At 46.8% G+C, this 974,840-nt stretch overlaps 3 protein-coding genes, 5 long non-coding RNA genes and 1 pseudogene across 26 annotated transcripts; 2 read left to right on the forward strand and 7 right to left on the reverse strand.

Moving 5' to 3' along the window:
- Nucleotides 1-41,886: 41,886 nt before the first annotated feature.
- On the reverse strand, nucleotides 41,887-79,371 carry LOC131412495 (ral guanine nucleotide dissociation stimulator-like). Of its 16 annotated transcripts, none has more exons than XR_009221781.1 (6): nucleotides 53,598-54,275; nucleotides 53,324-53,473; nucleotides 51,764-51,835; nucleotides 51,282-51,356; nucleotides 50,172-50,685; nucleotides 41,887-41,978 (listed from the first exon to the last, which is right to left on the reverse strand). XR_009221781.1 is itself a non-coding variant. In XM_058552076.1 (4 exons), the coding sequence occupies exons 2-4, from the start codon at nucleotides 53,390-53,392 to the stop codon at nucleotides 51,261-51,263; spliced, it is 237 nt and encodes a 78-aa protein (XP_058408059.1). In that variant the 5' UTR covers nucleotides 53,393-53,473; nucleotides 53,598-54,274; the 3' UTR covers nucleotides 51,098-51,260. The 16 variants fall into 16 exon arrangements, 1 of the variants encoding a protein (XP_058408059.1); XR_009221780.1 differs by lacking the exon at nucleotides 41,887-41,978 and adding an exon at nucleotides 49,926-49,962; XR_009221784.1 differs by lacking the exons at nucleotides 41,887-41,978; nucleotides 50,172-50,685; nucleotides 51,282-51,356; nucleotides 51,764-51,835 and adding exons at nucleotides 52,018-52,056; nucleotides 62,879-63,000; nucleotides 79,186-79,371 and having other exon boundaries at nucleotides 53,110-53,473; nucleotides 53,598-54,856.
- Nucleotides 79,372-126,775: 47,404 nt separating this feature from the next.
- LOC131412498 (uncharacterized) lies at nucleotides 126,776-131,488 on the forward strand. The gene is made up of 3 exons (XR_009221796.1): nucleotides 126,776-126,828; nucleotides 126,917-127,028; nucleotides 131,445-131,488. It is a non-coding gene; the product is annotated as an uncharacterized LOC131412498 (long non-coding RNA).
- A 16,637-nt stretch (nucleotides 131,489-148,125) lies between these two features.
- Nucleotides 148,126-162,739, reverse strand: LOC131412497 (uncharacterized). The gene is made up of 4 exons (XR_009221795.1): nucleotides 162,546-162,739; nucleotides 162,246-162,336; nucleotides 154,477-154,598; nucleotides 148,126-148,185 (listed from the first exon to the last, which is right to left on the reverse strand). It is a non-coding gene; the product is annotated as an uncharacterized LOC131412497 (long non-coding RNA).
- A 27,486-nt stretch (nucleotides 162,740-190,225) lies between these two features.
- Nucleotides 190,226-192,219, reverse strand: LOC131412499 (uncharacterized). 2 transcript variants are annotated; one of them, XR_009221798.1, is made up of 3 exons: nucleotides 192,134-192,219; nucleotides 190,431-190,552; nucleotides 190,226-190,254 (listed from the first exon to the last, which is right to left on the reverse strand). It is a non-coding gene; the product is annotated as an uncharacterized LOC131412499 (long non-coding RNA). The 2 variants fall into 2 exon arrangements; XR_009221797.1 differs by lacking the exon at nucleotides 192,134-192,219 and adding an exon at nucleotides 192,059-192,094.
- A 160,022-nt stretch (nucleotides 192,220-352,241) lies between these two features.
- On the reverse strand, nucleotides 352,242-357,810 carry EDN2 (endothelin 2). Of its 2 annotated transcripts, XM_058551956.1 has the most exons (5): nucleotides 357,712-357,810; nucleotides 357,221-357,377; nucleotides 355,570-355,692; nucleotides 354,499-354,597; nucleotides 352,242-352,969 (listed from the first exon to the last, which is right to left on the reverse strand). In XM_058551956.1, exons 1-5 carry the CDS (start codon nucleotides 357,764-357,766, stop codon nucleotides 352,876-352,878), a joined length of 528 nt encoding a protein of 175 aa, XP_058407939.1. In that variant the 5' UTR covers nucleotides 357,767-357,810; the 3' UTR covers nucleotides 352,242-352,875. The 2 variants fall into 2 exon arrangements, with proteins under 2 accessions (XP_058407939.1, XP_058407940.1); XM_058551957.1 differs by lacking the exon at nucleotides 354,499-354,597.
- Nucleotides 357,811-379,520: 21,710 nt separating this feature from the next.
- HIVEP3 (HIVEP zinc finger 3) lies at nucleotides 379,521-882,970 on the reverse strand. 2 transcript variants are annotated; one of them, XM_058552079.1, is made up of 10 exons: nucleotides 882,253-882,652; nucleotides 784,013-784,123; nucleotides 554,450-554,539; nucleotides 488,097-488,294; nucleotides 443,628-449,210; nucleotides 439,509-439,654; nucleotides 397,331-397,506; nucleotides 390,907-390,993; nucleotides 385,614-386,527; nucleotides 379,521-384,380 (listed from the first exon to the last, which is right to left on the reverse strand). In XM_058552079.1, the coding sequence occupies exons 5-10, from the start codon at nucleotides 448,677-448,679 to the stop codon at nucleotides 383,589-383,591; spliced, it is 7,167 nt and encodes a 2,388-aa protein (XP_058408062.1). In that variant the 5' UTR covers nucleotides 448,680-449,210; nucleotides 488,097-488,294; nucleotides 554,450-554,539; nucleotides 784,013-784,123; nucleotides 882,253-882,652; the 3' UTR covers nucleotides 379,521-383,588. The 2 variants fall into 2 exon arrangements, 1 of the variants encoding a protein (XP_058408062.1); XR_009221799.1 differs by lacking the exons at nucleotides 379,521-384,380; nucleotides 385,614-386,527; nucleotides 390,907-390,993; ... (4 more) ...; nucleotides 554,450-554,539; nucleotides 882,253-882,652 and adding exons at nucleotides 711,651-714,474; nucleotides 714,913-715,147; nucleotides 882,913-882,970.
- Nucleotides 882,971-914,628: 31,658 nt separating this feature from the next.
- Nucleotides 914,629-925,029, reverse strand: LOC131412376 (uncharacterized). Its single transcript, XR_009221765.1, has 3 exons — nucleotides 924,940-925,029; nucleotides 918,601-918,674; nucleotides 914,629-916,247 (listed from the first exon to the last, which is right to left on the reverse strand). It is a non-coding gene; the product is annotated as an uncharacterized LOC131412376 (long non-coding RNA).
- Nucleotides 925,030-931,456: 6,427 nt separating this feature from the next.
- LOC131412377 (uncharacterized) lies at nucleotides 931,457-936,733 on the reverse strand. Its single transcript, XR_009221766.1, has 4 exons — nucleotides 936,685-936,733; nucleotides 934,670-934,747; nucleotides 932,438-932,521; nucleotides 931,457-931,499 (listed from the first exon to the last, which is right to left on the reverse strand). It is a non-coding gene; the product is annotated as an uncharacterized LOC131412377 (long non-coding RNA).
- A 27,996-nt stretch (nucleotides 936,734-964,729) lies between these two features.
- Nucleotides 964,730-965,340, forward strand: LOC131413231 (large ribosomal subunit protein eL21-like; annotated as a pseudogene).
- Nucleotides 965,341-974,840: the final 9,500 nt, after the last annotated feature.

Raw genomic sequence — 974,840 nt, forward strand, 5'->3', positions numbered from 1 at the left:
GTCAAAAGTGGGGGGATTGACAGGACAAGTGTGCACACTTCTCGTGCTGAAGAGACTTTCAGTACATTTGAGGGAAGATGAGATACACTCAGGAAAGTGTTAAGCCACCACCCTTCCAGACAGCACAACATTATTGTCAAAACGAAGGGTGCAGGTGTGCCGTGTCTGTGTGCTGATTCCGGAGGGGTCCAGGTGAGCTGGGGCTTCAACCTGACTTTACTGATTGATGAGACTCTGTGAGGGGAGGACCAGGGAGGGCCTTCTAGTGGAGTGGAGCTTGACTCAGGAAACAGAGAGAGACGAATTTGGGGGGTGGACGGGAGGCATGTAGAAAAATATAAGTGATAGTCTGGTTGAAGAGATGGCATCTCTAGACACTAAAAAGCCATGAAAGAAATTGTGTTTTCCTTATTTTCTGCTACTGGAGCCATGCGGTGAAGGAGATGTTTTGAGATTACATCACATCACTGTAATGTGTGAGAGTCCTGGGGTGTGGCTGAAAGCCTGGAGGACCAACTGAACTTTCCATATATATATAGTTTATATGGGGTTGTATAGAGTGCTTATAGCATACATTGTATTGGGGTGAACGTGGAATCCTAAGTGAAACCATTTATCACTTTGCCTGTTGGTGCCGCTTGTTTTATATGGAGCCAGCGATGTCCAAGACTGAATGGAATCATTGTATTAGGATGATGAAGTGCTCTAGGAAAGAGTCCCTTCATCAGGGGATGTGCAGCTTGCTACCCGGATAGATGCCCAGCTACACCTTCCATGAAATGTTCACATGATACAGATATGAAGGAGGCAGGATCCTGTGCCTAATGGCTGGCAACAGGCAGGGAGACATTTTCCTAAACCAGCAGCTGGTGCAGCACTGTCAGGACATCACGCCTGACATCCTCCCTTGCCCGAGTCTTACCTTCTTCCTCTAAGTATGAGGATATTCTCTGATGTTTTTGCCAATCCACATATACAGAATCCCTTCAGTTTCACCAATGAGATCTCATTTCTAAATTCATGCTAATTAAACGAACCACTCATTTCACCAATGAAAAGCTATTTCTGATATTCAGTAAGCTAAGTAGCAAAGCCTCTGGTGCTTATCAAGCTATGACTAGCTTAAAGAGACGTGAATAGCTGAAACGCACAGCCAGGTCTGAAATGTGACACTTTCTGATACAAGGCTAGCTGACCCCTGGAATCTGAATTCTCTATTAGGGTCAATGACTGTCCCTGAAGGTAAAGCTTGAACTAACTCATCTATGCGTTGTATATTACCGTTAATGCTGAAGAATATTTTATGAATTTCTTAATTTGTTAAAAAAAATTACAGAAAGAGCATCTCCTGTCCATCAGTTAATTCAGTTTACTTTATAGTCTCAACATGATGACTACAGTATGTTTTTTGCTTTTAATTTGCGCTTTACCTCTGCCACACTCTTACTCTCTTCGCTTTGCTTTATAATCCACAAAGGTTTAGCGGAATATACACATAGGTAAGGCGAATGTCATGAGGAGAACCCGGGACGTGCGGATATTGAACACACACACCCTAAACATGTTGTTCTGAAACCCTAATGAGTAGCTTTGCAAGGTGTTTATAGGCCTCAAAGTGGCCTCCTTTGTGAGATTTCCACTTTACTCCCTGGTGCCAGGTGTAGTTGTGAGCCGTCTCATTCTGTCCAGATTCTATTGGCCTGCAGCTGGGAAAAGTTTTCTTTGCCAGCAGATCGCTGTCCAATTCTTTTATTCTTGTCTGGTTTATTTACTTTTTCACTATATTTCTCCAAAACAGTTCCCAACTTGGACCCAAGATAACTCAGTTTCCTGGACCTTTTGTTGTTGAAGGCAGGGAAGATATTATCATCCTGTGGTGCCTAGTATACGCTGTCCTTTGACTTTGCCACACGTATTCAAACAGATGTTAAAGGGACAGCATATTTGAATGTATTAAAGATGCTAAAAAATTGCTTAAAAAATACTAAAGTTCAGGGAGTTCTCCGATTGAGTGTCTGGATTTTCTGATCTTATAATCTCGGCCCACAAGCCATCTCTACCTCTAAAGAAAGAGACTTATTGTCTCAAAGAATCAGCTCTTAGTTTCATTGAACGTTTCTATTCCTTTTCTAGCCTCTCTTTCATCTATTTCTGCTCTGATTTTTATTTCTGTCCTTTTACTGTCTTTAGGCTTTGTTTATTCTTCTTTTTCTAGTTCTTTTAGATACTGTGTTAGATTGTTTATTTGGACTTTTTCTCATTCCTTGAGGTAGGCTTGTATTGCTGTAAATTTCACTCTTAGTACTATGTTTGCTGCATCCCATAAGTTTTCATGTATTGTTTTTCATTTTCATTTGTCTCTAGGTATATTTTGATTTCTCCTTTGACTTATTCATTGATCCAATAGTTGTTCAGTAGCATATTGTTTACTGTCCAAATATTTGTGAATTTTCCAATTTTTTCTTGTAGTTGATTTCTAGTTTGATACATTTGTGGTCAGAAAAATGCGTGATATGATTTCAATCTTCTTAGAATTATTGAGGCTTGCTTTGTTTCCCAACGTATGTCTATCTTTGAGAATGTTCCATGTGAACTTGAGAAGAATGTGTATTCTGCTGTTTTAGGATGAAATGTTCTATATATATCTATTAAGACCATCTGGTCTGATGTTTCATATAAGGCCACTGTTTCCTTGTTGACTTTCTGTGTGGATGATCAATCCATTGATGTGGGTGGGGTGTTGAAGTCCCCTACAATTATTGTGTTGCTGTCAATTTCTCCCTTTAAATCTGATAATAGTTGCTTTATATAGTTTGTTGCTCCTGTGTTAGGTGCATGTATATTAATGTATTATGTCTTCTTGGCAGAATGTCCCTTTTATCCTTATATAATGTCTGTCTTTGTCTCTTGTCAGGCAAGGGAAACAAAAGAAAAAATAAGGAAGTGGGACTACATCAGACTAAAAAGTTTCTGCACAGCAAAGGAAAGTGTCAACAAAATGAAAAGACAACCTACCAACTGGGAGAAAATATTTGCAAATCATATATCTGACAAGCGGTTAATTTCCAAAATATATAAAGAACACATACAACTCCACAACAAAAAAATGAACGACCTGATCAAAACATGAGCAGAGGATATGAAAAGACATTTTTCCAAAGAAGTTATACAGATGGCCAACAGGCACATGAAAGATGTTCAACATCACTAATTATTAGGGCAATGCAAATCAAAACTACAATGAGATATCACCTCACACCCATCAGAATGGCTATTATTAAAAAGGCAAAAAATAATAAGTGTTGGAAAGGATGTGGAGAAAAGGGAACCCTCATACATTGCTGGTGGGAATGCAAACTGCTGCAGCCACAATGGAAAAAAGGATGGAGATTACTCAAAAAATTAAAAATAAAAATACCATAAGATCCAGCTATTCTACCTCTGGATATTTATCCGAAGAATATGAAGTCAGTAATTCAAAAAAATGTATGCGCCCCTATGTTCTTCACAGCATTATTCACAATAGCCAACACTGGGAAGCAACTCAAGGACTTATCAATGGATGAATGAATAAAGATGTGATATATATACATATATACCATGAAATACTACTCAGCCATAAAGAAGACAACATCATGCCATTTGTGACAGTATGGATGGACATTGACGGTATTATACTAAGTGAAACAAGTCAGCTAGAGAAAGAAAAATACTGATCGATTTCACTCATATTTGGAAAATAAACAAACACATAGATAAGGAGTACAGGTTGTAGTTACCAGAGGGAAAGAGGGAAAGGTGTAAAGGGGCACATATGTATGGTGACAGATGAAAACAAGACTATTGGCTGTGAACATGATCCAGTCTATACAGAACTGAAATATAGTAATGTACACCTGAAATTTACACATTTATAAGCCACATGACCTCAATAAAATTAAAAAGAAATTTATTTTTAAATGTAGCAAGACCCACTTTACACCTGGGCTGCAGGCAGCCCACGCACTCACTGAATTACACAGAAGGGCAGTTTCCCAGGTGAGTCCTGTCTGTTTTGCCACCCTCGGAACCTCCTGATGAAGAACACAGGCCCTAGGATGCTGAAGCAGGTGGGACCCCTGGGGCAGGGAATGTTCTGAGAATGTGTGACACAAAGTATCTGTGCAGTGCATACTGGGTAGTGAGTTTGTGCTTCTCTTCAAGGTATGCCTTTGGTCATAATCTGCCAATAACTCAAGGAAAATCACTCTTAGGCTTGTTAAATGGAAAATTCTCGTGTCCCAACTTCAAAGTTGCTGAGTTAGAATTCCGGGGAAGGGGACACTGGACTTGTCCAGTTATTATCGTGTAGACTGAAGTCTGAGAAGCACTGCTGCTGGCGTCCAGCTGTAGCCACTGCCCGAGGTCAAAGCTCCACATCTTGTGAGGCCTGAGACGGCTCCCAGGGGAGATTTCTGTCTGTTGTCTGCAGAGGGGCGGCCACCTCACCTCTTCCCGCTGACTTGCTTCCCCAACTGGCTTCCTTGTGCCTTTCTTAGTCCTTTTCTTTACCTTCAGAGATAACTGGGAGAGGCAAGATAGAGATACAAATTTTACTAAATCTAACATTTAAGTAATATTTTAAAAAACTCTACAGCGTTCAGATGTAATATTTATTTTTCTGTTGGGTTGTTTTTTGTCTTTCTCCCTTTTGTTGTCTTAAAGTATTTTGTGTTATTGGCTGGGAAGATAGCGTGATATTAACATCAGCTTTATATTGAGCCCCAAACCAGGAAAGCACTTTATATTTGTCATATGGAATTAAGAATCACATTTGTGTAATGATGTTTAAAGGAATTTCGTTGTTTTATTCCTTATTTCTTCTTCTTTTTGGCATAATAAAGTCCCAGTTTCTTCTTGTTGGACTGATCAGGAATATTGATGTCTGATCTATAAGTGAAGAGTAAATAGAAGGGCATTGTTACTATTCATGAATCTCTTCCTCACTAACTTTTCCTAAAGGATAGCATGGGTGTTAGAGTTAAGAATTTTGATGTTTCCCCCATTGGATTATAGAGAGAAAGATAGTCGTTAGAGACTTCACTTGGAGTTGTAGTCCAAGAGCATCACAGAAGAGCACTGAGCTTGGTCTCGGCCATGTATCCGCTTTGTAACCTGGCTGAGTTTTCTAGCCGCTGTACCCAGTCTCTTCATCTATGAAATGATGAGAAGCACAACATCTACTACGTCGGGATATTTTGAGGGTTATGGGAGTTAATGTATGTTCAAGCACAGAATTAACATTCAGATTGCAGTGCCTGGTTCAGTAGAAGTGTTTGCTGCTGTTATTATAATTATCATTATTTCATCTCCTTATCTTCCTCATGAGTTCCCTGTAAAACCAACAATGATCCACAGTGTAAACAGTTTTATTCCAGGTCCCTGCTTCAAGGCCTTCAGAGGGAGCCTCGTGCTCATAACCTCCTGTTTTTATCCCAGTCTCTGGAGGGATGCATTTACCTCTTCCTTCTTTGCACTAAGGCACTGAATGGGGGCCCACACCCAACCCTGCATGTCCTCCTTTTAGTATCCGATGCTTTTCAGACACTGCTTAGTGTTCACTTGGTGGACTATACTCCCTGACATGAACAACTCATGGGAGATAAGACGTAGGAAACATTGTTTCATGTAGGTCTCTGACTTTATCATAACTCTGAGTACAGTTGATCAAGGGCCAAGGTAGAGTTCCATAATGCAAAGATATTCAGAGATGAGGGTGTTCTAATGTGACACCACCTGAAAATAAAGCAAGCACATAAAAGCATATGAAGTTTTAAAAGGAAAAGCACACAACTAAAAGAATTGATCCCATTAAATACACTATTCTATTTGTTTATGCATCAAATGACTGATAGGAAATAACCAGGTGTAGAGATAGTAGAATTGATCAATTTCATAGAGAATTCTTTTTAACAGTTGTTCATATCTTGTGTTTTACATCATTGATTGGGGTAATATTTTCATCATTTCCTTTCCTAGTGTCTTTATCTTTCTCAACTTTTGCAAGAGATATATTTATATTATCCTCTAAAATTTTAGGGCAATTTAAAAAAAGTTATCAAACATTTTAAGTTACTGATTTAGTATACTGGAGGAGCTCTAGATTGAAAGTTAATTAGTGATAATTAGAGTTTTAGTTTGGTAAAAGATGGTAGTTGTAATTGATAACAGGATGTTTGTAACCTAGTTTTTTCTTCATTATATGATGTAGTTTTCAAAATGAGAGAGCCAGTAATTTTTATGTAATATATTGTCTCATTTTAAAATATGTGTTCTTGGAGAGGGTGATGGAGGTAAGTAGAAAATAATTTAATGTAGTGACTTGTTTTTCTCAACTTGATCTGTTATAAACCCAACAGCTATATAGAGTCATTTTTTCCAAATGACCTGATGGCACTTTCTTGACTTTTCTTTCTGTGACTCTAGCAATCTGAGGTCACACCATCTTTTCCCTCCTAGTCATGTTTTCATTTGTAAGAGTGACACTATCAATAATATAGTGACAACTTTGCACACAGTCTACTATTTACTAAAATATATATATCAATTGCAAACTTTGATAACATAATTATTAAGTAATGAACTATTTGCAGTGCACTTAACAACTGATTGCTGCACGTTATTGTGTAGTGACATCATGGTTAAAACCAGTATTTGCAACATGTGACCCCTTTCAATTTTATTTTAGAAGAAAGGGTTCAATGACTTTTTTCTTTTTGAAGAAGAAAGACTTGCATTTCCATCTTAGAAAATTGAGAACTTGCTTTTTGCCTTTTTTTTGTCTTCAGCTCTTCTTCCTACTGCTTACTAATTCACATGTCCAGTTTCTTCAGATTCATGGTGCTACCTCTTCTGCCTTTTTCATGGTTCTCACTTTAATTTTTCTATAATCCCGTCTGAGAAAGATGTTTATCTCCACCTTCATATATTGAGGAAGGAACGGACCCTCCTTTATGTGAACTTGGAGACAGAGGCCAAGGTGAACCCTTGGTGCCCCTTCCCACCAGTGAGCTGCAGAAGGCCTGCAGAGTCCTGTGAATCTTTTGCTCCCCTCCTGACTCCCTACGTAGTTGGCATTGACTCCACGGAGAAGCCCAGTTTGGTACAATCGAATTTTTGAAGTCTATAGAAGCCTGCTGAAGGATAAGATTGGCTAGAAAGGACATCAGCAAGTAGTGTGCTCCAAAAGTTGGTGGCAGAAACATTAATAAGAAGAAAATCTTTCCGTTTATCTTGTTTTCTTTTTATGTTCTCTAACTTCATTTTCCTTTGCTTAGATGGTACAAACCCTGTCCACCCCCCATGGTGGTTCTTTTCCTGGAGTCCCACGGCAGTTTATTCATATCTCTTTCATTCAAATTATTTCTGTAGTGTAATTTATCTGTTCATATATATCTGTTCTCCTTGCAGACTGCCAACATTTCAAGACCTTTGGGCACATAGTGTATACTTAAGTATTTGAGTGAATAAATGAAGCTCTTTTGTGGAATAAGATCTAAATAAATAAAATACCTACTAAGCACATGAATGCAAGCATTTGAGAGAGAGTTTTGTGTCTCCTCAAGTAGTCTGTGGACCAGTTTAGGGGCTCAGTGCCAAGGTTACTTAATAGATATAGACAAAGTGAAAGAGAAAATTAACTTTAGTTTTAAAATTCTTGGAGAACAGGAACAGCATATCTAGGTGTGGATCAGGACTTGATCATTCTTGTTGCATCTTTGGAAAATCCAGTCCTTTATCTTTCTATGGAAATGTGACTGGCCAAGAGAATGAACAGAGGACTGGCTTTTAGAAAGGCAATTTTGTCACAGGAAATTCTGGAGGAAAAAATATAGAAGGAGAGCTGGTAGAAACATGGCAGAAACTTTTTGTGTAGAAACCCTAAAAATTGGGTTTACATGCTGTCTGAAAGAACTGTAACCCAACTTTTCTCCAATATAGATTTGAGCAGCTTTTAAATATCTAGGTATACAAAAGGATTACAAAGGAAAATAGATCAAACTGAAAGGAATTTAGGATGGAACAATGAAATGAAGCTGAAGTAAGCCAGTGCACTGAAATGTGTTTCAGAAGGACCTGCAGTTTTTAAAGGTAGTTGGAAATGTATCCCTCAGGTTTAAAGTAGAAAGGGAAATGGGAACAATTCTCTATCATCTCTTGTCCATGAGATTAAAAGCAACAGTCTCTCAGAGAAGCAAAACTTTTCTGGCCTCTAATGTCCCAAAAAGTGTTTTGAATGGTGCCTAATGAAAGAGATTCTGTGTGATGTAATACAAATACAGTATCATCAACTCATTTCAGAGTTTAGTTCAAACACTTTAGGACACGTTCAATTGAGGTAATGCAGAATTCTATGAAGGGCCAAGGAAGAGGCCGACAGCATTCTCTCTCAGTTTCTCACTTGACCAAGGGAGAAAATGTTCTTGAACAGATTGACCACATCTCCTAAAGACAATGCTCCATTTTCAATTTTTCTTTTTGTAAACTCAGTCTGCATTTCCCATTACATATGCAAGTAAAGCCTGTGTGTAGACATCCTTCGTTGGCAATGAGGAGCAGATCCATACTATTAAGTAATCAAATAAGCAGAACATCCGGTTGGCCCCTTTTAGGAAAATTATAGGTTTAAGCCCACATTCATTGGTGGAAGGACATGGTATACCTGAATTAAAATATCTACCACTTATTATGCAGCTAATCATAAGTCATGCTATTTAAATGAAACTTAATGAATTCTTCTTCTATTAAGTGGACTAGATTTTAGACACACTGATGTATAATTTCGAATAGGTGGATTTTTACTTAAAATGTAAAACTCTTTAGAGACCGTTTCATTCAGTTTTAGAGGCATATTTTGTATATTTTTATGATTTTATTTATTTTCCTTCATAGTAGAAGGGCACATCCTACTCTTTTTCTTGCTGCCTTCTCTCTACAAGATAAAACTCATCCAAGTTTATTTTGTTTTATAAGGCATAGGCTTACGTTGTCATGATAAAGAGATCATTTCTGAAACATGTTTGGAACTGTAGGGAGCCCAGAAATTTAGATTATGCTCAGAATTTTGTGAGGTAACTTCAAAGAGATGGAACATTTAAAATTTTGCCAGAAAAGTTTTCTCCTACTTTTCTTCACAGTAATTAAAAAAAAAAAAAAAGTTTAGTTTCTTAATTCTTCAGATGACTGAGTGAAGGAGTTGGCAGGATTAAATGTACCCTTGAGAGAGCTCTTTCTGGGTTACTCTTTCAAAACAATAGTCGTGGGCCAACCCCGTGGCTTAACAGTTAGGTGCACGCACTCCGCTATTGGTGGCCCTGGTTCGGATCCCAGGCGTGAACCGATGCCCCGCTTCTCCGGCCATGCTGAGGCCGTGTCCCACATACAGCAACTAGAAGTATGTGCAGCTATGACATACAACTATCTACTGGGGCTTTGAGGGAAAAAATAAATAAATAAAATTTTTAAAAAAAGTAATTCAAAAAAAACCCACCCTCCTAGTTGATGAGTATTTAATGGGGACTCTGTCAGTCCCAGAGCTGCTGACAGAGGCAGTTCCCAAAGCTCCAGCAGGTCCCGGGAGAGGAGAGCGCTGGTAATCAGTGTCATCAGAGTTTGCATGAGGCGTGATCATTCTCTGGATGTTAGAACTGAGTGGAGTTCTCAAATGAAGCCCAGTGACTCTAGACCTGAGCCCTGATCAGAAGCCAGTTGACTTGTCATTCTCTCTGAACATGGTGTCTTCCCTCTGCTAGTGCCCCTTTTTGCCATTTCTCATGCTTCTCCTGACTCTTTCTCTTTCCTACACCTTCTTTCTTCTTTTTTCTCTCTTTCTTACTTTTACTCTCTATTATATTCCTTCTCCTTATCAATTTTTTCTTCCTTCTCTTATTGTTCTCATTCATTTTCTTTTTATTTTGTAGTACAGTTACTCTGTACATCACATTCATCTTAAAATCTTGACCCTCTACCACTCTTATACTTCAGCTAGCTATTTTGAAGAAAGTGTTTTGATAAATTTCTCTTAGATGTTATAACATGCTGATTCAAGGAGATAAAAACTATCACAAAAGGGATGGGGATGGAGAATGAATTCAGTTCAGGCAGCCATGGAATTAGACAGAGGGAAACTGAGAGCTTAGGTGTGGGTGTTCAAAATATTTCCTGATACATCTTTGTAGTTCATTGTTGTGGTAAACTGCACATGGTCTTATTTACTGTTGGAGCCCAGAAGTTTTCTCCTCTGGGCAGGTCAGCAGGTCTCAGTCTAGAGAAAAGAAGCTAGGAAACACTGCCTGGGTTTCTAATGTAAAGAACTGTTCGTGTTCCACCAGGAGATCTTTTGGGCTCTTCCCTGCACTATCTGAATAGAAAAAGAGGAAGAGAAGCTTTTCTCCATCTTCACAAAGCCGGGACCTTATCTTGAGTTTGAGAGGATTTGCATGTGACTGAAAACAAAAGTGTTCCCAAGTTTGGATTTGCTTTAACAAGATCTATTGGCTGGCTTTGATGTTAAAGGTCTTTATTCAAAATTGGCTACCTCTAGTATTAAGTTCAGAGTTGAGATTTGTGAGTATAAGAAAGAAGAATCTCTTTTTGATTAACTCAGTGAAATACAATATTTGGGAAAATGGTTATATTTGAAGGCTACTTGTTAATATTCTGTTGCCACAGTGACATCTGTTGGTAAGTGACTACTTCATGCTATTCTCCATGATTTGTTTGAAAGACACGCCCTGAGCTTGATAAATAAGTGGCAAGCAATAAGATATATTGGAGCATATGAGGAAGCCATTTGGGGTAAATCTAATTCGGCCTGAGTTTGTTTTTTCAAAAGGTCTTGTCGCCTGCATTGTGTATCTGCTTTTCCATGTCTCAAAGAGAAGAGTATATGCCCTTAAGATAAGAATGCAGCTTCCCCCTCATTGGCATTGCCTTAAGGATAAGCATTTCTCCCTAGGCTGGGATTTTACTGCTGCAGTCATCCTGTGACCCCCCAGCTCCAGACAACAGACCTGACACCAGCCACACCCATGGAGACAGCAGACCTGCTCCCTGCTGTGTCCATCAATAGCTATCTTGGCATGGCAACCTGGCAGGGTGACCTTGTGGCTATTGTAAAAGGGACATTACAATCCTATGTGATACATGCTCTTTGATGGTATATAACCACTCTGTACATCCCACTTCTTCAGTGCCCTTCCTTCCTTATGGAAGGAAGGCCCAGGGCCATGGTCCTCAAAAGTTGGCTCATAATAAATTCACCCCAAGTTTGATTTATACATTGGTTACGGATTATTTACGTAGACATTTGTTGGTGTAGTCATGGCAGGATTTCAGAGAAACCCACCAGAGACCACCTGAAATCTACACTGAACTGGCATTGGGTACCAATAGGGGCCCATTGTGCCCCCCAGATCACTGCATTCTTCAGGTGATACCAGTGAGTTCTCCTGAAACCTAGACCTCTTTATTTTAAGAATAATTTATTTGAGCTGTTTTCAAGGCTTAAGGCTAGGTGTCTTAAGGGGGTACTGGTACATTCCCTAGGTCAGAGGAACCTAAAGAGGAATTCCTAGGAAAGAGAAATGTAAAGGGAATTTCATAGGCCTGGGGAGACTAGGGGGCAATTTTGGAGTGAATGGGGCAGGGTGACTTATTAATATGGCTTAAAATTGGGAAGAATTATGTTTATAAAGTATGAACAAAACTGCTTGATAGAGAAATGAGAGACTGAATCTGTTCAGCTCCGTAGAAAAGGGACATTGCTCCTCCCGGCCTTTCGGGCATTCTCAGGCAACTGAGAATCTCATCAGGGGTGTCAGAGGGGAACCCCATGACGTGTAACGGTCCTTCCTATAGGGAGCTCCACTACCATTCATGTTAATTAATCACAGGTTCGTCCGGGGACCCGCACAGGAGGGTTGGTCACCCGAGCTCCAAACCTCCACGGCAGTACCTAGACTGCAGGCGGGAGAAACAGAGGCACGTAAGAGAGTGATTACGACCTTTCTTTAGCGAGTAACACTCACAAGCAGTACACTCCTGACCCGCTACACAGTCCCTAGAAATGGTTCAGACTTTGTAGCAAAATAAAAGAAAAGAGAAGTGGGAAATTGAGTTTGCTGGACCATTCCCGGCTGGGCCGCCTGGCCTCTAAACCCAGGAGACTTTCGCAAGTGCTAAGACAGCAGGGGGCCTAAGACTGAAAGAAAAAAAATGGTTAAGAAGATTTCTGCAGATAGAAACTGCTAAATTTTCTAAAACAGCGGCTATAAAATCTTTTTTGCATCTGTCTGTTCTTTATGTGTGTGTCTTTTCATGTATGTTATATGTGCGTGATATTTTAGCTCCGGAGGGTTTGGTCAAAATCAAGAGGTCTATTCAATTAACTTGAAGTAAGCACTTACAAAAGTTGTTTCTAAATCCAAATGTTTTTCCAGTTAACGTGATATGAAATAATCTTTGGTAAATAAAAGCTTATTTAAGCTTGTTAGTTTTCAGCATTGGATATAATGCAGATATGCAGCCTTTATTCGTCAGATAAACTGATGTTATTTCTATTACAAAACTGGTCTCAAAAATAGTAAATGATGCCTAATATTATCTAATGTCTCATAAAGTCTTGTAGGCAATCTAAATAATTATTGAGGGGCGGGCCGCGTGGCTTGGTGGTTAAGTGCGCATGCTCCGCTGCTGGTGACTCGGGTTCGGATCCTGGGTGCACAGCAATGCACCACTTGTCAGGCCATGCTGTGGCGGTGTCCCATATAAAGTGGAGGAAGATGGGCACAAATGTTAGCCCAGGGCCAGTCTTCCTCAGCAAAAAGAGGAGGATTAGCGTGGATGTTAGCTCAGGGCTGATCTTCCTCAGGAAAAAAAAAATATTCATTGAGTATCTAGATCATTTCCAAATAAGATAAAATATTAGACATTGATTGCTAAATATAGGTTTATCTACGTTTGGCTTATTACAGAAAAACTAAAAAGTGTTTTGGGTGTATTGGTAAACATGACTTGTGTTTTATTTAAAAGATTGTACTATAAAGTAACGTTTCCCAAAATTATAAAAAGTGTCCATATAAATTTGTCAAGACATGAAATGTTATGGTAAAAGAAATTTTATAATTGCTTACTTAGTTTTTACTTAAAAATTAAGGTTTCTAAGGGTTAAAAATTTCTAAGATGTGATTAAGCTACTAAAAAATTAAGAAAAATATGTTTGTATTCAAGGAGAGTAAGAAGTGTGTTTTCATTAAGAAGATATGAAAAATGGAAATATTTTTGTTTGGTTACGAAAGATAAATTTGCCCTGAAAAGTACTAGAAGGAAAAAAAGGAGCGCATGGCACAAATTCTGAATGTAAACAAAAAGTTATAGAAGGTTTGTTGAAGAGAAACCCTGAGGAGTTTTATATATGGTCAAGTTGGCTAAGATTAAACTAAATCCAATTAAGTAAATGATTTTTAATATCAAAAGTAAGCTGGTACAAATTCAAATTTGGTCTTCTTCCTTTTAAAAGGATAATTTTATTCTACTCTTTTTTTTCTTCCCCCAAAGCCCCAGTAGATACTTGTACATCATAGTTGCACATCCTTCTAGTTGCTGTATGTGGGACGTGGCCTCAGCATGGCTGGAGAAGCGGTGCGTTGATGCACGCCTGGGATCCGAACCAGGGCCACCAGCAGTGGAGCGTGCTCACTCAACCAGTAAACCACGAGGCTGGCCCTATTCTACTCTTAATCTACTCTTGATAGAAGTTATTACATAAAAAGATTTTTCTTCACCTTTGAGTTAAGTTTATCTAAATAACAGAGATCTCTTTTGTTAAGGTAATTTCCTAAGTTCAAAAGACTGAGGTCTCTCTATTAAGGTCTTTTTGACTGTTTAACTGCTGTTTGTTAACTAAGCATGGTTTCACTGCGAGAAGAGCAGCAACTCCTTGATCTTGTCGGACCAAGTGTTTGAAACCCTTCTATATTTTTGACAATCTCCCCAAAACTCATATCCTAAATAAAGTCTGTCTAATAACCTTTTTCTTTGCGAATTTTCAAAGGGCCCTGGCAATTCTCAAGAAAATTTTATTTCTTCCTATAAAGAAGGAGATACTAAACTAACTAGCCTTGTTAAGTATGCTAAATTGCACGGGCAGCATTGTCAAGTAAATGAGAAAACTTCTTAGGTTATACTGCGTAGGTAAATATTACTCACTATTTTAACCCTGTTATCTTGCTTCCAACATTACAAGAGGAAAGGCCACGACTGCATTCTATTTAATTTGGTTTACAGATGGGTCTTACTTAAGTGATAAACAAGATATTACCAAGCTGGATATGCTGTCCAGCCTCGAGAATGCCTATGTGGGGGAAGAGGGAGAATCACCCTCTGCCCTTTCCCTTAAGGTTCTTATGGCTGGCCAAATAAATAACAAGAGAGGTTAGCAGGAGAAAATAATACCAACTATAATAACATGTATACATGGGAGAAACCAGGGACACTGTGTTTCTCAACACAACAGCAGAAATTCTCATCTTAAATACCGTCTTTATGTAAAGACAGAGGAGGATGTTGGGGGTGGGGGGTGTCAGTTACAGGAGATGGCCACTAAAGCTCTGTAAACAAGAGTGAGGTTATTATGCAGATTTAAGGCCTCACCTTCCACATTGATAAGTTTCTAGAAATGATGACATCCCCCCCCTTCCCAATACAGAGAGAGAGAGAGCTTTACAAATGGAGATTTCCCTTATAAATGTAAATGTTTGTCTGGCAACTCCTCACAGGGCCATCCAGATAATGTGGCCAGAGAGAGACAGAACTTCTGATAAGATGGGCTTGTTGGTGTCTTTCCTATTGTAACATCTATTTTACATTATATTACAACCATCAGATAGAAGATCTGTTACGGGAAAGAGTTACTATGTCAAATTCTTTAGGCAGTTAGTGGGGGAGGTCAAATGTCCGTCAGAGAAAACAATCGAGGTAAAGAGATACATTTCAGGGTGGCCAAATCTTGACCTCCCACACCTGCTTATTCCTATTAACTCTGCTAACCCAATAAAAGACTTCTTTCCACAGGCTTGAAAGAAATCACCACCGAAGAAGAGAAACACATATAGGAGTCAAAAGGGGGAGTTTTTGACACCCCCTCACAGATGTGGTTTGCATCCAGTAAAAAACCCATAGTACCTATTGGAGCACAATTGCCACTGCTCCAGCATATACACCAATTAACCCATTGGGCACCTGAAAAGATAATTTTGTGGGAAGAGCAATGCTTTTAAAAACCTTCTCCCACAGCGGCTCATAAAGCTATACTGATTGTGTTATATGCCCAAAATATCATCTAGGGAAACTACTACATGAATCACAAGGCCACTTTGCCTTTACTAAGAGACCCTTTGAGGTATAGCAATCGGACTGTGTCCAAATGCCACCATCTCAAGGATAAATATATCTTGTAATGACTGCGTGTTCTCACATTGGGTTGAGGCCTTTCCTTGCAGAAGAGCAATGGCTCTAATAGTAGGTAAATTACTATTAGAATAATTCCTGTTTGGGGAATTCCTGCTGAGTTACATAGTGACCAGGGAACTCATTTCACTGGACAAATAATTAGTCTATTTTAATATTGGGCCAATGATACAGCATTTCCACTGCGCTTAACATTCCCAATCCTCACGATTGGTGGAAAGAACTAACGGCACAATCAAAACTCAATTGGCAAAGTTTTCAGGAACATTTCATCTCATGGCTGAAAGCTCTTCCACTACTGCTCCTCAATCTTACATCTACGCCCTTTACTAAACACTGGCTGTCTCCTTTTGAGATAATAACTGGACAGCCTATGCAATTAGATAAAGAAATGTATGAATCAACTTCACGTAAAGAAAATATCTTAATTACTGCCAAGGTCTCCTTGAGACACTTAAAAAAAAAATATATATATATATACACATAACATATATATGAGAAGTCGGTAGCCGATTCTTTTTACAGAGCCCTCCCAGACCTTAAGGATGATAACCTAGAAAATTTATTTATCAGAAGAGTCATCAAATAAAAGACTCTACAGCCCCATTGGAAAGGAGCATACCAGGTACTTTTAACCAGTTCGTGAGCTGCAGAATCAAAAGACATAGACTCATGGATTCACATTTCTTGTTTTAAAAAGAGGCTTTTGTATCTGAGTGCGTTACAGTTCCTATTTCTGAAAGCTGACTTCAACTGGCCAATACGAATATCTCCAAACCAGGATGAGAAGAAGACAACATCACTTGTAGACAGCTGTCCCAAGACTCCGGACCAGGCCTGTATTCCCAACCTTAAATCCACTCATTTAAACCTTTGTTATGCTTAAACTGTATACTTATTTTATAATTGTTACAGTTAAGATTTTCAGAATACTATCATACTTAAGGAAGGTGCTTGATTTTCAACAGACTGGTCTTAATGTCCAGGCATTTATCGGGTGGCTCCTAATATAACTTAATGGTTGTATAGAACAAATCTCTGGCCTTGACTACTGGCCTGATGGCTAAAACACTGCACCCGATCTTCCCTTAAATGCAGGGAAGGATTCACAGTGACAACTGCTGCCAACCTTTCTCTGCTTAAGGCCAGACGGGCTCATTCAGTGTTCTCCTGGTATGACCACCGAGCAGCTAGCTATATTTCTTCCTTTTTTAGGACTAAAGGATGTCACATCACATACAGAAGCCCTTAGTGACAGTCAAGCAGGAATTGCCTTATTAAATACTAAAATGTCTTTAATAAAAAGACTGTCTTTCAAAATAGAATGGCCTTAGATATTTTAACTACATCCCAAGGTGGTACATGTACAATCATTCAAACTGAATGCTGTGTTTTCATACCTGACGAGTCTTCCAATGTGTCATCTCTGCTAAAGCACATGAAAAAGCAGGTGAATGCCTTAAGCGATCCTGCGCTCAGTCTTGAGTTGTTTGGTTGGCTCCCTTCTGGTATTGGTTCCCTTTTTTGATCTGGATTGCAATTCCTATTTCTATTACTTCTTGAAATTCTTGTACTAGCCATAACATTTAAACTAATTGCTGTTTTCTTTACTCAGTGCTGTAAGAATGTCATGTAAGCTGGAGTAATGAAAGCTGAGGTGGTCGATTGATCTTATAACCTAGGACAAACTTCCCTTTTTGATAAGGACTACGCCTAAGAACTCATTTTAAAATAATCTTTTCAAAGATGTTAAATTATTATCATTGTTATTGTACTTGTTTTATAATTGTGCGTAGCGTAAATACAAGGAGTGATAAAAAGCACATACACAATGTTTGTGCAACAACCTAAAATAAATCCAAAACCCATGAAATGCTTCCTCTATTAATATATGTATACCTTTTTCTTGTCCACTGTATTCAATTAAATCCCCCCAACGGGGACAAGTGGGCAAATAAATGAGATAAAATCCTGGCACCGAGGGACGTGATGGACCCCGGGCAGGCGGCAACCACCCTGGGGCTGACGGACAATATTTTGATCATCAATGCTTTCTATCAAAATATTATAGATCAAAAAGGGGAAAATGATAAATAAATGGCAAGCAATGGGATATATTGGGGCATATGAGGAAGCCGTTTGGGGTAAAACTAATTCAGCCTGGGTTTGTTTTTCCAGAAGGGCCTGTCGCCTGCATTGTGTATCTGCTTTGCCATGTCCCAAAGAGAAGAGTAAATGGCCTTAAGATAAGGATGCAATTTCCCCCTCCTTGGCATTTCCTTAAGGATAAGCATTTCTCCCTAGGCTGGGATTTGACTGCTGCAGTCATCCTGTGACCGCCCAGCTCTAGACAACAGACCTGACACCAGCCACGCCCTCCCCACTGTGTCCATCAATAGCTATTCTGGCAGGGCAACCTGGCAGGGCGATCTTGTGGTTATTGTAAAAGGGACATTGCAATCTCAGGTGATACATACTCTTTCACAGTATATAACCACTCTGTACACACCACTTCTTCGGTGCCCCTCCTTCCTTAGGGAAGGAAGGCCCAGGGCCATGGTCCTCAAAAGTTAGTTCATAATAAACTCGCCCCAATTTTGATTTATAGATTGATTATGGATTATTTACATCGACATGTTTTACAAGTAATAAAATATCTTGAAAGGAAACAATAAAGCAGCAGCCCTGCATTACACATGAAAGTTGTGCTCCCCCTGGAGGGAAAATGAGGATACGACATTGGTCGAGTACTTGATTTTATAATCCACTGGTGCCTTTCAAAAATATAGCTATTATTGTAAGAGTAAAGATATCCTTAAGAATATTGCCACAAAACAGGTTTTCCCAGCTTCTTTTGTCAGAGCTGAAACCAACATCAGACTGGGGCACTTGAAGAGGCATGGTGGACTCAGCTGAGGGTTACTTAATTACCTTGAGATGATTAGCCAATAACGAATAGGATGCAGAATGATTAAAAACAAGTAAATGGACATAAAGTTGGAAATAATTAAGAAAAATAATGCCTTCAAAATATTCTTTCATTATTTTTATATTTTTTTTTTTTTTGAGGCATGACTAGGATAGTATGTTAGATTTTTCTAAATCCTTATCTCCAGGGCATATGTTACTGAGTTCTTCATTATATATGATAATGCCAAAGAAAACCTGGACAAAAATATTCTGTACTATCAACAAGGACAAAACATGCACAACATTGCTCTATACATTAAGATTCCAGCTGTAATAGTCAAGATATATATTCATGTGTGCAAAATTATAATGATTTTCTATTTTTCTCGGGCTGTGAACCATGGTAAAATATATAATAATAAGCAGAAAACCTGATGAACTAGGTGATTTAAAACACCTGATGTTACAGCTTGGCCATTCAAGGGTGAAATACATCAATTTAAATTTCTCACCTTCTTTCCTTCTAGCCAGTGAAGTGTCTGGAAGACATAAAATTAATTGAGAGTTAACAGTATTTGGAAGCACTTGAGGTTAAGCCCTCAACAATGGTGGCCCTTACTTCTGGAGCCATTGACTCTTTGTCATATATTTATTGTATAGACGAGTTCTCTTCTTAGATGATTTGTGCATGTTTCATAGAAGAGATACAGAGCAGGAGAATTAACTATCACTCTACACCGGTTCCTTTACTGTATTACCTCATGCAATTCTTACAGTAATCCTTTAAAGTAACTATTATAATTCATATTTAACTGATAAATAAAACCATGTTTAGGGGCCTGCTCGGTGGCGCAAGCGGTTAAGTGTGCGCGGTCCGCTGCGCCGGCCAGAGGTTCACTGGTTCGGATCCTGGGCGCGTGCCGATGCACTGCTTGGCAAGGCATGCTGTGGTGGCATCCCGTATAAAGTAGAGGAAGATGGGCATGGATGTTACCCCAGGGCCAGTCTTCCTCAGCAAAAAAAGATGAGGATTGGCAGATGTTAGCACCGGGCTGATCTTCCTCACAAACAAAATAAGACCATGTTTACAAAATTGATCAAGGGTAAGAGGGAAGATCTGAACATCAGTCTCTTGGATTTATGCCTCTATTCTCTCCACGGTGATAAAAATGGTGCTTCAACATTGGTATTCACCATCTGGCTATTTAATACCAGTTCCTGCCAGCATCATTGAATGAGATGAGATGAGAAGTTTATTTCCAAAGTTATTCTATTATATTTAAACTATTTATGAGTCAGATGTCAAGACATGTTTTAGAGGCAGAGAGAACAACTGATTACTTCACCTACACATTTTTCAGTTTTACTATAACTTTCATGTGTCACATTGTGTCAACTTTACCAACTTTAGTGCTGCACTGTTCTTTTTTAAAAAACTTACAATTTCATTTTCCATGTAAAGCACCTTGCTGTTTTCTTCTTAGTCACTAGATGGCAGTTCTGTATCTCTGTAAATTACCACTGCAGCAGGAAACGAGAGGTCTTAAGCCAGTTTGCTCTGTACAAATGATGGACAAAGGAGGATTTCTGGTCCATCAAGGCTGCCTGTGTTATTCTGTGGCCGTAACGGCGATGTCCAGGATTACTTAGTCAAAGGCACGAAGCAGAGTCAGAAAGCATCCTCTAAGTTCTTTTTCAGATGTGAGTTCAGGCACCTATCCTCTCACCTGAGCACACTGGAGTTTATTGAATGTGTTCTGACTCTTACTTTCTCCCTGTAGTTAATAAGTCTGGGAGCTCCATACCCCTAGAAAAAAACACACGACTCATAAAGCCTTTTCTCAACTAAACGGAGTTGAGGGCTATGGTGTTGCCTGAGAGTCTGATGCTTAAAGCAAACGCAGCTGGTGCTCATGTGGAGGGAAAGAGCGTCAGCCACCCCTGGAGGGCTTTTATTGATGCTCCTATGGAATGAGCAAGTTTAAAATAAAACCGCATTGCTTAAACATCACTAATTGATTATTTTATTTTCAAGTAATATGCTGTGAAAATCTGCTATGTCTAAAAAACTATTTTACAAAACTGAATCAATTCTGTTTTTTATTCTCTGGTATTTGAAATACTATTAAAACTGTAAATCCTTTAACATTCTACAATATACAAATAGGCAAATTTCAATTATATTCTCTAAAAATGTTTGCTCCCATGTTAAAGGTTAATATATTGTAGCAAAACTGGTTACCACCCAGTTTTTAACTCATTTTTTGCTTTTGAAATTACATACAAAATTTGTGTTTTGAAGTATTTTCCTAAAACTCAGCATCTTTCTGATAAATGGACTAGTTGACAGGTAACTAGAATGAAATTTGATCTTTAAAACTCTAGCTTTGTGTAAGAATTGATAATATCAGGCAGTTGAAAGTTGGGTCTCTCCACATTATGATATTTATTAATTGTGAATAGCCACATCTGTTACAAAGTGCTGAATAATAACAAGAAATTAAACAATATCAGCACTCTCTTACCCCACATGTACAATTTATATGCAAATAAACTCTCAAAGGTCAGAAAAATGTTTATGATTTCAGATAACTGGTAAAATATTATCTCATTCCAGTTTTAACCTCATTTGAAATTGACTTAAAACTCTTCTCTTAGGATCACTGCTCTTATCAGTGCCCCCTGGTCCCCTCAATGCCTCATTTGGTTGCAAACCTATCTGAGGAATTGAATATTCTTTTCCATTTGTTCTCTTGAAGGTATCTGTGGTAGTGCTTTTTATACAATGACCACTTGGTACAATTTTTTATTAGTTTCAGAAACACCTTGGGCTGGCCTCGTGGCTTAGCGGTTAAGTGCACGCACTCCGCTACTGGTAGCCTAGGTTTGGATCCCGGGTGCGCACTGAGACACCGCTTCTCTGGCCATTCTGAGGCCGTGTCCCACATACAGCACCTAGAAGGATGTGCAACTATGACATACAACTATCTAATGGTGCTTTGGGGGTAAAAAAATGGAGGTGAATTGGCAATAGATGTTAGCTCAGAGCCGGTCTTCCTCAGCAAAAAGAGGAGGATTAGCATAGATGTTAGCTCAGGGCTGATCTTCCTCACAAAACAAAACAAAAAAAGTAACATCTTTATTTAGGAACAAATCAAGGAAACAGATGTCAGGAATGTGCGGTCGCCTAGCTGATGGTGCTTGAGGGATTCCTCAGGTGAATCTTGGCATAGAAAAGTTTAAAGTGTAAAGCAGCATCGGTCAGATCACAAGTGTGGGGTGAACATAATTCTGAAGGAATAATGATGGAGACGTAAAAGCAAGAAGCCACCTGAATTGCATTGGAAGGTATTAGACACATCAAAGGGCTGGGAAAAAAACCTTGTTTAATGTAAGTTCTTTCTAAACTCTAAGGCAAAAAGTAATATGGATTTACATGGTAATTATAAACCACAAAACAAAAATTCACAAGACAAGTAAACAACTAAAGTAGAAACCAGAGTAAAAAAAATTAGAGGTTAAAGGAGAGATGGAGAGAGATGGTTGGGGTCAGAAACCATGGCTTAGTCATCCTTGAAGTCTCCCTCAGACTCTGCTCATTCTTAGTGCTCAGTAAACACTTTGAGCCCATGAGCCTGGGGAGGGGCAAAGTGAGAGGTGGTTGGGAGGGGAGACAATGCGAAGATACCCTTGTGGAGGCACTGACATTGAAAATCAGTGACATTCTGCCAAGGTGTTTACCATAATATATTAAGGATTATCCTGGAAAGATAAGGATTTTTCTGGAATGTGCGTTTTCATTTTGTGGAAACTCCAACTAGCCCAGAGAACAATTTAAACATTTCAGCTTTAGAAATAAAGAGAGAGGCCAGCCCTGTGGCACAGCAGTTAAATGCACATGCCCCGCTGCAGCGGCCCCGGGTTCACAGGTTCGGATCCTGGCGCGCACCGATGCACCGCTTGTCAAACCATGCTGTGGTAGCATCCCATACAAAGTAGGGGAAGATAGGCGCAGATGTTAATCCAGGGCCAATCTTCCTCAGCAAAAAGAGGAAGATTGACATCGGAAGTTAGCTCAGGGCTGATCTTCCTCACAAAAAAAGAAAGAAAAGGAAATAATGAGAAACTTTTCTGTCAGTTTTAAGAATGAAAACCAGTTAGCATCTGGAAAACAGTTGCAATTTAGGATGAGAATGTGGAGAAAGAATTAGATGTCACACGTTGTTTTTGCTTTTCTGTAGGGCAGTAAGGCTTGCAGGGGGAATGAAGTTCCATCTTTGCTCTATTGAGTTTGAGAAGGTGTAAAATTCATTTGTTCTGGGCAACACTGTTGACCTGTGGAGAAACACAAATGGTTCAAGCAGCTGATCTAAAGGAATAACTGAGCTCATAAAAGTTCTTAGCTAATAAAAGGTGCTTCTTCTTTATTGAACTTTACTGGACATCCGTTGACCTATATGTGCAAGGTATTTGTGGTAGTTATTGAAGGAAATACAAAGAATTATAAGGTTCCAAGCTTGTCCACATACATGAAATGGTTTGCAAGATGTATTTAGATTCTGCCAAGGTATTTAGTGTATGTTGTATTATAGAAATTAAAAAAATGAGAATGTTATTGAGAAATTGTAATTAAGGACAGCCTCTTAGGAGAGGTGGACTAGATCAAGCCCTCAAAGGGACCACTTTTGGGCAGGTAGAGGGAAGAAAGAGTGAGGATTTCAGATGGGGGAAGAGGGGAAAGGTACAGACGTAGAAAGGAACATGGCATTTGGGCATGGAGGTGGGGAGGCCATGACAGGCACAGTCTTCCCCTGACTGAGAGGCAGCTCAGTTTCCTCCTCCAGGAGCCCAGCACTGCTTCCCACCTCCTGGCCTCCTCCACCTGCAGACCCCCCGCCTGAGCCAAGGCCTATCTTATCTGGATCGCTGCCCAGTCTCCCAACAGGTCCCTTTACTTCCAGTCTTAATTTTTTCTAATCTTTCCTCCACAATGCCTCCAGAGTTACCTTCTAGAATCCAAATTTGCTTAAATCTGACATCTGCTTAGACTCTTTCAATGACTGCTCAGAGCATCCGTGAGATCATTCAGACTCCTGAGCTGGACACGCAGGCTTTGCCTTGCTGTCCTCATCTTTAGCCTCATCACCCACTGTGTCTTACATGTTCGCTTTGTTCCAGCCTTAAAAATACCCCCATTTTCTGAAAGCTTTAGCATCCTTTATATCTGTCTTTTTATATGTGTTTCTTCTGTCCTCCTACTCCCTTTTTTGATCAACTTAATTCCTATTTCTTAATCTAAACTCATGTCAAATGTTCCTTCCTCTTGGACACTTTTCCTGAGAGGTCTCCATCTAGAGACCCCTTTTGATGTACCCACTCTGGGACCCTGTACTTATCTACTTTTCCATAACTGTAGTTTTATTCATGTCTCATAGACAGTGAGCTCCTTAAAGCTGAGACTATCCTTCTTCTTGATGAATAAATGGCAAGCAATAGGATATATTGGGGCACATGAGGAAGCTATTTGGTGTAAAACTAATTGGGCCTGAACCTTTTTTTTTTTTTCCTAAAAGGGGCCTGTAGCCTCTGTTCATCCTTTGTATATCCGCTTTAAGCAATTAACATGTCCCAAAGACAAAAGCAATGTCCTTAAGTTGTAAATGCAACTTCCCCCACATTGGCATTTCCTTAAGGATAAGCATTTCTCCCTAGGCTAGGATTTGATTGCTGTGCTCATCCTGTGACCACCCAACTCGAGACAACAGCCCCGCCCATGGAGACAGCAGACCTGATGCCCACTGTGTCCATCAATCGACGTGCTGACAGGTCAACATCATGACTACTGTAAAAGGGACATTGCAATCACATGTGATACATGGTCTTTGATGGTATATAACCACTCTGTACACCTCACTTCTTTGGGCCTCCATTTCTTTGTGAAAGGACTCTCCTGGGCTTTATGACCCTCAAAGTTTGGCTCATCATAAACTCAACCCAATTTTGATTTATATATTGGTTGGATTATTTGCGTCGACATTCTATTAGTCCTTCCAGTATCTAAACACAGTACCTGACACTTTTGGGGCACTCAGAAAATGTTTGATGAGTGAATAAGTATGTGGGAGACCACACTGACTGGAGCAGAAGGGGCTTTTCAGGGAGTGGTAGAAAATCCACTCACATTCCTACCATAGTGGTTGAGGCTGTGGGCTTTGGACCAGTTTGTCTGGGCACAAATCCCAGTTATTCCACTTTTAACTGGGGAACAGGTGCAAAGTATTTACTCTCTGAGCCTTAGTTTCCTCATCTATAAAATGCGGCTACTGATAACTCTTGTCTCATAGGGTTTTAGTGAGATTTAAATGCATTAACTTATGTAAAGTACTTAGAAGAGCTCCTGGGACATAGTAGGCACTAAAATGTTAGCTACCTTAAGTTATCATTATTGCTCTTATATCTGAGCAATACTCTGGTTTTGAAAAGATGTTTTCATAATATAGGTGATCCTCATTATTTGTGGATTCCGTATTGCACACTTGCCCACTAGCTAAAATGTACTGGCAGCCTCCTAATAAACACCCACAGGGCTTTCATGTCCATTTGCAGATATGCACAAAGTGGGGAAACATTTGATTCACTGGACGTGCACATTCCCAGCTGAGGGGGAACCAGGTGACGCTCTGCCCTCGTTTCATCCCACACTGTAAACAAGTGTCCCTCTTGCAATCTATTTAGTGCCTCATTTCTTATCTTTTTGTGCCTTGTGTTGATGATTTTGCTGTTTAATATGTCCCCCATGTGTAGTGCTGCAATATTGCCTGGTGTTCCTCAGGGCAGGAGGCTGTGACGTACCTTTACAGAGAAAGTATGTGTGTTGGACAATCTTCTTTCAGACGAGTTACAGTGCTGTTGGTGTGAGTTCAAAGTTAATATATCAACAATATATATTAAATAAGGTGACTTTAAAGAGAAACACACAGAGAACAAGGTTATGTATTGATCAGTTGAATAAATTGTGACTAAGGCTTGCAGCAACCTAACCCTGCATTTCCCATAGGAGCAGTGGGTCATATTCACCGATTCAGTGCTCACAGCGACTTTATAGAATGTCACACTGTGCATAACGAGAACTGACTGTATCTTATGTAATCCTCACGTACTTCTTTATAGTAGGTAGTGTAGGGAACAGGGTGTCCACATTCTACAGGCTATTACAAACCGTATGAGCCAAGTAGAGAATTTAAAATGTCTTGTGCTCAGCATAAGAGCCATGAGATTTTCAGCAAGGAAGATCTATGATGAACTGACGTTTAAGGAACAATTACCTGACAAGAGATTGTAGTATTGAGAGGAAAAAGGAGAACTGAGCTGGAAAGGAGGACCAGCTGTTAAATTCTCCAAGTATTCCCATTGATAGGTGAGGAGATTCGGAGCTAAGGTGCTGATGTGATAAAGGAAAAGTAGCAGCCAAAGGATGAAATAATGGATTTGGTAACCATATATAGGGTGTAAGTTAGGCTGTGGTTCTCAAAGTGGGGTCCCTGGACCTGCAGCATCAGCATCACCTGGGAACTGGGTAGAAATGCAAATTCTCAGGTGCTGATGCAGACCTGCTGAACTGGAAACTCTGCGGTGGGGCCCGACAATCTGGGTTTCAACACGGCCTCCAGGTGCTTCTAGTGCCCATGAAGTTTAAGAACCAATGAATTAGAAAAATGATTCCAACACGTCACCATGCCCAGGTAAGCTCCCTGGCAGCGTGGTGGTATTTGTTTAGAGGATAAGATGCATTTTAAATTTTAGGAAAAAGTAGTTCAGCGTCTGTTTCATCATAAGGATTCCAGAGATGCCATTTTAGCTCTCTGCGTTTAGGCTCTTTTTTCCACAATATGTTCTCTTTTAGAGACCCTTTGGTAACTTAGTTACCACTTACCACATGTTCTGAGAGTCCCTTCTTTCTTGAAATCCCCTTTCAGAAGTGAAAATATACTTTATTTTTTGTTCACAATCTCTTTTATTTAAAATCTGGATTTCTCTTCCTATAGGATCATGTATGGCACATGCAGCCTTACTGTAAATGTGGAATGCCATTGGTTTGTTCCAAAACCTTAGAATGTTTTAGAATTTAGAACATGATGAAGAGAGAATTTATATGCTTCTGTGTAGGACTCATATTTTTCAGATGTCTAGAGGTATCCCAACTTGCCAGTAATGTGGCCTTAGATTTAGCAGAACTTCAAAATCTGAATATAGTAGAAAATGAATATTAACATATTAACATATTAACATTTACAAAATAAATGATCACAATGTTAACTTACCAATAAGCACTTTCTATATTCTCGGCTCTGAAAGTATCTTGCTTACACAATAAACATGACAAAGTTTCAAAGATGAGCCAATTAACTTTTCAGCAAAAGCTTGACTTGAGTGTATCTTGGCTTCCTTTTTGACAGTTTTAGCCTTAATGTTACAGTATTGTTTTCTTTTTCTAGGAATCAGATAATCTTGTATTTGGTGAACATTTTAATTTTTAATGGCCACTTGTATTTTGTGATATGCATGTGTTCAAACAATCTATAAGAACCAACCAATACCACCCACATATATGATTATACAGGAATGGAAGAGTTTTGGCTGACTTATTGTATATAATTGTTCAGCCAAAGCAGATGGCAGACTCTACCACTTACAATGATTTAGAGGTTTGAAACCGTATTTTTAAATACAAATAATCTCAAAATTGGTAATATATAAAATATAATACTTTGTTAACTAACCAAAAGAGTTAAATTTGTTATCTTTCCTCCATTTATAAGGATACACCCATTATATAGATTCTGTACAAAATTGCAGAGATCACTTTTTTCCTTTTCAAAGTTTATTTTAATTTTTAAAGTGAGAACCTTAGTGTTGGGTAAACTGCTGCACAATTACTGGAAATGCTGAAAGTCTTTTTGAAAAGCGTAGAAGTCTAAAGACAATGAAAAGTACATTTCTCCAATGTCAAGTCCTTTGAGCCTCTGTCTAGTTGTACACTGAAGAGATGCAAGATTAAGTACCAGCACAGGACACAAGGGAACAGGCTGCCAACTTGAGGCCTTCCCACTGACCACAGTGTGCCTGGCAGATGCTTGGAGATTAAATCTGGGCTTTGTCCATGGGTGGGCCCTGAGAGGAGGATTTTGCTTAAATGACCAGAGAATAGACAACATTTTTTCTTGATAATAAGTAATACCATATAAATTTCTTTATAAATTTATGAATAAAATTTAAAAAATATAACCCGTACAGATTCAACTCTTACTGACAAGCCCCGCAGCCTTCTCTAGAAAGCTCAACAGAAAATGTCTCAGCTGACTGTGAATTGGTCTTCTCTGAAAGCCAGCCAGCCCTTCACTGATAGCCTTGGATGAGGAAGGCCAGATACAATTCTTTGAAGATGTTTAGCTGAATTCAGAACCAAAAATCCTACCTCCAGTTGGCTCCTCTGTGAGAATGGATGGCCAGCCTTATTTCACAGGCAGGGCAGATGAGGTTTCAGATGAGCGTAAATGCTCTGTTCCCCAGTGATGGAAAAGCTGGATTGTGACTTTGATTCAGAGCTGAGATTTTACAGATAAAGATAGGGTCATAGAGGGAAACAAAGATTTCAGCAAATTGGTTTTTTGTTCTCTACAGTGGGAGTAATTTAACAAGCAGATAGTCTCTCACTCCAACCTCTCTTCCCTGTTCTCTATTTGTAATATCGCTGTAAAAATTCTCTCTATAAAAATTTCGATCTTTTTTCTTTGCAGTCTGTTTATTATCATCTTTACGAATTCTTTGACTTCACCACCTTCTTGGCACCACAACGCTATCCATTGAGATATTATTATAGATTCAGTTTTGCAATTTCATCCTCTTATCTCTATTTCCTCTGCCATTTCTTAGTTTTAGTTCTTATTGTATCTTATGCTTGAAAACATTTGAAGCTTACAAAGTATATCAGTTCCTTATTTTCTCAACTTTTTATTATCTAAGTGCCCTCAACTATCACTTTTTTAAAAAAAGAATTGAAATACATAAGAGAAAAATACACTGTAATAAATTGACCACTTATAAAATTAAGTTCAACCTGAAATCCTTCCCCACTTAACGGAGACGATCTTTTATAATTCACCATGCTTTAGTTTGGGCAGGGTCAGTTTATCAATGATTTTTGGATGTTTTAAAACACATGAGAGAAATACAGTGTAAGGTAAAATTCTTAATCTTGAGAAGTTGTAGAATTTCCTGATGGTTAGGGAAATTAATAGTGGAGAACCTGAATCATATGAAAAGTAGTTGATTAATTAGCACCTGACAGAGTTTGTTAATTTGGTAAGGATGATGATAAGACATATATGTTGAAAAGATAACTTTGCATATCAGAGGCCACTGGGAAAATTCATAATGTTCTCAAATACTACAAAAAATGACCATTTTTTCATAAAAGATGTCATACATGATGGCACCATATACTTCTCTCAGAAAATTTGCAATGAAGAAAATGAACACTTGAGTCATTTTAATTCTAACAATTTGTTCATGCCTATTATTAGGTTAAAAATTTTAAGAAATAAAGTGGTAAGTGATTTACTTGCTTAATTTTTAACTTATTTTAGGAAAACAACTTTTTCACATTTTTAAAAAATATTTATTTGTATTTATTTTATGCTGAATTTATTCCTGGGCACAAAGCATTTTTTTAAATTAAATAACACCAATTCTTTTAAAACTCTTTCAAAAAGTTGAAGAGGAGAGACTACTTCTAAAGTCATCCTGTGGGGTTAGCATTATCCTGATAGCAGAGCCAAAGATGCTAAGAGAAAATAAAATGACAGGTCTTTGAAACTACAGAAATGGAAAACTACAATAGAATACAATAGAAGAGAAAAGTACAATTTCTATTGTAGAAAACTACAATATCTTTGATGAATATTGATACAAAAATCCTCAATAAAATAGTAACAAATCAAATTCAGCAGCATATTAAAAGGATTATACATCATTTTTAGGTGAGATTTATTCGTAGAATGCAAGGATGTTTCAATATATGAAAATGAATCAATGTAGTAAACCACATTAACAAAATGAAGGAAAAAATAAAAAGATCATCTCGATGGGTGCAGAAAAAGCGTTTGACAAAACTAAACATGCTTTCATGTTAAAACACTAAAAATCCTTCAGGGTTAAAGGAAGCTACTTCAACATAATAAAAGCCATATATAGAAATTCACACAGAACATCATATTCAAGGGTGAAAGACTGAAAGCTTTTCCTCTAAGATCAGGAACATGGCAAGAAAGCCCACATTCACCACTTCTATTCAACATGGTATTAGAAGTTCCAGACAAAGCAATTAGGCAAGAAAAAGAAAGAAATAGCATCCAAATTGGAAAGGAAGAATTAATATTATATTTGTTTACAAATATTATCTTATATGTTGAAACCCCTAAAAATTCCACAAAAAAATTGTTAGAACTAATAAATTCTGCAGAGTACTGGGATACAAAATCAACATGCAAAAATTAGTTGTCCGTCTATACATTAATAATAAGCAATCTGAAAAAGAAATCTACAAACTTTACATTTTTATTTACAATATCATCAAAAAGAGTAGAATACTTAAGAATCAACTTATTCAAAAAGATAAAAGTTTCAATGATGATTTTGCAAAAATAGAAAAATCTGTCCTAAGATGTCTATGGACTCTCAAGGCACTCTGAATAGCCAAAACAATCTAGAAAAAGAAGAAGAAAGTTAGAGAACTCATACTTCCTGATTTCAAAACTTACTACAAAGTAATCAAAACAGTGGGGTACTGGCATAAATACACACAATATACTAATGAAATAGTATAGAGAGCCCAGAAATAAACCTTTGCATATACGGTCAAATGATTTTTGAAAAGGATGCAAAGACCATTCATTGGAGAAAGGATAAGTTTTTCAACAAATGGTGCTGGGAAAACTGGATACCCACATGCAAAAGAATGAGGTTGGATGCTTACCTTACACCATATACAAAAATTAAGTCAAAATAGATCAAAGATTTGAATGTTAGAGTTGAAGCTATAAAATCCTTAGAAGAAAACACAGGGTAAAATCTTTGTGTCATTGTATCCAAATGCCATTGCCAACAGTGATTTCTCTAATATGACACCAAAGACATAAGCAACAAAAAAAATAACAAATTGGACTTCATCAAAATGCAAAAGTTTTCTGTATCATAAGATACTATCAACAGAGTAAAAGGCCACCCACAGAATGGTTGAGAATATTTGCAAATCACATATCTGATAAGGGATTAATATCTAGAATATATAAAGAACTCCCACAACTCAACAATAAAAAAAAACCCAATTTAAAAATGCACAAAGGACTTGAATAAACATTCCTCCAAAGAAGAAAAAAAAATGGCCAGTACACACATGAAAAGATGCTTAACGTCACCAAGTATCAGGAAAATGCAAAATAAAACCACAATGAGATACATCTTCACACCCATTAGGATAGTTACTATCAGAAAATAACATGTTGGCAAGAATGTTGAGAAATTGGAAGCCTTGTGCTCTGATGGTGAGAATATAAAACTGTGGAAAACAGTATGGTAGTTCCTTCAAAAATTAAAAATAGAATTACCATATGATCTAGCAATTCCACTTATGGGTTCTGAAATAATAGAAAATATATTTATTGGTCTCTTCCTCCAGTTCCTGGCACAGAACTCCTAAAACCCTTGTAATTTCCTATATGAAAAGAACACTAGTAGCATCTCTTGTTCTAATGTTTGTCTTTGACTCCATCCCTGACACAGATCGCCTAAAACCCTTGTAATTTCCTAAGTGATAACAACACTAGGAGAATCTTTTGTTCTATTGAGGCAACTCTGGGTGGGCTCCTGGATGGCTCCTGGATGGGGGCTGGTCACCAGACAGACCAAGCCCTGATTAGAAGCTTGGAATATTTAGCCCTACTCCTTATCCTCCAGAGAGGGGAGAGGGGCTGGACACTGAGTTAATAATTGATCATGCCTACATGTGGGATCCTCCATAAGAATCCCAATAGAAGGAGGTTCACAGAGCTTCCAGATTGCCAATGACAAGGAGTGCCTGGAGAGTGGTGCACCTGGAGATGGCATAAAAGCTCTGTGCCCTTTCTCACATACCTTTCCCTATGAGCCACTTCCATCAGGCTGTTCTTGAATTATATCCTTTTATAATAAACTAGTGATCTAGTAAATGTTTCTCTGAGTATTGTGAGCCACTCTAGAAAATTAATCAAACCCAAGGAGGAGGTTGTGGGAACCTCTGGTTTATAGCCAGTCAGTCAGAAGTACAGGTAACAGCCTGGGCTTCTAACTGGCATCTGAAGTTGAGGTGAGGTAGGGTGGGTGTGCAGTCCTATAGGATTGAGCCCTCAACCTGTGGAATCTGATGTATCTCTGGGTTGACAGAATCAAATTGAGTTGAATTATCTGACGACCAGCTGACATCCTAAGAATTGCTTGTTGGAGGTCTGGGGAACCCTCCCACATGGGAGGAAATGAATCTCAGAACACTATTTATAGGTATACACTCAAAAGAACTCAATGCAGAGGTATAAACACATATAGGTACACCCGTGTTGTTAACAGTGTTATTCAAAATAGCCAGAAGCTGGAAGCAAGCCAGGTGTCCATCAACGCATGAATTGACAAAAAAAATGTGGTGGATACACACAGTGGAATACCATTCACCCTTAAAAAGGAAGGAACTCTGACACATGCTATGACATGGATGAACCTTAAGGACTTTATGCTAAGTGAAATAAAGCCAGCCACAAAAGGAAAAATACTGTATGATTCCACTCATATAAGGTACTTAGAGTAGTCAAATTCATAGGAATAGAAAGGAGAATGGTGGTTCCCAGGGGCAAGAGGGAGAGACAACAGAGAGTTGTTGCTTAATGGGCACAAAGTTTCAGTGCAAGGTGAAAGTAGGTCTGTGGATGGTTGGAGGTTATAAGTACACAATAATGTGAATGTACTGAGTGTCACTGAGCTGTACACTTAAAAATGGTTAAAATGGTGGATTTTATGTTATGCATATTTTATGACCATTTAAAAAAATTAATTATTTTTAACAAATAAACAAACACTAGCTACATGCAATAGCATGGATAAATATCAAAACCATAATGTGGCATAAAAGAAATTATATTCAAAAGGCTATATATTTCATAATTCCATTTATATAAAATGCAAAAAAGAAACAAAACCGAGGTCTGGCTTCCAGTAATGGTGGAGTAGCATGTTGAACTAACACTCTCACAGATAACAATGATAAAATCTGCATAAATTATTATATATATTTATAGAGAATCATGTATCTATATGTAATACACATATAATAAATGTGTATATGTGTGTATGTATAAATCTCTTCCAAAAGCAAGCAGAACTGAGAGGGAGTCTTCCCTTAAATGATGGGAATTGCACCAGGAGATATTTGCAAGCTTGAGTCTTTTGCCTCAAAGCATTCCAAAATCTGTACATGGTCCAGACAGGGGAAAAACTACAGTCTTACTTGTAATGTTACAGGATGTATTTTGGGGCTGTCAGAGTAGCTGGAAAGTTAGGGGAGAAATTCTGGAAGAGAGGGACCCACAAAGAGGAAAATCTCAAAATATATATGAATGTCTCACCCCCACACACACCAAATTGGCAGATCTTTGAACAACACACATGCAGGGTAGGCTCCAGAGGGCCTAGAGTAAAAACAACAGTTGGAAGATGAAAGAACTGAATGAGGATTTCAGCTATGCTCACTGTAAAGGAGATAGGATTGGAGTTTCAGTCCAGCCAAGTTAACTCTCTGCTAGAAAAACAACAAAACTCTTCAAAGGAATACAATAGAATCCAGAGGCTCTTTAACTATCATTCATGGTTTCCAGTACACAATTTTGAAAAATCATGAGACTTGAAGAAATAGGAAAATGTAATCCATATATGAGCAAAAACAGGCAGTAGAAGCTATCCCCCAGTTGTTGCAATTAGCAAACAAGGATAAGAAAATAGCTATTATAAAGATGATCAAGGTGGTAAAGGAAAATATTCTCATAATGAATGAACAGATGTTGAAACTCAGCAGAGAAATGGAAATTACAAAAAAGTACCAAATCAGAAGATGAAATAAAAAAATACTTTCGAGTTTACCGGTAGATGAGAAACAGTAGAAGAAACATGAAGATAGAGCAATAGAAATTATCTAGCCTGAAGAAAAGAATGTAAAAATTTTGAAGAAAAATGAAGAGAGCCTTACAACTTGTGAGATGATTGAGTCCCCAGCAGAGAGGGGAAGGACAGAAAAATTAAATGAGGCAGAAAGGCAAATCAACCAGTAATAACATAACTTTCAAAATTTGGTGGAAAATCTAAAATTTTAGATCCAAGAGGGTCAGGAAACCTAAAAAATAAAATACAAATTAAAAACATACCTAGGCATGTGATAGTCAAGCTGCTAAAATCCAAAGATAAAAGGAAAATCTTGAAAGCAGTCAAGGAAATACATATATACATGGGAAGACGTTACATACAGGGAGAAATAATGTGAATGATGGATGATACATTATCAAAAACAAAAGAGACAAATCAATAACAAAATGACATCTTTCAAGTGCAGAATGAAAACCCAAAAGTCAACACAGGATTCTATATTTAGCAGAGCTCACTTTCATAAAGGAAGCAGAAGTCACAATAAGAGACCGCACACCTATTAGATGGCCAAAATAAAAAATAAAATTGCAAATACCAAGTGCTGGTGAGGACTAGGAGCAACTAGAACTGGGAATGCAACATGATAGTTGCATTCGGAAAACAGTTTAGCAGGTTCTTATAAAGTTAAACATACATTTATTACATGACTCAGATATCCCCCTCCTAGAGATTTACTGAAACAAATTGAAAACTAATATGTAAACAAAAACCTTTGTGTGAATCTTTATAGCCATTTTATTCATAATTGCCAAAAGTTGGAAATAAACTAAATGTCTTTCATCAGGTGAGTGGAGAAAGAAGCTGTGGTGCATCGGGACATTAGAATAGTACTTGGCAATAAAAAGGATAAACTCTTGATTCGCACAACAACATGGATGAATCTTGGAGGCATTTCTCTAAGTGAAGGAAGCCAGATTCAAAAGGCTATCTGGTATATGATTTCATTTATATGACTCTCTAGAAAAGGCAGAATTACAAGGATGGAAAGTGATCAGTGGTTGCCAAGGGATGGAGTGAGGGAAGCAGTTGACTACAAAGAGACAGTATGAGAGAATTTTGGGAGTGAATAAAACAGCTCTGTATGGTACTGTGGAGATGGATACACGACCATAAAGTTGTCAAAACCCATAGAACTGTACACCGCAAAGAGTGAATTTTACTCTGCAAATTTTAAAAATCAATCAGGATGCTGGGGAACTCAGATGGAATGCAGTGACAAATGAATCTCACTGTATTACAAGCACGTGACATAATCACACAGAAGGGGTGGAGATGAAAGGTCCTGACCTAAGTAACTTTGGAAGACAGTGTTTTGATGGGATACTGTAAAACTAAAGTACTGGACACAAACACTGTACACTAGATGATAAATGTGTTTTTCATAAGGGTATGGATTAACAATTCTGAAAATAGTTGACACATTTGTAAATATATTGTAGATAACTGGAGTTAAGTTTCTCACTGTTGGTAAAAGAAGTTACATATAAACAAAAGGAGAATGCTAGAATAAAATCTGTGGTGCTGGATTGGAGTCGGAAGTATCAGTATGAATCCATGTCTCTTTTAATATATCTATCCAGATAGATAGTTAGATTGATAGATAGATTGATAGATCAATAGATAGATGTGTATACCTGAGTTTATATTCATATATGCATTTCCAAGCTCTGCTGAGTGGGTCTAGAAGCAGTTACACTCTAGTATCAATGAGCACACCTAGCTCCCAGATCTGCGTTTATATCATTCTCCAATAAAAATAACCAGGTTTTCTTGGAGAAGTGGCTAATTCTAGGGCTGGAGATGGAAAATACAAGATGAACCTGGAACATCTTGTAGTGCCAGAATGTAGGAAAGTGCTTTAAAAAAAACACAGAAAATGATGAGATGTGTCAAAAGGAATCAATCTGAAAGACTTCCCAATGGCTCAAGCTGGAAAATTGTGAGCAACAAAATAAATAATGGTAGCATTGGATTACTACCCAGAGAACAAAATAAATATGCATGAGTCTATACTGATATAAAATAGATTAAATAAGAAAGGAAGAAAGAAAGAGAAAAAAAAAAAAGAATGAGAGAAGGAGAGAAAGAAGGAAGGGAGAGGGAGGGGGGGAAATCTTCCTCACAGAATTCCAAATAATAAACGTGGCTGGATAGCATGAAATAGAAAATTGCCACTAGAACACCACAGTAATAATTACTGTGAGCAAGACTGACTGAAGAATGCAAAAACTGTGGGTGAACCTTAAAGAAGAGACAGTACATTTGCAGAGCCTCAAAGGATCTCCCTCCAAATACTTAACTTTTTTCTCTTAATTTCTTTAAAAGACCTATGACTATTTAAAGCAAAAATCATAACACTGTATTGTGGGATTTATAACATGGGTAGATGTAAAATTTATGACAACAATAACATAATGGACAGACATAGGTAAATGGAACTGTTCTGTAGCAAGGCTTCTATATTTTACATTGATTAAACTGGTGCACTATTAAGTCTAGGTAGGCTGTGATATGTTAAAGATGCATATTGTAATCTGGACCAACCACTAAAAAGGCAAAGGTGTGTCACTTAAATGCTAATAAAGGAATTAAGCAGCAAAAAAAAAGGGTTTGTACAAGAATGTTCACAGGAGATGACCTGCAAGACGAGCGCACTGCGGGGCAACAACAGAGCGGAATGCCCTCAGCCATGCCAAGGAGCAAATGCTGACACACACATGCTGGGTGAGTCTCATCAACCTCGTGCTGAGGGAGGCAAGTTGGACAGAAAACAAAACACTTGGGATGATTTCAGCCAAGATGAACCTATGATGAAAAAACCAGAACATTGGTTGCCTCGGGGGAAAGATAAAATTGCCTGGGAAGGAACAGGAAGGCGTTTTCTGGGGGTGATGGAACTATTTTATTCTTAAAGGGGTGAAGGTTATATGGACATGTTTATTTGCCAAAACTGTACAGTTGAGAGTTGTGCCTTTCAGTGTGCGTACATCTTACCCCCCCACACACACACACAAAGGACTAAAAGAATAATAAAGTGAGGTGGGACTGGGATGGAATGTGGATGAAACAAAATTGGCAGACAATTAGTAGTTGTTGAAGCTGGGTGAGGGGCCTACTATGCTATTTTGTTTATTTTGTATATTGTTTAAATTGTTCTGTAATAAAACACTTATATAAGAAGACAAACTCGATATACAGTGTTTGCTGGTAAGATATCAGTTACCTTTTGGGAGGAAGGAGGGAGAAACGGATTGTTGGCGCCTGAGTGAAGCTGGTGCTAGTTCTTGGTCACACAAGTGTGTTCACTTTGTAATAATTCTTTGAGGTTTACATGGATGACTTCTGCATATATTTCTGTACTCATGTTATACATCAATAAACATTTTAAATCCTGCATATTTGCGCAAAGATCCTAACTCAATATCTCAGAACAACAGCAGTGTTTTGTTTTAAAGTGGAACACGTTCACTCATGACATCATCAGATGGATTTTAATACTTTCAAGTATCTATTAATGCCCTCATCCTTGTGTGTCCCCCTGGGTCTTTCCATTTTTGCCTCAATTTGGCAAGTGTCATGGCTTTGAGTTTTTATGATGGGTATGGGCCCTTAGGGTGTGCGAGGTCAAAGGGAAGGATCTCTGCAGCGACCTTGACCACGGGAACCAGAGGGAGGACCATGGCAACCTGGAGGGATGGAGGGGATGGTAGGACAGGTGGCCTTAAAAAGGCAAATTCCAGAATCCCAGGCACTCAGTATTTCCATTTTAGATATAGAATTTACGCTTCAAATACTGGCCAGGAAATTTCCACGAGGGCTGCAAGCATCTTCAGCAATAGCCAGGCTGGTGAGCCCCACCCCTACCTGAGTGCCGGCCTCAAGGGATGCAGCCCAACCACACTGCGCATACTCTGGGGGGTGGGCAGGGCATGGAGAGTGGTCATGGTATAGAGAAGAGGAGGGGTAGAGAGTGGGGTGGAGAAGCAGAGGGATGGAGACCAGGGGCGAGGGGACAAGGTGGGAGTTGGGGCCCCTAGCTGTGTATGCTGGGAGCTTTTGTCTCTTAACCGCTACCGGCTGGGAGCTTGCAGGACGGCCAGACTACAAATCCCAGAAGGCTGTGGGCATGGGGCGGTGCCTAACCCTGGGGGGAGGAGCAGGGTGGTGTGCGCTTGGCCGAGGGCCAAACTGCCCTTGACTCAGGACTCTGGTCCTGCACCCGCTGCATGTGGACTGAATCCCGGAGGGATGCCACGGGATGAGCGGGACCAGGGAGTTAGGAGGATGTGGCGGCTGCATGGGCAGCCGAGGTTCTGCAGCGTGCAACTGGTTTTGTCCAAAATAGAAGTTGGACTCGTGCCTCTTCCACACCGCCTCCCTCCGTTGCTTGATTCCTCCTCCCACCTGCATGTCTGTGGGTCTTTCCACAGCCTCCTACCAAGTCCAGGGCCAGGTGCTTCTCTAAAATGCTTATGGGAACTGGTTTGACATCCCAGAAACTTTCCACTTTGCCTGCTGCCCTCTGCCTTCTCTAGCCAAAGTGCCATCCTTTCATCAGCTTTTGAGAGAGATTCCCCCTTGTGGCCCCTCTTGCAAGTACAACTTAAGAGCTTGGCTGGGTGGTAACATTGGCTGTTGCTTGTCTTTTTCGCAGGTGTGGAAGTTAAGGTATCTGTGAGGTTAATCACTGGTTTCCCCAGGATCCGCTAAGAGCAGAGGAGAACAACCCAATTCCCAGGTAAGTATCTATTAGGCTATTTTCACCAACACATTCCAGTGCAGTGGCCTCTAAAACAGCAACCTTAAGATGAGAAAAGCTTAAGCATTTTGCCCTTTAGATTGATCACCTAATCTCAGCTCAGGCCTGAGTGGCCAGTCTCTCAGGGACAGGGGTGGTGACTCTGATCCCTCAGGAAGAGACCGGTGGTCCAGCTTTGGGAGAGGGATGTTCATGGTAGACAGCACCTGGGCAGCATTTGAAACCCGTCAGCTTTAACATCTCTGCTTTGGATTCAGGCAAGGTTCCCAGATAAACACGCCTAGGGATAGTCAGATGTACCGTATTCTTTAAAAATTGATTACAGCAGTGAAAGGAACAGAGCATAAAATATCCTGCTTATTTGCAAAAGATAAAATGCAAGCAAGACCTGCCTGTTAATTTTTTTCTGCTCATTCTCTTGCCTGTACTGTACGTTTGAATGCAGAAAAATAACCTTGAATTGCCAAATTCTCTTTTCCTGAGATTGGTAAATTAACTTAAAAGTCTTATTGAAACCTGTGGAGGAATGGTTAGCAGCTTTCATGATTTATGTCGTCCCTAAAAATCTGGGCGTTGATCTACACGAAAAAAAGTCCCAGTTATATTACACATCCCAATAGGTTACATTTCCGATGCCTGAATGTGGGATATTATCAAAACAACTGAAAAACCTGGTCATGGAAACTGGACCCTGTCACTTTGTCAAGAATTTGCCTCTGTATGAATTAATGACACATGAATTCTTTAACATTTTTGTAAAGAAAGAATGAGAAAGTGTGTAGTGTCTCTGAATGTGGCAAGATAGAGAAGTCTCGTTAGACCACATCCTCGGGTGCTTCCCTCGTGTTCAATAGGCCCAGGTGATAGTCCGTGTAGTCAGGTGCAGTGCCGCTCCCCCAGGCCCCAGTGTTCCATCCTACTCTGGCCTGTGCCCTCTTCAGGGGGTTCTGATGACACTGGTCCACAAGTGTTGGAAGGAGACATTGTAACATGAGGATATTCATCATCTTAAAACAAAGATTAATGGAGAGGAAAGTCTCAGGGTGTGTGTGCTCTGATGCACTGCTGTTGGGGTGTGGCCGCAGTGACAACTGTGCTCCCAGCAGTCCCCACAATGGCTGTCTCAGACGTTTGATCTCCTGGCACAACCACAGCAGCTGTTGACAGAGCTGGGCTTTCGTCGTGGTTCAATGTCTTCCATCAGATTTTGTCACTCTGACCCTCCTCTGCTTGCCCCATTCCCACTCTTATCTGCTGCATTGATTGCTTTGTAGTTGTTCCCTAGGAGCCACTGTGTGTAACTCTGTTTCACAGTGTCTTTAGGGATCCACCCTCACTACACGAGTCACTGTACAACAGCCCCTTATCCTGGTGTAGCCCGTGTTCATCGTCTCCAGTGGAGCTGTGAAGAGCCCTGCTTAGTCGGAGCTCCTCTCATTCTCATGCTGCTGGGGCTGCTTACGAAGCTGGGCATCTCGTCTTTGGTCATTAACATTATTCTTTTCATCGATTTTCTGAAGTCGGAGATGACTTTGTTAATAATGTGACACTGACTGTCACAGACACTTTTATGTATCTTCCCCAACAGCTCTGTGAAGTAGGCTTGTGATCCCCATTTTACAGGGGGGGACACTGAGGCTCAGAGAGGTTGAGTAGCTTCCTTCACTTCACACAATTTCTTGGTACATTTTGAGTCTCCACCTGGAACTCGGCCTCTCAGGTGTGTGCACTTAGCTGGTGTTCCACTTTGCGCCTCTCTGCCAGCCTCTCCAAAGGCACACGCCCCATCCTGAGTCCATTGTCTGCTTGATGGCAGTCACCCTGCACAAATCGGCCCCATGCGGGGAGTGGACTAGTCGGGCATGGTCCTCCAGCTTACCCTGGGCAGGTTCTAGGTTTATTGTGAGAGCTGGAGCAGTGGAAGATACTGACCATCACTCACCTGAAAGGTTTGTTATGGAGAAATACTCCACTGACTTTTTGCAGGTGTCATGTCTTCTTTGTCTTCATTGCTCCTCTGGGCTTTCTCCTACAGTCCGTGCTGTGCAGTAACATACAGTACAGAGACTGGTGAACATAATAGTATTGCCCTGCACCAAACGGTCACATTACTCATTTTTCTAATTATGAAAGAAATACATACTGTAAAAAAAAGTCAAATTACCCAGATGTATGTAGAGTAAAGTGAAACCTACCCCATCCATCCCTTTCCCTGCTAACTCACTCCCCTACTCAGAAGGAACTATTGTTAAGAGGTTGCAGCTTATTCTTCTGGACATTTCCTATGAATTTATAAATACACATAAAGTTTTTTTTTAACATAAATGACATAACTACATCATTTTGCAATTTGCTGTTTCCCAAATCGTATATCATAGACGTCTCTCCTTATCAGTGCTCGCCACTCTAACTTAGCGTTTTAGAAGTTTTAGAGGTACTCCAAAGAACAGGAATACCATGATCTGTTTATTTCTTCTTTGATAGAGATGGGATTTACGTCCAGTTTCACTAATGAAATGATGCAGTAAGATCCTTGTATGGAGTTTATTACACTGCTATTCAACTTCTCAATTTGCCTTGTTTCCACTTGGTCAGAGACTATGATATATTTTTAACAATTTTATGGGAATTATTATTGTTATTATTATTATTTTTGTGTGTGTGTGAGGAAGATCAGCCCTGAGGTAACATCCATGCCAATCCTCCTCTTTTTGCCTAGGCAGACAGGCTCTGAGTTAACATCTGTTGCCAATCCTGCTCCTTTTTTCCCCCCAAGCCCCAGTAAATAGTTGTACGTCATAATTGCACATCCTTCTAGTTGCTGTATGTGGGATGTGGCCTCACCATGGCCGGAGAAGCGGGGTGTTAGTGCCAGATATGAACCCGGGCCACCAGTAGTGGAGCACTTAACCACTAAGCCACGGAGAATTATTTTATAGGGAATTTAATTTTATCACTGAATATAGACATTTATGGGGAAACTGGACTTTAAGGACATCCATCTCAGTATTCTGGAGAAAAATCATGAAACTTCGAAGGTATGAGGCTTGCTCCATCACAATCTAACAAGTCATGTTAACAATTTAAAGTTGAATGTTTGAATAGCCTCTACTCTCTTTGTTCAGAAGAAGAATGACTTTTGCTTGTCTAGAAAACTTCTTACTCCAGGGGCTCTCAGTTGTGCTTCAGAGAGGGTAAGATTTTGGTGTTGTATCTGTTTCTCTTCAGCTGTAGGCTGCATCTTCTAAAGATCATAGACTTGAACATGGTCCAATAAATGTATATGATTTGGGTCAAAAATTCAAAGTAATGAACCCAAGATAGGAATCCATAACTTTGGTTCTTAATAAAGAATTTCCTTTGATATTCTCAAGTCTCTGTGATTACTAGTAAAAACTCACCTATGGGTGAAGAGATGTGGTTCTCCTGGCAATGTCTGGCTTGAACATCCATAGTTAAGGCTGCCACATCCGTAGATAGATTAGACTTGACCTCTTGACGACCTCTTCCCTTGGTCTTTGACCTTGGAAAAATAAGAATTTAAAAAAGCTGCTGTGGGCCGGCCCTGTGGCCTAGCGGTTAAGTGCGCGCGCTCCGCTGCTGGCGGCCCGGGTTCGCATCCCGGGCGCGCACCGACGCACCGCTTCTCCGGCCATGCTGAGGCTGCGTGCCACATACAGCAACTGGAAGGATGTGCAGCTATGACATACAACTACCTACTGGGGCTTTAAGGAGAAAAAAATAAATAAATAAAATCTAAAAATAAAATAAAATAAAAAAGCTGCTGTTATTAACACTCAATGCTAGAAATGCCCATTAAAGAGTGAGTTTGATTTGGTAAACCAAAGGGAGTATAAGCAGAACAAAGTCTGTAATATCTGTAAAATTTCAAAAGATTCTAATTTTTTTAAATATAACTCTATTTTTGCCACAGTGCAAACTGTGTATATATGAATGAAATATCCCTCTGTCCATTTCTTAAGTTGTTCCATTGACTTGATGGATTTATCCTCTAATCCGGATTCTAAGTGTGAAAGAACATCTTGGTCCTTCAAAGAAAAGAAGCCATTGAAATTTCATTTTCTTTTAGCTCGCCATCCTACAGGTTTGAGGAATAAATTATCATTTAATGGTACAATGATTCCGAAATCTAATTGTTAATTAGAGGGGTGTAAGGGATGATTGAATGGTGGTTCATCCCCATGGTCAAGGGTATTGTACACGTGGACGTGTAAACACGATTCAGGAAGCTGCTTCAGCCCTGTGACATCCCTGAGAACCACAGTGCTGGAGGATCTAGGCACACAGCCATCTGCCTCGATCTCCTGGGTTACATGTAGATCCAGGGGTCTTGAGAGTGGTGTCAGAGCAGCTAGCTTTTATCTATTTCTCCCTTTCCTTCTCTCCAGCTTATCTCAAACAGTCCTATCATATTTTAAAGGCCAATTGTAGTTATTTACATGAGCTGCTTGTTCATTATTGCAGAGTAATAATCAGGCATACCATTAAATATCATTTAATCTACCTAATTAAATTTGTTGTACCTTTTGATTGATTAGAACACTAAAGTTAGTTCAGAGTTTGATATTCACCAAATGTGTTAATCTTCTTACAACTGCCATGTGCCCCAGTCCTCTGAGAAGTGTATCTTTGGCCCATCACAAGATTTTAATGATTCAAATCATCATAAATTAAGATAATGTATTGTCTTTTGGATGATCGGGAGGCATATGGGTCCATTTTGGAAATATGCCCATCTGTCTTTGCTCCCCATGGGAAGTTTCTGGTCACTAGGTCTCCAGGTGGCTTGCACAAGCCCTAGGTCTATAAAGCTTGGTGCCTCTCCTTCTAATTGAGGTAGAAATAAAAGAGGTCAGAGACACTTATTAAAGTTTTGGTTGCATGAAGTCTTCTATGAGGACCATCCATGCATATTGTTCTGGATAGCTCTCTGTTCCTAAGACTACTAGTTACTTTAAGGGCTTGTCAGGAACTGTGAATGGTCTGATATTTTACCTTACCTGCAAACGAATAAGTTAGCTACCATGGTCTTACAGATGCTGGCAAAAGACACGAGACCCATGGGTCAGAGACACAAGACTTAATGACACAGCAATGGCAGTGGCCAGAGTATCAACATTTGCACTGGTTCACTAAATCCCACTTCCTACAGGATGATACACAGTGGGCCAGGAAACATGCAGAGGGTTGCAAGAACTCAGAGCTTAAGGAACTCAAATCTTCAATAACAGGCAGGAAGTCTGCTGACCTTTGGCCTGGGGAGGGGTGTTATTTTTATTATACTGGGGAGTAAGCAAGCCTGCCCTTTGCTCCAGAGGAGGCCACTATTTCTATCTTCCAAGGTTGTCAGCTCTACACACATTCTTGAAAAGATAACCTGGTTTTACTGGCTTTCAAAGATAAGCTTGAATGAGACTTCATCATCATTCTGTTCTTCTGTTACCTTTATTGAGATTGTGCAAATATGCTCTTTTCTCTGTAAAGTTCACTAACTTTATTCATACATAAGGGATGCTTTTGGTTTTATTTATTAAGTTAAAATTTTCTTATTAGAGCAAATGAGGAAACTATTATGGGTTGGATCTGAAGGTATGCTTTTCCAGGAAAAATGTGAAAGATCGGTTCTCACAGAACTTTGCCACAAGGAGTTGATATCAACTTAAATGATTTTAATTTGAATACTGTTTTGTACAACTTTCTTCCATCTTACTTCATCCTCTCTGCTTCCTGTAACTCCCCTATGGGAATGGGGCAGTTTCAGGGATTCACTGAACTCATTTACAATATTAAAATGGTTTTTTCTGTTGTGTGTGTGTGTGTTTTTTTTTTAATTGAGGTAAAGTTAACATACAACATTAAATTAGTTTCAGCGGTATAACATAATGATTCAATGTTTGTATAAATGTTGAAATGATCACCACAATAAGTCCAGTTAACATCTATCCCCATACATAGTTACAAATTTTTTTCTCTTGTGATGAGGACACGGCCTATTTCAAGGTGCAGAAGAATCAACGATGGTGTCATACTTTTCCATATACAGCTTGATGAATTTGGACATAAGTATACACCCTTGAGACTGTCACCATCATCAAGGTCACAAACATATCCATCACCTCCCAAAGTTTTCTCTCACCTCCTTTATTACTATTATTGTGTGGTAAGAACTCTTAATATCTACACTATTAGCAAATGTGATGTATGCAACACAGTCTTGTTAGCTGTAAGCACTATGCCATATCCTAGATCTCCAGAACTTATTTATCTTGATTACTGAAACTCTGTATCCTTTGACCATCAGCTCCCCATTTCTCCATCCCCTCAACCCCTGGCAACCACCATTCTAACCTCTGCTTGTATGAGTGTGACTATTTAAGATTCCACATATAAGTGAGTATTTGCCTTTCTCTGTCTGCCTTATTTCGCTTAGCATAATGTCTTCTAGGTCCATCAATGTTGTCAAAAGTGGTAGGATCTCCTTCTTTTTTCAAGGTTGACTAATATTCCATTTCTTTATCCATTCATCCATCAGTGACACTTAGATTACTTCCATATCTTAGCTATTGTGAATTAGCTACAATGAACATTAGAGTGCAGGTATTTCTTTGAGACCTTGAGTTCAATCCTGTGGGCATATACCAGAAGTGGGATTGCTGGATCATATGTTAGTTTTCATTTTTGGAGGAACCTCCATACTGTTTTCCATAATGGCTGTACTGGTTTACATTCCCACAAGGGTTCCTTTTCTCCACATCCTCACCAACATTTGCCATCTTTAGTTTTTTTGATAGTGGCCATCTTAACAGGTGTGAAGTGATAGCTCATTGTGGTTTTGATTTGCATTCCCTGATAATTAGTGATGCTGAACACCTTTTCATACACCTGTTGGCCACTTGTATGTCTTCATTAGAAAAAGTCTACTCGGGTCCCTTGCCCGTTTTTTAAATTGATTTGTCTTCTTGTTATTGAGCCAACACAAAAAAAGAGAACAAAATTTCCAGGCATTATGGATGTTTCCCAGTTGATGCAGATGGTTTTATATTTACAGTGGTACCAAAAGATCATGTTTCATGCTTTTTATTCAGCTTGTTATAACACCAGCAGTAGCTGCGGCATGGCAGATAATTGGGATCTTCTGGGTTTGGAGGTTTACAACATAAATGAGTGGTAATGAATTTTTTATTATTCCAAGGAAATTATTGAGATCATAGTCCATGGAATCCAAGATTGATAGGTGTAGGAGGAAATTAAGGTGAGGATCGGTGATCTAGCATTACTTCTGATCATGAGGCACAGGTATCTACTGTATGAGTGTTTGAATAAAAATATTAGAGATCAGGAATTTGTGGTGGGTGAATATGTTTTCTGAATTATTTACTTTTGAACGTAACCATTTGGATTATGTGAACATCTGGGATATGGGAGTAAGTCGCTAACAGGGGGTGGTTGATAATGTCACTATTGATTTAACTTCTATGAACACCAAGTTGTCAATGGATTAAGCAAATGAGTAGTCAGAAAACACAGAAATGGTAGGATTTGGGAACTAGTAAAGGACTGGGGACCGATTGTCCTGAGAGGGAGTGCCAGGACTTATGAGGTTGAGAGTGACAAGGACAAGAAGAGAATAGAAACATACTCAAACAAGGAGGGGGTTTTAACAGGATGGAGGGGGAGAAATGATCTGGAGTAGCCTTGAGTTTTGACCTTGAGCTTTCTGTTCTTGATGCAAATCTGCCTGATGACATCCCAGGACACAGGTCAGATCTATCCCCAGGGGATCGAGGGAGGGTGGAAGTACAAAACAGCCAGGATAATTGTCCTAAAAAGGCAGGCTTCCTTTATCATTTGACCCAATTTCATGATTTATTTTTGTAGGGTAAGAGGAAAAGAAAGATGATAGCCAAGTCTTCACAGAGGAAGCAGCATAACTGTGGGAACCAGTCCAAACCAAAGCCTGGTTTAAACATCTCCATCCCTTTGACGATGTCTAGTGACATATTCAAGAGGCCAGTTACTAGAATTCCATCCCATCCTGGCAATGAAGGGTCTCTGGGAGGACACCTTGGATGAGCCCCACCAGGTCTGCTGGCCCAAGAGACCACAAGGACTCAAGGCCTGCAGAAGTGCAGGACAACTAGTAAATCCTTTCAATCTTGCCAAAGCGTTGGAAACACTTGCACCTAGTCATACAGGTGAATCCCTGCCAGGTGTGCTCGCAGGTGGTCTACACTCTAGGTTCCATGCCCACTCCTGCCGGTCTTCAGATTTGGCAGAGATGATTCCAGGAGCTGATCTGGGCATTCCACAGTTCCACTGCCAACAATTTCTGGCGACTGAGGAAGGTATCAGGAAGGAGGAAAGGGCAGTGAAGAGAACAGGAGAGAGACTGGTGATAGCACTGATGGCGGACAGACTTGCTAGCGAGGGAGAGAAAGTGAGGGGCCAAGAAGGCCGTCTTGACAGCAGACAAAATGGAGCAGGCACCTCAGTGAGGTCTCTTGGCAGCGTCCCTAATGTTTCCTTGCTTTGAGCTCCTGAAACTTTGAAATATACCAATATGTTTCTTTTATTAAACTCTGCTGCGTGACAGAAAATATACACAGTGATTTCTTTCTGAGGTGAGAGGTTGAGTTTCAAGTGAGGAGAGAAAGATCTTCCTTTTTCATGCTGTTCTCTCATTTTCCTTTACTATGTATGTTATTTATTTGTACTTTCAAGTCAGCAGCGAGTTATCAACGTCACGGGATGATTCAGTTTTGCCCCATACAGTCACAGTAAAACCTACTTAAAGTGGATTATTCTTTTTGTGTAATATTCCAATAGATTCCAAAATATTATTTCAAAAGCACTTCGATGTCTATGTTCTCAAATTAGATATTTACTTTTGGTCTCCATTTTTGTGTTCCTTCTTGCATGCTACTTCAGAGTTGCATCTAAGGAAATACCAGATGTCCCTCAGTTTTTTAGATCCATATGTGTTGGAAATTTGATTCATGAAGATGGACATGGCAGCTGGGGGATCATGCTATTATCAAAAGAGACCATTTCGACATCAGTAATCTGACAAGAACTCACTGCTTGTTGAGATTTAATTGACTAGTTGAGGGATCAAGCTTTCGCTATTGGCACTTCTCTTTCTCTTTGGAGGCGAAGTATTGCCTTCCCAGTCTTTCCATTACCAAACCACTTTCCTGGGTGGCTGTGCCATGTCAGGAAGGGCCTGGGATGCCGGGAACCAGGAGTCATCCTCAGTTTCTAGCTGTCCTAAGAAGGCTTCCCTGGCAGAGTCCAGCCTGTGTGTCTGGGTGACACTTGCAGCCATCAGACAGGAGGCGATAACTCACAAGTGCCAAGTGATTCATCTGGCCCTTGTCTTACATGGTGTTTCCAAGGGATGAGGTTCAAAATGCCACTTGGTAACCCTTTGAAAGCCCTTGTCGTGGGGTGGGTTCTCAGTGTGAGCTCAGAGCAGTATCTATTCACCACCAGATGGGAAGCATTTCAGTATTTTAATTGGTAAGGCTGTGTTCATACATGACCATGGATCATCAGTTCTGTGGCATTTCCTGCTGGACCACCCCACACCCTTGTCATGCCTCATCTTTCAAAGCTCCAAACAGGTTCACACCCCATCGGGTGGTTGTAATGTAACCACAGCACAAGACTGGGGAAAAAAACACAACCACCCAGGAGTGACACACTTTAATGGCTCGGGCCCAATTGCCCCATTTGGACAAGTTGGCAACATCAACACTGAGTGTGTAAACTGGAGGACTGTCCAAGACCGTGGACCTCAGAATGACACGGCCTCAAATCTCACCTTGGACAGCAAGGGACAGTGTGGGGTCACTCACTGGTCAGGATTATGGTCCCTTATCCTGGCATAGTAGAGCTCACCCGGGATCCATCAGGCCAAGCCAGGGAGGAGCCTTCTAGGGAATTTCTGCCCTAAAGTGAATGGCATACGGAAGGCAGGTGTGCTGGAAATCCTGGTTCACAGAAAGCGGTCGTGTTTATGGAATGAGGCCCAGTGGTAGCCTTAAAGCTGCATCACAAATCTTTCCCATTGGATACAAAACAAGCAGGAAACAGAATTCAGAGTCCTGGACAAGGATCCCAGCAGGATTCAATTCTAGGTCAGTAGTGAACACGGAGGCACTAGAGGGGTCTCAGGAGGGAAAGTCCTGTCTGCCTTTAGTCCATTTGCAAATCACCTTTTCGGGCCTTGTCCTCTCCAAGTGCATGTTTTGATCTTTTTACATTGTTTTCCCAGCTTAGAGCTGATGCAATTCCAGAGATTGAACTAGAAAACTACAAGTTCCTAAAATTTGGTCAAAAGAAACCTCAACAAGAGAAGCAGAAAACATTCCCTCTTCCTCCAGAATGTAGAAAGGCACCCCCTGCCTATGGCACGACCTGGTCCTGGGTAGTGCTGTTTTCAAGACACCCACATTTCAGTGGTTGTTGCTTTGCCTTTGAAAGTACCATCAACCTTTAAATCCCAAGAGAACGGGCAGGGGGCCGTGTCTGCCCCTGGAGCAGCTGAATGATACTGAAATGAACTTGTCCTGGGAGTTAGGGGGAATTGGGAGTGATGTCACTAGCCAAAAAAGGGGCTGGCCCTTCTCCCTTCTCCCACATAAAATAAGCTGATGACCCAGAAGAGTTCTTGATTCAAGGAGAAATGTGAGATTCTGTGTCTCACTCACATGCCTACAGAAAGCGACAGAACCACACCACAACTCCCAAGCTATAAAGGGAACAGGACTTTAATATAATATTCAAATATGTCATTTATTATTTACAACAAATAACCACTGGCCCTCCCCAATGGGTGAGTAGGTGCTGAGGTAGAGATGTCAGGGAGCTGGGATGGGGTCGTCCCTTCTCTCTTGGGCTTCAGGGGACCCCAGGAATCAGCTTACAATGCTCCCCTTCCCATCAAGTGGGAGGAGCTGGCCTGGTGCATCGCAAGCATCCCAACTGTGTCCCTGCTGCTGAGGATGGGGCTGTGATCAGCCACTGGTACGGGGTTCGGCGTTGGGGCCTGGGGGCTGAGTAGAAGAGTCGGGTTATCTTCTGCGGCCTCCCTCTGAATCATGGCCCCCCACCCTGTCCCCACTGCACTGGGTGCTTCAGACCCTGTGCTCAGTGCTGTCAGCCACCAGTACCCCATTCGTCCCTGCCACGTGAGCGATCATTTAGTATCACCTATTTCACAGAGGGGGAAACGGAGTCTCAGGAAGCTGAAGAGAGTCACCCCAGTCGCAGGACTGGTCAATAGTGGAGCTGGGATCCCAGTGCCAGCTATCCAACTCCCCAAGGCCACGCTTAGCCCGAAGCCTTACTGAACCCCCAGGAGTCAGTCACCCCGGCCCAGACACTCACTCACCCCAGACCTTGATGATGGCCGGTTCTTCTTGGCCTTGCGTATTTTGCAGGCCAACTAGGTCTAGGGTTCTGGCTGGCAGGACAGGTTGTAGCTACAGGACAGAGAGGCATCTGTGAGCCTACCAGGAACCACACCTCAGGTGTCGCCCCACTGCCTGCCCAGCAGCTGGAGTCTGGGTGTCCCAGATGTCGCCATGTAATAAGGCCGGGGGATGAGTGGGGGACCATGGAGACAGGCTCTCTGGACTGGCCAACAGGGAGAGTCCACCCCTGCCCTCACCCAACTCCTGCCCAGCCTCACCTCTCATTCTCGTTGAGCAACTCCATGTCTTGGAACCAGGCCGCAAATCGCTCCCTCGGGTTCTAGGTTGTAATTCTTGGCAGCCTCCTGGAGCAGCAGGATCTTCCTCATGACTCGGTATTCCTGGGACCAGAGGGAAGGAGAGGATGCACACAGGGCCTGGGTGGGGGAAGCTGCAGGGGCCTTGTTGGAGGTGAGGAGTGGGGCAGGGGACCAGTCCTGGAAACCATCCTTCCCTCCAGTTCCATCCAGGATCTACCAGTTCTCAGAATGGGAATAATCAGCCCCTCCTCCAGGAAGATATCCTTGATGCCATCCTCCCCTCAACCCACCCGCCAATTGGATGGGTCTCCCACTGCTCTGTTATCAAACTCTTCCACACAATGTAAGATACAGGAGGTGAAGCCAGGCACTGTTCTGCCCAGAAGGTCTCTGATTTCCACCTCCTTCTCCTCCCCTGCAGGGAGTGCCACAGCTGCTCCTCAGTCCTCTTCTCAAGGTTGATCTCATTCCCCTGGAAGGTAGACAGCCAGAGTCCATCAGACAAAGCCCCCTAGCCTGACTACCCCCTATGCCCACCCCTTCTCGTGTTGCACTATTGCCAGGTCCCCAGAGGGGGCCAGGCATGCAGAGAAAACAGGACTTGTACCTAGGCCGGGCTCTGGGCTCCAGATTAGGAGGACATGGGAGTGAGACTGAGGTACCTGGCAGCACAACTCTGATGACAGACTTGGAGGCTGAGGCCTCAGGCAGAGGGGACTGCTCAGCAACTTATGTGCTGCCTGAGTTGGGGGCGCCCGACTTCTCTGTCCCTCCATGGGCAGCATAGGAGTTAGAGGCTGAGTCCAGCTCAGATAAAACCTCACGCAGCTGTGCCATCAGGCAGCTCTGAGCTTCCCCAGCCTGGGGAACTGGAACGGGTGTCTCTGGCAGAGCCTCTTTACACTCATCCCTAAGATGGGCCTGATGCCCCAGCTCCCAGGAGCAGCTGCGAGGCTCTCATGAGAGTAGATGTGCCAAGTGCTGAGAACTCAGAGCTCAGTTTGGGGGCTCCCACATCCCAAGGCTCAGAATCCTGGTCCTTCCTGCCTAGTCCTCAGGTTCACCCACCTCGAGATAGTCACCCATCGCCAGGTGCAGCATCAGCAGGTCACTGAGCAGATTGCCAAGATAGGGGAAGACACCCTGTGACATCGGGGTGCAGGTGGGATGAGCCCTTGCTCTCAAGTAGACCCCATGTAGACCCTCTCCTGAAAAGTCCCCACCCTCAGCCTCCTGGCCCACCACAGGGTTCCCATGAGGAGCAGCCTAGGACCCTCAGCAGCCTCCCGTCAATTCCTACTCCCTTCACACCCCAAGAACACCACAGTCCTCCTCCTCACCTCCCAGGGCCGGCTTCTGGCAAATCACAGGGTGTGCCTTCCCTGGCCCTCCCCAAAACAACCCATCCTGCACCAGCTCTTCCAGGCCCTCCTCTTGGTCACTTCTACTAGGGGATTTGGGCACTGTGGCACCAAGAGAAAGGACCCTCCTCTCTTGATTTGAGGCCTCCAGCTGGGAGCGCAGAGCCCCTCCCCCACAGGCACACTCACCTGCTGCTGCTGCTGCTTCTCCTGCACTCTCTGGGGGTTGCTCTCTGGGGGGGCAAACGTGAAGGGCCCCTCCTGTCAGGGTCGAGGACAGTGTCAGCGAGGCGATACTCCCCTCACCCCATTTCTCTCCAGCACCACTGGCCTCCGACACTGGACATCTGACTTGAGTCAACTGGTACCAATGTCATTCCATCCTCCAAGGTCTTGTGATTCCAGAACAAGCCCAGCTCCAACTTTCATTCTGGGTGTGAGCTTGGGCTCGTGGCCTGGCCTCCTTGAGCCTGTTTCCTCATCTGGAAAGTGTGAGAACTCCAGCTACCACACAGGTTCTCATGAGGACTCAGTGTCACAAGACTGTCATCCTTGTTCTGGCCCTCACCCCTCCAGGTGGAGCAGGCAGAAAGCTCCCACATTTCTTTCCTCCCTCTTATCTCAACACCACCCTGTGAGGCCTGCACCACACAATCACCATCCCTCCATTTCCCTCAATAGGAGACAAAGGCCCAAACATGGGCAGAGAGTTGCTCAGGGGCCCACAGAGGAGAGGCCGCTTGCCCCTCTCAGCCAGAGGCCCTGTTCCAACATCCTCGCCTAACCCCCAGCCCCACCACTGAAAACAGTCCTGTCCCCTGACCTCTCAAAGCTTGGTCCTGGGCCGAGTCATGGATGGAGAGGATGTGGTGTCTTGGGAGTCTGGTAGAGTGGCTCCTGCCTGCCCCAGTCCCGTGGAGTGTCTGGCACCCAGGCTGGGCCAGAGGCCAAGCCAAAGCCTTCTCCTCCCCAAGGAACGCCTCAGGACATTCCCCTGCACTGAATCCTTTTTTTTTTTTTTGTGAGGAGATCAGCCTTGTGCTAACATCTGCCAATCCTCCTCTTTTTTTGCTGAGGAAGACTGGCCCTGGGCTAAAATCCATGCCCATCTTCCTCCACTTTATATGGGACGCTGCCACATCATAGGTCGACAAACGGTGCGTCGGTGCGCGCATGGGACCCGAACCGGTGAACCCTCAGCCGCTGCAGCGGAGTGCGCGCAATTAACCACTTGCGCCACTGGGCAGGCCCCTGAACTCTTTCTTTATCCACTCAGGAACTGGACCCCCAAGGTGCCACCTCTGATCAACAGGGAAGGGGATGACAGGACATTTTGATTCCCTGTTTACATGAGACTCCTAACTTCCTTTCAGCAGGATCCACTAAGAATCCATCAGTTGCCTAGACGCTTCTCATAAGCCACCGGGGGCATATGTCATTGCCAACCAGGCACTCAGGTTAGACTCCTGTGGTTCACTCAAGTGACTGCTCTAGGGGTCCAGGGGGGAGTCCCAGAATGCACACACATCTGCCACCTAAGGATGAGCAGCCTGTTTGTCCACCTGGGCCATGGGAATCCTCTGCCATGCGCATCCCTGGGGCAGGCAGGCTGCAGCCCCTTGGAGATGTGGTGAAGATAGAAGGAGCAGCGGGGTCCTGGCTTCCTGAGGATAGTTTTAGGCTGAGGGCTAAACCCACACCAATCACCCAACAGCATGGAAGAAGCTACATCCTGCAGGATGGACATACATGGAAGCCAGAGACCTGTTGATGGCGCCAGCTCGGCAACTCCTCCTGGAACAGCCCAGCCAACACCATTGTGTCTCATGACCAGGGCCTCCTGCCCACAAACGGCACCCCACCTGCTCATGGGCAGAACAGATCCCTCTGCTTGTTAACCTGGATGAAATAAACGGGAATGTTTCAGAGAAAGTTCAAGTGAGAAACTATCAAAACCACAGCCTGCCTATTGCCCCTCCTCCGCACCCCTCCTCTCTTTCCAGACCCCCAGCCTCCACTCTACCTTGATCATCAGTTCTCTGCTCAAGGACTTGTCTTGACTATTGAGTTCCTGAAGATTTTCAGGGCTCTCTCTCAGGGGAGGGGAAAGAACGAGGGATAAATTTAGGAATAATGTGAGGGGTCTGAATGCAAATCCCTTTTCTTTGCAAACCCGAGATTCAAATGGCCTGGAGAAGTGTTCTCACTGGGCTCCTCTGAGCGCTAAGGTCTCATGGTACTGGGAGGGGGCTCTCCTGTTGGTCACTGGGGTCTCCACTCTCCAGATCTACTGAGCAGCTCTGTTTTGACTGCTTTGAGTTTCAAATGGGCATAGAGTTTTGTTGCTATAAACACCTGAAAATCCCCAATTTGGCTCAACTTAGTACCTGACACTTAGGGAAACCGAGTCCTGAAGCAGAACTGGTGCACTAAGGACCCCGGGAGGTTTAGAGACCCCCTGCCGAGGCCCAGGCCCGGTCCCCAGCATTTGCTACCTCCCAGGAGTTCCCAGCTGACTGAGGGGCCAATGGCAGACATACAGGAGATCCCCCATCCACCCTGGTCCTCCTATGGAGAGAGGCCTACCCACCGGGAAACTTCCCCCGTGTGTTCTTCAGGTGGCTTGTGGAGGTTTTCTGCAGAGCAGAGATGACAGTGCAGGGCGAGGAGAAGTTCTTCAGGTTCTCGCACTCCTGGGGAAGGGAAGAGAATGAGCTGTGAGGTGGGGCACTGTAGCCCCACTTGCTCTAGCTTCAGTCCCCTTCTATTTAAATCTCCCCTCCTGGATGAGACAGATGCTCAGGGAGTCCCAGAAGGGCACATTTAGGACCCAAAGAGTAACACTCACAGGGAACAGGATTTTAGCTCAACCCAGGGAAGGAGCCAGGTAGGAAGTGAGCATCCTCTCACTGGGACCTGGAGTCAAAGTCAGCGGGCCCCTAGCAGGAAGGGCCTAGGGACTGTGCAAGGGCTTAGACCACACACTGCAATCCTGGGAGCTGATAAAGGTGGAGAGGCAGTTCCCAAGGCTTCAGAGAGGGACTCCACTGGGCCTCCCACAGCACACCTGGGCCACCTGGATCCAGCGCTCCACCACCCTCACCCTGTCCTGGGCTGTCATGCTCGGGTCCCTGAGGCAGGGGGTGATGACGAAGCTGGCCACCCTTCTGACGTGGTCGATGGTGGCCTGGACGGTAGGTGTCTGGTGTTCATTTCGGGCTTGCTCCTCTTGCCCCAGGTGGAGCCCAGGCACGGAGAGGGCACCACCTTCCGGAAGAGGTCCTGGAGAACAGGGGGAGTGTCACCCAGCCCTGCCACACCCCAGGTCTGTGTCCACAGCCCCCAAAGTCCCACACAGGAGTCACAGTTTACAGCTGGAGCTCAGAAAGCTCAGGATGTGGCCTGAGCCTTGTGACAGTCCCTGGCTTTTCTTCTCTGTCCCCCGAGGACACCCAGCACAGGATGACCCAGGACCCAATACTGGCAGGGAAGGGAGAGGGGCTTTTGACCCAGCCCGTCCTGGCTAACTCCAAGCTCCAGACGGTGGCTCAACTCGGCTCATCCCAAGGGGGCATCTTCCAATACCCTGATCCCCTCTCTGGTCCCACTCCACATTCTGATGCACATCCCCCTGTGGCAGCTACAACCACAGGCCTTGTCTGTCTCCCTTGTAGTGAAATACACATCAGATGTCTAATAAGTCCTGAGGCTGTTGAGCCTCCTGAGCAGCCGGTTGGGCCACCAGGGACCGGGCTGTACACAGTGAGCCTCTCCCTGCACAGATGAGCCAGGGCCCACCCAGCTTTTCATCTCTTCTACCTCATGGAGTTGGCACAGTCACTCTGTGCAGCAGGTCCTCTTAATGTCCACCTCCACGGTCTGCAGGTGGACAGCAAAGGCTTGGGTGTTCAGAAAGTTGCCCAGGTCTTATGGTTGGTAAAGGGTGGAGCCTGGATTTGGGCCCAGATCATAGCAGTCTGGATCAGGTCTGGGGCAACGATGGCAGAGGGAAGGCCTGCCCCATCCCGCCCTGAAAGCCCAGCTGCTCACCGGATCCATCACGGTCAACAGCTCCATCACCAGCTTAAGAGGGAAGGCCGTGAGATTAAGCTTCTCACCCTCCTTAAGAGCCACAGGTGGAGATGGACTTCTCACTAGAAATGATGGTCCAGGTGACTCCAGCTCAGCAGCTCCCACTCCTGCTGGAGCCCATGTTGGCCCTTGCTCCAGCTCCACCACTGCTGATGGAGGGGACGCTGACTCCAGCGCTAGAGGAGGAGGTGTCAACGGAGCTGGAGCCAGCTCTACCTCCACCACTGCCCACTGCTCTGCTTCTGCCGCTGGCTGGAGCTCTGCAGCTGACGCTGGAGCGGGATAAAGAGAAAGGTTCACCCACATAGCTGACTTTCCATGTGTCCTTCTAAACACAGGAAAGATCCCCCTCCCTTCCAGGAATACCCAGCCTGCAGTCCCCCTTACCCTCTGGCTCTGCCTCAGTGGCCTCCAGAAGCTCACACTGGACAAGGGTAAGAGGGTCACGGCAGCTCCTCTCCTAACCAGGCAAGGTGACATTCATGTACATCCGCTTTAGCTTGAAAAAGGGACAGCCCCAGTCTGGTTCCGCCCTAGTTCTAGTCCAACCCCGTCATCTCAAGCTTCTGAGTGTGGAGACCCTCTGCTCCTGCTCTCATCTCAGAGCAACACTGGAAAGTGTGGGTGGCCTCATGTACCTGCCCCTTGTCTAGTGAGTAGGTGGAGTTGAAACCACTGGGCAACTACTCGACAACCTCTTGAGTGGAGTTCTGCAAAGACTGCCTGGGAGCTGGGCCAGAAGGAATCAGGGGCTGCATGCACACTGCCACTGGGGCCGACCCCCAAGAGAAAGTCTGCTGCTCAGTTCACGCACAGAGGGGCATCCCTGCAAAGAACTGTGGTCAGGGAGGGAAGGAGATGAATCCTCTAATGCTCGGTATCATGATTAGAGGAGCTCACCTTCTCATGCTGCCAGGCATGGCCTGGGGTATGAACATGACAGACTCACCAGGTTTCCGACACCTAACAACCAGCTCCTGCTCAGGAATGACCCGACCCTTATGTCCTGACTTCTCCCCTCCTCACAGACACATGCAGACACACACACACACACAAAGAGGGGCAAGGGGTGTGGGGCTGATCAGGTGGGATCACAGCTGTGTCCTGGCCTGCACTAGCCTTTCCTGGGCTGTCGCGTGTTACCTTTCACTGCCTCCTGCCAGACACCCAGAGGCGTCAAGAATGAGGGCTGAGCCAACATTGCCAACTACCAAAAAGATTCTCTTTCTGGGATTTTTTGAGCCCAGATCCTCCAAAAGTTGGGAAACAACAACAAAACATCTTTGCCTGCTGACTGTCTCCAATCAAGTGAGCTGGATGGGGTGCTGTGGGTGCGTGGTTACCTGAGTTCTAAGATCTGTTGAGGTCTATGACCCCACGTCATCTCCTGAACTGTACACAATGAGCCTACACAGCCCTACCCACAGCTCCCTGGAAACCTAACTAGGGACCTAGCTTTAAGGAGACAGAGATGAATGCAGACCTCCTTTTCCTTACTAGTTCTTCATCCTGGGATAGTCCCTGTGCCTCTCAGGTCCTCCCCAGTCTCTAAACCTGCACCATGGGGATCAGCCTAGAATCTACTTCCTAGGGACATCACCCGGTGTATATGAGATAATATCTATTACCCCTGTGGGCTGGTGTCACATGTACCTAAGGCACAAACTTAGAGATGGAAGAATAACAAGGAGGGGTGGGATGTAGTACAGAACACCACTCAAAACAGGCCTGGGCTCCAAGAATGTGATATTGGGACAGTCATTTCCAACTTGGCCTCATTTTCAGGTCAGCACCATGAGGGGGTTGCAACTAATGGAAATTCAGATATTGCCATCGTGTGACATAAAACCATTCGATTGTTTCCTGTTTTATGGAGAATGAGACCCAAGTGTCTCATCTTGGTCTATGAGGTGGGCAGCCTCCACAGTGGTACTCAGTAAGCCCCACCCATATTATACACATCCCCGTGGAACCACAAAGTGGTTAGTAACTGGCTTCTGAATATAATAAGAGCCAAAGTGATGGGATGTCTTGTCTAAATTTTAACTAAAAATGTCTCTCACTTCCTCTTGCTCCCTCTCTCATGTGCCATCTCTCTCTCTCTCATTCTGTCAAATCCCTGGAAGTGAGGAATCAAATACCGGTGTATTGGGGCTGCCCAATGTGTGAGGCACATTGAGGAGAGAAGCAAGGGAGTGCCTGGGCCAACAGACAGAAAGGAACTCAGGCTCTCAATCCAAAATGAATCCTGAAGGCTGAGAGTGACCTTGTGGGCCAGTCCTCCCCCAGTCGAGCCTCAGTTGAGGCCACAGCCCCAATCTGTTCAACTCACTGAGACAGAGGCACCCAGCTAAAACATGCCTGATTGCTGATCCACAAAAATTGTGAGATTGTCAACATTTGATGTTTTGAAATGCAAGGTTAGGGGCAATGAAGTCAGAGAGGGAAAAGTAACGAACACAGCCTACCAGGCCCTGGCCCTACCTTCCACCCCAGCTCCTGTTCTCTCCTCCCAGCCTCCCTCCAGCTGCACTGGCCACCTTTCTAACCTCCTCTGGCCAAACTCACTTCTGCCTGTGAGCTCAGGTGCCATTTCCCTGACACACTGCTCCCAGACTTGTGCAGGGCAGGCTCCTTCTTTTCATTCTGGTACCAGAAATAGTCACCCTAGTGAGGTCTTTCAGACCCTCCTACCCAGTGATGCCCAGCCCTCCCTCACAGCCCCCTGATGTGTTTCTCTACAGCATTTGCTCTTTTCTTTCTCATGTCTTTGCTTTTGTCCATTTCCCATCTAGACTGTGAGCTCCCAGCAGGCAGGGACCACTTGGTCATTTTCATCCTTCACTTCAGCCCACCAGGGCACCTGGCACAGGATGAGCGCTCAGGGCACAGCTGCTGAATGAGTACATGGGTAGATCTTGCACCTCGCCCCCTGCTTTTGACCAACTTTCATTTTGGAGATGAACACTATTAATAGGAGGTACAAGTTGTTTCTGAGGCAGGGGGACAGCCAGAAAGACCTCTGGTTGACTCTTCGCTGCTCCAGGAGCTCAAGAAAAGTTCAGTGGACACCGAGTAAATTCCAGGTTTACAGCAGAATGACTTGATATATATATATTATGTAATGGTTACCAAAATAAGTTTAGTTAACATCAATCACCAAACAGAAATAAAAGATTGTTTCCTGATGATGAGAAGTTTTAGGATCTATCTCTTAGCAAGTTTCAAATATACCACACAGCAATGTTAACTTAGTGTTGTATATCAAGTATATCTCAATACAACTGAAAAAAAATAAAAACAAAAACTCACTGGCCACCACTGACACAAGAGGCTGCCCGCCCCCTCGTGGCCAGCACTAGCACTGTTGCCCAGGCAGGAACTCCAAACAGAAAGCAACCTTTCTTCAGGTGTCCTCAAGGCAGAGGCTCTCCAGGATCCCAGGGGTAAAGCAGCAGGACCTGTCAGCTTCGAGGGAGTGGGAGGAGTCTTGGGAGCCTACCGTGCCCCCCCTTGCTGTTCCCCACCAGGTGTCCTCTTCACTCCTAACGCATCCTAACTGCTGCCATGACAATGGTTCCCCTTACCTCCAGATGAGGACCGCAAGGGTCCAACAAGGATTAGTCTTCTCCCTGGACTCTAGACTTGGTGTCCAGTGCTCTGGCATCTTCTTCCTTATCCTCAGTTCTCATCCACCCAAGCCCCCTAGCATCCTCAGTTCTAAAGGATCTCCAGGGGCTGGAAATCATTTTCTCAGGGTTTCAGAGCACAGTAGGTCATCAACAGAGAACCTAGTCCAACAGACATGTTGTGAGTGCATGGAACACTTGGAGTCACTCGCTGGATGCACTCCACTTTATACAGGAGGACCCTCACTGAAGTATTCTCTCCTGTTCCCAATGCCTACACAAGGGGAGGATGGGCTCATGACAGTTCTGAGTGCCCACAGAGGTGGACTGCAGGACCCCAGTCCTGTGATCCCCAGGCTGGGCCAGGGATGGATCTGGAATAGGTAGACACCTAGGAACCTTAGGGATTCCTCTTCCCATCTCTGGGCCCCTGCGCACGAATCGAGGAGAATGGATGCTACTGCCCCGTGGGAGAGCTGCCTCCAACCTCTCTCCCTCATGCCTCTTGTCACTTGCCCAGTGTTGGCTCTTTTTTGACTGCACCTCCGAGTTCTCCATATGAGAATTCAAGTGTGAGTGAGTGTGCCTGTGCACATGTGATGATGAGGAGAGGAAAATGACCCCATATGGAAAGGGGTGGGCAGCAATCCTCTAGGATCTTAACGCCTCTCATTACCAAAGGAAACCTGAGGGAAGGGGTGGAGCCTCGGCCAAGTAAGCTGGAGCTCTCTCTAGTCTTCAGGACTCTGACGACCTCCTGTGGTCTGGGACGGTATCTGCTTCTTTCTAGGCCAGTTTCCCAAATGTACAGTGAGGGGTAAGATGTGCAACAGCACAAGCATGTGCTCAGCCAGGACAAGTCATCAGGCCCCATAGATACATTAAGTATGTTTTAAGTGTATTGAAGACATTAATATTGCTGTGCAATCATCACCACGATCCATCTTCACACTTCTCATCTTGCAAAACTGAAACTCTATACCCATTCATGAATTACTCCCCATTCCCCCTCCTCCCAGCCACTGGCAAACACCATTCTACTTTCTGTCTCTCTGAATCTGGTGATTTCAGGAACCTCATAGAAGGGAAATCACACAGGGTTGTATTTTTGTGACTAGCTTATTTCATTTAGAGTAATATCTTGAAGGTTCATCCATGGTGTGCCGTATCTTAGACTTTCCTTCATTTTTCAAGGATGAATAATATGCCATTGTATGTATATAGCACATTTTGCTCATCCATACATCCCTGGACAGATACCATAGCAAGGCCCACAACCAAGCCCAAAATAAAATGGGGCTCCAGCCAGATTTTTCTCAACAGTACCTTGCAGACTACTTTCTTAAGCCATATCCCATATGATATTTACTAAGGATCTAATCTTGGGCCATGAGTTGCTTTTCAGAAACTCCATTTCTCTTCCTTAAGCAAGTTTCAACTACTTTGAGCCAATGAGACAACAAGATGGCTTGCAAGACTCAAACTGCAACTGCATAAGTGACTGGAGGATGAACTGGGGGACCAAGAACTCCCCAGCCAATCATGTTAAGGACACTGCCTTTTGAACGTGGGATGTGTGACAGAACATGAAAATCTGTGCTTACACAAAATACCTAGGACTGCTCCCAAACTTACTGCACCCACTCCTTTGCCCTTGAAAAGCCCTTTTCAACAGCCCATTGGGGAGAAAGATTTAACCTTTGTCTCCTTGCTGGCCAACCTCATAATAAAGCTTTTTTCCCTTCTACAAGAGTGGGTATCCCGTTTGGCTAAGGGGTGCATTGGGCTGTGAGCCCTTCCTCGATTACAATACTTGGGTGGCTTCCATGTTTTAGCTATTATGAATAATGATGCCATGAACATGGGTGTTGCAATGTGTCTTTGAGAACATGCTTTCAACTCCTTGGTGGGGTATACACCCAGAAGAGGAATTGCTGGGTCCTATATAATTATATTTTTTTTTTTTTTTAGGAATTGTTATACTGGTTTCTACAGCAACTATATATTCCCACCACAGTACACAAGGGTTCCAACTTCTCCACATCTTGGCCAACAGTGATTCTATTCTTTTTCTTCTTCTTTTTTTTTTTTTTTTTGATAGATGCCATCCTAATGAATGTGAGGTGGTCTCTCACTGTGTTTCTGATTTGCATTTCCCTAATGATTACTGATGATGAGCATCTTTTCATATGCTTATTGGTTATTTGCAGATCTTCTTTGAGCAAATGTCTACTCATATACTTTGTTCAATTTTGATTTGAGTTGTTTGTTTTTTGTTGTCGAATTTAGGAGTTCTCTATCTATTCTGGATATTAAGCCTTTGTCAGATACATGGTTTGCAAATATGGTCGCCCATCCTGTGGGCTGTGCTTTTACTCTGTTGATAATGACTTTTGAGGCACAAAACTTTTTAATATCCATGAAGTCCAGCATATGTATTTTCCTATTTTATTGGCTGCTCTTGGGTGTCAGAACCATGAAATCATTACCAAATCCTATCTTGTCAAGTTTTGCCTTATGTTTTCTTCTAAGGGTATTATAGCATTAGCTCTTACACTTAGGTATTTGATTCACTGGGAATCAAGTTTTGCGTACAGTGTTAGGTAAATGTCCAAGTTGATTCTTTTGCATGTAGATATCCACTTTTTCCAGCACAACTTGTTGAAAAGACTTTTCCCCATTGAATAATCTTGGCACCCTTGTCAAACATCATTTGATCACATGGGTGAGGGTTAATTTCTGGGCTCTCAATTCTGTTTCCATTGGTCAATATGTCTGTCTTTATGCCATGACAATGCTGTTTTGATACTGTAGATTTATAGTAAGTTTTCAATCAGGAAGAATCAGTCCTCCAACTTAGTATCTCCTTTCAAGATTATTTTTGGTATCTGGGCTTATTTGAGACTCCATAAGAATCTTAGGTTAGGTTTTTTTCTATTTCAGCACAAAAAGCCCTTGGAATTTTGATAAGGACTACACTGCATTTGTTGATCTCTTTGGATAATGTTGACACCGGCACAATAAGGAGTCTTCCTATCCACGGTGATGGGATGTCTTTCATTTCTACTAGTGCCAGGTGGCTGTTCAGGTTGAGGGGGCGGCACTCCTCGAGGTAGTCTTGCAGAAACCCACAGTTCCTCCTCACTGTGCCTTCACCATTTCCTTAGAACGCATCTACAGTCAACAGAGGGTAAAATGCATGTAAAATGCACGTGGGAAGTTTTCAAAGACTGGGTGTGCATGGAGCACACATTTCTTCCACTCCTCTCCATTAGCAAGAACCACAGACTGAAGCAGCAGACCCTAACACATGGAGACTGCAGACTCAACCAGCAGACCCCAACAAATGGGGACTGTGGACTAATTAAGGGCCAGGGACTCGGGTTCCTGGCAGAACCATCTGGCAGCTCAAGCTGAACCGCTAAGCCTTTGCCTGGCACTGCTGACTAACCAAATGCTAAGACTGATGCTCTCTTAGAGCATCCTGTCAGTCTAGACTGACCCACTCACCCTGGACTGGAAAGCCAGTTAGATCAGGAGCTCACGGCAAACAGAGTGGATCTCATATCCAAGAGGAACTTACCCACAGCCCTCAGAAACAGTGAAAAAGATGGAGAACTCAAAGGTTTTGAGGGTACCAATGACTGTGTTTCTCATCCTCGAAGCCATCAGGTGTCTCCTTTGGATCCCACTGCTGCCACCAAACTGGTACAAAACAAAATAAAATTGAGCAAATTTTAAACATCTTATTGGCTTTATTCAACAGTTCATGAATCAGGCAGCATCCAGTCTAGCAGAGAGAAAGGCACTCCAAGGAGTTCTACAAAATGAAGGATTTTATAGGCAGAAGGGAGCAAGAACAAGGAAGTTACACTAGATAAAAAAGCGGGTTGGTTACTGCAAGGTTACCTTCCTTAGAGGATGGCAGGGCTCTATCAGGAAGATGAGCTACCTGCTGCGCATCAGGTGATTCCTGATTGACTGCTTTAAGATTCTATTCCTGGGAGGGCCAAAAGTCTAATTAAGTCTCGACTTGTTTATGTGAGGCATAGCCTAAGCGGCTCCATTTGGGCCTGGTGTCTTGTTTTAAACACATGACTTCTGCTGGTCCCTGCTTTCCCCAGTTACACCCCGGCTGTCCCTTCACTGACCATTGTTGGTCACACACCCACTGCACCTGCTTCCAGTCCTTTCCCTTCAACACCGTAATCTCACATACAGCTCCTCCCGACACTATCATGACGTCTCCCACCACATGTCCCCTATACTTTCCACACTGCCATCAAGATGCTTCACAACACCACCACCATTTATGTCCAATGGGCTGAGAGGCCTGCCCGTGCACTGGGAATCAGGAGTCACAGGGTCTGTCATTTGGCCTCCAATCATCTATTGTACCCCAGCTGAAGGGCTTACCCTGCGGAGACACTCAGTTGTACCCAACTCAATCGCACAACATCTTTGCCCCAGGCTTCCTTCAAAATGCTCCCCCCACTTTCTGCCCCAACTGCTCCTGGAGGGGTCATTTTGGGGTAGCCTTCGAGGCCACCTTGGTGATTTTGTGCCCAGGCCCAAACAGCTCTTGGCCAACAAACACTTTAACCATACCCCCTGAAATCATATAGCATAGGTAACTAGTGAATGGGTGCAAATTACTGGTTTTACTTCCAAGGGCCCTAATGAATATTTCACACCAGGAGCATCCACTTTTGGGTTTTACTGTAGGCTGATATCACAAGGCTCTCACCCAGTGAGGCTCTCTCTTCCCCAGCCCTCTGAGCAGATTTCTCCAGGCTATATTCTGCAATGCATCATTGTGTCTATCTCAGCCTGCTTCCCTCAGGTTGCGGGTCCCCCGAGGTTCCTGCCCTGACTGGCTACCACCAACCCATAGAGACACTGTCAGTCCTATAGGACTGGGTGTTGATTTCTACTAGGACTGACTGACTGGACTGGGCACAGGTGCGGTGGCCCTACCCACACAAAATCAGGTAACTGAGGCAACCAAGAAGTATCGAAAACCTTAACCCAACATCGACAACAACTCCATAAGACCCTATCCTAGCCCTTGTGGAACAGTCTCATGAGTCTCTTGCCTAAATGGTTTTAGAGAATGGCCTGTCCCTAGACTGTCTATACCAACCAACGAAGGAGGGGTTTTTGCCTTTCTTAGAACCACTTGCTGAATGTACATCAACTCACAAGTTCAAACCTACCTCCACCAGATGGCCCAAGAGGTTAAAATATTGTGTAATGTTACCTAAATCTTTTAAAAGATACCCAAGGCCCACGAGATCACTGACATATTTTCATGGCTGGTCTCTCCAAGTTGGGGACAATGGAAACAGACTGGATTTTAGACTGTTGCTTGTACAATTATAGGATCTGTTACTATAGCCATCATCGGATATTTACTCTCTTGGCTACAATGTGCCCTACCCCTAATAACTCTATTAATTACCCTTATTAACTATCCCAACCAACTTTAAATTAACTAAATTAAAATTAATCATTACCCTGATTAATTTAAAAAATTCAAAAATTTTATGGAGAATCTGCTTAACACAGAATACACTGTTGTAAGCATTTAAAGTATACAGTTCAGTGCCATTTAGTACAATGATTATGTCGTGTGGTTATCACCACTATCTAATTCCAGAACATTTTCAACACCCCCAAACAAACCCATACTCATTCACACTATTTTCTCCTAACCCAAGCCCATGAAAACAACTCATCTGTTTTCTCTCCCTATTGGTTTGCCTATTCTGGACAGTTCATTCAAATGGCATCATGCTATCTGTGGCCTTTGTGGGCGACTTCAGTGAGCACACATGTTTCAAGGTTCATCCATGGCCGAGCATGTAGCAGTAGCTTATTCCTTTTTATGGCTCTATAATGTCCTATATTATGAATAGAGCACATTTGGTTTATGCAGTCATAACTGGATAGAAATTTGGGTTTGTTCCACTTTTGGACCATTGTGAATAATGTTGCTTTGAATATCCATGGAAAAGTTTTTCTTTGAACATATGTTTCCAATGGTCTTTTGGACATACCTACCTTGTGACTCTCCTGGTCCATGGGAATTCTAGGTTTAAGATTTTTAAAAATGGCAAACTGTTTTCTGCAGTGGCTGCATCATTTTACTTTCCCACCAGTAATGTATGTGGGTTTCCCATTCTCCATATCTTTACTAACACTTGTTACTTTCCATTATGTTGAGTATAGCCTTCATTTTGAGTGTGAAATAGTATTACACTATGCTTTGAATTTACATTTTCCTAATAATTTATGATACTGAACATCTATCTAGTGCTTATTGGCCATCTATGTTTCTCCTGGAGACATGTCCATTGCAGCTAGTTACCCATTTTCATTGGGTAACCAATGAAAATGGTTTCATTTCAAACTTCTTTGAATGAAGTTTCATTTCAAACTTCTTTGTTTTTTATAATTGAGTTCTAAGAGATCTTTATATAGTCTCAATATTAGAGCATTCTCAGTTATATAACTTGCAAATAGTAGGGGACTTCTGTACCCCACTTTTAACAATGGATAGAATATCCAGATAGAAAATTAGGAAACAGCAGACATGAAAACATTAATGGACTTATCAGACATACACAGAACATTTTACTGAACAGCAACAAAATGCAGTCTTTTCTCAAGGGCACACATTATTTTCCAGAACAGATCACGTGTTAGGTCACAAAACAAGTCTTAAGTAAATTAAGAAGACTGAAATCATACCAAGTATCTTTTCCAAAGACAATGGCATGAAACCAAAAGTCAATAACAGATGGAAAACTGAGATATTCATAATACATGGAAGTTCAACAACAAACTCTTAAACAGCCACTAGATCAAAGAAGAAATCAAAAGGGAAATTAGAAAATAGCTCAAGACATACAAAAAGAAAAAATAAAAACACCAAATCTTATAGGATGCAGCAAAAGTAGTACTAAGAGGAAACTTTGTAGTGATAAACTTGTACATTATAAGAGAAGAAGGATGTCAAAGAAACAACCTGATTTACAACACACAGCATTAGAAAAAGAAAAAATGAAACCCAAAGTTAGCAGAAGGATGGAAGTCACCAAGAGGAGAGTGGGAAAAAATGAAAGACAGTATGAAATATCAATAAAAGTAAGAGTTGATTTTTTGAAAAAATAAAATTGACAAACCCTTAGATACAATATCTAGGGAAAAAAAGAGAGATGACTCAAATAAAGTAAATCAGAAATGAAAGAGGAGGCATTACAACTGATGCTTCAGAAAGAAAAAGACCAGAAGAGACTATTCTGAACTACTGTACATTCACAAATTGGGTAACCTAGACAAAATAGATAAATTCCTAGAAACAACCTATGAAGGCTGAATCATGAAGAAACAGAAATCTTGAACAGACCAGTAACAAACAAGCAGACTGAATCAGTAATCAAAAACCTCCCAACGAAAGGAGAGTAAAGTGAATGCTCGACTTCACCACAAATCCCTGAGCCAGCCTGCCCCAGCCCCAGGCTGACTCCTGTGGACCTAGCTGGCTCCCTGCAGGCTTCTGCAAATCCGGGCCCCTGGCTCACCCTGGAGCATGCCAGCTCTGGCGGCCCCAAGCAGCATCCTTGACACCAGGTTCCCATCAGGCTCCTGGAAACCCAGGCCCCCATATCAGCCTAGGGGCTGCGATCTTCAGCAGCCCAAGGTGGCTCCTGTGACCACAAGTGGTGTCATTGGCACCAGGCTCCTGGTGGACTCTGATGAATTCAGACCCTGGCTTCCCCAAGTTTCTGCCTACTCCAGGCAGCCACAGGCAGCACCCACAGCCACAGGCTGCTTCCATAACAGGGCACCCATTGGGCTCTCACAAACCCAGGACCCCAGGTCACTCTAGCATTTACTGGCTCCAACAACCCCAGGTAGATTCCATGGCTCCATGCTCCCCGGGGGCTACTAGGAACACAGGCCCATGGCTCACCACACCACCTGCCAGTTCCAGCAGCCGTAGACAGCTCTCATGGAACCAGGCTTCCGACAGGCTTCTACAGAACCAAACCCCCAGCCCACCCAGGTGCTTGCTGACTCAGGCGGCCCCAGGCAGCTCCCATGGCACCAGGCACCGGCAGGTTCCCATGAACCCAGGCTTCCATCTTGACCCAGCGCCTGCTGGCTCCTGCAATCTCAGGTAGCTCCTGTGGCCCCAGGTTCCCAGGAATCTAGACTTCTGGCCTACACCAGCACAAACTGTCTTTCATGGCACAGGCTCCTGGCAGGCTCCCGTGAGCCAAGACTCTCAGATCATCCCAGCACTGGCCAACTCTCATGGCCCTGGATGACTACTGTGGTCACAGGATCTCAATGAGGACCTGCCAAAACAGGCTTCAGTGGGGCTACTCATGATCTCAGGGTCCCAGTTTTGCCCAGGGCCAGACACAATACTGTGGACGCAAGCTTTCCACTCACCCCAGTACCAGGTTGCTCAAGGGCTCCAGCAGCAAGCCTGCCCCTGGACACCACCAGATGGCCCACCCAGGACCCCTAGATGGGCTGAATGTGAAGGCTTTGGTTTACTAAAGCCAGTCTGTAATGAGTGGAAGAGGTGTCTACTTCCTCAAATTTGCAGACACCAACGGAAGGCCACAAGGATCATGAATAATCAAAGATCCATGACACCACCAAAGAAAAAGAATAAAACTCCAATGACCGACCAAGAAATGGAGATATAGGAACTATGTGACAAAGACTTCAGAACAATGATCTTTGAGAAATTCATAAAACTCTAAGGAAACACAGACAGACTACTAAATGAAATAAGGAAATAGTGCATGAACAAGTGAGAAGTTCAACATAGAAACAGAAAGCATTAAGGAAAAACAAACAGAAATCCTAGAGTTGAAGAACACAATGACTGAACTGAAGAATTCAATAGAGACCTTCTAAATCAGATTCAACCATGTACAAGAAATAATTAGTGCACTAGAAGATGTGTCATTTGAAATCATCCAGTCAAAGGAGCAAAAAGAAAAAAAGGAACGGATAGGATTGGGGAAAGGTAGTATGAATTATGGGATACCTTGAAAAGAAATAGATAAGCATTATTAAAGTACCAGAGGAGAAGACAGGGAGAAAGGAAAAGAAAGTTGACTTAAAAAAGTAGCAGCTGACACCTTCCCAAATCTGGGGAGAGATGTAGACATCCAAGGTCCTGATGCCGATTGGTCACCCTAAAATTTCAAACTAAAACTTTCTTCTCCAAGACACATTAGAACAAAACTATCTAAACTCAAAAAAAAGGATCAAACAACATGATCAAGTTCAACATGATGCAAATCAATGAATGTGATACACCGCATTGATAGAATGAAAGATAAAAATCCTAAAATAATCTTTCAATGCAGAAAAAGCAGTTTGACAAAATTCAACGCCACCTCATGATAAAAACTCTCAAGAAAGGGTTACAGAAGGAACATACCTGAACATAATAAAAGGTTTACATAACAAACCCACAGCTAACATCATATTGAACAGTGAAAGGTTGAAAGCTTTCTTGCTAAGGCAAAGAACAAGACAAGGGTGCCCAGTCTCAACACCACTCTTCAACACACTGCTGTAAGTCTCACCCAGAGACATTTGGCCAGAGAAAGAAATATAAAGCATCTAAATTGGAAATGAAGGAACAAAGTGGTCTCTGTTTGCAGATATGATTTTATGTAGAGAAATACCTAAAGACTCCTCCCCAAACTGTTAGGACTAATAAACAAATTCACTCAAGCTGCAGGAGACAAAATCAACATATAGACATCGGTTGCCTTTCTCTACACTAACAATGAACTATCTAAAAATGATATAAAGAAAAAAATCCTAGTTACAATACCATCAAAAACAGTAAAATACTCATGAATAAATTTAACCAAGAAGGTGAAAGATCTAGAAACTGACAACTATAAGACACAGATGAAAGAACTTAAAGACACAAAGAAATGAAAAGATATCTTATGATCATGGATCAGAAGAATTAATATTTTGAAAATGTTCATGCTACTCAATGCCATCTCAAGATTCAATGCAATTCCTATTAAAATTCCCATGGCATTTTTCAGAGAAATAGGACAAATAATCCTAATATTCATGTGGATCCACAAAAGACCTCCAATAACCAAAGGAACCCCGAGAAAGAAAAAGCTGAAGGCATCACAATTTCTGATTTCAAACTTTATTACAAATCTATAGTAATAAAAACAGTATGATACAGGTATAAAATGAGACACCTAGACCAATGGAACAGAATCAAGGATCCAGAAATAAAACCACACACATACAGTTTGCTAACAGTTGACAAGTCAGCTAAGAAGACTCCATGGGGAATGGATAGTTTCTACAACAAATGGTGCTGGGAAAACTGGATAACCACATGCAGAAAACTGAAATTGGACTCCTATTTTACACCACTCTATAAATGATCTCAAATTGAATTAAAGACTTAAATGTAAGACACCAAATATAAAACAACTAGAAGAAAATATAGAGAAAAAAGCCCCATGAAACTGGTCTTGACAAAGATTTTTTTGGATATAATATCAAAAGTGCAAGCAACAAATGCAAAACTTAACAAGTGTGATGACTTCAATCTAAAAAGCTTCTGCATAGCAAATGAAACAATTGGCAAACTAAAGGGGCTAATATCCACAGTATATAAGAAACTGTTACAACTCAACAGCAAAGAAACCAACAAAACAATATGAAAATGGTCAAAGGACCTGAATAGATACTTTTTCAAAGAAGACATAAAAATGGTCAACAGGTACCTGAGAAGATGCTCGTAATCACTCACCATCAGGGAAATGAAATCAAAACTACAATGAGATATCACCTCACACCTGCTAGAATGGTTATTCTCAAAGAGACAACAGACAACAAGTGTTGGCGAGGCTGTGTAGAAAAGAGAACCCTGTGCACCGATGGTATGAATGTAAATTGCTACAGTCACTATGGAAAAAATATGGAATTTTCTCAAAAAAATAAAAATAGAAATATATATAAATGAGCAATTCCACTTCTGGCTGTATACCCAAAGGAATTGAAGTCACTATTCTGAAGAGATATCTGCACCCCCATGTTCATTTCAACATTATTCACAGAGAACATGGACACAATCCAGGTGTCCATCAATGGATAAATAGATAAAGAAAATGTGAGATATATGTATACATGTAATATATAATGGAATATTATTCAGCCATGCAGGAGAATGAAATCCTGCATTTTGCGACAACATGGATGGACCTTGAGGCATTGCGCTAAATGATATAAGTCAGACGGAGAAAGACAAATACTATATATTCTCACTCATATGTGAAATCTAAAAAAGCCCAACTCAAAGGAATAGAGACAAAAATGGGTTTCCCAGGGTCGCGGGGTTGGGGGAAATGGGGAGATGTGAGTCAAATTGCACAAATTTCTAGCTGTAAAATGAACAAGTTTTGGGGATCTAATGTACAGCATGGTGACCATAATTAACAATACTATATTCTTATAGACTTGAAAGTTGTTAAGAGAGTAGATCTTGAAAGTGATCACTAGAAAAACCAAGTTAATTATGTGAGGGAATGGAGGTGTTAACTCACCGTATTGTGGTAATCCTTTCACAAATCATCATCTTGAACACCTAAAACTTACCTATGTTATATGTCACCAATATTTAAAGAAATCTAAAAAAAAAAATCTCTCAACAAAGTAAAACCCAGGACCAGATGACTGCACTGGTGAATTCTACCAAACATATAAATAAGTATTAAAAACAAGACTTCTTACACTCTGTCAAATATTGAAAAAGAGGGAACACTTCCAAGCTCACTTTACGAGGCCAGCATTACCCTGATACCAACACTAGACAAGGACACTAAAAGAAAATAAAATTACAGACCATTATCCCTGATGAACATGGATGCAAAAATCCTCAACAAAATACTAGCAAACTGAATTCAACAGCATGTTAAAAGAATTATACTCTACCACCAAGTGAAATTTATTCCTGGTATACAAGGGGAGTTCGATATACAAAAATTGATCAATGTAATAAGCCACATCAAGAAAATGAAGGGGAAAAAATGACCAACTCAATTGATGCAGAAAACCATTTGACAAAATTCAATGCCCTTTCATGATAAAAAACTCAACAAACTAGGAATAGAAGGAGAGTGCCTCAACATAAAAAAATCCATATATGAAAAACACACAGCAAACATAATACTCAATGATGGAAGACTGAAAGCTTTTCCTCTAAGACCAGGAACAAGGCAAGGATGCCCACTTTCACCACTTCTATTCAACACAGTATTGAAAGTTCAAGCCAGACCCATGAGGCAATAAAAATAAATAAATAAAAGGCATCTAAATTGGAAAGAAATAAGTAAAATGGTCTCTGTTTGAAGATGATATCATGTCGTATGTAGAGAATCCAAAAGACTCCACAAAAAAGCCGTTTGATCTAACAAATGAATTCAGAAAAGTAGCAGGATACAAAATCAACACACAAAAATCAGCAGCATTTCTAGACACGAACCATGAGTTCTCTGGAAAGGAAATTACAAAAACAATTCATTTATAATAGTATCAGAAAGAATAACAGGCTTAGGAATTAACTTAACCAAGGAGATGAAAGGCTTACACCATAAAAACTACAAAACATTTCAGAAAGAAATTAAAGAAGACATTCATAAATGGACACACATCCCATGTTCATGGATTGGAAGGCTTACTATTGTTAAAGAGTCAGTATTACCCAAAACAATCTATAGATTCAATGTATTCCCTAGTCAAATCCTAAGGATGTTTTTTGCAGAAATAGAAAAACCCGTCCTAAAATTCACATGGAATCTCAAGGGACTCAGAATAGCCAAAAGAATCTTGCAAAAGAAGAACAAAACTGGAGGACTCACACTTTCTGATTTCAAAACTTACTACAAAGCCACAGTAATCAATAGTATGGTATTGTCATAAAGACAGACATAGAGACCAATGGCATAGAATAGCGAGCCCAGAAACAAACCCTCACATATATGGTCAAGTAATTTTTGACAAGGGTGCCAAGACCATGGAATGGAGAAAGGTTTCTTTTCAACAAATGGTGCTGGGAAAACTGGATATCCCCATGCAAAAGCTTGAAGCTGGACCCCATCCAACGCTATATACAAAAATTAACTCAAAATGGATCAAGGACATAAATGTAAGACCTCAAACAAGAAAACTCTTAGAAGAAAACATAAGATCAAATATTCATGACACCAGACTTGGCAATGATTTCTTGGATATGACACCAAAGGCGCAGGTAACAAAAGAAAAACAATGGAAAAATTGGACTCCACGAAAATTTTATAAGTTGATACATCAAGAGGCACCCACAGAATGGGACAAAATATTCGCAAATCGTATTTCTGACAAGAGACTGGTATCCAGAATATACAGAGAAGTCCTAAATTAAGCAACTAAAAACAAGCCAATTCAAAAATGGGCAGGGACTTGAAGACTCCTTTGCGAAAGAGGACTTAGAAATGGCACATAAGCACATGAAAAGATGCTCAACACCACTAATCATTAGGGAAATGCACATCAAAACCACAATGAGACACCACCTCACACCCAGTAAGATGAGTGTTATTGAAAAGACAGAAAACAGCAAGTGTTGGCCAAGATGCAGCGAAATGGGAACCCTTGTACACTGTTGATAGGAATGTAAAATGATGCAGCTGCTATGGAAAACAGTATTGATGTTCCTCCAAAAAATTGAACATAGAATTATCATGTGATCCAGCAATTCCTCTTCTGCATATACACCCAAAAGATCTGAAAACAGAGCCTTGAAGAGATATTTGTACATCCATGTTCATAGCGGTATTATTTACAACAGCTAAAACGTGGAAGCAACCCAAGTGTCCATTGACACATGAGTGGATACACAAAATGTAGTATATCCATACAATGGAATATTATTCAGCCTTAAAAATTAAGCATATTCTCCAATACGCTATACATGGATTAACCTTGGAGACATTATGCTAACTGAAATAAGCCAGTCACAAAAAGACGAATACTGTATGAACTGAGAGTAGTCAAATCATAGAGACAGTAAGTAGAATGGTGGCTGCCAAGGGCTGGGGGGAGGGGAGAAGGGAGGGTTATTGTTTGATAGGTATAGAGTTTCAGATTTATAAGAGTTATGGGGATGAATGGTGGTGATGACTGTACAACTGTGGAAATGTATTGAACGCCATTGAAGTGTACACTTAAAAATGGTTAAGATGAAACATTTTTTGCTATGTATATTATGACTCAATATACAAAAAGAAAAAAAAAAGAAATGAGCTATCAAGTCACAAAAAGACATAGTGGACACTTAAACACATATTGCTAAGTGAAGGAAGCCAACTGGAAAAGGCTATATACACTGTTCCATAGTTTTCATATATTCCAATTACACGACATTCCAGAAAAGGCAAAACTATAGAAACAGTATAAAGATCAGTGTTGCCAGGAGTTGGGGGGCAAGGGACGAAGAGGTAAAGCACAGGGATTTTAGGGCAATCCAACTCTTCCGTAGGATACTGTCGTGGTGGATACATGAGATTATGCATTTGTCAAAATCCAAGTACATGACAGCAAGACAATGAACCTTAATGTAAACTACGGACTTGCTTACGAACACTATAGCAGCATCAGCTCCTCACTTGTAAGGAATGAAGCGCACTAACACGGGTGGTCACGCAAGATGTTAACCATAGGGGAAACTGTGGGGGAAGAGGGAGAAATGCTCTGCTCTCTCTGCTGAATTTCTCTGTTCATCTAAAACTTTCCTAAAAAAAATCTATTAATTAAAAAATAATCAATGGAAAGTAGGGAGTGGGTAGAAATATGGACGAAACAGGAATATCAGAATATTAATAAATGTTGAAGCTGGGTAATAGAGACATGGGGGGCTATCGCACTTCTCTGTTTAATTTGTGTATGTTCAAGGTTTTCCACAATAAAACATTTTTAAAGCTCCAGATTAAATCTAGATTATATGTACAAGGAATCAAAGAATGCAAAGAAAACAGATATTTTTGAAGCAAGTACTCAAGGGGCACACTGAGGGAACGTGCAATCACACTGGATAAAGAGTGAACGTCCTGGTTCCACCAGGAAGGTTCAGAGCTCAGTGAGCAAGGCAGGCAACAAAACAGTCAGGGAAGTGACAGATAATGATCACAGAAAAATGTTTGCCCTCACTGATCACAGAAATGCCAACGATGGGCCCTGACAGAACTGCCCCAGGATTTACAATGTCATGACACCCAGAATTAGAGCGGGCTCTGGGACAGAGCACCACGTCCTGTGAGAATGCCAATCAGCACCGGCTTTCTGGAGGGCAAATCTCCCAAACCCTGGAACCTGCAGGCCACTGGCCCGGCTGCTCTGTTGTATGGAACCTGTCCAAAAACAAAGAGATTGGGTAAAGATGATGGACTGAATAAACACATGTAGAGCCCCTTTGACATAGAATCCCTTAAACATGACCCAAAGTTTCCTTCATTGATGAACAAATTCATAATAGCCTTGGGAACCATCAAGAGAGCCGACATTTTGATGAAAACATCAAAGAGAGTCAAGAGCTGGTGATCGGAGATCCCAGTGGGGAACTCCGTGTGAGCCATGAAGACCAAGCCAGGGTGTCCTCTCTCCCTCTCCCTCCTCCCCCTGTCGTTCACCTAACACCTTCTGCATCGTCCCTCCACTCCCAGCCACTGCCAACCTCACGCTCCAGGAATACAGGAGCAGAGGCACAGGGCGCCCTTTCCACGAGCACAGCTCGTCCTCTTTCTCTCTGCACGGCGCCAGGCAGCAGAGCTGTCGTGACATGAGTACAGCCATGTTTGGCTGCTCCATTGACCTACAGCCACCAGCACAAAAAGAAATATAAAAGCTGCTTTCTGCGTGGTGGGAACCGGCCCTTCTCCCATGGAGATAGTTGCAATGTGTAAAAAATTCAAGGCCCTTCGGGCACTGCAGCCTGGGGCAGACTAGCCATCTGAGCTGGGCTGGGAGGATAAGCAGGGTAAACAATGCACGTACACAACTACTGGGCTGAGACGATAGCCAGAGTGTGGGGCTCAGTGCATGTACGCCACTGATAACCATTTGTGCATGGGAACACTGAATGCTTTCTCTGTAAACTCTGTAACTGCTTATATAAATTGCTGGAGACTGAGACCCGGTGAGAGTTCCACCTGTGGAAGGGACGCCTTGCCCAGGACGTGTGATTTCCGCCCAGCCGAAACAATTGACAGGACTCTCCCGGCAGTGGGACGTGGATGTTGTGAGTAATTGATTTATTGTGAAGTAATTGATCTGATGTGTTCTCTTTTCAGTTAACCTGGCGTTTCTCTTTCTGGTTGATTTGTGTCATTTCCCTTCAGTCGATCTGGTGTTTCCCTATCCGATAGAACTGATGTTTTTCCCTCTTATTATATGACCTATTCAAATGTGCCGCTATCTCAGCTGATGTGGATGTTTTCCCTTTCCAGTCGAGCTGGTGTTTTTTCCCTCTTATTATTTGACCTATTCAGATCTGTTTGCGGACTATCACCTTTACCATCCTCTCTATAATAAAATATACCTTCAACCCATTTGTTTGGAGTGGAAAGTTTCTTTTACATCTACAATTGAATCCCCAAACCTCTCATAACAGGAGCCCAGCCCGGCACCTCCTCAGGGCCCAGCACACTCTTCCTCTCCATCTGGTCCTACCTGCAGCACAGACACCTGCTAGCTCATCTCCACCTTACAAACAAAACTCTCCCTTGGACCCAGGCTCTCTTTTGGCTACTGTCCACTTTCCCAACTCCCCTTCATGGCTAAACCTCTTAAATAAAGTGCCTTATACATACTGCCCTCCCATGGACCCCCTACACTCACTCTAGACCCAGCTTCATTCCCACCCTCTCAAGGAGACTGAGGTCACCAGTGATGCCACATGGCCGAGTCCAGCCATCTTTTCTCCATTCTGATCAGAGCTGTATCCCACCCAGCTGAGCAACCCTCCTTTCTGCAATACCCTTTCCCCTCATGGGTCCTGCAACTTCATGCTCCACGATTTCAGTCCCCTTTCCTGGACCCTCTTCAGCTGCACCTCTGCAAACACTGCCTGCTCCTAGGCTGGGCCCTGGTCCCTTCTACAGCTACAGTGTCTCCAGGAAACCTCATTCAATTCCACGGTTTTAAACATCTCTGACCTCATCCCGACTCTGCTGACACACCAATGCAACTTTAAGAGTTTAGGTGCTAGGTCTCCAGCATCAGCACCTAAGGAGTATCTCAGACTCGATTCATCTCAAAATTTCACTGTCATATGAGTTCCAAAATAACATCAAATCTTTCCAAAAGGAGGAAAAATTTGGATACAATAAACAGTTGTGAACAAAGTAACCAATAAAACGTATACTTACATCCAATCCTGGTTGCTTGATGGGGAAAATAAGAACACAGAACTAAGATCAGATATTCTCAAGCCGGGGACCGGAAGGTGATGAGTTGGGAGTGTAAAACACAGGAACTGATCAACTCTAAGCATTTACAGAAAGAGAGGCAGAAATGGTTGTTCCTAAAAGCTGAAAGACACCCACTAAAGGAATAGAAAAATCATGAGAAAACCTAACAAATTAAAAATTAAATTAAATGGTAGACTCAAATTCCAATTTATCAATAATCACAATTGTAAATAGATCAAATTGCTCTACAAAAACATGAAGGTTCTCAAGTTGAGTTAAAATATTGTTATAAAATAAAGGGATATAATATGGTTGAAAATAAGGAGATAAAGAAATAAGACTTTAAATGGGACAAAAAGGGGTTCTCTGTGTTGATAACTGTCAGGGACACTTATGCACCTAACAATATGGTCTTGAAACATAAAGCAAAACTGGACAAACAAGAAGACACAGGCACCCCAAGGGAGGTGCCTTCCCTTTCCACAGGGAAACCTACCTTACCTCTCTTAAAAAGCCACAGGTCAAGTGATACAGTAAGTTAGGAAACAGATCTGCTGACAAACACAAAAAAGCTAGATCTAGCCTCAGCCCCAGGGACAACGTAAGCATCTAGTGGAGAGCGAACATTCTCCTCAAACCACGATGAAACAGTCACCACAATGGACTGTGTGCTAAGCCACAATGAAATCTCTAAAGAGTCCAAAAAGCAGAAATCTATAAGTGACTATATTACTGGAACTTAAAGCAATAAAAGTAAAAAATAATCACAAAATATTGGCTCCCCTCCCCCAACATAGCCACTTGAAAATCTGTCCACACCCTTCTAAATCTCTCAGGTTAAAGAGGGAATCCAGACAGACAGGAGCAACTCTTTAGAAATGAACAGCAATGAGAGCAGCATGAGGCAAATCCATGACGTGGGGACAAGGGGACAGAAGAAGGGACACAGCCTCCACTGCAGGTATCAGGGAATATCACCTGTACAGCAAGCTGAGCACTTCCCTCCAAGAGCCAGAACAACACCACAATAAAACCAATGACAGCAGAATGAAGGGAGAATTCACCAGACAGGAACAACAACATAGACCTGAGCAATGGAGTCAAGGGCTGGCTGTCTGGAAAGACCTGTAACAGTGAGAAACCTTGGGCAGTCTGACCAAGAAGAACAGACAAAGGCACCAAGAGGAACAGACAAAGGCACCAAATTGTACCATCAGGTACGAGAAACTACAGAAACAGCTTTAACGTGATAGGAGAACATAGTGGATAACTCTGACCAGGACATCAGTGGTCCTCAACTGGAGCCGTCCTTCCCATAGGATGCATCTGGAAACATGCGGGATGGGTTTTGTTTCTTGTTTTGGGTTGTCCTACTGGTTGTTGCCCTGGGGGTCCCGGAGATCCTGAATAGCCTGTCACATAGACCCGTTTCCCTCTTGAAGTGTTACTGACATCTGGGAAGACAAGCACTGATCCAGATTAAATGAGCAATGTGGTAGGAAAATGTTTTCCATGGATGTATAACAGGGAAAAGATGGTACCCTCAATATGTAAGGAATATCGAGAAACCAATGTTTACAACTACTAAACTGTAAGAGAGCAGGAAAATCAGAAACATAGCAAAGAAACACACCAAAAATATATCCAACCTATTTGTACAGGTGGAGAAATATGTAGGTAAAGCACAGGATACAGTGGAGGAGATTACACACCAAATTTTACTACCGACAAGGAATAAAAGTTGGGAGGTAGGTGAGAAATAGGAGTTTTTACCACTTCTTAGCTTATGTATTTCTCTAGTGTTTTAATTTTTACAAAAGAGAATGTATTCTACTCAAAAAGATGTTTCAAATTTTAAAGAAATTATTAAAATGTTCAAAATGACTTCAGTTCAAGGATATTCATTAAAACATGTATGGAAAGCACCTCCCCATAATGTTAAGAGTCTCCTATAACTTTTCCAATAGTTTACTATGTCGATTTTATTTCACATTTAGATCCTAACTCATTGGAATTTACATTTGTGTGAGGGATGCAACAGAAGCTGATTTTCTCCTGTTCAAGTGGAAAACCAACTATCCAGGCACCATTCATTGAGTAGGTCTGGCTTTCCCAGCTGACCTGCAATGCCTCCTTCCCCACCTGCTAAACCCTGACAACTACCGGTGCCTCTTGAGCACCCTAGAGCGAGCGGGGTGAGCTCTGCAGCCTGGGCTCCCTGTGTGCAAGGGGCGGCTACCAGCAGAGCCTTCTCCCAAGACAGCAGCAGGCATGCTGCACACAGAGGTGCTCAGGGGCCGTCTGCTGTGGAGCAGGAAACTCCTCATGAGGAGCAGGCAGTGGGGGAGCCCTGAGCCCCAGGACTGACCTCGGCTGGGGGCAGCAGGCTGCTCAGTTAGGGAGCCCCTCCCTTCAGCTCGTCCAGCTCCTCCTGCAGCGTGTGCACCTGGCTGTCGGCAGCTGCCCCTCTTCAGCTCGCTGTCCTTCTCCACCTGCTCCTGCAGGCGGCACCCGTGCTCCTGTTCCCCCGGGACCAGAAGCAGTAGGAGTGCAGCGAGTCCAGGAGTTCTTAGGCCCCAGCGCTGACAGGATGACCCCGCTGAGGGACCTGGGGCCGGTGTTGCTGTGTTCATCCTGCACATCTTCCACGGCTGGCTCCGGGGTGACATCTGTTGGAGGGTGAAGGGGCTCTGGGAGAGTTTCTGAGGCATCATTGTGAATGATGAACGTGGGGGCTCTGGGCCAAGCTCTCATCAGGCCCAAGGCTGGCCCCACTGTAGGTGGGCTCCACATCTCTCTTCAGCCTCTTTCGGTCAACAGCCTCTCGAGGGACAGATGGCCTCTCTTGAGTGTGTGCTGAGGAGAAACTGTAAGAAGGATGCCAGCCAATAAATCTGCATGCCTCAGATCCTGAGGGATAAAGTCACCCACGGAAATGCCACTCTTATCCAGCAGGCCCTGGCTGGGAAGAGGCGGTCTCATCGCCAGCATCTACAGCAGACCTGTTTGCATCTCCCTGGCTGCCTCACGCTGTGGAGACCACACTGTCTCCTGGAGTTCCTTCCAGAGACTCTTTGCCCGCTCCTGACTGGTGGCTTCCTGGGTGGCATTGGGTTCGGGTTTGCCCTGCAGAAGGGCTCGCTTCAATTTGCGGGACCCTTCCTGGGCCCTCAGGTTTTCCCTCGAGGATGAGGATGAACCTGAAGCTCCTTTCCCATCTGCTTCACTGGCATGTTCCTCTTGTCCCTGGCGGCTATCTTGGTCTCATTTCTTCTGGGGCGGCAGTGGCCTTCAGCTCCTCCTTCTCAGTCAGGTGGAAGATGGAGGGCAAGGCCGTGGGCTTTAACATGTAGTACTGACCCTCCAGCCTGTTCAAGAGTTTTTTTTGGTGAAATGTTCACTACAGATGAAAGAATACTTAATAGGGTCCAGTCATCCCTGTGAACAACTTTTAGCAACTGGACAAGACGTTTTGAGTCCTTTATGTGGAGCCTGCAAGGATACATGAAAAAGTAATTAAAAAGAAAGAATTAAATGTCTCCCCCTAAAATAATCAATTATAAAAGCAAAACAAGTGTTTTTGGGAACACCCACACTTAGGAATTTTGCCCATTTAAAACTTTAGTAAAGTTTTAAGGAACACCTCTGCTTGCAAGTTATTACTGTAATAGAAAGATGAAAGACCCACTGTCTACCTTAAGGAGCTGACCATCTGTAGGGCAGAGAAGGAAGGAAGGTGAAGACCTTCTCCCAGGTTGTGGTAAGTGCCCTGTAGGAACAAAGATGCTCGGGCAGAGAGCACAGGATGGCACCAAGACAACACGAAAGGCTTCAGGAAGCCTCAGAAATAGTTCCTAGAAGCTCATGGCTGTCCAACCCTCCTGCTGTCCCTGGGATGCAGGACTTTGGGTGCTAAAATGGGGAGGATTGGTCCCCCTATTTCAAAGCCAGGCCAGGTGTCGGCCAGCAGAGCCTCCCAGGCACTCAGCAGGGCGCCTGGCCCCAGCTCTACTCAAGCAGCCGAGGATGCAGGACTGCCGCCAAGAGGAGGTCAGCCCCAAGAGCTGTGGTTCTGTGTTCCTCCTGTCCTTCCACTACCAGGAGGAAAACTGCTTCCTGTACCAAGCAACCAGCCCCTGAAATGTACTGACCAAGACACTTCATAATCTTTTCTCCTCATTAAGCTAAAATCTCTATTTAGAGAAAACTATGCACATGGGGAGGAAGGGGGTCTCTCTCGAGGCTTTCTTCTCCTCCTGAGTTCATCTAACCCTCATGAGGCCGAGTGGATACTAGGTCCTCAGGGAGTTCCAAGCAACCTGACCTTCTAACATTTCTCAATGCTTTGTGACAAGTTACAAAAGGACCCCCACTTCCTTTGCCCCCATACCACGTTAAACAATGACACATGCCAAGAGCAACCTTCTCTGTAGTGTTTTGCATCATTCTCAAAAACAGTAACAAAACTTTTGGGACACAGACTCTGAAGGAAACTGTCAAGAAAGCATGTTCTCTGACTTCTGAAACAAGCTCACATTACTAGTTCTTTGGATGGATTGTAACAACTTCCGACTTAAAACAAACCACTGTTAACTTTGAATAAGACTAAAGACAACAAGTGGCATTCAGGTCTTTAAATATTCAATAACAACCTGCAACATGAAACAAAAGGATCTGCCAGGAGGTTTTCAAAGTAGAATGTCTTCAGTGCACTGTTCTGGGACCTCCATTGCAGAGTCTGCAGGAAAGGACTCACTCAACTGGCTGAATTCCAGAAGCCCTCATGAAGGGAGCCAGGCCAAAGGGAAGGCAAACCCCTCATCTTGCTGTGGGATCCCAAGGAAGAAGTGAAGAGAGGAGCCCCTTCCCTGAGTCCCCAGGGTAAGCCTCCCAGTGAGGAGTGGGTTGCAACCTCCTCCACCCAGGATGCTGTCACATGCAGAATCTGCAGTCAGACGCCTCTCCAGGACTCACCTCCAGTGCAGAGCCACCTTTCCCTGCACTGCCAGGACCCTTCTAGCAACAGAGCATCTGAGAGGTGTGTCAATTTGGAGGTAGAAGCTGCATTTGCTCAGCCACATTCCTGATCTCAGAGATCAAGGCAGGCTCCCTGCCATCAAAAGAGCAGAAAAGTCATGGCAAATGCAAGAAGATAGTGACCTAAGAAAGAGTGTTTCCAGAATACCCTGTTTCTTGACATTGTTGGCCCCAGCCTGAATCAGTGGAGAGCAGAGTGGCCAGGGGGTGGGGGTGACAGTGTGGTGGAGGCCATAAGGTGGGTGCCAGTGGCCATGGGATGGCCGCAGTGGCCCGAGGTGCCCAGAGCAGAGACAGTGGCACAGACCAAGGCCACATAGCGCCCGGCGCTCACTCACCTTCTGGACCGGCCCCGAGGCCCCAAGCACAGAGTGCTGCCTGCCTTGGGCTGGAACACCAGGGGTCTGACTGGGCGGCAGCAGCTGGTTACCTGTGGAATGAGATGGCTGTTTCTCCTCGTTGCCCAGTGGTGGGAGCAGTTCGTGGCAGTGCAGTGATCACCATCCCGGGCCTCAGGCTGTCATGCTGCCAGGCTCCGGCCCCCTCTTCTCCGCCCCACAGTGGGACTGCCACAAGAGTAGGGCTCAAAGCGACACTGTGCAGCAAGTGGGAGCTGGTCCCCACGCCCCGCAGGATGGCAAGATGGCGGCGCGTGCCCATCTGTCCTCCGTAAAGCAAGATGGCCACATCTGTGGGCCTAGGCAAACTGCTGCCTGATGCACCCACCCTGGGGTAGCGCTGCCAAAACGCGTCTGTTCCGCTGCCCTGATGGGTCGCTGCTGCGGTGTTCATAGCAAATGACCCAGACCGAGGGGGGAGGGAGAATGTGGCCGGCCCTCCGAGAGGGGCCCCGCCGGACGCCAAGATGGCGACCGATGCACTTCCGCCCACACTTCTGGCCCTGCCCACGTTGCTCACCTGGATTGGCCCCAGTGGTTGAGCATCACATTCTGCTCATTCTCCTGGGCAGCGGGGAGAGGGACGCGGGTAGGGGCACCTGCACCGGTCAGCATGGAAGACTGTGCTCGCCTGGACTCTTAGCCGCTGGGACTGGCTGGCATGGTTTGGGGCGGGGCCGTCGGGGGCAGCAGCTCCTCAGGTGGAGCGGGTGGGGGCAGCTCCCATAGTGAGACCGGTGCGTCTGACAACCAGGTCCCTGCGGGTCTGGACGCTCTTTCCATCCGCCCTCGGTGCTCTGGCGCTGGCCTGACAAGCCCATGGCTGTTGGGGCAGGAGGGGCAGCAGGGAGTCAGGGAGGGGAGGGGCGTGCTGGGCGGGGCTGGGGCAATGGTTCTTGGGAGGCTTTTTCCTTCCCCACCAGGATTAAGAAGTCCCTTCTCTGGAACTGGCTTCGGATCCAACCACACAATCCCTGTCTGTGTGCAGAACTCTTGCCCTGGTCTCACGCCTGGCAAAGATTTCTTGCTTTGACCAAACTTTAGTCAGGCTCCTGAACCTTCTTGTAGGCCTGTCTGTACACTTCCTTGTAAAATCCAGTTTTAGCAAGAACCTTGCTAATTCAGTTTAACCAGAACACCCACCCGTATGTCTGATCACCATCGAGATCTGCTCAGGCTCCTCCTCCTCCTCCACCATCCCTCAGGTGGTGTCTGATCACTCTGGCCTCTCTTTGGTAAGAATCCTGTTAGGTCAGGTTAGCCAGAAACCCCAACACTTGTTTTTTCTCTTAGTAATTTTCCATCCTGTGACCCCCACCATGCTGCCTGGCCATGAATTCCCACTTGCCCATGCTGCATTCAGAGTAGAGTCCAATCTCATTTCTCCCCCGCTGTGAATCCCATCACGGTGGTCCCTACGTATCACAGTGGTTCTGAATAAAATATGCCTTACCATCTTTGACAGGTGTCATTAAATAATTTTTCTTTAAAACCTCCAACCACAACAAAAACCCAGACCAGGCTCCTTTCCTTGCTCCCTCAAGCCATTTCAGAGCTACTTCAGATTCTGGCCCTGCTCTCCTCAGAGACCTCTATTATGCGAGTCATAAGACTTTTCCTAACTTTGGTGCGTGTGTGGAGGGGGGCACACACCAACATCAGTCTCTCCATGGGAACCCCAGCACTTGCCAGTGAGCAGTCATATTTTGAAAGGAATCTCTTTCTCTGAGTGGTAGGTCTCAACAGTGGACTCAAAATATTCAGTGAACCATGTTGTAAACAGATGTGCTGTCACATCCTTGTTGTTCAATTTGAGCATTGACTTTAACTTCAAGTCAGCAGATGCATTATGTCTAACAAGAGAGTGAGCCTGTACAAAGGCCCTAGGATGTGGATCGGAGGGAGAGGGGAGAGAACAGGATCAGTTAGAGGACCAGAGGTCAGAATGTGAGACAGGATTTGGAGAAGGAGCCAGAGCAGTCAGTAACAGCACAGCAGCCAGGTCAATGCCCCGCACACCATATCTGGGAGTCAGGACCATCTCCTAATTGCAGTCAGTGGCAGAGCCCCATTTCTGGTTGGATCTCTTGGGGGACAAGAAGGCAGTGTCTTACCACATCTGTCTGTCCACGTCTACCAGACCCTGGCCAGGGAGTGTGAAGAGCTGATGCAGAAGTACCTGCACCTGCTGCAGATCATGGAGACGAGAAGACAGTAGCCAAGCAGCTACGGCAGCAGATCGAGGATGGGGAGATCAATATCGAGTGGCTGAAGGCAGAGGTGACTGCTGGCTAGGGGTGCAGAGGAGGCTGGCCAGGGGGCCCAGGGCACAGGCCAAACACCTCACACTCTGGGCTCCTGCAAGATCGGGGGGGCACAGGATGGGCAGGGGGACCAGCTTCCAGCCACAGCTATGCCAGCCTAGAAACTTAAATTTAGTGATGCTGGCAGAGTGAGAAGGGCCTTAGCCAGATCTGAGTTCAGATCCTACCTCTGCCACTTGACGGTTGCAACCTAGAGTACATCCCCCCATCATCTGTGCCTCAATTCCTTCATCTATAAAGCAGCCTTTTTATACTTGCCTGACAAAGTTGTGAGGATTGAGTGAGGTTATTTATGGGCGAGTTTTTAATTACTCTGCTGATGACCACATTGACTAAGCATTCCCACATTATCAGCTGAAGTGTCCGGGGACACAGAGTTACTGGTGAGTCATCACAGTGTGGGCTGCTGGCTAAGTTCTAAGCAGTCGTTCCCTCTGCCTGTCATAAGAGCTCCTACAGGGGCTTGCCGGGCATCAGTCTGGAGGCCACGCTGTTCCTAGGTTAAGGCTTCTAGAACTTCACTACTCAAAATGTGGTCCATGAAGCAAGAGCATGTTAGAAATGCAGAATCTCAGGCCCTGCACAGACCTCCAGAATCAGAATCTGCACTTTCACAACATCCCAGTCGATTGCCATTTACATTAAAGCTTGGGAGGCGCTGGCTCTCTGTCCCTTAGATGCCCCTCACCAGCTGTCTACCCCAGCGCCGAATGATGTGATTGCCTCTCCCCCCCTCATCTCACCAGTGCGCATCAGATGCTCAGAGCAATTTGGCCACATCACATAAGGACCGTGGACTCTGAGCTGAGGATGGGAAAATGGAAACAGATTCTAACCAGGGTTGGCTGCATGATTTGTAGGGCCTGATGCAAGGGAAAAATGCAAGGCCTTGGGTGGAGTCGGAGAAGTCGACCTCCCCTTCTCACAGCCCACCAACCCACCCATGGCAGACAGGCAACCCCCCAATATCAACCTTCAACCTCCTCTAAACTCTGTGCCATGATACACTTGGTACCTAGATGAGGGGTGGGCAAGATGCCCCTGCTGAGTCACCCACCTAGTGCCCAGGCATTGTCTCCTTGCCTTGCCCTGAGACAGGATCGGTTGTTCACTGCACCCGCCATTTCTGCACCTACCCCAAGGCCCCTGCAGAAGGTGGAGGGTGACTCACTGTGGAATGTGAGTCTTCCTGGCTGACTCCACCCATTTGCTCCCAGACAGAGGATAGAGGAGGTCATGGGTTCTGGGGGTGCCGGCATGTGAGGAGCAAGCAGCTGAGACACCATCCCAGGGAGGCAACAGTAGGCAGGAACACATGAGGGCTGAGGCTCCAAGCCCCTGGGGTGTGCTCCATTGTTCCATCAGATGTTTCTCATGAAAACAAATTCAAAGAGAAATAATAACTTCAAGGTTGCAACTGCAGAACTTGAAGCCCCAAGCATGGGGCCTTCTGAGCACAGGACTCCATCACACGCCCTTGAAGCCAGCTCTGCCTAGAATGTTCAACGCTCTGAAGTTGCTAATTCCACCTTATGGTGCCGCTGTCAAGCTCTGAACTAATGATCACATCAGCTTGAAACTTGAGCTTGAACAAAAGTTTCAGATTCCACACACCTCCTCTACACTGCAGCAGGCACTGTCAGAGATGCTTTCTTAGTCAGTCCCCATAACCATCCTCATAGGTTGGAACGAGGAAGCAGGCTCAGAGAACTCAAGGCACCTGACCAAGCTCACACAGCTGGGAGGTGGCAGAGCCAGGACTAGAACCCAGGTCTGTGTGTCTGCTTGCCAGTCTTGCCACTCTACTTGTGGGTCCTGGGATCGGGGCTTGTCCCATGTCTAAACCATCTAGTTCATTCTGAGATCTATCCTAGCCCTACACATAGCCCTGAAACCAAGCTGAGTCCTTGCTAAGGACGAAGGAATAGGTCTAAGGACCAGTACCAGGTTACTGGCTTCATGATCAAGGGGGTCATTCACTCACTCACTCATTCTCTAACTGCCTAAAATCTGCTGACCACTGCCTCATCCTCTTCCCCAGGCTCCTCTTACCCCATCACTCGGGGCTCCAGCCAGTGTCCCCGGTCATGAGCTGTGCACACCTTGGCCTTTGCATATGCTGGGGCTTCTGTATGGAGTGCCCCTTCCACCCCCACGCTTCCCTGCCTGGTGGGATCCTACCAAGCTCAAATGCCTCCTCCTGGGGACTCTCATCCCAGAATGTGCTCCATGACCCCTGCTGCCACAGCTTTCCCACCCTCAGCATGCCATGGCAGAGCCGGCTCCTCAGGTGTCTGTCCCTCACCTGGTCTGGTGGGACTTCCTTGAAGGCAGGGGTGTCCTTTATCACTCTGTCCCTTCTGCCTCGCACATAGTAGGTACTCTGTAAGGACTTGATGAATGAATGGACATCAGGTTCTGTGGGAGGCAGCAAAGAGATGGAAGCTTCTAGCCTTAAGGTCTGATTGTGGTAGAGTGTGATGGGCACCATAATATAGTTTGCAGTGTGAACCCAGGTAGAAAACGAGTCATTTTATGGCCAAAGAAGGTATGGGTTCATATCGCATATGGCCTTGAAAGTTTTCGGGGGTTGGTAGGCCAGAGAAGGGGTGGGTGCAAAGGGCAGGGCCCTCTCTGGTGCTGGAGAGCACAAAACTGGTCAGTTTTGGTGAAAGTGTGTGTGTGTGTGTTTGTGTCAGCGTGGCAGCAGAGGCCTTTGTGGTGAGAATTAGGAGCAACGTTTCCAACTGAGTATATTACTCTCCAGGGAAAACGATATTTTAAAGTAAGGCTTTTTTTGTGTGTGTGTGAGGAAGATAAGCCCTGAGCTAACATTCATGCCAATCTTCCTCTTTTTGCTGAGGAAGACCGGCTGTGAGCTAACATATATTGCCAGTCCTCCTTTTTCTCCCTAAAGCCCCAGTACATAAGTGTATATCACAGTTGCACATCCATCTAGTTGTCGTATGTGGGACGCCGCCTCATCATGGCTGGACGAACGGTGCGTCAGTGCGCACCCGGGATCCGAACCCGGGCCACCAGTAGCGCAGCGGGTGCACTTAACCACTAAGCCATGTAGCCGGCCCCTAAGTAAGACTTTGCAAGATCAGCTTGGTAAACCTTTCTGGCTGTAGTCTTTCTCTCTCTCTCTCTCTCACTCCCTCACTCACTCACTCTCACTCTCTCTCTCTCTCTCTCTCACACACAAACACACACACACACACACACACGCACACCCTGCAGAGCAGAGGGCACTTGTATGTTCTGGAGGGGCTCCAGGAAGTTGAAACAGAGCCCATTTCCCAAGAAGTAGGCCATCAGGTAGGCAGGAGGTGCTGAGGAGCCAAGTAAGTGATGAATGATGCCCGTGACAAAGACAGAGGGTCATAGAATGTCAGAGCTGGGAGGGATCTGAGAACTGAGAGGTCCACAGAAGAGGAAAGGACTTATCCAAGGTCACTCCAAGGTCACTTCCAGCGCTGGAATCCAGGCTTAACTTTGGGTCTCCTGGCTGTAGATCCGTGGCCTGTGCCTGCCACACACGTTATTCCTTCCTTGCTGGGGAGACGGGCCATATAAAAGGTGCATATTCAGGAACGACTGTGTCACCTGGCTGGCCTCAAGCTCTCAGGGTCCACCTGATAGCCAGAAAACTTCCTCAAGCCCCATCCCACGTATTCCTGAGGATTCTCAGGGTCTTCCATTTTCCTGGCCATATCTGGCTTCCAATTCTGCTCTCCTGGCTTCTTGTATCACTTCTCACAGTGCCAGTCTCCACTCAGTCTTGACTGCTCCTTACCCCCTTGTGGTCGCTCCATGTGTCCGTCAGGTGGAGCTAGATTCTGCTGCAATTACAAACAGCCCCCAAGTCTCAGAGGCTTAAAACAACAAAGAATGCTTTCTCTCTCACACTGTGTGTCCATTGTGTGTTCTGCTCCACAAAATTCTCACTCAGAGTCAGGGACACAGGCTGACGGGGCTCCCACCATCAGGAAATTCACCAATCCCAGGGCAGGGGAAGGAATGTGGCAAATGATGCCTGACAACTCTGCTCAAGTTTTATTGGACACAGCGAGTCACATGACCGCACCCGACTTCAGGGCCCTGGGCAGTACAGTCCTGCCCTGACCCAGGAGGAGAACCAGAGTATCCAGGAAAGCCCTAATGACACCCAGCTGGCTCCTCCTTCACTCCCCAAGCCCTCAACATGGGCCAAGTATGGACCAGACTTTCTGAAAGGCTTAGATGCACTCGAGGGGGTTTCCAGTACTGAAACAGAAAACAGCTGAAAGCTGAATAGAAGACATCCTTGCCCTCCTGTCACTCAGCCTTTCCTGCTACAGGGATTTCTTGCTGACCTCCTCTCCTCACGCTGGCCTCTCTCCACACTCTCCCAACTGTCATTTTGGTGGTGGTGGGGGTGTTCATAATCCCTTTATCTGCCAAGACCCTCGCCTTACATCCAGTGATGTGCTGGAGCTGGCTCACACCAACTTGCAAGTCGGTTGTGAAATTTTCAAGAATCTTGCAAGCTTGTTATTCACTCTTTGGTAGCTTAAAATGGGCCAAGGTAGGAATGTTTACAGCATGGAAATTGGCCAGTGCTACCAATCAGAGTTTTTCTTTCAGAGAGCTGGTCATTAATCCTTTACCAATATACCCTTGTCTACACCTTTTTTCAGGATCAGCTAAATACTTTGCTGGGCCCAGTGCAAATTGAAAATACAGGGCTCTTAAGAATTTCAAGGCAACAACAGCAGAGCCTTAAACCAGGCATTAGACCCTTCTTAGCAGGCTGTGCACAGGTCAGACATCGAGGACACTGGCCCTGTCTCTACTCCCTCTATACCCTCTACACTCAGAGCCCCCACCAGCAGCCAACTCTCCCTAGAGGTAACGGGAGATCACACCCAAACAAAAGCAAAGTTATTAAGCAAAACTGTCCAGCTCTGCTCAGTCTCTTCTCTCCCATCTAAAGAGTCCTCTTGGGCTTCATCTTTTGTAACCAAAAAGCTACAAGGACCATCTAAAACAAAGGGAACATCCTCTTCTGAGAAGAATCCTTCCCTCCTCTAGAATCCTCAGTTTGGCACCATTTCATTGTTTTAATAGTTATTTTTCTCCCATTTATGATTGGAAGTAAGTTGGGACGGCTCAGGCAGCCCAAAGGGAAGGGTAGGAATTTAGAGGTGGTCATGGTATTTTCCTGGCTTGGGAGCACTCAGAATCCTGGAAGGCTGACTCTGCAAGAAACTGCACAGATCTTCAGTTCAGGGTTTGTAGTAAAACTGTAGCCTTGGGATCATGTTTACAAACCAACTTTGACATGGAGAGGGCCACCTTGACCCTCCCCAGGCAGCCTCTCTGCAGGGCCCACTCCATGCCTTGAGTCCTGTTTCCCATGTTCCTCCTGCCATCCCCACCCCTGCTGCCCTGAACTCAACACCCTGTTGTATTCTGCATCTTTGTTCACATCATCCCTTCTGCTCCAATTCCTTCTATACTCTAGCACACATGTTGAGTTTCTTTTTTTTTTTTTTGTGAGGAAGGTCAGCCCTGAGCTAACATCCATGCCAATCTTCCACTTTTTGCTGAGAAAGACTGGCCATGGGATAATATCTGTGCCCATTTTCCTCCACTTTTATATGGGACACAACCACAGCATGGCATGACAAGCGGTGCATCAGTTTGGATCCCGGGCCACCAGCAGCGGAGCTCATGCACTTAACTACCACAGCACGGGGCCAGCCCAATTGGGCTCCTGTTTTGTCCTTCAAAACCTCTGAGTAGCACTTGTGGATTCCATGGTGAGACCCTCCCACTGCATTAGGGGCCCACCTCTGTTCTGGCCTCACCTTGTTGGAGTATAAGTTACCTCTGTGGGTTTCTGACCCTTTTCTTAGGCTGGAAACTCCTCCAGTGAAGGGATCTGACTTATCCCCCTCTGGCTGTCTCACCCATGCCCAGCATGGTGCCACCACACGAACTCCATCAGGACATGCTGACAGGATTGGCACAAAGGGAGACAGAGATGGGCATCTCTTAGGCTTGGAAGAGGCCAGAGGGAATGGAGAAGGAAGGAGAGAGAACTGAGTTGTGTGGCAGCTGTTTGAAAAACAGGAAGTACAGAGATCTTTAGCAAAACCTTGACTGCTAACAAAAGAGAGAAAACCATGGACTAATTCCTCCATCAATGACTGCACCGACTAAATGCATTCTGGATTAAAGACACTGTCTCCAGAGAGGGGACTGTGGTGGGGCAGGAGCGAACGAGCAGTGCCGCCGAGGGATGCGGCAAATGAGGGTTTGCCTCTGATGGGCCAAGAAGGCCAGACTGTGGGATGGCAAGTGGGCAGGGCTCAGCTGAGACGCCCGACATTGAGCCAGGTTGGGTAGCCAGAGCTGGACTCTAGCCAGCGAGTTGGGATAATAAGCCGAATTCCCAACTCTCCGTGGTCATCATTGACAAAGGTCAACTGAGCAGGCCTTGGACGTCAGCCAAGCCAACCTGGATCCAAAGCAAATGCATCCTCAGAAGGAACCTTCAGGATAAGAGAAAGGCTGTCTCTGTGATCTCAGAGGGGCTGGGGTTCCTGCGGCCATCCTGACATTGGCTCCTAGCAGGGGTGGGCCGTGGCCCAAGGCTTCTGCAAGGTCTCCAAGCTCACAGCTCTCCAGAGCATTGCCCACCCAGCACAATCCTTAAATCAGACTCCCAGACTGCCAGTGTTGCCTGTGCAGGCAGCAGAGCATCTGACCTGACTGCATCTGGTTTTTGCTCTGGTCCCAGGGGAGTAGATGTCCTGTAGATGCCTCTGAGAAGAGCGCCATCAGTTTTACGTACAGACTACATTTACCCACACACCCACACCCACACGCATACCCCACAATCCTAAAGAGAAAAGGCTACCACGTGCAAATCCCAGAACTGGCAAAGAGAGCAGACTGGCATGGGGGTGATGAAATCAGGGCAGTGAGGGTGCTGGTTGGGCATCCACGTGTCTCTGAGCTCTCCATGAGCCTGTGTGTGAGTCCCTTAGTTCTTTAGAGTTCAGATCCAAGAACAGCCATTATTTCATGTGCCTAGGTTCTCAGAGAATGGAAAAAATAGAAAAGCTTGCATTGACACTGAATATTTCTCCATTAGATATTTTCAGCCGCTCTTCAAGCACAGGCTGGTGTAGTTTTAGCAACCCGGAAGTGGAGAGTGGCTAACTGTCCCATTTTGCTTTCAAAGTGCTCCATTCCGTCAATTGTCAGAGCCCATTCATCCTGTGCTTCAGCAAGTGGCCTTGAGGGGACAAAGCCACATGCCCTGGAAAGGGAGGGGAGCTGGCTCTGTGGCATGTTTGTGATTTCCTGAGCTACTATCTTTGGACGTGTGCCACACAGCTCAAGTGTGTCTCTGTGCCCACTAAGCACGTTCCACCCCTGCTCTTGTTGTACTGAGAGAGTGAGACCCCAAGGTGGGGGTTTGCCCTCAGGGCACAAACTGCTGGGAGAGGAGACAGCCCCGTGGCAGCTCACAGAAGAGGAAAGCACCAGGGGACTCCAACACCCAAAGTGCTGGGTCATCATAGAGGGAGGGAGCAGAGAGCACACGTGGAGAATGGGACTAGGGAGGGGCATCTGATGTGGCAGAGAAAGACAGAGACCACTGCAGGGATATGAGGACAGGCTCCTACGCTGGGGCTGCCCTGACTCCCGGGGGCTTCACGCTTTCTCTCTGGGTCTGTTTTCCTGTCTACAAATGGGGTGCACGACAGAGTCCCTTTGGCTTCCCCTCTGTCATTCAGCTCAAACACCAGACACATTGGGGTGGTTCCCAGGTCTCCAGGGTGGTAGGAGCTGAGGGTGATGAATAAGAACAGAGGAGGAACAGTTGGGAGGGGAGGGGGCTGCAGGAAGTCTCTCTGGTATCCTTACAGCTCATCCTGAGGGAGGAGACTCGGGCTGTGTTCTGGAGCTGGCTGGCTGGGGAGCATGGGCGGGGAAGAGGGTGCTGGGAGGGGAGCCACGGCAAATGTGGCTGCCAGGGGTGCTCAGAGGCCCATTACCCAACCTGGTGCTAAGCTGCCAGTGAGAAGGCATGATACCCAGGGATCTTTAGGTGGTGACAGGGCATGTGCTTGGGAGAATCTGGGTGTTTTTGCTTTTCTAAGTTGTCCCCACAAAAGGGGGTGGTCGAGAGGTAGTCTTTACTGAGAAACTTCTCTGTACCAGGCCCTCAAATTGTCCCATTACTTACAGGAGTGACATCATTTCACCTTCATATTTTACAGGAAAGACCTGAGGTTCAGAGATATTAGGCATCTTGCTGGAGGTCACACAGCTGAGAAGCAGGATAAGGTGGATTTGAGCCTGATCTGTGTGGGTCTCAAGCCCTAGCTCTTTTCACATCATCAGTGGCATTTCCTCTGAATTCTCCAGAGCCCTGAGTTCCTCTAAGATCCCTTGGGGTCACCGCAGCAGGTGGACACTGAGGGTGCCAGGAAGGCTGGCAGCGAGAGCAGCTCCCGTCCTCTGCCAGCTTCTGGGGCGTGTGATCCATGTTTAGAAAAGTCTATGTTTGGTTTAGTGCTCTGCTGTCACCATCTTGAAATTTTGTCATTTTTTAAGGAGTCTTGCATATTTTCTCTGCAGTGGGCCACAAGTTACATAGTCCATCCCGCTGATGGTGTTTTCACATAAGGTGTCACTTGAGAAAGGCTGCTCGAGTCCCACCGGTGGTGGCAGCCCCTGCCCTCTCCCTAGTCCCCTCAGCTCTGCTGGACTTGTGGGCGAGGTCTTGGAGGGGCAGGAACTCCGTGGCCGGAGCTTACCCTGTGGTTCCTCTGTCAGTGAGGCCATCGTGTGTTTGCACCAGATCTTGACCAAGGCCTGAAGACCTGCATCTCCAGCTGGCCCTCTGGGATCTGGGTGAGGAGGCAGCCCTGGTAGAGGTCCCCAGCCCCACCTGCACCAAAATCCACCTGAGAAGTCCCTCTCCAGGGCCCACTCCTCCAGGCTGGCAGCTCTTCCATCCTCCCGGGGTGTAAAACACACCTTAAAACACACAGAATCCCTCAGAGGGAGCAGAAGAGGAAAGACAAGTTGGCAAAAGCTGTTTTTCTAGGAGGAAGTGATATATTTTTAGTTCCTTATCTACTTTTCCCTTTTAAAAATTATATATATGGACCCATTTGAGAAAATTTGACAATCTAGAGAATCAGAAAATGTTCAAAGCTATACCAACCATAGTTCTCCTTCCCAAAGATAACCACTGTAAACACTTTGTTGTGTTTTCTTCAAATTTTTTTCTATGCACAGACCTTGGGATGTTCCCCCCGCTTTATTTACATAATATCACATATATGAATGTTGAATTTGAATCTTGATGTGTTTGTTTTTTTACTTAACATTATAGCACAAGTGTTTTCTCATGCTGAAAGTATGCTTTTTGATGGCTGTATGATCCTCCAGTACCTGTGAGCATGCCATCATCCATGCAGCCATCTCCCATCATTGGTTCTTAAAGTTGTTGCAAATTTTTGTTACTAGAAACACTCATCTCTGCAACTGAAATGTTCCTATGAGAGAGCGTCTCCTTGGGACAGGTTTCCAAAAGTAGAATGACTGAAACAAAAGGTAGAAGCACGGTCAAGGCTCCCACTCCTTCCACCCTGCGTCACTGCTCTCTGAGCTGACTGCAACGCCCTGACGGCCCCGAGGGCTGCACAGTAGGACCACCTGCATCGCGCCTCTCCCACACTGAGTGTGACATTTTCTTGTTCACTTCCCTAAGTCAGAGAGCCCCGCTTTTCCCCCAAGGTCACAATGGGAAGAGGCCCTAGAAAGACGAGGTCTGCACTTCCTGTAGTTGTGTGGGTGATGGTGCCGTCCCATGGGTAGTGGAATGCCCTGTGTAAGCTCCCACTTAGAGTTTATTGCAAAGGAGGCATGTTTTTCTTTAATGGAGTTTATAAGCAGAGGTTTCAGTGGACCCATCCCTGCCAATCAAGTACTGAAGGGCAGGTTTGGGGAGATTGGCTGGGCTTTCGGGAGCTGGAAGGCAGGGTATTGTGTTTCCAAGAGGTTGGGACAGAGCAGGCCAGCAGCAGACCCAAGTTGCTGAGCCTGGGGAGGTGTGGAAGGACAGGGACAAATGGATAAAGGGACAGACAGCTGAAGGGACGTGACTCGGGAGGGCATGTCTTGTGGAGGGAAGCCCTGGAATGGAGGACTCAGGAGACCTGGTTCCAGGCCAGCTACTGACTCACCTTATGACCTCGGATGAGTCACTTCTGTCACTGGTGGGGCACACTGGGAGGGAGGCCTCTTGGGGGAGCCAGGGCTGAGGGGGATGTGGAGCTGCAATTCAGTGACCACAGAGGCCTCAGCTGAACCCCCAAAACTCCGGAGCTGGGTAGCCCTTCAGACCCTTCAGGCGGCGAGGCACACCACAGCACCCACAACAGCCCTCTCCGACCTTCCAATACACAGGTGTCAGACAAGATGGGGCCCCATCTCTATAAAGATCTGTGACTCTGATGGTGTCCTGATGCCTGGGGCCAACTATCTGGCCCTGGATAGGGCAGTGGTGCCAGAATCATCCTCAAAGTCAAGGGTGTCTCTGGGTGGGAGCTCTGAACTATGTCTCAACCTCTGTGGGTGGGGTTGGGTGACCAAGGGCTTGTGGAGCCACTCCTCGTGCAGACCCATTAGACATCCTGCTGCCCATGGTCAATTTCTATCAGGAGTTGGTCTCCAGCTACCAGTACAGCCTGCAGATCCTGGCCCACTGCAAGCAGAACAGTGACTTTGACAAGCTGCTGAAGCACTATGAGGCCAAACTGACTGCAAGGAGAGAGTTCTGGAGATCTTCCTCACTGACCCCATGTTCCAGCTGACACCTAGCCCTGTCCTTGAGGGCACATGCCTTGGGAGCCTTCTGGGGGTCCATGGCAGTGAGGGCCCCAGCTGGGAACAAGCCACAGCTGGGGGCACCATGGAGCCATGGCCGGGAGAGCCCAGACCCTAACAGGCCCCAGCTCTGAGCTGCCTGGAGAATGGGGTTAGGGCCAGCCCTTGACCCAGCAGACCGCAGGGTTGTCCAGCTCCACAGAGCATGCAGTGTGGGAAGGTGAGCGGGAGCTCCTGGTACTGAGCCCACCTCCAGGCCCTTTCTCCTGCTGGCTTAGAGCATCAAGATCTGGGCTCTTGCCCCAAACAAGACCCTGGAAGATCCTCCACATTAGAGTTGAGATCAGAAGTGCTGTGGGTGTCCGTCCTCATCCCTGCTCATGAGAGTGCTGGTTGCTGAGAGAACCATTCTCCGTCCACTTGGTCACTCTCTCTCCCTCTCTACATTGCTGTTTTCTCTCTGACTTACTTCATCACTGTCTCTCTCCTTGCCTCTGTCCCTGTCCCCCTGCCTCTCCCTGCCGCAGATTCCCAGGCACATTCTGACACTGCATGAGCTCCTGGCCCACTTTTCACGAGCACATAGAGCCAACAGACTGGACGATGCCAGGGCTAAACTGGGGGAGCTGTCTGGGTGAGCCCGGCTCCGGGGTGCCCCCATCAGTGGAAAGGCCAGGGCTAAGGATGCTCCCCAGCAGGAGTTTCCTGAGCCCCAGATGCTAAAATATCATGTTCAGGTTAGGATCCCAAGCGGTGGTGGTTGGGGCACCCCCAGCTTGCCCCACCTGGAAGCAGGGTCTCCGGAGCAATCTGAGGAGTTCACAGCTCAAGCTCAGGGGGCAGTTGGTGGGATGGTGTGGGTGGTGTGCTGTCCCTGGCACAGATGGGGTTTGAGGAAGGGCCCTGGGCACTCACGTGGGCCCATCTGCCAGAACAGGGATCCGCCCAGGGACTCGCAGACACTCTGCCAACTTCCCCTGTTCTCCAGTGTCAGTGTCTCACAACCTGTGGTATAGGAGCCCCAGAGGGAGTCCTGGCTGATGGGCCTTCATGTGCCCAAGGGTGCAGTCACAGCAGGCAGTGTCATGGATGGACAAACGCCTGACTTTTCCAGTGTCAGAGGCCCCAGCCCTCTGGTCAAGGCCCCTCCGCTGCCCCTCATTCAGTCTCCAAAGCCCAGGGGGATCCTTCCTCTGCCGGGGCAGAAGCAGAGAGACCAGGGAGGAGGCGCCTACAACAGCCCAGGCAGCAGTTGACGGTGGCCTGCACCAGGTGGTGGCAGTGGAGGTGAGGAGGAGGTTCAGATTCGGGGTGTGTTTTGAAGATGGAACCAACAGGAGTTTCTGATGCATTAGATGTGGGGAGAGAGAAGATGGGAGGCAAGAGTGATTCGACAGTTTTTGGCTGAGCAAGCAGAAGGTTGGAGTTGCTGCTAACCAAGATGGAAAAACTGGCAGGATGGGCAGGTGTGGAGGGGAAATCTTTCTTGCTTCACTGGATCTTGACTGGGGGCATGTTGAGCTTGAGATGGACAACAGTGGTGGAGGGGACAAGATGGAGGAGGGCGTTTGAGTCTGAAGTGTAAGGGAGTGAGCCATTCAGGAGCCATCAGCTCGAGATGGTATTTAAAGTCACAAGACTGGTGAGATCACCAAGGGAGTAGGTTTAGGCAGGAACGAGGTGCGTACCAAGAGCTGAGCCCTGGGGTCTGCACCTTATGGAGGCTAAGAGATGATGAGCAGCCTTGTACTCAACGATGGGCTGCCAGAATCTGCAAAGGAGGGTCGGTCTGCAGCATGTAGGATCCAGTACCCAGCCCTGCCAACCACTCAGTGCCCTAAATGGCTTCCCGAGCCCAGCAAAAGGCAGCCAGTAGGGCCACGTCTCCCAGCTGGGCAGAGGGAGGACCAGGCTGGACTAGGGCAGGGCACAGGCCGCGGAGTGGGGGTTCATTCAGGGAGCAGATGTAATCAGAGTGTGTTTGTAGACTAACAAAAACCATTGTGGGGTGGAGACCCCAGTCCTCTCATGACCCAAGGAGCCAAATCCTGCACACTTCCCCAAGGAGAAGACTTGGGACTCCAACGAGGCTCCTCATCCCTGTGGCATGCCCTGTACCGGTGCGGGCCATAGCAAGGAAGGCACATGAGTGCCAAGGCATTTATCCTAAGATCCCGATCCCCTTTCCCGAAGCCTACTCATCTGATCACCTGATCCCCTGCATCTGGCCTGAACACACCCCTAGTGGCACAGAGGAGGGTTTTCCTATAGCCCTGACAGCAGCCCTTTCATCCTCCTCTCTCTCTCCCTTGGGGGACTGAGGAAAGCTCCCAGCCCTGCAGGAAGCCATCAGATAACAAACCCTCCCTGGCTGTGCTCAGAAACACTCCTGCCCTGGGGCTGACTCTCTCCTACCTCTGGCCTTTGTCCCGCTTTTTCTCCTGAACCTCATCTCTTGGGCTCACTGTAACCCAGGTTGTCAATTCCAGCTGCCCCGGTAGACTGCGGCCCTGGGAACTCCTCCCCAGCTGCGTGGACGGTGTGGCTTTCAGCACAAAACCCAGCCGGGGCTGGCAGGGGTCCTGAGCAGCTGCAGCTGGCACTTGTCTAACAGTGAAACTAGTGTTGCTACTGTGGGATCGCCCCCTTGTTTGTAGCAAATACAGCCCTCCTCAGCAAAATCTCCACCATCGTCAAAAGAAATGGTTCTGTTTACCTTTGCTAACTTCCAAAAATGAATCCCTATCCAGAGAACTAGCATATCCTTGAATGGTGCCTCCCTGTGCCCCGACCCTTCCAGAAGAGGGCTAGGGACTGGGCTGCTGAGAAGAGCATTGCTGGGAGGGAGGGACTGAGGATTCTAAGGAAGAGACTCCATCTCCATGCCACAGTCTGATAGCCAGAAAACAACGGGTAATAATAGTTGGATAATAACACCTTTGCAACCAGTGATACTAGCAACAGTGATCACGGCCCTTTACTCAAGCACCTGCCGTGTGTGCTGGGCCTGAGGTCAGCACGTGAAATGCATTCTTTTCCATCCTCACTCCGACATTCTACAGGTGAGCACACTGAGGGTCAGAGGGGCCCAGTAATTGGCTCATCGCTGAGTTCGTTAATCACCGATCCAGCTCGACCAGTGTCATCTCTCTTTGCTGGGAGGGTTAAATTGGACAGTGTCTACTAGAGAACTTTGGAAGCCATGCATATTAAGCAGCCCTCTTGGTGATCTGGTCGTGGTTGTAGAATTTGAGGCATCAGCAGACAAATAAGACATTTGTGCTTTTCTTGGAGTAAGTGGGGTACTTTCTCCAGATGCTCATCCCCACAAAATTACTATCTTCCTAAGACTCCTGAAAACCCACCAAGGCTCTTAACAAAGTTGGCAACTCACAGGCCTCTTTTCCAACGAATGCTATTTGTTTGTGTGTGAGGAAGATCAGCCCTGAGCTAACATCCACGCTAATCCTTTTGTTTTTTTTTTTTGGCTGAGGAAGACCGGCTCTGAGCTAACATCTATTGCCAATCCTCCTCCTTTTTTTCCCCAAAGCCCCAGTAGATAGTTGTGTGTCATAGTTGCACATCCTTCTAGTTGCTGTATGTGGGACGTGGCCTCAGCATGGCCGGAGAAGCAGCGTGTCGGTGCGCGCCCGGGATCCGAACCCGGGCCGCCAGTAACGGAGCGTGCACACTTAACCGCTAAGCCACGGGGCCGGCCCCACCACCAATGCTATTTTTAAAAAGCAGTTAAATGGCGCCACCTCCTGGAGGAGGGGTGTTGCGGCAGTCAGAACAGGACAAATAGGAGAGTTGTCCTTATTCTCACATTAAGGGACAAGGTGTGTCTTGCTCCCACCAAACATGCTGGAGCCTACGGGAGTCAGACTTTCATTGAGCCAGCTGGATTGCCAGGTGCTCCAAAACTAAGCCATTCCAGGACCTGAACATTAAGGAAGCAGCTATATAACATGCATTGAGGGAGGGGTGGAGACAGTAAATGCAAAGGCCCTGAGGAAGGATGGGTGGGTGGAGTTCTATGGATGGAGATAAGGCCAGTAGTGGTGTGGGGGGCAGAGTAATGAAGAAAGGTTGTTTCCTATACTCCTGTCCTCCCAGTTTTGCCGTCTCAGTTCCACGTGGTTCAAACTTTTAAATCAGACCTGCTTTCTAGCTGTTAATCTCCATTTCCATTTCCAACACCTGTCTCCTTGGGCTATGAGAAGGATGATGTGATACCATGCCCATAGAGTGCCCGGCAGAGCGGGCATTCAATATGCATGCTCTCTCCCCCTTTGTGACCACAGGCTCCACCTGAGAATCCTGGGTGCCGGGCCTTCTTCCTAGGTCTGGCCAGACGCCCGGCATTCCCTTCTCCCTGAGAGACGGGGGCAGCCTGTCTCTGACATTTTCTGTCCCCACAGGATAATGTACAATGAAGTAAACAAGACAAAGAGCATCCAGGAAAACATAGCCATGGAGGGCATGATTGTCGAAGGCTGTGAGACCCTCCTGGACACCAGCCAGACTTTTGTGAGATGGGGCATGGCACCCTGCCTCCCCCAAATCTCAAGGTAGACCCCAGCAGTGGTGGCACTTGGGGACACCACCAGTTCGTTTGGCTACTATGTGCCAAAACCTGCCAGCATGATTGTGGAGTATTCCAGGGCTGCTGGAAGAATGTGACAGCTGTATGTAGATGTCGGTATCTGCACACATGGATGCAGATATTACTGGTTTTCACAGTTCCCTTCTCTCCAGATGTACACATGATTCTTCCCAGATGCCCTTGATGTGTCTTTGGATGTCATAGTAAACACTGACATGTCCTTTTGGGGAGAGAGGAGTGGAGGAGAAGGACAGATACTGATTGGCCTGGTGAATCACAAGCATGTTCAGCATCCGAGGGGAAGTCATGTGGGTCAGTCCCTCTGTCCCTTGCTCATCATCCTTAGCCCCTTGTGGGAGGCCGTGATCACAGCGGTTCTCACGGGTAGGAGGTTGCCTTCACCCTCAGCCTCCACTCTCCTTGGGAGCGGTGTTTGTGAGGCACAACCCTGTGAGGGGGCAGCTAGAGGCTGTGACTGAGGGGACTGACTTCCAACTCAGAGACGTTAGTGCCGCAAGGAGTTTGAGGGTCACCTCTTCAGATTCCACTTGCTGTGGGACCCTCAGCTTCTGCTTGCATGCCCCCGAGGTGACCTGCACCTCAGATGGGCCTCCTGAGTTCCTTCTATCCAGCCCTGGGACTCTCGGAGCAGATGAAAAGCTCGCCAGCACTTCCTGTGGCCTGTGCAGCTGCCTTTGGCCCCTGCTGCCCTTAGCAAGGGTATCATCGACTTGGAGTTTTGTCCCGAGCCCCTCTGTGTGGCCCCCTGTAACTTTTCCCTAAGCCGACGCTGTGATCTGCTGGGCCCAGAGCCAGCCTCCCTGTGTCCTGGCTCCAGCTGAGCTGCAATGGGCCAAAGCTGGAAAAGGCCCAAAGAATGACCTCTCCTGGGGTGGGCAGTGTCACCACAGTCCAGGAATCTGCTCCATTGCCCTGAGCCTAAGAATTTCCTTCCCACCTGAGGGGCTGGGGTACACGTGAAGACCAGAGAATGGGGCCCAGCAAGGTTCCAGGCAGTGACAGATGTGGGCAGGAGGCAGAGTGGTGGCCCAGAGCAGGCCTAGGGAGATGGAGCGTCAGGGAGGGCTTCCTGAGGAGGCATCACTGGAGTCGAGTCTTGAAGGGTAAGTAGGCATGCACAGGGTGGATGACGTGAAGGAAGGCCCTTCCAGGCCAAGGAGCATCACTCAGGAGCCACAGGTAACTTGCCCTGGAACTAGAGTGGGAGCAGAGAGGGGAGGCGATGGTAAGGAAGGAGAAGTGCTGGAGCAGCCTGCTGGCGGGCCTTGAAGGCCTGAGTCCCGAGGACAGTGAGGAGCTGGCGGAGTAAGTGGGGAAAGGAGGCCTGGAGCACGTCTTAGGGGAGCTGGGATGGCAAATGGGTTCATCACTGCCCCCTGCTCTGCCCGGGAGTGGCTTCCGTGTGCAACTTGTTGAGGACTGGTGGGCTCTCTGGGCTCTGCAGCCCAGCATGTCGTGACTGATTGGTGATGTCTGCTGTGGCTGTGTGTGGCAGCAGGTGTCCTGTGTCTCTTGCTCATCCCTCTGGGCCAGAGCCAGCTCCACACTTGTCCAGCCTCCTGCCTTCCCCAGACTCAGCTCTAAAGAGGTACAGCCTTTTAGATACAGGATACAACCTTCCTTAGAGAGGGAGTACAAACAATACACTAGTTGGCCTAAATTCAGCCACCAATTAAGAAAGCCTTCAGGTGCAACAATATACTTATCTTAATTTCAATCTCAGAAACTAACTCCTAATCTAATACTGCATTAATCTATTAATTCATAGAAGTAGTACTGTTACTATGAGGAACAAGAATTATTTCTCCTTGCATAATCTTAGAACAGATAGATAATCACCGAAAGTTAACAATAAAATAAATTCAACCCAATAATTATTTATTACATTAACTGTTAACTCAACACAGGTAGGCATTCAAGCAAAGATTTAAAAAAGTAAAAGAAACTCGGCAAACACAACCCCCACCTGTTTACCAAAAGCATCTCCTCTGGCATTTCTGGTGTTACAGGCACTGCTTGCCCAGTGACACGGTGTAAAGGCCACAGTGACTGGACCCTGCAAAGGCAGCATCATCATTTGTTGTCTAAATGAGGACTTGTATGAACGGCCACTCAAGGGTTTTACTCTCTCTTACTTTTAATCAGTGAAATTGACCTTTCCCTGAAGAGGCGGGAATGACAAAGACGAGAAGACCCTATGGAGCTCCAATTAATTAAAAAAAATCAAAGGTAAGCCAAATCAAGGGCTAACAAAACTTAAAGGGACTAACAATTTTGGTTGGGGTGACCTCAGAGAATAAAATAACCTCTGAGTGATTAAAATCTAGACCAGCTAGTCAAAATATTTTATCACTTATTGATCCAAAATATTGATCAACAGAACAAGTTACCCTCGGGAAAACAGCACAGTCCTATTTTACTGTCCATATCCACTATAGGGTGTATGACCGCGATGTTGGATCAGGAGATCCCAGTGGTGTAGCCGCCATTAATCGCTCATTTGTTAAACGATTCAAGCCCTACATGATCTGAGTTCAGACCAGAGTAATCCAGTCAGTTTCTAGCTATTCCATATTTCTCCCAGTACGAAAGGGCAAGAGAAACAAGGCATACTTTACAAAAGCACATTCAAACTAATAGGTGACATAATCTTAATCTAATATATATATGTATATAGACCTGCCTATAAACAGGGTTTGTTAGGGCGGCTGATTAATTGCATAAAAAGTAAACCTTTATACCCAGAGGTTCAATTTTTCTCCCTAACAGCATGTTCATAATCAATCATCTTTTGTTAATTGTCACCAATCTACCTACCATAGAATTCCTTACACTAATAGGATGAAAAGTATTAGGTTATATATGACTATCTAAAGGACCACACATCATTGGCCCCATGATCTGTGGAGACACCAGTATTTATATCAGTGTCACAAGGCCATCAGCTGGAGTTCACATTGGAAAACGTACCCGGGAAGACACCCTACGGAGGACCCATTAGCACACAACTGAACAAGTAATGTGGACTTTTGTCGATGATCATTTGAAAACGTAACTGGGAAGACACCCTACAAAGGATCCACTAGCACACAACTGAACAAGTCATGTGGACTTTTGTCAATTACCTAGTATTTAAAACGGGAGGATAGGGCTGGCCCCATGGCTGAGTGGTAAGTGCGAGAGCTACGCTGCTGGTGGCCCGGATTCGGATCCTAGGCGCACACCGACACACCGCTTCTCCGGCCATGCTGAGGCCAAGTCCCACATACAGCAACTAGAAGGATGTGCAGCTATGACACACAACTATCTACTGGGGCTTTGGGGGAAAAAATAAATAAATAAAAATTATAACAAAAAAAATAAAATGGTAGGATAAAGATGCAGGATTCTAATGGGTTCATGGAAATTCTGAATGCACAATTCGGAAACAAGGAATAATCGACAAGGTAAACCAACTCCAATAGATTTATAATTGCTTACTTGTACACAGAGTTTTTGCTGAACAATTAAGTATTCATGTATTTGTCTTGATGAAAACATGAAACTTTATGTTGAATAAAAATGGACCATTTTCCTGTATTAGTACATTACTACTCATCATTTAGTCATTTCTATAGTTAATGGAGTTATAAACATAATTACAAATGCATGCTTCCATCAGAAAACAACTATGAGTGAATCTGGAAATTGTAGGGCCAAAAATAATGTTTTCAATATTATGTATTAGAACATGTATATACATAACAAGGATGAGAGAAAACTCTGATTAAAGGAGATTAAAATGTAATCTAATCTTAAAAGAATAAAAAGAGTGTCAGTCCTGGGAGACTGGGGATAGGCAGTAAAATTTCACAGAATTCTGAGACTGGAAATGGGCCATTCCCTACCTTCATTTTTTTATTGTCGTTGCCAAGGGAATTTTTCCACCAAGAACAGAGAGATGGAGGGGAAAGAGGACATGGAAGGATATGGCAGACATGGGAAGGGTTCCATTTTCAGGACACATTAGAGCAGTCAGGTGTCCATATTCTAGGTCATGTAACCACAAAGAATTTCCCCTGGGAGATGCCTTCTGTAGCTCTTCCCTCCAAATTTCCACTCATTCCTCCTGGTGAGATCATCCTAAATGAGAACAGGCTGGGAGAAACACAGAGCTGCCTGGAAAAAAGCCTATCTTGTAAATTGACCCTGCCCTGGAGCTGACTGGGCAGAGGGCAGGAGCTGCACGATGGATACCGACTCCTCTTCAGTCCAGGGACTTTCCTTTATTGCCCTTTGGGGAATACACTGACTGTAACACTGAGGTTCACTGAAGGCCAATAAGATCTAGTGTGAGACTAAGTTGTCAATAAAGCACTTGACGCAACATGTTTTCATGTGTATCAATATGTGCATAACTAGGGAGAAGGGTCTTAACATCTTTATGATCCTTAAGGGAAATTTGACTCACATCAATTTAGGAATGATTGACAATAACGTGTCATGTAGAAGAAGGATCGTCAATCTAAATGAACTTATTCACACAGTCAGTGTCCTAGTCAGTATGGGATGCTGTAACAAAAATATCATAGACTGGGCACTTTATTTATTTATATTTTTCTGAGGAAGATTCACCATGAGCTAACATCCTTGCCAGTCTTCCTCTATTTTGTATATGGGTCATGCCCACAGCATGGCTGCTGGTGAGTGGTATAGGTCTGTGTCCAGGAACCGAACTCAGGCCACCGAAGAGGAGCTCATTGAACTTAAACATTAGGCCATGGGGCAGACCCCTAGACTGGGCATCTTTGGCTTTTGTGTGTGTGTGTGTGTGTGTGTGTGTGTGTGTGTGTTTGTGTATGTGTGTGTGTGAGGAAGATCAGCCCTGAGCTAACATCTGATGCCAATCCTCCTCTTTTTTGCTGAGGAAGATTGGCCCTGAGCTAACGTATTTGCCCATCTTCCTCTACTTTTTATATGGGACGCTGCCACATCATGGTTTGAGAAGAAGTGCATCAGTGCATGCCCGGGATCTGAACCTATGAACCCTGGGGCCACGAAGCAGAGCACCCGCACTTAGCCACTGCACCACCGGGCCATCCCTAGACTGGGCACTCTTAACAAGAGAAGTGCATTCCTCACAGTTCTGAAGACTGGGATGTTCAAGATCTAGGTTCAAGCTGAGTGGCTTTTGGTGATAGCTCTCTTCCTGTTTTGCAGAAGGACAGCTTCTTGCTCTACCCTCATCTGGCAGAGAGAGCTCTGGCCCTCCATCTCCTTGTAAGGGCACTAATCTCATCATGGGGGCATCACACTCATGACCTCATCTAAGCTAATTAACTCACAAAGGCCCCACTTCCAAATACCATCACGTCGGGGATTAGGATTTTAACTTATGAAATTGGATTACATAGACATTCAGTCCATAGCATTCATGAAACCAACAATTAACAAATATTTATAGAAGTCATACAGCCCAAACTGAAGAATGTTCTGGAGATCATGTGGCAAATGATACAATGTCTTTCCCTACATAGAGTCTCCTAGTGGAGGCAGTAAAAATTAACAGTCAAAGAAAACTTGTGCTATTTAAAAGCTAACATAGATCAATTCTGACAGACTGTACTTACAATTGTCTTTTGGTAAGACAGGTCTGATTATCAGAGTCCAGATTAAGCAAATTCCCCCGGGTGAGGGCATGTCTGGCAATCTCACCTAAAAAGGCTCTTTCCTTTTTGAAATTTTATTTCATCTAGTCCTGTTTGCTTCCACATCCCTTTGGTGTTTTCAAACATATAGTATTTATTAAATCAATGTTTAACTGTTGCTCTGCCTTTACCACATCTGACTGGAAGCAGAAGTTACTGGACTTGGCTGGAACCAAATTTCAGTTCATTTTTCCTCCTCTTTCTGCTCAGACTCTCTTCTCTCACCATTGAAATAGCAAATGCCTTAGGGGAGAAGCCGCATGGAGCTGGTGCTCACAATCTTGTGTTTCCTTTGTCTCAGAGATTGTAGACCCCCAAGTCCTGTTTGCACAGGATGTTCTACAACCCTCCAAACAGCTGTTGTGTGCTTTGTCCAGCTCTTATAGCTGCCCAAGAAAAGCTACTCAATAAAAGTGGAACCTGGGGCCGGCCCCGTGGCTTAGTAGTTAAGTGCATGTGCTCCGCTGCTGGCAGCCCGGGTTCGGATCCCGGGCGCGCATCACTTCTCCGGCTATGCTGGGGCCGCGTCCCACATACAGCAACTGGAAGGATGTGCAGCTATGACATACAACTATCTACTGGGGCTTTGGGGGGAAAAAATAAATAAATAAAATCTTTAAAAAAAAAAAGTGGAACCTGCAGTAATTTTATCCTGAAATGTTTTAAATATTTTAAACCAATGAATATTTGTCATTTTTCAAGGAATATTTCTATAATTTTATAAGAAACATTTAAATAGGAATTTTAACAGCAATAATGGCTGTTCTTTGGCCAGAATTCCATGTCATTCATTGTTTGGAATTATATCTAAGCTTTGATGCACTCTCTTCAGTGCCTTTTAAAATATCACTGTTCCTTACATTTAAATATCTTGTGATGGGTTTGTATCAGTCACCTTTTTTGTACCATTTCAGATCCTTTTGGGTCCTCATACCCTTGAGTCATATGTCATTTAGCAACCAGCTTTGTAGGTATCATATGTGCTTTATGCAAGTGCCTCCTGACAGCTCCCCACATTTTTTCCCTGTGCCCTCTGCCCCTCTCTCTCGCCCTGGGGTGTCCATGTTGATGCTGAGGTGTGAAAAACCTCTTGATCAAGCCCACTCGTGCACAACCACGTTCCTTGTTGTGTGGATGTGTGTGTGTTCAGCAATTCTGTATGGTCACAGGGTGCATGGCTATTATGGCATCTATGTGAAAGTGTGTTTTGTTGATGTGTGTGTGTTTAGAGAGTTCAAGTCACTGTGGTCTCTGAGACAGTGAGTGGTCTGTATGTGTCTGTGTGTGTCTTCTGAGTATCAGTGTTCATTATCGTGTAGTTTACAGTGTGAATGCTGCTGGTCATTTGCAAATAGTGTGTATGTGGGTGTGGGTGTGTGTTGTCAGCATTTCCACATGTTCAGAGGATGTCTGTCATTGTGGGAATGTGTGGAATAAGTAAGTTGTTAGAGATCAGTGTGGGCACCAACATTGTTTGCCTGTTACTAGTTCAACACTCAACACCCCTGAAGAAACATTGAGTCCAGACATTCACAGGCTCCATCAGGCCCACAGAGATCCTACTCAGCTGTTTTCTTCCCATCACAAACATATGAACAGGTAGCCAAGGACCACTTGATATTTGAGGAATTTCTCTAGCATGAAAGATGGAGCAAAAAACACATACACTGAAGTGAGGGACTAAAGGAGCAGCAAGAAAATCCAGAGATCATAGTGAAACTTCAACTACATATCTAGTAACATCTTCAAAACAATTAGAGATGGGCCAGTTCCATGGCCTAGTGGTTAAGTTCAGAGAACTTCACTTCAGTGGTCCAGGTGCAGTTCCTGGGCGTGGACCTACACCACCCATCAGTGGCCAGGCTGTGGTGGCAACCCACATACAAAATAGAGGAAGGCTGGCACAGATGTGAGCTCAGGGTGAATCTTCCTCAGCAAAAAGAAGAAGATTGGCAACAGATGTTAGCTCAGGGTGAATCCTCCTCAGCAAAGAAAGTAAAAAAGAGAAAACAACCAGTAAGTGTATATATATGTATTGATGTTACTGCACAATATTGGGGTTCTTTTGCCCAATGCACATTAAAAAAGCCAATTATTCTGGCATCAGCTTTTGGGAAATGAAGTGTAGCTTTATTTTGTGAGATTGATCTGCAAGGAGACAGGGGGCATGTGTCTGTCTCAGATCTCAAGCCCTGATCCAGGGCTTGGGGCACAATTTATGGGATGAAGGGCAGGGTGGTCTGACATGTGGAGGTACATGATTGGAAGTAAGGAGAAGTGAGGGAATTGATGATCTGCACAAGCAAAGTCAAGCTTCATGGCTCTTCATCGGATGTGTGTTCACAAATTGGCAGTGTTACCATGATCGGAGAATGGAGTTTTTAGCTCCTTGATGTCAAAAACGTCACATATAAAGCATTTGTGAACTCCCAGTTGATGAGTTGGTGGTCCCAACTGGTCTGAACTGGACGAGGGGTCTCAGTTCCTGAAAGAAAACTCTTAAATACTCTGTTGATAAGATGGGGTCAGTTTAACTGGTCCTGGAGGGCCCAAGGTTGTGTTTCTATATGCGTGTGTATGCATATGCATGGGATTATCTGTATGTGTGTTAAATGTACAGTATACACAAAGCCAGGCTCTAGTTAAAGTGGTCAGGACAGATTTTAATCAGGCATATACCACTGCAATAGGGAAGAAGGAACAGGATGAACTGAATTCAATTTGATTTGTACAGAGGTGACTGGGCATTTGAAAGGGAGAATGAGGAAGCAGGCAGAGGGGTGAGCAGGGGCTCAGTAGAGTCAGGGAGGGGAAAGTTACAGAGTGTTGGTCAGTGCAATGTGATCTGGCCAGTTGTGTCTGCTAGTTGGAAATGATCAAAGTTTCACTTCTCTGCTCTCACAGAGTCTGGGAGACAGACACCCTGTCCTCCAATGGCTCTCAGGACCTTGAGAAATGCACTCCTGAGTTATAGGAGACACACATACAACTCAAAAGGACAGAGGAAAGATTCACAGTTGTAAGCACTTTTGGGTAAATGCTCTAAGAAAGGAATGTCAGGGTCCAATGATCGAGTGTTGGCCAGAACAGTCAATCCTTATTGCTGCCTTGAGCTTTCTCAGGCAGGCACTTTAAGGGGGCAGTGGTCATCCTAAGGATGTGGATTTGAGCTGTTAGAAACTATGTCAGTTTTTAAGTCTTATAAACTGTGTGTGGGGAGGTGAAATCATTTGTGCTGAGAGGCTGTAGATATTATAGGCCAAGATCGAGGCCTAGACAAGAATAGGGCTCAAAGGAGCCTGGCTTGAGTTTGGTCAAGTACAGGAAACTACATATATAAATAATATATGTATATTTTTTGAATAATATAAATCAGTATATTGAATAATATAATATATTGAATTAAATATATATTTAATGATTATATAATGAATGTGTATGTTTATATATTTTTGAATTAAATAATATATATGATTTAAAGGAATATTGACACATAATAACAGCAATTTACAGAATTCCTAAAAGACTTCTACTCTAGGTTCAGGAAGCTGAATACATCTCAAGAACAATTAAAAAAAAAAAAAATCTACAGCCAGATCCATCCAGGGAAAGCAAAGAACACTAAATAAAAAAGAAGATACTCAAAGCCCCACAGAGGAACAGAACACTTACGGAGACTTACATTTAGACATATGATACATTTCTTAACAGTGGAAGACAAGAGAGAGTTGGATTAAATATTCAAGGTACAGAGAGAAAATAACTTTCAGTGTATATCCAATCAAACCATATCTCAAGGACTAGGGTGACTTAAAGATATTTTTATGGGAACACTTACTAAGAGTATTACCACCAACAAATGCTCATTAAGGATCTTCTAAAGAATGTACTTTAAGGGGGTCAGCCACCTGGTGTAGTGGTTTAAGTTCAGCACACTCCGCTTCCAAGGTCTGAGTTTGGGGGTTTGGATCCCAGGTGTGGACCTACACCACTCATCAGCCATGCCATAGTGGCGACCCAGATACAAAATAAAGGAAGATTGGCAAAGATGTTAGCCCAGGGCTAATCTTCCTCAAGGAGAAAACTTAAAAATTATAAAAGAATGTACTTTAAGGAGAAAGAAATTGACAGAAGAAGAAATGCCAAGAGGTAAAAACGGATGGTGAGGATAAAAACGGTTACACATCTGAATAAATCATTGAAAGCATGACTTAATGAAACAATAATAATATTGACAATGTATAACTGATGGAGTTAAAAACTAATGACAAGAGAACTTCTGTTTTAGAGGAGACTAGGACAGGAAAGCATTCTTGCTGCAAAACTGGACAAAGCCAGATAAATCATAAATATATTTTCAGAGCATCAGAGAACTTCAGAATCAACCAACTAAAATTCCAAAAAGAAGAAAAAGTCTTTTATGTGGGCAAGGATTTATATCTTTCTTTCCCCTGCAGGCGTTTTCTGATTCTGGGTGCCTGCTGAGGATCTGGTTTGCTCAGTCAGAGCCTCGGATAGGGAAAAGAGAAACTAGCCAAACTTGCAGTGATTCTGCAGGACTGGTGTGGCAGAGGAAACCCGAGGGCTTTCAGACACACAACTGCTCTTATCACAGCACATGTACTAAGTTTTGGTGCCACACAGGAATCTGGGGATCTAGGCCAAAAGCTTCCACAAAACAAAGTGAAACCTCCAGAAGTGGTGGAAGTGGCCTAAGTCAAACATACTGCTAGTCTGACCTTCAGGGAATTTGCCATATTGTGAAGCGATGTAAGGTAGGAGGCTGCAGAGCTGCGCTGAGATGTCTGAAGGATGTAGCTGAATTTTCTGTGGGCTCCCAAACCTGAAGAGAGAGAGATCTACCAGACTTAGAACCAGACCCCTATGCGGGGGAGGGGAGCACAGCAAACAGGAACCGGGGAAAGCGGAAGGGCTGGGTTTACTAAAAGTGAGACCCAGCCCCAACTCTGACCAACGTCTGATTGGACTCAGGTGCTCCAACCTCACTCTGTTTCTCAACGAAGGACAATAAGGTCATGTGGAGCCTCTCGAGTTACGTTACACAGACCTTCCAAAGACACTGGCGAGAGGATGGAGAAGGCAAGCCACAGACTGGGAGAAGACCTTTGCAAATCACATATCTGACAGGACTATAAAGAACTCTCAAAACTCGGCAATAAGAAAATCCAAGTTTAAAATGGGCACAGATTTGGACACTTCACCAAAGAAGATACACAGATGGCAAATAAGCACATGAAAAGATGCTCAACGTCATTAATCGTGAGAAAAATGCACATAAAAACCACATTGAGATACTGCTACGTACCTATTGGAATGACTAGAATTAAAGAGGATAAACATACCAAGTGTTAATTTAGGGTGGAAAGTAACTGGAACGCTCCTACATTGCTGGTGGGAAGACAAAGTGGTTGAGCCTCTTTGGAAAACAGTTTTAATTATTTTTTGTGAGGAAGATCAACCCTGAGCTAACATCCATGCCAATCCTCCTCTTTTTTTCCCCAAAGCCCCAGTAGATAGTTGTATGTCATAGTTGCACATCTTTATATTTGCTGTATGTGGGATGCGGCCTCAGCATGGGCGGAGAAGCGGTGCATCAGTGCATGCCCGGGATCCGAACCTGGGCCTCCAGTATTGGAGCGGACGCACTTAACCACTAACCAACGGGGCCGGCCCCTGGAAAACAGTTTTAAAGTGGAGTTTGTTATGCTGCTGTAACAAATCAACACAAATTTCATGGCTTAAAACAACTCAGATTTATTGTTTTACAGTTCTGTAGGGTAGCAGTCTGACACGGGTCTCCTTGGACTAAAATCAAGGTGTTGGCAGAGCTAGGTTCTTTTGGGGAGACTGTAAATGTTAATCAATTTCCTAGCCTTTTCAAGCTTCTAGAGACCACCACGTTCCTTAGCCTATGGCCCCCCTCCTCCACCCTCAAGACCAAGAACTCTGCACCTCTCTTGCCCTGCCTCCCTTGTTGCATCTTTTTTCTACTCGCCTGCTTCTCTTTCCCTTTTAAGGGCCTTTGTGATGCACTGGGCCCACCTGAATAATCCAGGATAATCTCCCTATTTTGAAGTCAGTTGATTAGCAACCTTAATTCCATCTGCAAACTTAATTCACCTTTGCCAAGTAAACTAATGTATTCCCAGGTTCCAGGGATTAAGACATCTTTCTGGGCCATGACTTTGCTACCACAAACAGTTTTTAAAATAAAGTTAAACATACACATACCATGTGACCCAGCAATTCCACTTCTATGTGCTTACCCAAGAGGAGAAGACTAATGCTCACACAAAAACTTGTTTGCAAAGATTTATAGCAGCTTTATTCATAGTCAAAAAAGACAAAACTGAAAATAACTCAAATGTCCTACAACTGGTGGATGGATAAACTGTGGTACATTCACACAATACTACATTCAGCAATAAAACAGAAGGAACTGCTGATACAGACAACAACATGGATGAACACTAAAATGAATGTATTGTGCTACATGAAAGAATCCAGACTCAAAAGGCCAAATACTGTAGGATTCCATTTATATGATATTCTAGAAAAGACAAACCATAGGGAAAGACAACAGATCATTAGTTGCCAGGGGTTAAGGGTGGGGGAAGAGTTGACTACAAAAGAGCAGCTCAAGGGAGTTCTGGGTGCTGGAACTGTTCTGTGTCTTGATTTTGGTAGTGGCACAGCTCTATGCTTTTGTCAAAACAGTTGTACAAAGAGGAAAACAAATACATCATTTCTCACTCATCAGATTGGCAAAACTTTAAAAATCTGACAATCCCGATCTGACAATTCCCAGGGCAAGGATGACTCAGACACTGTTGGCGGGAATGGAAATTGTTAAAACTTCAGAGGATGATTTGGCTGCAGCTCGTCAAGTTGCAGATTCACATCAGCCCCTTGTCCAGCAATCCACTCACAGGCAGGTTTCCATTCTAGGGAATCCACGTGTGCTCGAGGAGACACACACAAGTATAGTCATTAAACATGGTATGGGAATGAGTTAATTGTGGTTAGTAGTTATTTAAAAAAGAAAGGAAATATGCATATGGGAAAGAATCAACCCTGCTGGCTACGTATGTGATCTGGGAAGGTAACTCATTGGTTTGTCTACTTAATAGTAAGTAGCACAGACAGCACTGTACTAGGAATCTGGAGACAAGCATCTGAGCATATAGTTCCAACTCTGCCACTAAGTAGCAGTCAGACTATGGACAACTTAACTTGAGAAACCTCACTTTCCATTTCCTGGAAAATGAAGAGGTTAGGCTCGACAACCACTAAAATTATTTCCAACTCCACAATTCTATGATTCAATAAGTCGACAATCAAAAATTATATTCCAAAGTACCTATGTTCAGAAACTGTTTTTCCCAGATACCCTGAAACTGGAAACTATCAGGGAAATAGGATATCTTAAAATATTGATACATAAAATGGCCCAAATTTCTTGGTACGTCTATGACAAGCTGTTTAATCAAGATCGTAACTCAGAGCATATAAACAGCGAAACCTACCATATTGACTTGGGTCACCCTCAGGAAAAACATATGTCTTCTCCCATTTTAACATTCCAAAACAAATTCACCATACTAATGAGTCCATCTTGTCAAGTTCAGGTCTGTCTAGCCAAAAGTCATTCATGTATATGGTAAGATTTACTTGATTTTTTAACAAAGATAAAAAGATAAATGGCTTTTTGTATTTTTGCCTGTTTCATCTATAAAGATCTTACATTACAATTTAATAGCTTCAGCCTGCTACAATAATTTAAAGAGCCTTTTGAAACTTGTAATATGCCATGTCCAACAGGATCTAGTAAAAAAATCAGTAGTTCACAATCCAAAAATGCTTATTTAGATTCATTACCAACAATACTTACACTTCAAAGACACCTATAACCAACATATCATTTGTTCCTACTGCAGAATTTAATAGGTTGTTAAATTCTGGTATCATCCAAAACTATAATTAGGCTGCTATCAATAAAATGTATTTTATTAATCAGAGATATTAAAACTAATGATTAAACTATTAAACTAAATGATAAACTAAATATTAAAACTAATGGCAACTAACGATCTGTTGTCTTTCCCTATGGTTTATCTTTTCTAGAATATCATATAAATGAAATCCTACCGTATTTGGCCTTTTAACCTTTCACCCTCTCAGCCAAATCAAAATTTGAAAATTCTTGTTCTATGAGCTTTCCAAATCTAAATTCTTACAATTGTAAATGAGTATGGAGACAAAACACACACTACATACTACTTCTAAAAACCTCCTCCTTATCCGATTTTAAATTTAGCACCAACTGCCAAGAAAAACCTTTCCACTGAAAACAAAATTCCGTACACATTATGTCAATCATCAATTGATCAGTCATCAGTCTATGTTAACATATGGTGAATTATTATTAGGAAGCTACATAATTTTCACCAAAGACTGTTTAAAGCTCCTTTCATTAAATGCAGTTTACAACAATTCACAGGCTTCAAAGTTCACCTTGCAAATATAGAGTCAATTATCAGAAACCATTAATGGGATTAGGCTTTTCTATAAAAGTGGTCCCAAGGAAGTAAGAACGTTTATTTGTTTAAAGAACTCAATGAGGAACCCAATAGCCTGAGCTGAGTCAGGCAGAGGATCGCAGACCACAGTCCATCTTCTGAAGGAAAGTGTTCACCCAAGGATGTAGAGACCTGGCCTAGACGGGGCCCCCGGGGGCACGAACTCAAGGGCGCGAGCAGAGGGCTGGCGACTCCCTGCCGCCCCCTGCACCTCCGCTGGGTGGGCAGGAGGCCCCGCCAGGGTGGGGCCCCGCCAAGGCAGAGGGGCCTGCCGGCCAGGCGGCACTCCTCTGCTCCTCCAAGGGACAGAGTTGGGCTCCCCCGCCTGGGGCAGCCCGCCAGCAGCCACAGCCCCCGGCCCCATCCGCCGACCCCCCCCCCACCGCGCTCCCGCCATCTGCGGCGGAGATCTCCACACCGAGCCCACCGCCCAACGCCTACCTCAGCGCAGCTTCCTGCCCAGCGCTCCTCCACACTGCAGAAAGGAGAGCTCCCCAGCGCTGAAAATCCTGGAGGAAGGATCCAGAAACCGCCCATCCCTCCACACAAACCTCCGAGGAGGCCACCTCCGCAACAGGGACCCCGCCTCCAGTGCACGTTCCCCGGGGCTCTCCAGCTCGCCATCCCCTCTGCCGCTCTGAGAGCCAGTCCTGCGCATGCGCGGCCTTCAAGGATACAATGGGAACCTCTGGGGGGCACCGGGAGGGGGGTGGAGCTGTGGGGTCCAAGGTGTACCTGAGAGGGAGAGCGGAAGCGGGCTGGCTCTCTGCAGTCCTTGACTCTGCTCTCCCTGGATGACCATCAGCTCCTGGAGAAAATCTGCCTTCCCTTGAGGCGGCTCCTCCTGTCCTGAGAAGTACGTTACATGATCTAACATTTGTTTAAAAAAGAAGAATGACATCCTTAACACCTGATGTGTCGTGTCCCCAGAAGAATTCTCTGCTTCCCCAGAAGACTAGACAGCGAGCAACTGGGACTGAGTTCTGACCTAGGAAGGAAGGACACTGAGGGCACAGCTGTCTCCCCTCTGCTGGCTCCTTCCCCTGATCTGTGCCCGTGATGGGGACACAGCTTTGGGGACTCGTGCAGGTGACAACGCTCACATGTTTGCCCACCATATTACATTTCTTATGGTTGAGTAGTTAAAATGGGAGGCTAGCTGTCTGTTTTTCCGACGATTTCACTTGCAGAAATGTCTTTGGAGAAAGAAGTTTGTTTTCTTAATTTCTGATTTTTATAATCAATAACAATAGTTAAAATACTTATTTTCTTAATCTCATTGGCATGCTAAAACAAACAAGTCACTTGGTTTTCACCAAATTGACCACATTTTCATTAAAACTTTGGAAGTATTGCTGTTTGAGGTAAAGAAAGCATTTGGGAAGAACAATTACCCTTGGATAATATCTTCCCAGATAAATGTACAAACACAGAGTTATGAGCCGTTCTGAGGGGCCTGGGAAATCCAGTTTGAGTTCTACAATGGATCATCTGAAGTAAGGTTAAATCAGTAATTTCTGAGGAGTTTGCAAGTAAATATTCACGTCGCCTTCATCAAATAGGTCTGGTGATTTAAATGAAGGTTGAGCTTAATGATAAAAGTTTTAAAGAGGCTGAGAAATGTTAAGTAAATGCACTTAAAACAAAAAGGTGCAAATCAAAGTAAAGCCTGGCATTATCCTCTTTAAAACAGAGTCACAGTAGCACTATTGTCAAGGTATGAGAAGGAATAGAAATGCTTTATAAAGTCAATTCTTCACTTCTAAAGGACCTAACGTGACATTCTAGAAGTCTCCATAGTCTTTCACTCATCTAGATAAAATTGCTCAATTTATATTCTAAAGACTAATGAATCTGAGGGCAAAATATTCAAGGTCAGTGTTCAATTGTTTTTCATTGTTGCAAAGTACATGGGTATAAAGTGTGGCTGAAATCCATGGTCTTGGAGAAGAAAAATATATAGAACTTATTTATCACTCTCGCAGCATGTCCTGACTTAATCCTACAAATATCCCAAGAATAAAGCCTCAGTGAATTCCATTCTGTTCTTAAATATGACATCTTTCATTTCTAATGAATATTCTCAAATTAGGCTCTAGCTAGTAATTATGTTCCTGATGCAAATAGGAAGTAAAAAAGAATCCATGCTTGATTAACTTGGGCTCAAGAGGACTACTTAGAACCAAAATTTGTTTTTTGCTTTGTTTTTCTTTATCGATTTCTTTCTTTCTGCTCAGCGGAGTCAGCAGATAAATGACACAGAAAGCTGAGAGACTGGAGGGCAGGGTCTTGAAGAATGTAGGATTTCCTAAACTGCCAGATCTTTTTTATCTTTAAAATTCTGTGATTTTTACTATTTATATAGGGGTTCATTTTTTTCATTATTTCTAATAGTGATCATAATAGTGAGACTAACAAAACTTAGCACCTGTGGAACATTTTTCGTCGTAAAAATTTACGTCATTCTGACAACTGTTAATATTTTAAAAAGCCACTAAGAGCTAATCTGATGCTCAGAGGATTTTTAGGGTGGTGAGATTGTTCTGTACATAATGGTGGCTACGTGTCACTATATGTGTGTCAAAACCCATGGAACTGTACAACATAAAGAGTGACGCTTAATTTAGGGACTGTAGTTCATAATGTGAGAGATCAAGATTTGGCCACCCTGAAATCTATCTCTTTACCTTGGTTGTTTTCTCTGAGGACATTTGACCTCCCCCACTAACTGCCTAAAGAATTTGACGTAGTTACTCCTTCCTGGAACAGATCTTCTATCTGATGGCTGTAATATATTGTAAAATAGATGTTACAATAGAAAAGGCACCAATAAGCCCATCTTATCAGAAGTTCTGTCTCCACCCACACTCTTTGGATGGCCCTGCAAGGAGTTGCCAGACAGACATTTACATTTATAAGGGAAATCTCCATTTGTAAAGGTATCTCCCTCTCTGTATTTAGGAAGAGGGGGGATGAACTCATTCCTAGAAACTTATCAATGTGAAAAGTGAGGCCTTAAATCTGTATAACAGCCTTACTCTTGTTTACTGTGCTTTATTGGTAATCTCCTGTAACTGACTCCCCCCACCCCGAACATCCTCCTTTGTCATTAGCTCAACATGGTATGTAAAACAAGAATTTCTGCTATTGTGTTGAGAAACGCAGTGTCCCTGCTTTCTCCCATGTATACATGTTATTAAACTTGGTATTATTTTCTCCTGCTAACCTGTCTTGTTGATTATTTGGGCAGCCATAAAATCCTTAAGGAAAAGGGCATAGGGGGATTCTCCCTCTCTCCCCACACCTACAATACCTACACATTTGGGTGAATTCCTCTCTTCCGAGATTCCCCCAAAATATTTCGAGGTTCCTTGTACCTGCTACATAAGTGACATTCTTTACTTATCCAGTAAATGCTGCTTGGAATATTGAACATAAGGTACCAGGCCAATATTTCCACATAGCTTTATTCCATAAAGTCCAATCTTCATTCCTCTAAACTGTATGGCTACATCGCAAATATGATGTTCCAGTCACAGCCTTGGTAATATAACCAGTGTTTCCAATTGTGTCCTGTTATAAGGAGAACAGATTCTTATTGAACTTATGCGAATAACTATATTGCCATGAAAACAACAATACTTACTTACTAAGAGTTTTTAAATTCTGGAGGGATCAGGTAGAGAGAAAAAGAGAAATATTTTAATATTGCTTACAAAAGTATCATTTAGCAAATTGCTATAAGTCATAGCTAGCTCAGGAGAAAAGAGAAAAAGTTTTCCTTAAATTTGAAAAAACAAAACATTAAAAATTCCACAATACTTCAAATAAAAAATCATAAAAATTATAATCATCGTTATCAGTTCATTCAGTCCTGTGTAATCCATTTTTGATCCCAATCTTTTTGTTAGCGGCCTCATGAAGTCATCAGTTTCTCCATCAGATTTCTGTAATTTCTTACCCAGTTCAGTTTTATGATCAGCAAGTTTATCAGAAGCCTGTACTCCAGTGTAACTGTCACAGTCCTTTCCATGAATTTTTCTGAAGTTGAAACATTTTGCAAAAGCATTAGAGCAAAGAAATAAGTCTGCAAACAAGACCTCAAAATGGTAATTGACAAAGAAATTTGGTTAATTTTGTGACATACGACACTTTAAAATAATAATAACCAGAATTATGACTGATAACCAGGACAGATCAGAATTTCAGTAATTTTATACAATTTTAAAACGCCTATATCAATAACATTTACCCACAAACTACCACCTAAGCATGTTTATCATCACTTGTCTGACAATGCTTCCCATGTAGTTTAACATACTGAGTAAGCCTAATAAGTTTAGTATCTTCCTCCTTATAGGAAGAGAGCAAATATCTCCAAAATAGGATGAGAAGAAGACAACACCAGTTGTAGACAGCTATCCCAAGACTCCAGACCAGGACTATATTCCCAACTTCACATCCACTCATTTAAACCTTTGTTATGCTTAAACTGTATACCTATTTTATAATTGTTACATTTAAGATTTTCAGAATACTATCATACTTAAGGAAAGTGATTGATTTGGAACAGACTGGTCTTAAAGTCCAGGCATTTATCGGGTGGCTCCTAATAGAACTTAATGGTTGTATAGAACAAATCTCTGGCCTTGACTACTGGCCTGATAGCTAAAACTCTGCACCCGATCTTCCCTTAAATGCAGCGAAGGATTCACAGTAACAATTGCTGCCAACCTGCCTCTGCTTAAGGCCAGACGGGCTCATTCAGTGTTCCCCTGGTATGACCACCGAGCAGCTAGCTATATTTGTTCCTTTTTTAGGGCTAAATGGTGTCACATCACATACAGAAGCCCTTAATGACAGTCAAGCAGGAATTGCCTTATTAAATACTAAAATGTCTTTAATAAAAACACTGTCCTTCAAAATAGAATGGCCTTAGATATTTTAACTACATCCCAAGGTGGTACATGTATAATCATTCAAACTGAATGCTGTGTTTTTATACCTGATGAGTCTTATAATGTGTCGTCTCTGCTAAAGCCCATGAAAAAGCAGGTGAATGCCTGAAGCGAGCCTGCACCCGGTCTTGAGTTGTTTGGTTGTCTCCCTTCTGGTATTGGTTCCCTTTTTCCATCTGGATTGCAATTCCTATTTCTATTACTTCTTGGAATTCTTGTACTAGCCATAATGTTTAAACTAATTGCTGTTTTCTTTACTCAGTGCTGTGAGACTGTCATGTAAGCTGGAGTAATGAAAGCTGAGGTGGTCGATTGATCTTATAACCTTGGACCAACTTCCTTTTTTCATAGGGACTATGCCTAAGAACTCATTTTACACTAATCTTTTCAAAGATGTTAAATTATTATCATTGTTACTGTACTTGTTCTATAATTGTGAATAGCGTAAATACAAGGATTCATAAAAAGCACATACACAATGTTTGTGCAACAACCTAAAATTAATCCAAAACCCTTGAAATGCTTCCTCTATTAATATATATATACCTCTTTGCTTGTCCACTATATCCAATTAATTCCCCCCAAGGTGGACAATTGGGCAAATAAATGAGATAAAAGCCTGGCACCGAGGGACATGAGGGACCCAGGGCAGGCAGCAACCACTCTGGGGCAGAGGGACAATATTTTGATCATAAATGCTTTCTATAAAAAGATTATAGATCAAAAGGGAGAAAATGATAAATAAATGGCAAGCAATAGGATATATTGGAACATAGGAGGAAGCCGTTTGGGGTAAAACAAATTTGGCCTGGGTTTGTTTTTCCAGAAGGGCCTGTCACCTGCGTTGTGTATCTGCTTTGCCATGTCCCAAAGAGAAGAATAAATGCCCTTAAGATAAGGATTCAACTTCCCCCTCCTTGGCATTTCCTTTAGGATAAGCATTTCTCCCTAGGCTGGGATTTGACTGCTGCACTGATCCTGTGACCACCCAGCTCCAGACAACAGACCTGACACCAGCCACGCCCTCCCCACTGTGTCCATCAATAGCTATTCTGGCAGGGCAATCTGGCAGGGCGATCTTGTGGTTATTGTGAAAGGGACATTGCAATCTGATGTGATACATGCTCTTTGATGGTATATAACAGCTCTGTACACTCCACTTCTTTGGTACCCTTCCTTCTTTAGGGAAGGAAGGCCCTGGGCCATGGTCCTCAAAAGTTGGTTCATAATAAACTCACCCCAATTTGATTTATAGATTGATTATAGATTATTTACGTCGACATGTTTTACAAGTAATATCTTGAAAGGAAAAAACAATAAAGCAGCAGCCCTGCATTACACATGAAAGTTGTGCTCCCCCTGGAGGGAAAATGAGGATACAACATTGGTCAAGTACTTGATTTTATAATCCACTGGTGCCTTTCAAAAATATAGCTTTATTATTGTAAGAGTAAAGATATCCTTAAGAATAGTGCCACAAAACAGGTTTTCCCAGCTTCTTTTTGTCAACTATGAGAGTGACATCAGCCTGGGGCACTTGAAGAGGCATGGTGGACTCAGCTGAGGGCTATTTAATTACTGTGAGATGATTAGCCAATAGCAAATAAGATGCAGAATGATTAAAAAGAGTTAAAGGGACATAACGTTGGAAATAATTAGGAAAAATAGTGCCTTCAAAATATCCTCTCATTATTTTTATAGCATTTTTTTTGAGGCATAACTAGGATAGTATGTTAGATTTTTCTAAATCCTTATCTCCAGGACATATATTACTGAGTTCTTCATTAAATAAGATAATGCCAAAGAAAACCTGGACAAAAGTATTCTGTACTATCAACAAGGACAAAACATGTACAACATTGCTCTATATATTAAGATTCCAGCTGTAATAGTTAAGATATATATTCATGTGAGTAAAATTATAATGAATTTCTATTTTTCTCAGGCCGTGAACCATGGTAAAATACATAGTAATAAGCAGAAAACCTGATGAACTAGGTGATTTAAAACACCTGATGTTACAGCTTGGCCAATCAAGGTTGAAATAGATCAATTTAAATTTCACACCTTCTGCTTTCCTTGTAGCCAGTGAAGTGTCTGGAAGACCGAAAGCACATAAAATTAATTGAGAGTTAAGAGTATTTGGAAGCAGTTGAGGTTAAGCCCTCAACAATGGTGGCCCTTACTTCTGGAGCCATTGACTCTTTGTCATAAGTTTATTGTATAGACGAGTTCTCTCCTTAGATGATTTGTGTATGTTTCATAGAAGAGAGACAGGGCAGGAGAATTAACTATCACTCCACACCGGTTGTGGAGTGATATATATTACCTCATGCAATTCTTACAGTAATCCTTTAAAGTAACTATTATAATTCATATTTAACTGATAAACAAAACCATGTTTAGGGGCCTGCCCTGTGGCGCAAGCAGTTAAGCACACGCACTCTGCTGCGTCAGACTGGGGTTCACCAGTTCTGATCCTGGGCGCGCGCCAATGCACTGCTTGGCCAGATATGCTGTGGCGGCGTCCCGTATAAAGTGGAGGAAGATGGGCACGGATGCTAGCCCAGGGTCGGTCTTTCTCAGCAAAAAAAGATGAGGATTGGCAGAAGTTAGCACAGGGCTGATCTTCCTCACAAAAAAAAATAAAAAAGACCATGTTTACAAAATTGATCAAGGGTAGAGGGAAGATCTGAACATCAGTCTGTTGGGTTTTATGCCTCTATTTTCTTCACTGTGATAAAAATGGTACTTCAACATGGGTACTCACCATTTGGCTATTTAATACCAGCTCCTGCCAACATCATTGGATGAGATGAGATGAGAAGTTTACTTCCAAAGTTATCCTATTATATTTAAACTATACTATTTATGAGTCAAATGTCAAGTCATATTTTAGAGGCATAGAGAACAACTGATTACTTCTCCTACACATTTTTCAGTTTTATTATAACTTTGTTGTGCCACATTGTGTCAACTTTACCAACTTTAGTGCTTCACTGTTCTTTTTTAAGACACTTACAATTTCATTTTCCATGTAAAGCACCTTGCTGTTTTCTTCTTAGTCACTAGATGGCAGTTCTGTATGTCTGTAAATTACCACTGCAGTAGGAAACAAGAGGTCTTAAGCCAGTTTGCTCTGTACAAATGATGGACATAGGAGGATTTCTGGTCCATCAAGGCTGCCTGTGTTATTCTGTGGCCGTAACAGGGATGTCCAGGACTGCTTAGTCAGAGGCATGAAGCAGAGTCAGAAAGCATCCTCTAAGTTCTTCTTCAGATGTGAGTTCAGGCACTTACCCTCTCACCTGAGCACACTGGAGTTTATTGAATGCGTTCTGACTCTTACTCTCACCCTCTAGTTAATAAGTCTGGGAGATCCATACACCTAGAAAAAACACACGACTCATAAAGCCTTTTCTCAACTAAATGGAGTTGAGGCCTATGGTGCTGCCCGAGAGTCTGATGCTTAAAGCAAACGCAGCTGGTGCTCATATGGAGGGAAAGAGAGTCAGCTACACCTGAAGCGCTTTTATTGATGCTCCTATGGAATGAGCAAGTTTAAAATAAAACCACATTGCTTAAACCTCACAAACTGATTATTTTATTTTCAAGTAATATGCTGTGAAAATCTGCTATGTCTAAGAAACTATTTCATAAAACTGAAACAATTCTGTTTTTTATTCTCTGGTATTTGAAATACTATTAAAACTGTAACTCCTTTAACATTCTACAATATACAAACAGGCAAATGTCAATTATATTCTCTAAAAATGTTTGCTCCCATGTTAAAGATTAATATATGGTAGCAAAACGGATTATCACCCAGTTTTTAACTAATTTTTTGCTTTTGAAATTACATATAAAATTTGTGTTTTGAAGTATTTTCCTAAAACTCAGCAACTTTCCGATATAAATAGATTAGTTGACAGGTAACTAGAATGAAATTTGATCTTTAAAACTCTAGCTTTGTGTAAGAATTGATAATATCAAGCAGTTGAAAGTTGGGTCTCTCCACATTATGATATTTATTAATTGTGAATAGACACATCTATTACAAAGTGCTGAATAATAAAAAGAAATTAAACAATATCAGCCTTCTCTTACCCCACATGTACAGTTTATATGCAAATAAACTCTCAAAGGTCAGGAAAATGTTTATGATTTCAGCTAACTGGTAAAATACTATCTCATTCCAGTTTGAACCTCTTTTGAAATTGACTTAAAACTCTTCTCTTAGGATCCTGCTCTGATCAGTGCCCCCTGGTCCCCTCAATGTCTCATTTGATTGTAAAACTATCTGAGGAATTGAATATTCTTTTCCATTTGTTCTCTATAAGGTATCTGTGATAGTGCTTTTTATACAATGACCACTTGGTACAATTTATTATTAGTTTCAGAAATACCTTTGGCCGGCCTTGTGGCTTAGCGGTTAAGTGTGCACGTTGCACTACTGGCAGCCTGAGTTCTGATCTCGGGCGCGCACTGACGTACCGCTTCTCTGGCCATGCTGAGGCTGCATCCCACATACAGCACCTAGAAGGACGTGCAACTATGACATACAACTATCTAGTGGGGCTTTGGGGGAAAAAAAAGGAGGAGGATTGGCAATAGATGTTAGCTCAGATCTGGTCTTCCTCAGCAAAAAAAAAGAGGAGGATTAGCATGGATGTTAGCTCAGGGCTGATCTTCCTCACAAAAAAAGAGAAACATCTTTATTTAAGAACAAATCAAGGAAACAAATGTGAGGAATGTGGGGTAGCCTAGTTGATGGTGCTTGAGGGATTCTTCACGTGTCTCAGCATAGAATAATTTAAAGAGTAAAGCAACATTGGTCAGATCAAAAGTGTGGGGTGAACATAATTCTGAAGGGATAATTATGGAGACGTAAAAACAAGAAGCCACTTGAATTGCATTGGAAGGTATTAGACACATCAAAGGGCTGGGAGAAAACCTTGTTTAATGTAAGTTCTTTCTAAACTCTAAGGCAAAAAGTAATATGAATTTACATGGTAATTATAAACCACAAAACAACAATTCACAAGACAAGTAAACAACTAAAGTAGAAACCAAAATAAGAAAAATAGAGGTTAAAGAAGAGATGGAGAGAGATGGTTGGGGTCAGAAAACATGGCTGAGTCATCCTTGAAGTCTCCCTCAGACTCTGACAATTCTTAGTGCTCAGTAAACACTTTGAGCCCATGAGCCTGGGGAGGGGCACAGTGAGAGGTGGTTGGGAGGGGAGACAATGCAAGTATACCCTTGTGGAGGCACTGACATTGAAAATCAGTGACATTTTGCCAAGGTGTTTACCATAATATATTATGGATTATTCTGGAAAGTTAAGCATTTTTCTGGAATGTACATTTTCATTTTATGGAAACTCCAACTAGCCCAGAGAACGATTGAGACATTTCAGCTTTAGAAATAAAGAGAGGGGCCAGCCCTGTGGCACAGCGGTTAAGTGCCCGTGCTCCACTGTGACAGCCCCGGTTCACAGGTTCGGATCCTGGTGCGCATCGACATACCGCTTGTCAAACCATGCTGTGGTAACATCCCATATAAGTTAGAGGGAGATGGGCACAGATGTTAATCCAGGGCCATTCTCCCTCAGCAAAAAGAGGAATGTTGGCATCAGAAGTTAGCTCAGGGCTGATCTTCCTCACAAAAAAAGAAAGAAAAGGAAATAATGAGAAAATTTTCTGTCAGTTTTAAGAATGAAAACCAGTTAGCATCTGGAAAACAGTTGCAATTTGAGATCAGAATGTGGAGAAAGAATTAGATGTCACAAGTTGTTTTTGCTTTTCTCTAGGGCAGTAAGGCTTGCGGGGGGAATGAAGTTCCATCTTGGCTCTATTGAGTTTGAGAAGGTGTAAAATTCATTTGTTCTGGTCAACACTGTTGACCTGCGGAGAAAGACAAATGGTTCAAGCAGCTAATCTAAAGGCATGACCTATATGTGCAAGGTATTTGTGGTAGGTATTGAAGGAAATACAAAGAATTATAAGGTTCCAAGCTCCTCCACATACATGACATGGCTTGCAAGATGTCACTTGATTCTGCCAAGGTATTTAGTGTATGTTGTATTAGAGAACTTAAAAAAAATGGGAATGTTATCGAGAAATTGTAATTAAGGACAGCTTCTTAGGAGAGGTGGACTACATCAAGTCCTCAAAGGGACCACTTTTGGGCAGGTGGAGGGAAGAAAGTGTGAGGATATCAGATGGGGGAAGAGGGGAAAGGTACAGACGTAGAAAGGAACATGGCATTTGGGCATGGGGGTGGGGAGGCCATGACAGGCACAGTCTTCCCGTGACTGAGAGGGAGCTCAGTTTCCTCCTTCAGGAGCCCAGCACTGCTTCCCACCTCCTGGCCTCCTCCACCTGCAGACCCCACGCCTAAGCCAAGGCCTATCTTATCTGGATCACTGCCTAATCTCCCAACAGGACCCTTTACTTCTAGTCTTAATTTCTGCTAATCTTTCCTCCACAATGCCTCCAGAGTTACCTTCTAGAATCTAAATTTGTTTAAATGTGACATCTGCTTATACTATTTCAATGACTGCTCAGAGCATTGGAGAGAACATTCAGACTCCTGAGCTGGACACACAGGCTTTCCCTTGCTGTCCTCATCTTTAGCCTCATCACCCACTGTTTCCTACATGTTCGCTTTGTTCCAGCCTTAAAAATATCCCCATATTCTGAAAGCTTTAGCATCCTTTATATCTGCCTTTTTTATGTGTGTCTACTGCACTCCTACCCCTTGTTTAATCAACTTAATTCCTATTTCTTAATCTAAACTCATATCAAATGTTCCTTCCTCTTGGACACTTTTCCTGAGAGGTCTCCATCTAGAGACTCCTTTTGATGTCCCCACTCTGGGACCCTGTACTTATCTGCTTTTCCATAACTGTTGTTTTATTCATGTCTCATAGACAGTGAGCTCCTTCAAGCTGAGACTATCCTTCTTCTTGATAAATAAATGGCATACAGTGGGATACATTGGAGCATATGAGGAAGCCATTTGGTGTAAACCTAATTTGGCCTGACCTATTTTTTTATAACTTTTTTCCAAAAGGGGCCTGTAGCCTCTGTTCATCCATTGTACATCCACTTTAAGCAATTAACATGTCCCAAAGACAAGAACAATGCCCTTAAGATGTAAATGCAACTTCCCCCACATTGGCATTTCCTTAAGGATAAGCATTTCTCCCTAGGTTAGGATTTGATTGCTGTGTTCATCCTGTGACCACCCAACTTGAGACAACAGCCACGGCCATGGAGACAGCAGACCTGATACCCACTGTGTCCATCAATTGAGGTGCTGACAGGTCAATGTCGCGGCTATTGTAAAAGGGACATTGCAATCACATGTGATACATGCTCTTTGATAGTATATAACCACTGTGTACACCTCACTTCTTCAGAGTGCTCCATTTCTTCATGAAAGGACTCTCCCGGGCTATATGGTCTTCAAAGGTTGGCTCGTAAGAAACTCATCCCGATTTTGATTTATAGATTGGTTATGGGTTATTTGCATCGACATTTCTTGGTGTAATTGCGGCAGGATCTCAGAGAAACCCACCGGATACCACCTGGAATCTACACTGAACCGACAGTTGGTACCGCAGGGGCACTTTGAGCCCCACCCAGATCACTGCATTCTTCAGGTGACCCTGGTGAGTTCTCCTGAATCCTGGACCTCTTTATTTTAAGTTGATAGTCCAAGAGTTTATTTGAGCTGTTTTAAGATATTAAGACTAGAGGCTTTGAAGGGTACCAGTACATTTCCTAGGTGGAGAAAAACCTAGGGGGAATTTCCCAGGCCAAGGAACTTTAGGGGAAGCTTGGAGTAAACTGGGTTGGTTGTCCTTTTAATTTGGCTTTAAAATTGGAAAGAATTATGTTTATAAGGTCTGAACAAAACTGCTTGATAGAGAAATGAGAGTCTGATCTTGTTCAGCTATGAAGAAAAGAGACATGGCTCCTCCCGGCTGAAAAGGCGTTTTACAGGTGACTGAAAAACCTCAGTAGGCGTGTCAGAGGTGAACCTCACGATGTGTAGCCGTCCTATAAGGCATTCCGTTATCATTCACGTTAATTAATTATAGCTTCGTCCGGGGATGCGCACATGAGTGTTGGTCACCCAAGCTCCGAACCGCCACAGTGGTCCTAGACTGCCAGCGGGAGAAACCTAGACAAATAAGACAGAGATTACGACATTCCTTTAGGGAATAACACTCAAAGCAGCACACTTGTGACCCACTACACAGTTCAAGAAGTTGTTCAGACTTTAGAAAAAACAAACGAACAAACAGAACTAAAAATGGGAAACCGTGCTTCAAAAGCCTACCGGCTTCCAGATGGACAACCCCCGACGGGGACTCCCGCTGGTTTCACGTATACTGCAGACGGAAACAATGCTTGCAAGTATTTAACTAAATGGGAAAGGTTAACTAAGGATGACTTAGGTCGTAAATGGCCAAAATGGGGAACGTTTGACCTCTGAAAACTACTGTATTTGCACGCCCATGTTGAAAAAGCCGGCGATAAAACCAAAACAAAAGAAGAGGAAGATTATTATGATTGGCATTTAGAGGCTTCAAAGTGTAATAATGATAAAATGACCTCTTTACAGGAGACTAACCATAAACTGACTGAGAATATTTCTGAATTAAAGAGAGATAAGAAGTCAGAAGCTGTCCACCCCCTTCACCTCCTCTACCTCCTCCACCACCGCTGCTTTCAGCACCTCAGAGCTCATCTCCTTCTCCCTCAGCACCCGTGTATCCTTTCCTTTCTGAGCTTCCGTACCCTGACCTATCCACTTCACCTCCTCCTCCCTCTCCTCCTCCTCCTCCCTCACCTCCTCCTCCTCCCTCACCTCCTCCTCCCTCACCTCCTCCTCCTCTCTCTCCTCCCACACCTCCTCCTCCTTCCTCTCCTCCTCCTCCCTCACCTACTCCTCCTCCGTCACCTTCTCCTCCTCCTTCACCTCCTCCTCCTCCTTCACCTTCCCCTCCTCCTCCACCCCTAGAGAAAACAAGAAGTAACTCTCAGGGAGCAGATACTGAAAGTCCTAAAGTTATAGTGGCTGTCTTTAAGGAGAAAACTGTTACTGGGTGAGGTGAGCCTGCTCTTGTGTATACTCCTTGGACTAGAACTGAATTTAAGAATTTGACGAAGGACTTCCCAGGCCCTTTGCAAGATCCTTTAGAGTTTGCTCAAGAATTTGATTTTATTGTTAGAACATATGCACAGGATATTCAGATTTATATCAGCTTGTGCATTTGCTGGTGTCTGAGAACAAAGCAAATGAATGGATAAAAGAGGCAGATTGGAGAGACCCCCTGGAGGATTTCCATAAGCATGGGCCTCACCGCCTTAAGGAGTGTAGGGATATTGCTCGAAACTTACACAAAGCCAGTCCAGTAGTTTTTCCCAGGAGGATAGAGTGGGCTAAAGTCCATCAATGTAAGCAGAGACCCGAGGACTCTATCTTTGATTATTTCGAAAGGCTTGAGAGAGCCTTCAAACAGCACTCTGGGCGGCTCCTCAATGTTTTGAGGATCATTAAAATGATTCAATTTTCAATTCAATTTCCTTGGAAGGATTAGATGAGGAATTAGCAAAATTAGTTAAGAGACATGAACTGGATTGGACTTTAATGCACACTAGTGCTCTTGTCACTATGACAGATAAACTATCTAAAACCCTCCAGAGGGCCGGCCCCGTGGCTTAGCGGTTAAGGGCACGCGCTCCGCTGCTGGCAGCCCGGGTTCGGATCCCGGGCACACACCGCTTCTCCGGAACATGCTGGGGCCGCATCCCACATACAGCAACTGGAAGGATGTGCAGCTATGGCATAAACTATCTACTGGGGCTTTGGAGGGAAAAAATAAATAAATAAAATCTTTAAAACCCTCCAGCAAAAAAAAAAGGCCACTGAGGTTATGAGTATACAGCTACAACAGCTTAGTGGCCCAACAAACGCCATCCTTTTAAAATCTGACCAGAAACGAAATCACCGTGCCTGTTACTATTGCAAAAATCCCGGTCATTTCAAACGAGACTGCCATAAACTCAAATGGGATTTAGGGGGTGACAACAATAAAAAGGAATAGGGCTGCTCCGAGGATTACGAGAGGGCATTTCCCCTCCTCCTCACAAATGCCGTAGGGGAACTTGAGATAACTATTGGAGGAGAAACTTTAAAGGTCCTTGTAGATACCGGGGCTACCTTATCTGTCCTCAACCCTACCCTTATTCATTGCCCTTTCCCTCGGAGTAAATGGACAGTTCAAACGGTAGGGGTTTCGAATATTCCAATGCAGGTTTTTAAATCAGAACCAATAATTTTTCAATTAAGAACCATCACAGGAAAAAAATGTGTTTCTCCTGGTTAAATGTGCTCCAATTCATTTGATTGGACGAGATCTTCTAGAAGCATACAACGTCCATATTGCCTTTTCACAAAAGGGCGAAATGCTTCTAGATTCAGAAAATCGGGATGCTGACCAGACTGTAATTGCTGAAAGGTTGATGATTGTGAAATCAATGACTCAAATAGAAGAGAAAACTGATGACCTGTTATTACAAGTGCCTAGAGAATTATGGCCATCATCCTCTTCAGATATTGGGAAAATTAAATCAGCCACTCCTATTAAGGTGACTGTTGACAACTCTAAGCCTCTATCTAATATTCGGCAATATCCACTTAGACCAGAGGCATTAAATGGGATAAGCCCTATCATTCAGGAGTTTCTTGAAAAGAGACTTATAATTCCTTGTACTAGTCCCTGTAATACACCTACCTTGCCTGTAAAAAAAGCTGAATGGGAAAGGCTGGAGATTTGTTCAAGATCCGAGAGCTATAAATAACATCGTGATTCCCCGACATCCTGTGGTTCCTAACCCACACACTTTGTTCTCAGCCATTCCAACTAACAGCCGTTATTTCTTAGTCACTGATTTATGCAGTGCTTTCTTCAGCATTCCCGTGGAAAAGAATAGTCAATATCTTTTTGCCTTCACGTGGGAAGATCGCCAGTATACCTGGACAGTGATGCCACAGGGCTATACTGAGATGTCCACTTATTTTTCCCAGATAATCAAGGCTGACTTAGTGAATATAGAATTCCCTAATGACTCCACTTTAATTCAATATGTGGATGATTTCTCTTGTGTTCAAACACTAAGTTGGATTCTCAGAAGGACACAATTTGTCTGTTGCAACAGCTAGCATCTATGGGGCATAAAGTGTCCAAGGACAAATTACATTTTTGCCTGCCTGTTGTAAAATTATCTAGGACACTTGATATCTAAGGATGGACTGTTGATTGATTCTGAAAGGATTAAAGGAATCCTGGCTTTTTCTCTCCCTAAGACAAAGAAACAGTTAAGAAGACTCCTAGGACTAACTGGATATTGCAGGAACTGGGTACCTAACTTTTCACTTATTGCCCAGCCCTTATATACATTACTAAAGTCTGACCAGCCTGATGTAATTGAATGGACACCAGAAGGAGAGAAGGCAGTAACTACCTTTAAGTCTGTTTTGGCCCAAGCACCAGCCTTAGGACATCCTAATTACAGCTTGCCATTTTTCCTCTTCATACATGAAGATAAAGGAAATGTCTTAGGTATCTTAACTCAAAAACACGGAGGTCGACATTGACCTATAGGGTATTATAGTCAGCAGTTAGACTCAGCGGCAAAAGGGCTTCCGCCTTGTATGAGAGCCATTTCAGCAGCAGCGCTCTTATGCAAGACCACTGAAGAAATAGTGATGGGGTCTCCTTTGACTATCTATGTTCCTCACTCAGTCTAATCTCTCCTAAAATCTCATCACACAGCATTACTCTGTCAGCCGACTAGCCTCCTATGAAGTTCTGTTGCTCTCTGCTCCTAATATTACCTTAGCCCGGTGTAATAATCTTAACCCTGCAACTTTACTTCCAGCATCACAAGAAGAAGATGCCCACGACTACATTTATTAACTAATTACCTACTTACTCCTAGGAAGTAGGTAATTAGTTAATAAATGGATTTGCAAGAAACTCCCATTGACAATGCTGATCTAATTTGGTTTACAGATGGATCTTACTCAAAGGATGAACAAGGATGTTATCGGGCTGGACATGCAGTAACGTCCTCAGTAGACGTAATCGAGAGTTCTTATTTACCAGAGATAAAGTCAGCACAGCAAGCCGAGTTCATTGCTTTAACTCGAGCTTGTCAGTTGGCCAGAGACCAGGTAGCAAATATCGACACTGACAGCCGTTATGCTTTCGGAGTAGCACATGACTTTGGAATGCTGTGGAAACAACGAGGGTTTTTAACCTCTTCAGATCAGCCTATAAAGAAGGAGAAACAGGTTGCAGAATTATTACATTCTATACAGCTGCCGAGACAACTAGTGATTATTAAAATACTAGGGCATTCCAAATCTGATACTTTGGAAGCTAAAGGAAACCGGCTTGCTGATGCAGCTGCTACACAAGCAGCCTTGAAGGCTTGCCCTACCCAGCCTCGAGAATGCCTGCTGCTTCCTAGTAACTCTGCTAACCCAGGAAAAGACTTCCTTCTACAGGCCCAAGAAGTGGCCACGGAAGAAGAAAAACAGATATGGCAGTCAAAAGGGGGAATTTTTGACACCCCCTCACAGATGTGGTTTGGGCCCAATAGGAAACCCATAGTACCTGTTGGAGCACAATTGCCCCTGCTCCAGCATATACACCAACTAACCCACTGGGCACCTGAAAAGATGATTTTATGGGGAAAACAGTACTTTGGGAAACTTTCTCCCACAGTGGCCCATAAAACTTATACTCGTTGTGTTATATGCCCAAAGTAGAATCCAGGGAAACCACTTCATGGGTCACAAGGCCACTTTTCCCTTCCTAAGGGACCCTTTGAGGTATGGCAATTGGACTTTGTCTAAATGCCACCATCTCAAGGATATAAATACATCTTGGTAATGATCTGTATGTTCTCACATTGGGTTGAGGCCCTTCCTTGCAGAAGAGCAACGGCTCTAACAGTAGGTAAATTACTATTAGAGAGAATAATTCCTGCTTGGGGAATTCCTACCCAGTTACATAGTGACCAGGGAACTCATTTCACTGGACAAATCATTAAATCTATTTGTAATATTTGGCCAATAATGCAGAATTTCCACTGCGCTTACCATACCCAATCCTCAGGATTGGTGGAAGGAACTAATAGCACGATCAAAATTCAATTGGCAAAGCTTTTCGAAGGATTTAATCTCTCATGGCCAAAAGCTCTTCCGCTAGTTCTCCTCAGTCTTAGATCTACATCCGTTGGTAAACATCGACTGTCTCCTTTCGAAATAATAACTGGACGACCTATGCAATTTGATGAAGAAATGTATGAACCAACTTTACTTAAAGGAGATATTTTACATTATTGTCAAGGTCTCATTGAGGGTCTCAAAAGAAATGAGAAATTGGGAGCTAATTCTTTTCACAGTAAGCTCCCGGGAGACGAAGACCTTAAGGATCATGGATTACAACCTGGAGATTTTGTTTATTGGAAAAGACACCTGATAAGGGACTCTTTGTAGCCCCGTTGGAAAGGACCATATCAGGTGATTTTAACCAATCCATGTGCTGCAAAATTCAAAGGCGTAGACTCATGGATTCACATTTCTCATTTAAAAAAGGCTTCTCCACCTGAATGGACTTCAACTCCAGTCTCTGACACCCAACTTCGACTGACCAAGATGAATATCTCCAAACCAGGATGAGAAGAAGAGGACATCTGTTGTAGACAGCTGTCCTGAGACTCTGGACCAGGCCTGTATTCCTAACCTTATATCTCCTCATTTAAACCCTTGTAGTGTTTAAGCTTTATGTAATTGCTAAAATAATCAATTTCTAGATTGCCTTACCATTTTCCTACACCAGTGCTTTAACCTTCAACTTTATAAGATAAATTAGAACCTAATTACAAAACCTTTTGTTGATTACAAAAAAAAAAGAAAATGCCATTTAATGTTTCCCTAATGCTATGTTTGTTTTTCCAATCTACATCTGACTGGACCTCTGATAGCAATGTTTTTCTGCAATGGGCACATTTCTTTGCTACACACAAAAATCAGTCCAATTGTTGGCTATGTGGCCAACTTCCACTTTCTAACACCTCTGGCTTGCCTTGGTGGGTCTTTCCCTTTCGAGACACAGATTGTAAAGCTCTAAAGTAATTTATTGTGGTAGAAAGATCTAATTCTAATGTTCACAGTTCGTCTGATCTTACTAATTATGATCCTGAAACATGGTCAATAGCCCATACTATTAATAATACAGGACATGGTTATTCTTTTTCTATTACTCAAACCATCCAATTATCCCAACAAATTGCAGATAAACAAAAGAAACCAGACATTACAGTAAAAACTATGGAGGGTTTCACACAAATTTGGGATGGATATGTTGGGCTTACTCCTAGCCATGGATCTTTAAACATACCAGCACCTTTATGTTGGGAACAGAGAAATCATTCCAAACAAAATCTACCAAATTACACTCTAAAGATGGGCTGGATACCCCCCGAGTCACGTCAGAATACTATTATACGTAAAAAAAAAAGTGATTGGTTTGGAACAGACTGGTCTCGAAGACCAGGCGTCTATTGGATGGCTCCTAATGGAACTCAGTGGTTATGTGGAACAAACCTCTGGCCTTGGCTGCCACCAGGATGGCTAGGGTGCTGCACTCTGGGCTTCTCTTGGATACAAGGAAAGATTCGTTCCAGAGATAACATCTGTGGCCAATCTGCCTCTCCTTAAGGCCAGATGGGCTCATTCAGTGTTCCACTGGTATGATCACCTAACAGCTATATTCGCTCCTTCCTTGGGGCTGGAAGATGTCATATCACATACAGAGGCTCTGACAAAATTTACTCAACAAGCCCTTAATGATAGTCAGGCAGAATAGCTTTCTTAAATACTGAAATGTCTTTAATGAGAAAAGCTGTCCTTCAAAATAGAATGGCCTTAGATATTCTTACAGCAACCCAAGGTGGTACATGTGCGATCATTCAAACTGAATGCTGTGTGTTTATACCTGACGAGCACATGAGAAAACAGGTGAATGTTTTCCTACACCCAGCCTTGATTTGTTTGGTTGGCTCCCTTCTGGTATTGGTTCCCTTTTTCGATCTGGATTGCAATTCCTATTTCTATTACTTCTTGGATTTCTTGTACTAATCATAATATTCAAACTGATTGTTGTTTTCTTTACTCAGTGTTGTAAGACTGGCATGCAAACTAGAGTAATGGTGGCTCGGCGACTTGAGATGGCCGATCAATCTTATAACCCTGGATAAATTTCCTTTTCTGATAAGGACTATGCCTAAAAACTCATTTTAAACTAATCTTTTAAAAAAATGTTTAATTATTATCATTGTTACCGTACATGTTCTATAATTGTGCACCATGTAACATAAGGGGCTATGTGTATTAAAAAAAAAAGCGCATATACAATGTTTGTGCAACAACCTAAAATTAATACAAAACCTGTGAAATGCTTCCTCTGTTTATATATATATACCTCTTTGCTTGTCCACAATATCTGACTAATTCCACCCAACGTGAACAACTGGGCAAATAGATGAGATAAAAACCTGGCACCGAGGGACATGATAGACCCAGGGCAAGCAGCAACCACCCTGGCACCGAGGGACAATATTTTGATCATCAATGTTTTCTATCAAAAGATTATAGATCAAAAGTGGGAAAGTGATAAATAAATGGCCAGGGATAGGATATATTGGAGCATATGAGGAAGCCATGTGGTGTAAAACTAGTTGGACCTGACCTTGTTTTTTTTTTCCCAAAACGGCCCTGTAGCCTCTGTTCATCCATTGTATATCCGATTTAAGCAAGTAACATGTCCCAAAGACAAGAACAATGTCCTTAAGATGTAAATGCAACTTCCCCCACATTGGCTTTCCCTTAAAGATAAGCATTTCTCCCTAGGCTAGGATTAATTGCTGCGCCCATCCTGTGACGACCCAACTAGAGACAACAGCCGCGCCCATGGAGACAGCAGACCTGATACCCACAGTGTCCATCAATTGACGTGCCGAGAGGTCAATGTCGTGGCTATTGTAAAATGGACATTGCAATCACATGTGGTACACACTCTTTGATGGTATATAACCACTCTGTACACCCCACTTCTTTGGAGTGCTCCATTTCTTCATGAAAGGACTCTCCTGGGCTATATGGTCCTCAAAGCTTGGCTCATAATAAACTCACCCCAATTTTGATTGATAGATTAGTTATGGATTATTTGCGTTGGCATTCTATTTGTCCCTCCAGTATCTAAACACAGTACCTGACACCTTTGGGGCACTCAGAAAATGTTTGATGAGTGAATAAGTATGTGGGAGACCACACTGGCTGGAGCAGAAGGGGCTTTTTGGGGAGTGGTAGAAAATTCCCTCACATTCCTACCATAGTAGTTGAGGCTGTGGGCTTTGGACCAGTTTTTCTGGGCACCAATCCCAGTTATTCCACTTTTAACTGGGGAACCTGTGCAAAGTATTTACTCTCTGAGCCTTAGTTTCCTCATCTATAAAATGGGGCTAATGATTACTCCTGTCTCATAGGGTTTCAGTGAGACTGAAATGCAATAACTAATGTAAAGTGCTTAGAAGAGCTGCTGGCACATAGTAGGCACTAAAATGTTAGCTGTTATGTTATCATTATTGCTCTTATTTCTGAGCAATACTCTGGTTTTGAAAAGATGCTTTCATAATATAGTTGATCCTCATTATTTGTGGATTCCGTGTTTGCACACTTGCCTACTAGCTAAAATGTACCAGCAGCCCCCAAATCAGCACTCTCAGGGCTTTCATGTCCATTTGCAGATATGCACAAAGTGGTGAAAAATTTGATTCACTCGATGTGCATGTTCCCAGCTGAGAGGAACAAGGTGACGCTCTGCCCTCTTGTTTCAGGCCATACTGTAAACAAGTGTCCTTCTTGCAGTCTATTTAGTGCCCCATTTCTTATCTTTTTGTGCGTTGTGTTGGTGACTTTGCTGTTTAATATGTCCCCCATGTGTAGTGCTGCAATGCTGCCTGGTGTTCCTCAGGGCAAGAGGCTGTGACGCGACTTTACAGAGAAAGTATGTGTGTTAGACCAGCTTCTTTCAGACACGAGTTACAGCGCTGTTAGTGTGAGTTCAATGTTAATATATATATACAACAATATATCTTAAATAAGGTGACTTTAAAGAGAAACACAGAAAACAAGGTTATGTATTGATCAGTTGAAGAAAATGTGACTAAGGCTTACAGGAACCTAACCCTGCATTTCCCGTAGGAGCAGTGGGTCATATTCACTGATTCAGTGTTCACAGTGAATTTATAGAATGTCACACAGTGCATGATGAGAACTGACTGTATCTTATGTAATCCTCACATACTCCCTTATAGTAGGTAGGGTAGGGTACAGTGTGTCCACATTTTACTATTAAAGTAAGGCTATTAAAGACCTTATGAGCCAAGTACAGAATTTAAAATGTCTTGTGCTCAGTATAAGAGCCATGAATTTTTTTTTTTTTTTTTTTTTTGGTGAGGAAGATCAGCCCTGAGCTAACATCTATGGCCAATTCTCCTCTTTTTGCTGAGGAAGACTGGCCCTGGGCTAACATCTGTGCCTATCTTCCTCCATTTTATATGGGACACCACCACAGCATGGCCTGACAAGCGGTGCATTGGTGCGCGCCTGGGATCCAAACCTGGGCTGCCAGCAGCAGAGCATGAGCACTTAACTGCTACGCCACAGGGCTGGCCCCTAGCCATGAGTTTTTGAACAAGGAAGAACTATGATGAACTGATGTTTAAGGAACAATTACCTGGCAAGAGAATGTAGCATTGAGAGGAAGAGGGAGAACTGAGTCGGAAATGAGGACCAGCTGTGAAACTCTCCAAGTATTCGCATTGCTAGGTGAGGAGATTCGGAGCTAAGGTGCTGATGTGATAAAGGAAAAGTAGTAGCCAAAGGATGAAATAATGGGTTTTGTAATTATATATAGAGTATCAATTAGGCTGTGGTTCTCAAAGTGGGGTCCCTGGTCCAGCAGCATCAGCATCACCTGGGAACTGGGTAGAGATGCAAATTCTCAGGTGCTGCTGCAGATCTGCTGAACTGGAAACTCTGTGGTGGGGCCTGGCAATCTGGGTTTCAACAAGGCCCCCAGGTGCTTCTGGTGCTTCTGGTGCCCATCAAGTTTAAGAGCCAATGAATTAGAAAAATGATTCAAACACATCACCATGCCCAGGTAAGCTGCAAGGCAGGGAGGTGGTATTTGTTTGGAGGATAAGATGCATTTTAAATTCTAGGAAAAAGTAGTTCAGCGTCTGTTTCACCGTAAGGATTCCAGAGATGCCATTTTAGCTCTCTGCCTGTGAAGCTCTTTTGTCCACAGTATGTTCTCCTTTAGAGAGCCCTTGGTAAGTTATTTACCACGTACCACATGTTCTGAAAGTCCCTCCTTTCTTGAAATCCCCTTTCAGACTTGAATACATACTTTATTTTTGTGCACAAGCTCCTCTATTTAAAATCTGGATTTCTCTTCCTATAGGATCATGTATGGCACATGTAGCCTTACTGTCAATTTGGAATGCCATTGGTTTGTTCCAAAACCTTAGAATGTTTTAGAATTTAGAACCTGATGAATAGAGAATGTATAAGCTTCTGTGTAGGACTCATATTTTTCAGATGTCTAGAGGTATCCCAACTTGCCAGTAATGTGGCCTTAGATTTAGCAGAACTTGAAAATCTGAATATAGTAGAAAATGAATTACATCTCTCATATTAACATTTACAAAATAAATGATCACAATGTTAACTTACCAATAAGAACTTTCTATATTGTAGGCTCTGAAAGCATCTTGCTTACATAATAAACATGATAAAGTTTCAAAGAGGAGCCAATTAACTTTTCAGCAAAAGCTTGACTTGCGTGTATCTTGGCTTCCTTTTTGACAGTTTTAGCCTTAATGTTATATTAACGTTTTCTTTTAATGGGAATCAGATAATCTTCTATTTGGTGAACATTTTAATTTTTAATGGCCACTTGTATTTTGTGATATGCACGTGTTCAAACAATCTATAAGAACTAACCATTACCACTCACATATAAGATTATACAGGAAAGGAAGAATTTTGGTTGACTTATTGTATATAATTGTTCAGCCAAAGCAGATGGCAGACTCTACCACATACAATGATTTAGGGGTTTGAAGCAGTATTTTTAAATACAAATAATCTCAAAATTGGTAATATATAAAATATATTACTTACTGTGTTAACTAATCAAAATAGTTAAATTTGGTATCTTTCCTCCATTTATAAGGATGCAGCCACTATATAGATTCTGTACAAAATTGCAAAGATCACTTTTTTCCTTTTCAAAATTTATTTATTTTAATTTTTAATAGTGAGAACCTTAGTGTTGGGTAAATTGCTGCACAATTACTGGAAATGCTGAGAGCCTTTTGGAAAAGTGTAGAAGTCTAAATATAATGAAAAGTACATTTCTCCAATGTCAAGTCCTTTGAGCTTCTGTCTAGTTGTACTCTGAAGAGATGGAAGATTAAGTACCAGCACAGGACACAAGGGAATAGGACACCAACTTGAGGGCTTCCCACAGACCACAGAGTGCCTGGCAGATGCTTGGAGATTAAATCTGGGCTTTGTCCATGAGTGGGCCCAGAGAGGAGGATTTTGCTTAAATGACCAGAGAATAGACAACCTTTTTTCTTGATAATAAGTAATATTTACCATGTAAATTTCTTTATAAATCTCTGAATAAAATAAAAAAATGTAACCCATATAGAAATCAACTCTTACCGACAAGCCCCACAGCCTTCTCTAGAGAGCTCAACAGAAAATGTCTCAGCTGACTGTGAATTGTTCTTCTCTGAAAGCCAGCCAGCCCTTCACTGATAGCCCTGGATAAGGAAGGCCAGATACAATTCTTTGAAGATGTTTAGCTGAATTCAGAAGCAAAAATCCTACCTCCAGTTGGCTCCTCTGTGAGAATGGATGGCCAGCCTTATTTCACAGGCAGGGCAGTTGAGGTTTCAGATATTAATTGCTTGTTCCCCGGGGATGGAAAAGAAGGTTTAGGGCTGAGATTTTGCAGGTAAACATAGGGTCATAGAGGGGAATAAAGATTTCAGCAAATTGGTTTTTTGTTCTCTACAGTGGAAGTAATTTAAGAAGCAGATAGTCTCTCACTCCAACTTCTCTTCCCTGTTCTCTATCTGTAATATCGCTGTAAAAATTCTCTCTATAAAAATTTCAGTCTTTTTTCTTTGCAATCTGTTTGTTATCATCTTTATGAATTCTTTGACTTCACCACCTTCTTGGCACCACAACGCTAGCCATTGAGATATTATTATAGATTCAGTTTTGCAATTTCATCCTCTTATCTCTATTTCCTCTGCCATTTCTTAGTTTTAGTTCTTATTGTATCTTATGCTTGAAAACATTTCAAGCTTACAGAGTATATCAGTTCCTTATTTTCTCAACTTTTTATTATCTAAGTGCCCTCAACTATCACTTTTTTAAAAAAGAAGTGAAATACATAACAGAACCATACACTGTAATAAATTGACCACTTATAAAATTAAGTTCAACCTGAAATCCCTCCCCACTTAACAGAGACCATCTTTTATAATTCACCATGCTTTAGTTTGGGCAGGGTCAGTTTATCAATGATTTTTGGATGTGTTAAACCACATGAGACAAATACAGTGTAAGGTAAAATTGTTAATCCTGCAGAAGTTGTAGAATTCCCTGATGGTTAAGGAAGTTGGTGGCGGAGAACCTGAATCATATGAAAAGTAGTTGATTAATTAGCACCTGACAGAGTTTGTTAATTTGGTAAAGACATATATGTTGAAAAGATAACTTTGCATATCAGAGTATTGTCAGATGCCACTGGGAAAATTCATAATGTTCTCAAATACTACAAAAAATGACCATTTTTTCATAAAAGATGTCATACCTGATGGCATCATATACTTCTGTCAGAAAATTTGCAATGAAGAAAATTAACACTTGAGTCATTTTAATTCTAACAATTTGTTTATGCTTACTATTAGGTTGAAAAAACTTTTTAGAAATAAAGTGATAAGTGATGTACTTGCTTAATTTTTAATTTTTTTTAGGAAAAAACTTTTTCACATTTTAGAAAAATATTTATTTGTATTTATTTTATGCTGAATTTATTCCTGGGCCCAAAGACTTTTTTTTTTAATTAACCAACACCAATTCTTTTCAAACTTTTTCAAAAAGTTGAAGAGGAGAGAATACTTCTAAAGTCATCCTATGGTGTTAGCATTACCCTGATATGAAAGCCAAAAACACTAAAAGAAAAGAAAACTACAGGTCAATATCTTTGATGAACAGTGATACAAAAATCCTCAATAAAATAGTAACAAACCAAATTCAGCAGCATATTGAAAGGATTATACATCATTTTTTAAAAAATAATTTTATTTATTTACTTATTTTTTCCCCAAAGCCCCAGTAGATAGTTGTATGTCATAGCTGCACATCCTTCGAGTTGCTGTATGTGGGACGCGGCCTCAGCATGGCTGGAGGAGCGGTGTGTCGGTGCGCGCCCGGGATCCAAACCCGGGCCGCCAGCAGCGGAGTGTGCGCACTTAACCACTAAGCCATGGGGCCGGCCTATTTTTTAAGTGGGATTTATTCCTGGAATGCAAGGATGTTTCAATATATGAAAATGAATCAATGTAATAAACCACATTAACAGAATGAAGGAAAAAAACACATGATCATCTCAATGGATGCAGAAAAAGCATTTGAAAAAAGTAAACAAGCTTTCATGTTAAAAACACTAAAAAACCCTCATAGTGAAAGGAAACTACTTCAACATAATAAAAGCCATATGTAGAAATCCACAGAGAACATTGTATTCAAGTGTGAAAGAGTGAAAGCATTTCCTCTAAGATCAGGAACAAGGCAAGAAGGTCCACTTTCACCACTTCTATTCAACAGAGTATTAGAAGTTCTAGACGAAGCAATTAGGCAAGGCAAAGAAATAAATAGCATCCAAATTGGAAAGGAAGAAATAATATTGTATTTGTTCACACATAATATCTTATATGTTGAAACACTTAAAAACTCCACAAAAAATTTTTTAAAACTAATAAATTCGGCAGACTAGTAGGACACAAAATCAACATGCAAAAATTAGTTGTTCTTCTATACATTAATAATAAGTAATCTGAAAAAGAAATTTAAAAACTTTACATTTTTATTTACAATAGCATCAAAAAGAGTAAAATACTTAAGAACCAACTTAAGGAGGTAAAACTTCCAATGATGATTTTTGCAAAAATAGAAAAATCTATCCTAAAATTCATATGATCTCTCAAGGGACCCTGAATAGCCAAAATAATCTAGAAAAAGAACAAAGTTGGAGAACTCACACTTTCTGATTTCAAAACTTACTACAAAGTAAACAAAACAGTGCGGTACTGGCATAAATACACACAATATACTAACGAAATAGTATAGAGAGACCTGAAATAAACCTTTGCATATATGGTCAAATGATTTTTGACAAGGGTGCAAAGACCATTCATTGGAGAAAGGATAAGTTTTTCAAAAAATGGTGCTGGTAAAGCTGGATACCCACATGCAAAAGAATGAGGTTGGACTCTTACCCTATACCATATACAAAAATTAACTCAAAGTGGATCAAAGATCTAAATGTTAGAGTTGAAGCTATAAAATCCTTAGAAGAAAACACAGTGTAAAAGCTGCATGTCATTGGGTCCAAATGCCATTGCCAACAATGATTTCTTTCATCTGACACCAAAGACATAAGCAACAACAACAAAATAACAAATTGAACTTCATCAAAATGCAAAGGTTTTCTGTATCACAAGATACTATCAACAGAGTAAAAAGGCCACCCACAGAACAGTTGAACATATTTGCAAATCACATATCTGATAAAGGATTAATAGCTAGAATATACAAAGAACTCCTACAACCCAACAATAAAAAAACAACACAATTTAAAAATGCAAAAAGGACTTGAATAGACATTTCTCCAAAGAAGATATAAAATGGCCAGTAAACACCTGAAAAGATGCTCAACATCACTAAGTATCAGGAAAATGCAAAATAAAACCACAATGAGATATCTCTTCACACCCATTAGGATAGTTACTATCACAAAATGGGAAAATAATAAGGATTGGCAAGGATGTTGAGAAAGTGGAACCCTTGTGCTCTGATGGTGAAAATATAAAACTGTGGAAAACAGTATGACAGTTCCTTCAAAAATTAAAAATAGAATTACCATATGATCTAGCAATTCCACTTATGGGTTCTGAAATAATAGAAAATATATTTATTGGTCTCTGCCTCCAATTCCTGGCACAGAGCTACTAAAACCCTTGTACTTTCCTAAACGATAATAACACTAGGAACATCTCTTGTTCTAATATTTGTCTTTGACCCCATCCCTGACACAGAGCTCCTAAAACCGTTGTAATTTCCTAAGTGATAAGAATGCTAGGAGAATCATTTGTTCTATTGAGGCAACTCTGGGTGGGCTCCTGGATGGCTCCTGGATGGGAGCTGGTCACCAGCAGACCAAGCCCTGATTAAAAGGTTGAAATTTTTAGTCTTACCCCTTATCCACCAGAGAGGGGAGAGGGGCTGGAAACTGAGTTAATAATTGATCATGTCTATGTGAGGCAGCCTTCATAAAAATCCCAATAGAAGGAAGTTCAGAGAGCTTCCAGGTTGGCCGTGACAAGGAGTGCTTGGAGAGTGGTGCACCTGGAGATGGCATGAAAGCTCTCTGCCCCTTCTCACATACCTTTCCCTATGCACCATTTCCATCAGGCTGTTCTTGAGTTATATCCTTTTATAATAAACTGGTGATCTAGTAAATGTTTCTCTGAGTTTTGTGAGCCACTCTAGCAGACTAATCAAACCCAAGGAGGAGGTTGTGGGAACCTCTGGTTTATAGCCAGTCAGTCAGAAGTACAGGTAACAGCCTGGGCTTGTAACTGGCACCTGAAGTTGAGGTGAGGTTGGGTGGGTGTGCAGTCTTACAGGACTGAGCCCTCAACCTGTGAAATCGGATGTATCTCTGGGTTGACAGCATCAAATTGAGTTGAATTATATGACGACCAGCTGGCATTCCAAGAATTGCTTGTTGGAGGTGTGCAGAACCCTCCCACACGTGAAAAAATGAATCTCAGAACACCATTTATGGGTATACACCCAAAAGAATTTAATAGAGAGGTAGAAAGACATACATGTACACCTGTGTTCTTAACAGCGTTATTCAAAACAACCAAAAGCTGGAAGCAAGCCAGGTGTCCATCAATGGATGAATTGACAAAAAAATGTGGTGTAAAACACAGTGGAATACCATTCACCCTTAAAAAGGAAGGAATTCTGACACATGCTATGACATGGATGATCCTTGAGGACTTTATGCTAAGTGAAATAAATCCAGCCACAAAAGGAAAAATATTGTGATTCCACTCATATAAGGTACTTAGAGTAGTCAAATTTATAGGAATAGAAAGGAGACTGGTGGTTCCCAGGAGCAAGAGGGAGGGACAACACGGAATTGTTGCTTAATGGGCACGGAGTTTCAGTGCAAGGTGAAAATAGTTGTGTGGATGGTTGGAGGTTATGGCTACACAATAATGTGAATGTACTGAATGCCACTGAACTGTACATTTAAAAATGGTTAAAATGGTCAATTTTATGTTATGTATATTTTATGACCATTAAAAATATTAATTATTTCCAGAAATGAACAAACACTAGCTACATGCAATAGCATGGATGAATATCACAACCATAATGCTGCATAAAAGAAATTATATTCAAAAGGCTATATATTTTATAATTCCATTTATATAAAATCCAAAAAAGAAACAAAATTGAGGTCTAGCTTCCAGTAATGGTGGAGTAGCTTGTTGAACTAACACTCTCACAGATAACAATGATAAAATCTGCATAAATATTATATACATTTATACAGAATCATGTATCTGTATGTAATACAGACACAATAAATGTGTATATGTGTGTATGTATAATTCTCTTCAAAAAGCAAGCAGAACTGAGACGGAGTCTTCCCTTGAATGATGAGAATTGCACCAGGAGATATTTGCAAGGTTGAGTCTTTTTCCTCAAAGCATTCCAAAATCTGCACGTGGCCCAGACAGGGGAAAAACTACAGTATTACTTGTAATGTTAGAGGATGTATTTTGGGGCTTGCAGAGTAGCTGGAAAGTTAGGGGAGAAATTCTGGAAGGGAGCGAGCCACAAAGAGGAAAATCTCAAAATATGTGTGTAAGTCTCCCACACACACACACCAAATTGGCAGATCTTTGAACAACACACATGCAGGGTAGGCCCCAGACGGCCTAGTGTAAAAACAGTAGTTGGAAGATGAAAGAACTGAACGAGGATTTCAGCTATGCCCATTGTAAAGGAGATAGGATTGGAGTTTCAGTCCAGCCAAGTTAACTCCCTGCTAGAAAAACAACAACACTCTTCAAAGGGATACAATAGAATCCAGAGTCTCTATAACTATCATTCATGGTTTCCAGTACACAATTTAAAAAATCATGAGATTTGAATAGGAAAATGTAATCCATATATGACCAAAAACAGGCAGTAGAAACTATCCCAAAGGTGTTGCAATTAGCAGACAAGGATAAGAAAGCAGCTATTATAAAGATGATCATAGTGGTAAAGAAAAATATTCTCATAATGAATGAACAGATGTTGAAACTCAGCAGAGAAATGGAAATTACAAAAAAGAACCAAATAGGAAGATGAAATAAAAAAATACTTTTGAGTTTACTGGTAGATTAGAAATAGTAGAAGAAACATGAAGATAGAGCAATAGAAATTATCTAGCCTGAAGAAAACAATGTAAAAATTTTGAAGAAAAATGAAGAAAGCCTTATGATCTGTGAGATGATTGCCTCCCCAGCAGAGAGGGGAGAGAAGAAAAATTAAATGAGGCAGAAAGACAAATCAACAAGTAATAGCATAAAACTTAAACAATTTGGTGGAAAATCTAAAATTTTAAATTGAAGAAAAGTCAGCAAACTCACAAAATAAAATACAAAATAAAACCATACATAGGCACATGATAGTCAAGCTGCTAAAATCCAAAGATAAAAAGAAAAACTTGAAAGCAGTCAGGGAGATACAGGGGAAGACATTACATACAGGGAGAAATAATGTGAATGATGAATGATATATTATCAAAAACAAAAGAGACAAATCAACAACAAAATGTCATCTTTCAAGTGCAGAAAGAAAACCCAAAAGTCAACACAGGATTCTATATTTAGCAGAACTCACTTTCAAAAAGGAAGCAGAAGCCACAATAATATACTGCACAACTATTAGGTGGCTAAAATAAAAAATAAAATTGTAAATACCAATAAAATTGCAAATAGCAAGTGCTGGTGAGGACTATGAGCAATTAGAACTGGGCATGCAACATGATAGTTGCATTCGGAAAACAGTTTAGCAGGTTTTTATAATTAAACATACACTTATTATGTGACTCAGATATCTCACTCCTAGGGATTTACTGAAGCAAATTGAAAACTAACGTTTAAACAAAAATCTTTGTGTGAATCATCATAGCCATTTTATTCATAATTGCCAAAAGCTGGAAATAAACTAAATGTCCTTCATCAGGTGAATGGAGAAAGAAACTGTGGTGCATCCGGACATTAGAATACAAATTGGCAATAAAAAGGATAGACTCTTGATTCACACAACAAGATGCATGAATCTTGGATGCATTTCTCTAAGTGAAGGAAGCCAGATTCAAAAGGCTATATGCTATTATTCCATTTATATGACTCTCTAGAAAAGGCAGAATTACAGGGATGGAAAATGATCAGTGGTTGCCAAGGGATGGAGTGGGGGAAGGGGTTGACTATGAAGAGACAGTATGAGAGAATTTTGGGGGTGAATAAAACAGCTCTGTATGGTATTGTGGAGGTGGATACACGACCATAAAGTTGTCAAAACCCGTAGAACTGTACACCGCAAAGAGTGAATTTTACTCTGCAAATTTTACAAATCGATCAGGATGCTGGGGAACTCAGATGGAATGCAGTGACAAATGAATCTCACTGTATTACAAGCATGTGACATAACCACACAGAAGGGGTGGGGATGAAAGGTCCTGACCTAAGTAACTTTGGAAGACAGTGTTTTGATGGGATACTGTAAAACTAAAGTACTGGACACAAACACTGTACTCTAGGTGGTAAATTTGTTTTTCATATGGGTATGGATTAGCAATTCTGAAACTAGTTGACACATTAGTAAATATGTTGTAGATAACTGGAGTTAAGTTACTCACTGTTGGTGAAAGAAGTGACAAATAAACAAAAGGACAATGCTAGAATAAATTCTGTGGTGCTGGATTGGAGTTGGAAGTATCAGTATGAATCCACATCTCTTTTAATATATCTATCCAAATAGATAGATAGATTGATAGATAGATTGAAAGATCTATAGATAGATGTGTATATCTGAGTTTATATTCATACATACATTTCCAAGCTCTGCTGAGAGGGTCTAGAAGCAGTGACACTCTAGTATCAATGAGCACACCTATCTCCCTGATCTTGGTTTCTAAATATCATTCTCCAATAAAAAGAACCAGGTATTCTTGGAGGAATGGCTGATTCTAGGGCTGGAGATGGAAAATACAAGGTGAGCCTGCAGCATCTTGTAGTGCCAGAAAGTAGGAAAGTGCTTTAAAAAAAACACAGAAAATGATGAGATGTGTCAAAACGAATCAATCTGAAAGACATCCCAGTGGCTCAAGCTGGAAAACTGTGAGCAACAAAAGAAATAATGATAGCGTTGGATTATTATCCAGAGAATAAAATAAATATCCATGAGTCTATACTGATATAAAAAAGATTAAATGAGAAAGGAAGGAAAGGAAGAAAGAAAGAAAAAAGGGGGAAAAAAAGAATGAGAGAAAGAGAGAAAGAAAGGAAGAAGGAAGGGAGAGGGAGGGGGGGAATCTTCCTCACAGAATTCCAAATAATAAATGCGGCTGGATAGCAGGAAATAGAAAATCGCCACTAGAACACCACAGTAATAATTACTGTGGGCAAGACTGACTGATGAATGCAAAAACTGTGGGTGAAACTTAAGAAGAAACAGTACATTTGCAGAACCTCAAAGCATCTACCTCCAAATACTTAACTTTTTTTCTCTTAATTTCTTTAAAAGACTTATGACTATTTAAAGCGAAAATTATAACACTGTACTGTGGGATTTATAACATGGGTAGATGTAAAATTTATGACACCAATAGCACAAAGGACAGACAGAGGTAAATGGAACTGTTCTGTAGCAAGGCTTCCATGTTTTACATTGATTAAACTGGTGCACTATTGAGTCTAGGTAGGCTGTGATATGTTAAAGATGCATATTGTAATCTGGATCAACCACTAAAAACTGCAAAGGTGTGTCACTTAAATGCTAATAAAGGAATCAAACAGCACACAAAAGCGTTTATATAAGAGTGTTCACAGGAGATGACCCGCACATCCCCAGGAGGAAGATGAGAGCCCCGGGGGGCATCCACAGAGCAGAACGCCCTCAGTCGAGCCAAGGAGCAAACGCTGACACACACATGCTGGGTGAGTCTCATCTACCTCGTGCTGAGGGAGGCAAGCTGGACAGAAAACAACACACGTGGGAGGATTTCAGCCAAGATGAACCTATGGTGAAAAAACCAGAACAGTGGTTGCCTCGGGGGAAGGAAAAAATTGCCTGGGAAGGAACAGGAAGTTTTCTGGGGGTGATGGAAATATTCTATTGTTAAAGGCATGAAGGTTACATGAGCATGTTAATTTGCCAAAACTGTACGGTTGATATTTCTGCCTTTCAGTGTGCATACATCTTACCCCACACACACACAAAGGGCTAAAAGAATAACAAAGTGAGGTGGGAATGGGATGGAGCATGGAGAAACAAAAATGGCAGATGATTAGTAGTTGTTGAAGCTGGGTGACGGGCCTACTATGCTATTTTGTTTATTTTGTATATTGTTTAAATTGTTCTGTAATAAAACATTTGTGTAAGAAGACAAACTTGATATACAGTGTTCACTGGTAAGATACTGGTTATCTTTGGGGAGGAAGGAGAGAGAAAGGGATTGTCGGGGTGTGATGAAGCTGGTGCTAGTTCTTAGTCACACAAGTGTGTTCACTTTGTAATAATTCTTTGAGGTTTACATGGATGACTTCTGCATATATTTCTGTACGCACGTTATACATCAATAAACATTTTAAATCCTGCATATTTGCACAAAGATACTAACTCATTATCTCAGACTAACAGCAGTGTTTTGTTTTAAAGTGGAACACGTTCACTCATGACACCATCAGATGGATTTTCCTACTCCCAAGTATCTATTAATGTCCTCACCCTTGTGTGGCCCCATGGGTCTTTCCATTTTTGCCTCAGTTTGGCAAATGGCACGGCTTTGAGTTTCTATGATGCAATCTTTTTCCAGCAAAGCCCACTCCCATGATGATACTCACCAAGGCCTCGACACCTAGCACGGTGCCGTGTTCACAGCATGCACTCAAGACCTGTGGGACTGGGTTGAATGAGGAACAAAACGAGGAGCACATGATGTTCATAACTTATGTCTAGGTGCCATATCATGACTTAGGAAATTGGTAGGGTTTTTCTATAGATTTGCTATGACTTCTAATTTTTCCTATTTAAAACAATGGGAAATAGGGTCTCAGAGTTCGTTCTCAGAGAAAGTCTGACATTTCAGGCACAGATTACTGACAACTATTAATGGCATATGACTTTCCCATCTCATCTTAGTTTTAAGTTTTTAATTCCTTACTTTGGAAATGACCTAACTTTGCTTCTTCTAAATCTTGTAGTAATACTGATGCTCCAGAAAGTCGGGCCACGGATATCCTGCTGTTGTGCATCCTCCCTGCAAAGAAGTGGAGCTGTGCATCCACCAGTCAGAGAGGCGTGTGGTGCTGTAGTATTTGGAGTCAATCAGAGAAGCTAAATGGAAAAATGACTTCAGAGAGTTATCACCATAACCTCCCACAGCAACAAATTATTTTTCTTCATTATTTTGTGATTCTCAGGATATATTTAAAAAGCGATATTAAAACTGGTTCCCAGGAGCCAGCCCTATAGTAGAGCAGAAATTGCATATTACACTCCTAGACAAACTTGCCTAACATTGTGGGAAGGACGAACAGGAAGTTTCAGTGCTGTTGCCTGTGTTAACGAGGCCAAGAGGTCCACACTGGGATAAGGAAGTCCAGTGAACAAGCCTGTGTGCAGCGTTGGAGAAGGGGAGAGCGTGTGGTCCCCTGAAGTGGCTTAGGGGTCACTTACCAGTGCACCTGAGTTTCCCATCTGTATATGCAGGAATTGGGGCTGTCCACTGTGATGTTTTCTCCTTTTTATGACATGGCTCACGGCAGTCCTTCTAAGATGCCTGACCAAGGTATGGGCCCTTCAGGCAGGCGGGGTCCAAAGGGATGATCTCTGCAGTAACCCTGACAACGGGGTCCAGAGGGAGGATCATGGCAGCCTGGAGGGATGGAGGGGATGGTAGGACAGGTGGCCTTGAAAAGGCAAATTCCAGGATCCCAGGCACCCGGTATTTCCATTTTAGATATCGAATTTACATTTAAAATAGTGACCAGGGAGCTTCCACTAGGGCTGCAAGCATCCTCAGCAAGAGCCAGGCTGGTGAGCCCCACCCCTACCTGAGTACTGGACTCAAGGGATGCAGTCCAACCTCACTGCGCATACTCTGGGGAGTGCGCAAGGCATGGCGGGTGGGTGTGGTATAGAGAATAGGCGGGGTAGTGGGTGGGGTCAAGAAGAAGAGGATTGGGGCCCAGGGGCGGAGGGACAAGGCAGGAGTTGGGGCCCCTAGCTGTGCATGCTGGGAGCTTTTGTCTCTTAACTGCTGCCAGCCGTCAGCCTGCAGGGCTGCAGGACTACAACTCCCAGGATGCTCTGGGCACGGGGCGGTGCCAAGCCCTGGGGGGGAGGAACAGGGTGGTGTGCGCTTGGCCAAGGGCCAAACCGCCATTGGCTGCGAATACTTGTCCTGCACCCGTTGCACGTGGACTGAGCCCCGGAGGGATGTGACAGGACGAGCGGGACCAGGGAGTTAGGAGGGTGTGGCGGCTGCATGGGCAGCCGAGGGCCTGCAGCGTGCAACTGCTTTTGTCCAAAATTGAAGCCAGACTCACCCCTCTTCCACACCGCCTCCCTCCGTGGCTTGATTCCTCCTCCTACCTGCATCCCTGTGGGTCTTTCCACAGCCTCCTACCTAGTCCAGGGCCAGGTTCTTCTCTAAAAATGCTTATGGGCACTGGTTTGACATCCCAGAAACTTTCCACTTTGCCTGCTGCCCTCTGCCTTCTCCAGCCAAAGTGCCATCATTTCAGCAGCTTTTGGGAGAAATTCGCCCTTGTGGCCGCTCTTGCAAGCACAACTTAAGAGCTTTGCAGGGTGGTAACAGTGGCTGTTGCTTGCCTTTTTTGCCGATGTGGAAGTTGAGGCATCCTTGAGGTTAATCATTGGTTTCCCCAGGATCTGCTAAGAGTGGAGGAGAGCAACCCAATTCCCAGGCAAGTATCTAGTAGGCCGTTTTCACCAACACATTCCAGTGCAGAGGCCTCTGAAACAGCATCCTTAAGATGAGAATAGCTTAAGCATTTTGCCCTTTAGATTGATCACCTAATCTCAGCCCAGGCATGAGTGGCCAGTCTCTCAGGGACACAGGTGATGACTCTGATTCCTCAGGAAGAGACCAGTGGTCCACCTTTGGGAGAGGGATGTGTAAGGTAGACAGCACTTGGGCAGCATTTGAAACCCGTCAGCTTTAACATCTCTGCTTTGGATTCCGGCAAAGTTCCCGGATAAACACACCCAGGGATAATCAGATGTACCGTATTCTTTAAAAATTGATTAGAATAGTGAAAGGAACAGAGCATAAAATATCCTTCTTATTTGCAAAAGATGAAATGCAAGCAAGATCTTCTTGTTAATTTTTTTCTGCTCACTCTCTTGGCTGTACTGTACGCTTGAATGCAGAAACAAAAAATTTGAATTGCCAAATTCTCTTTTCCTGAGATTAGTAAATTGACTTAAAAGTTTTATTGAAACCTGTGGAGGAAGGGTTAGCAACTTTCATGACTTATGTCCTCCCTAAAAATCTGGGCATTGATCTACATGAAAAAAAGTCCTTGTTTATATTACACATCCCAATAGGTTACATTTCCGATTCCTGAATGTGGGATATTATCAAAACAACTGAAAAACCTAGCCATGGAAATGGACCCTGTCATTATGTGAAGAATTTGCCTCTTTATGAATTAATGACACATGAATTCTTTAACATTTTTGTAAAGAATGGACAAGAAACTCTGTGGTGACTCTGAATGTGGCAAGGCAGGGAATTCTCATTAGACCACATCCTCGGGTTCTTCTCTCGTGTTCAATAGGCCCTGGTGATAGTCCTTGTGGTCAGGTGCAGCCCCGCTCCCCATCCCCCGGTGTTCCATCCTAACCTGGCCTGTGCCCTCTTCAGGGGGTTCTGATGACACTCGTCCATAAGGGTTGGAAGGAGACATTGTAACATGAGGATAGTCATCATCTTAAAACAAGAATTAGTGGAGAGGAAAGTTTCAGGGTCTGTGTGCTCTGATGCACTGCTGTTGGGGTGTGGCTGCAGTGACCACTGTGCTCCCAGCAGTCCCCACAATGGCTTTCTCAGATGTTTGATCTCCTGGCGCAATCACAGCAGCTGTTGACAGAGCTGGGCTCTCGTCGTGGTTCAATGTCTTCCATCAGATTTTGTGGCTCTGACCCTCCTCTGCTCGCCCCTTTCCCATTCCTATCTGCTGTGTTGATTGCTTTGTAGTTGTTTCCTAGGAGCCACTGTGTGTAACTGTATTTCACAGTGTCTTTAGGGACCCACCCTCACTACACGAGTCACTGTACAACAGCCCCTTATCCTGGTGTAGCCCGTGTCCATCATCTCCAGTGGAGCTGTGAAGAACCCTGCTTACTTGGAGCTCCTCTCATTCTCATGCTGCTGGGGCTGTTACGAAGCTGGGCATCTCGTCTTTGGTCTCATCAAGGTTATTCTTTTCATCGATTATTTTGAAGTCAGATACGACTTTGTTAATAATGTGGACACTGGCTGTCACAGGCACTTTTATGTATCTTCCCCAACAGCTCTGTGAAGTAGGCCTGTGATCCCCATTTTACAGGGGGGGGACACTGAGGCTCAGATAGGTCGAGTAGCTTCCTTCACTTCACAAAATTTCTTGGTACATTTTGAGTCTCCACCTGGAACTCCGCCTCTCAGATGTGTGCACTTAGTTGGTGTTTCACTTTGTGCCTCTCTGCCAGCCTCCCCAAAGGCACACGCCCCATCCTGAGTCCATTATCTGCTTGATGGCAGTCACCCTGCACAAACAGACCTCCGGCAGGGAGTGGACTAGTGGGGCTTGGTCCTCCGGCTTACCCTGGGATGGTTCTAGGTTTATTGCGAGTGCTGGAGCAGTGGAAGATACTGACCGTCACTAGCCTGGAAGGTTTGTTACGTAGAAATACTCCACTGACTTTTTGCAGGTGTCATGTCTTCTTTGTCTTCATTGCTCCTCTGGGCTTTCTCTTACAGTCCATGCTGTGCAGTAACATACAGTACAGAGACTGGTGAACATAATACTGTTGCCCTGCACCAAACGGTCACATCACTCATTTTTCTAATTATGAAAGAAATACATACTGTTAAAAATGTGAACTTACACAGATCTGTATAAAGTGAAACCCTCCCCTTTCAGCCCCTTCCCTGAAAACTCACTCCCCTACTCAGAGGGGACTGTTGTTAACAGGGTGGGGTTTATTCTTCTGGACATTTCCTATGAATTTATAAATACACATAAAGTTTTTTAATATAAATTACATAACTACATCATTTTGCAATTTGCTGTTTCCCAAACCATATATCATAGACGTCTCCCCTTATCAGTGCACATTATTCTAACTTACCATTTTAGATGTTTTAGAGGTATTCCAAAGAACAGGAATACCATAATCTGTTTACTTCTTCTTTGATAGAAATGGGATTACATCCTGTTTCACTGTTATACATAACGCTGCAGTAAGATCCTTGTATGAAATTTATTACACTGCTCTTCAACTGCTCACTTTGCTTTGTTTCCTTTTAGTGAGAGACTATGATATATTTTTATGGGAATTATTTTATAGGGAAATTAATTTTATCACTGAATAAAGACATTTATGGGGAAACTGGACTTCAAGGTCATCCATCTCAGTATTCTAGAGAAAAATCTTGAAACTTAGACGGTATTATGCTTGCTCCATCACATTCTAACAAGTCATGTTAACAATTTAAGTTGAATGTTTGAATACCCTCTACTCTCTCTGTTCAGAAGGATGACTTTTTCTTGTCTTTAAAACTTCTGACTCCAGGGGCTCTCAGTTGGACTTCAGAGAGGCTAAGATATTGGTGTCGTATCTGTTTCTCTTCAGATGTAGGCTGAATGGTCCAAAGATTATAGAATTGAACATGGTCCAATCAATATATATGATTTGGGTCAAAAATTCAAAGTAATGAACCCAAGATAGGAATCTATAACTTTGGTTCTTAATAAAGAATTTCCTCTGAGTGCCTGCCTGGTGGCGCAAGTGGTTTAGTGCGTGCATTCCGCTGCGGCGGCACAGCGTTTGCCGGTTCGGATCCCAGGCGCACACCGACGCACTGCTTGTTAAGCCATGCTGTGGCAGCGTCCCATATAAAGTAGAGGAGGATGGGCACGGATGCTAGCCCAGGGCCGGTCTTCCTCAGTTAAAAAGGGGGGGATTGACATTGGATGTTAGCTCAGGGCTCATCCTCCTCACAAAAAAAAAAAAAAAAACAAAACAGAACTTCCTTTGATATCCTCAAGTCTCTGTGATTACTAGTAAAAACTCACCTATGGGTGAAGAGATTTGGTTCTGCTGGCAATGTCTGGCTTGAACATCCATAGTTAAGCCTGCCACATCCGTAGGTAGATTAGACTTGACCTCTTGAGGACCTCTGCCCTTGGTCTTTGACCTGGGAAAAATAAAAATTTTAAAAAGCTGCTGTTATTAGCACTCAATGCTAGAAATGCCCATTAAAGAGTGAGTTTGATTTGGTAAACCAAAGGGAATATAAGCAAAACAAAGTCTTTAATATCTATAAAATTTCAAACAATTTTAATTTTTTAAAATGTAACTCTGTGTTTGCCACAGTGCAAACTGTGTATATAGGAATGAAATATCTCTCTGTCCATTTCTTAAGTTGTTTCCATTGAGTTGATGGATTTATCCTCTAATCCGGATTCCAAGTGTGAAAGAACATCTTGGTCCTTCAAAGAAAAGCAGCCATTTAAATTTGATTTTCTTTTAGCTCGGCATCCTACAAGTTTGAGGAATAAATGATCATGTAATGATACAATGATTTTGAAATCTAATTGTTAATTAGAGGGGTGTAAGGGATGACTGAATGGTGGTTCATCCGCATGGTCAGGGGTATTATACACATAGACGTGTAAACACGATTCAGGAAGCTGCTTCAGCCCCGTGACATCCCTGAGAACCACAGTTCAAGGAGGATCTAGGCACACAGCTGTCTGCCTCCATCTCCTGGGTAACATGTAGATCCAGCTGTCTTGAAAGTGGCTTTAGAGCAGCTATCTGTTTTTCCCCTTCCTTCTCTCCAGCTTATCTCAAACAGTCTTGACTATCATATTTTAAAGTAAGACCAATTATAGTTATTTACATGGGTTTCTTGTTCATTATTGCAGAGTAATAATCAGGCATACCATTAAATATCATTTAATTGACCTAATTAAATTTGTTGTACCTTATAATTGATTAGAACACTAAGTTTAGTTTAGAGTTTGATATTCACCAAATGTGTTAATCTGCTTACAACTGCCATGTGCTTCACTCCTCTTAGAAGTGTATATTTGGCCCATCACAAGATTTTAATGAATCAAATCATCATAAATTAAGATAATGTACTGTCTTTTGGATGATCGGGAGGCATATGAGTCCATTTTGGAAATATGCCCATCTGTCTTTTCTCTCCACGGGAAGTTTCTGGTCACTAGGTCTCCAGGTGACTTGCACAAGCCCTAGGTCTGTAATAGCTTGGTGCCTCTCCTTATACTTGGGGTAGAAATAAAAGAGGTCAGAGAGACTTATTAAAGATTTGGTTGCATGAAGTTTTCTATGAAGACCATCCATGCATATTCTTCTGGGTAGCTCTCTGTTCCTAAGACTACTAGTTACTTAAAGGGCTTGTCATGAACTGTGAAAGGTCTGATATTTTACCTTACCTGCAAGCTAATAAGTCAGCCTACCATGGTCTTATAGATGTTGGCAAAAGACATGAGACCCGTGGGTCAGAGACAAAGGACTTAATGACACAGCAATGGCGGTGGCCAGAATATCAGCATTTGCACCAGTTCACTAAATCCCACTTCCTACAGGGTGATACACAGTGGGCCAGGTGACATGCAGAGGGTTGCAAGAACTCAGAGCTTAAGGAACTCAAATCTTTGATAATGGGCAGGAAGTCTGCTGACCTTTGCCCCAGGAAGGAGTGTTATTTTTATTATACTGGGCAGTAAGCAAGCCTGCCCTTTGCACCAGAGGAGGTCACTATTTCTGTCTTCCAGGGCTGATGGCTCTACACACATCCTTGAAAAGATAACCTGGTTTTACTGGCTTTCAAAGATAAGCTTGAATGAGAATCGATCATCATACAGTTCTTCTGTTTCCTCTATTGAGATTGTGCAAATATGCTCTTTTCTCTGTGAAGTTCACTAACTTTATTCACACATAAGGGATGCTTTTGGTTTTATTTATTAAGTTGAGATTGTCTTATTAGAGCAAATGATGAAACTATTATGGGTTGGATCTGAAAGTATGCTTTTCCAGGAAAAATGTGAAAGATCAGTGCTCACAGAACTTTGCCACAAGGAGCTGATAGCAACTTAAATGATTTTAATTTGAATACTGTTTTGTACAACTTTCTTCCATCTTACTTCATCCTCTCTGCTTCCAGTAACTCTCATATGGGAATGGGGCAGTTTCAGGGATTCACTGAACTCATTTACAATATTCAAATGGTTTTCTCTGTTATATTTTTTTATTGAGGTAAAGTTGACATACAACATTATATTAGTCTCAGCGGTACACCGTAATGATTCAATGTTTGTATATATGTTGAAATTATCACCACAATAAGTCCAGTTAACATCCGTCCCCATACTTGGTTACAAATTTTTCTATCTTGTGATGAGGACACGGTGTATTTCAAGATGCAGAAGAATCAACGATTATATCATACTTTTCCATATACAGCTTGATGAATTTGGACATAAGTATACACCCTGGAGACTGTCACCACCATCAAGGCCAAAAACATATCCGTCACCTCCCAAAGTTTTCTCTCACCTCCTTTATTACTATTATTCTGTGGTAAGAACTCTTAATGTCTACTCTATTAGCAAATGTGACGTATGCAAGCTGTAGCTTGTTAGCTGTAGGCACTATGCTTGTCCTAAATCTCCAGAACTTATTTATCTTGATAACTGAAATTTTGTATCCTTTAACCATCAGCTCTTCATTTCTCCATCCCCCCAGCCCCTGGTAACCACCATTCTAACCTCTGCTTGTATGAGTTTGACTATTTTACATTCCACATATAAGTGAGTATTTGTCTTTCTCTGTCGGCTTTATTTCACTTAGCATCATGTCTTCTAGGTCCATCCATGTTGTCAAAAATGGCAGGAATTCCTTCTTTTTTCAAGGTTGACTAATATTCCATTTCTTTATGCTTCATCCATCAGTGACATTTAGGTTAGTTCCGTATCTTGGTTATTGTGAATTAGCTGCAATGAACATTAGAGTGCAGGTATGTCTTTGAGACCCTGATTTCAATTCCTGTTGGTATATACCAGAAATGGCATTGCTGGATCACATGCAAGTTTTAATTTTTGGAGGAACCTCCATACTGTTTTCCATGATGGCTGTACTAGTTTACATTCCCACAAGGGTTCCTTTTCTCCACATCCCCACCAACATTTGCCATCTTTAGTTTTTTTGATAATCGCCATCTCAACAGGTGTGAAGTGATAGCTCATTGTGGTTTTGATTTGCATTCCCTGATTAGTGATGCCGAACATCTTTTCATACACCTCTTGGCCACTTGTACGTCTTCATTGGAAAAAATCTATTCTGGTCCCTTGCCCATTTTTTAAATTGATTTGTCTTTTCGTTATTGAGCCGACACAAAAAAAGAGAACAAAATTTCCAGGCATTATGGGTGCTTCCCAGTTGATGCAGATGGTTTTGTATTTACAATGGTACCAAAAGATCATGTTTTGTGCTTTTTCTTCAGCTTGTTATAAGACCAGCAGTAGCTACGGCGTGGCAGATAATTAGGATCTTCTTGGTTTGGAGGTTTACAACATAAATGAGTGGTAGGGAATTTTTTATTATTCCAAGGAAATTATTGAGATCATAGTCCATGGAATCCAGGATTGATAGGTGTAGGAGGAAATTAAGGTGAGGATCAGTGATCTGGCATTACTTCTGAACTTGAAAGACAGGTATCTACTGTATGAGTGTTTGAATAAAAATATTAGAGATCAGGAATTTGTGTGGGTGAATGTTTCCTGAATTATTTACTTTTGAATATCACCATTTGGATTATGTGAACATCTGAGATATGGGAGTAAGTCGCTACCAGGGGCTGGTTGATAATGTCACTATTGATTTAACTTCTAAAGGAGCTATGAACACCAAGTGGTCAATGGATTAAGCAAATGAGTAGAGAGAAAACACAGAAATGGTAAGATTTGGGATTTAGTAAAGGACTGGGGACTGACTGTCCTGAGTGGGAGTGTCAGGACTTGTGCGGTTGAGAGTGACAAGGACAAGAAGAGAAGAGAAACACACTCAAACAAGGAGGGGGTGTTAACAGGATGGAGGGGGAAATGATCTGGAGGGGCCTTGAGTTTTGACCTTGAGCTTTCTGTTCTTGATGCAAATCTGCCTGATGACATCCCAGGACACAGGTCAGATCCCCAGAGGATAGAGGGAGGGTGGAAGTACAAAACAGCCAGGATAATTGTCCTAAAAAGGCAGGCTTCCTTTATCATTTGACTCAATTTCATGATTTATTTTTATAGGGTAAGAGGAAAAGAAGGATGATAGTCATGTCTTCACAGAGGAAGCAGCGTGACTGTGGGAACCAGTCCAAACCAAAGCCTGGTTTAAGCATCTTCATCCCTTTGAGGATGTCCAGTGACATATTCAAGAGGCAGGTTACTAGAATCCCATCCCATCTTGGCAATGACGGGTCTCTGGGAGGACACCTTGGACCAGCCCCACCAGGTCTGCTGGCCCGAGAGACCACAAGGACTCCAGGCCTGCAGCAGTGCAGGACAACTAGTAAGTCCTTTCAATCTTTCCAAAGCGTTGCAAAAACTTGCACCTAGTCACACAGGTGAATCCCTGCCAGGAGTGCTCGCAGGTGGTCTGCACTCCAGGTCCCATGCCCACTCCTGCCAGTCTTCAGATTTGGCAGAGATGATTCCAGGAGCTGATCTGGGCATTCCACAGCTCCACTGCCAACAATTTCTGGTGACTGAGGAAGGTATCAGGAAGGAGGAAAGGGCAGTGAGGAGCACAGGAGAGAGACTGGTGATAGCACGGATGGCGGACAGACTTGCTAGCGAGGCAGAGAAAGTGAGGGGCCAAGAAGGCCGTCCTGACAGCAGATGAAACGGAGCAGGCACCTCAGTGAGGTCTCATGGCTGCGTCGCTAATGTTTCCTTGCTTTGAGCTCTTGAAACTTTAAAATATACCGAGACTTTTCTTTTATTAAATTCTGCTGCGTGACATGGAAAATATAGACAGCAGTTTCTTTCTGAGGTGAGAGGTTGAGTTTCAGGTGAGGAGAGAAAGATCTTCCTTTTTCATGCTGTTCTCTCATTTTCTTTTACTACGTACATTATTTATTTGTACTTTCAAGTCAGCAGCGAGTTATCAACGTCACGGGATGATTCAGTTTTTCCCCTCACAGTCACAGGAAAACCTACTTAAAGTGGATTATTCTTTTTGTGTCATATTCCAATAGATTCCAAAATATTATTTCAAAAGCACTTTGATGCCTATATTCTCAAATTAGATATTTACTTCTAAGTCTCCATTTTTATGTTCTTTGTTGCATGCTACTTCAGAGTTGCATCTAAGGAAATACCAGATTTCCCTCAGTTTTTTAGATCCATATGTGTTGGAAATTTGATTCATGAAGATGGACATGGCAGCTGGGGGATCGTGCTATTATCAAAAGAGACCATTTCGGCATCAGTAATCTGACAAGAACCCACTGCTTGTTGGGATTTAATTGAATATTTGAGGGATCAAGCTTTTGCTGTTGGCACTTCTCTTTCTCTTTGGAGGGAAAGTACGGCCTTCCCATTCTTTCCATTACCAAATCATTTTCCCGGGTGGCTCTACCATGTCAGGAAGGGCCTGGGATGCCAGGAACCAGGATTCATCCTCAGCTTCTGCCTGTCCTGAGAAGGCTTCCCTGGCAGAGTCCAGCCTGTGTGTCTGGGTGACACTTGCAGCCATCAGAAAGGAGGGGATAACTCACAAGCACCAAGCAATTCCTCTGGCCCTTGTCTTACAGGGTGTTCTCGAGGGATGAGGTTCAAAATGCGACTTGGTAACCCTTTGAAAGCTCCTAGTCATGGGGTGGGTTCTTGGTGTGAGCTCAGAGCAGTGTCTGTTCACAACCAGATGGGAAGGATTTCAGCATTTTAATTGGTAAGGCTGTGTTCACGCACGTCCATGGATCATCAGTTCCGTGGCATTCCCTGCTGGACACCCCCACACCCCTGTCATGCCTCATCTTTCAAAGCTCCAAACAGGGTTCACACCCCAGCAGGTGGTTGTAATGTAACCACAGCACAAGACTGGGGAAAAAAACACAACCACTCAGGGGCGACACACTTTAAAGGTTTGGGCCAAATTGCCCAATTTGGACGAGTTGGTAATACCAACACTGAGCGTGTAAACTGGAGGATGGTCCAAGTCCATGGACCTCAGAATGACAAGGGCTCAGAAGTCACCCTGGACAGTAAGGGACAGTGTAGAGTCACTCACTGGTCGGGATTATGGTCTCTTATCCTGGGAAAGCAGAGCTCACCCGGGGTCCATCAGGCCAAGCCAGGGAGGAGGCTGGGGGCCTTCTAGGGAATTTCTGCCCTAAAGGGAATGGCTTAAGGAAGGCAGGGGTGCTGGAAATCCTGGTTCACAGGGAGCAGTCATGTTTATGTAACAAGGCCCAGCTGTAGCCTTAAAGCTGCGTCACAAAACTTTCCCCTTGGATACAAAACAAGCAGGAAAAGGAATTTGAGTCCTGGACAAGGATCCCAGCAGGATTCAAATCTAGGTCAGGGATGAACATGGAGCCCCTAGAGGGGCCTCAGGAGGGAAAATCTTGCCTGCCTTTAGTCCATTTGACCTTCCTCCGGCCTTGTCCTCTCCACGTGCACGTTTTGATCTTTTTACGTTGTTTTCCTCACTTACAGCTGATGCAATTCCAGAGATTGAACTAGAAAACTACAAGTTCCTAAAATTTGGTCAGAAGAAACCTCAACAAGAGAAGTAGGATACACTCCCTGTTCCTCCAGAACGTAGAATGGCAGCCCCTGCCTGTGGCACGACACTGTCCTGGGTAGTGCTGTTTTAAACACACCCACATTTCAGTGGTTGTTGCTCTGCCTGTGAAAGTACCTTCAACCTTTAAATCCCAAGAGAATGGGCGGGGGGCTGTGTCTGCTCCTGCAGAAGCTGAATGATACTGAAATGAACTTGTCCTCTGAGTTAGGGGGACTTGGGAGTGTCCCGACTAGTCAGGGAAGGGGCCGGCTCTTCTCCCTTCTCCTACATACAATAAGCTGATGACACAGAAGAGTTCTTGATTCAAGGAGAAATGTGAGATTCTGTGTCTCTCTTACATGCCCACAGAAAGCAACAGAACCACACCACAACTCCCAGGCTGTAAAGGGAACAGGACTTGAATATAATATTCAAATATGGCATTTATTATTTACAACAAATAACTACTGTCCCTCCCCAATGGGTGAATAGGTGCTGGGGTAGAGATGTCAGGGAGCTGGGGTGGGGTCGTCCCCTCTCTCTTGGGCTCCAGGGGGCCCCAGGAATCAGCTTACAATGCTCCCCGTCCTGTCGTGTGTGAGGAGCTGGCCCTGTGCATCGCAAGCCTCCCAGCTGTGTCCCCCCTGCTGAGGATAGGGCTGTGATCAGCCACTGGTATGGGGCTCGGTGTTGGGGCCTGGGGGCTGAGTAGAAGAGTCCGGTTATCTTGGGGGGCCTCCCTCAGAATCATGGCCCCCCACCTTGTCCCCACTGCACTGGGTGCTCCAGACCCTGTGCTCAGTGCTGTCAGCCACCAGTACCCCATTTGTCCCTGCCACAAGAGTGATCATTTAGTGTCACAGAGGGGGAAACGGAGTCTCAGGAAGCTGAAGAGAGTCACGCCAGTCACAGGACTGCTCAGTAGTGGAGCTGGGATCCCAGTGCCAGCTGTCCGATTCCCCAAGGCCACGCTTAGCCCGAAGAGTTACTGAATCTCTAGGAGTCAGTCACCCCGGCCCAGACATTCACTAACCCCTGACCTTGATGACGGCCGGTTCTTCTTGGCCTTGAGTATTCTGCTGGCCAACTAGGCCTGGGGCTCCAGCTGGCAGGACAGGCTGTAGCTACAGGACAGAGAGGCACCTGTGAGCCTACCAGGAACCACACCTCAGGTGTCCCCCCACTGACAGCCCAGCAGCTGGAGTCTGGGTGTCCCAGAGGTCGCCATGCAATAAGGCCTAGGGCTCACTGGGGGGCCACTGAGACAGGATCTCTGGACTGGCCAACAGGGAGAATCCACCCCTGCCCTCACCCAACTCCTGCCTGGCCTCACCTATCATTCTCGTTGAGCAGCTCCATGTCCTGGAACCAGGCCCCAAATTGCTCCTCGGGCTTTGGTTGTAATTCTTTACAGCCACCTGGCTGTAAAGCAGGATCTCCCTCATGACTCGGTATTCCTGGGACCAGAGGGAAGCAGAGGATGCAGACAGGGCCTGGGTGGGGGATGCTGCAGGGGCCTTGTTGGGGGTGAGGAGTGGGGCAGGGGACGAGTGCTGAACCCTCCTTCCCTCCAGTTCCATCCAGGCTCTACCTGTTCTCAGAATGGGAATAATCAGCGCCTCCTCCAGGAAGTTTTCCTTGATGCCATCCTCCCCTCAACCCACCCGCCAATTGGATGGGTCTCCCACTTGTCTGTTATCAAACTCTTCCAGTCAATGTAAGATACAGGGGGTAGAGCCAGGGACTGTTCTGTCCATAGGGTCTCTGATTTCCACCTCCTTCCCCTCCCCTGCAGGGAGTGCCACAGCTGCTCCTCAGTCCTCTTCTCAAGGTTGATCTCATTCCCCTGGAAGGCGGACAGCCAGAGTCCATCAGACAGAGCCCCCTAGCCTGACTAGCCCCCTATGCCCACCCCTTCTCATGTTGCACGACTGCCAGGTCCCCAGAGGGGGCCGGGCACGCAGAGAAAAGAGGACTTGGGCCTAGGCCGGGCTCTGGGCTCCAGAGAAGGAGGACAGGGGGGTGAGGCTGAGGGACCTGGCAGCACAACCCTCTCTGATGACAGACTTGGAGGCTGAGGCCTCAGGCAGAGGGGACTGCTCAGCCACTTATGTGCTGCCTGACTTGGGGGTACCCGACTTCTCTCTCTCTTCATGAGCAACATGGGAGTTAGAGGCTGAGTCCAGCTCAGATAAAACCTCACGCAGCTCTGCCATCAGGCAGCTCTGAGCTTCCCCAGCCTGAGCAACCAGAATGGGTGTCTCAAGCGGAACCTCTGTTCACTCATTCCTAAGATGGGCTTGATGCACCAGCTCCCAGGGGTGGCTGGGAGGCTCTCATGACAGGAGATGTGCCAAGTGCTGAGATCTCAGAGCTCAGTGCGGGGGCTCCCGCATCCCAAGACTCAGGACCCTAGTCCCCTGCCTGGTCCTCAGGTTCACCCACCTCGAGATAATCACCCATCGCTAGACACAACATCAGCAGGTCACCGAGGAAAGTGCCAAGATAGGGGATGACACCCTGTGACACCGGGGTGCACGTGGGATGAGCCTTTGCTCTCAAGTCAGCTCCCTGCAGACCCTCCCCTGAAAAGTCCTCACCCTCAGCCTCCTGGCCCACCCCAGGGTTCCCACGAGGAGCAGCCTAGGACCCTTAGCAGCCTTCCCTCAATTCCTCCTCCCTTCACACCCCAAGAACACCACACTCCTTCTCATCACCTCCCGGGCCGGCTTCCGGCAAATCACAGGGTGTGCGGTCCCTGGCCCTCCCCACAACAAACCCATCCTGCACCAGCTCTTCCAGGCCCTCTCCTGGTCACTTCTACTGGGGGAATCAGACACTGTGGCACCAAGAGTAAGGGCCGTCCTCTCTTGATTTGAGGCCTGCAGCTGGGAGGGCAGAGCCCCTCCCCCACAGGCACACTCACCTGCTGCTGCTGCTGATTCTCCTGCACTCTCTGGGGGTTGCTCTCCGGGGGGCAAACGTGGAGGGCCCCTCCTGCCAGGGTCATAGTCCCCTTGCCCCATTTCTCTCCAGCACCACTGGCCTCCGACACTGGACATCTGACTCGAGTCAACTGGTACCAATGCCACTCCGTCTTCCAAGGTGTTATGATTCTAGAACAAGCCCAGCTCCAACTCTCACTCTGGGTGTGAGCTTGGGCTTTTGGTCTGGCCTTCTCGAGCCTGTTTCCTCATCTGGAAGGTGTGAGAACTCCAGCTACCTCACAGGTTCTCCTGAGGACTCAATGTCACATGACTGTCACCATTGTTCTTGCCCTCACCACTCCAGGTGGAGCAGGCAGAAAGCTCCCACATTCCTTTCCTCCCTCTTACCTCAACATCACCCTGTGAGGCCAGCACCACACAATCACCATCCCTCCACTTCTGTGATGAGGAGGCAGAGGCCCAAACAGGGGCAGTGAGTTGCTCAGGGGCCCACAGAGGAGAGGCCGCTTGCCCCTCCCAGCCAGAGGCCCTGTTCCAATATCCTCACCTAACCCCCAACCTCACCACTGACAAGAGTCCTGTCCCCTGAGCTCTCAAATCTTGGTCCTGGGCCGAGCTGTGGATGGAGAGGATGGGTTGTTTTTGGAGTCCGGTTGAGTGGCTCTTGCCTGCCCCAGTCCCATGGAGTGTCTGGCCCCCAGGCTGGGACAGAGGCCGTGCCAAAGCCTACTCCTCCCCAAGGAACCCCTCAGGACATTCCCCTGCAATGAACTCTTTCTTTATCCACTCAGGAACTGGACCCCCAAGGTGCCACCTCTGATCAACAGGGAAGGGCGTGACAGGATGCTTTGCTCCCTCGTTTACATGAAGCTCTTAACGTCCTTTCAGCAGGATCCACTAAGAATCCATCAGTTGCCTAGACGCTTCTCATAAGCCACCTGGGGCATATGTCATTGCCAACCAGGCACTCAGGTGAGACTCCTGTGGTTGACTCGATTGACTGCTCTAGGGGTCCAGTGGGGAGTCCCAGAATGCACACACATCTGTCTCTGGTGCAGCCTTTCAGACCCAAAGATGAGCAGCCTGTTTGTCCACCTGGGCCATTGGAATCCCCTGCTGTGCCCGTCCCTAGGGCAGGCAGGGTGCCCCCGCTTGGAGACGTGGTGAAGATAGAAGGAGCAGTGCCCTGGGTTCCTGAGGACAGGCTTAGGCTGAGGGCTAAACGCCCCCTCAACCACCCAACAGCCTGGAAGAAGCTACATCCAGCAAGATGGACGTGCATGGAAGCCAGAGACCTGCTGATGGCACTAGCTCAGCAACTCCTCCTGGAACAGCCCAGCCAACACCATTGTGTCCTATGACCAGGGCCTCCTGCCCAAAAACAGCACCCCACCGGCCCATAGGCCAAACAGATCCCTCTGCTTGTTAACCTGGACAAGATAGAGGGGAACGTTTCAGAGAAAGTTCAAGTCAGAAACTATCAAAACCACAGCCTGCCCAGTCCCACTCCCCCTACTCCTCCTCTCCTTCCAGTCCCCTAGCCTCCACTTTACCTTGGTCATCAGTTCTCTGCTCAAGGACTCGTCTTGGCTATAGTGCTCCTTAAGTTTTTCAGAGGTCTCCCTGAGGGGAGGGGAAAGAGGGAAAGATAAATTTAGGGATAATGTGAGGGGTCTGAGTGCAAATCCTTTTTCTTTGACAACCCGAGAGATTCAACCTCCCTGTAGGAGTGTTCTCACTGGGCTCCACTGAGTGCTAAGGTCTCGTGGGACTGGGCAGGGGCTCTCCTGTTGGTCACTGGGGTCTCCACTCCCCAGCTCTACAGAGCAGCTCTCTTTTGACCACTTTGAGTTTCAAGTGGGCGTAGATTTCTGTTGCTATAAACACTTGAAAATCTCCAATGTGGCTCAACCCAGTACCTGACATTTAGGAAAACCGAGTCCTGAAGCAGAACTGGTGCACTAAGGACAACAGGAGGCTTAGAGACCGCCCACCGAGGCCCAGGCCTTGTCCCCAGCATTTGCTGCCTCCCAGGAGTTCCCAGCTGACTGAGGGGCCAATGGCAGACATACAGGAGATCCCCCATCCACCCTGGTCCTCCTATGGAGAGAGGCCTACCCACCAGGAAACTTCCCCCGTGTGTTCTTCAGGTGGTTTGTGGAGGTTTTCTGCAGAGCAGAGATGACAGTGCAGGGCGAGGAGAAGTTCTTCAGGATCTCGCACTCCTGGGGAAGGGAAGAGAATGAGCTGTGAGGTGGGGCGCTGGAGCCCTGCTTGCTCTAGCTTCAGTCCCCTTCTATTTAAATCTCCCCTCCTGGATGAGACAGATGCTCAGGGAGCCCCAGAAGGGCACATTTAGGACCCAAAGAGTAACCCTCACAGGGAGGAGGAGTTTAGCTCAACCCAGGGAAGGAGCCAGGTAGGAAGTGAACATCCTCCCACTGGGACCTGGAGTCAAGATCAGCGGGCCACTGGCAGGAAGGGCCGAGAGACTGTGCAGGGGCTTAGACCACACACTTTAATCCTGGGAGCTGATAAAGGTGGAGAGGCCGTTCCCAAGGCTCCAGAGAGGGGCTCCACTGGGCCTCCCACAGCACACCTGGGCCACCTGGATCCAGTGCTCCACCACCCTCGCCCTGTCCTGGGCTGTCATGCTCAGGTCCCCGAGGCAGGGGGTGATGACCAGGCTGGCCACCCTTCTGAAGTGGTCGACTGTGGCCTGTAGAGTACGTGCCAGGTGCTCATTGCCGGGCTTGTTCCTCTTGCCCCAGGTGGAGCCCAGGCACTGAGAGGGCAACACCTTCCGGAAGAGCTCCTGGGGAACAGGGGGAGTGTCACCCAGCCCTGCCACACCCCAGGTCTGTGTCCACAGCCCCCAAAGTCCCACACAGGGGTCACAGTTTAGAGCTGGAGCTCAGGAAGCTCAGGATGTGGCCTGAGCCTTGTGAGAGTCCCTGGGTTTTCTTCCCTGTGCACCGAGGACACCCAGCACAGGATGACCCAGGACCCAGTACTGGCAGGGAAGGGAGAAGGGTATTTGCACCCACTCTGTCCTGGCTAACTCCAAGCTCCAGACGGTGGCTCAACTCGGCTCATACCAAGGGGGCATCTTCCACCACCCTGATACCCCCTCTGGTCCCACTCCCCATTCTGATGCACATTCCCCCATGGCAGCTACAACCACGGTCTTTGTCTGTCTCCCTTGTAGTGAAGTACACATCAGGTATCTAATAAGTCCTGAGGCTCTTGAGCCTCCTGAGCAGACGGTTGGGCCACCAGGGATCTGGCTGCACATAGTGAGTTCCCCTCCTTACTGACAGACCAGGCCCTGCCCAGCTTTCCATCTCTTCTACCTCATGGAGTTGGGCACAGCCACTCCTGCAACAGGTCCTCTTAATGTCCACCTCTACGGTCTGCAGGTGGACAGGAATATCTTAGGGGTTCAGAAAGTCGCCAAGGTCGTACGCTTGGTAAGCAGTGGAGCCGGGATTTGGGCCCAGATCATAGGAGTCTAGATCAGGTCTGGGGCAATGATGGCAGAGGGAAGGCCTGCTCCACCCCACCCTGAGAGCCCAGCTGCTCACCACATCCATCATGGTCAACTGTTCCACCACCAGCTTAGGAGGGAAGGCTGTGAGGTTAGGCTTCCTCTCACACTCCTTAACAAGCACAGGTGGAGATGGACTTCCCACTAGAAATGATGGTCCAGGTGACTCCAGCTCAGAAGCTCCCACTCCTGCTGGAGCCGATGTTGGCCCTTGCTCCAGCTCCAACACTGCTGATGGAGGGGACGCCGACTCCAGCACTAGAGGGGGTGATGTCAACAGAGCTGGAGCCAGCTCTACCTCCACCACTGCCCACTGCTCTGCTTCTGCCGCTGGCTGGAGCTCTGCAGCTGGCGCTGGAGCGGGATAAAGAGAAAGATTCACCCATCTAGCTAACTTTCCATATGTCCTTCTAAACACAGAAATGATCCCACTTCCCTTCCAGGGGTACCGAGGCTGTGGTCCCCTTTACACTCTGGCTCTGCCTCAGTGGCCTCCAGAAGCTCACACTGGGCAAGGGTAAGAGGGTCATGGCAGCTCAGCTCCGAATCAGGCAAGGTGACCTGCATGTACATCCCCTTTAGCTTGAAAAAGGGACAGCCCCAGTCTGGTTCCACCCAAGTTCTGGTCCAACCCCATCATCTCAAGGTCCTGAGTGTGGAGACCCTCAGCTCCTGCTCTCACCTCAGAGCAGCACTGGATGGTGTTTGTGGCCTCATGCACCTGCCCCTTGTCTAGTGAGTTGGTGGAGCTGAAACCATTGGGCATCTCCTCGACAACCTCCTGAGTGGAGTTCTGCAAAGACTGCCCGGGAGCTGGCCCAGAAGGAATCAGGGGCTGGCTGCACACTGCCACTGGGGTCAACCCCCAAGAGAAAGTCTGCTCCTCTGTTCAGGCACAGAGGGACATCCCTGCAAAGAACTGTGGTCAGGAAGGGAAGGAGATGAAACCTCTATGGCTCGGTAACATATGAGTAGAGGAGCTCACATTCTCATGCTGCCAGCCATGACCTGGGGTATGGAAATGACAGACCCACCAGGCTTCCGACACCTAACCACAAGCTCCTGCCCAGGAATGACCTGCTCCTCATGCCCTGCCTTACCCCCTCCTCACAGACACACACAGACACACACACATGATGAGGGGCAAGGGATGCGGGGCTGCTCAGGTGGGATCACAGTTGTGTCCTGGCCGGCATTGCCTCCTGCCAGACGCCCAGAGGCGTTGGGGATGAGGGCTGAGCCAACGTCGGCAACGCCAAAAAGATTCTCTTTCTGGGCTTTTTTGAGTCCAGATTCTCCAAAAGTTGGGATACAACAACGAAACATTTTTGCCTGTTGACTGTCTCCAATCAAGTAAGCTGGATGGGGGCCTGTGGGTGCCTTGTTACCAGAGTTCTAAGATCTGTCGAGATCTATGACCAAGGAAGTAGATTATTTTTCAATATTCCTTTACCTGGGCCCCTTCCCTCAATCAGACTTGTCCAGAGCTGCCCCCTGGGCCCAGGCCGCTCAGCCTCCTCCCCCATATCATCTCCTGAACTGTACACAAGGAGCATACACAGCCATAGCCACAACTCCCTGGAAACGTAAGTCGGGTCCTAGCTTTGAGGAGACAGAGATGAATGCAGACCTTCTTTTTCTTACCAGTTCTGCATCCTGGGAAAGTCCTTGTGCCACTCAGGTCCTCCCCAGTCTCCAAGCCTGCACCATGAGGATCAAGCCAGAATCTACTTCCTGGGGATGTAACCCGGTGTATATGACATAATATCTATTAACCCTGTGGGCTAGTGTCACATGTACCTAAACTTAGAGATGGAAGAATAATAAGAAGGGGTGATATGTAGCACAGAACACCACTCAAAACAGGCCTGGGTGCTAGCAATATGATATTGGAACAGTCACTTCCAACTTGGCCTCATTTTCAGGTCAGCATCATGAGGGGGTTGAAACTAATGGAAATTTAGATATTGCCATCCTGTGGCATAAAACCATTCAATTGTTTACTGTTTGATGGAGAATGAGACCCAAGTGTCTCAACTTGGCCTATGAGGTGGGCAGCCTCCACAGTGGTACCCAGTGAGCCCCACCCATGGTATAGCCATCCCCGTGGAACCACTAAGTAGTTAGTAACTGGCTTCTGAACATAATAACAGCCAAAGTGATGGGATGTCTAGTCTAAATTTTAACTAAAAAAGTGTCTCACTTCCTCTTACTCCCTCTTTCATGTTCCATCTCTCTCTCTCTCACTCTGTCGAATCCCTGTAACTGAGGAATCAAATACCAGTGTGTGCGGCTGCCCAGTGTGGAGGCCCATCAAGGAGAGAAGCACGGGGGTGCCCAGGCCAACAGACAGACAGAAACTCAGGCTCTCAGTCCAAACTGAACCCTGAAGGCTGAGAGTGACTTGGGGGCCAGTCCTCCCCTAGTCAAGCCTCAGTTGAGGCCACAGTCCCAATCTGTTAAACTCACTGAGGCAGAGGCACCCAGCTAAAACATGCCGGATTGCTGACCCACACAAATTGTGAGATAGTCAACATTTGCAGTTTTGAAATGCAAGGTTAGGGGCAATGAAGTCAGAGAGGGAAAGGTAACTGACACAGCCCACCAGGTCCTGGCCCTACCTTCCACCCCAGCTCCTGTTCTCTCCTCCCAGCCTCCCTCCAGCTGCACTGGCCACCTTTCTAACCTCCTCTGGCCAAACTCACTTCTGCCTGTGAGATTCAGGACCAGTGGTGCCATCTCCCTGACACACTGCTCCCAGACCCTTGAAGGGCTGGCTCCCTTTTGTCATTCTGGTCCCAGCAAACGTCACCCTAGTGAGGCCTTTCAGACCCTCCTACCCAGTGACGCCCAGCCCTCCCTCACAGCCCACTGCTGTTTTTCTCTACAGCACTTTTTCTTTTCTTGCTCATGTCTTTGCTTTTGTCCATTTCCCCTCTAGACTGTGAGCTCCTGACCACTTGGTCATTTTCATCCTGCACTTCTGCCCACCAGGGCACCTGGCACAGGGTGAGTGCTCAGTGCACAGCTGCTGAGTGAGTACATGGGAAGATCTTGCACCCTTCCCCCTGCTTTTGACCAACTTTCATTGTAGAGACGAACACTAGTAATAGGAGGTACAAGTTGTTTCTGAGTCAGGGGGACAGCCAGAAAGACCTCTAGTTGACTCTTCGCTGCTCCAGGAATCAAGTAAAGTTCAGTGGACACCATGTAAATTCCAGGTTTACAGCAGTAGGACTCGATGTATATATATATTATGTAATATGTATGTAATATGTAATATATATTATGTAATAACCATGTGATGGTTACCAAAATAAGTTTACTTAACATCAATCACTAAACAAAAATAAAAGGTTTTTTCATGGTGATGAGAAGTTTTAGGATCCACTCTCTTAGCAACTTTCAAATATACCACACAGCAATGTTAACTTGCAGAGTGCTGTATGTCAAGTATATCTCAATACAACGGAAAAAAATAAAAACAAAAACTCACTGGCCACCACTGACACAAGTGGCTGCTCGTCCCCTGGTGGCAAGTAATAGCACTGCAGCCCTCGCCAAAAGGCCACCAAACAGAAAAGAACCTTTCTTCAGGTGTCCTCAAGACAGAGGCTCCCCAGACTCCTAGGGGTAAAAGAGCAGGACCTGTCACCTTCGAGGGAGTGGGAGGAATCTCAGGAGCCTACCTTTTCCCCCATCTTGCTTTCCCCCACTAGGTGTCCTCTTCATTCCTGAGGCATCCAACCTCAACCAGGACAATGACCCTGCCTCCAGATGAGGACCTCTGGACCTCCAGATGAGAACAAGGACTGGTCTTCTCTCTCGTCTCTAGGCTTGGTGTCTAGTGCTCTGGCATCTTCTTCCTTATCCCAACTTCTCATCCATCCAAGCCCCCAAGCCTCCTTAGTTCTAAATGATCTCAAGTGGGTGGAAAGCATTTTCTCAGTGTTTCGGAGTACAGTAGGTCATCAACAGAGAACCTAGTCCAACAGACACGTTGCGAGTGCATGGAACCCTTGGAATCTTCTCTTCTGTTCCCAATGCCTACACAAGAGGAGGATGCACTCATCACAGTTCTGGGTGCCCAGAGAGTTGGACTGCAGGACTCCAGTCCTGTGCTCCCCAGGCTGGGCCAGGGATGGGTCTGGAACAGGTAGAAACTTAGGAACCATAGGGATTCCTCTGCCCATCTCTGGGCCCCCGGGCACGTATCTAGGAGAAGGGATGTTACGGCCCCATAGGAGAGCTGCCTCCAACCTCTCTCCCTCCTGCCTCTTGTCACTTCCCGGGTGTCGGCTTTTTCTTGACTGCACCTCCACGGCCCCTACATGAGAAATCAGTGTGACTGGGTGTGCCTGTGCACATGCGATGATGAGGAGAGGAATATGTCCCCATATGGACAGGGGTGGGCAGCAACCCTCTAGCATTTTAATGCCTCTCATTACCAAAGGAAACCTGAGGGGAGGGGTGGAGCCTTGGCCAAGGAAGCTGGAGCTTTGTCTAGTCTTCGGGACCCTGACTACCTCCTGTGGTCTGGGCCAGTACTTGTCTTTTTCTGGGTCAGTTCCCAACTGTACAGTGAGGGGTAAGATGTGCAACAGCACAAGCATGTGCTCGGCCAGGACAAGTCATCAGGCCTCATCGATACATTAAGTACGCTTTAAGTGTATTGAAGACATTAATATTGCTGTGCAATCATCACCACGATCCATCTTCAGAACTCTTCTCATCCTGCAAAACTGAAACTCTATACCCATTCATGAATAACCCTCCATTCCTCCTCCTCCCAGATCCTGGCAAACACCGTTCTACTTTCTGTCTCTCTGAATCTGGCGATTTCAGGAACCTCATAGAAGGGAAATCACACAAGGTTGTATTTTTGTGACTGGCTTATTTCATTTAGAGTAATATCCTGAAGGTTCATCCATGGTGTGCCATATCTTAGAATTTCCTTCCTTTGTTAAGGATGAATGATATGATATTGTATGTATATTTCACATTTTGCATATGCATACATCCCTGGACAGATACCATAGCCAGGGCCAAAACCAAGCCCAAAATCAAATGGGGCCCCAACCAGATTTTTATCAACGGTCCCTTGGAGACTACTTTCTTAAGCCACGTTCCATATGATATTTACTAAGGATCTAGTCTTGGGCCATGAGTTGTTTTTCAGAAACTCCATTTTTTCTCCTTGAGCAAGTTTCAACTGGTTTGAGCCAGTGAGACCACAAGACGGCTGGCAAGACTCAAACTGTGGCTGCACAAGTGACTGGAGGATGACCTGGGTGACCAAGAACTCCCCTGCCGATCATGTTAAGGACACTGCCTTTTGAATGTAGGATGTATTACAGACCATGAAAATCTTCTTGTGCAAAATGCCTAGGACTGCCCCCAACCTTCCCGCACCCACTCTTTTGCCCTTAAAAGGCTTTTTCAACAGCCCATCAGGGAGAAGGATTTAACCTTTGTCTCCTGTCTCCCTGCTGTTTTCTTCTAAGAGTATTATAGTTTTAGCTCTTACATTTAGGTCTTTGATCCACTGGGAATTAAGCTTTGTATGTGGTGTTAGGTAAAGGTCCAAGTTGATTCTTTTGCATGTAGATATCCACTTTTTCCAACACAACTTGTCAAGAAGACTTTTCCTCATTGAATAATCTTGGCACCGTTGTCAAACATCATTTGATCACACGGGTAAGGGTTAATTTCTGGGCTCTCAATTCTGTTTCCATTGGTCAATATGGCTGTCTTTATGCCATTTCAATGTTGTTTTGATACTGTAGATTTGTAGTAAGTTTTCAATCAGGAAGAATCAGTCCTCCAACTTAGTATCTCCTTTCAAGATTATTTTTGGTATCTGGGCTTACTTGAGATACCATAAGAATTTTAGGATGGGTTTTTTTCTATTTCAGCACAAAACATCCTTGGGATTGTGATAAGGACTGCACTGGATTTGTTGATCTCTTTGGATAATGCTGACTTCGTCACAATAAGGAGTCTTCCAATCCATGGTGATGGGATGTCTTTCATTTCTAGTAGTGCTGAGTGGCTGTTCAGGTTGAGGGGGTGGCACTCCTTGAGGTAGTCATGCAGATAGCCACAATTCACCCTCACTATGCCTTCACCGTTTCGTTAGAACCCATAGACAGTCAATAGAGGGCAAAATGCATGTAAAATGCATGTGGGAGGTTTTCAAGGATTGGGTGTGCATGGAGCACACATTTCTTCCACTCCTCTCCATTAGCAAAAACTACGGACTGAACCAGCAGACCCTAACACATGGAGCTTGCAGACTCAACCAGCAGACCCCAACAAATAGGGACTGTTGACTAAGCAAGGGCCAGGGACTCAGGATCCGGGTAGAATCATCTGCCAGCTCAAGCTGACCCGCTAAGCCTTTGCCTGGCACTGCGGACTAGCCAAGGGCTAAGACTGATGCTCTGATAGAGCATCCTGTCAATCTAGACGGACCCATTGACCCCGGACTGGAAAGCCAGTTAGATCGGGAGCTCAACGCAAAGACAGTGGATCTCAGATCCAAGAGGAACTTACCCACGGCCCTCAGAAACACCAAAAAGAATGGAGAACTCACAGGTTTTGCGGGTACCAATGCCTGTGTTTCTCAACCCCTAAGCCATCAGATGTCTCCTTTGGATCCCACTGCTGCCACCAAACTGGTACAAAACAAAATAAAAGTGAGTAAATTTTAAACATCTTGTTGGCTTTATTCAACAGTTCATGAATCAGGCAGCATCCAGTCTAGCAGAGAGAAAGGAGCTCCAAGAAGCTGTACAAAATGAAAGACTTTTATAGGCAGAAGGGAGCAAGAAGAAGGAAGTTACACTAGACAAAAAAGATGGTTAGTTACTGCAAGGTTACCTTCTTTTAGGGGATGGCAGGGCTCTATCAGGAAGATGACCTACCTGCTGCTCATCAGGCAATTCCCCATTGACTGGTTTAAGATTCCATTCCTGGGAGGGCCAAAAGTCTAATTAAGTCTCAGCTTGTTGACGTGGGGCTTAGCCTAAGCGGCTCCATTTGGGCCTGGTGTCTTGTTTTAAACACAAGACTACTGCTGGTCTCTGATTTCCCCAGTTACCCCTCGGCTGTCCCTTCACTGACCATTGTTGGTCACACACCCACTGCAAATGCCTCCAGTCCTTCCCTTTCAACACCGTAATCTCACACATAGCTCCTCCCTAAACTATCATGACATCTCCCATCACACGTCCCATATACCTTCCACACTGCCAGCAAGATGCTTCAGAAACACCACCACCATTTATGTCTAATGGGCTGAGAGGGCTGCGCATACACTGGGAACCAGGAGTTGCAGGGTCTGTCACTTGGCCTCCAATCACCTATTGTACCCCAGCTGAAGGGCTCACCCTGCAGAGAGACTCAGTTGTAGCCAACTCCATCGAACAACACCATCTTTGCCTCAGGCTTCCTTCAAAATGCTCTCCCCACTTTCTGCCCCAACTGCTCCTTGAGGGGTCATTTTGGGGTAGCCTTCGAGGCCACCTTGGTGATTTTGTGCCCAGGCACAAACATCCCTCGGCCCACAAACACTGTAACCATACCCCCTGAAATCATATAGCACAGGTAACCAGTCAATGGATGCAAATTACTGGTTTTACCTCCAAGACCGCTAATGAATATTTGACACCAGGAGCATCCACTTTTGGGTTTCACTGTGGGCTGATATCACAAGGCTCTCACCCAGTGAGCTTCTCTCTCCCCAGCCCTCTGAGCAGCTTGCTCCAGGCTGTATTCTGCAATGCATCATTGTCTGTCTCTCAGACTGCTTCCCTCAGGTCGCAGGTCCTCTGAGTTTCCTGCCCTGACTGGCTACCACCAACCCATAGCAACAATGTCAGTCCTATAGCACTGAGTGTTCAGTTCTACTAGGATTGACTAAGTGGACTGGGCACAGGGGCGTTGGCCCTACCCACACAAAATCAGGTAAGTGAGGCAACCAAGAAGTATCGACAACCTTAACACAACATGGACAACAACTCCGTAGGAACCTATCCTAGCCCTTGTACAACAGTCTCATGAGTCTCTTGCCTAAATGGTTTTAGAAAATGGCCTCGCCCTAGACTGTCTATACTGGCCAAGGAAGGAGGGCTTTGTGCCTTTCCTAGAACCACTTGCTTAATGTACATCAACACACAAGTTCAAACCTACCTCCACCAGATGGCCCAAGAGGTTAAAATAGTGCATAATATTACCCAAATCTTTGAACAGATACCCAAGGCCCCCGAGATCACTGACCTATTTTCAGGGCTGGTCTCTCCAAGTTGGGAACAATGGCAACGGACTGGATTTTAGACTGTTGCTTGTATAGTCATAGGATTTGTTACTGTAGCCCTCATCAGATGTTTATTTTCTTGGCTACAACCTGCCCTATCCCTAATAACTCCATTAATTACCCTTATTAAATATCCCAACCAACTTAAAATTAACCAATACTTTGATTAATTTAAAAAATTCAAAATTTTAATGAGAGAAAATCTGCTTAACGTAGACTACTCCGTTGTAAGCATTTTAAAGTATACAGTTCAGTGGCTTTTAGTACAATGATTAAGTTGTGTGGCTATCACCACTATCTAATTCCAGAACATTTTCAACACCCCCAAACAAACCCATACTCATTCACACTCTATTTTCTCCTAACCCAAGCCCATGGAAACAACTCATCTGTTTTCTCCCTCTATGGATTTGCCTATTCTGGACAGTTCATTCAAATGGCATTATGCTATCTGTGGCCTTTGTGGATGGTTTCAATGAGCAGACATGTTTCAAGGTTCATCCATGGCCTAGCATGTAGCAGTACCTTATTCCTTTTCATGGCTCTATAATATCCTATATTATGAATAGGCCACATTTTGTTTATGAAGTCATAACTGGATAGAAATTTGGGTTTGTTCCACTTTTCAACCATTGTGAACAATGCCGCTTTGAATGTCCATGGGCAAGTTTGCTCTTTTGGACATATACCATGGGCCCGTCCAGGTCAATGGTTATTCTAGCTTTAAGATTTTTAAAATGCCAAGCTGTTTTCTCCAGTGGCTGCATCGTTTTACTTTCCTACCAGTAATGTATGTAGGTTTCCCTTTCTCCACATCTTTACAAATGCTTGTCATTTTCCATTACGTTGAATATAGCCTTCATTTTGAGCATGAAATAGTATAACACTGTGCTTTGAATTTGCATTTTCCTAATTATTAATGATACTGAGCATCTATCTTGCACTTATTGGCCATCTATGTATTTTTTGGACACATGTCTATCCCAGTTGGTTTTCATTGACTTGTCTTTTATAATTGAATTCTAAGAGACCTTTATAATATTCTCAATATTAGAGTCTTCTCAGTTATCTAAGTTGCAAATAGTAGGAGACTTCAATACCTCACTTTTAACAATGGATGGAATATCCAGACAGAAAATCAGGAAATAGCAGACATGAAAACATTAAATACTAAATGGACCTATCAGACATACACAGAATATTTTACTGGACAGCAACAAAATGCACACCCTTCTCAAGGGCACACGGACTATTTTAAAGAACAGATCACGTGTTAGGTCACAAAACAAGTCTTAACAAGAAAGATTAAGAAAACTGAAATAATACCAAGTATCTTTTCCAAACACAATGGCATGAAACCAGAAGTCAATAACACAAGGAAAACTGGAACATTCATATTACATGGAAGTTCAACAAGAAACTCTTAAACTTAAAAGTATATCAAAGAAGAAATCAAAAAGGAAATTAGAAAATAGCTCAAGACATACAAAAAGAAACAATAAACACACCAAAACTTATAGGATGCAGCAAAAGTAGTACTAAGAGGAAAGTTTATAGTGATAAACTTGTACATTATAAAAGAAAAAGATGTCCAAGAAACAACCTGACTTACAACACACAGCATTAGAAAAAGAAAAAATGAAATCCAAAGTGAGCAGAAGGATGGAAGTCACCAAGAGGAGAGTGGAAAAAAATGAAAGTATGAAAGATCAATAAAAGAAAAAGTTGATTTTTTGAAACAATAAAATTGATAAAACCTTAGATAAAATATTTAGAATAAAAGAGAGGTGACTCAAATAAACTAAATCAGAAATGAAAGAAGAGGCATTACAACTGACACTTCAGGAAAAAAAAATCAGAAGAGACTATTCTGAACTAGGGTACACTCATAAATTGGGTAACCTAGACAAAATAGATAAACTCCTAGAAACAACTTATGAAAGCTAAATCATGAAGAAACAGAAATCTTGAACAGACCATAACAAATAATCACACTGAATCAGTAATGAAATACCTCCCAACAAGAAGGGACTTCTCCACTCTGCCTGACTTCACCATCGACCCCTGAGCCAGCCTGCCCCAGCCCCAGGCTGACTCCCGTGGACCTAGCTGGCTCCCTGCAGGCTTCTGCAAATCCAGGCCCCTGGCTCACCCTGGAGCATGCCAGCTCTGGCGGCCCCAAGCAGCATCCTTGACACCAGGCTCCCACCAGCTCCTTGGAACCCAGGCCCCCATCTCAGCCTAGGAGCTGCCATCTTCAGCAGCCCAAGGCGGCTCTGGTGACCCCAAGTGGCGTCCTTGCCACCAGGCTCCTGGTGGGCTCTGGTGAATCCAGACCCTGGCTCACCCAAGTTCCTGCCTACTCCAGGCAGCCACAGGCAGCACCCACAGCCACAGGCAGCTTCTGTACCAGGGCACCCAGCGGGCTCCCACAAACCCAGGACCCAAGGTCACTGCAGCACTTACTGGCTCCAGCAACCCCAGGTAGATTCCATGGCACCAGGCTCCCTCGGGGCTGCTGGGAACTCAGGCCCCTGGCTCACCACACCACCTGCCAGTTCCAGCAGCCATAGACAGCTCTCATGGAACCATGCTCCAGGCAAGATCCCACAAAACCAGGCCCTCAGCTCACCCAGGTGCTTGCTGACTCAGGTGGCCACAGACAGCTCCCATTGCACCAGGCATCGGCAGGTTCCCATGAACCCAGGCTTCCATCTTGACCCAATGCCTGCTGGCTCCTGCAGCCTCAGGCAGCTCTTGTGACCCCAGGCTCCCAGCAGGATCCCAGGAATCCAGACTTCTGGCCTACCCCAGCACAAGCTGTCTCTCATGGCATCAGGCTCCTGGCAGGCTCCCGTGAACCAAGGCTCTCAGCTCATCCCAGCACTGGCCAACTCCCATGGCCCTGGATGACTCCTGTGGCTGCAGGCTATCAATGAGGACCTGCCAAACCAGGCTCCAGTGGGGCTACTCATGACCTCAGGGTCCCAGCTGTGCCCAGGGCCAGACACAATACTGTGTACCCAATCTTTCCACTCACCCCAGTACCAGGCTTCCCAAGGACTCCAGCAGCAAGCCTGCCCCTGGACACCACCAGATGGCCTACCCAGGACCCCTAGATGGGCTACTGTGAAGGCTTTGGTTTGCTAAAGCCAGTCTGTAAAGAGTGGAAGAGGTGCCTACTTCCTCAAATTTGCAGACACCAATGGAAGTCCACAAGGACCATGAATAATCAAAGACCCATGACACCACCAAAGAAAAAGAATAAAACTCCAATGACTGACCAAGCAATGGAGATATAGGAACTATGTGACAAAGATTTCAGAACAATCCTCTTTGAGAAATTCATAAAACTCTAAGGAAACACAGATAGACTACTAAATGAAATAAGGAAAGAGTGCATGAACAAGTAAGAAGTTCATCATAGAAACAGAAATCATTAAGGAAAAACAAACAGAAATCCTAGAGTTGAAGAACACAACGATTGAACTGAAGAATTCAATAGAGAGCATCTAAATCAGATTCAACCAAGTACAAGAAATAATTAGTGAACTAGAAGATGCGTCATTTGAAATCATCCAAAGGAGGAAAAAGAAAAAAAGGAATGGATTGGAACAGGGAAAGGCAGTGTGAATTATGGGATACCATGAAAAGAAATAGATAAGCATTTAAAGTACCAGAGGAGAAAACAGGGAGAAAGTTGACTTAAAAAAAGTTGCAGCTGACACCTTCCCAAATCTGGGGAGAGATTTAGACACCCAAGGTCCTGAAGCCGATCTATCAACCTAAAACTTCAAACTAAAACTTTCTTCTCCAGGACACATTATAGCAAAGCTACCTAAGCTCAAAAAAAGGATCAAACAACATGATCAAGTTCAACATGATGCAAATCAATGAATGTGATATACCGCATTGATAGAATGAAAGATAAAAATCATATATAATCTCAATTGATGCAGAAAAAGCAGTTTGACAAAATTCAACACCCCTTCATGATAAAAACCCTCAATAAAGGGTTACAAAATGAACATACCTGAATATAATAAAAGGTTTACATGACAAAACGCACAGCTAACATCATATTGAGCAGTGAAAGGTTGAAAGCTTTCTTGCTAAGACAAAGAACAAGACAAGGGTGCCCAGTCTCAACACCACTCTTCAACATACTGCTGCAAGTATCAACCAGAGACATTTGGCCAGAGAAAGAAATATAAAGCATCTAAATTGGAAATGAAGAAACAAAGTAGTCTCTGTTTGCAGATATGATTTTATGTAGAGAAATACTTAAAGACTCCTCCCCAAACTGTTAGGACTAATAAACAAATTCCCTCAAGCTGCAGGAGACAAAATCAACATACAGAAATCTGTTGCCTTTCTGTACACTCAAAATGAACTATCTAAAAAAGATATAAAGAAAAAAATCCCATTTACAATAGCATCAAAAACAGTAAAATACTCATAAATAAATTTAACCAAGAAGGTGAAAGATCTAGACACTGACAACTATAAGACATTGATGAAAGAAATCAAAGACACAAAGAAATGAAAAGACATCTTATGTTCATGGATCAGAAGAATTAATATTGTTAAAATGTCCATGCTACCCAATGCCATCTCAAGATTCAATGCAATTCCTATCAAAATTCCCATGACATTTTTCACAGAAACGGACAAGCAATTCTAATATTCACATGGATCCACAAAAGACCTCCAATAACCAAAGCAACCCTGAGAAAGAAAAAGCTGAAGGCATCACAATTGCTGATTTCAAACTTTATTACAAATCTATAGTAATAAAAACGGTTTGATACACATATAAAAAGAGACACATAGACCAATAGAACAGAATCGAGGGCCCAGAAATAAAACCACACACATACACTTTGCTAACAGTTGATGAGTCAGCCAAGAAAACTCCACGGGGAACGGACAGTTTCTGCAATAAATGGTGTTGGGAAAACTGGATAACCACATGCAAAAAACTGAAATTGGACCCCTATTTTACACCACTCTAAAAATGATCCCAAATTGAATTAAAGACTTAAATGTAAGACACCATATATAAAACAACTATAAGAAAATATAGAGAAAAAAGCCCCATGAAACTGGTTCTGACAACGATTTTTTTGGATATAACATCAAAAGTGCAAGCAACAAATGTAAAACTTAACAAGTGAGATGACATCAATCTAAAAAGCTTCTGCACAGCAGATGAACAATCGACAAAGTAAAGGGGTTCACATCCACAATATATAAGAAACACTTACAACTCAACAGCAAAGAAACCAACAAAACAATATGAAAATGGTCAAAGGACCTGAATAGATACTTTTCCAAAGAAGACATAAAAATGGTCAACACGTACATGAGAAGATGCCTGTAATCACTCATCAACAGGGAAATGAAATCAAAACTACAATGAGATATCACCTCACACCTGCTAGAATGGTTATTTTCAAAGAGACAACACACAACAATTGTTGGCGAGGCTGGGTAGAAAAGAGAATCCTGTGCACTGTTGGTATGAATGTAAATTACTATAGTCACTATGGAAAAAATATGGAATTTTCTCAAAAACATAAAAATAGAAATACTATATAAATGAGCAATTCCACTTCTGGTTGTATATCCAAAGGAATTGAAGTCACTATTCTGAAGAGATATCTGCACCTCCATGTTCATTTCAGCATTATTCACAAACTGAGGACATGGACACAATCCATGTGTCCATCAATGGATAAATAAAGAAAATGTCAGACATATGTCTATATACATGAAATATATAATGGAATATTATTTAGCCATGCAAGAGAATGAAATCCTGCATTTTGTAACAGCACAGATGGACCTTGAGGCATTACGCTAAGTGGTATAAGTCAGACAGACAAAGACAAATACTATATATTCTCTCTCATATGTGAAATCTAAAAAAGCCCAACTCAAAGGAATAGAGACTAGAATGGTGTTTGCCAGGACCTTGGGGGTGGGGGAAAGGAGAGATGTGAGTCAAAGTGCACAAATTTCTAGCTATAAAATGAATAAGTTTTGGGGATCTAATGCACAGCCTGGTAACCATAATTAACAATACTATATTATAGACTTGAAAGTTGTTAAGACAGTAGATCTTAAAAGTGATCGCTAGAAAAAACAAGTTAATTATGTGAGGGAATGGAGGTGTTAACTCACCGTATTGTGGTAATCCTTTCACAAATCATCATCTTGAACACCTAAAACTTACATACGTTATATGTCACTAATATTTTAAGAAATCTAAAAAAAAATCTCTCAACAAAGTAAAACCCAGGACCATATGACTGCAGTGGTGAATTCTATCAACCATATAAAGAAGTTTTAAAAACAAGCCTTCTTACACTCTGTCAAATATTGAAAAAGAGGGAACACTTCCAAACACATTTTACAACGCCAGCATTACCCTGATACCAACACTAGACAAGGACACTAAAAGAAAATAAAATTACAGACCATCACCCCTGATGAACATAGATGCAAAACTCCTCAACAAAACACTAGCAAACTGAATTCAACAGCGTATTAAAAGAATTATACACTATCACCAAGTGAAATTTATTCCTGATATACAAGGGTAGTTCAACATACAAAAATCGATCAATGTAATATGCAACAGGCACTGCCGATGGGAATGTAAACTGGTGCAGCCACTATGGAAAACAACATGGAGATTCCTCAAAAAATTAAAAATAGAACCACCATATTATCCAGCTATTCCACTACTGGGTATTTATCCAAAGAACATGAAAACATGAATGTGAAAAAATATTTGCACCCCTGTGTTCATTGCAGCATTATTCACAATAGCCAAGACTTGGAAACAACCAAAGTACTAATCAATGGATGAATGGATAAAGAAGATGTGGTATATATTACAATGGAATACTTCTCAGCCATAAAGAAAGATGAAGTCATGCCATTTGCAACAACATGGATGGACCTTGAGGGTATTACGCTAAATGAAATAAGTCAGATGGAAAAAGTCCATATGATTTAACTCATAAGTGGAAGAAAACAACAACAACAAACAAACACATAGATACAGAAATTAGATGGGTGGTTACCAGAGGGGAAGGGGGGAGGGAGGATGGTAAAAGGGGTAATAGGGCACATGTGTACAGTGATGGATGGCAACTAGAATTTTGGTGGAGAACATGACATAGTCTATACAGAAGTAGAAATATAATAACGTACACCTGAAATTTATATAATGTTATAAACCATGTGACCTCAATCAAAAAAAGGAACAACCCTTTCCTATCCACCTATGCAGGATGCCCCTAAGAAGAGGCTCTCATCACATTCACGTTCACACATTTATCCCCCACATATCCATCCACCCCACCATCTGCCTCTCCACCCTCCCTTCAATCTATCCTTCCATCCACTTGATATTTACTGAGAGCTTACAATGTTCCAGGTTCCATTTACATTTGGGGAATATATCACTGGCCAAAGCAGTCTCTGCCCCATTGGAGCTTACATTAGGACAGGTTGTGCGTGTAGCCTGTCTGTCCCTGTGCCAGGGACAAGGTACCACTTATAGTAGATGCTTGATAAATGCTGAATGAGTAAACAAAATGAAAATATAAGTTGTGCAGTTTACACTGGGAAAATCCTAAACTGGCCCCTGCAGTGGTAGAGGTGATGGGAACAGAGGCGGACTCAGAATATCAAGACCCAGACTGACCACAAACCTCTGTGGATGTGGGCATGTCCCTTCCATTCTCTGTACCTCCATCTCCCTCTCTGCTAGGATGGGTCACAAGGACCAGGATGTCTCCCTGCCACCTGATGGGTCAATGGAGATAAGACAGCGTGAGTGGACAAACACCACCCCCAGGTTGGGGACACACAGGAGGGAAGCTGAGTTATTCCAATCAACCTCCCCATGGCCATGCTCTGCCTCTCAGAGCCATAAACACTGTCCCTTCCCGGATTCTAGGCTGATACCCAGTGTGTCCAAAGCTTGGACCTCTTTAGATGTTCAGAGTGTCCGCCTTCCTTCCTGGTATAGGGGCCCACTCAGTGGAGAAGCCCATCCCTGGTCAAGGGTGAGAAGAAAGCAGGGAGCGGGGAGAGATTGGGGTTTTCTTCCCCAGGTTCCCCACAGAAAGACTCTCCTATGAGTGAAGTGTGTCGGGTAGAGCACCGCGTGGGATGCTGACAACTGGGGCTCAGGCCCTGGCTCCACCACTCCCCAGCTACACCCACTGGGCAAATTACTTAACCTTCCCGAGCCCCAGTGTCTTCATGTGTAAAGTGAGTTTAATCAAGGACCAGCCTTGCAGGGTGGCTGTGTGGGGTCAGGGTGGAGTCGAGATTCACACCTGAGTTTGTCCCAAGCTTTCCCCTAGAGAACTGATTGGTAAATGGAGACCCTTCTGGGTTTAGGGGGTGGCCCCAGTGAGGTGGGCTGAGAACCACTCACTATTGAGGTAGAGGCTGTCCTTGTCCAGAGAATGGGGGCCCAGCTGGTGACACCACAGGTCTGCCAGCTCAGCTCAGGGAACACCTGCTTGGCAGGCAGGCCTGGGCCACTGGGGGGCTGCTGGTAGGTGCAGAGGAGGTCCACCCGTCTTGGCGCTATTCTTCACAGACCTGGGGAGGGAGAGGATGACCTTTGGGGGAATGCAGCCCACTCAGCACCTCTCCACCTGGTCACTGCACACCTCATATCATGTGTTCCAGCCTTGTTGAACTACTCACAGACTTTCCCCCGGCCATGCTCTCTCACGCCAGGACCTTTGCACATGCATGATATCTGTATGGAAGTCTCTCCCTTCTCTCCTTATCTGGGTAATTTCCCACTCATCCTTCAGGTCTCAGCTTAGATACCTCCTCCTCCTCCAAGAACTCTCCCAGCCCGGGTCGGGGACCTCTTCTGGTTCCCACAATACCCCATGCTTCCTCCATCACAGCCCTGTCACCTCTGTGTGAGCACGTATTGTTTGACCCTGTTCCCTCCAGACAGTGACCTCCAGGAGGTCAGAGCATGGGACAGTCTAGTTCACTATTGTCGCATCAAACCACCAGCCCTCAGCATATTGCCTGCTCCATGTAAAAACCAAAATCCTGATGAATGGATAACCAAAATGTGGTATATACATACAATGGAATATTATTCAGCCTTCATAAGGAAAGAAACTCGGACACATGCTGCAACATGGGTGAACCTTGAGGACATTATGCTAAGTGAAATAAGCCAAAAAGACAAGACAAAAAGACAAATATCATATCATTTCACTTAAATGAGGTCCCCAGAGGAATCAGATTCATAGAGACAGAAAGTAGAATGGTGGTTGCCAAGATCTGGGGGTAGAGGGAACAGGGGTGTTGTTGTTTAATGAGTACAGAGTTTCGATTCTGCAAGTTCTGGAGACTGTTAGCACAACAATGTGAATATACCTACCACCACCAAACTGGGCACTTAAAAATGGTTCAGATGGCAAATTTCACCTTTTGTGTATTTTACCACAATGAAAAAAAATCAGTTTCCTCCAAGATGCTACATGGTATAGAACCTGCTGATATCTTGGCTCTCCTCTCCTCCTTCTCTCTCCCTTGCTCTCTCTCTGCTCCAGCCACACTGCCAAGCTTGTTCCTTTGCACATGCCTCAGGACCTTTGCACAGGCTTTCCTCCCCTGCCTGGAACAATTATCATGGCTGAATCCTTCTTGCCAATTGTGACACAGCTCAGAAGTCACCTTCACAGGGAGGGTACCCTGTCCCCTGGGTACAGCTGCTTTCTCATCACTCTCTATTTATTTATGCTCCTCACCACCATACCCAATTAAAATCACTTTACTTAGATATTTATTGTCCTGCTTAGTATCTGTTTTCTGCATTAGATGAGGGCAGGAGCAGTGCCCGTCTTGTCACCATAGGACCCACCATTTTCCTCAGAGGAGCTGTACCACTGGCATCAGTTGAATGAAAATACGAATGGTGAAGCACTTCGGAAATACCAACAGAACACAAACTGACCAAGAGACAGGAGAGTAATTTCCCAGTGAGTACAGAGTGTCTGCCTGAGGTGATGGAAAAGCTTTGGAACTAGACAGCAGTGATGGGTGCACAACATTGTGCCTGTCATTGATGCCACTGAATTGTACACTTAAAATGGTTAAAATGGCTAATTTTATGTCTTTTATAATAATTTTAAAAGTTAATAACATAATATAAAAAATGGGTGCAGAAAAGGACCTCCTGAGAATAGCCCTCTACAACGGGGAGTGGCTCCACAGTCAGGAGTCCGTGTCCTTCAGTGGTGGGCCATGGGGGGTGGCAGTGTTCCCACCTTAGCAAGATGTCCTTGCAGTCTACATATTGGGGCCCCAGGCTGCTCCTCCAGAACAACAGGCTGAGCTGGAGAGCAAGGAGAGTGCCAGCGGTGGTCAGAGGTGGGCAACAGCCCCTAGGATGGGTCCCAGAGGGGAGGGAGGGGACGCAGGCCTCTCACCAGGTGCTGCAGGATGGTGTCCATGATGTTGAACTTGAGGGCGCTGGGGCAGTCCACGTGTCGAGTAGAGCAGGCTGTGGATGGCGAAGTTCACTGTGAATGGCTCCTCACTGACCTCCCCAGTTCAGTGCAGAGAGAGCTGAGGCTCGCAGGGAGGTCAGGGGGACCACTGTCCACCCCAGGGTGGGGCTTCACAGGACCTGTGCCCTCCTCCTGATAAGCCTGAGTGTCACTTGTTAATGGAGACACTCCAGCAGCAAGTAAGGGCAGGCTTAATGATTCGGGGGTGGAGATGGGCATATCCACCCAGGTCCAGAAGGGCTCTGTGAAAACACTGCTGGCTTTGTCCTTTCCCAGAAGGAAAGGCTGCAACTCGCCATGCTGATGCAGAACTGGTGACCCCAGATATTTTCACCCACACACTCTGCTCCCATCTCTATCTCTTTGTTTCTGTGCCTCTGTCTCTCTCCCTTTCCGATAGATAGATAGATAGATAGATAGATAGATAGATAGATAGATAGATAGAGATCGATCTCGATTTCTATCCAAGTCTATGTCTATATCTACATCTGCTAGGGTTGTCTTTTTAATCCACTGCATAGAAAATTGGTATACCTGCTGGTAAGGGCAGGAGATTGATCGATCGATCGATCTATCTATCTATCTATCTATCTATCTATCTATCTATCTATTATCATCGTCATCATCATCACCGTCATCATCATCACCATCATCATCATCATCATCATCATCATCATCTATCTTCCCTGCCCTTATAACCAGCCATGCCAATCTTCTATGCACTGGATTAAAAAAGCCTAAACATTTAGCCAATGCATTGCTTATCTATTCTAGAACCAGGACATGGGGCCCCTGGGTCTCACCTGCATCACATGTTCATTTATTCTCCTGGGGTCTACACAGGTCAGCCCAACTACAAAGGTCACCCCAACAATCCTAGCAGCTATAACCAACCTCTCTGCACCTCGATTTCCTCATCTGTAAGTTAATAATGATTCCTACTTCAAAGATTGTTATGAGGTTTAAACAAGGTAATTTTTGTAAAGTGCTAAGCACAGTGCTGGACACAGAGTAAATACTACATAAGGATTTATTACATAAAATAAGTAAGCAAATGTTTTCTGATCACTTACTATGTGCAGAGCTTTTTACATGGATGCTGGGTACTGGAATTACCCCCATGAAACAAAAGAGGAAACCAAAGTACAGAAATGGTCAGCTGCCCAGGGTCACATAGCTGGAGGGAGGGTCAGTCTGGTTGGACCCAGGTTCTCTGACCACTGAGTCCTTGCTTGTGACCTTCTCTGCTATGCTCTTGTTCAGACTCATGCTTCTGGTGTAGCGCTTAATAGTTGGGGTGACCTGTGTAGACCCCAACTATTCTGTGTAGAGAATATTGTAGTTCTCTATGTATAGAACTGTTCTATTCTATGTAGAGAAATAGAATAAATGGTGCAGGTGAGGCCAGAGGCCCTGTGGCCTGACTCTAGAATAGACAAGTGATGCAGGAGCTAAATACTTAAGACAAAACTCAGGAAGAAAAGCTTACCTCCTGTCTTCCCTTCCTCTCTCTGTTCAGCACTCCTTCTAAGCTTCCTTCTGTCCATCATTCCTTCCATCTTTCTTTTCTTTCTCCTTCCTTCTTTCTTTCCATCCATCCATCTTTTCTTCTTCCTCCCTCCATGCCTTCCTTCTTTGATTCCACCATCTATCTATCCATTCATCCATCTATCCATCCATCCATCCACCCACCCATCATTCCTTCCTACCCCACTCCTTACCTTCTTTCCTTCTTCCCATTCATACTTCCTTCTATGCACCCTTCTGACCATCCTTCCTTCCATCCCCTTCTTCCACCTATCCATCTCTCCTTGCATCCTCCCTCCATCCTTTCTTCTCTTCCATCCCTCCATCCATCTTTCCTTCTTCCCATCCTTCTTTTCTTCCTTCCATATATTTATATATCTTTCCTCCCTCTCACCTCTTTTTTTCTTCCACTCATCTTTCCTTCTTTCCATCTGCTCATCCATCTTCTCTCCCTCCTCCCATTCATCACTTCTTTCTTCCATCCATCCATCCATCCATCTTCCCTTCCCTCCATAGACACTGAATTTGTCCTATTATGCTCCAGGAACTATTCCAAAGACTGGATAGTGATAAGTAAGACACAGTCAATGGAGCTGACTTTAACTTATTTTTCCTCCTTTGGCCCATGAACTTGAATATAATAGGTGTACACAAAAAATCAGTATGTCTTTTGGAATAAATTAACTAATGATGAACAGCATTGAGAGCGGGACCATGAGTTTTGGAGTGATAGGAACTCTGGGTTCTATTATTTATTTGCTGTGTCACACGGTAGCCTCTCGAGTCTGAATTTCCTCATCTGTAAAATGGAGCTAAGTCAAACAGTTGTAGTGAGAATTAAAGGATAGAGTGTACGTGTTTTGGGATGGATTGTGTCCCCCCCAAAAGTCATATGCTGAGGTCCTCATCCCCAGTACCTCATAATGTGAATTTCTCTGGAGATAGGGCCTTTAAAGAGATAAGTAAGTTACAATGAGCCCATGGGGTGGGCACTAATCCAATCTGACTGATGTCCTTCTGAGAAGAGGAGACTAGGACACACAGACACCAGGAATGCGTGTGCAGATGGACAACCATCTGAAGAGGCAGCAAGAGGGCGGTCATCTGCAAGCCAAGGAGAGAGGCCTCAGAGTAAATCAACCGTGCCTGCACCTTGATCCTGGACTTCCAGCCTCCAGACTACGAGAAAATAAATTTCTGTTGTTTGAGCCACCCAGTCTATGGTATTTTGTTATGACAGCCCTAACAAACTAATACAGTATGTAACTTAGCATGGCACCTGGAAGGTAGTCAGTTTCAATAAATGTTCACTGAAAATCCAACAACTGGTGCAACGCTGATGTTGAGAGAGGGCTTGAATCCCGGCTCCACCACTAGGCAGCTATTGACTCTGGGAAAGCCCCTTCATGTCTCTGCGCCTTGATGTTTCATGGTAAAATGAGGATATTAATGGTGATGACGAAAGAGTTTAGGGAGGTAAGGTATGGGAATCATTTATCTGTCTCCTTGGATTTGCACTCCCAGGGCACATTTGGCAATGTCTGGAGATAGTTTTGGTTGTCACAGCTTTGGGGGGTTGGGGTACTGCAGGCACCTAGTGGGTACAGGCCAAGATGCTGATCAATAGAGGGCAGAGGACCACCACTCACAGCTAGATTTATCCAGCCCAGAATGTCAACAGTGACCATGTGTCGAGCACCCCAGTGTCTGACAAAGACTAGGTGCTGGCTGTATGTGAGCCTTCAGAAATGTTGACATGCAGTGTGGAGTTGGAGGCATGGGAGGCTGTGGGTGTATCCTTTGTGAAGGAATGGGGTGCATCCTTTATGAAGGAAATTAGTGCATACTTTCGAGTTGCTATGTTTTGTCATTTTGTTGCTAGTAAATATTGTGTGGGAGATTTGAGGCTCAGGATGATGGGAAGGTCCAGATCAGGGCCTGTGGGGACAACAGTGGTTGTTCCAGGTGGGGAGCTGGAAATGGCTGAGCTGAAAGGGAGGACCTAGCCATAGAGGACTGTGGGTAAGAAAGTCCATTATGCCTTACTGGGCCATCTTCTCTGGAGGTCTCACCTGAGCGAGGTCAGTCTGAGACAGGCCAACACTGGTGTTCCTGAACAAGGGTCTGAGCTGTTGAAGAAGGAGAGGGAGGTAAGTAGAAGGACTGAGCAGGACAGGGGGAGGGCTGGGATGAAGTGGGCAGGGTGGGCATCAGTTGGGAGGCAGGGAGAGATGAGGTGGGCAGGGGAGAGCTGGGCAGGGCTGGCATCATGGTGGTGCAGGAATGAGGTGGGTGGGGCTCTCACAAGGCACTGCAAGACCTTCTCTATTTTGTTGAACTTCTCTGAGCCCAGAGGCTGCATGTCCTCCATGTAGCGCAAGTTGTGATGGTGAAGTTAAGAGTGAAGGGACAGGGCAGGGCCAGAGACTGCAGTGAGGCTGGGAGAGAAGTCACACCCTGAGTCACTGCCTGAGCTAGATTTAGAGATTGTGGGGGAGAGTCTGGACCCACAACCCTGTTGCTCAGTGTATTCACATCACGTGCAAGAGCTCAGAATTTCTCCTCCCAGAATGGGAAACTTGATTGTGTTATTTTATTAATAGTAATGTTAATAATCACGACAATAAAAATGGCAGCAATAATAACAGCTGATGTTGGGTAGGAGCTTACTCCATGCTGCACTCTGTGCTAAGCACTTCCCATCCAGGATCTCATGTAGTCCCCACACAACTCCTGGAGGGGAGTTCTGTTACTTACCCCCAACTGACAGAGGATGAAAATGAGTCTCAGAGAGGTTAAGTCTCTTCTCCAAGGCCACACAGCTATTTTAGGGCAGAAGCTCAGATTCTAGAGTTTGAATGACTTAGAGTTGAGTCCTGTGCTTCTACAGGCTGTGTGACCTCAGAAAATCACTGAGGCCCCCAAGAACCAGTCTATGTCTTTCTTAAAAGGAGAAATAGCAGTGTCTACCTGCAGGGGCTGAAGGTCACACGTGCAAAGCAGTGTCCCCATTATGCGGCAATCAATGAAGGCTGCTGTCATTGCTTCATCATCACTGTTGTTATTATTGTGTCTGATTTCTCTGCTGACCCCTTTATTCTCTGCCCCTTGGGAATTAGTCCTGGATTTGCCCTTGACTATTTCCATTCCACTCTAGCAGAAGGTGAAGCTTTGGGAATTATTCCATAATGAACCACTGGATCTGGTCTCCCTTACTGGCCCCTCTCGGTCCCCGAAGGCCAACATGATCACAATTGGTCTCTGGAAGGTCACCTGGGATAGATTGTAAAAATGGTCGCAACTTCTTCACCTCCCTGCATCTACACCCTTACAATGTGTTGTTGCAGGTCCTTTCACCAAGAGCGGGGAGTCTATTTCTCCACCTCTTGACTCTGGCTTGGCCATTACTTGCTTTGGCCAAAGGGAAAAGAGAAACATGATGCAAGAAGAGGCCATAAAAGAGCTTTGCACTGGGGTTTGCCCTTTTTGGGTGCTACGAGCTCTGTGACCACCACATGAACAAGCTGAGGCTAGCTGTTGGATGATGAGAGGTCATGTGAAGGAGAACTGAGGCACCCACCCATCAGTCAGGCATCCTCCAGAAGCAGAGTCACCTAGCAACCCACAAGTGACTGCAGAAGCATAAGGAAGCCGAGACAGAGGAACTGCCCGGCTCATCTCTGTACTAGTGAGCAGTAATCAGTGATTGTTGTTTTAATCCAGTAAATTTGGGGGTTGTTTGCTATGCAGTAAAACTAACTGATACAAAACTTTAACAACAGGCAAAGGATGTATTAAAAGGAACCACTCCTTCTTGGAGTCAGAGAGCTCTCCAAATCCAGGGATGGAGCTGTACTGGTCTGTGATGAGGGCATGGTGCCAAAAATTCATCCTCCCCACACTGTCCCCTTGCCTTGATCTGTCTGTGTGTACTCTCTTGTCCTTTTCATTGCTAAGCATGGAGGCATGTAGGTGGGAAGAAAGGAGACATGGAGAAAAGGCTCTTACCTGCAGAGGAGGAGAAGGAGATTGGAGCCACTGAGGTTCTCAGAGAGGGTGTAGAAGTCACAGAGACTGATGAGGAAGCATCAGAAATGAGAACGGTGCAGCCTTATCACCTTGGAGATGCCAGAGATGGGGGTCTTGATGCCCAGCCTGAGTCACAGAAGGTAGAGGTGGCGATAGGTGGGTAACAAGGGCCCTAAGGTTTCCTTCCTCCATGAGGCCCTGGACTTCAGGAGGAGGAACCAGCTGCCTCCTCAAGACTTTGTAGGGTCATGGGGCCATCTAGGGTTTGAACACTTACCACTGGGGATGGAGGTCAAGGCCGGTCTGGTGTAATCTGTAGAGAGTGGGTAAGAGTGAGGTGGGATGTTTGAAAGGGTTAAGGAAGGGATGAAGGGGCTGGGCCATTGGTGGAAGAATAGATCGCATCAGGAGGTTGTGCCCCTTCCAGACAGTGGGTGGTGCCTCCTATAACCTTTCTCTAACTTTCTATCTCTCTCTCTTTGTGTATGATGCAGCCCTTGATGGTGAAGAGGAACCTCACAGGAAGAGAAGAGTGAGGAGAGAAAACTCTAGAAGCAGACATGGATGCATACTCTGGACAGAGCTCAGAGCATCAAGAGAAGAATCCACCTGGGGTACAGGAGGAGACCCTTGTCACCACCAGATGCTCACCATAGACAGTCCCTGTCCAGGATATAGAAACAGCCAGGTGACATCATGGGTCTAGTGGCTCAGCTCCCAGTAGAGCCCCTCTGTGTCCAGCATGAGGCCCTCAGGGTCAGGACGGTGGGTGCAGATGGTGTCAACTCCAGTGGCTGCTCCCCCTTTTCAGGCGTGGGGCAAGAAGGACACGTGTATAGGGACAGGACAGAGGGGCATCTCTGGTAGGACATCCTTATATCAGCCCACTTGTATGTGGATGAGCTACTCAGACGAGAATGGACATCTTCAAGCCACAAAGGACCAGAGTGGATGTTGAGAGTCAGGCAACCATTGGTTTACACCTTAGCATTGTCACTTGTTGAATAATTCACATAAGCTCCTATGACTCAGTTCTACCATCTTTGCAGCATGAATGTGTAACCACTTTGCTGGAATGTGATGGGATTCAGAAATGGTTGATATAAAATACCCAGCCTGGTGCCAGGTACATTCTAAGAGTTCATTAATTATTTAATTGCCTAATTAAACAAATGTTTACAGAGCACCCAGAGTCCTTAGTAAGACTGAACAGCAGCTCTGAACAGAGACTTATCAGCTTTCAGAAAGCTGATCCAACCCCATTTGGACTAGAGCATCTGAGAATGAGACACTGTATAGCTGAGACCCCCACCCACTGCCTCCTGCCTCTTGCATAACCAGCTCTCTGGGGCAGCCGGAGAAACTAGGCCTGAAGGGATAACCTGGGGATTCAGCAGGTTGCACTGCCAGAGAGCATTATTGGGGAGAAACAGGGTGTCCCTTGTACCTCAGCAGGATGGAAGCGACCTTGAGCTAAGCTGCTTCTAGCTCTGGTCTCCTAGAGACTTGATAAAGATGCAACATCAGTTGTGTTGCCTGGTCATGCTGCTTACGGTGAAAATGACCGCTGGTTGATGACCTGCATCTTTTCTAGGAGGACCATAAGTGGACATCAATACCCGGCAGGAAGCTATAGCTTTGGGCTCCCTTAGGTGTTTGGTGACCCTGTTAGCTGGGCAAGACTGCTACAAGAGATTGGTTTCCCTTTGGGACATGGGACATCTAATCCAGGGTAGTTCCCATTTGGGACATGGGACATCTACACAGGGTGGCTTTGGCACCTATCCATTGAGGTGTCATTTCCTGGCACATGGACAGTCACATGAAAGGCCAAAAGAATAGCCCTTGGACTGTTGAGAGGGTTCTTGCAAAAATGAAAGGCACAGTGCCGCTCTGCTGGCACGCCATTTCCTGCCCACATCCTTCTAGGTGAACTGAAGTCACATCTGGCCTATTCAGATCTTATAAGTCTGATTGTCTGATTGGATTTAGGATAACCTAGAGAGGGCAGTGCACAGGACTGGCACCAGGGCTGGGGATAGCACGAGGCAAACAAGGACCAAGAAACAACATTTAATGAGTACTCCCTCTCAGCGTTGTTCAAGTAGAGGGTTAGCACCTGGGGATGAGCACCTCCTTCAATAAATTTTGTGCACTCAGCACTTCGAGTGCCCACCCTGGTCTGGGCCAGGCCAGCCCAACCAGCTCACACCTTACTACACCTCCTAGGGCCAGACAAAGAGGAGGTCTCACCTAGTGCGGTCGGTCTGTAGCCAGTGCAGAGGGAGTCAGGGCTGCTGGAGTGAACAAGGGCTGGAGCTGAGGAGGGGGGAGCAGGCGAACAAAAAAGAAACATACAAGTCATCCTCATAAGTATGAACTTATTTGAACTTTCCACACCTTTTGGCAAGGGCCATATCAAAAATGTTTTGCTCTGGGTGGAAAGCAGCCCTGCTGTGGGACATGGCATTTCCTGTGCTCATAAGAAAGGAAGGGATAAGGATTTTCTGCAAGAACTGGGGTAGGTTGTGGGTGGGGGTGGGAGGCAGGCAGGTAATACAGCTATTATTGGAGTGAATGTGGACACAGACAATAGATTGAGATGATGCTTTGACATTATTCATTCTATCTCCCTGATCCTAGCAGTCATTGCTCATAGAGGAGTAAAAAGCTCCAAGCTCACAGAGAAAATATTTCTCAGCCCTTAATATGTTAACATGATCATTTGTTGACGTCTAAAGTACTTATTGAACATTAGGTTATCGTGTCCTTTTAAAATATGTCCACACATACTTGGCACTCCTACCTTCAAGAGATGGAAACTTCTCCCCTTCCCTTGGGTGTGGGCTGGACTCCATGGCTGGCTTCAAGTGAATAAAGTGCAGTGGTGCTTGTGGCTTTAGAGGCTAGGTCATAAAAAGACCCTGCAATTTCTGTGTTGGTGGCTTCCTTCTTGGATCACTTGTTCTGGGAGAAGTCAGCTGTCACATCCTGAGGAGAGTCCCACATGACAAGGGACTGAGGCCTCTAGCTAGTAGCCATGTGAGGGAACCTCCTTGGAAGCAGTTCCTCCAGTCCCAGTCACGTCTTCAGATGACTGCAGGCCCAGCTGACATCTCAACTTTAACCTCAGGAGAGACCCTGAGCCAGAGCCTCCCAGCTCAACTAAGCTCCCCATTTCCTAACTGACAGAAACTGAGTTTACATTTGCAAGTAATTTTGCATCACAAAATCGCATTTATCCCTAATTATACTATTAGAAGAGCTTGTCCTTCTGGGTATATTTTATATAAAATGAACAAAGAGAGTAGAGGCAATACAAACATTTAAATTTAAATTGCTATGGGGAGATTACTGACTTGTTAGAAAGTGATGGAGCAAGCATAATGCCTACTAAGTTTCACGGTTTTTCTGCCAGAATGCTGAGATGGATGACCATGAAGTCCAGTTTTCACGAGAGTGACTCCTTCCAGTGATAAAATTAATTTCCCTATAAAACAAATAATAATTCTCATTCAAGAAATCTTAAAAATATGACCTGCTCTCTGGCTAAAAGAAAGCAAGGCAAACTGAGCAAATATCAGTGGAATAAATTCTGTACACAGACCTTATGGCAGCATTGTTTATAATAGTGGAACTAGAAATAGTCTCAGAGTCTATCCAAGAAGGAATAGTTAAACCATGGTATGCCCATTCTTTGGAATACTTTTAAGACATTAAAAACAGCAAGTTAGAATTATGTGCACTGATATGGCAAGACATCCATGGTCTATAATATGGGAAATAGCCAATTGCAAAACAATTGTATGATGAAATTTATGTTAAAAAAAGACTTTATGTGTATATATTAATTCATAGAAAATGTCCAGAATAATAAACCCCAACCTGTTAACAATAGTTTCTTCTAAGAAGGGGAGTGAGCCCGGAGGGAAGGACATAAAAGGGGAGACTTTCACTTTACTCTATATAGATCTGTATAACTTGACTTGTTTTTACAGTAGGTATTTCTTTTACAGTTAGAGAAAGAAGAAATAATGAGCGTTGTTGCCATCTGGCAGCAGGGCACAGCATTACCTTCATCGTTATCTGTACTGTATGTTACTGCACAGCACGGATCTGTAGCAGAAAGTCCGGGAGAAATGAAGACAAAGAAGAGATGATACCTGCAAAAAGTTAGTGGAATATTTTTACCTAACAAACTTTCCAGGTGAGTAGTGGTCAGTATTAGCCACTGCTCCAGCTTACTCAATAAACCTAAAACCCACCCAGAGTAAGCCAGGGGACACGGAAGGCCACGCCCCACTAGTCCACTCCCCGCCCAGGGCCTATTTGTGCAGGGTGATTACCATCAAGCAGACAATGGACTCAGGACAGGGTGTGTGCCTTTGGGGATGCTGGCAGAGAGGCACAACATGGAACACTAGGTAAGTGTACACACCCGAGAGGCAGAGCTCCAGGTGGAGATTCAAAATGTACCAAGAAATCATGTGAAGCGAAGGAAGCTACTCAACCTCTCTGAGCCTCGGTTTCCTCCCCTACAAAATGGGGATCATAGTTCTACTTCACAGAGCTGTTGGATAAGATACATAAAAGTGCCTGCAACAGCCAGTGTCCATGTTATTAAGAAGGTAGTATCATACTTCCAAATCAATGAAAACAATAATGTTGATGAGACCACAGATGAGATGCCCAGCTTCGTAAGCAGCCCCAGCAGCATGAGAATGAGAGGAGCTCCAAGTACCCAGCGTTCTTCACAGCTCCACTGCAGAGGATGAACCTGGGGCTACAAGATCAGGAAGTGCCTGTTGTACAGTGACTTGTGTAGTGGGGGTGGAAGCCCTAAAGACACAGTTACACACAAATGGCTCCTAGGAAATCACGTTGATTGGAACAAAGCAATCGACTTAGCAGATAGGAACGGGAATGGGGTGAGCAGGGGAGGGTTGGGGCCACAAAATCTAACAAAAAACACAGAACCACAACAAGCACCCGGCACTGTGAACAGCTGCTGTGGTTGCACCAGGAGACAAACCTTTTGAGATAGCCACTGTGGGGACTGCTGGGAGCACAGTGGTCACTGCCGCCACACCCCAACAGCAGTGTATGTGAACACACAGATCCTAACATCTCCCTCTCTATCAATCTTTGTTTCAGGATGACTGATACCCTCATGTTACAACAGCCCCATCCAACACTTGTGGACTAGCATAATCCGAAACCCCCTAAAGAGGGCACAGGACAGAGGAGGATGAGAACACTGAGGGATGGGGGAGTGGAGCTGCACTTGACCACACAGACTATCACCCAGACACTATTTAACACAAGAGAATAACCCTAGGACTGTGATGTGGTCTGACTACCTCATCTTGCCACATTCATAGATACCACACATTTTTTCCTTCCTTTATTTACAAAGGTGTGATGAATTTGTGCATAATTAGTTCATGAAGAGGGAAATTCTTCACGAAGTAATAGGGTCCAGGTTCCAAGACCAGGTTTCTCAGTCCCTTTGATAGTACACTACACTCAGGAATCAGAAATGCAACCTCTTAGAATGTGTAATATAAACAAGATTTATTTTCATGTATATCAACACTTAGGTTTTTAAAGATAAGATAAATCACGACAGCTGCTAACTATTCCTCTACAGGTTTCAACAAGTCACTTAAAACTCTTTAGTTAACTTACCAATTTCAGGAAAAAGAAAAATTTGACAATTCAGGTTTTTTTGCTTTTGCATTCAAACGCACAGTACAGGGAAGAGAATGAGCAAAAAAATTTCACTGGGAAGGTCTTGCTTGCCTTTTATCTTTTGCAAATGAGCAGTATATCTTATGTCCTGTTCCTGTCACTATTCTAATTAATTTTTAAGGATATATGGTACAATTGACTATCCATAGATGTGTTTATCTTGGTACCACCCTGCAATCAAAGGAACTGTTCTTTGAATGAAGGAACTGTCCTTCATCCATTTCATGAATCAAAGACTGTCCTAATGAATTTAGGGACATCAATTATTAAGAAGATAAGTGGAAGCAGAAGTGCTCCTGGATATTTACATTTCCAAACAGAAAACTTCAACAGATCAGACCAGGCAAGTTAAGGTCTACACCACTGACTGCTGTCTGTGATGAGCTTTCCATTCAAAGCAGAGATGTTCAACATGACAGGTTTCAAATGCTGCCCAGGTGCTCCACACCTCGAACAAGGCTCTCCCAAAGCTCTAACACTGTTCCTGAGGCATCAGAGTCACAACTTGTGTCTCTAAGAAACTGGCCAGTCAGGCCTGAGCTGAGATCAAGCTCATCAATGTAAAGTGTAAATCATCCTAAGGTTAAGTTGTTCTCGGAGGTCTCTACACTTGAGTAAGTTGGTGAAAATGGCCCACTAGGTACTTGGCTGGGAATTGGGGTTGTTCTCCTCTGCTCTCAGCAGATCCTGGGGAAACCAATGGTTAGCCTCACCAATGCCTCAACTCCCACATCCATGAAAAAGGCGCCCCTGAATGTGACATTTTCAGGAAGCAACAGCCAATGTTACCACCCCTGTAAACTCCGTTCAGGGCCACAAGGGCGAATTTCTCCCCAAAGCTGCTGAAATAGCCCACTTTGGCTGGCAACAGCAGAGGACAGCAGGCAAAGTGGAAAGTTCTTGGGATGTCAAACCACTTCCCATAAGCAGTTTAGAGAAGCAAGTAGCTTCCCGGGCCTGGACTAGGCATGATGCTGCAGAAAGAGCCACAGGCACGCTGGTGGGAGGAGCAATCAAACCACGGAGGTTAGTGGTCGGGTGATGGGGGAGGAGGTCGGACTTCCCACTTGATTCAGGGCAAAAGAGAATTGCACGCAGCAGGCCACCCGCTGCACATCGCAGCCGTCACACCCCACTAACTCCCTAGTCCGGGTCCTCCCCTCACATCCCTCTCCGTAACTCAGTCCACGTGGGACAGGCGCAACACCAAGGTCAGCAGCCAGAGGGCTTTGGACCTCAGCCAGGCCCCCACTGCCCTGCCCCTCCCTCCGAGGGCTGAGCCGCCACGAGCCCAGCGCACCCTGGGAGTTGTAGTCCTGCACCCCCGCAGACGGCCACAGGCAGTGGTTAAGAGACTACAGCTCCCAGCATGCGCTGTGAGGAGCCCCGCCTCCCGCCCTGTCCCTCCACTCCACACGCCGAGGGTGGTCCTAGCATGGCCAGTGGAGCATGGACCTCCCCAAACCCCCCACTCCCCCAAGAAATTGGACTTCCCGCAGACTTGCGAGTGTTGTGGCGCCTCTCGCAGCTTCCGTGAGGCGCCATGGATACAACCGGTCCTCCACGAGCTCGGCACCCCTGCTTCGCACCCCGCCCCAACGTGCCCCCACCCCTCCTCGCCTGCCCCTCCGCCACGCCCACTCTCCACCACGTGCCCCGGCAGGCATGCGCAATGCTGCCAGCCTAGCACGTTGAGGCCAGCACCCAGTTGGGCCTGCGGCTAACCTCCCAGGCCGTTGCAAAGGCTGCTCGGAGCCCAACAGAAGCGCTCTGGCCAGTATTTGAAACCATAAGTTCACTGGCTAAAATGGAAATACTAGGTACGTGGGAACCTGGAACTTGCCTTCATAAAGCCACCTTTCTTGGCAACCCCTCCACGCCTCTAGGCTGCCGTGATTCTCCCTCTGGACCCCTCGGTCAGGCTCACTACAGAGTGCCCCTTGGACCCTGCCCAGCTAAAGGGCCCATACCTTGGTCACGCCTGTTAGAAGGACTGCCGTAAGCCTTGTTTATAAAAAGAAGAAAACATCCCCGTGAACAGCCCCCATTCCTGCATTGTACAGACAGGGAACTCAGACGAACAGGTAAGTGACCCCCCAAGCCCCTTCTCTGACGCCCCACACGGCTGGTTCACTGGGCTTCGTTATCCCAGTGTGGGCCTCTTGGCCTAAGTAACACAGGCACCAGGACCAGAAGTCCCCAGTGGTCCCTTTCAAAATGTTGGGGAAGTTTGTGTAGGAAGGTAATATGCAGTTTCAGCATTTCTGCCTTACAGTACAGCTCCTTTGGAACCACTTTTAATATCCTTTTTAAATATCCCTTTGGAACCACTTTTAATAATTTGTTGCTGTTGAGGGTTACACTGATAGTTCTCTTAAGTAATCTTCCTGTTTAGTTTCTCTGAAAATTCCAAGTTCTACATTACTACCTGCTTCTCAAATGAGTATTGACAGTCCCAATTCTGTACAGGGAGGATGCAAAACAGCAGAGTATCTGTGGCGCAACTTTCTGTAGCGTCTGTTTTACAACAAGATTTGGAAGAAATGACGTTAAGTAATTTCCAAGGTAAGTAAATAAATTTTTAAAACTAAAACAAGACTGGGAAGTCATCTGCCATTAATAACTGCCTGTAATTTGTGCCTGAAATGTCATACTTTCTCTGAGATAAAACTACAGAGAACCTATTTCCCATTATTTTAAATAGCAAAAATTATAAGACATAGCAAGTCCTGGAAAAACCCTAATCATTTCCTCAGTCACAATACGACACCTAGATATAAGTTTCAGATAACAGGTTAGGATGTAAAATGCTTAAAACATGGCTTCTTGGTCACCTCCCATTTAATGTGGTTGCTAACACAGTTGCTTTGTGCAGTAGCAGTTGCTTCTCTTAGACCAGCAACATCAGATATTGTCCATCTTGTCCACACTGCAAAGCTTTGCAAAGTGACTAGCATGATTGATGGTCTACCAATTGTGTTTGGAAGCAACATGAAGCTTTTCTAGCAAACCATTTAGTTTAAAATGTATTTTTTGAAAACTGAGTGTAAATTTTATATAAATATCCCCCTAAAAAATGTATTGAGTGATGAATAGCTACTATGCAGTTTGGGTATTAAAAACAAATGGGTTCTTCCAGGCAAATGTTAATTGGGGTTATGTTCTGTGAAGTATACCTGTTTTAGGATATAGATGGCAAAAATCCCATTAATTTTAAAGATTAAAGTTGTCACTGAGTAAACTTGGGCTGAGAAGTCCTTTCAGGCTCGTACCCAAGTTCTGGAGTCCTGGGTCTGAAGTGATTCCTGGCCAGCACCCGCTTACAAACCTGCCCTAATGCTGTGTGTTAAACAAACAGACCCCTGTGACCCCAGATTCCTCTCCATTCTGCTGCTCTGCTCCATTCAAGCTGCCTCTCCTCACGTTTTCTCCTGAACTGATTCCATTCCAGTTTTCTCTTTACCACATCGCTGGAATGGCTTTTATCCAGGTCACCAGTGATTTCCATTTTGCTAAATTCAAGGTTAACTTTTTGTTCTTATCTCACTCAACCTTTCAATGCACTCAACCTTGCATTTGACACAGATGATAAAATTGAGCACTTCCACCATCTTGAAACACTTTCTTCTGGATTTCCAACCCCCGCTTTCTGGATTCCCTTCCCCTTCACTCTATTTCCTCCTCCTGTTCCTTCTCCTCCACCAGATCTCTGGTAATCCTCACCTTCTTCTCTTTGCTGTGTGCCCTCTCTTCTCAGAGATGCCACCCAGTTTCCCAGCTTTGAATACCATCTGCTGATCACCCCCAGGTGTGGGTCCTCTTCCCTGAGGGGAGCACCCAGGAGTCATCCTTGACTCTTCCCTTCTGACCCCACATGCAATCTCACAGCACGTCCTGGTGGCTCTCTCTGCAGCAGGCATCCTGATGGAAGCTTCTTCTCACTGTTTCCATTTCTACAACCAGGTTCAGCTGCCTTCCTCTCTTACTGGTCTACTGCCAAAGAAAGCCTCCTAACCACCTCCCTGCTTCCTGTCTTGCCCTCTTACAGTCCATTCTTCACTCAGCATCCAGAGTGATCTCTTGAAAATGTGAAGAACATGATATATGCCACCCACCTCCCCCATTTAAATTCTGCCATTGCTTCTCATTGCAATAGAAGAAGAGCTTGGATAACCTGGACCCTGCGTCCCCCTTCAGCCTCCTGTCCTGCCTTGCGTGTTCAGACTATTGTGTGTCAGATTTTCTGGTATCTAGAACTGAAAGTAATCTTAACTCACAAACAGATATTAAATCATAGAATCTAGAGCCTAGGGCATGGAAGGAAAAGTCTAAGAGAGAATGAAGGGCCAAAAATGTTTTTTTAAAGCATGAAAATATAAAAGAACTGTGTGAATGTTCCAAAAAGAATGTAGTAACTAATTTTTAAAAAAGTGAGCCAACAGACTTGCAAAGAAATAGAAATACTTTTGACCATAATCTGAAAACAAAAAGATATACTTAGTAAATATAAAAGGACAAAAATTTCACTCTTTACATTTCTGGGCCATAATGGAATAAAATTAGAAATAACAGAAATAAAGAATTTAAAGGTGTTCAAGCCCTTGAAAATGTTAAAACATTGTTTTAAATAAATTCATGCCTGGGTCAGGGTTCATATACAATATGCAGTTACGATACCTATAAACACACATGCTTGCTAATATATCACATCGAGATGTGTGTAGTGGTGGTGAAAGGAGAGAGCTCTCTGACCCAGAAACTCCTGGAGTGACCCAGAAACTCCTGGAGTGACAGGGTTATGTTCTCAGAACCCTGGCACCACCCTGGAGTCATTTCACATCTCATGACAGGTGGGAGCAGCAGTGGAGGCTGTGCTGGGATCTGTAACTGCTGCAGACACTGGTAATAAACCCGAGGCACCCCTCCTGCTGAGCCTGAGCTGGACCTGAGTGTCCTTTCCAGCCCAGGGCTCTAGGCAGCCACCACGAGTGGATCTGTGCTGCCGCACAGGGTCACAACTGCCCTCTGATGGCAGCAGGGTGGAAACTGGCACCAGCAGCTGACATGGAAAGAATTGATGGCCTCAGGAGACTATATAGTCCATCCTTGGGAGGGCTCAGGACCCCAGCACTTCTGGTCAGGACTCAGAGCCAGGCCGCTTCACCTCCTCTCCCCTCAGCTGCTCTCCCTCTGGCTGCCGTGGAAATCGGGGAAGCACATATCGTGAAAAATGGCAGCTGTGTAGCTGTGTCAGCACATGGAAGTGTACAAATGAAGGAAGATTTAAAAAGCAGGACACAAAACAGTTTGTGCGGTCTGATTAAAGTGCGGTCACATACGTTCATAAACAAGTTTAGGAGAGAATTTGGAAGTGGCTGAAATTTTTATAAAGTTCATTCTTTCAGTTTAAATTTAAAAACATATGTTTAGAAATAAACTTGGCATATAAAAAATTTAAATCTTAGCCATCCAGAAACTTAAGATATCTAGAATGAGGCACTTCCCAAAGGTCTGTGTAATTCAGATTTTACTGTAGCTTGAAAACTGTTAATGAATAACGCAGCTGATGAAATAATATACATTCACAGAGAAAGAAACAATTGCTATAATATATGTATATATATTATATATAGTAATACAATATATAATAATACATAGCAATTGCAATAATATATAACAATAATATATATATAAAATATTGAACACGTATAATGAGTCAGGCACTGCCATAAGCACTTTATATTCATTACCTCACAAGAATTCTCTGTGAGGTAGCTTTTACTATCTTCAATTTAGAAGCTAATTAGTAAACAATACATAGAGTTGAATAAGAAACTACTTGGAACATGCGAGGCTGTCAGAAATACAATATTGAATGAAAAATGCAAGTTACAGAGTATATATAGCACATTTATAGAAAGTTTAAAACTTAAAAAGTTGAACAATGTTTACAGACACATATCTAGTAAAACTATAATGAAAGTCAAAGGAACAATGTATTTGTTTTTAATAATCAGATGAATGATTTTCCTGGGTGAGGAGGCAGAGGGTAATATTTCATAAGGGCCATGCAGACAGCGTCAAAGGTAGAGAGAAAGTTTTATTTATTAAGCAGGTGATAGGTACAGGGTGTTTATGTTTCTTCATGTCACATATATATATATATATATATATAATTTTGTATATATAAATTGTTCAGAATAATTTTCTTATTTTAAATAACTTTATTGAGATAAAATTCACTTACGTTACCATTTGTTCATTTAAAGTGTACAATTCAGTAGATGTTCGTTTACTCGTGTGTATGTGCAGCCACACCACAGTGAGTCTTGGAACATTATTATCACCTCGGAAAGGAACCTCGTCCCCTTTAGCTATCACCTTCCCATCACCCCCCCTCCCCCCGCCCTAAGCAACCACTAATCTACTTTCTGTCTCTATAGATTCTCCTGTACTGGACATTTTATATAAATGGAATCATATAATACATGGGCTTTTGTGATTGGCTTCTTTCACTCAGCATAGTGTCTTCAAGGTCCATCCAAGTTGTAGCATGTCAGTACTTCATTCCTTTTTAGGACCATCAACAATTTAAAAAAAAATTTATCATGAATGCTGATGCTTGAGGAGAAATAGTTTAATTAGAAGGAAATGAGAAAGAAAGATTTCTCTGGAGATCCTCAAGAATCTTCAACTACTTCCAAGTTCTCTGCAGGTGGGTGGTAGGTTTCCCATTCCAGAATGTGACTGAATTTTTCCAAAGCTGGGAATACTAGACTGTGGGGTGAATTTTTGGTTCCCAAGTTAATGTGTATGAAGCAGAGAGTGGAAGAAGAGTTATTTTACTGAGGAAAAGGGACAAAAACTGGTGAAAGAAAGAGCTACAGCAGGAGAGAGGGAGGAGGTCTGCATGGAGCAGGGTTAACAGAGCTGGGAGCAGTGAAGGCAGAATAAGAAGGGCAAGCACAGCTTGGGGACAGACTCAGGGGAAGAAAGAAAGGGAAGAGGTAAGAACATCAGGTCATAAATCTCCGAATTCTCCAACCACCAGAGTAACTGGCCCCGGGGGCCTGGTTATCACCTCCCTGAAGGGAGCTGGGGCTGGGGGGGTGCAAAGGAAGGAAGTCCATGTACAGGCAGCATCTCTGTATTTGTGGAAGTCCACAGTGTGAGGTGTGGAAATTTAGGGAGAACCTATATTTGGTATTCATACCAATTTAAGCACCAATCATGTGTATACATGTCTCTGTGCATTTCTCTGTAACTCAAGAGATGAAACTTTAGACAAGGGGAAGAGGAAATCAGTACCCGTGGGTTGCCCACTGTTTGCTGGGTAACTTGTAATTAGCGTGTCATTGAATCCTGGCATCCCAACAGCTGTTAGTTAGCTGTTGCTGGATAACAAGCCATCCCAAAACTTTTTTAGCTCATGATTGAGCTGGTCAGCAGTTCCGGCCAGGCTCAGCTGGGCTCCCTCATGTGTGTGGTCAGCTGCTGGCTGCAGGGGGGTGCTCTGCTGCTGGGATAAGCTGACTGTTCACTGGGCACCTTGGTTCTCCTCCCCAGGGTTTCTGATTCTTCAGCAGGCTCACATGGGCTTGTTCTCATGGAGATGGCAGGGTATTGAAAGAAAAAGCAGAAGCATTCAAGACCTTATGAGCCTAGGCCTGAAACTGGCACACTGTCATACCCACTGCATTCTATTGGCCAGGGCAAATAAGGCTGGCCCCGAAGCAAGGTTTGGGGAGCAGATTCTGTCTCTCAATGGGAGCAGCTGTAAAACCACATTGCAAAGAGCATGGATACAGGGAGGGATGGAGAATCACTGCCATTTTTGCAGTCAGCGTCATATGCCTTTTCTTGCAGATGAGGTTTATATAATTGTTCCAAGTCAAGGAACTTGTCCAAAGCCCCACAGCTACTAAGTGGCCGGACTGGGCCACAGTGTCAACTTCACCTGACTCCAGAGCCACCCACAGCCACCAGACCAGGCTCCTCCTGCAGCTTCTCTAGTCACCCAAGGTTCTGGAGAGGAACAGTTCTGCAACAGAAGCAGGGTTCGTTTGAGATTCACATCCATCTAGTACTCTTCGCCGTTAGGAATTTTCCCCTTGAAAGAATGCTGAAGCATTTTGGAAAGATTTGGGATAATTTAGGGAAATGGCTGAGGGCTGAGTTTAGGATATCAAAGTCCAACATTATGTATATTTTATTTATAATCATTGGAGAAATTTGACATCACATTTGTTACACTCCATGTGTTTACAAATTCTTTTCATGCTTTTTTAGTATTTGTAGGCTATTCATGATTTTCAACACAGACTAAATCAAACTACCGTGCCTGAAATAAGCTCTTACTCTGAGAGCAAGAGCCCTAAAGATAGATCTGCTGAGGAGACGCTTGCTCCTGCTGCAGTTTAGCCAGACAGCTGAGTTAAGTTCTGAAGCAGTCTTTTGATTTCGACAAGGCGAAGCTGGTTTCTAAGACCGCAAACTGAGGCACTGCGATGGGGCAAGTCCCATAGCCCTCACAGAAATACTTACAGCTGATGCCCCCCCAACCCTAAGCCAGTGGTCCTCGCCCCTGACTGCACATTAGAATCACCTGGAGGGCTTTTAAAGTTTCCCCAAACCCATGGTTTGGATCAATTAAGTCAGAATCCCTGGAGTGGGGCCCCCGTATCACTGTTTTCAAAGCTCTCCAGGTGATACAGTGTGCCGCCGAGGCTGGAGAGCACTGCCTTAAGCCTACAAGGTTTTGGTTTGGTGAACTTGTTACAAATGGTTCCTCAAATAAATGTAAGAACACTTGTCGCTGAGCTGTAGCCTTTAAGTCTCACCTGCATTACCTACTTACTACTCTTTGCACGAACCAACCCTTGCATTTCAACCCAGTCTCTCAGGTCTTGAGTGCATGCTGTGCACACAGCACTGTGCTAAGTGTCAAGGCCTTGGTGAGCATCGTCCTCGGGATGGACTTTGCTGGAAAAAGATTGCATCATAAAAACTCAAAACCATGCCACTTACCAAATTGAGGCAAAAATGGAAAGACATAGGGAGTCACCCAGGGGTAAGGACATTAATAGATACTTTGGAATATTAAAAATCCATCTGATGATGCCGTGAGTGAATGTGTTCCACTTTAAAACAAAACACTGTTAATCTGAAATGTTGAGCTTAGGATCTTTGTGCAAATATGTAGGATTTAAAGTTTTTATTGATATATATTTTGCATACAGAAATATATGCAGAAATTGTTTATGTAAAGCTAGATGAATTATTGGAGTGAACACTTGTGTAACCTAGAACTAGAACCAGCTTTGCTCATGCCCCCCACAATCACTTTCTCTCTGCCTCCTTCCCAAAGGTAACCAATATCTTACCAGCTAACTGTAGATCAGTTTTCTTTTTATTATAAGTGTTTTATTACAGCAGATTTTGAACATATACATAATAAACGAAATAGCACAGTAGACCTGTCACTCACCTTCAACAACTGAGTTCCATTCCCCATCACTCACGTTACTGTGCATTTAGGGTTTTTTTGTGGGATAAGATGTACATACATTGAAAGGCACAAATTTCAACCATACAGTTTTGACAAACGTTTAAATATACCATATAACCTTCACTCCTTTTAAGAATAAAATATTTCCATTACCCCAGAAAATTCCCTCATGTTTCTTCCCAGGCAATTTTTCCCTCCCCCAGAGGCAACCACTGCTCTGACTTTTTTCACCATATGTTCATTTAGGCTGAAGTCATACAGTGTGTATTATTTTCTGTCCAGCTTGCCTCCCTCGGCATCACGTTTATGAGACTCGCCCACTGTGTGTGTGTCAGCATTCACTCCTCGGCACGGCTGAGGGCCCTTCTGCTGTGTGAAGGCCCCACAACTCTCCTGTGGATGGACACGTGGGTTATTCCCTTTATGAACAGTCTCGTACAAATACTTTTTTGTATTCTATTTAATTCCTTTGTTAGCATTTAAGTGACACTCCTTTGCATGTTTTCACTGGTTGTTCCAGGAATTACAATATGCATTTTTAACATAGCACAATCTACTTAGAGCTAATAGTGTACTAGTTTCATCAATGTTAAAATGAAAAGCCCTGCTACAGAAAAGGTGCATTTACCTCCATCCACCCTTTGTCCGATTGTTGGCATAAATTTTACATCTACCCATGTTATAGACCCCACACTACAGTGTTCAGATTTTGCTTTAAATAGTCATAGGTCTTTTAAAGAAATTAAGAGAAAAAAGTTTTTTAATAAATACTTGGAGGGAGATACTTTGAGGTCCTGCAAATATACTGTTTCTCCTTTAAATTTCATCATTTTTGCATTCTTAAACGAATCTTGCCTAAGATAGGGCACATGACTTATTTTAAAAATGAGTATACTACAGTCATTTAAAAATATTGTACCAGGTGGTCTACTCCGAATTATAAAAGAGTTACCTTTTGTCAACCTGTTTATGAGTTGGTTGGCAGCCACACTTTTTTTTTAATGGAAACGATGTTTAGCAGAGTATCTGGAAATAGATGAGGCCACAGTGTAACTGAAACAGTACTGTTCCCCCAGAACCTGCCCACCACATAGAACAGGACCATTCTGGAAAGATAGGTTCAGACCTTGCAGCCCTGATGGCAGTACTAGGGACTTCCCCTCCCTCTAACTTCTCAGCCAGGGCACTCTTTCTGAATTTCACTATGGCTGCTCTCCACAGCAAGAGTTGGCTGGGGAAGTTTTACAAAGTCCTATCTGGAGAAACAGTAGGGAAAGAAGACCTCTTGAGAACAGAATGGGGTTCATCTGCAGGAAGTAAACTTCTCCATGATTGGTTCACAGCAGAAGGTTCTAGGCCATAGTGTTGCAGTGGAAAGATGTTCACCAGGAGAATGGTTCACAAGTCGTCATTGGTACTACAAAAAGATTCCTAATTCATTATGTGCCATAATATCTTGAAAGCCAACAGGGATAAAATAGGAGGCAACAGGAGGCCATAAGTACACTGCCATCAGTTATGGTTCAAAATTAAAGTAACTCTGATGAAAAGATGTAGACTTTAGAGTATATTTCATAGGAGTGATGGACCAGAGGGACCAACTTAGGACACTGAGGCAAAGGTTGCCCATTGTCATATGGGAGCTCTCAGAACAGAGGTCACCCAGAACCTGGGTCTCTTGGCTCTCCAGCTGTTAATCTTTCATGACATGATATTGCCAATGAAGAGGCTGATTCAAGGCCCCTACTATGTTAAAAAAAAAAAAAAGAAAAAGAAAAGAAAGCCTCCTTCCTTTATATAATATTCACTTATTGTTTTATGTCCATCTTGCATCCCGCAGCATCTCGTCTGTGAAATTCAACCATAATGTGTGTGTCAGCATTTGCTCCTCAGCACAACTGAGGAGTGTTCTGCTGGGTGAATGCCCCACAACTTTCCTATAGATGGCATGTGGGTTATTTCCTTTATGAACACTGGTTCACTTTAGGCCAGAGCAATGGAATCACAGAATGCTAACATCATTGCCAAAGGTCCACTCCTGTGTGTGAGTGAGCAGGGGCGGTTCTCAAAGACAAGAGATTTGGGTTAAATAGACTTGCACTTCCTAAATACTTGTCAGTGCTTTACTCCTTATTGAGGCTCTGTTTTCTAGAGGATCTAGGCTAAGAAAATTGATACTAGAAATGGTTATATAAAACTGAACCTTGAGAGAGTATTTTGGAATTGGGTTGCTCACTTGTGTGAAAACAATTGCTTATGATAAATCGGCTGTGCCAAGAGCTGTGTATATACTGCCGCCTTAATTCATAGAGCACCCACCTCCACCTGATTCTGTTCAATCAACTTTGTCATGTAGTGTTGAGGCTTTCCAGTCTCACCAAAACACACCATGTCCATGGAGCTTACCTTGTTCACATCATTGGATAAGATGTGGTCCACAAATCGTGTCACTCAGGAATGGAAGAAGATGACTAGACAGATGCTGTATAGCCATGGATGGTTGGTAGTCTTCACTGACTGACAGCTCAGTGCTGAGGCAGCTTCTACTGTCTCTCTGGCCCTAGAAATAAAAGGTCCATCTTTCCACTCTTCACTTAATTGACATCTACTGGGGACTGCTTCTGGCCTTGTCTCTTCTATCATGATTACCTTTTTTTCTCTTTTCTGAGAAGAGTGTAAGTATGCTGCTTATTATGAGTATACATAGAACCTGAATTCCCTTTGCAACCAGTGAGACAAAATGGCATATGAATCTTGTTTGCTAAGACATGACCTGTAATGAATATTGAAATTAAAGTTGCTTTTATGGCCATTCATCACTGAATCTTAGCAACTGAATTGACACAGATTTTATATATAAGTGAATTAAGTTCATAAGTTCATTCCTCAAAAGGTATCCCAATTCATAAAATCTAAAATCTGTCTAAAATGGTCAGCATTAGGGTCAAGAATGCTGATTTGCCAGTAAAGAACTGAATCTCAATCTCAGACTGCTCTTAATTAGCAAAATCTAATGGAATCCATTTCCCAGCTTTATCCTGATGGAGATTAACTTCTCTACATTCTCAAAACTGCCATCTGTAATAATAGAGAGTTAGCAAGATCCAGGAAAGCTAAACCCGGAGCATTCAAAAGACCATTTTCCAGTACTTTAAATGCACGTCAGCATCTCCTCCTGTCCATTCCCAAGTTTCAAAAAGATCTGCAGGTCTTGAATGCAGTATCTTCTTTCTTAGATGCAACTGGGCCGCCTTTTCACAATTGTGAGGTAAGTCACTGAATCATTTAATTTTTAAATTATAATCCTCAAAGCTCCCTTAGTAGTTCACTACCCCCCAAAATGTTTGTGATTTCTGTAATTAATAGGTCAAATGCAATCAGTGATGGTGGATATTATTCAAGGTTGATGCTCAGCAAATGTTTAGATACTGTCAACCCTGTATTTCATAGAAGTGTGGAATAATCGATACTTCTCTAGAGACCTCTTAAACCTGTACACCATGAGGAAGCTAGCATCTCTAACAGCTTTGCTGTGCCTGTTTTTGTTGTTGTTGAGGAAGAGTCTCCCTGAGCTAACATCTGTTCCAGTCTTCCTCTGTTTTGTTTGGAGGATGCCTCCACAGCATGGCTGATGAGTGTTGTAGGTCCGTGTCTGGGATCTAAACCCATGAACCCGGGCTGCCAAAGCAGAGCATGCCAAACTTAACCACTATGCCACAGGGCCAGCCCCTGCTGTGCCTTTTTAGTATCCTATGAAAACATCATGTTATTTAAATAAAATAATAATACTTCAAGGAAATTCATATCTCCAAATTAAAATTAAGAAGATGAATAAATTGCATGAGGCAGTGGTGTAGGCAGCGGTGGTCAGAGTTTTGTTTGCTTGTTGTTTGTCCTCACTAGCCATTGGGCATCTGATAAAATCACTTACATACAGCATTGGCCACTGGTTCCCAAGTAAAGAGTCCAAGGCAGCTTGCATTCAGGGTGTGATGTGTTCATTCACTTTAATGCAACCTTACTGTTCCTGGTTCCTTTTCCTGAACCACCATCAATAGGGAATATATATATATATATATATGTGTATATATATATATATATATAGCATATGTATGTAGTATGCATACATGCTATAGGATATGGAGATTCTACTGCTAAATTGCAAATTTTCAGTGTGCTTCTTCAACTTCTTGGCTTCAGATAATGCAGTATTCTTAGAGTTCTTTCAAAATTTCTGAAGTTCATTCGACCCTATCCTATATTTTCCCATGGAAAGACAAGCCATTTCTTCTGGCTTGGAGTTTTTTCTGTAGATTTTTCCTTCCACTGTGAACACATTGAGGAGGATCCCAAATCAGTTTTTAGGTTTTGATGTAGGGAATATTCTAGGTACCATCCATGATGAGAGAAAATTAGAGATAATGACTAGCTTATCTGTTCTATCTCTTTTGCATTAGTACACAGAATGTGAAAAGGAAGGGCATCTAGTTATTGGATGCCTCCCTGCTGCTGAAAGTGTTAAGCCAGCACTTGAAAAATAATGTTGGAATTCATTGCAATCAGAAATGTCTATACTTCTGAACTGTTTCCAAGTCTGGGCATATAAGTGTGGCAGTATCTACCTACTAGACACTGCTCTTATTCATTAAGGAAATTCAAATTAAATGGTACCATTACCTAGATATGGATAGGTTCCAGAACCTTAGCAGAAAGAAAGAGAGAGAGAGAAGGAGAAAGAGAGAAAGAGAGGGAGAGGAGAGGAGAGAAGAGAAAGGAAGATCAAGCCAAAGTCTAAATCTGGAGATACCGCTCATGTTTTTCAAAGAACTGATCTGCTCTCTGAGGCCACAGTTTTCTCTGACACCATACTGCTTCACTGCCTGGGTCCACGATAACTGATCCAGGTGGTGCCCCGTAAGTATCTTCCCTGGGCCACCTGAAGGCACGTGACACTACTGTTGAAACTTACACCTGTTTTTATATATTCTCATTGCGGGCAGGTTTGGACCTTGGCCACCGTCATTTCCCTTCTAGGGAGTATTTTTTTACCCTCTCTCAGCTTGCCTTCAGCTTCTGCCTCCTCTCCTTCCTTGATCAGCCTTAATAACTAAAAGAAGTTGTGGGGAGACGGGGAGCAATCATAGTCTAATTACACTCGGATGAAGCAATTTACTTGGAAAAGCTTGAGTCTGAAACTGATCCAAAAAACATTTGAAGTCATTTCCAAATTACATAGATTTTCAGATTGTAAAGACATTTTTCTCCCTAGAACTGCCCTCCAACTCTCTACTCACAAAATGCCGTTTGAAATCATTTACACATCCTGCCACAGTCCCTAACTTGTTTGTTTTGGTTTGGCCTAGAGTGCTCAAGTACAGAGTTGTCTGACTCTGATCCTTCTGTATCTAACAAGAACTCTGTAAGACAGCTGGGTCACTGACCTGATGCTGGAGTAGGGTTTTCATTATGGTTTCCAGTAAAAGGGGAAATAAGTATCCTGATGCTGAGATGCACTCATCAGGCCAACTGGAAGTATTTTCCGACTCCTCCAGGTTACCTGCCATCAGACTCACTTCTTTTTTAAAGGATGCATCAGGAATAAAAACTGATCACTTTTATTGGACCCCAGACTAGTTCCCAGCAAACACTCTGTCAATAGGCTAGCACACAAAGTAGATCATCCATTGCAAAGAAACCACTCCCTTTGGTGCAGCCTTCCTAACAGGATTTTAATGAAGTTTTCCACATCCTGTAGACTCTATTCACAGCTGGTCATTATTCCTGTCACCAGAAATATGAGTATCAAGTCGATCTTTATCCCTATGCACTATTCCTCTACTAACCTGGTGCTAAAGGAGCAGGAGAGAGATATTTAATTCTAGCTTAGAGGTCCTGTTATGCCTGTGAAGTAACTCAGGTGTCACTCAGGATTTACCACATTGAAAGGTGGGCAGATATGTAAATCACTGATGGAGAAGATGGAAAAAGAGACCAAAAGAGACAGAGCTGACAGCTTTTATATGAGTAATGGCAAGGTTATATGTGTATTATGGAAAGGCCCCCAAAATTAATGGATGATGCTGACTCAGCTTCTAGAAGATTTCCCAGCCAACCCTGCAGTTAGGACAAGGCTTTCTGTTCATGTACCTTGTGCAGCTGGGTTTACTTTCTCCCACATTTTCTAAACAGCACATAAGGTAGAATTTAGTACCAAATCATCATTCCTCTGGGAGAATGGACTAGCACAAGCTCTGAGACCCCTGTGGAGTCTGCCCATGTGGATTACCCTGTACTCTGCCTCTACACTGTGGGACTCCATCCTGACAATGGGGTTCTGCAGTCCTTCTTCCCCAGTTGTTAGATGAAATTGTCTCCTACTGTACTGCCTGGTAGTTCTCGTGCTTATAGCCCGCTAGCTGAGACTGACATGCTTTTGTCAGGCCCAGCTCTGCTATCAGCAAGTCCAGGGGCGAACAGTGTCACCTGGGAAAAACCTTCTCAGATGATCATGTTAGCCCACCTGGATTACAGGCACCACGGTGATGTGCAGGTGTGACAGTTAATTTTGTGTGGCAATTTGACTGGGCTAAGGGATGCCCAGATAGCCGGTAAAACATTATTTCTAGGTGTGTCTTTGAGGTGTTTCCAGAAGAGATTGTATTTGAATCGGTCATCTGAGTAAAGAGGACCACCCTCACCAATGTGGATGGGCATCATCCAATCTGTGGAGGGCCTGAATAGAACAGAAGGGAAGAGGAAGGGCAAGTTGTTCTCTGCGTGAGCTGGGAACATCGTCTTCTCCTGTCCTTGGACATTGGCGCTCCTGGTTCTTGGGCCTTCGAATTTAGACTAGAATTATATCACAGGCTTTCCCAGGGACTTCACAGCCTGCATAACCATGGGAGCCAATTCCTCATAAGTTTCTTTATATTTATATATGATATTGGTTCTGTTTCTCTGGAGAAGCCTGACTAATACAGCCTGTACATGTTTAACAATAAGCTCTGGAAGCGGGGCTAGGAGAGGGGAATATCGTGACTTGTAGTATATACCAATTTCTGTAAATATGCCTTCTATGGCATCGTTACTGAATGCAGAGTCAGAAGAGACATACGCTATTGGCTGGCGTGAGCAGGCAGAACCAGCTGCAGCACACCTGTCTAGATTAGCCATGATTCTTTTCTTCCTACTCCATTTCTTCATCTTGGAAACCTCTTTGCCAGTTATTGTACCTGAACTATAAACGTGGATAACTTGTAATTGTGGGATCCACCCCACCCACCCCCAACAGAATGTGTGTGTAAGTAAACTTCCCTGTTCAAGCAGAACATCCACATTGCCACACCTATTCTTACTATCTGCTCAACCGAACCCCCTTACCTACAGGTTTAGTGCCAGACCCTGATCCTCATTATCCCGCCAATATATCACCAAAGAACCCTGAAAAATGACAGGACAAAAATCAAGATTGCTAGAATATGTTCAGAGTCTTTTTTTATTTTAGGCGAATTAATTTCAAATTAAGTTGATTACCTGCTACTGCTTAATTGTTTCCCATTAATAGAGTGGAAACAAATAACTTAATGCCATTAAACTATCAGAAGTACTCATATGAAAGAGGTTACAGGGTTTCAATTTTTTGGCTACCATTAGTCATTAAATAGCAGATCATTTCTGAGCTTTGCAGTGAGGAGGCTAAATGAGGCCTCAGCTGTTCTTGTGTAATTTTTCCCTGAACCTCTCTGAGTATATACTGAGTGCTGAGTTTCTTTTCTCTGATACTATCTAAATTAGAAGTAAATCAAGGAAAGAACATGTGACTGGTTAGCTAACAGGTTTAGTGGAATTTTAAATCAACCAATAAAACAGATGGAAGCCACCTGGTAAAACAAAAATTTAGTCAAGTGGTTCAGATCTAGATTTCTTGAGTTGGAGACCCATATTTTGGTCCCCACCTTTGTGAATATCAGCTGCATGATATTGAACAAGTCTCTGAACATCTGTTGGCGGAGGCTGCTAGCTGATGGTCATAACTACTTTTACTTTTCCCAGGTTCCTGGCTAGACTGTCTCTTCCAACCTTTCTTGCAGTTAATTGTGGCCGTCTGACCCGTTCTTGCCAGTGGAACATGAGTAGAAAAGCAATGGATGCTAGTTTGGGGCTAAGGATTTTAAGAAGCCAATATTCATCATCCAGTCTCCTTTTTTAATACAGACGGGATTCAGATGACAACAAAGACTCTAAGGGATGATAGGGCAACAAACTGAAAGAAGCCTGGTTCCTTGAATCACCACAAGAAGAGTCTCCTGCTGACTAAGGCCATCTCTTTGATTTTACTTGTGTGCATTGTCCTGGAAATTCAGCCAGCCTGTTACATCAGTTTAGCTACTCTAATGAATACAACGTGGCTTTAAATGAAAGTATAATTATAACACTATAGCAGCCTTAATTAACATTCTCTTGGTTGGGAGTAGCAAATCTCCACTCAAGCTAGTCTAAGCTAAATGGAGAAATTTTCCATAATGAAGTGATGGCCCAGGAATACACCTGGGCCTCAGGAAGCAATAGAGACAACAGGAAAGCCGTCTAAAACCTAAGAAGCCGCTTTTTAAATCTCTCCCTCTCTGGCCCAATAATGTCTGGCCACTATTTTTTCTCTGTACATCCTCCTTATTTTATCTATCTTTCCATATAAATGCCACTCCACAATTTCTGATTTTACATACTCCATGTTCAAGAAAGTAACATCTCTCAATTGCACTTCCAAATCAAGGGCATAGAATCTATTTGACCAGCCTTAGGCCAAGTGTTCACCATTGGTCCTCTTTAGGCCAGAGCAATGGGCTCACAAAACACTAACATCGTTGCAAAGGCCCTTGTGTCTATGAGTGAGGAGCGGTGGTTCTCAAAGACAAGAGGTTAGGTTAGACTTCTCAGAATGGGTCAAGTACACTACCTCATGAGTTATCATGAAAATTAAATGAAGTGCTCATAAAATCCTTAACAAAGTTCCTAACACACAGTAAGAATTCCATGTTACCTGTTATTCTTATGATTATTATTATTAGACATTTTATTAGTTTTCTGTTGCCATAACAAATTATCACAATCTTAGCAGCCTAAACATTTATTATGTCACAGTTTTCATGGGTCAGAAGTCTGGGCACAGTGTGGCTGAGCTGGTTCCTCTGGTCCAGGTCTCACAAGAACCAAATCAAGATGTTGGCAGGGCTGTGTTCCTTTCTAGAGGCAGATTCTTGCAGGCACTTCAGAGTTCATTTAGGTTGTTGCAGAGTTCAGTTCCTTGCACTTGTAGGAAGAAAGTCTCTGTTTCCTTGCTGACTGCCAGCTGTGGGCTGTCTGTGTCTCCTAGAGGCCTCTCTGGTCCTTGTGGTTGGCCCCCTGTGTCTCAGAACCAGCAATGGGGTGTCGAATCCCTCTCGCTCAGAATCACTCTGCTTCCCCTCTGCAGCATCTTTCCTGCCTGCTCTTCCACCACCTCTCTGACTCCAGCCAGAGAAAATCACCTGCTTTTAAGGCTCATGTGATTAATTTGGACACACCCAGATAATCCAGAATAATATCCCTATTTTAAGGTTTGTAACCTTAATTACATTGGCAAACTCCCTTCTGACATGAAACATAGCATATTAGTAGGTTCCAGTGATTAGGGCATGGACATTTTCAGGGTGTCATTCTGCCTACCTCACACAATGTTAAATATGACTACTCCAGGCTTCTCTAATTTAGAAAACATGACAAACATACATGACTTAACTATCACTTTTGAATAGTTCTGAAGGAATTTTGAAGCAAGTCATGGTATAAACATGATTATAGTGATTATACATACAATTTGTGTTTGCCTTTACATATAAATACTTTCTATACATATATTTTGAAATTTATAATTATTCTCTTTATTAATATATATCCTCTGATTTATTTATTTATTTCACAAATACTTATTATATGTCTTCGCAATTTCGGGTGCTGGAGATAGTCCTACACAGCAGAGTTGAGGGTCATACACCATAAAGGAGCCTACATACTAGTACTGGGAGACATGCAATAAGCAAATTAACACATAAAAAATCAAGGTCATTTCAGATGGTGACAAAGCAGGGTCATGTGATCGAGAGAGCCCAAATGGCTAGGTGGGCAGAAGGTCACTCTATTTTAGATTGGCTGGTCAGGGGAGGTCTCTCTAAAGAGATAAGATTTGAGCTTTCCAGGTAGAAGGTACAATAGAAGAATGTATCCATGGGGGTGGGAACCAGTTTGGAGTGCCGTGGCAACCAGCTTGTGAAAAAAGTGACCAATGAGAAGAAAGTTATTAGATGAGTTCAGAGAGGGAGGCAGAAGCCAGATCATTTGCCTAACACTTTTAAAGTCTAATTTTCAATATAGGTACTTAAAAATCACATTTTGATTTTAAAACTATAAAGCATACAAATGATCAGTTCAAACTGAACTTCACCAGATTGGTCTCTTGGGCACAACATTTTTCATCAAATATAAAATTGTAGTTAAATAAAAAAGAAACTTACAATGAGTAATTTCACCCAGATGTTCCCAAGTCCGCCAGTCCTATAAAATCACTCTTCTCCTTTGAGTGTAAATAGAACACGTATTCTTTTATTAAAAAATGTCCATGTCCCACCTGTGATGGGAAAACCTCGAATCCTTCCTTTTCCTCATGCTCTTTCCTGAGAATCATTGGTTTACGTTTCTTCAAGTCAGTTTGCCCTAATTTACTGCTTCTGCTAATTTTGATCTCACTTATATCTGTCCTCTGACTGCTTTTACTTTATTTCTTTCACAATGAGGAAAAAAAGCCCCTTTCCTTAATTTTTTCAAATGCAGTCCCACCGCTGCCCAACAGGTCTGTGTAATTGTAATAGGCTGGTTATTGGTGGGAAAGAGATAGGAGGTATATTGCATCTACTTCTAACTTATTAACGGTCATCCCTGTTCCAAACCTCGTTGGCCCTGCCCGCCTGGGGGCGAGGTGTTCATGCTGTCCTCTGAGCCTTCAGCAGCACTGCACGCTCTCTGACTCCTTCACTCCTCCTCTGCCACCTTAGCCCCTCTCTCAGGATCGTCGTAGGCGACGCCAAATCAGCCATCCCCATAGCTGCCATGGCACAAGAGTACCTCCAGGCTTTTCCTCAAATGCTATTTCTGTCCTGACAGGAATTCTGCTGTTGGATTAAATTTTTTCTCCTTGACTTATAAACTCTGAAGACTTTTAAAAGACATAGCTAATTTATTTTTCCTTTAGGCACTAACTCTGCATTATGTGTCACACACAGGCTTTCAGAGAAAATATATTCTGTAAGTGCAAAATGACAATGATTATTATTAGTCATGATTTCTTGTGCTGTACTAGAATTCATCTGTGAAATGATCTGTTGCTGAGAGAGAGAATGAGAGATATTTAAAACCTTAGGAGGAAAAAAAGATCAAGTTGAAATATGTAGAAGTCTTATTTTATTCAGCAACTCAACTTAAAAATGACCTTGTTAAAAAGGCTGTATTCAAATTTTTAGTGAATAGACATCTAAATTTAATTAATCTTTTGGCTTGAAAACTTTTGGAACCTTTTGTCATTCTAACAGAGGTCTAAAATATTGTCTATAAGCAGCCCTTGACTTTTTTGTACATTAGAATCATATGTCTCTCCTTCAGACTCTCACTTTTTAACATTATATATTCTTATGCCATAAATACCTTGAAAAAACCCCCAGAGTTCTGACTCTTGTAAGTCAGATGATAAACATCTCAAGTTGTTAAATGATGGTTCTATTTGCCAATCAACATTTGAATATAAGTGTGGTGACCATTCTTCAGAGAAATGTATGTGTATTTAAATAATTGATGGAATTTCGGCATCATTTTGACAAAAGCCAGTATAAGTTCAGGCCTGGCTCTGGCTGGGTGTCAATTCCAGCTTGTAACTTACTAGCGAGTTACCGCACTTTTCTGTGCTTCCGTCTCCTCATCTGTAACATGAGCAACGATTCATCCTGTTGTGTCAGAATTAACGGAATGAATACAGGTAAGGTTCTTAGATCAATACCTGGCATGTCATGAGTATTTAAAAAGGATTAGCTATGAAGATATAAGACTATATTATTAAGATATAAAGTTATTACAGTAAACAACAGAGATGGAGAAGTGAAAGTACTGCTACTCTTCAGAAAACATTAGAACCAGTGGGTTATCCAAAACTTTGTCCTCACTAGTCTCAACTGAATGATCAATTTTGAAGGAAAAAAATGTACAAAATGCTGAGAAAAGTACATTGTGTCTGAATTATTTTGTGCCACTGTTAGCTCTCAGGAGACAGACTCAAACCACCACTCATTCATGTAAATTTCTTAACAATACTAAATGAAAAGAATTTGTAAGTTCTTAATTCACCGACTTTTCTTTCCTTATGCTTATTTCATCATCAATGTATTCTCTAAAATAAAATGAGGAATTTTTTACATGCTCAAATCCAAGTGCATTAGTAAGATACTCATGTAATTTACAATTTTTAGGCCATTTAGAGATTTTTCTCCTCCAGAGATTCCCAAGTGTCAGCGATATCTTTTTCTTTCTTCAGGTATAAAATAAATTTCATTATTTTTACTTACGGGTGAATTGGCCTGCCTTTCACAAGTTAAAATCTGTAATACAACTCTGTTTTAAAGGTGTGCTACAATTTAGGAAATTCTGATGGTTGATTTTTTTTGCGACATTATTTTAGTTTTTAAATACACTGGCCTTTTTTCTCAGATTGTCCGTGATTGTCAGTGGAGATTTAAAGAGATTAAAATTGTAAAAGGATGAAAGCCATCCAGTGAGCTAAAGGGCTGTGGCCCTAGAGCTACAAGGTGAAGAGTGATGGGACCTATGCCAGTCATCCGTTCTCTCCCCACAGCCCCCGCCCCACAGCAGAGCCTGAGGCGAGAGTGAACCTCAGGGACTGTTAGAACAGGGGAGGACTTGCTCACCCCTGTGCTTTCTGCACAGGCGAGGGTCCCCTGCTGAAAGAGAAAGTGTGACTAGTTCAAGTGTGTAAGTGAGTCTCAGGCTTTTCCCATCTGGAGATCCCTTCACAAAACAGGAGATCCTTTACTGTTCTCCCTCACCACCATAAAGAGAAAACCTATGTGAGCATCTCCTGGGCAAAGAAGTGTTGCTGAATCATGGTTTTGTTTCTCCTTTCTTCTTTCCTTAGTGCCTGCCTTTCCTCTGTGTCTGTTCACATATGTCCCACATATATGTAACTCTAAATAGACACTTGCCATGAAAAGTCACATCACTTTTAAATGCTGTGTTACCTTTTCCTCCCTTTGTTTGGCACTGGTTTTATCACCATCTGAAATTACCTTGCTCTTTTATGTGTTAAGGTGTTTAAATTTTCTCTTCTCCCTCTTCCTGTCACACAGTCTCTCTCCAAAGAGTTTACTAGCATGAGTCATTCCATGTTTTTCTCTTGTGAGAATAAGCGTACACAGCATGAACACAAAGTACAGACATGGGTGTGTGTAAGCGCATGTGATTTCTCTGTCATTTAAAGTTCAGTAAAATTCAGCGGTGAGCCTGCCTAGTCATGCTGTTGGTTGATCTTGCATCACCTTTCCATTTCTTTCCAGGTTAATTTATTCCCTGAAGTATTCTACGTCTTCTTGGTCAACTTTGGCATTTTTTACTTTGCTGGGCAATCATCCATTTCTTCTAGTTTATAAAATAGATTTGTCTATAGTAGCCTCTTCTAATTCTTTTCATCTTCTCTGTGTTTGGGGTTTATGTTTTTCTTCTCATTCTTAAGGTTTCTCATTTCTTTCATATTTGATTAATCAAATAAACAAGCAGTTTGTTTTCGTCATGGGTCTTTTAAAATAATCAGATTTGCATTATTTACTATCTCGCTGTTTGTAAGATTTTTTTAAATTCATGTTGGCTTCTATCCAAGTTAGTTAAAAATAATCACTATTTTAGAAAAAAGCCACATATATATATAATAAGGTAGCCACTTCAGAATCCATTAAGAAAGCTTTAGCAGGATATGTAATGTATGATTGCATTTTACCAAAACATAGATATGTATTTGTGCAAATTATTAAGCAACAAATCTCTGAGAATAAACATGTTTGTGTCTTTTACAATTATTATTTTGTTTTATCATAAAATTATGCTTTGTCAATCATTTTAGATTAAGAGAAACATAAACTTAAAACAATTAAATCCAAATATTTCAGAAGAATTTTATATCCAAGATAAAGTAATTTACCATATTCAAGACTTTTTCAAGATCGGTCATGCTTTAGATGGTTTTTATTTATTAGTTTTGAATTATAAACAAGTAGGAGTCATTTTCTGTCTTTTCTACATAAGGATATGGCATAAAATGGCGTATTTAAAAAGCCGTCAGTTTTCTTTAGGATAAAATTATGGTAACTGTTGTAGTTAATAATATTGGGTTTTACATATATATCTGTTGTTTATATAAGATCTGTTGTCATTTAATCTTTATGATAATTCAAAAGAGCAAGTAAATGGCAAGACAGTTTTATATTCTCAATATATAGGAGGTCACTTGATTAAAAGATGAATAAATAAATTCAGGGAATACCAATAAACCATGAAGATAGTATAACAATTCAAAAAATAGATTAAAAATTCACTATGAAGTGAGAAATTAAACATATTCAAGACTTATCACTTACCTACAAACTCTGAGAATCACAATGAACTTTGATATGAGAGACAAAATGGAGAAAATAACCAGTAACTCTTAAAATAAGCATTGAACTTGTACAATTTTCCAAAAAATAAAACTTGGATTTTCTAAAAACCCTAAGATTACATACTTTTTATTAGGTGTAAACTTGAAATACTGTTATTCTTGACTGTATTTGGATTCACCTTTATGATGGAATGACTTCCTGAACAGCTCTTAGGTTTTGAACCGTAGGCCCTTCACAAAGAGAGTAAGATGATCCACCTAGAGTTCTGCGTCTTGGTCAATACAAGGCCGATGATGTCACCTCTCGTGAAAGGTCTCCCATGTCAGCGATTTATGAGAGCAGTTGCAGAAGAAATGTATTTAAGAAATGCTAGGAGCGAAAGAGATTAGTTTATCTTTTAGGGAAAGAAAATTAATTCGTGACCCCCCTTTTTTTTTTTAACAAGAATAAACACAAGCCAATCCTGCCAGTCTTCTAAGGCAATTAATGTGTATTTTAATACTTAATTTCTTTTTTAAAAGATCTAATCTGCCTTTGTTATTAATGTGTAATTAGAAACACTTAAGTATCTGCTCATAAGCCAGTTCTGATGTCCGCTATGGGTTTTGTTCTCCATTTAAAACAAACAGAAGGAAGGAAGGGAGGAAAGAAGGAGCAAGGAAGAGGAACAGGAAGGGACAGAGGAAGAGAATTAAAAAGGCACAAGTGACTTTGAACCTTCAATTGTGCCTTAATCATCTGTAGCAAAGGCCAAGTCATCAGGACATTAAGGTGACTCTCCTCAGAAGCAGAATTAAAGCTTCAGAAATCAGCATGGCGTGAATCATCTTGGATTGAGGAAAAGCATTCTTAAATAGAAAGATTATAAGGAATTTATAGCACTTCAATCTCAAAAGATTGAGCAAGAAAAGATCAAAGGGTGATTTTTACTGACAGCATTTGAAACTGATATGGGCTCAAGACAAGGTTGATATAAGGGAAGCCATGTTGTAGAAAAGAAACCCTATTGTCACTTTGAATGACCACTGACAAACTAACCCAGCTAGATATGCACCCTCCAGGAGATCTAACTGCTATGTTGATTTTGCAACCCCTGCCTGTGCATATCCCTCCCAGCTGGGATAAGATGATAACTTTGTTCTTTTGAGTTCCTTAGGAATGTGATGACCCCCGAACAGAGAGTCTATGCTGATAGCCATCATCAGTGAAAACTGAAAGATCTGGTGTGGCACTTCCAGTCTCTAACACCAGAAGGTCAACATTCCTAACCCCCTTCCCTCCCATATAACTGCTGTAAGATTTCGTGCCCCCTTTAAGATGGTTCTCTTGGACATTAGTCAGCCATCTTCCCTCTTGCCAGCAAGCTGTAATAAATAAGTCCTTTTTCTCCTACCACCTTGTCTCTTGACTATTGGCATGTCTTACAGCGAGCAGATGAACCTCCTTTTTGGGCGATAACAAATTGGCAACTCTGGCGGGACCTTAAGTCCTGCTCGTGGCCAGTCGACCTCGGATGGGCAGCGTGTCAGATAAGACCCTAGCAGCTGCCGAGGCTCACTCTGTCTTGGGAAACTGCCCTACCTGCTTTCCGGTACCGATGCTGGCTGCCTCCTAACGCTGATTGTGGTAGGAAGAGAAACGGCTACATCTGGTGAGTCAACGGGCTCAATCTGAAATAGGGTAAGTCTCCTCGAGGAGCTTGTGAACTCTCTTCCCCTCCATCTGGGGGCCTTCCGTTTGTGGCAGGGCCATCTGGGGTACAATAGGGCCATCTGGGCGCACACTCGGAGTGGGACCAGTTGTGGGACTTGCTACGCGAAATCTTGGAACTAATTTGCTGGTGTCTGGCTTATCTGGTGTTTGTTTCCGTGTGTGTGCACGTGTGGGACACGTCTGATTTTGTGTGACAATAATGGGAAATTTACCATCGGTTCCCCGGAAAAGCCCATTGGGGCGAATTTTAAACAAATGGTCTGATTACAGCTATGAGGCCATGACTGAAAAAAAAATGATTTTTTTACTGCAATACCGCCTGGATGCAGTATTCCCTGGGGTCAGGTGAAAGCTGGCCAGTCAATGGCTCGGTGAATTGTTACACCATCTTGCAGTTAGAATTGTTCTGTAAGCAGGCTGGTAGAGAAGATGAGATCCCGTACATACAGGCCTTTATACTGTTATGTCAAGATGAAAAAAGAGAAGGGAAAGATTTCCTTATGGTATAGAGGAAAGAAAAAGTAAAGGGACCAATTTTGCAGGAAACTAGGAAGGATGATGAAGATATGACAATTATTCAAACCTTTAACCCTCCCCTGGTAGCCCAGGTGCCAGTCCCTGCAGCTGTCCCTCCGGTACCTCAGCCCCTGGTGGTACCTTTAGCAACAGGAGCTGAGGCCCCACCATTTTATGAGGAAAATACTGGAAAGGACACAGCATCAGCTGGCTGGATTTCACCCTCCTGGACAAAACAGGGAACACAATTTGGCCGGGGGCCACCCCCAGAGCTGGGCAGTTCCCACTAAGACAATACCCTATAGGAATTAATTCTGAAGGATAACCTGCTGGTTTCATATGGATGCATAACAGCTTTCCACCTCTGATCTATTCAATTGGAAAAATAACAATCCACCCTACCGGGAGGACCCACAACAGATGACTAACTTGTTCTTTTCCATTTTCACCACTTATCATCCAACATGGGCAGACATTCATATTCTAATGAACATGCTGTTGACTGGAGACAAAAGGAGACTGGTAATAGATAAGGCTAGAGAAGAAGCTACCAGATTCCATGTGGAAGACGCCAGTAATACTTTTGAGTCTAACGTGGTTGTCCCATTAGTAGAGACAGGGTGGAACCCCAACGAGCTTGGGGGACGGGCCAGGTTAGAACATTATAGATGGTGTATTCTGGTAGGCCTCAAGAATGGAGTTCCCAAACGGAAGAGTCTAAATAAGATCCAGGGACTCCAACAAAAACCTGATGAAGATCCCTCCGAATTTTTGGAAGGAGTTTCTCAGGCCTACAGGCATTACACTGATGCTGATCCCAAGGCTCGTGAAAATCTCAGGATGGTTAATATGACCTTTATAGGGTAAAGTGCCCCAGACATTAAAAGAAAGCTACAGAAATTAGATAGGGCTTTGGGAATGAACTCTTCTCAGCTTGTAGACATAGCTTTCAAGGTTTACAATAGCCGAGAATGCCAGGCCAAACAGGAAGATGCCAAACGAAATGCTGCCTTCCTAGCTGCTGCCTTAAGTGGTAAGAACTCAGACTAGCAAAGGAAGAGACCTGGAGGACGGGGAAGCAGTAGGCAGGCCCTCAGGAGAAATCAGTGTGCCTATTGTAAGGAGGAAGGACACTGGAAAAGGGAATGTCCAAAAAAAATGGAAAACCCCCTGGATGGGGAAACCAAGAAAAGGGTCCCCTAAATGGTAGAAAGAGACAACTGTTCTGATGAAGATTGAAGGGGCCCCGGGGCTCCTTTAGACCTGAAATAACCTATTCAAATTTTCCCACAGGAGCCCCAGGTACAATTGATAGTGGGGGACAAACTGATTGACTTTTTATTAGACACTGGTGCTACCTATTCTGTCTTGAATACAAAACTAACAAAGAAAACAACCAGATCAACTCCAGTAACTGGGGTCTCTGGGGAAGTTCAAGACTGGTCATTTTTAGAGCCATTAGAATGTCAAGTGGGGGACCAGACTCTGAAACATAGTTTTCTGTATATGCCAGAATGCCCCATTCCGCTTTTGGGTCGAGACCTTCTTTGCAAACTAAATGCACAAGTAACTTTTGCTCTCGGACAGCTGGACATACGAGTTCCTCTGGAACAGTCCTCAAGATTACAGATGGCCATGCTGGGAGTCTCAGAATCAGAACCGGAACTATTACCGCCTGAAATCTACGAAAAGGTAAGGCCCGATGTGTGGGCAAGTGGGACCCCAGATAAAGCAAAGAATGCCCAGCCAATACAAATACCATTAAAGGAAAAAACTGTCAAGCCTAATTTGAAACAATACCTGCTAAAGCAGGAAGCCCAAAGAGGCATGCAACCCATTTTTAAAAAGTTCTTGGAGGCAGGACTGATTAGGCCCAGTCAGTCTCCATACAATACTCCTATTTTCCCAGTAAAGAAACCTGATTCCAATGAAAACTGTTTCGTCCAGGACCTACGTGCCATAAATGAGGTGGTTCAGGACTTACACCCTGTGGTGCCTAGCCCCTATACCATACTGACAAATATACTGGGAGAATATGGTTGGTTTTCAGTTTTAGACTTAAAAGATGCATTCTTCTGTGTACCGTTGGCTGAGGAAGCCCAACAGCTGTTTGTTTTTGAATGGCATGATCCAGATACCCAGACAACACAGCAGTCTTGTTGGACTGTCCTCCCCCATGGATTTAAAAACTCCGCTACTTTGTTTGGGGAAACCCTGACCAGAGACTTAAGCCATTCAAAACTGAAGGATGGACTGCTATTACAATATGTGGATGACCTGCTAATAGCAAGCCCCACTTATGAACAATGCTTAGCAAATACCATCAAAACTCTAAATTACTTGGCCAAATGTGGATATAAAGTCTCTCAAAGGAAAGCTCAGATCTGCAAACAAAAGATCACTTACCTGGGGTTTGTTATTTTCAAGGGACAAAGGGAGTTACTGCCTGAGAGAAAAAAGGCAGTTGCCTGCCTGGGCCCTCCCGAGACCCAGGTGGGCCCTCCCCAGACCCGCCGACAATTGCAAGCGTTCTTGGGAATGGCCGGCTTCTGCCGGATATGGATCCCTAATTATGGATTAATAGTAAAATCTCTATATGAAGCCCTGAAAGGCTTGGAGTCAGAACCTCTGGACTGGACTAAGGAATGTCAAGTGGCATTTGACAGCATCAAGACTAAACTGGTTACAGCTCCAGCCTTGGGACTGCCAAACCTGGAAAACCCTTTTGATCTTTACGTCCATGCGAGACTAGGTGTAAGTCTAGGAGTATTAACCCAACAGCTGGGAGCTCTTCCGAGACCTGTGGCCTGTTTCTCAAAACAGATCAAACAGTGAAGGGCTGGCCTCCCTCTCTCAGGGCAGTAGCAGCTTCTTGTGACATTTTACAAGAGGCTGAAAAGTTTACCCTAGGCCAACCCACTACTGTCTATGTGCCCCACCATGTCCTCACCTTACTGGAACAAGAGGGAGGATACTGGCTCACTTCAGGGAGGATGGGCGAATATCAAGCCATCCTGTTAGATAACCCAAACGTTAGATTAAAAGTTTCCTCGACTCTGAATCCGGCCACTTTGCTTCCTAACGAAACCTCACAAGCAACAGATCATGACTGTTTGCAGGTTATAGAAATGGTGTGTTCCAGCCGGCCAGACTTAAAGGATCAACTCTTTGAAAACCCTGAACCAGAACTACTCACGGGTGGTAGCAGCTTCATGGACCAAAGTAAGCGATGCGCCGGGTATGCAGTTGTGACCTTGCAAGAAACCTTAGAGGCTAGAGCCTTACCCCCGGGGACTTCAGCTCAAGAGGCAGACATCATAGCCCTTACCAGCGTCTTACATCTATCCCGGGAGAAAAGGGTGAATATCTATATAGATTCCCACTATGCATTTTCAGTAGTCCATGCCCACAGGGCAATATGGAAAGAAAGAGGGCTCCTTGCTGCTGACAAAAAGGAAATTAAACATGCAATAGAGATATTGCAGTTACTGGAAGCAATTAATGAGCCCTCTCAAGTGGCCATAATGCACTGCCCTGACCACCAAAAGGGTGGAGCCCCTGTTGCTAAAGGAAACCAGCTAGCCAGTCAAGCAGACAAGAGAGCAGCAAAGACAGAAAGCTCGGTTATGATCGGCCCCTTGCTTCCCCAAATGGACTTATCTGAGGTCCAGCCAACTTATTCAGAAAAGGACTTAAGTCGTGCAAAGGAATGGGGTTTTACCTGAGACGGACAGGCTGGAAAATTAACAACTGAGGCATAGTTCTTATGCCTGAGGCTGTCTTATATCCACTCTTAAAACAAGTGCATGAGAGCACCCATTATGGGAGAGATACTACCCTGCATTGGGCCCAGAAATATATCATGGGACCCGATTTAAAAAGGACTATACAACAAGTGACTAAAAGTTGTAAGATTTGTGCAAATAACAATCCCAAAACCTCTCTGAGGGCTCCTCAACTGGGAATCCAACACAAAGGAGAATGGCCCACAGAAGATTGGCAGATGGACCTCACCCAAATGCCTACTGCTGCTGGAAATTACCGCTATTTCCTGGTATTTGTAGATACCTTCTCTGGGTGGGTGGAAGCTTTCCCCACCCAGTCTGAAAAAGGCACCGAAGTTGTCAGGGCTCTATTAAAAGAAATCATTTCCAGATTCAGTTTGCCTAATACTCTACAGAGTGACAATGGACCTGCTTTTGTTTCTCAAGTCACGCAGCAGGTTTCCAAGGCACTAAATATTAAATGGACACTACACTCAGCTTGGAGGCCTCAAGCCACCGGAAAAACAGAAAAAATGAATCATACTCTGAAAAAGAACATTGCTAAAATTTGTCAAGAGACCCACCTCATGTGGGACAAAGCCTTGCCTGTTGCCCTGCTGTGGATTAGGGTGGCTCCCCAAAGCAGGCTCAAATTGAGCCCTTTTGAAATTTTGTATGGCCGTCCTTTTCAGGGTTCTTCTTTTTCAGGCGAGTCTTCTGAGGCCCTAAAAGAAGTCACACTTGCGGCTTATGTTAAATCTTTAAGTGCCATACTAACTTCTATACATGAGTTTGCTTCTAACAGGTCAGCGTACCCGTCTGATATGCCCTTGCATCCTTTTTGCCCTGGTGACCAAGTACTACTAAAAACCTGGAGGGAACAAGGACCTGAGAATCAACTGGCTGCTAGATGGACGGGCCCTTTTGACATACTGCTGACCACACACTCATCTGTCAAGCTCATTGGAGTGAAACCGTGGGTGGATCGCTCTCGAATAAAGGTGGCCCCAATCTCGCAGGAGAGTATACCTCTTGGCAAAAAGGACAATTGGCAAGTCGAACCCCTTGGAGAGTTAAAATATTATTCAGAAAAAACCCTTAGCCTTTTATGCTCACTTTCTTTTCTTGTGATCGCCTTAGCCTGGAAAGACAATGCTTTGGTCCGCATCACCCAGGCAATGTCATAGTCTGTTGGGTCTGCCATCCCAAGCCCTCCTCTGTTCTTGAACATGGGGACCCTTTTGTCCATCCCGTATACAACTTTTCCCAGCTTCCTCCAGGCTGGACCAGAAGATCAGTAACCGAAAGAGTTATATACCGGCTCAGAACAGCTCAATCTTCCACTGAGAGACAGGGAAGCCTTCCCTGCCTCACCCTACCCTTAAAGTAGGGACAACATAAGTATGTTGTGTCCCCTCCAGCAACTAATACATTGCCCATATGTGTAACCACCCTGACTGAATTTCCTACATAGGGGTTTGGCGATCAAGAATTCAAAGACGCCTTGCTATCCTTTTCAAACAAAAGCTCTCACCCATGGAGCCTAACATCAGACATTAAAGCGCCCCAGATAATTCAGAAAAAAAGGTACTCAATGGTATGCATGGTGACACTGTCACCTTACGTTGTGTCTTAACTTCTTCATTTCCAGTAGGTCCCGTTGTGTGGTTTAGGGAAACTGAAATTGGTCGAGGACTGTTCTTCCGCTTTAATGGGCGCCATTTCCCTCAGATCACAAGTGTTACAGATGCCACTAAGAGAAATAATTTGGACTTTTCAATCCGCATCAACAATGTTACTTCCCCGGATGCTGGATTTTATTTCTGCATGAAGTTTCAAAGGGGAAACCCCAATATCATGATTAAGTCTGGCATAGGTACTGTGGGAGATCAAGATTTGGCCACCCTGAAATATATCTCTTTACCTTGATTGTTTTCTCTGAGGGACATTTGACCTCCCCCACTAACTGCCTAAAGAATTTGACATGGTGGCTCCTTCCTGGAACAGATCTTCTATCATGATGGCTGTAAAGATAATGTAGGATAGAGGTTACAATATCAAAGGCGCCAAGCCTCTTTTATCAAAAACTCTGTCTCTCCCTGACCACATTATCTATAGATGACCCTGAAAAGAATTGTCTTCCTGCCCTCTGAAGTCCCAGGCCACTACCCGCCCCCAACACGTTCCTCGCCTTTAGCTGCAATACTTAAGCAAGCAGCTTAGACAGAGGGACGAGTTGCTCATTTCTGAGTTTCTCCCATGTATACATGTTATTAAACTTGGTATTATTTTCTCCTGTTAACCTGTCTTGTTAATTATTTGGCCAGCCATAAGAACCTTAAGGGAAAGGGCAGAGGGAGATTCTCCCTCTTCCCCCACAGTACCCAGCTCATTATAAGTGCCCGTCCATCCCCCACTGCAATGCAGATCACCCCAGGAGAGACCACAGACTCAAGTTTTTCGGGTTGCAACTGGGTGGAAAAGGCTGCACTGGCCATCAGTGTAGACAATGACCACATATATTGTCCCCCTGAAGGTTATATATTTATATGTAATCATAACAGAACACGTTGGGCACACAACTGCCTAGGGGGCCAGGCAGATTTAGGACAATGTCTATTGGGTACTTATTAATAATACGTTTTAACTTATATTCTAGTGAAGAAACGAGACTTTGGACAGGTTCCCTGAAGTTGTTCACCAGAGTTAGGGGAGACTTGCCTGGTGGGATTCCTGATAGTGATGCTTATTTTTTTGGGTATAGTCCTTTACCCTGGTCGGGAGTAGCAGCCCGCAAACATGTTCTCCGAAATTTATCTCATATCTTGAAATTATAGCTAATGAAACCGCTAACTCTCTTGCTAATTTACCAACTTCTCCTGACTCTTTAGCTGAAGTGGTTTTAGATAACAGAACAGCTCTCGATTACATCCTCGCTGAAGAAGTCAGGGTATGCATGGTGGCTAACACCACCTGCTGCACCTGTATCAACACTTCTTCTCAAGTGGAAACCAGCATTAATAAAATACGGGAACAAGCCACCTGGATACAAACAGCTATAAACCATCAAACCCCTTTCTTATCAGATTTAGGTGACTGGTTTACTAACCTTTTCTCTTGGATATCAGCTGGGATCAAATCCATCCTTGTTGGTATAATAAAGGGGGGCCTCACCTTATTATTAATAGGTCTACTGTTATACTTAGTCATTAAATTGGGAATAAAATGTATATCTGCCTTAAGCACCAAGGCTTCCAGGTTGACAGCACAACAGCTCCCCCTTAGGAACCCCCCGGCTCATTTTAAGAAGAGAGTAACTCTCTTCTATGCCATGTTCCCCTCACATCACCCAGATTCAGCATGAAGTAGCCGGATTGAACTCGATGGCCCTATTACCTACACCAGCATATGATTATGCCAGGAATATAACTGACGGAGGGAGTTTCATTTTTGCACTGCTGAGTTAACTGGTATAGGCACAGTCAAAAGTAAGCTGGTACAGAAATTAGAATCTGATTTTCTCTTTCTCTTAAAAGGATAATTTTCTTAAAGTTCACCTAAAAGACAGAGATCCATGTTTTGTTAACATAATTTCCTATGTTCTAAAGACTGAGATCTCTCTATTAAGGCTTTTTTGGACTATTTTAATGCTCTGTCTGTCCTTGACTGTTTCTGTTGGATAACTAAGCCTTGTTTCACAGTGACAAGATCAGCAACCCCTTGATCTCATCTGACCAAGTGTTTTAAAACCTTTTGATATTTTTTTTGAGAAGCTCCCCAAATTCATATCTTAAATAAAGTCATTCTTTTGACTTTTTTTTTCTTTGAGAATTTTTTTGTGTGTGTGAGGAAGATCAGCCCTGTGCTAACATCTGCCAATCCTCCTCTTTTCTTGCTGAGGAAGACTGGCCCTGGGCTAACATCTGTGCCCATCTTCCTCTACTTTATATGGGACACCGCCACAGCATGACTTGCCAAGCGGTGCTTCCGTGCGCGCCCGGGGTCCGAACCGGCAAACCTCAGGCCTCCACAGCGGACCGCACGCACTTAACTGCTTGCGCCACCAGGCTGGCCCCTCTTGGAGAATTTTCAAAGGGCCCCTGGAACTTCTCAAAGAAATTTCCTCTATTCCTATAAGGAGGAAGATACTAAACTTATTAGGCTTATTCGGTATGTTAAATTACATGGGAAGCATTGTCAAATAAGTGATGATAAACCTTCTTAGGTGATATTGTATGGGTGAATGTTATTGATATAGGTGCTTTGAAATTGTATACCACTACTGAAATTCTGGTCTGTCCTCGTTATCAGTCTGGTTCTGGTTATTATTTTAAAGTATTGTATGTCACAAAATTAACCAAATTTCTTTGTCAATTGCCATTTTGGGGTCTTGTTGTTTACAGACAGGTATTGTTTGATGCTTTTGCAAAATATGTTTCATCTTCAGAGAAATTCATGGAAAGAACTCTGACATTTACTCTGGAGTACAGGCTTCTGATAAACTTTCAGATCATAACACTGAACTGGGTAAGAAATAACAGAGCTCTAACAGAAACTACAGACTTCATGAAACTGCTAGCAGAAAATTAAGATCAAGAATTGATTGTGCTGGACTAAATGAACCGATGAGAATGATTATAATTTTTATGACTTTTGTTTGAAATATTGCTGATTTAAAAATTTTTTTTTTTTTTTAGATTTAAGGAAAGCTTTTTCTCTTTTCTCCTAAGCTAACTAGGACTTATGGCAATTTGGTAAATTATACCTTTGTAAGCAGAATTAAAATATCTATATTTTTCTCCCTACCTGATACCTCCAGGATTTGGAAACTCTTAGTAAGTGAGTATTGTTGTTTTCGTGGCAATATAGTTATTTGCGTAAGTTCAATAAGAATCTGTTCTCCTTATAACAGGACACATAATATAACATTGGTTATATTACCAAAGCTTTGACTGGAATGTGACAAGATAGCTTCTGAGAGACAAAGATTAGACTTTATGGAATAAAGCCACATGGAGGTATTGGCCTGGTACCTTATGTTCAGTGTTCCAAGCAGCATTTACTGGATAAGTAAGGAATGTCACTTATCTGGCAGATGCAAGGAACCTCGAAATATTTTGGGGAACCTCGAGAAGAGAGAAATTCACCCAAATCTGTAGGTATTGCAGGCAAAGGCTGATGAAGAAGTCTTTGGCTTGGCTTTCCTGGCCTCGACAGGCCTTTAAAGTTCAAGCTGAGATTCTTTACAAAGAGTTCCAGCAAAGCGTATTTAAAAGAGCCTATATGAACAATGACTATTCTTGCTGTACTTACGTAAATAATTAGGCCAGGTTTATTTTATTTTGCAAACCAGTTAGTTTTAATTTGGCTATCTTTGATAAAATGAGGGTGATTTTAGAGAGAAAAAAATATGTTTCCATAGAAACTATAGTACACATTCATGAATATTAGGTTCTAATTCTGATAATTGTCTGTGAGGTTTCTGTTTTATATATGTTAACTGGACTGGATCCTGAATTCTTCTAGTCTCCTGAAATATCTGGCTACAAATCTCCAAACTAACGTTTTTTATTTTTTTCCATCATTTTCATTTGGAATCACTGAGAACTGAACCTGCCCTTTGTCCTGAAGCCTTGCAAACTGAAGCTGGTGGACTTGATGTAAACTTAAGAGAGATTCACGTCTGTTGCTAATGTAAGCCACTCAGAAAGGTACCTGAATACCCGATGACGTCATCAGAGACATTTTAAGCTGCAAAAGATGCTTTGGCGCTGACATCTAGAAATCTTCTTGACTGGCTGTCCCCTGGACTCAGAAACTGGTTTATAATCTGCTCCCACCATTAACTTTGTTTTTCTTTTTGTCTTATTAATTACCTGGTTGCTTGCTTTCACAATGTAAGCCTAAGTTTGGGAGCCCACGTGCATCACTGTCTTACTAAGAGACTGGTTCAAGATGGAACAACAGGACATCCCTCAAGACTGAGGGGTTAAACAGCAAAGGGGGAAACCTGATACAGGCTCAATACAAGGTTGACATAAGGGAAGTCATGTTGTAGAAAAGAAACCCTATTGTCACTTTGAATGACCACTGACAAACTAACCCAGCTAGATATGCACCCTCCAGGAGATCTAACTGCTATGTTGATTTTATAACCCCTGCCTGTGCATATCCCTCCCAGCTGGGATAAGATGATAACTTTGTTCTTTTGAGTTCCTTAGGAACGTGATGACCCCTGAACAGAGAATGTATGCCGCTAACCATCAGTAAAAACTGAAAGATCTGCTGTGGCACTCCCAGTCTCTAACACCAGAAGGTCAACATTCCTAACCCCCTCCCCTATAACCCGCCAGCCCATATAACTGCTGTAAGATTTCGTGCCCCCTTAAGATGGTTCTCTTGGACATTAGTCGGCCATCTTCCCTCTTGCCAGCAAGCTGTAATAAAAAAGTCCTTTTTCTCCTACCACCTTGCCTCTTGACTATTGGCATGTCTTGCGGCGGGTAGATGAACCTCCTTTTTGGGCAGTAACAAAACCTCAGTTTTGGTAAATCTTTGGAGGGCAAACTGGGAACAAGAAATCTGAAGCAGCTCTTTTTAAAATTTTACTACAGCCCCTATGGAAACAATAGGACTTTTCATCAGAATGATTTCTTCTCAGAACCTAAGTCCTTATTTTTTTTATGGTAGCCACTAGCCATGTGTGACTCTGAGCACTTGAAAGGTGGCTGGTGAAACTGAGGAACTGAATTGTTAATTGTGTTTCATTTTAATTATTTCAAAGTTAAATAGTCCCATGAGTTTAGTGGCTACTGTATTGGGCCGTGCAGGTGTAGAGGGTAAGAATGCAGTCTCTGGGGTAGACCACCGGGTTCCCCTCCCACTTCCTAGCTGTAAGACCTTGGGCCAGTTACTCAACCGCTGTGGGCCTCAGCTTCCTCATCTGTGAAATAGGGATATTGTAGTACTGACTTCCTAGGGTGGCTGTGAGGATGAAATTGGTCAATCTATATAAAGTGCCCAATTTTAGAAGCGCTTAAGAAACATTAGCTATTATTACTGCTCTCTTTAGCATGACTGTCTCCTATCTTGAGGGCCTCTGTCTGCTCCTGCTCTGAATTTCTCATGGGCCCCAGCCCAGGGCGGAGAAAACCAGTGTCCATTGACCAGAGTGTGAAGGAGACTCGGACCCCCTCAAGGAGGATAGGGATGGGCGATGCCCACATTGACAGTCCAGGATGCCTCCTCCTCGCGATGGCTTGGGCCTTTCACCCTTTTCCAGAAGGGGTGGGCTGCAAGAGGCAGGCTCATTCTCTGGTCCTGGGGCATTTGGGGCATGGCAGCCTGAAAGAGGGGGTTTGGACGGGCTCAGGGCTTTCTCCATTCCAGTCTCCCAGCCAGGGATCCGTAGGAGCCATGTTGTGTCCGCTCTACCCTGTTTCCAAATGTTTCCAAACTTGGAGACGATCTGATCCACCTGCAGAACTCAGCCACGAAGCCAGAGGAGGCCAGAAGCCAGGAGGGCTCTCCCAAAAAGCGGCGGGCTCCTAAGAAATGGAAGATCTGGGTCCAACGCCAGGGCCCTGGAGCCCGGGCTTTGGAATTCCCCCTTCTTACCCGGATGAGGAACGAAATTCCTCCATTTCAGGGAGTGACTGCAAACCTGTGTCCTTTCCTCTCAGCTTCCTCCCAGGGATGCGAGGGCCATGTGGGGATTTCCAGATCCCAGGGCTTCTTGGTGCCCCCGAGGCACAGCCTCAAAGTTACCCAAAGAATTCATCAGCATCAGAATCCAAGGCTCCTCCAAGGGTCTGACCATCCATCCTTCATCCTGGCTCACTCCTCACCTGTCCTGGACTCAGTGGGAAATAGAAGGGTTCACAGGCAGGGTCCAAGTCTTCTCTGAGAGGTGGCCTGAGAGAACACCTTCTTCTCTCAGCCAGAGTCCCCTCCTCCCCCAGTGTCTGGGCCTCCTGCTTCTGCAGCCAGGAGAAACCCACCCTTCAGAGCCACAGACGAATGCCAGAGTCCCACGGTACACAGTCTCCAAAGACAGGGCATGGGGCAGGGACCATCTTTGCTCCACTTTCCCTGATTTCAGGGAAAGACATCGGGAGGCACCAAGGTTAGACTCCAGGGAGGACTTCCTGGTGTGAGAAATACGAGATAGTGGGTTGTAGGAGCCAGTTCTATTCAACCCTCTGATCAGGCTGACGATGGAGGGCTCTGATAGAGTAGAATGATGAGAAATCTGGGATTTAAAATACACAGGATACATGGCCAATATGCTCTCTCAGGTAGCTGGATTTGGAGTCAGAAGGACTTAGGTTTAAATCCCAGCCAGGCCACTGACTAGCAGTTATGACCTTGGGTTAATTGTTTAATGATGCTTCTATTCAGTTGCCTCATCTGTAAAATGGGGATAAAAAGACTCACCACCCAGGTTGTACTGGGGAGTAAGGGAAACCTGTAAGTGAATGGCCCCAGCCCAGTGCCTGGCACATCCTGGGGAATAAAGAGGTGGCCGAGTCTGAGTAGGCTGGGGGTTTAGGGTGCCGTGGGAGGGGAGACCTGCAGGAAGGTAGGCTGCGGCTGCGGAGCTCAGTCCCCAGTGGGAAAGACCGATGATCACAGCTGGAGATGGCCTTGGAGCCCTGCTGCAGACCAAGGAATGGGCCCCCCTCCCTGGTCCCCGCCCAACTCCTACACACCAGTTCAAGGCCATTGTAGGGGGACAGCGAGAGCACTGGGACCCCCTCCCTGGAGATCTCTGCTCTTCTGGCAGGCCCCCTATTCCCCCTTGATCTGAGGACCATCATTTGCTAATCCCAGGAGCCCTTCATGGGGCCACCCAGAGATAACTGGTTTGCCCCAGACAGTCTTACTCCTTGCCTGGAAGACCTGTAGGCAGCCCCGAGAAAGACCCTGGGCTGGGGGCCTGCCTGCCTGGCCTGCTTCAGACCAGTGTTGGTGAACATTGGGGCAGGGAGACCGTTGGCGATTTGGGGGGCCAGCTGGTGGGCAGGTTTGTCTGAGACCCACTTCCCACCAGACTCAAATGCAAATTGAAAACCCCTCTGGACTTCGAGGTGGGAACAGGAAGAAAGCTGGCTTTGCTCAACTGGCACTGTGGCATCAGCTGGCCCTAGGCTGAGCAGCCTTCAGGGGCCTCCCTCCCCCACACCCTGGGCAGAGGTGAGAAGGACTTTGTGGCTGCTGGCCTATAAACAGCCTCATAAAGTCAGCTCAGGCCAGACTCCATGCTGTCAAGGAGGAAAACAGAGCAAGTGAGGGCTTGGGAAGCCCAGAGCTACATGACCCAGTGTGTTACCGAACCAAGTGGGCTCACCTCCTGGTGAGTTAAACAAGACTCTACACCAGTGGAAGTTGTCTCACAAAGTAAAGTGTATTTGCAGCAAATAGGAGACCATGAGGAATCATTTCCAAAGTCATGGCATCTTCAAACAAAGGGAAGCAGGAACTTTTATTTTGATGGGAAATGAATATTCAAAGGGGAGAGGTGGGTATTTGCTTACACAGGCTCAGTTGGAGAACATGCTTCCACATAATGAGGCCGAAGCTCCTCCTGGAGAGATCTTAACATTAAAGGTAAGGCAAAGGTTCTGGGCGTAGCTCTTGTGGTGAGGCTTGGTCAGTTTCAGGATGGCTGGTGGTTACACCTCCTTAACATACAAAAGGAAAAAACAACCTGGAAAAACAGTTAATTTCTTCCAAACCCACACTTGAATTTCTCAAGGTGCCTAGTTGGTGACAAATCCCCCCTCTAGTTTTATCCTGCTCCTCATTCTTGAGGGGCACAGGTCGAAGGTCCATCTTCTATAACTGCTTCCTGCTGAGCATGGGCATCATCATAGGGACCAGTAGAGGAGCAGAATTGCCAGCTAATCTCAGGCAGGTTTGTGGGTCACCAGAGGGAGGCATAGCCCCGAGTTTTTTGTAACAACCATCTGTAATTTTATAGTGTCGGGGGAAGAGGGAGAATCTCCCTCTGCCCTTTCCCTTAAGGTTCTTCTGGCTGGCCAAATAATCAACAAGACAGGTTAGCAGGAGAAAATAATACCAAGTTTAATAACATGTATACATGGGAGAAGCTCAGAAATGAGCAACTCGTCCCTCTGTCTAAGCTGCTTGCTTAAGTATTGCAGCTAAAGGCGAGGAGCGTGTTGGGGGTGGGTAGTGGCCTGGGACTTCAGAGGGCAGGAGGACAATTCTTTTCGGGGTCATCTATAGATAATGTGGTCAGGAAGAGACAGAGTTTTTGATAAAAGGGGCTTGGTGCCCCTCCCATTGTAACATCTATTTTACATTATCTTTACAGCCATCATGATAGAAGATCTGTTCCAGGAAGGAGCCACCATGTCAAATTCTTTAGGCAGTTAGTGGGGGAGGTCAAATGTCCTTCAGAGAAAACAATCAAGGTAAAGAGATATATTTCAGGGTGGCCAAATCTTGATCTCCCACAGTCCCGCCTTTGAAACTAAAAGTTTCACAGTCCTTTTGAAACTTAAAGAAGTTTCATAGTCCAGAAGCTGAGTTGGTAGAGTGTTTCATCTCACTGAACACATTTCTTAGTCCTGATAATAGATCAGTTCAATTAAGTTCCTTTTGGAAGGTGGTGATGCAGGTGGGCTCTCAAGGTTACGCCTATGTTGTGGAAGCAAGCAATCAAGTATTTAACAGAAGCATTTCTATAAAAGAAAAACAAGGTTAATGGCTGGAGCAAGTTGTAAAGCAGTTTCTGAGTTGAGAGGACAGCCAGTTAAGAAGAATTTTAGATGTCAGCGTCAAAGCATCTTTTGCAGTTTAAAATGTCTCTGATGGTGTCGTCAGGTCATCTCTCAAGTTTACATCAAGTCCATCAGCTTTAGTTTGTAAGACTTCAGGAAAAAGGGCAGGTTCAGTTTTCAGTGATTTCAAATGAAAATGATGGAAAAAATCAAAAACGTTAGTTTGGACATCTGTAGCCAGATATTTCAGGAGACTAGAAGAAATCAGGATCCAGTCTAGTCAACAGATACAAAACAAAAACCTCAAAAGACAACTAAACTAGGATCTAATATCCGCAAATTTATACTATAGTTTTTACTGAAATATAATTTTTCTCTCTAAAATCACCCTCATTTTTATTAAGATAGCCAAATTAAAACTAACTAGTTTGCAAAATAAGTCTAGTTCCAATAGAGTTGGCCCAATTATTTACATAGGTACAGCAAGAATAGCAATTGATCACATAGGCTCTTTTAAATCTGCTTTGCTGGAACTTTTTATAAGGAATCCCACATTGAACTTCAAAGGCCTCTCGAGGCCAGGAAAGCCAAGCCAGGGATTTTGTCATCAGACTTTGCCTGCAATACCTACAGATTTGGGTGAATTCCTCTCCTCCGAGGTTCCCCCCAAATATTTCGAGGTTCCTTGTACCTGCCAGATAAGTGACATTCTTTACTTATCCTGGTAAGTGCTGCTTGGAACACAAGGTACCAGGCCAGTGTTTCCACGTGGCTTTATTCCATAAAGTCCAATCTTCATTCCTCAAAAGCTGTATGGTTATATCGCAAATATGATGTTCCAGTCACAGCCTTGGTAATATAACCAGTGTTTCCAATTTTGTCCTGTTATAAGGAGAACAGATTCTTATTGAACTTACGCAAATAACTATATTGCCATGAAAACAACAATAGTCACTAAGAGTTTCCAAATTTGAGGGATCAGATAGAGAGAAAAAGATAAATATTTCAATTTTACTTACAAAAGTATCATTTACCAAATTGCTATAAGTCATAGCTAGCTCAGGAGAAAAGAGAAAAAGTTTTCCTTAAATCTGAAAAAAAACAAAACATTAAAAATTCAGCAATACTTCAAACGAAAAATCACAAAAATTATAATCATCCTTATCAGTTGGTTCAGTCCTGTGTAATCCATTCTTGATCCCAATCTTTTTGTTAGCAGCTTCATGAAGTCATCAGTTTCTCCATCAGATTTCTGTAATTTCTTACCCAGTTCAGTTTTATGATCAGAAAGTTTATCAGAAGCCTGTACTTCATTGTAAATGTCAGAGTCCTTTCCATGAATTTTTCTGAAGTTGAAACATTTTGCAAAAGCATTAAAGCAAAGAAATAAGTCTGTAAACAAGACCTCCAAATGGCAATTGACAAAGAAATTTGGTTAATTTTGTGACATACAACACTTTAAAGTAATAACCAGAATTATGACTGATAATCAGGACAGATCAGAATTTCAGTAATGTTATACAATTTTAAAACACCTATGTCAATAACATTTGCCCACATAATAGCACCTAAGCAGACTTATCATCACTGGTCTGACAATGCTTTCCATGTAATTGAACATATTGAAAAAGCCTAATAAGTTTAGTATCTTTCCCCTTATAGGAAGAGAGCAAATTTCTTTGAGAAGTTCCAGGGCCCTTTGAAAATTCTCAAAGAAATAAAAGTTAAAAAAAAGACTTTAAGATATGAATTTGGGGGGAGCTTGTCAAAAATATAAACAATCAAAGCAAACAGAGCATTAACAGTCCAAAAGCCTTAATAGAGAGACCTCAGTCTTTTGAACGTAGGAAATTATTTTAACAGTTTTGTTTTTTTTTCCTGTCTTTTAGGTAGACTTACTCAAAGGTAAAGAAAAATCTTTTGTAACTTCTTTATCAAGTTTAAGCAAATTATCCTTTTAAGAGACAAAAGACCAAATTTTAATTTTGCACCAGCTTATTTCTGCTATTAAAACTCATTTACTTAATTAAATTCATTTCAATCTTAGCCAACTTGACCATGCATAAAACTCCTTTTCCAGAATTCCTCTTCCACAAACCTTCTATAACTTTCTTTTTACATTCAGAATTTGTCCCATGTCTTTCTTTTCCCTCCTAGTACTTGAGGACAAATTTATCTTTCTTAACCAAACAAAATATTTCCATTCTTTGTTCCTTCTTTATACATCTTATTTTCCTTGTACACAGACATATTTTTCTTAATATTTAGTAGCTTCAATCACATGTATTAATTAGAAATTTTAACCTTTAGAAACCTTAATTTGTAAGTAAAAACAATTATAAACCTTTTTTACAGTAGCATTTCATGGCTTGATTGAGGAAATTATTTTAACGGGTGTTTTGTTTTTTTTTTTTAGGTAAACTTACTCAAAGGTAAAGAAAAATCTTTTATAACGTCTTTATCAAGTTTAAGCAAATTATCCTTTTAAGAGACAGAAGACCAAATTTTAATTTTGCACCAGCTTACTTCTGCTATTAAAACTCATTTACTTAATTAAATTCATTTTAATCTTAGCCAACTTGACCATGCATAAAACTCTTTTTCCAGAATTCCTCTTCCACAAACTTTCTACAACTTCCTTTTTGCATTCAGAATTTGTCCCGTGTCTTTCTTTTCCCTCCCAGTACTTGAGGACAAATTTATCTTTCTTAATCAATCAAACAGAATATTTTCATTATTTGTATCTTTTTTTATATATCTTATTTTCCCTGTACAGATATATTTTTCTTAATTTTTAGTAGCTTCAATCACATATATTAATTAGAAAATTTAACCTTTAGAAACCTTAATTTGTAAGTAAAAGCTAAGTAAACAATTATAAACTTTCTTTTACCGTAGTATCTTGTGGCTTGGAAAATTTATAAACACTTCATAACTTCTAGAAATATGTTACTTTATAGTACAATCTTTTAATAAAACACATGTTTATCAATAGACCCAAAACACCTTTTAGTTTTCCTGTAATGAAAAGCCAAATGTAGACAAACGTACATTTAGCAATCAATGTCTAATATCTTATTTGGAAATGATGATACTCAGAGAATTTTTATCATAAAATTTAGCAAAACTCTAAAGTTTTAAGTCACCAAAAAGAGTTTGGAAGCTGTAACCACCATAACACATAATTGTTTAAAGTTCATCCAACGTTTATCTTTTTCACAACTATTTAGTTACTTATTCCCAATAATTATTTAGATTGCCTACAAGACTTCGTAAGACATTAGATAAAATTAGCCATCATTTAAATTACTATTTTTGTTAACCAGTTCTGTAATAGAAATAACATTGGTTTTTTTCTTACAAAATTCCATGTAAATTTCGTCACCTCTTATACCTTTAAACATAATTATCATTAAGATTTTTATCAATAGGTCTTGGTCTTCTAATTTTGGACAAGGGAAGCATTCCCAGTCAGACATTTTAAAACATACTCAGGCAAAGTTGATGTAACCTCTTTGTATAAAATTAGCTCAAACATTCCAACCTTTATAATCTTATCAACACTTACACTTTTACATGTTCTCAATTCAATTGTAACCTGAGTCAATGTCTTAAGACTAGTCAAACTTTTCCCTTCCTTTTTTCTGGCCTTTTCTTAGATACCAATTAAACAATTATATGAGAGCTCTCAAAACAATTTTTTTCCCCCCAATTTAGAAGTTTTTCCAATTCAAAGGATCCGTCGTCTGGCCATTGACGAGTAGGATCTTCATTTGTATATTTATTCCAATAGTGACTCGAACCAATAAGCCTTTTTAAGGAAAGACCCGGAGGTAACTTTCCACGCTTAGAGTAAATCTTTCCCATGGACGCAAGAGGCGTCCCTGGTGAGGGCGCAGATGATGTAGCCCCCATGATCCACAGAATTCACTCCCAAAGATATTCAGACTCCCCTGAGAGCTTGGCACAGCCGGACAGAGACAGTTTGGAACCCCAGTCTACTCAACTGGCCACCAAGGTGCACCCCGGTAAATGCACCTTCCCTATGGTGGAGACCAAGGAGAATATTCTCACTGGTCACAAAGCCAAGTTTTCTCAGGACACAGAACAAGACAGAAGGAAAAACCTCATCCGTTTTTTTTTTTTTTCTTATGTGCACAATGACAGCTTTAGCCACGCCTTAGGTCTCTTGGAGCCAGAATAATACCTAGCGGGGGAGGTGCAGCAGGGTTGGGGACTGTGTGCTTTACAGAGTACCTTGTCGTTGCACGGACATTTTCTTGCAGTTGGCGGGGGACCTGTGTCATCTACCCCGTTCCGTGACCCAACTTATCCTGTCACGGGAGTCTTCTGAAAGTGGCGAGCGCCCTAATGGCTCTTAACTGCTCGACCCGCGCCCACCAAATTTGCGGCCTTTTTGGCTTCCAAGATGCCCTTGGCACTGGCCTTCACTTCATGTGCATATTAACCCACAGCAAAGTTTGTAGACACCGGTCTGGTGAGACCCGCAAACTCACCAGTCTGTGGGGCCGGCCCGGACAGCAGGCTTATAGGGTCTATGCCTGCATCCTACCCTATGGTATTTCCTTCTTATGACAAAAGACACAGACAAAAGAAAAAAACAGACTATCTCTGGGAGGAAAAGGGATCAAGATCAAAACCAAGAGTACTCTACCAAATTTAAACCAAGAGTCACTAAAAGCACAAGAAACTAGTTTCCCAAATATTTTCTCCTGCCAATCTAAATTTAGAAAGAGAAAAAGTTCTCACCATTTCCTTCCGCCGGACTCCGCAGATAGAGATTCCGGGAGGCTGACGTGTTAAGAAGTCTTACCTTTTGCCGGCTTTCGTCAGGCGTTCCCGTATCTCATCATCTGCAGTAGTCCAGGGAGAAGGCAGGTCTTCCAGCCAGAGAAGGCAACTTGCCAGCCAGTGTGGCTCCTGGCGACTACGCCAAAACTGTCGGGGGAAGAGGGAGAATCTCCCTCTGCCCTTTCCCTTAAGGTTCTTCTGGCTGGCCAAATAATCAACAAGACAGGTTAGCAGGAGAAAATAATACCAAGTTTAATAACATGTATACATGGGAGAAGCTCAGAAATGAGCAACTCATCCCTCTGTCTAAGCTGCTTGCTTAAGTATTGCAGCTAAAGGCGAGGAGCGTGTTGGGGGTGGGTAGTGGCCTGGGACTTCAGAGGGCAGGAGGACAATTCTTTTCGGGGTCATCTATAGATAATGTGGTCAGGGAGAGACAGAGTTTTTGATAAAAGGGGCTTGGTGCCCCTCCCATTGTAACATCTATTTTACATTATCTTTATAGCCATCATGATAGAAGATCTGTTCCAGGAAGGAGCCACCATGTCAAATTCTTTAGGCAGTTAGTGGGGGAGGTCAAATGTCCTTCAGAGAAAACAATCAAGGTAAAGGGATAGATTTCAGGGTGGCCAAATCTTGATCTCCCACAATAGCTTCAATGTGTTTAGGATCTGAGCATACTTGTCATTCCCCTTCCAATTCCATTAGCTCTTTATAGTCTAGTGAAGGGGAGAAAGACTATCCTCTACCCACTCTGAGTCCTTTCTGGCTGGGCTACAAATTAAATTGACATTAGACTAAATAGCAGGAGAAAATCAAGCGAAGCTTTATAACATGTATACGTGAGAGACCGCGGCAAAGCTGGGATACTCAACAAATGGCGGAGGTTTTCACCTTAAATAGCATATTCAGGTGGACAAAGGAGGATGTTGGGGGTGGGGGGAGTCAGCTATGGGAGACTACCAGAAAAGCACAGTAAACAAGGGTAAAGTTATTATGCAGATTTAAGGCCTTGTCTTCCACATTGACAATTTTCTAGAGATGAGGTCATCCACCCTCTTCTCAGTACAGATAGGGATATACCTTTGCAAATGGAGACTTCCCTTAAATAGAACTTTGATAAGAAAGGGCTTAGCAAGGACCCTCCCAGTCTACCTATTTTAGGCAGTTTGGGGAAAGGTCAAATGTCCTTCTGAGAAAATAATCAAGGTAAAGAACATATTTTGAGATGGCCAATTCTGATCCCTCACACTAGATATTGGGTTGCCTATTTTTCTGATGTACCTAGTCTTGCTGCCCAGGAACATGCAACCTCCTTGGAAGCATACCATGCCTAAATGGTATGGGGTTGGTTAGGATCTAGAGCAGAGCCTGGTGTGGATAGCTGGTCATTACTTATCTGCATGGTGTCACCAAAACAAGAGTTTCAGGTCAGAGAGTAGTTTGCAGGAAAACTCGGAGTCATCAATTGTCTGTGATGATCTCTCTTGATGTTCAGGCGTGGGTGCCTTTTTTACCCATATGTGGCAGATCCAAGGGGTAACTCCTTCTAATTTTAGGGAAGAGTGTGTGGTTAGCAACACCAAGTGAGGTCCTACCCAAATAGGATTTAGCTGATCTTGGGATGAGCTGCTTTTCCAAGTTTTAAGATAGATGCAATCTCCTGGTTCATATGGGTGGAATTTGACCTCCGTAGGCAAGGGAATACAGAAGTTTCCATACTTATTGAATGCATCTACCACCTGCTTCAGATTGATTATGTGTTTGATTGCCATGGAAAACTCCGGTTGTGGGTTTGTGAGCAAATCTGAGTCTTTAGGGAACAGCATCCCATGGGTCATTTCAAACAGGCTAAGATTCAGTTTGCCTTTTGGAGCTGCCCTTATCCAAGTGAGGGCTATTGGCAGTAACTTTAGCCAATTTTTTTCTGTGTCTCTTGGCACAATTTAGCCAGGATTTTCTTTAAAGTTTGATTTGCCTGCTCAGTTTTTCCAGACGACTGTGGTCTCCATGTGGCATGTAGCCTCCATTTAATTTTTATTTTTTCTTTCTTTTTTTTTTTCTTTTGTGAGGAAGATCAGCCCTGAGCTAACACCCATGCCAATCCTCCTCTTTTTTGCTGAGGAAGACTGGTCCTGGACTAACACCTGTGCCCATCTTCCTCCACTTTATGTGGGACGCCACCACAGCATGGCCTGGCAAGCGGTGCCTTGGTGCGCGCCCGGGATCTGAACCCGCGCTGCCAGCAGCAGAGCGCGTGCACTTAACTGCTACACCACGGGGCCAGCCCCCCATTTAATTTTTAAAACTCTGGCTACTTCAGAGGTTATTTTTGGTATAAAAGCTGGCCCATTGTCACTCTGAATTGATCTAGGCAACCCAAAATGGGGAATTATTTCTTTTAACAACACTTTTGTTACTTCATTCACCGTTTCCAACCTATAAGGAAAGGCTTTAATCCATCCAGTAAATGTATCCACAAACACCAAGAGGCATTTGTACCCTCTGGGGGCCACAGGCATAACAGTAAATCAACTTGCCAGTCTTCCCCTATAAAGTTCCCCGAATTTGAGTTGCTTTGGCCACTGGAGGTACAGGAGGTCTGGTTTGTACATTATTCTTCAGGCAATAAATGCATTGTCCAGTTATTTCTTTTCAATAAGTTATTTTACACCTGGGCTGCCTATGACCTTTGTCAGTCATAGGTATAAGGTTTCTTTTCCATAATGGGTCTTCCCTTACTTCATCAGGGGAATACACTGGTGTAAATTCATAGACGGGTAGAGGGGGAATTAATGGCAGCCTCTTTTAGCAGCTGCGTCTGCCAAGTTATTCCCTTTTATAGCCTCTCATTCCTCACTCTGGTGGCCTCTGCAATGGGCCACAGCTACTTCCTTGGGGCCCTGTACTGCTTCCAGCAGTTTAAGGATCTCTGGCCCAGGTTTATTTCTTTACTGCTGCTATTAAGGAGTCCTCTTTCTTTCCAAATGGCTCCATGAACGTGTATTATGGAGAAAGCATATTTAGAGTCTGTGTATAGTGTTATTTTTTCTTTTCCCAATTCCAAAGATCTGGTTAATGCAATTATCTCTGCCTTTTGGGCCAAGGTGCCTGGTGTCAGCCCCTTGGCCTCTATGGTTGTGTCGGGGGAGAGGGAGATTCCCCCTCTGCCCTTTTCCTTAGGGTTCTTATGGCTGGCCAAATAATTAGCAAGACAGGTTAGCAAGAGAAAATAATACCAAGCTTAATAACATGTGTACATGGGAGAAACTCAGAAATGAGCAACTCGTCCCTCTGTCTAAGTTGCCCGCTTAAGTATTGTAGCTAAAGGCGAGGAAGGTGTAGGGGGTGGGTAGTGGCCTGGGACTTCAGAGGGCAGGAGAACAATTCTTTTCAGGGTCATCTATAGATAATGTGGTAAGGGAGAGAGAGAGTTTTTGATAAAAGGGGCTTAGTTCCTTTCTTATTGTAACCTCTATTCTACATTATCTTTACAGCCATCATGATAGAAGATCTGTTCCAGGAAGGAGCCACCATGTCAAATTCTTTAGGCAGTTAGTGGGGGAGGTCACATGTCCCTCAGAGAAAACAATCAAGGTAAAGAGATAGATTATAGGATAGCCAAATCTTGATCTCCCACAGTCCCGCCTTTGAAACTAGAAGTTTCACAGTCCTTTTGAAACTTGAAGAAGTTTCATAGTCCAGAAGCTGAGTTGGTAGATTGTTTCATCTCACTGAACACATTTCTTAGTCCTTATAATAGATCAGTTCAATTAAGTTCCTTTTGGAAGGTGGTGATGCAGGTGGGCTCTCAAGGTTACGCCTATATTGTGGAAGCAAGCAATCAAGTATTTAATAGAAGCATTTCTATGTAAACGAAAGAAAAACAAGGTTAATGGTTGGAGGAAGTTGTAAAGCAGTTTCTGAGTTTAGAGGACAGCCAGTTAAGAAGATTTTTAGATGTCAGTGTCAAAGCATCTGTTGCAGTTTAAAATGTCTCTGATGATGTCATCGGGTAATCTCTTAAGTTTATATCAAGTCCATCAGCTTCGGTTTGTAAGGCTTCAGGAAAAAGGGCAGGTTCAGTTTTCAGTGATTCCAAATGAAAATGATGGGAAAAAATGAAAAACATTAGTTTGGACATCTGTAGCCAGATATTTCAGGAGACTAGAAGAAATCAAGATCCAGTCCAGTCAATAGATATAAAACAAAAAACCTCAAAAGACAATTAACAAAACTAGGATCTAATATCCGCAAATTTATACTATAGTTTTTACTGAAATATAATTTTTCTCTCTAAAATCACCCTCATTTTTATTAAGATAGCCAAATTAAAACTAACTAGTTTGCAAAATAAGTCTAGTTCCAATAGAGTTGGCCCAATTATTTACATAGGTACAGCAAGAATAGCAATTGATCACATAGGCTCTTTTAAATCTGCTTTGCTGGAACTTTTTATAAGGAATCTCACATTGAACTTCAAAGGCCTCTCGAGGCCAGGAAAGCCAAGCCAAGGATTTTGTCATCAGACTTTGCCTGCAATACCTACAGATTTGGGTGAATTCCTCTCCTCCGAGGTTCCCCCCAAATATTTCGAGGTTCCTTGTACCTGCCAGATAAGTGACATTCTTTACTTATCCTGGTAAGTGCTGCCTGGAACATAAGGTACCAGGCCAATATTTCCACGCGGCTTTATTCCATAAAGTCCAATCTTCATTCTTCAAAAGCTGTATGGTTATATTGCAAATATGATGTTCCAGTCACAACCTTGGTAATATAACCAGTGTTTCCAATTGTGTCCTGTTATAAGGAGAACAGATTATTGAACTTATGCAAATAACTATATTGCCATGAAAACAACAATAGTCACTAAGAGTTTCCAAATTTGAGGGATCAGATAGAGAGAAAAAGATAAATATTTCAATTTTACTTACAAAAGTATCATTTACCAAATTGTTATAAGTCATAGCTAGCTCAGGAAAAAAGAGAAAAAGTTTTCCTTAAATCTGAAAAAACAAAACATTAAAAATTCAGCAATACTTCAAATGAAAAATCACAAAAATTATAATCATCCTTATCAGTTGGTTCAGTCCTGTGTAATCCATTCTTGATCCCAATCTTTTTGTTAGCAGCTTCATGAAGTCATCAGTTTCTCCATCAGATTTCTGTAATATTTTACCAAGTTCATTTTATGATCAGAAAGTTTGTCAAAAACTTGTACTCCAGTGTAAATGTTAGAGTCTTTTCCATGAATTTTTTGATGTTGAAACATATTACAAAGCATTAGAGCAAAGAAATAAGTCTGTAAATAACAAGACCTCAAAATGGCAATTGACAGAGAAATCTGGTTAATTTTGTGACATACAACATTTTAAAATTATAATAACCAGAATTATGACTAATAACCAGGACAGATCAGAATTTCAGTAATGTTATACAATTTTACAACACCTATGTCGATAACATTTGCCCACATAATAGCACCTAAGCAGACTTATCATCACATGTCTGACAATGCTTTCCATGTAATTTAACGTACTGAATAAGCCTAACAAGTTTAGTATCTTTCTCTTTATAGGAAGAGAGCAAATTTCTTTGAGAAGTTCCAGGGCCCTTTGAAAATTCTCAAAGAAAAAAAGTGAAAGGCTTTATTTAAGATATGAATTTGGGGGAGCTTGTCAAAAATATAAAAAGTCAAAGCAAACAGATCATTAACAGTCCAAAAAGCCTTAGTAGAGAGACCTCAGTCTTTTGAACATAGGAAATTATTTTAACGGGTGTTTTTTTTTTTTTTTTTAGGTAAACTTACTCAAAGGTAAAGAAAAATCTTTTATAACGTCTTTATCAAGTTTAAGCAAATTATCCTTTTAAGAGACTGAAGACCAAATTTTAATTTTGCACCAGCTTACTTCTGCTATTAAAACTCATTTACTTAATTAAATTCATTTTAATCTTAGCCAACTTGACCATGCATAAAACTCTTTTTCCAGAATTCCTCTTCCACAAACTTTCTATAACTTCCTTTTTACATTCAGAATTCGTCCCGTGTCTTTCTTTTCCCTCCCAGTACTTGAGGACAAATTTATCTTTCTTAATCAATCAAACAGAATATTTTCATTATTTGTATCTTTTTTTATATATCTTATTTTCCCTGTACAGATATATTTTTCTTAATTTTTAGTAGCTTCAATCACATATATTAATTAGAAAATTTAACCTTTAGAAACCTTAATTTGTAAGTAAAAACTAAGTAAATAGTTATAAACTTTCTTTTACCTTAGTATCTTGTGGCTTGGAAAATTTATAAACACTTCATAACTTCTAGAAATATGTTACTTTATAGTACAATCTTTTAATAAAACACATGTTTATCAATAGACCCAAAACACCTTTTAGTTTTCCTGTAATGAAAAGCCAAATGTAGACAAACGTACATTTAGCAATCAATGTCTAATATCTTATGTTATTTGGAAATGATCTAGATACTCAATTGAATTTTTATCATAAAATTTAGCAAAACTCTAAAGTTTTAAGTTACCAAAAAGAGTTTGGAAGCTGTAACCACCATAGCACATAATTATTGTTTAAAGTTCATCCAACATTCATCTTTTTCACAACTATTTAGTTACTTATTCCCAATAATTATTTAGATTGCCTACAAGGCTTCATAAGACTTCAGATAAAATTAGCCATCATTTAAATTACTATTTTTGTTAACCAGTTCTGTAATAGAAATAACATCAGTTTTTTCCTACAAAATTTCATGTAAATTTCATCACCTTTTATACCTTTAAACATAGTTATCATTAAGATTTTTATCAATAGGTCTTGGTCTTCTAATTTTGGACAAGGGAAGCATTCCCAGTCAGACATTTGAAAACATACTCAGGCAAAGTTGATGTAACCTCTTTATATAAAATTAGCTCAAACATTCCAACCTTTATAATCTTATCAACACTTACACTTATACATGTTCTTCATTCAACTGTAACCTGAGTCAAGGTCTTAAGGCGAGTCAAATTTTTCCCTTCCTTTTTCTGGCCTTTTCTTAGGTACCAAATAAATAATTATGTGAGCGCTCTCAAAACATTTTTTTTCCCCAATTTAGAAGTTTTTCCAATTCAAAGGATCTGTCGTCTGGCCATTGACGAGAAGGATCTTCATTTGTATATTTATTCCAATAGTGACTCAATCCAATAAGCCTTTTTAAGGAAAGACCCGGAGGTAACTTTCCATGCTTAGTATAAATCTTTACCATGGACGCAAGAGGCGTCCCTAGTGAAGGCGCAGATGATGTAGCCCCCATGATCCACAGAATTCACTCTCAAAGATATTCAGAGCAAGTAAAGACCTTCGTTGCACAGGCGGTAAGGATGGTGTAGTGAAAACGGTGTCTCCGGTCTCCCACAATAGTGTGGGACGCCTCCAGTCACAGACCCGCTAATCTGTGACACTGGGCAGGCGATACTGGAATGGGATTTTTCCAGCACTAACAAGCAACGAAGGTTAAGACGACAAAAGTCCTTATGGACTGGGCCCTTTATGACAAACTCCCCTGAGAGCTTGGCACAGCCAGACAAAGAGACAGTTCGGAACCCCAGTCTACGCGACTGGCCACCAAGGTGCACTCCGGTAAATGCATCTTCCGTATGGTGGAGACCAAGGAGAATATTCTCACTGGTCACAAAGCCAAGTTTTCTCAGGACACAGAACAAGACAGAAGGAAAAATCTCATCCGGTTTTTTTCTTATGTGCACAATGACAGCTTTAGCCACGCCTTAGGTCTCTTGGAGTCAGAATAATACCTAGCGGGGGAGGTGCTGCGGGGTTGGGGACTGTGTGCTTTACAGAGTACCTTGTCCTTGCACGGACAGTTTCTTGCAGTTGGCGGGGGACCTGTGTCATCTACCCCGTTCCGTGACCCAACTTATCCTGTCACGGGAGTCTTCTGAAAGTGGCAAGCGCCCTAATGGCTCTTAACTGCTCGACCCGTGCCCACCAAATTTGCGGCCTTTTTGGCTTCCAAGATGCCCTTGGCAATGGCCTTCACTTAATGTGCATAATAACCCACAGCAAAGTTTGTCTAAATAGATGCCGGTCTGGTGAGACCTGCAAACTCACCAGTCTGTGGGGCCAGCCCGGACAGCAGGCTTATAGGGCCTATGCCTGTGTCCTAACCTATGGTATTTCCTTCTTATGATACACGACACAAAGACAGAGACAAAAGAGAAAAACGGAGACTATCTCTGGGAGGAAAAGGGATCAAGATCAAAACCAAGAGTACTCTACCAAATTTAAACCAAGAGTCACTAAAAGCACAAGAAACTAGTTTCCCAAATATTTTCTCCTGCCAATCTAAATTTAGAAAGAGAAAAAATTCTCACCACTTCCTTCCGCTGGAACCCGCAGATAGAGATTCTGGGAGGCTGACGTGGTAAGAAGTCTTACCTTTTGCCGGCTTTCATCAGGCGTTCCCGTATCTCACCATCTGCAGTAGTCCAGGGAGAAGGCAGGTCTTCCAGCCAGAGAAGGCAACTTGCCAGCCAGTGTGGCTCCTGGCGACTACGCCAAAACTGTTGGGGAAGAGGGAGAATCCCTCTGCCCTTTCCTTAAGGTTCGTATGGCTGGCCAAATAATCAACAAGACAGGTTAGCAGGAGAAAATATTACCAAGTTTAATAACATGTATACATGGGAGAAACTCAGAAATGAGCAACTCGTCCCTCTGTCTAAGCTGCTTGCTTAAGTATTGCAGCTAAAGGCGAGGAGCGTGTTGGGGTGGGTAGTGGCCTGGGACTTCAGAGGGCAGGAAGACAGTTCTTTTCAGGGTCATCTATAGATAATGTGGTCAAGGAGAGACAGAGTTTTTGATAAAAGAGGCTTGGTGCCTTTCCTATTGTAACCTCTATCCTACATTATCTTTACAGCCATCATGATAATAACTCCTTCTTGAAACAGATCTTTTGTTTTAAATTCTTTAGGCAGTTTGGGAGGGGAAACTCAAATATTCTTCCTGAGTTCTCTGAGTCCTTATTGTCTTCAGCTCGAAGTAATCCGCATACCAGAGTGGTGCCTCCTGGAGTAGCTTGCCCTGAGCACCATCAGCATCAACAAGCCCATCTTATGTCTCTCTGGCCACATTCTCTGGATGGCCCTGCAAGGAGTTGCCAGACAAACATTTACATTTATAAGGGAAATCTCCATTTGTAAAGGTATCTCCCTCTCTGTTTTGGGAAGATGGGGGATGACCTCATTTCTAGAAACTTATCAATGTAGAAGGTGAGGCCTTAAATCTGCATAATAACCTTACTCTTGTTACTGTGCTTTAGTGGTAATCTCCTGTAACTGACTCCCCACCCCCAACATCCTCCTTTGTCATGGGCTGAACATGGTATTTAAGACGAGAATTTCTGCTATTGTGTTGAGAAACGCAGTGTCCCTGTTTTCTCCCATGTATACATGTTATTAAACTTGGTACTATTTTCTCCTACTAACCTGTCTTGTTAATTATTTGGCCAGCCATAAGAACCTTAAGGAAAAGGGCAGAGGGAGATTCTCCCTCTCTCCCAACATATCCCTTATTGTCTAAGAAGTTTAACATATTTAACTCAATTGTGACACAGTCTGCCTGGAGACAACACGAGATCCCACAGATTAAAGATTTAGTCCCACAGGATTCTCCTTTGCCTCCCATTTTAGATGCCAATTTAAGTCCAAGTTGTCACCTCTGCTTCTGATCAACCAGCCACAGACCGGAGGTTCCCACAACCCCTGCCTTGGGTTTGATTAATTTGATAGAGTGGCTCACAGAATTCAGGAAAACATTTTACTTAATAGCCAGGTGGAAGAGATGCATAGAGCAAAATACGCAGGATTGGGACGTGGAGATCTCAGACCCTCTCTGGGGGCTCCACTCTCCCCAAATCTCAACGTGTTCACCAACCTGGAAGCCCTCCGAACCCCATCCTTTTGGGCTTTAAAGGGAACTTTATTACATAGGCACAGTTGATTAGATCATTGGCTCATGGCAATTGAACTCAATCTTCAGCCTCTCTCCCCGCCCTGGAGGGATGGGGAGGGGGATAGGGTTTAAAGTTCCAACCCCCAAATCACATAATTGGTTTCCCTGACAATAAGCCCCTACCCTTAGGGGCTTTCCAAAGGTAGGACTAAAGTAATCATCATAACAAAGGATACCCCTATGGCTCTCGTGTAGGAAATTACAAGAGTTTTAGGAGCTCCCTGCCAGAAACATAATGAAGATATCTACTGTTATAACTCCAGTACTGTTTAGCATTGACAGCACTAAGTTCTTGACCAAATCTATATTCCTCTGTTCCCAGCCTTTTAATAAGTAACATGGGAGTGTTCCATGGGAATCTCCATGGCCTGATCAATCCCTGTTCTAAAAGCCCATTGATTACAGGAAAGATTCTTCTTTATGGCTTCTGGCTTCAAGGGACATTGTTTTACCTGGGCCAATGATCTATCTGCTTCAATTTTATCTTTTCTGTTGTGGCACTGGCTGCTCGCCCCATCTGCCCCTGTGTTACTGGCACCGGTCAGTCAGATCGGTGTGGTGAGGTCCCAGGTTCTTGGTCCACAGACACAGAAGAATTTGAGAGTGGACACACAGCAGAAGTTTTGACAGAGGAGGATTTATTAGCAAAGCAAAAGTACACCCCCAAGGGGAGGGGCAGGCAGGCTCAGGGTGAGCAACTGCCCTGAAGTTGTGGTCGGTGGCTTTGGAAGATGGGATCCCCCGGTGGCGGGTGAGGGTCTTGGACTGTGGACCAGTCAGGGCATTGTCTCCACCCCTCATGTCAGGAGGGGGAGATTTTTTCCTGACATAGGCATCTTGGGAACTGTCATGGTGGTGATCCCCCACAACAGAGTTCAAAACCGCAATGCAAATGAGAGTATAAGGCTTGGGGCTACTCTCTGTCAGAGTTGGGGGGAGTGCTGCAGGCCCAAAGAGCCACTGCCTGGCAATTAGGACATTGCACCTAGTGGAGTGACCTTGCTCCAAGCTCATATCTAGCTTCCTGCCTATCTCATTCCTCCCTCAAGAGGTCTCGAGACTCTGAAGTCCTTCAGGGGAAGGGCATATGGAGCCTCTTTTTTAGCTACTTCCTGCTGAAAGGGGGTGACATGTCAGGGTCTCAAGTATCCTCTTGCTTTCTGTCTGAGAGTAGGGAGGACCAAGAATTGGGTCTCCACCATAGATGGGGCTCTGTTCTGGGTATCCTCGTGAAATCTTTGAGCAGCTGCATCCAGGGGTGAATAGAGGTCACCTGGAGAGGCATGTTGTTGGAGAGAGGCATATTTCACTGTAGGGAAAGTAGCTGGCTGAACCAGCTGATAAGTAAATGGCAAGTAATAGGATATATTGGAGCATATGAGGAAGCCATTTGGGGTAAAACTAATTTGGCCAGAGTTTGTTTTTCCAAAAGGGGCTGTTGCCTTCAAACATGCATTGTGTATCTGCTTTGCTATGTCCCAAAGAGAAGAGTAAATGCTCTTAAGATAAGGATGCAACTTCCCCCACATTGGCATTTCCTCAAGGATAAGCATTTCTCCCTAGCTAGGATTTGATTGCTGCACTCATCCTGTGACCACCCAGCTCAAGACCTGACACCAGCCACGCCCATCGAGACAGCAGACCTGCTCCCCACTGTGTCCATCGATAGCTATTCTGGCAGGGTAATCTGGCAGGGAAATCTTGTGGCTATTGTAAAAGGGACATTGCAATCATATGTGATACATGATCTTTGACGGTATATGACCACTCTGTACACCCCGCTTCTTTGATATCCTTCCTTCCTTAGGAAGGCCCCGGGCTATGGTCCTCAAAAGTTGGCTCATAATAAACTTACCCTAATTTTGATTTATAGATTGATTATGGATTATTTACGTCGACAAAGCATTTGGAACTTTATGGCCTTTATGTGGGAAGAAATAAACCTAGTTAGGACATTTAAAAGACAAGGTCCAAAGATAGGCAGGTGTAGAATCTAAACTAATGGGCCTATGAGAGGGAGAAACCAGGTGAGGGAGAGAAGGGCACACTTGATTGTTGACCATATCTGATTGGGGTCTGGTCCCTGACCAGATGGAGCCAGGATGCTTCTTCACAGATTGCTTGGATGTTGGTTTCAACCTGTCCTGAGTTATTGATATAAGTGCAGCAGGTTTTGTTAATCACTGCACAGATGCCTCCCTGCTCAGCAAGGAGGTAATCTAACGCCCGTCTATTATCCATGACAACATTTATTAAGGAGTCTAGGGAAGCCTGGATGTTTTGTAGGGTTTGTCCTGTCTTTATAACCAGGTTTTCAAAGGCCTGTGTGAGAATTTTTATAGTTGACTCACCATATATAAACCCGCCCCAGGGAGCTGCCAAACCCAGGGCAGCTACAACTCCTGCCGGAAGTAGTCCAATTGCTCCTCTGGGTCGGGGTTTAGTATTGTTGTGGATAGTTATACCCAGTCCCTGAGGACTCAGCCGGCCCACGGTGCACCGTCCCCTGAATCAGACATTGTCTATGCAGGCATATGCCAGTGCTTGGCCCGGGAGCTGGAAAGTAGGGGTGGGGCTGTCAGCATGGGGCAACATGTTTTGACGGGGGCCACAGAGGGACAGATATCCGGGAGGGGCACAAGCCTGGCGCAGAGTCGAGGAATCAAACAAAGTACTCATGGAGGATGCCAAAGGAGGGGTGTCCTGACATTGGGGTGAGAGAAGTCCTCCCGTGTAACCTGGGTTTAGGGCTGTGAAGGTGAAGCTGCCCATGAGGCCTTTCCCGTCACATAGCAGACTCGCCACTGGTCTGGGAAGCTTCCCTGCCAGAGGGTACATCTGTCCTGGGGCGGCTCATGTTGCTTTTCATTTTTATATAGATGGGAGGCAGGACAACAATGGGTGGTATTTGGTCGGCAGGGCTTAGAGGTGTAGAAGGTTAGCGGAAAGATAGTGGACGGGGCCCAGAAGCCATAGAGGTCAAAAGCGAGATTGTAGCAATGGCTTGACCCCTGGCAGGTACAACAAGGCGATGAAGTGTTTCGGCAGACGAGCTGAAGGGCCACACCTTTGGATGAGTAATTGTATTGGGGGGTAAGGTCAGTACATGGGAAGCTCTGGGATGTTTCCTCGAACTGCACGGCTAGTGGGGGTGGATTGGCAAGGCCAGAGGTCAGCTTATGCATTAGATTAGACCCAAAGGAGGTAAATAGGGGTCCTGGTCCACCAACCTGTGGATGTGGGTGACAGATCCAGTAGTTGGAAAGGCCATTTCCTGAGGCAATGATTTTGGAGAAGCCTACAAGCGAATTTTTTTTCCCATAAACCCCAAACAATAGGAGCCAGAACCAGTAGAATTATTAGGGGCTTCATCCTGTCAGAAGTATGTTTAATTAGCCAGACTAAAGCATCCAGTTACAGAGGTGCCAGGGAAAGCGCAGGAAGAGGTTTGGTTTAGAGCAGCTCAGGTGCATTCCCCGGGAGGGACTTTGCTAAGGAGGTTTGGTCCCGGGTCACTGGCAGCAGAAATGTAGAAAGAGTCCTACTGAGAGCATGAGAAGAATACCCAAGAGGAAGAGGCCCCCAATTAGTAGGTCTCCCATTGAATATTCATCTGGTAGGTGGTTTTCTGGTGAAGAGCAGTTTGAGTCCATCAGTTGGTTCATAGCAGTAGGAGGTGGAGTTGTGATCTGGTGGGTGAGAGTCCAGGGCAGTTCTCATTGGTCTTCTGGAGGGAGAGGTTTGATTCTGGACAGGTGGGCCTAGCTGGGGATTCCCTGAAGTTTAACTGCGGTGGGGGTCACCAGCAATACCTGGTATGGCCCCTTCCACCTTGGCTGGAGTTGTTCCCCAGGGGAGCCTTCCCTCCAAGTTTTGAGAAGTACCCAATCCCCGGGGAGTACCTGAGGGGTGTCTGAGGTTGGGTCAGGGCCAGGGAGCACCTGGTTGACATACTGAGTGATGGCGTTTTGTACTCCTCCTAAGCTGATGATGTGTTTGAGGGCCAACTGGATTTCCTCATCAAATCAGAGGTCTGTTCGTAAGAAAGGCCTGTCATAGAGCATCTCAAAGGGGCTCAGCCAGAGCTTTGTTTTGGGAGCCATCCAGACGTGCAGGAGGGCAATAGGGAGGAGGGAGAGCCAGGATTTTGAGGTTTCTAAGCACAGTTTGCCTAGGGTCCTTTTGAGGGTCTAGTTAGCCCTCTCGACCTTACCTGAAGGCTGAGGTCTCCAAGCCGCATGGAAATGGTATTCTATGCCTAGAGCGGCTGCTGTCTGTTGGGTAATTTGGGTAGTGAAAGAGGGGCCCTTGTCACTTTGGGGCGTCCAGGGTAGGCCAAATCGGGGAATGATCTCCTTGAGGAGTACCTTGTTGACCTCTGATGTCCTCTCTGTTCGAGTGGGGAAGGCCTCAACCCAACCTGTGAAGTTATCTATCAGTACTAGAAGGTATCTGAAGCCCCGGCAGGGAGGAAGCTGGGTAAAGTCTAGTTGCCAGTCTTCCCCTGGGTAGGTTCCCCGACGTTGTATAGGCTGAGGTCAGGGTGGTGGTTTAAGATGTCCTCTTGAGTTATACGTGTGACACACTGTACACACCTGGGTTCCCCCTGACTGTCTGGGGTATCCCATTTCCCGTGAAAACACCTTGAGCCAAGGCAAGGAGCAAGTCCCTCACTAAATGGGAGGAATCATGTAAACCCTTGAGGAGTTTCCATCGTAGGCTCTCCGGGAGATAGAGTCTTCCCTCCTTTTCCCACTCTCCTACGGGACTGAGTGGAATCTCTCGTGTTGGGCCTTTTGGGCTTCCTGGGGTGTGTACTGAGGCTTGGGGAGTAGGGTGACCCTGGCAAATAAGGCTACCTGAGTAGCCGGAATCCAGGAGGCAGCTTGTTTTGTGGCCTGATCTGCACACCGGCTGCCCCGTGTAATCTGAGTCATGTCGTTGGTGCCCGTGGCAGTGGATGGTGGCTACTTTGTTGGGTAGCTGTACTGCCTCTAAGAGCTTTAGAATCTGTGGGGCATGCTTTATCCCTGAGCCCTGGGTTGTGAGAAGGCCCCGTTCCTTCCAGATGGCGACATACGCATGAACTACAAGGAATCTGTATAGATGTTGAGGTGCATCCCGGTCCCCAACTGGAGGGCACAAGTTAAAGCAATGAGCTCTGCTTTCTGGGCTGAGGTGCTGAGTGGAAGAGCCTCGGCTTCTCTCGTGCAGTCTAGAGTGACCACCATATATCTGGCCCTTCATGCCCCTTGCTCTACAAAACTGCTCCCATCTGTAAAGAACTTGGCATCCGAGTCCTTTAGGGGGGTGTCCTTAAGGTCCGGCCTGGTAGAGACCTGTGCGCAGACTTCTTCACAGGAGTGAGAAAGGTCCCCTCCATTGGGACTGGGCAGGAGGGTTGCCCAGTGTAAGTGTGGAACAGGTGTTAGGGGTCACCTCTGGGGTTTCTAGGAGCACAGCCTGGTAGTGGAGTCACCTGGCCCGGTCAACCGTTTGTTTGCTTGGGCTGCCGATAACTGACTGAGCCGGTGGGGGTGAGGACCTCGAGGGCACGGCCCAGAGTGAGATTTGTTGCTTCCCCCACCAGTACAGCCGTGGTCGGAAGAGCCCTAAGGCACTCCTGCCAGCCCTTGGCCACCGGGTCTAACAGTTTTGACAAATTTGCCATGGGCCACTGCTCAGGCCCAGGGATTGAGTGAGGACGCCCCATGTGACCCCTGTCTCTCGGCCATGGAAAGGTGGAAAGGTTTTTCTAAGTTAGGCAATCCCACGGCTGGTGCTGAGGTCAGCAAATTTTGTAGTTTGCTGCAGGCCTGTTGATGTAACCTAGTCCAGTCTAACGGCTCAGAGTCGGGGCCAGCTTGGGCATCATATAATGGTATAGCTATGGGCCCAAAGTTGGGGATCCAGATTCTGCAGAAGCCGGCCATCCCAAGGAAAGTCTTGAGCTCCTGCTTGGTCTTAGGAGGCACCAGGCTGCAGATGGCCTGTTTCTGGGCGAGAGTCAGCCTCCATTCCCCAGGCCTAATTACGAATCCCAGATATTGGACTTTCTGTTTTGAGATTTGGGCCTTGGCGGGGGATATGCGGTACTACTTTTGCCCCAGGTGTTTGAGGGTCTGGATGGCATTACAGTCGGAGTCCTCCTAGTTTGGGCTACAGATGAGGTCATCCACATGCTATATGAGAGTTTCCCTTTCTAGGCGGAGGCCCCTAAGGTCCCACTGGAGGCCTCTCCAAACAGGGAGGGACTGTCCCTGAATCCCTGTGGGAGCCGGGTCCAGGTAAGTTGGGTGGTTTCCTGGGTGTGGGCATCAGTCCATTCAAAGGCAAACAAATAGTGAGACTCTGGGTCTAAGGGAATGCAAAAGAAAGTGTCCTTGAGATCCAGAATGGTGAACCATTCAGAGTTTCTGGGGATCCAACCCAGCAAGGTGTATGGGTTTGGGACAGTTGGGGACCACTCTCTCATTTATTGCTCTGAGATCCTGTACCATCTGCCACCTTCCATCAGGTTTGGGGACTCCCATCATCAGGGTGTTACAGGGGGAGTGGCATGGGATTAGAATTTTTGCTTTTAGGACTTGGTCTATGATTGGTTAGAGTCCTTCCTGCGCTCTGGCCATTGAAGGATAAGGCTGCCTATGGGGAAAACTGATAGGGTCTTTGAGGGAGATTTAGACCAGGGTGGCATTGATGGCCGACTCTGGGGTCCCAGTCTCCCAAACGTCTGGATGTACCCTTTGGTAGATGGGGGAGGGCACATTACCCAGAGGAGATTCCCCTCTTGGGCACAAACTAGCCAAAAAGATCCCTTGGGTCCCTAACAGGCACACAGTTGCTCCAAGGCTATTTCGGAAGTCCTGGCCCAATAAGGGGCTCAGTGACTCAGCAATAACTAGGAAGCTGTGGCTAAGAAGGTGGTCACCCAAGGCACAAAGCAGGGGCTCGGTAAAGAACCAAGACATTCTTGTCAATCCTGAAGATGGCACTAGCTTGCACAGGCTCAGTTGGAGAACATGCTTCCACATAATGAGGCCTAAGCTCCACCTGGAGAGATCTTTGCATTAAAGATAAGGCAAAGGCCATGGGCATAGCTCATGTGGTGAGGCTTGGTCAGTTTCAGGATGGTTGCTGGTTACATCTCCCTTGAGTTTCTCACTTGGTCAGTTTCAGGATGGCTGGTGGTTATATCTCCTTAACACACAAAAGGAAAAGAAACAACTTGGAAAAACAGTTAATTGCTTCCAAACTCACTGTTGAGTTTCTGGAGGTTGAGTTTCTGAAGGCACCTAGTCGGTGACATCCCCACTCCTTTCCCTTTCCTGTCCTGTTTCCTTCCAGATTCTAAGTGAGCTTGACTCTGCAGCAGACTGATGGGGAAAGCTGAGGAACCCAGGAGATCATCCCCTAGTGGGTCAGAGGCACTGTTCTTACCAGGGAGCTGGGCTGCCCTGGGACCCCAGATTGCTCCAGGGAAGACCCCAGGCTGAGTGGAGGGAGGCTCATCACTGCAGCCACCAGTCTGGCCCGACGTGCACCTTTGGGGTCCTCAGGTGGGTGCTTTCTGCTGGAAGCATGTGAGTAAATGTCTGAGAATTACAGTAATGGTCAGAGGGAGAGGACACCGCCACCAGCTGCATGTCGGTGGGCCAGGTAGCCTGGGAAGGGACACTGTGGCTGGCATGCCAGGTCCTGCATGTTAATATTTGACCTGGAGCCACGTGTTTTTCCACTGGATATTTTTATCCCCTGTACCTGGCACTAGGCAGTTGGGTGCCCAACTCTGTGGGCAAAGGAGGGAGGGAGTGGGGTGCCCAGCTGGGGTTGCTCTGGGTAAGGCAAGGCTATAGAGAGGCCAGAGTTTGGTGAGAGGCAGCAGGGAGAGGGAACAGGAGGGGCCTAGAGTGAGGCAGCTCAGTACACCTCAGCCATATCCCTGGCCCTACTCTGGGGCCACTGCAGCCCCTACCTCTCATCCCTGGAAGGACTGGCAGAGCTAAAGGGAAGAAAGAGATATGGGGGATGACCAAGAGAGCCTTACAGGTGTCCACGGCTTTTCAGGAAAGTTAAAAATGTGCCCCCTATGTTAGCCTCATTGGTAATGAATCACTGTCAGATTCTAGACACAAGAAGTTAGAGATTTCTCCCTTCTGGAGACACTGTGGTTTTATTCAGATGGTGGGAGTAAGTCAAAGTTGATTGAGGCCATCCTCTACCCCTACCTCCCAGACCACTCTGATGGGGGAACACAGCCCTGCTACAGCGAACCCCCAGTCTAAGGGAGTGGGGCTGTGTCTTCACTTATGACAAGAGCTTTGTTCCTTTGCATCCAAGAAGATTAACATTGAATTAAATGTACCCACTTGTCACGGAATAGGCACCTCAAGAAACCCTAGGCTGGGTTTGGAAGCAATTAACTGTTTCTCCAAGTTGTTCTTTCCTTTTGTATGTTAAGGAGATGCAACCACCAGCCATCCTGAAACTGACAAAGCCTCACCACAAGAGCTACGCCCATGACCATTGCCTTAACACCTTCCACTGGTGTAGAGTCTTATTTAACTCACCAGGAGGTGAACCCACTTGGTTCATTAATAGAATTGGCGTCCCAGATGGGACAAACCCCTTGGTGGTGCCTGTGCCGCCGGCTTGACTTCAATCCCCATCGGGAGACCCAGCGGCGGCACTGAGCGCTTTGCTCAGAGGATCTCTCAGTGGAGGTGAGTGGCGCCAACCCCACGGCACGGCTATAAGAATTATTTTCTTAAGTTGTCTCACAAAGCCTGTCTGTTGGGGCCTGGCTTCGGTGTTTGAGTCCCCACCCGGAGGTAGCCTGACTCAGGGCAGTAAGAGTCCTCTCTATCGGGAAGGACTGCATGACCCGGCCACTCCGGGAGGGCTGATGCTCGGTTCTGGTGAAACGGGAGCCATCCCTGGTGACTAGTCAGGGGTCAGACCCCAGCTGGAGATTGAGTCTCACCTGGAGTGCACTGAGGCTGTCTAGGGGTCAGATCCCCTCTGGAGGTTGAATCTCATCTGGAGTGATGAGGTGGGGGTTGGAGGCCCCCTGAGGTCACTCAGTCTGTCTTTGTGTTGTGCCTGTAATCTGAGGAGGGGTTCCCCTTGGATGCCCTTAAACCCTACTGGAGTTGCTGAACTGGTTTTTGTTTGTTTGTTTGTTTGTGTGTGTGTTTGTCGAGGACGCTCGACATAGCATTTTTGTCAACAACGCTCAGCATTTTCCACAGCCTGGCTTTTCCGTACTCCTAGGCTTTTTTTCCTTGCCATCCTTATCAGCGGTGAAACCCAGTGTCCACCTGTTTTGTTTTTTTCTTAAGGATTTAGTTACGCGGCCTGGGTCTAGTGTCAGGCTATAAGGGTGCTAAACCTCTGGGCACAGCCTTGCGGCATCTGCATCACCACTAACCATTACAGGTTGCTCCCAGGAGGTTGGAAACAGACCATAAGAGAAGGTGCTGGAATATGGGGGAACAGGCTCCATCCTGGAGGAGAGCCCACTGGGCTGCATCCTCCAGAATTGGAAGGTCTTCGGGTATTTGCCATTGACCCGAGAACAGATGACAGCCTGGCCGCAATATTCACTGGAAGGTGGGGACAAATGGCCAGAAAAGGGGACCCTAAATGTTAAATGGGAAGAAATCCCTTATGTCCAGCGCTTCACGACACTATGTCTCTGATGAGGAGGACTTGCTTCTCCAAATGAGGAACCACCACGGGACTGAGGGAAGCCCACCACAGAGTCCACCTCACTCAGATACTCCAGCTTCGGACCAGCTGGTGAGCCCCGAGAGACTCTGGAGGCTGCAACCGGGCCAAACCCTTTACTGTTCCCACCGAGCAATCCCCCTACAGGGAATTGGCCTCTCCAACAGCCAAAGACCCTTCACCCTCCTCTTCCAGATAGTACAACTAGGTTAGAAACCAGTTACAAACCTGGGATATATCCCCTAAGACAGGTGCCGGATGTTGAGGGGAGCTATTTATTAATGTGTTATGTCCCCTTGTCCACCTCTGATCTGTATAATTAGAAAGGCACACACTAAAGGATTGAGGGCTGACCCAGAGGAACTCATAAACCTGACAAAGGGAATCCTCCACTCATAATCCAACCTGCGCCGGTATTCAAAACCTGTTAGCTACACTACTCACAGCTGAATAAAAGTCATCTGTTCTGTTAAAAGCTCTGGAACAAGCAGATAATGAATATGAGCCACGATCAGACATTCACAAGCCCAGTGAACAGGCTGTGCCAGGGACTGACCCTGCGTGGAATCCCAATGATCCTGATGATCAAGGAAAGCTAGGATATTTTGGGGGTTTGCTCTTGAAAGCCTTGAAAATAGTAAGCCAGCCACCCATTAACTGGTGTAAACTGAGAGAGGTCCAACAAGGCCCTGAGGAAAACCCCTCCGCCCATTTCTCAGAGGCTGCGGGACTGCCTCAGGCCATATACAAATTGGAACCTAGAGGCCCAGGGCAGTACAGTGGTTCTTAACACCTGTTTCACATCTCAAAGTGCTCCAGACATCCGTAGAAAACTCCAGAAGTCGGCCATAGGTCCTGATACTAACCCTGCACAACTAGCACAGGCTGCAGCTAGGGTGTTCAATCACCAGGATGAAGCCGAGGATGAGAAGGAAGACAAGGAGATGAAAGGCAAGCTGCCCCGTTAGCTGTGGCCCTCCAGTCCACTCAAGGTGACCCGAGGGAGAGATGGAAGACGCATGGGTGAGTGACCCCGGCCCCACTGTGAGACTAAAAAGCCTCCAACAGAGTTGGGGGCTAATCGGTGCATGTACTACAAACAGGAAGGGCATTGGTGGCAGGATTGTCCAAACCGTCCCCATAGAGGAAAGGGATTGGACACGACCGAGCCGTGGCAACTTCCCTTGACTACAGATGAGATGTGATGGGGCCATGGGGCTCCCCAGTGAACTCTAGGAGTGCTGAGTGACCTTGGCAGTAGGAAGAGAACATAATAAAAATTCTTGCTCAATACTGGAGCTATATTCTCAGTGTTGAATGCCCAAAATGGAAACCTTTCAGCAAGAAAGTGTGAGATAAAAGTGGTATCAGGAAAAGGAGAGATCAAAAGGTTTCTGGAGCCCCTGACTTGTCAAATAGGATAAAAATATGCTGGAGCGTTCTTTTCTGTATGTACCAGAATACCCTGTTCCCCTTCTAGGGAGGGACATGCTATCTAAAGTTAGGGCCCTCCATAAGCTGGGAACAAGACAAAATAGAGATCCAAGTTCCCAAAAGTCAGGGAGTTGAGCTTATGGCCCTATTACCTTATTACCCTATTACCTGAATGCACCAGCATCTGAGAAGGAAGCAATTCCCCTAAATGTTTTAAGCCAAACTAACTTGAAACTATGGGCACAAGGATAGGTGGGGCGAGCAGCTGGTGCCATGCCAGTAAAGGTAACATTGAAGGAGATGGATCACTGGCTCTGGGTAAAACAGTACCCTTTGAAACCAAAAGCTGTAAAGAGAAATCTTTCCCGTAATCAATGGGCTTTTAGAACAGGGGAATATAAATTTTGTTCAAGAACTTACTGATGTCAATGCTGTACAGTTCTGGGTTTATGACAGTAGATATCTTCATTTTGTTTCTAACACAGAGCTCCTAAAACCCTTGTAATTTCCCACATAAGAGCCATAGGGGCATCCTTTGTTATGATAAGTACTTTAGTCCTAATTTTGGAAATCCCCTAAAGGTGGAGGCTGAATTGTCAGGGAAACAAATTGTGTGACTTGGAGGTTGGAACTTTAAGCCCTATCCCCCTCCCCATACCCCCAAGGTGGGGAGAGGAGCTAAAGATTAAATTCAATTACCAAAGTCAATGATCTAATTAACTATGCCTGTGTAATGAAGTTCCCATTAAAGCCCAAAAGGATGAAGTTGGGAGGGCTTCTGGGTTGATGAGCACATGGAAATTCAGGGAGAGAGGTGCTCCCAGAGAGGGTCTGGGAGCTCCACATCCCTTTTCTACATGCTTTGCTCTATGCATCACTTCTGTCAGTCTATTAAGTAAAATGTTTTTCTGAATTCTGTGAGCCGCTCTATCAAATGAATCAAACCCAAGGAGGGGATTATGAAACCTGGTCTGTGGCTGGTTGGTCAGAAGCACAGGTAACAATCTGGACTTCCAATTAGCATCTAAAATGGGAGGGAAAGGGTAATCCTGTGGTACTGAATCCTTACTTGTGGGATCTGATGCTGTCTCCAGGTAGACTGTGTCACAATTGAGTTAAATATGTTAAACTTCTTAGTCAGTAAGAGATATAAAGTGTCTAAGGGAAAGGAACTGTGGGAGATCAAGATTTGGCCACCCTGAAATATCTCTCTTTACCTTGATTGTTTTCTCTGAGGGACATTTGACCTCCCCAACTAACTACCTAAAGAATTTGACATGGTGGCACCTTCCTGGAACAGATCTTCTATCATGATGGCTGTAAAGATAATGTAGGATAAATGTTACAATAGGAAAGTCACCAACAAGCCCATCTTATCCGAAGTTCTGTCTTTCTGGCCACATTCTCTGGATGGCCCTGCAAGGAGTTGCCAGACAGACATTTACATTTATAAGGGAAATCTCCATTTGTAAAGGTATCTCCCTCTCTGTTTTGGGAGGGGGGGGGATAGCCTCATTTCTAGAAGCTTATCAATGTGGAAGTTGAGGCCTTAAATCTGCATAATAACCTTACTCTTGTTTACTGTGCTTTAGTGGTAATCTCCTGTAACTGACTCCCCCCACCCCCAACATCCTCCTTTGTCGTTGGCTGAACATGGTATTTAAGATGAGAATTTCTGTTATTGTGTTGAGAAATGCAGTGTCCCTGCTTTCTCCCATGTATACATGTTATTAAACTTGGTATTATTTACTCCTGCTAACTTGTCTTGTTGATTATTTGGCCAGCCATAAGAACCTTAAGGAAAAGGGCAGAGGGAGATTCTCCCTCTTCCCCAACAGTTTTGGCGTAGTCGGCAGGATCCTCACTGGCTGGCAAGTTGCCTTCTCTGGCTGGAAGACCTGCCTTCTCCCTGGATTACTGCAGATGATGAGATATGGGAACGCCTGACGAAAGCCGGCAAAAGGCAAGACTTCTTACCACGTCAGCCTCCTGGAATCTCTATCTGCGGAGTCCGGTGGAAGGAAATGGTGAGAAATTTTTCTCTTTCTAAATTTAGATTGGCAGGAGAAAATACTTGGGAAACTAGTTTTTTGTGCTTTTAGTGACTCTTGGTTTAAATTTGGTAGAGTACTCTTGGTTTTGATCTTGATCCCTTTTCCTCCCAGAGTAGTCTCTGTCTTGTTCTGTGTCCTGAGAAAACTTGGCTTTGTGACCAGTGAGAGTATTCTCCTTGGTCTCCACCATACGGAAGATGCATTTACCGGAGTGCACCTTGGTGGCCAGTCGCGTAGACTGGGGTTCCGAACTGTCTCTTTGTCCGGCTGTGCCAAGCTCTCAGGGGAGTTTGTCGTAAAGGGCCCAGTCCATAAGGGCTTTTGTCGTCTTAACCTTTATTGCTTGTTAGTGCTGGAAAAATCCCATTCCAGTATCACCTGCCCAGTGTCACAGATTAGCGGGTCTGTGACTGGAGGCGTCCCACACTATTGTGGGAGACCAGAGACACCGTTTTCACTGCACCATCCTTACCGCCTGTGCAACGAAGGTCTTTACTTTCTCTGAATATCTTTGGGAGTGAATTCTGTGGATCATGGGGGCTACATCATCTGCTCCCTCACCAGGGATGCCTCTTGCGTCCATGGTAAAGATTTATTCTAAGCGTGGAAAGTTACCTCCGGGTCTTTCCTTAAAAAGGCTTATTGGATCGAGTCACTATTGGAATAAATATACAAATGAAGATCCTACTCGTCAGTGGCCAGACGATGGATCCTTTGAATTGGAAAAACTTCTACATTGGGGAAAAAAAAAAAATGTTTTTGAGAGCTCTCACATAATTGCTTAATTGGTACCTAAGAATTAAGGCCAGAAAACGGAAGGGAAAAATTTGACTAGCCTTAAGACCTTGACTCAGGTTACAATTGAATTGAGAACATGTAAAAGTGTAAGTGTTGATAAGGTTATAAAGGTTGAAATGTTTGAGCTAATTTTATATAAAGAGGTTACATCAACTTTGCCTGAGTATGTTTTAAAATGTCTGACTGGGAATGCTTCCCTTGTCCAAAATTAGAAGACCAAGACCTATTGATAAAAGTCTTAATGAAAACTATGTCTAAAGGTATAAGAGGTAATGAAATTTTGTAGAAAAAAACTGATGTTATTTGTATTACAGAACTGGTTAAAAAAAATAGTAACTTAAATGATGACTAATTTTATCTAATGTCTTAAGAAGTCTTATAGGCAATGTAAATAATTATTGGGAACAAGTAAATAATTGTGAAAAAGATGAAGGTTGGATGCACTTTAAACAATAATTATATGTTATGGTGGTTACAGCTTCCAAACTCTTTTTGGTGACTTAAAACTTTAGAGTTTTGCTACATTTTATGATAAAAATTCTCTGAGTATCATCATTTCCAAATAAGATAAGGTATTAGACATTGATTGCTAAATGTACGTTTGTCTACTTTTGGCTTTTCATTACAGGAAAACTAAAAGGTGTTTTGGGTCTATTGGTAAACATGTGTTTTGTTAAAGGATTGTACTATAAAGTAACATATTTCTAGAAGTTATGAAGTGTTTATAAATTTTCCAAGCCACAAGATACTAATGTAAAAGAAAGTTTATATTTATTTACTTAGTTTTTACTTACAAATTAAGGTTTCTAAAGGTTTAAATTTCTAATTAGTATATGTGATTGAAGCTACTAAATATTAAGAAAAATATGTCTGTGTACAAGGAAAGTAAGATGTATAAAGAAGGAACAAAAAACGGAAATATTTTGATTGATTAAGAAAGATAAATTTGTCCTCAAGTACTAGGAGGGAAAAAAATGACATGGGACAAATTCTGAATGTAAAAAGAAAGTTATACAAGGTTTGTGGAAGGAATTCTGGAAAAGGAGTTTTATGCATGGTCAACTTGGCTAAGATTGAAATGAATTTAATTAAGTAAATGAGTTTTTAATAGCAGAAGTAAGCTGGTGCAAAATTAAAATTTGGTCTTTTGTCTCTTAAAAGCATAATTTGCTTAAACTTGATAAAGAGGTTATAAAAGATTTTTCTTTACCTTTGGGTAAGTCTACCTAAAAGACAGAAAAAAAAAACTGTTAAAATAATTTCCTGTGTTCAAAAGACTGAGGTCTCTCTATTAAGGCTTTTTAGACTGTTAATGATCTGTTTGCTTTGACTTTTTATATTTTTGACAAGCTCCCCAAAATTCATATCTTAAAGTATTTTTTTTTTACTTTTTTTCTTTGAGAATTTTCAAAGGGCCCTGGAACTTCTCAAAGAAATTTGCTCTCTTCCTATAAGGAGAAAGATACTTAACTTATTAGGCTTATTCAGTATGTTAAATTACATGGAAAGCATTGTCAGACAAGTGATGATAAGTCCACTTAGGTGCTGTTATGTGGGCAAATGTTATCGACATAGGTGTTGTAAAATTGTATAACATCACTGAAATTCTGATCTGTCCTGGTTATCAGTCATAATTCTGGTTATTATTATTTTAAAGTGTTGTATATCACAAAATTAACCAAATTTCTCTGTCAGTTGACATTTTGAGGTCTTGTTGTTTATAGACTTATTTCTTTGCTCTAATGCTTTTGCAAAATGTTTCAACTTCAGAAAAATTCATGGAAAGGACTCTGACATTTACACTGGAGTACAGGTTTTTGACAAACTTTCTGATCGTAAAACTGAACTGGGTAAGAAATTATAGAAATCTGATGGAGAGACTGATAACTTCATGAAGCTGCTAACAAAAAGATTGGGATCAAGAATAGAATACACAGGACTGAATGAACTGATAAGGATAATTATAATTTTTATGACTTTTCATTTGAAGTATTGCTGAATTTTTAATGTTTTGCTTTTTCATATTTAAGGAAAACTTTTTCTCTTTTCTCCCGAGATAGCTATGACTTATAGCAATTTGGTAAATGATACTTTTGTAAGTAAAATTGAAATATTTATCTTTTTCTCTCTATCTGATCCCTCGAATTTGGAAACTCTTAGTGAGTGAATATTGTTGTTTTCATAGAAATATAGTTATCTGCATAAGTTCAATAAGAATCTGTTCTCCTTATAACAGGACACAATTGGAAACACTGGTTAAATTCCAAGGTTGTGACTGGAACATCATATTTGTGATATAACCATACAGCTTTTGAAGAATGAAGATTGGACTTTATGGAATAAAGCTGCATGGAAATATTGGCCTGGTACCTTATTTTCCAAGCAGCACTTACCAGGATAAGTAAAGAATGTCACTTATCTGGCAGGTACAAGGAACTTCGAAATATTTTGGGGGAACCTTGGAAGAGAGGAATTCACCCAAATCTGTAGGTATTGCAGGCAAAGTCTGATGACAAAATCCTTGGCTTGGCTTTCCTGGCCTCGAGAGGCCTTTGAAGTTCAATGTGAGATTCCTTATAAAAAGTTCCAGCAAAGCAGATTTAAAAGAGTTTATATGATCAATTGCTATTCTTGCTGTACTTATGTAAATAATTGGGCCAACTCTATTGGAACTAGACTTATTTTACAAACTAGTTAGTCTAAATTTGGCTATCTTAATAAAAATGAGGGTGATTTTAGAGAGAAAAATTATATTTCAGTAAAAACTATAGTATAAATTTGCAGATATTAGATCCTAGTTTTGTTAATTGTCTTTTGAGGTTTTTGTTTTATATCTGTTGACTGGACTGGATCTTGGTTTCTTCTAGTCTCCTGAAATATCTGGCTACAGATGTCCAAACTAACGTTTTTGATTTTTTCCATCATTGTCATTTGGAATCACTGAAAACTGAACCTGCTCTTTTTCCTGAAGCCTTACAAACTAAAGCTGATGGACTTGATATAAACTTAAGAGATTACCCGATGACATCATCAGAGACATTTTTAACTGCAAAAGATGCTTTGATGCTGACATCTAAAAATCTTCTTAACTGGCTGTCCTCTAAACTCAGAAACTGCTTTACAACTTCCTCCAACCATTAACCTTGTTTTTCTTTTGTTTACATAGAAATGCTTCTATTAAATACTTGATTGCTTGCTTCCACAACATAGGCGTAACCTTGAGAGCCCACCTGCATCACCACCTTCCAAAAGGAACTTAATTGAACTGATCTATTATCAGGACTAAGAAATGTGTTCAGTGAGATGAAACAATCTACCAACTCAGCATCTGGACTATGAAACTTCTTTAAGTTTCAAAAGGACTGTGAAACTTTTAGTTTCAAAGGCGGGACTGTGGGAGATCAAGATTTGGCCACCCTGAAACATATCTCTTTACCTTGATTGTTTTCTCTGAGGGACATGTGACCTCCCCCACTAACTGCCTAAAGAATTTGACATGGTGGCTCCTTCCTGGAACAGATCTTCTATCATGATGGCTGTAAAGATAAATGTTACAATAGGGAAGGCACCAACAAGCCCATCTTATGGGAAGTTCTGTCTCTCTGGCCACATTCTCTGGATGGCCCTGCGAGGAGTTGCCAGACAAACATTTACATTTATAAGGGAAATCTCCATTTGTAAAGTTATCTCCCTCTCTGTTTTGGGAGGGGGGGGGATGGCCTCATTTCTAGAGGCTTATCAATGTGGAAGGTGAGGCCTTAAATCTGCATAATAACCTTACTCTTATTTATTGTGCTTTATTGGTAATCTCCTGTAACTGACTCCCCCCCACCCCCAACATCCTCCTTTGTCGTTGGCTGAACATGGTATTTAAGACGAGAATTTCTGCTATTGTGTTGAGAAACGCAGTGTCCCTGCTTTCTCCCATGTATACGTGTTATTAAACTTGGTATTATTTTCTCCTGCTAACCTGTCTTGTTGGTTATTTTGCCAGCCATAAGAACCTTAAGGTAAAGGGCAGAGGGAGATTCTCCCTCTTCCCCAACAGCACAAATATCTAAAAATAGACTGTAACGTCTTTGGGGTTCATGAAAGACAGGGAATAACTAAGGAGTGCTAACTCAAATGTTGGGACCCCTAAAAAGAGTGGTAGCCCATTTCTCAAAGCAGCTAGACACCGGGGCGAAAGGATGGCCCCCATGCTTGAGAGCTGTAGCTGCCACCTGCCTCTTAATCAAGAAAGCAAAAAACTGACTATGGGCCAACCTATGACAATGTGGACCCCCCATCAAATCTCTAGCCAGCTAGAGACTAAAGGACATCTATGGCTATCCCAGAATAGAATCAAATTTCCCTAATGCCCTGTCATACCTTAAACCTAGCTACCCTGCTCCCTCATTCCAATGGGCCTATTACCCATGCTTGCCCAGAGGTGATTGATCAGGTTTTCTCTAGCTGCAGAGATCTCCAGAGTGAACCACTGCCTAATGCAGAGGAAATATGGTTTGTAGATGGGAGCAGATTCATGATTAATGGACAAAGAAGAGCAGGTCATGCAGCAGTGTCTCTGCATGCAACCATAGAGGCCAAGGGGCTGACACCTGGCACCTTGGCCCAAAAGGCAGAGATAATTGCATTAACCAGATCTTTGGAATTGGAAAAAGAAAAAATAACACTATACACAGACTCTAAATATGCTTTCTCCGTAATACACGTTCATGGAGCCATTTGGAAAGAAAGGACTCCTTAATAGCAGCAGTAAAGAAATAAACCTGGGCCAGAGATCCTTAAACTGCTGGAAGCAGTACAGGGCCCCAAGGAAGTAGCTGTGGCCCATTGCAGAGGCCACCAGAGTGGGGAATCAGAGGCTATAAAACTACAGATGGTTGTTGCGAACAACTTGGGACTATGCTTCTGGTGACCCACAAACCTGCCTGAGATTAGCTGGCAATTCTACTCCTCTACTGGTCCCTATGATGATGCCCATGCTCAGCAGGAAGCAGTTACAGAAGATGGACCTTCGACCTGTGCCCCTCAAGAATGAGGAGCAGGATAAAACCAGAGGGGGGATTTGTCACAGACTAGGTGCCTCAAGAAACTCAAAGGTGGGTTTGGAAGCAATTAACTGTTTTTCCAAGTTGTTTCTTTTCCTTTTCTGTGTTAAGGAGATGTAACCACCAGCCATCCTGAAACTGACCAAGTGAGAAACTCAAGGGAGATGTAACCAGCAGTCATTCTGAAACTGACCAAGCCTCACTACAAGAGCTATGCCCAGGACCTTTGCCTTATTTTTAATGCAAAGATCTCTCCAGGAGGAGCTTAGGCCTCATTATGTGGAAGCATGTTCTCCAACTGAGCCTGTGCAAGCTATTACCCGCCTCTCCCTTTTGAATGTTCATTCCCCAACCAAATAAAAGTTCCTGCCTTCCTTTGTTCGGGGATGCCATAACTTTGGAAATGATTCCTCATGGCCTCCTATTTGCTGCAAATACACTTTACTTTGTGAGACAACTTCCATTGGTGTAGAGTCTTGTTTAACTCACCAGAAGGTGAGCCCACTTGGTTCTGTATCACCTGAGCACAGGGCTGTGTCTCCTCTCAAGACTGGGGCTCCCCGAGGGCAGGGCTGTGTCTCCCCCTCAGACTGGGCCTCCCTGATGGCAGGGCTGTCTCCCCTCTCAGACTGAGCTTCCTGAGGGCAGGGCTGTGTCTCCTCCCCACCTCCAATACCATCCAAGCCTGGAATCTCCCTTCCTTATGTCTTCCCATGCAGCACAGCACAGAGCTCCTTCCACCTGAGACTGCCATGTGCCCAAGTTCCAGGCTCGTTTGCAAACAAAGACCAGATCTGTGTTAGCACTGGCAGATGTTCAACACAACCCCTCTCAGCCCTTTAGGAATTAATCTAAAGTATACAATTGTATTTCAGGAGGCTCAAGGGTGTTTCTGAATTCTTGGGGCCCAAGACAGTTATAACATATGTCCATTTTAGACTTTGGAAAATAGGACGCTATAATTGGAAAAGTCAGTGAAAGGCTAAGTACAGGGAGCCGGTCTCTTCACATCTCAAATACCGGGTGTTTAGGTGGCTTTCTTCGAACCTGGCATTAGGGACATGTGTGAATGGGCCAGGCTCCTTTCTGAGAAGTGAGTGGGAGCAGCCAGTGGGGGTGCCTGGGCAGGGTGGGAAGCGCCATCTCTGGGCCCCAATGCTAGTGCCTGGCACATGGACCCCAGACTCACCTCCCTTCTCCTTCCTCTTCTCTTCTAACCTGGGCAGTCTGAGGTCCCCAGGAGCACTTGGTAGACTCTGGGTGCTTGTGCCCTAGAGGATGCCAAGTCCTGGCCTTTTCTCCAGGCTGGAATATGGGGCTCCTGTTGTTTGTCAGAACGTGGTGGCTGTGCCCTTGGGTGCTGGCGCCAGACTGAGTTAAGTCCTCCCATCCCCACTCAGGCAAGTTACCTAACTTCTCTGGGCCTCAATTTCCTCATCTATAAAATGGGGTGAAAGTTATACTACTTACCTCCCAGGGTTGTTGAGATGATTAATGCAATACCTTACCTAAGGTGTTTCGCACAGTGCCTGGCACATGGTAAGAACTCAATGATGTTAACTACTATAATTATATTTTAAAAGAGTTAAAAATATTTCCAAAGGAAGCTTTCATTAGACCTGGACTCTACTGACCCTGTCCTCCCTGTAGAGCCCTCTATACCTCTCTCAGCTTGACCTCCTGTTCTGATCCAGATGAGTTACTTTTTGTTCACCATTCATTCATTCAATCATTTGTTCCTCCAACACTTACTCATGTGGGCACTGGGGAGTGCATTGTTGACACAGGTAGCCTTTGCCTGCCTAATATAGCCCCAAATTCTTATCTAAGAGACATGGCACTCCAGCAGCTTTATGAGAAAGCAAGGGTCGTCCATGGAACCTGTCCCAGTTCCCGGAGCTACAAATCCAAGCATGAAGCCACGCAGTAACCACGTGGCAGGGGCTGAGGGAAGAGCATGGTGCTCGGGAGGGAAGGGCAGCCACCCCGATGTGTTTCCAGAGCATCAGCAACTTCCTGTGTTGTGTTCTAGTTTCAAAGTGTGAGGAAGACACATTTGGCATTTTGGGGTAGAAGGAGGCACAGGGGATGTGGAGGTTTTCAGATAGTACAAAGGGCCCTGGACCATCCCCATGTGTTTCGGTTACCTAGTGCTGCATAATAAGCTATCCCAAAAGTCAATGGCTTAAGATAGCAATTATTTGTTTGATCTCTATTCTGTAGTTTCGACAGGGTGTGGCAGGGACAGCTCATCTCTGTTCCATGCCTCAGACTGCAGGATCCACTTCTAGGATGGCTTCACTCACATGCCGGTGACTTGGTGCAAAGTTGGCTGGGGCTGAGGGCAGGGCCTCAGTTCTCCATCACATGGTCTCTGCTTGTGGCTGTGTTGGGCTTCTCGAGATTGGCAGCTGGGTTTGGAGAAGGAGCATCCCAAGAGCCATTGCCCAAGAGGACAAGCCCCACGGTGCAAGTGCTTACCAAGTCTCTGCCTGCATCACACTTGCTAATGTCCCATTAGCCAAAGAAAGTCACATGGCGGAGTCTAGAGTCATTGTGAGTGGAGACCACAGAAGGGTGTGAATACTGGGAGGGATGATCTATTGGGGACCACCAAAGTAATAGTCTACCAAAACATGGGGTCCCCAGCCTCATCAGTGACCAGACACATCCATGTAGGCCCAGATGTGGTCGTTCCACTGAGAGACAACAATAATGAGTATAGGTTCAGCTATGGGGACAAATAAACCGCAAAATACAGAGGCTTAAACAGGATAGAAGTTGATCTCTCTCATTCATACACATCCAAGTGGGTAATCCACAGAGGATGTGGTGGCTTAATGGTGTCAGGTATCCAGCTTTCTTCAATTATTCAATCTTGTTGCTCTGCCTTCCTCAATGTGCAGCTTTCATTGTGTGGTCCAAAATGACTGCTCCAACTCCTGCCACTGCATTTGCATTCCAGCCAGTGGGAAAGGGAAGATGAAAGGTAATGCTCCTTCCTTGCCATCCCATTGGCCAGGACATAGTCATAAGCTGCATCTAACTGCAAGGGAAGCAAGAAAATGTAGTCCTTGGTGGAGAGCTTTGTACCCAACTAAAACTTCTATTATCATAGAAGAGGAGAACAGATATAAAGGAACAATTTGTGGTCTCAGCCACAGGGAACAAATGACCAGCCCCAGGACATTCTGTCTGCCAATCTTGTGAGTTAGGAAGGATCATATTCCTGACATCAGGAGCAGAGATTTTAAAACAACCCTGAACTGTGGCTCATGACATAAAAAGAAGGGTCACCCATGGGTGATAGTCATCCTGGTCTTTGCACGATCAGGATCTAGCTGACTTCCTAGGGAGCCAGCAGAGAGGAGCACCATTTCCTACCAGTTCTATCAACTTCACTGCCCATGGGCAGCTCCTGAGCATCTCTAAGGCGTGGCAGAGGACAGTCTGCTGAGAGACCCCCACATTCCAAAGAGTAGGCTATGAAGCATCCACTGCAGCCCAAAGCACTGGGCGTGTGCTGGCTCCCAGGGGCTGGGATGGAACTCTGAACTGCAGAGGCCAACGTCACAGGGGCGATCCCACGGGTAAACCTGAATCCCTGGCTTCAGAGAGCACCTCTTGTGTCACACCCCTCTCCAGGTATTCCACAGCTGGTAACAGAGTGGGTACCTCAGCACAAAGCCCTCTGGCTGCTGATTAAAGGCTGACCTGATGGTTGTTTTCTCTCCCTGCCCACAGGGGCTTCTCCTGCCTCAACACCACTGTGCCTTAGACATGTGTTTGTCACCGGGCCTGGGGCCCTTCACTGTCTGTGTCAGCAGCATAGTCTACTTTGTAGTATGCCACCTCCCAGGCCTTACCCCCCTTGATGGAAGGCTCTGTGCCTCACAGCTACAGCAGTGAGCACTTTGTCATCCACAGGGTCTGGGGACGGAGGGCGGGAGAGGGCCCTCAGCTTCTTAGAAGAATTATGGCACATTTCCACAAAGACAGGTGCAGATACAGGAGCTCCCTCCCTAGGGGCATGGAAGCAAAAGTGTGCACAGTCAGCCCAGAATCGGAACAAGATAAATAGCCAGATAAGAGCAGACACGGGATGCAACTGGAGGATGAGTCCCACAGTATGAGCAGCAAATTGAGGCCCCTGAAAACTCCAAGAGGAAGGGGCCAAACAGGAGAAGGCAAATGCAGAGATCCTCCTGGCTGGAGAGGTCCCCGTTAAAGTTTGTCTCGTCTAGGTAAACATGCCATGTTGGGAGGCAGAATGTGGTTTCTCAGAAACAGAGATTAAGAAGCCAATCAAAACCCCAGGCCTGCAGGACAAAGAAGAAGCCGTTTGGTGAGAAATCACCCTGGCTCCACCCGCAGCCCCTCTCAGCACATCGATGTTCAGGGTGGCATTCATATCTGTAAGATACAAAGCATGACCAAGGTAGACAGAGAAGGAAAGGAACATAGGGAAATGTGTTCAGCCTCACAAACAAGCAAAGAAGGGCAAATGCAAACGAGTTAGCATTTACACCAATTATACTACTTTAAAATTTTTTTTTTTAAATATTTTATTTATTTATTTCGCTCCCACTAAAGCCCCAGTAGATAGTTGTATGTCATAGCTGCACATCCTTCTAGTTGCTGTATGTGGGACGCTGCCTCAGCATGGCCGGAGAAGCTGTGCGCTGGTGCGCGCCCAGGATCCAAACCCGGGCCACCAGCAGCAGAGCACGCACACTTAACCGCTAAGCCACGGGGCAGGCCCCCTTAAATATTTTTTAGCAAAATCCAATGCTGGGACATAGGGATGGTCTGTGCACCTGCCGTCATGGCCCTGCCTCCTCCTGCCTCACCCCACCCCCATCACAGATGATTGGATCTGACTTATAGGGTTCTAGTCCATAGGCTGACCTGAGCCAATCGCAGTCTCTCTCTTCAGAATTTCAATTTAGAGACACAGAAATGATAGGTCATTGGTGGTGGATTGGGGGCCTCTGTCTTCTCAGGGAGACTGGTATAGTGGCCTTGAGTACATGTTTGAAGTGAAGTAGGCCAGTGAGGTGGGACTGGGTCCCACCAGTTGCTGACTGCATCTTTGAACAAGTTACTTCATCTTTCCATGCCTCAGTTTCTTCATCTGTAAAATGCAAATAATTGTAATTCCTACCCCAGAGGGTGGTTGTAAAAATGAAGATAACCAATTCAGGCAATTGGTCAGTGCCTGGGACCAAGCAAGTCCTCAGAACATGTGAGCAATTAGTTATAAGATGATATGTGCTCAGAGCTGATAGCTCTGCTGGGTCAAAAAAAAAAAAAAAAATCCAAGGGAAGAGAGAGAGATGGAGCAGGGAAAGCAGAGAGGCTGCAACAAGGCGGCCCCTGGGAGCTGGAGGCAGCTGTCAGAGCTCCTGTTGGCTCCCGGCCCCAATTACCCTGAACCCTGACTGTACTGGGCTTCCAGTGTGGGGTGTATCCTTACATTAAACTGCCTTCATTTAGTTTTGGAAAGCAGTTTGGCAAGCCACATCAAATGGCACAAAAACAGCCTTGCCCACTGACCTGGGCACTTATCTTACAGAAATAATTAATGAGAAGGAAAAAGCCACATGCGCAGAGATGTCCAAGGCAGCTTTATTTATAATAATGGGAAACCGGAAGTCATCAAATGCCCAACGACCAGGGAATAGAAAAGTCCCTGGGATGGAATATTATGCAGACATTAATAATGACAAATATGAGGACCACATAGCAACATAAAATTGTTTATGAACGCACAAGTGAAAAAGAGCAGTATATGAAATCGTAGCAGACTGATTACACTGGGTTTAAAACAGAAGGTATATATGTGTGGACAGGACTGACTGGGATTGCCGAAAATGACAAAAGCAAGCTTATTCTTGGGCTTTCTAGAGGGAAGGGCTCTCTGAAGGGAGGGTTCTCCTTCCCAGTCTCCCCCAACGCACCCCAGCCCCGGGAAGAAAGATGGATGCCCTTCAAACTCCTGGTCCCCACATCCCACTCCTTGCCAGCCCTCGCCCTGCCTTTCTGGGGAGAGGATGCTCAGGGCTTGGGCTGCTGGTATTTTTAGCCACACCTCTTGCAGTCCAGTGTTCTAGGGTAAAAATAGCTGGGGTGTAGGAGACAGCACTAATTTTGCTGCTTTCTGCCCCCCTCCCCAGGACCAGGTGCCTCCTGGTCTTGGAGCCATGGCTTTCCACTGCTTCACTCTGGCTCCTTCCCATATCTTGAGGTCTCAGTGGCCAGGAAGGAATGTTCTGGCCTGGTACATCTTGGGGCCTTGGAGCTCATGAAGGACAAATAGTTCCATTTTATAGATAAGGAGAAGGGACACACCAGGAAGTAGTTGGCCAAAGTTTCCCCATCCTCACCCACACCCTTCCTTTTCTGCCTTGACCCCATCACTGCTCTCACTTACAGGAGGGGAGAAGATCCACGCAGTAGCCGCAGTAGCTTCAGCATGGGATGGTGGAGGGCCCTGGACAGGGAATCGTGAGATATGCATTCGACTCCCGGCTCTATGGTTTGTCAGCTGTGGGATTGGGGTAGGTCACTTTCTACACTGGAATGCAATATCTACGTCTGTAGAATGAAGTAATTGGAAAAGACCAGCTCCAACGGCTTTTTGAATCCATGAGCTGCATCTTCCATCCCAGGCTGGAGGCCAGACCAGCCAGCTTTTTCCTCCTTTATCTACCATCTTCCCAGGACCCACTGGGTGCTGTGAATTCTCAGTTACCCAGGTGGATGGCATACCTCAGGGATTATCTGTGGCTGTCACTGCCTCTCAGGGGAGCTTCCCCAGCTCCAGGCACATAGTTGAGCCGCCTCCATCTGTTGTATGCCTTCTGAAGAACAGCACACTAATTGTAACACCAGCTGAAGCCAAATCTATCTGCCAGCAAAAATAACTCCTCCAAGTGCAGTTTAAGGCAAAATACACGAGACATGAAGATAGTCAACTGCTAGAAGCTCAGTATTTGCTGCCACTCCTACAGAGCATGAAGAGTTTATCCTGGCAAGAAAGTACCCAAATGTACCCACCACACCAGAGACCATCCCAATGTGTGGTGCCTTCCCGGCGGCCCCCAATTCTGCTTCCCTCCTGGACCTCGCCCCTGCCCAAAGCACATGCACTGCCTGGACCTGCGGTTTTGGTCCCCAGGTCTTATCTCCCAACAAGATCGTACGTCCCTGTGCATCACCCAGCTCGCAGCTCACATGGGAAGGGCTTCAAGTGAACAGCCCCAAGTGAGAAGCCACAAGGCCTGGGGCCAGGAGACAAGCTGAGCCAAGCAAGCAAGTCATGTCACCCCAGGCCCAGCCTGCTGGTTCTTCTGGGGCATGTGTGTTAATGTGTGTGCGTGTGCGCGTGCACGTGCATGCCTGTGTGTGTGTGTGCCATAGGAGAGTCCCATGACTACTCTAAGTGTCCCCAGCGTGGGGGCCCAAATCCTCAGGAGTCTGTGATGAGGTAAGGTTGGCCCCTGAACTCTTTCCACTATTTCACACATTTACCTGGAAATCCTACAGGTTCTCTTGTCTGGTTGCAGCCTCTAACTCAAACGTCACATCTCTGCCCTTAGCTGGCACTTTATCGGGGCAGTCACACTGGAAACCCTGATTACCTCAGGAACAGGCGTCCCTCGTTAATAAAATGGGGAAATGGATCAGGGCTTAGTAAATGCAGGGTATTCAGTAGACAAAACACGGAACCCAAGCGGGGACATGAATTCTGAAGTCCTGGGGCTGAGGAGGTAGATCCCCAGATCAAAGAGTCTGGAGAATTCTGAGTCAGAACTCGAAGGTCTTGAGAGCTGAGGTGGCTGGAGAGAGCTCTGCACGTTGCAGTGAGTCCTCAGACCACACGTGAGATAGTCTTCGTTGTCTAAAAGGTGAGTGGAGTCGGGCCCAGGGGGCCTGTGGGAAGCCCCTGTGGGACCAGCCCACTGTGCTTGTTGCCCTCAGTCTGGCATGCAAAAGAGGGAGAGAAATGGAGAGGGGTGTCTCATCCAGTCCATCTGTCTGCCTCCTGTCTCCTGTGGGCAAGGCCATGAGGGTACATCTGGGACCCCACAGCACTGAGGTCTAGCCCAGCAAGTCACTTGTCAGGCCCCCATGGCATAGCTGGGGGACTTCTGAGCCCTCTCTGAAAGCCAGGTGTCCTCCAAATATGTGTGTTCTATGTGGAGGTCAGGAGGGCGGTTCAGTCGTTATGGTTTGGAAGAAAGAGCCTGGACCTCAGGTTTTAATCTGGACCCTGCCGTTATTAAGCTCTGTTTCCAGTGTTCTTTGCCTCGGTTTCCCTCTCTGTAAAATGTGAATTGCAGACAGGCTCTGGGTTTCTTACTAGTCCCACTTGCCAACTGACCTTGAGCAAGTTACTTGACCTCTTTGAACCTCAATTTCTTTGCCTGTAAAATGGGGACTCTAATCCATGCCCTGCCTTCCTCACTAGGCTGGGTGAGGATCAATGCTAGAGAGTCTGCCAGAGTGCTTTGACAATCAGAGGCTTCTCACAAGCATGGAGGAGCACTATAATGACCAAGGACATCTGGTGCCCCCCCGGGCCAGGCCCTGGGGCCACAAGGGCAAGGGAAGACATGGCCCTGCCTTTAGCCCCCCTCAGATTTGCTGGGGAGATGGAAATGACCAGCACCCATCCTGACATGGAGGGTGAGCAAGGTCCCTAAGAGCTGAAGGGGTTCACTGGCTGCCAGGGACCGAAAGGGCTAATCTTGGAGGCTTCCCGGAGAAGCTGAGTCACCTCGAGGAAATGAAGGCTTTTAAAGTAAGCCCTGGGAGTCACAGAGAGGGCATGGCTCTGCTCCCGGCTCACACCAAACCCCTTGAAGCCCCTTTACTGGGTTTTTTAGTTACAATACATCATCTTATTTGATCCTGAAAACAGCCCAGTTAATCAGTTATTAAATATGCCCACTGACAGAGAGGTCCCACAGCCAAAAAGGCACAGAAGTGGGCTCAAATGTGGGGCTCAAGAGGCCAAGCACGGCCCCTCTCCACATCCCCCAGATGTCTGCTGCCCTACCCCTTTCTCTCCTGTCCCTCCCCCTCCACTACCTGTAGGAAACACAAATGCAGATGGCTCCTTTTATGTCTACAGGGATCAAAGGGTTGGCTTTGGAAGAGAGACGTGCTTCTTGAAAGCCAACCAGAGCCCGGTCTGCACAAAAGGCCTTTCCTGCTTCCCTGCCACAGCTCAGGCATGGAGCCCCCCTGGGCTGGCAGCGAGCGCCCACACCTGACCGGCTCCGGGCCTCCCCTACCCCGCCCAACAACTCGCACAGTGGAGCCACACGCCTAACGGTCCCTTGAAGCACGTTCTCTTCGCCTTTGTTGGGTAATTTGTATGTGGAGCGTGTTGTCCTTGCTGGGCCGGGCACTGTCATGTCTCAGAATCATGGGAGAGAGAGAACGACAGACAGGCGATGCGCGGGGTGGGGAAGCACTCAGAGGCAGGAGGAAGAGAGACAGGTGGGCAGAGCGAGAGAGGAAAGACAGACAGCAAAAATGTAACAGACACGCCGAGGAGAGGCAGATGGGACAGAATAGAGAGGCAGGAGGAGGAGAAAGACGCAGGGAGAGGGGTGGGGCAAAGCCAAGGGGGCGAGGGAGAGACTGACGGGCAGAAAAGAGACGGGTGTTTACACAGGCCAGAAGTGAAGAGGGAAGAGCCAAGCGGAAAAGAGAGAGAAACAACCGTAGAGCCACAGAAGTGGGCCAGCAGGGCGGAGGAGGGCGTCCCCAGCTGGGGGCGGGGCCCTTGGGCAGTGCCTGGAGCACCCCCACTCCATCACTGACCAGGATTCCATCAGACCTGACCCCACTCTGCGGTCCTCACCACCCCCCCCCGACGGGGTTGTCTCCTGCCCTCAGGCTCCCACGATCCAGCCCCAGTGAGACTCCCGGCAGCTTCTGGGACAAGGTGGCTGGAGGGGCAGAGACGAGGGTCTGGAAGCTGGCAGATCTGGAGTGGGGAGGGGTGGGGGGCACCTCCGTCAGGAATCCCTGCACCCCCTCTCCCCCATGGAATCAAGTCACCACCCCCATCCCAGTGCCGAGAGCCCCCAGGGTTGGAAGCCAGAGGGGAGGTGGCACAGGAAAGCACCTTCTGACCTGCCTGGAGATGTCAGGACTAGTCTCTGCTGACCCTGACCTACGCTTTGCCTGGCCCTTCATTCCCTCTGGAGTGGAACGACCTAGATTTTCTGAAGCGAGCACCTCTGGGTCCTCAATTCTCACCCTGTCACCGACTGGCTGGGTAACCTTGAACCTGTCACTTCTTCCCTCAGAGCCTCATTTATCTTATCTGTGAAATGGGAAATAATCACAGTGCCTGCCTCACAGAACGGCTGTGAGGATTAGATAAAACGAAGAAGACCATGTGCTCAGCACAGCGCCTGGCACCGAGCTGTGCATGGTTGAGGGGTCCCCATCGTGGCTGCTGCCAGTAGAAGTAGCCGTGGTGATGCTGATGGGATGGGACAGGAATTCTGACAGGAATCCCCTGCCTGACTCACGGGGACTTTATGAGACTTCTGAGAGACAAAGGATGGGAAAGGCTTCCCAGCCTGCGATGGCCAGGCTCCATGCTCTCTCCCTTGCTCAGGCCCAGCCAAGGTCCTGGCTGGCAAGGCTGGATTATCCTCTAGGCGCAGTGGGCACAGTGCAAGCCCATGAGACATTTAGCGGCCTATGACAATGTTTTGATTTGTTTTAAAATCAGAAGGAAAAAATGATCTTCTAAGTCAAAGAAAATGTTTCCATATATATGAATATATTTGTCTTTATTCCAATGCAGTCATAAAATGTAACTACTGGTGTTTGTTTATGGAGGAAGGGACCCACAAAGGCGAAGGTGCCTATGGCACACAGAGGTCCTAATGCGGTCCTGCCGGCCGGTGCCACCAGTCACTGAGGAGCAGGACAAACGCACTCTTGATGGCCCCAACGGAAACCCTAACCAGAGGGAGTACAGTGGGGCGAAAGTCCTCTTGGGAATGTGGGCCCTGGTGAATGGCGGGAAGAGGAGAGATGGGAGAAAGGAGCAGAGACCCCATATAGGAGATCCTCAGCCTCTGCCATTGGGGAGGCCGCGGGCGAAGGGGCAACAGCCCCATGAGGCCCCAAATCTGAGGGAAAAGCACATTCTCTGCCCTGAGGGAGCCCCAGTCTGAGGGGGGAGACACAGCTCTGTCTTGAAAGAGCCCACAATCTCAAAGAAAACATAAAATACAAAAATTTAAAACAGAGCAAGTAACTAGGGGGAAAAATACTCCAATGCCACCCCATAATTAGCCGTATGGCCATCAGAGAAGCCTGGAGAGAGCTCCCAGATGGCTGGAGGAGGGGCAAAGAAGCAGCGCCGTGGAGGATGGGTGGTAGAGAAGGGAGAGGCTGGCACTGCTCACAGGGGAAGATGCTGACTGGAGAGGGGAGGACTGTGGGTCTGGGTACAGAGGGGTCTCTGTCCAACCAGGTCTCTCCAAGCTGTGCCTGTACCTGGGGCCTCCACAGACCATGGCTGTCCCTGCAGCATCTGTGTCCAGAGCTGCACAGGGACACAGGAGTCACTCCTGGTGCAGTCAGGTAACCACACGCCCCAGGTCCCCCGCCCCCAGCCAGGTTCCCTGCAGAATTAAATTACCATATTGGAAATAGCAAAGTAAACACCAATAGGTAAAGTTCAAATTAAAGCTGTTCCTCTCAGGTACCTTATTTATAGACCTCAGTTCAGTGGCTGCGCCCTCCTGGGCAGGAGCCGCAGGAGCAGAGCAGGACACCTGACGGTGCCAGCCTGTTCCCAGGACACTGGGCTTCTTTTTGGCAGGGGAGGGGGCAGGGACCTGCCTGAGGCCTGGCCATCCCCAGCACCTGGGCTCCTGGGGGGGTGAGGTGGGGGCCATCCATGTGACCTGGGCTTCAACAGCACAAAGGCCTTGGGGCCAGTGAAGGCTTGGCTTGATATGAGGGAAGGTGCCAGTAAGGAGTGGGGATGGGGGGATGCAGGGCCAGAGATGAGGGGTACAGGGTCCATGGAACAGGTGTTGGGGATTGAGATAGTACGATGATAACAAGAGCTAACACTAGCACAGCAGGTACTGTTCTAAGTGCTTCCTTCAGGCCTTAGCTCACCTGATCCTCACGAGAGGCCTGTGATCATCCCCATTTTACAGATGGGGACGTGAGACACAGAATGGTTATAGAACTACACTACCACTAAGTGTCCTGTCAGGGATTTGAACCCCACAGTCTGTTCTCTTAACCACCACTCTATGCTGCCTCTCCAGAGGCCAACTCAGCAGCTGTGTGCCCACCTGCCTGGCACTTTCTCCATCTCCAGTGTTTTCCTACTGGCACATATGCCAGCCTTTGTGTAGGAGAGCACCTGGCCCCATGCCTCGCCCAGCAGCTGGCAGGTGGGTCAGTCCAGTTAGGTCCTCTCAGGGTCTGGGGGCACAGAGACGCCCACACTCTCACTGGCTCACAGCCCTCCCCAGGCGCCATGCACCAGTCCTGGCTGCATAGGCGAGGGCTGCAGGCTGAGGCATTGCGACAGAGCGCACCTGCCTGTGATGCCGCCTGGCTGGGGCAGAGCCTGACCTTGGCCTCGTTGGTGTGGTGTTCTAACCACGGAGCATGAGGCCATGGATGGTTAGCCACAGGTTTATTAGTGGAGGGAAGATGCCGGGCCAGGGCCAGGAAACCACACTTTGCCCAATTTGCTCATCCCACTAGACCTGGGAAGGCTGTCACCCTCTTGGCGGCGTGGAGCCAGCAACAGAAGCTGTGGGTTTGGCAGGAGGGCGGACGGGAAGGAGAAACAGCCACATTTTGTAAAAAGGGGGAAAGGCTCGCCAAAGCCTCATGCTGTCAGCCAATCAACTGCACATCCAAGAGCTGTTTCCATTTGGAAGCCAAGGGACACCATGAGACTGACCCTTCGCAAATATCCCCTGCTGCTGGGCAAACACCACACACTAAAAGTAGCTCCCATCCTGAGTGGGCTGGTTGGAGGCACCGGCCAAGGGGCAGGCAGGCCCAGGGGACGCCTCAGCCTGGCTCCTGCTAGATATACACCGGTCAGGGTCCCCACCTTCTCTTGCTTGGATTGGCCAGCGGAGCTCCTTTTCTATTTGGTGAGAGGTAGGGAGAGGACTCTAGCAGTTAAAGATCGAGAGGGAGCATGTGTGTTGGGAGGAGCCCCAAGAGGGCCTGGGTTCTGCCTTGCCCCCGTGCAAGCTTGGAGAGGTCACTTCCCCCCCGGGGGGGGCTCAGCTTCTCCATCTGCACAGAGGGCACAGTGATCCTGCATAGTCAGAGAATAAGAGCCAGGTGAAGAAGGCCAGGGCTGCCATCCCGCCCCAGACCCTGCAGGGATAAGAACACCGACTTCCTATGTGCCCAGCTAAGTGCTAAGCCCTTTCCCTGTATCAATTCCTTTAACCCGCGTGATGACCCTGTGAGGCAGGCACTAGCACCAGTTCCATCTTACAGGTGAGGAAACGGAGGCACAAAGGGGTTCAGGCACTAGCCCCAGGTCATACCTAACGAGGTCCCAACGTGGGACTTGAGCTCAGGCAGTCTGGCTCCAGAGCCCGTGTCTTAACCACACTAGGCACCACGTGAGGCATGTGTCATTTCAAGGGTGGAAATGGAAAGGGGTGTGTGTGTATCATGTCCAGTGCCCCCAAGAACCCATCTCTCCTCAAAGAGACCTTCTAGAAGCCAGAGGCCAGGATGAAGAGGTAGGCGACCCGTCAAGTCCCCTCCATCTCTTCTCCTCAGGGGGCCAGACAGAGCTGAGAAAGCCATTGCCAAGCCAGCAGGGTAACCAGCGTGTGAAACGTTTTCTGGTCAGAGTGCCTGGGTCGGGTGGGGGTAGTGGGCTGCCAGCCATGTGGTCCCCAGTCCACGCACTGTCCGGCCAGGTAGGATGGGGGACCCATAAATAGCAGGTCTTTCACTGGTGTTGGGAATAGAAACTCAATCTAAACAGTGTGGTGAGTCGGGGCTTTCCAGAATGGCCACAACACCCGGGGCCTGGAGGCAGCTGTGAGGGCCACCTTTTCCTCTTGAGTATCCTAAAAGATCAGGTCATTTTGGGGAGGAAGCTTAGCTGGCCCCAACCCCAGAATCCTTCATAGCTTGGGAAGGAACACCAGGAAGTGAGAGGAATACAGCAGGTGACATTTACTGAGCACCTACCGAGTGCCGGGCACTGTTCTAAGTGCTGTACATGGATTATCCCAGTGAATTTCATGACAAGCCTATGAAATAGGCCACTATTCTCCCCATTTTACAGAGGAGGCAACTGAGGCACAGAGGGGCAAAGTCAGGTGACTGAAGTCACACAGCTAGAAAGTGGTGGAGGTAAGATTTGAACTCAGGCCACTGGCTGCTGAGTGTGCCTCCTGCTCCTGGGCCTGAGGGCACAGACCAGTCACACTGGGTCCTGCCCTTGAGGTCATCTTGGTCTGAGGGGCCCCAACATTCAAGAAGAAGACAGTAATGGTTCAAGGTGTGTGCACTGAAGGCTACCTGGCAGGGCTTCTGAAGTTCTTGGGCCAGTCCGCCATGTGGAACTTGAACGCATCCTCCCACAGAGCCGAGCCTGAGGAGCAGGGAGTCCCCAGCAGGGCTGACCTGCTGAATGCCAGCTCAGCCTCGAAGGTGAGACCCCCGGTCCTAGGCCCGCTCGGTTCTGCAGGGAGAGAAGAGGAGGTGTGGGGGGATCCCCAAGGCCATTGAGAAGGGTACATGGAACCCCAAGGAGATGGGTCCTGAGGGTCCCACCCTACTGCCAGCCACTCAGGGGCCCTTCTAGGATTCTGAGGCCCAGAAAGGAAGTTCACTGTCAGCTGTTGATGTCAGGCGCAGATCCCACCTCCTGCCATATGGACCCACCAGACTTGGGACTGTTTATGTGTTTGCCTGTTCCTAGTAAGGCCCTTCCCTCAGGGTCTCTCCTCATGACACTCCTGACACTGATTTGCTGGCCTGGGGAAGGCTTCATTTCTCTTCTCCTTCTAGGATGCATTGCTAGCAACCAGTGAAGACACGGAAGAAGCTGGGCAGAAGCCTGAAGTCGATGAGTCCTTAGAATGGGGAAGCCTGTGTACATGTGGGCCAGCTGCAGGTGGCAGCTGGTGGCGTGGATTCTGAGAGCACAGGTAAAGGTCACCCACCTCTTGCCTGGGGGGACACAGGTATGTTGGGGGGAACCAGACCCCTGCTGTGGCCCCTGGGCGTTCCCAGAGGAGGGCCCCTGTGCAGGCAGGGGCATTTCCAGGGCAGAAGGTCAGCAGCTGAGGGGGTGGACAGGAGAGGGAAGGCTTTCTCAGAACTGGTTCAAGGAAGAGGACAGGACACAGGCTGGCAGGTCTCCCTCAAACCGAGCACCTGGCTTGCTCTTCCTCCTCCGAAAGGCTGGCTCTCCACTCTGCTGACCCAAGAAATTGCCTCTCTCCCCCAACGGAGTAGGGTGGAAGATGCTGCCTCTTGGGGCTCCCTCTCTTGCTCCCAAATTCTCAACAGGAGTGTGGGGTGAAGAGAGGGGAGGTCTGGGCCCTGCCTCAGCATCCCGAGGCCCTCCTGCCTCAGCTGCCCATAATATGGCCTCCTGGGCCAGGTTGGGCCAGCAGTGGCACACAGAGCTAGAAATTAGGTCCCTCTCTCCATCCTCTGTGTGCCTGGCATGTAGAAGATGCTCGGGAAGTATCATTTTGAGTGCATCAGTGTTCAGAGTATCTAGGAGGCCTTGTGCAGGAAACTCTAGACGTGGAGTTCAGAGTCTGCTGAGTTCCTCTGGACTTGAAGCTCGAGGAGAATCCAAGGCTGAGAGAGAAAGAGCAGCCTCAGAGTCAAGAGGAAGGGAGACAGGGAGAGCTGGCCAAAGAGGGAGCCACCCAGAGAAGGAGGCTGCTTGTGGTCACACTGAACTGAACCTGCACGGGAGGGGGTGCCTGGGGCCAAACTCTCCTAAAGATCACTGGCCTTCTCTGTTCCCTCCCTCTGTTTCCCCTGTGAGGAAAAGAAAGCAAGTTCAGAGCCACAGACCCCAGGGCTCAGCAGCCGTCCTCTGCCCACCCAGGATGCCTGATGGTTAGGGCTTTTGAGTTCAAGTGTTGGCACCCCTCAATCATTCACATGTGTTTATCCAGCACTGACTACGTAACACTGATCGAGGACCTGATCCAGCAGAGAACCAAAGGCAAAATTGCTGCCATCGTGGGCTTACAGTTTAGTGAAGGGAGACAGGCAATACACAGATCAATAGATAAGAGCTACTACAAAGTAATAATCATAAAGCGGAGTAAAGGGAATAGAGAACACCGGGGGTTCAGGAGGTGACACTGGAGCAGAGACCTGAAGCACCAGGCCCATGGAGGAGCTCCTCTCTGTGCCCCATCACGGTCTGCCAGCTGCTCTGCCTCTAGAAGTCCCGGTCAGCATGGGCTTTTCCCAGGCCCTGAGCCCATGCCCATAAACGTCCTCCTGGGGGTCACTCCCCCCAGTCCTGGAAGCTCTGGTTCTCCCAGCAAGGGCGCCAAGGAGATAATGACCAGTGGGGTAGGGGGCAGAATATAAGCCTCTGCATGTGGCTTGCATTCTGTGGGGTGCCAGCTGACGGGGGCACCACCCTCTTCCCCACACAGAGCTGGCAGGACAGCTGGTTCATCCTTGTTCAGCCACAGCTTGCAGAAAGCATGATCCTATCAGAGCTGTGGGCCACTGGCCACTCCACAGGGGACATCCCTCAGGGAAGGGAGGGGCGGGAGTGTCACCAACTAGGCACCTCGAGAAACCCAAGGGTGGATTTGGAAGCAATTAACTGTTTCTCCAAGGTGTTTTTCCCTTTTGTATGTTAAGGAGATGTAAACACCAACTGCCTTGAAACTGACCAAGCCTCACCACAAGAGCTATGCGCATGACCTTTGCCTTACCTTTAATGCTAAGATCTCTCCAGGTGGAGTTTAGGCCTCATTACCATACCCTGCTGTGTGTGGAAGCATGTTTTCCAACTGAGCCTGCACAAGCAAATACTCACCTCTCCCTTTTGAATATTCATTCCCCATCAAAATTAAAGTGCCTGCTTCCCTTTGTTCAGGGACGCCATGACTTTGGATATGATTCCTCATGGCCTCCTATTTGCTGCAAATACACTTTACTTTCTGAGACAACTTCCACTGGTGTGGAGTCTTATTTAACTCACCAGGAAGAGAGCCCACTTGGTTCAGTGACAGGAGGGGCAGGGCGGGCACGTTGGCTGGCGCACTGTGGCCAGCCACCCTGCTCCGCTGACTGGCGGTTTTCATGTCTGGCGCCCTGTGGCCCAGACAGCCCCAACATGTCACTGGGGTGTGAGCAAGCTCCTGCCCAAACTAGAAGTCACAGCTCGAGCTCCCAGAGGCTCCGAGCCAGGGCCCGAAGAGGAGGGACGGGGAAGAGAACAGAGGGCTCCTGTGTATGGCGCACAGTCAGGGTGGAGGGAGAAGGCACTAGACATGCTGGCGCTGAGCCAGAGTACAGTAATACCGAGAGGGGCCTACCAATCTGGAGGACTCCTGGAGGAGGCGGGCGGAAATGGGAGGAGAAGCTGAGGGAGAGAGAGGGAAAGACTACACAGCGCAAAGGCCAGGAAACCGGGTGGCTGCAAGACCACTGCCCTCTCTTCCACTTATCTGCTGACCGTCCCCATCACCATCAGGCTCCCCAGAGAGGCCCAGGCACTCCAGCCTCCACGCCTTTGCTTATGCCGTTCCCCAGCAGAAGGGCACTTCCCAACCCCTCCTCATGACTCCACCCTTCAAGGCCAGCTCCCAAGTTAGTCTTCTGTCGTCTTCCCTGGTTCTCCCCAGCTGGAAGCAATGCCTCCTGAAGTCTCAGAGCACAGCCACTGTATCAGGTGCTAAGGGGATACTGAGCAGAGTTAGACTTGGCTCCTGCTTTCAAGGAGATGGTGACAATTGAGGAGAGAGAAACATAAGTAAACAACACTTCCACAGGAGCAAAAGTGCTAGAATTGAGTTCAACAAGGATTTAAAAGAGCACCAACTTTGCCCTGGGCAGGAGGTATGCACATTTGAAACAGAGACCTGACCCTCGGGGTGAGTGAAGAGACCAGGACAATGAGGAGAGATAGCAGCCTGAGAGAGGTGAGCCTAGGGGTCCTTGTGGGCACAGAAATCACTTGAGGGGGCCGGCCCCGTGGCTTAGCGGTTAAGTGTGCGCGTTCTGCTACTGGCAGCCCGGGTTTGGATCCCGGGCGCGCACCGATGCACCACTTCTCCAGCCATGCTGAGGCCATGTCCCACGTACAGCAACTAGAAGGCTGTGCAGCTATGACATACAACTATCTACTGGAGCTTTGGGGAAAAAAATAAATCAATAAAATTAAAAAAAAAACATTTCTGAAGAAGAAAAAGATAAAATAAAAAAAAGAAATCAGTTGAGGGGGCCTTGTGGGCACAGAAATCACTTCGTACAGAGAAACTCTTCCTTCTGGCTCTTAAGAATCAGCTTCCTAAAGCACTGTTGGAACATAGCAGTACAGGGACATCAGAAAGCCTCTCACTCACATCCCTTAAAGAACACTCTTTCTGAACCCAGCCTGTAATTAGATGTTTAGGAATATCTTTGACATGACTTCCAAACTTTTCAATACACCTGAGCTAGACTATCTATAACACCCATTCCAGGTAATAACTTTGTGCACACTCTTGCAACTAGCTCTAAAGGATCATTATCCTACAGCACTTTTGGAAGATTGCAGCACAGGGCCATCAAAAGGCCTCTCACTCACATTCCTAGAAAAACCCCATATCTGAACACAACTTGTAAGCAGCTGTTTAGGAAGATCTTTGTAGATGAGTTCCCAGCATTACACTACAGGTAAGCTAGAATATCTGTAATACCCATTCCAGGAAATAACTTTGTACACAAACACTCTTGCTTCCAGCTCATAAGGATCAGTTTCCTAAAGCACTTTTGGAAGATTGCAGTATAGAACCTTCAGAAAACACATCACTCACACTCCTTAAGAATGCACTTTCTGAACCCGGTTTTCTGAAGGCCCTGTAGTGAAATGTTCAGAAGTGCTTTAGTAAGGTGATCCTTAGGAGCAAATGGCAAGAGCTTTTGGGTACGAAGTTATCTTCTAGAATGGGTGTTATAAATAGATTAGATCAGCTGTGGGGAAAACCTTGAAACATATTTCCAAAGATGTTCCAAAACAGCTACTTATAAGACAGGTTCAAAGAAAGCATTCTTTAAGGTGCGTGAGTGAGAGACTTTCCCAAGGCCCTGTACTGCAGTGTTCTAAAAGTACTTTAGGAAGATGATCCTTATGAGCTAGAGGCAAGAGTGTTTGGATATGAAGTTATCTCCTGGAAAGGGCATTTTAGATAGTTTAGCTCAGCTGTAGGGAAAAGTTTGGAATACATATCCAAGATATTCCTAAACAGTTACTTATAAACTGGGTTCAGAGAAAGCAATCTTTTTTTTTTTTTTTTTTTGTGAGGAAGATCAGCCCTGAGCTAACATCCGTGCTAATCCTCCTCTTTTTGCTGAGGAAGACCGGCCCTGAGCTAACATCTATTGCCAATCCTCCTCCTTTTTTTCCCCCAAAGCCCCAGTAGATAATTGTATAAGAAAGCATTCTTTAAGGCATGTGAGTGAGAGGATTTTCAAGGGCAGTGTACTGCAATGTTCAAGTTCTTTAGGAAGATAAACATTAAGAGCTAGAGGCAAGAGTGTTTAGGTACAAAGTTGTGACCAGGAATGGGTGTTATAGATAGGTTAGCTCAGCTGTAGTGAAAAGCTTGCTACACATATCCCAAGATGTACATAAACAGTTACTTACATGCCTGGTTCAGGAAGAGCATCCATTAAGTCATGTGAGTGAGAGGCTTTCTGAGGGACATGGACTGCAGTGTTCAAAAAGTTCTTTATGAATAGGATCTTTAAGAACTAAAAGCAAGAGTGTTTGGGTAGGAAGTTATATCCTGGAATGGGTTTTACAGATAGTTTGGTTCAGCAGTAGTCAAAAGCTTAGAACACATATTCAAAGAGGTCCTAGAATGCTAAGTACAAGCCATGTTCACAGAGAGCACTCTTTGAAGCCTGAGAGTCAGAGGCTTTCTGAAGGCACTGAAGTGCAAAGTTCCAAAGTGCTTTGAAAGAAGATCCTTAAGAACTAGAGGCAAGAGTGAGCACAAACATATCTCCTGGAATGGGTGTGACGGATAGTTTAGCTCAGCTGTAGTGAACAGCATGGAACACATATCCAAAGAGGTTCCTTGAATGCTACATACAAGCTGGTTTCAGAGAAAGCGTTCTGTGAGGCATGTGAGTGAGAGGCTTTCTGAAGGGCCTGTACTGCAGTGTTCAAAAATGCTTTAGGAAGAACATTCTTAAGAGCTAGAGACAAGAATGATTTGGTAGGAAGTTATCTCCTGCAATGGGTGTTTCAGATAGTTTAGCTCAGCTGTAGTCAACAGCTTGGAACACATATTCAAAGAGGTTCCCAGAATGCTATGTACAAGCTGGGTTCTGAGAGAGCATTTTTTGAGGCATGTGAGTGAGAGGCCTTAGAAAGGCCCTGTACTGCAATGCTCCAAAGTGCTTTAGGAAGAAGATCCTTAGAGCTAGAGGCAAAAGTTTTTTGGTACGAAGATATTTCCTGGAATGGGTATTACACATAGTCTAGCTCAGCTGTAGTGAACAGCTAGGAACACGTATTCCAAGAGGTTCCTAGAATGCCACATACAAGCCGAGTTCAGAGAAAGCGTTCTGTGATTCATGTGAGTGAGAGGATTTAGCATGGCCTGTACTGCAATGTTTAAAAGTGCTTTAGGAAGAAGATCCTTGAGATTTAGGGGCAAGAGTGTTTATTTACAAAGTTATTTCATGGAATGGGTGCTACAGATAGATTAGCGCTGCTGTAGTGAACAGATGCAACATATGTTCAAGCAGGTTCCTAGAATGCTACGTACAAGCGAGGTTCAGAGAGAGCGTTCTGTGAGGCATGTGAGTAAGAGGCTTTCTGAAGGGTCTGTACCGCAATGTTCCAAAATGCTTTAGGAAGAACATTCTTAAAGGATAGAGGCAAGAGTGTTTGGGGACAAAGTTATCTCCTGGAATGGTTGTCACAGGTAGTTTAGCTCAGCTGTAATGAACAGCTTGGAACACATATTCAAAGAGTTTCTTAGAATGCAACGCACAAGCCAGGTTCTTTGAGACATGTGAGTGAGAGTCTTTCTCAGGCCCTGTACTGCAATGTTCCCAAGTTCTTTATGCAGAAGATCCTTAGAGCTAGAGGCAAGAGTGTTTTGGGACAAAGTTATCTCCCAGAATGAGTGTCACAGATAGTTTAGCTCAGCTGTAGTGAATAGCTTGCAACACATATCCACAGAGGTTCCTAGAATGCTACATTCTCTAGTTTCAGAGAGAACCTTCTGTGAGACATGTGAGTGAGAGGCTTTACGAAGGGCTTGTAATGCAATGTTCCAAAATGCTTGAGGAAGAAGATACTTAACGGCTAGAGACAAGAGTGTTTCCAGACGAAGTTATCTCCTGGAATGGGTGTTACAGATAGTTTAGCTCAGCTGTAGTGAAGAGCTTGGAACACATATTCAAAGAGGTTCCTAGAAGGCTACGTACCAGACACGTTCAGAGAGAGTGTTCTTTGAGGCATGTGAGTGAGAGGCTCGCAGAAGGCTGTGTACTCCAATGTTCTCAAAAGGTTTAGGCAGATCATCCTTAAGAGCCACAGGCAAGAGTGTTTTGGTAAGAAGTTATCTCCTGGAAGGGTTGTTACAGATAGTTTAGCTCAGCTATAGTTAACAGATTAGAACTCATATCCAAAGAGGTTCCTAGTATGCTAAGTACAAGCCAAGTTCATAGCAAGCATTCTGTGAGGTATGAGAGTGAGTGGCTCTCTGAAGGGCCTTTAATGCAATATTCCACTGTGCTTTAGAAATCACTTCCATAAGACCTAGAGGCAAGAGTGTTTTGGTACAAAATTATCTCCTGGAATGGGTGTTCCAGATAGTTTAGCTCAGCTGTAGTGAATAGCTTGGAACACATATCCAAAGAGATTCCTTGAATGCTACGTACAAGCTGGTTTCAGAGAGAGCATTCTGTGAGGCATGTGAGGGAGAGGCTTTCTGAAGGGCCCGTACTGCAATGTTCAAAAGTGCTTTAGGAGGAACATTCTTTAGAGCTAGAGAGAAGAGTTATTGGGTAGGAAGTTATCTCCTGCAATGGGTGTTTCAGATAGTTTAGCTCAGCTGTAAACAGCTTGGAACACATATTCAAAGTGGCTCCTATAATGCTCTGTACAAGCCTGGGTTAGAGAGAGCGTTCTTTGAGGCTTGTGAATGAGAGTCTTTCTGAGGCCCCCTACTGCAATGTTCCAAAGTGCTTTAGGAAGAAGATCCTTAGAGCTAGAGGCAAGAGTGTTTCCAGGCGAAGTTCTCTCCCAAAATGGGTGTTGTAGATAGTTAAGCTCAGCTGTAATAATGATTGCCAGGCAGATACAAACATGTTCCTAGACATCCACTTACAATCCTGGATCAGAAAGCGCCTTCTCTAAGGCATGTGAGTTTGATTATGTCTCAAGGCATGAAATGTCAATGTGTTCCAAACCTGCTTTAGGAAGATGGTCCTTACAAGCTGGAAGGAAGAGAGGTTGGCCAAGACGTTATTTCCAGGAATGGGTGTTATACATAGTTTAGCTTAGCTCTAGTAGTGATTGCCACTCAGATACAAAGATGTTCCTAGACATCTACTTACAAGCCAGGATCAGAAATTGTGTTCTATAAGGAATGTCAGTGAGATTCTTTCTCAAGGCCTGAAATAGCCATGTTCCAAACCTGCTTTAGGAAGGTGATCCTTTTGAGCTGGAAGGAAGAGCGATTGGGCATGAAGTTATTTCCAGGAATGGGTGTTATACATAGTTTTGCTCAGCTGTAGTCATGATTGCAACTCATATTCTAAGATGTTCCTCAACAGCTGCTTACAAGCCAGGTTCAGAAAGAGTGTTCTCTATGGGATGTTAGTGAGAAACTTTCTGAAGGTGCTGAACTGCAATGTTTCAACACTGCTTTAGGAAGATGATCCTTAACACCTACAAGCAATAGTGATGGTGCCCAAAGTTATTTCCAGGAATGGGTGTTATAATACTTTAGCTCAGCTGCAGTAATGGTTGCAACTTATATAAAAAATGTTAGTAAACGTCTACTTACAAGCCAGATCACACAGTGCTTTCTCTAAGGAATGTGAGTGAAATTCTTTCTGACGGCCCTGAACTGCAATGTTTCAAAACTGCTTTAGGAAGATGATCCTGAAGAGCTAGAAGAAAGAGTGATTGTGCATGAAGACATTTCCAGGAACGGGTGTTGTACATAGTTTAGCTCAGCTGTATTTAATATTGGAACTCATATACAAAGTTGTTGCTAAACATCTACTTACAAGCTGGATTCAGAAAGTGCCTTCTCTAAGGTATGTGAGTAAGATTCTTTGTGAAGGCCCTAAACTGCAATGTTTCAAAACTTTGGTTCACTTAGCTGGGCTCTGTCCAGTGCTGTTTTTTGTTTTATTGATGTCTTAATAGTTTATAACATTGTGAAATTTTGGTTGTACATTATTGTTTGCCAATCACCATATACATGTCTCCCTTCACCCCTTGTGCCCACCCCCCAACCCTCTTGCCCCTGGTGACCACAATACAGTTTTCTCTGTCTGTGTGTTGGTTTATATACCACATATGAGTGAGATCATGCGGTGTTTGTTTTTATCTCTCTGGCTTATTTCACTTAACATAATAGCCTCCAGGTCCATCCATGTTGTTGCAAATGGGACGATTTTGTCTTTTTTATGGCTGAGTAGTATTCCATTGTATATATATATACTACATCTTCTTTATCTAATCATCAGTTGAGGGTCGTTTGGGTTGCTTCCACTTCTTGGCTATGGTGAATAATGCTGCAATGAACATAGGGATGCATAAGCCTCTTTGGATTGTTGATTTCAGGTTCGCTGGATAGATTTCTAGTAGTGGGATAGCTGGATCATAAGGTATTTCTATTTTTAATTTTTTGAGGCATCTCCATATTGTTTTCCATAGATGCTGCACCAATTTGCATTCCCACCAGCAGTGGATTAGGGTTCCCATTTCTCCATATCCTCTCCAAGATTTGTTGTTTTTTGTCTTGGTGATTATAGCCATTCTAACAGGTGTGAGGTGATATCTTAGTGTTGTTTTGATTTGCATTTCTCTGATGATTAGTGATGTTGAACATCTTTTCATATGCCTATGGGCCATCTGTATATCTTCTTTGGAGAAGTGTCTGTTGATTTCCTCTGCCCATTTTTTAATCAGGTTGTTTGTTTTTTGGTTGTTAAGTTATGTGAGTTCTTTATATATTATGGGGATTAATCCCTTCTCGGATATACGCTTTTGCAAATATTTTCTCCCAGCTGGTAGGTTGTCTATTAATTTTGATCCTGGTTTCATTTGTCTTGTAGAAGCTCTTTAGTCTGATGAAGTCCCACTTGCTTATTTTTTCTTTAGTTTCCCTAGTCCAAGCAGACATGGCATCTGAAAAGATTCCTTTATGATCAATGTTAAATAGTGTATTGCCTATATTTTCTTCTAGGAGTATTATAGATTCAGGTCTCACCTTCAGGTCTTTGATCCATTTTGAGTTAATTTTTGTGAATGGCGATAGCAGATGGTTTACTTTCATTCTTGCTTGTGGCTGTCCAGTTTTCCCAGCACCGTTTATTGAAGAGACTTTCCTTTCTCCACTGTATGTTCTTAGCTCCTTTGTCGAAGATTAGTTGTCCATAGAAGTGTGGTTTTATTTCTGGGCTTTCAATTCTGTTCCATCGATCTGTGTGTCTGTTTTTGCACCAGTACCATGCTGTTTTGATTACTGTAGCTTGTAGTATATTTTGAAGTCAGGGATTGTGATGTCTCCAGCTTTGTTCTTTTTTCTCAGGATTGCTTTAGCTATTTGGGGTCTTTTGTTGCCCCATATGAATTTTAGGATTCTTTGTTCTATTTCCGTGAGAAATGTCATTGGGATTCTGATTAGGATTGCATTGAATCTGTAGGTTGCTTTAGGTAGTATGGACATTTTAACTATTTTATTCTTCTGATCCATGTACATGGGATACCTTTCCGTTTCTTTATGTCATCGTTGATTTCTTTCAATAATGTCTTTTGGTTTTCATTGTACAGGTCTTTCACCTCCTTGGTAAGATTTATTCCTAGATATTTTATTCTTTTTGTTGCAGTTGTAAATGGTATTATATTTTTGAGCTCTCCTTCTGTTAGTTCATTATTAGCATACAGAAATGCAACTGATTTTTGTAGGTTGATTTTGTACCCTGTAATATTGATTATTTCTACCAGTTTTCCAATGGATTCGTTAGGGTTTCCTATATATAAAATCATTTCCTCTGCAAATAGTGAGAGTTTCACTTCTTAATTGCCTATTTTGAGTCCTTGTATTCTTTTTTCTTGCCTAATTGCTCTGGCCAAAACCTCCAGTACTATGTTAAATAAGAGTGGTGAGAGTGGGCACCCTTGTCTGTCTTGTTCCTGTTCTCAGAGGAATGGCTTTCAGACTTTCCGCCTTGAGTATGATGTTGGCTGTGTGTTTGTCATAAATGGCCTTTATTATGTTGAGGTACTTTCCTTCTATACCCATTCTGTTGAGATTTTTTTATCATAAATTGATGTTGGATGTTGTCAAATGCCTTCTCTGCATCTATTGAGATGATCGTGTGGTTTTTATTCCTCATTTTGTTAATGTGGTGTATCACATTGATTGATTTGCAGATGTTGAACCATCCCTGTGTCCCTGGTATAAATCCTACTTGGTCATGGTGTATGATCTTTTTAATATATTGCTGTATTCAGTTTGCCGATGTTTTGTTGAGGAGTTTTGCATCTATGTTCATCTGCGATACTGGCCTATAGTTTTCCTTCTTTGTATTGTCCTTGTCTGGCTTTGGTATTGGGGTAATGTTGGCCTCTGAGAATGTGTTAGGAAGTGTTCTATCTTCCTCTATTTTTTGGAATAGTTTGAGAAGGATTGGTATGAAATCTTTGAATGTTTGGTAAAATTCACCAGAGAAGCCATCTGGTCCTGGACTTTTATTTTTTGGGAGGTTTTTGATTACTATTTCAATCTCTTTAGTTGTGATTGGACTATTCAGATTCTCTATTTCTTCTTGGTTCAGTTTTGGGAGGTTGTATGAGTCTAAGAATTTATCCATGTCTTCTAGATTATCTAATTTGTTGGCATATAGTTTTTCATAATATTCTCTTATAATCCTTTGTATTTCCAGGATATCTGTTGTAATTTCTCCACTTTCATTTCTAATTTTATTTATTTGAGCCTTTTCTCTTTTTTTTCTTAGTGTGTCTGGTTAAGTGTTTGTCAATTTTGTTTATCTTCTCAAAGAACCAGCTCTTTGCTTCATTAATCCTTTCTACTATTTTTTTTTGGTCTCAATTTTATTTATTTCTGCTCTAATTTTTATTATTTCTCTCCTTCTGTTGACTTTGGGCTTTGTTTGTTCTTCTTTTTCGAGTTCTGTTAGGTGTAATTTAAGGTTGCTTATTTGGCCTTTTCCTTGTTTGTTAAGATGGGCCTGTATTGCTATGAGTTCCCCTCTCAGGACTGCTTTTGCTGCATCCCATATGAGTTGGTATGGTGTATTTTCATTTTCATTTGTCTCCAGATATTTTTTGATTTCCCCTTTAATTTCATCAATGATCCATTGGTTGTTCAGTAGCATGTTGTTTAATCTCTACATCTTTGTCACTTGCCCAGTTATTTTCTTGTAGTTGATTTCTAGTTTCATAGCATTATGGTGTGAAAAGATGCTTGTTATGATTTCAATCTTCTTAAATTTATTGAGGCTTGCCTTGTTTCCCAACATATGGTGTATCCTTGAGAATGTTCCATGCACACTTGAGAAGAATGTGTAGTCAGTTTTTTCTGGGTGGAGTGCTCTGTGTATGTCTATTAAGTCCATCTCACCTAGTTTTTCATTTAAGTCCCTTGTTTCCTTATTGACTTTCTGTCTGGATGATCTATCCATTGATGTAAGTGGGGTATTAAGATCCCCTACTATTATTGTGTTGTTGGTAATATCTCCTTTTAGGTTTGTTCATAGTTGCTTTATGTACTTTGGTGCTCCTGTGTTGGGTGCATATATGTTTATAAGTGATATGTCTTCTTGGTGGAGTGTCCTTTTTATCATTATATATTGCCTCTCTTTGTCTCTCATTACCTGTTTTATCTTGAAGTCTACTTTGTCTGATATAAGTATGGCAACACCTGCTTTCTTTTGTTTGCCATTAGCTTGGAGTGTTGTCTTCCATCCTTTCACTCTGAGCCTGTGCTTGTCTTTAGAGCTGAGATGTGTTTCCTGGAGGCAGCATATTGTTGGGTCTTGCTTTTTAATCCATCCTGACACTCTGTGTCTTTTGACTGGGGAGTTCAATCCATTTACATTTAGAGTGATTATTGATATATGAGGGCTTAATGTTACTGTTTTATCGCTTATTTTCTGGTTCTTTTGCATTTCCTTTGTTTCTCATCTCATGTGTTTCAGACTATCAATTCACTTTGGTAGTTCTCTTATGAATCTTTTAGTTTTCTCTTTATTTATCATATGTGATTCTGTTCTTATTATATGTTTAGTGGTTACCTTGGAGTTTGTATAAAAAATCTCATAGGTGAGATAGTCCATTATCTGATGTCCTCTTATTTCCTTAGACTAAGTCAATTCGATCTCTTTCTTCTTCCCCTTCTAAGTTATTATTGTCACAACTTATTCCATCTTCTGTTTAAAGTGATGAGGTTATATTTATTTTTGGTGTTTTCCTTACTTTCATCTTTGATTTTGGTATTTAAGTGGTTGCTAATCTATTCTGGTAAAGATCTACTATTTTTCTGGTTTTGTGCACCTATTTTTCTCCTTGCTCCAAGCTTTGGGTTCCCTTTCTCTTCTTTTTTTCAGGCATGAAGGCCTTTTTGAGCATTTCTTGTAGTGGGGGTCTTGTGGCCATGAACTCCCTTAGCTTTTGTTTGTCTTGGAAGTTATTATTTCTCCATCATATTTGAAGGATATTTTCGCTGGATAGAGTATTCGTGGCTGAAAGTTTTTGTCTTTCAGGATGTTGAATATATAATTCCAGTCTCTCCTAGCCTGTAAAGTTTCTGTTGAGAAATCCGCTGAAAGCCTGATGGGAGTTCCTTTGTACATTATTTTTTGTTTTTGTCTAGCTGCCCTTAATACTGTTTCTTTGTCATTGACTTTTGCCAGCTTCACTACTATATCCCTTGGAGGGGACCTTTTCCCATCGATATATTTAGGAGACCTATTGGCTTCACATACTGGTATTTCCTGTTCCTTCCCCAGATTTGGGAAGTTCTCAGCTATTATTTCCTTGAATAGGCTCTCTGTTCCTTTTTCCCCCTCTTCTCCCTCAGGAATACCTATAATTCTTATGTTACATTTCCTAATAGAGTCAAATATTTCTTGGAGACTTTCTTCATTTGTTTTTAGTCTTAGTTCTCTCTCCTCTTCCATCTGGAGCATATCTGTATTCCTATCCTCTATAATGCTAATTCGTTCCTCCATATTGTCAGCTCTGTTCTTTAAAGATTCCAGATTCTTCTTTATCTCCTCCATTGTGTTCTTCATCTCCATCAGCACTGATTGGTTTTTCTTTATGATTTCAATCTCTTTTGTGAAGAAACTTCTTATCTTGTTGAATTGTTTATCTGTGTTTTCTTGTAAATCGTTGAGCTTTAGTATGATAGCTATTTTGAATTCTCTGTCGTTTAAGTTATGAATTTCTGTGCCTTCAGTGTTGATTTCTGGGTGCTTGTCATTTTCCTTCTGGTCTGGCAATTTAATGTACTTTTGCATTGTGCTTGCTGTATTTTCTTTGTTTTTCCTCATCCTGGAAATATCTGGTTGCAGTTTCCACCTGCCACCACTGGGTGGGGGTCAAGGGCTGTGTAATCAGAGCTCCCTGCAATCCAAGACTGCTCCGCTACTGCTCTGACTGATGGCTGACCTGCAGTGCTGGGTGTGTGGTGAGTGGGGGAGGGGTCTCCCTTTTGCCTGCCCAATCCTGGGGCGTTTCTGCCTCTTCCCTCACTGTCTGCTCTCCTGGGGTGCTCAGAAGTTGACGGCACCCCTGCAGCAGTTTTGACTCCTCCATGTGGGAAATTCTCACAGGCTGAGAGAACTTGGAGAGCTACGGTTTTCCCCTGAGGGCTGCCCCTCCCCTCTCTCTGGGAGCTGCGCAGACCTGAGTCGCTGATCCAATGGGGAGGGGGAAGATTTCTCATTACCTCTCCCCACTTCCTCTGGGGCCGAGCATGTCCACTCTCAGGTGTGTGGCTGTGTGGGTCTCTCCAATGTCCTTTTGTGCTGTGTGAGTGTCCTTTGTTGGTATGTGAATGTCCTTTTTGTTGTATCTTATTGGGGGAGTTTACGAGAAAGCTCACTCCACCATGATGCTGATGTCACTCTGTCCAGTGCTGTTTTTATTTGTTTTGTTTTGTTTTTGTGTGAGGAAGATCAACACTGAGCTAACATCCATGCCAATCCATGTCTTTTTGCTGAGGAAGACTGGTCCTGAGCTAACATCCCTGCCAATCTTCCTCCACTTTATGTGGGACGCCGCCACAGCATGGCCTGACAAGCAGTGCATCAGTGCATGCCTGGGATCCAAACCTGGGCCACCAGCAGCAGACTGCACACGCTTAACCACTACGCCATGGGGCCGGCCCCAGTGCTATTTTTAAAGGGGACATCCGTGTCATTTAGCTGGCACTGCCCAGTGCGGTGTGAAATGGTGACATCAGGTGTCTTTGCTTAGCAGTATCCAGGGGAGTGTGAAAAATTGACATCCTGATGATTTAGCTGGGCGCTGACCAGTGCATTGTGAAAAGGCAACCTCCGTGTCATTACCCTGGGCACTCTCCAGTGTGGTGTAAAAAGGTGACATTGGATCATTTAGCTGTACTGTCCAGTGCATTGTGAAAGTTTATGTCCTGGTCATTTAGCTGGGAACCCACTTTTGTGGTGTAAAATGTGAAGTCTGGGTCATTTAGTTCAACACTGTTAAGTTCAGTGTGAAAATGTGACATAGAGTAATTTAACTGGGCACTATCCATTGTGGTGTGAAAAAGTGACATCTGGGTCATTTAGCTGGGCACTGTCCAGTGTGGTGTAAAAAGGTGATGTCAGGGTTATTTAGCTGGGCACTCTCCATTGTGGTGTGAATAGATGATGTCCAAGTTACTTAGCTGGGCACTGTCAGGTGTGGTGTGAACAGGTGACATCTGAGTCATTTAGCTGGGCACTGTCCAGTGTATTGTGAAAAGGTGACATCAGGTCCTTTAGCTGGATGCTATCCAGTGCAGTGTGAAAAGGTGATATCAGGGTCATTTAGCTGGACACTGCCCAGTCCTATCTGAAAAGGTGACATGGGATAACTTAGCCAGGCACTATCCCATGTGGTGTCACCTTTTCACACCACCCTGTGATGTGCCCAGCTAAATGACCCCATGTCACCTTTCACACTGCACTTGACAGTGCCCAGGTAAATGACCCAGACCTCACCTTTTCACAATGAACTGGACAGTGTCCAGCTAAATGACCCAGATGTCACCTTTTCCCACTCCCCTGGACACCACTGAGCAAAGTGACATGATGCCACCTTTTCACACTGCACTGGACAGTGCCAGCTAAATGACATGGATGTCCCCATTTCACACTACACTGGGTAGTGCCCAGTTAAATGACCCGAGGTCATCTTTTCACATTGCACTGTAGAGTGCCCAGGTAAATGATCCAGACACCACCTTTTCACGCCACACTGGACAGTGCCCAGCTAAATGATGTGGACATCACCTTTTCACACTGCTCTGGACAGTGCCTGGCTAAGTGACCCGATGTCACCTTTTTATAGGGAAGTGGACTTTTCCAAGCCAGGAACACTGGACATCTTGGTTAAACATGAGGTGCCAGCCTTGCCAGAAACTCTTTACACACCTTGCAGTCTTATCTCAGGCTCGGCCGTGGCGCGTCTTGGCTGTGCTGTCTGTGTCTGACTCTTCGTGTTCTCTCCAAAGCGCAGAATCCTTTCTAACAGAGGCCCGTTCCCCTGTAGGATCTCTGTGCAGGCTGGGGAAGGTGGGCCTCGGGTGTGACATTCAACTGGCTGATGTTTGTGCTCATGCAAAGGTAATGCATTTATCTTACGGCTTGACCAGGAAATGAATGATCATTTCGGCATCGCAGGCCTGAGGGCCTCTTCCAAGTCAGGATGCACTTCCAATGTCCCCTACGGCCAGGGGAAACCAGAAGTGCCGGAGAGCAAGGCAGGAGGCCCCAGCCCGCTGCCTCTGCCTCCCCAGACCTGCTCCTGGGTCTCCTGTGCCCCCAGATGCAGAGCTTCCTTAGCCAAGGTATTGGCTCCAAGGCCTGCAGGAAGTCCTCAGGAAAAACCCAGCGCATCTGGGGCCCCAACCCCGGGTGGCGACCGTGCTTCTAAGAAGCACGGAGCTGGAGCACCCTTCAGCATAGCTGCTTCTTGCCTTGTTTGTAGGGGCTAATCCTGGGGTTTCCCTGGAGAGGGAAGCCGGGGGGTGGGTGTCTGCAATGCAGCAGGTAGATGTGAGAAGCAAAGAAGGCAGAGGATGGCCTATGACCTACGCTTCATTAACTCCTTCCTCTACTTTAAGGAGGGGAGACTGAGGCTTAGTATAAAAGACTTGTCCAAGGTCATCCAGTCTGCAGCAGAGCCAGGATTGTTACCCAAGACATTAAGCTTCCCATGGAGGGGGTCAGGACCCCTGGAAGGGCCCCTAACCATGGACAGCTCCCTGTGAACTGTTCTTCCAGAAGACTCTTTTGGTCTCAGATGGGCCCATTATAGAGAAGAAATAATCAGTCTGCCCTGAGGTAGTATATGCTCTAGAGAAAGCAGAGGCTTTGGAGTCAGATGGACCTGATTTATACTGTGTGATATTGGGCAAGTCACTTAACCTCTCTGAGCCTTTCCTTCACTGTAGCTGGGTACCAATACCAACCTTACAGGGTTAGTTTGTAGCAGAGGAGCTTTCTTTATGAAAGAGAAATGGAAATCATATAATAAATCATTAAAAGTCTTCCTTGTATTCTCCTATGGGGTCCACTTTATTAGTGAGGAAGCTGAGGCTAAGAGAGTGGAAATGACTTACCCAATATCACCAGGTACTAAGTAGCAAAGCTTGGATGTGAACTGAGTCCTGTTAGCTCCAGGGTCTCTGAGGGCCACAACCTCTGCAAGAGAGAGAAGACAAGAACGGGAGCTGGCCCGGCTCTGCCCCTGACCTCGGGCTTCCAAGAGCCCTCACTTGCTGGGTCACAGTTTACCTTACCTGCGGCAGTAATGGGGCCTTGTGAGGTGGAGCGCTGGACTTGGCCCGGGGAGGGGTCACCCAGTGTTAATCCTGGGACAGGCAGCGCCTGGCTCCACCCGGCTGTGGGCAGCAGGAAGTGCCCCCTGCCTGAGTCTGGAGGGTAGGACAAGTGTGTCTTCTCCCCTGAAGCCTTTGTGTCTGACACAGAGCCTGCCATGAGACAAGTACTTGAAAAATGCTTGATAAGTTGAGCAAACGAAGTGAACCCAGCAAGTGGCTGAGGTCCTAGCGCATCCCTGGTGCTTTGCCTGGCTCTCTGGCCCTGCAGCCCTTCTCCTCCTGCACTGGAAGCCCCCTCCTGCTCTGAAGGCTCAGTGCTGGCCTCAGCTGGGTACCTACCCTAACCTGTGTGGGAAGATAAAGGCCCCTGGGTCAGTGGCTTAGGGGGACGTGGACATCCACCAAGCTGGCCCCGATGTCTGAACACGTCCTTTGTTCCTAAGGAAGGACTCTGTCCATTTCTCAAGCACTTCCTGTGCACCAGGTGCCGTGCCTCGCCTGCATCCTCCTTTTTATGCTTCACAACAACCCCGCGGGCGAAGTGTTCTGAGCATCTTCATTTCATAGAGGTGGAATCTGAAGGTCAGAGGGGAAAAGACTTGCCCAAGGTCACATGGAGAGCAGCAATCAGGATTCCAACTCAAGCCTGTCCTCGGGGATTCTGAAGCCTGTGCTTTACGGCTTCGTGACACCATACTGGGTCCTTCGTGCCAGGGTCGCGCCTCCACAGCCGGGTCTGATGGGCAAGGCCCTTTTCTTTTCTTCCCTGCTCCAGGGTCATGTTCCAGCCTTGGGAACCTGCAGACCCCTCTCAGAGTGGGCAGGCTCCCTGCAAGCCACCTGGCTGGATCTCTGCTGTGCCAGTGCCCGCTACTGGCCAGGACCATTTCTGCTTTGTCCCTGCCCCCTAGCCCCAGTGTGGTCCTCCAAGCCCTGCTTTCTCCCTGCCATCCTTTGGGGTCTGCCATCCTTCAGGGCAGTAGCTGCCTCTGAACAGCCGGATTTTCCCACCACACCCCCAAATCCAAGGCTTCACAGGAAGGGGTCGGCCTTCTCCCGGGCTTGGCTTCTCCAGGCTGGGGCCAGCACTCACACTTCCATGGACCACAGGGTTCCTGTCTCCTCCCTACCTGATGCAGGCCGCTTTGCCCAGGTCTCTTCTGAGGAAAAGGACTAGAGGATCCAGCACTGGCTGGACTGTCCCCAATGAGGCCTGACAGAAGAACTGAGAAGACAGCCCTGATGGGGTGGGAGGTCTCTGTTAGCCTCCTTCCTTTCACAGCCTGGGCACAGGAGGCTGCCCTGGGCTCTGGGGGGCAGGCCAGAGATGAAGAGATGCCAATGTGGATGCTCAGGAGGCCACAAAGGCTCTCAGAAGCTTCCTAGGTGACCCACCTCCCCTCCTTTCTCACCCTCCCCTGGGGCCCACTGAGGAGGCGATGGGAGATAGATAGAAGGGAAGAGGGCCCCACTGAAGAAGATGGAGGATAGAAGGAGGGGCCCACTGAGGAGGTGATGGGGGATAGAAGGAGGGGCCCACTGAGGGGGTGATGGGGGATACAAGGAGGGATTGGGTGGCCCTTGAGCCCAGGGCTTCTCCCTGGCTGCCTCCACCAGCTGCTCACTGAAGAGGGTGAGCTAGAATTGTGGAGCCAGACATTCCCGGGTCCTTTCTGTGCTCTGCCACTAACTGACCTTGTGACCGTCCTCTCTCTGGGCCTCTTTTTCCTCAACTGTAAAATGGGGCAGTAGTACCCCTGCTTGCGTGTGAAGGGCCTAGCAGAGGGCTTAGCACAAAGTTGGTGTCATACCTATCTGTGCAATGCACAGAAGGGCCATGAGGTTGGCATCCTTGACTGGGACGGGCAGGGCCCCTGCTCACCTCCAAGCTGTCTTCCATGTCCTTTTCTCCTCTGCAGGGGTAACTCTGCGGGGAACAGTTCCCATCCACTGCCCATCAGATGCTAACAAGCTTTCTGCAGCCCCACGTGCATATGAGGGGGGCCCTGCTTTCTCCTCTGGGCCAGGCTTTAGCTATGGAGGCCTCCTGGGGGCAGCTTGAAGTGGGAAAAACCCAGGGAGGGCAGATCTGGTTCCAATCTTGGTTCTGTCATTCCCTCATTGTGGAACTCTGGGCAAACTGTTTTTCTAGTCTGAGCCTCAGTTTCCTCTTCTGGAAAACGGGAGCAGTGACGCCTGCCACGTTAAGGAGACACAGAGCAGGACAGCTCACAGCAGGTGCCTCATGCCTACAGTCCCACACAGTCAGGGTTGCGCCTCACAACCGCTCGTTTCGGTCTCCAGCTCCTCCGAGCGGCAGTATCTCACAAAGGTCTCAAGCTCAGCCCCCTGGCCACCTGCTGACACAGAGTGCCCGCGTCTCAGTGGCTGCCCAGCCCCCTCCTCGCACAAACCAGAAACCTGGAGGGGCTTCCTTCACTCTTTCCTCTCCCTTGACCCCTTTCCCAGCCTGTCCCCACCGTCCTGGCCCTGTCCAGGAGACTCCACCCTCACACGTCCCTTTCTCGACACTCCTCTCTTGACTGCCCACTGGCACTACGCTGGTCCATGCCACCATCACCTGGACTGGTACAGGAGCCTCCTGGCAGTTCCCACATTCACCTGGCTCCCTTCCAACCCTTTCCTCACACTGCAGCCAGTGACATGTACCAGCCACGCATGCTGTTCCCTTGATGAAAATCTTGCAGAGGCTCCCTAGTGCTTTTAGGATACAGATCAGATGGCTCAGCTGGGCGTCCTGCAACGTCTGGGCCCTGTGACCTCCCTGCAGGATCTCAGGCCACTTTCCCCTCACTCTGAGCTCCAGCCATGCTGGGCTTCCTCTGCTGGCCTTTGCACATGCCATTCCGCACTCTAGGATGCTCTTCCCCACCCCACCTCATCACCTAGTTGCTGCCTTTCTGCTCTCCAGATCACAGCCCAGGCACAGCATCTTGAGAGAAGCCTGTCCTGGGCCCCAGGCCATGTTAAATGCCTTTGCCACAGGCTCCCGCCAGCCTGGGGCCTCTTCTTTGGGCCCTTTTCTTGGTTTGTCATTGAACGTACCTCTGGGTGATCCTGTGGAGTGTCCTCTGCCCTAATAGACTGCCAGTTCTCTGAGGGCAGGGCCGTGTCTGTGTCTGCTTGCCACAGCATCCTGGCACAGAATCCTGAATGCGGTAGATACTGGGTCAGTACTCTCGTGGATCTTTGAACCCTCAGTGGCCCTCAGACTGTGTACTGGGTTTTGCATACGATGATGAGCAGGCTGATTGTGGGTTAATGAGCTCATGATGTGATGGAAAGAACCTAGTCTGAGATTCAGGAGTCTCAAGTTCTAGTCCCGGTTCTGCTGCATGACCCTTGGCAATGTTGCCCTCTCTGAATCTGTTTCCTCACTATAACAGGGAGGGGCTGTGTCAGAGCAGTTCTTCCCACAGGACTGGTCCAGGAAGACTTCTTGGAGGAGGTAGGACTTGTGCAGGGTCTGATGGAAGGGCAGGACTGAGTGAAATGGAGTGAGTGAAAAGGCATTCCAGGAGCAAAAACAGGAACAAGCAGAGTGCGTGAATCCCATGTGGGACGTCCTAGACAGCGGGTGGAGGATGGCACCCGGGGGAGACAGGAGCATAGAGAGAAGGAAAGGTGGGGAGCAGGGACTGATTCCCCCTCCCAAAGTCGATCTGAGTAGGATCTTTGGTCCTTTTCCCAAGAACACTGTCACAGCTTGAAGGCGCCTTCATTTCAGGGCCCCTTCCCTCCCCACCGCCCAGCACCGCCTGCCTCTGGCCCGGTGGTTAATTTCTCGCTCCCCGGAGCTGTCCTGTCAACAGGCCGGCCCTCCTGCAACTGACAGCCCTCGTCAGACAGCAGCGAGGGTGAGTCCTCTGGGGAGTCAGGGGCTCCTGCCTGCTGCCCTCCGTTGCCGGGAAGACGGTATCACCACCCAGGAACGTGGAGCCCAGACCCCTCCCCATTCCTGCCAGCTCTAGCTAGTCTGGGATCTTGTGTCTGGCTCTGCCATCTCCTGCCCTGTGCCACTCCCTTCCATCCCCAGCCCCACACACTATTCCCCAGAGCTGGCTCCTCGGATGGTCTCAGTTTAAAGGGCTGTCAGGCTTGGTGACTGGAGCCCCTCTGGGCCACGGCTTGAACTCTGGCTCCTGGGTTGAGGCTGGGTGGGTGCTGGGACCTTGGCTGAGGGATGGGCTGAGAGGCTGGGGTGCATGTGCGGGACGCAGCAGGCGGAGTTTGCAGAGCTAAGACTGAGTTGGGCTGGAACTTGTTGCCAGAAACAACCAGCATCACTAAAGCAGTGGGGACCAGGGAGCAGGGAGTAAGGGTCTTACCCTGAACACTCAGCCTGCCCAGGAGGCCCAGTGTCCAAGCAGAGGGGAGAGAATGGGGTAGGTGAGACCAGCTGAGTATGGGGTGTTCTCCCCCTTCCTCCATACACTTCAGCCACATTGGCCTCCTTTTGGTTTCTCCATAATTCCAAGTTCATTCCTGCCTCAGGGCCTTTGCACTTGCTGTTCCTTCTACCTGGAACCCTCTTCACACTGTTCTTTGCATGACTGGATTCTTTGCTTCTTTCAGATCTCAGCTCACACATCATTTCCTCAGAGAGGCTTTCCCTGACCACCCACCCTCGGTCATTCTCCGCTGTCTCATCAGTTTCATTTTTTTATAGCATGTGTCTGAAGTGATCGTCCTCACTTATTTGTTTATCTCTCTCTTATCTGTCTCCCCCACTAGATTACAAATTCCCTGAGAGCAGAGAATGTGTGTGTCTCATTTGCAGTGTCTCCCTGGGTGCTAGCCCGGTGCCTGGCACCTAGTCTGCGTTCAGTAAATGTTGGGGCCCCACGTTCTGGCCTTAAAAGTCAAGACAATTTGTCTTTTTTCAGATATGTAGGGTGTTCCTGTCTCTATGCCTTTGTATATGCCATTTCTTCTGCCTGGAATGCCCTCCCCTCAGCTTTTACCTGGGAAAATGGCTTCAACACCCAGCTCAAATGGATAGGGCAGAAGGTTCCCCTAAGAGTCCTCCCATAAGTGCAGTTGTATTATAAAGACAAACCTCTTGTCCAGTCTGTGCATATTTCTGCTGTCAAGACGTGTGTTACCTATTGAGTTACCTGATCCCTTACTAGACAACTGCCATAAGAAAGCTCTTTCTTCTTTTGTGAATGGTGGCATGCTTCCTGACTGCCAGCTCTGCAGAGCCACAGCCTCTCAAGAGAGGGGAAGATGGAAGAGGTGAGGGGTGGGGATCGGAGACACAAGAGCTGAGTGGACTCCAGTTGATACAGGAAGTTGGTAACAGAGGAGGCCAGCCCATCAGGTAATGAGCTCCCTGTCAGTAGAGGTATGCTTCCTCAATGGTCTCACTTCCCCTACCTAGGCTCTGCCTTCTCTCTAGGAAGAAGGAAAAGATGTCTCCTCCCTAGGTCCCTCCCCTGCAGGCTTTAGTAAATAACACTGTAGGGATGTTTCTGTTTGGGTCTAACTTGAACGCATCTTTCTGCAGGTTTAGCTCATTTCTTCAGACTCTGTCCTCAAATAGACAAAAGACATAGATCGGCTTTATAGTTTTGAGAACAGTCATTCACCCATTCACTGCCTAAGCGCCTGCGGTGTGCTGGACCTTGGGTTGGGGCCTGAGGTTATACACAAGAAGGCGCAGCTCCAGCCTTGGAGGAGCTGGAGGTGGGGACAGGGCAGGCAACTCGCAGACAGCTGGAGTGCAGTTGGCCAGTCCTGAGACTGGTGCACTGGGGGCAGTGGGGGCCCAAAAGGGACACTGGGTGGCTTTCCCTGAGTTGAGTCCAGAAGGAGGAGAGGACATTGAACACACAAGTGGGGCAGAGAGAAAGGGAAAGAGTATCTCAGGCAGAGGCAGACAGAGAGAGGAGAATGCCATATACATTGCACTAAAGGATAGTTCAGCTAGTCTGAATATTTGTAACTCAGGGGCTCCAGTAACAAGAATGACAGTTAACAGTCGTAGTTAATATTTCCTGAGTGTACACTATACACACAGTGCTTTACGTGTCTTATTTAATCCCCAACAGTCTTAACTGTACAGGTGGGGAAACTGAGGCCCAGAGAGGGCCCGCCCTGGGTCACAAGCCCATTAGGGCCCCTGCCTGCCCCAGCTCTACACAGGCTGGGCCTTCCCGTGTGGCTGTCGGATGTGAGGCTGGGGTCCAACCCCAGGCCTTGCTATCTGTGTCTTTGCACACCAGCATCCATGAGAGCCTCCTGTTTGTAGGATGCCCACTGGTGACATCTAAGAGACCCCGAGTGTCTGTCCTGGGAGGGACCTCATGGTCACTGGCCACACCCTCCCTGCCCAGAGAAGAGAGGACAGAGCTGGGGCCGGAACCCAGCCTCCTAGCTGCCCACCATGCCGGCTCCATGCTGGCCCAGGGCTGGTCCCTCACACACTCTCCCCTCGCAGTCTCACCACAGCCTTGCAGAGACAGCAGCACCCTATGTACAGTTGCAGACCCCAAGGCCCACGCCGAGCTCACTCAGGTAGACCCTGGACTACTAAGACAGTGAGACTGAATTGAGCTCTGTCTGGCTCCAAAGCAGCAGCACTTACAAGTGCACAGCCCTTGACAGTTTACAAAGCCATTCCTAACCCCTTAGCTTATTCATTCTTTCATTCAACAAATATTTGTTGGGCCCATAGTACATTTCATGCACTTTTCTAAGTATTAGAGAAACAGCCCTGAGCAGGTAGATGAAGTCCTTGACCTCACAGAGCTTACGGTCTACTGGAGGAACAGATGTTATTGGTATAATTCACAAATAAATGTCTCACTACACATCGAGCTAAGTCCTATCCACAAAAGAAAGGGTGCTAAGGGAGCACAACACTTCAGTGAGGCTGGAAGAATGGCTATTGTCCCCATTTTGCAGATGACAAAACTGAGACCCACCCAGAGAAGTTCAGTGATTTGCTCAAGGTCACACAGCTGGGTCCCGTCACATGGTGGAGCTGGGACCTCAGCTTGGGGTAGGTCACCTCTGATTTGTGCTGGTTCCACTACCCCACAACACCCATAAGAGAGAGCAGCTCACCAGACTTCCCCTGCTTCCTACCTGCACACACACACATGCAGGTGTGACTCCGTGACACAAAGAGCGACCTGAGGTGCAGGGTCAGAGAGGACCACTGCTGCGTAACAGGGCGGCTGGTGGTGACGGCACCAGAGCAGTTCCTGGGTCTGCAGTTCCTGCGGCAGGTGCTCCTCTCTGTCTCCCCGTTTCTGTCTGGTCCTCCTGCTTCCACACAGAGTCCATGAACTCCCTGATGCCTGTCTGAGACAACTATTTTCAGCATAAATCAACCAGAGTTTCTTTCTCTTGTTTGCAAACAGGAACCCTGATTAGTACAGATACTGGTGCCATAACTGGGGTGCAGGCAGAGACCCCAAGGGAATCATGGGAATCTGGGATTGGTTACTGCCCTGGTTAGGGCTGAAGGCAGAGAAACAGCAGCGAGTGTAAGGGGTGGGCCCCAGAAGCTCATGGTACCCAGTGCAGAAACAGCTAATTAAAGTGTCCCTTGTGGTCATCTAAAATGAAGGACCCATTGAAAGCAAGACATTCGAGGCCTGAACGAGTGGTGCCATAGGGCAGGAGTAATTCAAGGACTGTGGGATGGAATGTCTGTTTAATGGCACTGGATAGCTTAAAGAAAGAAAATAATGACCCCAAATCCCTAAAGCTTTAGCTCAAGGCATGGACCAAAATTCAGGAACTTTCTATGACGGAGAACAAGAACCTCATCTTTTGTCAAGACAGGGCTAAAACAACCAAAAACCAGATGCCTGGCTTGTTGTGGTAGATTGCTAAATTATATTAGTTGAATTCTCAACCTTTGCAGGGTTCTTACATAAAATTTAAGGAATTAATCCAGAAAGGGTGAGAATTGAGAATCAAAATGGGGGTACACATTAGGATGACAGACTCAGCAATCCAGACTCCCAAACCCAATCGAGTCTGCCCTGTTGGCCAAACTGGCCCTGCTTCCCTGTTACACGAGGCTGTCCTCCCATAAAGCCTCTGGCCTGAGGGTATTATGTTGCAAAGGGAAATCAGCATTCCTCATTGTCCTTCAGGCTTATGACAGGATCAGATTCCAGCATGTTCCTGGGGACCAATTATAAAGTCAAACCTTGGAGGAGAAAGTTTACTCACTGACAGAATTACAAGACTTTGCTAATTTACCTTGGCAAAATTCTAGGGAATCCATGTGGGGACGAATTCTCAGAAGGAATATCATTTTAAATCTGGATGAATTTCCTCATGTTGATGAGCCTGCCCAAGCTCTGGAGTCAATGCTCTCATTTGAGGAGCTGAAAGAAATTTCTTGATGTAAGAAATTCAGAAGAAAGAAGTGCCCCCTCACCTCAAACTCTGAGCCCTAAGAGAGTCCAGAAGAGACTCTCCTCACCAAGACCTTGGAAAAAAAGTCACTGATGAGGGAAGTGCCAACCTCTTTGAAAAACCCCTCCAATGGCTGCTTTCTGTGGGCCAGGCATTCTGGTGGAAGGTGCCGTAGTTGAATGGGCCCCTGATTTCCATGGAAATGGGAGCAGCCTGGTGCGACAGAGGCCGTGTGGTAACACTTAAAGGTCAGAGGTTGGGAGCGTGTGGTGACCGTTATGGGGAGCAGAACCTCACAGTATCAGAACGGTCCAAATTACAGGATATTTTTTTGGGGGAGGCATGGTTAATGATCATGGATATAAGGCCAAAAGAGACGAGGAGCCCACTAAGGTCCTACATTGACTCGTAATAAAACAGACATGCGTCTCATGACTAGAAAATGACTTGAGCCATTATAATAAAAACTTTTCGGAACCTCATCCAGTCAATGTGCAGAACCAAAGTCTGTTGAATGCAGGAGCGGGCCCCCTTGAAGAAACACTGGACTATTAATAAATTAGAGAGTTAATTCCTTAAAGCTCCCCTTATCCTTCCCCAAAGGGATCCATGGCCATATTTCAGGGTCACAGAGTGCTTGCAAAGATCCTAGATCGTCTGAGAATTATTAGACACTAGCCGTGAACTAATGCTAATTCCTAAAGACCCAGATTACTCCTGAGATTTACCAATTAGAGTGGGGGGTTATAGGGATCAGATGATACGTGGAGTGTTGATCTGAGTCTGCTCTGTGGCAGATAGCAATACTATCTGCGGTTAGTTAGAACTACCCAGGTTCTAAGTGTATTATTAGACTAGACACCCTCAGGATTGGCAGATTTACTACACTGGCTCCCTGATCCATGGAGCATAGACTGGCCACGAAAGCCACCATAGGTTCCCACACCACATCAAAATAGTAAGTCAGAGCAACAACACTTCTTCAGTGGAACCATAAAGATTAAAGCTACCGTCAAAGAAAGATGCAGGGGTGGTGATTCCATTTAACTTTATGGTTTGGCTAGTGCATAAGATGGATCTTAAAAAACGAAAATGGTGATTATTATAATCAATCAGGTGGTGATTCCAATCACAGATCCACTATGTTCCAAATGTGATCTCATGACTTGAACAAATTAATATACATATCTGGCACCCAGAGAATATTTTCCCCCCTCCATCCTAATAATCAGAGAACATCAGATGTGCTTAGGTGTTGCCTGGCAGGGACAGCAGTCCACCTTCCATCCTTCCTCCGTGCTGTGTCAACTCTCCAACCGTGCATCTCCCTCTCTAGCAAGTTAGCTCACGGGGACCTTGATCATTTCATCCTTCCACAGGAGATCACCCTAGTCTCGTACATTGGTGACGTCATGCTGATAGGACCTAGAGATCAGAAAATGGCAAGTATCTTGAAATGCAATTGTATTTTGGGAGGTGGGGAGGCAGGGGGCAGAATAGCCTGAGAAAATACAGGGAACCCAGTTAAACTTCCAGGAAAACAGTAATCTGAGAAATTCATAATATCTCCTTCAAAGTGAAGAGCAGGTTGTTAAACTTTTGTCCCTGATCACTAAGAAAGGGGCATATCACTTGGTGGGCTGCTTTGGATGTTAGAGGCAACATACGCCACATTTGTGGCTACGACTTCAAAACATTTACTGGGTGATCAAAAAAGCTGCTGGCTATCAATGGGATCAGAGCTGGTTAAGATTTCAAGCCAAGTTCTTATGATACATTAGATTCAATGGTGCTAGAAGTGTCTGCTGCAGATTGCGTGATGTGTGGAGTCTTCGGCAAGACCAGATAGGAGAATCACAGAGACCCTTTGTTTTTGGAACAAGGCCATGCCTTCTCTGGCAAATAACTATTCACTCTTTGAGAAACAGTTCTTTGCTTGCCCCTTGGCAAGCTAAACACCTGACCACAGACTATGAGGTAACTATTTAGTCCAAGATACCTGCCATGTTATCTGGTCCACATAGCCATTAAATTGAGCATGCCCAACAATACTCCTTCATCTGCCGGAGATACTATAAATGGGTCTGGACTCAGGCATGCCCTGAAAGCACAAGGATGTTGCATAAGCAGGTGGCTCACTATATCTTTCTCAGCCTACACTTATGCTCTTGTAGGAATTCCCTATAGCCAACTTATTGAGGAGAAAACATTCTGAGCCTGGTTAACAAATGGCTCTGCATAGTATGCTGGCATCAGCATCTAAGTGGGATGCTGTGATATTACAGCCCCACTTAGAGGTATCCCTGAAGGACAGAATAGATACATCCTCCCAGTGAGCAGCATTTTGGTGTATCTCACTTGGTCTGGAAGAACAGAAGGCCTAGGTTTTACAATGATTCCTAGTAAGTGGCTAATGATTTGGCCAGGTGGACAGGGACTTGGAAGAGACAAGATTGCAGGATTGGTGAAAGGGGAGCTTAGGGAAGAGGCTTGTGATCAGGCTCTCAGAATGGACCCAGCGTCATACGGATACTATGTTTTATGGGAGCACTCACCAAAAGTTCCTGAAGATCCTGGGAGGGATGGCCTTAGTAAACAGATGGACTGGATGGCCTCCTTGTGGATGCCGATTACTCTCTTTCCCTGGCCAACCCCAGTGCCTGCTCCATGGGCTCAGTGACAAAGCAGCCATGGATGTCACCTGGTGGTAGATGGATGACATTCGATTCCTTCCTTCATGGAAGGGAATAGCAAATTTTCCTCATTGGTATAGCCATTTATTCTGGATTTGGATTTGCTATCCCTGCCTGCCATAATTCAGCAGGACCATCTGCAGACTCACTGAACACCATCATGGTATCCAATATGGCATTGCTGTAGACCAAATAATTCATTGTACAGAGAGAGGAGTAAGCCAATGGACTGAAGCTGATTGGATCTATTGGTCATCCCAGGTAGCCCATTGCCCAGAAGCAGATAGACCTATAGAATTATGGAGTGACCTAATGAAGAACTTAGTTCTACAGCCAAATGGAATTAAAAAACACTATGATGCCAGGGGACCATCCTATAGGATGGCATATACACTCTTAACCAGCTAGCTATACATGGTGCTATTTCTCCCAGAGCTAGAATGCATGGCTAGGGGAAGGGGCAGAAGCAGGGGTGGCACCGCTCATGATTCCATGCCGTGACCCTCTCCCCACACTTGGGGTTTAGAAGTGTTAGTATCCAAGGAAGGAATGCTTCCACCAAAGGATGTCAGAATATTTGCATTCAAGTGGAATTTGAGAATGCCAGCTGGCCATTGAAAACTCCTTACATCACTGGGCAAACAAGCAGAAAAGGGGTTACAATTTGACTGGGGCTAGAGATTCTGACTATCAGGAGGAAATCAGCTTTCTGATTCTCAGGGGAGCAGGGAGTAATAGGGATGGAAATTGTCTTAGGCTAAAACTTAACTGAAGACCACCATAGCCCTAGATAGGCAGGACCTTCAAGGTCTCAGACCCATAGGAATGACTGTTTGGGTGACCTTAGTGGGTAAAGAATCTGCCCAGGGAAGGAGGAAATTGATAAACACCAACTATTATCTCAAGGAGAGTAGCAGAAGAAGATCTGTAGCATTTACCTATATTTCCTTTTTTTCTCCACATCATGTATACGTTAATATATTTTAACCAGTGATTCTTAATCTGTAATGTGCCTATAAATCACCTGGAGAACCTTGTTAAAAGGCAGATTCTGAATTAGGTCTGGGCTGAGGCCTGAGAATGAGCATTTCTAAGAGGTCCTTCCTGTCCTCTTTATATAGAAGTAATCCTTCCCAAGTCACTCTCTTTCTCATTACTCTGCTTCTTTTCCTTTGTAGCAGTGATCACTATCCGAGATTATTTATTCACTAATTTAGTGCCTGTCTCTTACACTACATGTAAATTGCACTAGGAAAGAGACCTTGAATTTCTTATTCATCTCTGTATTCCCAGCACCTAGGACAACACGTGACATGTAGTAGGCACTCTATAAATATTCGTGGAATGAATGAATGTGTGTAACTCGTGCAGTCGCCTGCACTCCCATGTATACCTAGAAACACACACACAGATGTAAGGGCACGCGCATGTCTAGGCATATATGAGATGGCATTAGTTAGAAACATACACACACCAGCGAGTGTAGAGATTCACATGCGCAAACACACAAATGGGTGATCCACATATATATATATACACACAGATACACAAGAGCATAACAGATGCATATAAATGCACACTTCCTCCAGGAAACCCAGCTATCAGAGTCCCAGCTGCACTGGCCAGTCACGCAGCACCTCAGGCTTGGCCCTTCTGGATGCCTTCCGATCCCGTCTAGGTGGTCAGAGTTTCCCCAACCATGGAAGAGAAAGAGCTCAGAGCTTGGACCCCTCCACCTTCTTCCCGAAGCACCTGCTGATCTCTGGCTACCACCCTGACCCCTGCCCAGGTCTGAGCTAGTATGTGTCAGTCAGTGCCACTGGACACAGAGCATGTCCTCACTCCTGGCTCCGTGTCGATGGCTCCTTCTCCCCTGTGCTGGCCGGGCACAGTGTGGATGCCCAGCGGGTTCAGTCTGCAGATGAGAAGCCTGAGGCCAGAGGGAGGTGAGGCCTTGCCTGCCATCACACAGAAAGATTCCAAGGCCCGAATCTTAGCTGTCTGAATGTGACTGCCTCCCTCTATGACTCAGGGCCCTGGTGTCTGGTCTTGCATGCCCCATCCCAGGCCCCTCTTTATAGACAGGGGTTGTAGCTGCTGCCCTGACCCCGGTCTATTTTGTTTTCAATTATCTGGCCAGGAAGTTGGGAAGCTGCTATGAGCAAGTTTTGGCAGACAGACCCATGTCTCTGCCTAAAGATTCCTGCTCCTGATAATCTCCCGGGGAAACCCTGCAACCTCACCTCCTCCTTGGAGCCCCCTCAGCTGCTTTGCTTTGAGTCCTCGAGCAGCCACGACCCAGGCCTGACAGGCCTCCTCCACCCATAACTAGAGTCTTCTCTGAACATGCCCAGGTAGGGGCAGGGAGGGGTAGTCAGGGCCTGCTTGTACCCACAGTGGCAGGGAGCTCACCACCTCCAAGGAGCCCAGTTCCCCAACCACGGAGAGTCCTGCTTCTAAGTGACTCCAAGTTTGGGCCTCCCGTGCCACCTGCACCTGTGGCTCCAGGACGGCCCATTAGAATTTGGAGACAGGGCCTGTGTCTTCTCTGAATCTTCTCGTCTCCTTGTGACCATCTCTAGACTGTTCCCCCCATCCAAAGAAGACATGCTTCAAGTTCTCATTACTCATTTATTCGATCATTCATTCAACAAATATTTATTGGGTTCCCACTATGTGTTCAGCACTGCGCTGAGCCCTGGGCCTTAGTGGTGGGCCTTACACACAGTGTGGTGCTCATGGGGCCTCTGTTCTCCTCAGAGACCATAGGGAATTTTAAAAATATGAATAAAAATGATGTTACGATCATGATGATATTCTAAGAAAGAAAGAAATATTGTCCTGATGTATAGAAAATAATGGGGTGAAACCCACTCTGGGTTCTGTGGCTCAGAGGCCTCTTTGAGGAAGGGGTGTTTAAGTTGTGACCTGAAGGATAAGAAAGAGCTGCTAGGAGAAGAGCTGACCCTTGCGTGGCCTCAGGTTACTGCTCTTACCTCGTGGAGCACTGAAAAGAGATAATCCCAATCCCAGGTCCAACACTTACCAGCTGTGTGAACTTGCACACGTTTTTGACTTCTTGGATCCTCAATTTCTTCATATGTTTAACGTGCATAATTATGCCTACTGGAAGAGCTGTTAGAAGGAGCAGTGACATAGACAATTTCTATGTTGTAACGGGAATCACTCACCTCACTAGAGTGGGAGTATTGGTCACAAGTCTCTTCATTTTCCAGGTAACTGCTCAACACCCACCTGTTCAACTTCATGGGAGTCCAGTATCTCCTGATTGGAGCCACTGCCTGACCTTGTCCAAATGGACCCAGGAGGTTTCTCTGCCCAGAGGGAGAATCCTGCTTCCAACGCTAGGGAGAGAGAAACTAGTTCTCCTCAAGCCATCAGTGTTACTGCTTCTGCTGCTACCACATGGGGGCACTGTTGAAGACATGTTCTGCACAGCCTCATGGACCCTTGTCCTCCCTGGTGATGGAGCCTGTACTCCCGTGATCTCCATGGGTTGGCTCCAAGGTTATAGCTTTCTTAAGACTCGCATTCACGTGCGTGGCCATTGGCCCCAAAGCAAACCACCATGCCAGACCGAGAAGGGCTTCTAGCCATAGCCACACAGGAAACCAGAGCCAGCTCTCCTACCAGTATCTCAGGCACTGTGCTAAGCCAGGTCATCATTTCAGGCCCTCCCTTCACTCATGGAGAGTAGGGCAGTACTTGGTGTCTTTCCTGGGCGATGGGTTATCCCAACCTTTAACACATAGCACTGAGCATGAAAGATTCTTGGTCCCTTGCAGATTTGCCTACCAACATCTCAGAGACCAGCTCTGCAAGCCAAGTGGAGTGACAGAAGCCTTTGTCAGGCCACAGTGAGTCCTGTCACACCCTTCCCCAGGACCACAGGGCCTCCTGGCTTTGTGTTTGGAGAGCTGAGAAGGACATGCTTCCTCCACCCTTGCCAAGTGACGCTCACCTGAACAAGGAAGGGCTGTTGAAGGGGCACCTCTGTTTGTACTTCAGCAGAGAACTAACGGGCAGCTTCTCTCACCCCTAACCCTAATGTAAACTCCTCCTTCCCAGGCACTCCGGTACAATGCGTCTCCCCATTTCATCCTCACAAACCACCCAGTAAAGAAGGAGCTGTTGCAAACTTGACTGGAATAATGTATGATTTGGACCAAGAAGAGAGTGGCTGCTTAACGAATGACAGGTGTTACCATTGCTGTTATTCTCTGAATGCAGTTTGGGTTCCCTTTCAGCACTGAAAACACATCTTAGGCCTCTCGCTTAAAGACTGCTTGGGATCTGTTTTTTGACTCAATGCAGCCCCTCCCCAGTGTGAGAAAAGATCAGCCTTTAAGGTTTCCCTGAGCTGTGGTTGAGAGGCCCTGTACCTGCCCCCTGCCCTGTGATCCCCTGGAACATCCAGATGGACCATCCAGGTCTTTCTCAGCATCAGGGAGAGGGAAGGGCAGCAGGGAAGATGCATCTGGGGCCAGTAGAAGCAGCCATTCCATCTGGCAGGCAGGTGGGCAGGCGGAGCCCCTGGGCTAGGCTAAAGAGAGGCCAGATTGCTGAGCCCAGCTGGAGACGGGGAGCAGGCAGTGCCTTGCCTACTTGGCACCAAGGTCCTCATCCCTGCAGGATCCAGGCTGTGTCCACAGTGAACCCAGCCACAGTCCCTGCCTCCCGGGATAGACGACAAGCAGAGGCTATGATCCGCCCTGTGGCCGTGGCATCACCAGCGGGCAGTGCCACCCCCAACTGAGGAGGCCCACTCGTGAACAAATGGCCTCCTGATAACAAGTCTGATGTTGGCATGGACACCCCTGCACATTCCCCTTCAAGATCCCCAAATCTGAGCTCTTCTAATCAAGGTGGATGACCTTCTCTGAGCCCAGGGTTAAGTGAGCAAACACCTTTTGGTTCTCTGAAAGATGTCATGAGAAGGGGTAGAGAGAAAAGCATCAATTTGCAGTATGTCCTAGCCAAGTCAGGCCACCTCTGCAGGCTGCAGTGGCCTCTCCTCCCAAATGACCTTTGAGGTTCCTTCTGGATCTGATATTCAGTGGTATAAGAATAATAAAAGCAATAACAGCCAACCTTTGGAGCAGTCATCTAATTGAATCTCCTGAGCGAGTACTAACATTATCCCCACTTTACAGACAAGGAAACTGAGCTCAGAAACGATAAGTAAATTGCCCAAGGTCACCCAGTGGGTTAGGGACAAAGCCCGGATTCAAACCCAAGACTTTCTGAGTGCAGAGTCCAACATGCTTAACTCTTCTACTATGCCACCTGGGTCTGCCTTTTGGACCCTGTTGAGATGATCTAGCCAATACTAGGCCATTGCTGGTCTTTTGCTGATGAGAATTGATCCATCCTTGTTTTGGTTTTGTGCTCTGTGACTTTAAGAAAACTTTTCCTCTCTTTCTGCTGTAGTTTCTGAAGAAACTGGCCAAGCTGGCCTGCAACCACCAGCCAAAAGAACTTCAGGTGAGTAAGTCAAGCAGGCTCTTGCCTAAGAAAACCGATGTGTGTGTGGAGGCGAGGGCCCAGGGAGTAATTAGGGCTATATCTCACAGGGGGAGACTTGCCTCCTTGCAGGAAGATGGCAGCCCATCTGTCAACAAGGCCTCCTTGACTGCCTTTTCCAGGCTGGGCACCGGTGGGGGTAGAGGGATGTCAGGAGCTCAGAGATCCCTCCCAGGTCTGAGTGATCTGACGTGAAGATGCCCAGCTCTCTTCCTCCTGCAACACCTCCCCCACACCCCAGAGCTCAAATCCTGTTAGGAGTGATAAGATTTATACACACAAAAGTGAAGGAACAATAAGACGGTTTGTGCCAAGTGTGTGGTCTCTCTACTCATTAATATGCACCTATTGATTCTTCTTGGGACAAGGCACTGGACTAGGCAAGGGGAACACTGAGACAAAAGGGACCCAGCCCCCTCTCTTAAGACAGGAACAGTAAGAAGGACAGGCTCCTTAACCAATCAGGGCCACGGTAGAGGACAGAAGCTCGGAGGCCTGTGGTAGCACAAAATCATGCCAAGCAGGGGGCTGAATACTTCTTGTGGATTTCCTTATTTAATCTCTACAAAATTCAATGAGGTGGGACTGTCACTGCTCCCATTTTACATGTGAGGGAATTGAGGCGTAGCAAAGGTTCTAGCTCGCCCTACATCCTGAAGTTTGTTAGAGATAGAGGCAGGACACTGATCCAGGAAACAGAGCTTTAAAAGGCCAAGTCCTCTCGTGCCAGAGTCCAGGGTGTTTGGTGTGGCTGGTGGGGAGCTGAGGGTATAGGCCGGGGCTGGATTGTGAAGCACCCCAAGGGCCTTGCGATTTCATCCTGGAGCTCATGAGGGATGCTGGAAACAGTGGCCAGTAGGTGTCCCATCAATCCAGAGGAAGATGTGGTCCTGGAACAGAAGCACCATTCAGGACGGGGGGGCTTGAGCTGGCCATTGTTGGATGAATTGCATTAGAGAAAGAGAGAGGAAGGGGAGATGGCGGGAGCCAAGAGGAGGGTGGAGGAGGCTCCCCAGTGTGGATGGGGGAAAGCTATGTGGAGGGTTAAGTACAGGGAGCATTGGAAAGGTAAGTCCCTGAATTCCAGGCCAGAATTTGTCCTTGGGGCAGTCAGCGCAGGCTGTGTGGACAGGGCGATGGCCCAGGCAGGTGGGGCTCTGGGATGCTATGTGCCAGGCGCAGTGTGGCTGCAGGATGAGCTAGACAGACATGGCCCCTGGCCTTCATGGAATTTACAGTCCAGGAGCCGAGACAGACATGAATCAAGCAACCACAGGCACCCATGGGTAAGTGCAAACAACCTGGCAGCTGATGAAAGCCCAGGGGCCCTGGGGGAAACGCGGGCTGGTAGGAAATGTGGGAAGCAATCCTTGGCTTGATTTCTTGGGGATGGGTCGCAGGGAGAAGAAAAAGCGTTCCAGGCAGAGAACACAGCAAGAGTAAAGCCTTGGAGGCAGGAAGAAATACGATGAATTGAAAGAAAACCTGAAAGGTCAGGTGGCTGGTGCTCAGAGAGCTAGGGGGAGGGTGGCACAAGACGCCAAACATTTGGGGGTTTTACCAGAGAACAATTGGAAGATGGTGATGAGCTTTAGGCAGGGAAATGACGTAAAAAGATCTGTGTTCTAGAAAGATCTGGCTGCTGTAAGGAGAATGGAATGCAGGGTAAGTGTGGCTCTGAGAGACCAGTTAGGAGCCAGGGGAGGGTGGCGAGTCCTGGACTGAGGTCATGGTTCTGGAATCAGGAAGCTTGGATGGATTGTTCAGGCATTTGGAGGGTAGACTCAACAGGACTTGATGATCGACTGGGTGTGGGGATGAGAAAGAGGAAGGGCCAGAGGCTCCCAGGTCTTTCACTTGAATGACAAAGTGGGTGGTGGGGCTATTTACAGAGACGGGGACTCTGGAGGGGAAGTAGGTTTTGATAGATAGAATCATGAGATGGTTCTAGACATGTTCAGTTTGAGTCTCTTCGTGACACCCAGTGGAGGCAGTTGGATGCCTAGGCCCGGGGCTCAGGAGGCAGGTCTGGGCTAGAGATGTGGGTCTAGGAATCATTGGCTAGAGATGGAAATTCAACCCACGGGAATGCCAAGGGAAAGAGCATGGGAAGAGGAAAGGGCCCAAGACAGAAGGTCAATGCTTGGTTAAAGGAGGAGCTGACAAAGGAGGCTGAGAGGTTGCTGGCAGAATAGTGGGGGGAAAACAAGAGGGGTATCAGAAAGTCCCTAGGAGAGAGTAGTCCACAGGGGAACTGATGCAGAAAGATCAGGCAGGTTGAAGGCTACTCAGTGCCTGTTAGATTTAAGGAGATGGAGTCACCAGTGCCTTGAGCAGAAGCGGTTTGAGTGGGAGGTGGAGAGGGAGCAGAGGCACCCCGTGGGTGGGGGAGTAGGAGGTGAAGCCGAGGAGACGACAGGACCTGGAGACAACAGGTCACTGCCGAGAACTGGGGCTGAAGGAGAAGAAATGGGGCTGGGTTGAAGAAGAGGGTAGAATGTTTGTATTGTCTGCTTGGTGGTTGGTTTTTAGGGTGGTAGGATCTAGGAATGTTTTAGGCCTGGAGAGAGGGAGGTTCTGGTTTTCTTTCACAGAGAAGACCCTTGAGGCTAAGAACAGCAACAACAAAAGTCCAGGAGGGCCCTGGGAGAAAAGGAATCTGACGTTTCAGCTGAGTAGCAAAAAGGTAAGCCAGCAATTGCCCTTTGGCTCCCCCAGGGAAGGTCAGAGAAAGGCCACGCCAGGGATGGAGAGGGAAAGGAAGTGAGGGGGAGAGGGTGAGCTCCTGGGAGGACAAGAGAGAAGCATTCTCTACAGGCATATAGGGGTATTAAAGGGGGGAAAGTGAAAAGTGAGAACAAATAATAAAAATTCTTATGTGCAGCTAAGGTTTTCTCCCCATATACTTTGAGGATATCCTATTTAAAGTTTGGTGTTTGAACTTTACTCTTAGCCATGACAGCTTGTAGAGGAAGAGTTCTGGCTTGGAAAAGAGAAGATCTGGCTCCTGGTCTAGCTGGTGCATTAACTGGCTTTGCGGCCCTGGGCCTCAGTTTCCCATATTCAAGTTGGCTGGAGATGAGTGTTTCTAATATTTTCATGTGAAGTAGTTTGATAACCTTGCTACCTGCAGGTGGCTTGATATGTTTGCCGCATGGGACTGCACGAAGTAATGATAGCACTGATCGTGATAACAACAGGTAAAGTGGATTGAGGGCCATCTCTGCGATCTGCACTGTGCCAAGAGCTTTGAAACTAAGGTTCACTTCCCCAAAGTTAGACTTCCAGGAAGTGGCAGTGTTGGGATTCGCCTATGCTATGGCTCCTGTGACTGGGACGGACACATGGACCACCTGTTCTTCAGAGGAAGGCATGCCCACTAGCTGGGATCCCTCTTTTGACCACAAGGCTGTGCATGGCTATGGGCCAAACTAGACCTGACAGGCCAAATCCAGGGTGGGGTGAGCAGGCCAGATGGGGAGAACATCCCAAGATGGAGAGTTATTGCTGGGGCCGAGGGGCAGCAGTGGGGCTTGAGGTCAGAGACCAGATCATGGAGATGTTGAATGCCGAGTCACGGGCTCTGAACTGGACTCTGTAGACAAGGGGAGCCGCGGAAGAATCGGTAGGAAGACCCAGTAGAACTGATGGCAGGATCCACATCCAACAGGTAGGGATGAGCATGGAGTCCAGCAAGTAAGAGGCAAGCAATAAACCGAGGAGGGATTGGTTGATGAGTTTGGATGAGGAAGGGCAGAAGGACTGGTCTGAGGGAGGCACTGACCTCTCCAGGACCAAGGCTAGGCTGCCCGTTTCCTTGGAAGGGGCGGGGAATCTGAGCAGGCCAGCTCCAGCTCTGAGCCCGTCAGAGAGATAAGCTCGGCCAGGTCTGAGAGTGTTTGTGGGATTTTGTTGTCTGTTTACAAACTGATCTCCTGCCTTTGGCTGCAGCTGAGAGCTTGCAAAAGTCCTTACCTGCAGCTGGCTCGGCCTCATGTGTCTCCCAGTCTCACTCCCTCTGAGGCACCTTGGTGGGTCACCTGGCCTCCCCTCCATCTGTGGCTGAGCCTCAGCTCCAGGGCCACTCCCTGCCTCCCTGCCACCCACCCTCCAGGGCCTGGGGCTGCTCGGACCCCAGTGGAGGCTTGTCCTGAGCTCAGGACCCCCAGACTCCTCTCCCCCGAGGCCACGTCAGTGTGCTCCCTGCCACCACCCTCACCTACTCCGGAGTCAAAGCTGTGCACCACTGAGGACCCCCTCACCGCACGTCGACACTGCTTTTCTTTCCAAGCGCTTTCACACTGTTATTACCCTACTTAATCCTCCTCCAACCTGGGCATGTCAGGAGCTGGGCCATAGGCCCCGACCCAGCTCTCGTGGCTGGTTGCCAAGCCGGAACCAGAGGTTCCTCCTGCTGCTGCTCAGGGCTGGGGGGCCCTGCAGTGCTGAGCTGGAAACAAGCCTGAGACACAGGAATGCGGGTTCCAGTTCTGGCTCTGATGTCCCTCACTGTGTGACCCTGAGCAAGTCCTTCCTCCCCTCAGGAGGGATGAGGAGATGGCGGACTAGGTGCTCTTTACGTTCTTGTCAACTTTGAGAGCCCGTGGAAGACTGAGCCAAGTCCTTTATTCAGCAAAAGCCCTTGGCCCTCTGTGTGGCCGGCTGTGCTGGGGGCTCGGGCCTCTATGGCAGATGTCCTTAGGGTCAGTGTGACTTGTATAAAAGGCCTGGCCCACAGGGTCCAGTCACTGGACACAAACAGCCAGCATCTAAAAGGCCACTAGGGTTAATAAGGGGATCGCACCTGTCAGCCTGGCCTCTGAAAAATGTCACAGAGACCTCACGGCCCCTCTCATGGCCTCTGTTCCTTTCTCCTCAATTCTCACCTGTCCCAAGTCCCTCTTTCACCCCCTCTCCCCTCCCCCTGCACCCTCACCTCACCCCCTCCCTTCACCCTTGCGTGGCCTGGCGTCTTCTTTCACTCACCCCCGGCCCTTCTAGCTGCCGTTGTGCACATCGCTCAGTCACAGTCCTTGCCCTTCCAGGCTTTCTTTCTTTGCCTTCTACTGCTTTCTTTTCACTGAGGCTCAGGATCTCCTCAGAGGGCCGGTGGGGAGGGGAGAGAGCGAGGCCGAAGGCAGAGGCACACCCCGTCCACTGAGGGTATGAATGGCCCCAGACCAGACACTATCCCTGAGGTGACCCTCAGCCGGGAGCCAGGGGCTGTGTGGGGGGTGTATCAGGTAGGTGCCTTCTGCTTTCATGCTTGTGCCCTTGTGTCCTCCCTCAGTGCATGTCTCCAAGTGTCCTTAGGCCCAGACCCACCGCATCCCCCCAGACCAGCTGTGACGAGGGACCGGCAGGCAGAGCCCAAGGCTGCATCCTGCATGGGGACAACCTGAGACAACAGGGTTCCCTGCCTCAGAGACTGTCAGAGCAGGAAGCGTCCCCGAGTCTGCGCTTCTCCCATTTTATAGATGAGGAAACTGAGGCCCAGAGAGGGGAAGGTGTATCTGAGCTGAGATTTGAAGCCAGTCCTTCTAACTCCAGGCAAGGCTTCCCTTTACAGTATGGTGCTGTCTCATAGGTATCAACAAATATTACTATTATCGTTACTATTACTGGTATTGCCACTATTATTATTGCTCTCACTGCTCATGTGGTGACACGACTTTTGGCCGGATCTCATGTAATCCTCCCTACAACCACCATATGCAACAAACATTCTTATTCCTGTTTTACAGACGAGGAGCTGAGGAGGCTTGCAGAGGCTAAATGACTCCCCTGCAGGCTCCTGGTCGAGAGGTGGCAGTGTGGGGAAAGGGTCCCAGAGCCTGGAGTACCTGAGCTCAAGCTCCAGGTCTCTGCTCATCAGCTGTGTGGCATTGGGGGGGTCGCTTGCCCTCTCTGAGTCTTAGGTTTCTTCCATAGAACAGAGCTGCCCATTCCCACCTTGGGAGTGGCTGTGAACAGCTCTCGCAGCAGCACCAGTGCCCATGCTGTCCCTAGCTGTGCGCCCTCAGCAAATCCCTCACCCTCTCTGAACTTCGAGGCCTTGTCTAGGAATGAGGACAGCAACACCCACTTCACAGGGTTGGTGCGGGGATTACAGGAGACAGTGTACTGGCAGGGAGCTGGTGCCCAACAAACCACAAGTTACCTGAAGCTGCCTAATTTCTACAGTGAGCAGGGCCCCTGGTTGGCGCGCAGGCTGCTTCCAGTTACCCACCGCATTGTAACTAGCGCTGCGGGGATACCCTTTTGGCTCTCTTGGCTCACGTCCTACAGGTAGAGTCCGGGCCTGCCGGTTTCCCGGCCAAAGTGCGCAGACGCCGATGTACACTAGAAGCTCCTTGTTGGGAGCAGGCCTCTGCAGTCGGGCGGACTGTGCGTGAGTCCCCGTGGGGCCATCTCCTCCTGTGTGGCCTTGGGCAAGTGGCTTCCCCTCTGTCCGCCTCACATCTCTTGTCTGTCCACCAGGGACAGTAGTGTCACCTGTGTCCACGGGTCGCTGCTGACAGGAGGAAAGTGCTCAGAGACCTGCCTTTTATTGTGCTGCTGACATGCTCTGACGCCCTGCCTCAGTCTGTTGATAGGAAGACCCAGCTGGGCAAGGGCAGGAGCTGCCTGACCACGGTCACACGGTCTGTGTACAGTTGGTGGCCCAGATATATTTGGGGCCTGTTTCCGCCCCTCCTCTGGGAGACTCTCCTGGATGCCCGCCTAGGCGGGAGTTGAGAAGGGGTGGAAGCCATGGTGGCCTCAGACCTCACGCAGCCAGCAGGCTTGGGGATACGGGAAGAGAGGGCACCACTGGACGGAAGTTCCAGATGGCTCCCCTCGTCTTAAATGAGGCCTGCTGACCCCTTGCCATTTCCTTTCCACCTCCACACTTCTGCTCTGCGGTTTACTCCACCCAGAATGCTCTCCCCCGCCCACCTGCCTTGAGTCACGTGGCCTTCTCTCCCACTGGATGGTGATGGCGCCGAGCCTCCCTCACCTGTGTCTCCCAGGACACAGCACTCCTCCATGAATGTTGATGGAATAGAGTGAAGCTGGGCATTTCAGAGCTGGTCTGGACCAATTCGTATTTTTTAAGGGAGAAACAGAAGCCCCAAAGGGAGATGAACTTTGTCCATGGCCACACAGTCTGTCCATTAATCCATTTCTACACAATGCTTAGCACGGGCTGCATGCCTGGCCAGGAAGGGTCAAGGTGGCAGAGGGAACACAAGTTTGGGGATCAAAAGACTCGGACTCCAGCCCCCTCTCTATCACTCCTTTGCTGGGACCTTGGGCTTCTTCTGGCCCCTCCCTGGGCCTTGTTCCCCACTTGTAAAGTTGAGGTGATAAGCCCACCTACTTCTTGAGGCTGGTGTGAAGAAGGATTGCAGACACTGCACCAGTGTTACCCACGAGTGTGACGGTGGTGATGGGCCCAGCAGGAGGGGCTTCCAGGAGACGGTGGCCAGGTCAGGTCTGGAGTCAGGCAGGCCTGGGCCAAGTCCCAGCTCCTCCATGTAGCAGCTGTGTGACCTTGGACAAGTCACCTCTCCTCTCTGAGACTCAGTTCCTCCCTGTGAATTGTCATCTCCTCAAAGAGGCATTCCCTGACCACTTTAAGCAAAGTGGCCCTCCCCAGCCTCCCTCCCATCTGCCCCTTCGTTTCTTCCGTAGCACTGGTCACAAATTGCAGTTACTTTGTTCCTGTTCTGTTGTCTGTCTCCCCCTTCCAGGATGTGTGCTCCATGAGAGCAGGGATTTATCTCCAGGACCCAGCCCAGTGCTGGCACACAGTAGGCACTCAGCAAATAATTATTGAATGAATGAAGAGCTGAATAAGTGGATGCAATGGAGTTAATAATTCCAGTCCCCAAGGGTGTTTAGAGATGCAAGGAGACAAGATGTGTAACATGCCCAGCCCAGCACGTAGTAGATTCACGCAGTGCAGAGGGAGCTGCCATTGTCATCCTGAAGGCAAATGCTGCAGCCACCCCCAGGAAGCTGGGCCTGTGGCGGGCAGAGGGCAGGCCAGCTCGGCAGCTCCCACCGCGTGGCTTCCATATCCTGGCTTGAGCTTGGCCTTCTGATTGCTCCCGTCTGTTTGGCAGCCTCCGCAGCTGTCTAATGAGTTTGCACCTGACTGGCCCCCGGGCCAGGCCGCACGGCCCAGGCCTGCCAACCCATCCACAGGCAGACAAAGACCCTCTGTCCCTGGAGTCTGCTTCCTGCCTGCCCAATGCATCCCTGACAAACTGAGGTCCTGGCTGCCAAGCTCAATTCTTCAGTGGAGGAGCCCAAGACCCCCGTAGGGACCAGGCACACAGAGCAGAGTGGAAGGAGAATTTGTCCTGGAGAGTGGGGTCCCAGGTCCAAATCCCAGCCCTGCTCCCACTCCTGGGTGTTGTGGGAAGCCATGAGATGTCATGACCCAGAGCAGGGCCCCTGGAGCCAGACTGCCTGGGCTGGGGTCCTGCCTCTACCACCCACAAGCTTGTGACCGTGGGCAAATCCCACACCTCCTTAATCCTCAGTTTCCTCATCCTTAACTCAGGACTAGACTACACGAGCGAATGGGGGTGATGCTCAGCACAACTCCGGACACATGTGAAGAGCTCCTGTAATTGAGGCAGACCCCCTTTTGATCATGATGCTCAGTCCTCTATCATCTGTTCAAGTGGATTGCTTACCTTCGGCACCATTGACACTTTGCGCTGCCTAATTCTTTGTGGAGGGCCATCCTGTGCATTGTAGAATGTTCAGCAGCTTCCCTGGCCTCCACTGACCCAATTTTGAGATGTCCTGTCAAACTCCGAAATTCCCTGATTTGCTTCAGGAACCCCCGAGGCTCCGCCATGATCTGAATCATTGTAAAACAACCCTGACTTATAAAAACCCACTTATAAGTGTCCCTCCCCCGCCAAAATAACCTCCCCAGTCTGGGGGCCCCAAATACCTCAGGATGCCGGTGGTGAGGGTTAGGGCTGGAAGGATGATGGCAACTTCATGGAGAGAAACCAGAAGCTAAATTATGCAAAAGCTACAGCAGGACCAGCCCTGAGCACCATGGAAACTCCTTAGACTATTCCCTGCAGCATTTCCCTGGAGCCTACCATCTTCCTCCTGGAACACACAGGGCTGCCAGCCCATAACCCTGCTCTACATCCTGCTGTGTCCGCATCCCAGGCTTGGCCAAGCCCAGCTCCTCAGCCCAGGCCCAGCATTCACCAAGGTCATCTCCCACTGTGCCCTCTCCTGCACTTCCTGAGCGAACGAGGGCTCTGCATCCTCAAGCCTCTGTCCCTCTGCTGGCCCTGTCCCTCCTGCCGTGAGTGCCCTTTCCCGGCCCTCCCCTCCTCCCAGGCCCAGCTCTGAAGTCCCTCCTCCTGAGGCTCTCCCAGATCCCTCCATCAGGCTCTGCCCTGCCCCAGGCTCCAGAGCCAGCCCTGAGCTCACCGCTCTGCGAGAACACATGCCTGCCTAGCATGGCATCGAGTTTACTTATGAGGCTGCCCGTCTGCCCCCGGTCCCTGGAGCCCCGGGGCAGGGCCCTGTCTGATTCATGGCCAGGTGCAGGGTCTGGCCAGCATCAGGGAGCGTGTACAGAGCAGCCCTGACCTGAGCTGGCTCTGGGAGGAGGCATCGTGAGGTCTGGGTGGGACGGAGCACAGGCCCAGGGTTGGCGGGGACTTACTGATGCCAGGGGCACTGGAGGAGAGTGGGAGCCCTTCTTGGCTCTCCTTCCTTCACAGGCTTACTCACCATTCCTTCCCTTCCCCCTTCTCCCTCAGTCCCGGACTCATTCAATCGGTAACTCCTCTCTCTCCTTCCTGCACCTGCTGCTCCTTCACATACCCATTCACTGACAGGGGAGCTCATTCATTCGTTTCTTTACTCACTCCTTTATTCATCCAACAAACGTTTCCTGAGCCCTGATATTACACCCAGTCCTGCCTTCTGTAGAAGCCCTGGACATGCAGAGAGAAACTGGCCTCAGCCAAGCTCCGAAGACCTTCTATTCAGGAGTGGTGGCAGCTGGGGTGGCGGGGCGGGGGACACTGACATACAAACAAATGACTGCTATAATCAAGTAATTTGCAATGTGACTGTGGAGGAATCTGGGCTGGCTTCACAGAGGAGGTGACATTTGAACTGAGCCTTGGCAATTAAGAAATACCAAGTAAGGGCTGGAGGATGGGCCTGGAGCTTGGGGAGGGGGAGGAGGAAAGATGACAGAGCAGGGGAAGTGACACTTTCTATAGGATGGTGGTGCTGCTTGGCTAGATGGCTGGTGAGGGAGAAGGAGGGACAAGAATTGGGTTCAACTCCCATCCTTCACCCTCAATCCACAAATACATAGTCAGTGCCTGCTGTGCGCCAGACAGTGTCCCATGGGCTGGGGATGCAAGGACAACACAGACACCCTGCCCTCAAAGAGCTTACCTTCCAGTGTGTGGAGACAGATAACCAAAAACACAAATCAAACATATAAAGCTAGATGGCGATCTGTGCTGTAAAGACCCGTGGAGCGGGGTGCTCATTAGACAGCGCGTGCAGGGAGGGCCTCTCTGAGAAGGCCACGCTGCAAGCCACGCCGCACCCGGTGAGGGCGTCCATGCTGAGCCCTGCCGGGAATTCGACCTACTGGTCGAGGGCCGGGGCTGGCATGGATTCGCTGTCACAGCCCGGCCAGCACTGGGCTGAGCAGCTGTGCAGCCTCTGGCAGCCCCTGTGGATGCCCTCATCTGGGCATCCCTCCACCCACGGCACCAGGCTGCCCTGCACAGGGATGGGGCCTTCATCTCTGTACCCGGTGCCCAGCACAAGGCCTGAAACACGTGGCTCCCTGGGGACCAGGAAGCCACACAGGAGTCAGAACGGGCAGCAGACTCTGGGGCAGCTGCTGCCCATCCAGGCAGGCTCAGCAGGGAAGAGGAGGCTCAAGGGCTCCAGAGTGTCTGGGTACCCATGGCGGGTGGGGTGTCTTTCAGTGGGAGCTTAGCCCCTCATGGGAGAGGTGAGCATGTGGGATGTCCAGACTCACCCCCACTTCTAGGCAGGAGTGGCAGGGGCGTGTTGAGGTCCCAAACACAAGCCTTTCTGAGAGTGCAGATTCTAGAAGTGGGCCCATGTGGTGCCCTCGGGTGTCCACACTGAGGCTCTTTCTGATCCTGGAGCCAGAGGCTCTGGAGAGGGACAGAGTGCAGGGACCAAGCGTAGGGATGAGGTCCAGGGAGGAAAGGGCGGTGGGCAGGGGTGAGCAAGTCCTGGGGAACTTGTCTCTTCTTCAGCTCTTCATCTTTCTTCCTCCTTCCCCAAGCTCTGAGCCTGGAGCACAGCCTCTCCAGCCTTACTGGTGGGTATGGGGTCAGCCTTGGGATTTCTCCTGGCCCAAGCAAAGGCTCCTTGCATGCGCTCTGGGGCTCCTGGCTTCACCAGCCTGGAGGAGTGTCGGAGACAGGCTTGCTGGGCTTGAACACTGCGTGAGGACTAAGCTAAGAGGAGAACACTGAAGCCAGGGCTCTAGGGAGTTACAGGGGCCCTGGAGCAAAGCAGGGTGCACCAAGGGCTCTGGGGTCTGGGCGGTGGCTTCTGGTCCCCGGAGCCTGGAGACTCCTCTGGAGATGCTGAGGAGGACACGGCATCACCCCTGCAGAAGGAGTGTGAGCCGAAGCTGGAAGTCTGCAAGGAGGACACACAGACTTCAGATGGGTGTGGGCGCCTTCTGCCCTGAGGCTCCGGAGTGGGGGGTGGGGGGGCCAGGCCTTCAACGATAGAGCCACAGACCCACTCTCTACCCCCAGGAGATGCCAAAGTTCTGGAAATCACCATCTGCAAAGCTTTGGCTGAGGTCTTCCTGTGGCAGGGAACATTTGCTCAGCTAGGATCAGGCCAGTGCAAGCTGTCAAAAATCTAACTCTGAATTTTAAAGAAATGTTGTTACTACCCTCTTGAGTCATTGCTCTGTCCAGCAGACACAATTCTTGCATAATTGACAGTTGAGCCACAACAGGCATCCAAGGGAATGCTGGATGTCTTCATTACTATTTAATCCTCAGGATTTTAAATACAAATGTAATTTATGCTTACTCTAAAAGTCCAAACATCACAGTAATACCAACCTAGAAAGGGAGATCCATTTCCCCAAAATTCTCTTCCCCAGAGGCGATTACTTTGAACAGTTCAGAAGTTCTTCCCCTAGATTTTTGTGTGAATGTTAGTGTAATGTGGATGATGTCTTTGAAATATAGTAATGTGTATTTTTTCTCATACCTCCTCTGCGAGATTTTCCTCCTACTTAGCCAGAGGCATCCGTTTGCCTCAGGGAGGATTAAAATAATTAGAACAGTAATATAAAGAGGAATAAAGAACAATGCTTAGTTACCTTTTGACTCCTAAAGTAGGATCTCAAAGCCCAAAACAAGACAATAGTCTTAAAAACTGGCTTTGGTGAGTGACACATTGGTTAGGATGCTTTGGGCTGCAGGTAACAGAAAGTCCAAGACAAACTGGCTTCAACAATGAGATGTGTGGGCTCAGGTAAACAGACTCAGAGATAGGGTGGGCTTCAGGGCTGTTTTAATCCAGCAACTCCAGCCCATTGCTCTGCAGTCCCTTGGCTGTTCCCTCCTCTGTCTGATGGCTTCATCAGGGGCCGGCTTCCCTCAACAAGCTGAACGGCTGGCCGCACACTGGCCACACAATGCTCAGAGGCAGGGAGACTGTGTCTCTTCTGGAGAGTCCTTCTTAAGACCAAGGAAACACCTTTCCCAGAGGCTCCCAGCAAGTCTCCTCTCGTATCTCAGCTGGTTCCTGTGGCCAGAAGTGTGCCCTGCACTGGCACGTAAGCCAGGGTTTCTGGACTGTCACCTCTGCAAGTGGGACGGCATTCCATGACACCAGTCAGAACTGCCCCTGGAGCTGAAGTCGGGCTCATCTCCCCTGAAGCACGTGAGTGAAGGGAGAGCAAGGGAGATTCTAGAATGGAAATTTCCAGAATGAAAATTTTCAAGAAGAGGAGCAGACAAATAGAAGATGGGTAGAGAGTTGACACTGTCTACGATGAGAGAGAAAGCAGACTTCTCTGTGCCCAGAACTTTCCTGCAGGTTATCAAGAGCAAATCTTGGCAGACTGAGCATGGAGTTTTCCTCTAAGGCATGGGTAGAGAGAATTTACGGAGTGATGTAAGGGAAACTCCTGCCCAGCTTGGGAGGAAGTGGGCAGTGCTTCCATTTCTCAGCAGATCCACTGGAGAGCTGGAAAAACAGATTTGGAGGAGAGGCAAGAGTGCAGTGAAGAGGCTGCCTGAGCCACCCAGGGCCCCACCTTCCTCCCTGAACCCCAGTCTGGAGATGGGTTATAGAAAAGGTAGAAACCCCAGATGGGGGTTTATGCCCACTTCTAGAACTCTGTAGGATGCTGTCTTGAAGGATGTTTGGGCCATGCCCACAGTGGAACAGAAAGGGCAACAGGTGTTTATTAGTTTCTTGGGCTACTGTAACAAATTACCACAAACTTGGTGGTTTAAAACAACAGAAATTTATTTTTTGGCAGTTCTGGGGGCCAGAAGTCTGAAATCATGGTGTTGGCAGAGCTGTGCCCCCTCTGCAGGTTCTAAGAGACAATCTGTTCCCTGCCTCTTCCAGCTTCTGGTGGCTGTCAGCATTCATGTGGCGGCATCACTCCAGTCTCTGCCTCTGTCTTCACATGGCCTTCTCCTCTCTTTCTGAACCACCTCCTCTTCTGGATCAAATCTCCTTCTGATTGTCTCTTATGAGAAAACTTGTCATTGGCTTTAGGGCCCACCTAGATATCCAGGATGATCTCACCCTGAGACCCTTAACTTATGGCTGCAAACACCCTTTTGCCAAATCACATTCACAAGTTCTGGGGGTTAGAACATGGGCCTATCTTTTGGGAGCCAGCGTTCAACCCACTACAAGGTGTTCAGGCAGAGAGAAGACCAGGGAGAGCGCCCCTGGTCACACTTGTTTCCTGTGTGGTGTGGACGAGATGGCCCAATTTCCCAGCGCCCTGGCAATGGGAGGACACAGAAGGCCACTGAGAGCTCTGGTGGGTCACTTGCCAGTTAGGGCCCTGGGCAGGGACACAACGACTCTGAAGTCCCAGCCAGACCCCCGGGAATTCACCCTTATGGATCCTGGTCAGTCCAGCTCCTCTGGAGCTTGCACCAGTCTTTGCCCGAGTTAGAACAGACCCTGGTTCCATCTGCTGCACGGGTAGTGGCAGCTGGGACAGAAACCAGGGCTTGGAACCATTAGGAGGAGATCTTCCAACTAGAAGGTGACATGAGGCCAGGGAGGGGCCATTCGCTGATGCCGTGAGGACACCCAAGCTTCCAGCTCTTAGACCCCATCTTGAGAGGGAGACCTCCTTGTGAGGGGGAGACAGCTCTGATAGGGAACTGAAGTTTGCATCAACTGAATCCCCCAAAGGGAATGAGTTACCTTTAATTGCCAACAGTTTATTTTACTTTCTTCCCCACATCTGAGTGTATAAATGATAAGCCTCCTGCAAATGATAGGACTGCCAGGTTTAATTTTTTTTTAATGGGCATATACTCTACCTATTATTCTGTAGACTGATTTTTTTTAAATGCCACTTTATTGAGGTATGATTGTGCAAATTTCTTTTAACACTTCACACATTACAGACATATTTCTACGACAGCATATTTTAGAGCTACCTTACTGCTTTTAAAATCCACATACTATAATTTATTTCACCAGATCCCAATGGATGGACATTCAGGTGGTTTGTTGAACTTAGTTGAATGAACAAATGAATCAGTTGAGCGACGCGCAACAACGCCCATTGGTGCTGGGTTGCAAAGATGCAATGTTCTCTCTCCGTTCTCCTCAATCTATGTAGCTCTGACCCCGCTTCTCAGCAGATGAAAATGTAATTACATGGCCCCAGGACTGTTGGTCAGAATCAGGCACCACAGTCACCCTCCATTGCCACCTTCCAGACCACTCGGGGAAGTCACGTGGAGGGCAGCCTGCCAAGAAACATTCTGATTTCTTGAACATAAACTGCTGGCAGCATTGGCTCTGCTTCAAGTTAGTCAATTGTCACTTCTCAAAGAAGGGCATGGATCTTTGCCTCATTGAACATCCCAGCTGCCGTGGCTGTTTTAAAAGAAACTCCCTGCATATCTGTGTATCCCTGGGATATGAAGGTGCAGAGAGGGCTTGGCTGTGTTCTCACCTAGTGCTTTAATCAGAACCCTTTAGACTGCACGTGACAGAAACCCTGATGAAATGTAAGCAGAGCAGGAAATATATTGTCCCATGTAAATGAGAAGTTCGAGGAGCTTCAGACAAGCTGCATCCAGGTGCTTAGTTGACGCCATAAAGACTCTCTTTCCATTGCTCAGCTGGGCCTGCCTGTCTTTGATTTTTTTTTTTTCTGGGCAGATTGTCTCCATGTGATGCAAGATGTCCACCAGCTGCTACAATCTCATATTTATAGCTCACAATCTCAGAAGAGAGAGTTTCCAGAGAGCTCTAGCAAAAGTCACAGGGAAGACTCCTATTGGCCCGGCTTGGGTCATGTTTTTATCCTGGAGCTAATCATAGTGCCTGGGGGGTGGGTGCTCTGGTTGGCCAAGGATGGTTCATGAATCCCCCTGCCTGGGTGTGTGGGAGGCTGCCCCCCTGAGCCACACAGACAGAGCAGGATTAATGGGGGACATGTGGCTAGCAAAAGAAAGGCTGGACTGAGACTAAGTGTCCACAATACCTGGCCTGCATCAGGGTTATGCCTCTGTCTGCAGAGAAGATGCTTGTTATTTGGATACAGAATTAAATATGACTGGACTCCAAGCTGACAGCTATGCAGAACAGTCAGACCCTGCTCAGGCCTGTCTCAGCTTCTCACTTCCCAGTACCCCTCAGGCCAAAATGGTGCGGGGCGAGGTGCCCATCCAAACCCACACCCCTGGGCCCAGGCTTTCCTTGACTCTCATGTGGGCTCTGCACACAGTGCAAACACACACAGCTTTTCTGACCCACGAGAAAACCCCAGAGGAGCATCACAGTCTGAATTCAGGTGGCGTGAGGTTAAATACTAAGTGGACCCCTCTTGGCGTTTCAGGACACCCTCTACCTTACTTAGCTCAAGGCCCTTTGTTCAGGTCCAACCTGGAGGTCAGACATTGAGGCCTCTGATTCCCACGTAGTGGCCAGGGCCTCTGCCACCCTGAAGCCTGGCCCCATCATCCACACTCTCTAACCAGGGCCCAGGCCTGGCTTGCAGCCTCTCTGCTGGGAGTGGTATCTGTGTTTCCCAGCTAGGGGAGGCATTCTTGGATTTGGGTGTACTTGCTGTGCCAGGGGGCTGGACTGGGCACAGTCAGACGACTGGGGGCCACTGGAAAACAGCATTCTGAGATGGTCTTAGGAACATAGGCCAGCTTGGGTTTCTGAGCAGATAGGCATACAGATGGGGTACCTGCCTTTCCCAGAGCCTCCAAGGGGCAACCCTCCTATTTGACCTTTGTGGTAGGGTCTTTGCTGGCCCCCACCTCAGTCTCATATCCCTCCCCTTCCCGACAAAGCCCCAGGCAGGACAATATGGTTCCTCCCTCTAGGCCTTTGTCCATGCTGTTCCCCCTACTAGAATGCCCTCTCCTGCCCTGTCAATCAATACGTATCCTTCAAAATCCAGCTTGCTCAAGTAGCCACTTGACTCAAGTGGGAATTTGGCGGTTACCAGCATATGAAGACGTACTGTATGTGTGCCCCTTCCATGGGCCAGCGCCTACAGCTCTGAGCCTTGGGGCTTCTGTGGAGCCTGGGAAGCCTGTGCTGCGACAAGAGCCAAGGAGCTCACACCCTCCCACACCTTGAAATTGCCCAGCCAATGACTGACAGGAGCCGGTGTATAAAAATCCAGCTCCCTTGCTCCTGAGTGGGATAACTCAGAGGTGTGTGGTTTATACAGTTTCCCGGAGTCTCCCTGTGGGATTAAACTCCAGATGCCCAAGGTGGTCACTTGCTTGTCAACACACACTTCAGTAGCCTCCCCTCTCCTCTCACTGCTTCACTCCTTTATGAATTTTCCTAGGATCACCTGCTGTTAAGGACTGAATTGTGTCCCCCTAACCTCCAATGTGACTGTATTTGGAGATGGGGCCTTTAGGGAAGTGATTAAGGTTAAATGAGGTCATAAGGGCGAGGCCCTAATGTGATGGAAGTGATGTCCTTATAGGAAGAGGAAGAGACACCAGAGGTCTCTCTCTCCACGCACACACAGAGAAGAGGCCGTGTGCAGACACAGCAAGAAGGCAGCTGTCTACAAGGCAGGAGGAGAGGCCTCGCCAGAAACGAACCCTCATGGCACCTCGATCTTGGACTTCCAGCCTCCAGAACTGTCAGAAAACACATGTCTGTTGTTTTGTCCACCCAGTCTGTGGTATCGATGCCCCTTCATGAGGCATCAGGGAAATGCAAATTAAAACCACAATGTGATATCATTTCACACCCACTGGAATGACTCAAAGGAAAAAGTCTGACCACCCTGGTGCCCGTGAGGATGTGAGGCTGTCATATACAGCTAATGCGAGTGTGAATTGGTAAACTGTTTTGGAAAACTGTTTGGCAGTGTTTAATAAAGCTGAAATATCTCGATGTTGTGACCCAGCAACCCCGTCATCAGGCATACATGCAGCAGAAATACATGTACACGTTCGCCAAAAGTGAGGTGTGAAAATTGTCAAAACAGCGCTATTTGTAATAGCTTCCAAACTGGAGACAGCCCAACTTGCATTCATCAACAGTAGAATGGATAAACAAATGGTGGTCTATTCATGCCATGGAATACTATACAGCAATAAAAAAGAAGAAATTACTGTTACATGTAACAATATGGATGAATGTCAAAAACATAATGTTGCACAAAAGAGGCCAGACACAGAGTGCAAACCATAAGATTCAACTTAACATAAAGTTCAAGAGCATAATATTCATACAGAAAAGTATGCAAATCATAAATGTACAACATGACACATTTTCACAAACTGAGGACACCCATGAAGCCTGCAGCTAGATCAAGAAATGGAACATGACTGCTATCCCAGAAGCCCCCCTTCTGTTCCCTTTCAGTCACTTCCCTCCACCCAGGGACACCACCCTGCTGACTTCTAGCACCATTAAATCTGTAGATAAATGGAATCTGACAAGATGTACTCTTTTGTGCATTTTGTTTATGAGATTATCCATATTGTTTTGTGCATTGTAGTTCAATATATGTATTCATCCTACTATTGCTGGCTTTTTGGGTGGTCTCCAGCCTGGGACTGTCGTAAATAGTGCTGTATGAGCATTCTAGGACACACCTCTTGGTGACCATATCCAGGCGTTCCTTTGGGGTATATACCTAGAAGTGGAATTGTGGGTCCATTGCTTGTTTTAATTTCGTTTTTCATCTTCTACTGTCTAGATTCCTGCTTAGGATAATCAAGGAGGCCTCTGGTTTCCCCTCCTGGTTGGAGTTGGCAGACCTCAGCTTTCCCTGTGGCTGGGGCATGCTTTGCCTACCCCAGTGCTGGGAGGGTCTAAGATCTTCTTGAAAGAGTAGATCAGGTCATGGAGCCTTTGACCTCCTGGCCCAGCTCCCAGCATTCCTGAGGCCAAAGGTATCCCAGAGGAGGGCAGATACCACAGGCCCAGTCCCAGCTACGTCACCGGCCAGGTGCGGGAATCGGGTAGTGGGTGAGTCTCAGGTCAGGGCCGAGCCAGGCCAGGCAAGGGAAGGCTAGAATGGACAGGGCACAGCCCAGGCCTAGGGCGGCAGGCAGGTCCTGGACCACTCTGTGCCCACTTGAGCAGAGACTGGCCTCCTTAGCACCTGCCTGCTCTTCTCTGGGCCTCTATTACCTCTTTTGTCAACTAGGGATCAGAGTTGCTTTCTCACCGAGTCACTAGGTTGAGGATTAAAGGAGATTGAAGATGCTTACCCGGGGCCAGTGGGGCATTGTCAGCCCATCTCACAGCCCAGGCAGCTGAAGCTCAGAGAGGTTAAGGGGCTTCTCTGAGTGACACAGGACTTCATCCCAAGTTTGTCTGGTTCTAAAACCTGTGCTCTTTTGATTTTATGGGGCTGCCTGCCTGGGGGCTGACATGGTGTGATTTGAGGGGTGTAAGGGAGGCCAACCCCCAAAACCAAGCTATGTCTCTTCCAATGCTTGAGTTTCCACCATTAGAACTTTATTCCTCTGGGTCAAGAGGTCACACCCTCTTCTAAGAGCATGTCTGGACAAGGGGCAAGATACGTCACATCTAATGTTTTGTGTGCAAATGATTGCCTGGCAGAACTAGAGAACAGGAGCCCTTGAAGTGGTGCTAAGAGCGCTTCATTCACTTCTGCACCCCCACCCTGGCCCTGGACCATTTGATGAGGCCCAGAGCAGGACACTGAGTTGCTCAGACTCACTTCTAGGGCCCTACCCCAGGCAGCCTCCCTGCTCTGCGGGAAGGAACTAGAGGAGGCTGAGCAGGAGAGGGCAGCCGGGGTCTGCCTTGGGGCCTGCAGGGCACAGGTGACTGAGGCCCACTTCTGCAGAAGGGAGGGAAGCGTGGGTGCAGTCTGGAGCCCTGAGATAAGCCGCGCCTCCTGTCTACTGCCGTGCTCTCACCCTTGCCCTCCCCTCAATTCCGTGTGCAAGCAGCGCCGCCCCCCCCCGCCCCCCGCCTTGGCCTGACGCTGTGCACAGCCCTGGGGCTGCAGCGGGGCTGGCCTCCCACCTGCCCGGGCTCCTCCAGTTGTCCCGGACCTCCTCTGTGTACTTCTGACCCTACACAAGTCTCAGGGCCTCTCAGACAGGCCCCTGTGGAGCCAGGTTCTCTTGGCTGCCCAGGCACTCAGGGCCCCCACAGCTGCTGCCCCTCTGTCTTGGGTTGGGGCCTCCAGAATCAGACCTGAACTAGGATTCAAGGGCATGGAGTTTACGTGGGAGGAGATTCCAGGAAGCCATAAAGGATGTGGGAAGTGAAATAAGGAGGGAAGCCAATGCAGACAAGTTAAGGAGCGGCAGGTGGGTGATTTGGGCTCAGCGCTCTGGGATCTCCCAGTGTTGGTGGAGAACCAGCCTCACAGTAGTCCTACCCAAAATGCGAGGCAGCTGGGGCATCTGTCCACCAACCCTGTTCTTCAGGATCAACGGCTGCTCCTGAGGGCTTGAGCAGTGGGCACCTTCCACAGCCTCTGGGACAGAGGCACAGACACCTGCTAAGTGCCCAGGGACCGTGGGCGTGGCTTGTAAAGGAGAGAAGGAACCTGCAGGGAGAGAGCCTGGAGAAGGCCTTGGAGTCAGGAGGGCTTGAGTCCCATCTCTGCTGCTGACTCATCTTCTCCAAGGGTGAGTTTCTGCGTCTATAAAATGGGAATGAAGATACTGCTTACCTTGGAGGTGTGAGGTAGGGTGGAAAGCGGTAAGGCTTGTGAACGGCGGCGGTGGTGCCGGCACCATGGCGGCTGATAACTGGTGCTTTCCTGTCCTGCCTGGGCAAGGGTCAGGCTGACTTGCTGTCTGGGGTGCCGAGTGCCCTGCTGTCTGTACCAGATGGTGCTGCTCCCAGAGCCCCTCCCCACCTTCCCCGTCCCTCTTTATCTTCAGTTTCTAAAATCAAATAGTGACTGACATCTACACCATGCCAGGTCAAGGTGGGCTCTGGGGACCCAGTACTGCCCGGGCCTGTCCCTGCCCTGGGAGTTGACAGTCCAGTTGGGAAGACCAACAAACGTGTGGCCAGGTGGAGACATGGGTGTGGGCTTTGACAGGTGAGTAGAACTTTCTGGGTCTGGCCTGGGGCAAGGAGGAGGTGCAGGCAGAGGGAGGAGGTGGGGGAGCCGGAAGGGAGTGAAGAAGGGGATAGACATTCTTATGGGTGCAGGAGCGAGGAGATCGAAGACAGCGGGGCAGGTAGTGGAGCTGGTATTTTGAGGTTCCTTGCAATGGAAGTCCAAGGGATGATTATCGCCGGGTTACAGATGAGGAAATGGAGGCTGAGAGGGGATGTGCATTGCCCAGTTGCTGTCAGAGCAGGCTCTGGCCAGTGCTCTGTCTGATACCCCCCTGCCCCGCCCCCACATAAGCCAGTTCTGGGGGCCCCTGGGTCCAGGACGATAATCTCCCAGGGTGTGGGGTGGGGATGGAGCTCAGGGGTGGACAGCCTTGGAAACTGAGGCAGGGGCTCTCTTCTCTGGCTCCTCCCCCACCTTCCCTTCCTGAGCCCTGTATGCACCTATCCGACACTGACCCCTAACAGGGGATGGAGGTTGGGGGTGGGAGATCCTCCACTTTCATGCTTTTTGTTCAAAATTCATATGAATTTTGTACCGATTATATATCCATGTTTGTTCTTAAAATCAATAAGGTTTATAATGACCTAGTAACTACTAAAATAATTAATTTGCCTGTAAATGAAACAAGATGTTCAGAGTTCATAAAATGTGCCTTTGTTTGTTCCTCAGTGTGAGTAGGGGTGAGAGGTCCAGGCAAGGTGGAGGTGGGCCCCAGAGGAGAGGTCACGATTCACAGACCCGAAGTGGCACCTCTGGGGGTGCAAGTGCACACTTCAGAGTCATAGGACAATATTTCCATGCATAGCTCTGCCCGCAGGCACCCTGAAGCACCTCTAGATCCACGCGTGTGCACACCAACGCATACACTCAGTCTACACTTCTATATGCTTCCTGCACGTGTTCTTACACACACTCAGACACAAATACACACACCTGCATGTGTGCTCATGTCACTCGTGCAGCCACTCACCCATAATCCATAATCACGGATACAGGCAGACTGGCATCCTCATACATGCACACATATGGAGGCACATGTATGCACACACATCTATGCACCCACAACCAGGCAAAGACTTATACACTCAGGGGCACTCACAGTCACACATGCTTGTACATGTCAACGTGCACAGGAATGTGCACACATGTGTATTGTGCGTGAATGCCCGACACACAAAGCACTAACCTGAATGCGATTAGACATGCAGAAGTATCCCTGGTTGCACATACAAGAATATGTTTTACACGTAGGTGTACCCTTGGGTGCATGTGTGCTCACACAGTCTCATATCAATCAGGTGGGACTCCAGTGTACCAAGTTCACTATGCTGCATCAAATTCATAGGGAGGGAGCCTCAGAGGCCTGGCCTGGAGTAGGCGTGGCTATGCTCCCCTCCTCTGCCATCCCTGTCCCTTCCTTGCCCCCAGTCTGCCACCTCCCAGGAGGAGCCCTCCTTCCACCTTGGGAGTAATTAATGAGCACGGCAATTGTGCAGGCTCTGGAGAGAGCAGATTCTTCACCTGCTCTCTGGGAAGGATCTCCCCAGCCTGGCATCTGGCATCTGGGATCCTGGAGCCCAGCAGCCTGCCCGGGTCTACGGAGTGAGGCCTGGGCAGAGGGAAGACCAGGGTCCAGTTTTCTCCAAAAGGCAAGTTTGAATCACAGGCTGAGAGGAACAAGGACGCTTCAGGCTCCCTCTCTTCAAGAAAACCTGCAGGTTTAGGTACCTAAAGTCTCCCATTGCACATGCTTTTCAATGAAGATGCTGTCCCAGAAGGGCCCTACTCAAAGGCACAGTTATTAGGGGACTGTGGGGTCAGCTGAGGAGGAAGATTTGACAGCCCCTCCTCCATCCCCGAGCTCCCTGCGGGACCAAGTGAGAGGCTGGGGGCTAATGCCAGCCACAGAGGGACAGGCCTGCAGCTGACTAGGACCCTAGATCCCAGCACTGGAAGACTGGGAGGGACCCTCTGTACCAGCTGCAGAGGGGTGGGACATTGGGGCGTCTCCAGGCCCTTACCCTACTCAACCCAGGCCTCATCAGTTGTATCTCTTGTGCACATCAGATTCCTTATGAAGAAACAGTTTTTCCATCAGAGCAGCCAGTGCTGGAAGGTATGTGAAGGAAAGGGCACTCACACCCAGCAGGGGCAGGAATGCAAATTGGAACCTCATTTTTGGCAGAATATTTAAAATATTCACGTCCTTTGACCTAGAAATTTCGTGTCTAAAAATCTGTTCTTTGAGGACAAAGATGTATAAACAAGATATTTACTGCAGTGCGTTTATGAAAACAATAAATGGAGGCCGTCCAAAAGGAGTCAGCAGGCAAACGGTTAAATAAGCAACATTCTGTCCACGCCAGGGAGCACAGTGGAGCTGTTACAGTTAAGACTGGGGTGGGTCCATGGTACTGGTCTGGAAAGATGCCCAGGGAGTGAGGAAAGCAGGTTGCAGAATAGGGAGACTTATGTCTCCATTTCTTATTTTAAATACTCCTAAAAAGTTAGACATAAAACATATATCTGAATCCGTAGAAAAAGGCTACATCCCCCTCTTGGAGTGGTTACCCTGGGGTGGGAGGCAGGGAGCAGACTGACTCTTTATTCTAGATGCTCCTATATTCTTCTCAATTTTTGTTTGGGTTTCTTTAGCCACAAGCTTCTGTGTATAGATTGTCTTACCTTTGTAACTAAAAAAAAGGAAGAGTTAAGATTTCTGGTCCCATTGTTTAATAGATGGAGGCCCCAAAGAGGCAGAGACCCACCCAAGGTCACACGTGGCCTTGACTGCAGCTCTGACTTTGACCCCACCCAAGGATCCTTCCTCTGCTGCCCAGCGGCAGGGCCCTGGGGGCAGGGTCCTGGGGCTAGGAGGGGAGTCGTGGCTTCCCAGGTGGAGATGGATGGAGAAATGGGCTCTGGGTTGCAGGCCAATAATGCTCAGCAGAGGAAGCAGGCCCAGAGGATGTGGGGAGACGTCCCTGTTCCGGGAGGAATCACCGTTGTGCTGATATAGTGATTCTTTATCATTGGGTGTCCTGACTTGGGCCCTACCTGGCAGATCCTGGCTCTACCGCCTTCAGAAATGCTGCTGAGAAATGCCACCGCTTGCTAAGGGCCCATTGGGTGCCACCTCGGGTGCAGTTTGCTGTGGGTGCTGGCCTACGCTATCTTACTTTGACTGGGGAGGCAGTATGGTCCAATGGTTAAGGCCATCATCTCCACAACCAAACTCCTGGGGCAAAGCCCCCATTGCCCCTCGCTAGCTAAGTGACCTGAAGTGAGCTATTTACCTTCTCTGGACTTCAGTCTCTTTGTCTATATGGTGATATAACAGCACCTCCCCATGGGGCTGTTGAGGGCTAAAATGAAGTGCTTCAGTCAAAAAGTGGAAACAACCCAAATGTCCATCAGTGGATGAACGGATAAACAAAATGTGGCCTATCCCTACAGGGAATGTTATTCAGTCATGGGAGAGAATGGAGTACTGACACACGCTCCAGCGTGGATGAACCTCGAAAGCATTACGCTAAGTGAAAGGAGCCAGACACAAAACGCCACATACTGTATGATTCCATTTATATGAAAGGTACAGGATAGGTAAATCCACAGAGACGGAAAGTAGATTAGTAATTTCCACGGCCTGGGGGGAGCAGGATATGGCGAGGGACTGCTAGAGGGTGCAGTATTTCTTTTTGGGGTGATGAAATTGTTCTGGAATTAGATAGTGATGATGGTTGTGTAACTTTGTGAATATACTAAAAACCACTGAACTGTACACTTTAAAAGAGTGAATTTTATGATGTGTGAATTATGTTTCAATAAAAAATTATGTAGCAAAAAATAATTAGGAATGAATATAAAATTTATGCACAAACGTAGCACACAGTGTTATTTTATCAGTGGGAAACTGGACAAATTTAAATATACACCTATAGGGTAACAAATGTATTAAGATACAGCCTTATGATGATATATTATGTAGCCGTGTATAAAATCTTTGTTTTGGAAAATTTTTAAAAATTAAATAAAGTGCTTAGGATGGTGCCTGAGACGCTCAGTACCATTAGCTTGGGCTGATGTTAATGAACTGCAGGACAACCCTATGAGTTCAGCCTCTCATCCTCATGGCAGATGAGGAAACTGAGGCCCAGAGAGGGGATGTGACGTGGCTGCTCTGCCCTCCTCTGTCTGTTCTCAGGAAGGGCAGAGTCTTCTTCAGGCCAGTCTGGGTGCCCGTCCTGGTTCTGCCACTTTCTAGCTGTAAGGCCCTGGTGCAGCCCCTCCCTGCACCACCCTGAGCCTCCCTTGGCCTCCGTGTCCCCTTGTGGAGGGGGTATAGGGTCGCGGGGAGGAGTCTCTGAGAGTGTGTAGCCCCGCTGGCCGTGCTGTCACGGGACCTCTGGGACAGAGCCCAGGTGGCAGAACACAGACCAAGTGGGTGGAGACCCCAGGGAGTCAGGATCGCCTCCTCCAGCTCCACCTGCTTGGAGCAGTGAGCCACGCGTCCCTGAGGGTGACCTGCAGGCCAGGGGACGGAGAGCCCCATGGGAACCTTGGGAGGGGGATATTTAGGCAGATGCCAGGGGCGCGGCCTGTGCCGCTGTGGCCCTTACTCCGTTCAGTCTCCAGGGGACCCTTTGCAGTCGACTGTCCTTGGGAAAGGCAGCCTGCCTCCCCGCTGAGCCGGCCCAGCCCGGTGGTTATGACAACGTGGTCCCGGGGCCCAGGCTGCCTGGGTCCAAACCCCGGCTTCCCTGCCTGTGTTTTCCAATTGCACAATCCTGGGCAGGCCAGTTCCCCTCTCCAAGCCGCAGCTTCCTCATCTGCAAATGGGGACAGTGACAGTCCCCGCCTCCTTGGTCCTCACAGTAACTAGATGAGGAGTGAGTACAGCAGGCCTAGCCCAGAGTCGGGCACACTGTGCACCCTCCAGGCCTGTTAGCTGGTACTATTACCATTGCTGTTTTATTAGCTGTGAAGCGCCGGGACACGGGTGTGCCTGGAGGCAAGGGGCTGGCCCCCTAAGCCCCTGTCTCCCAGCTCCCAGTCTGCTGTCCCCCACACTGTCTGCAACACCGAGTGATCGACAGGCTGGGCTGGTGGCGTCCTGGCAGGCCTATCCTGGCAGCTGCTCCCACAAGGCGAGGCCCTCTGAGCTTCAGAGAATTAATTAGACCACATTCCTCTTCCAGGGCCCCCTGTGGGCCCACACACGGCCCCCTTCCGAGCTCTTGAGGGCTCTTGGCGCAGGTCCCCGGCAGGCCGAGGCAAGGCCCACACTCTGCTCTCCCCTGACAGGGCCTGGGAGGGCCTTTGTGAGCTGGAAGCACTGGCTGGGGAGGGGCCAACGATAAGCCAGTAGCCCAAAGCCAGCTCCCGTCCTGGCTCTCCCCTGCCTAGCCACCATCGCTGGCTCCCCATCATTCAAGTTCCAATTCCTGGTGTTGGATGCCCTTCCCGGCCTGGCCCCTGCTGATCAGGCCCACTGCCTCTCTCCAGATTCTTCCATGCTCCGGCCAGACATGCCTCACGCTGTCCCCCAGCTGTGATGCCCTTTCCCCCATCCCTGCATGTGCACACTCTACCCATTCTCCAAACTTCCCTCCCTGCCCGTCCACCAGCTGGAAGGGCAGCCCATAACATATCCCACCTCCTGTCCCCTCACTTTGCCCTCGTCTGTCTTCCCTGCCAGCCTGTGAGGGCCTCGAGGGCAGTAAGTGTGGTTTGGTCCTAAGGCATGAAGCAGGAGTGGAGGGCGTTTCCGTCATGGTAACGTTCTCCTGGGAGACACTGTCTGAGGCCCCGGTGGAAGGGTGCCCGCTGCTGTGGATCTCCCTGCTTGGAGCCCCTTCCCCCTTGCCAGGTGCTCAGGAGGGCACTGCCCGCTCCCGCCTGCCCCCTCCAGCCTTCCCCAGGCCCCCTCCTTAGTTTGCCCCCAGAAAGGGGCTGAGACTAGTTCCCTCCCCACAGAGCCTTCACCTTCGCTGTTCCCTCTACCTGGAGCACTCTTCTCCACCTTCCTGCTCCGCCTCACTGATTCCCATGAGCTTGGCCTGGATGTCATGTCCTCCAGGAAGCCACCCTGGGTTCCCCTACCTCAGAGGTGCCATCACAGCGTGGATGTCCCCTATCAGAGAGGCAGGACAGCATAGACGCTTAGAGCCTAACGATTAAATCCCAGCTCAGCCACATACTAGCTGTGTGACTTTGAGCAAGTTACTTAACCTCTCAGTTACCTCTGCTATGAAATGGGAACAAGCACGGGAACCTGCTGCGTAAGGCTGCTGTGAGGAGCCAGGGGCTTCACACATGGACAGCACCGAGGGAGTGCTAGGTAACCTTCGCTCTTGTTTTCATCCCCACAGGTCACAGTGTTTCCTTGACGCGCTCTCCTCTGGGCCTAGGAGGGCGGGGCTGTGTCTGTCCTGCTCAGAGTCTCCCGGGAGGTGAGTGTTCATATATGTTGAATGAATGGATGGCCACATTCCAACAATTTATTGTCCTGTTAGGCAAATGACTTTTCTGAACTAAAAACCCAGCAACCTGGTCTCTATTTTTAACCAGAGAGCAAAAGACTAATTCCTGGGAGTTCTTTCCTGAGTGGGGTGGCTGAGGGGAGAGGCGGCCTGGGGAGAGAAAGGGCCCGTCAGCTGCCTGGATGTGTATCGGACCACAGAGCCCTGGACACAAGACCCCACTCTCCCCACCTCAGCTTCCGCCTGTGCCCGGACCCCGAATAAATCTAGGTCACCCTGTGCCCCCTTCTGGCCTGTCTCTGCCTGGTGTTCCAGTCAACAGGAACACAAATCTGACTCAAAAACCCTTGACAAAACCTAAGTATTTATGGAAAAGGCAGAAAAAGGCAGGAAAAGGGGGGATTGTGTCCCACAAAATCCAGACAAACTTCCTAAAATGTTGACACCTTTCTTCCCAGGGTTCCCATTGACTTGGCAGCTACTCCTCAGAAGTTTTCCTCTGCTTCTTTCCAACCTCTACCCCACCTTCCCCCGTACTTCTGGGGCCCCGGTCACCTGGAATGTGGTCTGGAAGTAGGCACAGACTCTGGGGACACGTGACCCCTTGGCCCTACAAACTTCTTGTCCCGTGGAGAGCGATAACTGGAGGAGGGCAGGAGCAGGACCCCCCGAAGTGCAAGGCCCAAGCCAGAGGCCCCCATTTCCCAGGAATAAAGATCTTCTTGTGGCGTCACCTTGCTTTTCCCTGCCTCCTGGCCTCCTCTCCACCCTTTAATCATCTTTGTTACTTAATCATTTGGGTGGCTGATCTCTGAACTCTGGCCAGGGCCACTGGGGCCTGTGCCAAGGGCAGTGAATGCCTGCCTCCTCAGGGCCTCTGCCACACCCTCAACTAGCATCTCATCACCCTCCTGCCACGCCTCCATGGCACCCGCCCTCCTGGGGTTGTCCTACCTGGCTGCCCGGCCTGGCCTTTGACTGTTGCTTTTGGGTTTCCAAGGGGGTAGGGTCCTTTAGAATGGGACGCTGGGCCACCAGGGAGTGAGATTACACTGACCTCAGGCTCAGCCAAGGTTTGAGAGGTGGCTCTGGCCCCGGGCTGCGGTAGGAGGTAAGTGACTGGACTGGCCCCATGACACCACCCCTCACCTCCGGGTTGCAGGCTGGACCCCTACGGACAGGTGGTGATTGGCTTCTTTGCCTCCAGTCCCCTCCTTCACTCTCACCCCGTGCAGCCCTCCAACGGCATATCTCCCGAGGCCAATTCTGACCAGCCCCTCTGCTGCTCACAGAACTTGCGTGGCCCCGTGGCCCGGGAGAGAAAGGCTGGGCTCCTTACTTGGGCCTCGAGGCCCCTCTGGCTTGTCTCCTGCTCTTCTCCTTTATCACGCCCCAGCCGCACGGGGGCCCCTGTGGGAACCTCCTTTGTCACTCCCACCGCCATACCCTCACCCTCCCTGCTCCCTCTGTCTGGAGTTCCCTCCCAATGTTCTTTCTGTTTATTTGAGTCTTATTCATCTTCTGAGGCTACAGGAGGAGCACCTCCGTCAGGAGTCTTTCTCCGACCACCTCTCTCCACCACAGACGGCCCCAAGCTCTCCCCGTCCCCTCAGGTCCTTGCGTTGCGCCTGTCCCACTCATTACAGAACCACTACCGACAGCCTGACAAGCAGCCTCCACCTCTTGTCAGGCCCAGGGCTGAGCCCAGCACCACAACTGACCCATTCAGTGTTCACACCAGTCCTAGGAGGTAGGGGCTATTGTTTCCCATTTTAAAGATAAAAAACTGAGGCTCCAAAAGAGAAAGAGATTTGCTTAAGGTCACACTGCAGTGGTGAGCCGTGAATTCAATCAACAAATGTTTCTTAAATACATATTTTAAATAAGTACGTATGTACTATAGACTCTGGGTTCAAATCCTGATGCCACCACTTACTCACTGTGTGACCTTAGGCAAGTCAATTGCCTTCTCTGTGCATCAGTTTCTTCATCTTTAAAAAGGGGATAATAAAGTACCTACGTCATAGGGTTGTTGTGAGGATGAAACGAGTTAATTTGGGTAAAGTGCCAGTATATAGTAGGAGTTCAATGTGTCAACATGTTATTCTCCCATGAGGGGTCAGGGCTAGCTTCACAGACAAGGCAGGACGGGAGCAGTGTGTAGATAATTACTCTTCAGTAGCTAGCTCAGACCACAGCCTGCCACTCCCAGCACAGGCTGGCTGGGGGGAAAGGGAACAGGTTGCTTGTGAGGGGATTTGGCGGGAATGGAGGCTGGGGGTCCAGGCGGCTGCCGGGAGGGGTGGTCCTGGCTGCTGGCTGCCCCTGGGACTCAGCTGGGCTGCTTCTTGGGCCTTGGCAAGATTGGCCAACACAGTCTGGAGCCCCGGGCTTCTTCAGTCAGAGATGTTGAAGCCCCTCTAGCAGGGCCCTGCCCAAGGCCCCAGATGAGGGACAAGGCCAGGGCCAGGCTGTGGCTCCACCGTAGCACCCATCACCAGCCCCTGGGGCTGCACACAGCACTGGAATGCATCCGGCCCAGCCCTCACTGGACAGATCTGCTCTGCGCCTTGAGGCAGCCCCTGGCAACACAGGGCAGCTGGAGTGGAAGTGGGCCTTGGCATCCTTACCGTCTTGGCTCCTTCCAAATCTGCTCTTGGGAAAGGCCTTGGCTATCAGTGACTGGCCTGATGGGAACGTAGGTCCTGGAATCCTGGACGTCAAAGCTACAAATGGCTGTCCAGGCACATGATGGCCAGAAGCCCGGGGAGGGTGGGTGAGCAGCCGGAGATGCCTAGCAAAGGCGCGGGGAGCGGGACCCAGGGCTCCAGCAACCTGCCCAGGCCCTTTCCTCCGCCTTCCTGTGTTGCCCTAACTTCCAAGCAGCCCCTTCCTGAGAGGTGCCTCCCACCCCTGCTTCAGCCAAGACAAAATCCCAGAGTGTCATTTCCTTATTTATTACAAACACAAGTTTGCAGGTAAATAATTGAGAGTCTAAAAAAATACACAAAAATAAATAACTGGAATTCTCCAAGTTCTCAGAGCAAATAAGTTATATACAGACAGGTAAAACAGAGCAGGCCCTTTTCACCGGGAGTGTCCCAAGGGTATGAGGGGACAAGGATTCTGGGGAGGGAGAGCCGGAGGGGACAGACGGGGACCGGCCAGGACACCAGCCCTTGGGCAGCCCCGTCTGGCCTCCAGGGCTGGCTTAGGTGTGAGCATCCGCTACTGCACATCACTCCTGGTTTGCAGCCGACAGGACTCCTCTCGGGACGCGGCCCCCAGGCGAGCGCACTCCGCACATGGTCCCTTTCAGCAGGGCTGTGGGGCCTGAGCCAGCGTGGGAGGCCGCTCCGCAACCTGGGGCTGAGGGCTTTCCCAGGCAGTGCCAGGGCATGAAGCTGCCTCGAGGGCGGCCCCCTTGCCAGGACCGGGGGGCCAGGGCTTGTGCCAATCCCAGCAGATGGGTCTCCTGGCCTAGAAAACAGGCGGAGGGTCCCCCAGGCCTGGGCCGCCCCTCGCCTCCTGTCTCCACACACGCTTCCTTCGCAATGTTCCCCCAGCTCCTGGTGCTATCTCTTCCCCTGCCTGGAGTGTGCAGGCCTGGGCGCTCTCGTGGCCTCCTGCTGTCGCCTAGCAAAGCGGATCTTGGCTGCAGAAATGTCCCTGGAATGGAGAAGGGTCAATTTAGCATCTCAGGAGATGTGCGCCACGCAAGAGTTCCCTGTGGGAGGCAGCAGTCATAGGGACTGGACCCTTCATCGTGGCTGCCCTGGGGTCAGAGGGTGGCCACAGCTGACCCTGAAAACAATGTCTGCACCTCAAGGACAGGCCAGACCAGGCCCGGAAGCTTCTCTGCCCACAGGGGCTTTGACAACGCTGATGTTTAGCGTCAGATGTCACCAGAATGACCTGCTTCCCATGTCCACGTATCCGCTCACGCCATTTCTTCCGGGCCGTTTACCTTCCCCTCACTCAAACTCCACCTACGAAAATCCCCACTCTTCAAGCTCCAGCTCAAGGTGGTCCAACGCAGACAAACATGGGTTCTAGCTGCCCTTTGAACCTGGCTGAGACCCTGGCGGGGATGCTGGCATCATCTGGGTGGCCTTGTCCTGGCTCAAAGCATTCTGGCCTGGGAATTAGGAGGCCGGCTTCAGTTCCCAGCTATTGGAACTTGGGCAAGTGTCTCCACCTCTCTGAGCCCCTTTCTTGATCTGTCAAATAAAAACAGGCCTGACCTGGCGTGAGGACAAGCACAGGTCAGCACAGCAAGCTCTCTGCCCACCATGCAGTGCCATGCATGCGCAGCCTTATTTTGATTTTTTTTTTTATCCCAAGACAGGTTCTGAGTACACACTGGGTCCTGCCCATCCCACTGCCCTGTCTTCTCCTGTGTTTCTGCCTCCTCACAAAGATGGGAACCACTCAGGGGCCATGCTGGGCCCCGGCACTGGCCGGCCCCAAGGAGCCAGCAGGGACAGAGGTAGGAATGTCTGATCCCCCAAAGCTCCCGTGGGGCCAGGCCCCGCCTGAGGTGCTTCACGTCTGTCAACTCATGTAACCTCACGACAGCCCCAGGACACGGACAGCACTGTTGTCCCTGCTTCAAAAATAGGAACTTGAAGCACAGAGAAGTTAAATGACAAGCCCAAGGTCACAAAGCTTGTTTGTGGCAGGCAGTCCTGGCTCAAAAGCTACCCCTTTAGCCACTCGGCTGCACGGCCAGGTGTGGGGTTTCTGTTCTCAAGTCGGTTTGGTTAGACAGACATTCACGGGAACCTCCTGTGTGCCAAGCCCTGAGCTGAGCCATGCAGAGGCCGCCAGGCAGCAGTCTGGTCTGGGGCACAGGGGAGGGGGCAGGCTGGGGAGTCAGCCCCCCGGACCCCAGCGTGTGGCAGATGCTCGATTCAGACACAACCCGAATGAACACCTGTAGTCCTTCCATAGTCACAAGCCATCAAAGCCTCTAAAGAAGTCCACTTCCAGCCCGGTGGGAACAAAGAGTGTAGTGGTTAAGAGCAGAGGTTCTGGAGTCAGCCAAATGCCACCGACTGCTGTGTGACCTTGGGCAAGTGCCTTCACCACTCTGAGCCTCTTGGCTACCCAGTGGGGATCCAGTCCTGTCTTGCATGGAGAACAAGCGGAATGTGCCCAGCCTCCAGGAGGCCCTCGGTCAGGGCAGGCGCCCTCACCTCAGCTGCTGGAGGAGATCTCCTGCAACGGTCCGTGTCTCACCAGCCTGGAGCACCTCTGTAGGGGCCTCACTGTGTGGGACTGCCACGGCTTCAGCCCTGAATGAACAGCATTGGGGTCCAAGTGAGGCGCTGTTCAGGGACCAAGGACACCTGGCAGCAGGCCCGGCCCAGCCCCCACCCACCTGCCCTCAGGAGCAGATCCATTTCCAGCCCTGTGCACCTGGCATCTTTCCTTTCCCAGGCAAGGTGGGGACCGAGGAAAACTGAGCTACCGGGAATGTGTTCTTAGCCTCAGAAAGAGGCAGCTGGGTGGCCGGCCCTCCCAGAATCTGGCCACCTGCAGCTGAGCACAGCCCTTTGCAGGAGAAACTGAGGCAGGAGTGGAGCCACAGCCTGAGGCTCAGAGGAGGAGTTTCTCCTAGACCATCATGGGAACAGGAGGCTTGGAATTGAGAAGCCAGTTTCTGCTTTCCCTAGATGCTCCAAGTCGGGGAGAGAAGGAACAAAGTCTCCCACCCCTTTTACAGATGGGAAAACTGAGGCCAGAGAGTTAAGAGACTTGGCAAAGGCCCCCAAGCAACTCTGTGACAACCTTGGGATGGTGCCATGGCCTCCCAACTCCAGAGGCTACTTTGCCACCAAGAAATCTCCAAAGTTCTCTGAGCCTTAGGTCTGAATCCAAAGCCCAGTGGACTTGGTCAGGCAGACCACGGATGAAGGCCCAGTTCTCCCTCTGACTAGCTGTGTGGCCTGACAGGACAAGTCCTGTCCCCTCTCTGGGCCTGAGTGGCCTCAGCTGTCACCTGGGAGAATCCCTCCTGCCCAGGAGTGGGGACGTGATGCTCTCAGAAGCCCCCAGAGCTGGGTAGTGGGAGGGGCTCAGGAGTGACTGGCTCCTCACAGGAAGGGACGCTGCCCACAGACCCAGGACAGCCTCTGGGCCCCTAGGACCCTGCTCCCCGCTGTTAGCCACTCTGCTCCTCTGCTGGTCTCCCATACACCCTGTGTTCCAGGGCAGGTCCAAGCTAGCAGCCACCCCTGGCCCCTGCAGGCTGGGTGCCCACTTACCAGGGCCTTCGATGGCAGAAGGTGGCACAGGTGGGGTCCCTGGCACTGGAGCATTCACAGCGCCTTGGCAGGGAGCGGCGCCGACGTCTTGGCGGGTTTCCCAGGCCGTAAGGAGCTGTCTGTCTGTGGGCGGGCAGCCAGCAAGGTAGTGGTGTAGGGTGGAGAGAGAGAGAGAGGGAGAGGGAGAGGAAGAGAGAATTAAATAAACCACGACCACCATTGTCCATACTGCACACTGAGATGGCCACCCATGCCACCAGGGTGGCAGCGAAAGGTGACCAGCCCTTGACCTCAAGAAATCCCACCGCAGGCTCCTCCCTAGGTTCCAGGTAGCCCTGGACAAGACCCCTTCCCTCTCCCCTCTCTCCTCACCCGCACTTCCCTGGCCCTGCTCAGTAAGACCTCCAGCATGGGAAGGAGGGGGTGGAAACTGTGCTCCCTCCCTAAGTCCAGAAACGAAGAATCCTCCCAGTGCCCCTGCCCTCCCCTCCCAGACAGGAACTCGAGCTGATGGAGCCAGGCTGGTCCCCCTGTTCTCAGCTTGCCCTGGAGGAGGGGAGGAAGCGCGTCTCAGAGAAGTAAACACACAGGCTCACAGCTAAGCTGTCCCCACGTGGTCACCACTTGTCTGGAGGGGTGACAAATGTGTCTTAGAGCTCTGACTTACAAATGAAGGGTGTGCGTGTGTGTACATGCACGTGTGTGCACGCACATGTGTGTGAGATCAGAGAGGATTGACTTCGGATCCAGAGTCTGGCCACGGCAGGCCAGGGGCAGGGCAGAGGCCCTGTGGCCGGCTGGACCAGCACCTTTGGGTGCCAGAGCTAATTTTAGACTATGTGGTTGGAGCTGCACTGACTGCAGGTAGAGCGGCACGCAGGGGCTGGCAGGGTCCCGCCCTGAGCGAGGGTTTGGACGCGGATTAGCTCCACACACGCTACGTGCTGAGCTTCTCTTGCCTTTTGCAATTTGGGAAAGGGGAAAAAAAACGCACAAACACACAGAGAAACTTCAACTTGAAGTACGCAGTGGCCCGGAGGCAGTGCGGGTGCAGATAGAACAGACAGCACAGGGCCCCCACCCCCGGCTCTGCCGATGACGCAGGTCAGGGTTCTCCTCTGTCACTTGGGGACAACGGCAGTACCTGCCTCATGGGGAGGACGGGGTGCACAAGATGATAATGCACGAGCAGCGCCTGGCACAGGGCCTGGCACAGTCGCGATACGGGCACTGTCATTCGTCGTGTTATTCTTGGCAGGTCGCACGGAGACAGCATGGCAGAGCGAGTGTGAGCACTGGTGTCCAGGGACCTAGGATGGAGCCTCCATCTACCACTTACTCCTTCCTGTGCGATCTTGGGGAAGGCACCTAACCTCTCTGAGCCTCAGTAGCCCATTCTGGAAAATGGAGCCAACACTTTCTTACCGGGCTGTAGTGAGAATTCTCTTGAGACAGCCCTCTATATTGCTCAGGCAGCCCCCACGTGAGAGTTGAAACAATAACTGGTAACTATTGCCATTAGCCCAATGCTCCCATCTGGAGACCCAGAGAGAGCTGTACTGTGCCAGAGGTTCACAGCATGTCAGTAGCCCCCAACTCCCACTTCCCGCTCCGGCTCCTAGCAGCCCTCCTGGATCCCAGGGTAGCTCACCCGGGAGTGTTCACCCAGATGATGTCCAGGTGGCAGAAGTAGACGCACTCCTTGTCGAGCCAGGAGCTGCAGGAGCAACGCCGAGATCGCAGGTGGGAGCCTCGGGCACGCGGCGAAGGCGCCAGCTGCTCTGGGGTAGCAGTGGCCTGGCCCTTGCCTGCATGCACAGGAGGGAGAGAGAGGTGGAGAGGTGGGTCAGGGCGGCTGGCACAGCTGGGATAGGGGGACCTGCCGGGCTCCTCCTCTTGCATAATTGAGGAAGTTGGCACTCTCACTGCTCAGGAGCTCCGGGCCAGCCCAGGGAAGCCCCAGCAGCCCCTGTGGGAAGGGCCAGGGCTGCCCTGTGCCTGCGGCACCTCTGTCCTTGCAGAGCCCCTGCAGCTGCCGCTGCCGCCGGGCTCCCACCCCTGTAGTCCCCCAGCGGCCCTGGAGGGAGACACCCATGAGCAGACGCGGGAGCTGCTGCAGCAGGCAAGGCCAGGGCAGCTCACCTTCATGCAAGGCCATGAGCAGGGCTAGAGCAACGGAGCACCAGGCGGTGGGCATGGCGACCACAGCGGCGGCAGAGCACACGGAGCGCACAGAGCGCAGGGGCTGGACTGGAACAGGGAGCGAGCCTGTTGCCAGCGTCCTGCTGCCAGTCCGAGCCAATAGCTCATTGCCTCGGTGCCCTGGCTGCCTCTTATAATACCAGGCACCGCCCCGCCCCTGGGCGTCCAGCCCTGCCCCACACCGGCGGGCCTGGAGCCAGGGACACCGCCTCCTCCCGGGGCGCCTGGCCCGCCCCAGCCTCCGCAGTGGAGGGGATAGGGGGAGGGCAGAGGAGGGAAGGAAGGGCCCACTTCTCCCTCCCCGCCTGGATCACCTCCCTGAGTCCTGAGGCTCCCCTGCAGTCCCCAGGGACCCCTCCCAGTCCTGCTGGACTGCCTCAGGTCATCCCAGAAGTGCCCTGAGCCCCTCCTCCACTCTCCGGGACTGTTCCACAGGTTTGCCCAGAGCTCAGAGTTTGGAGGGGGAGTTCCCATGAGCAAAACCCTCCCTCTCCTTGGAGGAGACCCCACCGTCCTGCTTGCCTACTGTAACCAGGCTGAGGATGCCCCTTCTACTGTGAGAGAGGTGAAAGGCCTGTTTAAGGCTATGTGGCCTCCAGCAAGTCAGCTCCCTCTCTGGGCCTGCTTCCCTCAGTGAAGGACACAGTTCACCCCTGACCTCTGACCAGCCTGGAGCTGCCTCATCTCTACCTCACCCAGGAAGTTGCTCTCTTCCCTCCCTCCCCACTTCCCCCTCGGAGGCCTGGGGATAGGAATTCTGGTTTCTTCTAGAACCTATTCAGCTGTGCAGCCCTGGCCAAGGATAGCCCTTCTGGGCCTCAGTTTCCTTGTTTGCAAAACAAAGCCAAAATGGGAGGTTCTTAATCTGTTTGGCTCACAGGCTCCCTTGACACTAAGAAGGGAGCTTCATAGCCCTGCCCAGAAAGATGCCCCTGTGGGCACACATACAAAGCACGCCTTGGAAGGTCTCCCATGTTGGACATGACAGGATGTTTTGGCTCACCTTAGTGGCTACTTTCTGCAAACAAGGCAAGGTGTTTGGGGGTCTTCCCTGGGGGCTAGCAATCTGCTCCTGCCCCTCTACTGGCTCAGGAACCGGGCCTTCCTGGAGATAAGAATAGGGATGCACTGGTGCTGAGCCGAGCAGCTCCTGGAACTGGCAGTGGCCCTCTGTTCCTACCCAGGCCTGGCTCAGAGTCCGCCTCCTGGGTCGTCTTCTCAGAGACCCTGTCTCCAGGCAGGACAGGAAAGGCCCTCTCATTTCTCAGAACTCCCAGCCTGCCTGACTCATGACCTTGGGCTTATCTCCCCAGTAATCTTGAGGTCCAGAACTCCAGAGAAGGCAGGGCCTGGAGCCTGCCTGGCACACAGTAGGAGCCCTCTGAGTGAGTGCTCTCTGAGGGAGGGGGGAATGAATGAATATAGATGCCTGGCTTTAGACTGTGGAAATTAGGTGCTCAGGAACCCAGGCTGCCCAATTTTTGGTTCTTGTGTTCAGCAGTTCTTTTGTCATTAGACATTTATGAAGCGGGAAAGAGATGACCACAAAGAAACAGGCAATTTTGCTTCTTCCTAGGGCACGTCCAGAGCATGCATGTGTGTGTGGATGTGTGTGCGATCCTGGGAAGACAAGGCAGAACCAAAGGAGGGAGATACCTGTCACTGTTCTCTTCCTTCTCCCAGGCTGGGTCAGGCGGCAGTGGAAGCAGGAACAAACATTTCTGAGCACCTACTGTGTGCTCAGAGCACTTTCAGCTCCTCTCTATCACAGCCCCGGGAGACAGGTGGTAGCATCTGGGTATCTGCCCTACTACTGCCCAGGAGAAAGTTGAAACTCAGAGAGGAGCCCAGCCTGGCCGAGGTCACAGAGCTGGTCATGCGGAGCTGGCTTTGGAACCCAGATCTTGGTTTCTCCAGCAAAGCACAGTGACTCCCCGTGCAGTGCTCCCTGCCCCCTGCACGGCACCTCTCTAAGAATTTAAAAGAGTATTTCTGGAATGAGGTGAGCGATACTCCCAGTCATTTCTGTTAACCTCCAAGAGAATATAAATAGGGAATTAAGCAGGGCCAAGGTGGAGGTAGGGGTGGAGAGAGAATTCAAGCTACTGAAGCGTGAAGAGAAGAAAGAAGAAAAAGCAGGTCAGCGGGAGGAGGAGGGGCTCAGGGAGGGGAGGCAAACAAACAGGGAGGCAGATAGCCACAGGCAGGGAGAGACGGAGCACGAGGAAGCAGAGTGTAGTGAGAAAGAGAGAACTCGCTCTTGAGAAAGTAGAAGAGAAAGACCACGGGGAGCAAGAGCGAAGGAGCTAACGTGTCTAATCTTTACACAAATGCAAGGTGCCCGCTCGGGACAATAGGGAACCAGAGGCTCCGAGTCTGGAAACATGATAGGAGAATTAAATGGACCAGGAGACAGGATCTCTCCGTGGCGTGAAAGGAGGATGTCGACAGGGCAGGGCCACCACCCGGCCCCGCAGGGTCAGCGCAAGGAACTGTGCCCACTCTGGTTTCCCTCCTTCCCTGCCCTCGGCTCGAGCTGGGCAAACAGGGCTCCTGTGAAATGGAGAGGCCTGGCCGGGGAACCTGAGCGAGCCCAGGTCTTAGGGGGTGAAAGCATTCCGGGAACAGCGCTACCCCACTGGCAAGAGTTGGGTTCCAGGTAGAGAAAATTACGCCAAGCTAAAAATAGCCAGCCCCAGCCCCCTAGGGCTCTTAGCCTGGGCCCTGACAGTCACCTCTGCCCCTCCTGGCTGGCCTGGCTGCGTGGCCCCCCAACCCCACTGCTCTGGCCCCCACCAACTGCCCCAGCCAGCTGCCCCGCTGCACTGCCTCAGCCTGACTCGGCCCTGCTACCTGCCTGGGCTGGTAAAGGCTGCAGGTAGAGGGGCAGGAATTCATTGAAGGTCACCCTGTCGGGATTTGGAAGGAATTATTTTGCACACAAATGCTTGGCACCAAGCCCAATCCAAGAAGGAGAGATTTGTGGGGAGGGCAGGCTGGCAGAAGAGGGCAGTTGAGGTGTATTTCTGGGTGAGATGCTGTGCTAAAAACTGCCTCTAGAAATTGTCTCCAGTCTCTACTCCTCTCCGCTGGATGTGATAACTGAGGTCCAAGAGGAGAGGCAACTTGCTCAAGACAGTGACGGGGCCAGACATGTTCTCTTGGTTACTAATTCAGTTCTACCCTTTCCTGTACACCAGTGAAGCTCCCAGGGGTCCAAGCTGAGCCCAAGCCTCTGGGTCTGTTTGGCAAGGGCTGCCAGGAAGGATCCCACTGGCAGGAAGGCCAGGGCACTGGGACAAGGCTAGGTCATCTTCCTGTGCACCCCAAAGCTCCCTCTATATCTCCTGCACTAAGTAAATATGGTTCCATCGAGCAGCTGTTCAGCAGCCATGGATACTGTGTGGATGAAGGATGCACAGGAGTGAGGATGAAATGCCCTGGGGATGTTGTCTGGTAGGGCAGGCATGGGCTGCAACAGGTGCCTGGTGTTGTTGCAGGAGCAATGAGCTTTGGTCCCAGCTCTGCTATTCCTACTGTGTGGCCTTGGACAAGTCCTGTCCCTTCTAGCTTCCCTGGAAAGCTTTTCTGCCTTCCTGCTGACCGCGAAGGGTGCTCTCAGTTCCCCAAATGTAACCTCTGCAGACTCTGACTGCATCGCTCTTGCTCCCAGCTTGGGACCCTCTGCTCTGCCACCTCTGCAAAACCAGTCACTTCCCCCTTGCCACCTGGCCCCACCAGGTTTCAGGAAGTTCTGTTTGCAGCCCCAATGGAAAGGACGCAGTGTCTTGATTGCCAGCACACACTGTGCAGGCGATTTAGCAGAGCGAGCAGCTGGGAAGATGGGGCTGGCCAGGGGGAGATGTCTGGAGCCCCAGGGAATGCGGGCTGGGGAGGGTTTGGCCCTGAAGCCGCCTGGGTTGAGGATCTAGGGACTCAGGGGGTTCAGACATTCCCATCACCGTTTGTCCCCAAGTGATGTCTCCGAGGCTGCAGCTCAGGGCTGCCCCTACTCGGGACTGGGGCCACTCGGCCTCAGGGCCTCTTTCTGGTGGGTGGTCTGGGCCTCCTGCCATGGGCCACAGCTCACCCTGAGCCAGCAGGGCCTGCCACCGCCCACGCCACTGTCTACATGCTGAGTCCCCACGAGGGCAGCCTCAGCCTATGGGACCAGCTCCCCTGGTCTCCACGGCTTCCCTCAGAGGACACCCTTTGTTAGGTCTCCTCCCTCCAGCTCGGCCCATTGGGGAAGATTTATATCTCCCACATCAGCTGTACTTGTAAAGGAATAACTCATGTGCCCTGTTTGTTTTTAATCTAAGGATAATCAGAACAGGGTCAGCAAGGCCCACAGAACTGCTGGAATTTCAGCCGAAAGCAGATATTGTTCAGTCAAGGCGCCCTTGTCAAGAGGCCACGTGAGTCCTGCTGGCCAGGGACCCAGCATCCAGGATGGAAATCTCTGGACTCAAAGTTTTTGAGTTACCTCCAAAGTGCTAAGGGCCCAGTTCCCCACTTAGCCTCTTAAGGGTGTGGGGTAAACATGCATTTAGTGAGGATTTAATATATCCCAAGTGCTGTGCTAAGGGATTTACATACATTACCTCCACTAACTGTCACAACATACCTAAGGGGTGGGTACTGTAATTAGTCTCTATCTTATAAACGAGGAAACTGAGGCTCAGGACTTGCCCAATGTCAGACAGCTAGAAAGTGGCAGAGCCAGGATCGGAAAGCAGATCTGTGTAACCTCAAAGCACGAACCCTGAGCCCTGTGTACCCTCAATGTGCTTTTCCAGCTCCCCAGCCTTTGGGGAGCCCTCCTGCAGCAACTCCTTTCCAGGGGTCACCTCTCTGCTCTTACCACGCAGAGAGCCCTATGCAGGTGGGGCAAGTGGGGAGCCCAGGAGCAGAGGTAGCCTCCGGCCTTCACCCATGGGGTGGGTGAGTGGGGCTCACTCCCACAGCAAGAACACCGCATGTAGCCCACGCCTACAAGGCCAGTGGCTAGGGCTGGTCGCAGCCATTAGGTAGCCATGGGCAGTCCATTCCTAATTCACAGGATCCCACAATGGATCTGGGAGGCAGGCTGGGCTCCTGATTCTCACTTTAAAGATGAGGTCTTTCCAGATAAGATTCTCATTTTACATAAGGAAGTGACTTACTCAGGGTCACACAATGAACAAGAGGCAGGGCTGGAACTTTTCCCCTTCTATTCATCTGCTATGGGACCAACAGCCTATGTCACATTTATCCAATGATCTTCCCATCTATTCACCTACCTACCTGTCTATCCATCTGTCCATCGTCTATCCATCCATCCATCCATCCATCCATCCATCCAAACCATCCATCCAGCAATTCAACCTCCTGTGTTCACATCCATCTAGCCATCCACCCATCTATCCATCCATCCTTCCTTCTATCTATCTATCCATCCATTCATCCATTGTCTAACCTTTTATCCATCCTTCCATCCATACGTCTACATAACCAGTCTCCCATGCATCCATCCTCCTTCACGACAGATATGTTAGAGAGATTAGAAGAGTCAAAGCTTGAAGAGCTTTGAATGGCATATTACACTTGTCCTGGAAACATCTGGTTATTTCCTGGGGAGAAGTGTGTCTCGCCACTGAGAGGGATGAACACATTGAGCCATGGTCTTCTCTGAAATCCCCACCCTAGGGCCTAGCACAGGCCGGAGCACATGGTCTGTGCCCAATGCTGGAGTGAAATGGATTGCACAAGATGGCTTTGTCTCACCAGACATAGCCGGTCTTTGCATAGATAGCCCTCCTGATGAGGGAGGTTTAGGCCCCTTTTCTTGCCTGATACCATCTTTAAAATGCTCTAATCATGAAGACTTGACATAATCATTAAGAAAAAAATCACATAGGTAGCCAGAGAGGGAAGGACCCTCGGCCTCTACCTAGATGAGGAAACCAAAGTCCAGGAAGGAGGAAGAGCCCACCACAGGTCACCCTGCCTGGCCTGGATCCTAGAAACCCAGAATGCCTGGATGCTTTCCTCTCTGAGGCCCCTACACTTGGAGAGGCTGGAACCCCAGCATTCTCCTCCATCCCACCACCACCACCAGCCAAGACACGCAGCTGGTCATTTTTCAGAGTCACACCCACTGTGTTGCCCAGAACCCATGTTTTCCAAGGCGCACCCAGCTCCCCACCAGGAGGCCGTCTTTCCCCTCTGGGAAGAGGTGAGCCACCAGGAGGCCGGGCCATGCAGAAGTACAGTACTTCATTCTAGAATTAAACGTCAGCTAAAAATAAGTGCCTCGTGCCTATATCATCAGGGTAACTTGGTGCCCAGCAGGCAGGCAAAGCCGGGGTTCCCGCTGTGGTTCCAGGCCAACATTCCTGAGCAGAGACATGCCTGGGAAACCTCCTGGCCTAAAAGCCTTTGCCTTCCCGCCCAGCGCCTGGGAATCCTGAGCCGTGAATGACCCAGGAGGGGCACAGCTGGGCTCTGGCAGGCAGGAGGGTGGTCAGGAGCTGAAGCTGCTGCCCGAGGCTGGCTGGGGGTGTGGGGGTGAGTCAGGGGCCAGCCCACTCTGGAACCTCTGACGGATCTGGCCGCCAGCTTCAAAGCCCTGTGACTCAGGCTCACATCCCCTCATCCCCCATGGACAAGTGCCCAACACTGTGTCAGACCAGAGGTGGTGCAGGGCAGGGCTTGGCCAGTCTAGGGAATGGTTCTGTTGCTCAGGAGCCATGTGACCAAGGGCACACGACAATTTAACCCTTCTGAGTGTCAGAGGCCACATCCATCAAAGGCGTCTAAAAAGAAAAATCCCAACTCACAGCTGCTGGAAGGTTTTGTGGCAGAGCCAATGGAAAGCTTGGCCCATCGCCTGGCATAGGAGAGCTCTGTTGGCTAGCCTTTGTCTTCGCTTACTCACCCTGGGCTGCGGGGTGGGTATGGGCCTCTCCATGTGGACATGCTCCTGGAAAGGAGTGGTATATGTGTGTGTGTGTGTGGGGGGGGGGGTACTAGAAATTCTGCCGCCTGCATGCCACGTGCCAGGTCCCCCATGTGTGGCCCCTCCACTGCTCTGGGTACCATAGCCTTTCCAGGACACGCGGCCACCCTGGCTTGCCCCTCTCACCCACATTTGCTTTGGCACAACACTCAATGCCACACCAGACAAAAAGTATGTGGAGATTTGGGCCAAAGCTGCCTTCCTATGACAACCAGGCTTCAGCTGGAAGTCTGCAGCCAGGACCCGGCCCGGCCTCGGGGTGTAGCGTCTGGCCAAGCCCAAATACGCTCCCTGACATTGGGCCTGCTTGGGGTCTGACCCTGAGCTATCTTTCCTTCCTCAAGCCACCAGTGCTGATCTGGATGCCCAAGGCTTTGGCCCACCAGACCACACGGCTTGCCATTCCCTGGATACACTGCAGACTTTGCCTCCATGCCTCTGTGCAAGCTGGGGCCTCCCAGCCTCCTTCCATTCTTACTTGATTTATTCTGCCCATCCTTCAAGGCCCATCACAAATGGTACCTCCCCCAGGAAGCCTTCCTAACTCCATCTAAAACATGAGATCTAACCCTCCTCTGAACATCCAGATGGTTCTCATTTACAGCCACCTCTGGCTAGGCCTGATCTTGTGTCTCCGAGGGCAGGCAGGTGGCAAAGGGCTCTGATTCTGGTGGCAGGCTGAGCCAGGTTTGTATCCGAGGCCCACTTCTCATTACATGTGCCCCCTCCTCCTTCTTTGAGCCCATTTCCTCATCTATAAAATGGGCATAATCATGGTAACATGGCTGTGGTTAGGATTAAATGAGAAAGAGCACTGTCAGTGGTAGCCACTACTATTACTTATGACAGATAATTACAGACCCCCACCACATTATTGCTCTCACTTAAGCCTTACAGCATAAGCCTTCAAGGTATGTCTGTGCGTCCATTTTCAGATGAGCCTTCAGACTCTGAGAGGTTGGATGTCTTGACCTGTAATGGTCGAGGTTCAAACCCAGGTCTGTCATACCCCAGGGTCAGTGCTATTTCTACTCCAGCTGCCCTTCTTTCCCCATGTGACCTCCCCTAGCCTCTATCCCCTCGTCCAGATCATATGCTCAGCAAATACCTGTTGACTTGGAAATGGTGAAGTCAGAGTTTTTTCTTGGGTCTGCTCTTCCTCTACTGGCCCAGCCCAGCCTCACAGGGTCCCTGCAGCCCAGGGAGCTGCCTCTGGAGCATCGTGGGGTGAGATAAAGACAACATGGGCTGAGGCAGCACAGCCTGGCGGTTCCTGTGGTACGCTCCGAGGAAAACACTGGCAGCAGGTGGGACTCTGTTGCCAAATGAGTTTGGGAAACTGGGTTTCCAGTGGGGCTTCTAAGAGTCTCCAGTGAGCAGAAGAGCTTGGTGAGTCTCCCAGAGGGCCATCTCTGAGACTGGGAGGTGAGGGGGTCCTGATTCCAGGGAGGCGGCTCCCAGGCCGGGAAGAGGGGGACATGGAGTTACAGGCTTGGGTTCAGCTGCCAGCTGGGTGGCTGCAGGCAAGTGCCTTCTGCTGCCTGAGCATCAGTTTTGTCCTCCGTGAAATGAGGCGGCTCTGTGGCGCCTGGGAGACCAGGAAATGTGAGGCTGTCTGCACCCAGACAGACCTCTTCCCAGAGCCTTCTGGACCCACCTAGGGAAGTTTAGTGCCCAGCCTGCAGAAGGTACCCTGGAGCTTCAGTCCCCGGGGAGCCCTTCACTGATGCTACTCCATCATCAAAAGAAGAGCCAGACCATCTCCTCTCCATCTCCCCTTCATTTCTTGAAACCATCCTGGGCTTACTATGTGCCTGGCACTCTAAGAATTAATCATAGCCACCATTTAGCCATGTAAACATTTACCCACGTCTGGTGCCAGCTGCCAGACTCTGCACAAACACTTGACATCTGTTGTCATATATAATCACCACAGCAGGAGGGCATTCTGCTTACTATTCTCACTTTAAAATCTAGGGGCCTGAGGCTGAGAGATGTGAAGTGGCTTGTGCAAGGTCACACAGCCATTTGAATCCAGATCTGCCTGCCTCATAGCCTGTGTTCTTAAGCACGATCCTGGCATATGTGATCTCAGATAGAATCCTTACGGATGCAGCTTATGATTACCCTCCTTTTTCAGATGAGGAACCTGAGGTATTTTGTCTGAGGTCACCCATGCAGCCAGCAAGGAGCTGGGATTTGAACCCAGGTCAGGCTGAACACTTGGCCTGAGCTCTCAACCACCTCAATTCTGGACTTTCCTGTCAGGGCCAGAGTCCCCAAAAGCAGGTCATGGGTCTGAGTCTGAGGGCAGCAGGAAAGGTCCCCCATCGCTCCGCCTGGCTCCCAGACTGTGAGCCACAGAAACTCTGGGCGCTCCAGGAGAGGAGGAGGCTGTTTACGTAGTGAGCAGTGTGCGGGGTGAGGTGAGCCGTGACTCAGGGTGGGGGCAGCCCCGGCCAGGCCATCACCGGGGTCCCCGGGAGGAGGAGGTTGGGCAAAGCCCGGCTGAGTCACAGCAGCGAGATGGGACAGGGAGCTAGGAGGACCCAGTGACCTCACACTTTCCTCTGAGCCTCAGGCCCAGGTGGGCCTGGGGGGCCTACCCTGTCAGGTTAGGCACACCCCTTCTTTGGCCATCCATAGTCAGGGGGTGTCTGTGACACCAGAGGGTCTCCCTGCAGGTTCCCTGAGGCCTGGTGTTGTTAGAACCCTGACGCCCTGCCAGCTGGTATAGGGCACAGAACAGGGGCATAGGGGACAGAATCTTGCTCTACCTCTGATACTGTGTGACCTAGGCCAAGCAATTGCAGCTCTCTGACCTTTGACTTCCTCCTCTGTCCTACGGATTCATGTGAGGATCTCATTAGCTGGTGACTCTTGTCCAAGCCCTGACATAGCTGATGTCCTGGGGGCGGGGAGGGAGGGAGGCAGCCATCATCAGCCAGGAGCCCCCAAGAGAACAGAGGGCTATAGCAGACAGGCCCTAACTACCATGGTTGCGGATCCACACTCCAGTGTCCTGGCTCTTGGCTGTGTGGCCTGGGGTGAGGGCCTTCTGGTCTTTGGGACTCAGTTTCCCCATGTGTCAAATAAAAATAATAACCGCAAACTCTCAGGAGGATGATGTCATGGGGTTCCCGAGAACACCCACCACCACCTTGGGCCAGATTTTGGGAAGGAAAAGACTAGGACCCATTCCTCCAGGGCCCAGAAGCAGTGGAAGAGTCCCCCCAAATTCCTGCCCAGAAGACACGCCTGGGACCCTTGTGAGGCCACTGCCTACTCCCCACCCAGCACTCCCCAAGGCTGGTCCAGAGAGGGTGAGGGTTGCCAAGGTCATACAGCAGCCAGCCTAATGGATCCGCCACCCAAGGGGAAGGGGCCTTATCTCCCCAGATAAGGCTCCTGAATGGGCCTGGAAGGCCTTGTGGCCTCCGATTTTGGTGAATCCTGGGGGTGGCTGGGGAGGGCCAGAGCTGGGCTGGCTCAGGCTGACCATAGAGCAACCACTTCTCCCAGTGCCTCCTCAGCCTGAGTCAGCCAGGGGCTGCGGCTGCTTCTGAGTTCATCGCCTGCCTGCCCGCCTGCCACCCAGCCTTGGAACCCAGGCCTCAGGCACAAGGCGGGTCTATAATACTGACCTGGTGCTAATGACAGCTGTGTGGGGACCTCTGCCCATGTGCCAAGCATTCTCTCTGCCTTCATTCATTTGATCCTCCAAACAGGCCCGGGAAGCAGGCTGGGCAGCCCCTGGGAGTGAGTTTCAGAGAGCCTGCATAAGCTGCCCAAGGACACACAGCCAGAAGCAAGAGAGAAGGGTCTTCAGGCCCCAACGTCATGTCCTCTGCCACCATGCAGCAAACATGCTATGCCTGCTCTGTGTCAGACCTGGGGCTGGGTCTGTGGATCTGTGGGCCAGCTAGGATTTGGGGAAAGGGGCCCCAAAGGCACTGGTATTTGCCTGGGATAGGGACCTGGGAGTGTGAAGGGCCTGTGATGAAGGCTCTGGACCTAAGGACCAATGTGTGCTCTGTGTTGGCTGAGAGGGAAGGATAGACAAGTTGCTGTAGGACCCCAGAGGAGTGAGTGCCCATTTCTGCCTGGAGTGTCAGGAGGGCTTTCCAGCAGAACAGACATCTGAGGGAGGTCGTGCAGGTGGAGAAAGGCAGAGGGAACAGCTTAGGTAGAGGCTGGTAGGGCTGAAAGAGCATGCACATCCTAGGACCTGAGTGAACAGGGTGAGGGACTCACTGATGAGGGAGGAGCTTGGAGGCTAGACCACAGGCCCCATGCCCAGCTGGGCACTGACCTTTCCCTGAGGTCCAAGTGGAGTCAGCTGGCATCTGTGCTGTGGAGGCCCAGGCCAGGTGAGTGGGGGGGACTTCCTTCCAGGGCCTTCTCTGGGCTCTCAGACAAGTCCCAGGTTGGTGACACCACAGCCTGGGGAAGAGATGCCCAGTCTGTCTCGGCACCTGAGAGGAAGGCCACCTACTGGCCACTTCCTGCAAACTCAGGGCAGACCTCTGACCTCCACACCCCACGGCTCCAAAGAGCTCCACCTTTTCTGAGACCAGGTTGCAATGGGGAAAGAGGCCAGGTTGGCAGAGGGATCATGGCAGGGACCCTCCCTCTGCCTCATTTTCCCAAGGAGGGCAGGCAGCTCAAAGCTCCCCAGCTTCCTGGCTGCCCTAAGGAGGCCCATCCCAGCGTGGCCCAGCCTGGCTGGTGATCCTGGCTGAGCTCGACTGCGCTCTGTAATTTAGTGTTGGCCGAGATGACCACGTGGCGCGGAGGGGAAGGAAGGTTTGTTGAACCACATCTGCCTTTTCCTCTTCCTTCCACCAGTCATACTTGGAATCTCACTTGTAATTTCCCCGGCAACCCCCGGAGGGCGCCCTGCCACGGTCGGCCATTGCATAGGTGAAGAAAGGGAGACGGAGAGAGGTGAAGCAGGGACCGGTCTCGACCACCGAGGGGCCGCGGAGCTGGGAGGACGCCACTGTGCGCCAGACGCTGCCTTGTGCGCTTGGGCACATAGGGGACGCGTGCAGATTCTGGAACCTTACAACCGGGGTCACAGCCCAGCTCTGCAGCTTGCCAGTGTGTGACCTCAAACAGACCAGTGTCTGTTGACCAGTGTCTCAGGTTCCCTATCTGTAAAATGGTGACAATAAGAGGACCTTCCTCATAGGGCTGGTGTAAGAATTAGGTGAGATAACTCAGACCAAGTGCTTACAACTGTGCCTGGCACATCCCCACTTGGCAGATGGGGAAACTGAGGCTCAGAGACAAGCAGTGCCCACGAGCAGGGATTCACGCCCCCGCCCACCACCTGCGTCCTGCTCACCCTCCCACCCCACGCGGTGGCCCCGCGGCCTGACACTCCTGGCCCTCGCGGGGCCGGCGGGGGCCACCACTGTCTCTCCTTCTCATGCCTGTTTTGGGCAATCCTGTGGCTGGGGGCCGAGCGCGAAGCAGCCGCGGCGAGCATGCGGCGGGTGAGCGAGCGGAGGCCCGGCTGGCGGCCGTACTCGGCCCGCCCTCGCCTCCCGACCAATTTTGGGCAAAGCGGTGGCGCGCTACGTGCCGGCCGTGAGTCAGCGCGCAGGAATGCGCAGGATGCTTTGTTCCCCGCGCCGCGGACGAACGTGCTGGGACCGGGGCGCGGCTGGCCTGACATCAATGCTCCGGCAGCGCGGCCACGTGCGCCCCCGCCGCGGGCCCGGGACCCAGGTCTCAGGTGCCCCGCTGGGGACTCCAGGAGACCTCGGGAGGCCCGGCCCCCTCCCCAGGCCTCAGCGGCTCTGCCCCTAAATGGCCCTAGCAGCCCAAGACCCCTGCGCGGGTCACAGGGGAACAACTGGGAGAAAGGCTGCCCAGGAGGAGCAAGGCAGCTGCTCTGGAAGGGCCGGGAGGTGGAACCCAGAGGTCGCACAGCCATAGCAAGACCCTGGGGCTGCCGTGGGGTTGCTGTTTGGGGCCCTGGGGCCCCACCTCCACATCGAGGCTGCCGTGGGAGAAAGAGGCAGGGCCTGAGTCCTCCAAGCACTGCCACCAGCTTGCTGTGTGTGTCCCCCAAGTCACTCCCCCTCTCTGGGCTTGGGTCTGTCCAGCTGACAAGTGGGGTGACACTGGCTGTCTTGTTCTTCCCCAGAGTCCTGTGCTGGGTAACGAGGTCTCAAGCATGGCAGTGCCTTGGAAAGGAGTGCAGGGGCCTTGAGAAGTCTTTGGAAATGGCAGATGGCCAAGGCGAGGTCTTTTGTGTGCCAGGCTATGCTATGCCATCTAATGGTCAGAACAACCCTGGGGAGGGGGGTGGGCATTGCTGCTTGTGGAAACTGAGGCTCAGAGAGGTGAAGTCCTCTGCCCCAGGCCACACTCTAGTACCAGCAGAGTGGGTGGGAACCCAGGGCAGTGTGACTGGGCCCCCCTTTTTCCTGAAGGGTGTGGTTCCTCCTCCTGGGCTGGAGGGGCAGGCTAGGCACCCCCAGCTGCGGGGTGCTGCTGACGTGGCCAGCCCTGGCCAGCCCTGGCCAGCCCTGAGGCTCCACTTCAGGCTGTCCTCAGAAGGAGCAGTGGTGGCTGGAGTAGAATCCCTCCTACCGTGGGTGGCCTTGGGCAGATCACTTGCCCCCTGGGTCCTCCCATGACTGCACTGTCATGTTCCCACTCTAGCTTCCCCAGGGACTAAACGGCCAAGTCTGTGCATAGAACCTGCAGGGGGCACGCAGGGTGGCCAAAGGGTCTCAGGACACTCCTCTGGATGGGAATTTTTTCCTGTGCTCTCTCCCTCCCCTGTTCCCTCATCCACAAGTTCCCAGACACCAGGCCACAGTGCCCCTCAGTCCCACTCAGCACACAGACGGGGCTGGAGCATGGGGGTCCCAGTTGGTCTGGGACCTTTCATAGGAGACCACCAGCATCAGCCCCGGCCTCAGGAACTCTGCAGTTGGGCAGATCCTCATTGGGGTCCTTGCTAGCCCTCCCCCTGCTCAGTCTATTCTGGAACTCTTTGGCTTCTGTCCCTCTGAGACTGTAAGTTCTATCCCACGATGACCTCCCCCCACCCCAGGGCTGACCTTGCGGAGGCCATATTCCCACCTTGGTGCCTGTCCTCTCTTGGCACCCCGACATGGCCCCCACCCAGCCTCAGCTGGTCCCCAGTGATGAGTGCTGGCAGAAGAGGCCGAAACCCCCAGATGGCTCTCAGCCTGGCCCCTCCCTGTGTGGTGGTCTTACCCGGAGGTCGCGCAGCTGCAACCTGGGGAAGGTGGATGCTGCAGGGGCCCAGGAAGCCCTCTCTACCACCTGGGGCCAGAGATCCTGCATTTGGGACAGTGCCTTTCATGCTGCCAGCTGTGCTTAGGCCTCACCTGTAAACTGCTCACCAGGGTGTGAGATGTGGCCACTGGCAGAGGCCACACACACAGCGGTGAGATGCTCTGGAGTCAGCCAGCTCTGGGGCCTGGGCAGGTCACCCCACTCTGCACCGCAGATTCCATCTGTGAATGGGAGCAGGGTCCCTTTTGTGAGCATTCAGGGAGTTGGTAGACACAAGCGACTCAGCACACAGTGCCTGTTGCGTCAGCTTGAGCCCCATCTGAAGAGTTCTGGTGACTTCCACATCGTCTCCATCGTCTTCATTGACTTGAGCCAATGACGACACTCCTCCTCCTGTAGATCTCTGTGGTCATAGGTTCCCCTGGTTCCCCAATGAGGAAGACCACCTGGTATGGCCCCTCACAGCTCAGACCAGGCCACTGCAGCCCAGAGAGAGACAGGGCCCTGCCACACAGCAAGGCTGGCAGGTAGAACCTGCTGCTGCCTCGGGTGGAGGATGATGGTCTGTGAGACCCTTTGGCCTCCAAGTCTCAGAGGCTCTGAGGACACGGGGTGATGGGACAGACTGGAGTGAGCAAGTGTCTGCACATGCCCCACCCCGCCGGCACAATTCCTGGCACCCGAGGGCCCCGCCTCAGCCTGGCACGCCTGCCTGGATTCCTGCCCGTGTGGTTTCCCCTGGGCCTCTCCCTCACGTCCGCTGGCAGAGCATCCCCAGCTGTCTGCATTCCTCTGCCATGAAGACGGCCACCTTAGGGCCGGACCTGGCTAGGACATCCCTGAATGTGGGAGTGTGCGTGCTGGTGAGGATGTGCAGGGACACACCTGCGGGCACCTGTCTCTCTGTCTCCTTGCATGGGTGTGCATACAGGTGCATGGCTGTGCCCTGTGTGTCCATGTGTGCATGGATGTGTGTGTGTGCAGGTGTGCACTGGGCACGGGCACCTGTGTGCACATGCATGAGTGCATGAGAGATGCAGGGGGGCTATTGTGGAGGAGGGAACTTATGGATCCCGAGGGGTCCCACGGGCCTGTGGGCAGGGTGGGACCTCCGCTCAGGCACAGTGTGGGGGGTGGTGCATGTTTCCCATAGCCGAGAGCCCTTGCATGTGTGAGGGTCATGTACCTAGGCATGGCCCCTCTCTCGGGCCGAGCTCACAGCCACTGGAGGAAGCTGGAGGAGGGAAGAGAAGGGGGTCAGGACGAGGTCAAGTGTGGAGAGCCCAGCTGCCTGGCTGAGCTGGATGTTTCCCATGTGTTCCCGATTTCACCCTCATACCTGTCCCAGGAGGGATAACAGTGGACCTGACACTTGGAGAGGGCCGGCCACTTGCCCCAGGCCACACAGCCTGTGAGTGGTGGAGCCAGCGCTCGCATCCTCGTCTGCCTGACTCTAGGGGCTGCCAGGCAGACAGGGAGGGCAGGGGGCTGCTGCAGGGACCCAGCACAGCAGAGACCTCTGCACTGTCCAGCCGGGGCCAGGCCGTTCCCTGGGAGGATGGGAGCCTCAGAGCCGCCCACCAGGCCCCTTGTACCCGGCCCCCACCTGCCTCAGCTGGATAATCATAATAAACATGCGTAGAGCCATTGCCTGGCCCTGGTGTAACTGCTTTGCGTGGAATAACTCATCTAATGCTCCCGAACCCTCTAGGAGGCCAGTGCCATTACTAGGCTATTATTATTATACTCTATGTATATATGTTATACTATGTCTAATATTTATAACATATAATAATAATTACTATTATTATTCTCATTTTAGAAATGAGGAAACTGAGGCACAAATATGTTAACTAACTTGCCCGAAGTCCCACAGCTGAAAAACGGCCCAGCCGGAACTTAAGCCCACGCATCTGGCTCCGGAGTCCGGGTGCCCAAGCCAAACACATGTGGCTGTGGCCAGTATTTCCTCATGCTCGAGACCCCAGCCTCGCCCCCTTTCTGCTGGCTGGTCTCCAACTTCATCGGACATGCAGGCCCAAGGAAATTGAGGGCTAGGTGCACCAGGCCCCCAGCTCACAGAAGGGGAAACTGAGTCTGGACTGATGTAGTGCCTGGGCCTGAAAAGACAGTTCCTAATGCCAGGTGCAGCCCTAGCTTTGCCTGCTCCTAACTTGCTGTGGGACTTGAAGCAAGCGCCCTGCTCTCTCTGGGCAGGGCCTTGGTTTATGCCCCGCCCTCAGAGAACAGGTAAGAAGGGCTGTCCTGAAGTTTCCAGATGGGCAGTCCCGGGAGGAGGCGGAGCAGCCTGGCAGCAGGCCTGGAGTGGGCCGGCAGGTGAAGGTGAGACTGGGCCAGGGCTGAAGTCGAGGCTCGGAGCCGGTTTTCCCAGGTGTGTCTGAGTAATCCTGTGTCTATATTTATCTCCTCCTTTCTTGGGTGAGCAAACAGAGTCCAGTGCCAGCCCAGCCTGCCACCTCCCGTGCCGGCATGTTTCCTTCACCTGCCGGGTGGCCCTGGAGGGTGCCGCAGTCTTGGCCCCAAACTCAGCTGGGCCCACGTAGGACACACAAGGCTGCTCGAACCCAGTGGCTTCCATGATGAATCTAATTGTGGGTGGTGGCTAGGGAAGCTCCACGTGGGCCACTGCACATGTGGGCAGCCGTGGCCATGGCCTGAGCAATGATGGCACCTCAAGGGCCTGGGAAAGACCTCCCCCACTCAGGGACAAAGGGTCCTCTTATCTCAGACAGTGACTTTCGTTCCTCCGTTCACACTTTCGTCTAAATGGCAGCCCTCTGTCTCCCAGGGATCTGAAATTCCCAGAGGAGGAAGTTGGCATGGGACAGTGGTCTAGAGTCAGACTGCCCTGGGGTTGAATCCTGGCACCCTGGCCTTGGTCAAATAGCCTCTCTCTGACTCGGTTTCCTTGCTTGTCAAATGGGGCCAATACTTCCTGCTTTCCAGGGATCTTGTGAGCATTAAGTTAGAGGTACTATGAGCTGACAGATGGAGGGGCTCTGCTGAGGAGGGGCTGCCTGTCCCCACCTGCTTCCACCACCTGGGACTCAGATGCACAGCAGTGACAATGGGCACACACAAGGCCCACAAGGGTCACATATGTGCACGACTCTCACAACATGCACACACTAATGGGCACCCCTAATTCTGAGAGGTGCATGCAAGCCTTAGACCCAGGATGGATTAGATGAGTTGGGGCTTAGACCATGAGAAGACTCTAGAACCGATAGGGACCAAGCACTAACTTTGCTGAGACCCTTCCCAGTGGTGGGAAATGCAGGACAGGTGGCCAGTCAGGCCAAAGTGGTGATGGGAACAGCAGGGCATCTTGTTGAGAGATGGCTCAGCCAGGACCAAACTAGGCTCCAGTGCCCCAGATCCCCATTGCTGGCTAGGCCGCTGCCCTGATTCTGGCCTCTGCCCTGCGGTGCCACCTTCCTGACCTTGGGGAGCCCTGGGCCTGGTGCACGTGCACCACAGCCCTGCCTGCTCCCAGGCTGGATTAGGCAGAGTCCGAGGACGTGCCAGGCTGGCAGGCTCACGGGCAGGGCGGGTGCCGGTGCTGGGGCTGCCCTATGCCGGCTCTGGACTGGGATGCAGCAAGGCCTTGTATGGCTCTGGCAGGCTGGCTCGGCTGGCGGCACCCATTGGCTGGGCTGGCACTCCCAGCTGGGGCTGCCCAGGCCCCAAACCACGGTAACCAGAGCCGCTGCGAGCCAGTGGATTAGCATGGCCACCTGCCCGCCCGCCTGCCTGCCACTGGGGCTGCTCTTTTCCTTTCCTAAAAAGGCAGAGCTGGGCAGGGCAGATGGGAAGGGAATTCAGGTAGAGGAGAGGTGGGCAGGGTGGTGCAGGGGGCTCTGCTGAGGGTTCAGGAATCCTAGCCCTGGCCTTGGGCCAAGCTCTTCCCAGCTCTGGACATCAGTTTTCTCGTCTAGAAAAGGGGGCAGTTGGCAGCTGGGTCTCCCTGAAGTGGCTGAGGCTTTGACGGGATTGGAGATATGTATGTTGGGGTCCCCCAACTCCAACCTAGGTTGGAAGTCTGCTTGGTAGCAAAGAGGCCCAGACTCTCTTCCCCTGGGAAGTCAACCACGTCCCGAATATGGGGCCCGGTTTTAAATCCTAGCCCTGCCACCTACCACTATGGCCGTGGGAAGCAGCATCACCTGTTGAGCCCCAGTCTTCCTCCTCTGTGAAGGTGATGAGACGATACCCCCCCTCCTCATGAGCCCACGGGGAGCCCTGTGCCGTGCAGCCCCAGGATGCCCCCTCCTCAGCCCTCTGTCCTCCCCGACTCTTCCTTCTTTCTGCTTCTCTCCACTCATGCCCATCTCAGGCTGGCCTGCCTTCTGAGGCTGTCCTGCCTGCAGTGGCCTGGCCCAGGGAGTCTCTAGGACAAAGCATGGTCTCCAGGTCCTGAGCCCAGAGAGGGTCCAGGCCTAGGGGTGAGGCCAGAATTGCGAGTCCTGCAGGGCCTGCCCAATCCTGGATTGGGAGCCAGGCAAAGCTCGGCTAAGGCTTCAGTGGCCACAGACACTCCTGAGGCCCTCCTGAGGCTCTGGGTCAGGTGGCGCTGGAGTGAGTGGCCCTGCCACTTGCCAGAGTGTGATCTGGGGGTCTATCCTTCGACTGTAAAATGGGGATGTGCGTCCTATCCTGCCTTACTCCAAAAGGGAAAATGCATCATGACCTCTAGAGAGCAGCCGTGGGAGACCTGGTGGCAGTGATGTATGAATGCCTGGCGACCTTGGGCCCCGCGGCAGGTGGGAGAGGACAGGTAGTTGGACCTTCAGAGAATTCACGTGAACGTTTGAACGTTTGTGCTCTCAAGTACGGGAACGTAAGCCCCGGAGTCTGCTAGTCAGTCCCTGCGCCTGCAGGCTCAGGCACGGGGACCCCATGTGGCTGCCAGATGGCACTGCTGAGAAGCCAGGCAGTCGCTGGGGAGAAGCCCCAGCCTGGCCTTCCTTGTCCCACTGGTCCTGGGCAGAAGGAGGCAAGTAGTCTGGGACTCAGGGCTCCCCTGGGGCCAGAATGTAGGGCAAAGAGGAGAAGGGAGGAACTCAGGGTTCCCTGAGGAGCCGCAGCGGAGTCCGACTAGGGTCAGTCCTCACACTGTCTCTGACTAGCTGTGTGCCTTTGGCTGCTGGGGGCCCTTTGGGATTTCTGTTTCCTCCTCTGAAAATAGGGACAGTAACTCTCATCTTCCTGGGTTGTTGTAAGGACTACAACAACTACGCATCCTGGACTCTTCATCTCCAGTGACATTATTTTTCACATCATCTCAGCACCCATACCTGTGGTTGACACGTCTTCATCCACAACTCTCTCGCTTCTGGAATAATGAGCTAAGACAACTCACAACTGTTTCTTCTCTGTTTTCATCCAAATCCCCTGTCACTTGACCACTGGCCTTTCTCTGTGTCAGCCACCCCTGTTTGCTTCCTTCCCAGCCCGTGGAGCCACTGGTCTGTAACCTCACTTCTTCACTGCCGATACTCTCACCTCCCATGCCCCACTGTCCTTCCGCCCCGTGGCTGGGCACAACCCCCACCCTGGATGACTCTACTGCCCACCTTCTCCGTGCCCACGGCATGGCTGCTGGAGAAGCCACACAGTGGAGCAGAAGTGGCACCCAGACACCAGTCCCACCAGGAGCCCCCTCACGTCATGACAACTTCTCGAATCTCCAACCTTTCCACCTGCCACTCCCTCCTCCCCCTCAGCAGGTGGCCTCACTCCCTCCCACAGGGAAAACTCCTCTGCAGGAATGCCCTCGACCTCCTGTCACCAGGCACACACACTGACCTCCTGCACCTCTTCCCTCGGGTCACAGTGGGAGGGGCATCTGCGTCTCCTCCTAACCAAGCTGCTGGACTCTCACCATCTCCTTCTCATCAGTCCCCCAACACCCTCAAGTTTTTCTTCCCTGGACCCCATGCCCCGCTCAGCTGCTGCCCCAGCAACCCCCTGCCCTCCACCCCAGGCCTCTGGGAAGGTGTCCGGATCTGCTGTCCCCACTTCCCCACCTTCTCCCCACTCCCCAACCACCACCATCTGCCTCCACCATTTATTCAACACCCAGCAGTATCTACGAAGGGCCTACTGTGCGCCAGGCACTGTGCGAGGTCGGCTTCTTCCTAAGTCAGCAAAGATCTCCTCATTGCTGTAATGAACACACCCTCTTGGGTTCTTAGTGCTAAACTTCCAGGGAGCATTTACCATGAGGACCCCCTGGACTGTGCCTCTGCCTCTTTGGCTGCTCTGTCTCAGGGCTCCCTCTTCCTCCGTGCCCAGCCCCTGGGAGAGTGTTCCAGGAGAGGTCTCCAGGATAACTCAGACTCACTCTGGACTAAAGCTTCTGTGCTCTCCGCCACAGCAATTATGGCCACTGCCGTTGAGTAATGAATGACATCGTTATTTGCTTAGGGACGGCCTCTCCTGTTAGACGGAAGCTCTTCATTCAAGGGCGGGAGTGTCTGTTTTGCTCACGAACGCTCAGCAAATTGTTGCTGGATGCAAAGGTGAGGACCCAAGCCCGTCTTTTTCACCCTTGTAACCCCAGCACCCCATCACGGTCTGCTCAGAGGATATTTGTTGAAGGCTTCCTATGTTCAAGGCTCCATCAGCCACCCTGTGTACCCGTCTCATTTAATCCTCACAACAACCTCTACTTTACAGATTAGGAAACGGAGGCCCAGAGAGGTTGCATAACTCGTCCAAGGTCACACAGGCAGTAAGTGGCTGTATCATGATCTGATGACAGGTCTTACTCTGCAGTGCACTGAATGGTGGCCTTCCAAAATTAAGTCCATGTCCTGATCTCCAGAACCTGTGAGTGGGACCTTAATTTGGAAAAAGGATCTTGGCAGATGTAATTAAGTTAAGGATCTCGAGATGAGAGCATCCTGGATTAGGGTGGGCCCCAAGCCAAGGACACGTGTCCTTAGAAGAGAGGAGAAGAGGCACACAGAGAGGGGCCCCATGAGGGCAGAGGCGGATACACACCTAAGGCGGCCGAGGATCGCCCACAGCCACCAGACGCCAGGAGAGAGGACTGGAGCAGACTCTTCCTCAGAGCCTCCAGAAGGAACCAACCCTGCCAACACCTCTGTTTCAGACTTCCGGCCTCTAGAACTCTGAGAGAATAAATTTCTGTGGTTTCAAGCCACCTAGCTTGTGGTGATTTGTTACCGCAGCCCTAGGAAACAAATACAGACCCCAAACCACATGGCGGTGTATCCGGTGCCTCCTCACTAGGCCTGGAAGCGAGGGACCACAACAGTCCCAGGCTGTGTGACTGCGGCCTGGTCACTTGCCTTCTCTGGGCCTGACTGCTCTGTAGTAAAACAAGTCCTTGGGACACCAAGTGTCCCTGCAACTCTGACGTTCTACAACCCTCAAGCGACACCATGAGCCAGGCAAGCAGAGCTGTGTTGGGATTTCCAAATTTATTCCAACGCACTGTTTTTTTTAAAAAATACCCTCAGGCCGAACACTCAGCCAGAGCTGTAATAAAGGCAATTCTTATACTTGTAAAAACTCCTCGTTCACAGTACAGATGTAATTTACAGCAAGTCACACACATCAATACTGAGCACTTTTCCCTTTTGTACGTCAGACTCTGTGCTTTAGACCTCCATGGATTTTTTGTTGAGTTTTTTTCTTTTGCACTGATATATACCACACCGACATTGCAAGGTGCAAGTGTAGAAACTGGAATTTAAATAAAATTACAGGCAAAACTACCCCATCCAGTGTGGCGGCTGTACATATCTACAGTACGACTTTTGGAATGTATTGCCATGTCAAACATAGAACTCTCTACAGACAATTTCACGTATGGCATACATACACCTTTTAGAAAAAAGGCCAATAGTTATCTTACAGACAGCGTGTATCTTACATTTGCCTACACGTTTCTTTTTTCCGTTTCTTTTCTCTTCTTGCTTGAACACTGGGTTTAGTAAAGTGATCGTAAGTGCCGAAGTGGGTCGCCAATGGAAAGCGGACGGGGTTCACGACAGAGAAGCAGCATTTGTGGAACAGGCCTTCGGGGACCTTCTCACCTTGGTCGATGCTGCAGATCTGTCTCCAAGGATGGCTGCCCTGGCAGGACTTTGCTCTAAGAAGGATTTGTCTGGAGAAAGGACTAGAGAGCAATTCAGCTCAGCTATATTGCTTGTTCCTGTTCAGAAGGGCCAGGTGAGAATGGAGCCGGGGCTAGAAGGATCTGGAAGCGAATTCTTTGAGACCTGTTCCTGCAGAGGAGGCAGAAAGACTTCTGGGTCTGGAAGTTGGAAGTGGTGGAGGTGGAGGAGTGGGCCCTTCACTGCTGTCAGCCTCCTGAAGCGCCTCAGTGGTGGGGTCAGACTGTAAGCCCCGGGTGTCAGGTCGGGGTGGGGGGACAGGCCTGGGGAAAGGAGCCTCAGAAAGGAACAGGGTTAGTACCCAAAATGACTCTGAGCTTGCTGAGAGTGCGGGGCATCCTGGAGGGTAGGCCTGGGGGCCAAGTGGCTTGGAATCCCCAACAGAAGGCAAGGGGTGGCTCTGAAACCTCGTCAAGTTGCTTCCTCGCCACTGCCAACCCCCAAGGACCAGAGCAGACCTGGACTAAGGAATGGCCATCCCGCACATTTCAACAGAGCATGTGACAGGCGTCCCTGCCAAGTCAGCTCTACTTTCTCCACCATGTCCCTTAACGGGGACAATAACATCATAGGTGAACTGGAAATGCGGAAGTAGCTGGGAACAGGGCAGGGGGCCCCAGGGAGAGCACGGAGTAAGAGTCTTTCCAAATTATGAAGGTGTGCATGTGGGCTGGGGCTCTGTGCTTGAGGGAGTGGGTATAAAGTCTGGCAGAGGGGGTTAGGGCTGTGCCCAGTGACATATGACCCAGGCCGGTGGCATTGATTCCATCCCTCTGGGCACCTGTGTGTGGGGCGGTCTTTGGGCCAGATTCTGTTTGCGCATCATGTCCCTGTCATTGAGAAATGGGTCCCCTCTGCCTGTGCCTGTGGGCCCGAGTGGCCCCGAGGACTCTCCCTGCTGGCCACACCATCCATGACTAGCTCTCTCTGGGAGGAAACCTTGGTGGGTGGGCTGTCTGAGTACAGGGGGAAGGATGCACAGGAGAGCTGGAGGGACAGCGTGGCTGGAAGGGCGTGGCCACTTCCAGGGCAGGAGCTGGTCTGGCAGACCCTCAGGCTGCTTCCTAGGTCTGGGGCTGGAAGATCTCCCCCGGAAAGATTTCAAACCTGGGCTGAAGCAATGCCCTTCATCCAGCTCCCAGGCCTCAGTGCTTAAAGTCTCCAGTCATTGGGCAGCCCGAGGGGTTAGGGCTGAAAAGTGAGGGGGAGGAGAGCCCTGGCCTCCGACCTGGGCTGTGACGGGGGCCTGGGCTCCTTCCCACTTCCTGCCAGGCCAAATCAGTGCTTGCCGGCCTTCTCCCAGAGTGGGCGAGACCCCTAGACTCTGGGTCAGACAGCTGGCAACCGCTTGATAACCCCACCTCCAGCACTCGGGAGACCAGCGGACCCCCAGGGAGGCCTTTCCCTATTGTCCTCCTTTTGTCTTAGCTCTGAGAGAGGCCAAAGGGAAATGAACAAGGTGGTCTGGCTGGAGGCTGGACCTGTGTCTGGTTTGTCCACCTAGCAGGGGCCAAGCAGGGACAGCCCTGAACTGGTGGAAGAGGGAACTATGGTGGAGCGTGGGGCACTCGCGGAAGGGCCTCGACCCTCCCCACTTACCGTGTCCTGTCTAAGCAGCCTCAACAGCTCAGGAGCCCCTACAGGCACAGGACTTGTGCTGTCTGGCTAAGGACCAGGGACAGGCCCGGGGCCCCTGCCCCGTCAGCACCAGCCTGGGTGGGCCATAACCGTGGTCCTCGTCCTTTCTCCCCCTTGTAGAAACTGAAGGAACTATTTCTGGAGGGTGGGGAAACCCACCTCTCCCAGGGCAGCGAAAACACGCTGGAGTCAAGTGCATATTTCAACTGGGATTTTAATTTCTGGTCACATTATTGTTCTTACAAAGCAGCTTTGTGTCCCAGGAAATGCAGGGCAGCTTCTTGAAGAAGGAAATGGGGACGAGGAAGGAGACACCGGCTAGTACTGATTGCTTTGGGGAAGAATTCAAATGACTTAGGACAACTGAAAAATCTTCTAAGTCAAGAGAATCTGAGGAGGCTGGAAAAAGTATCAAACACAAGCCTGTCTTTCTAGATTTACATATATATATATATTTTTTAATTTAATTTTTTAAAAGGGATTTAAGTCAACAAACAGGCCTGGGCAGTTTCCACCAGTCACGGTTTTGGGTCCTTCCTGGGGGGAGTGGAGGCCTGACAGCGTGGGGTGGGGACGAGGGAACCGATCCTGCTGTGAAAAGGTCCAGAAACGGGTCTCTGTGAACGTCCAGTGCAGAGCACCGGAGGAGCCCAGCCCAAGAGGAAATAGGGCCCTTCGTACCCCAGGGACCACATGTGGCACGAAACCCAAGCCCTGGCCTCAGGAATGGCAAGGCTACACACCTTGGATCTTGACCCCTAAGGGCCAGGCCTTTCAGCCTTGTAGGTAGTTTCTAGAGCAAGGAAGGCAGCCTGTGGCCGGGGCCCTGAGAGCAACACCTAGGTGGGGGTGCTCAGGAGCTAGGAGATGGATGGTCAGGGCTCCTTTCCCAGCCCAGGGGCCAGCGGTGGGGACGCAGAGGAGAGATGCTGGGGGCCAGGAGGGCAAGGGGGATTTCCACGGGTCAGAGGCCAGGATGGGCCCATGACTCAGACCACCTGGGCATCTGGGAGCCCCGGGGGAACCGACCAGCTCCTACCTTCCACCTCCTCCTATTATTTTGTGTTGCAATCCTAGGAAAAGTAACATTTTCTTTTTCTTGGGGAAAAGAAAGTTGGAGTTTTCTGGGCCTGCCCGTGGAGGCTGAGTGGGGTCTCCCTGCCTGTGTCTGTGTCCCTCTGCCTTGGGCTGCTGGCCCTTCTGCTGGCAGAGAGGGGTGGCCACTAGCTGGGGTGGAATAAGCGGCAATAAATAGGAACCATAAACATCTATACGTAGGAGTGCTTGCTTTTACATTTAATTATATGTCTTTTAAAAGTTTCTTGGTTTTTCTTCTCCCTCAGTGCATCCCCTTTCCCTCAGCAAATAGCCACCTCTTGCCAGCCTTGGGGGTTGGCTGCCGACTGCAGTGGCCCAGGGTAAGGCCTCACCTACACCCTTTCTCAAAAAAGCACAAAATATTCACAGCCTCAAACTCCTCGTGAGTTTGTATTTTTTTAGGGGTGTGTTGTGTTTGTTTCTTTTCAAGCAACAAAAGATACATAAGAAGGCACAGGTAACTGCATATGTGGGAAGATATAACAGATGGGGGCTGGGCAGGAGCTGCTTAGACAGATGGACAGACGGAAAAGGGAGCTCATGACAGCAAGATGATTCGAGGAAGTTGGCCGGAAACGTCTGTTGCCGAACACTGGAAGCCAGATGCTGAAGCGGTTGGAGAGAGGCTAAGTGCTCGGGGGGGCCCTGTCCTTGGGCTGGTGTGGAGGTGCCCCAGGCCCCCCACTTCCTGAGGGCTCGGGGGAGCCCTGACTGGTCCTGGGTTCCCCAGAGAGGTTCCTCCTCCGGGCTGGGAAGCAAGTGGAGGCCTCCGCCAGGCAGCCCACAGAACTGCTGCGGTCCAGTGGCGGGGGGGTGGAGGCCGCGGGGTTGACCAACGTGCGCGAGGACTCTGCCTGGTGGCCCTGGGGCGGCTGGGGTGAGGCCTCGGGTGGGGTCTGGGGGCTGTGCGTGGGCACAGGCTCTGGGGGCACCTTAGCCACACAGGGCTCCCAGTCGGGAGGTCTGCCCAGGCCCCCGCTCGTCCTCTCCCTCTCCTTGGGGTAGCCCCTGCCCTCCAGCTCCGAGGAGAGTGTGAACTTGCAGACCTTCGCCACAGGGGACACGGAGGCTGATGAGCTCTCAGTGGGACTCCAGCGGCCTTGCTCCTGGGCCTCCCGGGCCCCTGTCAGGTCGCTGCCACCCCCCAAGAAGCCGCTGACCCAGGGTGCCGTGGGCCCTGGCAGCAGGGCAGGGTGGGGCCCCGGCCGGGCCTGCACCATCTGGATCCCACCAATGGGAATCAGGGGGCACGGGGCACGGGTCAAGTGCTGGGAGTGCAGAGGGAGGTGGCTGAAGATGTTCTCCTCTGTCCGGGCCGGGATGTGGCTGTGGAAGTCATGGGAGGCAGAGAAGGGTCGGGAGAAGAGAGGATGAGCAGGGCCAGGTGAGCAGGAGGGACTTCGGGACTCGGCCTTCTGCTGGGGTCAGAAAACAAGACAGGGTAAGGCAAGGGTTTCGTGTTGGGCGCAGGGAGACCTCGAGGCCTAGAGGAGAGGAGGGGGACCACCTGAGATCACAGAGCAAGTCCCAGCTGAGCCAGAACCGAGTTCCAACTCCCTGCCCATGGTGACACCCTGTGCTGGTGCCCTCTCTGGAATGGGCCATCCCCAGCCCTATAGTGACCATGAGCACTCTCAGGCCCCCTGGTCTCCAGGCCTCTGGCCAGCATGCGTGTCTGCGGAGGACCGGGGTGGTCTGGTGAGGTGGGGCCCTCCTAGCCCCCACGCACCTGGCTCTCTTATCTTGGTTCTGCTGCCTCTCCTGTTCCTAAAATGGTCTTGACCCAACTTCACCCTTGGACATGAGTTCCCACTCAATGCTCTTGGCCTTCTCCCGCCACCAGGAATTTTAACGTGATCCCAAAATTAAGAATCAAGGAAAGATTCTTAGATCATGCTCCTCCAGGAGCTTGAGTCTCTGGTGGTGATGCTGTTGGTGGTGAACGGTGGTGTTGGGTCATGACAATATGGTGACAGAAAAGGTGTTGGAAGGTGAAGGTAAGTTGTTGATGACGGCGATGTCAGTGCTGGGGGTCACGACGGTGGTGACAGGGAGGGTGTTGGATGTGATGGCGGTGACAGGGAGGGTGGTGACAATAGTGATGGTGACTGTGCTGATGATGTGACAACACTGATCAAGCTGACAGGGTGGCGGTAATGGTGTGCTGGAGTGTGGTGATGCAGAGATAGCATCGGCGCTGGCGACAGTGACGGTGCTGATGGTTTGGCAGGCATGGTGTTGGCTATGGTGTCTCTGAGGGCTCTGGTGACAGTAGTGTTGGAGATGTGATCATTTTGGTTAAGCTCTGCCATCTGCACAAAGAACACATGAGGATGGGGCGGGAGGAAATGGCAGAAGTATTTACATGCACATCCAAGGCCACACCACTGGTGAGTGGTAGGACCTGGACTTAGTCCTGGGTAGTGCAGCTCCAGAGTCCACGCCCTGCTGCTTTTGAGGCTAAGTTAGCTGGTTTCGGGCACCCGTCATGCTGCCTGGCATAGAGGTGTCCAGTAAACGTCTGCTAAGTTAGCAGTGGCCCCTGAGCCGGCAGGGCTGTTAGCTCCAGGAGTGATGCCTCGGGGAGGAGGGGACTTGTAGCCCCCACCCACCAGGGAGAAGTGGCCCAGCCACTTGGGGCAGGAACTCACCCACGTGGAGGCGCAGGTCTCGGGACTTCTGCCGAGAAGCATGTGAGGTAGAGGCACGGGCGGATGGAGAGCCCGTGGGGCCAGCCCCGAGCCTGGGCCATGCTTGCCCGTCGTGGGGCTGCCCGGCCCAGCCAAGGCCCACTTCCCGGGCAGCGCTGACCATGGTGGTGACTCGGCCTGGCCTGGAGACCGTCTCCTGGTGGGCGAGTGTCTGCGGGAGCCTGGGTCTGCGGCACGCTCGCGTTCAGGGGGCAGATGTGCTTGAGGGGGCAGTTCCCGTCCGAGGGGGTGGGAGGTGAGAGGAGACAGCTCGAGTCTTCGAGACCCGCAAGGGAGAGGGCCCTTTGGGGGGCTGGGCGGGCTCAGGGCTGAGGCCTGTGGCTCTCGGGCCAGCGACTGTCGCTGGGGAGACGAGTCGCTTTTGGTCAGTGAGTGAGTGTGGGCGAGTGGCGGGTGGCTTCCCGCTCCTTTGCTCGGGGACCACAGCCTTCTTGGGGACATGGCCGTGGAGCTCAGGGCTGAGCCTGTGTCCTTCTCCATCGGGCCAGAAGGGGCTAGTCCCAGCCGGGGGAGGCACAGGATGCTTTGGCTGGATGTGGAGCGACCTCCGGCTGTCAAGTGCTCGGCTTCCGAGACTGAGCTGCCCCACGTGGCCTGCTTGCCAGAGGTGGCATCTGGGGGTGGAGGGCCCTGAACGGGCGAGGAGTCTGCCGGCAGTGTGGCCGGTGGGCCGGGTGGGGGTGCCTCTGAGGACGGTCCTGATGGCTCGTCCTGGCTCTCCTCCTCGTCCTCATCCTCATCTTCATCCAGGTCCGAGTCTGAGTCTGAGTCCTCCAGGTCTGAAAACTGGTGCTCTGCCACGGCCTCTGAGCCCTCTCGTCCTTCCGAGTCCTGGAACAGGTCGTCACTGGTTCCTGAGGGGCGAACACAGGAGAGCCAGGGTCACAGCCAGCCCCATGGCACTTCCTCTCTAAGCCCCAGTGTCCTTGTCTGCAAGCTGGGCCTGAGAGCCATGGCAACGGCACAAGATTGTCAAGAGGATGAGGGACGTGACAGACATGGGGACACTTTGTAAATAACCGCAGTGAACAATAATTACCTTGTCTCTACCATCACCAGGTTCAGTTCTAAGAGCTTCATGCGCATTAATTCATTCAGTCCTCAAACAATCCTGTGAGGTCAGCACTATTGTTACGGTCGTGTTCCAGAGGAGGACACTGAGGTAAGAGAGATTCAGTGACTTGCCCAAGTAAGGTAAGTGTAGGGCTGGGATTGAACCACAGCAAATAAGACAGGCCTTGTTGGTTTTTTTCACCAGTGTTTCAGTGCTGGCCTAACTATGAGTAAGGTAAGGCACCTTGCTGTGCCTCAGTCTCCCCCTTTGTCAAATGAATGTGACCGTCTCACCTCATAAGGTTTGCAAAGAGGAGTAAATGCATGCCTGGCACAAAGCAAAGGCTCAAATAATTATGGTCACTCTTAACATATTCCTGAAGAAATCTATTATTCCAGGACCCAGGGGCCATGCTGGCTGGTCCAGCTGCACTGAGCTGTGGTCAGTCTAAACACACACCTGCCACTATGGCCAGGCTGCTGCAGGCTGGTATGGCACCTGGCAGGCCCTGGCCTCCGTGGGGTTTGGCTAAGTGGCCTTGGCCGAGCAGGCCCCATCCCAGCCACTCTTGTCCAGAGGAGCTGCTGCCCTTTGCAGAACCCATGGCGGGTGGAGCTCTGAAATACCAGCCTCCTGGTCTGGCTTCTGGTGGGGCAGCCCCAACCAGCTGGGCCACCTCTATCATGATGTGGGTCTTGCCTGGCCGTCTCTGAAATGGGCAGCAATCGGGACTCTGGGGCGAGCTCTGCTAACATCTGGCCCACCTTCCAGACTCCTGAGGGTTTGGGGCCTACTGGCCCATTGCCAGGTTCATTGCCAGCCCCACCACCTCACTTGGACACACCAGTACTCACTCCACTACTGACGAAGAGAGCTAGACACACAAGCTGACTCAGGCCACTAGCACAACCAGGCGTCCGAACCCCACCATGCCGAGCTGCCCTGGGGCCAGAAAGCACAGCATTCATGCTTCCAAATAGCTCAGCATGCGGCAGGAAGATGCACGAAATGGACAACAGTGGGCAATCAGGAGGATGCAGGTCCAAAACCATGGGGCGGAGCTGGGGCTGGCAGGTGAGGGGAGGGCCTGGTGCCAAGGGCGGGGTCTGCCGGCTGCTGGGAGTAGAGTGATGAGAGAGGAGAGGGACCAGGGCTTGGAAAGGGGCGGGATATGAATGTGGGGTGCAAAGCACACCACTCAGTTTTGCCCCAGGCATTTACTTCACTGCCTATGACTCAAGGGGGGGGCCGCTTCAGCCCCAGGAGTTCACTGCCTCACTCTTCATTTCCATATGGGGAAATCCAGGCCCAGAGGGGGCAAGTGCTGCCCCCAGATAATTCGGGGAGTAGTGGCTGAGTCAGGACTAAGGCTTACAACTCCCGCATTCTTACACTGCCAGTTTACAAATGATTTTACGCATGGAGAAGCAGGAAACGGCCTGGGCTTGAACCCCAGCTCCATCCCTTCCTTGCTCTATGATGTTGGATAACTTACTTTCTTTCTTGTGTGTTCAGTTTCCTCGGCTGTAAAACGGGGGTGAGAGTAATAAAAGCCACCACGTGAAGCTGTTGGGAGGACTATGAGGGTCTGACACAGTATTTACCCAATAAACCTTAGCTGTTATCATCTCAAGTACCCCACAACCTCAGCCGACAGAAAGCATGGGGAGCATTTCACAGTTGAAGGTCAGAAGGTAGTGATACTAGCAGGGAGAGTCAGGCCCAGCGTCTCCTAATATCCAGCAGGGAAGGCTCCTAGAGACCCTCTGGGCCCTTTGAGGCCCAGAGAAGGGCAGTGGCCCGCCCGAGGCACCCAGGGCAGGAATGATGGAAGCTGTGGGACCCCTGCCCAGCACAGGGGTTGCCAGGCCCCCACATCTGGGCTCCTGCAGGGCTCTATGAGATGCCCCTGCCCGGGTGGCCCATTCCCAACGCCCTCCTGGAGTTGCTGGCTACTGCCAGGATCACCGCCAAGGCTCCACCAAGCCCCGCCTGCCCCGGGTCTGGGACCGCGGAGGAGACGGAATGAGGGCGCCGAGGGGGTCTGGCCACACGGTGGCACTGGTGCCCAACCTCCTCACCATCAGGGGCGAGGCTGCGGTGCTGGCCTGGCCACCAGGAGGCAGTCGCCCCTACTAGGCTGCGCTCCTGATGGCCACTTCATGTCTAACAGACATGCTCCTCCCGGAATCTGTATCATTGCGGGAAGTGGCAACTCCATCCTTCCAGTTTCTTAGGCTATAAACCTCGGAGTCACCCTTGGCTCCTTTTCTCTCATGCCTCGCCCCCCGCCCCCTCATGTGTCAGCAAAACCTGTCAGCTCTCCCTCTGGAATGTCCCCAGAATCCCAGCACTACTCCACCTCCTCTCAGCCCACCCGGCCCAGGCCAAGGTGCGCTCAGCCTGGATCTCTGCCTCCAGCCGCGCCCCTACGGGCCGTCCTCTGCACACAGCCAGATCCTGGAAAGGCAGACACGTCACTCCATTCCTTGACCTCCAGGTCCCCAGGTCTCTCTGACCTCCTCTCTCTGACTCTGGCCCCCAGCGGCTCTGCTCCTCCTTCTTCGGGAGAGCCCCTCCCCAGCCCCCAGCTGATATCCTGACCCCTGGCTTCACCCCCTCTGCTCACACCACACGAACAGAGAGGTCCCTCCCCACACTTCCCAGCCCTCACACTCGCCCCTGCCCTCTTCCACATTGTTCACTGCCCCAATTCCCTCTAGAATGTGGGCTCCCTGAGGACAGTTTTATTCGCTGCGGAATCTCCAGCACCTAGAACAGCCCGGAACAGGGCTGGTGCTCAGAAATTATTTCTGGAATGAATGCATTGATTTTATCCTCAAATAAGGTGGGGACGCTCATCCTTTTTTGCCTCATTGGGAAAATGAGGCTGGGAGAGGGGCAGGGACCAGCCTCGGGTCCCTCAGAGGACCTTGGTTGCTGCCAGTCACCACCTCCTGACGCCCACCCAGGGAGGGCTCAGCCTGCCCTGTCCAGCTCCCCAGGCATTGGGGTGGCATAGAGCCTGCATTTCTGTGTGATCTTGAGCACGTGCCTTTACCTGTCTGAGCTTTACTTTCCTCGACTTAAAATGTTGTGACACAAGTTTCTATCACCAGCTATGAGGACTCAGGGAGACATCTGTAAATGGCCTGATGTACATTCTTGATAAGCATGGTAACCCCACATCCTCATTTTGGGGGGAATAGCCCCAAGTTTATTGTGTTCTGTTCAATAAAGGTGATTTATTTCGCCTAAAAGGAAATATGATCTAACTCTTTTGCAAGACTGCAAATACATCCCCAAATCAGAAAAACAAAAGCAGAACAAGATACACACACGTGCACGCGCGTACACACACACACCCTTCTTTGTCACACTCTAAGTCCTGATTCTGATTAGGGAGTCTTGTCAAAGGTGTGCCTGCTACAGGAGTTATGCCAGTCTGTCCACTTGCCAAAGCCCCTCCGGCCTCCTCCCTGCATGCTGAGGCTGGGTGGTACCCAGCTAGACCCACTGCCTTAGACTCACCTCCCCCTCTGCCTGTCTTCTCAGAAACTGGTTCTAATGTGCCTCCTGATGATGGAGGACTCCGGCCGAGGTGCAGTGCTGGGATGTGGAATGGGGCTGGCAGGTGACAAGGGGCTGTCAGGTCTTGGCTTTGGCTCTCTCGAAAGCCTCTAGCTCTAAAACGCCCAGATGTCAGGCCCATGCCCAGAGTGTGCAGGTGTGAGTGTGGGTGTGGACCCTCACAGTGTCATTGTGAGGAGTTGCCGAGATAATTCACGGCATGCGTTTAGAACATGCCTCACACACAGTGGTGCTCAGTCAGTGGTGACTGTAATTACTCATGTACTAATTTATTCAACATACATTCATTGAGCACCCATCTGCATAGTGGAGAGTGATGCACAACAGCTACGGCCGCACAGCATGTACTGTAAGTGTACGGAAAGTGGGCTGATCGTTCTGTGAATTTAACCTTTGTCTCCTAGCAGTTGGGAAAACTGGAGGAGAAGGCATGGCCAAGGGAGGGTAGGCAGGGGAGGAGGGGAGCAGGGGAGAGGAGGAGAGAAAGGAAGGGGAGGGCAAGGGGGAGGAGGAGGTGGAGGAGTGGGTGAAGGAGCAGGGGCCTGGGGAGGAGGGAGAAGGGGGAGGAGGGCGTTGGCAGCTCGGTACCTTCTTCTGCTCCCAGCTCCTCCAGCAACCCCGTCTCTTGGCACTTTTTGCTGTGGGCCTTCGACTTCATGTGCTTAGTCAGATTCCCTGGAAAGGAATGAGAACAGACTCAGGCTCGGCTGATGGCAAGGCCAGGGCCGGCCCGGGACTCACAGAGGCAGGGCCTAGCCACTTTCTCAGACCAGTTGAGGCCCTGCCAGCTGCAAGTGCTGGGCAGGGCCCAGACATCCCTCTGCCCAGGTGCTCAGGCTGGGATGTGCAGCTGCAGCTGCCGCTCAAGGCGGTACCAGGAGCTGGGTAGAGTGGGTGTGGGGCTGTGAGGGCACAGAGGGTATAATGAGGAAGTGAGATGCTGGTTAAAAAAACAAACAAAAAGGAAATTAAAAGACAACTCATGTGCAATAGATTTTTCCTGCTTTTGATTTAACTCTGGGCCCAGGAGCCGGTGACACTGATCAAACAGGATTATTGGTCATCTCAAATGCTGGGATGACAGCAGGGATCCCATTAATCAACATGGTGGGTGGGTACTGAGGATGCCCTTCTGGCTGAGGACACTTCTAGGGCAGACCACAGGGAAGAATCTTAGGGTTTGGGAAGAGAAACCAGGACAAAGTTGCTGCTAGAAATGGAGAGGACAGAAAGTGTAGGGAAGTCTGCTAGACAGGCACCTGCGAGCCACAAGCTGGGGCCCAAGCCTTGACTTCCTTAGAGAAGTCATGTCCTGGGCCTCAGTTTCCCCCAGTCACTGTGCATGCAGACACAGGTGGGGTGCGTGCAGGGAAGGCCAGGCAAAGGCCCTGCCCAGCAACATGCCTACAAAGCCCTCGGGGGGTGGCTGGCTCTGCCCCAAGTGGTCAGTCCAGCCCCACAGGCTGAGGAGCAGGGGCAGGAGCTCTGTGAAATCAGGGGAAAGGCACCAACACCTTCAGTTCTCCCCCACATGTGCACAGTACTTCACAGGCACAAAGCTCTGAGGCAGGAGTACTCTGGGAGGGAGAGGCAGAGTATTCCCAGCCTGCCCCAGAGGACACAGCACAGATGTCTCAGGATGTTCCTCTGGGTCCAGGGGCCACCTCAAACTGTGACATGCTCACTGTTGCTCTGCAGATTGCTATATTTCCATATGGTCGTTCATATAATAAATCATAAGTTCCATGAATCGGGTACTCTGTCTCACTAATCTTAATTGGCAAGTTTGAATGGATGGATAAAAGAAAGAAGAATGGATTCCTACAACAGTCACATAGAAAGATTGGTGGGTGGATGGATGGATGGATGGATGGATCAGTGGGTACGAGGAAATATGGAGTGAAGAAAGAACAGGAAGAAGATGGACAGGTGGATTGGACACTGGATGATTAGATAAGCAGATGGATAGACAGATGGGGGACAGATGATTAGATGAAAAAAAATGGAAGGAGAGATGGTCAATAAACACATGGGAGGATGCAGCACTGGATGGGAGGAGACATGGATGAATGAGAGAATGGCTGGTTGGTTGGATGAATGGATGCATGCACATATATACACCCGGAAGGGCAGACAGACAGGAAGATAAGAGAATGGGAAGGTAGATGGAGGGATGGATTGGTGGGAGGACAAATGGGAGGAACACAGAGATGAAAATAAATGGGAAGATAAATGGACAGGAAGACAAACTATTAGATGAAGGGATGTTAAAATAGATAAATGGGAGGATGGATGGATGGAGGGATGGATGGATGGGTAGGTGAATAGGGAGAGAGCCCATGGATGAACCAAAGGGTGCTTCTTACTCATTCTGAGAATTGTAAGGAAACTTTAGGGTTTTGCTGAGAGGGTAATGGGAAACTTAAGCTGGGATTTCTTGAGGTATGTAGGTCAAGGGCGGCAGGGATGGAAGAGACATTTCTTTTCCTTGCCTTAGTCCTGGTCCATGCGTGTATCCTTCGCACCTCAAATTTTTCTCCTATAACTGGACAGAAATCTGGATCTTCACCTTCTGGCCAAAGGGGGAGCAGAGTCATAACTTCTAGAGTCATCCTGGGGCCAGAAGGTCCCCAGAGGTCCCAACCCAACATCATGGGCCTCCGCCACCACTGTCGTGAGCAGGCAAAGCCTGAGTAGGATGTCAAGGGGTGGTAAAGACAGCTGGGGTCTTCCACAGGCCAGAGATGCTAACTGTCCCCTGAGGTACTGGAACCAGCCCACTGTCCCTTGACTACCTCAGACATGGAGGACATGAATACTGTCCATTCTGGCCATGACATCATTGTTGCACATGGTCTGCCTGGAAGGTCTGGGTCTCTATTCAACCAAGTCAGGTGCATAATAACCCCTGTGGGAAATGCTCTTCTCATCACAGAAGCAAAGTGTTGGAAGGAACCTCGCAGCCCATGAACCCAACTCCCACCAGGCCCAGGGTTTCCCTGCTCTGCTCTAAGTCTGGGCCCAGGTGCCACTGGACAAGAGGACTGGCTGTCCAAGGTGCTAGGATGCATGGGAGGGCTCCTGTTGACCAACATGGTGACCCAGCCGCCAAGGCCACACTGCTCCTTAGCACAGAGCCCTGTGTGGAACCAGGTCTCAGGACTCCAACGGCTTTGCTCACTCCATACTAGCAGAATGGAACCAGGACGAGCTAGGAGCTTGAGGGTCGTGGGTGTGAACTTGGGCTCTACCACTTGCTAGCTGTGTGCTCTTGGGCAAGTTTCCTAACTTTCTGAGCCCTACTTTCTGCGACTGTAAAGAAATACCTACCTCTCAGGGACACTGGGAGGAGGTGATGAGAAGACACATGTAAAATGGCAGCGGAGTGTGACGCCCACCACGTGGAATCTCCTTCCTTCCCACACCTGTGCAGCACCCCTCCCAAGACAGTCACTCGATGTTGAGCCCTGGGGAACTCTGCCACCTGCTGTGCTGTGTGTGGAGGAGAGGGGTGCTGAGATGATGCTTGTGATGCAGATGGCTTGACCATTCAGTCTTGGCTCAGGCTCCCAGGAGAAGGCACCAGGCAGCTCCCAACGCCTGCTTCGCCTCTGCCCCTGGCCCTGGAGGCTGCAGGGAGGAGCTGGGAGTCTGAGACAGCTTTGCCTGGACAGGCTGTGTGGGTCACAGGAGCTGGACGAGCAGCCCTGAGTGTTGCCCAGTGCCCTGCCGGACTTCCCCTCCCTGGGCCTGTCTCCTCTGTGAATTGAGGGAGTGTACCAAATGGCTGCAGGTGTCATTGTTGGCCTGGGCACTGTTTCCCTGTCAAGGGGCAGAGCCCCAGCTTGCCAAGCAGAGCCCATAGCTTCTCACAGTCATCCCAGGACCCCACCAAAAACCCCAAGAGTCTTGGAATGAAGGGGGAAAGGCAAGCGGATAGAAAATGACAGACGTCTGGAAGAGAGGCGGAACCTCCTCTGAGAACTTCAGCCAATGACCCTGTCTGCCTCGTTTGGCTTTGACCAACCGAACTCCCTCTGTCCCTGAGGCCTGATGGACGTGAGGCCTGCCCAAAACTGCCATCTATGTCCCCTGAGGCGATCAGCACAAGGGCCTGAATATGGCACAGCCACCTCACTGGCCTCTAGGAACCATCTGAGAAGAGAAGCCCCAGATCTCCACAGGGATATCCTGGCGGGCCTTTCCCGGCCCCACCCGCTGAGACGCCCCTCAGCTAGTGTCCAGGGGCCCAAGTTGCCACCACAACATCTAACATGGAGACGGAGACACAGACAGGCAGACAGAGACGGACAGGAAGGACTCCTCGGGCCCAGGCGCAGCCAGGGGGTGGTGACGGAGAGCCCTGAGGACCACCAGGCTCAGCCTTAGCCCTCACACAGCCTGGCTGGGCCAGAGCCCAAGGGTTGGAGGGTTGGGAGGAGATGGAGGCAGCCTGATGGGGTCCAGGAGCCACGAGAGGAGGGGCCTGTGGTATGACTGATGGCTGACAGGCCCACTACTCCAGAAAGACACGTGGCCCACGGCCTAGAAGGTGCAAGAACCTCGCTGTCCTGAGTGCAGAGAGAGCCAAGAGCCAGCTTTCTCTGCTTCAACTGCCGGCCCTCCCCCCACCCCACTGGCCCCTCTCTGTAGTCACAGAGTGTGAGATTCCAGTCTTTCAGATTCGCTCACTGCTTTGGCTCTGGAAGGTGTTGTCTTCCGGAAGCCTCTGTGAGCATCTGAGGAGAGCTCAGCACACCCCATGATGGCTGGTGGAGAGCAAGGCCTCCGGCTGGCCCAGGGCTCCATGCCCCAGGGCATGCGGAGGGTCTGCAGCCCCTCTACTCAGGTTAGGCACTCTGTCCTGGCTCAGAGGGACCCGGGAAGGGACTGCAGAGAGGCCTGGCATGGCTTCCAACGCAGGCATCTCCTGGAAAGGGGGTGTTCCTGCCAGGGACCCAGGCCTCTCTCAGACCCTGCAAAAAAAGACCAGGGCTTTTCTCTTCACAAAGGCAGAGGAACTTGAATAGAGACCTGCTGGGCTCTGACTGGGAACTCAGCCAGATGGGACGTGGCAGGGTGACGGCTCCCCGGGGCGCTGGGCAGCTCTGCACAGCCCTGGGCTGGGAGGCACTCTCAGGGCTGGGCTCCTCGTGCTGAGAGTGGCACCGTGTGGTCCCCTGGAACAGAGGCAGCAGTCAGGATCCACTCTGGGAGCCTCCTGTTTGGCCACCTGATTTTACCACTCCTTCCAGAAAAGAGGGACACTGCTCACAGAGCAAGATGACAGGGGTGATGCCATGTGGCAGGGGTCTTGGGTTCTAGTTACAGCTTTAGCTTTAACAGTCACTTCCGTTTTTGGGGACCCACTTTCTTCGCCTTCAAATGGGGCTTAGACAAGAGGTTTCTGGCGTTCAGAGTCAAAGACTCTGTTATTTAAGCTGTCAGTCAATTATTCCCGTCTCTCTCCTCCATAAAGTCACAACTGGCCACCTAAGGCCGAGGGAAGTGGGACTGTAGGGGACGTGTGGGAGACAGAGCCCACACCAGGACTGAGGCATGCTGGGCAAGCTGCCCTGGACATGGCAGGGCTCCGGGCCTATCTGCCCTCTCCAGGAGCCTCTGGGACACTGTTTATGAGACACCAAGAGAGAAGAGGGTCACAGCAAGAAAGTGGGAGGGTGGGCGCCTCCATTCAACCCAAAATCTTGGCGGGAAAGTTTGAGCTCCACTTGAGAATGATGGCGAGAGGACAGAGGAGGACAGGGGGTCAGTTAACCGGGTGAGGAAACCAGAGACAGGCACCTGTCTCTGAGGGTGGCCATGAGCCAGGGGATGTGATAAACTGCCCCCTGACCTAGCACAGACAGAACAGAAGGGGCCGGCAAGAGGAGGAGGAAATGAGGAAGGCCAAGACTCTGCGGGCCTCCTCAAAGCTGCTGCCCAACCCCTCTGGCTAGAAGCAGCTTTACCAACAGAAGGAAGGTCAACGCGTGGCAAAGCTGAAGCTGCTGTCCAGGCCCATGCACTGAAAACCACACGGCTCTAGTGGGGGCTGGCGTGGAGGCCCCCAACTTGCTCAAGGAGAAGGCAGGACCCTTATGCCCAAACCCCAACCCCCAAATCTGCAGAACAGAAGAGGCTGAAGCCACCAGGGGCGTCGGGGGCCCCAGGCCTCCCTCTGAGGCACCTCGGTCTTCTCAGCTACCAGGAAGTAACGAGCACGCGGCAATGTCTTCCTTGCCTGTCCTGCTCCAACAGAATGAGCAGAGAAGAGCTCGGTCCAGGTCTCAGAGACTCAGCCCCATGCGTCCACACAAGGGCCCAGGGGGCTGCAAGCAGGCCAGGCCACCCCATCTCCCTTCACAGCTCTCGGGATGCACGCCTCAACATCAGGCCTCCTTCCTTTCCCAGGTGACCACCAGAGCCTGAGCTGACCGTGCTGTGGAGTGTGGGTGGGGTAGGAAGGACAGGGCTGCCAGGCCGGGTCAGGGAAAGCCGGGCCCTGTGCTGAGCTGCAGAGAAGCTGGGCAGAGCGGGAACATGGTCTGAGTGGTGAGGCGGGTGGAGGCAGGGGCGAATCCTGGCACGAGAGGCAACCATGCAAGTGTGTTAAGTGGCTTGGAGTGGAATGGAATTCCAAACGCAAGAGTCGCGGTGACAAGCTTGGATGCTGGAGCTCATCAGATCCGTGGATAGAGGGCTAAGGAGACATGCAGAAGGAAGGGGGGATGCGATCAAATCAAAACTAGGGACTGTGTGCAAGAGTGCCGCCTAGTGTCAACGTGGGGCAGTGCAGGCACAGCGGCTGGGTGCGATCTGAGATGGGCCAGGGCAGCCAGGGTGCCACTACCTGGTCTGGAGCCAGCTGCTCTGCCAGTGGGGAACCCAGGAAGTGGGGATACCCCAGGCCCCAGGCAGAGAGTTCTGGGCCCCTGGGCTCTGTGCTGGGGCTCCAGAGGGGAGCTCCCTGCCGTGGGCAGGGGCCGTGCCCCAGCTGACTGTCTCTTACCTTTGGTTTTAAAAGCAAAGTGACAGTGCTTGCACACATAGGGCCGGACGTCAGTGTGGGTGCGGATGTGTTTCTTCAGCATGCTGGGCTTCTTGCAGCGAATTCCACACTCCTCACAAACATATTTCCCTCGGCCGCGGCCTCGCACATAAACATACTCTTCGTTTGATTTGTACCTATGAGCAACAGGCGTCATGGTAAAGGACAAACAAAAGGAGGAGAAGAGGCAGGTTCCCACCTCAGGAGGTGCACGTGCTCCTAGCTGCATCCGGCCCGGTACAGACACTGGGAGAGGAGGACGCGGAACCAGAGCACGCCTTGGGTGGGGGTGCCAGTCGCCCTGGGGATCCACCATGGACCCCTGCACCTGCCCTGCCCCTCCTTTCCCTCCAGAGGCAGCAGACCCTGTGCTTCCTGCCAGGGAAGTGAAGCCACAGGTTTGCAGAGGGCCTTGGTTCCCGAGCCAGCCTCGGCACCAGCTTCTGCCCACAAAGAACAGCCACTCCAGGCCACCAGAGTCATAAAGAGAGAGAATAGATGACAACCACAGCTCTAGCAGCGGCCATTTACCAAGTGCTCACCGTGCGCTGGGCATTTCACCTGCTTTAAGTCATGGTCACCAGCAAGAGCCCTTGAGAGCCGAGGCTCCCACAGCCGGACAGGGGGCAGAACAAGGATCTGAACCTGCCTGTCCGCCTCCCACAGGGGGCACCAAGTGCTAAAACAGATACCTGTGTGCGGGGAGGTATGAGGGCCGGCCATCGTTTCCCCGTCCTCAGTCTGGAAACCAGGAGCCTTGCGCTCTCTCCCCTACCCCATCTCCAGCCGAGCTGGAAGCTCTCAGGACCCAGATTCCAGCTACCTCGCCTCTCCTGCGGCCCCCAGGGATCACTTTGGGTCATAGCAGGAAGTGCCAACAGTTTTCAGGAGCCTCCTGGGGTGGCCGGCCCACCTGCTGGGCCTCAGGGCCACTGACGCTCCTGGACCTGAATCAGAATGCTCTTATTTCCATTTAGAAGGAAACCCACGAGTCCCACAAGGCTCACTGGGTACAAACCTCATCAGAATGCCTTCTTGGTCTAATGCTATAGCTGTGCAAGTCTCCTGATGGGGGCAGGGAAGGCTGCCAAGGGCAATGGGCCTAGGGAAGGGATCCTGGCATAACTCCAGAAGAGCCTTCTAATTCATGAAGCCTGGAGGTCCAATGAGAGGGGTGCCTTGGGGGAGGTATGGCTTCTTGGCCTGCTGAGCATGCCTCCAACACCCAGCAAGAGGCCTGCCTGTGCCCCACAACATGCCCCACACAACACGCCCCTGCCCAGGGGGTCCACACTCAAACTCTGGGGGGCGGTGCAGAGGGGCAGGGAGATGGTTGGGAGTAGGTGAGGAAGAGACAGTAGCTGAGACTCAATCCTGCTCCGCCGGGGACATCAGCTTACAGCTGAGAGGATGTCACAAGGATGGGCTTGAAAGAGGGGACTCTAAGGGAGGGGGCTGGCAGGCAGCAGCAGAGTGATCACCATCACACATACACACTCCACACACTCACACACACACACCACCTCCCCACTCTCATACTGAAATACACATTCTCTCACATGCACTCACACACTCACACTCACATACTGACACATTCACACACACACTCACCCAACCCCGACCCACACAGGAACACACCCACTCACATACTCTCTCTCTCACACACGCACTCACATACAGACTGCTGTCCACGAGTACAGGTGGAGCCTGGGTTGTTTTGTTCCCTCAGCTTTGGCCAACTGAGACCTCTCAGGTTGTCTAAAACCGCCCTTTCTTCCCTTTGCAGGCTCTGACCCGCCAGGTTTTGGGGCCCAGTCCTCAGGCAGAGAGGGCCAACTTCTCCCTTGATCTAGGGCAAAGCGCCATCTCGTGTTTGAGGGGAGGAACTTAAGGCCGTGGGGAGGGTGGGAGAAATGACTCATTTTGCTCTTATGAAGAACACCCTATGGACAAACACGGGGTGTCTGCCTCTCAGTGACAGCGGATCACCCCCATGCAGCAAGCTTCCTGGACCCGAACAAGCTACCCACACCTGGATTTTAATTCTTGTGCCCTCGGTTCCCCTGGGGCCCAGTCTGAGATGGGAAGCCCTTTTCCAAGCTGGAGAAGGAAGAGGTGAGAATGGCAGGGTCTCCTCTTTGCACTGGAGGCTCTGCCACCACCTGGACACCAATCTCCACTCAGCCCTGCTCAGCAGGTCCACGACACCCCCTCCTCTCCAACTTCCAACCACGATGGTGTCCTTCAGCGTGCCCCTCCCTGCACCCCCCTGCTGTGGGGGCCACTGTGTGGTCTCTCTCACATAGGCCCACAGCCACTCTGACTTCTACCATATTTGGGCTTTGCTCTATGCTCAAGCCAACTCAGAAGCAGGCACTAGAGTCCATCTACCGCAGCTGCTCTCAGATCCCTCATTTCTCCCTCCATAGCAGGCTTAAACTACATGTGGTCTTCCCAAAGGGAGACACACACACACACACACACACACACACACACACACAGAGGACTGTCTGAGCCTTCAAGCGTGGTGCCTTGACTTGGGGGCGGGAGGTTGGGGAGGCATATACGCAACTCTGTACAACACTTTGTCATACACCGGGGAAGGTGTGTACAACCTGCTGGGGAGCACAAGGGGGGTGCCTGGCTTGGGAGGGGCCAGGGAGGATGGTGAGCGGTGGAGGCAGGAGAGGAGGACAGCAGGAGCAAAGGCAGGAGTGTTCAAGGCCTGGAATGTTTGGTGGGTGAGAGCAGATGAGGCCAGACAGGCAGGAGAGGCTGGATCACCACTACCCTTGAATGCCACGCTAAGACGTCTAGACTTGATCACAGTTGTCTTAAAGACAAACATAAAGTCTCGAAGAGAAGATACTGCCCTGGTTCTGTGGGGAATAGTCTGGAAGAGGGAGGACTCAGAGTCTGAGCACAAAGCGCGTGCTCTAGGACAGGGATTCGAGAGGCCTTCTGGGCATAGAATCCACAGGCCTTGGCAGCTGTCTGGATGAGGCAGGGGTCACCGCGAGGGAAAAACAAAGATCCAAAGTTTTCAACTTGGCTAGCTCAAGCGGTACCATCCACAGTCTGGGAGGGAAGCAATGCAGGACCCTCATCCTTAACTGCTGAGTGTGAGATGCCCAAGAGAAAGACTTGAAGAAATGTCCAGCACACAGCTGGAAGTCTGTGGGCCTTAGACGAGATGCAGGTTTGTGAGGAGGAAGACGACCACTCAAGAGTCTGAGAGCAAGAAGAGGACAGCGCGAGGGCCTGGGAGGTACCTAAATGTCAGGGTGGGCAGAAAGATGGCACCAAACCCACCCTCAGGCAGAGATCTCTTAGTTGAGAACCAGGAGAGAATGTGATGAGGAGGAGGCGGCAGCCAGCAGAGTCAATGTCATGGAGATCTGGAGGACGATGGCCACTGAGGGGTCCTAGAATTTGATGAGGGCAGTCCTGGTTGAAGGGCCTAGAGCCTGTGACTTCTCTGCTCCTTGAAGGCTGGTGCTCGGGTCTCTATAGCTTTGGGCCCAGTCCAGGGACAGACATCGGCAGTGGTCAGTGTGGGCTGGACCCTCCTCCCTCCTGAGGCCAACCCCCACCAGCTCAGGACCAGCGCCTCTGCCTGTGCTGAGGCCCCACTCAATAAGGCCCCACCTCTTCCCCAGCAGCTTCAAGGCCTCCCTCTTCTGGCACACTCCACCACCTTGACGCGGCTCAGTTCTCTCTCTCATCACCAACCAACCAGCCCCAAAGCCTCCCCAGACCCCAACCCACTGCCTCTGCTGCCCTTCTCAGCCCAAGTCCCGAAAGAGCTGTTCCCGCCTCCTCACCACTCCCACTCCTGGGTCCACTGCAGCCAGCTCTGCCAAGGTCACAAGTCGCTAAATCCAAAGGACAGCTGTGTCACCCTGCCTGCCCTCTCGCCTGCCTCTGGAGGCGCCTGCTTGGTCGGCTTGGTGACCCCACTCTCTCCTGCCCGGTCTCCTCTGCAGGCTCCTTCCTCGCCCCCCTTTCCCATGCCAGCGCTCCCAGGCTCCGACCCGCACTCTTCTCCCTCACACTTCCCCCAGGGGTGATCCCCCTAACACGGCCTCACTTTCCACCTGGACATCGATGGCTCTCCCATCTCTCTCTCCAGCTCTGACCTCTCTGCTGTACATCAACTGCCCCCTCAGCATCTCCCCTGGTGGTCTTCAGGCACCTCACCCACCACGTGCCCAGAACCATGTGTCCGTGTCCCCCCTACCTATACCCCCTCCTCCTGGGTCCCCATCTCAGTAAACGGCACACACACTCCCAAGACTGGCCAGGCCAGCAACCTGGGCTCCATAACTCGGTGCCTCCATTTCCGTTCCCCTTCATATTCAATCCATCACCTCAACCTGTCAATGCTACAGCCAACGTGCACTCCAAGGAGGTCTACCTCCCTCTCCCCGCTAGCCCTGGCCGCCATCCTCCCTCCTACACCGCTGCACCCTTTCTTCACAAAACAGCCAGAGGGAGCCTTCCCAAGATACGTCCGGTCCTGCGGCTCCTCCCAGCCTAGGGCCCCATTCAGAGCTCCTCTCCCTGCTCTCAGCACAAAGCTCTGCCCCTTCACTCAGAGGGCACAGGAGGCCCAGGGCACCTCTTGGCCCAGCACCCCCTCCAGCTTGTCTCTCATCACTTCTCTCTGATCCCAGGCTCCCTGCCGCACTTCCTCACAACCGCACCAAAGGTCATCCGGTGCCTCTGAGTTCCTTTCCTCCGGCCTTCTGCCTGCCCCAGCACCCGCCCCTTTCAGCTGACCAGCTCCTCTGCTCCTTTGCCAAACGACCCCCTCCTTCGGAGGCCTCTTCCACATCCCTGGGCCTGGAGGTCCCACCCACTTCTCCTGCACTGCACTTGTCAAGCTGTGTGTACTGTACTGGCCTCTTCACAAGCCTCCCGGTTACCCCCATGAGGGAGGGACTGCGTCTACCTCATTTGCTGGTATATCCCCAGAACCTAACACAGCGCCTGCTCAGTAAATACTCATCAGACACACATAAGAAAGCCAAGCCACGGCCTTCTTTCCTCGCGTCTGCTGTAATCAGACTCTTGGTCTTGACGTTCCCACTGTGAGTCCCTGAGCACAAAAGTTCACTGGTTCAACCTGATGCTGTGGTCTCCCCAAGGATGCCGCACGTAGCCAGGCCCTCCAAACCCTGATGGACTGACTGAACACTGCCCACGTTCTTTAGAACGACTTTGCCTGTAGGGTAGAGGTATGCAGGAGACCTGCGTCTGAGTTCACCTGCTGGGTGACCTTGGGCAAGTCACTTCCCCTCCCTTGGAAAGGGTCCATCTTCATTGCCCTCAGATACACCAAAGCACCGTCACATGCCTGACCTTATTCAGTCCTCCCATCGCCCCTACCACTGTACCCATTTTACAGAAAAGGGAACCAAGGCCCAGACCGTTCGAGTCATGTGGCCAAGATCACCCAGTGAGCAATCTTTCCACTTAGCTCCCTGTCCCTGCACAGACTTGCTGCATAAATACTTTCAGACAAGGTTTCCCAAGCACCTTTCTTCTCCCGGATTCCCAGAGGCCTATAACACAGCAGCAAACAAGAACAGCATCGTTCTCCACCCAGCCCTTCCTGAAAAGCCGCCAGCCCTGGGTGGGACCCACAGGTGTTGACAGCTGCAGAAAAATGCCCTGCAAAGAGGCAGGGCAGGAAACCAGAAAACCATGGTGGGGTCCCTAGGGGCATGGTCTTGCCTCCAAGTTCTGCTGGCCCCTCTCCTCTCCGCAAAGCCTGCCCCTTACCCAGGGGCAGCAGTGACCGACCCCCTGCTTGTCCCGAGGCTGCAAGACAGTCCACCACTGACAGGCTTGGGTGCAGCTAATCCACGGCTCCCAGGACAGGGAGCTGTTTCTCTGAGCCCCACCACCTGCCTGTCTTCTGTTGCCCTGACAAGCCAGGAGTGTCGGCCAATCTGGAAAATGTTTAGTTTTGTTCTTAAAGAAAAAGAGCTATTTCTGTGGATTCCAGAATGTCTTAGTTAGAGGGACCTCAAGACCAGACAGCTTGACTGTCTGAGGCCCAGTGCTGTGACCACCTGAGGCCACACAGCAAGGGGACTCTGAAGAGCAGGGCTGGAGCTTGGGTCTTCTGACCATGGCTGCAGCACCAGGGGTCGCGGACCCCCACCTGGAAACCCCTTTCTGTTCCGCTGCCTCGGGTCAAGAGACAAGCAAGGCTGCGAAGAGGGGTGTGGAGCTGCCGGGATCTTCTGGGTGTCTTCACTCTTATGCCGCAGCTCAAAGATGCATGGACAAAGGAAAAGAAAAAGAATCTCAAACAACCCCTTGATCAGGAGGGTCTTATGATCTTCATCTAATAGAGAAGGAAATAGCAACAGAGAGGTATGTAGTGTTTCGCCCAAAGTTACAATTCAGCCAGAAAGTGGCAAAGCAGGGACTGGAACCCAAATCTGCCCCCGGTGGTCTCAGGCGTGACACAGCAGGACCTCCTCCCGTGGGCAGCCTCTCCTCCAGTCTCACACCTGCCTGACTCCTGCCTGAACATCCAGCACAGACACCGGGTGTCGTGGCTCCACACTCCTTGGAGGCATTTCTGAAACCTGCAGCTTCCACCAAGCACATGGGAGCCCAGTGCACAGCTCCCAAAGGAGAGACACGTCCCTCTCCTCCAGGATCAGAAGACGGGGTGCGGCAGAAAGTAAATGGCATGTCAAGCAAGGTCATGGGTGAGCTGATGTTCTTGGACTCTGCGTATGACAGAGACTCAGCAATGAAGCTGCTCTGTGAGAAGTGAGCTCCCTGTCACTAGTGCTGTTCACCCAGAGGCCAGATGAACAGGCTGGGAGAGCCTGGAGCAGGAGGGCATTTATGGTTCCTGCATGCCCAGGACACATCCAGCACAGTGACGGAAGGGGCTTTAGGTGGGTTAGCTTGTTTACTCCCATAACAATGCTGTAAAATGGATATATTTATCCATTAAATATTCCATATTTATCCCAATAAATATAAACAGATTATTCATTCCTGTCCAAATAGAGATTCAGGGCACTAGATGGTGGTGGGCTGGCAACATGACTGAGCAAAGCAGAGTAGGCATAAAGAGGGGACATGGTGGGGACCAAAGTGAGCTGGAAGGCAGGGCACAGCCCCTCTCTAAAGGGACAGTGGCTATGCCTTTCCAGCCAAGTGTTGCATGAGGTTGTCAGATCTTCCAGGTTTTCAACAAAACCACAAATCCAGATTTTTTTAAAACTAATAATGTTAGCATACCCTTATAGAGCTCTTACTGGGTGCCAAGCACTATTTTCAACGCTTTACATGTATTACCTCATCTAAACCTCATAGCAGCCCTATGAGACAGGGGCTCAAATCATCCCCATTTACACATGAGAAAACAGAGTCACAGAGAGGTTAAGTAACCTGGCCAAGGTCACACAGCCAGTAAGTTAACAAAGTCAGAATTTGAACCCAGGTTGCCTGTTACAAAGTTCAGATGCTTAATTGCTATGCAATTCTAAGGCTTGAAATTGCCTGTTTTAAAACATAGTTTAAGGCAAATAAAATATAAGGAGAGGCAGATCCAGCCCAGAGCTAAACTTCTGGCTCAAAGTAATTTCCCCACGGTCATGCAGCTAGTAGGGGCATGTCCGACCTTGAAGCCCATGACTTTTCTTTCTACCAAGCTGCATTTTTCTCTTGAACGAGGGGCCTCCAGGTTACCTTCCTCATCTGAGATTCTATGAGACTATTCTGCATGTACGGTATTGACTTTTCCATATATTATTAATATTTTATCATAAAACTCACCACTCCTCCAAATCCAGATATTTTAAAGGTTTGCCAAATTTCTAATTTTATTATGATCTTGTTGCCAAATATGCTTTTCCCCCGGGCATACAACTTGGGTATAATCACGCAAAGCAAGAGGAAGGTGTGATTATAAATGCACACGCTGTCGCTCTGAGGCCCACTGTCGCAGGCAGCCTGTGTCCTGTGAAGTGGGGCTCAGGGTCAGGTCCCAGCGGTCACTGTGCCCTGGGAGGTCTGGCCACAGCAAGCTGGCTGGCTGGCCTGCAGTGACTGCTGCTCTCCAGTAAAGCTCACAAAGGAAGGGACATCTGTGGGAAGAGGAGTAAGGGCCAGGTGGCACAGCCCACCGAGCGGTGTAGCTACTAAAAATATTCAGTTGCCAAGAGGTAGGAAACACACCCCTTGGTGAGAAATGAACTGGGGAGGCTGAGCTGTGGGTCATGAGGGAAGTCCACGCTGGGTTCTGAGCAGTCCCAGATTCCCCTTGTGTCAGGGTTCTGTGGAAATCACATCACCTCCCAGTGTCCAGGGCGGGGCAGTGAACACGCCATCCAGGCGCAGGCCTGCTGTGCCCAGGATCCCACCGCACGCATGTGCCACAGGCCCAGGCGCAGAGCTCACTGGGGAGAGTCTGTTTTAAGCAGGATTCTGTACATTTACTCGACAACACTCACTAAGGCCTGGTCTGAGCCTGGGGCTGGGCCAGGGCCAGAAATACAAAGCGAAATAAGACTCTGACCTTGGTCTCAAGTGTGAATAACAGGTACTTAAAAGATCATCAAACAGAGATAGAAAGGGTAACACAGACAATGTGCAAGTGCTATGGATGATCAGAAGACCAGTGGGGTGGGTTTTGGGTAGCTTTTGCAGAAGAAATGCCTTTCATCTGGTCTCTGGGGGTGAGTCGGGTCTGACCCATGAGAGCCCTGTTTTGTGAGCCCCCTCTGGTGCAGGCAGAGGACAGTGCGGGCCAGGAGGCCTGGCAGCCGCGAGAGGTGCTATAACTGCATGGACCCCAAGCTGGGCAGAGGCGAGGTCAGGAGGACACAGGACACAGAGTCAAGCGGCCCAACAGAGGCAGGAAGGGAGAGCAGGTTGAGGAGCCTGCTCTGACACCTTCCAGAAGGACACCCACCACCCAGGCCAGCCCGCATCCATTTTGTAGGCTTGCACTGGCGCCATTTGGCCTCTTCCTCAGTTTGACTGCTGTGCTTTTTCATTCTAGGCAAACACCAGCACACAGCATCAGCTGCCTGGAAGACAGCAGTGGCTCAGGCCTCTGACGCCCAGCACAGCTCTGAGAATAGAGGTGCCTTTTCTTCTAAAGAAATTGGTACCATAAGTCGAGATGCCAGGGAGTGAATGACCAAGTGCGGATGCCTAAGAACCAGTACGCAGGCACGAAGCCTGGGCTGAAGCTGGCTCCGGGCCTGAAGAATGCAGCCAAGGCCCTGTTTCCGACCAGACAGCCAGATTAGAGAGGGAAGCAGGAAGCCGGAAGCTGGGCCTCTCCGGCTGGGAGAACTGGAACTGCCCGAGAGGAAGGGACTCTGAAATGCGCACATTCCTGGAGGTGCTCAGCCTTCAGCAGGCCCTGACCCCCAGGGCTCCAGAACAATGGCTTCTACACTGTGCTCAGGATTCATGCAGGAGAGGCTGAGCAGCAGGGTCCTGGGCCCCCTCTACTCCCACCACATCGAGCCGTTTTTCAGAGCAGGAATCTATGTAAAACGAACTTTATAAAAAGAGTTCTGTGAACTTAAAAATAATTTGAAAATTACTGTTAAAGAACATCCATGCTTAGAAGGAGCTTAAAACCTCCAGCTTCCGGGGTGGGAGGGACCTAGTGTGCACCCTCTGATGTGGTCATTTTCAGGCAGATCCCATCCACACCCTCCCACAGGTGTGTGCACCTCTGGCACCTGGGGTCTCACGGGTTCCCAGCCAGTACCTTTCACGTCCTGGCACGTCTCCCTCTATGAAGCTCAAGTTGTCGACCTGTGCTCCCGCCACTGACTGAGCTCTGGCTGGCGCACGTCCTCTTCCACAGCACAGCCTCCGAAGGGTGCCACTCTGCTCAAGACTCCTCTCCTCCAGGCCTAACGTTTCCATATTCTCAAACAATGCCACTCAGGATGGACTCCAGATTCCTCCCCAGACCGTCCCAGACCCCTCCAGGTTGTCCTTCTGAAGATGGAATGGCCCATAGCACACAGAGACCCTCAGGTGGGGCTGGATCCAGCCCAGCCTGAAGCAGGACTATGGTCTCCTAGTTGTTCCAACTTCACTTCCTTTTCCCAGGCGGGAAACAGGCCCAGAAGGGGAAGTGACCAGCTCCTGGAGACTGAACGCATCTCTTGTTCTTTCTAAAAAGCAATCAAAAGAAAGCCAGCCAGGGTCAGAGGTGTAGCCTTTTATCACAGAAAAGGAACAGCTGTCACTGTCCAGCACTCACTCTGTGGTCTGCATCTTCCGCAGGAACTGTCTCATGGGAGCCTTAGCATAATTCAACACGGCAATTCTACATGACAAGCAGCAGGGACTGAGGCTGGAAGGTCATGTCGAGACTGGCTTAGAAAAGCCTCTGGTAGCCTTTGTCTTGCGGGCAGTGGGGGTGGAGGAGGTGTTCAGGAAGAGTGTGTTCTGGAAGCCCCTGTGGGCTGTGTGCAGCAGCAGCTGGAGAGACACTGACCAACGCTGTCTAGACGGCAGCTGACGAGCTATGTGTATACACGGGGCACCTGAACAATGCCCACGGGCCAATGGTATGGGCCACTGTGCCGCCCTGACCCCTGAAGCCTCAGTGCCTCCCGCAGCACGGAGACGCACATAAGATGAGAAGAGGCTGTGAACCGTATCAAGATCCCACAACGAGCGCCAGCGTCACTGCTGTGCCGGGAAACAGCTGTGATTTAGTGACTGTGCGAGGCTTTCCCACACATCTGGCGGCCCAGGGTGACCACTGCACGCAGACCAGGCTCTTTCTCACAATGGGGCTGGCTGGAATCACTTGCAGCTCAAACCTGAAGCACACACCAGGGAGCTGCGTGTTCAGGCCCCAGACATACAGACTCAAGTCGTAAATGGAGAAGGAGGGAGGGGCCGTTCTAACTGCCTCACAATGGCAGGCACCTTCTTGGCCCGCGCCCTGAGCAGATCTGCTCCCCACCAGCTGGGAGTAGAGGAGAAACCTGGTCCATGGAAAACCTCACGGATACCTCAGGTCACAGATGCCACCACTGCCAGCCTCCTGGGAGGTAGCTCAGTCCACAGCGGAACGAGGACATGGAGGAAGACCTGGGCTCCTTTACAAACAGGATTTTCCAATCCTAGAGCTACAAACTTGGAGAAAAGCAAGCCTGAGTGGTAGCGAGCTCCCCACCATGGACAATGTTTAAGCACAGGCTAAATGACCTTTCAGGTTTGGGGCAAAACAGATTCCTATGCTGGGAGAGAGACTGGAGTCGAGGTCCAGGGGGTGCAGCTGGCATCTGAATGGACACAGCACCCACCCCGGTGCTCTGGCCACAGACAGGCTGTAGGTGAGAGGGTGAGAAAACAGGAAGGAAGGAAGGGTGTGGTCATGGCTCAGAGGGGGAGAGGACCTGTCTGAGGAAACACAGCTACTGTGTGGTGACGTTGGGACCCACCTGGTCTCACTGGGCCGCTGCAGAGTGCAGTAGCTAGGAAAGGGGGTGGGGGTGATGGGGTCAGACTGCCCAGGTTCAAATCCTGCCTCCTTCCTACCAGGAGGAGTGACTCTGGGCACGCACCAGCCCCACGGTGGGGGTGCTGATGACTACCCAGAGCAGCTCGCTGGCGGCTGCAGCTGCAGCGTGGTTTCATTATTACACCTCTGGCTATTACTCCCGGGCTGAGCCACCCCTTCCCATGAAAGCCCTATTCCTCTAAGCCTTTCGATGGCAGTGTGATTTTCCCACCTCAAAGCAGGTTTTCAGTGTGGCATGCTAGTTATGGATGTCTGTTGTTAGCTCTTTTGTGGGAGGAAGAATCCTTTTGAGAGCCCAGTGGCTGCCCCTCAAGTGACCGGGGAGACTGTACCAGGCTGTCCCCAGCAGGTGTTTGCCCACATCTCTTCTCTCCTGAACCCCTCAGAGTGGCTGGATATTCTTTGATCAAGTCTGATGCTTTTCCAGGGCTCAGATCCAATCCCAGGTCCCCCAAAGCTTTCCCTGACCCTGAGATGAGTCATGTCACCTAGTTATACCTTTCCCAGGGGCAGCAGAGTGCAGCAATAAAGAGAATTATGCTTAGGAGCCAGAATTCCCAAGGCTGAAACTGGGTTCTGTCCATTATTAGCTGTGTGACCTTGGGCAGGTTACTTAACCTCTCTGTGCCTCAGTTTCTTCATCTGTAAAATGGACATAATGTCCTACTTCTTGACTTGTGGATAACTGAGCATAGTTACAAGGGTGTATTCATTCTGTAATAGCTCATGGACTGTCTATTGATGACTTGGATTGTTTTTCGTATGTATGGGACATTTCAATTTAAAAAATTACTGAAAAATAATAGTATTACTCACAGGGTTATTGTGAGGTTAACTTCATTAATATAGGTGATGTGCCTAGCACAGAGCCTAGCCGCAGCAGGGGCTCAATGTTCACTCTCTAGCACTTGGCCCTGACAGCACGCGTCACAGTTAGATTTATTCTTTGACAATGTAAGGAAAACCAAGTGCCACAGTTTTTGAGAGACTGAGAAGCCTAGAGATATCCCCCTCACCCAATTCAAAAGAGAAGTCAATGGTTTGGTGCTAAATTTCTAGTAGAACTGTCCATCCCTGGCCATACACAGGCCAGCCGATAGAATAACGAGTCATGATGGAGACGCCACCATTTCCTCCTCCTCCCCAGCCATGGCAGGCTTGCAAAGGAATCCAAAACATGCTGATGGTGAGGCTGCCACCCTCAGAAGCCCTCCAAGACCACGGCCAAGGGGACAATAGCGAGGAACAAACCCAGTGATGAACATGGAATTGTGGCTCGGAATGTGAAGCGTTCCAGCGTCCAAACTCGGACGCTGAACACGTGGTTGCGGGCAGTGTGAGCTCCTGCGACGCCATGTGACCTGCAGGACGGGAAGCTGCACGCTCCTGTGCTTCAGCGGTCCACGCGAGGCAACTTGTGAAACGGAAACCAGTAAGATGCAGGGTCAGGGTCCAGATACAGAAAGTGCAGAGGCAATAAAAGCCTCGGCGAGGTTAACCAAACCGTTAGGTTTACACTGAAACGGGAGCGGTGTGGGGAAAAGCTGGAGAAGAAATGCCAAGTTTAAGAATAAAAGGATTTGGTTATCTGCATTTGAAAAACACAAGACAGGACTCCTCTGGTGGGCTGGTAGACTGGACCATACAAGCCTTAAATTTACAAGCAGCCTTTCACTGACCTATCCCCTTAAATGTCTGATCACTCAAAGCTGCGGCCGAGTTAGCGCCCTCACTAGTGGAGACGGGGTGACGGGGTCGTGGCGCAGCTGCCAGCGGGAGAGGTCACGGCCATGTGGCTCTGGCTGCTGCCACGCCTCCTCTTCCCTTCAGTTAAAGGCTCTGAAGGCTCTGGACAGTTCTTAGCGTGACACAAGGAATGGACCCTCGGCACAGAGGGTGAGAGATGTGACTATCGGAAGCTTCTAGAACTCAGACCCCCGTGGCGTGGCTAACCTCCAGAAACGCCATTTCTATGAAATCTTGTCAGAGACTAAAAGGCGCACTGACCGGTCAGCAGAGAACACTGCATCTGTTCCCACGGTCACTCGACCGTGAGCAGGTGCTGGGAGAGAGCCAAACCCAGAACACGAAGCGAGGTGGCGGCCGCTGTGGACAGAGCCCTCCTGGGATCCTCAGATGCGGGTGGAGGGGAGGTGGTGGCTGATGTGGACACGGCCCTCCTGGGATCCTCAGATGCGGGAGGAGGGGGAGCGGAAGCTTCGTAATCTCCTTGAAGAAATGTTTCATCGACTGGGAACTGCGCCTCATGCAGCGGTCCGTCTGCGGCCCAGCCTCTTCTGCTCCATTCTCCTCGGACACCTCACAGCCTTGATCTCTGGGAGATGGTTACTTTGCTGCTGTTAATTCCAGTGCTCACCCTGGGGCGGCAAGCCTCAAAAGATGACGGCTGCTGACACAGCCTCACAGGGTCGTCTTTATTTTCTGCAGAAGTATGAAGCAACACCTTTGCTGATCAGAGCTCCTGTCACCTCTGTGGTCAGGCTGCAGAGGGAGGTCTCCAGTCTGACAGAGTCGCCGATGACGCCTTTGCCTGTGGCTACTGGACTCAACACAACTGTGACAGAGTCGCCGATGACGCCTTTGCCTGTGGCTACTGGACTCAACACAACTGTTCAGCCATTTTCTACACTAGATAGACAATAGCAGCAATAATAACACAAACCAAACACATGTGATCCTTTAGGACTTATGAGACATCTTCCTAACTAAGGGAGCTCATTTATCCCTTACTAGAGATCAGTAAGGTGGGTAATGTCATTCCTCTTCTTCAGAGGAGGAAATGGAGGCTCAGAGAGGTAAGGTAACTTTCCCAAGGTCACACAGCCAGTGAGCAGCAGAGGAAGGGCACCAATCCCCCAGTGCTCCTCTCTGGATTACACATCCTTCTGGCTCTCATGGCTGGAGAAGGTGCTGCTGATAGGAGGAATGTTCTCCAGAGCATGGAAAGATAGTGGGAAAGGGGAAAGGATGCCTCCCCACTGCAAACTCCATCCCTTACCAGGGCCCTAGGGAAGCACCATCATCATCAGCATCTCTATCCACAAGCATTCGGTGCGGTCCACTCGGGGCGTGGACACGTGGAGGGCAGGAACAGTTCTCACCAGGAGCTTGCCATGCAGGTGGCTAAGAGTCAGAGGATGCAGAAAGCAGGGCGCCCGTTATCGGCAGTGGGCTGGGAAGGAAAGAACACGCCATCTGAAGCTGAATGGGCTGGGTTTGAATCCCAGCTCTGCTTCTCATCACCTGAGCAACCACAGACAAGCTCCTCCACCGCTCTGAGCCTCACCCCCCGTCTGTAGGTTGGCTATGTGTGGGTGCATGGTTGTACACACACATGTATACAAGTATGCATGTATCAGCAGGTGGGGATGAGGAATAGAAATTACATCTGTGAAGTGCTTCCGGCTTACTTCTGCACCCGAGGCCCAGCAGGCCCTCCATACACAATGGCGGCTGTTACTGCAGACGGGGGTGGAGGGTGGGCAGCAGGGCGAGGCGACTGCCAGATGGAACAGGGCTCAGTCCAGGGGCCCTGCACCGCCCCTCAATCAGTGTCACCAGAAGTTCAGTTGCCTGAGGTCCCTCCTGAGTGAGCAGAGCGACAGCTGCCGGGGAGAAGGCGGGCGGCTGAAGCCCCCCTCAAACCAGGGTGAGCGTGGAGCCGCCTCCCTCCACTTTCTGTGCGAGAACAAAGCTCCCTCCGGGCCTGAAAGTGGCAAATCAGGGCACAGAAAAGCAAGCACGCAGAGAGCCGAGGGAGAAGTGTGGCTGAGCCAGAACAGGTCTGGCTACCTTCTCAGGACAGACCCACTAGAGAGGCGGTGAGTAAGGAGACCCCCAGTGTTGCAGGACCTGTGCTCGCCCTCTGAAGCCCCGAGGCCTTGCAGGGCCAACAAGGTGGCTGAAGCCCAGAGAGGGCAAGAGCCTTACTCAAGGTCACACAGACACCGACAGCACAGCCGGGGCTATGGCCCAAGACTCCTGCCTCCGTGAGTGGGCTGACACGACTGGCGTGACCTGGTAACAGATGACTACCTCCTCCCCACACACTTCCCTGCATGGCCCGGTGCCCGGCAGAGAAGTGAGGCAGCACACGGTGTCTCCGGAGGGCCCGTGGCAGCCCTCCAGCAGCAGGGGCCCCGCCTGGATGGAGCGGCACTGGCAGCTGCTGCTGACGGCGTGTGCAGCGCCTTTCAGAGCAACTGGCAGCAAGAAGGCAACCCTACAGCTGGAAGTAAGTCCAGATGGGATGCGGCATCGGCCTAAATGGCCAAAAGAGAACAGACCCCGCTAACGCTTCTTGCAGATCTACACGGGGTTTGCTGAGAGTGGTGGCAGACGCCACAGCGTCCTGCAGCCTCCTGACTTCACAGCAGCCTGTGAGGAGACACAGTCATGTCTGTTCCAGAGATGAGAAACTGAGCCCCAAGAGGCACAGTGACCTGACCTCAGCCACACAGCTAGTAAGTGGCACTGTATCATGCCAAAGATCATTCTGATCGGGCCAACTGCCTACATTTTTTAACTTATATGTTTTTAGTCATACGTGGATTTTATTAAATGGCTTTCCCCTGCCTGTGGGCTCTAAGGCTGACCATCAGGGGAAGCATCCATTTGCCCAAACCAAAGAGAAAACAGTAAACGTCAATGGGCCAGCGTGGTGGTGCAGTGATTAAGTTCGCACGCTCTGCTTCCATGCCCTGGGGTTCACAGGTTTGGATCCCGGGCGCAGACCTATGCACCACTCATCAAGCCATGCTGTGGCAGCGCCCCATATAAAGTAGAGGAAGATGGGCACGGATGTTAGCCCAGGGCCAATCTTCCTCAGCAAAAAGAGGAGGACTGGCAATGGATGTTAGCTCAGGGCTAATCTTCCTCACCAAAAAAAAAAAAAAAAAAAGTCAAGATAAGGTAAGATAGGTCCTGGGGGTTCAGACGGAGAGATGAGGTCAAGCAGGCAGTGTCAGGTGGGGAAGTCACGGAGGCTCGGGGGCATCTGCCCTGGGCTCTGAAGGGCAGGTCGACTGTGGGATTTGGAGATGAAGAGGAGGCAAGGGCCCTCCAGGTGGAGGGAACAGCACGGGCAAAGGCACGGGGCCAGGAAAGCATGGGACTGACAGAGAGGACCGTTCCGATGGAGCAGAGAGAGGAGCCTGAGGAGGTGGTCTGGGCCTAATCAACCATGGGGTGCTCTGGAGGGAAGTGGGGAGCCAGCAAAGGCTCTTTCTGAGCCAGGCTTTAGGGCCACCTATGTGGTAGAGTTATAGGAATACCAGACTTCGGGGATTTAAAAACAGCCCACGTGCAGGGACTGCTTACAATGCACAGTAATCTTTATTCGTTCACTCCCACGCTCCCCTCACAGAAATGGGATGAAAGCTGTGGCCTCTGCCACTGGGTGGAGAAGGGACAGGTGTCCTTCCCCACCCACAACCGACTCCTGTGACACGGTCGCCGCCCCCGGCCTACCCACCCCTCCCCGTCCTCAGAGGCTCCCCACCCACTGCCCCTTCCTCCCGCGGCATCCTCACCAGCACCCTGCTCCTCCAGCCTCAGGCTTGGCCTTCGCCAGTTGATCCATCTAGAGCAATCCTCCCCCACTCCCCTCCCCATGCCTTTGTTAACTGCCCCTCATCCTCAGACTCAGCTCACACGCGCTGTCCTCAGAGGTGCTCTCTGAGCACTGCCTGGTGTCCTGTTCAGTGGTTGCGTGTGCAAAGCCATTCGGGAGGTGCTGGAAGTGGAGCTGTGGGACACACATGAGCTAACGTGTGTGGTGCATATGTGGGTACCAGGTGTGTGCTGAGCACAGTGCCTGCAGCGGCTCATTCATCCTCAGTGGCCCCTACCCAGGGTCACTACACTCTCCCTACTTTGTGGAAGAGAAAGGGAGGCACAGAGGGGTCAAGTAACCCGCCCAAGGTCACACCCAGCAGGTGATGGGGCAAGGACTCAGACCCAGGTGGGCCAGCCCCAGAGGCCACGCTCTTGGCCTCCATCCCTCTGCCTCCATCCTGCCTGCCGGCTTCCTCCCAGGCGCTCTATGACTCCATCCCCGGCTACATGCAAGTTCTACGCTGCTGGGGCTGCGCACTCAAGGCTGTCTCATTTCACCGTCACTTCAACCCTGGGAGGCAGCATTGCTCTGTCACCCTCCAGATGAGGAGCGCCTGGCACAGATGGGCTAACAGCTTGCCCTAAATCACACAGCCCTTCAGGGCAGAGACAAGGCCACTCCCAGGTCTCAGACTCCAAAGGCAGTGAACTTCCCTGAGACCACAGAAGACGATCCGGGTCAGAGTGCCCAGTCTCCAGTCACTCGGTGCCTCCCTCTGATCAATGCCACACCCTGCCCGACCCACCAGATGCAATTTTCCCAGGAACTGCACAAAGGCCCTCCGTGGCGCTCCTGGGAGCCGTGTTTCAGAACCCACAGCAGGGACGCACATCTCGGGCTCACCGGCGTCTGAGCTCAGAGACAGGCCTGCCTGAGCATGTGCCTGTGGTGCCCACCTCACCGCAGCCTCATCCTAAGGACTCACAGTCACAAAATCACAGGTTTCAGGTGTTGGTAACAGTTTTCTCACACATATTAAAATAAAATGTGACAAATGAAATAACGAGCATTTGTCCAGGTGCCGCCTAAAATCACCGGGCAGTTTGCATCACAGCCTGTGGGGGCTCTCACCCAGACAGCCGCAGACACGAAGAATCTGCTCTGAAGCAGGCCGAGGTGGGTGGAAGCCCAGCGCCCAGGAGTCTAGGGAGGGAACGAGACATGTGAGGGATTTCCGGAAGGCCAGGAGCAATATGATCCCACGAGAGGAGAGGGACAGTGTCCTCAGGCCCAGCTGGCAGGTGGGGTGTTGAGAGCGTGCCCGGGCCCCACCTTGGACAACCAGGCCTGTCCATAGAGCCTGCTGGGACCCCAACTGCCTCCTCACTCCTTCCTGCAGAGACTCCTGGACTCCGTCCAGGCGTCTCACTGTTGTACTAGAGAGAAAAGTGAGCGGCGCGGCTCCTCCTGCCAGCGCCCGCCCGAGGCCAGGGAGCCTGGGCAAGCCGGCCTGGGCCTGTTCCTGCAGTGTGTTGTCCCCAGCAGGAGGGCCCTTCCTGACATGCTGGGTAGAGGAGACCCAGGGAAGGGCGGGGAAGGGCACCTCCCTTTGGAGAGGCCTTGAGCCAGCCCTGTCATTACTGAAGCCCCAGTATGTCCGCAGCAGCCTCTCCCCAACCTCAGGTAAGGGCTGACCTTCAGAGGTCCATCAGGAGGTGGAGCAGACTGAAGGCACATTGGCCTCTAGAAGAGGAAGGAAGAGAGCCTGGACCAGCAGGGGGGCAACCAGTGGTCACTGCTCTGCTTTTTCCTGCAGCAAGCAGATCCCATGGTCACCCTGCTGGGCTTTCAGTGGGAGACGCCCTCCTGCCCGGTCGGGGCCGCAGCTGGCCCGGGTCCACGCCACTGCTGCCCCCTTCTAGCCCCAGTGGGAGCATCTAGTCACTGCACAGCCTGTGCTGGTGCCCCAGGGGAGACTTTGTTCCCCTGGTCCAGACACGTTTGAGCCCCCACCTCCCACCCTGCCCCATGGGGCTCCTTCCTGCCCACTGCTGACCACAGAGGAGGAGGCAAGTACCCAGCTGGCCTCGCCACCGCAAGGGTTTCCCCACTCACTGCGCTGGTGAAAAACCAGAGTCAACAGAATGCCTCCACCAGGAGGTGACAAACCTCAGGAAAATCACAGTTCTCAGAGTCTGGTCCTGAGCTCACAAGTTAAGCAGTCCCAGAAACTTCCGAGAGACGGATTTGAGGCAGCCCAGCTGCTAGATTTGCTGATGTTTTGAAAGTCTGCGGGGAACTGGTCTCCTCCTCTTTGCCAAGGGATGGCTCCCCTCCTTCTGAATCAGCCTGTGCCAATCTGGCTCACTGGGTGAAGGCACTCTCCTCCCCGGCCTCTAGAGGCCCTGCCCCAGACTGAACAGCACAGCCCACGGACAAGCCTCCTTTGCCCTCCAGGCCCCTGCCAGCTGCCTCCACTCCTTTCCACCTTCTCTGGGGAGGTGCCCTGCCTGCTCCTGGCTCCAGTCCCTGGAAGCCCTGACTGGCCTCTGGCTGGCCGCCTTCTGGCCCCAGTCTGCCAGCCACACTCGCCAGCGGGTCATAAGGCCTCGCTCACAGCTTGGCTTCTCCCTGGCTGCCCTGGGCTCGTTTGGTGCTTGTGTCCGTCCCTGCGTGCTGCCACCATGTTCTTGGGAGCCTGCCTGCTCAGCATACCCTCCCCCTGCTGCCCTGCTCCCAGCCCAATCTGTCTTCTGCTGGCTGCTATGGCCCAGGACACACCTCCCTCAACTCTCCCGCCAGCTAGGCCCCTCCCTATTTGGTCTGCAAGCCACCATGGTGACAGATGACATCCATCCACAGCACAGATCCAGAATCCTGCTTGGAGTTCAGCCCTACTCCTCCTCTGGTCTGAGGCCTTTAGCTCTCTCTCTTGGCTCTGCTGACTCCACTGGTCCAGGAATCTACCCAGTGGCCCCTGACAGCCTCTGTCCCTTTTAAACTCTTTCCTCGATTCCTGGCTTCCTTGGTCTCCTTTCTTCTGAGCCAAACTGGTTTTCTCTCTTTTTTATTTTAAGTTTTTATTTTGAAGCAATCACAAACATACAGAAAAGATGAGAGGATAGTGAAAAAAATTTCTTTTTTCCTGAACTATTTAAGAGCAAGTTGCCAACCCCATGCCCCATTGCCTCTGAATTCCTCAGTGTGTGCTTCTCCCATCCAAGGACACGCCAGGCCTCTGCCTGGTCAGATCTGACCCCCCATGCATGGTCCACCCCTGTGGGGGTGCCCTCCTCAGCCTGCTTGGGGTGTGGCCCCCCAACCAGGCCACCCTATGTTACCTCTTGAACCAGAGGAATCTTCTGGGTTGAACATCTCTCTTCACGGGAGCTGAAGGCTCCATTTTAGGTTTCCAATCTGATCTTACCACCATACATCTCCCTGCCATCAACACAGCCACAGCAAGATGGCGCATGTCCTTGAACACTCATACACACTTTCCTACCTCCCCTCCTGTGGGCATGTTGTGAGTGGGGTCAAGAGGCTGGCTGCTGTCATTAACATGCTGTGTTCACGCCTCTCTGGGCCATGGTCTCCTCACTGGCAAAGTGAGGAATTTGGATGAAATGATTTCCAGTGACCCTTTCATGATAATAACCAGGGACTTTGATCAAGCACTTATTATGGGCCAAGCACCACAAGCTCTTTACACATAGCATCTTAGTTAATCCTCACACAAACCCTTCGAGATGGAATCACCGTTATCATCTCCATCTCACAGATGAGGAAATTGAGGCACAGAGCACTTACGTAACTTATTTAAGATCAGATGGTCACTCTGACAGATCCAGGATTCGCACGTGGGCGGTTGGCTTCAGAGTTGACACTCTACCACAAAGTGCTTGTAGAAATGGGGGACATAGCAGGGATCTACCCTTTACTTGGAGAGGCAATCATATAACTAAATATTGAAAATTCATGGCCAAATAAGAGGTCAACTTACTATATGCCAGGCACTGTGTCAGGTACATTACATACAAATATCATTTCCTTTAATTCTCAACAACTTTGATGAATAGGTACTATTATTATTCTCATCTTCCAGGTGAGAAGACTGAGCCATAGGGAGGTTAAGTGACTTTCTAATCAGTGGCAGAGCCAGGATTTGAACCCAGCCTGGCTGATGCCAAAGCTGTATTCTTGTCACCACGCTCTACTACTAAACTGAGATTAGGAGTCTGCTCGGAGGGCAGGGAGTGAAGGATGCCACTCATTCTCTCTGACTAGCAACAGAGTGGGATGGAGCGTGCCAGCTCTGGGCAAGCGTTTCACGTGTCTGATTCTACTCAACATTCACAAGAGCCCCGAGAGGCACCTCCATCTCCAGAGCATGAGTGATGGGGCCGAGGCAGGCATGTGCAGGGAGGCAGGACATGGCCAGCTGGAGGCTGTCATGGTCTCTTGGGGCTGGCCCTTCACCCTGAGGATGGCAAGGAGCCCCGATGTTTGGGGGAACAGACCACAGCTGAGACCTTTCCTCCAGGAGATTCCAGACCACGGACAGAGAGCAACTTTTGTCTCAGTTTTCTAAGCTGTGGGGCAGGGAACCCTCTAGAGACTCAGCCTCTCTTCTGCCTCCTCATCCCCTCCCCTGTGTGTGTTCAGGCAAGCCAACACTCAAGACTCAGCTCTGACTCTGAAAGGAAATTCTTCCCAACAGATGTCTCATCTCAGGCTGGGGCACGCTGCCAAAGGCTACTGCCCAAGAAGGATGAGATTCTCTGACCTTTAGAGAAGGCCAGCTTCTTCTTGGGGAGAGACAAGGCCTTGCAGCAGCCTGCACAGCCCCTTGCCCAGGCCTCTCCTTGCAGACTGGCTCTGAGCAACACCCCTCTCAGGATCGAGTGCAGAGCTGAGACAGCTCATTGGCCAATAAGAGCTGGAAAGATCCTACATGTCACATCGTGATAGCCAGAGATGGTTCACCCAAACCACATGGAAGCATTCATTCTTCAGAAGAGAATGAGCGATGGCACTGCCCAAGATCTCAGCGCTAATAACGGCAGAGTCAGGACTCAGACTCCAAACCTGGACTCCAAGACCCACGCCCTTTCCTACATCCTCCAATTACAGACGAGGAAACTGAGCCCCAGAAAGGAAATGCAACTTGCCCCAGTCTCTGGCTCCAGGGCCCACACCACGTGACCTCCCTCCTGGGAGGTGGCCTCAGTCCACACAATGCCCAAAGATGGAAAAGGTCAAAGTTTCCTATGATTTGCAGTTAATAAAATTCAGGTGGACCCATGCTCAACCCCAGTGTCAGACACTCCACCTGCTCAACAACCCATGTGCCATCAAAGTCACAGCCTGGCTTACCGCCTTCAGCAGCTCTCTCCTGCTTGGGCAGAAGATCAGAATCATACTGGTGGAGGAAGGTGGGAAGGAAGAAAGGAAGATGGAAGGAAGGAAAGAACACTGAAGGAGGCAGGAAGCAAGGAAGGAAGCAGCATCTTTGTTGAGCAATTGCTGTATGCCAGGCCTGGCATAAGCAGCCTATGTTATCTTATTATTCAGCTCTCACAAGGAACCTGTAAAGTAGATACCATCATCCCTATTCTTAGGGACTGGCCAGTAATTGCTGGGGGCAGGGTTAGAAACTGACTCTGCTCAGTCCAAAACCAAAGACTTTCTAGACTTTTTGGAACACTGGCACTTTCCCCTGTGCTCCTCTGAGTCCTAAAAGTTCAGGGAGGTGCCACAGAGGCCCCCGGGGCCTATGGGGGACGATGAGAGGGTGAGCCTCCTTGAAGAGTTCTTTGGAAGAATGAGTTCCATGGCTAAAACATATTTAAAAACCACCCTACTAGTAGTCTGTTATTAAAGATGGTGGGGGGCTGGCCCAGTGGTGTAGTGGCTAAGTTCGCATGCTCCATTTCCGTGGCCCGGGGTTCGCGGGTTCAGATGCTGGGTGTGGACCTACACACCACTCATCAAGCCATGCTGTAATGGTGTCCCATATACAAAATAGAGGAAGATTGGCATAGATGTTAACTAAGCAACAATCTTCTTCAAGCAAAAAGAGGAAGATTGGCAACAGATGTTCGCTCAGGGCCAATCTTCCTCACCAAAAAAAGAAAGATGGTGGGGAAGACATTCTTTCTTTTCTTTCCCTTCTTTTCTTCCTTCCTTCCTTTTCTTCCCTTCCTTCCTTCTTTCTTTCTCTCTCTCTTTCTTTCTTTCCTTCTTTTTCTATTTTTTCTTTTTTGGCATAATAAACCCACAAAGAAGAGAAGAGTAGGAGAGGAGACTGACAATAAAATTTTGGAAGCTGGAAAGAGACAGGTAAGTGAAAAAGACTTTTCAGACTCTAGAATATGGAATCCTAAGTTGACAGTAGGGAAAACTGAGGACCAACCCAACCTACACCACAGGATCCCTCAAGGATTCTGGAGGTGGGGATGGGGGAACCAAGATAAGGGCGGTTGGTCAGAAGTCTTGTTAGAAGCAGTCAGACTCTTGTCTCTTCATCATTTCCCGCAGCCAGGAGACCACTCCCCACCCCCAGAGAAGGCCCGGAGGTCTAGTCTCTGCAGAGGGTGAAATGAAAGGCCTCTGACAGTGATGTCAGGCAAGCTGAGGGCAGGGCAGGGGTACCAAAGAGAAATGAGGGATGAAGTGAACGCACGACCGGATGCTAGACTCCTCCCCACAACCCCTCCCACCTTCTTCCCTTCTGGGGCTCCCAGAATACGGGAAATGAACTCACACCCTCCAGGGGGGAGACTGGAGCTCCACAGGGATTCCACCCAAGAAGAAAGACCTAACAACACTGCCATTGTAGCTTCCCTGAGGAAACAGCCTCAGTGGGCAGCTACAGGAAGCTCACTGCCAGCGAGCCTCACTCTCACACCTAGAGCTCCTGTCATCTTCCGGCCTCCCTCCCGGAAACATTGGAAGACACCAGAGGTTATCAGACCCCTGAGAAAAGAGACCAAAACAAACACATGGATAAAAGGGAACCTGAGGGGAACAGAAACCATGCAGAAAAAGAAAACTAAAACCGAAAACAACTAACATTAATACGCTCCAAGAGATAAGAGAAGATATTAGAATCTATCAAATAAGAACAGGATACTATTATAAGAACATTCTGGGGGAAAAAAGAGCTCTTGAAAATTAAAAATGTGATAACAGAAATGAAAAACTCGATAAAATGGTTGGATGACAAAATGGAGAGAAATACCCAAAAGGTAGAGCAAAAATATGAAGAGATGGAAAATCTGACAGAGAGGTATGAAAATTAGAGAAACAAGCGAGGAGGTCCAACTCCTGAAAAACAGGAGTTCAAAAGAGAGAGGAGATAGAAAAACAGAGGAGAGGAAACCATCACAAAATAATTCAAGAAAGTTCCCCAAAGCAGAAGTCTCTTAGGGACTGGCCAGTAATTGCTGGAGACATGGCTAGAACCTGACTGTCTCAGTCCAAAACTCAAAGACTTTCTAGACTTTTTGGAACACTAGTTGCCAGATCAGAAGAGCCCCAGAGTGATGGAAACTGCCTCACACCAAGATCCATGCCTGTGAAATGTCACAGCTCTCAGGATGCAGAGATGCTCCTAAGACAGTCGCAGAGAACGGAACAGGAATCAGAATGGATTAGGAACTCTCGAGAGCAACCTGGAAGCTCGCAAACAAGAGGGCAACGCCTTCAAAACTCAAGGGAAGTGATTTCCCACCTGGAATTCTACACTTCAATCAACTAAGAAACAGAATAAAGACATTCCCAACATTTTCGGTCATGTGAAGAGTCAAGAAACTGACCTCTCATGGACTGTTTCTCAAGAAGACCATATGGAAGGATGGACTCTCTGAAAATGAGAAAGTAAACTGAGGAAAAGGAAGACATACACTTCCAGAAAGAGCAGATCCTATAGAGGAGGCAGGAGAACCTGCAGGTGGGGGTGAAGGGAGACCCCGGGCTGGCAGCTGTGCCCCAGGCAGATGGAGCCAGTTGGATGACTCAGGGAGGGACCTTGGAATGTCTTGAGAGGAGATTTGGTGAGGGGAGAATCTGGGGGTTGAACTAGTCATAAATATATAGAAAACTAAGTGAAGTTAGTGCACACACACACACAGGCACACACAATTTTTATCCACAGAGAAAATAGAAAAGTTGTACAAGAAAGAAAAAGTAACTCCACTTCATGATATGAATTAGTTGTGAATTATATATGGTACAACCCTAATGAAAGGATGGGGGAACAGGGGACACATATATGGAGTGTGGAAAGGCTCTTGAGTCACTAGTTATAATGCCTAAAGTTGAAAAACCCAGTAGCAGCAACCCAGGCCCATTATTTAGAGATATGGAGATAAACCAAGATAAGGAGCTCAAAGAGATGAAAGTTATTGCTTCTGAGGGTGTGTCGGGGGGAGAAAACGTGGGGGCTCAAGGAAGGGTATTGCTGCTTTCCATAACAAAATTTAGGGAACTATTTGGCTCTTTAAACTGTGCATGTGTAACTTTGATGAAAATAAAAACTGCAAGACAGAGAGCGAGAGAGAGAAAGCATGTACCACCGTTCCCTAAGAGGCTGCTCCTCCCACAGCAGAGACAGGGAGAAGCCAGCTTCCTCCTGGGAAGAAGGAAGGCAAGGCCTGAGTCCCTAGGACAGGACAGAGGCCGGGACTCAGGCAGACGCTGTCCAGGCCCAGAGGATGCTGAGTCCTGGCTGCGCCTGCAGCTCACAGAGCCACCACCAGGTGCCAGGGTGAGGACTCTGCCTCCAGCACCCCTCCCCCTCAGGCTGAGCCCCTGCTGCCTCAGACCCCTACTGGACCAGAGGCAGCCTGCTTGAGAAATAGATTCTCTTTTAAACTTCAGTAGGATGCATTCAGGTCTTCCCTGACAGTCCTCAGGGCTCTGGGGGGCTCTGGGGGGCTCTGGCCCCAGCACACTCAGACACTCAGTCTGCCCCACAATCAATATGTCTTTTTTCTTTTCCATTTCGCTTTTCACATCTTTTTTCACTGTCCATGACTTGGGTTTTGTAGTGACATAATGAGTTTTCTCTAATGCCTGGAGGGAGTGTTCCATGGGAAGTCCTTTGAGTACTCAGGAGAAAGATGCTAGGTCAGTACAGAGAGTCGACCTAACTAGCCTATATAACAGCTGATATTTTTATTCGGGGGCTAATCTTTACAAAGGAATAACTTTTCCAAGAATCTAAATGCTTTCCTGGGGTCAGAAATTTCCCGGTCTTGTTTTCAAAATAGCCATTCACAAATCTATTGTTCGTGAAGACCTTGAGCCCATAGGTGGCCTGGAACCATGAAAAGAGGCCTGGATTGGGGCTCAGAGAACCCTCCCCATTTCCCACCCCCAAACCATCAATTCTGCTTACATGGCAACCAGCATCTTTCTCTCCTCCTACTACTACAGGAGAAGTGCTCCCTTCTCATCACTGCTCTGGCCCCACCCCTGGCACCTTCTCTAGGACCCTGCCCTGCACTCTGCCCCTGCTCTCCCGTATCATCATCTGCCCCTGGCTGTAAGTCATTCCTAGCAGCATTTGCACACACACGAGGATCTCTCAGTTGAAACACCCACCTGCTCGACCTCACGGTCCCTCCAGGTCTCACCCCTCACTCCCTATCTTACCTGCTTCCCTCCACAGCCAGCCTCTTAGGACAGAGGTTCACACACACATCTCGTTTCCACGCATGGCCTTGGGATTCCATCTCCACCCAAACAGCTCCCGTCAAGGTGACCAGTGAGCCCCTGTGGCCACATCCCATGGACACTTGCCTGTGCTCACCTTCCTGGGCCTCTGAGCAGCACTCAGCACAGGTGACCATTCCCTCCTTCTAGAACACCCTCTGCTCTTGGCTCCTGGGACTCTCACTCTGCTGGCCCTCCTAGTCCTCGGGCTGTTCTTCCTCAACTCTTCCACGGCTTCGTCTCCACCTGCCCTCTAACTGCAGGGGTATCCCGGGCTCAGTCCTGGAGGCCCTTTTCTTTTCTCTCTTCTCCATCTCCTCAAGTGACCCCACCCAGTCCCATCCCCTTAAATAGCATCTCTGCACTGACACATGCATATTCCAAATGTGTATTTCCACCCAGGCCTGGGCTCTGAATGCCAGGCTCATACCCCCAGTTGCCAAATGCCTCCCTGAGCATTTGGATGTATGAATGGCACCTCAAAATGATCATGTCCACCAAGTTTTGATCTCCCCTTCCCCAAACCTCTTTCTTACTCTCCTCTCTCATCCCTGTCCGTCTCAGTAAATGGCACCACCATCCATCCAGCTGTGACTCGAGCCAGGAACATGGTAGTCATTCTTGATTCCCAGCTTCTCTTTCTCAGCCTCCATATTCAGTCCACCAGCAGTCCCACAGCTCCATGCCCCACCTTCCCTGCCCTCTCCTTCGTCTAAGCCACTAGATGACTCAGCTGGACTCTGTCATACCTCGCCCTTCCACTGCCCCCACAACCACCACCCCGTTCCCTAAGTCCCAGTCGTATTCCCCAGAGAAGATGGAGCACCAGGATTTGGGGGATAAATAAAGAGGACAAAACCCAGTGTGGGCGCACGTGATGGGGGTTGGACAATTCACTCCCCAGCCACGGGGGCCACAGTCAGAGCTGCACGTCTACACTCCTGGGGAGCAGTCTGAGAGTCAGAGAGAGATCAAGGCATTGGGTCTTTCTCAGGAAGAAGACAGCACTCCCGCAGCCTGGACTCACCCAGGAAGAAGAGCAGCCCCCGTCCAGAGCTGGGCACCCGGGACCACTTCCCTCTGGGCCCTAGAACACAAGGGCTCTGCTCAGAGCAGGCACTGGCCTGGGAGTTGGCAGCCCATGAGCCAGCCTTTTCTGGCATCTCATGTTTCATTTTTACCTTTAACACTTGCAGGGCAGGTCAGCAAGCAAACGACCTTGGTTCCCAACCCCAGACTGAGGCCACGTGACTTCACCGTCCCTGGACCAAGCCTGACTGCAGGCTGGCGGGCTGGTCCTGCCCAGCCTGCTCAGCCCTGACTCTGCCCTTGCTCCTTCCTGAGACCCAGAGCTTCGATCCTGCTCACAGATTCCAAGAGCTGCTGAGTTCAGGGACCTGCCCCATCACCTGAGGTCTCAGTTAATCCTGACCATTTAGGGGGAGATTCTTTCAGTTAATAAACATTCTCCAGCACTGCCCATGTGCCAGGCACTATTCCCAGCACTGGGGATACAGCAGTGAACAAGAAACAATTCCTGCCCTCTCACAGCACTTATGTTCTGGTGGAGGGAACAGAAACAAACTAGTAAATGTATGGAGAAAAATAAAGCAGGGAAGAGAAGGGGGACCAGAAATGCCAGAGGAGGGGACAGTCAGTGGGTGGTCTGGGAAGGCTTCACTGAAGGAAGTGAGGGAGCCATGGCACTCTCTGGAAGAAGTGTTCCAGCAGAGGGCACAGCAAGTGCAAAGGCCCTGAGGCAGAAGCACATCTGACAAAGAGCAAGGAGACCACTGGCTGGAGTGCAGGGAGTGAGGAGTAGAATGGCAGGTAGAGGGCAGGAAGGAGCAGGAACCAGCACATGCAGGACACTCGAGGGCTTTGGAGGGTGCAGAGCAGGAGTGACACGTCTGCTGACATTTAACAGGATCACTCTGGTTGCTGGGTTGAGACTACACTGTACTGGGAAAGGGCAGAAGCCAGAGATTACAGGAGAACACTGTGAAAATCCAGATGAGAGATGGCAGTGGCTTGACCCAGGAGGCGGGAAAAAATGGGCAGATTCTGGATACAGCTTCAAAGGTTGAGATGGCAGGATTTGCTAATGGAAGTGAGACAGGGCGGTTTTAGGTCTGAATATTTGGAAAAATGAGCTGCTGGTACAGAATTTGAACAAGTGATTTTGCTTTTTTCCTTCAAAAGACACTACAAGACTTTCAGAGACAGCGAGTGTGTGAAGGCGAACACAGTTTCTCTGCCTATGTAATACATTTCATAACCTTCCATGACCAACCTTCAGTAGTCTGCACTTTTTGTTCCAGTTTGGATTTTTATAGTGGTTTTGCTGAGGAGTTTATTCTTTATACCTACACCAAAAGCTCCAATTAATCACTACTTATTTAATTCATAATTTAATCAATTTGTTCCCCAAGAAGCATACAGAGGTAATGAAGCCACCAAAGGCATCACTCAACATCCTCCTTAATCTGGAGCTCATAGTAGGATGGGGCTTGACAGAGTGGAAATTCAGAAATTTAGGATGAAAAATATGCTACACCTCTAGGTTTTAAAGTCCAAGAAGAAATGGGTTTGTGAAAAACTATTAGAAAAGAAAATAACCTTTAAATTAAAAAAAATTAAAACTATTCTCTCCACGCTACTATTTCATGAATACACACATGCACACATACCCACACACATACACGCTTTTAAAAATATAAAATATAGGTACACCATAAACCGCATGTGTTGGGTATACTTCATAAACTCTTAGACATGAATAAAAAGAAATTTAGTTATTAGAAATAAAAATACATGAGAAAGAAAAGCACACCTGTTAAAAATATAACTCCTTCAAGGGGAACAATACTGAATTAGGTAAACTGTTAAAATATTTCCTTTAACAAATGTACCAAGATCCCTGTGAGTCACAGCGGTTCTTCAGCATCTGTTGTGCTGGGTTCTAAGGGTGAGTTCACTGGATGTCCAGGTGGACCATCACACAGATGGCTGGAGACCTGGCACGGAGCTCTGGGGAGAAGTCCAGCTGGAGATACGAGTCCAGGAGTCATCAGCCTACAGATGGTACATGGAGTCACCGTGGGAGAGAGTTTAGACAGAGAAAAGGCGAGGCCCAGGTGCTGAGCCCTGGGGGCCCTAATGTTTAAAGACCAGGAGATGATGGAAATCACCACAGACAACAAGAAAGTGCCACTCCAAACGAACATGGAGATCAAGAAAGACAGTGCCCTGGAAGCCAGTGGACAAAGTGCTCAAGGAGGCAGGAGGGTTGACTGTGTCAAATGCTGCTGATGGCTCAGGAAAGAACAGAAGAGAGAACTGACCGTGGAATTCTGCGGGGTGGAGGTCACTGTTGACCTTGATGAGAGCAGCTTCTGAGGTGTGATGAGTCCAAAGGCCCAAGTGGAATGGGTCTGAGAGAGGATGGGAGGAAAGACATGGACGTGTGCAAGTATAGTCAACTCCTTTTGAAGTTTTTCCCTAAAGGGAAGCAGAAAAATATGGTGATATAGACCCTTCAGTCAAAGGAGTGTTTTTGAGGTGGGAAACTTGAACTCTGGATATGCTGAATTGGATAGGCCAGGAGAGAGGCAATGGCTGGAGTGATATATCAGGGTGTATCGGGGTAGGTGAGAAGAGACAGGATCCAACGCCCTCGGACAGGAGCACAGATGGTCTTCCCTCAGCTCAGCAGCTAAGTCCCACTGTTGGCAGGGTCTGGCATGGACTCCTTCTGCTCAAGGCCTGAAGGGCTAGGGCCAGCCCTGTGCAACCCCATGCCTGTGAGTCACCCGACCCCACCCTCATTGGCCTAGCACACGGCTGGGCTTCTGTTCCCCTGCCCTGTATTCCAGAGACAAGTTGAGGATGGGCTGCCCTTCTAAATTCAACCCACCTCCTGCCCCCTGCCCATGGCCACCTTTCTGAGTACCCCCTACTCCAGCTGGGCCTGGCCTCCCTGGCTCTCTCCATCTGAGCTCATCATCCCCTTGAGACCTAAGCAGTGACCCCCTGCCTTCCCAACTGGGCTTGGATAACCACTTGCAGCAGATGAGCAGCTCCTATCAATTGCCGTCTCTTCCTTTTCCACACCAGCCCTCTGGGCTGAGCTCCTAGCTTTCCCTGCAACAAGCGAACTTGAGTTAGGACAATGTCAGCATTACCCTCAGTGAACAATGTAACTTTGTATGTGTGAAAACAACATTCTTTAACAAAGCAGCCCTTCTAAAACCACCAAGGAAAACGCATAGGTGCTGAGTGAGAGAGCCAACACATTCCTGATGGGCACTCCCAGACTGGAAAATGCAGGCTTTGTTCAGTGTGGAGGTGATGGGGAATGCAGAAAGGGGGCCACGTGCCAGGAAGTTAACACAATACATAGGGATTGATGCATCGTGTGTGCAAAGCCTGGCCCTAGGGCCCAAGTCAGGAAGGGACCTGGGGGTAGACATGAGTGGACTGCAAAACCAGTGCTATTCCAGAAGCAACACAAAGAACTAGGGAGTATGGAGGCATCCGAGAGGTTATCTAGAGTAGAGGGTTGAGTACTGCCCTTTAAAGGTTGGTTGGACTTGGCAATGGGCAAAGCCCAGCAGGGGCAGGTCAGGCTGTGGGTGGCCCAAGAAGATCCAGAATTTTAACTGGATCCGGTAGGTAAGGCAGCCACGCAAGGCTCTGGAGCAGAGGTGTGACACAGGCAGAACCATAATCAAGGACACTCAATGGCACCAGTGGGGGCCTAGAGAGAGCGAGACCAGAGCCGTGGCACAGGGAATGAAGAAAGGCCACACCTCAGTCACGGACCACTTTGTGTGGACACCAGCATTTGGGGACTAATTGGAAAGGGAAGGACCAGAGCAGAAGAAGGCGTCCAAGATGACACTTAGGTTTTGAGTGTGATGAGCTGGGTGCACCATCTGAGATCTGGGTGTGGAAGGAGATGCTGTTGGTGGCAAGTGGAGGGACTGGCTCGCATGTGCTTAGTTTGAGGAGCCCTAGGTCTCCCAGGCAAAGGTGCCCAGGAGGCATCAGAAGCAAGGGCCTAGAGTTCACGAGTAAGGTCCCAGCTGGAGACCCAGCTTTAGTGTCCTTGGCACAGTGACGAGATTTGAAGCCAAGGAGAGGGATGAAGTCGACAAGGGAGAACATTCGAGGCCATAAGAAATCAGTCTGACTGACCAGGTACATGAGATGCCATTACACCCTGACTGCTGACCAATCTACCTTTCCTCCCCACGTGTCCCAGTCTCATCCAGCCTTCCAGGCCTAGCCTCACCTCCTCCAGGAAGCCCTTCTGGCTACTCCAGCCCCAGGGGTCCCTGCCTGCTGTGAGCATCTCCACATTGGCAGTCCACACCTCAGCACTGGGCCTTGTGCTGCCACCTGAACCAGTCCCCAAGTGCTGTGAGGACAGAACCACAGTCTATCCCCTTGGCTTATGGTATCTTCTGGTACAGAGCACCTACAAGGCACTGAATACATAGTCCTCCTTGATGGATTGATTAATTGATCGACTGCTAGGTTGGAAGTCAAGAAGGAGAGTAAGGACAGTAAGAGAGTAGCGTGACTAGTGATAAAAGGATGCACGAAGGGTAGACTCACACAGTATCTACTCTCTGTGACTTGCTCCTTGACTCATTGTTGTGAATTAGATGTAGATGGATCAACACGGACACACCACAAAAACATTGTTGAGTAAAAAATAACAAGTTGCAGGTGTATGTTAGACCCACTGGAGTAGTCAGTACTGTCCACCAAATATCCCTGGTTCTCCCATGCACATGGTAGGATTGCACTTCCCCACTCTCTCAGAGGTAGGTGAGGCCATGTGGCTTGTTCTGGGTAACGAAATGGAAGCAGAAGGTTCTGGGTGGAAGCTTTAAGAGCCAGTGCATAATTCACCATTTTTCCCTTCTTTCTCTCTCGGTCTCTGTCGGCCTAGATCTCTTAGTGTCTCCTAGGAACAGAACCCCATCGCAGACCCTTGTCAAACACACACTGGAGTGAAATATAAAGGCTTGCTGTGTTAAAAAAAAAAAAAAAGAAAAAGAGAGGAGTGACGTCAGCAACATGGCAGAGTGAGCTGTTCCCTGTGTCCCTCTCCCTTAGAACCACAACTAAAAGGACATTCATCTATTGGTGAAGGATACCCACACAGCACACCAGGATGCCTGAGAGACCCGAGCAGCTGTATCTCTGAAGTTGGATGGACTACCCCCACCCCGAGGAGGTGGTAGAGATAGGTGAGCACCCTCTGGACCCCAGGCAGCCCAGTGCACGTGTGTGACTACTTTCCCAGCTGGAGCGATCACAGCATCACTGTGGTCCCCAGGGTGGGAGCGTGCCTCAGTACAACTGTGGAAACAGGTGGCGGCAGCCCTGAGCCTTCCATGTGATCACTTCCCCATCTAGTGGGGGAGCCCTCAGGGCCACGCAGCCCACAGAGAGCAGCACAGACTTGGGCCCAGTGGGAAAGCCCCTCCTGCCAAGCACAAAGGTTGGTGCTACCCAGGAGTAGAGGGTGGCTGAGCTGCCGCTCAGGCGAGCAAGCTGCCAGCTGCTGTGAATACCCATGGTACCGCTGCGGCCCCTAAGAGGGGAAGCATGTCTCAGCGGGACTGTGAGAGCGGGCAGCAGTGGCCTTGAGCCCCCCTGTGATCACTCTTTCATCTAGTGGGAGAAACCACAACCCCACCACAGTCCCAGGGAGTGGCTTTGGCTTGGTCCCAGAGGGGAAGTCCCGCCCACCAAGCACAATGGCTGCTGCGACCTAGGAGCAGAGGGCCGCTGAGATCCTAGTCCAGGTGAACAAGCTCCTGGCTGCTGTGAACACCCATAGTACCGCTGCGGCCCCAAAGAGGGGAAGTGTGTCTCGGTGGGACTGTGAGAGCGGGTGGGAGTGGCCCCAAGTCCCTGTGTGACCACACTCTCGTCTGGTGGGAGAATCCACAATCCCACTCAGTCCCAGGGAGTGGCTTTGGCTAGATCCTGGAGGGGAAGTCCCGCCCACCAAGCACAACAGCTGGTGCGACCTAGGAGCAGAGGGCGGCTGAGATCCCAGTCCAGGCAAACAAGCTCCTGGCTGCTGTGAACACCCATAGTACCGCTGCGGCCCAGAAGCAGGGAACAACCCCCGGAGTCTGTGGGAGCAGGCGGCAGTGGCCCTGAGCCCCCCACGTGACTACTTTCCCATTCGGTGGGAGACCCCACAGGGCCACTGCGATCCCAAGGAGTGACCCAGGCTTGGACAGGCACAGCTGACTGGGATCGCAGCAGCGGGCTCAGATTACACAGCTCCTGCCCCTCCCCGAAGCAGCAGCAGGCAGAACCTGCATCCAGAAACCATCACCAGGCGCTGGCACAGATCCACTCCAGCAAATGGCATAAAGAAATGTATTAATACTCCAGACCAGAAGGAAAGAGACAAACACCCAGAAACCAATGCTGAAGGCATGGAAATCTACCATCTAAATGACAAAGAATTCAAGACAGCCATCATAAGAAAACTCAATGAGCTACAAGAGAATTCTGAAAGACAGTTCAATGAAATCAGGAATCAAATTACTGAACAGAGGGAATTCTTCACAAAAGAGATCAAAACTATAAAGAAAAACAAACAGGATTGTTAGAGATGAAAAACACAATGGATGAGATAAAGAAAAATCTGGAGTCCTTAAACAACAGGGCTGATAACATGGAGGACAGAATTAGCAATCTGGAGGCTAGGAACACAGAAGTGCTTTAGATGGAGGAGAGAGAACTTAGACTAAAAAGAAATGAAGAAATTCTCCGAGAAATATCTGACTCAATTAGGAAATGCAACATAGGTATAGGTATTCCAGAGGGAGAAGAGAGGGAAAAAGGAGCAGAGAGCTTGTTCAAAGAAATAATAACTGAGAATTTCCCAAACCTGGAGACGGAGCTGGAATTGCATGTAAAAGAAGCCAACAGGACTCCTAATTACATCAACGTAAAAAGACCTTCTCCAAGGCATATATTAGTAAAGCTGGCAAAAGTCAACGATAAAGAAAAAATATTAAGGGCAGCAAGGCAGAAGAGAATAACCTATAAAGGAAGCCCTGTCAGGCTTTGAGTGTATTTTTCAGCAGAAACCTTACAGGCTAGGAGAGAGTGGAATGATATATTCAAAATTTTGAAAGACAAAAACTTTCAGCCAAGAATACTATATCCAGTGAAAGTATCCTTCAGATATGATGGAGAAATAAAAACTTCCCAGATAAACAAAAGCTGAGGGATTTCATTGCCACAAGACCCTCCCACCTACAAGATTTGATGAAGAAAGCCCTCAGACCAGAGAAAAAAAGAAAGAAAGGGTTTACAGAGCCTTGAGCAAGCAGACAAAGAGGCAGACAACATCAGAACCTGCAGCTCTCCATCAGAGCAGCTCAGCAAACACTTAATTATAAGTCTAAAGATAAATCTAAAGATAAAGGAAAACATCGAAAATAAATATTATCACTTCATTTTAACCACAAATTCACAACACATAACGGAATAAGTTGTGACAACAACTTAGAAGAGGAAGAGGAAAGGGATGAAACCTGCTTGGACTAAGGGAAGAAGAGGCTGTCAGGGAATGGACTATTTCATCTACGAGATCTTTTATACAAACCGCACGGTAACCACTAAACAAAAAATCAGAACAAAGACACAAATGAAAAATAAAGAGAAAACTGAGAAAACCATGATAGAGAGCCACCAAACTGAATTAGCAGTCCAAAATACATGGGACAAGAAACAAGGGAAATACATAACAACTGAAAAACAAGAGATAAAATGGCAGCATTAAGCCCTCATATATCAATAATCACTCTAAATGTAAATGGATTGAATTCCCCAATCAAAAGACACAGAGTGTCAGGATGGATTAAAAAACAAGACCCAACAATTTGCTGCCTCCAGGAAACACATCTCAGCTCTAAAGACAAACACAGGCTCAGAGTGAAGGGACGGAAGACGATACTACAAGCTAACAGCAAACAAAAGAAAGCAGGTGTCACCACCATGCTTATATCAGACAAAGCAGACTTCAAGATAAAACAGGTAATGAGAGACAAAGAGGGGCGATATAGAATGATAAAAGGGCACTCCACCAGGAAGACATAACATTTATAAATATATGTGCACCCAACACAGGAGCACCAAAGTACATAAAGCAAGTCTTAACAAACCTAAAAGGAGATATCAACAGCAACACAATAATAGGAGAGGACCTTAACACCCCATTTACATCAATGGATAGATCACCTAGACAGAAAGTCCATAAGGAAATAGTGGACTTAAATGAAAAACTAGACCAGATGGACTTAATAGATATATATAGAGCACTCAATACAAAAAGAACAGATTACACATTCTTCTCAAGTGCGCATGGAACATTCTCAAGGATAGACCATACACTGGGAAACAAGGCAAACCTCTATAAATTTAAGAAGATTGAAATCATAACAAGCATCTTTTCAGACCATAATGCTATGAAACTAGAAATCAACTACGAGAAAAAAACTGGCAAAGTGACAAAGATGTGGAGACTAAACAACATGCTACTGAACAACCAACGGATCATTGAAGAAATTAAAGGAGAAATCAAAGAATATCTGGCAACAAATGAAAATGAAAATACACCATACCAACTCATATGGGATGCAGCAAAAGCAGTCCTGAGAGGGAAATTTATAGCAATACAGGCCCACCTTAACAAACAAGAAAAATCCCAAATAAGCAATCTTAAACTACACCTAACAGAATTAGAAAAAGAAGAACAAACAAAGCCCAAAGGCAGCAGAAGGAGGGAAATAATAAAAATTAGAGCAGAAATAAATGAAATTAAAACCAAAATAACAGTAGAAAGGATCAATGAAACAAAAAGCTGGTTCTTTGAGAAGATAAACAAAATTGATAAACCTTTTAGCCACACTCACCAAGAAAAAAAGAGAGAAGGCTCAAATAAATAAAATTAGAACTGAAAGAGGAGAAATTACAACAGATACCACAGAAATACAAAGGATTATAAGAGAATACTATGAAAAACTATATTCCAACAAATTGGACAATCTAGAAGAAATGGATAAATTCTTAGACTCATACAACCTCGCAAAACTGAATCAAGAAGAAATAGAGAACCTGAATAGACCAATCACAAGTAAAGATATTGAAACAGTAATCAAAAACTCCCCAAAAATAAAAGTCCAGGACCAGATGGCTTCTCTGGTGAATTTTACCAAACATTCAAAGAAGATTTAATATCCATCCTTCTCACACTATTCCAAAAAATATAGGAAGATGGAACACTTCCTAAAACATTCTATGAGGCCAACATCATCCTGATACCAAAGCCAGACAAGGACAATACAAAGAAGGAAAATCACAGGCCAATATTGTTGATGAATATAGACGCAAACATCCTCAACTAAATATTGGCAAACTGAATACAGCAATATATTAGAAAGATCATACACCACGATCAAGTGGGATTTATACCAAGGACACAGGGATGGTTCAACATCCACAAATGAATCAATGTGATACACCACATTTACAAAACGAGGAATAAAAGCCACATGATGATCTCAATAGATGCAGAGAAAGAATTTGATAAGATCCAACATCCATTTATGATAAGAACTCACAAGAAAATGGGTATAGAAGGAAAGTACCTCAACATGAAAAAGGCCATATATGACAAACCCACAGCCAACATCATATGCGACGGGGAAAAACTGAAAGCCATTCCTCTGAGAACAGGAACAAGACAAGGGTGGCCACTCTCGCCACTGTTATTCAACATAGTGTTGGAAGCTCTGGCCAGAGTAATTAGGCATGAAAAAGGAATAAAAGGAATCCACATAGGCAATGAAGAAGTGAAATTCTCGCTGTTTGCAGTGACATGATGTTATATATAGAAAACCCTAAAGAATCCATTAGAAAACTATTAGAAATAATCAACAACTACAGCAAAGTTGCAGGATACAAAATCAACTTACAAAAATCAGTTGCATTTCTATACTCTTACGATGAACTAACAGAAAGAGGACTCAAGGATACAATCCCATTTACAATCGCAACAAAAAGAATAAAGTATCTGGGAATAAATTTAACCAAGGAGGTGAAAGACCTATATAATGAAAACTATAAGACATTATTGAAAGAAATAAATGATGACATAAAGAAATGGAAAGATATCCCACGTACATGGATTGGAAGAATAAACATAATTAAAATGTCCATACTACCTAAAGCAACCTACAGATTCAATGCAGTCCCAATCAGAATCCCAATGACATTCTTCTCAGAAACAGAACAAAGAATCCTAAAATTCATATGGGGCAACAAAAGATCCTGAATAACCAAAGCAATCCTGAGAAAAAAGAACAAAGCTGGAGGTATCCCTGACTTCAAAACATACTACAAAGCGATAGTAATCAAAACAGCATGGTACTGGTACAAAAACAGACACACAGATCAATGGAACAGAATTGAAACCCTAGAAATAAAACCTCACATCTACGGGCAGCTAATCTTCGACAAAAGAGCAAAGAACGTACAATGGAGAAAGGAAAGTCTCTTCAATAAATGGTGCTGGGAAAACTGGACAGCCACTTGCAAAAGAATCAAAATAGACCATCTGCTTTTGCCATACACAAAAATTAACTCAAAATGGATCAAAGACCTGAAGGTGAGACCTGAAACTATAAAACTCCTGGAAGAAAATGTAGGCAGTACACTATTTGTCATTGGTCATAAAGGAATCTTCTCGAATTCCAGGTCTACTTGGACAAGGGAAACAAAAGAAAAAATAAACAAGTGGGACTTCATCAGACTAAAGAGCTTCTGCAAGGCAAAGGAAACCAGGATCAAAATGAAAAGACAATCCACCAGCTGGGAGAAAATATTTGCAAACCATATATCCAACAAGGGGTTAATCTCCATAATATATAAAGAACTCACACATCTGAACAACAAAAAAACAAATCACCCAATCAAAAAATGGGCAGAGGATATGAACAGACATCTTTCCAAGGAAGATATACAGATGGCCAATAGGCACATGAAAAGATGTTCAGCGTCACTAATCATCAGGGAAATGCAAATCAAAACAACACTAAGATATCACGTTATACCCGTGAGAATGGCTATAATCACCAAGACAAATAATAACAAATGTTGGAGAGGATGTGGAGAAAAGGGAACCCTCATTCACTGCTGGTGGGAATGCAAAGTGGCACAGCCTCTATGGAAAACAGTACAGAGATTCCTCAAAAAATTAAAAATAGAAATACCTTATGATCCAGCTATCCTACTACTGGGAATCTATCCAAAGAACCTGAAATCAACAATCCAAAGAGGCTTACACACCCCTATGTTCATTGCAGCATTATTCACTATAGCCAAGACGTGGAAGCAACCCAAGTGTCCATCAACAGATGATTGGATAAAGAAGATGTGGTATATGTATGCAATGGAATACTACTCAGCTATAAAAAAGACAAAATCATCCCATTTCCAACAACATGGATGGACCTGGAGGGTATTATGTTAAATGAAATAAGCCAGAGAGAGAAAGACAAACACTGTATGACCTCTCTCATATGTGGAATATAAACCAACACACGGACAGAGAGAACAGTTTGATGGTTACCAGGGGTAAGGGAGTTGGGTGGTGGGCACAAGGTGTGAAGGGGTGCATTTATATGGTGACTGACAAATAATAATGTACAACTGGAATCTCACAATGTTATAAACTATTATGAAACCAAAAAAAAAAAAAAATAGAAAGAAAAAAGGAAGAAATGAGTCTCAGGCAAAACCTTGGTGACCTCAGATGGGTGTGCCCAAAGGATATATTCAGTGTCTCTGGTGGGGGCACCCTTGGCTTTTTTGGGTGGGACTAGTGGTTCTGTGGTTGGTCATATGGATGGTTACATCCCTGGCCCCATCCATGAAACGCCAGAGGTGCCCCCAGGTATGTGACAACCAAAAACACACTCACTCCCACATTTCCCAACACTCCTGGGGGATGACACCAGCCCCAAGAGAACCATGAATGTAGAGGGGTGCCCAGAAGTGGAGGTGGGAGGCACAGCAGGGTCCCAGATCGGACAGCTGGGCTGTGGGAGAAGAGGATCTGATCGGTAACACTACACGACCCCCCAAAGTGCTCAAATTGGACGTGACAGAGTGAGTGAGGGTGGTATTTTTCACAGCCAACAGAACAGGGTGAGATTACCCTGGAGGGAGATAAAAGAGATGGCTACAGTAGTGATAAGGTACTCCAATGCCCATTGGTCACTACCATGAACATCGGGCCTTACAAACGGGGCTGCACAGGATCCTCTGACAATCCACAAAGTACGTAATCATTCCCTTTTACGGACGAGGAAACAGAGCTGGGGTGGTGAAGTGGTGGTCTGAGTGGAACAGAGGTAAAGGGGACAGCGGCTCTGGGGCAAGGATGAGGGACCTTGGGCAGGCGATTCTGAAACAAGAGCAGGTAGGACGAAGTGACAGTCCGGATGGGAGGGTGGGGTGGGGGAGGAATGGGAACTGATGACCGAGCTGTTGGAAGAGGAGGAGGGGACTCAGGTGTGCCCTTTCCCTTTCAGCCGAGGGCAGACCAAGTGGCAGAGACTCCAGCAGGCAGCTGGAGCTACGAACCGACTGGGATGGAGACAGGCTCCCGGCAGCTGCCCTTCCGGAGCTCATGCTCCCCAGGGGCACGAGAACAGCAAGGAGCCTCCTCCGGGAGCCAGATCTCCATTCTGGAGGCGGATGCCTCTTGGACATCCGAATCAAACCTCTTCAGGCACAGCAGTGAAGACTCAGCAGCTCCCTAGGGCCCCACAGACAGTCCTTGATGCAAGAGGCAAGAAGGCAAGTCGCTGTGACCAGATGCGCAATCCTTGGATGAAGTCTTACGTGGCCTTTAAAGGACTCAATGATATGAGAACAGAGACACACGAGGGCGCTCTAACCAAATAGCAGGCGAGGAAACTGGTCAGTCTCACATATGGCAAGAGGGTTAGTATTTTGGAAAACCTTTGGTTTAGTGTTTCTCAGGGGAGTCACCACTGGAACTCTGGGCAGGATGCTTCTCCTCTGGGGAGAGGTGTCCCCACCACGGCAGGATGTTTGCCATCCCTGACCCCTCCCCATCACTGTGACAACCCAACTCCCCAAGTTTTGTTTCCAAACAGCCCCTCTCCTGAGAGCCCCTGCTGGTCAGTGCCACCCACCAGTGGCCTTGGGGAGCTCGGCAGTCTCTGTTCTCCCCAGCTTCGCAGAGGAATCCGGCACCTCCCACTTTGACCCTGGGAGCCAGGCACCTGCAGGGGCTGGAGAATCACAGGCCCCCAGTGACATCCCGGGGTGGCTGGAGCTCGTGGGGATTGTCCTCTGTGGCAGGTAGGTTTTCCTCCATGCTATCATCCTTCAGGACTGGGTAGGACAAGGGCTGCATGGATAAAACTGGGGACACAGACACAGGACCCTGGGACAGACATCACGGGACCTGCTTACAGACACCACATCCCAGGGAGCAAACAAGTGGTCACATAGAACACAGCTCGCACGCAACTTCCACAGAGCAAGTCTGAAACCAGGCCCCCTTCTGGAGCCCAAAGGGCCCCACCGTTGTGAGTTCTGAGATGCTCAGATCATCAGGTTTCCAAAGACAAGCACCAAAGGTAGAAAACCAGGGGTGATATTCTAAATATTTACCAACCAATGAGTCCTGGACCCCGGACAGTCAGAATGGAGACCAGTGTAGACAGCTGGTGCAAGCAGTGCGCCATCAGCCCTGCAAACAGCCCAGTCAGCTGAGCCCGGGTTCCCCGTGGGACGCCAGGCATGCCAAGGTGGCTGCTTAGGCAGGATGGAGGTGGCTTTTTGCAAACATACACCAAGGTAAATGGCAGGCCGGACAGGACTTGGGAGACTCGCTATCAACCCAATGCAGGGACTAGAAACCCAGCCAGCATCTGAGGAAAGATGGGCTGGAGAAAGACCCAGACGGCTCCAGTCCTCAGCACATACCCAGCGTCCCACGTCCCCCACCAAGGAGCCAGGCATTCTTAAACAGAGGTGGCCTGGAGTCCCACAAAGGTGTCGCCTGCTGGAAGGCATAGCCGGAACCCCAGGGCACCTGTGGACATGGCCCTGCGGTTGAGACTTCACTGCCTCTGAACACAGACAGCACCATCCCCAGCCCGCTGGCAGGGCGCAAGAAGCAAACGTGGCCAACCCAACGTGATTCTTACCCTCCTTCAAAGATCTTGATCCTCGCCGGCTCCCCTCTCTTGGAGGCAGGAGCGTCCTCCTCCGGCTTCCCTCGCTTCTCTTCTTCCTTCTCCACTCTAGCTATGTCTTTCTGGCCTTCCGGGGAAACCAGCGAAGGGAGGTGAACCTGGCCCACCGCAGAATGACAAAATCATTGCCGGTTAAATGGTAATAAGAGAATGCTGCCCTCGATGGCATTGCACACGTATACTTAATCATGACTCACTTAATCTTCACTGTACCCCGTGAAGAGGTGCTATTAGCCCCATTTCACAGAAAGAAGGAAACTGATCCCCAGAGAGATGAAGTCTCTTATTCAAGGCCACGAAGTCATAGGGTGTCAAACTGGGACTCTGACCAGGTCTTTCTCACTGGAAGACCAGGCCCTCATACGAGAGCTGTGTTTGCTGCTTCTTTTACACTAGTCTAGGAGCTTCTGGGGACAGGTCCTTATCTGGGTATCCTCGGTCACACCAGCACCCAAAACAGGGCCTGCCTCAGAGAGGGCACCTAAGGAATGCTGAACAAATAAATGAGGACTCCACCTTTGGAGATGAACTTGTCCAATTCTCTGTTACAGATCAGGGAGTCAAGGTCCTCCAGCAAGTCAAGAAGGGCATTGCTGGGAGCAGAGGGCAGGTCTCCTGAGGTCTTGACCTAGAGTCCCCCAGAGCTAGGCACAGAGAGGCTGTGCCAGCCCACTGATGCGCATGCCCCTGCGGGGTGGGTGCAGGCTCTAAGGGAACCATTCTGTTTACAGAGCGATGGGCCTCCGTGGTGAGCTCTGGCTCAATGAGGAGAACATGTCCTCTACACCCCCTGAGGGCAGCAGGGGGTGGGCACACCCTTGAACAGGGAGCAGCTGGGGGCCGGGGCCAGCAGTGTTGGGAATGAGATTCTCATCCTACTTCATGTCAGTGTCATTACGGTCATGAGAAACTGCACTGTTTACCGCCAGCAGGACAAACAACTGTGTCTCCTGGTGCTGGGACAATCTAAGAACTGAGTCCCCTGTGCAAGCCACCACATCTGCCTGCTACCAGAACAGATTGGGGCTGAGCAGAAAGGTAGCCAGTTGGGAATCAGGGAATCTGAGTTCTAGCAACACATAGGCCACTGCATACTGAGCCACCCTTTGGTGGATTACTTCACCTCTCTGGTCCTCAGAGTCTGAGAGGATTTAGACCATCTTGAAGATTCTTTCCAGGACCAACTTCTATGGCTTAGTGACCTGCAAATGATCTCTTCAGAATTGGAGATGCGGAGTGAAAACCAAGTGAGGGTATGGACCATTGCTTTGCAGAAGGCAGCTGATTTTGAGCAATACGCATGGATTTCCAGAGCACGCTGTTTTCACTCCCATCTTGGCCTGCCATCTGGGTCATCTGTGGAGTGACCACGGGGCCTCGCCCAGGCTGATGCATGACTTCTCTGTCACAACCAGCTGTGACGTCTGGGCCAAGCTGGAGGAGGCTGGTTTTGGTGGCAATGAGCCACTCCACCAGGAAACACTGCTGGAACTGAGCAGGCGGACCAGGGATCCACTTTGACTTTTAATGACAATAGTATGAATAACTATAGGTAAAAACAGTCATTGAGTGCCAATGTGCCAAGCACTGTTCTAAACACACTTTGATACTGTAACTCATTTACACATCTCCACAGTCCTATGAGCTAAGTGTTATTATTATTTCTATTTTACAAATGAGGAAACCAAAGCACAAAGAGGTTAAGTTACTGGCCCAAGGTCACACAGCTAGTGATGTAGAGGGATTCAAATCTGGACCCCCTGGCACTGGAGTCCTCATTCTTAATCTCTCTGCAATAGTGCATGTGGTTGTCAAAATGATCCACCAGGAGAAAAAAGGAAGGAGAAACCCAGGGAACAGAACGTGGCTGCAAAGTGAATTCCTGTATAGCTTGGGTTTCTCCATGGCTTACGCATGGCAAAAAATATCTGTGACCAAACTCAAACCTGATGGGGTGGCCTAGACTTGCATGAAGATGGTTAGGAAGAGTTTTAAAGAGAATGAAAGCTATAGGATGACAAATGTCAGCACAGTATAAAAAAGAATTTTCTTAAAGCTCTGTCCAAACATGGGTTGGGCTGTACCAAGAGGTGGTGAGCTCTCCATCACTGGAGATATGCAGAGACCAGAGACAGATGTAATTGTAGCAAGGCATCAAGCAGTGGACCATGCAGTTACATTAATGCACCAGACTGGTGCACTTCTGGTAGAAAACATGCCAGTGAATCAAATGGAATATTCCAAGAAAAAGTTTGCAGATTTCAGCTCATTTTAGGAAAACAGCATTTTAAACAAATAATTGCTAAACCCAATTAAGCCAAATTAACTCTTCCTTTTTTCCTAAATGACCTTTTAGTGTTCAGTATTAAAAGAGGAAGGCAGTCCACATCATCCAAATGGGCTCTGAGTGAGAAGCAGTTTTGAATCCAGGCTCTGCCATTTACTGTGCAGCCTTGGGCAAGTTACCTAACTTCTCTGTGCTTTGGTCTCTTCATCCATAAAACAGCGATATAGTACCCTATATTTCAAGGTGGTTGTGAGGATAAAAGTAAAGTTTAGCACAGTACCTGGCACACAGTAGGTGCACAAGGAGTTATAAGGATGAAGGTAATTACGACAGCATCTTGGGAGTAGCCATGGCCAGTAAGAGACACTGGAGAGCAAATCAGTCATGATGTTTATGGCCAAAGTGGAAATCTCGTTTAGGAATGTCTGCAGACGGATGAGGACATTTAAAGAATAAATTTGGGAAACAGTTCTGTGAAGAATATCCAGCTGAGCTAAGGACGAATTCAATGCACAAGATTCACTCAGTGATTAAAGAGGAGGATATGAGTATAGGAGAAGTTACAGAACACACTTCTGTTCATTCTTCTACAATATGAATTTAGTTTAGGGGATTTATGCTTGATTTGGTCAAAGCAGCAGGTCTGAAGACACACTAATGAATATCTTTAAATTTGCCATCAACTTTTAAGGTTTCTTTTCCTCAAATAATTGAAAAAAGAAACAGACTCTCTGGAGTCAGATAGGTCTGCGTTCAAACTCTCAGTTGGCCAAATATTTGCCAAATGGCCTTGACCTCTCTCACCCTCTGACCCTCAGTTCCCTCTTCCATACAATGGAGATGGTACTGCCGCCTCCCAGGTAGAGAGGAGCATTGACTGGACTCGAGGACCCAGCACAGTGCCTGGTACAGTGAGGCTGCTCCATCAACAAGAGAACTGCTATTCGACAAATGCCACGTCAGCAGACCACATCACGGCCTGGACCCTTAGGCTGGCCTGGTCAGGGTATGGAGGTGTCATTTGTCTGAAGCAAACTTGGAATTATCAAATTTCAAACTCCCTGAACTTGCAGGGATCAGTTCATTTTATGGCTCCTGGAGCAGCCTCAGGTCAGAGGCAATGGAGGGTAAATAGGAGTCCTTCTTCAGGGCCGGGTGCTACTCCACAGCACAGAAGGGTCGAGCTGTGAGTGATACTGTCACCTACTGGCAAAGAGGGTTACTGCAGCCAGGCTCTGTTTGCTACGCTACTGACAGAAAAGAAGGAAGGAATATTTCAGGAGTAGTTTGTGTTAAATTCTAGAATCTCTGGAAATGTAAGATTTCAAGTGGTACCAGAGAAGGGAAACAGCAGATGTAGAGAATAATAAAAGCAAGAAAAGACTAACAGGACAAGGGAGAAACATATGATGGAGTGGCATAAAGTTCTAAAATTGCTGCAGTCTTTCCCATCAGCCAAGTTTCCCAAGTCAGTCTTTTGGGAAATTGGTTTCTTCCTGGTTGAGACTGTGTCTTTGATCTTACAATAGAAGCTAATGGGAAAGCAGCCTCACTTTCAAGTTCACTTTATTGAAATGTATCTAGTCCAATGACGTGCGGACACACTGACAAGAAACCCATTCAACATGCTTCTCAGTAAGGTGACCAGTCACAGCCGACAGAGAGGAAATCTTCCCACTCATCTGCTCTAGTTTTGCAAATAGAACCTGAGGAAAGTGCGGCTTTAAAAGCTCAGCAAAGGTTTTTAAAATCAGCAGGGAGAAGAAAAACAAGGCTGAACTTACCTCTGTCATGCGGGGCTTGCGGGAGCTGGATGGCACAAGCCTTCCTGTCTCAGGATGCAGAGCTGTGGCCATGGTGTATGTCTCTTTGCTCACCTTCTGCTTAGACCTCAGGAGGGACAAAGCAGCTTTAGTGGAAACCCCTGGAAGGTTGGGGTTGTACAAACTTATGCACCAACCAGCGTAAACAGAGGACCTCCTATCTGCATGCTGGATGTGATTTGGCTTAATGTAGTTTAAATAGCACCAACTGACATTAGTGGTCGTGTGGAGGCTGGGGAACTGCAGTACCTTCTTTGAGTCCGTACCTTCTTGCGACTGGGCTGGTCTGGGAGACACTTCTGACAGAGGCAGCGAGCTGGGAGGGGCCAGTGGAGGGAGATCGGGTTGTTCCTTGGAATTTTCTTTCTTTACACTCAGTGCAGGCACCCCTCTTCGGTGAGGTTTACCAGATGGCTGGGCGTACTCCTTCAAAGCCTCTGAGCCTGGGGCTGTCACGTGGGGTAACGAGGGGCGAGGAAGGGGAGGAATTTCCTTGGGGTCAGAGGGATCTGAGGACACGCTGGACAGCGTTTCTAGTTCCCTCCTGCCCTGGCCCTGGCTGCCCAAGTGGGCCTTTTCCGGCCTCTTGCTGTCCTCGGTGCTGGTGAGCACCACGCTGCACGGTTTTACCAGCTCTAGTTTTTCATCTGCCTTGGAAGCCTCCTCTTCCTTCACCCTTTTTTGCTGCTGGGTTTCCATGGTAAGTTCAAGGCTGCCAGCTGGTGAAAGGACACGTTTGCTTCCCCCCACTGTTGATGAACTCCCCTCCAGGCTCAAGACACTCTCTGATGACAGGGAAGTTCCTTTTCTTCCGGGTAATGCCACAGGCACTCTCAGATGCAGAGTCTGGAAAGCTCTGCTCTGCTCTCCACTTACCGCAGCTATGCTGGGCCTGACCTCAGACACGCCTGCCCCACACACAGTCGTCCCTTTGCATGTAGGGTCCTCAAGCTCGGGAAGAGCTACAGTTGCTGAGCTGCCTTGGGACTGAGTGACCAGGCTCTGGGAGAGCGTGGTGTACATGGCGCTCCCGTAGGATGGCATATTAGTCTGAATGCGGACGGGCACAACCAGGGACACCATGGTGTCTGGACAGGCAGGCAGAGCCAGCGGAGGGGCTGACACAGGTGCCGAGGAGCTGGCCGGGGGAGCCACAGGGGGCAGCTGGATGTCACTGCTGTTCTCTGTGCTGGGGGAGAGGCCAGTGGTTCCTGTTGCCAGCGGGGCCAGGCTGGTTTTGATCTGGGGCAGATGGCTTTCCACATTGCCAGGGAGCTGAAGGGTGAACTGGGATTGCAGAGGCAGGAAAAACCCAGAAGAGAGCGCTGAGGTGGCTGGGTACGGCATGGGGAGAAATGCAGGGGACTGGCGGAAGGGAATGTCAGCTGGGTGCGGCAGGAGCTGGGGGAGGTGGAGTTGGCCTGGGTGCAAAACAGCAGGTTGGAGAGGAAGTGGCGGGGCTTGAAATAAGGCAGGAGGAAGCGGGGGCATGGAGTACGGTGGAGAAAGGAGGCTGGACATGGCCTGGGTGGAGAAGAATTCTGAAGACTGTCCTGGCTCACGCTGCAGGAGGTGCTGGAAGGAGAAAAGGGAGACTGGTGGGGGCAGGTATGGTTTCTCATGCAGGGCAAGCTGGGCAGTGGGGTGGTGGAACACCTGCAGTGCTTCTGTATAGGGTGGAGTGGACCCCAGTGGAGGTCTGTCCTGCACCTGGCTCTTGTCTCCTGGGTGCCGGCTGGGCGAGGTGGCCACTGAGGAAATCTGGGGCAAAGAGCTTTTGGTCGGAGGTTTGCAGGATGAAGGCTTTGGGTCCTCGTTCTCCTGTCTTCCCTTGGGGGTGGCCTCTGGCTCGGTTTCTGGAGGCCTGCTCAAAGAGGCCTGTCTCACCAAAAAGCATTTTCTTCTCTCTGGCGGGGCTGCTGGGGCCGCTGGGGCCAGCACAGAAGGGCCTGTCAAGGACAAGCTGCCGTAGTCGAATGATTTGCTGCGTGTCTCGGTCATATGTGCAGAATGGGAAACGTTAGGGCTCTGTTCCGAGGCTGACCTACGCATCTCTCGGGCATGTGGGTGGTGGCTGGGGACAGTCAGCATGTGGGTGCCCAAGGGTTTGGAGCGCATGTCGGATGAGGGCCCTGGGGCCTCGGCTTTGCCATGGTCATCCCTCTCGAAGGAGGCGGAGCGGCTGGACCCGCTCAGAGAGACACTGCTCTCCTGGCTTGGGCTGCGAGACAGCGGCAGGGATGACTCGAAGCTGGACTCCCCCGATGACTGTGCCATTTCTGCCAGGCGCAGTCTCTTCTTCTTGGGTGGCAGCTTCTCTGCCGGGAGCTGGGCGAGCGTCTGGCTGCGCTGGGGCCACTGGAACTCCTCCGTCTTCTCCGGGTCCTTAGGGGTCGGCTCAGGCTCTGCATCCAGCCGGTCGGGCTCCTCAGTCACCAGGATCTCGGGGACCTGAATGTTGGGCTGGCGGACCAACCGGGGCTGCAGGGAGTGCGCTGGGCGTCCATGAGGGGCGGGTGGGGGCGATGGGAATGGCACAGGAGACTTGTCTTCCCCTTCCAAGCCGCTGGGCTGCTCCAGGGGGTCGGACTTCTCGAAGGAGCTGGTGTGCTGGATGACAGAAATTTCTTTGGACGTTGTTCTCCTCTCCTTCCCTGACTCTGAACTGGACCCTGGCTTGGGAGTCCTCGGCTGGAAGCCCATGGGTCCCTCCAGGGAGGGCGCTGACTTACTTGGTTCTGCTGGTGACTTGGTGGACTCCAGGGGAAGGTTCCAAGCAGCATCTGATGGCCCAGGGCTGCCAAACTGACTTTTTGTTGACTCCAAGGCAGGTGGCTCCTCCTCGTCCCCGAGGCTCTTCTCTTTCCTCCTCTTCCTCAGTGGAGTGAGCTCCAGCGTGGCCCCCAGCTTGTAATGCATCACGTGGGACCAGGGCTCATGCTCAGCCTGGCTCTTCTCAGCTTCTGGAGGCGCGTGGGCGCCCGCAGAGACGGGCTTTGCGATCTGAAGCTCTGAGCAGTAGTACTTTTTATGGGCTTCATAGTTGTCCCTTTTCTTGTACCGAGCACCACATATGTTACATTCATAGATCACCCCTTTCGTTTTCAAACCCTTCTTGGTCTTTTTGGTGAGTTCACTTTCCTTGGGTTCCGGTTCATCTGCGGGTTTGGCGGCTGTGTCTTTGCTACTCGGCCCCACCTCCTCGGCGCTATACTCCCCTCCCAAAGGAAGTTCGATGGCCGGCTGGCGCTTGAGCATCCGGGGGTGGGAGGTAAACACTTGACTGCTGCGGCTCAGGGCTTCGGGGTCGGCGATGTGGTCGTCAAAGGAGTAGCTGCCTCGGAAGGGGTGGTGGGGCGTGCCGAGGCTGCAGGCTGCCGAAGGCATTGAGTGGCTTCTCAGCAGAGGCACAGGCGGGGCGGAGCTGGGCGGGTGCTGGAGGCTCAGCAGTGATGTTTCAGGCTTCGTTTTCTCACCGTGGGACGCCAGGGGCTCCCGGTAGAGGCTGGACTTGGGGGACTCCACACTGCTGCGCCGCGTCAGCGAGCTCCTCCTGGGCTTCACGCTGTCTATCTCACTGGTGTCCACCACTGCCTCGTTGATGGTGATGAGCTTGGTGATGTGCTCAATCACCTGCGTCCGGGGCACAGACAAGGGCACCAGGCTGGGCTTGTCTTCGGTTGACAGGGGCAGGAGGGGCTGGGTGGAGGGGGCTGTCAGCATGGTGGTCCGCTGCCCAATCCTCCCGCACTTGCCGAAGATGATCTCAGCATAGGATCTGGCGTTGGTGTTGGGGGGACTGGCCTGCTGCTCGGCGCTCTCGGAGCGGGAGAAATACCCAGATTCCGTGCTCCCTTTGCTGCCTGGGCTCAGAAACGCCTGCTCGTCGATGACCTTTTTCCTCTCGCTTAAGCGAAGAGCCAGCTTCTGCTTTATCGTGTGGGTGTCTTCGTGTTTATGGCTCAGGGGGTGTTCAGATGTGGGCTCCGCGAATTGAGTGGGGTCCTCGAGCGACTGGGCTGAGCTGGACTGGGACAAGGAACAGCGCTCGTGGCTGGAACCCTGGCTCCCAGAGCTGTACAAACTGCTGGACAGGAGGGGCTGCTTAGGTCTAGGGGAGAGCTCTGCAGGGTGAGTGGACGTGGTGCCTGTCTCCTCTTCTGAATCTGTGCTCTCTCCCTCAGTGTGCTCCTCAAACTCCTCCCCTGGGATCCTCTCCATCTCCAGCCCCGGGGAGTACGTCTCGCTGCCCATTCCCGAGGCCAGGCCGGCTTTGATGCGGTGGGCATGGGACTTCCTGTGCTTGTAGAGGTTACTCTTGGTCTTGAAGGAGAAGCCGCAAGGGCCGCAGGGGTAAGGCCTCTCACCCGTGTGCGAGCGGATGTGCTTCTGGAGCACGCTGGGCTTGGCACAGGGCCGGCTGCAGTACTGGCAGATGTATTTGCCCGGCTTCTGCGGCTTCCTCTCCTTCCTGTGTGCCTCTTCTCCAGGCTTCAAGGACACCTGGGAGGGATGGGGCACGTAGACTTTGGGAATGCCAGGCAGGTCCTCGGGGGGAACGATGGAAGCATGGGAAGGGAGGAGCTGGCTCTGAGGATGAAGCCCAGGGGTCACGAAGGAGCCTGAGGGTCCGGGTCTCATGGAGTCAACCAGCTGCCACGTGGAGCCCTCCAGGAGATGCTCAGGTTTGCCAGGTGACATGAATACTGGCGTCAGAGGGCGCTGTGGGAGCTGCGCAATGTGGACAGAGGCTTCCATGGAGGACCTCTTGGGGGGCTTCTGCAGCTGGCCCGTTTTCTCCTGAGAGCCTTCCCTAAGAACTGACGAGGGGCCCAGGAAGGGCTGCGGGGCGAGGAGCTCTTGGAGGGGGCCCTCTTGGGTGGTGGCTGTGCTGCTGCCTGGGTACGAGGCGCCGGATGAAACACTGGTCTGGACGGCCTCTCCTTTGGTCAGCCGCTTTCGGGGACTTCCCTCAGCCTTCTTGGTGCTCTTGACACTTTGTTCAGGATCCATGACCTCCAGGGAGACTTCAGATGCTATTCAGGGAGGGTCAGGGCAGGCTGCATTTACGAAGAATCCAAGTGTCCCAAGGAGGCATCTGGTTTTGGCCACATTGGTCAAGAGCTGAGGAAGCCCAACCAAGGACGGCTTCAGGAGTTTTTTTGCAAGTGTTGCTGGCTGCGAGTGGACTCGGAGCAGGTCATCAGGGCCCAAACCATTCACGTCGGTGAGGCATGGCCCTCTACTTGGCAGACAGAAAACGCGCCAGCACTTTCTGCCTGAATGTCTGTTGCAGAAATGTCATGAAGGACGTCAAGGTTGCCATCGTATTGTTTCAGTTGGCAGTGGCAAGTGGCCCCCTACGAGTCTCCTTTGTGCTCTGTGAAATGCTGAAGGCTGGAGACGTCTGGGTGCATGGCCCGGTCATCCCTGGTCCTGGCACGAGAGAAGCCACGCTGGACGCCACAGATGGCTCTGTTGGCCTCTTCTGCCCTTTAGCCCCGTGCTGGAGACTGACGGCCGCGGAGGGGAATTCACGCTCTTCTACTTGACAAAGCACACACACAGAAATACACACACAAAAGAGAAGAGAGAGTTACTGTGACTTGTCCACAGCCTGAGCAGACAGTGAGACTGAGGAGACCTCTAAAAGGGTAACCGCGGAGACTCAGCTGGGACCCACAGACCCCGCTCCGTGCTCCCGAGTGCTGCCCAGGCCGCCCTCACTCGCACTCACAGCGCTGCGGGTGACTCGAATGCCAGCCGTGCTTCTGAGGACTGCGGCTGTGTGGGGCATTGGGAGCAGAGAGCAGGGCAGTTAGAGAGAGGGGTCCTGTGCAGGAGACTCCGAGCGGGTTTCAGCTCCCTGAAGCTCAGCTGCCTAATCTATAAAATGTGATAACAGCAATTCCTGCCTCAACCGCGCCTCAGGGCTGCAGTGGGGTCCAACACGACAACGGACGCGGATGCCGCTGGACGAAGGCTGACCAGTGCTGAGGCTGGTGCAGGAGGAGGTGCTGGTGGGTTATTCAGGGATGAGCTTTCCAAGGGGTGGACTATTGTCAGGTTAGTATCACTTCCTCTGGCCCGGGGTTCTGAAGGTCCGTGAGGGGCATCATTCATGGCTTTCACTCCCTTGCTAACCCACCTCCCGAGCCCATGTTTCACGGTGAAGCTAAAGCCACTGCAGCAGCCTGTGGGAGCTCAAGGCTGACACAGCCGTGGCTCGGAGGATCATTTTGGCAGGTGTTTCCAGCTTTGTAGCCTCTCCTTGTCCAATCAGTGCCCCAGAGATACCCTGGAAGTGGCTCAGAATGGGGCTCCTGTCAAGCTGAGGGGCAAAGTGGGTCTGAGTGGAGCCCCGAGTGTGCGCGTCCTCTAAGGGCCAGCCAAAAGTGGGGCCGTCTAGGCTTCCTGGGCTCCGAGGGCATCTCAGGGCCACTCTCCTCAGGAGCACAGTCAGAATTTCAAAGCTGGAAGTCACTGTGGACTTCCTCTCAGCCAGCCACCCTACCTTCCAGTGGAAGACACAGGCCCACGGAGGGAAGGTGGCCTGCTAGGGCCCCATGTTGCTGGGTGGCAGGGCCAGCACCTGACCCCAGGCTCCCTGTGGCCGGAGCTCATTCCCCGGCCGCTTCGCAGGTGTCCATCCCCCGGGTGAGAGCATGGGCGAGTGACCCATGTCTCCGTGGCCTTCCTGCCTCTCCTTTAAGCCTGCCCTGCCGCTGGCATCCTGACCTCAGGTCCCCTGCACGCCCTCGCTCTCACTCTGCTCTCACCAGGTGCTCACTGATGCAGACATGAAGAGAGCGCTCTTTCCACTGTCATAGGGTGCTCAGAAAGCTAGCAAGTCTGAACTCATAATTTGTCTCAAATGGCAGGACCTCGGACATAGTGACGTGCCATGGAGGGGGCTAAAAATTATATCCTATAAGTTCACTACTTTTGTGTTTCCTTTCCATGTCAGTTCTACAAAGAATTCGAGGTAACCATAACAAAATTTTATAAATATTTATAAAAGAATGACAAACTATAAATAAATACAAGAAAACTAAATAAGAACAACAAATCAGAACAAAGGAAAATGTAAATAAGGCAGGAAGTCAGGATTGGTGGGATGGAAAGAACACCAGTATAACGGCTTACAGTATTTCTATAATTCAGCTATACACATATATCTGAGCTTCCTGGCAGCCAAGGAGAAAAAAGAGAGAGCAAGAGAGAGAGAGAGATGTTCCATTATAGAGTCTTATAGCCAGAGAGGAAGAAATATCTAAGTTCCTTACAGGAAGAAAAGAGTTGCTTGAAAAGAACTTTTTCATGTGGTACTTCAGACAGGAGCAGCGAATGATACATGAGATCACCTATATCTTCAGATGACATCCCTTCAGCAAATGCAGTGGTGGATTTTTGTCAATGGAAGGCAACAACTCAGAAAAGGTTATTCTTTGAGCAGTTAAAGGCTTCCTTTGACTTAGGCAGAGAAGGCACCCCCCCCAAAGCAGTGTGAATGTGAGGAAGGCAGGAGACTCTCATTTCATCATATTACCATCAACAAGGTGACCATGTAAGATATCATCCAAATTGCGGCACTTTTGAGAGTGAGAGAGGCACTACCGATAATTACAGAGGAGCAACAGGAAGAAACCAGGGCTGTCCCAGGCAAATTGGGACAAGTGGCTTCCCTTACAACCAATATACACCTTGTGACCCAAACCTGGCACAGGTGCTGTCTCTGGGTGTCTGGCATAAACTTTTGATTTTCGCTATGAGGACTGAAATTACACCATGGTCTCCTAATGGATTCTTAGAGATTGGTTGTCTAGTCCAGTCCTCTCACTTGATGAATGAGGAGACTGAGGCCTAGAAGGATGATATGATTTCCCTAAAATTACACAGTGATGGTGGCAGAGCTAGACTGTTCTGTGCCTCCCGACCCCTGGTCAGGGCTCACCCCCACCGCGATGGATCAATGCCCTCTGTGACTTCTGTGGCAGAGTGGGCATTGCAGGCCATGCTCCCTGCCCTGTGGACACCCTGGCTTGGCCCAGGGACATGGCTATACCTCCAGGGAGGGGCATCAGTGGGTGTCTAGAGGCTTAACAGCAAAGGCGGCCTTTCAACTAATGTCCTGACCTCTCTGTGGCTGCCGGCCAGGAGAAAGGGGAAGCCTGGCTAAGGCTGGGGAGTCCATCCTGGTGGCACTACCCCAGGCCTCACTTATCCAAGCTGAGGTGGGCAGAAGTGAGAGTCACTGAAAAGTCACACAAGGCAGACGCCACCTGCAGTGGAGACAGAGACTTGTTCCCCAGCTGGTCTGGGCCTCCTGGGCTGGGCTGCATCTGTGGGCAGAGGCCCTGTGGTAATAAAGCATGGACTAAGGGCTGACTGTACTTACTATTTCCCCTGACCCTGTCCTGCAAGGATCTCAAAGCAACACCAAAGTACTGGCTAGTGGTAAGCCGTTCTTCTTCCAACGGATGGATGGGACCCTGCGGCATGATGGGGTGGTGAATTGTCAGTCTGAGTGGGGGTCAGCTGGCCAAGGAGGACTCTACATTGTCAAGTCCTGCGGTTCTCCCTTGACTGAGCCACAGGTTGCCCAGGGGCAGGTGGGGAAGCCCCCAGCGGCTGGGGTTGGGCAGCCCCCAGGCTGGGCGGGAGGGTGTCGGCTTCCTTTTGCATCACCAGGGACTCACTGGGCCAGCACCCCTTACACCTGTGAGCTGGCCGGGTGCCCATTGGGGAGGGCCCTCCTCCCTGCATCCCCTGAGGGAGAAGCAGCCAGGACACGTCAGCGCCATCGGCTGCCCGGATAATGGAGTCAGTGAGGCCTGGGGCCGGAAGCCCACCCTCCGTTCTGCACCAACAGCACCTGAGCCACGGCAGACCGTGGCTAGCCCAGGGCCACACTGCTCTCTGCTGCCCTGCTCCACACCTCACCGCAGGTCTGAGGTTCTCACTACAAGGGGCGGTGTGCGGGGGCAGCCGGGACCGTGGGTGCAGACATGGGGTTAACCTACAAGAAGAAGGCCTCCACCTTGAAGTGAATTACAATTCAGAGCAGTGTAAACACTTCTTCACTTAACTCTTTAACTCCTTCAGAAGCACCATTTCTAATCACCGTGACCAAGTGATACTAAGAAAATGGCCCTTTTCTATCTTCTGTGCTTCTGAGAGTATGTGTAAAATTTTAATATAAACGTGAAGTAACAGAGAAAAAAGCTGCTTTTCCAGAGAATTGGTGAGGGCACCTGTAAAAGTCACCAGTGACATGAGGTCAGAGGCAGAGGGTTTCCCTGACAGGGCCCAGGAGCTGGGCCAACACGGTCCCGAGCCTCAGGCCAGAGGGAAGATGGATGTCCTCTGCTGATGGTGGCAGAATGGCCATGGGTCCATGTTGTCTGCCACTGAGGCCACAGCCCTCAGAGGTCTCTGGCTTAGAAACCAGCTTAGAACCACAAGGAGAGCCTGAGCTTCAACAGCCAGTTAGTTAACATATCAGACAACTCAGCTCCTACTTCTGGAAGCTTCCAGTGGTCTAGCTGTTAGGACAGCCCAACAGGGAAGAAAGCAGTGTGCCGGGGCCGGAGCCATGAAGGCTCAGGGGAGTGAGAAGTGATGGAGGAGACAACAGGACCAAGGCAAGGTGGCCCGAAGCCCCAAAACCAAACTGGAAAGCACCTTCTATATGCAAGGCATTGGGACAACATGGCCGTAGCCCAGAGTGGACAACCCAGAGGGCTTTACCAGAGGGAGATGGGAGGTGGGCTCCATCAGGTGGACAATTCCACCAGTCTTGGCAGGAAGCCAGCTTGATTCTGCCTTGGGCTCTAGACTAGGGAGCTTGGGTCACCAGCTGAGTTGATAAGACTGAGCAAGATAGGGACAAGGGCCTGGTGCCCAGGGGTGTATTAGGTCAATCTGACCCCGGACTAGTGAGGCTTGATAAAGTTCTTTGCTTCTAATTTAGTTTCACACACGTGCATGCATGGACCCCAATATGCTAAAATCTGGTCAAAATTTTTCTGATAGTAATAAAACATACTGATCTTAAAAACACCAGGAGAGTAAGCCTTCTTCCTCACTTCAAAAGCTGAAACCCAGCACAGAAGGCCCCAGGCTGGACAGGAGGCAAGCAATAAGTATTTTCATTTAACAACCCAACAGCCAACCAGTGCCCCTTCTAAGAATCTTTGAGTGTGACACTGTGTGTGTGTGTGTGTGTGTGTGTGTGTGTGTGTATGTGCAAGATGGGGCAGAATTCTTCACCTGCAAAGAAAAGTAAAATTGGCTGTGGGCTCAGATGGTGGTGAGAGGCTAGAGGTGAGGATGTGGGTCTGGAGACTAATGGGGAGAGGTCATGAGAGAGCCACAGAAGGAAGTCTGGACAAAGAGAGCAGCCAAGGCCAAGCGTGGGGCTCTGGCTGGGAACAGCGAATGAGGCCGAGACCGAAAATGTCTCCCACGAGCTGCTCCCCCTTCTTTTAGCAATAGAAGCCCCTGAGCTTCAGCAGGCTCTATGGTCACCCAGCTAGACTGTATTTACCAGCCTCCTTTGCAGCTAGTTCTGGCCAACATAATGAATGCAGGTTGCAGGTCAGAGCCCGAAAGAAAAGCGCCTGCCCAGCACATCCGCATGTCTCAGGAAGGAACCCGGAGGCAATGGTGGTGGTGAGCCAACTCTGACCACATGACCCCAGAGATGGTAGGACGAGAAGACTGGACGGCGGTATAAAGCAAAGCCACCTGCTCCCAAGAGAGAAATACACCTTCTACCCTGTCTTCAGCCACAGCTACTTGGTCCCTTTGGAGAGTCAAACACACTAAGTCACACAGGCAATTGTGTGCAATGTCGACCCCAGGGAGTCTAAAAAGAGCTTGACAGAGCCCAGGCCTGGCGATCCTGGGGTACAGGGGGAGGCAGCAACACAGACTGGGGTTTAGGCCCGAAGGACAAGATGAGCACCTGCCATGTGGCAAGTGCCCCGTCACCAATCCCACACTCGCAGCAACACAGCACAGCGATTCCCAAGACAGCTTCGGGACTCAAGACAGCTTGTGTTTGAATTCCGGCTCCTCCACCTCCTAACTGGAAATTCTTGGAAACTCACCAAGCCCCAGTCTCTGAACCTGTAAAATGGGGACAATGAAAGTACCACGTGTGGTTTAAACTGAGTGAATTCATATAAAGTGCTTAGCATGGTACCTGGCATATAGTAAGCATTCAAGAAATAATGGCCATCATTGTGATTGGGGAAAGTCTTTCTGTTTGAGGGGCTGCCATGGCCTTGTAGAAACAGCCCTGGCCTGGATTCCAATCCTGGCTCTGCTGCTTTTAGGCTGCAGATGGTTGTGAGTACTGAACGTGGTTATCACGTGTGGAAAGTACCCGGAACACAGCAGGTGCTCAAGAAATGAGAGCAGACGTTGAATCTGGAAGTCAAAGCAGGGCCTCCCAAGAAGGTAGCAGGAGGCCGAACCACCCAGCTCTTGGTATAGGTTTTCTTAATTCCCCCAGACAAGGGCTGCACTGGTTCCCAAACTGGGCAGAGCCACGTAGTCCCAGCAGTGGGGACAGGATCAGCTGGTGACAGGTCTGATGGATCTGCCTTTCTAGGACACTTTTCAGATTGCATGCTTCATACCAACCCAGGGCTCAAGCTAGAACTAAAGACACTCATGAATTAACACCATTGCAATCTCGGCACTTGGCTCTCCCAGGTCAGCTGGTCCTGCCCCCTGCCTCCACGGAAGCCACACTAGATGGTTCTCCTACTGAGGCTGGAGATTTTGGAGCCTCACTGTGCTTCTTGGTTGCTGGGTTCCTGTGAAATAATGACAGGTCAGTGAGGCCCACGGCAGAGCTTCCCCTGACAGGGTCCTGAACTCTGGCCTCCATCAGGGCTGAAGGGATGAGATGCACAGGCACAACCCTGTCCTCAAACTCACAGCACTTTGTACCCATCACCCTCACTCGCTTCTGGGCGAAACTGAGGCCAGAGGCGTGACCTGCCCAGCTAGGAGGGGTTCAAACCAAACTGAAGAAAATCCTGAGTCCTTCGACGCTCTGTTTGCGGCCATTTCTCATGAATGGCACTGCTTGACTCTGACTCAGCCCCTCTGGGAGCTCCCGGGTGACAGACCCAGGCTACAGGGAGGATGGTGAGTAGGGCACCTCATGAGAGCAAGGGGGCCCGAGCACCTGGGCTCCTCATCCAGACCGTGCTGCCTCTCAGGACCCTCCCACCTTTCTCAGGGCCTGGGAGTTTCCTCCAGCAAGGGCAAAGCAAGAGTCTGGAGTCACTTGGGTTGCCCTGGGGCCCAATCCCCTATAGCAGGAAACCCTTAACACGGCTCTGCTGTGTGACCCTTGGCAAGGCACTTCCCTCCCTGGGCCTGGGTTTTCCCTTCTGTAACATGAGGAGGCTGGGCTAAATGACCTCGAGGGTCACTTCCATTATGACAATTCTGGAGTTAGGGTTCTAAGGCCAGGTGGAAGTGTGGCCAACTGTGAGAAATGCTGGCCAAGTTTCCTAGTTCGCTCAGGCTGGCTGTAATATTGACCTAGAGCCAGGAAAGAATTCTACAGGGCAAATGAAACCTCAAACCCCCATCAGACCTTGGTCAGGGTGAGTGTGTAGCCAGGGATACGTGCTGATCTTTGTAGAAGGCAACCCCCCCAGTGGGACTGGTGGAGAGGGGGACTGGCAAGGTCAGGCCTGCCCAGCCCCCACCAACAGTCCTGTTGGCTACTCTGGGGGAGGGCTGGGGAAGGTACCATGCCATTTGCAGCCATGGTTGCTGACACCCACCCACACGGCAGAGGTCAGCCGAAGTCATGCCTGTCCCTCAGCCAGATGCTGGACTCACCTGTAGGATTCAGACTGCACTCAAGTCAGGGTCTCCCACAGCCGCTGACCTCTAGCAACCAGGGGCTTCAAGGCAGAGCAAACGGCCCCTGCTTGGGGATCAGCGTGCATCCCTGCTCTCCAGAGCTGCCACTTGTTGCCCAGGCCTCCTGGACACTGGCCCCCACTGTCCAGACGCTGGCCTGGTCCTGACCTGCTGACCCCCACCCCGACTTTAACCCCTCGCCCCAACCACGCCATCATCTCCAAGTCTGGCTGGTTCTGCTTCCTACATCTCTCTGTGCTCATCCATGGGCTTCGGTCCACACCAGTAGTTTGGTCCAGACCAGAAGTTCCAAAGACTGGCTACAGTACAGAAATGCTAGGGAGCTGTTTCCTTCTTTAAAATTAAAAAAAAAAAAAATTAAGACATACTTGAAGATGTTTAAACCCTTGTATAATTGTACTGTCTGCTGCATCCCACTGTCCCCACATCTCTGCCTCAGAGCAGCTGAGGTAATTTAATATGTTCTTCTTGACGCCCTAAGGCATTTATATAAAGATGTGTGTGTGTATACCGGATTTTTTATATAAATGAGGAAAACGTATCACACATCCTAATCTGTGACTTGCTTTTTTTAAAACCTATGCATGTATATCTAGGTTCACCTCACTCTTTCTGGGGGCAGCAGAGTATTCCATTTGCGGCTGTACTCAAATCCAGCCAGTCCTTTATTGATGAATATGAAGGTTGTTTCCAGCTTCTTGTATTCCAAGAAATGCTACAAAGAACATCCTCTGCATAATTATGTGAGTATATTTCCAGGATAACTTCCTAGAAGGGGAAATATCTGGCCAAAGGGAATGTACATTGAAGCTTTTGATGGGTACTGACAAATAGATCTCCAAAAAGCACAAATTTAAACTCCCACCAATTGTGTGTGAGGATCGTTTCTCTAAGCTCCTTCCTAGCCGGTACATAACGAATCTCTTTAATATTTACTAATATGAAAGGCAAAATGGCTGTATTAGTTTCCTATTGCTGCTGTAACAAATTACCACAAACTCAGTGGTTTAAAACAACACAATTTGTTACTTACAGTTCTAGAGGCCAGAAGTCTGAAATGGGTCTCACTGAGCTAACATTAAGATAGGAATATTTTTCTTTCTGGAGGCTCTAGGGGAGAATCCATTTTCTTGCCTTTTCCAACTTCTAGAGGCTGCCTGCACTCCTTGGCTCACGGCTCCTTCCATCTTCAAAGCCAGCAATGGCCAGCTGCATCTTTCTCACACTGAATCACTCCAACACTGATGCCCTGCCACCCTCTCTCGCTTCTAAGGACTCTTGTGATTATGTTGGGCCCACCTGGATAATCCAGGATCATCTCTCCACCTCCAGATCCTTAATTTAATCTGCACAGGTCACTTGGCCATGAAAGGTGACATGTTCACAGGTTCCAGGGATTAGGATGTGGACATCTTGGGGGATCATGATTCTGCCCACCACAATGGTATCTTATTTTTTTAAATTTGTATTTCTTGATCTCTAGTGAGTCTTAGAACTTTGCATAAGCTTATTAACCAATTATTTCATTCAGGGAATTATTTTTCACATCCTTTATTTATGTTTCTAATGAATTATACTTTTCTTATTGGTTTAAATAAACTCTGATATTGGGGATATTAATCCTTCAAATACGACCTGCAAATATTTCTCCCTATTTATCATTATTAGTCTTTACCTTTGCTGAACAGAAACACTTAGTCTCTATGTGGTCAAACGCATCATCAGTCTTTCCCATTACAACTTTGAGGTTTCATGTCCAAGATTTGTTTTTTAAGAATGTCACCAAATTTCCTTCTAGTTCCTTTATGATTTTTTTTCCTTCCCTCCCTCTGTCCCTCTATTCCTCACTCCCTCCATCCTTCCCTTCCTCCCTCTCCATTGCCATCTTGGCTCCCTCTGGCATTTATTTTTGTGTCAGGAGTGAGGTAGAGAGAAAAGCTTAATTTCTTTCCAATATAGCCAGCCAGTCGTCCTAACTCCATTATTGAATAGTCCACCCCCAGCCCACCGAAATGTCCTGGGGCGTCTTCTAAAAGCACAGATTCTAGCCCTATTCCAGATCCACTGAAACAGAATCTCTGAGAAAAGTGCCCCAAATCTATATTTTCACAAACTTCTCCACGTAAATCTGACATACACTTGTCTTTTCTACAGCCTGGCATTTGGGGAAACTGCTCAAACTCCTCTAACTGCCTCCTGTAACTAATCACCCTGCCTCCAGGTTGCCAACCTTCCTCGACCCCACCCCACCACTCACGTGGGAAGTGAGATCTCTTCAACTGCCAGCTTTACCAGGCCTCTCGCTTTGTCATGAACTCTCACTAACTCCCCTCTGCAGGGAGATTCAGCCACTGGCATCTCAGCCCCATCATAATCAGGCCCCAGCTGGCCCTCCCAGCCCTGCTCTGCACCCTGCACTTTCACTGTGCATCAACTTGAGTCAACAGGCTCTTGACCTCTCTGCATTGACACAGTGCTGTCCCCAGGGGAACAGGGGACAAAAGAGTCTGGAGGCTGTTTCCTCAGAGGAGTCAGGGAATACTGCCCAGAAGATGTGGCTGAGCTGAGCCTTGAAAGACAGGATAAATGTTGATGATGTGGCTGGCCCCGTGGCCTAGTGGTTAAGTTCGGCGCACTCTGCTTCGGCGGCCCGGGTTCGCAGGTTCAGATCCCGGGCATGGACCTACACCACTCATCAGCCATGCTGTGGTGGCATCCCACATATAAAGTAGAGGAAGACTGGCACAGATGTTAGCTCAGGGCTCATCGTCCTCAAGCAAAAAAAGAGGAAGACTGGCAACAGATGTTAGCTCAGGGCTAATCTTCCTCAGCAAAAAAAAAAAAAAAAAGTTGATGATTGTTAGATCTGGAAGAAAGGGATTCTAGTCTAGATGTGAGGTACAACATATGCAGAGCACAGGAGGCTGGAACACAACCACAGAGAATGTTAAGTTTGCCGCCTCTCCCCCAGCCAGGGCTTTGGGACTCCCAAGCCCAGAGTTTCTGGGCAGGGGTCCCACACTGCGCTGGGCTGGGTTCAGGGAATGGGCAGGAGTTTCCACACATTCCCTCCTAGGCTCTAGAATGACAAGAAAAAGCCTCAAACTGTGACAGCTCAGTTGTCCAAATAGATCTTCTAACAGAGCTGGGGTCAGTACTGACCCTCAGAAAGCAGGTGGGAGTCCCAATCCATCCCACAGGGTGTCCACGGGCATGTTCCTGGGCTGGACCAGGCTTCGGGGGTGACCAGCCCCTCATGGCCTCCAGCCTGGATTCACTATGGAAAACAGGACTACCTGCGGTGTGAAGGATGCCCATGTTGGGAAGAAGTTTTCCACTAATCCAACAGGTCAAATAGTGCTGCTTCCCTGAGAAGCCTGAGGTCTGCCTTGGCTCAGGCCTGTGGCTTAACCAGTTCCTCAGCATCTTCCTGGCACACCTGTCTCCCCCTGGACCAGGCAGAGACTAGGCCTTATTCATCTTTGTATTTCCAGTGCCCGGCACTGGACCCAGCACTGAGTAAAATATAGAAAATACTTTAAGAATACTTAAATACCACCATGTGCCCAAACTATACTAAACATTACCATATTGATCCTCACACATGTCCCCTTTTTACAGATGAGAAGACTGAGGCTCAAAGAGGTGAAGCTAATGACTTCAGATGATACAAGAAAAGGCAGAGGTGGGATCTGAACCCCGAGTTCAGGCCACTGCCTGGAAAACCCCCAAGAGTGCTGACCTTGGTCAGAGGGGCCCAGATGGATTCTGCCTTCCTTCCCAGCACCCCAGCTCCTCCAGGAAGTCTTCCTGGTTGACTACAGCCATCTCCACTTGTACCCAAGTCTCCTCTCCCATGCAAATCACCCTGCAGGACTCTGTTAACCTCAGGGCTGAGTTTCCTGATAAAGGCTTTTTCCCCAACAATGAGTGGGGGATTATTCAGTGTCTGGGAGGCTCCCAAATGGCTCCCTTGGATGATTGTGGTCTCTGCATTCCTACTTTTCCTTCTTTTCCTCCCTCCCAACCCCAAGACCCCAGCAGGGCTTGGAATGTCTACACACTGGTTGAAAAGCAAATTCTATTCATAGCAAAGAGAAACCTAGGCAATCCTGGTGAGTCACAGCTGGCTGGTGTTTGTCTTGCTGTCAGCCCAGGGACCAAGGTGGAACTGACGTCACTGGGGAGGATGAAGTCTCCAGCAACATCCCCGAGGAAAGCAGGAACACGTGTCATAGTCCAGACCAAGCAATCACGCAGCCAGAACTCCACTCCGCCAGACCAGCGGAAGCCCAGACTCAGCCCCGATCATGTGTGGTTGTGATAACTCAAGTGAAGATGGTCCTGCCCAATGCCCTGTGTCCAGACCACAACTGAACTCAGTATGTGTCAGGGCTGTTCTCAGTGCTTTACACAATCACGCTATCAGGTAGGGACTATTACCATCCTCATTCTACAGCTGAGGAAACTGAGCCACAAAATCACAAAGCTGGTAATGGTAGACCTGGAACCTGGACCTGGGCCATTAGGTGACCCCTGCACTGGAGACCCTCAAGGCAGCTGGGACCACACCAGCCTCACCGACAGGACTCAGATTTTAATCACAGTCCTAACACTTTGAGTAACCAAACACTGTTCCTAGCAGCCTTCCTTCCCATCACATGGGCTGGCCTTGTTAACAGCTTTTTTTCCCCCCTTTCACCTAGAAAAGTATTGCAGTGTTTAAATCTTGTTTCCATTGAGACTGAAAATGAACTGAGATCAGGGACTGTAGTCTCGACTCAACAAGTGCCTGGTGAAACCCAGACGCTTGTAGTGTATTAATCTACTAAGTTATCTATTGTATAAATCTAGTTACGTATCTATCCAACTATCTATTTTGTCATTTATTTATATTCGCCTTGTTGTTCTAGCAAAGATGAAAAGAGGCTTCTGGACACTGTGAGAACTTGGTGAGCATCTGAACTCAACTCAACCTGCTTATCTTAAATGTCCAGGAAGTACTTGTGGATGAAAGAACTTAAGGAAGAATAAAGCCTGAAATGAGAGTCGGCCAGGGTCGGCGGACTTGTCTTCTGGCCATGTGAATTCTGCCAGTCTCTCATCAACACCGCCTAAGAAAGACCTGCACTCCACGTTTGTGGCAGTGGCTTGCGCTCTCATCAGTTTCCAGCAGGTCTTTATCTGTTCCTTTGTTGACATTTTGTTTCTACACAAATGCCTATGGTATAAAAGGCACACCTGCCTACAAGCTGCCTACAAGTTAAGGTTCTTCAGTCTACTATGAAGGGCAACACATAGAACCGACTATAACACACACACACGCATGACAGAATAAACTATATAAGGATAAATGACCAGGGAGACTAGGTGACAGATATAATGTATTCTAAAAGTGGACAGTGACAAAAGCAGAAATTACCTGTGGTCTCCACCCTTCTTGCCCACATGACAGGAGGGATGCAACTGTGCTGGTAATGATACAGCAGTTACAGTGACTGCTTTGCAACTTATTTCTTCATTTATTCACTCAGTCTGCAAGCATTACATGAACCTTTTCAATGCCAGGCCAGTAATATGAAAACAGACATAAATTATAGACTTTACTATAAAGCTGACAGTGTGGTATCAAGGCTGTGCTATCAACACAAGGAGAGACAAAAAAAAAAAAAAATCAATGGAAACAATAGAGTAAGGAAACAGACTCCTATATATACAGTCATCTGATTTATAACTAAGGTGCTATTGCATTTGGTGGGAGAAATGACAATCTTTTCAATAAATAGTGCTGAAGCAATTGGATATCCATATGAAAAAAAATGAACCTGGCCCCTACCTCACAGCATACCATACACAAATATTAATATGAAATCGATGATTGGCCTGAATACAAAAGATTAAACAATAAAGGTTGCAGAAGAAAACACAAGAACATATCTTCATGAACTTGGGGCCACCAAAGATTTCTTACACAGTTAACAAAAAGCATAATCACATAATCATAAAGAAAGGATTGATAAATTGGTCTTGATTAAAATGAAAAGATCCTGCTCATCAGAAGATACCAATAATAGAGGAAAAAGACAAACCACAGATTGGGAGAAGATATTTGTGATATATATTTGACAAAAGAGTCATCCAGAATATAAAAAATTTCTAAAAATAAATTTTAAAAAAGCAGACAACTCAATTACCTTTTGGCCAAACTCCAAATGGATCAAAGACCTAAACATATGAACTAAAACTATAAAACTCTTCAAAGAAAACCTATGGGGAAAGCTTCATGATATTGGATTTAGCAATTTCTTGAATATGACACTAAAAGCACAGGCAAGCCAAGTAAAAATAGATAAACTGGATGTCATCAAAATTTAAAACTTCTGTGCACCAAAGGACAAAATCAACAGAGTAAAAAGGCAACTACAGAATGGGAGAAAATATTTGCAAATCCTATATGTGAAAAGAGGTTAATATCCAGAGTATATAAAGAACTCCTACAACTCAAGAACAAAACCCGAACAACTAGACTAAAAAATGAGCAAAGGACTTAATTTCTAGACATTTCTCCAAAGAAGATATACAAATGGCCAACAAGCACATGAAAAGCTGCTCAACATCACTAATCATTAGAGAAATGCAAATCAAAACCACAAGATACCACTTCACACGCATTAGGATGGCTATTACCAAAAACAAAAAACAGGAAATAACAAGCGTTTGTGAAGATGTGGAGAAATGGGAATCATTGTATACTACTGGAGGGAATGCAAAATGGTGTAGCCTCTATGGAAAACAGTATGGTGGCTCCTCAAAAAAATTAAAAATAGAATTATCATATCATCCAGCAATTCTGCTACTGGGTATATTCTCCAAAGAATTGAAAGCAGAGTCTCAAAGAGAGATTTGCACACCCATGTTCATAGTAGCATTATTCACAACAGCCAAAAGGTGGAAGGACCCAAGAGTTCACTGACAGATGAATGGATAAACAAAATGTGGTATACCCATGCAACGGCATATTACCCAGCCTTAAAAAGGAAGGAAATTCTGACACATTCTACAACATGGATGAACCCTGAGGACATTATACTAAGTGAAATTCATGAGTCACATAAAGACAAACACTGTACAATCCCACTTACATGAGGTACCTAGAATAGTCAAATTCATCGAGACAGAAACAATAGTGGTTGCCAGGGGCTGGGGTGTGGGGAGGGAAATGGGGAGTTGTTAGTTAACGACTATAGAGTTTCAGTTTTGCAAGATGTAAAGAGTTCTGCAGATTCATTCACACTGCACAACAGTGTGAAATACTTAACGCTACTGAACTTAAAAATGGTTGAGATAGTCAATTTTATGCGTATTTTACCACAATTTTTAAAAATGCAAAAGATTTGAATATGCACTTTAAAAAGAGGTTATCTAAATGGTCAATAAGCATATGGAAAGGTGCTCGATACCATTACTCATTAGGGAAATATAAATTAAATCCACCACACATTCACCAGAATGGCTAACATGAAACAAACAACATGATACCAAATGTTTGCAAGGACGTGGAGACACTGGAACTCTTCTTGTACATTGTTGGTGCAAAGGTAAATAGATGCAACATTTGGACAACTGATTGGCAAAATCTTCAAAGACAAACACACACCTACTGTATGACCCAAAAATTCCACTCCTAAGACTATATCCTACAGAAATGCATATATATATCCGCCAAAAAACACAAACAAGAGTGTTCACAGTAGCTTTATTCATAACAGCAAAAAACAATAAACAACCCAAATGTCAACAGCAAATGGAATGGATAAATAAATTGTGATATTTTCACACAAGAATTATTACATGGTAATAAAAAAGAATAAAGTATTGCTACAGACAAAAATATAGATGGATCTCACAGATATAGTAATAAGCAAATGAATTCAGACACAATAAACTGTATACTGTATGGTTCCATTTAATTGACGTTTAAGAACAGGTAAAACTAATTTTATGGTATTAGAAATCAGAATAGTGTTTAGCTCTGGTGGGACAGGTGGATATTGAGTAGGAAGGGGCAGGCAGGAGCCTTCTGGGGTGATAGAAATGTTCTACAATTTGATCTGGTTACGTGTATATTTCATGGGTGTATGTATGTAAAGACTATTTGAGTAGTACACTTATGTGTACATAATTGTATTTGTGTTATGCCTCAATTTAAAAAAAGACATGGACTTTGCATTCGAAAAATTACAAAGCCTATAAGGAGAAAGACACAAACAGAAAAAGGTAATAAGGTAACAAGGTATGGTAGGTGCTATGATGGAAACAGGTTCCCAGTATAGATCGGGGTGGGGAGGGAGGGCTCACGAGGGTAGGCTTTAGAGAAGGCACACTGGGCTGTGAGGGACACACCAAGCAGAATAGGGGATCAGTATGGGCAAAGGCAGAATGGTGCTGGGGGAAACCCTGAGTGTGTGAGGAGGTGGGTAGCGCAGTGTGGTTAGAGGTCGGGCGTGCAGAGCACAGTGGGTGGAGGGGAGGCTGCGGACAGGAATCAAATCAGGCTTCAGATTTGTTTATTTAAATAAGATCCCCATAAACATTTGTTGAGTAAATGAATAAGCCTTCCCATAGTCATGACACATCTAGAGTCGAAGGACAGGGTGTTTGCATGGGAGCAAGTACTGACGAAATAAGGTCTTGGAGTCCATTTCTTCTAAAACTGCTGATTTTCCCAAAGTCTGATGTCTTCCAGGCCCCAGAATTTGAAACCTTCTTCACTCGGTTACAGTACTGACTCGCTGCTATGAAAGCTGGTGAATTTTTTGTATTTGCCCTCTCCTCCAACTTCCTTCTGCTCCATTTCACCATTTTTTTTTCAAGACATAGTTTGTTTTGTTTTTTTGAGGAAGATTGGCCCTGAGCTAACATCTGTTGCCAATCTTCCGCCTTTTTTCCCTTTTTTCTCCAAAGCCCCAGTAGATGGTTGTATGTCATAGTTGTACACCCTTCTAGTTGCTCTATGTGGGACGCCACCTCAGCACGGCCGGACAAGTGGTGCGTAGGTCTGCGCCCGGGATCCGAACTGGCGAACCCCAGGCCGCCGAAGCGGAGCACGCGCACTTAACCGCTACACCACTGGGCTGGCCCCTGACCATTTCTGATAGTTATATATTTTTGGTTGTTCTGGCAGTTGCCTTTAACATCTTCAAATAATATACTTAAATTGCTGTGCCCTGGTCTGTTCACTTCCTCCTTATGAACGAACAGTGAAGAAATGTGTGCACATTGCTGTCTTCCCGCCCCCTTTCCTCCGTCTACCACCGAATATTTGTTCATCATATATTATTACCCTTAAACAGTCAAGTTTCATAACATTTACATTCTCTTCTGTCTTATAATTAAGTCTAGTCTATAGGTTAATTCCAAAAATTGAAGGTAATAAACAATATGATCGTGACGATACCATTTTCTGGGGAACCTCTTAGTATAAATGGACCCAAGAGAAAGAGACACAATCAATCAGAGAAAAGAACCAATCAGTCTTCCTACAGAATATTTATGGCTTCCTTCACTTCTTGAATCCCATGTCATCATCTTTTTGGATTCCTTTTTTGATTCACAGAAATAAATCTAGGAGGGTTTTTTTTTTTCCCTCCAGAAAATAGAGATGACTGAGTGACAAACTTTCTGAACTTCTACACATAAACAAGTCTTTATTTTGCTTTTGAAGTTTGAGGAAATAGAATTCTTAGTTCAAAATCATCATCCTCTAGAATTTTGAAAGCACTGCTCCACTATCCTTGAGCATCTTGTTGTTACTAATGAGAAATTCTGATTAAGTTTTGATTCTTCTGGAAGCCTTTTGGCTTTTATCCTTGATTTTCTGAAATTTCAACAAGATGGATCTATATGTTCCTTTTCACTAATTCCTGTCCAGAATTCAGTGTGCTCTTTCAATTTTAAAATCTGTTCATGTTTCTTTAACCCAGGGAAAATTTCTTGTTACATCTGTGACTATTTCTACCCCTCCCTCTGCCTCTGCCATTGTCTGTCTCTCTGCTTCTAGATCTCCCATCTAGTGGACACTGAGCCTCCTGGGTCGATCCTCCCTAGGTCTAAATTTTTTCTCCTTGATGTTTTGCTCTACATTCTGGGATAGTTTCTTAGTTTTATCTTCTAGATCACCAATCTGGTCTTCTTCCATATCCACTGTGTCATTCAGTTCATCCACTGAATTTTTTTTCAGGAGTCATATTTTTAATTTTCAATAATTATTTCCTTTTTTCTGATTGCTCCATCTTTGTAGCAACTGGTTCCTTTACATTAAATGAAATAATCTCTCAATTACTGCTGATGTTAATTGTAGGGCCGTAGCCTACATGCCCTATTACAACCATGTATCCTCCTGACCCTCTTCTGGGCAGGACACCAACCCTCTGGGATTTGTGATGATGCAGGGCCTGGCCAATCCGGATCTTAACTTATCTCACTCAAAGAACATCACATCTTGAAGAAACACAGAGCCCTTCCACATGATCTGCTGCTCCTGGGAATGCTGGGCGTACTAAGGACAGTCCCTCTTGGCAAGCACATGGTCTTTAGTCCCCTCCCTATATAAGAAACCCCCTCTCTGCCTGTGGTAACAGGTGCACAACTCCGTACAGCCAGCCACTCCTGGACACTGCCTGTAAGTAAGACCCAATAAACCCTTATGTCTTGTATGCCGTCTCTGGGTCTTTTCTTCGGTCTCTCTCCAACCTGTCTCGCCCTGCTTGCACAAATGGGCACACGGCCAGACACTAATGATAACTTATTTTAGAGTTCTCTTATATTTGAACTATCTGTTTCCTTTGGAGTGAGCGCTTCTTTTTTCTTTTTTCCATTTTCAGCCTTTTCTTCTTGCTATTGGTTTCTTCTAATGCTTGGTGATCCTGGTTGTCCATACATATTTGTGAGTGAAGGAGCCTATTGTTAAGCTATTACATGTGTTAGGATACAAGTTCTAGCTCCTGTAACAAGGACCCAACTGTAAGGGTGCCTAGATAAGACAGAAGTCTATTTCTGTCTTGTGTAACAGTCTGTGTGGAAGTGGCTGTGGGGTATTTTTGATCTTGCTCTTCTGTCATCCACAGCATTTGCCTTCTATCTCCCTCCATCATGTCCACATCCTAGTCAGTGGGAAAGAGAAAGCAGGGGCAAGACCGGGAGTTGTACATATGATTTTGGTTCACCCCAGCCACAGGGCCACAGGGTTGCCAGAAAGCCTAGGCAATGTAGTCTTTAGCTGGGTGGCCATGTGCCCTGCTAAAATTTCCATCACTACAGAAGAAGAGAAAAAGGATATTGGTGAGACAATGAACTGGATAGGGCTTCTTGTGAGGTCTGTGGTCTATTTTTCTGACAGGTTTGCCCTTGAACGTGATGGTGGAATCACGAGTCCATATGGGTCAGTTCTATGCAAGAGGTGACACATCACGATGGCCGTCTCTCTGTAAGCACTGTGAGGAGGAAGCCAGCCAGGGGAGTCCCGCACTTGACAAAACAGGGCTTTGCTCCGTGGAGGGCACAGTGGTGTACTTCACCCCGACACAGAACCGCCACACTTCCCTGCCTGCCCCCGGCTCCCACACTGAGTCGGCTGGGGAGGTCTGGAACTCCCTCAGCGTGGCTGCTCTCTCAGACCCTGGCCCTGTTACTTTCCTTAGAGAGCATTTCTTGGGCTTCGGCCTGCCACTGGCTGCCTGCCTCTACATGCAGAAAGTGAGAGGGTTAAACTATACTTGTTCTTCTGAAAAGTTCTTTAAGGGACTCTGTCACCCTGGCAGCCCATTCCTGCTCTTTGTTTTGTTGGCTCTTGGCTTGAACTATGCTTGGCTTTTCTGGGATAAAAATCACTCAGGCCTCTGGGGTCTTGGCTGCAGTGTCTTCTGCTCTGATTCCTCTGTTTGTGCAATCTCGTGCACTTCCGATCTTCCTAAGGCTAATCAACATTTTTGGTTCATGGATGGCATGCTATCTTGTTTTCCAATATTATGACGTCATCCTTTTAAAAATGGCTTTCTCTGTCATCTAACAATTCCTAGGGAAGACGTGGAGGCGGACGCTTGTGCTCTGGAAGTTAGGAAATCACTGTGTGGTAACTCACTGGCAGAGAAGCCAATGGCCTTTCCAGGATACTAACACACCAGGAGGGAAGACAGGCCCTTCCAGCTGAGGGCCATCATCTTAGAGCCCCAGAGTGTCCATCCTTGTGGAGAGTGCATTCGATGCTCCTGACTCCAGCCCTGTGCTGAGGTGGCAAAGCCACCCAGCTCCATGAACAGCAGGAATAGCTGGTTCTGCCTGCCTGGGCAGCCTGGTGGTCCACCAAGGCAGCAGTCAATGACCGGACTGCTCGAGCTGCCTGCAAGCCACTGTGTGGGCACCTGGCTGCTTTTGCCCTCTCTTAGCTTCTGGGGAGAGCCTTTGAAGGTAGCTGATGAACCAATCCTCTGAACCCTACCACCCACACTCACACAGGAGCCGAGAGTCATGGAGCTGTCTACACCAAGTGTGCCGGGAGAAATGGACCCCATCTCACCCCCTGGCAGCCGCCCAGAGGCTGTTTCTAGCCCATCATTACTCTCCTTCCTGAGACCCTTCTGGCTCCCCATACAGTTCAGGCTCCGTGTGTGGCTCCAAAGGTCTCGTCAGTGCGCTCCCACCTGCATCTCCAGCCTCATCTCTCCCTTCTCCCTCCAGTCGGTGTGTGCTAGCCACAGGGAGCTGAAGAATTCTCAAAACACATGCCATTCCCATCACCCCAAATGCCCTGTCCCTCCTAGACATGTGGCAAACTCCTCAATGTCCTTCAAACCCACCTGTGATGATTAATTTTGTGTGCCAACTTGGCTGGGCCATGCTACCTAGACATTTGGCCAAACATTATTCTAGATGTTTCTGTGTAGGTATTTTTCAGGTAAGATGAACATTTAAAGCAGTAGACTTTGAGTAAAGCAGATTACCCTCCATAATGTGGGTAGGCCTCATCCAATCAGTTGAAGGCCTTAACAGAACAAAGATTGACCTCCCCTGGGCAAGAAGGAGTTCTGCCAGCAGATGGCCTTTGGACTAGAACTGCAGCTCTCCTGGGTCTGCAGCCTACTAGCCCACCCTGCAGATTTTGGACTTGCCAAGCCTCCACAATCATGTGAGCCAATTCCTTAAAATCAATCTCTCTCTCTTTATATACATACATACATATATATATATATTTTAAATCCTACTGGTTCTGTCTCTCTGGAGAGCCCTGACTAATACACCACCCCACACACAAAATTCTCCAGCAAGCTTTCCACGACCCTCTTACATTCAGTCAAATACTTCTGTATGTCTCACACTGTGTTGTAATTGATTTGTTTACAGGCTTTTCTCCACCTAGGAGATAGACTTCTTTTAGGCCAAGGAGCGTCTCCGATTCATCATTATATCCCTAGCACCTGGCACAGCGGCAGGCACACAAGTAAAGGGTGTTTAATAATGAAGGTTTGCCGAAGGGTGGGTGACTTACTGACACCACGAGAGGATTAGGCAGGCGGCCTCACGGAGTCTTACTGGGTGGAAGGAGTCAGATCAAACTCTTGAAAGGGACCCTGGAGGATGGGCCAGAGAGGGACAAGATAACTAGTTGCCAAAACCCAGCCTCACAGCATCCCTCCTAAACACAGGTCACTGAGGGGCCTCTGATATTTCAGGTGAGGTCAGAACCCCACGGGCCAGTGTACAACCAGTCCAGCTGCTCCAGCCCCGCCCAGGGAGCTCGGTTTTATTCAATATTTACTGAATTCTGACCACAGTTGCTCATCAAGAATTCTCACTTTGGGTCCTGATCTGGGTCTTCCCTTTATTTTTGTTTTTTTTTTTTTTTTGATGAGGAAGATTAGCTCTCAGCTAACATCTGTCCCCATCTTTCTCCATTTTGTATGTGGGACGCCGCCACAGCATCATTGATGAGTGGTGCATTGGTCCACGCCCAGGATCCGATCCTGCGAACCCCGGGCCGCCAAAGCAGAGCACAGGAACTTAACCACTATGCCATCGGGTCAGCCCCCGGATCTTCCCTTTTGGATGACACCTGAGCTCTAGAAGCACTTGGGGATGCACCACTGTGTCCTCGAGGGTAGCAGTTCTCAGCCTTCCGCACTCAGGTCATCCCCCCTCTGCTCTCTTGCGCCGTCCTCACCAAGCAAGGAGATGTTGTCAAGTATGATTTTCTGAAGCTGCATTACAAAAAAAAACAGGCTCTGGCAATCCACACATTTTTTTTCTCCATCCCAACCAGGTGATTTTGAAAATTCCACCCTGGCAGAGGGCCATGGGCTGGGGGTGTGGGGCAGGAGGAGGACCCTTTGGGAATCACTGCTCCGTGTTTCCCAAAGCTCCAAACACAGGTCGCTGGTTGCCCAGTGCATTATGAACAAACAAATGAGTGAACGAACAGAATAGAGGAATGCTAAACTGAATGGATTATAGCGTGCTCAAAGTTCCTCCTTATAGAACAAGCTCAGGCCAACTGTGTTGAATTCAGGGATAAAGAAAAGAGCCAGAAGAAAAGATAAGCTATAGATTGACAAAGGGACTGGTGGTTTAAGAAAGATGAGTTGCATCTTGTGACGAAGAGACAAACTGAGAATCAACCGGGATAACGACAACGACACCGACGTTACTGGGTGCTGACTATATACCAGGCACTCTGCTAAGCACTTGTAACACATTGAGTCCTCGATCCCGGGAGGTAGGTAATGTCTTTAGGTCCATTTTACAGAGGAGGCAAGTAGGGCACAGAAGGTCACGTGACTTTCCCAGGGGCACACATTCAATAAATGTGGGGCTGGGAGTCAGGGCAGGCATGTGGCTCCAGAATACGTGCTCCTAACCCTCCTAACCACCTCCTGTGTAACCTCCCCGGGCAGCACCCTCACATTTAATCAAGGCAACAAGGAAAACTTTTGCTCCAGGTGTAGGGGGTGGACCCAGGCCTGGGGATCCGGAGACTCGGCTTTGCTGCCCCTCACTGGGCTACCTGGGCAAGTCGTCCCCCATCTGAGCTGCCTGTTTCCATATTTGAAAAAGAGGATGTTGACCACAGTTGGGCTCTGGAGACCTTACCCACCCTGATATTCAAGACACTTCTGCTCCCCAGCCTGGGTCCACCAGCTTCCCCAAGGCCCGCTCACCCCAGAAGGCCTAATGCTGGCCCTCACGGAGCCTTCTGACTTGGTGAACGTGGATATGGACACCCCCTTCTTGACAGTCCAGGCTTCTTCTCCAGGACCTGACATGACCTCACCCTCCTGCCTGGCTGTGATAGTCCACCCTGTACCCTCCCAACCTCCCTCTCCCACTCCCTTCCACCTGCGCCCCGACTCCTCCTCACCCTTTCTGCCTCCTGGCCATGATTCAAGCCCCTCCCTTGGCCCTGTGACCTGGTCCCCCTTCTTCCCTTCTTTTTTCTTTCTTTTTTTTTTTCTGTGTGTGTGAGGAAGATCAGCCCTGTGCTAACATCTGCCAATCCTCCTCTTTTTGCTGAGGAAGACTGGCCCTGGGCTAACATCCGTGCCCATCTTCCTCCACTTTATATGGGACGCCGCCACAGCATGGCCTGCCAAGCGGTGCGTCAGTGCGCGCCCGGGATCCGAACCAGCGAACCTCGGGCCGCCGCAGCCGAGCGCACGCACTTAACCGCTTGCGCCACCAGGCCAGCCCCAGCCCTTCTTCCCTTCTTTGTCCAGCTACATCCCACTTGTCACCACTGCCAACTTCTCCCTGGGCCTCCAGTGTCCCAGACAGAATCAATTCCCCCTTCCTCTGGGATATGCTTACACCTCTATTTCAGATAATAATAATACCAATAATACCACCTTGTATGGATGCCGAAATTACAGCTCACCAAAGGCTTTCACAGCCACCATCTCATCTAATTTTACCAGGTTCTTTCCTGCAGAGACAACTTACGTTTACACTCCATCTCCTCCCTTAGATTGTAAACACAATGTCTGAACATCGCTTCATGATGAAAAAGTTCCGCCAGACAGCCCCCTAGGAAGGGCCTTCTCACCTTATTTTGCAGATGAGGAGGCAGAGGTCCAGTGAGGTTCTGAGACTCACTCGATCACCAGGCTGGAGAGTGGCTGGGCTGGATCCACAGCCCAGGCCTCTCATTCTCAGTCCCGTACTTCTCCAGGATACCTGGCTCCCTGAGTCTGAACCCACGATCTGATTCACTTTTGTATTCTCGCCCCATCCTTAGCTCCGACAAATACAGTGGCCCGAACCCAGGGAACCAGGAGGGGTTTGTTGACGTGAAAAAGAAATTCACCAAGGCCTAGAATCATCCTCCTAAGGGTGATGCTCTCACCAGAGCACTATGATGGCAGCCCCCACTCCTATCCTTCCTCTTTGCACTTGAGAAGATGGGCAAAGGTGGGACACTCAGAGCCTAAAATCCTGGCATCTTTTTCCTTCACACAGAACCTCAGAAGACCCAATGCAATGGCGTTTCTTCTTTGTCCTGCAGAAATGGGGCAGCCTTTGCTACTTGTTGTCTCTGCCATTCCAGCAGGGTTAATACAGCACCTCCTCCCAGGATGCAGCCCCGGGGAGACTATGGGGCACCTAGAAGGGGGAACCACGGGGATGCCCTGGAGAGGAAATGTGGAGGGCAGCCAGAGTGCTGAGCGCTGAGTCATCTCCCTGGATGCCATACAAGGCAAAGCCCTGCTCACTCACCTGCAGGGACTCCCCACTCCCTCCCCAAGAACGCCAAACCCTTCTAACATGCTATAGTCTTCTCCACACAGGTTTCCCAAGAGGTTTGGGCCCAAGTGAGTGATTTCTCTTTCCCAACCAGGATCACACCCCTGCCTTCCTGTGTAGGTCACTCATAGCTCCCCTCTCTTGTGGCAATGACAGCTGCCAGTTCTTGATTGCTTACCACATGCACAGGGCTGGGCTCAAGACACTGCACTAATAGCTTCACACGTCCCATCTCCAGCTACAGATTTTAGAGAGCAGAGGCTGTGTTTTCATTGCCTTTATGTTCTCTGTGTCTACACCACTGTAGGCACTCATGGGTGTCTGTGAGTGAATGAATGAATGAATGAATGAATGAAGTTATAATTGTGTAAACCCTTAGTCAATGGATAGTTGGCAGAAGTCACCTTAATTCCTTTCTGGAAAAAGGGGGTATATTAATTTCCAAAACTAGAGAATATATTTATCTGTTAATGAATAGAATTTTCTAAATTTTGAGCATCTCTCTCATAATTTTTGGAACCTGCTATATTAGACGGTGTCTAGTATAATTCACATACTATAAAATTCACCTTTTAAAATGTACAATTAAGTGGTTTTTAGTATATTCACAAGGTTGTGCAACCATCATCATCTAATTCCAGACAGTTTTTATTACTCCAAAAAGAAACTCGTACCCAGTGGCTCCACATCCCCCCCGACCCCCAATCCAATGACAACCGCTAATTTATCTACTTTTGGTCTCTATGAATTTTCCTCTTCTGGACATTTCATAGAAATGGAATCATACAATATGTGGTATTTTGTGTCTGGCTTCTTTCACTTAGCATAATGTTTTTAGTCATTTGCTTTAAAAATATCAGTATTTCATGGTGTTTCTCAGAGCACCTTAGCCCCACGGGATCTGAAGCCACAATGCCTGTGAGACCACGTAGATCAGAGCCAGATGCTATGAGCCATCAGGACAGCATGGGGGTCTGGCAGCAGATGTACGGGAGCAGGCAGCACGGGAGTCAGACGGGAGATCGTAGTCACAGCATGGTCAGTCTGGGTTGGCAGCAGAACCAGAGGTTAGGAACCAACTGCACATGGGGACTGCATTGGGAATGCTCCTTGGGAGCAAGGGGAGCCCAAGGGAACAGCTGCCTGCAGACCCGATTCTCTGGTCTCAAGGCCACCAGCCCTGGGTCTGCCACTCTGAGTCTGAAAGGAGAGTCCCATTTCTGAGGTGGCTTCAAAGCTCAACAGGAGGTATGGGTCCCCAGCTGGTTCAGATTTGGGAGTGCAGAGCAGGCAATGGCCACCCCAGCTGCTCTGCCACCCTCTCTGTCTCACCCAGGCATCCTTGTAGCTGGGAAGCAGCTCCAGGCAAGAAAACCCAACTGGCTGAGCAGAGCCAAGAATGCGATGGTCTTAGGCAGTTTGTGCATGAGTTGATTAATTCATTAATCAGTTAATTCCCTTTCTGTTTTTTTGAAATTTTAACTTGCTTTATTCCACAGAGGATCTGAGGTGGTTTACAAAAACGAAAGAAGAGCATAAATTAAAAATGACAAATCAACCCAGGGGACATGGAAGACATAAGTTCTAGACCAGAAGAGATAGAAGAACATAAATACGCAGTTTAGAAAGTCCCACATGCTGGTGCTATTTGGGCCCTGGGATCAGGGCACAGCTTCCTGGCAGTCCACGGAGGAAGGGTAACACGGTTCGTCTCACATTCTCAGTATCCTTATGATAAACACTCCAGTTCCTCAGAAGAAGCAAAGCTCTTCTTGGCACTAAGATCTGAAGGGAATTTCTCTCCTGCTGTTCTAAATGGGGAGCCATTCATTAAGTCTCCCCTCCAGCACTTCTTGGGCCCCGACTGCCAGCACTGGACTCAGTGTTCGGCTCTGCCAGCGTCTAAGGATGCCAGGTGGGCCCCATCATTTCGATCATTAGTTCCTGTTTGGGAAACACTGTGCCATTTGGTGACCACCATTCCAAGTTTTGCCCGAAACACACAGCATCTGTACTGTTATTTACGTAATATTTTAACTTACATTGACTTGAATTTGACTTCTGAAAACACAGCCTCGTCCTAAGCGGTAGGGACCACAGGTGTAACTGCCAACTCTAGGTTTTACTGAATTAGATAAATAACTGTTAAAGAATTTCACCCATGTTCCTCTAAAATCACCTCATGTTCTACTAATGGTTCACTTTCTGCACTTGGGAAATAAGCCCCCATCCCTCAGCCCCGGATGCACTGGGGCACACCCCTCTTCACGGATGGCAAAGCCCTCTCTCACCTCCTGCACCTGACGGAGTGACGGGGACAGTCCCTGGGAGCCCTGGCTTAGGCTTCCCCATCACACTCCATAATCACAGGGCTCGAGGCATCTGAGCAGCATCCAGTTTAAACCCCACATGTGGCAGACAAAGACGCTGGGGCCCAGGGAGCAGAAGGGACTTGCCCCAAATCAGAAGGCTAGTGACAGGGCACGTGTCAGGACTTCCCAGCCTTGCCTTTGTCATGCCCCAGAAGGACAGGTGAACATTTGTATGACCAAAGACTGGAACTCACTGAAGCAGAGTAATAGGAAAAAAGCAGTTTCCTATTTCAGAGAGTAGCCAGGCTCTCGTTCGACTCCACGGCAAACCCCATGAGGGCAGGAACCGTGTCTGTTTCATTCACCAGGCTGAGTCCAGCGCCTAGCACTCTGCCTGGCCCAGGGTAGGCACTCAGAAAACAACTGTGGGATGTTGAGACCGAGTTCAGGACAAAGGTCACCTCTGGGAGGGAGGGAGGACTATGTGGGGGCTTTTAAGCAGGGTGGTGGGTTTACTGCTGTTTGTTATATTTTTGTCTATTTTGTTGTTGTTTGATTGAAATATTTTTAAAAATTTAAATATATTTGTTAAATACATGAATGAATCTAGTATCCCTTTAACAAGTGTGTTCTCTCTTTGCTAATGTAGCACTCTGTGCCCCATCTCAAGTGGCTCTAACTCAAGTGGAAGAAATGGCTCTGACTTCCCATGGTGGGTACACTCCAGTGGGAGGTCTTCTCAGCTTGTCACCATTCCCTCCACTCCCAAAGCCTATGGCACTTGGGGGGTAAATCTGAGCCTGACTGAGGACAAGAGAGGCAGAGTCCATCTCAAGTGGGCCGTGGCATCATCGGCGTGGCTCCACAAACCGAACCAGGTCTGGGGAGACACAGAGAATCCCAGCTGAATCCACGTGGGCTCCACTGATGAGCACCACATCGGGGCAATGAGCCTTTCTGTAAAACCAAGCTACCCACCACCGTCTTTGTTCTCCATCTGCAAAAGTAACAAGTCTTGGCATAAACATTTTGTAAACAACAGACTATTCTGTTGCGTCAAATGCCAAGCTAGAATGTACATTGAGATTGCCAAGGTGGGTCCACAGAATCTCAGATTCTCAAGGCTGGAAGGGACCTTCAAGGTCACTGGTGCAAACTCCCATACATGACTCAAGCTTCCCCTGGAAACTACTCTCAGGAGGCCACTCACAACCTGGGGCAGCAGCAATCACTCTTCTTTTTTTGGAAGGGAGGGGGCAGGGCTTTTTTTTTTTATAAAAATTGAATCACCCTATGTACATTTCTCTGCACCTTGCTTTTCTCATGGATCATCTTTCTAGGTCAAAGGCCAACAGTGTCTGAGCAGTTAGCATACACCAGGCACAGTTGTAAGCACCTCACATGTATCAAGCCTATAGGGCAGGCGCTATGATAATCCCTACTTTGCCAAAGAGGAGACCGATGGTCAGAGAGGTCATGTAACACAGTTTGTGGGATCTAGATCTGAACCCTGACAGTCCGTCTCCAGACCCTGTGTTCCTAACCACTGCACTTTACTGCTCTCCTAAATGGAGACTAGATCTGTCTCGTTCTTTCTAATAGCTGAATGATGGGCCACAGTTTGAATTTAAAACCTTCAAACTTTCCCTACTGCTGAGTTTTCATATTTTTTCTAATTTTTTTGCCACTAGAATTTTGCAATAAACACCATTGTACACATATGTCTACAGACTGGCACTATTGTTCCATAGGCCGGATTCTCAGAAGTGGGGCCATGGGTCAAAGGGTGTGTGTGTTTTGGGCTGGAATAGCTATGGGGCCTCTTGTGTGAGGCATCTTCCTAAGGTTGAGCCATGAAATTTTCACTCACTGGTTTTGATTCTGTCCCGAGAACCACACAGAACACATCTGACCCCTCTTCTCCAGGACTACCCCTGGGATGGCTGAGGACAGTCTGCTCTTTCCCAGTTTCTTCAAATGTTCCTCTGACAACATGGCTGGGTGTCCCCTATCGCTGGTCCAGACACCTCTTAAAGTGCTGCCCGCTCTGGGGTGACCTCCTACCCACTGGAAGACACAGAGGGACAGTATCTCTTCTGATGTGCATGGTGTAGGAGAGACCCAAGTCGGTAGGATTCAGAGTCCTTATCTTCTGCACTCCCCAAATCACTCACATGACTTCCTGAGAAAGAGGCCCTTTGTGACATATGAAAGACCAACCAAATCCTACCCCCAACACAACAAGAAAATAGAGCTCACTCTTCATGTAGACAAGATGCCAATGATTTTGGAGCCAGAGAGACCTTCACGCATCCTCTAGCTCAATGCCTCATTTTACAGGAGTCCTGGAGGGCAGCGACCAACCCAGGTTCACGTGCTGGGTGGCCGGCAGCATTGACCCAAGCCGGGAGCACAGGGTCGCCGGGGCACTTTTCCCCGCTCTCTCCGCCTGCTGACTCCTAGGAGCTGTCTTACTAGAAAGGCGTAGTGTAAATATTTTGCTAAGCAGCCAAGAGAGGAAACGTACCCAGGCTGAGCTGCCCTGTGCTGGGCGCTGGCCGTGGACACAATGCTCAATGAGGGCCATTATCCAGGAGGGACGGCTGTTTGTTCCGCTGCGGGACGGTGCCAGAGCCTGGAGTCACCAGGCTGGCCACTCCGGCTGCCACACAGAAGAGGCTCCTTGCGCTCAGCAGACTCTGTGGTTATGAAAGGCTGGGCCGGGAGGTTAACTCTCCCCGGACAGGAGCCAAACCTTGTTCCTTCCTGCCTGAGCATGTCCATCTGAAAATGCTCAAAATTGAGGGCCTCAGCGTTTGCAAAAATGCTCGGGCCCTGAACCTGCTGGTCTCAGTGTGCCCACCCCATGTAGCTCCTGGCACCCTCCTACCGAGGCCCTGGGCTGCAGCCCCAGTGTCTGCCTGCTGCTCCCCAGGCATCGCTCATGGGCCTCACAACGCTGCCTCCCAGACTGTGCTCCTGCCCCTTCCTCTCCTGCTTCTTTCTCTGTCAGTTGCGTCTAGTCTAAGCCCCCCCCTTTTTTTTTGCTGAGGAAGATTGGCCCTGAGCCAACATCTGTGCCATTTTGTATGTGGGTCGGCGCCACAGCGTGGCTGACAAGTGGTGTAAGTCCGTGCCCGGGATCCGAACCCGCAAACCCAGGCTGCCGAAGCAGAGTGCGCAGAACTTAACCACTAGGCCACGGGGCTGGCCCTAAGGCCCCCTTTCTGAAGCACAAGTTCCACCCTACATCCTCAAAGCCTTCCCTGACCACCCCAGCCCCCAGGGACCTGAGCCGAAGTAGTGAGTTTTCATGCCAAAAGAGATCTTGGAAGTTATCTATCCAACTGCCCCATTTTCCAGATAAGGAAACTGAGGCTCACAGAGGTTGACTAGCCTGAGAGTAAAATGAGTAAATGTGAGTATCAGCAGGGCTCTCCTTTCCAAACTCTTTGTCTTACACCTCACACCCCATCTGTCAGCGGATCACGTCGGCTCTGTCTTCAGACCGCACCCAGAATCTGACCACTTCCTGCAATCTCCAGGCCGCCACCCTGGTCTGTAACACTACCCCTTCCTGATGACAGCACCGGCCTCCCAGCCTGCCTCAGGGCTGCGCTGGCCTCCTGCAGTGCGGGAGCCGCACATAGCCAGGTGGGCCTTGCAGAACACTCGCAGACAGGCCACGCCTCTGCTGGGACAGCCAATGGCCTCTCGGTTGTCTGCAGGTCTCGCACCTGTCGCCTCTCCAGCCGCCTCTTCTGCTGCGCCCCCACACCCACCCTCCAGCCACAATGGCCTCCTTGCTGTTCTCGCCTGGCGTGACCCCCTCTGCCCAGAACACTCTTCCCCAGAGAGCCCAGCACTCACTCCCTCACCCCTCAGGCCTTAGCTCAAATGCCACCTTCAATCAGGCCTCTCCTGGTCGCCTGATTCCTTTCCTTTCCCAATTGTCACTTCATTACACACTATACATTTTAGTTAAGTAAAGATAATATCTTTATATTTATTTTATCGATAATATAGTCATATCTTTAATATCTCACGAAATATACAGTATGTGGTAGGGTGACAATACGTTTGTCTATCTTCCCCTCTTAGAATGTAACTCCAAGAGCAGGAATTTTTGTGTTCCGTCACCTAGAACGGTGTGTGGGGCCTTCTGTCTAGTCAGTGCTCACTTTAAGGATGATCCACCTCTCTGAGGATGGACGATGGTGATGGTGGCCCTGGTGTCAGTGTGACACAGTGTGTATGTTAGGAGTTGGGGGAGGGGACGAGTTTGGTGGTGCACGCAGGATAATGGAAGGAGAGACTCTGAAGGCTCCAGAATGGCCAGCTGAGGCTGCCCAGATGCTACATTTTCAGGGCTTTATGGGGGAAACACCCAGACACCCGAGCCTCAGTTCCCCCTGGGCCCCGACTCCCTGGCCCAGGCAGAACAGCACCTCCACAGAGGCGCCCAGAGTGGTTGCAGAGATGGGGCTGCTGTGAGGACCCAGGGATGGCTGGCCCCTCCCTGCTTTTAGGCACCTTGAATCTACAAGTCCAGAAGTCTCTCTCTATGTATACATTTTATAGCTCCCCAAGGGGTGCCTCATAGGCCCCACTGGGTTTGGGGACCTCAGCTGAGTTCCTTTGCAAAGAGCTTTATTCCTAATACCAACTATCTGTTGAATGAATAAAGAGAGAGGGACGAAGAAGAAGAAAGGCACAGCAGAGGAAGACGAAGGCTTCGAACAACAGAACGATCCCCAGGAAGCATGCCAACAGAGCCGGAGCAGGGACAAAGTGGCAGGGCCTGTCCCACAGGCGGGACCAGGCGGGACGGGCCCCTCCAGCTTTCCCTCGCTCTCCCACACCTGCAGCTACGCTGGCCCGGAGCACAGGTCTCAAGCAAACAGAAACTCGTGATTTCAGCTTTACTTGGATTGACATTTTTATTTACCCATGGCACAATTTCTTTGAGGTTGGCTGGTTTTATTCTAAAGAGGGGCCAAAACTGAGTTACCTGGGTGACTGGCTGTTCAGCTGTCTTTCCTTGGTCTGCCCGGTCCACCCTGACTCGGCTCTCACCTCTCCGAGCACTTCTCTGACTCTCTCACCCCAGCCTTTCTTCCCAGATGCACGTGCTCATTCTTCAGGCTTTCGTCCTTAGTCCCCTACATGTCTCTCTTTGCATTTCTCGCCTCGTCTTATTAGCAGCTTCCACAGCTGCACACATCACCTGCTCTGGCCTGGAGCTCCCCAGTCCCGCGTTTCCAGCTGCTGACTTCTCGGCTTGGCCATCCTGCTGGCCTGTCAAACAATATGCACAGCACCAAATCCACCCGTTTTCCTCCTCTGCCTCTGGCATCACCATTCTCTTAAACCTCCAGGCTTGCAACATCACAACGAGCTTGGAATCCCACTCTCCTTTGCCCCCATATCATCCATCCACTCATCCATCCCCCCAGCCATTCCCTCATTTGTTCAACACTTACTGACGAAGCACCGCCATGCACAAGGCTGTCCTGGGCACTGGGGACTTCACCATGCACGGCCCTCCTCCCTCTGCAGAACCTCCAGGACCACCCAGGCCCTGAGATTGGGAGAGGAAGCCTGTCCCAGAACTAGTGATCCCACAACTGCAAGTAATTCGCAGTGTGACCTTGGGCAAGTCACTGGCCATGTCTGAGCTTGGGTGTCCTTGTCTTTGGACAGGAGTATCCATTCCTGCCTCACCCCTCCCCAGCCCTGTGACAGACACAGGATACTTGTGATCATCACCCCTACCGGTGCTGCAGCCTTCTTCCTCCTGCAGACCATGGCCTTCACCCCCTGCAGCCTCCTAGCCTCCAGCCTGAGTCAGAGCCCCAGAATCTGCATTTTAAAGAAACACCCCAGGCAATTCTGTTGGGGCAGAGGGAGTGGTGGACCACATTTGGAGAAATTCTGGCTCACTGGATAGAGTCCAAATTCCCTCACCATGCCTGTGTCCCTGACCAGACCTGGCCCTGCTTTCTAGACATAGGTCCCATCAGTCTCCTGAAGCAGGCTCAGCGGTAGCCAGGCTGGTCTGTCCACTCACCACCCTGAACCCAGAATGGAGTTTGCTCTTCTGCCATTTTCCCAACACAGAAAGCTTCCTGACCTCCCTCTCTCTGAAAGTCTCCTTCCCGCCCTGTAAGGTCCAACTTGAAAACCTTTTCCTTCCTCCCTAAGGGTCAGAAATACCACTTGTCCTCGGTATCCCAACAAACACACACACCGTTGGCTCCCCCCGGGCTGCTGGCTGGCTTTCCCGGCTCACATCCTAGCTTCCTAACCAGAGGCTGCCTGAGGGCACCACCTGTCTTGCAGATCTCTGTGTTCAACAACAACTGCTTATTGAGCAGCTATAACAACCCTAACATGCACTCCAGTAGTACACGAAGGACAAGGCAGAATTCCTGCCTGAGACGTGCTCTCCCTATTGCCAAGACAGAGGCACTTGCACACTTGATCAGAGTAGAAATCAACACCCAGAGAATCCCAGAGCAAGGGTTCCTAATGCCGCAGGGGAGGGGCATACAGGGGGCAGAGAAGGAAAATCCAGAAAGAAGGAACTTTGCGCAAAGTATTGAAGGAGGAGTGAGGCATTGCGGGGTGGGAGAGGAGAAAGAGGGATGGAGATGATGGGAATGGCTGGGTTGGGAATGCTGAGCTAAGGAGCTGGACTCATCCTGTAGGTTAGGGGTTGGCAAATCCAGTCCGCTGCCTGTTTTTGTACCCAAAGTTTTACTGAAACACAGACACAGCCATTCTCTTACACATTGTCCGTGGCTGCTTTCAGGCAACAACAGCAGAGGTAAGTAGTTGTAAGAGAGACTGTATGGCGGGCAAAGCTTAAAATATTTATGATCTGGCCATTTTGAGAAAAAGTTTTGCCGATCCTTGCCACAGGCACTGGAAGCTACGGGTGCATTTTAAGCAGAGGACTGCATGGTCAGATTTGTGTTATATCTTTCTGTCACTCTGGGACAATGTACAGATGGACCGGAGCAGTCAAGCCGGCAGGAAAGAAGGTGCTTTGAGAGGCTGGTGTAACTGTCCAGGAGGGGGATGGAGATGGACAATATTGCTGTTGTTTATTAAGAGATTTATTAACAATTGCCATGTGCCCGCACTGGGCTAAGCCCCTTACACATATTCCCCTCATTCAATCTGCACAGCAATTGCAGGTAACGTTGTTCTCCCCATCTTACAGATGAGGCGCAGAGAGGAAAGGAGCTTGCCCAAGGTCACACAGCTGGTGCGCAGCAGAGCCAGGATGCAAACCCCGTGCCAAGCGCAAGGGTCCCTCAGTGCCAAGCTTAACGTCTCTGGGGTTGACCATGTTTGCTTTTCCACAGATCCCTTCGAGATTCCCCGAGAACTCACAGAACATAGTCTTCTCTAGGAGAAAATCTACCCTGAGTCGAGTCAGGCAGGAAGTGGGAGGCAGGAGTGTGGCTATTTTGGAAAAGCGACACGAAAAACCACGAAACTTCCTACCTGTCCCGTTTTGCTCCCATCTGTCCTCAGAAAGAAGGCCACCCCTCTCTTAGATAAAAAGGTGTTTCTCCCCACACAGTGGCTCTGCCACTGGTGGTGGGAGAGAGCACTAAGCTTAGCACACATTCGCTATTTTTAAAGGACTATATAAACAAACAGGGCTATGTAAATATTAAAAAAAAAAAAAATGAGGTCATCCTTTTAAAATCTAAAAATGTTCTCTTTCTATGGAGTGAGCAGCAAAACCTCAGAAAGAACTGGTGCTTTTTTATCCCAGAGAGGCCTCCTCCAGCCCACAGCCTCCCGAAGCCGCCAGGCCTGCCCCTCCCTTCCTTGTACCCGCGGAGGGAAGGCAGGTGGCCTGGGAGCCGGGACCCCTAGGTTTTACTCCTGGCTCTGTGGGCTTTGCCTCGAATGCCCAAAGCCACTGCTCAACCCCAGCCACTAGCTCCGCGGGGCCCTGACATCCGACCCCATCCAGGTCACTCACAAGCACTGCCCATGCTCACGTGCCCTCCTCCCGCACAAACCTGGCTTGGCGTGCTGACCCAGCTGCCCCTCTCCTCTGCCTCCCCCTTACCTTGATCTGCTGAGTGGCCTCAAAGGCCCTTTGCATGCTGATTAGAACTAACTTGTATGCTCCCTCCACACCCCCCACCCCCACTTCTCTGTGCATATTGTAATTTCTCCCTATGTTCTTCTGGACCTCTTCTTCCAAGCTGATGGCTGGAAGTCATTACAGCAGCCTTGGAGAGCTGTGTTTAGGTCACCAACAGTCCTTAGGAGACACCTCAAGCTTCTGCAGGCGCTCACGAGGCTTCTCTGAGTTTCTGAAGTACCTTCTCCACTACCGACCCCCCTCCTCACCTGTGACACCCTCCACCGTCAACAGCATCACCTCACTTCTCTCCTCCACCATCTTTCACTCCTTCTTCCTCTGCCTCCCAATCCCAACTCGCAGCATCCTTGGCTCCTCCGTTATCCTTCAGCACAGAAAGGAGAACTACCAATATTTGCCGAAGGAGCAGTTTTCAAATTGTGTTCTATGGAGGTGTTTCAGAGGTTCTTCAAATGTCAAGTGAGAATTTTATTCTAAAAATATCATTTGAGTCCTATTAAAACTGTTATAGGAAATGGACCAGCACATTCAAACATGTTCTACAGCACATTGTAACACACTGAGTACAGCCAATGGGTGTATCCAGCTTAACTTGGTTCGTGCAGACCCTAGACTAAGGCCTGGGTAGATCCTGAACTTCAGTATTGAAATGTGTCTTCAACTAGAAAGACGTAGCTCTTTACTGGGCATCTTTATGTTGTTTAAATTCAGGACTATACACATTTACTCAAGACCACACAAACAAGTAGACTCTACAGCTGTCAGTGATATGAGAATGCACGATGTGGATTATCATGAAAATGTCATAAATGATGTGTACTTCCTGTCTGAGTGTTGTAATAAGGAGTTTAAGCAGTTGTTTGACACTGTCAGGATGCAAACCAGAATTCCCTCCTACTCCTTCCCAAATGCCTACATCACATCCACCTGAAGACCATCCTGGGCGGCAAGGTAAGCTGTTAGAAATCTGTTACCATTCACATCCTCTTGTTAATATGATTTAGAATTTTCTTAATACTGTGCAACCAAGGCAAACAAAACAAAACAAAAAAGCAACATTGGATGTTCCTGCTGATATAGTGAATACAGAGATCATCTAGAACAGAGGCCAGCAAACTTCTCCTATAAAGGGCCAAATGGTAAATATTTTGGGCTTTGTGGGACAGATGGTCTCTGTCACAACCACTCAGCTCTGCCACTAGAGTGGGAAAGCAACCATAGATAACGTGGAAATGAATGGCATGGCTGTGTTCCAATAAAGTTTTGTTTACAAACATCAGGCAGCAGCCTGGGTGACAGGCTGTATAGTTTGCCGACCCGAATACAGATCCTGAGATTTCAATGTTTTTAAACATCTAAGCAGAGTTATTGCTTTGAGAGTCACTGCTGGACTTTTATAATGAACTTACAAAATAAATGTGTATTAATAAACCGCCACTTCAACCTGCTGTATATACTGACATTCAAAGTCAAGCAAGAATGGACTTTCAAAAATGGCTTCTAAGACGATAAAAGTTTGAAAACTACCAACAGAGAGCTTTGCTGCTAAGAAAATGCTTTCATATCCTTTTCAAATTAGGTTCACCCCACGGTCACATTCAGAAATCACTTTTATTCTGGAGAAAGTCCCAGTCCAGGTCCCTACTAAAGGGGGGCCATGACTCCACCTCTCTCTGCCCTCAAATAATTCCAAACAGAGCTGTTCCCAGGCCTCAGATGGTGTTAATGGGACTCTCCAGCACAGGGGCTCTGCAATGCCGCCAAACGCTGGCTCGTGGCTGGCACGCGTGCCGGCCTGGGCCTGAGCCCTCCACCTTGTTCACATCCCAGCCTCCTCCCTGGTGGCTGGGGGAAGCAATGCCAGCAGTGGGCCATGAGTGCCTGGACACTCCAGAAGCACTGAGTCAGCACCGCACTAATCACAGATGCTTTTATTCCTCAGGGAGAGCACGGGAAGGGGCGGGGACCAGAATTCTTGCTCCAACTGACAGCTCACTTCCCTCTGGGCCAGTCCCATCCTCTGCAGATTCTTCCGTGCAGCTGGCAGAGCCCACATGGACAAAAAGAGAGTTTGGGAGTGAAGGAGGGGAGGGCAAATGCCAGGTCTGGGGTGGATTCCCCATCAGCACTCCCCATGGCAGTTCCCCTGTAGCTCTGCTTGCAGCCCTCAGAGGTTTCTACTTCCAGCCTGGTTCAAGTATCTACAGCACACCTGGATAAATCCAGACCCTGCTCTGAGACTGCCAGTGGAAGAGACCCAGAAACGGCCATCTGTGACATGTGCAGAAGGAAACAAATGCTAAATCGAGGCACCAGGTGTCCCAGGAGGCCAAGGAAGGGGGGCCCATTCATTACAGTGCTGTCGATTCCTATTAAAAAGGGTAAGGCTCACTCTTGAAGCTGCTACTGCCTTTCTTCAGGAAGTATCTTGGAGGGGGGGGTGCATCTTGCTGGGTCTTTTGTAACCAGAAGCTCTGTTCCTTACTAGCTGTGTGACTGTCTTCAAATTACTGAACCTCCCTGTGCTGCTTGCTTATCTTTACAAAGGGGGCACTAAAACCAGCCCCACTGGGGTTTCTGCAGGACTCAGTCTTGCCTGTAAAGTCCCAGGCCCCACGTGCAGTGTCCGTCCCCTCACTTCACCCTGACCCTTAGGAACTCACACGCTGGGACCCGATGGCAGAGCACAGCAGACACATCACATTGCTGTGCTGCCACTGGGAGGGCAGAGTGGCAGCCAACGGCCTGCCTGAGTTGGAAGGGCTGCTCACGGTTGGGGAGCCCTTGCTCTGTGCCCAGCAACACTCGAGGGGCCTTACCTGTATCTTCACAGCAGCCCTGGTAGGTAGGACCACTACTTCCCATCTTACAAATGAGAAAGAAAAGGCAGAGAGACTGAGCAACTTGCCTCCTAAGCCAGTAAATGCCTCACAAAACCAGTAAATGCCGGACCTGGGATTTGAACTTGGGAAGTGCCAGAGCCTCCACTACGAAGCACCACGTCAAACATCCCCCTCAAAATGAGGCCCAAATGCTCAGTCCTTCTTCCTCGGAGTCCAGGGGATGATTCCTCTACCTGCACTGGAGAGCCCTGGCCGTGGTCTGGGTCCAGTGGGCCCACGTGGTGTGGCCGCACTGTGGGCAGAGGCCTGGGCCCAGCCACCACAGCTCAGGCAGCTATAGTGATACCACCTCTGAGGGCTGCCTGAGGCACGGTCCTCCTCCCTGTGTGTGAGAAAACGTCTGCGGGGAAGGAAGGGAACGAGGCACCACTCGCGGCACAGGCACGCCAGGCTGGGAAGTGCCCCCTGGGACACAGAGCTGAGCCCCCAGATGCAAACACAGGACAAGCATCACCAGAGCCCCAAGAAAGAGGCCCTGAGCCCCTAGACCCTGGCCATATCAGAATTAGAACACAGATTCCTGTGTCCCCCTCCCCAAAGTCTGATTCAGAGAGTGGGGCGGGGCGGCAGGAATCTGCTTTTTTTTAACCAGGCACCCCCCCACGACTCCCCAAGAGATTCTGATGCACTCCACAGCCAGACAAAACATGCAAAGACACACTCCCCACCAAAGAGCTGCTCACAACACACACCTAGCCTGTACCACAACCTGAGCTTCTGACCTGCACTACAACGCACACCTGAAGAGCAACAGAAGACCCTATATATACAGTATACAGATATACACACATACACCAATGCCGGGGCCCCTCCCCAGGCCAATTCAGTCAGTATCTCTGGAAGTGGGGCCCTGCTATTGGAATTTTTAAAACCTTTCCAGGTGAGTCTAACGTGCAGCCCAGTCTGAGAACCCCAAGTCCTTTCACTTCTTCACAACAGGTAGGGCCCTGGAGAGATGCCGGCCAGGCTCCTCTGACTAGCGGATGGATGGGCAGGGGCTCTTTAGGAAAGAGCCTCCAAGGGGGGAGGGCAGAGAAGAGGGTGGAGCTCTGGAAAGCAGTAGGGCACATGGGGCTGGCGGGTGGGGAGGCTGTGGTCCCTTGAGAGGAGTTACTGCCAGGGACAGAATGGAAACAGGAATTGGGGAGATAAGACTGCATTTCAGGGCAGACAGCGTGAGGGCAGAGTCTGGCACTCAAGGTCTCTACTCCTGGCCAAGGATGTCCCGAGGACTTCCAGCTCGGGACAGCTGGAAGTCCTCAAGGAAGGCAATAATGAGAATACATTTTAAAGAGGAACAACACTAGCAAGCTCAGGCAAGAAAGACTAAACTGGCACCCCCAGCAAGCATATTCAATGACATCCCATTTCTTACCTGTGCTGAAGGCACCACTTTCGATGACCGAAACTAAAACGTTGTTCTCTTTGAAAACCAGTGTTCATGTCCACCCCTGCTGCAGTGCCCTTGTCTCACGCTCTGCTCTTTCCTCTGGAAGGAAGAGCTCGCCTGGCCAGTATCTCTCGAGGCTCCTCCATGAACTAGGTTGAGGCTGCTGGGTTTGTGCCTTGAACCCTGCAGGGGATGGTTGAAAAACACAGTCACAGGGTTTGCTTGGTCAACCTTTTTTAGAAACAGAATAATCTCTGCCTGGTCCCAGGGGGCCCAGGCCCCGAACTCTTCCCAAGCTGCTTGTTGTGGTGAGGGGCCAGATCTCCATTCCTCTGGGAAGTCAGTGTGGCCTGGTGGCCCTGGCACCCACCATGTTCTACCTTGCACCTAGCATCTCACTTCTCTGAGGTTCTATTTCTTCACCAGGAAGAAGGCAGAATTCTAAGACAACTTTCAAGGTTTCCTGCCCCTCTGGCTTACACATCCTGCATAATGCCCAAGACCGTGGATATGAAGGATTTTAGGCACATGATTAGGTTACGGTATAGGACACAGTTGACCTTAAAATAGGGAGGTTATTCTGTGGGCTTGACCTAATCAACAAAGCCCTTTAAAAGCAGAGTTTTTGCTGGCTGGTCACAGAAGAGGAAGTGATGGAGACTAGAAACAGGAGAAACGTTTGACGTGTGCTTGCTGCCTAGAAGATGGAGAGGCTGTGTGAAAGGACCTGAGGGCAGCCTTGAGGAGCTGAGAACCCTGCTGACAACCAGCAAGAAACTAGCGCCACAGTCCTACAACCACAGGACCTAGATTCTATTAACAACCTGAATGAACCTGGAAAGCAGAATTTTCCCCAGAGCCTCCAGACGAGAACTCAGCCTATGGATACCTCGATTTTAGCCCTGAGCAGAGAATCCAGCCACTCCGTACCAGACTTCTAACCCATAGAACTAGGAGCTAACAAATGAGTGTCGTTTTAAGCCACTAAGATCGAGGTAATTTGTTACACAGCAAGAGAAAACTAATACAACCTGCAAGAGTGACTCATATTTGGGCAGGAGTGAGAATTAAATATAATAATAGACATAAGAGTGCATAGCGTCCCCAAATCACTAAACAAAACAGAACATTCAGGGCCAAAAGATGCGGCTCAGGCCAGGAGTTCAACAACGATCACCGATGATGGACGTTAAGTGAGCATCCATTTTTAACAATCAACTTGCCAGGCTGTTGTAAGGGTCCATGAGAAGATGGAGAGAAAACGGCTTTATGATCGAGAAAGCCCGGTCGTGCTAGTTGAGCACGGCGTGGTACGCCACATCCACGCTGCTCTCTTGGGACGGTACTCAGGTTTGTCTGCTGGAGGCAGTCTGGTGTGATGGCTGAGACGTGGCTCCTAGGGCCGGGACGCCTAGGTTCCAGGCCCGGCCTTCTATTCGTTACCTCTAAGGCTTTGGAAAGTTGCTTAGCCTTGCTGTGCCTGAAAAGCGTGCTAAGAATGGCAAGTACCTCCCAAGGTTAATGATCTGGTACACGTAAAGGGCCTCAACCAGTGCCTGGCATGAGGTATGGCCCATGTAATCACTATGGACATTATCACAGGGTGGACCCAGTAATCTAGGTCTGCAGTAACCTGCACACAGGCCTGGGGCATTGTCATCTTCCTTCTCTTGGGTGCCATGCTTTTTATTGACATAGCCTTGGAATAGTTAGCGTTTTGGCAACTACATCCCACCGCTGATTCCTACAGAACATACAGGCAAGCTGAGCCCCTCAGCTGTCCCCTCCCCGCCACACTTGCTGCTATTAAATCCAGTCAGCCCTGTCCCACGCCCCAGGGCAGCGTCGCACCACCACAAAGTGGTGTGATTGAACTTGCTCAGTGCCTCCCATCTATCATTTCCTGATTCTGTTGTCCAAACCATCCAAACTTCACCACTCTGAGGTTTTCCATCATCCCCAGATCTGACCTCACATCCTCCAGTAGATCTCAATTATTAATAAAAACGGCCATGCTCACTGTGCACACAGACTCCAGGAGTCTTGAAGTCCGTGTAGACTGTACGTACTGTGGACGGGGTCAGTCTGACTCATTCCCCCACCCCTAAAGCTTGGTGTGGCGTCTCACACACAGTCAGTGTAGAACAATTCTCTGTAGAACCTAATTCAGTTGTCACTCATTTAACAGATGCATCTTCAGTACCTATTTTGGTTCAGGCCTGCTAGGACAAAAGATGGCAAAGATTCAGCCCCTACCTTCTAAGGGATCACAGATGGGGGCTGGAAGAGGGGCAAAGAATCAGAGGAGTGCATGGCAGTGTTGCTGGTTCTGAGCTACTCCATAGAGACGGCATAAAGAACAAAGTAGTCAATTTTGATGGTGTTTGAACGTGTGAGAAAGAGAGATGGGATATTTCAAACAAAGGGAGCAGTGTAAGTAGACAGGAGACCCCAAACTGGCCAAATGTTAAAGAAATTGCATGCTGTCCATATGGTTGCACGTGAGGGGCAGTGATAGCTCATGAGGGAAGAGTTGGCCAGGGAAAGAGCTTGATATATGGAATAGCCTGGACTCGATCCTGCAGTGGAGTGAGGTCACCTAATCATTTTAATCAGTGAGGTAATGCAGTCAGGACGAGGGGTGTGGCTCAAGGAGATGATGAGGTCAGGTGGAAGGAGGGAGTCGATGCCCTCCCACCCCTCAGGGAGGCCAACATCATCTGAGTGCCACTCCCAGCCTCCAGCAGCAGGTGGGAGGGTGGGAGGACACGCCTGCATCCCGGTGACAGGAAAATGTTACACACACCTCAAGTTCCACACAGCATCCTGAGACCTTGTGTTGACCTCTCCCTCAAACACCACGGAAATAAAGAGAAATGTACAAATGAGAACAGATCCAGAGTACCACCAGCTGGCCAGCCAGTCTGAGGAAAAGCAGACAAGTGGGATGACAGAGAATCTAATCAGAGCTAAGCCAGCCTCACCCAACCGGGGCGAGGAAAGGCCCACCTGCCAAACCCCTGAGAACTCCCTCAGAGGCTGTGGAGGTGGGGCAGGGCAGGCTGGGTGGAATTCCTGAAATCCAAGAATAATGAGCGAGTCCTTCAGGTTTCCAAAGAGACCAAAGTAGGGGGACAGGAGAATGGACACCATCTACCCTGACACCTTACTGTCTTTATTAGCATGACTTTCTTCTTCCAGGAGACTCCAGCCCTGGCAAACGGCTTGACTGTTCATTACAGAAATGTCCTGAGGGACCACAATCTCTTCAATCAACAGTTTGTTCCCTAAGATTCTTTGAATCTCCTGCCTTGCCTCAAAATTCTTCCTGTTTCCACCAGTCCCAGACAGTCTTGTTTCTTACACAATCCTAACCAAGCCCAGGCTGACACCCATCTTAATGGAAACTTCCAATCCTCCGCGAACCCTGACCTTGCCTCCCTGCTCCAGACACGTCAAGGCTCCGAGGAGGTGATGGTTCCCCTTACCCAGGTGAGCAATAAACTCAGCTTATCTCTGAGAGTCTGTATAAAAATTTTGAGAATCAAATTGACATTGGACTTGACATCACATCATTAACTACTAGAGGGCAACAGAGCAAAGACCACAGAGCTCTGAGGAAAAAGGGTTACAACCCTGAGATCTGTTACTCATCTGAGTCTCAAAGCCAAAGAGAGAAGCACTAAAAATAGCAGGCCACCCACTTATCTTTTCTTAAAACAGTTACTCAAGGAATTACTCCAACAAAATAAAAACTGTCTCAGAATAAGTAATTCAAGAAAGGGCAAGACAGGAGACACAGGAAATAGTGACGGACAACAAAAGTAGAAAAAGGTACAGTCAAATCTAAACAGATGTTGATAATAATGGTCTCCTCTTGTTGGGAATTAAATACCATTTAGTTCTTGACATTAGTGGAGAAGTATGGGCTTTCATTTTTCATTTAAGGGTAACCATTTCTCGGAGAAAAATAAGATACAGATCTTTAAACCACTGTGTGTGGAGGAGAGAAGAGCAAAGAAAATTCAATTAATTCAGCAAGAGTTAGGAAAGGGAAACTAAACAGGAAAGAAAAAGTATCACAAACAAAAGATGTAAAATAAGAAGACAAAAGTAAGACCAAACAAATCAATAAATACAAGAATGTGAACAAATTCAGTTACCCTATTTTAAGACAAGAGATTAGGTTGGGGGAAAAAAAACAACCCAGCCAGATGCTGTTTGGAAGTGACACACTTACAACAAATTAACAAAAAGAAAAGTTGAAATCAGAGAAATGGTAAAAAGCTATAACAGCAAAATGGTAACCAAAAGAATGCAGGAAAGTCAATAATAATATCAGACAAAAAGCAAAAATGCTAAATAGAATAAAATGGGGCATTTTTACTGCTAAACAGGTCTATTTCTCCAAGAAGCCACAAAAATCATGAATCTTTACCTTCACTCTGAACAACAGAACCATGAAATAGTACATGAAATAATACATTCTTAGAACCACAAGGAGAAGGCAAAAAAATAGAGCAGTAAATATCTCGAGTACATTCCTCAAAATCTGACGGTACAAGCACCCTCCAAAGAAAACTATGGAGGATTTGAAGACAGTAAGCATCACTTCATACATACTCAAAAAACAGAAAAAACACCTTTTTCTCAAATGCCCTTGCACTAGACCACAAGAAAATCTCAAATTCCAACAAGTACACCACAGTCTCAGTTCTCAATGCAATAGAATTAGAAATTAACAAGTATCAAAAAATAAAAAAGTAAACTATGCACATGACAATTTAAAAATGCTTTTCTAAATAACCTTTGAGTCAAAGGGGACAGAAAAACTGAAATTGTAGGGTATTTCTAAATGTACAACATTGAGAACTGTACTTTTAAAAATCTGTGGAATGTAACCAAAGCTGCATGTAGAGGAAAATTCTAATCTTACATGCTTTTATGATAAAATAAGAAAGATTAAAACTAAATGAATTAACTGTCTAGCCCGAGAAGCTGAAAAAGAATAAAATGAACCCAAATAATCTAGAAAGAAGAAATGAATAAAATTTAAAACAAAAAACAAACGACTGAGAAAAGTACAGCAGTGACAATAAAAAAATATAAACCCTCAAACGGGTTCTCTGAGACCAACAAAATGCTGGCTAATCTGACCAGCAGGAAAGAGCAAGACCACAAATAAGGGATCAGAAAGGCAGTGTAAACACATATAAGAACATTTTTTAAAATTTAAGAGACTTTGATACATAACTTGATGTCAATGAATTTGAAAATTGATGATTTTCTAGAAAATTATAAATTGTAAAACTGAAAAAGAGAGGGAAAACCTGTATAGACCAATAACAATAGAAGACACAGAAAAGACTGTCACAGATGGAATTCCAAATTAGTGGAGAAAGAATGGATTATTTACATAAGAGAGCTATGACAACTGGCTGGCTGTCTATTCATTCAACAAATATTTATTAAGTGCCTACGATGTGTCGGCACTGTTGTGGGCACTGGAGATTCAGCCCTGAACAAAACAGACCAGGCCCCTGCCTCTGTGGAGCTGAGGGTCTAGCAGGGGAGATGAACAGTAAAACAACAAACAGGTAAAATAAACGATACGGCAACAAAAGGGACACGGAGTGAGGGAGAGTGGAGAATTCTATTTTAAATAGAGCGCCTGCACCACACTCACACAGAAATTTATTTGGATCAAAGCTATAAACAAAACACATATGCAAATCCATGAAAATACCAGCACTATTAAATATTTGTATAACTTAGTGTTGGAAAATAACTCTCAAAGTCTGAACTGGACCTCAGTGTTCCTAAAAGAAAAGATTAATAAATCTGACTACAGAAAATATTAAGCACTACATATAACAAAAGGCCCCATCAATGGTTAGAAAACAAATGACAAATTAGATAAAAATATTTGGAACATATATGAAAAAGGGTAGATATCTGTAATATGTAATAAGCACCCAAAAAAACAATAAGAAAAGACACATAGCTAATGAAATGAAGACAGGAAAGTAACAGATCATTATTCAAGAAATGAAAATGTCTAATGAAGATGTGCAAAGATGCCTGGTCTCATTAATAATTAAAGGGTATATGCTAAAAGTCAATATCACCTTTCCTCCATTTGATTGGCAAAGAGGAAAATGATTGCTACTATCCAGTGCTGGAGAGAAGGAGTGGCCAAAATTTACGCTGACCTAGCAGCTTCACAAGTGCACACGCACGTCACTTAACACAAACACACACACAGATGCACGTGTACACAGGATCATGGCAGCACCATTTTAAACAGTGAACACGGAAACAACCTCAATATCCATCAGCAGGGAATTGGTTTAAGAAGTAAATGATGATAAATCCACCCAATGGAATAGTAATGAGACAGTAACTTTTCTTGATTAAAAATAAATATATACTGCTACCAATAACAGAGATTCATTGTGACTTTATACATCGAACAGGAGTTCCACACTTCTCGGGGGTGATCTCCCCTACTCCTCACAGCCTGCAGGATGGAAGGCACCCCTGCTGACCCGATTTTCCACACGCGACTTAGTGAGGCCAGGAGACCTGACAGGTGGTGAATTTTGGTCTGTCTGACCCCAGAGCCTGTACACTTAGCTGTTATGCACACTTCCTCTCAAGAGGATGGTGTGAACAAGGGGAAAAGCAACGTCACAGACACACACGTATCTGGGCGGCTGTGATTGCTACAGAGGACCTGGAGGAGACACGCCCAGCTGTCAGCCTGTCCTAGGGGTGGACTACAGAGTGGCTGGGGTTTGAAGCATGTGCATTTTCTTCTTTCTATATATCTATACTGTTCATTTTTTTTTTTTACAATAAGTATGTATCACTTTTATAATTTAAAAATTGTAATTTAAAAAATTCTATAAAAATGTCTTCTCTTTAGAAAACAGCTGAACAGGGAAGGCCGACTAGGGCAAGAGGGGCCCAACTGCAAGGTGGAGCCCAAAAGAGCAGGAAGGACCAGGGCCAGCTCCTCTGCAGGCCCCACCCAAAGCCACAGGAGGGAGGCCCATCCTCCCCCTCCCCACCCACCCCATGGAACCAAAGCCTCACAGCATGGCCTCTGCCGGCAGGTGGAGGGCGCCCCACATCCGGCCTGGGCACTGGGGACTGGCACTGCTGCAGGGGAAGTTCAGCTGATGAAGAGTTAAAGGAAAACCCCAGATGCCCGCAGGGACCAGCCTTGCTGGGTCACAGCACAGCTGCTTTCCGAGGGCAGGCAAGGAAGCCAGGGGGCTTTGGGCTGCAGCGTTTTGCCTCACACTTGGATGCCAGAGAAGGGGGATAAGGCTGGCTCTGAGGCCCCAGCCGCCCTCCTGATGCGCTGCCTGCCCTTCCGCCGTGAACAGGACATCTGCAGATAGGACCAGCACACGGACAGGCTGAGTCTGACCTGCTTGGGGCAGGGAATTGTGGGACAAATCTTTCTATCTTTATTGTTATTTCTGCTATTGTGGTCTGTGAATCAATAAGAAAACACAAAAATCCAAGACACTGGGACACACACATGGCAGAATCATATGGAATAATCTCGGTGGATCATGTTGGGCTACTCAGCAATTGGGAGGGGAAATGAGGAGAATTCCTGTCATGCCTCCTTTACCCAACACCGGGGAAGCAGTGTGGGACAGCACACAGAGTCAGCCCTGGCCTCAGAAGAACTTGGGTTCAGACCCTCGTTTCACCCATTAATAGCTGTGTGACCTCAGCTGAATTACTTCACTTCTCTGAGCCTCACTTTCCTCATGAGTTAAAAGTGAAGAACATCTCCCTTCCCTGGGTTTGCTGTGCAGATCAGATGAGACAACATGTGTGAGAGATCTAGCATGGAGCCAGCATACAGGAGGCACTCAATAAATGCATGTGTCTTCTTTAGTTATGGTGGGAGACCTTCCAACTCGCCCTTTCTCTGTCAGTCTCTCCTCTTTCTGGCTCCTGTTTCAGTATTGGCTCTGTGAGGTTTCCTGCCTCCTTCCCTGTGGTCAGCCTTCGGGGTCTCCCTTTCCTGGGGTGCTCACCTTTGCTTCAAATGCCTGCACTTCAGGCTGAGAACACTGCCGCATGCATCGGGCAGCCCAGAGGCTGCTTCTGGACCCCTCCTGGTGCCTGGCAGTGTTCTCCAGACAAGAGGCTACTCCCTCCCAGACCAGGAGGGTGAGCAGAGAGAAAGGCAGCGGGCTCAGAGCCTTGGATATGGACAAGACATGCTTTGGGACTACCTGGGAAATGTTTCCCAGTACAGGCAGGGTTTTTAAAAATAGAGGATGGTGATACATTTCCAGCTGCATTGAGGATAGAAACAGAACTTCAAGGCGGGGTAATGGATTCCGTTTAGTGCCAGGCGGGAATATCCAGTCCCATAGACTCTACACTGGGATCAGGCAGAAGAAATGTTCCTGGTTTTCAGGCCCTGCAGGGAAGGCGGGGAGGTGCCGGGTGGCACATGGAGGTACCCAGCCTGGGAGTCCAACAGAAAAGAGCAGCAGGGAGAGGAGGTGCAGGCGAAGCCCCAGGGCTGCAGGTGAGGCCCGGGCGCTGAGACCTGCCAGGGCTCAGACAAGGGGCAGAGGAGCCATTTCCTGCACACCAGGCCACAGCTCGCGGCGGCCCTCTCTCCTCCGAAGTCTCCCCTCTCTGGGTACAACAGAAAGCCCACCAGGCTGGCCCACGCTTGAGGTCCAGCTGCATGCAGCCGAGTGATCTTCAACAAGACACTCCCTGGCACTGGGCTAAACCCCAGGGTGCAAAGGTGAAGGAGACCTGGCCCCTGCCTTCAGGTGTTGCAGATCTCGTGGGGAGGAAGGGCCAGAAAATCGGTGATTACAGCTCTCTCTCCCAAGGACCCCCGAACTCGGGCTGCTTCCTCCCAAGAAAGCTCATAACATCTCCCCAGTTTGTGGAGACAGAAGGGAGGAAAGCAATATTTGCTGAGTGCCTACCATGTGCCAATGCTGTCCCTATATTATCTCACTGTCACACCAACGCTATAGGCAGGCTCCATCCGATAGCTGAGAAAACAGAGGCTTAGAAAGCAGAGAGACGCAGACAGCCTTACACAGCAGCAGGAGAGCCCCAGGCATTAGATAAAACCAGCACCACTAGTCTCTGCTGCTGTGTGGCCTCAGGCAAGTCATTTAACATTTCAAGTCTCAGTTTCTTCATCTCTAAAATGGGAGCAACTGTGCAAGCCCTGGGTTGGTGTAAGAATTAAATAATACAGAGTTGACTTTCCAAAAAATGGCCTTCTCTCTCTTCGGCTTTGGGTTATTTCTGATCATTTAGCTTTACTTATACTTACAATGATATTGTCTTCTAAAATAAGAAGATTCCAGATCCCATAACAAGACCGCTGCAACTTACTCACAGGGAGGACATGGAAAAAGAAAAGCAGGTTGAGACGCCGGGAGACCCCAGGCACTGCAGGACTCTCCCACTGGCCCACAGTGGGGAAGGGTAGTAACGCCTACTGAGAAGATTGCGAAGTGGGGTGTGTGTTTGGAAGGAGAATTGCTTTCTCCCCTCAAAACGGTTGCCTCCTTAGCCAAGAGGGGAAGCCTGGTCACCAGGGCCCTCCAGGGGACCCAGCCAAGCTTCTGGTCTAGTCTGCAACCTACCCCCACTCCTGCCCAGTGCTGCCCCCCGTCCCTCCCCCACCAGTTTGGAGCCTCAACTGGGCAGAAAAGGCTGTGCCAAAGGAAATGGTTTGCTTCAGAGCCCTCTGGGTCTGCTCTGCTGTTCTTCCTTTTTTTGGACTTTGTGGCTGTTTGAGTGGGTACCTTTTTCCATAGAAAGTTTCCATTGCATCAGCTATTTACATTGTCACCATCTATACGTAGGCTGTTTCGAATCGGTGAACCGAATCAGGCCCTGAGGGGCCCTTCAAGACTTACAGAGGGTGAGAACAGAGCCAGACAGCCCCACCATTCTGGGCTGTCTGACAGTGGAGGCACGGCCCAGCCAGGGCAGGGCCACCTTTCATCTGCTCAGTCCCTTTGGGAAGCCATGTTTAGAGTGGGATTTAAGAGCACAGGCTCCTGGGTTTGAATCCTGCCTCCTCCACTTCCTAGCTGTGTGGCCAGGGGCAGGTTATTTACCTAACATCCCTGGGCCTCAGTGAACTAACTGGCAAGATGGGAATCACAGTAGCACCTACATGGCTGGATTTAGGGGAGACTCAGTCAGTTCACCACACACAGCACTTTTCCCTCACCCATGCTAAGACTCCAATGCCCAACCCTCCTCTGGACCAACACTCGACAGCGTCTGACAGCCTCCCGGGCTCGCCCGCTCCGGAGGGCCAGATCAAGCGTCCTGACACCCAGCTCTCACCAGGCCCCTCTCTGCACCAAACCCTTCAGTGGCTCCTCCTGAAGAGTACGGTCCACACTTGGGGTCTCTTTCACAAATACTCCAGGCTGCCTCCAACATCAATGCTCCCCTGCAAAACCCCTGCTCTTGCCAAACCACCATGCTCAGAGTTTTCCCGCCTTCCTGCGGTTCTATCTGGGATGCTTTTCTCCATTTCACTGTGGCCAAATCCAACCACATCTACCCACGTGAGCCCAGCTCATATGCCACCTCCTCCACGAAGCCCTCCATGCCCTACCCTCTCTGGCCAGAAATGATCTCTCATTGACAGCATTTGGTCTCTTTATTGTGGCATTTACCTTTTCTACCCTACATGTGGAATATAACATCTACAAATGCTTGTTGGCATCACAGACAAACCGCACGATCTTTGAGGACAGGATTGGGATGTATGTGATTCATCTCTGTATCACTCAGAGAGCCTTAAACATAACTGGTGACAATAAATGAGTGAAGAAACACTGAGTTCTCTCAATTTACTACCCCTGGGTGATAGGGGAAAATATCTGTAGGTGTGTTGGTGAAGATGAATCAACATCCTGACAGCATCCACACAGTCTTCTTGGTTCCTCTTGAGGGAATGGCAGACCAGGGTGTCAGCCAGGGACTGGGAGCTCAAGAGGCTCACAGCCCCACTCCAGCCCAGGCTCCACTGCTGAGTCCCAGGGGAACAGCCCACAGCCCAGAGTCAGACTTGGAATCTCAGCATGGGGGTCCTGAAAGTCGTCCGAGGCATCCTGCTGACCTCTCCCTCTCCCTCATTCCTCACAATGCCATATGTTACCAGGTTCTCAGTGAATTGCTCCGTAAGTGTCTCTCAAGCCTATTAGCTCCTCTGCACCCCACTGCTACTGTCCACTCTCCCTGCTGCACAGAGCGGTGCTTCTGCATCAAAACAGCACGCACACGCCACGGCGCTCCTCGACCACTTCCTGTGCCTGCTGACCGCCATCACGCATCCAGATGTCTTAGCCTCTTCCCCAGACGGCCACGGTGACCTTCCAGCCTCACCCATCTCCTGACACTCTCCTTCACCCCTTGCCCTTCAACTACCTGGTAACACTGGACACACTGCCTTCTTCCCAGGCTCTAAACCCTTGTTCACACGGTCCCCACTCTCAGGAAGGTCCTCCCTCTCCTTCTCTGCCAGGTGACCTCCCGCCCACCCTTTGAAAGCTCAGCTCCGGCAATCTCTCTTTCTGCCCCAGCCCCACTGCTGCTGCAGGGACTCGGCTGGAACTCCCTTCTCTTGTGCCGCTGCCCCTCCTGACCATCCAGAGCTCTGCCGCGACACCGACCACACCACACTGTGGTCCTCCTCCTGCCCATGCGTCTTCCCCACAGACAGCGGGCGCCCTCAGGGCAAGAACAGTGTGTGCGGTCTGTGGACCTCCAGCGCTCAGCACAGTGCTGGCATGCGGAGTGAAGGAGTGCTGAGTAACAATGAATAAACGCCACCACCGGCCCGCCTTCCCGGGTGTGGCCCCTGGCGTCACCACATCAGGACCTCCCTTTCCAGGACAAGAAACAGGTGATTGTGCCAAACTGGCAGGTCCATGGTCCAGCTAGACCAAAGCGTTTTCCCAGGGAACCTGCCACCTCTCTGTGCCGTAGCCCCAGAACCCCAAACGGCCCGATGCTTGCCTCTGTGGCAGCTGCGTGGCCGGGGGACCCGGAGATCGGCTGAGGCTTTGGGGGGCTCCAGGAGGAGGGGAATCGGAAGAGCATTCTACCTCTGGCCTCTTGGAACCAAGACCTTCCATGCTGCTGCCTTCCTCCTGCCCACCCTGCTCACCCCTGCCCAGACTGTGCCCACCCTCCTTATCCTCTTACTCCTCACTGGGGCCACCCTCCTGTTTCTCTACGAGGCTACACTCCCAGAACTATGGGGCAGGATGGGGGGTGGTGGGAGGGGGGCAGGACCAGGGGCATGACCCCAGCTCTGCCATTATCCAGTCATGTGACCAAGAACAAATCATGTTCCTCTCTAGGCCTCAGTTTCCCCTTCTATCAAACCAAAGAGCAAACAAGCTCATCTCTAATGACCCCTTCTGTTCTGTCCTTGTCGAGGAGTTGATTTATTTCCCTGCCAGAATAATTCTTTCCAATTTGAGGAAAACAAACAGAGAGAACCACGTGTCTTTCTCTGCTCCTCCTAAAAGCCAGTATGGGTCCCTAACTCTGGAACTATGTTAGATGCCCTTTTGATCCTTGAAGGAATGCCCTCATTGGGTGGCAATTGCTAGGTCCTTATAAGCCAGGAATTGAAACACCCTGGTATATCTGTTCTTTTCTTCTATTTTAACGATGTGGTGAAGCAGGTCTTTCTCACTCTCATTTGACAGAGGAAGCGAGGCTCAGAGAGGTGAGCGGCTTGTTCAAGGCCCCAGCCAGGGTTTGGGAGACATCACACCAGAGCCGCCTGGGCTTCAGCCCAGGAACTGGCCTCACCCAACACACAGGCAGGACACACATCTCTCTGTGCTTCTCCATGAGTTTTCTTCATGCATACAGAAACACCCAGGGAGGTTTAAGGGCACAAAGCCATACAGTCAGCTGGTGGGGGGGGAGAGGCCTAATTCCTAGAAGCCAGGCTCCTTCCAGGCCCAACATTCCAGAGACTAGGCAACACCAACAGCTGGACTTTGCCCATGCAGAGAAGCCTTTATTTCTGAAGATTCCAGCCCCTTCTGCCATCACAGGCCTCCCAGCCTTTGAACCCAGTCCAGGACAACAGAAGTTCTGCCCCCAAGGCAGGGCAATGCCTCATTCTTCCTGGTCCTCCAGCCCTTCTGGCTCCTCCTCTGAGACTCCCAGTGAGGGCTGACTGCATGGGATCTGACCACCAGACGGGAGGGAGAGAAGGTGAGGGCCCAGAGTCCTAGAAGAGAAGGAGCTAGGGCTGCAATTCTGGGCCCTTCTTCCAGCCTGGCTCTCCCAGTTGTCACCCATGGTCTTGTACTGTTATTTTAAGGATATACTGGTCCTGTCTTCCAAATTATACTGTAAACTTTTTACTGGAGGCCCCACAGTTGGACCACATACACTGTGCAGTGCATTCACAGCCCACGACCCCTGCCCCCCCCCCACAGCGTTCATCACCACTGTAATTAAGAACTCATGCACAATTACTTATTCTCTTCTCACAGAACAGAAATGCTCAGGGGAGGACCAGGCCCTGTCTGTCTTATTCCCAAGCTGTAGCTCAGCCCCTAGCACAGTATTAACGTAGAATAGGCACTCAACAAATATGCGCTGGAGTAATGAACTCATCTAGCCACTCACTCATGCACTTAATCAGAAGAAGAGTGGCCTCACCCTAGAGTTGAAGGTGAGAGACCTGTGTTCTGGTCCCAGCCCTCCCCTTAGCTCCCATGTGCCCTTGAGCAAGGTATTTCCACTCTCTAGGCCTCAGTTTCCCCATCTGTGAAATGGAGTGTGGGGTTAGACATTCTGTGCCACATTTGCATGACGCCGATGGCGTGTACCTCCTTAAATTTTGCACACCAGGCACCTCACTTGCCTCACTCACGTCCCTGCCTGGCTTCTCCGCATTTTCTCCAGGCATCACCCAGGTTGAGGCATAGGGAAGTGTCCAGGCAAGCAAGAGGAGAAGGCTCCCAGGAGGGTGGTGACATACGTCACGGCTGGGAGAAGAGCTATTACTCCCGGACTGCATCTCTGGGAGAGAAAAGTGATGCTGACAGGGACGCCTGCCGTGGACAGCAGTGTTATCAGAGGCCTTCACACCAACCCCGTTTATCTCCCGCCTGTACCCCAGGAAGGAGAGAAGAGATCTGCCCCAGGTCAGAGTTACCAGGCGCCACAGCCAGGACCCAGCCTTGGGCACCCTGGGTTCAAGTCCAGGCCCTGTTAGCACATGGCACAGAGTGTGGCTCCCGCAATTCACCCAGGTCCTGGCAGTTCCCTGTGTGTGGCCCTGTCCCTCTTCTCATGGGGCTGGTGGGTGGGTGGGCATGGGGAGCGGGGCAGCAGCAGCAGCAAGCTGGCACTTCAAACACAGACGATGCGATGTTCGCAGAGTGACAGACACCCCAGGAGTGACACAAAGTGTCAGAAGGAGGAGGATTCACCTAGAGAGGATGAGATAGGGTGCCTTGAAGAACTGGAGGGCTCACAGAGGGAGACAGGGGTGGCAGTCCCGGCTGCGGAGACGGCATCTGCACAGCGTGCCTGCAGAAGAGCCTGTTCAGGGCTCTAAAGAGCTGGGGCTTCCTGAGGGCAAGGTCACTTTCCCACGTGGACAGCGAGGTCGCCAACAGCAACGATCAGACCTCAGGAAAGCAAAAGAACACGTCTGCAACCTGTCTCTCTGAGAGCCGCTCCCCGTCCCGCTCTCAGCCTCCCCGGTGTGCTGCCTCCTGCTGTCATGGCAGACGACACCAAACTCAGGGTGTAAGCAGCACAGACGTACTCTCAGAGGCCTGGAGGTCAGGAGTCTGAAATGGGTCTCATGGGCTATGATTACGGTGCCCACATGGCTCGATTCTTCTGGAAGCTAGAGTGAGAATCCATTTCCTGACCTTTTCCAGCTTCTAGAGGCTGCCTGCATTCCTTGGTACTCGGCCCCTTCCTCTATCTTCCAAGCCAGCAATGGCGATGCAGCTTTCCTCACATGGCACCGCTGACAGCGACTCTCCTGCTTCCCCTTCCACATGTAAGGGCCCTGGGACTGCACTGGGCTCAAGAGCATAATCCAGGATAATCTCCCGATTTTAAAGTCAGCTGTTTAGCAACTATAATTCCATCTGCAACCTTAATTCCCCTTTGCCGGGTAAAGTAAAGTATTCACAGGTTCTAGGAATGAGAATGTGGACATCTTTTAGAGGCCATTATTTGGCCTACCATGCTGCATGGAACACATCTCCCTCAGCACAGCTTCAGGAGAAAGGCACCCCAGGCAGAGAGACAGAAGAGGCAGGGGCGGTGGGGGCCGTGGGCAGAGGGGCGGGCAGGGGCGGTGGGGGCTGTGGGGAGAGGGGCGGGCCGACACACACCCCACCCCAGTGGCAGCGGTGGCGGCAGCTTCCTGGCTGCCTGCTCAGCGTGCGTGGTCCTTGACAAACTCGTCATGTTTCCACACTGAAATAGCACGTGCAGTTTCCACAGTGACTGCAGGAGCAGGAGCAGAGCCAGAAATACCCCTGCTGCAACGGAAAACATCCCTTCCTCGCCGCTCCACTCGCTCTCGCACAGTCACTCTCCCCATCACCGTGGCGCTGTGGGCACAGGAGTTTCCGGCGGGTTCTAAGTTGGAGGCCCTTCCAGGGCTTGGTGGTGACCGGGGGCGTGCGCCTCCTGCAGCCTGCCTCCAATGGGGGTACACAGGTGTGTGGATCTGCCCCCAGGGATCTGAGTGTGGGGCGGGGCTGGGCACCCTGGCCTCTACATCACTCGTGGTGAGCTGAGGTCTCCTCTCCCCTCAGCCTCACTGCCCCTGAGCTGCAGGTCCCTAGGCATCTCAATCTTTCCTTCTCTGACCTCTTGCCACCAAACACTGGTATCTGCTGGGCACCCCCTTTGCCCTGAAGCCCATGATGATCTGATCTTGCCCTCTCCTTGGGGGCCCCCAGAATGTGACTAGGCCCTGCCCTGTGACAGCCAGCTGGCCCACAGAGGGAAGCAGCCAGCAGCCACTCTCACAAGCCCAGCTGTGCCCCGCCCTGCCTTCCCTCTAGGCCAGCCCTGCCGGCCTGCTCTTCGTTCTGGTCCTGCACGTCCCATCGGGGAAGCTCAGTCTAAACCCTGCCTCCTCCCAGAGCCCCCTCACCCCTCAGGGAGTTTTCCTCTTAGAACAAGATCTCACTCCCTGTAGGAGCTAAAAAATTGGCTGAAATGTATAGACCAACAGATGGCCAGGCCTCACCATCCACACCACTTACTCATATGACATGGTGTCTCTAGGCCCTGGGAAATCTCCGCTCTGACTGTTTAATTTGTCATGTTTTACGCCGTATTCTAGCAAAGCAAAACCAGAGTTAACACATGGACGTGCTAAGCACTAAGTATTTTGCATGTGCTAGTTCCTTCAATCCTCACCTCAACTCAACGATTACCATCCCCATTTTACACAGAAGAAACTGAGACTCGGGGAAGGGAAAGAGCATGCCCAAGGTGACACAGCAGCAACCGGTGGAGCCCAGATGAACCGCAGTGTGCCCAACTCCGAAGCTGAGGCTGTGGCCGCCACGCTGCTCAGGGGGTGGAGGGAGGAGGCACAGATGACCCTGCTAAACGCTAAGGGAGATGTTTCCAGTTTGCCCTGAGCCTCTCCAGTTTTGTCTCTTTGTACATATTAGGGTGCAGTGTAAGATTTTATTTGGGCCCAAAAGAAAAATGAGGAGTGGGGGAGGATCCATTATCAGAAAAGTTTGGAAATCACTGGCTGTAGCCAACCCCATCCTTGCACTGATGACAAGCCCAAGGCTCAGAGACCACAGTGCCTTTCTCAAGGTGAGGCCGCCGATGCTGAAGCCAGAGAGCTCCGCTTGCTCCTGCTGCTCCTTGAGGGACAGGCGTGTTTCTCCACTCAGCCTTCTGCGCCGCTTGGTGCAGAATTTAGAATGAGGTGTGGCGTGGGTCCTGCCCCCTGCTTTCGCAGAGCTGCATACTTGACAGCCTGGGAGTGAAGACACTGGAGTCCCCACTCCCTGCTTTCGACTGTAAAGCAGGCCTGAGAAGATGGACGAGAGCAGGCTGAGCATCGGTCATGAGCAGTACATCGTGATCATGGACAACAGTGCTGGGCCCTGAGCCACTGCGACAGGAGGTGGAAAGAGCCTATATTTAGATCCAAAAGCCTCAGCTTTGATGCTCGCCAGCACGTGCCTTGAGCCACCCAGTTGACTTCTTTGAGCTTTACTCTTGGAGATAAAAATGTCTCCGTCAGGAGTTGGTATGAGTTTGAAACGAGTAACACGTGGAAATGCTGGAGACATCAGCATCCCCTGGGTGGTGGAATCCCGGGCCCCACCCTGTCCCACTGTCTGATTCTATAGCTGTGGGGCAAGACCCAGGAATCTGCATTTTCCCCAACCCCCAGCCCCCACCATCATTCCATTGCAGGCAGACAACAGACTACACTCTGAGAAATCAGTCTAGAAAGCGTTCAATATGTGTTTGTCAGACGAATCCTTGAACCTCTGTTGAGCTGCACGTGGCTGCTGGAAGATATGGGCCGGAGGAAGTAAGTAATTTTCTCCAAATACATTTCCTGTGAAGTCCAAATGATGGGAACTGGGTTGGGGCTTCTAGGACTGGGAGGATGATGCAATAACAGCTCCCTTCCCTGAGGAGCAGAGCACGAGCTCTTCCCATCAGATGGGGAGAGACCTGGCTGGAGGGTCATGCCCAGTGGCTCAGGGTCAAACCTAGGGAGGGACGTTCCAGGGAGCCCCCTGGGGACTAGCTCCAGACCCTGTTCTCTTCAGCATCTTCATGCAGACAAGAAAGAAAGAACTGAAAATATGCTCATTAAATCTGCATCTGGCACCCAGTTTGGCAGGGTTGCCAACATTCTGTAAGACTAGAATTAAATTAGCAAATTGGAAGTAAAATGATTTTAAGCAGACATGATGGAATTCATCAGGGCCAGGTGGAAGCTAGTGGGGGGAAGGGACCCAGGAAAACCCACACGCCCCGGGGTAGGAAAGCCTGGCAGTGGAAACAGAAAAGAAACAAATCGATGAGCAGACCTGACCCCAATGAGAAGACTCACCCTTGGAATGTGCTGGTGACAAAGACAGAGGGCCCCACACTGTGAGGTAGTGAGCTTCCTTCTGGGAGGCAAGAGGCATGGCCGACAACAACCAGTGAAGGATGGCAGCCGGCAGCCGTTTAAAAGGGACCAAGAGGAAAGGCCCCGGGGAACTGCTGGGAAATGAGACAGGGCAGGCACTTGGGTGGTGTACCAGTGCCCAGGGAGGCTGACAGGCTGTAACCACACTGCATGTTCCCTGACCTTGCAGTCCGGGCGAATCACTGGGATGGACACAGAGGGGCAGGGAGTGGCACTTCCAGTGTTCTACAGAGGGAGGAAGAAGCATTAATCGGGCACTTACTAAGCATCAGGACTGTATTAGATGCTTGTGAAGTATTATCTCATTTAATCTCAGCAATCCTGTACTGCAGAGATTATTATTCCTTGCTCTTCATTTTCTTGGGCTTTCCTTTTTTTGTTGTTGTTTAAAAATAATCTTTTTTAAAAATACAGAAGTATTTAAAGTAAAATGTGGACAAGCCTCCTTCGCCCTACCAAATTCTGCTCCCCAGATGAATTGACCATGCACAGCTCCCTGGGATGTTCCCGTGAGCACAGACACACAGCTACCTGTGTACACACATATAGCATTGCTTAACTTTTTCTGTATAAAAATGAGATCAGTTTAAACATATCACACAGAAAGCTTTTTCCAGTTAAGAATATGTTACAAATGTCCTCCCATGTCAGGACCTGTAAATTCACTTCTTTCTTTCTAAATGGCCACAAAGTATTCCACAGTACAAATGCACCTTATTTGTTTATTTATTTATTTTTTTGCTGAGGAAGATTTGCCCTGAGCTAACAACCGTGCCTCTATTTTTTAGTATGTGGGCCACCAGCACAGCATGGCTGCTAACAGAGCTGTATAGGTCCACGCCCTGGAACCGAACCCGGGCCACCAAAGCGGAGCATGCTGAACTTAACCATCAGGCCACCGGGGCTGTCCCCACCTTATTTTTTTTAAGCATTGCCACTGCTGGACATTGAGGTCATTTCCAATTTCTCTCTACTGCAAACAATGCTGCAAGGGAGCGCCCTTGTATTTACATATCTTTGTGTAGATGTGTTTTTCTAAAGCTGGGGAACCGCTGGATCAAAGCAGGCACGTGCATATATAATTTTCACTGATGCCAATTTAGACTTGCAAGTCCCCTTGCCCCTGGCCAGCACTAGATCGTCTCTATTTTTTTACATTTTTGCCATCTATAAGCATTTTAATTTATAATCCTTTGTTTTTTAGTAGCTAGAGCATTAGGCATATGTTAATGGGCCATTTTATTTCTGTGAACTACCTGTTTATATCTTTTGCACATTTTTTTAAACTTGGCTTTTTTTTCAGTTAGTTGATGGAATTCTCATAAATAATAATAACTAATACGTAGCTTTCTATGCACCAGACACTGTTGTAGGCTCCCCACAAGCTTCACAGCACTGAATCAAAACCCTAAGAGGGAGGTGGTAGCATCAGCCCAGGTTCACGGCCGAGGAAAGAGAGGCTCGAAGACCTCAAATGATGGCTGAGGTCACACACGCCAGAGTCTGAGGGAAGAGCTGAACCAACCAATTCATCCGCAAATGAGATGGTTGCAAAGCTTCCCCCCTCCTCCCATCTAACCCACAGAGAAAGAAAATTTCCTCCTTAAATTTTCCCTTTCTGTTATTTATCCTCTACTTTATCTGTGGAGTCTTTAAGAGCGTATTGTTCTCATATGCCAGGTAAGGAAACTGAAGTTCAGTTTCTGATGAGGCAACCACACAATGGAATTGGACTCTGTACTTTAGGGGGGACATCCACGGCTTGGGGTCCTGCCCGAGGGAGCAAGGAGCAGGATTTGGTGGGGGCGGGATGTATGCGTGGGGCAGTCAGGGAATGTGGAGGCTGAGCAGGGGCAAGGCTGTGAGGGGCTCTCAGGGCAGGCAGGCGGTTTACAGGACTCTCCCCTGGGGCAACATGGCAGGGACCAGGGAGTGGGGTGAAGACTGGCAGAGCTAGAAATCCTCATCAGTCAAAGGGTGTTCTCACCTAACCGGGCATGTCCACCGACTGGGCGTCCGAATCCATAACGGTCTCGCCTTTCGGGTGACAAACATACCTGTGTATATGGGAGTGCTGGGAGACCCCTTGTGCGAAAGCCACACTCGATAAAGGCAGGATTTTGGCCTTTAGTGGTATTTTTTAATGAGGTTCTCTTTTAGCTCCAAAACACCAATGTCACATGGAGGTTTCGGGTTAGGGACACCCCACGGAGTTGTCACATGGCTACCTTCATTCAACACACGCACACAATACCTCTGTCTCCTGTGAACACACCACACGGGGAGGGGAGGATTATTTGCATGCCATTTGCCATTTTCTTCCGAAAAAAAAGAAATTAAGTTAACAAAAAAAAGAAAAATGTGGGAAACTGGCACGCTGAAACTAACATTCAGAAACAAATTTTAGTCACAATTTAGCATTCATTTTGTGTTTTTCAGCTTTGACCTCAGATAACTTGAATGTTTCCCAGAATGCTTCGCTATGGAACTCCAGTCAGCTCTTCCTTATACATACATACACATATATATTCCTTATGCATATAGTCCACATATATATATACATCTTACTCCTTATATGTACATATACATGAGTTCTCTGATCAACCAAGCTTGGAGAGCTGCGCACGATATCCACCTCTACACATACACACACACACACACACACACACACACTTTTTTGGATATTTCCAGTGCACTTTTGCATATTAAAGACCCAGAAGCCCTGCAGTGTAAGGACCTTATGTACTTGGCTATAGCACTGTTATTTTCTCCCTGTAACACATCTTTCCATCCAGTGGCACGTGTGTTCTACAGAACACACCATGGGAAATTCTAGACTTCTTTATTTCACAAGATCAGAGCCCACTTAAAATAAAGAGCCTATCTTGGAGTGGTTCTCCTACTCTTTTAAACATTAAATGCTTTCTAATAGACCCATGATGATGCCGGGTTCCTGTCCATCTGAGCATCTTTCACCTGTCCTGTACTGCAGGGCGATGCCAAATGCCCACATGCCAAGGCGACATGTGGAGTGGCCACAAGCCCTGTGGAAACGGTTAGGGGACCCAGTCTCCCAGACAGGCTAAGCTGTGTCACTCGGCAGTCGCACGGTGAGCCTGGACCAGTCACTTGCTCTGGGCTCGGTGGTTTTCAGCTGGAGGGTCCCCAGAGACTCACCTAAGCCAGCCTACCAGTTTTGTGAATGGAGAATCATGGCCAGAAGGGACCAAACCTCAGAATCCCTTGACCCAGGTCTCTTTCCTTTATCCTAGGAGACACCCCTCCTTGGCCCTAAATGTTTTCTACCATAAAAGAAAACCAGATTACCAATAACGCTTTTCCAGTTCTCTGATTCTCTTCTCACAACCTCGCACCCCTCCTTCACAGCCGTTAGTCACTACGGTTCATATGGTCACAGGATACAGGTCTACAAACAAAACTAGGTTTCCATCTGTCTGCCATGGCATAAAGTGAAAATGAGTCGGTGAACTTTTATCACACCTAAAGGGCATACTTGGCATAGCCTAAAATATAGGTCTTATGGGGTATACTAGAAATTCACTTGGGGGAGATACCTCCCAGAGAACATTCCTCCTCCAGCATGGTTACAGCACTGGTTTATGATCTTGCTCCTTCTCACACGGGCAACCCTAGCAGCACGCTTGGGGTGACTAGAAGCAGCAGGGACTCAATTACTTAATCACCACTGTGGCTTTCCTAAGCAACCTTGAGGAGGCCAAGTAGTCAGAGTGTATGTGGATTTATTCATTTATTTTTAAATAAACTTTTCACTTTGGAATAATCTTATATCTACAGAGAAGTCTAAAGATAGAACAGAGTTCCCATATACCCTTCACCCAGCATCCTTTAATGTTAATATCTGACATAACCAACGTGCATTTGGCAAAACTATGAAATTGACATTGGTACATTACTATTAACTAAACTACAGACTTTATTTGTATTTCACCAGTTTTTCCACTAACGTCCGTTTTCTGTTCCAGTATCCAATCCAGGATCCCTTATTGCATTTAGTCAGCATGCCTTCTTAGTCTATGGATTTATTTTTGTTTTCAAGAAATAGACACCGTCCTTTATTGCACACGAGTGGCGTGCTGGGTGCCCAGCTGCCCTGTGAGGAAAACAGAGCATCTGATGAGCAGCTGAGTCTGGGCGTGAGCGTCCACTCTGCCCCTCACATGGGATAGGGTCCTGGGTTTGTCACTCCATACATAGAGTTCTCAGATTCCACATCTGCAACACGGAGATGATACCTCCTCCTGTTAAAGGGCTGAACGAGACAGTCTACGTGGACAGGCGTTTTGAAGGCTTTAAGCCCAATTCGCATAGAGCCCCATCCAGCTCACTGTTATTATTATTAACGTTGGTGTAATGATGATCATGAATTAGACTCAGTATCCTGTATGTAAAGCAGGACAGCCCAGAATCTGAGCTGCCTGGCTGCGCTGACCATTTCGGCTTCATATGACATCTTTCCATAGACCCCCCGCCCCCGCCATGTACGCCATAGAGAAAGAAAACTCTGCTTAAATTAGCCTGTTCAGTTCTATACTCCCTTCATGGCTCTGCTCAGATGTCAGCTTATCAGTGATGACTTCCCGACCACCTGAATACCAGAGCCCCCAAGTCCCTCATCTGGTACGCCTCCCTGGCAGTCCATCAGCTCCTGGAGAGCACTGGCTGGTGTCTGTTTGGGTTGCTGCTGGATCACTGTGCCTAGAGCAGTGCCTGACCCGTGGTAAGTGTTCAACAGACGTTCGGTAAGTGAATGACTAGAGGCTCAGTTTTACTCTGCAATCTCTTGCCTCCATCCTGATAATGTGAAAACAAACTCTTCCCATCCAAACATACAGTTGAATTCAAACAAGAGAAAAGCTATTTGGGAAGCAGGTGGCTTTGAGCCTTCTGGGTCTTTCTTTAAGGGAAAAAAAAGGGAGGTAATGTCCTTTGAATTTACTTTAATTCCATTAACGTCCCTTCTCCTGCCTCCTCTCCCATGAGCAGCCATGCCAATTAGAAACCACAGTCTCTTCCTTGTCCAGAGTCTGTCTGCTGGCCTCTCTGCACAATCAATTTCAGCAGAGCCCAGGCTAGTAAAAGCCGGTGAAATCCCCACACCCAGCCTGCCCACTCCATTATTGTGGCCACTCAGCACTTGTGCATCAAAGGCCCGCAGGCTTCTCAGAGCAGGAAGAAAGCCAGGGGATCCTGCAGACTGGCCTCAGTGAGGATATTGAGGTCCAGAGAGGAGAGGGACCTGGCAAATGACACACAGTGCCCTAGTGGCAGGTCCAGGACAGAACCCAGGACTCCCGGCTCTGCACCCTGGTCCTGATTCCTCTTGGGCTGAAACCACTTCCCCATGCCCACCTTTCACCAGGGGACATGTGTTTATTTCCTTGAGCGCCAATCCAGCTGACTGCCCACCCCTGCCCATCCCTGGGTACTTGAGAGCTTGGGCGGCGATGGCTGGAGGTGACTCTCCAAAAGCAGCAACGCACAGGACAGTAGAGCTGAGAGCCAGACAGAAAGGAAATGGGGGTCACGTTTGTTGAGAGCCAGGTACTCTTTATCATCATCTCACCGAACACTCAGAGTGCCTGGCAACGAAGGTGTCATAACCGCATTATATGAGTGAGGAAAAGGAAACAGAGAGAAGTTAAAAAATGCAGCAAATCACAGAGCAAGTAGGTGGCAGAGCCAGCAGCAGAGTGGTTCTCCTGGTTCCAAAGCCCTTCCTCTCTGCTGGACCACTCTAGTAAAGACCCTAAAACCTAGACAGCACTCCAGAGAGGGGTGAGTCCTTAAAACAACAAAATATTCCTCTGGTGAAGTAGCCAGAATAATCCCGTTCTAGAGATGAGGAAACTGAGATCTGGAGAGGAAATGCAACTCGTCCACAGCCACGTGGCTGCTGAGTGGCTGGGTCACTAGACTCCAAGCTTCTTGAGGATGCAGGTGCTCTTCTAGTGCTTAGCCCAGAGCTGAGCCCACGGAAGGACTCAATCCCCTGTTGATGAATAAAGGAATGAATGACAGAGCAGGTTAGAAGCACAACCTCCTGCAACTCTCACAAGCCAGGTATTTCCCCCGCAAATGCCCTACACATTAGCCTCAGGAACGGGAGACTAGGGTGCCATAGGTGAGCACATGCCTGAACTCCAAACCTCATGTCCCCGTCTCTGAGCCCACGGATCTGTCAGAGACACAGAAAGTGATGCTGGCCCTGGTCCCCATTCAGCCCTCAGCTCTCCACCAGAGCCGGAGCTAGGCAAGGAAGAGGTGTGGGAAGATGGGGGAGGTGGTAATTCTTTGGCCCAAGGACTGGTGTTTACAACATGGAGTGTACCCTCTTCTCAAAAGTCTGGTGTTTGGAGTAAACTGGTCCATTTTTATTGAACCCTTTAGTAGCAGCCAATTCACAAATCCTGCAGTTGTTTTTATTATCATGCATTTTTCATAATAACAACTGAAACTGTTATTTACTGCTCACCTACTACTTGCCAGGCACAGATATCTCCTAAGGTATCTGACACAGAGGGTCTCCTGTAACCCCTATAGCCACCCTGCAGGTAAGCAAGTGTGTGCATCCCACTAGAGACAAGGGAGCTGAGGCTTAGGAGAGGTACAGGAAGTAAAGGAACTTGGCCGAGGTCCATTCTAGAAAGCAGGAGATACAAACTCAGGTCTGTGGGCCTGCATAGCTCATGCACCTACCATGTGGCTGGTGTGGGCCCCAGACAAGGGGTTAGAGCCACCGCTAAGGATGCCTGGAAACTCGAAGCAGATGGAGGGCCTGCCAGACTTCCCAGGAATCCAGCTGGCTGGGCTTCTCAGCCCCAGGCTGAACTTCAAGCACCAAGGCACTTCTCCACGTGCCCAGATGCCATCCCCAGAGGCTCTGAACCAGACAGCTGGGGTGGAACTTGGAACTCTTCTGTAAAAGCTCTCAGATGACAGCAATGGACATCCCTGGTTAAAAACCACTGCTCTCAATTCTCAGAAGCTCATTTTCTCACATCTATACCCTCTTCCAGAAGGCTCCAAAATGTTTCTTAAGAGATTCATTTCCTGATTTATATAGAACACCATGCCTCAGAACCCAAGACTTTACCATTCTAGGATTCTCAACAAAGCAACAGTAATTCTGATCAGCCCCAAATGGGGTGTGAAGGTCTATCTTTATTAACCATTGTAATTATTCCCAAACAGTGTGATGTTTATGAAAAGGACTTTGGAGCCCAAAGTCCTGGGTTCAAGTCCTAGCTCTGCCCTTTACCAGCTGTGCAACCTTAGGCAAATCAATTCAACCAAATAGTTATTCAAAGCCTACTATGTACCCGCAAGCCCTGGGCTGGAAAGACTGAAGATACAGGAGTGGACCAAAAAAGCTGCACTCTCTCTTAGTTCTGAGTTCCTCATCTGTAATATGGGAACCAACAGCTACTCAGTGCCTATGACAACACGCCAGGCCCCTGACAGGCAAGTCCTCGCCTCACATGGCCTCGCCTCGCCCGCCTCGGGAGGCGGGTTCTCCTGTGTCCTGCTTTGCAGCTGAGGAAGCAGGGGTTTGAGGGGTGAGGTGGCTGAGGTGAGCCTGCAGCGGTTCGTGGCAGTGTCTGAGCTCTCCACCTCTACCGTCCTCCCTTCTTCTGCCCTCCCCCACTTGGCAGATTAGCCCACAGAGGAACGGGATAATAGGAGAGAGTGCTCCGCTGCCGATCAGGAACCGCACAGACGTATGACATCATGTTATTAATAATGGAAGCAGCACGACTAATTCACGGTCCCTCCAGATGGACCACCTGAATCGTTGTGAACCTCGTGGTTCACAACAAACAGAGCATCAGTCTCTTATGGTAGAGCTGGGAGGGGCCTTCAGAGTCCAATCCTTTCCTCATTTATAGGGGTGGGGTGGGACAAGATGGGAGGGCAGCTCTCTTAGATAGCAGGGACAACCCCGCCCCCCAAAGCCCCAGGATGCACCACGTTTGGCTTTAGTGATTGAACTACAAAGATAATTAAGTCCCAGGTCAGACACCAGCAGCTGCCCCCTCCAAAGGGTGCTGGTAAGGGAATCAGCAGTGAACTGCCAGTGTGGCCTCTCCATGGACACACAGCCCAGTTCCTTCATGCTGCAGCGCCTTTGTACCTGCTGTTCTTCTGCTTGGGTACCCTTTTCCCAAATCTTTGCACGGCCATCACTTTTTCATTATTCAGGTCTCAGGATAAATGTTGGCTCCTCAGAGAAGACTCCCCAAACCCCATCCTTAGCTTCCCCAACTCCTCCCTAATATTCACACTGCCTTTTTTGAGTTTCTGCATAATGTCTATCACTATTTAGCAATATCTTGTCCATTACTATTCATTCTCTCTCTTCCCACTGGAATGCAAGCTCCATGAACAGAGGATTACAGAGATTTCATTGCTGTAATCCCTAGAAAGGTGCCTAGGACCCAGCAGGCACTCAGCAAACATGCTCAGCGAGTACCCCTGGGTGTCGGCCTGGGTCAGAGCCATCCCAGCAGCCAGCAGCCACTCACTCATTCACCCACTCAATGATGCTTATTGAACCTCTCCTCCATGCCAGGCATTCCGCTACGGGCTGGGATTCCAATCAGATGGATGACACAAAGTCCTTGCCCGAACAGAGCTGATGGTTGATGGAGACAAACACCACAGGAGAATCCAGAGCTGTTTCAGTCACATCAGATGTGACCAAACAATAGCTGACCAAAAAAAGGTGGGGGGATGAGTACGGCAGAAAATGGTAGAAATGGGAAAAAAACGAGGAAATGCAAACCTCAGACTGGCCCTGCAAGGACTTCTCACACGCTCAATACTCATCTTGGGGAGCTAGTCCCAGGCACCCCACCCAGCTCCGGGGACGTGGGGACACAGGGATCTGCCCACTGCCACCAGTGCCTCCTGGCTGCAGCCTGGAGCACAACAGGATGGATGTGTGTGAGAGAATGTGTACAGGAGCAGACGCGTGCGTGTACAGAAGCGAGTGAGTGAGTGTGTATGTGGATGTAGGAGCGTGTATGTGAATGAGCACACAGGACCGCGTGTGCGAGCATGGGTGAGAGTGTAGGGAGAGGGCATTTGTGCGTGGAAGTGCTGTGTGAGTGTGCAGGAGTGCACGTGTGTATGTCTGCAATGACTCTGGCACCATTAGTCTGCACCACAGGTTCCACATCTGGTTGAACTTTATGTGCTAAAGTTCCCAAAACAAATGACACATAGTAGGTAGCTGGTCATCGTTTAATGCATTCAACAGTAAATCATGTAAATCCTTATGTGTGTCAAATAAGGACTGTCCACAAAAAAAAGCAGCAAGCCTGGTTCCAGAAGAGAACTGTCAACTTCTGAATGTAATTGAATGGAGGCTGGGTTCTGCTCCCTGTTTTACTGCTAACTCCTGGGTAATTTGGGGCCACTGTTTAGCTGTGTGATCTCAGATGAGCCACTCAACTTTTCTGGGCTTCTGCTTACTCTTCATTCAATAAGACAATTAGAACTTAGCTCTCAAAGTTCAGTGGCAACTCTACCACACCACATCATCTCTACTGGTAGCCCTAGAAACACTGTTTCCTTGGAGAGCAAGCTTGTGTAACTTGAAAAGGGCTACATGGTCAACTAGGGAAAAGCTGGGTTTGACAAAGTTAAACTGGTTCTTTTGTTGCAGTACTTCTCAGAGCCTTTAATTTGCCAATATGGATTGTGATTGGCCAGAAGGGTGATAGAGAGCCTGCAGAATTTGCCAGACTCGCCAGAACAGAGAAATCTTAACTTGTGGCACAGCTTTCAGAACTAATGTTCTACAGGACACACTTTGGGGAACCTGGTAGCAGGCACACAGGACACTTATTAATGCCCCCTTTCTTGAGGATGAATGAACAGAAATGGAGTTCAGTCTCCCTAAATCACAGAGCAGAGCCATGGCAAATCCCAGCCCAGAATCATCCACACCACAGTGACTGGCACGTGCACAGGGCTTTGTATGATCTCAACTCTCCTTGACAACATTTCTCTGAGGACTCTCAACCCCATTTTTCAGATGACAAAATGCAGCCTGAAAGAGATTAAGGAATCTGCCCAGAGCTACCAAGCGATGATCCGTAACCTGGCTTTATCAGTTTCCCCTACGTCCTTGATCAAGCCATCAATGCAGTCTATATTTTATAGAGAAGCAATTGCAGCCACTGTGCAGAGCCCTCTGCAAGATGCCAGGGCTGACACCTGGCACCTGTTCTGCAGCCACCACCACTCCTGTCTGGAACCCAGGCACACTGCATTGGCTGAGGAGAGAGTAGGCGAGGGTGCTCAGAGAAATGCCCATGGAGTAGGAGCTGCTCTGGAAACACCCAGGCTGTGAGGCTGGGGGTAGCTCCCTGCCAGTCCCCACACCCTCCTGACACCGCAGGTACAGACCCCCCTAGGCTGTACCTCCAGTGCCAGGTGCCAATCCGCAAGGAGGGCGGGAAGAGCCAGAGCAATGCTCCTTCCCTCACTCCCAATAAGCCCGAGAAGCCCGAGGCTAGTCGGCTGTGACAGTCTGAAACCGCCACTGCCTCCAGGGGGAAGCGCCGCCAGGACTGCCAAAGCCATTCAGCAGTTCCCCGCTGTGTGCTGTGTCCCACCGTGCAGGGGAGCGGAGGCTTGAGAGGCGTGGCCGGTGAGGGTCTGCTCTGGGCACAGGGGGCTGTGCCAGGCGCGAGTGTGCGAGAGAAGTGTGAACGCGGGAACGGTTGTGTCACCCCAGGGCTGTGACAGAAGTAGTGTCTGGGAAACGCAGGCGGAGAGCGCGTGCACCAGGCAACCCCAGGCTACGGAGGAGTCCCAGAGGTCGGGAGTTGGCACCGACGCGCTCCTGCACACGCGCCGGCGCCCGGCCCTCTCCCACCGCAGCGGCTCCCGCCAGTCCCGCCGCTGCCGGCCGGGCCGGGGCTGCTCGCCCGCTCGGCGATGCCGGGCTCCCGGGGCTGCCAGGCCGCGGCGGGGGCGCGGCGCGCGGGGCGCTCCCTGCTTACCTGCCGGGCGGCTGCGGCTCCGCGGCTCCGGGCTGGCTGCGCCGGGCTGGACTGGGCTGCGCTCGGCAGCGCCCGCTCGCTGGGCTCCGCCCGGCGGTGCCCCGGGCGCTCGCTGGCGGCCCACGCGGCGCGGGGTGGGCGCGGGGCGGGCTGGCGGGCGGGCGCCGGCGGCGGGCGCGGCTCTGGGCCGCCCCGCGGCCGCTTGGAAGCTCCTTATTTGGGCAGTGATGTCAGGGGAAGTCGCAGGGCCGGACCACCCACTTCTTTCCATTCACTCCCCAGAGTTTCCTGTCGCCGCGCCCGGGGGACCCCGGCGCCCGCCTGGGGAGCCTCTCCGGCCCGCTCGGCCTCAGCGTGCCCGGCCTCGCGGCCAGCGGCTCTGGGCTCCCCGCGGGCCGGGGTCCCGGGGGCCGGCGGGCGGCTGTCCTCCGAGGGTCTGCGTGTGGGGAATCCCCAGCTCCCGGCGGCCGCGGGAGGGTCTGCGCGGCGGCCTCCTCGGTGACAGGCCGTGTCACTCCGGGCGCCGCCCCGGCTCCCGCGCTGTCATTTCCTCCTGGGCGCTCCGGGGAGGGCAGTCAGGGAAGCCCCGGTCGCCGCCGCCGGGGCCCTGCCCCTCGGCCGCACCCGGCCCGGCGGGCGTCCATCGTCGTCCCCCAAGCGCGCGCTCCCCGCCTTGCTCCCCGGTGCCAGCCCCGCTCCGGGAAGCCTGCGCCTCCCCAGGCGGGAAGAAGCCTTAACGAGCGCGGGGCGGGGCGGGGCAGGGCGGGCCGGGCCTCCCTGGGCTCCAGGCTGCGGCTGGGGGTGAGGGGCACCCCGGGGCTTCCCAATCGCCTGACTTTACCAGAAGCTGCCGGTCCCAGGACTTGGGACCTGAGTCACAGGGGTTTACGCTTGGGCCAGCCCCCAGGGGCCTGCTTCCCCAGGGAGCAGAGGGGCCAAGCCCTGGAGACCTCACCAGGATCTATACTTGACAGAAGCGCACACTGAGGCTCAGATGTGTCAGGTGATTTGCCCAAAGTCAGCTCTGCAGAACCAGGGCTGACCCTGGGTTTGGCTGACTCCAGACTGGCCTCCCTGGCTCAGAATAGCCTCAGGAGGTTATGAAGCCTGAGGCCAAAGTCAGGACTGGAGTGAGGCAAGCAAAGTGCCCAGGGTGCTAACTGAAGGAGGCACTCCCTCTGTGGGTCATGAAAGTTCCAGACCCCACAGGCTGACTGACCACTGCACTGACCAGGCCATCCAAGGAGGCTTCTTGGAGGCCCCAGGCTTCCTCTGGCTCCAAAGTGATGGCCTCAAATTCATGGCCTGCCCGTCACATGGAGCCGGTTCCCTCTGACCAGAGGCCATCTGGGCCCAGAGGGCAAGGCTAGTGGCCCTGGGCATTTCTGTGCCTTCTCCATACAACAGCTTCCAGCAGAGCCTCACCCTCCAAAGCCAGGTCAGAGCACACAAACCCCTCCCAGACCACCAGCTTTAATGGAGAGAACTCCGACTTCCAAAGGGGCACCATACTCCTATGTGCCTGAAGGAGGAAGCCATAGCTCCAGGACTTGCAGGGAGCAAAGGGAGGTGTGACTGCAGCTGGACACGGCCAGCACACTCACATACACAATTGCACACCTGCTGGCCAGTTGCCAAGCCTCCTAGCTGTTTTGTTGATCACCACCACCCCAGTCTCCCACATCTTCCATCAGCTCCCAGAGCCCAATCCCAGCTCTAACTGGGTCATCCCCTTCCTGACAAAGCCACAAAGGGAAGGACTACACTCCCTGATCTGGCGTGCAAGGCCCTGTGACGAACGGCATCTCCTGCAGCTCAGCCTTCTGTGCCCTTTGCCCAGGCCCCCCTCAAACCTGCACCAGCCTTCAGTCCTTGGGGTCTTTGTGCAGACTCTTCCTCTGTCTGAAAAGCCCTCTCTACTCCTCCTGCTGTCCTTCACACCCTGAGTCAAGCCTGCCCTTGATACAGGGCCTTCCCCTCATTAAGGCAACCCGGACAGGGTGCCCTCTGGGACAGGTCCCTGCCCCTCACGCTATCCCTGCCCTGCCCTCACTGCCCTGCTTACTGTTCCCGGCTGGGAGCAGCTCCAGGGAGAAGGTGGGTGTCTTGACATAATTCATACGCCCCGAGGGGTGACCTTTTGTCATTTGCACAAAGGCTCAGATGACAGCCTTGTTCCTGCCCCAGGATGAGTGCCCTCCCCCGGCTCTGAGGGGTGGCCCTGCCCCACTGGATTGGTCACCTTCCTGTGCTGCTCAGTGGTTCCTGCCTCTAGAGACGCACTCATCACCCCAAATTGCAGTCAGATGGAGGAGACCTCCCCTCTCTCCACATTGGGAGCTGCAAGGAACTTTCCATTTTGGTTCTTCTCTCCTGCCAGGACTGATAAGTTTACAAATGTTTGTTAAGTTAATGAATGATCGGGGGCGGGGGAGGTGATAAATTGAAAGACAAACTAATCATAGGAGGGGCAGAATGATTGGGTCAGAGCTGTGGCTGAGGTTCCAGAAGCGCCAGCTAGGGGCTGGGATGGAAGGTGGGGTCCTCAGCTAGACGGGATTGGATGCTCAAGAAGCTGAGCCAAGGTGCCACCCCTGGAATGGCTGCCCTGCTGAGGCTCTTTCTTTGGACTGCTCCTCTGTTCCAACTTTCTGTAGCTTGGGATTTGCCCCTTCCTTTCTCTCGGCAAACTCCTGTGCAGCCCCATCCAGGCAGTCTGGGACATCCCCATCCCAACCCCCAAACACACACAGTCCTGAACTGGCCATAGCAAGGTGGAAGGGAAGGGATGAAAGAAAGTACAATTTATCGAGCACCTTCATGTGCCAGACAGTCACACTGGATTCCCCTGAACCCTCCAAAGATCCTTCTTTACCCCTCAAGTCACACAGGGCCCATCCAGCTGTGGCCATCCTCCAGGTCACTAGTGTCAGCCCAGGAGCCATCACCCAGCTCCTCCTACAACCAAAGCTACCTGTCTTCACCTTGAGACTTAGCCCCTACCCTAATTCTGGTGCCAATTCTCAGCAGAGGCCAGAAGGTCTTCAGAACTCCAGCCTCAGAGCTCAGGGACACAGGATGGGGAGAGGCAGCCCTGCTTCAAGGCTAGCAGGCTGAGCCCAACTCTGCTCCATGAGCCATCACCCCCACCCTGGGGCCCGCGGCACCTTCCCCCCCCTCCCCCCGGTAGCTGATGGGCCCCAGGTGAGGAGGCAGGTGGTACCAGGTGCCAGTTCCTTTCTATCAGCCTATCCCCCTGCATATAACTGGGCCAGATCTTGAGAAATTCCCAGAGCTTGGCCCTGGGGGCCTTCCCACATTCCTTCATTCCTCAAACATGAATCAGGCCCCTTCCTCGTTCTGGGAAGATGCAACACACAAACCTATGTTCTAGGAGCTCCATCCAAGGATGCAGCTGGCAAGTAAATAGATCATCCCAGTGCAAGCTGCTAAATGCTTCACTGCTGTTTGCCAAGCCTGGGGTGGGGCAGGGGGCACACAAGGTGGGAGATATTCATTCTACTTCTGGGGCTACAATTCAGGGAGATCGTGGTCCAGGTGTCCCAGGCTAGATTGCTGAACGCTTGTTTCCATGGAAATGCTACACACATGCACACACACACACATGCACACACACACACATGCACACACACACGCTGGGCTTGGTTCCGCTGTAAAGCCAACGTCACGCTGTAGAGACTTCACAGGCTAGAAGAGATGGGAGCAGAGGGCAGGGCTGGCATCTGATCTGTCATCTAGGAGGCTGTCTCTCTGTGAAATTTTGTTTCCAGCTCCTAACAACCAAATTACAGATACAGTTTTGGAACACACTGTCGTTCCTAAGGAGCCAGGGACTGCCACGGCGTTCTTGGGAGAGCTTTCACGGTGGGCTGAGCACCCCGCCCTGCAGCCCCTCCAGGTTATCTCTGTTCAGGTCTTGTATTTACTTACCAACCATCTCCCCTCCCCCCCCCCCCCGTCCCCCATGGCTACGATTTCCTGGCCTCAGAGGCTTTATGTTATTTTACCATTTGTGTGTGTGTGTGTGTGTGTGTGTGTGTGCGCGCGCGCGCACACTCGGTGGGTGCCGTCCCGATAAATCTGTTGTACACCGGAAACGGCCGTGCTTACTTCTCACAGAGACAGCCACCGCCTCCTGGGTCACAGACCTGGGAACTCCTACAGTTTATGGAAATCACCTCCTGGGGTTCCTGGGGCCTCAGCCCCACACTCTCGTCCCAGCCTTAGGTTTCCAGTGTGTTTCTGTGCCTGACTGAGTCAGGAACCCACTTCATCCTTAACCTGATGCTATATGGTGGGTAACAGCATGGGCCTTGGAGCCAGACAGACCTGGGTTCAGATCCCAGCCCCACACTTACTGTATGACCCTGGGCATGTTACATGACGTCGCTGATCTTGACTTCCTCATCTCAGTGGGCTGCTGCGCAGATCTGACAAGATACTGCAGTAGAGCCCTTGATAGAGGACCTGCACTCAGTAAACGGTAGCAATTGTTACTCTGTTCCCATGTTGTGACCCAGAATCCTGCTCCTCCCATACTGTTTATCTTTATAATGGGGGCACCCATCACCCCAAGCCTGAAGCCAGAATCCCTTCTCCAACCCTGTTGCCCCCGTCTAGGCCACCATCACCTCCCAGTTACAACAGCCTTCTCCCTGGTCCCCCTGCCCACCTCCCCCTGCAATCCATTCTCCACATAGGTGGAACTCTCTAAGACAAATTCAAGTGGGTCGCTGCCCAGTTAAACTACCCTGTTTCTTAGTGCCTTTTATAACTGGGGCTCAGTTTACCTGTCCAAGCCTCCCTCTCTCCACACCATCCCTATCCTGGTCTGTGCTCCCACCGTACAGAATAGCTCAGTGTTTCTGAACCTGCCAATGGCATTTTGCACATGCAGTTGCCTGTACTGTTCCCTCATTCATAGCTGCTTGGCTGGCTCCCGTTCAGCCTTGCAGGTGAGCTCAGAGGCCACTTCCCTTGTGAAGCTTCCCTGGTCCCCCAGGTGGCACTGGCTGTTTCCTTCTCCGTGAAACTCCAGCACTTGGGACAGACTGTCCTGGCTCGTGCCCACTGTGTGTGGTCACTGTCTTCACATATCGTGTATCTTCAGATTCTGCAGCTCTGCACAACCATGTCTTACTCAGTGCTAGGAACGTCACAGGTATTCAGAGCATGCTCAGGACAGACTTCTGCCCCTCTGGCCACCCTGTTACAACTACAAGGGGTCAGTGGGTCAAGCCCACTGGCTCGTTTTCCCCAAATAACAAAAGCATTCTCTTTTCCTACACTTCAGACTGAGGCTTTGGCCCAGCCTGAGACCTGTGTCTGCCTCATTGTGGCTTTTCACCAGTGTTTCTGGGGACTCCCGCAGGGCCCAGGGGGCCCCAGGTGGGGAGGGCGGGGCCTTTGGTTCCAGGAAATCAGAAGATTAGTCAAGCTACACACTCCCCTGGCAGCTGTGAGAACAGGTTTTCCCCAAGCCAAGGGACCAACTTGCAAGATCATCAATAACAACAAATATTGACACTGTACATGGCTCCATGCTTGCCCAGGGGCGGTACAGTAGTACAGCATCAACTGCCATGGCCTGGGCTAAGACAGCCTGGGTGCATTTCCTGGCTGTGACACTTAACTAGCTGCTTAACTCCCTGAGCCTCAGTTTTCACAGCTGTAAAATGGGGAGGATAACACCTCTCAGTGAAGGATTGCTAAGATTAAACCAGAGCTGATGAAATGAAAGGAGAAAATGCATTTTAAGTACCAAGAACAGAAGCTGGCAATGTAGTAGACGCTCAATAAAGGAAGCCCTCCACTTCCAGTCAAGCTCTTTGGGGGATATTCTGATGCATAAGACTTAGTCTTTGACAATAGCTCATGAAGTGAGGGAGGAGGGGATGAGAATTTAATCATACTCCATAAACATTAAGACAAGGTAAACAGTAACAGGTACTACAAGAAAAAGAGTTCCAAGAGCAGCAAGAGAGAAAGGGAAATTCTGGATGGCTTTCAAACCTTCTCCCCTTCTGTGACTTTTATCAAGAGTGATTGCCACTGCCCATGTGGCCAGTCCAGGGCAAGGGGCTGGGGCTGGGCAGAGGCGGGTCAGGAGGGAGTCCCAAGGCGGGACCAATGAGGCTTGATGGAGCCTGTGCATCTGACAGTCTGGTTCCTGAGAAGCATGCACACGTGGAAAACAACCGTGATGACAGTGAATAAAAACAACACACGATGCAGGAGATCCTACGGGAAGGCATGGGGCCTGGTTTGAAGGCTACTTTTTGGATCCTCCATCGAACAACAACAAAGAAATCTAGAAATGGTCTTGCTCCACCCCTGCTCAGGCTCGCTCCCACTGCGGCCTTTCCGACCTCTCGGGGTAGGAGGTGAGAGCTCCAACCCTCTGTCCTTCGGCCTTGGAGTCTTCCGGCTAGGAGGACCTGGCCTGGGCAGGATCCCTCACTAGCTCCCTAAACACAGTGGGAATTTGCATATTCCATGCCTTTGCTGATTGCTGTTCCTTCTACCTGAATGGCCTTCCTTTCCTCCTCTCCTCCCACCCACCCTTCCCTTCAGCTCTCCCGTTAACTGGCCTTGATTATTTAGTGAACTCATCCTATAAGGTCTCCTTCAAATGTCCCATTTCTTATTTTTTCCTGACCAACCTCCACCCTTAGTAGAATTAAAAGCCCCCTTCTCACTGTTCCTCTAAGTTGCTTTGCATACATTTTCAGAGTATTCATCACATTTATAGTAAAGGATTGGTGTCTGAGGCCCCACTGGGTTGGGAGAGCTCTGAGGCTCTATGCCTGGCATCCAGTAGGTGCTCAACAAACAGAGCACCTGGAAGGCTTTCTTCCACGCTAGCCACAGCTGTGGAATGCGGCAGTCCCTGTCACTCAGACTGGGAGCGCAGGCGAAGCCCCGGGGGATCCCTGAGGAGCTCCAGGCACTCAACACAGTCAGCCATGCTCCCTCCAGCCTGAAACCAGCGCCCTGAGGGTTGTCTTCCCCAGGCCTTCCTGCCGATTTCCTGCAACCTGCCCCTCTACCCCACCCTGAATCTGACTGGATGAGAACCCCAGCAAGCATGCTGGGGCACCAAGTGGGTACCACTTGGCATCATAGGCAACGTCCCCAAGGGTGGCAGGCTGGAAGGGCCAGGACCTGGGGAGGGAAAGGTGAGCACGTGGATTTGGCGGCTGGGTCTGAGCTCAGAGGTAAAGGATCAACAGCAGTTTGGGAGTGAGGAGGGTGTGAGGGTTAATTTTATGTGTCAGATTGACTAGGCCATGGGGTGCCCAGGTATGTGGCCAAACATTATTCTGGGTGTCTGTGAGGATATTTCTGGATGAGATTAACATTCAAATCGGCAGACTGAGTAAAGCAGATTGCCCTCATGGTGGGCAATCATCCAGTCTGTGGTGGTGGGCCTCATCCAATCTGTTGAAGACCTGAACAGAACAAAAAGGCTGAGTAAGTACAGGGCAACTCCTCAGCCTGACTGATCAAGCTGGGACATTAGTTTTTTCCAGCCTTTGGACTCAGACTGAAACATCAACTCTTCTTGAGTCTCAAGCCTCCTGGCTTTCAGAGTGGAAATACACCAGCGGCTCTCCTGGTCCTCAGGCCCTTAGACTCAAACTGGAATTACACCAGCGGCTCTCCTGGGTCTCCAGCTTATCAGCTGCAGACCTGGGGACTTCTCAGCCTCCATAATCACGTGAGCCAATTTCTTATAATCAGTCTCTCAGTCTTTCTCTCTCTCTCGCACACGCATGTGCATGTATGCACACAATATATATATATATATCTATCCTACTGGTTCTGTTTCTCTAGAGGACTAATACAGAAGGCTAGGGTGTGAATTCCCCAGATCTCAGGAGGGGCCCAGATTCCTTAGTTGGAGTCCCATTTGTCCAGTGACACTCCAAAATGAGTGGGCATTTGCCTTTCCCTCACATCTGGCATTGGCCCCACTCAATTGAGAGAGCCTCTTTGCAGATGGGCACAAGCTGTCACTCCTCTGTGGACCCCAAACACTCAGTATGGGGCCTAGCACCCAGCAGGTGCTCAATGATGCGGACTGAACGAATAGATACCTCACACTTATTTAGGTAGCCCTTTATGGTTTTGAGTACAACACACCCATACCCTCAGGTCATCTCCACTCCCCCTAGGCACCAGATGAGCAAATGGAGGCCTAAAGAGGACCTGGAGGCAGTCCTGACAGCAGGGACCTCCCTCCAGAGGGGCCAGGGAAGGACGCTGCCCTGGGTCCAGGCACCTGAATCCAGGCATTCTGTGACAGCTGTTCAGTGCACACCTACTACAGGCAAGTCCCTATGCTGGGGACTCAAAGTAAGTACATCAGTGAACAAAATGGACAAAAATCCCTGCTCCCATGGAGCTTACATTCTCGAGGGAAGAAACGACAATCAACAAGAAACAGAATAAATAAGTGAATTACATAACACATTAGCAGGAAGTATATACTGTGGAAATTATAAAGTAGAACAGAGTAAGGGAAATGCAGGGCTGGGAGGTGGGTCACATATTCAAATAGGCTAAGCCCCATTGAGAAGGTGGTATCTGAGCAATGACTTGAAGCAGGTGAAGAACTGAGTCACGTAGCTATTAGGGGAAGACCTTTACAGGCAAAGAGAACAGCCAGTGCAAAGGCCCTGAGGTGAGAATGTGTCAGGCATATTACTTGGGGCCTGTAGGCCATTGTGAGAACTGCAGCTTTAGGGGAAATAAATGAAGGCCACGGCTGTGAGCTTGGCCCCCACAGCAGGCCTCCAATGGATACCACTCTTCCCAGAGAGCAGGGCCCAGCATGGACAGGCAATGAGAGAGTCATTGTGCCTGAATGGAGGAGGGAACAGCAGATAAAGAAGAGGTGGAAAGAGATTTACCTTGATTACCATCCTCCTCAGATTCAGCCAGATACCTACATCATTCCTATGGGCCTGTCCTCCGCTATCTGAATTTGGAGTTGGGCTCCAGACCTGCTTGGACCCTCACTGGTGGATGATTCTGGACAGGTTATTTAATCTCCTAAGGGAAGCCTTCAATGCCAAAGTCAGATAGACCCAGCTCCTGAGGGCTGGGTGGAGGAGGGGGGCTCTAAGGGATATGCTCCCTCTCAGGGGATTTATGAGGAGTCAGCCAGGTAAAGAGCAGGAAAGCACTACAGGTAGACTGTAGAGTGTTGGACCCCTGGCTGTCTGTCATGTCACCACTCAGCCTCCACAGGGAGGCAGGGGCTCTGCTTTGCCTCCACTACACAATGACAGGTGTAAGAAGCAGCTCAGTTCCCGCAGCCTAGATGCAGTCGCAGTCAGCAGCCTAATTTTAGATTGAGCATCTGCTCTTCCGTCCCAGAGACTCGCTCTGTCTGGGATTTGCTCCGTCTGGAATTGCCAGGGAAACAAACCCTGTTCTATGGTACAACCACTGGTGGTGTCCAGATCAGAGCTGGCCAATGGGCCCCTGCCATGGGGAGGCCCCCAGGAGCTGTCACACCAGGACATCTGTGTCCTCCTTACTGGTCTCTCACACCCAACAGCCATGGATTCCTATGGGTGCCATCTTTGATTTCCATTCTGCCTTCCCAGAAAGCTGACAGGTCAAATGTGGATCTGCCTCAGCCAGAACAGGAGGACCTTCTGAACAGGGATGACTCTGAGCCATTCCCACACCCCAGCTCCCAAGAGCGGTTCTGAAGAGTTTATCCCAGATAAGGATAGCCCAGTGGACCAACACTAGGCAAGCCCAGAGGCAGGGTCCACTGTTTGCAAATCTTCCCAGAAGGGCTTCTCAGAGGAGGTGACTTTGAAGAGTGGGTAGGTGTTTGTTAGTGGAAAAGGCCACCAGGGCAGGGAAACAGGAGCAGAAACAAAAGCTTGAAAGGGCACTGAACGTTTGGGCATGGCCGCAGGGAGGGAGGGAGGAGGAGGCGGGGATTCTGTGTGTATGCTGGGGTCACTGGGCCCCAACTCCAGGCTAAGGGGTTGGGCTCGTGCCTGCAGGTGGGAAAGCCCACGGAGGGGCCTTTGGGGCGAGTGCGCTGACAGATGAGTGGCTGTCCTCCAGGTGGGAAACCCAGGCACCCTGAATCTGGGAGAGCTGCCTTCCTTGTCTTGTCCCCTGCCTCCGTGGCCTATCTGGGCCTGTAGGGTCCTCCTCACCTCCCTGGCACAGGAGGGGTGGGCACCAAATGCAGGGCGTGCTGGGGGTGCCCACAGCCTTCCCAGACTCCTACCTGCGCACTGGGCCATGCATCTCCACACATCAGGACATTCACCTCCCGCCCTCCTGGCCACTACGGTCACTGCTCTGTCCTTGCCCCAATCCCAAAGTCCCATGGGCAGGATCCCCTTTCGCTCTCCGGACTCAGTTTCTCCCCCTGGTGCTGCCGTCTGGAGATTCCTCAAGAAGGACCTTGCAGTCCGACACGGCCCCTTCCTGCCTCAGCCCTGCTCTGCAGCTCACAGGAAGGCTCTGTTTGTGGAAGGCAAACCATGTTGCCTGGGCTACAGGCTTTCTACATTACCTTGTTTAATTCCTCGAACAACCCTTTAAGATGTTTGTTGTTTATCCCTTTTTACAGGTGAGGTGAAAAGGGTTTGATGAGGTGAGCTGGAGGTTGACCACACAGCCGGGAAGTGCTGGGGCTGGGGTGCGGACCCCACTGTTGCCCTTCCTCCTCCACCGGGTCCCCACAGCCCTGAGGGCAGCACCTGAGCAGCTGGTGCCCGGGCCAGAGGTGGCCAAGACCTCCCGTCAGTTGGGTGGGGAGGGGGGACCTGGAAGAAGAGAAGGAGGCCTTACCCCAGGACCCTTGATGTCCTTGAGAAAGAAGGAGTTAAAAGCTTATGTAAAGAGATTTGCAAATAGATTCTCCAAAACAACATTTGGATGATTTAAGTGTTAAGGAATCAGAACCATATGGATTAAATGTCCCTGATGTTACGTATGGTTTTAAAAATTAGAAGGAAATGTACTGGGAACACACACACATACGAAATATGTAAGGCCAGGCTACATTTTTAGCTTTGTGGACATGGAGTTATTTGAAAAACACGATGCAGCATTCACCCAGCTTCTCCCTGGCTGGCCCTCCCCCGCCCACCCCTGCCCAGCCCCTGTCTTCTCCCCACCAAATGGGGCTCAGCTCCCCACTAGGGACCCCGCCCGAGAAAGAGACTTCCCAGAACAGCAGGCATCATGCTCTAACCACAGGACAGTCAGAGCCAAACAGCTGGGTCAGGAACAGCTGGGGTCTCCAGAGGCCAGAAGGGCGGCTGCAGGTAGAAGGAGACAGTGGGATGCCAGCTTCCCAGGAGGGCCCGGAAGTACTAGAAGAGGAGACGTTGAGTAGCTTCAAGGAGGCAGACACTTTGAGGCACCACACTTTCCGTCCATCATTGCTTCTATACACACTCAATTCTCTCAGCAACCTTGGGAGGAAAGAGTTATTAAGCTGACTTCACAAGAGGGGAAACTGAGGCTCAGAAGGGCTGGGTGCTCTGGATTTCCTTGTTACACACCCAGGGCTGCTGCCACTCTGCCTCACTGCTTGAAGGAAACCAAAAACCTGACCCTGTGCCCAGTTTCACTCTGAGTTAAAAAAAAATGGATTGTATTAGCTCCTCAAAGTCAAAGGTTTATCTGGCAGGGTGTTTGGAGGACTCCCTAAATACAATAAATCAGGTTTGGCTCTGCCTCTACATTGCACTGGCGTTGAGCTGGGGGAGAAGGTATATAATGCTCAGTTTGGGGGCAATTAGACCATCACAAATTGCCTGGTCAAGTCCTGGTGGGGAAGAGAGAGGATGAGAATGGAAGCCACCGCGTGCAAGCTGTCATGCGGTTGCCAGCGGCATGGTATCTCCCGGAACCCTCACCCCAGCCCACGCAGAGGGGCGAGTTGCCTCTCCTCTACAGAGAAGGAAGCACAGGCGCAGACAGTCTAGGTCACATTTCCGAGAGCACCCAGCTACATTCCTAACTCAGGCCTCTGACACCGGCCAGTGCACTTCCCCTAAGCCCAGCTGGCCAGGCTCAACGCCCCCCAAGGGGGCTGAGGCTGAGCTAGAAGCAAGCTTGTCAGGAGAATTAAATGCCACATGGAAATATGCCCAGCCCAGCATTAGGATGGCGGGCACTGAGTCTGCCTCCTGTATGGCCAGGTCCCCTGTGTCCGGTCCAGTGCCTGACATCTGGTAAATGATCACTAAACAAATCAAAGGCTGGGGAGGAAGGGGGCATTCCCTCCCCTTCTCTTTCCTCCATTCCTCACTGGTGCCATGGTCTTGTGGAGACGAGTGGAGGCCTTCACACTGATGTATTTATCCTGTGACACTGTCCTGTTCAGTGGGAGGCCTGCTTACAACCTGTCCAGAGCACTCAGGGTGCTGATTTTGAGCCTAGAATACTCCGAGGACATGGCATTCTCGGGGCAGGAACCAGGGAGAAGAGGAAACAGGACACAGGACTAGGGTGAGATTCCCAGCTCTGGACCTTCAGCCCCGTCCTGTACCGGGCACCTCTCCTCTGCAGCAGATCTGACCGCTGATGGGCTTCTTGTAATGGCCTATTACCAGGCATCCTTATGTCTAGTCTCATCCCAGGATGACCTGCCCACAGGCCACCAGGATAGTGTCCTCATATTGGGACAGATCCAGTCACTTTTCAAGTACCTCTTAGAAGTGCCTTTGCCTACAGACTTTCTCATGGTCAAATACGTTGGGAAAACGCTGATTATTACACAGACCTCTGGGAGATTCCCAATGGACACCCGCAGAGGAAAAGCCCTGAGGGGCAGGTAAAGAAAACAGCTCATCTTTCACCCACATTTACTAGAACAGCACAAATACTCCCCTCTCCCACCAGTGGTCCCATCCTCTGCACCCAATTTTCAGGCACACAGAATTCCTGCAATTCTGGGCACAAGGAGCCTAGAAGGTCCCTCTTGAGGCCTTCTGCTGGCTTCTCACTTACAGAACCCACCCTCCCATGGGCATTGCTTTTCCCCCATGAACACCCCAAATGATCTTGACTCTAGGCTTTAACCCATACCCCCATGGGCCCCAGGCCTGTCCTGCTTAAATCTTCTCAATGGCTTCCTTCTGCTCCTGAGAACAAGACCAATTGCCTTCGCATGGTCTCCAAGGCTTTCTTCAGGGGTCCCGCTTGCTTCTCCGGCCTCATCTCCCCCTTACTCCACCTGAGGCACAGGGCTATTCTTGCAGTCTCTTTTGCCTCAGGGCCTTTGCATATGCTGTGTCCTTTGCCTGGAATGCTCTCCCTGTTCATTCCTTTCTTACCCATTAACTCCTCTCCGAACTTTCCATGTCACCTTGCATATCACCTCCTCAAGGAAGCTCTCCCTGACCCCCATTAATCCTGTATACACTCTCTCTATATACTCTCTGTATACGTGTGTACTCTCATTCCCTGTATACACTCTCTCAGTACCACAGACTTCACCTTTAGAGCCCAACAGGTATCAGCATTTGTTACTTCTTTTTGTAATTTTTTTTGTTTGATGACCAACTCCCTGGCTGAAATACAAGCTCCACAATTAGGGTGATGTGTATGTTTTGCTCAACACTGAACCCCAGAACCTGCGACAGTGCTGCTGGCCCACAGGTTTCCCAGCAGCCCCTGTGAGGCCTGCAGTGAGGCAGAAGATGGCAGGGAGGTCTCTGTGACCTCGATTTCCTCCCTGAGCAGGGTGAGGTAGAAGAAAGGGGACTCAGACTCCAGCTTTGGGTGTCTCAGAAATTCATTGTGAGAGCATGAAAAGTGACATAGTGCTTCTGAGCCAGAGTTTCCCGGCCTGTAAGATTGAAAGGACGTATCAACGAGAAGGACTTATGTTTCCGTACGACACGACCGACTCAGCTCCTCCTTCCCGTCCCGGGGTAATGGGCAATGCCCTCTCTTCCCTCTCTTCTGGTCAGAGTTCCTCAGGGAGCTGTCCTCCCCAACTCCAGTCATGGTTCTCGCGAGGCTTCCCTCACAGGACCCCACCACCCTGTCCATGGCAGCGGGCAGGCTGCCTGTTTGGCCAAACACTACAGTCCACTGGGCCAGGAGTCATCAGTGACCCAGATTGGGCCCATCAGAGCACCTACCTGGGATTCTTCTCACTGTAACAACTGAGAAGAAAGGCTACTTTTCTCTCTGGGGTCCTAACTGGGATGGTGGAGGCCAGGAGCCACCAGGGGCCCAGGCCCTTCTCCACTCCCTACAGCCACTGTGTCACGCTGTGTGGAAGAAGAAGCCCAAAGGCAGCAGATGAGACTCAGGTGAACACAAAAAAGAGTAAAGATGAGAGTGTAGGGAAAATAAAAGTCTGATGACCTGATGACATTGTATCACTTCCTGGATCTAGCCACGCCTGAGGTCCACCCCGCATCCATCCCAGTAAAATGAGACCATGACACAAAACTTAATCTCTCTCCTCCCCTCTCCCACTCTCTTTTTTCTTAAGCCAGGTGGATATCAGTTTCTGTCCCTCGCATTTGAAAGAATGCTGCCTAATACACCCAGGTCCAAAGTCATCCCACAGTACTAAATAAACAATCTCTGGAAGGAGAGTAGTAATGAAAATGAGCATGCAGTGAGAGCCCCGCCCCACTCCAACAGGCCTCACATGTGTCATCCTGTCTAATCCTCACGACAAGCCTACGCAACAACAGAGAGATAGAATGGTGTGAGGGAAGATAAGAAACACTGCAATAGGGTGTTAAGGAGCTGAGTCTAATTTTGGTTCTGCTGCACACTAGCTGTGTGATGTTGAGCTGGTTTCTTAACTTCTCTGGGCTTAGCTTTCCTCCTCTATAAAACAGAGTAGTGATGCCTACCTCAAAGGCTGCCATGGGGAATGGTGAGACAAAACAAAAGAAAGAGCTTAGCCATGTTCCTGGCTAGGAGAGCCTTAATAAACATTAGCTGAGCCTGTCAAATGTAGAAGTCCTTTCTAGAAAGATAGTTCTATATGTCTTGTTTCTAAGAATTAGTGGTGGCCATGGGTAAAGGCAGAGAGGAACGTGTGAGAACCTCCCAGCTAGAGCTCATATCCGGTTAACGTCCGACATTGGCCGTTGGCTGCGGACTCTGCAGTGACATAGGGTTGGCTGATGGGTCTGCAGCCCCACGTGCTGGGCAGACAGGTGTGTCCACAGGGATGGCAGCTCCAGCTGAGCAGTGATGGGTCACCAAGGCAGGGAGCCTAGTTATGGTTTCCAGATGGACCTAAGCTGCTTCCAGTCTCCCTTGGACAGTGTTGAATGGATGGGTCAGGACTTTGCAAAGGCTGAACTCGACCCTGAGTCCCCACCTAATGTGTTGTTGGCTTTACTGGGGCGAGCGCAGGGTGTGCCCCTTCTGGGCTGGGCTGTCTGGGAAGTCGGACAGTCCGTGCCGCCTTCCAAAGAACAGTTCTGAAAACTGCTGCTCAGGATAAGTATTTTGGCTGCATTTTGCGATGTAGCTGTGAGGGAGATTTCCACTGAGTGTGGTTTGCAAGACAATTCGTCTCTGCTGTTTATTCCCTGCGATCCCCACAGCCGCTTCCTGGCAGGCATCTGTGTCTGCTGCACTCCTGGGCCGCTGGGACCTGGACACTCTGCTCCAGAGAGAGGCTGAGCCTGCCGGTCCTTCACGGGGGCCAGATTGCGACAATGCATTAGGCAGCTGGCCACCAGACTCTCCCCACTCCCCAGCTCAACCCTGTCCTCCTTAGCCAGTCCTAGCCCAGGCTGGCACTCTCTTAGGAGCCTCATTCCCACCAACTAGGGGAAACTGTAATTAGCTGAGCTGCTCTAGGCCAAGGGCTTGGAATTCCTGCAGGCCTAGAGATGTGGCCTTGTCCATTTCCTCTTCCCAGGGTGGCCTTCTGCTCTCGCTCCTCTCCACCTGCTCACCTCTTCCCTGGAGCCACAACCACATAGCAGGCACTATGCAGTCTGAGCGAGACCACTGTCTCCCACCCATCTCCTACCCATCCGGGCACCCTCTTGCGACAAACCCCATTCCCACGGGGCCCGAGCATACCAGGCCTCTTGGTTACGGTGACTGTGACTACTGCCCTACCCCCTTGAGGCCAGGTTCCTAGGGCTGCCAAGGCTCTGCAGTGACTCTGCCATGCATGCCCAGTGTCCGTGCCTGCTCAGATCGTGACAGCCCTCCAGCCAAGAGGCCATCCCTAATCTCAAAGAGGAGGTACGTAGAGGAGGAAGCATCAAGCACGCTTCTGAACCAGCTCATCCTAGAGTCTGCTGCCTACTCCCTACTGCCATGGCCGGGTTTCCAGGGAGAGATGGATTCATGGGATCAGGGTCTGGCAACCAAGACAGAGAAACAACTGGGCGTGGAGTTAGGTGTTTGCTGTATGGAACCCACGTCCCAGGGAGAAGATGCTCCACTAGGGATGGACCACAAGGATCCTGGTCAGGGGAGCTCACACCATGACTAGGCACCCCTTGTCATGGAGGCACCCTTGAGAATAGGTGAATAGTGTTCTTTCTCCCATTGTTTTTTCACCTCCCCAAAGCCACTCCCCAATTCCTTTGACATGCATCTGATTCTGGTGGGTCCTAGAGTTACCAAATGTGGGCCTTCTGGAACTCCATGCCATTTTGTAGGTCAGGGAGCTGAAGCTTCCAGAGGCCAAGGTCCATGCCCATGGCCACAGAGCAGGGTGGGGAAGAACCTGAATTTGGACTCATTTGTCACAACCCAAGTCCAGGACTCATTCCCCGGCACCATGGCTACTGTTGAACAGAGAGAGAATAGAGCCTGTCTCCCCATCTGGGTGCCTGGGGACTCTTTTTCGCCTGTACCTGCAGTGGAAGCTGCTGGTCTCTCCCCACCCTCTTCTTGTCCAGAGACCAGCTGCATGCATTTGGGAAGGGGGCTGTGGCAGGGCTAGGAGGACAGTCTGCACCTCTGGGATGGAAGGCAGCTGATTAGCCCACAAGGCACTGACATCCCGCTGTGGCTCCACCGGCACCACGTGGACCAGGAGCGGCCTTCCCTCCAGCTCCACTCGGTCCCAGGCTCTGGGCTCAGCATCCCCAAAGGCTGAGCCCCACCCACCGCTGAGTTCATTCCGCCCAGGGCTGGGAGGATGCGGGAACCTAGCTCCATCCTGGGCTAGAATTAATTTTCTCACCATAAGCGACATGCCCTGTGGGTGCCCTGGGCTTGCTTCTGCTCACCTGCCATGTCTTATTCTAGTGCCCTCAGAGGACAGGGTGTCTCTCTGGGGGTCTGACCTGAGGCTGGTCCTGCTGCTCTCATTGGAACTTCAGGTCCAGCTCACTTCACTGAGAGGCTGGCACATGACTGGCCTCGCAGCTGCTCCTGCAGGGCTGGCCTGTGCCTCCTACTCATGGCACCATGTCCAGACTCTGACATGAAGGGAGATGGGCCAGACTGCTGAGCTCCCTTCTCAGAGACACTGGTTGTCACACAAAGGCCCAGACAGCCGTGGCTGTGACCATGCCGTTTCTCTGTGGGCCAGCTTGTGGGCATGCCTGAGACTGGGCCTCTCCTTTCAGGCCAAGCTGCTGAGATCCAGCCCCAGGTCCCCCCAGTGTTGAACATGTCCACAGTGACAAAGGGGTCACTCTGGCTTGGCCTCACATGCTGATCCCCTTCCTACAAACTCCCAACTCGGCAGGCGTCACTCAGAGCGCCAACATGGCGGGAAGGATTTGGGGCACTAAGCCACACTCAGGCAAGGGATTTACAGGCTCTCGGCCTCGTCACAGAGCCCAGCTTGGCCTGGCTCAGCCGACAGACCTGAGGCCACATTCCACCCTGCTTCTCCCTGAGCTGACTGCCAGCTGCCTCGCGTCCCAGCCTGGGGATAAGGGTCGTCTTTCTGCTGGTGCTGGAGGTACAACTCGTCCTTCTGCTCAGAAACTGCTCTCGGCCACCGACTCTCATGCTGGTTACTTAGCCCCCGAAGGGCACCTCAAATCTCTTAAAATGGTATGTGGAGTATAAGTCAAAAAGAACGAACCCCTTGTGGAAGTTTGCCTTTTATGGAAATTATCATAGCTACCAATTGTTGAGCACTAATTATGTGCCAAGCTCCGGGCTAAATATTTCACGTGTGTTTAATCCTCACCATAATAATCCTAGGAGGTAGTCCTAATATTATTCCCACTTTACAGATGAGGAAAATGAGGCTCAAAGTCTGTCTGACTCTAAAACCCTTCTCATCCCCAGAAGCTGAGAACTAATCTGTGTGTCTCATCAACGGGTTTCAAGACCTGCCTCTTGGAGGCGCGGGGGCGACTCACAGTGGAACTAAAACGTGACGTGTTGTCTCCGCAGCAGGCAGCACAGGTGGTCAGCTGGAGCTCACAAGTGACTCACACTTGCGTCAGTTTAGGAGCCACGGGAGACAGGGCGCCCGCACTGCATTCATTCACATCCTCCGGGCCAGCGCGGTGTAGAGCTGGCCTGTCCCCACCTGCCCATCCCCAGAGACCACGCTAACGGGATGGGCAGATGCTCCAGCTGGCTGGCAGGACCTGAGGGAGGGCGGAGCTGGGAGAGAGACCTTGTGTCTGGCTGCATGTGCATCCCATTGCCACAGCCTTGCCACTGATGTGTCCGCTCCGCCTAACATGGACTGGCTGCCTCGGCTGGAATGTCCTTTCTGACTATCTGCGAATCCAGTTCATTTACAAATCTGCTCCCATCTCACCTCTGGGAATGGTGGAGCCCTGCTCAGACGCATCCGTCCTCCCTCTAATGCTCTCCCAGACGACAATTCCCCAGCTATTACATAATCAAGGGAGCCCAGCCCCCACCAGCCAGGCCTTTAATTGGAAAGCTCTTTCCCAAGGGCTCTGGGGATATAACTCGTGCCAGCTCAGGCCCTCCCACCTCTCAACCCCCTCTGTGGTCTCTCTCTCTTACACACACACAGACACTCCCAGGCACACATATTTACACACCCCAGCACACTGGAGCAGCTGAGGTCATATCTTCTGTCCGCGCCTTTTGCCACGCCCAGTGTCTGACATGCTTTGTGCTTACTGTGAAGTGTGCTGCCTTGCGTCGTTCAGGCCCATCCCCACAAGGAAGTCCTCTGTGACTGCCACCACAGGCCGGCTTAGGGCTGGTCTCCTCCTGGCTCCCACAGCACTGTGTGCTCACTGTGTTGCTGTGGATGTGCTGTCTCCCGAACCAGGCTGTGACCTCTCAGGGGAAGGGGCCATGTCCGATTCCTCCCTGTGCCCCCAGCACCTGCACCGGCCTGGCCCTGAGTGGAGTGGGCAATGGGAGGGCTGGCGAAATGGGCCAGTGAATTAAAGGAAGGATCCTACCGAACGCCTTACGGTTGGTGACTCGGGGAGCTCTGCAAAAGCAGCCTCAGACTTCCCAGAAACACCACAAAATGCCAGCTCTAGAAAGTCCTCAGAAATTACTCCATTTTTCCGAGGGGAAACTGAAGCCCAGTTGGGGACAGGTGGCACTTAAGGATGCATGATCTGTTAGTGGCAGGGCCAGGGACTCCACCGAGCTCCCCCAGGCCTCTTCTCATGATCATGCTGCCTCTGAACCTTGGTAACAGGCTCTGGGGTATTCATTTCTTCAGAGATAAATCCACCACCTTCCAGGCCCTGGGCACAGCCTGAGACACAAACATCACCAGGACTCTGTCCTGGTGCTCAAGGAGCTGTGCCAACACATACCCAAAAAGCTGTAAACTGGAGTGAAAAGGAAAGAACAGAAATGAGCACAGAAGTGCCACCCAGGGAGACGGAGAGGTCGGGGAAGACCCCTTGGAAGAAGTGACATCCAAACTAAAGTCTTGAGTGCGAGTTTACGTGGAAGACTAAGCTGGAGACGGGAGGGGAGAGGAGGGGAAGTGGTGGTCTGTGAAAGAGAACTGTACGAAGACACAGAAACATGAGATGATACAGCCAGATGGGGAACTGCACCAGCCACGCGGTGAGGCTGAGCCTCAGCACAGGAGGGAATCTGCAGTGGCGCGGGGGCCAGGCCACATCAGGAGGGGCTTGAATGCCACACTAATCCAACTGGACTCCAGCTTGTAGGCAAAGCACCTCGTGTTTGAAGGCCCTATGCCTTACAAGCCCTCCCTTTGTACTCCCCACATCTCCAGAGTGTAGGAAGCACAGAGAGATGTCATAACCCCACTCTATCATTTACCCAGACAATCCCCCAGGCCCTGGAACAAACTCTTCTCAACTCACTCTTAGCCTCCTCTTAGCCTCAGCTATCCTCGAATCTTAGAGCTGGAGCTGTGATGTGCTAGGAGTTGATACTTGCAGAAATGAGTTCACGTTGACTTCAGAAGACAGTGTCCTTCGGGATAAGTTTTATGAACAGGTTTGGAACTTGGTATAGACAAAGCAGCTTCCCTTGGGTCTGAGTGAATGAAGAGGTTGTTGCACAGCCCAGGGCTCAAAGTGGACACTGCTGGGAGCCGAGAGAAGGCCTACGTTGGCTGTGTGTTGTCCCGCAAGATTGCACCTGCACTGAGAGTCCTGGAGCATCTACTCAGACCCTCACTGGGCCCCAGGACTCAGTGAAAATTCACAAACATGAATCACAAGAGGCTGGCAGAGCACGGAGCTAAGTTAGAAGAGGCTCAAGAGCTGGGGGCAGGCCCTGAGTGGCTGCTGCCCCTTGCAGCCATGGCCATCCCAGTGCTTGGAGGCTCTGCCCTCCTGGTTGCACCAGCTGATGGTGACCCTAGGGCCCATGGAAGGGTCCAGCAAGTCATGCGGGAGCACAGGGGAGTTTCTATGGGAACACCAGCTGAGCAGTCCTTTGTCCTAACTGTCTTCTCGGAGGCACCGCCCTCTGACAAAGCCTTCTGCCTGACTTCAGAGATCTAGTCGGGCCCCTTGTGTGACACACGTGGAAACTGAGCCTCGGCAAGGGGAAGTGGTTGACCAAGGGTCACGCGGTGAGGCGACGGCAAGGGTGAGGGAGGGCTACAGCTCCTCACTCTCCACCTCGCCGCCCCAACTTCCTGGAGGTGACTCAGCGGGACAGTCAGCACAGGAAGGAAGTGGGAAAGGGAAGCCCAGCCCGCCGGATTCCAGGTCACCACTTTGTTAGTCCAAAGCCAGCAGCCACCTTGGCCATGCAGCTCTGCCTGGTGCCCATGACCTTCCAGCCCTGTCTTCCCAAGGCCACAGCTGCTGACCATTTCCTCCAAGGTCAGGCTCCCTTGGCCTCTCCAGAGTCTCCAGGGACTTCCTGCTGCCTAGTCCCATGGTGCTTCCCTCCTGCCGGGTCAGGGGGTCACTCCCATAGACTTGGCGAGGGGCCAAGCCCACACAGGCCAAAGGTTCATATGTGAAATGAGACGAGGCGTAACTATAGCCTCATGTTTAGTAACTGGGGCTCTGCAGCCAGCATTCAGTGTTCATCATCTGCTAGCTATGGTGCTTTGGTTAACTCAGTTGCTTTGTAAATCTGTAAAAGGAGATGATGGTATCTACTTTGTAGGTTGCGTTGAGGATGAGACGAGATGATACATGTAAAGCCTGCCACACAATAAGCTTTACATGATGGCTCTTGTCATGGCTTCCTTTGCAAGGTAGACGTACATGCCCCATCTCATTTAATTCTCACAACAAGCCTGCAAAGTAGATACAATTATTCTCGTTGAACTGATGAGACACCCAAAGCTCAGGGAGGTGAGGGCACACAGCTCACGGCTGGTGGAGGCTGGATTCGAACCTGGTTCTATCTGGTTCCAGAGCCCGAGCATTCTCCCATCAGTTCCAGCTTCTTCTCTTGCTGTTAGATGGCCCTCTGCCCGTGTTGTGTTTGCCCAACAGCTGCATCTTGTGTGGGCAGGGCCTCTGTCCCCTCCCCCTGGAGTCCAGTCCTGGCTCTGCCAGTTCCTGGGAGTGAGACCTGAGCCTCTGTGGTCCCATCCATACACTGGGAAATGGGCTTCTTCACAGAGGAACAAATGAGATGATGGATGCAGTGGAGCTCTGCATGCTGTACCGTGCTGTCTGGCTGCGAGGTCTTACTCCTATGGCTGAGACGACCAGTGGGACTGGGATCAGCGCAGCCTGAAGTGGGGATTCAGGAGGACCACGCCTGTAGGAGGGTCTGCCTCAGGCACCCCAGGAAAAGCCACAGGCCCCTTTAGCCTGGGGCTTTCCATAGCTGAGAAGAGGCCTCTGAGAGTGAGGAGGGAGGGGCTGTAGAGACATCACAAGTCTTTGTTTCACTGGACTAGAAGTTCCTCCAGGGGCAGGACCAGCTCACAGGACACACCTTGGATGGATGGTCATCTGCCCCACAGTCCAGCCACATGGGTCTCCTGCTGGGCCATCAAGTGAACCAGGCTGCTTTCCCCGTGCCCAGCTCAGCACCACCACCACTGAGACCCCCTGACTTCCCGGGGAGAAGAGACCATCCTCTCCTTCGTGAGCCCACGTCCCCACCTCAACGGCAGCATGTTACTATATTTCCAATTTCTACCTTGAATCCTTATTAGAACAAGGTGAGGGTTTGAACAAATAAATACACTTAATTGTTTTCCATCTGTTTCTCTTGCTGGATTGTAAGTTCCCTAAAGGCATGTTCTGTGTCCTCTTCATCTTTGTGATTCTCAGTAACCAGCATAGGGCACCCGTGGGGAGTCTGTGACGTGGTTCTCTCTCCATCTGTGCAGCCTGCGTCCTGTCCCACCGTCTTCCCAGACCCCCCACTCCCACAGGCTGGGCGTGTGTTAGAATTGTGTGTAACAGTGAAGAAAATGGGCACCAACAGATTCTACTGCAAGCAAATGCACTGGCTCATGTATAGGAAAGTTGTCTCACATCGTGGCTATCTTGATGCATTCTGGGGTTACTTTTGGTTTCTGGGCTATATTTTCAAAGAACAAAGTCTTCTTTTAAGTAATCTCTTTCAGAAAAGTGAGCTGAGGGTTAAGATACATTATGGGGTGGCAATGAGCAGTAGGAATCCATCCAAAGCCCCAGAAAGTTGTCTTCTTTTCTCCTTACTTTGCTTCTGATGAATGCGTGTGACTGGCCACTTCAGGACATATCAAATCCCGTCTGACCTGGATGCAGCCAGACCATGAAAGTTGGCTGTGGACCTATCACTACTGACTGTACCCGTGTACAAGCCCAGCCTCTCGTCTGGCTCAAGGGGCCCTGGGGAAGGTGGTATGAAAGCCTTCCAGGAGTGAGGGTGGGAACAAACAGATAGCAGGAATTTCTGAGACCCCAGAACCCAGGAAGTGGTTCCAGCAGCTACGAGTCTCTGGTTCTCATCTGTGAAAGGGAGAATAAAACTGGCCCTGCAGAGTTACTGCAGGATCAGTATGAGATCACAGTATGTTAAGACAGCTAGCCCAGAACACCGTAAGAATTGATTCATTCATTCCACGAATACTAATTTAGCATCTACTATGGGCCGGGCACTGTTTCAGGCACTGGGAATAACATGTAGACAATGGCATGTTAGGTGGTGGTGAGGGCTATCAAGAAAAGCAGGGAATGTGGTAGTGGCAGTAGGATGTTTTGGCCCCACTTTAAATAGGGGCCAGAAAAGGCTTCATCGAGAAGGGGATATTTTAAGTAAAGACCTGAAGGAAGTGAGGGAGTGAACCATGTGCATATTTTTCCCAGCAGAGGATACAGCTAGTGCAAAGGCCCTGAGGCCAGAGTTTGAGGAACAGTACGGAGGCCAGGGCATATGGAGTGTGAGAAGTCATTAGCAGCCACATCATTGGGGCTGTGAAGGCATTTGTAAGACCTCTGGCTTTTACTCAGAGACAGGAAGCCACTAGATGCTTTCCAGATGACAGTTGACACAATCTGACTTTTGCAACGATCTCAATAAACTTCAGCTGCCCCCCCTTTCCAAGCCTTGTTCAATACAGAGACCTCTGCAGTGCCAGCTCATATGCTTTCTCCTTTCTCAGGTTTCTTCCAGCTTCCTAAATCTACCTAAACCAGGAGGGCCTTCTCACTTTCTGCCAAGCACAGGCTGGAAAGGGGCCTTGTAGAGAGACTACGGTTGGGGAGAGAGAGAAACAGAAGAGTCTTAGGTCGGGGGCCTTGCCCTCCCCTAATGCTTGAAAGGCCTCTGGGCTGGCTCAGCTGTGGCGTGTGCACACAGTAGATGCACAGTGATGCTAGGGACACTGGCAGAGTCCCTGGCGCTGCTCCACCATCTGAGACAGGTCAGTGCAGAACTGGGAACTTCGCTCGGCACTCCCTCATCCTGCTTGTCTACCAAAAGGTGCAATAACCTGTTTTAAAAAACAATTCCCACCTCTATCAGTGGTTCTTAACATTTTTTGGGTCACCTGCCCCTTTGAGAATCTGCTGAAAGCTGTGTGCTATCTCCTCAGCAAATGAACACAGGATATGCACTCATTCTCTTGTAATTTCAGGGATTTCACAGATGCCTGAAAATTCAGTGAAGAAACCATTATCAATGCCAACGATTTCCCAGTCTGCAGCTCCAAATGAATGAATGAATGAATGAATGAACAAGCAAAGAATAAAGACGCTGCATGCAGATGGAGGAATGACAGGGCATGAACAGGACAGACAGATGCAGCCACCTCAGGGCACCAGAATTCTTGCTGGCGGTTCCTGAAGCCTTCTAAGAAGCCAACTGAAAAGTAACGTGTGGTCAGGCCTTGCTTGACGGGTGTCCCCCAGAAAGCTGAAGGTTCCCTCCTTAAGCTACATCAACTGCATTACTGTCATTAACTCCTCGAAGTGACCATCTTTCTAAAAGGTATGGCACGCTTTCCTGCCTTTCTCAGAGTGCCCTGAACAAAACAAAGCAGAACCTTTTCTGGGTGACTATGGGCAACAGTGTGGATGTAAATTCAGACAGGTAAAAGGAAGCCACCTCTTCCTCTCGACACACAGCTGAGCCGGCTGAGGGCCAAGGCTCCATGTCAGTCCCTCCCCATCACAGCCCTCCTGCTGGGAACCAGGCTTCCAGCCTCCCTGTTATTTTATTTTTCTGACCCATCTCCTGAAAAGCTGGAATGAACTTGAACTCATTCTTACAGTCATACCTCTCACTGTGAAGCTTTTAACATCATCTCTTTTTCTTCCAATCACTGTTCTGCGTTATGACACAGGGAGACCTTCCAGAAGTGACCGGGGCCGGCAGAGATCTCTACCCAAATGCACAACGGCCCTGGAGAGTTCTCCCGGGAGACCAGAGCCTCAAGGCCCCAGAGACATGGCTCCCCGGCGTCTCCTGCCTCTTCTCTGGTCACTCTCCCATCTCCTTGGTGCCAGGTTCTAGCCACCCTGAGCCAGGAGTTTCCCCAACAAACCTGCCGTTTCCCACCCCTGTTCCTTTGCACGTGCTGTGCCTGGAACAGAGGTCACCCCCTGCTCATCTTCAGCAAAGCTCTTTTCTCTCTGCCCAAGCCTCACCTTCCCAACCTCCTCAGAGAGACCTGTTTCCTTCCCCTGTGAATCCTGTGCCCTCACCTCAACCACAGCCCTTAGGACATTGTATTCCCAACATCAGCGCTTAGTATATTGTTAACATCGTTAACTAACACTTAGTACTTCTTTTTCAAATCTTTTTTGGGGGAACAAAGTAGAGCTTGGATAAATACACTTACAATTGTTTATTTACATATTCATTGCATGACCTGCGTCTTATTTATCTTTTCTTCTGCAGTAAACAGCACAGGATACATATTGACATTTCAGTACATATTGGTCAATAAATGTTTCCTTTGTAGAGTCTGGACTGTCTGTTTTAACCTCCACCCCCTGCTAGCAGGGTCCCACCTCTCACAGCCCTCCCAGGGCATCCACTTCCAATCTGCCAGGAACCTGTTAGACTTGTGTGTACATCATGAGGAAAGGGGCACGGAGCGACTTTCAAGAGTAAACTGACTGACTACATTGTGGACTTTCGTTATTGTGCCTCAAGTCATGGCTGCCCTGGTGCACTTGTGCTTTCTGAGATCCGGGAGGGTGAGGTCACTGGATGGGAAAACTACTCCAGTGAGTTGTCATAGTAACCATGACTTTCAATTTCATGTAAGAGAGTCCCTGAGAGGAACACACCAAGGGGGAAGGGGTGGTGGGAAGCCATCAAAAGCCTCCCGACATTGTGCTCCAGCACCGTTTTCTCTGCTTCTCGCTGGTTTACATGCTCAAGGTAGATGCCATTATGTGTGGGCATCTGAGTAGAAGCTGCTTAAAATAGCCACCCAACTATTTCAGGGAGCGGTTGAATATGCATGAAGCTATTTTAGAAAAGATGTCCCTGGCCCAGCCAATCCAAACCCCATCCTTTCCCTTGGAAATGCCAAGAGAAGCTGAATGGGACCTTTCTTAGTCTTTCCCACTGGGTTGGGGGTTTTTCAAAAGCCACAGAAACAACACCCTGACTAATGTTGGTCTTGCAGCCCTGTCAGCTCTGCCTCCTGATCCTGTGGTCACAGAGGCTCCTGGCCAGACAGCTCAGCCCTCCAGAGTGTTGGCAGCCTTCAACAACTGTGCTACAATCCAGCTTGCCTAGATCTTTGGGAGTCCCAGAATCTTAGGTATTTCCGTTTGTTTGTGCATTTATTCATTCCACACACTTTTATTGATAGACAAAACATGTGAGGAAGGTGTTGGATGCTGGGGATTCAAAGATTTTGGAGACAAGTTCATTAGAGGGGAGTAGATGGAGAGGTGAGTACAGAGATAGTGGCTATACAGTTCAAAAATAGAGGGGGGATCAGGAGAAGGAGCCCTCGCTTCTTCCTGATGGCTTGAGAAAGAAGATGACTTTTGAGCTGAGCCTTGGGGGATGAGCAGAAGGCCCCTAAGTATGAGAAGCATGGCAGGCTTAAGGAGAGGGGGGTGGTTGGGTGTGGCTGGGGGTGGGATGCCCTGGTGGGAAGGAGGGTGTGTCTGTGAGGAGGGGAGAAGGGAAAGGGAGCCAGACTGTGGGGGCCTGGAGTTCCGGGTTAGTGCCACCTTCTCTGAGCCCTCAGGTTGGGCTGGGAAGGCCTCCCGCTCCACAAACCTGCAATGCCTGGTACACCCCATCACTGCCCCCAATCTAGACTGGAAGCACCTTGGGGTGAGGGTCTGGTCCAATTCTCCTGGGCATCTCTGCAAACCAGTGCCAGCCTAGGCACCGAGCAGGCACTCGCAGAATTTTGGTTGAAAGCCTTGATTCTGGAGCCAGATGGCCTGGGTTCAAGTCTGGACTCTGTCTCTTACTAGCTGGACCTTGGGCAAGTTATCTGACCTTGCTTTGTCTCAGTTTTCTCACCTGTAAGAGGAGAAGAATAATAGGACCCATCTGTTTTGGTGAGAGGTACATGAATTAATATACGTGAAGGGTTTAGAAGTCTGTGCGGCCCATAGTAAGCACTATATAAAAGTATTAGCTGTTTTTATTATTCTAATGAGTGTGGCTCTTATCTTCACAATAGAATGCCGTTAGGGATAAGTTTTTCTTTCCAAAATAAAAATAACTTTATTGCTGCGACTGATTGCTTACACACGGTTACTTACACACTCTGACTACTAACTCATGTCTACTATAAAAAGTTAAAGCATTATAAGTACAAGAAAGAGAGGGGAAAAAATTACCTTATATGCTGACCCTCAGATAACTATCATTAACATGACCATCTTTTTTAGATACAGTCGATTGTCATTATTCATGGATTCTGTATCTGCAAATTCACCTATGCGCTGAAATTTACTTGTAACCCCAAAATCAATACTCGGGGGTTTTGGCGGTAATTTGCAGACGCGCACAGAGGGGGAAAAATTTGAGCCTCCCAATGCGCATATTCCCAGCTGAGGTCGAAAAGGCGATGACGCTGCCTTCTTTTTTCAGCTCTCAGATGTAAACAAGTGTCCTTTTTATAGTCTATTCAATGCCATGTTTTTTGCATTTTTGTGCTTTTTGTTGGTGATTTCACTGCGACGTGCATTACAGAGAAATTACGTGTGTTAGGTAAGCCTTCAGGCACAATTTACAGGGCTGTGAGTCATGAGTTCAATGTTAGTAAGTCAACAATATATATGAAGTAAGGTGTTTTTGACAGAGCACACATAAAACAAGGTTATGTATCAATTGGTGGACAACTATGCTGTAACCAGAGGCTCACAGGAACCTAACGCTGTATTTCCCATAGGAGCCAGTGTTCAGTCCTCACTAATCAGCGTTTCTGGGGACTTGATAGAGCTTAGCTACTGTGAATAACAAGAAGCAACTATATGTTTCTAGATACACAGATGTATACTTTTATGCCATTCGGAATACACCTTCCATACTCTTTTGACAACTTTTTTTTTAAAATCATATATTATGATGTCAAAAGCATCTTTCCACATCCATAAAGACAGATCTCCAAATGGCTGCATCTCTGTGAGCATTGTTTAAATTATTAACCAGTAGTTCCCTACTGATGGACAATTCAGTTGTCTCCTATTATTGACTATTATGAACAATACTATGATGAATGTCTTTATTAGTAATAATAAAATAGCTAACATTTATTCAGTACTTACTATGAGCCCAGCCCTCTGCTAAGAGTTTTATAAGTATTATCTTATTTAAGCCTCATACTAAGCCTATGACAGTGGCATTATTATGCCCACTTTACAGATGAAGACTCTGAGGCTTAGAGATGTTAAGTAACTTTTTCAGGGTCACACAGCTTAAAACCAGGTCTCTATGACCTCTGATGCCATACTCTTAACCAATGTGCTCTGCTGCCTTCTTACCCACACAATTCCAGGCACTTTTTGATTGCTTATTTAGGATACCTTTTTAGAAATGGACTACTGAGTTGAAGGGTACACGCATTTGAAAATGTTCGTTCATACTGTTAAATCTCCCCTGCAGAAAACGTGTATCAACTCACAGCTCACTAACAGTGCTGGAGGGTCCTTGTTTTCTATTCCTCATCCACTCAAGTATTCCCTTTCTTTGAAATAGGCCAAAAAAAGTACATCTTGATTCTTTAATATGTATCCTTTGACTACTGTTGACCACTCTTCATAGCTCACTATGCTCTGTATTACATCTATTGCAAATTGCTTGTTCAAATCCTCTGCCCATTTTTCTACTGACAATTTGTCTTTATTTCATTTATGAGTTTTCTAGATCAGTGCTATTAACCCTTTACCCACTATAAATATGTTGAAATATTTTTCTTAGTTTGTTGTCATCCTTTAACCTTGATTATTGTGTTTTTCGCCCGAGAGGTTTTTAATCATTTTCTTTCATGATTTCTGAACTTGGTTTTATACTTAAGGAAGCATTCTCCATCCCAATATGATACATATATTCCCTCATTGTTTTTCTTCTATACCTTTATGGTTTCATGCTTTTTCATCACCTAGAAATTTATTTTGGTGCCAGGACTGAGGTGTGAATCCAGTTTTATTCTTTTTCTTCTTCTACAAATAGCTAGCTGGTTGTCTTTATGACACGTTAGGAGTCACCAGCCCTTTTGTCTAATTCTAAACACCACATCTTCACGTGCTAAGCCCCTGTGCTCACTTATGTCTCCTTCTGGGCACTCTGTTACAGCTCATTGAGCCACAGGCCTATTCCTTTACCAACACTGAATTTTTCTAGGCTATTCATGTTTATTTTTCCAGAGGTACTTTATAATAATTTTATGAAAAATTTTGTTGGGATTTTAATTGAGATTTCAATTAATTTATAGGTCAATTCACAATACATTCGTAAGTTTATTCTTGGATATTTTATACTTCTATTTCTTTGGAAACTGAGGTCTTTTCCCTCTATGCTTTCTAACTGCCTCATTTTGATGCCACCTTCTTCATGGAAGCTTTCCCAACCAGCCCTGCAGGAAATGATCACTCCCTCCTCCAAAACCACACCTTTCCCACGTCACTCCTTATGTTTTCACCCTGAATTACCATCATTGGTTAGACAGTGGGCTCTGTGAAGGCAGGGTCCCTGCATGGCCTCTTTGTGCATCTCTTCCCACATCTGGCAGGTGGTTGAGGCCACGGAGATAGTTGTAGGATGAATGAATGAATGAAAGATGTCTTCCCAGAAAGCCGAAAGTGAAGTGAAGTCACTCTATTATAAAAATCTACTTTTCCACGGGCTTTCATTAAAAAACAAGAGGTCTGTCTTTGGTTAAACTCCAGAGAAAGGGAAGTGGTCTCTGCTAGACTGGCGTGCCCTGTGCAACATGCCCCAACACCTCTCCCCAGACACCACCACCCTCACCAAGCAGCCAGGCACATCTCAGCAATGCTCTTGAGGCCTTGAGAGTCCTCTAGAAGGAGGAACACAGGTGTTCACTGTGCGCCTGCTGCTCTGCTAGACTTTCTGAAAAGCACTTTCCCATAAGACACAGCAACCCTGAAAGGTTGGTAGCACTAGTCTCATTTTGCAGGTGAGGAAACTGAGGCTCAGAGACATGGAGCCCCTAGCTAGTAGGTGGCAGGACCAGTGGGAGCTGAGGCTATGGGACTCTAAAGGCCTTGCCTCTCCCATAATGACATCCAGAGCACCAGAGTCTGGGAGGCTGAGGGTCCGCGGCCCAGAGAGGAGTCCCACATGGAGTGGGAGAGTGAGGGTCCTGCCCTCACTGAGCTAACAGTCCCTCGACAATGTTTCCTCCCTCAGATCAGCATGTGATGCCTATGGATTATTCCTGAAGAGCATCAGACTTGGGTCAAAGAGCCACTGTCAGGGCTGGGGACATATTACACAGGCCATATTGTCACCATGAGACTGGGGAGGGGAGGGAGGTGGGGGAGGTGGAAGATTTGCCACAGGGGGAGGGGGTTGGTCTCCAGCACACATCTGGGGACGCCTTTCCGTTTTCCTCCTCCCAGCCTGCCCGGGGTCGGGGTTTCTTGACTTGGCCCTGCTGGCCCCTCCTGGGAGTCTACCCAAGCAGCCACTTCCTTATTGGGCTGACAGCTGCTGGCAGGCCTTGGCTTATTTCTACGTATATATTTCTAATTTCTTATTGCTGGATTAAAGCTCTGGTTTCTCATGAAGGACCGTGGGTTGGGGGCCAATACATTTACTGGTCTTGACTCTGTATCTCCCCCCATGCAGGCCCCGGAGACACGGAGATGAATAGCCCACGTGTCTCCCACCTTGTGGAGCTCCATTCTGCTCAAGAGGCAGATCATAAGGAAAGGTTCCCAACCCTACGCAGGTGCCATGAGAGAGATCCGAGTGCTGGGGAGCCTGGAGCAGGGGCGAGGGGGTCAGTAGGTAGCAGCTGTGGAAATTGGATGAGAGGTTGAGGCATGTGGGCTTCATCCTATGGGCAGAAGGAGACTCCCTGCATTTTGAAGCAAGTCTCCCAGGACCAGATTTGTGCTTTAGAAACAGACAAACTAGGTATATTTATTTTCAATAAACATGTATGATTTTCTTTTTTTGAAGAGGAAGATTGGCCCTGAGCTAACATCCATGCCATCTTCCTCTACTTTATATGGGACGCCGCCACAGCATGGCTTGATGAGTGGCGCGTAGGTCCACGCCTGGTATCCGAACCTGCGAAACCTGGGGCCGCCAAAGCAGAGCGTGCAATCCCAACCACTACACCACCCGGCCAGCTCCAATAAACACGTACGATTTTTAAGATGAAAATTAAAGTATTCATTTTGGAAAAACAATACCAAACATAAAGAAACAAAGCAGATGGATACGAACCTGGTTGAATGGCTCATCTATACGGTGCCAGTAAAAGGAAAGAGCCCTGGATGTGGCGTGAGAGACCCACATTCATGTTCAAGTCCCTGCCACTGACTTGCTGGGTGACCTTGAGCAGATTACTTCACCCCTTGCCTGTAAAATGGGAGTACTGTCCCCCAGTACACAGGGCTGTCATCAGGACAAAAGGGGATGTAAAGGACACGGTCCGCTTATACACACTTGACAGAGGCGAAGCCTTATGTGAGGCTCCAGAAGGCTCTACACTCACCCAGGACAGTTCAGACTCCAGCTGCCCTGCTGCAAACGCACCACCCAGCAACTTCTTGGGAAGTCTCTTTCAGCTGTTCCAGCTCAAGTCACTGCCTGTCCTGTACAAACTTGGCCCCGTCCAGGGAAGCAATTGCCCATGTGTTTGGTGGGCCACCTGCCTGCCAGGTCCAGCCTGCTGGGCCATGAATGTCAACAACGGCCCCTTCCTGGTAGAAGAAGGAACAGGGAGCCGGCTTGTTCTCCGAGAGCAGAAGACTGGCTGGCCATGAGGAACATTTTTAAGGTACGCTTCTTCTAGCACCACTGGCAGCTGTCTACATAGGGTGTCCATTATGTGCGGGCCCCCAGGCCAGCAGGCCGGAGAAGCTAAGCTAAAATTAGTGTAAAACATGCACCCGCCAGAGACACAGAACATCCAAAGGTCAGATGCCTCCAGCCAGCTGCCTGGGCAGGAGTGGGGGGCGCGCACAGGACAGCTGTGGTCGCAGCTGACCCTGCTTCTTCTCGGGCACAGGGACCACGGCCTGCCCAGAGACCTGGTTCAATAGCTCCGCTTGAGCTAAAAAATAGAATGCAGAGTATAATCCCAAACATGTTTTTAAGAAATCTGTGTACGTGCATAGAAAAAAGGTAGAGAGGAATTCACTACATATCTAAGAGGCTAGCTCAGTCTGAAATGTGGAATAGTGGGTGAATTTGTTTCTTTTCCTGTACCTTCCAAAATGTTCTCAATAATACCTATTACTTTTGTGATCAGAAGGAAACATAACAAAAGATGCTGTCAATTGTATATTTCTATTAAATATAATTTCATATACATTCTAAATTTATAGAAATGATTAAACTGTGTACACTTACAGGCATATAGCATATGTATATGTGCAAAGATCTCTGTGTATCTCGTCTGCCAGTGTTGGCAGCTTCGAATCCCAGAATGGCAAGGCTGGCTGGCCTTGACGTTTCATGAGGAAGCTGAGGCCCCAGAAGCAAGACAGAAAGCTGAGAGACGACTTTCACTGAGCCTGGCTCTGTACAAGAGTTTCCCCAAACTCTGGTCCCTTTCACTCTGTAGTTGTTGTTACGCCCACTTTACAGAGATGGAAAGTGAAGCACAGAGAAGTGAACGGCTCCCTAAGGGCGCCCAGCTAGGAAGCCACAGAGCTGAGCCGCACCCGTAGTTTTCCTCCACAGCCCATTGAGCTTGAAGAATGGAAGGGTCTTTGAAAACCACCTGCTCCCTGAAGTCTCAAACATTCGGAAAGCCACTCCTTACAGGAGCAAGCTTTGAGTTGTCTTTCCGGAGCCCCTCTTGGGGTGCATCCCTTCCCTGCCACTGGGGGCTCATGGTCCTGTTGCCAGATCAGCCCCTGGGAGCCTTGGAGGGAAGGGGTGACAAAGCAGTGGTGTGGGGACACAAGGGCATGGTGCACTCCCTTGCCCGCTCTGGGCCAGGGCAGGCGGGGAAGGCTTGCAGGGGAAGGCAGGCAGGTGCCAGGTCTTCAGGACAGGGGGGGTTGGCTGGAGAGGCGCCAGTCAAACTGTCCCTTGTCTGGTCCCCTCCAGCCTTCCATGCTCAGGACCTGGCAGGGCCTCAAGGCAGCCCCAGGCGCTCGGACCCCAGGGCTTTTCTCCGGCCGCTCTCTCTATCTGCAGTGCCTGTCCCCATCCCCACTTTCTGCCCCAACTCTTTCAGGGGCCAATTCATTCATGCGTTTGTGCATTCTTTTAGTGAACACGTTTTTACTGAGTGCCTGCTACGTGCTAGAGCAAGACAGACAGTCTCCACCCTGCCGGTGCCTCCAGCTCTTAGAGAGGGCTTAGTGCTTAGGTGACCCTGGGTCACCCGAGTGTGGACTCAGGCCAGACTGCCTGGGTTCAACCTGGCTAAGCCACTTCCCAGCTGTGTGTGCTTGGGCCAGTTACTCAGTCTCTCTGTGCATCAGTTCTCCTCACTTCTAAAGGAGGGTAATCGAGTTGTTGTGTAAGTGGAGTATAAATCCATATAAAGCTCTTAGGACACTGCCTGGTGGGTAGCAAGTGCTCAATAATCATTAGTTATTATAATTGTTCATATTATTACCATCAGGCTCAGATTCCTTCCTTATGATGGCTCCCTCTGCTCCTGCCTTGTGGCTGCCCCCTCCTCTGTGGTCCCAAAGCACTTTGAATGCCCCCATTAAAGCACCAATAGCTATGTAGCATGGGCATCTGAGGGCTGTCCACCTCCCTCCCTGTGCTCGAGGCGGGGCCCGGTTTCATTCACCACTACGCCAGCCCCCAGCACAGATGCAGCAACGGCGTCTCCAGGACCACTTCAATCTGTGGGTAAGTCGTGTCCCCGGCTCCAACCTAAGGAAAAGCCTTAGAAGCTCCCTGCTGCCTGGGCACTAGAGGTGGCACGTCTGGCCTCATCACAGAGCTCACCGATGTTCCTCTTCAGCCTGGTCCTGGATGCGACCCTCCCGAGCTGACAGGGGGCAGGGAGCCAGGCTTCCTTGAATGCTTCTCTGTGACGGGGAGCTCTGCGGGGCAGGGCATCATGAACACCAACACTGATGCCCCACCACACCAGGATGCTGCCCACAGCTATGCCTTTGCAAGCGCCAGGCCCTCCGCCTGGCACGCCCTCATTCCCTTCCCGCCGTCCTGATCTCACAAACTCCTATGACCCCTCCAGCGCCAGCTCACACGCCCGCCCCCACAGTGCTTTTCGTGGTCACAGCCCCTGCAGAATCCAGGGCCCCTCCTCTCCTCCACTTCTCTTCTTGTGTCTTCATGTGCTGCTGGTGCTACTCACTCTCACAGCGCACTGCTGGTTGTTTGCACGTCCCTTCTGGAGAAGGGCCCATCTGACTCCCGTCTGGCCCCCAGCGTCCACCAGGGCCCGGGGGTGTCAGGAAAGTACTACTGAATGCACTTTCCAAAGAAAAGTCAAGTCACTTGGCCTCTCCCTCCTGTTAAGGCACAGATGCTAACTGCTCATGCCACCTTTTGAACCAAAATCTCACAGGCCTTTCTGGGCCGCCACTGCCCATCAGTAGGCACCTGCCCCATCAGGGACGAGGACTGGCAGAGGAGCACGGCGTGTAAGTGCTGACAGTGTGACGGCACCGAGCCCTCCCTTCACACGAGCTCCTGCCTTTGATTCTGGAACCACCCAAGGAGGTAGGTATTTTAAGATGAAGACCCTGAGGAGGTTACACAGCTCCCCAAGGGAGCGACAGGGCCGCGCTGCAGTCCAGTGCTCTCGGGCCCCGGAACCTAGTCTTTCTGCTCCCCCATGAGACGACAGGTGTGAGAGCGTTTTGAGTTCTGCCAAGAGGGGAAACTGTAAAACTACAAAATTGCGAAGTATTACCCACCAGGCAGAAAACGACTCTAGGGCAGGAGCCGCCTTGTCATGATTTGCTGGAGAACAGGGGGCTGAAAAGGGCCCTAATAACAGCGCTGAATCCTCACAGGAGTGCTGCCCTGGGGGCTTGCCTATTGTTCTTCAGGGACATGGGAGGAGGAGAGGCGGGGCCAGGAGCTCTCTACGGGGGGCCCAGCGCAGGATGGCCGAGCGCCCGCGGATGCTCCGCACCGGGAGGCCTGAAGGGCCGCAGCGGGGCCACAGACACTTCAGTGAGGGGCGTTCTGCCCTGGGCCTCCCGCGGTGTAGTCCAGTAGCTTCCAACATGCACATGGAGCTCTAACATGAGCACCTCCTCTTAGTGCTCCGCCTCTCCCCTGGGGCCCAGGGCACCCTCTTGGCACCACGGAGCTGACTATTTCCCTTCCTCGATCATACGGAGCCCAACCCGAGCTCCTTGGCGTGGCAATCAAAGGTCTATCTGCTTCCCCCAGCCTCACTTCCCCCCACTCCTCCCCTGTGCCTACATTCTTGACCCTCCATCTTCGCACATGCTGTCTCCTCAGCCTAGAATGCCCTTCTTCCATTTTTTACCTGGCAAACTTCTATTCATCCTTCAAAGCCCAGTGCAGGTGTCACCTTCAAATGGTCTTCCCTGAACCACCCTCACAACCAAACCCAGACAGAATGGACCTCTCTTGCCTTCACAGGTTTCCTGTGGCTATGTGCACAACATCTCCTCCTTTGGATGGGAAGCTTCTTGAGGGCAATGATGCACTTTATTCCTCTCTGGGTCTCAGGGCCCTCTAGGTCTTGTCTCCTAGGCAGCTTCCCAGCCTGCCTTGCAGATCTGCCCGTGAGCTTTGGTCCTGTACTCACTGCTGCTCAGAGGGCCTCACGTTGGGTTAACCTGGTCTCCCACCCTGTTTTGTCTCTCACCTAACTTGGTCTTCACACCCACATTCTGCTGCGGGCCTGCCCATGCTCTCAGTGCAAGGGCAGCCTTTGCCCTTCCCGTCTGGGCACCGCAGCCCAGTGACTGTGGTGTGCAGCCCAGTCACGAGAGGGCAGATGTGGGGCTGATGACTGTCCTGTCTGAGTTTGACTTCAAGCACAGTGTGCGAGAGGGGACACAGGTCCTGCCCCCACGTGCATACACACAGCACACACACGGCCCAGCCCAGGCCCCTGTGGATGTGCAGTCCATGGAGCACTTAAACAGGAGGTGAGTCCTAGGGAGTGGCAGACAGCTGCAGTGGTATCCCCAGTGCCCCTGCCCCAATCCCATGGCCTTGGCCGGAGCTCAGAATAGCTGGCTTGTGGCCCGCCCAGTTCACTGAGTCCCATTCCCTTACTTTTCAGACAGGGAAACAGAGATCCAGAAAGGGAGGTTCTCGCTTGAGATTTTCCTGAGCAGTACAGGTAGATCTGGGGTCAGAACTGGTTCCCTGGCTTCCATCCCAAGACGCGTTCCCATCGCCATATGCTGCCATTTGCAGAAATGCCAGCTGCAGGACTCTGGACATTTGGTAGCTTTTTCCTTAAGTCTCGGTGGAGTGCGGGGCTCCATTATCCCGCCAAGGCTGAAGTCATTCCCACCTACCTTCTGGCCACAAACATGGCCCAGTGGCCTTCGGGCTGTGCTGAAATTGCTCGGTGTCCTGTGGTGCGGCATCCTAAGACAGGAGGAACTCACCTGCAAAAAGCCAGCCGTGGTCTCACGGTCAAGATGTGTCAGAGATTTCTAACGGGACTTAGAGCTTGGAGGACTGTGTTGGAGGGAGGCCTGTGGGATGCAGAGAAAGTGAAAATATTATACCACTGCCATCTGTCAACTTTCACTTGAGTCTGAAAAATGCATCCAAAAACGGTGAGCACAGCCTTGCTGAGAGTGGCCTCACAGTCAAGCTCCAGCCACCACCACCTCTCCAACATGGTCATCACAGGGTCAAGATCAGGCTCCCCAGGGGATGCAACCACAGCTTCATAACCCCACTCACAGAGCCGAAAGTCCGAAGTCACCAGTCCCTGCTAAACCCCTGCATTCTATTTCTGCTCTCGGGCTGAGAAACTCTCACTTTCAAGCACTCCTTGGGGAAAACCCCCCTCATGGGCTCCCTGAGCATCACTCATGGTAACTCACTCATTCTTTCTTTCACTGTTCATTCATTCATGCAAGCTTTCAACAGCCATTTGGGAAAGCTATTAGATGTCAGGTTGTATGGAGACAAAAATCACTGACAGTGACAGCTCAGGTCTAGTAATAAAGTCACTTATAGACCCAGGGCAAATGCCACGGGCTCCCAATGCCTGGTCTGGTGGGTCTCTTCCTTCCTCCGAGTGACTCTCTGTGCCAGACACCGGGCAAAGCACTTCACATACGCCAATGAGGATGGCACGATGCTTCCCACCATTTTCAGCACAAGGACTCTTTTTTGTGTGACAATATTTCTCAAAACTCCCCCGATGGTAACCGTACACTCAGTATCTTTCATTGGGAAAATATACAACAATATAAAAGTGACAATGAACATAATGCTTTACAATTAACTTGTATTTTAGTAATCATAGCACCAGCACATATATTTAAATAATGGTGTAACCATATTTTATTTTATCTCGAACATACTCATTCGAGACATGTTCTTTATGTCTTCTGGGCTTCAGGCTTTGACCCTTTGGGGATCCATTCATTCAATATTTGTTCAGTAGATGTTTATGGAGCATCTCTGAGCTGCCTGGCGCCACAGCCCACAGTGTAGGAACCCTGGTACAGGAAAGAGTGCTGGCTCTGCAGGGAGGATGCTTAAGCTCAAGCCCATCAGACTGGATATGTGCCCTGGGCAGACCACTTAGCCTTTCCCCAGCTCAGACTCCTCATGAGTAAAACAGAGATGATGATCCTAACATCGGAGAGTTGTTATGAGGGTGAGATGAGACAGTGGAAAGCACCCAGGTCAGGGTCTAGCATAAAGCAGAAGCTCAACAAATGGGCACCAGAAGATTATCATCATTGTCACCATCATCCTCATCACCATAATTCCCATCATCACAACAACCATCATCATAAATATCATCGTTGTGGAGAGAAGTCAAGATGGTGGTGCAGGCAGACACTGAACACACCTCCCACAGACACAGCAGACTTACAACTACTCTTGGAACAATCACCCCTGAGAGAGAACTGAAAATGAGATGAAAGGAACCCCTGCAACAAACGACAGTCCTGACTAAGGTGGAAGAGGCAGAAATTCCCTTCTGGAGAGAAAAAATGCCACCTTCACAAGGCACAGAACCTCAGAGCCACCCAGGAGCAACCCAAAGGTACATAGCCTTCCCTAGAGGAGTGGGGGACCTGAGCTGGGGACTGTTGCCACTAAAGCGTTTTTTGGACCCAGCACCACTGAGACAAGAATCATAATATCTGGCCTTGCTGGCTACTAACAATAGTGGGGAATACCCCCAGAAAAGCTATCAGAAATAAGAAAAAAAAAAAGCCATCTCTTAAAGGGCCCATGCACAAATTCACCCATTTCGGAAAGCAACCTAAAATCCCCAGAAAGAAAGGTGCACAGCCCTTTGGTGAAAAGAGACTCACTTGATAGGCCCTGGGTGCATCTTGGTGAGAGGTGAGACCTCTCCAGGGACTGAGACATTGGCGGCAGCCACTGTTTTTTGTGTGTGTGTGTAAGGAAGATCAGCCTTGGGCTAACATCCTCCTCTTTTTGCCGAGGAAGACCGGCCCTGGGCTAACATCTGTGCCTATCTTCCTCTACTTTATATGGGATGCCGCCACAGCATGGCTTGACAAGCAGTGCATCGGTGTGCACCCAGGATCCGAACCCTGGGCCAGCGCAGCAGAGCATGTGCACTTAACGGTTACGCCATGGGGCCGGCCCCTGGCGGCAGCCATTGTTGTGACTGGGTGCAGGCATGCTGACACGGTCACTGGCAGAAACCATTGGAGTTCTCCCTGTGGCCTGCTAGCCTAGGGTGTGCCCCACCCACTACAGCACTGATTTAATCCAGCTCAGCCAGGGCAAACAGCCCGCCTTAGGGACTGGCCCCACCCAACAACAAGCCCTTGGGCAACTTGTGGGCCTGCATAGGCTAGGTGACTGGATTCTCTGCAGCCCCGGTAAGTGGGTCCACCTCTGCGGGGCAGGGCGTGCACAAGGAGCTGATAGAGTGACTGGGGCATTGGTGGAGTGTGTGGGACCTCTGCAGTGGTGTGACTGGGTCCGCTTAAGGGGGCTGGGGCACACGCACAGGGCAGAACTGGGTTGATGGGGTGTGTGGCCCTGTGGGCGGTGGGGCTTGTCAGCTGCAGAAGACCTGTGCTTCTCAAACAGCCACATAAGGGACTGGCCCACCTTCCAAAGCCTGAAGCAAGTGGGTGCTCCTGTGCCTGGGGCCAGCTCTGCCCAGCTGCAATCCAGAGAGTGGTGACAAGAGCCTTGTAGGACAGAGGCCTACAGCAATTGTAAGCTCCTGAGCCTAACAACCAGCCACGCTGGGGCCTACTCATTTAAGAGAAAAACTGCAACAGGAATGTGCTATTAGACCTTGCAGCCAACTGTGCTGGGGCTCCCCACACCCAAGAAAGAGACTGAAGGGTCCATAGCAGCCACACCCAGCTGAGCATTACAACCAGCCAGCCAGGTGGACAGCTCAGCCTCCCTGGGCACCTACAGCAAGAGCAACCCTGCCACAACAGAAGGACACGTAGCCCACATGGGGGTCACTCCTGGAACATCTGGAACTGGTAACGAGAGGGAAGCACATGGCTGGGCCTCATAAGGCATCACTTACATAAGGTCATCTCTCCAAGATCAGGAAATGTAGCTGACCTGCCTAATACATAGATACAAGCACAGAGAAAGAGGCAAAATGAGGAAGCAAAGGAATACATTCTCAGTAAGGGAACGGGACAAAACACCAGAAAAAGAAATAAACAAAACAGAACTGAGCAATCTACCTGACAGAGAGTTTAAACAAAGACTCACAAGGATGCTCACTGATCTTAGGAGGAGAATGGATGAACTCAGTGAGAACATCAACAAAAAAATGGAAAATATAAAAAAGAACCAATCAGAAATGAAGAATGCAATACTGGAAGTGAAAAATTCCCTAGAGGGACTCAAAAGCAGAGCGAATGATACAGAAGAATGGATTAGCGAGCTGGATGAAAAACTAGAGGAAATCACCCAAGCTGAATGGATAAAAGAAAAAAGAATTAAAAAGAGTGAGGACAGTCTACGAGACCTCTGGGACAACATCATGCACACTAACCTAACAACATCCATGTTATAGTTGTTCCAGAGGGAGAAGAGAGAGTAAAGGGGCATAGAATCTATTTGAAGAAATAATAGCTAAAAACTTTCCTAACCTAAGGAAAGAAACAGACATTCAGCTACAGGAAGCATAGAGCGCACCAAAAAATATAAACCCAAAGAGGCTGACATCAAGACACATCATAATTAAAATGTCCAGAATTAAAGATAAAGACAGAATCCTAAAAGCTGCAAGAGAAAGGCAGCAAGTTACATACAATGTCAGCTATCAGCTGACCTCTCAGCAGAAACCTTACAGGCTAGAAGAGAGTGGCACAATATATTTAAAGTGCTAAAAAGAAAAAACGTACAGCCAAGAATACTCTACCTGGTTAGGTTATCATTCAGAATGGAAGGAGAGAGAAAGAGGTTCCCAGAAAAGAAAAAATTAAAGGAGTTTATCACCGAGAAACCAGTCCTAAAAGAAATGCTAAAGGTACTTATTTAAGGGGGAAAGAGAAGACCACTAATAGAAAAAAATAATCTATTTCCATGATAAAAGGGTAACGGATACAAATGCACAAAAAAGAGGTTAGATATGATATCAAAAACATAAAATGTGGGAAGAGGGGAGTAAAAGAGTAGATCCTATAGAAAGAGGCAAAACTAAAGAGACCGTCAACTTAATATAGATTGCTGTATACATAGGTTATTATATATGAACCTCATGGTAATCGCAAACCTGAAACGTATAATAAATACACAAAAAACTAAGAGAAAGGAAGCCACACATAATACTAAAGAAAGCCAACAAACCACAAGGGAAGAGAGCAAGAGAAGAAGAAAGCAACAGAGAAGAACTACTAAACCACCCAGAAAAAAAGTTTAAAAATGGCAGCAAGTACATACTTATCAGTAGCTTCTTTAAATGTCAAAGGACTAAATGCTCCAATCAAAAGGCATAGGGGTGGCTGATTGGATAAAAATAACAAGACCCATACATATGCTGCATACAAGAGACACACTTCAGACCTAAAGATACTCACAAACTGAAAGTGAAGGGATGGAAAAAGATACTCCATGCAAATGGCAATGAAAAGAAAGCTAGGGTAGCAATACTTATAGCAGACAAAATAGCCTTTAAAACAAAAACTGTACCAAGAGACAAAGAAGGGCACTACATAATGATCAAGGGAACTATCCAACAAGAGGATATTAAACTTGTAAACTATGCAGCCAACATAGGAGCACCTAAATATATAAAGCAATTATTAACATACATAAAATGAGAAATTGACAGTAACACAAGAATAGTAGGGGCCTCTAATACTCCACTTACACCAATGGATAGATCATCCAAACAGAAGATAAATAAGGAAACATTGGCCTTAAATGACATACTAGACCAGATGGACTTAGTAGATATATACAGAACATTCCATCCAAAAACTGAAGAACACATATTCTTAACAAATGTACATGGAACATTCTCCAGGATTGATCACACATTAGGCCACAAAACAAGTCTCCATAAATTTAAGAAGACTGAAATAATACCAAGCATCTTTTCTGACCACAACAGTATGAAACTAGAAATCAACTATAAGAAGAAAATCAGAAAAGCCACAAATATGCGGAGATTAAACAAAATTCTACTGGACAATGATTGGGTCAATGAAGAAATCAAAGGAGAAACCAAAAAATACCTGAAGACAAGTGAAAATGAAAATATGACATGCCATAATTTATGGGATACAGCAAAAGTGGTTCTAAAAGGGAAGTTTATAGCCAGACAGGCCTACCTCAACAAACGAAAAATCTCAAATAAACAATCTAACAGTGCACCTAAAAGAACTGTAAAAAGAAGAACAAGCAAAGCTCCAAATCAGTAGAAGGAGGAAAATAATAAAAATCAGAGCAGAAATAAATGAAATAGAGACTAAAAACACCATAGAAAAAATCAATGAAACCAAGAGCTGGTTCTTTGAAAAAACAAACAAAATTGACAAACCTTTAGCTAGACTAACCAAGAGAAAAAGAGAGAAGGCTCGAATAAATAAAATTGAAATGAAAGAGGAAAAATTACAATGGACACTTCAGAAATACAAAAGATTATAAGAGAATACTATGAAAAGCTATATGCCAACAAATTGGATAATCTAGAAGAAATGGATAAATTCTTAGAATCATACAAGCTTCCAAAACTGAATGAAGAAGCAATAGAAAATTTGAATAGACCAATCACCAGTAAGGAGATCGAAACAGTAATCAAAAACCTCCCCAAAAATAAAAGTCCAGGACCAGACAGCTTCCCTGGTGAATTCTACCAAACACTCAAAGAAGACTTAATACCTATCCTTCTCAAACTCTTCCAAAAAATTGAAGAGGAGGGGAAGCTTCCTAACTCATTCTACAAAGCCAGCATTACCCTGATACCAAAACCAGACAAAGACAATAAAGAAAATATAAAATTACAGGCCAATATCACTGATGAACATCGATGCAAAAATCCTCAACAAAATACTTGCAAATCGAATACAAAAACACATTAAAAAGACCATACATCATGATCAAGTGGGATTTGTTCCAGGGATGCAGGGATGGTTCAAAATACATAAATCAATCAACGTGATACACCACATTAAGAAAATGAAGAATAAAAATCACATGATCATCTCAATAGATGCAGAGAAAATGTTTGACAAGATACAGCATCCGTTTATGATAAAAACTCTGAATAAAATGGGTATAGAAGGAAAATACCTCATGATAATAAACGCCACATATGACAAACCCACAGCTAATATCATTCTCAATGGTGAAAAACTGAAAGCTATCCCTCTAAGAACAGGAACCAGACAAGGATGCCCACTTTCATCACTCCTATTTAACATAGTACTGGAAGTCCTAGCCAGAGCAATCAGGCAAGAAAAAGAAATAAAAGGGATCCAAATTGGAAAGGAAGTAATGAAACTGTCACTATTTGCAGTTGACATCATTTTATATATAGAAAACCCTAAAGAATCCACGAAAAAAAACTGTTAGAAATAATAAGTGAATACAGTAAAGTTGCAGGATACAAAATCAACATACAAAAATCAGTTGCGTTTCTATACACTAACAATGAAGTAGCAGAAAGAGAAATTAAGAATACAATCCCATTTACAATTGCAACAAAAAGAATAAAATACCTAGGAATAAACTCAACCAAAGAGGTGAAAGATCTGTACACTGAAAACTATAAAACATTGTTGAAAGAAATTGAAGAAGACACAAAGAAATGGAAAGACATTCTGTGCTCTTGGATTGGAAGAATTAACATAGTTAAAATGTCCATACTTCCTAAAGCAATCTACAGATTCAATGCAATCCCTATCAAAGTTCCAACAACACTTTTCACAGAAATAGAACAAAAAATCCTAACATTTATATGGAACAACAAAAGACCCCAAATAGCCAAAGGAATCCTGAGAAAAGAGAACAAAGTTGGAGGTATCACACTCCCTGATTTCAAAATATACTACAAAGATATAGCAATCAAAACAGCATGGTACTGGCACAAAAAACAGACACACAGATCAATGGAACAGAATCAAAAGCCCAGAAATAAACCCATACATCTATGGACAGCTAATTTTTGACAAGGGAGCCAAGAACACACAACGGAGAAAGGAAAGTCTCTTCTATAAATGGTGTTGGGAAAACTGGACAGCCACATGCAAAAGAATGAAAGTAGACCATTATCTTACACTATCCACAAAAATTAACTCAAAATGGATTAAAGACTTGAATGTAAGACCTGAAACCATGAAAATTCTAGAAGAAAACATAGGCAGTATGCTCTTCGACATTGGTCTTAGCAACATATTTTCAAGTACCATGTCTGACCAGGCAAGGGAAACAATAGAAAAAATAAACAAAAAGGACTACATCAAACTAAAAAGCTTCTGCACAGCAAAGGAAACCATCAACAAAATGAAAAGACAACCTAACAATCGGGAGAAGATATTGGCAAACTATATATCTGATAAGGAGTTAATCTCCAAAATATATAAAGAACTCATACATCTCAACACAGAAAAACTAACAACCCAACTGAAAAATGGGCAAAAGACCTGAACAGACATTTCTCCAAAGAAGATATATAGATGGCCAACAGGCACATGAAAAGATGTTCAACATCATTAACTATCAGGGAAATGCAAATCAAAACTACAATGAGATATCACCTCACTCTCGTCAGAATGGCTGTAATTAACAACACAGGAAACAAGTGTTGGAGAGGATGTGGAGAGAAGGGAACTCTCATACACTGCTGGTGGGAGTGCAAAGTGGTGCAGCCACTGTGGAAAACAGTATGGAGACACCTCAAAAAATTAAGAATAGAATAGATCCAGCTATTCCACTGCTGGGTGTTTATAAAAAGAACATGAAAACATGAATGCATAAAGATGCATGCACCCCTGTGTTCACTGCAGCATTATTCACAATAGCCAAGACTTAGAAGCAACATAAGTGCCCATCAAGGGATGGATGGATAAGAAGATGTGGTATATATACACAATGGAATACTACTCAGCCGTAAGAAACTATGAAATCCAGTCATTTGTGACAACATGGATGGACATTGAGGGTAATACGCTAAGCAAAATAAGTCAGAGGGAAAAGGTCACATACCGTATGATCTCACTCATAAGTAGCAGATAAAAACAACAACAAGCAAACACATAGAGACAGAGATTGGTTTGGTGGTTACCAGAGGGGAAGGGGGGAGGGAGGAGGGTGAAAGGGATGATTAGGCGCATGTGCGTGGTGATGGATTGCAATTAGTCTTTGGGTGGTGGACATGATGTAATCTATGCATAAACAGAAGTATAATGATGTACACCTGAAATTTATACAATGTTATAAACCAATGTTACCACAATAAAAAAAAAAGGTAAAAAAAATTATATTATCACTGTTACCATGAAGAGCAGCACCATCGCCATCACCATCACCATCATCACCACCACCACCACCACCATCATCCTGCTTCCTTTCACTTTCTGAACCCTAAAAGGCCTGTCCTTGCCCCTCTAGTAGGATATATAGTAGTTTCTACCTTATAATAGAGTTATTTGCATTCACATTTTCTTGGGTTCACGCCCAGCTCTATAACTTTAGAGTTGTGTGAACTTGGGCAAGTTACTTAACCTGTCTGAATCTGTTTCCTCATATGTAAAGTGGGACAGTAGCTTTAATAATTCATGGAATTGTTGTAATGATTAAACAAAATAATGCATATAAAATATCTGGCAAGTGGTAAACGTTCAATATTTGCTGGTCGGTGGTGTTGGTGGTGGTATTATTATTATTATCATCATCACCATCATCGTTTCTCCTCCTAGCCTATGAGCCTGAGCCCTGAGGGCAGACACTCTTCCAAATTCATTTCCGTCTCCCCACAGAGTCTGGCACAAGGCCTGTCTCCCAATAGACATTAATAAATGTTTGCTAAAATAGTCTTGGAAGTTCACATGAAATTAGATGCAAGGAGAGAGCCCCGATGGGATCCTGAAAACTCCAACAGATCTCCCGAAGGGAGCCATTTGTTACCCAGGGAGCCAATCTGCAGGCCTGCTAGGACCATTTGTTCATTCATTCATTCATCAAACTGACAAAGTTTTCACTTTGGTCCAATAACAAACCCTTGCCCAGTGCTTTTTTTTTCTATTTTGAAATCTCATTTCCATCTGCCACATCATTTAGTCTTAACAAAAATGCTTGGAGGCAGGTAGAGTAGGTACTGACAATCCATTTTGTAAATAAAGAAATGGAGGCTCAGAGAGCTGAATAGACTTGCCGAAGGGCACACAGCAGTCAAGGCCGCAGCGGAAAGCGGACCGAGGTCTCACTCAAGGCCTTGACTCCTTCCCACTGGCCCCATGATGTCATGCACTTTACCAATCCAGGGTCATTCATTCTCACTGCCCAGTGTGCTTCTCAGCAAACAAAACTGAACCCAATGACTTTGGTGCTATTTTAACATTCGTGCTGGAAAAGAAAGACTAAAAGTTCCATGAGGGCAGGGACTATGAGAGCCACAATGCTGTGCGGACAGTCAGATGCTGACCCTAGACTGCCTGGGTTCAAATCTTGGCTCTGACACTCATTAGGTGTGGGACTTTGGAAAAATTACTTCACCTCTCTGTGTCTTGATGTCTTCATCTATAAAGAAAAGATAATAATAGCTATCATGGGGTTGTTGTGAGGATTAAATGAGCTAACCCACATACGGTGTCTAGAATAGTACCTGGTGCAGAGTAAGGGCTAGTTGTAATTACCGTTACTCGTGATGCATCCCCTGCACCTAGGACAAGGCCTGGACATGGAAGACTCCTAATAAACATTTCTTGGATGGTCGAAGGGATGAAACACTCCCTGGAATGAGATCAATAGTTATGCTTCAAGTGTGATGAGCAAGTCAAAAGAGTAGCTGGAGCTCTGGCCACAAGGAATCTGGGGTCCCCCAGGACCTGGGTCACAGCCAAACCCAGGAGGAAGGAGACTGGTCCTTCCAGGACTCAGAGCCCTTCCTGTTCTGCCAAGAGGTTTTATGTCCAGTGAAGGGCAGTAAATACAACTGACTAATGGTTCAGAACATGGGCTCCAGAGTCAGAAACTTAAATTCAAGTTCTCACTCTCACTGTCACTCCTAGTCGTGTACTGACCTCCCTGTACCTGTCTCAGTTTCCTTACATGTAAAATGTGGACACTCACATCTACTTTGAAGGATGTACAGTGGGTTAAATGTCAGATGGAGGAGGTAAGGCCCCTGTACCTGGCCCCGCCTGTGGCAACAGTGAGAACGATCCTAACAAGGCCAATAGCAGCTCGCAGCGATGGTGCTCCTCCAGGGGCCAGCTCATCCTGGGCTGAGTGCTGCCTCCACCCTCCCTCACGTGGGCTCTGGATCCCTCCACCACAGACACAGCTTGTTAGAGTAGCCTGGGCTCTGCTCTTCGCCAAAAGGCTGCTGCGAAAGGCAAATTCTCTATTTGGCCCCGGCGCAGACTGAGCTCTGTGGAGGTGAGATAGCTGCTTCAGAAGCAACCCCTGGGAAGGGCCGTCCCAGAGACCCCACTTGGAACGCTCCTGCCCAGTGCCAGTGCCAGCGCCAGCAGCTCACAGCCGGCAGAGCGGCTGCTTCCAGGGCAGTCCCAGTCCCTGTGGTGGCTGCGGACCCCCATGCTCAGTTTCCCTGGCCAAGACCCCGAGGCTGGCACACTATCCTGCTTATGGAAAGGAATGAACATTCATCGAGTCAGAAACTTTGCATTCCTTGTCTCATTTCATCCTTACAACAAGCCTGCGGGGGGTGCCCTGACCTCTCTGTGTAACAGCTGGGAGACCTGAACAAGCTATTCAGCCACCGGTGCCTCAGTTTCCTCATCTGTGAACTCTAGGTAAGTATCCTCATCCATTAAACCCATGTTGAAGAGAAGGAAGCTGAGGCCGAGAGAGGAAAGTGCATTATCCAGGGTCACAAACTAACGGGTGACAAGGCTGGAGCTGGTGGCTTCAAAGTCCCACTCGTTCCTTCATCCACCAATTATTTGATTTTTTTCCTTCTCCCCAAAACCCCCCACTATATGGTTGTACATCCTAGTTGTAAGTCCTTCTAGTTCTCTATGTGAGCTGCCACCACAGCATGGCAACTGACAGATGGGTGGTGTGATTCCACGACTGGGAAACGAACTGCGCCGTGGGGTGAGAGCACGGAACTTGAACCACTAGACCACTAGGACTGGCTCCATCAACTATTGTTTGAAGGCCCACCATGTGGTGTGCACTGGATTCATTCTCTCTCTCTTTTAAAAAATGTTCATATGATCTATTTCCCATCACCCCTAAGACCCTAACCTTCAAGTCAATTCAACTTTAAAACACGTTAAGAAAGTCCTTTCTACAATGCCAGGCACAGTGTGAGGTTCTAATATTAAGGATCCTATTGAATCCTGTGCAGTTGATTGTTTTGTCCCCTTTACAGATGACAAGTCAGAGAGCTGGAAGAACTTGCCCAAGCTCTCACACATGGAACCTGATGGAAGCCTGTGGCCTCCAAGCCCTGAACCCCTTTCTACCTTTCCCATCATGTTGCTCTTTCTCTCCATGAAGCTCCCATCCCTCCAGCCCTGCCTGGCCCACAATGATGTAGGATCTGGAGGTCCCAGTCAGTGGCCACCCCTTGAAGTCCCTCACCCAGCAGAAAAGGACAGCTGTCAGCACTGCTGGGCAGTGCCACCCGCACAGGATCTTCAGGACTCTGCCTCCCTGGCTCCCCAAGCCCCTGACCTTGACCCCTGTTGGCTTACATCTTGCCTACTTCCAAAAAGGACACGAGGAAGATTAAAGAAACCAGTGCCAACTAAGGCTGGACGCCTCAGACAAAAGCAGAGTCCAGACACAAAGGAGGAGGGGAGGCTGGCAGTAAGAACAGTTACGTGACACTTAATGATGGGACACGTTCTGAGCAATGTGTGGTTAGACAATTTTGTCACTGTGCCACCACCACAGAGTGCACTTACACGAACCTTGATGGTATAGCCTGCCACACACCTAGGCTGTACGGTACTAATCTTATGGGGCCACTGTAGTATACGCGGTCTGTTGTTGACCAAAACGTCGTTACGTGGAGCAGGACTGTGTCATACTTGAAGGACAACGTCCAGTGTGCACATGGTTTGGGGAAACGGGCGCTTGCACATCGCTGCTGGTAGTGGAAGTTGGCAGAGTGCTTTTGGAAAGCAATTTCACAGCATTCACCAAGAGCTTTGCCTTACAAATATCCATACTTTGGGGCACAATCATCCCAATTTCCAGCAATATAGTCTAAGGAAAAAATTCTAAGCAAATTTCATGCAGCCTTATCTATAATACTAAAGCACTGGGTACTGCTAGCAAATCTAAGTTGCTGACACACGGAAACGGCTAGCAGGCCTATGGAAACTGTGTCAGGGTTGGCAAATTACAGCCTGCAGGCCATAGCCCACCACAGCCTGTTTTTGTGAATAAAGCTTTATTGGAACACAACCAGGCCCACTCATTTCCATACTGTCTTTGCTGCTTTTGTGCTACAGCGGCAGCATGGACGAGTTGAGACAGAAACAACATGACCCCAAAAGCCTAAAATATTTACTATCTGGCCTTTTACAGAACAAGCTTGCCGACCTCGGATCTACTTGACGGAATACTACACATCCTTTAAGAATGTGATAACTTTAGACATCAGGTTGAGAAAAGCAAGCTACGAAGTTTTACATACAGTATGATATCACTTATGTAAAAAGAAAAACATTCTACAAACCAAACCATGAAAACTGTACATAAACAAAAAACCAGAGAGACATAGATGAAAACATTAACAGTTTTGGGGGAGTAGAAACACAATGAATAGTTTTTTCTTTCTTTCTTGTACTTGTCTTTATTGTGTAATTCTTAAGAAATACACAAGTATTATATAATGGAAAAATATACATGTTTTAAAAAGAGAGATGCCTGGTGAATAGCTTAGCCTTGCGCATCCTAGTAGTCAAGGCAAAGAGCAAAATAAGATGGGTTCTATTGTCACTAGTAGGAAGGAACCAGAGAATATCAAACTCTCCTGACCCAGATTTCTGAGCAGACTGGGTTGCCAGGGTCTTTGTTTCAAGGGTATTAAGCAACACAGTGGACGACTTTCTCTATTTTTTCCCAATGTGCTGAGGTGTTCCCACATACATGGCTATTCCTGGTGGCCCTCAAATGATATCAAAGAGAGAACATTAAGGTATGGTTCTGTACAGGCAATTCTCCCAGGGGCCAGGGTCATAGAGGAGTTTTAGTTCAAGGAAAACCTCATGGAATCTTATGGGAAAAGCATCAATGTATCCAAAAAATCCATGACTTTTCACCAGAGACTCTTTTCTTAGAAAACAGAACTTACATTGAGGATCAATGTGTAAAACAGATAAAGATGGGCTGCTCTGGTAGAAGCTGAGTGGTGCTACCCTTGAAGGGGCTCTGTGGAGCCTCTGGGGCCTCCTGGAGCCCAGCTGGCAGTTGACTCCATCAGACCATCCCTCTGGGGACCTGTAGAGTCTCTGGTCTTTTGCCAGGTTGAGGGCACGGGCGGGAGCAGCAGAAAGGCCGCTCTGCTCCCACAGAAGGCAGAGCTGTCTCCTCCAGAAGCCGCAACTATGAGGGCAAAGACAAGGTTTCATTGTGAAAACTAAAAAGCGGAACTCATGATCGTGCTTTCACGGAGGGCCTCGGGTCGGGTAAGAAAGGATTTGACGTCTCTGAGATGGCAGTTCTGGAGCACAGGTTCTTACATGTGGTAGGCTAAAGCCCAACGTGAGGAGGGCCTCTGGTGTGTGGATAAGCCTAGAGAACAAATGTGTGAACTAAGGTCACGTCCCATTCCTGTTCGAAGCAGGAAGAATAAGAGGCCTATGAGCAGTGGTGTGTGGGACAGTACAGTGAAGTGACTGAGACGGGGGCTCTGGATCAGATTTGCATCCTGCTCTGCTACTTATTGGCTGTGCCCACTGGGAAGTCATTGGCTCTTTCCAAACCTCAGTTTCCTTATCTGTAGAAAAGGAAAACAACAGCCATACGATAGGGTTGTTGGGAGGATTAAATGAAATGCCGCACGCCAGGCACCTAGCACCTTACCTGCCCCACCGTAAGTGCTCAATAACGGTTAGCTATTTGCATAAATAGACCTGGCTAACCCCGAAACCCGCCCTTCCAGGGGCAGGGTGAGCCTGGGAACTGATCTTCAATTCACCAAGTCTTGAAGAAAGACTCAGGAATGTTCTGAGGCTGTTACCAGTTTCCTGTAATTGGTGAACAGAAGATATGCTGATAGAATTTCTAGAGCTGCTGGGAGAAGCCAGGAGGGGCCTCCCCAGGTAACAGGCTCAAGGAGCCTCTAGAAGGACTTGACAGAATCCTCTGCCTAACAGGGTGACATCAGAGGGGGAGCGCCTTTGTGGGGACCTGACAGAGTGCTCACATGTCTCCTGCTCTGAGAGGCTGTCCCCATGCATTAAGGTCGTGCATCTCTTAGCCCCGTGTGAGGGATGTGTATCGTGCCACCTCTGTTCTGCCTTCAGGTCAGGCATCGTGCATCACCATCGTGGGCATTTGCTGGGTTTTAGGCCCTCAGCACCCCTTCTCCCTTCTTCTGCAATAGCACCCTAATTTCATTTTGGGGAATTAGCTCTCCTGCTCTTGGCACACAGTAAGTAAAGGCTTTCCTGCAGCCAAGGGGAGGACATGAGGCTGAGCTAGGCATATTGGATGCTCTCTTCCAAGCCCCAGAAGCTTCCATGTCTGCAGCTATGACAAGACTGCCACTGATAAGTTCCTGCTTTCTGTTCCCCTGAGGGGCCCTGGATCCTTTCCTGAGCCTGGTTCTCCAGCCTTCCTGTCAATTCTGTGAGATTCTCATTATCCTTCCAATGTAATCCCTTTTTGCTTAAGGTGTCTAAAGTCAGCTTCTATTGCTTACATCATAGAGCCCTAATGGGTGCAGGGAGGAAGAAGTCAAAATGGCTTCTTTTGGCACAAAGGGCTGCAACCAGGTGCTCTGGCACCAAACGCAAACATGAAAAGTTCAAGTTAAACACTAGGGGCTACCCAATAGCTATTCCCCCTGTTTCTTCTCTGCTGATGGAGGGCTGCTTTTACTGGGGCCAGCCCTTCCCCAGACACAGGGGTTAAACCGAGATTAGCCCAATCTGGTGAAGGTGGTTTCATTCCATTGTTCAGTGACTGCTTCAGGCAAGGGCATGGGACTCAGTTCTGGTTAATGGACCTATTACTCCCATTTTACAGCTAAGGGAAGTCTTTCTGAGGGTTTCTGGGAAAGGGCTTCCTTGATAATAAAAAGAGATTTTTGGGAAGATATTCCTCTTCTACACCACCCACCATCATGTCTGCAAATGGCCCCTGGGACCTTCTTACGACCTTGGCCGAGATGATGCTGACTCGGTGGTGAGGTTGGCAAAGGAGGGAAAGCTGGAAAGTGCCTGGATCCTTGACATCATTGGGCTGCTGGGTTATCAGGTGTGGAACTGCCCCCACCCCCAGGCTTCTGAAACTAATAAACCCCTATTGTTTAAGCCACTTATACGTTCTGTTACCTGCAGCCCAAAGCATCCTAATACCCAGCCAGAGCTTCAGACCTGGGAATGCGCACTCCAACAGCAGGCTGGGACTGCAGCAGCCAGGCCCAGTGACAGGAAGAAGCCTGGAGAAGGGAGCGTCCAGAGGCAAGCTTGTGATGGGTCTAAGCAGGGCCACTCACGGGGGGGGACACAGGCAGCCTCCAGCACGGGCAATCTCTGAAGCTAAAAGAATGGCAGTGCCATTTCCTGGCAGTCTTCCTTGCTTAGGGCAAGAACCCAGCCAGCAGCTTGAGGGCACGGGGAACAGAATCTAGCCCAAAGTGGGGATTAGGTGGAATGGGAATAGCTGGTCCAGGTCTCAGGGTCTGGGGTGCATGTGCGGCTCTGACCCTTGCAGGGAACTGGAGTCTAAGGCAGGGAAACAGGCAGAAGGAGGCAAACCCTGTTCTGTAGAGTCGCCAACACAGCAGGGTCTGGGGATGCCGCAGCTCAGCAGGCACTCCCCCTCCACTGCCACCAGCCACAGGAATGCCAGATGCAGGGCTCCAGGCAACCAGGCCAGTTCCAGCCCTGCTGTGCCCTAGGCACAGATGAGATGCTGACCGCTGTGGCTCAGGTGCTGGACAGGCATGTTGAAGGGACCGCGCCTAGAGTGGAGCAGGGAAGTCAGGGACCCACAGAGGCTTAGGTGAGGAAGCCATTTCCATCAGGAGTTGGGGCAGCCCTGGCGAGATGTCCAGCTTATGTCAGTCTGAGTCCAACGGTGTGCAAGTGACCCTAGAGCCTCAGGGAGACAGCCCTGTTCCAGTCCAAAGGGACAGCAGCTGGAGCAGCCTCCTCCCCCAACCCTGCTCTTCAGGCATCGGCCCGGGGATCAGGCGCTTCCTCCTGCTGCGTTCTCATCTGCACGCCTCTGTAGAGCTCCCACCCCCCCTTCCCAACACTGAAAACAACCCAGAAATAGTCCCTAGGGATCATTTTCAGGGCTGGAAAGATCCTAAAAGGTTATCTAATGTACCGCTCTCATGTGACCAAAGGGGAAACTGAGGCATAGAGACGAGCAGGGGTGTGCTCCTAACCTGCTGTGTGACCCTGGGCAGTCAACATTATCTCTAACGTCACACCAGCTCTGATATTCCGTGTTTCTGCTTCAAAAGGAAGAACATATATGAAATGGTAAATTAATTCTTCAGAGCCACATGGAATGGCTCTAACCTTAAGCCCCTAGTGAGGGTCTGACTTTCCTCTCCCTTACCTGTCCTCTTCCAACAGTGGGGTCCCCTGCACTTGCCTGCAAGCTCAGTCCTACCCCTTGTTCTCAAACAAGTCTTCCCTCTTACTGTCATTATACGCATCAAAAGAACACCTGGCTCAAACTTTCCTGCTCTAATATTGTGCCTGTTTCTGGAAACTGTCTCGCTGTCTCCTTCCCAAGGCCCAGAACCTGCCTTATTCCTCAGTCCTGGTCCAGTGCCCAGCTGCAGCCCCACAGCCGAGCTGGAGTCCCCAGTGCTGGGGCTGGGCAGCAGGGTGGTGAGATGGTGGCGGCCAATAGTGGCTTACGCAGGTGCTCCCTGCTGGGTGCTCATCTGAGGATTTTATGGATTCCTTTATCAAATCCCCAAACAGGCAGTGACCACCATTACTCCACTGTACAGATAAGGGAGCTGAAGGCCAGCTTGCCAAAGGTCATTTGGCTGGTAAGTGGCAGTGCCCGGATGTCCCCCTGACAGCCCCACATCAGCCCTGCTCTGCTGTGGGCCTGGACTTGATTCCTCCCACGGCCAGCCCTGGGCTGGCCTTGAGCGCTCACCCCGTCCCATGGGCATGGTTGGTCTCCAGTCTCTGGCCTCTCTCTCTGTAGCTCTTCAGGCTTCTGTCATGTCCTTCAGAGGACCCAGAAGCAGAGGCAGAGGGTGTTCGGGGAGGCGGCAAGAAGAGGCCAGAAATCAAGCCTGGTTATTTGCAAACATAGACCCCATGACAGCATCCACGAGGTGGTTCCCTCTCTCACTGGCTCACGGGCAGTCGCTGGGCCACATGACTTCAGGGGCTGATGGCAGCCAACCATCTCCCACCATCTAGGGGAAGCTGTGTGGCACCATGAGAAAGCTGGAGAGTCCCATGTTCAGCTCCCAGCCCTGCCCCTTAGCAACTCTGTGAGCTTGAGGCAGTTCCACAGGAAGAGTGGCCTCTTTCAGCCTCCACTCCCTCAGCTGTGAAATGGGGCCAATGGACCAATCTTGAGTGGCCTCCTGAGGAACGTGAAATACCTTTGTCGAGTGCCTCGCTCTCGGTGAAGGCTGATTCCCTCTGCGCCTTTTCCTCATCAGCTCCCACTCCCCTTGGCGCTGGCTGTCTTCTGATGCCAGAGACGGCCTCTCAGGGCTGAGAAGCCTGAGCAGTCCTCGCCATGCTCACCCCGTGGCTGGCAGGGACCCAAGCACACCTGGCACACTGGAGATAAATTCAGGGTCCAGGCACTTGACTCCAGACAATCAGCTATTCCAGGATTTAATTGCTTATCAAGGGGAAGGCAGCTCTGGGCATGAGCATCCCTGGAGGCTCAGGACAAGCGTCGGGCAGCAAACACGCCAGATGCGGGGGCAGAAACACCAGCCACAGGTTACAAATCCCAGAGTGTCACCAGGGGGAAGGTGCTTACAAAGCCTCTGGGGTGAGCACCCTCACAGTATTGGGGAAACTGAGGCCCAGGGGGAGAGTGCTTTGATTCACTGCTTCAACAAACGTTCATCAGGCACTCTTCCAGCTAGGCTCCGGGCTCAGCCTCAGCGATCTCACGGTGTGTGGGGACAGATGGCACACATGCAATCGCAGGGTCTTGTGACAAGTGCCAGGAGGAGGCACAGGCGGGGCTGCAGGAGCACGAAGGAGCCACACCACCCTCATCACACGGTGGGCTCGGCTAGGGCTCGGGGCTTGTAGATGCCAGGCACTCTTTAGGAGCTGGAGACACAGGCCTGAACAGAGGCCGGTCCGGCCTCTGAGGGGCTGACGGTCTCACGGCACAGAAATGACGTGCGTACGTTAGAACGTCAGGGTGGTGACGCTGTCAAGAGAAACAGCAGCCAAGGGCACAGTGGCGCCTGCCGCTATTGGGTGTTGTAGGTGGATGTCAGGTTGATGCTAACAATGACAAATGAACTTAGCACATGAGGTAGGCAGGGCCACGGATGTGCTGCCCTTCCGAGTGAAGAGAGGAACCCAAGGCCTGAGATGGCCTGCCTCAGGGGTCACAGAGAACCAGCAACACAAGTCAGGACCTGCTCCAGGTCTCTTGTCTCACAAGCCAGAGCTGGTCCCTTGCACAGCATGGCAGCTCCTTTGCCCCCAGAGCCACCGGCCCTCCCTCCATCTTCCCCAGAGGTGGGATTGAAGCATCAGGCAGCTCTGCTGGGTGGGGGCGAGAGCCAGGCCACTTTAGCCACCATCTCCTGGCTTGCCAGTCACCACACTGACCTCAAACAATGGAAACTGACAGCCACAGACCCTCGGCCATCTAGACACGGCAAGTTGGTCCCTCCCCTCTGCCACCTCCCACCCAAGTCAGTGCTGCCTTACTGTCAGACACACGTGGTCCCTCCACTTCTGAGCTTTGTGACCTTGACAAGTTCTGCAGAGCACCTGTCAGAACTGGATGTTGTGTCACTCTCACAGAGCAGCGGGAGGATTAAACAAAGAAGGGCAGAAGAAAGAGAAAGACAAACACTGTATGATCTCACTCATATGTGGAATATAAACCAACACATGGACAGAGAAAACTGGACTGTGGTTACCAGGGGCGGTGGGGGGTGGGCACAAGGGGTGAAGGGAGTCATATATATGGTGATGGACAAACAAAAATGTACAACCCAAAAATTTCACAATGTTAGAAACCATTAAAACATCAATAAAAAAACCAAAAAACAAAAAACAAAGAAGGGCAGAAAGTGCCCGCTGGAGTCTGTGGCCCACGGTGGGCCTCAGAGGCACGCATCTTCCCTTCCTGCGTCCGCTCCCCTCACCTACACCTGGCCCACAGCCCAGAGCATCCCACCTCAGAGCACTCATGTTCTCTTCTTGTGTCTGCCGTTGGGCCCTGAACAAGATCGCTAGCTCCGGGGGAGCAGCATCTGACTCCTGCACATCTCTGAGCCCCCAGCCTGGGGCTCACACAAAGTCATACTCAGTCGCTGCTCCCTAAACATCCCCCGTATGCAGCTTCCGGCCAGGAAAACTGAACTTGACGAATAATGGGGAGGGTAAAACCACCGATTCAGAGTCAGCTTCTTTACCAGCCTAATGATCCTGCAAGCTAACTTTGTTATTTTTTTTGTAATGGAAGATAATAATCAATACCCAAGGTTCTGCAAAATTATACGGTGATTTTAATGTTATTGTTTCTATTACACAATCATAGGTGGAGACCAGAGTTTATTCAATTTGTAACCTAGTACTACAATCCTTTCCATAATGTCCTGCCCCCTGGATGCCCTTCTCTAGTTAAACTCTCTGATGACACAGAACTCACTACCTCCTGGGCAGCCCATGCCATGTTTTGACTGCTTCTGAGCATTAGAAACTTTGCTGCTTGTTTTAAGACATGCCATGCTGAGCTCTGGAATGTAGAGACATGAGTAGGTGGTGAGCAAGCCTGGGGGAGGGTCTGGGGAGAGGCTTAGGATGATGGTGGGAGGGTGTTGGGAGCTGAGAGCCCCTGGAAATGACACGTCTAGTCACTGAACCAGGGAGGGTTCCCTGATGGAGCCCCTCCACAGGTGGTCAGCTCCCCTGCCCAGGTAAGCCCCCATTCCCGTGCCTACCCTGCTCAAGGCTTCAGAGCCAGCCCAGCCCTTCCAGAAGACACCTGCCGGGGCTGTCTCCTGCTGGGCTGCTCAGCACTGGACCCCAGGGGCCTGGAGGCTCAAGCCCTGATGTGTGATTAATGGCTCTGATGAGCTCACCAGCCCACGGAGGGAGGGCGATCTGAGGGGAGGCCAGAGGAAGGCTGGTTATGGATTTTAACCCTCTGATGTTACTGGCTGGGAATTTAACATCAATAATTCAAGGCAGTGGGGAGGAGGGAGCGAGAAAAATGTGAAAGAGACGGAGGTAAGGACAGAACGGGAGAAAGGATGGGAGGAGGGGAGGAGAAGAAGGAAGGAAAAGAGGCGTGAGCGCACGCACCTTGTGTTCTTCCTCGCAGACAGTCTCCGCCTCCTTCAAGCCTCATCGAAATCTGTGAGGCAGACACGTCACCCTCCTTAACCAAATAAACTGAAGCTCGGAGAGGAAGAGCAAGCGTGTCAGAGGCTGGGGGGAAATGGACCCGGTCTGCCGATTCCAGAACCCAGGTTCTTTCTACCGCCCCTTGACTCTGGAGCGTAGCAGGTCAGGGAACACACAGGGTCCCTCGCAGCTCACGCTGTGGGGCTGACATGTGGTGAGATGAATTTGGAGGGCTTTGCCCCCGGGAGAGAAACCAGCCGCTGACCTTCTGGACAGCACCAGAACTTTGCTGCTGGAGCTGAAAAAATTAACTGCTATATTTAAAAGCATTGTTCGGTTGCTATGGCAACAGAGGGGCTAAGAATAATATAAAAAGAAGATGATATGCCAGGTTGTCACTGGCAACCCAATTTTAAGGGTGTGTGTATGTGTTTTTAAAGGAGTGGGGGGAGGTGGTGAGGTTCAGAATGTCTTTCCCGCTCCCTCTGGCACCATCCACCCCAGTGACATGTCCAGGACGCAGCCAAGGCCTGGGATTTCACCCCTCTGTCCGAGTCGGGCGACAGCCGGGGTGGCCTTGCCCTGAGCCTAAAGATAAAGGTGGTTCTCCTTCCCTAATTGCTGTCCCTTCCTGGCAGCCCCCCACTGCCTGGGCAGCCTCCCTCAGCTGTGGAACCCCAGCCAGAGGCGCCTCTCAAACAGATGGCCCCAAAATAGCTTCTTCTCTCCGACCTGGGAGCTTTCAGCCAGCCTGGCAGACTCCCTGGGGACCACCAGGGAAACAGATGGTTGGGAGAGAAGAGCAGGAGACAGCTTTATTGATTTGCAGGCTGGATGTCAGGGCTGGGAGCCGCCTTGGGGCAGACGTGAGCGCGGGGTGGCCCTGGCTCCCGGGGGAGTCCTGGAGAGAAAGCACCAGGTCTAACCCGGTCTGGACCCTGGGCCCAGGTGACCTGCAGGGCACCCACAGCAGGCCTGAGGAGGGACAGGAAGGCGGCTGGGGACCAGCCAGCTGCTTGTCAGGGCTGAGATGGAAGCACCCGTGGGAGACATGGGGAGAACTGGGACAGCAAAGAGACAGACAGACAAAATCCCCACGGCAGTTTATTCACAGCCATGGTTTGGAAAGAGATCTGTAATCTCTACCTCTGTCACAGTCATGCCTTTGGAGGAAAGCTGTGCAATCAGACTGACCAGGGTCCACATGCCGGCTGTGTGACCTCGAGCAGGGCCCTTTTCATTTCTGGGCCTCAGTCCCCTCATAGGGAAAAAGACAACTCTCAGGACTGTGATTGGGCCTCAATAAACTGAAGTTTATAAAGTGCCAGGCTTGGCACAGGGAATATCCTCAGTAGACAGCACCATCCGCCAGGAGAAACCTTTACCTAAGCCCTCTCCACGTGAAGCCAATCCCAATGACCACAGAGGGCTCTGTGCAAACACATGAGGCAGGAGACAGGTGGCGAGGTGCCATGGCACAGAGATGAACAGCGAGGGCCCCTGGAGTGCTGGGTGTGCCTGGGGGGTGAAGGAATTCTGAAGGAAGGGGAAGGTCTAATAGAAGGAGGATGGGGATGGGCAAAGACACTCACGGCAGAGGAAAGACTTGAGCCACAGCCGGGAGGTGGGAAAGCACAAGAGGGTCTGAGAGCAGGGGCAGGCCACCGGCTGGCACCTCCCCACAAGGAGGGGTCATGGAGAAGAGAAATGAGCACATCCGTGTTTCAGAAAGAGCCCTGTGGGGCTCAGCAGGGAAGCTAGATGGAGGCAGGGAGCCCCACAGGGATGCTGGTGCAGGAGTCCAGGCCAGAGACAAAAGGGCCTGGGCTAACGCAAGACAGAGCTTTGTAGTTTACAAGGCGCATCCATGTCCACTGTCTCATTTGATCATCACAGGATGGACAGAGGGGACTGCCACACCCAACCTCTTTCCCATCCCCACCCACAGGGCTTCCCACAGGCTGGGGGTGCCACCATGTGCAGAGTAGCTATGTGTCAACTCTCAAACATCCCTAGAAGTGGGAGAGACGAGGAGAGCTGGAGAGGCCCAGACAAGGGAGAGGTCTCGTGTGGGTGTGGTCAGGAAGGGCTTCCTGGAGGAGGGGCAGTGGAGGCCATTGTGGGCAGACAGCGTGGCACAGGTAAAGCTTGGAGAGGCAACTGGTCATAGTGCTCTGGGGAGATAGTCCCTGGACCCTGCTGCTGCCGACCCCTCCTGCGGAGAGCTGGGAGAAAGCAGGTGGGAGATGTGGGCAGGGCAGGTCACGGAGAGCCATGAGTTCAGGCTGAGGGGCCGCCTTCTCCCGTGGGCAGTGCAGACCTGTGGGGAGCCGAGAGGGGCGGGGGCAGGCTGGGGAGATGGGGCAGAGCAGTTTTAGGAAGCCAAACCGGTTCAGACACACAAGGCCCCACTCCTCCTCCCTCCCCAGCTGTCTGAGTGCCAGCAACAGACACCAGCCCTCGGGCAGCACGGCATGGAAAATGGGTATGTTTACTCAATCAATGCCCTTGCTTGAACAGAACATAGCCAGTTCCCCACAAGCCTTGGCCTTGCTGCGTCCCTTTTTGGGGAGAGTTAGTTGCCTCACATCCTGCCCTCTTAGGGCACACAATTCTGGTCTGCATTTCCCATGGCGGAGGCACCCCGGGTTGTGTCTGGGAGAGTGTCTGGGCCTCAAGAGAGTTCAGGAGGAGTCAGCCCCAGGGCAGAGAGCTGTCCCAAGTTGCTTAGCATCTGGGGATCAGAACTTGGGTGGAGTTTTCTGGGCCAGAGCGGCCCCTGAATCTTGGCCTTTGCCTTTTCTGCTTCCCTTTCTCTATCTTTCCACAAATATTATTGAGTGCTTACTATGTGTCAGGCACTGTTCTAGGCACTGAATCAGACAAACAAAACCCCTGTCCTCTTGGAGCTTAAAATTCTAATTGGGGAAACAGACAACAGTCAACAAATAAGGGGGAAGAGTATTTCAGGCAGAAGGAACAGAACATGCAAAGGTCCTGAGGCAGGAACAAGCTTGATGTGTTTCTTTCACTCCTCATCTAGTGCTCTTGGAGAAGAGAGAGGCTCAGAGAGGTTAGATGACTTGCCTGGAGTTATGCTGCTGATTAGTAGCCAAGCAGGGCCAGAGAGCAAGTCTGCTGCCTGTGGTCAGGGCTTGTCCAACACTGTGCATGGGCAACTGGCCACATTTCTGGGCACGGGCTCCAGCCACAGTGTGGGCGCTGACTGCTGACTGTAGGGGAGGCAGATCTGGTGGTGAGTCAGTTATTTGGTCAACGAATACTGACTAACTCATGCCAAGTGCTGGCTGTGCTGGGCCCTGGCATATAGCAGGGCACACATGGACAGAAGCGCATGTCCTCATGAAGCCTACACTCTAGCAAAGATTGGAGAGTATGGGGATCATAGGACCCCAGGACCCTACAGTCTGTAGTCAGAATCTGGGAATCCCAGAATGAAAATGACTGCATCTTAGCATCAGAGAGTTCAGAATCACCCAAGCACAGCTTCTCCGCGTAGGACAGTCGGCAGAGCCCTTCAGCAGCATCTGGTCCATTTTAAAGAGGGAGGAACCAAGGCCTGGTATCCCACAGACGGCAGCCAGTGGCAGAGCCAGGACCTTACACCCAGGAATCCTAAGCCAGTGGGATGTTTGCGGGCCATGGAGATAAACACGGGCTTGGGGGCCAGGCAGACTGGCTGCGGATCTGTACTTTGTGCTTGCTTTGGCATGAAATCTTTGTGAACCTTAATTTCCTCATCTGAAAAATAGGACCAATGTGGCATCTACCTCAAATAGTTCCTGCGAAAATTAAGATAACATATGTAAAGAGCTTAGCATGGTAAATACCCCAAATACTTGCAGTTGTTGTTATAATTATCAGTGAAACTTCAAGGACACTGGTAGCTCTCTTTGTAGGTGACAGAGATTGGCCCCTGCTGGGATCTGAGCGGCTGACCTGCCCCTGCCAGCAGGCTTAGTATCCCAGAGGGTCTGCCGGCACGTGAGCTGATGGAGAATAAGGCTTGTTTCACTCACACCTCGAAACAGAAACATGGTATGTGTGGCCTGACCTGAGCCGTCTCCCTCCTCCCCTCTCCCTCCCCTCCCCCCACCCCTTCCTCTGTCTCTGCCTCTGCCTCTGTCTCTCTCTCTGTCTCTGTCTCTGCCTCTGTCTCTCTCTCTGTCTCTGTCTCTGCCTCTGTCTCTCTCTCTGTCTCTGTCTCTGTCTCTCTCTCTCACACACACACACACATAGAGGCTTGTGCTGCAATTATAGCCATAAGACCTTGACCCACCCCAGGGTCTTTGGCCAAGACCAAAGAGAAGCAGAGAAGTTTCCAGTGGATTCTAGCTGGGGGTCTAGGCGCATGTTTTAACTCTCCCTCTTGGCTGGGCTGAAACTAGCCTTGATGGGACTAGGGCCTACCAGAAGGTCAGAAGGGCAAGAGCCCACGGCCAAGTAGGACTGATAAGAAACACTCCCTCGATATGGTGTGAGACCAAGGCCAGACAGCTGGAATGGAGGGCTCCGGGTGTGCTGGAGCAGCCATGGACAGTAGCTATACAAAGGGCACCCAGGCACCCCAGAGGACTTCCTGGAGGAGGAGGTGGGAATTTCATTTGAGCTTTGAAGGATGGGGAGGATTTGGCCCATTTTGTTGTTCAGTATGGGAATAGTATTATGAGCAGAAAGTAAAGCAAAGCAAAACAAAAGTACAAAGGCCCAGAGGTTGGAACTTTTAGGGTGCAGAATAGCAGTGAGCTTCCTTTGACGATTTAGGCTTTTTCTAAGTTTCATATCTAAGTAAGATATGAGTGGGGAGGAGGAAAAAGAGGCTCTTTTGGCCTCCAATTTTCACGTTTAACTTGAGCAAACAGTAATTCCTTCATTCATATGAATAACTTACCTACCTAAAAAAAGTTGAGGTAGCCTAGGCAAGTCATTTTTCCTTCCTGTGCCTCAATTTTTCCATCTCCTAAATGGGTGTGTCCCTGACGTAGGAGGAGACTGCCCCAGAGCAGATGTTCCTGACCACAGGACAGTCATCAGCTGCTCCATGCTGCCCATGGAGGCCTGTGTGCAATTCCCCTGTCTCTACCCAGAAGTCTTAGGCTCATCTGAAAGTCTTGGGGTTCCCGGGCCATCCCTCTCTCTGGGGTGAAAGTCACAATATCAGAGAAGGATGACGCAGTGACCAGGCTCAGGAGACAGACACAGAGCCCTTCCTCAGCCTCACGGCAGCCCAGGTAGAACAATGACTCACATCTGCACCACACTGGGGAACCGAACCTTGAAGAGATGCAGTGTCTTGCCTGACTCCTACAGCTGGTTAAGTAGCAGAGCCAGGATTTGAACTCAGGGCTGTGTGACTCCCAGCCCCCAAGTCCTTTCCGTCAGGCCAGGATGTCTCTTGCCCTAAGTCGCAGAGGCTGAGGGCACCCGCCACATACAGAGTAGTGACATATCGATCCCCAAGGTAAGATGGGAAGAGGCTAAGAATAGAGGCTAAGATGGGAAGCAGTTTATTCCCAGTCACACTAGGACTCCGACTTTGGAGGGTGGCTGGGCTTAGTCATACTTACTACCCTAGAAGGCCAGCCTCTGTGAGAGAGCTGACTCTGGCTCTGGTTTCAGCCAGGTCCCTTCCAAGCCACCTTGGCCCTTTCTGTGCCATCCCTGCCTGCCCTCAGACATCCTCCCAGGCACCATCTATGTCCCAGATGCTGAAGGGCTCCATAGCAGCCAGGGAATTCCATAACAAGCATGTTGAGCCTGATGCTGTTGCAACACCACCTCTGAGTAGGGTCCCAGGACTGCTTCCAGGTCCCCGACAGCAACTCTTGAAGGAACTAAGAAGATGCTATGGTTTTCTCCACTGGGACATCCCACAAATAGGATGGGTCATTCATGGTTGATTCTGTTCAGACATACTTGGAACAGCTTTGGGTACATCTAGAAAGAAATATGTTCATCCAGTCCTGGCTCACCTAATTCAAGCACTGAACATCCACATTATTATTCCTTCTCAAAGTCTATTAGATGCAATTCCCATGCAAGGTGTTGAGGGAGCTACAGGTGGATCCAGAGCCAGGCTCTGATGTCAAGAAGCTCATAAACGGAGCAATTAGAACCCTTGTGCACTGTTGGTGGGCATGTAAAATGGTGTAGCCAGTATGGAAAATAGTATGGTGGTTCATCAAAAAATTAAAAATAGGAGGCTGGCCCGGTGGCGCAAGCGGTTAAGTGCGTACGCTCTGCTGCGGTGGCCCGGGGTTCACCGGTTCGGATCCCGGGTGCACACAGATGCACTGCTTGTCAAGCCATGCTGTGGCGGCGTCCCATATAAAGTGGAGGATGTTAGCCCAGGGCCAGTCTTCCTCAGAAAAAAGAGGAGGATAGGCAGATGTTAGCTCAGGGCTGATCTTCCTCACACACACACAAAAAAATTAAAAATAGAACTACCGTATGATCCAGTAATTCCACTGCTGGGTATTTATCCCAAAGAATTGAAATTAGAATCTTGAAGAGACAGCTGCACTCCTATGCTCACTGCATCATTATTTACAACAGCCAATATGTGGAAACAACCTAAATGTCCATTGATGGATGAATAGATAAAGAAAATGTGGTATGTATACAATGGAATACCATTCAGCCTTAAAAAAGAAAGAAATTCTGCAGTATGCAACAACATGGATGAACCTGTAGGACATTACACTAAGTGAAATAAGCCAGTCACAGAAGGACAAATACTGTATGATTCCACTTATACAAGGTACTAAAATAGTCAAACTCATAGAAACAGAAAGTAGAACGGTGGTTGCCAGGTGCTGGGGGAGGAGGAAACGGGGAGTTGCTATTCAACAGGTCTGACATTCCTGTTAATCCAGAGGAATAAGTTGTAGCGATCTGCTGGACAACATCAAGAACGGAGTTAACAATACTGTACCATACACCCAAAAATCTGTTAGAAGGGTAGATCTCGTGTTAAATGTTCTTACTACAATAAAAAAAAAGCTCATAAGCTAGAACAAGAGATGTAGATATGTGCCCAGGTTAATTAATAATGGACATAGAAAATATTTATATAATCCATATTCTGCGCCAGTCACAGTTCTGAGTTTTCACCTATATTAACTCATTCAACACCGAGTCGAAGGAGGTACCATTATCATCTCTACTCTACAGATGAGGAAGCGGAGGCACAGAGGTTGAGTAAGTCGCCCACGATCACGATCATTCTGCTCACAGGCACAGTGGTGGGATGGAAACCCAGGCAGCTGGCTCCAGAGTCTGTGCTCCCGGCCCTGCACTCTGCTGTGCCTTGGTATATGAAGCGTATTCTCTACGAGCAGTGTGCATCAGGCAGGACAGAGGCAGGCGTGGTTGACTCCAACAGACAGGGGAGGCGTGGATGTTTCCCAAAGGAAGTGATGCTTGCACTGGACTCTCAACGATGATAAACCCCCATCACCTTTGAAAGCTAATGAAGACAGCAGTGAACACGCCACCGGAGGAACCCCTGCCCCTGGGAATCCCTACCTTCCCCGCCCTGACCCAGCTGGGTCCACTCCCCCTCTGCTGCCAGCTCCCGGGACTTTTGGTGTGTGTCTCCTGTGCAGTGTGGGCCGGTCTGCTTTGCACCACCTGCAGGCTTGTCTCACCTCCCTCCAGGGCAAAGCCCAGTCCCACCCCCTTCTGACCTCTCCAGCTCTTAACACAGGCCTGGGATGTAGCTGGTGCTTGTGGAATATTTGTTGAATTGACATGAATTTCCCACAGATGCCAGGGCTGGCCCTGACTGGACTGTGAGATTGGCAAAACAAGTCTGGCCTCCTCTTTCCTTTTTCCTTCCTTCCTTCCCCTTCTACCAGATATTTATTGAGTATCCACTACATGCAGCAGCTGGGACACAGAAGGACGGTCCCTGTTGTCCAGGTACTCACAGTCCAGTGGGGGAGACAGACTAGCAAAAAGTCAATTGTGGTGTGACAAGTCCTGGCAAGGGGTGAGTCCGGGGGCAGGGGAGCACATTGGATGGACAGCCTTGGGTGTTGGGGGGCAGTCAAGGAAGGCTTCCCAGAAGTGGTATCTAACCTGAGACCTGATTATTGTGTAGGAGTTAGTCACTGTGGGGGGGTGTGTGTGTGTGTGTGTGTGTGCACGTACACACGCATGCATGTGCCCACCAGCTAGGGGAAGGGAGGTTAAGCCCAGAGCTTTCTAGGAAGAGGGAACCACATTTGCAAAGGCCCAGAGGAACAGAACTGCACCCCACGTCAGAGAGGCTGTGGCACAGAGGAGGTGAGGGAGACGGGAAAGAACGGGGATGAGATCCCGAGGGCCCTGCAAGCCACTCTAAAGAAATGTGGCATTTCATCCTGGAGGCCACAGGGAGCTATTAAAGGATTTTATGCAGGGACAATGTGACCAGATTTGTGTTTCTGAAAGATCCCCCTGGCGCACTGCAGAGAACAGACTGGAGGGCGCCATGGTGACAGAGAGAAGCAGCTCCAGAAATCCAGGTAGGACAAGCTTGTTAGCAGTGGGGGAGGCAGGAGGGGGCCACACCTGACAGATCTTGCATCAACAGGACTTGTTGCCTTGGATGGGCTTGGGGGTGTGCCAGAGACGAAGCCCGAGCTTGGGGCATCCCATCCCTCCCTGGGCCCCCTCTTCTCTTCCCTACCACCTCCATCCTCAGCCCATTGCCGTAACCGGAAGTCATGGAATTCTTGGGGGCACTCCATGAAATATTAAACTTCTGGCTCCATCACATGAACTGGGAACGATTTTCCTAGCAAAAATGAGCCCACACCATAAAATCATAACCCACACATGCATATCTACCATAAAAAATATGCTGTGAAACTCAGCAGAATTGGCTGATTCTGATAATTCTCATTAATATTTGTTTGCTACTTGTACATTTCATTTTATTGTCTGTGAGCGCTCATAAGCAGTCAAACAGTAGCAGATGCCAGGAGCTTAAGAAAAGCCAATGGAGCAAAACGTAAAGTTGAGATCATTCTAAGCAATAATTTTGTCCTTTACTACCAGTCGGGAAGAGACAGACATCAGTTTAGTTTAGCAGCGGACCGTCTCAGTGCAGCTCTCAGAAGAGGGGGAAGCACTCTCCCAGGTTTCTCCGGTCGAGGTTGGAGGGTAATCTGATTAAGTGGTTCATGCTAAGGAATGAATGACCCACAGAGTCCCTGCCCCACCCTGGAGGCACAGCAGCTTGGCCTTAGGGATGGACAGTAAGTAGCTTTTCCTGCTTCCTTCGAATGTCATCATCCGCCTGTACACCAGCCAATACAGCCTTCATTGTCTCCTGGGATCACACCAGCCTCATGGCAGCCTAAGCATGATGCATCCTCTGCAGGTTTGCAGGGGAGCATCAAGCCGTGTCTCGGCTTTCACACCTGCTTCCACCACCTTCTATTGTCACCTTCCAAAGCCACTCCAAATAAGCAAACTGTCTTAGTCCATTAGGACTCCTATAACAGAGATCCATAGACAAGGTGGCTTATAAACAACAGAAATTCATTTCTCAGACTTCTGGAGGCTGAGAAGTCCAAGATCAAGGAGCTGGCAGATTCAGTGACCGGTGAGGACCCACTTCCTGGTTCACAGACAGCTGTCTTCTCGCTGTGTCCTCACACGGTGGAAGGGGCAAGGTTGTTCTCTGGGGTGTCTTTTATAAGAGCACTAATCCCGTTTGTGAGGGCTCCACTCTCATAACCTGATCACCTCCCGAAGGTCCCACCTCCTAACACCATCACATTTATTAGGTTTCAGCATGTGAATCTGAGTGGACACATTCAGTCTATAGCACAAACATAAAATCCAGGCAAAACATGTGCTTACTCTGCAAATGCAGCTTCAAGATAAGTTTTCTCTGCGCTCTCACCCCTAGCAGAATGCTGCCCCGTGATCCTCCTCTGAGAACAGCTGGTAAGGCTGGTTCCCCCAGGAGAAGGGGCTGCCTTCACATACGACACCTAGGTCTCAATGAACAATAGGATGTGCCATGCTTCACGAGGTACTATTGCTGCCAACTACAGTGAATAGAAGTGCTCATGAGCGCAGACCATTCTGCAGACGAGAAAGCTGAGGAACGGCACACAGAGTCTTGCCCCAGATCATATACTCAGGAGGTTCCTGCACATCTGGCCCATCCACCCTCCCTGGCCCTTTGAGATACACGATGGAGCCTGGAGGCTTCCTGCTCTGAGCTGACGTCACGGTCTGGGCACAGGCGGTGGGCGAGGGGAGCAGAGCCTGGGCATGAGAGGTGAGGCAGTAAGGTATCTGGTGCCGTGTAAAGAGTGAGGGCTCTGAGCCCCAGCCCCAGCTCTCACACACACACCTGCACCACCCTGGGCAAGTCACTCACCCTTTCTGGGTTCAGCTGGCAAATCTAGATTGGTGACAAAGGCTGGGTTACATGGGACCGCCTCAAAGGCCTTCCCTGGCTTAACAAATCTCTGTCTTTGATTTTGGGCACGTCCAGTGGGTGATGAGAGAACAGGAGAAATGACTACTTTTATCTGCTCTGCGAAATGTATTTTTTTTCCTGGTGATTATCCAATTTTGTTTTATTCTACTTTTACAAACACAGTCTCTGGGGAGACAAGGAGGAAGCTGTCCGGTTTATGAGTGGTAAATAGAGATGCTGACACCTGGTCTGCACTGAGGCCACCAGCTGGGTCTTGTTGGAGGCCACGAGCTCCATCCAGGTGGGACAGCTCTGTTCCTTGATGGCAGCAGCCCCCAGGCCTGGGCCAGGCTGGGGTGGGAGTCAGGCTGGGGCCAGCAGAAACCAGTGAAAGACTCTAGGTAGGCCCTCACGCCAAGACCAAGAAGAGGACGGGCATCTCTCCACCACAGCTTCACAATGACGGCCTACCGAGCTTTTTCCACCCATAATCCCACATCAACCCAGGGAAGGAGTGGACCAGCTGTTTGCTTCCCCAGTTTACAGAGAAGGAAACTGAGGTTCAGAGTGGTCGAGTGACTTGTCCAAAGTCCCACAGCAAGTGGAGAAGAAAGGCAGAACTGAAACCCAGGACTCAACCTTTTCCACCCTCTTTGTATGAAATAGCCCAGCATCCCTGGACCAACAACATTTCAGGAGGTGCAGAAATGCAGTCAGGCCTCTAACCCAGCACCACCTATCCAGCTGGCATTTCCCCGCCTCTACCAGGAGCCTCTCCCAGTTACAAAGACAAAGGGATGATGGCTTCTTACAAAGAAACGCTGTTGAGAAGTGAGAGAGCAGAGGCATCTCTTTCTGCTAAATTCCGCCACAGCCAGGGAGGAGCATCCGACCTTCAAGGGCTTGTGTGGAACTGCTTGATGCTGCAGCAAAGGGATAACTGAGAGCTTCCCAGAACCATCAAAAGCCTAAACCACTATCTGCAGTGATGGTGCTGTTGCCTTCCAAGGAGGACGGATGGCACCTGGAGGAAAGGTCCAGATTCACAGGACCGGTAAATAAAACTACCAAGCAGTGTCTGTATGGAAACTGCATGGGAAGCCAGGGCCACCAGTCCTCTGTCCCTTCCCCCAACGGTCCCCAAAGACAGGCAGGCACACCCAGAGATCCGGGCTAGGCTCAACAAGCCTGGGAGGCAGGTGAATTGTCCCCATTACGCAGGTGAGGAGCTAGTGACTCAGAGACAAAGCGACCTGTCCCAGGGCCATTTTAAGACCAGGTGCTGTTACTTTTGGAGGCCTCTCCCACATTATATAAAACACATGCCACTCTGAATGTATTCTTTGGTTGAAAAAACTGAATTTTTAAAATAATTCTGCTGTAGAAGTTCTTTGCAGTGAGTAACACCTAAGGTTAACGATCAGCTCTGACTTCTCAGCAATCGTGGTCTGTAATCAGGAATCTTGGCGAGACGAAGCACTGCAACCCCCAACGGGAGGACTATTTTTGTATAAACCAAACCAAACAATTAATCATGTTTGAATATGTTAACTAAACAATTATTTTGATCACCGTTTTCATATTTTGGAACCCAAACTTTTTCTTTTCATGTCTCAACATTTTTGTAATCCCTCGAGAAACATGTGGCCCTCGGTGCTGCCTGAGAAAATCAGGCCCTGTGTGGAGCTGGGATGTCAACACAGGTCTCATTCCAAAACCAGGGCTCTCTCCGCAGTGAGGACCGCCTCCATGACTCAGGGCACCTTCTCCAAGTTGTAAGAGGAAAACTGCCAGGTAGAGCCCAGCAGACAACACAGCTTGGAAAGGGTCTGGGAATGATGTCCTCTGAGCAGCTGTTCAGAATTGTGGGGATGGGCGAAATGAGTGAAGGGGGTCAAAAGGTACAAACTTCCATAAGTCCTGGGATGTCATGTACAGCATGCTGACTATAGTTAATAATACTGTACTGTATATTTGAAAGTTGCTAAGAGAGTTGATCTTAACAGTCCTCGTCATAAGAAAAAAAAATTTGTAACTGTGTGGTGACGGATGTTAACTAGACTTATTTTGCAATATATACAAAATCAAATCATTATATTATACCTGAAATTCATATAATGTTATATGTCAATTATACCTCAATTAAAAAAAAAGAATCATGGATGTTTGGTCTTGAACAAGAATGAGGACGTGGTGAAGTTGATCAGGTGCCTGCAGTATGTGGCACGTTACACACCTGTCCCTGTGAGTCAGTCCCACAGTTGGCCTTTTCTGGGCACAGAGTGTACAACATCACACAGGCAGCAAGGGGCCACGCCAGGACTTGAATTGGGGGAGTTGGGCTCTGAGTCCAAGATCTTAAGCACTCTGCTATGCTGCCTCTCAGGCTGTGCGGAGGAACTGGAGCCAGTCTGGAGGGGCCAAGTGCAGCAGTCACAACTCTGGAACCCCAGGGGAGAGGGTGGTCCCTCTGGGGATGGCCGGAGGAGGAGGGTGGAAGCGAAGGCGGGCGGGCAGGCCTCAGCTCACTGGGAGGAAGGACTCCTGACAGGCAGAGCTGTCCGGCAGTACCCAGCTTCCTGCCTTTGGCAGCCTGCGAGGACAGTGGCCTGTGTGCTGGGCCTGCTGGAGGCCCCGCTCTGGGGAGACGGCCCCGCTGGCTTGGAGCATAACTGATGAGGCTCTCTTCCCTTCTCAGACCTGTCTCCACGCAGGCCTTGGTGGCTCAGTACAGGAGGCACAGATGGCAATTTCTGCCTCTGGCCAGATGTGTGGCCCAGTGAAGACATGCTGGGGGAGACAATGACAGATGTAGGAGATGAACTCAGAAGCAGATCCCGGAGATACAGAATTAGTGTTTATTGAGCTTCTCTAAAAACTAGTTATTTGAACTTTACACGTGTCATCTCGTTTTCTCCTCACATCCTCTGAGGTTGATATTCTTACTTTCATTTCACAGATGAGGAGCCTGAGGCCCAGAGCGGGTAAGCAGAGAGCCTGGGGGACCTGTAAGCCCTGCCTAGCCTCTCAGGGCAATGGGAGAGCTGCCTCAGCTTTCCACTGGGGGGACAGGCAGGGTGACGGCCCCTTCCCGTCCCTGACCTGACGCCCACCCCCGCCGGGAACCGAGGCTGGGCAGGCCGGGGCACGGGGGATCCCAAGGCGGTGGGAGGGGAACAGTGGTGCCGAGCAGAAAGGGTGGGTGGGGGCGGGGTGGGGGAGACACTGACAGACGGAAATGAAAGTGGCCTTGAAAAAAAGGAACGAGGGAAGAAAAGCAGAAACTAAAACAAGTGACAAAGAAAACGAGAGTGTCCAGAGGAAGTGGCCGCGGGGCGCGTTGCCGCCAGAGGAATCCCCCCCAGCCTGGTGTTTCCTCTCTTCTCAGAGACGGGGGTGGGGGGCCAGCCGACCAACTGCAGCGTCACGGCATCACCTCTTCACCTCGGCGGCTTGGGCAGGGAAGGCCTCCTCCCGCCAGTGGGGGAGGGAGCACCGACCAGAGCCCAGACGCCAGGCTGGAGGCTGGGTCAGCTCCTTCCTGCTGGGCGCCTCTGGGACATTGACTATACCTCACTGGGCCTCAGCTTCCTCTCTGTCAAATGGGTATAACCCCCCTGAGCCCACAGCACTGCAAGGCAGACTTCCCGAGCCAAAACCCCGTGCAGGGCGAATGGCCCCCGGGGAAGCCTCACCTCGGGGAGCAGGTGGAGGCGCAGGAGGGGCTGTGCCCAGAGCTGCACGATGCACACCGGGAACTCCTGGGGACCGCACAAGGGGGAGCATCCACTGTCTTATTCCTTGAACAAACATTTATCTGATGCCTACGGGCCCTTAATCACTCTATGCTCTGTTGGCCCTGGGAATAAAAGGCTGAAGAAGGGTAGTCTCATTCCCAATTCCAGGCTCTGCAGACAGACTCCCAGCTCCTCATTCCAACTCTCCCCTTGGTAGCTGTGTCACCTCGGGCAAGTGACTTGACCTCTCTGAGCACCCTTCTTCATCTGTAAAGCAAGAACAAGAAGCATACCTCCCTTCCAGGTTGTGAGGATTCAGTGAGACTGTGTGCGGAACGCCCTCGATCCAGAGACAAGCACAAATCCATTAGCCTCCGCGCGGGCAGCGCCCAGCCCCCCAGGGGACTGGATGCTCTACGAGGGCACGAGCAGCAGTGTAAGGACAGGTGACACCAAGGGCAGAGGCACTCAGTGCTGGGCGAGATGTGAGGCTGGCTCTGTCAAAGTGTCAGAACAGGTGGAGAGGGGAGGGGTAAGGGTAATCCAAAGGGAACAGCAGGAGCAAAGGCATGGAGGTTGGGCAGAGGGTAAAGTGTTCGGGCGGTGGTGACGGATGAGGCCGGACTTGTCCTTACTGAATGAGGCGGCCTCTAGTCCAAAGCCCCACTGACAGTGCCCAGAGGGCCCCGGACGTGGGCAGGCCCCTGGGGATGCATCTGTCGGCCCAACTGTGGAGCTGCCTTCTTCAGTCAGACTTGTGCTCTGGCTGTGACGGCCTCCAGATGGACTCGGGGAATTCCCCCAGGGAGTGGACACGGCTCCTGTGAACTGGTCTGGCCTGGGACTCAAGGCCTAGAGTGACGGCAGCTGCTGTGTGAAGCTGTCACAAGACACAGGCTGGGGTCACAGGGAGGGGAAAGGAGGGGGTTTCTCTGCTGTGCATTTGCTCCGGGTGCTGAAGGCCTCGTTTGCATAGCGGGCAGCTGTTGCTCCGAGGCCGCATCACCGGCCCCTGGGTAGCTGCAGTCGTGCTCTCAGTCACAGCCCCCCACACTCACTGGGGGTTACTCAGGCTGCCGTGGCCATGTGCCCCCACAGCCATCCAGGAACAACCAGAAATCAGGCCACTAGCTCCATTACCCTCTGGTAATTTGCCCAAGTGTCAGCATCTCCCTCTGTAAAATGAAGAAGATGACCCTGCCCGCCTCCCAGGAGGGCTATGGGAAAGAAGTGAGATCCCGGAGGGAACACACTGCAGAGAACCCACAGAGGTGATCAGTCACTGGAGCCTGTCCTTTCCTTGCCCATCTCCTCCCTACGTTACATTTGAGAGTTTGGGCAGACCTGGGCCCATTTCTTCCCTCACCCTGGCTCTGCCACTTGAGGCAACTCATTCTACTCTCTACACATCAGCTTACTCATCTGCCAAATGAAGAAGAAACTGAGCAAGCACTGGCCCTCAGGAATAAAGAGGCATTTGGCAAAGCTCATCCTCATGCCCTCATCCCCGTTTCTACCTCCAGGTACTGTGTGCCCTCAGGACTCTAACTCCCTTCCCAAACTTGCTATTAGAAAAGGACCTGATATTAGTCATTTACATTTTAGTCTAAATGAGCCCCCAATGACTTCAGAGCTGGAATAATCCTAGAGGAATTCTAATCTCCTCCTCCCAACTCCCTCCCCATTTTAAAGAAGGAGGAAGTGAGGAGAAGAGAGGGAGAAGAAGGGCCCTGACCAAGGTCACCAGCTTGTAAGCAGCAGGGCTGGGCTTGAGACCAGGGCCTCCTGAATGCTATGGGCCTTGGGACCCACAGCCACTGTCCCCGTTCCTCTTGTTACTCTAATTTAACTATAGGTCAACCAGTCCAAAATCTGATCCTGCACTGCAAGATGCAGGGCGCTGGAGACCAGGAAAGAGGTGTGTTCTTGCTTTCGACATGTCATCACACGTCACGCGAGTTTCCAGGTTCTCTCTCATCCGCTGATGCTGTTGAGCCTCACGTCAGCCTGGGGAGGGAGGCAGGGAATATTGTCACTATTATCCAGAAGAAGACACTAAGGCCAAGAAGGGGAAAGTGACCAGGCCAAGGTGCTCCAGCCAGCAGGGCTGAGTGTTTTAACCTTAGGAAACGCAACTGCAGAGCAGGGGGCTTTCATCTCACCTTCTCACAGGGCCCCTCCAGAGACTAGGAAGGCCCCTCCTGCCCAGAATTCCCCTCTGTCCACTTGGGGGGGCCTGTCTAAGGCCTCAGAAGCCAACAAGGCTCAGATCGAGGAGGACTCAGTGTCGGGAGAGTACCAGGATCCAGGGTCTCTGCTTGACCTCACTGTGACCTTGAACAGGCTGCTTCCCCTCTCGAGCCTCAGCCCCCTTCCCTGCAGGACCAGCTGATCCTTCCACAAGCTCCCTCCTCGACCTGGACATGCCAGGCCTGCCCAGTCTGGTGTCCACGGTGTCAATGCTGCCACGCCCCACCCGCTGCTACAGGTGCCCAGTACCCAGAGAGCCAGCTCCCCCATCAGCACTCACTCCTGGGGCAGATCTTGGGGTTGCATCATTGGGCCACCAGAGGGATGCTACAAATGCTGCAGACTAATGCACAGAGACACAGTGTCATACACCTAAGCGGTGCTCTCGTGCTCTCTGCACATCAATAATGCAGAGGCAGATGGTGCGGGCCCATCAGAGGCCTGAGGTCAGGTGGCATTAGGAGGCCTCTAATGGTCCTGATCATCTGGGGAAGGCTCCCAAGTGGGATGTGGGCAGCATGGTTGGGAAGCCAGGATTCCAAGCACTCAGACCCTACAGGTGGGAGAATGGGAGGTGGGCGGCAAGACGACAGCTTCCATAGACCAGAGCCCCATTCAGGGGATCAAGTGGGGTGAGCTGAGGATTCCTGCAGGGGGCTGGGCATATTTGTGAAGAGGATCAAGGGCCCAACTCCTGCAGACAGGTCACAAAGAAAGTGAGGGGTCGGAAACTCAGCGCTGAGAGAAGCCCTGTCAGAATCTCCTCTTGACACCTCTGCCCAGTGGCTGTGTAGCCAACGCCTGCGCACCTCTAGGGCCAGGACACTCAGTACCTTCTAGAATGACACACAGCCTGTCTTTAAACAGTCTGACCGTGGAGAACAGGTGTAGCTGTATCGGCAGTCCAGAGAGCAAGGGCCACTGCTGGGTGAATAAGCAAGGAAGCTGGATGAAGGGGCTGACATGAGAGCTGGAGGTCATGGGTCCCGAGGCTGAGGGTCCTCTTTGTCTTCAAGCAGCTCTAGGCCACCAACCTGGCCAGTCTTCCAGCCTACCCGAGTGACAAAACCCCTGTCAGAAGCCCTGAGCCCCCTCAGGGCACCATGAGCCCCTGTGAACCTGTGAGCTTTGCAGCCCCGCGCCAGGCACTCAGGGTGCGCAGTACAGAAGAATCAGCCATCATGTGGCAGGTGCTGGCGGTAGCAGAACTCCAAGACGCCTCCCTGTGATCCTCACCTCAGCATTCACATGCTGGACTGTTCTCTCCCCAAACAGAGCTGAGCTGTGTAACTAATAATCTGTCGTGGAAATGGCGTGATTTCCGAGGCTCAGTTGTAAACAGACACATGCTTCCACCTTCTCCCTCCCAGATCACCCTCTCGGGGGCCGGCTGCCAAACCATGAGGACATTTGAGCAGCCCTGGAGATGTCCATGTCCAGGCCTACAGCCAGCACTGGCATGCCAGGCACGTGAGCAGCCAGCTCAGAAGCGGGTCCTCCGACCCCAGGCAAGCCTTCAGACGACCACAGCCCTGGCCAATACCTTGACTGCTGCCTCATGAGAGACCCTGAGCCAGAACTGCCCAGCTAAGCCCACTCCTCAATTCCTGACCCACAGAAATGTTCACTGTTTAAAGCACTAAGTTTTAGGGTAGTTTATCACAATAGACAGATAACAAAACCATTCCCAACAAACACTGGTCAGACAAGTGAATGATTTCACTGGCCAAGAGTGTCTCTCTGCAGAAGACCTCAGCACTGAACCAGGCACTCTGGGCCTCCATGGCGGAAAGAGGAGAAACTCAAAGTGTGGTCCTGGGCCTGGTCCCGGGAGGTCTGAAGCGTGTGGCAGAGATGACACCATAAGCAGCAGGGGCCAGACCATGTGGGGGGACAAGGAAGGAAGTCAGAGAAAGCGGATCAAAGAAAGCCAGGGCAGGGCTCACACCGGGTCCCTGAAAACAGAGGATGTGGAGAAGAGGCACTCTTCCCGGATCCCGGGCAGCACCCTCAGAGACAGGAGCTACTCTCTCCCCTGTCCTGCGGGCACAGAAATGGAGGTGAAGCAACTTGCCCAGGTCACAATGCCGGGAAATGAAGGATCCAGGGTTTGAACCAAGGAATCCAGCGAGCGGAAAGCTAGCAGAGGGCAGCATGACCGCGGCCTGAGGAAAAGCCCCCAGCTGAGGGAGTGAGAGGCAGAGGCACCAGGGAAGGCAGCCAAGGAAAGGCTGCCAGGGCTGGCGCTGACAGGGCGCAGACAAGCAGGGAGAAGCAGCCTTGGGCGGGGGAGTGAGGAAGGCCATGCCAGGAGTGGAGGACCATGTGGCTGTGTCCCCAAGCGCACCCTCACCCCTGCCTGAGCCCCACCTCTCCGCAGCATGCCCACCATTTGCTCCTGCTGGGCTTTTCGCCTGAGCTGAATAATTTCCTTCTACAGCTCACACACTCCCCATTGTACGGCACCTGGCCCAGGAAGCACCGTCCTCCAGGACCAGGCCTAACCTCAGGACTGCCTGCCCCTCAGCAGAAGCGCCAAGCCCAGCAAGTCACATCGTCCAGAGGGCCATCTTCACGAGAGAGCCCTTGCCAGGGTTAGACTGGGCCTAGGCTGGGCAGGAGGGCTCGGGGCATCCACGTTTCAGCCCCCACAGAAGGCAGGAGCACCCCCAGCCTGCCTAGTCCCCAGGGTCACCTGGACCCAGCCCCAGGCCTGGTGCAGAGCAGGCGCCCATGCTTCGTCACAGACTAAATGATGTGGCGGAAGCAGAGCTCTTTCCTGCAAACACAAAGCAGTTCAGAGCATTCTGGGAAATCACATGGTGGAAATGTCGTGGCCGTGAATTTTCACGTTGGTCCCTGATAGTCCAAGTCTTTTCTGTCATTGCCCCAGGGACTGCTGGCATCTTCCTGGCTGCACTGGGCAACAGGCCATACAGGGCTGTGCTGAGACCAAGCCATGGGGGTGGGAGTGGGAGGATGAGGACACAGGCCGAGGGAGAGCCAAGGGATGGGTGTCCTTGGATTCTGAAACCCCAGTGCTAACAGCCAGCCGCCCAACGCCCAGCTACTGAGTGGAAATTACTGTAGAAAGCAAAGAGCTTGCAGGGGAGGGTGGAGATTCTCCCCAAGGCCTTACCTTGTGTTCCCCTCCGCTGCTCTCACATCACAAGCCTTGGTCCTTGTGGGAAGGCCCCTCAGTGGCCATGCAGCACTCCCTGCACCCAAGACGAAACTGAGGCCCAGCCAGGGACGAGGCTCTCCCAGGTCACCTGAGAGGTGATGGTGGAGTCAGAACTGGAAGCTGGAGCTCCCGTCTCCTATCCATCGCTCAGCAGCCACGGACAGTGCCAGGAACCCCACAGGGACCCGTGACGACTCGGCCTCAGCCCTGCGCTGGAGGCGAGCCTGAGCCCAGAGAGTCCAGACACTGGGGGATAAGTGACTCAGAGGGACTGGTTGTGCCTGCGGAGAGGGGTCGGGAAGGCTTCACGGAAGGTGAGCTTGTGCTGCCAGTGAAAGGAGCAGCAGACAGTGCCAGGCCGGGAAGTGGCAGCAAAGGGGTTCTCACGGAGGACACAGAGGTGACAAAGGGTGGAAGCAGCCTCCTCCCCAGATCCTCACTCTATTTGTCCCTCTACTGTCCTCTCAACATCCTACATCCGCCACTAGTGCCCCTCGGAGGCCACTCCTCAGCCTCCCAGGCCTCACCCCTACCCCCACCTCCTCTGGTTGCCCTGCTCCATCCTGACTCTGGCCCCTCTCCATCACCTCACACAGGGCATCTGGCTCTCGGTGGCTGCAGAATCCACCCCATCCAGCTCGTGCTCTCCACCCCTGGCCCATGCCCCTCCCTGCCTTGAAGGGAGGTCAAGCTACCGGTTTTGCCCCAGCCACTCCCAGCTCCATTCTCTATGCCTCGATCCTGCTGCACCTACCACACCACCTCTCATTCCCTTTCCAGACGGGGAGAAGAGGTTGCACCTGCCAGGCCCACTGGGTCTCTCTGTGGCTCACGCGCCTTGCGTGCAGCGGCGAATGGATGGTGCCTTTGGCCTGAGAGACGATGGCATCAGAATGGAGGCTCCAGGCCGGCCCAGTGGCGCAAGCAGTTAAGTGCGCGCGCTCCGCTGCAGCGGCCTGGGGTTCGTCGGTTTAGATCCTGGGTGCCCACGGATGCACTGCTTGTCAGGCCATGCTGTGGCGGCCTCCCACACAAAGTAGAGGAAGATGGGCATGGATGTTAGCGCAGGGCCAATCTTCCTCACAAAAAAAAGAGGAGGATTGGCAGATGTTAGCTCAGAGCCGATCTTCCTCACAAAAAAAAAGAATGGAGGCTCCACCATGTACACTATCCCTGAGGCCTTGGCCAGCCAATGAACCTCTCTAGCCTTTAGTTTCTCATCTGAAAAATGGAGCAATGACAGCTCCCTCACAGGTAAGATTAACGAGCTGGCTATCATGTGCGTGACACAGCATTTGGCCCCGAAAAGGCAAATGATAAACCTTCATTCAGTGAATGTACAAAGAGAGGGGTCTTGGCAAATGTTTCCAGCCATCCCCTCCTATGTTTAGGGCCCAGGCTGGTGTTGGACGCAGCCGATGGCCACTAAGCATTTCAAAGACTGATCACTCGTTTTCACTGAAAGGTGTTCAGCAGGGGAATTATGGGCCATATCTGTGACTCAGACAGACCCCTTGAGCTACCAAGGTGGAGGGTAGTCTGGGAGGGAGGAAGCAAACCAAGAGACTAGGGAGGAGGCAGCCGCAATGCTCCAAGGGAGAGGAGGGGAGGCCTGACGGAGGCTGGACAGGTGAGGTGGGCTGCAGGGAGCCCAACTAGAGACACTGGGTGAGATGTGGAATATTCAGGAAAAGCAAATTTAGGGTTATGAGCAGTAAAAAGGATGAAATGATACATTTAGTTTTGGTGTTAAGAGAGTGCTTATAGGGCATTCAGGGCGAGTTCTTGTCTGTGGGGACAACGTTTGTGACACCAAATGCATCCCTTCTCCAGTATCAAGGTTCTGCCCCCACAACAGGCCCCACTAACACTAGTAAACAGTCCCCTAGCACCGTGACCTCTGTCAAGCACTTTATGTGCTTCAACATATTTAAACCTCCATCAACCATTTGCAGAAAGCACTGTTATTATCTCCATTTGACAGATGAGAAACCTGAGGCCCAAAGAGGTGACATCATCTTGCTCAACAAGTTATCAACAAAGCAGAAACTGGAGTCAGTTGCAAATAATCTCTATTGAGAGCCTACTGTATGGGAGATCTTTTCACATTTATAAGCATTTTAATAGTGTCTGGCACACAGTAGGTAATATATAAATGCTTGCTGTGTTGGTGATGATGATGATGATGGTGATGACAGCGAGGAGGATGACAGTGCTGTTGGGGGTGGGGCTGAAGATTCACTTCTCTCGCTTGATCTAATCCATTCGGCAGTGTGAGGAAGAAGGGGTGCCGGTCCCCTGACTATGAGGAAACTGAGCAGCAGTGGAGTGGGAGTTTGTGTTATCATGAGGAGCTGAGCCGGGCTCACAACAGCCCAGCATCACCCAGGAGCACCGCTTGAAGATAGGAGTACCCAGGTCCTACTCAAACTCCCCCTCAACCAGCAACCTGCTGCCCCTCTGCCCTTCTCCACAAAGGACTGGCATGCTGGGGCTCAGTTTCCAGCTCCATAATTCAGGACCCCGGCATTGCCAGAGGGTCAAACTCATCTCTCCTTCTCCACCAACACAAGGCAAGCTCCGTGACCAGCGGATGAAGGAAGTCTGCGTGCTCCCCGCCACCCACATGCTATCTAAATTCACTGCCAGACAAAGCCTTCTCTTTGTTTGGGCGCCTCCCTCCCTCCCTGCCATTCATGCTCTGAGAGATTTCGTTTCCAGTAAGTGGAGGCTGGAGAGAGAAGAAAGCAAGCAGGAGAGGGAAAAAAAACATAGACGGGGCGGTGGTTGCGGGGAGGCAACAACATTGAATCAGGGCCAAGACTTAGTCCCATTGTCCAAGTGACAACTCATTAAACAATGATTTGTAGGCTGTTCAGGGGAGACGCTGCCTCTGACGAGCACCTTCCCTGTTCAGTGAGGCAGCGCCTCAGCCAGGGCCCGCCCAGCGTGTCTGGGAGCCCAGGTTATCACCAGAGCCCTCCATGCTCCCACACAGGAGGCAGTCTGAGGGCTCCAAAATCCTGATCCCACCCTGCTGAGGAACAAGGAGTGCCCAGGCTTAATGCCTCCACAGCGGCTGTTCCGGGGAAACAGACGAGAGTCCACTATCCAGTTCTCAGCTGGTCCCCCATGGTGCTCCCAGAGCCGCTCCCTCCTGCAGAACCTCAGAAAGCGCACCTCCTGTGGATGAGATAACAGGCCAAGCTCCCTCAGCAAAAGCCAAAAGCTCAGCTCCCCCTGGAAGGGGTGGATGGGTCAAGAAAGGGTGGAGTCCTGGAGATGGCAAGGCACCCTGGCTTCAAGAAGAGGGAGGTAGGCCCACTGCTCACTCAGCTCCTTCCCCCCCAGGGAAACAGGGAGACCCAGGAAACACTGTAATCTGAACAGGGGTCTTGAGAAAATTCATCTCTCTGGACCCAGGCATTCTGTGAAATGAGAGAGCTGAGCTACATGCCGCCCTTCCAGGCCCCAAATACCTCGTGAGCATTTACTACGGGCAGAGGCAGTCCTGGAAACAGGGCACACGTTCCGGCTTCCTGCAGCCAACATTTGTGACTCCAAAATGCCCAGGGGTAAGACAAGGACAAGACCATATGTCTGTCCTTGAGTGGCTCAGAGTCTAAAGGAAGAAACAGACTGACAGCAGTGGCCCCACGCATGATCAGGGTTACAGCAGCCCATCAGAAGGGTGAGGCCTTGAGGGAAGTATTCAAAGACCAGGAGCAGTTCTGGCTCCTTCTCTACACAGAGAGGCTGATGTGGCTGGCTGAGGCCCTCCGTCCCCGCAGGGGTGACTCCTCCAGGCTCCAGCCACCTTCCCCTTCTCAGATCCTGGTGCCCACCTCCACCACCCTCCAGGCCCAACCACACAGTGCGGCCTTCTCCATCCTTTCCTTTATCCTCTGAGAAACATGGTCCCATGTTCCCAGCTCATCCGTGGGGGTGCCCACTTATGAGCATAGACTCTGGAATCTGATTGGCCTGGGTCTAAAGCACAGCTGAGCCACTTGCAAACTAGGTGGCCTCAGGCAAGCTGCCTAACGTATCTCAGCCCGGTTTCCTCATCTGCAAAGTGGAGTGGACAGTGACTACCGGGGGGTTGTCTGGGGTGTTAAAATCCTGTCTATGTGGCGAGGAGCTTTAACGTGGGGCCTGGGCCTACACTTCTCCATTCCCACTGCCTGCAGGGCCCCCCACAGTCCCATTTTTCTTGGTTGACTCCTGCCATCCTTCATATCTCAGATAAGACCCCTATCTCTGCCGTGAAAGGTCTCTCTGACTCTGGGTTGGTACATCCTTGTGTCCCCAAAGGGCCCATGACATACTCCTGTCATTGGACTTAGTGTCCTGGGCTATAACAGCCCATTGACTCCCCTGTTGTCCCACTAACGTCTGAGCGCCTTAAAAAGAGTCTTGTTTCGGGGGCCGGCCCGGTGGCGCAAGCGGTTAGGTGCGCGCGCTCCGCTGCGGCGGCCCGGGGTTCGCTGGTTCGGATCCCGGGCGCGCACCGACGCACTGCTTGGTAAGCCATGCTGTGGCGGCGTCCCATATAAGGTGGAGGAAGATGGGCACGGATGTTAGCCCAGGGCCGTCTTCCTCAGCAAAAAAAAAAAAAAAAGAGGAGGATTGGTGGACGTTAGCTCAGGGCTGATCTCCTCACCAAAAAAAAAAAAAAAAAAAAAAAAAAAGAGTCTTGTTTCCAGCAGCTCATTTGCTTCAGCATCCTCAGTTCACAGATGAAGCAAGAGAGGTTAAGAAGAGAGAAATGACTTGCCAAGATCACATGGCTAATTAAACAGAAGGTGGGGTGTGGAGCTGAGCCCCAGCATTTCTGAATAGCAATTGTATTATAATAAGGGCCGTCTGTGCTCTGACCCAAGGCCTTGGTGACCATGAAGACCTTAGGCTTGTGACAAAACCGGGGAGAAAGTTATTTTTGGAAAAGGGGCTTTTTATGGGGAAATGGCCTACAGATTTGTGAGGCTCTGTGGTCCTAAAATATAGCAGGTCATTAACCCATGCTGGGACCTTTCCTACCCCTGCTCTCTTCCGTGTCACTGTGATCCTGTGAAGAAGGATCCGGATCCATGAGCATGTCTACAGAGGACCAGGAAGCCCAGGTGTGTGACTTGCCCAAGGCCACAGCTGGCAACACGGACACTCAGACTTGGTGTCGGCCACCTCTCAGAGGGCAGGGTCCTCTTCCATCCTGCTCCGGCCCAGGCCTGAGTTGTGTGCTGCCAATGGAAGGGATGCCCCATTTGGAGCAGGCCTGCCCCAGGCCTTCCCCCTGGGAAGGAGGAGCTGGTCAACCCAGGTTGGGGTCCTCGGCATTGTGCCAGGGGAACATGGCACATCTTCGCAGACCATCAAGTCTACTTGGAGATTTAGGGGAGAAAAAAATGTTTTTAAACAAACCCTGATAAAATCATGGAGAAGAATGCAAAATGTTAGGAGAATGTTTAAGGGGAAAAAATAAAACTCTCAAGAAATTCATTTAACCTTCTCTGTAGAAAGGTTTGAGAAATACTGAGCTAGTCCAACACTCTCACAAAACAGAGAGAGGAACTGGAGCCCTGAGGCATCAGGTGATGGGCTCAAGGTCACACAGCCCCTGAGCTCCCAGCCCTGGATGAGGACCTACGAGAGAAGCGCCAATGAGCCCAGGCCAAGACCAGTGGCTTTGTGGCCAGACAGCCCTGGATTCCACTTAAGGTTCTGCTGCTGCTGAACTGTGCTGCCTATGGTTCATCTAGTCTCTTCCCTGTGCCTCAGCTGTTTCTTCAGGAAAATGGGGCACCGGTCTCGGCAGGATGGGAGTTAATGCTGTGAGGATTCACAGGCACGCTGCAAACAGCCAGCCTCCCTGCCTCCTCTGTCTCCACAGACAGCATAGAGAAACTGTGAGAAGAAATGTCCCACATCAGCACTCAGTTGCCCAAGAGGGTGGATTCCAGCCTCTTTGCTCGTTTGTAATGGACTGCAGCACCATTAAACCACATTTCACACAGCTCCCCAAATATAGCACCCACAGATGATACTGTGCTTGGAATAATCTCACAGCCATCGGAAGCCCGAATTCCCTCAGCCGCCCACTTTTCCGTGGACAGGAAACAGGAACGTCTGAAAACAGAAGGCGAATGATGCCCGTGTGGCAACATTCAAGGAGCCCTTACTGCCCTGCCCTGCCTGGCCTCAGCCCGCTGGGGGTTTCCAGCCAGCCTGGAGCAGGATTTCGACATCTTGAGCTGGAGATGATGTCGCAGAGCAGCAATGGTGACCAGGGAACTCCAGGAAGCCAGGCTGTTTCACAGAAGTGCTTGGAGCTGGGTGAGTGCTCCAGGAGGAGCCCAGTGAGGTCAGAGGGCTCTGTCGTCCTGGGGTAGTGGTGGCCCGGAGAGGGAGGCGCAGGCTCCCTCCTTCCAGTAGTGAGGCAACCACATGACAGGCTGTCCTAGTGACTGTCCTCTGAGCGTTGGGCACACGGAACTCTCTCCAGATGAGAACACCAAGGCTCAGGGAGCATGCATAATGGGCCCTCAGTAGTTACTCAGCTCTTAAGAGAAAGAGTCAGCATTCCCCCACCCATCTGCCTCTCTTGGAAGGAAGTCTGGGCTTCTTCAGACCCTTGCCGCAACTGCACCCAAATTCACCCAATATTTACAAAGTACTTCTCAACCACAGACTCCCAATATTATCTCCTATGCCTACAGATGACCCCGGAGAGGCAGACAGGGTAATCATGCCCACAATACAGATGAGAAAAACTGAGGGTCCCGGAGAATGTGTGACTGGCTTAAGGCCATGACAAGTCTAGGCTCTCTAGTCCAGCTCCCCAGGCTGCTTCAGAAGAGAGAGCACGTTCCCACATGACCACCACTCTCTCTCTAATGTTGCCCAAGTGTTTTCACAGCCACCCACATCCAGTCACAGGCAGCCCTTTCCCACCCACAACTGCCGTGTAAGCGAGAAGTTGTCTATTCTCATTTTAAAGTTGACAAAAGGGGATCAGAGAGTTAAAGTAACTTGCCTAAGGTCACTCAGCTAAAAAGTGGCAGATCCAGGACTCAAACCTCCATCTTCCAATTCCTCCATACTCTGTCCACCCCACCATACTGCTGGCCAGTAGATGAGATGAAGACACGGGCACTGGCGATGGTGTGGCTCCTGTCCCCCTTGCTCCCGGGGCCCCATGGCTCTAAGCCTCTACCTCCAGGACCACCCAGAAGCAGCTATTGCAAGATCTGCTGGGGTGGGCAGCCAGCGGGCAGACAAGGATATGCTGGTGGGGCAGGACCACCAAGGACACTCCCTGCCTGCAACTCCGCCATTGCCTGCACACAGCTATTCCTGGAGAAACCAGAGTGGTCAGGAGAGGAGGGAATAGACCTCGGGAAGCTCACAAGGTTTTGGGATGACACCACCTGCTTCTCTCTCCAGTCCTGGCACGGTGAGCCCACCCATTTTCGGGTGCAAAGAGTGGGCAAGGAGAAAACTAATATGCACAGAGAGGTTTGCTCCAAGCAAGGTGTCATTTTTATTTGTTTATTCTACCAATATTCATAAACACCCCCCCTCGCACAGGCCTGGGCTAGGAGCTCTCACGTTTCTCCTTCATCAATTCCTACAGCCTACCCTCGGGAAGTCCCCACTCTGCGCCTAACACCACACAGATGCTGAGGTAGCAGAGGCAGGAGAAACCAGTAAGTGAGCACTGCACGAGGAGTCTGCAGTCCTGAGGGCCAGCCCTGGCTCTGCCGTTCGTTCCCAGCTGTGTGACCCAGGTAAACTTCCTGCCCTCACAGGGCCTTGGTCTCCTCATCTCTGAGACTTCTGAGGGTCCACCCTCAGTGTCCATGAAGCAGCCCCCTCTCAGGTGCCACTTGTCATGACTTGTGGTCCCTGCCATTGGGTGGGCAGAAGCATCTTGGTGAGGGCAGCCAGGCCCAAAGAAAGGCAGGAAGGAGCAGGGACAGCTAGCTGGGAGCGAGGGCTCAGTCCCCTGGTGCTTGGCCAGAGGCTGGTGCTTTTCTGTCTTCCCATCAGACTCAGCCAGGGAGGATAGGGGAAGAAGAGAGCAGCCAATTCCTGGGCAACTACAATGTGCCAGCCCCGGCCAAGCATTTTCACATGTGGTATCTTGTCTAATTTCTAAGACAACCCAGAGAAGCAAAAACTGAGGCTCAGAGAGGGAAAGTGACTTGCCCCAGATCACACAGCTAGGACAGGGAGGAGCTGTGGCAGGAACCCAGATCTGTTTGCCTTCAAAGAAAGAAGGCAAGCCACCTCTTCTCTTTCCTTACTCCTTGTCCCCCAGCATCTCCCCACACCCTGCTTCCTCCCCACGGCTAAAATGTGTTAGACAGAACTGGAGGAGCAGGGGAGCAATCAGAGACGGGAGGAGGGGAGCGCACATATTCCCCACCCCTGCATTCTCGCAGCAGAGTCTGGGTCCCGAGCTGCCTTTCCGTGGTGGAGTTTGCTCATTCCCACAGCCTCTGACCCATGCCCACGCTCCCATCCACCCTCGCCTCAGTGACTAATGGGCCCTGCTGCTGACGAAGCTGCCCTCTCTGGGCTCCACAGTGGAAACAAACCCAGGCTCCTTCCTCTTTATTCCTCACCCCCGGCTCCTTGACCTGGGGTCTCTCACCAAGCCCCACGTCACACTATGAGATAAGCCACGATACAGGTGCGTCACACTGAGGCTGCAGACACACGGATCTGCTGCCTCAAGACACATTGCCCAATTTGTCTGCTTTCCCGTGTGAGCCGGGGGAGGAGATGGGGTGTAGAAACAGACAACCCTGGTTTTGATTTCCAGCTCAACCACTGATGGTGTGACCTTGTACCCACTGCTTCGCCTATCGGAGCAGCCTAAACTTCCCAATTTGTCAAATGCAGGGCTGTTTTGGAAACTAAAAGACATAATGTCTGTTGAATGCCAGACACATTATAGGTTCTCAACAAATCATTGCTCTCCCCTTCAACTGTCTAAGATGTACTGAGAGGACTGAGGACCAGGGCATTCGTTTACATTGATCAGCCAAGAAAAATGATAGAAAATGCTCTCCGTAGTCTTGATTTGATTTGAGGAAAGATAAACAAATGTTTTTTGAATTGATCTCGACTGGTAATTTAGCCTTTAATTCTATACCATCTTGAAATGGTCCCTGAATATATCTGGCTTCTGCAACTAGAAGTTCCATGTGGGGCTGGCACAGAATCTTATCTGTCCATCTGTCCATCCATCAGTCCATCTACCTACCCATTCATCCAGTCACCTTCCAGCCAGCCAGCCAGCCAGCCATCCACCCATCCACCCATCCATCCACCCATCTATCTATCCATCCATCCATCCAATCATCCATTCTTCCATCCCTCGCTCCCCTCCCTCCCTCCCTCCATCCAATCATCCATTCTTCCATCCCTCGCTCCCTCCCTCCCTCCCTCCATCCAATCATCCATTCTTCCATCCCTCGCTCCCTCCCTCCCTCCCTCCATCCAATCATCCATTCTTCCATCCATCCACCTATCCATCCTTCTATTCTTCCATCTATGTATCCAACCATCCATCCATCCATCCAACATTTGAATACCTACTGTATGCCAGCCGCAGTGGGGACTTTAAACAGAAAGGAACTTCCAACCCTTCCCTCACTACTGTTAGCTCAGACCCACACGACACGCAGTCAATAATTACTTTTCCACTGGTTGGATATGGAGAGAGAAAGAGGGCTGCCTCCCTTCTCAGAGTCTGGTTTGCTTACATTGCCTTTCCTCTGTTCCACATGTGAGTCTCCTGGTGAGTGACTTTCTCATGAATAATTATTCCTCAATGAGCAGGGCATTCCTATAAGGGCAGAGGGTTCCACTGAAGTACATATCACTTACATGCACACAAATACACCCATACGCCTCCCTCCCGGTTTTAATGGTGTGTCCAGAGTGCCCGTGTGCAGAGCACTGTGAGAGGCCCGTGGTTGATTCACATTACTCTCTCTTTTCTCCCTAATGGGTCAGTACGATGCCTTACCCACAGGAAATGCTTCCTGTCTCTATCACATCATCCTCATTTATTTTCAGCATAGCATCCCTCCCTGCCTAGAATTTCCAGTTCTGTGCTTGTTTGAGAGTCTGTATGATAGAAAAGTGAAGAGTGCAGTTCCTGCAGCCAGGCTCCTGGGGTTCAAATCCATTACTCCGACTATGTGACCTTGAGGAAGTTGCTGAACATCTCTGTGCCTCAGTTTTACTTTCTGTAAAATGGGGATCAGTACCAATTTGATGGGGTTCTTGTAAGGATTAAATGAGATCATGCCGTGTTTCTAATGGGGGGCAGTACCACATTCTGATGGGGCATTTTTAACTGTGAGTGGGTATTTAGGGGTGTTCCAGTGACTGAGGTGGGGCATGGGGAAAGGTGCCACTGACAACAGGGTGCAGGCACCAGAGATACTAAATCCAGCAACATGCCATACATCCTGCTCAACAAAGAAATGCCCCTCAAAATGCCAACTGCCCCCTCACTGAGGAACTCTGTATAAAAAGTGCTTCTGTGGGGCCTGGCACATGGTAGACGTCCACCAAATGTGAGCAGTGACTTCTTTACTGCCCCCTGCCATGTAAGCTCCATAAGAGCAGGAAGGATTATGTCTATCTTGTTCAGTGCGGCCAGATCTCCAGCACCAAGGACAGGGCCCAACATATGGCAGGCACTGGATGAATGAATGAACGAATGAATGAATGGTATGTGTTCAGTCAATGATTGGTGAGTGGCCGTTTGGTGAAACATGTCAATTCCAACCACAACTAATATTTGCTGAGCAGCTCCAAACCACAGGCTAAGGGGAGAGGGTGGAGGAACAGCTGCCCCTGTCTGCTTGTCCTGTCCCACCCTTCCACCCTTCCTTCAAGGCCTGAGCATGCTGGGAATGATCCAGCGGTCTCGCAGCTGTCTTTCACTGGCGAATACATCTACTCATAAAGGCTTCTCTCTTCTCCCCCATGGGAACGTAGAGTAGGGTCCTCCTTACTTCCCTCTCTGTTCCTGGGCACAGGGGACCTGGCCCTAAGTAGCGTTAGCAGATATCTCACTGGTTGCATTTTTCTCCCCTTCCTTGCATGTATGCAATCAGGCACCTTCGCATTAATGTGGACACACCTGACCAAGCAGACTGCTTCAGAAATGGAAGGGGAAGGGAGGAGGAGAGGAACTTCCTGAATGTTCTGAGCAGGAGTAGATTAACCAGAAAACTACTTCAACCCTTGTCAAATGTTTTCCCATCCTTTGTCCCCTCCCCTCCTTGGTGACATACAGAATCCTTCCCTACCATGCAGAGTTCCAAGGCCAGCCAGCCTTTTGAAGTTCATGTCACTGAACCTTTGCTGAGCACCTACTGCATGCAGGGAAAGAGCCAGGTCCCTGAAACTGGAGGCTCTTAGTCTTTGGGGAGACAGCCATGTACCAAGTAAGGCCACAATACGGGTGTGCTGGCCAATGGGCAGGATGTAGAAGCTTTAGGAGATTATGTCAAACCGGGCTGAGTTCTTGACACTCATCGGAAGCTATGTTTTAGGGGTTAAATGTCTAATAGGAGCTTATGTTCTTGAATTTAGCAGTGGTTTCTTGCTTGTTTTGGTTCTGCTTCTCTGAAAATTCCATTCAATAGATGGTATTAGCAAGATTCTGGCTAAGCACGGTTTTACAGGGTGTGTTCACTCAAGGGGAGAATAAGAAGACAGTCCATCTCTCGTGGAGCTTGCATCCCGACACAGACATAGCTGACCTGTCAGGCTCTGCCAAGTGCTGGGAAGCAGGCCAAGCCCTGCTTGAGGAGGACGAGCTGGAAGGCGGCGTAGAGGGGAAAGGGTGGCCAGGGAAGCTCGCTGAGCAGGTGCCATACAAGCAGAGGCCTGCAGGAAGCCAAGGAGCCAGCAGCATAGACCTCAGCAGAGCTTCCACATCAGCCAGTGTCTCAGGAATCCTGGTTCTGGAAGGTGCTGGGCTCTGCTCAAAAGCTGGGGGCTCCAGCACCACCAAAGGAGGGAGATGGTTTCTTTTCCTAGTTTTGTCCTCTCTGTGCACTTTCAGCCCAAAAGACCCAGAGACAGAGATTCCTTCAATTCTCTCACAACCCTCATGGTCAGAAAATTCTTCCTTAAGTCTAACTTAAGTCTAGCATGTGCCAATTCAGCCTTCTTTTCACACTCACCCCACTGAGGAGGTGAAGCACAGGGTGTCACCATCACCTGGATATCACCGTGGTGAAGTTCTCAAACTTTTCCACCAAAGTAACCCTAAGCGGGGAGGACACTGAAAGGTTTCCCTCAGGGAGGTCCATGGACATTGCCCAAAGCAGGCCCCACAAGCCAAAATGCCTTTAGTCTTAAGTTTCATCTTTAAAATCCATGCACGTATAAAATTCTACTCCACAATCTATGCACGTATCTATCTGTGTGATAAAATATACATGTATTCAATTCTCCAACTGAAAGATGAGCCAAGTCTATGCTATGATTCCCTAGGCCTCTAGCACTCTGCATGGACTCCTGGGGACATGGTTCCCCACAAATGAGAAGCACAAGGCAGAGGAAACCCCTGGCCTGGGGTTCTAACCATAACTTGCTAGGGACACACCATGTGTCTCTCCTTGAATAAAAGGAGGAGCCATTGTGGCTCTTGGTCCCACCTTTCCAGGCAGCTCATGTCTCTGAAGACCCCGGTGGAGGGCAGCATGATGCGCTAGATTAGGGTGTGAGTGTGGGGGGTTATGGGAAGAACCTTTTGGCCAGAGGCTCTCCCTCCTCCCCTAAAGGGAATATAACGAACCCCCTGAGAAGAATGGTATGGCAACAGGGTCACAGGCCTCCTGGCCGAGCCTTCGACAACTGTCAGCAGCTTCCAGGAGACCTGGTACTCAGCATGGTGCTGGGCACACAATAACCCTCAACCAATATTCGTTGAATGAATAAATGAATGATGAATGAGTGAATGAATGGCTAAGTCACAAAGAATAGCGAATGTCCCCAGCCTAGATGATTCTAAGGTCCTTTCTGGCCCTAAATAGCATATTTGAGGTAGCTACACCATCTCTTCTGTTCCCCTTGTAAATAAATAACTTGATGTACTGCCTGCTGGCCCCATGGTTTCTCTGTGGCTAATGTAGTAAAAAGAGCCATAGATTATAAACCACTAATTGTATTTGGAAAAAAATTATCTTCCACAAAAACAACAGTAATAATGGGTACCAAAAGCCTGGGACTCCACTAAGCAGCTCCCATCCGTTATCCATTTACTTCTCACACCAACTTTCCATCAACTCCATTTTCAGGTTAGAAACCAGGGACTTTGCAAGGTGACATATTTGCTGAGAAAACAGGGCCTGGGACTGTGGCTCTGAAGTCCTCACTCTTTGTTCTCCGCTTGGCTGTGGGAGGCAGGGTAATGGGACTTGCCCCCCTTCCCATTCCAGCCTCCCAGTCACACTCCCCCAGTAAGAAGAGTCTAAGGGACTTAGTGCTATTTGTGCCCAGGAACATGCAGCACAAGAGCTTCTGTCCAGAGAAGCTATGCGTGGAGGTGGCAGGCCTCAGTGCGGCTGTGCTGGCTCCTGACTCAGGGCACTGGTCCCTAGGTTTCTATAACCCCAGTGGTCTGGTGTCGGGAGTCACATGGGAGTGATGACACTTAGCTCAGCCAACCCAGCCAGGTCTGTAGCAGATGCTGTCAGTGCTCTGCCTATCCCACCTGGCCCCACGTCATCCCTTGCACGCCAGCCTGACCTCCACAGCCAGCACTGTGCCTCAGCCACTGGAACTCACTTTCCTTGCCGGCACAGATGGCTGGAAGCGCCTGGGAATGGTGTGCCCCCAACCTAGGGCCAGCTCTTAACTATGGGCTGATGGATGCAGGGTATAAATACCACAGCTCCCTCAAAGACACTCAGACCAGGTCATGAGAAAGTCAGGCAGGGCCAGCACGCGACCTGGTGCCACAGCTAACTTCTGGGCCAGGGGAGCCATGGCCAGGGAGTGTGCTGCACCAATCACCCCTTGACCCTGCAAAGTGGACACTATGACTTCCATTTTGCAGATGAGGAAACTGAGGACGGCAACAGGATGGGAACTCAGGTCTGATTTAAAGGCCCAACACTTGCCATGGAAGAAAGGATGGGAAGAGGGTAAGACAAATAGCTTAACTGTGCTGTGCAGAGGGCAGGGTTAGGAAGAGGGGAGGGGAGGAGGTGGGGAGGAGACGCAATGATGAGGAAGCTGCTCTATAGCTCCTGAGCTGCCAATCCCGCTCATGAGAACCAGGGCCAAAGAAGAGGAGGGGACTGGGGCCAGCAAGACATTAGATCCTGAGAACACCCTCAGCCAGCCAGGACCTAGAGTGTCCTGCTGCAGGGCACCCCCATTCCTGGACCTGCTCCCTCAGCTTTGCCATGCATCCATGCTGGCGCCAGTTACCCAGGACGCAGTCTGACAGCTGCCCACCTCCAAGGCTACTGGCAACTCCCACCCATATTTCTGGCAAGGGGATGAGGCAAGGGGAGAATCGTTTTTTTTTCTGACTATAAAAATAGTACACATTGTGAATATTTCAGAAAATGTAAAAAGAAAATAGAAATGACTTCTAATTCCACCCCAGAGGTCTCCACTGTTTGCACTTGGTGTGCTTCCTGGTAGACCCTTTTCTATGCACATAGGAGTTTGGTTTTATTTCTTTTTTCTTTTTTTGCTGAGGAAGATCGGTTCTGAGCTAACATCTGTGCCTATCTTCCTCTATTTTGTATGTGGGATGCTGCCGCAGCATGGCTTGACAAGCGGTGCGTTGGTCCGTGTCCGGGATCCAAACCTGTGAACCCCGGGCCACCAAAGTGGGGCGTGTGGTCACCATTGTGCCAGCCCCTGGTTTTATTTTTTATGTCTATTAGATATACTACGTTTTTCACTTATTGATAAATTATTATTGATAAATTTCATTTATTGATAAATATCAATTGGAAAACACCTTTTCAAGTCGTTGAATGTCCACTTATGTCACCATCTTTAATAGCTGCATGGTATTGTGTTGTGTAGATTGATCACATTTTATGTAAGTCATCCCTGACTGATGGACTGTTGCTGGGTATACAGTAAACAATGCTGAAATGAACATCTTTAAGATGGTGTCTTTCTTAAGAACATGGATCAAAAGACTTAAAATGTACCATTTCCTTTGACCCAGTGATTCCACCCAAAAGCATTTGCTTATCTTAAGGAAGTAATCAGATGAAAGAAGGCCACTGGCATGGAGAACCCAGAGAAAACTGGAGAACCGGGCATGTTATCAACACAGGAACAAAGGCAGCAATGGAAGGACATTTCCTTCTTGAGGTTGGGGCCAGGTCAGAAACATAGTTTCTACATAAATATTATCTGTCTTTTGGTCCCGAGTGTTTGGGATAGAGTTGGCACTTAACAAATGTGGAATGAAGGCTGAGATTGGTCTCAAATGCACGGTGGGAACCTAGTTAGAAGTCAGAGTCTTTGCAAAGGCTGGCTCAATGCTAAGATCCCAAGATCCAGGCCTTAAGTTCCTCTGGGTGAGACCAAGGGGCCCTTGGTTTCAGGGAGAGCAAGTGAAGGGGCCAGGGGCCAGGCAGGTGACCAGAGCCCCGGCTTTATGGAAAAATGACACACCAAAACCAGATGCATCCTCGCCTTGTCCCTGATCCCAGAGAAGTCATTTTCCCTCCCTGTCCCACTTCCTTCAACTGTTGAATGGGAAACTGTGGTCCACACACTTACAAAACGCAATCAAGGAGGTAACGTGAATACAGACTTTAAAGTAACACCATCATCATCATCATCATCATCATCATCACAGCACCAATAATAAAGGCAGTTAACATTTATGGAACATCTGTTACCTGCCAGCACTGTTCCAAGTGCTCCCATTATGTTAATCTTCATGTTAACTCTATGGCATTGATGCTGTCACAATCACATTGTATAATGGAGACATGGAGCTAAGAGGTCACCCCACAGCTGGCCCCGTGGTTGGCCCACTACATTGTTAGGGTCTGAAGCCAGTAGCCTCCTTCTGGTCCAGGGCTACTAATCTAAATGCCACACGCCCTCTGTCACACACCAGCTGGGTCCTTTGGGCTGCTTACTCAGCCTCTTTGAGACTTGAGTTTCCTTATCTGTAAAATGGGAACTCTGTTGACGAATCTCCGTGACCGATGCACTCAGAAGCATCTGGCGCGCTGCTTAGCCCTCAATCCAGCTCAGATTGTGGTGATTCTTCTCTCAGCAGAGAACCCAAGACAGGAGCAATACATGAGGGCTATCTGCTTTTAGCAAAACCTGATGTTCCCGCAAAGGTGAAGGGCCCCCGTCAGCACAGGCTCGCCCTTCTCTTCTCCACTCAGGTCAGAGACAGAAGGAGGAGTCTCTATTTTCGGTCACCACAGGCACTCCTTCCAACCTTCCAACAAGTTCTAGATAGTGAATGTCACCAGCTGGAAGGTGTGGCTGTAAAGAGATTTGTTTGAAATGGGTGACTTCTGCTGGGCACTTCTGGTCAGGGTGGTCACCCTCTGGCATCCACGGCTGGCCATTTACCCAACCCCTCTCTAGCCCCTCTCACTTCCCCCTTAGCGGGCATCAGCAAAGCCAAAAAACTCAGATAAGGATTCCTGACCTAACGGTTTCGGGTTTCTTCTGGCTTTATGGGTTCTCTGAACTCTCTGAAAGCTTATGACATATTGTGTGTGTGTGTGTGTGTGTGTGTGTGTTCTTTAATTCCTAAGAAAATTTAGAAACGCTATGATAAAGTGATTTTCCCATGGAATGCCATTACAGAAGTCAGTCACATGCTCTCTGGGATGGAATAGAGCTCACTTTTGCCCCACACAGCCCTAACTCACTTGGTCTTCATTAGCTACGTGATCTTGGACAAGGCATCTCGTCTCTCCGGCTCCTGTTCCCCCATCTGCAAAATGAAGAAGTTGGCCTTGTGAGCTCTATGGAGCTCCGAGGACACAGGGAAGAGTGGTGCCTGGGGGAGGGGAGGGAGGACTTGGGGACCACCTCCATCCAACCAGAGCAGCTCTGGCTCTTACAGAGCCTGCATGAAGTGTTACTCAAATAAATGGCTCTGTAGCTTAAAGCCAAAGCTAAAACAAAGCCCCCGCCCAGCTGATCACTCAGGTCCTTTCTATCTTGGAGTCTAGACTCTGGTCCGGGCCAAGCTGGTTCTTTAATCCTTAGAGGTGGTCAAGCCTCCTGTTAAGAGCCAGATGCCCGGGTGGGTACTGACTCTGCCACCTAGTAAGCACCGTGACCTCAAGTGTCATCTAAAGTCTCCTGCTTCCCAATCTATAAACCGGCCATACCTACCTCACAGGGTCATTTTGATGATTAAACTAACTAATACAAGAAATAAGTGTTGGAGAGGATATGGAGAAAAGGGAACGCTTGTGCACTATTGGTGGGAATGTAAATTGGTGCAGCCACTGTGGAAAACAGTGTGGATGTTTTTCAAAAAATTAAAAATAGAACTACCATATGATCCAGCAGTCCCACTTCTGGGTATTGATTCAAAGGAAATGAAAACACTAACTCGAAAAGTTATCTGCACCCCCAAGTTCATAGCAGCATTATTCTCAATAGCCAAGACATGGAAGCAACATAAGTGTCCATCAACAAATAAATTACAATGGAATATTATTCAGCCATAGAAAAGAAGGAAATTTTGCTATTTTTGACAACCTGGATGGACCTTGAGGATATTATGCTGAATGAAATAAGTCAGAGAAAGACAAATACCATATGTGTCACTTCCATGTGGAATCTAAAAAACAAAACAAAAACAAAAACTGAACTCATAAATACAGAGAACAGATCAGCAGTTGTCAGACGAGGTAGGGGGGTGAAATGAGCGAAGGGGGTCAAAAGGTATAAACTTCCAATTATAAGATAAATAAGTCCTGGGAATGTAATATACAGCATGGTGACTAGAGTTAATGATACTGTACTATATACTTGAAAGTTGCTAAGAGAGTAGATCTTAAAAGTCCTCATCACAAGAAAAAAGAAGTTTGTAACCACGTGTGGTGATGAACGTTGTGGTGATCATTTTGCAATGTATACAAATATGGAACATAATGATGGTTACACCTGGACCTAATATAACGTTACGTGTCAATTATAGCTCAATTAAAAACAACAAACTAATAAATCTAAAGCATCTCGCCAGACACACAGCAGGTGCTCATGTGTAAGCAGCTATTTTCTGTCTCAGACTCTAGCACAAGGCCTCAAACATGGAAGTTAATCAATAAATGGCAGTTAAATCAATGAGGAGGTGAAGGAACAAATTTCCAGAGTCTAAAATTCCACAAACTGACTCTCTAAGTGAGCCCCACTCAAGGACTAGGCCGGTGCTTCCTAAGCTTGAATATGGACACGGGTCACCTGGGAACCTTATTAAACTACAGGATCTGATTCAGCCAGTCTGGGGTGGGGCTGGCCTCATCATTTCTGAGTTCCCAGGTGAGGCCAATCCTGCTGGGCCGCGGACCACACCTTGAGTAGCAAAGGAGGCCATCACCAGTCATACTCCTTAGTGTGCAAACTTTCCCCTGCAGCTGGCAAACCGCTCCGGACCCTGGGAAACATCCACAGACTAGGTGCCATTTATCAGCCCCTGGACAACCAAGCCCAGAGCGCTCATGGGCTCGGTTCTCAGGAACCCACAGGGCCGTCAGTGTGAAACCTGAGCTGATGTTTGGGCTCTACCCCGCAGTGATGCTGGGCAAGTCCCTCAGCCTCTCTGGGGCTCATTTGTAAAGTGAGGTCAGCAACACCCTCCATGCCCAGTTCTCAGAACTGCTGTGAGGGTAAAAAGTGATAACAGATGGGCCATCCAGGGGCCACCATTACCCGGCAGCTTCATTTCCAAGTTCTCCTCTTGACCCCTTGAAGTCTTCCTCAGAGGGAAACTGACAAGGACTGTTGTTTGCATAATGGCTGTAAGGGGACCGGGGAGGAAGTCAGGCTGCTAAATTTAGCAGGCGCTTACGCCCCCTCACCCAAGGCTCAGCCCACGCATTTCACCATGAGTAGGTGCCTTTCTATATTTAACTTCTGCCTGCACCTTCCACTTGAGCTCTGACACTGAAAACCCCAGGAGGATGTGGTGAGGAGGGAAAGGAAGTTCACAAAATGTGCTGGGGGCTGACATCACATGAGGCACCATCTGCACCTTCGGGTGTGTGTTCTTCCTGGAAGAAACCAGAAGGTTCTTCAGCTTCTCCCCCTTTCCTCATCCTGGAGCATAAGACTCACCTGGCCAAAGCACAGCCAGACACCACACTGCCCTTTAGAACAACAGCACTGAGTAGGGGGTATGGGGCCACTGGGAAGTCCAGCAGAAGTCATACGACGTAGGAAAATCTCAGATGCCCTCCATGTGCCAGGCACGGTGTGAGGTCTATTGATACAGGTGACCTAGTTTAACCCACACAAAAGCATCGCTCGGCTGGTGTCATACTCAGGCTACAGGTGAGCAAGCAGAGGCCCAAAGGGATGAAGGGGGGTGTTCAAAGCCTATGATGGGTGGAAAACACAGGCCAGTTTCCAAGTCTATGCTCTGAGTCCATCCACACTCATCTTCTCACTCGACCTCCTCTAGAGGAGTCTGTTGGGGAGGCCAGGGGTTCAAGTTTCACCCAAGTCATCACTCAGGGGTGTGACCTTGAGTTGGTCACTCCCTTCTTGGGGCCTCAATTTCCTCGCCTATAAAACAAGCCCACTGAGCTGGTTTTCTGTTTCATTTCTGAATGTTCTTCTTGATGACATCAGAATCTGATGGTCAGAGGAAGTGAGAATGAATCCTGGGATCATTCTCCAACTTTCAAACCACAGGTCGACCTCTACCCTTTGCTTATCTGCTGGTCAGCACACACGATTCTGCTGCAGCCACCAGTGGAGGTCACTCAGCCACTCCTCATTCTTCTGGGAAATTTTCACTGAAGACCTCTGTGCTGAGCAGGTGAACAGGCACTGGAGGGACTGAGATAAAGTGTGGTCCCCATACCAGGATTCATCTCCAAATAGGGGGGAAAGACCCAGGAAAAGATTGCATAGCACTATGATGTGGTCAGTGCAGTAATGGAGCTCCCACGGGGCCCAGAGGCTGGTGCCTAACCCAACCTAGAGGGGTGGGGAAAAAGAAGCAGTGGGAAAAAGACAGAATAAACATCAATACTCTAGGCCAGCAGTTCTCAAAGTGTGGTTCCCAGACTTGCAGCATCAGCATCACCCGGAATTAAAAATGCACATTCTTGGGCCCCATCCAGACCTACTGAATCAGCAGTCTGTTGTCCCAAAGGCTGCGGGTGATCCTGAGGCTCTCTCAGTGTGAGAACCGTTGACTTAGGGCAGGCCTTTGGAGGACCTTGAACTGTGGGCTGTCTAGGTCCTATTCAGAGCATGGCTGAGAAAAGTAACGATTCAGGAAAGTGGTCTAAAAAAGATGCCCTCCCTTCTCTCCACTGGACAACCCAAGTGCCCCCTATGTGTTAGACGCCTGGAAAACTCCACGTTGGGACAGCTTGCCACCCTCCACCGGTTATATCCCTGGGCTCTGCCCTTGGCTGTTATTGAGGATAGTTACAAGAAACCATCTGTAAAATGGTTGTTTTTGATCAAGTTACACAAAGTTCCTCCTATAAAACTCACATGGAGAATCCAGTGGTAAGTAACAACTTGGCAAAGACTTTCTAAAAATGATAACACTCAGTGTTGGTGAGTGTGTAGGGGGAAAGACAAACACACACATTTCTGGTAAGCATGGAAATTGACACTGCCTTCTAGAGAAATAACCGCCAAAAGCTTTTTAAAATGTACATCCCTTGACCCAGAAATTCAGTTTTAGAAATTAATCCTAAGGAAATTGTCATGACTGTATATGAACATTTCACTTCAAGGATATTCATGTTAGCATTTTTGTTATAAAAATCAGAAACAACCTAAATGTTTAAAATAAGGGGTTGACCGCTAGGGGGCTATTCATTCATTCATCAGAAATTTATTGAGTAAATATTTATTGAGTAACTATGTGCCAGGTAATGCGTTAGATGCTAGTGACACAGCACTAGGTAAATAGATGAACAAAATCTCTGTCCTTCGGGAAGGGAAGACCACCAGTTAACCAACAAGCCAGTACAACATACCGAGTGTGTCAGTGGGGGTGATGGGTGTTATGAGTGAACAGAGCAGCAAAGAGAGTGCTGGAGAGGGGGTGACCATTTGGATCAGGGAGAAGGTGAGACAGCGGGCTATGCGGATATCTGGGGAGACACTGTAGGCAGAGGGAACTGTCTTTCAGACAGATGGAAATAGCAAAAGAAACCAAGAATGTGCCACATTCTGGGTGTGTTTGAGGAAGAGCAGAGACACTGCGGTGACTGAGCCGGGAGTGTGGGGTCATGGGTACAAGGACCTTGCTGGCTGGCCAGTCAGTAACGTTGGCTTTTACTCTGGGTGAGAAGGGAGGGTCCTGAGCAGAAGAGAGACTCTGACTTGTGTTTTAGACACAACCCTCTGGCTCCTGGCTTGAGAACAGATCCTAGGGGACAGGTGTAGAAGTCAGGACATTGCTATGAGGCTATTGCAATAATCCATCCCTGCTAGAGATGGCAGCATGTGAACCAGGGCGGCGACAATGGAGATGAGACGTGGTCAACTTTGAATGTGTTCTGAAGGTACAGTTGGTCTTTTCTGCAGAGGGATGCCTGCCTGGGGGTGAGCATGTGTGGCTGCCTAAATAGAAGACTGCATCTCTAGAAGTTGAGAAGGATGAAAACAAGCAAGACGGGGGTGTGCAATGCCTTGAGAGGAGAAAAAGGAGTCATCAACGGATGCCCACAAACCCATCTGTTTTCTTGGTTGGACATTTCTGAAACCTTAAAGGGGAAGCTTCATATCATGAGGGTACCAAGATTTTATACTTGAGATCCGGGAGCACTGGCTGCCTGCTTAGATTCAAAAGCAACCAGAGAAATGCAATTTAAAATAAGGATGTGATATAATTTTTCAGTTATCAGATAGGCAATGATTTAAAAAGAATGATAACAGCTATAATGTGGGTGTACGGAAACAGCACACTCCTACGCTGCTAGTGGAAGTTTAAATTAGTACCCACCTTTTGGGGTCACTTGGTAATATGTTATCAAAGCCCTTTCAAAAATACACGCAAAAGAAACTAGAACAGCTAAAACATTTTGAAAAAGAAAAATAAGGTGAGGGCCGGCCCCATGGCTTAGCGGTTAAGTGCGTGCACTCCGCTACTGGTGGCCTGGGTTCGGATCCCGGGTGCGCACCGATGCATCGTTTCTCTGGCCATGCTGAGGCTGTGTCCCACATACAGCAACTAGAAGGATGTGCAACTATGACATACAACTATCTACTGGGGCTTTGGGGAAAGAAAAGAAAAAAAAAAGGAGGAGGATTGGCAATAGATGTTAGCTCAGGGCTGATCTTCCTCACAAAAAATAAATAAATAAATAAGGTGAGAGGAATCACTTGACCTGATTTTAAGGTGTATTAAATAATTAGAGCAATCAAGACTGTGTGGTATCGGCAGAAGAACAGATACACAGATCGCTGGAACAGAATAGGGAACCCAGAAATAGTTTCACAAAAGAGCAGATCCTTGACAAAGGTGCAAAAGCAATTCAATGAAGGAAGGATAGTCTTTTCAACAAGTGGTACAAAAACAATTGGCTGTCCATAGGCAAAAACAATGGAACTCAACAAAACCATACACTTTACACAAAATTTAACCCATAATGGGTCATAGATTTAAACACAAAAATGTAAAACTATAAAACTTTTAGAAATAACATAGGAGAAAATTTTCAAGACCTAGAGCTCAGTGAAGAGTTCTTAGATATGACACCAAAAGCACAATCCATAAGAGAAAAAATCAATAAATTGGGCCTCATCAAAACGAAAAACTTTTGCTCTGCAAAAGAACCTCTTAAGGTTGAAAAGACAAGCTACAGATGGGGAGAAAATATTTGCAAACCACATACTGGACAAGGGACTAGTATCTAGAACATATAAAGAATTCTCAAAAGTCAACAGTAAAAAACAATCCAATTAGAAAAGGGTCAAAAGACAGGAACAAACATTTCACCAAAAAGAATATACAGAAGGAAAATAAGCACATGAAAAGATATTAAATATCATTAGCCATTAGCCAAATTTAAATTAAAACCACAATGAAATATAGTCATGCATCGCTTAATGACAGGGATACATTCTGAGAAATGCGTTGCTAGGTCAATGGTTGTGCGACCATCATAGAGTGTACTTACACAAACCTAGATGGTATAGCCTACTACACACCTAGGCAATATGGTACTAATCTTACAGGACCACCATTGTATATGCAGTCCATCATTGACCAAAACGTCATTATGCATGGCATGACTGTATCACTACACATCTATTAAAACAGCTAAAACAAAAAATAGTGACAATACCAAATGCTGGTGAGGATGTGGAGAAGGTCTCTCATACATTGCTGGTGGGAATGTAAAATGGTACAGCCACTCTGAAAAACAGTTTGGCAGTTTCTTAAAAAACTAAACGTACACTTGGCATAGTATCCAACAATAGTACTCCTGGGCATTTATCTCAGAGAAATGAAAACTTTTGCCCACATAACCTTTACACAAATATTCGTAGCAGTCTTATTTGTAAAAGCCAACAACTTCCTTTCAATAGATGAATAGTTAAACTGTGGTACATCCATACCATGGAATACTACTCAGCAATAAAAAGGAACAGACTATTGATACACACAACAACTTGGATAGATCTCAAGGGCAATATACCGAGTAAATAAAAAAACATTCTCAAAAGGTCATATAATGTATGATTCAATTTACATAACATTCTCAAAATGACTGAATGATAGAGATGGAGAACAAATTGGTGGTTGCCAGCAGTTGGGAATGGTTGGGGGAGAGGGGTGGGTATGTGTATACAGGGTTGGCATGAGGGAGATCTTTTGGGTGATGGAATAGTTCTGTCTCTTGATTTGGGTGGTGGTTCTATGAATCTACACATGTGATAAAATGACAGAACTATATGCACACACTGTAACAACGTCAATTCCTGGTTTTGACCTTGTACTATAGTTAGACAAGATGTAACCGCTGGGGAAAATTGAGTGAAGGGAATGTGGGACCTCTCTGTACTATCTTTGCAACTTCCTGTGAATCTGTAATTATATTTCAAAATGAAAACGCTTAAAAACAAAGAACTATCCTGAAAACAGAAAAAGAAGCACATGCACCTTGACCTCAAAATTCCACTTTTTGAATTTATCTTAAAGTAATATCAAACAGGCATCAAAGATCACTAGATAAAGATGGTCATCTCAAACTTGTTTTATAACAGTGAAAAAATTAGACCAAACCACTTTGTGCCATAATTGGTTAAATGGATTATTATCAATATACCCAATGGAATAGTATACAATCATTAAAATGATGATGCAGACCTACATTCATTGATATGGAAAGACATTCACAATATACCATTAAGGGGACAAGACTGGTGAAAAGCAGCATGCAGATTTTTTTTTTAAGTTTATACCAATGTGTGAACTGCAAACTCCATAAGGGCAGGGATTTTTGCCTATATCATTTACTCCAGTATTCATGGCTCCCAGTACAGTGTCTGACACAGAGCGGGAAACACACACACACATATTTGCATAGGGAAAAGTCTAGAGAGTTATACAACAAAATATTAACAATGGTTATCTCAAAGTAGAAGGATTTGGTTAACTACATTCCCTTCAGTTTATTTGTATTTTCTACTCTTTAATAACAATTATGCGTTGTTCGTGGAAGATATTTTTAAAAAGTAAACAAACCAAACCAAGAGTAGAATGTTCTGTGGAGCCCTCTAGTCTGAGCTGGACAAATCTGGGGTTGACACAATTGGGCCACACCCAACCAAGGCTGCCTGTCCCAGGATGGACAGGTTTTGTGAGGCCCTGGGACCATTCCCAAGGGCTCAGTTTCCAGGACTTTGGTCTGAGGGACACTGTGTTTAAAATGAGAACCCTCATGAGAGATCTGGACAAAAGTGAGGACCCCTAAGAGCCAGAGAGTTGATGGGATGACGTATGAGAGCTGGACACGGGGTCCACAGGGAACGGGTGGGAACGTGTCAACCTGGGTGCCAATCTGCTCTAGAGACAGGCTGAGGGTGGACGCAGGATGGAAATCTGCAAACACATCTGTCCACCAGGGTCTTCCTTACACATGGCCTTCGACACTTCAGCGCGCCAGGGCGGTGTTTCCCTGAAGACAGCTGCCTCACGATTCCCAGGAAGCTTCGTAAAACGTAGGTTCCTGACCTCGGCTGCTGAGCCAGGGTCTCTGGGGATGAGGCCCAGGGATCTCACTGACAAAAGTTTCTGAGCAATTGTGATGTGCAGTGGAGTCTGGGAAACGCCACACTGGGGCAGAAATCTCAAACAACATCCTGTTGGACAGACAAATTGGGAGTTGTTGCTGTTTGCGATAAAGTGACATGAGACCTAATGATTACTGGTTTGTAAGAAGCCTTTTCTCTAAAGAGTTCAGGGAATTTTAAGGACATTCCTAGAATCTTAGACACCTCCCTTTCAAGAGAACCAGGGGTACTGTCCCCATTGCTACCCTTTAGAGTACCGTGACCCTCTGCTGTCTCAGAAAGGAGTCCCTGGTGAGCCCCCAAGGACCCTCTCACTCCCTCTTTATTTATTGTGGTAAAATACACATAACATAAAAATTTCAACCATTTTAAAGGGTACAATTCAGTGGCATTAAGTACATTCAGTGTTGTCCAACCATCACCACTATCTGGTCCCAGAACTTTTTCATCACCCCAAATGAAAACCCTGTAATCATTAGCAGTCACTCCCTAGTCCCCTTCCCCCAGCCCCTGGCAACCACCCATCTGCTTTCTGTCTCTATGGATTTACCTATTCTGGATATTTCATATAAATGGAATCATACAATTTGTGACCTTTGTGTGTCTGGCTTCTTTCACTTAGCATAACGTTTTCAAGGTTAATCCATGTTGTAGCATGTGTCAGAATTTCCTCCCTCTTTATGGCTTAATAACACTCCATTGTATCAATATACCACATTTTGTTTATCCACTCATCTGTTGACAGATGTTGGCCTGTTTCCACCTTTTGGCTATGGTGAATAGTGCTGCTATGAACATCAATGTACCAGTTTTTGTTTGAACACTTGTTTTCCAATCTTTGGGGGATATACCTAGGAAAGAAGTTGCTAGATCACATGGTAACTCCATGTGTAACATATTCAGGAACCTCCAAACTGTTTCCCACCCTCACGCACTCTTATGAGGCACCCAGCATTCTAGCCTGTGCCCTGGCATCTCGGGAGACTGTGGCAGAGTTAACAGACCTGAGGGGTCAAGAGGCCTGGGTGCAGGTCAGTCTGTGACCCTAAGAGCTGTGAGACCACACACTGGCCATTCACTTCTCTGTACCTTGGTCCCCACGGAATCTCACAGGGTGTTCTGAATATCGAGTCAGATATTAAGTGAGATTAATGACGAGAGGAGAAGTGCTGTGTTAAGAGTAGTGGAGGTGAGGGCTCTACCTGGCCCTAATGCTGGGTGATTGTAAATCCTTGGGCAGTTAATTAGCCTCTCTGAGCCTCGGTCTCATCACCTATAAAATGGGGTAAATAGAAGCACCTGCCTCATAGGACTGTTGTATTAAATTAGGCAGTTCCTGTAAAGCAGTAACTGCAAAGCCTATTTAGCTACTGTGATAACATGCTGCCACCGCTTAGCAATACTGGTGGGGAGGGACATGGCTCACCTTCTCAGCTTGTGCCCTGTTCATGCCCTCCCCTCCTCACTTTCTCTCCTTTGCCCTCTAGGCTTCTCTGCTGGGACCCTTCTCTCTCGCATGGACAGGTGGATGTACAAATGACCCCTAGATTAATCCTTCCTCGATGTTCCATGCCCTTTTGTGCAAGCTTTGCTACGTTCAACTCGAGTACAGACTCTGGCTTGTTCTTTCTGTGTGTTTTCTCTAGGGTCTATTATATAGTAAGTACTCAAAAAATGCTTGATGATTGAATAAATGAGAGAATGAATTTCCTTTACATTGGGGCATTGGCCCCTGGGGTTGATCATGGCATGGGGACCTGGGGCATGGGGGTCCTCTCCCACAGCTGCACCAGAAATGTGCTGGAATCCTCCCACACTGCCTCTCCCCAGTCCCGCAGTCTGGCAAACATCATAGTCAGAGGTCACATCAGGCTCCAGGACACAGCAGAGCAGTGACAAGCCCAGCCACCTGGTCCCCCCAACCTTCCTCAGCTCTCTTGTGGCGCAGAAGGTGGGGAGGGGCAGGCATCGGCCCTCCCGCCCCAGCCCTCAACCCTGCCCCATCTGTCTCTTCACTTCACCTCCCCTCTCAAACATAGGTCACGCTCTGTGTTGAAAATAAAATATCCTCTGAGAGGAATCGTACGTGGCCAGAGGCCTGAGGCCTGCCACTCTGGTGGGGGAGGTGACAGGGCAGGGAGGTTACAGGGACTCTTGGAAAGAACACTGCTGCTGAAGGGGACCTAACAGAGAGAGGTCCTGCTTGATGTGTGTGTGTGTGTGTGTGTGTGTGTGTGTACATGTGTGTATAGGCATGTGTGCATGTGTGAATTCACGGGTGTCTGTGCATGTGTATGTGCATCATGCACGTGTGCATGCGTGTTTTGGGGGCTGGGGCATTAGTGGAAGTTCTCTCTCCTTCTCGGAGCCCAACCAGCTCAGTTCTGCAGGGGCAGCCAGGTCTGGGCAGCCGGGTTTGCAGGCCTGCAGGATGGTGACAGGGTGCCTGCGAGTGTGAACACTAACACAAAAACTAGAGGCCAAGAACGAGGAGAGTTCACACATCAATAGTGCCACAGTCACCTTGGGCACCTTCCCTCGAGCTTTAGTTTCCTATCCATCAAATACCATGGCAGTCAAGGGCCCTCTCTTTCACATTGCATTAGCATCTCTGCTATGAGCTGCCACTGCTGGTTGAGAGGCACACTCAAGGGGACACACCGTTGACAGCCTACCCTATCCCCCTGAGGCTTCTGTTCCCTGAGGACATGGCCTGGTGTCGGAAGAGAGGCTGGAATCCCAGGGCAGCCACCCTGCCCAGCTGCTGTTCCCCTCCTGCCCAGGGGTCCCTTGAATCTTCCCTCAACCGCCACGCTTGGTGTGGTTTCTTGTGCCCTTTCCTGGATCCAGTGGGCAGGAGCACCATCCAGGGAGTGCTCCTCCTCTCCCAGACCTGCTTGGCCCACCCACCAGCTTCCATTCCCAGCTGGACACCCCCAGCCCCACGGACAGCCCCGACTTCACGCCCCTACAGCCTGAGCACCCTTCACTCATCAGACCAGTGGTCTCCAAAGCACAGTACACACGACGGTTCTTTGGGCATAGGAAGAAAATACCAGGGCTTCTATTTCTATGTTTATCACATCCTCCTGTAAATTCCTATTTTTTGTGTGTTTTAGTATGTATAAAATATATTAGTACAGTAGTTCAATTTACATGTAAGTAAAGTATATACATGTTACAGTGTATTCTCAAAAATACATTTTTATTTTTGCTGAGGAAGATTCTCCTTGAGCTAACATCTGTGCCAATCTTCCTCTGTTTTGTATGTGAGACGCCGCCACAGCATGGCCACCGAGGAGTGGTGTAGGTCCACACCCGGGAACTGAACCCAGGCCGCCAGAGTGGAGTGCGCTGAACTTAACCACTAGGCCATGAGGCAAGCCCCCTCAAAAATACTTTTGCTAGAGGAGAATGCAATCAATAAATTTTGGAGACCACTTTAGGGGAGGTAAGATACATACAATGATGACTATAATTTGGTGTTTAGTGACAAATTCCACAATAGGGTTGAAGGTTAAGTGTTGTAGATGTTCAGGAGGGGAGTGATCACTACCAACAGAAGGTGGAGGAGAATAAGGGAAGACTTCCCAGAAGGGGTGGCTTTGGGGCAGAGTGTTGAGAGACATGATGAGGCCTGTGGCCATGGAGGGATGGGTTCAACCAGTGGAGGACACCGTAGGAGCAAAGGCACAGAGGCTGGAAAGCTTAGAGCAGGCGCTGGGCCTGGGACCCCAGTGTCTGGGGTGCGCACAGGAAAAGCAGCAGGAGATGAAATGGGAACTGTCATGTGTAAGGTGCTTTGGAGACCACTGGTCTAATGAGTGAAGGGTGCTCAGTCTGTAGGGGCGTGAAGTCGGGGCTGTCCGTGGGGCTGGGGGTGTCCAACTGGGAACAGAAGCAGGAGAGTGGGCCAAGCAGGTCTGGGATGATAGAGAAGGAGCTCTGAACACATGAGGGATGTGTGGAGAAAGTGCACAAAATGGGGGAAAAAGAGGAACCAAGGGAGGCTTCCAAGGAGGGAAGAGACGCAGCCCACTGGGCTTTGGGATTTCGATGGGAATGGAGGAGGGGAGTGCAAGACTGGTTGGGGGAGGCTAGATAAGCAGTTGGAAGATGGAAGGTGATCGTCATAGCCAGCCCAGAGGGCCTGAACTAAACCAGAAGAAGGGAGAAAGAAAGGAGGAGGCAGGTGTAGGAAATACTAGAGAAGCTGACTCAGCTGAACGCTGTAACAGATAAGACAAGGTGGGGGTGAAGGGAGGATAGGAGGGGCAAGAGAGATTCAACCTTCAGTGCTGAGTGATCAGAGAGATGACGGCAGGCAGGTCCTTGGGAAGGACCTTCAGGCGGAGAAGGATTGCCTCTGTTGTCTAGAATGAGGATTCGAGGGTCAGAGGGCCTGCGTTACTGGGTTGGTGGTTTGTATACAAAAGATGAATTCTCCGAGGGCTAAAGCTTTTGGTCTGAACCTTTTTGATGGAAATAGGTCTTCATCTTCATTCTAGAAATGCTTTTGCATCCCTCCTATGGGAAAGACATTGTGCCAGGCCCTGGAGACGTAGAGAGCAACCAGAAACTCTGTCCCTGTCCTCAGGGGTCCCCAGTTCAGTGGGGAGACAACCACATGGAGAGGTTTTTGACAATCTGCCAGCTGAAGGCTCTAACAGGAAGCCAGAAGAGGCTGCACAGAGGTGACATTTTACGCTTGTCCCTGACTCAGTAGACAGACCCACGTCCTCAGGGCAATCCCAACCTTTCCCCATGACTCAGAGTCATCATCATAACCAGTTTTTAGGCCATCAGCACAGGCATGGGTGGCATGGGACAGTGGCTGAATCAGCATGGGTGCCTAGTGCCGTGACCTCCCATTTCCAGAGAAACCATGATGTCAACTGTGTCACCCTCTGCCAAGCAGGCCAACCTCATAGTGTGTATCACCATGACTTTAGGATTCTGCAACCTCCTCTACTTTTGCCTCTCAGGCTTCTTGGATTTCCTTTTGTTTATTTCTGGGTTTAGGGAGCTCCCTGAAATTTGGGAGGAAGAGGGTTCCAGGCTTTTGAGTGCTGGAAAAACATGACCAGGCAGTTTGGTTTATTTCAATGAATTAATTTTTCCCTCCCAGGTGCCACCAGCCTTGCTCCTTTTTCTGCCTTCCTCATCCCTCAACTATTTATAACACTTTTTCCCTTAGGCCATAACTTTGTTCCTTTCTCACTCTTAAGTTCTCCTGCTGTAAGTTCTCCCCAGAGAGGGAGGTCCCCATCATCCAACCCTGGGCTCATCTCACATTGCTTAACCCTGATGTGTCCTGAAACCGAGCCCCGTGGGAACGGCACAACCTTCTGAGTCAGCCAGATGGTGGTCAACACCTGGCCCCTCCACCTGTTGGCTGCGTATCTTTGGGCAGGTCTCTGAGCCTCACGCCCTTAAGAACAATATGGTTCACCACCATGTTCTTTGTTTGGGATTTAACATTTAGTGTTGATGCATTTTGTAATTCGAGTCTTAAATACTCTGTTGGTAAATGTAAGGCAAGAAGCAAACTGAAATTGGACTTTTAGCTCTTGACCTCAGCAAGGCTCTTGCTGACCACCCTACATACAATCACAACCCCACACTCTCCCAGTCCCCTTGCCCCATCTTCCCCATGGTGCTTCCACGGATGACAGGCTGCACATCAGACTTATTTTCTTCTGTGTGTTATCTGTCTCTCCCTCAGAATGTAAGCTCCATGAAGGCAGGGAGTGGTGTCTGTGTTTCTCCCTGCTGTATCCTCAGCACCTTGGACAGTTCCTTATGTATAACAGTCAGTAAACATTTATTGGTAACTGAATAAGAGAGCAAGTGTCATGGGGCTGTTTGAAAAGTCAAAGACATAACGCTCATAGAGTGACTGGTACAATGGCTGGCATACAGTGGGTGCTCAATAACGCCAACTCCCTCCCTCTTTCCCCTCCTGTCACCTTTCCCCACCTGTTTGGCAGTAGGACTTCATGTTAAGGCATCTCCTTTGGGGGAGCGCCCTTACCTGGGCAGTGTCTGCTCCTTCTTTGTTCCTAAGTGTCCCTCTGAGCCCTCCCTGAGCTGTGCTGGCTGAGATATGCCTCCTGGACTGATGACAGTTTGCTCCTGCCCGCATCCCTAGCTCCTGCCTTGGAAGCCTCTGCCTCACCTCCCCCTAGCAGCAGGTCTGGCTGGACCCAGGCCCTGAGCAATCCTGACCAAGGCAGGCATGGTCTGTACTTGCCGGCTGCAGCCCCACCAGGAAAACCCTCATTATCTGAAGACCAGCACCTGGCGGACCTGTAGTTCATGCAGTGGTTCTCAATTTTGTGTGTGTGTTGGGGGGGGGGGGCACAGGGCGGGGGGTGGCGCACAATTCTGCCCCAACCACTCACTCACCAGGGGACATTTGGTAATGTCTGGAGACATGTTTGGTTTTCATAACTGGGGGTTATCTAGTAGGTAGAGACCAGGGATGCTGCTCAACATCCTACAGTGCACAGGGCAGCCCTCACACCAAAGAATTATCCTGCCAAAATGTCAGTAGTGCAAGGCTGAGAAACCTTGGGCAGTGTAATTAACAATAACAATTCCTGCCATTTCTTGAGCCCTTGCTGTGTGTCAGGGGCTGTGCTGAGCACTTTACATGCACTTCCTCATTGAATCTCATCACCACTATGTGAGACGGGCAGTGTTGTTTCCTTTTGCACACATGAGGAAATAGAGACACGAAAGTGCAGTCACTTGCACAATGATGTACAGCTAGTAAATGGTATAGCCTGGATTGAAACTTGGTTCATGCTCTTAAGTGCCACCCTGGGCACACCCGGCGCATTTGCATCATAGTGCTCCCCACTCCCTCTCCACCGTGTGGGCTCAGTCTAGGGGGCAGGGCATTTTCTTTGGTTTGCCTGCCCAGTACCCCATTCTCTGCTAGCTTTGGAGTCCTGCCAGATCTGCTTAATGGACCCTGAGAAACTTCCACACACCCCCAGCCTACTGGGGCCATATCAAGTATGAACAGTCTCTCGGAACTGTTATGGAGCTCCCCATCTACCTGACTTTGGATTGGATCATCTTTGGTTTCCTTCCTGCTGCCAAGCTGTGCACCAAACAAACCCCCAAAATATGAAAAACTCCCCCAAATTGTTCTGCCCAATAGACACTCTGCACCAACCCACTCATTAGCCTTAACTGTGGCTGCAGCTTTGGCAGCTGGCTGAGAGCCCAGCCTCGGTCCCACTCAGCCACAGATGCCATCTCCTCCACACCAGCTTTGTCCTCTGTGGTCCACGATGGCTCTCATTCAGGCCCCTGGACCTCTGGCCTTTCTGTTTGACTCCCACATCTCACCAAGTGCTGCATCTAGGCATCCTCATGCACCCTGATTCCATCTCCTATTTCTGCTTCTTCCTGCAGACCCAATTTCCTTCAAGATTTTATGCTCTGTTCCACAAAGTTCTACTGAGCTTTTACTAGGAAGGAAACTCCGTGCAGGGTGTTGAAGAGGACACAGAAACAAAGCAGACATAACTCTCCCTCCCCAAGAAGCTCCAGTTTCATGGAGGGAGTGAATTTTCAGCAAAGGGATTATAGTAAACCCTTCACTGCCCTCCTCGAGGGACAGACACAGACAGCAGTGGGATGTGGGTGAGCCTGTGCACAGGAGAGGCTTGCCAGAAGAGAAGACACTTTACATCTGCCCCAACCTGTGAAGGGTTAGGGGTGTGGGCCCTACCAGTTCGGACATTCCAGAATTCCATGGAATGGCTCTTTGTCTCCCTGCCTTGCATCCTGTTGGCCCGGCTTTCCCCAGACTCTGCCTCAGGACCTATGGACTCTTAGCCTGCATTTCTACTGGGCTTCCCAGCTGAAGGAATCTCCCGTCCAAACACCCTGGACCAAGCACTGGGCATGACCTTCACTGTCCGACCAGCTCCTCCTTCAGCTCCTTCATTCAGTTGACATATCTTCATTCAGCGATCTCTGTGTGTCAGGAATCCAAGAACAGCCAGGATCATGGATTGTCTGAGCTGGCAGGACTTTTGATCATCCGGCCCCAACTTTTCCACCCTTGGTGAAGTCTCTTTCCACTTGATTACATTTGTCAGGAGATGAGCAGGAAGCTTCAGGCTGAGTTTGCTCAGGATTCATTATTACTTCATTCCTCTTAGCTCAGTGTGTGTTCCCTGTAGAATCTTTCATCTTCATGACGGTATTTGAAGTAGAAAATAAACATCATTCATTCTCACTTGACAGATGGAGAAACTGAAGTCAAAAGACTAAAAAAATCCTTCTCCCAGGCCTTGCTCTGAGCTACGGTGCTCTCTCTCCCCTCAGGCTAACTCCATTTCATGTAAACTTCCCATGGAGACCAGTTGGGCACTTCTACCAATCTGTGAATTAGCAAAATTATAAAACATCGGTGCTGGAATTGATCTTAGCAACCAAAGCATCCAGCTCCTTGGATGCACAGACCCTTGTTAACCAGCTCCCCTTTTTGCAAAGTGAAAGCCCCCTTCTTGGGGATGAGAGGAATTCCTCTTGGGGGCCAGGAGGAAACCCACCAGTCCAGAAGAAGGAACTGTCTTTGTCTCATCTAAGCTGAAGAGACTGAGCTGCTGCTTCTGAGAGTCAGCAGAGAGGAAGCTGTGGGTTTTTTGCCTATGCTATTCCAAATGTAACTTAAACAGTTCACTGGAAGTCTAAAACCTGCCCCGTCGGTTTGCTGGGCCCGACTGGAAAGACTCCAGTGAAATCTGATCTCTGAGCTCAGGGTTGTTCCTCAGGGCCTCGGGCCAGTAGCATGGTCAGGCATCTAGCAGGTCTCCCTGCAAGACTCCTCACTGCAGCCATTACAGGAAAAAGCAGCCCTGTAATGTTAGGAAGTCCCGTTGACCTCATGTCCATTCTGCTGCAGAAGCACTTGGCCAGTGTGTTGCAATGCAAGCCCTTTCTAATCAGTATCTCTCAGCATCATGGCCCCAAGAGGCTGAAAATCACACCCCAATGCTTCCCTTTCATAGCAAGAATCATCTCTTCCACTCCTTGACTTGCAGGGACTTTGGGCTCTGAAATAACAGAGTACCCAAAGCTGGCCACAGGAATCAGCCTTTGCACTGGAAAGGGTGTCCCCTTTCCAAAGCATGTCACGTCCCTCAGCCCATCTGCTCAACCCTATGAGGGGCAGCGACTCAGGGTGACTGTCAAACTGAGCAAGGGACCACGTAGCGTACAATCAAAAAACAACTTCATTCTTATCTCCCCCCGTCCCATTAAAGCTTTCCTGAGGAGCTGGTCATCCTCTGCCCTTTGGAGGAATCTAGGGCATATCCCATGACTTTTCTGGTCACTCTTGGGTAATTAAAAGTTTCTAGGAACCAAGGCTCCTTGGAGAAATGACTGATTCTGAGGCTTAGGCACAGGAAATACAAGTTGAGCCTGGAGCATCGTGTAGCGCCAGAAAGTAGGAAAGTGCTGGAAAAAAAAGGAAAGAAAGGAAGAAAGAAGGAAGGAAGGAAAAAAGGACAGACAGAGGCATGTCAGAAGGACACAGGAGCCAGCCTGGAAAAGCTTCCAATGACCAAAGGAGGGGCAATTTGGGGAACAAAATAAATCACAATAGTATTATATTATAACTCAAAGAATAAAATAAATATCCATGCATCCATACTAACATAAATAACTTACTGAACAAAAAATAAATGGGAAGAAGGGATAACTCTTCCGTACAGAAGAATTCCAAATAATAAATGAGCAAATAAGTAAAGCAGAAAATCACCATTGGACACCACAGTACTAAGTGTTGCGGGCAACATCCACTGATGAACGCTAAAATTGGTGGGGAAAATTTAAAGGAGAAACAGGATATTTGTATAGCCTCAAAGTACCTCCCTCCAATTTTTTTTTAATTACTGTGGTGATTCTAACAGATGTCCACAATTCTTTGATAGTCCTCCCTCCAGGAGGTGGGGCTTGGTTCCCTCCCCTTGAGTGTGGGCTGGATGTACTGACTTGCTTGTAATGCACTGAGTATGGAAAGGGGAAATTAGTAACTTCACATGGAGAAAGCTGGCAGACACCCTGGAAGTGGTAATGAAGATTAACATAACAAGGAATAAGTCCTGATGAGTCATGCACCCCTGATGTGATGCAATGAGAAGGGGACATCATCTCTATGACATTTTCCCTACAATTCACAACCTCAGTCTACTCACAAGAAGACTTTAGATAAACTCAAGTGGAGGAACCTTCTACAATATACCAGACCAGTATGCTTCAAAAGTCTCAGGGTCATGAAAGACCAAAAGAGCCTGAGAAACTGTCACAGAATGGAGACTGAGGAGACACGACGACCAACTGCAATGTGGGACCCTGGACTGGATATTGGGACAGAAAAAGGACATTGGAAAAACTGGAGGAATCAAAATAGAGTCTGTAGCTTAGCTCATGGTATTGGGCCAATGTTAATTTCTTAGGTTTGACAAACATACCGGTTACGTAGGACGTTAACATCAGGGGAAGCAGGCTGAAGAGGGTATTGGAACTCTCTAGAGCGCGTATTCTCAATGGAGGCATTGCCTGCAAGGGGCCAAAGCCGCTGTTGGTCATAAAAAAAAATCTTAGTGATTACAACGGTTTGTGGCCCTTTAGAGAGCCACAGTACCTAAAAAGATATATAGCGTATCTGTGGTATTAAAATTCCATGGGGGAGCGGTTATAGAAATGAACATCTGAAAAGGCTCCTGGGGTGGGGGTGGGGCAGGAATGAAAAAAGAGGGGAGAAATGCTGCTCTATAGGCATTGTCTTTGCAACTCTTCTGTAAATATAAGAGTATTTAAAAAAATTTCTTTTAAAAAATAATGTTCCTAATAGTTGGTCTGTGAAGGCCTAAATAAACAATCAATCAATCAATCAATCAATTAATCCTCTGGTCACTTATACTCATAAAACAGTTTCCAATTACGTAACTAATAAAGCCAACCTGGAGTAACAATAGGAAAAAAAAAAGCTAAGCTTTAACCAAATTAGAGCATCTCCTCTCCACAGCTCAGGCCTACTTCGAGCTGGCACGCGCCAGGGGGAAGCAGTTTAGTGGTCATCTTCTCTCCGCCCTGTCCAGTGTGTCTAGCCCTCCTTGCTGGGCTGCTTGTGGCTCCTTCTTGGTTTCGGTGGAGGCGGTTGAATGAAATAAGGGGCAGGGAAGGTTGTATTGGACCGATGTTCTTAGGAGATGATGGTGCCTTTCTCTGGTGTCTAAGCTGACTCTTCTCTCTGGGACTGGACTGGGTTCTTCAGAGACTCCCACCTGTCACTAGGGCCTCTTCCTGCAGTCCCCTGCCAAGAGTGATGCCATCTCAGGCAGGCCCTGTGTCACTTCCCAGTTCTCAGCGCTCACTCCTCTAGACCAAACTCTTGGAGGAAGTCACTAAAACGACTCAGGCTTGTGCATTGTCTCTCTGACAATATCTATCTACACCTGGGCATGAACAAGGAAACATTTAGCCCCAGTTGCTTAATGGCATCTCCTTCTTCTAAATACAAGGGGAATCCTGCTGACAGGAGGGGAGAGATGGGAAGAAACAGTGTCTTATGGCTGGTTGGGTCATGAAGCTCCTCTACTTCCTTCTGTGTGATGGTGTACATTTCTACATTGGCTAAGCCAGCTCAAGGGGATTTTTTGCTACTTGCAGCCAAATGCATCGCAGCTCTCAATGCCAATCCCATGATGTACAGGAGAGGTGGAAGGGAAAGGAGCAAATGAAGAACAACAGAAGATAAAAGAATAAAGACAGGGGAAGAAGATGGCAGCCATCAGAGGCGAAATACATCAGAAATGACAGTGAAGGGAGGGTAGACATAGCGATGGGGATACTTTCAGCAAACCAACACAAAGATCAGTGATGACAGAGGATAAAGATAAGATTTACCTGTGCACTAACTATATACCAGATATTGTTCTGAACACTTTGTATGCATCACTTATTTGCCCCAAACATCGACCTATTTTATGGAGTTTACAAGCAACACAGGCTCACGGAATTAGTGTAGGGCAGAATCAGGACCCAAGCTCAGGTCACAGTAGGATCAGGGTCAGATGCAGATTCAGGAAATACCTATTGGTGAGCCAGACGCTGTGATGAGCACTTGACTCACATGATCCCATTCCATCTTTCTGCCAGCTTCCTAAGGCAGAGACTGTTCCTGCATTCCACAGATAGAGAAACTGGGCACATAAGGGTTAAGAAACTTGCCAAGTGACGGGTAGAACTAAGCCTAGAACTCATGTCTTGTGATTCCTAGTTTAACACTCTTTCCGCTTGGCACCGCTGCCTTTCCTCATCTGCAGGAATGTAATAAAAACATCACACGGGGCTGACATGCAGCTGGGACTCACTGAAATGACTGGACCAGTTGCTAAAACGCTGAAATACCTCTGTGCCAGTTGGTACCCAGCCACTGCTCTGAGCATCCTCAAATGCTGCCCTGCCTCCTCCTGCCCAGATACCCCACACAATCCAGCAGCTAAAGAGTGAACAGGGTGGGGCGGGATCGGCCCCGTGGCATAGTGGTTAAGTTCTGCACGCTCTGCTTCAGCAGCCCGGGTCTGGTTCCCAGGCGGAGACCTATACTACTCATCAATGGCCATGCTGTGGTGGCAATCCACATACAAAATAGAGGAAGATTGGCACAGATGTTAGCTCAGGGTGAATCCTCCTCAAGCAAAAAGAGAAAGATTGGCAACAGATGTTAGCTCAGGGCCAATCTTCCTCAGCCAAAAAATAAAATAAAATAAAAAATAAAAAGGGCTTTTAAAAAAGAGTGAACTGGGGCCTCCAGGATGCTGCTCTGGTGCCGTGGCCTGCATCAGCCTTGGCCAATCATTAAACACTTTGAATGCAGTCTCTAACAACTATGTATTTCTCTCCTGCTTCCTTCTTCCCTGAATACTCCCACGCTCACTACTCTGATGCGCACAGATAAGGAGCTGAGGCTCAAAGAAGGCTGTGTGGCTAGTCAAGAGTTGAGCTGGGCCTAAGCCTAGGTTCTTGGACTTCCAGTCAAGTTCTTTCTGCATTATATGGCCGTTAATCACTCAAAGAGAACATTTTACACTATGTAGCATTAAAAATTTTTAAGTAGATTACATCAGAAAATATCCCAGATTAGAGATGAAAGAGACTTGCTAGTTAAAGACAAACTCAGTGCTATTGGCAAAGGTTCAGTAGGTGTGGGATTTCACCAAAAGACCAAGAACTTATTACACAAACAGGTGGGTGTGGTGGATTGAATTAATATTCTTCACTATTTCCTCCCTCCTTGCAGTTGGGTTCTACTTCTCTGCCCATCGTCCTGTGGCCTGCCTGAGCGTCCCGGGAACACGTTTCTGCCTCATTGGCTCCGGTTCGGCCCTGTGGCGTGATTTCTCATGAGATGACTGGGGATGCGACGTCTGCCGAGTCTGAGCAGCTTTTTGAATAACCGTGAAGTTCAGCTCTGCCTCGCTTGAGCCTACCCTCTGCAGAAAAAACAGGGCATCTCAGGTTCTGCCGCTGTTTCAGCTGAGGGGCCAGGATACAAGACAGGTGGAGGCCTTCAGAGCCCAGACATGCCACAGTCCTCACGTAAAATGAATGAGAAATACAGGTTTATTTTCATAAGTCATTAATATATAGGGTTGTTTGTCGCTGCAGCATAAGCTGACATACACTGGGAAAAAAGAATGCTTTGACAATTTTAAGAATAAAAATGAATTGAGCTTTAGATTTTAAAGTTCTATTATTTCTAATTAAACATTATTATTTTTTTTTTTTTTTGTGAGGAGATCAGCCCTGAGCTAACATCCGCCAATCCTCCTCTTTTTCCGCTGAGGAAGACGGCCCTGGGCCAACATCCATGCCCATCTTCCTCCACTCTATATGGGACGCCGCCACAGCATGGCTCACCAAGCAGTACTTCGGTGCGCGCCCGGGATCCGAACCAGCGAACCCCGGGCCGCCGCAGCGGAGCGCGCGCACTCAACCACTTGCGCCACCGGGCCGGCCCCTAATTAAACATTATTTTTTCTGAGACAATTCAAGCACATAATGGTCATGTACTTAGTAGCTATTTGGATTTCCCAAAAAAATTTTTACATAAACTTTTCAAAAAGGCTTATAATCAGTAAGCCATGGACTGTACGTATTATGGAACTCCCAGGGTTTCTGGGTAGATTTTTCAGAGAAAAAAAAAAAAAAATCACATCTTGCCCAATAAAAGAAATCACTCAATTCAGAGAATGATTAAATAATACGTTTTAGAATAAGATGGGGTCTTAGGAGCACTGCATCCAACTCAGATCATGTGTGAATTTTCACAACTACTATTTTTGGTAAATAGAATAACCAAGATCACATTCTGCTTCGGGTGTTGAAGCATGAAAATTTTGAAACAAACTCATTCACTCACTCCTTCCACCTCTCTCCATCCATCCATCCATCGACCCACCCACTCACCCACCCATCCATCCATCATGTTCTTGATACAAGACAAACATCAGAAGCCTCTCCTTTCCATAGTCACTGTGGGAGAAGAAATTTCAGTGGAGAATATAAACTTGAATCAAAACAGCTTCCATTAAGAGGAGCTTCAGACATTACATTGTTCTTTCTGGCAGAGTTGCTGGTTTCAGAATCTAAATGAAAGCCTCAAGTTGCCAAAAACAGTTTGGTATTCTTTCAGATCACCTCAAGATACTGAGAGGATGGAAGGAGTGGCACTGATACTTGAGCTCCCCACGTGGAGACTCCCTGACTTTAGGACTCCACTATGTGGCAGCGTAAGTCACACTGCTCCTGACCTCACACCACCAGAGGGGTCAGCAGTTTCTGCAGACAACCTGACAGCCCAGGGCTCTGCCTGCTCAGCTATGGAGAGCTCCTGGAACCGTCCCAGGAGTTACATGGGGACACAATTATATGCCCCCGCACCCATTTCTATGTGTTCACTGTCAGCGATGAACAGATAATAGAAGATCCAGTGCAAGGGGAAATCTACAGATGTTTGGGCTTCCTGCACTTGAAATAATAATAACGATAAAGGGAGGAGTCCCTTGACATTTAAACAAAGCCCTCAGTCAGAAAGTGGAGGAAAGGAAAGACGTTGCCCAGCTAGGCCCTGCCCATGCAGTCCACAAAAGGAAATCCAATGGGCTCCAGGGTTACAAAGGCAAGAAACCTGTTGTTGTCATTGATGCTGGGAGTCCAGAACTTAAACACCTGCCACGTGTCCATGGAGAAAAATGAGAGCGCCTCCTCTTGAGAGAGGCTGTGAGTTCAGCTGCATGGACATATCCTGAGCCCACCCTCTGTGTCAGGCACCACTGGGTTGCGTCCACACTCGAGCCAGTGTTTAGCCATAGTGTGCAGGCGTGGGGGTAAGCACAGGGTCAGGCGGACTCGGCACCCAGGGGGTCTCCTTCCACTTCTGGTCCTGGAGGACCTGGGCCTGTCTTTGGGTCATCTGCCTGTCTGTTTAGAGAAGTGGCCCTGTCCTTAAACAGGTAAAGAAGATGGCCCTGCAGATGAGTCTGTGACAGCCAGTAGGGTTGGTGCTGGCTTTCAGGTGCCCCCTGCACTTTACCCAGATTTCACTGTTCCACAGCAGTGTTCAGGGATGGGGCACGGAATGGTGGCTGTTGTCTGCTTTCAATAAAGAAGGTGTTTCCCTCTGCACTTCTGACTCTTGTTCATTTGAAGAGCTCCAGAGAAGGGAGTTCTGAAACAGGCACTCACTCTGCCATCTTTCTGGAAACCCCTTCAGCTGCTTTAAATACGTAGGGAACACCTGCTATTCTCCCCGCTTCTTTCTTCCACCAGATCTTTATTGTGTGCGGCACACAGACTAGGTGGCGGACATGGAACTAAGTCTTCCTCCGAGCTCCATGGAGGACACCGAGGGGCAGGAGGAGGTGATCTGACCAAGGTCATGCAGTCATTGAGCAGCAGCACTGGGTCTCCAGCCCAAGACTCGGACTCCCGGTTCAGGTTCTCTTTCCCTGGGCCACTTCCTGAGCAGGCAGGAGGGCTGTGGCAGCAAAGAGGTCCTGGCTCAGCCGGGCAGCCCTGGGTGCTGGCCAGCTGCCAGCCTCAGTGCAGAGGCTGATCTGGGCTCTCCCGGCAGCTCCCCTCGGCCGGCAAGCAGGAAGCTCTGAATCCTGGGCTGCGGCCCAGAGGGACAGGAAAGGGCCTTCTCTATGCTCTGATTGTCCCCATGATGGTCCAGGAACAAAGTGGGGCCTCCCACTGCCTCCTGCCACCAGCCTCCACCCAGCTGTTCTGGCCACGCAGCCCCATCTCATCAGCCTGTCTGCGGGAACACTGGGTGTTTGTCAGCTTTCAGAAACACAGCTGTGCGCCCAGGGCTCTCTCGGCCCCCAGCTCCAGGCTGAATGGGGCAGGCCAATAGAGCCAGAAGCCCTCCGGCAAATCCCCGACCCATCACCCAGTGAAGCCACATCCCTGGTCCGGCATATTTAACTACTATGTAGCCTAAGGCCCCACTGGGGAGGTGCATAGCCTTCCCCTATTTGATCAAGTAAGTTTAATGAAAGCTAACGTTCAAATGTGTGCACTTTCTGGGTGTGCAGAGGAAAGCTTCCTGCTCAAGGTCTAAGCAGGTCATTTGTGAGACCTCACCAAGGGTCAGTGTCACCATCTGCCGAACGGGAGCAGCAGCTCAGCACAGGCGCTACCGCCTGCTGGGCCTCTCTGCGTCAGGCACTGTCCTACCCACCTCATGCGTCCCCCATGCCATCCTCTGACGGCCCACCCGGCCCCGCCCCTGCCCTCGTGAAGACACCAGGAGACAATGGGCGTGGAATTGCCAGAGAGGGTATAACCAGGCCCTAAACAGCCGTGGGCACCAGGGATACTGAGCGCTTCACGCAGGGCCACCTCACACATTCAACAAGCCCATTCATCTAACGTGGTTCTGGAGCAGCCACTGTGTGCCAGTCACTGTGCACAACCAACAAAATCCCTGTGGTCCCGGAGCTTACGTTCCAGTACATTCAGCAAAGGCTCCAAGGGCCGGCCCCGTGGCTTAGCGGTTAAGTGCGCGCTCCGCTGCTGGCGGCCCGGGTTCGGATCCCGGGCGCACACCGACACACCGCTTCTCCGGCCACGCTGAGGCCGCATCCCACATACAGCAACTAGAAGGCTGTGCAGCTATGACATACAACTATCTACTGGGGCTTTGGGGGAAAAAAAATAAATAAAATCTTTAAAAAAAAAAAAAAAAGAAAAAGGCTCCAAGACAGCAGACAATGCTGTTAGTCAAGCACTTTTCCCTCATCTTCAGTAACTGGTGCAGGGTAGAGGAGACAAGCCAAGGCAGGTGCCTGTCATTTCCTGGAGTTTGAGTGCATTGGGTCTGCTCTGCCCCTCAATGACCGGGGCACCTCCTGAGTGGCCTTCCTCAGCCCTGTAAGAGAGAGAAGCTTACTTCTCTATCACAGTGGTCCAGATATTCAGTGTGGTCAGGAGACCCTGCAGGCCCCAGGAGCAGAGTCCCAGACACCACCACCCAGCCCCATGAGCCCACCCTGGGCTGGCACACCACAGTCCTCTCGCCACCGAGGGTCCCTGATGAGAGTACCTGAAATGACAGTGAATCTCTGAAAGTAGAGCTGGGCCCCTCTGGTCCCAGCTACAGGCTTAGCCTTGCCCCCAGCTCAGGCATCCAATCACAGTGCTGGGGGCGGGGCAGTCGGCCTGACAGCTGCTGCTGTATCATTGGATCTCAGTTCTAGGGAGCCAGCTCTTGCCTCATTCATTCATTCATTCACTCGTACAAGAAATGTTGATTGAGCAGGAGCAGGACTACAAGCCAGTCACTGTCCTAGGGGCTGGGTATCCCCCAGGGAGTAAAACAGGACAAGTCCTTGTCCTTATAGAGCTTATATTATAGTGAGGGAGACAAATTAATAAATCATATGTCAAGTGGTGCTAAGTGGTAAGAAAAAAATACAACAGGGCAAGGGGATGGAACGTGACGGGGGTGCTATGTTAAAATAGCGTGGTAAGGAAGATCTCTGGGAAAAGGAGACATCTGAGCAGACATAGGAAGGGTGAGAGAGCAAGCCAGGTGTACATCTGGGGGAAGAGCATCACAGGCAGAGGGAACAGCATATGCATATGGCCCTGAGGCAGGAGTACGCTTTGCATATTTGGGGAACGGTGAGGAAGCCAGTGTGGCTGGAGCAGCTAGCCTTGCATGTCTAATCCCTGGGCCTCTGCTCCCTGCTTCAGGCTCTGCAACCCCAGATGATGCCCACCTGGATCACTCTGGTCGCAGCCCAGACCCCACTACCTCATTTGCCTTCCTCCCACTCCCCACTTACAGGGTCCTTCCCGCAGGGCATGGGCTGCCCAGGTGCATGTGTCTGTTGGCCCTGTCCCCATGCTCTCATAGTGCCAGTGAGAGGTGGCTGCAGCGTAGTGGATGGAGTGCCAGCTTTGGAGTCAGACTGCCCGGATTTGAATCTCAGTTCTGCCATTTCCTACCTGGGGAAGCCTGAGCAAACTGCCCTTTGTGACTCAGTTTCTTCAACTGGAAAATGGGGATACAGGAGCTGTTGTGAAAGCAAATGAGCTACACGTGCAAAGTGCAAACGGAATAAGGCTCAATAAAAATTAGTGGAAAAATATTAGGGTAACAGAAGTCCTTTCTCCTACCCTTCTCACCAGGTAAAGGCAGCCAGTATTGGGTGCTTGCTGCATGGGGAGACAGTGAAAAGGCCAGGCTTTGGGGTCAGAGAGGTGTAGATTTGAGCCCCAGCTGGGTGCTCTTAGGCAAATGACCTAACCTCTCTACACCTCATTTTCCTCACCTTAATATGGACATAGTGGTCTGTTGCTCACAGGGTTTGGAAAAGAGCAAATGAAATGACATAACAGGTCCAGAGATTGGCTCAGGACAAGTAGTTTCACTGATGGGTGGAATCAGCCTCACTATGGAGCTGGTGATGAGGTTTCAGATGGATGACCAGGACCGAGAGAACCAGACTGGAGAGACAAACCCAAAGCAGAGACCCCAAGTCTCCAAGGAGAGGCCCAGGGAGGGGCAACCAGCTCCCACTGTGCAGGGGGAACGCTGCGCCACAGAGAGAGCAGGGGCCATCACAGGACATGGAGTGGCGCGTGAGTGGATGGGGCCGGGCCAGGTCACTGCTGCCAAGTGAAGGCATGTGCCAAAGGGAGTACCAGGCACCGAAGGCCAGTGCCGAGGGGGAGCAGTGGCCACTGGAAATGCCAGGAAGGAGAGTCAGGGTACCCATGGGGGAATCCAGACAAGCCAGACCTGAGCCAAGTGAGGGCTGAGCCAGGTGAGGGGCGGGGGGGGGCAGGGACAGTCCTGAGACTGACCCTGGGGCTGTTCTGACACAGTGGCTGTGGTCAGGGGCCACTTCCTAATCCTTCAGATCAGGGTAGGTCCCTTTGACAGCCCTGCAGGAAGCTCTGGGGGAAGGACAGGGAGAGACCTTCCTCCTGCCCAGAGCTCAGACTGGGGCAGGGAGTAGAAGCAAATGTAGAAACGGGCTGGAGGTGCCACGTGACCCCAGGGAAGTTGACCTGGTTCTGTCTGGGGCTCAGGAGTCTGAGCAGTCCAGCCCAGATCAGCAACCAGTTCCCCAAACACGCGTCTAAGGACTCCTCATGGGCAAGAGGGAGCTTTGTGTTAAGCCAGGCAAGGAAGGCAGCGTGGGGCTGATTCCTGAGACAGGACCAGGAGCGCTCTCCCCAGAGACCCCCAAACAAGTATCTAAGAAAGAAAAGTATGTTGGCTGCTAGCCCCATAAACATTTGCATGAAGGGCAAGAATAACAAAAACTGAGAATTTTAATTATAAGTTCTTGCTTCCCCGTTGTTCATAAGTTTGTTAACATCTCTGGATCTCCCAGTGGTAACTGAAAATGAAAATCTCTTAAAACAGACGGGTTATGTAGTGGGTGGAGAAACTTCATTTGGCTTTATAGCCAACCTGAGGAGGGTGAAGAACTGGCTGTGTGCATTTGGGTAGATCAGGCACGTCTCTGAGCTTCTCTTCCCTTTTCTGTAAAATCGGAACCAGACCAGCGACCACCGGACCAGACCATGCCTAAGGGCCCTGATACGTGTGGAGTCTAGGCAACCATACAGGGAAGGTTATCACCACGATGATGTACGAAGCTGTCGGAGTTAGAGACCTCAGGGCCACTCCCGAATCCTCCCTCCTGCTCATCCACACTAGACCCTAAACGCCGTTTCTTCATGACCTCCTTACCCAGCTCAGTAAATGGCTGCTGAAGTGAAATGAACCCACCAAATCCAAACGGCTCCTGGGTTCTGTCTGTTCTCTCTCTAAAGAGATCTGGAAGCTACTGCATCTTTTCCACCCAACTGTCTCAGCTCAACACTCTTGTTTCTCACTAGACTATGGCAGCAATTTCCTCTCCATCTCCAAGGTCTTGCCTCCAGCTTGCCGATGTCTTTCTCACTCTAAGACCATCCTCCACACAGCCACAAGGCGAGCTTTTCCACTTGTAAGGACTCCTTAAAACCCATCAGTTTTTTCAGGGTCAATGGACTAGAGAACGGTGTGCTAGCCCTAATGATGGGCCCCCGATTCCACCCACCTCCCTAGTATCCACTGCTCCCCAACACGCCTCCTTGCCTGAAGCTAGGCCCTGCTACTTGCAGGTTTGGAAGGAACCAAGATTTTCTTGCCTCTGAGCATTTGCACATACTGTTCCTTTTGCTGCAGTGTCCTTCTGTTGAAGCCTGGTATCTGAGGGGTACTGTAGATATTAAACCAATTTGCTATCTTTCCTGTTTAACTTGAGGGGTGACTCAGAGGTCTCGAGGATTTGTAAGCTCGTTTTGCAGGACAAAGAGAATGCTTTTGGGGAGGCTGCGATCACCAGATGGCCAGATGGCCGGATGGCTGATCACCAGACGGATGACCGGTCCTCAGCAGTTGTTGAAGCCCAGAAGTTAGATTTCCCAGAGGCTTATCGGGAGTGACCCCTTTGTTTCCCTGAAGCCCCTCCTGCCAAGCCCCTTAGCTCTATAAAACCCCCCTGCTTTCTGTTCTAGGGAAGGTGAGTTTGAGAGAACCCAGGCTCCCACCTACTCGTTTTGGCCAATTCGAATAAACCTTTCTCATCTCCAAGCACCAATGTCTCAGTGTTTGGCTTGCTGGGCATCAGGCATACGAACTTGAGATTAAGAGATTCAGTATCACTGTCACTTGTCACCTTCACGTCTCAGTCCTCCTGTGACTTTCAGCTGTTGTCAGCCTTCCTGCTCTGACATCTCAGGGTAGAGCTCCTCTGGCCCCATGGGGACCTCTGCTGCAGCACTCTTTCTGTGCTGTCAGAAGCCAGTCTTCCTCCCCTAGACCGGAGGCCCTCAAGGGCAGAGAAAGGCTGTGCATCTGTACACACCCAGTGTCAAGAACAGCGTGACACAACCACCAAAACGTGAAAGCAAGCCGAGTGACCATCGACAGATGAATGGATAAACAAAACGTGGTCCATCCGTACAGTAGAATGTTATTCAGCCTTAAAACAGAAGGAAATTCTGACGCACTACAATGTGGATGAGCTTTGAGGACATCATGCTAAGTGAAATCAGCCAGTCACAAAAGGAAAAATACTGTATGATTCCACTTCTGGGAGATACTTAAAGTGGTCAAATTCAGAGGCAGCAAGTAGAATGACGGTTGCCTGGGGTTTGGGGGAGAGGGGAGGGAGAGTTCTTGTTTAATTGGTACAGAGCTTTAGTTTTGGAAGACAAAAAAATGTTCTGGAGATGGATGGTGGTGTGGCTGCATAACAATGTGAATATAGTTAATGCCACTGAACTGGACACTTAAAAATGGTTAAAATGGTAAATTTTAGGTTGTGTACATTTTACCACAGACAAAAGACAGTATGAGCACAGAGAAGAGTTTAATGATCATATATTGAGTGAATGAATGAATGAATGAGTAGGTAAGCAAGGGAAATTGTTGGAGCCTCTGGACGGAATTGAAAAGATTGTGTAACCAGGTCAGACCTGAAAAGCCTGGAGCATGAGGTGGGACAAGTGTGGCCTCCCTCTCCCTCGCTGTCACTCCCAGCAGGAGGTCTTCACAAGGTGCCCGGGACATAGTCTTCAAACCCAGACCTCCCAGCACAACGGAATCTTTGGGGCTACAGCTGAATCTGAACCAGTGGTTGTCCTCAGGGGCCCTGCCACGTTCTCCCGGGAAGCTGGTGTAGAACAACTCCCTGCACAGAATCACGGGGGGAAAGTTAGGCCTTCAGCTGAGGCTGCCACGGGCTAGGTTTTTTTTTGGACGTGGGTGTTGGGGTCAGGAAGAGCAGTGTGGAGCCAGAGGGGCAGGCTGGCAGAAAGGGTTTATTCCACACTCATTCCCTGAGGGAGCCACACGCTTCGGAAGTATCACATTAAGAGATGAATCACACACTGACTCAAAGAGAGGAGGTTGCAAAGTTGTAAATCAGAGGAACGGCTTTTATTTGTCAGAATGCTACAATAAGTAACATCTCCGTGTACCACTTAACAAAGGGAGAGTGGGAAGGAGGGAAGCTGGGCGACGCAGGCCGGAGGGGCTGGCAGAGCCACGTGTGAGGGATAGTGGGCAGGGTGCTTCCAGGACACTCTCTCCAGTCACTGGGATACTGTTCTTCAATGCCAAAAAGAAAGGATCATCTTTCCTCCAAACTTCCTGAGAGTGCAGGATCATGAAAATAACAGCATGAGGGCCAGCTAGAGATGGAGGAGACCTTCAGGTCATCTATCCCACTCCTGTTTTATAAGTATAGCAGGCTGCCCTGCTGGAGATGACATTGACGAGCGTTCTTCAGAATGGAGGGGCCAGAAAATCACCCAGGGCCCACTGAGGGCAGAGCCCCCTTAGAAAGGGGTAGAAGGTAAGGCCCCCCAGAATCAACAAAGGTCGCTGTCCTTGCAATGGTCAGTCAGGGCAAGTGACCATGGCCAGAATCACGGAAGGAAGCTCTTCCCAAAAGAGACATAGAGTAGGGCAAGCAGCCCATTATCTGGGGAAGGACATAGAATCTGATCCTTTGGGCTTCCAAGGCTTAAAATTGAAAAGCTGCCTGGCTTTGCAGGGACCATGCAGAAGAGGAAGGGTTGGGATTCTGAGTCCGCAGAGGGGCAGAGAGACGCGCGATGGAATCAGGCAGAGCTGCTCCAGGCAACCTACAGCCCATGGAGGCAGCCGTGCTTGCAGCCAGCATCCTTTCCTGGAGGAGCCCAGGCCCACCTCCCCTGTCTCCCCGCCCCCTTGAGCTGCTAATGGGGAAGGTGGGCTCCAGGCTCTAGGGCTGTGCTGCCCAAGATGGAAGCTGCCAGCCACCTGTCGCTATGGAAATGTGGCTAGTCCACCTTGAAATCTGCTGTAAAGGGGAAATACACACTGGATTGTAAAGACATAAAATGAAAAAAAAAAAGAATATCAAATACACTATTAATTTTTTATATTAATTACATGTTGAAATGATAATATTTTGGATATGTTGTGTTAAAGAAAATGTATTAAAATTTATTTCTACTTTTTCTTTTTACTTTTTTTAATGTGGCAACCAGAAAATTTTAAAGATCCATGAGATTCACATTTGAGGCTCGCGTCACACTTCTATCGGACGTGCCGCCTGGGGACTCCTCGGACGCAGAGCAGGGAGAGCGACTGCTCCTGACTTCCTGCTCTTATGCCTGGGGGTGGGGGCTTCCACTTATGCACTTTGGGGGCCTCGGGTATAGCAGCAACACCCCACACTGAGAGGGCTAGATCAGGCCAGCTGGTTACATAAGTAAGGGGACAGAGACCTGAGTGTCTCCGTGACTTGCTCAAGCAAACGAATAAGATCTTGGCTTAGGATCAAGCCTCACAAATTCTAGTGTATTCTGCTTACCATCATATCCCCGGTTACATAGAAAACGCTCTTGTGAAATTATTAGTCATTTTAGTGAGGGTGCCACAAAACAGGACGTAAGTTTTTATAATTTTTTTTCTGGCCCGTAACTTAATAATCTCTATCAAATCCCTGTAGCCCCCAAAAAACTGGACCTTAATGCTTGTCTCAGCATGGTGATACATCCGATAGAAACACAAATCAAGTTCCCCCAAGTTTTGAGAAATACTATTAATCCTTGACTGAGGTCTCCCAAGAAGGTAGAAAAGGGAAATTACACAGCACAGGTCACAGCCAGGCCTAAGCATCCTCAGCCATCATTCTCTCTTCTACAAGTAGCACTCCTTGGGGCAGTTGCTCAGAGCTCTCTCTTCCCCCTTCTTGGACCTGCCCTAACTTCCTTCTTCCATCCCCTTCTCCTCTCCAGCCAAGCTCTTCTCAGCCGTCTTCTCTCTAGGATCTTTCTCCAAGCCCCTCTGCATAAGGATCAGTTCAGCTTCCTTCACTTTCATTCCTTCTCCCTGCCCATCATATGATCAGCCCAAGAGGCCCTAAAACTGACTGAGTGGTGGGCAAGGAATGGGGGGAAGAGGTCCACATTCAGGATTTGACATACTTGGAGCAAATAATTCCACTCCTAGGAATCTAGAATAGATCAGTAGAGTAACAAATCAAAAATGTACATACAAAAATGTTATAAAATCATTGTATTGTTTATAACAGCAAAACATTGGCAACAACCTAACATCCAACAAGAATTAGTGGTTAAATAAATTATAACAACTCTATAAAATGGAATCTTGGGAAGACACTAAAACTTTTGTTCTTGAAAATATTTATTGGTGTGTGAAATTGCCCACAATAACATTAAATGAGACAAACAAAAAACAAACAGAATATGAAGCTGTATACAAACTACGATACCAATTTTGCTTCAATTTAGATACATACACAGAAAAACACTTCTCTGGAGTCTCCTGTTCCAGGCTTTTTGCAGCCTCTGTGGATCCACAAGAGCCCAGGAGAAGGCAACAGACAAGCAGAAAGTTCAGTGCCTTTTTCAAGTGGGATATCAAAATGCTACCTCCTTTTCTTCACTCTGTGATGAGAAGAGGAGGTGACATGGAGGCCACGTGCCCAGCCCAGCCCACAACTCCCCAGGGGCTCCCACTGGCACCCAGGAGGAGCAGGGAGAGCACCTGGCCCCACACCAAAAGACATCCCCTCTGCCACATGGGCCAGGGGTTCAACGCCCAGAGCAGGGGGCATCAAGATCTGGCTTTGCAAACAAGAGCATTCCTTGCAAGGAGACACACAGCAGAAGGAGATCTTGCTTGGAAGGCAGGTGACCTAGGATCGAGGGCAGGCTCAGGTACTAGATGGGGGCTCAGGAAAGTGCCTGCCCCCACTAAGCCCCAGGTGTTCATCCATGAAATGAGGTTACTAACACCTCCCTCATAAGAGTGCGGGAGGCGCAGTGCGAAAAAGAGACAGCAGGTGAAAGCTGCAGAGCGCGCCAGCTCTGGGCCAGGCTGCCGGCCATGAATCCCAGCTCCCCATCTAGAGCACAGGAGTAGTTATGGCACTTGCGTCTAGTCTACAGGTTTGTTGAGAGGGGTAAAGCTGTCGATACAAGTAAACTATGTGACAAGGGCCTGGCATACACTAGGCCCTGAGGCCTTGGGAGCCTCCTCTCTCCCTGTCATCTTTCTGGAGGAGCCTTCTCGTCTTACTCTGTCCTCCGCTCAGGGCCTGCCCTAGCCTTGAGGCTGCTCATTTAATCCTCGTCAGTTCCTATTTGACTTTTCACAGTCCACGTCCAGTTGCCTCCTGTTACTCTAGACCAGGAGTCTACAAACAAGGGCAAATCCAACCTGCCAGCTGTTTTTATAAATAAAGTTTTATTGGCACACAGCTCCACTCACTTAGTGCTGTACTGTTTATGGCTGCTTCAGCATTACAGTGGCCGAGCTGAGGAGCTGAGACAGAGACCATACATCCCACGAAACCTAAATGATTTACTGTCTGGCCTCTTACAGGAAAATCTCGCCAACTGCTGCTCTAGACCAACATTGTCCAATAAAAATATAACATGAGTGATATTTGTAGCTTTCTAGTAGCCACGTTAAAAAAGGAAAAAGAAACAAGGTAAAATTAATTTTAGTAATGTTTCATTTAATATATTTCATTCGATATGTCCAAAATACTATCACCTCATTGAGTAATAAATATAAAATTTATTGACGAGGCGCCGGCCACAGTGCCGGCATCTGGTGCACCACAGCCCTGCAGGAGCATCCCACAGGGCGCAGAGGACAGCTGAACCACAGCACTTCCGGAACAGCAAAGTGTGTTTATGGAAAATGTTCTACACTGCTTTCCTTTTTAAATTTACATTTAAATGAAAATTAAAAATCCAGTTCCTCAGTTGTATCAGTTACATTTCAAGGGAATCCCATACCAGACAGCGCAGACCTGGAGAACAACCCCCTCCCTGCATATATGTATGCCCCTTCCACACACACGCACAGCAGGCCATTTCGTATGTGGCTCCACTCACGTGCAAAGTGATTTTCAAGCTGGGAGAGAAGACTCTTCGGTGAGGAGCTGGGCAGAGGGAGTAAGAGAAATAAGTAAGGACGGCGGGTGTCCTTAGGTCCCCTGGCCGGTTCTGAGCCCGTGCGGAGAGAGAGGTCAGAGACAGAAGCTGAAGGAACTACTCAAAAGGGGCTTCATGTGACTTTGGGCCCAAGTAAAACTGCTTTGGGGCTTAGGTGACAAAATGCCACCCTATCTCTACCCCGCCTCCCATCTCCGTCCAGAGTCCAGGCTGCCCTGTGCCTGAGGGCTAGAGGCTTGGGACCATGCAGAGAGCTCTCTGGCAAGGTGTGGCCTCCACCTATCAGGTGGAGGCAGGAACAAAGCTTCTCCAAGCAGCTTCAAGGGCAGCAGATGTGCATAAGTGGGAGCCAGAGCAGGAAGCGAGGGAGTGAACAGATGGCGGGGTGACCACAGCTGATGCGCAGGGTGGTGGCTATACGGGAGACCCCTTGGAGGACTCCTCAAAATTACTAGGAGACAGTCTGGGCTGCATCCAGATGAGTACAGACCCAAAGAGGCAAAGTGGCCACCCAAGGCCACCCAGCCAGTAACCCCTAGCAGAAGGTCCGGAGCTGAGGGCCCACTGGGGAGGAGGGGGAGAGGCGTGAGCAGGAGGAAGTGGCTGGACTGTGGCCCTCCTGCTGGGAACAAAGCACAGTGGCTCCTGCTGCTGTGATGCACTCTGGGGCCCGGCCAAGGCCATCTGTCACAGGGAAGCACAGGCAAGTCACCAGGCACTCCCCTAGCAACAGTGTTCCAGGATGTGGTTCAGGCGACTAGTGCCCTGGACACAAGGGTTTCTCAATATTGTTTCTCACCCAGGGCAGTGAAATTTGAAGAAAGCTGACAATGGTGTAAATCATTCTGCTAGAAATAAATGCCTAATGGAATAAGGAAAACTCCAAATAAGTGACTGTAAACTTGCCCACAGGAAAGGAGGGCATGTCGGCCAGTTGCTCCTTTCTCCTCCATCTCAACTTGCTGGGCAGCTGAGGCCGGCCTTCTTCCCACCGAAGCAGAATCCCACATCCCCTGCCTCTCCCCAGGTCTTTTCCTGTCAGGGGTCCCTCCCAGCTCCCAGCCCCCCACCCCTCATGGTACCCAGTGAGGCAGAACCACCCTTGCGCTCCTCGCCTGCTCCGAGTGGCCCCTGCAGCTGCCCCCCTTGGGCACCACCACCCTCCTTGGACTGCCACTCCTCCAGCAGCGAAATCAACCTAGAATTGTGACATCTCAGACAGAGCTAGGACTTGTCTTGTACTTCCCAAAGTGGGGAGCAGGTACTGCTGGTGGATTATAAGATTCTTTCAGATGGATCTCATTGTGTGATCTTGGGCATGTTACATAACTGCTCTGTGCCTCAGTTTCCTCAACTGTAAAATGGGGATAATAAATTACCTGCCTCATAAAGTTATCACAAAGAAGAAATGAGTTCCTACGTGTACAATGCTTAGGAAAGTGCTCAATGCAATATTTATTAGCTATTATTATTATTGTTATGAAGACAAACTTTAGCATTTTATTTATAGTTAATAAGTTTATTTTAATGTGACTTAGAGAAAATCGAATAAAATCAAACCCATAATTTTACAGACCTTATTGTTTAGGTCGAAGCTGAGTTAAAAAAAAAACAAAATCAATCAATGTAAATATATTCAAAGAAGAATTTAAATAAATAATAGTATAGGGGACAGGCTAAAGTGGCACAAATTGTGAAGGTGGGACACACAGGCTATTTGGGAAATATTGATCTAGTCAGAACTCTCTAGTTCACTGAGGACGAAACTCCAAACAGGAAGTAAGAGGCTGGGACCTTGGCCACCAGTGTGGTCACCTGCTGGTCTGGGACCAGATCACTGGTCTCCTAGCCTAGTCCTCCTGTCATGTTGCCCCAGTAAGAGACATATTAGGGCTTAATTTGAATAAGTACATGTAAAAGAAGCTTAATACGTGGCTTGTCACCAGGCAGGATCACACATGACACCGGGGTCAAATCCCATCAATTCCACGTAAAACAAAATAATCCCGGGGAGTAAAGGCAACCAGTCTATCAAACAGCACTCAAGTCAGGTATTGTTTTCCGACTCCAGGGTCAGAGATGACTGGTGGAACTGGCCTCTCTGGATCTGCCACTTCTAGCTGTGTGACTGTGGACATGTTGCTTAACCTCTCTGTGCTTCCATTTTCAGATCTGCAAAATGAGACAAGAGGCAGTGAGCCCAGCACATAGAAGGTGCTCGGTAAAAGTGAGTTTCCTTTTCTCCTTCCTCCAAAAGCAAGAGCAAGCACCCCTGCAGAAGATTGCTCCCACTGGCCGTGGGAGAAGCCGTAGTTAGGAAACCCAACAACAAAGCCTCCAGTGGCTCCCTGATCCTTACCACAGCAAGTCCCCAGGCCTCGACAACCTTCCTGCCAAGCCAGCTTCCCTTCCCCAACCCCAACACCCATCCTAGTATGTCTCACGCCTCCTCAATGCCCCGTGAACGAGATGCATCCGTTCTGACACCAGCACCCCCGCCCCCGCATTCTGTCCCGACATCAGTGTTTGAGGGATCTTCCCAAACCCATATCTGATTAACTCACCCTCTGGAAGTCTCTACAAGATTCACCGCTTCCTGCAGAATAAGGTCCAACTGCCTCCACGGCATTCACGGTCCCTCATAGTCCAGCCCCATCCTCCCTCTCAGAACTCATCCTAACCCTTTCCCCATCACATGGGCATATATATATATATGTGCACACACACACAGCCTGCACTCAAGCCAGTCAGTTCCACTCACTGCTCCTCCAACAGCCTTCACACCTGCACAGCTTTGCCCCTGCTGCTGCTTTTCCCAGAACACCCTATCCTCTTTCTTTGATGGCAAATTCCTTCTGAACTTTTAACATCTTGCTGCAGTGAGACATTTTGTTTTGCCAACTCCCACCATCCCTCGTTTCCTGCAGCTGGGTGACTGAGCCCTGGCCAATAAGCTGTAGGTGCAAATCATTGGGTGGAACTACCAAGAAGGCTCTTTGAAAGGAGCACAAATGGCTACAGGGCCCTTCTGCCTTTCTCTTGTTCCTTTATATAAAATGGATGTGATGGCTGGCACTCTAGTAGGCATCTTGGCACAGGAGGTGACCTTCAGGATGGAAGCCATGCTCTGTGGATGGAGAGACCGAAAGGGAGAAGGAGCTTGGGATATTGCTTATATTGTGGCATCGCCATATACCGAGCCTAGGCTGCCAACCTTTGGTTCTTTTGTGAGAAGAGAAAATAAACCTTGATGTGTTTAAGCCACTGTTATTTTAGTTTGTTGTTGTCGTCGCTATATGCAGAAAATTGAATCCTATCCAATACGATAGACATATAAGCCTGAGTTGGCTCCTACTCGTCTCTCCAGACATACATTTCCCCTCCCCGCTCCCAAACCTCAGACTCCAAATATACTCAGTGATTTTTAGTCTCCTCAAGTATCTTGTTTTTCTCAGGCAACACACCCTCTGCCCTCTCCTCAGACTACAGGGGAACTCCTCCTGTTTTCCAGGGACACCTCCATGAAGCCTTTCCAGACACGCCCTCCACACCCTCACCAGGCAGAAGTGACCACTCCTCCTGTCCTGTATGCCCCAAACATCTGCCATGGCACCACTACCATGTCATCATCTGCTTGTCCATCTGCACCTCCCAAGTCCTGGGTTGCTGGAGAAGGGCCACGTCATTCATCTTTGTCTCTGGCATCTAGCCCAGGACCTGACAACACTGGGCATAAAGGAAGTTGCTCAGGGAACACTCCCTTGAGACAGGGCTTCTTCGTCTTCTTTGGCCTGGGAGTCTGGCCCAGGGGTAGGGCGGTGCCCTTGGGGGAGGACAGGGGCTCCCGCAGGGCATGCTCTCGGGCACACTGTACCCTCGAGGGGCCCAGGAAGTGTCTGTTGAGGGGACGAATGAATGTGTAACTCAACCTCCCTTCCAGCTTCCCTGGTGCTCACTGAACCTTCTCTAGGGCTCTGACTTCTGCCTGCTGTGGCCCTGTCTGCTGGCATCTGCCCCTGCCCAGGTCCCTCGTCCTGCCATACTGAGCAAACACTCATGCCCAAGGCAGGAGGCTCAAGAAGTGAAAGGGAAAAGAAAACACACAGATGCCACCCTGAAACCTGCCCTCCTGGCAGCCACCAACTGCCAAGGAGCATGAGACCAGCCGCTGCAAAGGAGCCTAGCAAGCAGGAGATGCAGCCTCATGGAAGCCATCCTGGCTAGGGCCTTCTCTCCCGCGTGACTCTGCCTTAGAGAAAGGACACCTTCCATGCGATTCAAATCGCCACCATGGCAGTTCCCCTCAAGCTTCATCACATACACTGAAGATCTCCAAGCAGAAAACAGAGAAAAGTGGGACACCTACCAGGACCGCACCAGGAAATGCAAAGTAACGTAAAGGAGCTGTGTCTGAACGCATTTCTGGCCTCCCCCAGAGCCCCGCAGGGACAGCACTTGTGCCCTTGAAGGACAGGGAGATGAACGGCCAGGAGAGGAGAAGGTTCAGGGAAGCTGGATCCTGTTCTTTCAGGCGTGGATGGCCACCATATGGCAGGATGGTGGACCAGTCCCCCAGAAGGCTAATGATCAATGGGGACTATGGGGAGGAGGATTTCAGTTCAACCTAAGGAAGAACTTCCCAAGCATCAGCACTGGCCCACACAGGAGTGGGCTGCCCTGGGGGGCTTCTGCCCTCTGTGCTGTGAAGCCAGCAGACATACCCAGAATCACACGCCACCAGAGACCTCGGGTTCTGGAGACTTGGGGCCTGACACCCTCTGGGGCTTCCCAGGACATCTGTGCAGTCTCCTCCCAGGAATGCCAGCTGCTCCTGGCCCCTTGGCCAGCTCTCTGGACTCCTCGGCCTCCTCAGGGAGGCGCCTGTCTGCAGAGCAGCCCCACCAGTGGCTCAAGCCTGGTGCTCTGACTGCTCTACAGGTCCTTCTCCTAACCGGGCCACTCCTCTGGTTCTTCGCCTCTCTGCCCACCGCTTGGGGTTCAGTATCCCATGACTGGTTCCTGTGGGCTACGCACAGAGGGGAAGAGGAGCTGCCCTGCTGGAGAGGCCAGTATAGCAGGTGGGAAGTCAGTGTGCTGTGGAGGGAGGGCCAGGACCGTGCATTGCCTACCCCATCATAAGCATTCATTCATTCATTCATTCACTCACTCACAAAATACATATTGAACACATACTATGTGCTGGGAATAAAGCAATGAAAAAAATAATGTGATCAAATAAATCAAGGAAAAACTGAGTTTACAAGTAGACAGGTTTCTGTCCTGCAGGACTCAGAACCTTCACTGTGTCAACAGGCACCGTGATGTCCCCAGAGGGGCTTAGCAGATAGGCCCTTTGAGCAAGAAACAACGGTGTAGAAAATTCTGAAAATATAGAAAAGCACAAAGAAGAAAATAAAAATCACTGGTAATCTCACCACTCAGAAATTACTCTCAAAAACATTTTGGTGTTTGTCCTTTAAATGTTTTCATATACATGAATATGCTTTTTCGTTCAATTTGTATCATTCTGTGTATGCCTTCTCTTCTCATCCATTATATCATAAATATCTTTCCATTTGCTAAACAGTGTTCTGGAATATCATTTTTTTTGCTACATGGTATGTCACTGTGTATGTATATACCAGAACTTGCAGAACCAATTCCCACATTCTTGTATCTTTGGATTGTTTCCAATCTTTCACTATTGCAAACAATGGTGTGAAGAGCATCCTTGTAGGTCATGCTTATCTGCACCAGTGATTATTTTTTTAGTATAAATTACTGAAAGGGGAACTTATGGGTGAAAATGCATGACAATTTAATCTATACTGCCATACTGCCCTCAGGATATCTGTAGCAATTTGTACTCTTTTTTTTAAATTGAGGTATAATTGACATAACATTATTAGTTTCAGGTGTATAACGTAATGATTCAATATTTGTATATATTGCAAAATGATCACCACAAAAGTCCAGTGAACACCCTCACCATATCTAGTTACAAAATTTTTGGGTGTGATGAGAACTTTCAAGATCCACTCTCCTAGTTACTTTCAAATATGCAATACAGTATTATTAACCTTAGTCACCATGCTGTACATTACATTCCCATGACTTATTCGTTTTATAACTGGAAATTTGTATCTTTTGACTCCCTTCACCCATTTTACCCACCCCCAGCCTCCCGTCTGAGGCAACCACCAATCAGTTCTCTATATTCATGAGCTCGCTTTTTTTGTTTGCTTTGTTTTTTGTTTTCTAAGATTCCACATATAAGTGAGATCATACGGTATTTATCTTTTCTTGTCTGACATTTCACTTAGCATAATGACCTCAAAGTCCATCCATGTTGTCACAAATAGCAAGATTTCGTTCTTTTTTATGGCTGAATATCATTCCATTGTGCGTGTGTGTGTGTGTGTGTGTGTCTGTGTGTGCGTGTACACATTTGTGTATATATATATGCCACATTTTCTTTATCCATTCATACCTTGATGGACATTTAGGTTGTTTCCATGTCTTGGCTACTGTAAATAATGCTGCAATGAACATAGGGGTGCACATATCTTTTCAAATTAGTATTTTCATTCTCTTTGGATAAATACCCAGAAGTGGAATTACTGGATCATATGGTGGTTCTATTTTTAATTTTTTGAGGAACCTCCATACTGTTTTCTACCGTGGCTGCACCAATTTACAATCCCACCAACAGTGCACAAAGGTTCCCTTTTCTCTACACCCTTGCCAACATTTGTTATTTCTTGTCTTTTTGATGATAGCCATCCTAACAGGTGTGAGGTATCTCTTTTTTGTGGCTTTGATTTGCGTTTCCCTGATGATTAGTGATGCTGAGCATCTTTTCATGTGCCTGTTGGCCACCTGTATGTCTTCTTTGGAAAAATGTCTATTCAGGTCCTCTGCCCATTTTTTAATCAGATTGTTTGTTTTTTTGCTATTGAGTTGTATGAGTTCTTTATATATTGTGCATATTAACCCCTTATCGGATATATGATTTGCAAATATTTTCTCCCATTCAGTAGGTTGCCTTTTCGTTTTGTTGATAGTTTCCTTTGCTGTGCAGAAGCTGTTTAGATTGATGTAGTCCCATTTGTTTATTTTTGCTTGTGTTGCCTTTGCTTTTGGTGTCAAATGCAAAAAGTCACTGCCAAGACTGATGTCAGGGAGCTTACCATCTACATTTTCTTCTAGGAGTTTTAAGGTTTCAGGTCTTACAGTCAAGTCCTTAATCTATTTTGACTTAATTTTTGTGTATGGTATAAGATAGTGGTCGAGTTTCATTCTTTTGCATGTGGCTGTCCAGTTTTCCCAACACCATTTATTGAACAGACTTTCCTTTCTCCATTGTATGTTCTTGGTTTCTTTGTTGTAAATTAATTGACCATATGTGCGTGGGTTTATTTCTGGGCTCTCTATTCTGTTCCATTGAGCTATGTGTCTGTTTTTATGCCAATACCATAATGTTTGATTACTGTAGCTTTGTAATACAATTTGAAATCAGGAAGCATGATGTCTCAAGCTTTGTTCTTCTTTCTCAAGAGTGCTTTGGGCCAGCCCAGTGGCATAGCGGTTAAGTGTGTGCACTCCACTTTGGCGGCCCGAGGTTCGCAGGTTTGGATCCCGGGCACACACCGATGCACTGCTTGTCAGGCCATGCTGTGGCGGCGTCCCATATAAAGTGGAGGAAGACGGGCACGGATGTTAGCCCAGGGCCAGTCTTCCTCAGCAAAAAGAGGAGGATTGACATCGGACGTTAGCTCAGGGCTGATCTTCCTCACACACACACAAAAAAAAATTGCTTTGGCTATTTGGGTTCTTTTGTAGTTCCATACAAATTTTAGGATTATTTGTTCTATTTCTGTGAAAAATGTCATTGGAATTTTGAGAGGGATTGCATTGAATCTGTAGATTGCTTTGGGTAGTATAGACATTTTAACAACATTTAATCTTCTAATCCACGAGCATGGAACATCTTTCCATTTATTTGTGTCTTCAATTTCTTTCATTAATGTCTTATAGTTTTCAGTGTACAGCTCTTTCACCTCCTTGGTTAAGTTTATTTGTAGGTATTTTTTCTTTTTGATGCAATTGTAAATGGGATTGTTTTCTCAATTTCTTTTTCCAATAGTTCATTATTAGTGTGATTTTGCATATTGATTTTGTATCCTGCAACTTTAGTGAATTTATTTATTAGTTCTAATAGTTTTTTTGTGGAGTCTTTAGAGTTTTCTATATATAATATCACGTCATCTGTGAATAGTGACAGTTTTACTTCTTCGTTTCCAATTTGGATCCCTTTTCTTTCTTTTTCTTGCCTAATTGCTCTGGCTAGGATTTGCAGTACTATTTTGAATGAAAGTGGCAAGAGTGGGCATCCTTGTCTTGCTCCTGATCTTGGAGGAAAAGCTTTCAGCCTTCCATCATTGAGTGTGATGTTGGCTGTGTGACAATTTGTACCCATACACGTGGTCATTTAGTGTGCCCAGGTCCCCACACTCTACACAACACTATGAGGGTTAGGATTTATAACAGAAAGTTTGCCAATTTGATGGGCAAAAATATTACTGCATTATTGTGACTTGGTTTTTTTATTATTAGGCAAACTGAACTTTTTCCCTGCTTACAGGGCTTTTGTATTGCTTTTGTGCATTGCCTATTTAAGAAGGGAAGAATTTTCAAAAACTTCTTTTGAAATAATCTTAGATTTACAGGAAAATTGCAAAGACAGTACAGAGAGTTCCCATACACCCCTCATCCAGCTCCCGTGAATGTTAACATCTTCCGTAACTACAGTGTCTGTCAAAACTGAAAAACTAACACTGGCACAATACAAGGAACTCAACTGGATTTCACCAGTTTCTACCAACATCCTTCTTCTGTTCTCGTATCTAATCTAGGATCCTACATTGTATTTAGTTATCATGTCTCCTTACTCATCTCTGATCTGTGACAGTTTTTCAGTCTTTCCTTGTTTTTCATGACCAAAGTGTTTTTGAAGAGTCCAAAATACTTGTCCAGTATTTTGTAGAATGTCCCTCAATTTCGGTTTGCCTAATGCTTTCTCATGATTGGACTTGGGTTATAAGTTTTGGGGAAGAATACCACAGAGGTGAAGTGCCCTTCTCCTCACATCATTTCTGAGGTCCCATGATATCAACATGACTTAGAACTGGTAATGCTAACCTTGATCACTTGGTTAAGGTGGTGTCAGCCAGGCGTATCAACTGTGAAGTTACTGTTTTCCCCTCTCCATACTCCATTCTTTGGAAGTGAGGCACTAAGTCTAGCCCACCCTCAAGGGGAGAGGAATTAAGCTCCATCTGCCAGAAAGGGAGTAGCATATGTTCGCTGCAATTCTTCTGTAAAGATTTGTGCCTTCTTCTACTTATCAGTTAGTTATTTGTAATAAACGTTCCCACGGATTGTGCGGGTTACAATTTAATACTATCATATTCACTGTTTCGCTCCAATGGCTCCAGCCTGGGCTGTTGAGAACTCTTTCTAGTGGGCCTTTGTGTCCTTTAGGCCTACCCTCATATTCGTTTTATTTTGTTTTTGTTTTTAAGCACGTCCTTACTTTCTGGAACTATAAGATGTTTCAGGCTCATTTTGTACTTTCCCTGGCCAGCCCCCAAATCAGCCACTTCTCCAGGGAGCTCTGGGTTCCTTTTATTGGAGAATGGTGTTCGGAAACTAAGACCTGGCACCAGGTGTGCTCATTTCTAGTGGAGTATCATTGCTAGTGGGCAGAGCTACGAAATATGTGTGTATCCTGACCCATGCATAAACACACATCTGTATTTATTTCTGTACCTATCGATCTGTACATATAGTAGAAATACATCCCAGGCCTGCCATTAACTTTGCTTCCTGACAGATTATTTTCCTAGAAAATTAAATTAGATGATGTATTCTACAATACACAGAAAGCATTCAACCAATGTTGGTTGAGTGAATGTGTGATGAGTGAAGAGGGAAGATCAGCACGTGCTGTAGCTCCTCTCTAGTTCAAATCCACACTCCATAACTTACTAGCTTGGGCAGGTGACTTGCCCTTACCAGGTCTCAGCATTCTTTATTTTCTCCTTGTTACTTTTCTGTATATTCAAAATTTTCTAAAATAAACATGTTATTTTATAATTAATAAAAGAAAACAATTAGTTTAAAAAACAGTATATACGATACTCTTCCCTAAAATTAATAAGTACTTCATAGGCTTGCACTGAGGACCATTGTGCTCATGTGGATGAAAACACTTGCAAGCTACAAGTTCCTGGCATAAAGCAGTTGGCTTCCATCCTCTCTCTTTTCTCTCTCCGATCCTTCCAGAAGCTATGCTGTGAAACTGACAAAAAATGAGTTTTTCTCTTCCTTTTTCTCCTGGTGTGAGAATGAATGGCCACAGCAAAAAACGTCACTGTCAAATGAGGCCCTTCCTTTGTCCCCCAGAGTCCTGCCGACCTACAGTCCCCCATGGTGGAGGGCTTTTTGTAGGAATATTCTTGAGGTACATGGAGTGCCCACTACAAAGTCCCCAACTGGGCAAGTGGCTCCCAGCCCGGAATGAGGCCCGAGCTAAGGCCCCAGGCTCCTCCGCTCATTTGTAGCCAGGGCCCGGCTGCAGTCACTCCCCTGAACCTTCATGAGCTGCATGGAAGCCCACAGCCACGGCGTGCAGCTTCATGGCGAGCAGAGCAAGGCACACAGTCTGCGGGCTGTAAGTCTCCATCTCAGCAGCCCTGGCTTCCATGCCGTCATTCTATCCAAGACGAATTCCTCCACGAAACTTTCCCTGTCCCTTCTTCCAGGAGGAGGGAGGAAAGAGGATTTTTAAATTATATACTTCTTTTCATTTAAAAAAAATTAAAGAGAACCGTAAGGAGGAGGGGAAATATTTTGCACTTTTAGAATCAAGCATGCAGAGATGTTCGATCACAGCAGCAAAAGTCACAAGTCTGGGAAAGCTTATTATTTTCAGCAAAAGCAAAAGGGAGCTGAAGGCCTGTCATGAAAACAAATCTAGAAATACTGAGTTTATTTTTTTAAAAAAATTAACATTTTTGTCAGAGAGCTCACTTGCCACATGAGCTAAATTCCTCTCTAGTGGATTTCCGCCCCATGCCCCTCTTCTGCCCACGTCCTTTTCAAAAGAATTGAAGTGCTTTACTCTTGTTACATCCTGTAGGGCTGGGTTATCTCTGCTCTGGGGTTGGTATGGGGAAATTCCTCCCTTTCCAGTCCACAGACAGAGCACTTAGCATCTCTCACCTGAAGAAGGCCTTCCAACAGGTCTCCTCCCTTCTTTTCTTTACTGCCAGACATCTCAGAGCCTTTAATATCCTGATGATCTTCCAAAATGGAAATATATAATAATATATATATTTTTTCCAAATTTATGTGGTCTTAGAATCCTTTATTCAAGGGACATCTCTCAAGTTCTAGGAACCCAGTTTGGAAAACCATCCTCAGTTTGAAAAACAACTCCTCAGATGCATTCAAGGCCTTCCATTGTCTAGTGCCTGCCTCCCTTTCCAGGCTCGTTTTCTGCCCGCCTCCTATACTTCTCCTGCCACTCACACTTGAACTACCTGTGGGTGCCCAAACAAGTTTGCCTTATGTCAAGTTTCAGTGCCTTTGCATACTGTTCCATCAGTCTGGAATATTTTTCCCTACTCGTCCTCCCAGGTCAACACAGCCAGCTCTGTGAAACGTCCCCAGCTCTCTCAAGCTGACGCAGACACACCAGCCTCGATGCTCCTGCAGCATGCGGCCCACACTCTCTTAGCACTTGCCCAGACTTAAATGTGTGTTTCTAGCCATCTGCTCTTTGTTTTGGTTCTTGCTCCCTCCTGGCCTAATTCTTTAGCTTCCCAGCAATTCCATGAGACCCCACTCCCTTTAATACATTTCTTCTTTTTTTTAAAAGTTAGCAAGGATTAGTTTCTGTTGCTTGTGATCAAAAAACCCTAACTTCAACACCCAGGAAAAAGACTAAAACATCTTTAGTCCAAAAAACACATTGAAAATGAAAAAAACACATTCAGGTCTGTTTTCATAGGAGAATTAATGCCCAGAGGACTCCAGGAAGAAATCTGAATGATCTGAGTGGTACTGAGGAACTGCACACCATCGAGACTCAGATCCTGAGAAAGCCCTTTGTGCAGCCAGGGGCTATGTGCCCGTAAGATGTTGCTTATGTCAATCAAAAAGCTGGAAGCCCACACTCCTTAGAAGCAGCCATCAGCTCCACTCTGCAAACAGCCTCTTCCAGAGCTTTGGGGCAGCCAGGGATCAGAGCACCAATTCCTGCACTTCTTGACTGTGCCATGTTCAGAATGCTGCTTTAGAAGCCATTTCACAAAAGTTTCCAAAAGGAGGATTTTGTCTTTCAAAGCAAATAAAGGAGGATGCAGTAGATCATTCTAAATAGTCCCAGACCCCTTGCAATATGACTTTGCCACTCCTTTCATCAGTGGGGGGTCTACTTCCCCTCCCTTTGAATCCAGCTGGTCTTGATTTTTGCTTTAGCTCAATGTGGCAGAAGCGATGCGGGGCCAGTTCCAGCCTAGGCCTTAAGAGACCTAGCAGCTTTGCTTCCATACTTGTGGAACCCTGAGACCACCATGCTGCTGGAGGACAAGAGGCCCCGTGGAGAAGAACGCCAGCACCAGGAGCCCAGCGTGGGGTGAGGCTCTTGGACCTCCCTGCCCAGCCCACCCAGCAGAGAGCAGCCAGCCAGAAGTGGGAGATACAGTAAACCATTGCTTAACTACCAAGTTTGGGGGTAGTTTTTTCTGCAGCACTAGACAGCAAACACAGACAGGGAGGCTCAGAACCAAGGAGGGAGCTCAAATATGGTCAGCTCTGCAGGGAAGATGCAAAAGCAAGGCAGGAGCCCCTTTCACAAAATCCGCCAAGTATCGAGGTATCAGGAACCCAGTGACAGGATGCCTCCTCTACAGAGAGATGACAGGCCCAGGAGGAGAGGATGGGCTTGAGCTGAGGCATGCCCTTCCCCACTTCTCCCATAATGTTCCAGCCAGGTCCTACCCTGAGAAGAAGGAGGGAATCAGCTATCTACCCAAACTCCCTTCTTCCTTTCTTCTACATTATTGGGCCCTGAACCACGATGTGGCTGGGACAAACTATCATTAATGCGATCTTCACACTCAAGGAGCTACAATTACCAAGTGGAGTTAAATAAAGTCACAAAGAACTTGAAAACAGGTAAGGTGAAGGCAGGTCAGAAGAGAGACAGTATAACCGAAGGCTACGGGAATGGAGCAAGGAGAAGGTACAAGGCTTCTTGGCAGAGGGCCATCTGTTCTAAGCCTTGAAGGAAGGGAGATCCTCAGCCAGAAGAGACACGGAGAGGATATTATCCACGGTGGAGGGAACGGCAAGGAGATAGCCAACACAGACACTGTCAGACAGCAAAGCCCACCCTCCCTCCCCCACCACCTCGTCTTCCCTCCAGCTGGTCTCTCTCCTCTCTCTCCAAGGTCCCTCAAGGTGACGCCATCTAGGCTGACAGGTTTTCTTACCCCTCCACCCCACCCTGTGCCCACCCCTGGGCTGGGTTGATCTGGAAAACTAATCGTTTGAGAAGAGCTACTGAGACCTGAGAAGGCCCCCACGTAGTGGTCCCAGCCTTGGGAAGGTAAGGACTCCTGCAAGAAATTAGTGATAACTTTTAGCACCTGTTGATTGAGAAAATACACTTGTGAAAATAGATGTCAGTTCTCTTTACAACAATGTCCCCTGGGGTCCAGGAGCAGGACCGATGAAGGGGAATAACCAGACAATAAACCAGACCTGCACTTTTAGAAGGAACTTTATTGTTCTAACCCTAAAAGACAGAGAGGGCGTTGCAGGGTCTGGAATGGCGTGTGAAGGAGTGAGGGGAAGGGGTGGGGAGAGGCACAGCCCTACGACCAGCAGTCCAGCCGGGACACAACCCTCCAGCTGCTCTGAGAGAGGCAACATCTGCAGTGGAAACCCCACAGCTGGCTGCACTGGCTTTGGCTGGCTTGGAGTTCCAAGTCTGTCCCAGGCCCAACTGGCATCATTGCCCTGCCAGTTTAGAAAGCATCTAAGGCAATTTGGAAAACCAGCAGACTAGAAACCCTGAATTAACTAACTCTCTGATTCTGCTACCAACTAGCTGTGTGAGTTTCTGCAAGCTTTTTTGCCTCTTTAAATTTTGATAAGAAGGTAGTTGGGGGTGGAGATGGAAAGGAATGTTGAACTTGCTCTCCAAGGCATCGTCAAAGTGCCAACTCCTGAGTAAACGACTCCAGTCGACTGAATGTTTCTGAGTCTCAGGCCCCTTATCTTTAAAATGGGAATAATACGTAACGATTAAATGAGACAGGGCTTGTGAAAATGACAGCCTGTAGCAAGTACCAATTAACGCTCATTTTTCTCTGTTCTTCCTTTATCCTTCCAATGATAGATGGCTCTTTCTTCTAAGTCCTGCCCTCATGCTCTTACTGAGTCTCTAATTGGACCCTTGAGTATGAAGTGTCCCCTGTTTGTGACATGGAGCTCGTCTTCCCAGAGCAGGGCCCTGCAGAACTGAGTGTAGTGACTTCCCACCCACGTGTCCTGGGACACAGCTGGCAGGGTGCCCCTGCTCCTCACCCCCGCCATCCTGGGCTCCTCTTTGGCCCCAGCACAGAAGGGAACTGGCTCAAGGCAGAGCAACTGGCCTCTGCGGGTGAGGCCACCTCCCTGCAGGCCAGGCACAGACAGCAACAACCACCCATTTTGCAACAAACAGGAAACCAGTTTACCAGCCTCAAAAATAGAACAGACAAAAACCCCAAAATAGGAGACTCTGACAGTGGGGCAGCTCGAGTTTCTCACCTCGCTTCCTGACAGGCTGCAGAGTGTGTGTTTTGTTTTGTTTTGTTTTTTCATACGAGAAAACGTCTGGCAATGTCTTTATAAAGGTGACCAGCTGCTGGGGGCGAAGGCCAGGAGGCAGCCCAGCCAGTCAGGCTTCCAGCCTCCCGAGGACCCGCCTTCTCAGTCTCCAGCCCAGCTACACACGGTCCAACCACATGGGCCACAGAAGCCCTGACCCCTGTCTCGTCCCAACTCTACACAGGTCCCCCATCTCATGCAATGCCATTCTTCCCCAGACTGCTTCCACAGGTACCCAGAGGCCCCAATGGGTCACCCCATCTAAGAACCATCCTGATAATAGGCCTGAAGACATTCCCTGCGTGGAACCCCTGATAAAGACTTGGAGCTGGGCTCTTGCTGTTCCCTCTACCAGGAACACTGTTCCCTGCCTGGCACACTCCCCCTCAGAAGCATTCACATTGGAATGACATGGTTATTGCAGTGATGTCACTAAGGACTACATCACAAAGAGTCCCCTTGTTCGGGGTCATGGGGAAAATATGTCTCAGCTCTTGGCCTGGGGTAAGCTATGCACATCCTGGGCACCTGATTTGTTTCATCCTGTGGACGTGAGAACTAAGAACTGCCAACCTGATCGTGTCCCTTTCTGTTTTCATTGCTAAGAAGCTTAGTGCCAAATATGTTAATCACCTCCGGCGGTTTTATGTCTTAACCTGCCCCATGGCTTTATTTTCCTTTCCTCCTCTTATTTTCCTTGTGCCTTATTTCCTCTCTTAGTTTATTTTACCTTCATGTAGAATGCCTGTAAACCATTTCAAATCTTTATTTGGAAGAAGGTAGGGTATACCTAAATAATTGAGCAAACAGCTCCTACTTACTCTATAAAACCCACTCTACATGTCCCAACCTCTGATTTCTCCCTAACCACTCCGTGAAGGTGGGGCTTCCCTCCCCGGTGGTCCCACAGCCCCTGTGTAGCCCTTACTGGATTAGCACTCACCCCCAGTTCTGTATTCTGTCTGTCTTCACGGCTCTCTCCACCATCAGAGGAGAAGGTTCTTGGGCAACACCTAAGAGCCCGCCCTCAGCCCAGATTTGTGCCCAGTGCTTCACGTGCATCAGCTTATTTAATCCTCACCACAAACCTGCCAGGTAAGGATGACTGTGCCCATTTTACAGCTAAAGAAACTGGGGCTCAGCAACATTAGATGCTTATACAAGGGCACACACTCGTGAGTGGGCTCATTTCTCTAAGGCGACCCAAGATATGAAAAAGAACTTTTATGTGAAAGAAAATAAGAGAGAGAAAAGAAGAAAGAGGGAAAGAAATTAGATTTCCTTAGATTATTAAATAATTTACTATGGATGTCAAACTCGTCAGACCACCATTTAAAATATGGCTTCATTTATAAAAATCTATTCTCTACAACTGTCTAGAAAAATTTACATACATTTAATTGTGGTTCCCTCATGCTTACCCTCTAATAGACTGCTTAGAGCAGATAGATTAAGAACTTAACTAACCACACGCTTAACTGTTTTAGAGCACCCCCATCCTCCCGGCCCCCCTCACACACACACACATTTTTAAATTCTGTCAAGTGGTTACAGCATAAAATGCAACCAGAAGACAAGAGCTAATTCTGCAAGAAGCTCCCAGAAGAAAGCGAGGCCACCTTTCCTGGTGAGCAAGTGCACATGAACCATGAGGCCATTCATTCCCCAGCCCTAGAGTGTCCAGATAATTAAACTACATGAAAGGATTTTAAATATTCAGTGTTCCAATTGGGAGCCTAATTGGTCTGATGCCTTTAAATTAAGATGCCCACTGGATATACACCAGTGCACTTCTATTCAATGAGGGAGGCAAAAGGACAGAGGGCTGTCTGGGTCTGGGTCCAAACGACCTTAGGCAAGCCCAGGACCCTCCCTCTAAACCTCAGTTTACCCTTGTGTAACTGGGGGATGATAATAGTACCACCTCCTAGGGTTCTAGTGAGGACAGGCTGGCCCAGAGAGATATGGAAGCAAGAGCTGGGATCCCCTTTCCAGACCTCGTGTTCCCTTGCTTTCAAATGAGAGCAAGGGTGGGCGAGATCAGGGAACAGGGCATAAGCCGTGAGGAGATGGTAAGGAAAAGGGTTTCTGAGCCACCTCATCCACAGGAGCCTCTCCCGGGTTCCAATGAGAGCACCTGTTCAGGGGGTCTGGTTGTTTCTCCCGTAGGCTACTCCATACCTCGTGTTCTGGGTGCACGCGTGTGTGCGTGGCTCTCAGAGCTGTGAGCTCAGTGTACCCAGGTGCCCCCACGTCTGCCCCGCGCATGGCACGTGGTTGAGAGCAGTGTTTACTGAGTGATAAATGGGAGCAACAGCAGCTATCTCAGAGCAGGGAAAACGACAAGCCTGGCAGAGTCCAAAGGCTCTGGCCCCTCGTGGCTGTGAGGAGGCTTTGAGGTTGGTGAGGCCCAGTGTGGAATTCCAGCTCAGCCGCCCCTCAGCCACACGACCCGGGGTAACGTCCTGATTCTCTCTGCGCCTCCATTTTCTCATCTTAAGTTTGAGCACAGACATCTGCCTGGCAGGTAAAAGCACCCAGCCTAGTGTCTGGTGCAAAGCAGGCCCTTGACAAGTCTGGCCTATGTCCCCTTGTCCCTGCCTCCACCTACAGGACCCTGGGCCACACTGCTTCACCTTTTCTCTGGTCATCACCCAGGAGGGAGAGTCAAGGGTGGCTGGTGTCCCATTCGAGATTCCCAGATTCGACGTGGCAGGCTGGGCTTAAGGGATAGCTGTTAGCTGAACTCCCCGCCTCTCAGCCTCATGGCGAGATGTCCCAGCCTCCCTACCAGCCCCACACCCGCCTTGTCCATCTTCCATGCTGGCTGCAGAGTCACTTCTCTGAAGACCAATCTAAGTATTTATCTAAGTCACGCCTTGGCTTCACCCTCCAGTGGTCCAGGAGCCACTGGATGAACCCACGGCACTTCCCAACTGCACCCTGCTTACCCCTCCAGCTGCTCCTTCCACAGGCCCAGCCCATCTGTCTCCCACCCCCTTGCCTTTGCCTATGGTATCAACCCCGCTCCCTGGCCCGCTTCTCGATGCTGCCTCCCTCAGGCTGCCTGGGGAACAGCTGCTCACCATTCAAGAGTCAGCTCAAGCAGGCATCCTTCTGTACCCATCCCCCACATCCTTCTGACCCACATCCACTCCCTCCTCTGCATCTTACTCACAGCTGTCTACAGCAGCACACGTCTGTCTCTGGGAGCATGTACTGCGTTATGCAGCTGATATGGATCTGCTCCCCTGCCTCCCCAACTCCACTGAGCTTCCTCCAGGCAGAAACTCAGCCTCATTCTGATCTGGTTCCCCAGCTCCTAGCACAAGCTTGGCACACAGCAGGGATCTCCAAGATGTCAGTTCTCTCTGTCCTCCCCGCCAGATGAGGCCTCTGGAGCCTGCTCTCCGCCTCCCTTCCTGAAGGTTCCGGGGCCTCTGGCTGCTCCCCTCTGCTCTCTGGGCCAAGACCCTCACTGTCGCAATGAGGCTCCTCCCGGCCTAGATCAGCTGCCAGCCCCCAGAGCTGACCCCTTCATGTGCCCCTCTTCTTGTCGACAGCCTTGGGTGCCATAACTTCAGGAAACCCAGCCAGGGTGACCAACCCGCCCACACAGTGGGGGACAGATGATCCAGAGATCTCCTTGGCATTGTCCTTTGCACGCTCCCCTCATCCCGTCATTCACTGAGAGAATGTCATGGTGGGGACCACTTTGGAGGCCCACAGACCTGGGGAATGATCCGCTATGCCACTCACATTCTTTCAGACAAATAACTTCCCCTCCATGAGCTCCGTTTCCTTATGCGTTAAATGGCCAAGAGTGGCACCGGCCTCTGAGGGCTGTGGTGAGAATGTGAAGTCCTATCCCACATCTGGCACATAGCCAGGGGCCAGTGAGGGTGGCTTCTGTCACAGCACCGTTACGAATAACAGCTGAGCAGGGAAGGACACCTCAGCGCTTTCCTTTCCTGAAGTTCCTTCTTTAGAACCTCGGGGGGTGGGGGCTCAGCAGGGACAGAGCAGAGCCAGAAGGACCACTTGGGACTGTCTCAGACTCCTGAGGGCAGAGGCATCTCAGGAGGACTCCAGTGGGGCGGGGGGCTCCCAGCTCAATGCCCTCCCTGCTTTTCCTAAGAAAGGTCAACCCAACAGGACTCAGACCGTGACGTGCTCACCACTCCCACCCTCACCCCACTCCCATGCCCACACACCCTGCACCCCTGAGGAGGATGGGATGAATCATCCCCAGGTCACTTGGTCACTGAACTTAATTTCCTCTCTTCCTCCCAATTTATCCCCCCCAGGTCCCCTCCCACTCTCGACCCCTGCCACTTTCCTGTGCTCTGATGTGGGAGGGATAGTGCTTGTTGACATGTTTCGAAATTAAAAGTCAAGCACATTTGGTTCTCCTGTGGTAGAGCAGGGCCAAGTCAAGCAGAGGGCACGGGCCTGGCCCCCAGAACCTTCTCCCACGCTGCTTTGGGCCCAATTCACTCCCACTCCTCATCCTCATACCGAGGGCCCCTCCCCAGTATGTGACAGCCCTGTGCTGGAGAATGAAGGTATGAAATGAGGTGGCAGAGGGAGGGAAACGCAAACATACATTGACTCTCATCATGGGTCAGGTCTCGTGGTAGAGCTCAGCAAGCCAGAGGGCAGGAGAGGGAGGGCACTCAAGACTGGCATGTTTGACCTCGCTGAGAGCCAGACTCACGCCGGGTCAGGGAGGCAGAGGGGAGGAGAGAGGGAGGGAGGGAAGAGCGTGACCTTCATAGGGACTCAACAGTGGGCCAGACACAATCTCTACACAACCCTGCCAGGCTGTGTGCCCAGTTGTAAAGACAAGAGGGGACGGGAGGTGATTTCCCCAGCATCTCACCTCTAGCAAGTTGGGAGCCAGAATGCACACCCCAGTGCACATGCCTATCTCCAGCTTGGCAGATGACAGAGACACACAAGAAACCAAACACTGGAGCAGTGTGGAAAGAGCTAAGATGGCCAGGTGAAGGACACTCTGGGAAGTCCAGAGAAGGGCGATTGGCCCTGTGTGAGGGAGGCCGAGGACCAGGAAGGATTTCATTATGGTCGCAGCGTGTGGCCTGGGTCTTGAACAGTGCATGCGTGTGACTAGATCAGGACGTCAAGAGGGCAAAGAGCAGGAGCAAAGACACAGAGGTGGCCAGCAGAGGGAAGGAGTCAGGAGGCTGCAGCCAAGATTGGGATAGTGGAAGAGGCACCCAATGGTCTCTGCTGTCATCTTGATAACTCAGACCCCAGAAATCATTCCACTTCCAGATAATTAGAGTCACAACCCATAATAATCTCAAACACACTCTGTGCTAGACCCTGTCCTAAGCACTTTATAACATTTCCCCATTTAATCTTCACAGCACCTCTAGGAGGTAGGTGCTATGATTATCCCCACTTTATAGATAAAGAGACTGGACCCCAAGAGGTTAAGTGACGTGTCCCAGGCACACCCACTGTTAAGCGGTGGGGCTGGACATGAACCTGGGTGGGCAGGCTCCTGCAGGTGTGCTCTGCTGACCACTTTGCTCTGCTGCCTCCACAGACCACACACTGCCTTCCCTCCCTAACAAGCCCATCTCTGCTGGTGTCACCCACCAGACTGCAGGCACCTCTCCAGCAGGGGCTGTGTCTTACCCTCCTCCCTGATGTCCCTCCTGCACCTGGCCTTTGTAAAGGAACTTGACTGGCACATCAAGACCCGAAGATTCCAGTGGCAGAAAGCCCTTCTCGCCGTCCAGTTTGGGCTGGGAATCAACAATTTGTTGACTAAATCAGGCCGATGCAGAAAGGTGCAGTCACGGTGGCAAGGTTTCTATTCCAGGCGGCCAGGCCGTAATTAAATGTCCTGACCTGTACACCTCCAATTACCGCTCAAGAGCTGGCTTCCCAGGCCTGTTAACTAGCAATTATAGAACCTTCTACTGAAATTCCAAATCACTTAGTAAAGGTCACTTCCTTTATTTATTTTTCAGATTTGGGAGTAGCAGTGGCATGGAATTATTACCCAAAGTACAAGTGACATTCATTATTTAAACAGGTTTACTCAAATAGCCAATCTGGAGCAAGCAATGCGTCCTTGGTCCGTATAAGTTGTTGTCATAATGGCTCCTGTTTATGGAGCACCTTCTATGCGCCAGGCACCAACACAGGTGCTTTAAATGTGTTATATGACTTAATTCTTATAATAACCTGAGAGGTAGGTATTATTATTTCAATTTTGTAGGCAAATAAACTAAGGACCAGAAAAGTTAAGTAACCTTCCCACAGTCACACAGTGCACCTGGAGCATTTAGGATTTACAGCCAGTTTTGCCTGCCTCAAAACACCAGGGTCTCCTCATTAAACTAAGTGGGCTCAAGCTAAGAAACCCAGCCTGGGGTTCAGAATGGGCTGACTATGTGCTGTGCAAGGGGTGCTGAGAAGTCCCAAGATAGTCCCTTTTCCTAGCCTGTCTCTGAAGGCTCAGCTGAGGCATGGGGCTCTTCCAGCCTCTGGGACGGTTACCACATTAGAATAACAATCTTTCACCACTGATGACTGAGGCAGCTTTTTATATTGACAGCAGAGACTTGGAGCAGCTTGAGGACAGTAGGATCTTGGAACAGAAACGGCTGGTGCCAAAGACAGTCCACACACCACCACTGGCCATACGATGCTCATGGCAGACATCACTAATCAATCATAACCCTCCTTCCCACTGAACACAGTGCAGCCTCAGGCTCCTTCTCCACACAGATGATTCCTCCAGTAGGTTGAGCTGGCCCAGGAGAGGAAAATTATCTTCTTTCTCTGTCTTCAACATACGATGACCATATTTCCTACAGGCAAAATTCAGACATGTGGTTTGACTGAATATTATTTTCCTAGTTTATGAATTTATTTCTGTTTTACAAAAGCATAGAATCAAATCACATTCAGTTATACATTTAACAAATCACTTTTTATGAACAGAATGAAAGTACCTATAATCAGAATTGGCCCTAGAATCTAGGGCATAGGAGTGCTACAGTTGACCGTGGGTGCATACCCCAGGCCTGCATAGAAAAGACACTCAATAAACACATGGGGAACAAGTGAATGGGAGCAGAACTGAGACAGAAGAAAAAGGGGAAGTGGAGGAGCTCTGAAGATAAAATCTGCTGACATCACCATCTCACCAGAGTCCACACCTGGCTGGGGACTTTCCTGAACATATAAATGATTTTTTTAAAATGCTTTGTTCCAGAAGAGAAATATCCAAACCATACGCTCATCTGATGGGAAAGAACAGCATATGCGCATACACCAGATGCATGTGGGGGCATCTCCCCAAACTGCAGTCAGTCAGGGTATATACCAAACTTAATCAGGCTCCACTGTTCAGGGCCAAAAGCCAACCACAAACATTTCAAGTCCCGTCTCAGCCTGTGTCTCACAGACAGTCCCCCGGCCCCACAAGAGCTGGAGGAGCTGGGTAACTGGAGAAATTCACATATCCATGAGGCCAAAACAGCAGAACTGCTGCTGAGCCTGTCCCAGTGCTTCGGTTCTGCCTTCAGGCAGCAAAAACCCTTCAAATTTCTTATCTCAAATAATTAAGTCCCCCAAAGACTAATTACAATCCATCACCACACACATGCGCCTAATCATCCCTTTTGCCCTCCTCCCTCCCCCATTCCCCTCTGGTAACCACCAATCCAATCTCTGTCTCTATGTGTTTGTTTGTTGTTGTTTTTATCTTCTACTTAATGCGTGAGATCATATGGTATTTGACCTTCTCCCTCTGACTTATTTCACTTTGCATAATACCCTCAATGTCCATCCATGTTGTCACAAATGGCTGGATTTCATCGTTTCTTATGGCTGAGTAGTATTCCATTGTGTATATATACCACATCTTCTATATCCATTTGTCCCTTGATGCGCACTTAGGTTGCTTCCAAGTCTTGGCTATTGTGATAATGCTGCAATGAACACAGGGGTGCATGTATCTTTACGCATTGGTGTTTTCATGTTCTTTGCATAAATACCCAGCAGTGGAATAGCTGGATCGTATGGTAGTTCTATCCTTAATTTTTTGAGGAATCTCCATACTGTTTTCCATAGTGGCTGCACCAGTTTGCACTCCCACCAGCAGTGTATGAGAGTCCCCTTCTCTCCACATCCTCTCCAATACATGTTGTTTCCTGTCTTGTTAATTATAGCCATTCTGACAGGAGTGAGCTGATATCTCATTGTAGTTTTGATCTGCATTTCCCTGATAGTTAATGATGTTGAACATCTTTTCATGTGCCTGTGGCCATCTGTAATTAGTCTTTGGGTGGTGAACTCACGCAATCTATGCAGAAATAGAAGTATAATGATGTACACCTGAAATTTATATAATGTTATAAACCAATGTTACCACCAAAAATAATAATAATAATAAAGAATTCAGACGCATCCAGGTACTAAACTTCAGGAGTAGCTGCATGTTCTGAGACCCAAGTCACACATGGAAATTAGATGGAAAATGACATTGGAGAGGCTTGAGACTATGAGGGATGGAAATTTTTCTAGGAGGAACTTCTGGCTCTGTTCTGGAGCGGAAAGAGTTGGAACTCCCAACAGCTTCAACAGAGGATTACTGAGGACTTGTGATGTTGCATAAATTAGAGAAATAAAAACAGAAGAACTGGAGACTGGGATTACATGAAGTACCAGGAAGTGGAACTTGCTGGAGAGTTGCCTGTTACAAGGGTGAAGTAATGACCATGCTGGAAGGCAATCTGGTAGCGCTACAATTGAGCCAGTAATTCCTCTTCCAGGAAATTATACGAAGAAAATAATCAGAACAGTGTGCAAAAATATATGCTTTATAATGACATATGTTTATGTAGACATATATTTATGATAGTAAAATACTGGAAACAAATTGCATGCTAAGAAATAATAAGTTAAATGATGATTCATCTATATAATATTATGTAGCTATGAAAAAGTAGGCATTCATATATCCATATACAAAGATTCAATATTATATAAAGATCTCAACAAAATATTAAGCGAAGAGTAGGTCACAAGACAACATGGACACTCTAATCTTATTTTTCATTTAAAAAGTTCATGTTTCAATGAGTGTATTTGTTTATGCAGCAGAACAAATTGTAAATGATAAACACCAAAACTGTGATTTAAAAAAAAAAGAATAAACAGTTACTATATTACACAATTTCTGAGGTTCAGGAATCTGGGATCAACTTATCTGGGTGTTCTGGCTTAAGATCTCTCATGAGGTTGCAGTCAAAGTTTTGGCGAATGCTGTAGTCATCTGAAGACTTGACTATTAGGACTCATCCAATACAGCTGTTGGCCAGAGGCCTCAGTTTGTCATGACATGGAGCCCTTCACAGAGCTGTTCACAACACGGCAGCTGATTTCCGGGACCACACAAAGGTGTAAACACCAGGAGGTAGGGATTGATCACAGAGGCCATCTTGGAGGCTGGCTGCCACAGCTCACTTAATTCTCTTTGAAGTGGGTGCTATTACCATCCTCCCTTCTTTATAATGAGAAATGTTGAGTCATGAGAAGTTTAAGTTGCCCAAAGTCTCAAAGCTAACATGTAGCAGAATTAATATTCAAACACAGGTAGTTGGGCCTAAAAGTCTATGTACCTGAGAACCACATGTTAAAAATTACATAATTGAACATGGCTAGTGATGATGTCATACACAGAATTCCCAGTACTTGTGGAAAATGCAAACAGTTCTTACATTACCTATAGCCAGTGCAGCTTTAAAGGCCATCTCTTGTGGATAACCTATCTTCAAGATAAAACATGTCATCCATCATTACAGGACTTCTTGTTAAATGCTACTATTAGTCAAATACCATATAAACTATACAATATAAGGAGAATATTCAAAATGTAGCATATAAAATCAAGATATGTACCTTTGTGGCTTACAGACTATTGCTTTAACTAAATTTAACTATTTTAGGATATTATTGAATTACAGAAGCAGAAATTTTCTCTGATTGCCTGGGATTGTTGATACCCATTCAAAGATTTTGAACTTCTAGTTAAATATGTCTGAAAACTATCAGATTCATTGACTCTCATAGTAGTTGCTATACAGATTGGTGGTTACCAAAGGGAAAGGGAGTGGGAAGAGGGTGAAAGGGGTAAAGGGGCACATATGTACAGTGATGGATGGAAACTAGACTTCTGGTAGTGAACATGACGCAATCTATAAAGAAGCCGAAATATAATGATGTACACCTGCAGTTTACATAATGTTATTAACCAATGTGACCACAATAAAATTTAAAAAATAAAAAAATTTAAATAAATAAATAAGTTACCTCTGCTAGAAGAGAAATGCTACCAACCACCTTTAAGACAGCAAACCTCCACAAACACCCTAGTGACAGAGCCTACTTGTTGACTCCAGGATGGGTGCAATGATCTCTCCTGGGTACCAGGAAGACCGCACCCAGGGAGACGGCAGATACCCAATCTCCATCCTGGGCCCTTGCTCCCCATCTGCCACCATGCCTCCATGGAGCCTCCACCAAAGAGAAGCACCAGCCTTCACAGTCGATGCCCACAGCAGACGGGGGCTGGCACCTCGCTAGTCGCCACAGCAGGCTTCTGCCTCTTGCTGCACTAGTTGCCTGCCTCAGCTATTTGGAACCCCCTTGGAGCTCTCCAAGGTACTGACCCTCATTCTTGGCTGGGCCCCTAAAAACACTGCCATGGTGAACAGTGGTTATTCAGAGTTTACCATTACATTCTGTAAAAAATGAGTCAATTCAAAATAAATTTAGCTTCATTGCTGTACTATTTGTGTCTCCTAGAAAAAATATATATATTCTTATCATTTTGAGAAGTATCTTTCTAACTTTTTATCCCCCGTTTATGGTGTGGGTCTTTTTGAGAAGCCAGGAGGCCTATGTGGCATGCAGGCCATGGGTTTGCCTCAGTGGCCCTGAAACTTTGATTTCCCCAAGTTCTCACTCCCTTGGCTCTCACCTGTTCTATATCTTGGGCTTAGGTACCTCCCAACCCCTCCCTGGCAACTCCAGACTTCTAGCACGCCCCTTTCCAGTCCTTAAAGGGCACTATGACTGTTTATTGACCTGTTTATCTTTCCCACGGGTCTTAGTCCTCCAAGGACTGGATCCTTTCTTTTACCTGCTGCAGGGTGTGGCCCATGGGCTCCTTAGTTAGTGTTTATTTCCTATTGGACAGAAATGAATAATCTCTTGGCTGTGACCCCATCTCTAAAACACTTGGCTTGACCTGCTCTCCATGGCCCATTCTGCCAGCCAGCCAGCTGGGCTCTCCTCCTGACAGAGGGGACAGTGGCCTGTGCTGGTCTCCTACTCAGAACAGATATCACTGGAAACTTTGGGATCCACGTCTTCTGTTTATTTTCTTGCTTGTTGTTGTATTTCCTAGAAGAAAAGAGTCTGGTGGTGACTCTGGGTTATCCTTGCCTCCTCACCTCATAAAAACACAACAATAACAACAAATGTTTCTTTTGAACACTATTTTGCACTATTCTAAGTACTTGACATGCTTTAGTCTATAAGGCAGGTGCTAGCATTATCTCCTTTTTTACAGATAATGGAGCAGACACTGAAAGGTTACGTGACTCACCCAAGGTCACTCAGCTGGTTGGTCACTGATGGTCCCAGACCACACACTCAGGCTGGGCCCTCCAGAGACACCACCCTTAACCACTGTGCTACGCTGCTTCCTGCTGGACTCAGAGCATCTTCGGGTTAGGGAAGCGAGAATAGCAAAACATCAGGAGAAGGTGAGAAATAGGAAGGTGAGGCATAAAGTTAAGAAAAGGACAAGTTCCTTTTTTTAAGGTCACAATAAATTCCAAAATGATGGGCAATACCCACAAAAATAGCGGCTCTTGTAGTTGTAAAGACAGGTCCTATCTAACTCCCAAAGAGTCATGTAATCTAGAGCTAGAAGAATTGCCTTACTTTAAAGATGAGCAAGCAGAGGCCCAGAGAAGTCCCCAAGTGCCAAGTGACAAAGAAGAATGGCCAAGAAGAGGCACCTGACTAAGAAGAAGGACAGGGCTCAATCAAACCCTTTTTACAATGGTATAAAGAACCCCCAGGATGATATTTTAATAAACAAAACCACCCAGGTCATTAAATATCTGCTGCCTTAAGACAGACATCCACGGCCGGAGTGTGCGAGACTGCCCAATCACAGCGAGCTGTCCTCAAGGGGGAGCCAGAGTCAGCCCTTAGCTCTAACTCGAGCTTTCTTCACACAAACTTACACACACAAGAAACACACACGTAAAACTCCATCTCGGCCTGAAATGGGCAGATGTCTAACAGGATGTCATGGACTTGGCATAAACAGAGGATAAGGCCAGCCGGGGAAATGTCTGAATTCCAGACACTGCTCAGCAGCTTTCAAACGTCCCCTCTGTAACAGCCGGGTCACATCTGTATTGTGTTCTCATCTGGACACCTCATTTTAAGAGTGACAGTGACAAGGTTGTCCACAGAAGGAAAATTAGCAAATAGCAAGACTGCTGGGAGGACCTGCAGCTCCTTGGGCCAAAGAAGGTGAACCACAGGACTGAGAGTGCACTACTCAAGCAGTTGTTCCATCTGTGAAATGAGAAGCGTCCCCTCTCTGGGACAGATGAGACAGAACAGTGCAGGTTCTCTGCCCTACAGATGCAGCCTGTTAGGATGGGGCAGGGGCCCAGTCCTCCTTGCTGTGTGTGGAGCACAGCAGCTTTTAGACGTGGGTAAACCCAGCCGTGCCCCATGAGCCTGTGCTGTGTGGGACCTCAGAGCCTTTTAGAGCGAGCACAAGCCTTAGCTGTCTCCAGGTCCTGGTCCAACACCTTCTTAGAGATGAGGACTCTGAGGTACCAGAGCCCACAGTGGCTAAGCAATGGAAGTAGGACTCGAATCCAGTCATTCAGACCCCATCTAGGACTCTTTAACAGTTGGTCTGCAGCCTCCACCAGCAGGGGACGCCACTATGTGTTGAACACATCTCACCTTTCTGGTGACCTGGAAGCAGTACTGGCGTGGCAGCCTAAAAACAGTAACTCACACATTTGCCGGCAATCATAACCAGCTTGTCCTCTTCCCAAACACACCGGCAAGACTCAGTGACATAAATGGAGCCCGAGAGACTGAGCCCACATGCTCTCCTCCAGCTGTCTCTCTCTAGCCATTAACAGAGCTGCTATTTCTCTCCCCAGGACCATGGTGAACAGAAATTGCTGTGGAAACCTCCTCTCTGCTGCTGGCCATAGGGAATACATCTTCTAGGCCAAAAGAAGAAGCATTAGTCACAGAGCCATCAAATAGGAAGGGCCATCAGAAGTCACCAAGTGCCCTCCGACTCTATGTATAATGCCCAGTAAGTAATTCTAATACATGAGAGACCATTAAAATGGGAAAGCTGACACCATGCCACGTAACATCTTCCCTTTAATTCCAGGTCAGAGCAGCAGGGTCTGAACACTGGGTCTTTCTTAGCCAGCCTCCGTTCCGCAAAAAGAGGCGCGTATAGAAAGGACCATGACAGTATCCATCTCACAGACTCAGCACAACATCTCACGGTGGAGGCGGTAAGTTCTCCCCCAACCATTCAGCATGGTGGCCTGGGCTTCTCCGCTTAAGGGATTTCTGGGGCTCCAGTGCCTTCCTGGAGCTACCCACTGCAGCCCTCTCCTGACTCCCACACAGCCCATCCTCTAATGGCAGGGGCTTCATTTCTGGACATTCTTGACCTTCAGTGCTATTAGTTCTGCTGAGGGAAATCCTTAGAAGATGCTGAATAGTGAGAGCCAAGAAGACAAGACTTTATTTTTGGCCATGGATAAAATTCAAGCTCCAATACGTCACATCTGTGAGGCATGTGCAAAGCTGGCGTCTGACCACAGAGGTTGGAGAAGAGTGAGCATCAGCCAGCACTCAGCAGACATTGATCTCACATGACCTCTGAGTCACACTGCCGGGGCTGGAGCTGCCTAGAAAGCAGGATCACGTGATGATGATCCCTGCTCCCTCCCCATCCTGCACCAAGCCAATGTGTCACGCGCACTATATCCATCACCTCAGTCTTCATAACCACTATGGTAGTTAGTATGCTCTCATTTCACAGAGGAGGAAACGGGGGCCCAAAAAAGTTAAGAGAAACGCTCAAAGTCATACAGCTGAGAAGATGCAGAACCAGAACTTGCACTCAGGCCTTGCTTCTCCAAAGCCAGTGCCCCGACCACATTCCAGCCATGGGGCTTACATAACCTGGATGAAACACTTTCTCAAACTCTATTTCAGAGTCAAGAGTTGGCCTAAAATACGCTAGGCTCCATCCCCAGTGCCTCCCACAGCATGCTAATCTTGTAATTATTACTCATTTATGATCACTCTCCATGGCGCTCTCAACCAAAAGCCTTATTATGCATTAATATGTTTCAGTCCCACAAATATTTATGCTTCAGTCCCACAGGTATTTACAGGTACCAAAGAAGCCAGCGTCCCTATTTCTAAATGGAGAGTTGCTTCTTCTTTCAGTAAATCCATTCACTCAACTGCCCACTGATCCAGGAGCGTTTACTGAGTGTATAGTGTCCACACAGCACTGTTCTGGTTCTGCGGACGCAACAGCAATCAGGATAGATAAGGTTCCTGACAAGACAGAACTTAATGTCTAGCAGAGGAGAAAGCCAGTAAATGAGTAAGTCAATAAATAAAACAATTTCAGGTCATAGGTGCTATGAAGAAAATAAAACAGGCAACTAGGGGGCAACAAGAGGTGCCATTCGAGCTGATACCTGATAACTGAGAAGAAGCCAGTCATGTAAAAATCAGGTGGAAGAAAGTTCTAGGCAGAAGGAACAGCAAGCACAAAGTCCCTGAGGTGGCAATGATCCTGACCAGTGTTAACGGGACTTAGCGAGCTCAGAGAAATCAGTGGAAGATGAGGCGGGCCAACTCACACAAGGCTTCTTAGGCCAAGGGAAGAAGTCTGGATTTTATTTGAGTTACACATAGAACGTGCCCCCAGAATTTAGGAATAAAATTGCCTTCAGAATTAAACTACTAAAATGCACACACTCTTAATGTAACTAGGCACCTGCTGGTTCCTGGAATGAGTACCCAAAGAATTGCAAAGCACCCTAAACTAACTAATCAAGATGACCTTGGAGGCAGGGCCAGAATTAGTAAGTAGAAAGTGACAGATGTAGCATTTAAACCCAAGTCAGCCTGACTCCACAATCCTGAGTCTTTCTCCACTCCAGCCTCTCAGGAGCCCCCATGTAAAGCCTAGACAGAGCACACACAAAGATAAGAAGGAGGAACAATGAATCCCAACATTTAACAGAAAGCATAGTCTTATGCTGCGCTTTCCTTGTGCACATTGGGGTGGGTACATGCAAAGCGGCCACAGCAGTGGGCCACCCAAACCTAGTGAGACAAGAAGCCCAGCATTTCTCTTACTTCTGATCAAACCCAAAAGGCAAATTTTAAATCAACAACTAATAGCCTCCATCTCTACAGCACTTGTTGGCGATGCCATATGTGTTTTCACGCATGGTTCTCAGGGTGAGAAGGATGGGACAGAAACCTGCATTCCTAATGATGCCCACTTGCTTCATCTTGCCGTTACCTTTGCCCTCCACTAGCACTGCCCACCTGGAATCTTCACCCCAACCTTCCACATTTGGTACAAGTATCAGCTCCTCTAAAAAGTCTTCCCTGACCATCTCCATCCCCTTGTAGGCCAAATTAATCACTTCTTCTAAGCACATCTCTTTTATCACACTCATCACACTGGATGCATCTGATGGCTTATATGTCTGCCCTCACTAAACTGTGAGCAAACTGAGGGCAGGGATTCTATCATTTGCAGTCAAACTGCTGGTGCCCATCATAGCACTCAACAGAGTAGACATTTATTGAATGCTTGTTGATGAATCCACCAAGGCTAGGAAAGGTTTTCTTGCCAGTGCTGATGAATGGCAAGGCTGAGACCCATGTTCAGGCCTCAGATCACATTTTCAGCCAGGAGGAATAGCCATGTAATAGCTAGGTCAGGACAAAAGGAATGGAGACATGAGAGGGACAATGGAGGAAAGTGATGCTGGAGAGAGGAGGCTGCAAAGAAGAGAAACACAGCAAGAAGCTCGACACAGCAGGTAGAAAAGGATGGGGCAGGGATGGGGCAGGATTTGGCAGAAAACAGGGTGGAAGTGAGTCAGAGGTGGATTACCTGAGGTTCCTTATGTGAGATGCTGGGGAAATAAGGACACTGCCTGCTGGGACGTCAAGGCTGAGCAGGGGATGTGGGGAGACTGGGGAAGCTTCGCATATGCAGCTTGGCTTGTCAGTGGGATTCCAGGTCACCAAGAGGACCTCTGGTTCAATGCTCCATTTAGAAGTATGCTTAGTGCCTGATAACTACAACCAGGAAGGTGATGGTCACCCATGCGAAGGGAGGCAAAAGGAAATGAGAGCTGCCAGCAGCTCCAGAAAAGGCCTTTTAAAAATCACGAAACCTGGGGCCAGGCCCATGCATAGTGGTTAAGTTCACATGCTCCGCTTCGGCCTGGGGTTCGCAGGTTGGGATCCCAGGTGTGGACCTACAGACCACTCACCAAGCCATGCTGTGGTGACGTCCCACATACAGAATAGAGGAAGATGGGCACGGATGTTAGCTCAGGGACAATCTTCCTCAGCAAAAAGAGGAGGATTGGCAATAGATGTTAGCTCAGGGCCACTCTTGCTCACCAAAAAAAAAATCACGAAACCTCATCTTTTAAACACCAACATGGCTTCTGCAGCAGTGGTGGGATTCTTCTTCACGTAATTTCTGAGGATGCACTACTACCTTCCTTTCTGAATGTCCAAGTGCTGCGGGGAATTGCCCTCTCTGGAGAAAGCAAAGGGAGGGGTGCACTGTGGAAAGAGCAAGGACTTTGAAGGGAAAAGGACCTGGGTTCTGATCCTGACTCTGCCCTCTTGAGCTGAGTGACAATAGGCCAGCTCTATTGTCTGAAAAAGGACACCAGAGCAAAGTTACAGACACAGGAAGACTGGGAGAAGATATCTGTGATGTCTAAACACCACAGATGGTCAATTTCTAGAACATACAAGGAGCTCCTGAGAACCAATCAGAAAAGGACAGGGAACTCAACAGAAAAATGGCAAAGCATATGAGAGCAAAGGGAAATACACAGAAGGGAAAGTCAAATGGATAATGTATATTAAGAGACTTCCAAATTTACTAGTAATTAGAAAAATGTCAACACAATGAGATACTATTAGATTCCCATGTTGTAAATACTGATAATACTGGTATGGGTGAGTACGTAGGGAAACCGGATCTTCACGCCCTGTGGGTAGGAGTGCAAACGGGTGCAGCTATTCCGGAAAACAACCCGGCAGAACTTAGTTTAAATAAGTGTTTATCTTCCTCGTGACCCAGAAAGTTCACCCCCAGCTATAAATCCCAGAGAAATGTCCACAGGTTTCTGTAAAGGGTCATCTCTGATGAAATTTATCAGTATTACTTCTTGTGGCCAGGAATTGAAAGCAACCTAAGTGCACGAGACGAGGGGAAAGGGTAAGGAGAGGTTATGGCCCGGCACACTATTGAACACCATGCAGTCATTAGAAGCTATGAATTGGATGTACTGCACCATGGAGATATCTTGACATGTAATACGGAAGGAAAATGAACAGTCAGTGGTAGATAACATGCTTATTACCTTTCACAGGAGGAAACAGGCGATCCCATTTAGTGCACTAGCTGAGGCACTGGGGGGAATCAATAAACATTGGTTCTTTTCCTTGTACCTTCCCAGCTCTGCCGCTCCTTCTACACCTCCCCTGACAATCCCTTCGCTTCCTCACAGGTGGAGTCTAGAGCCCCAAGACAGCTTCCCAAGATCTCCGGAGTAGTTTAAATATCCCTACCTATGTGTTAAGTGATTCTGGGGCAAGCTTAAGTCTAGGGAAAAATTTTTAAAAATCAGCATCAATGAAACCTTGGCCTGAAATCCCAGTGCCTTGTGAAGGAGAGAGCGTGGAGCTGACTGGCCAGATGCTATTATTATCTCCATTTTACAGACAGGGAACAGAAGCACAGAGAGAATTTAAGTAACGTGCCCCAAGGCACTAACTAATAAATTGTAGAACCAGTCTTAAAGCTTAGGCAGTTTGAATCCACAGCCCACACTCTTTTTTTGTTTGCGCATTTTATTTGTGTGTGTGCACGTGTGATGACATCTTTCAAACATACAGAAATGTACAGACTAATAAAAAGAACACATTGTGCCAACCACCCAGCTCTGTCCAGTCTGTTGTCATTTAACCACAAAGGAGTTTCATTCTCAATAGTGTTTATTTGTTCCTCTTGTCTTTTTTTCTTGGTCTGTCTTGTTAAAGGATTCTTTATCTTTTGTTTTCTGATTTAGTTGATCTTTTCTATTGGTTCTTTATTTTCTATTTCATTAATTCGGTCTTTAACATTTCCTTTCTTTTACTTTCTTTGAGTATACTCTTTTGTTCTTTTTCCTACTTTTCGACTCAGATTTTTCTTTTCAAATATACATATTTACAGCTTTACATTTTCCTCTCAGAATTGTTTTACCCATTTCCCACTAGTTTTGAAATGTAGCATTTTTATCATTCAATTCAAATGTATAATTTCCATTAAGATTTCTTCTTTGATTCATTAACAACTTAGAAGATTTTTTAAAATTTTAATGTATGGGAGGACTGGTTATCTTTCAATTACTGATTTCTGATTGAATTGCTTTGTGGTCAGATATATATACGATACTGGTTTTTTTCTGTGGTTAGAGATACAAATGATATTTGTTATTTTTTATTAGTCAATATTTGCTACATTATCAGTTTTTACAAATGTTCACATGTGCTTGAAAACAATATGTACTCTTCAATTGTTAGAGGCACGGTTTTCTATAAATGTTTTAGATCAGGGATCAACAAATGTCCCATAAAGGGCCAGATAGTAAATATTTTCAGCTTTGCAGATCTGGTCTGTCAAGCTATTCAACACTGACGTTGTAGCACAAAAGCAGCCATAGCCAATACTAAATAAATGAATATGGCTATGTTCCAATAAAACTTTATTTACTGAAATAGGCAATGGGTTGGAATCGGCCCACAGGCCATAATTTGCTGATCTCTGTTTTAGATGAAGCCTGTCAATTGTGCTGTTAAAATATTCTATATCCCTAGTAATTTTTTTGTCTGTTTACCATATCAGTTGTACAGAGAGTTATGTTTAAATCTCTCTTTATAATAATGGATCTGTCCATTTCTCCTTGTCATCCTGCCAATTTTTGCTTTATGTATTTTGAAGTTATGTTAATAGGTATGAACAAGTTTGGAATTGTTATAGCTTCATGAATCCTTTTTTAAAATCTTTAACAACGTTCTTCATTAACAGGCTGTTCTCTGATTATAATATAGTTATACCAGTTTTTTTTTTTTTGATAGTATTTGTCCAGTAAATAGCCATGCATTTTACAGACAATCTTGTGGTCACTTTAAGTTACAACATAAAATGTCAACTTTAAAATGTCTAGTCCTAGATATTAATTCATTAAAATGACAGCTCCATGAAGGAAGGTATATTTACGTGTTTTGTTCATTGTGAAATCCCCAGCGTGGAGCAATGCCTGGCACAGAATAGGCATTCAATACATCTTTATTACAAGAATGAACACTTGAATCTCATTTCAAGGTAGGACATCTCCTGTCCCTGAATAGGCAGGTTGCAGATGGCTCTCCCTAACTAGGGCCTGTGACAGGTGAGAACCTGGCATTAGGGAAGGGAGGTATGATGAGCTTCTTTTTCCTTTTTCCCTCTTGCCTCCAGTTCACGCTTCAGGCCCCTGAGGGGCTGGAGCACAGAGAAGAGGAGAAGCAGGGGCAGTAAAGTTCTTACTTGGCTTCTGGCTGACCCTACAGGCTTTGCACTCTGGGCTACTCAGAAGTTACAGCCGACTCCAGCCAACTCAGCCAGAGTTCCTCTGGCTGCAAGTCCCCAGAGGTGGAGGCTGCATCCGATCCCTCTGGCTGCCCCATCCCTCAGCCCCTGGTGCTGGTCCTGCAGAAGTCCAAATCACAGGATCTCATCCCATCTTCTGGGGCAGGTCTTAAATATTAAGGATCCCATCTGACTCTCTCTGCATGACCTACATCTTGTCCATGGAAACCAGTCATGTATCCTTTGCCCCGCTGAAGTGGGAATGTAGGTACTTCCCAAATGCAATCCTCTACTCACTCTTCCCTGCCAAAGGCCACTTTAGCTTCACAGTCCTATGTCAAACATCAGAGCAGATGTGTTCCAACTGCAGGAGACAAAATCAGGCTCTCTGAGTAGTCCAGTTGAAACATTTCCCCATCCCATCCAGCACCAAACATACTTAGGTTGAATTGAGAGGTTGGGCACCCTCACTTCTCTATCCTTAGGGGACTGGACTTCAGTTGCTCTCCAAAAATCCTCCTTACAAGACTCTCTTCAAAATCCTCACTCAGATCCCTTTTTATACACTAGATCTTGTTGATGGGTCTCCGAGTCATGGAACTGAGGGTCAAATACTTCCTTTGGAAATTCTGCGTTTTAATCTAGCACCTCATTTTGAAAGTAGTGTATAATTACATCTTGGTGCCTCCGTTAAAACTTCCATTTAACGTCCTGTTTGAGTTGTACATCCTAATGCTTCTCTTTATAGTGTAACCTTAAATTTAAGTACATGCAAAGTCTGAAGTTAGCTCTATTCTTCTGCTGAATAGTACAGAACTTTAGAATGTTTAAAGCCTCCCCCAAATTTTTCACCTTAAAATTATTACTGTTCAATATTTTAGTTCTAGCTTGTTTTCATACCCTCAAATTTGTGATTATTGTTGTTTTAAAAAGCAAATACTTATTTATATTTTCTTTGCCCAATGTTATTCTCTCTTATTCCCTTCTGGGTTCAACTTCCTTCTTCCTGAAGTTTATTGCTAGCATGTCTTATTTTATCCTTATTCTTGAAAGATAGGCTAGCAAGGTATAATACTCTGTATTAGTTATTTTCTCTCAGAAATTGAAGTATAATTCCATGGGAATGGTGGGGTTGGGGTGTCCATTGTTGTTGTAGTATCTGTAAATCTAATCATTTTTCTTTTGTGGATGTTTTGTTTCTCTCCAGTTATTTTGAGATCTCTTTTTCCCTTGGTATTCTGCAGTTTCACCACAGTATGCAGAGTATACTTTAAGTTTCATTTATCCTGCTTGGGGATCACTGTGATTCCTTTATCTATAGATTAACATCTTCATTTACTAAAAGTTCTCAGCCATTATTTATTTGTTTATTGCTTCCTTTCCATTCTCTCAAATCTCTCCTTTTGGAATTCTTCTTAGACACATTCTGGGCTCTCCCCTTTATTTCATATTTTCATCGCTTTGTGCTACATTTTTGGTAATTTCCTCAGTTCTACCTTCCAGTTTACTAATACATTCTTCCTCTGTGTCTTACCAGATGCTTAACCAATCTATTGACTTTTTAAATCAATAACTATACCCAGATGTAAAAGCACTGACTGAGCTTCTGGTATAGCTAAGGAAGTTCCTACTGGACTGACCCTCCTTCAGATAACAACTATACATTCAAAACAACAACACCAATAACAAATAACGACCTAAAAGCACTGGAGAGTGAAAACCCAGAGTAGCAGATTATGGAGGAGTGGTGACACTTGGAAAAAGGAAGCTGCATGGGGTGAGTTTCTATTCTCATTTTTGCAGCTTTCATACTAATGGCAGGCCATAGCACCTTAGGGGTGGCTAAAACTTCAATAGTGGCAATAACAGGCAGTGAGGGGAAATCTCAGAAAAGAGAGATCCAGATACAAAGCCCCAAATTTTGTGTAAAATTTCCACCCAATTCTCTGAATCTATGACCTACCCATGCACAGATCAGAATCCAAGAAGCCTTGCTAAGGCCAAAGAAATACACAGCTATTTAAACTGCTACCTAAGAGACTGAGTTTTCAGCTTGGATCCAACCAAGTTAACTGCCAGCTAAAACAAACAAACAAAATTAACTCTTTGGAAGAATATAAAAGAATCCAGATTCTCCACCACAAAATTTTAACAATGTTCAGGATTCTTGACATACTTGTACAAAATTACTTGATATATGAAGAAAGGAAAAATGTGATCCATTTTCAAGATAAAAGACAATCAACAGAGACCAACACCAAGATAACCCAGATACTGGAATTAACGGACAAGAATTTGAAAGAACCTCTTATAACTACATTGAATGATGTAAAAGAGAATACACTCACAATGAATGAGAAGATAGGAAACATCACCAGAGAAACATGTACTATAAAAGAAGGACCAAGTGGAAATTTTAAAACTGTAAAACACAATACCTGCAATAAAAATTCACTGGATAAGCTGTACAGCATAATGGAAATGACAGAAGAAAGAGACAGTGAACTCAAAGATAGATCAATAGAAATCATTCAATATCAAGAACAGAGAGAAAACAGATTTTTAAAAATGAACAGAGTGAACTAATAAACAAATTCAGTAAAGATGCAGGATACAAAATCAATATAAAAAATCAGTTGTGTTTCTATACACTAATAACAAACTATCAGAAAGAGAAATTAAGAAAACAATCTCATTTACAACTGCATCAACAAGAATAAAGCACTTAGGAATAAGTTTAATCAAGGAAGTGACAGACTTGTACAATGAACACTATAAGACATTGATGAAAGAAATTGAAGAAGACACAAATAAATGGAAAGATATTCTGTGCTCATGGATTGGAAGAATTAATACTGTTAAAATGTCATACTACTCAAAGAAATCTATAGATTCAATGCAATCTCTATCAAAATTCCAATGGCATTTTTCATAGAAATAGAACAAACAATCCTAAAATTTGTATGGAACCACAAAAGACCCTGAATAGCCAAAGCAACCTTGAGAAACAAGAACAAAGCTAGAGGCATCACACTTCCTGATTTCAAACTATATTACACAGCTATAGTAATCAAAGCAGTATGGTATTGACATAAAAACACACATGGATCAATGGAATAGAATAGAGAACCCCAAAATAAATCCACACATATATGGTCAATTAATTTATGACAAAGGAGCCAAGAACATACAATGGAGAAAGGACAGTCTTTTCAATTAAATGGTGTTGGGAAAACTAGGAAACCACACGCAAAAGAATGAAATTGGACCACTATCTTACACTATACACAAAAATCAATTTGAAATGGATTGAAGACTTGAATGTAAGATCTGAAATCATAAAACTCCTAAAAGAAAACATAGGGGGTAAACTCCTTGACATTGGTCTTGGCAATGATTTTTTGGATTTGATAGCAAAAGCAAAGGCAACAAAAGCAAGAACGAATAAGTGGGACTACATCAAACTAGAAAGCTTCTGCACAGCAAGGGAAACCATCAACAAGACGAAAAGGCAACCCACTGAATGGGAGAAAATATTTGCAAATCATATATATGATTAAAAAAACTCATACAACTCAATAGAAAAAAACACAAAATCTGATTTTAAAAAAGGGCAGAGGATCTGAATAGACATTTTTCCAAAGAAGACATAGAGATGGCCGCCAGGTACATGAAAAGGTGCTCAACATCACTAATCATCAGAGAAATGCAAATCAAAACCACAAAGAGATATCACCTCCCACCTGTTATAATGGCCATTATTGAAAAGACAAGAAAGAACAAGTATTGGTGAGGATGTGGAGAAAAGGGAACCCTTCTGCACTATTGGAGGGAATGTAAATTGGTGCAGCCACTATGGAAAACAGCATGGAGGTTCCTCAAAAAATTAAAAATAGAACTACCATATGATCCAGCAACTCCACTTCTGGGTATTGATCCAAAGGAAACGAAATCACTATCTTGAAAAGATATCTGCACCCCTATGTTCATTGCAGCGTTATTTACAATAGCCAAGATATGGAAACAACCCAAGTGTTCACAAACAAATGAATGGATAAAAAGAAGGAAATCTTGCCATTTGTGACAACATGGATGGACCTTGACAACATTATGCTAAGTGAAATGTCAGACAGGGAAAGACAAATATCATACAATCTCACTTATATGCAGAATCTAAAAAAAAAGGACAACTGAACTTATAGATACAGAGAACAGATTGGTGTTTGCCAGAGGGCTGGGGGGGAGGGGTGGAGGTGAATTTGGTGAAGGGGGTCAAAAGGCACAAATTTCCAATTATAAGATGAATAAGTCCTGGGAGGTAATGTACAGCATGGTGACTATAGTTAACAATGCTGTATTGTATATTTGCAAGTTGTTAAGAGAGTAGATCTTAAGAGTCTTCATCACAAGAAAAAAAAAATTGTAACTGTGTGGTGATGGGGTGTTAACTAAATTTACTGTGGTGATCATTTCACAATATATACATATATCAAATCATTATGTTGTACACCTAAAACTAATACAATATGTCAATTATATCTTAATTTTTAAAAATCTACCCATAGTTAACCAAAAAATTAAATTTTTTAAAAAAATAAATGCAAATTAAAGAAAAGAAGAAGAGGGGCCGGCCCGGTGGCGCAAGCGGTTAAGTGCGCGCGCTCAGCTGCGGCGGCCCAGGGTTCGCTGGTTTGGATCCCGGGCGCGCACCGACGCACTGCTTGGCAAGCCATGCTGTGACGGCGTCCCATATAAAGTGGAGGAAGATGGGCACAGATGTTAGCCCAGGGCCATCTTCCTCAGCAAAAAAAGAGGAGGATTGGCGGATGTTAGCACAGGGCTGATCTCCTCACAAAAAAAAAAAAGAAAAGAAGAAGAACAGAGCCTCAGAGACAAGAGGGACAATATCAAAAGATTTAGCATACATGCATCTGGAGTCCAGGAAAGATAGAAGAGAGAGAATGAAGAAATATTGGCTGAAATTTTCCCAAATTTTGTAAACAACATAAATTATAGATTTGGGAATCTCAGTGAGCTTCAGGCGGGTAAAATATGAAGAAAACCATGCCTAGTTATATCATGGAACAACTGCTGAAAGATAGAAAACCGTTAAGCAGCCCGAGAAATGACACGTCTCATATAGAGGATCAAATTTCAAGTAACTGTTCACCATGAAAAATGGAACAACAGCCAGAGGACACTGGAATAACATCCCTAAACGCTTTAAAGAAAAAAAACATTAACTCTATATAGAGTGAAAATATCCTTCAAGAACGAAGATGACCCAAAAACATTAGGCTAAGTAAAAGAAGCCAGACATGAAACCACATATTATATCAGCCTGTTGAAATGAAGTATACAAAAAAGGCAAATTATAGACAGAAAGTGGGTGCCTGTGGCTGGGGGTAGGAACAGAGATTAACTGCAAATGGACGAGAGGGATGCTATTTGGAGGTGATGGGGATGAAATGTCCCCTGACCTGCAGACTTGGCTAGCTGCCCCCCAATCTCTCTTCACAACGTGTTCCCAGAGCACGCTGTCCATTTCCATAACGATACTCAGTGGTTACTGTAATTATGTGTTTAACATCAGCCTTCCTCAGTAACTGTGAACTTCATGAGGACAGGCTCGATTCCCAAACTGTTTTGCTTGGTATCCCCAGTCCCTAGCACAGTGCCTGGATACAAAGTTAGGGCTCAATAAACACTTGTTGAACAGAATCGCGCTTCTCCTTCCCTGTCAGTGAGCCCTTTCCGCAAACTGTGGGCCCCTAGGTTCTCCACTACATGGCCTCTCTCTCTTCACCTGGTCTCTTGTCCTCCTGGGCCTCTCTCTCCAGCAAGAGAGCCTGGATTTCTTTATATTGCAGTTGGGTTCTGAGACAACAAAAGTGGAAGCTGCCATGTCTCTAGAGGTCTAGGCCTGGAACTGGCCCAGAGTCACTTCTACCACATCCCGTTGGGCAAAGCAAGTCACAAGGCCAGCCCAGATTCAAGGGACCCACTTCTGGATGAGAGGAACAGCAGGCGCATAGAGAGACGGGAGCAATTGCTGACAGCCATCTAGAAGAACTACTGCTGTCCTTCTTCCTTCTACTCACATTCCTTGCTAATTCCTATTTCCTTCCTTTTCATGGCGATAAAGAAAGGTTAATGGTGTGGGTAGGGGTCCATCTGACCTAGGCCTTAGGATGCTAGTACTTACCAGGTGGGCAGGAAGGAGCTCCAAGAAGGCTGCTCTGCATTTTTCCCAGTTCAGCTATACCAATAGAGTCCCTGAATTGGGGGGTAACAGTGTGGTTTCTCAAAATTTCCTACACTTTCTTTTCATCACACAAAACTTCTTTATCTGGAAAAAGGAGCTCTATCAACTCCAAGCGTCTTTCTGCCACGTGGTCTACATTGCTCTGAACCTGGAAGAGGCCTGTTAATGTTGGCAGAATGCTGCTGGGACTTGTCCCTAGTCTAAGGATTCATGTCCTAGTCTTTGCTACTGCTACTTCCTTTTGATGATTTTCTCCAGTTCCACTTTCCCTGATGCTAAGGACTGAATTGTGTCCCCCCAAATTCATATGCTGAAACTCTACTCCCAATGTGACTGTATCAGGAGATAGGTCTCTAGGAGGTAATTAAGGTTAAATGAGGTCATAAGAGTGGGGCCCTGATCTGATAGGGTGGGTGGCTTTATTAGAAGAAGAAGAGAGAGAACTCTCTCTCCCTACCACATGAGGACACCTCAAAAGGCGGCGGTCTACAAGCCAGGAAGAGAGCTCTCACCAGAATCCCACCCTGCCAGCACCCTGATCTTGGACTTTCAGCTTCCAGAACTGTGAGAAATAAATGTCTGTTGTTTAAGCCACCCAGTCCGTGGTATTTTGTTATGGGGACCTGCGGTGACTACTGCATTGAAGACTGCGTCAACTACTTGAATCTCCTCGCAAGAACTCAAGACGCAGGAATCTCAGTCCCCATCCCACAGGTGAAGAAAACAAGACCCAGTCTTGGTTAGAATAACTTGACCAAGGTCACACAGTGAGTGACAGACCCGAACCCAGCTCCCCGGGCTCCAAGGCCCATGCTCCGCCCTTCAGGCCACACTCCTGTCAGTGCAGGTGGGAAAGGAGGCGTAGTCCCCTACTCCTTCCCTCTGGCGGCTGGTTGCACCTGGCTCCGCCCCCTACCTCATTCCACACTCTCCTTAGGCACAGCCCACCCCAGAGTGGTGACCGTGGGAGGAGGGAGAGAAGAGGAATTCCGCCTCGGCTGCACATTCCTCCCCAGCCTTTAGGGAGGGCAACAAAGAAAGCCAGTCAGCCCCGGGTGTGCGGGTGGAGGGGAGACAGCGGCTTCTGTCTTCCCTCTGGAGTCTCGGGGAGCACACACAGCTCTGCTTCTAGGCCCTGGTCATTCCAAGAGGGCGCAGGACACCAGCAAACCCGACAGGGACTCAAAGCACTGAAACCAAACATTTAAAAAATCCATTTCCTTCTCTCATGGCACAAAAAAGTCTGGTTACTTGCTATTTCAACGTTGGCAACAGAAGCCAAGAAGCTGGTTTGTGGACTCTAGTAACAGATTTCATCGTGAGCAAAACCCACCACTATACAGGACTTTTCAGTGTTCAGAGCACGTTTATTCCAATCTAGCTTTAGCTCCACGTCAGGCATCAGTAGGGTATGTGAGTATCACTATCCCCTTTCTTAGGCAAGGAAATGAAGATACACAGAATGTAAGAAACTAGCCCAAGGGAACACCAAGACTCCACCCCAGGGCTGCTGCTTCTGACCGCCACACTCCTTCCCTCTTGGAAGGCTCCAGCACACTGGGGATGGTATTGCCTGTGTCCTAACTGCTTCAAATATAAATTTCCATCATTTACCTTTCACTCATCATTTTCTTGCTTTATCAAAACTACTATCTACCATTTGTAACTTCATAATAACCTGGTTTAGTAGGAAAGGGAATAACCCTTTTCATTCGAGGACAGGATCACACAGCCAGTGTCACCAGTGGCCTAGACCCTCGTCCTGGCATTTTTCCTTGCAACCCACACAACCCACCTGCCAATCAATAACCCCAATACCCCCAATCCACATTTAAAAACCCTCTAATACCTAAGCAACTAGAGAAGATATATTTTGTGTCGGGTCTATGTTGTTTTTGACAAGCTAGTCTTTCCCATGAACTTCAGGAACATTAACTCATAAGAATCAGAGTTAACACTTATGAGTGATCACCAGATACCAGGCCCTGTTCTGAATGCTCTTTACATGCAATAACTCATTAATCCTCACTACTTTTGACCTGACCTCCAGATACCCCTTGATCCCATAAGCAGCTCCACCTCCCTGAAGCCCTGAGAGAGTGATGGCTATCATGTGAACAATGTACCCAAAGTTGTGCAGTGCACGACCTGTATAATTGGACATGGCTGCCCTGCTGGGCTCTGCCACTGTTGCCACCTGCTCTGGAATAAGACTTACTTGAGGCCTTCTCTCACGTAAGTGAGGCTGCCCCCTTCTTTTCCAAAATCTGTCAGCTATCTGCATATTTTATCACTCATGAATCAACATTTTGTAAAAGGCTAATTTCTCTTTCCCACAGTTGCTTTCCAAGGTCACTGTCATAGAGGTGAGGGGCTAAGAACTGTCCTGCCCCTGGGAGAGGCTGAGCGAGGAATTCAGGGACTACAGGAAATGGGAGATTGTAAACACAGTGCACAGTCCTGGATTGGTAGCGTTATTTATTCGGCAGTCTAAGCAAGCGAGCAAGGGTGTGAGGTGTTCTGGGCTTTTCACGAACATGTAGTTACGGTGTGGTTGAGCTCATTCAACAATCGTGCTGAGCAACAGGGAAGACAAAAGGAGAAGGGCACAGGGCACTAGGCCAGGACTGTACTCGTCACTACACAACCCATCCAGCACTGAGGAAAACTGTGCAGTTCATACTACTATCTACATTCTACAGAGGAGGAAATGTAACCTCAGAAACTGCTCACCCTTCAAAACAGGGCTGTAAACTGATACAGCCTGTTTGTTTGGCAATAAACATATATTCCCTTTGACCTAGTACTGCACTCCTAGGAATTTATTCCAGTGAAATAATCAGAGATGGGTCTAAGAATATTTAGAGGGATGTTTGTTGCAACATCGATGATTGATATTATTATTAATTAGAATTAGAATTAAAAAAATAAGGAACCACATGGGAAATGGCTAAGTAAATTATGGTGGATCCGAATAAAAGAATATCATGCAGCGATTACTAAGTATGTTTTCAAAATAATTGTAAGTGACATGGGAAAATGTTCATGATATGGTAAGAGAAAAATAAAAGAATCCATATATTGAATTTGTCCGTATATTGGATATAATTTTATTTATATATATATGGATCCATGTATACACACAGAAAAAAGACTGGAAGGAAATACAACAAAACAATGACAGTAGTTGTCACTAGGTAGTGGGGTAATGGGTGATTTTTTTTCTTTTTTATACATGTGAATCTTTTCCAAATATTCCATAATGAACACGTATTACTTTAATAGTCAGGGAGGAATGTCACTGACTTCAAAACCTGCTCAGGCAACAGCAAGCCAGACTAACAGGGCCTGATGCCTCCCTGCACTCGGCACCTAGCGGCCACACTAACTCATTTATCCTCCAGTGGGGAACTTACTACTTCTACTTTACAGATGAAGAAAGTCAAGCTCCAAGAGGTGTGGTCTCTTCCTCAGGTCACCCAGAACTCACACCCATCTGTTTGACTCCCAAGTCCCAGCTCTTCCCTCCACCTGAAGCGCTTTCTTACCTCTGCTGCATGTGGGCAGGAGGCACAGCCACCCAGAGAAGGTGCTAACCAGGATGCCCAAAGCTCAGGGCGCTGCTGGCAGCCTGGATCAGAGAGTTCTTCCTGAAACAGGTAAGAGCTGTGAGCCCAGCTGGATGGAGAGGTGTTTCTTGTCACACCACACATGCACGTGACAGCACCTTTTCCACCAGTCACAGGAGTGCTGTACTGCATGTTCTCACTGGCAACACCCAAAACCTAAAAACAACCTGATGCTTTTTTCTGAATCAGCTCCCATTCCTCTGTCGGCTGGCTTTGTGACACGTCTTCCCTGCTGCTATTGTCAACTCACTGTCACCTGCACACAGACGCCCCTCTGCCTCACTTGAGATGTGCTGATCTTCAGATTATTTCGGAGTACCATAGAGGTTCCATGTAGGACGCCTGAGGTGCTGCTGGGGAGGCGTGGGCTGGGGACAGTGAGGACGGGCCAGGCCAGGCCTTCTCCCCTCCTCATCCCAATCGGAGCAGATCTTCCCACCCTTGGGTGAACGCTGGCCTTTGAAGAAGGGGCCCAAGAGTGATTGGAGGCTACAGATCTAGATCATCAATAAATACCTTAAATACTCTAGTAATTAAATTATTCCTGTAAAACCAAATCACAGTACAGAATACGAGGAAGGTTCTTTTCAAGGCTGCACTTACATCTCATCAGTTCTAATTCACTGGGCAATTTGAGCAGGGCCTGCCTTTTCTAAAGGCTTACTGGGCAAAGAGTGTGTGTGTGTGCGTGGGGGTGGGGCAGTACAGGGAGAGAGAGGTGGTAGGGGGGAAAGAGGACAGGAGGCAGAGAGGAGCGGGAATGAGGGAGGGGACAGGCAGGGCAGACACACGCCTTGGGACTCCTAGGACAGCTCTTTGGCTTCCTCAACACTGACATCGAAGAACATCTTTGAGAAGCTTCCATTATTTTATTTATAGTTTCCTGACAAGACATTATTCTGGCCTCCCTGCCTTTATAAGTGCTATTTCCTCTGCCTGGAAAGCCCTTCCTGTGCTGGTTCAGCTAGCCAACTGCTTACACCTCAGCTGGGACCCGCCTCCCGCTCCGGGAGCCACAGGCAGCACTCCTGGGATGACGCCCAGCTCCCTGTGCAAACCCCAGGAAGTGACCACAGTCCCGAGGTAGCTGAACACCCCACTCCTTTGTCCTTTTCCACACCAGTCTGAACTCTCCTTGAGGACATGAGTCCTCCTTGTGACCTCTCACCCCAGTCCCAGCTCTGGGCCTGACACCCAGCCGTAAGTCTTTCTCATGCAGTCAGGCAGCCCTGAGTTTGAGTCTGGGCTCAGTCATTCACGGGCTGCAAGACCCTGGAAAGTTACTTAAGCTGCCAGAGCCTCAGTTCCTGTAAAATGGGTATAACACCACCCACCAGAGGGTGCTTGGGGGGACTGACTATCCTCCTTACCTTTGTCTCCATAGCCACTCATCACCATCTGACAAATTCTATAGTAACTTGTTTCTTTATTGCCTGTCTTCCCTCACAAGAATGTAAGCTCCCTGAAGGCAGGAATGTCACAGAATAGGGACTGGCACCTGGTAGATGCTCCATGAATGAACTGACTGAATAGATACACGGACAGCCCCTCGAGCAGTGCCCGACCCAGCGGCTTCACTCACAGAGGAGAAAGAGTTCTATTCGATGACCCTGTGGCTCCCAGCTCCCCCAGTACAGGCAGATTGTCATCAGAAGACTGAGGAGGAAGTCAGTGGAGCAATTAGAAGTGACCCATGTGAAAGTGGAACTCTTGCACACTGCCGGTGGGAATGCAAAACGGTGCAGCTGCTATGGAAAACAGTATGGAGTTTCCACAAAAAATTAAAAATAGAACTACCATGTGATCCAGTAGTCCCACTTCTGGGTATATATCCAAAAGAATTGAAAACAGGACCTTGAAAAGATATTAGCACTCCATGTTCATTGCAGCATTATTCACAATAGCCAAGATGTAGAAACAACTTAAATATCCACTGATAGATATTGATAAAATGTGGTATATACATACAATGGAATATTATTCAGCCTTTAAAAAAAGGAAATCCTGCCATATGAGACAACACAGATGAACCTTAAGGACATTCTGCTAAGGGAAGTAAGCCAGTCACGGAGGACAAATCCTGTATGATTCCACTTCTGTGAGGTATGTAAAGTAGTCAAACTCATAGAATCAGAGTGGAATGGTGGTTGCCAGGGGCTGGGGGAAGGGAGTTGCTGATCCATGGGCATAAAGTGTCAGTTAAGCAAGATGAATAAGCTCTAGAGATCTGCTGTAAAACATTGTACCTATAATCAACAATATTGTACACTGAAAAATTTGTTAAAAGGATAGATCTCATGTTAAGTGTTCTGACCAAAATAAAATAAAATTAAAAAAAAAAAAAAAGGAGGTGACCCTCATGACTAGCATTTTCCAGACACAATTTCTTCAACCACCATTACCTGGCCAATTCCTGTGTCTTGGAAACACTACGGGGCTATCTACGTCCTCTCGGCAGTTGTGTTGACTGAAGGGGCAGAGGGAAGGTGGACAGCCCCATCCAGACAACAGTCTGAAAAGCGACTCCTCACCAACAGCTAGATTTGGCACATCCCAACCATCTGGCAGGACTGCTTAGACCTGGGAGAGACGGAGGCCCAGGGCTGTAAAGCTGGCTAGCTATTGGAGGGGGCAAGCCCAACCAAAAAGTCATGCTTTCCAAACAATGCACTCCTTGCGATCACAGACTCCCTTTTCATGAAGTTCTTTCCACATCACAAAATTTGTCTACATCCGGACCTCACATCCAGCTGCGCATTACAGGAAATAGTGATTTTAATTCTTTCAAGTAGACTCTGGACTCTGGTAAAGGCAACTGGTGTGTTCTGGAGCTCAGAGGGTCCTCTGCAGGTCACGACTCCGGGTGGCCATTGGCAGCGCCCTCATTGGACTGTGGTACCCCCTGATGCCCCTGACTGTTATCATCATGCCTGCCATCCACGGATGCTCACAACAGTCATTGGAAGGAACTGCCTTCATCAGAGCCAATTCCTAACCACACCAGGCATTTACTCTCCTTATTTAGAAGAGATCCTAACTCACGTTTTGAAACAACCCAAATGGCATTATCGATTTGATCTGATGGACTTTTGCCTTTCAACTATTTCCAAAAGGTGACCCCTCCTTAAAGGATAAAGAATGGCCTTCCCTGGGGAATTCTCAGAATGGATCACAGGCTCTGAAGGCATTTCTGAAAGATACTTTAAGAAGTAGTGGTTCTCAACCTTGGCCATCATTGGAACCAACTGGGAAGACTGATAACAAAATACAGATCCCAAATCTCACTCTCAGAGACTCTGGTGTAAGAAGTCTGAGGGGCAGCCTGCTGGGAACGTTTTTGCTTCCCAGGTGATTCTAATGTACAGCCAAGGTGGCGAACCACTGTTAAACAAACACTGGCGGAATTGCTGGGACCATAAACGCACGTACTGGGGACCCCGCTCCATGGTGCTAGATGCCTACCTGCACATAATAAATTTTGTCAATTTGTAAAACCTTTATTGTATAGATGGAGAACCTGAAGCTGATCAAGAATATGTAGCTTGCCAAGATCTTAGAGCTGAAAGTACCAACTCAAGCTCCTTCCATATTTGTCAGGCACCCGCATCCCGGTCATTCTCCGAATGCCCCATCCAGAATCCCACCCACTGCACCAGAGCTTGCCTCTCGTGCAGCCCTTCAGTCTAGTCTGTGGATATGTTTTATTGGGCATACATAGTCTTTTATAAAAGTCTGAATTACTTGGCTAAGAACCAGATTTTACATTAAGAATCTGGATTTCTGGCCACCACTGTGCAACACTCCCACAAGGCAGAGTTCACCCGGAGCTGGCTCCATGGTGCCTCCCTAGGACCCCAAGGCTCTCTTGGGCTCACCCCTTCCCCATCCTGCATGGCCCATTGACTTGACCTGTCTGGCCATGTCACACCCACTTTTGTGACCCCTGCATTACACCATGAATAGAGGTGAAGCTTCACAAAATGGGAACAACACACACTTAGATATGTCATACTTAGTGAAAAAATCAGTCTTTGCTTTTATCTGAAGAACTGGAATCAGACCTGATACACAGTTACAGAAATCCAGATGATAATGATAGAACAAAAATATCACACAGGCATAGTGCTTTATCATTCTCGAATTGCTTTCATGCACCTTGACTCATTTGAGTTAGCAATCCAGGGGCCTCCCTTCTCTGTCTCCACTCTAACGCTGCTGCTTGTCCCAGGTCCTAGAAATGGCCTGGATATAAATCCAGATCAGTGGCCACGAGACAGTCAAAACAGAAACCTCTGAACACAGGAAGCCACCGTTCCTATTGCTTTTCAGAATGATCCTTGGAGACGCACAACTGGGGGGAAATGTGATCCCAACATATGATAAAACTATCAAGGGACAGAATGCAATCTAGCACATATAAATTGATAGAAACTATGAAATATATTCATATTCACTCAACAAAGATAAGGAAATTGGAGAGGTCCACATAATTTTAGATTTGCTAATTAGCCTCTTTTTAAAATGTTGCCTTTGTGTTCTTAATCTTTAAAAAGTGACTCAAGAATCCCTAAATTTCTTGCAATTTCCTTATCTGTAAAATGGAATAACAATACCTGTCAGTACCTGTCTTGCAGAGACACTGGGAGGACTGGAAGAGTTAATTCGTATGTAGTGCTCAGAATAGGACCTGGCACAGAGTAAAGGATTCAACAAATATTTGCTATATTTATTATTATTCAGGCATACAAGGCAATTTATCTCTCCCTTCCTGCCTTCCTTTTCCCAAAAGAAGCTAATCCAATGGGTTTATGAAATCCCCATGACTCCTGTCCACTAAATAAGGGTGTACTTATTCAGATGTGACACACTTTATGTAAAGCTCCCATTGACCCCACGGATTTAAATGTTTACGTGACTACAGTGTCTATTACAGAAGAAGCATTTTTGTACAGTTCACTCGCTGGAAGAACTACATGGAGATATTTGCTTAACTGTCTGTCTGTCGACTTTTCTCTCTTCCCCAAAAGGCCTGTAAACTCTGGGATGGGAAATGTGCCTAATTCATTTCTGCCCTTTCAGTGCCCAGCCCACTAGTTGAAAGTCAGTAAATATCAACAATTATGTGATAAATAAATGAATATTCAGACAAGGCAAAAACAAATCAAGATAAAGATGTCCTTATCTCCTTCAGTAGGGTAGTCCTGCCAGCAATCTGTCTTTGGTGCCCTAGCGGCAGGCTGGGGTAGATGCCGTGGGGCTGCCCAGATCCCCCCTCAGGATGAGGCACGCATCTCCCAGTAGCCAGGAATGTTCCTGGCCAAAGGCTCACAGTTGAGTCCCTCTCCAGGAACTGCCTTCACCATATGGAGCAGAATTACCCAAACTGCCTCACCAAAGGGAGCCACACACCCTCCCCAGGGGCAGTCTGTATCCAGTGACTGGTCAGTTGCATGGGGACAAAGGCCTGGCCCCTTGGCCTCCATGTGGGACAGCTCTGAAGAGCCATCTCAGCTCCAGAACTCTATAGAATTGAGCCTTGTTGCAACTGCATCACAGCCCAACTTTTCCCTCTGCCCAATCCTGCTTCCCTCACTCCACAGTAAGCCACTTGCACACAGATGTCCATCTCCGAGCCCATTTCCTGGGGAACCTGACCTGTGACATTTGGTACCAGGATTAAGAGCAGGGAGGTAGGAGCAGGCTGCCTCTTCCTGGAAGTTTCTTTATTCTGAATTCCCATACCTGCATGACTCACTCCCTCACTGTATTCATGGCTCATCTCAAATGCACCATCTCAGAGAGGACTTCTCTGACAGTCCTGTCTAACGCTTCCCTGCCCAAATCAATTGCTAGCATGTTACCCCATTTTATCTCCTTCTAAGCAGTCATCAATATCTGCAATTGTCTTGTTCTTTGCTTTCCTACTTGTTCATGGTCCTTTTCCCTGCTCTCCCACCAGGATGCAAGCTCCAGAAGACAGACACCTTGCTATGCTGCTCGCCACTATATGTCCAGCATCTAAGCAGCACCCAGCACAACACAAGCCCTTAAGAAATATTTGTTGAATGAATGAAGGAGAAGATACACACACATTCATAGTGGAAAGCACTGGGCTGAGAGTGAGGAGCCCTCATCTCTAGCTCCGTTTCTGCCATTAACCACCCGTGTAACCTTAGGCAAATACCTTGACCTCTCTAAGCCTCAGCGTTCTCCTCTGCAGAATGAGGTAGCCAAATGTGGTGATCACTAGGGGTTCTGACAGCTCTAGCATGCTGTAATTTTACATAGTTATGCAGCTCAAAATTACTCTGTCTATAAACTACATGGGAATCATACCATTTTTGAGCTGGAAAGAAGCTCCCCGGAGCATTTCGCAATATCTGATGAGTATAGGCTTTCAGATGCCAATTTCATGACTATATAAATGCTAGAAAACCTTTCATGTGAGACCCTGCATTTAAGGATATGTTTAACGCGGGGGTCATCAAAGCTTTGGAGCACAATGAAATAACCATTCTCCTCTTTCTGTAAATACCATGAAAAGTGTTAAGTCTCTTTCTCAAGTCCTATGAGGTAATGATAAAAACAAACACTGGTTGAGCCTGTCTAGTGCCAGGCACGAGCCTATGTTCCTGTGAAGCACTGGGAGCAGGGCTGACGCAGAGCCAGCCCTCAGGGACTGTTGGCTCTGAACAGCTCCCTCTTTCAATGCAAATCACAGTCATACTGAGGGGGTACTCTTGTTACCCACCATGGAGTTACGGAGACTAGAGCATGGAGAGATCGCAGAATGCACCATATATGTCATACAGCTGATAAGACGAGGAGCCAGGGTTTGAACCTAGACAGGCCAGGTCCAGAGCTTTCTGCCACCCAACAGAGTTACCCTCTCTTTTTTAAAGATGGGAATCCTGGCTTGGGGACAAGTCACCATGTGACCCTCAACTAGAGGCGATGCATCTGCTCTAGAGCCAGGTTTCTCAAACTTTAACGTGCACACGAATCACCTGAGCAATCTTCTTAAAATGCACGTTCTGATCCAGGAGATCCAAGCTGGGCCTGAGATCTGCATTTCTCTTTCCAGGTGCTGCTGATATTGCTGGTCTGTGGGATCAGACTTTGAGTGGCAAAGGCATAGAAGAAGGAGATCCTGCTAAAAGTCAGAGGCTAGCCTCTGGTCCAGCCCTGGCAGACCTGGCAATGAGACCATGGCCAGGTTCCTTCTCACCTCCCTGGAACTCAGCGTCCTCATCCACATCATGGAGATGACCCCACCTTTGTACCTACTGCCCAGGATGGTCATGGGGATCAAATCCCAGGGTGCGTGTGAAAGCACCTCATAGACCAGAAGACACCTAAGCAAGGGGGCGGGAATTTGCTTGTCCACCAATCTACGCCCTCTAGGCTATGGCTACAAGTCTTTGAGGGGTCTCCAGCACAGTGCCTGGCACATAGTAGGTCATTAGTGAAGTGTTCAATCAAAGCGCCAAGCGCTTTAAATGTTATTTAATTGAATCTTCACAACAATCTCTGATTCCCATTTTACAGATAAGGAAACTCAGACATCCCCTACCATACCCCAAACTACCCAAGCAGTGAATGCCAGGGCCTGGATTCAAACTGAGATCTGTCTGGTTCCAAAACCAAGGCTGTTCGTACCCTCTCTTCCTAGTATTCCTCCAGCTGAGAGGCCTGGCTGAGCTCTACACATGGATCCAGATTTTGCTTCTGCACCTGTCACATGGGTACTGAGAATCCAACCCCCTCTTAGAACAAATGAGGACCCTGAACTGTGGGCTCTGGTCTGCAGACAGATCTTACAAATACAAGTTGATGCTCTTCATTTTAGGTGTGAGAGAAGACACAGGAACAATAATCCAGCTAAAATAAGCTCTTTAAGTATTCTGCAACGAGAAACAAAGCCAAGGGTTTCCTATTATCAGGGCCCCCAAAGCCAGCATCCAGACTGTGTGGGCGCAAGAAGTTAAAAGGAGAAAATGCTTGGAACAGCAGCTCTCAAAGTGGGGTCCATCAGGGTCTCCAGACGGCCACGCTGACCACAACATTTTGTTCTTGACACTCATTTATAGCTCTGGCCCTGGCAGGAAACTTAGAGGTCACTGAGTCCACTTCCCACACAATGCAATGCCACCTGGCAAGGCTTGTTTTTGAGACCTTTTATCCACTGACCAACTACATTTGAGGTCCGGTGGCTTAGAGAAGGGAAGAAGGAAGGAAGAAAGTAAAGTGAGAGGATGACAGTATCCCTATCTTAGAGGCAAGGAAAAGATGCTCAGAAAGGCTGAGGAGTTTAATTAAAAGCACAAAGGTATGAAGAGTAGAGGCGAGACTTGAACTCGGGGCCACCTGACTCCACAGACTGTGCCCTTTCCTCTGCCTCCCCGTATTTGTAATTACCATTAACAAGAAGAACAGCAGGACCCTGGGGCCCAGGGAAGAGCTAGGCCAGGCTGCAGGGACTTCTCTGAGCACAACTGGCTTCCAGCATCATGGAGGACACCAGTGCCTCACTGGAGGCCACAGAGGAAAGGTGCGCACAGTAGCTTCCCCTTTCACAAGTCCTTCTGCTGGTGGCGCCCAGCTCATCTGGACGATGACTAAACACAAGCTGGCTAGGGAGGGAAATCCGAGACCTGATGAACTCTCAAAGAAACTGCCTCAGAGATGCTGCCTAGTCCGCTCAGCATGGAAGCCTCCAACTTGTGAAACAGGGGGGCCACAAGCCCCAGATGGGGAACAACAGTTGGAGAGGGAAGGGGCACTGCCACCCCAGAAAGAACCTCATTCCTGGGGGTCTGTTTTCCTATCAGTCAGAGGTATGGCCAGAAGCCCAGGCACAGTCACAGAACAAGAAACGTCAAGAGGATGGAAGGGCCGCATGAGACGAGCTGGCCCTGAACCCTCTAGGCCTGTGGCTGGACCCTCAAAACATGGCCTCATGTGATCCTCCTCACAAATGGGATGGAGAAGTAGGAAGCCACGGAGGACAGGCTGGTGGTGGCCGTCTGGGAGCCCCACCACCTTTTTAGATAATATCAGAAGCTCTCTTGTTCCATCTAGAGCCAATTTCTCTGTGCTCATTTCTCTGCAGAGACAGGGGGCCTCTTCAGTGATACGCCCATGGCCCTGCTCTGAGTAGACAGCTCTCGGCAGTGGGGGTAGGCAGGGGGGAGCTATGCACAAGCCCTTCCCCAGAGGACCTTGTCACAGCCACTCTTGGTGGGTTTTGTCTGGCTGCCCCTTATCCTGTAAAATACAGGGACCAAAATGCAGTTTTCACCAACATCTCGTGCATTCTCTGGCACATCAAGTGCAGCTGTTGGCTGCAGCTGATAATGATAGTGTGACGAGTCTGACTCAGGCAGAACACTGAGGAAGAAACAGCTCTCCAGTCCCAACAGCACAAGACAGCAACGTGGGGCTTCTTCACAAAGGCAGGCTAGAATTCTAGTCGTGAGGTTCACAGATTCATTCATTCAGTATTTATGGAGTATCAACATGTGCCAGGCACTAGGTGGGAATCTGACAACCTACAAAACAGACACCAGTCTCTGCCTTCATGGAGTTTACATTCTAGTGGAAGAGACAGACAAAGACATAATATAGTGTCAGGTAGTGATAAATGCTCTGAAAAAAAATAATAAAGAAAAGTAAGAGAATAAAGAGTTTTAGGGAATGCTATTTGAGATGTGATGGCCAGAGAAACCATTCCAGGCCGAGAGAACAGCAAGTGCAAAGGCCCTGAGGTGGGAATGTGCTTGGAGCCGAAAGCAGTGACAAAAGATGAAGGCTTGGGAGATATAGCTGGAGCAGCAGGCAGGATTACACTGGTCATGGTGAGGACTCTGGATTTTATTCTAAGCGCCATGGGAAGTAATTGGAGGATTCCAAGCACAGCAGTGACACCATCTGATGTACATCCTTTGGGGACCAGAATAACCGATCTCCAGCATGTGAGCTCCAAGGAAATCTAGAGACATTAAAGAAACCTTAAGTACACAGAAAGCAACTTGTTTTGAAAATACTATTATCATAGTCTGCTTTGGTTATCATAACAAAATACCACAGACTGGGTGGCTTAAACAACAGAAATTTATTTCTCATACTTCTGGAGGTTGCAAAGTCTAAGAGCAAGGTGCCAGCCAATTCCATCTCTGGTGAGGCCTCTCTTCCTGGCTTGCAGATGGCCGCCTTCTCACAGCGTCCTCACGTGGCCCTTCCTCAGTGCACGCACTGGGGGAAGAGAGAGAGCAACCTCTCTGGTGTCTCTTCTTATAAGAACACCAATCCTACCAGATCAGGGCCCCACCCGTATGACTTCATTTAAGTTTAATTACCTCCTGAGGGTCTTATTTCCAAATACAGTCGCACTAGGGGTCAGGGCTTCAAACTATGAATTTTGAGGGACACACACTTCAGTCCATAGCAACTATACTCCTCTAGAATTACAGGAAGAAATTTCATTCCTGCTCCTCCATGGTTAACCTCAGAGGAACGGATGGAGAAAATCAATGGTAAAGTCAGAGTCAGCCAATGTGTAGAGAAAGGAAGCAGATGACCCCACTATTCCCAGGGCAGTGGTTCTTTGCCCCAGTGGGATTCTGAGTCCAAGTGTGGGTGGGACCCAGGAGAGCACACAGGAACAAGCATCCCCGATGGACTGTGGATGTTGGATGAACACAATGCTCCCTGGGCCACACTAAGAAGCAGCACCAAAGATACAGCTCATTCCAAGTCTCTATAGATAGACTATGATGCACATAAAAGATGACTTTGTGTTCCTCATGGGTTCACCAAACGATGCTCTTCACCTAACCTGCCATGTTAGCTCCTCCTTGTCCACCTGACGCTTGTCTTTCTAGATGACACAACTTTTGTATGCAGGATAGCCCATGAACCAGTGAGCCCACAGACCCCGGCACCTGCCGTGTTCTTGGGGGCCACAGCCAGCCCTCGGCACCTGAGCTGCCACGTTTTGCATCCCACAATCCTCTACCCACAACTAGGTCAAGAATATGTGAACAAGCCAAGACAATGACCTTCAAGAGTGACATCAAGGACTCCTGAGCCTGGGCCTGGCCTGAGCCCTCTGCCCTGTGGAGAACCAGCCAATCCAGGCAGAGCCTCCCTGTTGGCCGCTGAGAATGTGAGACCCGAAGAGTGAAGAATGAGGTGGTCTGGCTGCAGCAAAACAAGGACAGCAGGCTCAGGACCACAGAGAAACAGCCAGTGTCCAGAGATGCCTGTCTTGAGGGCTGCCGGGGGCCCCAGGCGATGAGGAACACACTACTGTTCTCCTTGGGGCTTCAGGGGCAGCTGCCAGGATGGTTTCTAGAACTTCCTCACCTCCCTGACATCCTTACAATTAACCCATCAGCAAGACAACCTGAGCATGTTCTCTGTTCCCAGCAGCAAGAACGGGCCCATAAACCTGGATCAATGAAACTGGTGTAGATTCCCACACCACCCCAAATTGACTGAGTCTCAGCTGACCTTCATTTACTTCTAGTGTTGTCCCCTGAAGGAAATTCACAAGGGTCCAAAAGACTATAACCAGTGCCCTGGAGTTAGCTGTGGTAGGATGTGACTGGCAAACCTAGGGATCATCCTGGCTTGCTTTCTTTCCACCCACTTACGTTCGGACTCCCTGTAAATCCCTAATGGCTCTACTTCCAAGTGTCCCCAAACCCAGCCCCTCTTTCCATTTCCACGGCCAAAGCCCTAGTCATGCCACTGCCATCTTGCCTGGACTATTACAGTGGCATAGCATGTTCTCCTTTCTTCAACTATTGCCCCTCTAAAATCCACCCCCCCAACCCCGCAGATCATAAACCTTCCAGGGGTTTCCCAGTACCCACTCCTTAGCAAAGCCTACAGGAATCTAGAGGATCTGGCCCTCATCCATCTCTTCAGCCTCATCTCCCTCCACCACTCCCTCATCACCCCACACACGTACACACTATGGCCACTTTTCCCCCAAACAAAAGCTTATTCTGTCTCAAGGATTTTTGCACCTGCTCTTCCTACATGACTGCCTCCTTCTCATCATTCAGGTCATCCCCCAAATGTCCCCTCCTCAGAGAAACCTTGACCACTCCAGCAAAAGCAGCGGCACAGTCACCCAGTCACACTGTGCTCTTCTGTCTTCTTCACAGCCCCTATCAGCAACACACATGCCCTATGCACTGCCTTGGTCTGTGCTGATCGCCTGTCTCCCATTCCACAACATGATAATTACAGACAAGCCAGCTGGTATTCTTACTCCTGAGTCCCTAGCCCCAGAACAGTGCCTGGTACCTAATAGACGCTCAATGAGTGCTTGTCACCTGCCTGCCTGAGCAGTATCTACCCAACATCTCACCACCTCTAAGGATTCTGACCAGCCTCTGTCACTCTCTGTCTTGTCTGCTGCCTTCTACCATAGCAGCTCCCAGTGAGGGGTGGCCCTCTCAGCCCTGCAGGGCCCAGGCTCAGCTTAAATGCCTTTGGTGCAGACATGTGAATACATCTTTGCTGCGGAAGACAATGTTCAAGCTCTCCGTTCAGTGCATGAAAGGAACCGGAATTCTGCCCCTTTGACACCGATAGCCCCATGAACTCTTGGCTTTCTTTTTTCTTTTCAGGGTTTATATACATTCTTAATTAAACTTGTTGAGATCATTGTAGACTCACATGCAATTGTAAGAAATAATACAAAGAGATCTCACGTGCCCTTCACCCAGTTTCCCAGTGATAACATCCTGAAAACTATAGTACAATATCAAACCCAGGTATTGTCATTGCCACAAACAAGACACAGGCTCTCCATCACCACAGGAGCCCGCACGACGCCTTTTAATGGCCACCCCCACTGCCCTCTCCCAACTGACAACCGCTAAGCTATTCTCCTTTTCTATAATTTTGTCATTTCACTCTTTGCTTTCTTACTGCCCTTTCAGATCCCAAACCATTCCTGCTGGATGCTGGGCTGCCTCACATCTGCTTGTGGTCAGCCTCAGGTCTGGCCTCCCCTTCCCTCCTGAGTCACCTTGTCCAATCTTTGCCCTTAAATGGCACTCTGATTTTTTCAAAACCTTCTTTGTAGTTCATCCAGGGTACTTCACATTTATCTCCATCTTCCTAGGGGGCAGCAGATCTCTGTGCAAAGGACAGGAGCTTTGAATCCTGTCTCCACTCCTTTGAGCCTCAGTTTCTTCGTCTGTACAATGGGGTCAGGAATACCAGCTTCACTGACCCAGAGAGATTACGTGATGCAACAAGGTGACTGTGCCCGGCCCCTGGCAGGTAGCAGGCATTTGAGGCCTAGTAGCTGGGAGGGGTAACCGTGCCTAACTTAGGACCACCTACAAATCTCAGCCCGTCCGTAAAACAAAAATAGCAACTAAACAAAATGCCATTTCCTGATGGGATTAAAGTCAGAAAGGGCATCTGATCCTAGAGCAGAAATCCCACAATTTGCCCACAGCAGCTGACAGCTGGACTAAGTTATCTTCTCTCAAAAAGGGTGTCAAGGATTTTGGGAGAGCCCAGGAACGCATTATCAGAAATCTGCTGATCAACAAAATTCATCACACAACTTGCTGTGTGCCCTTGTCAAGTTTCTCTACCTCTCTGGACCTCCATTTCTTGGTCTGCCACAGGGGAAGCCAGCCTCAACCTGTGGTTTCCTCACCCTGTGCTTCAGGGTCCACAGAGGAGGGCAAGGTGGGGCCCTATAGATGTCTCTGGCCTCCCCCTCCCCTCACCCACCAACCCAAAGCAGCCCCCTATTACTGGTGCTACATGTTAAGAGTCCAAATGAGTTTTCCTTTGAAGAAGCTCTGGTGGTTTAAGAACTTTTGAGACCACATCCCAATAACTGCTGAGGCTCCCTTGCTTTAATAGCCTGTGATCCTGAGTGCTCCCTCTGCAGTACCAACACAGGGCTCTCTGCAGCACAAACAGGTCTCAGCTGAAGCACCAAGTCCTCCAGGCAGCCTTCTCTGACCCTGGAGACGAAAGCAGGGCCACCTGTGGGCCCTTACACGGCACCTCCTTGCTAACTTGCCCAGAGGAGCATTCTCGAGGATGCGACTAGAGGACCTTGGGGTCTAGAGCAGGAGCACGCCAGCAGCAGGGCGACAAGAACACTCTGCGTGTGTGAACTCCCATGAGGGAGGGTGTTGCCTCAGCCTGGCGAACGGGCACCCTGGGCTGGGACCCCCAGTGCACTGTAGCATGGCTAACTCTGCGACACACAGTCCCAGCACAGCATCACACATGACATCCTTCTCCATCCTTCTAATCAAGGAGGGGAAAGGAGCAACAGTGTGCCTTGCTCAGCTTTGTAAACAGCTGGTAACCACCCTGGATGCAAATGATTCTGCCTAAACCTTAAAAACATTTGCACCCTCCTTCTCTTATTTCAATTTCAGGAGGGTCTAGAGCTGCACTGTCCAATGTAGCACTTGTCACATGTGACTACTTAAATTAAATACAATTTAAAATCCAGTACCCCAGTCGCACTAGCCACATTTCAAGTGTGGCTACTGTAGTGGACAGCACAGCTACAGAACATTCCCATTATCGCAGGAAGTTCAACTGGACAGAGCCGCCTGGAATTGTTTGGGAAACCCGAGCTCAGCCCTCTCCACTCCTCCTTCTATGAGTTCACCACGGTCCCCACATCTTTTTCACTTGTTCCTAAAGGGCCTGGACTGGGTGAATGGTGCCCCCACTTAAATTCATGTCCACCCAGACGTCAGACTACAACCTCATTTGGAAATAGGGTCTTTGCAGATGTAATTAGTTAGGATGAGTTCATACTGGATTAGAGTGGGCCCCAATCCAATATGGCTGGTATCCTTATAAGAACAGGGGAAGATGTAGAGACTCACATAGGGAGGATGCCATGTGAAGACGGAGGCAGAGTTGGAGGGACATGTCTACAAGCCAAGGCATGCCGAGCATCACTCACAACCACCAGAAGCTAGGAAGAGGCAAGGAAGGATTCTTCCCTAGAGCCTTCAGCGGGAGCACGGCCCTACCGACACCTCCGATTTTCAGCCTCCAGAACTGTGAGAGAATCAATTTGTTGTTTTAAGCCACCCAGTTTGTGGTAATTAGTTACAGCAGCCCTAGGAGACTAATACAGGGTCCCACCTGGAGACTCCACATTCTCATACAGCTCCCTCCCTTCCAGACATCTCAGACTGTGGGATCCTTCAGATATTAACCTCTAGGCATGACACCCACAGAACCCATCTGATGGCTCCTTTTCAATTCTAAAACAATATCAGAAGGTTCCCAGACAGCAACAAGCTCCAGGCGACCCAGTCAGTGGTTCAACAGTGGAAACTGATAGTTGACTTGATTAACTGCTAAATCAAAGGGCTGTTATAGTCTCTGTCCGGTAATAAAACACAGGAAGGAGCTGAATCATCCACCTATTAGCGTGGTCTTGGCGCAGTTAATGGACGTGGCCCGGCTGGGCCCAGCGTGGACCACAACAAAGCCAGCTGGCAATTCCACCTACAAACCCTGCCACCTCCTCCGCCCGTCCCGGCGCTGCACAGCGCACCTGTCCACATCCACCTGCCCATGGATGAAGGCTGCTTCACAATCTGTCTGTGGTGGCTTCCTTCTTAAATACACCCAGAATTACCCCTGTCAAATACACTCCCACCCAACTCCTCCAGGATCGCGCCACAACCCTAAACAAAAACAAAGAAACCAAACATCCAGAAAGCCAAGGTTTATTCAACCAGTTCTTTAAGGAAGCAGCCAGCACTGAGTTTTCACAGTGTATCAGAAACAGTGCAAAGCCCCAGAGCAAAGCGCCGTGCGGCACTGACAGGCCCAACCCCGACCCAGCATCATCCTCTGACCACACAGAGCCAGGAAACACCCCATCTGTGCCCTTCACCCCAAGCCTTGGGGCACTTTCTCCTGCTGCTTTAACATGAGAAAGAAGAGCACCGCTGTAGAAAGACTGTGCAAAGACAGGCCTAAAACCACTCCTTTCCTTCGTGTAGCTTTCCAACGGGGCCACTCTGAACAGGTTATCTAATGCTCTGAGCCTCAGTTTCTTCACATGTAAATGATGACTCCAATGGGAGCTTTCTTCTAGAGCTAGGAAGGTAAGTATCCAAAGAGCTTAAGAGTTTGGTATATTATAAATGTTCTAGTAATGTTATTTGTTAATGATTTTGTGAATAATGTGCCTAGCATATAGTAAATACTCAATAAATAACAATTACTGTCATTATTTCTAAAGTAACATCTAGCAAAACCAGGCTCCAAGTGCAATAAAACTCATTAGAAAAAAGCTCATTATAACAGACAACTCTACAACCACCCAAATTACATCCCTCAGAACATTCCAAGGATACCAAAAAAAGACTGAGCCTGAATCCCCCACTAATGTTAAAAGCAGGATCCATAAAGATCCACAGAGTCACATGGAGCCAGGCGTGGCAGACTGTTCCCTGCTGTCCCATTACTGGCCCCTCATAAAGGCCACTTGATTGACTGCTGCAATAGGACGGAACTCTTCGACCAGGAGGTCTGCTCCATTACGCTCCATCACTCTCGGCCTCATTTGCAGGCAGCCTCTGGGGCTTCACCCACTGCCATCAGGAAGTCTTGATGGGAAGAGTTCCGCATGCCTCTGTGATAATGTAATCCTAAACTCCCAAGCTCAGATCCACTGAGATTCCTGAAGAAGGAACCCAGCATGAGTTCATTCTCCTTCCCAAAAGAAGAGAGCAGAAAGAAAGAAAAGGGAGGGGCATTCTTTCTTGTCCTCTCCTGAGATGGTGAAGCTCCCTTTCATTTGCTTCTGAGGTCTGCCAGTTGGCCAGTGATTTTAGCCCCACGCGTCTTGCCAGAGTATCAGGAAGGCACTAAGGCCAGCAGCCTCTTCTTCACCTGTGATTAGATCTATGGCTGGGATCTGTCCACCTGATGCTGACCTGGGGTCTGATCTCAGATCTGGGACCTCAGATCTGATCTCTGTAACTTTCCAGAATGGGGCTTCTGTGTGCAGAAAGGTTTTTGTTTCATGTTAAGGCTTTTCTAACACTCAGAAGTAATTCACCCTGGAAATTGTTGCTATGAGGACGGAAATGAAGGATGCACACACTCAGCTACAAAGTCAGCCCTCCATCCTCCTTTATAGAGCCCTCGACTTCCTCCCAGAGCAAAATCTGATGAAACACCAAGAGTGGGCACACACCGTACACAGCAAATCCCAAATTTCCTGGCATATGTGCCTTTCCAGATGACTGCATGAATACACTCCATAACACATTGTTAAAGTGATAATTAGCGATAGACTTGTTATGAATATTCCAAATAAAATTTCTCTCCACAACAGTTGATGGAGACAAAGGGCATCACATGAAATGTAAGAAGTAACAGAGGGATTTTTGTATATACATTAAAAAAAAGCATTGGGAAAACAGCATAAATCAGAAGTTGATTTCAACAAATTAAACATCTCAGAATCCATTTTCCATGAAAGGTGCAGGATTCTACATATTTCTTCCACAATGCTGAAGGAACACAATGCCCCCGTTCAAAAAAAAAAAAGTCTGGTAAGGGAAGAGAAACTCAGTTCTGGAAGCCACTCTTCTGTTGCCCTGTTTAACAGCAGCTAAGGATGCTAAAGATGGGTAGTTTAAGAAAAAACAGCGAGGGACTGGCTGGGTGGCATAGCGGTTAAGCGTGCGCGCTCTGCTGTGATGGCCCAGGGTTCGCCGGTTCGGATCCCGGGTGCGCACCAACGCACTGCTTGTCAGGCCATGCTGTGGCGGCGTCCCATATAAAGTGGAGGAAGATGGCATGGATGTTAGCCTAGGGCCAGTCTTCCTCAGCAAAAAAAAGAGGAGGATCGGCATGGATGTTAACTCAGGGCTGATCTTCCTTACAAAAAAAAAAAAAAACAGCCAATATGCTGAGGAATAAGCAAGAAAGTAACTACAACCAAGGTGATTCACACCTTCAGAGTGAAAGAGAAAAGGCCTCTATTCATGTTTAACATTTTTCCCCCAAATGACACTGCTGCTGGCTCCAGCTCTGCTCCACAGCCCCTCATGCACCTCCCGACTTTTAACTTCACAGGGATCCCGCTCCACATGGAGCACCAGGGACGCCAATGACACACTCCCTCTCCTCCCCACTGCCTAACTCGCCAGAGCGGATAAGAGGCATCCAAGCTGATGACAGTGAGGAGGGGAGGGAACCTCTGAAGACAAAACAACAGAAGAAGGAGCCCCAGACCCCACCGTGGCCACGTCCATGCAGGCTGGGAATGAGTGCAGCTCAGGGCATGGAGAAAACCAGCCCTTCGAGGGCTTAAAGGGAACAAGGAGAGGAATACAATTAGCAGTGTCGCCGTGTCTCCTCTGTCATCATCAGGGATTCTGGGCTGACTCAGATAGAATATTCTGTTTTGAGGGTGAAGCTGTGCTCTTCTAGTCCAAGAGGGAACACTGCGTGGCAGCACATGTCAGCAGATGCACAGAGTCCTCTGCAGGCAGAAGCCCCTCTGCCTCCCCTGCAGTCGCACTAGACAGCACCCCACACCACTTCCTATCTTAACTGCTCACATAGTGACAGAGGCCGAGAGCAGCCCTAAAGCTGTCTAAGCACACCCCCCTCCATTTCTAAGTGAGGAAACTGAGGACCAGAGAGGAGGAATAATGTACCCGATACAAAAGGCTTGAAAACAAGTGCAGGATGGGTTTCTTCGAGGAGGCTGGGTCTCAGTCTTGCTTTTCCTATTATAATGATGCTACTACCCCTCTTTCCTTATTTGGACTAAATGAACATCCAAACCACAGAATTATCTTCAAAGGAGTAAAATCAAACATTAGGATCAAGATTTAGAGAAAGGAAAAACTAATCTCTAGTATAGAATAATCTCAGCATTGTAGACAGAACCCACCAGCTGGACCCTGTCTTCCTCAGGACCTGAGAGAAGCCAGCCTCAGTGCAGAGGTGACCAGGAGCAGCTTCTGGGGGTGCAGGGGGAGCTGCTGCTGGCAGCCTCCAGGTCTCCCACTTGCGCTGCAGGGTCTCTGCACTGCCCCTTCCCTCTGTGGGTGCTCCTTCCCAGAGATCCACAGGGCTCACTCTCTCACCTCCTTCAAGTCTGGACTCATATGTCCCCTTCTCAACGAAGCCCATCCTGACCACTCACTTTAAAACTATTCCCTGATACTCCTCATCTCCTGCACCTTACTTCATTTTTTCCATAGCACTTATCACACTCTAATGGACTATATAATTTACTTATTTATTAGGTTTATTGTCTTCCACCTTCCATTTTTAAAGAATATCCATGTGGATGAGGAATTTTGTCTTTTGGTCCACTCCTGATTCTCTTGAGTCTAGAACAGTATCTGGCACATAACAGATGCTCAATCAATACTGGTTGGGTAAATGAATGAATGAATGATTGCTCCTTCCTTTTGCTTCTTATCCCTTCACTCTCTCCCTCAGCAACAACCACCTACTCCTCTCCTACACACACACACACACACACACACACACACACACACACACAGAGACACTTTTCTGCCCTTTCTCTCTTCTTCTCCACCTGTACCCCGGGCCTGCACTAAGATCAACAAGCACAGTTTGGGCTAAACTTAGAACATTTAGTAGTAATAGTGCCAAGCCCTCCATTAAAAACTCATATGTTATACACATTCATGGTTTATATGCACAAAAACACTCCAGAAGGACACAGAAGACACTGACACCACTGGTGTCTCCAGGGGACCAGATGCTGGGACGTCTAGACTTGTACTCTCTGTGCTGCTGTATTATTTGAATTTTTAACTATGTGAATATACCTAACTATTAAACATGTTTAATTAAAAATAAAAATTGGAAAAAACTCACAAAACTCACATATTGCTCCAATACCATCTTAATACAAATTCTTCTGGGTAAAGATCACTAAAATGCTACCAGCTCTGGATTAGGATGGTGAGACAGGGTGACAATTCTCCTTTCTTCTAGTTCCCATATTTTCTTAAATGAGATTGTTACATTTATAGTGAAATATTTGAAAAAGTTTCTATCAAGCAGAAGGATATGAATTAATGCAAATTTCCCTACATACATAAAACATTGAGACATTGTTTCAATTCATGAATCCCTTTACCTTTAATTTTGTTTCCTTCCATTTGGATTTCACATTTAACAGATTTCAGAATAAGCTGTATAAGACGGCGTCAGGGTCTCTGGAGGTGTAAATGAAGGACACAGGCAGTGCCTTCAAGGAGGCTGTATCCAGTGAGGATGACCACAAGCAAGCAAGTCTCACTGTCTGATGGACACACTGGAAAACGAGAGCTATGATGAACAGGCTGGGCCTGTGGGTTATGTATGATTTTCATATTTTTCCTTTAGGACTTTCAGATTGTTCCAAATTTTCTGCCCTCAGATATATAACGGAACTTACATTTTTCCTCTTACTATACTATGGAGTAATTGTGTGTCAGTAGTCATCGGCCTTCTCTAGGCTGTGATATTCCTGAGGATGGAGTCCCTGTTTAATTCACCTTTGTCTTCTCAGCCTCCAGGCTGGCACCTTGCGACAGAGGCTGCTCCATAAATGGGTAAGGAATGAATGAATGACTATTTCCCAGCATCTAATGAGGAATTGCAAGATAGACGGAAAAACAACCCCAGAGACACCACCAGTCCCTCATTCACCGTCTGTTTAACTCAGCCGTCATTCATGGGTATGCTCTGTTCTGAGCAAGGGAAAGGAAGCCAGAGCTACCCAATCATGGACAGATAAAGTCATGTAAGAAAGGGCATGTGTGACCTTCCCAGTGGCCCTGCCTCTAATGCATTTGGGCACCGAGTAGTTACTGCTGGCTCCATCCCTGCAGGTCTCCATTACCGTCATTAATTGTCCTTTGACCACCTTCTGGGCATTTATCATAAGGAAATAATTGTATGAAGATTAAACTAGAACCATGTCCATTAGTGCTGCTTAAAAACAGAGAAAAGCTGGAAACAATCTAAATATCAAACCATATGAAATGAGGTAGATAAATGACGGTATATATCTGTAACTGAGTACTCACACTACAATTGCTGCAGACTCATGTAACTCGTGGCAAAACAAAAATGGGGATGTGCGTTCTTTGAGCTGCATCCACTTGGCTTTATTACCTCATACTAAATCACTTAGCACCCCCATTTCTTGCAAATTACGTTTCATTTTCAGTCTCAGTTTTCTCTTCTGTAATTAAAGGCATTACTCGATCATCAAAAAAAAAACTTATTGGTATAGAAAGCTGTTCATGATAAGACATTAAATGACAATGAGTGTTATCAAAGAATATACGTGGAATTGTGACATTTCAGTTACATTATATATATATTGTGTGTGTGTGTGTGTGTGTGTGTACATATATATCTATATCTATATATGAATGATACGATATGCCCAGAAAGGGATCTGGAAGGCTCTCCAGCAGTCTCAATGCTTGTCTTTGGGGTAAACAGGATTTGGGTTTGTTTTTCCTTCTTTTATTTGTCTATATTTCTTCTGTTTTTGTAATAATCATGAGCTGCTTTGCAAAAATGAAAAATAACAACCAAAGTTACTTTCAATTGAAAAAAGAAAAGAATAGCTACCCTAGATTAGGACAGACACTAAACAGATGAGAGTGAGAGTTGTGAGGGTGGAACCAGGCCGAACACTGCAGGGAGGGCTGACCTCCTCTAAAGCTGCCTTCCCCAGGAGAAAGCCGCGCTCCAGTTGCCTCCAATTCACAAAGATGCTGGTTCCACCAGGCCACACTTCCTCTCATACATCCAGCCAAAGCACATCCACCACATCTGCGGTCCTCATCAGAGGAGGCACGGCCACTGCTGCGTGAGCCTCACCAAAGCGCAGACTGGGAGCCACGCTGACCAGGCCAGGCAGCTTCCGTCAGAAGTGGAGCCCTGTTCACAAATGAAACAAGTGTGACATGAACTTGGCGACTTCTGAGAAACAGGAATGTCTAGAGGTGCTTCTAGCCTAAACTGACCCAGGTTCAGGTAAGACAGTTTGATCCAGAACTCGGAGGGAGAACAAGTTAACATTGTCTCATAGAGAAGGCTAACCAGAACTCGTAGAGCTGAAACAGGAAAAGCATGCTGAAAGGTGGATATGAAATCTTCAAAGTCCAAGAGGAATGGTGTCCAGGGCTGATGGGACCCAATGGGCGAGGGAAGGTCTCTCACCAGACCCACGGGCAGAACTGGTCGTAATCCAGCAGACAGTTTTCTCAGGGTTGCTCTGAAAGCTTTTGGACTTGTGCTGCATCTTTGGCTTTCCTGGCCGTTGTTTCAGGTTGCAGAGTTGCAGCTGCAAAGTGAGAGAGACCCGCTGTGTGCCCTCCATTCGGTGGGTCCTTGTCAGACTGCTCGGGGAGCGCTGTGGGTGGCCTTGGTCCTTCCTGGTATCTGTGAACAGGGAGAGTGCTTATCACGATTGGACTCTACCATTCTTCTGCTTTCATCATGTCCATCATGGACAGAAATGAGACAAGGAGGATGGAGTGGGCAGTGGGCTGGATACAACAGAGCTTGGGGAGGGAAGCTGTGCAAGAGGTTAACAGGGGTGGCAGGGCTGACAGATGGCAGGAGGAAGGAAGGACCCAGGGATGGAACATCATCAGAGATGAGAGAGTTCAGAAAGAGGGGCAGAAGGCATGAGCAGAGAAGCAAGGCCAGCTTGGGCTAAAGCACTCATATTCCTCGCCATGCCCTTGTCACCTCCTGCTTTGCCCATCTGCCTCCCATTCTTTGCCTTCTGGCCCAGTAGGGACCTTCCCAGCCCCACCTCCCAATCCCCACCTAGTACTGACCCTTCTCTAAGCCCTACCAGGGAAATAAACTTACTTTCTCCCTTCCTGGGCCTGCATGCCTCCAGCTCCAGGTGTCCTCAGGGTTCCTGTTGGTGTAGGAGCAATCCCTCCAGGCATCGGTCTCCTTGGCCTCTAGCATGGTACTGAAATCTGTGCTTCCAGAATCTCCTTTCTTCCCATTCTTCAGGAAGGTGTCAGGACGTTTTTGTCCCTCAACTGGACAATTCCAACAGAAGTGGGCAACGCAGGGCCAAATCCGAGACACCAGACTGAGAGGGACAGGAAGGGGAAACATGGGACAGTCCTGGGTGATCTGGGCCATCTGGTCACCTCATTCTAGTTTTATGAGTGGACACTTAGACAAGGAGACCAAACTGGATCAGAATTCTAAATTCAGTGTACAGAAGGGTCACCAGATTACTTTTTACTGGGGACCCAAGACCCTTCATCACCACTGATCTTCACAACACAGGTGCAAGCAGGTCTATCTCCCAAAGACTTATAAACCCAGAACCATTTCATACTTTTAAAATGTGTGAACACTAACCATAACCAACCACCTGCTCTAATTATACCAGCCTTCACGGAAGCACATCCAGCAGCGCTCTCCATCAAGCATTCCTCCAGGAAGAGTGCACGCCCTCGTTAAGACTCTCCTCTAAGCAAGTACTCGCCTGGAGCAGTGGACGGGACATGATGCCAACCAGAAGAGCCTGGACCCAATCCCAGCATGGGCCAGGAGCTCTCCTCCTGCCTCAGAGCCACAGGACCACTCACCAAGCCAAGCTGGAGAAACATCTTACAAACTTAGCCATTTCCTGTGGCCAACAAGACTGACTGAAATATAAGAATCCATCATCGGTAGCTCCAAATCTTAAAGCATATACTTTACACCAGTGGTTCTCAAACTTTAGCATGCATCAGAACCATCTGGAAGCCTTGTTAAAACACAGATTTTTGGGTTACATCCTCAGGGTCTCTGGGGTGGAGGCTGAGAACGGGCATTTCTAACAAGTTCCCAGGTGCTGCTTCTATCGCTGGTCCGGGGACCACACTTTGGGAACCACTGGTCTACCCCAAGAGAGGTCAACAGCAGCACTGTCTTATCTTAAGGAGCCACTACCATTATGAATGATTCACTTTCACTTAGCACTCTACCCTCACCCAAAGCAGAGGCACAGAAAAGGTTACAACACAAAACAAACTGCTGATAAATGCATTCTTTTTAAGGCATTAAAAAAAAGAATAAGTGCCTTAGAGTTCATCTCATCTAACTCTCTTACTTAATATACTATTACTAAATTTAGAGAGGTTAGGTGACTTGTTCAAAGGAACAATGAAACACAGATAATCAATGGCAGAACTCAAACTGGAAACCCCAGAAGCAGTATTGAAAATCATAAATATGGAGTCTTAGGAAACCTCCTGACTTTGGCGATTACCGGGGTCACAAGGGTCAAGAGTTTCTGCAATCGGCAAGTTTAGGCTTTTCTTCCTGTCCTCCACGTCGCAGCACTCATTCCATGCCATGGTCATTTCTTAGTAAACCTATGATGGAAGCAGTTCTGGGTTCTCCAAGTTCAACTGTGAGTCTACTGCCTAGAACTCAGAGCTGGTTTTCTCACAGAAATCCCAGGACACGTGTGTAGGGTCCCGGGTGAACTCCTCCCACTAGGCACAATGTGGCCGAACCAGTGATGACAGCACACAGAATCTAACCACCATGAAGCACAGTATTTCCTTGGGGCCAGCCAGGTGGCATAGCGTTAAGTTCACTTGCTCTGCTTTGGTGGCCTGGGGTTCACAGCTTCAGATCCTGGGGCACACCGATGTACCGCTTGTCAAACCATGCTCTGGCGGTGTCCCACATAAAGTAGAGGAAGATGGGCACGGATGTGAGCCCGGGGCCCATCTTCCTCAGCAAACAGAGGAGGATTGGCAACAGATGTTAGCTCAGGGCTAATCTTCCTCACACAAAGAATAGTGTGAATGCCCTCACACAAAAAAAAGAATAGTATTTCCTTAAAATCGCCTTCTGAGTTTCCACTTGGACCTTTGCCCTTCCTGGTCCCTCTTCCTGGAAAACTGCTTCTCCGGTTTTATCATGTTAGGCTCCTTCTGTCACCTAAGTCTTAGCTTGTGTGCTTCCTCCTCAAGAGTCTCTCCTGAGCACCGGATCCAAGCAGATCTCACTTCCACCTCCTGCCAGCTACTCACTACCCCATCACCCTTCTCTAGTTTCTTTATAGCCCCTAGCACTGTCTGAAACATTGTGTTCATCATGTATTTGCTTATTACCACATGACACTAGGGTGGGATCTCCAAGAGGGCAGGACTTTGCCTGTCTCATTCACCACCATAACCCCAACATCTAGAACAGTGTCTGGTGCATAGCAGGTGCTCTATACCTATCTGTTGAATGTTGAATGAACAAATGAATGTACAGAAGAATTAAAGAACCTAAGACACCAGGAGCATCTTCTTCCAATATGGTTCCCAAAGTCAGAACTTGAGACTTTCCCTCCAGTTTCTCTCCCTTTCAATAGTAGGAGTTGGACTCCTTGTGCTTCAACAGGATGTGGAAGGAGAAAATGTACCCTTAGGCTGGCATTTGCAATGACTGGACAGAGAAGACAGGAAGTTCCAGGGATTGTGGGTGGTGCTGAATCACTTCCCATCTCTGGTGCCCTCTCACATAGAAAGGATGCTGGTGAGTCAGTTCTACCTGGATATAGGATTTGGGAGGCAACAAGGTGTGGTGGAATGATGACATGTTTTAGAGTTAAGAGATTTGGGTTCAAACCCTAGGCAAGTCATTTAAATCTCTCTGAGCCTCAGTTTCCTCATCTATAAAATAGGAATGGTGAAAATACCCAAGGCACAGGGTACTTGTTAAAATCAAGGAAGTTAGCATATATGGAAATTCTCTGTAAACAGTAAAAGACTATAACTTGCTATTAAATGATTAATAATAAGACCATGTGACCTCTGGAGGGATCCGAATTGGTGAAATTTCTCAGGGTGTGCAGCTCCACCCAGTCCTGCTCTGCCACCTCTGTTGGTTCTACCTGGTGCCCCAAGACCCCAGGCTGCTGCGTGGAAGCACCCAGCCCAGTGGCAGCAGCCCTGGGGCGCTGGCACTGGCCACTCAGCCCCAGTGGAGCTGCCAGCAGCATCGCTGTCAGTGGCAACAGCCACAGATGGTGCAGCCAGAAGGAAGCCCAGGAGAAGCCGCTGTGGGAAGCCACAGGGGAGCATGGGGAAGCCATCAGTGGGACTGAATCAGGCAAGTGGCGGAAAACAGGCTGAGATCCCTTGACTTCTGGCCAAAATTCTCTGGATAACCCTGAGACCCAGAGATGGGGACTTCAGAGTAGCCAAGGCTCCCTCTTATCAGCAGGACCTGGCTTCTTGATATCCTTGCAGAGGAAGGGGGTCTACACTCCTTCCCTTCTCCCACGTCTCCTTTACCAGCCCTGCATTAACCAGTGGGCTGCATTAGCCAGTTTCCCATTAACCAAATTTTAATGCTGCAGGTAAAGAGGCTCTTGGCCATAAGCTACCCTCATGTTACAGAGTCACCTCCTCTGACCCAGTTACTCCCAAACTGTTTCCATTCTTCCTTAAGTCATAACTTTAATGACAAATCTGCATGCAAAGAGTATCTTCTCATTCCCTTCTACCAAGAGTTCAATTCACTCAGGCAACTGGCTACTAACCACATACAGCTGGGCACAGTCTTCATGCAGCAGTGCATGGCCTCAGAATTCATCTCGACCAGTGCGAACTGCTAAGTTCACTGCCAGAAAAGCAACACAGGGTGGACCATGTTGGGAATAAGGTGAGGGGCTGCACTGGGTCATCTTCAGTAGCTGAGTGATTTTCTGGGTCTGAAATGCTGTATTGATTGGGGTATCTGGATCATGGGCAAGTTCTTAGATTTCTGGCAATGTTAGGATGTGATTGGTGCTGGTCATTGGTTTAATCAAAAAAGCTTCGGGGATGCATCACGCATCAAGAGGCTTAAAGAATGGAAGGATTTCAACAGGTAGAAAGGGTGAGAAAGGGAGTTCTAGGCTGAGGGAAGTGAGTGAGGCAAAGGGTGAAGCGTGTGCCCAGGGCAAAGCCAGGACGTGGGGTGTGGAAGGGATGGAAGCTGGTAGGGTTTGAGGCACCTATGAACTCTCCAAGGTGAATCGTCCCCACCCGCCACCCCTCAGCTCTGGGTTGACAATGCCAGCTGGGGGACATCAGCCTATAAATGATAATGAACGTGTGAGCGTGCCCAGGGAAAGGACCAGGGGAATTCACGTGCTGAGGGTTGCTGGCTTTCAACGGATGAGGAGAGAAAGATGTCAGAGAGGTAGGGGGACCATGGAGCCTTATTCAGCCTGTTCACTCACTGGGCCTATGCCCAGGGCCACCTGTTGCCCTCTGAGGCTGGAGACAGACCTGCCTTGCCCTTTCTTGCTTCCTCTCCCTCTGCCTCCCCTGCCTCCCTGGGTTCTGGGCTGAGGTGGGGAGGAACAGGACTCTGTTACTGCAGGCAAATCTTGGCAGACAGGTCGGGACCTGCTCACAGGGCCACCCAGCTGTCTGGGGCAGGAGCTGGAGGAGAGATGTCCACTAGCGAGAAGCGGGTATGAAGGGCCCCGTGGTCTCTGGTTTCGGGTTGGGCAGGGTTGGCCACGGAGCATCCCACTAAAGAGAGAATGGCCTCCCTCCCAGCTCTGCTCAGGTTCACCTCACCCCTGTCCCACTGGACTTCTCTGCTCGTTCACCCCTCTGAGCTTCTGGAGAGATCCATCACTTTGTCTGGAGTGCCCCCCACAGCTTCATCTTGACATATTCTCATTGCATTTTCAAAACCTGCTTCCAAACTCACCTTTTCCACGAAGTCCCTGACACCTTTCATCAACATCAATCTTTTCCTTCCACATGTTCCCAAAGTACACTCTTCTCACAGCACTTTTCACGTACTAAAATTACCTATGACTCTGTCTCCCCCACTGGACAAAAAAACCCCTCAGATTAGGGTCAGCATCAGGGGTCACAGACTCAAATGCACACAGGGCCAGGCAGGTCATACAAATGGGTAAAGCGGCTTGTCTATGGGACCTGGATGGGAGTTGCCTTGATCTTGGCCGGACAACTGGAGCCTCAGGATCTGTGATGAATCAGAGGAACTGGCTTTGCCTAAGTGTCAGCCGCCCTTGTGGAAAATGATACCGCACGGGAATGTGGGCCAGCATCAGGAGAACTTCAGCTTTGGGGGGAGCAGCCAGGGAGCAGCGTTCTCCTGTGAAATCACCCTGTCTTTGTGAGTCAGTAGCAAATTCAAATTTAAGACACTATGTTGTGGGCCAAATAAAATGCATCTGCAGGCCAGACCAGTTCAAGTGCCAACAGTTTTCTAGGTTTATTTCTGCATTACCAGTGCCTGGCACATCACAGACACTCAATAAATGCTTGTTGATTGAATAGCAAATGAACGAACGAATGAATGAATAGAAAAGAAGGAGCAGATGGGTAGGAGAGGGGAAATGGGATGGACGCCCAAGTGTGGAGATGCCATGTGGTGGGTGGGGCAGCTCAAGGTGACCCCTCTGCCAAGCTGTCAGTGTGAACATCGTGGAGGTCTTGCTTGCTGGCTACGGGGGGATGAAATACCAGGGGCCTGTGAACTCAGAGTCAGCAACCAGCTTCTCAGAAGGCACTATACTGAGAAGTTCTTGCTGCAGCCAAAACAGACACTGAAAACAAGCTGGTGTACACACACTCATGTGAACAAGGCGTGCGAACGCTGGAGGCTCAGCGTGCCACAGATTCCACACTCCCGACGAGGTCCACCCTCTGCTGCGTGTTACAGACATGTGGAGGGAGGGAAGAAGGGACAATTTTGCAATTTGGGGGGTGTAGGAGGAAAAGAAAGAAGTCATCCAGCCAGAACTCTCTATCTCTAGCCAGAAACTCCCTCTGTGCTGCCTTGTTGACCACTCTGAAGCTCTGGGGAGGGCATGAGCGAGCACGGCATGGAACCTCAGCCTCCAGGATCCCTAAGAGGAGGGAGTGGTGTCCAAGCAGCCCGTGTGGAATGCCTGGGGTTGCAAAAGAAAAGTTATTTCAGGTTCAACTGAGTTATAATTTATTTTTTCTAACTGATCATTACTGCTGCCGGCTCTATAAATAACCACCTAGGGAGTCTGCTTTTCTGTTCCCAAATCCTCAAAAAGCATTGCCAGGTTTTCTGTGGTTTCTGGCCTGCCAAGCACACAGCACATTTCTTTTCTGTGCAGCCCTTCAGGGAATCCTTCTGCAGTGCATGCCAAGGAATCTGCTGAGTTCTGCCCAACTCAGTCCTCCTCTTCCTGATCCAATGCCTCTCCTCCAAATAGGCCACCTAGCCCTCCTCCCCTACTCCACGAGAGGCCTCGCTCCCTGCACACAGGTGGTTCCCAGGCCAAGGTCCTGGCTTCTCTGTTACTCTGCCTCAACCCGACTGCAAGCCTCTATGCTCAGAGGACAAGAGTCATTTGTACAGAAATCCAGCTGCAGCATCATTCCAGCCTGAGCCTGCGGAGGAAAAGAGGGTTAGCCTGATCACCAGCAAAATGTCGAAATATCAAGGGTCAATACAGGATGGATGTATTTATGTGAAGGATGGATGTGGTTTATGTGAAATCAACTTAAACCCAGGAAGGATGGCTGTGGTTTATGTGAAATCAACTTAAACCATTTAAAGAAGAATATATTTAAGCATGACTCAGTTTAATCAAGTACAAAAGGAAAAAATACGTTCTCGATGGTGTTCTGAAGGATGTATGTTTAAATCCTTCCTAAATGCATGGGGTTTTCTCTTTAAATTTTATTTATTTATTTATTTATTTTCCCCCCAAAGCCCCAGTAGATAGTTGTATGTCACAGTTGCACATCCTTCTAGTTGCTGTATGTGGGACGTGGCCCCAGCATGGCTGGAGAAGTGGTGCGTCGGTGCGCGCCCGGGATCCGATCCTGGGCCGCCAGCAGCGGAGCGCACGCACTTAACCGCTAAGCCATGGGGCCGGCCTGGGGGTTTTCTCTTTAGATAGAGGAACCAGGAAGGAATCGATATTCAGGAAGACCCACCAATGTGCCACGCACAGTGCTGGGTCCTTCATGCTCACTGTTCTGGTGCATCTTCACAACGTGATGCCCCTGAGGCCGGCATTCATATGCTCATTTTGTAGACGAGGGATCCGAGAAAAGGGACTTGCTCAAAGTCATACAGAAAGAAAGAGGAAAAAGTGAGATTCAAGTCCAAGTTCATCAGACTCCAAAGCTCAGTTTCGTCCGCTGTGATTCCCCATTGCCTCTCTAGCCAGAAGACCGGAGTCTGAAGACATGCTTATTTTTCTATTTTTCAGATTAATTTTTGCAGCTCAGAAAGCAAGGACAACCTGGATGTTTAACCACAGGTCATTGACAGCCATATTTAAACTCTCTGGAAATTAACCTCTCTAACCAGTCAACTGCGAAATCTTAAGTGCCCTTTCTTTTACCCTTTATTAGGAAAATGACGGTAAGGGCTATGGTCATTTACGTTGCTTTAACGGTCAAAATATAAAAGCTTGTGTATGTTTGGATAGTTTCAAAAACAATAATTACTAATATTAACAAAACAATTTAAAAAATGTAAGTTTTCACAATTATTCAACCCTCCAAGGCAGGTTAGGTGACCCCATATATGCTTCCATAGCACTCTGCTCACTCTGTCGGGAGCGCTTGTAACACCACAGAGGAACCGCCTGTTTATTGTCTGTCTCTCCGTTTAGGCCAATGATCCCCAAGGTTTCTGGTAATGTAGCCCAGCAGTAAACATTTGAGTATACCCACATATGTGCATGTTTCTTTATTTATAAATGATACTCGTATTATACCATTCACAAAAACAGAAAGGATGATATATGTATGTGTGCCTACGTACCTATGTATCAATCTATTATCTCATTTCCTTCCTGCCCCACAGTGGCTCATCTCACCTTCCACGGCCTCCAACACAGATGTCTCACTTTGGAGACCACTGCTCTAGGCTATGTGTTCATCATCCTTCATTTATTCATTTTCCCCCATCTCCTATAGCACCTACTACGTGCAGGGACTGTGCTAGGCACTGGGGATATCATGGTGAACAAGAGGATAAGGATCATGTTTTCCATGGAACTTATAATCCAGTGGGTGAAACAATGTCAGATAATGTCAGAGAGTGATAATTGCCACAAAGAAAATAAAGCAAGGTGATGTGATAGAAAGTGATGGAGAATGACTGTGGAGGTGAGAGGGAAAGCCGCATTGGACCAGGACGTCAGTGAAGGTCTCTGTGAGCTGCATGATGAATAAGCTGCTATGCAAAGGTCTTATGGGAAAGTGAGTGTTCCGGGCAGAGAGAATGTTAAGTGCAAAGGTTCTGCGGCAAGAAAGAAGGCCAATGTGGCTGGACTGTAACGAGTTAGTAGCAGGAGGAGCTGGAGAGGTTGAAGCTCAGGCTGGGGAGTCCCTGCCAGAGGTGAATCCTAGCCCCACTACCTACTGACTAGGTGACCTTGGGGACTAGTGCCACATGCTGCCCAAGGTTATACAAGGAGTTATGTAAAGGACTAAAAGAGGAAATATAGGAAACATCAACCTCAGTTAGAAGAATGCCCAGCACACAGTTGCCATCAATAAATGGCAGCTGTTGGTGTCTGTTTACTTGTTTAACATTGGTCTCCCCCATGCCACAGCAGTTCTGTACCAGGTGGGCAGGGCCAGTCTTCTGGATCAGTAGGGGCCTGATCCAGAGCACCTGTCACTGTGGCAGGCCTACTGGAAGAGCTCAGTGAAAACTTGGTGAATGAATGAGTTTAAAAATAGGTAAGGCTACAGAAAAATCAGAGTTCAGCTGAATATAAAAGATAGATTTTTTAACCAATTTTTTTCTAATTATAAAAGTAATGTCATGTATATTCTGGCAGTCTTTAATATTTTAAACAACAATGAGATCATATTCTACATATCACGTAGTACATATTTTCCATTTCACATGTCTGTTATGAGAGGCAGTAGAGCACATGGGTTAAGAATGTGGGCTCTGGAGAGACCACCTGGGTGTGCATCCCACCTCCATCATTGGCTACCTACATCATCTCGCTGAAGATACCTGCCCTCTTCATGGCTCAGTTACTTTGTCTGTAAAACTGCCAAAATAACAGGCCTACATCATAGTAGTATTATGAGGATTAACTGAGTTAATTCATATAAAATTCCTAAGAAATGCTTAGGATGTGGCATCACTGACTTAACCAATCACCTATTGTTAGAGACTTGGCTACTTCTCAGGTTTTATTATAAGCATCACCACTGGGAATATCCTTATAGCTAAACCCTTGCCACACAAACAGGATTATTTCCTTAAGAGAAAGCACTAGAAATGGCATTGCCAAATCAAAGGATATATGGATTTTAAGCCTTTTAACACATATTGCAAAACAGTCCTCGAAAAACAAGTGTGGGCCCATTTCCTCAAATCTTTGACTACACTGAGTACTAACCTTTGAGAAAATCTTTGTCGATTTGTTAGGGGAAAGAATGGCATCTCATCGTTTTAGTTTGCCTTTCTTTAATTACCAGGGATGTCAAACAGTTGTTCATTTGTATTGCTTCTCTTGTGATAGCCTGTTCATGTTTAAAAAGGAAGTCCATTTTAGTAATTAGAGGCAGCAGAATAAGTAAACACCCTACCACTGGGAAGGGTCAGGCAGGGCCAGTGGTCACACATCATGGAATTGGGCATCTCTTTACCTTGTGAAGAGTTGAGCCAGATGAGTTCACGGTCCTCGCTAACACTGGGATTATTTAACTCTTGTTCAGACCTATGAAGGCAGTAAGCAAATCTTATAGAAAAGAAGCCATGCAAATCAATAGCTGGACTCTGAGGACCCTCTGATATCAGTGGCCCCCATGTCTTCCCAAGATGGATTGATGCCTAAATGTCTTTTAGGAGCCTCTGCACAAGGATGCCCGAGTTATATCAGAAAGAAAAGTGTCAACCTGACAGGCTATGACTCTAGTAGATGAGAACACACCACAGTGGGGAATTCCTTAAATCTGCCCCTTGACAAGATGGAAAACGTTTGAGGGCCATAGACCCAATCCTGTTACAACAAACACCTTCCAAGTCAACACAGCACAAAGACATCCACCGTGTGGCTAGTGGCCTGCTGACCTCAAGCCATATTTGTACAACTTTCTTCCTTGCTTTGCACTTGGCTTTGGTACAATAATTTGACACAGAACACCCTCCTTATCCCACTCTCCCACAAGTATTTACACAGCAATTTTCTCCTGAGCTGGACAAAAGCCTGCTAGGACTTGGAGAATTCCACCGTGCTTGTAGTAAGCAGACACCTGGATCCAGATTTGCTAGTTGTCTGCTCTTAGAGAATAAACTGTTCTTGGATTAGAAATGAGTCTGAATGTATCTGATTCCTGTAGCCAGATCTGCAGTGTTTTCAGAGGACCTTCTACATTTTCACTAAGGGAATTTCCCCCCCTAAAATCTCCCCCATTTCGGCTGTCACAGTTGGAGTTTCTTGCTGGGTTTGGTCCCACAGGCCTAACGGCTGTTGGAAACATAATGCTCACATCTCTTAAATTACTACTCTGAGGAAGAAGTCACATGTGGGGTGAGAATCCTGGTGACTTTTCCTGCGGGCACACCTTAAGTACACAAACCTGAAAGCAGCAGAGCAGTAAAACTGGCAGCCAAAATAAAGAAAAAGAAGAACATCTTCCAGGAGGGAGGTGGAATCAGATTGAGGCAAAGCCAAGACTAGGTTCTCGGCAACATGAGTGAAATCCCGAACTAAGAAGGAGGAGAGTGGTGACTGCCAGCCCCTTAGCATACCCCTTCAATGGGGCACGGGGTGGGGAGAGCCACAGGCTCTGCATGTGACCCTCAGTTATGGGCAGACTGGCTAATGACCCCAAACAAAACCCATGCTCCATCCTCAGTCTAGGGACCACACTACAAGTGAATATACAAAGTCACTTTGTAGCTTGCCTGAGCAGCGCACTTTAATCACTCCAAAAGAATTTGTGGAGGCCTGTGAGCAGGCTGCACTGGGCCAAGCACTGGAGTTGATAAGAAAGAAATGCAAGGCTGAGTTGCTTGCTCTAAGGGCTTATGACTGAACTGGGGAGATGATACTCACAATAGCAGCTGACAATTCAGCAAATCAGGACTGAAAAAGAGATGGCAGCAGTGAGTGCCACTAGAGGCCCAAGAGGGCAGCCGGCACACTCAGAAGGCAAGACAGCCTTTATGGGAAAATGGGCTGTGTTGAACCTTGGAGGTAGGGAAAGTTTAAGCAAGTGGATTAGAAGTGAGCTGGCATCTGGGGTAGACCTGGAGTCGGCGCGTGCTGCCTGCACTTCTGGCCCCAGGAGGAAGGTTTGTGTAAGGGAGGCAGAGACGAGGAGAATTTACTAGGGAGGAAGGAGGCCAGATTTCAGCAAGGTCAGAAAGAGAAGTCTGGGCTTTATCCAAAAAGCAGTCGGGAGAAGTTGGAGACTTGCAAACAGCAGATTAACATAATCAAAGGAGAATCAGCTTTTTGTGGGGATACGGAATAGGCTGGGGCTGATGAGAACGCTAGAAAGCTTTTACACAGGCCCGGGCTGGCAGTGACCAGGGTTGGACCATGGTGCTGGAAATGGGAGAGAATGAAAAAGATCTGGAAGATACCACAAAGCACACAGCTAAGGGGCTTGGAGAAGAATTCGGTAAGGGGGCTTACGGATGAGTCCGAGGCAATTCTGAAATTTGCACCGTGGGGGCTGTGAGGTGGAGGTGGGGTTGTAAATGGTCAAGAAACACGCTGGAGCCGAGGCGGGAAGGAGTGATGAGGTCAGATTTCGATAGTTAGGGCAGTTTTACAAAAAGAACTTAAGAGGCCAAAACATTCAAAAGGCAGGCATCGAGCAGAAGCAGGAGGCCGCAGAGGACGCTTTGTCATTTCTGTTAAAGGGAATTACAAACATGGTGGAAGTTTTATCCAGCCTCAGTGAAACAGCGTCTATCCACACAAACACCCACAGTGCGGGTTCTGCGCGCCCTTCTGCCTCTCCCGCTCCTGACTCCTCTAACAGTGTGTTGGACCGTAGGTTGAGATCAGCCACAGAGAACAGGAACACTCAGAAATCCAGATTTCTAATCCTCTCTTCTGCTGAAGTAGGACTTCATTGTTTTCACACTTATGCACATGCTTACAGCTCACTGTGTTAAGTAATGAGTCATTTCTTTCTTTCCCCTTCCCCTCTCTCCTCCCTCAGTCCCTCCCACCAGCACCACCACCTCCTCCTGCTCCACCCCCAAACCACTGCTAACATCCTGGCATGCATTTTTCTCCATCACGTTACTGTGTGACCCTCCACATTTTCCATTCCCTCCGAGCTGGTCTCCTACTTCTTCAGAAATGCTGGGAGTCTAGGAAATGAACTACAGGTTCAACAGGACAGAGGAACACAGACTGCAACAAAGAGAGGCAGCTAGTTGTGAAAGGAGCATTGAAGGCAAGTCAGGAGACTTGGGTTTTGGAGTCAAGCAAGGGAACCAGATAAAAATCCTTCAAGACAAGGGGTCTCATGATTACCCAGCTTTGCTGACGTAGAGACAAGTTTTCTCGCTCCACAGACACAGACGGAAGATAAGCAGGTCTCTTTCAGAGAGGTGACCCCAAGCCCAGCACTCAGTGCTGCGGTGACTCTGAATGACAGTGGGAGGGAAGGAAACAATGAATGCAAAAAAAAGCAATGCTTAAGGCGGAATGGCCACAAACAGTCTGAAATGCACACCTCCTCCAGTTCCTGGAAAACAAAGATGAGTCAAACAGAAGCTTGATTTCACAGGCGTTCCTCCTCCGCCTGTCACACACATTCCCAGACACAGGATCACCCGTCCCCATGTCACCCAGCATCTATAGCTTCCAGCCACCTCCTCCTTGTGAGGTAAGCTGAAGGGTCAGATTGGCTTCAGCTGGAGAGCTGAAAGCAGACTGGGCCACGTGGGGATGATTCCAGTGACCTCAGGGCAGGCGACGTAGCAGAAAAAGTAGAGAAGGCCAGTATGACGCGGCTCTGAAGAAGGAGCCAACGATCACTGGATCTGGACAGCCTGGAGTCTGCCATTATTTCTAGTTTCCTAGACAACCCTGCTTAAACCAGGTGAAAATCTGAACTCCATCTCAAAGAACAATGCCAGGTCCCGGGAATGGAACAAAAGAGAAAGGCAAAGGGGTGATGGCATGTGCTGCTTCAGGAAATGAGGACAAACAGACGGATGGAGGTCTTCCTAAATGGAAGCTGGAATCCCATTAGGCTTTTAGTAATTTTGCATTTGCGGCCAAGAGAATGATTCTAATTCCGTTCACTGATAGGGGTGTGGGTTACACACGTGCATGAATCTGTCAAAACTGATCTGTGCATTTCACTGCATATAAGTTAGACCCCAGTAATTCTGGCTCTGCCAATTAATTGAAGGTGTGACCTTGGACGAGTCATTTAATCTTTTGTAGTCCAAGGCTCCCTATCTTTCAAGATGAAACTAAGAAGCCAGCCTCTAAGTGTCTACTTGGCTCTAAAATTTACAATTGTAAGAGCTGACTGTGGCAGGAAATGGGCAGCACATCCAGATTAAGAAGGGCCATGATCTTTGATAGAGGCTAGGAAGAATTTCTCAGTGGGAACAGCCACACAGAAAATTACCCCCAAACCATCCATCCTGGAACCAAATTTGGAGAGAGGTGAAGATACCATTCCCCACATCAAAAGAAGTGGCCAACAATCACTCGCTTTGCAGTGTCACCTGCCCCCACAGCTTCTCTAAGCTCCTCCACTAGAGATCCCCCAGTGGCCTCCAGACTGGGGCATACAGTTTTCTTCTCTTCCTTCCAAACTCCCTGTGGGTTTGTGGCACCCTGGGTAGGCAGCAGGAGCAGGGTACTTCCTGGAGGGGAGGAGAGGGGAGAAATGGCTCACACTTGGGTGCATGCAGCATGCACAGAGCTGGATGGTTGCAAAGACTTAGAGGATACGAGACTCAGTCAGTCATTGCCCCCCTCCCACTTCTTGTGGATACGAAAACAAAGATCTAGAAAAGTGGTGTGACTTCTTACTGTTTCTCTCTGCCTCACTGCTTCTCTTCTCAGAGGGGCTTTGAGACATGGGGAGAACCACTGGATATACAGAGTGGAGCAACTTCTTCTGTCAGGATGGAAAGGGAGTCACAGGCAATGTCTTGATAGCAGCTACCCAGTGACACAGCTGACTGGTACCTGGCCCACGGAAAAACTCTGGATAAGAAAGACTATCAAAGGAGCATCAGACCCAGATGGCAAATTGCTTTAGCAGCTAAAAGAGGCGTAAAGACAGAGCAACTCACTCTAATCCAAGGGGTTTATGCTGCAGCACTGGCCGCCTTCTGATGATCACCCTTGACCTAGCCCATTCATCAGTATTTTGATAAGCAGATTCTCTTCACAAAGCTACTTAATCTGGGTTCCCAGAGAAGTCTTGCAGAGATTAATGAGAGCACTGTGCTTCCTGCCAGTTTTTGAGGCAGAAACAGTTAAATAGTGAAAGGGAAGGGAACTGTCATAAGGTGCACAAACTTTCCCATCACTGGACTTGCCCCCACTAGGGGTTAACTCAAGCATCTTTTCAATTTAGATACTGGGATCCATTTTTTTAATCCACTCTCTCCTTGGTACCCAGGGAAATTAAAACCCTGGCTCATATCCTCCTTGATGCCAGCTTTTAGTCAGAACTATAACAGCATCTGGGGCTAAATGAAGATTAGGGGCAAAGAGGAGAGGAATTACGGGGACAGAGAGGAGACTGGGCACTACCAAGGGGCACCACCAGTGAGGCAGACCCACCTTGCAGCACTCCTGTCAAAAGCCCTCTGCCTACAACCCCTCAGGCAGCGGTGGTAGCAGGAGCTGTGCTGGAACCCCAAATCCTGAGGCCTCACAGAGTGCAGCCAGCACCTGACAGCTGGCCCCTGCCCTCAGAGGATGCTCTGGGGAGTTGTCATATCCCAACTGTCTCCTCCAATTGTCTTTAAACAAGGGCAATTCTGGGTGCTATGGCCCCTGTTGATGTGATTTCGGGAAATTGTCTGGATTGTACTTTGTAGAGATGGGAATTATTTTAAAGCAAAGTAAGAAATGACCAGGGAACTCTAGGTTTGGAGTCAGTTTGTGAATTGTTAGGTAGGAGTAAAATCAGGTTTAACTAGTTGGCAGGACATTACATTTGCTATGTTATAAGAAAAAGTCTTCAAGACTAGAATTTAGAGCTACGGCAAGAAGGAGGAGGGGCAGCAGGAGCTTTCACTGGGGCTAGTTCCAAGGTTAGCACCACTCGTCCGCTGCAGGTAGCTTCAGGACTGGGCAAAAAACAAAACACAACACGAAGCTTTGAGCTCACAAACGGGCCCAAAGGAGTTGACAGTTCAACTAACACGGCTTTTATGGTAGGAAAGAGCATCAAAATCTGAGCCCCTTTGTGCCTTTCCTCCCCCTACTGTCACCGCAGCTGGTGTCTCATCCTGCTGTCCATGAACAAACGGAGAGAGGGATAACTATCCAGCTGAGTCGAAGTTCACCACCCGGAGTGGATCCAAGGCCGACTTTCTAGGAATCTTCAGTCTCGATTACACGGGCAGTTCTCAAAGTGTGGGATGCAGATGCCTCGGTCTGCGGGCTGTGGACTGGGAGGGAGGGGGTTGGACATGTCTGTAGGATGGGGGCCAGGCCCTAGCTTCTCTGCCCAGGCCACAGCTCCTCAGAAGCTGGTTCTTCCCCCAAGCCCCTGGAAATGGGGATCGTGGTGAAAACCGCTGCTACCACTGTGTCAGCAACAGTAGGAGCAGAAGACCCTCCCCTCTTCAGCCAGAACTGGAAGCCAAAGAGGCCAGGCCGACCTGCAGCTCAGGGTCAACCCCAGGCTGGCTGCTGCCTGGCCTGCCTCCCGGCCTCTACATGTAGGGCAAACTGCTCTCGACAGCAGGCTGCTTGCCAAGGAGTCACGGTGAACCTGGCTGCTCCCTATGGGATGTGCTGTGGCTGGACCAAGAACCAGCCTGCCTTGCCTGGAGTAGAAGGTCAAGTAGGCTCAACAAGGTAACCCCTGTCCCCTACCTCTTCCTTTCTTTCCTCCTCCCCTCTACCCTCTCTTCTCCAAATCAGCCTTCTCTTGGATGGGTGTCTCTGTGACCTTGGCTGACCTCTGGTGTGCCGGGTATTTTTCCAAGGATCACAGCTGGCCCATCAGGCACTCAGAGGAGCATGAGGCTGGTCTCCTCTGGTCTCTTTCCTCCACAAACCACGCCCATACAGTCAGCAGCACCAGAGCACAGAGGCCCTGATGTGCTAAAGGTCGTTCACAGATCATTCAAAGAGCTGGACAAGACTCTACGTGTCCCGACGCACCACACGTGTCCTGCCTTACACCCAGGCTCGGTCTCAAGAGTGCTCAACGTCAGGATAGTCATGACAGAAAGAGCACCCCTGAGTATGTGAGACACAACAGGCAAAACCGCCATCTTCCGAGTTTACAAAACATACTACTCTATCATCCCCAGGCTCCTCACGCCACCATGATGGAGAGCCAGGGCAGGTCTTTCCAATCGGTCAGTCTTTAAATGGCTACTGAGAACTTCCTCTCTCCGGGTGGCGCGCTCAGCAGGCTCCAGGGAGAGCCCTGCTCTGCACCAGGCATTCCTGGACCAGGTGCCTGCCCAGCGTCCTAGGGCACAATCTTCGGGGAGCGGCACAAGGTAGGACGAATGGGCCCACCTTATCTCGGCCCCAGTTTCTCCCAAGCCATTATCTGCCTAGAGCAAGCTTTTTCTGTAAAGTGCCAGATAGGAAATTTTAGGCTTTGCAGGGTCACATGCAATCTCTGTTGCGTATTCTGTTCTTCTCTGATTATTTGTACAACCCTTTGAAAATGTAAGAACCATTCTTAGCTTTAGAGGCTGGTCAAAAACAGGTAGCAGGTGGATTTGGCTCACAGGCTGGCTGCAGTCTGCAGACCCCTGGCCTACAGGAAGAAGCTGCAATGATTGTTATCGGCCCCCACCAAGCAGCCCTCGCCACCTTCCCTCCCTGCTTGATTCCTCCAGACTCCCCCACACACTGAAGGACTGCCCCTGACACTGCTCCAGCTGCACCCGGCACCCATGCTCAGGCCCCAGGATGGCTCCCTATAGCACACATTTCATTGAGAAAGCACGTCGTGTGGGTCGTGAGCTATTCTGTCTCCCTTGTGCTTAACCTTGAGATGTGCAAGGCCCAGCCAGCCCCACCCCAAACCTTGAGGTCTTACCTGACCACACAGCCTTGTCCACCTGTCTCCCTGCCATGGGCGCCAACTGGGGAGCGACACCCCACGGGTTCCTCCTACTCTGCCTCCTGTGCAGTAGGGGGCAGGCGGACAAGGGCACAGCAGACCCATCAGGTCCACCTCGAAGTATAGCCAGGACCCATTCACTTCCCACTCCTCCACTGCTGCCACCCAGACCATGCCACCTCTCGCTGGACCACTGCCACAGCCTCCTATCTGGGCCCCTGTTTCCATCGTGGCCCTTCTCCCTCTCCCTTGCTCAAAGCCCCCAGAGGCTTCCCATCTCACTCAGAGTAAACCAGTGTCTCTGAATAGGGAAAACAAACCTGTCATCAAGGTCCTTCCACGGGTCCACTAAGTCCCCCAGGTCTGCATTGGCCACCTGCTTGGCCTCACCTCCCACCACCTTCTGCTGGCTAATGCTAACTCTGGCCACACTGGCCTTCTTCCTCACCCAGCCTTCTTTCTCTTCTTAGCACTGATCACCACCAACAGTTTATGTAATTTGTCATTCTGTCTTGTATAAGTCTTGTGTTTTGTTTTCCTCTCTAGAATATAAGCTCCAACAGATAAAGGCTTAACTTCTTGAATGTTGTACCCCAGCACAGTGCCCAGCGCAGAGCAGATGCTCCACACACACAAATATCTGTAGCACGCACGGGGACAGGCTCCCTGCTGACGGGGGAGACGCCACGTATCGATTTGCACTTGGAAACCTTCATGGAAACAAACATCTTGCTCTTAAGCCCCTCGGTAGCCAGATGAACTAACAAAACACCAAAACAGATACACTCCTGGAGCCAGCTTCTCAAATTGTTTATACTCAATCCTAAAGCAGCAACAACCAACTCCGATTCCAGCGGATCTAACCCACTAGCCACGGGGAAAAACTATTGCTTTACAGTTTAGAACACACGTGCATACGGCTCTCTAGCGCTCACAACCACCTGCAGGAACAGCGGGAGGAGGGGGATGCCTACGCTTTGACGGTCCATCTGGTTTCAAATCCCAGCGCTGCTTTTATAGGTGGCCTGATTCTGGACATGGTACCAAGCGCAATAGGCCTCAGCCTTCTCAGCTGTTAAATGGAAATACTAATACTTATTTTATAAGGTTGTTGTAAAGCTTAAGTGAATAATAAAAACATAATAGCTCTCAGCATAATGATGATGCACAATAATTACTCAATAAACAATAATTCCTCACCTTTTTTAAATGGGGAAGCTAAAATTCAGAATGTCAAATGACTTGCCTGAGGTCAGAGGGCTTTCTCCACAGCAAAGATGAGATTCAAACCAATGGCTTTTGTCAGTGCATGTTTTTCCTAGCATCTAGCCCCACTCCTGTTCATGCCCCACACGTTGCGCTGCTTATGTCCGTAGAATAAAAGCCAAGTATGGCCTCTTCCATCGACCTGCTTGTTGCGGACTTTGGGACAGGGCCTTCTGGACTAATCAGTAAGATGACACTCTTAAGGGGGTCACCCCATGACCTTGGGAAATCTGAGAGTCACAAACAAGGGATCTAAAAGCTAAGAGAATTCACCTGCCCTGGTTGCTAATTGTCCCGAAGATATGCAGATGAAGGTGACTACCTTGCTTTCACCCAGAGAGAAACAGAAACCTTCTTCAGCTTGAGGAGAGCTAACCATGGAGGCCAAAACCACACCCACCGGGCCCACAGCAGAACCTGATGCAGCCACACCTGAGATGTGACACCAAAGTACAAAAGCCACATTCAACCCGAAAGCATCTACAGAAGGGACTGTTCTTTCCATACACAAGTATTTTTCTTTATGGAGCTCATGTATTCAATAATACTATCTATAAAGTAAATTTCTGTACAGTGGAAGTGCTTCTTCCATTAGCTTTCATCATGAAGTTGAAAACCTGTTCCTCCTGGAGAAAAAAAAATTGGCCTCAGACATTATGAAAATGTGAATTATTAAGGAACAAACTTTTTAGGTAACACATGTAAAGGACAAACAATGAGGAGATAGCCTAAACAACATTTAAAGAGATTTGAAAAGAAGCAGTACATGAGTGTGCGTGGCTGCAAGAGGAGAAAGCTTCTCGCAGCATATGAGTCCTGAGTCAAGGACCTGTGGTGGTTGACGTCCCAAACTCAGCGTCCCTGCTACTCCAAGAAGGGAGGGTGCTGCCGTCCTGACAACCATGCCCACCCCACTATCCTTACCTGGCTGACTCCTCCTCATGCCTCAGACTTTAGCCAAGTGTCCCTTCTTCAAAGAAGCCTCCCCACCCTAGGTTGAGTCATTCATTCATTCATTCAGTGACTCATTCAGTCAACAAATGATTATCCTCCTATGGGTCAGAGTCTCCTTATTACTCTCTATTTTCAGCTTTATAATTAAATAATTACATGCACAATACTCTGTTTTATTTTCTGTCTCCCTCACTGGACCGTCAGTTCCATAAGGAGAGGCACTGTCTCATTTGTCACTTCATCCCCAGCACCTGACAGAGCGCCTGGAACAAATATTTGTTGAATGAATGTATAAATGAACAAATCAAAGCATTCAAATGCTCCACTCATATACCCAAATTCCAAAATGCATCCTGCTATCTACCTTACACAGCTATAAATTGATGTCACAATCAATAGGACTTTTAACTTTAATAAAGAAGATTTATTAATTTATTTATACATTTATTAACAAAGGAAAACAATAACATGTAAAGCAGTAGAGAAAAAGTCACTTTCCCCTGAGGGGCAGCCTCATGGTATAGACTAGAGGACAGACCTGCACGTGTTATCCTGTGATCAGCAGTGGTTAAGGGGAAGGTGGATGGAGCCATACTGTCCAGGTTAGAGTCTTGAACCCACCACTGACTACTGTGTGACTCTGGGCAAGCTACTTAACCTCTCTGTCCTCCAGTTTCCAAATCTGTAAATTGAGAATAATAGGAATGTTAACGTCAGCTGCTTGCATTAATAATTAAATGAGCTAATACATGTGAACTGCTTAGAACAGTGCCTTACACATGCTAGTACTCACTACGTGTTATTTTTATTTTCTGCAAGAATGAGAACAAAGATAGATTAAAACCAAGGAGTTCAATATGGTTTCACTAAGTCACAACCCACTCAGACCAAATCTCCAAGATTTTCTATTATTGAAATTAAGTAACGCAAGGGCAAGTGAATGGTTCATCTACCTCAAATTTCCAGCCTCAGCTGCTGCCTTAGTCAACTTGGGCTGTGTTGGGGAAGAGGGAGAATCCCGCCCACCCCACCCTCCACTTTCCCTTAAGGTTCTTATGGCTGGCCAAATAATTAAAAAGGCAGGTTAGCAGGAGAAAATCAAACAAAGTTTAATAACATGTATACACGAGAGAGACCGGGAAAAACGGGATAACACAACAAAATGGCAGAGGTTCTCATCTTAAATAGCATATTCAGGTAGACAAAGGAGGATCTTGGGGGTGGGGGAAGTCAGCTATAGGAGATTACCAGAAAAGCACAGTAAACAAGAGATTAATATGCAGATTTAAGTCCTTGCCTTCCACACTGATAAGAGTTTCTAGAGATAAGGTCATCCCCCCTTCTTCCTGGTACAGAGAGGGAGATACTTTACAAATGGAGATTTCTCTTATAAATGTAAATGTCTCTTACAAAGGATAACTTCTACTTTTACTTGGTTTTCAGAGCTTTGAAAAGAATGGGCTTAGCAAGGACCCTCCCAGTCTATCCATACCCAGAGTTATCTATGGTGACTGCCTGTCCTGGGGACAGGCCTTCTATCTTAGATTTTTCTAGGCAGTTAGTGAGAGGGGGGAGGGGGTCAAAGTTTTTTTTAGAGAAAATAATCAAGGTAAAGAGACATATTTTGAGGTAGCCAATTCTGATCCTCCACAGCTGCCATAACAAAATACCACAGACTGGGTGGCTTATACAACAGACCTTTATTTTCTCAAAGTTCTGGAGGCTGGAAGTCCAAGATCAGGGTGCTGGTAGGGTTGGTTTCTCCTGAGTCCCCTCATTTGGTGGAAGGCACATGGAGGGGACATTCCCCCTTTCTCTCCCTTGAGAAGGCCCAGGCAAAGCTCACAGTGGGGACTCCTGTACTCTCCTCTCTCCTTGGCTTGCAGGCAGCCACCTTCTCTATGTGTCCTCACATGGCCTTTCTTCTGTGCACTGCACCCCTGCTGTCACCTCCTCTTCTTATAAAGACACCAGTCCTACTGGATTAGGGCCCCACCTCTATGACCTCACTTAACTCGAAATAGCTCTTTCAAGGCCCTATCTCCAAATACAGTCACACTGGGTCAGGGCTTCAACATATGAATGGAGGGCGGGGAGAGACACAATTTGGTCCATATAGTTGCTTTACCTACGAAATGGTGATAATGCCTTACCCACCTGAAATTAAGAGCTGGACCAAATGACCCCTTGTCAAGGTTCTTCCAGGCCTAGAATCTAAGATCTGATTTTGTACACCCCACAGCGCCCAGCACAAAGACAAGCAAGCCTCCACAGCTTAGAAAGTGCTCACTGGATTAGTTTATAACGAACACTATTTAAGGCTGAGAAAACTAGGCACATTCCCAAGCATACACATCTTATTGTCTAGTATATATGAACTCATTCCCAGGAGAATAAAATGCAGGAGTGAGGAGGAGCTGCCTGATGACACTGGAATCAACTGTGCACAGTCCTCTCTGAGATCTCCACACGAGAAGTGCACAATGGAAAAGATGATGCAGAACCTTCTCAATAATGAATCAGATGATGAGTACACTCGCACAGAGGCCAGGATGAGGCTGATCTGCTGAAATAACCAGCGAGTGGGATGATTTCACTCTCTCGGTGAAACACTGTTCCGGAATATGTGCATTATTTGACAACTAAATCAATAAAATAATATTCTTATCAATGACTTCATAGAAAGCCTTCCATGAGTCGACAGGAGGAGCTACTGGTCACAGACAGGAGAGGGTACTGCAAGAAGCCCAAGATCCTCAACTGCTAATAAGACAAAACTCTGGCAAATTGATGAGCCCAGACTGTCAACAAGCAAATCCATATATAGTGAGTAATTTTTTAAAGAAAACTTTTATATTACATTTATTAGGTTCTTTCATAAAGATCAACTTTACTGAGGTATAACTTATATAATAATAAACTGCATACATTTCAAGTGAACGGCTGGATCTTTTTTGGCAAATGTATACAGCCAGGTAACCATTACCCCCAATCAAGATATAGAAATTTCCATAATCCCAGAAAGTTCCCTTGTACCTCTTCTTGGTGAACTCCTAGTCCTACCTCTCCCCACCCCACTCCAAGGCAACCACTGTTCCAATTTTTCCTCCCATAGATTAGTTTTGACTATTCTAGGATTTCATATAAGTGGAATTATACAATATACACTCTTTTATAACTGGCTTTTTTCAGCATAATACTTAGAAAACTCATGCCTGTCACTGCACGTATAACAGTTTGATCCTTGTTATTACTGAATTGTATTCCAGGATATGAATGTACTTACTGCACGTTGCTCCTACATCCCCTACGTGATGGGTATTTGGGTTTGCACTACTTTCAGTTTTGGACTATTATGAATAAAGCTGTTGTGAACATCCATATATCAGTCCTTCTGCCAACATAAACGTACATTTCTCTTGGGTAAACACCTAGGAGTAAAACTGCTGGGTCATATGCTATATATGTTCAACTTTATATGAAAATGCCAAACTTACCCGAAGTAATAGAAATCATCAATAGGTTCACTCTTAAAGTACTCATTAGGCAGATTTTAAAAATAAAAGAGGAAACCAGAGTAGGGAAGGACATGAAGTGTGTCCAAAAGCACGTCGGGGCTGCTCTGCTGGAGGAGCTGGCAGGCTCCCCAGCTCATTGTCCTCTCAGGACAGCTCCAGCTGGCCACCTCCCCTGTGCCCACCTCAACCACAGGAAACGGATGCCTCTGTCCACCTTTGGTGGACATGTGTCCCCGTCACTGGTCCTCTCCCTGCTCTGGCTGTCAGGGGCAGTGCTGACCAGCCTGTCACCAGAAGCCTCTTCTAGAAGAGTCAGGACTTGGAGGGACATCAGAGCCAGGGCACATGTACCCAGCCTGCCCAGGAAGTCTTACCAGGCTCCACTGCTGTGGAAGCAGCAGGCCATGGAGTCCCCTTATTTGGTGGAAGGCACATGGAGGGGACATTCCCCTTTTCTCCCCCTTGAGAAGGACCAGGCAAAGCTCACAGTGGGGACTCCCACACTCCCTTCTACCTGATGGGGACCGGTGTGGGCCACCTGTCAGCCAGGCCTGCCATCAGAACATGGGGGATCCTAGCATCCCCTGTCCTCAGCTAAGGCCAGGAAATATCTCATTTAATGTCATGTTACATAAATACTATCAAAACTACAAAAACTTCTATATTTACAAGCACATACCTACATTATTTCACAGGTGTTCATTCTTTTATACAAGATAACTTCCCAAGACACTAAATTGGAATTTGATAAATTTTGATTTTCCGTATTCTCATTGACTTAGATTTTTCACACAGGCTTTCTCTTGTTTTCTGAGAGATAATCAACTCCCCTTAAAATCCTTCCAGAACTCCCCATCACCTTCAGAAAGGAAGAAGGAAGGAGAAAATGACAAAGAGAAGGAGGGGGATTATAACTCCTCAAAGGCAGGGAATCTCAGAGCTTTGAAACTTTAAAAGAAGTTTGAAGTCAAGATACAGAGATATGAAAGAGCTCACACTGCACCTGAGGGAAACCAGGGACCCTCGGGCGTGAAGAAGCTTCTCAGAGCTCCCACGCCCCCTGCCCCCAGGCCTCCGATTGGCCTCAGTGGGGGTCAGGAACCTCCTTCCCATGCTCCCTTCCCCTCCACCCCGTCCCCAACTCTGCTCCAGAAAAGGCTGTCACAAGATGACCCCAGAAGGCACCATCTGCCGCCCCCGAGCTTGTGACAACTCTCCTGTAGAGCAGACTTCCCTTGGCTTCACTGAAAGCATTCTTTCTTGCCTTAGAAAATGATTAAAAACATAGTTAAGGTGCCTTAAAGTTCCCTTATCACTGAAATGAGCAGATCACAGAAGTGCCTATTTGCACGTTTTATTCTTATTCCCTGGGTTTTTAAAGGGGAGCCAAGAGAGGGAAGAGGGAACACATTTACCTGCTGGGGCTTCGTTTGGGATGTTCGTCTGGAAGGCAAAATAAAGGCCTGAAGATTGCCCACTGATTTCCTCTCACTTGGAGAATTCTGTCTGACTTAGGCTTGGCTGGCAGCACATAAATCGCTAGAGAAAAAGTCCTTCTCTTCCTCGGCCTGCTATAGTTCCCCCAGGGCCTCAGAGACCTTTTCTAGGAGCGGGACTGCCACGCTCCGTGATACAGACTCGAGATGAGGCTTTTCCGCCCAGGCAGCCCCCAAATGCTTTCCTGCTCCTGCAGAAGCCAGAACAAGACTCACCATCGCTACCCTCGCCACAGCCTTTCCGTGTCAGGGTCTGGGCAGGGGGCGATGGGGACTGGATTCTAGAAGACTTGGAGAGATTCCATGCGAGAAACACTCAGGAAGCCTTCCATAGGATCATCTAGGAAAACAGCTGGAAGGAACTGCCGCGGTCATGTAGTCCAGCTGCTGATTTTACAGCTGAAAACTCAGAGCATCCGAGGGGTTCAGTCAGCAGTTCCCAAAATGCCAGTCCTATGCCTCCCCAGCTGCCTTTTCCTCTCCCAGTCTTTCCACCTCAGGAAAAGGGCCTCCCTCCACCTGGCTGCTCAAACACGAATTTGGGAACCATCTTGGTGCAGCCAGGTCCTGTTTACCACCAGATCAGCCCTCCGCCCTCCCCTCTCTGCTCTCTGCCCAGGGGCTGACCTGGAAGGACCACATCAGTGGGCAATCTCTGCCTGTGGTTCGCAGCTAATGGGGCAGTGAATTCATTCCCTGCTCCCTGCCTGCAAGGGAGAGAGCTGCAATGCTGGCCTGGCTTTGACATTCCACTGAAGGTCGCTGCTCCCTTCAAGGCAGCCCTCTCCTTCAGGGTTCCAGTAACTTCTCCCTCCCCTTAGCCCTGCAGGCCTCCTCTTAACAGCTCCACTGCTCTCAGCTCCAGCCCCACCCCTGTGGTTCCCCGACAGCTGCCTAGACTGGGATAAGCACTGACTCCTGCTCCTGCCCCCTGCTCATCCCGTCTACCCTGTCCTGGCCCGGCCTCTCCCGCCTGAGCGGCTGCAAAGGCCTCCTGACTAGGCTCCTGCCTTTCCTTCTGGCCCCTCTTCATCCGCTCTCCCAGCAGCATACCCAGTTATCCCATGAAATGTAAATCAAATCACGTCACGCCCCTGCTTAAAACCTCCCAGTGGTTTCCACTGCACTCCCAGTAAAATCAAAGCTTCTCACCCAGCTTCTGAGAGGGCACCAGACACTGCGGCTCGCTCTCGGTAGCCTACTCCTCGAGCCCTGAGCCAGCCCAGCAGCCACATGCCGCCTCTCCCTTCCTCATGCCCAGCCGTGCGGCCATGTGCTGGTCCCTCCGCCTGGCATTTGCCGCCCCCCACATGCTGTCTCCTCAGCTCTTTTCTTTCATGAAATGATTCTAAGAGTAAATGATAGTTGTCAAAATTTTTAAGTGGCAACCCTACGCAGTTTTCCAAAATATTTTTGAAATTTGATGAGTCTATGATATCCTGGACTCCTAGACATTAAGCAATGTTTCAAGGGTCACAGTGTTGGCCCTAGACAGGAGAAATGAGTGACAGAGAAGAGGTGGACTCTGCAATCAGACTCAGGGCCTGGGTTCAAGTCCCTGGCCTGTTGCTTGGTAGCTGTAAAACTCTGAGCAAGTCACTTAAACCCTTTGTGCCTCAGTTTCCTTATCTGGAAAATAAGAATAATAAAAGGATCTACTTCAGAGGATTTTTGTGAGAATTAAATGAATTAATACTTGAGAAGTTTGTAGAACAGTGCCTGGCATATATATAATGCTCAACAAATGTTAGTGCTATTATCATTATTTTATTATTATTATCATTACTATTGAACCCAGGTCTTCTAAGTCCCCAACCAGGACTCTTTTCTCTTCAAAATGTTGTCTTCCAACATTATCTCTTTAAATGTTATCTGACCACCTCTAAATGTCTGGCCAAAATTCAGCACTTAGAAAACTATCCTACACTAGCCAACTGGGTTTTCTGGGTGGCTAAGTACCAACTCTGACAACATGTGTTTCTAAAATATGTTATGTTCTTTCCTCTTTCTTAACCAATTTGGATGCGATGAGTATCGTCGTGGAAAGGCACAGTGCTGTGGACCCCAGAAACACCACCTGGAAAGCTCCGCAGGTCTGAGGCTCTGCAAGACCTGGGCTGGAGCCTCTGCTCTGTCCTCCCAGGACTGAGCACCCCTGACCTTCACTCTCCTTAGCTGCAAAGCGGGAAGGTCAGAGGCACTGAGAGGTTATTGTGGTCCTAATGAGTCAAGTGCACACCCACTGCAAGCTCCTAAAACACTTCTTTTCTTTCTTTCTTGGTTAATAATATTATAATTCACCCAGGAAAACCCTTAATTTAAGTCTCCAGGCAGAATTCTTCCTTCCTCAAGCTCTGTCCAACACCCAAGCCCCTGACCAGAAGAGAAGGGGTTAACACCTCAGAGGGAACAGACCACTTAGACTCCCTACAGGACAAGTCACCCTCAGGCTGCTCCTGAGGCAGGACAGGCTTTTGAAGCTGTGATATTTCTGAGTCTGAGTTTGGACAAAGACACCATTCTTCCTCACAGCCGTTCACACCCTGATTCAAGTAATTTTAACCGAATTCTATTCCCTTTCAACAGAAGGCTATTTGAAGATGCAAAAACCATATTTGTGAACGAATTCTAGCATTTTATTTAGTCAATTCCACTGAATTCTGTGCTCTATCCCAGGTGTATTTCAACTTTCTAAGGCTTAGAATCATTCTCCACACACTCAACAATTTCACACACCCACATCCCAAATATGCAAATGTATATGGGTTCTATAGCCAACGGTTCATGTTAAAGGGGACCCATATTAAATAATATTATTAAGTAAATATTAATAAGCTAAGAATAAAAGATGGGGAAATGGAAGAGATTCTTTTTATCTTTCTAATGTTGTTCATTATGTAGAACCTGGAAACCAAATCAATGTATTTTCTGACTACAGAGTCAACAAAATGATCTGATGTCTAAACTAGTCCTGGAGCACACTTACAAATAAATAGCACGGCTATCGAGAAAGGACAAAAGCATAAATTAAAGACAGGAAGCAAAACTGGATTCAGAAATATTATTCTTGCATTTGAGATTTAAAGAAATATACATACATATATAGAATTTTACAACTCCCACCAAGCCTAATTTCATTTGTAAAATACACCAGGGAATCCTAGCAAGTTTCCGTGGAACCATGCAAGTAAGAATGTTGTGCAATTAATTGCGCATCTAGCAATCCACAAATACGAATGAAGCACCACAAGCTAGTTGGCCCTGTGGAAGATTTAGGTCTCTGCCCCCACAAAGCAAGCAATTTGCAAAACTTTGCTCTATGACACATGAAAACCATGGCCCCAGCTACCAATTAAAATTGGTACTACTATATTCTGCAGGACTACTATATTCTGCAGTTTTATCTTCATCCTCTCCAAAAGCATATCAGGGTCCTGCTGCGTTTCAGCGGAATCAAACCCCTAAGGCTCAGAAAGAAATAATGTCACAGGAAAAAAAGGGTGAGATTATTTCTGAGCAATCACTTCGTTAGCATAAGTCTGAATGTGTGATATTTGGTCATTTTGTTTTAGTTTACAACCACCTTTGCAAGCGATAAAATTTAAATTGATTGATGGGGAGAGGGTGGGAAAGGAAAACACACACACACACACACACACACACACACGCACACGCACACGCATCACAGGATCCAAATTCAACAAGGAGAGGTGATAGCAGAACTAGCCTAAGATGAATGTACGCACAAAAAAAACTCCCTCCCTCCCTCCCTCCTTCCCTTCCTTCCTTCCTTCCTCCTTCTACTATTTCTGTTCAATCAACAAGGTCAGATGACAGTAGGAACACCTCATAATCACCTTGCTCCAAAGAACAACGGGCAGACTGTGAGAAAACACAAGTGGCGTGACCCTTCCAAGGTTGGGGATGTCTCTACCAGCACTTACCCCATTTTTAAGTTTTACTTCCTAGGTCATCCCAGATTTGTCATCCGTGCACAAGACAGGCACCTAAGCATTTCTTGAGCCCTTCCTGGAAACCCAGAGATGAAAAAGGCCCAGCCCGTGTCTGTCCTCAAATCCTCAAGGAATGGGCAGCCTAGTGGGAAAGAGAGTGCCCTGAGGTTAATGCGGGGTGGCGGTTTACTTGCACAACCTGTTCCAGGGTCTGAAGTCGTCCGGAGGAGGTCTCCCTCTCTGCACAGCTGCTGCCTCCATGCAGGGCTCCCTGTCCTAACCGGATGGGAGGTGTGAGCCACCACAGGGATCCTCGGCAGCCCTTCTCATCGGAGCAGAGTTCAAGGAATATCCTCAAGTCCTCAAGGCTTGGTTTCCCCTCAGTGATCACACAACGCAGATCCCGATTTTCCACTGCGTATGTCGCCTTGGGGCTGTTTGTTCCACGCACCTTCTCTTCCCTGCTCCCTGACAGTACCGCATGTTTCTTCACTGAAGTGAATTACAACCAAGTCTGCTTTCACGTATTCTGGAGTACTGCCCAGCAGGCCTTCAGTCAAGCAGGAATGCCCCGGTCTCGGGGTCACCACAGCCTCTCAGGCAAACACCCCTTCGGTCCCCAGACTCCAGAGAACAGTCCCCTGCTCAGTCTCCCCAGCCCAGCTCCATCTGTTCCAACTCTGGTTCCCCGACCTGGAAAAGCACATCTGACAGATTTTACACACTTCAGACCAAGGGGTACCACGCTGTGAAACCTCTGCTTCTATTTCCTTTCTACAGCTTATATTTGAAGAATATCTGGACTTCTTATTCATTTTTTAGAAAAATTAGGGAAGTTCGTGGACCAAGGAGTTACTTAGTAAAGCTTAAAGGAAAAGCTAACTACAATAGCAAACTCGCATGTTGCCTTGATTATGTGCCTGGTACGGATCCAAGTGCTTCTCATACACCGACGACTAGACCCCACCACAGCCCTATGATGCAGGCATTATTATTACCCTCATTTCACAGATAATGCATGTGAGACCCAAAGAGGTTAATTCACTTGCCCAGGGTCATCCAGTTAATACTTGGTGGAGCTGGGATTTGAATCTCGGTCGTCTGACTGACTCAGTGGTGCTGCTCACCAGGAAGGGGATGCTGTTAGCAGACAACAAAGGCCCTTCTGTGCCCCCTTAAATGCAGCACTAATGCCATGGACACGCAGCAAGCCCTGTAGATAAACTACACGTGTACACATTGATGAAGTCCACATCTACATGTCACCTTCAGGAAGGCAGGGTTTGCTGGGGTAAGGAGAAAGAAGAAGACTTCTGCCCTTGAGAGATTCTATTTTAATTAAAAAAAAAAAAAAAAAAAAAAAAGCACTAGAGAGACCAGATCCTGGATTTAAAGATCAGTTTTCAAGGTCTCCAGACACGAGGCAGTCACCTGAAGAGGGACGTGTGACAGAGGCTGGCCTCTCTGTGGCCTTCCTGCTCTCGCTGCGCTGCTTCCAGAGTGGACGGCAAACAGGAACGCAGAGGAGACCTGCGTCCCAGGAGCCAAAATCTCCGGAATCTCAGATCAGGTATCAAGACCAACAGGCTTTGGAAGGTTGTGAAGGGAGATGTCACATTCTCTAGTGCTAACACAGTGGCATTAATCTAAATTTATTGATACCCAAAGTAAGGCATAAAAGCCAATTAACTATTTCTGGAAGTTCTAATATACAATTCAGGAACTTGTCTTGCTATCCTAGCCTAACTTCCTAGAAGTACTGAATCACAAATCCCACAATGCAAGTTCCTCAAACTCAAGCCCCTTTGGAGAAAGGAGTTGCTTGCAGCAAAGACCCTGACAGGCAGAGGACAATCATTCAGATGGTGATGGAGAAGATGATGGCAGCAATGACCATGAGAGCAAGCATTTGTGCAACATCTCATAGGGCTCAGGGATTGTGCTGAGTACTCTTCATGCATCATCTTATGTAATCTTCACAATAACTGTGACAGGTAGGTGCCATCACAACACCCATTTTACAGATGAGGAATCAGAGGAGAGAGGCCAAAGACCTGGGTCAAGGTGTCATGGTTGGGATCACAATATGAACCTGGGACAATCTGACTCCACATTATCACATTCTTATTCAATTCTCAACTCTCTCTTCCCATAAGAAAACCTTACTACAGAAAGTTCTGGAAACAGGGTATGTGATTACTCAAATTTTCTAGTAAATACATATTCAATTAGTTCCAAATACTCTTTCGAAAAATTTTCCAAAATGTTGAATCCTCTTTGTTGTCTTAGTAAGTACAGTATACTAAATATAAACCTACTTCTGCTTTATTGACAGATACATTCGGAACGATCTCCTAGCTATTTTCCATAACAATTAGGTCTGATTGTAGAGTATTTCAGGTACAGGTACAGGAATTGAGGATGACTATATTAGTAAATAGCCCGGTGTGTGTGTGTGTGTGTGTGTGTGTGTGTGTAATATATACTAACACATATCTTACTTTTTATATATTTACATAATATATAAACATATTTTATATATTCTATTATATATATCAACATATTTTATATATTATATTATATACACCTTATTTTTATAATTTATATGATTTTTTTAATATCCTACTTTTAGAACATGCTTTGGGCTTATTTTATTATTTGCCTTTTTCTTATAAAACTTCAGTTAAATTATTTTGGTTGATAAGTAGAAGTTTCACCATAGGGAACTGTACCAACAACTGCCCACCGACAATGTGTTTAGAGCATAAGAGACGTGCTGAGAAACAAGAAGAGGAGCAAACGAAAACTTAGAAACAATAAAACCCAGCATACAAACTAAAATGACCAGCCCCCTAATCCTAAGGAAAGTTCAGTTTCTCAGATGAGGGAGTTAATGTATTTTTATCTTGTGGCTTAATCTTTTTGCAGACACATTAAATCATAAAAATCCAAGAAACCATATCTCACCCCCAAACCACACAATATATTTTAAGGAATGTGTCCCTTTTCTAAGAAACTGCTTGATTTGCAGGAAGTGGCCAAATGGCAGGCATGTTCCCATGATCAGCCACAGAAACCAATAAACGTTCCACTGAGCAGACCTGTTTCTCTCAGATAAACAGCTGCCTGCCGCATTAAGGAGGGAAAAGGAACTGAAGGACTGTCCCTGTGTTTGGCTGGCACTTCTTTTTTCTGTTTACATTGAAAAGGAAGATGGCAGCCCACACCCATGCAGACTCTACTCAGCAGCCAGGCCAACCCCAGGCCCTGCATGGGCTGGGGATTTCAAAACCCAGCTCTGGACAGAGACCTCGGCAGGTCTGTCCTCTAAGATAGGCCTGGAAAAGGAGGGCTAAACTAGGAGTTGCAGAAGCATATTTCACAAGAGAGATCATTATGCAATTAGCCGTATTATGCAACAGCTAGCCTGGGGATGGGGGGTAAGCACGTCTGTCTTCACTTGCTCCCAATGCCCATACCTTCCCTCACACCACTCAGCACACTGTAAAGAGTCACCTGCCTGTCTGTATGCCCAATAGACTGTGAGCTCCTGGAAGTCAGGGACTAACCACCCTGGGCACATAATGATAATTATTGTTGCTATAGTGTGTTCTCAAGAAAAATCTGTTGAGTGAATGGAATAGATGGAGGAATGAAAGAATATGACTTTCCATTTGGAAAGTCTCTTGCCAAATGCTTGGTGTTGGAGTTCAGTAGCTGGAACAGGATTCACTATACTGCAGCTTTGGTTTGTTGTGTTGTAAGCAGAGTTAGATAAAAGCAAATTTTAAAAAATACCAAGAAGGAGAAGAGCTGAATTGGCTTGCTGGAAGTTCTAGATTAAAATAAGGAACCGTCAAGAAGAAGGGAGCCAGCTGGCTGCTCAGGGAGCAGGGAGGTTAAAGCAAAGTCCTAATGGAAAGGGTCTGAGGGATACCATCCAAGGGGGCCCCCAGCCACACAGAAAATAGCAGGGGCAGTGTTCAGACTACCCAGGAGCTCTGAAGACTCACAGCGACAGGCTGGCTACGAGGTGGCCAGAAGGGAGCTGCTGGGTCAGGCTGGGCCAGCTTCTCGGTGGTCCTGCCAGTAAGTATCCTCTAGGAAAACTGTGCCTTACAGTGTTGTGAAAATGACCTAAGCAGGCAATCAGACTGCAGCGCTATAAGCAGGGCTGTCCTTCCCCCTTGGCTAAGGGGCACTCATGCTGCCCTTCTCCCAAGCAGCCAAGGAGTAAGAATGAGTTGGCAACTAATGTTCATGACCTCCTGCTATGGACCACTTCATTCTCCCATGAAATGCCTATGAGGTTGGTGACATCATTTACATGACACAAAACTGTGGCTGAAAACTGTAACTCACCTACAATCACCCAACTGGTAAGTAATAGAACCAGAACTTTTATTTGGGGCCAACTGTTCCAGGGCCAAAAGAGAAGCTCTGGCCCCACGGGACCCAGCCTGCCCTCCCATGCCTGTCAGAGGTGGCCTGGTGGGACAGAGAATTTAACAGTAAGTTGCTGTTGGAATAGCCTGCTCTCCTTAGAGCTTTGCAGGTTCCTTCCCACAACTCATTGCCTGCTGCCTTTGCCCTGCCTGCCCCGACCTCTGTCCCAGAGCCACTCCATCTGGAGACACAATCCTGTCAGAGCGCAGCTTGACCTGCTGGATATTTAGCTCACTTGCCTGCTTCACGCTAGATCTCTCCTGACACTTCCATTCAGCCAGCTCCGAACAGAGATAGAGTTCCCAGGCCCATGTTCCCCAAAGGGTGGTCCCTGGGAGGTTCGCTGTTTTTAGTAAGCAGCAGATTCCAGGCCCCACCCCAGACCCACAGAGCCAGGATCTCTGGGAGTGAAGCCCAGGAACCTGCAGTTGTAACAAGTTTCCTGCATGATCCCGGTGCCAGCTAATGTGGGAAGACCTCTGCCCTAGGGTCTCCCAGGGAGACAAGGGCTCCCATACCCCTCCCTCTGAACACACTTCCCACTCATCCCCCAACTCCAAAATTGCAATAGTACATACTTAAGAGAGAAAATTTGGGGGAAAAAACTGAAAAGAATTAAGAAAAAAATGAAGTGACCTATTATTTTATCATATAAAGAGAAGCACTGTTAATCTTTTGTATTAATTCCTTCCAAGTATTTTTTTTTTTTTGCACATAGACACAGATATGGTTTTCTGTTGTAAAAAACAGCATCACACCAGACTGTTTAGAAGCCTTTTCCTTCACTCAGCTGAACACGAACACACGGCCCCGGCCACCTGGAAGGCTGCACGGGCGTTTCTGCAGCGCCATCGACACACAGTGCTCCGTGGCTGCTCCCGACTACCTCACGATTGCAGGCAAGTGGAGCTGATGCAGAAGGAGGGTGGGGGATTGGAATCAGGACACCAAGGGTTTAAAAACTTGTGTTTCTGCTGACACTGCCCATCTCCCCAGCCTCAGAAGGTTCCCCCCTGGACGTGGGTCAATTCCAACATACTGGAATTTTTTAAATCCTAAAAGGTTAGCAATGGAAGAAATTTTAGAGGTTATCAGGACCAATCTCCTTACTTGTAAATGAAGAAACCAGAGTCAAGACAGATTTAGCCTCTGCTGGAGTCTCACGGTGCCTGCTTGCCAAGTCCAGTGTACTCTGGGCCTGCTGTCTGTGCTAACCTCTGCTCACCAGCCCCCGGCCCCCAACAGCCTTCCATGCTTGACAGAGGGCAGCAGCCTCGGACGGCAGGCCCAGGTGGGAAGCAGGGTCTCAGCACATGCCTTTCAAATTTCAAGGATCTCTCACTACCGTCTCTTGGCCCAATAACCAATTTTCAGATCCAAAGGTATCTACGTCTGGCTGTGGAATTTTGTTGGGCAGTGTCCTGGTCACAGCTGTTGAATTCCAAAGGCATCAGATCTCCATACTCGCTGCAGAGCAGTCCCTCACATGGAGGAGGCGCTGAACCAGCTGAGAACCATATTCTAGTCTCATGCTGCTTAAGAATCTTCTCTGGCCTTAACATGGTAATTCAGACAGTCTCCCAGAATCATAGCATGTGGGAGAGTCATGAGCAGAAAGACTTGGTTGAAGAAAAATTACCAAGTTCTGCCCACTCAAAAATTCCCTTGAGTGTTCTCACTCATGTGAGCTGGGTTTCAGTTTCTGGCTCCCATCCCCGTTTCTGGTTTGGGGGAGGGCTTCCCTAAGACTGTTCAACAGTCTGGGGGACACTATGAATTCAAAGCAGGCCACTGGACTTGAAGCACACAGCTAGCAAACATGAATTCTGTCATTCATTCATTCATTCTTCAACCTTCTGAGCTTCTCTTCCTTGGGCACAATGGTAATGGATTTTCAAATACAGTTCATTTAACACCCATGATGACTCTATGAAATGGGCCTTATTCTTCCCATTTTAAAGATGAAGACCCTGAAGCTCAGAGCGACGGACAGATGCAGATTGAGTATGAAGCTAACGAAGAAAGTTTCGAGGCCTCTCTTGCCTGGCTCCCTTTCAAGGCCCTAGCAATGTATCTGCAGAATCGTGTATATATACATATACATATATATATTTTTGTGTGTGTCTGTGTGTGAGGAGGACTAGCCCTGAGCTAACATCCAATGGCAATCCTCCCCTTTTTTCTTGAGGAAGACTGGCCCTGGGCTAACATCTGTGCCCATCTTCCTCCACTTTATATGGGACGCCACCACAGCATGGCTTAACAAGCAGCGTGTCGGTGCACGCCCGGGATCCGAACCCGCGAACCCCAGGCCGCTGCAGCGGAGAGCGTGCACTTAACCGCTGCGCCACCGGGCCAGCCCTATATATATATTTTTTTAATTTACAAAATTAAGGTATCTTAGCTGCAATTGGTTAAGAGCACTGTCTCTTTTCACTCTGATGTCTCCTCGTGTTACATTTTCCTTCATATCAAGTGCTGTTAGGGTGGCTGGAGGCATTTTGGGATCCAGCTAAGGGGAAGAAGTTGATTTGGGGATAAATTTAGTTTGGGTGTAGTGGGCTTAATGTCTGTGGTTCACAGTCACCTTAATGCACAGTCAAGTTTATTGCTAGCTGCCCTCATAGCTGTCCCCATGGCTTCCCACCCACGGGGCCGACTCACTGCCATCGAGACTCAAAGGTGTGACACCCGACACCCGAGGTCTGCGGGTAGTGGAGGAGAACAAGGATTACAGAGCCAGAAGCTCGTCTGTGACGTTTCTTCCAGGCATCATCAGACATGTAGACTTGTAAGAGGAGAGTTTAGTTCTCACTGATGTCTACTCAAAAAGGGACGTTTTCTTCTGTCAGAAATATACCCGATAATACGTTGAACACAGTTGTAAGTATACCAGACACTTTTTTCCTTTTTGATGGGAATTATGCAAAATAGATTTTATCAAAATTCCTGCATTGTAGGACCCAAACCTTAGCCATAAAACAAAGAGTGGATGTGTGCGTGTGAAATCACGCTTTAAGCATTGTGACTATCAAAAATAACAAACAAACTTTGTCAACCACATTAGAAGAAAACCAAATGATCTTTTCAGCCTCCCTTTAGAAAAATTACAAAATCATTATCACATGAAGAGGTGATCAAAGAGTATTCAGCCAAAAGATGTTAAGGAAAAAAAGTATTATAGAGGCTTGATCGGCAAGTAATTCATAAAAATATGTTATTTTTCTGGATTTTGTAAAGTTTGTGATACATGTCAGGTTTTTAAAACTTATGTTGGATGTGATTTCTTTTCTCGTTCTAAGTAAATTTTCACGATCAAATCTAATTATCTATTTGTAATTTTATATTCTTTTTCTTAAAGAGGTCCTCCAAATTGCATAAGCTTTAAGCTCTACAAAGTCTCAATCCATTCCTAGAGGTGAAATAACTTCCCTAGACAGGAAGTGGCAGAGCCCAGACTGGAAGACTTGGTGCCCTGAGTTTGGAATTCCTTGCACCTTACTCTGTGTGCACCTGGTCATCGGGCAGCCTGGGCTACAAGAGGCAGGATGCTAGTGGAGAAGGAGGGGTAAGGGTGATAAATTAGCCAACTGGCCCCATCATCGTACCCAATACAGTAGGCTTCCACCTCACCTGGGTAGGCAGACAAGAAGCTTCTGGAGGACTTGAGTATGCAATCTGACACAACTTGACTCTGTTAGAACCAAGGGCCCAGATTAAGGATAAATAAGCCCAAGTCCTCACACAACACAACTGAACCTGATTTGATTTTTCCAGATGCCGTATTCCCTAGACTTGCACTGCCCAAAACGGTAGCCACATGTGGCCGTTTAAATTTAATTGAAATGAAACGGAATTAAAATTCCACTCCCTCAGTTGTACTAGCCACATTTCAAGTACTCAGTAGCCTCATGTGGCTACTGGCCTAGACAGTGCAGATAGAGAATGTTTCCATCATCCCCAAAAGGTCTCCTGTTCAGCTCAACTGATTTCAATATTCATTACTAAGACCCATCTAAGCTCTTCTTCTCAAGCAGAGGGTGTTTTTAGTGAGTGTGGCAAAAATGTGAGCAGAAGGGGAGAAGTGGGAGAAAGGAAGGCCTGTCCAGAAAGAAACGCAAAGTGCAGCATCCTGGCTGCAGAGAAGGGCCGAGGGAGAGCCAGAGAGAAAAGAGGACCCAGGCCCGCCAAGGTGTGGAGCCCTACAGAGAATACGGGTGTCGCCAAACACACGAGCCAAGAAAAAAATTCAAATCACACCCGAGAAACAGTAAGGAGTGGAAATGTTAGCTCCAGAATCAAGGTCATGTGTCTCTGTGCACACGTACACTCATACACACACTCACAGACACACACACACACGCTTCACTCACACACTTTAAAGTGCACTTTGCACTCCAAGTCTTTGCTGGGGAATCTTAGTTAGAGCTTTGCATGACTGGAATGTCTACAGGCCAGAACTGCACAGTTACTGGCAGCAACATCATCCACTTCCTCAGGCCTCCCCCTCCACTCCCCAAAGAGCTACTGCCAATCCCAGGCCTCTGCAGAGATCTGAACGCAGATCCTTTCTTCCTCCTGGGGCTGAAGGGACACCTTGCTTCCACTCTCCTGTTGGGCCTGACTCAGGGAATAAATCCTGCACCAACCTCCTGTGCTCCAAGAGTAGAGGGCAGCTCGGGGGCCTCCAGCTCCTTTCATGGGCTGCCAAGGGCACATGTTCAGTGAATTCTAGACCAAGAAGCCCTGGCAGGGGGACCCACATTTCTGCTACATTTCATGTGTGGAGATGGAGAAGATGGGAAGCCTGTGGAGAATGTTGCAGCAAACCGTGCACCCCAGCGCAGCTGCAGAACAGAGCTCCCAGTGGGAAAGAGGGACCCACGGCCACGGTGACACTGCCAAAGCGATGGGTCCCCACACCCGGGACAGGACCCGAGAGTTTACTTTATATTCACTACTCCATCTCATCCTCCCAAGGGCCCATCTCCACTCACTAACCAAGAAAAGGCCCAGAAAAGATCAGCGACTGGCCAGAAGGAAGAGCTAATAACAATTCAACCATAACAACATTGCTCCAGCCACTCACCACCCAACGAACAACTCTTAAGAGACAGCTTGCAGAGTGAGTAAGAGCACAGATTCTGAAGCAGATGTCCTGGGTTCAAATCCTAGCTCTGCCAATTACCAGCTGTGTGCCATTGCACATGTTACTCAATCACCCTGTGCCTCAGTCTCCTTGTCTGTAAGTGGGGATAATAATAGTAGTACCTACTTCCTGGGTTGCTGTGTAGATTAAATAAATTGATACATGTAGAGTACTAAGAACAGAGCCTGGAATGTGGCAAGCACTCCGGAAGCTGCCGTGTTACAGGCAGTGGACATATAAAGACAACTAAACACGGTCCCTGCCCTCAAGGAACTTACGGCCTAATGGAAGAAAGAGAAAAGTGAGCAAGTGCTAGAGGAGAGGTGCTCAGGGCACAAAAGAGGGACCCTGAAGCCAGAAAGGGCCTTATTCCTGGGCAAAGTGACAACTAGGTTCAGTTCTGAAGAACCATGGGACAGGCACTGTTACCAGCCCTTTATTTTTTTGTGAGGAAGGTCAGCCCTGAGCTAACATCCAACGCCAATCCTCCTCTTTTTGCTGAGGGAAGATTGGCCCTGGGCTAACATCCATGCCCGTCTTCCTCTACTTTATATGGGATGCTGCCACAGCATGGCTTGACAAAGCGGTGCGTCGGTACGCACCGGGGATCCGAACCTGCGAACCCTGGGCCGCCCAAGTGGAGCGTGCACACTTAACCGCTACGCCACCAGGCTGGGCCACGGCCCTTTTTATATAGTTTCTCATTTCATCCTTGGCCCATGTAACAAGTAGGGAGCCTGAGGCTCAGAGAAGTTAAGGAACTTCCCCACTGTCATCCAGCTGGTCAGTGGTGGAGCCAGGATCCAAGCCCCTGTGAATCTGATCCCAGAATCCTGACTCCAAGCCTGAGCAGGGTGTGGGCGGCCAGCCAGCTGCGGAGCACAGCTCTCCACGGAGCTCTACAGCAATGTGAGGGAACGAGACACGAGGGGCCGGCTAATTCACGTCCCTGCAAGTTTCCTCACATGATCTGCACAATGTCCACAGGTCCCACCTGGCCCAGGAAGACAGCGCCCTCGCCTGGGACCACCCTTCCACTCAGGCACCCCTCCTGTGCCTCCCTACAGAATTCTCGGATAATCAGCAAGGAAGAGGTTTGAGTCATTAGCCTGCCTGGGAGGCCTACCATTTCCCCACGGGCTGCTCTCACCAAGGGCAAGCCCTGAGATGAGCAGGCAAGTGTGGACTGCCGCAGACACTGTCTTCACCCGGAGGCTCTAGGCTCCCCAGACCGCCACTGCTGTCAGATCTCACAGCAGCACTTAGCCAGAAAGGCTGCCTCTGCTTTAGACCCAACCTGGTCCTTTTCTAGGAAAATTCTCTGGTCTATGATTTATGTGTTCAAACTCGTCGGCCTTCCCCTTCAACCCTGGGCTAACAGGGACAAGAATTCCAGTAACGGCCCAGGATCACAGGGAAAACCAAGGAAACGGTAGGCAGGCCATACACTAAAAGCCCCAAACATATCACCCAACCCCGGGGTTCACGTTTACTTCTACTCACAGAAGAGAGTTTGCATCCAAGTGGAGGGAATCAGAGTTTTAATTCAACTTTGTCAAAACACAAAACTCATTTCTCCTTAACTGTGCTTCCCAATCATACAATGGCAGTGTGTGTTACCATGCCAAGGGCCAAGCTCTGCCATGGGGTTGCCCTCTCCTGCTCTGGGTACCAACTCTACTTAGGTCCACTGGACCAGAAGCTCCTGCAGGCTGTCATCAGTGTGTCCCCAGCACAGCACCTGGCTGGGATCAGCAATATTAGTGGAGTGATGAGGCTCTCCCTAGTTAGGGAGGGAAACTCCCGCTCAAAGAACTCTCCAGAAGTCCTCAGTAATTCACTTTCTCTCTGTTCTGAGCATCCATTTGGGCGGGTTTAGAGCACACGCTCACTCAGAGGAGCCCTCCAGAGAGGATCAGGGGTGAATTGTGTTTACTGACGAGCGGTCTTCCACAAGACACCCTACCATTACGTCCTCCTGCGTCCTGATTTTATAGCTTGTAAAAAGCGACAGCCCTCCAATGGGAAAAAGGAAGAAGTCAACTTGGAAAAAGGAAGTGCCTGTGAGGGATTTTAATGTGAATGGCACCTCCAGACCTGTCAGCACTGGAGAACCACCTGTTTCCCAATCATAATTCAACACAAGGGCAAATATCACCTTTCCATTGAACATGAATAGAGCGTGTTGGGAAAACAGCTTGCACCAAAACAAGAGAAAAGCAAGGTCTGGACCAGAACTAAAAATTTTGGACGCTCAGGCTATAACTACTGATTTAAAGCCGTTAACCTACAAAAACAAACATTTGAACAGGATCCAGCAGAGCTCTCTTTAAGTGGGTCCAAATACTAGAGTTTTACCTTAAAAAAATTCTTTTTTGCCCACTCCCCACCCGCCAAGAGCAACACATGCTGCTAACTTGGAGAGTGTTCTAAGAGCCTGGTCGGAGACACTGAGTGGCTGGCCACCATATTTCTTGCAAACGGAGCTTCAGGAGCAGGATTAGTAGCTGGGTGCCAAGAACACAGCGGCTCTGCTCACACCCCACATCTGCCCCGACACTCGGAACCACAGCCCATCACTGCCACAAGTTAAAGTTTGTGAAGCTGAAAGAGAGCCCAGAAAAGGGTAGAAGGTGAAGAAAAAACCTAGACATAAGCAAATGAAAATAGGTATTTAGTGAGGTGGCATCATGGTACAGCAACGATAAATATTAGTTCTCCTCCTGTCTGCTGACCCTTTCTGCCCTGGGACCCTTCACACTGGGACTCCAATTAAAGCCACCAGCAGTGCCTTAGAGGAAAGCCTGCCTGGGTCCGTCTGGCTGCACAGACACTGCCACTGACAGCATGGAGAGAAACTCAAACCAGCCACGTGGCTTGACCTACCTTATCATCTAGGGAAAACATGCCTAACAAAAGGAAGCAAAGAAAACACCTCAAAACATGGCTGAGAAACCGCTGGCCTGGGCCCGGACGCAGAGGCTTCTCGGCTGCAGTGTGCGCAGACACCAGCCACCAGGGTCCTGGCCTTCTCTGACCACTGGTCTCTAAAGAAAAAAGGTGATAACTGGGAATTGGGCTTTTAACCCTGGAACTGAGAAATCAGACTGCTGCTACAGCCTCCAGAGTGTTAAACCCTCTCGCCCAGAGGTTCTCAACTGGAAGATTTTGCCCCCCAGGGGCCATTTGGCAACACCTGGAGACATTCTGGGTTATCACAACTGAGGATGGGCTGTTGCTCCTGGCATCGAGTGGGCAGAGGCCAGAGACGCTGCTGTACATCCTACAATGCACAGGACAGCTCCCACAACAAAGAATCATCCAGCCCAAAAGGGCGATAGTGCCAAGGTTGAGAAACCATGCTCTAGAGCCAGAGAGCCCTGGGTTCATGCCCAAGTCCACTACTTACCAGCTCAGGGGCCTTGCACAAGCTACTTCACCTCTCAGAGCCCAGGTACCTTTTATATATTTAACAAAACTGATGTAGCAGTTGCTAAGTGCCAGGCACTATTCAGAGTACTTTGCACATAGTAACTCATTTAATCTTCCCAACCACCCTCTGCCATAGTACTATCCTTATCCCCATTTTACAGATGAGGAAACTGAGGTGCAGAGAGGTTAAGTAAACTGCCCGAGATTACCCAGCTAGTAAGCAGAGGAACCAGGATTCACACCTGGCAATCTGCCACAGCCCGCATATTACCTCCTTCTTAGGGTTGTCTTATAGGTTAAAGCTCACATTTATTATCTAACTTAGTCTCTGACATAAAGTGTGCAGCAAATGTGGCTTCTCATCTCTCGCCTGGCATTAACCCTGTATCGTTTAAGTTAATCTTGAACACTGAGACCAACGACCACTCCACTTGCTTTTTCTCTTTCCCTTCCAACACACAGAGAATGGCAAACATTCCAACACTCCCACTCCCAAAACATGCAGCAACACACGACGTTTATTCAGAAATTCAAAACGAGCTCTAGTGAGGCTGGCATTCATACGCTCTAGCACGACGTGTCCAAACGCCGTGGCTCGACAAGGTTGACCACTGCAGGGTTACTGAGAGCAACGTCCCAGACCTACACTGCTCCCTGCTCCTCTGCATGTTTGCTTTGGAAGGTCCCCAGGGTGTCTATTTGGAAATAAATTGTAAAATGTTGTGTATACTTAACAGATAAGCAGGCCTTCCTGCGCAATCTGAAAAACATGCTCTTGGAAGCACACTGTGAGAGCGCCCTGGCTGGCCACTTTGCAGAAGCAGGAACTTAAGTTGCACCAGCAAAGTCAGGACAAAAAGAAAAATCCACAACAAGTTGCAGTGTGGTTGGGTCTGGAAGCACAGTAAGTAAGTAATTAGCCAAGCCAAACACTGGAAAACGTGCTACTTTTATGAAAGGACAGACAGTTTCGACTAATTCATGTGAAAAGAAGCTCAAGAGCTGACAGGATGCGACCAGCCACTGAAGCACAGGGACCCCCCCCCACAGACCCCTCCCACCGGGCTCTTCTGTTGCCACCTTTAAGCCAAGGGAAGGACGCTCATTGGACTCTATCCCTTTCTCCTCTGCACCCCGGTTTCCTCCCATACTTGGCCCTTCTTGGTCTCCCCACACATAACCCTCACCTCCCCACACACATCCCATGTAGTCTGGTCCAAACCTTTGTTCCAGCCCCTTTTATAAGAATGTCCCCACACTGGGCTATTCAGATCTGTAGAGTTCAATGGTTATATTGAATATTTCAAATGGCACAACATTTACCAGCGACGAAGATGCTCAGGTGAACCAAAGAGCAGGGCTGGATTTTGGGCCACCCCGGTACGCAAATGCAGGCCGGCTCAGGCCAATCAGAAGTGCTGACTGTCAGAAAGGCACATTTCTGATTAAATAAAGATAAATTTTTAAATTACTTAAAGATTGCCATTGGTTTAGAGGTGTAACTGGACGAGAATCTTTCAATCCGGGGTACAGAAATGGAGAGATGACAAAGCAGTCCTTGGTGGTTTACAAACAGGGCTGGGGGCTCCTGCCCTTTCCTACTGAGCAGTGACTGTGTCCTGGGATGCGGGAGGGGCCAGCCAGCTTGAGGATGGCAGCTGATTTTCCCCCAGACCCCTGGAGGGAGGCCCCAGCAACAGCAAGTGGCCCCAAGGAAGGCGGATCTGGCTAATAAGTAAGGAGGGAGTGGAAGGCAAGGCTGAGGAAGCCCTCGGGGAGGGGTAGGAAGTAGATGGCAGGACTACAGCATGGCTGCGGCCATCCTCTAGTAACACTGCAGGTGACCGATAAACATTTATTTGCTTTATATTAGGAGAATGAGAACACGGTGCCTAGAAAAATGGAAATGCTGGGAGCAAAGAAGGAGCTTAAAGATAGACTGTGTTTGGGCAAAGTGAGAAAGACAGACAAGAAAGGTAAATTGGAACCTTTCTCACTATAGCAGAGCCTTAGAAAAGTGCCCCCAACTCTGGAATGATTTTTCCAGAAGTCAAGGAGAGCAGCAGGCAAAATTCCAAAAGAAAGACTATTCATTGGTCAAAATGTACCCTCAATCATTAAAATAATACACAAGCATACCTTGTTTTATTGCGCTTCACTTTATTGTGCTTTGCAGATAATGTGTTTTTTACAAATTGAAGGTTTGTGGCAACCTTGTATCAAGCAAGTCTATTGGCACCATTTTTCCAACAGAATTTGCTCCCTTCATGTCTCTGTGTCACATTTTGGTACTTCTTGCAATATTCAGACTTCTTCATTATTATTATATATGTTATGGTGATCAGTGATCTTTGATGTCACTATTGTCATTGTTTTGGGGTGCCACGAACTGTGCCCATAAAAGACAGCGAACTTAATTGATAAATGTGTGTGTTCTGACTGCTCCACCAACCAACCACTCCCCGATCTCTCTTCCTCTCTTCGGGCCTCCCTATTCCCTGAGACACAACAATGTTGAAATTAGGCCAGTTAATAACCGTACGATGGCCTCCAAGTGTTCAAGTGAAAGGAAGATTCACACATCTCTCACTTTAAATCAGAAGCTAGAAATGATTAAGTTTAGTGAGGAAGGCACGTCAGAAGCCGAAACAGGGTGAAAGCTAGGCCTCTTGTGCCAAACAGTTAGCCAAGCTGTGATGCAAAGGGAAAGTTCTTGAAGGAAACTAAAGTGCTACTCCAGTAAACACACAAATGATAAGAAAGTAAAACAGCCTTATTGCTGATATAGAGAAAGTTTTAGCAGTCTAGACAGAAGATCAAACCAGCCACAACATTCCCTTAAGCCAAAGCCTAATCCAGAGCAAGGCCCTAACTTTCTTCACTCTGTGAAGGCTGAGAGAGGTGAGGAAGCTGCAGAAGAAAAGTTTGAACCTAGCAGAGGGTGGTTACGAGGTGACATCTCCATAACATAAAAGTGCAAGCTGAAGCAGCAAGTGCTGCTGTAGAAGCTGCAGCAAGTTCCCCAGAAGACCTAGCTGACATCTTTAGTGAAGGTGGCTATACCAAACAGCAGATCTTCAATGTAGACAAAACAGTCCTCTCTTGGAAGAAGATGCCATTTAGGACTTTCACGGCTAGAGAGGAGAAGTCAATGCCTGGCTTCAAAGCTTCAAAGGACAGGCTGACTCTCTTGTTAGGGGCTAATGCAGCTGGTGACTTTGAAGTTGAAGCCTATGCTCATTTACCATTCCAAAAATCCTAGGGCCCTTAAGAATGATGCTAAATCTACTCTGCCTGCGCTCTAGAAATGGGACAATAAAGCCTGGATGAGAGCACATCTGCTTACATCATGGTTTACTGAATATTTTAAGCCCACTGTTGAGACCTACTGCTCAAAAAAAAAGATTCCTTTCGGGGCCAGCCCGGTGGCGCAAGTGGTTAAGTGCGCGCGCTCCGCTGCGGCGGCCCGGGGTTCGCTGGTTCGGATCCCGGGCGCGCACCGACGCACCGCTTGGTAGGCCATGCTGTGGCGGCGTCCCATATAAAGTGGAGGAAGATAGGCACAGATGTTATCCCAGGGCCGTCTTCCTCAGCAAAAAAAAAAAAAGAGGAGGATTGGCGGATGTTAGCTCAGGGCTGATCTCCTCACCAAAAAAAAAAAAAAAGATTCCTTTCAAAATACGACTGTTCATTGTCAACGCACTTGGTCACCCAGGAGCTCTCATGGAGATGTACAATGAGATTAATGTTGTTTTCGTGCCCGCTAACACAAAATCCATTCTGCAGCCCATGGATCAAGGAGTGATTTTGACTTTCAAGTCTTATTATTTAAGAAATACATTTTGTAAGGCCATAGCTGCCACAGATGAGGATTCTTCTGATGGATCTGGGCAAAGTAACTTGGAAACCTTCTGGAAAGTATTCACCATTCTAGATGGCATTAAGAACATTTGTGATTCATGGGAAGAGGTCAAAATATCAACATTAACAGGCGTTTGGAAGAAGTTGATTCCAATCCTCATGGGTGACTTTGAGGGGTTCAAGGCTTCAGTGCAGGAAGTAACTGCAGATGTGATGGAAATAGCAAGAGAACTAGAATTAGAAGTGGAGGCTGCAATCTCATAATAAAACTTTAATGGATGAGGAGTTGCTTCTTATGGATGAGCAAAGCAAGTAGTTTCTTGCGGTCTAATCCCTCTACTCCTGGTGAAGCTGCTGTGAAGACTGTTGAAACGACAACAAAGGATTTAGAATATGACATAAACTTAGTTGATAAAACAGTGGCAGGGTTTGAGAGGATTGACTCCAATTTTGAAAGAAGTTCTACTGTGGGTAAAATGCTACCAAACAGCATCTCATGCTACAGAGAAATTGTTCATGAAAGGAAGAGTCAATCAATGAGGCAAACTTCATTGTCGTCTTATTTTAAGAAATTGTCACAGCCACCCCGACCTTCAGCAGCCACCACCCTGATCAGTCAGCAGCCAGCAACATCAAGGCAAGACCCTCTGCCAGCAAAAAGATTACAACTTGCTAAAGGCTCAGATGATGGTTAGCATTTTTTAGCAATAAAGTATGTTTTCATTAAGATATGCACATTGTTTTTTAGACATAATGCTATTGCACTTAATAGACTACAGTATAATGTAAACATAACTTTTCTATGCACTGGGAAACCAAAAAATTCATGTGACTCGCTTTATTGTGATATTGGCTTTATTGCGGTAGTCTGGAATTGAAACCACAATATCTCCAAGGTGTGCCTGTACAACACACCACTAATCATAGCACTGCCACAATCAACAACTGACTACTATACAAGATATTATATAGTGAAGGAGCAATAGTCGCTCCCATGCATATTCATATATTTTAACATATTTGACAACAGGGTGTGGTGGGTGTGGGGCTGGCTGTGGAGCCCGGCTTCCTGGGTGCACATTCCAGCTCTGCCACATCCTGGCTGCGTCACATTTGGCAAGTCACTCAACCTCCTACGCAGCACTTTTCCTTTCTGTAAAATGGGGATAAAAACCATGCCTATCTCAAAGTGAACTCTCAATAAATGTTAGCCTTTATTTTTAAAAAGACTCAAGATTAAAATGGATGAGCGAGAACTGGGGTGTCAACCAGTTCATGGACATTCCTTTTCTTCAGAAGTTAGTCCTCAATTATCTTGTTCTTCCTTAACCATCGTAAGCTTCGGTTACATCCAGGGACAGAGCTTTCCCTTCTGTCTACATGTGGAGGCAGTGGTGCCAGTTGGTTGGCTCCCTGTTTCTCTGATCTCTACTCTGCCAGAGCTGAAACCCCACTCAATTCTGTGAGGCCCATCTCATTTCCAAGTCCCCTGATCCCCTCCTCAGAAAGTCAGGGCTTTTAATTAAGTCCTACTCTCCTGTCCAAGGGGTCCCTCACATGGCCTTCAGGAAGAGGCGGTCCCCGCCATAACGGAGGATCCTGACAGCACTTGTGGAGGCCTGTTGAAGACAAAATCATTCCATGACACTTGTTAAAGCACTGTAAGGCAGCCTTCATTCAGGGGACCATCCCGATAGGTGTGGGGGGGGTGTGGTTTGCAGTGGAGGAGAGAGGGCGGACTCAACTCCTAAAACAATAAGGAAAAGGGGGGATTTATAGCCAAGGAGCAGGGTGGGGGTCAGCAGATGGGAAATTACTAAGAAGAAACATTGGGGTACAGTGAGTTCTGGCTAAATTGACCTAACAGGATTCTTGCCAAAGACAGGCCAGGGTATTTATCAGACATCACCTGGGGGATGGTGGAAGATGAGGAACTGATCAGATATTGAGGGTGATCAGATATGGAGGATGGGCGATTCTGGCTAAACCAACTTAGCAGGATTCTTGCTAAAACTGGACAATTCAGAAACGAACACAGAAGCTCAAAAGTTGAGACCTAATTGAAAAAGAGCTCAGAGGAGCCTGACGAGGGTGTGGTCATGGAGAAAGTCTTTGTCAGGACAGCATGCTTGTGGGTGAGGCCCATACTCTTAAGGGGAAGTGACTCTTTGAATGACCTACTTCTTCTGTGCTGGGAGGACACAGAGGCCAGGAGAGGGTAGAGAGAGAGGGATGTGCAGGGAGAGGAGAGAGTGTAAGTGCTTCCATCAGCAGCGACACCATTTTGCTGTCATGTGGCCTCTGCACTCTGTATGATAACACACTCATTTAGACCCCAGCATCCTGGGGACAGGAAACATGAGTTTCTCCTGTTTTTTGTTTGTTTCATTCTTGGTGCACCTTGGAATCCAAATTCTCAGTGTAAAGACACAAAACCAATTCAAGTTCTTTCTAGCCAACATAAAAAAGAAACACATGGCTTCCAGTAAGCAACTCTTTTTTTTTTTTTTTTTTTGCTGACGAAGATTCGCCCTGAACTAACATCTGTGCCAATCCTCCTCTATTTTGTATGTGGGACGCCGCCACAGCATGGCCACCGATGAGTGGTATAGATCTGCACCCGGGAACTGAACCCAGGCTGCCAAAGTGGAGCACGTCAAACTTTACTACTAGGCCACGGGGCCAGCCCCTAGTAAGCAACCTTTGATGGACACAAAGCCAGCAGGGCAGGAGGAAAGGCTGCTCCTTCCCCAGCAGTCTTGCTCCAAGGTGGGATCGAGTAAGGGAGATGAAGGAAGTGATCTGGAGCCCAACCCCAGAAGAAGAACTGACAGCACGTCAAGAAAAAGCACCGTCCTGCCCCCGCCTCAGCTTGGTGCTGTCCCACAGACCTAGAGTAAAGGCTCAGAAGTGCTGTCCACAAGGTTCTGCCTACACCTCTGCCCTGGCTCAGATGAAGCCCCTCAGTGCCTCAGGACAGCCTGCCCACATGTAATCAGGCCACGCATGCACGCATGCATGCACACACACACACACTCTCTCACACCCCTGCACATGAGAGATACGCAGGAGACAGAACAATGCCTCTAAGAAGTGACAGAGGCACCTGACCGCCCTCGGCAGGGGTGCACCGAGCCATACCTACGTCTGACTTTCTGAAAGTAACAGCGTCTCCACAGATAGGAAGAGACAAAGGAGTTTCCTTCCAGCTAAAGCAAATGGTGGCTTTGTTTTCTCACTGGAGTATTGTAAGAATTGATTGTTTGGGGGAAATGACATAAAATCTAAGAGCTCTGGTTCCCAGGCTAGAAGACAGACCAGATCTATTCATTCAGTAAGCATTAAAAACCCACTGCTTAATTAATACCGGAACCACTCCACTCTCTTTGCAAAGAGGAGGCGCAGTGTAGTCCTACAGGCTGGCATCCTTGCCACAGAGGCCGGCACAAGGTGTTGAAGGCGAACACACAGCCGCTGCCATTCTGGATGTTTCCTCTAATTCATTGAGGCAATAAAAACTGTTAAAAATCGAACCTCTGCCATGAGGTCTTGAATTACATCAGTAAGTTCCTCTTTAACAAGCCGTCATGTTCAGGGAACATATCCATTTACTCACTGTTCCTTAAAAAAGGCCCTCTCTCCATCAGAAAACTGCTTCCACCAGAAATTTGGTTTCCCATTTGAAGTGGTTTGCACACGGTCAGGCGTTTTTATTGCCCTCGTCTGTTTCATGGACCCCACTGAAGAGTGGGGTGTCTCCCTAAAAATATTAATGTTTACCCTCCCCCTGATGACCTTCGTGTGGAAGGAAACATTTGCCACATAGCTATTACACATCATTTACTCTGCCACGAGCTTAACATACATCAGAGAGTTTAATACTTACGGAGCACAATGACAGAAGCTTCACATGCGTTGACTCATTTAGCTTTCCCAATAGTTCTGTGAAGTTCTATTATTAACCCCATTTTACAGATGAGGAAACTGAGGCTCTGAGAGTAATCTTCCCAAGGTCCCATAAGTGGTAGGTCTAGGAATCAAATCCAGCCCAACCTTTCTCCTCATCTATGTTCTTGTCCCTGCACCAAAATGCTTGCTTCCAGGCCACGGTCTTCTCCCTGCCAGCAGGACCTTGGCATTCTGGCAAGGCCAGACCTTGTCAGGAGTGTTTCTACGTTAGTTTTGAATTCCAAAGCCCTCCTCTAAAGCAGATTTTTTGGAAGCACAAGCCTTGTGAGGGCCATGAGGAAAAACAGAACCAGATCAGACAGCCTGCTTTGCACCAGGCCAAACACAGCCACCCGCTTCAGGACCAGTTGCCCATGCTCGGGGCTCCTCTGCCGGCAGTTCAAGATGCACCTATGCCGACTTTGCCTCTTTGGTCTTGGTTTACTCACCTTTAAAATGGGTACAATAACACCTGTCCTATAGGGCTGCTCTGAGGAGGTAATATGATAAGAATCCTAAAGCATCTAACCAGGTGCCTGGCACAGGGTGGTCAGTGAGCAACGGTCACTGCTGCTCTTTCTTGGTGGAGTCCCAGGAGCTGCTCCTGGGTCCAGTGGAGGGAAGAGGAGAAGAGCAGTCCTTGCCTGTGGGGAAGAGTACTTTATCATCAACACTGTTTTAGAATTCCTGGTGTACTGTGACAGTAAAAAGCAAACAGACTTTTAATTGGTTTTATTATTGCTTTTAAATTCTCTGCAGATGATGTACCCCTTACTACCTGCACCCATGATAGACTTCTCCCACTCCCTTCTTCCCTACTCCATGCCCTTCTCCATCCGACACATGCCACAGCCTAGATCTCTTCCGAATTTCCCACTGGAGAGCGAATAGAGAGGCAGTGGGGGTCTTGACCACTCCTCGGCCCCATCACGATCACAACACTTCAGGGAAAAAGAACACAGCTCCTTCACAACAATACGGGCCTGACCACAGAGGGACTCCCCGAAACGCCCCCAGTGAGAAGGAGATGCACCTGCAAAGCTCACAACTGGGAAAGAACATGCTGTTTAGCTAAGAAGGCTGGAGGAGAGGGGTGAGGAGAAGGGCTGAGAGGAGGCTGGGAAAGTGGGCATCTTCTAGGGCCACGCAGGCCATGTTAAGGATTTTCGGCTTTCTTTCACTCAGCAAGAAGCACTCACATGATAAGGGCAAAGAACAGCCTGGAAGGGTGAGGCAGGGTGTGGGAGACTAGTTAGGAAGCTTTTGTAGCAGCAAAGGCTGGACAAGGGGAGTGGAAGTCAGCATGAACAAGTGGATGGATTTAAACACACGCTCAGGAAGAGAAATCAATGAGACGTGGTGATAGATTGACAGGAGATAGAGAGCACAAGGTGAAGTCTGGTTTCTGGTTCAGGTAGATGGCGGGACAGGTTGAGACAGGGGACGTCTGAAGAGGACAGACTCAAAGGCTGAGGGCGGCGGGGGGGGGGGTGGTTGGGGAGTGGGTGTGAACGGATATTGAGCCAAGCGGTGCACACACCGAGTCACTCAAGTGGAGATGAGAAGATGCTCGTATTTCACTCAGGTGTTCCAAGGAGCGGTCCAGACGGGATGCATGGAACCTGAAACCAAGGGAGGTGAAGCGTTCCCCAGGGGAGAGAGCCCACAGGAAGAGAAGAGTTCTGGAGCACCCCAACCCTAATGGCCAAGCAGAGGGCGTGGAGGAAGCGGCAGAGGAGCCCAGGCGGGAGTAGCCAGAAAAGCAGGAAGGAAACCAGCAGAGGTGGTGCCTCAGAAGCCAAGGGAAGAAAAGAAGATTTAGAGTTTTAATTAAACTTAATAAAATGCTGCTCAGAGGGCAAGAAAGACAAAGTCTGAACAGCATCATCAGCATTGCTGGAGATGCAGGTCAGAGGTCTTCTCATCAGGAGCAGGTGTGGTTGGGAACCGGCGCGCAAGGCCCGAAGCGTGAGCGGGAGGGGAGACGTGCGCTTACGTCTCAGGCAGCCCCCAAGCTTGTCACATCACTTGGCACGTGTCCTTCACAGCCTGTATCTTATGTATGATTATCCTGCTTACTTATTGTTTACTTGTTTATTGTCTTCTTCCCTCCCAGAAATGTAAGGTTAGGGCAAGAACGTTGTCTGTTTTATATACAGCTGTACCCTGCAGATCTAGCAGAATGCTTGGCACAGAATAGGGACTCAGGAAACAGCTGTCGAATATGGAATGAATGAAACAGACAGAGAGGAGAGATAAGTTTGGTTAACAAGTAGGGAGACAGGGAGCTGGAAAGCAGGAGGGCTGCAAGCAGCAGCGACTGATGAGAATGAGCCCGGGGTGAGAAGAGGAGAGATGGAGTGGTGCCCTGAGAAGGCGGGGGGTCCCAGGCTTAGGTGGAGGGTTATGGCAGCATGCAGGACACTGACACGAAAGCGTAAAAGAGAGACTCAGAGGTATTTTCTGGTCTAAATAACATCCAACCCACATGTCCTGGCCTTAGGGTATATTCCCCCAAAGCAAACCCTGAGACAAGGATTCCTGGGCAGGTGAGTTATGGAAGAAATGCTCCAAGGGAAATTACCAAGGAAGTGGGGGAGTGGGGGGGAGCAGGACAGAGAAGGGGAGAAGCCAGGCCATAGTCTGACCTCAGATGAAGTCCCAGCCTCAGCCAGAGCCCAGGGAGACTTCTGGAGCATCAACTGCACCTCCTCCAGAGTCTGTCCCCTCCTCCCCAGGGCCTGCATCTTCCCACACCAGCTAATATTGGCTACCAATACTCTAGCTCTCTTGGCAGGAGGGCAGTCCTTTGAAAAAGGTGACAGGAGCAAGCCTTTAGAAGCAAAGGCCACAGAAACCGCGGGGTGGGCGCACAGAACTGTGAAAGGGATCCAAGGGCGTCTGGGCAGAGGGCCAACAATGTCCACCACTAAATCCGGACAGAACTATGTGTGGATGACCCTGGGAGACCCACCAAGAAACGACTTCATTCCCAGGGGCTGGAGGGTGCAGGGATGGTTACCTTTCAGAATCATTTTTGTTCTGGAAAATAATCCTTCAAAGGAGGATATTATGGCTCCTGAAGTGCACAGAAGTGCTCCTCTTGGAAAACTGTAAGGGTGTGAATTTAGTTAAAGCTACTAATACTGAATGTGATATGCAACTATTGCAAAAGTCCTTCGAGTATTTAGAAATACTCAAAAGTCAAGAAATAGAAAACTGAGTAACCTGTATCACATTCATGGGACATGCTTATTATTATCACAGTATTGTGATATTGTAGAATCCTCAGAAACAAAAATCAATCGAAATAAAATAAAATAAATCAACCAACTAATATTTACTGAACACCTGCTATGAATCCAGCTTTGTGCCAGAAATGGCGGAATGGAGAAATGTCTCCGTACTAGAAGTTTATCACCAGGCTGGGGACCAGATGATATTCCTGAAACGATTAAAGAAGGCAAAATAGGACCCCTGGGAGGTAGTGTAGTTTGATTTCTAAGACGAGCCCCCGAGTCAGACTACTCGGGATTACTCTCACTACTTCCATTGGACTCTCTGCGCCTCAGTTTCCCTATCTGAAAAATGGAGTAACAATAGTACTTACTTCTCAGGATTCTTGGGAGGATAAAATGAGGTAATTTGCGTAGGGTCCTTAGAGCAGTGCCTGATGTATACAGTAAGCACTTAGTCCTGGGGAGTCCATGGCTACAGATATTACCGGAGGAGAGGAATGGAAAAGAATGCTACTTGCCTGGCTTGTCTCCTATCCTGCTCTGCTCAGAAGGATCAAGACATTTACGCTTGGCTAGAAAAAAAACTCAAGAAACACCCACCCTTGTTTACTTGGACCCGGATGCAACGAAGCTAAGTATGGACCAAGAGTTGAAGGGCGGATGGCGTGCTCCTCTACTGAACTGGCCAGGAGCCGAGGCCAGCGGCTTTATGTCTTGGGAGCCTTTCAGACTCGGAGCCTGCATATGCTCAGACTCTAAAGAGTGTTGGGTCAGCAAGGAAGCACTGGGAAAGCCATCAGTATCTTTGTCTCCCCACTGACTGTTTCCTGCCCAGCACCCAGGAGGCAGTCCTGCCACTTCTCTGACCAGCACACAGAAGGGGGTGCCCGGGCTCAAGCGATGCAGTCACACAGGCCTGCACTCCTATCCTGCCTCTCCACTCACAGCTGTGTGACCTTGGGTCAGTGACTTTGACTCAATTCTCTCGTCTGTAAAACAGTTCCTGGCCTTGGCTGTACAGTAAAATCACTGGGGCAGTATTTAAAAACTGAAATGCCCAGGACTCACCCCAGACCAGTAAAATCAGAATCCCCTAGGATGGGAACCACTGCCACAAGGACAGACGGTCATCTTCTACTCATCAGAGATTACCTACGGAAAACACTGAACACCGGGCTTTACACAGAGTGCCCCGTAAAAGCTGGATACCACATTGTACCATCACTCAGAGTTCCTAGACTCTAGAAACACTCCCCACAGACCCACAAGGCCTGTACTTTGGAAGATTTATTCTGTCCATGGGAAACTTCCGTTCAGGCACCTCCCTTTGGCTAATGTTGAAGATCAATCCCTCATTTTGATTTCCGTAGTTCCTTTGATCGCCCTGAATCATCTTATTCTTGGAAAGATAAGAAGGTCAGACTCAGAAAGCATTTCTCTGGACGTAGGGCTTTGGGCCTAATCCTGGTTTCCAGTTATGCACTCAGTGGGCCTCATCCCCCATCCTAATAAGAGAGTCATCATGCAAAGGGAGCCTCAGTCTTTGCTCGCAGAGGTGACAGGGCCAAGGATGGGCATCCAGAACCCTGGCTGCTATCAAGGCCTGAACAGTTACATCCTGGATAGAACTGTAGGAAAAATATTTCTGGGCCTGTGGCCCCCTTGCCAGATCTCCAACGAATATAGGGCTTCAAGCCCTGTGTTACATGAAAATTCATGCAAACCAGGGTATGAGGATTTTAGAGTGTGGGAGGGGCCTTTCCAGGCCTTGCTTCCTACATAGTTGATGTGTCTGGACCCAGAACTGAGAGAAGGAACTGGAACAAAGCAAACAAGTGGGATCCCTTGCAACCTGTAGTTATGTTTTTCAAAGCAGAATATACACACAGCAGAACAGAAACAGAACATCAATTTAAGGAGTAAAAGGAGGCAGCTAGCATCCCAGCTAGAAAAAGAGCTGGTAGGTGACAAGGGGGGAAAAGTGCTGTCCACCCAGTGTAGAGGCAACGCATGGTGTCCAGTGGGAGCGTGGATGCCAGGGTGCCGGATAACAGAGCAGGTGACGGAGACTGCTCTAGTCCCATCATGAGCTGCTAAAAGGAGATCTGACCATGTGCATTCCAGACCCTGATATTCCTTTTTGCCACGTCATTCAACAACACAGTATTTATTACGGGCCAAGCATATCTATCTATCTATCTATTGATATTTCACAGCCCCATTTGGAGGGCACTCTTATTATCCCCATTTTGCAGATGAGGAAACTGAGGCACACAGAGGTTAAGTAACTCGTCCGAGGTGTCACAGTTAGCATGTGACAGAGTTGGAATATGAACCCTGTGCTCTCAATTCCTATGTCATATTGTTTCTAGTCTAGTAAGGGTGTCATACAGGTTGACAGACAGTTAGAATACAGTGTCTAAGGGATACCCTAGGGCCTAGCCCAAGTGATGTGTCCAAAATCCCTTTATTATTTGATGCTCACTCATAAGAAAAGAAATAGAAGGGTCACTTGGTGACAGGCTGATACGCACAGAGACAGATAAAATGGGCATTCCAATTGAGAGACTTGACTAGGTATCTACCCAAGAGAAATGAAAAGATATGTACATACAAAGACTTGTACGTGAAATGTGCGCGACAGCTTTATTTACAACAGGCAAAACTGGAAACAACCCAAATTTCTATCAACAGGTAAGTGGACAAATTGCGGTACATCCATACAATGGAATACTCCTTGGCAATACAAAGATTGAAGTGCCGATGCACACAATATGAAGGAATCTCAAAAGCATTGTGCTGAGTGAAAGAAGTCAGGAGCAAAAAAAAGTACTTATTTTAGGATTCCATCTATATGGAGTTCCAGAAAAGGTAAAACTCCAGTTTCAGAAAACAGATCGGTGGTTGCCAGGTGAAGGGGGTGGGAAGGGGGAACTGAACGCAAAGGGGCACAAGGGCACTTGTAGGGGCTGATGGAAACGTTCTACATCTGCATCATGGTGTCGGAGATCAAGATGTGGCCACCCTGAAACATATCTCTTTACCTTGACTGTTTTCTCTGAGGGACATTTGACCTCCCCCACTAACTGCCTAAAGAATTTGACATGGTGGCTCCTTCCTGGAACAGATCTTCTATCATGATGGCTGTAAAGATAATGTAGGATAGAGGTTACAATAGGAAAGGCACCAAGCCCCTTTTATCAAAAACTCTGTCTCTCCCTGACCACATTATCTATAGATGACACTGAGAAGAATTGTCCTCCTGCCCTCTGATGTCCCAGACCACTACCCACCCCCAACACGTTCCTCGCCTTTAGCTGCAATACTTAAGCAAGCAGCTTAGACAGAGGGACGAGTTGCTCATTTCTGAGCTTCTCCCATGTATACATGTTATTAAACTTGGTATTATTTTCTCCTGCTAACCTGTCTTGTTAATTATTTGGCCAGCCATAAGAACCTTAAGGAAAAGGGCAGAGGGGGATTCTTCCTCTTCCCCCGACAATGGTATGGCTACATGGGTGTAGACATCTGTCAGAACCCATTGAATTGTACACTTAAAAGGGTGAATTGTATTTTCCGTACATTATACTCTCGACATCACGCAGTCCCACCTGAGCAGTGCTGGGCTCTGAAACTAGGAGCGAGAATTGGACATGCTCTGCTTCCTTTTGCTTCTTCCTTTCCTTTTTTTTTTCTTTCTTTCCCTCTTTCTTTCCTCCCTTCTCTCCTTCCTCTCTTCCCTCCTTCCTTCTTACCTTCCGTCATCCCTCCTTGTCTCCCTTCCGCCCTTCCCTCTCTCCCTCTCCCCTCCTTCATCCTTCCTTCCTTCCTCTCTCTCCCCGTCCAGGCCAAGCCTACTGGCAGGCCCCTGAGCTCCAGGCGTTTCCAGCACTGCCATTACGAACGAGTGGAAATGATCAAAGGCCCAGGCAGACTGACTCCCAGCCTACTTCAGAGGGGCAGATGTTTTGCAAAACCGGCCAGTGGCCCACAGAGAAGGCTGGCAAGCCCACAAGGCTCTCATTGGGCCCCTCTGTGGCTTCTGCCTCCCAGGTAGAAAGCATGCATATATTAGATGACAAAGAGGAAGCACCTTTCCAAGAATTACTTGGCCTTGGCAGGGAGGGAGGTCATCTGTCTCTGTCCAAGAACAATGTTCATTCACCCTTGAATTGTTCTCTCCAAAATATTTGGGGATGGGGTAAGGGTGAGGGGCTGTAGCAGGGGAGAAAGGAAGGTGGAAAGAACAGGGGAAGCAAATGCCACACTGCTCTGAGGTGGCAGCAAGATGATCTCTACCATCTTAAGCCCTGGGAAGGATGGAGGGAGAGAAGGAACGCTTCACTCAACCAGCTCTCACCTGGCTGCCTAAGTAAGAAAACACTCTGTCAGGGGCACCCCTGCCCTGGCTAGAAGAGACATGAAGAGAGAAGTTATCAGGGCAGGAGGCAGCAGGGTTGGGAACAGAACATGAGACTGGCACGGTTCCTCCCCTGAGCCTACAGGAGGCCCATGACAGCTGGAACGTCCATCTGCTACGCCCCACCAATAATGGCTCACAGGAAGGGAAGACGACAAGGACAACCCAAAGGCCCCTTGCTGGGAAGTTACACCAGGAAGTGAGCAGCAGGGCCTGCCTGCCCAGGAGGAAACCACATCAGAGTCATCAGTCAGGGCTCTCCTGGACAAACCCCTCACGGCAACAGAGAGTTATAAAGGCCCTCGGCCAAAAGGCATGGAAGTTGAGGTCAGCCAAGTGCAAGCCAGCCACAAGGGCAGCGGGAGGGGGCTGGGGATGCCAGCTGCCATCCAAATCCTGTTTGCTGAAAGCTTGGCTTGGAAAGCGAAAGAGTAAGCTTTCAGGGGAGAGAGGGGAAAGAAGGAAGGATCTTAGAGAACTGGATGCTTGCACTTTTGTTTCCCAAAAGAGTTGGTCCCCAGGTGGTAAGGCATATTATTCAATAACAAAGTAAGAATGAAGAGATAAGGGTAGCATGAAGGTAGAACTCTGCCCCAAGACAGGAAAACACAGGCATCCACAAGAGAAAAGATGAGTAACACTGCGCATCTAGTTCTTAGAAAGTGAAAGAGGAAAGAGACAATCTCTAATCCTAATTCACTCTGTTCCAGGTTTGGAAAAAAGCTGCATCCAAGAGAAATGTTCTGTCAAAGCAGCTTTGTGTGGAATGGAAAATCAGCCCAAAATCCATCAGCTCTCCCAAGTTACCAAGAAAGAAGAATTAACTCCCTAGCAGCTGATGTTTAAAGGCTAAACTGTCTGTAATCTACTCAATATCACTCATTTTTATTCTGGTATACTCTTCTTGGCAGGTTTAAAACATCAATACCCCATCCTAGCACCAATCAATTAGTCTTCTATCTTAGCCTGGGAGGAACCTGTATGAGTGACATTACTAGGAACATATCATCACACCTATTGAATGAATCATGGAATAGACTGACCGTTATAATAAATGCATGTGAATATATATATCCTTTCAATAGACTCAGCATAGTCTTTCATAGTTAACAAGTGTTGAGGCTAATTGTGGTATTAAAGAAAACGCTTAGACTTTTACTTCCAGTACTATGGTGGTCTGGGTATGTAGGCAACTCTACTGAAAACAACTAAGAAAACTGGATACTATAGAAAACCATATTTTGTTTAATGACTAATGAGCTGTGAAGTTGGTAAGAAATATTCAGTGGGCGAAAACTCAGTAAAAGCTGGAGCCAAGAATGGGAGCCAAGCGCTGAAGACACCTGCCAAACAAAGTGACCTTGAGGGTCATCTTTTGTGGCCTCACAGGATGAGCGGACAGGACAAGAATTTCCCATAATTGATAAAAGATACCATCACACGGATCCAGGAGGTCCAATGAATACCAAATACGAGAAACAAAAAGAAACATAGATTTATATGCATCTTTGTGAAACTGTAGAACACCAAAGACAAACACCAAACATTGAAATGCGGTCAGAGAAAAGAAAAAAAAAGATTATTCTCAAAGGAAAGACAAGACTGATAGTAGATTTCAGAGGTAATAATGGAAAAAATGATATATTTGAATAATTGTCTTCATTGTATTGGAGAGAAAATAATTGTCAATCTAGAATTCTACCCAGAAAAAAAATCTCTCCCAAAAACAAGGGGAAAATTAGTGTATTTTCAAGCAAACAAAAACAGAGAAGTTGTCAACAGCAGATCTTCACTAAAGAAAACTCTAAAAACTGTACTATAGGCTTTCTCAGAAAATACTAAACAAAACTATATTAATATCAGTCAGACTAGACTTTAAAAGAATTACTAGAGAAACAAGTGCCATTTCATTATGAAAGATTTCATTCACTAGAAAGACATAGCAATTCCAAACTTGTAGGTACATATTAACAAAGTCTCAAAATATATTAAAAAAAAAAAACTGACAGAACCGTAAGAAGAAATAGAAAATCCACAGTCACAGTGGGAAATTTTAATGTGCTTCTTTCAGTAACTGATTGATCAAGCAGACAAAAAATCAGTAAAGATATAAAGGTATTGAACAACACAGTTAAGATGCTTGATGTAATGGATTATATAGAACACTGCATCTAACAATGACAGAATCCATAGAACTTTGTGAAAATTGACCACATAAGAAGCCTGCAATAAGCCTTACAAATTTAAAAGGTTGGGTTAACACGCAAACATTTGCCAACCATGACGCAATTAAGTTAGAAACCAATAACAAAAATGTAATAACAAGAAAAACAAACGAAAAACCAGAAGTTTGGAAATTAAGAAACACAGCTACATTTATAAGTCAAAGAATAAATCACAGTGGAAATTACAAAATACTTAGAACCAAATGATATAAAAATATTACATATCAAAAAATGTGTGTGTGGAGGCCAGCCCAGTGGTGTAGTGGTTAAGTTCGCGGGCTCAGCTTCAGCGGCCCAGGGTTCGCAGGCTCAAATCCCAGGCACGGACCTATGCGCCACTCATCAAGCCATGTGTGGCGGCGTCCCATATACAAAATAGAGGAAGATGAGCACAGATGTTAGCTCAGGGTTAATCTTCCTCAGCAAAAAAAGAGGAAGATTGGCAACAGATGTTAGCTCAGAGCCAATCTTCCTTACCAAAAAAAAAAAAAAATGTGTGATGAAGTTAGAGTGGAAATATATAACCCATAATGCTCATAATAGGAAAACAAAAAGCCAAACATTCAACTTAAGAAGTTAAGAAAGAACAATAGATCAAACCTAAATAAGTTAGAAGGAAAAAATAGCGTAGAAATTAATGAACTAGAAGAAAAAAATAAATGAGAGAGAGGATCACAAAGTCAACAATTGGTTCTTTAAAGGATTAATAACATGAACAAAATTCTGAAAATACTATTCAACAAAAGAATATAGAGGGCCAGCCTGATGGCCTCGTGGTTGAAGTTCAGCGTGCTCCGCTTCGGCGGCCTGGGTTTGGTTCCCGGGCACGGAACCACACTACTTGTCTGTCAATAGCCATGCTGTGGCAGCAGCTCACACAGAAGAACTAGAAGGACTTACAACCAGGATGTACCACTATGTACTGGGGCTTTGGGGAGGGGGAAAAAAAAAGAGAGAGGGAGATTGGCCAGAGATGTTAGCTCAGGGTGAATCTTTCCCAGAAAAAAAAAAAAAAAAAAAAAATATATATATATATATATACACACACACACACATATATATAAGTCACAATAGTATTAAAAGTGAAAAGGGGACGGGGCCGGCCCGGTGGCGCAAGCGGTTAAGTGCGCGCGCTCCGCTGCGGCGGCCCGGGGTTCGCTGGTTCGGATCCCGGGCGCGCACCGACGCACTGCTTGGCAAGCCATGCTGTGGCGGCGTCCCATATAAAGTGGAGGAAGATGGGCACAGATGTTAGCCCAGGGCCGTCTTCCTCAGCAAAAAAAGAGGAGGATTGGCAGATGTTAGCACAGGGCTGATCTCCTCACCAAAAAAAAAAAAAAAAAAAAAAAAAAAAAAAAAAAAAAAAAAAAAAGTGAAAAGGGGACATAACCACAGATGCTATAGAGTTTAAAAAGATAAAAGCATATTATAAATAACTTCATGGTAAAAATTTTGAAAATTCAGATAAAACGGACAAATTCCTAGAAAACTCTAACTTACCAAAATTAATTCTAGAAAAAAATTAAAACCTGAATAATCCAATAACTATTGAAGAAACTGAACCAGAGGTTAAAAATCTCCAGGGAAGAAAGAATGCCAATCTTACATAACTCTTTTTGAGAACATATAAAGAGGAAACGTCCTACAACTCACTTTACAAGTCTAGCATAATCCGCATGCAAAAGCCTGACAAGGATAAAATGGTAAATGAAAATCACAGCCCACTACACTCACGAATGAACACAGACACAAAGCTTCTAAGCAGAATATTAGCAAGACAAATCTAGCAATGTATAAAAAAGAATCCAGCATGACCAAGCCAGGTTTATTCCAAGAAAACAAGATTAATTTAACATTGGAAAATAGTTCACCAGATATTAACAAATTAAACAAAGAAAAAAATTACATAAATCCTCTCAATAAATGCAGAAAAAGTATTTCATAAAGTTCCATTTATTATTAAAAAAAAAAACTCTTTGCAAACTACAAAAGAAGGGTAGTTTCCTGTCCTGATAAAGAATATGAAATGCATAGAGAATATCATTCTCAATGGAAAATGTTGAACACGAAAGGCAGAACTCTATAACTTTTAAAAGGTGATACAAGAGACTATTTTATGACCTTCCATTAGGAAGGATGACCTTAAAAAGACACAAAAAGTTCAATGATAAAGGAAAGACTGATAAATTTTCTTATATTAAAATCTAGAATTTCAGCCACTCTAAAAATACTAAAAATGATGAAGAAAAATCCCACAAATTAGGAAAAGGTATTTTCAACACTAAGAAATAGTCTCCAAGAAACATAAGTAACTTCTACAAATAAATAAGAAAAATACAAACTACCCAATTTTTAAATAAATCGTCAAAAGACTTGAAAAGGCTCTTTACACACAAAAAAAGAAAAATGAAAAGGCCAACAAGCATATGACAAGATGCTGAGCCTCTTAGTAATAAAATATACACAAATTGAAACCAAATAAGATACTATTGTACACCCACAAGATTGGCAAAATTTCTGATAATATCCCACAAAATATAAAGTATTAGCAAGGATATGGAGCAATGGGAACAATTATACACCACAGTTGGGTATAGAAATTGGTTAAACACAATGGAAATTAATTTTTTTTGAGGTGAAATTCACATAACATAATGGAAATTAATTGAACTGTTCCAGTAGCATTGAAGATGCCCATAGTCAGTGACCAGTAATTCTACTCCTACGTATATTCCCTAAGTAAATTTAGATACATGCTCACCAGGGGACTTGAAAAAGAATGTTCACAGCAGGACTATTTACAATAGCAAAAAATTGGAAATAACTTTTTTTGTTTTTGTTAGTGCTGTGGAGTCATTCCGACTCCTAGTGACCCTGTGTACAGCAGAGCAGAACCCTGCCTGGTCTTTATGCGCCATCCTCTCACCTTCCCGCAATACATCAGACAGTGCTCTGCTGCTATTCATAAAGTTTTCACAGCCAATTTTTTCGTGGGCCATGTCCTTCTTCCTAGTCTGTCTTAGCCTGGAAGCTCCACTAAAACCTGTCGACCATGGGTGACCCTGCTGGTATTTGGAATGGTGGCACAGCTTCCAGCATCACAGCAACATGCAGCCACCACAGTAGGACAACCAACAGACAGGTGGTATGGGTCCCTGACCGGGAAACGAACCCAGGCCGTGGTGGTGAGAGCACAAGTCTGAACCACTAGACCACCAGGGCTGGTGGAAAGAACTTAAGTGTTCATTAATAATAGAATAGATATATAAACCACAGCATATTCATTCAGTGGAATTACAGTTCAGCAAAATGAAAAAATTTCAGCTACACTCAACAACGTGAAGCAATCCACGAGTGAAACATTTAACAATGAGTTGGCATAGGGGCTGTCCAGTCAAAGCGATCCCAGCCACAGTGCTGGAGCTGAGTCCCAAGATCCCCTGCTGTGCCAGATGTAATCCCTTCAGGAAGGTGAAGGGACTTGAGGAGGTCTCACAGGAGCACTGGAGGGAGCCAGGCAGGCAGCAATTTACCACCAACTGACATGGAAGCATTTCAGTCGTTTGTCCAGCAGGGCAGCCTTACTGGTACACATGGGCTAACTCTGAGCATGAGAACACAAGAATACAAACAGTATGATTCCATTTATATGAAGTTCACACGCATGCACAATTAAACAAGATATTGTTTAGGTATGCAAACATAAGAGGGTAAGACAATAAAAGCATAGAGAAAAGAGACAGAAACGTCCCGGAAACAGTTAGCCCTGAAAAGGGAGGGGATGGGATGGGATGCGGAGGGGTACCACTCTCCAAAGGTAAGAGTAACATTCTTTTTCTTAAACTGACAGGTGAGTACATGAGTGTTGGTTATATTATAATTCTTTATTCCTTTATATACAATACATGAGTTCTTTTGTATCTAGTGGCTATCTCATTAAAATTACTTTAAAAGAATATTTTAATAAGAAAATTTTAGTTAAAAACTTATTAATTAAAAAATTAATATTTTAAAAGAAAAATGTAATAAGAAACTCTCATACCAAATTGCTGTGATTCCTGCTATATCTCGTCTAGTTGCTTGGCAAAGACGATCTCCTCAATTGTAATTGGTGGAGCTCTTAAACCCACTTAAAATTCTAAGAGCTTCTACCCAAATCACTCCAGTGCATTCTTGCACGATTCTCTCCAGTGAGGAGCAGCAGGGCCCAACCTCCAGAGTACATTCTTCTCTGGATCTCTTATTTAATATAATCATAAGCACAGTGGTTTTATTTTATTATTTTTTTAATCTCCGGGAATCTTCTCAAATTTTGAAATCTTTAAAATGAGGGCATGGAGTAAATAACTATATTCTGTTTCTCTTGCCTAGATTTTAATGGTGATATCCTCATTTTAAGTCCTTTACCATACACTTCAGCTGTGTGATGCCCCAGTTCTCCTCATGGAGATTTGCTGACAGGGGAAGTTGCTAAGAGTGTATTAAGTGGATACTAAGGGCTAGGGATTCGAGGGAGTTTCAGAGGTGGCACACACGTGCAATTTTTAGCAACTCCAGTAGATGCTCAGCATTCGTAGATTCAACATTCACTTGTCTGTTATTGGTGAACATCCCTAATAGCGATACCACATGGCAATTATCCTTCTCCTAAAGCACAAGTGTGAACCGTGTGTTGCAAAGCTGCAGCACAAGAGCAGGCACTAAGCTAGAGAGGGAGCCTTGTCAAAGCTCCCCATCCCAAGACACCACCAGGGAAACAGAAACTCTAGAAGTGACAGAAACTTTATTTCCTTGAGTGTAAGTTGAAAAGGCAAATAATTGATGGCCTGTGAATAATCATGGGAACCTCTCCTCCCTGGACAGAAACCTGATGCAGAAGGAAGTCAAGAGCCTATGCAAATATTTTTCTGTATTTGCAAATTTGGGGATTTGCCAAGGGTTTGAGATGTATCCATACAGAATGTCAAGGGTCTACTGTATTGAATCTTGATTGAGGAGGTTTTCAGAATTCTTCTTCTATTAAAATTAAATCAGTTCATTTTTATCAGGGCTCCTCTCATCTTAAGATAGATTCAGCATCCAACCCGAGCCTGAAAGTCCAATGAATGACTGAACAGACTAACTTTGGGGACAGAGGCTCAACAGAGCATGTCATGTATTTATAACATTACCTTTATTTTTTTCATCTCTTTCTTTTGTTTGTTTATCAGCTTTTCTTTGGATCCCAGTCATGCATACATTACTCATTTTTTTAAAGTTGGCCCTAAACCCCAGTTCAAGGACCCATGGACATCCAGAGAGTTCCCAAGATCCCTGAGACTAACTCCCCTGTGCTGCCCCCTGGCCTCACTCCCAAATCCGAGGGGCATTCTCACTCTATCTCTACTGCACATCTAGACCCACCCTTCTCCTTTTGTCACAAGAATGCCAGCCACACCTGGTATTCTGTACACTTAGTAACAAGGAGAGGAATCACAACACTCATGCACTCATGGCTTTCATCAATGGGCCAAATCTACAGCCTAAGCACATATTCCCAAATGTGACCCTTCCAAAAGGGCAGCTCTCTGGAGAATGTGGTTCAGTCACCTGCCACCAACAATCCCTACCTCCTCTGCCTTCCAAGCCCCCTGGGATTTCAGAGAAACTCTTTTCTCCATCTTATTCCTTTGCTTATATACGTAGAACCTTTAGACAGTTCTGAGCATTTCTGATCATATTCAATGACCTGTTATTGACAGTTTCTTTTAGCAAGTTCAAAAATTTCTTCAAATAATGTACCAAAACGATGAATCTATGTGCATCTCGAAACCAAGCAATACTCTTCTGCTACTTTCAATTAGGGTCTTCACATCTTCAACGTATGCACTGAATTTAAAAATACTCCTTAGGAAGTGTCAGCATTCATTTTCCCCTACTTTTGTTTTTCCTTGTGCCTTCGTTTTGGAGTAAACTGTAACTAAGCAAATCAGCAGAGGGTCAGGCAAAGCTTAGTACTGCTCGCGTAACTCAGACATCCTTCCAATTTTGAGCACAATGTCTGAACTGAGTAAACACCATAGCTTAGCATGAGGGTATTGCCATGACATCTTGGACTTGTTTTCCTGACAAGTGTTTTAACAGCACACTGGTAGTGGGGAGTCCACATTCCCTACACTGACGGGCATGCCACTAGGGTTGACCTCTCCTGATTCATCTTTTCTATAATCCGATCTCTTCGAACTGCAGCCTTAGAGTTGCCAAGTTGGAAAGCTTGAAGTATGTCTCCCAGTCACAACAAGACAGGTCGAGATTTGCAGGTTTCCTTCTTAGAATATTCTGTAGCATTAAATATTAGAACATAAGCACTACAAATACCGGCATAACAGTTCCCTGCTAAATTTCAGCAAAAGATCATGAAGTTCTCAATTGATTCAACAGGAGGGCTTTTCAGTTATCATATAATTTTGATCAGTAAGCTCTTGGCTGTCCAGAAACCTCAGAGGTTCTGTTATCCTGCATAAATGCAGTTTTTTGTTTAAGCATCATGCTAAAAAAAATCTTTCAGGGTATACTTCAAATTCTCATGTCTTTTTAAATTGGACACACAAGATGTCATTTAAAGTGCTCTTGAAGCATCTGGGTCATTGTGAGCATCAGTTATTCTGCTACAAAACAGAGTCCTGAAGACCCATCAAAATATATAAAATTTCACTGACCTGTTTACGTTAAATACTTATATTGAATAGTCTTAAAATTCCATGCTTTGAATCCCTATGCCTTTTAAATTTTAATTTTTTTTTTTTTTTTTTAGTTTCTCTGTTTCTTACATTACTAGTACTTCTTACTGACATGTGACAGGAGAACTTTAACAACTCCTGTGCAGTGCTTAATCAATCTCTTCCAATTTGCTAGTGTATTTGGCAAACTAATAGCCAAGCCTCTTAGAACTTTATGTAAATGAAGAGTCCTGGCAGAGGGTATGGAATTTTCTGCAATGATCAAAATTCAAGAACTGTAGCTCACAATTTGATTTACCACTTAGGTCTCAACTGAACAAGTGAAATTGTGTAAATATGAGTTCCAGATTGCTGGATTGTTATCCTAATACCCATCGGCTACAGAGCACGTGTTACTTCTTAGCCTAGCTCATTTTCCTCTCAAGATAGTTGGTGGGCTTGGTAAGGCTATGACGATTACACCCACTTTACAGATGAAGAACAACATTGGTCAGGGGCTTTGGCCAAGTCTGGCCCGAAACACCAGTGCTGCCTGCTCATGTAGCCAGTGTTTCCCGCTCTGTCTGCCCAGGGCATCTGAAGATTTGTAAATATGCCTTGATTCCACCAGAATCGAGTGGAGACCAGCATGCCAGGGCCTCCTTGACCGGCAGCGTGGCAAGCAGAAAAGAACCTGAGAGCCATCAGGGAACTCACAGAGCAGAAAGTGAGAGACAGGTTAAAAGCTATCCAGTTGTCACACAGCTTTCTTAACGTTATCTTCCATCAAGTCAGGGCCTGGAATCTGCCAGGACTTCAGACTAAATGCATCTTCTTGCTCGTACCTTTCACACGCTAAATGCTTCAATGGCTCACTTGGCAAGGACCCAAAGGCAGCACACACTTCTCCACTCCAAACAGAGTGGCTGCCACTGAAACACAATGGGCAGAGACAGTTCAACAACAGTGCCAGTTGAGCACATCTTGATCCACTGCCACAGCGGACACCTTAGTAGTCGGCCCTTAAAACAGACCCACTGGGGTGCTGAGGGCAAAAAAAAACAATCTCAGCCTGAAGGTGCCAGACTTCCCCACCAAATTAACAAGTCCACACAGCAGCCCTTGGCTGGGGCACTAGGGGGTGTGACAAAGGGGCCCCATGTGACAACTCTGTGTCCTGTGGGTGCCTTAGCTAAACAGACAGAACTGGGAGGAAGGAGAGAGAGCTAAGTGTCACACCCACTCTCCCCTCCTGCCTGCAGATATCTTGGTGGGACAGCTGGTCTCCTACCTTGAAAACAAATCCCACGATATTTTAATGCAAGAATGTACAGGGCCTCCAGCCTCTGCAAGTCATCGTAGCTTTAAAGCACATGTGTCAAGCAGCTCAGCCACAACCTGAGGTCTACTCTTCAGCCCCACAGCGAAGTCCAGCCCCACAACTAACTGAAGCTCCAGCCAGGCAGAAACTCTTCCCCTTGGTGGGAAGCATCAAAAACAGCTGGGACCTATAACCAGTGAGCCTGGGCAGTCAACCTGGATTCAGAATTCATGCCCTGGGTTGAGTTAGGAACCTAGAGGCCCTGCAGGGGTGATTCCAACCTTCTCCAGTGTCCATAAGGGGTGACATGACCAAAGGAAAGTTCAGACAAGCAATCACTGGCTGAAAGGGATGTGGGAGGGTCTTCAGATCAACACCAAACCAAAGCCACCACGCTGTCCCCAATGGATGCATGATCTTTGCCCCATGTTCTTCACATAAGTTGTTCAAATTATTCCTCCTCTTCCTCACACCCTCCCTGCCCCCAGCATACACCTAATTACATAAAAGCATCTTAAACGTGGGACCCAACTTCTTCAGTCCGGGTAGGACTGATCATCAGTTGAGGTTACATAATTACACAAACAGAGACCCGAGAATGTTCGGTGGAGATCAGTCCAGCGCACACTTCATCTCCTGCCAGCCCCCATCACCCAGAAAGCAAGCCATTTTTAACACAACCGAAATACACGATGTAGTTGGAGGGGGGCAGGGGACCTGGCTGCTACGGTTACAATGCCAAGGGCTGCCAGAAACTTGAGGGTGCGCAGCAGGAAGGTGGATTGGCGGCGACCAGACCCCGCAGACCCTCCTGCCTGTAACCACTGCCCGCAAAGTTCAAGGGAGGGCGGAGCCACAGAAGTAGTCCCGACCTGCAACCTGCAACGTAAACCAAAGCAGCCGCGTTCAACGAAACCAACACCTGGCCCCCGAATTCCTCTACACCACGTCTCCTGTCCAGGTGTACGCGGGTCAGGTTGTCCTCCCCGCTCAGGAGTCCTCAGGCAGCCCACACAATCTCAGCAGGGGCCAATCAGCACCATCAGTGTTTCTAATTCTAAAGATGGCAAAATGTGGGGCATAACTTGGAGAAGGGGCACCCGCTTTGCTAGCGGAAAGGCAAGAATCCCCAACGGAGTAGGAGTTTGGTTTTTGTTTTGTTTTGTTTGGAGGGGAGGGAGGTTGTGATTTTGCTTTAGGTACATTTTTAGGGGGCTGGGATTAAGGGGAGAAGGGAAAGAGCTCCTTTCTGCCTTGGTCCCCAGCATCCTCCGAATCTCATTCTCAGCCAAGCCGGCAACAGAAACCGCTTGGGTCGGCCTCAACAATCCCGGAGCAGCAGCCAGGGCAGCAGGAGAAAAGCAGGTGCTGCCGCAGGCGAGGCATTTGCCCGCCAGCTGAGGCTCCTTCGAGAGCCCGCTCGCCAGTGCGCCGGTGCCGAGCGGCTGCCAGCCAGAGAGCAGGAGCGCGCGGCGCGCACAGGGTTACAGGCGCCGCCGCCGGGGATGGACGCGCGGGGGTCACTTGAGGCTCGCGCCGCTCCCCCAGCACCAGGCCGAGCAGCCAGCTCAGCCCACCGAGGGCACCGCAGGCCGCGCGGCCGCCCACCCGGCCGGCCCCTGCACCTCTGCAACCGGACACCTTGCCCAAGAAAGGCAACGACAAAATGGAATCGCAGCTCGCCATCCCACTTCCCCGTAGCGGCCACAGGCAAAAACACAATAAATAAAATAAAGCGCAAGGAATCCATCGCCGAATAAAAATCCAGAGGCCCCTACCTTCTGCCTTGGGATGGCAAACTGGTCCTGTGTTCTCCGACCCAGGGATCCAGCCCCTTCTTCATGAATTATTCCGGTCAGTCAGGATTTTGTGCATTTTTTCATGAACACCTGTTTCAAGTAAGGGTAAAGACCTTATTGAAAGAATTGTCCTTAAAAAATAACCTGTGCACACATATGTCCATCCAGGCATGCATGCGTGTTTGTATACATACGTATGCACACGGAATATACATGTACATTGGAGCACCAAACTAGGCAGCTGGATAATGGGAGAGTCGGCTGGTTGTGAGCATGCTCGCACCAGGAACAGATCCCCCCTCTGTTATTCCTCTGAATAAACATAAATCACGATCAGAAACCCAAACAGTAGCATCCCTCTTGAATTCCTGCTGCTGAAAAACACAGAATAAATTCAGCCTGCAGACACGGAATCTAATCAGCAGCTGTTTTCTGAACCCAGAGCCAACCCATGACTCGCTTGTCTTTTCCACTGTGAGTCCAGACCTTTTTTGAAAGGGGTTTTAACCTTTTAAAGATACAGTACACCAATTATCACTTCTGAATAGCTATCACTCCCAGCACAGGAAGCCAGTCCCATGCCTAAAGCCACAGGGCAGGCTTGTACACAGTGATAATGATTTCATTTATCGGTGCCTTTAAAAATATGTATATATAGAGAGAGATAGAGAATGCAAATGCAAGGCACAAAACTAGAGACACATTTATTGCAGTGATGAGTTCCTCAGCGACTAATCAGCATATTATGTAAACACTGTGATTCCCTCACTTCTCAACACGCTTGTTGATCAGGTCAGCCAATGCAGAGGATGCTTGTCAGCACGAGTGTCACCCCTTACGAGCCCCTAACTGCCAATGAAGGACCAGGAAGCCTGCCAAGGCGGCTGAAGGAAGTGGGGACCTCTGCCACCTCGGAGTTAACCACAGGGCACTCCTCGCCCCCTCCTCCCCTACAGCCTCAGGTGCCACGTCGTCAAACGAGAGGATCGTTCTGGCACTGCTTCTAAACTATAATGTAATCTAGGACCAGATCTTGTTCCAAGATACATTTGTTTTTTCAACCAGAATTTGGAATCAAAACTAACACCTGAATCTTTAGAGACTCGAAGATTCAGACTTAGGCCCTTCCTCGAGATTTTGTTAACAAGATGGTTTTGTTTGTTTATTTTTATTTTTCAGGGCTAGGTAGAGCATGAAGTTAGAAAAATAGGGAGGGGATAAACATCCCCCAGCCCAAATGTTTTTTACAAATTATTCATTAAGTACGTCAGCCACCCAGGTGGTATTTATTCCAGTTTTCTTTTTGCGTTTAAAGAGGTAGCACTGAGACGAAACCAAAACTCCTAACCTCACTTATGTTTGGAAGGAAGGAAGACGCCTTTTACGGCTTCTTTTTCACCCCAGAAGCCCAAGAGCTTCAGAATGGCGCCAGCTGCTTCTCCGCTGGTTCCTACCCAGCCGCAGCAGCAGAGCGTGCCTGAAGAGCAACTCTGACGCTCCTACACCGCTCCGGGGCCTCTCCCTCTAGGCCTAGTCGCAGAGCCCATGCCTTCCCTTGGCAAGCCACTGAAGCCAGTGCACTGTCACCCTCCCACCTCATCGCAGGTGCTGCCTGCGCTGCCTCTCCAGCCACACACACAGACACACCTCTCTCTCCTCTCCCCCTCCAGGGCTCTTGAGCAGCAAATTATCATATTTCATGTGTCATCGCCCTAGCTAGCTGGGCCTGTCACTGACTGGCTGGGCTTTAGCAGCTGGAAATGTCACCAGCCACACAGCTTGGAACTGGCTCTCCCGCGGCCACCACAGACCTGAGCCCAGGAGGCTCTGGGATAAGGCACAGATCTTCCACAGGGAGCCTGTCACTCCTCTCCCTGGTCCGGCCCCATGCCCTCTCCCTACTTCTCTCTCTGCACAGCCTGGGGGACGGGACCACCAGGGGATGTAGAGGGAGTCCCCAGAGACACTGGGAGCTAGAGCTGCCTCCAACTGCAGGAAGAGAGGAAGATGCTGAAATTCCTCTTCTTCCCAGCATGTTGGGGAAGAAACTAAAGATGTCTCCATTTAGTTTCAAAGATTGGGAGAAAGTGCTCCTGGCAAAAACAGTCTCTCCTCACATTAAAAAAAAGTAATCAGTAAGGTTGAATGAAAACCAGATTGTTCTACATTTTTTTTTTTTTGGTGAGGAAGATTGGCCCTGAGCTAACATCTGTTGCCAATCTTCCTCTATTTTGTACGTGGGACACTGCCACAGCATGGCTTGATGAGCAGTGTGTAGGTCCATGTCCAGGATCCGAGCCTGCGAACTCCAGGCCACCAAAGCAGAGCACGCGAACTCAACCACCATGCCACCAGGCGGGCCCCCAAAACCAGACTTTTTACCCTCGAGAGTTTATCTGCTGCTGCTCTTTATTCCCTATCTAAGATCACATGTACCATGGTATAATCAGAATATCCCAATGCTTTTGGGAAATCTGGAAGGTGGTTCAGTCCATCCTCTTCCCTTAAACAGAACAGCTCTTAACCCTCCAGAAAACTCACCAGTGAAGGAGGCTTCTTCACTTGGCTTTGCAGTGCTTTGGGATGCCACACAAGTTAAGAGTTAAATGGTCTTTGTAGTCACCAACATGAATCCCTTTGGCTGTAATTTAAGCTGAGTCCCTCCTGCTGTATCTTCAGCAGGTTTTATGTGACTCACCATTTAAGTTTCACCCATTCTGTTCTCCTGACTAAATTAAACACTATCTCCTGGACCTTTTTGTACAAGTTGTTTCTCAAACCGTTAATTATGCTGCTTTATTCTTCAGACTTTAGAGAAAAGCCTCCCAGAAGGAGATGAGGCTGAAAGGTCATTTGGTCCAGCCATCCATATAATACTCCATTGCCCTCTCCTGTCTCCCCTCTGGGGCTTCTGCATTCAGGGATGGTAAATTGGGCTCATACGTCTACTCCCTCCCACCCCTCCAAAACAACAACTACAACAACATTTATATGACCAAAACATGCAGTGCTGGGAACCAGAGAAAGATGCCATCAATGAAGCTAACATTTTGAGGACTATGGGAAAGATATAAAGTAGACGGGACACGGGTGAGGGAAAGCTGATTCATAATGATAAGCTCACGATTCTACATAGACCCCCTAAGAAGAAAGTGCACAGGTTTCCAGAAGAGGGTCCTGGAAACTCCCAAGCTCAGAGGTTTCCAGAAGAGGGTCCTGGAAACTCCCAAGCTCAGAGGACCAGAGACTGGGTGAGAGTCCTGAGCATCAGTTCAGAAGCAGATTAAAGGATACCAGGGGGCCGGCCCCGTGGCTTAGCAGTTAAGTGCGCGCACTCCACTACTGGCAGCCCGGGTTCGGATCCCGGGCGCGCACCGACGCACCGCTTCTCCAGCCATGCTGAGGCCACGTCCCACATACAGCAACTAGAAGGATGTGCAACTATGACATACAACTATCTACTGGGGCTTTGGGGAAGAAAAGGAGGAGGATTGGCAATAGATGTTATCTCAGAGCCGGTCTTCCTCAGCAAAAAGAGGAGGATTAGCACAGATGTTAGCTCAGGGCTGATCTTCCTCACCAAAAAAAAAAAAAAAAAGGATACCAGGAACCAGGCTGCTTCTCTCAACAGAGGATGACAGTTATGCCACAGTGTCTTTGGAAAGTGGACAGTTTATCCCTAACATCAGTAGAAGTAAAAGGTTGAACAGGGGCAGGACTCCAGATCATTTCGGGATGCCACAAAAAACAAGCAAACAAACAAAAACAGAAAAGGAAAAAGAGATTTAAATAATCTAATGAGACACAAGATATACCAAGAGATCCAAAAGATCCCATATTAGTCTAACAGGAGTTCCAGAAGGAGACAACATCATCAATGAAGAGGAAATGCAATAATCAAGGAAGAAATAGAAAAGCATTTCCTCGAGCTGAAGAAAGACTTTAGGCCCTTGATCACATGGGTCTACTGAGTGCTGGACAGCAGAATTACTCAAAGAATACACAATTCTAGGTGTAGTCTGATGCTCCAAGAACACAGAGAAACGACCACAAGCTTCCTGATGGGGGAAACTCAGGCTGATATCACGCTCATCTGCAGCACGGTGCTAACAGACAAGAGCACAGTGTTGATAGACTCCTGAGAGGATATTATTGTAACTCAAGAATTTTACCAGCTGCGAGACTATAATTTCTCTCATGTGTGATGACAGAAGAAAGGCATGTTCAAAGATGCATAAATTATATCACCCAAATACCCTTTATTAAATAACAATGAAAAAAGATTACTTGAAAATCTATTCTAGCCAAGGGAAAAAATAAGCCAAAATAATGAACTCAAGAAAGGAGAAGATATGTTATACAAGAAAATGTAATGTGAAAGAAAGCCAATAAAACGTATGGTTAGGTATAAAAATAATGTATAATGAGGTTGTAAAGTTTAATTTACTTGTTAGAAAGAAGTTTTGAAATATAAGATATACATCTAGAATTAAACTTCCATATGATTTCAACAAAAAGTTTGGAAAATCTCAGTGGAGATAGGTAAGTAAAATGACTAGAATAAAAAATAAGGAGGAAGGATCATTATGGAATGCAAACAATTACAATTCCATCTCTCTCCTCTTTTCTCAAGACCACATTAAAATGACAATAAGAAATTTTTTTAAGTTGAAATACACAATGACAAAGAAAACAGTAGAGAGGCATTAGCCAAGAAAACTGAAGAAGAATAGAGGGGGACTAAATTTATCAATTTATCAATAAATATGTACTTTAATGCTACAATAAATAAAACAGTATACCACAACAGCAGAAACTTACAAAATGGATTGATGGGACTGAATGAAATTAAGAAACAGATTCAAGCATAGTGTTTGCTATGTGAAAGGCAAGTGATAAAAACTGAACTTTAGATCAATAGGGGAAAGAATGTATTATTCAATAAATAGTGTCAGAATGTGACTATTTGAAAAAAATTATTACTTCGAACTCATACCTTATACAAAATATATTCTATTTTCACATACAAAAAAATCCACGAGGAAAATAGATGTTATGATTGACCAATAAATCACAGAATTTACAAAAATTTTTTTTTCCAATTGTAGAAAGAAAAAAACGTGGTTATCCAGTCTATACTTAAATACCATTGTGACAGGCTAAATAACGGCCCCCAAAGATATCTACTTCCTAATCTCTGGAAACTGCGAACATTACCTTATATGGCAAAAGGTGTGATTAATTTAAGGATCTTGAAATGGGTAGATTATCCTGAATTATCTGGGAGGGCCCTAAATGTAATTACAAGTATCCTTATAAGAGAGTGGCAGAGAGCAGAAAAGGAGATTGGCCAGCCCTGGTGGCCTAATGGTTAAGTTCGGCACGCTCCGCTTCAGTGGTCCAGGTTCAGTCGCCAGGGCACGGACCTACACCTACACCATGTCAGTGGCCATGCTGTGGCGGTAGCTCACATACAAAAAGAGGAAGATTGGCAACAGATATTAGCTCAGGGCGAATCTTCCTCAGAAAAAAGAAGAGGAGAAGGCAATGTGACCACAGAGGCTGAGACTGGCACGATGTGACCACAAGCCAAGGAAACCCAGCAGCTGCCAGAAGCTGGAAGAGGCAAGCAACAGGTTTCCCCCTAGAGCCTCTGGAGAGAGCAAATCCCTGCTGACAACTTGATCTCAGCCCAACGAAACTGATTTCAGATTTCTGGAATCTCCAAGCAAATAAATATATTGCTTTAAGCAACAAAGTTTGTGGTCATTTGTTACAGTAGCCACAGGAAACTAATACAACTACCATGATGAGAAACATAGTACTTCCTAGGGATTATAATGATTATCACCAGCAAGAATACTTACTATGTGCCTGACTGCTAAATTATTTACATCTCTAATCTGATTTAATTTGCATACAAGTAGTCAGTAGAGAATTGTAGTTATTATGGCTCCACTACTTAGTAGCATGTAACCCTGGGCAAGTTGTTTAACTTTCTAATGCTGCTTTGTCTCAACTGTAAAGTAGAGCTAAGAACGGTACTTACCTGATGGGGTTGTTGAGGATAAAGTGAGACCATCTATGTCAAGTGCTTAGAACAGTGCCTGGCAATAAGGGCTCCATAAATGATAACTAATAATGAGCAAGTCCTTCCTTATGCTGGGCTGTGGTCTGTCTCCCAGAGCATCCTCTCACTGATTCTAGTTCTTTCCTTTGGATGCATACAGAACAAGAGTCTCTCCTAACCACCCGACTGTCCTTCAAATATCTGAAGACAATGATCATAACATCAAGAGTCTTAGCTGCTCCAGACTAAAAGTAACCAATGCCTTCAATCATTGCTCTTGCAAATTCATCCGGAGTCCCGTTCCCATCCTGATCACCTTCCCTGAACACGTTCTTGTACACCATAAGGTGTGATCCCAGACTCATCACCATCCTTGTTCTAGAATAGGGGTTGGCAAACTATAGCCTATTTTTTTATAGTCTGTGAGCTAACAATGGTTTTTACATTTTTAAAGGATTATAAAAAACAAAAGCAGAAAAGAATTTTCAACAGAGACCATATATGACCTGCAAAGTCTAAAATACTTGGCCTTTTTCAGAAAAAGTTTGCAAATTCCTTTTCTAGAAAATACTTATACTTCTACCAATGCACTATAATATCAACCACGACTGTTCTGCAAACAGATTGCACTATTGTATCATAATGACTTAACTACAAGGCTGCTAATTGTTCAATTAATATCCATTTTCCCTTCCCCTTCTTACCTAGTAATAAAATTCTTAGCTAGGAATATGGCTAACAGTTAAAGACCACATTTCCCAGCCTCGCTTGTAGGAAGGTGGAGCCAGGAGGCTAGGTTCTAGCCAATAGGATGTAAGCAGATAAAATGTATAATTTCCTAGCCCTGCTCTTAAACGGAAGGATCATGCCCTCCCCTTCCCTTTTTCTTTCCCATTGGCTGGAAAGTGAACCCAATAGCCATGTGGATGAAGGGTGGCAGAGCAACAAGATAGAAGGATCCTGGGTTTCTGGTGCTGCCATTTCACCCTGTACTGCTTATTCTCAGTCTGTGAGAGGAAAAGAAACTTTTAGTTTACTTAAGCATTGTTATTTCAGGTCTTTGGGACAGCAACTGAATGTGTGCCCTAACCAATACAACTATCAATTTCAACTCCCAAGTATCTCTCATATTTGTGGCTGCTAAGCCACACGCCTCCCCGATTCTGCACTCATACAGTTAATCTTCTGGACTGCATCACAAGACCTTACATTTAGCCCCATTATATTTCATATTGTAAGACTCAGTTCATCATTTTAACCTGACACCTGGGACCCAATTCTGTCACCCAAAGTAGCTTCTATCCTTTCTAATTTCATACTACTCTTCAAAATGCACTTTAATTGTAGCACTCAAACTAAACACAGTGCTCATCAAAACACGTGATCAATATTAAGTAAAATGGAATAGAGAGGATTGTGACCTCAGTTTGTGGGGGAAGGAAACAACAGACTAAACCGAAGTCAAATGAAGGAGAAGGTGGAGAGGATGGAGACGAGCAGTTATGGAGAGATTTCTATCTTCCAGGCACTCTGCAAGGAACTTCCCCAGTGTTATGTCATTTATTAAATATTTCATTCATTTGTTTTTAAAGTAGTAATTTTAATCTCTTGAAACAGTAACTACAAATACCTCCTGTTGGGGCAGAAAACCATTATCCATAAACACTGATGAAAACACAGCCCATGAAAATCGCTCTTTGCCCATGTGCATCCACCCTCTCTTTGGACACCTGAAGGGTGTGTTGCCAGCATTCCTTGCAAGGCTTAGAATCAAAGATGAAAATACTCCAAGCACCTAACTCAAGAATTGTCCAGTGTAGGACAACAGACAGTATTTTCAGAAACTTCTACGCTAGGCCATCTTGAGACAGATGAGAAATAAGTACATGTTGGGCCTCTGCAGAGCTGTATGGCAGAAGGACTGAATGGGCAGGCTCTGAGTAGTGTCAGACTATCTGGGTTGAAACCCTGTGGGACCTTGAGTCAACTGCTTAATCCTTCCCTGCCTCAGTTTCCTTATCTGTAAAATAGGGGTATGTTATCCTTACCACAATCATCTAAGGCAGATTCCCCCTATCTTGCAGATAATGAACACGAGGCTTATGTTTCTTGTTCAAGGGCAAACCATCCAGTAAACATCAGCATGAGGATTAAACCCTAGGTCCATCTGATTCCCACCTCATGCTCTTTCCTCTTCCAAAGATAAAGAAGGAAAATGTCTTGATGAAGGTAGAAAATAAGTTACTAAATCATGCCAAAAAGGATGGCCTGCCCACCAGAGGGAAGGTCAGATGACTCTTAAAGAGATGCTCAAGATGAGAGCCAATGAGGTTAATGGTTGTTTTCTTCCAACTTCCTAAGAGAAGCGTTCATCTGTTAGCGTGGAACAACACCCTCGGATGGTGTTTAAGAAGGAAATTTCTGGATCGAGTCCTGCTCCCTTTTACAATCACTCAGCCAGTTTGTGGGCCTTGGCAGGGTGGTTTTTAATGAAGAAAAACATTGGCCAAGGCCAATGTGCACCCTCTTTTTGCTTCTAGTTACCTAAAAGTAAATAATGTGGAATCTAAAGTCTCACACACACACACAAAACCTTAGAGCACTGGTTCTTAACCTTTCTCCTACGCCCTTATACCTAAGATATGAGGAGGCCCATTGGGGACCTCAGCAATCCATGGCAGATGGTGAATGTCACCAGGAGGCACACAGACTCTCCAGCAGGAGTGCCTTTATGATTGGAAAAATCCCTGACCCTGTTTAGAATCAGTGCCCTAAGTGGAATAGTCATAAATTTATGAACAATAAAAAAAGGAACATTAAGATAAAATAAGAAAATATGTAAGCGAAAGTCCCCAGCAGCCTGACAATTCCATCCGAGATTGTATATCAAAATCCCTGTGGAGCTTTGGAAAAATACAGGTGCTTCCAAGTTTCTACAGGAGGATCTTGGCATATGTACATCTTTAAAGCTCTGCAGGTAATTCTGACAATCCTGGTGAAGAACTACTGCTGGTTTCAGCTGTAGAAAGCTAAGGTCCTATAAAATTTGCCAGGTCTGGATACCAACCAAACAAATGTGATACAGAGCTATTCTAACAGATGAAGGAGTCTAAAAGTCACATCCATAGATTCAGTCTATTAACTCAGAACAAGAAAAGGAGTCGAAGGGTTACAGGGACAGGTGCTTTCCAGTGCGTTGGAAAGTTGGAGGCAGAGGTTCTGCTGAGCTACCAACTCCCAGAGTCCGACTCTGCTCTTTCTCTCAGAGGAGGATGTGGCCTTGTCAGGCCAAGTTTGGGTTTAAGAACCAGGAGAGTCTGATGTCAGTAAGAATTCCCTTCTAAGGAAGCATTAAGCCAAATGATTGGAGGAGTTCCTCCCATGTTGGAAGCTTCTAGTGCAAAAGGATTGTGGTATAGCACAAAATGAGCTCCTCAGATCTGGCAAGACCCTACTTTGGGCAGCCAGTGACATGGCAGTCACGTGCCCCAAACAGGTACTCCGGGCGCCGACCAGTCTTGCACTGGGACAGGCCATGTGGCTCCCATTTCGTGTGACCACCTGGCTTCCAGGCAGTTTGCACATCCTGGCTAAATAAACTCTGTGTGTGCGTATGGGGTGGAGGGAGCGGGGAGGCTCTCCTCTGGCAATCCACAGCTCCCTCGCAAATGCTGCGAGGACAAATAAGGGAAAGTCATAAAAAGCAAATGTGAGGCCACAACTCCAAAGAGGAATTGAAAGAACTGTAGCAGCAGGATGAGAACTTTCAGTCCAAGTGGAAAAGAGCTCTGATTAGCAAAGATCATGAACCAACACCACAAATTCTATGTCATTCATTACATTCACCAGGGGTCAAAAACTCACACGCCTTCAGGGGCCCAGCAAATAACATAAGTGTGTGCAACAGCGTGGTGTGAGCCAAAGAGAACTGCAGCCATCAGGCTTCCTTGCAAATCCAGTCTTACAATAAATAAATAAAAGCTGTGTTGGCTAGAAGCAGTTGGAATCAGAAGAGGGATGGCCAGTTTACACCACCTCCGGCCATGATCACAGTCAGTAAATGAAGAGAGGAGGGAAAAAAATCCATCATTCTCTTAGAAGGATAAAGAAAATCAGCTTTTAGGATTTTAAGGTCATCATCGCTTCCAAGACCTAGTTGAGACAGAATAAAAAGCCAAAGTAAGATATGGAATGTGTTTTAAAACACCCCTAAAAATGGGATGTCTTCAAATGAGTTGGTCAGATGGCCCCATCAGTAATTCTCAGCCTGGAGTCCCAGGGGCGAAGTGAATCACAGGGGGCCCAGGTAGCATCCCAGATGTTTCTCCACAAGTCTCATCCACAGTCTCAAGGTGTCCATACTATTTCCTTATAGCACAAAGGATCCTTTACTTCTTTCCTTCAGGGCTGCTTCATCAAAAGCTCTGCTGACTTTTTTTTCTTTTTATTCTGGAATAATTTTAGACTTACAGAAGAATTGTAAAGACTGTACAAAGCACTCTCATATACCCTTCACCCAGCTTCCCCAGATATTAACATCTTACATAACCATAGTACATTATCAAAACCAGAAAAGGGATATTGCTATAATCCTATTAACTAAAGATTTTTCTCTCATTTTACCAGTTTTTCCACTCATGTCCTTTTGCTGTTCCAGCATTCAATCTAGGATCTCACATTACATTTAGTTGTCATTTCTCCTTAGTATCCTCTGATCTGTGACTGTTCCTCAGTCTTTTCTTGTCTTTCACGGCCTCGACACTTTTGAAGAGCACTGATCAGGTATTTTGTAGACTGTCCCTGAATTTGGGTATGTCTGATGTTTTCTCGTGATTACACTGGGGTTATGGGTTTTTGGCAAGACTACCACAGAAGTGATGTGCCTTCTCAGCACATCAAATTGGGGGAAGAGGGCATGATGTTACTATGTCTTATCACTGGTGATGTTAACCTGACCCCTGGGTAAGGTAGTACCGGTTTCTCCACTGTAAAGTTACTATTTCTCCCTTTGTCGTTGATCAATATTGGGGGAGGATACCAAGAGACTATGGAAATGTCTTGTTTCTCCTTAACCTTTCACCTCCTAATTTTAGGATTCATCAGGTGATTTGTCTGTAGCAATTATGGCTGTGGTGTTCTAATGGTGATTTTCTATTTCCCTCATTCCTCTATATTTATTAATTGGAATTCTTCTGTAAGGAAGAGATGCCCTTTCTCTCCATGAAAGAACCAGCTTATTCAACTTTTATTTAAACCTAATATATTCTTATTTATTTAATTATTTTTAGCAAAAATTGTTCTGGCTTTCGCCATTGGGAACTCTTTCATATTGGCTCCTGTATTTGACATAATCCCATTGTGGTTGTTGTTGATTAGCACTTCCTTATTTTGTGGCACCACAAGATGCTCCAGGATCATCTTGTATTTTCCCTGCCCAGTCTTGGAGTTTACTTTTCCAAGGAGTCCTGGTTCCTTGTATTGGATAATGGCATTTAGAAACCAAGACCTGGACACTGGGTATGCTCATGGCTACTGGGATGCACTGTTTCTAGGCCATCTCAGTGGGTGCTCAGTCTGGCTAGAGGCTTATTAATTTCCATGATCTTTTCCAAGAACCAGCTTTTGGTTTAATTGATATTTCTGAATTGTTTTTGTTTCCAATTCATTGATTTTTGCTCTTTTCTTTATTATTTCCTTCCTTCTGTTTGCTTTAGTTTTAATTTGTTCTTCTTTCTCTAGTTTTTTTTAAGGTGGATGCATTCAGAGCATCTGAACGATTGCAAACCTTTCTCCTTCTCTAATATAAATAGTTTAACACTATAATTTTCCCCCAAGCACTGCTTTAGCTGCATCTCACAAATTTGACATGTTATATTTCCTTTTCATTCAGTTCAAAATACTTTTTAATTCTTCCTCTTTGACATATACATTATTTAGACATATGTTGCCTATTTGCCATATATTTAGGGATTTTCCAGATATATTTCTATTACTAATTTCTGGTTTAATTCCATTATGGTTCATGAACATACTTTTTATAATTTCTATTCTTTTAAAATTGTTAAGGTTTGTTTTATGGCCCAAAATATAGTATCTTGTGGTAAATGTTCCATGTGCACCACAGAAGGACGTTGTTGGGTGGAGTGTTCTATAAATGTCAAGTAGGTCACATTGGTTGATAATGTTGTTCAGGTCATTATATTCTTATTGATAGTCTTCCTACTCCTTCAATCATTTACTGAGAAAGGAGCACTGATTGAAGTTTTCAACTATAACTGTGAAGTTGTCTATTTCGTTTTTCAATTCTAACAGCTTTTGCATTATGTATTTCAGAACTTTGTTGTTAAGTACAAACATATTTAGGATTATCACTTCTTCTTGGAGAATTGAGCCCTTTTATGTTTATTTAATGTCCCTCTTTATCCCTGAGAATAGTCCTTGTTCTAAAGTCTATTTTGTCTGATATTAATATAACAAGTCCAGCTTAATTTTGGTTAGTGTTTGCATAGCATATCTTTTTCTATCTTCTTACTTTTAACCTATCTTTTATTTAAAGCAGGTTTCTCACAGACAGTGTATAGTTTGGTCTTGCTTTTTTATCCAATATGACAATCTCTATCTTTTAACTGGTGTGTTTAGACCATTCACATTCAATGTGATTATTGATATGGTTGAATTAAAATCAACTAATCTTGCTAGCTGTTTTTCATTTGTTCCATCTGTTCTTTCTTTCTTTTTTTTTTTTTTCTTTCTTTCTCTACCTTCTTTTGTTACCCTGGTTTGGGGGTGGAGGGAGGGAGGAAATGTTCTCGGTTGTTCTGATTAAGCCTCAGTCTTAGACAAGCACTGCATCACTGAGTCTCAGGTGGGATTCTCAGTGATCCCACCCCTCCTCTGGGTTATTTCTGAATCCAGTATGAATACCTGCCCGTTCCCCAGAGGTCAAGCATTTTTTCCTGTTCCCTTGCTCCAAAAACAATGGGATATCATCAGTACCCTAAGGGTAATAGTGTTCATCACCTTCTGCATACACACCACACAAATTAAGGCTTTTGTTCATAGGAGAGAAGGGTCCAGGTGGAGTTTCTTGCCCCTCCCACAGCAGGTTCTGTTCCTCTCTTTCAGCAGTACCATAAGGGTGCTGTGGACACTCCCAACCATTTTGTGAGCTCATGTTGTGGTTCATGGGAAAATGCCTGGAAGAGGGCATGGACCTCCCCCTTTATTTCTGGCCCCTGGCTTCACCCTCCTTTGCCTGTGTGCACTCAGTCAGACTCCACCTATTCAACAACCCCCTTGGCCGAATTCTTATAGGTATCTGGCAGCTACTTGCCCAGGTAAATCAGTGCTCATGTCTCATCTCTCCCTGCAGATACCTGGCTCTTCCTAGATTCTGGGCCTGCTGGTGTCCCAGCAACCTCAGTACCCCAATGGGCTCAAAAAAAGTTGTGAAGTTGCTGTTTCTCAATTTTTTTTCATTCTAAGTTTGGGAGTAATTCTCTTTCTAGCTCTCTACATCTTCGAGTAGAAACCAGATCCCTACTTCTTTTAATAAAGTACTTGTGCATCTTTTGCAAAAGCAAGCAGGAGATGGTACGGCAGGTGGTCAGGATAATCATTGTCCTATTGGAAACTTCCCTAAGGGGCTTTAGGAATGACAGATGTCCCTGACACACCTCCATCTGTTGTTTTTTGAGAAGTAAGGTATAGGAAAAAATCCCATTGGAGTTAAGTAAAATATAAATGATATACTGATTTTTCATAAAGTGGAAGGAAGAACCTGTATGAACTATAGATCAGTCAACTGTAATCCAGGACAATTGCTGGCTGAAAGCACCTATCAGTCTGCAATTATCTGGCAAAGAATATGATGCTACACAGTAAACATCATGGATAGCTAAGAATGAAATAACTCTAGAGGATTTCTAGCCCATTTAAGTCAACTTCAGAATTTTTCATACACGTCACTATTCGGTGAGAAATATGACAGGTAACTAATTACTCAAAAGTAGGCCAATGATAAAAATATCATGTTTATGTTTTATTATTTATTATATTTTTCCCAAAGGTAAGTCTTGCCATTAACCATGAACTACTTCATATATTATTATTAATAATGACAATGGAACAATACCATTTAGTGATCACTTACTACAAGCCAGAGACATTACAAACACTTTCTCATTTCATCATCACAAAAACTCAATGAGAAAACTGGGGCTCAGAGGGATTAAGAAACTTGTCCAAAGCACAGAGCTAGTATATGCTAGAACTGGAATTCAATCCCAGGTCAAACTCCAAAGATCTTGCTTTTAACTTCTGAGCTAGACTGCCCCAGAATGATGTTAATTAAGATTTTGTGTGGCCCATTGAGTAGTCCCTCTGTCATTTACAATGCTGGAAGAGGTCCACCCTTGCATAAGAACACAAAAGCATCAGAAATGCCTTATTTGCTAACACCAGTGGTCCAACCAGAAGGACATTCGGTTTCAGAATGGTAACAAGGGACCATTTGTTGAGAGAGCATGACAACTGACCTTTATGAGGTTGGTTTGAAAAGAGGGTACAACTGTCCCCCATGTTTTCTGGATTGCTCTCTTTTTTTCTGTATACACATATGTTTGTGTGTGTGTGTGTGTGTGTGTGTGTGTGTGTACACCAAATATTCTTTTCTTCCATATAACACTGCACTATGATGCTATGATCTGGTAATTTATTTACAGCATTCTTGAAACTATAACTATATGTTTTAACCACAAATAACTCTTAAGAATAAAGAGCTCATACAAATAAAATATATTAAAAATTTTTAACTGAAAAGTAATAATTTAAAAATAAAGAATAAGGAGTTCTGTAAGATATCCACCATCTCTAATGGGGAGGCATAACATGACACTCTAAGGTTGTCTTGGAAATATGGAGTATAGCAACAGCACAGAAAGGAATTAAAAAGACAATAATGCAAACAGCCACTACTAAATTTTCAGGCGGAAGAGGCAAGCTACACTCAAGCATAGTTCACCTCCCTAAACAAGCTTGTGTAAAATAAGATAGCAAATGAAAGAGAAAAGACAATAGGAAGCAATGACAATCGCTAGCAAAGTCAAGAGGAAGAGGGCCTCCAAGAGCACAGAGCAATAGTCATCTGGGAAACTCAGTTCCAGGGTCAATGTAAAGCATACTCCACAGCCCCAGGATGGAGGACCATCCCAGGCGGCCCTGCCAGGATCTCTGAATTATAACACGAAGCAATAACCAGTGCTTCCTGACCTTTCACAAGTCAAGATGTGTGTAGACAGTGACTCGATCACGCACTGGGGAAAACAGCCAGAGGTGACTGATCCAGGGGCCTCTGCCACCCCAAGCCCCACCTGGCTTCCCCAAGAGCTGGAGATGAGGCATCGTACCTCCACACACCTGTAATCCATTCACAACACACAGTGGGCGGCTGCCCCCAGGTGGAAAGCTCTGCCATAACTTGTGTCAACAAAGAGTTCAATTATGTTTGATTGACTCTACTTAAGAAGTTAGCACAATATATAATACATCGGAGCAATATTTTCATCAAAAGTGGTTAATGTTAAAACACTGTGATACTTGGGGCCAGCCCGGTGGTGCAGCGGTTAAGTTCACGTGCACTGCTTCAGAGGCCCAGGCTTCACCGGTTCAGATCCCGGGCGCAGACTTACGCACCGCTCATCAAGCCATGCTGTGGCAGCGTCCCGTATAAAGTAGAGGAAGATGGGCACGGATGTTACCCCAGGGCCAATCTTCCTCTGCAAAAAGAAGAGAATTGGCATCAGATGTTAGCTCAGGGCCAATCTTCCTCACACACACACAAAAAAAAACGTTGTGATATTTAAAGGCAAGCTTCAGTTATTGGAAAAAAATAACTCTTGGAATGCCTGGCTCCCCAAGGATGCAGAAATACAAGATGTGAATATCCTGCCTTTTATTGGGCTTCAAGGTGTTTCTATCAAATTGTTCTATTATCTCAAGACATTGTTTTAAAGTCTGAATTAACCTTATCAATACCCATTATGGATTTAAAGTATTAGATTGGATGACCATATGCTCCAATGCTGGGACACTTTGGAGGTGAAGGGAGTTCTAGTAAAAATTACACTGTAGGGCCGGGCCCCATGGCTTAGCGGTTAAGTGCACGTGCTCCGCTACTGGCGGCCCAGGTTCGGATCCCGGGCGCGCACCGACGCACCGCTTCTCCGGCCATGCTGAGGCCACGTCCCACATACAGCAACTAGAAGGATGTGCAACTACGACATACAACTATCTACCTGGGCTTAGGAGGAAAAAAAAAAAAGGAGGATTGGCAATAGATGTTAGCTCAGAGCCGGTCTTCCTCAGCAAAAAGAGGAGGATTAGCACGGATGTTAGCTAAGGGCTGATCTTCCTCACACATAAAAAAATAACACTGTAGTAACAGGAATAAGCCAGGGCCATCCTAGGCAAACCAAGACATTTGGTCACCCTCCTATTAGACCATTCCCCAACTTGGTCTTCACTGTTTTAAAACAAGGAAACCTAAGTTTACCCAGCCTCTTCTTTAAAAGCAAAAACAAAAATAAAACAGTAGATGTTAGTAGCAAGAAATTAAAAAGTGAAATATATAAAACAGAAGGTAAGAGTGGCACCTTACAGCCCCTGGAATCTCACTTCCTAGAGATAACTTCCTCTGACAGTCTACCTTCCAGTCCTCCCCCACACGGGCAGCACAGAGTCCCCAAACACGAGTACTACCCGAGGCCAGAGAAATGGATACCAAGTGGCCAAACAATAACAAGTGTCTATCCCGTGTGTGGAGTGTAGGTGGGCCCACCCTCTCCTGCACTTCTAGGGTAACAGCACATGATTTGGGCCTGAACCACTGGGTGCATCACTTTCTTCCTGGTGACACCACTGGTTCAACGTAGTCACAGGACTCTTTTAGAGCCAATGAGATGCAAAAAAAAGTTTGCTGAGACTTCTAGGAAGACAATCTAGCTCATGTACAGAAATTGAGAGGATCTAAGACCTTGACCTGCACTGTCCAAGGTGGTAGCCGCTAGTTACATACAGCTATTGAGCACTTGAAATGCGACTAGGACAAATTGAGACATGATGAAAGTGTAAAAGACACACTGAATTTCAAAGTACGAAAAAGGAATGTAAAATATCTCACTAATAATTTTTATATTGATTACATGTTGAAGTCATGATACATGTAGCTCACATTATATCTCTATTGGACAGTGCTTGTCTAGAACATTTGAACCCCTGATAAAGCCAGGCCTGATGGCAGCCCTACCCATGGACTTTTCAGATATGTGAACTAATATATCTATTTTGCTTAAGCAAGTTCTGATTGGGTTTTCCAGGACTTGCAACTGAGAATCCTAACTGATACAATGTATAGCCATCTGTAGAATGATACTATACATTCTGTACAAAGTATTCCATATATATGTGGAAAAAACTGTCTTTTTTCTGTTAAGATCACTTTATATGCCCAGTGTGTGGCACCAGCTTTCTTTCAGGTCCTCCAGTGCCAACGCTCTTTCTTGTCTCAGGCCTTTGCACATCTTTACTTTCTACCTGGAACACTCTTTCTTCTCTTTTCACTTGCCTGCTCCCTCGGGTTGCAATTTAAGTGCCACCTCCTCAAAGCTGAGTACCCCGACCTCTCAATTTACAGTAAGTCGCGCTGTTATTGCCTCTCAGAGCACTCATCTTCTCTCTATGTGAGGACCAAAATACATATTAATTTCCTTAGATGTCTGTCTGATGTCTACCTTCCCCCTCCCCACTATCTCATAACCTGTATTAGTGCAGGCCATGGCTACATGGTTCATCCTTTTCTGCCCAGCACGTGGAACAGTGCCTGACACATAGTAGGTGCTCAATAAACATCTGGTGCATTCCAGGAATGAATGTTAAAGGGGCAGAAGAAAGCGGAAGGCCAGGGGAAGGTGAGATAATGACGTAAGGGAACCCGGATAAACCAGAGTAACCAAGCCACAGAAGAGGGTTGGTTATTGCTATCTAGAAGAACCATAAAGAAAGTAAGGATGAGAACCGACAAATGAACAGCAGGTCTGGAAGGATATGAACAGTTAGTGACTCCCTGGACCTTCCCCCAGCCATAAAAGTAAATGATCAGAGATGCAAAGGGTGAAGCCTTAAGTTCAAAGCATTCCTAAGGTTCACACAATAAAAATTCTGCCTAAGGTTTTGTTTTCTGTTAGTGACAACGTAGTTCTTAGGCTCATTCTTATAACCTGAATGCAAAAATATGGGAGGACCTGGGGTCCTCTCTGGGAGTTCTCATCTGAATCTGCTCTAAAGACAATTTCACACTCTTGACCTCTGCTTTGTGGAACTTCTCACAAGCCTGGTTGAAATGCTGGTCATATCCCAGCCAGCCTTTCTCCATAAAAGTGGAGAATATCTGCTATTTTCCTGTTCACATGCTTGTTCTCATGTGGGATCTACCTTGCTGGCTTTACTTATCTTACTTTTGCATTTCAGGGGGAAAAGGAAGGTTTTGTTTGTTTGTTTGTTATTTTTTTTTAAATTGTGGAGGGTTTTTGTTTTGTTTTTTTTGAGGAAGACTGGCCCTGAGCTAACATCTGTTACCAATCTTCCTCTTTTTCTTTTTTCTCCCCAAAGCCCCAGTACATAGTTGTATATCCTAGTTGCAGGTCCTTCTAGTTCTTCTACGTGGGACACAGCCTCAGCATGGCTTGATGAGCGGTTGTAGGTCCGTACCCAGGATCCAAACTGGTGAACCCCGAGCCGCCAAAGCGGAACATGCGCACTTAACCACTACGCCACCAGGCTGGCCCCAGGAGGAAGGTTTGTTACTGAACGTCTTTACGATTGATATATAATAGTCTCTTAATTATTCCTCTGAATGTGAAGCCTCTCTCTAAATGAGAATGTCTCTTCATTTTGTTTTAATTTGATACATATTTTTAATTCATTAATCTTATCATGTAAAAGTTGATAGATACAAAAGAATTCATGTAATGCATGTTATGATGTAAAACAAGAGAAAAATGACATCCTTGAACCAAGCACCCAATTTAAAATCCAAAATGTTATCTTTGAAACCCTGTGTGTGGGGCTTCCTGGTTTCATTTTGTTTTTTAAAGAACACAAACCACTCTATGAACTCTTGGATCCTGGGCTTAGAGGGGTGAGAACTTTAGCAGAGATGTGGTGCTGTCCACCAGGCAAGTGCTGACGAGCCTTGAGGAAGGTGGGAGAGCCACCACCTCTCAGAGGAAGGAGGAAGTATTTCTCTTCTTTTTCTCTTTGATCTCTCTTCCTCCTTTTTAAAACAAACAAACAAACAAAAAAATCACTGCACTTCCTTTCTCTACTGGAAGGACCGGGGAAGCCTACCTATAGAGGAACCAGGTAGAGAGCCCTACAATTTTCTCCTTCCTTTTCTAACTGAAGGTTTCCATTAGGGTTTACTAGGTATTTTTTCTTAACAGAATCAGGAAGGCACTGAAAAAGCAAACATCAGGATCACAGAACTGGCATCAATGATTTATTACAGAAATACAGAAATCTGATAGCTGGAAAATACCTTAGAGATAATTAAATCTAATCTTCCTGTTTCAGAGCTGGGAAAACCATGGCATAGGACTTGCCCAAGGTCATTCAGCTAAATACACACCTTCAGCCTCCAAACCATTATTTTTATTCCCAGTATTCAATTCCCATCATTGGTAGATTTTCATTATTAAAAATTTGATCACATTATTGATCACTTTAGATTAGTCTGATGCACCTGGCCTGACCTAGAGTATCAGTATTTTCATTTAGCAATATTAATAGAATGATTTTTGAGTCATACATAAAAAGGGAATATACACTCATCTCAATGCAAAACATTTATTTTATTCATAATAGCATTTCTGCTTTCAATCAAAAATTATTAAATATTCTATCACACTTTTCTGATATCCTGACATTCTTTGCCTCTTATTTCTACTTCTAATAAAATATGTAATTGAGCTGAATCTTTAAAAATATAGCTATTTCAGCATACTTTTAAATGGTGGCAACAATAATCATTAAGCTCTTTGTCATATCAGGAACCTATAGATTACTACTATTCAATTAGTTAACCAAAAACCTTGAATGCCCATGAGGTGCCCAACACTGTTCCAAACACGCATCTTCTTCTAGATAAAAATGTCTTCAATTTTAGATTTTCAAGAATTCTTTGTATTTGTTTATTTATTTGCTTGTTTGTTTACTTCATTCAATAAATTTTATTTCTATTATTCTCAAGGCACTTTGCTAGGCACTACTGGGAATAAAGCAGATGCAGAACCAACTCTTAGAGATTATACAATCAAGAAACAGAGGAAAATGTTTACATAAATAACTACAATATATTACCTAAGAGAGTGATCACAACTCAAATGCCCACAGAAGCTAGGCAGACAATGTAAATGCATGAGACAAGCTGAGTGTAAGGCAACAGAGGATGGGAGAACTAAAGGGACCTGTAAAATGAATGTTCCCTCTAAAAGAAGTTTATTCTTTGTTTTAAGGGAAAGAATGGAGAAAGAAAGGATAGAAGATGTGAGAAGAAGGGGAAGAGAAAAGTGTGTGAGAAAGAGAGAAGAAGGGAGGAGAGCATGAAGAGAGAGGAGAAAGAGAGAGGGGATACAGATAGAGTAGAGAGAAAGAGGGAATAGGCGGGACTGATGGAGAGAGAAGAGAGAGGAGGAGGAGAAATGAAGATAAAAGAGAAGGTTGGAGAGAGAGGAGAAAGGGGAAAGAGGAGAGAGAGAAGGAAGATGGGGGGGAGGGGGAGAGAGGGAGAAAGGAGAGAGAGGAGGGAAGAAGGGAGTTGAGGGAGGGGAGGATAAAAAGGGAGGAGAAAGGAAGAAGGGAAAGAGGGGAGGGGAGGGGAAGAAGGGAAGGAGAGGAGCAAGGGAAGGGAAGGGACCAGGACTGACCCTTGAGGAACTCTGGACTTTAACACTGAGAGGTCAGAGGAGGAGGTAGGTAGAGTGAGACCAGTGTGATAGGAGAAACACCAGAAGAGCATGGTGTCCCAAAAGCCACAGGGAGTGAATGTTTCAAGACAGAGAAGGTGGTCACCTGTGTCAAATGTTGCTGCAAGTGTCTGCTGCATTTGACAACACTAGGTCCCTGGTACCCTGGACAGACCAGGTTCAGCGGTGCAGTGGAGCTGGAGGCCAGCTGAAGTGTACTGAAAAGTGGATGGAAGGTAGAGAAATAGAGACAGAGCATGAAGGCAACTCTTTCAAGCAGTTTTACTCTTAAGGGAGCAAAGAAATTGGAGAGTGGTTACATGGGACGAGCAGGCAAGGAAGAGGTGGATTTTTAAAAGACAGTTGATATCAACAAATGCCAATAAGCACATGAAAAGATGCTTAACATCACTAATCATTAGGGAAATGCAAATAAAAACTACATTGAGATACCACTTCATACCCTTTAGGAAGGCTACTATCAAAAAAAAAAAAACAGAAAATAAAAAATGTTGACAAGGATGTAGAGAAATTGAAACTCTCAGGTACTGTTGGTGGGAATATAAACTGGTGCAGTCACTGTGGGAAACAGTGTAGTGGTTCCTCAAAAAACTAAAAATAGAATTACCATATGATCCAGCAATTCCTCTTCTGGGTAAAGACCCAAAAGAATTGAAAGCAGGGATTCAAAGAAATACACCCATGTTCATAGCAGCATTATTCACAATACTAAAACATGGAAGCAACCCAAGTGTCCATCTGTGGATGAACAGATAAGCAAAATGTGGTATACACATGCAATGGAACATTATTCAGCCTTAAAAAGGAAGGAAATACTGAAATATGCTACAACATGGATGAACCTTGAGAACATTATGCTGAGTGAAATAAGCCAGTCACAAAAAGACAAATACTGTGTGATTCCATTTATATGTGATACTTAGAGTAGTCACAATCATGGAGACAGAAAGCGGAATGGTAGTTGCCAGGGGCGGGGAGGAGGTACAGAGTTTCAATTTTACAAGATGAAATGAGTTGTGGAGGTGGATGGTGGTGATGGCTGCACAACATTATGAACAAATTGAATACCACCAAACTGTACACTTAAAATAGTTAACATGGTAAATTTTATGTTATGTATATTTTACCACAATAAAAATAATTGAAAAAAAAAGACGGTTGATATCAGATCACGTTTGTCTGCTGATGAGAATGATCCAGGAAAGATGGAGCCATTGATGGTGTTAGAGGGAAATGGTCAAAGGAGCCAAATCCTAGAGAATCCAGGCACACATGGAAAGCAAAAGTGGTCTTTGATCTAAGGAGGGACATTTCTTCTACCACACTAAAGAGATAAGGAAAGGATGGGTGTAAAGGCCAGCAGGGTGATAAATTTGGTGGCGGAAGAATGAGGGAGTTCCCATCTGATGGCTTCTATTTTCTACACAATATACGGGAGGATACTATTTGAGAATAAGCAGGGAGGTATGAAGGTATGAAATAAACCCCTTGGGAGTGTGAAAGCAATCCCACTAGAGAAACATGGCAGGAAGTGTAGAGCATCCAATTACGATTTGGGATCACAAATTTAAAGCATGACCAGTCAACTCTGTTTTTGTTTTTGTTTTTTTGTTTTTTTTTTTTAAAGTTTTCTTTTTGTAGGGAAGATCAGCCCTGAGCTAACATCCATGCCAATCCTCCTCTTTTTGCTGAGGAAGACTGGCCCTGAGCTAACATCCATGCCCATCTTCCTCTGCTTTATACGGGATGCCGCCACAGCATGGCCTGCCAAGCGGTATGCCCGTGCGCTCCAGAGATCCAAACCCGGGCCGCCAGCAGCAGAGCTCGCACACTTAACCGTTATGCCACGGGGCCGGCCCCTCAACTCTGTTTTTTAGTTTTCTCCAGCCAAGTTCAGCTGCTCAAAAAGGCATAGAGAAGCCGTGAATCACCTGTGTATCATGAGGTTCTGAGTCACAGATCTAAGGTGGAGCCTGCACTTCTGCATTTCTAACAAGCTTACAGGTGATGCTCATGCTATCAGATCACTGGGCCACAATTTGAGTGGCAAGGGGCTAGAGCCCTTTGCCTCTGTCATTCTCTCTTCAAGTACTTCAGTAGGACAGATGGTAGGTCTGTCACCTCGAAGTCTGAAAATAATGATAATATTAATAATAAAAATGAAAACCTTGATAATAATTAAAAGGGGAAGGGCATGGAGAAGGTAGACCTAGTCTATCCAATTGTAGCTGTATTGGAAATACATTTTCTTGCCTCTCTACTCATCCACATTTCTGGCCTTGGCAACACCATACAATCTCAGAGCTTCAGTCACCACCTTTATCTGGATATCATGACCCCTTTCTTGGCTCCAAGACCTAATGGACACATCCATACGGGAGTTCCACGAGCAACTCAAACTATAAATTGCCCCCTATATTTGCTTCTCCTTGGTCTTTCAATCCTTTGACTCTTCTCACTCTCTGATTGGCTTCCACATTTAATAAATCATTAAGACCCACTGATTTATCCCCAAAATATTAGTAATTTCTGTCTAATTAATGCAAATTAGAACTACATCAAGATACCATTTCCCCTTATCAGATACGCAAGAAACCAAGTTTGACAATATACTCTGCCTGCATGACTGAAAAAACAGAGACTCGCATGTGTTGCTAGTGAGAATGCAAGATGGTACCACCCCTGTGGAGTGGTTTTTTTGCAACTTATAGCAAAATTACCTGTGCCTTGACCCTTTGACCTCGGAATCTATAACAAAGACATACTGGCAACATATAAAATGATATGTAAACATTCCTATTCACTGAAGCACAATGTATAAGACCAAATGACTGAAAACAACCACCAAATATCCTTCAATAGAGGACTGTTGAATAAATTATGATACATTCATATAATGGAGCATTATACAAACAGAAAGGAATGAGGAAAATCTCTATATACTGATATGAAGGAATTTAAGTGAAAATGCAAGATGCAGAAGAATATACATAGTATTCTACGTTTTTAGGAGGAAGAAGAGGAAGAAGAAAAGAGGAAGAAGATTAATACATATACATATTTGCTTACATTTTCAAAAAGAAGAATTGGAAGGATAAACCAAAATCTAACAAAAATGGGTTAGCTATAGGAGAAAAGAAAGAGCAGTGGGGTAGGGGATGGGCATGGAAACTAGATCTCTCTGAATGTACCGTACTTTATAGTTTTAACTTTGAAAGCATGTAAATGTTTTACATAATTAAAAAAATAAAATTAAATAGAAAAGAAACAAAGTAACCCATAAATATCAAAAACAATCTGCTATTGTCAGTGGCTGCCCCCTACCTAGCCAGTGAGTCCAAACTCCTCAGCCTGGTTTCAGTGCTCTCTTAAGTCCATCCCAGACAGAAAACTCCCATCTCACTTCCTGATGCCCCTCACATCTACTCTACTCACATACAAACTATTAACATCATTGAAGTACTCAGTTTATTTCCCCAGCTAGACCAGACACCTCTTGAAAATGAAATCCACCTCTGATCCATTTTGGAAAACCTGCAATGCTTACTCTCTAGAGTTACTATAACATAAATTGGTGACAATTCTGGCATCTGAAAACTATTGACTAGAATTTTGATATTTATTCTGAAGAATTCAAGAATTCCTTGATAATAAATCAAATATCTGGCTAAAGAGTAACTTTCCAGTAATGAAACAAAGACAATAATGGAAGTAACCCAAGTGTCCTACCAAGGAATGGATAAACAAAATGTGGTATACCTGTACAATGGATTATTATTTAGCCTTAAAAGGGAAAGAATTCTGACACATGCTACAGCATAGATGAACCTTGAAGACATTATGTTAAGTGAAATAAGTCAGTCTCAAAAGGACAAATACTGTATGATTCCACATATATGAGGTTCCTAGAGTAGTCAAATTCATAGAGACAGAAAGTAGAATGGTAGTTGCCAGGGGCTGGGGGTAGTGGAGAGTGGGGAGTTATTGTTTAATGCGTACAGAGTTTCAATATTGCAAGATGGAAAAAGTTCTGGAGATGGATGGTGGTGATGGTTGCATAACAATGTGCAAGTACTTAATGCCACTGAATTGTACACTTAGAAATGGTTAAAATGGTAAATTTTATGGTATGTATATTTTACTACAATTTAAGAAAATGTTTTTATAGCAAAGAAAATGAGCCATGGGAATATCTTTCAATGGTGACCTTTCAATACCTTTTATTAATATAAGTACAGTTTTAACCAAAGCTATCCTCTTCAGGGCCATTAAAGATCACCTAAGGAAGAGAGAGTTGACACTTTGCTTAAAACATGGTACCATTCTCTCCCCCTAAGAGTATTTCCAACAGAAACATTCTACCCTGGGACAATTTGCCCCCTGGGCTTTGTATCACCAGGAGTTACACATAGCTAATTAATTTACAAGGCGTTCCTAAGATTCTGACGGTTGTTCCTAACTGAAGCTTTGTAATTGGCATTGATCCATAATATTTGCTTTTATGCTTCTGAGTAGAATGCTCTATCCTTCCACTGCATTCCCACAGGAAAAATCACTGCACTGTGAGTTACTGCAGAGGTTGAAAAACTCCTTGGGAAGACTTGACCTTCCCAAGGTAAAACTCTGCATCTTGTACCACACTAAGATAAGATGTAAATAATAGGGGAGACTATGTACAGGGGGAGAGGGGGTATGTGGAAATTTTCTGTACTTTCCAATCAATTTTTTGTAAACCTAAAACTGCTCTAAAGAACAAAGTCTATTAATGAAAACATAAAACCTGTATCTTAAATTCTTTGACTTGTTGGTATAGTAAATAGTCTTATTGGTCCATGTAAGTAAAAATGATGATTTCTTAATAAGGAAATATATTCTTGTTTAAATATGCAATATATCTGGTGGCCAGAAATTGAAGGATATTTTGCTAGCCAGTCATCATTCTAACCATATTTGAACATTTGTTGTTATGTTAGTGCCATGGAGTCAATTCCAACTTCTAGCGACCCTGCATACAGCAGAGCGGAGCCCTGCCTGCTCTTTTAACGCCATCCTCTCACCTTTCGGCACTATATCAGACAATGCTCCACTGCTATTCACAGGGTTTCCGTGGCCAATTTTTTCGGAAGTGGGTGGCCAGGTCCTTCTTCCTAGTCTATCTTAGTTTGGAAGCTCTGGCGAAACCTGTCCACCATGGGTGACTCTGCTGGTATTTGAAACACCAGTGGTGTAGCTTTCAGCATGACAGCAACACGCAGCCATCATAGTATGACAACTGACAGGCCAGTAGTGCAGTTCCCTGACCAGGAAATGAACCCGGGCTGCAGCGGTAAGAGCACCGAATCTTAACCACTAGACCACCAGGGCTGGCTATTTGAACATTAGGAGAAGAAAAAAGTAAAAATCATTAAAATGCAGTCCCCAAGTCATAACCCCCTAGTTTCTGCTCCTGATTGCAGTGGAAACCCCACATTTCTAACACAGGGCTTTGCTTTTCTCTCTTGCCGCTTAGAGAGTATAGATACACACGTTGAAGTCCTTGGCCGTGGAAGCAATTAAACACTGGAAGGAGGAGGAGGTTATTGAAAGGCTCTTTTAAGAATTATTTGAAATGTAAATAACAAGCTTATACTCCCAGCTATGATAGGGTAGCTGGTATCAGACCAATCCTCCTGCTATAAACGCTGTATCTATAAAAGCTAGGCAAAATACCACATAAACACACACACACACACACACACACACACACACACACGCACCAGCTGCTTGAAGATACAGGAGAAAAACCAAAACAGCCAACACTTGAGGGAACAAGACCCCAAAGAATATAACGCTCACTGAAGGGAGCCCTCTGGCAGGGCCACATTTTTCCTCAGGACATTTAATAATACATGATGCAGAGCACAGAGGCCAAATAGACATCAGCAGCCTAGAGACTGTGGCAGACTCAGTGGGCTGGAAAGACAAAAACTGGGATTCAGAGACCACCGAGGAGGAAGAGCTTATTAAACACCAGGCTTTCAATTGAGACACCAGAAGAGCCATGACCTATGATTAAGAACAAACTAGAAATAGACCAGCCTCAACTGGATCAAGGTGATCTTCCCACAATCTATCTGGGAAAACTAAATCCTCTCTAAGGAAGATATCATCCAGAGGCTCTACAATTGTTCATACATAATGTCCAGCATTCAATGAAAAATACCAAACATTCCAGAAAACAGAACCAAATGATTGGAAACCAAGAGGAAAATAGACAATAGAAACAGATCCACAGGTATCCATATATTAGAGTTATCAGACATGGACTTTCAACTAACTGACAAAATACTTAAACCAACACTTCACAAGAAAAAGAGAATACCTAAATAACCAATAAGTATATGAAAAGAAACTCAATATCAGTCACCAGGCAATGCAAATTAAAGCCACAATCAGATAATACTACAAATCTTCCAGAACCGTTTAAAAAAGTAAAAATATTAAATGTTGGTGAGGACACAGAGTGAATTTGTACTGCATAATCTGCTGGTATAATTGTAAATTGGTGCAAACACTTCGGAAAATTGTTATGAAGAAATTACAGGGCCGGACCCGAGGCTTAGCGGTTAAGTGTGCGCGCTCCGCTACTGGCGGCCCGGGTTCAGATTCTGGGCGTGGACCGACGCACTGCTAGTCTGGCCATGCTGAGGCCACGTCCCACATACAGCAACTAGAATGTGCAACTATGATATACAACTATCTACTGGGCCTTTGGGGAAGAAAAAAAAAAAAAAAGGAGGAGGATTGGCAATAGATGTTAGCTCAGAGCCGGTCTTCCTCAGCAAAAAGAGGAGGATTAGCACGGATGTTAGCTCAGGGCTATCTCCTCACAAAAAAAAAAAAAGAGAAATTACAAAAGATAAACATACATATGCCCTATGACTCAGTAATTGCACTCTGGGGTATATACACAACAAAAAATGAGTGTTTATGTCAACCAAAAGACAATATCCAAGAATATTCATAAAAGTCTTTATTTATAATAGCAAGTAGTCCAGTGTCCACCAACAGTAGAATGGAATATTCCACTGTAGCATATTCATCCAATGCAAAAAGACGAGACAACAAAAAAGAACAATTTTCATCTATGCAACTCATGATGATGAAGCTCATAAACCTAACATTGAGAAAAAAGCTCAATAAAAAGAGAATGTATGACTCCACTTACGTAAAGAATAAAACTAGGTAAAATTAGCCTGTGGCGATGTAAGCCAGAAGAGTGATTATATTTGATAGGGGCAGATAATGACGGAGAGAAGGCAAGAGTAAGACTTCCGATGTGCTGGTAATAGAGATTAGAGAAACGTTCTGGGTGGAGATTAGAGAAGTGTATTCAGTTTCTGAAAATTCTACAACCTGTACATTTAAGATTTGTGTACTTTGGTGTGCATATGATACACTTAAATAAAAAGGAACCAAAACATGTAGTTAGAAATAAATTATTGGGACAACTAAACATTCCTAATAACGGGGGCAGCAGGAATCTGGACTGGAAGGTTCCAAAGACAAGTTTCAACTGTGCTTCACTCGCCTGTGCACAGAGCAGCAGCACTCCTTCGTGGCTGTCTCCCCACTCTTTCTCTAGTCTCTGTCTTCCACATCCAATTTAGATTCTGTAGCAAGTGGTAACATTTGTTTTATCAATTTAACCCTAAAGTCAACATGTTCAAGACCAAACTCTTCATCATCTCTTGCTTCTCCCTTCATGCATTTCTTCCCATACTCTATACCACAGATAAGAGGATAATCAACTTCCTGCTGCTTAAGGCAGAAATCTCACCCCACTACATCATTCTGTGGTTCCTGAGGTTCTCTCTCAGAAATCTACATCAAGTCCATGCCCTCTTCTCCAGGCACTTTGCTTTCATTTTTCCTCTTTTGTTCCTTCACTCACTCATGCATTCATTGACCTAAGGTGTATTTATGAAACATGTAGTGCCTGCAAGGCCCCTGAGAGGGGCTGAGGATCGTGGAGGCAAGTCAGATACAGCCTCTGCCAATGAGAGCCCTTGACTTTCCCCTGGACTCTCCCAGTTGCTTTCCCCGTAGTCTCACCAACAAGTCCGCCCCCACTTCACTCCTCCCTCTGCACTGCCACCAACTCACAGCTCTTTTCTCCAACATACATACCCTTTATTTGTGTGTGCACATGTACACACGCACACACATGTAAAGTAATACACATTATTTAAGCAAGACAAGCTCATTAAAGAAAATTTGGAAAATATATAAAAGAATAAAAAGGAAAAAGATTCTCTCATTCATATTCCTAACACTGAAAGATTTTTAATAATGTGACTATTTTCTTTATTCGGTTTTTAATGATGGCTGTCTTTTTAGTATACAAGTCTGATCATTTCCCTCTCTTCTTTGAAGGTATCAAGTTATTCCACTGCCTATGGGACAGTGGTCCCAGGCTATGGACCCATGACTGAGCCGCCTTGTCTCTGCTCACACCATTCCTATGCCTAGAATGTTCTTCCCTCACCATTCCAGCCTCAAAAGCCTCCACTCACCTTTCAAGGCCAGGTTCAAATTTCACTTCTGTTAGACCTTACTTATGCGACACCTGTCACAACGTGCTGTCATTATGCGGGAGGCAGCAGAGCTGTTAATAATGCTGACACGGGAGTGAGGCTGCCTGGGTTCAAGTCAGATCTGTGTGACCCTGGGCCAATTATTTAATCTGTCTTTGCCTCAGTCCAATGTATAAAAGGATGAAATACTAGAATTCCCCTCAGAGTATTTCTATGAGGACTAAATGAGATGATCCAGATATAGGGTAACTTAGCACAATGCCAGGCACATGATAAGTTCTCGGAAAATGTTTCTTACGATTATCAGACGTCTGTCTCTTCCCTCTCAAGACCATGCACATCCCACAGGAGGGATTTCTTTTTTATCTTCGTAACCCCTACCCCATGCTCAGTTTAAAGCATTTTATAAATGTTTGAGCAATGAATGAATGATCTGCCAAATCTTCTTGACATATTCTTTTGCTATACATACCTTCATAGTAAAAAAAAAAAAAAAAAAAAGGGAGGGGAAAGATGGGGAGAAAGAGAGGAAATAGAAATGAGATGAAAGAGGAGAAGAAGAAGGAAGGAGGAAGAGGAGGAAGAAGAGAAGAGCAATGAATTGCCACTGCTAATAATGGTGTTTGACCCTTGGTGCACAGAAACAGGCACGGACCACAGTGCCCCAGCCCACAGCAGCCTCACTTGCCGCTAACTCTTTGGAACCCAGGAATATGTGGGCCCTTAAACTTGGTGCTAAGCTCAGCGTTACATTCTGGCCCCTGGCACAACTGAGTTGTGTAACTGGGACTCTGCCCAGGGAGGGACACTCAGATGGAGGATAACCCAGGAGACAAGTCTACAGGACTGCACAGGGCCACCCAGGAAGCTCCAGGTCACCCGTGCTGGGAGAATGCACACTGGGCATCCTGTACAGGGAATCATCTCATCCTCAAATTCCCCAGGACAGATGGAGCACTGGAATATTTAAAAGTTCCCTTGCAGCCGAAGTATCTTGGCAAAACCTGTTTTTACTGATTTCAGATTTACTGGCTTCTCCTTCTATTCTAGAGTCGGTGATAAATCCCCAAGAACTCATTAGTGGTTTCCAACGCACAGAAAAGTACAGAAAGCCTTTGTTTTGCTGATTAGGGAGGCTACATAAATTTCTAACTGATTATTAAGAAATAAATGCCAACCTTTGCAGAAAAATACATTTTTCTCTGTCTCCGACTGAGTACCGAGGAGGCCTTCAGGGCCTTCACCTCGGCATAGGTCTGGTGGTCCCAGCCCAGGCATGGGGGCCGGCTCCACCCTGGCAGCTGTTTTCAAGGGCAGTCACCAGAAGCCCCAAGTCTCTGAGCAGGGGGTCATGGCCCACATGAGTCAAACCCACACAGAGAACACACGCTTTGCTGGTGGCTGGCAGCACCAGCGCCTGCCGATTTTTGCAAAGCCATTAAACTGTGGACTTGGAAGTCAGTCAAGCCTGAGTTTGAATTCCAGCTCCACCAGTTACCAGCTCTGTGGCCTAGAGCAAGTCATTTCATCTCTCCAAGGCTGAGTTTCTTCATTTGTGAAATGAGGATAATAATAGCATCCACCCCTCAGGGCTGTGGTAAGGATTAAACAGATAACGCACAAAAAGGATTCTGGATACACTTGGTACACAGGTCATGCTCAGGAAATGGTAGCTATTGTTACTATTAGTTAGCAATCTTTTTCTCAGCTTCTAGATTTCTTTCTCTAGTGTTTCCACTGAGAGAGAACATCAAAATTGAGGCTAAGGACACTGAATTGAAAATTCTCATAATACCTAAACCTTTAGGAGCATTTACAACGTTCCAGGCTATACAGATGGTATTCACATATTGTATCTCAATTAATCCTCACAACAACATATCAGCCAGGTACTACCATGAACCCCATTCTAAAGAGGGGTGTACAAGGCCCAAAGAAGTAAAATAACTTACTATGGGGAGAGGGTGAGGAAGGAAAAAAATGGCTTGGTGGTCTGGATGGTGGGAGGGGGAGCAGTTTTGAAAAAATTGTGCAGGAAAGGAAAGAGAATATTAAGAAGCGTGTTTGTGGGTTATGAATTGGTTCCCTCCAACATTCTTTGAGAGACAAAAGTTGGAATTCCTTTTTAATTAGTAGCTCCATCGTTGTTTTGAGACCACCTAAGTTCAGAGGGCACACTTAAGTCAGAGGGAAGCACTTTGACCAGGATTGTAAGCTGGTGTCACCTACAGCAGCAAAGACTCATATTAAAACCCACCACGACAAACGACACCACAATAAGTATGGCGACCTGTGATACAGTCGGGGAGGAGAGCTACTGGAGGCCTCCGGAGATTCAGCTACACTTAACCACAGTGATCCACCCCCAAGTTTCTCCCAGGGCACAGCTCCTTTTTGTTCTTTCATTTTTTTCCCCTCTCTTTAATAATGAACGTGTGACTCAGAGGTTTAATGAGTTACCAGGAGAAGTTAACCAGAAGGGAAGCCCTTTGAGTAAACGCATAATTAAAATTACAAATGAACAGAGGCATACAATCATTGTGGGAGATGGGGAGCACACAGGAATGACTCAGGGATTAGGCTGGTTAGAAAAGGGGCTCTGGGACTTAAATTATTTTAGGGGACAATCTGGAAGTTGAAGGAAAATTCTGGAACCCTTCCACAGTCAAAAGAGACAGGCCACCTGGGACCTCTCCTTTCCCTCCCCAAATGATCTAGAGTGGTAGCCAGGAGTCACTTTCAGCAGAAGTTGAACAACAGCAGAGGCTGAATTCGCCAAGGGAGTCATTACCCCTTTGGTGCTAACGCCACAGGCTCTAACGTCAATTACTTCCCTGGTGGAGATAAGTTTCCTGCGGGAAACCATAACATTATGTTAGGAGACGGTGAAAAGTAAAAGCAGCCTCACACTGGATTTTCTCTCTTTAGCCCAAACCTAGAAATACGTTGCATCTCTGGAGGCCTGGCTGGGGAGACAGACTAAGGGAGATGAGCATGCACTGCCTCTAGGGGAGGGAGGCTGCGCTGGTGTGGTGCAGCCAATTACCTATTCTTGCATGGTCAGGATTAGAAATGAAGTAGTCCAGGGGGCTATGAGTTCTTAGGGGAAATGCAGGCTGTTCCTAAACAAGAAATATAACGCTCCCTGTGTCAGGATCTCTGTAAACCAACGGCAACAGAAAACACGTTCTGCCTATGAATCCATCCCGGGAGTTTCCTAACTATAGCCATTCCAGGTCAGCCATGCTAATGGGCCGGCAGCACAAATTCACGCCAAATATCAAATGGTCTAAACATGATGGCTTATTTGTCTTACTCCCATACAAGTGTGCTCAACGTCTAAAGAGGGCCAAGGCTATCCCATCTTTCCTCCTAGAATACAGAAGCAATTGCTTTGGCAATGTGGAGAGGCATGTACAACTCCAAAGTATTACCACTAATGGAAATAAAAAGAGCTGTGGGCCCAAAAATTATGTATGGCGTTTGAAATTCTTTTTTTTGTTTTTGGTGAGGAAGATTGTCCCTGAGCTAACATCTGTGCCAACCTTCCTCTATTTTGTATGTGGGATGCCTCCACAGCACGGCTTGATGAGCAGTGTGTAGCTCCGCGCCTGGGATCCGAACCCACGAACTCCAGGCCATTGAAACAGAGCGCACGGACTTAGCCACTACACCACCGGGCCGGCCCCTGAAATTCATTTTTAATTTTTGTTTGAATATAAGCTTATACAGTTTTTGAACAGCACTAGAAACACTTTGTTGACGCTGTAATATGAACCGCTACAGAGAGGGAACTGGAAGGTGCTCCTGCTTTGGGGTCTTGTTCATTGACATAAATTCCCCAAACTCCTTTCTCTGTGCTCAGGGCTGATGAGGAGCAAACCACTTGGTGGTCTGAGAAGCCTTACAAGGGCTGGGGAAGGGGCCTCAAATTTTCTTTTAGTCAAAATTGTATGTTTGTTTTATAAAAGAAATACACACACACACAATTTAGATGGGAAATTAATAGATGAAATTAATTATATCAGCATGAAAGGATTTAGTGATGTACTTTTCAACTTTACACAATAAGGGGAATTATTTACGTTTTCACCATACTTTCTAAAAATCTACCTCCCACTAATCTATAAGCCATTATAAACAAAAGTTAAAAGAACTGTCCTGTGTCCCAAGAAAAAAAGTTTTGCCAGAATAATCTTTATGCAAATAAGCAGAAGTTCATTTTGTCAAATAATGGGGAATAAAATCAAAAATTGTTACTATATTAATCCTGATCCAATCTCCAACAGTTGTGAATTCCCTAAGACACTGCTGAGCATGTAAGTGTCAGTGTCTCATCAATAGTTGTCAATAAATGTAAACACATTTAGCACAGCCTTAGTCTGACACGTGGAACAGAGTGAGGGCTCTGGAGCCAAGCCACCTGGGGTCAAGTCCTGGCTCCCACATAAACAGCTTAGGCAAGTGAATGAACTTCTCTGAGCCAACCACGCCCTTAATGTTTCAGTCAACCCCAAAGCACCCAGGAGAACTCCATCATCCAAGGACAAACCCGGCAGAAGAGAGAAAAAGAAAAGCTCAAAATGCAGCGATCCCTATCGTCTCGACTGGACACAGAAGGAAAACTCAGAACTCTAGCAGAGAAGGCTGATGTCAGAAGGCTTTCTTCACGGTCCAGATCTATTCTTAGCTAAGGGATAAGATGCATACCTAAAAGGTTATATATAATACAATGTAAAAATCCTCCCGACGCAGCCAGCTCTCAGTCTGAGTCACTCCTGAGTGAGGGTAGGACACAGAACCAGCTGCTGTCCTCGAACAGTACAGTTACCTGACTCAGAGCCTATTTTAAAAAGCTAAAACTGATCTACAACTGGCATTTCAAGGGCGAGCCAATTTACCCACACGCGATCCACCACAGGTGACTTTTTCTTCTATTCATAGAAATCCTGGAAATAGGTCTGAAAGCACAGAAGAGGCCACACGGTACAGTGGAAATGGCACAAGTAAACCCCCGAACCACCACTCACCGGCTCTGAGACCTTGAAAAATTATTTAACCCCTCTGGACTTAACATTTCTCATTTGTAGAATGGGTGGCATAGAAGACTGCCAGTTTTGAGAGGGGCCCAGAGCAAGAACGTGCTGCCGCAGGTCCATGAATGGAGCAGCCATGATGGCAGGGAGACAGGCTACACATGGGCCCAGCACCATGGGCTCCCACTCTCCAAGGCTTCTCTAGCTACTACTGCTGCTGACTGTTCAAGCTGCCAGCCACAAAGGCCAATACTGAGTCCCCAGTACAGTGCCATCCTTAGAGGAGAGCAACCGGCTAGTTGGCGACGAGTTAATTCCCTTCCACCCAGTAAAGGGCAATATGTCACCCCGATTAGGACTGACAAATCTTCCACATATGATTTATCTTTCCTGCCTGTAGGCCTCAGCTGCCACCACCATCCAAGGACTCACAGTGTACCCCACCGACTGCTGCTGCTGCTGAAACTCTGACCCTGCACTGAGTCACTCGGGACAAAGAAATTCACTCTGCAGCAAAGAAGGTGCACGTGGGCACACACCCGTGTGATCTGCTGGTCCTGCTGCTTAGCACACCATTCAGAAGCTGCTGGCTTGACGGGACATTAGGACACCCTCTTGAAAGCACAGCTATGGTGGAAGCTTGGATGTCACACCCTGTACAGGTGAGACACTGTCCTCTGGGCAGCGGCATCTACTTACAATCAAGAGCAGTTACATGGGGCTGGCTCCCAATGAATAGAACACAGGGTCTGGAAACCAAGGTGCAGGGGGAGGGAGTAGCCCCATCCCTATTACTCCAATATCACTTGGGAGATTTGTGTTTCCTATACTTAATACCTCAGGCTCTGTGGGTCTACAGATGTTTCCACCATGGGACACAGTTTTTGCTAAAATTAAAGCCGTAGCTATTGTCTGTCTGGTTACTCCAGGCTCCTCGTTCCAATAACAGGCAAAGAAACAGAGTTGTCTTATTGGCCAGGGGCGTTGACTGTGGTCATCATGAGGAAGAAGGGAGGCGGCTACATCAGGGGACAGGGAGGGATACGGATGACACGTGATAGATATGACAGGTGACCTGTGGGATGTGTCTTGATACTTTAGTGCCCAGTTTTAACTGTGAATTGGCAAGTACGACAACCACAGTCCATTAAGGCCATGGTAACCCGGGCTCAGATCCCTCAGGGATGAAAGTCTGGCTCACTCCACCAGACAAGCCACCTTGATCCGCAGAAGTGCTAGCCAAGGGAGGAGATTCTAGAAAGGGTAGCAGACTAGGGAGATGGTGAGTATCAGTTATGGCCTTAGGACCAACTGCAACAATGGGGACTGTAGTTTGTCCCACTAACCCAAAAATTCTGACCAATAAGAACGCTGGAGAAGTTCTAAGAAGATGGAGTAAGCTTAAGTGAGAAATAAGTGGATTGAGTGGTACAAGGGGTGGACTGTAGCAGATGACCTTGGTGACCCACTCAGATCCCCATTTGCCAGGCAGGTGTACCCATCCTCCTGCTGCTGCAGGTCCTGCCTGCTTATGGCTCACACCTGCACCCCTCTCTGGAGGATTTAGCTTAGCTGATGGGAAGTGCCTTTCTAGAGATGCCTCTCTCTCCTCCCCCAAGAGATACTTGTGACTGACTGATGCAGGAGAATAAAAGTTCAACCCCCTTGCCTCAAGGCAGTAATCCTTTGTGGTACAATTCACACTCTAGAGCTCCTCCTGGGATTAGGCTAGTCCATTAGGGCTGCTATAACAAAGTACCAGAGACTGGGTAGCTTATAAACAACAGCAATTCATTTCTCATAGCTCTGGAAGTCCGAGATCAGGGTGCTCCCATGGTCAAGTTCTGACGAGGGCTCTCTTGTGAGTTACAGACTGCTGTCTTTTAGTTGTATCCTTCATAGTGGAATAGGGATAGCGAACCCTCTGCAATCTTTTTTATAAGGGCATTCCTATTCACGAGGATGATGACTTAATTACTTCCCAAAGGCCCCATCTCCTAATATCATCCCACTAGGGGTTAGGATTTCAACATATGAATTTGGGGTGGACACAAACATTCAGTCCATACTACAGGCTGAAGCCAGACTTCTCCTAAAACCACCTTTTTGCCTAGTTTCTCCCTGTCCTATACTGCTTCTCTCACTCTGTTAGGTTTTTTTCACAAGATCCATCCCTCAATAAATATCTTGCACATGTTCCCATTGAGGCCATGTTTCCAGGCACCCAACCTAATACAGCTATCCAGTATATTTTCGTGCATCCCCTGTACCTATGGCCCCATATAAAGGGCTAAAGGCGTATGATAGTTTGTGTTTGTGTTTAGCAAATATCTACTCTCCTCCCACTCCACTCTGGGCAGAGAATCCTTCCCTGCCCCACGGCGGCAGATTGTATTTTCCAAAAATGGCTGCAACACTATCTCCCATCCCTCATGTGACTCTTACAATGTGACCTTAACACCCCTCCCCTCGAGAGTTGGAATCCGTGTCTCTTCCCTCTGAAAGTGAGTAGGCTTTTGTGACTGTTCCAACCAAAAGAGATGGCAGGAGTGATACTATGAGACTTCCAAGACTGGTCATAAAAGACGACGCAGCCTCCACTTGGTTCTCTGGAACAACTGTGCTGGAGTTCTAAACTGCCTTGTAAGCAGGCCAACAACCCTGCAGCCACCACGCTGAGTGAAAGCCCAAACTAACTCACGCAGAGAGCCCACGTGGAGAAGCTGAGAATACTGGTCTACCCCCTGCTACGCAAGCTCCAGTCCTCACCTCACTGGAACTGCACGAGGGACCCTGAGTCAGACCACCCAGCGGAGCCCTTTCTGAATTCTTGACCCAGAGAAACCATGAGAGACAATGAAATGATTGGTATTGTTTTAAGCCACTAAGTTTCAGGGACATTTTTTCCATAGCAATAGTAACCAGGACACCTACTGATGGTGAGCCTGGTCACGTCACGTGTTTGGCCATTGGGATCTGCATCTTGTACTTCTGCCATCGCCATGAGAAGAGCACATCTTAGGTACAAGTATGACACTGATACAAGAAAAGTGAGAGACGTGTGTACCAGACCTGAGCAAAACCTGCAACCTGGGGCCAGCCCAGCCCATATCAGGCAAACCCTAGCCAAACTGACTTGCAGATGCACGAATGAGAAATAAATGCTTATAATGGAATGCCACTGAGATTCTGTGGGCTTTTTCTTTTTTTTTTTTTTTGGTTTATGTAGCATTACGGCAACAACTGATCCAAGAGGAAAGATAAAAGCATCCCCCATTCCCAAGGATAGGGTACCACATAATTTATAATTAAGGGGGCTTTACGATTATTATCAATAAAAGTAATGAAAATATCAGCATCTTCCAACAACATCTTTATCCTGAAATTTCAATATTCCTCTTCTTTCTTTGCCATTAAGCCCAATTAGTGACACAGGTCCCTTTTCTAAGGCCCTAAAGACATATGACAGATGACCTCATGGGCTTTCATTAATCAGCCTCTATAGAATGAAATGTTGTCAAGTGCCTTGTGTGCCTCAAAAGGAAGATAATGGATGGATAGAAAATCTTCCCAACAACCATTAGCTAGAATGAGAGGCACCAGAAGCCAAGACTTAATTTACAAGTCCCTTGACACCAGGAATCCCACCGAAAAGGGGATAGAGAGTGATCCATCCAAGCAGTATATTAGGGTAATGAGTAAAAAAGCATCAAGAAATTCATTTAAGCCAAGAATATAGAGAATAAACTTCAATCCAAAAGGGAAAGAACAATAGATATTTACCCATGGATGCTCAGAACCAAACTGAGGAGCTGTGCAAAACAGAGAAGGAGCCAGGGCCCAGCTGTCCAGATCAAACCAAACCTCAAACCCAGGGCTTACTCAGGGTCAGTCTTGGCCAAAAGAGCTTGGCTCTCTTGGGTCCAGTGATCCAAATGAATGTTTGAAACAATTCATAGTCTCCAAAGAATAATTATCACCTAGTACCTTTCTTAAATGGAATATACGTTGATTAGGGAAAGGAAATTTCATGTCAAATTACTCAACAACTCATATTTTTATTTTAATGTTAATTTCACAAGACACATCATTTGTGAAAACTGTTCTTATTAGGTATCCTCTCAGGCTTCACTGGACAGTGAGTATATGAAAGTTATTATGCATCTTTCTCTGGTCCATAAAGCTGGACCAGTGGGATACTGCAACTCTTACTCATCTTCAAAAGGCTTTGGGGAAACTGACTGAAGTCTACATTCAAACTCACTTCATCACACTGATCAGAGTGGCAAAAGTATTAAGAACACCAAAGTCTCTTAGAAAGACAACCTTGAAAAATTTCTAAAGGTGGACTAGGGTCTGGCCTAACTCAGACCAAGCATTTTATTACTACCACCCTAGATGTTGAGGTACACAAAACTCCTTGTTGCAGGATTTCTCAACAATAGCACAATTGACATTTAGAAGCAGACAACTCTTCATTGTAGGGACCTGTCCTGTGTGTTGCAGGATGTTTACTTACTAGCATCCCTGGCATCTACCAACTAGACGCCAGTAGCACCCTCTCCCCACCCACCATCCTGGCTGTCACAGCCAAAAATGTCTCCAAACATTGCCAAATGTCCCCTGTGGGGCAAAATCACTCCAGTTGATAACCAACGCATTAGAGTGGCCTAGTCTTAATGGGTCAGCTTCCTAAGGATGAAAGAGGAGCAAAAAGTCTTTGCAATTCACGGGGATAACCAATGAGACAAGGTTATATTCTAGCAGTGGTTCTCAAACTTCTCCTTCCACCTAACAGACTCAAGTTTACAAGCATGGCACTCTCACGGACATATTCAGATTCTGATATAATATGACTACAGGTTAAATGCACAAATCCACCAGTTTATTCTAACCCAAGAAAGCATATTAAAATGCAAGTGAGTGGAAATGATGTTGTTATAGATTGAATGGTGTCTCTCAAAAAAGAGATGTTGAAGTCCTAAACTCCACTACCTCGTATTGGGACCTTATTTGGAAATAGGATCTTTGCAGTTGTAGGCAAGTTAAGATAAAGTCATCAGGGTGGACCCTAATCCAATATGACTAATGTCTTTATAAAAAGGGGGAAATTGGACACAGACACAGACATGCACAGAGGGACTGCTGTGTAAAGATTGGCGTTATGCTCTAATAGGCATATTAGAATAGGCAAGGAAGGATCCTTCCTCTACAGATTTCAGAGGAAGCATGGCCCTCTCGACACCTTTATTTTGGACTGTTAGCCTCCAGAAATGTAAAACAATAAATTTCCTTTGTTCTAAGCTACTCAGTTTGTGGTACTTCATTACAGCAGCCCTAAGAATCTAATACACATTTGATCTAGGAAAAATTATAAACTGATTGACTTTTTAAAAATTAATGAGTTCCACACGAAAGTCTGTACACAGATGTTTACAGCAGCTTTATTTATAATTGCCAAAACTTGGAAGCAACCAAGATGGCCTTCAGTAGGTGAATGGACAAGCTGCGGTACATCCAGACAATGGAGTGTTACTCGGCGCTAAAAAGAAATGAGCTATTCACTCATGAAAAGACACGGAGGAGCCTTAAATGCACGTGACTAAGTAAAAGAAGCCAATCTGAGAAGGCTACAGACTGGATGCTTCCAATGATATGGCATCTGGAAAAGGCAAACCGTGGGGGCAGTAAAAGATCGGTGGGGGCCAGGGGTGGGGGAAGAGAGATGAACAGGCAGAGCATAGACGATTCTTAGGGCAGTGAAAACACTCTGTATGATACTACAATGATGGACATATGTCACCAGATATTTGTCCAAACCCACAGAATGTACAACAACAAGAGTGAGGCCTAATGTAAACTATGGACTTTGGTGATACGATGTGTCAGTGTAGGCTCATCCTTGGTAACAAATGCACCTCTCTGGTGAGTGATGTTGATAACAGGGAGTGTATGGGAAATCTCTGTATCTGCCCCTCAATCTTATTGTCAGCCTAAAACTGCTCTAAAAAACTAAAGTCTTTAAAAAAATTAGTGAGTAATCTGAAAACATCAATGTTTTACTAGTTGTGGTAAATTACTTGTAACGCAATCATAACTTATGCATTGCACCAATGTGTCACAACACAACAGTGAAAACTGCCACAGCACGGGATGCTCTGTGTTGTGCCTCTGAGAAATGTGAGGTAGAACTTATAAAATTTATTCATGTGGACGACATTAGTTTAGAATCTATAAAAATGTATGCAAAGTCTCTTAATAATCTTAACAGGATTGAGGAAGGGACTGGAGAACAGATGGTCCTACTACTAATGGCTCACCACTTCCTAAAGGGCAAAATCCACACTCCTTAGCAGAGCACGGAAGCCCTTTACAATCTAGTCAAGCACTTTTTCCAGATTCCTCTTTGCCAAATCCCATCACACCTGCCTTGTTCCATAGAGAGTCAATTCAGGGCCTCCCAAACTTTTTCATATTAAGTCACACACAGAAAATGATAATGTTTAAAGGTATACTGGGGTGAACAGACAAAGATCAACAAATTGGCAAACTGCGCCTATTCGAAGCACCCCAGGATACCACAGCACACCACTGGGAAGTTCCGTTCTACCCCACCACCAGACTTCTTGCGTTTGTTTTCATGGGGGCAAACCCCACCTCTCACCGAGTTACCATCCTCCACTTCGCAAACTGCTATTTGTCCTTCAAAACCCAGCTCAATTCCCATCTCATCTGTGATGTCTTTCCCACCTCCCCTCTGCTATACGCCCATTGCCCCCAGCGCTGAGACCTATGTCATGGCCTCACCACCATGCTGGTCTGCCATTATAGCTGCTCCACCCCAAATGTGATTTCCTGGGATCCAGAGACTACTGGGGACAAACTGGGTCTACATTGATTCCGCAGATATTTATTGGCCTCCTATTAGAGGCCAGGCATTTGACCAGTCATAAGGATTCAAGGGTGAACAAGGACAAGGAGGGTCCCTGGAGCCCACAGTCCATTGGGGATGATGGACATTAAACCATCATTCACACAAATAATTATGTAAGCACAATGGTGGAGCATGTTTCAAAAGAGAAGTACAGGCATCAATGAATGCACATAAGTGCACCTGATCCATTTTGAGTCAGGGAAAGCTGCCTTGAGGGGTGGCACTTAGATGAGCTCCAACAGATAAATAGGAATCAATTAGGTCAAGGGTTGAATGTGTGTGAAAGAAGCATTCCATGTTTCAAACCAAGTGTTCTGGTTCCTGACATCTTCACATCCACAGTACCTGGCCCAGTTAGATTCTAAATAAATATTTATTGAATTAAATTTTTACAAAAATTTTTAGTAACTTTAAGCACTTTGTCTTTAAGTGGGTTCTTCCAAATATTATTATTTTAGAAATCCTTTTCAATGATTCAAATGTACAAATATTTACTGAAATATTATTACATGCAAGTGTCCAAGTGCTTAAGGCAAAAACATGAACAAGAATTTTCCAGGTCAAGAAGATAGATGAATGTCTTCTAAGCAAAGTACAGACCACAGAAAAGTCACGGAGGCAAAAGACAGTACACAGTGTGGTCTGGAAAGAGTACAGAATTTAGTTCCAAAGAAGTATGAGACCTTGGTAAGGGACAAAGAGATTGAGGCATGTATTAGTTATCAATCGCTGAATAAGAAATCACCCCAAACCTGAGAGGCTTACGAGAGCACACATTTATTATTTCAGTTTCTGTGGGTCAAGAATCCGGGCAAGGCTTAGCTGGGTCTTCATTACCAGCTTCAGGGTCTCTCACAGGCTGCAGTCTGACCATGGCCTGGGTCTCTCCCAAGGCCGCAATCAAGGTATCTGCCGGGGCCACAGCCATCTCAAGGCTCAACTGGGGGGGCTCTGCTTCCAAGGTCTCTCAGCGGTTGTTGGCACTCACCCCATGAGCTGTTGGACAGATGGACTCAGTTCTTTGCTGGCTGTTCACCAGAGGCCACCCTCAGTTCCTTGCCATGTGGGCTTCTCTAACATGGCAGCTGGCTTCATCAAAGGCAGCAAGAGACAGAGAGAGACAGTCTGCTGGCAAGACAGAAGTTATAGTCTTTTGTAACCTAATAACAGAAGTGATATCCCATCATTTTTGCCCTATTCTATTCATTGGAAGCAAGTCACCAGGTCCAGCCCACACACAAGGAATAAGAGGTGGGCGTCACTGGAGGCCATCTTACAAGTCTGTCTAACACAGCACTATATCATGTAGAATCCTGAATGCCAGTGAAGATTTTACCAGTATTTTACTGGGTAGTGGAGTGCCAGTGAAGATTTAGGGGCATAGGAGTGACATTACCAGAGCTTCTCAACAGGAAGATTATTTCGAGAGATTGCACAATGCTGTGTAGGATGGATCATGGGAAGCAAAGTGTGTTTTGGAGTTGGAGAAATCAGTTAGGAGGCCAGCACTCTAGTCCAGATAATGAAGGCCTCAAGCAGGATGCTAGCAACAAGAACACCACAACAAATATTTGTATGGTATTTTGCAAGTCACAACCTACTTGTAACATATAGAAGATATTATAAATACAAGAACCCCAGGAGATAAACAAGCCAACTATTGTCCCCATTGCACAGATAAGGAAATTAAGGATTAGAAGTTAAATGACTTGTCTCACCAACCAACATTGAAAAGATGGGGGCATTTCCAAAAGGCTAGAATGCAAAGGAAGAGTCTGATAATACCAGGAAACTGACAGGCTATGGGGCAGGGTGGGGGGTGAGGAGGCAGAAGAAAAAGAAAAATTTGTCAAAGCTTGAAGTTTTCGAACTAGGATGAACAGGAAGAATATGGTTCACAAAAATCAAAAGGCAGGAAGAAGCATCGGTGTGGATGTAAGAAGAAGGACGATAGAACTTGGGTTTTGGAGCAGTGAGGAGACAACCAGGTAGTCCAGTCAGCACTCCTTAGAAATGCCAGTCTGGTGTTGGGGGCATGTCCACATGGAAATGTCAGTTGAAGCCATGGGAGTGAATGAAATTGCTAGAAAAGAGAGAAGGAAGAGGTGGCAAAGGACAAAATCACGGGGACATCCTGCTTCTAGAGGAGGAAGAGTAGGAAGCGGAGGAGGCAGTGTGGGAGGCAGAGAGGCAAAAGTGGGAAAATCCAGAAGAGAATCAGGAGGCCCCAGATTCAGGAAACCCTGAGAAAGAACACCCCCAGAAAAAGGAAGCCACCAGCCTCGCACACTGTAGCGAGGCAGAGAAGACAACTGCAGAGAAGGGCATTGTAGAGGGTCATCCTTGCCACCTGAAGGAATCTTGGTGGAAGGGGGTGGAAATCAGGTTACGAGCACGGGAAGGAGGGCATGCGAAGTGTTGGGCAGCCTGGAAATGAGAGTCTTCAAGGAAATGGGCAATAAAGGCACTAGGTGGCAGCTTGAGAAGAGGACAGAGGACTTCCTTGGACAAGAAGAGAACCGAACACGGCTGCAGCAGGGGGCGGGGGGACTGGAAAACGTCAAAGGCGCAAGAGGAAAGACAGGTGCTGTCTATTTGTTGTGTGAGATTCCCAAAGGGCTTAGACACACATAAACACAATGACAGGATTCAGCCCTGGAAGGCGGGGTAGGTCATCAGGTTTTCCTCTTATTCCTGACTCCTCAGTCAGCTACCAGCTGTTACATACCCATCCCATGAGCGCTGGTTTCTCTTCCCTTCCCTTCCTTTCCAATCCCTTCCCTTCTCATCCTAACACTCCCTCTAGGCCAGCTTGTCCACTTGATGGTTTCAGGGTGCTGTTGTACCTGGCCCCAGCTCACCTCTCCAGCCATAACCCCACCTCAACCCCACACATCCTCTGGCCATTCTGATCCTTATTCATTCTTCAAACAAGTGATGACTCCCCTCTCGGCCCCTAGGATGTCCTGCGTGCTGTGCTCTCTGATTGGAATACTCCTTTCACACCCCTCTTAACATGACCAGCCTCTTAGTCTTCAGATCTCAGCTTAGATGTGACTTCCTCCGGGAAGCCTTCCTGGCTCCCTCATCATGTAATCCCATAGGACAGTAAACCCTGCACTGTAATTGCCTATTTACTCATTGACCTTCTCCAGGACAGAAAGCTCTGTGAGAACAAAGGCCATGCCCATGTTATTCATCATAGCCTTAATATCTAGTACAATGGTTGGTTCAGCACAAATTTTGGGGGTGGATTTATTTAGTGGATGCTCTGGCGCACTGCCATTATCTCCATGGAGCCTCCCCCTCAGGACCGAAGCCCACATTCCTCCCACTGCTGATGGCACTCAGCTGAGTCCATTTCTGGGCATTGCCCTGGACTGAAAACAGCTGCTTCCCCCAAGGCATGGCCCCTCTTGAGGGCAGTCATGTGCCCAACGACTGCTGGATACAGGGATACATGGCCTGGTCCTCTTGTCTCAATTTGGGACAATGCTGAGGGGCCATCCCAGCTCCCGAGCCTCCCACGGGATCAGCTGAGGTCTTCATCGTGACTACATTACAGCTCAACCTCCCCCTCTACCCAGTCCTGCTTCCCTCATTCCCCCACCAATGCTGATCCAGAGAACATTCCTCAATAAACCTCCTGCCTGCAAATCTCCATCACAGAGTCGGTTTCCCAGGGAACCTGACCTGAGACAGGTGGATAAATGGAAATGATTTTTGTCCAGAACACTCCCCAACACAAGAATGCCTACCACAATATATCTAGATCAGTGCCTGTGGTAGCACATATTGGGCCTTCAGTAGATATTGAGTGATTGAATCAATCTGGTCATTTGGTCCTTGAATTCTTATGGTGACTCTCACCACACACTTGGTGAGTGATTCAAATTACTATACTTCTTTGAAAGTAAGAAAAATCAATTTATAAAAATTTTACAGTTCCTTCAGTGACAATGCATCTATCCAAGCACAGTATAGGTGAATTCTGCTGCTAGCTATTGCTAGAACAGAAAGCATAATGCCAATGCTCTTCTCAGAGGACATTTCTTTAAACCAAGGGAGTCAACATTGAAGGCAGAGGTTCTCCAAGCAGCGCTAACGGGCACCAGGAGCCTGGTGCTGCTCATCTTGCTAGGGAGCACGTCAAGAGATTCTGTAACGGCAAACGTCCGTTGAGAGGCGTGCCTCTGAGGAACAGATCCACAGGAAGCTGATGAACCAGAAAGCTGGTATTCAGAAATCAAGGGCCCTACTGTGAGCTTACAAAGTGGCAAAGGGCACACAGAACAGTTCAGGAGTGGAAGCACACCTGGTCAGCACTCATGGGAGGGTGAACAGTCCTCATGCCAGAATCTCAACAACATGTACCAAACTCAGAAATTTATTTCAAGACCAGTGAATTCATCCACCTGATTCATTTTCTCTTTGATCTGCCTTCTGGGTCGCCCATGCTCACCTCCATATCAACAATGCTCACCTCTACACCTGTGACTGCCGCTGTGACCCACGGAGCTAAACAGAAAAGAAACAGGAAGGTCATTTTTTGTGTCTATCCCAAGTGGTAATTGAAGGTTCACCTCTACTATCGTAGTGCCTTTCACCTGAGGATCTCCTAACATGTTCACAGCATAATTCATTCATTCCTATCATTCCTCTCTAAGGCAGTACTACTCTCCTCCCGAGATGGAGTAATCTAAGGCTCACAGAGGAGGAGCGATTGGCTCAGGCCAAGGCATTCAATGCCGGAAACCCAACTCAGAGCTCCCAATTCTTAGCCTGACTTGCTGGGCTTGCTTGTACCAGAAGGCTACCCAAAACAGGGCACTCAAGGTTCACTAAACCTCCGGCCTGTTCTAATTCTGCCTCCAAGAATTCACACCCGCAAATGTTACTGCCCCTTTCTTTGCTTCCTAATTTATATAAGACATAATTTCCATCTCTTGCTGTCTTAAAAGTTAAGCATGTTATAAAAATCTATGGTACAGTATTTATTTACAAGCTTATTCTTAGAAACTCCAATTCAAACTATATCTAAAGCTATTTCTCACAGTAAGTCAAAACTACTGTTATGAACATAGGGTCATTGAGGATGTAATTCATTAAATTAAGATGAGATTACACTGGAGTAGAGTGGGTCTCTAATTCAATATGACTGGCGTCCTTATAAAAAGGGGAAATTTGAACACAGACACACACACAGGAAGAAAGCCATGTGAAGACTGGAGTTATGCTGCCACCAGGCAAGGAATTACCAGAAGTAGGAGAGAGGCCTAGAACAGATCCTTCCCTCTTCTCTAGAGCCTTCAAAGGGAGCATGGCCCTGCCAGCACCTTGATTTCGGACTTCTGGCCTCCAGAACTGAGAGACAATACATTTTTGATGTTCTAAGCTAAACCACCCAGTTTGTGGTACTTTGTTACAGCAGCCCTAGCAAACTAATAAAGACCACAGTACTGAACCTATCTCCAAGTTTACAATTTTAAAATTCTTATAGTGCTCATAGCCTACCTGTTTAGAATCAAAGGAGAAAGGGAGTAGGTGAGCTGAGCAAGAAGAAAAAGGAATTGGGCATATAGAGTGTGTTAAACTAGGGTGAGCGGACCAAGGTGGAAAGAGAGAGAGAGAGACAGGGCAAAACCAAAAATCAGACAGGGAGTTCCCAGCAGGACTTGGTAGGGACAGCATGAAGGGACAGGAAGAAGCATGATTACTTTCCATGGCTCCTCCAGCTCCACCATCCAGGGGTTCCAGCCCATTGTTCCCTGGTGTGAGCTGCCACTTGCTGCTACCGCAGAATGTGGTATGGAGAGGGATGTACCCCCCAGTTCCCCCACCTCCCAGCTGCCTTCCTTCCTTCCTCTTCTAGCCTCAGCAGGTCCCAGCCTGCCAGCAGCAGGAGGAAGCAGGTGCAGGCACGGAGGTACACAGCTCTCTCCTGCAGCTCCCAGACAGGCTGACGCTCCCCGCCACAGCAAGAGAGGGGAAGGGACATCAGGCAGTCACACCAGGGAATTCAAACGCATTAATCACTATATTTGCAAATAAAGGAGAGGTCTCAGTTGTAATGGATTTGATGAGAACCTGCAATGTACAAAGACCATGCCGTGGGGGAGTAGATGCTGTGAGACTAAAGCGTAAGTGACAAATTCCATATTTCCTCCCTCCACCAAAAGACAGAATGCGAGGCTCCCTGCTGCATCTGTCCCATGGCCTAGTTCCCCCAACGATCCTGCTTTCCCTGACCCCATTAGGGCAGCACCCGTCCTGTGGATGCTTCAGCTCTGGAGTCAAATTTCAGAAGTATGGGAAGATTTGGGGGTATGAATAGCATGGAGCTGAGGAATAATTTCACAGTTTCATGGTGCAGAGTCAAGAAAAAAATTCATCATACCGCCAACAGGCAACGGCCCTGGAATAAAAGGAATGAATAGTTCCTCCTCAAAACTGTGTCTGTCAGCACTTTTATTCCTTTTTTTCCCATGAAGACCCAAGTCTATGTCTTTACTCAGCCTTTCAGTAAGGCACAGAGGAATCTGCTAGACTGGGGGTTCTCAACCTCCATGGAGCCCCAAGCTGAGAATTGTTTTTAGGCCCTTGACCACACAGCAATCAGATCCCACCTGGCCCAATGGGACTCAGCTCACCTTTCCAGGGCTCAGCAATGTCTACATTCAGAAAGTAACACTTTCTGATTTCTACACGCTCAGAATGCCCATTACAATTTAACACCAATACCTCCTTCCTAGTGCAAGGTGTATTCCTCAGCTCACTATATACACTTGGGGAAAATGAGATACTCTTCCCTTATTTATAGCAGAAAAAGCACCTACCAGAAAGAAAAAAAACTAAAAAAGAAATCCACTACTACTAGTTAGGGGAGCAAGAACAGGAATGTTGTGAAATTAAATTTTCTATAGTCATTTTAGAGTTGCATTTGGGGAACAGAAATGCCTGAATGAATGGATCTGCAGTCTAGTGAAGGTGCAACGACTAGAAAAGGGGCAGGCAGAGTGGCAGGGCTTACAGAATGTGTCCGCTCAAAGCCACCCTTTAAAAAACAGGGCATGTGGAGGGCCGGCCCCGTGGCTTAGCGGTTAAGTGCGCACGCTCCGCTACCGGCGGCACGGGTTCGGATCCCGGGTGTGCACCGATGCACTGCTTCTCCGGCCATGCTGAGGCCACGTCCCACATACAGCAACTAGAAGGATGTGTAACTATGACATACAACTATCTACTGGGACTTTCGGGAGGAAAAAGAAAAAGGAGGAGGATTGGCAATAGATGTTAGCTCAGAGCCGGCCTTCCTCAGCAAAAAGAGGAGGATTAGCATGGATGTTAGCTCAGGGCTGATCTTCCTCACAAAAAAAATAAATAAATAAAGCAAAGCAAACATAAATAAATAAATAAATATAAAATAAAAATAAAAGACAGGGCATGTGGAGAAACAGGAACCCTCCCACACCTCTGATAGTAATGTAAAATGGTGCAACCACTTGGGAAAACAATTGGGCAGTTTCCTAAAAAGTTAAACATATACTCATATGGCCCAGAAATTCTCCCTCCTAAGTATCTACGCAAGAGAAATGAAAACATTTTTCCACATAAAGACCTGGATGTGAATGTTCACAGCAGCATTTTTTTCATAATAGCTAAAAGGTGGACACAACCCAAATGCCCATCAGCTGGTGAATGGATAATAAAATGGGGGATATCCATACACCGGAATACTATTCAGCAATAAAAAGAAACTAACTTCTGATAGATGCTACAACATGGATGAATTTCAAAAACATTACACTAAGTGAAAGAAGCCAGATGGAAAAGACAACATATTGTACTGTTCCATTTACATGAAATGTCCAGAAAAAGTAGACTGTAGAGAGAAAGTAGATTAGTGATTGCATGGGGCTGGGGGTGGGACGGGTTAACTGAAATTGGGCACAACAGATCTTTTTGGGGTGATAGAAATATTCTAAAACTTGTTGTGGTGATAGTTGCATGACTGAAATCATCATATTGTACATTTAAAATTAGTGAATTTTATGGTATGCAAATTATACCTCAGTAAAGCTGCTTTGAAAAGGGGGAGTACGAGTGGAACCCCTTGAGATCCACAGGTATGAGCTGTTTGATTTGGTACAACTAAGGCTTATCAACCCTAATACACAGGTAAGCCACAGGAAGGAGAGCGAATGCTCACGTCGTTTTTTTCTTGGATAAACATCTTTTAAAAGGCAACCCGGGGACCATTCCACTGGAGCAGAAGTTCCACTGCTGAGCATACACTCCCTGAGGAACACAAGGCAGGGATGGGTGTTCCCTTCCGCCGGTGTCCCAGCCAGGGGCAAAGAACAGGAGATCAGACCAGGGCAGGATGGGCCCACAGGGCTCAGGTGGGAATTGCTGCATGGCTGAGGGAGTCTGAGAGAACCCTGGGTCAGAGGCACACTGGGGGATCCACTGCCCCACAGGAGGAGAGGCCTGAGTGATTTACAAGGTGCGGGTGGGCTCTGGCCAGCTGTGCCCAGGAGCAAGGAGAGAAGGGGAGCCCTTCCCTCACAGGAACAGCCATGAGGATGGAAAGCAAAGAATGGGTGACAGGAAAGCGTTTTGCCCTGAGGGCAGCAAGCTCTTACAGGTAGCTCCGCAGTGCCTCAGCATCCACATCAGCTGAGTACCACGTTCAAAGAACACCACCCGAGAAAAGCCTCACAGGATCCTCATCAGAAAAGAAAGTCAAAGATTCCAGGAGGACTCCGCCTTCACCCCCGCTGAGCTGGGGCGCAAAGGGCAGACTGCAAACCCCAGTTACAGGCTCACGTGCATAGGAGACTGGACAAGGAAGATGGGGCTGGACTCAGAAGGCCCCACATCAACTCCTGCTCTACCCCTCACTAGTTCTGTGACCTCCCACAACTCACATGACCACTGGGGCCCACCTCCACCTTATCCTCAAATGTAAAATGGAGATTTTATCTGCTACCAGAAGCTGTGTGAGGATTAATGAGAGAATGTAAGGCACTAAAGGAAAAGGAAACTGTATTTTGTTGCATATGTAAATCATTTGCCACTGCTCTACCCCTGGAGTTATCACTCTGGAACTCCCTTTCTTCCACATACTCTCCAAGGTGAGGGAAGAGAAAGGAAAACATGAAAGCAAATATTCCATTTCACATTATACCAACCTTATAACGAACAAGTGTCCAGGAACTATTAGAAAAGTAAGCACGGCCACAGACAGCTAGGTGGTACAATGAAGTTCTTGTGATACTTTAAGATAAGTCTCAATTTCTCTAGGGAAAAAACTGCACTCTACCAGGATTTCATTCTTATGCCAACACTCCAGTTAGGGTGAAGCCCACTGAACGTGGCTACAAAGCAGGCTGCACATTTGGTATTTCTTGTTCAGAGAGTACAACTATCCCAATTGGCTTAGCACAGGCCCTGCTATATAACTCATTCCCTGTTGGAATGATATTTTAAAAACTTAAACACCTTAATTTTGGCAGAGTCTACAAATGTGCATCTACTGTAACCCATGCCTCTAATTCTGCACTGGGAATGCAAAGAGGACCAAGATCTACTAAGAGTTTCCTCCCACCTTTAGGGCCTGAGCTCCTTCTAGCAATTAGCACTCTGAGGGGATAAGACAGAGGTGCACCTTAAAAGCATCTTACAGCCTCCACTGAATGATCAAGTACTTCAATCACTCGACAAGTTCTCTGAAGGCACTCAAAGGGAACGGCTGCTGAATCACGAGGGGGCGGGGGCTGCCCCAAAAGAACTGCTGAAGGGGTTCTGTTACCCAAAATTTAAAAGGAGAGAGGGGTAGGTTTTCTGAGGTGAGTCATGAAAAGTAAAGAAAAGCTTACTTCTTGAAAATGAGGAGATGAGGGGACAGGAGTATATTTACTCCGCTTGTAAGTACTCCCATATGTACTTTGAAGTATATACTTCCAAAACGGATTTCTTTATGGTGGTATTTTATAAGCTTTCCTCGTTTGCTTGTTTTTAACTAACAGCAAACATACAGCATTGAAACCGGGGCCATATCTGTCATTCACGTCAAAGGGGCTGGAAAGGTCAGAATATCCTTGAATGACAGCTATCACTACAGTTTTAGGAATGGAAATTCAAGAAGAAATTCAAAGATAACAAAATCCTTCTCCTTAAACTTTGCTTTTCTTCTTCCTTACAAGCCAAAGCAGTTAAAGGCATTCACGGAACTAAGTCCCTCGCCTACAGTAGGGCTCCAAACCTCTGGAAAACATGAAAGCCAGCCCTAGCTTGTTTTAATAAACAGCTACAGCCAGGGTAAAAATCAACATGATTTTGAGAATAAATCTGATGATTCCTGTCCTTTAAGGAGAGGAATTTATTTAATGCTGTAGCTTTTATCTTCTATGACCTACCCGTCATGAAACTGGGAAACTATAATTTATGTATCCAGTGAATGCAAAATTGATTAACAGGTCAGTGTGAATGTCAGCTTGGAGGGACTGAACAAACATAGTTCCACAAGGGTCAGTTCTTGCCCAGTACTATTTAACATTTTCATTAATTACTAGCTGACAGAAGAGCTGATAGAGTTGGAGGTGTATCATTAAACCTGCCAATTTAGGAAAAAATAGTTAAAATACAAATAGATCTTGACAAGTTGGAACACAGAGAGGGACCACTTGGTAGTCTCAGGGTTCTGCTTGGTACCAACAGGTGCCCAAGAAATGTGTTTGAACCAAATAAATGCCAATAAAACAAAAAATCAGCAAAAGTGATTCCCTGAAGAAGGAAAAGGTATTTATTAACAAGTTTTCATTAATACCTACTATGCATTTAAAACCCAATCTAAAATTTCTTATTACAATGTAACCATGACCCACCAAAAGCAAAGATCTCAGTAATGTACATATAGCAAATTTAACTGATAAGAGCAAATGTTATAAAGTAGGGAACACACTCAATAGTTCCAAACATGGTGTACACTTTGGTATCCTTTTCCTTAAGTACAAACACACAGATAATTTAGTTAGATGATAGGTAGGTAGGTAGATAGATAGATAGATAGACAGACAGACAGGTAGATAATTTTTTCTCCCTGGAATGTGAATGAGAAGGAAGGAAAGGGATGGGAGAATAACCACCAAAGATAAACTGTCTCTGCAGAAAACAGCAACAGCAAATGAAGGTGCAGCTGGGAGGAGAAAAAAAGACAGCCACACATAAGCCAACAAGTGGAGCCACAAATCCTGCACTCCTGTGTGGCTGGCTCACCCCCAAGCAGGACGAGACAGGGCACCAAAGCTAGGAAGATTCACTGGGGTACCAGATCCACCTCCCTCTGAGCAGAGCAGCTGAGCGTCTCCTGCAGGTTTTGTTTTTAATTAGAAAGAGACAGAAAACAAGAAACCAAGTTTCCTGATGATGACTACCCTCCTGAAAGGCTCAGCCAGAGGCCCACCTTCCAAGGGCACTGGAAGGATCTATCAAAAAATGCAGACTCTCATGTGCAAAGGGAGGATTCGCGCAGAGCCAGGTAAAGAAGTGGAGGAATCAAGAGAAAAGTTTTCAAACTATTTTTCGACCAAATAATAGGCATAGCTAGAACTTTCCTCATAAAAATAAGCAAGCAGACAACAAATAAGGGCTCTTCAACAACAAGCAAAAATATGGGGAAGAACTGAAAAAATGTTTTGTTCTCTTAAGGAAAGTTAGAAGGAATATCACCTGTATGGAAAAGAAAAACAGAGATCAAAGCTGTCAGATCAAAGTCAACATGGTAGAGCTAAGGGAGATATGAGGAGAAAAACAGTACCAACTCAGAACCTGAAAATGCATGAGAAATATCCAAGGGCAGAATTAACATTCCGAAAATAACATCTATAGTGAGGAGCCCTGACTTAGGAGGAAAAAAAATCTGCCAGAAGACAGCGGAAAAAGATAAAGAGTTTAAAGAGCAACCATGGAGGACAGACAGCAGAGTTTTGCTTATTGTGGAAAAGCACACTCACCTCTAACAGAAAGATCCAATTTTGCTAATGAACAGATATAAGGGGGAAAGTCCACTACAAGCCACAGGATAGAGTTTAGAGGTAATGAACTGAGAGTCATTTCATTATATATCCATTCATTCAACAGATTCAAGAGATACTGAATGCCTTCTATATGCAAGGCACCTTGTGGGCCCAGTGAACAAACAAATAAGCTTCCTGCCCTCTTGAGGCATACTATCTAGTAAAGGAGCAGAGAATAAACAGATAAATAACTAAAGCGATTACAAACAGTCACAGGTGCTATGTAAGAAATAAACAAGGTGCTGAGACGGAGAACAAGAGAACCCACTTCAGACAGAGTGGCAGGGAAGGCCCTTGCGAGGAGCAGACTCTAAGCTGAGATATGAAGGGTGGAAAGGAGCCAGCCACGGAAAGAATGGATAGCTAGCTCCAGGTGGAGGGAACATGAACTATGAAAAACGTGGTAAATTCGAGGAGAGGATGGATTATAGTAAAATGACAATAGCATAAGATGATATCCAAGAAGTAGGCAGGGGCCAGATCACATGGAATCTTGCAGGCCCTAGTACAGAACTTGAATGGTCTACTAAATATTTCTCCTAAGTCTGAGAAATGCTGAGTTCCTCCTGCTTGTCATATGGGGAGTGGGAGTGGCGGCGGGGAGTGTGCAGCAATAGCTAGAAGAGGGAATGGCAGTGCCATCCCACTTAGCCTCAAAGGACAGTGGCTCAAAGGAGACCGTGTCAGATGTCTGCTCGTGTCCAGTCAGCTGTGGGGTAAATTTGCCTCCTAACACATTAGCAAACCTTTCAGCATAGGGCTAAGGTACCAACTCTCTTCTGTGAATACAAAAGTCTGTTTAAAAGTGATCCATTCATGCTAAACTTGTCACAGATTTAGTCTCTCTAGTTCAAAGTTAAGATCTTTACAGACTAGGAGACAGCCACAGAGGATAGGAATTTGGCTGAGCCGAGACCTGGATCCCTTATCCAATTCTGTTACGTGACCTAGTTCAAGTCATACTATCTGTGTTTCAGTTTCCTCATCTGCAAAGCCAAGAGGTCAGAACAACCTGCTGTCTAAGACCCTTCAGAATTTAACATGTAGGAAATCTCTGAGAGGAGAGCACGCTTATATAAATAGCTAGTAGTTGAATGTTCAAAAGTGGAGGACAACTTTTATGCCAAACTGACACAATCTGCTCAGGTTTTCCTTGCACAAGACACAGAATATTATTTTAACAGAAACATTATCACATTCATTTCCATAACAGCAAGGCTTCCATAGATAATACTGAAGTTCTATAAGTATTTGTTTAACAAGTGACACAGCTTTGCTGACACGGATACAATTTTTTAGGTTGAATAGGGAAATTTTAGCACAAATTAATCACTGCTCATTTAACAAACTATTTATTAAGATACTGCCTTTCTGGCAGAGTACTAAATGAATACTATTTATCAAATATATTTAAAACGTGATGTTTTAAAAAATGAATTAATGTTGGAGAGAGACGAGTTTTATTTTTTAATTAAGCAGACCTCTAAAGGGCAATAGATTATTCTAGATGCTACTTTGTACTTCCAATATCTCTGATCAACAAAAATCTATCTGCTGTACTCTACTGAATCATGTCTAAAGGATTTGAGTATCTGAGACAATATTCATCCATTCATACATTCAACAAATTTTTTTCTGAGTGTCTACAATGTGCTGGGCATCATTCTAGGCACCAGGGAACAGCAACGAATGAAACAAAGTCTTCACCCTCTTGACGCGTACAAGATAGTGAGAGGAGAGACTCAATAAACAAATAAACAAGTAATTACAGAGCATTCTAGATGGTAAAAGGTACTATGAACAAAATAAGGTAGGATGGGAAGTAGTGCTACACACAGTATTTTATAATCTCGTGGTCAGGGAAGCCTCCATGATAAGGTAATATTTGAGCAGAGACTCGCAGAGAATTAAGGAATGAATAAGAAGGATAACTAGAGAAAGAGAAAAGGCAACCTGGCAACAATTTGCTGCCCAAATTTATTTCACCTGTGTAAGCAAACAATCAAGGCCTAAATTTATTTTAAAATGATCTTAGAGCAGAAATGATCCTAGGCACCTGGCAGAAGCAAAAAGAATCCTCTCTAGAGAAGGGCAGCTTCATCTTAGGCCTCAAAGAATCCCCACAAATTATTTCCAATGTACTAAGAGAAAACAATTGCCAATCTAGAACTATATTCTCAGTGAAGATATCTTTTTTTTTTAAATGAGAGCAAAATAAAAACATTTTCAAACAAAAGCTGAGAATTTGCTACCAGGAGACACTCACTAAAAGAAATTCTAAAAGATGTTCTTCAGGAAGAAGAAAGGTAATCCCAGATGAAAGATCTGAGATACAAGAAGGAAGAAGAGCAGAGAATGTAACAAAGATGTAGATAAATCTAAATTAACACTATTTGCATAAAACAGCAAAAATGTCTTGTGATTTTTAAAAACGAGGAACACAATGCATGACAACAATAACTTATAATCAGGAGGGGCTCATGGAATTAAGTGTTCTGAGGTCATCCTGTCACCCAGGAGGGGGTAAAGACATTTATTAATTAATTGTAGACTTTGAGGAGTGAAATATGCACGTTGTAACTTCCAGGGTAACCACTAAAAGAATATAAATAGAGTGCAGAAGTTCAGAACCAGAAAAGGGAAAAAATGGAATGATATGAAATAACCAAAAGGAAGGCAAGAAAGGAACGAAAACAAAACATAGAACTAGCAGAACAAATAGAGAGACCAAATAAGAGATGTAAACCCAAACAGATCAGAGGTAACATTAAATATGAGTGAACTAAATATTCCAGCTGAAAGTCAGATTGTCAGACTGGGGCCGGCCCCGTGGCTTAGCGGTTAGGTGCGCGCGCTCCACTACTGGCAACCGGGTTCGGATCCCGGGCGCGCACCGACGCACCGCTTCTCCGGCCATGCTGAGGCCGCATCCCACATACAGCAACTAGAAGAATATGCAACTATGACATACAACTATCTACTGGGGCTTTGGGGGAAAAAAAAGGAGGAGGATTGGCAATAGATGTTAGCTCAGAGCCGGTCTTCCTCAGCAAAAAGAGGAGGATTAGGGGCCGGCCCGTGGCCTGGCGGTTAAGTGCCTGAGCTCCACTACTGGCGGCCCGGGTTCGGATCCCGGGCGCACACCAACACACTGCTTCTCCGGCCATGCTGAGACTGCGTCCCACATACAGCAACTAGAAGGATGTGCAACTATGACATACAACTATCTACTGGGGCTTTGGGGAAAAAAGAGGAGGAGGATTGGCAATGGATGTTAGCTCAGAACCGGTCTTCCTCAGCAAAAAGAGGAGGATTAGTACGGATGTTAGCTCAGGGCTGACCTTCCTTACAAAAAAAAAAACAAAAACAAAAAACAGATTGTCAGATTGAATAGAAAAAAAATCCAGCTGTATGTGTGCCATTTGCAAGAGGCCCACATAAAATATAAAGATATAGAAAGTTGGAAAAGACATATAATACAAATACCAAAAGAAAGTTGATACAGACATCAGATATGTCTGTGGGTATACATATATATCATAAATATATATCTCTCTCTCTACATATACATATATCATACAAAATATTTTCATTAAGGCACCAAAAGCATTATACTGAGCAAACGGGAGGATGGAGGCAGGCTTAAGGAAGGATGAAGAGAGATTCGGATGGGAGAGATTACTGCATGTTTGTATGTTGGAAAGAATAATCCAGTAGTCAAGGAAAAACTGATGGTGCAAGAGGGAAAGGATATAGCTGCTGGCACAATGTTCTTGAGCGGGCCAGAGGAGCTGGGGTCTAGTGCACAAGTAGGGGGACTGGCCTCCCACAAGAACACGGCCAGGTCATGCAGTCAGGAGGGAAGGCAGGGGTGGGGTATAGGCGCAGACGCTGGAAGGTGTGGTGGTGAGCACGTTCTCTTCTGATTGCTTCTGTGCTCTCAGAAAACAGGAAACAAGGTCATCATCTGAGTGTGAGGGCAACAAAGGATGTGTTAAAAATGTGTGGAAAAAGAAAATGCGAACTAGTCACCTGGCATACACAGGAGCTGGATCTGCGTTTGCAAGTCAATGAACGAATGGAAAGCACATGGACTAGTAAACAGTGTAGAAATGTCAGGCCGTATAAGGGTCCGCCTGAGGCTAGTAGTCATACATTTAGAGTGGCTACATGCATTTGTGACAACATGGATGGACCTTGAGGGTATTATGTTAAGCAAAATAAGTCATAGGGAAAAAGTCAAATACCATAAGATCTCACTCATAAGTAGGAGATAAAAACAACAACAAACAATCACAGAGAGACAGAGACTGGATTGGTGGTTACCAGAGGGGAAGGGGGGAGGGAGGAGGGCGAAAGGGGTGATTAAGCACATGTGTGTGGAGATGGACTGTAATTAGTCTTTGGGTGGTGGACATGATACAATCTATGCAGAAATAGAAGTATAATGATGTACACCTGGAATTTGCACAGTGTTATAAACCAGTGTGACTGCAATAAACATAAACAAACAACAATAAAGTAGCTGCACATTCTTCTCCAACCACGTCCCTTGGGCTTATCCCCATGAGGAGACAAGCTTGCAGAGAAACCAACGTGCTAAACCCGCCCTTTCTTGGCTTCCTCTCCCTCTTGGCTTCTTGTCCGTGAACAACAGACATCTTTATATTATCAGCCACTGGTATCCAGGGTGTCTGCTGCTTGCTCCTAGGATCATCCTAACTGATGCAGTGTGACAAAGTATCCCAACCCCTAGGGTCTCAATAGAAAGAAAGGCCTCATATCAATTTGGTATCTCCAGGACAAGCCACCTGAGGATTCAGATTTCTTGGGTCCATCTCTTTTTCCTTCAGCCCCATCAAAGCATCAGTCTAAACCATCTAGTAACATTAACCTATGACCAGAAGCCAACACACACTGTCCTCTGGGCAATCAGATATTTTGTCCTGGGTCACATAGCCTCATCTCCTCCTTTGCCCCAACAAATTATCCCAAACTTACTGATATAAATAATAGCCATTTTATTAAATTCATGGATTCTGTGGGTCAGGAATTTGGGAGAGGACAACAGAGACAGCTCATCTCTGTGCTACGACATCTGGGATCTTAGCTAGGAAGACAAACACCTGAGGGTAACTCGATTGGCTGGGGGCTGGGAGCATATAGAGATTTCTTCACTTACATATCTGACACCTGGGCTGGGATGGCTCAAGGGCTGGGCTCCTACGGAGCTGCCGACCAGAGCTCCTGCACATGGCTTCTTCACGTGGCTTGGGTTTCTCATAGCATGGCCCCAAGAGGGAGTGTCCTGAGAGGCAGGGAGTATCTGGAGAAAGAACAAACGTTCCAAGACAACCAGGCCTTCTTAGCCTTGTGTATTAGTTTCCCTTTGCTGCTGTAACAAGTTACCACAAACTTAGTGCTTTCAAACAATACAAAGTTATTACCCTACAGTTTTGGAGGTCCCAAATGGGTTTTACTGGGCTAAAATGGAGGTGCTGGCAGGGCCCATTTCTTCTGGAGACTTTAGGGGAGAATCCATTTCTTTACTTTTTCCAACTTCTAGAAGCCCACTTGAATTCCCTGGCTCATAGTCCCTTCTACTATCTTCAAATGCAGCAGCATAACATCTTCAAATCTCTCTCTGCCTCTAACACTCTTGCCTCCCTCTTAATGAGGACTCTTGCAACTACATTGGGCATACCCAGGTAATCTTCCCATCTCAAGATCCTGAACTTAATCACATCTGCAAAGCCCATTTTGCCACATAAGGTAACATATTCACAGATTCCGGGGATTAGGATGCAGGCATCTACCAGGAGGGGGGACGTTATTCCGCCTACTACACCTTGAACGTCACATAGCGTCACTTCTACCGTACACCATTGATCACAGCAATCACAGCTTGTCCTGAAGCAAGAGGAAGGGGCACAGACCAATCTCTCAATGGAAGGAGTGCCAGTGACTTTGTGGCATGTTTTAAAACTGTCCCCCCACCATTCCTGTTGCGGCTGCTCCATGACTACGACTGAGGGAGGAACTCCAGTCCCACTCTCAACTCAGCAGCACGAACACGCAGAGAGCTGGACAGCCTAATGATTCCACACACGGAGAGAGAAGAGGCAAAAGACACACAGTGCACTCACATTTTATGCCAATTTTAAATAGTCATAGAAAACAATTAACATATCCTCTCTTTATGCACAGTTTTGTCAAGTGAATCCTACTTTATATTTATTCCTCAGTGAAAATTATACTCAAATTGTACAAGTTTTGAATTATGTGTTTTAGGAATGCATCCCTTGCATAAGCTGCAAACACTCCGTACTTGTTTTAATTCTGTAAGGATCCCAAACACAATAGAACATGAAGAAAGAAAACAGAGATGCGAAAATTATATCCAACTTTTATAATAAGGATTAAAGAATCACCAAATGATTAACTTCCCTCAAAATACGAGTTTCCCATGCTGTTTGAATTGAAGGAATGTTTTTTCTGTTGAAATCAAGCCTTATTAGTAAACAGCAGTTGCGAGAATTCGAAGGGGCTAAATTGTAGGCTTTGTTGGAAACAGGCCTGAATAGAACATATTAGCATAAATTGTATTTTTTATGGTTAAGCTGCAGTGTTAAACATCTAACTGTGCTAAATGATTGCTCTCCACACAGTGGATAAATGAAACTACCTGTTATATCTGTTCAGCAAATTGGCAAAACTGGAGAAGTCAGCAATTTCAACGGCTGTGTTCATAAAACACCCTGAGGTCCTCTGGCTTAACATCAATGCACAAAACACCCCTAGAGTGTTAGAAGCCTGTCTGTTAAAAACAAGGATTAGGAAGGGGGTAAATATAAGATTAACTTTAAAAAGGAAAGCCAATATACTATAAGAACGAACACAATATGTTCAGTTCACATTCCATATTAAAAAAACAGCTTGTATTTGGGGCCGGCCCAGTGGCGTAGCAGTTGAGTGTGCGCGCTCCGCTTCAGCAGCCTGGGGTTGGCAGGTTCGGATCCCGGACGCGCACTGACGCACCGCTTGTCAAGCCATGCTGTGGCAGCGTCCCATATAAAGTAGAGGATGATGGGCACGGACGTTAGCCCAGGGCCAATCTTCCTCAACAAAAAGAGGAGGATTGGCAACAGATGTTAGCTCAGGGCTAATCTTCCTCACACACACACACACACACACACGTTTGTATTCTGTCTGAATTTTCTCTAAATTAGGTATTATATTTAATAATTTTTGTCTTACTATTGTACATTCAGGAGACTGGACATTGAATTTTGCCCAGTGAGACTGACCATCACTAATTGCTTCCTTCCACCTTTGATCCTGGACATTTGGCACATTTTATTAAATGGGGGGTGAGGGGATTAAGCAAATGTATATCCTCATGACTTCAGGACTTCCGCTCAATTTCATATATTCTTTGAGAATACTGAGCATTTCAGACAAGCCTCTACCTTCTATCTTAAATGGACGTTTGTACACCACCCAGCAGATATTCAATATCCTGAGAGTAAGGAGTTTGTGTGTGTGGCTTAGTTGTGTCAAATGTAAAATTAAGCATATACATCAAATAGTGTTGGACACCAAAACTAATTGTTGAAAATCAGATCATAAACCCTTATTTGAGGTCTGACCATTTAAAACTGACCATTTGAAATAATCAAGCATTAGTTAATAAACAGTCTGGTTACATCTTCTCTGGTACAAGAAGACCGTTGGAAGACAGAATAAGCTGCTGTTAGCACTTCCCTCCTGCTGCTTCGCCACTCTTATTTTGATCGTATCTATATAACTGGGAATAATTCTTATTGTTTTTAATACTTTTTTCTAAGTACAAAAGGAACACATGATCATTGTAGAAAATTTAGAAAATATAAACCAACTAAATAAAAAAGTAAAAATCCTCCATAATAATTTATTTTAAACACTTTGAATTGGATCCCCATTCTCACTCCTTAAATCAAAAGAAATGAGAAGTGGATCAAAGACGTGAATACAAAAATTAACCCATAAAAGTGCTAGAGGGAGACGTAGGTGAATTTCTTATAAGCACTTCCCAACAGTCCTGTCCCCAGGAGGTAATCAGGAGACAGCCAGGTTTGCACCTCATGTTAACAGACATTCAAACCAGTGCCATCAGATCTCAAAGCCAGGATAACTCCGGAGGACAGACGGGTCACGTGGACAATTAATATAACACCGTGCAAGCGGAGATACATAGAGAAAAAGCAAAGCGCTGTGGGAAGCCAGAGAAGGAGGAGGAGGGATCTAGCCAGCAGGGTCAGAGACGGCTTCAGAAGAGAAACAGTTGAGTGGAACTCTGAGTGATGAATATGCTATCAAGAATCTCAGAAGTCAAAGACAAAAAAAAAGAAAAAGAAAAAATAAATAAAAAAGAAGTCAAAGAGAACAGCATTCCCAAGAGAGGGAACACAAAGGAAGGCAGAGTCAGTTGTGAAGTCCAGTAAGGATAGTGATCAGGTCACAGAAGAAGTGCCTTGGTGACCCACTCTTAAATCATCAAGAGAGTCAAGCTAGACAGCAAATTGTTCCAGTCTTTTTTTCAGCTTTTTCTTATGAGGCCGTATCAGGGCATTTTAGAAAATCTACTATCATAGAACATTTCCAGATTCTACTAGTCAGGATTGTTTTAACTGCAATTGACAGAAACCCAATGCCAACTAGCAAAAAACGGAAATTTATTAACTCACATAATTGGGAAACTTAGTGTGTAGACTGGCTCAGGTAAAGCTGGATCTAGGTGCTCAGATGATATGCTCGTGTTTCTATCTCTGTCTGCTTCTCTTTCTCTACTCTGCTCGTATCTGCTTCTCTTTGAATGTTAGCTTCATTCTTTCCTGCTGTAGACAGACTCTTTTCACATCACAGCAAGAGAGCTTCTGGCCGCCCTAGGCCAACATCCTTAAAACTTGCTAACATAAATGAAGAGAGCAGTCTTCCCCACCAGATCTAGTAGAAGAGCCTCAGGGAGGCATCGTTTTGGCCTAGATGGGGCAAATGCCCATCCCTAAACCAACCACTGTGGCTGGAGGGATGTAGTACTAGAGTTGAGCCAGCATAGGTCACACGCCCATGTGAGGGCAGGAGGAAGGAAAAGTCACAGCCCCCCAGGGCCACAGGAAGTAGGAAGCAGCTTCCCGGAGGAAGAAGAGGAGGGTGGGAGAGTATGCTTAGCACATAACAGCTGTAACTATCACAGTCTATCTCCCAGATATTTGGGGAGATTTCTTCCATCTCAACAATGAAGATACATCACCACAGCCCTCCAGACAGTCACCTGCACGGACTGCAAGGAGACGACAGCTCTCCTACAACAGCCACTGAGAAGAAGTATGCTAAAAACACACTCAAGCCAGCACCTAAAAGTCCCTCCTGACAGTCAAAGATTTTCACCAAATGTTCAAATGAATTCTAAAATAGAAAACCAGAGGATTCCAGTCACTCCCCGACCACGCCCGCAAGTCTAAGAGCCACCTGGTTCAGCTCTTGCATCTTATGTTAGCACGTCTGAAAACTGGTCATTCAAATCAGATCACGAATGGAGCGAGCACTCATAGGTACTCGGAATGTGCCAGGCACTGTTCTAAGTGTGTTACATACAGTAATCCTCGCAGCAGCCCCGTGAGGCAGGACCTATTATTATCTCCATTACAGATGAGGAAGGCAACGTGCGGACAGGCCACACCCACACACAGCTGACCCTGAACCCAGGCGGTCCAGCTCCAGAGTCCATGCTCTTAACGCCAAGGTTAGTCTCAGTGCCTCCACTCAAGACAGATCATAAAGTAAAAACAGTGAGCAAGGGCACAGAAAAACAGCGACAGTGATGAACACCACATTGACACAAAGTAATGTGCAAGAGAACAAATAAGCAGATGTGACAACATGATCCAGACACCAATCTGCCAGTTCAGAGGCACGGACCCGTCAGCACAGACCCACCTGGCTAGGATACCAGGACATGTTGTCTAGGGAGGCTGGGAGAGATCTGGTTTAACTAATCCGGGTTCAGGACTCCTCCCACACTGGTGGAATGAAAACATCCTCTCCCTCCGCAGATGCTGTGCCCACGAAGGCAGCCTGGTGTCTGGAAACAGCCTTTCTACACAGGACCCTGTGCAGTGTTGGCACATCATCACGCTCAGTAGCGTTTCTTTAATTTTGAGGCATCTGTGGCTTCCTGATCTTAGGAGAGTCACAAGGGCTAAATGACTAGGTTCTGTGATCAAGCACTGATTGAGCACCTACTGTGTACCAAGCCCCGGGCTAGGCTCTGAGGACACACACAACCATGACCAGACAGACAATGCCATGCCCTCCCAGTATTTTCCATCTAGCCCTGGTTTGTCCTACGATCTAGCTGAGGTTAACCAGAATTTTTAGCATCTTTACAAGCAGACCTGGTATCTGGACAGTATGCACCCCTACAGGCATACTGCTTGGTAAAACACAGAAATTTTTTTTTTACTGTTTGGTAAATAGCCACTGCCTAAGTCTCTTGAGTATCCCACCACTGGCCACCCTGGCCCTGGCCCCTCTCCCAGAACCCCCAGCACATTCCCACAGTCCATCAACGGGAGGGATAACCCAGGCCCGGCAGGGCGCCTCCAGGGCCCAGCCCCAGCACACAGCCTGCGTCTGTTCTCACTGGCGGGTACCCCTGCCCCTGCTCATAGTAAAAGTAGCCAAATTGCAAAAAGTGTCTTCCCTCTTTAAATAAGCTTTCAACTCACACTTTTCTGGTTGATTGCCAGTTCTCTTTAGAAAAAGTAGGTCTTTATTTTTTAAAAAAGGAAAAGCATCAGACACACAATGTGACAATCAGCAACTATCTGAGCACAGCCTGTTGATGCAGAGGACATCTTGCCAAGACGGGACCAAACTACATCCTCCTCCCCTGCCACCCACCGCAGCTCCTATCAACAGACACCTTCAGAACAGAAGCCTCAGCGAGACAGACCCCAATGGCCCAGCAGCCAGGTAACTAGAGGGGCCTTGTCACTCCCCCTCTCACAGGCCCAGACTCCTGCTGGCCTGTCAGTCAGGAAGGAGCAGCAAATGACACCAGTCAGGGAGTCTCAGCCACCTGATCCCTGGACAGCCTCGCTCGCTGGGAAATCCCTCTATCCGCCCAGGTGCTAGGAAAGATTAAGACTGGCCCTGCGAGAGATCTGCAAAAGCAGATGCAGAGGCAGTCGGGTTCCCTGTTAACGCTGTGTTCTCAACCCCTGCTGCCCCTTAGAATCAGCCAGGGGAGTGCTTTTAAATATGGACGCCAGGCCCCAGCCAATCTGATCAGCATTTCTGGGGGTGGAGCCCGGCACCACCAGTGTTGACCACCGATCCACTGGGGTCTGCCGTGGTGCTGGGGGCTCCAGATCTGTGAATTGCCTCCATGGGCCAGACAGACAGACTCAGAGGGTTCCACTCTCCTACAGCCAAGTCTGCAGCCCGAAGGAGAATGTCCAGATGTCACTCCAGCTCCAAGTTCCCCCATCCATCCTGCCCCTTTGCTCACACAGCAGACTGAGCCATGAGAGGTGTCCCCCTTCTGCCTGGGGCGAGGTCTGGAGGATAACGGTTCTGGCATTTTGCCTACACATGGTGGCTGGACGGTGAGGACAAGAAAGACATTTATCCAGATCCTATTATGAGACTGCAAATTTTAAAAGTATCATTCATTACTGCCTTCCAGGGATTTCTGCGGTTTTTTCCTAACTGCTAGCTAATTTTTTTTAATATTAGTGACCTATCTAGAAATTAAAGTTTAAAAGCTGGCTTCTCAAAGATAATATCATACAAAAGAAAAAACACAATATAAATGAATCCTTGTCTTCTGAGTTCCTCTGCAAAGAACTCTGTCCTTAATTCAGCCAAGGGGTCCTTGTCCACACACACTAATGCCAATGGGGCCGGAGGGAGGGCAGTGGCGACGGAAGATAAATCGCTTTGGGAAGCAAGTCCTTCAGACACTTCTTCCTGGCGCAGATCCTGAAATCTTGCCCCTTCCAGGAGGCTGCCCAGACTGGCAGGAGACCAAGCCATCAAGCCCAGAACCTCCAAAGGTCTCCCTTCTAAAGAAGGAGCACGTTTCCTGCTTTGCTGACAAGGAAACTAAGGTGCAGGGAGGTAAAATGACCAATTTAATGGATAAATGTCTTTTTAGAGCAAAAATGTCACTCTCATCATCTCAAGAGTGCAGTAAAGAGAAAAACCTCTGACATGTCGTTGGGGAGACACAAACTTGAGATTTCAGTTAAATTAAGCTGCTGTTAAATGTGTCGTTTTCTGTCTCACAAATCTTGCCACCAGAAAAGGAACAAATCAATGCAAATGTCCCACGTTTGGCACTAAATCCAGGTGGTGTGACGAGGCATCTCATGTTGTAGGTGCCCCTCCACACTACCACTGCCGAGGAGGCAAGCTGGACACAGCCTTGCTGTCTCTCACAGCAAGCCCCTTCACAGAGAGAACGCAAACCAGGGGAGGGAGCAGGCTCTGGACATAACGGAGGAGGAGAGAGGAGAGGAAGGCAAACCAAGGAAACAAATCAGAGGGCTAAGGACGAAATCAGAAGCACAGGAATTCAAAACAAGCAGAGTCCAACACGCACTCCAGGCCTAAAAATGTGACAAAGATATAGCGGGGGCTTGCGGTTTCTGATTTTCTCAGTTGAAACCAAAATGTGCCCCCTCTAATTAGAAGGCAAGATTTAAGCAGCTTTGCACAACCAGTGGTTCTAAAAGTGAGGAAGAGAGAGGAGATTTATTTTCATGACTTTTGCATATCAGCATCTTTTTGAAAACTTAACTGCGTGATATGGGCAAGCCGGAACCTCTCTGGGTCTCAACCGCCTCATTAGCAAAAATAGGGCCAAAATGACTGCCCGAAAGGCAAAGCGTTGGAATGGATGACCGCCTGAGCTTTACAATGTATGATCCCATCCCACACAGGACTTGGCTCCAATGTCACCTGCTCAATGAGGTGTCCCCTGCACCTCTGATTCCCCTTACCCTGCTCTACTTTTCCCAAAGTTCTTATATCCTTCTAAAGAACATAGAATTTACTTAATATATAAGGTTTTCTGTATGTCTCCCTCCAGTAGGAAGTAAGCTGTGTGACAGCAGTGTGTTGCATCCATTAAGAGAGCCTGGAATAGCACCTGGCACATCCTAGGCACTCATATGTATTTGCTGAATGAATAAATGAGTCAGGCAAACCTCAGCATGAATATTTGAGGATGCACAGCCTTCCTCTATTTCGTAAAGACTCAAGTGAGGGGGCGACCTTTGTGAACGCGAGAGAAGTTCCCATCTCCCATGGAAGGCTGGAGGATGTTGCTCTAGCACCCCGCCTAAGGTCCCAGTGTTGGTGCCACAGTGTTCAGCCATCCTTCTGAAGATATCCCAATGGCTGATAACCTTGTCTTGCACTCAACATTCCGGAAACAGTGAGTCACTAGAACCACACTATGAACAGTCGTGAAGGTACTGGGTGTAGAAATCTCAGCCATCAATTGGACGCACCACTCATCTGACAATACTTTCTCTCCAACAAAGCCTTCTCCAGTGTTTAAAAGTTAAGACTATTAATTAAATTGCACAACCATCAGAGTTAACTAAAATTTAATACTTTTGCTTCTAGCTTAAAGTGGGAAACGTGAAATTGTCCCAAACGCCTATAATCTTTTCTTGGCTGATTGAACAGGAGTGATTTGGCAGTACAGTATCCAGTCTTTCATAACTAGTTTCTTTTTTATGATTTTCCTGGGAATTTCCAGTTCTAGATATTTTTCTGTAAAAGGGTTCTACACAGATAGCTTTAAGGTCACAACAGGGTAAAATGAATGCTCACCACTAGAAAAGATCACCGGATCATTGCCAGATGTTTCCATGCAGTCTCCCCATTCCCCATTTCCTCCAAACGATCAAATCATATTGAAGCAAATTTTCCAAAATGTATTTTAGTTTGGAAACTGAGATCTAGTGGAAGGCCAAGCTAAAAACTGCAGGTTTGTCTTTCAGGGGGTGGGGGGGAAAACCATGAAAAATGTGTAGGAAAGTACCCTGCTAACTGCAAAGCACTAGACCAGCAATTCTGAAACTCTTTGGTCTCGGGACAGCTTTATACTCTTCAAAATCATAAACAATAAATACAGTACAATACATTAAGTGTTAACCCATGCTATCAGTCACATGCCATGGAGCACAAATAGAGAGCTTGAGCACCTCATGCTAGCAGGTTAGGGAGATAACACCGGAGAAAAAAACTACTGAGGACCCCAAAGAACTTTTATCTCTGTGGGTTATGTCTATTGTTATTTGCTATATTAGAAATTAAAGCAAAAATTATTAAAATATTTATTATTTCATTAAAATAACATTAACCCCATTACTTGTTAACATAAGTAATATATCTTATAAAAAGTAACATATTCACCAAAACAAAAAATATTTCGTGAGAAGAGTGCTATTTCACACCTTTGCAAGTCTCTTTAATGTCTGGCTTCATAGAAGACAACTGGATTCTAAAACCTGCTTTTGCATCAAATCCGTTGCAATATCATACGTCCCGTGGCCCATGGAAAACTCCACTGTGCGTTCATGAGAGAATTAAAGGGAAAAAGGCAAGTCACATCTAGTATTATTATGAAAGTAGTTTTGACCTCACAGACCTCCCAAAAGGTTCTCAAAGACCCCTAGGGGCCCCCAGATCACACTTGGAGGATGACAGCACTAGTCAAATATTATCAATCTATCCCCTATTTGGAGATAGGGAAACTGAGAATCAGGGAGGGAAAGTTATGTGACTTACCACAAACGACACAGAAAGTGAAAAGGAAAGAGGCAGAACGTAAACTTCAGTTTTTTAACTTCTAAGCTCTTAGCATTAGATGTATGTGTTTCCATGTGTACAGTAGTTTCTGTCTAATCTGACTTTTTCTGAGTAATAAGCACAATTATGAAATACAGTGGAGTTGAGCCAGTCAAGTATCCAACTTACGCGGATGGAGGTCTAGGCACCCTCCCCCTCCTCATCCCCGTCACTACAGAGAGAGAGTTAAAGCCTGAGCAACTGCATGTGCCATTTCTCCAAAAGCACAAGTCCTTGAGGGGTCAGGAGGTAGGGGAGTGAATCCCTGTTCCCTCTCCCGGCTTAGTTACAGCAATTCTCTTTAAGCATAAGCATTTCGTCACATTGAGTGGGATTCTGGAGATTAAGATACTTTTGTTTTGGTTTGGTTTCTTGGTAGAATGTGGCTTGTAAATGCAAGTCAAATGTTTCACCGAGTGCCTAGTCAAAGAACAGCCATGAGTGTGGGGAACACCAACTTTACTGGGCTTATTGAGAGAGAACACAGTGTCCACCACGGCAGGGAAATGCACTATTCGATGGGCAATTTGAATACTTTCAGGGGTGATGTGAACCTTTCACCATCTCTGAAACTTCACCGTCACAGAGTGGCAAGTCTCGTTCCAGAGGAGAGCTTAGTTCAGGAAGCACATCTGGGTGAGCGGGATGCTTCTGATGAGAGCAGAGGTCCAGGAGGTGACAGGGGAGCAGACAGTAATGCAGCAGCCGGGGGGCACTGCTCACCAGACACTACACAGCACTTCCACACCTTTCAAGGCTCTCAACTCTTCCTGGGCCAATGCCTACCAGAAAGCGTTCTATTCTATAATATGCCAATATTTGTACTAAAGCTTTCATCATAAAAGCAACAACACATGCACCTGCTTTAAAAAAAAAAACAAAAAAGAGTACAGAAGAGTACAAAATGCAAAGCAGAAAAGTTACTCCCATCCCAGCCACCATTACGGCCCCACACTCTAGAAGTGACACGTCTGTTTCTCTTTTTAGTTCTTCTGATGGTTTCCTTCATAACGCTGATACACGTACACCCCTCTTTCTTGATTTCTCCATTTTAAACAATATTAACTCCCACTAGGGAAGACTCAGCTGTATTTCTCTTCGCTTTGCTTCCTTGATTCCAAACATGGCCCAAGTTGATAAATTTACTTTCTCTTCTGTAATTCTATTTTCCATGCTTTGTCTTTAAATTCATTCTAAAAAATAAAAACTAGTAAACAGCATTGAAAATATGATTGAAAGTGCTGAACCAAGAATCGTGAATTGGGCCCCCAAGAAGGGAATGTGACTCTCTTGTCATGAAATCTGCGCCACTTGAAGAATGTTTCAACTGTGAAGAGCAAGTGGACTTTCTGTTCCTTCTCTCCATCAACTGCTGAGAACCAAGACACAGTCTTGTTTCCTTCACATTTGGACTACGATTTTATATTTTTCCCAGAGTTTCTAAGAAGAAAAAAAAAGGCATATGCCAGCATCAGCCCTTAAAAGTTCTTAACTAGGGGCCGGCCCCATGGCAGAGTGGTTCAAGTTGGGCGCACTTGGCTTCGGCAGCCCGGGTTCGCAGGTTCAGATCCTGGGCGTGGACCTACACCACTTGTCAGCCATGCTGTGGCAGCAATCCACATACAAAAAATAGAGGAAGATTGGCACAGATGTTATCTCAGGGCCAATCTTCCTCAAGCAAAAAAAAAAAAAAAGAGGAAGATTTAGCAACAGTTGTTAGCTCAGGGCCAGTCTTCCTCAACAACAACAACAAAAAATTCTTAACTATACAGTTTGTGTAATGGAATCCATTTTCTTCTTGAAGACACTCTTGACTTCTTCTGATTGTTACCAGTTGCTCTCTAGATCTGCTCCCAGATGTTATACTAGGATTTCTTTTCATTGCCCTACTGGGTTACTACCATGGTTTCTTGGGTACAATATTTTCACCATTTCTTGATCATTTACTGTTTGGCTGGAAAATATGCTCCAGTAATTGTTCTTTTCTGGAAAGGCTATGTGGGAAGCAAATTTCCTGAGTCCCTGCATGTCTGAAAATGTTTATTTTACTCTCACATCTAATTATTCATATGGCTGGTAGAGCAGACACTACTGCACATCACAGCATTCATCTACTCCCCACCCCCATACTTCTCATAATAGAATCTTTTTTTGTACAGGTATTCTCCCTCTCCATGTGTCCAGAGCAGGTAATTCCTCACTGGTCTAGGTCAATCATGATTGTCTTATTATCCTTCCAATGATTGGCTTAGGAAACAAGCATGTGACAAAATTTTGGTCAACAAAACATGAAGTCTATCAGAGTTTCTGAATAAGAGACATTCTCGTCTTCCCTTGGAGACTGTTGTTTCTGGATGTGGTCCCTGGAACTACTGTGAACATCTTGTCACCAGAGAGCAACTAGCCTGAGTACAAAGCCAACAAACTGAGGATGACACAGCAGAGTGACAGAAGAATCAGGAACCTTGATTGTTATTTGTCATTATTGAGCTGATGAATTTACCAACCCTGGTGATGCTCTACCTCTGAATTTCATATAATGTAAGATAATACATTTCCTTCTTGCTTTTACCACTTGAGGTTGACTTTCTGTTCCTTGCAATCAAAAGCACCCTCATTAATACAGCTGGGTATAAAATTCTTGGTTTACTTTCCTTTAGAACTTTGAAAACATTATTCCGTTGTCTACTAGCATCTACCGTTGTTGATTACTGAAGTGATATGTGAATCTGTTTCCCATTACTTTGTGAATAATCTGATTCTTCCTCTTGCTGAGAGCTTTTATACTATTTGCCTTCATTCCCAGAGTAGTGAAATTTCATTAGAGTGTGTCTTGGTTTTGATCTTTTCTCCTTTATCCTGCTTCGCATTCAGTGGGCCCCTTTTAATTGAAGAATTTGATTCTTTTAGCTCAGAGCAGGTTTATTCTAGTATTTCTTTGATTATGTCCTTTGTATCTGTTATAGAGATATTGGACTTTCTCCAACTGTATCTACTACCTTTTTACATAGCTCTTATACTTGCCATCTTTTTGCACTAGGTTCAGGAAGATTTTCTCAACTTTATCGTCCTGTCTACTGATTTGGAATTTATCAGTGTCCTTTCTGTTATTCAGATATTTTACTGCATTTTTTAAATTTCAACAGCCATATTTTTAATTTCTGAGAGTTCTGTCTCATCTTCTAATTACATCTTTTTCACAGCAGTGTGACATTGTTTTGTCTATGTGAAAATCTCTGAATTCTTTTAGTCTCTCCATGTCCTCTCAGGGGGCTTCTTTTTTAGCCTGGTCCTCGTCTTTACTATACCAATGTCCCTGAGATGTCTGGTGATCCTCAGTTGACCACTTATATTTACTGATGAAGCAGAAGTAGCTCATGTGCTTTCCCCTTGCAGGGAAGAAGGTCTGTGTGCTCTGAACGTGAGGGCAGACTGTAGCCTCTGTGTGGAGGGATCCTCTCCTTGGTACATCTGGGTACAGAGCAGGCAGGTGGACATGGAACCCCAACAACTGTCACAGAAAGTAGAGCACTCAAATGTATTTCCCTCCTAGTCTGAGATGATTTCCTTTTTACCTTCCGGCTCTACCCCAGGATTTCCATTTTATCCTCTGGGTCTACTTCAAATATTATTCTACCTTGCTCCCTTGATCCAACTTCATACCTTGGGCTGTCCTTTAGCAAATCTTCCATAAGTTCATAAAACAATTCTTAGAATTCAAACTGCTCTATACACATCTAAGAAAGGAAAGAGTTACTTATCCAAAATGTCCTGAGGACATCTTTCCAGTTAACCACCCAGACTGCTGCCTCAGAGCTCAGTCTTATTCTTTATATGTACCAATTCCAAGCTTGGAGCCTGTCAGAAGAAAGTCTCCCACCTCCAATACAATCCCCCATTTGAGTTCTAGGCTGTAGTTTCCTGTTATATATTGAACTCCTGAAATAACAGAATGCAAGCTCATCTAATTTCCATCTTCCAGATTTGACGAAATCTCTTGTCTACCTATAGCACTCCTTCCTGTTCAGAGCTGTCATGGATTCCATTTTATTACATATCTTTAACTGTCATTTCAGTGGGTTCTAGGAAGGCAGAGGAAGCAAATGAATGCACTCAAGTCTGTTATCCTGAACCAGAATTCTTGATAAATTTCTATTAACACAAATCAACTTTTTTATTTTCACTTTTTGACAGTGTGAGGGTTTCAGAGTATCTGGGAAGTCCCTGAAATTGTATGCCAAATTTGATATGTATGTGCATATGTGCATTTTTCTAAGGAAAACAGTCATAGTCTTCATCAGATTCTCAAGTGGTCTGTAACCCAAAGCAGGTTAGGAAACCAAGGGGAAATCGATAAGACAAACAATTGACTGTTTTTGGTGCAAGTGAAATCCATATAATGTGGGGGGCAATGGGTTAGAAGTAAAAATTGGTGTACTGAGTAAAAAATTTAGACTCAAGTATATAAAATCATTTTTCTCAAATTAATTTTAACCAGAATTAATTTCTGTCTTGACACCGGCCCATTCCCTCCTAAGTCAGAAATGTAATCTAGGTTATTTCCCAGTAAACCCAGTCACTTCTGGGTAACATAATCATTTCAAGCTTAAACTTGATCAATGCAACATATTAAACAACTATCATCCATCTTACCAGGGTTCTATCAAACATGGCTCAGGCATTGGGGCACCTGGTGCCTGCCCTGGCCTCCATCACACTGCCTTCCTCCCACCCGATCTCTGGTCATTGGTCTCTATCCCCACCAAATCCTTCCCTGATGTCCTTGGTCCTCATGTTGGCCTCCAAGCATCGGGTCCAGAAGGATCATTTGCATCCTTTTAACCTCAACCACAAGCTCCTTTGGGTTCACTGGCTCACTTGCTCTCACTCTTCCTCCAACTCCCTCGTTGCTACTTCAAAACCACCTTGAAGACCAGGAGATGTGGCCGCTGTCCTGCGTTACTCTCTAATCTCAAACTTAGACATGTCACCCAGCCCCTTTGTACTTCTGCTGGTGCTGTGCCACAATAACACAAAGAACTTCTCCACAGGACTTCACCCTGGGCAACAGCAGGAATGGGAAGTGAAGGAGTCAAGGCCCTGCTCTTGGGTTCCCCACACCCATCTTCAAGGCTCAGCCCACGGCATGAAGACAGGACACTGGCTCTCCTTCCATGAACCCACGGCAATAGAAGCTCCAGTACGGCTCCTCTGCTGCTTCCCCATCCCCAGTTGAGGCCATGTTTAGCTAGTTTACAGAACAAGGGGCTTTTGTTCTTCATCCACACTGCCATATTTTATTGATTCTAAGATACATATTTCTTTATGTGTAGGCATGTCTCAAATTGGGATGTACAACTAATGACATCTTAGGTTTAATGAAACATGATATTTCCGATCTGTTACTATGGCATAACTTTTGTGCCTTGTATATAGTTTGCCTGGGGCTGCCATAAACTAGGTGGCTTAACAACAGAAATCTATTGTCTACAGTTCTAGAGGCTAAAGTTCAAGATCAAGATATTGGCGAAGTTGGTTTCTTCTGAGGGCTTAGGAAAGGATCTATTCCAAGCCTCTCTCCTCGGCTTGTAGATGGCTGTCTCCTCCCTGTGTCTCTTCACATCATCTTCCTTCTGTGCGTGTCTCTGTGTCCAAATTTCCCCTTTTATAAGGACCCCAGGATTATCAAATTAGAATCCATCCCAAAGACCTCACTTTAATGTAATTACCCCTATAAAGACCCTATTTCCAAATAAGGTCACATTCTCAGGTACTGGGGGTTCAACACATGAATTTTGGGGGAACACAATTCAACCCATAACACCTTGATTCCTTCAAAGATGTGTTTTTGATGTTCAAACCCCAACTCTTACCAATCAAAAGTCTTGCTTGTCTCCGCTATGAATTTAAAAATATACACACATACTTAAAATCTTGAGAGGAGCCCTGCTTGTCTATCTTTACATTCCTGCTATAACAATCCAAATGCTCCCCAGGCGATGAATTAATAACAGAATAAAGGGGAGCAAAGGGAAACTTTAAGGGATGCGGAGGAAAGAAACCTCTATTAGTATTTCAAAATTTTTCCCAACTTCATTAAATCAGCCCAAGGTGCCAAATTCACTGGGCAAACCTGTAGCCGTCTGCCACTTCCAGGGAATGCTTTATGTGCTGCTCAAAATTCTCCACGGAAGGATGTCTTAACAACAGAGGAGTGGAAAGACACTCCAAGAATTTTGAAGACATAACCCAAAGCAGCTTACCAGAAGCATGACGTTTTTACATCTCTTGCTTAATCTTTAAATGCCAGGTGAATTTTACGTTGCCTTCCATAATATTCCTCAACCCATAAGTGGCAACAGTTTCATGAGGAAGCAAAATTCAAAACAATTTTCCCCCAAAGTTTCAAGTAACATCCAGGAAGATATGCCCGTTTTACCCTATGATTTCATGTGCCCCTGGCATAATGCCCCAGGTTTGAGAAGCACAGCTTTCAGTGGAGGAAACAGGAAGTTCCACAGATAAAGAGTTTTGTTTGTTTCCAGCAGAGAATGATCTTCATTCTAGCACAGCCAGGAAGCCGGTCCTTTTCCACCCAAAGGACAGCATTTCCTGAAGAGCAGATCCATGTTCCCTCCCTGCCGGTGGGGAGTCTTCAAGGTGGTGAGGAAAAGGCATGCCATGAAATTAACAATAGGGCTGCACTTGAGCAAGGATGAGCACATCACAAGGAAAGAAAGGGGCCGGGGCAAACACGGGGAGAGTTCAGGGAGGAGAAGAAAAACCAAAGCCCCAGCACAGAGCAAAGAAGTTAGCAGAGTGTGCAAAGCATAAGCAGGAGGGCAGAAAGGAAAAGGCAGAGAAAGGGGAGAAATGAGTAAATCAGGATTTGTGACAAAGGTCAGCCAAGTCTGAAATGATGGTGGGACAACAGGGCACAAATAAAGCTGGGCCAACCAAACCATTCCAAGCTTCCAGCTTCCTGGAGTCCCTAGAACTGCTACAAAGAAACGACCTCCTCCAGCGTGCCCGGGGACACCACTCCATCCTCTCATCTCCATTAGCTTGTTGTCTTGTGACATCTGCTTAGGTGAAGTTTGTGGGCACTGACGAAGCTGAAGTTGCCAGGTGGTTTCCAAAATTAACTCTAACTTCTATGAATCAATGATAAACGTAGGTCTGAAAATTACTTAACCAATCCTCAAATTAATGCAAGTCAGTGACGAGCATTTTCCCTCAAATTTAATAAGTTAAAAAATGGCTCCTGGTTGGTTTTCATTTGCCTCTCCTGCATTATTCAGCATCGGCTTTGAGTGCAGTCCCGGCTGGGTTCCTGTACAATCTTGTCCAGAAAGGTCCCATTCTGCTGATTTCATCTTTCCCTACTCTGCTCACATACAGATGTGATGGCAAACACATCTGTGACTGCCAGTCCTGCACTGGCTTCCAAAGGTCCACAGCAGCCGCGCAAGGCAGCAAAGCCGGGGAGAAAGTCAGATAGCTTCCCCAGATCATACTTAAGGCAAGCCCTGGAGCTCCTGGCCATCACATCAAAGCCCAACAGCACCCACACCAAAGCAAAGAGACAAAACCAAATCTCTTCTCTTGTCCCTGTAATGGGGCCAATTCTCAGTTCTCAAACTCAGGGATGTAAGGAATGAGACTTTACTGTTCTCTAATAATCTAATTTATACTGAAATCCTCCCTTTGGTAATTCCATGCAATTCAAAGTCTCTCCCCCAGCCCCAGAGTCCCGTCTAAATTCCAGGGCCTTAGTCAGTGAGTGCCAAGGTGCCAGAGGCAGAGTGGCACCCGGTCCTCCGAGTTATCCCCCAGCCCCAGCCTCTGCCCACACCTCCTCTTTCCTCTCCAGGCGTGGGTCACTAGTGCACTCAGAGGGCCACAGAGATCTCCTCTCCCAACAACAAGGCCTCCTCAGCACTCTCTAAACCAACCTCCAAGCCTTCTCAGAAGCACTTTTCCTGCTAGAGAGCACAGCAGAGCTGTGCAAGGGCTCAGGGAAATGCTGGGGGGTGGGGGGCTGCTCTGCCTCCACAGGGCTCAAACCCATTTCTACCTGAATGCTCCAGGGCCATATCAGCAATGGGAACCGAAGTCATACCACCCCCTGGACTTTGCCTAAATACAGGGCACAGGCTTCCTCTGCTCTCCAGTTCCCCAGACTTGTGAGGGGTTTGCATAGTCACCGCCCTTCAGGATTCAGCCCAGACACAGGGCACAGCCTGCCTTCTCAGGAGCCATGAACATCTCCCTCTCTTCCTTCCCTCTACACGCTTCCTCCCCTCACCAAGGGCAACATTACCCCCTGCGGGAGAGGGGGCAGGGGGGAAAAGGTGCTTCTAAATCTATCATCTACGCACTGAGTCCTTGGGTGCCCCCATGAGGACCAGGCTTTGGAAAATCAAACGCCAAGCACTGATTTCTGAATTCCTCTATGTCACTTGTCCCCTGAGGCAATGAACATGGAATGCCCTAGCTGCCTAGGCAGGGGGATGTGCCATAACTAAAAGGAAGCAGAGGGACAAAAACCTCAGTGAATAACTAGAAATAGTATCCTGCCACATTCCCCATTGTCCTCCAGCTGCCTGCACAGCTATGGCTATGCCTGCTTTCCTTTCGTGACTCGCCCCTTTTGAACTTCTCCCATCCAAAGTCCTCAGTAAAAACATCAAATAATTAGATGTGTAATTGCTGGTCGCACGGGGACCGGAGGAGAGAGCAAAAGGGGCTTTTGGCTAGTCACGTAGGCATGAAACCACGTGAACAGTTCAAGGAACAGCAAGTAATAGAATGCGGTTAAGAAGTAAGAGGCCAAGTATCCCATTTATATTTTTAAAAAGACTGTATTTGTAATGAACATCATATGTGAGCAAATGTACAGAAAAAATCTTTAGAGGGCAGTAGCATTTGGAAGGAGATTTCCGTGTTTTTTTCTCTATATGCTCTATATCATGTAAATTCTTTTCCATGAGCAACTTATCTGTGTTCTGTAGAAAAAATGAAAGGCAGAGTACGTGTGGAAGATGAACGGCAGATAACGATGGATAGACAGGGAGGAAGGATGGGAAGAAATGCCTTCTTTAGGAGTGTGATCCTTATTGTGAAACTGGTAAAACATTGACAGAATTTAATAATCTTAATTAGTATCTTTTGATTATTAAATCAACACATACTTGTAGGGAATTTGGAAAATACAAAGAAATATAAAAATAAAATTAAAATCATTACTAATCCCACCCCTAATAGATAGCCAGTGTTGACATTTTGGTTTATTTTCTACTGATTTTAATACATGTACTATGAATAGTTTTACTTATACGGGATCATTCTGTGTAAATCACTTCATTTTGTTTTGGGGTAATTTTTTCCATTGTTTTTCTGCTTACAAAAGTAATATGTTCATTATTGTAAAAAAATTCAAAGAGATACCTTAGAAGGTGAAATTTCTCAAAATCTCATCATCACAGTTAATTGGTGTATATTTTCCCATGAAATATATATTTCTTTAAATGAGATCACACTACACAAATGTTCATCAACTTATTCTTTTCATTTAGCAATCAATCTCTCCTTGCCATCTGATTTTTTCAGCTGATACAGATCAATCTCATTCATTCTATCAGCCTTAGTAATATTTTATTATACAGGATGTATCTTATTTAACCAGTGCCCTATTAATAGACATTTAAAATATTTCCAGTTTTAAGTGTTTCAAAAAATGCTTTAATGACTATTTGATCCTGATATACACACTCACTTATATCATTTTATACACTTAGGCAAATATTTCCTGGGATAAAGTTCCCGGAAACTGATTGTTAGGTTGTTAGGTCAAATAGGATGCATATTTTAAATTTTAAAGAGTGTTGCCAAATTTCTCTAAAAACACTGAAGAAATCGACAGTTCTAACAACAGAGTATGAAAGTACTCTTTTGACAAACCTTAGCAACATTTGGTATTATCCATCTTCTAATATTTGATGATATGATTGGCAAAACACATAATATATTACTATTCCACAAATATTTTCCTCAGGTTGACATTTACCTTTTGATTTAATACAATAAAATTTTGCTTTTCAAGGAAATTTTTTTTAATAATTTTATTTATTCATTTATTTTTTCCCCCAAAGCCCCAGTAGATAGTTGTATGTCATAGCTGCACATCCTTCTAGTTGCTGCATGTGGGACGTGGCCTCAGCATGGTCGGAGAAGCGGCGTGTCGGTGCGCGCCCGGGATCCAAACCCGGGCCGCCAGCAGCGGAGCACGAGCACTTAACCACCAAGCCACGGGACCGGCCCCTCAAGGAAATTTTTCATTTTATACAGTCTTACTTACGGTTCCAAGAGTATAAAAATGTTGACCTGTATTTAATTGTGGACTTTTCATTTTATATCTTAATATTGAATCTAGCTGTAACTTACTTTGGTTTCAGAACTGAAGTAAGGATCCAGGTTTTTTTAACTAAAAATTTGAATGAAGTATAAGATACATACAGAGACGTGCACAAAGCATAAATGTACAGGTTGATGAATTTTCACAAAGTAAACTCCTCCATCTAGTGCAAGAAATAGAACATGACCCACACCCCAGAAGTCCCCTTAATTTCCCCTCCCAGTCATCACCATCCTGATTTATATCACCAGATATTAATTCTGCCTGTTTTGGGGTCTGGCTTCTTTTTCTTATGTTTGTGAGATTCACCCACGTTTTTGCATGTAGTTATAGATTACTTATTCTTATTCCTGTATATATTTCCTTGTATGAATATACTACAATTTATTTATCCATTCTACTATCTTTGGACATTTGGGTTGCTTCCAGTTTGGGGCTATTATGAGTAATAGGAATGTTATGAACATTCTTATCTATGTTTTTTTGGTAATCATATATACACATTTCTGTTGGGTATATACCTAGGAGTGGGATTTGGAGTAGAGAGGGTTCAGCTTTAGCAAATACTACCAAACAGTTTTCCAAAGTAGTTGTATCAGTTTACACTCCCACCAACAATATATGAGAGTCCAATTGTTCATGTTCTTGTCAACACTTGATATTGTCTGACTTTTTAATTTTAGCCATTCAGATGGATATGTAGAGAAGTATACTGTAGTTTTAATTTGTGTTTCCTTGAGAAATAATTAAATTGAGTACCTTTTAACATACTTATTGACCATTTGAATATCCTCTGTGTCAAGTCTTTATTCAAGTTTTTTGTCCATTTTTCTATTGGGCTACTTGCCTTTCTCGTATTGATTTGTAGTTCTTTACAATATCTTCTATTCTGTGGCTTGTCCTTGCATTCTCTTAATGGTGTCTTTTTGATGATCAGAAATTCTTGACTTCAATCTAATCTAGTTTATCAATATTTTCCTTTATAGTTAGTGCCTTTGTGTCTTAAGAGATGTTTGCCTGTTCTAAGATTACACAGATGTTATTCTCTTATTTTTCTTCGAAGAGCTTTATTGTCTTACCTGTCATATTTGTATCTACAAAGCAGCTGGAATTGATTTTTGTGCATGGTTTTAGGAATGGGTCAAGACTCATTTTTCATATGGATATTAAATTGAACCATCACTATTCATTGAAAAGACATCCTTTCTCTACTGAATTTCAGTGTCACCTTTGTTGTAAATCAGGTGATCACATGAGGGACTCTTCCTAACTCTCTGTCTATTCCATTGGGCCATTTGTCTATTCTGGCACATATACTGCACTGTCTTAATTACTCTAGCTTTATAATAAGTCTAGATATCTGGTAGTGGAAGTGCTCCCAGCTTTGTTCTTATTCTTCATGATTGTCTTGGCTAATTTTGGCCCTTTTCCTTTCCACACAAATTTTATAATCAGTTTGCTAATATCTATTTTAAAAGCCTGTTGGAAATTTGAACGGTGTGCATAATTTACAGATAAATTTGAGGAACATCAACATCTTCACAATATTGAGTCATCCAGTCTATGAACATGGTATATCTCTCCGTAACTTAAGTCTCAGTTTACTTCTCTCAAGATATCTTCTTCTCAGTGTAGAGATCTTGTACATCTTCATTACATTTATTCCTATGAATTTGATGTTTTCTGAGGCTATTGTGAATAGTATCATATTTAAAATTTCATTTTATATTTTTTTGTTGCTAGCATACAGAAATATAATTGATTTTTATATATTGACCTTATATCCAGCAGCCTTGCTAAATTTACTTAATTCCAAAAGTTTATCTATAGATTCTTTTGGATTTTCTAAATATACAATCACACTGCCTCCTAATAATGATAGTTTTATTTCTTACTTTCTAACCCATATGCCTTTTATTGCTTTCTCTGGCCTTGCTGTAATGGCTAGGACTTCTAATACAATGTTAAATAGAAGTGTTGACCATAGACATCCCAGGGAGAAGGCTTTCAATATTTCACCATTAAGGATGATGTTAGCTTTACCTGTAGGTACTCATTACCAGATTAAGGAATTTCCTTTGCTAAGACTTTTTTTAAAAATCATGAACCAATATTGAATTTCATCAAATTCTTTTTCTGCAGCTATTGAGATGACTGTATATTTTTTCTCTTTATTCTGTTATTGTGGGAAATTACCTTGACTTATTTTCAAATGTTAGACTACTCTTGAATTCCTGAAACCTATCCCACTTGGTTATGATGTATTATCCTTTTTATGTACTGTTAATTCATTTTGCTTATATTTTGTTTAGGATTTCTGTATCTATGTCCAAGAGAAAGTTTGGTCTTTAGTTTTCTTTTCTTGTAATGTCCTTGTCAGGTTTTGGTATAAAGATTTTTCTTGAGAATGAGCTGGGACGTGTTACCTCTTCTTCTATTCTCTGGAAGAATGCGTAAGATCGATGTTATTATTTCTTTTCAATGTTTGGAAGACTTTACTGGAGAGACCATCTGAGCCCAGAAAGTCTATTTGTTTGTTTGTTTATCTGTTTGGTGGGAATGTCTTTAATAATGAATTCAATTATTTACTAGATATAGCGCTATTCAGATTTTCTACTTCTTCTTGTGTCAGTTTTGGTAGTTTTGGTTGGATAATATACTTTAGCCTTAAATGTCTAACCAGTTTTCTCAAAACCACTTGTTGAATAACAAATCTCATAAAATATGATATGCTACTTCTATCATACATGAATTTCATTTAATCAGCCATTCAAAAATATGTATTGGCTCATACTATAATCCAGGCATTATTCTAATGCTGGGAACATAGCATTAAATAAGACAATATTCCTGCTTCACATATCTTACATTTAGTGAAGAAAATAGACAATAAACAAGATAGTGATAACTATTCTGAAAACTATAGCAGGATAAGAGTCTGGGGAAAAGGAAGGGGAAGGACTATTTTACATACAAGAGTCAGAGAAGGCCACTTTGAGATGATCATATCTGATTAGAGACCTGAATGAAGTGAGGGAATGAGCCATAAAAAGATCAGAAGGAAGAAGTGCAAAGGCCCTGAGGTAGGAAGGTACTTGGCATGTGTCAGGAAGAGCAAAGAGGCCAGTGTGACTGTAGCAGAGTGAGTGAGAGAGAAAGAAGGAGAAGATGAATTTTGAAATCTAGGCAGGAGAGAGATTATGTGGGGTCCTATAGACCATGATAATGATATTGAGTGTTTTAAATGTGATGGGAAAATGTTGGTTTTGAGCAGGCAAGTAACATGATCTGACTTATGTTTTAAAAGATTCCTCGAACTAATGCGTGTATAAGAGACTGTAAGGGGGTGCTGGGGGAAGTAGAGAGATCAGTTAGGAGGCTATTGCAATGATCCAATCAAAGGGATGGTTATGGCTTGGACTATGGGGGAACAATGTTGATAAAGAGAAGTGGTCAGATCCAGGCTACATTTTGAAGGCAGAGTCAACAGGACTCGCCAATATTCTAAATACAGGAGCTACAGGAAGGAAAAGACTCAAGGATAACTCCCAAGTTTTTAACCTGAGCAACTGTGTAGATGGTAGTGCCATTTTATGGGCCTGAGAATATAGGGAAAGGAGCAGGTTTGGGGTAGGCAAGGTTGGGAGTCAGGAGTTTGGTATAGGACATCTTAAGTTTCAGATCCTTTTAGACACCCAAGTAGAGAACCAAAGTGGGCAAGTGAATAAATGGGTCTGAATCTCAGAAGAACAATGAAAACTGGAGATATAAACTTAGGAGGCATGTGCAAATAGATATTTAACTCCACAAGATGGGATAAGTTCATCTAGGAATGAAGAAGAGGTCCAAGGTCTGAGCCCTGGGATACCCCAACTTTAGAAACTGGGAAGAGAAGATCCATAACAAAGAAGACTGAGGAGTATCCACACAGGTGAAATTCCTATATGTATGTGAGTCTGCTTCTGAATTCTCCACTTTCCCCTGAACTTTCTGTCTATTCTTGTGTCAGTTTTGATTCTTTCAATTCCAAATAACAGACAACCCAACTCAAACTAGCTTAAGCAACGAAAAAAAACCAGGTGTGGCCCCCATAACGTCACCTGGATGCCGTTTCTCTCCCTGTCTCTGCTATGCTCTCCTCCATGGTGGCTTTATCCTTGTTCCATGTCATAACGACAAGGCTGGAGTCTCACAACCAGTAGAAGAGTGAACGCTGCTGGGCAGCAAAATCCACACATGTCCACCACAATTCCCCTGCTGATACCAAACCAGTTTAATTATCTATGGATACATTTTTCATAACTGGTAAGGCTTTTATGTTTATATCTTTATGTTATGATTCTTTTTCAAAAATTTTCCAGGTATTCATTCATATTTATTCTTAAAGCATCTATTCTTCTAATCTGTCTCCCTTCACTCTGGTCACATTGACCTATTCCCCAAAGCACCTTAAATTTTTCTTGCCTACAAAGCATGCTTCACCCTCATCCCTCCCCTAGAATACTTTCTTCCTCTCTTTCTTCCTATACATAAATTTATCCTCCTTCAATATATAGATGAAATCTTCCCTCCTCCATGATATCTTTCCCAATTACCGCATCTGGAGGTGTTACCTCTGTACTCATATTTAGCATACATAGCATTTTTTTAAAATGGTCCAGATTTGTCAAGTATCTTTTCTTATTTGTCAGTCTCCCAACTAGACTGTAAACTCCTCCAGGAAGAGAACTTTGTTTCATATTTCTATATATTCTTCTCAGCAATCTGCCCAATCCTTAACACACAGTTTCTACACTGAATAGATACTTTTTAACAATTGGCTGATTAAGCTACCACCCCTATTTTCTATCTTCTTTTTCTCTAAGGAATGAACAGCAACAAAAGAAAGAACAATAAGGAAATGATGTTTGTGGTTTAATCCACAGAATCCAACATGGATTCTGCTCTCTGTAGGTGAGTATCCATCATTTGGGAACACCTGTAAGTACTTAGTGTACAGTAATCTGGGTACTGGAGCTTTGGTTTTAGGCACTGTGCAAGGTGCTGGGATACAGAGACGAATCATATAGACACAGTCCCTGTCCTCATGAAACTCACAAAGCTCTTTTCCAGTGCTGTAACTAATTGTTCCATTATTTTCATTTTGGTTTTGGAACTAGAAAAAGAAGAAGAAACAAAGCCCAAAGTCAGCAGAAGGAGAGAAATAATAAAAATCAGAGCAGAAATAAATGAAATTGAGACCAAAAAAACAGTAGAAAGGATTAATGAAACAAAGAGTTGGTTCTTTGAGAAGATAAACAAAATCGACAAACCCTCAGCCAGGCTTACTAAGAAAAAAAGAGAAAAGGCTCAAGTAAATAAAATTAGAAATGAAAGAGGAGAAATTACAACGAATACCACGGAAATACAGAGGATTATAAGAGAATACTATGAGAAATTAATATGCCAACAAATTGGACAATCTAGAAGAAATGGATAAATTCTTAGACTCCTACAACCTCCCAAAACTGAACCAAGAAGAAATGGAGAATCTGAATAGACCAATCACAAGTAAAGAGATTGAAATAGTAATCAAAAACCTCCCAAAAAATAAAAGTCGGACCAGATGGCTTCTCCAGTGAATTTTACCAAACATTCAAAGAAGATTTAATACCCATCCTTCTCCAACTATTCCAAAAAGCAGAGGAAGATGGAACACTTCCTAAATCATTCTACGAGGCCAACATCACCCTGATACCAAAGCCAGACAAAGACAATACAAAGAAAGAAAATTACAGGCCAATATCGCTGATGAACATTGATGCAAAATCCTCAACAAAATATTGGCAAACCGAATACAACAATACATTAAAAAGATCACACACCATGACCAAGTGGGATTTATACCAGGGACGCAGAGATGGTTCAACATCCGCACATCAATCAACGTGATACATCACATCAACAAAACAAAGAAGAAAAACCACATGATCATCTCAATAGACGCAGAGAAGGCATTTGACAAGATACAACATCCATTTATGATAAAAACTCTCAACAAAATGGGAATAGAAGGAAAGTACCTCAACATAATAAAGGCTATTTATGACAAACCCAAGCCAACATCATACTCAACGGGGAAAGACTGAAAGCCATTCCTCTGAGAACAGGAACGAGGCAGGGCTGCCCACTCTCACCACTCCTGTTCAACATAGTACTGGAGGTTTTGGCCAGAGCAATTAGGCAAGAAAAAGGAATAAAAGGAATCCAAATAGGTAATGAAGAGGTGAAACTCTCACTATTTGCAGATGACATGATTGTATATATAGAAAACCCTAAAGAATCTGTTGGAAAACTATTAGAAACAATCAACAACTACAGCAAAGTTGCAGGGTACAAAATCAATCTACAAAAATCAGTTGCATTTCTGTATGCTAATAATGAACTAACAGAAAGAGAGCTCAAAAAGATAATACCATTTACAATTGCATCAAAAAGAATAAAATACCTAGGAATAAATCTTACCAAGGAGGTGAAGGACCTATACAATGAGAACTACAAGACATTACTGAAAGAAATCGATGATGACATAAAGAAATGGAAAGATATCCCATGCACATGAATTGGAAGAATAAACATAGTTAAAATGTCTATATTACCTAAAGCAATCTACAGATTCAATGCAATCCCAATCAGAATCCCAATGACATTCTTCACAGAAATAGAAACAAGAATGCTAAAATTTATATGGGGCAACAAAAGACCCCGAATAGCTAAAGAAATCCTAAGAAAAAATAACAAAGCAGGAGGCATCACAATCCCTGACTTCAAAACATACTACAAAGCAATAGTAATCAAAACAGCATGGTACTGGTACAAAAACAGACATACAGATCAATGGAACAGAATTGAAAGCCCAGAAATAAAACCCCACATATACGGACAGCTGATTTTCGACAAAGGTGCTAAGAACATACAATGGAGAAAGGAAAGTCTCTTCAATAAATGGTGTTGGGAAAACTGGACAGCCACATGCAAAAGAATGAAAGTGGACCATCTGCTATCGCCATTCACAAAAATTAACTCAAAATGGATCAAAGACCTGAAGGTGAGACCTGAAACTATAAAACTCATAGAAGAAAATATAGGCAACACACTATTTGACATTGGTTATAAGGGAATATTTTCAGATGACATGCCTACCCAGACTAGGGAAACTAAAGAAAAAATAAACAAGTGGGACTTTATCAGATTAAAGAGCTTCTATAAGACAAACGAAACCAGAATCAAAATGAACAGACAACACACCAGCTGGGAGAGAATATTTGCAAAACAGACATCTGACAAGGGGTTGATCTCCATAATATATAAAGAACTCACACAACTGAACAACAAAAAAACAAACAACCCGATCAAAAAATGGGCAGAGGAAATGAACAGACACTTGGAGAAGATAAACAGATGGCCAATAGGCACATGAAAAGATGTTCAACATCACTAATCATCAGGGAAATGCAAATCAAAACAACACTAAGATACCACCTCATGCCCGTTAGAATGGCTATAATCACCAAGAGAAAAAACAACAAGTGTTAGAGAGGATGTGGAGAAACAGGAACCCTCATACACAGCTGGTGGGAATGCAAACTGGTGCAGCCTCTATGGAAAACGGTATGGAGATTCCTCAAAGAATTAAAAATAGAGATGCCCTATGATCCAGCTATCCCACTACTGGGAATCTATCCAACGAACCTGAAATCAACAATCCAAAGAGGCTTATGCACCCCTATGTTCATTGCAGCATTATTCACCATAGCCAAGAAGTGGAAGCAACCTAAGTGTCCCTCGACTGACAATTGGATTAAGAAAATGTGGTATATATATACAATGGAATACTACTCAGCCATAAAAAAAGACAAAATAGTCCCATTTGCAACAACATGGATGGGCCTGGAACGTATTATGTTACATGAAATAAGCCAGAAAGAGAAAGACAAACACTGTATGATCTCACTCATATGTGGAATATAAACCAACACATGGACAGAGAAAACTGTACTGTGGTTACCAGGGGCAGTGGGGGTGGCGGGTGGGCACAACGGGTGAAGGGAGTCATATATATAGTGATGGACAAACAAAAATGCACAACCCAAAATTTCACAATGTTAAAAACCATTAAAACATCAATAATAAATAAATAAATAAATAAATAAAGTATTGATTTTAATGTAATCAATTTTCTCAAGCCTTTCTTATGTTAACATTAATGATTTTTGCACCTTATTTAAGAACTCCTTTCCATGCAAGGATCATGAAGATATTCTCTTATATTACCAAAATCTTTATAGCTTTTCCTTTCATGTTTAAGTTTTTAAATCCTCTTGAAATTGACTTTTATGGATTGTGCATAGTGACAGTCAAATTACATTTTTTCTGTATGCATATCCTTGGGTCCCAGTACCATTTATTGGAAAGCTCGATGTAAATCTGTAACGCATCCTTTGCAATATATCAAGAGTCCGTAAATGCAAAGGTTTGTTTCCGAGCTATTTTGTTCTGTTGGATTGTTTGTTTATCCTTGAATCAATACCACTCTGTTGTCATTACTATAGCTTTATAATAAGATTTGGTTCCATAGAGCAAATCCTCTGACCTAGTTCTTCTTTAAAATGTCTTAGCTATTCTCATTTAAAATGTGTTATCTATGATTGTGGATATTTTTATTTCTCCTTGAAGTTCTGTCATTTCTTCATTATATATTATGCTATGTTATTTGATGCATAAAAATTTCAAACTGTGATATTTTCCTGGTGAAAAGAACTTTCTATCCCTAGTGATGTTTTTAACCCTAATGCCTGCTTTATCTGACATTGTGCTTATTATTTGACAGTATACATTTTTCCATCCTTTTACTTTCCTCCTTTTTGTAGTTTTATGTTATAGGTGAGCCTTTCTCAACTAGCTGGGATGTTATACACCTGCTTCTATTCTTTCCATGGTTATTCTAGAAAATACAATATACATTGTTAACTTATTAGTCTAAAAATAATAATTAATCTTTCTTCTCCTCCTAGGTAAAACCAGGACCTTAGAATCCTTTCTTAACTTGTATGCTATTGTTGTCTTATTTTCAATTCTTTATAGTTTAACCCATAAGATATTAAAATTTTTTATACTTCATTATTCATCTACATTTACATTTACCCACATATTTACCTCTTTTTAAAATCCCTCATTCTCTACTGTGTGTCAGCTTTTTCCACCTGGAGTCACCTTCCTTCTGCCTAAAGTATATCAGTTAAGATTTCCTTTACTAGGCAAACTCACTAAAATGGTGGCAAACTCTACATTCTTCTTTATACGAAAACATCTTTATGTTGTCATTTTCTTGAAAGACATTTTCTCTGTGCATAGAATTCTAGGTTGTCAGCTATTTCATCACAGATACCATTCCACTGCCTCCTGGCCTCCACCGTTGGTATCAAGAAGTGTGTAAGTCGCTCTTTTCAATGTAATTTGTCTTTTTTTTCTGGTTCCTTTAGGATTTCCTCTTTGTCTTTGGCGCTCTGTTTATGAATTTTTGGCTTTATATATTCGATCAATTCTGGAAAAATCTCAGTCATTATCTCATTAAATAGTTGCTTCTGGCCCATTCTCTCTTTCCTCTCCTTTTTGAACTCCAATTAAATACATGTTACAACTTCTCACTCTATCTTCCACGTCTTTTAACCTCTCTTCCATACTTTCTGACTTTTTGTCTCCCTGTGCAACATCCTGGATAATATCTTGTAATCTATCATCCAATTCACTAATCTCTCTTTGATTTTGTCTAATATGCTATCCGATGGTATACCATTAAGTTTTTACATTTCAGTTATTCCTAGAAATTCTATTTGGTCTTTTTCAAATCTGCCAAGCCACTTTAATTGTTACCCATTCCCTGAAGATATTTACAAGCTTGCCTTTATTTCTATGAACATAATAAAAAGAGTTATTTACTTGTCTCTGATAATTAAATACATAAAGAATTTGTGCTCTCATTTTCTTTCTTTCTATCAGTTGCTTCTGCTGGTTCTCTCATCATGTTGTTTCCTTGTACGCTTTGTTCTTTCTGACTGTACTGCTCATTGGCCCTGGAAAATTAGGAAGATGCCTTCCTCCAGAGAAGATTCATCTTTGATTCTGCTAGGTGTCTGGGGACAGGGATGGGGAGGAGGAGGTTGCACTAGCAACCTGCAACTACCTTAACACAAATTCATGGCTTGAGGTTCTCTGAATCAAGGTGATATAAAACCATCCTCAAAATCTGTACAAAGGCTGGCCAGAGAATGCAACTTACCTTTTCTTTTTCTTCTCGCTCTGCTCAGGACCGGGCAAGCTTCCCTGCTGTGCCTTAGGGATAGGGAGACATGGTTTTACTTCTGGTTCAGCTTTACCCTGAGCAGCCCGAGCTTTGTACGAGGTAGTCTCCAATGAGACTCTCCACCTTGAGCAAGCCATGAACTTTGACTTCTAATCTCCTTGTCCCGCAAAGCTGCTAAAACCAAAGCCCCTATTTTTTAGGATCAACAAACGTTCTTAGGGCAAAAGCAACTTAAGTGTTCCAGTCATCTGCACATCTCTCTAGGTTCCCGCTTGACTATAGATTTTGGCCTGATAGTTCCTTTTTCTCTTCTCAGCTCTTTAGTACCTTTAATGACATTTAAAATTTTTTTAATTTAAAAAATATATCCAACATTTCAACATCTTTCACTGGGAACTCTGGTCCAAATAATCTTGCCTACCATTTTCAGAAATAGAAGCCTACCCTTTCTTTTCTTCATTATCATTGAATGAGTTAGTTTTTGGGGGGTTTTGGGGGGGTTGTGAGGAATATTGGCCCTGAGCTAACATCTGTTGCCAATCTTCCTCTTTTTGCTGAGGAAGATTAGCCCTGAGCTAACATCTGTGCCATCTTCCTCTATTTTGTATGTGGGACGCCTGCCACAGCACGGCTTGATGAGCTGCACATACGTCCGCACCCGGGATCCGAACCTGCAAACCCTGGGCTGCTGAAGCAGAGCACATGAACTTTAACCACTATGCCACCGGGCTGGCCCTGAATGAGTTAGTTTTCCCTGACAGCTACAGTATTTGCATGAGGTCCCTCTTGGTAGGGGAGGCGAGGATGGCCAGGATACTCTCAGATGAGCTGTTTTCACGACCCAAAGGCTCCCTTCCTCCCTTCTGCTACAAAGATGAGAATACTTCCTACAAATATGCAGCCTTGCCTATGTGATTCCTTATATAACCCCTCTTATTTTGCTTCTTTGAACCAAACTACATCCAGGAGGATTTCCTCCACCAGCTGTACATCCAGTTCCCACAACAATTGCTGCAAGCAAGGAATATAGCTTTTTCACATCTGGGTGCAGATTTTCACCTTAAAGAATCTGACTTTTCTAGTACTTTCTAAGATCTGCTGCTGTTGGGCTCTCTCACCATCTCTGTGCTGCTTCTCTTCATTTCCTCCCACCTGACTTCCACCTGATCTCATCTATTTGGGACAGTCTTTACAAATATATTGACATCTATGGATTAAATTTCTCTCCTAATTTTTCTGGAAATGAGTTTGCAAGGTTTTTATTTTTATTTTTTTACCTTCCTTGTTGCTTTTGAATGGTTTCCAAGAAGAGAAGGAGAAATGCCAACTAATGCAGCAACGTTTATACTCAAAGGCTGGAACCATCCTGACTCCTCTCTTTCCCTCACATCCCATATCAAATACATCATCAACTCCTCTCAACTCCTCTTCAAAACTTGTCCACTACTCATCACCTCCACCTCTATCCTAGTCCAAGCCACCACTGTATTTTATCTTCACTACTGCATAGCCCCTAATTAGTAGTCCCGCATTCACCTTAGCTGCTGTACAGTCTAGTCTCCATACAGCATTTACATTTTTTAAGACATACAGCAGATCAGGCCACCTGTGCTCAAAATCTTCCAATGGCTTCCTATCTCACTAGAATAAAATCCAAAGTCTTTAACATAGCTGTGAGGTCCTACATTCTCTCCACCACCTCCTCTCCCATTATTCATTGCCTTCCAGCCACAATATCCTCTTTGCTGTTCTTCGAACAGGTCAAGCATACTCCTGCCTCAGGGCCTTTGCACTTGCTAAACCCTCTGTAGGGAATGCTCCACCCCCAAGTTTCCTAATGGCTCACTCTGTCTCACTTTATACACATCTCTGCTCAAATATCACTTTATCAAGAGGCCTTCCTTGAACAACCTCTCTCACATAACTTCACTCCCCCACACACCCACTCTGTGTCTCCTTACTCAGTTTATATTTCTTCCTTGCACTTATCACCACCTAAAATATTTTATATTTATTTGCTTTCTTGTTTGGAGTTGTGTGTTTTCCCTCACCAAAATATGAGCTCTATGAGAGCAGGACCTTTGTCTGTTTTCATTCACTGTTATGTCACAAACATCTAGAACAGTGCCTGGCATTATAGTAAGCACTCGATAAATATCACTGAAGGAATGCTGTGGCTACAGAGGAACCCAGCTGCAGGAAGCATAGTGGAAGCAGAGATCAGGCAGCTCCTCCCTCCCTGCTGCCATGTGGTTTCTCACCCACCTGCCATCCAGCTCCTTAGCTCACTCAGCCACCTTTCCAACATCACCATTTTTAGCCTGAATCTACAAGTCCTTCCTGCCTGAAGTTCCTCAGCCCACTGATTTGGTGTCCAAATCCCAAATAACTGATTGGTCCACCTTAGTCCAAAAGCCCATCCTAAGTCCAATTAGGCATCGCTGGGAGCACAAGGGAGGAATGTGGATGCGTCTGTTCGTAAGCCAAGTAGAGTCACCTCTCCAGGCTCTCTACCAAGGGGAAAGATACTGGAGATCTCTAATTCAAATACAGAACAAGCCCCCACTAATACAGCCCTGACACTGGCAGAGAGAATATGCATAACCTCTAGAAGGGTGCCTCTAACTCAAATGCCTTCAGGGTCCTGGCAAGTAATATAAATGAGTGAAGGGAGCAGGCTGGTAAAGACAGCAAACTAGGAAGTCTGCGCTCCATGCAGAGAAGGCAGCCACTATAACCACTGCCAAGGAGGAATGCGGGCCTGGTGCTGCCAGATCTTCTGACGGCTCAAGAGAAGCCAAGAAATTTGGAAATTTTAGTGTGAAATCTCCCACTTTTTAAAAGACAACTAATTCAATTTTTCAAAAATAAAACACTGTGCAGACTAAATAAAACACATCTGCTGACCAAATTTGGCTCAGGGCTACCAGTGTGATCCTGTTTTATACAGTCAGCTCAAAAATAGGACACAGGTAATTTATCACACTCTAAAGCAATGTGTCCCAGGGGATTCAACGTGAAGATTTCATTAGCTGGAATAACCAGAACTCTCAGTCCCCTTTCCCAGCACCTGGCCCCATCTTCTCTACCAATCCTGGTACAAACTCCCACCAACTTTTAACCATGAGAAACAAGGCTTAGTGGAAAACATGTAGACTTTGAAATCAAACTAATCTGGGTTAAAAAACAATGCTACATATTCCCATTCCTTAACCTCTCTAAACCTCAGTTTCCTCATCTGCAAAATGGGAATACTTAAGGAACAGAGTTAATGTGAGTAAAGTGTCTGGCACATATAGAGGCACAGAGTAGGTAACTGTCATTAACAGACCAGGAGTTAGCCTCCCCATAGAAAGGCATGACACCTGAAAAACTACGGTTGTGATTCAGAATGTTCAAAATAAGCTAATGCCGTCTAAACTTCTTTGTGGAATAAGGAGAGGGTAAAAATGCATTTAATAAGTAAATACAGATGGGAAACACAGACATTCAGGTGCCTAGGTCTTCATATTAACACAGTTGCTTGTGAACTTAGTCCAGAATGTCTACGTTTGTAGAAATCAGCACTAATTAAAATCCATAGACATCAATTATCTGATTATTTACGAACTCTCTCAACTTTTGAAGCCATTTTTTGTATGCATATTACAACACAACACTGAGTCAAGTAAATACATGCCAATTCTCCAATGGCCTAAAAAATTAATCCTGTAGCTCCAGGAGACACAACTAGGGAAAGTGAGGCCCATCTGCAAAGGGTACACTGTCATACTTGTCTCCGTCTGGGGAGGACTGCTGGTGGCTGCAAGAGGACAGCCCTACATCCACTAAAAAATGCAGGGCAGTGACTGCAGCAGAAGAGAATCCAGAACCACTAAAAATAATGCCTCTCTCTCCCATCCCTACCCTGCCCTGTGCTTTCCAGGAAGAAGTCAGTGAAGACCCATCTGCCCGAGCCAGAGGGCCACAGAGAACACATGGCTCCCCACCACACAGCACACCCAGAGGGTCAGGAAACAGGAAAGGGGTCATCTTAAAAGGAAACATGCAAACCATCCCCCCACACACACCCAGAAACTGAGAGGACCCTTGACTACGGAAACCAAAAACACATTTCTACCAGCAGAGAACACTAAGTAGGCTTCTCCACTCATGAAGCTTAAAAAGAAAGAAACTTGTCTCTCATCACCTGTACTTTCCCACCAAGAAGTGTTGACTCCTCCATCACGGATTTGCCTGGGCCTATTCCTATTTCTCAGGCTCTCATGGCTGTTACAATCATGCATGCCCATTATCAGTTTGCCTCCAGGGAGACCCAAGCACCCTAAAATCACTTATCGCCTTCACTGCTGAACCTCTCCCAATAGGCAGACCATCAGTAATTGTTTAAGCTATTTTCTAAAAAGGGGTGGGGAGGTCTAAAATGAGTGGGATATAGATTAAGATCAGCCAAGAGCTGACAATCATGGAAGCTGGGCATTGGGTGAATAGGGTTCATTATACTCTTTTCTCAATTTTTATACATGTTTAACATTTTCCATAATAGAAAAGCTTTTAAAGAAGGGTTGGGGGGGCCGGCCCCGTGGCTTAGCGGTTAAGTGCGCGTGCTCCGCTGCTGGCGGGCGGGGTTCGGATCCCGGGCGTGCACCGATGCACCACTTCTCCGGCCATGCTGAGGCCGCGTCCCACATACAGCAACCAGAAGGATGTGCAGCTATGACATACAACTATGTACTGGGGCTTTGTGGGAAAAAATAAATAAATAAATTAATTAATTAATTAATAAATAAATAAATAAGAAGGGTTGGGGGAGGACACAGATACAACCTGAAAACAACACCAAGTGCTTTTCACTCTCCACTCTGTGTCTAGACACAGAAAACGCTGGGAAGTGCTCAGATCCACAGCCGAGAGGGTTCGTGCAGCCCCGGAGCAGAGACAGTGTCTTCTAAGCACTACACTCAGTGTCCTCAACAAAATCACCTTTAAGAAATTCCCTGGAACTTTTCAAAATTATCCTGGCAGGACCCAGTTTCCCTTCTTGGCCTATAAACCTTTCTGCCTCCACAAATTACCCCTACAGCCTCGTCCCATGACAAGGGCCTCTACTTCCTGTTCCAAACTACTGTGTTGAGCAATCCAGTTATTGAAATAGCTCCTGGGTGGCAGACAAACGCCTGTTCCGGCAGCTTGTCGGGTTGGTTCTCCCTCCTGGCTGTCAGATGTGAGGGTACTGTTATCACTTTCAATGAGTCAAGGAACACTTTATACTTCTTTCTTCTTCCTCTTCCCTTTAACCTCAATTTGCTCCTAATAAGAAATTGTTTTATCATCTAAAGTAGAGTTTTTCAACCTCAGCACTATTAACATTTTGGACTGAACAATTCCTTGCTGCCCTGTGCACTGTAGGATGTTCAGGAGCATCCCTGCCCTCGACCCACTAGATGCCAGGAGCACATGCCCCATCGCCAGCTGTGACAACCAAAACTGTCCAGACATTGCCAGATGTTCCCTAGGGGCCAAATCACCCCTGATTGAGAACTACTGGTCTAAAAGATATTGAAAAACCAAGACCAATACTGTCTTAGCAAAAAATTGAGATTATACAGTTTATTTCCACATACACTATTGGACAACATATTTCAACTTACAAATTTGTAAATATGACTATTTAAGAAATGCTGCATCCTGAGACAGAAACACATAAATAACAAGAGAAAATGAGCTTATAACCCTCGCAACTATTTTTTCTGTCTTTGTGGTTTCCTGTGTAAATCTTATTTGTTTCCTCAAATTATCCTGTTTTCCTGACAGTGTGGAAATCATTTCACTCCAAGCCCTCTTTGAAGTGCCACACAATCTGAATTGGAAGGAAAAACTTCTAATGACTCTCTGAGCACTCCTCAGGAAGCATGCTGGCTCTCCAGCACACACTTAACAGGTGTCACTCAAAACAAAATACCCCAGAGAAAATTTCCCAACGAAATTAGAAAATGCATCACCGACACGTCCGCCTGGTACTTCAAATAACATCAGATTCCCAACGTGACCAAGAAGCACAATGCAAGGCTGAACAAGCCAGTGTAAGAGGTTGCAACACCCAAAGGGAAATACTGTTTTATTTCTTTATTAGGCAGAGGGAGTTTCCCACTATATTTAAATGGTACACTCCCTTCTTAAGAAGAAAGAAAATTTGTTTTCCGGTCTGCAGAGGCCTTACGTTAGCCACAGTCTATTATTCAGCTTCAGGGGATATCCATACATAACCGTGTCTCCTCCTCACCCCACCAGACTTCCCAGCTCCACTCACTGGTTCTCCCAACACCCACCTCACCCCAGGGAGATGCTGACTTGTCCCTCCTCTCCGATGCTTGTGGTCAGGCAGGCACTGGGTGCAGGAGATTCTGTCTTCTGGGGTCCATTCCTTCCTCTGCAATCCCATGCCACTGCCTGTCTCAGTCTGGATCACCTCCATCCTAGATTCTGGCCAAGACCACCTAATCTCTAATCCAGGTTTCACAACAATGATGATCTTTCAAGAGCACAAGCCAGAAGGGCCCAGAATCCTTCTGCGGTTTCCCATTCCATATCCCCAGACACAATCCCAGCTTCTTTGATGCAGGGATTTGTGAAGCCCAGGAGGTATCCCGGCAGAAGCAGGATGCGCACCAATCGGGACAGGTGCACTCGCATGGGGATTTATCCACTGGAAGGATGGTGGAGGGAGAAAGGAGAAGAGGATGTTAAACTCAATGACCTTCAAGTTTCCTTTCAACCCTGACTTGCCATGATTCTGGGAACTCCTGGGTCTGCCATTCAGGTCCTGCCATCATCTGACCCCGAGCCTCCTGCAAAGTGATGCCAAACAGTCCCCTAGAAGTGCTCCTCACGTGGTCCTGCCCATGGTTACCCGACTCGTATAGGATGACTTCTTTTCTGGTTGTCTTTTGTTTTTTTTAATTACAAAAGGAATAATGCTGGTGGCAACAGGATAAAACAATACTGAAGTGTTTAAGATGAAGTCTCTCAACCATTGTCCTCCCATGGTAGCCAATGGCAGCTTGAGCACACGCCCTCCCGTCCTTCTCTATGACACACACGCGTGTGGGCACACACGCACACACACCTCACTCATTTGACACTTGATGTTATACTGTGCCTTAGGGAGGAGGACATCTAATTCTTACATGCATCGACTCATCTCTCCAGCTCCCCAGGACGTTAAGCCTAGTTAGTTCATTTGCTTCAATGGCTGTTATTCCACCAAGGAGTAAATGGAAGGCAGGGAGATCACGTATCTCGCTCAAAATCACAGATTAGCTGGTGGCAGAGTGAAGACCAGAATAGGAACTCCTAACGCAGTGTTTGTTATTACACTGTAAAGTGCTCTTCTCCTCCCCACAGTGCAGAATACAATGCTGTACAGACAGCAGGTAGAAATAAATACCTGTTGAAGGGATAATCTACAGAGGCAGGATAGCACAATGGTTAAGGATTTGGACTCGGAACTGAGGCTGCCTAGGCTAGAATCTGGTTATCATTTACTTACCTGTGTGACCTGGGTCAAGCAACTGGGCCTCAATTTCATCGTCTGAAACATGAGGTAATAACAGTACCTTCCTTATAGGGTTGTTGGGAAAATTAGATAACTTAATATCTGTAAAGCACCCAAAACAGTGTCTGGTACATGTGCTAATAAAATCATCATAGTTCTAATACAACCCCCAAAATACAATAAATATTGTCCTTCTTAAAATTTAGGCTGGCAAATCAAAATTAAATCTTGTTAGCTCTGAATCTTGTCCAAAAAGAAATCAGCATGGGGGAAAAACTCATACAATATTAGTCCAAAAAATATTTAAGTGACACAGTGACTGAAACCATCACTACAGGGAGGAATGACCTCATAATGACCTCGTAGATCAAAAGCATTGTAACACCTACTGCACCAAAGAATAAAAAACCTTAACAGCCTCTAGCAGTAATTATCTAAGTGGGCTGCAAATCTGCTGGAGAATTATTTTTGCCATGATAATATTTCTAGTAAATTGCAGCTTCTATACTAAAAGTACTGGTGTTGCAGAACGGGCATACTAATAGAAAGATTATTATAGAAACACTATTAAAATGAATTAGATATTATTAAAGATTCAACACTACAACAGCGCCTGATTGCAAGAGAGTTCAAGCTGTATTGCTTAATGGGCAGATAAAAGTGCTAATTAAGCCCACTCTTAAAGGATGTCTCGAGGCAGGTCTGTAAACCACAGGTAGCAAGAGGTCTATGAACTAAATGAGGAACCAGTAACGCCAACCCAATTGGATACAGTCCTACTGGGAAGATGGGGAGAGAACAGGAAGAGGCAAGGTTTTCTGCACGGGATGGGTAACCTGGTAAAGCAGACAAGTATCCAAAGTTATTTGAACCTCAGTTTTCTTCCTTAACTGCTTCATCAGCAACACTTCTAAATCCTCCTTTGCTTAAGTGAAGAAAAGCAAATAATCTACCATAGACTGACGACCCTCAATAAACAGCGTAAGCAGGAAGAGAAAACCTTGCCATTGTTACCAAACCCTTCTCAGGCAAACAGAAGACACTAAATAGTAGCTCTCCCCGCAGCACCTCAGCCAAAGGCGTCTCTCGCGGCAAACAGCCTAAAGCCCCCAGTGGCTCTTCACGAGCTGCCAGACTCAAGGCATTAGCCGTGCGTTTCAGGTTCTATGTTGCTTTCCTACCTTGTTAATTAGCTAATCAGGGACGGCAAAGCACCTCACAAATATAAAGTGTCAGGGAAATGCTAAGTAAATTCGCCTACCTGGTCTAAACGTCAACGCTAAATTAGGAACGGGGGGCAGCGCGGGAGGCTGAGCTGCCCCCAGATTGCTGCAGTCCAGGAGCCAGGGCGCGCTAACGTAGAAGCGGCGAGACCCGTGTGCCCTGCAGCAGCCTCCGGCCCCGGAGCAGGGCTTTCGGCAGGACTTCTGGAACGGAAACCTGGACCAGGGCCACCCCGGGGCAGAGGGGACGCTGCTCGGAGGCGCATCCTCGCTGCTCAGCCTCCATCTCCCGCATCTCGCGGATGTCAACAAGCCCCGACCACAAAGTGAAACTTTCCGGGCCCCGGCTGTCGCGCTGGGTCTCTGCCGTCTGCCCGGGAGCGCGCCGCGGGGACAGGTGTGGGGCCGGGGCTCCGGAAGGGACCCCCGCCCCCAGCCCCAGCGATTGTGTAATCGGCCCGGGAGGGGGGGCTCGGGACCAGCCCCACGCCAGGATGCAGAGGCACGGCCGGGGACCCCGGCAGCAGGCGCGGCGCCCGGAGGTGCGGGGGGGATGGGGAGGACTTCGTCCCGCCCCTCGGGACCGCCCCCGGGCGGCGAGGGCAGCCGCGGCGCTGACACAGCCCGGAGGGGGCGCCCGCGCGGCGGACCGATGCCGAGCAGGGGGCGCGATGGCTCGGCAGCGCGGCCGGCCTTACCTGCGCGCCGGGCCGCGAGGAGGGAGGCGGCTCGGGATGCCGAGTCGGCGGCGGGCGACGGGCGGCAGCGCTGGCGGCCCCCGGGGCCACCGCATGTGAGGACCCGCGGCGGCGGCGGCAGCGGCGGCGGGCGCGGGACTGACAGCCCCAGGCCCCGCCTCCAGGCCCGGGCCCCGCCCCCTCCGCGGCCGCACGGCTGGCCCCGCCTCCGCCGCCCACCGCCGGGGTCAAGCTCAGTCCACCGGCCCGAAGGGCGGGGGTGCTCGCTCCCGATTGGCCCGGGAGATGCCCGCCCCGCCCACTCCCCGCCCCCTCCGTGGTGGGGGAGCTGCGCGTGCGCGACGGCTGCGGAGAGCAGCGCGCAACGCTGAGCGCCAGACTTTTTGGTCGCGGACCGGCGGTAGCCGGCGTCGTTGCTTGGACAAGGGGAGCCCTGGATGACCTGAGGAGCCGGGAGTCAGACTCAAACTCCACGGTGAATCGTCCCTTTTCTCCTGTGCACGAATCTACAGGAAAAACCAAACTGGAGTGGGCCAGGCTCTAACCAGAGGAGACCCGAGACTGAACTGCAGCAGAGAAGGAGCCACCGGCCGGCCGCGCCTGCGGCGGGTTTAGGGGTGCTTTATCCGCGCGCTCGTGTCGCTCCCTGGCCAGCAAGTGTGATGTGTGTGCAGAGAGGCTAGTAGTAGGGAAGCGAGGTGGGCCGTTAGGGTTGTGCCGACAGAGAAAGGGAGTAATGCTAAAGAGCGTGGCCCCTCTCCGCCGGCGCCGGCCTACCTCCTCCCCACCCGCTCGCTGCATCCCCCGCCGCTCCTTCTGCGCTGATTCCGGTACCCTCAGCCTGGAGCAGATCAAGTCTCTCCCAGCAAGAATCAACTGAGACCCAGCAATTCCACTCCTAAGTATATACTCAAGGGAATTGGAAGCAAAAATCTACACAAAAACTTGTACACAAGTGTTCACAGCGTGTTCATAATGGCCAAGTGGAAACAATTGCAATGTCCATGGTTTGATGAGCGCCTAAACAAATTATGGTTTATCCATACAATGGAATATTATTGGACCATAAAAAGGAATGAAGTACTGATACATGCTATAATACGATGCATGTTGAAAACTAAGTGACAGATGGGCCGGCCCCCTGGCTTGGCAGTTAGGTGCGCGTGCTCCGCTGCTGGCGGCCCTGGTCCGGATCCCTGGCGCGCACGGTCACACCGCTTCTGCGGCCATGCCGAGGCCGTGTCCCACATACAGCAGCTGAAAGGATGTGCAGCTGCGACGTACAACTATCTACTGGGGGGCTTTGGGGAAAAAAAAAGGAGGATTGGCAATGAATGTTAGCTCAGAGCCGGTCTTCCTCAGCAAAGGGAGGAGGATTGGCATGGATGTTGGCTCAGGGCTGATCTTCCTCACAAAAAAAAAAAAAAAAAAAAACTAAGTGAAAGAAGCCAGACACGAAAGACCGCAGAGCATACAAGTCCGTTTCTGTCAAATGTCCACAATAGGCTAATCCATAGAGACAGAAAGCAGATTAGTGGTTGCCAGGAGCTGGGAGGAAGGGAAAATGGGAAGTGACTGCTAATGGGCATGAGGTTTCTGTTTTGGGGGGTGATGAAAATGTTCTGGAATTAGATAAGAGTGACTTTGTGACTATACTAAAAACCACTGAATAGTATACACTTTAAAAGAGTGAATGTTATGGTATGTGAATTATATCTCGATTTTTAAAAAAATCAAACTACTGAAAAAAACCTAATTCCCTTGACACTGAACCCCTTCCAGCTGCTGTGCAGTTTCCCATCCCTTCTCATCCAAGGTTCCTAAAAGGGTGGCCTCCACATTCTACCCCCACTTCCTCATCTCCCATTTACGTATTAGTTCCCTAGAATGTGGCTTCTGCCCACACCAGAGCTCAAATCCACTCTCTTCTTGAATCCTGCCGCTTTCTATGACCCTGAACATTCCTGGTTCTCCTCCTCCTCTCCATTCTTTCTGTGTTTTGACCTTCTTTTCCTTGGCAAGCCTATTTTAAATATTGGTGTTTTTTATGGCTCCTTTCAAAATCCTTCCTGGGTTATATCGGCCATGTCCATGAGTCCAGTTACTGTGCTTCAAATTCTAGCATTCACTGATGTTCCATAGGTTTCTCAAACTTGGTGTGTCCTAAGCAATTTGTCATCTCCCTCCCCTTCCTCCACCTTCTTTCCGAGAGTGATATCTCTCACTGCATGCTGGGTCCTGGGAGTCATCCTTGATTCTTCCCTCTTCCATCTTCTAGAGTCGACCACCAGTTTTTATCCCATAAATGTTCTTAAATCCCACTGCTTTTTTCTATTCCTATTACGACAGTCCTAGTCCACACCTCCACCATCTTTTGCCTTCTAATTCCCTTCATCTTTTATGCCCTTCAAAGCTAGCTTTCAAACAGCTGTTGAAGTGGACATCCACTTCAACAAGCTAACATAGCTGCCATTCTTCTTTCTTACAGTAGCAACACCCTGACTTTGCTTTAGGAACCCACCCTCCCCCCTGAGGTATATACCTGGCTTGGTGAGACCGCCAATCAAAATGCCAACTTTACCTGAACCAGACTGGGTATGCCTTCAAGCTGGGGCAATACAACATCCTTCACCTTGAATTTGAATTCTGGGCAGAGCAACATAAAACTGAAGTTGGTTGGACCTGATTCTTCCTGACCAAGAAGACTGCCAGTTGACTCCTGCTGTTTCTGTCCTGGGAGCTCCTTTCAGAGCCTGGGTACTGTAGTTTTCCTTCAGTTTTCTGAATGATCCCATATCTCTCTATGTATTCCTTTTCTGGAAGTTAACCAGAATTGCCTGCAACCATAGACCTAACTGATACAGAAATATGTTTAAGACACAAACCGTGTCTTTACCTACTTAAAATTCTTTAGAGGCATCTATGGCCCACAGGATAGACTCCAAGCTCTGTGACCCAGCCCCCGCCTGCCTCTCCTGCATCGTCTCTCCCCGCTCCCTGCCTTGCCCTCACATGTCTGCCTTTCTGAATTACTTGGAGTTGCACGTAAACTCAATGTAAAATTTCATGCTCTGGTGTGCATGAGTCCCCTCTATGTAGAATATCCTTTCTGTTTTCCCCCAGCTAACTTCACCTGTCCTTTAAGGAGCTCTTCAGAAAGCCTCCCCTGGCTCTTCCCTGCTCCAGCCTTCTGCCCACACTCTATCCTTCCACCTGTCATCGCACGCACTGTCACGGCATTGTACTTGTCCATTTAATTATCTGCCTCTCCCAATAAACTTGGAGTTCCTTGAGGCCTGTAACTTTGTATTCTATATCCTTAGTGCTTAGCATACTCCTCAGCACATGGCAGGTGCTGAGTACCCTTCCTTTCTTCTTTTCCTCTAATCCTGAAGAAGAGAAAAGGTTCTCATGGAGGGACATTAACAAGCATTAACTCTTTTTCCCAGAGAGATGGAAAGCAAAAATTCAGGCCTAAGGCATCTCATACAAGTTGTTTAAAAACTGTATTCCAATTCCAAAAAATGTTCCAGAAGACTGCTAAAACCTCAGTAAGACTAAAGGGCACTTATTTAAATAATACAGCTCTCATCTCAAAAATCTACTCAATTTCTCCTGAAAGCCTTCATGGCCTAATGAGACGCACAGTTAAGTAACTCAGACAATTGTACTCATTATTGTGATTAAATGGCAAGGTTAAGTTTTTATACACATTTGCAATTGTAGCTGAAGTATAAACTAAACATAACAAGCAAATCCGTAGTTCCCTTTGGATGTCTATTGCAAAACATGTACTGCCTTAAGTGGAATTATCTAACCATCCATATGCAGATGCTGAGTGAAGAGAGCTGAACTCTAGTCCCAGCCCAGCCATAACCAACTACTTGACCTTGGGTAAGTCACTGCCCTTGGACACTTGCAGTCAACCTCCCCAGTGTCCATTCCTCCACTGTGCCACCATAAGAACCCCAAAATTTCTTTGGAACACCATTTTTTCTCCATTCTAACCCACATGATCTTGCTTAACCTAACCCAAAACTCCAGGAGTTGGGCTTGATTGGCTTAAAGCAATCATGCTATCCCATCTCTTTGGTTACAGAAATTAGCTCAAAGGCAGAAATGAAACCCAGTCAAGGCAATAAGATTTGAGAAGATGTTTTCAAGAGCTTCTGACAAAAAGAAGATTCTCTCCCTGCTGTAGCTCCTATCAATGATGTAAGGTCTAGAATTTATGCAGCTACGTGTGACAACAAGAATAGAGACTAGATTGCCAAGCAGTGAATGAATCCTGAGGAAGGCAGAATGGGAAAATGGAAAAAAAACAGAACCTCTGTTACATTGTTGAATAGTGAACAGCTGGATCAAGCCATACCTGAAGCTGATCACCCTATACCTTCCAGTTATATGAGCCAATGAATTTCCTTTGTAATTGGAGTTTAGTTTTCTGTCTATAACATAAATAGTCCTAGCAATGACACTTAACAATCTGTCTTGGCCTCCATTTTCTCATAAATAAAATAAGGGTAGTATGAATAATCTCTAAGAATTCTGCCAGCTCACATCTTGTGAGTCTCTGAAGGGTAAATGTATTCACAAAAACATAAGTGCATTATCATTTGCTGGTAAGCACTAAGGACAATAATACTCTGTAACCCAACAAAAGATAGCTGAGAATAGAAATACAAACAGAAATCCTTAATCTTTGGCCTGTACCAGGAGTTACCCTGATCTCCATCCTCTCCCTCTATACTTCAGCCACTTGTTCCTACACTCTGAGGATAGTTAGTGGGGGAGGGGCAGTCTAGGAAGTAAGCATATAAGGTGGCCGTGCTTTAGAAGACTTTGGATTCTTGTTGGTGGTGCGCTTGGCCTTAGACCCCTTATCCAGATTCTGACCTCTTCTATCCAAACTCCTTGACCTGAGTGCTCCCCTCTACCTTCTCTCTCTCCCCAGATCTCCCTCTGAATCCTATATTTCACTTGCCAGCATCCCCTCTTGTCTGCATTCCCAACACTGACTACCTTCAATCAACTGGAAGTGATGAGAGACTAGCCAGCAACTCCAGAACACAGATTCGTTTATCTGTAGCAACAGGGCCTAGAGAAAGGAGACAAGGATGGTTATTTGGGGGAGAAGAGTCACTTAATAAAAGAAATTAAGCACCTTAGAAGCCTGAAGAGTTGAGCAAATTGTTGGATAAACTGCACTAGCAATTACGTGTGAAAGACTTCACATACGGATATAGAGCCCACTTAAAATTATGCATTTGGACATGCAGTTGTAATCAACATCCTAATTTGAAAAAGCACTGCCTGGGTCCCTGTCAGGTATTGCACTGGGACACTGGGGCCACACCTGGAGGCATTGGGAACCTCAGGAAGAGACAATGTGGAAAGAATCTGAGTTGCTTTCCTGGAAATAGAAATTAAGAGCATGCTGCCGATTAAATTTGCTCTTTGCTCTGGCTTTACAAGATTCGTAGAAAAAGACAGATCTTCAGCACAGTTTTGATTCATTCATTTAACATTTTATGACCAGATAACCTTTGCATACAGAGATGACTAAGACAATGTTGCTATTCTTCAGGAGCTGGGGGAGGAAATGGACACTAGAGCAGTCAGGTTACAGCAGGAAACAGCCCGTGGCTCAAGTGAAGAGACTTCAGTGAAAGGACGACTTGCACAGGTGTGGGAAAGGGTTGTCAGGCACCCGGTTACCAACAACAGCGGGAAATCACGACCACCCCTAAGAATGAAGAGGCAAGCAGAGGAAACAGGAGAGCAGGAACTGTGGAGGAGGGGCTGCCTGGCGGGAGCTGTAGGCAGGCAGAGATTCTGCCAGAGGAAAGGCTTCGAAGCAGGGGCAGCGAGGGGAAAGCACCTTGGCCTCTCTTGCCTCCCTCTCGTTCTCCAGTCCCCTGCAGGTGTCTATCACTGACTGACCGAACAGAAACCCCACCAGCAAGGTAGTCCAGATGATGCAGTCCACAGGGATCAGCATTCCCCAGGAAAGAATAAAGCAGAGAAGGGTGGAGAATGGATATGGCAGCATGAACAAAGAATAATCAGCCCACTCCCCCCCATTTGCTATCCAGCTACCATTTTTGCCCTTCATTTGAGTGATGAAAATCTCATGCCAAACACAAGGAGACACAAGTGTCATCAGCCACAGTATTATTACTGGTGATGTCATTTCAAGTGTACTCTCACCTGGAATCTAAATTTTGAGGTCAGCTACCACCAATACTCTTCATAAAGTAGTAGGGGAAAGGGAGAGGGCAAAATCAATTAGCATAAAATAAGTAAGGCGGCTATAGTCTCCCCTTCTGTAACCCAGAATGAGGCCAGAGCTGATCTTCATCGCTTCCTTCTTTCATTATCCAATCCATGCTCACCTTACCCTCTACCAGCACCTCAGCTATTGGGGAGACCCAAACGTTCATCTCAACATAACTGAGACTTTACTAGTCCTCTCCATACTGGGCTGCCAGTTTTCCACTGAACTTGATTATTGGAATGGCCCATGGCCATGTGGCCCATGAATCCCCTGGGTTCCAAACACAGTCTTCTCAGCTCTATTGCATAACAGCAACCCAACTTGCCCTTGGTAGCCAGGGCAGTGACCCCTTTTTCTTCCTGTTGATTCAATGGCATAAGGAGTCCCAAAGTGGCCAGGGACAAGCTCGGCTTCCAATTCATCAGAACTATGGCTGTGTTCCTTGGTGAGAACAGTCCTCTCTTAGGAATCAACACCCCAAACCTGTCAAGCCCAAGGTCATGGAGATGGAAAGCACAACTTCTATCAAGTGGAGTATTCGGTGTACTAGTTAGAAGGGCCACTCCCAACTCTTCCCTTTGGTTCCTAGCCCGCATGTTCTCACTATGGAGACAACACCAGATGTGACTGCTGGTTTGAAGCATATCCTGCATTCTGCAGGTGAGCTCAAGCCTTGCATGTCATCATATCCCAGCTGGCCTACTGAACCTTCACTATAGACACCTTGGAAGCCCTGTGTTAAGATGACAGAGAGCTGTCAGTCTTTACCCCTGGATGATGATATGGAGCAGAGCTGCCCACAGATTTTGGAATTGTGATGTCTGAGAGAAATGTATGCCTATATTCTTTAAGCCATTCTCTTTTAGGGTCTCTTTGTTACGTCATTTTAACATAACCCTAACTAAGAATAGCAATCGTGACTGTTGGCAAAGTCCTAACTTGTGCTCTCTCTGGCTAGGTTGTGGGGAGGGGGTTGGGGTGCAGAGTGGAGAGAAAGGAGAGCCTCTGGCACTGTAAGTTGGGCTCAACTATACCTATTTGCTGCACCTTTCCCTCAGGCAACCCTGTGCCTCAGAAAACTACCCTGTGGTTCAATTCCAGGCACTGCTCTTTCTCAGCTGTTCTCTTTCTATTGTGGAGGGGATAGTGTGGGAAAAAGGGGATACCAAGAGTCCAGTAGGACTGTTTGAACCTGTTTTGAGTTGCTCCATGCTCCATCCAGTTCATTGCTGCCCTAATATAAGTTGTCATCCCCAGCCAGCGCTACTGTGGCCCTGCTGTTTCTCTGCCTTGAAGAGATGAAGGGGTGGGCAGCGATCTGCCGAGAGAGAGAGAGAGAGAGAGAGAGAATTCAACTCAACTAAAAAGCCTTCCCCTAGCCCACCCCCAGCCTCCTACCCAGCCATCTTCTGTTCTGGTTGTTAATCCTACAGAGACACCCAACTACTGTCTGTCTCCCCAGGGGATTCTCATCATCTTTCTCCTGGTTTCTCAGGTCTATTGACCTCCCTCTCCCTTCTGTGGCTTCATCAGGGAAGGATTGAGTGACCAGGGCTGGTTCCCTGTCCTGTGCTGGGATGATGTTTCAGGGGTACAAAGGAGACAGTTCATGGAAAACCTGTAGCAGGAGGAGGAGGAGAGTTAATACTAAGGTGGTTACATAGCGTATGACTCCGTTTATATGAAATTCCAGATTAGGCCAATCCACAGAGACAGAACACAGATTAATGCTTTCCAGGGGCTCAGGGGAGGCAGGATGGGGAGTGACTGCTTAATGGGTAAGGGGTTTCCTTTTGGAGTAATGAAGATGTTCTGAAACTAGATGGTGGTGATGGTTGCACACACATGTGAGCATACTAAATGCCATGGAATTGGATACTTTAAAAATGGCTAAAATGGTCAATTTTATGTTATATGAATTTTTTCATGATAAAAGAAATAGTCAAGGGGCCGGCCTGGTGGCGCAAGCGGTTAAGTGCGTGCGCTCCACTGTGGCGGCCCGGGGCTCGCTGGTTCGGATCCTGGGCGCGCAGCGATGCACTGCTTGTCGGGCCATGCTGTTGCAGCATCCCATATCAAGTGGAGGAAGATGGGCATGGATGTTAGCCCAGGGCCAGTCTTCCTCACAGAAAAAAATAAAAATAAAATAAATTAAAAAAAAAAAAAGAAATAGTCAAGCAGTTGGATTTTATTCTAATTGGAGAGAGAAGATGCTCAAGTGTTGCAGGGTGAATCTGGCAGTGACTGAAGTAAACAGAGCTGTAAGAGAATCATATGACCTTGTAGTCCTTCTTGGAGCATCTGTTCCCTCCAGCCTGGGGAAGTGATGGGGATGGAGGAGAACAGGGGAGAGAGCAGGCCAAGTCGAGAATGCTGAATCCAGAAAGAGAAGAGCAGGCATCTGGGCTGGACACCTTTCCTGGATTTTCCTGATGTCATGGATTTTCTATTGCTTTCATTCATTTATTCAGCCTTCTATCACCTTCTTGTCTGGGAAGACTCTAAAGGCGGAGTGGGGGAATTCGCCTCTGTAAATCTTGGTTATTGATTGGTAGGGATCTTCTTCCCAATCTGCTGTCTGAGAAGACCAGAGACTTTCTCTCTGTGCCCCGCACCCCACCTGCCAACCACGCTGGATCTCAGACCCAGCTCAGAAAAGGAATACTCCTTCTGAGACTTCAGATCACGGAGTGTGATGCAAAGACGCAGAGGCAGGTGAGAGACCACCCGCGCAGCCGAGCCCAAGCATGAGAGTCCCCGGCAGCAGCATCCAGCACAGTGTGGGACTTTGGCATTGAGTGTCCAGGGGCAGCTGCGCCTGGCAGCATCTTCATCACACTGACCCTGAGGGGTGACCTTGGCTGTGATAGCCACTGCCTGGCCTCTTGTTCTGGTTATCTTCCAAGCCTGGTTTGCCAGCCTCTCTGCAATTCTCAAGCTACCTGATATCCTTCCAACAAATTCCTTGACTGCTCAAGTTAGCCAGAGCTTGTTTCTGTGACTTGTCACTAGGAACCCTGGTATGTTGACATAGCCTGACTGCCTCCCTTCAAAATGGAAAAGATAGTGCATTCCAATTAAATGCCAGCGACTCCTTGCAAAACTGAAGTGCTGTGTGTACCTTGATTCTTGTGTGTGTGTGTGTGTATTTCACTTTAAACATTACTGATGTGAAACCAAAATGCATTTCCGTGCACTGAGTTGTTGGAACTATGGTGATGGGATGAAAGAGCACTGCTCTAGCAGTTAAAAGACCAGACCGCCCTAGTTGTGCAACCTTGGGCGAGTCAGGTTCTTCTCTATTCAGGCTGAGACAAACTGTGGGCCTTGCTCCAATACTTAAGATTCTGTGATTTAGGAAATGCAAAGGAAATAATTTGTATTAGCACCATACCCAGGAAAACACACTATTCTTTCTCACAAAGAGGCTCCATCCGATTCAGCGTCATACAACTAGGACAACTTCAGTTGTCAGTCTTTACTTCATCTGTTAAATAATGCAAAGCCTTGCAGACAAGCAGCCAAAGTTAACAGCAGCCTCATCTCCCTGAGGGGTGTGCCATCTGCAGTCATAACACTAATGAGCGCTCCCACTTAGCACTTAGTGTAGCCCAGACACTGTTCTAAGAGCGTTACGTATAGAGCTCATTTAATCCTTACAACAACCCCATGAAGTAAATGCTATTATTATCCCCATTTTATAGATGAAGAAACAGAGGCACAGAGAGGTTAAATAATTTGCCCAAGGTCACACAGTTAGTGCCTGACAGAGGCAGTATTCAAATTCAAACTATCTGATTCCAGAATCCAACTGCCTTACGTGTGTGTGTGTACACGTGTGTGTGTGTTGTAAAATTCACATAACATATAATTCACCATTTTAGCCATTTAAAGTATACAACTCAGTGGCATTTAGTACACTCACAGAATCCATGTTTTTAATGATACACTATATTATATCATTTAATGATATGCTATATATTGTATATTTTTGTATATTTTCTATATTTAATGATACACTATAATGATTGCTTTTAATGACATACTATATTGCTAAAACTATATATATCATCAAATAAATAAACCCAACTTACCATCAGTTTTACAGACTGAGAGATGGTGAGATGGAGCAGCAATGTCTTTCATCTGCTGCCCCGCATTCGATGGTAGCAACGTTAATTTCCCAGTGAAGATTGTAGAGTTGTGGTGTGATTCATGGTATTGGATAGCTTCTAGTTCTAGTTCACTCTTTGCCTCCACAAAGTCTGCGTCTATTCTTAATCAACCTAGAAAAATGAGTGTCCATCACCTTTGAACTCTTCAGTGGAGGATCCAGCAAGGGAATCCCACACCACTTCCCCCGAGGGCTGGTCCGGCTATTTACTACAGCCAGCTCCAGAAAGTCCTGGCCAACAGCATGTCTCACTCGTGGAAACTTTCACCTTTAACCTTGACTTTAGGCGCAGAGGGGACGGTGTAGAAAAAAGATCATTAACATTTTCTCTGTGATGATCCTTCATGTTGAGGATCACCAAGACCCGACTGTGTGGGGCCTTGGGAAATTATTGCTGCTTCTGGGTTGTCTTCCCTGTGACATTCACTCACTCGACAACTGTTGGTGGCGCCTGTTTTGTGGCAGGCGCTGAGCTGAGCCCCAGGGGCAGGGAGGGTTGGAAGGGTAGCTGGGTGGGTGGGTGTTGGGCCAGGTTCTCAGCCTGTTTGGGCAGGAGGTCACCTCATGGAGCTTTTCAACTACAGTATTCACTCCCGCCAGATCCTGATATCCATGTGGAGGCTGGAGTGGCCAGTGGATTTGGGGGACATGTGTTTCAAAACATCTTTCCCAGATATCTCATCTTCCTTATCCTCCTCGCCAATGACCACTGCCCCACCCCTCACTCCAGGTGCACTTATTCTTTCAGAACCATTGAAATCGGTGATTTCTGAGGCAATTTTGTCTAAAATTTTGTAGTTCGCTCATTAATATATTTCTCAATGCAACATTTATTGAATGCCTACTCTGTACCAAGCTTTGGAGATACAGAGTAATAAGACGTAGGTAGATGCAGTCCCTGCCCCCTGAAAACTCTCGACCTGATTGGAGCAGACAGACAAGGCAACCAACAGCATCCTTATAACATAAGGAGCCTGGGATGCAGGTTTTTTATGACCTGAATGCCTCTCAGGGGACAGTTCAACTTTCTCTTCTCCGGAATACGTGATTGCTTTGCCTTCTTTTCAAAGCTCCTGTTTCCTGATGGTCAAACACAGCAAAATAACAAACATGACAAGTTCTAAACCTAATGGATCTGCCTTCTTTCTGGTTTCAGACGCAAAGCGCATTCTCCAGGGCACCGAGCACCAGCAGCAAACCCGGCATGCTGACACTTTTCTACCGAAAGGCCATTTTAACAAGGAACTCAGCTCAGGCTTCAGCTATTGAACATTAATATTCATGGTTAGTATTTGTAAAAAGCTTCATTTCAATCTTTTGTTTCTGTTGAGGAGGAGTCTTAAAATGGCCAAAAATTCCCAATTCCTGTTTATTCTACCTAGTCTTCTGTTTTCAGAGTATTTTCCTTTTGGCTTCCATTATTTCATCAGGGTGGGCAAGGAAAGTTAGTTCTGCTCCTGTCCAAGTGTTAAATGGATACTTTGCCACATTGGTATAATTAATTTTGCTGCAAATAGGATTTTTCTTTTTTCCCCTCTGCATGCAAATGTGGTACCCTTTCAGTGTTTGCATAATAGCAATAATTCTTTCATTTGTACAAAAGGACATGCATTATTTTGGCAGATAGATGGAGCTTTGATGGAGAGATTATTACATTTCCAAAAGCAAAGAGAATAAATCAGAATTTAGCCAGACGCTGACTAAACACGCTTTTCCCCCAACTGCACTGATCAAGGGCCAAGTGTGTAACACACCACAGCTTCCTCCCAGAGGATAACCCTTGCAGAACAGTAGGACTTGGCTGGCTAGTCTCCATTCTCTGCCCTTCTCTGCCCTGCTTTGTGGACAGTCTCATCTGGACTCCCTTGCCCTCTGGCTTCTGGTTGGGTTTGGCCAATGGGGGCACGAGCATGAGAATGGAGGGTGGGAGTGGAGAGACGCTGGGGTGTTTACTGCCCCTCTTCTCTCCCTGCTTGCCATGGGTCAGGCAGTGGCTGTGCTCCTCCTAGGCCACAACGCCTGTCCCATAGCCCCTCTTCCACAAGGCCAGCTCTCACTGGACTCTGGTAATCTCCTGCCTTCTCCTGGCTGCTCCAGGCTAGACCCTGGGAGCCTCGCTACTCCATGTTGGTTAACCTTGCCCACATCTATGTAAACAGTCTTTATGTTCCACCCTTTTGAGTGTCCATCTCTTTCCTTCCAGGACACTGAGAGAACCACCACATTCCTAAGACTTCACTTAGCTCACTAGGACCTCCCATAAAAAAAAAATCCATAGCACTGGGAAAAGAAGAAGAAAGCCCCACACCGCTGAGGCATAGAGGCATCTGTATGTCTCCACAGAGTTTTTAGAAATTCCGCAGAGCAGAAGAGGAGTTTTTCTTAGTCTGGCTTCACTGCAGTCACATAGATGACTGACATCTGTGGAGGTTCTGTTGCCTGCCTGTCATTCAGTCACCTTCTTCTGGTCACAGCCCCCTGATTTTCCTTGAGGAGCTATCTCTTCCCTTCTCTTGGTATATGTGGTTTGGGTAAGGCTATTCTCACCCATGGCTCAGAGGAAACATGAGACCTCAGCTGGCCGGCCACTCACGGCATCACCTCCCCAGGCCACAGTGTTGGTTCAGGGATGCGCGTGTGGACTAAGCCAGGTCAATGAAAACCAACTGGATGAAATTCTGGGACTTTGGCTGGAGTAACTAGGGAAAAGCTGCTCTCCTTCCTCTGAATTTGCTGAGGACATAAACTGAAGCTTTGGCAGCTGTCTGCCATGAGGGGCAGAGCCTGCCTAACTGAACAATCACAGAGGAAGCAGAGCTAAGAAATGAAGAGAGAAAAACTGGGTTCCAATCACATCATTCAAGCTCTGGATCAAGACTTGCTTTGCCATTGCAGTTACATGAGCAAGATGTTCTGTTTTTTTAATTTACTTAAGCTGGGTTTCTGTCACTTGCAACTTGAAGAATCCTAACTAGTACATTGAAGATGGAAGCTCTCTATAAACTAAGAACCATGATAGACTGGGTAACGGGGAGACAGAAAACAAAACAGAATTTACTACTTCTGAAACTTCTATTGTGTGCTCTAGAATAGAGCACATATAAATGTAGGTTAATTTATTTAATTCTCCAAATAACTTTGCTCAGCTATGCTGAGGAAGTTGCCAAGTGCTACACAGTTAGCAAACAGCAGGGTTAAGTTCAAACTAAGGACAGTCTGCTTGCAAAGTTATATTTGCTCCCCTCTGATGTGCCGCCATCATCATCATGATCTTCTTCCTCGTCATCCTCACCATCATCATCATCATCACTATCACCATCCTCATCTTCAGGAAGCTCACTGAGGATCCGGACCACAAAGCAGGAAGCTGAGTTTCCTGGCCACCAGAAAACACAGACCCTGAAACATACATATCAGTGTGCAAATAACTACAACATGAAGGAGAGTAAACAGTACCAATAAAGACAGCAGACTTGTTGAGAAGAATTAGTTCCATTTGAGATGCTGGAATAATCCAGATCTTTAGAGATGGTGGGAGACAATCCAAATACGAGAAAAAAGTCTGAGCAAAGACATCAAGGTTAGGAATGCCAGATCATAGAAAGATTCAGTTTGCACATTTACAAACTTATGTAGTTCTCCTAGTTCTCTCCTTAGGAGCCTCTTGGCTCCTTTCTCTATTTTCTCTTTTTTATTTTATTTTATTGTGGTAAGAACATTTAACCGGAAAGCTACCATCTTAACAAATTTTCAAGTGCATAATACAGTATTCTTCACCACAGGCACGATGTTGTACAGCAGATCTCTGGAATTTATTCATCTTGCTTAACTGAAACTTTATGTCCATTGATTAATAACTCTCCATTTCCCCCTCCCCCTAGGCCTTGGCAATCACCATTCCATTCTTTGATTCTATAAATTTAACTATTTTAGATACCTCAGATAAGTGGAATCATGTAGTGTCTGTCTTTCAGTGGCTAGCTTATTTCACCTAGCATTATGTCCTCAAGTTTCATCCATGTTGCTATATACTGAAAAATTTCCTTCTTTTTAAAGCTAAACAGTATTTCACTTTCTTTATCTATTCATCTGTCAATGGACATTTATGTTGTTTCCACATCTTGGCTATTGTGAATAGTGCTGCAATGAACAGGGGGAGCAGATATCTCTTCAAGATCCTGATTTTACTTCTTTTGGATAAATACCTAGAAGTGGGATTGCTGGATTATATCGTAGTGCTATTTTTAATTTTTTGAGAAACTTCCATACTATTTTCCATAGCAGCCATACCGTTTTCAATTCCCACTAGTAGTGTACAAGTGTTCCAATTTCTCCACATTCCTTGCCAACATCTGTTGTCTTTTTTGGGGGGGCGGCGGGGGGAGGAAGATTAGCCCTAAGCTAACGTCTGTTGCCAATTCTCCTCTTTTTGCTGAGGAAGATCAGCCCTGGGCCAACATCCATGCCCATCTTCCTCTACTTTATGTGCGGGATGCTGCCACACCATAGCTTGACAAGCGGTGCATAGGTCCGCACCCAGGATCCGAACCTGCAAACCCCGGGCTGCCAAAGCAGAGCGTGCGAACTTAACTGCTATGCCATTCGGCTAGCTCTTTTGGCTTTTTTGATAATAGCCATCTTGATGTGTGTGAGGTGATATCTCATTGGGGTTTTGATTCGCATTTGCCCGATGATTACTGAGGCTGAGCATTTTTTCCATAAAGGAAACAATCAACGGAGTGAAAAGGCAACACATGGAATGAGAGAAAATATTTGAAAACCATATATCTGATAAGGGGTTAATCTCCAAAATATATAAGGAACTCTTACAACTCAATAGCAAAAAAATGAATAACTCAATTTTAAAAATGGGCTAAGGACTTGAGTAGACGTTTCTAAAGAGAAGACATACAAATGGCCAACGAGTGTATGAAACACGCTCAACGCCTCTATTTCCTCTTGACTTTCTTTCTTGGCGATAAGACCAGAAAGCCGACGACTCCAGTCTCCTACTCGCCACGGTGCTCAGCACAGCCCCTCCGAACTTCAGGGCAGAGAGGGGAGAGCTGTTCAGCTTCCAACACAGATATACCTACCCTTCAATGGCATTCACCTTGAAGACACAGAAACAGCGAACAGGGAACCCTGCTGGCTGGTGTTACTGCTGAACCAACAAGCCTTTGAACGTGTCCTTAAAGTCCCAGCGTGTCAAGGTTCCAATCCAGCTCCCAAATAAAGAGGGGTCATGTGTTCAAACATTGGCGCTTGTTCCAAATATGGTGCGAATTCAGCCCTACAGACACAACCCTTTTCCTGTCTTCAGCAGAAACCCTGCCCTTGACCTCTCCTTTCCCCTACAGTTGTCTCATTACTCTGCGAACAAGTGACAAGCTTTCACACATGCGTCAATGCCTCATGTTAGCACACCTCCTTCCCACATCCACTCATGAAAGGTGTTGCACTGATGCTAAACCAGGCAGACAGACCAACCCCCCAGTCAGGGCAGCTGCCAAATAAAACACACGAAAATACCGTGCACTGTTTTTAAAAGCAAGTTTTAAAAGGTGCCTTTAGAGTTGAGTCTCCTGGGATTGTGTTGAGTCCCTAGGTTCTTGGTTTTGTGAGCCTTAGGGACCAACCAAGTTAGCTTTAACTGTTTAACTAGGCCACTTAAGCCACTGAGCCCTTGTCTAATAGGACAATATTTATAGGCATTGCATCATTGCATAGTTGAATTGTTCTTCTTAAACTGAGATCATCCTTTAGTATGTTGGGATATTTTTTAACTCAGGAGGGAAGAAATGAACTGTCTCCTTATTAATAGAAACTACTGATAAAAACAGAAGAGTGGAAAAATGTTGAAATCTAACTTTTTAGTGGTATGAAAGGCAGATTCTCTCTTGGTAAGGTTTTGATTCATAGCTATAGAAAATATGAAGGTGATATTTTCACCACTGGAGGCTGGGGCAAATTTAATTAAAATTACTAGTCTGGAAAACTCAATTTTGTCAAATTTTCTTCATAAAACACATTACCATGATTTGATATAACTTTATTATTCGTGTGGTGGAGACTGATGTGGTTTTCATCGTTTGAACTACACATGATACCTTGTAAAATAGTGAGTTTATTTTGCTGTGTTTTTTTGATGAACTTTCTAGCTATGTCCTAACCTCATGTTTTGGTTGTTTTATTTATTAAAACTAATTGACATGTGTACTCATGATTTAATCATAATGACAACAATGGTTGACTATTTATTGGGTACTTACTGTGTGCCAGGTGCTGTGTGTAAACACATCAGATGTGTAATGTCATTTACTCTCAAACAATCCTATTGGTTTCTATTATTATCAACACATTGAAGATAAGGAAAATAAGGCTTAAAAGGTTGTGTAACCTGTCCAAAGTCACACAACTAGGAATCAGAGGCTCTGGGACTTAAAGCCTAGACTGAGTGATTCTCGGGGATTCCCAAGCCTCTTAACCACTATACTAGGCTGACTTCCATCAACAAATGGATTGTGCACATTCTCCACCCAGTTCTGCAGTTGAATCACAGAGTTTTTTAGATGGTTTTGCTGGAGGAGGTGTTATGCTATCTGCAAGCACAGAAATCCCCATCAAAAACAACAGACTTTTAAGTTGCTTTATTTTCACTTAAACAATAAAAATGCTTATAGATTTTGGAAAATTTTTCTATAATAAATACAAGTAGAACCATTTGGTTAAAAATATTTTTTTAAGTATGTAGTTATATAGCTATCACATGTAGCTTTCAGAAACTAAAATTAAATGGATTTTCAAACAAAATGAAAAGCCTTACAATGTAAATTGGACTTCCAGTCAAGAGGACACATCAAAGATGAATGTTTTGATCCACTACCTCTGCTCCAAACACACTGCAATGATTGATAAAATATAAGAAGAGAGGCAAAAAGATAGACATCTCCATTGACCAGAGCTGGCAATGAATTACAAGGTGGTGAGTGGGTTTGAAGCCACAGGTCTGTTATGTTCCAAGTCTGCAAACACATAATGGCAGTTCAAATATTGGCTCCTACCATATAGTGGGAACTAAAAGTGCTTCATACACAATAGTGGATCAGAACCAGGCTCATTGCTAGAAGTCAGAGGTTAGGATGGGTCTCCTCCCTCTACAGAAAGAAGTCTACTAAGAAAAACAATTATCAACTCATTTACTGAGACTACAGTTTTACAGGATTCTTGGCTTAGGAAAGCAGGCTGTAGATACAACGTCCTGGCCAGGAACTGAGCCAGCCACTTGCTGCCCTGGATCTGTGATAGCCCCAACATCACTGCAGAGTAAATTCCACCTGGTGCTGTATCAGGGACATGGAGGAGGGTGAGATGGAGGCAACTTCAAATCCCCAAAACTGCTAGACAAACAGGATGAGAGAAATGTGCATACACACACACACACACACACACTTGCATTCAAAATGTGGCTGCCATAACAAATGAAGAAATCCAATACTAAAGAAGATAGCCTATAAAACCATCAAAATCATTAATTGAAACACGAAATGCCCAGAGATAAAATTAATTTTATGGAACAGTCTTACAAAGACTTTAAAATAAGTATGTCTAGAATGTTCAAAGGCATAAGCCAAGGTATCATGTCTATTAATAATGAGTAAGAAATTCTGAAACACAAAAGGGATACAAAATGAAACAAAACCAAGTGGGTATTAAAAAAACTCAAATATGTATTAGAACTAAAAAAATGTGGTTACCAAAATAAAAAACTCAAAAGACAAGATAAACTCCAGATTAGATCCAGAGAGTAGTGAATTGGGAAACTGTGAGACATACACACAGAACTTAGACCTGAGTGACAACAAGATGATTTTTAATATAGTAGTTCACAGATGTGTAAGATATCTTGAGAGGCTCCAACCTACATCAGGTAGATATTACAAAAGAAGAGGATGGAGGGAATGATGGAGAAGTAATATTTGAAGAGATTAGAGCTGAGAATTTTCATAATTGCAAAAGACGTGTGTCCTCTGATGGAAAAGATACCGTGAACAGGGCATGATACATCACAGTGAAAGTGAAGATCATCAGTGATAAGAAGAAACTCTTAAAAAGTACCAGAGAGAAAAGACAAAAAATACCCGGAAGGAACCATTAGGCTGACAGGGACTTATTTTCAGCAATAATTGTGGCCAGAAGACAATGTAGTAACAGCATTAACATGCTGAAGGAAAATAGCTGTCAACCTAGAATTTTATACTCAGCTAAATTATTATTTAAGAGTGAGGGCAAAAAAAGACATTTTCAAAAGCACCAAGACTAAACGAGTCCTCCCACATACAGATCCACATTTACACACTTAGTAAAGTAGATATTTCAGTAAAAAGAAATGTGAAGCTACAGCAGAGGTAAGAAATAGAAGAAACAATGAAATGATGAGAAAAAAATTGAGTATGTTTTTAGGCTTAATTAAATATTGACTGCATGTATGCTGTGTTTAGAAGAATAGAAATGCTAAAGAACAATATATTTGTTAGAATATTTTTAATTCAAATAGGACACATTAAAATTTTAGGAAAATCACTAAGAGAATAGATTAAAAACCAACAGAGGAAAAAATAAAAGAAGTATTAAAAAAATAATTTGCCTATCTAATAAAAAAGCAAACAGGACTGTGGTGGGGGTGAGGAGAAACACAAGGAAAATGCCAGTAAACAGAAAACACAAAATAAGTTAAAGTATTATCAGTAATCACAATAAATGCAATTGTACCAAATGCATTTATTACAAAACAGAGATTAACATATTGAATTGAATGAATTGAAGTAAAGAGATGGAAAAGTTATATATATACATCCCAATAAAGCTAGTGAGATGACGTTAATTTCTTGCAAAAAATTAATAGAAATTAAGAGGAACATCACATAACAATAACAGAAACAATCTGCTAGGAAGATATAAAAATCATGAATTTATAAGCATCTAAAAACATAGCTTCAAATATATAAAGCAAAATAGACATATTATAGGGAAATGTACAAATCCATAATCAGGGTCCAAAATTTTTCAAACACTTTTATCAGACACAGATAGATCAAGCAGGCAAAAAATTAGTAAGGCTATAGTAAATTTGAAGAACAAAATTTTAAACCATGACATAGTACAGAATTTTCCAAATATTTTTTAATGTGTCCCTTTTAAGAAATACATTTTTTATCCAAACCTAGTGCACAAATGTACTCGCGTGCACACACACATGCATAGATAGACAATTTTACAAACAATATTCACCTTTAATACAAGTGATGTATTCTGATACCATTTGTTTCATTCCATTCTATTTCCTTTTTTTAAAAATGTGAGTTTCCACCAGCTAAATTGATTCCACAATCCAAGAATGGATTATGACCCACAGTTTACAAAACATTGATCCTATAAATATATAAAGCTGTGCATCCAACAAGTAACACTTTACACATTCTTTTCAATTTGAAGTATATGCAATAGTGAAACCACACAAGCATAAAAGTTGGGAACAAGCAAGGATGTTTGATATAAACACTTCTACTCCACATTGTCCTGGAGGTCAAAGTCAGCGCACAAGGGGGAGAGGAGTCAGAGGTATATGAGTTTGAAAGCTCAAATATGACAAACTGCAGCTGATTTATTACCTGCATAAAAAATCTAAGAGAATCTACAGACAAACCTTTAGTAGTAATGAGAGAGGTCAAGAAGGTTCTAAACACATGAACAACAAAGATTAATAATTTTCCTAAATACCAGTAATGATCAATTAGAAAATGTAATAGAACAAAGTTATTCACAGTAGCGACAAAAACATAAAGCACCTAGGAATAAATCTAGCAAAAGATGTGCCTGGTCTTTATGGAGAATATTACAAAACATTGTGGAAGATGTAAAGGAAGACCAGAATAAACGGAGAGGCACAACGTGTTCAAGGGTGATGAAGACTTGATATGGTGAAGGTGGCAATTCTTTCTAAAATGCTCTGATATTGAATACAATTCCAATCAAAATCCCAGCAGAAAAAGATGATCCTGAAATTCATTTGGAAGAGCAGAGAGACCTGAGTAGCTGAGATAATTTTGAAAATGAGGAAGACTGGGGGACTTGCCTACTGGAAAGCTAGATTTACCTGAAGTCATAATAACTAAGACTATGTGGAATAACTTAGGAATGGACAAATACATGAGTGGAGCAGGACAGAGAGTGCAGAAACAGGCTACCATATGCACGGAAACAACATATGGTGGGAGCAGCATTATAGTCAATGTAGAAAGGATGGATTGTTTAATAATTTATGTTGTGACATATCCAAAAGGAAAACTTAAAATTTAATCCTTAACTCACATTATATAGAATAAATTCCAGGTAAAGACTTAATATTAATATTAAAATTAAAACTTTAAAATTTCAAAAGAAAGTACAGAATATCTTTAAGGTTGGGAGAAAAAAGGATTTTTTTTTAAGTATATGAGATTTCTTAAATAAGAAGCAAAAAGTGCTCAGCATAATGTAAAAGATTGATATGTATTGGTCGTTAAAATTAACTTGTGTCCAACAAAAGTTGTCATGAGCAAAGTTAAAGACAAGACGCACACCGAGAGGCAATGTCCAAGACGCGTACAATCGACAAAAGATTAGTGCTCAAAATTCATATCGAATATCTACAGCTTGATAACAAAATTACAAGCAATACAAAGAAGAAGTGAGGAAAGGACCTAAACAGACAATTCATGGAGGAAGAGCAAACTTGAACGGACCATAAATCAATAGAAAAAATATTTGAGCACACCGGGAATCCGAAAGTTGCACACTATACAATATTTCACAATGTCTGATTGTCAAAACTAAAAATTTTGATAACAGCAAATTTTGGGGACTACTTATAGCTACAAGAACTCCCACATACTGTTTATGGAATTATAAATTAGTGCAACCACTTTGGAGAATAATTTGACCTTATCTTGTAAAGATAAGCTACGCTGCAATCCGGCAAATCTACTCCCAGGTGTGTACTGCAGAGAAACTCTCATCCATGCGTGTAAGCAGACAAGAATGTTCATTGCAGCATTGTAATGAATGTATAAAATGGAAACAACCTAAATATCCATAAATAGGAGAAAAGATAGATTAATTGTGGCATGTTCCTTCGGTAGACTACTCTATAACAGGTAAATCGATAAACTAAAGCTACTTGTGTCCATGTGGAGGAGTCTTAAGACATGATGCTGACTGCAAAAGCAAGTTGCATAATGATGGACTCAGGGTGATAATATTGGCAATAAGTTTGAAAACCTGAAAATTAGGCTATCTATAATTTATGGATACACACAAATGTAGTAATAATATAAAAATATGCGTGGGAATTATAAAACCAAAATTATTGATTATCTCTGGGCAAGGAAAATGGGAAATGGGATAAGGAAGAGGTTCTCTGGGGCTTCAATTCAATCTTTAATTTTTTTATCATAAGCAAAAAAGGGAAATACTAGGTTTTGATAGAGCCGGGTTCAGGGTACACAAGTGTCTGCTGTTACTCCCCAAGTTTTTCCGTATTCCATCATAATTTCATCACCACAGGTAACTCTGTCCTCTTCCTAGTTCTGTGAATTTTTAGATTGTGATATTGTTAGGTTGAATTCATTCTGAATTAATAAATTGAAAAAACTAAACAAACAAAATCTTCCTTGTATTGTCTGTTCTCAAATATTCTTTGTTGTCAAAAGATGCTGTTGCTATGAAAACCTGCAGTGTCACCTCATTTATCTCACTTCATTCCAAATAATCCCCACTGGTTTGTGAGGGTGAATTTGTAATCTCATCAGAAATTTAGTTTCTTAATTAGTTCTCTCTTTTTAAAAGGTATAGAAGTAATATGACGCAATTATAGAAAATTTTGGAAATAGAATTTTTTAATCCCTCAAAAATCTTCTATCCTCAAAATTCCATACAGTCAACTATTAGGATTTAAGTATTTTTCTCACTACCCTTTTATGCTTGTGTATATTTTAACGCAGTTGTAACCAGTTTGTACACATAACTTTGTAGCCTGCGGTATTCTCTGAAGCCAATGTTTCCACGTAGTCTTCCCACTCTTCCTAACCTTCTTTTATAATTTCTACGTAGTAGTCCATCAAATCTTTCTATGATTATTTAACTTTCTTCTATTTTGGGACTTTTAGGTTTCTTTCAGTTTTGTTTTTATATAAATAAAAAGCCATGACAAAAATTTTTGTGAAAATATATTTTATGTATTTTGAATTATTTTAGAACTGGGATTTCCAGGTTACAGAGCATGAACCTTTGACGATTTCCTTCCCCAAAGTGACTTTGCTATTTCCATTGCCCCGTGGTGGTGTTTGATAACACCAAGGGGCTTGTTGTGGCCCTGGACTCAGGTTGGAATTCCGTAACAATAACCACCAGGACCCGCTCATTACTCTTTTCCTAAAAGGTTAGCCTTAGTTACAATCTTTGTGACTATTGCAAGAAGACAAGCTGACAAACACCTGTTTTGACCTATTTATAAAAGTTCTAATAGATGATCTGAGACAATGGTATCTCAAACACCGTATGTATGATTAAAAATAACTCTTACTTCATGCTCGTACCCTTGAATTTACACATCTTAAATTAAAACTATGTTCAAAATTTGTGGGGTAAGGGAAAACATTTTATTTTTTTAATCTAAATTATTATAAATAACTTCTTGAAAGTTGAGTTTTTAATGACACTGTGCTAGAGGCTCCTGTATCTTTCCTTAAGTATGAGAGGAACATACTGAGAAATACCAAAATATGAGAAATTAAATATAAATAAAGAAAAGGAAAGCTCAATCTGTTCTCAGCATGATTAATTAAATAAAATTTTGTTTAAAAAATCATAGCACATTTTGTTTTTTCTACCAAAGTAAGTTAATTGGGGCATATTTTGGAAGTAATTAAGTGGTGGTAAAACTTGCAGGGACATATGTACAAGGATGTTCTTTGTAGCACTGTAGAGGCAAAAAACCCTCAAAACAGCAAAAGGCTGTCCTTGGGGATTGGTGGAGTAAGTGTTGTCACATACATGCTATGGAATGCAATGCAGCAAATAAAGAACAAGCTTCATCTCTGCCCACCGAGTTGGAGAGATTTCCATGGGGGACTTCTAAGTGGGGAAAGCAAGATGTAGAAATTCTATAACGAAAACAATACAGACAAAAATAGCATGTGTGTATATCTTACTGTGTATTAACATATCATAACATGGGTTATCTATGGATAGGAGGGAGGAGGAGGAGAGATGGAAGAAGGGGCAAGAAAAGAAAAGAAGACCATTCTTCCAGACAATTTGGGTAAGTGTTTAAGTAAAACTCTATGAATGGGTAATAAAAGAAGCAAAGAGATGTGCCACTGAAACACAGTGGGAGGAGCTCAGCTCAAAACTTCCCCCAGAATGGCTCCCTGAGTCTCATCACTTAAAGGTCACCAGTAATCAGAGTCCACTTTCTCTCCTTTATATTTAGTTGTATATAAGATAGTATAGTAGATAGCACAGAGCTCTCCTTTAAAATAAATAAATAAAAATAAAACATTATAGAATGAAAGTAGACACACTGTACTAGTCAGGGTTCTCTAGAGATACAAAACCAATCAGATAGATATAGATACATACAGACATACATATAAAGAGAGAGAGAGATTTTAAGGAATTGGCTCACCTGATTATGGAGGCTGGCAAGTGGCAAGTCCAAAATCTGCAGGGTAGGCCAACAGGCTGGAGGCCCAGGGAAGAGTTGATGTTGCAGCTTGAATTTGATAGCTATCTAAGACAGAATTCCCTCTTCCTCGGGAGCCTCAGTCTTTTTCTCTGAAAGCCTTCAGCTGATCGGATGAGGCCCACCCACATTATGGGGGATAATCTGCTTCACTCAAAGTCTACTGCTCTAAATGTTCATCTCAGCTAAAAAATATCTTCACAGCAACATGCAGACTGTATTTGACCAAATATCTGGATATTGTGGCCTAGCCAAGTTGACACATAAAATTAATCGTCACACTGACCAAACAATATGATTTCAAAAATATCAAACCCACTTTACTTACCATTTTAAAATGGACTGGATGAGAGGACCACATTTTCTCTTAAGTTACATTAGAAAACATAATCAGAACACTCACAGCATTCAAGATTCTTGAAGTTCTGGCCTTGATCCCAATTTCCTTCACTGACGTGGCTGAGTAAGTATCAGTGGGCATATATATAAGAACTTGACAGTGTGTATCTCAGCGAATTTCCTGAGTATATGGCATGACTTTACCTCTATGAAAAGCCATATGCGTGTGCCTTTCTATGGGATTAGTCACATTTCTCCGACTTACTCCTCCAGCCATTCTTATTTCTCTCCTCACTGGCTCAGAAAGCCCTTGTGGCCTTCAAGACTCAGCTTAGACTTTTTTGCTTCCCAGAAACTGCCCCATAACCTCTACCCTCTCCCCTCTCTCCGAGTCATGCCCCACCCCAAGTCTGACAAGGTGCTCCTCTTTGGTGCTGGCGTTGTTTCCCCCTCCCTCTCCCCCACGTACACCCTTCCATCCTAGTACCTGCCACACTGTATTTTAATTTCCTGTTTATGCATCTGTTTTACCCCCAATAGAATGTGAGTTCCTTGACGGCAGGGATGACATCTTATCTGTTATTGTATTCCCAATGTCTCAGCAGTATTTATCAGAAGAGTTAATAACTAAATTCTGCATTCCGTATGAGGTTTTTCAAAGAATCTTACCCATCCCCTCCAGTCCACTGTTGCTGAGGGCACTTTCACCTTGCACTTTGAGGGCTCAGGACCAGCTCCTTTAAAGGGTGTCCAGGCATCTTAAAGCATAGCTACCACTGATGCTATTCACACACTGTGTATGTTTAGAAAGCAGTCTAAGGACTGGGTGGTCTTCTGAGGAAGGAGCCTGCTGCGCTATTTTGATTAAAGTGAAGATTGATGTCCCCAAGGCAGCCCTTAATGAGGCCTTCGATGCTCTTATACAATTTCCACCTAAAATAAACACTTTGGGAGTGATTGGCCCAGCTCCTAATTCCCTCTTCCCTTTCTCTTAGAACTACTTCTGATCCCCAGGGCAGGCTGCTGGCAGCCACATTTGTACCATGTGACAGTATATTGGACAGGGGTGGCACCTGTCCCTGCAGCAATCAGATTCTGACTGGCGCAGAGAAACCCAGCAAATTAGTCTCTGCCTGTAGCTGAAAGTCCAGTGCCACATTCTATCCCGGGAACGGAAGAAATAGAGACAGTTTGTCTCCAGTGATAAAGACTAAGCAGAGACGAAGGATGGAGTAGAAGAACGCCCAGACTCTTTCCAGCTCCTGGTTCAGTTCTTTCTGAGGTGGCCATGTCCCCACTCTGGAGTTCCATGAGACACTCCTATATTTTTTTTAATAAAGTTCCTCCTTCCCAGTCATGCTTATTCAGCTTTATTTCTGTTCCTCACAACCAAAAGAGTGCTACTGAATTTTCCAGCCCATGAAGAGCAAGAGCCAAAGGTCTCCAGGCGTCCTCACTGAACTGGGCAAAGGAGCTGGTTACACAACCATCCTCACGCTTTCTCCCCTGAGCAACTGAACAGGGAAGGAAGAAGAAGGAATGACCTGTGGGAGCCTCCTTGAAATCTTAGCTTCACTGCATGAACCTGACGTACAGCCCTGTAACCTCATCATGCTTCAATTTTTCCCACCTGTGCAACAAAGACAGTGTTGCCGAACCTACTCCACGTAAGTGATATGAGGCTTAGGTAACAAACGTTTGCTCTGCATGTTGAATTTCTCAAATTAAAAAAAAAAATGGCAAATGACAGTCAGTATTACTTAGAAATTTACCATTCAGGGAAATATATTTTCCAGGGACACCTTCTCTGAGCACTTGGAATGCTCAGCTACATATTTTACCTAAATATAAACTAAACATCTGGGCCTATCTGTGTGACCCCTTGACCTGCAATTTCCCCATTTGCAAAGTCAAGATTTGACACTTTCAATAAATTCTGAATCGCCCACAATAATATCAGAGAGGAGAAAAATGAATTAGTACAATTTACACATTGCTACAGAGCTTTCGTTTCAGACAGAACCACTGACCTCCTCTCTAGCAAGTGCTAGTTTCAGTTTCCCTTCTTCTCTCAGGGAAAGCAGGAAAGGAATAAAAGCCTCTGCTTTAAGAGTTTGAAGCAGCTTGGGATATGAGTAGCTCACAAGCAAAATAAGCCTACAAGAGCTTATTGAGTAATCGCCGTCCTGTAATTTCACCACTTAGGGGTCTGAAAATTTACCAAGAGAAAGCTTGAAAAGACTCGCAATGAGAAAAACGATCAGCAAAAGAAGAGTTACCACACAGCTAATGAATTAGACTTACACTTCAGGGCCCCTCCCCTGGGTAAATCCCTGTGTGAGCTGGGAGGTGTTGGAAGAGGGTTGCAGAAGGCCAGGGGAAGCCAGGTGGTAATCAGAAACAATTTAAAGGTATTTCTCGTCAATTACCTAAAGAACTCGCAGAAGAAAGGGCCCTAGAGCTCCTGGACCCAGAAATTTGTTGTGGTTTCTTTTTTTCCTTCTAAGAAAATACTTTAGTACTTAATTTTGTATTTGTAACTCATTTTTCCTAAAGAGGGCACCCTAAATTGTATAAACTCGGGCCTCACAAATTCTAGATGTGCACTGGTGATTAGGGCCTGCCGTCAACAAAATTGTAATGTCCTTCTTCCACGCCCCCCACCTGCCCCTTTCCACCCATTTTCCACTGCACATCTCTACAGTCATAGCTCACAGTCTCTCCACTTCTCCTCATCAACACCAACCTGTCCTGTCCAGTTCTCTTAGGAACACGCTGCCCCACTCACATATTTCCAAGGTGACAATCAGCTATCTAACAGACTGGAGCTCTCCCGAGGCGTTAGAGCCTGGAAAATGAGCTGGGATAACAGGTCATGCCGAAGATACAGAGTCTTAACCCAAGTGAATGAACTTCAGGGGAATTAAATTAAAAATACTTTTATTGTTTATTTCTTTATTACAAAAGTGACAGTTAATTAAAGAAGTTGAGAAAATACAGAGAAGCTCCAAGAAGATTATAAAAATCACTTTGTAAGGGAAAAAACCACACCAGTCATTCCATCACCCCTTGCTACTCCCCATTAACATGTTCTCCTGAACTGTTTGTTCCTAAGCTTATACAGATATATAATATATGATTTCTGCAAAAACGGAATCCGAATGTAATTATATTTTGAAACCTACTTTTTTCACTTAACAATCTACCGTGAACATTTTTCCCTAACATCAAATACTTGTTTACAGGATCATTTTAAATGGCTGCCTAACACTCCATTACAGAAAAGATCAGCTAAGTTTTGGGATAACCTAGATGAAATGGACAAATTCCTAGAAAGACACAAACTACCAAAATTGACTCAAGAAGAAACAGAAGATCTGAATAAACCTATAACAAGTAAAGACATTAAATTAATAATAATAATTTTTTTAAGACAACTTCCCACAAAGAAAAGCACAGGCCCAACTGACTTTACTGGCTATATCTACCAAACGTTTAAAGAAGAATTAATACCAATCCTTCTCAAACTTTTCCAAAAAGTTGAAGAGGAGAGAACACTTCCTAACTCATTCTATGAGGCCAGCATTACCCTGATACCAAGGCCAGATAAAGACATCACAAAATAAGAAAATTATGACCAATGCTGCTAACGACTGTAGATGCAAAATCCTCAGCAGAAATTATCAAATACAATTCAACAGCCTATTAAAAGGATTATCACCATGGCCAAGTGGGATTTATCCCAGGAACACAAGGGTGGTTCAACATAAGAAAATTAATCAATATAATCCATCAGATTAATAGAACAAGGGGAAAAAAAGCACACAATCATCTCAATTGACACAGAAAAGGCATTTGACAAAAATCCAACACCCTTTTATGATAAAGATTCTCAGAAAACTAGAAATAGAGGGAAAATTCCTCAGCATGATAAAGGGTATTTATGAAAAATTCACAGCTAACATCATGCTCAATGGTGAAAGACTGAAAGTTTTCCTCTAAGATCAGGAACAAGACAAGGATGCCCACTCTCACCACTGCCATTCAACATGGTACTGGAAGTTCTAGCCAGAGCCGCTAGACAAGAAAAATAAAGAAAAGGCATCCAAATTGGAAAGAAAGAGGTAAAACTATCTCTATTCACACATGACATGATCCCATATATGGGAAATCACAAAGAATACACGAGAAAATTATTAGAGATAATAAACAAATTCAGCAAAGTTGCAGGGTATGACATCAACACAAAAAAATTAGCTTTGTTTCTACATACCAACAATGAACACTCAAAATAGGAACTTGAGAGGGCAATTCCATTTACAACAGCATCTAAAAGAACTCAATTAAATTAGATCTAAAAGCATCTTAGGAATAAATCTAACAAGAAGGTGAAAGACTTGTATGCTGGAAACTATAGAACATTGCTGAAAGAAATTAAAGAAGACATAAATAAAGAGAAAGATAGCCCATATTCATGGCTAGGAAGACTTAACATTGTTAAGATGCCAATACTATCCAAAGCAATCATGCAGGTTCAACACAATATCAAAATTCCAACAACCTTTTTCACAGAAATGGAAAAACCAATCCTCAAATTCATATGGAATTGCAAGGGCGCCCAAATAGCCAAAACAATCTTGAAAAAGAAGAATAAAGTTGGAGGACTCACACTTCCTGACTTCGAAACTTACTACAAAGCTACAATAGTTAAAACAATATGGTACTGGCATAAGAACAGACATAAATCTATACTAACGGAATAGAATAGAGAATCCGGAAATAAAATCTCATGTATATGGTCAATGGATTTTTGACAATGGTGCTAAGATCATTCAGTGAGGAAAGAACAATCTTTCAACAAATAGTACTGGGAAAATTGAGTATCCACGTGCAAAAGAGTGAAAGTGGACCCTTACCTTACACTGTACACAAAAACTAACTAAAATAAATCAAAGACTTCAATGTAAAAACTAAAACAAAAAAACTGTTAGAAGAAAACATTGGAGAAAATCTTCATGACATTGGATTTGGCAATGATTTTATGAATATGACATCAAAAGCACAGGCAACAAAAGTAAAGGGGCCGGCCTGGTGGTGCAAGCAGTTAAGTGCGTGTGCTCCGCTACAGTGGCCCAGGGTTCGCTGTTTTGGATCCCGGGCATGCACCAAGGCACCACTTGTCAGGCCATGCTGTGGCGGCATCCCATATAAAGCGGAGGAAGATGGGCACAGAGGTTAGCTCAGGGCCAGTCTTCCTCAGCAAAAAAAGAGGAGGATTGGCAGATGTTAGCACAGGGCTGATCTTCTTCACAAAAAAAAAAAAAAAAAAACACAGGCAACAAAAGTAAAATTAGATAAATTGGACTTTATCAAAATGAAGAACTTTTGTGCATCAAAGGATACTATAAAGAAAGCAAAAAGACAACCTATAGAATGAAAGAAAATATTTCCAAATCATATATATGATAAGAGACTAATATCCAGAATATATAAAGAACTCCTAAAACTAAGAACAAAAAAACTCAAACAACTCAATTTAAAAATGGGCAAAGGACTTAAATAGACATTTCTCCTAAGAAGATATACAAATGCTTAATAAACACATGAAAAGATGCTCAACATCATTAGTCATTAGGTAAATGCAAATCAAAACCATGAGGATATACCACTTCTTCACACTTACTAGCATGGCTATAACCAAGAAAAGAGGTAAGCATTGGTGAAAACGTGGAGAAATTTGGATCCTCATGCATTGCTGGAGGGAATGTAAAATGGTGTGGCCACCGTGGAAAACAATCCTGCAGTTTCTCAAAAGGTTAAACGTAAAGATACTATATGACCCAGAAATTCTGCTCCTAGGGATACATGCAAAAGAACTGAAAGCAAGGACTTGAACAGATATTTGTACACCAATATTTATAGCAGCATTATTCACAACAGCCAAAGTGTGAAAACAACCCAAGAGTCCATCAACAGATTAATGGATAAACAAAATGTGGCATGTATATACAATGGAATATTTACTCAGCCATTAAAAGAAAGGAAATTTTTATATATGCTTTAACATGGGTAGTTATTAAAAACATTTTGCTTAGTGAAATAAGCCAGATGCATAAGGACAAATACTGTAGGATTCCACTTATATGTAGTACCTAGAATAAGCAAATTCATAGAGACAGAAAATAGAATAGAGGTTACCAGGGGCTGAGGGAACAGGGAAGGGGGAGTCACTGTTGAATGAGTACAAATTTTTTGTTAGGGATAATGAAAAAGTTTTCGGTATAGATAGTAGTGATGGTTACAGAATGTTGCAAATGTATTTAATGACACTGAATTATACACTTACAAATGGTTAAAATGATTTGCATATTTTACCAAAATAAAAAATTTACTTCTGTAAATTAGTAATTTTCACTCCTCAAAAGACGTCATTAAGAGAATGAAAAGATAAGCCACAGAGTAGGAGAAGATATTTACAGAACGTAGAACTGACAAAGAGCTCATATCCATAATGTCTTAAGAACTCTTACAAATCAGTAAGGAAAAAGACAGACAACTTAAGAAAAAGATGGGCAACAGACTTGAATAGGCACTTCACAAGAAGACGACCAGAGGGCCCCCAATCAACCTTTGAAGAGATGTTCAACTGCTTTAGTCATCTGACAAATGCAAAAATCTCGATGAGGTGCCTCTACACTCTCTTCAGTGTAGCTAAAACTGAAAGGATTATTACCAAGTACTGGCAGAGATGAGAAGAAACTGGAACGCTCATACACTGGTGGGCAGGTGTGTAAACTGGCACAACCACTTTAGAAAACTGTTTAGCAGCATCTAAGAAAGTTGTACAGATGCACATGGCAGGATCCAGTAATTCCATTCCTAGGTATACACAAGAGAAACGTGTACACATGTGCACCAAAAGACACGCACAAGAATGTCTACAGCATCGTTATTTGCTATGGCCCCAAAATGGGGAAAAAAACAAATGTCTACTAATGAAATGAAAAAATAAACTGTGGTGAAGTCCTTCAATGGAATAATATACAGCAATGAAAATGAGAAAACTATATGCAACAGCATAGATGAATCTCACAGATATAATGCTGAACAAAAGAAGCCAGGCAGACAAAAAATACATATTGTGTGATTCCATTTATTTGAATTTCAAAACAAAGCAAAGCTATCTACATGGCGTTAGAAAGCAGAATAGTGGTTGCCTTTGCAGCGAGGGATTAGCAACTACCAGGAGAGACAGGGATAGGGGCTTTTGGAGTGCTCATTATATTCTGTTTCTTGACCTGCGTGGTAGCCACACAGGAGCATTCACTTTGAGATAAGTCACTGAACTGTGCACTTATGACTTGTGCTTTCATGTGACATGTTATAGTTCAATTAAAAAGCTTGACAAATAAAAGTTAATACATTTGACTATAATGGCATCTTCATCCTAAGTCCATCCCAGTGGTGTGGTCCTGGTATCCACTGACGTGCATTCTCAAGTCTAGAGAAACTCATTGACCAGCTCCCCAAAACCCACAGAGAACCAAACACACACTCTGGACTTGGCTCATAGTCCCCAGTCTACAGCCGCCCAGCATGCCCAGTGCTTCCCTGCAAAGGTGGATAAGGGGCTTGATATTTGAGCTCTGCCACACCTTTCCTTTCCTTGGCCCCAAAGCACTCTGAATGTATGGCCTCTTGCTCCATGAAACCTGCCTCCTCTAATCCTAAAACCACACGTGATTTTTCCCTAACCGTCTAAACTTTTGGCCCACGTGCCTGAAGAAGCTTCCCACCTCAATAATGAGGAGAGATTATCAGAGAACCCACACGCCACCTCCTAAAAATAATCATGCTGTATTTGAATCCCCTCTTGGCAATGTACTAGCTGGGCTAGTGGCCTTGGGTAAATCACTTAACCTCTCTGAGGTTAAGGATTAAAAATAGTATCTGTTTTTCAGATTCGTTCCAAGGATAAGAGATAATATGTGTAAATACTGAGCCCAGAGATTTGCACTTTGCTCGATAATTTCATTTTTGCTAAAAAGCAACGCAGAAACAAAAAGCACATCATTTCTAAACCTGGGCTTATCCTGGGCTTGAGTGTGAACTCCTTATTGGCAAGGTAGGAAAGCCAGGCAAGAGCTTAGAGCCATGGAAGTGGGCGCAGGATGGAGATGTAGGCACCATCTGGCCAGCTTGCAAGATCCTTCTGCAAGTCCAACCCAGGGACCACCTGCTTCCCTTCTTCCCATCACAAGAAATTTATCCCTTCACAATGCAGTCTGCTCAGCTTTATTAATATTCATTAATTCATTGAGCAAATATTTATGGAATATGTGGCACAAGCCAGACACTGGACCAAGTGTTGAAGACGCAATGACGAGCAAAACAGATGCCAACCCTGCACTCTTAACACTTAAGACCCAGTGGGGTAGAGAGTTCACACTTTTAGGAAGTTCCTTATGTAACAGTGTGTTGAACAAGCAGGACTTGTGGTCCAGAGCAACTGGACATTTGTTTCCACTGATCCTTCAGGTTCTGGTCACTCTTGGGTGATACAAGGTCCCTCATTTGGTCATTAGGGTGTCCAGTCTCACGTAGTTATCAACTCTCCCAAATCCATTCATCATGACAGCTACTCACTCCCCCTCTGCCGAACTCCGAACGGTTGCAGGTGGAAAGCCCCAGCCAGGCATCTTTCCTCTTTCTCCCTCCTCCACTTGCTAGCTGCTAACATTGACTCCTCCTCCCCCTTGGGTCTGAAGAATGTGAGAATGGAGGAGAGTAAGAAGAGATGATAGGAAAGTTCTTATTTGGTGGGCACTGTGTATGCCGACTCTGGGCTCTCTGGGCCTGGCACAGGTTTCAAGTTGACCCTTCCTTTCATGAGTGTTTCTGTGGTTTCTTCAGAGAGGGCCCCCCACCCATCACGGAGGGACACTTATCTCCCATTCTCTTGGTCAAGCATCCCTGATGTGTTTGTTCCTCCAGCAGACCCCTCAGATGAGACCTATCGTGACTCCCCCGAGGCTGCTTGTGTGCATGGCCCACAGCTGGTCTAGGCAAAACACTCAGACATCCTTTGCCCTGACCGTAGGGAGAGCAGGGCTCTCCCAGTGCACCCGCCTCTCTCCACTCATCCATCCGCAGTTGACCAGCCTACCCTTCCTCCTTCCCAGTAGATTTCTCAGAGGGCAATCAGACCCCAGTCCTCTGCTCCTCCCCAAAGTTCAGGGGCATAAATTAAGTTTCTGAATAGCCTTTCTCTCTTGATTTAAAGAAAATGGAGACTCGCCCCCAACAGCAGCATACTAAGTTGGAGGGGTGGTGGGAGCATTCCATGGCACTCGTGTCAATAAGGAGGTGCAGTGATTGGAGAGAATTTGAAAATCACAATAAAACCAACTAAATGTTGGCCTAATTTTTATTACCAACATGCTCTGACAATGCTAAACGATATCTGTGATCAACAATTCTCCTCGCCGGGGCAGACCGTTCCCGATACACCTCTTGACACATCACTACCCCCACCCCCACTCCCTGGTGTTGGGGCCACTTACAGCACTCCTACAGCTCTCTCTAAAAGTCCTCCCCACCAGTGGTTTCACAGTCTGGCCTTTTAGTACCCTCGATGCGGGTGACGGCATCAAGAGTCATCCAGCCAGTTCTATTATAGCATCTTTGAAAGTGAACGTCTTGCGGGCCGGCCCTGTGGCTTAGTGGTTAAGTGCACGTGCTCCGCTACTGGCGGCCCGGGTTCGGATCCCGGGCGCGCACTGACACACTGCTTCTCTGGCCATGCTGAGGCTGCGTCCCACATACAGCAACTAGAAGGATGTGCAGCTACGACATACAACTATCTACTGGGGCTCTGGGGAAAAAGAAATAAATAAATAAAATTATTAAAAAAAAAAAAAAAAGAAAGTGAACGTCTTGGACTGGCCCCTCACTATGAAATGTATCTGGTGCATCACTTTAAACTTCCAGTTTAATAGGCTGTTGCCCTCACATCAAGCTGGGATATGCCTTCCTGTAACTCCTACCCCCATCCTGGAGATAATAATATCTCTTGGGGGCAGGAACATTCTGGGGATTCAGTGAGTTAAGAGGCAAAGCACCTGCATCAGGGTTTGGCACACAGCAGGTGTTCCCATCGCCCCCTCCCTCTGCCTCTAGGGTCTTGGGGGAATGATGGAGAGGTAGTATCTTTCTCACCTGTGCTTGGGTCTCCCTCGGAGTCTCACCAGTCCACCCACCTTCCTGCGCCACCCAAGGAAGGTCCTTTTATTCTTTCCCACCTTTATAAACGTCACCTATACTTTTTTTTTTTTTGGTGAGGAAGATTGGCCCTGAGTTAACATCTGTTACCAATCTTCCTCTTTTTGCTGAGGAAGATTAGCCGTGAGCTAACATCTGTGCCCATCTTCCTCTATTTTGTATGTGGGACGCTGCCACAGCATGGCTTGCTGAGCGGTGGGTAGGTCCGTGCCCAGGATCCGAACCTGCGAACCCTGGGCCACCAAAGTGGAGCGCACCTAACTTAACCACTATGCCACTGGGCCAGCCCCTCACCTATACTTTGATTTTTGATTTTTTTGCTAAAAAAAAATCATAAAACCAAGAGTGCTCTGTAGAACACTTGGAAAATACTGATAAATCTAAAGAAGTAAAATTAAAGCACATGTCTCAGCAAGATAAACACTGTTAATAATATTGGGGTGTGACTTTCTTGTGTATTTCTCTGTATCTATCTATACAGACAGAGATGATACAGATATATGCGCACACACACCTCTCATTAGAAGCAAATTGTGTGTATAGTCTTGTACTCTGTTCTTTCCGTGTAACCTCTGCTCCTTCACCCAGCCTCCCCCTGTTGCCCCAGTGCTGATTGCTCTCCGCCCCCGGCTCCTGTAGCATTTTGACGTATCCCCAACTGTTACACTTACTTAGTCATATTTCCTGCAATGACATTTAACTGTTTAATGCTTCATCTGTTTTAGATCAGTTTTCCCCTAAATCTGTACACTTCATTACAAAAGTGATGCTCACTTATAAGGAAGCCAAACATTACAGATATGTATGAAGTGAAAAGTAAAAACTGTTCCCCACCTTCTGCCACTTCCATGTCCTGGAATTGCCTCAGGTAACAGCGTGGAGGGCATCCTTTCACATTTTCTATGTATCTACAAACAGATATGAAAATATATGCAAGCATACACATATTTATGTTTCACGAAAATGGGACTTTTCTGTGTATAACTCTTCTCAAACTTGCTTTTTTACTTAAGAATAAGGCTTGAACATATGCTACATCAGTACATATTGATCTTCTGTATTCTTTTCAACAGCTACATAATACTCCACTATCTAGACGCACCACCATTTTTTAAACTTGCTCCCTCTTGATGGGTATTTAGAGAGCCCCAGCCCTTGGCTGTCACTGACACTGTGTCTGTGAGGATCATCACAGACAAATATCTAAGCACGCTGTACGATGCTTCTGTGGGTTAAGTTTCTAGGAGTGAGACTGCTGGGTCATACAGTATGCACATCTTAAAGAATGATAGATGCTGCCGATTGCCCTCTAAGAAGCTTGGATCAATTGACACTCCTGTCAACAATATGTGAGGGGCCGGTTGCCCCACACACTCACCAATATTGCGTGAAACCGCTCTTTAATTTTAGCCACTCTAATTGGTGGTTTTAGGGCCGGCCCCATGGCTTAGCGGTTAAGTGTGCGCACTCCGCTGCTGGCGGCCCGGGTTCGGATCCTGGGCGCACACCGACGCACCGCTTCTCCAGCCATGCTGAGGCCGCGTCCCACATACAGCAACTACAAGGATGTGCAGCTATGACATACAACTATCTACTGGGGCTTTGGGGGGAAAATAAATAAATAAATAAATTCTTTAAAAAATAATAATAATAATTGGTGGTTTTGCTCTAAGTTTTGTTTACTTTTTATTTTTTTGCTGAGGAAGATTGGCTCTGAGCTAACACCTGTTCCCATCTTCCTCTACTTTGTATATGGCACGCCACCTCAGCATGGCTTGATGGGCAGTGTGTAGGTTTGCACCCAGGATCCCAACCGGTGAACCCTGGGCCACTGAAGCAAGTGCTCGAACTTAACCACTACGCCACTGGGCCGGCCCCTAATTTTTGTTGTTGTTGTTAAGTTCAGTCACAGGAAAGAGACCGCCAGTTCTCCTCCTTAATCCAATCCCCCCTTCTTCCATACCAGTACAATTTCTAGATGGGCATTTGTTCGCCTATCTAAAGGGATAGTCCTCCTTGTCTCTTGAAGCTGGGTGCTTAGCCATGTGACCAAGATCTGGCCATATATGTGGCCATATGTAAGTGTAAGAGAGGCATGTGATTTCCACATTGTGCTCTTAAAGGAAAGAAGCATTCCCTCTCCTTCCCCTTTTGCTCGACTGTTGGATGCTGCAGACTCTGTACCACCTGACTATGAATACAGTGGTAGATACTGAAGCAGCCGTCTTGGACCATGAGATGGAATCTGAATGTTGAGGATGGCAGAGAAACAAGATATCTGATATCTCAGATCCTCAACACTCCAGAATCACCCTCCTGGCTCTGGACAATCGACCCATATTTTCACATGAGAAAGGAAAAAAGTCTTCCTTTTTTAAGCCACTGTATTTTGAGGTCTTTTTAGTACAGCCTCCAGACTTGACTAATACAGGTGGAAATTTGGGAAGACATTTTGTTTATTGAGGTTACACTGCTTTATAACATGTAAATTTCAGGTGTATATCATTATATTTCGACTTCTGTATAGACTACATCATGTTCACCACCACAAGTCTAGTTGACATCTGTCACCACACAAATGTGCCCTTTTACCCCTTTCACCCTCCCACTTCCCCTCTGATAACCACCAATCTGTTCTCTGTATCTATGTGTGTGTTTGTTGTTGTTGTTTTATCTTCCATGTGAGTGAAATTTTATGGTATTTGGCTTTCTCCATTTGACTTATTTCACTTAGCATAACACCCTCAAGATCCATCCATGTCATCACAAATGGCAAGATTGCATCTTTTCTATGGCTGAGTAGTGTTTCATTGAATATATATACCACATCTTTTTTTTTTTTGATGAGGAAGATTGGCCCTGAGCTAACATCTGTGCCAATCTTCCTCTATTTTGTATGTGGCATGCCGCCACAGCATGGCTTGATGATTGGTGTGTAAGTCCGTGCCTGGGATCCAAAACCACAAACCCCTGGCCGTGGAAGTGGAGCGTGCGAACTAACCACTATGCCCCTGGGCCGGCCCCTATATCACATCTTCTTTATCCATTTATCTGTCGATGGGTACTTAGGTTGTTTCCATGTCTTGGCTATTGTAAATAACGCTGCACTGAGCATAAGGGTGCATGTATCTTTCTGAATTAGTGTTTTCGTGTTCTTTGGATAAATACCCAGAAGTGGAATAGCTGGATCATACGGTAGTTCTGTTTAATTTTTTGAGGAATCTCCGTACTGTTTTCCATAGTGGCTGCACCAGTTTACATTCGCACCAATATGCTCTTTGACAGTTTTAGCAGTATCCTTTTGAATATGTCTCCTCAGGCAAGGGAAACAAAAGAAAAAATAGATAAATGGGACGACATCAAACTAAAAAGCTTCTGCACAGCAAAGGAAACCATCAACAAAACAAAAGGCAACCTACCAATTGGGAGAAGATATTGGCAAATCATATATCCAACAAGGGGTCAATATCCAAAATGTATAAAGAACTCATACAACTCAACAAGAAAAAAAACAAACAACCTGATTTAAAAATGTGCAGAGGATCTGCATAGACATTTTTCCAAAGAAGATATACAGATGGCCAACAGGCACATGAAAAGATGTTCAACATCACTAATTATTAGGTAAATGCAAATCAAGACCACCGTGAGCTATCACCCCACGCCCACCAGCATGAGAAGACTTTCCCACCAGCTTCTTTCCCCAACTATGTTTAAGTTCTTGAGAGCAGGACCCTATCATCTCACTAGAGGTTTAACAGTTGATTAGGAATGTCCTGCCGGTTTTCTGGCCACTCCTCGTGAGGACAGTCTACCTTAGGTCACTTCCAGTGCTCCCAGGGATGACCTAGTTCCCAGCACCAGGCAACACTGCACCAAGACCGAGGAGAAACAGAAGACTATACCTGAAATTTGTAGCACAGCATTGTGCTTTATGTAGTTTTAAATTTTTTGTAGAATTTATATGAGTGTGATTTTTCAGAGCTGTATATTTTTTTAAATTGGAGATTCAATAGACCGTGAGCATCAATACAACAAATCTCCTATTATCTACCTTTTGGACATTCACATGGTTCCTAAGCAAAGCAGTGGGGAGGGTTGGGGGAGACTATGACAATAACAACCACTTATATTGACGCCTAAGTCATCCCTGAGATGATTCTTCCTAGTTTTAGGTCTGCTCAGCTGCCAGACACAACAGCTGTGATAGAAGAGTCCACGGAATCTGAGAAAAGTACCTTGGAGTCTTCCGAAGCCCAAATAATTCTAAGTCACAGCTCTTGTTGGTAAACACTAGGAAATATTTGAGCTGAAATAAGGGTTCAGGGCGAGCCGGAAAAAAAAGGTATTTTACTAAAGCCTAAGAGGAAAATCAGGGCTGGGTAGTGAGAGTGGTTACAAAGTTGGTGCACATTGTTAGGAGGTGGATTTCAGCTTGCTCTGATATTTTCGGATAATTTGTGGGCTACCCTTGTAATGTGGTGAGTTTGCTGGAAGAATTTAAGGAGGAATTGGCTGATCACTGTCAAGAAGACTGGAAAAGGGCTCACCACACTGCTGGGTGATCAGACCATGTGACGTCCACAGCCCCTTGTAATTGTTCAAGTCCACCTCTTTACGCATTACCCGAGGAACACTTACTTTTGACAAAGGCATTATGCAGGTCATGAGAAAGGCCTTTGTGTGTCATTTGTATTCTTTTCTTAAATGTCTCTAAGCCTCCCAGGGCTCACATGAGCTAACACCATCATCCAGAGGTGCTCTGCTGTCTGACATAAACTCTTTCACAGATCGCATGTATTTAAACAATGGATGAATGATTTAGAACCATGTCGATGATGCCGCTTAGATCTCTCTTCCCTAAGCAACTTAGAATCTTCTCCCCTAAATTTATCCAGCTAAATACTTTACCAGCATTAAAAATTCTGCCATGATCCACAAAAGGCAGAGTTGTGTGCTGCGTTGCTTCAAGGCTAATAATAGCTTTAACTGGGGTCAGTGCATCCCACACACACTCTAACATAAAGGCAGATTCAGGAAGAAGTCCATGGTTGTGGCAGCGACCACGTGTGGCGGGGAATCATGATCTTTGTACAATGAGCGCGTCTCTTCAAGAGCTAACTGTAGTTAAGTTTTTGGTCTGGAATCTCCATCCCTCTACCTTCATGCCCCAAGATCCTTTTCTCAGTCATCACTACATCTTAACTTAGACTTTGATTTCACTAAAATACCAGTAAGTCATAAAAAGTAAACACACACACCTCAGATGGACCCCTGCTCTCAAGGGACAAATGCTCTTCCTAGTGACGGACAGCTGATGAAAACAGAAATTCACAAACAGCTCCACCAATATGAGGTCTGAGAGCCCAGATCCATCAGGTTTCCCCTCTACCTGGGGCTGCAAGGTCAACCTCACCCATACCCTCTTCAGTAAAGCCTGCAATTGAATCATTAACTCCACCCTGTCATGTTTCATGCTAGGAAACAGAACCAGAGAGGCCAGGTGATTTTCCAGAGCTGCACAGCCCTTTCATGGTGGAATGAAGCATGGCGTTGAGATCTCTGCCTCTCTGTTCACTGCCTCCCTCGTGTCATCATGCTGCCACTGAATAAGCACATCCTCTCTGGGGCATCTGTAGTTTCTCAGTAAAGGAAACTAAAGACCGCTCCTGCTCTGTGCTCCCTGAAAGTCTAGCACACTTTGGTGAAATGATCTGCAGCCAAGTCCTTAGGTTCTCTGATGGCAGTCATTTAAATATCATACATTTCAATTCCTATTGATGTTATATTACGTGCCTACATAGAATAAAGAATGCATGCCAATTAGAAGAAAATTTGGCAAAGAACTGACCATGGATGTATTAAGATTACATAACACCGCATCAAACTATGGAAGTGGGTATATAGAGGTTAAGGAGAAAAACTCTCAGAAATCAGATTGTGCGGTGGTGAGCCGGTAAATGTTTTAATGACAGATGGCAGGGTGGGGCTGGGGAGGAGAGCAGAGGAGGTCTGGCTTGTAGCATTTGCTTATTTCTGTGGTGTAAACACTACCACTGTGGCTGATTTCAAGCTATGGTGATATCCATCAATGCAGAGTTGGGGAAAGGTGTTCACAGCTGGCTCCACCAGCAGGTAAGAGGCAGCTCCAGCCCCGCCAGATACAGCACAGTTAAGGTTTGTGCTGCCTTATTGTTCACTTATTCTTTCTTACTTATATCAAGTGCCTACTATAAACCAGGCATCGTGCTAGATACTGGCGATAAATAGGAAGGAAAAGGAAACTTGGTCCTCTCCTCTCACAGCTCACAGTCTAGTGGTGACATAGACATTTAATCACAAAAGTATAAAAAATATGTAAAATTGTAACTGTGATAAAGGTTAAGGAGGGAGAGTAGACGGTGCCAAGAGGTCATGGAACTGGAGGATGGGCAGGGTCCACTTGCCTGAGGGAGCAATCACTGGGCTGAGGTCTGAAGGAAGCTTTGGAGCATCACCATGCAGAGGAGAAAGAGAAGTGATTGAGCCAGAGGTCAGAGCATGGGCAAAGGTCCTGTGGTGAGAGGGAAGTTGCCTATCACATGACAAGATTTAGACATAATCACCTGCATCCTTTTCTTTTCCATATTTCCTTACCTGTAAAGGTTTCAAAAAAATCAGTCAGGTAGGGAGTCAAGATGGTAGCATAGGCAGACTCTGAACTCACCTCCTCCCACGGACACAGCCAATTTACAACTACTAGTGGAAAAATTACCCCTGAGACAGAACTGAAAACTGGATAAGAGGAACTCCTACAACAAGGGACAATCCTAACTGAGGTGGAAGAGGCAGAAACTCCCTTCTGGAGAGGAAAAACGCCGCCTTCACAACCGCCAGCTTCGCAGCCGCCCGGGAGCAGCTCACAGGTACACAGCCTCCCTGGAGGCGCACAGGGCGCTGAGCCGGGAGCGCCCCTGCTGTGGGTATTTTGTGGCCCAGCACAATCGAGACCAACGGCATAATATCTGACTTTGCCTGCTACTAAAACATTGGGGAGTACCCCCAAAAAACCCGGTTCACAAAGAAACTAAAACCGGCTCTTAAAGGGCCCGCGTGCAAACTCACCCGTTTCAGAAAGCATCCTAAAATCACCAGAAAGAAAGGTGCACAGTGCTTTGGTGAAAAGAGACTCACCTGATAGGCCCTGAGTGCATCTCGGTGAGGGGTGAGACCTCTCCAGGGACTGGGACATTGGCGACGGCCATTGTTGTGGGCTGGTGTGGGCGTGCTGACAGAGACACCATTGGAGTTCTCCCTGGGGCCTGCTAGCCCAGGGTCTGCCCCACCCGCTAGAGCACGGATTTAATCCAAGTCAGCCAGGGCAGGCAGCCCACCCTAGAGACTGGCCCCACCCAGCAACTAGCCCTCTGGCAACTTGTGGGCCTGCATAGATTGGTGACTGGATTCTCTGCAGCCTGGCAACTGAGCCAACTTCAGTGGGGCAGGGTGTGCACAAGGAGCGGGTGGAGAGTGTGGGACAGTGGTGGAGTGTGTGGGGCTCCCGCAGTGGAGAGACTGGGTCCACGTCGGGAGGTTGGGGCGCACACACGGGACAGGACTGTGTTGACTGTGTGTGTGGACCTGTGGGCGGCAGTGCTTGTCAGCTGCAGAAGACTTGTGCTTCTCAAAGACCCACGTAGGAGGTTTGCCCCACCTTCCCAAGTCTGAAACAATTGGGTGCTCCCGTGCCTGAGGCCAGCCCCACCCAGCTACAATCCTCAGAGAGCTGACAAGAGACCTAAAGGCTGGAGGCTTATAGCAATTGTAAGGCCCTGAGCCTAACAACCTGCCACGCTGGGGGCCTACTCACTTAAAAGAAATACTGCAACACAAATGTGGTATTAGAACTTGTAGCCAACTGTACTGGGGCTCCCCACACCTGATAAAGAGACTGAAGGGCCCACAACAACTACAAGCAGCTGAGCATTACAACAGCTGGCCAGGAGCATAACTCGGCCTCCCTGGGCACATACAGGGAGAGCAAACAGGCCACAACAGAAGGACACACGTAGCCCACACAGGGGTCACCCCTGGAACATTGAGAACTGAGGGAGGCACACTGCAGGACTCCTAAGGCATCACTTGTATAAGGTCACCTATCCAAGAGCAGGAGACGTAGCTGACCTACCTAATACGTAGACACAAGCACAGGGAAAGAGGCAAAATGAGGAGGCAAAGGAATACATTCCAAGTAAGGGAACAGGACAAAACTCCATAAAAGGAACTAACTGAAACAGAAATGAGCAACCTACTCGACAGAGAGTTCAAACTAAGAGTGTTAAGGATGCTCACTGATGTGGGGAGAAGAATAGATGAACTCAGTGAGAATGTCAACAAAGAAATGGAAGATATAAAAAAGAACCAATCAGAAATGAAGAATACAATACTGGAAATGAAAAATTCGCTAGAGGGACTCAAAAGCAGAGTAGAGGATACAGAAGAACGGATCTGCAAGCTGGACAAAAGACTAGAAGAAATTACCCAAGCTGAACAGGTAAAAGAGAAAAGAATTAAAAAGAGTGAGGACAGTCTAAGGGACCTCTGGGACAACATCAAGCACACTAACATCCGTGTTATAGGTGTCCTGGAAGGAGAAGAACAAGACAAAGGGGCAGAGAATCTATATTTCAAGAAATAATAGATGAAAACTTCCCTAACCTAAGGAAGGAAACAGACATCCAGGTACAGGAAGCACAGAGAGCCCCAAACAAGATAAACCCAAAGAGGCCCACACCAAGACACATCATAATCAAAATGTCTAGAATTAAAGATAAAGAGAGAACCCTAAAAGTGGCTAGAGAAAGACAAGTTACATACAAAGGAAACCCCATAAGGCTATCAGCTGACTTCTCAGCAGAAACCTTACAGGCTAGAAGAGAGTGGCACGATATATTTAAAGTGCTAAAAGCAAAAACTTACAGCCAAGAATACTCTACCCAGCAAGATTATCATTCAAAATGGAAGGAGAGATCAAAAATTAACAAGCAAAAATTAAAGGAGTTTGTCACCAAGAAACCAGTGCTACAAGAAATGTTAAAGGGACTGATTTAAGGGGAAAAGAGAAGACCACAAATAGGAAAAATTATCTATTTCCATGATAAGATAGCAATGGATACAAATGCACAAAAAATAGGTTAGATATGATATCAAAAACATAAAAAGAGGGAGGAGGGGAGTTAAAGAGTAGAGCTTTCAGACAGAGGTCAAACTAAAGAGACCATCAATTCTGTATAGAAGGAGAAAGGAACAGAGAAGGACTACTAAAACACTGAGAAAAAAAGTTAAAAAATGGCAGTAAGTACATACTTATCAATAGCTACTTTAAACATCAGTGGACTAAATGCCCCAATTAAAAGGCATAGGGTGGCTGATTGGATAAAACACCAAGACCCATATATATGCTGCATACAAGAGACACACTTCAGACCTAAAGACACTCACAAACTGAAAGTGAAGGGATGGAAAAAGATACTCCACACAAACTGCAATGAAAAGAAAGCTGGGGTAGCAGTACTTATATCAGACAAAATAGACTTTAAAACAAAAACAGTAAAAAGAGACAAGGGCATTACATAACGATCAAGGGAACAATCCAACAGGAGGATATAACACTTGTAAATATCTACGCACCCAATGTAGGTGCACCTAAATATATAAAGCAATTATTAACAGACATAAAAAGAGAAATAGACAGTAACACAATAATAGTAGGGGACTTTAACACTCCACTTACACCAATGGATAATTCATCCAAACAGAAGATCAATAAGGAAACATTGGCCTTAAATGACACACTAGAACAGATGGACCTAGTAGATATATACAGAGCATTCCATCCAAAAACCGAAGAATACACGTTCTTTTCAAATGCACATGGAACATTCTCCAGGATTGATCACATATTAGGCCACAAAACGAGTCTCCATAAATTTGAGAAGAGTGAAATAATACCAAGCATCTTTTCTGACCACAACGGTATGAAACTGGAAATCAACTAGAGGAAGAAAATCAGAAAGGCCACAAATACATGGATATTAAACAAAATGCTACTGAACAACGACTGGGTCAATGAAGAAATCAAAGAAGAAATCAAAAAATACCTGGAGACAAATGAAAATGAAAATACAACATGCCAGAATTTATGGGATACAGCAAAAGCAGTTCTAAGAGGGAAGTTTATAGCAATACAGGCCTATCTCAACAAACAAGAAAAATCTCAAATAAACAAGCTAACAATGCACCTAAAGAAACTGGAAAAAGAAGACAAACAAAGCCCAAAATCAGTAGAAGAAGGGAAATAATAAAAATCAGAGCAGAAATAAATGAAATAGAGACTAAAAAAACAATAGAAAAAGTTAATAAAACCAAGAGCTGGTTCTTTGAAAAGATCAACAAAATTGACAAACCTTTAGCTAGACTCACTAAGAAAAAAAGAGAGAAGGCACAAATAAGTAAAATCAGAAATGAAAGAGGAGAAATTACAACAGACACCTCAGAAATACAAAAGATTATAAGAGAATACTATGAAAAGCTATATGCCAACCAATTCGACAATCTGGAAGAAATGGATAAATTCTTAGAATCACACAACCTTCCAAAACTGGATCAAGAAGAAGTAGAGAATTTGAATAGACCAATCACCAGTAAGGAGATCGAAACAGTAATCAAAAACCTCCCCAAAAATAAAAGTCCAGGACCAGACGGCTTCCCTGGTGAATTCTACCAAACATTCAAAGAAGACTTAATACCTATCCTTCTCAAACTCTTCCAAAAAATTGAGGAGGGGGGGAAGCTCCCTAATTCATTCTACGAAGCTGACATTACCCTGATACCAAAACCAGACAAGGACAACACAAAAAAAAGAAAATTACAGGCCAATATCACTGATGAACATCAATGCAAAAATCCTCAAGAAAATACTAGCAAATCGCATACAACAATATGTTAAAAAGATTATACACCATGATCAAGTGGGATTTATTCCAGGTATGCAGGGATGGTTCAACATTCTCAAATCAATCAACATAATACACCACATTAATAAAATGAAGAATAAAAATCACATGATCATCTCAATAGATGCAGAGAAAGCATTTGACAAGATACAGCATCCATTTATGATAAAAACTCTGAATAAAATGGGTATAGAAGGAAAGTACCTCAACATAATAAAGACCATATATGACAAACCCACAGCTAATATCATCCTCAATGGTGAAAAACTGAAAGCTATCCCTCTAAGAACAGGAACCAGACAAGGATGCCCACTCTCACCACTCCTATTTAACATAGTACTGGAAGTCCTAGCCAGAGCAATCAGGCAAGAGAAAGAAAGAAAAGGGATCCAAATTGGAAAGGAAGAAGTGAAACTGTCACTATTTGCAGATGACATGATTTTATATATAGAAAACTCTAAAGAATCCACTAGAAAACTTTTAGAAGTAATAAACAAATACGGTAAAGTTGCAGGATACAAAATCAACATACAAAAATCATTTGCATTTCTATACACTAACAACGAAGTAGCAGAAAGAGAAATTAAGAATACAATCCCATTTACAATTGCAACAAAAAGAATAAAATATCTAGGAATAAACTTAACCAAAGAGGTGAAAGATCTGTACACCGAAAACTACAAAACATTGCTGAAAGAAATTGAAGAAGACACAAAGAAATGGAAAGATATTCCATGCTCTTGGATTGGAAGAATTAACATAGTTAAGATGTCCATACTTCCTAAAGCCATCTATAGATTCAATGCAATCCCTATCAAAATTCCAACAACATTTTTCACAGAAATAGAACAAAAAATCCTAAAATTTATATGGAACAACAAAAGACCCCGAATAGCTAAAGGAATCCTGAGAAAAAAGAACAAAGCTGGAGGTATCACACTCCCTGATTTCAAAATAGACTACAAAGCTACAGTAACCAAAACAGCATGGTACTGGCACAAAAACAGACACACAGATCAATGGAATAGAATCAAAAGCCCAGAAATAAACCCACACATCTATGGACAGCTAATCTTTGACAAAGGAACCAAGAACATACAGTGGAGAAAAGAAAGTCTCTTCAACAAATGGTGTTGGGAAAACTGGATAGCCATATGCAAAAAAATAAAAGTAGACCCTTACCTTACACCATACACAAAAATTAACTCCAAATGGATTAAAGACTTGAATGTAAGACCTGAAACTATGAAACTTCTAGAAGAAAACCTAGGCAGTACATTCTTGAACATCGCTCTTAGCAACATATTTTCAAGCACCATGTCTGACGGGGCAAGAGAAACAATAGAAAAAATAAACAAATGGGACTACATCAAACTAAAAAGCTTCTGCACAGCAAAGGAAACCATTAACAAAACGAAAAGACAACCTAACAATTGGGAGATATATGCAAACCATACATCTGATAAGGGGTTAATCTCCAAAATATATAAAGAACTCATGCATCTCAACAACAAAAAAAACTAACAACCCAATTAAAAAATGGGCAAAAGACCTGAACAGACATTTCTCCAAAGAAGATATACAGATGGCCAACAGACACATGAAAAGATGTTCAAAATCATTAACTATCAGGGAAATGCAAATCAAAACTACAATGAGATGTCACTTCACGCCCGTCAGAATGGCTATAATTAGCAAGACAGGAAACAACAAGTGTTGGAGAGGATGTGGAGAGAAGGGAACTCTCATACACTGCTGGTGGGAGTGCAAACTGGTACAGCCACTATGGAAAACAGTATGGAGATTCCTCAAAAAATCAAGGATAGAACTACCATATGACCCAGCTATTCCACTGCTGGGTATTTATCCAAAGAACTTGAAAACACCAATGCATAAAGATACATGCACCCCTGTGTTCATTGCAGCGTTATTCACAATAGCCAAGACTTGGAAGCAACCTAAGTGCCCATCAAGGGACGAATGGATAAAGAAGATGTGGTATATAGACACAATGGAATACTACTCAGCCATAAGAAATGATGAAATCCAGCCATTTGTGACAACATGGATGGACATTGAGGGTATTATGCAAAGTGAAATAAGTCAGAGGGAGAAGGTCAAATACCGTATGATTTCCTTCATTAAGTAGTAGATAATAACAACAATAAACAAACACGTAGAAACAGAGATTGGATTGATGGTTACCAGAGGGGAAGGGGGTGGGAGGAGGGTGAAAGGGATAATTCAGCACATGTGTGTGGTGATGGGTTGTAATTAGTATTTGGGTGGTGAACATGATGTAATCTACGCAGAAATAGAAGTATAATGATGTACACCTGAAATTTATACAATGTTATAAACCAATGTTACTGCAATAAACAACAACAAAAAATCAGTCAGAAGCATCCTGCTTGCTGCAAAGACAATTAGGACTTTTATATCAGGAAAGCAAGACAAATATTTAATGCTCTATTTTTCAACTTCTTTTTTTCTTTTTTAATAATTTTATTTATTTATTTTTCCCCCAAAGCCCCAGTAGATAGTTGTATGTCATAGCTGCACATCCTTCTAGTTGCTGTATGTGGGACTCGGCCTCAGCATGGCCGGAGAAGCAGTGCGTCGGTGCACACCCGGGATCCGAACCCGGGCTGCCAGCAGCAGAGCATGTGCACTTAACTGCTAAGCCACGAGGCCAGCCCCTATTTTTCAGCTTCTTAAAATAGGCTTCTGTGTTGAACCCTGTGTCAGAAACAATAGTTTTGAAAGCCAGAGTTTTGGATTTTCAAGAATTAGGTTCTATTGGGAGGGGAAAAAAAGGTATCTCTTGAAACTCCAAAGAGAGAAAATGTAGAATCTCGACCTTTGCTGTGAAATGAGGGAGGACAGAAGAGAGCACCACACCCTGCCCTGGGCACTGGATGGAGGAGAGGAGTTGGGTGAGGAGTGATCCTCCATGAAGAAAACTAGTGGGTCCTGGCCAAGGGGAACAGCCAGCCCCTCTGCCCGAGGAGACGCGATGAGGAGTACCACCTCTCTCCAGCACCAGGGGGCAGTGTGGAAGCCAAGCCAGTGCTCACAGACCACCATCAAGTGAGCCCTGGGTGATTTCCCGGTTGATGGGCCACATAAGCAATGCCATCACCACTCTCCGGAGGGGACCTTTCACTGACAGATCCTGCAGGTCACCCATGATGAACCAGAAAAGCGACACTCTCCTGGACCTCAAAGTTGTGCTGAATGTCATCGGAGCTGCCCCTTGGTCAACAACCCAGGACACTCATGAGCTCTCAAACGTAGGATGGTGTTCCTAACTCACAGAGGGGCTGGGGCAGGAATGGAAGACAGGGCCCTTAATGGCACTGGGGTGGGACTGGGAAATGGTCAAACCTGCCCCAGTTCACTTTTGAGAAACAGAAATGTGGACCGTGTGGCTGGAATATGATGCAAGTTAAGGATGGAGGGGTAAAGGCCACACCAGAGGGCCTTGTAGACCCTGCTAAGGAATGTGTCTTTAGACAAAGCAACAGGCCACTGGAGGGTTTTAAGCAGGAGAGAGCCATGAGTGGCTGTACGAGAAGAATCTAGAACTGGAGTACTTTCTGCTAGGGCCAGGCGGTGGGCCATATTGGTGGCACATCCATTGTCCTCACACTGTCTCTTTCAAATGCTCTGCTCACCATGTTCCAGCACTCCTGCTGAGTCTTGTAAGCCTTCCGACTCTCCTGACCCCAGGCTGAGACTGGGTAGTGATTCTCTTCCTACTGGAAAGAAAAAACGTTAATGCACATTAGCGGTAAGAGTAAGAGAAGAGGACTCTGTCTACATGTTGGTGAAAATAAAAATTGGTACCATATTTTAGAGGGCAATTTATAGAAATTTATCCTAAAGAAATAATGTAAATGTCCATTAGTAGGGATTTAGTTAAATAGAGTATAGTAAACGATACATCTGTATATGGAATATTATGCAATTAGAATGAGGCTGTACCATTTACTGACATGAGAAGATTCCCAAAAGAGACCGTGAAGTGCAAATAGCAGGTTATGAAACCGTACATGTAGTATGATGTATAGGTGTGTGTGTGTGTGTGTGTGTTCCTAGAGCCACAAAATAAATATGGAGGATTATTTCAAGGTGATAACGGTGGCTTTCCATAGAAGGAAAATCATGGGGAAATTTCACTTTTTATGGAATGCATTTCTGTAATATTTAAATGATAACGTATTATTGCATTTGAAGACATGAAAAACAAGAAAAACTTAAGGCCATTTTGAAAGTTTGATGAAAGGGAAGCTCTGACAAATGGCTGAGAGGCTGCTGAGGAGGGTGACCACAGGACGCGACTGCTGGGTTCACTATTTCCTCTGAGCCTGGACAAGTTTTTCGTCCTCTCTGGGCCTCAGTTTCTTTGCCTGTAAAAGGCTGAGGCAGGAATGATTCTCCTGGGAAGAGCTCAGACCTGCATTCAAATCCTGATTCTTCCATTTACTAGAGGAACGACTATGGGAGTGAACCTCAGTTCTCCCATATGTGAAAGGGAACCACCCCCCGCCCCCAAGGGTGGTCATGAAGACCAGCAGAGGCCTTACCCCATCTTGGAGCAGGGTGGGCACATATGCAGACTTGGTTTCCTCATCCCTGGTGATCTTTACAGCTTCTCCACCTCTGAGGCTCAGTGATTCCACACCACTGAAAGCATGGCCTCAGCCAAACCCTTCCCCTGCTGTGAGAGGGCTTGACCTTGTCACGTTGTACTCAAGCTACAAAAATTTTTTCTGCTACTACGTGCCCAGCTTCAGGAATTTGAGTGAAACATTAATTTCATGATTCTCCCCTTAAAACAATTTGCAGTCTAATACAGCCCTTGCAGAAGGGAGGAGGAACTCATTTCATCAACTTAAAGTTTAAAAAGTGTTTCTTTTCATCCTTTTTTCTCTCACAGAAATGTGATCCTTTTCTATTATACAAAGTCTTGTCAGAAAGGAACATTAATTATATCAAACACTAAAAACACCTTTTAGAACTCTGACTTTTAACAAACTAATTGAAAATAATAATATTTCAAAGAATTCTTACATTTCACGAAAGCCAATCAAGCTCAGTTAGTGTCATTCATTCGTTCATTTATTCAATAAGTACTTTGATTTTGAGCGTTTACAGCGTGTGTTGGGGTTAGAGACCGTTATTTTGAAAACATACAGAGATTTTAAAAGTCTTACCGTGGTGGCACTCACCTTCTTACAGGGAGGGGGGTTGAGAGAAATGGAAAATAAACAAATAATGCAGTAAAGGAAAACAGAAAGTATCAGGAGAGGAGCGTTCTGATTTTAAATACGGGGGTCAGGTAAAGCCTCACTGAGACCAAAGACCTGGAGATGTACAGGAGCAAGTCGTGTGGGAATTGCAAGTACAGAGGCCCTAGGATGAGGGTGAGCCCAGCACAACGAAGAAAGAGCCAAAAAGCGAGCCAGTGCAGATGGAGCAGAGGCGCGAGGAAGAGAGCTGGAGAGACAGGCAGAGAAGCGAGCCCCCAGCTGGAGCGTCCCCGGTGAGGTCAAAGAACAGCAGGGAGGATCAGAGGCAGCACGGGGTCTTTTCCCCAAAGCAGCCCTACCAAGAAAGATGGCCGGCAGCCAACCCCCAGAGCTTTCTCCCGGGAAGCAGCAGGAAAGAGGGGCAACCCACATTTACCGTTATCCCAGAGCGAAGTTGGAGCTGCTCTTGTGCTTGGACATAGGGAACAGTCAGAGCACAGATCATCCCTTGGTCTCAGAGGCATCTATCAAGTGCCCGAGTGCTCTAGAGACATCCCAGCCTGCTGAGAACATCTCTAAGGACCTCACATAGAAGTCTATCCAGGGACCTATTGTGTCACTGTGGGTTCAAATGACTCAACCAAGAAGACTCACGTGGTAGCAGCTGATCCAGGATGAAGCGTGGACTTGGTCTTCCCCATACGATGTTGACAATCACAGCCATCATATCATCTATTTTTAAGTAGCAAGAAGAATAAAGCCATCATATGATTCTCTTTAAAAAAAAAAAAAACAGAGTGGGGGGGGCAAGCATCAGATGAGGTTGGAGAGTAAGGGAGACCAGCCTGAGCAGGGCTGCACGGGCCGCTGTAAGGAGTTTGGCTTCCACTCTGCGTGAGACAGGAGCGCCAGTTTTGAAGAGAGGAATGATAAGATCTGAGCTAGGTTTCTGTGCTACAGAGCAAGGATGGAAAGGCGGAGACCACGTAAGAGGCTCGTGCAAGAATACCCCCCAGAGACAGGGAAGTGAGATCAGAGTGGGAGCTGGGGAGGTTGTGAGAAGTGGGCATGTTTTGAAGGTAGAGACAACAGGATTTCCTAAAGGAGTGGATGTGGGATGTGAGAGAAAGCGAGGCAACAAGGGTGACTCCCACGGGTTTGTCGGAGCGATCAAAAGGATGGAGTAAGCATCCACTGAGAGGAGAAAGCGCAGGTTTTAGGGGAAAGATCAAAAGTTCACTTGGCTCATTTTACATTTGAGATGTTTCATAGACACTCAAGTGGAAACGTCTAGTAGGACGCTGGACCTGTAAGGCTGGAGTGGAGGGGGGAGGTCTGAGTGAGAGGTAAGACTTGAGAGTTAGTGTGTAAACGGCATTTAAAAGTCCACTGGATGAGACCACCAAGCAAGTGAGTGAAGAAAGGAGAAAAGCTCCAAGGTCGGAGCCCTGGAACACAGCAGCATTTAGAGCCTAGGGAGATGCAGAGGCACCAGTGAAGGAGACTGAGAATGAGGCTAGTGGGTATAAGGAGACCGTGGTGTCCTGAAAGGCAAGGGGAAAGAAAGTGTTTCAGGAGAAGGGAGCGATCTACTGTGTCAAATCCTGCTAAACGGTCAAGTATGGCAAGGACTGAGAATTGACCTCTGGCTATGGCAATGGGAGGTCACTGATGACCTTGGTGAGAGCAGTGTTCTACAGGGCAAAAGCCTGATTGGAGAGGGTTCAAGAGCTCAGGAGAGAAGAGAAAGTGGAGACAGTATCCTACACATCTCTTTAAGGAATTGTGTTATAACAGGGAGCAGAGAAGGGAGAAATTTCAGCAAGTTTGCTCAATGATGGGAATGATGGAGTAGGAACAATTGGTGACGGATGCAGGAGAGAGGGGAGATAAGCAAAAGAGCCAGAAGTATTTGAGTGGGTGGGGAGGCTGGTCTCCATTGTACCCTTGAATGTGTTGGCCATAGATAGGAACACAAACACTTCATCCACAGTAATGGGACGATGGTAGAGGCCAGGGGTACAGACACTGGAAGGTGCTGGTAGTGGTGTGGGAAGCTCGCAGAAATTCTCTTCTGACAGCTTCTGTTTCCTCTGAGAGTGAACTCACAGATAGAGGTTTGAGGACAGAGGAAGAGGCAGGAAAGAAAGAGCGGAGAAGGAATGGACTAGAGAATAATCTCATCAACTGAAACAGGGAACAGTAGGCTTAGTAAACATTCCAATAAAGTAATTTGCAAAAAGAATGGCAGAGTTGGAAGGGCCAAGGGATGCTCTTGGTCAGAGCAAAAACTGGTATATCGTATTGGGCAAGTCAGACAATAAGAGCCGTAGTATGATCCTTGTGGGTGGAGGTGGGATTTGAGCTGATTCGCAGAGTACATAGAATTTGGGTATTTACTGAGAAATCAATAATAATGCCAAGTGCTTTACATTAACTAGGTCATTTAATCCTAACAAAACCCACTAAGAAACAGCTATTTTTATCATCATCACAAGTGCAGAATCATTTGCCTTAGGTCACCCAGATTTAAGTGGTAGAGCTGGGATTCAACCCTACTTCTCTCTGGTGCCTGAGTGCCCACTCCTGAGCTCTCCTCTAACCTGCTATTGGAAGCTGCATGCAAAGCATGTCTTGATCCCAGCAACTGAATATTCAGCAGAACTTACTGGTAGGATGAGCTCCACGTGGACAAAGCTGGGTGATCCTCTGGGGCACACTTACGAAAGCTAAGTGGAGAGAACAAAAGGATACTGTCTGCTTAAAAACATTGGACCTTCCTGAAGAAATTCACAATCCATGAATATAACTGTTCTGGGTGGTAAGTGCACATAGCCCAGTACTGAATTTTCTTAAAGCAAAGCACATCTATATTTAGAAACATAAACTGTAAAGAGTCAGTATAGGAAAATCCAAAGCAGAAACTTGTCCAGGGAGCTTTCGAAAGGAAGACTCACTTCTCCCTGAACTTTGTTTAATGTCCAGGTTATTGATCTTCTAATTCTACTAAGCGCTTGGCATCTTTTTAAATAGTAAAACCATGAGCATTCCTTCCAGTCACGCCTGACTTACACAAAATACAAATCATGACTGATGGATTTACCAAATTAGGTTTCCACAAACTCGAAAAAACTGATTACTAACTTATTTAATCACTCTTCTGAGTGTTTCAGATCGTCGTTCTCCTATCAAATTTTCTTAAATACCTTAAACACCCCAAAAATATATCAATGCTTACAATCTGATTATTACTGTTATATTAAAACCCATTTAAAAAATACTAATACCACTGATTTAAATTTAAATAAATTTCCCCTTTTCTGGGGTTACCTCCTAAGATTGTGGTAATTTTACCAGATATGATATCAATACCTGCTTTGTCCAGTATAGTATCTCGTGGCCACATATGGCTATTTAGAGTAACTACATTTAATTTAAAATTCAGTTCCCACCAGCCACATTTCAAGGGCTCAACAGCTACCTGTAGCTGGCGGCCACTTTATGGGCAGCATAGATATAGAATATTTCCACCAACAGATGTTTCTTTTGGATAGAGCTGGTCTATACCTTCTTTGCGTTGTAGTCATCTCATTAGACTCAAAAGGAGAAACAAATGCTGCCCCAGAGAAGCTAAATTTGCAAGATCTGGGATGTCAACCTATTAGCTCCTGGTTGAGATGCAGGACCTGACTGTAAGGCCAAGAAGATTCAAACCTGAGCCCCCAGTCATTAGCCTGAGCTTCTTTTAGAATAAAATTTCACTCGTTACGTCCATGGGACTTATTTCATGTAAAATTCAGATTTTCGACATTTCATCTCTTTCCCAGATATGATGCACTCTTTAAGTTTCACAAGCTCAGAATTACCTCCTTAATTGATTATCATTGTGATCTATTGATCTATTGATCTATTATTGTAATTTTAAGTGAGTTTTGTCAGAATCTCATTATAATTAGCAAGAACATCTAAATGAGCGAGTCTGTGCCATCATTTCTCCTCTTTGGGAGACTTAGATAATTGATCATCTCAGAACTCACTTTGGGCCTCCATAGACGACCACTGGTGCAAAACAACTGCTGACCTCTCTCAGCCCAGCTCTCTGGACTGACCATGGTTTCAAAGAGCACTTCCTGCTCTTGGCGCCAGTCTGATTTCTTCTAGGAGTCTTGGCTCATCGGCATATTTGTTCTTTCTTGCTTACATAGATTAAAACACTAAATGTATTTCTTTAATAACCCAACATTTACTTAAAAAGCACCAAAACCTCTAAATATTAAGATTCTTCTGCTTCGTCATGAAAATTAGGCATGCCCAATTACATCCATCCCTTCTTTTGTATTATAACTACTTTTTGTACATTTTAAATTAATTTTTCTCTTTTGAGTATCATTAGGAATTTAGGGGCTTCCATGAGCTTAATTTATTCCAAATAATTACAACCATAATAATCACTTGCATTCTTTAGGCTCAGGTTGTCACAACTTGATGTATAGAAGCCTCTTTAAATCCTTTCAGCCCAAATGTGTTTAAAATGTGTTCCGTGCTCCTGGAAAACAATAGAATTTTCCAGAATCATTCTGATTTTTCCTACTTTTTAAAGTGGAAAATGATACTAGAGACCAAAATCTGGGTACTAGATTGAAATTTCTTGATGGTTAAAAGTGTTTCTGCTACTGTTGGGCCATTTTTATTAACTAGAGCTTGGAATATATTTCTTTTTAAGGTCATAAATTCACATTGAGTTTTTTTTTCAACTGAGTATTCATCTGCTGTGCTCTACTCTCCTAGTAATAGGATGTTTCATTTACCACCAAGACTTACTTACATCACTGAACAAAACAAATTTAAATTGTCTCTCAGAGGGTTATTCTGCCCATAAAGGCCATTTGATATAATTTCTAGAAGAAAATAAAATTCTTTCATCCAATAGTTCTGTTTCCATTATAGCAAGCTGGGTTATTTGGAATATCCTTCTTGCTGTAAACAACCAAAAGCAGTGAGTAAAATATTTCTAAAAACTTCTTAAAAGTATTGTAGAGCCACCAAAAAAAAAGTAAAGAACTTGGAGGCCAAAACTAAAAGAAATACAGGAACCCAGGGAAGTAAGCGAAACACTGAACTACTGTTGCCTGGAGGCATTTTAAACTGCTGGCAAACTTGAACTTTGGTTTTGACAGCTTTGAGAGCAAGAACTCAGAAGCTGAAGCAACTAAGGGGGGATGTCTGATGGGAGACCCTCCACAGATCAGGCAGGACTCTCAAGGTCTACTTCCTCGAGGTAGGGTGAACCAAAAGTAAACTGCCCTCAGGTGCTGGAAGCCCTAATTCACATCACTCAAGGGGCCCAATAAAAAAATAAGCAATAAGAAAAACAGACAAACAGATCAATAGAACAGAATTGAGAGCCCAGAAATAAACCCACACATCTATGGACCGCTAATTTTCAACAAAGGAGCCAAGAACATACAATGGAGAAAGGAAAGTCTCCTCAATTAATGGTGTTAGGAAAACTGGACAGCCACACGCAAAAGAATGAAAGTAGACCGTTATCTTACACCATACACAAAAAGTAACTGAAAATGGATTAAAGACTTGTGTATAACAACTGAAACCATAAAACTCCTAGAAGAAAACATAGGCAGCGTGCTCTTTGACATCGCTCTTAGCAATATCTTTTTGGATATGTCTCCACAGGCAAAGGAAACAAAAGAAAAAATAAACAAATGGGACTACATCAAACTAAAAAGCCCCTGCACAGCCAAGGAAACCTTCAACAAAACGAAAAGACAATCTACCAACCGAGAGAAGATATTTGCAAATCATTTATACGTCCAATAAGGGGTTAATATCCAAAGTATATAAAGATCTCATACAACTCAATAGCAAAAAAACAAACAACCGGATTAAAAAATGGGCAGAGGGGAGCCAACCCAGTGGTGTAGTGGTTAAGTTCACGCACTCTGCTTTGACGGCCCAGGGTTCACAGGTTTGGATCCCAGGGACGGACCTACACACCAATAATCAAGCCATGCTGTGGCAGCGTCCCACATATAAAGTAGAGGAAGATGGGTACAGGTGTTAGCCCAGGGCCAATCTTCCTCAGCAAAAAGAGGAGGATTGGCAACAGATGTTAGCTCAGGGCTAATCTTCCTCACCAAAAAAGGGAGGAAAAAAAAACGGGCAGAGTATCTGAATTGACTCTTTTCCAAAGAAGGTATACAGATGGCCAACAGGTACATGAAAAGATGTTCAACATCACTAATTATTAAGGAAATGCAAATCAACACCACAATGAGATATCCCTTACACCCATCAGGATGACTATTATTAAAAAGACTAGAAATAGCAAGTATTGGAGAGGATATGGAGAAAAGAGAACCCACATACACTGCTGATGGGAATGTAAATTGATGCAGCCACTACAGAAAGCAGTATGGAGATTTCCCCAAAAATTAAAAATAGAACTGCCATTTGATCTAGCAATTCCACTTCTGGATATTTATCCAAAGACTACAAAAACGCTAATCCGAAAAGATATATGCACTCCTATGTCCATTGCAGCATGATTCACAATAGCCAAGACTTGGAAACAACCTAAGTGCCCAGCAATAAATGAATGGGTAAAGAAGATGTGGTATATATACACAACAAAATACTACTAAGCAATAAAAAAATGAAATCTTGGGGGGGCAGCCCAGCGGTGTAGTGGTTAAGTTCACGCACCCCACTTCAGCAGCCTGGGGTTCGTGGGTTCGGATCCCAGGCATGGACCAACGCATGCTCATGAAGCCACACTGTGGCAGCATCCCATATACAAAACAGTAGAAGATGGGCACAGATGTTAGCTCATGGCTAATCTTCCTCAGCCAAAAAAGAGGAAGGTTGACAGAGGTTAGTTCAGGGCCAATCTTCCTCACACACAAAAAAACATGAAATCTTGCCATTTGCAACAACATGGATGGACCTTGAGTGTACTATGCTAAACGAAATAAGTCAGACAAAGAAAGGCAAATACTGTATGATCACACTCATATGTGGAATTAAAAAAAAACAAAACCACAAAGTAAAGAAGACAAAATTGGTGGTTATCAGAAGGGAAGAAGGGTGGAGGGAGGGGGAAATGGGTAAAGGGGGTCAATTGTATGATGATGGATGGAAACTAGACTTTTGGTAGTGAGCATACTGCAGTATATACAGAATTGAATTATGATGTTGTACCCCTGAACCTTATATAATGTTATAAATCAATGTTACCTCAATAAAAAAATGTTTTTTTTGGGGGGGGGCCAGCCCCGTGGCTTAGCAGTTAAGTGCGTGCACTCCACTACTGGTAGCCCGGGTTCGGATCCTGGGCGCGCACCGACGCACCGCTTGTCCGGCCATGCTGAGGCGGCGTCCCACATACAGCAACTAGAAGGATGTGCAACTATGACATACAACTATCTACTGGGGCTTTGGGGAAAAAAAAAGGAGGAGGATTGCCAATAGACGTTAGCTCAGAGCCGGTCTTCCTCAGCAAAAAGAGGAGGATTAGCACGGATGTTAGCTCAGGGCTGATCTTCCTCACAAAAAAATATATATATTTTTAGGGGAGATATCTTGAATTATGTTCACCAAAATGTACTGGATTTCCCATGAGTTGTGAGATTTTTAGGTGATTTTTTACTTAACCTCTTAATATTTTTCTGTAGCGCCTATGTTTCTAAAAAAATATTTGCATAAATAAAACAGGAGAAAAGCCATAAATTTAATTAAAATAGTCCCAGACTGATAATGCCCCTAGACACTTGAAAGAAACACAAAACTCTTTGGAGAAAGACATCCTAGGCCAATGCTTAGCAAATTATAGCCCACAGGCCAAATCCAGGCCACAGCCTGATTTTGTAAGACCCACAAGCTAAAAATAGTTTTCAAATGTTTAAAGGGTTGCTAGAAGAAGAAAGAGAAGAAGTGACAAAGCTGTATGTGGCCTGCAAAACCTAAAATATTCATTATATGAACTTTTACAGAAAAGTTTCCCCATCTGTGTCCAAGCCTTCACCTTAGGACACTGAGCAGCACGTGACCACAGACAAAGAAGAGCATGAAGAATCCGTACGCCATGAGTAAAGTCAGCAGACACCACAGACAACAGAACAAGGACCACAAATACTTCTGGAATTGTAATTATCAGAAAACTCTAAGAAAATTATGCATGATATTTTTTGAAAATAAAAGGCTAGGTTTATAAGATATAGGTGGGGAAGAGGAAAATATAAAGTGATTTAGAAGATATGAAAAAGAACCAAATAGAACTTTCGAGAAATAAAACATAACTAAAATTAATATTCCAACAAATGAGTTTAGACATATTAGGATTTGACATGTTGAAATGAGAATTAAGTGAAGTAAAAGATAAGGCAGAAGGAATTATCCACAGTGCAGTATGCAGAAACAAAGTGTAGAAGACATATAAAATAGATTAAGAGGTGTGGAGTGTAAAGTGAGATGGTCTATTATGTGTTTACTGTTTCCTGTTCCAGAAAGAGAGGAAGAGAGAAAACGGGTCAGAGAAATATTTCAAGAGGAAACGGTTGATAATTTTCCAGAAGTGATAAACAATATCAATCCACATGTTCAAGAAGCTGAACAGATTCCAAGCAGGATAAATAAAAATAAATACACAACTAGACACATCATAACGAAACTGCCAAACACCAAAGACAAAGAAAAAAATCTTAAAAGCAACCAGAGAACAAAGGCTTATTTCTTTAAAAAGATCCCCAGATAGACTGAAAGCTGACTTCTAAATGGCAATAACAAAAACGAAAAGACAATAAAATCATATCATTAATGGCCTGAAAAAGAAGTGCCAAACCAGAATTATATAGCCAATGACAATGTCTTTTAAAAATTAGGACAAAAGAAAAACGTTTCCAAATAAAAAAAAAAACAGAGAATTTCCCACACTCAGGGAAATTCTGAAGGTTGTACTTGAAGCAGAAGGAAGGTGAGGCTAGATAATAATCTGAGATTCAAGGAAGAAGGACGAAATTGACAGTGTCAAGTGCTGACAAGGGTGAGGAACAGCTGGGACTCTCGGGCGTTGCTAGCAGGACTATAAAATCACACAACTACTTTGGAAAACATTTTGTTACTTTACTGCAAAGTTAAATGTATACTTACCATACAACCCAGTAATTCTGTTCCTCAATATTTCCCCAAGATTTATTATGGAACCAAATGTTATAGCAGCTTTATTCATAACGGCCAGAAACTGGAAACATCCCAATCCAACTCAAATGTCCATCACTTGGAGAATGGATAAACAAACCGCGGCGTATCCATATGATGGAATACTAGTCAGCAATAAAAAGTAATGGATTACATGCAACAAGACAAATGAATCTCAAAAACATCGTATAGCATAAAAGAACACAGACATGAAAGAAAATATCCTGTAGTATCCCATTTGTATGAAATTCCAAAAGGCAAAACTAATCTATAGAAATAGAAAGCAGATTAGTGACTGCCTGAGGCCAAGGGTAGAAGGGGATTGACTGCAAACGGCATGAGGGACCCTTGGGGTGGTGGAAATGTTCTTCATCTTAACTGTGGTGGTGGTTACATGGGTATAAACGTTTGTCAAAACCCATCAAACGGTACACTTAAAATGGGTGCATTTCACTGCACGTGTATTACACTATAATAAAGTTGTTGGAAAAAGAAAAAGATAACACAATAGCATCAAGAAACATCAGATACCTAGAAATAAATCTAACAAACATGTGCAAGACATCTATACTGAAAACTATGATTGAGAAAAATTAAAGACTTTTATTTAAAAGGATGAAGTGGGATATTAAATATTCTGCAAATTCTTTACACCTTTGGCCCCTTGGTGCGCTCCCCTAAGACTGCCATGTTCAATAAAACTGTGCTGGCCTACTAGAGGGTGAGAGGCCATGTGGGGGAGAAGCAAGGCACTCCTGCTTGTGCCTACACCAACTGCCAGATCACCAGGAGCCACCCCGGACCTCCCAGCCCAGCCAACTCACAGCATCATGAACAATAACAGACTATTGCTGTTTTAAGCCACTAAGTTTTAGAGTGGTTTGTTGCAGGAAAATAGATAATTGATAGAAGGGATATACTACGTGCATAGATTGAAGAGTAGGTATTTTAAAGATGTTAATTATCACCAAATTGACCTGTAGATTCAATACAATTCCAACAAAAATACCAATGGGTCAATTTTGTGGCAAGCTAGTTCTAAAAATTATTTGGAAATGTCGGGGGCCAAAAATATCTATGTCACTGGTAGTGAAGGACAAGGTGTGAGAACTTACTCTCCGAGATATCAGGATTCACTATAACCCTTCAGTAATGAAGAGAGTGTGGGATCAGTACAAGATCAGATAAACCAACAGATGGAAAAGATCAGAGAGTCCAGAAATACACACACACACACACACACACACTAAATGATTGGTGACTATTGCAGAGACAATTAATGACATTGAAGAGAACTGGAGAAAGAACAGATTTTTAAATAAATGGTACTGAGTTAATTGGCTATTAATATAGAAAAAATCAAATTGTACACAAACATGAGGTGGATTGAAGACCTAAACGCAAAAGGCAATAATAGCACTTTCAGAATATAATATGGGGGTCTTCCCAGTATCAGGGTGGAGAAAACTCCACACACAGGACATAAAAAGTACTAAAAATAAAGAACAGATCTATAATTTGACTACATTAATTCAAGAGTATCTCCTCCTCAGAAGACACCATTAAGATAGTGAAAAAGGCAAACCACAAGATAGGAGAAAATATTTGCAACAGTATAACTGACAAAGTGCTTATATCCAGAACATCTACAAATCAATAAGAAAAAGACTGTGGAATAGGAAATGGGGAAAAAAAAAATTTGAACAGGCACATGACAAAAGAGGGGAAAAGCTGGACAATAGCATGTAAAACAGTGCTCAGCTTCATTCAAATTCAAATTACAATGAGATTTCACCACACGGTCTACGCCCCAACAAGTCTACTCCTCCTGGATATACACCAACAGAAGTGTATACGGGTGCACGAGCGTTCCCGACAGCTCTGCCTGTAGTGACCAAAACCGGAAACAACCTAAATGTCCATAAACAATAGAATGCATAAACGCACTGGGGTATATTCAATCAATGAAGTATAACACAGTAATGACAACTGAAAAATTACAGCTTCATACCAGATAGATAATCTCATAAACACAATGTTGAGTGAAGGAAGCTACGCCCAAAAGAAAACATCCTTCTCTTCCACACATTTAAGTTTTAAAAGCAGGCAGAACTAAACTACAGGATCGGGCCGGCCCCGTGGCTTAGCGGTTAAGTGCGCGCACTCTGCTACTGGCGGCCTGGGTTCGGATCCCGGGCGCGCACCAACGCACCGCTTCTCCGGCCATGCTGAGGCCGTGTCCCACATACAGCAACTAGAAGGATGTGCAACTATGACATACAACTATCTACTGGGGCTTTGGGGGAAAAAAAGGAGGAGGATTGGCATGGATGTTAGCTCAGGGCTGATCTTCCTCACGAAAAGAAAAAAAACCTACAGGATTTAGGGATATGAGCTTAAGTGGTAAAATTATAAAGAAAAGCAAAGACGTGATAACCATAAAAGTCAAGATAATTGTTACATTTGGGGAGGGAAGGAGTAGTAACTGGGAGGAGGTTCAGGGGGGGTTTGAGGTGGGGTTGAGGGTTGAGTAGGGGTTTGAGGTTTGAGTGGGGGGTTGAGGTTTGAGTGGGGGTTTGAGGTTTGAGTGGGGGGTTTGAGGGTGGGGAGGCGCTAGCAATGGTTTATTTTCTTGACAAAGCCAGTAGTTACACAAGTGTTTGATTTGTGATAAATCACTGAGTTCTATACTTTTATGTATTTTCTGCATGTGCATTATATTCCATAATAAACAATGTTAAATAAAATAAAACTAATGGCACCAGACTTTCCACCAACAAGTCGGGATGGTAGAGCAATGCTTCAAAATTCTAAGAGAGAATTATTTTCAACATAGTTTGTTACACTATTACAACCAGACAAGTTATTTATCAAATGTTTGGGTAGTATAAAAATATTTTCAGACATATATGAACAAAAAGAATTTTCACTTCCATAGCCCTTTCTGAGGAAGTTTCTTGAAGATATGCTTCAGCAAGACAGGGGTAAACCAAGAAAGAAAAAACATTGGTTTCTAGAAAGACTTATGCAACCCGTGAGCACACTGAAGAGAAGATCCAGAATGAATCAGAACAACCAGTCTAGATTAGAGAAGGGGACTGAGGTTCCAGGAGGGAATTCTCCAGGGAAACATTTTCTCAATAGAATGTCTGATATTATAAATAGTTTAGAAAAATAAAGTGAAAGAACGAGAACGGCAATTTTTAATTTTCTCACGGTCAGGTGGGAAAATTAAAATCATAGTGAATCACTTGGCTGTGCAGGGAACAAGGTTCTTGTCATAATAATATAAAGTCTTGATAATGTAAACAGTTTGTTGATCTTTAATTTCTAGAATCAACCTAGAGCTAAAGCGTGAATATTATAGTTATAGAACTTAGCATAAACGTCATTGACCTTGACAATATAAAAGCTAAAGTAAATCAAGGACAGAATTTGGGGTATGAAAGAGGGAAAGGGAGTGAAAGGGACAGTACAGACACAAACATACTCATCTTACAAAGAGGAGAAGCAAAAGATGCAGCCTCTATTTCACAGAACAAGAAATAAACGCACGGCCCTCCAGTGAGGGCCTCACTGTCTCTGCTCAAGCATGAGTCACTGACAACTGGAGTGCTCTGTCCTCTTTTTGCTCATTTAACAATCTCCATCCTCCAGATCTCACTTCAAACATCACTTCTTTACTTTCTAGACTAGATCAGGGTCTCCTGTTAAATACTCCTAGTATTTCTTTTTTGTTGTTCACAGTTATTCATGTGAGTCAGTCATCTTTGCCACAATAATGCTGCATAACAACCATTACCAAACATACGTAAGTGGTATGCAACAATAAATATTTGTTCTCAAAAGTCTGTGGGTCTTTTGGGCAGTTCAGCTAATGGGAGCTGGGCTTGGTGGGACTCACTCATGTGTATGTGATCAGGTGCAGGTCAGGGAGGCAGGTTTGCTGATCTTGGCTGGCCTCTTTCTCAAGTCTGGGGCCTTGGCTGGGACAGTCTTTCTCCAACAGGATAGCACAGAATCGTTCTTAGTGCCAGCATTTCAAGAGAAGGAGCGATAGGCACAAGGCCTCTGGAGATCTGGGCTCAGAACTGGCACACCATCACTAGGCTCGCTCAGATTTGAGGAGCAGAAAATAGATCTCCCCTGTTGTTGGAAGGGCTGCAAAGTCACATTACAAAGGGTGTGGATACAGGGAAGGGTGGGAACATGGCCTGTTTTCTTTTTTTTCGTTGTGTTAAAATACCATTTACCATTTTAACTTTTTTTAAGTATACAGTTCGGTGGTATTAAATACACTGATACTGTTGTGTAGTCATCACCACCATCCTTCCCCATAACTCTTTTCATCTTGTAAAACTGAAACTCTATACCTATTAAATAATAACTCCCCATTCCTCCTTCCCCCAGCCCCTGGCAACCACCTTTCTATTTTCTGTCTTTATGAATTTGACCACTCTAAGTACTCCAGATAAGTGAATCATACAGTGTTTCTCTTTTTGTGACTGGCTTATTTTACTTAGCACAATGTCCTCAAGGTTTATCCATGTTGTAGCATAGTGCAGAATTTCCTTCCTTTTTAAGACTGGATAATGTTCCATTGCATGTATATAGCACATTTTGCTTATTCATTCATCCCTCGATGTACACTGGGTTGCTTCCACATTGTAGCTGTTGTGAATAATGTTGCTGTGAACATGAGTGTGCAAATCTCTCTTTGAGACTCTGCTTACAATTCTTTTGAGTATATACCCAGAGGTGGAATTGCTGGGTCATATGGTATTTCTTTTTTTTTTTTTTTTTAAAGATTTTATTTATTCATTTTTTTCCCCCCAAAGCCCCAGTAGCTAGTTGCATGTCATAAGTTCACATCCTTCTAGTTGCTGTACGTGGGACTCGGCCTCGGGTTGGACGGAGAAGTGGTGCCTCGGGGCGCGCCCGGGATCGGAACCCGGGCCGCCAGCATCAGAGCACGCGCTCTTAACCGCCAAGCCATGGAGCCGACCTCATATGGTATTTCTGTTTTTAAATTTTTGAGGAACCTCCATACTGTTTTCCACAGAGGCTGCACCATTTTATGTTTGGAAATGGGCCCATTTTTGCAACGAGTCTACCCCAGGGTGATTTCTTTGATTGACATCTGTCTCCCTAGGAAACCATAAAGCACCGTGAGGGCGGGAATTATGTTTCATGTGTTCACCATTCTATCCTCAATGCCTCACACAAGTGCTGACATATAGTAGTGACTCAAGAACTATTTTGAATCTGTGTCTGATAATTTTAATGTCTGAGCTTCTGTGTTGCCATTGTCTGTTTCTTCTGATGGATGTCATCATCTTGTCATGTTGACGCATATGCCTGGTTTGCTTTGATTTAGTGTCAGATCTTGCATTAGAAGAATTGTTTATAGGCGTAACTTGAGGTCTCAGATGATCTTCCGCTAGAGAAGATTCATGTTTGCTCTTGCCTGGTGCCGGGGGGCCACTGGTAATCCAGGACCATCTTCACCCAGTGGCTAGAATTGAGGTTTTCCAGGCCACGGAGATGCCTTGAAGCTGGACTGCAGCCTGGGCAAGAAGGGATTGAACTCGCAGGTAGAACCAATTGTGTTTTTAAATGTCCAGCTTTTCTCATTGTCTTTAGTAAAAGGATTGACCCTCTATTACTATAGGTGGAAATTCTTCCTCAATAAATATTTGTTCAAGGACACACTAGATAAATTTAATGGTCTCCATTCTTGGCCCTTTTGCAATATTTAATACCATGGGAGGAATGAAAACGTTGCAATTTTCAAAGATGCCAGTAGCTGTTTCTGCAATCTAGGGGTGGCAGCAAAATTCATCTTTGGGAGAAGACTGTTCTTTTGGTTTGGGAAAATGTTTTAATGAGCCTCTTGAGCATGCAAAAGTGAGGCTGAGAAATTAGTCTAGAAGGAGAGGTCGAGACAATGAAGAGAGGACTGTATTGCCAGAAAATGTTAAATGTTCCTGAGATACAGAAGTTGCAACAACGCAAACTAAATTTTTGCTTTCTTGGGTGGGAGTAAGTGGGGATTTGGGTCCCCAGGACTTGAGGGAAAGAGGATTCTGGGTTTAGCAGACTCTGCAGTAGAAAGAGGTACAGACAGACCTCCTATAAGAGGGCACAGCCAGTCCTGTGCTGTAATTCCTCTGTGTTACATTTCATTCTCTGCTTCTTTGTTGTTTCTGCAGCCTGGTGTCTGCGGTACTGAAATGAACTGACTAGTCCACACCTGGGACAGCCTGGGGGGAGGCAGCCTCTCAGTAGAGGAATGGAGACCCCACATTCCAGCAGCCCAGAGTGTTAGTCCAGAGCTGGCAGCTGCTAACGGCGCCCAAGCTGCAAGCATCAGTCATTGACAGCTCCTGTCATCCCCTCATATCCAACTGCTCCCCAATCCTGGTCATTTTACTCCTTAAATAGCTCTTAAATTTTTGCCCTCCTTTGCAGCCCACAGCTCCTGCCCCTCAGGCCTCACTAGGTCTGACTGGACAATTGCAGTAGCTTTAAGCCAACCTCCAGATTCTTCTACTCTAGTTCACGTCACAGCTGCCATGGTGATTTTTCCAAAGCGCAAATCTGATTGCAAGCTCTCCTCTGCAGAACCTTCTCTGCTACAGGATAAAGTCTCAGCTCTGGCAGGTGACAGACAAAGCTCCCCACCATCCACCCCTAAGGTAATCGCAGATCCTATCTACACAGCTTCCCTCCACCCCAATGTCGCATGCTTGGGGCACATGGTGACGGAGTGTGGTGGTGAAGAGCATAAACTCCACAGCCAGCCTTCCAGGGTTTGAATCCCACTCTGCCACTAATGAACACTGTGATCATGGGTAAGTGACCCAATGTCATCTGTCCACAAGGTTGTTATGAGGATTAAGTGAGTCAGTATACCCACAGTCTAAGAACAGTCTGATGATGCTGCTACATAAGTGTTTGCTAGTATTATTATCATCATTATGATTATTCCCAAAAATCCCTACTTACTATTAATCACTATTAATCAATGCTTTTCCCTCCCTGCCGCCCCTACCCCAATGTCCTTCCCATCTCATGTGCCTGATAAATTCCTATTCATCTTTCAAGGCTTCTGTCACCTCCTCCGTGAAGCTATTTCTTTCCTCCTCTTTTTTACTGAGGAAGATTGGCCCTGGGATAACATCTGTGCCCATCTTCCTCTACTTTATTTGGGATGCCGCCACAGCATGGCTTGACAAGCGGTGCGTTGGTCTGTGCCCGGGATCCAAACCTGCGAACCCTGGGCTGCTGAAGCAGAGCGCGCGCACTTGACCGCTGTGCCACCCGGCCGGCCCCCATGAAGCTATTTCTGATCCTTCATGCCCCTCTGCGTTCTCCCAAGAGCACTTATCATTCACTTCTCATTTGGTATCACAGTTCTCTGTACACGCGGCTGTCTCCCCATCAAGTTATGGGCTACAAGCGAACAGGGTCCCCCATCTTATTATCTCTGTTTCCCTAGTGCCTGGCACATAGTTACATGTGCAATCAGTATTTCTCAAATTAATGTCCACCTCCATCCTAAATTGTAGGATACTGGAAATGGGACCGTGTCTCAGTCATCTTTATGTTTCTCAGTTCATAACTCAGCACATTGAATTTCATGCTCCATCCAATGCCAACACTCTTCAGCCAACCCTGTGAGAGCCCCAAGTCTCCGGGCAGTCTCTGAATAATTCTGATCTAGACTTTGGTTCTTGCCTGGTGAATGCTGGAATAGGTCAGTGTTTGACATGTCATCCTCTCTTGCTGTGTGCCAACCCTCATCCTCCTTTGCCAACTGCTTGCAGCCATAGGCAGACAATTCAGAGAGTGTTTGGAGGACTGACACAAGAAGAAAAGGGGCGGCTTTTTTTGTGACCCCCGTTCCCACAGAAAGCCACTCTGCATATGATTTATTCAAATAAGGTCTGGGTTAGCAAGAGTCTGGAGAGTTTGATGGGGCATGGAGACAGAGCCAAATGCTCTTTGGCAACAGAAAGCTTTGTTGCAAAGGAAAACATCCACTTAAATAAAAGATACAACAAAATAGCATGCCAACTTTATGACCTTGGATATTTCTTATTTCATTATACACCGGAGTTAAAACACCATGTATGATCCCAAAAGGAGGGTCAAGGATATCCATTTCTAACATATACTCTTGGTCCTATTGGAACTGAGGGAAGAGAGAAGTTCAGCAGACATTAAAAATAATAATTGCTTTGTCCTGCCAAATGGCCTGACTCTAACACTAAATCAACCCCCATCAGCGAGATCATGGAATGCATGCTAGCCCACCCACCCTCAGAAGAGGGCTTATTGCTGGTGATCAGAACCAGTCTGTTTTCTATCACCTACGATCCCCAGGTCTGATTACCCTGGCTGTTCTTAAAACCAATTGCTCAATATTTCAAATGTCTCTGACCTGCCTAGGAACTAGATAGGAGGGAACTGGGGTGTTTTGAAAAGTCATTTGTTAAATAGAAACAGGCACCAAGAGAGAGGAGAACTGGCTGCTCACAGGGGCTAAGAGGACATAGTGCATTAGAGTGATCACTCCGTCCCCTACTGGGGACACTCTTGTGTGAGCACCAGCTCCAAGGTGTGCTTTCAGTAAACCAAATCCCAAGCCCCAGAACACGACCCAGAATGCCAATCTATTTGTTTCCTGTGGGCACTATGCTTTCCTCTGATCTCAGCTACTCAGAGGCTGTGGAATGCAGGCTTAATGGAACAGAAGGTGACTTATGTAAAGGTGGCTTCAGTCTGAATTGGGGAAATATTTTAGGATCCCCTTGCCCTTTAGCAGCACAGTCTTAGGAGCCTTGGGGTAAGCCCATCCGTCTTTCTTTACCTATTAAGCGGGACCACCCACTGATGTCTCCACTCCCTTTGTCTTAGGATGTTCTCCACTGGCATACACAAGGAACAAGGAACTCCAGGACAGGGTGGGAGGGGCACCTTTCTATCGTAAACTTTTTTTTAACTTCTTGAACTTTTTGCCATGTGAATATATAACATATTCAAAGAACAAATAAAATTAGAAAAAGAATACCCATACTCTAGGCATTGTAGCAGTTCTGGGAAATGTGCCCCAATCAGTGCTGTCCCAGTGTTTGTCGAAGCCCAGGAGAGAGGTACGCAGACCCTCTCAGGATGGCCAGTCATGGGGGCTGTGCAAGCCTGGGGCTGCCACAGAGAGTTCCTGCTGGAGAAAGAAGCTAGCACCTCGGAAAATAGAAGACCGAGGGGCTTCCTGTTGACCACGTCAGAGCACCTCAATGGACCCTTCCTCGCACTTTTCCATTACACCAACATTTTCTGCGTTAAAAACAAATAAATGAAAAGAATCTGTACTGAAGAGCTCCTGAGCTGGTATAGGGGGTTGTCTGCACAACCTTTTGGGGGAATCAATGTGAAAAAAGCAACGTAGTGGAGTGGATAGCAGTTTTGGAGTCAGAGACATCTGGAACTGAATCCTGGACTGATCAATTACCAGACACAGAATTCGGGCAAATTACTGGACTTTTCAGATCCTCAGTCTTTTAAATTACACGTTGGGGCTAATAGTGGTAGCTATCCCCTGGAATGTAAGCTCTGTGAGGGCAGGCACACATCCCTCGTGTTCACTGCTGTGTCTCAGGGCCCGGCAATGTCTGGTGCAGATAGGTGCTTGTCGTATTGTATTTCAGTGAATAAAGAAGGATGGATATCTCACAGGGTTGTCATCAGGATTAAAACAAGAAAATGCGTGTCTAGTGCTTAGCAGAGCATCTGGCCCTTGTTGAACACAAAACAAACGTTGCTTTTTATTGTTATTATCGATTTGGGTAACAACTCGCCAAGATTATTTTCTTGTCCTTTCTCGTTTTTTAACTTGTTATGGAAGTACAGTAGACATACATAAAAGCACAAAATTACTTGAGTCATTTAGCCACACTCCCACCCCATTTCTCTTTGTCCAAGGGTACTTCTGCCAGAGGCTCCCTCTGCAACACATTGTTGCTGCCCGTCCATGCAGTGGCCACAACTCGAGCTAAGTGGTTCAGTTAAATGGTGGCCTCGTTGCCTTCGCTTTTCCAACTTAGAAACGAATGTGGGAAAATCTGTTCCCTGCAGATACCAGCAACAGCCTGTCGCAGAGTCTGGTCATGGGTATATGTCAGTGCAGACAGTTAAACATCAAGAACACATCTTGGCTCCAGGGCCTCTGTGGTTTCTGAGTGCTGCCTACACGCGCAGCCGCAATGTTAATGGCTTTCTCATCTCTCTTAAATAGGGATCCTGCCTTCCATAAAAGTTGTGCCAAGAGCTACTAGACAATAAAATACCAAACAGGGATAAACCAGGGAGTGGTCTTTGGGGATACTCATTCATTCTTTCATTCATTACACACCCACTTCACTCAGTGTTACCACTGAGTTATATGATAAGGACAAAACCATAAACAAGTTATGGTCCCTGCCTGGAGAATTAATGGTCTGGGAGACTAAATAGACATTGAATGAATAATTACAGATATAATGAATGTTATGAAAGGAGAAGTCTGGGGTTCTTTGTAAGTATGTAAAGTAGGGAGCTCACTTTGTGGAATGAGAATGGGGGATTGGGCAAGGCCTTGCTGAAGTGTCAAAGTTGTCCAAGCAGAGACTAGAGTGTGTGGAACCAGGTGAGGCTGCTCTCGGGCCCACCTTTCCAAGGAGTTTCCCTCATCCACTGCTACTCTGCTGTCACTGAGCCACACGGGAGCTGCACAGGAAAGTGCGAGCCTTTTCTGGGTGGCTTAAGTTCCTCTAGCTATGCCTGTGGGCCGCTGGGAGTTTTCACTTTGAAGGGGAAGCCAGAACATTCACACCTAAAGCCCACCCTGCCCTGTCTGCAGCAGCACTACAGGAACGTTCCCCAATCTTCTGTAGCCAAAGCTTCCCTCGTGATAGATCCTTGTCCTTCCTACTCTTTGGTAAGTCTTCCAAGCTTTGGATCTCGATATGAAAAATTCAGCTTCAGATGTCCCCAGAAAATGTCTTCTCTCTCCGAAGTCTGCCCTTCTAGACCAGGATTGACAAACTTTTTTCTATGAAGGGCCGGATGGTAAATATTCTAGGCTCTCTGGGCCACATAGTCTCGATCACAACTCTTCAGTTATGCTATTGTCGTGCAAAAGCAGCCATAGACCATTTGTACACGAATGAGCACGCCTCTGCTCCAATAAAACTTCATTCACTAAAACAGCCGCCAGATGTGGCCCACGTGCCATAGTTTGCTGACTCCTGTTCTACACTGTTGCTTTCTTTAGATATGGAAAGTCTACTTTGAAACTTAGGGCTAGCAATGAGTTCTCTGTTCTAGGTTAGTAGCCTCCCTCCTCTTTCCTAGGTAGTGAGCTTGATCTCTTGGCTCTGCTTTAAAGACTGAGGAGGAGCAAAAAGTAAATTGCTAAGAAGGGAAAATATATCAGGAGGTTTTTCAAAGCATTGTCCTGCAACATATTAAAACTCTTTTAAAAAAGTATTTACAGAAGATAGAATGAAATCCTATCTGAACTTTATTCATTGTTATAAAAGTGTGGACGGCTTGGAACTAATCTCCCCAACTCTATTCTTGACTCCTGTCAACCCATTCTCCACTCTCTTGCCAGAATGTCTTTTAAAAACTCACGTCACTGACGTACTTAAAGCCCCACAGTGGCTGGGCCGGCCCCGTGGCTTGGTGGTTGGGTGCGTGCGCTCCGATGCTAGTGGCCCGGGTTCGGATCCCGGGCGCGCGCCGAGGCACCACTTCTCCGTCCATCCTGAGGCCGAGTCCCACATACAGCAACTAGAAGGATGTGCAGCTATGACATACAACTATCTACTGGGGCTTTGGGGGGAAAAAATAAATAAATAAAATCTTTAAAAAAAAAAAAAAAGCCCCACAGTGGGGGACAGTAGAATTCTTACCCATTAGCCCTTCCCCACTTCTTCCTTGCCACCAAAGCCCGGTGTGCCTGGGCCCAGGGGATGAATTACGGCAGGCCCATGCCAATCATAGCAATCCTACACCAGTGATTGGTCTGGGAGTGGGCTCTGGCAATAGTTCTGACCAATAATACACAAGAAGAAGTCCACTAGGGACTTTGGGGAAAGTTCGTCTCTGATAAGAGAGAGCATGTGAAAGAAAACTGTGTTTTCCTCTACTCTCAGAACATTTCTGACACAAGATGTGTGGGTTTTTCCACACCAAGCAATTCTCCAATTCTCAGTGGACACAGGTTGGGTACCCGACAATTTAACTCAACCCTGACACTAACTGCCTGGAGTTAATGCAGATCCCACAGTTTAAGGTCTCAGTCCCACAAGACTGCCCCCCACTTTAGACTCAATCGCAAGTCCCAGGTTGTCACCTGTACTTCTGACAGACCAGCTATAAATCAGGAGTTCTCACAACCTCCTCAGGTTCGATAATTTGCTAGAACAGCTCAGAGAACTCAGGGAAACATTTACTTATGTTTACTGGTTTATTATAAAGGATATTACAAAGGATAAAGATGAACAGCCAGATAAAGAGGTACATAGGACAAGATACGGGGATGAGGCATGGAGCTCCCAGTACCTCCATGTGTTCACTGATCTGGAAGTTCTCCAAACTCCACAGTTTAGGGATTTTTATGGAGGCTTCATCAAGTAGGCATAATCAATTACTAATTCAATTTCCAGCCCTTCTCCCCTACCCAGAGGTTGGGAGGTAGGGCTGAAAGTTCCACGCACCTAATCATGGCTTGATCTTTCTGGTGACTCTTGAAGCTATCTGGGGGCCCCCAGCCACCAGGCATCTCATTAGCATACAAAAAGACACTTCTGTCACTCTGGAGATTCCAAGGGTATTAGAAGCTCTTGTATCAGGAACCAGGGTCAAAGACCAAATATTAGAATAAAAGATGTTCCTAGCACCCCTATCACTCAGGAAATTACAAGGTTTTAGGAACTCTGTGCCAGGAAAGAGAGACAAAGCAAATACACGTCTTATTATAATAAGCAGCATGCATGGAGAAAGCTTCTTTATAGCCGCTTCCTTTGTGTTTGGCAAACGGTCACAGGGGGCTGAGATGCCTCGAGCTGCAGCAGCCTGCTAGATAGTAGTACCCTCAGGATGCACCGTGGAGAGAACTAAACGGACCCAGAGTCCCTTGAGAGCCCTGAAGAATCAAAACCACAAAATCTATCCCAGGGTGAGCAAAGTTTCTAAGCAAGCCTGGACCAAATTCGGTTCTTGATTGCGTAGGGAGAAGGAGGATGAGTGGACAAGTCCAGGTCTCCTCAAGGCCCGGCTGACAGGAGCCTCTCTTCTCTGCCACTGGTGCACATGGCATGAACATTATCTTCCCAGGGGATAAACTCAATGTATAGTCACCCAAAGCTGTCCACCGATGGCCAGTCGGGCTCATGGCTAAGCACTGTTAGGAAACTTCTGGTTGATTTAACATGCAGAGCTGCAGAAGTACTTGGTTTTGTTCACCCAGCTCAGTGTTCAAGATTTTGAGCTCTTACGTATACGTCTCACTCTGCCAAAGTTACTGTAAACTCTCGGGCAATTAGCAACATATCCTAGACCAGTCTGTGCTCTCAGGGGTCACCCTCCAAGGAGGCACTGCTGGGTTCTTGGAATGTGGTCAAAGAACTTAACAATCAAGGACTTTTCCAAATATGCGCATACAGTTGTGAAAGCTGTGCCTTCTCCCCACCTTGGCCCTGCAGCCTGGGGCGCTCCGATGGGCAAGAGCCAAGGGAAGCTCCTTTCTCTTTTCCTTCCTGCTGGGATAGTACCTCTTTATTCAGACTGGCTTTAAAAGGAAGAAACTTGGGGAGACACTGTAAGGAATCCCGCTGCTGGGGAGAAGCTGGAGTCGTGGCCTTCGTGGGGTTCTCTGTGTGTCCCTCGTCTGCTCCTCCTCTCCTTCCTTAAACATTCTCCACGCACACAGGTCATTTTAGATTTCCTAGCAGCCACATTTAAAAAAGGAAAAAGGAGTCTCTTCAACAAATGGTGTTGGGAAAATTGGACAGCCACATGCAAAAAAATGAAAGTAGACCTTTACCTTACACCATACACAAAAATTAACTCCAAATGGATTAAAGACTTGAATGTAAGACCTGAAACTATGAAACTTCTAGAAGAAAACATAGGCGGTACGCTCTTCGACATCGGTCTTAGCAACATCTTTTCAAACACCACATCTGACCGGGCAAGAGAAACAATAGAAAAAATAAACAAATGGGACTACATCAAACTAAAAAGCTTCTGCACAGCAAAGGAAACCATCAACAAAACGAAAAGACAACCTAACAATTGGGAGAAGATATTTGCAAACCATACATCTGATAAGGGCTTAATCTCCAAAATATATAAAAAACTCATGCATCTCAACAACAAAAAAACTAACAACCCAATTAAAAAATGGGCAAAAGACCTGAACAGACATTTCTCCAAAGAAGATATACAGATGGCCAACAGACACATGAAAAGATGTTCAAAATCACTATCAGGGAAATGCAAATCAAAACTACAATGAGATATCACCTCACGCCCGTCAGAATGGCTATAATTAACAAGACAGGAAACAACAAGTGTTGGAGAGGATGTGGAGAGAAGGGAACTCTCATACACTGCTGGTGAGAGCGCAAACTGGTGCAGCCACTATGGAAAACAGTATGGAGATTCCTCAAAAAATCAAGGATAGAACTACCATATGATCCAGCTATTCCACTGTTGGGTATTTATCCAAAGAACTTGAAAACACCAATTTGCAAAGGTACATGCACCCCTCTGTTCATTGCAGCGTTATTCACAATAGCCAAGACTTGGAAGCAACCTAAGTGCCCATCAAGGGACGAATGGATAAAGAAGCTGTGGTATATAGACACAATGGAATACTACTCAGCCATAAGAAAAGATGAAATCCAGCCATTTGTGACAACATGGACGGACATTGAGGGTATTATGCAAAGTGAAATAAGTCAGAGGGAGAAGGTCAAATACCGTATGATTTCCTTCATTGAGTAGTAGATAATAACAAAATAAACAAACACATAGAGACAGAGATTGGATTGGTGGTTACCAGAGGGGAAGGTGGGAGGGAGGAGGGTGAAAGGGATAATTCGGCACATGTGTGTGGTGATGGGTTGTAATTAGTATTTGGGTGGTGAACATGGTGTAATCTATGCAGAAATAGAAGTACAAGGATGTACACCTGAAATTTATACAATGTTATAAACCAATGTTACTGCAATAAACAAAAAATTTAAAAATAAATAAATAAATAAATAAAAATTAAAAAAAATAAATAAAAATAAAAAAGGAAAAAGGAACTGATGAAATTAACTTTAATAATGTATTTTATTTAGCTTAATATACCCAAAATATTATTATTTTTTCAAACCCCCATGGAACAGAAGGCAAAAATCCTAACCAGGCTGGGATTTCCTCCTGAGAGGAAAAGGTCTAATAGAAAGGAGAAATGCATAAAAATACGACGCACACTTGTATGTACACCCAGAATGAGGAAAGCCAAGATTTCTAAGATCGAGTCTTCGTCCTCAGGAAGTTAATATTGAATAACACTGAGCATTACTGTGCCCACCCCTGTTCTATGTGTTCTTCACGTAATACCTCATGTAATCATAACAACAACCCTACGGAGTAAATGCCATTATTATCCTCATGCCCATTTTACAGTTGTGGAAACTGAGGCACTGAGAGTTTAAGTTACTTGCCTGAGATTACAGAGTTTGTAAGTGACAAAGCTCTGCTTTGGACCCAGCCATCCCATTCCAGAGCCCTCGATGACCTCCTAGGAGGGGAGATAAAACAGCAAAGACAGACTGAGCTTTTTAAAATGCAAATCAGATCATGTCACCCCACTGCTTAAAATCCCTTCCATGGCTCCCCACCGCTTTAGGATGGAGAGCAGCTCTCCACCCAAGCCCACAGAGCCCCGTCCAGCCGCCATAGGCCACCACGCTGGCCTGCTGGCTGTCTCAGACGCGCCACGCGCCCTCCACCAGAGCTTGGGTGTTAGCTGTTCCTCTGCGCGAAATGCTCTTCCTGGGGGGGCCGGCCCCGTGGCCTAGCGGTTAAGTGCGCGCGCTCCGCTACTGAAGGCCCGGGTTCGATCCCGGGCGCGCACCGACGCACCGCTTCTCCGGCCATGCTGAGGCCGCGTCCCACATACAGCAACTAGAAGGATGTGCAGCTATGACATACAACTATCTACTGGGGCTTTGGGGGAAAAAAGGAGGAGGATTGGCAATAGATGTTAGCTCAGAGCCGGTCTTCCTCAGCAAAAAAAAGAGGAGGATTAGCACGGATGTTAGCTCAGGGCTGATCTTCCTCACCAAAAAAAAAAAAAAGAGGAACTGCTCTTCCTCCCCCTCCTCCTCCTCCTCTGCCTCCTTGCTTCCTCCTCGGGTGAGCCTTCCCTGAGCCCTGGCCCTTGAGAGTCTGGTGCTCTCATCTGCCACTTTCCTTGTCAGTGCATTGTCATGCTGACTGGGTGATTCTGTGATTAACGTTTGTCCCTTCTCTATGCCAACATCATCTAACAGAAATATGGTGTGAGGCACCTAGGTCATTTTAGATTTCTTAGTAGCCAGCCACATTTAAAAAAGTAAAAAGGAACTAGTGAAATTAATTTTAATAATGTATTTTATTTAGCCTAATATATCCAAAAATATTGTCATTTCAACATGTAAGCAATATGAAAATTAACGGGATAGTTTACATTATTTTTCTCATACTAAGTTGTCAAAACCCAGTCTGTGTTTTACACACACAGCACATCTCAGTTCACACTAGCCACATCAAGTGTTCGGTGGCCACACGTGACTCGTGGCTACTAGACAGTGAAGGACTAGTCCAATCTCCTGCCCTCAGGGACGTCAAGTGGGGCCATGCACAGGCGATGCAACTGAGATGCGAAGTGGCTAGTCCGGTGGCTCTCAGCGGGCTGATTTCTCCCCTGGGGCACATCTGGCAACATCTGGAGATGAGACAGTTTTGATTGACGTGACTCTGGGGTGGGGGCGTGTGACTGGCGTCTGCTGCGTGGAGGCCAGGGAGGCTGCTGAAAATCCCACAACGCGTGGAACAGCCCCTCACAACCAAGAGTTACCCGGCCAAAGGCGTCGGCAGCGCCCAGGGTGAGCTGAAGGACTCTGGGTCTCCCGCCTGCATGCACTGCGCCCGCTCCCTCATTCCCTCCCGCTCCCCGGGCCAGTTCCATCTGTTGTCTACACGGTCAGCTGTGCCAGTCTGAGACTCACAACCTCGGTTCCTGCTGAGCTGCCTTTATCCATCTGGCCAGCGGGTCCTTCTCTATAGACTGCCGAGCAAGAGAGGAGGGACTTCCACATCTGCCTCCTGGAAGGGGTAGGGAGCCAAGTGACATTTGCTTTGGGTTTGTATCCTCTCCGGCCTCCCCGCAAACACAAACACCAAGGAGCTGGAGAGTGGGATCTAGTGGTTGATCTCCATTGCAAACCATTTCTGAGCATGACTAAAAACCTTCACTTGCGTTGGTGAGAGGAGGGCCAGAGCACCAGACTGTGAAGAGACGCGTCGTCTCAGCCTGGCCCTGTCTGCCCAGCTTGCCCCCACAGGAGACAAGCTGGGACACGCATGAGACAGCCCCACGTCCCCAGGGGAGCTTGAAAATGATGAACATGCAGCCAGGAGCAGAGAAAACACCAGGCCCTGTCCCCGAGACTCCCTTTCCCTCGCAGCACTCTGAGCCAGGGAGGCTGGCGCTGCCGACGGATGGCATCACATTGACCCTTCAACTCCCTGCCATCATGTTAGAAGGAGGTTTCAGGGGCACAGCACCACAGAGCTCACTTTCCAAAAGAGTCAGGGCAACACATTCAGAAAGCAGAAAACTGGGTTGAGATTTGAAGGGATTTCCTCAAGCCCTCCCCCCTTGTGCCCCCATCTCGTGTTGGGGGACACTTGCTTGTTCAGGCTCTACCCAGGTCCTGAGAAAACAAAGGCAAAGTGCCTAGTACAGGGCCCGGCCTCTGTTGGAGAGTTAATTTTAAAAAATAACTTTTTAATAGGCAGCAACCTAGAGGGAGCCTGAGCTGAACCACTCAGGGCCTCTGATGGCTCCCAACCCCCCTCACTCTTCACACTTGAATTTCGTTTTCTACTGTTTTATTGAGGTATAATCGACATATAAAAAGGGAAGATTTCTAAAGCCTACAATTTGGTAAGTTTTGACAAATGTATACACCTGTGAGAGCATTGCCACACTCCAGGTGGTAAAAATATCCCTTTCTCCTGAAGTCTCCTCAGGCCCCTTTGGAATCTGCACCCCCACCCCAAGCCCGTCTCTGCTCATCCCCAGGCAACCACTGATCTGCTTCCTATCAGTAGGGATTTGTTTGCATTTCCTATAATTTTTTTTTTTCTGAGGAAGACTGGCCCCGAGCTAACATCTATTGCCAATCCTCTTCCTTTTTTTTCCCCCTTTTTCTACCCAAAGCCCCGGTAGATAGTTGTACGTCGTAGTTGCACATCCTGCTAGTTGCTGTATGTGGGACGCGGCCTCAGCATGGCCGGAGAAGCGGTGCGTTGGGGCGCGCCCGGGATCCGAACCCCGGGCCGCCAGCAGCGGAGCACGTGCACTTAACCGCTAAGCCACGGGGCCAGCCCCTTCCTATAATTTTATGTACCAAAAGTTCTTTATCCATTTACTTGATGGGCTGTTACAGATAAAGCTGCTATGAACGTTCATGTACAAGTCTTCCATGGACATGTGCTTCCATTTCTCTTGGATAAACTCCTAGGAGTATTTACCTAGCAATGGTTGGGATCATAAGATAGATAGATATTTAACTTTTTAAGAAATCGCCAAACTGTTTTCCAAAGTGGCTGCACTGATTTATGTTCCAACCAGCAGTGTATGAGAGTTCCAGTTGCTCCACATCCTTGTCAACACTTGGTGTAGTCAGTCTTTTTAATTTTACCTCTTCTAGTAAGTATAAACTGGTATCTCAGTGTGGTTTTAATTTGCATTAAAACCATGACAATTGACATCAAGCATTTTTTTATGTGCTTATTTGCCATCCATGTATCTTCTTTGTTGATGTGTCTAGTCAAATCTTTTGTTCATTTTTTAAAATTGAGTTGTTTTCTTATTATTGCCTTTGAGAGTTGTTTATATGATATGGATTTAAATCTTTTATAGATATGTGATTTACAAATGTTTTCTCCCAGTCTGTTGCTTCTCTTCCATTGTCTTAACAGTGTCTTTTGAAGGACAAGACTTCTCAATTTTTAATTTAATAACGTACTCCCATGGGGCCGGCCCAGTGGCACAAGAGTTTAAGTGCATGCACTCCGCTGTGGCAGCCCGGAGTTTGCCGGTTCGGATCCCAGGTGTGCACCGATGCACTGCTTGGCAAGCCATGCTGTGGCGGTGTCCCATATAAAGTAGAGGAAGATGGGCGCAGATGTTAGCCCAGGGCCAGTCTTCCTCAGCAAAAAGAGGAGGATTGGCAGATGTTAGCACAGGGTCGATCTCCTCACACACACAAAAAAAGTACTCCCATTACTGTGAGGTAGTCTCCCAGACGTTGGGGGATCCATTAGGACTGCTTTGCTAGATGTTTAGAATGGGTTCGCTCATCTCAAACACAAACCACCCCTTTGCTGAGCAGCCTGCAGCCCTATGGAACCTCCTGAGAGATTTCCAGGAAAGACCTTTCCGTGCCTTGGTTTTCTCATCTGTAAAATGAAGATAATAGTAATACCCACTTCATAAGGTTGATGTAGGGATTAAATTAGTTAATCCATGTAAAGCTCTTACAACAGTCTAGCACTTAGTAAGTGCTATATAAATGTTATCTAGTATTATTACTCACACAAAGGATTTCCATGCAGGCCAAGTACACCATCTTGGGACAAAATATCTGGACAATTCTGGTTGTTTTGATAAACATTTGTTTATCTGTATGCCAGTCCTGAGCTAAATGCTTTGTTCACTTACCCCTTGAAACAACCCAAAAAAGGAGGTACAATTATTATCCTCATTTTACATATGACGAAACTGAGACCCAGTGTGGTTAGGGAGTGGCTGAGCTAGAATTCAAATTTAGGTGTGTTTAGCCCAAAACCTTCCCTATTCATAGAAAGCCTCCTTGCCGACAAGTGGAGTGGGCCATTCCTAAAGTCATGTAGATCTTCTGCCTCTGACTTTGCTTGTCCACTTGTCCTGGTGAGGGACTGCAGGTTTGCTACAGGACCTTGTTTCAAGTGGGGGAACCCCCCCTTGTGGATGCCCCTCTCTAGACGTTGCTCTTCTCTAGAGCAGAAATGGCACAACTTCAAGGGCCACTTGGATACAAGTTAGACATAGACCCATAGGCTCCTAAGAATGGGAAGGAACTTTTGGGGTCACCCAGTTCAGCTTTTTGCTAACACAAAACTGCCCCCGACCACCCTTGGCCCTGCTCAGGGAGAGGGAGCTCTCCCTGCCTCACCGGGCAGCCTTCCACTTCTCCAGCTCCAGCTGTTAGACATCTGTCCTTCCTGCCTCCCTGCAGCTTCCTGACATAGTGCAGGCACTCAGCAAGTGTTTCTGGAATAACGGGCTGTCGTGGTGGAGCTTTTCTAGGGCACATTTGCCAAGCCTTTTCAATATGACAGTATGACCCCTGTGGCCCACCAGGAGGTACCATACCTGTCCCTACTGTGCTCTAGAGTCAGGGGTCCTTGCTTTACCAGTTCCTAGCCACATTGGTCATATAATGTCTCAGAGCCTCCATATGCTCATCTCTGAAGTGGGGATTACCCAGCTTACGGAAATATTGTGAGGGTTAAGTGAGCGAGTCCATGGAAAACACTGACACTTGCCTGCACAGAGGAAGTGCGCAGTCACTGGTGAGCGTTGATAAGATGGTGACGATTTCCAGAAAGATCACAACATCCTGACTTGCTGCCAAGTCTTTTTCCAAATCACGATAGAAAGAAGAGCTGGGACAATTGAGGATGCATGTGTCAATACCACGATGGATTTTTAAATAAACAGGTCAGAACATACGTCAATGAATGCTGCCCCTTCAAATGTACTACCTTGGGGTATTCAATGATGCTTGAAAATTTTCAGAGTCGCTGTTGGTTCCTGTACCATTTCTTCAGGAGCCCCAGGAGTGGCAAATCTTCAAGGGAGGGAAGTCAAGGACCAAGCTGGGGTGCCATTTGGGGTTCAAATAAAGTGCAAAAGAAACACCATGAAAATAGTTTTCTCTGATTACTGTTTCCAACCCAGATTTGAGCAATGGAAACATTGTGGCATCTGTGGAATAGGTCACTACTTTAGAGTTGAATAGCTATTTCAATATATACACTCTGGTCTTTTTTTCTCATATTATTTCCATGACTTTTTTCGATTCACTCACTCAAAAGCATTTATTGCCTTTCCATCAGGAAAACATCTTCCAATAATTCCCCAAAATGATAAATACAAAGAGAAGAGGAGAGACATCTGCTATTTGTTCTCTGGGCCTTTTAGAAAATGTGGTGTTGTTCCCTGCATGCAATTGTTACACGTAGATCTACAAGGAAGCTGATGTTGTAGACATCAACGGAGTGGGCACTGTTCAAAAAGGAACGCCCCATAAATGCCACCACAGCAAAACTGGAAGGGTCCACGTTACTCATCATACTGCTGGCATTGTTGTAAACAAACAAGTTAAGGGCAAGAATCTTGCCAAGAGAATTAACGTACATATTGAGTGTATTAAGCACGCTAAGAGCCAAGATGGATTCCTGAAATGCATGAAAGAAAATGACCAGCAAAAGAAGGGTTCAGTGGAAGCGCCAGCCTCCTCCCCAGAGAGAAGCACACCTGTACGCACCAATGGAAAGGAGCCTGAGCTGCTGGAACCCATTTCCTATCAATTCATGGCATAAGAGGTATAAAAAAAAGAAGGGCAGTGAAGGTACTCTGTGTGACATTGTAATGATGGCCGTACGTCATTATATGTTTGTCCAAACTCATAGAATATTCAACACCAAAAGTGAACCCTAAGATAAACTATGGACTTTGGTGATTATGATGTGTCAATGTAGGTTCATCCTTGGTAAAAAAAAAAAAAAAAAAAAAATGCCATTCTGGTGAGCCATGTGGATAACGGGGAAGGCAATGCGTGTGTGGGGGCAGGGGTATACGGGAAAGCTCTGTACCTTCCTCCCAATTTTGTTGTAAATCTAAGACTGCTCTAAAAAAAATAAAATCTTTTTTTAAAAAAAGACCTCTGGGATGTTTTTTTAAAAATCATTTACGGAGCGCGTTCTTTTGCCAGCATTGGGTTAGGCATTTGAGAGATACAAAAACAAATAAAATATAGTCTCTGACCTTGAATAAGCATAACTTGTGCTTCCATAGCTTTTACCATATGTGAGGCTCTGTGAACGTGCCCTCAGAACAGCCCTACGAGATGGGTCCTCTCAGAATCCCCATTTTGGGGCCAGCCCGGTGGAGTAGTGGTTGAGTTCGTGCACTCCGCTTGGCGGGCGGCCTGGGGTTCTCAGGTTCGGATCCCGGATGGAGACCTACGTACCGCTTATCAAGCCATGCTGAGGCGACGTCCCATGTACAAAATAGAGGAAGATTAGCACAGATGTTAGCTCAGGGCCAATCTTCCTCACTAAAAAAAAAAAAAGAATCCCCATTTTACAGATGAGCAAACTCAGGCATGGAGGAATTAAGAACCTTGTCAGAGGTGTCACAGTCAGTCAGGAGTAGAGCCAGGATTCGGATCCAGGCAGACTGGCTGCAGAGTCCATCTGCCCCACTGAATGGCCACTTGAGAGCTTGAGCTGGGGGGGAAGGTTGAGAGAGAAATGAACATCAACTGGACAATGTATGTGGCAGAGAAGCAGGCCCCTCACAATCTCAGAGGTGTTCTGTTAAAAAACCTTAGTAAATCTAGTCTAGAAAATGTCCCGTCCACCAAGTCCATTGACTGAAGAAATACTCACTGAGCACGAACAATGTGCCAGGTGTGTGACCAGTGGGAGGGTTCCTGTCTCACGATGGAGAAGACCTACCGGGGCTGGGAGTCTCGAAGGCACTGAGTGCCATGAGGAAGTGCAGAGGGATTTGGGACCATCTTAAAGCGGACTAACCTCCCCTGAGAATGAGGGTAAGCTTGCTGGAAGGAGACACATGTTAGCTGAGAGTTAGCTATGCCATGTGGGGAGGACGGGGTTCTAAGCACAGGGAAAAGCATAAGATAAAGTCACAATGTTGGAGACTGCCTGGAGCGTTTGAGGCCCTAAGAGAAAACCAGTACAACTCGTGTATAGAAAGAGAGGAGATAGACATGCTGGATGGAGTGGAGAGGTATTCAGGGGCCAGATTTTTCTGGACCTTTCATCCTGAAGCATTGGGGGACCATAGAAGCAGTGGAGCATATTAATTAGGGTAAGTTAAACTGTTATTACAAATGAACTCCAAAATGTACAATAGAAATTTGTCTCTCCCATCACAGTCCAAGGCATAGATTCATTCCTGGTTGGTAGACCGCTGTATCAGTTATCTATTGTCCCAACGCTACGTAACAAACAACCACAAAACTTCAGTGGCACACAACAGTAAGTGTTTATTGCACAGGCACCTGGAGTCAGATGGGGCTCAGCTAGATAGCTCTGCTGATCTCACTGGGCTCATTCACACGTTGAAGGTTGGTCTAGGCTGGCCTTGGCTGCACAACTGGGGGACTTGGCTCACTCCGTGTGTCCTTTCTCCTCCAGCAGACCAGTCAGGAATGTTCATATAGAGACGGCAGAGATGCACACAAAGCAGAAACACACAGGATTTCTTAAGACATAGGCTTAGAACTCGCACACCATCACTTCTGTCTCACTTTATTGGCCAAGGCAATGGAATATATACTCCATTGATTTGATCGATATACTCCGCCTTTATGGGAAGAACTCTGAGTTCACGTGACAGTAAGACACAGATGCAGGCAGGGACAAGAAATGGGACCATTCAACGCACTCTATCTACCATGGACTCTATCCTGAATGTGTGGAATCAGGGACCCTGGATCCTTCCATCTTGTAACTCTGCCATGCTATGGAGCCTTGTCATCATCTGAAACCAGTTAGGAACATAAAGATGGAGGAGCCAGGCTGCCGCTCAAGGGCCTTGAACTACAATGGCCCACATCACTTCCTCTCACATTCTCCTCATAAAAACTAGTTATGTGACCAAGCCTAAATGCACATCCCTGGCCAGACAGCTGCTTCCCAGCCATGACTGCATAGTATGGGAGGGGAGAGGGAACTTTGACAGACAGCCAGCCGTCTCTGACACTGGGCGTGACTCACCATTGTGCAACCCTAAATTCCTAAAGGAATGAGAATGAGAGTAAAAACTTCCTGCATCATAGCACTGCCCCAGGCAGAAGTGATGGCAAACTTTCTATGATAACATGAATCACCCAGCCAGAGGTTTCAAAGGGGCACCAGAGAATAACATATGGACTCAGTCATCAGTCTACAGGGTTGCTAAGAAGATGCTAGTCTTTGCAGATCCTAATGCAGCAGATAGAGAGATAGAGACCGGACACATTACACCATCCCTGGACTCCACCTACCCTCCTGAAGCCACACCCAAGCTCCCGGTGGGGCTTATGTGAGGGGATCCCCCTCCCTTGCTGCAGACCGCCCTCTCCGATGAAGCACGTGGGATGCCCAGCCAACATCAAGCTCAAGGGGCTCGGCCCCAGGGCCAGGAGGAACCCCAGCACCTTTCGCCTGCTCCCTCTCAGAATGAGACCCCAGGAGCATGTGCTCTGGAAAGCAGCGGGTTGGCTTGTCAAGCCTCTCTCCCAAAAGCCGAGACATGATATGAATGCCAATGATCCCCACATCCGTGAGGAGGGGGACACAATTACAGCAAATTCTGCTTACAGTTCAGATTCAATATTTGGAAGGGATAATCCTGAAATAAGAGATTGTCTGATTTCTCTTCCAAGCCTGTGAATGGTTCGTTAGCTCCTATTTGACATTTGATGGTTGAGTCTGATTGGCTTTATTGTGGAGTTGGACTCTAAGAAGTCCCCAAGACAGAGCAATCAAGTTCCACAATGATCCCCAACTGCAAATTTTAAAACATAAATGGCAGCTGCGCCTTGGACATCCATCCCATGAATGCCGCGGGGAGTTTGTGTTGCATCCCCACTTCATGAAACTCAATCCTGCTTGGCAGCGCTGGCCCCTGACTCAGCAGTTAGGATTTCCAGCAGTTCAGCCCGGGCGCTGCAGACAAAGAACCCCCAGACTCGAGCGTCCGTCAAGAGGAGTGTGTCCAGGTCTTGTGTGAGGCCACCTAGGGACTGGGGTCTCCAAGAAACGTGAGATTGAGGCTGCACCCTAGAGGGGATTGCAGTCTAACTGTGGAGGCGGGTCCCTTGCACCAAAAACAGAAACGATAAAGGTGACAGATGCTCAGTTCCATGGTGGGGGCACAAGGGCTACAGGAGGTCCCAAGAAGAGGGAGAATAGGAAGAGCCAAGATAGGGGCTGGCTTCCTGGAAGGATGCTTGAGCAGGATGTAGGGGAGGACAGGGGGAGGCATCTCTGGCGTGAGATGTGAGTGAAGGGCTGCAGGAGCCCCACAGCACCCCCACTTCCTCGCTGGAGGCAGGTGGTGCCTCCTCGGGGTTCCTGCCGCCACCTGGGCTTCCCCACTCCCCGTGTTGGCCACACGGCATTGACCTCATCTGTCCTCATCGACCATAGGCCCTTTGAGGGCAGGGACTGCCTTATCCATTTCTGAGCCCTGGTGCCCAACAAGGAGTCCCAGCCCAATAAATGTTTGTTGGTCGAATGAAGATTTGCACCTAACTGTGTTGCATGCTCTCAATGTGTTGTTGTTATTAGTACGTTGCTGGTGGTCTAGTCACAGGAGCCAACATCTGTGTCATTCCTTTGAGAGATCAGGATCCCAGGAATCCAGGAACTTCTGTAGTGTTCTTGGGGGAGGTGAAGAGGACTCACTCTCTCCCTCAATTGTTCCCTTTAACCCCCGGAAGGGACACTCAGAGGGAAGAGGGGTCTATGATGAGCCCAGGACTGTGAGGGGTGCTTTATAGCCACTTCCTACTCACACAGGCCAGGTGTAGAGTGCTCATGACACCAGCACAGGAGCTCTGCCACGGACACGGTGTTCTGGGACAAGTTAGTAAACCTCTCTGTGCTCCAGTGGTCTCTGCGGGAGGAGAGCGTTTTCTCCCGCCTAGACTGTCTCCTCCCTCACAGGCAGCACCTCCCTCTGAGCTCCCAGGGAGCAATTGCTGGCATTACTGTGCTCTCATTCTGTCCTCCTGAGCCCTGTTTGGCAGCCAAGTCGTGTTACTTCCATCTCATAATTGAGAGGACGGACACTCAGAAAAGTGCACCATTTGCCCAAAATCCCACAATAGTGGGACCTCGGCTCTGCCAGACTTCAAAGCCACAGCATCGGCAGGGCTGCTGGGCAAGATGAGGGAGTTGAAGACGGGAGAATGTTCCGACCTGGCTGCCATGGGCTGGACGATTTCCCGGTCCTCTGCGAATTCTCCAGCTTCAAGGCAGCTGCACTAAGGCTTGCCTCCCGCAGCTCCCGGCCTCCATCTCTGCTCACACACACATGCTTACATGCATATGCCTGCACACATTTACTCATACACATTCATATACACACACACCCACACACTCACACGTACAGATACACACACAGATACAACCCACGTACACATACTCCCACATACCACACACCATTCTTGCACATGCATGCACAGGTACGCACAAACACACTCACCTATACACACGTGAGCACACACATATACATGCTCATATTCACACGCACTCTCACATAGAGACACGGGCACAAAAAGCACACATACATGCACTTGTTGCCATACACACGCTCACAAGCATGCAGGCACGTACACACATGCTCACACACAGATACAGCCCTCACGCGCGCGCGCACACACACACACACCCTTGCCACACCTTCCTTTGACCACAGGGGGAAGAAGGCAGAAATGCCGGCAGAAGCAGGGCCAGAGCCACACACTGTCTCCTTCGCAGGCAGCACCAGCCTCTGGAGGCCCATGTGTCTCATCCTCGTTGTAGTCCTCCTGCTGCCTCAGGCTGCCCCTTGGCTGCCCTCAAGACCCGATTTCAGTGCCAGGTCCCACCCGTGGTGTGAACTTTTTCCTCCCTCGCCTCCCCATTTCAGCGCTATTGTTCACTTCAGCGTCCGCTAACTGGATACCACAGGACTCGGGCGTCTGTCAGCAGGCAGGGACTTATCCATAATGACCTCACGCATTTCCCCTTCTAGCACCTCCGAGGGGCTTGACTAACAGTGACCATCATGATCACCTTTGTAGGACCCCCCAGGAGTAGACATGGGGTCAGAGGCTTTCCATTGCCCCTCAAATCAGAGGGCATAAATGTCTACTCACCCCATTAATTCTCAAGTGGTACCTCAGAGAGAGATGGATTCCTTAAGGAAAGAGAGCAATTCGTCTTTCTCTGCCTGCGGTGTTCCCTACCCATCACCAGAGGGCAGCCCTGATTCACTTATTTGTGTTTAAACACTCATTACCCAGCCCCCAGGCCTTAAAGGCATTGAGGCCAGAGAGCATATAAGCAAAGCTGAAAGGGCTGTCTGTGTGTGAAGCAAGATCAGTACCGTGGGGTAGACTGGGAAAATGAGCCACAGGGGAGACATAGATTGAATGGGATTCAGTGTAGCTGCTAGTATTGGGCTACAAGTTTGGTTCTGAGTTTCCTGTTGGCCATAGCAAAAATAGAACCATTCACTAGGTCACCTACTTCTCCAGGGAAAGGCCAAAATTTCATTTGGGAGGCTGCTGGGAAATCCACCACACCTTGGTTTATACAACTCCCCACACAGGGTCTTCCAGATCGACTCGGCTCATGGGTTGGACCCAATATGCTGACCCTTCTTTAAATTTGTCAGCTCTCCATTTCACCCTTTAATTTAAAGTGATAGTCAAGAGCTCTAGAGGCAGACCTCCCTTCTCACTGGGTCCACTTTCTCTCCTCTCTCCATCCCACTCCAATCAGGTTTTCACCCACTACTTTCCTGAAATTGATCTTGTCAAGATCACCTGCCACTTCCATGTTGCCAAATCCAGGGGCAGCTCTCAGTCTTCGTCTCACCAGAGCTAACTGCGGCATTTGACCCAGGCCGGCATGCTCTTGTTCCTGAACACTGTTTTCCTTTGGCTTTGAGGACACAGCTCTCTTTTTGGTCTCCATCTACTGCTCCTTCTCCATCTGCTTTGCTGGTTCCTCCCTCTCTACCTTACCTCCAAATGTTGCCCTGTTACACCTCGGTCCTCCTCTTCCATCCCGTCACTCTCCCAATCCAGTTTCAGGACTCTAAATATCAGACACTCCCTGATGACCAAAACATGTATGACTGTGGCCCCTACCTCTACTCAGATGTCAGACAGGCATCTCAGACTTATCATGTCCAAACCAAATTCCTGAAACCCTCACCTCACCTGCTCATTCCTCTTTCCCATCTCTGCAAATGGCAGCACCATTTGACTTGGGACAACCTTAGAGTTGTCCTTGACGCCTCTCTCCATTCACCCTTTACATTCAAGGGACCAGAAAATAATCCTGTGGGCTCTGACCTCCACGAATCTCTAGAATCCAACTTCTTCTCACCATCTCTATTCTGACTCCCTGTCCAAGCCACCAGCATTGCTCTGTGGGCAGTGGCTTTGTGTCTTTGTCTGTGGCTCTATCCCTTGTATCTGGATTGGTGCTTGGCACATAGTGGGCAGTCAGTAAATATTTGTGGATTAAGTTACGGAATGCCTTAGAGTTTGCTCTAAGACACAAAAAGAATTCTGTTTCTCGATAAACAAATGATTCCACAACTATGAAAATAATAATAACCAACATCTTTTGAACACTCACCATATGCCAGGCTTCTTACATGTGGCAGGAAGATGCTAGATGAGATGAACACGTTTCAGAGAAGTAGGAAATTGTCCGAGGCCAACATCTAGGAGTTGATGGAGTAGATATTTGAAACATATTCATTTATTCAACTCATCAAATATTTGTTGAGCACCAATTATGTGCCAGAGATTGTTTTGGGAGAACAAAATAGACAAATTCCTTACTCTAATAGAACTTACATTCTGGTATGGAGACAAATGCAAGAAATAAAATGTATTTATGTGACAGGTGCTACAAGAAAGCCAGTTAAGGAAACGAGGAGTGAAGAGGGATGATCTCTCAGGTAGGATGATTAGGAAAGATCTCTTTGGGGGAAGTGGCATTTGAGCAGAGATCTGGATGAAGTGATGGGGTGAGCCATATAAATATGTGGATGAAGAGCAAAGACTCTGAGGTGAGCAACCTCTGGCACGTTTGCATGACAGCAAGGAAGCTAGTGTAGCTGGAACCCTGCAAGTGAAGGGTAGGATTTTGGAGATAAGCTCAAAGATATGGAGGGGGGTCAAAGGGACCAAAGGCCAGCGGAAGCCTTTGGATTTTCCCCTGAGTAAAGTGGGAAGCCATCACTAGGCTTGAGCAGAGGAGAGACATGATCTGACTTAGGATCACTTTGGCTGCTGCACAGAGAAAGTGGGGCAAGAGTGGATACAGAGAGATCCATTTGGAGATTTCTCTTGGCCAGCCTATGGTGCCCAGTGGCTTGGTCAAACACCAATCTAGATGTTGCCATGAAGATTTTTTTTTAGAGGTGATTAACATTTACAATCAGTAGACTTTAAGTCAATAACGTGGGCGGGCTTCATCCAATCAGTTGAAGGCCTTAAGAGCAAAGACTGAGGTTTCCCAAAGAAGGAAGAATTCCGCCTCAAGACTGCAACATAGAAATCCTGCCCAAGTTTCCCACCTGCTGGCCTGCCCTACAGATTTCAGACTCAAGACTGCCACATCGACTCTTATCTGAATCTCCAGCCTGCTGACCTGCCCTACAGATTTCAGACTTGCCAGCCTCAATAATCAGATCAGCCAATTCCTTAAAATAAATCTAAATAGATAGACAGAGATAGATCGGTAGAGAGAGAGATAGGAAAGATAGGGTATATACAAATATATAATAGGATAGGAGTTATATATCTCTCTCCTATATTGCTTCTGTTTCTCTGGAGAATCCTGACTAATACAAGGCTGTTGCAATAATCTATGAGACCAATGATCAATGATGATGGCTTGGACCTTGGTGGTAGCAATAGAGACGGTGAGACATGGCTAGAGTCTAGAAATATTGAAGGTAGAGCCCACTGGATTTGCTTATGAATTGAATTTGGCAAATGAAAGAAAGAGAGGCATCAAGAGTGACTCCCAGATTTTTGGCCCAAGCAACTGGGTGAGCAGTAATACCATCAGCTGCCGGGGGAGATGTTTAGGAGAGAAATAACTGAGTCTGGCGCTGAGGGGGAGGTCAAGCTAGGGAGTGAACAGGGTATCGAAGGCATTAAAGTCCTTGGGATGGGATAAGGTCACCAAAGGGCTGCCTATAGACAGAAGAAAGTGGTCCAAGGACTGAGCCCTGGAGCCCCTGGGGCATCCTAAGGTCCAGAGGTCAAGAAGAGAAGGAAAAACCAACAAAGGAAACTGAGATGAGCCAACGAGATTGGCAGAAAATCTGGACAGTGTATGTCCCAGAAGCCAAGTGGAGAAAGTGCTTTATTCCAAGAAAGACAGAGTGGTCAGCTGTGACAAACACTGTAGGGAAATGGTCACGTTGGTGGCAGGCAGAGTCACCTGCTCTGGGGTACCGCAGCAGTGGGCACTGGGTGGGGAGTCCAGCATGGAGAGAGTAGCAGCCCAAACACACACACAGGAAAACTGTCCTTCTCTCTGCCATTGTGTCTGAGGCTTCCCCACAGACACTGGAGTCCAGGCTGGCATGACAGTGACTTCCTATGTCCCTAAAGAAGGAAGTGCCCTGAGAAACGTCGACGTACGCTGGCCGGACAGGAGCTCCAGGCAAGGGTTTCGTCTGTGGCGGGGTTGGTGTTGATGGATAGCGGGTCATCATGAAGAGACTGGGAGGAGCTGGGTTGGAATATAAATTTGAGTCATGTTAGGCAGATGGGGAAGTCACACCGCGTTCCCAGGGAAAGAGTGACACGTGATGGGCCGTGGCTGGAGGAGCTGGAAGGCAGAGAAGGGAAGGAAACCACGCCACAGGGGCCACCAAACCCTACAGGTTTGTTCCGTATCCCTTGGCGTGGGGCCAATGGGGCTGAGCTTGCTCTGGTGGAAAGAGCAAGGATTGGAGAGTCAGATCTGAACTGTTCCACCTCTGGGTTCAGAGATGGTGCTTGTCAGGGAGGGCTCCAGGGAGAAGGAGAGGCAGGGAGACCAGCAGTCACTGCATGGCCCCCACAGGCCAGGTGCATGCTGGGGACATGGTCAGCTTGGGGACAGGGAGAGTGACAGGCTCCTTTAAGATACAGTTGTTCGGTTTCTCCTCACAACAGCCACTGTGAGGTTGTTCATTCTTTCTGTCACTTACTGATGAAGAGAC

Source organism: Diceros bicornis, chromosome 13 (genome assembly GCF_020826845.1).
Source record: "Diceros bicornis minor isolate mBicDic1 chromosome 13, mDicBic1.mat.cur, whole genome shotgun sequence".
NCBI classification, from domain to species: domain Eukaryota; kingdom Metazoa; phylum Chordata; class Mammalia; order Perissodactyla; family Rhinocerotidae; genus Diceros; species Diceros bicornis.

Coding starts and splice junctions, on each gene's coding strand:
- LOC131412495 (XM_058552076.1), bottom strand. CDS start 53,392: ATGGTGTTGGCTGGGCTGTTCCAGGAGGAGTTGCCGAGCTGGCGCCAT. Junction 51,836..53,323: donor AACAGGTCTCTGGCTTCCAT/GTATGTCCATCC, acceptor CGACCCTGACAG/GAGGGGCCCTTCACGTTTGC. Junction 51,357..51,763: donor AGAAGCAGCAGCAGCAGCAG/GTGAGTGTGCCT, acceptor CCGATGTCACAG/GGTGTCTTCCCCTATCTTGG.
- EDN2 (XM_058551956.1), bottom strand. CDS start 357,766: ATGCCCACCGCCTGGTGCTCCGTTGCTCTAGCCCTGCTCATGGCCTTG. Junction 357,378..357,711: donor GCTCATGGCCTTGCATGAAG/GTGAGCTGCCCT, acceptor CTGTGCATGCAG/GCAAGGGCCAGGCCACTGCT. Junction 354,598..355,569: donor TTCTGCCATCGAAGGCCCTG/GTAAGTGGGCAC, acceptor CTGTTCATTCAG/GGCTGAAGCCGTGGCAGTCC.
- HIVEP3 (XM_058552079.1), bottom strand. CDS start 448,679: ATGGATCCTGAACAAAGTGTCAAGAGCACCAAGAAGGCTGAGGGAAGT. Junction 439,655..443,627: donor GCAAGCCCCGCATGACAGAG/GTAAGTTCAGCC, acceptor GCGGTGGGCCAG/GTTCACCTCCCTTCGCTGGT. Junction 384,381..385,613: donor AGACCTGCGCCTCCACGTGG/GTGAGTTCCTGC, acceptor TTCTGACCCCAG/CAGAAGGCCGAGTCCCGAAG.